Here is a 1153433-nt window from a genome sequence, read left to right as displayed (position 1 = left end):
CTCTGTATTTCTGAAAATCGAACGTGTACTATGAGAGAAATAAATTATAGATGTCTTCTGAGAAACCGGAAAGTTAAACTTATCGTTGAAAAGAAGCAGCAAGATTTTGGAAGTAAGATCATGTGCTTGGTGTGTGACATGCTAAGTTACACGTGCTTTTAAACAGTCATGTATAGATCAAGTAGGACGCTTCATATACCCATCCGCAGCTCAGAAGAGAAATCTTGGCAAAATTAAGGATACATGAGAGTTGAAAGAAAAAAATCTAAAAGGATATGCACCACAAATATTAAATCCCCCCAAATTAGCATACTGATAGTAATATTATATGATTATACCTCATTGTTAAGAGAAATTTTAAAGACAGAAAAAAATCACGCTTATAAAATGGAAAGTTCAAACTGACAGAACTGTATACAAAACTCCTCAGGAAAAAAAAAAGGTTAGGCAGACAAAAAGCCAAACAAACAACATTTTGGGTGTAAGAATATTTGCAAAGCACAAATAACACATCTGGTCTAAATGGCATGTATAAGACACCAACTCTGACACATACAGATGCCCTTTTCAAGCATGTGTGAATCATTTTTTTAAATTGAACACATAAAGCAAGTCTCAAAAAATATGAAATAACTGTACTTAAAAGGTTTCCTAAAGACAGCAATCTTTATTAAATATACAGTGAGCTTAGATATTGGTGTGAACTGAGAGAGTCTGTTTTTATGTTCAAAATCCTATACCCATGGGAAAAATATATATTATAGCATACTTTAAAAAGTATCTTTAGGTGATACGTTTTATGATAATCATAGTTATAGATCAATAAAATATTTAATTAAAATTCATTTGGAACAAAATCTAAATAACTCATGGATCAAAATATATATAAAGGAATTATAATGTACTTAACTGAGCAACAATAAATGCCTATAAATTATGTTATATAGATTTATGTAAATTATACACTATAAATTCCAAATTTCTATCATCTAGGCTTATTATACAAATTCTATCAATTATACATTTTACATTTCTATCATCTAAGTTGGTTCCTTAAGGCATCATTTCTCAAATTTTGTTCAGAACTCCTTTTACCATCTTAGACATTATTGAAAAGCCTAAGATACTCTGTGCACTTGGTATGCTATTTCAATATTTTCAGTCTTCAAAGTTAAAGCTGAGAAATTTTTAAAACACAAGATGACAGAAGCACAAATGTATGAACATATTAAATAGCAGTAAATGAATGTGAGGTTTTAAATATCAAAGCTGACACCTGCGAAGACTCCCGACCTCAGTTTGTGATCACAAACTGATGGCGTCCCTTTATGGTGTGGTCAAAGCTTCCCCCCTTCTCTCATCCTAGTGCCAAGAACACAGCTTCAGGGCTGCGAGACATTGCTGATGCCAGCCGCTTCCACATTGAAGTGCGGCCGGGCCACAAGCCACAGCCTGATCCGCCTTACACAAGCTTGCCTACTAGCCCAGGGAAAGATTCCTTCCAAGATGCTTCCTTTACAGCTCCTTACACGGGGTTTTTTCTTCTAGAACACGGGGCCTTTGTAAAATAAGCAAGTCAAAAAGAGAAGGTGTTTTCTTCTATCATTTATCTACTTGATTCCCACAGGCAGTGAAGTGAAGTTTTTTCTTTTTTTTTTTTAATGTAGGCAAGTGAGAAAGAGAAAAATCTCTTTAATAACTCTGTGGCTCTCTTCCTATTACAAGTGTTCTAAATTCTGGCTGCATAATATACTTGGGACCCGATTCTTTAGAATAGATGTTCTCAGAGGGAAACAAATGAGAAGTCATCAGCTTTGAAGCCACTTCGTTATTTGTGGATTCCTGGACGGAACAGAACTGTGACGCCCCTCCAGTCCCTATTTCCTTCTTAAGACAAGCTGAAGCTAAACTGCTTGATTTGCTGCCTTAAACGTGCTTAGAGTGACTGTCTTTTATCTGGATCAATTATATCTACCCTTACTCTTCTTCCAGATATTTTCCTTTGTACTGGCTTACTAACCCTGGTCATTTCTAGAAGGGTCATTTAAGACTGGCTTTTTTGGCTCTAGTTGCAAGTTTGCTTTCTAAGCCAGGAGAGCACCGACTCCAACCTTGTTAGGTATGTTGAGCAAATGGAGAAATCTCAGTAACAATGAACTCGGCTGTTTCAGGGCTCAAAAAACTTTAAATTTTGAAAGGTGATCAAGACTTTACAAAATTCTCTGATTATGGGGGACCTCACTAATGAAGTAAATCAGGATGTTTTCTCACACTCGTTTCAACACAGATGTAGCTGTTACAGTGTGGCAGATAGATCTTAGGGTGGCTCCCGTGTTCTCCTGGTGTTCACGTACTGTGTAATCCAGTTCTTTTGAGTAGAGATGGGACTGGTGAGTGGTTTCCAACCAGTGGAAAGGTGATGGGATATCCTAACTTATGCATATGTGATTACCTAAGAGTGTAGCATTCATCTTGATAGAATCTCTCTCACCATTGTTAGTTTTGAAGATTACAAGCTGCCACATGTCCTACAGCTGCAAGGAAAGTGATTCTCCAACAACCTAAGAGTGGTTAAAAGCAGATCCTTCTCCAGTCAAGTCCCTGATGGGAGCTCAATCTTGGGTAACACATTGTTTATAGCTTTGTGAGATCCTATGCAGAGGATCCAGCTAAGTCCTGGCCTGATTTCTGACCCACGGTAACTATAAGAAAATGTATGTATATTGTTTTAAGCCATTACATTTGTTGTCATTTGTTTCACCTCAAAAAAAAAAAAAAAAGACAAAAATCAAAAAACAAAACAAAAACCCTAATATACATAGAAGCTTCACTTTCAATCAAAAGAGAGATATTTTTCTGTTTGATTTTCCCTGAAGTAAACACTTTCACTGACTCAATTCTAATAGTCTATCCTATGGTTACATTGAAGACTATATGAATTCTTTGGTTACATTAGTGGAGACCTTCCTTTTATCCCTGCAGGATCGTAGGAGTTACTAAAAAGGGAGATGTTACACTTAAATCATTGTTTAATTTAATCCTAGATGATTGGTTGATAACCGCAAAGATTCGCTCCCATTCTCCTGTATTTGGGATGTATCAAATTACAACCTACACCACATTTAAATTTATTTATTCTACTTCTAGTATATAATTAAACATATATTGTACATAGCAAAATTCCAAATAAGAGTATCCTGATACTTTGTGACCTGATGCAGAATATTTAGAAATATTACTGACTTAATATTAAATCATAAAGAATAGATAATATTGATACCTCAGTATTACCTCTAACATAAGGAAATTAATGGAGCAGACTTTTCATATAATTGCATAAATAAAATTCAGAAAATATCAATCCTAATTATGAATTTGATAGGCTATGTAATAAATGAAACAGTATATTGCTAAACATTATTTTCTACATGTAATTTTTGGAGAAAAAATGTATTTTACATAAACACAACTATCAGATGACCTAAGTTCAGCATGTATTTTTATAACACCCATAAATGAACAGAATAAAAATTACCCAATTAGTTGCTGAAGGTAGGTACCATGCTGACCAAACTGTGAGAAATATATGTAAAGGTTAAAAATTTGCAGAATTGTGCAATCAGATTTTACACTTAAATTTCAAGAAGCCATATGTCAGTGAGGATTTCAAGACTAAAGACAGGTAGGTGTGAGAAGCTCAGACAGACAGACAGAAGTGACAACATAAAGCGCCCATCAGACAGTGCTCAACCAAGTAATTTTCACTGACTCAGCGTAGCACGGGAACCCTTTGAGGGAGCAGGTAAGCAATGCTTTTCAATCCCGAGGGAAGGGTTGAAGACAATATTCTGAAGAAAAACACTGAAGGGTGAAGAGTGAAATTACAAGGCTCCTCCATGTAATTAAAGGTCTAGGCTGTGAGACATGCCTGTTTCATTATCCCAGTTAGTCCTAAAAACAAAAGACCTGTGTGGTAATAATAGTAACAAATAACACAGCGCTTGAATACCTACAGAATAAAATTTGGTGCTTGTTCACAGCGGAGCCTCTGTCAGAGAGTGGGATTTCCTATTGATTTTTTAATTTAATTTGTCTGTATTTTTCTCATTAAATCATTTAAAAAATGCAAGTCCAGCTAGAAGACATAAATTCTTTCTGGGGCAGAATTTATTTTTATAAAAATAAAAAAATACCATATCAAACATAAACATGATGTAAACAGGAAACTACTAGGTTTTGGTTTTCACAAAGTATACATGTAATATAAAACTGCAGTAACTGATAGAGCTTTACTTGAACAGCTCAGGTGAATTACATAATGACAATATATTATCAGATTTGGAAAGATATGTTTTAATCATATTGATGATAATCTTCCCCATAATATGGACTGGTACTTAAAAATATATACTTTACTCATTCTTAATAAGATTTACTTACCATTAACTCTTTTATTTTTAAACATTTTATTACTTAGGTATATTTTACGTATAGTGAAATGTACTTAACTTAGATGCTCAGTTCAGTATGACTTGAAAAATTTAAACACTATAGTTATCATGTCCAAAACAGGCTACAGAGCAAGATAATCACCATAGAAAGTCCCTTTCTGACAATTTCCAGTCACTTCTACCCACTCAACCAAAGACCACCGCTTTCCGATTTGTGTCATCTCAGCATAGGCTGGTATTAAAACTCATGGAATCGTACAGTATGTACTCTTTTGTGTTTAAGTTTCTTTGATCCACATATCAACTTTTTTTTGGATTTGAGTCCTTTTTTTTTTTTTAAATTGAATTATATTCAGTTTACAATGTTGTGTCGGCTTCCGGTGTACATCATAATTTGTCAGTCACACATGCACATATGTATATACATTTTCATATTCTTTTTTGTTATAGGTTACTACAAGATATTGAATACAGTTCCTTGTGCTACACAGTAGAGAATTGTTCTTTATTTTATATATGGTAGTTAGTATCTGCAAATCTCAAACTCCCAAGTATCCCTTCTCACCCCCTTCCCTACCTCAGTAACCATGTTTGTTTTCTATGTGAGTCTGTTTCTGTTTTGTAAATAAGTTCATTTGTGTCTTTTTTTTTTTTTTTTAGATTCCACATATTGATTTTTAAATCAATTGGAGTTGCTTTTGATCCAGGGTTCTCCATTTTATCTATACATTGCATTCAAACATAGTTTATCTACATTTGTTCTTCTAAATTTGAGAACATTCTTGAACAAGACAAGTGTGTGTATGCATATGTTTTCATTTATCTTGAATAAATGTCAGGTATTTAATCGCTGAGGAACAGTATGGTGTATATTAACTTTCTAAGAAACTGTTTTCCATGATGGTTGTATCATTTTTCTACCCACCATCAATGAATGAAAGTTTTCTGTATTCCCCATATTAGAAAACATTTGACATTATCAGTCTTTTCCCATTTTAGTCTTTCTAGTATATATGTGGAAAAGTATTTTATTTTTGTTTCAATTGCATTTCCCTAATGATAAATTTCATCAATATTTTCATGTGCTTCTCTTTTTACTATTCATACAGCTTTTTAAATCTGCATTCCAATCTTTTCTCCTTTTTTCTTTACTGAATTGACCTGCACTTTGATCAAATATCAATAAACAACATATATTTGAATCTATTTCTGGGCAACCTATTCTGATCCACTGATCTGTTTTCTATGATTACAACCTTATCACACTCTCTTAATTATTACATCTTTCAATAATTTTTAAAATCATATAGTATAAGTATTCTGATTTTGTTCTATATTTTTCTTCAAGAATGCTTTTCTTATTCAGTCCTTTGCATTTTTATATAAAATCATTTTTGAACTTCTTACACAGAAGGAACTCTAGAGGAAAATACTCATTTTTGAGTGTATATGCTTTTACTTTGTTTTCATATTTGAATGGTGTCTTATTTGGATATAGAACTCTAGGGTTTTCTTTCTCAATATTTTGAAGATGTTGACAACCATGGGTCAAATACCTTCAAGAATGCATGTGTAGTCAATGTTTACTACAAAGAAGTCTGCACACCATGAAGATGCGGGGGTCTCCCTGTAAGAAGTAGAAGAGAGAGCAACATCTGTTGCGGCTTTCCAAATCTTAACCAGAAGAGAAACTTGATATGATTATTGTCACTATATTTGATGAGATTTAAATTGTTGTGTATGTTATCAATAACTCAAGAGAAAAACTCAAAAGTTTCCACTATTACAGATGTTTTCATCAGGGAATTACTAACATTTGTGGAGGATGCATTTATTTTTCATCTCAACAGGAAGTACGACTTGATATTTTAATAAAAAGGAGATTTATAAAAACTGGAATTATTCAAAGCCTTATTCACAGGAATGGGGGGTATGGTCACTCTCTGCTACTTGGAGAAAAATCAAGGTTGAATGCCTTGAAGCAACAGAAGAAACTGTCATATTCATAAAGAACGTCAGTGAACTCTAATAAAAGGCTTTTATTTCTAATATTCTCAGAATTTTGTGTAATGATGATCCTCACTCTAAGAAGCTGCTCTTAAACACCTGTCTCAGGAAACTATTTTAACCCCATAGATTTTTTTTTTTTGAAAAAATGCTTTAGCTTATTCTGGAGGGACAGATGAAACTGAATTAGATTTGAGAAGTGAATCTCTCTTTTTTACCTAATTATTTGAATGAGACCTTACTAAATTATTCACTTAATTAATTACTTAATTATTCACTCAATTAATCACCTAATTAATCCAATCAATCATGTATTGTAGCCCTCTGTTATAAAGCATTCCTGGATATTTTATCTTCTTGTTTCAACAACCTGTCTTGAAGTTCTTGGATGAATGATAACGAAATGCAGAATTTGCTTTTTAACCACTGTTCCATTATATACAGCCCCTAAGAGACATATTCTTTCCAATGAAATCATTACTGATAACATGAGTACAGAATTCCATCTGAGCAACAAAGATGGACATTAGCAAAATGACAGCCATCTAAGGGCAGCAGCCTCCTAAACCTTCCTAAGTTGGGGTCCAATTCCTATGCCAAGAAGTGTAAAATCATTTCTCTTACATTGCTACACTTCTCACTGCTTACAGATCCAAAGCACACACATGCATAGCACAACATAGAAAAATAAACCAACCAAACAATCACAAAGCCTTTTCAACACCAGATCGTCAAAAGGCTAAATCTGGGGAAAATTTGTGAAATGCTAAATTTAAATTATTAAAATACAATCTCTCTACCAGTATGCACTCCACATCTGCCCTTCACAGACTCTCTGTTCAGATTATGTTATTGAGAAAATGTGAGAAGTATGTTTAAGCTGTGACTATCACTTCTATTAATGACTGTTTTTCTTTTTCTGACTCCAGCTCTTGAAAACTTGCGAAGGACACAGGCTTATGATAGCCCATTCTATTCCCGGCACAGGGGGAGTAAGAGGAATATTTATAATTTCTCTTCAGTTTTCTCATGTGTTACATAATCTCAACAATTTAGGTAAACAGAGACTTGCTTTATTCCATTTAAATAACTAACCATATATTTCCTATACATCATTTATGACCTTTAATACATTTTTACATTTTTTACTGCCTGTTATATTGTTCTGTGAAATTTATCATGCTTACACTGAAAATAATTTCTCATGGCCTATTATCTTCATCCCTTTATTAAAGTTATTTCTTCTATTCAATGATATAGAAATAAATGCCCTATGCAAACATGTGATTGAGTATTATTAAGAAAAGCTGTTTTTCACCTGATTTTTGTAGTACTAGAACTATTTCATTGACAAATCCAGATTTTCTAAAATCTGTACTTATTTTTCAATGCATTTGAAGGCTCAGAAAATTCATTTTCTCCCCTCCCAATCTACACATAGTTGTAAAATAAGGGAGTTATATCACGGTGAACCTCCTCTGTCCCCTATACCAAGACCTATGCTAGTTGTAAAATTCACACATAATACTTGAATGCAGACCACCCCCATATTCATTTTACCCCTTCTAGCCTCGGCTACTACGTGGTTCTAGTTGGTTATAATCATAGGGAAGGTTATAAGAGTTAATGTCACAACCCATATACCTTGGAGCTCCAGTTGATGGTGATACCATGTAACTCATTTATCATCCATTCAAGATTTTCCTCACACTCAATGATTGCTTCTGCCCCCTAGGTTATTTCTGTGGTGACATAACCGTGATCCCCCTTCCTAAGTAGTCTAAACCCCTTTTTGCCTGGATCTTATCAAGCCATGGTGCACAATTGACAGTTAAAATACTGGGAATGGGAGGACAAAAAGATGTTCCATTGGATCCATTGCCACTGAACACATGCTTTCCTCACTTCATTATGGAGAAGAAGTCCTGCCTCCCAAGATGGCCAGGGTCAGGTAGCCCTGAAGGTGTAGTCACTGCTTTCTGTGTTTGCTAGTCTGCTAGCATTAGGAGCCCAAAATGACCTTCAGGAAATTCTAATTGAAAGTTACAGTGGGTCCCTTACTGTGTCCTCAGGTAAAAGCATCTCTCTTCCCAAAGACCTCCAGACATAGAGGGACTACAGGCACACGGATGGGAGTTACCACACTCCCAGGATGCCATTTGGATTGCTTCCTTATGTTTTCCCTGGAGAGCCCTGATGCAGACAGATGTCACCAACTTGACTAAAGGTTTTGAAACATTTGGGAAGATATAAAGCTAATGGGTTTGAATTGAGAGACAAAACAGAATGAGAAATCCTCAAAACAACAGGGCATTGTGGAATGAGCTGCTGAAACAATTGGCAACAGATTGCCACACTGAGCCCCGAGAGAATCGTGGTACGCTGTCAGCATGGGGACAGGAAATGGAGAGGAAGAGCAGCCTGAGCAGCTGACTGCTACATGGGAATGGGATTCCCTCTCGCTAACCATCAACTGAATATTCAAGTGAAATGTTATCTGTCTGGGAAGAAATCAGCTTGTTGGAAATTGTCAAGGTTGTTTTTATACGAGTATTATCACGTCTTATTGATGTATTTGTGTTAAACTAGAACAGGCAAAATAAAACTGGATGGAATTCTAAATGTATTTAAAATTAATATTCACTCTTAAAATCACATATGAGATAATGACTGCGCTTTTGGTAAAATATATTTTTTCATATGGAGAAAACTGAACCTATGTAGTAGAAATACACAGGGAAATTCTGATAATCTTGGACCTGAGATTGGTTAAGTTCTTTTTTATTGGAAGATTGAAGGGAGATTATAAGTAAAAAAATAGAATATTACTTTATAGAATAAATTTTAGGCAAAAGTTCTATAAGTTATAGCTTAACTTAAAATCCTACGTGATCTTAGAAGTCATACAAGCTCCCTTGAGTTTCTTTGTTACACTGGAAACTGAATCAGTAGTTTCTCCCATATGCCTGAAATAGTTTTTTTAACAAAAGTAAAGGGACAAGATATACTTTTCTATAGATCTACATTAGATAAATATTTGAGCCTCTGAAGTCAGAATTTAGTTTTACAACTAAAACACTTCAGTTCTTTTTATACTTTACTCTGTAACTGAACTTCTACTACAGGTATCATAGTACTATTCAGACACCTTTTTTTTTTTTACATTATTTTTCATTTACATACTTATTTTATTTACATTATTATTTTTATTGATTTTATATTTATTTCTTTACATTATTATTTTTATTTATTTTATATTCATTTTTTATTTTTAATTACATTATTTTTTAATTTACATTATTATTTTATTTCTAATAATGTATTTGTTTTTCAGGCCAGGAAAGCAGTGCACTTACCAGGAATATCTGGAGCATGCTCTGTGTTTACAAGCGCTTGGAAAGCTTCCTTACCGTGCATGTGGATGTGCTCCTCCACGTGTGCTTGACTAAGTACCGTTTTAAAGCATGGTTTTCCTAGAAGACCTACACTTCTCTACTGTTTCCAACCCACGCCCACCTTGGCTGCTGCCAAATGGCCCTTTTTGAAATATTAAAAGTAATCATCTGAAAATTAAAAAAAGAAATCAGATATGGAACTATTTCCTGGACTTCCTAATGAAGGAGATGAGAAACTTTATCTGACAATTTTCTGAGGAAATTAGATGATAAAAAGCACAGAAAGAACCAGAGAGTATTTGAACTATGGGTATCCCTTTGCAAAGACTAGTTTATTTCTCTTTTCTTGTTATACCTTGATATGGGAGAAATAAGTAACTCAAAGAGTGAACAAAAGGTTAATATTTAATTTCTGAAGGAAAGACACTGATGGGCACTGTACCACTTATTTGAAAGACATTCATAAAAGTGACTTGACCCCAAACTGAAATTCACAATCAACAGAGGGTGCTAAAAATAAACTTTATCTAACTCATAGTGATGACCAGATCCACTCCTATCTTCATTGTCACGATGAACACAAGGGGTTGAATGTCTCCATATTATCTTTAAATGAAAGGTACAGGTACTGAGATTTACAGATCCACTCAATTCATAGTCATATACACATATATGTGTATAGATGCCTTTGAATTCTGATAGTACTGCTTTTGATAAATTAAATATGGTAACAATGAAGAATGTAGATGCTTGAGAAATTTTATGACAAGAGCCATCTCAAAATGGATTTTAATAGTCAGACTATTATAACTTCTTGACAAGATATTTAACATAAAACTGTTGATAACATTTTTATTATTCTTAGTTTTATATTTTATTACTAATATTATTATTATTATAAAGTGGCAGTGATATAGGAAACATTCGCCAAACATTATTTGCCATCAAATATACTTTGTGGTGAAAACTACATGAGTAAAATATGAAAAATATCCGAAGAAACATATAACTTAATTAATTCAGTGCCTGAAAGGAGAAAGTACTTAAATTATAGATTCAAATGACATGTATTACTAAATAATTACCAAATAATATAATCATATATGATGTAAATACTGCCATATTATTAGTATTGCTTAAAAGTACATGAATTTCTCAGTTTGTTTACCATTATCAGCATTAACACCATTGATTTAAAGCAATTATTAAATTATTAAGCATATATCTATATTAAAAAAATGCCACAGTTTAAAATATAGGTTAGCAAATGATACCCTATTTGTGGTATTTAAGAGGCAGGAAAAGATTCTTGCAGGAAAAAGTCAACGGCTGTCCAATGCATAAAAATATCAAGAAATTAAAAATTCACTAACAGATAAATTTGAAAAGAGTGTACAGGTCACATGAAGAAAGAAGGGAACAGAGAAATAAGTCAGCAGGCTTATCTTCCATTCTTGGAATTGCGGTAGTGAAGTGAGCCCCAAATATGTTTCAGGTGATATGCGGACATAATGGGTGAATAATGGAAAAGTTTAAAAAGAGAATAAAGAAAACAGCAAGAAAAGAGGGAGAGAAAATTTGTCAAGTGATGGCGCATTTTTACCCCGTCCAGACTCAGGTTCTCAGGTTGTGCTCTGGCCACAGCCTGCTCTATAATCTTTGTTTAATCTCTCTCTGATAATAAAATCTGACCAAGTTTCCACTCACCCATCTCTGCTTCTATCTTACCTATTTAATAAGTGATGATTCCATTTATAATTTCAGCAGTTTTAAAGTTTAGGACTTAGGGAGAGGATGCAAAACATTATGACCAGAAAAACTCACTTGAGTTAAAGACTGTAGACATGTGCAGAGTAGTGGTAAAGTTATACATACATATATATGTGTTCCTTTTAATAGTCTTTCTCATTACATGTTATTACAAGGTATTGAATATAGTTATCTGTGCTATACAGTAGGAATAAAAAATTGTAGGGGTGGAAAGAGGACTCTAAATCCAGAAAATGTGTTGGCAGAATTAAGTCAGAAAAGCTGAAACACCACTTACCCCATTCCTGCGAGGTCTTGATACTCATAAAATTAGTTTAGATGGTTAAGTGTGGTGAAATTATTTATCATTGGTATAGTGGACATTTTGGGCCTGTCACAGAGGCATTCATTCTTCTCCTAGTGAGACAGGAAGGGGGCAGGGCACAGCCATTCAAGGAATGCTACAGCCATTAACATCAAAATGGTGAAAGATTCAACCCCCAGGAGGCCTTGAGGCTCAGGATGGTGGGAGATTTGACTTCTAGCAGATCTTGCGCTTCATTATACACCCATTGTAATACAAGCCTGGTGAATAACATGCCCACAGGCCCATGGCTGTCCCAAGGCTAGCCACAGAAGGTCAGAGTGGGAAATGGCCAACTTCCTGGGAATCCCAGCCCCTTCCCCAGGCTACTTAGACTGGTCCTTCCACTTATTAGCATATGAAGCCACCAAGCCCATAAAGACTGGCAACAGGGTGCCTCAGGCTGCCTCTCCCTGTCTCCCTCTCCCTTCCGAGACCTCCCTGCACTCTGTCTATGGAGTGTGTACCTACTTTTAATCTGGGCACCCAACCCCCACACCTCGTGGCCTTTCTCTTCCCTTTCACTGTATCTCACTGAATAAATCTACCCTCACTCAACTGTGGCTCGCTCTTGAATCCTTTCCTGTGCAGAGCCAAGGACCCACACTTGGCAGGGAGCGTCCCAGGGGCTCAACTGAAGCCTGGGATGTGGCCCTTCTCACGGCCCACATCTGTTTTTCCTGCATCACTAGTAATCTAAATTTTTTTTTTCTGGTGCTACCAGACCTTCATTCCTTCAGTACTTACAAAGTATTTCATATACTCAATGCCATAAGCTTAGTACTGCATATTAATGCTGAACATCTATTAACCAAATGCAGCTGAAATTAAAATCTAATCACATTTGTGACTCAAGAATTTTGACTGAGGTTGACTCTACCCTATTAACTGCAAAAATGGGGAAGTAAACCTTTCTTGGCTGATCACAGACTTTCAGAGATGTTATGAGCCTCTGCTCTCTTTTGTTGGTTAAAGAATAATTGCCTGACCCAAGTCAGATGAAAGAGACTTAATAAAAGAATTTGGTTGGAATCATTGAGACAGAAAATCTTTATTTCCTTTGGAACAGTGAGCTATAAAAGTAATACGTGTTTCATGTACCTGAGGGCTACTGAGTAGGGAGGCTTACGTGACAGTGAATCCACTCAGAGGCATCAGGAAGCAAGAGATGGAGAGACATTCAATTGATAGTGTTATTGGAGCTCCAGCTTTCACCCAAATGAAAATGTCAAAATGTTATGGAAATGACAGGCCAGTCAAGAAACAAGCACCACTCGGAGGGTTGGAGTGCTCAGATGTATTATGCTGGTGGGCTCAGAGGGGCTTCTGCTCTGAAGCTCTGAGCACCTCCAAGATGTGCGCATGAGGTTTTATAGGGTAAAGTACAAGCTTGGGGTATTGGGCTAATAGGCATGTAACAGCTTTAGCAGCATTATCGTCACAAAAGTGGAGGCAGGGAGGCAGCAAACCAACATTCCAAAGCCAGATATGTATCTTTGAAAACCCAGCTGGCTAGCAAAAACACATAAACAACAAATCAACACTAATTAACCTAGATTTACAAGTTAGTCTAGCAGAACTCAGAACAGTATTCCAATACTTAGATATGTGAGTTATCTTGTTAGACCAGCCCAGCCTCTCCTTCACATTCCTAGACTTGTGAGTTATCTTGTTAGACCAGCCCAGTTTTTCCTTCACAAAACTGAACATGAAATTTTAAGTTTTCAAAGGCTATACTCTCCTATTATTGCTTAAGCCAGTTTTAGTTGATTTTCCATTACAAGGAAGCAAAGAATCATGAATAATGAGATGATGACATAATGCTTGATGAAACAAAGTTATTAACACTATTTTATTATGGAAATAATGAAATAATGTTAAGCAAGTCTCTGTTACAGTGATAGTAACTCTATTAATTTACTAGGTAATAAATCATCTTTTAAAATATTTATATAAAGCACCAGGAAATAAAATGTTGGCGTTTAGAAGAAGGCAATTCTACATTGCACAGCGATCACCAAAAAATTAAAACAAAACAAAACAAAACATAATTATCAGTAATTTATTTAAGGAAACACTTATTTGTTCAACAATTTTATCTTTGAAAAATTCTAAACATTTCAGTACTTTTTTGCATTGCTGTCTATCAAAAATCAAATTTACAAGCATTATTTTAGGTTCCAATAACAAGGACATTTCATTTTCTTACTGATATACCTACTGATATAAAACTAATATTATCTTGTGTTTTGAAAATTCAAATTAGAAACACTGAAAAAAGAGGATGTACCCACATATATTTATTCTGCTTCATTTGTAAACTTGCAGACAATCAATTAAAAGTGCAAAGTAGGGTCAAAAACTATATAACTTAACTAAGGAAAAATGTAGTTTAATGCTTTGGTAAATTTAATAGCTATTGATTTTATAAATCCTAACTTTTAAAATTTGTAATAACATGTTTTAGATGAATGTTACTGTATTCTGAACATATACATGGAATGCAATTAAACTGTAACTCAGAAAACCAAAGTATTTGTATTTTAAACTCTGAATCATTTGCTCTATGTACTTGGTTCCTATCCACCAATCTGCAAAAAGATCATGGAATAGTCTGTAAGAATAAAATGGTTTTCAGTATCTAAACATAATTTAGTTATCTTCTAAAAATACTTAACATAATTTTCTTTTGGCAAATGCAAGACCGTATTTACCCTGCATAATCTGAGTAACATTTTGTAATCCAGGCTGCCCTCATATTAATTTATACCAAACTGAGATTAATCATTTTCCAATGAACATTTTCCTATCATTACTTAAAATAAACTAAAATTTAGTTGTTTCTAATTTTCTTTTATGATTCATATGAAATAAATGTTATTCAGTTATTTTAATACAGCTTAGCAGAATTAGAGCTCTGAGCCTTTGTGTCTGTGAGTTTCTTAATGCAGGGTTCTGATATATTTCTTTGTGTCTCTTCATTCTCAAGCAGAGTGCCTGACAAGTATAAGGATTCAATACATATATTGAATGAGTGAATACCTACTAAATAATACACTTTTATGGTCCTTTATTATATATTATTTCTGTGTGTTTGTTAGACATTATTGAGGACCTTATAACGAAAATGTCATCGGCTAGACAAGTTGGTTTTTCATGACTAACAGATCAATATTCCTCTGTGTGTGTGGTGTTATTTACATTTATTTTATTGAAAGCTAGTTTCCATTTATATGAAAGTACAGACATCTAGAGGGGGAGGAGCTTCAAAAACATAACAATGATGAAAGCTATATCATTTCACTGAGAAAGAGATAGATGAGAATAAAGGTTGAATAAAGTCTACATGCTAACAAAAGCAGAGTGAAACAGAAGCCATGAAAAGAAGTCCTGAGCTATTTTTTTAAGAAGTAGAATAAAATAACTGAGAGACTATGTTTTCCTTTAGCTCAAGAGCCTAATGTATGTTTAAGCAATGCCATTTTACTAAGGTACAGCTAAAATCTGTAGTCATATTAAAAATTTCTAACTTTATTTGATCATTTCAGTTATTGGAATGAAAAGGCTACTTGAATACAAGACTGGAGTGGCACTCAGGACAACCAGCTACAATCCTGGCTTTGTGCATAACTGTACATGCAAACTTGGGAACACTAACACTCAGAAAGACTCACTGTCCTCTGCTGTAAACAAAGAATAACAAGGGGAACAACAGAACATCTATAATATTATCTGCTTTTCCAAAATTCAGTGTAGAGCTGTAACAGCCTAATTGCCAAAGCTGCATTGGAAAGTATTCTATTGGACGTTATTTATTTATTACATCATTTAATAGGAATGAATACTGTGTGAGATAACAAAAAATACTTTATAGAAATGAGTTTATATTTTATAACACCTGTTACCTACTGTAAATTCATTACAAAGAATTATTAATATAAGTTCAGAGTCACCAAATACCTTTTATTGCATCAGAAGGAGAACCAAAATTATATCCATAGTGTATTTCACATCATCAATTGTAACTTTTGCCCCCATGCTGATTTATTCATTAAGCATAGATATATTTATCAGTCTTCCAAGAGAGATGGTGACGTCCATGAAAAAGATACCATATCTAAGATACTAATCGAGTCCTAAAGTACATAATAGTAACCAAGGGATATAGAGTACTTAATGCTTGATATAAATGCCCAATTGGATTTTTAATTGGTTTTCTTTGATTTTTATTTTCTGATTGGCTCATGTACAGTATGCTTATGAGAGTAACTTTTTTTTCACATGGTCATTAAAACCATGTTTTATATCTTGTCTTTTTTATTTTTGATTAAAAATTTTAATTCCTATTTTTAATTTCTAATTTGAGCACTTTCATAAGTTGCTTGCATATATCCTTTGCTCATGTATCAGGATGTTTATCTTAATTGATATTTTTAATGATTTTAATCAATTCTTGTCCACTATAGATGCTGTCAATTAATTTATCTCATATATGTAATCTAACTTTCTTCCTTTGCTTCTAATTTTGTTGTAGTACTAGCTGTAAAGATGACTTTAATTCTTATGATATCAAAGTTAGCATGTTTCCTTTGGTTTTGAAAGCAATGTTTATCAGACAAAAAAGTTATATGTAACTGATCGGTTGCTTGAACTTATTGCTGAATCACAACCATGCTTATTAAGTTAATATTATATTTTACATATTGATAAGGCTTTTTTTTATTACATTTTTTAATGTTTCTCACTATTTTCACTTCTAAAAATTCTTCCAGATTATATTACAATCATTTAGAAAGTTTGAAACTGGATTTGGATTTTTGCAATTTTGTGGATACATTTGAATGAAATTTACATTTAGTAATTTTCCATATAAGAACATAATATATTTCCATTTGTTGGGGTCTTCTTTTCAGTCTATAGTTAAAGTTTCATTATTAATCATCCAATGTTTTCAACATATTAAACTTTTTTGTTTTAATTTTGTATTGTATTGAATGAGATTTTGCCATAAAAATTCTCTATCTAAATGCTTATGAATTATAAAGATGTTGGGTTGTTAACTAAAAATTCTCTTATTCTATTATTTCTAGGTTTTTCTAAAACATAATTTTTAAATTTTTAAGTATTTATAATTTGACATTATTATTTACACATTTTCTAAATTTATTTTATTTGATAAGTCTTTTTAAGTGCCATTAAATGATAACTCCAACAGCAGAGTTGAGGCATATTTTGGGGTAATTTGTTTAAAATAAGGTTCTGTTTCTAAAGGACTAATGATTTCAAGGGAGAAGGTGTCTCTCCTTCATGACTGAGACCATCTCAATGTATCATTTTGCACATCTCTCAAAAACCAAATAAAACACACACAAAACCTGTCCCTTTAAGAAAAAAGTAAGGCTAAGATGGCAGGTCTGAATAATGCTCTGGCTCACTTTAGGCATTCAGTACTGAGTCAGGTGTCCAGAGAACCAGATCCTGTGGTCAATAAAAGAATATTTGAGCAGCCATTTGAGGTTTGCCTTCTTATAAACAGAACATAAAAGTTCAAACAGAATGGGAAATTGTAAAGGGCTTGGAAGCCTGAGACAGAGGGAGAGCTACTCTGAAGCGAAACCTGTGCTTTGTAACAAGTCACTATGATCCCTGTCTCCCTTGTTTTGTTTTATTTTCCTTCTGTGATAACATTTTTCAGGAAAATTCAGTCTACAAAATCTTCTAAGATGAAGCAACTGAATGTTACTTACAACTTTATTTGGAATTAAAGAAGAGGTCTACATCTGGGCGGGGGAAAGTTGGAATCTAACTGGGGCTGAGGGGATCCGAATGTAAAAACCTTCAGTTTTCAACATTTGTTGAGCATCAAATTAACCTGCAGATTTACATAAACATAGACTCCTCAACGGTTCTATCAAGTACCTAATTTCTGGTTGTTTCCTCTGAATATATATTATTAGTAGCTTCCCCAGGGATTGTTTTGTATCCAGAAGGGTTGAGAAATGAATGTCATGGGAAAATAGAATCACAAGTGAAGTGGGCGATGCTTATCCGAGCCTCCATTATTTAATAAGGTGATGTTTCCAGGCCAAGACCTTCGAGGACCTGGATCTTACTCTGTTATCTTAAGTGTTCGTGCTTTCCTTTTCTGCGCACTTCAAGCCTGCCCTTTTGACCCAAAAATAGGCTTATTGGAGACTGTGGGACCACGGGATCTGCAATTCTTGAAGAAATCTCATTCTGACAACAGTGAATGTCTTACTAATTACCACTCTAAACCGAGGGCACTGAGCGGGCACAGATAAGCAGAATGTAGACTTAAATTTGTGCAGGGAAGTTTAGAAGTTGGAGGAAATAGGCTCCTTTGGAAACTCTAAACATAGACTGTGGAGAACCTTGATTCTAAACATATTCCATCAGGACACATGTAGCAGCCAGATATCCAGATCGATTTCCCAGGAAGTCTCCCCACCTGTCTGCAGGGAGTGCTGGAGAGAGAAGGGTATGATTTTGTCTCCTTTCCTGAGCCGTGTCTGGACTTTGTGTAAGTTAGTAGATTCCATATTTGATAGTGGATTGCTGTGGCCTTTCAGAAGTCAGCCTTTACTTACTTCGCTTGAAAACACAGAAGTGCATCTTTTATAATAACACATCATGTTTTCATTTTTTTCTATATTAAGAAATCCTTATTTTGTTACTTAGAAATAATGGTAGAGAAACTGAATCTACAACTATATGGATGTTATACTGTGGAATTAAAGGAACCTCAGCTAAACTGGAGTCGAGCAGGCCTGTAGGAGGGGGCCTCATGCCCGGTCATGGATCCTCCACTATTCCAAACAGGAAGAGACATTACTTACATCTCTGATGGAAATGTACCTCTACTTTACTGGCCAGCAGGCCAGCAGGAAGAAGAAAACTTCTCTCTGCCCAGTGACAGCCCAGCCAATCAGAGACCCCAGCCAATCAGAGGCTACAGTAGCTCAACCAATGAGAAGCTTCCATACTTTAGATTCTGGCAGTTTCCTCCTAGGGACTTGTTGGTTATCATAGCCCCTCCTAACTCAAAATTCCCCTCCTTCCTTCTTCTCTGGATTTGCCTTTGTTCCTCAATAGCATGCATTTCTCAAATTGCAGTTCCTCTACTAGGACCAAATAAACTCTTGCTGGTAAAGTAATTGGCTATTATTATAATGTCCTATACAAAGGAATTAAAAACTGATTCCTATATCTGAAGAGACTAGAGGTATAATGCTAGTGGTGGTAGACCTTGACATCATCATAAACTGGAATCAAATCCTATACCTGACAAATCTGTCAAACACCTCACACCATCACCACCACCACCATCATCATCGTCATCATCATCATCATCTTATTATTATTATTATTACTATCCATAACTATCTAAGTAGGGTGAAGACATATGTAACAATCATCTGTCCTTTGGGGTGAAATCTATCACATGTTTTCTAGTATGTTTGGAAAATCTTCTGATAATTTTTGAGCAATCTGTTGTTAGACTAGTGAGATCTAACAGCCTGATATATCCATTTCCTCTTGTTAACCTCGCAGAACCACATATATCCAAGGCAGAAGGTATTACAAAAGAAAATAAATATTCTTATGTGAAAGGATATTGTCTAAGAACACCCTTTTGGGATCCCATTGCTTTTTAACATTACGGAGTTGATAAATTTGAGTCCATGAAATCATGACAAAGAAGAGAATACTAGGAAAACAATGGGGTTTTACTGGCCCATTTTCCACTGGCCATCTTATCCTCTGCCTAATTGTGTGTGAGTTCAGAGCTCATATTACTAATGGCTTATCTGGGGCAAAAAAACCCTAAAGGGCTTTAGCTATGGCATTGCTTTCAGTCTCATTGACTGTCATCAGCAGCAGAAAGCTAAGAATTTGTTAGGGCTCTAAATCAATTCCCTAAAAATAAGTTCCCCGAAAACTAAGGTTGAGAAAGTCAATTTTCCAAACGTCATTTGCTGAAGCAGCAGTTTACTCAAAACAGACAGTTCCTTAAACTTAGGCCCTTTTGGGCAGGGGCAATGGCATTGAGAACCCCCAACGCAGGGGTTAGGACAATGGTGAGGGTTAAAGACACAGGCCTGAGCATGGGCAATGCAAAGGAAGATGGAGGAAGAGCTCCTAACAGAGACCCCAAAGGTCTTCGGAGCAAGGGAAGCCGAGCAGACTAACACAGTAGCAAATTCAGAGCATCAATCAGTAGGGATGCCAACTCACCCAACCCTATGAAGAGGAGATTATGAGGAAAGCAAAGTCTGAAAAGGCAGCTGCTAGAAGGCAATGCCACAAAGAAAACAGAACAAGTTCCCTTTTCCCTCTAGGCTACACACATCAGGAGGCAGAGATTAAGCAGATCTACTCATATGTGTATTTCTTACACATGGGCCCATGTGTAATCTTTATTAGACACTCAACCAACATTAGGAAAGTGGAGAATGAATGGACAAATCAATACACAAGTAATGGATAAGTTATTTTAAATGATAGTGGGTACATAGATGGATGGATAGATAACTTAGCCGGAAGGCTTCAAGAAAAAACCTTTGTAATGTGACAACTTGGGGATTCTTGAATGGAATAAGAAGGGTTTTTATTTGTCTTCAACTGAAGTTTTTCTAAAGTTAAGGCCTGTAGGATGTTTGTTTTGGTCTAATAAATGCTTTCCATTTGATCATTCCTACACATTTTTCCTTGTTATTCTATTGGTAGCTGATGATTGGGTCCAAGGCTCAGGATTTCTGTCTAGTTTTTAAATTCTGAAGAATTAAGAAGGAATATATTTAATGTGGATGTATGTTTCCTTGTGGAGGACTGTTCAAAGAATCTAGTTTATCTGCGTGATATAAAGAGTTATCTGAAACAAAGGGAAAACTCAGTTTTTCTTCATTTTCATCTTGGCAGACTGTGGCTACCTGGAGAAATTACTAACTTTTGAAAATCAAAATTTTGTTATTTTTTTGAAACATCAAAAAACATAGTTGTATGTTTTTGAGATAACTGATTTGAAGGGCTGGCATGCTTCCCTCTATACATTTTCTCTATTCATAAAGCAGATGCTGGTTCTGAGTGAGACAAGTGGACAAATAGATACCCCCTTTCTATCAGCTCCAGCATCCCAGGCTAGGATTTATCCCAAACTGGAGGAGAATAAACAAGACTTCTATTTACTCACTAAGAGGTGCCTGCTCGTAGGCTGTACAGAATAACGTGATATCATTGTTTTTCACCAAGTGCACCATGTCTTTTAAAACTCATCAAAGTTGTATAGAGTAAGATTGGACCCCTTTCCTGTGATATTATATGGTGTAGGATGTTAATTATTTTATGAATATTATTTTTAAAGTAGAAAATGAAAGAGAAGACTCCAGACCAAGATGGCACCACAAAATACACAGCTACACACTGAATAATACCTTCTGAGAGAAATCCAGGAATTAGCCAAGTGACTCATACACACTGAGAGACTGAGAAAAGACACACATTGAACTAGGTAATAAAGGCTGAGATACACTTGCCATAAACCCCTTGGCCCAAAAGCATATAATTGGGAGAGAACACTCAACTTCCAGCTTCTCCCTGAACAGCAAAAGGTTGGACCATGCACTGAGTGTCCTGATTTTAATGCCACCACCTGAGGGATGGGCCCTAAATCAGCTAGCTGATTGTCACTGAGGCTTGTATTCACAAGTACCATAGGACTACAGCGAACAAAGAAGCAGTGTTTTAACGGGCATAAGTGCACCACCTATGGCTATACACCTGGGTAAATGCAGAGGGAGCAAAGAGGCCCATCTCTCTGATTCTTCCTGAAAGGGGACTGAAGGCATACTTGTCCCACTGCTCTCTGAGTTCCCACTTCTAATCATGCTACATCGGTTGAATATGATCACCATCTTTGGGACACTGATGAGTCATGGCACACCCTTAACTACTGGGAGCCACTAAGGACAAAGACAGAGGCTTGTACAATCACAGCGATGTGAGAGGCGACCAAGGAGCTCAGGCCAGGCTGACTGACAAGGTCTAACTACTACAGGAGGCCAATTTGTCAAGAGTGGAAGAGGGAGGCTGATTTATCTAATAAGCAAAAGCCAACACAGTGAACCAAGGAAAATGAAGAAAGAGGGGATTATGTTCCACACAAGAGAATAAGAAATTTACTGGTTTTGAGCTATATTTTAAAGTGATAGTGATCAAAACAGTAAGGCAGTGGCATAGAAATAGACCCAAATATCAATGGAACAAAATAGAGCCCAGAAATAAATTGATGCATACATTGTCAAATAGTTTACAATGACGTAGTCAAAAATATGCGATAGGGACAGGATAGTTTTGTTAATAAATTGTGTTGGGAAAACTGGATATCCACATGCAGAAAAATGAAACTGGATCCCTGTATCTTATGCCAGATACAGAAATCAACTCAAAATGGATTAAAGACTTAAGGGTAAGTCCTGAACCCACAGAACTGATAAAAGAACACACAGCAGTCAATTCTTGGTCTTGACAATCATTTTTTGGATTTGACTTAAAAGCAAAGGCAACAAAAGCAAAATAAGCAAATAGGACTCCATAAAACTACAAAGCTTCTGCACAGCAAAGAAATCCATAAACAAAGTCAAAAGGTAACCCATGGAATGAGAGAAAACATTAGCAAATCTTATATCTGATAAAGAGTTAATATAAAAATATAAAAAGAATTCATATAACTCAAACAAAAAACAAAGAACTAAATTTAAATATAGTCAGAAGACCTAAACAGACATTTTTTTCAAAGAAAACACACAAATGGTTAATGGGTAACTGAAAAGACATTCGATGTTTCATTAAGGAAATGCAATTCAAAACCTCACAACTGTCAGAATATCACCTCACTTATGTTAGGATGTCTGTTATCAAAAAGACAATAGATAGCAACCTCAGGAAAGGATGTGGGGGGAAGGGAGCCCTTATGCACTGTTGATGGTAATGTGAAATGGTACAATCTTTATGGAAAATTATATGGAGGTCCTCAAAAATTTGAAAATAGAACTACCATATGATCTAGCAATCCTACTTCTGGATATATACCCAAAGAATACAAAATCATTATCTTAAAGAGATATCTGTACTCATACGTCCATTGTAGCATTATTCACAATAACCAAGGGATGGAAACAGCATAAATATCCACTTACGGAAATGTATGCAGAAAATGCAGTATATATACACATTGGAATATTACTCAACCTTAAAAATGGAATTCCTGTCATTCACAAGAACATGGATGAAACTGGAGTACATTATATGAAGTGAAAAGAAGCCAAAAAGAGAGATAAATACTGTATGGTATCACTTATATGTAAAACCATAAAAACAAAAACAAAAACAACTTACAGAAACAGAAGAGATTTGAATGGTGTTTGCCAAAGTCCAGGAGTTGGAAATAGGGAGATATTGGTAAAAGTGTACAAACTTTCAATTATAAGATGAGTAAGGTTTGAGGATCTAGTGTATCACATGGTGATGACAGTTGATAATATTATATTGTATAACTGAAATTTTCTAGGAGAGTATAACTTAACTTTTCACAAAAAATTTTAAAAAGGTAAGTATGAAAGGTGATGAATGTATTATTGGTTTGAAAATATTTTCACAATGGGTACCAAATCACCTCCCTTGTACAGCTCAAATAGATTAAAATATATTTGCCAATTATACATCAGTAAGATTGAAAAAGAAAAAGGGAATTGAGAGATAGGGAAAGATGCCTATGCTAAGAATGTTATTTTTATCCATATATTTTATCAACCTGGCTCTCTACCATCAGATTAGAGAGTAAACAGATATTTCTTAAGACTGACACAAAGAAATTTTGCACAATACATATTTTGCTATATTGAATATATTGTAAGTATATTCTGATAAAAGTAAATGCTAAAAACAAATATTATCTTGCATAAAAATGAAATATTTAGAGTTGCATTAAGCTGCAAATGACAGAAAATCTGACAAAAATTGATTACATAGATACATTTTTATCTGTCATATAATAAAAATGCTGAAGGCAGGACTTCTAAGGATGATGTGCTGGCTGAAGAAAGTCATAAAAATAAGACTTCTTCTACCTTTCTGTCCATCATCATCAGCATGTGATGTCTGCGCCATGTGCATTTATTTTTATATGTATTTTTCTCAGATTCTGGGGAGCAAGAAAAGGAACACATGAAAATCTTCATTTATTTAGCCTCAGTGATGTCTTATGGACAACCCAGCTGCAGGGAGACTGAAATTTGAACGTTCCCTTTCCAGCTTCTGGTAAATGAGGCTGTTACAAAGACTGCTGTAAGAATCTACTTTCAAATATCTGTCACCGAAGGGCGACCTGAATACACCAAAACCAAATAAATACACTGCAAGATGAACCTGTCCCTCTGACTGAATTGCCGCCCTCAGATGAGGTCCTTCCTGTGGTTTTAGTAGCTGATTTTTCTAACATGGTGAATGGAATTTGTAATAGTGTTACTTTTGTTTTCATTTGATTTACAGAAAGCAATGTAAGTGGTAACTATTTTTATTTCAGAAATGTATTCACAGTCCAATTCTCACAATTATAGGAGTTATATTTTTTTTTGTCAAGTATAATATAATTTGCTTTTAAAACAAGGGCTCAACTTATTACAGGGATAAGTTATTTGTTTTTCATTCATGTGTTCACAATTTATTTATTAAACACTTATATGAAATGACAGATGCTTTTCAAGGTGTTGGAAATAAAACAGTGAAGAAAGACTAATGCATTCACTTCTTAAAGAGGGTTACATTTACGTAACTGCTTATTATTAAGCTTTCCAGAATATATGTAACTGGAATATAAATAACCATGGTAACTTTAAAGCTAGAATATTGTAATTTAATAGACAAAGTTCTTATATGTTCTATAATTACCTATACTGTAAACAGCCAAATAAAATCTAAGACAAATATATCAGTGTTATAAACTTCAAAAGGATTTGTAGACATAAGATTTTATAGATAATTTTGAAGAAATTTTAGCAAGAGTCCCAATAGCGGTTGATAATATGAAACAGCAACATAAAACTTCCATGATAAACACGGCAATGGACGCCAGGGTTGTTGGGTGTAGGATGAAATGTATTTGGTAAATGAACAAATTTAAGATAATTTTGAGATGAAAAATATATTTTGTTTTTCTTTCTTTACAGCCATTTCATGAAAACCCTAGCTTTATTGTGTACCAATTGATTAACAGAATAAATAAGATTTCTATATACCATTATAACCTTATTGTTTCATAATTTAAAAACAAACAATCAAAACTTTACTGGAACAGTGGCCATACTTAGAAGCATTATACTGTTTAAGTTGATGGTTAATTTAAACCCTGTCTCTCTTTCCAAACCAAAAGTCTTATGCCTTTTTTAAGAAGTCAAATGGAAATTTTAATCACTATTACAGTGATACTTTTTTGGATAATTCATCCTTGGAATTTAGATCTCATTCATACATCCTTTGCTGAAGATTGTTAGAAGCCTAGAAACAGATATAGGGGGAAAAATCTGTATATTAGAGAATGATGAAAACAGAAAATCCTGGCCAGATATCCAAGAGGCACCTGAGAATTCTATTGGGAACATTCCACAGGCAACAGCCCAATGTAAGCTAAGAAACCACACCACAGTGCGAGATTTGTATGCTGATGCTGTAGGTATAATTGAGTTGGGTTTTTTGTCCAATAGTTCAGCCTACTGGAAATACTCAGATGGCAGGCAGAAAAATGAGTCTAATGTTCTACAGACAGATCTAGTCTGAAATGCAGGCTGTAAGTCATTAGCATAGTGGTTGAGGCTGTCAGTGGGGATGTATTCACACAGATAATAAGAAAGAAGGTGATGAACTCAGAGGACACTCGTACTGTTTGGATGAGAGAATTGGACCAATTAAATCATTAGTGTTTCTTTTTTTTTTTTTCCCCCAGTGGATAGATTTCCTTCAATAGCACTGTCCCAGAAGAGCTTGTTAGGGTTAAAAAGAGAGGATCAGTGGTCAGGGTCATCACATTGCACAACTTCTGGGGAATCTATTCACATGGAACTCCAATTTTTTTTTCTTTTAATTTGAGTGCTAGCACATGAGATCTGTGCTACACCAGATCAAACCACACAATGTACTTTTTTGTCATTAAAATCCCACAGTTCAGACAAAGCTGAAGCTACGTCTATCATGATATGAGATGCTACCTCATACATGCTGTCCCATTCTTTTGTTTCCAGGAATGTTTAAACAACATTCAAAGTTCAATAGATTCCTCAGAATCTGTATTTCCATGTTTCAGTGAGGGCTCTGAGTTGAGAGCATCTTCCATTTTTTACATCTTAACAAACAGAGTTAGCTGTAACACAAATAGCACATTCAACTAACCAATGCCACCAAATGCTCATATTATGATCATTTTTACTTCTAAGTGGTTTCAGCTCCTTAAGAGCATAGACTCAGTAATAAAAGTTTCCTTAATTTTCCTAGGATGGCCTACATTTTAGTTATTTATATTTTTACTTCATTTGAATTATCTGTATTCAGGAAAACATGCACACTAATTGCCACAAAATAAAAATCTCTACACGGGTGACTGAAAACAACAAGAATTAACTCCATATGTTCTCAGATTGCACTGTGAGTCCACAGGGACTCTCCTCTCTCCAGTCTTTCAGGATGCAGGCTCCTTTCATCTTTTCATGTCATCATCTGAGCTTGAGGATTCCTCATTTACTGCAGCAAGAGAAGAGAATGGAGGAGGATGCTTAACTGTTTTTAAGCATCTCAAACCAGAAGAGATGCTTATGATTTCTGCCTTCCATCTATGGACAAAACTAGTCACATGGTCTCACTCTAAATGGGAGGGGGGCTGGGGCATATCACAGAGAAGATGGGATATCTGCTGAGCCTAAGAGGCTGCCATGTCACACTACAGACTAGAGCTGACCCCTCTGGATCTCCATTTCCCATCAAGCAATCCTTTTATCTGACAGTGTTTTCTTAACAGGCACAAGACTCTCAACCAGACTTAATTCATCTTCCTTTTGAAATCCTGCTGGCAGAGGCATACACTAAAAAGATTCTCCAACAACTGTTGTCTCAAAAGCAATTTACCGTAATTTCATCAGTTATACATCTCAGGTTTTATTTATGCATGTGCTGTGTCATTATCTCAGTCCATTATAACACTAGCTTTCAAATTTAATAGACCATCGAATAAATGACAAAGGTACTAATTATAGAGGCTTATTGTAGCCACATTGTTCATCTTGAGAATAATATTATTTGGATGCTTTTATCTTTTGAAATGAGCTTGCTATAAAATAATAAAGCAAATGTGTCAAGAAAATCATAAAATTGCTTTTAATGTTTAAAAATAACTTCCCTGTGTGATGCTTATAATAGATGATTAGAAATATTGGGAATATATTTTTAACCTAATTTGGGTGGGTGGGTACTCTTTTGTCACAGTGATTGAGATTTGAAAATTTATGAAGAATAAATACAACCATGTTGGTCAAAGTGATGCTTCATACCAATAATACAGATCTCAAAAAAGTTTCACTAGTTAACAAAGTACCAAGTCCAATTTAGAAATCTGCTGATGTTAATAGAAAATTTATTAAGATTTATGAGATTCAGAAAACAAGCAGCAGCTGTTTGATGACTTTTGCTATATTTATACACTCTTAGAGTGAAAAATGTGACCATTCAGTCTTTGTTATTTTTGGAAATTTTACCACAAACCATGACTAGTTAATTAAAGTACATTACAAATGCCTTTTCAACCTTAACTACAAGCAGATAGTGACAGAGCCATCACTGTTTACGTGTGTCACATCCTTCTACAGATGGTAAATTAATAGGTATGGGAAGGCTTTTAAAAAATTTCAACCATGAGAAAGGGAAGATATTTATAAAATGGGATTTGTCAGAAAATTATTTTGTTCTTTCTTCATTCAAAATACAAGCATGGATACCAAATGAGGCAAAGACACTACCAAAAAAGAGAACTATAGACCAGTATCACTGATGAACATAGATGCAAAAATCCTCACCAAAATATTAGCAAATAGAACCCAACAGCACATAAAAATGATTATACATACATCATGATCAAGTGCGGTTCATCCCAGGGACACAAGGGTGGTTCAATATACGCAAATCAATCAATGTAATACATCACATCAACAAGAGAAAGGACAAAAACCACATGATCAGCTCAATAGATGCAGAAAAAGCATTTGATAAAATTCAACAGCCATTTATGATAAAAACTCTCGCCAAAGTGGGTATAGAGGGAACATACCTCAACATAATAAAAGCTATATATGACAAACCTACAGCCAGCATGGTACTCAATGGTGAAAAACTCAAAAGCTTCCCACTAAATCTGGGACAGGACAAGGCTGCCCACTATCACCACTCCTATTCAACATAGCCTTGGAAGTCCTAGCCACAGCAGTCAGGCAAGATAGAGAAATAAAAGGGATCCAAATTGGAGAAGAAGAGGTAAAAGTCTCACTATATGCAGATGACATGATAGAAAACCCTTAAAGTTCCACACAAAAACTACTAGAACTAATTAAAGAATTCAGCAAGTTAGTAGGTTACAGAATTAACATACAAAAATCAGTTGCATTACTTTACCTTAATGATGAGTCAACAGGAAAAGAAAGTAAACAAACAATCCCTTTTAAAACAGGACCCAAAGTAATAAAATATCTAGGAATAAATCTAACCAAGGAGGTGAAAGACTTATACATGGAAAACTATAAAACGCTGATGAAGGAAATTAAAGAAGACTTAAAATAATGGAAAGATATTCCATGCTCTTGGATTGGAAGAATCAATATTGTCCAAATGGTCACACTGTCCAAGGCAATCTACAGATTTAATACAATCCATATCAAATTACCCAGTACATATTTCACAGAACTAGAACAAATCATAATAAAATTTATATAGAACTACAAAAGACCTAGAATTGCCAAAGCATTACTGAAGAAAAAGAAAGAGGCTGGAGGAATAACTCTCCCAGACTTCAGACAATACTATAGAGCTACAGTCATCAAGACAGCATGGTATTGGTACAAAAACAGACCTATGGACCAATGGAACAGAATAGGGATCCCAGAAATGAACCCACAAACTTTTGGTCAATGAAACTTTGACAAAGGAGGCAAGAATATACAATGGAATAAAGACAGTCTCTTTAGCAAATGATGTTGGCAAAATTGGACAGCAGTATGTAAATTCATGAAGCTGAACACTCCCTTACACCACACACAAAAATAAACTCAAAATGGATCAAAGGCTTAAACATAAAACAAGATACAATAAACCTCCTAGAAGAAAAAATAGACAAAACATTATCTCACATACATCTCAAAAATGTTCTTCTAGAACTCAAGCAATAGAAACAAAAGCAAGAATAAACAAATGGGACCTAATGAAACTTACAAGCTTCTGCACAGCAAAGGAAACCATAAGCAAAACAAAACAACAACCTAGGGAATGGGAAAAAAATTTTGCAAAAGATGAAACTGACAAAGGTTTATCTCCAGATTACGTAAGCAGCTCATATGACTTAATAAGAAAAAAACAAACAACTCAATCCAAAAATGGGCAAAAGACCTTAACAAGCAATTCTCCAAGGAATAAATACAAATGACCTATAGGCACATGAAAAAATGCTCAATATTACTAATTATCAGAGAAATGCAAATCAAAACTACAATGAGGTATCATCTCACACCCGTCAGAATGACCATCATTCAAAAACCCACAAATGACAAATGCTGGAGAGGCTGTGGAGAAAAGGGAACCCTCCTTCACTGATGGTGGGAATGCAGTTTGGTGCAGCCACTGTGGAAAACAATATAGAGATTCTTCAAAAGATTAGGAATAGACTTACCACATGACCCAGGAATCCTGCTCCTGGGCATATATCCAGAAGGAACCCTAATTCAGGATGACACCTGCACCCCAATGTTCATAGCAGCACCATTTACAATAGCCAAGACACAGAAACAGCCTAAATGCTCATCAACAGATGACTGGATAAAGAAAAAGTGGTATATTTATACAATGGAATATTATTCAGCCATAGAAACCGAAAACATAATGTCATTTGCAGCAACATGGATGTTCCTGGAGAATGTCATTCTAAGTGAAGTAAGCCAGAAAGAGAAAGAAAAATACCACATGAGATCACTTATATGTGGAATCTTAAAAAAAAAAAAAAAGAACATAAATACAAAACAGAAACAGACTCATAGACAGAATACAAACTTGTGGTTGCCAAAGGAGTAGAGGGTGGAAAGAGACAGACTGCAAATTCAAAATTTATAGATACTGACAGGTATATGCAGAATAGATAAATAAGATTATACTGTATAGCACAGGGAAATGCATACAAGATCTTGTGGTAGCTCACAGCAAAAAAAAAAATGTGACAATGAATTATGTATGTTCATGTATAACTGAAAAACTGTGCTCTACACTGGAATTTGACACAACATTGTAAAATGACTATAACTCAATAGAAAAATGTAAAAAAAAAGAAAAGTCAGTGGTTGAGCATTAAAACAGGAGTCAAACTATGACAACATCGCAAATCTAAGAAAGCACAACTATGAGTATGCTATTACCACTCCCTACAGTCAGCATTATTATTCTGTTAGCATTGTAGTTATATTTCCTGTGCACTGTCTGGTGTCTCCTATTTGCCAGACATATGCTAAACACTTAAACACATGTTATCTTTTAGATGTCACAATCCTAACAGAAGGCTAATAACATCATTCATATATGTGAGAGAGACGAGAATAAGAAAGTTTATTTGCAGACCAAAATTGTTACTCAAGACTCTTAAGGCCAAACAATTACTAATAATCATACATCTTACTTTGTAAAATTCCCCTGTTTCTCGACTGAGATACATAGTGATTTTAGAACACTGTTACTTCAAGCACTGAATATCTTTCTACTTTGATATTTTATAGGGGAGGAATCTCATGAATTTTTATTCATTAAAAATTTCTCATAATTTACAACTGTGTTCATGTAGGAATTTTTAGTAGACATGTAGGAAAATTTGCTGAGAAAATTTATATTCCCTCTCTATAAAACATACACATATATACACACATATATATGCATATATACAGTGTTTAATATGTTAATTAAATTTATTTTATTTATTCAGATATCCCAAATAAAAGATGAGTATTAGGGTCTCACTAATGCATTTACCATCCATATCATAATTTTTGTCTTCACCATTATTGACTAGGAGTTCCCTCAGGAGGCATGGGTCAATGAGGTTTTGCTGGACTAAATAAGAATGATTCCACATTTGAATTTTCTTTTTTAGTACATTTTATTCCCTATTTATGGTTAGAAACTATATCTTATTGCACAAACAAACTAACTTATTTCTCACGATAAAATTCAGGCTGTTTATCTGCATAATATCCAAATGAGAATGGTTAGAACCTGGGATATTTCTCATCATCTTTTTTTTTTTTTTTTTGCGTTAGTAAATGTGAATATGCTAATGAAGACATAACAGCATTTATTTGCAACTGAGTTTTGCACTCACTTTTTCTGGGTGCTCAGGATTCAGAAGCTAATGAATATTAATTTAAAATAAATATGCTGTAAGAAAGCTATGAACTGCTTTTTATTATTCAATGTGCTGAGGTCTTTGCCGTGGATCAGAGGCCTGGTCCATTATTCTATCTATACATAGATCATGGTAATGGCCCAGGAAGTCATAGAAAAATAAAAATTTGCAGAGCTTGCTTTATATTAGTCTTACCTCTATTGCAGAAAAACAGTAAACTAGAGGTGTAGTGATTTTAAGTGAAAAGAATGAATTCAGGCCCTTGAATTGGCTTTATAGAGTGTTACCCATGGAGAGTGAGTTTCTTAAGAATTAAAAACTATAAATGGGCCAAGCTGGATACAGTGACATGATCATGCTTTTAAAACTGAGAATAATTGTTCTTATCTCTCCAGCATTTCAAACTGCAAGACAGAGTTTAAGCCAGTAAGCTGCACAGAATCTTGGCATTAAGACAGGTTTCAGATTGTTTATGTAGTTTAATACTTGATTTAATGATAAACTAGTTTTTATTAAAACTATATCTTGCTAAGTATATATTAAATATTACATTGTGTTCCAATATATAATGAAAAACTAGCTCATAATAACTGACTTTACAGACAAGCAATATAAGATTATCAGAAACCTGCAGGTGTAGAGAAAAGGAGATAAAAATTACTCTGTGGATTAATCGTAAATTCAAGAATGAAATCCATAATCACTAATATATGGAAGCAAAAATTTTTTTCTCCTTTCCACTTCATTTTATACAGTTAATCGTGTGTATTGTTCATAGATAATTACATGGATTGAAAAAAATTCAGATTATCTTTATTGAAACTATTAATCCTGATGCAGATTTACCATTATTTGGAATTAATATCATCTCTGATGTATGATTTTTGCTGCTAAGTACTTTGGCTTATTTATCAGTAAGAAATCTATTATTTAGAACACATGATTTATCTTACTTGTGCATAATATTCATGTTACATTCCTAAGTATTATTGTTGTTACATAATTTGTCACTAAGATAGATTTTGGGTTAAGCAAAAATTTTAGTTCGCTATATATCATAAAATCAGGAAGAAAATGTGTTACATTCATATTACTTTTTACACAGTGGAGAAAGTTTAAATCAGTAAATCATACCCACCTGTAAAACTACCACAAGTCTCAGCAAAACAGGATTTCTCTTAATGCTGTGGCTATTTATCTTAGACAGTTTTCTTAGCAATGTTTCTATTAATCACCATCTTTTATTTAACATTTATTCTTCCCCAGAGAACAGGCAAACAGATGTTGGCACAGCTGGGTGGGACATTAATTTTTGTCTCTCTAGAACGGGTTTTCTGGTACATTGAGGGCAGAGCCCTTTCCATCCTTTTGGGACTAAAGAAGTCACTTGGCTGTGTCATCCTTAACTCACTAGCTCAAAGGCTAACTGATTCTTAGATCATTCAATAATTGTGTTTTTTTTTTTTTTCAAATCCGAAGTTGCTCATTATTCACATTTGGCCAAATGCTGGGATATTTTGTTTTGATTCTTGATAAAGTGTATTATTGCAATAATATTTTCAGATTATTGAGGCTTTCAAATGACCATCACTACACATAGGTGATTTCTAAACAAAATATGCTGTGGAATGTACAGCCATTTACATATAAACTTGACTGTGTAGAGTATAAATGATGCCTGCATGATCGAAAATATAGGAACAATATAAAGAATAGAACATACATCATTTCCCTATTCATGATTATTAGGGAAGAGTGAATTGCTCACATTTTTAGGGAAAAATGTTTAAAAACATGGTCTAACTTTACTTTGAAAGTCTGTTTTCTCAAGTGGTTGTATTATTTTGTACTTTCACCAGCAGTGTATGAGGTAGCCTACCTTCTCTTCATCCACAGTTGGTAAAGATAGATTTTTTTTTTCAATTTGGCTAGTATGCATACTGTTTTATCCAGTGGTCTACTCATTTAGGTATGTAGTGGTAACTCACTGTGGCCCTGATTTTTTTTTTTTTCCTTTGGCCAGGGATTATTACCTAGATTTCTTTCCCAGCAGGTAATTAGACCTGGATTCAAGTGAATAATACTTTATTTTCAATATAAGGAAACATTACCATAGTAACCTGGTAATTAACTTTTCTCCCATGCTATGAATTATGCTTGTAAATATCTGTTACTGTGTGAGGCCTTTTGAATATTCTTCTTCCTGTCTTCTGATAATGAAGTTCCTTTCTTCCTTTAAAACACAAGTGAAGTCTTACATTCTTCGTGAGGCCTCTCCTGATTACACCTGGTTATTATAATTGCTTTTCAGCATTAGATTTCTCTCTCTCTCCTTTTTCAGTATCTATAAAATGTATATGTACCATTTTTCCACACTTGAGACATTGAAATATAATTATTGTTGATAAATGCTTTTCCCTTGGCACATGATGTCTGTATCCTTTTTATGTCACCACAACAGATTAAGCTAGACAACTGACAGCAAATTATGAAATTTAGTACTTATTTCCTAGAAAATCCAAAATTATAAAGTTTTGAGAACAGTAAGCATTGCTTTTCATAAGGCTAAACACATTCAACCTGAATAACTTTGTCATTTTTCCTTGCTATGAATTGCAAAAATACAGAAATATATAAAATTTTAAAAATCAATGAAATCATCTGGAATCCTAGAAGCCAGATGTAAACAAATTTTATGTGGTTGTATTTTTCAGACGCTGTACATAGATTTCATGTAACATGTTAACCACTTTTAGGTTTTCTGCTAATTATCATCATAACTTTATTTTTATATCTGTTACCCTTGTCCTCAATTTATAAGTTAGATGCATCCTGTCAACCCTGGATTATAAAAGACCTGGCAGTGAGTTTACATTGCCTGCTCCACCCTTTCCCATTTTATGTTATTTTTTTTTTTAGTTCTAATCGTTCCCTTTAAATATACATTTAAATATTTCCATATTGAATTACTATCTTTAAACAAATATACTGACTTCACATGAGTGCAAAGGAAGAAGAAAGGATCACCTCTATGTAAAACAGTATCCCCCTACCTACCATGCAGGTTTCAGACACATATATCAGTTTTTAGACAGATATATTTTTATGTAACTATATATTTATCTATATAGTTATAGATATTTATCTATACACTTATAGATATATATATAAATATATATCAGTTTTAGACAGATATTTTATATATCTATATACCTATATATCATAAATATGTTATATATTTTTATAGAGAAATATATGAATATAATATATTAACTATATTTTAGACAGATATATCAGTAAGTACATTTAGTGTGCTTATATAAATGTTGATTAAATAAAAGCAATATAAATAGCATCCCCAATGTTATGATCATTTAAATACATCTTTCTACTGAACCGGGTAATGTCATTACATAACATTACATTAATAAAAACTGGTACAGAATTTCACGTAACTCTGTCTGTGAAACGTGAAAGAAGCTGTGCAAGCGTGATGAAGAAACGTGGTGACGCTTTTCTCAACCTGCAGTAGCTCAAAACCGTGTCCTGACTTTGTTCCATATCTTCAGCATTTTCTATGCGGGCTGTTTGTCTTCCTCAGAGATTGTTTTTAAGGCTTTCCATTTTTCACTGACAAAATTTACATGTATTTTATTATAATACTCATGTTTTTCAGTCTTTGTCATCAAATCTGTTGAGCGTATCCTCTTCTTCATGCTCATTTGGACCAGTTAATATGAAGGTCCATTGACCCCCTCTCATCATTGATTTTCTTTATACTGCCTTCTACTTGGGAATCGCTAATTTCTGAACCACAATTAGTGATAATTCTTGTATTCTAGTTTCCTTTTGGTAATGTATACATTTGTCTAATATTCATTTCAGAAGTTATCTGTGAGGGAAAAACTTACCTAGGCCTAAGAATCTTAAAAATGTCTTTATCCTGCATTCATACGTGATTTGCAGCTGGCTATGTATAGAAATCTAGATTCAAAAGCATTTTGACCCAGAACTTTGAGACCAGAGACTATCTCTCTCTTAAAAACCCGCATTGTTGAGAAGAAATCAGGGCCAAAAATTAATCTTATTTTGCATATAAAACTTTTCACTTCAAGAACTTTTTTAGACCTTTCTGTTTATCCTTAGATTAATTTCACTAGGAACCAAAAATCTCTTTTCTTTTTTCTTTAATTCATTCTCCTAACGACTTTTTTTAAATCTAAATATGCAAGTTACTCTTTATCCACTAGCAGGCTTGACAGTTTTTTTTATAACACACCTACTATAATGCTAAAGAATGTTCTAGATTTGGGGATAGTCACTCGTGAATAAAGCAAACTGCTATTGTTACAGCTACAGAGGTCACAATATATGGAGAGAAAGGCAAGACATAATAAACATAAACAAATCCATTATTTAATATATTAACAGGATAATGAAATAATAAAGAAAGGAGGTTAAGCAGAGTAATGGCGTCTGAGGAGCCTAGAGAAAGATAGAGATCTCTCTGTAATCCAGTGAGTAGACCTCATTCAGAAGATAACATCTGTGCAGCCTGAATGCAGTCAGGGAGTTAGACCTGTGGGCATCTATGGAAAAAGCATTATGAGCCAACAGAAGTGCTAATGCAAATAACAAGAGTAGAAGCATCTCTAGCATGTTTGAAGGTGATGGAAGGCTGGTGGCTGGGAGGCTGAAGCAAGGAGGACAGTAGGAGGAGAGGAGGTCAGAAAGGTGGGGCCATGAGCATCACTTAGGGCCTCTGAGGTCACTCAGAGAATGTCGCTTCTAGTTTGAGAGGAACAGGGACTCATGGGCCATGGACAAAATGCACCATGTTCTGTTTCTTAAAGTATCACACGGGAGTTGTGATGAGCTGACTGTAGGGTTCAACAGGAAAGCAGGGACACCAGCTAAGGGCAATCAACCAGACAAGAGAAGTGACTGAGATCAGGGCTGCTGCATCGGATGTGGTGGGAAGTGACTGGCTCCTGCAAGTCTTTATCTTGTTCTGAAGCCAAGATTTCCTAAGGGATGAACAGACTGAGTAAAACAGCCCTCATCTGCTCTGAAGCCTTCTTATGTGTACAGTTGGACTCGATGTTTTGGCTTAAATGTTAAAATAGTATCATACACTCCCTCTCTTTCCAAGACTCCTATTGCCTCCTCCACAGAAGACATCTTTTTTCCCTCGTTTTCCTTCTTTTTCTCTTCAGTATTGCCACATAGCTCTAAGTTACAGTTACTTTAATGCTACTCTGGGAAGACAAACACATGTTCTAAGCTCTGGCATGATAGAAACTAATTCCAGCAATGATTTTTAAGATGATTTTTTAGAAGTTGATAACCAAATTGAGAGGGAGGTATGGACTTTCCCATTCATGCAAAGCCTTTCCCATTATCCACATTACTCACTGGTATGGTACATTGCTTACCAAGTATAAGCCCCTATGATACATCATAATCACCTGAAGTACATATAGGTTACCGTAGGGTTCACTCTTGGTGTTGTACATTCTGTGGGTTTGGACAAATGTGTAACAACATGTATCTACCATTATAATATCACACAGAGTACTTTCATTGCCTTAAAATTCCTCTTAATTCTGCCTATTCATTTCAACTCCTCACCGGGGGAAAAATCTTTAAATCTTTTGTTGCATACTGCCAAACTTTCTAAAACACTAACAATTTATCCTCCCTCCAAAATAGAGGGTGACCTTGCATTTCATTGTCTATACTTCACTCTAGTTATAAATGCCCCATAGTAAGTTTTTTTTAAATTATCAGGAGAGCATAGACGATTATTAAACTGACCCTAATGGCCTTTATTTGTGTACTACTGAGACATATGAAACAGAGATGTAGTAGAAACGCTTCTCACTTCACTTTTGTTACTTCAAAAGACTTGTGGAGAATAGATGTCAATGCAAGCCAAGGGTTTATTCACAACTGACACAAATGGTTCTCTTTAAGTAGGTAAAATTCACAAAGTTAACCAATTTCTGATAAGAAAAAACAGTGAATTAAATATTATTTCATAGTTTTACATTTTAAAGAACAAAAATATAAGCTGAAATATGTGGATTATGATGAATCTGTTTGCAAAATGTAGTTTTTTCATAATTTTAATTCAGTCATAAAAATTAATTATCTTTTAAGTTTGTCATTTTGTTCTCTGTTATACTTCAAATGACTGAGATCTTCAGCACTATTTCAGTGTAAGCGCTCATAACACAGCTACATTGTATGGAGTAATTTTTAGACAGCTTTTATGAGAGAAAATTTAATTAAATTTTAATAACTGAATCTATATCAAGCTTTTGATGATGTAGCACTTAGAACACAATATGTGTTTTATTAAATAAAAATTAAGAATCCATTTTGTACACTTAGTCATTGAAAAAAACATTATCTCAAATTATTGAGGCAAAACAGTAGGAAGGCAGGCAAAGCTAGAAAGATTTAAAAGAAGGTAGTAAGTCCAGTTATATTAACTACTCTGGCATTTCATATTTTCCACAATGACTTTGTCAGTCCTTTTATTTATGAATGCAATGATCGCCTGCAGCCTACTGTGCTTGGTTAAAAAGTGATACTACAGGACAACTCACGGGCTCCTTCTCAAGATGCTCACAGACTAGTTAGTAAAAAACAAAAGACTAACAGAGAGACATCCTGTGAGCACAGGTGCCACTACAGTGATGCAGAGGGCGAGGGGCACATGAAGACTGAGGACCTCTGACGTGGACTGAGAGGCAGAGGGTGGGTTCCGTCAAAGAGCTCTTCTTCCCTGAAGGGCACTGAAGGCTGCGGAGCACACTGAGTGGACTGTGAGCCTTCTGGCCAAAGGGTCCCGCTTTGGCAAGAAGGCAGAATCACACCCTGCAAGTTCTGCACGTCCACCATTCACCATTACGGTTCTCCCACCTCTCACTCCTCAAACGCATTGCCTCATTCTTTGTACCTTGTGTATTTTGAGCAGTCATCTCAGGCTCTTCCTCCAACCAGTCTTTCTGTCTTCCAAGCCATTCTCCACGTAGCTGAAAGAACTCTATTTTTCTAAGTAACAGATATAAAATAAACCATAGAAATATTCCACTTAAAAATGTCCCTGACTTCCCACCCCCCATCCAGATGCCACCTGGAATGTGCATGTCACTTTGAACTCAGTCTATAGTCCTGTTTCCCTAGTGCCCACCCCTCCTCATCCAGTGGGATTCCCTGTTGGTTGCTGACAGCCTTCCATCCCCGGCCGAGGCCACACCCATGAGTCTGCACACGCTTGTCTCCTGAGCACAGAATTCCTCCTCTCACTCGCCCTTTACAACTTCATCTTCTACCTGGAAATCCGTACTTGCTCTTCAAGATTCACTTGAAAATCATTCCTTTAGTGAAACATTCACCATCGTCTCTGATGTTAAGAATGAATTAACCACACTCTTTTCCCAGTCTATGAAACATTTCATTTACATTCTTACTTTTTGATGCTTCAAATGTCAATTTATTTCTCATATATGTAGGACCTCTTCCTTTTGAATTATGCAAACCAAATATGACATTCCCTACCTCATAAAGATCACATGTTAGGAAGAAAGACTGACAGACATGTCAAACACTAACTAAAACACATGGTGATAAAGCAAATCATGAGAATACAGATGGATTGGTCTGGACACAGACGGAAGAGAACTGAACTTGAACTTGGGTGGGAGGTGGAGGAAGGGTTGGTCAGAGGAAGCTATGAAAGGGAAGTGATATTAGAGCTGGCCTTGGGTGGTGGTAAGGGCAGAGCCTGGACACACACCCTCAGATGGCAATGCTCGCCAAGGCTGGGGAGCGGCTGTCCAGATGCAATGGGGCACGCGCTCCACCAGCTTCATTTTGTTAATTGACCTCCCCTTTCTGGTTCTTTTAAAAAAGAAGACTGGCGCAATCAAGTGTCTTTAGAAATAATGCTTGAAGGCAGTGGGGAGATCTTATTGCAATACTTGAAGAAATTCTGCTTCCTAGGATAGGAGTTTACTGTAGGAGGTCAGAAGTTCAGCAAGGAGAGAAAGAGCCTGACCTAGAGCTGTGACAGCTGGAACGAGGCAGAAGGAATTGAGCTAGAGAGTTACTTTGAAGGTAACATGTACCAAACTTCCTGACCAGCAGTAGATAAGGGATAAGGCAGTACAAGGAGCCTGGGTTTCTGTCTCAAGCACTTGGCCTACAGCAATACAATTAAGCTAAACAAATGGACAATCCCATTGAAGAGAGGGCATTTGAGCAGAGGAAGCAACTCACACTCGGACATCTTGTCCTTTTCATTGTTACAGGTATCACTTTACAAAAAGCTAATACATTATTTTTGATAGCTAGCCATACCAAGATCTAATTATCTTCTCTATCAGCATTTAGGTAATTTGCAGCTTTTGTTCCCTATTACAAAGTAAAATAGATTTGTATGAACAGGGCAAGAATAACTTTTCGTATAAATGATTTGAAATAAACTTCTAAAGCAAAAGGACTGTGCATTTTTTTGATATAAAAAGAGCAGGTTTTTCAGGGAATAAATCTGGAGCAGCAGAAAAATAAGAGCTCAGAGGGAAATCTGTCATTTTCCCATTTTACAGGCAGCATCCATGAGTGATGGTAGATTGTCAGGCTCCTGATAATAAGTGTGGTTAAAAGAAGATGGTAGTCAGGACAGTTTGACTTTAGGGTACTGGGTGAGACCTTCTGGCTGCTGTTTTCATACAAGAACATGATGGAGATTAGCATGTGGCCAAACTGATCTAGTCACTAAATTATATTTCATTATAGGAAATATATAGCCTATATGCAAATGGAAATCTCAATTTTATGAAGTGGCTAATGAATATTTTTTAATAAGTGCCCTATTTTTAAATCTCTAGTTTGCACAGATTAACTGACAGGTCTCATATCCTTGCAGTAGAGTAGAAACACTGAATTTAGAACAACATAACATCACTTGCATACTAGAATTGCCTCTAGTTTATATAATTTTAAGCAACCCCTTAAGTTCTCTAAAAGTCCAGTTTTCTCATTTTATGCATTCAACTGAGTACAATTCCACTGTACAGTAAGCAGATATAGTAACAGTATTACATATAGCAGGATTCAGTAAACACATTCTATAAAGGGCCAGAGAGGAAATCTTTCAGGGTTTGCAAGACACTCAGCCTCTGCTGCAACTACTCCCCTCTGCCACCGCAGCGTGAGAGCAGCCAGAGGCAATTCAGAAATAACCAGGATGGTTGTGTTCCCATCAAAAGTAACCAGAACAGTGCTAGCCTCAATTTGGTCTCAGGCTGAGCAGCTTGCTAAGCACAGGAACAGAGGAAGAAAGGAGAGTCTTATAATATGATCTGTTATGAGTTCTCCAACCCTGAGACATTATGATCCCAAATCATGTATCTTTCAGCAATACCATTTTTATTTAGGTTACTTATAAATATCTTCCAAAGTCGTGAATATGGATAACAACAGATGGCACAAAAAGTAAAACTATTCCTCGATTTCCACTAGAAATACTCTGAAACTCCTCGATCATCACATGATTGTGTACCTCTCAAATGCAACTGAAACCGGAAGAACAGGAAACTTTATTGTCGGCCTCCTTCACAGAGGATTTTAAAAGCTTGGCTGCTCCCTTCATTACATCCCAAGGCCTTAGGTTGTCTTACTGTGAAATGCAGAAATGAGCCAACAGAGGCCAGCTGGAGCAGAACTGGTTGGAAGTGGGTGTAACTGTCCTAAGCATGACCCTTCCTCTAGTTTTGACTTATGGTTCCATTTGAGTTTCAGTGAAGACGTGGATCTGCAAACAAAGATGCAAGGTTTATAAACATGAACCTCAAGGGATGAGAACCATGAAACAATTTAATAATGTGAATGTACAGACTCATGGCTTTTCTTTTACTAGTAATAGTTTTGTTATGTTATTTTCCTGCCCAGAAAAACTACATTTTTTGTTTTACCTTATATGAGATGAAATATTGTGCTGCAAAATTAAACATTATGATTTATGGGGCTTATTAAGTGTAAAAAAAGAGTGTAATTAGTTTTTCACCTCCAGAGGCATGTCGGAATTATTTGAGCAGAATACAGCTGGTTATGGGATAAACCTGTAACTGTGAGTTGATGGAAAATAATTGATACTTTCCTCTTCTAATATCTTGAGTTTTTTTTTTTTTATATTATTGTTGTTGCTGATTTTAATTATAAGCTGGAGCCATTAAAGCTAACCACTCATCTTTTTGGAGTCTATGCAAAAAGGTTGTGAAAATACAACATGGCTGGCACTTCTTTGAATCTACAGATAATTAAATTAACCAAGCAAAATTGATACAGATAATAAAATTATGCAATGTGGCATTAGCAATGAACTTATTATTTTATCATCCCATGCTTTCAGAGTCACATTATTTTCATGATAGGAACTACTATTAGAATTTCTATGGCGGTAAAGTTGTGACTTTCTGCTCTCAGCTGAGATCTCCCTTCTCCAGCACACAGTGCTACATGGCTTTTGTCTGTTTTAGTTGTGTCCTTCTGGGGCTGAGGATGAAGATACAGCCATTACCTAAGGGATGTCATCGTCTGGTGTGTACAAAAGATACTGCAAACCACATCAGTAAACAAAGAATGCTGAAACCATCAAGTCATCAGTGGGTGCCGCCAGCCCCCAGTGAAGACAAGCCTGCAGCCCAGCCTCTGAAGCCACTCACAATGGTGCACCCTGAGGGGACTCAGGATAAGAAAGGACCGGATACTGGCCTTAGATAGCTAGGTGCTTGTCAAAGGAATAAATTCAATGAGCCCAAATGTTTGCTCCCTCCCATACATAGAAAAGCACTAAATCCTTGAACTTGAGATGCCTGGTTTTCTTGAGATAAGAAGCACTCTTTCATTGTTCCAACTACCTGGTCTTTGTTGTAAAACCCCTATATATCCTAGCTCCTCCCCTACCTCTTGGGAGCAGTCCCTCAGAGCCATCTGAGAAGCTGTCATCCCGGCTTGAGGCCTCCCATCAAATAAAACATAACTCTCAACTTTTTAGGCTGCACATTTATTTCAGTTGACACTGGTAATGTTAGAGGCATACACACACAAAACAAAACCATTTGAGTCTCCTTATGGCCTTAATTCATAACTGCTTCATTGTCATTTCCATAGACCTATCTTTGTCCAAAGCACATAACATAGCTAAACCCACAATCTAGGGACGGGAGAGAATGCTCTCTGCACCATGAAGCAAAAAACAATGGCATAAATATTGGTAAAGATGAACTATTATGAACAATTTTTCAATCCACCGTATTTACTTGCTATGCAGACAATATGATTTACATTTTAGCACTTCTTCAGAATTAAGAAGAGTGACAATATTAAATTTAAAACTTTAATTGCAATTTATTTATTAAGTCCATTGAATAAATTAAATCTAGCTTATAAAACTAGTTTTAAACTCTTTATAATAGGTATTTAATCTGCTTAGTTATCAGTGGTTTATGAAAGAGACGGATACAGCATAAACAATAACTATACAACAGAGCAGCACCAGGACACAGCTCACACCAGCGAGGACTTCAAGCTGACAGAGAAGCACAGATGCGCTTTTCCTGAGACAGGAAGGGGGCAGGGCACAGCCATTCAAGGAATGCTACAGCCATTAACATCAAAATGGTGAAAGATTTAACCCCCAGGAGGCCTTGAGGCTCAGGATGGTGGGAGATTTGACTTCTAGCAGATCTTGCGCTTCATTATACGCCCATTGTAATACAAGCCTGGTGAATAACATGCCCACAGGCCCATGGCTGTCCCAAGGCTAGCCACAGAAGGTCAGAGTGGGAAATGGCCAACTTCCTGGGAATCCCAGCCCCTTCCCCAGGCTACTTAGACTGGTCCTTCCACTTATTAGCATTTGAAGCCACCAAGCCCATAAAAACTGGCAATAGAGCGCCTTGCAGCCATCTCTCCCCATCTCTCCATTTATGGAGTGTGTACCTACTTTTAATCTGAGCACCCAATCCCCACACCTTGTGGCCTTTCTCTTCCCTTTCAATATATCTCTCTAAATAAATCTACCTTTACTCAACAGTGGCTCATACTTAAATTCTTTCCTGCATGAAGCCAAGGACCAAAACTTGGCGGGGCACGTCCCAGGGGCTCAACCGAAGCCTGGGACACAGCCCTTCTCATGCCCCACATCTGTTTTCCTGCATCATTCTGAATGACAGTATAACGAGCAAAACAATGTGATAAGTCCTAAAATCGGCAAAGTGTTATGAAGGTTTTGAGGTGTCGGTAATTCAGCTTTGAGACTGTTAAGGGAAAGTTTTAGGAAAAGTAAAAGTTTTCAGTTTCTCTGAAATACGGATCTCATAAAAAGGATAGACCACCAAGAAGCTTATTAGGGGGTTGGGCATAGCTCAGTGGTAGAGTGCATGCTTCACAGGCACAAGGTTCTGGGTTCAAACCCCAGCACCTCCACTAGAAAAGAAAACTTGCTAACTTTAAGATAGTAGGTACCTCTGGGGAGAAATGATGGAGAAAAGGGTTGCATTTGTTTTAAATGAATCCCTACTTTTTATTGTTTAAAAAATTAGAACTGAAGTAAACATACAAATATAAACATTTGCAAAATTGTGTCACTGAGTGCATACATTTTTTAAAAAATATTTCCTGTCCTTTTTTTATGTTTGAAATACTCTAGAATTTTCAAAATGTGTAAAATCAAAGAAACTGTTGAGTATAACAACGGAAATTTGCTTAAATTCCAAAAACCAGCAACATTTGAATCGCATCAATCTGCATCACTTACAGAGAAACAATATACATAAACTGAAGTAAAATTGAACTCTAACCAGTTATTCCACAATTTACATTACTGTAGCCTGAATTTATAACATTTAAATGTGAATATGGTTACAAACAGTAAGTGCCACACACCTCCCTAGGCCACAGCGACCTGTGGGTGCAAAGAAGCTCATGCAACTGTCGGTGCTCAAAGTTATCAGTAACTCCTATCTATTTGTGCAAGACCTCGGTTCTAACCTACAGCTACTACCTCTACCCCCGTAGCTATTTCTTCTGGGAGGCTCTATGGAGATGCCACAGAAGCTCCCAGTGTGCTCTGCCCTCTTACCATCTCCGATCTTTCTTTGTTATCAGACACCTCCAAGGCAATCAGGGGAAACGTTTCCTTAAGTGAGCCAAGAATTCAAAACCCCTCAAAATGCTGAGCTGTCACTGAATTCCCCTCATTCTTCTCTTGGACTCTCAGGCTGTTTCTGTTGGTACCTAAAATATTAAAGTGCTTTTTATAAAAATAGCTCTCTTAGCTTTTACTTCAAGTCCTCCCTACAAAAAGTCAGACCTATTTTGAGGAGTTGCTTAGAGAGAGATACCACCATGTCCTCACTGGTTGTCCCCTAAATAAATACTTGACGTAAGCCAGAGAGAGAAAGAAAAAAACTGTATGATATCACTTACATGTGGAGTTAAAAAAAAAAAGACAAATGAACTTATTTACAAAGCAAAAACAGACTCACAGACATAAAAAACAAACTTGTGGTTACCATTGGAGAAAGGTGGGTGTGGTAGGATAAATTGGGAGTTTGGGATTTGCAGACACTAACTACTATATATAAAATAAGTAAACAATAAATTTATACTGTATAGCATGGGGAACTACATTCAGTATCTTGTAGTAACCCATAATATAAAGGAATATAAAAACGTATATATATTTGTATATGTATGGCTGAAACATTCTGCTGTACACCAGAAATTGACACAACAGTGTAAACTGACTTTACTTCAGTTAAAAAAAAAAAGCGTGCATTGTGTCAGCTCCAGCAAGGGGATGACTAAGGGGAGGAGGGAGTGTGCAGTACCAGTTCATCAGATACCCATTATCTACCTCCTGGGTCACCACTCAATTTCTAATATTACTAACTGTGGCTTTATGTCTATCCGCATTTTATAATCCAGGTAGCTTTTCCTGAAGAGAGCATGCAAGTTGTGGGCAGTGTCTTGAAATATATAAGCACCGAGAAGGCACCAACTCTTTGGTATGTTCAGGATATACGTTAATCAGTATAATGTGGCTTTACTTTCAATTTTTTGCCAATACTGATGTTAACGTGGTGGTTGCAAACAGCTTTAAAATTCTGGGCGGCTCAACACAGTAGTACCTAAACACAGCATATGCTGCAAATTGAAGAGCAGGGCTGGAAGGTATACCAGTAGTAGTTTCTTCTTCACAGAATTAATGAAGGAGAATGAAGAACCCCAATGCAAAAACTAAAAGACACATTAGGAGATAACCTTTCTGAAATTGTATCCTTGTTGTTTAAGCATAGGAAGAACTAAATAAAGCTCTGGGTTTTTCACTGAGGCTCTAAATTGAAATTATGGTATATCCTCAGAGGCACTATGAATATTTCTGACAAAGATAAGCTGTGAATCGAATTGAGGCTTCTGTTGAAAAGGGATAAAACCACTCTACTGGTGAGACATTTATCACTGCAGGAAAAAAAAAAAGTTTCAGTAATTTTATTCCCCATTCTGAGATTATCACTCACAGCTATGGTCTCCGTTACTGCAATAACAAATTGAGAAATAATATTTCCCCCAGGAAAATGTGGGATGTTTTAATGTTTTATGGCAGAAAGACATTTTTGCAGACATTGCAGAAAGCTAATGTCTGCTTTAAATTAGGCTATCATTCAAAGAGAATGATGAAATGCAGCTGCAAAAGTCAGCCAAATAAGTAAGCTTATACTATCTAGTATATTCCTATAATATTTCTGATTTTTCCTATTGTTCATCTTGTGGCTACAGGACGCGGTAGCCACAAATCTTATGATTTGTTTATATCACATGTGTCCTTGGTTAGAGACAAGTTAAGTATCCCTAAGTGATGAGGTGTAAGGCTCAATGGGAGAGAAAGCTGATAATACTTGGTAAACTCATGACTTGCATTTCACTGTTTTTCATGCATTAGCCCATTTGCTAATTCACAAATATATATCAAGCACTTCCTGTTTGCCAAGTGATACAGAATAGGAGTAATACACTTTGTTGAATAATAAGGCATCTTCTACATCAACGAGCCTCAAATTAATGAGCAAGACTGGCAAAAGCAAGTTAAAACAAATGGTATATAATAAAAATCTGTTATAAAACATCAAAGAAAAAAAAAGAGTGAATTTTTTCAGAGAAGATGTATATATATTTAAAATTCTAGTTTTCTACAGTATGTGTCCCCTACCTCTAATGTAAGTAAAATTTCACTATATTTGAATCAGCTATAGATTCATATATTGATTACTTTAAAGTATTTTATTATGCTTTATATAATTAATTTAGAAAAGTAAGTAATGTATAGGAATATTTCAAAGACATAATAAAATTAACACTCATATACCCAGCTTAGGAAATAGCATACTGCCAGTACATGTGATGATCTCTTTGTGTACTGCCTCCAAACCTAGCCCACCTTCCCAAAGGTAACAATTGTCATAAATATTTTTCTAATTCTATTCAATATCTTCATAATTTTACTGCCTACTTAGTTAACAACACTACTGTTAAAATTATAAAAATGGAATCATAGTGTGTGTATATATATAAATATATATATATATATGTATATTCTTCAGTGCCTTGCTTGTTTTGCTTAATATTTTTGCAATTTCTCCATTTCTACCTATGTAACTGAAGTTCATACGTTTTCGTGCTTTCCTTTGCAACAAAACTGTGTTTTTCCACTGTGCTTTTGACAGATAATGAATTGTTTCCTAATTTGGGTGGTGGGGGGAGCAAAAAGGGAAATTCAGTGAAAATTTCTCTTCACACCTCAAGGGATAGGTGTACAATCATTTGCCAGGATACATTTAAAAGTGTTATTACTGAATCACATGTTCAAATTTACTGTGTAATGAAAAACAGTTTTAAATTATAAAACAAAGGCATTTAATGAATAATATTAACAATAAAAAGCTAAAAATCAGATAAGCTTTTGAAAAAGATGCAGAAAAAATTACTTCATGAAATTCAATATCCATTCATTACAAACAAAAGTACCATACTAAAAAAAAGAAATTATATTATCTGATAAAAGAGATGTTAAATAAAAACTGATGCAAAGAGTGACTTGAAGACCCAATGTTAAAAACTTTCTTTATGAGATTAACAATGAGACAGCAATAGCCACTACTGGTACTTCTAGTCAACATTTTACTGGAAGTTCTGCTGAGAAAACAACAATGAAATATATGGAAATTGGAAAAGAGAAAACAAGCTAATAATTTGTCTTAAATTGTTCTGGACTTTCTACATACATAACCCTATTATTTAAAAATCCTGGTACATTTGTTTTTCCTTTTCAAACTTTATACCCTTTATTTTCTTCCAGTGACAAATCTGCATAGATATACTAGATCACGGGTATCTTTTAAAGAGTTTTCTCTATAGGGAAAGAAAAGGCTTTATTATTTAAACAGGAAGTGTGATATATGTGTGGATTCATTATAAATGGTCTCCTTTTTTTTAGTTTAAAGTCATTACTTTTTCTTTTTTTAATTGTTAAAATTTTGTGTAAAAGATATCTGCCCTACAAATATTTGATTGAATTTGCCTATGAAGCTGCTAAACCTAGTATATCTGTTATAGAAAGACTCTTAATCACTCATAATGTTTCTTTAATGGCTATAAATCTTGTCATGTTTTCACTATCTCCTTGAGTCAATTTCAGAAACTTGTATTTTTCAAAGTACTTCTGTTTTTGAAAAGTTCAAATTTATTGCCCTAAATTTCTTCATAATATTCTTTTTTAAAATTAGCTATGTATTTCTTTCTTTCTTTCTTTATTATTGTTTATCTTTGCTTTCCCTTTTAATTTCCATGAGTCTCAAGAAATGCACATTCACATTACTGTGCATTTCAGAGAACCAACTTTTGGCTTTGTTCACTTCCTTTGCTTCCCACTTCATTAATCACAGGCTCCATTTTTGATATTTTCTTCTTTTGAGTGTCTTTGACTTTATTTGACTCACTTTTAATTAATATCTTATTTTAGACCCAGCTGAATATTTTATAATATTTCTCATTTCTCAAAAAACAAAGCTACATCTTTCCTTCTAAATACTATACTTCTCCAACATTTTGATACATACTTTAATTGTCACTAATTTTAAAACTTAATTCCCATTATGCTTTTTCATTTGAGGTTAGAGTTGCATTTTTAAGCTTCAAATATGTATTTTGAGATTTTTTCAAAAATCAATCCCTTATTTAATTGTCTTTGTTCAGAAAATGTTGTCTGCATGAACACAAATGTTTAAATGTGTTAAAGTTAACATATTTCAGTACAACCTCAAGGTCTCCAGAGTCTGACCTTGCTTTGAAGACATCTAACCCCTGGCTTTCCTACTTTACTTCATTTCAGTCCTGTTTAGAGTCCTCATTCCAGTGCTAGCTTAGTAGTTTATTTGAAATTTGTGAATTACTTTTACTCATGCTTTTATCTATTTTTTTTAACCAGGAGGGTCTTTATTTTAGTAGTATTTATTTGGCATGCTGGCATAACTTCAAGTCATCTATTTACTTTTTATGCAAAACAGAAATCTTCTGGGTCAGTCTGTGTTTAAATTCTCCCATCCACCTATTTTCTGTTCATTTATTTATCCAGCCAAGATTTTTTGAGCCCTCCTATTTCTCAGACAGTTTTTTTGTGTGCTGATGGTAGAACTGTGAGCAGTGAAAGCTTGTATCTGTGAAACAGAGAAATTAAAACTACATTCAATAGAATAATAGTTATTGATAAGTCCTGGGAAGAAAGACAAAGCCACGTTATGAATGATGAGTTGGCGGGGACGGGGCGCTCTTCAGAGTGAGGCTTACGGAAGATTTCTCTAAAGGTGACATTTAAGCTGAGATCAGAAAGGTTAGCCTGAATGAGCCATATGTCTATTTGTACGAAGGGTAATTCAGCTTAGAAAGGAAAATTTTAAAGATTTGAAGATAATGAGGCTGGAAAATGCAGGACATGTTCAAAGGCAAGGAAGTATTTGCTACACTTGATAGGACTTTTGGAGAACAGGGATAGGGCAGAAGCAGGAACTTGATATCTATGTTTGAATATCCATATCTTGTCGACAAATATTAAAAGCAATTTTTATGGCTGTTGATGGCTAGCATTTGATATTTCATAGAAAAAAGGAAATTCATTCTGTTTTATTTCTATTACTATGTGTATTAAACCATTGCCTGTTGGACTGATTATTTAAGCTTATTTGCTAAATCTTTAAAATCCAAACATCTTGCCAGAGTCCACTAATTTCTATTAATATTACCAAGAAGGAGAAGTAGTTTTGGCCTATAGCTTCAGATTATTTTAGAATAGACATATTTTTGTTTTATTTTTCTCTCTTCTTTATTTTATCTATTTGCATATTTATTGGGCTAGCTTATTTGTAGTTGGGATCTTTTCTTACTCATCCTTAGTTTTGATTAGTTTCCCTTTTTTTAATCTGTCTCTTTTCTTCCTGCAGTCATTCTAAGGGAATTAATAAAGTTTACCTTCCGCAATTTCTATTCTCCAGTTTTCATGTAAGATTTTATGGCCTCCAATAAGAATTATAAACATTATTGCATTTTTACTTCCCTGCATTGTGTTCTTAATTAAGCAAGTTCTTTCTCTTTTTGTAACCTGCTTCTCTGATCTATATCTTCACATTTCTATTTGCTCTCTTCCTGTGTTATGCTGTTTTATTGTTACAGAAGCAATCTCACCTTGCACAAGTTGAGAATTCAAAGCAGATCTTTTCTAAAACTTCTCATTTTCCATCTTAGTTCTTCTGCAGAGGTATTGTTTTAATTTTTCCTGGTTCTGGTGGTTTTCCCCACTCCACCATTAGCGGTGCTGCAGTGTCTTTTTTATTGACTTCATTTTGTCTCATTGCTGCTTATTCATTTTTAAATGAAGAAATAGTTTTCAAGTCATCTTCCAAAGATCAGAGTTGTGATTCTATTTGTTTGTCCTTGAATGATCCTTTCCCCCTTTTTATTTTCAACAGTTTTCTGGAATAAAGATTCGGTGATGCATCACATAGGAAAAGGGTAACGTGAGTGATGAGAGAAATGAAAAATAAAATAGAGGAAGATTTCAGAAACTAGAGACTCACTGGACTGATTATCTAAAACAATGCATAGTAGCATATACTGCATTTTCTAAGGATATTAAAGTAAAACTTGAATTTATTTCTGTTTTTCAAGACATTAAAGTAACTATCAAATTGAAGATTGATATGAAATGTGACACTACTGAAAACATTACTATAAAAGTATCAGGCTAATTAACTGAGCTACTTTTTAAAATGATGTGTAAATACAGTCAATTTTATTTTATTTTGAAGACCTATATTCCTTAGTGTTACTTTTGTATCTTGCATTTAATGAAAAGTGAAGATGGAAGGTTAATGTATATAAGCAACCTCCCCCACACATCCTTCATTTCACGTGGAATAAACTCATTATGTCTGGACTGTCCAGCTTTATTGATATATATCCTATTAATTTATCTTCAGAACATACTCTCCTCCAGTAATGTGAAAGTAAACTTTCTGATTCATTCTTTGTGGACATAGCTTTCTGAAAGTACCTTTTTCTCTAAGTCTCCTATTTCCATGACTATGGTATGGCTGGGCATTCTGCAGGGGCATTTGAGAACAAGCTTTTACTTTTAGCAATGGAATAAAGAACTGAATTTCTCTTTCGAATGACCAAATTTTAAATCTAATTTTATGGCCAGGTTATAAAGTGTACAGATGGAATTGTGAAGGGTAATCTTAAAATAAACATATAAAACTGATGATTTCTGGCCATTAAATTGCTCTCATTCTTAGTTAAACTGCTAATAAAAATCTCACTGTAATTTTTTGCCGTCTCACATGGAAGAGAAGAGTGTTTAACCTTGGCATTCTGGCCTAATTCCCACTATTTAACTAGATTCTTTTCAGTTCTACTTACTACTTTTTTCAATCTACTGTGATTTCTTTGAAAAAAAAGATAAAACTCCAAGAATTGCTATGACCATCTCAGATCATCCTTCCCCAGATGGAAACCTCACCAACGGCTTAGTGATATTCTTTGTAACAAGTGAATAGTTAAATAGTGAAACACTAGATTGAGTATTTTAAATCCAGCTACCATAATGGATTGACCGAGGGTTTATAGTGGTGCAAACCCAGTAGAAGTTTAATCTTCATATCTAACAGCCCACAGCAGGTGTTCCTGTCAGAGGGGAGGTTCCACTCCATGTGGTCATTCAGGAACCAGGCTGGCCAGGGCACCATTCAGCATGTGACTTCCAGGGTTGCTGTGGCCTGGCTCACCCCAGTCAGCCAAAGGGAAACACGGCAGAAAGAGTGCGGGTGAAAAACCACCAATTTCTACTGAGTGCCAGGTACTCTGTTAAAAGCAGAGATTTGAAAGCATGAAGCTCCCTCTTCCCTACATGGAAGGGAGATTGAAAATTAGAATTTTGTTCCAAATACTGGAATGAGTTTAGGGTAAAGTTCTGCGGACACATGGTACAACACGTACTAACCATATCTGAATAAAACAGGAAACGCTTATTTAATTTTTACAGCTGTTTATCAGAAGGAATACTGGGCAGAAAGGAGTCCAGGAAGCAGATAGGGCATGTTGAAAAGGACAGAGGTGTGTGCACCGTGTCCTGCATCACATGTCCTTAAGCTCTTCGCACAGCCCAACTCCCTCCCGCTGCTTTACAAACCCCACTTGCCCTCTGCCTGCCCTCTGTGTCCCGTAATCTGACACCGCCTTCTGTACTGCGTGTGCCACCACAGGCTTGCTCCCTAACCTTGACTGTGTAATGACGCCAATCCAATGCTTATCATTCATTTTAGGTGCCAGTGATCAGACACAGGTCTCCTCGTTTCAGTGTGAGTAAAAGAGGGACTAGATGGTGAACCCAAGAAGCATGGGTAGCATCCTGATCATCAAAGTTTCCAGTAACTTAAGTGAAAAATATATATAAATCAAGGGAAGAGTGAGGACATTTTTAGACACACAGGCAGACTAACAAGCTACAGTGAACACATGGCAAATGACCCCTTACTGCTTTTGTATTCTAGATTTACCTATCCTCTCAGTACAGCCTGACATATTAGCAGAAAGGGGGTATTTTTCATCTGCCTCTGCTTATATGTATTTTTCTTTAAATAATTATGAGAAAAGAAAAACCGCGACATTTCATGTGGAACTGCTGTTTGTCCTAAGTGCATCTACGTGATCTGTCAATCATCTTCAAATAAAGAACTTCCTGCTGCTACTCATTTTGGATAACGCTAAATAAGGAGAGTTGACTTTTTACTATTCACTGAAGGAGCATCTTAATCAAAAGCCAGCCTGCAACTTAGAGTGCTCACCAGTGCAGCAGAAAATGTGACAAGCGTGCGTAGATTAATGTTTGTTTTCTCTGATGATGCTAAGTTAGCATATTTGGTGTGTTCTCCAGACTGGCAGCCTGATGGCACCTTGTTGTAAGGTAGAGTCACTGTCTGGAGGATAAATGCCCTTTATTTTAGTTTTCCTTAAGGATACTCACAAGCCATCTCAATCAGTTTCTACTGCCTCGCAAAAGCATCCTCCCAAACCTAACTGCTGAAGCAACATGTATTTATTTTCTCATAGTTTCAGATTCTCAGGAATCTGAGCACAGCCCAGCTGAGTCCTGTACAAAGCTGCAGTCAAGGTGTTGGCCAGGGTGGAGTCTTATCTGAGACTCAACTCAGGACAGACCTCCTTCCAAGTTCACTCAGGTTGTTGGCAAAATCTATTATCTTGTGAATACTGAAGACCTTCCTTTTCTTTCCTTTTTTTTTTTTTTGGTTGACTCTCGGCTGGAGAATGATTTCAGCTACTAGAGACCACCTACAGTTCCTTTCCATGTTGGATTCCCCAACATGGCCACTTGCTTCCTCAAAGAAACCAAAGGAGAATAAGAGACTCCAACGAGATGAATGCTACGGTCTTATGTAACTTAACTCCATAACCATGTGGGCATAACCAGGTAGATCCTGTCACCTCCAATGTATTCTACTAGTTAGATGTAAGTCATCAAACTCTCACATCCTTAAAGGGAGGAGAGGACCCAAGAGTGTGAGCATCAGGAGATGGAGCAATGGCAGTCATCTGTAGAGTCAGCCAGCCGGCCACACCAGCTGGGCAACCTTCCAATCACATCAGTCATGAAAATACATCTGGTTATCCCAGTGGACACAACCACAAACTGAAGTCTACCTTATAATACATGTGGCTTAGACATTATATTTACTCTGTCATAATCTAAGCAGAACTGAGAAAATAATAATACCCAACATTCCATATAATGAACTAAGTTAAATTTATTCACACAGAGGTGGAAGACAAGTCTTAAATGACAATTACCCTGAAAACACTCATCAACCTATCTATTGAAGTGGAAAACTTAAATGAAGACCAATGCCTCTATTATACAGCAGAAATCACCTAGATTAAATGCACGATCTCACATAATAATCAATAGGAAAAAGACATTTTAAAAATGCAACTTATTACTGTAATAAAAGATTATAAAGCTTTGCATTTACTACATTTTTAAATCTATGACCCTATGCCAATTTATTAGTAAAATTTAGTGAATGAATTGTGGGGGGAGGGGTAATTAGGTTTATTTATTTACTTATTTTTTGGATGGATGAATCCAGGACCTCATGCATGCACTCTACCACTGGGCTGTACCCTCCCCTACTGAATGAATTATTAAGTAAAATCTGTCTTCAGTCCTTACTCAAAACTGTCAACTCAAGGATCCTTACTGACACAGTTTTGTGGTGTATTTTTGAGATAAGATTTTTGTTGAATATATAAATTGATGAGTTGAACTTTTGGATATTAAAATATAACAATAAAAATACCTGTAACTTTATTCTCCTTTCTATATATACATCAAATCTAGTCCTTTATACAAATCTCCCCTGCTACCAATTTCTCTGCTCCAGCACCATCTCCTGTTTGTACCACAAGAAATGTCTCCTACTGTGTATCATGTCTTGACTTCTTAATTCCTTCTTTATAGAGAAGTGAATAAAAATATAGTTAATGTTCATAGCAGCACTATTTACAATAGCCAAGACATGGAAACCACCTAAATGTCCACTGACAGATGACTGAATAAAGAATCTGTGGTATATTTATATGATGGAATACTACTCAGCCATAAAAAATAATAAAATAATGCCATTTGCAGCAACATGGTTGGACTTTGAGATTGTCATTCTAAGTGAACTAAGCCAGAAAGAGAAAGAATACCATACAATATAATTCATATGTGGAATCTAAGAAAAAAGACAAGTAAATTTATTTACAAAACAGAAACAGACTCACATAGAAAACAAACTTATGGTTACTAGGGTGGGAATGGGGTGGGAAGGGATAAATTGAGAGTTCAAGTTTTATAGATACTAACTACTATATATAAAAGACATAAACAACAAGTTCATACTGTATAGTACAGGCAACTATATTCAATATCTTGTAGCAACTTATGATGAAAAAGAATATGAAATTGAATATGTGTGTGTTCATGTATGACTGAAGCATTATACTGTACACCAGAAATTGATACATTGTAAACTGACTATATTTCAATAAAAAACATATAAAATACATATACATATATAATATATATATTCAATTAATTCAACTTGCTTTTGGACTCCTGTTTTAAAAACCCTTTAGAGGTTCCTTTTGGAGTGAAATCCCAGTTCATTAACTTTGTCTCTGTGGTCCTGTGTTATCTGCAACTTTGTAAGGACTCCCGAACATCAGGACTTATTTTCTAAGCTACCGTTGTATGATTTTCTTCTAATTCTGAGAGAGCCAAGCTCCTTACCACCTGATTGGGCCCATGTATAATATCTCATTGATCACAATATCCCTACTGTCCTTTACCTGGACAATTACATCTCACTCCCCAGGTTTCAGAATATGTGTTACTTCATATGATTAGTATTGCAATGATAAACGGGTGTCAAGGGAGGTAGATTTATCAAGTGAACTTTGATAAAATGCGCACTGTGAAAAGCACATTCCAAAAATGGACAGCAGACCATCTTGGGGGCATAAGTTAAGTATAGTAAATGTGCTTTAGTTAAATGCAGATGTGATATGATTCTACCATGAACAAATCATAAATCTGTATTATTCAAACATTGGATAACTAAGAAGAAATATATCATCTAGAAATGATCACTCATTCTAATACATTATTTACCATTCCTATTTTCTGTGCATGTTTATATTTTTATATAGAATCAGTCCATAATATGTAAACTATTTCCAAAATTACTTTTGCAAAGTCACTATCAAATATTAAGTATCAAAATAGATTTCCATATATCAAAATGCATAACAAAAAATAATTTCTTTCTTTTTGTTGTTGAAAAATACTCCCTTGAACAGTAATTTATTTAACCCATCTTTTTTTGGTTGAATGTTCATTTTTTTCTCTAAAATTTTATTTTAAACATAACTGTATAGAACATTCTTACAGGTAAATCATTTTGTATATACTTTATTTCCCTAAAGATCACTATCTAAAGATTACATGGGTCAAAAAGCATAGGTATTTTTAAGCTACCCATCACAATGATACTAATTTATGCCCTAATTAATAGATTGTAGTATAATTTTCAATCATTTAAATTATCAAAGGCTCATGATGCTGAGTTATTTGTAGAAGGTTAATTAAATGTCAAGAAACACTAATTCCACTATATATAGTATCATTTTAAAGAAAATTAATTTTTAAATACCTTGATATTTTACATCCCTTCTCAGTACAAAATTAAATGCATAGCACTACAATTATTTATGTATTTCAAACAGTTATGTAGACTCTGCGTTTCGTCAAGTACGTGCTAACTGGGGAAAGACAACCAGCTCACTACCTAACCCCAGTGCTGAATTAACTTGATCAATTTGCCAAAGTCTCAGGCCCATTAGACTCAGAATTTTGATTGTGACAGGACACGAAGAGTCCATTCATGTCTGTGGGATGGATTCCAATTATTTTTGTGTAGGCAACCAATGGGTGAAGTGAGCACTCTAATAAACATGGTAGAAATACGATCATGGACACTCACTCAAGCATCACTTTTGGATTCATTCCTAATCATAGACCTGTTGAGAATGTCAGTTTTAATAAAATAAAAAGAGTACTTCTGGAGCAGGGAATTATGTGTGTTATGCTGCTATTTAATGAAACCTGGGTTGCTAGGGGAGGACAGATCACAGTGAGTAAATGCTTAGAACATGGTTTTCCTTTAGCCTCAGAAGGTCCCAGGGATAAAAGAGATCAGTTAAAAAGGTCAAGAGGTTCATCTCTCTAAATAATTTCCTCTTTGCTTCCTGATACATGTTTCAAAAATGTTATGTTTCATGCCAAGGTTTATCACATAGAAGTGGCACATTTTAAAGGTTTATGTTTTAAACCAGTTTATATGCAAACACTTTAATTTCATACTGGAGGTCTTAATCATACAGAGCATTTCTAGTCTAATATGCACTGTTGGTCTGTGTTAAGGGAATGAAGCTTCATTTACATCCTCACCTGAGTGAAGTAGGATCCATGGAAGAAATATTGTGGGAACAAGCTTCCACAGCCGTCCACATGATATTTGGACACTGTTTTGGATTATCTGCATTGATATTACACTTCATTAACATAGACAATCAAGAGTTGGCAGTACTGATTGCTATCCATGCCAAGAAAGCAGGAAGAGAGGTAGCCTAAATTTGCATGAATAAAAATGGATTGATGACTAACCCTTGGGCACTGGAGTAAATGTGAAACTCATCTCAAAGCAAACACATCAGTGAATGTTTGATTGATGAAAAGCTCTGTGTAAATGAAGGCTGCATTTTATTATCGTTTCATTTGAAAAATAAAGCCACTGACCTTAGAAATCAGTGGTTTATGTCTAGATTTTCACAAGTAAGAGAAATGAGTACTTGTGAAATAATACACCATGTACTACAGCAAGTTTGGGGTGAAGATTATTGGAATTATCTGATCTCCAATTCTGACAGATGTGTGTGATTTTGTAGCAAAATCCATTTCCTTATCACTCTAAAAAGGTTAACATAATAAAAGTGGGAAAGATATCATTTATTCTAATTTAAAGGACCAGGTTTAATATATTCCATTCTATTCTATGGTACTTATTGGCATCTCTGAAAAATACTTTTGGGAACAAAGTATGCCATAGCCTGAACGTAAGAAAAATATAACAAAACCCAGTATTTCTAAAGTCAAATTAGAAGATAGTTTAGATTAAATTTTCAAAGCAGACCCATTCAATTTTAGACAATAAACATTTAATCCATCAAGGGCTTGGGGATACAAACCTGTGGTAGATGAGTTACACGTGATACAGTTTCATCTACCAGCAAGGGGAGCTTACTTACGAAGGCAGAGCCCACCAGGGAAGTGAGACTCACACTGAGATATGCGGCAAGAGAGAGTTAGGTCCACAGAGTAAAGGCAAGGGCGACCCTTTCGGCACTCTTCTCCTTTCTTTCTCAGCTTTCATAAATCCTCTTTACTTCATGGGACCCCCCCTTGATGGGAAATTCAGAGGTAATCTCTTCCTCCCTTCTTAGTACTCCTCTGGAACCATGATTATACTTCAATTGTAGAAACTACAACATCACATCTCAGAGTAATTATATTTGTGAATTTTCTCCACACAATCTTCATGCCCATTGATGTGCAGTCTGGAAACGAATCTAGGGATTCCTTTCATCCCAGTTCCATGGATGGTATTGACTTTTAGATAGTAAATGAATACTACTTAGATAAGATTTTTCCTTCGTGGTAGAAACAATAACTTGAGGGAAAAAAATACATGAAATGCTTCAATGAGGACCAGAAAGGATGTTATACTTTCCATTTTTTTTTTATTCCCATGCTTCACAAACCCTGAGGGAGGAACTAACAAAGGATCATATGCACTTTCTTGGTTTTCCATGTATTATTAGTCAGCTGATGGATGTAAAAAAAAAATACTTTTTTTTTTTATAATAGTTTCTTTTAGGGCACATCTGTTTCAGCATTTTGTTGTTGCTCACTGCTGCATGAGACACTGCCTGAGTGAAAGAAGGAATGAATGAACAAATGATTCTTTACTCTGTAAGTCTGTGTTTTGTATCATACTACCAAAAACCATGAAACAACGTGATTGTCAAGGATTGGATCACAACCATATAGAAAAGAGAAGAGATACCAAGAAAACAAAGCAACGGACAGCCATTATGTCTCCAAGTTTTGTTCCTGTTTTTCTCTATTAGAAATTCTGAACACTTACAGTCATGTGGTCATAGGTATTAAACAATTCACGAAAGTAAATATTAGTAGTAGCGTACTAGACAACTAGCAATAAAGGACATCTTGATATCACTTAATAATTTTCAGTGATTTAATTGGTCTTATGTACTTGAGGATGCATGAGAGCACTGAACACAGAAGGTGTTGCAAACTTACTGTCTAAAAGTAAAAAAAAATGAAAGAAAGAAAGAAAGAAAGAAAGAAAGAAAGAAAGAAAGAAAAGGAAAGAAAAAGAAAAAGAAAGAAAAGAAAGAAAAAGAAAAAGAAAAAGAAAGAAAGAAAGAAAGAAAGAAAGAAAGAAAGAAAGAAAGAAAAGAAAAAGAAAAAAAGGAAAGAAAAAGACAAAGAAAGAAAGAAAGAAAGAAAGAAAGAAAGAAAGAAAGAAAGAAAGAAAGAAAGAAAGAAAGAAAAAGTCAAAAGTAATTCCTTATTATTTATGTCATCTTGTATAAATTACTTAAACCCCCACAGCTTAATTCATAAATTGGGCATAGTGATGACTACAAATCTATGGATTTGTCATTAAGATGGCTGGATAGTGTTGTCACATTTCCATGCACTTGATAGGTCAAGCCTTGGGTACTCCTTGAAAGTCCAAATTTGTCTTTCAGCTAACAAAAGCAAGGTCATTTCACGTTAGCATTTTCTACATCTATGAGTCACATATAAAATCATTCACATATTCTTGAGTAGGTACAAACTGTGATTGTGTTCCTTTTCTATAAATAGTCACAAAATATTTCAGTCCGAATTGGTCTGGTGACGTCTGAGAATTCTTTTTCCTTTTAAAAGGGGTAAAGAAGTATTCTGAAGTGATTACCTCCAGTCCAGAGATGAAACGGGACAGACGTGGCCTGAAGATTCTGGAAGCACTACAAAAAGACTGAACTTCCCCAAGGCCATCTTGGTTAGGGTTCATCTTCTAGAGTTGCCCTGTAACCAGCTAGGTTTATGGTGAAACAGAACAATATTTGAGTTGCTTACACATCTACACTTGACATATGGTGAAAAGACAACAATATTGGAAGATATAAGGCTGGCTATAATACTAATTACCTCTACATCTCTGAAAAAGTAATTTAATTTCCCCGATACTCAATTTCCTAACCTCTAATGAGATGTGGTTGTAAAAGATTGTTTGTAATAAACTCTTCAAATCTTCAATTCCATAAATTAACTTGTCAAGCCCCTGGCATATCAGAATAATGCAGACAGTGTTATTATGCTAAACATAATTTTATATCAGAGATTTGTTTAACCCAAACAAGCAATCATGCTCTAAATTCAGTGACTTCAAAAATTGATACACACGTTCAGCCAAGATGCTGAGAGGTGAGCTGTACATTTCGTCATTGTTTGAAATGGACACAGTGTTGTCAGTACTGAATATGTTCAGAATTATATGAATGAATTATTCAAATATGCAACTATTCACATGTTTCATTAATTCTTGAAAGAAAAACTGGGGAATTTTAAGTCAACAAGCTTTTGTAACATGAGAAGAAAAGACCTTTTCTCTGAATTAGGTTTCGGTGTTTGTCTGCTTGTTTGCTTTTTCCCACTGAATACTAAATCAGAAAAACCTTTCTAGGAAGAATGAATAGTCCAGAGTTTGTTTTATATGATTTGGATTGCTCTGGCATTTTTAAGGCATGCATAATATAATTTTCCAATGGCAATACAAGACGGGTTGAAATCTGAACTCTGCCTTTAGATTGCAGGCTCTCTTTCCTACTAATCACATTTACTTATGAAGGCAGAGCACACCAGGGAAGTGAGACTCACACTGAGATATGCGGCAAGAGAGAGTTAGGTCCACAGAGTAAAGGCAAGTGCGACCCTTTTGGCACTCTTCTCCTTTCTTTCTCAGCTTTCATAAATCCTCTTTACTTCATGGGATCCCCCCTTGATGGGAAATTCAGAGGTAATCTCTTCCTCCTTTCTTAGTACTCCTCTGGAACCATGATTATACTTCAATTGTAGAAACTACAACATCACATCTCAGAGTAATTATATTTGTGAATTTTCTCCACACAAGAGCATCAATGCCTTGAAGATAGAAAATGGACCTCATTGGTCTCTGTATCTCCCAGCACGCTTCCTTAAAACAAGAATACAGTGAATATTTGTTGAATTATATGAATGTGGAATCTTAAGGCTTAATTCTCTCTACTGACCTTCAACTCTTTTTTCAGAATATCTGACTCCATTTACAATGGAGGAAGTTTAACTGTTTGATGAGTGAGACAGATTCTGTATTTGTGAGCTTTGCTTCATAATAAATAACCCCCAAAACTCAGCTAGATACAAGCGGGATTATTTTTTGCTTAATTTGGATGATGATTTGTAGTTCGACTATAACTGCTACCCTGGCAGTTCTTCTATGTGTTTTTTCTTTCTAGAAGGAGAGCAGCCCTTATGGGAGACACCAATTACCACGACAAAAGGGAAGAAAGCAGGGCTGAGCTCAGTAACAAAGAGCTCCTGAAAGTTTCTACCTAAATGTGTCATATGTCACTTTTGCTCATGTTACAGAAGCAAAGGAAGTCATGTGGCCAAGCCCAAGCTTATGTAGGCAGAAAAGTCAGATGGCAATGAGTGGTAACATATAATTCTCTTACTGAGAAGGAGGAAGTCAGCAATTATGAATGACACAATAGAACACGTCATTCTTGGTGGTAAATTTTCAATTTCATTCTTTCCATATGCAAAATATATACCCTCTCCCCACACAAAGAAGGAACCATCAAGTTTTCATGAGATGAGAGCTTCAGGTTCAAAATCAAGAATTATGATCTCTATATACAAGTTCCAAGTATGGCTTACTAAATATGGAGAAATATGACTAAAGAGATAAGTTATTTTTCCATACCCACCCAATACACATCAGTACAGCAAGGACAGGACAATTACAATAAACACCTGCATTCAAGAAGGGAAAACAAAGGTGGCAGACAGTTGTCACATTCATAGTGATTCTAAAATACTTTACTGTTAGCTATCATCTTTTAGGGGGAGGCTTTTTGTAGATATGACATCAGATTAAGAATGTTCTCATCTGTGCTGAACTTGCTGAGTCTTAATTTTTATCATTCATGTGCTGACTTTTATCAAATCCTTTTCTGCATTCATTGAGAACACTTTTGTTATATTGTAAATTACATTGAATAATTCATTGATTTTCAAATACAGTATATTTTATAACTGCATAATAGCCTCACACATCATATTAGTTATGCATGATGAGTTATATTTTCTAATATGTCACTGGATTTGAATGGCTAATCACTTATTTGGAACTTTTGACTCCAATTCATGGGATTGCCTATTCAGTAATTGTCTTATAATTTTTTATTTTTTGTAGTTTTTTTGTGAAGTCTTCCTATCAAGACAATACTAGTCTCATAAAATGAGTTGACAAGTGTTCCTCTCTGTTTGCTCCTTCTGAATTTGTGTAAGGTTAGCAATATTTCTGCCTTAGTAATTTGTACAAATTCACTTGTAAAGTACCTAAGATTGGCATTCTTTCTGTTGGAAAGTTTTATTTATGATTCAGCTTACCCATAGGTATAAGAATATTTAGATTTTTCTATTTCCCCTGACTAATTTTGGTAAATTGTGTTTTTTTATGGATTTTATTCATTGTATGCAAATTGCTAATTATGGCATAAGCTTATTCATTACATTCTTTATTTCCTTTTATTTTAATTTTATTCAGTTATATTAATGGTTAATTTCCATAAAATGAATTTCATGTAGTTTAAATGTACAGTGCAATGCATTTTTGACCAACAGTAATTCATATGAGAAATAGCTTAGAAACATTAAAAATCCACTGATGTGTCTTTTTGAATATATACAGTCACATAGCCACAACCACAATCAAGACAGAGTATATTCCCATTTCCCCAAATAGTGCCCTCATGCCTTTCTGCAGTTAATCCCCTTGCCCCAACTCCTTGCTTCATTAAACCACTTATCTGCTTTCTTTCACTATAGTTTTGTCTTTTCTAGAATTTAAAAAAAAAATAGAATCATGTCCATTAGACCTTTGAACAACCTGGATTGGAACTGCAAAGGTCCATTTACACGCAGATTCTTTTCCAATAAGTATGTACTACAGTGCTACACAATCCATGGTTGGTTGAATCATGGATGTGGAACCATGAATACAGAGGGCAAATGTAATGTTGTACACAGATTTTTGACTACCTGGAGCGTCAATGTCTCTAACCCCCTGTGTTGATCAAAGGCCAGATGTGGTATGTGATCTTTTGTGTCTGGCTTCTGTCACTTTCAAAATATTTTTGACACTTCCAGTGATGACGCACATATTAGGAAGTTGTTTTGTGTGACAAGTGTGTGTCTTTCTCTGTCTGACTTATTCCACTAAACATAATACCCTCCAGGTCCATCTATGTTGTTGCAAATGGCAAAATTGCATGCTGTTTTTATGGCTGAGTAACTTTCCATTGTAAAGATACACCACATCTTAATTCATTCCTCTGTTGATGGGCACTTAGTTTGCTCCCATATCTCAGCTATTGTATCTTTTGAATGAATGTTTTTGTTTTCTTTGGATATATATGCAGGAGTGGAAATTGCTGGGTCATAGTTCAGTCCTATTTTCACTTTTTTGAGGAAACTCCATACTGCTTTCCACAGTAACTACACCAATTTACAATCCCACCAACAGTGTACTAGGGTGCCTTTTTCTCCACATCCTTACCAGTATTTGTTATTTATAGACTTTTTGATGATGGTCATTTTGACAGATGTTATATCTCATCATGGTTCTGATTTGCATTTCTCTGATGATTAGCAATGTGGAGTATTTTATCATTTGCCAGTTGGCCATCTGTATATCTTTTGAAAAAATGTCTATTTTTAACTTCTGCCCATTTTTAAACTGTTTCTTTGTTTTTTGGCATTAAGTTGTATGAGCTGCTTATATATATTGAATATTAATCCCTTATTATTCATATAATTTGTAAATACTTTTTCCCATTCAGTAGGCTGTCTTTCCATTTTATCAAGGGTTTCCATTGTTGTGTAATAGCTTTTAAATTTAAGGTTAAGGAATAAAAGTAAAAATAAACAAATGGGACCTAAAAATCTTACCCTCTTGAAGTTCTTACAGATCTCAGTTACTCTTGTCAAAATATTCTTGTATTTCATCTTTCACCCCTCTTTTTTTTCAGGAATTTCGTTTCTAATCTCTCAAAAAATTATTTTAGCTCTAGTGTTAAAGTATACAGAATTCAAGGACCTGTCAACAACTCTAACACTACAGAGATGATCTAATCATCATTTTGACATTATTATAATCTTCTAGCTGTACTATTATAATCTTCTAACTCATTTCCCTAATTCTGTCCTTCATTAGGTCATTTTTACCATAGCAGCAAAATTATCCTTTTAAACAATGTGCCATAGTATGCCACTGTTTTTCACAAGATCCACGCAATCTAGTCCCCCACTACCTCTTTGAATTCAACCTATTTACTCTCTCTCTTTCTCAGTTACATTTGTAGTGACTTCTATGGCAGTCCCCCAATATATTGCAACATAATTGTTTTTGAACTGACTCTTCCCTGTAGTTGGGATTTCTACCATAGACGTTCATTGCTCACTCACTCATGTTGTTCACTTAAATTCTACCACAAATTTTTCAGTAAGCTCTTCTTAACCTATTTAAAAATTAATTTCCCTCTGCAAATACTCACTCTTCACTCCCCTGATTTATTTTTCTTCTTAGAGCATTTATCATTTCTTAGCACAGTTCATGTACACAGTGTGTGCACACACACACGTACACATACACACACACGTACACAAGTTTGCATTCACACCCTAAAATACTATCTCTATTATAGCAGGATACTCATGATTATCCACTGGTTCATTGCTTGGTTCCACATGCCTGGCAAAATAGCAGGCTCTCAATACATGCCTTGAATAACTAAATGCATTAATGAATCTAAATTATACTATCACAGTTACTGTTGTCACTAATATAATAAGATCTTGGTTTATCTCCAGCTTCATTTCCAATGAAGTGGACATTTTAAATGCAGAAACATAAAATGTATCTCTGATTTTCTGTGAACCATTAAGTCTTTCAAATAATGCAGAGAGTGAAATTTTTTCATCAAACCCACTGAGGCAATTTATTGTTCTAAAATCATGGAGGATAAGAGTTTAAGAAAATCAGAATGCTGAAAGCATTCCACCAAAATAAACCTAGGTCAAAAAATGTACCAATATGTCATCACATCTACTGTGAAATCTAACACACCTCAGAGTTGAAATAGGAAGTCTCCAAACATCCTTGTAACGGTTGTTTGACCAACTCAAGCTACGCATATCTGAACGGACTCAGCTGCTTCCACACATTTTAACAGCCATGACCAATAATATCAAAGTTATTATCCAGTGAAATTGTAAGAGTCTTACTTTATCCTAGCCAAGTAGCTAAACTATAAGTAAAATGAGTTTTCTGATAATAATCAGCTAAGAAAATATAATTTTCCACAGAGAAAATATTAGAAAAAAGTCCTACTGAACAGCAGGAAGAATTTGCAATCTGAATTAGGAAGGCATGAGGAGATATGATCATAATGGGAGACAGTTGCATATCCTTGTTTATTTCATGTGTGTTTGATTAAAATTTAATATTAATAAACATGTAATATGAACATTTATTACTCTCCTTGTTCTTAAACTGAGTTCAGGTCATGTAAAAGAGTTCATGGACCTGAGTAAAAATAACTGTATGTTAAAATTATAAGAAAGAAAAAAATCAAGAATAAGATTTTTTTAACATATAAAACCTACCTGACATGTAAGCTAAGTACATAGATGGAAAAGAAGAGAATGCTTGTTGCAAATCTAATGTTTAGATCATGTTTAACTTATGAAAAATGAGCAGTTCAGTAGCTCAATACTTTTGTGAAATTAGTTACAGAAATGCAGTAGGTGAATCACACACACATATGACTGACACGGATTTAACATGAATCCAAAGCCCCATCATCTTCTTAACCAGAATGTACTTGGAAAAATCACTCTTCTAACCTATGGATATGTTGCAGAGTGTTACAGCTCAGTATTACAGATCAGTTGTGACAGAAACCTGAATCCGGGCGAGAGACCAAGCAGCACTCGGAGTTGGAGAACTCAGGTTTATTATGCCAGCAGGCCCAGAGGAGTTAACACTTCAAGCTCTGGATCCCATCTGCAGGTTTACACAGGCCTTTTATAGGCTGCCAGTTTTTCACTTTGCAACATCATATGCAAATAAAGTATAATAGAAGTTGACCAACCAGGAACAAGCTTTGTAGAAATAGACCAATCAGGAGTGAGAGAACTAACCAATCAGGAGTGAGCTCCATGCAAATGAAGTACTACAAATGGACCAACCAGAAGTTAGGGAAGTGAACCAATCAGAAGTGAGAGTAATAGCCAATCAGGAGTGAAGGAAATAACCAATCAGAAATGAGCTCAGGGAACCAATAAAATTTTAGGTGTAAGTTAGCTGCTTTAGAGGCAAAAAGTGAGATAGAGCCTCTGGGTCAGGGAACTGGATGGTGCTGGGAGGAGAGCAGCGGCACTGCCTAGGGGTCCTGTTGGTATTTTTATGGGGCTTCCCGCCTCATAATAAGACACGGAGAAGAAAGTACATGTATAACTGTTGGCAAAATCAGGACAAAATGCATAATATGTGCTCAATGTGCTTTTCTAGTTGAGAGACAGAAAATCATTAAACACGCTGTAAAAGTTCTCAAGTTAGCTAATCAGTCTCAAAAAGTTTATTCTATTCATTTTCCTACACACAAATTCATACACGTGAAATATAGCCTATATGGTTGAACAAGATCACATGAAAAATAAGATAACATACAAAAACAACTAAATAATTTTCATGTAACAAAGTTTTATCAAATACTTTCTACTTCTTAATAACCTAAACACACACACACACACACACACACACACACACTAAACAACGTATTTTAAACAACTGGAATATTTGTAGCCAAACGAAGAAACAAAAATATGGGAAATTGTGGTGTGACAAATTTCCAACTTCTTCCTGTATACCACAAAGCAGGTTTTTAAAAGCAAAGTAAGACAATCAAATCCTGAGATTTCTCACTGATACACCCAAATTAGGAGCCAGATTGCTCACCATCTGGTGAAGAGAAATCAACAACAAAGCCTAAGCTAAAGCAAGAGAGCTGGTAAAGTTTTTCCAATTTTTTTAGTTTCCTGGAATTGCTGATTTGGCAATATTGCCCAGAACACATTAGAAGAGGCTCAAATTTCAATATCGGACATGGAGAAAAAAACTAGAGATATCATAATAAACTCACACAATACAAACAAATATATGAAGACACTTCAGGAAAAAAATAAAATATATGAAGGGCAAAGACCATAAAAATAATTCCCAAAGTAGAATGCCCAATAAATGAAACTAAATTCAAAGAGTGTTGAGATGATTTAAAGAAGAGAAATTTCATTGAAATGAATGAAAAAGTGTACCTTCATAATGAAAAATCAAACATTAAAACAGGAAATTTGAACTCAGGAGGAAAGATACAAAGACAGAGATGGGGGCTGACTTAAAGCTTATCCAATTTGATGTCTCTCTCCAAGAAAAGGTATACAAAATTATGAAGAAAATTAGGTCTCAGAGTAAATATTTAGATTAAAAATATTAGAAATTTAAATTCAGCTGCATTCACTAGTAGCACAAAATACAAAAAGAAAAATTGTATTTCCGTTAATTCCTTACTACAGCATGAGAATACTGTTTTCGCCTACACTTACTGATAGTATTTTTATTGCCTTTGATAGATAGGTTAACTATATTGCCATTCTTTCTTCCTTCTCAAAAAGATGTAATGGTAATTATTTCCTTTAGTATAGTTTACTCTGTAATATTGATAATTTAGAATAATTTATTTCATCTTTTCAACACGTCATCAGTAATATCCTGCATATTTTAGGACTTTTGGCAACTTCAGGAAAACCTCTTGTAAAATTTGTAGCTCCTCCCCATAACATTTGAGTTTTACATCGTGTAGCTTCTGCTGCATACTTTTCAAGCTGCCTTTTCCTACCTACGGAATTCGGTTGCGGGGTGCCATACAGTAAACTCCTGTTGTACTGTGATCACCGCATCTGTATTTTGATGACTTGATGTCTGGTCAGCAGCACGGGAGGTGGGATTATTCTAGAAACTGATTTTGACACTGTTGTGCTGCCAACAACATACAAAATTTGATGTTAAATCACATAAATATATCACTGCAACTAAGTAAACTCAATTTTTATTTAATCCAATTCCCCAAGTACCTAAAGCCACATCAGCCTTTCTTCAGACCCCACAGGGGGCGTCTGAGTGGAGCAAGGTGCGAGTCTTAACTGACTGAAGAGAAAATCTCTTTCTTCTGATTTTTCTCCCACTAACATAGGACCAGGAAAAACATTGCTAATGAGCAAACTTGAAGTTTAATTTTTAATTGTTTCATAATATATGTGCTTCTGATGAAGACACATTCAAAAAAAGAAAAGATTTTTCAGTCATCCAGCTTGTCAAACAACTTACCCATGAGGCTGGCCTCAGACTTAGGCATTATTCAAAGACCCAGTACAACTAAGCCATGTCAGTAAGTTCTGCAGCATCAAAGTGTGACCTATAAATATTGTCAGCAAGCCTGGAGAAGGTTGTCATAATGGGGAGAGTGTTTCAAATATATACTATACTGAATATACTCAGGGATGGTTCTTGTCTAATGTACTCAGTGATGAAATTAAGCCTGTAAGTCTATTTTTTTAAAGGAAAGGAATAAAGAAGTGTTGGCTAAATATCAAATAATAAAAAAAATTAACAGTTAGAGAGATTATGGCTGCAGATGAAATTAAATATTACAAACTACAGTAAACAGAAGGTGGAGAAAAAATATGGGAAATAAGAAAGAATAATAATTTAATTTTTCATTTTGGGAGCCAAGGGGTATTATGTAATATTGAAATGGGCTCTTAAAAATAACTTCCAAATAAACTTCTGACTTCAACCATCTTAAAGAAATGATTGAAAAAGCTATTGGATCCCCACTGTCACTCAGGACAAGTGCAACATGGCATATTCAAATAATCTAATACTGGGAAGCCCCTAAAAATATGAGGTAGATCTGTATAGAGTAGAATGGAAAAATGTGTCCAGTATTATTTAATAAAATAATAAAATATGTAGATATAGAAAAACACATACATATATGCATCTGTATATATGCACCCACACATATATAATAAAATTTATTTTTAAATAAAACAAATGTCTTATTATTTGTGTGTGCATTTAAATATTTGTTTGAATAGGCAGAGAAGCCATTGGAATGATATGCCAACTCTTAATTCTTAATACTTCTGATGACTGAGTGAGAAATAGGGATGGTGAGCAAAACTGGATGGGAAAATGCAGTATTTTTACTTCTAATTCAAATAGCTATATATTGCTTTAATTGGAGAAAATGAAAGAGACATTTCTTTTAAAATTTATTTTTGATAATAGTGAATTAGATTTGGTACCATTCTTCAATGAACTCATATTAATAAAGCAGATATCCATGTAAACACAAAGTTTTATCAAAATTTTTAATTCTATCAGTATTTTTTTTTAACACTTATGACCCACCAGGTTCCATGTACTCTGTTATAGGTACAGTGGTGAGGACACCAATGATCCACATTATAATCAGTTCAACAGAGATGTGCTCAAAGAAGTTTCCCATGAGGGGAACAGAAACCAGAGAAAGTTCCCAGAGAACTGTAAGGCAAGAAGTGTCTCAAAGAGTGTTCGTTATGTACATGAAGGGGAAGGGCTTTTCTGGAAAAGTGGCGGGCCATGAAAAGGCAATAAAACATTTAGGGGTATATTTGGGGAATATCAAATAATTGAGCAGGGCCTGTGTATTCGTTAGGTAGGCGGACGGCAGGAACTAGACACTGATGAGCAGCTGAGACAAATTTTGTTCCTTTTTTTTGCTCCAGAAGAATGAAGAACGAGGTCTTAAAAATATTGTTGCAATAATGAAATGGGGAATGAAATAGAAGTAGGATAGAGGACAGAAGACAGATGATTCTAATTTAGAGGAAGAAGTCAGGACAAAATACCGTGGACAAGGACATTTGCGATGGCACCATAAGGTAAGACAGTGACAGTGGGATAAAAGGAAGGGGGAGGTTCCATAGATGTTACCAAGCAAATCACTAGCACTAGTCTTACAAGTAGGGAATGGGTATGAGGGATACATATGATTTGTTCATTGGTAAAAATAATTAGTCAACACGGTAACTCTTATTTCTAAATTAAAATGGGTTTTGCTCAATTACTTACTTATCATTCCTTACAGAAAGCCAGTTTATTAACTATTATATATAAAGTAGATAAACAACAAGTTCATCCTGTATAGCACAGCGAACTATATTCAATATCTTGTAGTAACCTATGATGAAAAAGAATATGAAAAGGAATACATGTATGTATGTGTATGACTGAAACTCTATGCTGTACACCAGAAACTGACACAACATTGTAAACTGAATAACTTCAATAAAAAAAAAATTAAAAAAAGGAATTACTAAGGATTTAAATTAGCCCTATTAACTATGAAATGGACTGATAAATCCACAACTCTCTTTTAGGTCGGGCACAGAGTTACCATTGTTTGTGTCACCCATTCACCAAAATATACAGAAATAAAAATAATGTATGCATAAATTTGAGCATCCAGAGTTATGGCCTCTAAAAATGCTGAAACCCATATCTTGCTCACAGAGACCTCATAAAACATGTAAAGGAAGGTAAATGTAGTCATCCTGAAAAACAAAGTTCCTGCTTCAGAACTAGTTTCTTTTAAACAAAATTTTTCAACCAACTGCAAAATTCGAGTGAGAGATGGCAATCAATTCAGTAGAGCACATATCATTCTAAATTTTATGTGTTTATGATCAGTATAATGTGTGTTTATAGTCATGCATATCCTTAGTTTCAAAAATATTGCTATGTTTTAAGACACAAAGTGTTAGTCTTACTAATTTAATCTATCCCACTATGATTTGATAGAGATTTGTGTTTGCTCTAAAGTGTAACCTTCAGAGTTTTAGAAGGAAAGAAAAGTACAGTCTGCACTGATGTTCATGTACACTTTTATGTTTTTTGTGTTTTTTGTAATATGTCAGGGTTTGGGACATATAAGTCAGTATGTTCAGAGTTCGAATTGTTCATTGGAGAATTCCTTTCTTGGGAAATGAATTAAATGAACATAACTCTGAAAGTTTAAATGAAAACAAATTATCTATCTATATCTATAAAAAATCTGAGAAATTAAACAAAGGTAATTTAATCTTTAACATAATTAATTTAAGCCTCAATACACAATCCATTTGGTACATTTTATTTATGCATGTGTACAATTTCTGCATGCTTCTGTGCTTTTGTTTCAAGTTAACAATTCTTTCCTTGACTGTCAGTGTTAAAAAAAAAAAAGAAATAAGATGCATGGGAATAAAAGTTGCTAGCAAGACATGGCTGGGTAGAAATTATGTCCCTTTAATTATATCATGACAAGCTTGGCTTCAATATTATTTATCTAGTATTTTTACAATTAAAAAATATATACTTCTTAAAAAAACTATGATGAAAGAAAAAAACTACATGTCACTGTTTGCCATTCAACATTAAACAATTAAATCATCTTCATTTATTAAATGGTAAAATCTGAAGGTGATTCCACTAACAATATGAACCTGCCCTATTTATTAAGTACATGTGGCAGAAACTATTGGCTAATAAATGTATTATCCACGGCAAGTCAAAATCCATCTGACATGGTCTTGACTAAACCAGTATATCTCAATTTACCACCTATATTTAGTGATGATTATTTTTATTACAAGATATTTTCCACTTCTGAAAAGAGTTCATCACAAAACAACTCCACATGCCAAGCAAAATTTGCTAAACTTAAAATAAAGATTTACTTTGCAATATTTTATGTATAATATCTTTAGAAACATGGCTTCACAAAATTGTAAAGTATTTGTACTAAAACAGCAAGAAAGGACAAAAGAAAATAAACAAATCACTAGCATTCTTTAAGGAATAAACACTAGGTTAAGAAAAAAAGTAACTACACAAATAGCTAATGTGTTTTTCTAATTTTAGTTCTTAGCAGCATCAACAGGTAGCATTAATTCAGTATAGGAATTTAAAAGAAACTTATTTTAGAAGATTCAAACTAGGAAAAGGAAATGAGCTCAAATTGTTTGAGTTACTGAAATCATTTTTATCAGTCTATCTCCCTCAAGAAGTTTAATTTAATTTGAATAGATTGGAGTATTGACTGAGACATGGATCCCTAGGTATTTAACAGATAAATGAAACAGATTAAAGTGAAACCTTTCTGAGGTGATAACATTAAACATGGATATTTACATGCAAGTCTTTTTGTCTTAGGACAGCAGATTATTTAGAATAAAGTAGTATTGAAGACGTTAACTTTCACTGGGTATACTAAGAATATAGCAATTGCTGAGATTAAAAAAAAACAAGCAATTGTTAAATAATGGTCATTGCTATCTAATCTGAACGTAGGTCTTTTCTGTGTGACATGAAAGTGGGAATTATGTCTCCATGTGATTGAAATGGCATTTTCAAATTCTATTCTGGGGAAGGAAAAGGCGACCATTAATAATCTGGACTCTGGACTCAAAGACCCTGCATATATTTATACCCATGGTATAATCCTGGGTAAATTGCACACTGCCTCTAAGTATCAACTATTTCAATAATTAAATGGTGGTGGGGTGGTTAATTTTAATGAAAATGACCAACTCAAAGTGGAGAAAAGTCTTAATACTTCCAAAACACTTAGCACTGCGACTGACTTAGTAAATACTTCAGTAATAAAAAATAAGATAGCTCTTGGTTTTGCTGATGGTTTTATTCTTTATGTAGCTCCTCATTAAGCCAAAATACATCAAAATTTTCCATTAGCTGCGTTACTACTTGAAGTCTTTCTTGTATCTGTTCAAATGAATAAAAGCTAGTAAGAAATCTGTAAGGGAAAACAGATTATCCCTTAATAACTCATATTAAAGTGGCACAACCACGCTTCTCCAACAGCTTTGCAAATTAAAACGCTTTGCCTGCTCTCTTTAATCGTAGAGTCATTCACTCATGCATTCATTCAACAAGTAGTCTGTGGCCTCTTCTGTGGCCGAGCTCACAGTATGATTCTGCACTAGCAGCCCCTCGATGATTGTGTTTCATTTGTCTCTGAATTCAAGGTGCCAACAAACTGCTGGCCTCTGAATGCACGGGGTGGAGAGAAATGGTAAAAGTTGGGAGCTGCTCAAATGATGAAAGGGCTTACGTTTTAGCTAGCATGGAGATGCTCTTGGACAGCTTGGGATTATGGATGGAAAGATTTGAGAACCGAAGCCTGGTGACTTCTAGACGGTAAGTAAAGCTGTAAGGCTGCAAGCGGCTCAAAGTAAAGGTGGATGTGAGACTTAGATGTAACAAAGAATGCGAAACAATCTTCTTGGAAACTGGGAGAGTCACTTCACTATTAGTAGATGGGTAGACACTTTTGTCTGCCCATTTGATTCATGTACATTTGCGGCCCCGACTCTATTGTTGGAGTGGCAGAATTTGCCAAATTGGTGCTCAGTTTCCTGGTTGAAGATGTGGTTTTCTAAGGGGTACATGTTGTTAAATTAGGAAAACGTAAGTTTAGAGGGAAGAGAGCTAAGAGTTTTTTAAAAGAGTGCTTATTCTAATGATGGAGTACTGACTACCTACTGGATGAACAGGACAAAGATGGCAAGGGGAAATTTACTTATGGATAGAAAGTGGGTTGACAGAGTCAATGCCAAATAAATGATCCTAAGGGTTCACTGTACTATTTAATGCTGGAATTTATAAAGTTAGAACTATTGGATTTTCTACTCATCCAGAAAAAAAAAAAAGCAAAATAGTATACATATCAATTCATATTAGATTTGACAGTTAAAATGGGGAAGGTGTGAGTGATTTGATGAGATCAATGGATTAAGTTATAGGTTTGAGTATCTTTTGGTGTTTCATCAGAAATTAGCTGTTATATAATGACCTCCCCCCCAACCATGAGGAAATATAAAGAATAATCTAACCAAGTGTATAAGTCTGGTACTGTCCCTACTTAATATATGATAGTTATGCACATCAATTTGGAGTTGTCACTGATGATACTGTCCCACCCCATCAAAATTCACTATATAGAAGCCAATGAAACCCTTGGCTACCTTCCATCAAAATGATCTCTCTATTTGAAACAGTTACAGGATAAAAACAAGAATAGATTTAGAAAATCAATACATATCCTTATATGAGAGTGATTACTATTCACACTTAAAGTACTTTAAAAAAGTATCTAGTTATCAAGTATTAGAGAAAATAAACAGGGGTGCATATGAGCCTTATCAGGAAATCCCTGCTTTCAAGGCAAAAATATCTAAAACTGTGAAGGAAAAAATACTAACATAATGAAAGAATAAACAAGCAGATGAGGGATGCTGAAGACGTATAGGTGATCCTTACAGTTAATATAAGTGAAAGAGGTTATAATTTCTACTAAACTGAACATGGGAAAAGTAACCGATGTTCAGTTTTACTAACACATTATAAGAAGGACCTTGGCCCACCATGCAAAATGTCAGTCTGCATTACAGCAATGATTCTGTGCTGCAATATAAATTTATGTTTTCTTTAGATGTGAATTTTTTTGGCAGAGAATTGAAGAAGGGGAGAAAAAGAAAAGCACCTGAGACAATGGAATAAGTGAGAGCTTTTTCTTGAATGTTATTTTGAACTGCAATGAGAAGGTTACTGTCAAGGACACGAACTTTGCTTTTTATATTTAGAAGAGTTATATTATGTTGTATGTTTTTTTGAAAAAGGCTGAATGGGCACTTCCAGCCTTTCTCTGAGCCTGCTTGAATAAAAGGAGGCACTTTGGCTAGACAAGATTGGAAAAGATGAGAGAATTCCTGGAGACCGCACTTCCATTGCACAGCCTAGCGTCTTATCCATGCTGCCAAATGATGGAAGCTTTCCCCAGGATAAAAAGTAATTAATTTGAAAGAAACTGCTCAAAAGTCTAGAATCAATTCCTCTCCAGTGAGATATTAACTGTGTTTTCTTTTGCACTGAGAAAAAAGTCAAAGCAAAATGAGTGGGACAACTCCCTGCATTCTTAGAGAAGCAGGCAACAAATGGGAAAATGAAAAGCCCACATACCTCAAGCAAATCCTCCTATGAACATACCCACATCTATTAGAGTGACCCCACCCTCCCACCGAAGCCCGTAGACCAGCCTGCATATGTGGGTGACAGGTGAGAACTGAGGGCTTTCTCTTTAAGAAAGAGGCAAAAGGTTGACAGTTTTATTCTCTCAAGAAAGTACTGAAGACAGGATCTAACTACTTAGAGTTGTGACCAACTTCCTCATCCATGTCCCCAGGGTAATGCACTAATCACTTCTTCTCTTGAAAGAACAACTTGAGAGGTGAATTCTTCCTTGGTGAGGTGCTGTACTTAAGCTCCATCAATCATGCATGCCTTTAACTGGCTTGTTTCCCTGCCAGTCCTAGCCACATGAACCTCTTAATGTTTCTGGTGGGACAATGGCAGTGTTTTGTGCAGAATCTAGTGTTCTCAATACACCTGGCAATGGTCAAAATAAACAGACTTGGCTCTGTGTCTAAAAACTCTTCCCAGTTTGGTTTTTAAATTTTTCAATTTTTATCACTAGATAAAATTCAGCTTATGTTACAACTTGGGCATTGATTTGCCTAGATCATTATTTATCCATACATTTTTATAAAGCTTGAGATTTTTAGGTGGTAATAGGATTTGTTTTTTAAGAGCAGGGAGCATCAGTCTGGCTTTGGTAAGAAAATAGCTTTTCTTAGCATATTTACATATTTGCCAAGTTTTCCACTTAATTCAGCTTTTCTCTATTTATGTGACTTTTTTTTTTATAAGAATAATATTCACCTTGCATGACTTGATTTTTTTTTATCTGAGTTGTGAATTTACAGCCATGCAATTTAATACTTTGGATTTTTAACAAGGAAATTTCAAAATGAAGCCTAATCCTTACTCTGCTAGAACTCTTAGCTCAATTATTTTTCATGGAAGTTACTGATGCTGTAATTAAGAAGAGAGAGCTTATATTTGGCATAAACAACATATTCTTATTCTATTTCAGAACAATATGGCATTAAAACTACTCTTTGACAAAGGAATTGAAAATATTACACATTAATCAGAGGTTGGCTGGAAAGGAACTGTCAACACTCCTTCCTTGTACCGAGTCAGCTTTCAAAGTAACTCAGTATGAGAGAGCTTCCACCGGAACTGAAAACACCTAGAAAAGCAAAATCTGTGGGAGGAATCCACTTCAAGAAGAGGGGGTGGGACTACCTGGATGCTTTTAGCAGAGGGTAGAGAAAAAAGACAATTTCAAGTGAGCCTTATGTTTCCGAATGGAAGGAAGCAATACTGATGGCAAGAAAGAAATCTGTGAATCTGTTTCTGTTTTGTTGATAAGTTCATTTGTGTCCTTTTTTTTAGATTCCGCATATAAGCGATATCATATTTTTTTTTCTCTTTCTGACTTACTAATGAACTTATCTACAAAACAGAAACAGACTCACAGACATAGAGAACAAACTTACGGTTTCCAGTGGGTAGCGGGGGTGGAAAGGGACAAAATGGGAATTTGAATTTTGCACATCCTGGGGAGTGATAGAAATGTTATCTTGACTGTGGTGGTGGATTCATTGATGTAGACATTGATCAAAATTCATCAGATTGTGTATCTGAAATATGTGCAGTTTACTCTACAGGAATCGTACCACAGTAAGGGTGATTTTTTTTTTGTTTTTTTTTTTTGTTTTTTTTTTGTTTTTTAAAAAGAAAGAATACTTTGAGAGGCCAGGGAGGTCAATCTTAAGGTATCAAAATTAGGTAAAATTTTTAGATACTTCCTTTGAGAGTTTCTCTTAACTTTTCAGGTTCTAACTCAGTTTGGGATTTTTTTTCCCTACATGCCATTTTAGCATTTCCAATGAAGATTTGGGGATGAGGGTTCTAAAAAAGGAACTTCATTAACTGCCACTCCATAGTAACTCATTTTCTCCTGGTGGCGGGAGTTAGAATGAAAAGGGGTTAATTTTGAGTCTGCTGGCCAAATTACTTCCTCTTATTTGTGCTCTGCAGGGGGGCTGGTTTAGGTAGTGGTAATAACAGTAATGTAAGACTAAAGATGGAATCTTTTATGTGCGCTTCCTTGCTTTTTCTGTGGCATTGCCATAATAGTCATAAATCTCAAACACAATATACCACATGCAGTGAAATGACTGTTGATATAAAAAGGATTTAATCATATACGATGAATTCTTCATTCATTTTCTTTATCAGACTGGGAGATTCTTGAAGGCTGAGTTAATACCTGACTTCAAATTCCCACCATTAAGTTTATTTGGTACACAGAAAATCCTTAATAAATATTTAATGCATAACGGGAGAATAAATGGGTGAGGAAATGAATCTCAGACTGCAGTATTTCAACTGAAGATATGTGAATATGTATTCAAAAATATTTTATTACTTCCAATTAATTTTAAAAATCTACTTTGTTTATATTAATATGCTAGGCGACCACTAATCAAATCAATATACTGATCATTCCCATATCGTTAGTACCTTTCTCATGTCTTTGCACAGCACCACCTCCTGACAGAGGTAACCCTATTCATGCTCATTTTAATATAAACTAACTTGCTCAGTTCTCAAGCTGTGTGGTAACAAAGCCACACCGTTTGCATTCTTTGTTTCTACCTTATTCCACCCAATGTGTTTTGAGACATACCTGCACTGTCACCCGTAACAGAAGCTTGTTTATTGTTACTGCTATGCACTGCGGTATTACATTGATACATCACAACTTGTTTATTCCCCCACCGAAAAAAATGTGGAATTTTTATTGGTTTGGATATGAAGAATAAAACTGTTACAAACATTCTTATACAAAATATTTTATGGACTTCAGCACACTTCTTAGATACACACTTAGGAGGGAACCGTGGGGTTGGAGTAAGTACATGTTAACATATGTGAGAAACTGAAAAACAGTTTTTCAGAGTGGTTTCATCATTTATACTCAAACCAGAAATGTTTAAAAGCTACTGATACTGAATATTTCATCCAACACTTGGTATTTTCCGTCCATGATTTTTTAACTTTTAATACTTTGAATACATGATCCTATTGCCTTATAGCTACATTTTTTTCTGTGATAAATCAGTTCTTAATCTTACTGGGGTTCCTTGTAAGGGAAATGTTGGTTTTCTCCTGCCAATTTGAAGATTTTCTTTATCTTTGCTTTCAACATTTTGGCTAAGATGTATCTGGGTATGGAACTCACTCTGGAATGCTGTGATAAACTCTGTTTATCCAACTTGTTAAGTCCCACCAGATACTCTTGGCCATAACCCATTCAAACTAGAGTACCCACAAGACCAAACTGGGAGGTGAGGAAGAGAGTGGGTGAGAGCTGAAATGCCAGACTCTCTCTGTTCTCAACAGGACTTAGTAAATTTTGTTGAACAAATGCTTCTCCATTTTCTATATGCATTTAGGAAAACTTTTAGGAACATAACATGATATTTTTATAATTTCGTCTAGTTAAATGATTGGATGGTTGGGAAAAAAGTCTATCAATCTCCTTACTCTTTCATTTCAGAAGCTCTGTTCCCTCTAGGCTATACAAGGGAAGTTAACGTTGAAGCACCATTACTAGACCTTAACAGAATCAATACAGACTTACGTTGGAAATTTTAAGTGACATATTTAAATCCTGATATGATTTTTATGATGAGTAGAAATGAATAAATCAGTGGGATTTTCATAATTTTTAAACCTGAAGGACAGACATTGCCCCATTTGCTTTTGAAATTTCAGTAGCTAGCATCTAACAAATATTCAATATATTAAATACACATTTACTGCATCACTGAGTGAATGAGGTGACCATAATTATTTTCTAATCTTCATTTTAATAGATTAAAAATTGCATGTGAAAAGTAAGCATGTATGTTTCACACACTTGCTATATTCTAAGGTCTTAGCTCAGTCCTTAGCATGTACAATCATTCTGTATCTGGCTGGTTCTAGGACCAGTAGGGATAACAAAATCTGTGAATGTTCCAGTCCTTTGTATTTACTGGCATAGTACAGTCACCCTTCTGTATCTGCAGCTTCCACATCCAGGAGTTCAACCAACTTTGGATTGTGGTAGACTGAATGGGCAGATACAGAACGTGTGGATGCAGAAGACTGACTGCAGAAGAAACACAAGGCCCCTCTGTTTATGGTATTTCTGAAAGGCAAGTGGCAGACACTCCGTGTGCAGTGTTATTAAGCAGGCTTGTTCAGCCAGGACAGCCTTCCTGGATTAAACTTTCTATGTTGGGCAGCACAGCTGATCTAAAGCCAGATATTAATTTTAGAGAAGCAATGCAGAAGTTATTGTTAATAATGTTTGAAAACCATTTCTTTTTAGGTGGATACTGCCGGACAGACTGTCAGATTGAATCAGTGCAACTTCTTGTTCTCTGAGCCAGTTGGGAAAAAAAAGATGAAAAGAAAGCAGCTCTCATTCGAGGACCAGGACTGGGTCGAGTGCCTGTTCTTCCTGGCACTTGTGGAGATCATTTTTGAAGAGGCATCTAAGAAAATATCATAACTATAAAAAAATTCTATTCTGTGTGGCAAGAAGGGTAAAATGAGATTTTCCTTCTTTAGTTCCAGCTGAGGCACCAGTAGACTAACAATAAAATAATATTTTAGTAGACTAACAAGTATGCCCCAGTTCAAAAGTAAACTGCTAGACCACCCACAGAGGACTCCAACAGAAAGTGGTGTAAACCTGATCTTACAACATTTAACCAGCAGCCAGTTTAAGAGTAGGGTATTAGATTGTAGGGTTTTTTCTTTCCTAGTCATAATGAAGGCAAGACAAACCTCAATCCCCTTGTTGCTAAGTAAAGCCACGTAACTAATTCCAACCAATCTGCTGTGAGAGAAATTGGCAGGAAGCACTTCTAGCCTGAAGCATGAGAAAGTGATGAGCTCTCCGTGTACTTCTCCCGGCACATGAGGATGCTGCAAGTTCCAGATGGTGCTGCTGCATCATGGGGGAGTCTCAGTTACACTGGGTCCCTGAGCGTCTCTGTGGGACAGAACGCCTCCACACAACCCAAGTGACCTAACAGTGTAAATTAAAAAATAAAGTGCAATTATATTAAATTGCAGATCGTTACCACAGCATAAACTCGTTCATCATGATCAACACTGGTATCAAAGAGATGAGATTTGAGTGACTGAGAAAATAAATCCCTTTTAGGAAATTTGTTGATCTGCCCACAGGAGACGGGATGATAATCACCCTGATTTCAGTTGAGGCAGGAGGGCTTCATGTGTACCAAAATGAAAGCCTGGCCTGTGTCACCTAGATCCTGTTAGGACACAGAGATACCTAATAAAAGGCAAGAAACCAGCTGAAGTAGTGTCTGTGGCTTTAAAGGAGCAGGGCTGCAACTGATATCCAGAATGACCAAGGAGGTATATTTATAAACTTGTTCTCCCACAAAACTAACACAAATAGAAACAAAATACCTGAAATTAATCTTTTCAGAACTCTGGAAAGGAACCAATGTCACAGAATGAACTGAAAAATATTTCTGCAAGGGAAAATGCTTAATTTTGGTAAGGCAGTGGGGTATGTTACATTATAACTTCACCCCCTCTGTCACTCAGTGGCATGGTAGCTGAGGAAAGCCGTCAGTCTTTTAGCCAAAGAATATGAGAGTAACTTCTGGAGTTCTAGTAATAGCACCATTCCTAGAACTATTTTGTCAGTATTTTGTCCAAGCTTTCACATGCCTCAAAAACCTCTATTCTCAGAGTGTAGTATCCATTTCTTTGGATGCAGACCTCAGATCAGCAAGGTAGGGTGAGCCAACTTCTCGGACATTACTGAAGCAAAATAAAATTGCTGGGAACATCTCAGCTGTCAACAGTTGTGAATTCAGTAGGGGTAGTTTTGTCAGGAACTTAAAAGGAAAAATACTGGAGAACAATATAAGAGAAATTGGAAAGGTCCAACATACACCTGGGGGTCTAAAACTTCAGTATATGTGCAAGGCTGTGTGTATGCCCAGGAAAAATATGAAAAAGGGGAAGGCTGATCTTGAGACACTGCATGGCAGACAGTGAAAGTTAAGTCTAACTTGTAAACTCTTTGAAGTTAGAAGGTATTCTTTTCATGAAAATCTCTTTGCAAAGGGTAGAAAAAATCATAGGCAAGGTAATTAAAGAAATCGTCGGACTAACCATTGGCTGAACACTAAACTATACTGACTTATGTGCCCCACAGGAAGCCAGGCTTAAAAATAAAAACAAGAACTTAACAACAGCAGTGGCAGCAGCAGAACAACTAGCTAATAAAGAACTCAGTGGCCACATTATAGGAAATATAGAATCTATAGTATTAATTTAGGAGAGTTGATAACCAAATAATCAGGAACAATGGAGAGGAAAAAAATAGATTAAAACAATACAGTGACAACCAACGTTAGAGGTTGGGTGGAGACTTGAGGAATCTGACACCAGAGTTGTTAGAACACATTAGCTAAAACATCCAGTGTTGAACAAAAAAGATTATGAGACATTAAAAGAAACTGGAAAGTATGCCACATATATAGGATGGAAAAAAACAACATATCCTTGAGGAGGCTCATATTTTTAACTTAGTAGACACAAACTTTAAATAAGTTTATAAACGTGTCCAAAGAACTAAAAAAAAAAAAAGAAAAAGTCTAAAGGACGATATGCAAACAATGTCTCACAAAACAAACAATCCCATTATAGAGACAGAAAATGTAAAAATTAACCACACAAAATCCTGCAGTGGGAAAAGCAATAACCCAATGAAGAAACCAGAAGAAGTCAGCAAACACGAAGACAGTTCAACAGCTATGACCCAATCAGAAGCACGAAACACTAACGCAGAAGAACACATAGAGCCTCTTATACGTGTGTGCGTCACAATGGGTATCAACGTAAGCATAGCCGGAGTCCAGAGAAGAGAGGCACAGGAGACATCTGAAGGTACAACGGCCAAAAACTTCCCAAATTTGATGGAAAATGTCAGTTGACACATTTAAAAAGTTCAACAAACGTCAAAAGGTTAAATTCAGTTACACCTCTACACGCATCATAGTCAAATTGACAAAAATCAAAGACAAAGAGAAAAATGTACAAGTAGCAGGAAAATAGCAATGCACTGTGTGTAACTCATCCTCAGTCGGAATATTATGAAACTTGGAGGTGAGAAGACAGTGAGATGTATCTTTATAACACTGAATGAAAAGACTGTCAATCAAGAATTCTATATCCAGCTAATCTCTTTTTCAGGAATGGATAAATTAAGACACTGGTAGATAAAAATCAAGAGGATTTGTCACTAGTGGAACTACCCTAAAAGAAGACTAAAGAAGTACTTCGGGCTGAAATGACAGGCCACTGGACAGTCATCTGAATCCACACAGTGAAAATAATTTGATGAAATCCAATATCTTTCTTGATTAAAAATACTCACTGAACCAAGACTCTAAGGGAATGCTTTCAACTGGATAACATGCATCTATGAAAAACCTTCAGTTAACATTATGCTTAATGGAGAAAGACAATGGTTTCCCTCTACTGTCAGGAATGAAACAAGAACGCCCATTCTTGCCCTTACTATTGAATAGTCTATTGGAAGAACTAGCCAAGACAGGTAGGCAATAAAAATAAAAATTATTTATATGGAAAAGCAAGAATTATAACAATCTCTATTTGAAAATGAAGTGATTATATATATATATGCACACACACACAAAATCATAAGGACTCTACTAAAAACAAACCATTAAAGCTAGCAAATGAGTTTGGCAACATGGTAATATATAAGATAACTATACAAAATCATCATATTTCTTCACACTAGTAACAAACAATTCAAAAATGAACTAATAAGACCACCCATTTGTACAGCAGCAAAAGGAATACCTGGGAATAAATGTAACAAAAAAGTGCAAGATTTTTATATTGAAAACTACAAGATATTTCTGAAACAAACTAAATAAGATCTACATAAACAGTGAGACACCCTGTATTTGTGGACTAGGAAAATGGCTTTCCATCTTATTCAGAATAAAATCAGAGGTGTATTTACACAGCCTCCAAGGCCCTATATAACCTGTACCTACTGAGCTACCTTCCTTATTTCATTTCTTGATATACTTTTCCTCACTCACTCAACCCCATCTGCACTGGCTTTATCACTAAGCCTCCAAAGTACTAGCGCATTCTAACCTCAGTTCTTTTCCCAGTGTCTGGAATACTACCCTCCCCCAGCCATCCATCTATAGTTCACACCACTGGATAAATACATCAAAATTTACCTCCTTGTTCCAGTGCTCAAAGTATGGTCTGTGAAATATTTATATCAAAAAGAGTTTGCAGTCATTTTCAAATACATAAATGATATTGTCCCCCCTCAAGACCTATGGAATTAGGTCTCTAGGATTGTAATCCTGGAAACTGTACCTTAAAATATCCTCTGAGTTAAATTTGACACATCACTAAATTTGAGGACCACTGATAAAGAGTTGGAGCCATAGTCAAGTCAATACAACAAATACAAAAAATAGTCTTACTTCACAGGGGAGATAAATTTCAAAAGGTTCTGAATCATACATGTGTCCATTTTTACATTCACACTTATGCATTTTGGCAGTAAAGGAGATGAGCATTACAGAAGAAAATGGTAATGTATGAAGCTGATTAATTGGGCTACAGTTCTTGGCTCTAAGGATAATGATTTCATATATTCCTTCAATTCCCAGTTTCTCATGAGATAATACTGACTGCCTAAATTTTCAAAAACAAAGATATACAACAAGAGATTAGAATAATTGTATCTCTAGTATAATTAAGAGAGAGAAAACACTAAACTTCAATCTACACATAACTGGAGAATCTCAGTGTATACACAAATGAAGGAAACACCTGAAATTTGCACAACTGGGTTCAGAGCTCACAGCAAACAAGTAGTCCGAGAGACTCTGCAGAGAAGAGGATAGGGCAGTGGAATCCTAGCCAAAGAAAAACGCAGATGTAACAGTCACCTTCAGAAAGAGAGAGTCTCAACCTGTGTATCAAATATCGAGAATGAGTCTGAGATCCAACAGATCAGATCAGTGTCAGCCAAGCAACCTCAGAGGAAAGGACTTCAAAGTGAGTGTGGCCAGAGGATGTAATCTTGGAAGGTGATGTTTTATGAGAGGAAAATAACTTGGAAGAGGAGCAATCTCGTGGAGGACCACTGGCAAAATGAAGGAAGAAAGCAAGTGATAGATACTGAAAGTCCCACAGAAACAGAATGTCACAAAATTTGAAGATCTCTCCATATGAAAACAAAATAAAACAGCATCATCTATTAATGTGATGCTTCACTGGATGGGAAACAATGATCTGGAACTTCAGCAACACAGCGACACAAGGCAAAATCTGCTTTGACAAAGTTTGATTTAGACGTTTTCCTTAGAGAAACATCTAAACTGTCAAAGACTCAGTGGAACCAAAGGAGATGAAACCCACACGTGTAGTAAAAAACTGTCAGCTCACAACTTTAACCTTTGTACAAAGAAGCAGGCAGCGTTAGGAAGGTTCCTGGTTATTCCTTCATTGTTCATTGTGTAACTCATATTCAGGAGTAACACTGGTTTCCGGAAAGTTCTCTCAAAGAGAGCACAAAACACATATTACCTAATTCATAATAGAAGTTACATAATTTATCAGGGGTTAGGGATATCAGAAAAAATAAAGAAATTAATCCAAATTTGCAAAAACTTGGTTCAGCTGACCATCTTTGGTGTTGACCTCAATGGGCCTCAAAGCATGACCCTGAAGTCTTAAGCCTACCAGTCAATAAGGCTCAAAATCTTGTGACAGAAAACATTTTCACTCTTTTTAGATATATCAGAAGTCTTGGTTTTTTAACCCTGATGTAAGAAAAAAATTCGACAGGAACTTCCATGTCTCTAATATTGTGAAGGGTTTTCTCAGGTGAGTAGCCATTTGTGATACTTCCCTGCTCGATAAAACATCCTTCTTTGATTGATGGTGCCCTTGTGACACTGGGTAGAGGAGTGGGCTAACTCTGATTGATGAAAGAGAATGGGATCCAGAAGAATGAGTATGGTTACTGATTCCAGTTATATGGTTTTGTTTTTCTCTCCTGATAAAATTCCTTTGGACAAATATCCCAGGAAAAGGTATTAAATATTTGTGGTCATTCTCATCTAAAAATACTGGGATCTTTTCAAATTAAAACAAATTTCTATAACAAAAATGTGGAATCTATCTTCACTGTTAGCTGGTTTTAGAGAAAAAAAAGAAATCTATGTCTTGTCTTCAATGTGTCCTGGTATTACTTGCATGTAATAATAAAATCAAATATATGTCTCCAAAGTAAGATTCACAAGGAACTTCTAGTTTTTTTACCCCACCTTGGGTTTCAAACTTAGCAAATTTATTGATTCCTAGGAAACCAATAAATGTTAACAATAGGAACACCTTGATATGCTTGGAAAATAGACTCACAATAAATTAATTCTTAGGTAATGTTAAGTTAGTAAAATGTCATACTCCAAACAAATATATATGTGTATGTATGTGTATTTAGCAATGTTTTTTAATCCATTATTTTACAAGTTTATATAATCACAGACCTGATCCCCTGGCATCTTACCATACCAATTGTACACACGTACATATATACAGCACCCTGCAGACTAGTGATGATATGATATGATATGATATGATATGATATGATATGATATGTTATGAGAACAGTTATATCCTAGAGCTAGTGTTAATCAGAAACTGTGTTGTGTGATGATGCCCTCACTGAAGGTGACAGGATACTGGAAGGAGTTACTATGGAGAATCAATGTCAACTGGGGTAAAATCTGTACTCTAATTATGTATGTGATTCTTGAGAAGCATAAGGAAACATTTGGATCAATTCATTTAGATGGTTAAGCAGAGTCACTCATCTTAGAATAAAGGTTCATAACAGAGATCCAAGTAACATTTGAAAGCTTGCCTAAAATCCTTTCATTTGTAACATATATAAAAACTCTAGTAAGGCACCAAATAGGCATTCAGTGCCTTAATTAAATATTCATTAATTCATTTAGCAAACATTAATTGACTACTTTTGTGTGTCAGGTAACCTGTAGGAAGGTCACCATGCAGACACTCTGCTTGACCTCAAGGATCTCACTCTTAGTGACAGTTTCCTGCTTTCAGGAGGGATCCAGATCAGAGATTTTGAGCTCCAGTTGGAATGAATTTTTTAATGAATAATTTTAATGTAACAGTTTATTGACAATAATAGGCAGAAGGTTAGTTTCAGAAATAATGCTATATTACAACTGAGGTCTGAAAATTAATGATTAGCTAATTCCCTATAATCACTACTATGAGTTCCCTGGAGGGATTAACATCTAAGAATATATAGGAAGGGTCTTAGTGACAATGGGACATTGCGTTGAAACACAAACTCACTTTCTTTTAGCAACTTTAAAATACTTAGGATAAGAAACAAGATTTTCAGCTATATACATAGATGAGGGTTTTTTTGGGGGGATATTAACTGAATTAAAATTCAGCAGTAAAGTTTTATTTCTAGTTATATATTTATGAATTATAAAAGTTATTATTTATTGAGCTCTTTATTACCTCATATATATTAACATTCTTAATTCTGACAGTAATAATGAGAAGTTGATGTTAATAATTTTGCCATTTAATATGTGAAGAAATTAAAGGAAGCAAGTTATCTAGTTTGTCTTGGGCCTCAAGAATCTAGTAAGTAAAAGAATCAAAACTCCAATATTGGCAGTCGGAGTCCAATGAGGTGTCTTAATATTGTCACTGTTGTGTATAGATGGGTAAGTTTGTAGGTGTATTTAGATAGTGTTATGTATATTTAGGTGTTATTTAACCATCTAGATATATGCTTTTGGTTTTTGTTTTTGCTCTTGGTGAAAATGTAATAATAATGTTGATAGCAGATCATAAGAGTTTGCAGGTACAGTTTAAGAAAACGTCTTTGTATGGTGACAAATGGTAACCAGACTTATTGTGGCAATCATCTTGTAATGTATAAAAATATCAAATCCCTATGTTGTACACCAGGAGCTACCAGTGTTGTAGCTGAAATACACCTCAAATCAAGCAAGCCAAAAGACTCACATCAAGTGAGATCACCAGATTTGAGATTACCAGAGGTGAGGGGTGCAGGGAGGGGGGAAGGTGGAGTCAAAGGGGATACAGACTTCCAGCTAGAAGATAAATAAGCACTGGGGATGTAATGTACCACATGATGAGCAATGTTACTGCGGTGTGGCTAGGAGTAGTGGCTAAGGGAGTAAATCCCACGAGTTCTCAGCCCAAAGACTTATGTTTCCTTTTCTTTTGTATTTATATGAGATGATGATATTTACCAAACTTATTGTGGTAATCATTTCATGACGTAAGTCAATATGTTGTGCACCTTAAACTTCTATAGTGCTGTTGGTCAATTATATCTCAATAAAACTGGAAGAAAAACATAAAGTTAAGGCATTTCTGAATACATTTAGAAATAAAAACAGTAAGAAATCTACTAAAAAGATGATAATAGAAGTTTGAATACAGATCGTGAAATACCTTTACTTCTTGCCATGAAATAAACAAAACAGCGTTGTTATGCATGTTCATGATTCATCACATTCACTGAAAGTCCTACATCTTTATGTTTTGACATTATATGTGTATTTTTTCGGAAGAAAAAAAACAATGATATTCATGTTTACTTAGTGACTTAAGGTTCATTTTTTTAACTTTTTCTTTGGGATTGTGATTTATTTTTAAAAATTATACTAAGCTGAATTTCTTCCAAATGCTATGCCTTACCAATGTTGTCTATCTAAACCTCACAAGACTTTAACTAGACAATGAGACCTTCACAAGATGGCAAAATGAGAAGACAGCATATTGTTTAAACATATTGAATTTGAAAACAATCTAAAGATTGACCATGCTAATGAAGACAAATAGTGTACACATCTGGTATTTTTCAATACTGAGATCAATACATTTCTCTAATGAAAGTGATTCTTATTAAAATCTGTACTTATTCTTTTAAATTTCACCTATGTTTATAAAAACTCAATTACATTTAGCTTCCATGATTTAATTTTTTGTTATCTTTACCTTATTGTAAGTCTAAAACTCTCAAGATAGGAAAGTAATTTCATTCCATGCAATCCCTTTAAGATTTGAAGATTTTTACTATAACCTTTAAAACATTGTTATGATATACATTATTGCTTCTTTCCAAAGGTTAAAAAAAGGTACAACCATACATGGTACCAAGAGCACAGCCCACGTTTCCTGTTAGCCCTAACTTCCAAGTGGATTGGTCTCACACATTTCAATGGAATTTATATTTTTCTGGAAGTTTTTATTAAAACAAGAAGTTTATAAGCTCAATGGTTCTGTTTTATCTTAATGATTAGCATTTTAAAAATATAATGGTAACAAGGAACAGAAATATCTACTAATAAACAATTTCTTCTGTTCAATTTTACTGTAAATCAGCACACAGACTAGCATTTCAATGCTAATTATGATCTGCTTTGATTTTTTTATATGTTGTTTTCTCAGGAAATTCAAAATTCTGTGACAAGGACAGCAACATTCATTCATTTTTTAAAGACTTCACTTCCAAATCTCTTTGTGTTGTAGTTTAAAAACTACACCAACTCTTCCAAGTTATATACATAGTAATTTGGCATATTACACAGCCACTTTTAAATCACTGTATAATTGGCCTTTGTGATAATAGTGTCATAATTTTAAATATTTTATCATTGGTTTTGAAATATAGTTTTTTTAAAATATGATATTAGTTTTACGTATACAACAAAGCTGTTATAATATCTAAAAAGTGTATATTTTTATATGTTTCAATAATTTGTGTGACTATTGACCTGTCTAATCCATGAAGCTCTGTATGCTCTTAATTTTTAATGGCGAACATTTCTGCTTCCAGCAGCCCACCTTTCCAACCCTGGAGCAGCTTACGACATCAGGCCTTACACCACTCACCAATGGATTTTCTGGGTCCACAAGAGGTTAGAGCCAAGTCTTTACTGTACAAACTAATTCATTTTCAAAAGTAAAACTGATGCAGAATACAGAGAAGAAGGGAGCTAGGCATGCAACACAGAAGTATTTGAAACCTCTTTTGGAGGAAAAACAAAAAAAAGCAAAAATGGATAAGAACAAAGAAAACTAAGAGGAAACTATGACCTCTTACTGTACCAGGATTTTTTATTTTTCAGCCTTGACCCCAGGGCATGCTGTTTATATTGCCTGCCACATTATCCTCACACAGGGCCATCAGCTTTGCTCCTGGTAGTTCATTAATTCTCATCTTGGATGCCATTTTTTCTAAAAAGCTTCCCTTTACTTCCAACGTTAAGCTGTTTTTCATTCCATGTACTTGAATTTCACACTTCCATACGAGGATATCTATCATATATGATATTTATTTGTTTTTGCCTGAATGACCACTCTCTAGACTTTGCATAAGAAAGAAATCAGACATTCATCTTTTTTTCTGCTCTGTATGAGTTTATGCTCCAGAAATTGTATAATGGATGGATGGACAGATAGATGGATGGATGGATGGATGGATGGATGGACGGACGGATGGATTGATACTTACATAAATAAGTGGATTGGCGCCTGCATACCTTCCTACCTCCTTTTACCTTCTAAAGAATCATTATCTTAGCAAGAAACAGACTCTCCCTAGAAAAACTCACATCTGTCACCATTATCTCTTTTCGTTATCTAATGTTCAGCTCTCCATTCCCATCATAAGCAGACACACAATGGGACAGGGGTACTTTGGATATGCTTACATCTTCCATAAAATTAATGTGAGTAAAAGGGTTCTGGATGCTTTTATTCAAATTTCTCCCTATGCAACAGAGACCAAAAAGCTATAGTCCTTTGGGAGAATAAACTATAATACATGAGAAGCACTTTACATCTAGCTTCTGTCAGTTAACTTTTGTTGATAAATAAATGATGTTGATTTATATATGACAATGAAATCACAATATTGATAATAATAAAAATAGGAATAGTAGCCTTTACAATGTATACATTGTATACAATGAAATGAACTGTATAAAATGTTTTACATACGTTTTAATTGGTACTAACATCTCTGAGAGAGAGTTGTTTATTATCCTTGTAGATCTAATGATTCATTCTTGCTCTTTCATTCTTAAGACAGTATATTTCAGTTAATCTATACATAACTATAAAAGAAAAAGAAGGCACAAAGCTTCATATATATTATATATGTGTGTGTGTGTGTAGTGTGTGTGTGTGTTCCATTGCACAATTATGTGGATATAACTTGAAGGATTCTGTGTGCACATTTTTCAGATTTCAAGTGTAAGACTTGAAATTCAAGTTTAAGTCATTTCCTGGGTGTTTTTTCCCCAGTATTCCTTACGATATCTGCTTTCGTCTTAAGACCTCTAACTGGGGCACAGTAAGTTTGTAAGTCTGAGACCAAAGTTCTTTTAGATTTCTATGAAGGAACATATGCCTTTAAAAATGCGTCTCAGTAGAAGAATCAAGAATTCTGCAACAAGGGAATTAAGGGACTAAGGGACTTCCTTAGTCTCCAGAGATTCTGATCGTTCCTATTAAGTCTTAGAGAGAAATACATTAGTACATGCAAAGTGAGATAAATGTGAACAAGTGTATTTCCAAGTAGAGCAGCACACGGCCTCAGAAGCACAGCAACGCAGCCACAGCCAGTGAGGCTCCTCTGGTACGCTTTCCTTTAGTCTTAAAAGGTGGGACCTTGTGCGTGAACACGCGCACAGTGTCGGTGAAGAACAAGAACTAGATGAATTACAAGGATCAAGAGAGAGACCTGACTACTTTTCTTGTTACCACTTTGCTGCTCTCAGCTAGTTTTAAAATAAGTGTATCTCCCTTTTCAACTTTTCTATATACCACAATAGCTCTCCTTTAGGAAAACTGAAAAATAACTCCGATTAGGATAATGATGAAAAGCATAATTTTGTTTCTCAGCATACAAACTTATAATAAAGAAGTGATCTTTAAAAATTGCTTACAGTTGGAAAACCATATGTGGCTGAGATCTCCAGGGAAGAAAAACAAGGATATTCTATTAAATTTTCTAAATAGGAGACTCTCCAGTTGTAGTGGTTATTTTTCTGTCTGCTAATGGTATTACTTAAAACATTTTGATTAAATTGACTGACGATTTGACTGAATCGGTAAGCCATTTTTATCTAAATTGTTCAAAGGTTGTTACATTTTGATAGAGCTTTGGTAAATTCTCTCATAAAGGAGCAATGCCAGTATCTGTGCGTGTGTGTGTGTGTGTGTGTGTATAACACATATTTGTTTGCATATACATAAACAAAACATCTTAGCAATTTTATCCCTCTTTCCTGTAATGCAAACCCAATATGAATGACAATAACAGGCTGACAGCAGGTCAAACTGGACTGAATACTACAAGACATTTACTAAGCTGATTTTCCTGAAAGTTGATAGTATTCAGAATCAGGATATTAATTTAAGAATATTTTTTGCCCAGGTCCTTTTGTTTTGATGTATCAATTTCCCTCTGGTTACCATACTTCAACCTCAAGGAAACATTAAGAAAACCTTACCACCATTACTGAATGTATGATGGACGTGACTTGGTTATATCAATCTTCTAATAATGGAGAAGGAAAGCGTTCTCAGCGTGCTCTCTGCTTCCATTTGCCTCCTTTATTTGATATTTTTGTAATTACTGTTTCTTTTATTTATTGAATGGACTTCTCTAGAAACTGCTAATTAAGACGAGGTTATCTGTACTCACTTTTCAACTCACTGCAGCTGCATTTCCTCTTAAAGCAGCCCCTTCAAATCACCCTCTTTAAGGTCCCCAGTGAAGATTGGAGGAGGGAGAATGAGACCAAGTCACAGATGCTCAGGGAGCTCCTCTCGCATTAAGGTGATGACTTCCTCAGAGGTCCCTCTGAGTTACAGGACTTGGTGTTAATAACAGCCTCGTCTGCACTGTGTGTAAACCGGGGAGGCTGCACTGCCTCTTCTGTTTTCCTGCACATCGCCACACCTTTTAAAATTACTGCTTTACTAAAGTATCTTCAAATTATCAAGTTTCCATCTATCTCTTAACAACTTCAGGATCCTGACTGACCATCCATTTCTTCCTGAAACTCTATTTCCTCCTGTATTTCCTATCTGGTCTGGTAGCCGTATTCTTGCTTTTGTTTCCAGAATCCTTCATGAAACCCATCCTTTCCCATCCCCTGACCCTTGCATTTTTGTGTTTTCTAGATGTCCCTCTTTATATTTCCTCCTGTCCCTCTATTCATACACTACCCCATTGCTTAAATTATCATCCATATTTAAATAAATGACTTACATTTATCTTTAGCCTGGGTGTCACACTTGAACTTCTCACCTAAGATGTATATTAAATGACTCCTTCTGTGTGTTCCCAAACTGACGGTGCCACCTTCCACTTCTCACATTCATTGATTTCTGTGTCTTTGAATGATATCCCATCTATCACGTTGTTCTTGCTTAGAAACTGAGCTCCCATTGGCTGCTTCCTCTGTCTAATCGCCTCCATCCAGTCACAAAACTCTATCAGTTATTTCTCTTTATGCTTCTTCAATAGAGTCCCATCATTGTAGCATCATTATCACTAACTTAGCTCAAGCACAAGTAATTCTTAGACTGAATTACTCCAGTATGTTTTTACTGAAACCTAACATGGTGCCCCGGGCTCTCACTCAGGCCGGGACCTGAGCCCTTATCTCCCAACACTGGTCGGCATCTCATGGACTCTGACTCTCACTCAAGCGTTTGGCTGCAGTCCACCATCCTCTTTAGAAAGCTGCTAACTGCCTTCTCAACCTAGGTTACTTGCTTAAAGATGTCTCAGTAGCACACTGTTCGTACGTCTACTGAAGTGTTTATCACAGTAGTGAATACCTGTTCAGCAGCCTTTGAAGTCAAGGATAGTGACACATGCATCTTTAATTGCTAATTTAGCCCCTGCAACAGGATAAGCATGCATTCTGTGGAATTCCTATGAAAAGTATTTTAAAAGATGTGAACCCTGCTGTCACATTGTAGTAAGTGTGCAGATACACCGTGACTGCTGTAGGATTTGCTAGCCTCACTGAAGTTAGCAGATTGCCCTCCCTGCAAATGCTACAATGTCCCACGATATGGCATTCCATATCATATGGGCTGGTTTTAAAACACGGAATTCGAAACAGAATGGGAAAATGTTAAATCATTTTGAGGTTAGGCAAGTAAAGAATTTAGATATTTAATACAGTTTTACTCTAAAAGACAGTCCCTTTAATTTTTAATGGACACCTCAATCTGAAGAGTTGATGTTGAAATAACAAGAGTAGAAATTGCTCCAGGATAGACAGAGAGTTTGGGGTTAGGCTAATATGGTACTTGATTCTATTTCTCTTCAAAGCTTGCACTAATGAGGAATATCTGCATCCTTTGAAAAGATAGTCTAAGCAAACGGGGGTTAAGATCAATCCTGCTTTCAGCCTGCAATAAAACTGTCATAGAGATTTACCAAATAAAATAAAATAATTATTGGCAAAGAGGAGCGGGGTCAGCAGCTCAGTCAGACTCATGATATGGAAGAGTCTTGCCAGCCTGAAGAAAGAGGCAACTTAATGATAAGAATAAAAAGTTGCACTTATTACTGGGTGTTGATTTTTTGGTGTGTTTTCTTTTCAAGCTGTAAATTGCAGAATTCCGACTTTTAAGTCTTTGCAGATGAAACAAGGAACATAAACTTAAATACTTCTCCTTGGAGAGAAATCAATAGTTAACAGTTCTCTTTTTTTTTAAGTCAATATTTTATATTCTCACAAAAAGGAGAGCCATGGCAATATTTTAACATCAGTGCTGTGCTCAGTCCATACTTAGCCACTTGCTTCTAAGTGTCCTCTGATGATCGTAAAATTGTCTGTGATGGTTTCCAAACAAAGCTCCATGGTAAAAAATAACGGGCCATTAACAGTAATTTAATGAGAATATTTCTGCTTCCTAAACTTGGAATTTAATGATCACTTAATTATACATGCCTCATCTATCTAAAATAGGAAATGCCACTAAATTTGTGATGGGAAAGCCCTTTTTTCCCAGTAGCCTTTCTCCTAATTGCAGTGACAGTTAAAAATTCCAATTTAAGTGTCCACATTTTTCAACTAATGCAATCATTACATAAAAATAATATAAAACCAAGCTATCTCAGAGACTTGATTTTAATTACCCCATGGACATTATGATGTAAGTATACCCTATATGATTTCATATTGTCTATTTTTAAATCACTAGAAAATCTGAACTAATCTGTAGTATTCCCTCCTCTCCTCTATCTTCCAGCTAACTTATCTACCATGTATTTAATCTGTCTACTGTCTAGTTCTCTTGTCTACTATCGACCTTTTCTACCTACCATCTGTAAGCCAATCTACTATCAATTATCCATGTAACCTTTCATTAGTTTTTACATATATATCATCTATCTACAGGCTAGACTCTACTTTTCAATCTATCTGCTATTTATATATCTAAATGTCCATCCATCTCTGCCCTTGATTTATCTGTAATTTTTATCTCTGCTGCTTTTACACTGTGACAATACTTCATTTGTTAATGATTTATTATGACACATAAGACTGACACACTTTAAAGGGCCATTTCTTTAGCCTAAAAGAAAAGACTAAAAGAAGATAGGATTTAAATCCATTAAACTATAAACATGTGTTTAAGCAAAATCCTGAAACAACACAAGGCAGGAATAAAACCTGTTACTTGAAAAAAATAAAAAGTAAAACAAATAACCACAGATTAAAAATAACTATGATTTTTGGAACAACAAACATATGTCAGATTTTACATCCAATTAATTATCCAAATCTCACAATAACCCCTTCAGGTAAGAAGGATTATCTTCATTTTATAGATAAAGAGACTAAACTTTCCAGCTGCTCATAGTAAGTGGCAAATCTGACATTGAAATGGACAATTTGCGTAAATAACAAGTGGACTTTCATTAAAGGTTCACTACAATGAACACCCTGTAAATCTAGTATAGGATAAAACTAAGGAATGATTTATAAGATCTTGGAAAAACTCCTAGATTTGAGACCAGGATGGCTCACTGATATAAAATGCAACATTTGGTCATGTGTGCCACATTCCTGAAGTCACCAGCAGAGGGGAAAGGCGTGATCCTTTACAACACGCCCCTTGATATTTGCATCAGAGACAGACGAAGTGGGCCATCGGTTTGACTGAGTGTGAACAAACAGTAGGCTGCCGTGTGGGGTAACTTGCGAACCATAGGCAAGGAAATACACGTGCATTTTAAATAAATAAGTACAGACCTCTTAGAAATCACCTATAAGAATGATAAGGAAAGGATCACTTACTGTGTTTTCTGGCCCATGTTAGAATAACCGGCATGTACTACGCTATAATTCCATTTAGCAAATTGGCATATACCATTCTAAAATTTACACCTTTTTATCATAAAATCCTCAGAAATGCTGTGGAGAAAAATACTCTTCTTTTCACCTTTTTTTTTTTTTTTTTTTTTTTATACAGATAAAGGAACTGAATCCCAAGGACACTGAAACACTTAACATGTCTCTACAGGCAGTGAACGGCAAGGAGGAGCTCAGCAATGGGTCATCTGGTTATAAATTCCCCAGCTGTATTAGATCACAAAAGAAGTGAGTTCGTGAGGGAGAAAAACGTGCTCAACTCATCAAGAGTCCAGCAATCGTTCTCAGTGTAAATGTCCCTGAGTAACAACAGTAGCACCATCTGCCTCAGTGAACCTCCGCGTTCTCCTCCATACACAGAAGCCAACCTCAGGCCGCCACCAACTGGACGACCTAACAGACGAACAGAGAAAAGCAAGCAGCAGCAGTGGTTTTGTGGGAAAACTTAGCCAGAACACTGCTTCCTAATGACTTTGAAACATCAAACTTAGGGAAGGCTGGGGCTTCTGTTATGAGTGTGGCTCACTGAAAAATCAGCAGAGAAAGGCTGGAGACAGCTCTGGACATCGCAGCAGGAGAGGACAGGACGGGAAGAGGTGTGTGCGATCAGGGCTGCGCTCCTTCCAGGAGGCTCTGAGGGGTGACCCAGTCCCTGGCTCTTCTAGCTCTGGCGGCTCCCCATACGCCCAAGAACTCCTTGGCTGATGGTAACACCACTTGTCTCTGCCTTCTCCTTCACATCCCTTCTTCTATGTGTGTTTGTGTGTCTCTGGTCTATATGTCCCTTACAGGGACATTTGTGTTGGATTTACAGGATGATAAATTCTCAAAATCCTTAATTACATCTTCCAAGACCCTTTTTACTTTTCTCATATAGGGTGACAGTCACAGGTTTGAGGGATTAGGATATGAATACCTAGTTTTGAGGTGACCATTCACCCTAGAACACTGGGGAAGTATTATTTACATCCACCTCTACTGCTGCTTTCCGCAGGTGAAGCCAGAGTACTAACTGGGGCTTACCCTCGTGGGAAAACCCACCAAAGATGGGCAAGTCACCAATTTCTACTTCTTTCTTTCCCATATACACCTGCTCCTGTGTCTACACACTTATAATTTCTCCATGATGCCCTCAGTTGTTTGTTCTATTTTTTGTTTTAATATTTTGTCCAAAGTGTACAAATGTTATCACTGGTAGGTTTTATCTGACAGGGGCTGTTCCTCTGTTACTGAAAGACAAAACTCAAATCCATTTAACCTGGTTGTCTTGACACTCACATAGTTGTCTCTCCAACAACACCATCAACAGCCCCCAGAATATTGCCGCAAAGGTAGATTCTCAGTCTCCACTCCGGGCTGACTGAAACAAAATCTGAACTGTGACCCGGTCATCACTTGAGCCTTGGCCTGTCAAAGTCTGATTGCTGTTAATCACGAGGATATGCTTCCTCCCTGCTGGCTTCTCACACACATTCTTTATAACAGTCATTATGATTCATAATATACCTTGAGATAAAAAGGGCAAAATCCTTATGTCTGCATGCCCCAGGCGGGGTAAGGAAAAATGGGAAAATTGGAGACAAATTTACCTCTTTACAGATTATGTGACACGTGTTGTCACAGAGTGGTTTTAACTAATTACATGTGTCCCTCGATTTTACTGACTTCCAATATTATTTAAATATTCTCATTATATAAATTGGAAATATTTTAAGATTTTCATTCTATACACACAGTAGAAAAATGAAATTTACTATTGTTACAAAGATTTCTAGAACATTCAACTTAGAAACAACTGAAATGACTTCACTACACACTTTATAAAGTAATACAGAACTTTTAAAAATACAACTGTGATTTTCTTTCTGCTTATCCTGAAAATTTACACACACACACCCACACACTTTATTTGAGGCAATATACAAAGTGATACAACATCAAGGTATGCTAAGTGACCCCCAACTTACAGCAGCCCACTTGTCTTTACTATACTGTTTTCATTCAGAAATTGACATCCAACTTCCACCTGCTATTTATCAAAGTGTCAGTGTGTGTCTTTTCCTTCAGTCTTATTCTAGATCACAGATTTGATGAAATTATTTTTCATGTGGCTCATTTCAAAACCATTTATATTTCTGATTCATTCTTAGCTAAATTTCTTTACAGTTAGTATTACCATAATCAGTGATTATATATATATATATATATACACACACAAATATATAATTTAGTAATACCTGTAATGTATATAATTTAACAAAATTGTGTAATTATATAATATATATAATTGAGCAATTTAGCAAAATCTTAGGGCCCTCAGAAAATAAAACAAATTTTATTGATGCACTGAGGAAAGTCAATGGTTGGTTATCCAAGTTTTTAATTCCTTTGCAGACCTAGTACAGGCACTGACAAAAGTAAAACTAGAATAATAGTTGATTTAGGAATCAGCATTTATGTATTCTCTCAATAAAATATCCTGAATATACCAATGTCTACTTATATATACCTTCTTCAAACATCACATTTGATTTGAAATATTATTTCAGTGAATCCTATATATCTCTGTCTCAATCATTCTCATTACTTTGGCGAGGAGTCATTCCTCATGTTTTAAAAAATGTTTTTTAAAGATATTTCTTAATCATTATTTTTTAAAAGGGTGATTATCTTTATGAAAGGCAGGCAAATGTCAATTTAATTTATAAGATGTGTAAGAAGGTAATTAGGACAGAGGTTAATTGAAATTTATGGAAATGCATTGACATAATTAAACTCTCAGAGAAGTCAGGGAAAATTCTAGAAAACACAATCATCAATTCTCTTCTTATCTATGATTACACTATAGACAGATGTCTATTCACACACACACACACACACACACACATTATTTTCACTTCCGAATGTATGAAAGCTAGTTTTATTTGTATTTGCTGTTTTTATTTTTCATAACGATAAAGTTTTATTCTTATGTAGGTAATAGAAGTGTTCTTTTCAATGACTGTTGTATAGTTTTTCTCTTATGATTACTTTATTCTCTAACTATCTGCTTCAAAATTGTTCTATCGTCTTTAAGCTTCCCCCATGAACACTGTACTGTTTCAAACTCTGACCAGGCACTTACACATGCACAGAGCCTATGTGTGATCTAAATCTCATTTTTTGCTTACTTTCTCAAGATTTTACTCCTTTGGGTATTTAGGGAAAATGGTAAGATTTTGGTATTTTCTTAAAGACAACAGCTGAGAGTAGGAGAAGGGGGAAGCACGGGATGTATAGAGGAAATGAGATTAGCCAGATGTTGAAAACTTGGAACCAGGTTAAGGAGACAGGGGAATTTATTGTACCATTCTCTGTACTTTTTTACATGTAAAATGTTTCATAATAAAAAAAAATTTAATACATCTTGTTTTGATAGTCCCTGCTCTCCCCTACATCCTAAAGCAGTCTTCTCCCTTTAAACAGTTCCCTTAGCATAAAATGTAATCTATTGTTAGCAATCATTAAAAAATGAGCACCCCAATACTTCTTCCACGTGTTCTGTTCTTTTTTGTCTACGATGGTGAGCTATTCTTGAGCCCATACCTCCTACACCTATAATTCAGATGCTTTATTTCCTCATTTTACCTCATTTAAATGTTTCCCACACTCTGAATTAATTGTTCTAGTTCTGTGAAAAAAAATGCATTGGCAATTTGGTAATGATTGCACTGAATCTGTAGATTGCCTTGGGTCATATGGACATTTTAACAATATTCATTCTTCCAACCCATGATCATGATATATCTTTCCATTTGTTTGTGCCATCTTCAATTTCCTTCATCAGCAACTTATAGTTTTCTAAGTACAGGTCTCTTGCCTCCTCAGCTAGAGTTATTCCAAAAACAGACACACAGATCAATGGAACAGAACAGAGAACCTAGAAATAAGCTCACACTTTCAAGGTCAACTAACCTACAAGAAAGGAGGCAAGAATATACAATGGGGGGAAAAACAGCCTCTTCAATTGATGGTGTTGGGAAAACTAGGCAGTTACATGCAAAGGAATCAAACAGGGCTACTTTCTCACACCATAGGCAGAAGTAAATTCAAAATAGATTGAAGACTTAACTCTAAGATCCAAAACCATAAAGCTTCTGGAAGAAAATAGGCAGTACTCTCTGACATCGTTCTTAGGCCCCTTCTTGTTTCAGATCTTTCCTTGGCAAGAGAAACAAAAGCAAAAATAAACAAATGAAACTACATCAAACAAACATGGCTTTGCACAGCAACTATCAACAAGATGAAAAAAGCCGCCTACTGAATGAGAGAAGATATTTGCAAACAATATTTCCAATAAGGGGTAAATATACAAAATACAAATAACATATGCAACTCAACATCAAAAAAAACCAAACACCCCAATTAAAAAATGGGCAGAGGATCTGAACAGACTTTTTTCTAAACTACACATACAGAAGACCAACAAGCACATGAAAAGATGTTCAACGTATCAGGGAAATTCAAATCAAACTCACAATGAGATATCACCTCACACCTGTCAGAATGGCTATCATCTAAAAGACAACAGATAACAAATGTGGTGAGGATGGGAAGGAAAGGGAACCCTCATGCACTGCTGGTGTGAATGTAAGTTGGTGCAGCCACTGTGAAAAACAGTATGAAAGTTCCTCAAAAAATTAAAAATAGAGCTACCACATGATCCAGCAATGCCACTCATGGGTATTTATCTGAAGAAAAGAAAAATATTAATTGGAAAAGATATATCCACCGTGTGTTCACTGCCTGATTGCTTACAATAGCCACCACATAGATACACAGCACCTGTACTGATGACTTCAGCTGGGAAGGGTTTGATGAGGCAGGAAAGACAACAAAGTTGGATGGCTGCCAAGCATCATATTTTTCTGAAATCACCTCTGTGAGCAAAAAATTCCTGCTTAATGAGCCACATGCTCCTTAAACTCAACCTGGCCATACTTCATCAGAATCTCTGGGGAGCCAAGTTAGTTTATTGTTTTAACTTCATAGAAGTATTTCCAGCATGAACAATTATCTGAGGAGTGAATGGAGTTGATTGAAAAACACAGTGTGCCCCTCCCTCCCCACTAAGCAACTTGAAAGGAGACCTTGAGACACCCGACAGCAATTCCAGGTCCATCGGACCCTAAGCCTTAGTTGTGAGTTTGGAAAGAGGAGTTAAGTACTTCAGACTGAGTCCTCGTGCTGTGCTCTAATCCTGCCTTGGTGACACAGGACTTCCACGTTCCCTTAAAAATCTCATCCGTTTATCATTTGCAGTCTTTAAATCTGACAAATTTGAGATCAGGAACAGACTTTCAAGATTCTTTGGCTGCAGGTCCCATCAAAGGTGCTCAGGCTGGGAATCCACTTAGAGGCAGGGCTTCACCGTTGCCATGGATGGAACCCACTCATAACCAGGACTGAGCAGCAACGATCAGTCTTCTGAAGAACCGAAAGTGCAGATGTCTTATGATGACAGATGGGGACTTTATTCACTGTGATTTTTATTGGACTTAAACTGTGCTCATTTCCATGACCAAGGGGACAGAATAAGCTTCTCTTCTATTCTGTGTTGCACTTTGTCACTTGAGTATCAAACTTATACTCCCTGGGCCACTTAAACCTATGATTTAAAAAGAACTCTCCTGGGAGCTAATAAAATGTTTTCACAGGAGATTCAGAGTGCAGAAGGAAAGGGAGGGATTGCCATCACAAGGTCCCAGCAGTCATACTCCCACTATTCCATTCTTGCTCTCCCAGCTCTCCCTTCCTCATCTCTACCCTTCAGCTCACAGCCCCAGCTCCTTCCACATCCCTCTTCCTAACTCAGATCCACCCAGAGCAGATGTACATGAATGGTCTGCTGTTCAGGGAGACCCCATCTCCTTCATAGAAGTAATGGTCACGTCCCAAGAGGAGCCTTGCTCTCTCAGTTGCCTATGGTATGTAACAAGTGACCACAAATTTAGGGTTTAAAACAACACGCAAGTTGGTGGTTCAAATGAATACAAATCTAACTAGGCCTAAACCAAAGTGCCGGCAGGGCCAAGCTCCCTCTGAAGTTCTGGAGTAGAATCTAAGCTTTGCCTTCTCCAGCTTTGGGAGCTGTACTCCTTGCATTCTGTGGTCCACAGCTCCAGGCTCAGAGCCAGAAGCTGCATGGTCACATCACTGTCTCCTCTGCTTTGTAGTCAGATCTGCCTCTGTCTCCTTTATAAGGACACTGTGACCCCATTAGGGGCCCCTACCTAATCTAGGATAATCGCCCCACTGCAAAATCTGTATCTTACTGGTATCTGCGAAGTTCCTTTCATCACATAGGGTGACATTCACAAGTTCCAAGAATAAACATCTGGATAACTTTGGGAACCATTATTCAGCCCACTCCACCTGCTTATCTTTTACTCTTATGGTCACTGCCAAGCAACGAATCACAAAATACAAAACACTTGTCAGTGGCTTCATGCAAACCTCCAGAGGGAATGAAATGCAAACTTAAGGAGGTAAAAATTCAAAGCAGAAACTAACCAAGTGGAAGTACCACATACTTTCAGAAATACATTCATTAAAACTTTGGCTGCAGAAGGATGATGGGTGGCATTTTTTTGATAAGGGGAAAACAATACTTCAAAAATGAAGAATCATTTTAATTGCAAAAAAAAGAAATGTTAAATAATAGTTTGAAAGAACAAATAGAAATGTAAAAGATATTTCTAGTTTGCCAGGGAGGGAAGAATGTGAGTCATAAATAGATAATGAACAACAGTTTGACTCATTATATACAAAGCCAAACTGGCCATGGTTCCTGAAATAACAACTGAGAAAACCAGAGGTTCCTATGCAGAGCTGTATTATGTAAAAGCTGAGGAAGGGATTCGGTGCAAACAACAGATGAAGATATGTTAGCATAATGCTTTTATTTTATTTCTTTAATGTCTTTATCTGGAGACTTGCTCAGAAATAAAATGATATAAGCAGATTACATAAACTTAAATAGACTCCAGACTTCCACATAGCACTGAACCGAATCTTCCAGTTTTTCTCCTCAATAGGAAAATATTTTCTCTAGAATTCTTGACAGTCCTTTTATAAGCATTTGCTAATACGTATGGAAGGTTGACAGAAATTGAGGTTAGCCCAGCAAATGTAATTTTAAACCTTTTCTATTTGATAAGAAATATTTTATTGTACAACAATTTGTACCTGCACATCGACATGTGTGAACTGACATAACACAGTGCCACAAACCAGATGATTTAAGCATCAGAAATTACTATCTCACAGCTCTGAGAACTAGAACTCTGAAACTGAGGTTGACTCCTTCTAAGGAATCTTTTCCATGAGTCTCCCCTCACTTCTGATGGCCTCAGGTGTTCATCAGCTTGTAGATGGCGTTCTGTATCCCTGCATCACGCTTCCTCTATGGGTGTCTGTCTCTGAGCCCAAATGACCCCTTAATATCCATTTTTATGAGGTCCCTTAATGACCTTATCTGAACTTGATCATCTGCAAAGATCTTATGTCTGATAAAGTCACATTCACAGGAGTAAAGGTTAGGACTCCCACATCTTTAAGGGGGACACAATTACAATTTGTTTATTCTTTTGTGTTGGACTTTGGCCATCTCTCCCAATCAGATAAACTAGGGGAGCCAACATTTTGATAAAAATTGTAAAGGAAAATATTGAAGTAGAGAAAATGTGGGCTTCCAACACCCACCCCCTGGGATAGTTCTAAGATTAGTCTGTTTTAAGCAGTGAGATACCACAGTCTAGCTTATTAAGAATATGATTTAAAGCAATTTTCTCATGGCGGGCTGGAGTTCTCTAAACTAGACTGAAGTGAGATGAATTTCAAGTGCTCACAAGAAACAAAACCACAAGCTAAGCTCTAAGTGAGTTTGTCTTTGACTGTAGACTCATGGGCACATTGTTTAATTAAGCCTCACATTTTCCCTTTCATTATTTCATAAGTCTGAGAAAAGAAGAATGTTAAAGCCAGCTTCTAAGACTTTTTTTATTAAAATCTTTCTCTAACATGGTTTCTTCTTTTTTAATGAATGGTATACATTTTCCTTTCAATACATCAAAAAAATTTCTTATGATGACTCATTTTTCTCTGTGGGTGTGCTCTTTAATTCTTCTTGCTGCATAAATCTGTCCAAACTCACCTCATATTTGGCTTCCCAAATCAGTTACCTTGCCTAACGAAGCTCAATTGAGAACCCCTAATGTCTGGTCCCGGGTAGTTCTCTGTCCATTTTGACAGGTTCAATACTTTGTACTTTTTTACATTCTTAGAGAATTTTTATTTGTTATATCTTTTCTGCAAAATTACATCTTTTCTGAAGCTGTAACTTTATATTATGCAAGTCATTAACTTGCATCAAATTTTAGATGCCAAAATTTGCAATTATTTCCTCGAGTCTTTCTTATATCCTTTTCAGATCCAAAGTTCTATAGTGCAGTTTACCATTTGGCAATAAGTTAATTCTTTTTAATATTTAACTGGCGCTTACTAGGTGCATGCCATTAGCTATGCATTGTGCCAGGTGGTGCCATTCCTTGCTCCCAAACAGCTAATTAAAGCACGATTGAGAGGAGCTCAAATGCCAGCGTTGCTGCTCCAAAGCCAATCACGGTTAACAGCTAGGGTGCAGTCTGCTTATGTAAGTGATCACCTCTACTTACAAGTGAACGCTCACAATCCACTGCTCTGCTATAAATCAGACAGGAAGTCACATTTGGCACTAAAGTAGATCAATGGATTTTTCAGAGCTCCCTTGTAAGTGGTGGCGACTTTAGACATGAAGATATCAATTCGAGGACTATAAATTATTGGAAATAGACCACCCTCCTCAACAAAGCAGCAGCAACACAAATCGGTGTCACTGATCCACGTCCTTCGTCCGCTCAGAGGAAATGCCTCACAGTCACACCGGGGCTGAGCAAGTCATAGCACAGAATTGGGTGCGATTAACCATGTCATGTTTCTTGGCTTTTTCTAAGCAAAAGGTCATAATTTCCTCCTCCCTTACAAAATGAGCCTCACAGGCCTCAATGAAAATAAACTTCTAGGAACCCATCACCAAGAAAGCACAGTCAATAGAAAGTAATTGATAGTGTAGAATTTACAGACCATGAATCCTTGGTGCACAAAGGTTTTGGTTACTCACAGTGAGGACGTGGGCATCAGAGCAAAGTTATGGAGTCAGAGTATCCAAGCAAAGCTCATTCTGGGCAAGGAGGCTTCAGTGCAGTGTGCAATGTGTCCGCGTATCTGAAATTAAGATCAAATTCTTAAGTTTTCTTCTTTTAACCCAGGAATTACCTGTAACTTAGTCTGTCTATTCCAACTGAGTGCTTACCAAGGACAACGGCCACTGCTTTGTTAGCACTTGCTATATTTTGCATATAAAACAGGTTGTTATAACATGATAACTGACATCTGCTACTGTATTAGTCCGAACTCTCCACAGAAGCTGACCCACTAGGATGTACGTGTGCCTACACATAGAGACTTATTTTAAGCAATTGGCTCACTGGCAAGACTGAAATGTGCAGGGCAGGCCTAGAAGCTGGAGACCCAGGAAAAAACTGACCTGAGTTGCAGCTCTGATCTGAAGGCAGTCTGGAGGCAGAAGTTATTTGAGGGGGGTGGGTGGGGAGGTCCCTCAGGTTTTTTTTTCTTAAAGCCTTCGAGTCTTTTTGGAGGAGGGGAGGTAATTAGATTTACTTATTTATTATCTTTTTTAATGGAGGTGCTGGGGATTGAACCCAGGACCTCGTGCATGCTAGTCACGGGCTCTGCCACTGAGCTATGCCCTCCCCCAAAGCCTTCCACTCTTTAGATGAAGTCCACGCACATTTTGGAGGCAACAACTAGACAGGTGCTAGACCAAGCCTCTGGGCACTATGGCCCAGCTAAGGTGATACACAGAGCTAACCATCACAGCGCTCATTCTGTTGCCCTCCATGCCCCGCTAAGTTACCGCTTCTGTTTTACCTATGCTTCTTTTCCGGAACAGTATTACTATACCTGGCAAATGAAAAGCACACAGGACAATGGATAACTGTATGGTTGATGCACATTATTTGCAGATTCCATATTTGAGAATTCTCTTACATGCTACAGTTCTTTTGTGAATCCACACACATAGAGCTTTCTTAGTCATTCACAGACATGCGTAGAGTGGCAGATAATCTGAGTTGTGCATTCATGCATGTTTCTGTGTAAGATATAATAATGCAGTGCTCTTCCTTCTTGTTTCCAGCCTTAGCCTATAAATACGTGTCCTGTTCATGGTCTGTTTAGTGCCATTTAAAAAATGTGCTTTTATTTGTGATCTTTCTGTTTCAAATGAACCCAAAGTGTACTCCTAAAACGTTCTCAAGTGCAAGAAGGCTGCGTATGCTTTATGGAGAAAATACACGTGTAAGAGTTGTTGGCTGTGAGGTCAATGTTAATGAGGTCAACAAAGTATTAAAAACAAGTGTCTTGAAACAGAAACATATGTTAAACATGCGTATTGACCAGCTGATAACCGTGGTGTGACCAGAAGCTTTTAGGAACCTAAACTGGTAACTCACCACAGTGCAACGTGTCAGTATCCACCCATTCAGTGTTCACAGTGACTTTCTAGAACATCACCACAATGAGTAATGAGAACAGACTGTAAGGATTTCTTACCTAATTGCATTAATATTTGTTAATTTAAATGGATCAATTTTATGTCCTTAATATGTACTATTGTTAGTTTTAAGAAGAGTTTGCTTTAAATACAGGTTGTATGTATTCTGAAGAGACAGACTGCATGGATAGGCAGATGGGTAAATACACGGATGGATGGAGAGATGGATGGATGGATAGAGTGACTGAGAAATACATACACACAGGCACAAATACATAAGCCAGTCCGTATATACATTTATTTTCTGTCAGTTCCACTGAACAGGCTTAGAAACAGTGATGCCCAGGGACACGGATCACACCTAGTACTCAGATTTAATTCCCAAATAATGTTTACTATTAAAAGAAACAGGCCTCCATGGACAAATGACTGATTGTGGGGCTGGTGAAGTGGAAGGATAAAAAGGACACATAATACAGCGAGCCAGAAATTTAAAATGTGCTCAAATACTGATAGAGAGATGTCAAAAAATCATAGGAGCCAGCTTGAAGTTACTCTCATTAGACAGATCAGTGACAATCTGACCATCCCAACAAATCAACGGAGAGTTCATGAGCTGAACTTTGTCAGTGAATAAATACATAGGGAAGAATGGAAGCCTATGGCTCACAGAAGGGTGCCAACTGGTCAACATATAATAAATGATGAAGTTACAAAACACAATAATAACTTAGACCATAAAAATCAACAAATGTAAATTGAGCGAGTAAAAGGTGGATGAAGAAAAAGATACTAGTTTGTATTCAAAGTGTATCCTCCCACAGTGCTTATTAATTTAAAAAGTGAAAATAAGAACTTTTTCATGGACAAATCTAATAGACAAATCCCCAACCAGGCAGCAAAGGGAACCTCACAAGTGATAAGGGCAACCATGTGCCTCCCGACATGATGCACTGAGCAGAACACAGCACTGTTTCTATGACACTCCACCAAGAATGGGTGAGCAGAGTCTAAACGTGGGGAGATTTGAGGCAACTCCAAAGTTAGGCTCATGCTACAAACATACACCATTTGCCAAAGAGATAAAGATTATGAAATATCAAGAAAGACCACGGAACTATTCCAGATTAAGAGATGCTATTTTTTCTTCAAGTTCATAACATATAACATGGCCAGTCAAATTTTCTATCTTTAATCTGCTCTAACATCCGTGACTGTTCCCTACTGTTGTAACTCTAAGTTAAAAGAGAATATGCATAATACTAGAATTTTGTCTGAATCCTCGATTTGAAAAAAAAAAAGATATTGGTATATATCCCAACATTACAGGCAAAATGTTTTCACAGATGATATGAAAGGCAGCCATGGCAGTGTTATCTTACCTCCATTCTGGGACTATCTAAGAAGTCATCTGCATATTTTAAATACACAGAAATTTTGTAGCACCGATTTTCAGCTAGAATACTGATGGAGCAGAGTGTCTACTCCAACCACTCCCAGGCAAATTGAGTAACATCATGGAACCAACAGAAGAGTCTGGCTTATCTTTTGAAATTTAGAAGATAGAGAGATTGGTCCTGGGAATAACATCTAAGAGCTACAGGCTATAGTTAGAGTGACCTGTGCTAGGCCTCCACTGAAAGAGATCAGGCATCTTCCCCAGCTATACAATCAACCAGCCAAGAGCCATCGTAAAACATCCCACATAAAGTGTTTCATGCTGGGACGAACTAAGGAACATGCTGTGTACTAAGCAATGATCCAGACATAAAAACACCATTCAAAACAGTACATACACACGTGCAAACACACACACACACACACACACACACACACACACACACTTAACATGCCTTCACAAATCACCAAAGTGCATTCCCAAAGGTGAGGCCATGATAATACACACAAAAATAAGACTGTTAATAATACAGAAAGCTAATGGAAAAATTAACGTGTCTAAAATTATTTCAACCATAGGTGAGAAATAGAATTTCGGTAAAGTTTGAATTTATAGTTACAGGAAAATAAAGTTCTGTTTCATATATATATATATATTTTAATTACTTAAAATTCAAAAAACAAAAACAGTCCATTCATTTCTCTTGCTCCCAAACCCCACCTCCGGCAACCATCAATCTGTTCTCTGTACCTATAAGCTTGTGTTTTTTAAAAAAAGTCTTTATTTATTATATTCTTTATATCATATTGATATTAATATTGATATAATGATAAATCAATATTAATTAATATTGAATATCAACACAGTACTATTGATAAGATAATATAAAATTTTCATACATTATATATACTTAGAAAATTACATATGCTAAAGTCAGGTCATTCAATAAGCCAATATATCCTAATTGTCCGAAAACGTCTTGTCTCACCTTCAGAACCCTCCATAAAGCTGCCCCGCTTTATTTCTCATTAACTTCCAAACCACGTCATTCCCTTTGATGAAATAGATCTCCGTGTTACTCTAATCCTATACAGATCAACATGTTCTCATTATTTATTTTTGCTTTTGAGATTTACTTTTTATTTTTCACCCTGCCTAATGCTTTCTCACTTTCAAGAGTCAGTAAAAGCCCCATCGCCTCCCTGAGACTCCTTAGATTCCTGTATTTTGGTCCTTGAAGAATACTTCTGTAGGTCTGATCACAGAACTGCCTTCTCGTCTCCTAGATTTTGCAGGCCAGCTCTGCACATTCCATTAGAGAGTAAGTTCCTTGGGTGGAAACTTCAAGTTCTCCAGCCCTGAATGAAATGGTCCTGTGTGCACAAGGGGTATTCAATTTTTATTCAATGACTGTTACTCTGATCCACAATTCAAAATAAGTGTAAAGAATGTGCAGGAAGAAACACTCTGATGACTTTTGAAAGCATTTCAATGGCTCTACTTTGAGATTTTCATAACCTCTATGTCTGTAGAGAATTTATTTTTAAAATGTGATGAAGAAAAGTTCAATACATTAGTGGCCTGAATTTTTAAGCAATGTATTTTTAGCAAAACAAATTATCCAGAGGAGTTCTAAATCCTCCAAATCACACTGGCGGTACAAGGAGTGCTTGGACATATTAATGCATTATTACTACATTCCCAGAATTTATACATTTTATGAGTATTTCTATAAGTCTTGTATACCCTTAGGAAGCACACAGGTAGTAAGAGAAAGTAAATGAGAATTATGGCACTATTGACCTCAAAATAAATGTTTTATAGATGACATATGGTTAAGCATGTATACTTTTACTAGATACAGCAAAACTAGAAACTCACTTTAAAATTCTTATAAAAATCTTTGCACCAGACTGCTAATGCCACCTACAGAAATCTGTTAAAGTGTGAGCCTCCAACATACTATTTAGAATATAAATACATGATTGGCAACAACTTAGTAAATCTATAAATATGTGATTTATCCAACCATTCATTCACCTATCCATCAATCCATCTATTTAACCATTCATTTATTCCTAGAAATATAAGTGCATAAGTTAGCCTCAATCTCTTAGGGTACTAGTTCGATGTACAGTTAAGTCAATAATTTGTGCATTTCCTTCTTTAAACAGGATACAGAAATATTCAGTTCTTGTGACATGAATACCTTTTCTTGTATTATCTATGTGCATTTGTCCTTCATGCATGAATATTCAGTTTAGTTAAATGCAAAAAAAAAAGAGAGTACTATTCATATGAATAGCCAGCATCAATGGAAGTATGTTGAGCAAAAAGATGTGTGGATTAATAAATATTCTACTGTAATAAAATTATAATAATATTTTATTAGTAAGCAAAGACAAACGTCCTTCATCAGGAAATGGGGTGAGAAAATCAGGAAAGCTAGGTCTAGAGTTCCCATTTTTTGAGTTGACTATCCAGTGAACATGCATGACTAGTTTGATGATCTGAGACATCCTATGCTCAGAGATTCTACACAAAACTCACAAGGGTTCACAAGGTTCTCAGGAGACAGAGAAGCACTAGGAGAACATCATGTGAAGATGAAGGCAGAGACTGGAGGTACACTGCTACAAACCAAGGAAAGCTTTGGAGCACCAGAAGCTGCAAGAGGCAAGAAAGCATCCTTCTGTAAAGACTTCAGAGAGAGGGCCACTTGGTTGACACCTTGATTTTGGACTTCTAGCCCCCAGAATTGCTAAAGAAAAATTTCTATTGTCTTAAGTCACCCAGTTTGAGCCACTTCATTTCAGCATCACTAAGGAGCACATTTTTTTCACATCAAATGTCCAAAATCTTAGAAACTGGCAATGAGTGAGATTTAGAGGCTTCAGTTATCAGTTATAGCTGGCTCTGTGGTCAGTCAATTCTGTGGTACCATTTAAATGAATTACTTCAACACAACTTACATGGAAGACATCTGACAAGAGCAATTTCCTTTCCACGCACAACAGTACAAAATTGCATTTCCTCAGCCACCTGGTAACAGGAGCATTAAAAAAACAGTAACTGACTAAACTTCATATCTCTATATAAATGCTCTTTAATGTTGATTACAAAATCGATCTAATCCTTGCCTCTAAAATAAGAATGTGGGATTCTAGTTGAGTACCACCATGGAATACATAGTTTATTTCCCTTTCTCTTCCAAAATGCCACTAAACTTAACAAATAAGATGATGATGAGAAAAGTTATGCCTTGCTCTGTAGGCAGCTCTGAGGACTGATTCACAGGTATTTCATCCCACAATATACAAAGAAGTCATCTGACAAGAGCAATCTCAGTGCACAGTTGTGTATACCCTCTGCCACCCGGTGACTGTAGCAGGCAAACATACTCAAGGAAATAACTGTAAATGTGACTGATAAGAACATTTTAAAAACACATCTCATTAGGGGACTCTAGATTTTTGCATATAGAATCTCCCACCAAGGATACTTACTAAGTTTTCATGACTGACTTCTCCCTTAAATTATTAAAAATAATTCTAAATAAATAAGTATGACATTTTCTAAGTTGCTCTACATTCCAGTGAGCTGTGTTGAGGTCTGCAATGGTAGGCTAAGCATAGAGGGCTTTTAGTCCAAATTCTGCACACTTAAATTATTTGACATTTATTTTGCAACATGGAAAAAGAACGCACTGGCTACTTTGGTTTGTCCCAGTGGTAGGTACGATATTTTCTAATCTAGAATATGTTTTATTTCCTTGAAAGGGCTGTACAATTGACTCAAACAATATAGGTCTGAACTGTGTGGGTCCACTTACATGCTGATATTTTTTCAGTAACTATGTACTACTCCCCTATACATTCTGCTCTTGGTTGAATCTATGGAAGTGGAACCACAGATATGAAGGTCCCACAAAAGTGAAACTAGGAGTTTCAACTACACAGGTATCTGTGCCCCTAATTCTAATATTTATTAACTTTTTAAATTTCTGTATTGAAATGCAGGTGATTTACAATGTCAATTGCAGGTGCACAGCAAAGTGATTCAGTTATACATATACATACATATTTTCAGATTCTTTTCCATTATAGCTTACTACAAGGAATGGAACATGGTTCCCTGTGCTATACTCAACCATATATATTATTTCCCCCTATTCTTTTTTCGGTCTTGTTTCTACATCCCACTCCTGGTGTGTTTGATTTTATACAAAATTACACTGTAGTCTTAGAACATCACAATAGCCATGTGTATGCATACCTGTAAATTATGTTTAAATATTATATACAAAACACACAGGATACTTTATATCAAGCAGATATAAATGGTATAATTGGCATCCAGGTGTGGGTGGAAAACAGAAAATTTATGATAAGTAACTTTATTTTGTTAAAGGTATTTACTACAGGCAACTTGTTTACCTATAAATGTCTGTACTCCTTAATCCTTGAGAATGGAAGAGTAGATAGCCATTATTATATAAGAAGTTCCCAAATTTCTCTTTTCAAGTTTGAAAAGAGTTTTTGAGAATAAACGAATAGGGTTTTGTCTTTTTTCTTGCTAGTATTTTTTTTTTTAACCAGGAATATGTTTCTGAGTGTACCTGTAAAGGACAAAAACTATCGTTGTCTCAACACAGCTATATATAATTACAAAAACTGGAAACACTCACGTAGGAAAGATACAATTAAAAATAACTAAATATCTTACATCAGTAACTAAATGGAACAAACACTGGAAACAGGGAAACATCTGACTTCTTCCCCAAGAAAGGTGATGTTGTGCACTCAACCATTTCAGTTATAGAAATGAGACTGTTGCTAAGCAGCAAGTCTTCTATAATCTTGTAAGGTTCGGTATCTGAGGAAAATCGAGGCAAAGAAAAAGTCTGGAAAGCTAATGATGAAGAAATGGCTTCAGTGCAAATTGATCAATAGTGCACTTGACCAGAAAATCAACTATTAATTAGACGAAAGGAAGAGAAGCTCCTTAGAGCTACTTGAGAACAAATGTATTATCACCAAGTGTGTTTCGTTGTCTGTACCCTAATCCCCTGTTATCATTTTGTCTTTCTGCCCCCGCAGCAATACTTTCTTCCGTGGAAGCTCAATAATATGCAGCATCATTTCTACTCAGCGGGTTTTACAATAACCCCAGACAATGTTTTGATCACTTCATTTTCTGTATCATTTAAGAATTCAATATGCTGTAATTGGCCTACTTTCATGCTATGGTTATATGAATCACAATAATGTTTGATTTGAACCAAACTCCACTGCCTGCAAAACTGTAGCCACGGCAGTGATGTTACAGTAGCTCAAAACTTGCAGACATGTTTTCTAGAATGAGAAGTTCAGAGCCTGGGGGTCAAGATAGGAATAGGAGTCAAGAGAAGAGTTACAGGCACATTCTGTGGTGTTCTCTTAATTCTGTCTGTGAAAAAAGAGCTCAGGACAAATCAGGGTTGCCAAATCTTCATGTGGTTGGCAAGCAGATCCTCCAGACAAGTTCAAGCATCAGGTCGTGCTAACATTTCTTCGTGTCCTAAGTGGGTGAGGTGAGCTGGACCACATGTCACTCATCAGCACTCTTTTTAACTAGAGTAGAAGCAAGCACAGGTCTCAAGCAGACAGGAAGTCTTTATGGAACATTCAAGTACTCTCCAGGGAGTTTCAGAAATCCTAGTGGGAAAAGAACCTGATCAATTACTATATTTCCCTAAGGCACCTAAGAAGGAAACTTCGATTATGTTATTTGACTATTACATAAAATCAGGACCTCTGCAGGCTGCAGAATTAGAAATAAACAAACTAAATAAAACTACCCTAGAAGCTGGATGGTAACACGATTCGGAGGATCAGATACAGGAGACAATTGAATGAGAAGCTAAGAAAACACAAAACCAAAATGAAGCCCCAGAGAAAAATCTGATGAGGCTTTTCTGTCCAATCTCATTAATGTTTGCCTCAAAGTCTGAGAAACAGAGCATGCCGTCTCAGAATGTGTGCCAAAGCAGACCATTTCCCGGAATTTAGGTCACATCTGATTTCTCACATAACTACACAACTGCAGTGCTGGGGTTACATTTAACACTATGAGCTGTGTTGATTTATTTCATTTAAATATAATGTTCATGCTACGAATGTAACATAGAGGCATGCTCACTGCCAGACGGAGACCTACTTCACTGAAGAGCATTTTACTGAGGCTCCTGTTTATCATTTCCTACTACCTGACATACAACATCATTGTTATAATGCAGAGCTAGTTATTTATTCATTTCTGTTTCTAACTCTCTATAAGACTTATCTGAGAACTCATTTCACGAGAAGCTAATGGATTTCAAAATATTGTTACTTTCACGTTCCACTGTCTCTAGCCCGTGGCTGAGAACAGCAGGCTGGCAGCGAAGAAACCCGCAATCAGTTTTAGCTGTTGCCTTCACAGAGGCCCAAGTAAAGCCCACTCGCATTAAAGAAGATGCCCCACCGCCCCGCCCAAAGCGGTTGACCACATACACTCCCGTTCCAAAGGTGTTCCATGACAACTGTGTAAGTAATGTCAGAAACGTACATGCTATAAAATGAATACGATGTTTTTCACAACCCAGAAGAAAACAACAAAACAGGCCTGAGTCCCATTTCAAGCTCTGCCAATGGCTAGTTTTACCTTCTGCAAGTCACTTTGGGGAACGTGGTCCCTCTCTCTGTAAAGTGGAGAGGGTGGATGAAATAACTGCAAAGGTCCCTTTCAAAACCAAATATTCCAAGACCTTTTTGTAATCTAAAAGAATAAAACATGCCCTTCCTAATGCAATTAAAACACTATTTATGATCTGGAGAGGAAAAGAGAAAAATGTAACACTGCATTTCAGTATATCAGGAGAGAGAAAAAAATGACCTCATAATTTTATAAGTGTAATTTAATTTGCATAGTCTTTCAATTTAAGAATTGTATTTTGGAATAAATATTCACTCCTAAAATATTTAAAAATCTGTGTAATTGAAAGTATAGATATCAAAAGACTTTTGATATATAAGGCTTGTCAACAGTATTCAAAGGCAGGCATTTTTAAAGAAACATAAGAGTAAGCAATTTTTCTTACCTAATCAAAGTTTTTTATAAACATGCTTATTATTTCTCTATTAATATTTTATTTTTAATTATTTGACAGTTATTTTGGGAGCTATTGAGGGTAAATCAATTTAGAGGTGAAGAAATTACATACATATGTGTAAGTTCATTCTTAGAAAGAAATTTTATCTTGAAATCTACCACAAAAAGTTTCATAGTCTGAGATCATATATATTATCAAAATATTTAGACAGGCTACTGTTATTATAATAATTATCAACAGTGATTGTATACTTCTACACTGTAAGTAAAAATTCCCAGACTAAACACAGGGTTACATTTGTCTAAATTGAATTATCATCTTTTGTTTCCACATAAGCTATATCCTAGATAGAGAAGATAAATGTTTATCTTTACTAATAAAATCATGCAAATATTCCAGCTTGGTTTGTAGCTTCTTTTTTATTGTTATAGAAGCAGTATTTAGTTTTGTAAATATAGAGGTACACAGTGACTAGACTAAAAACTAAATTATTCCAAATTATCATAAGTAATTCTGAGAAACACCCTTGTGTCCCTGAGTCCTCGTTCACACTCACTATTACTTGTAATAATTTATCATTACTGGGTATTCCATAGCAATTTTACTCTTACAAGCAGTAAGAATTATTTTATTTCAACCACATAATTATGCAAATATTTTTTAAACTTAGACTGCACTAAATTTATATTTTTATATTCACTTATTATCCCATCAGATCTATATTACAGGTGTTGTAAATACCATCCCATGGCTGAGGATGCTGAAGTGTAGGAAGGTTACACAACTTGTTCAAGCTCATGCCATGGCTTATGGGAATTCGACATCAGCCAACTGGCAATTGATTTTTGTGCTACCACCAAGGTACCCACCCTCCCTAGTGTATAAGAAAACAAACTTGTTTACTCATTCAAATGTAACTTGCTTTGAATCCAATGGTTTTTTGGGTTCATGTGCCTCCTTCGGTGCAACTGTCTATGTATATATATACCTGTATATATACACATACATACAAATCCATGTATTATATATACACACAATTATATATATACACACAAATATATATGTATGTATATATATGAAAAAAATATATTCAGTTCAGAGGAACTGGGCGGGGCCCTCTGCTGCGTGGGTCCACAAGGGTCAACGCTCATGCTAACACAGACACGGATGGAATGGTAGGTGCCTCAAAGCCCTGCTTTCCCTTTTCTTGTGCTTGCTTGTTTTTGGAAGGCACCCAAGAGCCATAATTCTTAGTGTATATTCCCGCCTCTTCCTCCCATCTTCAGAAATCTTTTAGAGGAAAGCCACTGTGTGTGTGCTGTGTGCGAATCCCTTCAGAAATGAATACATCTTTCTCTACAGAAATACTGAGCTTCCCTTCACTGCTCCGGCTTCACTCCAAGCCTTGGGCTCCAGCCCAGCTGGGAAAACACATCACTGTGGGCATTTCTTCTTCATCCCCACCAATGAAGGAGGGTTTTTATATTCAAAAAGAAAAAGCCAACTTTAATCACTAATTCAATACATTATCCTACCACAATTCTTAGAAAAGAGAAAATTCCTCTTGTCTAGGAAGCTTTTCCTTAATTAATACAGCCAACAAGCTCATAGAGCTCTTTATTCGTTTCAGAAAAGTAAACAAATGGACAAACTAAGCCATTGCTACTAACCCCAATACTGATTGATTTAAGTTTTTATGAGGCAAAGAATTGTGTATCAAAGAGTCAAGGAAACAAGTTTGTAATTCATTTTTCCTTTCTAAGTGCTTTGATTAAAATTTGTCCTTAGTTTTCCTAATTTGAAAATGTAAAAGAAACAGATAATAATGGTATATTGAGTACTTCCGACCTCTAAAATACTGCAGTAAGCCTACAAAAGCCATATTATCTCCTTAGTTCCACACACTCTTTATTAGATACATATATATATGTTTATACATATATATATTCTTTCTATTTTCCATTTTTCAGATGAAAACAAGAGATATTAGGAGATCTACACACTTAACTATTACAAATCCACATACATGATAAATCAAAGAGCTGAGATTCAAATCCAGATTTATTGGAATCCAAAGTCCAGGATCTTAATCCATGGGCCACTCACCTTCCGGAGTCAATATGAAGACAAAGGGAGGCCTCAAACACTGCTGCACTTGATGAGGCAAAGCTTTTTATAATTGGCAGTAGTAGCAGTATCACTGTTAGTTGGCTCACCGAGTATATTATAACTACAATAATTGCAAGATCTATGACTTTTGTTATTTCTTGTTTGTCAATTCTCCTAACTTAATGCACGCCCATGTAGTCACATCCACTCACTGAATTATTATAAGATATTATATTATATTTGACTATACAATATTGTGTTTTATGGGATTGTCATTTAAAGAAGGTAAAAGTATGAAATAATAAAGCCTTTATCTGACACACACTTAGATTAATACTTAAATCAGTTAAATCAATTGAAGGCAACAGATGTAATTGAACTGGCTACCAAACATATACTTTCTAGTCTGTATATTTTTGTCATTATTGGAAAAATTTTTATATATAGAAGCACAACTTAGATTTATTAGCAAGAGCATCAAGATTTATGACATTATGTTTTGGTCTGAAACGTTCTACTTCTCTGTAACATAAAATTATTAAATTTGAATTGTGACTTATTTATAACTTTTTTTTTTCTAGAAACATATTTTATTTTAAAATTAAACAATTACACATCCTTTAAGAGTCTGAACTTCCTGCTGGTAGAGGTTTCTAATACTCCCTAATTTTCCTTTTTTTCTTCTCCTGCCCTTCTTACAATGCCCACCCCACCAAGAAACCTGTTTCTCTCCAATATTCAGAATTACTTTCCAGTTCTCTTAATCACATCACCATCCGTATCAATGTTTTCCTGGTTCCTGGAGTAAATTTCAGGTGCTAATTCCTCATTGTATAATAGTAGTTTCTAGGTTTTTTTAAGTAAGATGATTAATACAAACAATTCGACTTTATTTTATTCAACGTCCCTAAATTACATAATACTGTCTCTATCGTTAGCCTCATTCAGACTATTCTATCAAGCATGAAAGTTATTGTAAATACAGAGGATATAAAATTGTGTTCTGTCAATACAAAGCAAAACTTCATGACATATATACTATGATTTTTAAAGTGAGTTTATGAGGTGCAAATGTTAAGCACTAAACAAAATAATGATGATTTGTAGTTATTTGCATTTTTGATAGAAACTACAAGCATTGTGCCCTTAATCAAAGACTCTATTTTTTTTTAACCTGGATGAACAGGTTAAAAGGCATACTGGACTTAACATTTTACCCTTTTAATGGAATTTCTGACTTGACTTAGATTGGTGAGAAAGACAATGATCACAAATGCTTTGATGATGTATTGCTGTAATGCATCATCAGAGTTCTTCTTATGTGATAACCCACAATATTAGTATAATTCATTATCAATAGTGCTAGTATTCGTGTGATACACCAGCAGCCATCCCCACGCACTGCCACTTCCAACAGTGTCTAAGGAATCCCATTATGCTACCATCCACCAGGAAGGAAGGAACACTCCCTAAACAGGAGCATCGTGGATTCATTTCATTTTAACATTGTCTTTTGAAAGCCACTTTTTCCATGTCTCTAGATGCACACGGGTGCTCTGGAACCAGGCTGAAGGTAGACACATATACAAGCTTGTTTTTTTTTTTAATATTTTATTTACTATTGAATTATTTTATTTTGGGGGTGGGGAAGTAATTAGGTTTATTTATTTTTAGAGGGGGACCTGAGGATTGAACCCAGGACCTCATGCATGTTAAGCATGTGCTCTACCACTGAGCTATACCCTCCCCTGTATGAGCTTGTTTTTTTAATCACTTACTCTCCAGCATATAACTCTCTGCTTTTTCATCCCAGCTAAGGAACAACATCTTAGAAATATTAAAATGAACTTGGTATTGAATATTAGGAATATTGATTTTAGGTGTCTACCACATAAAATATATTGGTTAATAAACTTTTTTTTTTGAAATGTGTTATGAATCGTTAAGGTTTAAGTGTTAGGACCTCTGCAATTCACTTTAAAATAGTTTAGCAATACAGTTAGACAGATGATTCAATAGATCAAAAGATTTACTAAATATAGCAAAATACTAGCAATTGAATCTAGATTCCAGGTAAATAGATGCTATTATTATCTTGTTTGTTTCTACTTATCTTTACATGTAAAAAATGTCCCCAAAAGTTGCACTAAAAGATAGACTTAAGAAACATAAGAAAAGATCATATGAAGGCCTTATTTGAATTCTGGTCCTAAAAAAACCTGTATAGCTATTATGTAAATAATTAGTAAAATTTTTTAAAGTATGAAATATTAACTGAAATTAAGGAATCACTAATTTGTTTAGCTATGATATTTGCAATGTACCAGGGATGCCCTTAATTTTAGAAATACATTTGGGGATGAGGTGATCTGATTTTACAATTTATTTTGGATACAAGTGGAGCAGAAAAACGTGATTATTCTCATTATTACAATAATCTTCAATATTTTTATCAGTAACAAATATTGATTCTTGTTAAATGCATATATGGGGGTTCTTTGTTATTTTCCATTGCTTTCTGAATATTAAAAGCTTATATTCTAATACTAAAAGAGAGCCTAGAAGGACTTTCTTCCAGCAAAATATCAAAGATTATGAACTAGGATTTCCATCATTTATTGCTTATACATATATTTTCAGGCATTTAACTGGTTTCTTCATATTCATTTAATTATGCATAAAAATGACATGAGAAGATATCATCACTCATGTCTTCAGATAAGAACACTGGGGCTCAGAGAGGTTAAGTCATGAGTTAAAGTTTGCACAGCTAGAAGAAAGGCGGCATCTCGAGTGATCAACTGCATCTCTGTTTCATGCCACCTCCCCAGAATTCACAGCGCTCTAGTGGCCCTTCTCTGGGACATTATTAACCTTAGTACAGAGGAAAAATGAGGATGACAAGCTGAGGTAACTCAGAAAGCTTCTGCTCAGAAAAGACATGTTGCCCACTACTCATGCTCACGATTTTATTGGCCAAATTAAGTCATGTGAGCCATAGTGTCATCAAAGAGGAAACGACAATATAATCCTCTTGCTGAAAATGACATGACAGGTAAGATGAGGAATACCTGGTATAAAAGCACTGCCACATCACAACCGTATCACCTAAGTTGTTGAGCAAAACCATCACAAACATTATTGCCAACGTGTAAAAAACCCGTACGGGATCATCAGGATAATGTGAAATATTGTGCAAGTGACACCTGCTGAGCTAGTCAGTCCACAGAAGCAGAAACTATTATTTTATAACGTACCACATCAACTTTTGTAATGTGAGTCACGTTCCGAAATTTGAAATTTAGGAGAAAAACTGATAATCTGTTTCATAAAGTTTCATATCTTTTAAACCTTTTCCTTGACCCCTTGAATCCACCCTACTCTGTGTGAAATATTACTTAAAGTTTCATTATGCTGAGACACGCACTTTTGCTGAGATATATAGTGCAATCCATTCCAAATAAACACTATGATGATGTATGATCATTATTCTGAATAAATCTTTTAGACTTCAGTGTGAAAGAACTCCAGAAAGTCAGTGGGAGGTTCAGATTTTTAAAAACTTTTTTATATATTTCTCTAGTTACTGGGAAAATGAATATTTTTATGTAGCTCATAATGAATTTAAAAGATTTAAATCACTTGCAGATTGAAAACAAATTTAGTATATGATTATAGATGAAATAACTGTAATTTATTTGAGATCCTTTTGAAGAATTGGCATTGTCTTCAAATAACTCACTCTTATTCCACAAATGTGTGGGAAACACAACAAACGTATGGAAGCATCCAGTTACTGAGCCCATAACATGTGTTAAGCAGGGTTTAGATTCTGGGAATAAAATAATAAATGAGACACAGGCCTGTCCTCAGTCAGATAACATAAGGAAGAGTGCAAGTTTACAGTCATGTTTAATAGCATATGGTAAACACCATGATACACGCACTCTGGACATGTATATAAGCAGAAAATAAAACAATACTGAGTCATTTGCAAAGGCCCTCATACAAGGCGATGTCTAAGATGCAATTTGAGAAGTAAATAGGAATTATGTCTACAAAAATTAGGAGCAGAATTGAGCCATGCTGTGGAAGTCAAAAGGAACAGTTTTGCAAAGGTGCCAAGTTAAACAGTGTAGAGTAAATTCTGGGAACCTCAGTAACCCTCTATGACTAGACAGCTGACTGAGACACTAAGCTGGATGAAATAAGAGGGAGAGATGGAGTAAAATATCTAATGGTTTTGAAAATCACAACTGAAGCAAAATGGAGCCATCAACAGCTTTGAAGCAAGGGTGGGAAATTACCACATTTGAAAAAATATTGAAATGCTTTCTCTCTTTATTCACTTTGCCTAGAAAAACTCCAATGTGATAAGGTAGTGAGGACTTAAAAGAAAAAGGCATTTCTGACTGCAATGAAGATCACAAAAAAATGCTTCTAGGTTTAATCATTAAAATGCTTTTTTTAACCCCTTCTTGATTCTTATGAAACCAGGCCCTTTAGGGTTAACAGAAACCAGTGGCGAACAGAGATTCTTGAGCTTGCCTTAGAGCTTGCTAAAATCCCCTTCTGTGTGTAGCCAGCTTCCACTGAGCAAGCTCACCTTAATTATTTTGTTGCAATTTGCGTATCCTCCAAGCGTCATGGAGCCTAAATAGGAAGATACTTGCTTGAGTTGTTTTCCAAGAACTTGGAGTTGGCTGTGTCTAGCTCTAGCTCAAGCTGGCTAAGACTGGTTGGGACCAGGGACCCTAAAACTGGACCTTTTAACATGTACACTGAATGACAATTTGACAGAGAGTCAGAAACTCCACCATCAGCTCATGGTAAGTGCCTCCATTTTTAAACATACATCCCACAAAGAAGCACGTAACTCAGATACACCTGTGCAGAACCCCAATTACCTTTCATTTCCCACCACAAACGTCTTTCCCCACCCCTGAGACCACCCTCGTCCTTCATCCCATAAATATCTCAAGCCATGTGCCTTCAGGAAGGCAGACTTGAAACTTGTTCTCATATTTCCTCGCTTGGCTGCCTTGTGAATAAATCTTTTCTCTGCTGCAAACCCCAGTATCTCAGCATGCCACCTGAGGCCTATCTGGCAAATGAAAAAAATCTGGTTTGGTAACACTTGATGACTACTTATAAAGACTAGTTGTTTTTTAAAATTTGTTCCACTTTTTATAGGAATATATACTTTAAGACACAATGGAACATGATATTGATTTATTGCTCAGGGTTCCCATTCACAATCTTAGTTTGAGAAAGTTTTCAAATGATTTGGATGCATTATAATTATACCCTTCTATACATATTTCCGTAACTTTACATTATTTTATCCTTATGTATTAATTTTTGTTTTCTTCAGTTTTAAAGTTAGATGATATGAAAATTTCACATTGTGGTGAGAAAACAAAGATTAAAAAGAAAATGTAATCATAATAATGTTCAATTAAATGTACTTAGTACCAGTGGGAAATAATAAAATTCTCACTAAACTGCTTTCCCAATAATGTAAAAACAATCAAGATGCTCTACACATAGAAAAGCAGGTTTTTTTTTTTTCCCAAATATGTGTCACGAACTTTACAATTTCTCTAAATAAACTGCTTGAAATCCCATTAGGTACTCTCCATTTCTGCTATTAAGTAAAGGCTCCTGGGTAATTCAAACTGCATCCTTAAAAAAAATGAATTTGAAAGAAGATACAAATCAAAACACCATGCAATAAACTACTACACAGCCATAAAAAAGAATGAAATAACACCATCTGTAGCAACATGGATGGACCTAGAGATGATCATAGTAAGTGAAGTCAGAAAAAAAAGACACATATCATAAAATATCACTTATATGTGGAATCTAAACAAAAATGACACAAATGAACTGAGTCACAAAACAGAAATCGACTCCCAGACATCAAAAACAAAATTAAGCTTACCAAAGAGGAAAGGGGTAGGAGGGAGGGATAAATTAGGAGTTTGGGATTAACAGATGCACACTACTATATATAAAATAGATAAACAATGAGGATCAACTGTATAGCACAGGGAACTGTATTCAATATCTTATAATAATGTATAATGGAAAAGAAACTGAAAAAGAATATATATATGTATAACTGAAATCACATGGCTGTAACACCTGAAACTAACAGAACATTATAAATTAACTGTACTTAAATAAAAAATAAAATAAAATGAATTTTAAAATCTACCATGGTAGGAATGCAACTATTTTTGAATTAAAAATGTTTGAAAAGTTGGCTTTTATCAGCAACTGGAAATAATTCTATATTTCAAGGCTGCATTAGAACTTTAATAGCATAGACATTTTCTTAGAATAAAGATAAGGAACACTCTCACTTTCTGTCTCTTTCACTGTCTGTCTCCTGCTGTCACAGGAGGTCATGAGCTTGACTTACTGGTCATTTTAAGGTCTTTTCATCTTTAACTGCTGTGATTTCTGAATTTCAGAAACATATACTGCCATGAAGCATGAAGGCTTTGCTAATTCCTAGCTCAAAAGGATGGCCCTTGAGGAAAAATAGCTTGGGCAGGAAAAAATTCTTTATTAGATGTTCATAAATTTTATGTCTAATGGTAGAGTCTCAACTCAATTTCTTAAGTATATCAAGTATTAAGCTTTATATAATGATGAAAATGCTAACTGTATAAAATGAAACAGCCATTGCATTTGAAAAACAGGGATGTTTTATAATAGTTGTTAGATAGAACACAATTTTTGTAAAAGAACATTTAGAAAAAACTCTTCCATAAGATAATGTTTACCTGGGCACAGACCAGCCTACATCAAGATTCCTTCCCCACGAGGAGTGTTATTACAATCAAAGTAGATGCCATTCAGAAGACAGTTTCCCAAAGAGAGAAGCATCCTGGTATTTTACTTTGTACAGGATATCTGATAACTTTAATTGTCCATCACATATTTTGACTTCAGATGACAGACAATGATATTTCAATGAGAAATAGCCCTCCCTGAATCAAACAGCACTTCTGACTTCTACACATTCAACTTTGGAAATCTTTTCATGATAATCGGAGCATTGTATCTCCTTGGCCATAGTAGTTGCTCAAAGAGGTACATATGACCTAACTGAAGCCTATAAACCTCAACGATGGGAGTTTTATGAAATGATGTTAATGAGACTATCTCTAAAGACTATTTATTATTCATGATAAAGGTGGTGGAAGCTTGACTGTGCTGGTGCTACCACGTGTGGCTTGAGACAACTGCAAGGAAGTGAACACAACCTGGTAGATAAACATCCTTTGTGTCTATTGATCCATCTGGGAAATTCTACCTATCCTATTGCCACAGATGCCCAAGGCCAACTTCACTCATGTGCAGAAGTATCATAATGTATCAGGATAAATTTTAGTCAGGCCTAAGTGTAGGCTGGCTGGGGTGATAGCCATTCTGGGAAATTGATGTTGGACTCCTGCATGCAGGGAACACTCACCATGTGCTGGTCTTATTCCCTGCACTTGTCCTTGGACATTCTGAGAACTCTCTTTCAGGAAGACTCCAACGTCAACTTCTGAGGTCTGCAATCCCTTCAGCCAGCTCATTTTCAGAGCTGGGTTAAAACCATTCCTAAAAGTATTATGATAACAAGCACACGTAACTAAAGGCCAACGGGTTCTCCAGAACAGATGACAGAGACCAGCAGGGACGAACAATTCCAACAGAATAGTAAGGAGAGCTTTACATACAAACACTCAAGCTATGCACAGCATTACAAGTTTTACATAGTTTTCTTTTTGGGGACTTCAAAGGACAGGGTTTCCTAGCCTTTGTTATAGAGATATAGTAACTGTATACTTTATTACATGCTTTACCTATGTTTAGGTAACTCGTTTTAATTTTTCTGCTGCATGTTGGCCACATTCTGTCAATCATATCACCTTGGAAAGGATCCAGAAACAAGTTAACCAGATTTTTTTTTTAACAGAAAACTTCACAGTTGTAACTTATTCAGGAATAATTTTATATTTGCTCATAAAGTTCCACTAATTTTAAAATACATCTGTTGTTGTTTCCTGTCTTGTCTTCAGTATCAGTTATTTAATTGGGCTCTGAGAAATTTGTAGTAAAAGAGAAAACTCTTTAAGTATATTTAAAGTTAAAAAATTGAGTATGTTTTGCCAGGACACTTTTTTTCTATTATTTTCAGAAAGGGCTTTGTTTTACCTACAAATTGGGAATTAACTCACCCAAGGATCCAATCAATATCATTGTAACTGTCATTTCATGTGTTCTTTCCATGACTGATTTTTCCCAAGTGAAACGTACCAGACTGTTTACTCCATTTTACCAATTATACAGCACATCTTCCTCCAGTCCTCACTTTTAGGATTATAGACATAAAAAAAAGTGTGGATCACCCTAAATTTACACTGGGTCATATAAATGTCAGATAACATTTTTACTCCTATATTTGTTCCTTCAAAACAAAACAAAGTAAAACAAAATGATTTCATGCACTCCAGGGGACACACACAAAAATGTTACAAGTGAATGGGAAGAAAAATATCAGAACTTATATATCTGTATATTTTTTATCTTACTTTCATCTCTATTTTGTTCATTCTCTAATGTTCTTACATAGATCAGCATAGCAGCATGTATATAAAAATTCACATATATATATGTATATATTGTGAGGATGTATGTGCCTATATTTTCACTTATAGGGTTGATGATATAAAGATTGAAGGGTAATTTCATAGGAAATCAAAACTCTTTTCCTTTAAACAGAACTTCCTTTTTCATTTGATTATCCATTCATTCAATAAATACTGAATACCTAATATGTACCCACCATATAAATTGAGGTATTGTAGATTCATCAGTTAAGATAAAACAGATCAATACAAAATTAAAACATCAAAAATTTTTAGCTCCATGGAGCTTAAAGTCTGGGGCTTTACCTGGCAGACTTGAAATGACATTGGAAATATCTCCTGACTTGCTTTATTCCTCACTGAAATATTAGCTTCTATAGGGCAGGGACTGAAAATGTCTTATGATCACTCCATGCCCAGTGCAGTATTTCCCATTTGATAAATATTTAATACAGTCTTGGTGAATGACACTGAACTAAATGTTCTGCTTCTCTGCCGTTGCAAATCCTGGAACTATTATTCCATTCATCTTCTTGAGTATTTACATGATTTGGGTAAGGTCTTTTGCTGTCAATGACCATGTTTGACACATTTTCTTTATGACGGATCCTTCAGCTCTTAATTTCTTTAATTTCATCGAACTCTACTACAGGCTTTTTTTACTCCCTTCAGACACTCTCTGTTTCCCCACTTAGGGAAATGTATGTTTTTGCATGAGCAATAATCACTATCTGGACCATAATTTCCACTCTCATCTTCTTACCTATTTCAAGACTTAAGAAGGGACTATTGGAAGGGGTAAGTTGGGAATTCAAGATTTGCAGATACGAATACATATAAAATAGATAAACAACAAGTTCATACTGTACAGCACAGGGAACTATATTCAATACCTTGTAATAACTTATGGTGAAAAAGAATATGAAAACAAATATGTGTATGTTCATGTATGACTGAATGACTGAAGCACTGTGCTGTACACCAGAAACTGACACAACATTGTAAACTGATTATGCTTCAATAAAAAAAATACAAAAAAAAAAAAAAAAGAAACTGTTGCTTACTTTTCATTGAATATACACCAGAGACTCGGTTTTGGTTATGATCAACTCAAAATTACTCTGAATGATGGAAATTCCAGCATACACTTCTCCTCCAGTTACTTATGTGGATTTAATTTCTGCAATTTCATACTTACTTATTAAACAGGCTAAAGTTAGTGAATTGCTGCAAAGTTCTTAAGAGTAACTTGTTCCCAATTACTACTAAGGAACTGAGCAAAAAAAAAAAAAAAAAAAAAGAGAGAAGAAACTGCCTTTTATTTAGCACTCTAGTAACGTTTCAGATCTCTCATATATTTTTTCCTCATTTTAACCTCACTGATCTACAAATAAGAGTTGTGATTTCCATGTCTTAGATGAAGAAACTGGCCTCAATTCTCTCAGTTCTGTAACGACTCTGAAGACCTCATCACCCCATCTGTAACTCTATCCCGCGACATCCTACCAGTCAAATATTGCAGTTAAGACTGAATTTGATGCAACTGTCCATGCATTTCAGCCACTTTATTTCACTTTAAAGCACTCTTTCAATTCATTTGGAATTGCTCAACACAACAGATTTCCTCCCATCTCCTTAATTGAAAGATTGGATCTGAACAATTGCTTATTTTCTGTGTCCTGTGGGAACACTTGGTGCTCACTGGTGATTACTGGACTGTGGTTATATTAAATTTATGTCTTATGAATTTAAAAACAGTCGGCTATGTCTGTAACCTTGCTAGTAACAGCGGGAACTGATCAGCATGGCTGCCTAATTTTTAGGAGCCTGAATCAAAATTTGGCCAATCTGAATTTCCATTCCCATCAATTCTGCCTCCTTTCCTTATGAGTTATACATCCTCAGTCACAGACCTCACTCTGTGATGGTAGGAAGAGGTGTCAGGCAGTGCTGTGACTGAGGACATCTGACTAGACTCACAAGTAATACACAACCTACTGGAATGATTTCATTTCTACAAAGTGTAGGTTTCATTTTTCTTCTTTGATATATGCATACAAATGTACCAAAGGTAAATAACTAATTTGCTTACATGTTTTCAGCAGGGGAAAGGAAAAACAGGCCAGTAACAAAATGCAAGCAATCTAGGAAGCAATGCATGATCAGGAATAGTAAATATGAATTCAGAGATTGCTATATTGTTAATAAACATGTGTGCTTAGCATATAAATATTTTAGCTATACACAAAGGAGACAGTAAAACTACATATTAATTTCTTAAAGTTGCTTTTTTCTATGGAACTGAGAGATATTTGGTTATGTACGCATAATGTTTAAATCACACATTAAGTGTAAATAAGAATAGAATGTAAAATAAAATAGTATCTGGGCTGACCATGTGGCATGTGAGCTTTGGAGGATGGAATAATTCAACAAGCAGAGCTATTTATAAATAGAAAGTTATTTATGGTGCAGAAAAAAACACCAATGGCCTACATACATAGCAAAAGTATTTTTCTTAACATTCTCTTATTAACATATCATTTGCTATACATGAAGATAAAATCATTTCAAACTTTGATCACAGTATTTGTCTTACATGCACCACCTCTGCGGACCCTCCTTTACTTCCCACAAAGTTACAATCACTATTCCTTTCTTGAACCAAATGCTCCAACAGCAGCCGTCTGAGCAAATGAGCTCCCAACACTTGTTAGCCTGTGTTTGACTGTCTCCTTTCCCAAACTGGACAGAGAACTTTCTAAGGGAAAGAAACACCAGGACGAAACACCAAGAAAACACCAGGACAGAGTATTGTACCCAGCACAAAATTTCACTTAAAGTGAGATGAATAAATACACATCAGTACACGTGACAACTACAGCACATTCTTGGTAACAGAAAATCAAAGGGGTCTGGGAACATTCTCTGGTAATTTATGACCTGCTGTACTCAGGTCTCTAGCTAATAAACTCAAGGTCTCATAACTTTCTCATAATTGGTCTGTCCCTTTTTCCACCTCCCAGCCACAACTGTCACCATTCCATCAACCGGAAAACAAAGAACACAGCTTTGTAACTTGATCCCAGACCCCTGCATACACGTTAAGCCAAAGAAGTATTGTGAGAGTCATCCTTGTGCGGAGCCAACCTATTAACCCATCTAAATACTGTACACATTCCTCTGTGAAGTATTGTTTTACTCATTTTGCATGGAGTTAAAATCTCAGCACCTTTCTAGAAGCAAAAGTGAAAAAGGTTTTTCAAAAACAAAGCACCTGCATGAAGTCATGGTTAAAAGACTTTGTTCTCTCTCTGTTCCCAACTGCTTCCAGCTCAGACCCTTGTCCGACAGCAGATCATGGCGTGTCTAACACTAGGGAGTGCTAGGCTTTTCCTCCATCTAAATGCTTTCAACAATGTCAGCATACCAGCCGGGTTTTCCTGCTAACCTGCATGAAGCCATTTCACTGATTCCATAATAAACCGTGTCAGATTCATTTTCACACCCCACACACTCTGAGAGCTTAATGCCATTCAGGGCAACTGGTTCAGCGTGTTTTCTTTCTTTTTCTACCTCTTCTTGTTTTTGGAAATGTTTCCAAAAATGTCCTACAATCAAGATGATAGCTGTGCAAAAAGCCTTATATGGTCTTCTGATTTATCCCTCAGCACTGTGGTTTCCTCTTCCAAGAGCAACTCTCACCAAGCCTTTCTTTACTTGTTTATCATCCTTATGAGACTCTAAGCTGTTCCAATCAAAAAGCAACACTTGCCATTTCTGTAATCCTAAAGCCAAAAATTATTTTTTAACATACACTGGGCTTATTCATTAAGAATATCTATGCAGTATTCTTCATTAAACAGAAAACTTTCAATAGCTTAAATATTGGACTCTTTTGTGTGGGGGTGAGACAATTAAGTTGACTGATTGATTTAAATGGAGGTAGTGGGGAAAGAACCTAGGACCTTGTGCATGCTAAGAACACACTCTACAACTGAGCTATCCCCTCTCCACTGACTTTTTTTTTTTTAATATAAGAAGATGCATAGAGGCAAGTGTACATTGAAGTCCATTCATTTGCTCAGAAATATTAGGACTAGTATACCTGTGATGAAATTTCCTTTCCTTCATTATTGCAACACAGTCTCTCTGGCAGCAGTGTATTTGTATTCAAAGCCAAACAAACTTGGAGATCTGGGGACAAACATTTCCTTTTTATCAGGAAAAGCAAACACCTTCCAGAAGCTCCTGAAAACTGTCACTTACGTTGAATGAGACAAAACTGCTTCACAGAAACCCAGAGGTTTAAGAGAGGAAACCAAGCATATAATCCTTCTGGGATTAAGAAAGCAAGCATATGATCTTTCCGTCTTCTGCATGGAAGTGAGAATGAAGAAGATATCTGAAACCCTTGGCAGCTAAGTGAGTGAGCCATGGCATTTCACCAGATGCTCAAAACCACATTTAATAAAGTACATAAATAGATGATGATGAATAAATTTCAGGTTTATAATATATAATAAGTTAGTAAAAGCCAACTGATAATTATGTTCTACTCTTTGATATAAAATTGTGCCCAAATTAAATAAATGTTAGCTAAGTGTCTCTGTTGTAGACATTCACTCAAATCTGACAATCATTGTAGAACTTAAAATTTAATTTTCAGACTTGTAGAGACCATGGTCTTTATAGATATAGATATAGATATAGTATTAGTCAGATTGGACTGTCATTAAAAAAAAAAAACACAGACTAGGTGACTTAAATGACAGAAATGTATTTTCTCACAGTTCTGAAGCCTGCAAAATCAAGGTCAGGGAGCCAACATGGCTGAGTCCTAGTGAGAGCTCTTCTCCTGGCTTACCAATGGCCACCTTCTCCCTTTGTCTTCATATGCTGGAGAGAGACAGGAAGACACAGATACACACCTCCTTCCCCTACCCCCAACAGAGAGAGAGAGAGAGAGAGACAGAAGATAAAAAAAGGGAAATAAGGATTTCTTTCCTTTCTTATAAGGTCACAGTCCTGTCAGATTCAAGTCTCACTCTTATGGATTCATTTACCCTTCAATACCTCCTAAAGATCCCCATTTCCAGATAGAGGTCACATTGGCAGTCAGGGCTTCAACAAATTAACTTGAAAAAGAAGACAGTCCAGTCCATGGCATCTATATAGCCAGCTAGCTATTTTCTATGATTTGTAAAACACACACACACAAACAAAAATATAATTTTTTCAGCCAGTCCCTGAATTTATACTTTTGGATATCTGGCATTCTGGCATTAACTTGTCCTGTATCACTTTTATATTCAAATGCATTTCACTTAGAATGGTGAGGTCAAAGCTATTGTGCAGTTTCTCAGTAGTTTTATTGAACAACACACACACACTCACTTGAGAAGCCATCATCACAATCAAGATAAATAATACATCCACCACCTTTAACGTCTTTCTCATGACTCTTTTTGTGCAGTCACTTCTGTCTTTCCTCATGCCCCCATCCCAAGGCAACTGCTGATCAGCTTTCTGTCAACATAGTTCATTTTGTGAAATTTTATACAAATACAGTTTGAGTGGTCTAACCTCTTACAATTAATAAAATTACTCTGAGCTTCATCCACTTTTTTAGCACATATCCATAGTTTATTTCTTTTTTACTCTCCAGTAGTACTTCAATTATGGCCATACCACAATTAATTTATCAACAGGGCTATTGACAAACATCTGTTGTATCCAGTTTTTAGCAAAAACAGATGCTATGAATTTTGCATACAAATATTTATGTAAATGATGCCTTCATTTCCTTTGGGTAAACAGGAGTTGATTTGTTGGTTAGTATGGAAGGGGTATATATAACTTCTATAGAAATAATCAAACTCTTTTCCAAGATCCTGTACCATGTACATTTCCACCAGCATGCTATGTTCTGATTACTCCACACCCTCCTGAACTCCATACAGTTAATCTTTTTCAATTTCAGAAAATCTGTTAGATGTGTTGTGATATATTATTGTAGTTTTAATTTGCATTTCCCTAAGGACTAATACTCCTCCATATTATTACTATGTGCTATTTATTATCCATATATCTTGTTTTATAATGTGTATGTTTAAATCTTTCCTTGTATTTTTCAATTACTTTCTTATTAAGTTTGAGACTTCTGTATACATCCCAAATATAAGTCCTTTTTGTCAGGCATGTGACTTACAAGTGATCTTTTCCAGTCTCTGGCTTGTCATTTCATTTTTCTAATAGTGCCTTTTGAAGAGCAGGCATTATTAATTTGGATGAATGCAATTTATCCATCTTTGAGAGATCATTGTATGGTATGGTATCAAAGGAATCTGTGTCTTACTAATACCACAAAAATATTTCCCTACATAATCTAGAAGTTTTATAGTTTTAGGTTTTCAATTAGGCCAATATTAAGTTTTGCATGTGGTACTGGTGTAGATCAAAGCTGGTGCACATATGTATGTATGCATGTATCTGTCTGTCTGTCTATCCATGTATGTCAAACTGATCCAGCACCATTGTGAAAAAGTGTCCCTTTTGTCAATTATTAGAGTAACACTGACTTCATAGAAGGCATTGGCAAGTGATTCCTTCTATTCATTTTTCTGGAAGACTTTATATAGAATTGATATAAATTCTTTAAAGTGTCACAGATGTCACCAGTGAAGTCCCCTGGACTATCTCTTCCACTACAAATATAGAGAGGCTTATTCAGCTGATGTATTCTTGAGTAAGCCTGGATTTGTCATTTTTGAAGAATTTGTTTACTTTATACAGGCTGTCAAATTTGTTGGCATAAAGTTATTGACAATATTCCATTCATATATTCTTAGTAGATGATGCAGAATTTTCACTTCTTTCATTCCTTACATTAGTAATATGTGTCCCCTCTCTTATTTTTCCTGGCTAGTCTGGTTAGAGGCTTATCAGTTTAAATTCTTGTCTGTAAGGACACACTTTTGGTTTCACTGACTTACTTACTTTCCTGTTTTATATTTCCATACTAACCTCTATTATTTACTTTCTGCTGCTTACTTAGGACTTAATTAAATCCTTTTTTAACTTCTTTTAAATGGAAGGAAATTAGTCTGAGATCTTTGTGTTTTATAATAAAGGCTTCTAATGCTATAAATTTTCTTCAATATAATGCTTTACCTACAGCCCACAAATTTTGGGTGTGTAGTATATGCATTTTCACTGAGTTAAACATATTTTTCTAATCATTGTTTTGATAGCTTTGCTGAACTGTCAGTTTGAAAGTCTATCATTTAGTTTCTAAATATTTCATCATTTTTCAAATTTGTTTCTGTTATTCGTTTCTAGCTTTTACTTTTGTGGTCTTGAAACGCTTTTTGTGATTTGATCCCATGGAACTTTATTTAAATTTGCTTAATGGTCCGTCTTGATAAATTTAGTTTTGTGCACTTGAAAATAATACGGTTCAGGCGGAATGCTCTCTACATGCCAGTAAAGTAAAACTTCCGCTGGAAGACAGCAAAGCATGTATAACCGCCACGTTCTCATGGTGAAGCGGCTCATTTCTCACCATTGAATGAACGTCTTTACACCGGGTAGCGTTTCTGTGATGAAACCCGCTTTGCCTGGTGTTGGTGTAGCCGACCCAGGAGGGTTAGTATAGCTTGTCTTTTTCTATTCTTTTACTTTTATCCCATTTGTGTCTTCTGTTTAAAATTGTTTTCTTTTTGGCAGCGTATTTTTCCTTGGTTTTTATCCATCGGACAACCTCTGCCTTTTAACTGAGATCTTTAAATTATGCACCTTGAGTATAAATACTGATATGAGTGTATTCTTACATATACCATCTTGCTGTTGCTTTTATGTCTGCCTTCTTTGTTTGTTCCACTCAAAACTTCTTTCCTTCCTCCCTCTTTCTATGGAGAGAGCAAAGGATATGGGTGTACCCCTTTTGGGATAACCGTCCTCTGCTGTCCAGTTTGATAGCCATCTGACACACGTGACCATGGAGGACTTGAAGTGCGAACAGTTCAAAGTGAAATATACTCCAAACGTCAAAGACTTAAAAAAAATAGTTTACTATTTTGTAAATGTATTACAGAGTGAAATGATAATTTTTGATATAAAGGATTAAATGAAATACATTAAAAATTTTTTTTGCTTGTTTAGTTTTAGTTGTTTAATGTGGCTTCTAGAAAATATAAATTACATACATCATTCACAATGTATGACTTCTAATAGATAGCAGTGTCTTAGATCATGAATCAGCAAACTATTTTTTTATAAAGGTCCAGAAAGCAAACATGTAGCTTTGCAGGACTACATTCTCTGTCCCGGCTACACAACTATGCAATCCTGCCACAGGGTCGTGAAAGCAGCCTTAGACAGCACATGATAAACAGGGGTGGCTGGGCTCCAGAGCAACTTTACACACAAAATGTGGCAGCAAGTGGATCTGGCTTGTGGGCCTTGATTTGGTGACCTTTTGTAGACAATCATTCTGAGAATTGAGTCTATGTATAATTCATGATCAAGGAACAGAAATTTTTTTAAAAAGCCTTATTTCCTGATGATATTGGGGAGACCAAAGCAGCCCTTAACCAACAATATTTTAGGTATGACAAAAATAACCTGCCTCATTTATGCCCCAGTTTTTTAATACATGTAGCTAAATCGAATTATATTCATACTCCTGAATCCATTATATGCTTTTGCAGGTTTAAATGCACAGCTACTCCATCCAAAATTGGCCACTTTCATACGCACTGTCACTGTCATACAGCTAATTTTTATCTCACCTGTCTTATTATCTTTCTACAATATCAACTAATATCTAGTAAGTTTGCTTTGTATTCAGCTAGTATTTAGTAAGTGCTGGTGGGGTAAATACAGAACAGTAACATGTGCAAAAGAGTGTCCATCACTGAAGTTTCTCTATCTAAGGAATCAATCTCAGTGAGCAAAAAAACAAGAAAGCTCAATTAGTAAAATAATCCTGACAAACATACCAAAAGTCCATTATTCAAAAACCTATTAAAGTAATTTTCTTCACAGCTACAGCTCTTATGAAAAATTCCCCTCATTATATATGATAGCTCAAAGGCATTCATCAGTTAATTCTGATAAGGATAGAAAACATTGCAGCTGTTTCTATTTTTTAACCCTGGCTTCCTATACAAATTGTATGGCTTTTTGTTAAATTTGAAAAACATCCCCCTCCCCCCATCAGATGACTTCGCAGTTTGAACCAGCTCATCTGCCTCAAATAAAGCTAGGTTCAAGATTTTCTAGATAATACAGTAGAAAATTAAGTAGGACTTAAATGTTATGTAAGTTACCACAGTTTTGTGTGGAGTTGCTAATAACACTCTTGCAGAATTTCAGAAAAATTCTAGAATAAAAAGATTTATCTCTTTTCATAAACAAACAAACAAACAAATCTGGGTGCCCTATTTCGCTGTGTAAAATTGCAACCACCTGTAATGTGGAGCTAATAGGTAGCCAGGACAGTAATCTTGGGAATAACGTTGACCAGGAGAGAGGCAAGCAGGTGAACAGTGATGCACTCCACTCACTGCCCCACGGTTTGCTCATTCTTCAGTCCTCATGACACCCATGCATTCTACAAATTTTCATTCCACTGTGTTCTTTGTATACAGAGAAGCAGGCATATCTACAATGTTGAGAAACGCATCCAATGTTGCTGGACTAGGACAGAGGTTTAAATTCAAGTCTGGGTGATGTGAAAACTGATGCCTGGACAGCACAGTCCAAGAGAGCAGATGATTGAGCTGTCTTCCTACAAATTATATTCTCCTCTAGAAAAATGAATCACTTTCAGACACCAGTGGGCAAAGAATGAACTGTCCATTTGTCACTACTTAGGTGACAGCAGCGTCAGTGAACTTACACATGAAAACACACCCAGTGGATTTTCTAAGTTGCTAGAAATCACAAGAGCAAAGATAAATGTAATGTATACAATACTCAACTCATGTTTTCTTCTCATGGTGTTTTGGATTATACTTTCAAATATCACCAGTGAACAACTGGTTTGAACTGGCTTTATAACCTTAAGAATAAAACTCAGAACACCTCTTTATTAAAACCTCCATTTCCAATGGCTCCAGGCTTCTCTCCTGGTTGATTATCCCACAATGCATAATTTTCTGAAATAACCATCTTCACATATTTTCAAAAACATCATAACAGTGCTTTCAATTGCTCAACAGTCAATAATAATGAATTGATAACTCAATTATATACTGTTAAATACTGAGCAAAATTTGTAGCCATCATTACCATTAGTTGAGATACTAAAAAGGCCCTGCTGTCCTTTTAATTTATACACATACACATACACACACACACACATATACACACACATTCATGGTAACCAGTTCAAGAAGGGTCCTGGAAACAGGTGTAGTCTTTTTAGTTGTTGTTAACAACAATAAATCCTTTGACTCTTAGGTCCTAATGATGCAATGAACACTGGGGTACATATATCTTTTCAAATTAGGGTGTTTGTTTTCTTCAGGTAAAGACCTAGACGTGGAATTTCTAGACAGTATGGTAGTTCTGTTTTAATTGTTTGAAGAACCCTCATTCTGTTTTCCATAGTAGTTGTACCAGCTGACACTCCCAGCAGCAGTGCATGAGGATTCCCTTTTCTCGGCATCAGCACCAGCACTTGTCACTTCCTATCTTTTGGGTAATGGCTGTTCTGATTGGTGCTTGGGGATATCTCATCATAGTTTTGATTTGCATTTCCCTGATGATGAGTGATGTTGAGCACCTGTTCAAGCACCTGTTAATCATTTGTGTATCTTCTTTGGAAAAATGTCTGTTCAGGTTCCCTGCTCACTTTTCAGTGAGTTGTTTGGTTGTTTATGACATTGAACTGTATGAGTTCTTCATTTATTTTTGATATCAGCCCATTATCAGATAAAAGCCAACCTCGGAGATACTGAGGGTCTGGTTCCAGACCACTGTGATGAAGCAAATACAGCAATAAACTTAGTCACATGAATTATTTGGTTTCCCATTTATGTTTACACATACTGTAGTCTATTAAGTGTATAGTTTCATGCCTAAGAAAATAATGTACATACCTTAATTAAAAATATTGCATTGCTAAAAGAAGCTAACCATCACATGAACTTGCAGTGAATCATAGCAGTAACATCAAAGATCATTGATTACAGGCCACCAAAACAAATATAAGAATGGAGAAGTTTGAAATATTGTGAAAATTACCAAAGTGTAACAGAGATATGAGGTTAGCAAATGCTTTTGGAAAAATGGGGCCTGTAGATTTGCTCCACACAAGGTTGCCCCAAAACTTCAATTTTTAAAAACAACACAGCATCTGTGACATACAACAAAATGAGGTATACCGGTGTATCCTTTGCAAATATCTTCTCCCAGTAGGTTGTCTTTTTTGTTGACAGTTTCCTTTTCTGTTCAAAATCTTTTTAGTTTGATGTATTTTCATTTGTTTATCTTTGCTAGATGTGCCCAGCATTCATTGTATCATTATTTATATTAACAAAGATACGGAAGGAACCTAAGGGTCCATCAGTAGATAAATGAGTAAAGAAGAAGTGTGTACACACACACACACACACACACACACACACACACACACACACACCATGGAATATTACTCAGCCATAAAAAAGAATGAAATCTTGCCATTTGTGACAACATGGATGGACCTAGAGAATATTATGTTAGGTGAGATAAGGTAGAAATTTAAAGACAGATACCATATTATTTCCCTTAAATGTGTAATCTAAAAAAACAAAACAAATGAAGAAACATAACAAAAGAGACACAGATCCATTGATACAAAAACAAGCTGGTGGTTGGTAGAAGGAGGGGGCTGGAGAGATGGGGAAAATAGGTAAAGGGATTAAGAGGAACAAACGTCCATTTATGAAATAAGTAAGTCATAGGGTGTAATGTACAGCATAGGGAATATCATCAATAATACTATAATAACTTATTATAGTGACATATGGTGACTAGACTTATTGTTGTGATTATTTTATAGTGTATAAAAATGTTGAATAACTATTCTGTACACCCAAAACTAATAGAATACTGTAAGTTAATTATTCTTCAATTAAAAAAAAAGAATCTTAATTCTGAATTCAGCTCACTCCCAGGACTCCCCCTTTATAACATTCTGGGTTCACTCATCTTCAATGAAACATCCTTAAGCACCAACCAGAGTGCCCACCCGCCTTTGTCCACAGCAAATATTTGCATTTATTTTGACAAGTTTTAATCCTAACTAGGTAAGTATTTAAGAGACTATCCATTGGGGGAGTTCCAAGCTTCACTATACAAATTAATGAATTTAAATATATATGTAGGGAAAACGTGCTGTCATGTGGGACATATTAGTGCTAATAAAATTCCTGATTGAAATTAATTGGGAGAAGAATGGTACCTAACTTAACACACCAACAAAATTAAAGTCTCATCCCTCTCAGGCAAAACACCCTATTTGGTGCAGACACACTTTGAAAGCATTTGCATTCCACCCCCCCCCGTCCCCCAGCCAATACTATGTGTGAACTAGTTTTTTTTTTTCTCTCTCTTTTGAATAGGAATAATGCTTTCTGGAAGGGGAAAAGAAAGGCATGGGGAAAGAAAAGAAAGGCAGGAAGACAAAACTGTTTAAATACTGTGTCTTCTTTAAGTTATTATGAAACACATTGAAACAATAATGGATTAGGGGCCAAATTCTGAGGACTGTGGAATGCTTAGGGATCTCTGAATATCCATTGGAGTGAAAGACCTATTAGTATGTTGGGATTTTACCAAAGGTCAGGGACATTCTACTGGGGTGCAGTTTATCTAAGAAGGTTAATGCAATAATTAACAGACTGAGGAAGATGTGAGTCCCCTGGAACTGCAGCAAAGGCAATGTAATTCTGGATTTATGGCTTTTAAAGATTCACCAGGTGGGAATCCCTCTCACAAGAGTTTGGCAGTTTTATTCCTTCTTACTGTGGGTTTTATGGTTTCCCTGAAAATGAAAAAAACACACTTTTTAGTTTCTGTTAGATTAGGGGAAGCAGAACAACCTCTAAAATCTACCAGCAAGTGCCAAGTTTGGTGAAAAGGCCTCTCACGCTGAGACAGGAGGGATGGGGGCAGGGTACAGCCATTAAAGGAAGGACACAGCAATTAGCACCAAGGTGGCAGAAAAGTCAAATCTCAGTAGGCCTTGCAACCCAGGGTGGCAGGAGATCTGACTTCCAGTTGACCTTGAGCTTCATTATATGCTCAATGTAATATATTAGCACGCTAAGTAACACGCCCACATGCACCATGGCAGCTCCATGGCTGACCATAAAAGGTCAAAAAGTGGGTGATGGTCCAGTTCCTGGGAATCCTAGCCCCTTCCCCAAAGTAGCTGGGAATTCTCCCACTTGTTAGCATATGAAGCTACTGAGCTCATAAAAACTAAAAACCCCCATGTCTCGTGGCCACTCTTCTTTCTAAGTGATACAGACCACACTCTGTGTATGGAGTGTGTATCTACTTGTACTTTAAACTAAACACCACCCCACACCTCATGGCCTCTCTGGCCTTCTGAGAAGGCCTGCCCTCTGTCTATGGAGTGTGCTTCTCTGAATAAATCTACTTTTACTCTACTATGGCTCACTCCTGAATGCTTTCCCGTGTGAAGCCAATGACAGTCAGTTGGCGGGGCACATCCCAGGGACTCACCTGGGACCTGGGACATGGCCATCCTCTCATGCCCTGTTTTTGCACATCAGTGTGTCAATGGCATATGTCATTATTGGAAGAATGGAAAGCTTCTCATGCTGTAAATATTGATTATTCATACAGCCTGTTCATCATGCTGCTGACTGACACTCCCAGTGCCAGGACAAGCTGAGGTTTTAAAAAAGACACTTGCTTGATTTGAAGCACAGGTACTGGTCTCAGCCAAATAGAAGAATAAAACAATGGGAAGGAAACTCCCAAAGCAAGAGAAAAGTCAGAGGAAAACAGTAAATATTTTGGTTCCCTGGGGAACTGAATGGGCATGCATGGAGGGCTTGAGAATGCTTGGCCTTCTTTAAGCCCTGCATGATTTTGCTATTTCAAAACATCATTTCAGTATTTAATGAGTGGCCCCGTGAAAAACAAATATTCAGTCAGGTAAGGAAAAGGACTGGGGCTCTGCAGGAGTCATTTTGTTTCATTTTGTTTGACAGGAAGGTCTATTTCTACACTTGAAACTTGGGCAGATTAGGCTGGTCTTTCACATCCATATAATTCATCTATAATTTCAGGACTCCACACACATAAAATTAATTTCTAAATAGCACTAACACATTTCTGCAGGCCAGGATCAGTAGTTTAAGTTATAAAAATTGTATGGTCAGTTATGGGAATTCGGATGGGGGATTATTTTTCTTCTATATTATCTCTAAATCTCAGGTATAGTTTACAAATCTGGACTGGCTACTTAAGATCACTTAGTCAATTTATTTAAACCATCTGTAGCTGTGTTCCTCTCTTTAACAGAATATTTATTTCAGGGGGTTATCACGGGATTAAATGATACACACATGGCACTCACAATGCGCCAGGCACTGCTTATGTGTTATTTCACTAAATCCTCATAGAAACTCAGTGAGGTAGGTCTTATAATTACCCTCAAGAACAGATCAAAAAAAAAAAATTGAGGCACAGAAAGTTAAATAACTTCCCCAAGTTCCCATAGTATGTGATAAAGACTGAATTTGTGAACACAGGCAGCCTATCTCCAAACCATGTATAATCTTTGGGGAAGCAACGTTTCAATACAGCTTTTGGTTTCAGCTCCAACATTTATGTAAAGAGCTTAGAAGTCATTACTCCTGTTCCTACAGTAAGAAAAGGAGGGGAAAAAACAGTCACTGAAAACCTATGACTTTTCCTGGACTTTTCCTGGACTGAGGTCACAGGGCAAATCGCTGCCCTTAAATCTGGAGAGATGAGCAAACCTAGAGTCACAGCTGAGATCTGTTCATGGGGGGAGAAAACCCACCCATGAGGTGATAGGAATGTTTATATGGAAATTTTCTTGATGCATTGCTGGAGGCTGCTGTGCACTGACTTGAGAGTGAGGAATTCCTGGGGCCTGAGGAGGTCCTCCAAATTTTCCAGGCTTTTATATCCAGGGACTCCACCAGGTTTTAAAGATAAACAACCAAGAACAATTCACTAAAGACACTGGCAGGGGCGGAGGAAATGTAACAATTAAAACATGCCCAGAGTGTTCTCTATTACAAAGGCCTGCTCTACAGGGCAAAAACCTTTACCACATCCTTTTCTCACCATTAGGAAAGGCATTTCTCCAACTTCAGCCCCCACCCCCTCTCAGCCTTCCTGTTTCACCTAAGGAGAACTAAGAAGCCCGTGTGAAGTTCACAGCCTAAGTACACAGGCTGCCCCTAAACACTGAGATGCAACCGTAGGATTACAGGATTGGTCCCATCCTTCACACCTTACCCCCCCCACCAGCAGGGCTCTGGTGGCTGACAGCCAGACACACTGCAAGACGCAGACTCTATCTGAGGAGCAAATGATATGGAAGCCACAGACTACAGGGGACACAAAAGTAAGGACACTTGTATTTGAAGCCTCGGCCACCTACAGCTACAGTAACCAGTAAACACAGTCCAAGGCCCAGTGACAGCAATATAAAATCTCACACTAAAACCTATTTACCTCCATGGCTATTACCCAGTTTTCAATAATAAATTACAAGGCATGTCAAAAAGCAAGGGGGGAAAAAAGCCGAAAAATACAAAGCAAGAATCAGACCCAGATTCAGATAAGCCAAAGATTTTAAAATTATCAAATAAGGAATTAAAAAAAAACTATGATTAATATGTTAAGGGTTTTAAAGAAAAAAAGAGTAGACATCAGGCAAGAACAGATGGCTGCTATAAGCAGAGAGATGAAAAGAATAAAAAGAAATGCTAGAAAAAAACTGCAATAGAAATAAAAAAAATATGTTTGATGGGTTCAGTAGTGTTTACAGAACACAGCTGTAAAAGCTAGGAAATATGTCAATAGGAAATTTGTGATCCAAAATGTAAAGAGGAAAAGAAGGAAAATAATGAAAGAATAGAACATACAAGAACTGTAAGACAGTTTCAAAAAGTGAACTATACATATTAGAGGGATACTAAAAGAAGAAAGAGGGGAGGAAGGATTTACAATTAGAGGATGAAGTATTTACAATAATGACAGAGAAATTTCCAAAATTAGTAACAGACATGAAATGACCTGTCCAGAAAGCTTAGAGATCATGAAGCCGGATTAATACCAAACAAAAAATACACCCAGGTATATCATATTCAATTTCAGAAAAACCTAGAAATCTTGAAAGTGGGCAGAGGAAAAATGGACAAAACACACAATGATTACAGAGGATCAGAGGTAAGACACATTTTGGACTTCTCTTTAGGACATGCATGTGCAGTCAAGAAGAGAGGCAAGTGAATATTTAAAGTGTTGAAAGACAAAATGCAGTACAGTGGATATTTATTAGCTAAGTATTCATTATGCAGATTTATGGGACAAAAATAATTTAACATGAATACATTTTCATAATCTGAGCATTCATTGTATTTGTCCCTGTCATGGATTGAAATGTGGTCTCTCAAAATCCATAGGCTGATGCCCTAACCCCTCAATGGACTGGATTTAAAGATAGAACATTTCAAGAAGTAATTAAGTCATAAATGTGGGGCCCTAATACCTTAGGACTAGTCTCCTTGAAAGAAGAGGAGACAGCAAAGATCTCTCGCCTTCTCTCTAAGCAATCACTGAGAAAAGACATGGAAGGAAACAGTCCATCTACAAGCCAGGAAAAGAGGTCTCACTGGAAGTCAACTCTGCTGGCACCATGACCTTGGACTTCCAGCCACCAAAACTGAGACAAAAAAATTTTCTGTTGGTTAAGCTACCCAGACTGGTATTTTGTCACAGTGATCAAAGCTGACTAATACAGCCTTCCCCAAATTAGTCACCCCCATTTTTACAATAATTTCTAACCCTGTCTGTTTGGCCAGTCTAATTTTTCTATAAATTAAATATTACAAAATATATTGGAAATGGAACACAAATTGATTATCAAGTGAAGCGGCAAATTCTAACATACAGGATTTCGGGAAGCTGATAAAAATGTTAGAGAATTTCTGGAATGTCATGCAAAATCATCATCCTACAGAGTATGGAGTGTGGAAGAAAGAGACTGCCAGCCCTGTCAGTCAGGAAAGGATGCTGTGGCCAGCAATTCATCAGGCACTGCAGCCACCACAGACTGTGCACCCTGAGGGGACCCAGGATGGACAAGGACAGGACACTGTCCCTAGGTAGCTAAGGTGCATGTCAAAGGAATGATTTCCATGAGACCAGACTCTTGTATCTTCCAATACCTAGAAAAGTGCTAAATACATTAACTTCAGGTGTCTAGTTTTTAATTCATAATAAGCTTCTGATGTTCCTACTACCTGGTTTTTGTGCAAAAATTCTTACATATCCAGGCTCCTCTCTCACCTCTTCAGAGCAGTCCCTCAGAGCTATCTGAGAGGCTGTCCTCCTGGCTTATGTCCTCAATTTTCTCTGCTGAATAAAACATAATTTTTAACTTCTAGGTTGTGTATTTTAATTTAGTCGACAAGAGGTAGACCTCTAAAGACTGATAATAATAATAGATTTTTCTCAAGAGAATGTTTTCATTATTAAGGGATTATTACAAGATAATCAAAAATGCACTAATGCCCTAATATTTCTATTAAATCATTTCCTTTGCATCAGCTAAAATGATCACAGGTTATTTTCACGATAAAATTGTCCAAAAACTTTCAAGAAAAATAAGAAAGTGCTTAATTTTACCAAGATGTTTGTGTATTTTAATCAATTGTTAATCTCAGGTTTGTAATTAAAATACATACTGTGATATTTTAATAAAATGTTTCTCCATGATTTAAAAAATTAACCTGGAAATATTTGATTAATTCTTTGTTGAGGACGAGGAACAATAAGAATCTTGTTGAGATTTTATCTTGAAACTTGATTCTAATTAGCATAAGAATTTCTGAACTTGAAGTGGAAAACTAGAAGGTGATATTTCTTATGGCGTTATATGTCAGTAGGTTTTGTGGGGATAATATTTAAATATATATATAGTTGAATACAAGCTTTAATTAGTCCATTAAGTAAACATTAAACCAGAAGCAGACATACCACATACATAATGAACCTTAAAATTCAGAGTCATTTGTTCACACATTCTTTTCCAAAGATGAGATGCTAGCAATTGTTTCAATGCTTATAATGATGTTATATTTATACAATTAAAAGATTTTAACCACAGTTAGTTAAAACTGATAATCCCTTTAAATAACAGCTTCACCTTTCACACCCTCTCCTTGTGTCAGGGAGCAATGAGGCAGCCATGGGCAGTTTTGCTGTCTGGTGGCAGAAGTTAAGTTTGAGATACAGAAACTTTGTATTTAGTCGATGTATGGTTAAGACATTTTGAATATACCATAGAGGAACAGTAGGTACTCCTGGGGGTCACTGTGCTGAGTCCCCCATCATCACGTCACAAGGGTTTAGGGCCACAGATCGTGATGTATATAAATGTGTCCCAAGATACTCCGGAAAAGAATTATGTGATATAAAAGGTACAAAGCTCAAAACATTTTGTTGTTGGGATATTCTTGTAGTCAGAAGAAGTATAAAATTGCAAGAAGAGCATTCAGTTCTCACCAGCACCTAGTCACAGTAGAATTTCTCTCTGGCAGGTATATACTTAATAAATGTACAGGACCACAGAAACATCATGCATTTAAAAAATGAGCATTATATAAAATAGTATTTGTTAAAATTCCTGTGTTTCTAGGCCACAGACCTACAGCAATACTGCAGAAAGTACATCAGAAATACCTCATAGACAAAATTAACTCAATGGAGGCTTCCCAAGTTTGAAAATAACCTTTAAAATCCACACGATGAAGTCAATACTTACTTGTGAAACAGAAGATACCTTTTCTAAATTGCCATTATTAATTTAAAAATAATCAACCATGCCAAGGGAAATACTGAATTGCATTTCTATTTTAACTAAAGAAAGTAATCATTCCAAAGTGTTATAAAGAAGTGATCAGAGAACATGTGGCCAAAGCCAAAGAAAAAATTACAATAAAGAATGTGTCTGGAAGTTAAACAATAAAAACAGTTGCATTTTGTTAGGTATATGGGCTTTGCCAGCTTCTTCAAATTTATATTATATTGTGATTTTTTGGTAAATTCTACATAAATATTAGCAATCATTCCTATTTTGCACTCTTTTCCTTAAAGAGCACCCCCAAAGTATTGCTTTAGGTCCCATAAAACCTGGATCTACTCCCGTGCATGTAGCAGATATAATTTTATCATTAGTGAGATTGAACCTTAGAAAAAGTAAGCAGCCTACCCAAATTTACCAGGAAATAAATGTTGTGCCTGGAGTTTTATTCCAACACTGCCATTTTAAAGCCCGTACTAATTCGACCACTCTTCTAAACTCTTCTCAGATAAGGTGGGAGATGCAGTATCTCTCTAATGGAAAGACAGAGACACAGGCAGGGTCTGTCTCCTTCAGCCCTCAGCCAGCCACCTACCACCGCTACACGTTACTAATGCATGTACATTCAAGGACCCTGTAAGCAAAAAAAAAAAAAAAAAGCTCTCTATTGGGGATTTTGTTGTTTTGAATGAAATGTCACAGGATTTGCCGAAGTCCTTCTATACCATGGATATCAAGTCTTGAAAAGCATGTAAGCTCTAAGGTTTCTATTTCTTCCTAAATGAATCTACAACATTAAGGATAAATGCAACTTTAATTGAAGCACTCAAATATGTTTTATGTTTTATAATGTAGGAAGTATTTTGAACTCAATGACTATTTACCACACCACAGCTTGTGGTGTATTCTGCTCACACTTTTTAAGGTAAGTTGTGCCATGATCCACTACGATCCTAATTGCTTTAATTAAGCAGTCAGTGCTATCCCAGCATTGCATCTTAATTATATAAACAAAAAGGTAGACTTATTCTGCATAGGTAAACTAATGAGTTGTCAAAGGGAATACAGATTGTACTGGGCACATAGTCTTTCTACTGTTCTCTCTAAAATTGCTAGGAACATTATTGAAAGAAAATTAATACTTGAACTGAAGCTTTCAGTTAAAAAACATGAATGTAGACTAAAGTTTCTTTGTATCTTAAACATAATCAAGAGTGCAATTATATTTCATTGATGCTGTCTGAAACAGTAAATTTCCCACTGCCTCTAACCTGCAAACTTAAATAGTTCTGAGGCAGAGGGCAGAATAGTAGATTTGAAACTGGAAATTGTGGGTTTGTATGTAAATCCTTCACAGATTTATCTTACTATTGCAAGCACTTAACCTTTCTAAACCTTACATTCACCAATTATGAAATGGGCATAATAAGCCCACATCAATGTTGACGCCTTAGGCATTACAGGAAACTTGAAATATGATGTAAGTAACAGCATAATGTAAATGCTTATCTAGGTCATCTTTGACGTGTTTTATACAGAAACACACACTATCTTCTCTGTTTGTAGGGTTAATATCAAAGCAAATACCAGAAAGAGAACCAAATCCTTAATGCATTTTGTCGGGATAATACAGGGAGAAGATAAATCTGCAAACAAAAGACCAATAATAATACTTCTTCAGAAAACATGACGTTTTCTCATTTGCCAAGGAATCATTATAGTCCCACCATCTTTATGCACATAGTTTTATTTTAGTCAGAAATTAACCTTTCATTGTTTTATTGTTTTAAATGAACATCACTCTGCCTTTTTCCTCAAGCCTTTCCTGTCCTAAAAATTTGGCAGAGAAGTAAGAAACATATTTTCTTCTCCTTTTCATTGTTGTGAAAATATATGTTCTAAAATCAGGGAAAATAAGCAGTTTATACTTTAAGGGAGAAACCAGCTAGCCTTTGCTAAACCAAGAAGTCTCCCAAAACCACTCCAAGATCACACAGACTTCCTCACACATATTTCAAGGAATATTACTCTTGAATACTCAGCGAGTCCAACACAACACTTCATTTCTCCATGGCCCAGCTTCATCTGGGAGGATGTAGTCCCTATTTCAATGAATCAACCTTAATGAAGAGAACAGCAATCAACTAAACCCACCCAGAACTGACCCAGGTGTTAGACTAGTAGACAAGGATGTTACAACAATTATTGTAACTGTATTACACATGTTGAGGAAAAATATCATTACACCAGAAACTAACACAACTTGTGAATCAACTATATTTGAATTAAAAAAGAAAACTTAATTAGGGCTACTGAAAAAAAAAAAGGCTCAAATTAAATTTCTTGAGACAAAAACTACAATGTCCAGGATGAAGAATACCTTGGGTAGCATTAATAGCATATTAGACATTGCAGAAAAAAAGATGACTTATGCTGAAAATATGGCAATACAAAGGATGTAAAAGGTCACACAAAGAAAAAAATATATGTAGTGATCTGTGAGACAACATTAGGTGACCTAATGTAGGGGTAATTAAGGTCCTTAAAGGGAAGAAAAGAGAGTGCCTTGACCAATGACAGTGACAAAAGTCATGAAAGAAAGGAGGGGAGCTGTTAGGGAAGACAAAACTGAACTTGGAAACTGACAAGTTGTGAGAAAGAGGGAAGAAAGATGTGGAAGGAAGCTGTGATGTTTGTTGACCTAACCAGATCATAATTCCAAGTGGGCTCCAGCGTTGAGTTGAAGGTTATAATGGAGAAAGCATCCAATAATGTAAACTATGAAAAGGATTGGAGGACTGATAGAAGTTCAAAGAGATCTTGTCTGGCTCTTTCTATAATCAGAGTTTGATTCCTTTAGCTTCCCAATACCTCATGAAGATTTCTGTGCAAAATTAGACTTTTGAGCTTTGTGATAAAATAACCCAGATGGAATATGACACAATTTGAGAAAAATTGTCCCCAGGAATACTCAGACTGTGATCCCATATTATTAGCTAAACTTCTGACTGATGGCTAATCCACCTCCCCCCTGTTACATGAAATCTGATGTTACCAATCACTGTCAGAAACATTCATCACTTAAAGGTTTTGGTTTTTTTTTTCTCCAAATAGTATACCTAAGTCATCTGTTATGGTTAGAGAGCCTTTCCATTTCTAAATGTTTATGTTTCTTGGAAAAATAAAGAGATCTTCACAGTTAGCCTAAATCTGTTAAAAAATATATATCTTACTTTTTTTCAGTTTTCTATATATAGTGGGCTTCTTGACTAAATTGTAATGCCTACAATTAACTAAGCAATTTATGACAGCTCCATGAATAAATGTTTAGTACGCAATTATTATAATCTAAGCAAAAACAGTGGCAGAAAATTTCTTTATAATACAGATAAGAAAATTGAAAAGCTACTCTTTTCCTAAGTATATAGAACTTGCAATAATACATTGTTTACTATATAAAATAGTGTTGCTTTAACGTTTTTATTTATATGAAAACTCAATTTTTATATTATGAATATATTTGTTACATCTAAATTAATAACTATTATTTATATTAAGATTTTGATGAATTGTTACAATGATCTTGGAAAAAATGTTCAATTGTTAACCATAAATTCTTGACACAGCAATAATCAATTTTAGCCATTTAAAACATACTCCTCCTGGGTTCTCTCTCTGTCAAACACACACACACACACATTTAAAAATATATCATGGGCATCTTTTCTAGGTCAAAACTTATAAATGGTATAATCAATTTAATGATCATGTACTATTTTTTATATTACCATAACAGTGATGGAGATTTGAATTATGGTTTTCATTTCACTATTATAAATTGCTCTGAGATGAACATTCTAACATGGCTATTTTTGCATGTGTTCTACTATCACTTATGCACATAACTATTGTCTACGTTTTGGTCCATGTCCTTGTGTAGTGACCACCTAATTTCAGCAGTCTAGCTGGATTTCCACTCCTGCCAACAGAGAGTGCCAAGCATGACCCTCAACAATGTGCAGGTGGGTTTAAAGGGGAAAGTCTAGGAAACGGTCCAAATAACCCTACGAACAGGCGATGATGATGTTGACTAAAGCAGTTACCGCTAAATGAGACAGGAGAGAAAAGTCAGAGAAGCATCGTGGACATGTGAAAGGTTCTCTAGCTTAAGATTTCCTTGAGAACAAAGACTTTGGTTCTCTCTTCTCCATTTCCAGGGCTTATTGTAGTGACCGGCACATACCAAGAAATCAAAACATAAAAAAGCAAATAGGATAAAAAATTTTAAAAAGAGTATTTACAGCAGTGGAGGTCTAAATTGTGTGCATACTGAGTGAGAGCAAAAAAAAAATGAGGTCTGTTTTTATTTGAGTTTGTTGTGAAAATGGGAGGATCAATGCTCACACTGCTGTTTCCCTTTTGAATGCCATTTTTTTTCATAATATGTATGCATGGAAACACCTTCTAAGAATCTTCCTCTGTTCTTCAAATCATTACCTTAGGGGACATAAATTTCTTCTCTTTCAAATGATCTTAAACATTTGCTGCTAATGTCTTCTCTGTGCTACAGAGCCAGCTTTTATCTCCTCTACTTGACGGTGATGTAACTGCCAAGTCCCTCACTGCTTCACACTTACATCTCCCCTGCTGCTTAGTGTAATACATTGTACATCATAAATATAATGAAAGGAAAGTTTGTGTAACTGCATCCTATATATTAACAAAAGTTATTACTGATGTTGGTTATCTTGCACTAAATGAGCTGGTTTATTTGCTCACTTTTTTCATTTTGTGAGTCAGGGAACTGTGTCTCCCACACACTCACCTGCTGTTTGATTTATGGCACACTGAGTCAAATGAAGACTTTCCACAATCTGTGCTCAGGCACCCCTGTAATCGACTCGCCAATCAATCTTAGTTAGAAGCTAGAGGAGTAATAATAAAGTGTGCAAGAGCCAAGACAGGGAATAAAAATGTATAAAAGAAAGACATTCTGTGTATTTTCAATATGTTTCTTATGCTAAACATTCATTTCTTAATGTTGTTTCTAAGTGTCTTCTTGAAGACTGCATATGTGGAGTAATGCATATCAATTACTTCCCTTAAATAAAAAAATTGGAAGGTTTTATATTGACTTTACAGACTAGGATAGATCTCATACAAATAACTGATATCACTTTTGATTACTGCAAATTCTTTCTTGATAATTAAACCTTTGGTAATTATTTTTGATTCTGATGAAGTACAATGTTAAAAAATTTCCATCTTATCAATGAAGAACTCTCACCAAGGGGCAAAAATCATGATTTTTGGATATAAGTGTGGGCTCTGTAATCAGAATAAATTTTTTAGACTCTTGGCTCTAGGTAGGATCATGGGCAATTTACAACCTCATTGGCTGTCAGTTTTCAAAAATCTGTTAATAGGGACAGTAATATCAACAAACAGTGTGGCTGTAGAGATAAAAATGAAATAAAATAGGTGATGTTTTCACACTTCCTGGCACATAGAAAATGATGAATATTTTTTTTCTATTTATCAGTGGGTATTGTGTTAAGCATTCTTGCCACAGTCTCTAATGCATTTCAAGTAGTACATATACACATCTTTCCTGTGCCCTCTCACTGCTTGACATACTGGAGTATTTATCAATGCTGGAGCTACTGCACCTCACATGTGACCTTTATTAAATGGATCACATCACTTATCTATAGTTCTTGCTTGAGAATGCCCTAACAGCATGGCAGGAAATAATTAAGAGGCCAGTGCAGATTCTTCTCATGAAAAGAAATGCCTGTGTTCAGAAAAATATGCAATGAATATGGGTGTGTATAGAAATAACATCCTCTGGGCTTGACTTGAAGAGGCTGGAAAGAAAAATACGTCTGAATGGACAGAGGAATAACAAGAGAGAAAATCAAGTCTGCTGAAGTTCTCTGCGGAAATATATAGCTGAGGACTTTTTAAGAAAGGAGAATATTTTATATTTGTTTTATTGCTAAGCTATGGAATGTATTTTCTATTAACCTAAAATGATACTAGAAAAACATGCTAAGTATTTTTAAGTCTTAGAAGCAGGGATGCACTTCACATTTGGCTAAATGTACAGCATAGAGACAGCTACAGGCATTATTAGAAGTGCAACTATTATTAAAATAGGAACAAGAAAGTGATAAAAGGCAACCTTGGAAATGAGAATTTAAGCCACTAGTAGACATCTTATATTGGGTATTAGATTTTTCACAGGACAAAGTGGTCATTCAAGCCAACTGTATTTAAATTAAATAATTCAATGTCAAGGCGACATCGGATCACGTATCTTCTTAGTAGCATATTAATTACAGGATATTATACTCTTCAAAAACATGTTTTTAACTTAATCACATGTGCCACTGATTTAATGTTTATTATCAGTCTTTCTGTAGACAGGTAATACAGTTGTAGTAAATATCTTGCCTATCCTTCTGAGCAGGCTTAGAGAATCCTGCACATCTCTTGTATTTTCTGTTTCTTAGAGAATCTTGCTCATCTCTGTTTCCCCTTTCTGGATAGGCATGTCACATCTTTTCAGTAATAACTGTATTTTGACAACAGTTTTAAAGGTTTCTTCCACAAAGGCAACACAACGTGTAGAGTAATGGAACCGGGTGATACCATGTACATGTTTCTTAGGAGTTAATCTTTCCCCAGTTCAATTATATGCTTATACTATGAACAGTTATATTTCGACAATCAACTTGTGCCCTCAGCACACGGCTTTGATAGAACTGGATACCGTCAGGAGCAGAGCTGAGCCAGCAGGTGTTGGAACAGCGGTCAGTTAAAACAACAAGCCAAATTGAGAGCAAAGCCAAGACGTTCACCACCTCCTGCCAGAGGGTAAGAGGCTAATGCTTGAGAGAGGAATAGCTCCTCCCCTGATCTACATTTTCCTGTGGAACAGCATCAGGGGCAGCAGGGACATCAGGACAAAATCAAATCAGTAATGCCTTCTTTGAAATTGTTGAAATATACACAACCACTTCTTGAACAATTTCCTCTGAGAACTCACTGTTTGGCAAAGCCATTTATTACACAATTATATTGAATCTACAGACTGTACTTGAGACTCAACTCTGTCTCCTGAAAGTTTTGTTCTTTTTTTTTTTTGTCTTCAGTCCTCTTCACTGAGATAAAATCAAGTCATAATTAATTTTTTTCCCTTTGGTGCCTGTTTAATAGTCTCAAAGGAGCCAGGTTTAATGGGTTTTTGTCAATTCACCTGGGATCCTGATTATAGCAGCATACCGTGTCAGTGAAGAAACTGTTAAAGTTTTGGTTGTATCTGTCTTCTCCCCCAGACATATTTTATAAATTCACACTATAATTTAATGAGTGTAATCTTTCTAGAAGAGTAAAGAACCAAAATAACACCATCTGTGTGTGTCTTAGGAGAAAAGTAGCCTGCTCTCGTAAGGCTGGTGGTAGACGGTATGACGTCACACTGAAGTCTCCTTAGATGAATGCGTGAATAGCCGCATTGTTAGAAAAACAGTGATAATAGACATTCTGTGTAGATGTGTATAAAGAACATTTTAAAAATATTAAGCATAGGAGATCCCTAGGTTGGTTGATAAAATGCTAATTGTGGGTCTTTGAAAGACAGGAAGCTAACGTGTTCGTGATTTCATCATTCTGGAATACCAGACACCCTGAGAATGCCAATGTATGAGAAATAAAGCAGCTCAACATTATTTGGGGGCCTAAGGAGGAGATATTTTAGCTAAGTTTATTAGAGTGTTAATTTTTTAAAGAAAACCTGAGAACCTGCTATCCATCAGCAGAGGAGGGAAAAAAATGCCTCTTGAGTCTATGTTAAGATCAATGTTTTAAAATGACACCTTACACTGGTAAGAAGCCATGGCGGCAACATATTAGCTAGACCTAAGCCTTCTCTCCATTGTGTGTGGCATCTGCGTCGATGCTCTCCCTGAAATGTATGAACTGGAAGGGTTCCTGGGGAAGTCAGAGGATGGTAGAAATCACAAAGTGAGATAATGAACGCTCTCTTCCCTTTTTTTAAGTTATTACTTTGAAATACTGTAGATGTCAAGAAGTAGAGAACACTATACATCAAGTCCTGTGTACCTTCCACCCAAAATTCTTGTGGTGACATCTCGTCCAGCTGCAGTATGGTACCAATGCCAATACCAGCACATGGGCCTCCGTATAATGCTGTTGAGTAGAATACAGTCCTTATTCAGATTTTAAAACTATTTTACATGCATTACTCTGCGTGTGTGCTCACGTGTTCATAGTGCTTACCAATTCCATCATATATATGAGCTCTTCCAACAACCACAAGGAAACTCCCTCATGCTAGCCATTTATATTTACAAGTCTATGCCTAGTCCCTGTTTCCAGACAAAGGACTCCACCACTATAGTTTCCAGAATGTATTATAATGTTACATAAATGAAAACATATGGTATCTAACCTTTAGAGATTAAGTTTTCCACCAATAATGATGTCCTGGGAGTTCACCTAAATTACTGCATGTATCCTGTTTGTTTCTGTCATTGAGGAGGGTTCCATGGCATGGATGTAGCAGAGTTATTTAAACATTTACCCACTGAAGGACATTCAAATGCTTCCAGTTTGGAACTCCTATAAAAATCTGGTATGAAGATACATGTAGCGGCTTTAATGTAAATGTATGTTTTCACTTCTCTTGGCTAAGTGCCCAGGAATATGACTGCTGAGTTATGCGTAATTTTATTAGAAACTGCCAAATTATTTTTCAGAGTGCCTGTACCATTTTATATTATCACCAGAAATGTTTGGATAAATAACAACTTCATACTGTAGAGCACAGGGAACTATATTCAGTATCTTGTAGTAACTTATGGTGAAAAAGAATATGAAAATGAATATATGTATGTTCCTATATGACTGAAGTACTGTGCTGTACACCAGAAATTGACATAACATTGTAAACTGACATTATTTCAATAAAAATATATAAAGAAATGTATGAAAGATCCAGTTTATCCATTTTCTCATCAGCATTTGGTTTTGTCATGTTTTTTTAAAAAATTAAATACTTGAATAAAGATGTGGGGATATCTCATAGGGGTTTGAACTGGCAGATCACTAATGGGAAATGATACCAAGCATATTTTCATGTGTTTATCTGCCATTCACATCTCCTTTTTGGTGAGATGTCTATACATGTCTTTAGCTGCTTTTCTAACTGGATTTTTTTTAAACTTAGGTTTTGAGAGTTCTTTACATATTCTAGATAAAAGAGCTTTCCCAGATATGTGATTTGCCAATGTTTCATCCCAGTTTGCTGTCCTGTTTTCTCATCTTCTCTAAAGGATCTTCCACACAGGTGCTTCTTTTAATAGAGCAGATTTTTATTCTGTTAATGAATAGGGAAAAATGTTTCAAAGCAAAATGAACTACATTTGCACCCTGAGTTTGTGGAGCTGTTTACATAAGTAACCAAATCACTATTTTATTACAGCAAAGGAAAAAACATTCCACTTTTCAAATAATTGACTTATACAGACCTTTTAGAAAACAACCCACTCGTAAGCAGGAGGATTCTACTCAAAATAAACTAAACTGGAACAAAACTGCAGTATCTTTCTTTTCCTGAACACAAATATTTTGACTTTCACACTTTGAGTCAATTAAAATTAAAAGAAATTAATGCCTCAAATACCCTTTCATATATTTTGTCTCCAAGTCAATATTTTGACATTTGTATGGGATGTTCAAATAGATGTATCCAAGATTTTTTATTGAAGTTAAGACTTAATAATAATGTGCAAATCTTTGCAAACAATATTTTTTAATTTTTCTACTTTTAACTTAGTTTTAATAAAATTGAGTTTCTTATGTGACAATAAAGAAAACATGATATATTTACTTACAATAATGTACAAATTAAGATACTAGCCCTAACATTACTATCAATTATCCTTTCCTTATGATAAGAAAATAATAAATTTTCAAATTTCTGGTGTATATTTGATTGTAAATTCACTTTAATTTTAAGATAGCCGATGTTCTCATATTGCTTTTCCCTTTTGCAATATTATTTCAACTTTGATAAAACAATAAGGATTTATTTCTATGATACATGACAATTTGTGGTGTTATGCATACTTTGATAAATTTTTGCTGCCTAAAATGAAAATAATGAAGCTGAATTTGTAGAAATCCTTCTTGGTTAAATCCAATTAATGACTATTGTCATTTCTCAACCAGTCATAAAACTATTTCCTCCATATTTATCACTTTTTTTAATTTAATACTTTGAAAGATGAAGAATGAGTTAGAATTAGGAGGGAACATATAATGCAACAGCTGTTTTGTTGGTGATGTGATTGAAACCATGAAGAATGTATACTTTTACGCCTTAAATTAGGTGCCCACTTCTTCTCTGTCTAGTATTACGCTAGCTATTTTGAATGCTTAAGGCTGACGTCTGAACTCTGACATCAGGAATATTACTTCTTTTAGGGAGATAATATGCTCATGAACCAATTTAACACTGACTATATCAGTTTGCAATAAAATGTTAAAGCCAATGGTCAGCTAAAAGTGTTGCAGTGTTTTTTTGAAAATACAGGGGGAAAATATACTAATGAAAAGTAAAGTTTAAACTGGATCCTATAAAATTAGAAGCATTTGGCACAGCAGATCACAGAAGAAGGATTACAAAAAATACCTAAAGAGAAGCAAGTGAGATAGCTGAAGAGGAAAGGAAAGCCAGGATGTGTCCTTTTCCTACAAAAATTAATCTTATGATGATATTAAATAGCATGAGGCTTTCTATTTATTTTTCCTTTGGGTGTCAGTTTACTTGTAATTTTTAAAGAGACACACGCATACATACACATGATCAGATAGAACATCTACAGTGACTATAAGCTTATCTAGTCAAACGTTTTTAAAAATCTAAATAGCAAGAGCAAAAAGTGAGACTTTCTGTTAATCTAAAAATAAAGATTGAAATAGTGGAATTTTATATACAATGAGTATTTTAATTCTACATTTGTAGCTGAGTTTGTTAGGAGAAAATGATGCGTGGAAAACAAAACCCCAAAAAAGCAACAAAAAGAGTTGCTGCCCTTAACGTACACACATCCAAGTTCATCATCCAAGTAGAAAATATTCAAAGTACATAAACATATGCTTCACAAAAGGAGCCATTAAAATGACTGAAGTAATGTTAAAAAATGGTTCAAAATCTTTAGTATTAAAATAAAGACAAATTAAAATGATGATGTATAATTTTTCAGCTATCAGATTAGTAAAGTTTAAAATAAACCACTGAAATCTAGTGTTGGAGATATTCTGAAGAAAAAAATATTTTATGATTTGTTCTTTGGAGTATTAAGGCAATATGTATTAAATAATTCAATGCATTCAGTATTGAAATGTGAAATATACTTTGATTTAGCAATAAGAGTTTGAAGAAGCAATATTAAGAAAATAATTACACAAGTGAACAGATATACTTGTAAAACGACTTCATTTCTTTATTGTTTATACTAAGCCAAATTAGAATATAAAAAAAAGTCAATCAGTGAGAGCAAGATAAAACAGTGCACACATAGAATGTAACCTAGAGTGAAAAAAATATGAAAATGAATATATGTGTGTTCATGTATGAATGAAGCATTATGCTGTACACCAGAAATTGACACAACACTGTAAACTGACTATACTTCAATAAAAAAATATATATACAAAAAAATGCAATTCTGTACTACGAAGACACTTAAATTGAGTAAGGAAATTCTCTTTTTCTCTCCCTGTGACATGTTTTTGTGTATAAAAATTTTTAAAAAAGCAACATATCGTGTTCCCATATATGTGACATTACACTCACTTCATACTGCGATGTCTCCAGAGCAGTGCAGATGGAAATATTTGGAAGGATTATCACCAAAAACCTCACTTCAGCATTTATAGATAGTGCTAATTTGAATAGTTTGTCATAGAGCGGCTGTTTGTTTTACAATAAATATTATCCTCATTCTCAGAAGAAAATGGCATTTATATTTTCTTTTTTAAAAAGGAGAGAGCCCTCCTTGAACATAGCAGCAGCTTCAGTAACTTTCTCCAGTAAGCTGAGCTAGACCTGCACGACATTCCGAAAGCACGTCTGTGGTACCCACAGTTGCCACTGACACTGGTACCATCGATTCCTGTGTGGGTATCTTCCAGCATGGGAAGTGGAGATAGTTGCCAATACTAGGGGGATCCCCTGAAACTGTCACCTTAGTTTATATTGCACAATTGAGCTGTGGCGTGTTTCAAAGTATCAGACTGTATTAGTTGGAATGCAGATTTTGAAAATGCTGCTGTCCGGTCTGATAAGAACCACTGGCCCCTCTTGGTGGTAACTGATGCAGGAAAGCCTATGGTCCAGATGGAATACAAGGGAGGGCCCACAGGCTTCTGACCAGAGAAGGTACCATCTATGATTCTAGCAAAGGCGGAGAAATCAAGAAGCCTACCATAGGAGAAGAGTATACAAATACCATTGTCACAGCATTAGTTTATTAATGGCTGTAAACATCAGTTTCCCAAAGATACTGAACCTACTACTCAACTCAATACTCTCAGAAGCATCAAAGAGTCATTGACGGCTGCTCTGCGGGAACAAGATCTTGGTGGTGAAATAAATATGTTGACTCTTTTCTTAGAAGGTACTTTAAATGTGTAAATCCTCACTATTGACAATGGAATCTTTTGGGTCAAAGCTATAGCTGAAGACAAACGTTTAACTGAAGAAGACTTTGACAAACAGAAAGTCTGATTACAGATCTCAAGTGCAGGCGTCAGAAGGCTGCTATGTGTTAGAACAAGAGAGCCAACTATAGCCTCTGTGCTGCTTGTAAACATGCTCAACGTACTTTAAAAAACTATCAGGTCAAACTTGACATTGATTCTCTCCCAGAAAGGGCTGACTTCCACGCGTTCATTAGTTGTGCCAATTGGAAAAAGGAACGCCGACCTGTTTTGTGGCATTCTATCTAGACTCTGCGGAGAAAGCCAGTCACTTTGCCAGGTTAGACAAGTCACAGATGCTTGCCCTCACCTGATGGGTGATCATCCACACATCTCTAGTACTCAGAAATTTCTGCAAGACTTCTTCAGAGGAAGACAACTGACAAGCACATCAGCGCCTATGGAGCTGTTGCTCATGACACATCTGCCCAGGCAGTGAGCTTATCTAGGGACAAATGTGACCGTGTTGATGATTTGCTGCTCTTGGAAATCACTCATTTTTCCATTGGTATTGAGACTCCTGGTGGGATCACAATCACCATGATCAGCCACGGTATCAGCGTGCTCACAAAGCAGACACAGACCTTCACAACTTGCTCAGACAACCAGCTCAGCGCACTTATTCTGGGTTATAAAGTGGATGTGCCCTGACACCCTGCTTGGCAAGTTCCAATTCACAGGCACACTCTTGTTCTCCGTGGCATATCTCAGATCACAGCCTAGCGACCACAGCACAGGAAAAGCGAACAAGGCTGCCACCACCAATGACAAGGGTCCTTTGAGCGAGGAAGACACCAAGGGTACAATTCAGGAGGCTAAGAAACACGAAGCAGAGAGACAATGTGTTCTCTGAATATTTTCTTAAATCCTACATCTTCAACATGAAAGCCATGGCTGAATGTAAATAATATCAAAGGCAATGTCAATGATGAGGACACACAGAAGGTTTTTGACAAGTGTAATGAAGTCATCCATTGGCTTGGTAAGAATCATATTACAGGGAAGGAGATACTTGCATATCAGCAGAAAAATTTGGAGAAAGTCCACAAACCCATCATTACCAAGCACTAACAGATAACAGAAGTGTACCAAGGAACACACCTTGGTTCTTCCCTGGGGCAGAGATCTCCCACCTGGAGTTGCTTGTTCTGGATTCACCATCTAAGAGACCGCTCATGCCAACAAGAGCACTGAAGCATAGCATCATTCCACAATTAAGGAAAATGAGGAAGCCACATTTGTAGCAAACTCATGGACTGTTAAAAATGTAAAGCTGATCTATTACATTTTTTAGCACTCTCAATACCTGGTTGAGCACACAGGGAAATGAAGTAACAGTGTGGTTTAGGAGTACCGTATAGCAAGCTAGAAGAAGACTCAATGTCCTAAATGAAAACTGTAGTTAAAACTTGCACAGAAAGTTATAGTAAGGAATACGAGAGAAAAACCCCAGTCAAAGAAAAACTACCACATACAATTCACATGCAACTCCTCTATTTCACATTGTAATTCACAACTGCTGTACTTCAAAACGCACCCTTTCCAAACTGATAGGGAGTCAGTTCATAGGATGTTGGCTGTTCCCTTTATTTTTAAAGATAAAAATAAAGAACATATAAAACAAGAAAATAAAACAAAGACGGGGTTAAACAGATAATTGTAATCACTATCATAGTTATTTTTTCTGTTAGTAATTTCTTCCTCAAAAAAAGGAGCAAATTGATACCAAAGATAAAATTAAGCATTTATCATCTTTTTAAGTGGCACTGGCTTCCCAGATTTCCTCCTTTCCTGAGCCTAATACATTTGACTGATGAATTAAACACAAAATACCATCAATTAAAAAAAAAGAGAAGATACTGTCATACATTCATCTTATTTATGGATTCATTACTTCTGGACGTATAAGGAAATCAAGAACTGCAAAGATATGGAAATGGAATGCACTGGATACACACAATCTATCAGGAAAGTGACTTTTAAAATTTATTTATTTTTATTCTGAGCTGTGAAATTACCCTGCTTTGCTGCCCTTGACAGCAGATCAATAAATAACAGCTTAACGAAATTAGGGCTTTGCTCTCTGTGGCTGAACTGCAGCTGGACTGTTTCTCATCTGCCTTGGGTACTCCTATAAGATTCATCCGCTGTAAGGAGAACAAATGGGAGCCGTGTGTGCATGTATGTATTCACACACAACTCAAGCACATGCCAATAAGCATATTTTAATTGGACAGAAACTGCACCACTAAAAAATTAAGTTTATCACCACTGAATACACAGACATCAACTTAGCACAAAGCATCAAGAATAGAAGTCATTTTTTACTGACTCTCAAAAATTTTTTTCTACATCCTAACCTAGGTGCTATTTTTCTTGCAAAACTCAGGCTGCACCTGGACTGCTAACTATAGTCTAGGAAGAACACAAAAATGGGGGGGGGGAAATTTCATGATAAATATATAAGACATACAGAAATGTAAGGAGTACTGACATCTATAATCTGAAGATACAGAGGATTAAAAGAGCTGACCCTTGACTCTTTAGTAAGATCCATTCCAGAGGAACAAGAAATCATGACAGTATCAATAATAATCATTAAATTTCCTTAATGGTTGAAACTGACAAGCAATGTGCTCGCCATCTCCATTTCACTTCACACACACACACACACCCATGAGCCAGTATTCCTGTGTTTGCAATGTATTGTACTATATAAATCATAATGCCCATACTTAAGTGACTCTCCACCACTTTTTCACCAATCCTGAACTCTGAGCTTTGGGAATTTTTTTGTGAGGTAGGAGGTTGTCTCCTTGCTTCCCCACTCAGCCATCACTGCTCAGGTTTGGTTGTCTGCCTTGGGTATTGTCAGGAATCAGGGAAACATTCTCCAGAGCTCCAGCCACCCCAAAGATGATATTCTTCCATTCTTGCCAGGAATACTCACCTTTCTCTCTCCTCTACAGGTTTTCCCTGTAATGTTGCCCCATCAACATTTTGTTTGTTGGTTTTTTTCATAGTAGGTGCTCATATCTTATGAGAATCAAAAGACATCAGCAACCAGCAATTCAAGGAACAAAGAGAGGTTTGACTTCCATTTAAAAACAAACAAAAAGAACCCCCAAAACAAAACAAAAACAAAGTAATGAAAATAACCCCCTTAAACAATGCAAATGTTCACACACGGTCACTCCCTGTTGATCACACACAACAATTCAAGCTGGTCTGACAGCAGAGTCAGATTTCCCAACCAGAACAAACTGGAGATGATAGAACATTTGCTTAAAAACACAGACTCAGAAGTCAGACCTCTAGCTTCAGTTCCCAGCTTCACCATGTGCAAGCTCTGTGACCTTGCAAAGGTTGCCATGTCTCAGTTGTCCTGTAAAAGTTGATAATTATTTGCTGAGAGAATTTGTCTTCTTGGTTTCCTGTGATAATTAAATGAAACGACACCTATGAAGAGCTTACAGCAGTGCTCGGAGCCATGAAAAGACATACAAATGCTTAAATGACTTGTCCAAAGGGTATTTACTCTCCAGGACTTGGAAATAATGCAATTCTGAAGTCTGGGTTCAAAAATTACATAGTTCTATATTCAGTTATACATAGATAGTTATGTAATTCAAGATGGGGGTCACTCTGACTTACATACTCTAGAAATTGGGAGACGTGTGAGTTCCTGTTAATCTCTCAGGGTGTTATGGCTTCTACTTGCAGGATAACCACCATTAACTAGTTTAAGAAGGAAAGAGATCTATCAGAAGATACTGAAAGCCTGAAAGCCAGACTCCTGTTGGATTCCCCGAAGTTGCCTGTGTATTGATCACTCTGAATTGACGTCTCTTATAAATCCAGCTGATTGGCAAACAAGCCATATTCCTGCCACCTGGTCTCACTGACGAATAGAGAACAAGCCATACCCCTGCCTGGAAAGACAAGATTCTTCATAGGTGTAATTCCTCATGACTAGGAAGTGCTTTGAAAATGTCCAGAGGCCAAGATGCGTGATAAATTTCCAGAACATTTATAAGCCTTCAAATCTGGTTGCTATTCGACTCCAGGGAAATATCTGATGTTAGTTCCCACCTGTGGTTTAGGATATCTAACTGCCACTGTCTCTCACAGAACAGATGGCTGAATACATGGGTCATCCAATAAATGTCTTTATGAAGCCATTTGTGCCAACACATGTTTACAAGCTATTTCACAACAAACTGATTTTTTTTAAAGCTGAGGGATACTATCCTGGAAATAATATAACTACATGTACTTCTGTTTAAATCATAAACTCCCCCACTGCTCTCCCTCCCTAAAGCCAGGTACCTACGTTACCCTCCTCACCAAAAATGAACACCATTATTTTGCCTGAGTAATGCTGGCTTCTGAATTCCTGTTGTCATAGGTCATGCTCAGAAAACTGAGAGTGGCCAAGAATCTTTTTTCTTTCTTTCATTAAAAGTGATCACCCATATGTCTCCCTTGCTCACAGCAGTATACGCCTCTTTTCCTTACCCTGGAACAATTACTAGCAAGTGTGGAAAAGCAACCACAAAACTGGCCATAGTGGCTTTTCTTGACAAAGGCTGGGATTGGTGAAGACGTGTTTTTAAAGGGTAAGGATCTAGAAAGGAAAGCTCTCTTTTCTTTTCTTTTCTTTTTTTCTTTTCTTTCTTTTCTTTTCTTTTCTTTTCTTTTCTTTTCTTTTCTTTTCTTTTCTTTTCTTTTCTTTTCTTTTCTTTTCTTTCTTTTCTTTTCTTCCTTTCTTTTCTTTTCTTTTCTTCCTTTCTTCCTTCCTTCTTTCCTTCCCTTCTTCCCTCCTTCCTTTTTTGTCTCCTTTCTTACTGCATGGTGTAATCACTGTATAGACATGATCTAGCCATAAAAAAATAAAATAATGCCATGTGCACCAATATGAATCGACCTGGAGATTATCATGCTAAGAGAACTGTCAGACAGAGAAAAACAAATATATGATTTTACTTATATGTGGAAGCTAAAAAAAAATTATACATATCAACTTATTTACAAAACAGAAACAGACTCACAGACATAGAAAACAACCTTCTGGTTACCAAAGGGGAACAGCAGTGGTCAGATAAATTAGGAGTCTGGGATTAAAATCTACAAATTATTATATATAATAGAGATGAACAACAAGTCCTGCTGTATAGCAGAGGGAACTATATTCAGTATCCTGTGATAACCTATAACAGAAAAGAACCTGAACAAGAATATAAATATGTATATAACTGAATCACTTTGCCATATACCTGAAACTAACACAAAACTGTAAACAGACTATACTTCAGTTAAAAAAATAAAACGAAAAAACAAAACAAACAAACCAAAATAAATTGTAGGGCAAAAAAAGGCTTAAGAAAATCCCGAAAGGATACATGGAAACTTATTGTGAAGCTCTTAAAGCCTTCTACTACAGGGGTTTTTTAGTTATTTAGCAAGATTTTTGGAATGTACACAAAATATTTGCAAGGTATTGAAGTGAATATACAAATACAAAAACCTCGGTTCTTAAATTTTGGCCTTTATTGAATTCACGATTAGTGGTGGATGGAGCACGTTGAGAAACTGACATCTATGTAATGAATAACGCCATGCCAGCAGTCGGTTCATAAGGGGAAGAAATCAGTTCTGACTGTGGTCATGGAGGTGAACCAAAGCTCCTGGGATAAATGAGTATTTGCCAGGCAGAAAAATGGGGGAAGATGAAGCGGTTCTGAGAAAACGTTTCAGAAACTATAATGGATGAGATTGTTAAAATACAAATAGAATCTTCACTATGAGTATAGCAGGATGGGTTCTAAGGACTAAGCTAAGGGATTGGGGAGGGATTAGGAAGTGTTGCTTGAGAGGTTGGGCGAGGCTAGTTGGGAAAGTGCTTTGATTTCTACATCTTAAGCACGTGCTGATGAGAAGAATGACTAGATGCTTAGACACATACTATGTTTGTTTTACCCTGACAATATTTTCATGTTTTTAAAGATCAAGCCTAATGCTTATAATAACATCAACACTGATCAATCTCTATTACAATGGAATAAACCATTTCATATATGTCATCTATCCTTCTTAAATGATATCCTATAAATATTTAACATTTATTTTAAGCATCACTTTGATTTTTTTTTTCAGTTTCACATTTCACTGTTTATAGCTTCACCATTCTAAGTGTGTGTGTGAGAGAGAGAGAGAGAGAGATGTGTAATGGTTCAGGGTAAAAATATTGGAGGACTTGTTTTTTAAAATCAGAAGCTTTGGTCCCTGTTCATTTTACTTTATATCAAAGACAGAGGCCAATACTATTCACTATGATGGCAGTGGTGTTTTTACACTAATTAACCAATGAGAAAAATATGCCAAGTGACTTGCAGATGTCCTCGGAGTGTTTCTGTGACCAGATCTCACGTGTCCTACCACTCACTCTATTCCTCACCAGTCTTTTTACTGCTTTGCACAAGAGGTCATACCTGTTTCCATCAGAAATAAAGACCATACAAAGGGTCAAGCAGTGAATTCAAAATACCCTGGACTGTAAAAATGAAAATATCAAAATACTTTGCTACAAAGTGATGCTATCATAGTTGCTTAAAACGGAAAATGTCTTTTAAAATTTTAAGAAAGGTAGTTGATAGCATCGTGGGCAAAAGCATGTCACACAGAGAGACTAAAAACAGGAACTAATAAGACAGTGATGACAGCTAAAACTAGTGATACCGAATTGTCCTTAAGGAGTACAGTCAGATGTCTGAGGGAGACAGAATGTGGGGGAAAAAAAGCAAAACAAAGTCCAGCAGTATACTATTAGAGGATGGTGATATACAACAGGAATCATTGTTTTTCAAGTGACTCAAAACTATAAAAGCAAAATTCCAATTAAATATAACGACAATGGAAAATAAAACTAGTTTTATCTAGATAGCAATTAAAGTTGTATGTTTTATATTGTCCCCAAGATTCTTAATTATGGCCATGTGAGACAGGAGGGAAGAGAGCAGGGCACAGCCTTTGAATGGATGACACAGCAATTGAAGATTCCACCCCCATTAGACCTTAAGTCCTAATGTGGTGGAAGATTGAGCCTCCCTGTACCCTCACTGTAATGTATCAGCATGCTAATTGAAACTCACAGGTGCTATGACAGTTCCAAGTTTGATCATAAATGGCCAAGAAGTGGGTGATGACCCAATTCCTGGGAATCATTGCCTCTACCACAAAATAGCTGGAATTATTCTTTTACTTGTTAGCATATGAAATTGCTGAGCCCATAAAACTACCCACCCCTGCACATTGTAGTCACTCCCTCTTGCCTTCTGAGACGGTCCACACTCTGTCTATGGAATGTGCATCTCTCTGAATAAATCTGCTTTTACTCAACTATGGCATGCTCTTGAACTCTTTCCTGGGCTAAACCATGGACCCTCACTTGGCAGGGCACATCCCGTGGACTCACCAGAGACCTGGGCCATGGCCATCCTCCCGTCCTGCATTTTCCTGTGTCATGTGAACTGGTATTTCCATGATTACCATGGCTTCTGAGTTTATGACTCTGATTCCTTGTAACTTCCCATCCCAACTAAGTGTCATGTGCTTATTATTTCTCTGTGTTTAAAGCTCGGTCATTTGTCCATTTCACATACACGTATTTATACACACATAGCCTGAGACGGGGAGGGGTTCTACACCAGTGATTTAAGGAACTCTGTTAAGCATCCCTTCTTACAAGTCCTTCGGTTACATCACTGACCCTAGAAATTCCTAACGCCGTCTTTCCCATAGGTGTCAGCTTCTCAAGTCCTATTCATTTGTAATGGAAATGGCATTACCATCCCTTTGCATCTCCCTCCACTCATGACTAAACCAGTGCTCTATCTTATGATGCCAACCATGAACTTTCCCTAAACATGACAGCTCTCTTCCTAAGAAGCATTTTTTTTTAACTTTGGCTGTTTAGATGTATTTCCAAATTCTACACTGCTAAGCTCTGTGTTATGCCCATTTCGCATGCTGTATTTCTGCCTTAGAATTTAATTGGGAGTCTAACCTCTCTGTGGGTAAAGCCAACAATATCTCCCCACACCCAGATATTGTTGTCATCATTTCACTTCATTTCAACCTGTTTTACCAAACACCTGAAGGAGTTTATTAGTGATGGTTTAAAAATTGTTGCTATTCCTGCCGTTAATGAACGCTATTCTAAGGAGGATGTGTGAACCTGCTCTTCCCATGCTGCAGTCCTTTATTATTTAAAACCTTATTTGTAAGTAAGGTTTTATTTATTATTCACTTGAGTGAGGACTCTGGGCAGTGGCAGTTGCTCTTTCAGACCCTATAAAGAGGAATCCTCTCAAATCTTCCCCACTAACAGAATAGAGTTGGAATTCTCAGTTCACGTATCCTAGGAAACAAACTTGAAATAGAAAAGGCGATTTAAATCTGGCATGCTAGTGCTTAGGTCAGGACTCTGAGCTGTCTATTTGAGCTGCAATTCCAAAATGGCCCTAGGTGACCATGACTGTGAATTCATTCAAGATAAATGACCAAGTTTTCAAATGGCTGTATCTGTAGGGCCCAGGGAAACAGAAACTAATCACTGCCCTCTTCACAAAGAAATTAGTTGATTCATTAAGTCAGGAAACACTGCAAAGCCTTGGGAACTAGAACCTCGGGATCTATCAAATGGTACATTGCTGAATAAATCACTTATCTGATCTACGGATCAAAAATCTAGGGCTGGTTTTATTTGACCTTCTCATTTCTCATGGGTGAGTAGTGTGAGTAAATGAGATAGGGCAAAAGATTGGTTTTGAATTAATTGAAATAAACATTCTATATCTATTCTAGGAACTATTTCAAGAGATGGATTTCAGAACCTAGACTCCTCCGTTGCCTGCTGTGTGACACGCCGCAGAGTAATGTCTTGGAGTCTTCCCTTTGCCCTGGGGCAGCACTGCCCAGTATTTTTTCAGGCTGTGACACAGTTACATGCTTCTCAGGGCACATTGTAAAAACAAACAGAACTTCTCAGTTGGAGTTGCGTATACATTAAGGGAAATTGCATTTATAGACCCTCTGCCATGCAAGAGGTGTAATGGAAAGCTTTTTATACCTATAATTACATTTAGCACTTTCCAAATTATGTGCAATGGTTATTCCTTCAGAGCAAATCAGGGGATGGACTATTTGAATAGTCAGCCTGAGTTTTCTGCTTTACCAGTTGTACTATGCTCAGAAAAATCCCTTAAATTTTATGATCAGCTGTGAGGCTGAGGTTTTGCCATCTGTCACATGGATGGCTACGCACTTCCTCCCCTCACCGCTCAATTGTTAATTTGCATTCTTTGTCAAAGAGGCCAGTCTTCCTAAATTGTTATTGGATCTCTAACTGAGAATTGGTTAAAGTAAAGAACTGGCTTGAACTTCCAAGCAGGATCCATTTCTCAGGAATGTATTCTATCTTCAGTTCAATTCCATGTAGGCAAATTTGCAGGATAAAAATTATATCATACAAGTGTGACCTCGTGAACAGTCATTATCACAAATAACAGGAAAAGCGTTAGCGAGAAAAGAAAGCAAAATAAAATGTGGGTGAAAGAGGAAGACTGTATATACACATGAAGGACAAAGATTACTGCTCAGCAATTCTGACCATGATTTTACGATCAAGGTCATCAGCCAGTCTGGCCCTGCTACACACAGGATCGTGGGCACGGAGTTGAACAAGCTTATGTGCTGCTCATCTTTCTGCCACGCAGACAAATGCAATGTGACCAGCCAACGAATTAGTTAAGACTTTTGAAAGCTGGAATAGTCACAGTTCTATACAGCTTGGTTTAATATAATTTGAGTTTACCATTTCTTCTTCAAACTCTGCACGTTAACATGGGGTATCAAGAAAGCTTCAAGTCATAAATGAAAGTATCTCCTATTTCTGACAAAGCTGATGAGGTTCTGGTCAGATAGGTGCTCTACTGTCCTTTGATGAAACGAGATACAGTGTATAAAACAGCCTGAGCAGACGTACTCTCCTTCTTACTGCCGAGCCGCTGCTTCTGGAAACGCGACGGCGCAGCACGGCCAGGCGTTCGATATGTGACTCGTGCTCAACGCGCTGTCCTAGCAAAGCAGAAGCTGCGTGAGGTAGAATAATGGTTTTCCAATCTGGGACTTAGTGAGCCAGGTTATGCCGAATGCTTGCAGTCATTATTAAGTATATTAAGTATATCCTTCTAGAACCTCAGCGAAGCAGGCATTACTATTCCCTCTTGATGGATAAGAAAACTAGATGGCTGAGCTTGATGTCTGTTACAACGATACATCTTATGGAGTCAGTAGCAGAACTGCTGTTTGAAAGGCTATGGATCTCGTTCTGAACCACTATAATACGCAAAAGCATTTGGAGAGCCAAGGTATACTCACAAACAAGCTACTGTTCCTAAAAAATATTTCCAAAAGCATTTTTAGTCTTGTTATGTTTTCTTTGACTTATTACAGTCACTGTTCTCTATTTTATAAAATTTGGTGTGAATAACATGATTTTTTACATAAGCACAAAGATTTTCACTAATGCTGACTGTCCATGTATTCCATTACACTGGACCTATTATGTTGTATGACAGTTCTAAAATATGACAAAATATTTATGCCAGAATTAGAGAAAAAGAAAAGTCATGATGTGTATTCTAAAATATGGACTACATTTAAAATTCTAATTAGATTTTCATCGAATTGAAGTCAATATAATGCCATTTCTCTTAATTAGATATTAATTTTAGCTAATACAGAATCCAAATATTTTCATAGACCCATACATAATTAGAGTTAAAACTGACATTACAAATCTAAAGTTAATTGAGTCACAGTATTTAATGCTTAGAAAATGATTATTTTTTCAAATTCATTGGTTTTCTTGTTCTAACAAAATTATCTGGTATATGAGACTATACTAAATACCACTAACCATCAAGGAAATGCAAATCAAAACCACAATGCAATATCACCTCACAATTTTTCAGATGGCTGTTATCAGAAAATAGCAAAAAATAACAAAAGTTGGAAGGATCTGGCGAAATCGGAACCCTGGCATACTGTGGGTGGAAGTGAAAAATGGCCCAGATGCTTTGGAAAACAGTATGGAGATTCCTTGAAAACTTAAAAATAGGATTACCACATGATCCAGTAATTAATCCCGCTTCTGGGTATTTATCCAAAATAACTGAAATCAAGATTGGAAAGAGATACTCAAGGACTCAAAGACTGTTCAGTGAGCTCTCCCATGTTCACTGAAGTGCAAGAGCCCAGATGAAAAAACAACCTCAATGTTCACTGACAAGTGAGTGGATCAAGAAAACGCCACATATACTTGCAATGAAATACTGCATGGCCTGAAGGAGTGAACCCTGCACTATGCAACAACGTGATGAAGTTACACTGGGTGAAACAAGTCAGTCACAAGGGGACAGATACTGCATGATTCAACTTAAACGAGGCAAATCAAACAGTCAAATTCATAGAAGAAGAAAGTTGCCAGAGGCTGCCAGGAGGGGCAAATGGGGGAGTTGCTTTTCAGTGGGTACAGAGTTTTAGTTATTCCAAAGGAGTAAGTTCTAGAGATCTCCTGTACAACGTAGTGCCTGCAGTTAACAAGGTGGTGTTGTGCACTGCAAAAGAGCTCACACGAAGTGTCCTTAGACACATGGAAAACAGAACCTCTGGGAGGTCTTGAATATGCCTACTACTCTGATTATGGTAATGGTACCACAGGAACTTGCATACGTCTAAATACATCAAATTGCACACATTAAATATGTGCATTATTTGTACGTAAAACCTCAGTAAAGCTGCTTCAAGTAAATCATAAACAAATAAATAAGCAGAACTCTTCCCCATCCTGCATAATAAGAGCCCAGGAAAAAAAAAAGTTGAGACATTCTATGAAACAATGATGGAGGGTTTTACAGTGAGGAAAGATTATGCATTTACCTTTTAGGTCATGTTAAGGATTTTAATCTTTTTTGGAAGGGCATTTAGAAGCAACTGGAGAGTCTTAAGAGGGAGAAGAAAAGGAGTGACATCAAATTTTGCTGTTTGAACAAATGATCACTGTGACTGCATTAAGGAGAACAGATTGAATAGTTGCAAAAATTGACCTGGAGAAACTTGTTCAGGGCTGATATAAGCAAAGAGAGGTGAGGGATGATTGGGCCCTGGAATAATAAGTAAAATGCAGAGAAGGAAATTAAATCAAGATATAGTGGTAGAATGACTAAGAGTACTGGGGGATGAATTAGACTTTGGAAATGAGACATCCAAACAGATACTAAGTTTCTGACTTGCACACAAGATGGATGGTGTTGCCATTCATCTAGAAAACTGTTACAGAAGGTGTCGTGGGAGCGATGGTGCTTGTGTTTGCTTACACTGTGTCTAAAGGCAGGCTGAAGCTTCCAAGAATAGAGTTTGTATGGATATAAGGGTCTAGACCTCAGAGGAGATTCAGGATTAAATGTAGAACTGTGAGTCATTGAATTTTAAGGATTAATTAAAGAGTGAAAGATATAATTTTGGAGACAGAGATTGTGTATTGAGCAGAGAACCTAGGACCAAATCTTAAAGAATCCCAACGTGTAAGATATAAACAGGTGAGAATGGGTCCATAGGACAGAAGGAGAAGTAATAGCTAGATTGGGGTGAGGGTGCCAAGAGGGTGCGGTGTGACTGAAGATAAGTGAGTGCATTAACCTGAGAAGGAGGAGAAAATCAATGGATGCTGCTCAGGAGTCATGAATGGAGAAAAATGAATTTTTTGAAAATTTGCATTGATGGTTATAGTGAGATCATAAATCATCAGTCAAACTGAAGTGAACTGATCCATGAGTAAGAAATGATGAGCTCAAGACTGAACAAAGGTGACTTGTTTTGTTTTGTTTTGTTTTGTTATTTGAAGGTTTTTGTCTTCCAGTTTTACTGAGACATAACTGGCATGCAGCACTGGATCAGTTTAAGTTGTACAGCATCCCGATTTGACTTACATACATCATGAAGTGATGACCACAGTAAGTTTAGTGAACATCTCATAGATAGAAAATTAAATAGAAAAAAAATGTTCCCTGTGATGAGAACCCTTAAGAGTTACTCTCTTAACTTTCATATACAACACAGAGCACTGTTATATTTACCATGTTGTACATTACTTCCCTGGTCCTTATCTGTCTTATAACTTGAAGTTTGTACCTTCATTCAATTCCCCTTTCTCTCATCCCACCCCCTCCTCTGGTAACCACAAACTGATCTCTTTTTCTCTGAGATTGTTTTTGATGTATAACTGACCTTCAACACTATGCTAGTTCCTGTTACACAACACAGTGATTTAATGTCTCTTTACATTTCAAAATGATCACCATCAAAGTCTAGCTACCATCTGTCACCATACAAAGACATTGCATAACTCTTATTGGAAGTTTTCTTCAGAGAAAATAAGAAAGAGATGCGGAGGGTTATAGCTCAGTTGTACAGGGTGTGCTTAGCATGCAGGAGGTCCTGGGTTCAATCCCAGTGCCTCTGTTAACAAATAAATAAACAAACCTAATATACCCCATCCACCCCAAAAAAAGAATTCTAAAAAAAAAAAAATGAAGAGAACGGGACTGGCAGTTTAGGGTGGGTGCTTGTGTGTTTTCTTATAAAGAGATGTGAAAACACTCACGAGCAATGTGCAAGATTCAGTTGAGAGGCAGGAGTTAATAAACACAGAAACAGAAAAGAAGAATACTTTTCTAAGGTGGTGGGAGGGAGGGGTCAAAACATAGGTGGCAGGATTGACTGTAGATGAGAAGAGGGGCTTCCCTTTTATGACTAGGTAAGAGTGAAGAAAGCGACAACCAGAAGTAGGTGGGTAACTGCAAATCTCCATCTCCCAGCTTAGCCCTCCCCATGCCCTTCCTTCCTCCCCTTCACCTCGTAATCTTATGTTTGTTTTCTACGTCTGTGAGTCTGTTTCTGTTTTGTTTATACTGCATAGCACAAGGAAATATATTCAATATCTTGTGATAACCTATAATGAAAAAGAGTATGAAAGGGAATATTTGTATGTATATGTATGACTGAACTATTATGAATGCCTGATACTTTGTAACTCATTTCTTTTTCCCCTGCAGACAAGCACCTCTCATTTCTAGGTAACTTTCTGTAAGTGTTGAGGGGAGTAGGATGCTGCAGCCAAGGTACTCAGGTTCTTAATAACAGCCTTTTTTTTAATCTCATAGTGTCCTTCTTCTTACAATAAACAGGTATTTAAAAAGAGGTGAGAGTTTGTGTGAAGCTGCGTTAGGATATATTCAAATATGGATTTACACTGTACCAGTGACCAGGGCTCACTACAACGCCCAAAGCTGCTAAGACTATGGACCCTGCCAGCATCACTGAGTACCATGATGCTTTCCCTCTGCATCCACCTTCCAGCACTCCATCCCCGAGATAAAACATATATCTCCAAATGTCAGGTGTGTTAGGTTATATCTGAATGGGATTCACGTTCTTTACCACTGGATTCCTGGATCCCATTTAAATCGTGGAAATTGTGGCAAGAAAGTGTTTAAACATTCTTGAACATTCTCTGAGCATTAAAGTGTTTTTTTTTTCTTTTTTTTGCAGTAGACAGTCTTATTTATATCATCTTATAAAATAAGAAGACCATTGTTTCTAACCTAGAATAATGTTTTAAACAATTTTAGCAATTTTTTACTACTTTTATTAAATAGGATATCATTAAAACATTAGTAGACAGATGTTGAACGCTCTGATTAATTTGATCAAATTTTTAATTTTACATAAAGTTTTTTTTCTTGGGTTTTTTGGATTTTGTTGTCATGCGTGTGTGTTTTTGTTGTTGTTGTTGTTGTTGTTGGTGGTGGTGGTGGTGGTGGTGGTGGTGGTGGTGGTGGTTTTTCATTTGTTTGTTTGTTCTTGGTAAGCTGACCCTCCGGTGGCCCTGAACAGCTGAGTTAGCTTTAAGTGATTTCACAAGCCTTTTTGTACTTTCCTTATTTTATAACAAATGCCTCACCTCACCTCCTTTTTTTCCCCTTTTCTAAAATTGCTAAAGTTACCATTTTCCTTTCACATCTGTGCCACAACTTTGATTTAGCATCAGCACGAACACGTGGATGAGCTAGAACAGACAGAGGGCGAACGCTCCACACCAGCAGACAGAGACGAAGTCGCATCCCCACACGCAGCGTTTGTTATCAGCTCCATCTGAGCAGAACAGAAGGAACATTAACTCCAGCCTCTGCACCTCACTGATCCTGGGCTGAAGCTTTCACACGCGGTGTCGCTTTTGAACTCCATTAGTCTTTTAAGCTCAGGCTGGGAGAAGATTCATTCTCATGCAAGGCCCGGAACTGGTTGCCAATAAAATCCTACCCTGACAAATAAATGGGCTGTAATATAACCTGCTCCAGGGCAGTGAAATCTCAAGCACTCAGATATGACCTGCCACAAACACAATATGCAGCAATTCCTGCAGAATGTTACTCTAGCCCTTGGCTTCTCCCAGATTCCTCCATTCATAAAACTGAAACCTTGGCTCACCTGCCACAGAATTGCAGTGTTCTTTTGTTATTATTTCTAAGACAAGTTCACATAGGATTGCTGTTAAATTCATCACAAGGTTTCTGTTGGAGCTGCATAAGAGAAGTTTGAGGATTTTTTTGGTACTATTTAGTGTGATAGAGGCTGCCTCTTGTATAACATATGCTCTCCTTAACAAGCCAAAACAGGGAAATTGTGTTTCTTTCATTTGTCTTTGCCATCTAAAGCAAAATAATATCACCACCACTGAAGCAGACAGGAGTATCTACTTATCCAAAGTTTGTGACTGTCATTTACCAAAATATGAAATACATAAAAAGGGAGTGTCAGGCAGGTGTAGAAATGATGGGTATGCTAAGGGGGGCAGGTTAAGAAGATTTGTATCAAATATCCTATAGAATTTTCTTCCTTGCTTTCCTCTCAAGGATGCTGAAAGGATCAAATGTGATAATGTGAGTGAAGTTGTGTTACACATTATAAAGCAATAGACAGAGGCAAGGGATTATTTTTACCAAATAGAATATGGCCAGTTTTTAAGAGATATTATCACTCACTAAGTTCCGTCTCAGCTATGGATCTGACACCATGGAATACAATAGTATTACAAAAGGGAAGAAGAGTCTGAACACAAAATTTATTACTTAGGGAAATTAAATAGTTTCCCACAGGTATAAAGGATAATGTTTATCTTTCTCTCTGGTAAACCTTTCTGAATAGCTCAATTGCTGCTCATCCCTAGGAAGCATTTTTTCTTATTTGTATCCCACTAAGGAATTCCCAGATACTATCTTACCACAATTTCACTGTTTGCCTGAGTTCTGAACATGAATTCTGTTTAGAATTGTATAATTCAATGTTTTCTTCACAGACAGGTTCAAATGAAACAGGCCCAGTCAATGGGTCCAACATCAACAAACTAGAAACTCACGAAGCACAGACTCATGAGGGAAGAGAAGAGAGAGAAATGGAAAAGAAGAGGATGTGGAGAAATAAGAGGGTCCAGCCAGGTAGGCTTTCTGAGGGTGGGACATGTAGTCATGGAGGAGGAGGCAGGGGTGGGTTGTGGGAAGAATGGGGATGAAGGCATGATGACAGATGATGGCAGACAATATGCATAAAGCAACTGATGTGAGGTTTGTGTGAGATCATCTGGTCGCCCGTGTCATAGCTGGATAAGGACATGAGTCCCAAAGGAGACTGGTGAGAGGAAGGATGAAGTAGAAATTACCCAGAGGCCTCAAGATCTTGGAACCTTTTGAAGTGAAACAAAACAAAACACACAGACACACACACACACACAATTTTCTTTTTAGTTTAACTGAAAACAATGTGTGCGTTCTTGCACAGATCACTTAACGTCCCCATGTCTTTGTGTTCTCAGTTGTATCAGGAAGATGATGATGATGGTAATAATAATAATAATGACAATAAGGATTACTGTGAGGTCCTCAGTTAGTAGCTATTACTACTTAGCAATCATTGAATGAGAAGTGAAATAGTGATGCAATGTTTGAGGAAAGTAAAGAAGATTATTTAGAAAATACTTATTTCTTTCATTTGTTTCCAGTTACAGTTTCCCAGTTGTAACTGAATCATACAGGAAGCACAGGTCATGAGACTCATTTTACTGGGAAGTCCTTCAAGGATACAAACATTGTATATTAGAGAGAAAATGGTCTTGGTCATTCTAGAAATGTCTTCAAATCTATTCTCTCTCATTTATTTGTATGGTTTTGAATAAAGTATTTAACTTACTTGAACATCATACAACAATTATATTAATGATACTTTCTTGAAAGAGATGTGAGGAAAAATGAGCTAAGGGTTTAAATAGCCATATTCATTAAAAGAACATCATACATTTTACTTTCCTCCCCTCTCTTTCCCTTAGAGAAGCCATAGGAGAAAATGTTACATCACAGACTTTATTTCTATTAGTACCTGAAAGAACAGAAGTCCTGGAAGGAGGGTAAACAGTGGCTGGCATACAATGTAACACATATTCCCTCTCTCTCTCTTCCTCTCTCTCTCTCTCTCTCTCTCACACACATTCTTTTTAAAAATAAAGGTTAATAAGCAAAAGGAGAATGGAAAAGTCAGCTTACAGGCAAATACATCAACCAGATGATCTTTCAAGAAACTGCCTGATTTCTTAGAAAACAAACTATGGTTACCAAAGCAGAAAGGGTTGGAGCAGAGGGATAATGTAGGAGTTTGGGATTAACAGATCACACACTACTACTGATAAACAACGAGGACCTACTGTGTAGCACAGGGAACTCAGTGTCTTGTAATAACGTATAATGGAAAAGAATCTGAAAGGAAAGTATGTATGTATGTATGTATATGCATAACTAAACTGCTTTGCTGTACACCTGAAACTAACATTGTAAATCAACTACAGTAAACATACAATTCTTAAAGTAAGACATTTTCTAAAAACTATAAAAATAATCCACCTAAGGACAGAAAACAACAAAAAAGAAACTGTCCAGTTTTGTTTTGCATTTTCCTGATATACAGTGGCATATTATTCAACCATAAAAAAAGGACATCCTGCCATTTTCAACAACATTGGTGAATCTGCAGGGCATTATGTGAAATGAAACAAGTCAAAGAAACACAAGTACTTAATGATCTGCTATGTGGAATTTCAAGATATCAAACTCACAGACAAGGAAAGTAGAATGATGGCTGTTGGGAGCTGGGGGGCTGGGGGGCATGGGGAGATGTTGGTTAAAAGGTACAAACCTTGAGTTATAAGATGAATAAATTCTGGGACTCTCATGTGGAGCCAGTCATCAAGTCCCACTATCCAGCTCCCCAACTGCAGCTGAATCACATATGAATCATAGGTCACGGGAGTCATTCTACCAGGAATTTTGTCAAGGATAAAAACTTCGTACATTAGAAAGAAATGGACTTAGTCTTTCCAGAAATGTCTTCAACTCTAGGATCTCTTGTTTATTGAGTGCTTTTGCACAAAGTATTTCTTATTGGTACAAAAGGTGTATGGTTGTATTTTAACTAAAGTACAGCACAATGACCATAATGAATAATTCTGCATTGACAAAAATTAAAAAAAAGAAGATGCTATCTGACCCATAATTCTACAAATGTGGACATTTAACTTGATGTCCAATGAATATTAAATGTAGACTGGAATTCTTCTGAAAGAATTTAGTAGCCCTCAGCAGAGAAAATGGTCCTGCTTTATTCAAGCAGAAGGGAAAAACATCTATTTCAGACCTTCATTAGCCTGAAAATTTTGTCTCCTTTTATGTTGGGCAACATTTCCAGACATTACGTCCCTGAACCCTGCTTTTAGCATAGGTTTCTGGAAGAGAGATGGTCAGTAACAGAGAAAACATTCTTTTCAGTGAGATAGTTATTTCACGTCCATCTCTGGCAATATTCAGATACTGTTTCTAAGAAAAGCAAGTAGTCTTTAATGCTCTGCATAGGGCAGAGAAAATTATTCCTGAAGTGTCACTGGATTATGACTTGGAACACTAAAATTCTCATCGTTTTTGGTAACAACACTCTATAATTTAGAATTAAATTTTTACAGAAAAATTTCAAATTAACTGGGGTGAAAATGCAAGGATCCTTACACAACGGGCATGCCTGAATGTTACAACCAAGAGGTGCTGACAGCTATCACATAGACTTCAAAATGAAGCTCTTGTGGCTTTAAGACTTGCTCCCCTGTTAGGGCTTGGAGTTAGGTCCAGCACTATACATAAATAAGCCTTGACTTACTTTTCCATTACTTATTTATTATTTATTAGTTACTTTGTGTTATTCAACATGCAATTAGTTTAATCAAAATCCTTAGTCACTCAGTTCACTAGACTGTTGGTTCCTTAAGAAACACACTCTGCCTTACATGGCATTCAGTTCTCCCTCTGTGTTTAGTGAATGAGTGAATCAACCAACATATAGGAAGTGACTATTATATAAACCGTAGAAGAAGAAATTCATTTCTAAGCATGCCAGTAAATTCTGAACTAGCTGTGGAGACTAGGCATGTGTATATGATGCAAAGAAACAAGGAAATGATCAAATCTGAAAACAGACATCATATGGCACTCTAGTTGCAAAAGACGGTGTATCAGTCATAATTAGGGGATTTTTTTGCCTGTAAAACTCTGAATTAGACACTAGATTTTGCTTTGGGATTACACACACACACACACACATGATAGTTGAAAGACACATTTTATTATGTTGAGCAAATATAAAACAGGTATAAATAGAAACAGATCCTGACTCATGCATTCGTCCATTTTCTCTTTTGACAGGATTGTGACAGATATGTAAGCTCCTTGAGATCGAATATTAAAAAAGAAAATGATTTAGAGCAATAATTTGTAACTGCTGTAAATTCACCCATCCTTTGCTATTTCTCTTCATTGGGTTCCATATCATGAAAAATTATGCCACTAATCAGCATTGGTTGAACAGTAAGTAATTTATTTCCCTATTTATTTAAATGTAAAACACACACGTTTGCCTGGCAGAACACATGCCATGAGCTACCTATGATCTTGGCTAACACAGCAAGTGGAAATAATTTCTGCTAACATATTGTGGACCCTTTAGCCAGTCATAGCAGGTTTTCCAGTGCTAAGTGCACTCTGTTCCACAGGCTCTTTGTGAGAGCAGATTACTGCTCATGACCTCCCCACTCCACTCCATTAGTAGCCTCGAGTAGCCTGAGAATGCACTCGCTCACATTGCGAAGCTCTGACTTGAAGGTTGTAGACAGAACAAGGGCTAATCTGTAAGGAGGGAGAATCCAGGGCTGGCCTTTAAAAGGGGGATTGTAACACTGGCACTTCTAAGCCCTATAATTTCACTGGCATGGGATTCTGAAGAAGTGGAATACATGTACAACATATCTTCAAGATGACATCTTATGAAATGTACGTGATTAGTGAACACAGTTAGAAGTTACATGTGAAAGTTAAGAGAGTAAATCCTAAGAGTTCTCATCACAAGGGAAAATTTTTTTTTCTTCTTTCATTTTGTATCAATATCTATATGAGATGAATGTTTATTAAGCTTATTGCAATCATTTCATAATGGATATAAGAAAAATCATTATGTGGCATGTGTTAAACTTATATAGTGCTGTATGTCAATCTTATCTCAATGAAACTAGGGAAAAAAAGATGGCATCCTCTTAATTTGGTTAAATTTTGGAAACCAATGCCATATGTGTTACTCTACCAAATCAAACGTGGAGTTCCTCAACACCCATCATTTCAGTCATCCACAGTAAGTAAGACAATAACCATTTATTTTGGGTGAAAAACAAGGTTATCTTGCCTGTGTTAAAACCATTGTAATGTAGACATTAATATAAAACTAAGTGGTATTTGCACTCTGATACAGGCTTTAAGAAATCATAGCCAAGCATGCAGTTAACTACTGAATGGTAAGCTATTTCCATCCCATTTTTCATAGTCAAATGCCTATACTGAAGCCGGAGTGCTATTTTAGTTTTTTAAGGCACATTACCAAACTAAGTATATAAGACTAAAAATAGAGCACCACACCTCAACACTATCTTAATGTCTCGTTGTGAGCACATTGGTATAAATATGAGACTTAGGAAGCCAGAAGCATGTTTCAGATGTGTTGCTATTTACACTTACTCAGTCTATTTCAAGTAAATAGTAGAACACATTGCATGTGATAAAGGGGTTGATGCTCATAAAGGGAACTTCTACCTCAGCCCACAGTCTCCTTGTGCCAATGTCACCGCAATGTGAGTTTCCACGGAATAGCCTTGCTCAACACTGAATCAAGGGTCAAAGCTGACTTTTTCTAAAAAAAGCACAATGCAGGGGATATCATTTACTGCTTGTCCAGCATAGGTTTGTTTAATGACCATGTAGGCTGGATGGGGTCATAAAAAGAATAGGACCAGAAGTTTAGAATTTCATTAGTAGAAGATTCTGAGTATTGTGGAGAGCACAATGTCAACCCACCGCTACTGCCCCAATGCCCATGAACAAAGCACTTAAATGCTCGGTGCCTCCGTTCATGATGAGGAGCTGGGTGAGCTGGCCTTTTAATACCCTTCCACATGTAATGTTCCACGCTGCCTTTCCTTTTACCACAGTACAACCACTCTGGCTCCCCCTTCTCTTTTTTGCCCTCAGGAAGTAGCAGAACGTAAGTTAGAGAAAGAGATGGTCCACCTTCATGGAAGAAAGCAAACTTCATGCTAGCATATTTCCTCCTAGAAAGAATCAGGTAACACCCCACCTTTAAAAAAAAATCTGTGACTGAACTATCTTCCTGTTTAAATAAATGCCTGTTTTGGCAAGGATGAGAGTAAACCCTATGCCTTCTGTTCAAAAGTTTTTTTGTAAATGCCTTGAATCACACCCTAGCCAATGATTAAAGGGCATTTACAGAATCTCTCTGAGGAAAGTAACAACCCACGTTAGTTCACCCAGTGTCTCCACGAGTCACAGGAGGCAAAAGGGAAGCAAACTGGGAAGACACCATCGCCTCTGGGTCCTGACTCTGACTCTTAGATGAAAGTTGTATTTTCTTTCCCTCCACGGTTGACATACTGGATAAAAGAAATCCTCCTCGACAGAACAGTCTCTCTCCAGCTCATTTCAGCTACGTAAATACAGAGATGCTGGCCAAGTGAGGTCAGAAACAAAGCCCGAATTGAAAAACTTTCAGCTTTTCAAGCACCTGCTACAACTAGCTCCCTGGCTGCGGGCTCTGCCAGCCTCCTTTCGAAGACTCCCGACTCCCTAACATGCCGCGTGCAGGACCCAAGCCGGGAAATGCTACTGCAACGACCTTGGTCAGAGGTATTTCAGGAATGATTTCAGGAGACGTTGTAAAGATATTAAAGTCACCTTTCTCACTGTCACTGTTGTGATGTTTGCACTCGGTCCCCTCAAGCCCCAGAAAAAAATGTAAATAAAAAAAAAGCCTTCTGCCTACCCTGGAGCTGGCGATCAGTATGGAGGAGTAATGAACTAGGGACCCACTCCAGGGCAAGCATATTTACTGGAGCTGTGGCAGCATAAGACTTTGAGTTGCTCTTTGAAGGCAAACAAAGCTAGTTAGAGCCTTGCACTGTTTGTCTCTTTTTATGACACAGGAACAAATGATTTGATCAAAATGATAACTTTTGACCATGTGGTAGAAATGCAATATTTATTTATGTATTAAAGTATAGTTAATTACAACATTGTGTTCATTTCAGGTGCACAGAAAACTGATTCAGTTTACATACATATATATACACATACACACACACACATATATATAAAATCTACTCTTTTTACAGGTTCTTTTCCATTATAGGTTATTGCAAGATACTGAATAAAGTTTCCTGTGCTACACAGCAGACACTTATTGGTTCTCTATTTTACATCTGTTAATCCCAAACCCCTAATTTTATCCCTCGCCTTCTCCTTTCCCTCTCTGGTAATCATAAGTTTATTTTTTTCTATGTCTGTGAATCTGTTTCTGTTTTGTAAATAATATCTCTTAAAATAATTATTTCATTTGGAAAAACAAGTAAAACCACAACCACAACCAAAACCACAAACGCTTGTGCTTCTGTGTTTTAATAAAACTCTGACTGGTACCCATGAGCCAGATGTGTTTTAATAATGAAAGGACAATAACAACTCTGTTTGCTAAGCTTCACAAATGCAAAGCCAGGGCATCACTGGTAGGCTGTAGGAATTTAATGGACATGGCCGTCTTCCCAAGTAAGCTTCTATGAATATAATTTATTTAATATTCATCTTAAAACAGCCCTTTAAGTAACTAAGAGATGTGCACTTCACCACCAGTATCCTAGAAGCAGGTTTTATTTTTCTAGATAGCCCATCCCAGTAAGTCTCCAGCTGATGTTCAGTTCACTTTTAAAGTTCTCATGACCTTTAAAACAGCTTACTACTACAAAAGAAAGAGAAGGAAGGTGACACTGTAAAAGAGTTGTGGCAGCAGAAGGGAAAGACACATTAGTAGAAATCAGAAAGGAAAAGAACCCTTCACTGAAACAGTTCAAATCAGAGAAGAGCTCAGTGTTCCCCAGGGCTTCCGTGAGAACTTAACAAAATAATTGGCCTGGGCAAGCCAGTCACAGAGACACAGACAGAAATCAAGCCCTTGACTAATTTAATTTCAAAATTGACCTTTTTACCTGCAGGCAGAGGAACGACTTCTTTCCTTGGAATAGTAGAAAGCCTGAGGCTAGCAGGCAAATGTTGGACCAGAACCCCCTACTGCCCCCGCCAGCCCCATTCTATTGCCTTTCCACGTGTGACTTCCTGTCATTTTCACTGCACACAGAGTCACACCTGGGGTCATTCAAATGTCTACTGCTACTTAATGGAAATCCTCACTGCCCATAAAGGGGCTTAGTGCCAAATCCAGGACACAAGCTCTGAACTTATATGTTGATTTTAGTTTTAATTTCCTTTCACGGAAAAATTAAAACTTTAAATGAATAAAGGTATCACCCAAAGACCCAACAAAACCTACTGTGAATGTTTCATCATAATTCTTAAGAAGTAATTTTTATTATTATGTTTAGAGTCTCTGATACACATACTTTCGCTTAGAGTTTTCTATGTTTGCCGTAGTCATCTCAGACTTATTTCTTATGATTTCTATGTGACATTAATAGTAATATTTTATTATTTAAGGAGAGCTCTAGTTATCATGTTAAGAATATTATACTACTTTATGCAACCACTTCAAAACTGTTGACTGTTTAGGTTGTTTTTAGTTTTTCTCTATTGTAAGTAAAATTGAATGAATTTTTTTTTGTATTGTATCAATATTAATTTTCAAATACAGGATATACAAGCTTCTCTTACCAGGTCTGGCATGTCCCAGTTTAAAAAAATATTTACAATAAGAAAACTACCTCTCATTTTAAAATTTGCATTTCTCCAAGTAGTCATTAAATTCACCATTATGTCTCATGGTTATTTGCCATTTATATTCCACTTTTTTTTTTTTTTGGAGCTGGAGAAAGGACTAAGTTTTATTTATTTATTGGATGGAGGGGCTGGGGATTGAACCCAGGACCTTGTGCAAGCTAGGCATGAGCTCTACCACTGGGCTGTACCCTTACCCAGCTACATTCCACTTTTTATTAACTTTTTATTCCTTGAATTTTATTAAAATTAAGGTGACAATTGTTTTCTGTTTTTAAAGCTATCAGTCTTTATGGTAAATATGTCCTCCGTGTCCAGTTTGAGTTTTCATTTTGTTCAACAATAGTTCCTGTCACCTCTTTTCTTTTACTAGTTTTCCCAGATCAGAAAAAAAAAAAAAGAGATGAAAATAGAAAGAGATTTCCATTCTTGGGTCCATAAAACAATGATATTTTCACAACTCTTATCATGTTGTTATTCGTAAACTGGTAAGCTGATTCTGATGTTGTTTGGACCTATTCAGATAGAAAGATGCTTGTGGCCATTTCAGTAACAAGGATACTACTCAGATCTTGCAGAAGGAAAAGTCTCACACCTCCAAGGCAACCACAGGCTGCCATTGTTCCAGCCGTAACTCTATGATCCCCTTCCAGTTAGCCTTCAAATGCCTAACTCCACACCAGCTAGCGTGGCGATTACAGTGTTCCAGCTCTTTCATAATAAGATGCACGTATATGTAGCTATTAGGACACTGAAAAATCAAGTCTATAATTATTTACTTATATGTATTTCTTCCCAAAAAACCATGAACTGTAGAGGAACATGTGCTTTTCTGTTCTCTAACATTATGCCTAATAGGTGTCCAATTAATATTAAATGAATAGCATAATTACCTAATTAGTTAAATGACAAGAAGCAATGAGAGAGTGAAATGTAGAAAGACAGGTGGAGACAGGAAATGCAGAATCATTCATTTTCCATCATACTATGGAAAGGTGAGCAAATCATGACACTTACGGGCACCAAACAAAGAGGAATTGTACTATGTCACTCAATCACCTCTTCAGACAGGAAGACTGATGGGTTTCAAACAGCCTGTGCATTTGCCCAAGCCTCCAGTGTCCTGTGTGAGTTATCGTCACAAGAGTTGTGCTGTGAGCCAGCTTCATCATAGCTGTGTGTTGGCCTTGCCGTCTTTGGGGCCGTCCTCCCTTTCAAATTTGCTTTTTCATATTTCTAATATGATGATTATGACAAAAGAGAGCCACGCCCTTGAATGGAGTACAGTCCCATTTCCTATGCAAGACCCATAGAGATGCCTCCTACACCAAGGAGACACTCACTCCCTCTCCCACCACCAGGGGGGACTACTGTAAGATCAGCTTCTCCTTTGAAGAGGATCAGGGCAACAGCATCATATGGATGCTTTTACAAGAAAACACAGGAAATAGGAATTCAAGTAATTTTATTAAATGAATAAAGGAGATAAACTAAAAAATACATATTGTAACAATTAAGCAAATAAAAGGAAAAAATGCTCTTCATGGAAAAAGAATATTAAGCCCAAACAAGATTAAAAGCCAGGATTTCAGTGAAGGAGAGTTTCCTGAAAGAGTGGATACATCAATTATGTCATAAGATGATTTTTGATACTCACATAGGAAAGTTAAACTCAACAATCTGCAGAAGTCATGCCCTATTTGTGAAGATCGTGTGATTACTCAATTAACCATGATCTAGGACGACTAGTTAGAATTGTTTGACTTGGCAAGACAGAGCTTGTTATCAGGTTATGCATTTTCAATCATTCCATCTTTTATTGAACATGTGGTTATTAATTATAAAATAACAGGAACTCAAAACATATAATTCAACTGATGAGCAAAACTGTAAGGGGAGTTACTGCAGATGGACACTCCTGGTTTATCACCTCCCTATTCATTTTCAGAAGGAAGAAGAAAGGTTTCATAAGGCATTTACCCATCATTGTATTCAAACTTGGTCTCGTCATTCCAGTTTTGAAACAGCAATGGCAAAGAGAGAACATGATTTACCTCATTTTCTCCTGGATTCCATACAAAATCAACAAAGAGAATCAGTGACTGAGAGACAGCAACCTCTACAAAACTGATATTTCCATGAGACTTGGTTTAATAAATGAGGACTGAAAGTTGAATAAAAACAAAGAAGCTGATGATTGCAGATCTCATCAAGTCAGGGTTCCCACACGAGCAGTACACTCTGCTGGACAAACCAACAATTCCTCGTTTTTAACCACTGGAACCCCAGGCCAGGGCTTGTAGCTAAGACTTCCACAGACTCCATTCAGCATGTAAGATGGAGCAGGACTGAACCAGAAAGAACCCAGAAGAATCAATTTTTGCAAAAAGCAAACTACCTGTGTGTAAGTGCAGAGAGAACACACTGCATTTTTACCAACTCTGCCCTTTTTACTTTACTGAGGGAGATAAAAAGATTAAAAAGACACAATAAACAGATCATTAGATGAAATTCTGCTACCATGGGACCTCCCTCAAATAGCTGGTCCAGAAAAATCCTGCTACTTCTCAAGAGGAGTAATTTTACAAAATGGAACCAGAAATAGACCAACGATACAAAGATGCTTCCTTGAATAAAAGAAGTAAGAAGAAGGGAAAGAGAAAAGGAGAAGAAAAGAAATTGAAAATTATGTGCGTGTGTGTGTACATGTGTGGATAGACATAGATATAAATAGATACATGCAGATTGATATATGCATCTATATGTACACACACACCCATATTTAAGCAGGGCATCGGCATCAGTCTCTCAGACTACATCTATCCTACCGGAGGGCTTTTTTCACAGCCCCCAGTCAGGGCACTTGGAGCAAGGTAACTCAGTGGTATGGTGGCTGGTGGCAGGGGACAGCCAGCTTCTGCACTGCATTCCTGCCCTTTCTCTTTAGGCCCCTCTTTCCAGTCTTAGAAGGGGATTTAACCTCTTTCCTAGGGTCAAAATAGTGTCAGCCTTCCTATTGCAGGGTCTGTTGAAAACTTCTGTGTTCCAGTCATACAGGCTTGGTACTCTCAGAATGTACTGTTTGCACTTTCAAAAATTGTTCTTTGCAGATTAAAATGCTTGTCTAACACATGCACTTTGAAAACCCTATTTTTAACCCCAAAATGCATGTCTACCTTCCTTTAGGTTTTAAATAGGGACCATCAAGGTAACTAGGAACGAACAAGTGTAAGTTACTAGGGACACAAATGCTTCAGCTTCACATATGCAAAAATAGTATCCTTGGTATATTGATATCATGATTAAAGCTTTATCTGCAGTGGAAAATTTGAATAAATATATATATGTGTGTGTGTGTAGATATATATCTTCTAATAAATGTGTTACTCCGTGGCATTAATGCACTGAGAAATAATTGTAAAGAATTTACCATCTCTAATTTATATATTAATTCCAAACTACTTATTGCATTTTTACTATGTTCCAGGTACTGTGCTAGGTACTAGAAACAAAGGAAGAATAAGACACAACTACCTTCTTCCTGGAGCTTAGGGCTGCTCTCATCCTCTTTCATCTTTAGATATTTATCTTCATTCTGTCCTTTCGTTCTGGTGAGAGGCATCGCATCACTAAGCAACATGTTTGGGAAAACACGTTTATTCCACAAACTGGATCTCTTTAAATTCAGTAAACAAGACTTTGAAAATACCAACTTGTGGACATGATTCTAATGTACACAGATGCATGGTAAAACTGGAACGTGTATTCATATCCCATCAATGAGAAGTGCTCCCTCCCTCAGCTTTCAGGGTGTTGCTCCACATTCTCTTGGCATTTCACCTGCTGATCCTAACCACCCTCTAACATTAAAACCATCCTATTTATTTTTTATGGTACATACGCTATTGATGGCCATGATGAAGAGATGCAAAGTCAAAAACATTTTGCTTGTCTTTGTCCCCACTGTGTTGGGGCAAAACATTCCTGACTGGTGATTCATTCATGTCAAAGCTTTTCTGACTCATGTTCTCTGAGTGACTGCTGAATGTAAGTTTATGTAATTTTTGGATTGCATAATTGGATACAACTTATGGTTTCTCCTGTTGTAAATATCAAGTTGCCTATTTTCCTACAGGTGTTTACTAAGACCACATTAATAATAACAAGAAGGAGAAGGAGGAGGAGGAAGAGAAGAAGCAAGAGGAGGAAGAGAACAGGAAAATCTCATTTAATCATCACAACACTCCTATGTGCTAAATAATGTTATTACCCTCATTTAAAAAGGGGGAAAAATGGATGGGCAAGGGTTTGCTTGTACTTTGATCATGTTCATAAATCAGTTAGTGGTGGATTCTCAATTTCAACCCAGGAATCTGGCTTCAGATACCCAGGGCCAGGCTTCAGTATAACTCAAGTCTCCCTGTATCCTCTACTAGTATTCAATCCCCTGGGTCCTTCGGACACGATATGGCCTCTCTCAGGAAAAAAAAAATGTGACCATGGAAACAGGGGGTTTGGAGATATGGAGAAACCAATCCTACAGCCTAAGTCAGGACAAGGCAAGTTCACTGGGAAGTGAGAAGAAGAGATCTAACTTTTGAGAGGACAAATCTCCTTAGCAACTAGGACAGGAATCCAACTAAAAGAATCATAGAGTCACTCTGTCACCGGATTAGACAAAGTTTCCAAAAATCACTACATAAAGAAAAAAGAGAGAATACTTTTCATCCAATCTTACCAACAAAATCTGCACATTCTCTCCTTTCTCAGCATGACCTAAGATGACTGGGCCACAAAGGCACAGTAGACCCTCATGTCCGTGGGCTTCACATCCACGGGTTCAGCAAATTGGGGATCAGAATTATTGAGGAAATAAAATATTTCAGAAAGTTCCAGAAAGTAAATCTTGAATTTTCAACACCCAGCAACTATGTACATAGTATTTACTTTGCCTCGGGTGTTATAAGCAATCTGGAGATGATTTAAAGTATGCAAGAAGATGCCCATCGATTATATGCAAACATTACAGCATTTTATATAAGGGACTTGAGCACCCTTGGATTTTGGTATCTTTGGGGGTCCTGGAACGAACCCCCCAGCACACTGAGGATGACTGTATTCTTGACATTGAGGATGCCACGATCCACTATTTAAACAAATATATCCAATGCATGTTCTATGTAACTTTCCAGAATGAAATTATCTTTAGATGCCTGCAAAAGAGAGGTCAAGCTATAAACATTTTCTAAAGTCTTCACCCTCTTAACACAGTGCCCAGTACTTAATATGTGCTAAATAGATATGTAATTTGATGCAGTATTTGTTAATCATTTAAATATTTCTTTTCCAGGATTTAATTATAATTAAGTATTGTAATAAATACAAGAAATGCAAATAGGGTTCAGCACTTGGACAGCTTGAACACATCTAATTCGTACAGAAGGCCGAAGCCTTTATGGTTGGTTTCTGCCTTAGCTGGTGTTATGAAGCCCTAATGAGGGTGATGGAAAAAAGTGTGTGATAGTGTGTCAGTATGTGTATCAAAGTATCTCTGTGTTACTAATAGTGTTCTCTTCATCCCAATGCCAACAGCTTTAGACCAGATGGAAGGATGTTCATAGGAAAGAAACAGATGGAAACTGGAATACCGTTTGATGAGTTTAGTAAAATCAGCATTATTGAGATACATATATATGCTTAATATTTTGAAGTGAACAACTCCCAGTTCATTGACAGAAGTGATCTAGAGATTACATTTATAAAGATAGGTAATCGTCTGTGTGTACAAGTGGTCTAAACACGCAGACCAAGCAAAGTATCAAGAAAAACAGCAAAAATGCCAAAACAGCATTTACTTACTCCAGACATTTCAATCAGTCTGCCAACGGCCCTGTCAGCCTGTTAATTGCCCAAGGCCTTTAACAGCCAGCAGCGGGCAGTATTGGAAAAACCAGAAGTTGCTCCCCTGCTAACATACCATGTGAGCTCATCGGTTCTTCCAAATCTACTCTTCCTCCATAGTCAGGGAAGATGCCTCATTCTGTGATGACTTACAGATCCCCTCAGGCATGTGAGCAGCACCACATTCAGATACCCACAAGTCTGTCATCAATGAAAAGTTTGATAAAATAATGACTATCTGCCCCATATTTATGTAAGCCCTGCACGCTGCATTTGACAGTTACGGAGACCTGATGACACTCCAGACACACAGATTTTCCCACGTAGTCCTGACAGCCACTCTCTAAACCAATCATGATTACAAGCTTAATATTTTAGTCACAGAACCCAAGGTTTGGAGCTTTTTAATTTAACTCCCCAGCTCCGCCTCTAGAATCTAGACTAAGCCATTATCCTCATCTCCTGCCGCATCAATTACCCCCACCCCATTCTCTTGATTCACCTTCTTCTAGCATTTAGCACCTAACATCCTATTTTATATACGCTCATGATTTATTTATTGTCTCTCTTCCCTTTCATCACACCAATGCCTAATTTATGCCTTCTAGGTAGAAGAATGGGATTTGATTGTAGGAAAAAAGTCTCTTGAAAACGTAATTTTTTTTTCCTGCCAGAAAGATGATGATTTCAAATTCCGCAGCTAGAGGCTTTCAGCTCTGTGGTCACACTGGATTGAAGTTACTCCATAAATTGAGAATTTTACACTGGAGTTTAATCTAATTACTTACTTGATCAATGTATAAACATAAACTTATTGAGCATAGCTTTATTTAAGGTAGTCTGTTAGGGGTATGGGAAATCAAGTTTAAATATGATGATATTTCTGCCTTTAAGGAGTTTATAAGCTATAGAAAAATAGGCTACAACACTGGATTCTTATTCAAATGATATCTGTTTACTCTGTTGCCTACAGATGTTTAATGAGTGTCTACTATGTGCCAGACATAGTTCTATTGCTAAACACAGAGACTCAATAAAAGAGAAGCCCTTCTCTGAATTCATCGAGCTTATGTTCCAGTGGAGGGAGACCAACAGTGACAGTTAATACAGGCTGCCAGATGGAGACATATATTATGGGAACAATAAAGCAGGGAAGGGACGGAATGGGGGCCATCTTGGTATCTCAGCCATTTTAGATAAAATGGCCAAGAAAAACCTCACTGATAAGGTAATATTTGAGCACACACCTGAGAAGATAAGAGAATGGATCATATAGACATAAAAAAATAGCTTTTCATCATGAGGAAATAGAAATGGAGTTATAACCCAAAATAGATGATCTTCACATGGGAGAAAACAATAGGTAATAATAGAATATTCAAAACCAGGGTAGTAAATAAAATTGTTGCCAATTAAACAGTCATCTGTTCCTCTGGCCGCTGCTGTCCGGCTACTTCAAACGGGATGAAGGCAAAATAATCATAAATACATTGCTCCCTAAGCTGCAAACTCACTGATCTCTGAGTCAACTAACTCCCTGAAAGGGGTCAGGGACAGAAGAAAGTTACATCCAAACACGCAGTGTTGCCATCCACTGGATCACACTGCCCTTCGGCTTTTTCCTCAAAACAAGTTTAGCTCCAGCATAATGTTGTGCATCACAGAAATCCTATCCAGAAATTCTGTCTTTAGGCATTTAATGGCATTAAGATCTTTCAAATTGAAAATTAATCTTTACCCTATGCTAAAAACAAAGAAAAGCTTAAATAGGCACATATTCTGAATATTTTCCAGGATTCTCTTGATGATTTTTCTTCCATTAAAATTAATACATTTTAGGGTTCATACATAGGCAGAAAACATCCTATAGAAACTACGCCAAACACAAGAATTGAAAAAGCAAAGACCCAACGCAGTGCCTGACGTATGGTAGGACGCATTCATTTTTGTTGAATGAAGGAATGAATGAGTAAATGAATGAATAATGACAGGAGAGACAATATTTAGATATTGGGAGATTTAGTGACAATTAAAAATCACAATTAATGTGCAATCCACTTGTTTACAGCTAATATATTTTCTTAATGACCCTCCACATCTATAATGTATCTATGTATTAATACACTGTCACAGGACACAGCATGCCTCTAATTTGTAGATTTTTCACGCTAACCTTGTAATCAATACCTTCTTGACATACTAGGAACTGTTTTAAAAAAAAATATGAATGAGACCAGAATTACAGAGCCAAGGTGAAATCTGGCTGGAGAGAAAAAATATTACTGGGATAAAAATGAAAGATAACCTATATTACCTGAAAGTAAATTCAAAGGTAAATTATTAATTTTGTTTCACTACAGAAGATGGTGAAATGTCTCTTTGATTTGTTCACACAATATTCTTTTCTTTAAAAAACACCCAACTACATGTCAATAAGGGCTTTATCCTCAAAGGAAGGGAAGCCACAATCAGTTCTTCTCTGCTAAGATTTTATGGTCAAGTCTTCTGACATATGAATTTTTTTAAAATTTAATAGTGTTCTGTACCAGGTGGAAATTAGGCACTCCTCAGAACTAGCTCATTGGTTATACCAAAAAGGACACTGATAATTCAAGTTACAGTATTGAACTTTCATAGTCATTTTAGCTCTGATGTCTTTGATGGCCCCACCTCTGATTTGTCTCTCACCAAAACTAAAAACATGGCATTGTGTACTCTTGATCCTAAGGATAGTGGGAAGAAGTTGCAGTTTCACTTCAACTTAAAAGAAAAACAAAATCGCTCAATTTAGAGCAGAAGCCTTATTCCTGGTGATTTATGTGTATCTTTCTACCAGAAAGGGCAGAGAATAGTCACTGTTACTAACATAAATAAAAAAGTCATAAAACTAAACCACCATTTCAAAACATCTCTCCATGAGCATGACTATTAAATTTTTATTTAAATACCAGTAAAAGTACAGCAGTAAACTCAATGGCTTGGCAAACCTAAAACAGAATACTTCTTGTATCTTTCCTAGTGTTCAACTTCCTAAGTACATTGTCCTGTGAAACAGCCTAGAATTACCAATGCAAGGTCCACGTCCTTTTCCTTGTATTTCTCCATGTGTTCTAATTAAGATGTTCCATATTTATTTTAGTGGATTTTTGTGTTACTTGGATTAAACCTAAACAGGAGATAAGTCATCTTTCCCCACATCCACTCCTGAAAGTTGTTTATTTTAAAAATACACAGAAATAATGTAAACAGTACAAAGTATATACACAGAAAAATAATTCCTCCATCTATTCCAGAACAAACTCCCACTTTACAGATATTACCAGTATGACTGAAATATCATTCAAATTTCCACACATTGTTCCACAGTGTGCACATCTGTCTATGATACACACACAGAAGTGTGTGCACATGCACATGTGCAGTGCGTTTATTCATATATTTTTCCACAAATGAGAGAACTTCTCACACATTATCATTTAATTGGCTTTTTGCCCACTCAAGCTTAACTCACATTTCTTTTTCAAATGGTACTTTCAGTTTTGCCTCATCCTTTTCGATACCTGAAGGCTATTCCATTTTAGGGTTTCTCTAGTAATTTATGTAGCTTTGTTCTAATGACTAATGCTGATGGACATTCCAGTTGTTTTAAGGTAGACTCCAATTACAAGGCCAAAATAATATCTTGTGCATACATTTTTGCCTTTATATGCTAGTGTATCAGGATACATTTATAGAAGTAGAACTGATGTGATAATTGATTGCTCTTGTTTTGTTTTGTAGAGCATGTTGTAGCGAACAATGAAAGCAACTCATGAGATGCGAGATGAGATTCTCATAGCTTAAAATAAATGTTCAATAGAATTGTACCAACACCTTTATAACGTCTGTGGCATATCCAGCCTTACCTCCTAGTTAGCTGTCTATTACAATGAAAAGTTTGGCTATTTGATCTCTGAATTTTATTTGATTTGGAAAAACCCTTTGATTAAATAATTTGATTAAATAATGTACTCAGTGTTAAGAATATGATCCTACTAAACTGCATTTAATTTTGATTTCATCTCTTAAGAAATCAAAATGTGACATAGATGGTACCTCCCATGCAGCCCTGATTACAGTTTCCAAGAGGGCAAGTGTAGTGGTAATTGTCTCATTATTTCTACAGCATGTCGCACGGTGATTTGTAGACTCATTAATTCCTCCCTGAGTTGAAAACAGTATATTACCTTCTCAAAGAGACCTTAATGTAAGAAATGGAAAAATAGCATGTTATATAACCGGAAGGAATATTCACTATATATCTTTTTTTTTTAATTCCTGTGCTTTGCACAATATCTAACTAGTACAGAATAGTCAGCCTGAAAAAGTATGGATTTATGGTTTCCTCTTTCAAGACTCAGAAAAAATAGTATTAAATTTAATTATCAATAGGGCATCTTTCTTCATCATAACTTTACATATTTATCATCTTTGCAAGCTTGGGGGCACAATTAGTACTTAGGTATGCATCGATGGTAAAGAGGAAAGCAGGTAAAGGGTTTATGAGAAATTAAAGGGCATAAATCATATTAATTACACAATAATTGTTCCAAATGTCATTCTAAAATGTTGTATCTGCAATATCTGTTTAAGCAAAAAGAAAGATAAGTGTTTCAATGGCATGTAAAAAACTGGGTGAGTGAAACACCACTTTTAATGCATGTGAAAATTTTACAAGTATGACATTAACTTTATTATTTAAAAGATGAAGATTGGGTGATGGACTCAGTAGTCTTGAAGGTATTGTATCTCATATACCAATAGAGATGATGAGAGTCACGGCTACACATTAAAGAAAAAAAGGGGAAAATCTTTGAGTAGAGCAAATAAAAGCTAACTACAAAAAAGATGTTTGAGAAGATTTCTGCTGTCATCTGGTGTGACTGATGACAGTGGAGTAGCTGATTTCAGAGTAACTCTTTGGTAAAATTCAACCAGAAAAAACTTTGAAAAAAAGATTAAAATAAGAAAAAAATTTAAGACAACTATTTGAAGATGCTGGGAGGCACCAAGACAGGAGTTGGAGGACCAAGATCCCAGAAACAAGGGAGGCCCCGAGAAGAGAATCCAGCACTTGGTATAGCTTTCACTCTTGAGAAATTGAGAAACTTAGACGTTGCAAAAAAAAGTAGAAGCTTGAAAATTAAGGACGTAACCAGAACTTTCGATGGCCTCACAGACCTGGGAGAGTATTTTGATTTCAGGGTCCTCTGAGGAAGAGGGCTGCTGGTAAAGACCTCAGGCGTTCAGCTTAAACCTCTAGGGGGCTAAAACGCAAGGTGTTAGAGAAACTAAAACTGGAGCAACCCCCGGAACAAATGCTACAAAAACACTGTCGACGTCTAAATGTACACCAAGTGAAAGTATTATCTGAAAATATTATTTTAAATTGGGCACCAAGCAATGATATTTTTAGACAAATGACGACTGAGAGAATTCATTATCCATAGGACAAAAACAAAGAAAATGCTACAGTGATTTTTAGTCAGAAGGAAAATAATTCAAGATGGATGCATGCTGATATATGATGAATGATAAGCAAAACAAAGATTAAATATCTGAAGAAATCAAAATGAATACACACTAATTCACACACTAATAATAATAACAGCATGTGGATTTGAAATATAAATACAGTTAAAATACATGGCAGTAGTAAGTTAAAGGCAAGAGGCATTAAATAAATTTGAAATATTAAGAAACGTATAAAAATAATAATCCATAATAGACTTTAGTTGATGAGGCATGTTGTAATTTCTATGATGTTGGTATAAAATTGTAAAAAAATGAATATGAGGAAGTTAATAGAGGAGAAAAATAATCAAAATAACTTAAAGAAATAAAAATAATATAGTACACATTGAGCAAATGTAAAACAAAGAGCAAACAGGTAGATTTAAACTTAAGTATGTTAGTAATTACATTAAGTATAAGTGGCTTAAAAATATTGCTTAAATTTATATGTAAAATAATCTAATTGTCAGAGTCCTTGCAATCTACTCTTGCAAATATAAGGAAAAGGGGCAATTAAATATCAGTGAAAACTAGAATGAAGAGCAAGGAGGGGGACATAAACAGTGCAGAAAAGGAAAAGCAAAGCAAAAGAAGACCAAGTAAGAGAAAATGAGCATTGGAAAATGGGGAGAGGGCAAGATGGGTGGGAAAAGAAGAGACCACATGTGAAACGAAGAGCTAAGCCATCTACGGAAAAATTTACCTTCATTTCATAATCAGAAAAGGAAATAAAATATTCCAACCTTCCTATTAGCATTTTTAGATATTCTTTGCAAACATCTAGTAATATTGGCTTCAAAGTTTTCATTTATCTTGTATTTTAAAGCTAATCGAAAAAACTCTCCAAGGGAGATGAAAAAGATACTCCTTTATCCCAGAAAACATTTTTTTAAAATATGATGCATAACATTCTGTAACATTCAAGGTATTATAGTAAAAGTCTATAGCATGGCCTGACATTTTGATAGATAGCTCAAATTATCTGCTAGAAAAGAGCAAAGCATCTCTCTCCTCTTGATGGGTTTACTCTAAAGTTTCATTTTTTTAGCTTCATCAGTCATGTGGTACATGAAGAAATATGATACCCAGGTTTAGAATAAAGGACAGATATCTTCTCATGCATTATACAGTACGGACTTACTCAAAAGACATTGCGAAGATCAACTTGGGATTCCACTTCTTTAAATTAATTCACTAAATAGGCTGGGCACAGTGAACTTGGAGTGGGAAGAAGAATAAAATCTGAAGAGGCCAGTGAGGTAGTTAATTTAGCTGCTATAGCAAGGATGGTCTTAGAGCCCAAATACCTAAAGTCATAGCATTTCTAGAACTAGGAAAGCCTTATTATTCATCTATGGTAACTTGTTAATTCATTTGTCAGAGAGAATTTATTTCATGTTTACTTTTTATCAGGTACTTTTTTTAGGTGTTGGAAATTGCAAATGCAAATATCCCCACTGATCCTCAGATACCTGTATGAAATAAAAGTGCAAGTAAAACATCACAGACATGCATACACAGTACAGTGGAATCACAAAGAAGTTGCTGATTGAATTTAAAGGGATGAAATGGGTCAGAAAACATCTTATGGAAAAGTCAGCTTGAATGGAATTCTGTGACTTAGCAGATGCTGTCCAGTTGGGCAAAAAGAAAAGGGAATTCAAGTAAGAGCAGATGCCACGAGGTATGGAAGGAGTGTGGGAAAGGAGCGATGTTGGAGAGGTGGCGAGTTGTACAGGATCCTTGGCATGATACTCTAGGCAATTTAGACATCTCATCATCCCATAGAAAATGCAGAGCTTCTGAATTACTAATGTGGGGTGGGGGTGCATGACTAAAAGTGGATTTTATCTAGATGGCTATGGAAAAAAGATCAGGGGTAAATTTGAAGAGTGTGAGATTCCAGGGAAGGAGACCCATTAGGCAATTAAAGATTATCACAATAATCCAAAACTACACTTGTTGGGGATAAAGCATTTTGGGAATGAGAGAAGCTGGAGATGGAGAAGACACATACTAGAGACTATACAAAGAAATCTTACACATAGTGAGGATGTGATTTTTTTTTAAATATTATCAAGTGATGTAAATTTTTACCAAATCACTAATTTCCAGGTTTGCATAACTTTAAGTGGGAAGTCAGTTATTTTCAAAATTAATTGCCTACTTCTGTATAAATACTGTAAGTATATATATATATACACGATATAAATACTGTTAGATGCAGAGATATCTGGATTAATGAGCAAATTTGTGCTTTAAATATAATCTGTCATTAAGCAAATTATTTCCATCATGGGATATCAACTGTGTTAGTGGAAAAAAAATTTTTGAAATCCCAGTCTGCCCCTTCCCACCCCCCCACCCCCTTGCCCTGGCTCTCTCTTTTATCTGTTCAATATGTTATGTCAAAATTAGCAACTCCTCGTGACATACTTTATATCAACAGAAGTGGGTATGCAGGTATGCAGGTATGCAAAGGGACAGGCAGTTGCTTAAAGAAGGGAGAGTGTATTTTTTTACTTTCATTTCTGCATATATTCCTTCTTCATCTTAAAGGAGAAGAAAAACTATTGAAGTGATCAAATTCCAGATGGGAGCACTATTAAAAACGGTGAGAGAGAAGATCATTTTTTTATCAAATTAACTCTGGCTAAATATTTAATAATATATACTTATGAAAATTGCCCAAATTCATTTTTGAGTGGATAGATTTTATTTATGAAACTAAATGAATGAAACACAAACTGCATTTTAGCTTAAAATGCTTTGAGTAAGGCTAGGGCAATTTACATATTAAAAGTGTACGAAGGAAAAGAACGTTAATAAGCAGGGTTTGAATACATGCAAAAATTCCTTGTCTTATAATGAAATCAGTGTCTTAAAAATAGCAATGTTAATATCCTCTTGATCATCTCTCAGGGAATGCTAAACACATTAATAGTGAAAGAAAGTTTCAGAGCTGAGTTTCCAAGTGTCTTTCAATATAAATTGTATCATTTGTCCAATCTTTTTCACAATTATTACTTAAAACACATGCTTCTGTCATTGAAACATATGTAAATACATGGGCTTCTCTGTATTTTGAAAGGTTTAATAATTTTAGGTTAGAGGTCTTGTCTATATATTTTTTCACTGCAAAAATCTTACTCCAGAGTATTGGCTCAGTAAGTTTGCTGGATGACTGAACCAGAAAACAAATTTCACTAACTCAAGGATACGTGAAATGACAGTGTGATAAACTAAGATAGTACAATGATTTTCTTTTACCAATGATCACCAATTGTGATATAAGATAATACAACAGAAATTAAATGTAAGATAAACATACACGGCCAAGTGAACTGGGAAATAGTATAATGCACGGGTACCATTACAAGGCACCATGTATACGTTGAGAAAAAATTGAGAGCAAACTCAGCACACTGAGTGTTTTGCCACAAGACTAGAGACTTGACACTTCTCTAAAGTAATCACATGCTACCAGCAACTGCACACACTTTTCTTCGAATTAAATAGTTGCCATCTGGTAAGGTACAACTCACTCTTATGGTCTGGTCTTGCAGCCTAGAGTATTGTAAGGCATTTTGAGTCATTTTCAGAATTCTCAAAGTACTTCCTTCAGGTGAGAAGCAAATATTGAAACCTTATTTCACATCTGGAGATTGAAGAATAAAATCGCGAAAGGAATTATTTATTTAAAGTTAAAGAGCAATGGCAAAGTGCAGCGAGATACTGATTTTTGAGTTTTGTTGTAGTAAGCAACGAAATGCGTACTTTTGGAGATGAGTTTAATGACTGATCCTGAAAAATATTTCAAATGCAAGAAAACCTCACATGAACGTTGTCATTAAGATGACATTGATGACTGCAGTGCATTTGGATGTTTAGCAACTTACCTATTTGGGTGATCATTTACCTTTAAATTATTACAGTAACCTAGAAAAAAAAATGGACATTGGGGTGGGGGGAGTCCCATGCTTTAAAATCTATCATTACTCTTCATTTGTCAAATGACTCCCCCTTTCTGATCCTATTTGGATAAAATGCTAGTAGAAGGCAGATGTTTAGAAATTATCAGTCTTCTAAATAGAAGCTTCAGTGTTAGCCAATGATCTCCACATGTTTCAAGGATCCCAGACTGTGTTGGGTATGAATATGCAAACGATAGAGGGTTCTGTGTTAAACGCATCCACACGGCGGGAGGGGCTGAGTCTGTGATTGAGACAATAGCCAAAAGCAGTGGTTTTTAACTATGAGTAAATTCTACCTTGGGACACTTGACAATGTCTGGACAAGGACATTCAAGACAATGCCAAGACAGGGGGCAGGGCATGCAACCAGCATCAACATGAAGTGAGTCGAGGCCAGGGAAGCTGCTGAGTGCCCTACAGTGCACAGGAACACGCCCACAACAAAGCCTTACCCAGCCCAAAGCGCCGACAATGCCGAGGCTGAATATCCCCTGTCACAGCTCAGGGCTCTAAGAATTTGTCCGTGGCTAATACAGAACATGTGAATGAGAATGAGCAACAGAGCCCTCAATACATCCAGTATTTCTTGAGGGCCAGTCCAGGAATAAGAGCAAAATAAAAATTGTGCCAAACTGTTGTTGAAGTAATTGTTCATTATTGTACAATATGCCTTTCATAAGACTAGTGTGATAACGTTTTTCTCATAATTACTAATGGGAAATATTTTTCCCTCTCTTAAATAACTTATTTTTTGAGAATCATTTTTTCCCCTTAATTTTGCCTTGACAAAAATATGAAGGATTTATATTATCATATGATACAGTCTAATGACTGCTTTAAATTAGTTCGCTGGTGTCTGGGTTGCCTAGATCATCTCTACATATCCTCTTTTCACATCAGCAGTCTTACCCCATTTCCTGCCTTTTATGTTATTTTGTACATAAACTAGAGGAATCAATTGTACCCTCTCCTAGAATAAATAATTCAAAGAGTTCTTAGGATTTTGTCCTCTTAATTAAATTCTAAGTTAAGAAAGTTACCCTTGAATATAAACTTGGAATTGTTATGAAATCATTAAGGTCTGAAGAGATGTAATAAAAGTATTATTCATCATAAAACATTGTTAATTTTCCAGCTTGTCAAAGTTCTAATTGTTTAATGTTACTAACAGAAAAAAAAGAACGAAAAAAAGATGAGAAGGGAGAAATACTGATTAGAAAACTTATACTGAACATGTGAAGACTGAAGAGAGATTGAGAAAAGTGTATTTCAAAATTATAATTGTTACATAGATGAAGCCAAAGAAGCATGCCCTCCCTTTTGACATTAAGAGGCTTTCTGAGGCAGAACAGATGGATTTGGGAGAAGGGACACTGGAGATTACCTGACTTAGTAGGAGGCAGAGAGGTGACTCTTGCACAGTGTGTCTTATTAGCCCCAAGAGAGACAAAGACACACTAGGAGAACACACCTGGTTAGAGTTGTTAACAGTATATTAACACTTGTCATCACTCCCCATGCTTAAGAGAAAATAGAGAATTCTACAGCATGGAATCATACCTGCAAGCATGCCAGTCTGCTGCTGTGGGCTTTGTTGCTATTGCTCAGGTCTATGGCTTGGTCCTAACTGTAGCCTGACCAGACAGGTGTTTTCAAACGATTGCTCTTTTTCTCTAGCTAATCCTACAATATCTCAAATTCCACTTACAGCATATAACCAGGAACACATTTGAACAGAAAACATGCAGATTTTTCAAACTTATTTTAGCACTCTTTTCAACTATCCTAAAGGCAAATTTAAGAAATCAAAGGCAAACAAACAGAAAATTCACAAAGAGAGAATCCATGTGAAGATAACAAGAGTGGCATTTCTTTGGTACGATTTGAGTGTGAAAAATCAATGTAAGAGTGGCTGAGTAGAGTCTCTCAAACCACGAGCCATTGTCAAGTTGGCCAGTTTAATAAATAAAACTTTTTAAGATAACCCCTTAAAAAGGCTTGAACAAACTCACTAGACTGTGACCTTATTAATTACATGCCTATGTAATTTACATGTACTGTGAAATCATACTCTTACTATATCAGCATAGTCTTTTAATGGCTGTTTTTTGTAGTTTTATATTGCTTATTATTTGAATTCTTTATATTCCAGTTCATTGTTTCCATTCTTAGTTGTATTCATTACAATCACTTCTTCCTTCAACCTGAATTATTTTCTAGTTCTTGTTATTTCAGATTTATTCTTTGAATTTAAATGCTTAATAGTTAGATACATTTGTGGACACTTTAAAAAAAAAACTTTAATTTTTCTGGTTTTCTCTCTTTCCAACAGTTCTTAACTCAATGCCAAAGCAGTGCTACACTCATCTTCTTGATTTTCCCTGTGGGACACAGTTCTCTGTGAAGAGATATTTTAAATATAAAGTTGTAAAGAGATATTTATCTTTAGTGTTGACTCATTCAGAAAGATGCTGTATCAAATTTTTTTTTCCTACCATCAGATGATGATCACTGGCTAAGTTTAAATTATCTGTGTCCACAGAAATACACAAATTGTTTGATGTGAACTTGCCTTTTTAAGGTAAATAACTCAGGAGTTAGATTTTCAAGTAACATCCAGGAAGACCAAAAATTAGGTGAGACTTTCTGTCATGGCTACGATTTCTCAGGTTAGATAAGATTGATAAAATGAAGCGCTAAGGAGATGAATTCTACACACTGACCTCCCAAGGTCTTAAAAGAAACATTATTTCTGCCAAAAAAAACAAAAGTCAAGGGCCAAGGTATGGGCATCTAGAAGAAAAATGAAATAGGACTAATGGAAACAAGACTTTTATTTTTCTATAAGCTAAGACTCCATGTGTCCAGTAGATGTCAGAGCAATTGAGAAAAGGGGATAATAGCAAAAAAATTTTCCAGAGATTGTAACATCTTTAGGTTCTACAAACACCAAAATGTAACAGAAGCAACAATGTTAGAAGATACAGATACAACATTCAAATGCCATATTTAACCATCATATGCCACCTGTTTGCCTATTACAATGCACATATACTTCATGAATCAGCTTACTGAGAGAAATGATAACGACTTCTCTTCTCCCGAATGAAGTGTTATGCATTCCAAAGAAAATTTAAGTATTTAACAGATGATTCTATTATTAAAATGAGGAAACAAGGTCCTCTATTGTGACCTGGAGAAGAATGCGGTCTCAGCCCTCTCCCCTTTTCTCTCTACTCCACTTTCCACATTGATGAGGGAACTCCTTGAAGCTTCCTGACAAATCGAAACTTCTTGATCACGTTGGGCTCTTATTCAAGACACATCCAAACTCAGCCTCCTTTACCGCACCAACGCCTTAATGCCTGGAATTCAATATGTTTCCTTAACCCACAGGTGTGTGTGTGTATGTGTGTGTGGTGGGGGAGGCAGGGCTGTTTATCAGTGGGAAACAGGAATACAGTAATACAGAAAATAAATCCCTACCGCAAAGCCTCCAGTATCAATGGCACAGACCATCATGGCTTTGGAAAGTCTCCTCTCTCACCTGGATTGCCAGGACCAGAGAAACTCAACATCTTCAGGAGCAAGAACATGAGATTTTACAATATGCTTTATCTTCTTTTGAATAGAATTCTCAATTATAGTATGTCATTGTATTGATTCATTTTTGAACCTGTTTTTAATAACCCACTGCAGATGACAGTATGGCCCATCACAGCCACCAGCTCTGTAGGCACTGTGAGCCTAGAAACTGGAAGGTAACTGCCTAACTCCTCATAATAAGAGAATCATTTTAAACAGTGAATTGGGTTTTATGACAAAAGAGAATTTTCAGCTTAAAGTCTCTTATATGAAATCTTCTGTTAATTAAATTTCTTAATGTAACTCTCTGCTCAAGAGTGATGGCTAGATAAGATATTCATGAAAAACAATCTAGACCCTTGAGTAAAGTAATATGTTCAACTCAAAAATGATTAGAGAAAATTATTCACAACTATTACAAGATCAAAAATTTTCACATTTCATTTTAAATATATTTGTATATATTACATATACATGTATAGTTACATACATTCTATATATGTACATGCACACATATACATATGTACAATCTAAATCTGTCTCTGTATATGTAGTCATTTTTTTTTTACTATTATTTGATTAAAAAATTGAAAGGATCAATTATAAGCTGTTCCTATGTGTTGTTTGCAGATTTATACTACTACCTATTTTAAAGGTTAAATATGAATCCTCTCAAAAAAATCCATTGAATCCTTTAAATCCCTGGAATATTTTCAATGGCCTTTTTTGAAGAGCTGTTTAAGATACTTCTACCAGAATTAAACATGAATTATAAGAAACAAAACCATCAGGTCAAAACTAAGTAAGACACTTCAACTACTGCTGGAGGTCTTCAATTCCCAAGCCAAAAAATATTCTGAATTTTCACATTTCAGATGTATCTACAGTTTTTTTAAAATGTCAGTGGGCTTATTTGAGATTCTCGTTAAAATTAAAGTAACGGCCAACAGCTACAGTGGAACAGTAAATGCTACAGTAAATTCAACAGCAGAATGAATGTGCTTGTTGCTGAACGATGTATTTCAATGGATAAGTAAAAATAAAAGTCAGCCTAACGCTGAAGGCTAACACTTCAAGAGCACTGACTTCCCGAGCTCACAGTTACTTGTCATGTTTATTTAGAGATGAATAAATATACCAACACATACTCAATATTGTTAACACTTGACTGACATACTTGTATTTTATTGAAATGGGAAAACAGGATCATAATCAATAATGCTAACAGCTATCTTTGTACTGGGAGACAAAGGAGCCAAATAGAAATTTCTTACTTTTCATAAACATGCAGTTTACTGAGTAAAAGGGGAAAAAACATTACACAGTGGATAATTACAAAATGTATTTGGAGAAGGAAGGTTTCTAAAAAAGGACACTAAGTTAATGAGATGATATCCCTTAATCTTTAAACTCATCATGGGAAGGAATTTTGAGTCTCTCCCACAGAAAATCCTTTCATATTATGGTCAAAATACATAAAATTGTACTGGATAATTTTATAAATTATCTAGAAAGTACCGAAGGTCAAAATGCATAAAATTGTTTTAACTTTGCTTAGTACAATGGAGACTTGGTTCCTTTGGATATAAACATAAGGAATCACATTATGAGCTCTGGTCAAGTTAATATAATAAAATCAAATAATAAACAATGTTCATAAGGTAAAAAGTTTATGAAAATCACCATATCAAAAATTTCACTCCAGGAACACGCACACAGACAGACACAACCCCACCTTGCACGGCTAGGGGTTCATAGTTTCCATAATCTACGAGTGAGGTCACAGTGGTTTAAGAGAAGCAAAAGGAAGATAAGAAGCAATCCCATCATTTCCAGTGATCTTTTGGACAAAGTCAAAGCTGACTGACTGAACTTTTGTCTTTTTCAATCTGTGCTGCTCTGCAGGGTCAGGACTTTATACATCTTGAGACAAATATTTCTCTTTGTCATCCTGTCATCTTGGTTTGTTTGGTTTTGCTGAAGTGAGGCAAAGACTCCTTTTATCATGAAGGTCTGTTTGATCTGAGGGGAGTTAGCAGGAGGTTAATTCTTCAGAGAGGACTTCCTTCTCGTCAAGCAACGAAAATGTAAGCTTCAGAAATCCTCTGTAACCCTTTCAACTCTACGTTTTGCTGTGTTTCCTGATAAAGAATACCATAAATTCAATTAACTAATCATTCCTCAGTTCTCTCTTATTTGTTACTGTATTTTTACTGATATAATGACTTCGATGAGTCTTAATACCCTAGGGTATAAAATATATACTAGACTTATTTTGTCCAGCCACTATCTCCAACTGTGTTCTGACAAACCTCCTTTCCCATCTCTTAACAACAGCTTGAGTAGGTCTTGTAACTGGTTGGTCAAGTCTAATGATTAAAATTTAGCCAACTTTTAACCATCAACCTCAAGACAAATTCAAATGTATCTTTCCCCTCAGTGCAGGCTTAACGTATGAACTGAGGATTTGGGAGTAGGTGCTGGGGTATGTCCTTATCTTTACATACATTCCCTAACATCTTCTAGGCTCTAGATTGATTCCACTACTGAGCGGAGAGGGAGAGGAGGAAAGAGTTAATGTCTCCCAACAAGCTGAGTGAAGAAGTAATACATTTGTTTCCTGTTTGTTTTGTGTTTTGGTCAGTATTTCTCCAACACACTGTTCCTCACCATGGGAGCCACAGTCAGGGAAGACATAGTGCAGGTGTTCAAGTACTGTCTTTGGTGATATATATATATATAATTATATATATATATATGTATATATATGGCTTCTTCAGGGTACCATGAAAGACCTTTTCATTGCACAATTCTCTGCTATGAGAAGGATGTCTTAAAATCAACCTCTTACGCCTCCCTTCATCAGTCATGATGGACAGTCCATTGTGCCACATTTACGGTTGAAATCCTCTACAAAGAGACTACAGCCTAGTTACTTTTCATGGTGATCACTCAAGCTACAGGAATTTCACAAATTCTTGACAAGGCAAATCATGAAAACTTCAGTCTGTTGCTCCTTCTCTCAGCCCACTTCTTTCCAATTCACCTGTACTTGTTCAGGTAACAAACAAAAACTATGAGTGTTATATATTGTCTTATTAGATGCTTGATCCAGTTAAGAAATGCCAACACTCTCCTTTTCCAGACACTCCATCCAGCTTTGTGAGTACTCCTCCTCCCTTGGCTTGCAGGATAGGAAACCATCCTTTGTTTCCCTAGAGAACACTCCACTACAAAGATGATCACTTAATTATCTCTCAATCCACCTTTGTCTGCAATGAACACAGAAAGGAGATTTGCAGGGTAGTTCAGTTGAAGCAGACATGGCATAGCAAATGTCACTTGTGAAATCCTGGGAGCTGATTGTTTTTTTGTTTTTTGTTTGTTTGTTTTTTAACTATGAGGATCATTTCCCCTCTTTGGGGCTTAGCCACAATTCCAGGACATTAGGAAAAAAATTCACTCAACCTATAATGCAATGATCTTTATTTTTCAAATCCTCTTCAAATAATCGTTGAGTTTCATATGGATAGATATTCCTCAAGCATATTATTCCTCAAAACCATTGATTTAAAATGTATTCCTACCACTGATATTAGAATCCCCATCTAGTAGATTCCCCAACAGTCACAATGACTAGACTGCTTCTTGGCGTATGAGTTTAAGTTGAATCATTGTCAGCGTAAGGGTCAATATTCAACCTAAAATAATGTTTTCCTCCTCATAAAAATCCATTTGATATGATTCAAACTATTAATTAGGAGAAATAAAAGGGCCCAAATAAGGACAAACAGAAAAGTGATAAAGTAGGTGAACTATATGAGCAGGTGAAATTATGTGTGGCTGCCGTACTGTGCCTTTTATTTTTCATATGAAGCCCTTTGCTTACTTTTTCCCTGATTTTAAGAAAAATACTCTTTATTTCTATTACAAGCAAAACCACAAACAAAGCCACACTTGACTACTGTGTCAATGCCTTTGGTACATGAAGAGGAGAATGTGAAAATATTAAGAAGGAATATCAGAGAGGCAGTAAATGAAGGGCTCAAGATGTGGGAGGGGAAATAGATCTGTTATTTCCTTTTGCTTTCATGGGGCTCACCTCTTGTCCATATGTATGTCTCATCTTTGCTCCTACAATCTTTTCTTACATCCCTACCCATCAAAGCAGATGCCTACAGCCAGATATGCAGAACCGTCATTCCCACAATACCTTTGACTACCCAAGAATTTTGAATGCATCTATTTTCACATCTCAGAACACGTAAGACCTATTTTATCTGACCCAGAATAACTCTGACCTTTGGATTAACTCTTCATTAAATCTTAACTGTTCTTAGATTTATGCTTTTATTAGATTATCTCTTTTGTTTTTCTCAAAGCCCCTTCTATTTCTAATAAAGGGAGCTTTCATTTCCAAATTCCTTTTTGAAGACGTGAAAGATGTCTTTTCCCAAGAGTTATCTGTGTCCCAGCAGAGCACTGCCAAATGCTTTCAGGTGGCATACAGGTGGATAAATAATGAATTTAATTACTGTCTTTATCTTTGCTATTTAGTACTGCCTACGTATCATTCAAGGCTCTTAGGTGGATGTGAAAAAAAATGTACTGTGGTTGATTGATGTAAGAAAATATTTTACCAAAAATAACTGGGAAAATTAATGGATTATTAGAATTTTGGGGAAAACACATTAGAAAAAAAAAAAAAGAAGTATGAGGCATACAGGTAAGCTAGCCAGCCAGAATCACCAACAGACCCACATCAGAGAACAAGTACCACGAGGATTCTGTTTCAGCTGCTGTAGCTGTTGAACCAGCTCCCCCAGAGGTCACCACTTCCACCTGGACTCAAACCCCAGCTCCTCGTGTTTGCGGCCTCGCATGCTGCTCCTAGAGACCGGCGGCCTCTCTCGCCACTGCCTCACACACGGTGAGGTCTCCTGGAGGGAATCAGCGCCAGATTAGAAGCCCAGTTCCGGTGCCTCAACCAGCAAGACACGAGGGCTGGGAAAGCGCTTCCGATTCCTGTGGCACAAGGTGTATCCTGTCTACCACCAAGACCCACAGTGAGAGGAAGTCCCTCAAAACAAGAAGGGGTTATACATGGCGGACAGACAAAAGCTATAAAATGCAAAAAAAAAAAAAAAAGGACTTATTTTTCACTAGGGCACCAAGATAAACTGTCTTTTATTGATCAGTTTATTTAGATTAAAATGACTTAATTTACAAAATATAAATAACAATTATGCTGGCACACCCATGTGGTAGTATTTGTGAGGTGGTACTGAAATGCTTGGATCTTGAGTGAAAATGATGGATCACTCTGGCACCCCATGCTTTCAAGTCTACCGCTTGGTTTATCAGGAGCACAGGGGTTTTGGTCCTGTGCTTGTAGCGACTGCATCCTGGTTAACACTCTTTTTTCCCCTCTGTAGGTTTATCTAACCTGAGTTAAGATGCTAATTTGAAGAATTCTGAGTTCTACATCCTTAAACCTCAAAGCATCACACGGACAGTATAATGATGATTTTAAAGCCAGGTAGGTCCTTGCAGAAACATATGAAAGTAATGACTGAGATAAAAGGTATTCTGTGACTTTAAAATATACGTAATGTTGAATATTCAAACTGCTGTACTACACTCAGTTCTGGTTCATAAATACTCAGTGAGTCAAAGTGATCTTAGGCGTGTCAAACACATAACAACTGAACAGAAAATCTACGCAGTCTGCCTTATGTTTCATTGAGGAATGTGGGAGACCATTCGTATCGAGGGTGACTTAAGAATAGTGGATAGTAAAAATAGAAGTATACATGTATCTATAACCACAAATAGCGTTTTTTCACGTTTCCAGTTACAGAGGATTTGGGAAACACACAAAAGAATCAAACAGATGGAGGCTGATTATCAGCTTTCTTCCTGAAAATGTGTTTGACTGCGTGACCACAGCTAGATTTCAGTTTATTATATCCTGCCTCCTCACATCCCAGGTGCCAGTTGGGGCTAGAGTCTTCCAGCTGACCCTAAACCTGTCAGTGGCCAGAATCGCTCCATTACCCTGTACTTTCCCTAGTAGTGAATCAGCTATAGTTTGGTACCTTAAGCTGCGTATGGAAACCCATCCCACGCGAACTGTGTGTATTGTGGAAGCCCGAGGAAGACGGAGGAGTGTCTGTATCCTGCAGGTAGCCTATCCTACAAACAGAAGTAAAGAATTTCTATTTTATATTCATAGGCCTTGTTGCCAATATTATTGATCAGATAAGTGTGAATGCATCTAATGATGTGAGATAAAGAAAAGGATCGGAAATATAACTCTAATATTTTCCCTACAAAGCAGATAACTCTTCCCAGAATTAGGAAGACAAGAGAACGGCATTCTTAACACTGCTCAGCTTTGGTCTTCTCAACCCATCAGGCTTAGCAGTTCAGGCTGCTGTGGACCTTGAAGTTACTCCCTTGGAAGAAGAGAGCAGAAATATTTAATGCAAGTGTGCTCTCGTTTTCATGAGACTACTCCCAAAGCCAACCACAGTTCCTTCACGCATCTTCCAGAAACCACTGTTGAGCAGGACAGTTCTTGCCTTAGAAAGGTCTGATCTATTGTATCAATTAAATAAACTTTAAGGCCAAGCTTCCCTGTGGCCTGGAGCTTCAATTCCTCTTCTATTACTCATTTCAGATGATGTCCAGCCAAATTGTCCAATACAGCTCCCCAGCTGTTACATAATGGCAAAAATCAGCGATGTAAGCCTGATAGAATGTAGTCAATAGAACCCCCCTTTTTAAAATCAAATATCTAGGGAGACACTGAAGTCCAATAATAATTAGCCTTTTCTTGTAAAATAAAACTACAACAAATAAATGTGTTTCGTTTCAACCCATTTTCCTAATTCTAATCAATCTTGGCCATTAGCTCTCAGTCAGATACTTGAATGGAATCAAGGTTAATCACCAGCTTTGTTGATAATTTTTGGTTTGAGATTTTGAGAGTTAACTCAGAATCTTTAACATGTTCACAGTTTCAAGAGGCCAAAAAGGTGATCATGCATATAGGATTATTAGAGCTCACAAAATTGTAAGTTTACAAGAAAACCCCCAGGACCTACATACAACACTTACCCTAGGAAAAAGCAGTGCTTCCATTTCATAGTACATAGTGTAATCCAGAATCACATTGCTTACTCTTGTTGAAAAATGAAAGAAAAAGTAAGAGGGTCAGAAGTTTCTAAGGGATGAAGAGAAGCAAAGAAACCTTGGGAGAGAAAAAAAATATTTCCTTGCAATTAGCCTCACCAGGATTTTAGTCTAGTGCATTCATCAAAATCCAATGAACCTAACACAATTGTGAGATGTCCTCCCCTGTCAAGTGGTTGGTTATGGTGCCAAGATTAACATATCTGAGAGAAAATCTGTCTGTGCTTTCTGCCTTCTTTCATAGAAAGTAACATCCAACACATTTCTCTCTTCTCAGAAAATTCTAGAAAATTGCAATTTCAACTGCTTATAGGTACAATCTTCCTCATGCCACCTATTTAAAATCTCTTCCTTCATCTTCCTCGTTTGAACCCTTTTGTGGACATTCCAATTCTGCATGAAAAGAGGGCTTTCCCTGACGCCGTCTCCTCTCTCTAATGAGCAGAATATGGGGAGGTGTGCTTTTGACTTTGAGTTTTGCTATCATCTGCCACTTGTCTTGAAATATTTTAAAACTCAGAAAGGCTTTGGTGTGGCTTTCTCATTGTGCTGACATTTCCTTCTGGTAGAGAATTACCCATCATAGAATCCTCAACTGAAGCTTCTTTATTAAACATTTTGAAGATGGCTTCCCTGGGGTTCTAGTGAGGACAGACACCTCTGCTATGTGCCTCACCCCCAACTCCAGAAAAAAACAAGTTTCCTTAAAATCTTCAGTTCTTCCAGAATTGGGTAGCTCTGGCTAACTTCAATGACAGCAGAAACATTTTTACTGCCCAAAATGCACTGTCCTCCCATTTTCCATTTTTCTACTGTTTTATCCACACCTCTGTCTAGAAATCTCAGTTGTGTTTCTAAATTTTATAAACTCCTTAATTCAGTCTCTTTTCTTTTCTACTAAGTGTAGGGCTGCTTCTGTTGACTGGAGCTAAGTACTCATGTGTTTCAACTTTCCTTGTCCTTTTATTCATCATCCAGATATTTTTTTCCCTAGCATACTTTTCTAGAAGTCAGAGGATGTAGAGTTTACCATTATCCATTTTTCAAATGCACTCAACTCCCCTGATTTGTGTAGCTCCACCGAGGAAACACAGCAGACCCGAGGTCACACACAGGCCTGGACTTAATGTGTCAGTAGCATCTCCAGGGCTCCTGCAGTGCACCTCACTTTGGCAGTGACTCCTCCCCTCAGTGCTCCAGCTCCTTTCTGCTCCTGGCCATGGTCTCTCTGTGCCAGCATCACCTCCAGTAGTAACTGTGTTACCTGGAAACTCAGACAATAACCCTCTCATACACTCCCTCAGTTCTCTCTAAATGTTGTCTCTGCACTTCACATAGCTTTCAAAACTTTAGCGAGAGCACTTCCCAACTGCTCATGGTAGTGATTCCCTATCTGTAGCTTAAAAAAAAAATTGGCCATTATGTTGTTTCTCTTTCTGAGTTTTCTGTGGATCCTTTCAATTCAAAACCATGCTCAGAACTTCTGTATGAAAAACCCATCACATGCTAGCTGGATATGAGTGGATGATCAATGATTTTAAGACAAACAACTTTCTCCCTTTCTCCCTTAAAATAAGATATCTGTATTCTCTTGATCTCAGATAGAGTTTGAAATAATATAAGAGGAAGAAAATTAGAAGCTGTTAGGCTGATACCATCTGCAAATGCTACCACTAGAAATTTACAGCTACATTATCACACACTGTTCATCTGTATCTCACGTACAAGTTGCTGGCCTACATTCGAAGTGGAAAAGCACAACTCAGCACAGAAATTAGGGATTAACAGACAGCTTTTGTAGACTGTTTAACCCTGTGCTACTTGTAGGTAGGTGAATGCCAACAACCAAGGCGGCTGTTAGGTACCAAGGCCCTGGAATATCGTACCAACCAAAAAAATAACCACATGATGATGGGGAACAGCCACAGACAAAGTGGTTTTATCTTGTCAAGTAAAAGCTTGAGCTCACAGATGTTTCCTTCATTAATGGCTACATTTTGATCTATATACATATCACTCCATTTGCTCTGCTTGCTAAATATACATCCCACTCTATTTCTTATCGCTTTCCAGACAAAGCATCATTTGTGGTGAATAACTGATCATGTTTTCAACCACTGATATGGCTTGTGCTAATGGAGGAATGTGCACACACGTACTGACACAGAATCGTAAAAGATAAATAAACATATTAGCTTTAGTATTTTACAAACTGAATTAAAAAAATTAAATCTATGTTTACAGTTGGGTTTCTTAATGTTGCCTCCATTCTTCATGGCAGAGTGTTTCAATACATCACCTGAAGGAGGTAATTATCCAGCCATCTAAAGTGCTGAGCACTTAATGGAAAAGGCTTATGGTTTATGCCAGCCAACCTCCAGTAATCAAGAACACAGACCTCAGTCCCCAATGAGAGGTAGCATGGAGACTCAGGGGAGGGGAGGACGATGTCTTCCCTCTTGTGTGTGTTCAGCCTGCACGGATGGAAAATGGAGCTTAGGGCAGGAAGACAGAAACCATTTGTACCATCGCCATAGACAAAGCTTTTCTTTGGAAAAAAGAAAGAGGAATGGGTGAGGGTGTGGGTCAGAAGTGTTCATTCATGGACTACGTGGGAACAGCTGTGTGTTTGTATATTTACTCTCTCCTAGGACAAGAGAGGAAAGACAGGCTTTCAACCCCCTCTGCTACTCTGTGTTGGCTGCTTAAAAGAAAACTCAGAAGTGTGGCATCACCAAAAATGGTGCAGTAGGGCACCCCAAGGCCTGTCCCTCTGTGAAAGGAACTGGTGGCAAAAACCAAGAGTTAGCTTTTACTCTGCAATTGGCCAAAAATGGAAGCTCACCAGGGAAAGACTAGGTGAAAACAGAAGCTGCTGCTTTGTGACGCTGCCGTCCCCAGCCCTCCTCTTGGCCACAGCCACCAGCATGGCAGCCCACACTACTCCTGGTGCCTCTGGTGCCTGTGGCTGGTGCCGCAGCTAGCAACCCAGACTCTACTCCCAAGGACATGTGCTTGTTCATGTTGACCTGTCTAGTGGCCACGCAAGGGACAGGAGCCAGGGCTGGCCTCTGTTCAGCCCATCTCACAGTGTTCTCAGAGCTGTGTGGCTTTCTGGAGGTTATTTCCCAAAATCACTGGAGGTGCAAGAACTGGCCACAGCAGACAAGGACGAAAGCAAGATGAGCACTAGACAGAATATAAAGAGAATTCTGAAGCAAGTTCAGTAAAGGGATAAAACTGGGCAAAAAAAGAGCCTTAGTGGATGTACTTTGTGATCAGAATCTATAGATTAGTGTACCCTACTTAGTTGTAATTTCAAATGGGACAGCCACCCAGTAAGGCATTATCTGAAAGACTAATGCACGGTTCCATGCAAGGCTGGCTGGGTAGATGGGTGGAATAAAAATGGTCAATATTCATTATTGCTTATAATTAGATTTTTATTTATCTTTTGTCCATATTTCTGTTTTTAATACATAGCTCCATAACAGAACCATAAGACCGTCTTCTACTACCTTTAGGATAGACAAGCAGTCAATATGTTGTGTTTTATACATATCACTATGTAATACTTGTATAGAGATAGAAAACTTATTTAAATTATGATTTTGTACTGGTTTTTCTTTTTCTAAGTAATAGTTTTAAGTCATGAAAATATACAGTGGAATATTTACCATTATAAGATATGGGCTAGTAATCATAAATATGTCTTTATTAAATCTTCACAATGATCTATGATGTATGTATTCCTGGCTACAGATGAGGAAGCTAAAGTTCAGAACGTACAAGAAGAAATCAAAAACAAAACAACCAGGATCATAAAGTAACTCTACCTCAATTTAAAAGTAGCTTTATCAGAATTTAAAACCAGGTCTATCTTTTTTTTTTTTTTTTTGGTCAGGATATTTTTATACACTATCTCCATACAGAAAATAATAATTAAGAAGCTGATGAGCAAATATAGTACCAGCATTAATTGGCGTTGCTTGAAGTTTATATCAAATGCTTTTTTTATTGTATTATGTTTTCATGCCAGTTTCACTCATGTCCACAATTCATAAATTAAATAAAATTAGAGAAACACTTGGGACAAAAATACTACTACATCTAGGAAGTTTAAATCTCTCTGTAACAAAGTAAAGTGCTTGAAAGTGATAAATAAAGATGAAACTCAATGCTATAGATATTCAAACGCATAAATGATAAATTATCAAAGTCCAGAAAATATAAACTGAGAGGCCAAGACGACACTCAAATTCAGAACTAACACTTCCAAGCCAGAGTTTTGTCTTTTAATGATAGATCCTAAGTCTGCTCCAAGTGCCAAGTAAGGTGATTTTTTTTTACCATGTATTAATGGCAATTAATTTAAAGTGAATTCAGTGTTGCTCTTAAATATAAAGAAAAATTAACCAAAAGAGGAAGAGTGTTAAAAGATGATGTCCTATAATTTTTAAATAGAGTAAATTATATTTTCGAGTGGAAAGCAGGGCATTTCTTTTCACTTGGATTGTATCACTATCTGCTTGAGAGTGCACATTTGGTTTTGCAAGTACGCCAGTTTACTTCACATGTCATTGTTTACTCCCAAACAGCGAGCATGTGCTTGCACCCGAAGTATGGGATACAACCAAGGGGGGAAGGGCAGGCTAATGACATCCAACATGAACGAGTTGGGTCCTACACATGTTGTCTGATTTTATCCTCATTCTAACCCTATGAGGTAGATATTTTAATTTATATTTAACTGAGAAATATTTATAACTGAGAAATAGAGAAGTTATATATCTGGTGGTTTACATCACATTTTTAGTAGATGATGCACTACACACACACACACACACACACACACATACACATGAAATGAACTGTAAAGAATCACAAGTTCTCTTTCCATCACCAGTCTCTGCCTAACCTATAGTCCCTAACGCCGTCAGGGCCAGAAGGATTTGGGGGCTATGTTGCCTGATGGAGCTGTTGACATTGCATGTCAAGAGTTAGCAAGATGAAGGTAAGAATGTGAATTACACCGATCCCCATGCCCTGGGAAGAAACCATATTAAACACTTCCACTAGCTTCTGTATTCATTTTGACAAGCAATCTTTGCAATAACAAAAACAAAATGACCATAACTCAATTAAAAAATGTTCAAAAATAAACAATTTTAATAAATAATATTTGTTAAAAATAACCATTTCAAAATAATCTGTACGATAATATTGGAAAATACATGTTGTCAGGGGCTCATCTGTAAAATTTTTGTGAATGATTTTAAGGAAAGCTTGAAGGTGTCCTTATCTCTGTCCCTGAACAATTTCATGAGGAAGATAAAATCTCTCAAGTCGCTGCTACCTGGATTACTACTTGTCCTCATTATGTTACTCCAAGGCTCTACAGAGATTTGAGCAGAAAAATCTATTATATGGTAAAATGTTTTATCTTATGAATCATAAATCATCACATTGAACTCAATCTGCATGTTTCCATGTCTGACACTGACACCACTTTCTAGATTTTAAGTTCCTTAAAAGCAGGAGACCTTTCTTTTTCTTTGTTTCACAGCGTGTAATCCCGTTCTTGTTACACAGAACTTACTCAAGTAAGAGTTTATTGACCTAAACTACACAGAGCTCCTTAGCGAGAAAATAACTTTGTCATAGAAATAATGAACCAATTTTCTTTTAAACCACTTTGGTGCTTTAATATTCCCTCAGGAGGCTGATTTACAGATGAGGAATAATTCTGAATACACAGAGGACTAACACTGACACACACCCTGTGATGGAGGTCAACCATTTGACTTTCCCCAAATAGAACTCAATTTCTTTCTTGCCGAGGGGAGCTAGTCCGCTTATCATTAGAACCATGGGAAATCCAGGAGGTGGTAATAATTTTACAAAGTGGCAAGTTTAAATTTAAGCATACATGGAAAGTAGCAGGGTCTTACTTGAGATGCTTATTTTGAATCACTAAGAAAATTTTACTGTGACCAGTAGATTCAGAGACACAAACAGAGCCTCTGCTTTCAGAGATTAGAAGTATTTTCTTTCAGCAAGGGCATTACCACATAGACATGTTGCCTTGTTAGAATGAATGTATTAGTATTTTAAAATAAGTTAATCAAATTAGGCAAGTAGGTAAGGTTTAGCAAGTTAATAAATGATTTATTAGATATAAGTATCCACAGCCAATCTAAATTCTAACATATTTTAAAAGGTGAATGATTTAAGTAGTATCACAAATTATAATTGATAGTTTCCTATAAAATAGGAAAAGAATGTCCATTTTGATGGAGAAAGGCATTCTGGGAAAGACCAACTCTATACTCAAATACTGTAATTCCATACTTGAAGAAATAATTATTAGAGACTGATGTTTATCAGTAATGCTTCTTTGCATTTGGTGACTTGCTGTAGATTTTTAAAAAATGTGTACCTGGTTTCTAGAATGAAAAGAATTAATAAACTCTGCTCTACGTACAGAAACATAGAAAACCAAGAAAAGTTGGGAGTTTTCACTTGCTGTTTTCAAAGGCTTCCTTCTCAACACTTACTCAACTCACCTTGGATCAGATAATTGGGTGAATTTAGGATAAGGATTTATTTAGTCATCAAATGTTTATCAAGCACTTTTTATGTATGTAGCTCTGTCCCAGAAGCTGGGAAAAGAGACGTGAAAAAAATCAGGACCTACTATTATGGAATTTAAACTGCAAGAGTTGGGAGGAGGAAAGATAATTTAGAAATTAGATCAATGAATTGTTAATATAATTTCCTCTGGTGATACATTCTATGAGAAAATGAAGGCTAGTGGGACAGCGCAGAGTAACAAGTTTACACAAGGTGACTAGGAAACACCTATGTATGGAGGTGACATTTGAGGACACCAATGGCTACAGACCTGTGGGAACACTTGTGACAACAGAACCCACAACAGCAAAGACATTAAGACAAGAACTAGCTGGCAGGCTTCAGAATAGCAAGAAGGCCAACGTGGCTACAGCAGAATGAGCACAAAGGACGAGATTAGGGCATGACATCCGCACATAGCTAGGCATGGCTGTTCCCCCAGGTTGTGGTAAGGGTCTTCCAGCTTCAGCAAGGAAACAGGATCATCAGACTCACTTTGACATTCTCTGTCTAGATGGATGGGGGTAAAAGGCAGAATGAACGTAGAAGTGGAGGCTGGGAAATCAACCAGGAAGACATTGCAGTGTTACAGGAAATTGATGATGATGATGACGTGAAGTAGGCTTATAGCCACTGTCTTTGAGAAATTTCCTGTAGGTAGTGAAAGCATGACCTACTGATGAGGTAGATGTGAGTTGGGGAAAAAAGAAAAAGACCGAGGATGATTCTATGAGATGTACAAGTACAGGCGCTTAAAAGGCACTCACATGGATTTGGAGCTCATTTGAGAAGAAAGCACCCCAGGTCTAAATTTTGCAATTTTTCAAAATCCCATCCTTGATGAAATCATCTAATGAATGATGTAGATAGAGAAGAGGGCAGAGGAATGTTCCCACCAATATCCCAAATGTTTTGGACAAGAAAGTCCAGAAAAAGAGATTAAGAAGGAGTGGCCTTGAGGTAAGATAAAAATATAAAGAGTGTGGGAACCCGAAATCCAAAGGAAAAGAGTTAAGAGGGAGATTCTGCTAAAAAAAAATAAGATTTAAAAAAAAATGAGATTGACTTTTGAAGTTGTCAAGTGGGAGGTTTTTGATAACTTTGATCATATTAGTTTCAGTGACAAAAATGATAGCTTATTAGATTGAGCCAGAGAGACTGAAATGTGGGAAGCAGACACATTTAGTGTAGACACTATTTGGGGGGAACTGTCACGTGAAGTTGGCAGAGAATTAAGCAGTAGCTAGAGGAGAACGTGAAGGCAAGACAATCCTTAGCTTTATTGTGGGAGACAATGCATTTTTATTGTGATGGTAATTAACCACGAGAGAGTAAATATTTCTGATACAGGTCAAAAAGAAGGTAATTGCAGAGGCAAAGTACACATAGTAAAAAGAGACAGGCTCCGCACAGATGGGAGACTTGGGCTGGGAACTGTTACTTCACTGGAGAAAGATTTTCTACATCTGTTTACAACACCCTGAAGGAGGAGATAATGGTCAGGAAGTGAGATGTTTAAAAATCAAAGCTTCATATGTGGAGTTGGTGTTGGTGAGAAGTGGTTTAAAGCTATAAAAGCAGGGGATTAAATGGGAGGGAGGGTTCTTGGCTGTGAGGTGGTCAAGGTCAATAGACGAGGCATGCATAGTATATGGTGTTATGAGAGCCACCAGCAGGGGTATCAGGAAGAGGAAGACAGTACTTAAAGAGTTAAAGTATTCAAACGAGAGGGCATGTAACTGTGAGGTCAGTAACTATTGCAACAAAGATGGGCAGCAAATACAGAAATCTAATGTATCCATTAAAAATAGGGTTTCTGAAAGAGAAACCATGACCTACGACTTAGAAGCCAACACAAGGAGCAAAGCAGACATCTTCAAGCTCCATTGCATGAAGGCCGTGAGGGCAGAAACTCACACGCTTTGAGAAGACTGCAAGGAAATTCTCATTGGGAAAAAAAACTTTTCAAATCCTCTTTTCTGAAAAAGAAAAAGCTAAATAAAGTTCATATAAGAATGACTTCATCTTGAACTCTTATATTCACAAGTGTCATAATGATATGCATGTAAAAACGTTTGCTAAATGAATGAGTCAATTTCCTGGCCCTCAGCCGTGTGACAATGGCTGATCTGCTTCTTTTGAACATATTTGAATGATGATGAATGGGTGACACCAATCTACAAAACGCTGCAAGCTTTATTTCTCATTTTCATAAGGTTTCCTACTAGCCCCTCATCGGTAGTATATGTAGGAAATACACTAGTTATGCTATTAATATCATGTTGACTTGTTGGAAGAATGGAAAGGCATTCTAAATTTCTAAGCCGAGATGAATGTTTCAATATGATGAATGTGGAACTCAAGATGACAAACTTGATCTGCTCTCTGAAAATGCAAAATCTGATAAGAAAAGGAAAATCCATATAAGTTAAATCAATAACCAGTCTCAAATCTGTGGGCCTTAAGACAACTATAAATGCAGCCCCCAAAGGCCCTGATCTAACCATAAATCAAAAACAAGAATTATATATACATAATATATATTATTATATTATATATATGAATTGTGTGTGTGTTTCTTTTAGTCTCTCCACCAATCTTTTGATTTTGGTCAAGCATCCTGGCTGCCTCTCCTTAGACTGAGAGTAAGGCTTGATCTTCTGAAGTATTAGATGTGTAGCTCAAGAAAAAATATGAATTACACCCTGGAGCTTGAAGATCAGCTTATATACAGCCAAGGAAGTTGAAAGAATTCAACATTAGTTCTAATTAGGCCCCCACAGGCTGTTGAATTCTGATTTCTGAACAACACCCAAAAAAATGTTGAGTATGTTCTAGCTCCTAGAATTAAGATAAAATAAAAAATGGCAATATGAGACTTATTTTACTCAAAATTCTCTCTGCTGAGTAGGGAATATAATAAATAGATAAATACAAATGGGTTTCAGGGAGTAAATTCTGCTTGACTCACTATTTCACTTTCTATTTTCTGTACAAAGTATTGATAAAAAGAACTACTAAATGGTTCACGATTCTGTTATTTTTCTTACATTAAAATTTTAACATTAGATTGCAAATGAAGCAATGGGGAAAGGAGAGCTCCAAGTACCGGGGGTCAAGTTGGTCCCTCCAGAGCTGTTTAATTTCATGTGAGGAGATACATGACTTCGCAACTGGGTTTCCTATTAAATATTTGACTTTATTCAGAGTAATACAATGCAAGGAGGTTTGTTCCATGAATGTCAATGTTCAGCTGGAATCTACGGTGTTTTACAAACCCATGTAATATAAAAAACTGAAGTAATCTGAATTGAAGTCAAAGAACATGTGATGACTCAAAACATGAAAGAAATGTTATGTCAGTCCACTATTAGAGTTCAGATTTGGCCAGATTCATCACAAGAGAGTTGAATACTTTTTCAGCCTAAAATATGTCAAAGGAAGCGCTCCAGTAGGCAACGTTTTCAACAACAAAGGAATTACTTTAATTTTGATTACCGTAATTTCTTTATCTGATATTTGAAGAGCTTACAAAATGCTTTCCTCTCCCAAACCTAAAATAATATTCTCCTTAGACAAAATATTTAGAATTTGGTAGGTCTTATCTAATGTACGTATTCATGCTTCTTATGGGAATTAGTGTTTGCTTCCAAAGTCTTAGTTTCTAGTGGTCTTGAATATTATAAACTGCTTCTTTTTATTGACATGGTTAACAAAAATTTTAAAAAAACACAGGCCAAGGTGTAAAGTCAAATAACTCACTCCCACCTGTAGCCCCATCTAACCTATTCCCATCTCCTGTCCTTGACGAACTATTGTATGCATTTCGGAAGATTCCACAATTTATATATGCAAACACATATAGAAACAAATATAATTTCCATGGTACAAACCCTCCCCCCATGGCTCAGATCAAGCTACCAGCCTAGCATCATAAATGGAATTGAGAAGAGACAAGCAGTTGTAGACCATAATACAGAGTATTTCCACTTCACAGAAACAAGAGAATCAACATAAATAATTTAAGAGCATAGATTATAGTAAGATGTAGGGGAGTAATTGGGAAATTGTGAATTTTGAGTGCTTGCTTTTGTTTTAAATATAATTTAAGTCTAAGTTTATGTTACTTGTTTTTTTAAAAATGAGTTGGTTTATCAGCTGCCTCACAGAATTCCTACAAATGCAAGACTTTGGCTTTTGTGACCTGGTATTCCTGACTCCACTGGTCATAGCCTTACTCCTTAGGGTGAGGTAAAGAGGTTATTGTCATAACCTATGACCATTTCAGTTTGATAGATATTGACAAACTGTCTCAAAAAGTTTATTCAGGTAAAATTTCCCTCAGTGGAATCTGTTTATCACTGCCATCTATAAATTTAATAAACGGTAAGTACTCAAATTTCTTGGTCTTACATGAATGATAACTCATTGTTGTAATTTTCTGTTGTGTTATTAATTGATACTAATTGTGAATGTTCATTAGTCATTGAAGCTTCTTTGAGATATCAGGTTAGAATCTTTTAAATGTTTTTCTTAGGAACTGCTTTATTTTTACATAAATGCATAAGTCATAAATGTGTTCTGTTTTTTTAATTAATCTGTGGTGAAGCATTTGGTAATATGATAAAATTAACATTTATCTTTAAGGCTTCTTGGTTTCATGCCAAGTAGAGAGACAGCCTTACCTGTCCACTAGATTCTAGTCATTCTCTGCTGTATAATTTCATATTATCTTATTTTCAGTAATCTACCATATTGACATCAATATGTGTATACTATGAAAATGGATAAAATTTTATTTCCTTCTAAAGTGATTGTTTTAGTATTTTTGTTCTTATTTTCTACTTCTTGACTATTTGTCAATATTTCTAATATTGACTACTCAATATTACTTTCTGTTAAGAAAGTGGGTACTTTCTAGAGTAATTTTGAACGTATTTATTTTTACCACAGTTAATGGTGTTCATGTCATACTGTAGAAAACACTAGATTATTCAATACATTGTGTTAAGGCTTTGAAAGTTTACCCTAGAAAGGACAAAAAATGTAGGGATATTTACACTGACTTTTTTTTCTGAGGGTGAGGAAATTAGTGATGAATAAAAGCTAAGACTTGCTTGGTCATGACAAGGGACAATTAAATACTAGAATCACCCACCAGGTGTTTGTGCATTTCATGGGGGTAACTAGGGGGGTGCCTGATACACAGGTAAGTGGGTAAATATAACAAAATATAGTTTAAGCAAACATGATTGTGGAAATTTTCACCCAATTCAAACTGATAATACAAAACTTATTTTGCACTGAAGGGTTTATTGTACTGATCATAATATTTTGATTTTCTAATGAAACATCTTCTTGATGATAAGATGATGAAAAGTTCTTCTAGAGAACTGAGGTACCCCTACTGTGGACAGAGGGTTTGAGATGACCCCACTCACATGCACAGGTCTGGATGGTGGCTGTTAACTAGTGTCTTTCTCTGCAGCTAGTGTCTCCCTGTTGCAGTCACACCATGGGTCTTTACACGGTTACAGGAACAGTTCAGGTGGAGAAATCCCAAAGCTCAGGAGCTTATTAAATTTTTCTTGTGTCATCTTTTCTGATGGCTCATTGGCCAAAGCAAAGATGCAGAGCGAAGAGCAGAGCTGTGTAATGGGAACCTTCCTAGGAGCCTGGATACTGGATCCTGTGAGTCATTGGGGCCATTAAAGGAACCATCGACGGCACTGGTCTTCATAGGTCATATCATGACAACAGTGAATACAGAGGAAGTAAAAATGATTTAGCTATTCTTCTGAGTGACTTTTTTTCCATTTTTGAAACTAATTTCATTACTAGTTATTAGTAAATGTTGTCGATTCATTGTATAAACACAGTCTTTTATGGAAGAGATAGTTTAAGTGTATCTTTTGCATGATTTGAGGTAACTTCTGTTATCTAAGGCTGTAAGGAAGGCTGGGACTAAGCTCAAATATTTTACACCAAGTGGGTTTCCATGGATATTTATTACATTACCCATTTGAAGATCTCAGTGGTTATTAAGGCTCAAACTATTCTAACAGCATACATTAGGTCAAAAAATCATTACCTGCAAAATTAATACAAGTCTTTCAATCTAAAAGTGAATAGATAACAAATTTCACAGATTTTGTGATTTAAAAAAAAATAGCTCAAATACTTCTGCAGTGTTGCAGAGATACTGCTAGGAATAATTGATAAAGACAAAAAGAACTAAAACAAGCATGCAGTTTTTCATCTGTGCAGCCACATTTGGAAACATGAGAATGAACCTCACCCCTGCTGACTATGTAGTTAAGACACCCGCTCTACTACTCAACAGAAGTTAATGATATGTGATGTGTAATGGTCCAGAGAGAGTCACAGGGCTAAGATCAAGGTGGGCAGAACTGGTGCTTTCTGGAGGTTCCAGGGGAACACTGTTTCTTTCTTCTTCCAGCTTCTAGTGACTGCCAGCTTCCTTTGGCTTGATCCACATCACTCCTGTCTTTGGTCCACACTGTCTTCTCTTCCAAAATCCAATCTTCCTCTGCCTCCCTCTTATGAGGACATTTGTGATTACAATCAGGAGCCACCCAGAGAGTCAGTATAATCCCCCTGCCTCAAGATGAACTTCATTACATTTGACAAGTTTCTTTTGTCACATGCACAGGGTGTGGACATTAGAATCTGGAGATATTTGGGAACCTTATTTAGACTACTGTCACTCCAGAGTCATATCAAAACACAGTCATAATAATACAAACACTGTCCAGATCACAGATCCAACCAAACATCCCCCTAAGCTGAGTAATATGACTGCTGCTTCTCACCAATGGTATCTTTAGCCTCACTCATATTTTTCTACCCTCCTTCTAGATAAGGTTTATGGAGTTACCCAGTCACAGAGTTAACTGTACTTCCCAACCAAATCCATCCAAAGCAACACTCACTTCCTTAAACTCTCTCCAAATCACCTAACAAAAGCCCAAATCCTGGAGTAAGACTTTTCTATCACTCTCCTTCCAACATATCCCTGGTTCCTATGCTAGGGACTGTCCTTCACTTCAGCGAGCAATGATTAAGCAAATGTTATTTAACTATTGTTGTCTTCCTGGTGGTCCCTCGCTGCAGGGTTTTGACAAATCAAAAGCCACAACATATCAGAATATATTTGAAATCCATATAATTGGAAAATAGTAGAATTAGAATACTGGATATATATATTTTTTAGTGCTACAATAGTAAGAAAATGAAAAACAAACTAATATCAACATTGACAAAGAACCTACACTTCCCACAAGAAAAAAAAAAGCTGTAATGGTGAAAATAATATAAAGAGATATTTGACTTCATTAGCAACTAAGAAAATATAAATTAAGACCATCAAAACAAGTTGTAGATTACCCCCAGTAGACTAGTGAAATTAATGAAATATGACAGCATCAAAATTTGAAATTTATATAAATTAAAAGAAACTCGTATATTGTTAGGGGGAATGTAAATTGGTTAATCATATCACATCACAATAGAAACAGATGAAAATTATCTTGTAAAACTGAACAGCAATGTTCATGATAAAATGTTTTAAAAAGAATAAAACCTTGAATGCCTTTAGAGTAGAAAAAAGAGTTTTTTTAATTTTCAGTCTTTCCATCTCATGCCATACTACTGTAGTGAAAATGAATTGACAATAGCCACAATGTGGATGAGTATGAATAAAGGAAATGCAATGATCAGAAAACTAGGTCGAATAATCCCGTTTTTATAAAGCTCAAAACAGCATAATTAACAATACAGTGTTTTGAATGCCTAATAAGTGGGTTAAATATAGACAAAAGGTTTGGAAAACTACAGAGTATATGATTACTTTTTTCTAAACTCCCAACAGCAAAATTGGCATGTGTTATTTTAAATTATTCTTACATGTGATAAAGTACACATACAAAAAAAAAAAAAGGAAATGATGAGAAAAAGAAAGGACATGATAAATAAAACTCACAGTGAGGAGGAACACATGAATATTTTCAGTGGGTTTCATTATATTCTGTTCTACAGTGGGAGTGGGGTTTGCTTACCTAATTATGTTTCACTGTATACATGCACATATATATGTACGTATATGCATATATGACAAATGCTCAATCGTATGGGTTATTATACAATCTTAAAAAATTACTCTAATTTGGAGCCAGACTCCTCCTTGGCTAATATTCTCAGTCATGTCAGTGTTGAGAAGCCTTTCTGTAACTCCCAATTCTATCCTCTTCAAAATTTCAAACCACTGACATCAGTTCAGTAATGCATTGTCCTGATCCGGGCGTTTCTACTGGCAGACGTCTCCCTGAATTTCCCCTTCAGGCTGATTCCCTGGTGCTAGTGCCACATCATTTGTCTAGCTGCTCTCATATTTGCTTTAAACCTCCTCTCCTCCTTGACCTACTTGACTGAGGAATTATGACCTCAAACACAAGCGATGTGATTAAGATAATTTGCCAGATATTCTAACCCACGGGCTTGTGAATTATTTTACTCTCATGGGAGCTGTCCTAGTTCCTGGCTCACATTTTCCTTTAGATGTTCTTTCTGTTCTTTCTTTCCCACATTACCAAGGGTCTGTGTTTTAGAATGAGTACTTTGATACTTAAAAAAAAAAAAGCCTCCTGGCCTTACATAGTTTAATTTTGATGCTTTCATTCTGAATTACAGTCTTTTGTACTGACTGGTACCTTCTACTTGGATACCATCTCTTTGCTAACACGTGTACCCTTAAGGCATGGCCCTTGGGTTATCAATAAACAATTAACGTTGACGCATCTTATCAGCATGGAATAACAATACGGTTTATTCAGCCAAAATCATTTTAGTTTTGACATTAACATCTGTCTAAGTTAAGAAAATGACTGACCTGATTTTAAAGCTACTAAGATTTAAATGAAGTCACTATATAAGACCAGGATAATTCTGAACATAAATGAAGATGTTAAATATTTCTGAAATATATTGAATTCTGAAATATATTTCCACACAAGTTCTATTAGGCAGTTAGTTAAGTGGGGACACCAGGTGGGCAGGTGGAGGAGAGGGAGGGTGTTCGGGAAGGTGGTGTTATGCCCACCTCCAGCATAAAGGGGCTTTGCTTCTTCTAAATGAGTGCCAGAAAAAAAGAAAAAAGAAAAAAAAAAAAAACCTGGTTAAAACCTGACATCCACGACTGCATGGTAGCAGAAGGGACTTAACCAGACATGGCCACTGCTCACTGTATTATAATTAACATTGCGGTTTAGCTCCCTGCCTCCCCATGGGTTTTTCTGTGGACGCCATGGGTAAGGACATGCGCAGAAGGGGCCAAACACGACTAAGCATTCCAGGGACAAGAGCTGTGAATCAATCAAAACACCACCTTTAAGCGATCAGCCCACCTCCCATTCCTGGCGGTGTACTTTTCCTTTCCTTTTGAGCAAATCTTTTTAAATCTTTCATTACACAACGCCGTCTCATGACTGCAAACTTGTCTTTTGGGTATGACAAGAACTGGGGTCTTTACCTTTTGGAGGAATAGCTTTATTTGAAAATATGAAACATACATTGTCCAAGGGTAAGAGTAAATAAAAAAAAAAAAACAAATAGCAGACTTCATTTACATTACCCTTCCAGCACATAACAGCTGATGTATGTGTATTAGAATAATGACTTTCAAACTTTCATAATAAAAAGACCTAGTAACCTTATCGTTATTTGTTTGACAATTGAATCATTTTAGTGAGAAGAAAATGAACAGACTTAATAAGCTTAATGGGATGCTATATTAATCCTCAGTAATTATAACACCCAATTCAGAAGCTTCAGTTTCCAAAGGTCTAGGTAGACGCACAAAGGGAAAAACGAGCATAGAAAAACCTAAGAGCAAAGAAACTGAGGAGGAAATGGCCAAAAATACACACATAATTCAATTTTTGCAGTTTTACCTTTCCCCAAACTGCTTTAGATATGACCGTATTTTGTTCTGACACGGCGCTATTTCAAAATGAAGAGATAAGCAAAAAAAAAAAAAAAAAAAAAAAAGATAAAAATGCACCAAGTGTTTAAAAAAAATTTATACAGAAAACTCACCTACGATTCTAGGAATTTTCAGGTTAAGCAACAGAAATCAGGACCCCAAACACAGGAATCCAGTCTGAAAACAAGAAGCCGTGTGCCCCGACGTTCCTTCAGCGCCCACCAAAACCACCCTATGTCATCAGCCGCAGGTGCTCTCCCTTCCGGACGACTTGAGCTGTTTCATGGTTCTACTTTGTATTTTAATTTATCGACTATCTATTCTTTCTTAGATAATTAAATGATATTTCTGAGAAATGGTATTCCCTTTTTCTCCTATAATTGGTTATGAATAAAACATGTGACTGAAATAAGGACAAAACTTGAAATAACTCTGCAATTTAAAAGTAAATAACACCAAATGAAATTGTGCTCAGTTGGCATTTTGGGACACCCTTCTTTCCTCTCAACATTCTCCCTGGGTAGTTTTATTCATTCCACGTAGGCAATTACATCTTCATATGGATGAACCTCAAATCTTTATCATATCTCTCAGACCCATGTATGAGTGGCTACTGGAATTTTTCACGTGGGCTCCTAATAAGTATCATACATACAAATCTGTCCAAAATCAAGTTAGTCATTTTTCTCCACATACCTGATAATTTTTGATGATGCTCTCGGCGTTCGGAAAGGCCAGTCAGTATGGTGCTGAATCCGTTAACCAGGGCACAACTCTAACACCTCCCTGTCCGCACCTCCCAGCCTTTGCAGGAGACTCTTCCATTCTGGATATTGAAACGCACCGTCCAGTTTGCTCTCTAGGACTGAAGGATCTAGCATCTAATAGAGCAGCCAGCTGACAGTCACTGGCTGGCAATGCTGTTCCGGGATCGCTCCTGGCTGAAGCGCTCTCCCAAGCTCACCCCTTGCCGGAGCAGCCGGCGTCCAGCGGCTACTCCACGCAGAGATACAAAGTCCGGGCTCTCTCACTCCAGCTCAGGACAGCTTTGAATGCCCAACTCGGTTACAGCTAAATCATTTCTTGATGCTGCCCTGCAGTCTAACTTCACCCTGTGCTCAATCTGGAGTCTTTCTCTTACCCCACAGGTGTTGTTTATTCTCAGAGCACTCCCTAATCACGTTCCTGAATGTTCCTTGCCGTCTCAGAGTCAGCCTCCCGAAAGAGCCAATCCGCAACACCTTCCAATTCAAGGTCTCAACCAAGTTTCAGGTGTGAGCAAATAACTCCCAAACTGCCTTCATCACCCAAGTTCATCGCAGTCATCTCTCAAATGGGTCTCTTCCTTGCCATCACTTCCCACCTGCCTCCAATCAGTGCTCCTTTCTTCAGACAAAAAAGACCTTCAAAATGCTGGCTCTATTAAATATGCTTTTAGCTTCTCATTGCATTTTTTTATTCTTGCCCATTTTATTTATTTGATTTTTTAAATTGAAGTATAGTTGGTTTACAATGTGTTAATTTCAGCATAAAGATTGAGTTATATATATATATATATATATATTCCTTTTCATATTCTTTTTCATTATAGGCTATTACAAGGTATTGAATATAGTTCCCTGTGCTATACAGTGGAAACTTGCTATTTATCTGTTTTTTATATAGTAGTATGTATTTGGAAATCCCAAACTCCCAATTTATCCCACCACACCCACCTTTCTCCACTGGTAACCACAAGTTTGTTTTCTATGTCTACCAGTCAGTTTCTGTTTTGTAAATAAGTTCATTTGCCTCATTATTTTATATTCCACATATAAGTAATATCATATGGTATTTTTCTTTCTCTTTCTGGCTTACTTCACTAAAAATGATTTTCTCCTGGTCCACCCATATTGCTGAAAATGACATTATTTTACTCTTTTTTTATGGCTGAGTAAAATCCCATTGTGTGGGATAAATTCTTTATCCAACCATCTGTCAATAGACATTTAGGTTGTTTCCATGTCCTGGCTATTGTAAATAGTGCTGCTATGAACATTGGGGTGCAGGTGTCTTTTCAAGTTAGAATCTTCTCTGGATATACGCCCAGGAGTGGAATTGCTGGATCTATCGCAGATAACATAAATACTACATATAGAAAAGCCTAAAGACTCGACTCCACACAAAAACTACTACAGCTGATCAACGAATTGCCATCATTAAAAAGTTACAAAGAATAAATGCTAGAGAGGGTGTGGAGAAAAGGGAGCTCTCCTGCACTGCTGGTGGGAGTGCAGTTTGGTGCAGCCACTGTGGAAAACAGTATGGAGATTCCACTGCATTGAACATAATGTCCAGTCTCTCTCAGGTGGCTTTTCATGATCTAGTCCCCATTACCTTTCAAGGCTATTCTGAGTCTTCTCCTTGTCCCATACACCCTCATCCCCTCCTTGCATCTCCTTCTTTGTTACAGACATTATAAACTTTTTTTTCTCTTTTATGAAGCAATATAATATAGAAACATAATACACTGTAGTGCAATGTTTAAGAACCTTGACTCACGAGGCTGTCAGATCTGGGGTTCACACCTAACTTAAGCTGCGTGACTTCCAGCAAGTTATTGACCTCCCTATATTGTACTATCTGCATTTCTAAAATGACTGCATGATAAAAAATTACTTCAAAGAGTTGTTGATGATTAGATCTAACTAGAAAGATTAATCAGAAAGCACAAAGATTAGACCCAATGCCATTTAAGTGCTCCGCAAATGGCTCTGTATAAATTCCATAAAAATCTGTGTTCCCTTCATCATCGCCATCTCCCGACAGTGACTTGCCAACTCAGAGAGACTCACACCCTTTGAGTGCTCAGGCCCATGTGCTGATCTCTCAGAACACTTTCATGGCCCACTTAGGTTAATTGTAGGTAATAAGTCATCACATTTCACATTATTGTTTCCTTATGTTAATACTTAAAGTTGCTCATTAAATAATCTCAATTAGATAATAATCCATGTTTGTTTTTGCTTTGTATGTAAGGTCTAGCATAATACCAGCTAGATAGTTGACACTGGACAAATATTTTTTTAGTGACTCCCTGAGACAATGTGTTATTCCAGACACATTTTCTTTTCAAAGGTCTTTCTGAATTAGATTCCAATAACATCTTGAATATTTTGCAATGAATATCATCTAATGATGTAATTCCCTAGCACAAAATAATAGAAAAACAATAATATTTGAAACACATAACAAATGGCATTTGTTATAAAATCACAAGGCTAATTTTTAAATTGAAAATAAAATGCAGATTAAAGAATCACAGGAACAAAGAACACCTATCTATTGCACAAGATAAGCAGATAAGTGCTTGTAATCCAGACCACTAAGAGAGTGGTTCTCAGCTCAGGGGAGTGGGGGTTGCCCAGCCAGAGGACACTTACAAAGTCCGGAGGCAACTTTGATTGTCATAACTTGGGGGAGGGGGAAGGTGCTAATGGCATCTAGAGAGTAGAGACCAGGACAGCCCCTTATCTGGCCCAAAACACCAGTAGCACAAAGGCTGAGTAATTGCACTGGGGTAGAGACAACAGCATTCTAAGACAGGGTAAAAATTCAGAATGCCCAGAGTATGTTGTAAAGGGACAGAGCTTTTAATGAGATATTTTTAAGAACAGAGATAGTGACTCTCCTTCAGAGTGGCTGAAGTAAAGACCTTGTACCTTGATTAAGGACATCGCTTATTGACATTGGAAAAGGCCTCCCGACATCAAATTTTAAAATTAAATGTGAAAGTTAATGTGTTTGCATATATTTCAAAGAAAAAAAAAGAAAGAGATTGAATAAAATGTTTAAGTTATAATAGCTAATAAGGCAAACGAGTAAATGTGGTCATATTACATAGTAACACATTACTGCTTTCACAAGATGCCCCCCTATGAACCATGAATTATCCAGGCTTATACTTGAAGATTAAATCAAATTGTTGCCCCCACCTCCATTTCAGAGAAGGTCCTGCAAAGTGATACAATTGCCAGACACTTTTCCAAGTGGAGTGATTACAAAGGAAATTTTAAAATGTAAAGAGGTGAGCTAGTTTTAGCTTTTAGAAAGCTCGTTAATAAAAATGGCTGTAGCCAGACTGAACAAATGCCTGTGGAGGTGGCCAGCTGACATGAAGTCCTGTCTGAGGTAGCGGAAGCCCTGTTTCTGGGGTGAACACTTCCTGACTCATCCCAATGAATAATTCACACAGAGCTCTGTTCTGATCCTCGACAGCTAACATGGCTTACCGACGTCCAAGTGCAGAGTTAATGAAAAGACTGAGACATGTACAAACTGAGCTAAGCCAGACTTTCACTATTGAAGCTAAATAGTGAAGCTTCACTATTGAAGGAAATTTGAGGCAATTATGAGAAATATTTATATATAGATATACTATATATATATATATATATTCATATATACTATTTATTTGGTACCAAATTATTACATACATTTTTTTCAGTTTCAAGTTACCTAAAGTCTTTGAATAATTTGTTCTCTCAAGTATGAAATATGGATATTAATATGTTTTATGACCACTGGTATTTTTTTCTTTTAACATGTGCAAAAACTGAGTGCTTCCTAATGCTGCAAATGTCCAATCAAAGTTGAAACTTAGTTATAGGACCTAGTGGAACATTCTCAAATGCATAAAATTAAAGGTTGGCACTTAAGTTAGCCTGTTTTATGTAACCAGGATGCTTTTATGAATTATAAACATTTCTCCCCAGTCAATCAGGAGAAAAATCTAAGCACTTAGTTTAGAGAACAGGAAATGGATCATTTTAAGTGAGACACATGGAGGATTGTTGCCACATCCGTTAGCAGAACTATCCTGTCTTATGCACTTATTTTTTACACTCCTGAAACATCTGAGGGCTTTTGTATGTTGTCTAAGTCCATGTGAGATGCTAAAACAACATATAACAGGTGGGGTGGTTTACAAACAAGCAGAAGTTTATTCCTCATAGTTCTGGGTTCGGGAAGTCCAAGATCAGGTACCAGCAGGCTCCGTATCTGATGAGGGCTAACCTTCTGGTTCACAGACGGTGTCTTCTCACTGTGGCCATACAGGAGGAGAGGGGGCCAGAGATCTCTTGGGACTTCCTTTTTAAGGGCACTTGTCCCATGAATGACGACCCCACCCTCACAGCCCACGACAGCTCCAACTCCTAACACCATCATCTTTGCAGTCAGGATTTCAGCACACGATTTTGGGGGCAGGGGACACAAGCATTCACACCATAGCACATGTGCATAATCTAAATAGATTCCATAATACAAAAATAACAATAACAGGGTCATTGTATTCATTGTAATTTAGAGAGATTCGCCTGAGAAAGGGAACTGACTGTGAGAAAGCAGTCAGAATCAATATATTGCAGAAACAACGACCCAGGAAATTTCGATAGTCTGATGACACCTAGTCAAGGAGACCAGAGTCTCTTCAGTGTGGCTGTTGTACGTTCTCCTCACCCTAATTTCCTGCTTCAGTTGACCTCTGCTTTTCAGGTTGTCACACAGCCCTGCACTCCCTAGGGACCACCACCACTGCTGCTGGAAACCTCTGTGCCTCTCCCTGGATCTGGCAGCCCTTGGAGGACTGCCTGAACTGAGGAGACACAGTAATGTACTTAGCAAACGTATTTGCATCCTTCAAGAACTGCCAGACTCAGTGAAAGACACGGTACTTTTACTGTGTCTGCTCAGTTCAGCTCATCCGTTTGTCTTGCTGTTTATTCTCAGTAATGTTACTTCCTCAAGCAACACCATCCCCTCCCAGTTCCCTCCACCAAACATCTTTTCTGCTGCCCTGCTGCTTGTCCTTGGCCTCTGTCTATGACCTCCTGCCAACCCTGCTGTCCTGTGGCTCTGCTGTGTGTGACAGCGAGGTGGTTGAATAGCTTTGTCTCCCCATCCCACTGTTGTAAGTTTGTTTTACTTCCCATGAGGGAGAAACATAACAGAACTTCCCTGTAACCAACATTAGTGAGACTATATTTCCTCAATTAACAAAGAAATCCTTCTAAACCTTGAGTTGCTTCTCAAGGCATAGAGATGGGTTCATTGGAAGGTAAGCAAGAGGCAGATCAGTGTTGGATGTTCAGAAGTGACCCAGTTGACGTAGTAACACGCAGCAGGCATTGGAAGGCAAAGCGTGGCTCTGTTGCCTGCCCATCGGGGACTGTTGGTCAGGCAGGGCCTTTCACTGAATTGTTCTTCCCTATGTCTTCAGAAATGAAATCTATGAACCTTCTCATTTTAGGAAAATGCCCTACTTGTCTTTTCAAACTTGGCAGAAGCTGGTACAAGACAGATAATAGAATGTTACCTTGAGTCTGAAATTTTCAATCTTCAAATCCCCAAACCACACTAAACTTACCTTCTGGGCTGGATCATGTGATTGAGTCCTGTTTTCCTATCAGCTCCCAGAAAAAGGAGGAACCAGAAAAAAATCCTGCCTAGGTATTTTAATATTCATAATTCTGTCTCTCTACTAATATATTGACAGTGGGAGGAATGAAAAAGACATCTAGGCTTTGGAGATTTCACAGCTCACCTTTTAGGGTTCCCAGGAATTAGGCAGGTTCCCAAAGTTAGATGTGCTTTATATTTTCAATTGCCTGAGTAAAAGTTCTTAGTTCTCTTTTAGAAACACAGTTTAATTATTGGATCAGACTTATCAATTAACTCTTCCTTTGGGAAGCATTTTCTGCCAGTTTTCTCAGGGCATTTTTATTTCCAAGTTCGGTGTCAATCTCTGAGATCTACTGAAGCTGGAATCTTTTTTGACATTATGCCCATTAGACTAAAGATCACTATTTGCTCTAGTTCTGTTTTTGCTTCCCTACCTATATGATAGAAAAGAAATAAAAATGAAAGCCATGAGTGAATTTGATTCAGAGCTTTTCAAATTGACTAGAAGATGGAATTCATAAGGGTGGCTTACCTCCTTAGCAAACCAACTTAGATCACAGAAGACCTGAAATGTCAGTTCAACTGGGATTTGTGACAGAGAACTATAATTGTGGGGAGATTAGCTATATCTTCAGATAGAAGAACTAAGCTGCAAGATATTATATTACTGTTCTTATTTAAAATTGATAGTAACCTAGGGAAACTTATGCATTTTTAAACTGATCTTAATTGGGTTATTTCAACCCAGGAAGTCAATGTTTGTTAAACTATTTTAAAAAAAGACATCATATAATAATACAGGTCAAGTTCCTTCATAAAATATCTTTACAATGAAAAGTTCACTGCAATGTGTATAATTTGAAATGAATGAACTACGATGCTTTGTGGTCTTGAAATAATAAAATCAAGAAACTGGTAATTGAGTATAACAAATACTCTTCTTTTTAACAGACTGCTGAAAATTCTCATCATATCTCATTTTCATCCTCTCGGTTATTAACCTTTATTCAAATGTTAAAGCATGGTGTGGGAAACAGACCTTAAGTGGAACACCCTAACATTTCTGAAAAATTACACTAATCACATTCTCTTATTGTTCAAGTAAGTAAATCATCTTTTCTGACAGCAGTATAATGACATTATCACCTCTTTAATATCACAGAAACAAATCCCACCACTGAAACATGTCCTTCAAACAAAAGAATATGAGTCTGATCCCCAATATGTCTATTCCAGTGCCGCTCTAATACTCTATAAACACGCTTTCAAAAGATTAAATAGGAATTTGAGATATTAAGTATACTAAAAGTTAAGTCACTTTAAATCAAACTAAGAATTTTTATTTGAAGTCTGTGTGTAACTTTGAAATGGCATATACTTTATGTGCTTGCGTGCATTTGAAATTTTTGATGGAGAGAATTCTTAGCTTTAATCAAATTATCAAAGCAGTCTAGTAACACGAAATGCTTAAGAATAATTTTCTCAGTCATTTCAGGATCGAGGCATGGCAATGCTCACTTTGATCAAACATCAGCCACGGTGTTGAAACTTATAATAAAAATCAAGACGTAAGACGATTCAAGGAGCATCAGGTTTGCTCAACTCAGCATTGATGATACCTGCACAGTGATGATCTCAGGACTCCTGGGTGCAGTTTATGGCATCCCAGCCCCTCCGCACTCAGGACAATGGTCATGGGAGATGAGACTGAGTGAGCAAGGACCGCCTCAGCTCAGAAGAGCCCAGAGCTCAGGGGTTGGCAGGAAGACATGACTAGCACCCATTATCTGCTGCCATGTCACAACCATCCTGGCTACTCTACACTGGATAAATGATCCCCACAATGAGGCAAGGCTGCCTGGCTCAGTACATGGTCCTCAGCCAGATTCTCATTTATCTTGAAGTCCATGTACTGTCGTAAACTTTGTGAGATATAACTGAGAGGAGAATTCACCTAATTACTGACCCACTGGTCAGGAGAGGAGATGGAAACAGATTTTGAAAGGTTTATTTATGTTGCAAAGCCAATATGATATTGCCTAAGAGAGATACTACAGAAAAAAGATATCAGAGAGAATTCAAATAGATACTTGTTTTGAATTTCTTGCCATTCCTTTTAAACAATTAAATTTTATTGTCTACAACAATTTTAGGTTAATAGGAAGATGGTGAAAGTAGTGAAGGGAGCTCCCATATACCCAACATTCAGTTTCCCCCATTATTATCACTTTCTATTACTAGCCTAGCTTTGTTATAGTAAATCAGCTGATATTGAGACATCATTATACTATTCTTCATATTGTCTTAGTTTTTGCCTGATGTCTTTTTTATCTTCCAGGATTCCAAGTTCCGCATTCTATCTAGTTGTCATGTCTCTTTTAGGCTCCTCCTTACTATTTGTTCCTCTTGCTTTCCTTGTTTTTGATGACCTGGATGGTTTTGAGGAGTACTTGTGGGATATTTTGAAGAATGTCTTCCTTTTGGGATTTTTTCCAGTGTTTTTCCTCACTATTAGAAGAGGATTCTAGGATTTGGGAAGGAAGACCACAGAGGAAAAGTACCATTCTCATCACATCATATCAAGATAAATAAAAATATGACTTATCACTGTTGATATTAACCTTGACCACCTGACTGGGGCAGAGTCTGTCAGAGTTCGTCATTGTAAAGTAACGATACCCCCATCCCCTTTTCTACAGTGCATTCTTTGGAATTCACTAGGTACAATCCACACTTAAGGATTGGTGAGGGGGGCGATACTCCACCTCATCACGGGCGGAGTGTCTCCATAAATCATTTAAAGTTTGTCTGCATGGAAATTTTGCCTCTCCTCAGCATTTGCTTATTTATTCATTCATATATTTTTATCAGCACAGACTCACTGATATTCATCTTATACTTTTGACTACAGTCTGGCACCGCTTTATTTTGTGGTTCTTGTTGCTCAAATTGTTGCTGCTCGGCCGTTGGGCGCGCTTTCAGTTGGCTCCTGGGCCCACTGGTACATCCTTGCCGCTGCATCTTCGCCTAGTTCTGAGTGCATTCTTGAGTCCTAGGCTGTACAGTCATACACACTCACTCGTATATGTCCTGTCTCAGTCTTAGAATCAGCCATTTACCCAAGGAAACCCAATCCATGTCACTGGAAAATGATATCAGAAACCAAGATCCGGGTGCTAAGTGTGCTCATAGCTACTGGGGTGTCCTTGTTAGGTCTTTCCAGCTGATGGGACAAAGAAATAGATGCATGTGTACTAACCTGTGTACATCTATAAATATAACCATCAGTATTATCTTAATCTAAACTTGAGTTTATATAGAAAACCAAAAAGACAGCCTATGGAATAGGAAAACTGGAGAGCTGCGTGTAAATCAATGAAGTTAGAACACTTCCTCATATCATACACAAAAATAAACTCAATATGGTAAAGACATTAAACATAAGAGAAGACATTATAAACCTCTAGAAGAAAACAGAGACAAAATATTTTCTGACATAAATCTGTAATGTTCTCCTAGGGCAGTCTATGCAGACAATAAAAATAAAAGCAAAAATAAATAAATGGGGCCTAATTAAACTTACAAGTAATCATGAGCAAAACAAAAAGACAACCTACGGAATGGAAGAAAATACTTGCAAATAATGTGACTGACAAGGGCTTAATTTCCAAAAATACATAAACAGCTTATACAACTTAACAACAACAGCAAAACAACAATCCAATCCAAACATGGGCAGAAGACCTAAACAAGCAATTCTCCAGTGAAGACATACAAATGGCCAATAGGCACATGACAAGATACTCAGTACCGCTAATTATCAGAGAAATGCAAGTCAAAACTACAGTGAGGTATCACCTCACACCAGTTAGAAAGGCCATCATTTGAAAGTCCACAAACAATAAATCCTGGAGAGGATGTGGAGAAAAGGGAACCCTCCTACACTGCTGGTGGGAATGTAGTTTGGTATAGCCATTAACGGAAAACAGTATGGATATTACTTAAAAGAATAAAAATAGACTTACCATATGATCCAGCAATCCCACTCCTGGGCATATATCCAGAGGGAACTTTAATTCAAAAAGATACATGTACCTCAGTATTCATAGCAGCATTATTTATAATATCCAAGACATAGAAACCACCTAAACGCCCATCAACAGACAACTGGATAAGAAGTTGTGGTATATTTACACAATGGAATACTACTCAGCCTTAAAAAATAATTAAAATAATGCCATTTGTAGCAACATGGATGGACCTGGAGATTATAATACTGAGTGAAGTAAGCCAGAAGGAAAAAGAAAAATACCATATGATATCACTTATATGTGGAATCTAAAAATATGAGACAAATGAACTTACTTAGAAAACAAACAGACTCACAGACACAGAAAACAGAATTCTGGTTAGCAGTGGGGAAAAGGGATATGGAGGGATAAATTGAGAGTTTGTGATTTGCAAATATTAATTTTCATTTCCAAAAATTTAAGGTCAACACCTTTCCCTCCAGTCTGTTTAATATACTTGTAATACTGTTAGATTGTTTTGCCATGGCATGTGCTAAATTCTGTAGTTCCCAAGAGCTTTTAAATTATTTTATAAATTTCGCATACGATAAGATTTACTCCTTGTGATATAAAGTTCAATAGGTTCGAACAAATGACTAGTGCCTTGTACCTAAAATTATGCTATCATACAGAATAGTTTCATCACCCTAAAAATTTCCCATTGGTTTGCCTAGTCAACCCTTGATTTGCCCACCTGAACCCTTGGCAACCACTGGTACTTTTACTGCCTCCTTAATTTTATCTTTCCAGAATGTCATACATTGGTAAAATGCACTCTTCAGACTGCCCTATTTCACTTAGCATTATGCATTTACGATTCATCTATGCATTTTCATCATTCAATAACTATTTTATTTTTGACTGATGTTCAATTTTATTGACTTACCAAAATTTGTTTATTCCTTCACCTATTGAAACTTATTTGGTCTCTTCTTGTTTTTGAGTGATTATGAATAAAGCTATTAAAAACATTCATGGGTTTATTTTTGTGTAAATATAGTTTGCAAATGAATTGCATATATATTCAGAAACACGGTTGTATTATTGTACTGAAAGACCACATTTAACTTTATAAGAAACTGCCATACCATCTTCCAAAGTGGCTGTACCACTGTGCATTCCCACCAGCTTTGAATGAGCGTTCCTGTTGCTCCACATTCTCACAAAAAAATTTACATTGTTACACTTTTTAAAATTTTAGCCAATCTAACATTTATAGTGGTATCTCTTTGTTTTAATTTTCTAATCTCTAATGAACAAAAATGCTTAATATATTTTCATACACTTATTTGTCATCCATGCATCTTCTTTGGTGACATGCCTGTTCAGATATTTTGCTATTTTTCTGATTGGGTTGCTTGTTTTCTTAATGCTTAGATTTTAAGATGTCTTTGAATATTTTGGATTTTGCCAAACTTTTTGTACAATCTTAACTCTGAATCCTATGGAAAGCATTTTCTTACAAATTTTAATTTCCAGCAAAATTAAGTTACTGAGAATTCCATTACACAGAAAGACTGTATGTAGTGTTTTCTCTTACCAGAAATGTCACAAGAAGAAAAATTAATAAACTTCTGAAACAGAATGATTTTAACTTAAAAGCATGTTATATGCACTACAGAAGGTGGTGAAACAAAGGAGCACCTTAATTTAATGACCCACATAGTTCCCACCAAGTGAATGGAAATGTAACTGATATTAGTGAAATTCAGTTCACACCATCTCTTCTTCTCCCTATATTTCCCCCTCAAAATCCCCTTCTCTTTTCACAGAATTAAGAAAAATTTCTGATAACTGCAATTGCAATATTTTAAAAACTCTTCCATATTCCCTCTTGTTGTATTTTATGCCTGATTTCCTACTGTCTGTTTCATTATTGCAGATATTTCCACATACATATCAGTGGAAATAACAGAGTCTTAAATTCCAAAGAGCTCTTCTGATTACCATAAATCCTCAGAAGCTTCCTTGGTTTGATTTTATGATTAAGTATTCAAGTCAGAAGTACCAATAAAAATCAACTGCTGCTTGGAATAGAGGTCAAGCAAGCAAAACACTGAAAAATGTAAAATATTTGTAATGGGTTTAAATATTATTTTTTGAGACATGTAAAAGGAACTGCATTTATTATATGATTGGATTTCAAAACTAGTAGTTATTTCTACAAAATAATTTGAACTATCAAAGACCTTTGTGATGGACGTAGAAATGATTGAAAATGTATACTTGGATCTAAGCCCAAATGAAAATAAAATCCACCAGTTATTATGCAAAGTTTTGCTTAGTAAGTTAAAGATCCTCATACCAAAAAACTAAGAGTATTAGCTTATTAAGAGGCATTGTATATAGTCCACAAATGTGTCAGTTTATTATCAAGTTAGAAATAACCATAATATTAAATAAGTAGGTTTATGATGATACTGAAATAAATCATAATTTAATACTTGTGTTGAGGCTTATGTACAAAGTGAACTATGACTTTAAAAATAAATTTCAAAAATTGCTATAATGCTAAAAATTCAAAAATTGCTAAAACTGACATCACTGAATCAGTAAGTAGTTGCATAATGCTTATTATTCTCACAATGACAACCAAAGAACAAGTAAACATGTTTTACAAAAACATTTCATTGACTCAGAGATTTACACAGCAGTAAAAATTCCTGCCATTGAGTATTGATTTAACTATGTTAAAAATAGAAAGTACTACTTTTAAGGAAGGTAAAATGATTGAATATCTTTTGTTATATTAGGTGTTGAAAATTAATTAAGAATACTTCTAATAGCATGATACTACTGAGTCCTTTTAAAATGTAAAGTAGACTTCTGCTTCTAAGAACACAGAGTAGATACACTTTTTCAGATTCCTCCTAATAAATACAACTAAAAACCCTAGATAGTAAAAAGAAGACATTCATATGTAGACTCAAGCTTGGAGAGAAAAAGGCAGACTGGCTAGGGACCTTGGAACCCAAGAAACAACCCAGCACTGAGTTTTCTAGGTGTTCTTTTTTGCCTCACATATCTCAGACATGGTGCAGAAAAACAGTAACCTGGAAACAATAAATGGCACAGTCAAAAGAACCTTAACAAATTTTTCTCCTTCTAGCAAAAGGACTAGGAAAAAGACTGTGTAGTTTTAGGAGAGAAAAGTTTTAGACAATAACTGCTTGATCCTCACCAAGCTAAAGAAAAAACTGTGGTTCCAACCCACCATGGTCAGCAAAGACTTAGTGAGACTTCAATGATTGGCAGGTTGTCTCTGGACATCGCAACCTCAACCTTCTCTACCAAGATGGTCAAAGAAGGCCAAGGAGGGAGTCAGACCTGAGGGTTGATCAGTTAGTAACAAGTCCTGTTCCATCTGTGGTGTCAATGGAGACAGCATGGGGAACCCGAACTTCCAGCCCTAGCTGGCAGTAAGGAGGCCACAGATTATGCATATTGATGTAAAATATAAAATGATAAAAATTTTACAAAAAGGGCCATCAGAGAAATTCATTGGGAACTCAGAGTAGGCAAAGGTTTTCTAGACTTGACACCAAAAGCATGATCGATAAAATAAGGAAGTATAAACTGTATTTCATGAAAATTAAAAACTTCTGCTCTGAGAGGTGCTCTGTTGAGGAGAAAAGACAAGCTAAACACTGGGAGAAAAATATTTGTAAACTACATGTCTGAACAAAACTAACAAAAAACAATCCAATTAGAAAAATGGCAAAAGATATTTCACAGAAGTCAGCCAGGTGTCAAATATCCAATAGAGGACATGTCCAAAAGTATTTGTTGTTAAGGATATGTGAATTAAAATTAAAATAAAATATCAGTACACATCTACCAGAATGTCTAAAATTACAAAAACAGGGACAAAACTAAATGCTGGCAATGATACAGAGAAACTAGATCACTCATGCCTTCTGGGTGGAAATGTTAAATGGTGCAGTCACTCTGAATAAGAGCACAGAACCAAGGAAGTGAAAGACTTATATGTGGAGAACTACAAAACACTGACTAAGGAAATTAAAGATGATTTAAAGAAATGGAAAGATATCCCATGCTCTTGGATTAGAAGAATTAATATTATTAAAATAGCCATACTACCCAAAGCAATCTACAGATTTAATGCAATCCCTATCAAATTATCCAGGACATTTTTCACAGAACTAGAACCAATAATCCAAAGATTTATATGGAATCACAAAAGACCAAGAATTGCCAAAGCAAAAACTGAGAAGAAAGAATGAAGCTGGAGGATTAACCCTCCCAGGCTTCAGACAATACAATAGGGCTACAGTAATCAAAACAGCATTGTATTGGTACAAAAACAGACATATGGAACAATGGAACAGAAGAGAGAGTCCAGAAATAAACCCACAAACTTTTGGCCAATTAATCTTTGACAAAGGAGGCAAGAACTTATGATGGAATAAAGACAGTCTCCTCAGCAAACGGTGTTGGGAAAACTGGACAGCTGCATGTAAATCAATGAAGTTAGAATACTCCCTCACACTATACACAATAATAAACTCAAAATGGCTTAAAGACTTAAACATAAAACAAGACACTATAAGCCTCTTAGAAGAAAACATAGGAAAAACATTATCCAACATAAATCTCAGCAATGTTCTCTTAGGGCAATCTACACAAGCAATAAAAATAAAAGCAAAAATAAACAAATGGGACCTAATTAAACTTATAATCTTTTGCACAGCAAAGAAAACCATAAACAAAACAAAAAGAAAACCTACAGAATGGAAAAAAAAATATTTGCAAAAGATGAGACTGACAAGGGCTTAATTTCCAGAATATATAAACAGCTCATACAACTTAACAACAACAACAGCAAAAAAACCAAACAACCCAATCCAAACATGGGCAGAAGACATAAACAAGCAATTCTCCAATGAAGACATACAAATGGCCAATAGGTACATGAAAAAATGCTTAATATCACTAATTATCAGGGAAATGTAAATCAAAACTATAACAAGGTATAACCTCACACCAGTCAGAATGGCCATCATTAAAAAGTCCAGAAACAATAAATTTTGGAGAGGGTGTGGAGAAAAGGAAACCCTCCTACACTGTTGATGGGAATGTAGTTTGGTATAGCCGTTACGGAAAACAGTATGGATAGTCCTCAAAAGACTAAAAGTAGACTTACCAAATGATCCAGCAATCCCGCTCCTGGGCATATATCCAGAGGGAACTCTAATTTAAAAATGCACATGCACCCAATGTTCATAGCAGCACTATTTACAATAGCCAAGACATGGAAACAACCTAAATATCCACTGACAGATGATTGGATAAAGAAGTTGTGGTATATATACATGATGGAATACTATTCAGCCATGAAAATAATAAAATAATGCCAATGACCAATGTAGATCCCCAGGGAATAATGATTAATGGAAAAAGTGAATCTCAAAAGATTACATACAGTAGGATTCAATTTAAATAGCTATTTTGAGAAGACAAAATTACAGAGTGAAGAATAAATTGGTGATTGACAGGGTTTAAGAATTTAGAAGGGGAGTTCCATTTCCAGATAGCAACCTAGGAGGATCCCAAACTCACCTCCTCCTGCAGTCACACTGAATCTGCAGCTACATATGGAACACCTTCCTCTGAAAACCTGACTGAGTGCCTCCAATGTATCAGGTGAAGGAGAGAAGCCCACATCAAAGCAGGTAGGAGAGCTGGGACACAATCTGGTCATTAACTGCATTCCTTGTGTAGAGACCCACAATCGGGAAGAAACTCAAAACCCAGAGGTCTCCCCCAAGAGTGAAGGGTTTGATTCCCACATTGGGCACCCCAACTTTTAAGATCTGAATCATGAGCCCTGGAGATGGACCCTGAAAACATTTAGGTTTGAAAACCAACATGGCTGACACCCATGAGACCCATAAGATTATATGCAACTAACAAACAGCTCTTAAAGGGCTCAAGCAGGGACTCGCCCATCCCAGGGCTCAGCACAGAGGCAGCAGATAGAGAGGTGACCATTCTTTATTTGAAGGGAGTTCATTTGCTGGTCTCGAAGTTTTGGACCCAGGGGCAGGCATCAGGTTTGGCTTGCATTTAGAAGCCACTGTCTCCATGCTTTCCCTCTGCCTTGTTCCAGCCTGTTGGTACCATCTTTAAATTTTTTTTTAACTCTAGGCATTTGGGGTTTTGTTTTGTTTTTCTCTTTCTTCTGGTAGGCACCATCTTTGTATCTTCCCTCTGGCTCACTCACAAGAGAACCAGCATCCTTGGAGGGGCGCTGTTACACACACCTGTTGCCCCTGTTTTTTATGTCTGATGCCCTGTGTTTGAGGTTGCCGTCCAGAAGTCACTCCTTGACTACCTGGCTCTGGAGGCTTGAATGTTGTACTGTAATTTTTAACTATTTAGCAATAGGTTAAATTAATTAAACTTGATTGTGTAGCTGGGAACAGATTATGCAGAGTTATTTACTTTTAAGCATCTATTTCTATGAATAGCGTTTCTCAACTATAAAATGCTAGGCAGACATGAACACATGGTTTTAATTCCACTTTCATCCTTTAATCAGCTGATGAAAAGCCTCCATGTGGAACAGAAAAGAAATAGACATGACACAAAAGTTAATTTCAAAAATAGTTGCATTTTTATTATACCTATGGCTTCATTTAGAAATATGGAACTCACACATGAGATTTTATGAATACATTATCAACTTAATTTTTTTCTTTTAATAAACACAGAGCTGTTCATGAAAAGAAAATACATTCATTATTTTATAGAAGCCAGAAGGAAGTGACTATTACAAAGGAGTAGAGAAAGCTATCTTTCATCAGCCCCATAAAACAGGGGCCCTTCATCTTCATCTCTTGTGATAGGTTTCCCAGAATGATGAATCAATAGGAAAGTGTTCATTATTCTCCCAATTCATTTGAACCAAGCCTGTGAGTTGACTATGAAGTCAAGAAACAATTGAGTGAAATCAAATGGTCCTGTGAGCAGTAGTTTCAGTACTATTCAAAGCAGAACCTGTGGACCTATCGATCCTAAATTGAACAAACAAAAACAAGCCCCATGATAATCTCAGAAATGCACATATTAAAATTATGGTCCTTTTTAATTGTGATGTAAAATATCACAGATGGAATGGATTCAAAATTCTAATGGAGAGCCCATGTAAATACATCAAAAATTAATCTGTTAATTCTTTTGCCTATTATAAATTTCACGGGAATTTATAAAACTTGGAAGAGTGACAATGAGGAGCTGAATTTAAAAACATCATTTGTAAGCATGTTGATAGATTGAAACATCATTTAAAGTGAGGAATCATATTTTTTTCTAAAAAAAATTTTACATCTGTGTATAATTTTTCTACTGTAGAAAAAATATCCTTCAAACAGGATGTTCTTTATTCTCTCCTTCATCTCCAATTGGCCTATTAATTACAACAGTCTACACTTTTGTATTTGGTTTCCCTAGAAATCCATGTATGAAGTCAATAGTTTCTAAGTCTGTCTGCCCATCAGTGTCCCAAACACCCAACTGTAATTTCTGAGTCAAAATCATATAAATGGAACTTGGAAATCTGAATTCAAAATATATATATTATATATATATATATATATATATATATATATATATATATATATATATATATATATATATATATATATATATATGTATCCATCCATCCCCAGGTTACATAGTAAATGTGGAACTACAGAGCAAAGAGTAAATTTTCAAAAGGAGGCATTTCTGTTCATTGCTAGCCTGCCTGTGGAAAGAAGAAATGGGAGGGGAAGATGAGTATCACCAGGGCTCAACTTCCCAGTCTCCATGGAAACTCATTTTTATATCCCTTTATGTGGATTTATTAAGTGTGTGATAATGGAGGTTTTCTTTTTCCTGAGAACTACTCTCTTTCACTGTCTTTTCCTCAAGAATTTCTTTTAGGAAATAAAAAAGGATAATAGAAAAAAGAGCCTGCGTACATGCGGTGAGAGCTCTGGGCACTTTGAGATGGGAGCGCTCATGAACGTTCGATCCCAGCATATGGATTAGAATTTGCTAAACAGTGAATTTGTTTATTTTCCCTTACTTAAGTTGGCTGGGTATTTAGTCCTAACTGTCACTTAGTTTCACGTCCACTCCAAAGGCACCAGTACACATTAACAAGATTTTATAGACATGCATACAGCTCTCCTTCTCTAAGGACCTGTCTCCTCCTAGGCACAGAGTTTGAGCAGTTTCAGATATTAACCATCAACAGAAATGTCAGCTTTTAGTCTACCTTGTGTATCTCCAAAGAATCCATCCAATACCCATTTACCTCCTGACAGAGAGGCACTCGTGCACACCTCTGTAATCCCCAAACACAGAAGATCCATGATCTCCTGCATGTCAGGCAACCTAGTCCACTCCATTTGATGGACCTCAAACCTAAAATGTCCAAATATTTTCTCAGGCTGGTGTCCTTTGCCAACCTCTCTCACCCACAACTCAGAAAATTCTCCTCAATCTTTTTGAAACCCACGTTCACACACCCAGACACACAGTACTTATTATATCTTGTGAGGCTGATGAGTGTGGAGAATGAAAACAATTAGGTGGAAAAGGATATGTGCTCAGTTTTCCCTTGTAAATCCACAGCAGAAGGATCACACGTAGACATGGATATGTGTACAGAGCAATAGTTTCTCAATAGCGTATTCCTGTATTCCATTAAACAAATACATGCTAGTTGAATATCTTGGTACCGATCAAGGACAAGAAACCTAAGACCTAATTATCATAACCCACAGAAATGAGAGGATAACATGACAGAGCAGTAGCAAGCTATGAACCGGGTGGTTTACTGTTCTGTCAGCATCAACTCCTACCCTCATGCTCTCTCAAAGACAAGTGGCACGTTTGTGTTCCCTCCCCCCTCCACCTTGGTGCCCGTTTCTGCTGCTTCTCTGTCGGCTATTAGCTTACTTCCTGCTGGGAGGAGAGGGACCACCGTTACTGTTGCAGAACATACACGTTTTGAATGGCCACACTTGAAGAACGTGTGCAGTATGGAAGGAAAACAAACCAGACAACTTTTTAGGCAACGCACTCGCCCCAGCCTCTCCTTACAGCAGTTTCTTCTTTGAGTGTGAGTGTGCTGTCCTGTGTATCTGCTCCATAACTAGCTTCATATCCCAACACAACATGTCCACATTTCTTGCACTCATGAAATTATAGACACCCATCAAACTTTGCCATGATGTGGTACGCGCACAGGCCACTGTTAAAGCAACAGCTATCAGGTGTCCAATGAGCACAAATACTGGAACTGACATTGATGGTGATCGAACAGATGAGACATGTCAGTTACATCAAGATGTACAAGTGATGGAAGACTCAACCCAAAATGACCTATGTCAAATTGAACTTACTTATTCAAATGACTGAGATTTATTTGGGTATCTACCTTCATGTTCAGTTTATTCCAATTTATGTAGTTAGGAATTAGTTTTGCTCCATTTTTCACTCCTCACCACTGGCTTTATTCAAGAATTCAGTGGATCATTTTCTACAATGATAGGCATTGACCTTGGCCAAAAAGACAAGAAGCCTCTCTTTTAAAAGACCCAGCCAAGTGAGTCAGACAAAGACAAATATCACATGATATCACTTATATGTGGAATCTAAAGAAAAGTGATACAAATTCTACTTACAAACCAAAAACAGACTCATGGGCATAGAAAACAAACTATGGTTACAAAGGGGAAAGGCAGGGAGAATGGGGATTAACATAAGCACACTACTGCATATAAAGTAGATAAACAAGAACCTACTGTATAGCACAGGGAACTCAATCCAATATTTTATAATAAAATACTATGGAAAAGAATCTGAAAGAAAATATAATATTTATGTATATGTACAACTGAATCACTTTGCTGTATACCTGAAACTAACATTATAAATCAACTATACTTCAATAAAAAATAAAAATAAAAATAAAAGACCTAGCCAAAATCTAAGTAGGTCTTACTGGCATCAGGTAAGGTCAAATGTTCATTCCTGAATCCAATTTTTAGGGCCAGAGGAAATCACTTTTTGTTTGTCTTATCAACTCCATGATCCTTGTCTATTTCTGGAGTTTGGAAGTAGAGTCAGCTCTACTTAAAACTCAAGAATTAAATTTGAAGGATGAATTGGTAGCCACAAAATAATCTGCATACTGTTTACCAGGGCAAGAGTGTTTGAGTGTTGAACAGCCATGTGAAGAGATCTATTACATCTGCAGTGGCAAAAACTGGCATCCAGGCTACTACTAGCCCACATCCATCCATGGCAGACATTTTTACTAATCTTGGACCCATCTCCTGCACTCACAATCTATTTCAACTTACTCTCCAGGAAATAGCTTGCAGTTCATCAGAGAAAATTTATATTACACCCTTTGTTATGCCATACATGATAATATTCTTAATGACTGTGGATAAAGCCTGGAGGATGTGTTGATAACTCATTTTTAATCTTGCACCTTCAAATGTACCTAAAACCTTCTTGAGTCTACTTATATTTTTGACTTTTCCACCTCTCAGGATAATTAATTATCTTCATACCTCTATTTCTAGAGGCATAGCAAGCAGTCCGGTCTACTCTCTATTACACCTGCCTTAACATCTTCAATTTAAGATTGAATTTTCAGTTAAAGAATAGAAGCATTCAGATGTTAAAGACCCAAGTGTCAGAAAGACGCAGGCAAAAATTGGAAACAATTTTTTATCTCCGATGATATGTGACTAAACAAAGAAACAGAGCTGCACATATAAAGGAAGAAAAAATTATCTCATGTGATAGAAAATTATTTATGGATAATATTTGAATTGCTGCACAACTTGTAAAACTGCATAAAGACTTGTATTACCATGCACATCCATACAGTTTAACTTTCTGATTTTAACATGTTAAAATGTCATTCACTGCTAGTGAATGTAACAAAAAAGAAGCAGACTCAAGGATAGAGAGAGCAAAATAGTGGTTACCAGAGGGCAGGTGGAAAAGCAATGTAGGAGTGGAGGAGTAGGAGGCGAAACTCCTGTGTGTGAGATAAGCTACAGGGATGTATTGTACAATCTGGGGAATACAGCCCATACCTTGTAATACCTGTACATGGAAAATAACCCTTAAAAATTGCATGAAAATAAAAGTATTTAGAATTTTTCATAAGTTCACTAAAGACATGTTTAATAAGAAAGAATTAGACTTAGAAGAATATATTTGAAAATTGAAATGCTTCAGCTTCATTGCAACTTCAACACCTAAGAAGATAACAATGAAGAAGGAATGACATTTCTCTCCTACCATTTAAAGTATCATTATTTCACTAAACATCATATTTGCCCTAAATTGACAAAACTTGAGTTGTTAGAATACATTCCAAATAAAATGCAAATCAAAGAAATTCTGATATGAATAACAAAAAAAAAATCATAGAATGACTCCCTTTACAAACTTCAGATTTTTTTTCAAATACAGACACACAGATATAAGAAATCCAGGTATTAAGATTCTCTCTTGGGTGCTCTGTGTGTGTGTATTTATATACACCCTCTGCATATATATGCACACATAAGATAGATAGATAGATCGATCGATCGATCAATAGATAGATGCACTGGATATACACACACATACAGAGCATGCAAGAGAGAAACCTAAGAGTTGAATTTTTTATTTCATTCTGTAAACAACACATGAAGATGGTAACAGTGTTGTAAAGGTGACAAGAATCGTTTCATGGCAACGTTTGGCATTGCAGTGCTACTAGGAACAGCTATAAATATAGTGTGAATCTCTAATAAAATGTTATGACAGTTAGTTTCTTTTCCATGTATCCTTAAACAGGAGCTTGTTAATATTATCTAATTAGTTGACTATGCTTAAGTACTTATAGGATCACGTACCTCCATAATATCACTTGTTTTTTAAAAGTACATCATTTCCAAGGTCATGACCCACTGCTATGACAGTTAGAATAGCTCGACATTCTGTGTTAGTAAATTAAGAAGACACTATTCTATTTCCGTGAGGCAACTGGCAATTATTCTTTTTAATCAATTTGGCAAAAGTGGTAAATATTCAAATGACAAATATATGAAGGATCTGAATTCTATGTACAGAGGCCAGCTCTTTTCTGATGCCCTCAGACAGAATCAATAACTCTAACATCTGCATTCCTGTAACAGTTTATACAGGAATTAAATATAATGCTAACTAGGTTGTTTAGCAAATATACACATTAGCATATGTTTTCACCAAATATTGGGAGTATTTTAGGGTTTAGAGACACTTTTTTCCTTTTCTGTATTCTCAGCACATTCAGCACATACTTGGTGTTCAGATGACATTTTTTAGATTTAATATGAAACAAAAAAGAAGGGTAGGTGTTTTGCATACATTTGTTAATAAATAGGGTGATAAAAAATATTGCAAATTAAACTGACCATTTAAAGGCAGAGTTTATCCTCTAAATTCTAAATTTTAGTACATGACATCATGATGTTAGTTCTCCAGGCACAAAATCTTAGCGTTAGTTTTCCCTATGTCATCCTCTTCATCCATTCCCAGCATGTCACTAAATTCCTTTGTACTTTGTTTTATGATATTTGTCCAATTTGGCTTTTCCAAGCTCCTGATTTTAGTTTTAGGCCCCCTGATTAAATATCAATGCTACCACATTACCCAGGCTTCACCTAAATGTCACGTACAAATTTATGAACCCACAGCACTATTACTAAATACTTAATTGATCAACCATTTTGTATACATATATTTATTTATAAAATACAGGTATGTGCTAATTAAATAATAGTTAACACATTCCAAATAAAGGTAATTACTAACAGTATGAGAATAAAATGTAAATAAAGTAAATTCTGATCCTAATGAATTGAAATATGCACCTGTGGGAATGTAATGTAGTGTAAAAGACAACGGATCTAAATGATTGATTTCTTATTTTTAATTTCCCCTGGTCTCCTACACATCCAGCACTAGGTACCTTCTGAAAATACTACTTCCTGCAGGCTAGTGTCCTGAACAGAAATCTACAATGTTTAAGCTTAGAGTCCTCAAGTGGCCATTTAAGTATTTCTACACGGAGGTCCTTTTTTGCTAATCCAAGCTTATTCCTTGCTCCATACTCCTCAGCAACACACACACGTGCACACCAATTCTTCTGTGTTATTCAAATAATGCCTGTTTTTTGCTATTATCTTTCTCGTGTAGTGTGCTCATTCTCTTCTCTCTCCTGTCACCTGCACCACTCCTCTTGCCTGCATCATGATGCTCACACCAGCGCTACCCCGAGCCTGCACCACGTACCCTTCTGATCCAATGTACCCATGCCCAAAGCCTAGTTTTAGAAGACCTGCTCAGTGAAGTTCTCCTCAAGTATGATGACACAATTCAATCATGCCTTTAAAACAACGGTAGCTTAGGGATCTATTTCATCACAGAGAGATTTTTTTTTTAATTTTTTACTTAAGTATAGTTGATTTACAATGTTCTGTTAGATTCAGCTGTACAGCAAAATGATTCAGTTATACAGACACACAAACACACACACACACACATATATATTCCTTTTCAGATTCTTTTCCATTATAGGTTATTAAAATATATTGAATATAGTTCCTCATGCCATACAGTAGGTCCTTATTGTTTACTTTATATATAGTAGTTTGTACCTGCAAATCCCAAACTCCTAATTAATCCCTCTCCTCCACCCTTTCCCACTTCAATAACTACAATTTGTTTTCTATGTTTGTGCATCTATTTCTGTTTTTTAAATAAGTTTACTTGTATCTTTTTTTTCAGATTCCACATATAAATATCATATAATTGTCTTTCTCTGACAGCGATATAATCTTGATTCTTTTTCATGAATATATCTACCAGAGTCAAACACCTTTCTAGTATTACACACACACACACACACACACAATTTAACTTATAAGCATCAGAGAGTAGTGGTGACAGAGCAGGTGTATATTCGTTATAATTAGATCCTAAACCAATAAAACTACACACAGTGGATTTTCCATAAATGCTATTATTACTGATAATAATTAACTTCATTATAACTCTAGTAGGATCTTAAACAAGCACTCACAAACTAATATAGGTATTCTCAGTAATATTTAAGGCCAGTGAAATTTCCCACTGTAGAACAAAGAAAAATAAAATGTGTATATGACCATTTGTATGCAGCCAAATTTTGGGAACATTTCAGTGCTTTATAAGGACCCCAGCCTTTCTGAAATACTCCTCAATACATTTTTTATGTGAAGGAATCCCACTATTTATTTTTGTGGTGATTTGTGGACACATAGACTTAACCAGAATCATCTTCTGAATACCCATGACAATTATCAAAGGCCAAATCTCTCTGGTATTAAAACACAGTAATCCTATTCTGGAATTGAATGAATAATTTTATATCAAGTTGGAACAGATGGGTAAAAACAGAGCAAACAGATGCCTCTGGCTAACAAGTACATGTAAAAAGGTAAACTTTTCTCCATTTCTCCGATTTTTCTTTTTACTGAGACAATCATGCCCTTTGGCATGACATAATGGATTTTATTTTTAATAGGAGAGTTGTTGACAAATGTAATTATTAGAATGTCTGTTTTCAAAGATGTAAGAAGAAATAACTCTTTAGAAATTCCTAAAACATTTTTAAATAATTCTTTTGGAAAATCTCACCAATCTACCCAATTATGTGCCAACACATGAGAGCCTTTTCCTCCATTTGGCACTTTTGGAAGATTTTCCAGAATCATTGCCTCTTAGCAATACTCCTGCGCACACCTGGTCAAAATCGACATCATTCTGGTTGCTGCTCTGACGTCCGACTCCTTGAGTCACACTCCGATTTGGCCTCTTTGACTGAAACGAGCACTGGCTTCCAGCTGGAATCACAGATTTGGCCTTGTCACTGGATGTGTCATTTATGGATTTCTTGTGTAAATCAAGCTGCTTGCAAAGAAGATGCATGAGTCCTGGAGGATGAAGGGGACTATTATTTATTTAAAATTATGGGGAAAAAAAACCCCTGTCATTTTGTGTATATTGATTCTTATGTGAATAATGCACTAAACATTCTGTGAAAATTTGCCTGGGTCATTTATTTTTCAAAAAAAATTCAGCAAGTAAGAATAGACAATATTACTGTAAATTTTTTAAGTAAAAATGCATATATATACGACATTGCTACCATTAAATATGATTAATGTGGAAGGGAGAATGAAAGCAGTCACGGGAGTTGTGTAGAAAAACCAAGTAGATTCTGAAGCCTTGGCTAACGTTGAACTTGGAACTATTTTAAAAGAAAGGCAATTCTGGAAGGATTTTCATCAAACCTAGAACTTAATGCTTTGGACTGAATATATACTTTGGAATTAGATGGTTTGAGGTGAAACTCTCAGCTAAGTTATGTTTAAAGTTGGACAAAAAGTCCATTATTTACTAGGGTTTTTTTTTCTTCTTTCCTTCCTTCCTTCTTTTTTTCAACCCTCCTCTCTTTCTTTTATGCTACCCTGAGGTTGCAGCATTGAACTAATCATAATCTTTTCTGCATCAAATACGTGGCTCATGCAAAGACCTGTTTTCTTTTTCTTCTTGCCTGCCTACCTTCATTCCTTCTTCCCTCCCCCTGTATTTCCTCTAATTATGTAATGTTACACTCCTTAACCCTTCTTACCTTCATCTTCTTGATTGGTTAAAATCAAAATACTAGCATCTGCCTTACTGAACTGCTATGAACAGGGCAATGGCTGAGTGAAAGTTTGCCCCCTGCCTTGTTGTGAGCTGGCTCATGTGACAGGAACAAGGGTCAGAGCTGGGGGGTTGGGTGCTGTGAAAGAGACCCCCGTCCCCCTCAGCCAGCTTTGCTGTGGGTCACTGGGCACTCACCGAGCAAGCCCTAATAGCCTATTTAATTCTTGCCAACTCAGTTGCAAAACACTTACTTTGAAAAAGAGGAGACCTAAACAAAATCTGGACAAGGAATTTGTATTTTTTTGGCCAGCTAGACATCTGTTTCCTGTTAGGCAGTGACATCCATGATATAAAGCAGTTCCTTGATACAATTCGCTACACTATGATGAAATTCAGCCTATCATGGCATGTGTTCCTCTTATTACAACTGTATACACTATCTATGTGTATAAAGGGGAAATCATCATAAAGCTACAAAGAATATTGCACACTTTGCAATGGGGATTTATCATAGACAGAAGAACCTTTTGATTACTTCTTTGTTCTTGAAAAATAACTAAATACAGATTTTCTTCAGCTTATTTAATGTTTTGAGAAGACAAATATATTAACCTCAGAGTTTATGAGCGTGTAGGTCACAATTGAATGTGACTAGTCATTTCCATCCCGTGCCCTGGCCGCGGCTCTGCCTGCTGGTGTATGAGCATCATTACCAGGCTCTCAGAGTGCCAACAGTATGTCTCTTTCCTACTCACTGTGCCAGCAGCCGGATATGCAATCAGTGGAGCTGAGAACACAGACCCTCACCCTTAAACCCCATGGAGATCTGCACAGGATAGGATACCCTTGCTGAGCAGAGATGCCTTTATGCCTCCTCCTATTTAACTGGTTATTTTTCACTTACTTGTATATGATTAACAATGAAATTGGAAATGTAAAACACATAGACAAGGTTTACTTGTTTATATATTCATTTAGTAATTCTTTATCAACATCTATTAATTAAGAGCTCATTTAAAAGACTTCTTGTTTAAATCTATTTGGAGTAAAATGACAAAGTGATGATACCACCTATTGCAATTTTATTTCTTTTTTGCCACCATCCTTAAAGTATCCCTTGTGTTTTCCAAATTTAATTTTAAAAATGGACTCTAAGTCTGTCTGAACAACTTTTGTCAGGAATTAATTCTGTCACTCCTTTTCTAAGCATAAACCTTACTTTCTGTACTTTTGAAAAAAAATCCCAGACAGTAGATATGATATAAATGCCCTGTATTTCCTTATAGCTATTCATTTATATTTTGCATTCCCATTTCTAATTTCTAAAAAAGACCATGTGTTTTGGAGTGTCTGTCTATTCAGCATTGTAAATGAAAGTTCTATCCAGTAAAGAAATAAATGAAGAAATAAAAAACTAAATGAGAAATTACAGGCGTGCCATTTGCAAAGGAAGATATAAGTCTATCTTTAAACACTTAAGACATGATCCTGCATTTAGAAAATCTGAAGAAGTTCACACACGTGAACACAGATGCACATGCACACACACGACTGCTAGAACAAACAAGCAAGAGTCTCAAGGTTGCAGGAAGAAATTCATGTACAAAAAATAAACTTTCATCCTAAATACAAGGAGTGAACATTTGAAAATTCAAAATCACATTTAAAATAATCAATTACTTAAGAATAAATTTAACAAAAGGAGTACAAGCTTTCTATATTGAAAACTACAAAATATGCTGAGAGAAACTGAAGATGATTTACTTCATAGAAGCACTATATACAATAGCCAAGACATGGAAACAACCTAAATGTCCATTGACAGATGACTGGATAAAGAAGCTGTGATATATTTACACTATGGAATACTACTCAGCCATAAAAAGTGATAAAATAATGTCATCTGCAGCAACATGGATGGACATGGAGATCATCATTCTAAATGAAGTAAGCCAGAAAGAGAAAGAAAAATATCATATGATATCACTTATACATGGAATATTAGACTGGACAAAACAGAAACAGACTCAGACATAGTGAACAAATCTATATTTACCGGGGGAAAAGGGGGTGGGAAGGGATAAATCAGGAGTTTGAGAATTGATAATATTAACTACTATACATAAATTAGATTAAAATTTTTTTTCTGTATAGCACAGAGAACTATACTCAATATCTTGTAGTAACCTATAATGAAAAAGAATATGAAAACAAATGTATGTATATATATGTATGACTAAAATATGCTGTACACCAGAAATTGACTCATTATAACTGACTATACTTCAATTAAAAAAAAAAGAAATTGAATTTAAATTAATGGAGGGATTTCTTTTTTCATGCTCTCAGAACTTTATTAGCTGGAGTTTTGGCAAAAGAGAAAACCCCTGAAACAGTCACCCACCAGGTTCAGGACGACCAGAATAGAGGAGCCTTTGCTTGGAGATGTGCTCTCCTTGAGATGAAAACATATCTGTGATTTTTGAAAAGGGGGAGATGACTGGCTGAATATCTCTGAGCACAAATTCAGAGTATTTTAAAAATTGTCTGCCAGAAGAAAGGGTGGAAGACTCAGTGTTATTATGTCAACAACTCTCCTACGTTGGTCACTACGTTCAGCACAGTGTATCTCAAAACCACAGCAGGGCTTTTGTTGTCGTTGCTGTTACTGAGGTTGACAAGCTGGACCAAAGTTTATATGGTTTAAAACACCAACGTGATATTACTACTCGGCAGCTAATAATGACCAACATGTACAACATTAACAGTATCAAGTGCCGGTGAGGACATGGAGCAACAGGAACTCTCATTCATCGCTGGCGGAAATGCAAAATGATGACAGCTGCTTTGGTAGGCAGTTTGGTGGCTTCTTGCAAGACAAACCATACCCTCACTGTACACTGGCACAGTCATGCTTCTTGGTGTTTACTCAAAGGAGTTGAAAATGTATGTCTACACAAATCCCTGTACACAGATGACTATAGTAGCTTTATTAATTACTGCCAAAATTTGGAAGCAACCAAGATGTCTTTAGTTAGTTAATGCATAAACTGTGAGTACATCCAGACAACAGACCATTATTCAGCACTAAAAAGAAATGAGCTATCAGACCATGAAAAGACATGGTGGAACCTTAAACATATATTACCAAGTGGAAGAAGCTAGTCTGAAAAGACTACATAGCACATGATTCCAAATTGATGAGATTCTGGGAAAGGCAAAACTATGAAGACGATAAAAAGGTCAGAGGTTGCCAGGGGTTAACAGCACAGGGAGAGGTGAATAGGCAGAGCACACAGGATTTCCATGGCAAGGAAACTACTCTGTATGACACAGTAACACAGATACATGTCATTATCCATTTTTCCAACCCACCAGGATACATAACACCAAAACTGAACCTCACTATATACTCTGGACTCCAGGTCAGAATGATGTGTCAGTGTAAGTTCATCAGTTATAACATATGTTCCTCTCTGGCGGGGGACATTGATAATGGACAGGACTATAAATGTATTGGGGCAGGACTTACATGGGGAACCTCTGTACTATCTGGTCAGATTTGTTGTGAACCTAAAACTGCTCTTAAAAAAAATCTAATAAAAACTTATATGAGAAGGCAAAGGACCTGGAATAACCAAAATACTTTTGGACCAAACAAACAAATACCACATATTTCCAACTTACTGGCATAAAAATAATCATATAAATCAATGGAACAAAATTGAGAGTTCAGAAGTAAGACTTTATATTTAAAGTCAGCTGAACTTTAACAAAGGTGGCAATGCAAATCAGTGAGAAAGGAAGGTCTTTTCAATAAATGGAACTGGGACAACTAAACATCTATATACAAAAAATGAACTCAGAGCATACGCAAAATATTAACTCATACTGGATCACACCACTTAATTGTAAGAGATAAAACTATGATTTTTTAAGAAGAAAACGTAAGAGGAAATCTTTTGATGCTGGATAAGGCAGAGTCTTTAACATGATTCAAAAACATAAACCAAAAAGAAAAATAAATGACAGATCCATAAAAGTTTGGACCTCGTTTTGAAAACACTTTAAATTCCCTTCAAAGGAAACACTGATAAAAATGAAAAGATAAATCAAATACCAGCAGAATATTCTCAACGAACATATTGGATAAAGAACTATACATAGATTATATAAAGAACAGTTATTACTCAATAATAAACTGACAATTCAATATAAAATAGGCAAGTACATGAAAAAATATTTCATTGATATATTAATTGACAATAAAAACATGGACATATTCCCAACATCACTAATCATTAGAAAAAATAATAATTAAGCCACAATGAGATAACATGCCAAACCCAGTAGAATGGCTATAATCAAATGACAGGTGACACCAAGGGTCTACAAAAATGTGGTGAAACAGCAATCCTCTCACACTGCTTGGTAATGTAAATAGTACTTTCATTTGGGAAATAACTTGGGCAGTTTCTTTAAAAGCTAAACAGAAACTTACCCTAGGACATAGCAATTCCACTTAAGGAATCTACCTAAGAAAAACAGAAACCTATGTCCACACAAAGAAATTTTCATAGCAGCATTTTTTCAGTATAACTACAAGCTGAAAACAATCGAGTTGTTACTGGAGATGGGGGAAAATGTTTGTATACATAAAATGAAATGCTATTCAGTGCTATAAATGAATGAAATATTGTTACATGCTACTGAATGGGTATAAGTGAAGGATTCTACATCCAATGTAGATGAAATGTCCAGTAATGGCAAATCTGTGAGAGAGATCAGATCTGTAATTGCCTGTGACTGGGGGTGGAGAAAGAAACTGTCTGTAAATGGGTACAAGGGAACTTTGGGGGGCAAAGGAAGTGTTCTAAAACTTGCTGTGGTGATGACTGCATAGCTCAGTACATTTACTAAAAATAACTAAATCATGCACTTCCAATGGGTGAATTTAGAGGCTTATAAATTATATCTCAAAAAATTGGCTAAAAATGACTGAAGGACTCAAACAAAAACAAATACAAATGAATAAAACAAATGGTACCATAAACATGAATTTTAAAAAATAGCATCATAGGAAAATATTTAAAACATGTGAGAAAACAATGGTATCCCTAAAATGTAAAGTCAACAAAACTTGTCATAGCCAAAATATAAATCAAGTGCCGAGGTAATAGCAAAACAGAGTCATCCTTGAACTCCAAGGGGGTAGCAACCTTTCACACTGTTTTCTACTTTCACCTTCCCCACCTCTCCATTTCTCTGCCAGGAAACCCAATGGGACCTGAAGTTACCCAGCTATGTTTGTGAAATTCTCTTATGCATCAGACCTCATTCTAGATACTTAAGAGCAGAATATAAAGAGGCCATACCCTGAAGTGTTTATATTCATGTTTCATTTATTGTGAACAGAGACAATAAATAGATGAATAAAGAAAACAATGTGAAGCATTAACTAATGCTGTGGATGTGAAGTAGAATGATATTATGCAGAATCACTGGATGGGCAGTCATGAGAGACCTCGGTGGGGGTGCTGTTAGAAGTGAGGGACGGCTTTAAAAGAGGAGGGACAAGACTTCCAAACACAAGAAAAGCGAATGCACAGTTCCTTCAGAAAGGGCCGAGTTTGGTGTGTATCAAGTGTCTCAGGTTAGCGAGTAGGGGAGAGAATGAAAGGGAATGATTAGGGGCCAGCAAATCAAGGGCAGCACGTGCTTTGTAGATAATGAGACTGTGAAACAGCTTTTATTCTGTTCTCTCTTAGGAAGCTAAAGAAAATTATCAAAACATTGATGGACTTTTTCACTCCATAATTGCTTCCTTCCTTTCTTTATTAATGGAGATGCCATTATTTAAATTAATATCAGGAAAAAATTTTTAAGGTACTGTCTAGCTCCTTGTCATCAGTAAGTATTGAGTGGAAGAAATTTAGGGTTTTGGATGTTGGTTTTGTTGTGCAAGATATATAAATATAAATAAAATATAAATATGTAGGAAAATATATATTATATATATGTATTTAATATATATATTCATGATTTATATGCAAGATTAATACACACATGCACAAGATAGATAGACAGATAGATAGATAGATAACCTCACACATACAGAGGATAGTCCTTTTTATAGAAGGAAATACAGCTTCTGGATCAGATCTTATAAGACTCTTGACAAACCAATCTTCATTTACTTTTTAGCTCACAGTTCCCCTGTCTGCTCCTGGCACTTCATATGAAAGTAATAATGGATTTAAATTAATTTCTATTATGCACACACTCCTCTATTAGGGACCTGTGTGGGCCTTTATCTTCCTATGCTGTCCTAAGCAGACTGGACCTCCCACCTCTGTGCTTCCAGCACACTTAGCCATCCTCTACAATTCAACTCAGACATTGCCTCCTACAAGGTGCTTCCCTCCACATCCTCACCAAGGCAAACACTCCTCTCGGAGCTCCTGAGATGCCGTGCAGAGTTCTCCATCACTATACTTTCCACATCAAACGCTTCTGGTTATCATTGGTTATCATTCCGTCTTAAAAAGGGCAACTGGCTTGCATTTCCAGTCCCAGCCCTGATTCCTGGCACAAAGGAGCTGCCTCCTTAATGTTCGAAAGAAGAGCAAGTGAATGAATGAAAAAGTGAATAAATGATTCCAGAGTATGGTTAGATCAATAGGCAGTGAGAAATCACATTTCTGTACGGTGGGAGGAAAGTGATTTGCAGTCTCAAGTAGAAACCAGAATGTATACTCTTAGTTGAGCTCAGTTCCCAAGACAGACATTTACATTTCCTGCTGTGAAGGTAAGAAATTTAGCAAACGGACCCTGATGGAGAATTTCGTGCTGTGACAACGCACCCTAACTTATTTACAGTTTTTTTTTTCTTTCTCACTTATTTGCTAGATTTATTTCCTATGAGTGTACCGACAATAAACACAAATATCTTTGGAGACTCAAGCATTTGCAGGTTTTTTCTCTCCTGTTAAGTCCAGCAAAACTAAATAATTCAAGTATCAGTCAAGAGGAAAAATGTATCTGTGATTACCAACTATTTTATTTAATATAGCCTCTTATACCCAAGACCACTAACACTCAATGATTAAGAGAAAAAAGAAACAAAATGAAATAATAAAAGAAAAAACAAACCCTGATATAATATTTCCTAATTGGAATCTCAAGCTATTAAATCAGATTTTCTGGGAATTCTTCAATAATACAATTAAAAATATCAGTAAAATTGTAAATAATAGAAAGAATAGTAATATAATGATCTACTTACTTTATTGTACAACTATTATAATTTTCACCTCAGCTATAGGGAAATCATTATTATACTGTTTTCTGAGGGGTATAAAGGCAACACCCCCTTTTTATTTAATCAATAAATGTTTCCATTATATTTAATATTTGAAGCAGTTATTCATAGACTATTAACCATGGAATGCAATCATTAAACATGTTTCTTAAAACTGAACATTTTCATCTTTTAGGCTTAATGCTGCATTCTGCATTAAATGCTAAAATTACAATCCCACTATTACTTAAAAAATAGATTATAAGTTTATGCATACATGTAACTACATTATTTTTATACAGTTTGTGATTTTTCTCTTTATCTCATTAAGCCCTTCAATTTTTTTTCCATACTCAAGACTTAATATGCCACATCAAATTCTTAATACGTTAAATGGAAATTAAAATGTTAATGGAAACTAAATGAATTTAGAGAACCTGCACTTCTCACACAAAGCATCTATTTCAAAACTCTTTTCTGGTTATGGGCTAAGTCCTTTTCTTAGCCTGCAATGCCAGACAAAAACAGTCCTGAAATATTTGAGATTCAAAACAGATCAAAACCAAATTTTTTGTATTCGGAACTAGTTACATTTCCTATTTTGATAAGACTTATGGCTTCTTATTTTTTGAATGTAAAAGGCTGAAAGAAATGTGATTTAAGTAAGAAATAGAAACATATCTGTTTCATATCCCTAAAATCCACATTATTCTTAAATCAATGTCATTGATTAAATAATCAATATTGGTGGTTTTAGAGGGACATATTGCAAAACTGCAGAAAAAAATATGACTTGATAAAAGAAAGCAACTATTTGAACAGATATTTGGGATTCAGTCTTGAATAATTTATTATTTTTTTCCCTCCACCTACCAGAAACACAAGGAGATTTTTCTGTAATATTCACTGTGAGAACTAAGTCCAGCTCTTAGAGGTAAAAACTCACAAAAATGAGAAGAACCACCCCCAAGACTAGGTTCCCTGGGGTTTTTAACTCTCAGAGACATCCATCATGAACCTCTGGCAATTTCTCAGTTACAGTCCAGACTTCCTCATCCCGGCACTGTTTCCCGCAGAGGGTTCTCCTCATGGGTCACCACCCCTGGAAGTTGGGGTGCTAAGTAGTTATTTGCCTGTAGTTCTCCCAAAGTTAGAGGCAGCCATTAGCCCTGTGACCTCACTTCTCGTATGAATCTAAGAAGCTGTCGATTGTTCAGTTCAGTTTGTCCCACTTTCTACTTTAATTAGGACAGTGGAACTTCCAAGGTTCTTTCAGGCCACACCAGAAAATGGAATTCCCTTTGTCCAGCTCTAAGTTTTAAAAATTTAATAAAAATGTTTCAGCCGGTTGCCCATTGTCACCTGTTTGCAAGAGTTTCTCCTGAGATGTTTTCATTCTGCTCTTTTGTGTATTTAACATTCTCCTCTTGCCCTGTTTTATTTCTCTCTCTTTGTTTCTCTCTCTAAATATCTGAGAAAACTATGTATGTATTGCATAACTTTCAGTCAAGTAGTCAATTGGAATGAAGATATGTTCCATTATGTTCGCAAAGAAGGTACTTAGCACGTAACTTGTTTGAGATGCTATTGGAGAACATGGGCCATCAAAACGACAAAGTAAATCAGGAAAGAAGAGAAAGATTCCAGAAACAATAACACAACACATAATCCAGTCTGATTAAATGGCCATATCACCAAATGTCCAGCAACTATAGAGAGTCTGCAGTGCCAGGTGTAGCAGAAGGAAGCAGAAAACAAGGAATCAGCAGATTATCTAAGATATGTCTCCATGTGGAAAATTACACAGTGAAACATTTAACGAAGCTGTTAGGGAGTAGAAAACTGTAGGACTGAAAAAAAATTACGGAGAAAAATGGGAACTAATGGCATCCATAAAAATGATCATCAAAACCAAGCATACTCGAAACATTTTTTTTTCAGTAGTGATAAAAATTTGTCAAATTATTGTATCTACTTCCTCAATAGGCACAATATCACATCGGGAGGATAAAGGCAGAAAGAGAGAAGGGGGAAGCAATGTAAGAAAAATAGGTTTAAGGGATTTAAAATTCTTAACAATTATAAATTAAAAATATAACGTCTAAAACTGACACCAAAAATTTCAGTGTATGCACATTAAAATATGGAGAAAACTATGAAAAATAGTAGTTATCATTGTTACGAGGGTTGCCTCTGGGGAGCAGGGTGGAGCTGGCTGCTAGGAGCTTGCTGATCTCGTTGAGCCTTGCAGCAGTAGTGGCATATAATTTTTTTTTAGGTATATAAGTATATACTGATTAAAGTCATCATTAAGAATACCTCACAGATAGCCAGGTGAGGAATCTCACTGTAGCCTAAGTAAAACTTCGTCCTAGCAGAGACATTGGCATACTCTCCTGCCAATTCTTGAGCCTCATAACTTCTCCATTCCATCACCACTTTTCCCATTAACTAGATTTTTTTTCTATTTTTAGAACATTTCTATTTTTTATTTGTCTTTTTTATTGAGTTATAGTCATTTTACAATGTTGTGTCAATTTCTGGTATACAGGACAATTTTTCAGTCATACATCAATATACATATAATCGTTTTCACATTTTTTCACCGTAAGCTACTGCAAGATCTTGAATATATTTCCCTGTGCTATACAGTATAAACTTGTTAATCTATTCTATATATATACACCTGTCAGTATCTACCATCTCAAACTCCCAGTCTGCCCCTTCCACCCCTCTCCCCCTGGCAAACTCAAGTTTGTATTCTATGTCTGTGAGTCTGTTTGTTTTATATTTAAGTTCATTTGGCTTTTTTCTTTTTAAACTAGATTTCTGAAACTAGATTTGCCTTAGACTTTTACATCTGCTTCCTTGATTCTGGACTCTGTGTGTGTGTGTGTGTGTGTGCGCACACACGCGTGCAAATAAAAAGGAAACATATTTTCATGTATTTTGCCAAGTGATTTCATTCACAAAATTGAACAGTGTGTAGATCGCTACAAATAAGTACAGATTCAATCTTTTTCTTTATAAAGAGTAACTAACATTGGATTGTCAATCTATCCTAATTCACTGTATATTGTTTCACCAAAAGATGTTCTTTTCCCAATAAAACCTTGTTAGAGAGCTGAAGTTAACAACTTCATTCACCTTTTTTGGTATGTATCACAAATACACATAAATATTAAAATTTCTAGAAGTGAAATTCTTGGTCAAATACATAGGAATTTTAAAATCAGAACTATGTTTTATAAATGCCTTTTATAAATAATGATAAAAGTCTATTCCCAATCAACAGTATAATAACATTACCTACCTATTTCTTCATACCCTCTCTATTACTACAAAACACGCCCATATGAGAGTTGGAAATAGCTTCTGATTTATTCTGTATTTACTTAGTGGTGAGTGAAGCTGAGATCCTTTTCATATGTTGATCGGCTATTTTTATTCCTATGAACTACTGACTCACTTCATTCACTAGGTTGTATGAGTTCCATTGATTTCAATGCCAGCCTCACTAGATATCAAAGTATCTTGTGTAATGTGGTTTCTTTCTTGGAGTTCTGTATGATACTTTTTTGTCCATATTGATCTCTATGCTTATTTTTGCTCCACTTCTGCACAGATTTAATCTGCCTTTTTTATTATATTATAATGTTGAGGGGGGCAAATTTCCTTTCATTTTTCTTCTTTGCTGTCATTGCATGGAAGTCTTTCAGGAAATCATTAATATTGTGATTAACCTTATTATTTAAACTCAAGATATATGGCATCTTTGTATAAACAGTGGTTTTCCTCTATACATTTTTCACTCATCCACATTAGTCCCATTGTTATCTGGCTGTCTCAGTAAGAGCAAAAAGAAGCTGGGGAAAATCTAACAGTATCTGAATAACTGAACAAATAGAAATATCTCATTATCAGTCAGCAAACTAGCAGTTAGCACTCTGTTGTCTCATTTGAAGGAGACAAACCTGGGTTTGAATTCCAGTTGTACCATTCAGTAACTTAGCAACAAAGGGGAACTGATACCATTTCTTAGGATTCAAGTTTCCTTACTTGTAAAGGCTTTGGAGATAAAATATTTTGCTTGAAAAACAGGATATGTGTTTAATGACAATGTCAAAAACAGATTAAGAGCTGGAATCTTGGAGACAGATATCTTTTGGTCAAATTCTGGTTCCAGCTCTTATTACTCTGAGCTTGTACAAGTCACTAGATGAACATCTTGTCTCTGATGACTTCTAACTCTGTGATCACCATACAGATATGTTCTCTAGTACCTAATTTCCTCATTTATCAATTGGGGATAATAGTCACTGAATGAGTTAATAACTAAAAAGTACTTAAAGCAGGGCATGACACTAAGTACTCGAATAAATGTTAATTCTCTTCTTGCTTGGCACTTTCCAACATTTATGTGTGTTATTCTTTTTTTCTTTGTGTGTGTAATGAGTAAGAAAGGGGGAGAGAGAGAGAGAAAGAAAGAAAGAAAAAGAAAGAAAGAGGAAGAAAGAAAGAAAGAAAGAAAGAAAGAAAGAAAGAAAGAAAGAAAGAAAGAAAGAAAGAAAGAAAGAAAAACGAAAGAGAAGAAAGAAAGAAAAGAAAGAGAAGAAAGAAAAGAAAGAAAGAAAATATCAATCACTGACATCTGGCCAGATCTTCAGAGTTGGTATGCATAAACAGATAGAAAACAGTGACAATTTGGATTTGTTTGAAATTTGTTTTCACGCCGGCTTACTCGGGAAAGTGAATAATAAGAAGGGCAGTTATAAATAGCATGTAGGTGGCTGGGCCTGCCTACTGTTTCCTCCCTCATGTCTCATCAGGTTGTGCAAACGTGGTGCTGTCCACAGCTCAGCTGTAGAGGCCTCAACATGAAGTCAGCAAATCTGTGGACCCACACCAGCTGATAGAAATTACTTACACAATAATTGGAAATAAAGCTTTTACCAGGTCATGGACACCAGACTTAATATTAAGATTATAGGCCCTGAGTTTCTTCCCTTGCCTGCACAGGATCACTCCTCAACAACATTCAGGTCGCAGACTACAAGTTTCTTTTTTAACTCTGCCTGTCGGTTTTCTGTGGCCTGGCCTGACCACAGCTCACCACAGCCTCACGCTCAACATTTCTACCCCTGTACACAGGGAGTCAGTGCGCTGCTTCACGGCAAGGATCCAGAGCAAATAATGAACAAAGCCTGTTCTGTAGGAGACTCCCATCCCTGCTTCTGGACATTAACACAACAAAGAGAAAAACATGGCTAAATGTGCCTCCTATGGTTTTTGATGGTACCGACCTCCAAATCTGACCCATCAGAAACAAAACATCAGCTCCCTTCGGTCTGAATGTTTCAGGACCCTCTGTGACAGGACAGGAGCTTGGTGGGCATTGATTCTGCCACAGGGCACACACCTGGCTACGGCCTGCTTGTTCTGAACTCACTTGAAGCTTGAATCATTCAGGAAATGGTTAACAGTCAGGGTAACTGAATAGTTGAACCAAGAACACGGTTAAGGCAAAACTATTCTTTTCTTACATTTGCTAATGATCTCTCTGTCAACAAAATTCTCACATTAAATCTGATAGTCATTTTATTTGAGATTTCAGAAGTTTCAAGGTTGAAAATCTGTTACACAGGAATATTACCAACAGTATCATACCAAAGTCCAAAAGAGAAACTCTCATCAGATGGACCCACCCTGAGTTTGGAAGAAATGACCCTAAGTGCCATCACATGATTAGCTTCTGATCAGCTGAGTAGATGTACAGGACAACATTAAGGGCTATTTAAAAAATAACAACCTATAATTTGAAGGAAAGCATTCCATAACGTGAATACAAAGTTTGAAATCTTAACAAAGACAGTCTAAAAGTAGAATAGGAAAAATCAGAAATTTTTATAAGGGTATCCAAAAGTCTTGCAGAAATCAAGGGCAAGGATGCAGACAGGTGGGCATGCAAACTGACTCCAAGTTGAGTCAGAACTTGCTTTCTATCACCTGCCTCGTTCCCTCTCTCTGTGTCGAATTATATTCTTCTCACCTTCTTTATTTTTCGAGACCACATGTCAAGAGAGATGGTCACTGACCATTTTAAATTACAAAAACAGAAACCAAAAGAAAAAAAAATAATTGGTTGAATCTGAATCAGGAATATGCCCCCTGCAAATTCGATCAACTGTGTAAATGGACTGGAGAGTGTGATGTACCATTAAAAAAGAAGAAAAAGAAGAGAAGTCAGGACAGGTAATGATTCCTGAGACAGAAAAAAACAGATACACCTCATTTTATTTTTATTGATTTCCTGGTAGTCATGACCTCTTCCCTGACATGTCTCCATTCCAGCTATCCCACAGGCTATCCATGGCCCCCAACCCAAAACTGACTTGCGTATTTCAAAACAAAAAAAAAATTATGACTGATTCTGTTCATTTTGTTTCTTCTTCAGAAGTCCCCCTTTATCCAGGCAGAGTCCTGGAAGATATTATTATAACATCAACATGGTTTTTTAAACAAATCATGGTAGACGCTCTCTAGAATTCATGGCTTGAGTCCATACTTACCATGCTCATCATCCAAACATACTGGAAAGGGAGTCAAAACAGAGGTTTTGCCCTGTGCAAAGCCTTACGTACAGTGACTTCTGGTGGCTATGACCACTGCTGTAAATAATTTTCATCATTGAAGATCCAGAATTGTCCTTTCTTTGGCAAAACCCCCTCACATATGTATGTATTTTCAAAACAGGAAGGTGACTGCTTTCCCTGTTTGCAAACCTAAGTTATTCAGTATGACTGGGTTGTATAAGCAATGTTTAAGTGGAGGAACCAGAGAGGCATCAGGAGAGTTGGAAGGGAGTCTCTAAAGGACTGACGGATGGAGAATCAAAAGGCAATGCAATTGGGTATGTTGGTGTTTAGCGAGACCAAATCTATGCTCCATTAATCATGTTTACACAAGTAAAAGTATGTATTTGAGAGCTCCCATTAAGAATCCATGGGGAATTAATAGAATGTCCCGCCCCTAAACATTTCAGGGCTATTAAATCAGATACACATGCCAAAAAGCCTCTTTGAAGTGATCCATGCTGTCCATCTCTGTGAATTCAGTAAGACTACTTACCAGGTTTGTGCTGGCTCGTCACGTCCCCAGTACTTAGCCTGTACTCAGGGGAACAGGAGATATCTAATAAAATCTGTTGAATAAATAAATAAGCAAACAGAAGAAATGAGAGAGATGGTTAAAATAAATGTGGTGAGGGAAAGCAGTGACTTTGAAGAATCCACTCATTCTCTCTGGAGCTTTATTTATAATTATGGCTCCTGGACCAAGCCTGTTGAAAGGAAGTTTCCTGAGTGTGAAAGCAGAAGCAAGTATGATTTATTTGACAAAGCAAACGTATTTTTTTCTGTGCATTTCTGAGACACACAAGAATAACACACGGAATATTCTGGACTGGGATCTCAGCACCTATCTTACAGTTCCCCCTAGGGTATGAGCTGGAGATGTAAAACTGACAGGGGTTTTGAGTTCTGAAAAAAAAAAGTATGCTGAGGTGCAAAATCAAATGTATGAATGTAACAGCATAGTTGAGTCATACATGAGTTATTTAAAAAAGCCGGGGCTGCTATGATGATCAACGGTATACAGGGATCCTCTAAAGGCAATAGCACACATAATAGTCAGAAATTCTCCACAAATGAAGAGTTTTAAATGTGACTCAGCTGGGAATATTACTTGGTCTCTTCTGACACCACAATCGTGGATGAGGATGCGGATTCAGAGACAATAGAAGCGGCTTTGTAACAATCATAAAAAGCAAAGGTGCGGTAAGAGGGTAGGAAATCAATTAAATGCCACTCATTCTTTTTATTTCTAACAAAAATTAGTATTTAACAAAAGTAAGTAACTGAGTTACTTCCAGTTTTTGAGGACCTACTTATGTGTTAGGTTGTTTGCTAAGTTAATTCATTTATGTTTTATCAGTTGATCTTCCCAACAATTCTTCCGGCCAACTACTGATATCTATGGCAGCGTAATACAATGCTGTAACCCACGTATGTCTTTGCATTATCAAATAATGTTTGAGGGTTTTGAACCCAGATTTCTTATCTCAGAGCCAGGGCTTTCTTACAAACGTGTGGTTGCGATCTATAATTGCATCCCTGACAGCTCAGTGACCTCTGTAAGAATAACCATCTTTTCACAAAGAGCTCCCTAATGGGTCTTTGGGCACTTTCTAAGCTCATTTAAAGATTTTGTATTTTGCCTTGTTTATGTTAAATACATTTAATTTACAGTTCAAAGATCTTATACACAAGGAGACAAGGAAAGTAAACTAATTGCCAATTTAATTTGCATGGCCTCTAGGTAATCTTTTTTTTTTTTTAATTTAGATATGGCAGCCACATAATATTTACAAATTGTTCTTACTAGGGTTACTTATTGTCACTTTAGCTTCCAGAGGGAGTTCATTTTAATTATAACTGATATGAAATACCATCTGGACTCTAAGGCAGAGAGTTTAATACTATATACAAACCCCATCTATAAGATTCAGAATGATTTATAGAGATAGTACACATCTGCTGGTTGAATTTTAAGCTGCCAAGTCCCCTCCTTTCTTGTCAAACTGTAGCTAATTGTCATTGGGACTTCTTTTGAAAGCTGACTCTACTCAATCTCCAAATTCTAGCCCATGGGAATTGATTAAATTTGTTAGCAAATTCCTGGCCAAAGTGATTTCTTTCGGGCTGTTAATGTGACTTCCACCAGGGCAGTAAGAGTGAACATGAGGGCTTTGTGTAGGAGTTATAAAATCCACCTGAGGCATGAGTTATGTGAGCCGTCCATTGCTTGTGATCAAAAGCATCTGAACTGATTTCGAATTTGGTACAGGGAAATAAGGGCTGATAGGAACAGATTCTGAAAGTTGAACTAACTGAACTAACAAAACAGGGCAAAGGGTGGTAAGGACTCCTCCTCTCCTCCCTCAACAATGGAAGCTGGCGATCGTTGTGAGTAAAAGCGCTGTGAGTCTGTGATCACTGCCCACTGGGACTCAGAGTTTGTGTCTACTGACCCTGCAAAATTAAGAACTGAGGCAGGAAAATGTTGTCATGTCTGAATGTACTGGCTAATTCTGCAACTTTAACTAAGGTCCCAAAAGTTATAAAGCCTTTTCTGAAGTCAGTTCATCTGAAAGCAGGATTAAAAAAAATAGAGCTTTGCTAAATGTAGCTCCTTTTGCCTGTGGGCTGAAATAAAGAAATGACCGAAATTCTGAACATCTGTAGCTTCGCTGAGTTGGAAAAGGCAAATCCTACACATCAAGCAAAAGTTAGGGCAAAGTGGTGTTAGGAAGCATTTGTTAGGTTGAAGATTCGGCAGACAAGTAAGATGAGAGCCTAGGGGAACCTAAGGAAAGCCTGGCGCTACCTCCTACCTACAAACCCACAGCCTTGTGTAGAAGCTTTGACCTGATTATAAACAAAAAAAAAAAAAAAAGAGAGAGAGAGAGGAAAAGGAAGTAAGGAAGGAAGAAATAAGAAAAGAAAGGGAATTGTTTGAGGGGTGCGTATAGAAGGCGGGGACAATCTCAGCCGTGTCTCCTCACCTTAGCAGTGACACTGAGGGAAGAGAGACTGCGAGTGGCAGGGCCCCGTGCAGGCGTGGGCGGGGCTTGGAGACTAAGGCAGCTCTTTTGCTTAACAAACTTCACAGGCCTGAATCCAGGCTCCAGTGTTCCAACTGAATGACCTCTTTCTGGCCCTGGCTTCTAGCACATCTGATTGTCTCAGGTCAAATAGCTGTGAAGCTTGTTCAGGTTTTAAGGGAGTGATTTGGAAAAGGGGACTCCAACTCTGGCCAGTAAGTACCTGAGATTATTCACCTCTCTGAAGGATGCTCACACTAGCATTCGCACTGGGAGGGTGAGAGTGGTCGGGGTGGGCTAGTCCCTGGAAGGTGTGGTCTCTATTCAGTGCACCTCCCAGATACAATCAGGGGGGTTGCTGTACATGGAGCCTTGCCTAGAACAAACTGAACCTGTGCAGCCAGGGAACTCCCTCCACCGCAGGCGAGAGAGATTCTGTTATTCCCAGTCAAAAAGACTCGAGGGAGTTCAAGGATGAGAAACTGCAGTGTCATTTCCATGCCCCCTTTCAGATGGCAGTTTTCATCACTGTTACCATTTTGCTGTCATTGGCTACCAAATGTGACCTAACTGTTCTATAAACGTACCTAAATATAGAGTTCTAAAGGCTACATAACTTAAAATCAGTTTTCTGTTCTTACATCATGGCATCTTTTATTCTCTCTGTGTGAAAGCCATTATCAAAGTAATATATAAGATTTCTTTATCTGTGCTTTATAAAATGTAAAAAGGTGAAAATCTACACTTCTTTATTTGTCATATATTTCTTCAGGGAAGTATTACCCAAGGTATATTCTGAGGAACACTAGATATATAATCCATTACTTAAAGATGGGAGTCCCTTCAAAGAAATTTGAGTAATTTTCCATAACTTCATTTTTTTTTATGGAGGAACACCATACTAAATAACTTACAGAACATTATTAGAAGTCTGAATTTTTTCAAAAATGTCACATTTCAAGAAGCTATAAAATCTTTACATTTTTATAATTTCTTCTTTGACCTTTGAATTAGTTAGAAATATATATTTTTAAATTTCCAGATTATGGACTATAGTTTCAGAGGTGTAGATGTAGCTATGAGGTGAAAACAGACATCATAATTCCATGAACTCATGAAAGATTACCATTCTTAAAAAAATATAGGCATTATAAGAATACATATATAATGTGCAGCATCTAATTCAAAATAAAAGGTAATAATAAAACATTTTAAAAATTAAAGTATTTCACAAAGCAGAATTAAGGAAACTGCAAATTAAATATATAAACCAATGTTATTTAATATAAATTCATCAGTTACAGCTAATTGCTAATGTCAAGCAATGTGAATTTCACTTAGACTTCTGAAATATACTTACATAAAATACTTTCTTTAGAGTAAAAGACTTTTTTTTCTTCAAATGTAAATACTGAGACATTTTTCACTGCTTAATATTTTATAGTAACTTATACATAAAAAGAAAGTTAATGTATAAAATAATTAGGATCTTGGGGGAAGGCCCCTAGACAATGCTTGGCAATAAAATTATTCCTTTTCCATCTAAGCAACTGCAGTACAAAGAAAGGCATTTTCAAATAAGAATGTTGTAGCAGGTGTTTACTTTTGGAAAGTCTTACCTTTTATAATCCACAAATTCATGTGTTGGCATTAGTAAGTAGTAACAAAAAGATCTTTAACCATAGGAACCTAGATGGTTATCACTATAAATTCTGAACTGTAAACATACTTGGCTTCAATATCTGAGAGTGACCTTTTTAGAAACTCACATTTTGTTTGGCAAAATGATAAATGAACAAATTGATTATTGATTAATATTGAACCACAGTGGCCATGGGGGAAAATCTTACATATCATGAACTTAAATGAGGTTTCAGTGCTAACCCAAGGCTCTCATAATTTATACCTGACTTTATATAAATATCAATCAATCAATATATATGTATAATATATAAAATGAGCATGAGCTAAGATCTTCATACAAGTTGTCATCTGAGCACCTCTCATTGCTTTTCTATTTATATCTAATATTTGTATCTGAGATTAAACAGTATTAAGATAAAATGTGAGCATAAATTATGTAACTTAGATTTAGCATGTATAACACTAAATGAGCATACAGACAGCTAGAAAAATAACAATGAATGTTCTGTACTGAAGAAATAAGAGATTTGTTGGACTATGTGAACTAAATGTGTATTATGTAGACAGAGATCCAATGCAAAAAAATGAAACTTGTCAGACACACATGGAGAGAAACAGGAAAATTCCAAGCTAGACAACCTCAGGATATATGTGAGAAAACTACTGACTCACTGATGAGTGCGAGAAGCAGTGCCAGCCTTGCACACGGCCAGGGGCTGATGGAATTCTGATTTGGAGAAACCAAGTACAGTAGACGTAACATTCTCCTCCAAAGCCAGCTTGCTGAGACCAATGTGGTTGACCCTACGTGCTCTCATGAGTGCTGTGAATCAATCGGATTCAGACCTGCTTCCATATTTCCATTTCTTCCCTTTGTAAAAACTTACTGCCTCAGAATTATTTTTTAAGTGCTAAGATTAATTTAAGAGATGCTCATTTTATTCCGTTGGCTGTTCCTGGATCAAATGTCCCCCAATCCTAATAGTTCCTGGCAGTTAGAAGGGTCTTGCCTCTCTCTGTAAGGCTGAGAAATATGGAAAGTGAATTGGAAGAGTCATTATCTCTCTTTGTCACGATTTCACTCCAACTAATCGACCTTTGCATTAGTTGTCCAGACTATTCCTCATCTTAACTTACTTGTATTAAAATCTCAAACATCACCGAACCAAAATGTCAGCACAAGTGTTAAGATTTGTCACTCAGAACAAGCCCTGAGCCATTGACACAAATGCTTGATATATTGTATAATATTTCTTATTAATTTAAATAAACAAGGCACATATATTGTGTGTTAGTCACTGCCAGTTAATCATAATACAGCCTTGGGTTAAAATAATACCTTCCAGTTTTACTGAGAAGAGGAGTCTAATTGAGCCCACCTCACAGACAATTTGAATTAGAACACTGCACACCTCCTGTGCCCTACCTCCCATTTCTCGTAGCCCACGTTCAACTGTGGCCGTCCCTGCAGCAACCAGCTTCGTACAGCTGTAACACGCCTGCGATTGTTTCAGCTGCTCCGTGTAGCCCTGGCTTTCTGCTTCTGTGTTTTTTCTGATCCAGCACAGAAGCAGAAAGCCAGGGGTTTTTTAGGGGGGGGGTGTTTGGGGAGCTTTTTTGTATTTTTTTTAATTCCTTAGGGGATTTATTGATTTTCACACTTGGTTATGCTGAACTTCTCCAATCTCACAAACTCATCAAAAAGAGCATTCAGTGTATTAAAATGTCCACATCTCCCAGGTGAAAATGGGAGCGCACCCTGAACTCGCTCAGGCACAACGGAGTGGTACAAAGGAGAGGGCATCTCCTTGCATCAGCAACGGGAGGCAGGAGTTGCTAATGGGATGCTCCCCATTCCGGTCCTCACACAGATCGCTGGAAGCAGTCTCTCTGGAGGTCCTTAGAAGATCCAGGCCAGAAGGGGTACAGTTGCCCACAAAGGCAACCTTTGAAAATTCATTCTTCTACTGGCTTTTCCTCTTTTCTTTTTAATGATTCCCAGTCCTCTTTCATTCGTTGAGATAACTTTCCAAAATAAGCTTACTTGCCTGTAAGTTTGTCTCATACTCAGCTTTCAAACGAGAAGCTGAGCTAAGACAGATAATATCCTGAGAGACGGGGTGGGGAAAATGGGTCAGCAGCTCCACCTACAAAGTGTTGGCTGGACAGGCTTCTTTTACTCCGAGCGTCCACCTGTTTCATACATAATGCAGGACGCTTCCACCAACGTGCCAGAATTAAAAAGTCCAGTTGTTGCTTCCGGCTTTTAGTCACCCTAAACCCCCTGCTTAAGGGAAATGGGGGTGGGGGATGGGAGAGGTGGCTGCTCAGATAACTTACTGAGTCTTTGGATTCCTCACAGTCTTGTTAATGTATCCTTGATAGGACTTTGTCTTGCTCTTTGTATAACATTTTATGGAAAGACAAAAATAAAAGCACAAACAGTTATAAAGACATCTGTGGGGAGAGGGTGCTCCGTCTGTTCTGACTGAAAAAAAAAATCAAGCAGACGTGTTGCTTCATAACTTCTTGCCTGAGGAAAACCATGTTTGCAGGAAAACAAGCCCATTTGTGTTCCCACTGACCTAAAATTTCATGTGAAAAATATTTGCTAGACAGAACATTTGACTGCAAGATATGGACATCAACCTGCTCTCCAGCTTGAAGATCGGAAATAGATATATACTAGCTTCACAATGAACAGTAATCATCTGGTGGTAATTCTGTATTGTTCATTTGTGCAGCTAGACTTCTCTAGCTGCTCCCACTGGAGGGTAACTCATGGTCTAGAAATAACTTACCTAGTCAAGAATTAGAAACCCAAAAAGGTTCATCAAAAATAAAACACGAGACTTACAGAAGTTGTCAATGATATGACAAGACTTATGGCCCTCACGGTACCATGACATCACCGGCCTCCTCTGGGACAAGGTTTCTTGGTCTTGGCCTCTAAGTGCTGCTGGGTCCCACCATCAACTGCAGTGTCACTCACCCTTCTGGTCTTTGGGCATGACGCCCTGACTCCCACTGTCCATTGCTCTCTGTTCTAAACATTCCAAACACTCAACCCTACCACAGACTTCATATGGTTTGTTGGAATGGGATGAGAATCTGAATTTCCACAACATTTGGCTATTTTTCCCATAGCACTCTGAGTGTGTCATTACTCCACCCACATTAACACCACACCTTTCTGTTAATAATCTACCTCCTATTTGCCCCCCTTTTTGAGGGAACACCAGCAAATTTCTAATATTCTGTCCAGGAAAATACACACAAGCATCCTTCATTTTGCATTCAAATCATCCTTGTTTTTATCAGTAAAAAAAAGTGTCTTGGCTTTCAGAAAACTGCTTCTACTATGCACTAAAAGTCGTAATCGATTTTTCCTCTAGACCAAGACAAACTTTCCTGTGAGGCAATACCAGTCACAGCAAAGGTCTAATGTTGGCTATTTTTAGGGGAAAACAATGACAAAGTACAACCAATCCTGTAGACTCTTCTGATACAAGCACTAGGAATTATATTCCTGATGGGAACATGGCAGTCCGCAAGACAAGCACATCTTCTCAAAGATCCATATTCTCAGATGGAAGGAAGCCCCTTGCGTTGTACGTGGAAAATTCATGGATGCCACCCATGTTGTCTAAGTGGTGAGATACTGACCATAAGACATATGAAGGAAGGTGAATTTGTGCTTAACAGGAGAATACCATTAAAGGTATACTTTGTTTCCATAAGTTTTTATACTTGACAGAAAAGCACTTGATTTAAAAATATGTTCATGCATGTATTTACACATACATATTTGTATCCCATAATTGTATAGTAGTATAAAGAGTCAACGTGTTTGTTTTTGGATCCTGGTACCTGCCCTGATAATGTCTAAATACCATTTATTTCAAGGACAATAGGATAATGAATGATATAAAAAGCAATGACTTCAAATAGTGGGGTTCTTTTTCCCCTAAAAATATCAGCCAGTAGCGATGACCCTTGTTTGGTGATGTGATTCCAAGAAGTATGTTCATTTTTATTTCTACTGTTACTAAAAGCCTGGGCCACTTTAAGTGTTGAGAGATTTATCTCAACAAGTGTGTAGTCCCCAATTTCTCAGTGCATTATTACGTAATCATAGAAAATTGGACAGGTCATAAATGGGGCACATAAGTCATAGTACAATAGTCAATGGGATATTATGCAGCTGTTATAAGAATAAACCTGAATTATACCTTTAAGTCATTCAGGGCAAGATATTCAACAGCAAATGAAGAGAGAATTAGTAAGGTGACAGGAGACACATGGGACACACTGTAAATCTGATCACTACAAATCAGCGCAAAAAGTTTCATAAATCTAAACCCTTTTTTGAAATGTGAAAAACACCAAAATATCAATAGAACCCAGAAGCTGGTATCTTTAAGTTGTCCCCTTTTAGACCACGATCTACAGCCTTAGGTGTATAAATTATCATAATAACTATTATTATTCTTACTTTCAATTCTTCCCTTTGCTGCCTTCTTGAAAGAAACTGGAATCACGTACACCACCATTTTGTTTTGCTTATCAAGTTTTAAAATGAATTTATGGAAAAATTAAAATCACTTCCAGAATCAGGGTTCTTGGGAGCACTCAGCTCAAGCCACAGTCCCAACTGTCCAGGGTAATTTCCCATGTGACCCCCTGAGCGTCCTTATCTAAGGACAACTGTGGCCAACCCAGCCCACTTGCTGTTTTATTGAAACTTATCTGTTGCAAAGCCACTTTTTTTTTTTTCTGATGAACAAAGTCTATCTAATTCTGGTCCTTTTGATTCGGGCAACTTAAAAACTGAGTACGATGTGATATAGAGAAAAACACTGCTGTAAGAAGGAAGTTGAGGTCTATGACCAAAAACCATTAAATTAAAGCCCCCCCCCAGGCTCACTGAGGATAAAGGCTACTTGGATGAGGAACTTATATGGCTACAGAGTCACTTACAGCAAAATGACGCTACTGGTTTTTCTCAAGGGACTGAGCGAGGAAAGCGAACATCAATGTGCACACACATACAATTGTATTTCTTTTTTCCCTGGTAAACCATGAGTTATACCCTTCTTGGGGCTTTTCTCAAGGGTATGAGTGATAACTGCACAGAGAGAACTCTTCTCTGACAATAAATATTCAAGAAGTACCTATAGGAAGGGCGTTCTGGAAGTGGTACATGATTTCATTACTGTAAGAGACGTCTCCTCTCCTTTTGGGATATGGGCATCCACGGGGGATCAAGTGAAATATTTTTAAAAATGTTTTCTTTAACATTTATATCTGTCAAGATAGATTTTTAAAACATTGTTTAACGGTGACTTTCTTATAAAAAGAGAGTCAAGTAAATATTGCTGGAAACAGGAGGCCTTGAGCTAGATTACCTAAGGTCAAGCTTTTTGAATTTCTTAGTTTGACTGAAAGTCTAAATCAAAAGCATCAGTCTCTTGGTGTGCCTGTGTCACACAATCAGAAGTTACTCTTTTTACAAATGGACCTAAACGAACTGTGAGGCTGGTTATCACATGAGCTCTCTCATCCACACAGGCCTTCAGCAAATCTCAGCAGGTCCCACCGCTTTCTAGCTTGGGCCAGATGCCCTGCAGATTCGTTGGTAAACTACAAGAAATCTATCTTGCGTCCCCAGTAACACTGATAATGAATGAACTCTTTACCAAAATAGCTCCTTTCTTACTTCAGTTTCAGCAAAGGACATGCAGGGTATAGAGTGATAGTCAAAAGTAATATATCCACATATAGAAAATTCTTATGGATCATCTACTGAAGTAAGTTTTAGTTTAAGTGTAAAAAGTTCAAGAGCTGAATGCAAAAACAATCAAAACAATCGCACTTAAAATAATGCTTACCGTGAATTAAAATGTTACCATCAACAGGATGTCCTAGATGTGTGTACGCCTGCAGGCTGGTGTTGTCTTTCCTTAGAAGAGTTACACTCAGTCAAATTCCTCATTCTTTTGTTTTCTTTGCAATCTTCTGACACTAAAATTATCTCTTTTTGCAATTACATTTGCAAATCATCTTTAGTTCCTGGAAATGTAATAAAAATACATAGTAATTTTAGACCTAGAAATAATAAGAAGTAGTTCAGATTAAAGAACTCACAATCATATATTGCACTGTTTCTTGTTTCTCTCCATTCAGCTTATTCAAATGATCTGCAAACTGATTTCACAGTACCTCGATAAAATGTTACGGCTGTTAATAGAGAATTTAAGTACCTGCAAATTTATTCATTTTCATACAAGAGACTGATACGAGTGCATTTTTGCAAAATATATGATGAAAATTATCCCATCTTTAACTTGTTGTATTAATCATTAAATAGTGGAATATAGCTTTGTTTTAGGTTTTTATTATTGTGGATTTCACAAACAAAATTAAAAGGGCATATTCTTTTTTATTTACTTTTTTTTTTTAACATTTTTACTGAAGTATAGTCAGTTTACAATGTTGTGTTAATTCCTGGTATTCAGCATAGTGATTCAGGTATATATATATATATATGTATATATATATATATATATATATATATATATATATATATTCCACTTCAGATCCTTTTTCACTATAGGCTATTACAAGGTAATGAATCTAGTTCCCTGTGCTATACAGTAGGACCTTGATGTTCATCTATTTTCTGCATAGCAGTTAGTATCTGGAAAAAGACACATTCCTGAAGTAAGTAGTAAGTAGCTAGAGCTTTCTAAGCACTGATTTGTGTTAAATGGCCAATTTTAATATGAAGAATGTTTAGGACATAGTATTATTTCCTAAAAGTAAAATAAAACCTGGTAAGAATTCTCAATAAACAACATCAAAATTCAGTTATCATTACTCGAATGTTTTTCACTTGTTGTTCATTTGCGTGTTTTTGCACTTTTACCCCATATTGAATATTATAATAGTTATCTTTATTTTATCTACTGTAATATCATAATGCTGAAATGGTAAATTAGTAAGATTAGTATCTCAGTTAATCAAATGACTTTCCTAATTCACAGGTCATGATCTTAAATCCATCATTTCATAATTACAGTCCATTATTATTTGGCTTTTGTGTTTTTGTCTTCACTGTAACTAAAATCAATAAATTCTAGATGGATGAAAGAATAAACCTGTCTTTGATTTAAAAAATTAAAGAATCTGAGGATAAATAAAATCCATCTGTACTAGTAGTTTGAGACTATGCTCAAATGTATCATTTTGGATTGCTGAAGGACAGGCAAATTTCAATTTTCTTATTTTTATGTATACCACTTTAGGATTAAGTAATTTATCTTGGTTTCTAAAAAGCAAAGCTAATGAATAAAAATTGTCTTGATTGATTGATTGATAGTCTTTAAAGTATTTAAGATTTGGCAATGGTTTGATTGATTGATTGATAGTCTTTTAAGTATTTAAGATTTGGCAATGGTTTTGTCATCAAAAACTAGTACAACCAAACATGGTCTACTTAATCTACATAAGAGGAACTTGCTAAAAATGTTAACTTGGGTTCAGTTACATTAAATATCTTTCCGTTATGTCAATTACCATGAGAGCTTCCCTAATTGGGGTTATTATAAACTTGTGGAAGTATTAGATTGTAAATGCAAATAATACATACTGGAGTGAACTGTGTATGAGTTCTTGAAATGTCATAATGAGGTTAAGGATATAAATCCATCAAAAATAGATAATATACTATTTAAATAAACAGTGGTTCTGGCATTAATCTTAAACCTCTTCTCACAAGGAAGATTTCAAAAGTAATGACTAGGAGAAATATTTTTGCTCTGATGAAATTTTTTTCTTCATCTCATTTACCATTACCTGTTGGCATGAGTCTGACGCATCTGCTGGTCTGTCCTGATGTGATCACTTTATTGATATACTGGTTGCAACTCTATGAAAATTGGCCAAATCCCAAATGTCATGTTTTTTCTTTCTTTATCAACTTTACTTTTTGTCATTGTTGTTACTGTTCTTTTTTTTTCTATCAAAGTTCACCTAAGTACTGTAGCCTCAAACAGCAGTTTTTCACACACAATCAAGGAATTTATGTTCTTTTAAAACATTAAACATTGCATTTATTTTGATACTTCTGTAAGGAACTATCTTATAAAATTCCTATGCTTCATAGCATGATCTTTAGGTGATGTGCAGTTCAGAAAAATTGTCTTCCAGCCTCCATTTGAATATAAACTATGTGTAAGCAGCTGTATTTGTTAGCTTCTTTGGTTTTCTGGTGTACATAAGGACATCAAAGTGTGACGGGCATGTATGTAGTGGGCACAGAATAAATATTTTTGAATAAATGAATTTAGACTTTATTCTATGTCTGTAAACTGAGTTTTTCTGCCCCACTGCCTAATAATAATAATACAATAATATAATAATAATAATGTTTTGGCTTATTTACTCAACCATTTGGATGTTAAAGTCCACCATCCTCACAACGTCTGGGTTGCTCACGCTATATAATGTGGATGATCTCTTTCTCAGTCCTTCACACTTGCTGTCTGTTGTTTAAATCATCAAAACTGTATATAATTTTGTAAAGTATATATATATATATATATATATATATAAGTAGAGCTATCATCTCTAAATTGAGTTTTAACCCAATTGGTTAAGTAAAACTTCAAATGAAATAATTAAGATCGATGTTTTTGTGAATGAGATGCAGTAGTATTTGACTAAAGAGACAGACCAGTGGCGTGGTATGAATGCGAACATCTTCAGATGTGGAGGAGATGATGGAAAAGAATGATTACTGACAGGGTGGCTGCACACAGGGCCCCAGTAATGCCATCTATGACTTAGTCCTTACACATCTGGTCTCAAATATTAGTAATTGTATGTTCCTATTTGAAAAGATTTTAAACACCAATTATGAAATATATTCTAACTCCGTTCTCTAATCCATTCCTCAGTAATATGACAAATGTGAAAGAACATTTTAGCATGGTGATTTTATTAACACATCCCTTCAAAAAAGAGTGAGATGGATCCCCAGCTTAGTCTGATAAATTAACTTTTCCTTAGTGAATATTGTCATATTAAATGTAACATATTAGTCTACATTATGTATCATAGATGTGTTAAAAAAATGAAAACTGTATATTAATAAGAGTATTATGACAATCATTACTTAAGTAATGTATGTTTCACTATTTAAAAATGGCATATCTGACTTGGTCATAAGGATGGAGAAATTTCATTTATTTGTGGGGCAACAAAGAAGAAATGCAATAAAATGACAACCTAGACAGAACTGACCAGATGCTGAAAGCAGATGGAAAACTTAGAGTCAAGTATTAAAAGAGCAGGTTTATAATGCTGCAGCTGGGGATTCAAATATCTCAGTATCTAATCAGGCAACAACATCTGGCCTACTGCTATTCAGAGGTTTTCCAACAGTAGGAACCACAATACAATTTAATAATCAAAACTGAATTTATAAAGCTAGCCAGAATGAGCAGAAACTCAGAAGACCTTCCCACAGTATCTCTCAACTTTTCAAAACAAGGACAACAAAATGTTATAACTTGCCTTTTGATAATTAAACTCCACATACTGCAAAATGAAGTTGGATAAAAGTTTAATCAAACTCAGTGAGTGCCATTAAAAAGGCAATAAACAAATGATTGCATAAATAACAAAAATCTTCCACGTTCCCTTCAGTTGTTGAAGGACAAAATAAACAAAGTGGCACTTGAGTAACTGGCAAAATACACAGCAGTAAAAAAATTCATATTTAATTGTAAAATGTTATGGGGGCCTCAGTTTCTCCTAACTCCATTTTCATTTGTTATCTCTTTTTTTTTTTTATTAATTTGAGTAAGAAATACAAAGAAATAGGGAGTCAATGACTCAGTAATTTATAACATGAGAGAGATCAACATGCAAAAGCATTTTCATTCTGGATCAAAATTAATTATTTTATTTAGTAGTGTTTTATCCTTAATTAAGAGGGAATAATATCCTATAAATTATACTACGTCTCTCCATAAATCTTGCTATAGTCCTCAGTGGATTCAAAGCTTAAATGTAAGAATTAATCATTATGTCAAACCTCTTTCTCTGTCTGGTTCCAGCTTAATTTCTCTGTCTTAATCCAGCTTAATCTAAACTCATCAACCAACAGGTCCTCCCATGAATGGTAAATGTGGTGTGCATTAAATTAGTCATGATTGTACAAGAAAAACATCATCTTCCACTTCTTCATACTATTCATAATGCCTAAGCCTTGTGTTTGTGTGTATTTATATACACACACACAAAAGATACATTACTACATCTGAGATACCCATTATCCGATCACATAGAAAATTAACTTCTAAAAAAATAATACTAGTGAAAGTTTGCAGTCATCTTACTTTTCAAAATATCTTTCAAAATGTAACACTAAACGCTCAGTTTTTCAGAAAGGTTTTTTAGAAGGGTGGTGGGGCTGAATTTCTTGCATACAGTTGAATGAAATGTAGCCAAGAATATAGTAAATTGCTCAGTTTGAAAAAGTGATAATCATCACCTTTCCTCCATCAAAAACTCTCCTCTCTGATTTAGTGATTGACTCATTTGATAGTCAGCTCTCTATCCCTATCAGATGAAGAAAAAGAAACACATCACTGACTTCCAAACATGATACTGGGATAAAAGTTCTTGCAATGTCTCTGACACTAGCAGTGATTTTCAAGTTTGTTTTTTTGTTTTTTCCCACAAATATTTAGTCCCTAGGTCTACATTAATCTAAGTAATGTTGGAGTACTTCCAGAGTACTGCTAGAGAGTTGTCACTTTGTCACAATCCAAGTATGTGTTATTTGGACTTCTGTGTCTTAGAAAATAACAAAAGAAAAATAAGGTTTACAGGTACGGATGGTGGAAATTAAAAGTGACAATGACAAGTTGTAAGGTGTACATAGAAAAACTATAAATAAAAAACATCAGAAAGACTGTAATATTGATGGTAAACTTCTCTGAGTGTTGAAATGGTTTTGGTCCAAGAGACTTCAAACTGGAGTCCCTAAGACATTATTGTACTTCAGAGAGATGTCTACTTTATAAAAGCCATGCTTAATTTTGACCAAATGATACAAAATTGAATAATCAACACATGATCCATTAGATATCTTATTTTCCTGGAAAACTGGAAAAATTAAAATTTCACCATATACCAATGGGAATAATATTGCTGTATTCTTCCTAAATGACTACTGGTGTGACACTATTAAGATTTTAGGAGCAGCTAGAGGACTGTTTGAACAGCAACCTTTTTTCCTAATGGTGATCTCTCTACCTATCCACCCCTACTTCCCCAGACAGTGATGCCCAACAAGGTCTTCCCAGCTACAGTTAAAGAAGTTCAGTGTGGAAAAGTAAATCAGGAGGGGCCAAATGTGTCTCCACAGAATGCATCAAAACATTTCCTTATTACATATAACAGATATAGAGATAAATTACAGGGTTCTCTGTGGCCAAATTGTCCACAGTGAGAAGACAAATGGCCCCCAATGAGAGAGAATGAGAAGCAGAAATTGGAAAAAGCGGAGATAACTGTTCACAGCTGAAGGGTTCCTGATGTCCAGGAGAACGTATGTCCTGACCTGACACTGTGTTCAATTCCTTTTTGGATTTCACAAACCAATTCAATCTCCTCATAAGCTAAATGTGTTAGAGTGAAATTTCACAAGCAAGGTAATTGATTACTATTACTGATACCTGTTCTCTGCCAAGAAGGAGAAATAGAAAACAGATTCACTTTCCCATTTGGAATGCCTAGGAAAAGAAAAAAAAAGTATCAAATAAAAATGACAAGACATCGGATATCAGTTTGATCCCAAAGATACAGAGCAAAAATGAGCTTGTAACTATGAACTGTCTAGAGAGAGTTTCCAGGTCAACATAAAAGGAAAGGGAATCAAAGCGAAGCCATGCAGACCCGGTGAAGCGAAGACACAGATCAGAGGCTGAGAACCTCAGGCACTTAGAGTTTACAGGGCAGAATTCTGGAGAAAACTCTGGAAACCTAGAGAAGTTTCTCCTTGTTTATTCAGCTGAGTACTGACCGATACATGAATATTATAAGGAAGCCATAAGAGGCCTGGGAAATGACCCCTGAAAGGGATTAACAAAATCATCAGAGTTCACAGAGGAAAGAGGTTAGCGCTTGGTCCCACAATCCAGGAAGGAAAACCTCATCTGTAAGGGTAGTCAGCAGTGGGGAAAAATAACATCTAGTCTAAACACAATGATAATCCCACATAACAACAGTTTAAAAGTCAACACCCCAAAGAGCAAACTGTTTTCAAGTAACTTAACCTCATCACAGAATAAACCTCAAGCACATTAAACACAATATGGAAACATCCAGCACTTATTAAGGAAATTTTCAGAAAGGCCGGTATTTGAAACAAATAAAATATGACATAAATGGCAACTCAAAGAAGCACGCAAAGACAAATTAACTGAAAAGGATACAAAAGGGAAAAGAGAGAAGGCACAAATTACAAGTAACAAAAATTAAAGAGGAGCCATCACTCCTGATCCTGTGAACGCAGAAAGGATAATAAAGGAATATGATGAGCTCCGTGCCCACAGGTTTAATAGCACAGATAAATGGACCAATTTCTTTAAAGACACAGCTACCAAAACTCACACAGGCAGAATAAACTGCAGAGGCTCATGCTGACTAAATAAGTGGAATTAATAATAAATATGCTTTTAAAATAGCAAAGTATCAGGCGCAGATGTGCTCACTGGTGAGCAAACATTTAAAGAAGAAATTGTTCTAATTCTGTACAATCTCTTCTAGAACACAGAGGCAGAGGGAATACTTCCTAACTCACTTCAGGAGCCAGTATTACCCTAATACCAAAACTGGACAGAGATATCACAAAAAAGGAAAAGTGCAGATGAGTATCATTCATCAAAATAGATGTAAAAATCCTTAACAAAGTAAGAGCAAATAGAATCCAATGATGTATAATCAGTATAAATAACAAGCAGGTGGGATTTATTCTAGGTGTGCAAGATTGGTCTAACATTCAGAAATTACTCTCTGTTATCCATCATCAACAGCCCAAAGAAGAAAAATCACATGACCATATCCATAAATGCAAAAAATAGCACTTGAGAAAGCCCAACACCAAACATAATAAAAACTCTTAGCAAATCGGGAATAGAGGAAAGTCCCTCAGCTTCAGAAAGGACAGCTATAAAACACATGACAGCTGGCAGTTGCATTTAATGTGAGAAACTAGATGGTTCCCCAATAAGATCAGGAAAAAGGCAAGGATACGTGCTTTCACACATAATGTTTGACATTGTTCTAAACGTTTTAGATAATGCATCAGACATTAAAATAAAATAACAGACAGACTAGGAAAGAAGAAATAAAATGGCCTTTGTTCACAGATGACACTACTGTCTATGTAGAAAATTCTAAAGAATCACCACCAACAAAAAACATTCCTGGCAACTAATAAGCAATTAGAGCAAGGTTGCAGGATATGAGTTTAATACACAAAAGTTAATTGCTTTTTTATATACCAGCAATAAAAAATCATCATTTAAAGTTAAAGGCAAAATATCATTTACATTATTACCAAAATATGAAATACTTTGGCATAAAACTAACAAAATATGTATGAGATCAATATGAGGAAAATCATAAAACTCTGATGTAAGAAATCAAAGAAGGTCTAAACGAAAGGAGAGATGCTCTAAGTTCTATGCACAGAAAGACACATTATTGCCAAGATTTCAGTTTTCCCCAACCTGATACATAGATGTAACACAAAGCAATCAAAACCCCAGGAAGTCACCTTGTGGATGTCAATAAACTGAATCTGAAGTTTATAAAATACAACGGATCCCACGCAGCCAACACTAGAGCGAAGGAGGAAAACAGTCAGAGGACTGACTCTGACTTTAAGACTTATGATAAAGCTGTAGGAATCAAGGCAGCTTGGTATTGGCGAGAAGGTAGATAATACAGATCAGTGGGACAGAACACAGAATACAGGAATGGATCCAGAGATGGGTATTTTCTGCTGATTAGCCACAAATGTGTAAAGGCAATTCAGGGGAGAAAGTAGAGAACGGCTTGTCGACAAATGGTTCTGGAAGAATTGGACATCTATGCAACCCCACAATATATGGGGGAAAAAACTAAAAATGACATTTAGCATTATAAGCTAAATGTAAAACTTAAATCATAAAGTTTCTATAAGAAAACATAGAATGAAATATTTACGATCTTGAATTAAGCAAATATTCCTTAGGTAAGGCACCAGAACAATATTAATGGTATTTAATTAATATTAAAAAAAAGTATATTGGACTTCTCAAAATTAGGAATCTGTGCTCATTGTAAAGACACTCAAAGAAAAGTAAAAAGACAAACCTCAGGGTGGCCGAATATTTGCAAATTATGTAACTGATAACACACTAGTATCCAGAATAAAAACTCTCAAAACTCAATTAAAAGAGAATATGAAAATGAATATATGTATGTACATGCATGACTGGGACATTGCTGTACACATTTGACATATTATAACTGATGGTACTTCAATTAAAAAAAAAAACCCTCAATTAAAAGAAAGCCAACAGCTCAGTAGTAGTGGTCAAACTATCTAAACAGATACTGCACCAAAGAAGATATGCAAATGTTAAAGAAGCTCATAAAATTATGCCCAAAACAATTAGTCACAGAGAAATACAATGATTTCATTTATGCATTCATCAAATCCATGCAATGGCTCACCTATTATGCTCCAGGAATTACGTGACATACAGATGACCAGATGTGAGAGAGGTTAAGGTGATGCCCTCAGGTCTACAGTGCAGTGGGAGCACTGACGCAAATCCAGAGTGTGATGAGTGGTAGAAAAGCAATGTGCAAAAAGCTCATAGTGATGCACGTAGACAAATGAACCGATAAACAAAAAATATTCACGGAGGTCCTAATTTAATCTTGGAGGGTGGGGAAGACATGTCAAGGAAGTGTGTTCGTGCTAAGAACTGAAAGATAGTAAAGCAGGTGAGTCGTGTGATGTGGGATGGATGGGTCTAATATTACGGCAGTCACTTCTCAGAAGAAAGTGCAATATGTTCAAGTAGCCTACATTATTTTCTTTGTGTTTTCTCACTCTATTATTTTTAAAGGCTGTCTGTATAAAGGCTTTTTGATTTGGGAAGATCATAGCATGCAATATATTATTTTGAATAAGCTAACCAGAAAATCTTTGCTGGACTTTTAACAGTGAATTTTACTTTATTCAAATACTAAAAATAGCTAAAAAGTCTCGACATTTCTTGTTCCTTTGCTACCTGGAATTAATTATTGGTACTTAACCATCTAAACTTAATCTTAAAATCTATTCCCTCACATCTATCTGTTTATGTATCTATTCTTATTTTAAAAAATCCTAATTTCTTAATTGATTTAACTTTATATATCTTCTTTAGTCTTTTATAATATGATGTTTATGGTAATTTCCACAAATGACAATGCACTCAGTTTACAGCACATGCAGGTAATTCCAGGCCAGTCTGAGAATTATCTCAAAGATTATTCCTAGATCTTTCCTCCACACTTCCATTTCCTTTTGTTTCTCATTCATTTGCTAGGTTTTTCTTCAGATTATAGTGTGTTTAAGTAAAATAAATACATTTCAACTTTAACAATGCCACGTTACTCGTTAGAGGAAGTTTGAACAATGTAGACAAGTTTGTAGAAAGTTAATCATATTTATCTACATTTAATGAAAAACGCTGTTGTATTTTAGTGTTTTCCATGCAATATTCAAATGTGAGTTGTATTAGTTTTGGAATTTACTCTGCCCTGTTTTAATCATTTTCTATTTTATGTTTTATCATTCATTTTTTTTAAAATTAAATTGAAATAATGTAATAGAGGAGACAAATCTGACTCTATGTTGGATCTGTTCCTTTAGTTTTAACCACTGCGCCCTGTTTTCTAGGCTTAGTCTTGCCAGCTCTGCACCTTTTGTAAAACAATGTCGCCTTGAGCCTGAAACATACAGGAGAGCCTGTCCTCGGGGCTCTGACCTTTAAGGATGCTAGCAATTCTGCACTTATGTAGAGATGGCTAGTTGCAAAATAGAGAACAACCTTTGTTTTGTTGGAAGCTTATAGGGACACCATGACCTGGCCCACCAGGAGGGCTGCAAGAACAAAGAATGCCTGCAGCAAGGAGTTTGCAAAAACCAACCAGACCCCCTCCCTTGTTTTCTGTATTCTGACTAGAGCAGGATGATTCTCTAAGACATTGGTCTACCATCCTCCTGGTCGGCGGCTTTCTGAATAAAGTCACTATTCCTTGTCCCAACACCTTGTCTCCCGGTTTACTGGCCTGTCGTGTGGCGAGCAGAACGAGTTTTGACTCGGAAACAGTAAAATCTAAAAGAACTAATATTTTTGATCACTTAATATGATCCTTATAAATAGCCAAAATTTATGTTTAATTTTTGAATAACTATGAAATAGGTATTATTGGCTTCATATTAGAAAAGATGAAACAGAACATAGTACCTTTTGTTGCAGTTTGGAAACCATGATTGTGATCCTAACAACTCTAAATTACAATTCTACATTCTACATTTTTTATATTATTTTATAATTTTAGTGTTTTAAAATTTTTTGAATGTGAATATTTAAAAACTGTAAATGTAAATAATATAAAAAATATAAATATATTTGAGGATAAAAATAGTAGTTCTGTCTAATGCAACGGAATCTGAGAATGAAAACTATAAACAAACTGGTAAAATCTCATCTATTCTTACACATTTTTTCATATATAGCAAGTCATAATTTATAAGTGTATATATACATATATATGTTGGCAGCCAAATAATACTTTGTAAATAAATATGCACTGAATAAAGTAAATAAAGTTCAAGTTTAAAACAAAATAGCACTACAAAATAGGCTTACACATACAAAATAAATATCCCTTTGACCAAAATTTTCCACATGTTTTTTTTGGTCATTATCTCATAAGCAAATCATGAGTTTGACAATTTTCATTATTTGAGTCTCCATATTGAATTGGTTAATTCTGCCAAGAATTGTTGCCATTTGTCATTCTTTAGTTTTTCAGTTAAATTTGGATAAATGATGGAGAGTATAAAAATAATTTAATAAAGAACACAACATGCACTCACATTTTGATATTATATTGAATTCTGCTATGGTATATGCTACTTTAAATATTGTATCACCATTTTAAATTTTTCATCAGTGATTTTTCACTTATTTTAATATTTTAAAAGGAGTGATTACAATTTTATATATTAGCATATAACAATATTTTATATATTCTGTGAAGTTTATATATTTTCATAAATTCTAAATAATTGAGTTAGACCTAAAAATGCAAATAATGTCAACAAAAATGGTTGGTCCTTCCAAACTTTTGTTTGTATTAAAATAGCTAGTAACTGATGGCAAATAATAAACTGTGATCTCATTGGTAGAAAATTTATTAAAGTTTTGAGAACAGTTATCTCTTAGCCATAAATAAGTCTAATTAGAGTATGTATATTTTAATTGAATCTTGATGAGATTTTAGACAAGGGTGTCTTGTTTTGCATTGTTCTCGGTGCTTGAAATATAATTTTCAATCAGTTTTAGCCTACCTTTAAAAATAATAGCATAGTCCTTATACTATATACTACAGTTTATATATGGATCTGTGTGTGTATATATGTGTACGTATATACATTTACACATATATTAAAGTTTTATTGTAGTTTAAAATTGCATATATAATTCTTGCAATGTTTACTCCATAATTTGGCTAAAATTTGCTTCTTAATGTTGTTGTGATAGAGTCATGCCTTAACTCTATCAATAAATTTTTTTTAAAATCAAAGTATAGTCAGTTTACAATGTTGTGTCAATTTCTGGTGTACAGCATAATAGTTCAGTCACACATATACATACACATATTTGTTTTCCTATTCTTTTTCATTATAGGTTACTACAAGATATTGAATACATTTCCCTGTGCTATATAGTATAAACTTGTTGTTTACCTATTTTATATATAGTAGTTAGTATCTGCAAATCTCATACTCCCAGTTTACCCCTTCCAAACTCCTTCCCCTCACCCCCCACCAGTAATTGTAAGTTTAGAAAAAAGCTCGATACGTTCATATCAGATGGACTCCAATACATTGTATAGGATTTACCAACTTAGTTCTGCAACAGAAAGAAAAATATATAAATAGTGGAAGGTAGGACAGGGAAATTCCTCTAATATGAATCTTAGAATAGTCACATATCAATGTTAACATAGTTCATAATTTTTAAATGATTCCTGTTCGAGGTCTTACATTTTAGAAACGTGATTTAACTGAAGAAAGACACCAGAGGAATTTTGTTTTACTACACACTTTGTTTGGAGCTAAGTGGCAATGGGTGAATGATGGTACATCTTCTAGCGTCATTTCAGTTTTGCTTATTGCATGCTATTTTCAAACGGTTCCCTAGTCAGGGAATACTTCTGGAGTCACTGCTTATTTGAGATCATTAGAAAAGATTTATTGATTTTCATTTCTACACCAACCATGTAGATGTAAGCTAGTCTGCATGTAAAATAATTCATCCCTGTTGAAGTTAAGCCCAGGAGGTGAATGTACTACAGTAGCTATAAAATACATCATTAGATCTTTCATTTATACTTGTATATAATTATGTCAAATGTCTTATTACTGGCTAATGGCTTTCTCTTTTCCCTAAAGTGGCTTATGTTATAGCTTTCATGAGAATGTGTATACCGTGTGTCATAAATTCTGATTTATAATAAAGTTCTAAATCTTTCTAATCAGAAATACATGGTAATAAATAAAAGGACATTCAAATGACTTCAACATTATTTCCTGTGTTTCTATTCTTCTAAATCTGTTGTTACTTCTCAACTCTCCTGGCTGGGTGTCTATTTCAAACTCTACCACGTGGACATAGATGGACATCCCTTTCAAATTAAAGTTCTGGAACATCAAGTTGGGGGTATTTTGTAGGTACCATGGACAAAGCTGACCATTGTCGAATTTTCCATGATAGTTAATTCTAACAACTTTCACATACGGTGTGAAAATTAATGTTACAATTATTGCCTTCTTATGTAACTTTTAGAATAATATTTAATAATTTATAAAAATATTGTGGGTTTATGAATCCAATTTTGTCAAAATCTTTTCATGACTTCCAGGTAAATTGACATTTTTCCTATATTATGTCTTTAATACATGAATGTTATATCTCTCCTTTTGTTTCAATCTTCCTTGATTTCTTTTTTTATGATTTGACATCATAATATGCAATGTTTCAGGTAACAGTATTTATTACTACTGCTGTTAGGTAAGTAAGGGTCTTAGTGTGAACCGGATGCTTTAGGAGGGTTCTGTGGCTTTTGAAATGCTCATGTAACATAATGGAATGGGATTCAGAAGAAAATGCAAACACTATCTCGGTCTTTGTAACATTGAGAATGGACCCAGAGATGGCAATTCATTCAACTGGTCTCCAGATTTACTAAGATGAGTTCTAGAATCCCAACATCCTAACTCCCATGGGATTTTCTTCCTACTGGGTCACCAAAGGGACCAACCAAGCAGAGAGTTGCTCTGCCATCTCGTGGCTGTCAGTGCCTCCACTCTGCCTGTCAGGGTGCAGCGTGAAATATACTGATACACAGCAGCCCACTGCTACCCCCTGACAGTGTTGAGTAGTAGACTATAAAACTTAGTCAAAAATTCCATCTGGAGGAACATCTAAACTATTACATGTGCAAGTCTTCACTTTGTGATTTTATCTAACATATGCAGTGAGTTAAAAAAAATCAGATAGCAAATAAACTTCATCCCTTCATGTACATGTACATGTACTAGAGGTTATAGCAGTGATATTTTGGCTTTGGGCCACATGTTCATTCCTTGAATTCTTTGCTCTGTGTTTTGTAGTTTTCAGCATTCAAGATTTGCACATTCTTTGTTAGATTTATACCTAGTAATTTCATTTTTTGAGTGACTGTAAATGGTAATATATTTTAGAATTCAGTGTCCATGTGTCCCTCATTATTATATAAAAATAAAATGATTTTACATGTTAATCTTGTACCCTAAAAACTTTGTCAACTCATTATTTTTAAGAATATTTAAAAAATCTTTTGATTTCTTGAGATTTTGTATACACATAATTATATCATCTGCAAATAGTGACAATTTTATTATTTTAAATTTGTATGCCATTTATTTCCTTTTCTTGAGTTTTTGCACTGGCTAGAACTCCCAGCAGGTTGGTGAGTAAGAGAACAGTCATCCTTGGCCTGTTCCCAGTTACAGGAGGCAACATTCAGTCTTTCCCTGTTAAGTATAACACTAGCTGGAGGCCTTTTCTTTATTTTTCTTGGGAACTGCACTGACTAGAATTTCCAGTACAATGTTAAATAGAAAAGGTGAGAACTGACATTCTTGCCCTGTTCCTGATCTTAGGGGGAAAGTATCCAGTATTTTATCATCAAGTATAATGTTAGCTCTGGGTTATTCATAGGTTCTCTCTATTAAATTGAGGAATTTTCCATCTAGTTTTTGAAAGCTTTTATCATAAATGATTGCTGGATTTTGTCAAATGCTCTTTCTGCATCTACTGTACGATCATGTAATTTTTGTTTATTCTATTGACATGACACAGTACATTAATTGATTTCTGGATATTCAACCAACCTCACATCTTTGGAATAAATCTTACTTGTATCTAATTTTTTTAGCATGCTGCCAGATTTAGTTTTTAAATATTTTGTTGAGGATATTTGCACCATATTCATAAAATATATTTGTCTGTAGTTTTTTATTCCCCCTCTTGGGATGTCTTTAATAGCTTTGGTATCAGAGTAAAATTCACTTTATACAACAATTTGGAAAACATTCTCTCTTATGTTTTGAAAAAGTTTGTGAAATTGGAATTCATGTTTATTTATAAGTTTCATAGAATTTAGCAAGTCTGGGCCTAGGCTTTGCTTTGTGGGTAATATTTAAATTATTGTTTTACTATTACTAATAGTAAATAAATATATGAATAAATACAATTTTATTACTATTTTAATCTCTTCACATGTTACAGATCCATTCCCTTTGTCTATTTCTTTAAGCGTTTTTGGTAGTTTGTATCTTTCAAGGAATAGGTCCATTTTACCTGAGAAATTTACTGGCATACAATTTTTCATATATTCTTGTATAATCCTTGTTATTTCTGTAAGGACCATAATAATGTTTCCTCTTTTATGTCTGACCTACTTTTAGAGACTTCTTTCATTTTTCTTGGGAAATCTACATAAAATTGTATCAAGCTTACTGATTTTTTTCAAAGAAACAATTTTCAGTTTCACTTATTTTTTATATTGTTCTGTTATTTTTTTTTATTTTTATTATTTAGTACTGATGTATACTATTTCATCTCACCTTCTTGCTTTAGGTTGAGTTTGCTTTTCATTTTTCCAGTCTCTTAAGGTGGAAGGTTAAGTTTTTATTAGAAATCTATTTTCCTTTTTAATATAGGCATTCACAGCATAAATTTTACTCTATGTGCTGCATTAGCTTTACCTCATATGCTTTATGTTGTGCTTTGATTTTCAAAGTTTCAAAATTTATTTCAAATTATTTTATGATTTCCCCCTTTATATCATCTTTGATTCATTTGTTAATTAGGAGCATATTCAATTTCCACATATTTGTCAGTTCCCACTTTTTCCCTTGTTATTGCTTTCCAACTTCACACCGCTGCGGTCAGAGAATATACTGCATATTATTTCCATCATTTAAATTTTCTTGAAGTTTGTTTTGTGGCTTCTTATGTCCTCTGGAGAATGTTCTAGGCTCACTTTAGTAGACTATATATACCCTGTCATTACTGGATGGTATGTGCTATAAATGTCTGCTGGTTATAGCTGGTTTATAGTATTGTGCAAGTCTCCTATCTTCATGTTGAATCCTCTGTTTAGCATATATACATTGTTGAATGTGGGTTATTAACATCTCATATAATTATTGTTGAATTTTGTATTTCTCCATTCATTTCTTTCATGTATGTTGGTATTATTGTTAGGAGCATATATGTATATAATTGTTATAGCTTTCTAATGTTTTACCATTTTATCTTTATAAAATAAGTCTCTTTATCTTTTTTTTGTCTTAAAGCTTTTTGTCTGATATCAGTATAGCCACTCCAGCTTTATTGTGATTGCTGCTTGCATAAAAAAAGTTTTCATCCTATTAATTTTAAACTATTTGTATCTTTGAATATAAAGCATGACTCCTCTAGACAGTATATTCTTGGATCTTGTTTTCCTCCATTTTAAACATTTCAGCCTTTTGTTGGACTGTTTAATCCATTCACATATAATGATACAATTAACATAGTTGAATTTATATATGCCATTTAAAATTTTGTTTTTTATGTGTCTAGTATATTTTTTACCCTCTCCTCTCTCTAGCTCTCTTCAGTAAACTAACCAACTTAACAATGTAACATGTATTTAACGTGTACAGTTTAGCAGTTCACTGAACCTACAAATGTCCTAATTGCTATCCATTACCACAGTCTTCACAGTTTTTGAGAGCACCCTCAGACATTAGTTTCTTCATGCTCTTTTGTTAATGAACTCAATTCCTTTGCAAAGAGATTAGGAGCTACATAGTATTTTATTGCTTGCTTCTCTCTCAGTGCAAATTTGCAGGCCAAGGTTCTGGGGGTGGGCACAATGGGATGCTTCTCTTGGAGTAACACCCTTGATCTAGGAACTGAACACTTGATGGAGAGAAGCAGAAGCCATAATTCATGCTGGACAGATTGCTTTGCTTAGTGTAGGAACACTAGTTTACAAGTCAGAGCAAAAGTGGAGTCTCAGTGATTTCATGTCAAAGACAGAGCCTCTGTTCAACAAAGGGTCCTACATAGAAGTAGCCCCTGACTCTCAATTTTACTCACTCAGAATAGAGCCTATGCAGCAGGTAGCTGGGTTGAGGATGATAAATTCTGAACCAGAAATTTCTTTCTGGGAAGATAACCCTCTGACAGGGACCTAGGGAGAGAGGGAGAGACCTGTGTTCTTAGCTATCCCAGTCTGGAGTGGAATTTCTGCTTTGAGAAGCTTAGTACAAACACTATAATCTCTTGCTTTTCTTACTGAATTTTTTTACGTATTTTCTTGAGTAAATATTCATTCACTTGATGTAAGCTATTTGGAGCATTTTCAGAGGTTATAAATAGTTGTTATGTATATACATATAACATTTACATATTTATATATATATAAACTTGTTATTTATATAATTGTTACATATAATTTGTATATGTAAATATAAATTCTATAAATATAAACATTGTTATTTATAATTATCTACTACATATTATATAAGCAATTAAAATACTATTATATATAAATACATATTATCATAAACATATAAATATATAAAGTATTCATTTTGTATATGTACACATTTTTATATTGATTGAATATTTATTTTTCTTACATAATTATTTATATGTATAAAACATATATATGTAAGTAATTTTCACCAGTCACATTAGGGCATGGTCTGGAGAGCCCTTCATTCTCTCATGCTGGGAGCGAATCTCTGTCCACGTTTTTGTGCATTTTGCTTTGTTTTTAACTTAGTGGGAGGAATAGGGGAAAGTATATCTATTTCCCAGAATCAAAGTTCTCAGATTTGTTTTTATATTTATGGAGTAAAACATACCAATCTGTCTGTTTAGAGCTTCTGGTGTTCTTAGAAACTGCTTAGTCATCTCAATATTAATAAGTATTTATTCCAATTTAATTTATGTACTTCAGTACTTTAATACAAATAATTGATTTTTTTGAAAATATTTTTATATCAGTATTGATCCAACCTAGTTGGTTTTCTTCTGAATTTCTCTCAAGAAACTTTATTAAATAATCCATATTTCCTTCTCTAAATTGAAATGCTAGATCAATTACATGTTAAAATTCAGTATGTTTGTCCAATTAGGCATTCTATTCTCTTTCATTAACTGTCCTCTTTCACCATGCATGTATACCAATATATATTTTTTCTTAATTATATTATACATATAACAGGCTGCTCTCCTCTCTCATCTATGATTATTTTTCTCTAAATACTCCTCTTTTTTCAGAACCATTCTGGACTTTATAATAAGGTTATCCACCAAATGGAACCACAATAAGTGTAAATTTACTTCTTAGGGTAGTGAAATATTTTAATACTGAATCTGCCCACATAAAATTTAGGTATGACAGTCCATATTTCCATGATTCACAAGTAGGAGAATTGAAAGATTTCATAATATGGATATTTAACAAATTTCTACTGTAAATACAACCTTTCTATTTTTATATAAGAAATTTATCAAATTTACAATTATACTGACAATTTTTCACATCACTTCTCATAATGTTTTGATAGTTCACATGACTGCTATAATCATTCTATCACTGACAAATATTGATTTATTTTTATTAATTTCAAATTTTGTATCATTCATTTCCCTGATATAACTGTGTTGGTTACAGCACCCAGACCAACTTTACACAATATCAGTGATAATTGTTTTGACTGCTGCTCAAGGGAAGTGCGAGACATTGGCATGTGTATCAAGCACCATTAGTTTCAAGTAATCAAATGATAAGCATATAAGATGTAGCAGCAAGATAAATATTGCATAAATCACCACATATATTTTTATTTAAAAAACATTTTTATCGAAAGAAATATTTAATTGTATTAAATCTATGTTTGGCATCTGTTGAAATGATTTTTTTTAATTTAACTTTTGACCAAATAATAAACTGAAAAATAGATACAGATTCTAAACACTTAACAATTATTGAATCACAGGTGTAAATTCTACTTGGCCATGGTATACTATTATTTTCATGCTGCTACAATGCTTTTGCTAATATATCCTATGGGAAACATATTTGAAAAACAAAAGTAACCAACCAAAAAAATAGACATTATCTCCAGATTTATGAACGAAAAATATTTTGTTTATAATATTGTCCACCATGTGTTGAAAGCTCTGTGTCAAGATGTAAGTACACAAGTTAATAAGTTTTAATCTTACAATTACTTGTTTAAGATATTATATCATCATTTTTGTTAATTTAAAAAACACCTGGTAGTAAACGTGACATTTTCATTAAAGTTTTCTGGCCAGTGACAATGGCATTCACATTTGCTATGTATCCAATATATCATACCAGGCCCTTTTCTAAGCAGTTTTTGTGTTTTTTATCATTTAATCCTTACAACAAATCTGTGAGGGAAGCATTTTACAAGTAGTTTATTAGGAATCAGTTTGATTCAGTTTATAAAATTTCAAAATTATAAGGCTATAGTACTGAGATTTTATCCTGTGTCCATGTGACTCTAACATTCATGCTTTAAACCATTAATCTCACTGCTCTTTGTTCCCTTTTTATAAAAAATAAAATATTTTTCTCTAGTATAAATGAAATACGGTCCTTAGTGATGAATAATATATTGTTAATTTTGTGCTTTCCTCCGCATTGATGATATGAAAATTTTGCTATTAACCATGCTGTTGTTGTTGTTGTTGTTGTTGTTGTTATTATTATTATTATTATTATTATTATTATTATTATTATTATTATTATTATAACATTCAATAGATTATGGAAAGCCTAATGAAGATTAATAAGTAGAACTAATTTGTTACTGATGCACCATTATCCCAACTGTCAAGGCTGCAAGTTTGACTTCTCTTGCAAAAGCAAATGCTTTCAGAATATGGAATGATAAGTATCAAAAGATTATTGTCACTATTCAAAGCTTAAACTGCAGCCCGTAAAGTATTACCTGGGTTTTTATGATCGCTCCTTTGTTATCCTTCCTGTCTTCTTCATAGCCTTTCATTAGATCAGCACCAGAGGTGATCCACACTGATTAAAATCTATGACACTTCATTTTCATAATAGAGACTCATTTCAATTCTACAACCAAAAGACTTGGAATGAAAAGAAAAAAATCTCAATAAAAAGCCTGTCATCAAAGAAGAATGCTTTACACATCTGAGCTGACAGTCAAACCACAAACAAAAAAATTTCTAAGAGGCTCATATTCTGACCACAGATTTATATGTTTTGAAATTCAATTATCTATTATGTAGAAATACTCTTTTCAGCTTTCTTCATGTCCTGAAGACCTTGGCTTCTACACTCTTTCATTTACAAATGAGATGAAATTATCTCTCATTGCCTCTTAAACGACTGGGACAAACATGAGAATGATTAATAATTTGTGCAAATTGGTTTTACTCAGCTACAGATCCTAAAGTCTTGAAGCCAGACTCAGATTCAGGTCTGCCTCTTTGCTGGCCAATGAAAACCAAGTTTCTGTGAGTATTATAAAAGCATCCTCCTTAATTAAATTATGGATGATCTTGAACTGTCTAGATTTTATAACCAGTGCACGGAGTCATCCTTTGTGACTGCAAGCAAGGGAGCGATAGCCTGGCTCTCTCTGACCTCTCACATCCCACCGTCTGCAGCAATCCATGTACACAGACAGGCTTAACAGTTTTCTTGCCTGAGAAGGCAAACTTGGTGATGTTACCTTTGAGATGCTGAATAGTATCATGGTTACTCATCAGTTCACGTGCCAGATTGCCTGGGGTAACAATGTTGATGTTACTGTGTGACTTTCGAAATTAATGTATATTCTCAAAGGATTAGTTCCCCATTGGAAAAATTAAAGTAGTTTTAACATCTAGTTATAGGATTTTTTCTGCAGAGTAAATAAGTTACTATAAAGTGCCTAGAAATATGCCTGGCTCATAGAAGGTGCATAATACAGGAGTGGTGGTTTAAAAATATGTACTCAAATTATTTGATAATCCCTTGACCATTGGGTGGAACCTAATTCCCCAACCCTTGAGTGTGGCCAGACTCAGTGACCAGCTTCTAGTGAGTAAGGCTGTAGGAATAACAATTTCTATTTTCTTAGGCTAGGTCATGAGGCACTATAATTTTCATCTCATTCTTTTTTGGGTCACTTTCTATGGGAGAAGCCAGCTGCTGTGTTAAGAGGACAATCAGGCAACCCTGTAGCAGGACCAAACGGCTATGATGTAAAGCCTCCTGTCAGCATCCAATAAGGAACTGAAGCATCCTCCGAATATTCTGATTGGAGAAAGCCATACATACTCCCAGCTAACATGTTTTTGAATATCTGCTTGATAGAAAATGTGAGACAATGAAAGTTTATTGTTTTAAGAAACTAAGTTTAGGGCATAATTGGTTATGTAGCAATAGAGAATTATATTCAATGTCTCAGCTATTGTTGGTATTATTTTCCTGCTAACATTTCTCAACTAGGAGCAGAGAACTATTTTTCAGCACGTGGTTCATGCTGATCTGCACAAAGAAAACCCAGATGGTTTAATTGGTGAATTCTATCAAACTTTAAAATAATTTAAAAATTCTTCACGAACTATTCAAAAAAAAAAAGTGGAAATACTTCCTAACTCTGTGTGAGGCCATTATTACTCTGATACCAAAACAAGATATCACAAGAGTAAAACAAAACAAAACAAAACAAAACTGCATACCAATATTCCTTATGAAAAGGCTAGAAATTAAAAAACAAAAAGAAACTAGAAAACTAAACCCAGTAAAATATAAAAAGGATTATACAACCTTACCAAGTAGGATTTATCTCAGGTATAAAAGATTGGTTTAACATTTCAAAATCATCAATGTAACATAACAAATTATATTAGAATTATAATAGAATATTCTGTTATAATCACATAAAGCACATAAAAACACATGATTGTCTCAAGGGATGAAAGAGAACTCTAGAGTAAAGTAACATATTTTCAAGATAAACATGCTGAAAAAATTAGGAACTTCCTCAAACTGATCATGAGCACCTACTAAAGCAAACAAAACAGCCCACAGCTAATATGATGCTTAATGGTGAAATGCTTTTCCCATAAGACCAGGGAGACTAGGATGAAGGTTTTTTTGCCATCTCTATTCAATATTGTATTTTTGAGATGTGTCAGATAATGTTTTGCCTAAATTTTCTTCTAGGAGGTTTACTGTATCTTGTCTTATGTTTAAGTCTTTTACATCTTAAAAATATCCTCCTAGAAGAGTCTACTCAAGCAATAGAAATAAAAGCAAGAATAAACAAATGGGACCTAATGAAACTTACAAGCTTCTGCACAGCAAAGGAAACCAGAAGTAAAACAAGAAGACAACTTACGGAATGGGAAAAAATTTTTGCAGATGAAATTGACAAAGGCTTGATCTCAAGAATATATAAGCAGCTCATACGACTTAATAAACAACCAAACAACCCAATCCAAAAATGGGCAAAAGGTCTACACAAGCAATTCTCCAAGGAAGACATACAAATGATCAATAAGCACATGAAAAAAATGCTCCATATCACTAATTATCAGAGTAATGCAAATCAAAACTACAGTGAGGTATCACCTCACACCAGTCAGATTGGCCATCATACAAAAATCCACAAATGACAAATGCTGGAGAGGCTGTGGAGAAAGGGGAACCCTCCTACACTGCTGGTGGGAATGCAGTTTGGTGCAGCCACTGTGGAAAACAGTATGGAGATTCCTCAAAAGACTAGGAATAGACTTACCCTTTGACCCAGGAATCCCACTCCTGGGCTTGTATCCAGAAGGAACCCTACTTCAGAATGACACCTGCACCCCAGTGTTCATAGCAGCACTATTTACAACAGCCAAGACATGGAAACAGCCTAAATGTCCATCAACAGATGATTGGATAAATAAGAAGTTGTATATTTATACAATGGAATACTACTCGGCCATAAAAACCGACAACATAACGCCATTTGCAGCAACATGGATGCACCTGGAAAATGTCATTCTAAATGAAGTAAGCCAGAAAGAGAAAGAAATATACCATATGACATCACTCATATGTGGAATCTAAAGAAAAACAAAAAACAAAAACAACAACAACAACAAAAATAAATACAAAACAGAAATAGACTCATAGACATAGAATACAAACTTGTGGTTACCAAGGGGGCGGAGGGTGGGAAGGGTTAGACGGGATTTCAAAATTGTAGAGTAGATAAGCAAGATTATACTGTATAGCACAGGGAAATATACACAAGATCTTATGGTAGCTCACAGAGAAAAAAATGTCTCAATGAATATATATATATATTCATTCATGACTGAAAAATTATGCCCTACACTGGAATTTGACAGAACATTGTAAAATGATTATAAATCAATAAAAAATTTTAAAAAATATTGTATTGAAGGTTGTAAGGAAGGAATTAGACAAAAACAATAAATAAAAAGCATCCAGATAAGATTATAACTATCTCTTTCCATTAAGGATATCATCATGTATAGAGGTGACAAAAATAAAGGGGTCCACTAAAAACAGCCTACTAACTCTAATAAACACATTCTACAAGGCTACAACATACAAGATCATTATTCAGAAATCAACGGTATTTATAATGGTATTTATAAACATTACATGTTTATAACATGAAAATCAAGGTAGAACAATGCAATTTAAAACAGCATCTAAAATAAAATAATCATAAATAAATTTAACAAAAAGGTCAAATTTTTACTCTGAAAGCCACAGGACACTGTAGCAAGATATCAATGGACACCCAAATGAATTGTCAAACTTTCCACATTTATGGATGAGAGGATTTCATTTGTTAAGGTGGCAATCCTCTCAAAGTTGATCTACAGAACCCATGTGATCTCGATCAAAAACCCAATTTATTTTGCAGTAACTGACAAGCTGATCCTGAAACTGATCTAGAAATGTAGGTGAGCCAGAATAGCCAATAAATAAAAAATAAATAAATAAGAAAAAATTTGGATGACTCACATATTACTATTTCAAAATTTACTTAGATATAAAACTTAGTTACAATTTATAGTGATCAAGACCATGGGAACTCAGCAGAGAGACAGACATGTACAATTTAGAGTCCTAGCTGAACCACCATATGTTTATCAACTTATTTTCCATAAAGAGGGCAAGACAATTCCATGATGGAATGAGTAGTCTTTTTAAAAACAGTACTTGAGGGGATTGGAAAAATGTGGTCAAAAGGTACAAACTTTCAGTTATAAAATAAGTACTAGAGATATAATGTACAACATGATTAATGTAATTAACACTGTTGTCTGTTATATATGAAAACTGTTCAGAGGGTACATCCTAAGCATTCTCATCCCAGGGAATTTTTTTTCTTTCATTTTGTAACTATATGAAATAATGGATGTTCACTAAACTTACTGTGGTCATCACTGCATGATGTACGTAAGCCAAATCATTATGCTGTATACCTTAAACTTGTACAGTGCTGTATGTCAATTACATCTCAATAAAACTCAGAGAAAAAATGGTGTTTGATAATTGGATATATGCATAAACAAGAATCAATTGGTCCCTGACCTCATAGCATACACAAAATTAAAATTACTCACTAAAATGTATTAAAGGCCTTAACGTAAGTGTTAAAACTGTAAAACTCTTAGAGGAAAACATGAGTTAATATTTGTGATCTTTCACTGGGAAATGTCTTATATAGGACACCAAAAGCTCAAATGATAAAAGAAAATAAATAGATAAAATTTTACTTCATAAACATTGAGAATTTTTACACCTGAAAAGATATTAAGAAAGTGCAAATTCAACACAGGAGTAAGGTAAAATATTTACAAATATTATATCTGGGAAGAAATCCGTGTCTAGGATTTTAAAGAATATTTAGAACTCAACAGTACAAAAAATAACCTAATTTTTTAACTCTCAGACATAGTTCTTAAGACTGTAAAATGGTACAACCACTTTGGAAAATAGTTTGGCACTTCCTCTAAATGTTAAATGTAGAGTTTCTATATAACTCAGCAATAACACTCCTGGGTATCTACCCAAGAGAAATGAAAGAAAAAACACCTACACAAAACTTGTACACAAATGTTCATAGAATGCTATTCATAACAGATAAAACTGGAAACAACAGAAATGCCCACCAACTGATGGATGTATAAACAATATGTGCATGTTCCTATAAAGAAATATTATTTGGCAACAAAAAGGAATGACATACTGATACAAACCACAGCATGGCTAAACCTTGAAGACTTAATGCCACATGAAAGTCGGTCACAAATGGCTACATATTATATTATTCGATTTGAATTAAATATCCAGAATGGGTAAATACATAGAAACAGAAAGTAGATGAGTCATTATCTGGGGCTGGAGGAAAGGACAATTCGGGGTGACTGCTCATGGGCATGAGGTTTCTTTTTGGAGTGATGATGTGGTTCTGTAATTAAATAGCAGTGATAATTTTATAAATTTGTAAATATACTAAAAACTACTGAAAATGTTCCAATTTTATGGCAAGTGAATTACATCTTAATAAAGCTGTTACTTTAAGAAAAAAATGAAGGAACCCATTGTGTTATGCCCTCAAAGCTGTATACATGTATATATATATGTCTCACAGTTCCTGTGCTAAAATTTCCACTTAATTGTCTAATTGAAAGACAAACAGGTTGTATAAGTATTCATACAGTTGCACAGTGTGGATAAGGTGCATAGGGCACAACCAATGCCAGAGTGGGAGAGAGGCTGAAGAGGTGGTTTGTGGACTGGGTATTGAAGGATGGTTTGTCACTAGCAAAATGGCAAAAGGGAACAGTGATAACATGCAGCATAGAATGGGAGAGAGAAATGAACCAACTGGGAGAGAGGTAGAGAAAATTATAAAGGACACAGAATTTCATCTTGAGAATAAGAAAATGCAATGAGGAATTCGGATGGGACAGGGTAACCCAAACAGATGTTCATTAAGAAAAAAAAATCGCTTGAAATATGGTAACTGGTAAAAACAAAAGCAAAAAAGCAAACAACAACATAACTATAAGAACTAACATTAGGGATAGAAGAAGAGCTAAAACTGAGACCTACTGTTTTGAAATTCTGCCTTTACATGAATGCCTTCTTCCAAAGACTTATAGTTAGTGTTGACTTTTCTTAATGATGCTTTGTTGATTCTTCTCCTGCTTCCCTCAACTCCAAACAAAAATGCAGAATGAGTAATTCAAATGAAAGACATAAAATATATTTAGAAAATAATATTACTATCTAGTGCCTACTGAAAATATCTGAGAAAACCCTGGTTGTACACTTTACATTATGCCCCCTTTTTGGGCAAAAGATTTCTGTGTGAGTGAGTGTAACAATTCAACTCCATTAAACAATAATTGCTTCTCCGATTAAAATGACATTTTGTTAAACCTCCCTTTCTTTACCATAAATTTCTGTAGCACTATCTGACATCATTTCCACAGTTATAGAGGAAAGTTTAACCAGAGAATATAAATACAGTCAGTAGAGATGAAAATAAAGCATTACAACATCTGAATACGTCTGAAAGGATATTTATGTCTGCTCCTTAATAGTTACTTACTTCAAATTTTGTTCACTCATAATTTTCAGATAATGTGTTTCAGTTATTTTTATGGTGACATGTTATAATTTACAAAATTATTAAATTATATATTTAGAGAGGAAATGAATGAGGCTCTTTCAAGTTTCTTTAGGCTAATTGTAGAGTGTATTTCATAATGATTGTGATTGCCTGTTTATTCTACCGCTTGCTTATGATACCATCCTAATTGCCCCAAAGGGAATTCTTTTCGACAAAGATTGCTAACAAATATTTTTACCAATTTATGTTAAGAAATGTTTCATTACTTTAATGTATGTTTTATGTATTGAGCAAGCAAGCCTTTCCCTTGGTCTTTCAGTTTTATCTCTCTTCAGATTACTGCCAATGCAATTTTAATTAAATTTAGAAGTTAAACTACATATATAAAAGTAAATGTATTTAAAATATACAGGAATAAAATTTTCAAAAAGCAAATAATTTCTTCAGTACTATATATACACCAATATAACACATTTAAAATACTAAAATTCAGGGAATTCCAAATTGGGAATTTGAAATTTGCACCTCTTGGGGAGTGATGGAAATGTTAGCTATCTTGACAGTGGTGGCAGTTTCACTGGCGTATACACCTATCAAAATTCATCAGATTGTATGTCTGAAATACGTGTAGTTTACTGTATAGGAATCACACCTTAATAAAGGTGTTAAAAAAATTCAGGGAAATAACTTGGCATCCAGTGAAAATAGTTTCATCAAACATGAAGCTGAACAAATGTCTTCTCAAGAAAACAAAGCTAAGAGAACTTGTGAGCAAATAAAACTACAAGAAATACTGAACTTCATTAGGTTGCGGAAAATTAATTCTGGATTGGAGTCTAGAGTGCAAGAAGAAAGGAACACCTCAAGAAAGGGCAACGAAGTGAATAAATATAAAAGACGATTGAATGCATGAAGCAATCATCACAGTAATATCTGAGACATTTCTACCACATTCAGAAATAAAATACATAACAAGAGTTGGGAGAAAAGAACTAAATGTAAATGGATTTAAATTGTTGCACGTTTCTTGTATTATTTGGGATGAGATAAAAGTAGCAGTTTAAGATAAGTCAACAATAATTTAACAAAGCTTGAAATAATGAGAGAAACTATTAAAGAGTAATAGAAAAATATGTTACCAAAAGGGTAAGAGAGATAACTCAAATAGAAACCAAAAACTACTTGACTAGTACAAAAGACCACAGGATGGAATCAAGGAATGAAGAGCAGATGTGACAAATAGAAAACAAATAGCAAGACGGTAGACTTAAACCCAACAACATCAATAATAACATTAAATATGAATGGATTAAATGTTCCAATTAAAAGACAAACATAGGACAGGGAGAAAGGGAGAGAGAAAAAATCTAATACCCTTTTTGTAAGAAACAACTTCAAAAAGATGGGTTGAAAGTAAAATAAGGTGAAAAAAAAAATACCGTGCAAAAACTAACCCAAGGGAAGGTGGTGTGATAATGTTAACAGTGAATTAAGGAAATTTTAAGACAGGGCAAAAATATGACCAGGCCTTCAAAACACATTTTAAATTCAGATCCAAAAATGACAAAGGAAAGTACAATAATGATAAAATATAAACCAAAAAGGAAGTAGAGTGTCTCAAAGTCAGGTAAGGTAAGACAAGATGTGTTATGAATGATAAAGTGGAATATTTTACAATAATAAAATAGTCAATAGACTAATGTGACAATCCTAAATTCGGGAGCACATAACATATAACTTTAAATTACATAAAGTCAAATTAACTAAAATAAAGAGAGAAAGACACAAAATAAAAATTATCATTAGAGATTTTCAATATGCTTCTTTTGATAGTAAAAAAAAAAAATAAGAAATTAAAAGGTTTTAACAACATTGTTAAGCAAATTGTCTTATTTGATACATGCCACACACATAACTGTAAAATATACATTCTTTTCAAAAGGTCACATCACATTTAACAAAATAAAGTGTATTCTGGGCCATAAAACAAATTTAAATAAATTTTTGTTAGGAAAAATAAAGTATATATTCTCTAACCATTACAGAAATAAATTAACACTCAATAATGATTTATTAACAAATGATAAGTGTTTGTTAATAAAATAACAAACTACTAAATAATCTATAGGACAAAGTAAAGTTACAATGAATATTAGAAAACATGCTAAGATGAAAATAATGAAATTATGGTGTAACAAAATTTGTGGGATATAGATAAAGTAATTCTGCGGGATAAATTTAATACTTTAAAATGCACATATCAGACAAAAAGAGTTTAAATACCATGACTCAAGCTCCCAACACAAGAACCAAGAAAAATTGTTCATATGACCTACAATGGCAAGGTAACTGCAACCACCACAGGAGTGATGCTACCCATCCATGATGTAGGTCAATGGAACAGAATTTAAAGTCTGGAGTAGCTCCATGTGTTTATAGATACTTGATTTATGATAAAGTTGCCACCAAAATTTATTATGAAAAAGTTTTAATCTTTTTCTATGAATCATGTTGGAGCAATTAGATATCCATATGGGAAAAAGAATGAACCCTAATCCTACTTTATACGATACAGGTAAGTTAACTTGAGGTTGATTATAGATTTTATCAGGTTAACCAGATTCATATTAAAACAAAATCAACATTCTAGGGTTAAAAAATAAAACTTTGAGGGGAAAGTCTTCATGACCTTGGAGTAGCAATTTTTAAAATATTAATAATCATGAATACTAATCATAAAGGAATGTAATTCATATAGCAACTTTATTAACATAAAGAACTTCTGCTCACCAAAAGAAATTAAAGTAAATAAGTGATTTGCAGAAAGGTAGAAGATATTCTGGGTATATGCATCTGAAAATGATTTGTAACCAGAATATATGAAGGATGATGTGAATCAATAAAAAAAGCCAAAGAATAAAAATTTTTAAATGGAGCACAGTTTTATAGAAGCATGTTACTAATGAGTTTACTAATGAGTGTATTTAAATGATCGATAAGCATATGAAAAATATTCAACTTCAATAATCATCAGGGAAGGGAAGATTAAAACTACAGTGAGATTACAGAACACACCCATCAGAAAGGCGAAGATTCAGAAAAGACTGACAATATGACGTACTGATCAGAAAGTAGTACTAGATCCCTCATACACTGTTGAAGAGATTATTAATTAGACCAATTTTGAAAAAAATGCTTAGCAATATCTAGTAAAACTAAATGTACATATTTCCTAAGCCCATACCACTCCCATGAACAATTCATTCAAATTCCAACAAAAGATATTTGCACAAATATTTATAGCAAATGTAGTCATATAGGAAAAAAAAAAAACTGGAAAGAACACAGATGCACCAAGAAAAGGACAGACAATTTATAATATTATTTATAATGACATTCTACTATAAAACAAAAAAATAAAAGGTCAGTCTCTCAATACATGTTATACTATAGATGAATTCACAATGTATCATGTTGCACAAGAGGAAAACAGAAAAGATTACATAGACTATTCACAATTTTATTTGAATTTCAACTACAGCAAAACCAATATATGATGATAAAAGTTAGGTTGGTAATTATAGTCGTTACTTCTGCAGTTTACTGATAGTATAAAGGAAACTCCTGGGGTGGTAAAATTATCATATTTTATTTTTAATCAAAAATAAAAAATAATGTATAACAAAACATATTACTTAAGCATGGATCAACACTGAAAAGTCTATTAACATTAAAATATAAAAGCGATCAAACATACAATTTTATAAATCAGTGGAAACATTTTCTTATACTAGGAAAAATAAAGGACATGTTTCCAATGTCAACAATAACTCTAAGTTAACTGGAAATTTTTTTTTAATATATCTATAGATTTCCTGGGAAAAAAGGATAAAACATTATTAAAAAACAAAACAAAATATAAAGAACGCTAATAAATAAGTAGATGTTACATATCTGTTGGTGGTCAATACAACTTCAGTTCAAATCTAGGCAGGGTTTTCTGTGAAACCTAAGAGGGATGGGGGGATTCTTAACCAGATATCAAGATTTATAATAAAATTTTAGAAATGAACACTGTGCAATATTTTACTTAGACTAATAGGCAAATGAGCTCAAAAGAAACACACATAGATGCTATAATATGTAATAATTTGATATACGATAAAATCTGTGTCAGTAAACAGGTAGTAAATGATAGACTATTAAATACCAAAATGGGAAAAGCAAACATTACATTTGAGACATTACAAGGAAATAATCTAATGATGTTAAATTTATTTACTTCTTAAAAGATAATAAAGACACAAATATAAACAAAAAATAATGCCACAATGCAAATGAATAAGAAGGATTGAGTATCCAAAACATACATTGAGCAATCAGCCCAAAACATGAATAGTTATTACAAAAAAGAAAGCCAAGTATTCAATAAATATAAGAAAATCTTCTCTTTTTTCATAGTCCTATGTGGGAACAACTTGAAAGAACAGTGAAATAATATTCCACACATAAGATCAACAAATGATACGTTTGGAATATACAATGTTGATAAAGATGTGAAAAAAAAGAAATGTTTTATTCACTTAGATAATGATTTTGATAATTAGTAAAGTTGGAAATGATCTGTTTCAAGTAGAAGAAACCCTGGGAACTTAACCCTCGGAAGTGCCATTTGTGTTGGTCCTGGATATTAGACATTGAAGAATCAGGGGAATAACAGGAGAGAGTTTTACAAAGAGATTTAAAAAAAAAGGCCATAGAAACACTGTAGGAATGATTGCTCCTCTACCAGATATGCTGAGCATTGACCTCATCTACTATGTGGAACCTTTCAAGTGGACACAAGAATATATATCAAAATTATTTTTATAGCCCTGGTTATATGACTTCCACTCAATACAAAACAGAGGTACAACAGTGGTATCTGAGGTCGCTTCTAGCGACAGCAGGTGGTATCCAAATCTCATGACCATCCAATACTGCTTTGAACAGAGATGTCTGGCTTTTATTTCTTAATATATTAGATTCCAACAAGCTATTTTATTTTAATATAGGACTATAATGCAAACAAACAACTTTGATAACCACCTATTCATATTTATATAATGCCAAAAAGAAGACACTAGGCTCAAGGTCTCCAAGTCAGGTAACTGAATGGCTGGAATTAGAGATATGATCTCCGGATTTTCAGCCCTGTGTTCACTACAGAAAAAGATCCACAGAAAAATCAGTGAGCACTACTGAGTGAAATGAGCCAATGTATCCTATTTTGTGCATCTCTGTGCTGTATATATTTGATCAGAAATTGTAGGTATAGGTAGAAGGTGTTGCAGAAAAAGCATCATGGGCACACAGACCTGGTAAAGGCTTGCAGACTGATCCTGTCTATTAGGTGGGACTAAGAGTTTCAGTTAATATAGAAAGTTTGCAAAACATTAAGCTGAAATGAAGCTGAACAAAATATTTTCTAGTATTTTTACTTCATAGATTTCAACTTGCAACTTTCACACTGCTACCGGGTTACAGCGAATTTTCTCTCCTCATTCTCCCCACCATACTCTGGCCAGAGTGCTGTACTGTAGTTTTCAAACATGTCCTTCTGTTTGAGGCTTCCTTTCTTCCACAAGCTATATGCTGCCTGTGATTTTTTCATTTGTTTGACTTCCCTATAAAGATACCTCCTATCCATTCTTCAAGATAAAACTTAAGTCACTTATTCAACATAGTTTGCAAGTCCTAATCAGAGGCATTACGTGAGAAAAACAAACAAAAAGGCATCCAAATTGTAAAGGAAGAAATAAAACTGTCACTATCTATGGACAACTTGATTTTATATAGAAGAAATTCAAAAGACTGCACAAAAACTGTTAGTATCAATAAATAAATTCAGTAAAGTTGCAGGGTACAAAATCAATATACAAAATATACTGCATTTTTATACACTAACAACAAACTATCAAAAAATAAATTAAGAAACAATTCCATTTAAAAATGCATGAAAAATAATAAAATACTTAGGGATTAATTTAACCGAAAAGAATGAAAACTCTAAGACAGTGATGAAAAAATTGAAGACACAAATAAATGTAAAGATATCCAATGCTCATGGGGTGAAAGAATTAGTATTGTTAAAAGTTATTTTACCCAAAGCAATATACAGATTCAGGTCAATCACTATCAAATTTCCAATGATATTTTTCACAGAAACCGAACAAACGATCCTAAATTTTGTATGGGATCACAAAGGACCCCCAATAGCCAAAGCAATCTTGAGACAGAAGAACAATGCTGGAGGCATCGTGTTCCTTGATTTCAAACTGTATTACCAAGCTATAGTAATCAAAATAGTATGATATTTGTGTAAAAACAGATGCATGAAACAATGAAACAGAATAGAGAGCCCTAAAATAAACCCACTCATATATGACCAATTGAATCACAACAAGGAGGCAAGAATATACAATGAGGAAAATACAGAGTCTCCAATATATTTTGTTGAGAAACCTGGACAGCTTCATGCAAAGACAATGAAATTAGACTACTACCTTACATGATGCACAAAAATTAACTCAAAATGGATTAAATGTTTGTAAGACCTGAAACCATAAAACTCCTAGAAGAACATATACACAGTAAGATCCTGGACAAAGGTCTTTGTGATTTTTTGGATCTGACGCCAAAGGCAAGGGCAACAAAGGAGAAAACAAAAAAGTAGGACATCAAACTGAAAAGCTTCTGCACAGGGAAGAAAAGCATCAACAAAGTGAAAAGGCTACCTACAGGATGGATAAGATATTTGCAAATCATGTATCCATTAGGAGGTTAACATCCAAATATATGAAGAACTTATACAACATAATAATTTTTTTTTGATTTTAAAAATGGGCAGAAGATTGAATAGACATTTTTCCAAAGAAGATGTATAGATGGCCAAGCGGCACATAAAAAATGACCCACGTCACTCATGATCAGAAAAATGCAAATCAAACCACCATGAGATACAATCTGACATCTGCTAGAAAGGCTATTATCAAAAAGAAATTAAATAACAGGTGTTGACAAGGATATGGAGAAAAGTAAACATTTGTGCATTGTTTGTCAGTACGTAAATTGTTGCAGCCACTACGGAAAGCAGTGTGGAGGTTCCTCAAAAAGTTAAAAAGAGAACTACCATTTGACCAAGCATTTTCACTTTTGGATATTCAACCCAAAATACTAAAACACTAACCCCAAAAGATACATGTACCCCATGTTCATTGCAGCATTACTTACAGTAGCCAAGATATGAAAATAATCTAAGTGCCCACTGACAGATGAATGGATAAAGAGGATTTGATACACACACAGACACACAGAAATACTATTCAGCCATATATAAGATTGCCATTTGCAATAATATGGATGGATTCTGAGGGTATTATATGCTAAATGAAATAAACCAGACAGAAAATACAAATAATGTAAGATCTCACTTATACATGGAATCTAAGAAAACAAAACAAATGAACAAGCAAAACAAACAAAACAACTAATGGATGCAGAAAACAAGTGGGTGGTTGACAGAAGAGAGTGGGCTGAGGAGGGGGTGAAATGATGAAGGGGGTCAACAGGTACAAACTTCCATTTATAAAATAAGTAAGGATGTAATGGAAAAAAAGAAAAAAAAAGAAAGAAAAGATACAGCTAACGTTTTCTTCCTAGAAAAGTTCACCTTATCTTAGTTAGACATTCAACTATTTTGCTAAAACTATGTGTGTTACCTTTTCATGATATTTCATGTCACCCAGGATGTACCACATCAGACTATTAATATCACACAAGTAAATTATATACATATATATTTGAAATTAATATATGTGAGTTATATCTATAAATTGAGTGTGTGTGTGTGTGTATATATACATATAATGAAGACATAGTAAATCAAAATACAGGGAGATGAGCCCAGAAATTCATCTCCCCCAGCTCAAATCAATCACTGACCACATTGTTCTTATCTCTGGATGATATATGATTAACAACAGAATATTCAGTACAGATTAAGAATTACAGATGTTTTTATTATAAAAATGCTAAGACGTGGTGGGGTCTATAATAGTGTCATGGACACTCTCTACCTTTAGTGTTTCTTCACTCCAGACCCTTGGTGATGTTAACTACTGGATTAAACACATTTGGCAGAGAGCAGTCATAGAACCACTTCAACCCAACAAGGTAACTTTTTCTTCTTTCCCTTAGAATCAGCGTATTTCTCTTTGACCATCATTTCCAAAGATGACTTACTTAAAAACATTACTGTCTAAACACGTCTTGTCTTGAGCCTTTCTGTAGGCTGGGTAAATTCAATTCTCTTCCTAAATTAAATTATTCATATTTCTCTCCCAAACACTTTGAGAAAAGACCTCATGTGTATTTTTATTCATCTTTCTAAACTCCACTGTAGTTAAGGTTGGCTCTTAAGCTATGTTTGATAGGACGGTCAGGTCACCGCATATTCAGGTATATATAATTATCTTTTATGGGTGACTGGTCACAAATTCAATAAAATTTAAATGAGTGCTTTGCTTAGTTCCCCACAGAGAATGATCACTCCCTACCAGTTGCCCAGAAGAAGTACATCCAGCTGGTCATGCACTGCTGCACAGACTCTTTTTTTTTCATGGAAATCAGTAATTCACTATGTGGGACCTTGAATTTGAGTTTGCATTTATTTTGACAATAATTGTTTGGGTAGTAGAATTATGCAAAGAGGTAAATAGTTTGATTCAATCAACACCTAGATTGCAGGTCTCATTGTTTATGGATTTTCAAGTCCTTTTTTCCAATTGTCAAAAGAAAAATATAAAAAGGTGATAATTATTCTGATCATGCTCCCAGGACAGATTCACTCTTGTGTCAATGATTTACAAAAATCAATTACATTTGAGAAATGTAACTGCCTTTTCCTCCTTTTATAATTTTTCATGTTTCATATGTGGCAACCTAAGTGGATTATAACATTTCAAAATGACACGCAATTTGATACCCTTTTATAAAACACACATGATTAAGACAGAATCTTCTAAAAGATAAATAAAAATCATTATGCCTTGCATTCTTGGAGCATCAGATAACTGGGAAAGTGACTTGGAAACCATATGTGACTTCTAAAAGTACAGATTTAACTGGGTGTATAGGATTTGAGTGCAGAGACATGTGAGGAATGTTAAATGTTTAATTTCCCAAGGTTACATAGGAACTTTCTGTAAGTCATAGTCTCCTCTAACCCACGTAACAAAGTTAGCTTGGTCAACCCTGAGCATATTTCAAGGGAATTCCAGGAAGGAGAGCAGAGATCGAAGTCTAGGAAACATTTTTTTTTCCCCAAAATGAACATTTTTCTAATGGTCAAAGATTTCTTTTTTTAAGATGGGTAAAGTATTCATTGTTTTGCTGCACGATGTCTAAGACAATTTCATGTGCTGATGTGTATTGGAAGTAATCTAATATGAAGAAAGGTATAAAACGGCAGAATTTTCTCAACTTATTTGACTTTGGCATCCCATTTTCAAGAAACACTTCATTTGACCAGCATTCTATGAAACACATTTTGGGGTAAATGTATTTAATGGCATTCGTAGATCTATGACCAAGCATACCTAAAGATGTGCAAGGAGTTAAAGCAGCAATTTCATAATCTACAATGAAAAGCACACCCAGTGCCATAGTGGGCATGGTTAGAAAGTCAACAACAAGACTGGATAGGATAGCGAGAAAAGGCAAAAGAGTTAAAGACGCAAGCTTGATGAAAAATAAAGTGGAACAAAAGAATGGTGTAATCCAAAATCTACGTTAAAGGCAGGATGAACAGCGTCATGAAAGCAGACAGACCTAGATTCAAATCTAGACTATAAATAGTTTACCTTGACAAGTAAAATAAACTCTGACTTCTATTTTCTTGTTGCTCAATGAGACTACTATGTCACAGAGATTTTAAAAAGGAGCATCTAAGCCACAGTTTAGGACGTAGCCATTGGCCAATAGAAAGCTGTTGTAAGTATTGTTTAATGTGCAAGAGTAAGAGGCAATGATCGTAAAATGATTATAAATCAATAAAAAATGTTAAAAAATAAAATAAAAATAAAAAAGAGGCAACAATCGTTTTGTGACTTCTTAAGAACATACATTCTCAAAATTGTAACTGCATACCCAGCATTGTTTCATACTTTTGCAAGCATGTGTTCATAACAGAAAGAGTACTGTTGGAGAAACCGCGAGTGGTCTGTAGAATCCACCCCTATCACTGGCAAGGAGTCTGGCAGTGGAGCAGAACATCACGAGAAGGGGAGATTGAGAGCAAACAGTGGAAGACAGGTGAGAAACTCACCAAGTTCTGTGTGAACACGGCATTCCTTTCTAGCCATTCACATCGGTATCTATGTAACAGGAGGGGAAGACGGCGGCAAGGCACAGGGAGAGTTAAATGTGAGAGGTTTTGTTAAAGCTAAGAGATTTCAATTTTGCCTGCTATCACAACTGCCCCTAATAACAAAATTGTCACTTCGTTAGCAATGGTCTTGAAGTAGAACTGGACAAACAAACTTTCTATGATTGCAATATATGGCATGGAAACTTCAAAGAAAGAAAATAATCTAAGTGATGGTATCATTTGAACACAAATTAAAACTCTCAAGAATGTTAATTTTATCTGGGTGATTAATGTCTCAGGACAGTCACTCCTGTAGATCTGCTATGTCCTCTCAATGGCTGTAAGGTTATTTCCTGAGATGATTTGCCATCTTTAACTCTACCTTTCTTTTACTGTTCCTTATAGAGGTTTGAATTTAATAGGCAGAGTTGGGCATATGCAGAAGTCAAAACTTTTTTTTAATTAGAGGTAATTAACATACATCCAGGAGATTATTCATTTTGCTTAAAGCTTCATTTTCCTTTGTGAAGTTCCTGAGCTTCAAGGGAGACTGTTACCCCATTAGTCTCCATTCTTTAAATGCATAAAGATGTCACTAAATCATGGTCAAAAGTCAATGCACTGCTTAAAACCCTTCATGACTTCCTATAAGATAAAAGGTAAAATCCTCCTCATGGTCGACAAGTCTGTGCCAAGCCAGCCCCCAACACATTTTCTTCCCCTCTTCCCTTCTTGATGGCACTGAAGCGACACTACCCTTTTTTGTTGAGGTCCATTTTCTTAAAACTAATTTCCCTGAAGCCTGTAACACAACAGCTCCCACTAAATTATTCTTAATACCATGTATTTAGCTTTCATAACATGTATCACAGGGCATAATTGTTGTTGAGATTCTTAGAATGCTTGCTGCATATTGATAAAATCTAAGCCTGATCATGGTCGACAGTAACACGAATTAGTCAATAACATAGTTTAAAATGAATAAATATGCCCTAATAAAGTTATATTACCTGTCAAACCTATTATGCCTTTAAAAACTATAGAAATTTTGCATTGAAAATAGGTAATAAAAATAAAGACAAAGATATTTAACTTGTCATTTTACATAAACCATTATTTGAGCCTAACTCTTCAGTTTCATATTTCTTGGTCTTTTTGCCTCCTTCTGCTTGAGGTTCTGATTCCATTAAAACTGAGAGAAAATTCAAGACTTATCCAATTTCATTTTGACATCAAGAAATGAAAAGAGACCATCAAAGAGGGCTTCTTAAAAGTACCAAGGACCTGACTTTTGTGTTATAAACAAGCATCTCACTTTCATCTCAAGGTCTCCCAGGCTTGGCAGAAATTTTCTCTACCTGTCACTTATCTTTCTCTCTCCTAAGTAAATTAAGTTATTGCCATGACTGCTGAGGACTGCCATCCTCTTCTATATAAGCATATATCAGATCAAGGTTTTTAAAAACTTGTTCAGTTTGACCTTCCAGGCAGATGACACATCTGAAGGTTTCCTTATGGAGAGGGGCACAGGGCTCTCCTCACTCGTGGGTTCATATGAAATACTGACACTGGTTCTCTTGCTCTATGTAAAAGTGTATTTCATTCATCAATTTTTCAATTTTATGAAATATTTTAAAGAGTGTGAAGATAGGTAAACTTACATATTATCACATCAAAATATTATTACTGTCTGTTATTTGATCATCTATAATGAATTTTGAAGCTTTCATTCAACACCATAGAAATATTTCTGAACATCAAACAATTAAGCTCGTAGGAAAGTGAAATCTAAGAAAATCTTTTTGCATTTATGTCTTTCTTCAAATGCACGCACACATGAACACACATGCAAACACACGAACCAAGTGAGTTGTACAGATACACATAATCTCATATATATTCTACGTTAATGTGTATGTAAGAAATAACAAAATATGTAATGCATATATAACTATACATACTTCTCAGTAATCGAATTCATATGTATATATGTACCTATGTTCAATATATAGTCATATATATGCACACTATCAACTTTCTGTCCAAGGTATTCAGTAGTATACCAAAGAAATAATGTCAATTGCTTGTCTGAGATTAGATATGATGGAAATATTAGGAAAAAGGAGGGTGGGAGGTCAGCACACATCTGAGAAGCAAAGGGGCCACCGGTGACAGAGAAGGTAATTAAAAGCATACTCTGGAACACAAAAGATGTGTTTCCTGCCTTCATAATTCTGCTTCAGGCTACATGATTCTGTAGACGCCATGAGGACCTGCTAACTACATCAAAATGAATTCACTGATCTCCAAATTTGGGTCTAAACATTAGAAGCTCCAATGCATTTTCAACTGGTGATTTTATTATTTTATTTATCACTGATTCATCTTTTTTGTTCCTTTCCTATTGCTAAACTATCTCAAAAGCATAAGATGGCCCCCTCTTTGTGATTAATAAAAAAAGGGAAAAAATCACAAGGAATCCAAGAGTTGAAGGAGACAATATCCTTTCAACATAACCACTCATCTAGAGTTTCTAGCTCAACATTTTATCTGCAGAGTCTGACCTTCATCCTTCAGGGGTGAAATCTTCAAAGAAGAAACTGTTTAGGGTTTCACAAAACTGTCTATACACTATTGGTCACCAAGAAATCCCCTAATTGCTAAAGCAACCTTTGCTCTGGGTGATTCAGTCACTCAGTCAATGAACATCTGCTTAACGGTGTGCAAAACATTACTGTAGACAGTCTTGGGGATAAAAAGGTGAATGAGCTTCAAGCCCTTTCCTTATGCATCAAAACAGAATTTTTGTTGCAAAGCGTGTTAACGTAATTCTCAGTCTCCAAAGACTTAGGTATGTGACTTGACATTTCTTGATTTGTCAAGAGGTATCAAATACCTTAAAAATATGTATTTTTTAAAACTATAGTCTTACCTCTATGAATTTTTCTTGAGGGAAAAAATTAGGACTATGTGCAGATTTAACTATAAAAATATTCATGGAAGCATCATAAACATCCCAGCTGACTGGCAATATATAATTGGTTAATAACCTCTAACACTTTTTTCACTTTGCCAGAAAATGCACATTATTTTAGTCTGTGTAATAATGCTTATCATTCCCTCTTCAGAGGCACATAACATGCTAGGGACCTTTCCCAGGATCACATAGCTGACAGATACAAGGGAAGGATTATGCCCCAGAATCTGTGGTTAGTCAGTAAGCTATCAGTCTGGTTCCACATAAGGCTTTCCTTCTGAACCAGAGCTCAGCCTCAGCTTAAAGGCCACCTCCGCAGTAAGGGAGCCTTTCCTGAGAGCTGTGTCTGACTCTCCTCTTGACCTTTGCCCTTGTTCTTTATCACAATAATGAACTTATTTCCTTCATTGCATTTACCTGAGTATTTTTTCTTTCTTAAATGAGTTTCAACAGCTTTATTGACATATACCAGAAACTTCACCCATTGTAAGGGTACAATTCAGTGTTTTTTTAAGTCAAGTTGTAGAGTTGGACAGCCATAACCATCAATTAATTTGAAAACATGTTATTAACCCCATAAATTTCCATTGAGCCCATTTGCAAGCAATCCCAGCTTACATCCCTGGCCCCAGGAAAGCAAATTTCTACTTCTGTAACTTTTTTTTCCTGAAGAGTTTATGTAAACGTCTCAGTTTTTCTTTTTGGTTTGGATTTGGGTTTTTCTGTTTTGTTTTGTTTTGCTTTGTTTTTGTTTGTTTTTTCTTGCATTTAGCTTCTAAACTTATGTTATAGCTTCTAGCAGTGGTCTGTGTCTTTTTATTGCTGAATAGTCTTTCAAAATATGGCTACACCACATTGTATCTATTCAGTATTTTGGGGCTCTAATGAATAATATTATGAACACTGGCATACAAGTCTTTGTATAGATATATTTTTTCAGTTCTCCTGTGCAGCTTTCTAGGAGTGGGATGGTTAGTTTGTATGATAAGCTTATGTTCGACTAAGAAAATGCCAAGATGTTTTGCAAAGTGTCTGGGCCATTTTACAGTTGCACCAGCATGGAGGTTTCCTTTTCTCTACAGTTTTGCCCACTCTTGGTAGTTCAGATTATAGCCACTTGAATGGGTATGCACCGCTATCTCATTTTGGTTTTATTTTCATTAACTTGATAGCAAATAAATAATATTTTAAATTTATAGTATAGTCAGTCTTCCACAATAGAATATAAGCTTTTTTGAAAGCAGGGTCCATGCCTGTGTTATTCTACAGGGTGGTTGTAAGAGAAGGAACTAAATAGTCATTCAGGGATGAAATGCATCCATATAATATGAAGGAATTAAAATGATTCACATAATGTTAATTTCCCTTAATACTGTCCCTTACACTCAGTGAATTAGAAGTAGATCATAAAAATATGCACAGGCTGATTATATAATTTGCAAAATATATGTCTAAATTAAAATGTTAATGATCTCTGGATGGTGTACCTAGTTGTCAGCGTGTCCTGACATTACATTTGTTATATGTCATTTATAAAGTAAAAGGCTTAGAAATCAATTTCTAACACTTACTCAGTTCAGAGATATCCATGAACCTCTATTGACAGGGAGTTATCATCTGATACTTACCCACATCACAAATTCCTCACAGGGTACTAAATTTTGACTCCTTGCCAATTCTTCTGTCTCTATCTACCATCCAGAAATACAGAATTCTGTGTTTACACAAAGAGGCTTTCTGACTTTAGTCTCCATTTTTCAAGTCCATCATTACCAGATTCTTCAGTTAGGTTTCACCTGACACAACTCCCAGAGAGCTCACCATCCCCTTTTGCCACTCAAAATTCATATTATAAAAGAAAACTGTGACATATAATCACCATTTTCAGAAAACAAATCTCAGAAAAGTGCATTAGGGTTGATAATAAAGCAGTAACTCCCATTTTGGAAATGCACTATATGCAGTTCATGGCACCATGGGTTTCAGGTACATATGGATACATTTTGTAACAGTTGCTTGTATCTATCATCATTCCCAAGTTACAAATGAAAACACTGAGGTCTGGAGAAGCAAGACAATCACACAAGATATAATAATTAGTAAGCAAAAACATTTGAATTTGAATTCTTATTCAAGTGTGTTTGATTCCAAAGCTTTTGTTTCCTCTTGACCTGGACGCTGGGCCATGGCTCTGCCCTTCTGAACCTTTATGATTTCAAGATAGACCTCAGTTGGGCTGAGGTAAGAGAGCAGCTTATAGGTTAGATATTTTGTTGCATGATAAAATTCCCATTCTCATCCCTGTCTCCAAAATCTGCAAAGATAAAACATGTTACTAAGAAAACACATTTTAGAGGAAGTTGGTTAACTCTAACAAAATTGGCATAACTCTAACAAATTTTATCCTTTCTCAATCTATAACTGGTTACTCTGGCATCACTAACATTTAAAATAATTGGGTCACAGCAATCCTACTCCTGGGCATATATCAGGAGGAAACTCTAATTTGAAAAGACACATGCACCCCATTGTTCATAGAAGCACTGTTTACAATAGCCAAGATATGGAGACAATCTCAATGTCCATCAACAGATGACTGGATATAGAAATTGTGGTATATTTATACACTGGAATACTACTTAGCCATCAAAAAGAATAAAATAATGCCATTTATAGCAACATGGACGGACCTAGACATTACCATACTAAGTGAAGTAAGAAAGAGAAAGAAAAATACCATATATCATTTATATGTGGAATTTTAAAAAAATGACACAAAAATAATTTATTTACAAAACAGAAACAGACCCACAGACAGAAAACAAACTTATGATTACCAGAGAGGAAAGAGGGGCAGTGTGGAGAGACAAACTGCGAGTTAAGTATTTGCAGATACCAACTACTATATATAAGATAAATAACAGGGTCCTACTATATAGCACAGGGAACTATAGCCACTATCTTGTAATGGACTGTAATGAAAAAGAATATAAAAAGGAATATAAATGTATAGCTGAATCACTACACTGTACACCAGAAATTAACACAATGTAAACTGACTGTACTTCAATAAAAAAAATAAAAAATAGAACAAAATAATTGGTTCCTGCAGAAGCCAATAACAGAAAATTTTTGTTGTTAGATTTGGATGAGTTTTCCCTTATTCCAACTGCACATTTGCTTATCTCAGAGATGTCCTGTTCACAAGCTCCAATTCTGGACCTCACCATGCTCAGGGATACCCTGTGGCCTCCTGACCCTGAGAGAGCTTGGCCTCACTCCTCCCATTTGGAGAGATTACGGCTTCCTTCTCAAGGAAGGCAGTATGTCTTTCTTCCTGGTTCCAGGCAACCGTAGACACTGCTTGGAAATATCAAATCCAAGCCCTGTCTGCTTTTTGCTCCGCCAAGGGCTCTCTCCTGAGGACTACTGCAGTGGGGCTCCACGAGTCAGGATCCTTCAAGCCCTTGCAAGCCTGAGGGCTCAGGCATCTGTGACTCAAGGCTGCCTTTCCCACCCTTTTGGGTTCCAGCTACATTCTGGTCTCTACACCTCCATCACTCTGAGGATCTAGATATGGACACAGTGCATAAAGTGGAAAACCTCCAAGTGATCAATCTCCAGGAATCCTCAAAGACTCCCTGCAACTGGCCAAAGATAAGTGAGAGGGGTTTTTTTGGTTTTTGTTTTGTTTTGTTTTGTTTTGTTTTTTTCCTTTCAAGAGGGGTTCAAGATTGCCTGGGATGGCCATTCTTATTAGCAGCAGGAGCTGTGGTCTGGGCTGAAATCACATTTCTAGGGGGCTTAGATTTCCCACTTAGGACTCACAAATTGTCCGGCAAATATGGACGTCTCCTCCGCTGCTGGCTTAGCTCTCAGCTTCTCTCAGCTTGTCTACAACTTTCTCTTCCAGGCTTAGTGTTCATTCACTACCATTTAATTTCCTGTGCATGTATCATCTGAAGACAGAGAGAGAACACGTCTTTTACTTTCATTTTCTCATTCCCAGGAATGTCACTGGACAGAAGTAGTCTTTCTTTTCTTCCACCAACATCTGCTCACAGGGCAGTCCCCCAGGTCTGTTCTGCACACTAGACCCAGTACTTCCATCAGGAGGTTGTGACCCACTGCCCTTTACCCCCGTCTGTGTTATGGCTCTGCTCCGCCCTGAGACAAGAACCTGTTTCTCCTCCAGAGGTGTCTGTGCCCCTTCTCTCTCCTAGAACTGCCGCCTCCCATCCTTTCCCTTCCCTCAGCTTGGTCCTCTCAATGGTCTTTCTGCTCTGATCACGAGCCATCTTAGTGGCCTCTACTATTCCCACCGCTCCTTTAGAAAGACAGTGATTCTTGGGCATTTGCATATAAACATCACTATTTTGGTTCCCTATTAAACTGATGCCTCTTCCCTTATTATTTCTTTATGCACCTGGTGCTCCTGGAGTAATGAGGGTAGGAACCACTATCTCAAGCCAGGACCCAGAGAACAAATGGGGGAAAACCTCAGCTGACACACACCTAAAAGAAGTGCTTTGGTTCAGTTTCAGATGAATGATCCTCAGCTCCGAGTACTGCAACTGCAAAAGCGGGTAAGAGCACGGATCACACCCCTTAAGTAGAAGTTTTCCTGTTTCACTTGACCTTTTAAGTTTGACCTTCTGCTACCTGCTCTTTCTTGGGAAAAAAAATTATTCAGCATTTAACCTAACCAGCAACTAGAGTGACTTGCCCCAAACCTCATAGCCATTCTATGGATCAGGAGTGGTTCTGCAGAAAAACTGTTTTGACGGCAAGGTGATGGGGGCATGGAAAAGCTCACTTAATTCCTGAGTGACATTTTCACCCTGTGTTTCTTCCAGCATCTCTTATGACACCAGATTTCTCTGAAGAATTTACCTACCCAATGTCTCACTTGTAAATCACAGCCACACCCCCCGGCCGCCATATAAGCCATGGATTTCTTTATTCCCTTTGTCCAATATTCCAGAGTCCTCCTCTCCATAGCTCATTTTTAAAATATATTCTGCTTATTGGCACCTTTATACTCATGGGACTCATGCCTAAAAAAGGAAGTAATAGAATTCAGCTTCAAGATGACCGTGGTAAGTTTTGGAAATGTTTCTTCTATAAGTAAGACAATATTAACCTTAGTAATTCACACAAAAACTCCAATATCCCTGGAAACCAGAGAAAAGCAAGCTGAGACCTTTGCTTGGCCCCTTAAGCTGTGGTAGCATCCTTGTTGGAGTTTTCAAGTTGGCCGAGCCCAGTTCAAAATTATCCCCTTAATCCTCAAGTCCTTACCTTGTTTCAGAAAGAGAGTCATGCTTTTCTCCTTCTGTACACTCTTCTGTGCATCTGAGGCAGGGCTGGGGACTGCAGTGCCAGCCATCTGAAGCAAGTCTTCCTGCTCTCAAACTTGGGAGCTAAGAGCAGCCGGTGATGTGCTGTAGGGAGAGGGACTTCCCACACCTATGCTCTTTGCTCGATGTCATCCTTTTCCACATGGGTCTCCCTCAGAGGGCTGAAGGTGTGCAGGCACACAGCAGGCAGGGGGCTGGGCACTGCCCCTCAGGACACCGGGATCTCTCTTCTTGTGTATTAGATCCCACCCCTAATTCCTCTATGCACTCTTCACCATTTGGACCTGCATATAATACATCTGGAGGCAGCCACTCCCTTTAATGGTCGGGCAGGGGAAAGGCATAGGTGTCACAGAAGATAAAAAGAAGAATCATTTCTGCAATTACAGTGTTTTTGACCAGGCTACCTCCAGCAGAGGACAGCATGGGAGTCCTGTAGTCAGGTTAGGTGAGAAGGAAAAAATGGGGGACAAATTAAAGTTTATATTTACTTACACACACACACACACACACACACACACACACACAGATACTGAATATTTACAAACTATTAGACAGCACGCTAAAGACTCCCACATGCAGACTCCAGCTTTGGTGCAAGCCTGCTATTGGCAGGGAGAAAAATGTTTCCTTGCTTTGTTCTAACCTTCTTTACTCCCAGACATCACTGCTAGGACACTCACCAGAAGCACAGAGCCTTGCTGGCCAGACACTGCTTCAGACTAAGTTGGTAATAGCAGGGTTTCCTCATAAGAGCAGCCATTGCCCCTGGAACTCTTATTCGGGCTCCATTCTACCCCCTCCCAACACTTTCATCTCCCACTTGGCAGTTATTTTTGCCTCTTGACAGTTAACCTCTCAGTCTTTCCTGCTTCCAGCAAGCACCCCTGGCTCCCACAGCTTCACTCACTCCTCAGGACACTGTCTGTCTTCTCCTGTTCTTCTTACTCTAGTACAACCCAACCCCCAGTAGAGTGACCCCCTCACTCAAGACATTTTTTTCCCTTTGAAAAAAACAGCCTCACAATCTTGATATGATCTAAAAGCAGAACAAAATCAAATCTACCTACCTACTTATCTATAATTTATTTCCCATGATGCATAATTTTGGCTTCCATCCTAATGGCTCCCACTAAGGAGAATTTCTATTGATACATGTGTTTGCGTCAGTCCAGTCTTTTATAAGTTGAAGGGAAATTCGAGTCTCACTTCAGGTAGTAGCTTGCTGGGCTGCATTTCCCCCTTCCTAAGCGTTAGATGACATCTCATTCTATCCTCCACTTTACAGATCATCCCCGGTGAGAAAGGAACTAACATAAAAGGCAGTAGCCATCGCTCAGGTAGACGGCCAATGCATGGCACAGCTACTGCATGAAAATTGTGGTGTACTTGAGGCTCTGACAGAGCAGCCATTTGGTTATTTGTGGGTTCTGTTTCCTTAGGCATAGTCGATCCCCCCGGAAGGAAAATGATAACCTCAGCCTTTCTCCAATAAGTGACTTGGGTCTTCTGTACACTCTTCCTTCTCATAGAAAGCTTGTCTCATTCAGCCTAATCTCTGTCCAAGAGATGATATGCAAAAGCTCACCTCCACGCCAGCAGGCAGCTTCTCTAATAACCTCAGCTTGCAGATGCTTCTCCTTTCAAACGTGTTTCACTGAAGCTGGCTTTTGAAGGCAGGGATCCTCTAGATTATTTGTTCATGGTGCTCAAGCATTTGGCCAAACACAGTCCTCTTGTAAATCTCTAAGACACCATGGATGTACAACCTCTAATATTTCTTTACTCTGGATGACTGTTGGTGTTGGAAGATTGCCCAGGTTTCTGGAGCTTTCTTTACCTCATCAGTTACTCCCTAGGATTCTGCAATCCCAGGTTAAGTTTACACAGACCAACTGTCACTCAACAATAATTTAGTTTTCTCAAAGGAAATGCTCTCACTCACCTACTTTATATCACATGCTTAACTCCATCTCTATTCAGACACGCATGAATATTTGGCTAACGGAAAAAATTATCCCCCTCAGAAACACCCTACACCATTGTGTCCTCCTGATGGGCCCTTCAGGGAACACCTTTTCAATCACTAAGACAGCTTCCTCAGTTACCAGATTTAGATGAGTGGTGTAATTTTCACATGTAACTACAGTAATGTAAGAACTTCTTTTAAATTATGCAAATATTATACAGAAAACTTAAAAGACTATCATCTTCACAATTCTATTATGTATATATTTCTTCCTGTCTTTATCTTTAAAAGGAGATATTTATGCAGTTTTTAAGTAGCATATGTGAAATTTTTAAGCCTTCATTTCTTTATTGTTATGTTTTCATGTATCATAATGTTCTAAATTTCAACTAATTTGAATAAAAATATTTTCATATGAAAAATGTAACATTCATGTTACATGCTTTTTTCTCTCTCACTATATTCTTTAGCTCAATTCTTAGAAGTTGGATCATGCAATGATAGTTTGAACATTTTACTAACACTTAAAGATACATTATTATTTTTTCTACAATCAGAATATAGGTACGACAATGTCCTTTGTGTAGTACAGTGAAGAGAAAAGTTAATGAGGATTCCAAAGCAAGACTGATAAAAATTATTCCTTATATTCCCAGTCTAAGGTTCAAAAACCCTCTGAAGCATGGCAGGTGGCTATTTAACCAAATTCTTCCTTGAACTGTCTACAGGCCAATTCCCTTTCTTCCTTTATTTTCCAAAGTCAACAGTTCTCAGACTTGCATCTAAATGCTGGCTTAGAAATAAATCATTTTCTCTCCTCTTTTCCTACCTTTGATCTAAAGAAGAAAGCAAAACTTGAAAAATAATTTTTCAAAATTAAAGCTACCTTGTCTTATGGAAACCACTGGGCAACTTTACAACTTTATTGTATAAAATACTTGAAAATAATCAAACATAATTTTAAAGTAAGTATATAGTATTTTCAGCATATACATATACATATACATATATATGTATACTCATATATAGATTTATTTTTTGCCATGTATGAAGATTCAGACATACGTAGGCAGCGTCCGACGTGACATCACAGCAAGCCAACTTTCTTGATGTTTTAGAACAAGGGACTCTGATCTCCAGAGGGAATCAGTCAAATCAAGCTCGGCTCAATAGCAAAGTCTCTGCCACAAGATAAAGTTAATTTTAATAAAGCCATCTTTCTCACATTTATCTCTTCCTCCAACTTCTCCTCAACCTCTTAGCCTCCTAAACCTATCAGACAATCCCGTTTGCATTTTAGGAACGACAGTCTTCAAGAAAACCCTGAACAAAGCTTTCACAAGGGCTGTTTCACTTAAGCTTTATGAGTCACAAGTACATCGGAAGCAATGCTTTGGTTTCTTAGAAACTAACAAACTGAAGATTTAGAAGGAGAAATAGGAAAAAAGATGGAGAAGGAGAAAAATAGACTTTCTTGTTTCCCAAGTAAAAACTGAGCAATGTAAAATAGTGGCACAGGAAGGGGGGATGGTTCTAGGATGGGGTTCAGCATTTTGAACTTGTCACTGATGCCACAGGAGGGAACACTCCAGGAACTGGGAGAGGTGGGCCTTGAAAGCTGTCTGCAGTCACACGTCCAAACTGGAATCAGACTCTTTATTACAAGTAATAAGAAAAATACGAAGGAGACTTCTGGAACGGAATAAACTACAGGAACTTCTGAACAAACAAAATACATTAGCTTTGAGTTCAACAGTTACATATGATTGATTACACTTTACCTCTTTAAAATGTTTCTTAATTGTCTTATTTTTAATATATTTAAGATATGGATGTAAAGGCAATTAAATGGCTCTGAAGTCTCTATTAACTGTCAGGGATCATGAACTCATCTGGCTGGTGGGAGACTCATCCTTTCACTATCACTCTATGATCACTGAGGATATAATATGCAGAGGAAAGGAGTTTAGCTGAAATAAAATGAAAATGAATATATATATGTATGGTGTACAGCACAAGATCCCAGATAGAGATACATTGTCATCGACTGAACTTCAAGTAGAAAAAAAAAAAGAAAGTATGATAATGTAGATAAAAATACACTTATGACAATATGAGAGAATCTGTGATCCTGCTATACAACAGGAAATTTTTTCAAATTTTTAAAAGAATTTTTATTGAGATAAAGTTGATTTGTAATATTATAAAATTTCGGTGTACAGCACAGTGATATGCAATTTCTAAAGGTTATATTCCATTTATAGTTGTTATAAAATATTGGCTATATTCCCTGTGTTGTACAATATATCCTTGTATCTTTTTTTTTAATTGAAATATAGCTGATTTACAGTGTTGTGTTTGATTTTGGTGTACAGCATACTGATTCAGTTATACATACATTATATATATATTCCTTTTCATATTCTTTTTCATTAGAGGTTATTACAAGGTATTGAATATAGTTCCCTGTGCTAAGAGTAGGGCTTTTTTTATCTATTTTGTATACAGTAGTTTATGTCTCCTAATCCCAAACTCCTAATTTACCTACATCCCCCTTTCCCTGTTGGTAACCATAAGCTTCTTTTCTATGTCTGTGAGTCTATTTCTGTTTTGTAAGTTCATTTGTATTATTTTTTTAGATTCCACATATAAGTGATATCATATGATATTTGTCTTCCTATGTCTGATTTACTTCACTTGGTATGATAATCTCTAGGTCCATCCATGTTGGTACAAATAACATTACTGAATTCTTTTTTATGGCTGAGTAATATTCCATTGTATATATACAGTAGGGAATTTTGATCATACTATTCCAATAATCCCAACTGCATACAACTATGAATACCATCTCTACAAGTAAGAAAGGACAATTTTAAAAAGTCTCTTATAAGGGGAAGGGATGAAATATTCAGCTTGTAGCTGGATAAAGAACAGAAAGACTAGCTATCAGGCCTCATTAGTGAGAGGACATAATCAATTTTCCTTAAGCAGGCCTTCCTGCATGCCTGGGCTTAGATTATATGCAAAGATACATATCAGGCTTTCTTTTTTAATGCTTGGACTAGATAGGCTTCTAACTTTTCAGAAGTGCTGACACAGATTTGAATTGTCTCTAACTCTAAATGGTAAGAGTTCAAACTTCTAAGAGTGAACTATCTGGAAGTCCAGGATTTTTAAGGGTATTCTGAACTGTTATCAGAGAGGATAAATTTCCTCCTTTCTGAATGCTCAAGAAGGGACTGTATAAATTTGTAGTGGAAATACATAAGGAATTCATGTATGAAAGATGTGGTTACATGTAGATCAATCAGTGACTCTGTGAGTATTAGTGGCTATTCATGTCCTATTTGGCTTTCTTTAGTTTGAATTCAAACTATCAAACTGAACATTTTTAAAGAGTATCTCAGCTTTAGCACTAAAATATCAGGTGCAACTTAGATCTGATGAGAATGATACATATATGCCACATTATGAAAAATATATATGTGTTTATGTATGTGTGCATATATACATAGTAGAACAGAGGGGAAATAATATTGGTCATTTTAATTAAAGCTCATTTTATTTTAGATGGCTTTAAGTGTTGAAATCAAAAATCCCTGTTACTACACTATCTGATCCTTTGGCGTACATAATTATTCTTTTTGTCTGATTCCACAATACTTAGCAAAGTGCCACATAGATAACTAGATATACTATATATAATATATATAAAATCTCTAAATAGACTAATAAATAAAACATACTACCATACGTATTGAAAATTTGTCTGCTTAATTTCATATGTTAAGTTATCTTTAGTTATGCATGATTTCTTACTGTTGAAGAATAATTTAAAAACTTTTCCCTGCTTTTGGATAGCTCCACTGTCTTGGTTTTCTCTCAAAAAAAATTAAGAATTAATTGTGTCAATACTTATTAAATAGCCATAATTTGTAATTGATACAGATTATTATTTTGCTCAATATTATTCAATACTATTTCATTTAACAAGCTGTAAAGTGAGGCTCAGAAAATCCAAGACTAAGACAGAATCCTCTTTTTCCCTTTTCAGAATATTAAAATTAATATGTATGTTAACAATTATACTGAAAACAGCAATGCATGGTATTATTTAACACAGATATGATACAAAAAGTGTTATATGCCTTGAAACAGAAAAGAAATAATTCTTCTTCTTGGAGAATGGAAAGTATGTAACTATATACTAGAAAATGAAGAGATTCTTGAAAAGATACTTAAAGAATATGGAATTTACTTGCTAAGTGATGAGCAGGCTATGAAAATTTTAGAAGAGGGTGGGAAGGGATAAACTGGGAGTTCAAGATTTACAAGTATTAACTACTACATGTAAAACAGATAAACAACAAATTTCTTCTGTATAGCACAGGGAACTACATTCAATATCTTGTAGTAACCTATAATGAAAAATATGAAAATGAATATATGTATGTATATGTATGACTGAAGCATTATGCTGTACACTGAAAATTGATGCATTATAAACTGGCTATACTTCAATAAAAATAATAATAATAATAATAAAGGACAATTTTAGAGCACAAGAGAAATGTGGAACCTAAAACAGGTTGATGTAAAGGTACTTGACAATTGAGGTAAAAATAAAAAGCTTGGTGGAAAGGGATCAGATGAAAATCCTCTGCAGCAATAATTCCTGTACAAGTTGATTAGTGCCTGAACTCGGATCATGAGTTAGGGTAGTGAAAGAAAGTGGCATGATGAAGAAATCAGTAAGACTTGGGAGCTATTTGATTTCTTAAGAAAGGAGTGAATATACCATTTGGTCTTAGAGGCAGAAATTTCATTTTAGACCTATTAATTTTCAACCAGATGGAAATTCTTTTCAGAATTAGGAACTGTATCAATTCCCTATTGCTGCATAACAAATTACAACAGACTTAGTGTTTTAAAATACCACATTTATTACCTTGTATTTCTGAAAGTGGGAAATCCAAAATCATCCTCACTGAGCAAAGTCAAGGTCTTGGCAATGCTTGGGTCCTTTGGGAGACTCTGAGAAGAGAATCTGTTTCTGTAACTTTTTCAGCTTCTAGAAGTCATCTTGAGCATCCCCTGGCTCATGGTCCCTGCTTTGTGTCACTCTACCTATTGCTTCTGTTCCATCTACTACTCCCACTCACTCTGATCCTTCTGCGTCCCTCTTACTAAGAACACTTGTGATGACAATGGGCCCAACTGAATAACCCAGGATACTCTCCTCATCTCAAGATCCTTAATTTAATCACACCTGCAAAGTCCCTTATGCCCTAACAGTTAACATATCTTAAGGTTCTGATTAGAACATGGACATCACTGATGTCATCCTGTCATACCTCATGAGTGTGGTATTTGGGAGAGGGGGAGGGTTTGAGACAAAGATTCAACAGTCATTAACTTGGTCTGAGAGTTGATACTCTACATGCAAATAAAATCTCTAGAATAAAAGGCTAAAGAAAAAAGAACGGGGGAAAGGGGCTTTGGAATGTTGACATAGTAGGAAGTAAGAAACCACCCAGTGAACTGGAAAACCGCATCTGAAAGCTTAGAACCATGTCGAAGACTACTTCAAATGGAGAGCAGTACAGTGAGTACCGAGCTAAGAGAGGATGTGTCTCAGTTTCTGCGAGTTATCAAAAACTTTGTCCAGTTAGCTGGACTCCTGATGGGATGTGAGGTAGTCAAGGAGTATCGTCTTCCTTAATCTTTGCATATTCTTTCAGCAAAACACCAGTCATGATTTCATGCCAAAACCAATTTTAAAGTCTTATTTAGTATTTCTTTCTTTACTTATCAACATGGCAATTCATCAGCAAATGTGTAAATCTGCTCCGATAGTGCTATGAGCCTTGAGGGTTATTAGCTTGGGGAAACCAGATGGAGGAAAGCATTTCTCTCCCAGAGCTGCAGGGAATGCTGGAATCAAGAAACCATGTAGGCAGGAGCCAAAAGGAAGCTAGGTCCATGCCGGAGGATATCTAAGAAGGCCATCAATACCAATGAAACACCCCCAAGGAGAGAGAAAAAATTGGATTTGGAAAAGGTGGTCAGAGAGCACAGGAAGTAAGTAGGGAGCACCAAGTCTAGAGTAACGTCTCTCAAACCTGGTCTCACATTAGAATAACCTGGAGAGCTTTCAGAAGCAGCCAATGCTTAGGATCCACCCAGAAATAATTAAATTAGAATATCTGTAGGTGAGGCACAGAGGGCACATTTTAAAAACCTCCCCAGGTGATTTTAAGTTGCAGCTAGGGTGGCGAATCACTGAGCTAGAACAAGCACAGAATTTTCACTGGCAATTATCTGGAAAAGGGGGGGGCACCATTTTATGCCTGATGACTTCTTGGCTGATGTGCCAGCAGTAAAAATCTGAGACCACTGGACACATTTCAGAGTATCAGGCAAGGTGCTAGCTTCAACTTTAATGCTCATGTTCACAAAGCTACAGATATTTTCTGCTCTCAAAGTTAATTGACCTTTATTATTTATGAGAAGAAAATTGCTCTACTTAATGAATTAAAAAGAACATAATTTTACATATAACCCTGAATATAATTGATCCTAATTCTTACCATTAAGTTTTCTGTCCTCTTGTATCACTTTTTTCAATTATAAAATATCTAATATAAGAGCCATAAAAGAAATGCAATGAAATCCTCTATAGCCACAATAATTTTAAGAATTAAAAACATTTCTAACACAGGTGAAGATTCCTGTGTACCATGCCTCAATCTCTTTCTTGAAATACTAAAATTGTAATCACTAGCCTGTATTTAGTGTTTATCACTCCCATATGTTTTATTTTTTTTTACCCACTCAACATGTTTATTTTAAAATCCATTGCTTTTAGTATACACAACTCAAGCTTATTCACTGTTTAAACAGTCCACTGTGTAGTTATATCATGATCATTATTAATTCTCCCACTGATGTGTTTAGGTTGTTTCCAGTTGTATTTTTTTAAAACCGGCTTAATAAAATATAATACACATATCATAACATCTATCTCTCAAAAGTTTACAACTCAGAGCTTTTTAGTTTATTCATAGAGTTACAAAAACCACACAACTATATAATTTTAGAGCATTTCATCACCCAAACCACATTCATTACAAGTCACTTCAGTTGCTTTCACGCCTAGCTGCCCGGCAACCACTAATCTAGATTCTGTTTCTTTGAACTTGCCCATTCTGCACATTTCATATAAATGAAATCCTACAAACGTGGTCTTTATTGACTGGCTTCTTTCAATTAGCATAATGTTTTCAAGATTCACCCATGTTTTAGCATGTGCCAGGAACTTTATTCTTTTTTATTGCCAAGTAAAATTCCACTGTGCAGCTATGCCACATTCAGTTTATAGACATTTGACTTGTTTCCACCTTTTGACCATTATGAATAATGTTGCTGTGAGCATTCATGAATTTTTGTGGGGCATATGCTCTCAGTCATCTTAGGTTTATACCTAGGAGTGGAACTGCTGAATCATTTGGTAGCTCTATGCTTAATATTGTGAGGAGCAGTAAAATTGTTTTCCAAAGGATTTCACTTATAAACACCATCAGCAATGTATGTGTGGTTACTCAATTTTCTCAGCATCCTCAACATTGGTCATGATCTTTTTCTTAGCCATCCAACAGGGTTTAAAGTGGTACCTCATGTTTGCTTTGACTTCCATTTCCCTAATGATTACTGATCTTGAGTAATTTTTCATGTGCCTAGTGGCCATTTGTGAGCCATCTTTAGAGAAATGCCTATTCAAATATTGTGCCTACTTTTTAATGGCTTGTCATTTTAGATAAAAGAAGCCACACAGTGGAACCAGAATATACAGGTGACCCTTGAACAACTGTATAGGTCCACTTATACACAGAGTTTTTTCAGTCAAAATACTACTACAATAATACACGATCAGCTGTTGGTTGAGTCTGTGGATGCAGAAACCCAGATTCAGAGAGCTGAATATGAAGTCATACTCTGACTTCATTGTTTAAGGGTCAACCGTACATCCTGCAAAGGACTCATATTCATAATGTGTAAAAACTTCTTCCCAACCAATACAAATGCAAATGCTTCAATAGAGAAACAGAGCTAACTAGAGCTATTTAGCTGATAGCTGAATAGAGAAAAAAATGCTAACTACTATGACAGATACTTCATAAATGTGAAAACCCAAATGGTTAATGAAGCTAAGAAAAAATAATCAAAAGACTTTACTCATAAGGGAAATAAAAATTAATTCACAATGAGATACCAAAACACGGTGAGCTATTGTTACACATCCGCCAGAGTGGCTAACATAAAAAGATACAAAATACCTCCTGTTTCTGATAATGAAATTTGAACTTTCACGTGCTGCTGAAACTTGTTGGACATATTTTCAAAATTGAAAAGTGACTTTTGATCTAAGCATTCCACTCCAAGTAAATAAATGCCCAATAGAAATGAGTGTATTTCCTAAGAAAGTATTCATAGTCAGACTATTACTGTTACCAAGTCCAAACTTGTTCTGCTTGCCACATGACAGGCCAATAAATCAGGAGATGATGCGTTGGGGCAAGGAATAATGACCTTATTCAGGAAGCGGGCAGACTGAGAAGATGGCAGACTGATGTCCCAGAGAACCATCTTCCCCAAGTCAGAATTCAGGCTCCTTTTATACGAAAAAGGGGAGGGGGTGTGGTTGGTTGTTGCAAACCTCTTGAAGTCAGAATCCTTTGTTCTTACAGATGTCCACCTGGGTCAGGTCGTGATGTTTCTGTAAACCTCTAACAAGACAAGTGTTATTCTCTATTTTGCAACTTTTCTTCTTTATATGAATGGGAAAGTGTTATACCCTTAAAAGTCAGCGCCTTGAGAACGGGCTACCCTGTACTTCAGGCAGGAGGCAACATTGCTTTACAAAAGGCGCAGAACCAGCATGACTAAGCACGGGAGCCAGCACAGCGTTAGAGCTAAAGGAACAGATCTAATATGGAGTCAGATGTGTTCTTCCCTATTACATTACTAATATCTAAAAACTGCAGATAATCCAAAAATGCCCATCACCAATAGAATAGATAAATAAAATGTGGTGTATCTGTCCAGTGAAATACTATTCAGAAACTTTAAAAAATGGACTATAACTTCATCCAGTAATATTAACAAATCTCACAAAGGTTCAGAAGAGCCAGACATAAAACAATACATTCTTCATAAACATACATAGTTTAACACAGTTTGAAAAGTCACACCAGTAATTATCTCAAGATCCAGGCATTGGAGATGTGGCTGTGTTTATAAAACTCCATTGAGCTGGACTTTTATGATTTGTGTACTGTATGTGTGTGTGCATATGCTCATTATATACACATTTATTTTCCTCTGCAAAATATTTGCCCCTCTCTCTTAGTTTTTTTAATCTTCCCTCTTCAAACACCTTCTTCTATCCTATTTTAAAATGTAAATTTTCTAAAGACATGATACTTTCCCTTCTGCTTTTCAGTATTAAAACTGGAGTAACAAATGCCTACTAGGAAATTAATTTGGTAGGGAAGGCATGACCAGATGTGGTCCTAAACAAAGGGTGGTAGCAGGGTATTTTTAAAAGAAAACGATCCTGAGAGAGGAGAAAATCTACTAAAACATGATGAAATCAGTAAGAGATAAAGGAGAAAACTGGATCAAAACAAAGTGTCTTCACTCCAAGATCCCTAATGGACTCACACAAATTGCACTGAACAAACAATAAATCCGTGCATGGGTGGGTGCCTGTAACTACCCACATTATTCAGCAGTTCTGTCTAGATGGTCAGCATGGAAGGACTTCTCATCATGAGTTCACTCAAGATTCCTGTGCCTGTTTCATAAAATGCACCTGCTGTTAAATGATTACCGACTGGAAAGAATCCTAATGGAGTTGGGGACAGAAAAATCAGCGACCATCAGAAAGTTTCTTTGAGAATATATGTGACTGACTCCAGGCACCAAAATAACATCTGTGTCTGGTAAAGCTCAGTATGTTATATATAAAGCTCTCGCTAAGTAGATGTGATTACAGAGATTATATATTTAGATACCGGCTATCACAAAACAAGGAGAATGCACCACTCAGGTGGCTCTCAACAATGGTCTGCATTTTGTCATGCACTTATATATCCATTCTAAAGGACAGGAGGGTAGAATTAAGGCTAAAAGATAGTGGAAGACTGCACTGGGGACACATCCCAATCATCTTTTATTGCTAAGCTCTGCTCTGTCTCTGATTTGATTTTCAGGAAAGCCTGCTGGGTAGTCTCAGCGATGCACTTACACGTTTGAAGCAGATGACATTAGTCACACTGCTTAAACCCGCGACGGAAGCTCAGAAAAGTATTATTTCAAGAGACAACTTCCTTCATATACAAACACAGGTGGGTTCACTGGATGACTTCACCTATCTCCTCATTTTGCTTTTGTTTTGTTAAAGAAGCCATCATCACCAGAATGGCCATGGAGGTTTCACATCCTGCAGAGAATGAAGCAATTATGAAATTCATTTAGGGCTTCTGAAAAGAGTAAACAACAATATATTTACAACACACCAGATGGCAAATGGATATCGTATTTATTTTATATTTTCATGCTAAAACCTGTGTAATGTTCATTCCGCTCATCGAGGTGGTTTTAGGAAAAAAAAGGATGTGCTTGTTTTCAAAGGTTCCTCTGCAATTTCTGAAAAAGTAAGCACTCCTATTGTTAAGAGTCAGATATATTGAAACAAATGTATGTAAGTTGCCTTATTTGGCAGTAATATACTCAGTAGACATTTTAGCAAAGGCTTCTTTCCTATGCACTTACTGTCCCTTTTAATCTCCGGCTGTGGGTACTGTTTTTTAATAAAAAGGATCGAGAATAAATATGCTTGTAAGGTCATTCTGTGCTCACTCAGTAAAGGGCTCAGTTCGGATCCACTAGAGACATTTTGATATGTCTCTTAGGCTGTCTTCTTAGGCTAAGTGAGCTTTCTAAAAACTGTTAAAGAACAGTCTTTCTGGGATAACAGAAAAGCCACATGCAAGAGAATGATGTTGGACCACAGCTTCACCCAATGCAAGAAAATTAACTCCAAGTGGATAACAGAGATAAATATATTAGCTAAAGCTATAAAACTATCAAGAAACTAAAAAGGTAACTCATAGAATGAAAGAAAGAATTTTCAAATAAACTGTCTAACAAGGGAATTGTATGCAGAATATATAATCTTACAATCCGATAATAAAAAGACAAATAACTCACTTTAAAAATGATCAACAGATCTGAATAAACATTTCTCCAAAGAATAAATGCCAACGGCCAACAGGCACATGAGCTGATGTTCAGCATCATTAAATGTTAGCTGAATTTAAGTTAAAGTCACACTGAGGAAACGCTCCACACTCACTAGGATGGTTATAATCAAAAAGGTAAACGAGTGTTAGTGAGGAGGAAGAGAAAGTGAAACCGTATGCCCTGTAAAAGGGTACAGCCACTTTAGAAAAAGTTTAGCAGTTTCTCAAAATGTTAAACATAGAGATAGAATATGATCCAGCAATTCTACCCCTAGGTATATACTCAAAACATTGAAAATACACATCACACATAGATGGGCACATCAACGTCACAGCAGCATTGCTCAGAATAACTGAAAACTGAAGACACCATAAATACCCAGCAAGTGATGGATTGATAAAATATGGTACAGGCATCAAATAAAATATTATTTGGTAGTTAAAAGAAGAAGGTACTGATCTGTACTACAATATAGATGAACCTCAAAAATAGTGCGCTGAATTAGAGAAGCCAGTCACAACAGAACATCATTCAATTTCTGTTACATGCTCAAATCCAGCAAATTCAGAGAGACATGAAGTGACTTAGTGGTTGCCAGGGGCTGGAGCAATGGGGGAATAGGGAGTCACTGCTCATGGATATGGGGTTGCTTTTTGGGGGTGATGAAAATATTCTGAGATTAGACTGTGGTGTGGTAATGGTGGCACAACTATGTTAATATACTAAAGGCCACCAAAGTGTACATTATAAAAGAATTTTGTGTAATGTGAAATATATCTCAGTAAGGCTAATATTTTCAAAAAAGCAAGTAATCTCTCTGTATAAATAACATGAAGCTGTCAATCTAAAAGAGATAAAAAGAAATGAATATGAATTTGCTTATTCTTAGTGTAGGAATAAACCAAAATTTTAATTTAAAAATAATGGCGACCTATAGCAGAGAAAACCAGGCTTAGGAGGGTATAGATAGAAACCGACACTCTCTAAATATACTTTGTTTGGGAGACTTAATTTCAGAATTTTGTAAATGTTTTACACAGTTATACAACAAAATTGAATTTAAAAGATCAGTCCCTAAATATAGAAAGTAAAATTAAACAAATGAACCTGTGCATTAAATTAGTGGCATAAACACATAGAGAGAGACCATTTCACATCAGCTTAAGAGTTTAAGATACAATAATTTGATAATGCCTCCCTAAAGGGGTATGCTCTAAAGATAAAAAATAATTTAAAGAATAATCTTCAACACTTTTCAGCAGTTTTTTGTTGGTTGTAGTGTTGGTATTTTTATACTGACGCTGCTATGTGTACTGTTGGGTAAAGTAAACGATTAATTATACTGGGATCACTGAGAACTAGAATTTTTTTTGGTGTGGGAAAAAAAAAAGCCAGATATAAAATTATTGAGATGAAATAAAGTCTCTGTAATCCTGAGTGGAAGTACCAATGTGAATAACTCATGGTCTATTTTATCATAAAATAAAATTCTATCACTATTCACCAATTAGGAAATTGTCAAACTTCCGTTGTCAAACTATTTTGAGTCAGTCTCAAACTGTCTGAATTATCTGGGTGAGGAAATAGTTGCCTCAAAACCACATGAGAATTGACACAAACAAAAGGTGATTCATGGTGGCTGCTTCCCCTCTGCAGGTGTCTTCATTTTGAAACATCTTTGAGAATTTTGAGTCCTTAGAATCTACCAGAGAGCTTCTTACTAAGAAATAAGAATGCTTATTCCTATTCACACAGGTTCGGAGCCACATGAAACAGATGCACACTATGAGTTTGATATATTTCAGTATCATCGGGGAAAAGAGTTTTGAAGGAAACAATACCGAGGCAGCAGAAGAAATGAGCTCTAACTAGAATCTGGATTTTCTAGACATTTGACTCTGGCAAGTCCTATCATCTCGCTGGACCTTCATTTCACCATTAATAAAATGTAAAATCTGAAATAATAGTACCCAAAACATTCTTTGTCTCTGAACTCCATGGTTTTACATAGTTATCCTGATATGTAAAAAGATATCAGCTACTCCTCACCAGAAATCCCTTCTTAACAATGTATAGCAGTGTCAAGTCAATGAGAATGAAATAGAGTTTCACAAATAATGACTAATACATCATCAACATTTCTAATGCGTGGTAGGTCCCATGATAGTGGTGATAATCAAAACATTGGCTGATATTTCTGCACTTAAGAAAAAATAATAAATGCATCTGTAACTGCAGTTTTTTGTCTATCATATTTATTGGTGAAGCAATTTGTTACATGCAAGAGATATACAGGGCTTTCTCTCGTTGCTAGATTTATAAGATTGTTCACACTTGATAAATTGCTTGTTAAATGGTGCTTACAATTTCCCAGAGAGGACAATAAAAATATATTCAGGTTTATTGGTCAATCATCGGCTTCTCTGACTTATCAGTAGAATGTAATGAAATCTTATGTTCTGTCTTACTTTTTGTTCTTGGAAATATTTAATGAGATTTGATCTGTAAATAATCAATTCATAATTATTCACAAATCAGCTTGAATTTGCTACTCTTTCATAAAGCAAGAAAATTTATAGTTTGCATAAAAACATTCTTAAAGTGAGTAGACCTTTGGAAGGCTCTCTGTAAGAGATGATATTTCTATAAGAAATGTCAAAGAATTCTACTCTATTGTTATGTTTAGTTTGGCCTAGAATGTATTTGTTTTAAATTTAGAGATAATGTGAACTTTGATTTTTAAATAGAACAATCCTAAGGAAGAAAATACTATATAGCTAGCAACATTATGGCAAAAATGGAACTTGACAATGTATATAAAATTATTCTTTATGCAGAAAAAATAAGCATTCAAAAATTGATCAAGGATATAGCTTATTTACTGAAGACTCCTCTTAAAATTAGCAGAATTTATTCATATGCAAGTGTTAACTTAGATTCAGTATTTTTTAAGGCTCGAAGTCTGGTTAATTTCTAGCATATGGTATAAACCATTTTATAGTTACTTAATTAAATTTAAGTATAAAAAATCACATGTAAGTGACAGATATAGGTTCCTTAACTATAAAACAGTGGGAAATTATGAAAAATCTGTACAGAGTTTCATTAATATTTACTTTATTGGGAAGTAATTAGTTTGAAAATACTGAAAATATGTACCTTTTAAACATTAGTAAAGAAAGTACACTAGTGATTTAGTTTAGCACAAGGTTTGAAGAAATTAATTACTTTGTGTTTCAGTCTCTAAAATGGAGGCTATGAAAATTTCTTGCTTTATTATTATAAAAATGGTTATACTTTTAATATCTAAAGTGTAAGTTTACAGAAAATGAGCCATAATCACTATTTCAGTTTAATCCTATGTAAAGGGGGCCTGGCTTCATGGTATCATACATTGTATCTTATTGTAGATAAAGTAATTATTTTCAATTCTCTATTTTGTCGATGTAATTCCTATCTCCTCTATTTTAATACCTGCAAATGTAAATTTTACTTACATTAACATCAAATGTGCTAGCATTTTATTTTTCAAGGCAGACACACCTTGTCTTTTGACAGGGTGGGGAGTGAAATTTTTCTGGCAATAACATCTCTTTTTCCCTCTGTATCCTTGTATATTCTCAGCCAAAATTATTTTTGATAAGAAGAAAAAGAAGCCAAGGAAGGGGAAGGAGAATAAATAAAAAAGCAGCAGAGATGGAAGAGGAGAAAAGACAACTCTAATCTAATTATTAATGGCAAGAGCAGCCTACTGTTTACATGTGAAAAACTACGTGTGATAAAGATTATGTGTGTTGCCTCCAATTCAAGATGTAATATCACTTAATCTTAATGGCAATCCTGTAATATGGGTGTTGATATCCCCATTTTATAGAGAGAAAGATACAGATGAGAGCGTTTTAAATATTTCCCTGCATTGAAGGAGACATTCATCCATTTTCATAGTATTTTATAAATATTTTGAGGCATCCTATTCCACTGTCACCTTCTACTAGACTGATTATCTGGGGTGGGTATGGGAGGGACTTTAGATTCAAAAATTAGTATGTATAAAAATTACACACACCAAAAAGGACAGCAATAATTTAAGAACCTAACACTTTAAATCAGATCATCTTGACAGATACAACCCTTTCTGTCAGATCAACAGCATTCAAATACGGACGTTGCCTTTTATGCCATGTGCTACTTATTATAAAGATGCAATGCTGACAAAAAAACTGGTGTGCCAGCTCATTCTAACATGTTTTCATGACTACATCAAACAAAAAGAAATTTGAGAATTTACTTAAATAATCTGAATAAAGTAGGATCACATTTTATTGATGATTAATATAGTGGCTGTTATGTCATGTTGGATTTCCTTATTCTTCATTTGAAAAAGGAAGGTTCAGAATGCAAACGTCTTGGGAATTTAGTGTCCATCAATACACCAAATGATGTATTTGAATGATGAATTTATCGTTAAAGCTGTGTGTGTAATCTTCGGATGCCTCCCATAAATATATAGCATAAATATGTTAGAGCAGGCAGACAGCAAGATATGAGGTGAGAAAGTGGGGCACAGGCCAAATGGCAGGAAACCATACATCATGTGAACAATGGGGGTCCTTGAGCAGACAGAGAAAAGCAGGAACCTTGGGACTGATAAGAGATCACTCATTTTGAGGGTGACAAGTATCCTGGAGGCAGGCAAAGAAAAGAGGGAAAAGGCAGGAATCTCCAGTATCCAAATGTAACCTTTGGCCCATTATGCCCTCATTTCAACAAAATAGCCTTGCAGATTAGAAGTACCCATCACGGGCCAACACCATGACACTTCAGATCCAGACTAAATAAGGACAAAAATCCCTTCTCCCCTCAGGAAGGTGGAGCTGGGATGGAAATCAGAGAATACAATTCCAAACCCCTCCCTCCCCAATGAACATTCTGCCCATTCATTTTTACACCCTATGGAACCGGCCTGCCAAAGAAACTCAGCCCAACCATTGACCTGAGTCTGCCCTCTCTTCCCTTAAGAGCATCCAATCACTTAATAAATCCTCACTTTACTTTCTTGACCTCCATGTCTCATCTCTGAATTCTTTCTGCAACAAGACCAGAACCTAATCACCGTCAACAATTATTTGCTAAAAATATATAGTTTTGGCTCTTCCGCTAAGGAATTTAGGGTGCTAATCTAGTATATACTCTTCCCCAATTAAAATAAATTTATAGGCACTGTCAGGAAATCACCATTTCCCACATTATTTATCTTTAAGCAATACTGCGTATGAATGTTTTAACAAACAGACCTGTGACTCCTTCTATTTTTCCAGCTAAAGCAGGAAACCAGGTCATCAGGGATTTGACAATTAAATAAGCAAATTCACCCTGTGCGCTGTTTCCTTTCAGGAGAGGAATGTTTTCCCCCGATGTTTAAAAAGTGTGAGGGTGACATTTTGTAGCCAATGAATCACAGGTGACGATTTGCCCGAGTTCCCCCACAGGCTGTAGCCTGGGTTCTGTTTACCTATGAACAGCCTTAGTCTAAACCCACAGAAGTGACCAGCAGCAGGGCCCGATGCTGTCAGGGATCTCCAGGGAGGCTTCTGCTTTACAACTTAAACTCCTTGGCATTCAAGTAGCAGTAACATCCCCGACACCGCACCCTTGATTAAAAATATATATATATTCCCTGGGGCTCACGGTCAAGATTTTAGATCCTCCTCCAACTTGCCCTCAGGCTTTGCGATCAACTTGAGAGAACAGTTCCTCTTTTCCGGTGATTTCAAAGAAATCAGGCCAGAGGTGCTGTTTAAAGGAAAACAGTGAAGAAGCATTTCGACACATTCCTATCAGGTGTTTCCGCGTTTCACCAGGTAGAGGCTTTCCTCCAGGTTTCTCTTCCCAGAGTCTTCCCCCCACTTCAGCGCACCCCGTCCCTCAGCGCTGTCCTCACCAGTGTCCACATGATTGTAGGAGTGCACTGTAGGCGGCTTCATGCTCCTTCCACAGGATTTATTTTATATTATCCATGTTGGATTTGGGGTTTGATCTCATAGAATGTTATAATCAAGAGAAATATTTTAGAGCTTTAAGGAAAGATACCCATTTTCAGATGAAAAACTGAGGCTAAAGAAAGTTGGGTTTTATCTGCAAGACTCACAGAAAACCTGTCAGCTCCTTCTTCCCAACGAGGCCACGGAGGTCAAAGACTCCACTTCTGCTGCGTTTCCTAATTTTGGCAGATTAACTAAGTCGCTCAGGTCCTCACAATCAGGCTGCAAAGTGTATTTTCTTCTGTGTAAAGTTTCCACGAGCCCAATTTCCCCACCAACCATGAATTGAGAAGCCTAGTCTTAACTTCTCTTAGACCATAGACAGAAAGGTTCTGGAATTTCTTTGAATCTATGAAGGGTGGAAATGGAGCTCATCCAGGCTACCTAGGGCCTGTGCTCCTTAACTCTGGATATGCTCAGGGAATTCAGACAAAGCAGACATCACAGCCATGCTCCGAAGCCAAAGCAGTTTTGGTTCAATGCCAGTTCTGTGCCTGCTCATGGGCTGTGATCTGAGAGGTTCCTCAAGGTCTTGCCTTTCTCACCAATCCTACATCTGTCAAATCATTGGCTTCATAAATGGTTTAGAAATTGGGACAAAAAAAGGTGCCTAAGGGCTGGTTTGACTATACAGAGGGGGTGGATGGAACCACTATCAATAATAAATATTTAGATATGCTACAATGTGCCACTCAATGTTCCCTATGCTTCTCACATACTATTTACTTTAATAATGAAAATACCTGTGTATTTTGCCCATTATCTTTTCTATTTATCAAGACAACTCAATGAATTTTGCCCATTTTAAGAAGAGAGAAGTTAAATTTTAAGAGCACACAGCAAATATGTAACAAGCTGATTTTCAACCCCTGGTCTATCTGACCCCAGGCCCTTTACTGTCACTTGCCTTCATCCGTAAAATTCATCGAACATGTGTTTGTCAAGCAGCTGTTCTGCTAGTGAGGGAATGAGGTATCTGGGGCAAGGACTGCAGGCGTTTCTTCATATGCTCAAATTATTCTTCTGAGGGTCCATGGGTTGAGTCAAATATTTCAGTTACCCTGATAAACTCAGGAGAGATCAGCAGGTACTGGGCATGAGGCAAATGTCCCCAGAGACCTGGCAACCACACAGTGAAATGACTCAGTTACACTGAGAGACACACATACTTAAATGTATATGGAATATTGCAATTTAACCTATTGTATCACAAAATTCAGAGTCGAAAATATTTTATCAATGTATTTTGCTGGACTTCTACTCTGAAGTAGGTTAAAATGAATAGCAAAATCTTAGCATCTAATAAAGAAATGGTGACTTTTCCTGGAAGGAAAAGGGAATTTGCACAAAGTAAAGTGAATTTCCTATGACTAAAAATAATTTAACGTAGAAGGAAGCATTAGAACACTTTGTGGCCTTGGAATGATATGTAATTGTAAAATACAATTGTGTATCAAATATTTAGCATGGTTTTCACCCATCAATGCACATGTAGCATTATATTTTCATGCTCAGAATATCAAATGCACTCTCTTCATTGTGATTTTTAATCACCTGTTTGACAAGATAAAATAAAAGCTTTAACACTGATACAAATAACAAGTGTACTGACTTTAGCATTTTATGTATTTTTAATGTTTACAGTTTGCCCCTGAGAAATGTGTATAAAATCAACTTGACTGAGAAGAGGAAAATTCATATTAAGGTGGTTGTTTCAGCACACAGTCAGGATTCTGGTAACATAATCTAAGTTAAAACCAGAATTATATACTGAGCAAGAATTTTGGGCATTAAATTTATATATTCAGTGATTTAACAAATTTTTACCGAGGACCTTCTGTGATCAGGCATTTTACTAAGGTGAGCAAATAAAGACAGGTCCCTATCCACACAGCATCCAGCCTATACAAATATAAAGTGTTTGCCTACTTTTAAAAATAATATATATGTTTGTCTGTGTGTGTATGTAGGTACTGGTGCATTTAGTTTGCATTCGGTTTATAATGGATATTCCAGCTGAGTCTAAACTGCAGCTTATCTGGTTGAATAGAGAACTATTCTCTCTAAGCCCCCACTGCAGTGTCTGTTTGCATGACTTAATGTGTAGAGGGGTTTTAGTTTTCTAACTAAAGCAGATAGAAGGGCAGTTCCAGATGCCCTGAGCTACAGTGTGAGATATAAGATGAGCATGGACAGACAGAATTGGGGAATATCTTTAATAACCTTATAATAACAAGTAAACCATGGTGAGGAGTTGGGACTTGATCTGGGAGCAGTAGGGAACCTTCCTGAATTTCTCCATCAGATTTTATTTTTTAGAAAGGCTATATGCAGATTAAGCATATAGTAGGAATAAACAGTCATTGAGACCTGGAAAGATGGGTTTAGAAAATACTTTTGAAGCAATGTGGTAATTGAATAAGCCCCAATACTTATAAAACCTACTAACAGATGTTTTTAGATGCATAATCTGATAGTTATAAAATACTAACTTAATACATAACTACTTTTTAATGGTTTATAACAACATAGTTAATGCATTTATTTTTGTAATTATAGAAAAAAGATGTATGTTTATATATACACATTATATTTCCATGGTTCTGTAGGTTCTATAATGGCTGGATTCCTTTTACAGTTAGATAGAGGCATTGATTTAGAGATCTGCATATTTACCATACCATCATTGAGTGGGTACTTTCAAATGATTATTTCAAACTATGATTTTCTTTTGCTTAACTGCAACTACTTAGGGTAGATTCATATTTGAGGCATTCCTGATTACCACTCAAGTAGGAGTGATACTGAAATCACCTTTTGCAACCAGAGACAGGAAAAAATAGTTCCATTTGGGGATAGAGCTTTCAGAACCTAATACGAAAGCAAAAAAATAATAATAATAACAGTATCAAATTATAGCAAACTTGTGCTTTAGATTACAGTTCAGACAAAGACATCAAACTATCTAAAGAATCTGCTTCCACCATGGTCCAGGAACTCTCTCACTATTTTGGGTAACCTCTACAGAACTGTTAAAATTAGTTTTTGGAAAATAATGTCTATAGCCTTTCATGATATTCATTATTAGGGCTACCAACAGCTAACATTTATTTGAGTTTCTGCATCTTGTCCACAATTGCCTGCTGCAAACTATCCATCAGCCCCAAGAAGCTATGAAAGTGCCTAGAAAACCCTGCTGTCACCTGCATTTCTCCAGAAGGCAGGATGCCAACATAAAGAACTTCTCTGGCTTTTCTCCTGCAATAATACATACTTGCTTTCTCTTTCTTAGATCCAATTACCTCCTAGTTGGCAGATAATGAGTGGAAAATTCATTTAAGCTATTGTGATAATGGGGACAGCAGGGAAGCCTTTATTATACCAAGGCCTGAAAAATAGGGTCAAATTATTTTCTTCCTTGTAGATTATATCTCATATCAGGTACAGCATAAAGCTGTATGCACCCACTGAACTCCATAAATGACTTCTATTTGAGAAAGTTTAGCCTGAAAAAATTGTGTTTCAATGTCTCTTTTTCACACCACATTTTATCCCTTGTTCTCACTCCTGCTTGTAGAATTGTCTAAAATACACACAAATACCCAGGTATGTCTGCCAGGTTAGTGCAATCTTTGAGCTTTCTAGTTAGGAGCCTATTCAGATTTTTCTCTCACTTTTCTCTTCTTCCCTTATCTACTCTTTTCTCTCTCTTTCTATTTCTCCATCCAAATAGTTGACATAATCAAAGTGCCAGTATTCTTCCAGTTCCTAAGGTTTTCCTATTTTTTTGCATTTTTTTCAAGCCATAATTGACTTTCATCATTTTAGCAAAGCATCAGGAGACAGTATTATAGGAAGTGCAGTTGGCATTGATACAACCACATTTCTGGATGAAAGAAACAGTGTTTTTAAGGATATATGGCTTACAGCTGGTACACAGAAAAAGACTACAGATATTGACAGAGAAAAATAAACAGCAATAAAAAATAGATACATTAAAACCCAAATACCGCTTTTTATGTTATCCTTGGATTATTTTAATGGGGTATACAATGCACACTAAGTATATATTACACACACACACACACACACACACACACACACACAGAGTATAAATCTTGCCATGAACAGAACATGGTTATGACAATAGAAACACAGATCATAGATTGAAGATGCTATCCAGAGTTTTTCATTTAAAGAGTACATAAAACTAAGCATACATTAAGGGAAAATTATACCTAAAACAACTTTACACTTAAATAGTTAAAGGTTTTAATTAAAACTTATAGAAATACAGTTTTTAAAATCAAGCAAGAAAAGGTTATTATTCATATTTTACCCCTTAAATGATTTGTTAAACATATTGACTCTGAATCTTTAAAGAAGGAATTCTCTTATAACTTTCTAGAGCCATTATTGCCATTACTTCCTTTTCTCCCATATCCAATCCATGATCAATCCCTGAAACTCACTCTTCAAGCTTTAGCCAACCAGCTCCTCCACGGCCAGCCCGTAATCCAAATCGCTGGGACCGCTTACCTGTACCACCACGCTGGGCTTCTAAGTGGGCTCCCTTGCCTACCGTCTTCACAGCAGCCAGAGGAATCTGCAAAAACATAAATCTGGTCATCTGCTCCAAAGTGTAACACTTCTCAGTAACTTCTCATTATACCTGAGGTAATAGCCCAACAGTTTAATCCCGTCTATGCAAGTGAACCTGTTCATTTTCTCTGACACCATCTTCTCACATCTGTCTTATGTTGACTTCTCCTTCCTCCCACCTCACTGTGCTTCAGTTGAATATTCTCAACAGATCTGTCTTCCAGGCAACCCATCTTATTTTCTCATGGGTCTAATATTTGATTTGAGATACTACATGTCATTCAAAAAGTCTTACATACTTTAATAAACTTAATTCACTGGTGAAATTACCTGTCTGTTCATCTCTGCCATTTATTTACTCTATTTACTTGAATACATTAATAATAATGCCTTTCAAGTCCTGGTTTGATATTTCAGTATCTAGATTTCTTAATGGTCCATTCCTCTTTACCTTCTTTTTCTCCTGTTTTTAGCAAAATTTTTCTGTTTTTTGACATGTCTAGAAATTATTTTAATGAATGTTACATCCTATTTTCATTTTTTAAGAATCTGGGTTATGTTACTTTTCTTGAAGAAAGTTTTGCCCTTTTCCCTGCTAGAGAATGACTACTTCACTTCCATCATGTCTGCGCTAAACCAGACTCAGGTTAAGTTTTTGTTAAGGCTTCACTGTGCCTCTCTCTCACCTTTGTTCCTAGAGTGTAGCTAACCACATTCCTCTTTCTGTCATTAAACAATTATTTTATTTGCACTGCTTCATTTTCTTTATTAAATAAGAAGTAAGTCAGACACATAAAGAAGGGATGTTGGCATGTCCAGTGCACACTATTGGAATCTGTTTTAAAGAGTCCTGCCTTCCTGTGTTCTTTTTATTTCCAGATTTACTGAGATACAATTGACATATAAGACTGGTATATTTTTTATGTTTAAGGTATACAAAATGATGATTTGATTCACAAAAATACTGTGAAATGATGACCCCGATGAACTTAGTTAACACATCACCTCACATAATTACATTTGTCTGCATGTGGGATGAGAATGTTTAAGATCTAATGTCTTAGCAAATTTCAAGAATGTAATATGGTGTAGGTCACACTGAATAGTAGATCTTCAGAACTTATTCATTTTATAACTGGAATTTTTTACCCTTTGACCAACATCTACTCATTTCCCCCACCTGCCAGGACCTGTCAACCACCATTTTACTCTCTGTTTCTTTAGACAAGGAAACAACATAAGTGTCTATCAATGGATGAGTGGATAAAGAAAATTGTACATACACGCATATATGTATGGAATATTATTCAGGCATGAGAAAGTCAGAAATCCTGCCATTTGTGACAACATGGATGAAATTGAGAGCATTATAATGCTAAGTGAATTAAATCAGAAAAAGACAACTACTGTATGATCTCAATTATATATGGAATTGAAAAGCAAAAACAAAAAAAAAAAAAGCACATTCTTTAAAAGGGAAGCTTGATATGTTTAACGGGAATTCTTCCTCTTCCTCCAGTGGGTCCTGAACTACAATTTCAGGGTTCTTGGCAGTGCAAGCATGTTAAAAAAAAAAAATGCTGTTGTTCTTTCCATATATTCTGCTTCCGCTTCTTAGTTGCCTTCTGATACAAGTTCATACTTAAACAAATAACTTATAAGAAAATTATCAGCGCATTAGCAGCCCTGCAAATCTTTAGTATAATTACTTTGGTCTGTCTGACCTTTGGGAATCTCTGTCCTGCAACCATGACTTCTGCCCAGACAAAGCTGACAACACCTGATCACTTGCCAGTATTGAGAGGATTGCTAACTTCCTTTAGAAAGAGAAGGTGCCGGTCACCAAAAATCTCTATGTGCTTCTGTTCTCTCCAGAATCTTACCCTACCCTTCATAGGTACATTTAAGGCCAACATTAAATGTTTTTAATCCATACACGTGAAATGCACAATAAATGTGGGCTTTTCTTTTTACTACTACTACTGTTACTACAATACTATCAACATCATTATTACCCTGCTTGTTCAAACCACACTACTTTCTGGAACAGATAAAATAGAACTCCAAGTACTATTGTGAGTAGCTCACTTTTTCATATCAAATATATTATTATAAACAACTGAAACCCCAGACTTTGGAAGGTTCACTCTTTATTAACTGACATTAAGATAATCGGGTCGCTTACACTGTAAGTATCATGAATTATATCTTACAATGAATTAATAATAAGGTTTTCACTTTCCTTGTCTGAGCATCCTAAGAGCTCTCTGGATACTTCTATCTGACTATACAAAAGAACACAATGACCTACATTTAAAGAACTTCCTCTGTTCTAAGGATTGTGGCCTTCAATGATACAATTCAGCAAGTTCTACACGACGCTTTGCGAGACCTGTCACAGCCAATATATCACAGTGCAGATTTTTCATGGTTATGATTGAATCCCTTAAAACCATTGACTCATGCTGTCCTTGATGTAATAAACTTGTTCCTTAAAAATTCGCTACACATGTGCAGTAAACCAGAATTATGCTTGCAACTTACATTTCAATCTTTAACATGGAAAAAACTTTCCCTTCAAGTTCAGCAAATCTATTATTCAACTCCCTTTTTCGAGAGCTCAAAAAATACGAGTTGGTAGAAACATAATATTTGTCCTCTTCTGTTGCTTTTCTTCACAAATTTTTAGCCATAGTATAAAATGTGTATCATTTTCACAGGAAATAAACTGGAAGGAAATAAACCTTTGGATAACTGAACAAACCTCAGGGTAACTCAATACCTCCAGAACTAAAAATCCTACCTGTCCTAAATATTTAATTACCACCCATGAGAAATACTAATGAATTTTTTTTATGGAGATAGCATGAGATAAAGGTATTTGTTTTGCTACTGGCATTGAAAAGATACTGCCCCTACAGATTTTAGTATCAGGAAAGAGAGAGCTTATTTTTCAAGTGGTAGCAGTCACATGACCTCAACCTCTGAATTACATTTGAGCACAGATGTTTTATGTTCTTCCATACGTAAAATATTGACCATCTATCAGTTTGTCCAAATGCGTTGTTTTCTCCTTAGTGCTTCTCCGTGCAACCCAGACTTTTAATACTCCTTTCTATGGATCCTGGCACATATAGAAATGACATAACTATAACCTAGGCTCCAGGTCTACCTCCAAATTCTGGCTCTGACATTATGTATTCTAGACCTACTTGATCTCTGTGCCTTAGATTTCCCAGATACGTGGGTTTTACTGAATAATATCAGACAGCATCAGGGAAAGAGTGTATCAGGATAATCAATATGGATATAATATAATTATACTACCAACAATTCACCTTCCCATGGATTTCCACCACATTACAATATACAAAAAGAATCACTGCTTAATTTGACAACTCTGGAGCACCACTGATTCTTCTCAATGACTTTTTGAAGATATTTAACAAGTTGATCAATGGTATGAATGGATATTACAAGGGAGTGATTTTATGCACTTAAAAATAAAAAGTTTTCAGCCATTGCAAATGCAGACCAATGAAAAATGGAAATAAACCATTCCTGCAATTGTGATCTACCCACGTAAAATTATTATCTGATTTACAAAATAGCTTGACTCATCACAATACAAAGACACCATCAGCACCATCTTTGCCAGCCAATCTATCAGGCATTTTCACAGGCATTACCTCATTTAATCTTAAGAATCATCTGAACCATCAATTATTACTTCTACTTGTAAAATGACACAGAAGCTTAGGAAGTTTCCATAATTTGAAGAACATACAAATTCATGTAATTAACATAAATTGAACTTTGACCACAGTATCTGAAAGCCCATATACTCTCACAGTAAAACTTCACGCTCCTATTCATTAAAAAATAACAGCTAAATCTGCAAACATACACTGTAACAAATTACAAATTACACTAGATTAGAGATAGAAATATTTTTGAGTTTATTTGAAGAATGTCAAATAAATATCAATGTCATCACTATAGCCCAAATCATAGTAGTCTTAAAAAATTAATAGGACATATTCATCTCACATCCTCTTTTGTTTCATGATCCAGATATCAATGTTGTTAGTTTTTAACACTGTTGTGAAATATTGGTATGCTCATTGTTTGAAAAAAACAGAGATATATGCATATATGTATGTGCATATGCATGTGTGTATATATCTGTAAAAATGTGTGTGTGTAGAGGTTTAAAAATCTTAGTTCTGTGTTAAGTTTTAATGACTTTGAACATAAATGCTATTACCTTAACAGAGTGTCACTGGGGTATTTTATTATGTCAATTGATTTTAAACTTAGTTAGTTTTGTGAATATTGTACAGTCAATTGTCATTTTATTGTTTTACTCAAAAATTTCCATTTTCAATTAGAAACTATGTGAAATCTTCACCTCTAAAATTTTCACATGAGATCATTTATTTCTAGCATAACTGGTTCCAAACTAACCCTCCAGTGACAAAGTAAGGAAGGCATCCTTGGGTTTTCAGTTATTATTCAAAAGGCTGCTTAAGACAATGACTCATGGAGAAGGGTAACACACTAGGTGAGTTTCATGTTCATTCTGGCTTCCTGCATGGAGCTATGTTTTGGATCACAGATGAGGACCATAAAGCACCAGCAGGACACAGTGGATGCACCGAGTTGAGGTGGTAGAGGATGGAGTTATATATTGCTGCTGAAGCAACTAACATGTGCAAGGCAGGCCATGAGACATAAGGAAAATGGCCCCACACCAGAAGTCTGTGTGGAGTCACCAATCGGTATTTGACAGAGAGCTTCTCATTCATAAGAAGAGTCTTTACTTATGAGACTGCTGGCCCTCAGAAGCTGTGAAGTAAATGAAGGTGGATACTGCTAAAGGCTGGGAGCACTGATTCTCATCTATCTAGAGAGTAAACATCTTTGTGAACTAATTACTTGTGAATTAAATGTAGATTCCAGAATAGTCTTACCTCATGAGTAAAGACCATAAACTAGAGTAATGATTAACTTTCAGGACTAAGAATAAAATTAGACTAGCCCTAATAAGAAATAAGACCAAGCATAACAAATCCAAAGGATATTGCCAGTAATTGAAAGTAATTAAATGACTGCTGATGACAAAACTCAATGCCTTTTAAAGGAAGACAACATAATTCAGACTCAATCATTAAAAATGTCTAGGATGCAATTAAAAATCCCCAGTGTATTTCCCAAGTTGGGAAATATCAAAAGAAAAATCAGTCAATGAAAACAGACATCATGATGAAACAGAGAGTAGGATTAGCACACAAGAACCTGTTTTACAGATACTAGAAATCTATTTAAAAACCTAAAGGAAAACATTGACAAAAGGAACAAACAGATGAGAAGTAGCAGAGAAATGGAAACTGTAACAAAGAATGAAAGAGAAATTCTATAACTTAAAATTACAAAATCAGAAATGAAAAATTCACTGAACGAGCTTATAGAAGTTTGGAAGCTACAGAAGTAAGTGAATGTGAAATTTAAGAGATATCAATAAATAGATTCTTTGCAAAAGAGAGAAAGAAAAGGTGAGAACAAGTGAAATAATTACTTACCATCTTGTAGGGCAATATCAAGTGGTCAAAGAGGGACAATATCAGGTGAGCATAGAAAGAAAAAGATTAAATAGGACAGGAAACAATTGAGGACGTAACTGCCAAATGTTTATTAATTTAGAACTACAGAAGCTCAGTGAATAGTAAGCAAGACTGATACACAGATATCTATACCCTGTAAAACTTCAAAAAGTAAAAAAAGAATAGAGAGAGACAGGAAGGAAGAAATGAAGGAAATGAAGGAATGAAGGGAAGGAAAGGGAGGGAAGGAAAGGAAAGGAAATGAAGAAAGAATCCAGAGGAAAAGGCTAACTGCACATAGAGGGACAATGATAGAACTAATTCATGGACTCGTGGACAAGAAAAGATAAAGGCCTGATGACAACGGTGCATCTTTAAAGTACTGAATGAAGAAGAGTTCATTCTAAAGAAGTTTCTGGGTGTGGCTTTTGCCTAAAGGATTGTATTAGAACTGAATAGTATAAACCCATGAAGTTTTTAATCAAGTTATATCAGCCTGTAGTAAAAGGACAAGGACATTAAAAATAAAGGCAGTAACAGCAAACAGAGGCACTTCTCAACTAACATAGGCAGGAAATAGGCTGAAACACTACTTAGTTGCAAACATAAATACTTTTTCACGGGAAAGGGAGGATGATTCATGAGGTGAAAACAAAAGCTTATAGTGCAAAGACCCACGGAGGGTCCGAGCTGTGATCAGGGAAGCAAGGGACTCGCAACCAGTGCTCAGTTGGATTTCAGAATTGCTAGGACCAGTGATTACCAAGCGCCTCACTTTCCTCCTTTTTTGAAAGAATGGCTATCACAGTTACCTCATGCCTGTCTCTCTACTATACGTTCACTACAGGGACATATCACTTGCCTTTTTAGTTCACAGATTTTCAGACTGAGAAAGAGTCAACAGCGCTGCAACAGATGTACCACACCCGACAAAGTTCATCCACAGCTGGTCCAGATTTAGATCATATGATGCCGAACCTCCGCCTGAGCGTGATAACCTGATGGGATGAGGTTTTGGGGTGCGGGGTCAGGACACAAGGTGATTGTATTGAGCATGTGGGATAGATAAAAAGATATTTAGATGAGAAGGCAGACTGCCTCAGATTATCTTTTTCATCATGTCTACAGTAATATTTCAATCCAGTCTTCTCTTCCAGAACCTTGGTACTCTCTATCTAGGGTGAACAGCTCTGGAGACTCAAATTAATAAAAAGAATACAGCAGGAGTGATGTTGAGTGAAGTCTTAGAACAAGTTAGAAAGGCAATTCAGCTTCCACTTGGCTTTCTCTCTTTGGAGATGCATGGTTTTTTGTTTTATGGGGACTTTGGGGGTTTTTTGAGGAGGAGATAATTAAGTTTATGTATTTATGTATTTATTTATTTATAATGGAGGTACTGGGGATTGAACCCAGGACCTTTGTGCATGCTAAGCAAATGCTCTATCACTGAGCTCTATCCTCCCCAATTGGGGATGTACATCTTTTGGAACCCAGACATTATGTTCTGAGGAAGCAGAGGCCACATGGAGAGGTCACGTTGAGGACCCCTACTAAGGTCCCATTGACAAACAGCAGCAATTACTATACACGTTAGTAAGAAAACCTGGGGGTGATTTAAACTCTGGCCTTTGTGTACACTAGGTAAGGCCGACTAAAGCAAGAACAAGCTGTTCCTGCTAGGCCCTGCTCAAATAGCAAATTGATGAGGACAAAATTATTATTGCTTTAAATGACTAATTGTACTTTATTTTACTAATAGCATATTTTGTACTAACATTCACTTTACTAATTTACATAATTTACTTTACATATTTTACAATTACTAGTACTAATTTACATAATTTCCCCAAATATGATATGAAATAGAAGTAACCTATATTTGGGGAAATTAAGAATACAATTTATGCAAAATATAAAATAGAATGTTATATATTAAAATATGTTTACCCATGTGGATAGGCTTTCAACAGATAATCCTAAATAAAAATGTTAATCTGCTGGAAAAATATACACAAATATACCTATAGATATTTAAAATATTAATAGGTAATATAATGAATTAATTATGAAAAATCAAATTAGTAAAATAAATAAATTCTAACTGGAAGAATTTTTATCAAACTAGATGAAAAATTCCCTTTAAGGAAACTGAGGGAAATCAAAAAGGAACTTTAAATTTATTAATATGCTATTTAACTTATATAGAAATTATGAGAAGAAAAATAAAGATATATGATTGGGAGTTATGTTTTCAAGATAGTTTCTGGTTTTTTACAGATAAATATTCATGAAAAAAATTTCAAAACCTGGAAAAGAACGGAACTCACATGGCCAATCAGCTGTGGGACCACCTCAGACAGCACAGCAAAGACACAAGAAGATAGAGAACTAGGCGTTCCAAAAGGTGACAATAGAGGGGTGACAATGAAGAAATAAAGACATAATATCACAAAATCTTCTGAAGCTAAAGCATCCTAATGTACAAGCCAATGAAATTTGAGGACTTCAAACAGGAAAGAAATTCAATAAAATTACAGGAGTATAAGAACAAAACAACAAGATTTACCTACAAACACATGGAATCAGATTTCCATCAATTTCTCATCAATAAGCGAATGCTAGACCACTGGGAAGTCAAATCATAAAAACTTTTGCAAACAAGTGACGTTCTCTGTCCAGACAGTATGTTAACCAAGTCCAAGGGAACAAAACATTGTCATTTATTTACAGGCCAGACTCAACAATGGTATTACCCAATAACCATTTCTGAAATAATTTCTTGAAAATATAATAAATAGGCAAGTAGACAGATTTGTGATTCAAAAGGGTGGTAAACAAAAGTAAATGAATAAAACTTGAAGCCTAAATAATGACTGATTAAAACATTTTAAAAAATCAATCTGTTATGAAAACCCCCCAAAAAAAAAAGAATCAGTTTTTTTTTTTTTATCAACTGGTTTGGGATAGTAGGAGAGTTTAAAGCAGAAACCAAGCTCAGATAACATGATTCTATTCTTTATCGGCAAATGCACTTATTAATTACTATTAATTATTTGTCAAAAGCATGTATAAATGTAGGTTAAATACTTAAGATCGTTAAAGATAGATATAGGATGTTTAATAAGACACCCTTAAAGATAGGGTATTGAAGGAAACACAGAATAAATAAAATGGGTCAATGTACTCAAATTCAGAAAACACAAATCAGTCAGCAAATAATTACAAGAAGAATGAATAATGATTTAAAAAATGAGGTTACTCATATACACGCATAAGTATATTACACATATAGCAAACACGTAAAGGTTGAGAAGTTAAACACAATTTTGAAAACAAAGACTCACAAGTTGGGTTAACATCTTTTTTTATCTTAGTTATACATGTTAAAAAAACAACCCTCAAAAAAAAAAAAAAAGAAAAGGACGTAAGCACAGCAATAGAAGCAGATCCATCAAGCGTTTACTAAGAAAACAAGAGAAAAATTGTGGCAATAAATATAAAAAAGAATTAAGTATAAAAGGAGTACAACGGGAGACAAGGAGACGGAAAATTAATTCAAGGATAAATATTAGCTTCTGTGCACCTGTGATATGTTTGAGATTTATAAGCAAATGCTGTTATAACTATGAAAATAAATGATGTAAATGTATATACTGGGCCATGTAGTTCAAAAAGTAATTTTTCTGGAGTATGTACTATAGTAAATCAGGTTGAGATATCTTGAGTTACTTTTCACTCAGAAAGTTATTCTCTGTGTGTATTTCTGGTCACCTCTTCTCTGCTAATACCATTTTCACAACTGAACCATTAGATTCCAAATTCTCCACTCATACTGTCAGAATAGTTTTGATGATGAATTACTGAATTTATAAACATTTGTTTCACAGTCGTGGACTACTGGTCTTCAATATAGAAAGACCTGAGACATCAATTATAAATGAAATTATGCAAATATAAATAAATGTTAATTTTAAATATAATATTTATAATCAACATGGTATAAACTACCTGAATGTATTAGAACACACATGTGAAAAATATGAAAATGAATAGAGGGTGACATTAAATAGATTTAGATGTTCCCAAATTTATTGACTGAAATCTGGTAAGAACAGACAGTCAATTTAGATAATCTTCCCTATGTGTATTTAATCCCTGTGTTTTGTTTTTTGGTTTTTTGGTTTTTGGGGTTTTTTTTTTACTTTCTTTGTAAAGATAGTGAGACATTTCTGAACTCCAGGAAGACAAGCAGATAAAGTGAATTAATATGCTTGATGATTTACTATATTTAACTTCAAAAAATAAACATTTCTCAGACGAAATTGATTTTAGTTACATCCTTAGAGTATCATTTTCCAACTGCAGCCCTCTTCAATCCTATTTGGAAAAGGAAATCCATTAGAGAAAGCAGGAATTTTATACAGAACAGAAATTACAGAATCCGTTAAACTGTACATAGCCGCATGAACTCAATACTCTTCTGTATAATGCCACAAAAAAAAGATAATTTGATGATAAAATTTAAATTGAAAAAAGATAAAGACAAAGTCTGCGTTCTACCTGCGGAATTATGCTGCGTTACATGCACACTGGGTAACGTCTAAGAAGAGTTCTAAGGGGGCGTCATTACACACGCACACCCGCGTTGCTAAAATCGCTTAAGCACCGCTCCTGGTGGCAATCTGGCTGCAACATCAGGTAGTTTATCTTTAATTGCTTTCGGTGTCCCAAATTCTCTCAGTGACACAGAATCTGGTGTGAAAACCACTGTAGGCAGAAACTACGCAATGCGAATATTTAAAACCTTCAACTCCTTTTGGCAGTCACTGGATCTTATACATAAAATCATTGCTTTGTTAAGGTGAGTGCAGATGTTCGTAAACTCCTATGTTAAATAAATGACTCTCTTTTTATGTTTTCAATTTAACATTTACTGAGCACAGCTGGTATAAAGATGAAAACAGTGAAAATCAAGGGAAAATTGAACATAAGGATTAGCACAGCAAAGTTCTAAACTCATAGTCCAGTAAAGATAGAAGCTAGGTAGTTTTAACTTCATACTAACACAATTATCAAAAAAATACATAATGAAAAGAATCAGAAGAAACTTTCTTCTGGCTCCATCCACACCTTATCCGCCTTTAGGCATAAGCAATTTTTACCAAACGATGATTTCCAATGACCGTAGCATTCACTGGAAAATTGCACTTAAATTATCCTAAAATGAATTTGTGGATTTCTTTCGATATAAAAATTGAAAGTGATGGACTTAGGAAAACTCTGGGTTGGAACTACCTTTTAGTATTATTACAAGTCTTAATTTCTCATTGCTGAAAAGTCTAAACTTTTTTGAGGTTGATAAATTACTTAGCAGCCTCAAGAGAGAGACATTTTATGAGTTGTAATAATAAATCATTAAGATGTTCTATCTCTGAAGCCATTTTAAAGGAATGTATACATGTAGTTAGGACAGGTCCTGGATATATATAGCAAAAAATATGGACATATACATAAATAAATTTCTCTTACATAAACCTTCATTTGACTCTCCTTCTTTCTATTATTTTCACCTAATCATTAAAAAAAAAATTAAATAGACCTCTCTCAGAACTTGCATTTTTTAGAACCTCTATGTGCCTCTTCTTTGAGGTCATCTAAGACACTGAAGTAGAACTCACTTCAGAAAACTTACATCACTTATCTTGACAGTATCTCATGCCCCAGACTCTTTTATCTTTCCTCTAAATTGTTTGAAATCTGTCTGCCCTACTTTGGGGCTATATTTTTTATAATAACCACCTTTCACCTGTGTAATTATCTCCAACTACTAAATCTCCTGGTCAAGTACTTCCCTACAAAAATGATCACCTTACATTGATCTTCCTAGCGTTAATGGAGTTTGAATTAACCTCACATCATCCCTTTTGTCAGAATGATTTCTATGAGTTTAAATTTATCCCTTTGTCAAATAACCTTATTTACCTCATTTTATATAATACATACCTAATGTAGAAAATGTAGGAACTCCACAAAACTTGAATGGATTAAGTATATTATGCATTGCCTGACTATCCTGAACTATCTCTTGCACAGTTCAGTGTATATAATAACCGTTTTTGCATGTGTGTATGCATGTGTTTAATTTTCTGCTTTGTTGTGTTTTAAGTGACTTCTACATAATACCCAAGATAACAGTTTCGATTTAAACATAGATTTGGTTGTAGTAGTTAAGATACAGTCATTGTAGAAGATGTGAAAAAGATACAAATGTATAAAATTTTTAGTAATCTCCTATTCAGAGTAAAGTACTCTTATTCTTTATAATTAGAATTGCATAAAAGGGTGTGATAAATATTCTAATTGTTAAACAGCATGGATGTAAGTTACATACACATATGCATCATACACATACAATATGATATACGTATATATTATATACATACATATACAATTTGATATAGACAGTGTCATATTGCATCATCTAAGTCACTTTTTGTTTTATTTCCTTTTGCTCTCTTTTACTATTTTTAAAAGAGATTAATAAATTACATGTCAGCCATCACTATTGGTCATTAAATCATTCTTTATATATTTTTCCAATTATTACTTATCAAAGTTCCTTTCTGAAATATATTTAAAAAACAGTATGTGTATAGTAAGACCTTAAGTAATGAAATATGAATGAAAGTACATGGAACACCTTAAAATCTGTTATAAAATCAATTGGTTTTCTTTTCAGTTCTCCCTCAAACATTCTCCCCCTACAAATGCAGGTAGGAACTCAAGCTGGGTTCTTATTTGTAATGGTAAGTGTCATTCTGGTGGCCATGTGGCTACACAGCATGAGGCTACACAGCATGAGGCAGCAATGATGAACCATGACAAAAAAAAAAAAAAAAGACAGTTGCAAAATGAGAAGAGTTCACACAAAACCCCCAGTTTTATGAAGGCTTCAGGTTTACCCGTCATCACAGAACCTTGATCTGCTGTGGCTCAAAACAAGGAAGGGAGTCCACATGTTTTGCCTGAAGCAATAATTAAGATCAAACAAAACATGCTTGGCAACCATAAGACATGACAAGTCGTAGAGGAAAAGGCTTTTTCAGCAATGGCACTAGAAGTCATTTTCTCCAAAAAAGAGTCCAGGTTATTATCAAGCAAAGCGCAGTGGTTATAACCCAGTGGCAAATCAGATCCAAGGAAAGCAGATATAAGCAGGTGGTAGAACAATATTTGCATTTCCACAGAATAAAAAAATTTACACCTTCAGTTAAAATGAAGGGACAGAGAACCAGAAGGAGGGTTTTGAGAAATGTACTGCAGCCATCTCCTCTTCTCAGTTTCTGTGGTGCTCCCTAAGCTTAAGGAGAAGCATCTTTGCTTAAATCATAGCTGTCAACTGCTGATGGGTTAGCTAGTTTTAATGAGTTGATACTGTTTCAAACATGGTAGATAAATACAGTTGTACAATACCTATAATCACGCTGTGTGATTTGGATGAGACAGTTGCTCATGTACAGGGGGCTTTAGCTGCATCCTTTCGACATGAGATTAGAAAGCTACACAGTGACTGGCATGCACAGTGAATGACTCCCCTCCATCCCTCCCACTGAGTGAAAAACGTGTTTATGATGATCATTCTGTATCTTCTCCTTAACAAATCTTGGGCAGTGGTGGCCAGAGAAGCATGGGTTGCAGTATTTTGTGGCTGTGAGACATAGCAAACTTCCACATAAAAGCATCAATCTCAAAATCCTATGCTTTTCCAGATGCTAAACAACTATGACAATTGGACCTAAGACAGAAGAGGTGCCTGTGCATACAGATAAAAACCATGACAAATAACATCATCATCTGCCCAAGTCTAAGCAGAACCTCAAATGTGATGGCTTCAAACATCAGCAAAGTAAATCTCCAGTACAAAGCAATCATCACACTACTCTTCTTCCCTGGAAAACAGAAATCATAAACTGTCCGCACAAACCAGAGATGCCTATTGTCTACTCCCATTAAGCATAATGGTAAACTGATGCTTCCTAAAGTGTTCATTTGAATTTTAATAATTAATGAAATTTGATAGAATTTGAAAGTATATAAATAAAACATAATATGCCCATCACCCAATACATGCAAGATGACATTCTGAGAACTTGAAGGATGTTTCTTTCCAGGATTTTTATATGAACGTGAGTTACAAAGTGTAAGGTGACTGTTAGAGTTCCCAGCGTATCATGAGGGCTCGGTAAGAATTTAAGTCAAAATGCTAATGAAAAATGAAATTTCCTATATTTATCACTACAAGGTACACATTATGTTGTGGTATGGACTTTTTTAATAAGGTATCTCGTTAGGATCATATCTGTGAAAAAAAATAAAAGGATTACGTATAATGTACACATACAAAAGGGTATAGAATAAAAATTAGCTCCACTCTAAGACTTTCTAACCCATTTGGGAGACATAAACACCGACATACTTTCTTGTACATCCTTCCACGCACATCTCTTAAATACCTTTCATATATATTCATATGTATGTATATGTATATATGTACATGAATGTATCATTTAGACAGCAATTTTAATAAAACCTCTGTATTTTATAACCATTGTATTTTTACAAACCAGTGTGTCTTGGAGATAAATCATACATACATATATGGAAGCATAAGGCTAAGTAGCAACAAAAACACAAAATTCTTACTCTGAGCAAAGTATCTTTAAAAAAAAAAACCCTCTAACTTCATACCTATAGGCCAAATACTACATTATCTTTCCCTGAACATCCACTAACACTATTTCTATTCAACTAGAGAAAACACATAGTACAACATAAAAAATTATTAAAATTACAAAGATTGGAACCCAAAGAGTACAGCTGTCATTATTAAAAGATGACATAATTGCAGATGTAGAAAATATGAAATACTCTAAAGAAAAATCACGAGCATTAAAATAATTAGCAAAATTCTGGATGCAAGGTCAATTATGTATAAAAACGAATTGAACTTCGTGGTTGGCAAACTTCCTTCTAAGGATAAGACAGTGACCATTTGAGCCTTTGTAGGCAACATGGTCTGAAACAAGTACCCAGATCCATCGCTGGAGCGTCCCATGGGTTTGTGTTCCCGAGACTGCTCCACACTGTAAGCCTGCTGTCAGCCTCTCCTGCTTCCCATGTGTGGTACCACTGTGGTACTGTGTTCCAGCCACATGTTCCTCACCAGTCTCCTGTCTCCACCTATTTTTATTATCAGTCATTTTTGGCTTTTTTCACAATATAATTCACTCTGCAACATATTCTTAGACCTCCATTAATATTTCTAGCCAATCAACAGTAATATTACCCAACTGCTGGGTAAAATTTAGTGGGTTTTTTTCCCTTGGTTTCATATACATTTATTTCAATAGTCACCAGGGATTCTAAGCAGGGGACTGAATTATTTTGAAACCATTAGTCTGGCCCATAAATTACTCATCAAGAAAACACAGTTATGTTTATTTTCTGTACAGAGAAATATGGTAAGATAGCCTCATCTTCAGAGGCTGAAACAGCAAAGAACAAGTCCACTCAGCACCCAAGCTTCTACCTGATTTTACAAGCATGTTTTTAGAAAGTGATCTAATGATCCCAAGAGTGAACAGGAATATCAACCCAGGTTTAAATACTACCTTCTGCTTGTTCTCAATATGTCTAAACACTTGTAGGGAAGTGGTTGCAGGAGGAACAATCAGCTGAGACTTCGTTTGCAATAGTCCATGACTTGGAGACACTAACTCTGTCCCATGTGTGTATCTCAGTGCCACAGTCACCTCAGGGAAGAGACTACATCACACAGAGCAGGTTCTGCCTAATTTCTATCTTTATGTGCTGTTTGGCTTAGTCAGAAAATATCAGCAAAAACTCTACCAAGCACACTAATAAACTCAAAGTCCCATCTTACTTAAAGAATGACATTGAAATAGTAAAAGAAATCTATTCTGTTAGAAGGAAACACGGACAATTCTGGTTACCAGCAAAGGCATGTAAGACATGATCCAATAAACCACTGATACCTGCATTAGCAGTGACAACTCTATCTAGCATCTTGAACACAGAATTTTCTTTTTATCATTTTCTACATCAAACGCAAGGCCACATGCTTACATTTCCAGTCATAGCTAAACTAGGAGGCATTGACCGGGCTTTGCCTGACCCTGCGATAACCCCAGCAGTCTTTTCCACACAGCTGAATCCACTTGGTCTCAAATGTAGAGTCAATGTCTCTAAATTCCAAGGTTAATCTTCACTTGAGACAGAAAGAATGAAAAGGGCTGTGACCTATTATCCTGCAACTTTTCTTTCCCATCCTTTAAAAACTCTTCAGAAAGAATATGTATGCCTAGTTCTTAGGATGTAGTATCTATTAGGTTCTTCCTTCTGGTGAATAATTATTGTTCCTAGCATTAAGGTCCATATTCTAGCCACTTTCGTGGTCCTCAATCAGCCTGTATCTAGGACCTGTTCTTCCTCTTGACAATCTGATCTCCAAAGAACCCTACTGGGGAACTGAAGTTAGATTTCTCTGAGGCCTTTGCTATATTCTGTATTAGGTCTTCTAGGCTTTGAAATCTGTCCTCTCTTTCCTAATAAAAAAAAAATCTAATTTCAGTCCCAGACTTCAAAGTGGGCATTATATAATGGTGTCTTCGCTTACAATAATACATATCTTGGTCTAGTTAAGTAGGTTACATCTTGGAAACATCTTTATGATGATAGTATAAAACATACCATATAAATAATGTGAATAAGATCATTTTTAAAAACAAGCTCTAACTATGCACACTCTAATTATACAACCCCAAAATCACACTCTTTTATATTTACACAAAGGGGTGGATACCTCCACACAGATATTTATATAGTAGCTTTATTCATAACTGCCCAAACTTGGAAGCAACCTATATGTCCTTCAGTAGGTAAATGGATGCATTAATGTGGTAAGTCCATATAATGAAACATTAGCGTTAGAAAGAAACTATCAAACCATGAAAAGACATGGAGGAAACTTAAATGCATATTACTAAGTGAAAAAAGCCAACCTGAAAAGGCTACCTGCTATATGATTCCAAATATATGACACTCTAGAAAAGGCAAAGCTATGGAGACAGGAAAAATATCAGTATTTGCCAAGGGTTGGTGTTGGGTTGAGGGTGAGAGGGGGTTATGAATAGGCAGCACAGAGAGGATTTTTACAAAGAATGAAAATATTCCAAACAGTGGAGATGTGTCATCATACATTTGTTTAAACCCACAGAATGCGCAACACCAACAGTGACCCCTAATGTAAGCTGTGCACTTTGGATGATAATGATGTGTCAATGCAGATTCACCACCTGGAACACAAGTACCACTGTGGTGGAAGATGTTGATAATGGGGGATACTATGAATATGTGGGGGCAGAGTATGGGGGAAATCTCTGTATATTCTGCTCAATTTTGCTGTGATCCTACAACTGCTCTAAAAAATTGTGTGTTAAAAAACTGACTCTCAATATATCATAATCCACCCATTCTCGATATAAGAAACACGCATCCTTCACACATTCTTTTTTTCCCCTCCCACCAGAATGTAGTATTACTTACTATGCTAAATATAATCACTTTCATTAATAACTATCAATTGGGAGAAAGCTATTTCATAGGATCAGAAACTGAACTGTTGAATGATAGAAATTTAATTTCAATATTTCAAGGTATGTCTACTAACTCAAATAACAATAACATTACATTTCTAACTGCATATACTGCAAGGAATATATTTTATTGAATGAAAGAGATATTTTCCTTTTTCTTCTATCAGACATTTGAATGTCTAACGATGATCCCAAGATGCTTTAAAGTGTTTATAAAGTAATCATGCCTCTCTTTCAGTCTTGTTCATATTACTAATTAATTCACCTTACATCCTTTTGAACAGATGACAATAAAATTGTTATTTCTTATTTGAAAAATAAAGAATTCTTAAATTTCTAGGCTGTGGGAAAATAAGATTGCTTTGAGTTACCACCTTCCCAGCATAATGGAGTTTTCTAAGTCTGGCACAAAGTAATGATTTCACTTTAGAGCAACAGATTTAAAAGTAATTTTAAAAATAAGAGATACTGTAATAATGAAGATTGTCATTGTAATAGTTTAAGTATTGATTTAATTAAGCATAATAATTTATCAACTTAATTACATTGTTTTATTTAATTATATAGTACTTATTTAGCAATGTTAATCATATTATATAATTATGTGATTAATTTAATCAGTATATAATTATCATGATCATCACTGAGCATCAGCAGAAATGGCCACAGATAAACATATTGTTCCAAGAGTAATAGGTCAAAAGTAACTAAATACAACAGACTATGTTTAGAAGAGGATTGAAGCTCTGGAAAGAGCTATCTTGTATTAGGATTAGCCTGTATTTATCCCAAAGTCTCCATAAACTGGATGCCCCAATGACAGTTCAGACTTAACATTACCCACCGAGACTATGGCTGGAAACTGTCAATGTTAAATGATGTTCATACTAAACATCTATCCTTTGAACTAGGAGGATCACCCAATATTCCTGTCTACCTTGATTAGAAAAAATCTGCAACACCTTTCACTTTGAGTTAGGTTATTCATCTTTACAATAGAGCTCCAGATTTTATTTTACAATTGCAATTATCTTCAGCTTTTTAATCCACTGATTCCTGCTTTTATATATTGTAATAATCGTGCTTTTAGGTTATGCCTTTGCTGCTTTGGGGTGCTTGATTAAATGATTTTTAATTCATTTTCAACTGCTCTTTATAACAATCAAAAGAGTTATAGCCATGGGGATTTATCCAAGTAAAGACTTGCTCACATTTCATATATTTTTTTCACTTTTCCTACACTCATTCTAATAGTATTTTTTATTCCATTTATGACCCCAAAATTATTGAGGAAGAAACATTTAAAATAAAGCTTAAAGTGTTTGGGTTATTCTGTTTCTTGGTTTCTCTATGCCTTATTCAATCAAATTTTAGCTGTGTTATGTTCAGAGAATGCATAGAATGCATTTTACCTTTCAGAATAAATTAAAGTTTTATTTATAATGGAAGATATCCATTTTCTAGGTCTTCTGGGTACATTTGAAAATAAATATTTTGTAGTTGGTTGATTGCATAGGTCACCAGGAGAATATACTGTGATAGTAAATAATTTGTGCCAATCATTCCCCACCCATTTTATGAATCAATCACTGATTCAATGATAGGCTTGTATAAAAGCATATAGTATATATATGTTGGTTTTGGTGTATGAAAAAGAAAAGGAGAACCACTCTCTTCTATCATAATTTACCAATATACAGTATGCTGACAAGTCCATGGCATTGTACTTCAAGCTGGATGTGACAGATAAAATGTAACAGATGTCTTTACACCATGATTAGACCACAATCAGGTTAGGTTCCTTCTTAGATGACTGTTGTCTACAAAGAGAAAGTTAAAGTGGGATTTCATTCTCTAAACAAGCAAGGAGTCACAGCAAAGTGGTAGACCCATGCCAAATTTGCATCTTCTAATCTCAGTCTATCTGCCAGCAATCAACATGAGAAGTCGGCTCTCTGTTCATCCACGGATGAGCAGCTCCAAGCCTCCTTCCAAGGCTGTACATCAAAGCAGGCTTTCAACTCCAACCAGCATACATATTAGTAGGTAACAGAGGCTAACTATTATTAGTTCAAGTAATCTTATCTTCCACTGGAGCATAACATGACAGTGACCTGTTAGTGGTAAGGCTACCAAGGAAGAACAGAATATGAATTCTCAGTTATCATCGTAAGACAGTTCTTAAGGCATCACACAGCATTTAACATTTGTATGGGGTTTTTGTTGTAGGAAACAAACCCTGTCAGCTCACTTGGCAATGATGCTGAAGAATTAAGTACCCTCGAATAATTTTTATGACTTCGAGGCCCAGCTCAAGGAAAAATCCCAGTTATTTAATACTCACATTTCTTACCAATATGCACACTGTGTACTCTTCAATGGATGCATTTTTTACCATATATTCTATTATGAGATTGAGAAGAAATCAAAATAATTTGGTTGATAGTAGCTAACCTGCCCCATCTCTTCCCTAAGGAGTTTGTTTATAAAGTTGTCACTTCAGTACTTCAAAACTTGTACTGCTCTGTAACTCTGAGAGTTTTATTTCAACTGAGACACACAATTCAAAACCGTAGACCCAGGGCTCAGTTCTTTAATGTGTTATTGTTATGCTCCATTTGCATCTTTTCCTCCATAAATTTCCCACTGAAAAAAATAACAACAAACTCATGAAAAGGTCATAACATGCATGGCTTTTCCATTCATTAACCCCTCTAACTGAATATAAATGACTGTACCTAAGGCATACAGAAGTTGAGCATCGGAAAAAATTACACCAACGCACGAACAGAAAGCAGTGAGAATGTGTTTATCTCCAATGAAATGAAAAACATCATGCCAGTGATAATACAGGTAAAAATAACCATGATCTATCACTATTGTTAAAGTAAGTAAAGCTGCTTCTTTCATTGGTCACTTATCGGAAAGTGAATGGTTTACAAAATTTAGAAATAAGATGATCAAGTAGGAACACCTATGAGTAGAGGATAGAAAGCCGCTATTTCTTCATTCTTTCTTTCCTTTCCTCCTTCCTTGTTTTCTCTCTTCTATCCTTCCTTCACTTAATTATTTTTAATCAGTAAAGCATTCAAAACTAATGAGCTGCAACCTGTAAGGAAGTTTAACATAGATTTATCATTCTATGCCAGAAATAAAGCAGTAAGAGAGATAAGCTCTATACTTCAATCTTTTGTGATCCACTAAGGAGAAAGATAAATAAGTTAAAATTACATTCTAGTGGATAAACATGGTAAAAACCCTTCACTCTCAAGTGTTGTTATAGAGAAAAAATAAAGTAATGGAGAGGTGTAAGGGGGTTTTCAAAGAAGGTACTATTTCATGCTTTGGAGGGGAAAGTGTGAGTTTTTCAGGTTGATAGGCAGAGCAAACTGTATTCAGGCAGAGAAACAGAGGTAAGATGCTAAGAAAGAGCCAATTTCTTCCAGAGAAGTCTATGTTAGTGCATCCAAAACCTCTCTCCCAGCCATTCTGAGATGGAGTATGATTTTCCCTTGACATGTGAAAAATTAGTAGTTTAGTGTCACTAAATAACTTTCTTTCTGAGGTCAGCCATGAAGGACACTGGGTATGAAGCAAGTTGGGTTTAGAGGTTGATAGTGTTGGTTTAAGCACGGTAAGTTTGAGGCATCAGTGGTATATGCAGGCAGAAACGTTAAATAAGTCTGTCAGCACGGATGCTGGGGCTCAAGAAAGTGCTCTGGGTGGCACTAGGAAGGTTTGATTCCTTTCAGCTTTACCTTTGAAATATATCTGGCAACTTTGTCACCACCTATGTGGCTGTCACCTTATTCCCAGCACCATTATCCTTTGTTTTGACTATTATAACTTTGTATTTAGTCACATGCTTTGACACTTGCCAACCTATACTCTGAACTCCAAAGAGCCATCGGGGAATCCCTTCATTGCAAAATCAGATCATGGCACTCCTTTGTCCAAAACTCGTCACATATTCCCCATATCACACTGAATAAAATCCAGAGTTTTAACAGAGCTGAACAGCTCCTAAATGGTATCTCCCTCATCTCTTACTATTCCTCCAACACTGACCTCACCACGACCACATTGTCCTGTCTGAGGTTCCTGCAGACCCGGTGCATCTCCCACATCAGGGAACTTACATATAGTCTTCTGCTTGTTTACAGTTCTCCCTCAAATATCACCCAGGTCATCCCTTCAGCTCTCTCAGGCCACCATGGACATGTTGCTTTAGCATACAATCCTCTCTGACTCTTTTGTAAAAAGACAACATGTTCCTTGCCAGTTTCCATCATCTGAACCTGCCTTATTTCTCTTTACAGTTCTTTCTTCACCTGATTTTTTTTTATTAGACATCCTCCCTGCTTAAATTTAACTTCTATATATTGGCAGGGGATTCTGCTGCCCTTGTACACTGCTGTGTCTTGAGCATTGAGAACAGCATATAATAGGTATTGGTATATAAAGTAAACAAGTTAAATTGTTGCAGAAAAATGTGTTACCGCTCGGTGTTACATCTCTGTTATTACAGCAACCTGGATCTGAGCGAGGGACCAAGGAACATTCGGAGAGTTGGAGAACTCAGGTTTATTACACCAGCAGGCCTAGAGAAGTTAACACTTCAAGCTCTGGACCCCATCTGTAGGTTTACACAGGCCTTTTATAGGCTGCCAGTTTTACACTTTGCAACATCATACGCAAATATAGTACAACAGAAGTTGACCAACCAGGAACAAGCTTTGTAGAAATAGACCAATCAGGAGTGAGCTCCATGCAAATGAACTACTACAAATGGACCAATCAGAAGTTAGGGAAGTGGACCAATCAGAAGTGAGAGTAATAACCAATCAGATGTGAGAGTAATAACCAATCAGGAGTGAGAGTAATAACCAATCAGAAGTGAGCTCAGGGAACCAATGGAATTCTAGGTATAAGTTAGCCACTTTAGAGGCAAAAAGTGAGATAAAGCCTCTGGACCAGGGAACCACACGGTGCTGGGAGGAGAGCAGCAGCCCTGCCTAAGGGTCCTGCCAGTGTTCTTATGGGGCTTCCTGCCTCAAAATAAAAAATAAAATACCAAGACCTTACAAATGACAGTGGAATCCATAGACGAAAACAGTCAGAGAGTTGGATGAGTGAGTAGAAAATAGATGCTTTGAATAGAATTGTGAAGTTGGCTGACGAGAGATGTTCATAGCGAAGGTTGATACAGGACAGCCACAGGTGCCAGAGGAAAGCCAGGAGGAAACTGGGTCAGAGGAAGCAAAGGAGAGAGAGTATTTGATGGAAGGGAGGATCAGCAGCGTCCAATTCCATGGAGACTTTAGGAGATTTCCTATGGCGTAGTGACAGGCATTAGTACACACAGGGCACTTTATTTAAGAGGAAAGAGCCCTGCTAGCTCATTTGGCCATAGTGCTGAAAGCTTTAGCCAACAGTTCCCAGTATATGGCTCTATAACCCACATCCAGGAACAACCTATCTAAAGACGTATCTGCAGACAATGACATGAAGGAGACACATAAACCAGGGAGAGGAGAGAAGCGGAGGGAAAGGGAGAAGAAGAAAGGAAAAGAGAGAGGCAACACAATGATAAGACACCAGGCCAGTGAAAAGGAGACGCACTTGAGTTACAAACTACACAAAAACTCTTGTTTTACCAGAAAGAGAAAGAAAAATATCATATGATATCACTCATATGTGGAATCTCAAAAAAAGGACCCTATGACCTCATCTACAAAACAGAAACAGACTCGCAGACATAGTAAACAATCTTGTGGTTACCAGGGAAAGATGGTGGGGAGGGATAAATTAGGCAGTTCGAGATTTGCAAATGTTAGCCACTATATATTAAAATAGATTTAAAAAAAACCAAGTTTCATATTTACAGTACAGGGAACTCTATTCAATATCTTGTACTAACCTTTAATGAAAGAGTATGAAAATGAATATATGTATGTATATGCATGACTGGGACATTGTACACCAGAAATTGACACATTGTAACTGATGGTACTTCAATAAAATTTTTTAACTCTTATTTTATTACTAGCAATGGGGTTGTTTCTCTAGGATGTCACTTCCTAAACCGCACTTTTACTGGCTTATTTATTTAAATAAAATGTAGATAATATCCTTCTCTCAGGGCTGCTTTGAGAATAAGATAAAGGAGTAATTTATCTTAAGTACCCAGAACTGGGCAATAACTAAAGGACAAAAGATTAATGTTTAAAGAGAAAATAGAGAAAGAATAGTTTCTACATAAGAACACAAAAGCAGTGGTCTCAGAGGCAGTTAGGTGGAAAGCCAGAAAAGTTTTGTGACGTTGGAACCCGCAGAGCATGATTCCAAAGAACAGAAAATTGTCAATGGCGGTCTTAGGATTTTCTCATCTGAGCTAAGAGGGCTTTTACCGTCAGCCCTAGGACCTCCTTGTCACTTGTCTTAGTTGGCATCTCTTTTCCTTTCTCTTCCAATTATTTCCCTATGAATTCACTCATCCAATCAATATATTTATTGAGCACCTACTATGTGCTCTCATCTCTGCCTGAATTGCTGAAGACAGGAGGAGTGAACAAGAGATGCATAGCCCCGCCTTTCTCAAAGCATCACTTCTGGCCTAGGCATACAGAATCCCCACCTGCATCAAACTTACCACCTGCCAGAAGCCACACAGAACATTTAGGGGAACAAGAGATTAACCTCTATTTTGTTCAAGCCATTATATATCATGGGGCGATTTGTAAAATCAGGTTACACTATAGAAGCTGATGCAATACACAATTTTAAAAAGTGAAATAAAAATGCCTATCAAACAATTAGGCCATTTGAACACTTTCCTCTATCATAAGAATGCATTTCAAGAGATAAGAAAAATGCAGTTATTCATTGTTTTACCATTTATAAAGATGAAAAATGAAAATAACCTAAATAAACAGTAACAGGAGACTAACAATAAATTAAGGAAAAACTGTTAAGTGTAACAGGTTGCAGTGATAAATAAGCACCCCTAACAACACTGGAAAATTCAAGCCAATAGGAGCGAATGGTATTGTGAAGCAAACTGTTTAACCAAAAGCAAATGAAACAGAAGTGTAGCTATGTCCCAAATTTGTAGTGTCATCATGAAGCAGAGGGAGAAGGTATTTTCTATACTGTCTTGTAGAATAAATCCTGAAAATGTGGGCAGGATTGCAAGCAAGTATCAAATGGAGTTAAAGAGAAAGAATTTTCTTTCAAACAATGAGACTGGAAATGCTTTATCCAAAGCTAACTAACCAACCTCAAGGGCATCACAGAGATCTTCTTCTGTTGGTCTGAATATTCTTCCTAAGATTCTAAAATCTTATGGATGAACAACAGTTGAGAAACTGAGAATTTGAAAACAGAGATTTGTTTGCTATGAGGCATAAATCATATACGATCCTAAACTATTATCACTTAATTAAAAAAGGAGGTAGTATTACAACCTCCTACTCCCTCATAGGTGAACAACAGGAGCACCACGGAGCATCGTATTTGAGAAGTTCATTTTTCAGGGATACGCTTTCCCAGAGGAGAAGGGAAGTAGCAGTGGATGCTAATGGGGTGTAAGACTTGGAGCATCTCTCAACATTTTTAGTGAAAGGAAATAGAAAAGGTGCTGAATCCTCTCTTCTATTCTTGTCTTTCCTTCCTTTCTCTCTGCCTTCCTCTATTTCTTTTTCTCCTTACCTCCCCCTGTTCCTTCTTTCTTTCTTAGCAAGATTCTTTAGACACTAAATATTAGCCTTGAGAGATACCCACGTGGAATATACATACAGTTCCAAATTCTTGCCTGAGAAACAGATGAGACAACACTTTCTGGATAATGGAGATCCCAAATTTACAAATGTAATCTGAGCACCCCATGTTGTTTGCTGTTCAATTATACATGTGGCCTCACACTTCTTGAGACACATAAATCAGAAAAATAGTAAAGAAAACTTCAGAAACCTCTTAGTACCTCAGTCTGTCATAGGATGTATCTTTTATTGTCATATTGTCAGTTGCATTTATAATGCTTAGTGAGACTTTTAAGATTTTGTCACTGCCTTAGCCATAAAAACAAGGGCAGTCACTCCTGGGTCACTGGCTAGCATTTATTTCCCCTGTGACATTTCTCTGTTAAGACAGTTCACTATCCATAAAATCTGATGATTTGCCCTTTTGAGATGTTTAATTGGTACTCAAAGAACTTTAAAAGTTTAAGTGAAAAACTCATTTCCAGGGCAATCCACATAATTAATCATTTTTTATGCTACTCAATCAACCATTATTTACTGACAATTTAAGCCTTGAATCATAGGAGTGAGAAAATATAACTTAGGTAACATTTTCCCAACTAGGATATGGGTTCCAGCAAGAAGCTAATCCATTTTCACTTTGACTAATCAGAGGTCCACCAACATTTGTGAAGATGATTCTCTTTAACAAGTATTTTGTCAAAAACAGTGGAACAGAAAGCAAGAAACATATGTCTAACTGGCTTTATCAGTAGACTCAATCCTGAGACATGTTTTGGTTATATTAGATAATATATTTAGATAATTAAATGATTAGATAACTAGGTAAGATTCTCATTAGGGATCAAGACAGAGAACTTGAGCTTAAAATAAGAGCTTTGTGAGTAAATCATTGCCTTTCTGTTTCACAGCACTGAACAACACAAACAGGAATTGTGTATATGTCTTTTAGTGAAAGAAATAAAAATCACTCTGAATAATGCAGATAAGAATAGTTTCTTCCACAGGTTTCTCAGTCCAACCTGTTTGAGACCTTGATACTCCTTATGGTTTTCATCTCTGTGGTCTCTTTGTATGGGACATCCATTCATATGTCACTTCTCAGTCCACACATGATGAAAATAAATAAATCATATTCTATTAATAGTGTTTTCCAGTGGACTATTAAATATATATATACATGTTATTATATATATAAACTTTTAACAGGATACAACTGAACACAATATCAAAATTAGTTATATAACATAAATATAAATGATCTACAATCGTGGCTCTATTTTACACTTTTCCCCACTTCTCTATATGCTATCATTACCATGCCCTCTTGACAACCACCTCTGTCTTTCACACACACACAAACACACACCTTCCTTTGCTTTGCTGTTATTTTCTCCAGAGCAGTAGTGCTATCTATCTGGAGATATGGGTCAGAGAGGAGAAGACTACAGGTAATTAAAAACCTTATGTTGTTCAGGAAGCACATTTGCTCCATATGATGACTCACATATCATTACAGATAACTGCTATTTCCAGTATAAAACGTTTCCTCCTGACACTCCTTGAGGTCATGGGATTTTGTTATCTGCTGTCATAGAAATTTCCAAGTTCTCTTTATTGACACCAATACAGATGAGGTTTCAAAGAATGGCTTTCAAATAGAACTTATATCAGGCTAAAGGACCATATTTCTCAGTATTTAAAGATGCCTCAAAAACCTCGTAAATAATAAATAGGACTGTGACTTTTTAAAATGAGATTTTGTGTACATACACACACACAAAATTGAAAAGTTCCTAGTCTAATTTTTCTTTGTGGGAACTCGAGTCAGTAATTCACTGTGAAATTGCTATGATTGCTACTTTTGATCAATGTCTATTAAGGCAAAGTAGTTATACATTAGAACATGAATATCTCCTTCAATTTCAGTGAAGAATAAGAAAAGAAACCTTAAAAAAAGAAAAGGAAAAATAAAAGATATTTAATATAAATATTATTTGATGATGAAATAACTACTGTGTTCTACAATGCATGTTCATTGGCTAATACAATAGTGGATTGTATTAAGTAAACTTGAAAACACACTATTAAAAAGTTCAGTAAAACAAGGAAGACAAGCTAATATATTCTGAGGAAGTAGACAATACATTTGTTTGGATTCATGTTTTGAATTGTAAGGGTAAACAATTACTCTCACTATGTCTTTTCATCCATTTTACTCTCCTTCAGTTTGTTTCCTGTTTCTTCTTGCCTTCCTTCCTTCTTTACATTCCTTGTAAAGTCCAAGAGGATAAAAATTAAATATTCATATCAAGTATTAAAGGCTCAATTTTCTATACTAAATCAAGTGTTTCTTAAAAGTGAGTTGAGAACTGGAACACTAGAAAGCCTTCTCAATTCTACCGACCCAAGTGGGTAATGAAGCCGGCCCATGTTCGAGAGTTGGAAAAATAGAGCCTGCCTCTTAACGGGAGGAAATGCAGAACAATAAACGGATACAGAGCTGGATCAAAATTGTAACCTTTTTAAAATCAATATACCACAATATAGTTTCTGCTTATTTATATTTGGAAAGTTTTACACATCTGAAAAATACATGTAGTTCTGAAGATATTAATTTGGTTTCCACCATCTAGTGTTTTTCTAAGGCAAAAGTATTGACCTTTGTTATCAGGGTGATTACATTCAGGCTCTTAAATTCCACTATGCATTCTAGCCTTTCCCTATACAGGAAAAGCAAATTGCGTTACAGCAGACACTTGACATTTTCTAGGAGGCAAATGAGCACTGTGCTAGTCTCTAAATTAGTAAGCAGAGTAGCACATAAAAAACTCCTAAAATGGCTTCAGTACCATAACATGTCATTTCTGATGTGTACAGTTCATAGGAAAAAGAGATTATTATTCCCCACCTAAATTTATCAAAAATGTACATGTAACGTTAAGATAAAATGAGTTATAAGGGCTGGCAACATTATATTGTCATCAGATAACCCCCACATCTTGAAGTAAGTTTCAAGGCCACTTGAGATTTGCTAAAAGATTAAGGATTTCTCCCAGCCTTAGTGATCACCTTTGGGCCAAGCTAGCAACTGGAATACCAAAAGGAAGGAAATTAAACAGAATATATCTTTACATACATTTGAATATATTTTTATATAACTTTGACCAAGATGATGATGATGATGAGTGTTGGGTGGAGAGGTGTTGAGACAACTGAGAGGAGTTTCAAGGAATCTTACTGAAAATACCTATTTCCTGGAGTTGTGCAAAATCAAGATAGTCTAGATGGAGAAAGATAGAGGTGAGGGAGCCAAATACCCAATTGTGGGTTTCTAAACCTAAAATAAAGCTGAAACAGGAAAGGGGAGAAGTTTTAACTTAAAAGAAATCCAGAATTTTGATCCTTTAAATGGGTTAGAAGCCTTACTTTCTTAAATGTGTCTGTTCTTTTGACTAAAATAACATATGACTCAGAAAATCATTGAATGTGTCTCTGTTTTATGCAGGTGGTTAATAATTTAACATCAGAGAGGATTTGAACAAACTATGGGAGGAAAGAACCCCCCACCCCGTCTCTCTCTCTCTCCCTGAATTCCCACCTCTCTCTTCTTCTTTTTATCTCCCCCATCTCTTCTCTCTCCCTTTCCCTCCTTCTTGCTATTCTGCCCTTGTGCTAACAGGGAGAAAAGCCCAGGTGAGAACACAAAGAGAAGGTACCACCCACATGGAAACCATAAACCAAACCTACTTTGCACCTTGATCTTGGACTTCTAGCCTCTAGAACTGTTAAAAAAAAAAAAGTAAATTTCTGTTGTTTAAGGCACCCTGTCTGTGGCATTTAGTTGTGTCAGACCCAGCAGAGTCATATAGCTTCCTTTGGGGGGGTTCTAATCCACAAAGATTATACTATTAGGATAACTGCAAGTGCAATACTGACTTGATTAAGCAGATACTGTATGTCAGCTAAGTCTCCTCTAATTCAATCACTTCTCCAGCAGAGTCTAGTCATGCAAATAATTTAATACTGTAGGTGAAAATGAGACAGAGAGAGATGGGGAGAAGGCAAGAGGGAGGGAGAAAAGACTGAAGGAGAGGAGAGGAATGAAGAGAGACAGTAAGAGCACTGTGTGTCAAGTTGCTGGGTAGTTCCACGGACATGTGCAAACTGTACATGAATGTTAAATACGAAATTACAGATGATAAGCTATACTGATGTACTGACGTATATTTAGCCAATTAATTGAAGTCCTGTTCCTTTGTATTGTCCATAGTTACAAATGATTTAATGTCTGAATTTTCTAAAGACTGTTCCTAAAGTACATGGCTTAAAACATATCTCAGTATTTTACATGAGACAGTGTGCAGTGAGAAAACCAATTAAAATTGTTGACACTCTGTCTGGCTGCATATGCTACCTGCCAGATGTTTACACAGCTGAAATTCCCCAGAGTACTATAATATAGTCTAGAATACCCAAAGGATTACTGAAAGAACTTGAAATTTCATTGTCAACTATGATGAATAAAATTAATAAGTAAAAGTAGTTCAACTTATTCTTTCCATCTTTATGTATGTCGCAAACTTTTACCAGCTACAGAAATCACCTGGTCAAACTCGACTTAACTTATATTACATTTTACTATTATTTCCCAACAACTAAAAATCATTTGAATATTTGTTAGATGTAGATTAGCGTGAGTGAGAGAAGGCTGTGTGAAATATTTCTAACAATTCGTAATCCCTCTGTGTCAAGTATAACGTCTACATATGTCCTCTGGGTATTTACAATTCATATTCTGTGTATCATAACCACCTTCAGTTTGGATAAATTTACAATAACTTATTATTTTAAAGATATGACAAATCCTTTAATATATTTGAATGTTATGCTATTCTTGTGGATTGATGAGACAGATGGCATCATTTGTCACACTCTCTTAACAGTAACTATTCAACTTATCACCAGTCTAGAGTACTGAGGAATCATATATCATTGCAATAGTATACGATGCCCCAGGCTCATGGTTTGGATAAAATACATGTAGCTTTACTCCTTCTCTATTTTATTGTTTACTCCCTTGTCTAAATGCATTCCTCAATCACCTCCACCTCCTCTAGAAGCCCAAAGGGCTCTCTCTTGAATCATCCACCTCACCTACCCCTGAACCTAATATTACACATCATGGTAAAAGCTAAGGCAGGTATTCCACTGGCTCAACTGACAAAAAAAGGATTTGATTTTATTGGAAATAGAAGGAACTGAGATAAACACATTTTTTTTTTATTATGTGAGGATGCAAGACCACACACTTACAGCCTCTACTGAGTTAGGTAGTTGACAAAACATGAGCAGCACCAGACACTCTTGGAATTGATTAGTATTACTCCTGTTTTATTCACTTCCCAAAGTAATAAAATTAGGGCTATTACACTGTAAAATATTTAATTTAGGATGATATAAAACATTATTATGCCACTGATTTGAATGTTTTTAAATTCTAGAATGATTAATTTTATATTTTAAAATATTTTTTAATCCCCAGGATAAGAATATACATATATAAAGAATTATGACATTGAAAATACTAATCTAATGCTATTACTTTCCCATTCTACAGATAATAAAACTGAACCTCAGAGAATGTGTCATTTTCTTTTTTCTGCAGGATAGAACAGCAAGACCAAGTCTGGAAGAGTGAGGGTCACTGTAAAGGAGGTTAATCTCTAATTAAGCTATTACAGAGATTGTGCCTACGGTAATCTCACTATAGCCATCCTGTTCCACTGCACCATCGTTTCTTGCTTTAATTATTGCAAAGCTTCCTGCTTGTACTTCTTTCTCCTCTTGCCCTCAGTGGCCATTCTATTGCCCTATTTGTCCTTTTGAAACAGAATGCTAATCATAGAATTCTACTTCTCAAAATATTCCAAAGAACAGACTATTAGTCATGACAGTTTGGGTAATTTTAGCTGCTTCCCTTGCTGAGACTCAGAAGTAAAGCCAGACAAAACAGTTTTACTAAAAAAAAGTTTAAACAATCAGAGCAAATCAAGGATATTAAGAATTCTAGAAACAAGATTTGAGAGAAGAAAGAAACTCAAAAGGGTGATATGTGAAGTCACTCTGAAGTCATGTCTAGATTCCAAAGTGACTGATGAGATACTAAAAAACTGATGGAAGCTTTTGGAAGATACATGGACCCACAGAGATAAAATTTAAATTTCAAAGCTCACTAAGAATTATAGTCCACGGGAAAATCCCAGGAATTATGTTGGAAATTGGACACAGAAACCACAGGAGCAAGAGTGAACTGGAAAATTTAAATGGCCCAAAGAAACCCTTTAATAACATTAAAGTGACATGGAAATATTAATGTCCCTAGCATATTTTCTAACCAATAGGGAAAAAATAAAAAAACTCTGAACAGAGATTGTCTCATTCAGATTTTTATAATATTTTCTAAAAATTTTAATATACAATGTCTGCCACTCATACAAAAATAGTCATAAAAGAGAAAGAAGACAACAATGTGAAAAAAAATCCAACAAAAACTGAAGATACTAGAAACAGATCTGTAGGAGATCCAGATAATAGAGTTATAAAACATACACCAAACCAAACCAAATCAAATCAAAAGCCTCTTATATTTAATATTTTTCAAGGACTAAAAGACAAGATAAAAGAATTTCAGCAAATTGGAATCTTTAATAAGCAGTCTGTAAGTTACATAAGTAAAACTATAATAACTGAAAATAAGAATTGTATTGATGGTTTCAGCAGTATATTTTACACATCTTGAAGTGAGAAGTGGAGTGTAGATTACAAAACAAACATGCATAGACACATGCATACACAGAGAAACATGAAAAACACCAAAGGATGAACAAGTTAAAATGTGTAAAAAGTTATAGCTGGTGATATGAAGTCACAGCAGGTGCGTACCTGGAATCTAAGAAAAACAGAAAAAAATAAAATGGTCAGAAGCAATATCTGAAATAATAATGATGAGAAGTCCATAAAGAACAACACAGACACATAGATACGCACCATTGCCAAGCAAGCAAACACCACATTTGTAGAACATTTGTAAAGAAATAAATTTTTAGAAGACAATAAAAATTAAATTTTGCCACATGTCATAAACAATGTAAGTCTTTAGGGAATGAAATAATACCTTGAAAGTTATAACCTAGATTTCTATACCCAGCAAATATACTCCCTCAAATAAAAAGTGAGATAAAGACATTATCAGAAAAAACAAAACAAAACAAAACAAAAAATCCCCAAAAACATGTCCTTTGGGAAAAAGGAAAAGAGTTTATGGAGCTTCAGGAAGAAATAAAGAGAAAGAGAGGAGAAACAGGTGAAGAAATCTAGATTATTCTCATGATTACTCTGCAATTTCTTGACCTGAGCAACTTCCTGGTGGCATTTATATCTTTAAAAGCCCAGAAAACCACCTCAGGTGGTGCCCAGATTATTAGCTCCTTCACCAAGAACTGTATTTTGAATATAGACCTTTTAAGGAATTAAATCAATCTCTCTGATGTCTTCTAGTGAAAATCATAAAAAAAAGATAAAATAAAAAAAGATCAACTCATAGTTGCCACCCACTTCTCATGAAGTTAGATATTCAAAGAACTTATTGCTGTATGTTTCCAGGCATATTCAGGTACAAAGAAAATTTTTGAGCAATGCCTATAAATGACTTATCTCCTAAGTCCCAGGTTGCCATGTGGTGTAAAAGTACATCTATTTCCACGTCTCTAAAGCCATAGACTAGGATGATTCCTTGTGTATCAGCTTCCCTGGATTCCTGTGATAGAATATCACAGTGACATTTTTCTTTAGCTTCATGTAAATCCTACTCTCCTCATGACATAAAATCCTAAGATGGTAAAAGTCTTTGTTTCTTTCAAAAACCATTGTTTGACTTTTGAGGATAATTTCTCCAGAGCAGTCTTTTCGAGTGATACGACAATAGGAAGCAAGACTAAATGCCCTATGAGGACAGTACAGCTTAACACACATTTCCTTTTTGGCCACAGATTCTAATTTCATTTCATTGCCTACAGCTAACTTCCTCTGTTTTTGCCATTTACTTTTTTAAACTTGCAGAGAATTGTGATTGAAACAGTCTCTGCTGATTTGCAGGGAATTCTATTCCTGTGGCTCCAATCATCACAAAGCATTATGCTTTGGAAGGAAAGTGCACATTATATTTACTTGGCAATAGAATCTCCCAGAATTTACAGTCTGTGTGACTTAATGGGAAGGGAACCTGCACAACAACACACATCCCTGAATTTACATCCCACAGGGACCACATGTTAACTCTGTGCCTTGAACAAATTAATTTCCTCATGTGGATATGCCTGACTCATCAGGAAATGTAAAATGTTCAACAGCAGCAGTTATCATTAGATTGGTTAAGGCTGTCTTTCTGGTTCAACCTCTTATTTTATATCCTCAGATCCAGGCCACTCAGCCTCTCAGAGGCTCAGTTTCTTAACCATTGAGGAGTAACCCACTCAGTTGATGACAAAGTCAAATGATATACAAGTCCATGAGATCAAGTTGTAAGTTGAAGAACTACCATATTAACTGATAAGCAGCATCATGTGTTATGATGAGTTGATAATGATGACAATGAAACAGTATACCCAGGAAAATTGCTGACAGCTGATTCTCTGCCGTATTTGAAAGCAATGTTATTGCAGACGTAGTTCCCATATTATAATTAGCAGGGTGATCAGCTGCAAATTACTGCAATTAGTATTCACTTGCATATTATTGATTAAGGCCAAAATAATTGTAATTAAGAGTTTATTTAATCAGACAAAGGGAAAAATACTAGGAGGCAAATAGCTCCCTGGTCAATTGGCAATTTTAAAATAAATTACAACATCATCAAGACACTACATAAAGAATGTGATCAAACTAATCATAACAATTAGGCTCAAAGTGCATTAGAAAAATTTCATATTTTTCAGAATAACATGGATAATGTCATATCATTAAATGTCTTTACTTCAATGTTAAAGACCCAGAATAAAATGATTCATATAATTTCTTCACATGCCTCAAGTTGGGTATCTGTCCAAGAAGACATTGAATACGTTGGATCAGAAAATGATAAATCCTGTGTTTCTTAATTGAGAATTTGTTATAAATAAGAATGAAAGGAGAGGTACAAGCTTGTTTTAGCAATTGTCAATGATAATATTTGGAAAGAACAGAAAGCAAATGACCCAGGTTCTTCAGGAAGACACGTCTTGAGCTCAATTTTCAGTGTGTGAGGCAGTAAAGAAAATGTTATTTAAGGTATTGGTACAAAAACAGACATATAGACCAATGGAATAGAATAGAGAGCCCAGAAATGAACCCACAAACTTTTGGTCAACTCATCTTCGACAAAGGAGGCAAGAATATACAATGGAATAAAGACAGTCTCTACAGCAAATGGTGTTGGGGAAACTGGACAGCAGCATGTAAAACAATGAAGCTAGATCACTCCCTTACACCATACACAAAAATAACTCAAAATGGATCAAAGACTTAAACATAAAACAAGATACAATAAACCTCCTAGAAGAAAATATTGGCAAAACATTATCTGACATACATCTCAAAATTTTTCCCCTAGAAGAAATAAAAGCAAGAATAAACAAATGGGACCTAATGAAACTTACAAGCTTCTGCACAGTAAAGGAAACCAGAAGTAAAACAAAAAGACAACCTACAGAATGGGAGAAAATTTTTGCAAATGAAACCAACAAAGGCTTGATCTCCAGAATATATAAGCAGCTCATATGACTTAATAAGAAACAACCAAACAACCCAATACAATAATGGGCAAAAGACCTACACAAGCAATTCTCCAAGGAAGGCATACAAATGATCAATAGGTACATGAAAAAGTGCTCAATATCACTAATTATCAGAGAAATGCAAATCAAAACTACTATGAGATATCACCTCACACCAGTCAGAATGGCCATCATTCAAAAAATCCATAAATGACAAATGCTGGAGAGGCTGTGAAGAAAGGGAACCCTCCTACACTGCTGGTAGGAATGCAGTTTGGTGCAGCCACTGTGGAAAACAGTGTGGAGATTCCTCAAAAGACTAGGAATAGACTTACCCTATGACCGAGGAATCCTGCTCCTGGGCTTATATCCAGAAGGAACCCTACTTCAGGATGACACCTGCACCCCAATGTTCATAGCAGCACTATTTACAATAGCCAAGACATGGAAACAGCCTAAATGTCCATCAACAGATGACTGGATAAAGAAGAAGTGGTATATTTATACAGTGGAATACTATTCAGCCATAAAAACCAACAACATAACGCCATTTGCAGCAACATAGATTGTCCTGGAGAATGTCATTCTAAGTGAAACAAGCCAGAAAGAGAAAGAAAAACACCATATGAGATCGCTCATATGTGGAATCTAAAAAACAAAAACAAAAACAAAAAATGAAGCATAAATGCAAAACAGAAATAGACTCATAGTCATAGAATACAAACTTATGATTGCCAAGGGATTAGGAGGGTGGAAAGGGATAGACAGGATTTCAAAATTATAAAATAGATAAACAAGATTATACTGTATAGCACAGGGAAATATACACAAGATCTTATGGTAGCTCACGGAGAAAAAATGTGACAATGAATATATGTATGTTCATGTATAACTGAAAAATTGTGCTCTACACTGGAATTTGACACATTATAAAATGATTATAAATCAATAAAAAATGTTAAAAAATAAAAAATAAAAAAAAGATTTATACCTTAATTCTGTGTCTTGACAACATAAATTTCAATTCCTGTTTCAAGTGCTTTGGTGAGAAGGACTGAGCTTTCTCAGAAAACTGAAAATTTTGTATTGGGTAAAAATTTGAGAATACACTGAATTTATTAGACTAATGTACATTGCTTAGAATTTTTTTAAAAAGCGTGTAGACCTGGGGTGTAAACTGTAACAGCCATTAGAGCATCATTTTAGCCAACAACCCTAATGATAATCAACACATTAAATAATCACTGACAGGGCTCTAAGTAACCAAGCTCTTACAAAATGACTATGCAGATGCCCTGAAAACTAAGAAAAGCATGAAAATTTCTCTTTCTTGTGAATGAGTTTTTAAAGTAAAAATAGTGTATTAAGAAATTAATTTTAATAAGGATGTAGAGTTACAACTTGTTTCAACAAAGCTAGGTTACCTTTTTTCCCAGAAAAACCATTATAATTGGTTTAAAAAAAAATCCGCTTTCACACTGAAGAAAAGACAGTTCTCTCCAGCTCATCTTAAGCTTTCGTGGGAGTGCTGTATATTCTCATTTTTTTCTGTTTTGTTTTATTTTTTTCCTACATTGATAAAATACAACAAAGTTGGTTGAACTCTTCCTGTGAAGTTAGAGCTAATCTAAAAGTTTCAAAACAAAAATATTTAAAATCAGTACACAGAAAACCAAAGTCAGAGGACTAAAATCTGATGGGAAGTGCAGAATACCACAACATAGAGAATGACATGAAACCAGCTGCATATTTCAGGCAGTTCCTGGCAGAAATTAAACATTAGCATCACTATTCCACAGTAGCCACAAAGATACATGATCCATAAAACTGGTCCAGGCTGACTGAAGCACATTCACATTAAGTGTGGAAACAGGTACATCCATATAAATATTACCTGAATATGCATATGCACTTCATTTGTTTTCATAATGTTCCCTTTCTTCTAAAGGCCATATTTATCATTTTTTGAAACAAAAAGTAGACCAAAAAAATCAACCCCAATACACTGTAAATAGGATACTGTGTGACTATGAAGAATATTGGAAGGTTATTTTTCACCTAAGGCTCATAAAAATGATTCAAAACATATCCTGAATAATGATACAAAGCAAGGAATTGAGTCATAGTTACTTTTGTTGTCTCACAGGAAGAAAAAAAGCTTTTAGAAGGCAGTATATCCTATGCTCCATTAAAAACACAAACTACGAAATTAGATACAGCCTCCTTTAAACCACAGATTCACTATTTGTTGTAGGACCTCAGGCAAATTAACAATGTATTTTGACCTTCAGTTTCTTGTCTAATAAATGAGGACAGAAATACCTTAATGCATGTGAAAATCATTGAAAACCGCCTGTAATACAGTAAATAATAATTGATATTATTATTACCAGCAGCATTATCATAATAATTACTATTATAATTTTAATAGTTTGACAGAATTTAGGCTTTTCTTTCAAAGCACTATGAAAAGCATAACCAAAATGTAAATCAAATATTCTGCGAGTCTCCTTGTTAAGATAAATACATGAGAAGATCAATTCATACAGAAAACGACAAATCAATATATTAAAAATTACTCTTACTCATTAGACAATGGATGCACCAAAATGAATGTGCTTATCTTTTCCCCTAGGTGTTAATGTTCCATGAGATGCCTGCTGTGAATTTTAAAACAACAACAAAAATTCTGTAGCCTAAATATAAATATATAAATAGTTTCTTCAACAAGCAATAGGTTTCGTGTCAAAGAAAAAAAAAATGTAACCTGGATTATCAAGTACCCGAGTTCATGTCAAGGAGGTCATAAGACTAGGAAATGTTGAAAATTATGAACATCATTATAACTTATCACTTGTAGACCACTTTTCATGCACCGATAGCAACCAGATGATCACACAAGAATGCAGTTTAGTATCAAGGGACATAATTACATATTAAGCAAAGTGAAAAATAAAAGAGCAATTCCTTCTTTATTTGGAATGCACCCAGGAAACATCTAAAATTGATTTTTAGCAGTGAAATTATAAATTACTAAGTCTTTACACCAAAACTTATGTAATTTAATTATATGCACATTCATTGGCCTTACTTCAGAGACTAATTATTCTTAAGATAAACAAAATTTTATTTGGTTAGAGTATTACAACTATTAAGTGAATTGTCATAATGTACTCCAATATTGTCTGCTGCAATTAAAATGACTTCATCAGCCATAAAAAATGGTAAAATAATGTCATTTGCAGCAACATGGATGGCCCTGGAGAATGTCATTCTAAGTGAAGCAAGCCAGAAAGAGAAAGAAAAATATTATATGGTATCACTTATATGTGGAACCTAAAAAAAAAAAAGACAAATGAACATATATATAAAACAGAAACAGACTCACAGACATAGAATCCAGACTTGTGGTTGCCAGTGGGGAGTGGGGTGGAAAAGGATAAACTAGGAGTTGGAGATTTACTGATACTAACACGTATATATATAAAATAGATAAACAAGTTTATACTGTACAGCACAGGGAAATATATCCAATATCTTGTAGTAGCTTACGGTGAAAAAGAATATGAAAATGAATATATGTATGTTCATGTATGACTGAAGCACTGTGCTGTACACCAGAAATTGATACAACACTGTAAATTGTCTATACCTCAACAACAACAACAACAACAAGACTTCAAATGGCTAAATATCTGCAAATAAAAGCAATTCAACTTAAGATACACAGACTTAGTTATGAAAAAGTTATTACAGTACATAAGAGGAATTGATATTTATAATAATGATTTTAACTTATTTAAAAGGTTGTCACATTCAGTATGCTAGGTTGAAAAAGGCCAAGAAATATTTAGTACATTAGTAAAAAACTTCCATCCAAAATAGTCAAAACCCTGAAGGTTGTTACTTAAAAGATACTGCACACTCCATGATTCGGAAATGCTTTGAGGACTAGCAGGCACAGACTACTATATACAGAGTAAACAGCACGGTCCTACTGTATGGCACAGGGAACTATATTCAACAGCTTATAATAACCTGTAATGAAAAAGAATATATATAAATGTGTATAACTGAGACATTATGCTGTACACCAGACACTAACACAACATTGTAAATAAACTATACTTCCATTTTAAAAAAGAATGATTTGTTAACTAATAATTTTGAAAGACTAAAGTGCAGACCTATCCGAACAAAGAATACAGTACTTAAGTACTATGTACAGTAATAAATAATCTAAAGACAAGATGAAAGAGAGGCTAAATATGTTTGGTAGACAGAATTATTTATATCAACATTGCTTCAGCCTTTAGTTATAAAATATATCCATAACCTTGCCATAGACTTACATGGGATAGAATGTTCTTCCCCATCCACCATTTGACTTTGGTGTTGCCCATGTATCTTGCTTTGGTCAGTGGAATATTGGCAAAGATGAGGCAAACAGAGGCACAGTTGGGCTTCTCAGCTTTTGCCTTTGCTACTGGTAGAAGAACAAGCTGTGTGAAATGTCTGCTCCATCAGCCTGGGTATTAGAATTTTAACATCTAGGAAAGTTGCTGCCAACCCACAGCTCTGGAGCCTAAAGCAGAGCTGCTTCCACTGACCCACAGGCAAGAAACATTAAGCAAAGCCCTCTCAGCTGACTTACAGACCAATGAGTATAAGAATAAATGTGTGATGCAAAATGCCTTGGCATTGCTATGCAAAAGATAACAGAAAAGAATGGCAAAAAAAATCAATGTTTCATCTTAAATGAATCATTTTCCTTTCTCATGAGAGTTTTCCTGCTTTTTAGGAGTTGGGGAAGGAGACGGTAGTTCAGATCTTCACGCCTCTCTGCTAGTTGACTACCATGGATTCTTTGAATACCAACAAAAGGAGGAAGTCGTGGCTGCAGCGAACTAGTATGCAAAACTATTAAGACTGTTGGCTTATCTTCAAGAAGTCCAGTAATCTCTAGCAAATGAACTTATTCTTTTCATGACCTCAGTGGAAACTACCCCAAAAAATGGCTATTTTTTTTGAGTAAGACACATTTATATATTTGACTGCCTCTATCTAGAGATGATAGCCAGTTAATCCAGTCAAGCAGCTTTTAAATGAAATAAGACAAGGCAGTAATTGTAATAGTAGGAACTCATTAGAATGCAGAGCCTTTGTGTTGTAATTTTTTAACAACTTTTCTTCATAGATCAGTGTGGAAAAGAAGTAGATTTAATAAAAAAAAGTGTCAGAGAAAAGGGTAATGAGGTAACTTGTTTTAGGCCACAGGAAGAACATAGTTTTAGCTTCTTGAGATATATTTAGTTGTTGAGATATATTTAATTATCCTAGTAGGTGCAGTATATTAAACATTTGGTCTTTGAATTTCAGCCTTGTGCAGTGACATGAAAATTGTCAATATCCTTGAATTCCTAATACATTAAGAGTGATACAAATACTGAGAGAAACAGTATACATATAATAATTTTACAAATGAAAAAATTTACAGAAGTTAAAAATTTACGTCTGCTGATGAGCCCAGGATTCCAAGTCAGATCATCTGATTTTAATGACTAATCTTTAACCAAAACATCCAACAGTAGCCCTGCATATTTTCTATTTTTTTCTCCAGTGAGATACTGTTGAATAGAAAACAAAGAACCAAAAAAAAAAAAAAAAAAGAACACACAACAGGTTACCAAGTACTCTTATTCAGTCTCAAGGATACTAGGTAGGATTAATGAGGAAAACCGTGTTATTTTGTAAATAAAGTACCTAAAGTAGAAAGAAGTTAAGGAACGTGAGTAGAACTACACATTTTTGAAATAGCATATTTTTCAAAAACAGAGTCATCAACTGTCCAGGACTGGGACTCAGACATTGGATTTCACTTACCTTAGAAATTTACAACAGAGATGGATTTAGAGACAGTTGGAGAAAAAGAAATGAAATGTGAAATGTACCTGAGGCACAACAACCTATCACTAGAACAGGAGACATGGTAAACCTCCACCTCCGGATTAAACGCCAGTCCTCCCTGGCAAGGAAAAGGTAAATAGCGAAGCCACTGGTGTGTCTCTAGAACTACCTCACCATCCATTCCTCTTTTCTCCAGTTGTCTTTTGTGTGGTAGTGTCATGAGTAAGATGGATTTTGACAAAATGTTTCCTCTGCTTAAAAAAAAAGCTGGGCTTTGATAACCAGTTTATACCCTTTAATATTGTAATTGATAAGATAAAATGAACATGTGTTCTTTCCAAAATTCATGGTCTAGCAAAAGTTACATGGGTTCTTAGAATTAATTTGGACTGTTTTTGATTCCCTATTAAGGTCACTTCATCAGTTCACCTGTATATAAATTCAAGTGTGATTATAATTATGTTGCACATAGTTTAAGCTGTTCATTCTCATAAAAATATAGAGATCCCCTGTCAGTGTTAGGGTATTTGTTTTCTTTTTCTTTTTTCAAAGGAGGTACTGGGGATTGAACCCAGGACCTTATGCGTGTACTCTGCCATGGAGCTATATTCCTCAACAAGGATGTTTGCTTTTGAAGAAGAATAATAATATATATACTGGGATATCCCTGCTTAATTCTAATTTTTTCTGCTAAGAGGATACACAGATGTGACACTAACCTAAATGTTTCTCCAGTGAATTTCATATTCTGAAACAAACATAAATGTTAACTGATATTAGAAATAAACCTTTAAGAGCAAAAAAGGGGAAGCAAATGACCAAAATACCAGATTTTAACAAATGATTTTTTAAACTTTTTAAAACTTACACAAATTCTTTAAAAGTCCAGGGCATCCACAGATGCTAACAATGAAAAATGAGATGCATTTGAAGTGGTATGAAAATCCAGGGCTGTGTCTTCCCTGGAGACACCTTCAATATGAATGACCTTCTCAGGGGTGTTTGGAAGGTAGATGCTGCCTCAGGAAATATTTTCTGTGGTGTCCTTCTGTGTATGAATTATTTCATTAAAAAATACTACAAAATTTATAGACTCATGTGAGGCACAGTGAGATATGAATGAAGACTTAGGAGAGTATGTAGGAAAGGGGTAATTATGCATTTGTTTTATTTTCCAGTCAGTACACATGAAGCTTCTTTGTCCTGTGCTCAAATGAAAGTTCACTTAAAATCAGCATGTCAGCACTGGTCTGGAGGGCCAGCCTTGTGTGCAATATGGCACAATCTTGCAAAAGAAGTACAACTCTGGCCAAGAGGCCATCCATTTACCAAGCTGCAATCCTAAATCCGGGGCCTGGCCATTAAAATACAAAGAGAAAGAAATATAAATGATTGAGAAAGGAGGAGCATGGAGAATAAATTGTGAAGCTGTCCTGTGGCTGCAAATGGAGAGGACAGAACAAGCGGGAGAGAATGTTCAAAAATAAATGCCTGAGTGTATGATGGAAATGACTGAAAAGATGAAACCTCCAATCCAGAAGAAACAATCCCCAAAGAGAATAAATTAGAAAAGAGAAAATATCAATAAAGATATATCACAGGGAAATTGTTTTTTAAAAAAGGGAAGCTGTTACATGTAGTCAGATAGATGAGAAAAACAAAAACAGAAAAAAAAAACTATTACAGAAGAAAGTGAGAAACTAGTGGCCAAAATCTAAACTGATTAAACAATATTTAATATGGATTTTAGATACTGTCATCAATAAGAATGGGTCATTTGGGTGGTAAGGAAAAAGACAGAATGGGAATATCAGGAAAATACTATAAAACAATACGGAGGCAGACTAAAATTCAAATATCCTCAGTTCTAAGAACTTTTGAATAAATTACCAATTTTGAAACTTCTTAAACTAGTAAAAGAAACCATTAAAAAGTTAACACACACCGAATACCTGTCAATGCCGTAGAGGAAGAAAACAATAAGATGTTTTTTTTTAATTCCAAAGAACTAGAAGAGGGAGAAAAAAGAACTTTTCTGGTGGAAATAAGCTATTTAAAATGTTTTAAGGTGTCTCTCTAATATAAAAAAATAATTTTATCATAAGACAGGTATTCAAAGTGAAGCATCTCTCCTTAAGTCACCGTTCCTTACTAATGTTACTAGATCTGAGGAACAGATTGTAAAACAAGTTGACATTTGTCTAAGATCCAGCCTCCTTTCCTCACATTGTGCCCCGCTAAAAGCCTCTAATTTTCTAGCACATTTTATTATAAAAACAGGTGGCTAAGGGAAAAAAGCCACTGAGTGGTGGGTCTTCCACGAAAGCTTTATCCAGCATGTTTACTGAGATGATAAGTCTGTACATTTGGGCTTTATGAAATACTCTCTTTCCCTCTTTGGAAACTAGATATCATGGCAGCTAAGCCATCTTGTGGGAGGGATCCCCACGCTCAGGATGACAGAAGTGAAGTATGGGAGGAGTCAGTCTCAGTGGCGTTTCCACGGAGTCTCATACCAACCAGCTTTAGACTCTATATTTTGTGAAAGGAAAACAAATCTCTACCTTGTTTAAGGCACTTTCACGTTGTGCCCCATTAATATTAGGAAATGCAGTCTGAACAGATACACACATGCTAGTTTTTCTTTTATTTTCAAGTTTTTATAAACGTTTACATTTAAGTTTTTATTGTTTGAAATCACATAATTCTGTGCATCAGATGGATTTTAATAATATATTCTGTAATTATTCCAGTGCACTATAATATCAACTTTTAATATATCAACCAAATATCAACATTTAATTTAAAAAAATAATAAGGCAAGGTTCCAGCAGAGAAATTGTAACACTATATACATGGGCTCATTTGTGACATCTAGTAATTATGTTTGTTAAATCCATAGTCACTGATATGTGTTTTTCTGAGTATGTTTTTATTTCATTTTCACTCAGTGCCATATTTTACATATTTACCTGAACAGTTAGTTTCCTATATTGTGAAGTGAGTAACGATTATCACGATCTGAATTACCACAATAAGCGTGCTTGTTTGCTATAAGTTAATGCTCACAAATTTTAGGCATACCAATGCATTGTTTGAAGCGTTTTCTCCTATCTTCCTGTTTTTTCTTTACTTGCTTCTGTTTTAATGATGTCAAATATGGTTGTTTACTGATACGTGTAAGGGACTTACAACCTTACTTCTCATACTGAACTAGTAAAGCTGTGTATAGAAATGACGCATTTTAGACTATCTTTTTATGCAATATAGCCCTGTTTGTGTGTGTACCAGCCAGTTTTTGTGTAATATACCAAGGCAGGATTTTCCTTTGAAACTTTTTAAATGACACATATTAAAGCCAACACTACTAGCCTGAAAAAGAAATGCATACTTCCAGTTTAAACTGAACCAGAATGTCAACCACTCATAAACATTCTGTCAGGATAAGACCACAGAAACCTAAAGAGACAGAGAAAAAAGTACCCTGAAACAGTCACATAACTAAAAATCATGCACATCCTGACAGTGTACTAAAATAACTTCCATTCACCATAAATTTGATGAGAAAAATAATCCTTGTTCCTAGCTATGCTGATCCTCATGAAACAGCCCAATATACCAAGCAACATCCCCCAGGAATGTGCCTTTAAATGACTCCTTCCCATTCTTCCTATACTATCCACCACCCACTATCAATTGTACAATCCACCACCCACTATCAATTAGTCCCTTCTTCCTTTGGAAAAAATAATCAATAATACATAATGCACTTGAGTTTATAAAAACATATCATCATCTTTAATGACCAGGGCCCCAACCATTGTCTTGGCTGGCCTCTGTGTTCTGTAGCTTCCATTGCTTCTGCCTACTCTACTTCCTTCTTATTTCTTTGCCCTCATTATTTTGGGGGGAAGAGGCATCTTCCTAGGGCTTTTCTTAGCAGATATCCTGTCATATGGTCATTCTTAAGTCATAGAATATACTGTAAATCCATACATTTTAGGGTTTGTTTGGAAATTTAATAAATGTACACACACACAAAAAGCATATAACAAGTGGTTACTAGGTGTTCAGTTTTCTTGGTGGCTGACACCAAAACCAAATAAGAGTTTTCTTCTCATTTCAAAAACAGTAAACAAACTAGTGGTTACCAGTGAGGAGATGAAAGGGGGAAGGGGCAATATAGCGGTGGAGGATTAACAGGTACAAACTATTAAGTATAAAATAAGCTACAAGGATATGTTGCACAACATGGGAAATACAGCCAATATTTTACAATAACTATAAATGGAGTATAATCTTTAAAAATTGTGAATCACACCCACAAGTTCATATAATATTGTACAATAATTGTATTTCAACAAAAACAACTTTTTAACAATAAATTTATTTAAAATTTAAGGAGGCATTTTCTCTCAGGGGTGTCAGTGTAGCATGTGGACTTGCACAAACTTGAAAGTAAGTGCTTCCTTAAATTTTGCACCCTAGGTCCTGGTCCTGTCTTTTTTTAATCAACCCTTATCTGTTGTTATTATTTTCCTCATTATTTTGTGTGGTTTAAAAATAAGCATTCCCTTAGCCTATCTTTCTCACCTATATAATACAGACGTATAGATCAGGACTAACACTGGACTTCAGAACACTGTTGTCTGGGTTCAAAGTTTCACTGTACTACTGAGCTGCAGTTCTAACATGGGAAGATTACTTACAATAATTATGCCTTGGGTTCCTCATTTGGATAAATTTTGTACTCAACACATAGATGGTTTTTCCCACAGCCCAGCTCTTCAATTTCACTTACCATCAAATCTCCACTTGATAACAACACTTTCTCAAGGGTGTGTGAATAATGTTTCTCTCTCACTCAGTCTTCTTTTTAGCTCAAGTGATTCACTTCATAAGAAGTAGTCGGGAGAAAAATAAATCCCCTTTCAGACACACAAAAATAACAATACATATAAGTGAAATGAATGGAGGGAACCCTGGATTTACATAGGTCAACTTCTAATTCTATGATTGATATCTGCATTTTTCCAATCAGTATGAAGCACCCTAAAGCAAAAAATATGTCCCTCAATCTCAAGTAATAGGTAAATTATATTTTCCTTAAACTTTAAATGTATTTTGAAGGACTGAGATTTTTTTTGCTGGTTTCTTTAACAATGATTCAAATCAGTAACTGAGGGATGTTTTTATCTGGTACAATTGTTTTATAGGAAAAAAATAGCTGCATCTTTTTCTATGTAATATCACATTTATGAAAAACTCCAAGTATATAACTAATTAAATATTTGATTATTCCATAATATTCTAAGTAAGTCTTTAACCAAGAAAAATAAAATAAAATTTCTAGAAAAATTTAACCAGGATAGTCATATTCTGGTATTAAAAATAATTTCCTTATGATTCAATACAAAAATTATGATTTCTGTATCAGTCTCTTCCAGACTTATTTGTCATTCTTTTAGTCTCCAACTTCTAGTCCAGTTGGCTAGGACTTCTAGTCTTCAAGAACAAAAATCATTTCTCAGGTCTATAGTCTTACAAAGCTAAAAACCAAATAATCAAGGATAGATTAGGAGTTTGGGATTAACAGATACACATTACTGTATACAAAACAGAAAACAAGAATCTACTGTAGAGCACAGGGAACTATACTCAATTTCTTGAATAACATATAATGGAAAATAATCTGAAATATATACATATGTATGTATATGTATAACTGAATTGATTTGCTGTACACCTGAAACTAACATTGTAAATCAACTGCACTTCAGTAAAAAATAAAATTTAAAAAAATACAAGTAAAAATGTGGATTGTACACCAAAGTACAGAAATCCTGTCAGACTTCGGTCTATGTAGACAGAAACCCATTATTTACTTCTGTACATATTGTCTACTTACAAATTCATGCATATAATTTTTAAGTTTCCCCATTACTTTTACAAAACAAAATTGCACATATAATAAAATCATGCTTTACTGAAAAATGTGTATACTCTGTTACAGTGGTTTACACATAGCAGATGTTAAAGAAATATTAAATATGAAAAATTATTTGGGCAGAAAGCCAGTCTGATCTAATAAATAACTAAATTCTGACAAATTCAGGTTTTTTTTTTTTTTTTCAGTTTCAGTTAATGTTTATCAGACATAATATAAACAAATTTGTGCTTGGTAGCTGTCCATAGGGTGATGCTATAATTACTAGATGAGAAAAAGTTCAATTTAACACATCAATTATTAGCAAATAAATTGGGTTTCTTTTAATTTTATTTGGTTGTTTGAAAACAGTTTATCCTCTGAATAAGTTTTAAATAATCTCTTTATAATCCTGTTTGCATTACTAATTTCCAGAACTAAATCTTAAGTAAACATCAATTTGCCCATATTCCAATTAAGGGATGTTTAATCAATTGCACCATTTTCCTTTTGCCAACCAGGAAGCCAGGAATATGCCTTTGTCGTTTGTGTAACAGCCCGCAATAACCCAAGGCCTTGTCACCGGTAAGAGGAACAGGCAGCTGCTGTTTTGTGGCTAGTTTGCATAGGATGTACTTATTGCTTGAGAAACTACTTATGAAGTACTGAGTTGCCTTATAAGTCTCCCCAGTTTTAAGAGGTTATTGATTTAACAGAAGGGGGTACGGCGTGCAAAGCATGCCAGTCCATCTAAGAAAGGCAATGCGCCGAGAGAAGTGTAACACACACACTCTAGAAGTACCTGAAAGACTAAAAAGTCAAGACTTCAGTTATTAAGTTTCTAAAGCAGGAAGCGTTTTTTTTTTTTTTTTTTTTTTTTTTTTTTTTTAACAGCGGAGCAGTAACTTATCACATTCAAGGTGCTCAAATCATTTCTCCTACAGATACAAGTAGGGAAGCCAAGGTGACTCATTTAGAAAGCTAACGGAAGATCTTTACGCACATTCTATGAAAAAGGTAGTGGCCAATCCTGAACTTCTGAATGAGAATGAAAAGAGCCTGTGACTGACTGATTCAAGTATCATTCCTCTCATTTTTCAAAATGCACTGAAATAAACAACAAAGCCTCAAATCTGAATTTAAGATTTCCAAGAAATCAGCTATGCTTCTTGTTTCCTGACTTCCTGAATATGCTTTCCTTGCTTTTTCCACAAGTAATTAAAAAAAAAAAAAGATGCAGTCTACAAAGTTCAGAAGAGAGTAATTGTGACTCAAAAAGAAAATACTCGACTGAGAAGTGGTTAAACTTTTAAAGGCAATACAGAAATTCCCAAATAGGAAATAACATCTCTGAGTCCTTCTTCAAATACAAATGAGACAGAGAGACAGAGAGAGAAACCCTTTAGAGCAAAACCCAATCTATCGATCAACTAGAATACATAAATTTATGTAAATAGAGAAGCTATAACTATGTGATATGTAAGTCCACATCTAGAGTTAATATTAACAACTCAGAGGAAAAGTGTTTTAACAATCTATACCAGGAAAATATGTAAATTTTATTAAAATTAAAAAAAGGTATGTAGATAAACAAGTTTATTCTAGTACAGGAAACTATATTCAATATCTTGCAGGAACCAATCATGAAAAAGAATATGAAAACAGATATATTTCTGCATATGTATGACTGAAACATTATGCTGTACACCAGAAATTGACACATTGTAAACCGACGACACTTCAATTGAAAAAAGAGTTATCAACATTCAGTCATGAGGAGAGGATAGATGGGAATCAATGTGAGAGGATTAGTTGTTTATCATTCACAACAGGGGATAAAATAGAACTTTCTAAATTTGAAACTTAGTGTTTAAAAATGACTGCAACCCATAAATGTGTTCTATGATCTTTTCAATTTGCCTTGAAGGAATATTCAAGCAAATAATATCTATTAAGATGAATAAATACTTATTCAAAACTTAGCAATTAATTTGGCTTCAATTGGGCTGCTTTTTCTTATAAATTTAAGCAAAACTAAATTTGATGGTTTTGTATTAAACATGGTTTTTATAGTATAAAATTTTCATTTGTATGTCTGCCTATCGGTTTAGTTCTTTCAGTGTGTTTCATTTGTGTAGATGTGAAGTGTCTGAAAGTATATTCACCTGAGTTAATAATGGTTACTTCTCAATGGAGGAATTTCAAGTAATAGTTTACTATTACTTTACATGTTCTGCATTGTTTGGATTCCTGAAATTAAACATATATAATATTTAGAGAACCACGGAATCATTATTCTTCAAATAAAATGTATACTCTGATAGCAGACCTACGTATAAGAAAGTCTGAGAATATTTTTTACTAAATCTTTGAAAAACACCTAAGTCTGAGATATTCCACTTTTCTTATCTTTTTTTTTTAATGTGCTTTTGGGAAGATTTTCACACCTTCACAAACATGATCTGTTTCAATCAGTGAGGAACAAACAGCTTACACTGAAAGATATATGATTACACATATATTACTTACTTTTTGCTTATCAACTAATCCTTTAAAATGAACATTGATAGATTTTTTCCCTCTCTCACTTTTTCTTTACCACAAAAAAGAGGGAGACAGGAGGAAGGAAAAGAAATTAATAGAGTAAAAAAGAAAGAAAGAAAGAATGGGGGAGGAAAGGAAAGAAAAGTAGGCGGGCTGAGAAGAAAGGGGAAAAAAGAGGAGCCTCCATTAGTACCCAAACCAGCCTGATAGTAATTTTAAATAGTAACTCATTTTTCTGTATCTTATTTAATATTTCATTAAAGATTTTCCACTGAATGAGCTTTCATGCCTCCTAACACACACATACACACTGAATGCAATAAGATGAATTAACTCATAATTATATGTGAATTTCTATGTAACTGACTTTATTTAACTTAAGCAGAATAATATGCATCAAATTAAAAATACAGTACCTTGACCTGAACTTCTAATACTTCTGAGAAATTTCTGAACATACTTCATCAGCTGTGACATAAGCATATTCTGCCATTCTGTTTCCTAAGTCACTGCATTTTTTTTTACCCACTTTCCTTTTATTTTTAAAATATCATTTTTCTTAATAATTTATTGAAGACAATCTAAGAAACATAAAAACAGTTTAGCCAGTAATGTTTTATGTTATATTGATCTATTCCATCCATTTTTCTCATGTGTCACAATCTCTGCATTTGAGATGCAATTTATAGTCAATGGATTCACAGCATTTTGCCATAACATCGTATGAGTGGTAATTTATTTTCTTTAGTGTTTCCAGAACAGAACATAATGGTACATGGTAGAAATAATGGCCTCCTTGTTTTGATGAAATACATTATTTGAATAGTTCAAATATATATTGCATTTTAATTGGCAATCGGTTGTTGGGGATGTTTGTAATACACATTTTGGCTTTAGGGTTAGGTTCTTTGCTCGGTTTTTGAAACTGGAATTGCCATTTTGTTACTAATTTGCACATTGCCTCTGTATAATAAAGGAAAATCCATTATGCTGCAGTCTTTTTCAGTTTTTTTTCTACATGCCTTTTGAATGGTTGTCATGTTTTGACATAAAGTATGTGTTCCTCCATTTTTCGGTGGCATGCTCCAGCTCTACACGATGGAATGTACATTCTGTTTGTTTGGTGTCTTTTTCCTTCAGATTTCTGGTCTCTTTTAAATGTGTTTTTATTTATCTTGGTCTGCTAGTGAGGACTCAGCTCTAGTGTACAGATCAAAGCATTTCCTCTCACTTTGATCTCTTGTTGAGGAAGCAGGCATGTCACATGTCCTAAAGTGAGGGGCTAGACAAAGCCTCGCTCTTCCTTCATCCATTCTGTGGTTTGGGGTCTCAGGGGTAATACATGTTGATTCCCTAACTCAATCATTCAGCTGTTTCACAGCTACAGAGAACAGAGACACCTCTAAGGGAATGCTGTTATCCACCCTTCATAGAGGTCACACAGACCTGGGATCAAGCACTTCCTTGAAACCTACACTTAATCTTAATTTTGAACATGTCAGTGTTGATTTCCAGATGCTAGCCCAGCCCACAGAATGAAGATTTCCACACCCCGCTAGAACTTTAGTGGCACCTAACAGTTTACCTTGATTCCACTCCTTCAGTTCAGCAACTATTTACCCTGGAGAAACAGATAATCCAGAGCTGACAATGCAACAGGTAAGAGTCAAATCTGTCACATTTTTTCCTGAGAATTTTCTGCATCCAGTGTGTCTGCAATTATTTTTAATGATTCATTTATCATTACACAAGAGAGCATACTGACCTCAATAAACGTTTACCTGATATTCATGTGAATTTCTTCCAATTTTTGAATGGTTCAGTCCACCTGCTATTTATTTTTTAAAGATGTTGGAAGTAGAACTTTTTCGTATAAATATATTTTATGATTTTCCTGTTTTCCTAAACATTTTCTTAATTATTCAGTACCGTATTTTAAAAACAGTCATTAACCTCACTGAGTTATAATTGCATAATGTGTTAAATTGCTTTTGGGAAACTTTATGATATCTGCAGTGAAACTTCTCCTTCATTTTATTTTCTGTATGTTCTTAACTGTCTTTATTCCATTTCTTTTGTGACTATCTGTGAAATTACTTTTTAAAACAAAAAATTTCTCAGAGTAACATTTTATACTAAGCACATGAAAGAAAATAATTAGGGAGAAATTTTAAATTTTTCATTTTCTATCCAGATAGGTTGTGTGTTTTCTTTTAGTGCACTTTCATGATTTACTTTATTAAGCTATTACTAATATTTATTTTTCATTTTATTTCTAAAGACTATGACTAAATTGTGAATATATAGATATAAACATACATAAAATAAAATATATATATATATAAAACTTAGCACAACTTGGCTAACAGAATGCCTCTCATCTCCCTGAAAAAAACCCTCCTTATACATTTAATGAAGGGAATATACAGAAAGACTAATGAAATGCTCATTTTTATTTTTTAAATTATGTTTATAGAATAATTTACTAATTCAAATCATTTAAGGATGGTTTTGTCTCAGAGGATAAAACATATTCTTACATGGAAATAAATTCAATTTGATTCATCCTTTCTTAAAGTCATATATAAATTTTATAGCTTTACTGCAGTTCAGAAAAATGAAGACAATGAAGAAAAAAGTGTTGATTTATAGGAGGTATCGTTATGCATTGAATGCACATGTTTTAATTATACTGTGTCGCTTGTAATATGCATATACATTCTATATTCATAGGTAATCATAAATCATGAGATGGTCATAATATGGGCATTCCATAAGGAAATACATATAGACCTCTAATATCATTTTAATAATGTTTATGAATAAAATTCATATTAAATATAAAGTTAATAAAAATTTAATATCACTTTAATGTGTCACATAAGTGCATGATAATTCCTTTAACCAAGTCTAGATTGCTTCAATCACTTTACAAGGAAAGAACTTTGAGTGAAACAAAATTTTCTATTATGGCAATAAGTAAAATTGAACAAAATTTCCACAGTGCCTATACCTAAAGCAATACTAGTCTAAATGAAATGTAGATGATCATTTCCACAGTACCCAGAAAACTGTATGAAGAACATGCTGTGCTGAGACCAGGCTGGGTCCTCTCTGTCACACATTATCTATCTCCTCTCCTGATTATTTGAGTTCTTTGCGTACCTCATGCTGCTTTTGACTTATCTTCCAACGCAGATTGGATTAACCATTTGCTTGTGTTCATTCACTGACCTCAACCTCATCTCCTATTTTTTTTTCCTTTTTTGCTTTGAGTTACAGTACATCTGTGAGTTTACAGGAAAGTTTTCTTTTTATCCTGAAAGGGTAGTGCTATATGTTTTGTCTAAGTGTCTATGTAATTTGGATATTTATAGAACAAGAAAGATACACAATAAAAATGAGAGAAGAACAAAAAGAACCTTTTAAACATTTACCTTAAAAGCAGCAGCATCTTTCTGTCAAGCAATTGCTATCCTGGACCTTCCATCTACAATGTAACTTATTCTCAGAATATTATTTCTTGGGTACAGAGTCCAAGATGGTGGCTTAGGAAGTATCTGAACTCACTTCCTCTCATGGTCACACCAGATACAAAGCTACATATGGATCATTCCCCTCTGAAAAAGATCTAAAAACTAGATGAACTGCTCTCCACAACAAAGAATAAAAGGACCACATCAAGATGGGAAGGAGAGGCAGAGACCCACCTTTGGTGCAGTGACACACATTAGGGAGGGATCTCACCAAAAAGGTGCTTCCCTGGAGGAGTGAGAGGTTGGTGCCTCACTTCAGGCACCCCAACCCCTGGGACCTGCACCAAAGAGAAGAGTCCTCAAAACATCTGGCTTAGAAAACCAGTGGGGCTGCTATTCCAGGGTCTGCAAGTGCAATAGGAAACAGAGATCCCCCTCTTAAAGGTCGCATGTAGTCTCAGTCATCCTGAGATTCAGCAAAAAAAAAAAAAAAAAGCAGTTTGAAAAGTGCCTAATCTATGTGTGAAGGTGATTCATTTACTCATCTAAAGGCCTCAACTGGACGGGCAGGGGACAGTTGAAATGACCCCTGGGGACAGAGGCACTATATTCTCCACTTAGCTTGTTACCACCAGTAGGCAAATTCTGAGGCTTCACCTTCCTGTCACCTAGCCAGGACAGGTGTGGGCGAGCAGTTGTAGCACAATCCTGCTGTCTAGCCAAAGCTCCACAGCTTGGGTGGCTACAACACTCTGCTACCTCCTGGCTGGGTCTGGAGGGTGTGAGCGGTGGAGGCATTCTCTGCTCCCAGCCTGAATCTGGTGCACATGCATAGACAAGGAGCTGTCCTGCTGCAGTGCTGAAACCAGAGCGTGCCTGCTCCCCGAACTCTCCAGCTGCCTTGCTAAAGCTACTGGGCATGCACAATTCACACAGGGAGCAATCCTCAATTGCCTGGCCCTGTTGGCCAGGGAGGAGCTGGCATTCCTGACTTCAGGGAACTCTAACAATCAGAAAGACAGCTCTTTCCAGGCCACAATCTGAGCATCGTCATTGCACAGACAGCTGACTGAAACACAGCACCAGTCTTCTTTGAAAAAGAACTATGTACTTAGCCTACAGCTTCAACCTGAGAGGCTGGTTTCAAGTTTCCCACATATCTAAAGGCCAAGAAGGCACTCCCAGGGAACATAAGAAGGGAGACACCATCCTTATGTACTCCAATGGCCTCCCTACAGCTCGATGAGACTTCTAGGAAAGGAGCTTATACACTCATCTGGAGCACCACAATTCACACAACCGTCACCCAGGCAAAGCTTCAGATCTCATGACTCAAGGCCAGCAGGGATTACAATCATAGGCCCACAGTACCCTATATGTCCGTATACTTCAAAAGCTGCAGCCTGAGGGTTTGGCAGCCAATCAGCCTGAAACAAGGTGCTAAATGAAATCTCCCCCCTAGGAACATTGACAGGTCTGGCACACCCTCAACAGTGGGGGCAGATCAAGAAGAAATCAGGCAGTTAAGACAATCACAAAGGTTTGAGAGGCCACCAAGAGTTTCAGCAAGTTTGAACAAGAAGGATCCTCATCTCTACAAGTCCACTGCTTCGAGACAAAGGAGGTGGCTGCTTTGCCTGACACACAGAAACAAACACAGAGAGCCAAGCAAAATGAAGAAAAAGGAATGTGTTTCAAACAAAAGAGCAAGGCAAAACCTAAAAAAGGATCTTAGTGATAAGAAGATAAGTGATCTCCCTAATAAAGATTCAATGCAATGGTAATATAGTTGCTCATTAAACTCAGGAGAAGAATGGATAAACACAGTGAGAATTTCAACAAAGAGACAGAAAACCTAAGAAAGTACCAAACAAAAGTCACAGAGCTGAATAATATAATAAATGAAAATTACACTGAAGAGTTTTAACAGAAGACTGGATGAAGTAGAATGTATCAGTGAGCTGGAAAAATAAGGCAATGAAACTCATCTAGACAGAGCAGCAAAAAGGAAAAAAAGATTTTTTTTAATGAAGATAATTTAAGGAAACTCTGGGACCATATCAAGTGGAATAACATTCACATTATAGGGGTCACAGAAGAAGAAGAGATAGAAAAAGTGGCAGGAATCTTATTTGAAGAAATAATGGCAGAAAACTTCCCTAACCTAGAGAAGGAAATAGACATCCAGGTCCTGGAAGCCCATGGTTCCAAACAAGATAAACCCAAAGAGATCCACACCAACACACATTATAATTAAAATGTCAAAAGTTAAAGAATCTTAAAAGCAGCCAGAGAACAATGAATTGTTACATACAAGGGAGCCCCATAAGGCTCTCAGCCGAAATTTTGCAGGTCAGAAAGGAATGGCATGACATGTTTAAGGTTCTGAAAGGGAAAATCTTCCAATCAAAAACACTGTACTCAGCAAGGTTATCATTCAGAGTTAAAGGAAAGATAAAGAGTTTTCCAGACAAGTAAAAGCTAAGGAGTTCATCATAACTAAACTGGCCTTATAAGAAATATAAAAGGGACTTCTTTAAGTAGAAAAGAAATGGCACTAATTAATAACAAGAAAACACTGAAGAGCAAAAATCTCACTGGAAAAGGTAAATACATAGTAAATGTAGTCATAAAGCTACTAAGAAGGTTAAAAATAAAATAGTAAAGTTTACTGAAAATATAATTAGTTAAGGTTTACATAAAATCAAAAAGATGTAAAAAGTAGCACCAAAAAATAAACTGTGGAGGCAGAAGTAAAATGTAAAGTTTTGAAATGTGTTCAAATTTAAGTTGTAATCAACTTAAAATAGATCATTACATAGAAAGGAACCACATAGGTTCACATGTGTGAACCACACAATAACCAGAAAACAAAAACTCATAGTGAATACAGAAAATAAAATGAAAAAGTACCTAAACATAATGCTAGATAAAGTCATCAAACCACAAGGAAAGAGATAGGAGGGAAAGGAGAGGAACTACAAAAACAGCGAGAAAACAATTAGCAAAACAGCAATAAACACACAGCTATCAATAACTACCTTAATTGTGAATGGATTGCATTCAATCAAAAGATACAGAACAGCTGAATGTATTAAAAAACAAGACACATCTATACACTGCCTACAAGATAGTCACTTCAGAAGTAAAGACAAACACAGACTGAAAGTAAAGGGGTCAATTTAGCAAAAAAATATGTAACATTTTCAACATACATGCACCCAACATAGCATCATCAAAATCTATGAAGCAAATATTAACAAATCTACAGAGAGAAACCGACAACATTACAATACTAATAAGGAACTTTAGCACCTCACTTGTATCAATAGATAAACCATCCACACATAAAACGAACACCAGCACTAGACAACACAGGGGCTAGGAGGGTCAACGTGCTTGCGTAGTCTAAAATCTACATATAACTTTACAGTCAGCCCTCCATATCGGCAGTTCTGCATCCATGGATTCAACCACTGCAGATCAGATAGTACTGTATTTGTATTTATTGGGAAAAAAATTCTTGCATAAGTTGACCCACACAGTTTAAACTTGTGTTATTCAATGAAAAACTGTGTACAGAACATTCAACCCAAAAGCAGCAGAATATACATCCTTCTTAAGTAAACATGGAACATTTTCCAGGATAGATCATGCTAGGCCAGAAAATAAGTCTCAATAAATTCAAGAAGACTAAAATAAAATCAAGCATCTTTTCTGAACACAATGGTATGAAACTAGAAATCAATTATGAGAAGAAAGCTGGAAAAGCTACCAACACATAGAGATTAAACAACATGTTATTGACAAGGACTGGGTCACAGAAGAAAGCAGAGAAGAAATCAAAACATATCTACTGACAAATCAAAGCAGAAATACACCAAAAATCTATGCTATACAGCAAAAGGAGTTCTAAGAGAAAAGGTTCTTAGCAGTACACGTCTACCTTAAAAAATTCGAGAAATTTCAAATGAACAATCTAACTTCACACCTAAAGGAACTAGAAAAAAAAAAAAAGAACTGAAGTCCAAAGTTAGTAGAAGGAAGGAAATAATAAAGATGAGACAAAATAAATGGAGAGTAAAAATGCAATAGAAAAGGTCAATAAAACTAAAGGTTGGTTCTTTAAAAAGATCAACAAGATTGACAAGCCTTTAGCTAGACTCACCAAGAAAAAAGAGAAAACTCAAATATTTTCAGAAATGGAAGAGAAGCTACAACTGATACCATAGAAATGCAAAGGATCGTAAGAGATTACCATGAACAACAATATGGCAACAAATAGAATAACCTGGAGGAAATGAATAAATTCCTCAAAATCCATAATCTTCCAAGACTGAATCATGAAGAAATAGAAAATCTGAATAGGTAAATTAGTAATAAGGAGATAAAATCAGTAATCAGAAAACTTCCAACAAACAAAAATCCAAGAACAGACACCCTCACTGGTGAATTCTACCCAACTGTCAGAGAAGATTCAATACCTGTCTTCTCAAACTTAAAAACAAAGACAGAAACAAAAAAAAAGCTGAAGTGAGAGAGCTTTCAAATCCATTTTATGAGACCAACAATACCCCGAAACCAAAACCAGACAAGGACACCACATACACGCGGACACCACACAAAAGCACACACACACAAACACACACACATTATAGACTGATATCCCTGATGAACATAGACGTAAAAATTCTCAACAAAATATTAGCAAACCAAATTCAATGATACATTGAAAGGATCATGCTCCATGATCAAGTGGAATGTGTTCCAGGGATGCAAAAATGGGTCAATATTCACAAATCAATCAATGTCAATAAAATGCAAGATAAAAATCTAACTATCATTTCGATAGATGCAGATAAAGTTTTGACAAAATTATCACCCATCTATGATAAAAATTCTCAACAAAATGGGTATGGAGGGGGTGTACCTCAACACAATAAAGGCATATATATATATATATATATATATATATATATATATATATATATATATATATAGCGAATTCACAGCTAACAAGTATCATACTAAACACTGAAAGGCTGAAAACTTTTATCCTAAGATCAGGAACAAGACAAAGATGCACACTCTCCCCACTTTTACTCAACATAATATTGGAAATCCTAGCCACAGCAAACAAACAGTAAAAAGAAAAAAAGTCATATAAATTGGAAAGAAGTGAAACTGTTACTATTTGCAGATGAAATGAAACTATAAATACAAAATCCTAAAGAATCCCCCCCAAAACTGTTGGAACTAATAAATAATTTCAGTAAAGTCACAGGATACAAAATTAATATACAAAAAGTCTGTTGCATTTCTATACACTAATAATGAGCTATCAGAAAGACAAACGAGGAAAACAATTCCATTTTCAATCACACCAAAAGAATAAAATACTTAGGAATAAATTTAACCAAGGAGGTGAAGGACCTGCACACTGAAATCTATAAAACACTGATACAAGAAATTGAAGAAGACACAAAGAAATGGGTTCCAACTTCATGCTCATAGACTGGAAGAATTAATATTGTTAAAATGTTCATATCTCCCAGAATAATCTACAGATTCAATGCAATCTCTATCAAAATACCAATGGCATTTTTCATAGAACCAGAACAAGTAACTCTAAAATTGGTATGGAACCACATACACACACAAAGGATTGCCAAAACAACTTGAGAAAGAAGAACAAAGCTGAAGGTATCACAGTCCTGATTTTAAACTGTACTATGAAGCAATAATAATGAAAACAGTATGGTATTGGTATAAAAATACATACAGACACATAAATCAATGGAACAGAATAAACAGCCCAGAAATTAACCCACATATCTATGGAAAATTAATTTATGACAAAGGAGGTATGAATAGACAATGGGAAAAGGACAGTTTATTTAATAAATGGTGTTGGAAAAACTGAACAGCAACATCCAAATGAATGAAACTGCACCACAATCTTAAACTATACACAATAATTAATTCAAAATGGGTTAAAGACTTGAATGTAAGACCTGAAACACAGGCAGTAAACTCTATCTCATCAGGCTTACTGATTTTTTGGGGGGGGGGTCTAATCCCAAAGGCAAAAGAAATAAAAGCAAAAATAAACAAACAGGACCATGTCAAACTAAACAGCTTCTGCACAGTGGAGTAAACAATCAACAAAATGAAAAGGCAACCTACGGAATGGGAGAAGATATTCGGAAATCATATATCTGCGATAGGAGGGTAATTCAAAATATATAAAGAACTCATACTGCTCAAAAACAAAACAAAACTAATCCTGTTGAAAAATAGGCAGAGCATCTGAACAGACATTTTTCAAAGAAGACATACAGATGGCCAACAGGCACATGAAAAAATGCTCAGTTTCACTAACATCACTAATCATCCGGGAAATGCAGATCAGAACAACAATTAGTTATCATCTCAAACTTGTCAGAATGGCTACTATTAAAAAGACAAGAAGTAACCAGTGTTGGAAAGATGTGGAGAAAAGGGAAACTTTGTGCCCAGCTGGTAGTTATTTACATTGACTTGGCCTCTATGGCTAACAGTATGGAGGTTTCTCAAAAAATTAAAAATAGAGGACCATATGATTCAGCAATTCTACTACTGGGTACAAAGCCAAAGAAAATGAAAACAGCGGTTTGAAAAGATGAAGGCATTACGTTCATTGCAGCATTACCTACAATAGCCGAGATATGGAAGTAACCCAGGTGACCATCAACAATAGGTAAGTGAATTAAGAAGATGTGAAATACACATACGCATATGCACACACACACACAAGGGAATATTACTCAGCCATAATGAAAGAAATGACATCTTGCCACAAGGAACAATATGGATGGACCTTGAGGGTATTATACTGAATGAATTAAGTCAGACAAGAAAGACAAATACTACATGTCACTTATACATGGAATCCAAAAAAAACAAATGAACAAACAAAACAAAGCAAAACCCAGACTCCTAGATACAGAGAGTAGACTGGTGGTTGCAAGAGGAGAGGGGGATTGGTGGGGCTGGGGGGTGTGGGGAGGGTGTTGCAACATGGGTTAAGGCAATTAAGAAGTACAAACTTCCGGTTATAAAATAAATGAGTCATGGGGATGCAATACACAGCATGGGGAACATAGTCAGTAATATTGTAATTAACACTGGAAGGTAACAGACGGTACCTAGACATTGTGATAACCATTTTGTGATGTATACAGTGGTGAATCACTATGCTGTACACCTATAACACTAATGTAACTAAGTGTATGTCAGTTATAATTCAGTTAAAAAGAAAAAAGAGTATTTCCTCCTCTCCTAACTCTCCCAACTTTCCTTGTCTGTAAACCCTTCAAATACCCTATCTGAAACTAATCTAAATCAAAGCAGCTTCTCCTTCACCACATCTGCACATCTAGACTCTAAAAAGGAATGCCCAACTGCTTGATCTGTTGGGAAGGCGGCCATACACATTTTGTCCTCATCACAAAGCCCTCCCTGAACAAAAAGCTCAGGCAGACAACAGTGTGGGAAGTGCTAGAAATCCCACAGGACATTTTAGATTCAAGACGTCCTCAAAATGCCCTAAGCCTGCGTTCATGCACCTGCTCATGCCACTGCAAAGACAAGGCCAAGAAATCTTCGGTGCCACTCACCAGTCTGATTTGTTCTTTCATGCATCACTTGTCTTTTATGTCACCTCAATGTTGGCCATGTGTTCCCTCTTGCCATTTGTCTGTTTCTCTTCTCCATGACACTGATCTCCCAGCCCTCTCTCTTTTATGTACTTCTTTTCCATAAGCCTGCTTTCCCTTTGCTAGTAGAGAATATTTTCTTTCATCTAGGAAAGTGCTGCCCTTAGTCAGTACCACAGCTCCTTTCCTGGCAGCGCTTGTACTCCTCAGGAGAGCAGAGTGGTTAAGAGCACACAGTGCAGGGAGCCAGGTATTCTGGGATAAATAGTCCAGCCTGCCACTAAATGTAGTTTTTTTTTTTATTGACATATAGTCAGTTTATAATGTTGTGTCAGTTTTTGGTGTACAGCATAATGTTCCAGTCATACATATATATATATACACATATTCATTTTCATACTTATTTTCATTATAGGTTACTCCAAGATATTAAATATAGTTCCCTGTGCTATACAGTAGAAACAACTTATTTATCTATCTTATATATAGTAGTTAGTATCTGTAATTCTCAAACTCTGAATTTATCCCTTCCCACCCCTTCTTATGTGGCAAATTACTTAAACTTTATGTGTCTCAACTTCATATTTAAAAAGGAGGTGATGACAGTATCTACTTCACAGTATTGTTGTGACCATTAAATAAATTATTTATGTGAACATTTGGAACAGTCCCTGGGATATGACAATGTCAACTGTTCAGGTCACCTGCCTTTTTTTTTTTTTTTGAACGGTCACACTGGGGATTGAACCCAGGACCTCATGCATGCTAAGCATGCCCTCTACCACTGAGCTATACCCAACCCCAGTGCCAACTGTTATCGTTACGGCCACTAAGAAGGAACGCACACCTGGAAACAAACCACCTCTTTCTAGGATCCCGTGTCTATGAAACAAAACAAACACACAAACAAACAACAGAGAAATACTCAGTTTTACAACAACCCTGCACATAGCCCAATGTCAGGAACTGAATAGGAAAAAGCAAAGTGGTCACAAATTAAAAGCACCTGTTGAAGGCTGCCATAGGAAGCAAATGAAAGTTCTAAATTCCCAGATATGCCATCAATTACAAGAGTAAGTGCCTTCAAACACTAATTCTGCTACTTGTCCAGGTACTTAATGCATAGTTTTTGAGTTGTGATATAATTTGTACTGTCCCCAAATCATCTCTGCAAATTTATTGTCCTTCTTCTTTAGTGAAAGAAAACCTTTGAAAGCTGTGTGTGTCACCTATGGTGGAACGAGAGCTCTTCCATACACAAATATGTTCCTTTTATTTGTCTTGTTAGCAGTCATTTTTTTTATTCTCACAAGTTAAGATTCTATCATGCTAATGTGTCATGGGCAAATAAAAAAATGAATGTTTCTTGCAGCCTAAAACAGAAAAATAACACTTTTTTTTTTTCCTGAATCTGGCCATTTATTGGCAGAGAGAATTACAACAAAACACTTTGGCAAAATTTTATCAATCCGTGTTGCTAGGGTATGTCACACTTGAGAACAGCAGCACGCAGGGAAAAAAACCCATGAATTAAATACTTTCTTTTTTTTTCTCTTGCTAGGCTTCAGTGGAAGACATTTTGCCAAATCCTTTAACTGTGCCCTGAAATTAACACACCAATCCAAACTCCAGTTCCTGCAAGTAACTTGTGCTGCACTGCCCTTGACCTATGAACTGTGCTGCACTGCCCTTGACCTTTCTTATTATTGGAGGCATTTAAGCTCACATCCTTTGCATGACTGGGCAGCTGCATCTGGAGCAGAGCAGCAGCAGACTGATGACGTTTTGCAACATAGTAATTGTTTTTAAATTTTAATTAGGAAGAGCTACAGCGATGGGGCAGATACTGAGAACCTTTGCTCTACAGACATATTTTCATAGCTACGTGTTGCTAGTCAAGCACACGCGTTTGGATATTCATCCAGGACACACGGGCACAATCAGTACCCTACATCCTCCAGTCTGTGCCACGTGTGCTCATCTACTGGTTCAGTGAAAAAACTGTTCCCAGACTTGAGGTTAATGAAGGAAGTGAAAAGATTGACATTCATCTGATTAAAGCAAATATTCCAAAAATACACAGTTTGTTTTATATGTATACATACATAGTTACAGATTTCATACGTGAAAACATGCAGGAGAAGACATGAATCTTCGAAATCAAGTATACAGATACACAGGAAGACGTATATGTGTATGCAGACAGGTAGGTCTGAAATACTGGATAAAAATCACAGTATTGTTTGATGTTACACTCACCAGTGAATATGTTGCAATAGAGATGATACATTATCTAGTTTGTTTGTAAATGAATAATAGTTTTAGAAAACTAAGATGACTTAAGAACCAGCTGGGCCCACATAACTATCTCTGTTAAACAATTCGATGTATTCTCTTTGGAGACTTTTTTGTGAATAAAAAGTTCATTTATAAAATTTCTTTAAGTGAATAATTGGGATTAGTTGGAAATCATTTCCATGAATTCTCCTATTAAATATGAAGGGATCATTTCACCAGCCCAGAGCTCCCAGTTAATTCTGAATAAGTAGAAAGACATGTATTTATGACTGAAAAAAGTATCATCAAGTTTTGCTTAGTACAGTTAGGAAATGTATTTAATAACAATGAGGATAAAAATGGTAATATTTTAGTGCTTAGTAACTGTCAATCACTACTCTTAGTGCTTTAAATGTATTAACACTTGTAATTCTCCCAACAATCCTGTAAAATAATTACACCTCCCATTTCACAGTTGAAGAAACTAAGGCACACAGAGAGCTTAAGTAATTTGGCCAAGACTCAACAGCTAGTAATCAGTAGAATGGAGTTTGGACCCAGTCTGGCTCCCAGCTCTCCATCAATTTGCCTTGCTGCTCCTTGTGTGGTACAAGAAAAATCAAGAGTTTTTATCCACTGACTGCTGATTTTCAGCTGAGTTGTGTATTCCAGAAATACTTATATGAATTCTAGTCTCCATAATTTATAAAATGGGTGTGTTATTATTAATATCAGAAGGATAAGACAGAGTTTTAATGTGATGATCTACATGAAAATCTATTTGTAAAACATTTCTTATACTATAATTATTTTTAATAACAAGAAAAGAAGCAAAGGGCATCTCACAGTCTCTTTTAAGACAGAGCATACACACACTGTTCACAGGAAATTTGCTACTTCAACAGGTTACCTTATTTCCTTACTTGAATTTTTTTAGCCTTCCCCTATAACACTTAGTATCATTTTTCCAAAAAAACAAAACAAAACAAAACCTGGCCACATAATCTCTGTGTACCTACTATTTATCTGACCATCAGTATTTTGTAGAAAATACAATTTTTTAATTATGTAATTAACAACACTGTAAATAAACCTTAATCCACATTTTTATGGGGTCTTCAAAATGCATTTTGAGATGAGCAATTACTACAGCAAATGACACAAAATTGTGACTCTTGATATGTATCACAAAACTGCCTCCAAAAAAAGAATTCTTAAATTTTTAACAGGTTATGAATGTTCTTATCACCATAAGGATGTATTTCAAAAATTTTTTTTTACTAATTTTGAAGCCAAAAAAATATTCCTTCAGTGTTTTAATTCACATTTCCTTCATTCCTACTGAGCGTGTACATATTTTCCTGTGTTCTTAGCCATTTTCATTTTATTTTCTGTGAAAGTCTATTTGTATCCTTTTATTTGTAATGCCAAACTGATTTGAAAGTATTTTTTATGCTAAAGATAACAACCATTTGTTTAATGTGTTATATTGTTTCTCTGTGGCTTGTCTTTTCATTGTGTTTATGGTTTAAAATACATTTTATCATAAAAGTAATACATCTAAATTGTACAGTTGTCAAACATCACTAGAACATTCAGAGGTAAAAATGAAAGTACTTCCTATTCAAATCCACTGATATCATTTCAGTCCATCCATATACAGATTCTCTCTTTGCTCATTTCTCTATTCCTTCCCACTGCCCTCCACCTCACCTGACTCCAGGCACCCTTTGTCCTCCTCACCTCTCTCCTCCCCTCTCTTCCCCTTCTGAATCTCTCTCCTTCTTCCCTCTGCCTCCCTTCCCTGACTGCCTTCCCTCCAGCCCTCTCACCCTCTCTCCTTCCTCCTCTGAAAACATCTACGTGTTTATGAGACACTTTTATAACAAATGGGACCCCTGATGATCACATTTGTTAACTTTTCCACAATTTACCCCACCACCAACACCCTTCTTAGTCATGGGCACTGTTTTGCATCAAGACATATGGTTCACCTCATTAATTCTAGAAGTTGAGTATTGTATCACTGAATAGATGTATCATACATTTTTTACCCAGTCTCACAATTATGGACATTTGAATTATTTCTAATTTTTAAGCTTTTACAATCAGTGCTAGTAATGAAAATTACCAAACATATGTCTTTGAGTGTTTCTGTTATTATTTAGTTATGGTTCTTACATATAGAAAATTAAAGCTTTGTGTCACACAGACCGATTTCACAAATCTTCCTATCAACCAACAATACTTAATGGAAATCCTTATATATATATATACAATTTTTGCACCTTTGTCAAACAAAACATTTTTACAAATTTTGAGGTGCAAAAGCCTTAAAATTTATATAACCAAATTTACTTTTTCTTTTTTGTAAAAACAAAATGTGGTTTACTCTATAGTTTGGTTTTAAAACAATTAATAAAAATGAAACAATAATACTTAGAGGAAAGTTAGCCTTGAACAAGAAGAAAAGGTCAATGCCTATTTTCCTGAGTGATATTTTGGAAAAAGATAAAATTGATCCAAAATCCCAATTCAAATGCAGCATTTAAAATAGATAAAGCTACCTATGTGTTTTGATTATTTTATTTTTAAAAGCTGATGACTTTTAATCCTTTTTTTTCCCCATATGCAAGTACTATATGTTCATTTTTGGAAATTTAGAAAAAATACCAAAACATGTAAAGACAAAATTCATCCATAATCTTGACACAGGTCATTCAGATGGCATGTGAGTATCTTCTTCCAGGTGTTGTCTTTATACACATATGTATGCAAGCTACTCACACACACTACACACACACACACACACACACACACACACAAACATTACACCACACAACTGACCCTCAAACAACGTGGGGGTTAGGAGCGCCAACCTCATTGCTGTTGAAAATCTGCACGGGCCCTCTCTGTACCTTGGTTCCTCCCCATCCTTGATTCTGTATCCATGGATTCAATCAACCGTGGATTATGTAGCACTTACAGTATTTACTATTAAAAAAAATTCTTGTATAAGTGGATCTGTGCAGTTCAAACCTGCATTGTGCAAGGTCAGTTGCACGATGCTTATTGTATTGCATCTTGAGGGTTTTATTCTTACTAATGTCTGATTTTGTCCTTTAAAAGATAATTATAGGCTATTAAAATATTTGAGGGAAAAGTCATAATTTTGTTTGGGGTCACTGACTGAAAAAAAATTGTCTAATTAATCCATACAAAGCATATCTGAGACATCCCTGTTGTGATGTGTATGTTCATTAACTGCATCCAAATTCTTGAAAATGAGTAGGCTCACTTAAGTTCTCAAGGCTAAGTTTCAGGACTATGGCAGTGACAGAACATAAGCTACCTGAAGGCTCAGGATATTGATAACGGAGCTAAGTTTTACTAGACAACTTTTATTGTTACATTGTCAAATACTATTAAACAAAAAAATTAAATCTGAATGAGAAAATATTGTAAAGCAGTGAAGAAATGTGTTTAGGACAAATGAAAAGAACCAACAGTACCGATCAGTGGGTCACTGTGATACATTTATTTATGCAAGCAAAGAAGTACTTGTGAGTCTATGTGTATAATCTTTTCTGTTTTTTTCAAAGGCTACAGCTAGCAAAGGTGTGAAAAGCATTCCTATGATTCTTGTTTCATAATTTAAAATTCCATATGATTCTGAAAAATAGAAAACCGAAAAGCCGCATGCCAAAGTAAAATTGGCCATTGGAGTTAGGATCACAGGGGATGGGAAAACTGGAGGAGAACCTAGAATAGCTGAAGCAGCAAGAATGTCAGTATTAATAAAGGATGAGTGAGATTCAGGAAAGCCACAAAGATCACACTGTAGTTGAAGTACCATTAAGAGGCAAATATCAGATTAAATCTATTAACTATGCATTCTCCAGAAAAGCAGTATTTCTTAACTTTCAAATAAAGAGGTTGACAGTTACATATTCAGGAAAACAACCATATAATTGTTTCTAGATTGTTTAATTTAGGCTAATAGTTTAGGGAATGTATCATTCAACCCTGAGTGATATACTGCAGTGTCTTATAGAGTTGAAATTAATCATATGCTAAATATTTATCTTTATAGTCTTAGAAGCAGGATCCAAAGTATCTAGGAAAACTTGGGGCTAGCAATTAATGGAAAAGATGAACACACAAGGAAAGAGAGGACTGAAGTAAACATTAGGGCATCAGTAGGTACCGAATAATGAAGCTAATTCAATTTTTGCCTATGAGCCCCAGGGAAATTCAATTACAAGTCTTCAGTATGAAACCTATGGTGAAGGTCAAAAACAGCAACTAAGGAGGGTTAACAGACAAACAATTCTGTATTTTGAACTCCGGATCAGAATGGGACGTTGGGGCCTTTCAGGTATGCTTACTTAAGTCACATAATGTTTAAGGAAGAAGAGACAAGTTCATGGGGATTCTACACAGGGAGCTGCATCAAATCTTTCTACTCTCATCTATTTCTGCCCTCTGTTTGTTCCAGAAAAAGGACAGAAATAATTGTACCTTTAACTGAAAAAATCCTAAAGCCTTACAAACAACATACAATGTGGCAATACAACACCAAGGAGGGCAATAATGTGAAGTGCCTACTCACAAATAAACTGAGCCACAATAAATCATGATACCTATTCTAGAATCAAGCATTTCACCATGATAATTTGTTTAGTTTTGTTTATTTTAAAGTAGAGTATTTTTGAGGGTGGTTTTCTTTGATTTCAACTCTATAAATCACACGATTTACAAAAATTAATGTTTAAATTGAATGAAAATTTCAGTAAATCTTAGTTTATGATTCCATTTATTTAATGTTCCATTTTATATATTTTCAGAAAACAGAGTGAATTGTCAAGAAAAAAAGCAAGGAATCACCCTTGAATTTGTTTCTTTTTGAAGGTTGGAAATATAACAGGGAAACCTCCTATATAAAAAAGGACAATATATGAATATTCTAAGCCATTACTGAGATGGCTTTTGGAAACCATGGCTGATGCAACATTTCATTCTAGATGTATGGGTACCAGAGGCAATTCCTTCTTTCCGGATTATTTTCATTTCCCTTTACTTGAGTATTCACAGCATGTCACTATCCCTTCTCCCTGTGAAATAAACTAAGGTTGCTGTGAGTACTGGTCCTGATTCAGAATCTTTTTCATCTTAATCATCAAGTTTTGCTTACAGCTATCTTCTGAAATTGGGTTCATGGCTCTCCCAATATGGCTTTCCCTTCTCTAGGGTTAATGAACTATTTAATTGATTAATAAGTTCCAAGAACTGCTGAACTACAGACTGATTCTCTGTCCCCCACCCTTTATTAAACAGTAGAAGGACACCATGGTCATAGGGTTTTTCTTTTTAAAATTCCCGTCATGTGAAAGTAAATCCTATGGAAATGAAATGGAAACATGTGTGTGTGTGTAAAGTCACAAATCTTAATAAATAAACTTTGATCCAGTGATCATAATTCTTGGAACTAATGCTTAAAAAGCTTTCAAAATATATGTATTAAAAAGTAATTACAGCATTATTTCTAATAGTGGAAGTGGAAAGTAACTCACGTTATAATATAAATATGTCAAAAGCTTAACAAAATATTTTGTGGTTATTTACTTAAAAGAATGTTATGACGCTTCCTGTTTCTGTCAAGATGGTGAATTGACAAGGACACCTGAGCCCCTACCTCAGTTACACATAGAGGCAAACATAGGATAATAGAGCTAGTAACAGGAGTAAGCTCATTCTAATGCATCACGTCAGCTTGTGTGGCTTGTTCACCATTCCACTGATTTCTGCTTATCCCAGCAGGGTCTTTTTTATGTTTGGCTTGACCCTCTACCCACCCAGGTCCCAAGATTCAGCATATTCCCAAAACAATTGGGAAGCCACTGCCCTCTGCTTCCCTGGAAAATTCATGTACCTCTGTGGAATTTCATATACAGATTTTTTTTTAATCCCTAGGTTTTTATTGGCTTTAAAAAAATATATGACTTTTAATTCCTCCAGTGGTTTCCTAATTTTTACAAGGGAAACAGTTCTATGTCAGGAATTTAATATTGTAACTAGAAGCAAAATATCTGGAGACTGTGGGGGAGCCAAACTTGACTCCCTAAAATGTCTCCCGGCATGCAAATTCTTTTAGCTGAAATGAAAACTTTGAAAACCCAAAAGACTTAGGAAGAAAATTTGACCTTCCCGCTAACTGCCTTAAAAAAAAAAAAAAAAAAAAAAAAAAAAAAGGACTGTTCCCAGAATAGAGCTATCATCAAATACATCTGCAAAGGATATGGGCTACATTGGTGGGGGAACTCTAGGCAGGGGCTAGAGAGAGGACTTCCTTCTGTTTTCCATTGTCTCCACAGAATCCAGCAAACATTTACGAAACATTTATTTACCAAACATTTGCTTTTCTATCTCCATGTAAGTTGCCTTCCTTCTCTTTGAAGTATCAAACCACCACTTGCAATATATTTTTTAGTCTTTAGCTGAAGGTGGTATTAAAGATGAGTGTTTCTGTCATTTTGGCAAGTTTCTCATTTTTCCTGGGTCTCTCCCATGTACACATGTTATTAACTTTTGTTTGATTTTTCTCCTGTGAATACGTAGCATCTCAGTTTAATACTTAGACCATCCAGAAGAACCTAGAAGGGTAAAGGAAAATTTCTTCCTCCCTGACAAGGAGCCTGAATTCATCATAATAGTGATAACTACTAGCAATTTTTTGGCAAACACTGTGTGTCAGTTTCTGCCCTCATCACTTTATACACAATACCTCAGTTAATGCTTTAAACTAGGTAGTTATCCCATTCTAAGTCAAGAAAAAAGGGAATAATAGATGATAACTCTATAAATATCATGTATCTAGAAAGGTATGCTACAACCTTAACTTTGAACCCAGATAGAATTGGCTCCAAATATCAAAAAGACATTGGCTTTCCTTTATATAGACAACATGTAATAGTGTTATCAGCCTGAAACCTATCAAGAAATTTTATGTATAGAATCAACGGGGGCCTGAGGAGATACAGCTGATGCTTGGTGTTTCTGTAGATACCCACGGACTGCCTCCCGGCACAGCTGAGATGGAGGGAAAAAAGAGCAGGCTCCAGCAGGTGGTGACTAGGAGAAGGGGGCCATGGCCCCACTGTCTGAGGCACATTCCTGTGTCATTTTACAGGTAGTTACTGTCACTACCACCAGAGCAGAGGATGCTAATGGCATGGTGACCAGATCCCTGAATAGAAAGCAATTACTCCTATCTAAGTTTCTGTAGGAAGCTGCAAATTCAAAAAAAAAAAAAAAAAACAAAAACAAAAACCCATGAACTAGTTAGAACCAACTAGCCTCAAGATGGCAGAGATTTGACTTCCAGTAGACCTTAAGCCTCATTATACAATCATCGTAATGCATTAGCATGCTAAATGACACATCCACCAGTGCCATGACAGTTGACAATTGTCATGACAACAGTTGAAAAGGCCATAATAGGACTGAAAAAAAGGCAATTGTCTCCAGCCCATTTGGAAAGAGGACATGATGGCAGAAGCCTCCAAAAAAAGTCCACATGGCTGGACCCAGAGCTAGAGCTGTCTCCACTGGTCATCCTGGCTGATGGCTCCCTGCTTGAGTGCTTTCTTTTCTTCTCATCTTTTGAGCAATAAAGCAGACTGCCTTTCACTTTGTCCCTCTGCCTCTGCTGAAAATTTTCTCTCAACTGGAGGGCAAGGACCCATACCTTTGGTGGGCTTTCCAATCTGTGGATGTCTCTATCCACTAACAAAAGTATCCTCAGTTTGCTGACCAATGTTACAGTCACTGAATCAGAAAATGGGAGGAATCAACCTTACGTGTTATATGCTTTTATGTCATGTAGCAATACAGGACACGGATAGGCAATGATGGACAAAAGCTGCTGAAGATTAACAGCTGATTCTAGTATTCTATAGATGATTGTTAATTTGGGAGCATTAGTGAAGTATACGTTTTAGAGATAGGTATCAGAAGAGTAGAAAAAAATTTCATTGGACCTGAAGATCACTGCAGCAATTAAGGAACAGATTCTGGTTTGATAAAATTTCAAGAGACATAAGCACCTCTTTGGGTAAAATGGATCCAATCCAAACAACTCTGCTTTTAGTACTCGCATGAAACAGTGTAATAATCTGAATGAGAGGGCTCTGTTTTACACACACAAAAAAGCATCCCAAGAGGGAAAAAAAACCCTAAGAAGGAAAACAGAAACTGAAATACTTTTCCTCTGAATCAATATTTTACAGTGGGGGAATGATACTTCTCCAAAATGACATTCAGATTTTCCAACGAAAATGTAGATCTTTATCTTTCTGGCATTCATCTTTTTTCTTCTCTGAGCCAAAACTCATAAAGCTAAATGCAGCATATGTTGGAGATGGAAATGATGATTTTGGCAATGTCTATAATATCCTGAAGCTCTGGCAAAATTTTATGGGTTTTAGTTGTTTTTCTCACATTGGTGTAAATTCTCCCGGGCGTGGGAGGGAGACTATTCTTTCAAAAATTGAAGAAGTTTGCTTTTAATCTAAGAAAATTTCCACATCCGTGGCTTTCTATCTTCTTGATTTAAATGCCATTATGTTTTAAACATTATCATTTTTTATTAGAAGTCAACTCCAAATAAGTCTTCCTGAATTTTCTGTTAATATTTGATTAGTTGTTGTAACAGACCAATAAATATAAACATGATACACTAAAAATTATACAAGATGACTTAACCACTATGTTATTAAATTCTCCTCTGTCTAGCCTTCTACTCCACCATCTCTGGTTCAGAAATCCCGAGATGCCTCCAGATGTGTTCCCTCATTCCTGCCTGCAGACATCAGTCACGTGTATCTGGCCAATTCTTTTGGTGAGTGAACTATTTCTTAAAACACCAAGGAATGAATGACTCCCCACTTTCAAAATATGCTGTAAAGTGATCTGAGTTATCAGTCAGCAGGCAAATGTGAGGGACCATATCTCATGGAAAACAAGCATCCTTTGGGAGCTAGTATCTCAGTGAGATCCATGTAGACTCTAAGCCAATCATCTCATTTAAACAGAGGAGGTAACTGCACCTTATGGCTGCCAAGTGCAGGAGAAGGTGGGCTTTAAAGATTTACGGACTTTTCTGCCAAGATATCTACATTCCAAGTCACAAAGTCATATTCTTTCTCTATCCAGGGCACTAAACTTTGCCCAGAAGACTGACAGAGACCAAGTTGGTTTCTGCATCAACGTTTGAAGTACAAACAAACAAAAAAATGGCCTAAGAAGACTACAGGCAGTGTAGAAGATGTATATATTTTCTATTCCATAAGCCCATGAACAGATTCAGGGCCTATATTACAATGAGCTCACCTGCTTGGTCACCTATAACCTTAGCACCTTGTAGTTTTCAATCACCTGTTAGGACAGATCATCTTTCCCTCTCTGGGTTAGGAACCAGATTCCTCAAATTTGTGCACATCAGGAAATTGTCCTACCAAGAAAACTGCAACTTCTTTAGAAGATCCAGAGTCTATGTAGGAAGAGAGCACCATTGCTTCTTAATGTCAGTGCTGTAGAGCTCTGTTGAAACAATTTCTGCACTCATCAGTTTCAACACTGAATGTGGCCTTGGAATTCAGCTTTTGTCCTTTTAGAATATGACTGCCATCCCATCTGGGATTACCTCATCTACTCAAAAACCAGGGCCTGCAGAGGACCTTCTCCAGACTTCAGCTATACAGGAGATAACCAAAACATCAACCTGCTTACAGGACACATCATTACTTGCTCTCAAAAGCAAAGGCATTAATACTTCGTTTCAAATTTTCATGTAACTCTAACACTTTCCTCATTCACAGTATTTCCTATGTTTTTTTAACTTTCTCTTAGTTATTCCCCAGGAGTTTAGACTTTGTATCATTTCCTAGGAATTCACATTCATGTCTGCTTTAAAATACTAGCTTTAAGCTGCACTGAATCTCCACTTTTCTAATAATAAGTTAGCGTATTAGTCTTGCTTCTTAAGATCAACTGAAAAAATAAACACCTTCTGTTAAGTGCTAAGAGTGAATTTACTACACCTAGCTTCTTCCTTGGAGGATATTACCATTGAATTGGAAGAAAAACATGTCCTTGAAAATAAAACCATAATTTAAAAAAAGGTACAGGGTATGACATCATTATAATTAAAAACGCGAAATTCTACATTTAGATTGGCACAATGATATAAAAATCTATATGAGTATTTTTTGCATGAAGAATACTTTTTCACAAAAATAAAATCATTTATACTGTATATGGAAGAAATACTATATAATGGAAGAAAACTATTTCCTTGTACCAAGTGTCTAGTATTGTTTTAGATACTTGTCAGCCACTGTAATATTTCATTCTTACATGAGAATACCAACCTGTCAAGTATAATATTATGCATCTTATTTTACAGATAAGGAAACAGAGGCCAATATCAGATAGTCAGATTATTCAAGACCACACACCTATTATGTGACATGAGATTTACTGTTTCTTTTACAGTATCACATTTCCAACTAAACAATCAAAAAGCAATCTACTACCTTTCTGATTTTGACTTCCTACTGCCAACTACTGGAAAACTTAATTATATTTATATTCTGCCATGACTCTTGTTTTTGCGACTCCTACAAGCACTTCTAGGCTAGCTCCCATTGTTCCTCTTCCACTGCCATTATTCTATTATTACTAGTGTTACTACCATTATGAACACCACTACTGTCACAGAACAGACAGTCACAACTCTTTCTTGAGCACTTGATGAACTGCAGGCAGATGGGAAGTGTTTACACTCATCTCCTACTATCCATATGATACTGCTGTGTAAAGTACATGTTAATAAACATGAGTCAGACTAGATCTAGGTTTGAATCCCAGTTGTTCTGGGTTTTTGGCTCTGTAAGTTATAACTTGAAAATGATTTATAAAGTTATATAAGAAAATCTGCTTATAAAAAATGTATACAATTTCATCATTCAGAAATATTAATGTTAACATTCTCATGTATTTATTCATTTTTTCCTAGTGAGTGTTTAAAAATGGGATCATGCTGTAAATATGTAAAGAAAATTCTTATACTTATAGATATTTCAGATTGTTTTCTCAAGATAAATTCCTAGAAGTGTAAATACTGGATCAATGGCTATAGAATTCTAAGAGAATCCTTCGTATATTGCCTTTAAGATTGCCTTTAAGATTTTACCTAAATGCATTTCTCAGTAATGCTTTCCCCTTATATGTTTGCCTACATTATCATTTGTTTCTAATGTTAATATGTTAATTAATAGGATTATCTTTTGTGTTTGTTTTATTTAGCAATTCTTCAAGTATGAGGGAGTCTGAATATATTATAGCTTGAAATTTTTGGAAAAATGTGTTTTCATATTTTGTTCACTGTTATTGGTGTATTATTTTTTAATTTTCAAATTTTATTCTTGATTTGTAAAATTATTAGTACTCTAATGACATTAACCCTAATACTTCTAATACCTTGAATATATTTATCTTAATTTGTCATTTGATGGTTCACTATTTTCTTTGTTAGGAAATTGTTTTTCATTTCAGTGTTTTATAATTGTTTTCTTTCATGATTTCTTATGTAAATGTTATACATTTATAATCTCTTTCCTTTTATTGTAAATTTATGTTTATTTAAATGTTCTTCTAGTTCTTATCAGATTTTATTATCTAAAAAACAACTCTTAGAGTCCTGGGGTTTAATTTTAACTTGGTACATGTGGTGAGAATGGAATACAACACTATTTTTATTTTTAATTATTCCAAAATCACAACAGCCCTTATGAGGATACTCCTCCTTTCCTATATGAAAAAGGTCATCTTTACATATAGTAAATACTTGTATATAGATCTGTACTACTTCCAAGATCTCTATTACTCTGTCTACTTTTGCAAGACAGCTGATATATAAAATTATTTATTAGACTTTAATTTGTTTAAACATGATTATTATTTTGGGGTCTGGCAGGCCAGTGTGTGGGCAGTAAAAGAATTTGCCAGAGACAAAGGAGGAAGAGAGTAACAGAGTTTATCAGATACGCTGCTACAGGCAACAACGGGCCACTACGAGAGGTATCTACGTACAGAGAGTTGGTTGCTGAAGTCTTTTATAAGTGAGGGTAAACTTTAACTCCTTGTGCTTCTATGATATCAGGCACAAAGTAGGTTGTAGGGTGCATGATCAGCTCGTGCACAATTCTCTGCCTGGTGGAGGTGACAGCAAAGGGAGACGGTGGTGAAAGGGTAGGGCTGGGGATTCTGGTAAGGGGTTGTGATTTGTGGTAGAGGTTTGTGACTGGTCCAGGTGGCCAGGCTTCCGGGAATTGCACAGATGATCATTCTCTCAGCTCAGGCAGGTATGTATTAGGAAATGAATGTTCTTTGTTATCTCCAAAGGGCAGCAGACAGTCACCTGAGCACCTTGGAGCAGCAATATGCCAGATGTCTGTGCACCTCACAATTATGTTATCCCTGCTCATTGCTCTTTTTTTTCCAAATGTTCCTAGATATCAATATTTAAAACTACATGAAAAGCATGACCATCACTGATTTACTAGACTTCCTCCTTCAATTTAGTGAGATCTGAGTTCCTATGAGGACAGACCACTAAGTAATTCTGTAACCATACCTGGGTGATTTACAAAGCCATTCTGACTCCTTTTCAACTGCAAAAGGAAATAATGCTTAGTATTTTTTTCATGGAGTTGATGAGAACACTAAATGAGATACAACATGGAAGTAACTTCAGTCAGGGCTTGGGATAACATAGCGATGACAAGGCATCTCCAGTTTTCACATGCTAGAAAAGCCTGTTTCCTTTAATGCAACTTTGTTTTTCATCTCCTTTGCCAGCAAACATGAAATAACCGTTTCAAGGTTTCTGGTCTCTCAAAGTCTCAAAACTGGCACCACCCAATACATTAAAAGTAAACTTATTCATTACTTTCTTCTTGCTAATCAGAATTTCTGTCCATTTGCCAGGACTGTATCCACTTGTTTCCCTTTCTAGTGGAAAAGACTGGAGTCTTTTCTTCAGCATTCTTGAAGACCTACCCAGATTCTAACCAACTCCCACAACCACAACTCCCACACATACATTAGCCCTTCGTTCTAATTTTCTGCACTTATTTTTTATAGTTTTCCCAGACAGTTTAATTCTTGTGTGTATATTATTTCCTATTAGTCACTGAATTATGTCCCTTATTTCTATAAACTCATTAATCCTTGAGAGAAATTAGGACAAAATTACTATTTTCTCATGATTGCCTATCATGGAATACACACATTACTCAATACATACTAATAAGTTGACAGAAACAAGTTGCAATCCATGAAATATGGAGGGACTCTGCTAGCTCTGAAAGATGACTGGTACAAAATTAAGATGAGATAACTTTTGCTTTTTTATCATGCTTCCTCACTATGTCATAATTTCCAAAGACTGTTATAGGCCATTAAATGTTTAATTCAGAAAATTAATATTAATTCATAGATTGCAGTTTCCATGATGACACAAAGATACAGGAGCAAATTGTAAAAGTACAGGATTTAATTATAGCTGACTTATTTAAATGTTAATAACAACTCTCAAAACTGATCTGTATTGGATATCCCAAAGTCTAGTGATGTAACTAAACATTATCTGTTATTTAAAAAAGGCTCCTGGCTTATAAAGGTAGTCCACTGAGGTGCTGAAGAATCTAACAAAATAATTCACAGAAAAATCCAAGAGAATGTATGTTTTAGGTTAAAAGGAGTGTCACACTAAGCTCTCCTTTTTTCCATTAATAGTTCTGTGCAAGTAATTTAAATAAAAGAAAAGTAACTATTCAACTTAAGGAGAGAACATTTATATTCTTTATTAATGTTCTGCATTAATAGTGCCATGTTGCATCATTACTGCCCTTGACCACAGATGTAAAATTAGATGAATCTTACTGTGTGTACAATTGATAAAGAGAGTTATGTCTGCAAATATTCTTTTATTAGGAAAAGAATAAGGAAAGGAAACAAATGAAGTGTCCTGTGAAGGTCACTATTTACACAAATGTATTCATTTGCAAGAACACACATAACAAATCTGTTCCTTTATGTATTAACAAAGTAATTTCATGGCTGAATAAATGTATGTAATTAGCTATCATGTTTCAGCATAATAGTGGTTTTATCCATAGTCGGTGTGTGATAGTTAAACTGGGAGCTGTGAAATGGAGCCTGTGAGTAACACAGCAGCAAGCGTTTCTTAATAGCGGTAAAACGTGTGTGCAGCACGAGGTGGTTTTATAAGGCCCTTTGACATACATTATCAAATTTAATCTTCAAAATAATCAAAACAGTTTGTTACCTAGGATAGGAGTTTAATTTCTAGTGAACAGGTGTAGCAAATGACACACAGGAATACTAAAGACATCTCTTCCCAACATCACTTATTGTAGAGTTAAAACAAAAACATTGTAATGTTATTTGCAGCAATGTGATGGACTTAGAGATCATCATTCTAAGCGAAGTAAGCCAGAAAGAGAAAGAAAAATATGATATCACTTATATGTGGAATCTAAAAAGGTGATACAAATGAACTTATTTACAAAACAGAAACAGACTCACAGACATAGAAAGCAAACATGGTTACTGGGTGGGGAAAAGGGTGGAAAGGGATAAATTGGGAGTTCAGGATTTGCAGATACTAACTACAATATGTAAAATAGATGAATAACAAGTTCATACCGTATAGCATATGGAACTAGATTCAGTATCTTCTAGTAACTTAAGGTGAAAGAGAATATGAAAATGAATATATGTATATTCATGTATGACTGAAGCACTGTGCTGTACACCAGAAAATGACACACTGTTAACTGACTATACTTTAATAAATAAAAAATATAAAATAAACAAACATACCTCTCCTGGTTCCTAATTGCATGGTATTTCCCTTACAATTACAACTCTTATTTTTCCTTTTCATTCTGTGTCTTATGCCTTATTACCTAAAATATATATTTAATCTGGATACAGGGCTCTGACTTACTTTCTGTCTCAGAACTGGAATGATTATCCCCCCTCAGCTTCTAGATTTTTTTTTTATGGTTTCCTTTGCTGTGCAGAAGCTTGTAAGTTTCATTAGGTCCCATTTGTTTATTCTTGCTTTTATTTTTATTGCTTGGGTAGACTGCCCTAGGAGAGCATTTTTGAGATGTATGTCAGATAATGTTTTGCCTATATTTTCTTCTAGGAGGTTTATTGTATCTTGTCTTATTTTTAAGTCTTTGATTCATATTGAGTTGATTTTTGTGTATGGTGTAAGGGAGTGTTCTAGCTTCATTGCTTTACATGCTGCTGTCCAGTTTTCCCAACACCATTTGCTGAAGAGACTGTCTTTATTCCACTGTACATTCTTGCCTCCTTTGTCAAAGATTAATTCACTAAAAGTTTGTGGGGTCATTTCTGGGCTCTCTATTCTGTTCCATTGGTCCATATGTCTGGTTTTGTACAATACCATGCTGTTTTGAATACTGTAGCTCTATAGTATTGTCTGAAGTCTGGGAGAGTTATTCCTCCAGACTCTTTCTTTCTCTTCAGTAATGCTTTGCAATTCTAGGTCTTTTGTGGTTCCATATAAATTTTATTATGATTTGTTTTAGTTCTGTGAAATATGTCCTGGGTCACACTAACTCCATTCAATAACAATTCCTAGTTAAGATAAACCTTGATACACTTGGTAATTTACAGTATATTGGAATTTAAATCTAACACACCCAATTGTAATTCTCTACTTTTTCCTTAAATGATTACTTGACTGTGAGGAATATTTCTTGCCATATTTTTGTCAATATATTATGTATTCCCATATATATTGTATTTATAAAAACTGTCCCTTATATAGTGACAGGAAAGTTCTACAATAAGATTTTTTCTAGTTATCACATGAAACTTTAATTAGTTGATAAAATTCTGTCTCAAATTGAAAATATTAATTCAAGAAGAAGGTTTTTTTTAAATGACAAAGTCATTGCAACTTTTTGGCATCATCTCATTTCTTGTGAACAGTAGTAATGTTTAGGAATAAAAGTTAAATTTCTTCTATTACTACCATAAATGTATTACAATTCTCATTATGTTAAAAACCTTAGCATGTTTCTGTTATCAAGAAGTAATAAGTAGGTAAGACTAATATTTTTCAATGAAATATTAATAAATATAAGTGGCCAAAAACATAAGACATAAGGCATGTCAAAGAAGAAATTGTTCAAAGAGAGTGTGTTCAGAGGATCTGATTAATTTTGTTGTTTTAATTTTACTTTAACTGGTTATTGATTTTTATGACCAATAATTTGTTTGATTACTTTAATTTTAAGCAATTTCACTTTAAGTAATATGTACTAATAGCACTGAATATGAAAAACATAATGATTTTCAAAGTTTAAGAATATTAATTATTTACGCATTCACACATTAAGAACATGCCAATAACTTTTTATATGGTTTATGGAATGATATTATACTTACCCTTTACAACAAATTAGAGTCCATTCTGTAAAGTATCAGACTAGCCTTGAACATGTTATGGTCTTGAATGACATTGAGTTATGATTAAGTCTTTTGCTTAAATGTAGTTGATTCACAATTAGTTGGTGTTTTAATAAACGAGCTTTGAAAATGTTTCAGATAAACAAAAACTAGCTTTATTTGCTTCATGTTTTCATATACTGTCCTCTAAAACAACCAGTAATGAGTAAAAGGGAATAGGTGCATATATGTTAAAATACCTCCTCACCAGGCAACAGAAGTAACCGGAAAGCCGCACGCAGAAGGAAAGTGGACCTCTATCCTACACCACATGCAAGAATCATCTCAAAGAGAATTGAAGACTTGAACATAAGGCCTGAAGCCATAAAATTCCTGGAAACAAATATAAGTGGTAAGCTTCTTAACAATGGGCTTGGCAATGATTTTTTTCGATTTGACACCAAAATTAAAAAAAAAAAAAGCGGGACTATATCAAACTAAAAATCTTTCACTCAGCAAAGGAAACAGCCAAGAAAATGAAAATGCAACCTATGGATTGGGAGAAACTATTCACAAACCATGTATCTGGTTAAATGGTTGATATCAAAACTATACATGGAATTCAGACAACTCAATATTAAAAAACAATAATAAGCCAATTAAAAATGGTCAAAGGACCTAAAATGACACTTTGCCAGAGAAAACATACAAATGACAACAGGTCCATAAAAAGGTGCTCATCAACACTAATCATCAGGGAAATGCAAATCAAAACCATAATGCGGTATCACCTCACTCATATGAGGATGGATATTATTCAAAAGACAAGAGATAATAAATGCTGGCAAGGATGTGGCAGAAAAGAAGCTCCTGTACATTGTTGGTGGGAATGTAAAGTGATACGTTACTATGGAAAACAGTATGGCGGTTCCTCACGAAATTAAAACTATAACTACCATATGATCTAGCATTATCATTTCTGGATGTACGGTTGACCCTTGAATAATGTGGAGGTTAGGGGTGGGGACCTCTCTGCAGCTGAAGATCTGCTTATAACTTTACAGTCAGCTCTCTGTATCTATGGTTCCCCAACTGATATTCAACCACAGATCATGTGGTACTGTAGTACATATTTATTTTTTAAAAATCAACATATAAGGATCCACATAGTTCAAACCTGCATTGTTCAAGGGTCACCTGAATATCCAAGGGAAATGAAACCATCCTCCAAGGTACACCTGCACTCCCATGCTCATGGCAGCATTATTCACGGCAACCAAGGAATGGAAACTAGGTAAATGTCCATCCGTGAATGAATGGATCAAGAAAATGTGTCATATGTATACAACGCAATATTATCCAACCTTAAAAAAAGAAGGAAATCCTGTCATTTGCAGCAACGTGGATGAAACTGGAAGGCTTTATGCTACATAAAATAAGCTGGTCAGAAAAAAAGGCAAATATTGCATGGTATCACTCACATGTGGAATCTAAAAGCAAGGGGAAAAAAAGGCAAACTCATGGAAACAGAGAGTAGAAAAGTGGTTGCCAGGGTGGGGGAAACAGAGAGAGGATGGTAAAAGGGTACAAACCTTCGGTTACGAGATAAAGAAGATCTGAGGATTTAATGTACAACATAGTGACTCCAGTTGATAACACGGTATTGTGTAACTGAAATTTGCTATGAGACTGAAACTTAACTGATCCCACAAAAAAAAAATAAAAGGAAATCTGTGAGGTGAAGGGGTGACAGATTGTTATGTGTTAAAAAATACAAAAAAAAAAAAAGAAATTATTTTAAACCTTGTCTAGTAAACTTCTGATTCTCTTCTTGGAGTGCCTTGGGATTTCAGTGCCTGAACTTGCTCTCTTTGTGTATCTTTGTGAAGTCACAAATTGTCATCTCACACACTGTAATTATTATAATCACTGTTGTTAAGAGAGCTACTAATTGTCACAGCCACAGTATTCTTCAATGCTTCAACCTTTTTGGTCAGTCCAGCTCATGATACAATTGATAATTTGGTGGAGGAATGTACTGTCACTGCATCTGCAAACTACAAAATTTCTCTTTCTATCCAACAAGAAAGTCACTCATACACTCTTCAAATAATTAAGTAACCTACTCTGAAATTCTGCCTCTTGGGCTGGTCCTGACATCAGTGACTGTATCATTTAGGATCTAGCAGAAAACAGGAGGCTCAAATGTTTAACTGAGGGGAGTCCAAGGAAGAGATTATTTACAGATGTGCGTGTTAAGTATAGGGATGGTAAAACACTCCAGACTAAAAGGAAGAAGTTATTACTAACCTAGTCTGACAGGGCAAGGGCAAAGGACACTTATCAGAGCATGAAAATTCTTTGAAGCCTAGAATAGAAGCCATTTAATAAGCAGTGTAACCACAGAACACTGACAATGCCCATGGGGAAAGCAACTACCCTAGTTTCTTATTCCCCAATCACTTCTAATTTCTACTGAAGTTTCTTATTAGCAAAATCCAACCAGATACTTAAATATAAGACATATAGAGTTGTAGTCCATAGAAGTCAAACTCCTAGTAGCCTAGACAGGACAAAAAGAAAAAAAAAAAAAAAAAAAAGGAGAGAATGGATTAAATGAGACAACACGAAGAGAGAATACTAGATACCAACCAGAAGGTTGACCATGAAAGTGTCTACTAGAACCAAGTGCTGGTGAACTTGTGAAGCAATGAGAACTGCTGGTAAGAGAGTAAACTGTTACAGACACTTCAGTAAAGAGTTTTCAATCCTCTATTGTCATTAAAAATAATTATATTCCTTGTAAATTGGTGCAGAAGCTGTGGAAATCAGTATGGAGTTTCCTTAAAATAACTAAAAATAGAATGGCCATATGATCCATCAATCCCATTCATGGGCATGTATCTGGAGAAATCTTTAATTGAAAAGAGACATGCACTCCAATGTTCATAGCAGCATTATGTACAATAGCCAAGATGTGGAAGCAACTTAAATGTCCATCAACAGATGAATGGATAAAGACACACACACACAATGGAATACTACTTAGCCATAAAAAAGAATGAAATAATGCCATTTGCAGCAACATGGATGGACCTGGAGATTGTCATACTAAGTGAAGTAAGACAGACAGAAAACACAAATATCATATGATATCACTTATATGTGAAGTCTAAAAAAAAAAAAATGACACAAACGAACTTATTTACAAAACAGAAATAGACTCACAGACATAGAAAACAAATGATTGGTTACCAAAGGGGAAAACAGGAGGAAGGATAAAATAGGAGTTTGGGATTAACAGATACACAGTATGCTATACAAAATAGATAAACAATAAGGTCCTCGTGTATAGCACAGGGAACTATATGCAATATCCTGTAATGAACCATAATGGAAAAGAATATGAAAAATAATATATATACCTATGTGTGTGTGTGTGTGTGTATATATATATAAAAGAATCATTATACTGTACACAAGAAACCTTCATATTATAAATCACTATAGTTCAAAAAAAGAAAACCATATGCCATGATGCACCGATCTACTACTTTCCTGGTATATATCAACAGAATGCATTCACAAACTTATCAAAAAACATGCATGGAAATATGTATGGATTCATAGCAGCATTGGTTTAGTAACTAAAAATAGAAACAATTCGTATGTTCTTCAAGAGTAGGATAGATAGTATGCCCCAAAAAAACTAGGAGAAAAAAGAGCAGAATGGATAACTGGAAGCACAAAGATCAATGAAACTGAAGGAAAAGCCCCTGCGTAAATCAGCATGGGCAGATCCTACAAATATAAAGAGGAGTGAATAAAACATGCACAAAAGAGCATGTGATATCATTTTGCAATATAAAATTTTTTAAGAAGACACAATTGATTTGTAGTGATTAGGAATTAGTGCCCATATGATAAATCTAATAATGGAAAACAAGAAAGTCATTGCCCTAACAGTCAAGATAGTGACTGTATCTTGGGGAAGGTGAACGTTTATAGCAATCAAGATGTTACATGAAGAATCTTTTGAGGTCTGGTGATGTTACAGTTTTAAATTAATTTGGTGGCATTTGAGTGCTTACTATGTGGTAAAAATATTGAACATGGCAAAAATAGTAAAATAAAATATCTTACAGAACACAATTATACCTGCTTTCTGAAATGGGTTTTAGATGTACAGAGGGAAGGAAAAGGAAGAATTTCTCATCCAAGTGATCTACACTCGAGTCACCACTCCAGCTTTCAATGCCCTTGGGACCTTACCCTCCACAGCTAATCAGCCAACAACTCCAATAGCCAATCTTAAAAGTTCTTAGTTTCTGGTGGCAGTGAGAGTTGGGGGAGAGCAGATTTTGGAGCTACAAGATCTGGTTTTGGTCACTAGTCTTCATCAGCCAGCATTAGTTGATGATTAACAATTTACTTAAAGGTAAGTGGAGCTTTTGCATCTTTGTAAAATGAGTGTAAAGATAACTAACTCCCAGAGAAGCTGTGAGAAATACATCAGACAATTCACTTTATAAAGTAGCAGGTAAAACAGACTGTGAATAGTCCTGGACTCCAAAAAGTTGTCCAAAAGATGAAGACAAAATTTGACAAGATATTCCTTGCGCTAGTCTCTAAATCTGGTGATTCTTCCTCCCTGTCCTTCCCTAGTAAGTGAGATCTTGCTCAGAAAGGCCTTACCTGTGAGAATTCTTTCCTAGTCCGCAGAGCCAGCAGCAACAGTTCGCCCTTCAGTCCTCTCCAAGTGCACGCTTTGGCCTCCAACCACTTCTTTACTGTTGCCTGATTTGACTTTAAGTTTCTCTATTCAGACTCTTAAGGTCAGAGAGCATGTCTCATTTATTTTTACATCTCCTTTAGAGTATTTCTCACTTCAGTAACAGGCGCCCAAAGAGTAAGCTTTCCTTGGAGGAATACTTGAATGATTGTTCCAGAGAAGCTCTCTAGTATTTTAAAGAGGGGAGGGTTGGACAACAACATAGATTTAAAAACAAACAAACAAAAAATAAACAAACAAAAAAAAAACCAACTTGATTAAAACACACATACTGTCCCTGATCAGACCAGAAAGGTGTAATCTTAACATAGATATAATTTTTATCTTCTACCCTGAATATTTACATAGATTATATTTTATTTTCAGAAGTTCAATCCTCCCAGAATCAAGGAATTTGGAAAACCAAATCAGTGTGGGGTGGGGTGGAACCTAAACAATTCAAAAAGAAAGAAACTCTAAAACCTTCTATTAACATAGATGCATACACTGTATAGCACAGGGAAATATATTCAAGATCTTGTAGTAGCTCACAGTGAAAAAGAATAAGAAAATGAATATATATATATACACATGCATGACTGAAAAATTGTGCTGTACACCAGAAATTGACACAACATTGTAAACTGACTATAACTCAATTAAAAAAAAAAAGTTAAGAAGAAAGATAGATGCAATCTTTTTTTTTTTTTTTTTGAAGGCAAGGAAAAAATTTTAACAGATTCCAAAACGTAGAATTAGAAATATAAAATGCACATTTTTGATGACCTCCACTCTTTTATTTCCAGGTAAAGTTTTGGGAGTGGTAAAGAATTTTCATGGACTTACCAGGCTAAAAATAGTTTTAAATGAGCCTTGGAAGCAGAGTGTTAAGGACAGACTTTGTCATGCAGAAAGAGAGAGATCAGAAGTCATCACATTTGAGTATATATACATTGTGTACATCTAATTTCTCAACAGGCAAAGAAATTTAAATTTATTTCTTGTCTCATCTAGTGCTGGATCTCTTCCACCATGAGCAATTGAAAAAAATAAATAAGTAAATGAGATCTGTCCACATTTACATCTCTGTACATCAAATGTGAATATGTAATTTAATGAAGCCGAAGATGTTCTGGATCTCATCCTAGGTTTTAATTTTATTTAACAACAGTGATTTGTCAGACAGTTAGACTGAACAAATCCATTCAAGAGCTACAGTAATTGAAGCACAGTTTTGAATTAAGCCACATAGATAGGTAAGTAGGTAGACAGGCAGACAGATAATAATTCCTTTTACTGTATTAATGGATGCTTTCCTTGGTGCAAACTGATACACTATTTTTAACCTGTTTGCATAGCTGTTTCTCTTTAAAAAGTCTCAGAATATTTTAACTATATCATTTCTCACCAAGTAAAATGATAACTCTAATTGCTGTCAATTTATATAGTAAATTCTGTAGAGGAAAAAGAGACAATACATAGTGGGAAGTATTTCTGACACAAGGAGGGGAGCTGGCTGGCCTGAAAGACACTTCATCTTGGAAAGCACGATTACCTTGCTGATCTTGAAACTGTATTTTGTCCCAACACCAAGACGATGAGACTATCTGCCTAAATTCAACATAATTAAATTAACTCATAGTAATTAATTGTTTTTCATGCATAAGAAAAGCACCATGGGTCTTTTCAGATATGGGAATGTTTACACCTTCATGAAGTTATCTTTTTTCTTGGTTTGGGAAAATGCTCTGGGATGAAGGCATTGCTTGGTGTATTATAATAAGGAGATAGATCATTACTGAGTGATACTTCATTTAAAACACAAAGGAAGTTAACATTGACACCTAGGATTCATTATAAAGAACTTGTCAGTATCATTGTTTTCTTTTGCCCCTTATAATTTTCTACTCTTGCTAATTATTTTTCAGTTAATTACCACCTATTACAACAGCAAGTTATTCCTAGACAATTAATAATTGCTGATGTGCCTATATTTGATTAGTTTCACTTTCGGAAGACAAGCTTTATTCATCTACTTCTAAGTTACCAGGGAATATCTCAATAGTATTTCTAGCCCATGCGTATACTCTAACTGGGTTTGAATGTTGGTCCAACACTAGATGCACTGTCATAGACTTTGTTTTCTCATCATCCCAATGGCTTCAATAGTACATACTGTCATCCTTGTGTTTAAATTAAGTTAAATGAAGCAGCAGATATTAAAATAAACACAATATACTTCAATTTTCTTTCTAATTTTTAATATGCATTTAAAAAAATCTACACAGTAGAAATGATGATTCATGGTTAATATTCTTTAAAGCAAAATCTGAGTCTGAAGTTAGAACCATCTATTTTGTTTATATTACAATTTTTTCCATGCCGATTTTGCTGTTTTCCATAGCAAAAAAAAAAGGGGGGGCTTGTTTTTGTACCTGATATATATGCTAATCTTTACTATTTTTGTAGAAATAACAATTTGCATCTTCAGAAAAGCCATAGACTGGCTTCCATCATTCAGTACTGCAGCACAACCTGCTGCATTTGTGGAAGACTGATTAAAAGTCATTCTTATTTTGACAGATGGTTTCCTCTCTACAAAAATTTTAGTTGTGAGATCTTAGTAATTGGTAGAAATCTATAGTATAATTTAGTAACCACAACCTTGGGTAAGTTACTACTATGTTTTTCCATTCCATCTCTGTAGAATAAAACAGTAAAACATTTACAACATTGCCCAGTATATTACAATCATTGTGCCAAATGGAGGCAAGCGAGGCCAATCATCACTGTATGAAATAGATTCTCTTCACACATACACGCACACATATATGTAAGCACTAACACTCAGAAATATCATACCAAGTATTACTCATTGAGATCTTAAAGTAGTGTCTTCTTTAAAGGCATGTTATGAATTCACCTATATGTGAATAAGAATAATTATGCTCAGGACTCTAATGCATAATAACTACAAGTTGTTTGCTATTACTGCTACTCATATAGAGCACTCAGCATAGTGCCTGGGGTGTAATGTGTATTCAGTAAAGTGTCAGCAGTTACTGTGATTGACAGAAATGCCAGGAATCTTAAACATCTTTTTTTTTTTATCATCGTATGTGTCCATATAAAAACATAGCAGAAGACCAAAATGTCATTATTATGTGAGGAAGCAGAATAAAGCAGTTCTAATTATTTAGTCTTATTTTAGATGGACGTATTTTTGACCCATCAAATCCACTCTGAGTACTTTTTATAAGGCAAACATTAAAGGCACACAACGATATGTGTACATGATGGTTCACTGCAGTATTGTTTATGACATTAAAAATTAAGAAATAACCAATCCATTCCATAGGAGCTTGTTAAATAAGTTATGGTACATCCATCCATTTAATGGTGCAGTCATTAAGATGCTTGAAAAAAATTAAAGTTATTGATAAAAAGTAACCAGATACACAAGCACATATTTACATGTGATCTCTCCCTCTCTAATTCTGCCTCCCTCTCACCCCTCTTTTCTTCTCCTCTCCTTCACACACACACAAACACATACATGCACACACATATTAAATTTTACGTAAATATAAGCATGTTTGGAAGAATTTTCAAATAATGATATAAGCAGTTATCCTTAGAGATACAATTTCAAGTGATTTTCAACCCTTTGTCTGTCCAATGTGAGTATTATTTTATAAAAGAGCTGACTCCATTTTGATGATCACAGTAATAAGTATAGTTTTGCTTAAAGATAGAGTAGAAAATTCTGCCATTAATGAGCAATTAGATAGTATTTGGCCAGAAAATAAAAAAGAACAAAATGACAGACAAATTAAAGTTGTCTTAAAACACAGGAACTAAACTGAAGGAATCTGTACAGCTCAGAATGAACTACATTTTAAAGTAGAAATGCAAATAGAGATACCCCCAAAATGGAAAAAAATATTAAAAATTAACAATTAAAAAACATATGAGGAGGAGAAGATATAAGCACAATAAACCAGAAAGCTATTTCAATTTACACAAAATAAATGAATTAGGGAATAATCACACTACAGAAATGTAATTTATAATGTATACTGTTTAGCTCGGAATTCCAAAAAAGGAAAAAAAAAAAAAAGGCAAGGCACACTTGTATGGAACTGAAAGCAAGGAATGTTCTGTGAGGGGGAAATGACTTATATTTTAATTCAGTATAAAATAGGCACCGCAGATCCTTTCCCGACTTGGATGGAAAGGAAAGTTCAGAGGTGGGATGGAGCGTTCCGACAGATCAGAGTATTGTCCAAGTCAAATCAGCCTAGATCAACACGGACCTTGGTGACAGGCGGTGACTGTACTTGAGGATACACAGTGGGCAATAGTAGAAATGGGGCTGGAAATTTAGGATGGTTTAATTTAAAGAGAAACTTGAAAAACATCTATAATATGTTAGTGCTGACAGTGATTTCAGTGATTCACTCCGATTTTCTTAAATTTTCTGGAATTTCTTACATTTTCTGGAATTTTTAAGGAGAGAACCAGCACTGTAAAGGATTTAAATGGCTTGAGCATAATGATGCTGTGATTATCTAACTCAGTTCCTGTTTCTAAGTACATCAGAAACAGGGACATCCTGTAATGATTATTTTGGGAACAGTCATCTCTAAACTGTAAGGAGGAAATATTGATAGGATTTAATGGAAGAAAAACAAACTAGAAAGATCAAAAGGCACTTCTAAAGGAATATGTAAACATAAAAATTAAATATATTATTTGGAAATGAGGGTGAACTAAGAGTCAAGAATTCTCAAAGGAAGATGAGACAAAATTTAGTGATTGTAAGAACTATACAGCGAGGGAAAAATATCAATGCTAGATTTCTGAGCGAGAAGCCTTTGAAGCAACTAGGCATTATTCAAAGCTAAATTGCCAAAACTGATGACGTGTCTGTGAGAAACTCATCTAGAGATAAGGTCTTATGAGAAAGTAATAATGTCAACTTAAATTAACTCTTAAGAGATGTATGTGGAATCATAATAGTTTGAATTTGCACCTCTCTGAAAACAGATTCCTTTAAAAGAGAGTTGATTCTTCAGAAAATTTTAAACCATGCACATACTCAGAAAGAAACTTGGGCTTCAGGGAGTGCATTTCCAAACATTTAGTTGGTCTGTTTCCTGGAATTAGCAATCTTCCTAGGGAAAAGGATTAAATGAAACTGCAATCATCATGTCACTGGGGCTTCATTCAAAAATGGAGACCAAAGACCAAATGGGGATTTTCAGAGATATAAATCTCTCTCTCTCATTTATTCTCTTCCTCCTCCTCCTCCTTTCCCTTCCTTCTTCCCTCCCCTCCTCAGCTTTCCACTCCCTCTTTCCCTTCCACCCTCTTCCCTCTCTTGTACATACACACTACTGCCAGGAGTTTGGAAGGAAGTTAATACATTACAGTGTAAGTACCATATCGAGTTGACATGCTACAGTTAAGTAATTTATGAAATAAAATGTATCAAATTCAAATTACCAGTATGCCCAAGGCTTCTGCCCTTTGTTTTCTTCTTCATCAACTCTCAATTTATCCTTGCTCCTCTAAACACCCAAGACATAAAATTACCTATTTTCTTTTATCTACCATCATTGCTGGGGAAATCAAACTCTCTTATTCTGGCTTCTTGAGGTCTCACCCTTTTGTTCAGGCTAATGTACATGCAAAACACCCTTGACAGTGCTTGACGCTGTCTCTTATCAACATTTCTTGTGACAGATCCCTCCTTTCTCTGGCTCTGTTGTATTTTTCATGGTTTATCTTGTAACTTTTATAACTGATTTGCTATTCCTCCTTACTCAGACAAAGATCTTTTTAAGAGCGAATGCAGTGCCTTCTTTGATAGCAGAATAATGGCACAAGTTTGAGTGTATCAACAGAAGTTACAGGCATTCTAATTATAAAGTATCATTTTAAACTTACACAATAATAATCAGATGGCAAGAAGCAACATGAAGGCAATGAATACCAATGAAATGTACTCAAAGGAACATTCAAATACTTTAGAAATGTGTGGAGCATGTGAATACATCATTATGACCCAGAAGATGTACTCATTTTGTAAAATTTTCCATTTACTTTTTTAAATTCATTTTGAAATACTTTTATTTATATAGATTTTTACTCAGAAAAACCATGAATAGAAAATTATCACACATACTGAAATATAAAATTGAATGTTATAGTGAATTTTATAGGCCCAATAAAAGTGTCTATGTATAAATATATGAATTGCATTATAATAAGTAAACAGAAATGTTAAAAAATGAAATTAAGATTCACTTCTCTAATTAACAGAAAACTAGAATAAGAAAGTCATGTTTTGACATGTAAAATTGTTCCTTTTTATTTGAGAGGTAAAATATACCTGTGATCAACTATAACTTGATGCATAAAGTACTAATTTTCATTCCTGAAGTCACTCAAGTAATATTTATAAATTCTCAATTTTTAGAAAAAATTTTTATCACTAGACAATATACAGCAGTTAATATCTTATCTAAATCATGGATTAAAATTGGAGAGGATGAGTCTAAGGAAAAATTCCTCCTTCCATTTGACAATAATTGATTATTTATCCAATGTTTTTCTAGATAATACAGCTCAAGCAAAACTTTTTAAAATTGTATATATCTATGTCATTGTTTCCAGCCTCTCTCCCAAAGCTAAGAGACTTAGAGAGTACTCTGTTAAAATACAGCAATGGATCTTCTTGTATGTTCATCCTGCTGGAAATCACACCACTATGGCAGGACTTATAACTTGTGGTTGAAGCAGTACAGATACACTAAGCTTTTTTAATGCTTTGTCTAATTCCAAGGTATGGCTGGTGACTTAATTCTGTCAAAAGGGCTGTGGACAGGGTGTCATGGGTCTGTGCTATGTCAAAGCATCGAAGAGTCAGCAGGATGCCTCCAGAGTGTCTTCCCATGATGCAGCAACTAGCAGAGTGCATAACCCAGAGGGAAAAGTTATTAGATGTTGGTGTTTCCATCAGACTGGATCCCTGAGTGACAGTGTGTAGCAAAGAACCCCTGGAAGCCATAAATAAACTCTTACTGTGTGAAGCCACTGAACATTTTGGGATTGTTTGCTATCTCTACATATCCTAGCTAACAAATACGTACTTTAGTATCACTACTTTCTACCTGTCATGTGCCAGATATGTATTCATTCATCTGTGTTAAGATTTGTCTGGCGTTTTGACAATCTCACTTGTAGCCTGTCTTATCTGATGATGTGCCTTTATTTTCTCTTTAATTATTTAAGTTTGCAGAGTCAAAACTGTATTCCTACTTTTACTTCCCTATCCTGCCATAATCTAGAAAATAAATTTTTATCATAAGAACATCTATACCGATAGACTTCTGAATCCAAAATAGACATAAAGTTATAAGAAGGCAGAATTGGGCTTTTGGCGGGTTTTGTTTGTTTGTTTGTTTTTGCTAAAATTCTTGGGGTTAAACTGGACCAACTTCTAGGTGAGATATTTACAGCACTAGAGAGTAAGACAGATAGCTACATGTGATTTCTTGGAAAGTTTTCTAATGTACAATGATGTAAAGACCATTTATATTTAGACTGATTGAAGTTTTGTAATTTTGATGTTTTATTTTAAAATATATTTTTAGTTTTAAGAATTTAATAAAATGAACAGATATTTTGGAAAAATGGTCACAGGGACAAAAACATTTGACAGAAGAGATGTGAATAACCTCAAACCTGTGACCAATGTTCAACTCACCAGATACAAAATAAATATAAACTGAAACCACCATGAGATATGTATTTGACTATCTTATTGGCCATCACTGAAAGGAGTTACAGGAAACAGAGTTGGCATGCTGTGAAGAAATTCACTATTTAAAGATAGCTTTCTAGAATGAAGAGTGGTGCAAATTTTCCCTCAGTTTATGTCAAATACAGCAAATACTTTCCAGAAAATTCTAATTATAATGGAAATAAATGGAAGCAGCTATTAAGTCTAGATTAGGAGAGTCAAAAAACTTAAGAGAAATTCATATGGACTACAAGGAAAGCAACTTATAAATGGAGAAGAAATGCATTTAAAAACAAGTAAATTGACTTATTTTAACAAACATTCATTCATCCACTATTATTTATTCCATAATTGTGTCACAGGTGTTCTAGTCACCAAGGATGCAGTGATGAACAAACACACCCCTGCTCAAAGGTACAGCATCAATTCAAGCAGTGATAAGAGTCATGAGAGTGGAAACTGGAAGACCTGATAAGGAATCATGGGTGAGGGTGGGACAGCAGAGGGGCATTTAGAGGGGCTGGTAAGATGAGACCTGACTAACAAGGTGCCAATTAAGCTCAGATTTAAAAGAAAGAGCCTGACTAGCTGAAGGAAGAGTCATCTAGACAAACCACATGCAGATGCTCCACAATGGAAATCAGCTGGGTGTTCAGAGAACAGAGAGAAAGCAATGGTAGAGCCCAGCGGGTCATGGGAGGAGCTCCGGGGAACAAATGCAGAGTTGGAGGGCCACATCCTTAGGTCCTTGCAGGCCACGGGAAGGAGAATGGACTTCATTTCAGGTGAAGTGATTAAGAGATTTTTTAGGAAGGGAAGTCATCCTGACTTTGTTGACACTTTAGAGGCCACTCTGGAAGCTGTAGAGGGAACTGAAGACAGAAGAGTGCAGCCAGTAAAGTGAACGGTATAGTGCTAAGAAAAGACGTAAGAGCGCTTTGTGCCAGGGCGGTAGCTGTGAAAACGAGGAAAAGTGAGGTAACTCGGTGTGTCTGTGGTTGCTGCAGCCACAGATCCGGGACTTGATGGAAGGGAGGACTCCGCAGGTTTGGGGTTCAGCTACTAGATGGTTTGTCCCTTGCAAGGGACAGCCTAGGAGGAGAGTACGTTCAGGGTATTTACAAGGGAGAGCCCCTGAGTTCTGTCTTGGTCCCTCTGCATACAAAATGGGACTGTTAAGAAGGCCACTGCAGGTATAAATCTGGGGCTCAGGGGATGAGTCAGAGAGCACATCTGGGGGCCATTTGCCCAGAACTGGTTCTGTCAGTCAAAATCACAGATGAGAGCACTGAAGGAGACAGTGTGGAGGGAGAAGGCAGAGGAATCTTTTGAAAGCCTCTTAGTCCAGCTCCTGTTTCAAATCTAAACCCCACAATCTTCACCATAAAAAATCAGTCATGTTTTTTCTCTTTTCAGAAAAATATATGCCATTGACACTGTTATTTTATTTAACAGGTTATAGAAAGTCCCTCAGTGTCACATTTCACATGAGGAGCACTCACCAATATGGCTGTTTTTCTTCTTTAATTAGTAATTCCAAAGTGAACACACACTCTGCTTTCCTTAGGGTAGAAAAAATCTTATAGAATACTTTTCAGGTTTTATTTTTCAAGCACTATGCAGCATAAAGCTGTTTGTTTCCCCTAAGACTAAACTGACTAAACCATGCGTGACTACACTCCTTCTGTGAGCAAAAATTATCTGATTCTTCCTTTAATTTGAAAAATCGGATGGTAGTATTCATTTGAATGCAAATGTCATTTGAATTTTGACTGTCAGAGTAATATGATCAGTGGGCATTCTTCAAAAGTTTCATGATTTCTATTGACTACTTTTTTGCGTGTGCTTTTATTGATTTGTTTATTTTTTTATTGCAGTCCAGTCAGTTTACAACGTTGTATCAAATTCTGGTGTACAGCATAATGCTTCAGTCATGTAGGAACATACATATATTTGTTTTCATATTCTTTTTAACCATAAGTTACTATAACATGTTGAATACAGCTCCCTGTGCTGTACAGCAGAAACTTGTTAATCTATTTTATACATAGTAGTTAGTATCCACAAATTTGACTACTTTCCTTATCAGAAACCAGACTCATTCAGCACTGATGTCTTTTGAGAAAAAATCATCTTGCTTTACTGGGGAATATAAAACCACTGTTTAGAAAAGTCTATGAAGAGGTTGTCATGTCTCAGACCTGAACACATTTGTCTCATACTTGTGTCTCCCCTGAAATCACCTCCCAGCTCTGCCTCCCCAGAACACACAGATTTTACTGTTCTATTATGTTCTGGTTGTATCATAAGGTTGTAATAAAAACCTCTGCAAAAAGAAGAAATCTCTATCATTCAAAAAACATATATAAGTGAGGACATCACCAAGGCAGACTGAATATTAGCTGACACCATAAAGCCAGGTAGAGCCTTGATAATTAATGTGTAGAGTTGGTGTTGCTCTTGCTGTTGTTTTTATTTTTGGTGTTTGATGCAACTTTTTAGACCCGTTATCTTTTATGCCTGAAATGCCTACAGAAGAAAAAACAATAGTTTCATTGTAGGAACTGACCTAGGAGTGAGGGACTTCATCTTTTTCCTTTCCACTACTATATTTAAACATGAGTTATTGCTTAATAGAGAGAAAATTCAACTAAATGAGATTATAGAGAAAGGAACAAAAGTGTTGCTTTGAAACTGCACCTTTGATGCAATATGGCCAGAAAACCAAGTCATATTTCTGTATTTTTTTTACTGAGCATATCAACATGGAAATAAGCAAAACTTTATTTTTTAAAAGCCATGATAGCCTTATATGTGGAACCCTGAGAACATCAGCTGCTCATTCTCTTTTCCCTTCTTAATGTTGCAAGGACTTGAACTCCTGTGTTTCATTCTATCAGTGCAGCACATGGAGCTCTAAGCGTGATCAGTTGCCACTGGATCAATCATAACAATAAACAGGCTAGAAATATCACTGATTATCTCATTGAGCCAGTAAATCCTACAACCACTCTCTGTCCTCACACATATTGTATATTTACATTAATGATCATGTATCTTTCAGAGTGATTTCAAAGTCAGCCAGATCCCTCTAACTCTGGGATATAAATGTAACTTTTTTTTTTTACTTTATAATGGACACCACGATGTTCCCTAAAGCCTAGTCTTTCTACCCTGAGGAACACAGCATTAAACAATGTCTGCCATCCTAACCTCTTTCCAAGTTTACATGAAATAAAAGATGGAGACCCTAAGTAGCCGTGTGCATCTGAGGAGTGCTGCATCTCTGCTGGGAAACCTGCCCTCTGTGGTGTCTGGGTTATGATTTAGTACTTCCCTTCCACTCCACTGCCTGGTCAGACTATTGAGGGCAGTCTGAATTGCTGCCTAAGTGTCACGCTATAAATTCCACCATCAGTGCACTCAGCAGGACAGACACCTGACGTGCAGCAGTGGAACGGAGCAAGAACGATGTTTTAGAGACTGCTCCTTGAAAGACAGTGGTGAATCCAGGCAGTATTGGAAGTATTCCTCTATGACCTCCAGAAGAGAACTGCTTGCTTTTCTGTCTTAGCACGCCTTTCCCACACGATGAGAAAAAGCTGGAGAGTAAGATGTATTCAAACGATTGTGAGATTGTTCAGCAAATTCCAGTTTTACCGATTGCAGTGCCTTCAGGGATCTCCCTAATTAAAAGCAACCAGGTCATCTCCAAAAGACCCCTTAGACAATTTCAATCACTACAACTCATAGCCAGGAAAATGACTCATCACGTTGTCATGTTCCCCTCATGGTCTGTCAAAAATCTGAAACTTCAGAAATTTCCCTTAGAGGATCAACTTGTACCCCCCTCTAAAAATCTATTAGCAAATCAGAGCGTTGGAGGTGATCATGTTCCACTGTTACAAGTGTGTAAATATTACCAGTGCAAGGGAATGCTTACTGGTTTATGACAGTGCCTTTTGTGTAAGGTACAGGGCAGATTATAATCTTTCTGGAATCCTCCATCATTACCCGAGTTTTAATAGACCTTCTGCTTATTGATTTCTCTACCTAAGTAATCATTCTCGAGTTGATGTCTAATGCTGCTGTGCTAAATAATTGAGAGCATGGAGATCTACAGGGAAAGCCAGATGAGCCAGGGCATGTGGCAGGAAGCAGCTTGGCGGTAGGACAATAAATGTGATCAGAAGAAGCAGGTGCTGTCAGGATAGGAATATTATATGATTAATTGCTCTATTACTTCTCCACAGTCTGCAGAAAGGCAAGAGGAGATTAAAAGGGGAGTAGGAAAAAAAAGCAGCTTGTTGAATGTGGTTTCATCTTATTTATTCATTGGAGGGGGCTGAGGGAAAATGTCTTAGTTTCTGCTGTATCTTTACTTATCAAAGACAGATGCAAGAACAGATTCTATTGTCATTTTATAGAAAAGCATTGTGGTTCCATAATTATAGATTCATTCTATGAGCATTACAGGCTATTCAGAAAGAATCTACATTTCGATGACTTGCCATCATTGTAAATGGGTCACTGAGGGGAAGTTATAATGTCAAAACTGTTGTTACAAGTGTCCAAGAATTGCATCAGAAAACAGTCAGGGCACCAAATAAGATGAGGTTTTGTAGTTAAAATATGTGTTGGTTTTTGTTTTCAATTAATGATAAGCTACATTGAAATCTGCCACATGCATGGGGTTGTGATTATAAAGGCTTACTCTCACTTTTTTACACACAAACACACATTTCTTGATGGCTTTAAGCAGAGGGAAAGAGAAAATCAGGTTTACATTATATTAAGGCATGTAATTTCAATATCATCATGAATTTTTCAGACTTAACTTTTATGTAATGATACAATTAATCAAAATCATTTGTACTGAAAATGCAAACAACGTGATTTATTTTTTTTTCCTATTGTAATTTCATTTCTCAGAAAGTCAGCAAATTTTTATCAGTGTTATCCAGCTTCCCAAACTCTTCACCAGAGGGATAGGCCTGGTTTACAGGTGTTAGCAGGGAGATGAGACAGCAGGACACACACTAAAATGATACATAAGTGGGTATATTTTAGACGCCTTCATTGCCAAAATTAGAAATCAGTACCTTAGTCCTGATAGGATAGGCGGGGGGCGGAACAGAGCTTCCTGTGCACCTAACATGGTTATTTTATTTATTTTATTAGTTTTTTGGCTTCCCTTCTAGCCACCATCTTCTAATATGTGCAAACTTTATCACCTAAACTAACTCCAATTATGACCTTCTAAGCAGAGTGTATTACAGGAGAAATCAACACAGCCCGTCCGTTTAGCACAGTGCACGCTGCAACCATGGACAATTCTCTCCCATTCAGCAGAACAGAATACATTTCTGATGAAATAGTTTTTCTGCCCATTTCCTACCAATTCTATGAATTTTTACCTCTATATTTAGGAAAGAAGCCTTGTGCAATTGTTCATGTCTATCCAGAAATTTAAGCAATCACACTGGTTTTGAACATTTTAATATAATAATGCTGATTTTCTTCTTATTTAGCTTTAAAAATATGATGGGGTACCCCAGACACTGTAAACTGGGGTTTGCTAAAAATATATGTGAACGCTGTGTTCTTATTACTACTTGAGCCTGTGAGGTAAATGCCAAGGATCAGAATGACCTCTACTGAAGGAAGAATGCTTTAGAAAATTAATAATTAATAGTTTACCCAACTTTGCTTATCCATTTTGTATCTCACACTGAATCCTTTCCCAAACTTAATGTGAATGACTGAAAAAGAGCCTTTTGTTAAGTAACCTTGAAACTTTATTAATTCTCTAATTTACGATGTAACAGCCAGGGCCCATGGGGGAATAGATGCTGTGGAGAACAGACAACTACATTTTATTACTCACAAAGCAGCCAGATGTAATTTTAAAACATAAATCAAATTATGTCTTTCCTATGCTCAAAGCCCTCTGTTGGCTTTCTTTACAATTGACATGAAATGACTAAGGCAGACAGTGTAAATCAGGCTCTGTATGAGCTAGTAAATCTGGACCCTGACTCTCCAGCTCATGGGATGGTACTTTCCCCTTAGCTCTCCAGGATCCTGTCCATTTACCATCTTTCTGTTCCCCCATTTTGGGCATTTATATTAGCTTTGCCTTTACCAGACATGGTCTGCCTACAGAACTTCACAATATAGTCTCCAGCTGTCAGAAAAGTTTCAATTAAAATGTCACTTCCCTAGTGAGCTCTTCTCTGAAGCTCAAGTTACAAGTAACTGTCTCTTCAGAGAATACAGACTTGTGGTTACCGGGGGGTGGAGGGTGGGAAGGGATAGCCTGGGATTTCAAAATTGTAGAATAGATAAACAAGATTACACTGTATAGCACAGGGAAATATACACAAAATGTTATGATAACTCACAGAGAAAAAAATGTGACAATGAGTGTGTATATGTCCATGAATGACTGAAAAGTTGTGCTGAACACTGGAATTTGACACATTGTAAAATGATTATAAATCAATAAAAAATTTTAAAAAAACAAAAAACAAAAAACAAAAAATAAAAAAATAAAAATCCTTTGCTTTGATCAAAAAAAAAAGTAACTGTCCCTTACATCACCATTTTACAGATTTTTATAGTGTATCAGTATCTGAAAGTATCCATTCTGCTTATTTATCTGTTTTTTTTTTCCCTCCCACCATTTAGCTATAACGGTAGGCAGAATAATGGCCCTCCAAAGATGTGCACATTCTAAATCCTGAAACTGGTGAGTAGGTTACCTAACATGGCAAAAGAAACTTTCCAGATGTGATTAGAGTTAAAGACCTTGCAATGGGGAGAATAGACTGGACTGTCCAGCTAGGCTTGATTTCATTGAATCCTTAAAAATGGAGAAACTTTCCTGGCTACAGTCAGTCCAGGGAGAACCAACTACAGAAGAAGGGCAATAAAAGAATGAGGCATCGCTGGATTTGAAGACAGAAGAAAGGAATCATAAGCCAAGAAGTGGAGTGGGGCCTCTAGAAGATGACAAATGCAAGCAGACTATCCCCTATCACTGTCAGACATGCATTCCTGCCAACACATTAATTTCAACCCAGGGAAAGTCTACACTGGATGCTTGACCTACGGAATTTAAACATTTTATACATGTGTTATTTAAGTCACCAAAATTATGGTAATCTGTTATAGCAGCAGTGGAAAACTAATACTTAAACTATAAAATCCTTAAGATCAGAAACCTCACCCAACTGTTTTACTCAATGGCCAGAGCCTGGAAGTGTGCCTGGTACACAGATTGTGCTCAATAAACAGTTGTTAAATACACAAATGTATATGATGAGATTAACCAGAAATGAACTCATCCTTAGGTGTATGCAAGTGACAAAACATTTGCTCTTTTTTAATACAGGTAACAAATATTTTATTAGGTAATTTCTATTCTCCATTTTCCTCTAGCCATCCAGTTTTATATGAAAATAATATAATTACTAAAAGGAGTAAATATATGCTAAAAGTAGTAGCCCCTTTTAGCAGACTAAAAGGGTAATTAAGGCTCATCTACACTCCAAACATTTGCAAAAGTAGAGAGAATAATGTAACACTATATGCTCAACATCACAGCCTCAACAATGATCAACTCATGATCAATCTTGCTTCATCTCATTCCCACGATTTCTCTTTTCATATTACTTTGAAGCCACTCTAAAACCTCACATAATTTCAACTGCAAATATCTCAGTTTGCATCTTGACAAGGCAGTAAAGACTCCAAAAACCTTGATGAACATTTTCCAAAGTTACAAGCTGTTTCTGCACCTCTTGATTGTGAGTTACACCGTCCCTGGGATTTGAATTAATCAATGAGATGTTACTGTGTAGGATGCACAAGCTTTTGTGGGTTTCCTCTCACTTATTCCTTCCCTCCATGAGATGCTGTGAGAACATGCCCAGAGCAGCACACTAGAGGATGAGAGGCACGGAGAACACGGCCAAGTCACCCCGGCCATCCAAGCCAAAATCATTCTCACTCAGCTCCTAGCCTGCTGACCCTTGTGAGTCCAGCTAGCCAAACGCAGGTGGAAACAATCTCCTAGTGAGTCACGAGCTAACTAAGCACTTGACTTAAATCATGCAGATCTGAGGCTGGGTACCATTATGATGGCAGTAGGTGAGGGATGCAGGACTCTATGTCATAAATCAGTGATGAGGGTAGCAGATACCCCCCAAACTCATTTGCTCAGGGGAGAAGATCGAGGTTTGGAGAGACCAAAATCTTATGAAAGTGGGACAGCTTCATTTAAGATAAAGAATAAAATTACAAATATAAAACGAGGTATGAGAGGGAATATATTTTTACAATGAGAAAGTAATCAACAAAAGCCTTGGAAATATAACTAACTTTCTCCTAAGGGCTGTTTAGACACCCTACTAGACACGGTTGGATAGCAATGTGTCTTAATTGCAATCTGCCTTCCTGTCTCCACCTAGAATATTTTACAAACTGCAGCTCTCACCAAAGCCCATGTGCATCATTTAAAGCTGAAGTTCATTAGTATCACAGTAAATCGCCTCCCTCTTCATTTAATGATACAATTTACCTAAAGAGAAGGCTAAAGAAAGTACGATTAAAATAAGAGAATGTTGTGACAACTGCTTGTCTGAAGATTTCCACGGATGATTTTAGGGTAAGAAGCAAAATTCCTTAGTATATATAGGTTTGTCAGGTTTGGGCAATGGAAGCAAAGTCGTTCATGATTCAGAAGGGTTGCCAAACACCAAGTTAAATGAAGAGAAACCACTTATTGGACCTTAACAGTGTGCAAATTACATATGACATTTATGTAAAAAGGCAGTTGTGCCCACTAAAAATATATATTCCAATGTATTCTTTTTCCTGCCTCCCTAATCTCAATTGAGTCTGTCACTTGAGGTAGGATGAGTATTCAAAATATAGACAACACTGTCTTCTGAAAATGCCAAAATCTTTCATGTGATTTGCATCAGTAAGTGAGTATAAAGCTGAGCTCCTCTTTATTAGATACTAGTGATTTATTTGAAGGCTGATTTTTTTTTTTTATCTCCACACATTTTATTTACAGCATCTGAACTTTTTCTTTCAACAATTTGCTGGGCATCAAAATGTGACACATCAAATTTGATTACGTAAAAAGTAATCTGGAACAGTCTTTTTTAGGGTATTCTTTGTTTTAATCTTTATTTTGCCTTGCACACAGTAAAGCAGCTACTTCATACTAAAACAAATGTATTTCAGAAATATGAAACAAACAATATAAAGGTGCCCAGTATTTCAACTCTCACTCCATTCCATTAACAACTAGAACTGTGCTAAACTTATATCAGTGTGTTGAAAACGACAATGTTCCTTACCATCCCTCTTCTTCCAGCACGTAGGTGTTCAGCAAGATGGGCAAGAAAAGTACTCATTAAAACTCTCTTGCCAGGTTTTCAAAATAGACTAAAACAAATAATCTGATTTGAATCTCAGATTTTTTGTGTTTGTTAGAAAGGATATTTACAAATTTATTATAGCTTCCCTGGTACACAAATTGACAATTACATTCAACATTAATAGATTCATGTAGGGTGTCCTGGTTCTACTTATTTTTTAGGTGTTTACAATTCTGAGCATGTCTTCTCTTACCTTTGAAACTCACTTAACAAATGCAGTTCTCAGTGGATTTAACTAAGGTCAATTTCTCTCTTATAGGTCATATCCAGCATCAGTTTCAGGGGCATTGTTTCTTGTGTTCATCCAGATACCCAGGCTGATGGCACCGCTACCATTTTATGAGACACCCTATGAGCCTGGCTTCAAGGTCAGCCACAGGCAAAAGTAACACTGTGGGTCTCACAGGGCACACCTAAGAGCGAGTGAGCCCATTCTCTCGTGTGCCAGAAAGGAATGAGGAACCAGCAGAACTGGTGAACACTAATGATTCACCCCAGGATTTTACCCCCAAGTTCATGATTCATTATCTTTCCTCCTATCCCTTCTTGTGAATTAATCCCAGTAAACTATTTGATTTGAATCTCATATATAGGATTATCTCTTATGTGGAAGAGAAAACCAAATCAGGTAAAATTTAAGGATCTAAAATCATAATCCAGCTAATTATGCTCTTGGCCATATTCCGCCCCCCCCCTCAGTTTGGAACGCAGGCTCCTCCTTCACGTCATTGCTCCAACGTAAAGAACTTACTCTACCAAACTACTTTAATTTTTGCTTCTCTGTTCATATAAACCACATAGATAATTGTATTGCTTTATAAAATGTACTTCAAAAATTGCACAATTAGATTACATGGGAAAGTGATCTATTGGTAATAAAAAGGGGGAAGTGGTATCAAGTTGAAGATTTCATAATTGAACAATATTAATAATCATCCTGTATGTATTTCAATTAGAAATGTCTTGCGTATGGAAGGTAACCACACCTGCTTAGTAATACCGTCTTTCCTAGTGAGGTTTTTATCTAGGTTCCTTCTCATAATGGGGTTACAGCTCATCTGCAGAGTCTTTTAACGTTGATGAAATTCATGTTAGGGTAACTGAATGAAAACAGAAAATTTCTGCCTAAAACCACACAAATTAAATCGATTTTTTTTAAAGATAATGACAATCAATCCTCTTCTATAATATTCTCGCTGTTGATCTGTTAAGTTCATCCTATTTTGCCAACTATTTTTTTGAGGTCATGGGCTTCAGTGATCTGATCAGCCTGGGTCCAGATAGTATAAAAGTTTTAGGCTCTGCCTATAGGAAAATCGAAGCCAAAACAAAACTGGATTCCACGAATAAAGCAAAGGATTTGGTCACTGGAAAACTTAGTTTAAGTATCATTCATCTGTCTTCCCTTTTGGTAATGTGTGAATCAGCTCATTCTGTGGTATCAAATTAAAACCAAGACCCTGAAAGAGATGAGGTTATTAACCCTTGTTCCCCGGCCGATTCCCACTTAGATAATTGTGCTGTGCTGCAGAGCTCAATTCTTCCAGTAATTACATTTTGAAAAATAAAATGAGACAGCAGATCCTGCCACTCTTTTCCAAGCTGCACTGTAGTTCTATAAGCGTACTCTTCAACAGCTGCTATGTTCTACCCCCTAAGTGCTTATGTTCCCAATTTTCCAAAATAATTCATTTTTGTAAAAATAATGCAGCTTATTTATATAGAGCACTCCATTTCATGATGTCAATGTTATTTTCATTCAACCCACATCAACAGTGTCAGTGTGAGGCTAAGCATAATTTCACAGATAATGACACACACGCTGAGAAAAGAGAAAGGGAAGGGCACATGGTGAGTGATGGCCCTGCTTCTTTGAAAAACCATCCCCTGAAGCTTCTCTAGGATGCTTGTATTTGCCCCCAGAGTTTCTGTTTATGAGGTCTCTATGTAGAATGACAAGGGAGCCATTGATATCCCAGGGCAGATGAACAGAAATACAGGATGCATGAGAAATGAAAACAAATATGTGCAGAGGTCCGAGAACAGTAACCAGTCTTCTAACACGCCTCGTATCCAGGGTTAATTTGGTAATTCTAAAAGATGTAAGTGACATGCTTTTCAACTTAATGATACAAACCCACGTGATGGTGCCAAGGAAACCAGGCGGTTATGCAAGTTGGGCCCAATAATGGGTAGAGGGACGAGGCTGCTCAGCGATGACGTATGTGCCTGAAATGGGATATTCTCTAAACCTTTCCCCTTCTGCTCCCTAAAACCACCTTATCCCACTGTGATCAAGACTCATAACCACTTTATCGAAGAGAAAAATGCGTACACTAGCCTAAGTTATCTCATTCTCCCTAATTAAGTCCATATGTGTTCTTTCTCTGCAACTTTTATGCGTTTAATAGTTTCCCTTTGCCTATTTAATAGGCTCATACTTCCAACAGCACATTAAATAGTAGCAAAATATAGGTCAGCCTTTTCTTGGAATGTTGGACAAGTATGTAATAATTTCTACACAATAAGACATGAGCTTCTGAGCTAACATCTGTATTTAACCATGTGAAAAATCCACCTGTTTCTATTCTCTTGAGTATTTTAAGGAATGGGTTTTGAATTTTGTCAAATTCTTTTCCAGCTTCTGCTAAGGTAATTCTGTGATTTTTTTTCTATCAGATCAATTAACAGAAGATAAATGAATGGATTTACTAAAACTGAAGTGCCCTAGCATTTCTGGAATAAACCTCACTCGGCTGTAATGTGTTTTAACTTGAATATGCTCTTGGATTCTTTATGAGTAAATGATAGTTCAGCTTTCTGCTTTGATCTTCATAGAAATTAAGTAACACTTGGATGAAAAAAAAAAATTTATTATTTGAGAATCCCCAGGTCAAACAATTTGGGCTTGGGGTTTTTGTGCAGTAAAGCTCTTTGCATGTTTTTCTATTTTTCCTAGGAAATGATTTTGTTTGCATACAATTGTATGCAGAAGTGCCCTGTGATCTTTGTAACATCCCCTCTTTTGGTGGTCATTTTTTTCTTTTCACAATTTCCCCGTATATATCTGTTTCTCCCCTTTGGTAAAATTGGTTCATTGCATACTTTATGAATTTTAAAAGTTGTTCAGCTCACCTGGTTGCTCGTTCCAATCTTCTTGGCAATAAGAACATATTAAATTCTGCTTTTGTAATTATTAAGTTTCTTCCATCTACTATTCTGGTTCAGTTTTTTTTTTAGCTCAGTATCTTGAGCTCTTTGTGTCTGATATGAATTCAGTTATTTTAAAATTCTTTTTGCATAACTATGTCTTTTGATTTTGATAGTAGCTTATACTTTTACTGTATCATATTCAAAGAATGTTTTTATTGTTTCTGTATTTTGAAATTTATGGATATTTTCTTTACAGCTTAATACCTTACCCGTGTTTGTCAGTGCCCAATGCACTGGCATATTCTTCACTGCTGGGGCCTAGAATTCAACACATATGTCTAACATCTACCTTGCTGATGACTTTGTCACTGCCTCTTTCATTTCTAACATTGGTTTTCTATTGATTTTATCTTAGACTAAAAGGTCTGTGCTAAATTCTCCTGTAACTGCAGAGATTCATTCTGATTTTCTTTATCTTATCACCTGCATCTTTATGCAATTATTTCTATATTATTGGGTACTTGGATAGTAACCAATTTCTTCATTGTGAATTTTTTCCTTTTGGCATCATTAAGGTCTTCTTTATACCCAACAATACATTTTTGGCTTGATTTACGTCATGTCTGATTAGACTATCACCACTATTTTTTTCTGTGCCTTTTCTTTTTAACCACTCTGAGCCTCTCTTTATATCAGGCACACTCTTTTGTAAGGGGAAATAAAGATTTTTTCAGCTATAAAGTCTCCTTTAATCATTAAAGTCTACTTTTTAATCACTTTCATTTAGGAAAGTTCATATATTATTTTCTAAAATTTATCTCCATACATATGAATTCAAATTTATGTGTGGGGGCTATGCTCAAAAATAGAAATAGTGAGCTCAATCCATATTAATTGATGTATTATTTTAATAAACTAGAAGAGAAACTCTCCATTTTAGAAAACTTGTTTTTTAAACTAGGATCTAAAATGTGTATTTCTCTGATTCAACACATACCACCATATCCCTAGGAAAAAGGAGTAGTAATATACTAAAAGCCTGAGGGGCCTGGGCCACATTTTCTATTTTACAAATTAAAATTCCAAGTACAATTGCATTTTAACATTAGTTATTTATAACACATTTGAAAACTACTGCTCTAGAGAATCCTCTAAACACGGTAAAATGTAAACTACATATACAGTTACATATATTATGTATATGTATACTTATATATTTATGAATTTGCATGTTTTGAAAAAGTCAGAAATAAAATAGGAACATGCAATGAGTAGGTAAGTGTGATGTATTATGAACTCACCATGAATAATGGAAAACAGAGCAGCAAAGATATGATTTAGAATATAAGAAAGCCAGAATCTCCCATCATCTGTCATTTGCTCCACATAGCTGATATGACGCGTGTGACGTGCATCCTCAGAAAGTGACAGAATTTAATTCCATTTGTAAAATAGAAATACCAGTGAGTGACCAGGTGTACACGTGCACTTACATGTTTACATAACTATGTGCTTCACAAGCTATTTTTTCCTCTGCCTAAATTCTATAGACTGCTTTAATTAAATCATTTTAGCCGTATTTTACTGCTTCTGTCCCCTAAAACAATAAAAGAAGCAATCAAAAGCTATTTTGAAGTTGCATTCATATAATCATGCTGATAGCCCCCTCCCCTCCCAGGAACGTAAGATACCGCGTCAGCTTGTCTAGCTCCCCCAACAGGCGAACGATGAGAAACTACACTGAACAATTACATGCGTTCTTGCTCTGCAAAGTATAAATGTCGTCTAATTATTGTTTCTATTTGAATTTTCTACTTTTCTAAACTCAATAAAGAAAAATATCTTTTTGTTCAACCTATTATCTGCAACAAGGAACAAATTTTAAGTCATAATGTAAAACAGTTATACAGATTATTCCAAATTCACATCATACATTATGTCTAAAGTATGAATATAATTTATCTATAAAGGACTTGAGTTGTGTGCTTAGGAAAACAAAGTAAGTGAGCAGTACTTTTGTCTCAAAACTTATTCCAATTCCATTACCTGACTCTCATCTGCCAGCCTTTCCCACTGTCTTGATCATCTTTTGTTCTGCACACCTTTAAATACTATATATTTTTTAATTAATTTTGTTTTAATTTTGGGAGGGGGGAAAATTAGGTTTTTATTTATTTATTTTATTTAACAGAGGCAGCGGGGACTGAGCCCAGGACCTCGTGCATTCTAAGCACACATTCTATGACTGAGCTATACCCTACCCAACTAAACACTACTATTTGAAACCAAACTAGGATTTTAAATACATAGGACAAATATGCTTCACATTGACCGATTTGAACCAGATCAATCTGACGTACTGACTAGGAGGTAAAAGAATCTAAATCTTACTAATCTCTACAGGCCCCAAGTATCTGCTTGCCATTTCTTTTGTTTTATTATTTCATATGTTAAGTCATGCATCTGACAGGCAGACTCTGAAAAGGTGGGCTTGAATCTGACATCCATTGTCCTCTCTCCTTTCTGGAGAAAAAGCAATTCTTTGCAGAAAGTTTTTTGTGTTGCATCATGAGTGGAGAAGCAGTTATTTCCTCAAAGGGCAGATGAAATAAGTCCAGATCAAATGAGCTGAACTGAAGTAAAAGTGCAAAGGGATCTCCCCACTTCCATTGTGCTCACCATGTCACTTTGTCACTGGTGTGGGTTCCTTTCTGTTTCAACAAAACAAATATTTTTGGTGATGGATTGCTCCAATTAGCCAACATACCTGGACAGCTGAGCACTAAACTGTTGGAAAGAGACTTTAATGGGGATATTTTCATTTTAATTACTTTCCCTTTTAAAAAGAGAAGTCTGGACAGAATACCACTTAATTTACCAAATATATTCCGTGAATTCATCAGTAACACTCTTTGAGACACTCAGTTTAGAGTGGGGATAAATAATAAATCCTTGCCCTTACTGAACTTACATTTTAGTGGGACAGGACCTAGTATGGGAACTGAGACCTCTCATCAAAGGTCACCTTTCAGAGAAAGCTGATCAACTTACATAAACTAAAATTATCCTCCATCATCTTACCCTCCTTTAATTTTCTTCATGAAAATTATAATTTTCTGACATATATAATATTTCACATGTTTATTTACCCGTTCATTTATTTTAAAATTGGATTTCTCAGAAAAGGTACTTATAGATATTGCAGTTATGGTTGCCAGGGGGAGAAGGGGAGGGAGGGGTAACCTGGGAATTGGGGATTTGGAGACTGTGAGTTTAGGATCTGAAGATACTATTATATATAAAATAGATAAAGAACAAGGTCCTACTGTATAGCACAGGGAACTATAGTCAATATCTTGTAGTACCATCATGAAAAAGAACATGAAAAAGTACATATATATACGACTGAATCACTGTGCTGCACACCAGAAACTAGCTCATCATTGTAAGTTGACTATACTTCAATTAAAAAAAAATGATACCATCAAAAAAAAAAGAAAAGAAGGTGAGAAGATCGTTCACCTGGAGGCTAAATTCCCTGCCTCACTCTGACTGTATGACAAGTTAAGGAAACACACACAAATCTGGCCCACCCTCCTTGACTGTACATTCCCCGGAGAGGGAGCTATAGAAGACTGTCCCAGCAGGTGCTTTTCCTGCGATAAGAACCCAAAGGCAACTTAGAAAAGGGGCAGGCAGAGCTGCCAGTAGTGAGAGCCCTGGGGCTCTGAGCCAAGGTCACGGCAAACACAGAGCTGAGGACCAGACAGGTCTCCCGAGTTTGATGACTGGTAAATCTTCGGAGTGTTGAGACTTACGACCTTCCACAAAGAATGTAGTAACTTACATTGAAACTCTGGACCACCATACTTGCCACCTGTATACTGATAACAGAAATCCAACTTCCTGTCTTTTTCTATAAAAGGTCCATGGCCTTCTGTCAACAACCAGTGATTCAGCTTTGGCTGCCTGCCGTGTCTTACTCTCAACGCATCCACCCTCCTAGACAATTTTACTTTTGTGTTTCAAAGGCCCTGCTGAGAGGGAAGAGACATGAACTCATCAAGAATCTGGGAAATGCGTGTGAGATATAGTCAAACACACTGACCAAGAGGCAGAAAAGCCAAAGAGGGAAGAGATAAAAATACAGTAACAGTTCTAACAGCAACAAAAGATAGATGGTATCCAGTACACTTGTTTCATTATCTGTTGGTCCAACCACATTTGCAGCATCTCTGAAATGCAGTATTAGTGATAAAGGAGCAAAGAAACAACAGCTTGGATATTCAGAGGAAATGCAACCGCTTCCTGAAATCAATTATGGGCTTGTATGTTCTAGCCACCTCTCCCTGCTTGTGTGGCTCCAGTTCTCATTTATTGCTGAGAATTTAACATTTAATACAAATTAAATATCTCCATTTATTATTTCCTGCTGTTTTACTGTATACTTATCATTTCATTGCTTAATAATAGAATGTAAAAGCTAAGAATTCAAAATGATGGGTAATTTATGGTTATTAATATAAAATTTGCCATCATTGCGGGAGCTATTATTATTTTGAAAGGACTGTGAAGTCCAATATATTTTCAATTTAGCAGCTGTTCAAACAAGGCTTAGATAATATACCATCTGTTTAACTTAATCCTTTAATATTAATTTTGCAAACCAAAATTCAAAAACAAAAGCAGCCCCTTTTCTGAAATGGAACTATCAAAACAGAAGTTGTACTGACTGTAGAGATCAAAAATCATGTATACATTATATTTAATCATAGATGTATGTTAGACACATATTGGGTAGGAGAAACACGGCTGTGAACAAAACAAATATGTCTGTATCCATAAGTGTTATCTTCTAGTTGACCTCTCCTCCAAAAAATTCAAGAAATAAGAACAATGTAGAATGTGACAGATACTTGTGAGAAATAAGAAGAAAACTAAAGTAGGGAGAAGAATCTGGAAATTGGGGAGAAAAGTGACTTGAGAAAAGTCTCCGGTAAGGAGGAGACACTCAGGTTCAGACCCGATGAAACTGGAGAAAATCACCACGCTGCCATTTTGCAAGAAGCGCATCTCAGCAGAGCGATAAGCTGGTGCAAACAGCCAGGAGGCCGGTGAGCAGGGCAGAGTCGGAGGGAGTGGCAGCAGGCGCGGTGCAGAAGAGGGGGCCAGATCGTGCAGATCTTTATAGGTCGTTTTAGATATTAGAAGTATTTTGTATTAGAAACATTTTGTCTTAGCAAGGATCATTTTCTGTTTCTAAGATACATGTCCTAATTTCCAGCCTGAAATAGGATATCAGGAAAGGTATTAATACCTCTGTGGATTACAAAAGATTTTTTTTTCCCTCATGTCAGCTAGGATTTTCTTTTCCAATAGTTATATTTTTCATATTTCTGAAGACCTCAAATCTTTAGTAACTCTGATTTTATACATGATCAGCTTAATTTATGGTTTCTAAATGGAGTTCTGGATCCTGGTCAAACGGATCCAACAGGACTGTCTGGACAAGGGGGCAAGTATCACATAAAAGCCAACACTGCCTCATTTCCAGAAGGACCAGTTTTCTGCAGAAAACCCACTACTGTGTTCCCACTGCATCACTTTGACTTTATTGTTGTGAATGGAAGTCTTGACCTCACTGTGACACTAAGAACACCCTATCAACATCTGAACTGTTTACAAATCATTTTACATCCTCTTGACATGAGAGCAGGCCTGACATACTGCTTCTAAATGGTGGGGTGAGCAAGGGACGACAAGGAGACATCTCTGATCATCTCGTAATATCTTATTTCCTAACACACAGTGTTGTTCTTAACGGGAAGCAAAAAAAGTATGAAAACATGCTTGAGTTAATTATTATTGGTAACTTTATTATTAAAATCATCGTAATTATTATGCTTTACTGTGTTAAGGTAGCCGGTGAATGTGGTAAGTAACGCTCTGGCTGCTGCATTTCACTGTGGCCTGATTATAGGCTTGTGGTCACAGCACTACCAATTAGCCAATTTTTCTCTCTGCAGACTTTTTAAAATGAAAGTGCAAAGTTTTATACTCATCCTATTAAGTTTGATCTAGTTAGACCGGCTCCAATCTTCCCTCCCTGCGAGGCTACTTAGATCCTGAGTATCACAGTCCATGTGGTCTTTTATCAGTCTGGTTTCCTGTCACCTGCTAATTTACTGTGTCATCTAAGACCTCATTCACAATAATGATAAAAATGTTTTAACGCAATGCAACTAGCAATAAAACCCTGCCTTTTAGGTCTAGATTATTGCCCATCCACTGAGGTTGACTACAGTATACCAGGTAAGATTATTTAACCTGTTTAAAATTTTCTAAAAATCATTGCATCAGTCCCCATTTTTATCACTTATGTAAGTGATATAAAAAGCATTTCTGTTGAATAGCTTTCCAAAACACAAATCCTGTATTTTTTATATTATGCCACAGCAGGACATTAAGTCTGGATGGTGTATGATGTTGCAACAGCCCTAGTCCTTTGTGAACCCGTGTTGTCTGTTGGGGACTGCACTTCCCTCTGCATCCAGTCACAGTCAATAAGCTTTTCCTGATACGTATTGATAACTGACAGATATTTTTAGTTTGTCCTTAATATTACTTACTGATTATGATGGGTACTTCTTGAAATACAGTTTTATTGTTCACAAATGAAAAAATTATCCTTGCTACCTACTCATCTCAGAGGTCTGATAACATTAACTAGGCTCTTGGTGAGGCCTCTGGGAAAAGGGTGTTGGTGTAATGACCTGCTATTATTGTTACAGCCTCTTAATAACTCATTTCCTGGAAGAGTGCTATGATTGGGATGTTCCCCAGCTCCTTAAATACTCGTAACAGCTGCATAGCCACATCTAATAAATGCGCTAAGAACTTAAAAGCCATCACATGTTTCAAAATCCTTAATTTACAGCTATTCTGTTGACATAGTACAAAATTTTATCAAGTGGCCAGTTTCAAGGGGTTCCCAGGAGCCTTCTAAGTGGCTTCCTTTAGAAACCCTTGATGTTAGCAAGTACATTAACTTGGACTTTGGTCAGATTTTTACAAAATCATGGCCCTGTTCCAGTTTCAAAGCACATGTGTCACATTTAGCACTGTGTGAACTCTGCTAATAGATCCTGCATTGGTTAAAAATGGTGCTACCTCTCATACAACTTAATAACAAAAAACCAACAACCCAATCCACAATGGGCAGAAGATCTAAACAAGCAATTCTCCAATGAAGACACACAAATGGCCAATAGGCACATGAAAAAATGCTGAATATCAGTAATTATCAGAGAAACGCAAGTCAAAACTACAAGGAGGTATCATCTCATACCAATTAGAATGGCCATCATTCAAAAGTCCATGAAAGATAAATGCTGGAGAGGGTGTGGAGAAAAGGGAACACTCCTATGCTGCTGGTGGGGATGTAGTTTGGTGCAATCATGGAAAACAGTATGGAAAGTCCATAAAAAACTAAATAGACTTACCATATGATCCAGCAATCCCACTCTTGGGTATATATCCAGAGGGAACTCTAATGAGAAAAGATGCACCCCAGTGTTCACACCAGCACTATTTACAATAGCCAAGAAGTGGTACTTTTATACAATGGAATACTACTCAGCCATAAAAAGAATAAAATAATACCATTTGCAGCAACATAGATGGACCTAGAGATTATCATTCCAAGTGAAGTAAGCCAGAAAGAGAAAAAAATATATCATATGACATCACTCATATGTGAAATCTTAAAAAAAAAGGACACTATGAACTCATCTACAAAACAGAAACAGACTCACAGACATAGTAAACAACCTTATGGTTACCAGGGAAAGGGGGCGGGGAGGGATAAATTTGGGAGTTTGAGATTTACAAATGTTAGCCACCATATATAAAAATAGATTTTTAAAAAGTTTCTGCTGTATAGCACAGGGAACTATGTTCAATATCTTACAATAACCTTTAATAAAAATCAAAAAAAAAAAATGGTGCTACCTCATGAATAGCAGAAGACCCTGACAATTAAGACATTATGACAAATATACATATTTAAAGAAAAGTTTGGTTAGAGTCACTTTATGATGACAATATCTATTGGGGTCAATATATATTTTTATATTCATAATTTATTTTTAGATTACAAAACTTGAAAATAATTACCAGTTTCAGCTTTACCTATTTCAGACAGGGATTTAAGAAGAAATTAAAATTCAGTTAGTTTCCTAACACCAAGAGGAAAGCAATTTTCATCAATTATAAATATATTTGAGCCATTAAAATACATTATCTAAAATAGTATCATGATTAATACATAATTTTAGATTGCGTCTTTTTACTTAAAACTACATGATAATCTCTCAAAGTAGAAAACATTCTACAACAGCGTGACTTTAATGGTTATGTTACATTTTAACCTCTTCCTACCTCTAAAGGAACTCAACGTTGCTAATGATTAAACACTTGAATTGCTGCCCATTTTTCAATACTGTTAACTACATAAATAGAAAAAAAATAGTGAATACATAAGACATTTTGTGCATGTCTAATGTTTTGTGTATGTAACTCTACTCTTAAATGGTGCACACAAAATCTCACATGCTCCAGGACCCAGGGCAGAAGCAGTAATTTGAAAGGAGCCTGGGTCCGACCCATCTGCCAACCTAGGAGAGCCTCTGGAGAGGCAAGGAGCCAGTGGAGCTCATGCTGGGATACAGACACTGGAGGCATTCTTCAGAGCATCTTCTAATGCAAGGATACTGGTGCTGAAGCATCATTTTGGAATCCTTCCTCTAGCTTATAAGTGCTGGGACCCAACCCTGCCAACCAGCCTGTCCACACCAGTACTGGGGTGCTTAGGTGACACAATTAGCCAGGCAAGGACACAGCCCTAACCACCAGCAGGCCAGCTGCCTGAGGATCTGTGGGCCCACAGCTGCTCCAGGACTCAGCCCTGTCCACCAGCAGGCCCAGGACTGGCCTCACACGCTAACGCACTGGCTCTAGCCCTAGGACCTCCAAAGCCCTTCAGCAAGAGACCACCAGACCCAGACGAGCCAAACAGCAGGCCAGAAGAAGCCCTGGGACCAGCCTCAATCACCGGAGGACAGACACCAGCCTCCCAAACCCCTGAACCTCAGCCAGACCCCCAGTGGGCTGACACCCGTGGCATATCCAGAGACACCAGTCCCTGCCTCTGCCCTCCGGAGGGCAGACACCAGCCTCAAGGTGAGGGCAGCCCTGTATCCCACCACGTCTGGACACACTTGCTCCTATTCTTTCCCGTACATTTTCTCCTTAAATTTTGCACGTGTGTATTCACATATTCTCTCACTCTCCCTCTCTCAGTCTCTCACAGACACAGACACACATCACATCACACATTAAATTATCTCAGACTGGTATTTTTTAGCTCATTAGTTTTGTTTTTATGTTTACTACCTTATCTGCAGTTTACACGCCCCTTTCCATTTTAAATTTAGCAATTTAGTTTTTCATCAAAAATCAAGATGCTGCATATAAAGTAAATAAGCTACAAGGATATATTGAACAGCACAGGGAATATTTTATATCTATAAATGGAGCATAACCTTTAAAAATTGTGTATCACTATGCTGTACACCTAAATCTACGTAACACTTAAAATTTTTTTAGTTGAAGTACAGTCAGTTTATAATATTGTGTCAATTTCTGGTGCACACTATAATGTTTCAGCCAGACATATACATACATATATTACTTTTCATATTATTTTTCATTATAGGCTACAAGATATTGAGTATAGTTCCCTGTGCTAGACAGAAAAAGCTTGTTGTTCATCACATTTTATATATAGTAGCTAGTATCTACAAATCTCGAACTCCTAATTTATCCCTTCCCACCCACTTCCCCCCCTGGTAACTGGAAGTTTGTTTTCTATGTCTGTGAGTCGGTTTGTGTTTTCTAAGTTTATTTGTGTCATTTTTTTATATTCCACATAAAATGATATCATACGGTATTTTTCTTTCTCTTTCTGACTTTACTTAGAATGACTATCTTCAGGTCCATCCATGTTGCTGCAAATGGTATTATTTTATTCTTTTTCATGTTTGAACAGTATTCTATTATAAATATACCACAGCTTCTTTACCCAGTCATCTATTGATGGACATTCAGGTGGTTTCCATGTCTTGGCTATTGTAAATTGTGCTGCTGTGAACACTGGGGTGCATGTATCTTTTTGAATTAGAGTGACCTCTGGATATATGCCCAGGAGTGGGATTTGCTGGGTCATATGGTAAGTCTATTTTTAGTTTTCTGAGGAATCTCCCAACGGTTTTCCATAATGGCTGCACCAAACTACAGTCCCACCAGCACTGTAGGAAGGTTCCCTTTCCTCCACACCCTCTCCAGCATTTATCGTTTGTGGACATTATTTAACGATGGCTCCTCTGACTGGTGTGAGGTGATACCTCATTGTAGTTGTGATTTACATTTCTCTGATAATTAGCGATATTGTGTAACTACCTAATATTGTAAATCAACTATATCTCAATAAAAAATAAAATAAGCCAAACTTCTGTCAAGTCTGTTTTCCCGAATGCAGCCCACCTTGTCACTCCTTACCGCCTTACTCTGTTTTAATCTACTATGTAGCACTTAAGGCCACTCACATAATATAAATTTATGTGTCTATTGTCTACAGACTCTCTTCAGAGTAAGAACTCTGTTCACTGCTACATCCTCAGTGTCTAGAATGGTTTCTGGTGTATTTCCAGAATCTGACCATGTATCACAACCTCTACTGCTACTACTCTGGTCAGACTCAAATCATTTCTTCCCTGGATTATAGCAATGGATCATCTTGCTTCCACTTTTTTTCTTTACATTTTATTCAACACAGAATCTAGAGTGACTTCATAAAACCCAAAACAGCGTTACTTCTCTGCTGCATATCTTCTGTAGGCCACCTATTTCACTTAGAGTCCAAGGTGAAGCTCTTAGAGATGCCAGCAAGCTCCTCCCATTATCTCCCTCCCACTCCCCATTACCCTCTGACATCCCTCGGGCCCTCAGATTCTTCTGCTTCGGTCATAGCTGCTGTTTCTCAAACACCCGGGACGCTTCTCTCTCGGAGCACTTGCACGTAGTGTTTCCTTTACCAGGGGTGTTTTTTTCCTCCAGAAACCCACACACCTTATTTCCTCAACTCTTTCAACCCTTTGCTTACATTTCACTGTCTCAGGAGATTCATTTATTGTATTTCCAACCACTAAAAATGCGATTTCTATAAGAACACCAATTTTATCCATTTTTTTCTGTCCTAATGGAACACCTAGTGAGCACCTTGTGGGTTCTCAATAAATATTCATTGAATAAATGACTGCATGAATTCAATTTTTCTCTGCCTCTTAGCAGAATCTGAGTGCTTCATGCATTTATAATATAGAACAGAAGTTGATCTCGATGATAGCTGATGACAAAGTTGAAGCTTAAGCCCAATGACTTGGAACAAACATACGGTTCAAGGTAGAGGGAAAAAAAATCTAGAGGTTGAAACACCAGGGTCTCTGTTAGAGTTTAGGCTTTTTCACATGGCTCTTTCTTGGTCTTTCCTACTTTCAGACAGATTAAGCCATCAAGAACCAAATTCTAAATACAAGGCAATGCAAATGGGATCTTGGACGGTGTTTATCCTATTTTAAGCTGTTAACCAAGACTTACTGAGACAAACATTTACTTGTATTTCACAAATGCCTAGTCCAGTAACCACAATGACACAAGAAGCCCTTTACTGCTTATTCAAAATGCAGATTCCTTCAACCCATCCCTAGAGATATTACTGCTAACTGTGGGTGACGTTCAGAGATCTGCATTTCTAACAAGCTACCAACACATACCTCTGATGTCAATCAAACAGTACAACACAGTGAGAAAGACTGACACAGGCTTTGAAACTAAATCCATTACTAATAAATAGTGGATTTTTAGACAGCATGCTTTTTACGTTCCTGAAGAACCTACAGTTAAGGCAGCCAGATAGTTACAGATGCAGAAATTCCTATCTCGGCCTTACATTTTCCAACTGAGACGCGTCTAACAATAACACAATATGTACTTACTAGGAAAAATGTTAATTATCTACATTATCACCCATTTTTTCAGAATTTGTCATAAATTTAAAATGAAAATCAACCCACCTTTTCAAAGTTGGTATTTATAAATACCAAAAGAAATGGCTTACTTTAAAGCATCACAAATCATCTCATATGCAAAGATCCGTAGGATTACACTGCACTCAGACAGAAAGTAGGATATTATTGATCATCAAAGAGGTAGTTTTGGGATAAGTACAGGTCAAACTATTGGAAATCAACATGGAATATCAAAAAGGATAAGAAATTCTGTTAATAGTGTTCACTCAGCCACTGGCCAGCTTTCATTACTTTCTCTGTAAAATCAATGAGCTTGAATAAATATTTGCTAAAGTTTCCTCCTCACTCAAAGTTTTATCTTCCATATGTGTACAAAACAAGAAAATAAAGTTATGAAATCTTTTAATCAAAATGTTAAACACTGGCATTCAGAGGAAAGAGTTTTAGTGATCTGGAGAATTCATTCCTCAGGAAGTAATTCCTCACTTAGTTCCTTATAATGATAAATACAGGACATCTCACTATCCATTTATGCCCACTAACTGATAGTACATGTTCAAAATCTTCATAATTCTGAACATCTATCAGAGGAATAAAATGTGTTAGAGAACGCATCAATGAGCTCTTTGATTCTGTCAGCAAACCTGGCATTGATTCTCAGAGACCACAAACCCTTCCAACTAAAATGTGTAAACATTTTTACTTCAAAACCAAACCCATCTCTGTTTATTTCAGAAGGTCTAACTTTGTGTACTTGGACTTAAGTCAATAAGCTGTAAAAATCTGTTCAAATGGATGCTTAAAAAGGAGGGAAAAAAAAACCTTTGAGAAAAATCATGAATCCTTACTAAACCAAACTTAGCTCATGGTGGCAGTTTATGCTAAAATGAATCCTATGTATTTACTGAAATTTTCACTTAAGAAAAAGAAATCTGTGCAAATATCTTTGAAATCACATCACATCTTTATTGCTTATGCATAAATTCTAGGCACCATATTACATCATTACTAATGGTGATTATGAGTAGTGCCCAATAACTAGCTAGGACCATTATTTTAATGAGACATAGGACTTTGTGTGGAATTGTCAGACTTTGCACATGCATTGAACTTTTTCTTCTCTCAGAAAGCTCTGGCATGCCAGGTGACAGGGTCGTCTGGAAATATTAGAATTTGGTATCTAAGGGAACTGTAAGGCATGACACAGACACTAATTGTCCCCGAAGTACACTGTAGCAATTTGTAAAAGCAGTACTTCATCGTCCATGACGTCTCATGATTTTTGGCGCAAAGAGATAACCATTGAATAAACAAATAGAAAGTCACTGTGTTGTAATTGAGATGCCAATTTTAAGATATATTAGGAATAATTTGTTCTGATATTTACAATCAAGGAAGAGGTGAATAGACCTTATAAATCAAGTGATACGGTATTAAGGGTCAAAAAATTGCTTCAGATAAATTTATTGTTAGTTCAGAGACAACAATCATGACTTCTATGAAGATATTTGCCTAAAGGGCAGCATGAATATGATGAGGCCTTGAAGGAAGTGTAGAGCTGGGACATATCAGAATTGGGGGGAACATATGCCAGAAAGATAAGGGGGAACAGAGCGCAAGGATAATGTTATATTATTCTTCTCTATGTAGAAGAATAGCAAAATAGATACATAAGGAAATAAAAGGGAAAAGAAAAGGAAAGGAAGGGAGTGAAAATGCAGTATAAGTTAATAATCAGAAAAAGATAAAATGTCCTATTAGGGCAACATCACAGACATTCTTTGAATGACAGACTAAGAAGAAACTAAAGAGTTGTGCAATTTAGGACCTGATATTTAACAGTCTGTGGCTCACTTCCAGTGGCCTGTTCTTTCCACGTGTTCTTGCCATTTGTTTCTTGTCAGGATGAAGAATCAAACCAAGATACGTCCGTTTGTCCTGATTATCACTGCGGCAGCAATGTGGCCTATATTCCTTGACCCTTGTGTCAAAACTTAAGAAACGAATTTGCTTTCTAAATATCTACTGAGAAATGGAAGAAGTGAAAAATACAACATTTATAGTTTTCACTTGCTCATACTTCTTGTAGGTCAACAGCAGCTTGTTTTTGAAACATTGGCATCATGCTGTGAACTGCCAGCCAGTCTTCACAGGGAAATTCTTCCTAAATAAGGATAGTTCATCATCTTTCTCTTTTTGGCATGGAATCAATAGTGCATTAAATTCTAGAATGTGCATCCTGCTAGGAAAACACTGTGTTTTCATTTATTAATTTGTTTTTATGATAATACCTGAAATCTCAGAGGATGGGGAGATGGCTTCTGTCTTGAATTAGTCAGAGCTAGGAGATCTCATCTAGCTTTAGAGATATGTGGTCCTCTTAAGTGTTTTCCCTATTCCTTCAAAGTCTAGAAAACCCAGAGGTAGTCAAGATCCCATGTCAGAACTTGTGTGTCTCTTAATCTAGGAAGAAAAAGTTTGCTAAGACAATTAATAAGCCAGAAAAAAATGAGATATTGATTTGTGTTCTGTTTTTGCTGAATTTAGGCATTACAGAAAAAAGACAACAGTCAGGCTTCTGCTATCTCATCTCCTGTTATAGATAACTGAGAGAGGGGCTTTTGTTAACAGGCTGTGTTTTAGGAGCTGTCTCAAAGAAAAACCCCACTCAGGTCATCATCAGGTAAGAGAAGTCGTTGAGAAAGAAGAACCCAGGGCATGGCTCTTTGAGGTCAAGGCTAAGGTAGATCAAAACTGGGTGAAAATGGCATCCCAGGAGGGGGTATGGACCCTTAGAGAACTGGGCAAAGGAAAAAACGGGAGAATAATCACGTTTAGCTTACTCTAGAAGTGGAAAGAGCACGTGGGAAGTGTTTCTGCCATATCCATCTCAGATACTCGTGAGATGGTGTGGATTGTAGTTTACAGAGCAGTTATGGCCCAGTGTCACACTGATGAGCTTATTAAGTCATCAGGGATGTCACACTTACCACACTGCTCTCACTCTCCCTTCTGTGAGCATGAAAAGGAGAAGATGGTATGATCTACACACAGATCATTACAGTACAATATTAAAGCCCAAAGAAATTAACCAGAGTTCTTTGAAACTAACAATTTACTAAAGCTCTATATTGACCATATACCATGTCACATATCATAAGACCCTCATTTTTTTTTCACTCCTTTTCAGTTTTCCTATTAGCTAAGAAACTCCCCTCTAAAATTTTATTTTATGGATTGTAATTCTTTTGCTTTCTCTGGTGAAAAGGTGCACATATGAGTCAATCATTTGTTAGTTCCTGGGCAATGCACTGATCCTTCTGTTTGATCTTTCTGTTGTCTTTGCCTTCCAATATACTCTCATCTCCTTGAGTTAGAGTTTTCTGGCGCAAACTAACATGCTCTAATAAGGAGCTTAATTTTGTTCTGAGCTGAATAATAGTTTGGGCAGTTTATCTGCTTGAACTCAAAGTGAATTTGAACCTTTAAAGTGGTTGCAAAAGTCAGACTGCTGCTGGAATCGAAAATATTCATCTCTGGTTACTCATCAAAAGCAAAAGCAAAGATTGTTTAAGACCTAACTAGGCATTCCTAATAATAAAGCTCATGAAAATGCCTATATACACAGTGAAAATTACTATTAATGGTGGGACCTCCTAAAGATTCTACTTTAACACTATGAAAGTGGCCAGAGTGCTTCAGAGATTGAGTAAAAAAAATTTAATCATAAATTGCAAATTAATTACAAAAAATTTTAAACAGAAATAATCCCATGTTTCCAAATTTTTTAAGTAACATCAATTTAAATACAAAGAGAAAAAAATAAGAAGCTTTAGTTTTGGTAATGAAAGTGTGTCTTTTATCAGAGAAATTGTCCTTTATTTACAATTAAATACCTGGAAGGGGAGATTCTGAAATCCCTGGAGAGCAAACAAAAAAATCAGACAAAAAGTAGAGGGTTTCCCACCTTAGGAAGAAAGAGACCACACTCAAAATAGACAAATTTATATGGACTTTCCACTGAGGGAACCACTGAGTCAATGAGTGGCTCTACCCTACAGTTCAAGTCAGGATTGCAGTTTGATTGGCCTCTCAAGTTAAGGGGAAGGGGATTCCTTAAGTGGTTGGAAACTGGGGCTGAATAACTCAGGAAAAGGATAAAATCATATGGGGAGGGGGTGAGGAACACCACCAAAATATGTGGAAAAACTTCCACTAAATACTTACCCCCTCAACTGTTCATAGACATGCAAGAGTCTAAGGATTTCAAGGAAAGACAATATATGGAAAAGTAAAAGAGCTTAACAGAGATTTCAACTGCTGCCCACTCCAGGGAAGGCAGAATTTGGTATTTGATTCCATTCAAGTAAACATAGTTTAGACAGTATTTCCTGTCTTCTGTTGAAACTTCCAAGAACAGTGTCTTTGGAGCAAAAAAATCCCTGGACTACAGGCTTCACTTTAGGATTATAGACAAATTGAAACAGAACCACCCAATAAAACAAAATAAAATACAAGCCTACAGGGGTCCAAGGTGACCCCCTGTAAAGTCACTGCCAAAGATTAAAATGGAAGCAGAGTTTCTAGGTTGTAACAGATAAAATGTCCAGTATATAATATAACGTTAATACTTATTAAGAGAAATAGGGAAATATTAACCATGGAAAAGGGAAATAACATTCAATACAGAAAAAAATAAAATCCACAAACTACAAAGTTAAAATTAGCACAGAAGGCCATGAAAGTGATTATGATAAATAAAAGAGTTTATAAAAAAATCTCTGACAAAATGGGTGAGTAAATAGGTATTTAAGAGGAGATTTGGAATCTGTAAAAAAGAATAAAATGGAAACTCTAGCACTGAATACTGAACTAGTAGATTTAAAAAAAATCACTGGATTGTCAAAGGGGACACAATAGAAGAAAGAAGATCAACACAGAATATACAACAAAAAGCTAATAAATATGTAGTTAGATGAAAGATGGTAAAGAGAAGAAAAGAAAGTAAAAAGATGGAAAAAAGGCATAGCATACAAAAGTAATGATAAGGAAATTTGGTGATTATATAAATTAAAAATAGAACTTGAGGAATATTACAACTAAATAAAATTATTCCAAAATATTAGAGTCAATTAATTCGTTAAGATGCCATAAACTAAATGTGCATTATAAAGAATAAATACAATTCTAAAAATAGAAAAATAGATTTTCTCTGGTGAAAGAAGGGAAGAGATCTCCCTTCTCATTTTCATTTCTTAGGACATTTATTTTAGAAAACTTGTAATTGTGATTTTTTTTCTCTCTGCCCTTCCAAGACATACGTAAAACTTTTCAAAAGTTAAGTAAGGCTCTTCCCAGTTTTACAATCCAGGAATCTTCTCCTCAAGGACCTGGAGACCATCTGAAAAAATAATGATCAAGAAAGACAGTGCCCTCTCCATCCCATTCTCCTTGGGAAGACAGGAACCTTACTTCAGCTGGCTCCAACTTAGAAACATATGGCCTGTTGTAAAGATGGGAGAAATGAATTCTCCTTCAGGTAAAAGCAATTAGCAAACACACATGGCTATCCAATTACCAGGTGAATAGGATGAACTGTGTGTGACAAATGGTGCCAATGGTGCGATCATGTCCTCTTCCTTGAGTTATCATTTATCTTGAAAATATGTTTGAAATGAGCTATGTCTGCTTGCTTATATCAAAGAATTAGATTTCTCTCTGTCTCAGCAATCCCGTTGTGGACTGCCTGTGATGCACACTGCACTCTAGACTAAAGCTTATTCAATAATATTACTGTTTTCTCTTTCCTCTACTTCTTGGAGAGGTTTGCTAGCTTCTCAAGAGATTTTGATTCAAATTATGTTTCCTCAACTGAATGCTCCTAATAACAGAACTTCAAAATACATGAAGCCAAACTTGTAGAACTAAACGGGAGTAAGAGAAATCCAGACTCATATTTTGTTATGTTTAACTTCCCTCTCTCCCTTCAGAGACTGATAGAAAGACACAAATTCTCAACAAATGTTATACATGACATGAAAAACACTATGAGACAAACATAAATATCAAATACATATAAATAAAACATAAATTGATGTCTAAAAAATTACATCAGTTATTTGCCAAGTACAGAGTCTTTTCAAGTGCAACTAGAATATAAGATGCTTTATAAAATACTCTCAGTAAATTATTTCACACACTAAAATATAAAGGATGCTCTCTAACTAAAATGTAATGAAACTTAAAACAAATAAAATTTCCAAGAAAGCCCAACATTTGGAAATTAAGCAACACACATCTAAATGAATCAAGGATCCAAGATAAATCATTTAATTTGTGGTTCTAAGAGGGAAAGACATAGTTTCACATGCTCATATTAGGAAAAAAAATAAATCCATTATCTACATATCAACTTTAAGAAACAGAAAGAACAAATTAAAAGCAAATCATTTTTTTACAAAGGAAATAATAATGAATGCAGAAATTAATGAATTAAGAAATAGAGAAACAACAGAGAAAATGAACACAGCCAAGATTTCATAATCTGAAAGATTTCATTTATAAACATCTAGATAGAATAATCATGAAAAAGAGGAATATAAATATTATAACATAAAGAATGAGAGAAAGGATATCATGAGAGACCCTACAGATATTTAAACGGCTAATAGAGGAACCATTCTGAAAAACATACAATAAGTAATTTTATAATTAAGTGAAATAAATTCCTTAATATAATGATTTAGCAAAATTAATATAAAGGTTTAGGAAGATTGATACTTTTCAGGTCTGTTTGAACTTAAAATCCATGATCCTTGTCATTTAACCATCCTTGATGCTACGAGTCCTGAAATATTCATAAATCATCCTATGATCATAGAGATTATTTATACACTTAAAATATTGTGTTTTATACAGTATATACCTTAATAACTATAGTCTATTTATATTTACTTCTTCTCAATTTATTTACTGCTTTATCAAAAGCTTCTAGTTTGTTTTCCACCTCTTATCTTAGAATCTGATTTTAGAATCTCTATTTTTTTAAAGCTGACTGCTTAAGATACCTAAATGATATTTCAAAGCACAGACATTCTACTCAGTCACTTGATTTCAAAGGGAATAAAAGACATATATTTGTGCACAAGTGTGTGTATGTATGCATTTTATATATATTAAATGTTATAACATGTAGATGTGGGTTAGTACAATTGGGTTCCATATCACCTAGATAAAACAATTATCATATCACTGTAGTAATTAACACTTGAAATTGTGATACTTAATATTAAGCTACTTTAACATTAAAATACTAAATTGTAATATTAAATATTAATATTACCATCACACAGATAATTCATTGCAGTTTTCATTATAAATTGAACTACCAAAATTAAGAGCAGAGGGAGACACATGATAGTCTGTGGACAAAGCTACTGATGCAGCCAAAACAAACAAAAGCCACATTACCATGACATTCTGAGTCAATATCCTCTCTTGACATAAAGTCATGTGAGAAATGGAACACCTCTTAATTTGCTGAGCAGTTTCTACTGTCATTAAATTACACTGGCTCATCATGAGGAAAAGACGGCTTATTTATATATTTGTCCACTTAGAAATTTCAGAAGTGGCAAAAAGTATTACCTGCAACTGTTATGTTACTTTGTAAGAGATACTGACTTCTAAACTTCTTTGAACAAGTCTGATTAGGTTGTACTCTTTCACATCATATTTCTCTAACACATGGTAAGAGGAAACAAAACTTGCAAACTCCTCAGTGAGTAAAATCTTTAGTATATTAACTACAGTCTTCTTAACTGGCTAACAATGACTTAAAAAACTTAGAATTACTTATTTAATAAAGAAAACAAATTTAAACATAAATAGTAGGGAAAAATTTACACTATGAAGCAAAGATGTGATTCCCATTCCATTCATTATTTCAACAGCCCAGTGACTCCAACTTAGATAACTGGCTATGCAGGAAGTTCCACCATTTAACTGTTTGGTCCCAAATTACAAATGATTTCTCATTTACTCTCTATAGAAACACAAGTGAATCATTACAGGTCTTCAAATCTCTTTAATAAACGGATTATTTTCTAACACCGCACATAAAGCAATAGGAAGTTTCATAGCTCAAAGTTACATTTTCTTACATACAGTTGTTGAAATGCAATTTCAGTTTGGGTTAAATCATGGGGAAAAAATGTACACAGGTTAGGTCAGCTTTTGATGGAATGAAGGAACCTACAATAACCTTCATATGTAAATATTTATGGCGCATCTACTCTCAAAAACAAGTGATGATGAGAAAACAACATATTTAGTAAACCAACATGGTATTTCCAGATTGTTTGATAGATATGTTTAATAGTTTGTTGGTGAGGGTGTGGAAAAAAGGTGATCCTCATATATTGTTGGTGGGGATATAAACTGGTGGAGCCACAGTGGAAAACATTACAGAGGTTTCTCAAAAAACTACAAATAGAACTACTATATAGCCCAGCAATTTCACTTGGGTATGTATCTGATAAAAACAAAAACACTAATTCAAAAAGATATATGTATCTCAGTGTTCATAGCAGCATTACTAACAATAGCCAAGATATGGAAACAACCTAAGTGTCCATCAACAGATAACTGGATAAAGAAGTGGTATATTTACACACAGTGGAATATTACTCAGCCATAAAAATGAAATTTTGCCATTTGCAGCAACATGGATGGACCTGGAGGTTATTAGGCTAAGTGAAATAAGTCAGAGGAAGACAAATATTGTATGATCTCTCTCATATGTGGAATCTAAAACTACAACCAACTAGTGAATATAACAAAAAAGAAAAAGACTTAGATATAGAGAACAAACTAGCAGATACCAGGGAAGAGAGAGCAGGGGGAAGGTAGGGGAGGAAAGTAAGAGGGACAAACTATTATATATAAAATAAGCTACAAGGAGATACTGTTTAACACAGGGAACATAGCCAATATTTTATAATAACTATAAATGGAGCGTAATCTTTAAAAATTGTGAATCACTATGTTGTACACTTGTAACATATAATATTGTGCATCAACTATACTTCAATTAAAAAAAAAAAAACTCAACCATGAGAAACCAAACAACTTTGATTAAAAATATGGATCTTGATGCCTCATCAGAAAAAATACACAGATGAAAAATAGGCTTATGAAAAGATGCTCCATATCATGTCATCAGAGAAATGCAATTAAAGCTTTAATGAAATACCTCTACACACCCCTCGGAATGGCCAAAAGCCAGAACACTGACAACACCAATACAGATAAGGATGTAGGGTAATGAAATCAAATTGGTAGAGTCTTTGGAAAACAGTTTGCTGGTTTCTTACAGAACTATACGTACTCTTACCGTAAGATCCAACACTCACACTCCTTGGCATTTACCCAAAGTAGCTGAAAACATGTTCACACAAAAACCTGCACATGGATGTTGGCTGCAGCTTTCCTCGTAACTACCAAACATGGAAGCAGCTGAGATGTACTTCACAATTTATTGTGGCACATCCAGAGGAATATTTGTTAGTATTAAGAAAAAATGAGCTATCAAACCATGAAGAGACATGTAGAAAACTTAAATGCATATTACCAACTGAAAAAAGCCAATTTGAAAGGCTACACGCTGTATGATTCCAACTATAAGACATTCTGGAAAAAGCAAAACTCTGAAGGCAGTGAACAGATCAGCGGCTGCCAGGCGTGGCTGGGGGAGGTATGACTCAGCGGCGCAAAGAGGACACTTAGGGCAGAGAAAACTCACTTTATGGTACTATAGTGATGGATGTGCGTCATTATACATTCGCCCAAGCCCACAGAATGTATGACACCAGGCGGGAACCATATTGTGAACTACAGACTTTGAATGATTATGACGTGTCAGCCCAGATTCGTCCTCAGTAAAGCGTGTACCATTTCAGTGAGTGATGTGGATAACATGGGAGGCTGTGCGTATGTGGGAGCCAGAGGCATATGGCAATCTCTGTACCTGTCTTTCAATTTTGTTTGAAACCTAAGACTGTTCCCTTCTTTAAAATATTGCACTGGAAATAATCCACACTATCACTAGGTATTTTTTTAATTGAAGCATGTTTTTATAGAGTTACAAAGGATGTTATGGATTTTACTTTGACTAGAAAACATTCATTTTAAAGAAATAGCTTTACAATCCTACACTTTCAAAAACTTTCACTTATGAAACTATTTCTGAAATTCTGCTTAGGACCCCTGGTTTGTTCCACACCCAATTTTCATTGACTCAAAACCCACTTTTGCTTCTAAAAACCCGCATTCAGCCTTGCCATGTGCAATCTTGCATCAATAGGTCTAGTTAAAATAGAATTATTTATTTATATGGGTGGCATGTGCCCATTAACTTTAAAAAGCCTCCTCTCCTGCGTGTGGCTTCCAACAGCTCTATTCAATCATGTGAAAAGAATTGATACTGGTAATTACTGCTTAACTGTTTTATGATTGCTGGCACAGATTAACCAGGACACCTGTTTTCACATGATTTTCTGTTTACTGCAAACTAAGATAAAGACAAAAAAAGAGACCACTGAACAATCTCCTTGCTAAAATGTTATTTTTGTACATTAATAACAAATGTTGTAATATCCTGGAGCTCCTAATCTGTCTTTCATTAATGAAAGTCAAGTCAATTTTTCTAACCACTCAACATATTGAATTAGTAAAGTTTATGGTATCAACAAAGACAGTCAACTTAATGCTCATGGAAACCACTGTAAAGATTAATAATATATTCTTTATTTACAAATAATTGGTGACAGATAAGTGGTTTCAGCATACAGATATATCTACAAATGCATATTCCAATCATGAACAGCCGGGAGAGACTTTAAAAAAAAAAAAAAAGCTTCACCATGTTTTCTAAACCTCATTTCAAAGAAAATGAATTGAAAGTGACCTGACAGAGTCAGAAGACAGTGGCGTAAAATGAACAAGCTAGAATGAACAGCCACCAACTTTTATAGTATTAAAACTAACATGATGCCTTTTTAAAGTGCTTTTATTTCATAAAAAGATGAATCTGTTTTATTTAGTGTAATGAATGCCTCCTCAATGTTTTTTTGAAAATTCAATTTGCCATCAGTATTGATCCCATTTACTGGCTGCCCCTAAAATCACAGAAATAAATGCCAGAGAATGCGGAACTGAATTGCATCATTTTGCAAAGTGCACATAGTTCAAAGCAACTTTTTTTTCAAAGCCCTTCACTGCCTCCTTGAAGTCCTTTCCAAGTTTGATACTTCAGAGTGTCAACACTTTCTGATGGGTGACCCCTCTTACATCAATTTTATATCACAAAAAATTATATATTACCTCACATCAGTCACAAATCTTCTACACACTGTTCCTATTTGTATCACTGTTATGTCCCATACTCCACAATAATATTTCACTCTCACCCTCACAAATCAAATTCAACCCTTTATAAGTCAGCTTGCCCTTTCTTTCATCTTTCAATTCTGCTCTCTCTCCTACAGCAAATTAGGTGCCTGCACACATGAAGTTCCCACCAATTTTCCCCCTCCACACTTCTCTTTACCAGAAATTTGCAATAAAAAGAAAAAAAATTTCCAAGTCAAAAAATATCTGTAACATATATATAACTATATCAAAGAATCCTACAAATGTAAAGCAAAGAAATCACATTGGCATGTAAATGAGTTAAAATATTCAAAATGTGTTTATAGCATATGACCAAGAATTTGGTCTATTTGATATTACTTGTCAGCAGCAAGCACCAGTATTTTGCCTGACCATCTCTCTAGTTATTTGGGTCACAAGAAAATTGGGTGAATATGAAGTATTTAAGTAAATTTCAAATCAATTCAAGTAAAATTAAAGTGAATATAAAGTATTCAAGTAAAATTCATGACTATCATCAGTAAAAAATCAATGTATACATTTATGGACACAGAGCAGGAAGAGACCTTGGAACACAAATACTCTCATTCTCATCCTTTATTCCAGTGTCCACTACAACCACCCCCATCACCTGGAAGACACACACATGCTTGAAATCCTCCACGGAAAGTGTAACTCAGTACCTCCTTAAACAGTCCATTTTAGAAAAGCTCAAATCTGTCCAAAACATCTCTGATCATCCAGAGCCCTAGGACAACTAAAATTGGAAAAGTCCCTCTCTTTTGTTTTTTGTTTTTTTGGTTTTTGTTTTCATTAACCAGCCTCTGTATTCAGGAAAATGAAAATAAACAACAAAATTCCCAAATCGTCTTTAACTATTTTAATGTGCAAAGTCTCTAGGTTCACAATATATTAAAATTTTTTAAAAATATATTTCTATGAAGGGCTCGGCGTATATTTGAAGAAGGGGCACTTGATCTCAGATAAAAAGGACAGAGATATGAAAAAAATGCTGAAAGAATTGCCACCCACTGTCAGAGTAGAAGAGGGAGTTAAGGCTCGGTTGCAAGTGTGCTGGGATGAGGAAACTGGGATGAGCAGACACACAAATCACCATGCTTTTTAATCTGCCTGTTCCCACGTGAATACACGCCCAGGAGGAAGTCCGTAAAAATTTACTAAGGTGTTTCTGGGTGGCAAGTTAGGAGATTTGGAAATCGCCATTCCATCCTAACAACAAGTAAAAATCTGAACAGATGCAAATATCAGCAACTTTTCTTGGATCCATAAGAGAGAGGATTCAGGGAAAATCACTGCCCCCGAGGTAGGCGAGATGGACAGGAGGCTACAAGGAGTGATAGCTTACCGGAGCAGAGGCTGGTGCATGGGAATGCCACAGGAGCCGGTGCCAGGCAGAAAAACTCCAACTGCAATCCACAGACTGCTGGAGGCTAAGGGTGGACGGCTCCGGGAGGGGAACAGGCCAGGGGAGCCCAGTTATTGAGGGGCCCTGCAATTTTCTGGGCGTTACCACCAGGAGCTCAACCCACTCCTGGCAGTGGGTACCAGAGGAACATCCCCTAATGCATCTGGCGGAGAGGAGGGGAAATGTAACAACATGGAAATTCACCCCAGCACTCTGTTCTTAACAAGAACGCCTTCAGGAGAGTCTAGTTCAGGACATTCTAACCTTCTGGGATATTATCAGAACCTCAATGACCTGGGGGGAGGGAAATAGACAACTTCAGTCACCTGAGCCTCCCACTTAGGAGAAGGTGTTAGGTAGTTTAGATAGAAATGAGCACTGGGCAGGGGGAAAGGAAGGGGAAAGGATAATCCAGCACACAAGGCACCTGAGCTGTCAATCAATCAATCAATCGATCAATCATGAATCCAGGATATTAAAACAGGAAAAACAAAGGAACGGTGCCATTTTTCCCTCTTGGAATGGCCCGCTCTGAGTTCTTGGGGGTGCACTATCCTTCACTAGTTTTTCTTATTTCACTAATAAAAATCTTGCTTATGTCACGCTTTTTGTCTCTCGTCAAAAATCTTTTTTTTGGGTGACTAAGAACTGAGGTAATTCTTACTTTCCTTTTCCCGGTAACAAAGGGAAACACCTGACTCCAGCCCACACTCGCCATCCCATCTTAAGTAAAGAAGGAGAAGTTAAAAACAAGAAACACTTGGGAAGCTCGCCATCCAGGGGCTCGGGATCCCTGAGAGAGCAGGACCAGACCACGGCCTGTGCCCCTCACCCCAACCTCAAAGCCACGCTACTATGCACCGAGGGGCAGCGGCTCCCTCTGCCCACAGACCATGTCTGGCTACCAACGAGGAATTACACTGCACAATAAAAGGCACAAAACACAGTTTGAAGACAGAGATCAAGCACCACCAACAGCGATGTTGGAATTATCAGACCGGAATTTAAAACAACTGTGATTAATATGCTATGCGCTCTAGTGGATAATGTAGATAGAGCATTCAAAAACAAATGAACAATGTACGCAGAGAGAGGGAAATTCTTAAAAAAAAAAACAAAAGGAAGGAAGGAAGAAAGAAAGAAAGAGAGAAAGAAGGAAGGAAAGAAAAAGAAATGCCAGTGATCAGAGGCATTGTTACAGAAATGAGGAATTTGGAAGAAACAATTTGATAGGCTTTTTAGTAGACTGAACACAGCTGAGAAAAGAATCTATGCATTTAAGAATAGACCGACAGATACATCCAAAATGAGAAGCAAAAAGTATAGACTGGAAAAAAAAAAGAAAAGAAAGACTAGCCAAAATCTGTGGGACAACTAGGAAAGGTTTTATAACTTATGCCTAAGGGGAGTGCCAGAAAGAGAAGAATAAGAGAAAGGAATAGAAGAAATATTTTGAAAAATAATGACCCATAATTTCCTCAGATTAATGTCAGACACCAAACCACAGAGACAGGAAGCTCAGAGAATGCCAAACAGGGTAATGCCAAAAAACAATCAACAACAAAGAAAACCTCTACCAAGGTGCACCGTTTTCTAACTACAGAAATTGACAATAAAGAAAAAAAAAATCCTGAAAGAAGACAGAGGAACAAAACACTTTCTCATAATGGAATGAAGAATTGCATCTAACTTCTCTGAAGTAATTCAGGAAAGAAGAGATTGCAGTGAAGTATTTAAACTGTTAAGAGGAAAAAAACATCAACCTAGAATTTTATACAATGAAAAATTATCCTTCAAAAGGGAAGGAGAAATAAAAAGACCTTCTTAGAAAAATAAAAATGGAAGAATTTCATTGTTACTAATGTGCCTTGCAAGAACTGTTAAAAGACAATCTTTTAACAAAAAAAAAAAATCTTTTATTTTCTTATTCATAATTGGTCACCCAGATAATAGTTTGTTCAAAATAATGTCAACAGTGTATTTAATTGTGTATTCTTCACATATATCATACCACTGTCTTGATTACGTAGCTTGAGAGTAAATTTTGAAGTTGGCTAGTTTCAGTCCTCAGACTCCATTCTGTTCCTTCAATAGCATGTTGGCTGTTCTGGACCTTTTGTTTCTCTATGTAAACTTTAGAATTAGATCATCAAGCGTGAACCTTAATGTAAACTATGGACTCTGGTTGATTATAGTGTGTCTTTCCAGGTTCATCAGTTGTAACAAATGTACCACCTGAGCGAGGGATGTTGGTAATGACAGTGGCTGTGTGTGTGTGGTGGTTGGAGGGATATGGGAAATCTCTGTATTTTAATAACTTAAAAAAATATAAAGTCTTTGAAAAAGAGTGACTTTGGTTAAAATGAGGCTGGTAGGATGGGCCCTAATTCAATCTGACTAATCCCCTTATAAAAAGAAGAAATTTGGTCACACATGAAACACCAAGGATGAACACACAAAGAGGAAAGATGATGTGGTGGTGGTTTCATTGGTGTCTACATTTATCAAAATATATCAAATTATACGTCTGAAATATTTGTAGTTTACAGTATAGGAATCATACTGTAATAAAGATGTTACATTTTTTAATTAAAAAAATAAAAGAAGAAAGAAAAGAAAGGAAAGGAAGGAAGGAAGGAAGAAGGAAAGAAGGAAAGAAGGAAAGAAGGAAAGAAGGAAAGAAGGAAAGAAAGAAAGAAAGAAAGAAAGAAAGAAAGAAAGAAAGAAAGAAAGAAAGAAAGAAAGAAAGAAGTGAAGGCAAAAGAAGACAACCTTCTGCAAACCATCTGCCGGCCCCCTGATCTTACACTCCCAGCCCCCAGAATTGTGAGACAATAAATCTCAGCCAGGCTGTGGTATTTCATTATGGCAGCCATGGCAAATCAATACTAAACTCAAGACTTATGGCATAATGGAAATGGCACTTAACTTTTGTGATCTCCTTCCAAAAACTGATAACCACAGTACAATTATGAGAAAAACATCAGATAATGCCCAATCAAGGGAAATTTTATCAAATATCTGACCAGTAACCCTAAAAATGATTAAGGTCATCAAAGAAAAGGAAAGTCTGTGAAACTTTCACAGCCAAGATAAGCCTAAAGAAACATAACTAAATTTCTCCTGCATGGGATTCTGGACCACAAAAAGGACCTCAGATTAAAAAAAAATTTTGCTTAGATATTATGGCTATCTCAATAAACATGTGATTCAGTTAATAATAATGTATCAGTATTAGTTCACCATCTGGAACAAATGGAACAAAATGTAACATTTGTAGCAAAAACTTGTATAGACGTCTATAATAGGGAAAATGGGGTGCAGAGTCCATGGTCTTTGCAATTTTTTTTGGTAAACCTAAAACTGTTTTAAAATAAAATTTTTATTTAAAAAGAAGCCATAGGGACTGGTCTAAAGTAAAGAGTCTGAACAGATGAAGCTTCCACATCCAATGAATGAAAAATGACTGAATCACGGATTGAAAAGAAGGCTCTAAGACACAGTTTTTCATTTAAAATGGTGAAATTTAAATAGGCTTTGTGTAGCAAATGATGTTTTTTAAAAGTATCATTATTTTCCCTAAGGTGGGACTGGTGGCTGTGTAGACGTTCTACAGTTCATGTGATTATGAAGAGGACTGTCCCCAGTGGGAGATACAATTGCAGTCTTCAGGGCAAAAGTAACATAGTGCCCCCAGCTTACCTTCAAATGGTTTGAAAATATATTGTAGAATATATACTGAATTACACATGCATGATAAAATGTAAACAACTGCCAAATCTGGGTGAAGGATATATGGGTCTTCACTGTACTATTCTTGCAGCTTTACTATGGATTATAAACTTCGGAAACTTTTTTTAAAAAAATCAAACAGGCTGGCTATGAAAAATTTAGGATCCTTCAGCATTTTCTTTACCTAAATGATATGATGTGTTAACATCTAAATAAAGGTTAAGACTCCATAGTTACATTCTTTAAATAACATGGTTACATTGTTATACCTCCAGTTCAGTTGTCATGCCTCCAGTCTCTGAGCCAGACCAGGTGTCTGTAGTACTGAGTGTCCTCAGAAACGGTGTGACATTGAATGATTTAATTTGATGTCCCCTGTAGATTTGAAAGATCACTCTGAAAAAGGCATCACAAAACTGGGACCTACACTGGGAACCTGGGGAGTGGGAATTTGGTGAGTTACCTGGTCACTCTGGGCCATGGGCTGGAAGAAGATGGTGTCACCTTCCCTGCCCTCTTTGCATGTGGTAAAAACAGTTTGCAAAAAACAAGTTCTAAATAAGCATATTTATCATTTTTGGAAGAGCCCCCTCCCACTGCCCTTTGACTTTATTTCTTTTATAAGCCCCTTCCTATACACTATTTTCATTCTCCAAAAATATGTTAATTTTACAAACATTAAAATATCCAGAGAGGCAATATGAAATGGAAACAGAAAATATTTTAAAATTTATTGCTCTGTAGAGGTTGTTTCTAGTCCTTTTAGAAACCTCCATAAGAAACTACAAAGCTATTTTTTAAAAGCACAAAAGAAGATTCTGTTTTGTTTACCCAGGACCCCTTATTCAGTATTCATAATAAATACTAAGCTGTTTTGTAAACTTCACTTTACTTAATAATGTATTGTTAACATCTTTCCAGGTCAGAAAATACATATTTAAAAAATCATTTTAATGGTTTCATTGCATAGAAATGCCTTTTGTACCTTTCTATTATTTCCTTAGTCTAAATTATCGTGATTCTTAGCTATTTAAAATCTACCCAAGAATATCCAAGTATGATTTGCTCAGAATATGACTTACTTACACTGATTCCTCAAAGTTAAATCTCCCTATAGAAATCTTACTGAAGATAAATCCTATTTGCTATAAACATTTGTACCACACTGCCTAACTCCTGAGAGACCTCCAAAACGTTAAAGCTAAGGCTAACATTTTCCTATACATACCATTCTCCCCATTCCCCACCAGAAAGTTATTTTGCCCCCGCTCCCCCACCAAGTCTTAACTAAGTGGCTGATTTGCTGCTCAGTGTTTTCCCTTTCAGTTTCCTTATTTCAGACACACTTCAGGATGTCTCAGCGTCTCATGAAGTATGACACCCTTCTAAGTGTTTTCAAGTTTCTGAATAACAACATTCTAGGTGACTGCATGTGCGGGGGAGCCTTCAGTCTTTGTTCTAGACACTATGTTCCTTGGAAAGTTTCCCACGTGGACATATACTGGGGTGGCATACTCCATTGTTTTTAAAGATTTCTGTGGCGTTTTCTTATTTTTTTGCATTAATAATGTAACTCTAGTGCTCTTTCAAACAACTGAAGTCACTCAGGATTTCTTGACATGAGTCCTGTTTTTATTTTTGAACTCATCTGACAGCTTGCTGTCTGGCTCGGTGGTATATTTAGACATTTCTCAACATATTTGTATGTATTTTCATAATTTCCTTTTTATACCCTCCTGTCCCAGAACTATTTTTTTTTCTCATACGAATGTAAATGGACTGTCTCTCTCTGTGGCAGACTGCTGAGGGGCTCACAACTCCATTTCCTTTCCCTGGTCCCACTTGAACACTGTATTTCACTGCTTCAAACACAGTAGGTCTGGGGCATGAGTCAAGTATTTCTTTTTTGTGTCACCAAGGAAAAGTGAAAGGAATACATGATGTCAAGAGAGGAAGATCTGAGTGAGAGTGCAATTCTGCCACTTGTGAATTTGATTGACTGTTCACTTTTTTTTAAATATATCTTGTATTATTTGACCTAGAGATGGGACAGATTATCTTCTCATCCCTCATTCCTACTACTAGAACCTTTGCCTTTTTCCTCCCTGAAATTTTAGAGCTTTGATTTGTATTTCATCAGATTATACGAGATGCTCCTTCTCTCTGCTCTGGCCTTCTCTGCCCCCCCAAAAGCTTGCCATGTTATTCCTTGAAGATTTTAGCACCTGGATCACTGTCAGCCTCTCCAGCACTGCTGTTATCTTCACCGTTGGTAATTTCAATATCCATTTTGTTGTGCTTCCACACCACTAAAATCTAATTATTTGAACTCTTTTCCTCCAATGCCTTCACCTTCCCCCCTTTCTTTACTAGCCACCCTGATTGTGGTCACAGCCCACCTTCTCATCACTAGTCAAACCAATCATGGGTCAATATGTCACTCATGCATCATATTCTTTTACTAACGCCTCCTGTCTCCTAGCTTACTTCCTCTAGCATTTTTGCAGAAATCATTTATCTACAACATTTAGACTTGCGGTCTATTCACTACATCATCTGCTTTCATTCTTTGCCTTTATTTCCATCCTCAAACTGTTTAGTATCCAGTGTCCAAAACCATGACTCTCCACATGTATGCTCAACCGTCGTGCCTTAGGATTCCCTTCTCACATTCAACCCTGCTAAGAACAGTTCCTCAGTCTTCTGCATATACCTTAAACAGCTGAAAATAAGTAGAAATAAGAAAAAAAATCATGTTGATTGGCGCTATTTTCAACTGATCACAAAAACCCCCAAGTGGGCCTTAATTCTGCAAGGCACTCCTAATGCATGTCCCACTGGTGGGAAGATATGATAATCTCAGTCATGGATGGCTGTTTAATAGTATCTCACAGAAGCACAGTGTTTCCTAGGGGCTGTGTAATGTAGTTGCTAATATCCCAGATGCCTATTTGACATCTTCAGGTGAAGCTCTAATATTCAGTTTGAATTCAACATCTATGAAAATGAACTCACTCTCTTTCCTCCAAATTGGTCCCTTTTTTCAAATCTCATTCCAGGTCCACACGGTCTGCCCACCCTGCTGATATTAAGCACATTTCCTCCACATGCTTACTCTCCTCCAGCCAGACTAGGCTCCGTGCTTTCCACAAATACCTTGCAGATTTCCTGCCTGCTTAATTAACTGTCAGTTTATCAAAAAGGCATGTTAAAGCCTCCAACTATAAAAGTGGAACTATCTATTTATTTCTGTTCTATCAGATTTTACCTGAACATCACCATCAGTCAGCTGATCCAATTAACACCTACAGACTACTTCATCTAACAGTAAAATACACACTGCTTTCAGATCACAAAGAACATTCACCAGTATAGACCATGTTCTGGGCCTTAAGTACACCTAAACAAAATTAAAAGCAAAGAAATCATGCCAAGTTTATTTTAAGATCACAATGGATTTAAATTAGAAATAAGCAACAGAAATGTGGCTAGAGAATCTCTTAAATATTTTCAAGATTAAACAAAGTACTTCTAAATAACTTCTAAATAAATATGGGTTGATAAATAAATTTCAAGATAAATTTACATTATTTTAAAACTGTATTTAAAATTATTTAAAAACTATATTTAATTCTTTTAAAAATTAAAATGGGGGGGAGGATATAGCTCAACTGGTAGAGCACATGCTTAGCATGCACATGGTCCTGAGTTCAATCCCCAGCACCTCCTCTAAAATTAAATACATAAATAAAATAAAACAAATTAAAATAAAAATACAACTTTTTAAAATTTGTGAGATGCAGCAGGAGCAGTGCATAGATAGAAGTTTACAGCACTTAATGAATACAGTAGAAAAAAAGGGTACTCTAAAAGCAATAATCTACAATTCCACCTTATGAAACTAGAAAAAGAAGAGTGATGTAAGTCTAAAGGAAGCAGAAGAAAGGAAATAAAAATTTAGAAGAAAGCAATGACACTGAAAACAGGAAACAAATGTAGAAAGTCTGGTTTTTGAACACTTAACATCGACCACCCTCTAGACCTCCCTCAGGTTAACCAAGAAGGAAAAAAAGAGACACAGAGAAGGCACAAATTGCTAACCTCGGAAATAGGAGTTATCACTACTCAACTAGTGGATTTTAATGGATAAAAAAGGGATATTAGTCATCAAGACAGTGTGTTATCAGTGAAGGAACAGATAACTAGATCAATGGAATAGAACAGAGAGCCAGAAGTACACTCACATAAATATTGTCAGCTGATCTTGGACAAAAAAGCAAAGGCAATACAATAGAGCAAAGGCAGTCTTTTCAACAAATGGGGCCAGAACAACTGGACATTCATACATAAAAAATAAATCTAGATACGGACTTTATACCCTTCACAAAACTGTAAAACTACCAAAGATAACACAGGAGAAAACCGAGATGACCTTTGGTGTGGTGATGACTATTTAAATACAACAAATAAAGGTACAATCCATGAAAGAAAGGATGGATAAGCTGAACTCCATTAAAATAAAAATTTAAAAAAACTTTTGCTCTATACAAGGCAATGTCAAGAGATTGAGAAAAACAAGACTGGGAAAAAAAAATTTGCAAAGACATATCTGATAAAGGACTGTTATCCAAAATGTACAAAGAATTTTAAATTCAACAATAAGATACAATAAGACAATGGTGTTGGCTGTGCATATAAGGGGACAGGAGGTATGGTAAATCTCTATACTTTATTCTCAAATTTGCTTTGAATCTAAAACTGCTCTTTAACAAAGCCTTTATAAGGGAAAAAATGAGTATTTAGAATACTATATGGCTGCAAATTTTATAATTTGATTAAATAGACCAAAACCCTGACACAAACTACCAAAACTCACACAAGGTGAAATAGATAATCTAAATAAACCCATATCTGCCTTAAAACTTGAATAAATAATTAGTAACATTCCAAAAATTACCATGCTAGGATGGTGTCAGTGGTGAAGTATATCATGCTTTTAAGGACAGAATGACACCAATTATCTATAATCTCATCCAGATCATATTAGCGGAGGGGATATTTTGTAAATCATTCTATAAGGCCAGCATCACTTAATACCAAAAGCAGATGAACTCATTTGAAGAAAAAAGAATCTGCAGACCAGTATCTCTTATTAACATGGAAAATTCCTCAAAATATATTAGGAATTGAATTCAACAATATATTAACAAGACTATAGGCACATTCAGAGGAGACCTAGTCCAAGTATGTACTGCTGGGGTAACATTCAAAAATCAATAAATGTAATCCACTATATCAACAGGCTAAAAAAGAAAAATAACATGATTATAGCAACTGTAGCTGAAAAGCACTTGACAAAATTCAACATGTATTAATGATAAAATCTCTCACGGATGAGCAATAGACAGAAACTCAATTGGATAAGGAACACCTAAAAACTTATAGCTAACATTATCCTTGGGTTAGTACACATACATGTATTTCTCAGCTCTGTCAGCATAAAGGGTCTAAAAGAAAAGTTACCCAGCAGCAAGGAGCACACCTCGTACCACATCTTGTTTCTTAATACCATCCTCTAATGAGAGGAATCAGGGCTCCACGGAGAAATGGCCGATTCTAGGAGTCAGGCAGTACATATACAAAATGGCCCTGGCACGTCTTGTAGTCCCAGAAAGTAATAAATGTTTATATACATATATAGTGTTAATACCTCTATATATAGGTAGGTAGGTAGGTAGGTAGGTAGGGATATGTCAAAGGGGCAGAAGATCCAATGGAAGGAACTCTAATAGCCAAACTGGAACAATTAAGCAACAAATTGAATAACTCTGAGTATAAAGGAAGTATCAATGAGTCCATATTAATATAAATGGGGCTGAAGAGAAAAGTCTCTTATGCAGAAGAATTCCAAATAACTTATAGGCACTCTGTGCTGCACATAGTGACTTCCTTCCAAAGAGTCCAGCCTGGAAAGAGAGGTGGGGGTACCTTTCCAGTAGAGAGGCCTGGCAAACACCACCTTAGCCAGATGACCAAGGTGGACAGTTATAAGTCATGTTAATAGTATGAGCCTTGCTATTAGGTAATGAAAATGACACTTTACTTCTGTGAACTTACCCAAAACCCATCAACCGCATCTAATAAAATTATAAAAACATAATAAAACATAATACATAATAAAAACATCAGAAAATTATCAATAGAGGGGCATCCTATAATAAAATACATCTGGAGAGAGAAGATGGCAGTGTAGAAGGACGCTTGCAGCTCACCCTCTCCCACAAATGCACCAAGACCCACATCCACAGACCCACTCAGCCAACCAGAGCACCTGCGGAACTCCCACAGAACATCGCCCTCTTCAAAAGATAAAGACACCAAAATTCTGATAGGAGAAAAGGAAAAAAGAAAGAACAAAAGGCAAAGCAGCGCGGGACGGGGCCCGCAGGGAGGGAGCGACAAAGGAGGACTGGCGCTCGCTCGCTGGGTCTCCCCTCTCCAACTGAGGCCAGCGGGACAGAGGGGGAGCCTCCGAGGCTCAGATCTGTACGGAGCAGCCCGTGACTGACAGAACTAAGTTAAAGGGGAACAGAGAGTCCACCCCGACACCCAGCCTGAGACGCGGGCCGGCAGCGGCGGGCAGGGCCAGGCTGCCCGAGCCGGGCGGAGGACGGGGGCGGCTGCACTGAGGCAGCCCCAGGGGAGTGCAGGGGGCTGCGCACCATGGCTGTGGGTGCACAGGGCAGAACAACTTTGTCCCTCCATAAAACAAGATGGTTGATGTGCCCTGGGGGGAAGGGTGCATACCCCCATCTCTGAAAACCTGCAGAAAGTTTTCGGGGGAAGAGATGCGAGGCTCAGGCACAGCCGCCATATCCTCCAGTGCTGAGCATCCAGGCCGGGGCTGGGGCGAAACCTGAATCCGCACCGAAGGGCTTAGCAGCCTCAAAGGCCAGACAGACACTTGCCTACAGCCCGGAGCAGATAGGATCCTTCCATCCTGGTCCCTCAGAGAACTTGCTCCGCCAAGACAAACAAGGAGCTGAGTTTTGGCCCAGAGCAGGGACAAGGCTGTCCCTCAGTCTTCCCCGAGCCCACCTGCCGAGCGCCCACCCGAGGCGGAGCGCGCAGCCACACAGAGCAGCGGAGCTACCGGCGGCGCATGTAGAGGGAGGGCGGCCCCCCGCCTTTCCGGCAGGAACACAGCCCCTGACCGCGGTGCTGGGAGGGGGCGCGACCCGCCCTCCTATCCGGCCAGTCTGCAACATCTGACTGCGGCATCAGGAGGGCACCCACAGCAAAGGAGAGCTGAACCTGACCCAGTGTTGGGAGGGGGCGCGATCTGCTTGCGGACAGGTACTGGGAGCAGCACAGAAGTGGGCGCCAATGGATTGCCTCTGGAAACAGCAAGCTGAGCTTCCAAAACAGGACGAAGACAGACTTCACATTAAAAGCACACAGACTCCAGGAGAACACCGACACCCCCCACTTTTTTTTTAATCTGTTTTTACCTGTTCTATTTTCTATTACACCTTTAATTTTTACTTCTTAATTCATTTCTATTTCTCTTGGGTTTTGATGTCCTGTTATTAATTAGACAGGTTTCAAATACATTTTTTCATCTTTTCCCCCTTTTTTTAAAGGTTTTAAAAGGACGTCTCAACCCGATTGATACTCTGTTTCAACTCACTCTTCTATTATTCATTATACACTGTTTTCAAACCTTCTTTCTCCCTTCTTTTAAAATTCTTTCTCTCTCTCTCATTTTTTCTTTTTTTCCTAAGTCTTATTCCTAAATAGGCATTAGCTAGTTAAACTCCTTAAGGACCAAACAGATAACTGATACTCCATAAACCACAGTGCCAGAGACGTATGAGCAAGATGAAGAAGCAGAGAAACCTTTCCCAATTAAAAGAACAAGAGAAATCCCCTGAAAGAAAGATCAATGAAATAGATATCAATAGCCTAGTAGATCAAGATTTCAAAAAAAGAGTGATCAAAGTGCTGAAGGAATTAGAAGAGATAGTGTTTAGAGATATAAAATATGTCAAAAATTAAATTGAAGCTATAAAGAAGAGCCAAGTAGAATGGGCAAATTCACTGACAGAGATGAGGAATGATCTAATAGCTGTGCAAAGCCGACTAGATAATGCAGATGAACGAATTAGTGACCTAGAAGACAGGACAATAGAAAGCACCCATTCAGAAGAGCTACAAGATAAGCAAATAAAAAATAATGAAAATAGCATAAGGGACCTATGAGATAATTTAAAGCGTCCCAATCTTCACATAATAGGGGTGCCAGAAGGGGAAGAAAGATCAAAGGGGATTGAAGAGGTTTTTGAAGAAATCATGACTGAAAACTTCCCAAACTTAAAGAAGGAATCAGATATCCAAGTACAGGAAACACAGAGGGGCCCAAACATGAAGAACCCAAATAGACCCACACCAAGACATATCATTATCAAAATGGCTAGATTCAAGGATAAAGAAATGATTCTAAAGGCAGCAAGAGAAACTCTTTAGTGAGTTACAAGGGAACCCCCATAAGGCTCTCAGCTGATTTTTCTACACAAACACTACAGGCCAGAAGGGAGTGGCAAGACATATTCATAGTCCTGAATGAAAAAAAGATGCAGCCTAAGATACTTTATCCAGCAAGGCTATCCTTTAGGATAGAAGGAGAAATAAAGAATTTCATAGACAAGAAAAAGCTGCAGGAGTTTAGCAACACTAAACCCATGCTAAAAGAAATACTGAAAAGTCTACTCTAAATAGAAAAGCAGCAGGATGCTACAGAAATGAGAAACTCACAACTGGAAAGGTGATAACTCATGAATTACAAATAGAATAAAAACAAAATTATAAAAGAAGACATACAAATCACTGAGACTGGGAGAGGGAGGCAGGGAAATATACAATTTTTTTCTTTTTTTTTAAAAATTTTTTTAAAGGTAGGATGGGTTTGAGATCATGAAACTATCAGTTTAATAAAAACAGTTATAGTAATGGGCTAATAGATTTACAAAAAAGGGTAACCACTAGCCAAAAACTTACAAGGGAGTCACAAAAATTAAATAAAATCCATGATAATACAAAGGAAAATTACCAAACCACAAAAAGAAGAAGAAAGGAACAAAGAGGATATACCAATTCAACTGCAAAGATAAGTTCAAAATGGCAATAAACAAACATCTATCATTAGTTACTGTAAATGTTAATGGACTAAATGCTCCAGTCAAAAGACATAGAGTGGCAGACTGGATAATAAAGCAAGAACCTTCAATATGCTGCATACAAGAGACCCACTTTAGGGAGAGGGACACATATAGATTGAGAGTGAAAGGATGGAAAAGGATATTCCATGCAAATGGAAAAGACAAAAAAGCAGGCATTGCAGTACTGACTTCAGATAAAATAGACTTTAAAACAAAGGCCATAAAGAAAGATAAAGAAGGACATTTTATAATGGTTAAAGGAGTGATACCAGATGAGGATATTACACTCATTAATATATATGCACCCAATATAGGAGCACCTAAGTACATAGAACAATTACTAACAGAGTTAAAGGGATATATTGATGGGAATACAATCATAGTTGGAGATTTTAACACTGCATTAACATCACTAGACAAATCTTCCAGACAGAAAATAAACAAGGCAACAGAGAAATTAAATACTACAACAGAAAAACTAGATTTGGTAGATATTTTCAGAGCATTACACCCCCAAAAAAATAGGATATACTTTCTTTTCAAGTGCACATGGGACATTTTCCAGGATCATTCATGTACCTGGGCACAAAAGGAACCTCAACAATTTTAAGAAGATAGAAATTATCTCAAGCAACTTTACTGAACACAATGCCATGAAACTGGGAATCAAGAACAGAGAAACAAAGGAGAAAAAAAGGAAAGCATGGAGATTAAACAATATGTTATTGAAAAAACAATGGGTCAATGAGGAAATCAAAGCTGAAATTAAAAAATACCTTGAGACAAATAACAATGAAAGTAAAACTACTCAAAATCTATGGGACACAGCAAAGGCAGTGCTAAGAGGGAAGATTATAGTGATACAGGCCTTCCTCAAAAAAGAAGAACAATCTCAAATAAACAATTTAACCCACCACCTGAATGAATTAGAAAAAGAAGAACAAAATGCCCCAAAAAGCAGCAGAAGGAAGGAAATAATAAAGATCAGAGAGGAACAAAATACAATAGAAATTAAGAAGACCATTGAAAAAATCAACCAAACCAAAAGCTGGTTTTTTGAAAAAGCAAATAAAATCGACAAACCTCTGGCCAAACTCACAAAGAAGAAAAAAGAAAGAGCACAAGTTAGCAAAATAAGAAAGGAAAATGGAGAAATTACAACAAATAAAATAGAAATACAGAATATCATATGAGAATATTATGAAAAACTATATGGAACCAAACTGGATAACCTAGAGGAGATGGACAAGTTTCTGGAAACATACTGTCCACCAAGACTGAATCAAGAAGAAACTGACCACCTAAACAATCCAATCACTAGAAAGGAAATAGAAATAGCAATTAAAAACCTCCCTACAAATAAAAGTCCAGGACTGGACGGCTTCACCGGGGAATTCTACCAAACATACAAAGAACTCATATCTGTCCTTCTCAAACTCTTCCAGACGATTGAAAAGTAAGGAATACTCCCAAACTCATTCCATGAAGCCACCATCACCCTGATACCAAAACCAGGTAAAGACACTACAAAAAAAGAGAATTATAGGCCAATATCACTGATGAACATAGATGCCAAAATCCTCAACAAAATTTTAGCAAATAGAATCCAACTGCACATAAAAAAGATTATACATCATGACCAAGTGGGATTCATCCCAGTGACAGAAGGGTGGTTCAACATACGCAAATCTATCATAGTAATACATCATATCAACAAGAGAAAGGACAAAAACCACATGATCATCTCAATCAATGCAGAAAAAGCATTTGATAATATTCAACACCCATTTATGATAAAAACTCTCACCAAAGTGGGTATAGAGGGAACAAATCTCAAAATAATAAAAGCTATATACGACAAACCTACAGCCAGCATAGTACTCAACAGTGAAAAACTCAAAAGCTCCCACTAAAATCTGGGACAAGACAAGGATGCCCACTAACACCACTCCTATTCAACATAGTCCTGGAAGTCCTAGCCACAGCAGTCAGGAAAGAGAGAGAAATAAAAGGGATCCAAATTGGAAAAGAAGAGGTGAAAGTGTCACTATATGCCGACGACATGTTACTATATATAGAAAATCCTAAAAGGTCCACACAAAAACTACTAGAGCTGATTGAAGAATTCAGCAAGGTAGCAGATTACAAAATTAATGTTCAAAAATCAGTTGCATTTCTTTACACTAATGATGAATCAACAGAAAAAGAAAGTAAAGAAACAATCCCCTTTAAAATAGCACCCAAAGTAATAAAATATCTGGGAATAAATCTAACCAAGGAGGTGAAAGAATTATACACAGAAAACTATAAACCATTGATGAAGGAAATTAAAGCAGACTTTAAAAAATGGAAAGATATCCCATGCTCTTGGATTGGAAGAATCAATATTGGTAAAATGGTCACACTGCGCAAGGCAATCTACAGATATAATGCAATCCCTATCCAATTACCCAGGACATATTTCACAGAACTAGAACAAATCATAATAAAATTTATATGGAACCATCAAAGACCTAGAATTGCCAAAGCATAAATGAAGAGAAAGAAAGAGGCTGGAGGAATAAATCTCCCAGACTTCAGACAACACTATAGAGCTGCAGTCATCAAGACAGCATGGTATTGGTACCAAAACAGACATATAGACCAATGGAACAGAATAGAGAGCCCAGAAATGAACCCACAAAATTTTGGTCAACTCATCTTCGACAAAGGAGGCAAGAATATACAATGGAATAAAGACAGTTTTCAGCAAATGGTGTTGGGAAAACTGGACAGCAGCATGTAAAGCAATGAAGCTACAACATTCCGTTACACCATACACAAAAATCAACTCAAAATAAATCAAAGACTTAAACATAAGACAAGATACAATAAACCTCCTAGAGGAAAACATAGGCGAAACATTATCTGACATACATTTCAAAAATTTTCTCCTAGAAGAAATAAAAGCAAGAATAAACAAATGGGACCTAATGAAACTTACAAGCTTCTGCACAGCAAAGGAAACCAGAAGTAAAACAAGAAGACAACCTACGGAATGGGAGAAAATTTTTGCAAATGAAACTGACAAAGGCTTGATCTCCAGAATATATAAGCAGCTCATATGACTCAATAAGAAAAAAATAAACAATCCAATCCAAAAAAAGGGCAGAAGACCTAAACAAGCAGTTCTCCAAGGAAGACATACAAATGATCAAAAGGCACATGAAAAAATGCTCAATATCACTAATTACCAGAGAAATGCAAATCAAAACTACAATGAGGTATCAACTCATACCAGTCAGAATGGCCGTCATTCAAAAATCCACAAATGACAAATGCTGGAGTGGCTGTGGAGAAAGGGGAACCCTCCTACACTGCTGGTGGGAATACAGTTTGGTGCAGCCACTATGGAAAACAGTTTGGAGATTCCGCAAAAGACTAGGAATACACTTACCATATGACACAGGAATCCCATTCCTGGGCTTGTATCCAGAAGGAACCCTACTTCAGGATGACACCTGCATCCCAATATTCATAATAGCACTATTTACAATAGCCATGACATGGAAACAGCCTAAATGTCCATCGACAGGTGACTGGATAAAGAAGAAGTGGTATATTTATACAATGGAATACTACTCAGCCATAAAAACTGAGAACATAACGCCATTTGCAGCAACATGGATGCTCCTGGAGAATGTCATTCTAAGCGAAGTAAGCCAGAAAGAGAAAGGAAAATACCATATGAGATCGCTCATATGTGTAACCTAAAAAACAAACAAACAAACAAACAAACAAAAACAAAACATAAATACAGGACAGAAATAGACTCATAGACAGAGAATACAGACTTGTGGTTACCAGGGGGGCGGAAGGTGGGAAGGGATAGACTGGGATTTCAAAAGTGTAGAATAGATAAACAAGATTATACTGTATAGCACAGGGAAAGTTACACAAAACATTATGGTAACTAACAGAGAAAAAATGTGACAATGAATGTGTATATGTCCATGTATGACTGAAAAATTGTGCTGAACACTGGAATTTGACACAACATTGTAAAATGATTATAAATCAATAAAAAATGTTAAAAAATACATCTGATCAGAATTCCTCAAATTTGTCAAGGTTATCAAAGAGGAGCTTAAGGGGACATACAACTAAATGTAATTAAATACTGTAGATGGGATCCTAGAACAGAAAAAAAATAAGGAAAAAACTAACAAAGTACAAATTAACTGTATTTAATCAAAAATACATCAGCGTGGCTTAATTAATTGTTAACAATGCACCCTACTAATGTAAGATGCTAATAATAGAAGATACTGACGGTGGGGTATACGGGAATTCTCTATACCATCTTCACAATGTTTTGTAAATCTAAAACTGTGAAAAAAGCACAATTTTTAAAATTGCACACGGGCAGCATCCAAGAAATGATGCCTGTCACCAGACTTGTAACTGTTCACAGACAACATTCACAACCGATAGTTTCTCTATCTTCTTAATAGATTTGTGACAGTGAATATAAGCTTAGGAGCCACCTCCAAACTTAAAACAGTAGAGACCAGGAGTGAAATCTAAACAGTCCTAGCCAATACTGAATTAGTTTAAATTAGAACAAATCACTCTGATATTATAAACATGAGAATCTGTAGAAAATTTCCATCAATACAGACATAACTTAATTTTCAAATCCCAAGTCACATTTTCCCTGTGTATACAATACAGGGCTTCTGAGTGATTTCTGAGGGAAGAGTTCCCAGCACTACATCTCATCCTGGGGGATGTTCCCATGAGAACGGGTTAGGGAAACCTAACCAAAAATTGGAGTCGAGAAGCCACGCAGGGAGGGCTCTGCGGCATGTGCCCCTCTGTGCCCCTCTGGGCAGCTTGCACAGTCCTGCCGGAAGAAGGGAGGTTCCCTCTCTCAGCTGGCAAAGGCACGCTGCCCTCGTCGGCAGCCAAGGAGAAACCACAGCTACTTCTAACTCTCACTTTTCTCCAATGAACTTTTGTTCAAAACAAGCCCTCCCCACTTCCTCCTTTCTCTAAAAAAAAGAAAAAGCTCTCCTCCTTTATTCTCCAGACTTGCCTATGGCTTGCCAGAGGTCACTTGTACCAAATGCAATTCTTCTGCAAAAATGCATTTGTGCTTAAACAAAATTACTCTTAGGTCTAACGTTGACATTATCAATACATTTGCTACATGCCAGTGCTCCTACTACCGGTAGTAAGTGTGTGACAGGCAAGATGTGTGTAGGAAAATATCCTGTAAGCAAGAAGTGTGCAAACCATTGTCAAGAGAGGATTCAAAGCCACAGGCATAAAAACCAAAAAAGAATTTATGAACATGGATCAGCCTAGGACAAGACAGACAACAAAGGAGGTGGAGAGAACTTACATACAAGATTATCAAGTGGTTGAGATTAGATTATTCGATATAGGATTTAAATTCAGAAAAAGATGGCATCCCATGGGTGTTCCTTTTGTGTAAGACTGGGAGTGCCTGACCATCATTGACACAGAATGTAAAGAAGCAAACTAGACTACTTGTATTTTATAGAAATAAAACCAAGGAAGTTTTCAGGGCTTAACGTACAAATCATAAAATAGGAAATTCCATTTATTTAGGATAAATTTAGGCATCGTTATTTTTATAGTTTCAAAAAAAAAAAAAGAAAAGTTGCTGAAAAGTAACACTCTGACAAGAATAATCATATATGGAGCTAGGAAAGTGCCTATAAATTTAGATATTTAGAAAAATAGTCTTTTTGAAGTTCTCAAATTCTGGATTTCTATATAGAATCACAGAAAGAAAGGAATGAGTCAATGATCAAAACCACATATGGCAGCCACGCCATCAACATTGGCACTGAAATTAATGAAAGAATGTTCATAAAGTTTGAAAGAATATTTGCAACAATTTGAACGAGGCCAACAATAATATCATTGTCATAATTTCTTATTAAATTCCAGGAAAAAATCCAACATAAATGGTTTGCTGAGCCAATGTATTTACTGAAGGCTTCCTTTTGTGCACTTCACTCATATTTAATCAGTGTTCTAAGAATATTACTTCAGTGTGATGTGTAGAGAAGTAGCTGTAAATACAGACATAAAGTAATATGCAGTGAAATTTTAGACTTCATGTAAAGTTTATAACTTTGTAGTGCAGAGACTTGAATTACGACTGCTCATGTTCAGAGGCAGAGGTGAAAACATTCAAATGTAGCTCTAATTTGATCATTTTTCACACACCTCTTTCCTTTGATTCTTTTTTTTTTTTTTTGCACTGTATCCTGCACCATTTCCTTTCTTTACACCCCAGCATCTACTGTGGCGGTTCAGGTCCTTATCTTATAAATCAGTGGATGAAAAATCCTCTTAACGTGACTTCCCTTGTCTAGCCCAGTATTTTGTAATGATTTTCTATCTCTGACACATTTCTGAGTGTGATGAAACTAACACACCTACAGCATTTACTCTGAATACGGTACCTTCTCTCCCTGCTGTTTAAATATCCAGTATCCTCAATTTGTGGGGAAAATGAAAGTCCATTTCTTCTAACCAAATTTTCCAAAGTAATATCTGATTTTCCTTCCAGAAATGTATTATCTGTGAGCATTAACCTTCTACATATCATTGAGCAAATTATGTATCATCTCTGTACATTAGACTTAGACTCACTCACAATAACAAAACCTGCCTCACAGGGTGGTTAGCAAATAAACACAACACAGGTGAAGCACTTTAAAACAGTGTTTTGGCTCATATATATCTCAATAATTATTAGCTACTATTGTCATTTTTATTCATCTATTAACATAAACTGGTCTTTGAATGTTTTAGTCTTCACTTCTCGGTCGATATACAAAAGGAACCACTGTCACAATTCCTTTCCTCTAATTCAGATTTTACATCGCCTTTAAAAACCGGTTTAATTCTCATCAGCACTCCTGCCAATAGTTCTCCAACTCACATTCATTAACCCTTGGACAATTTTTATGTCAGTCCTGTATCTTCTTATTGCATTCCTGTCACTACTGCCTTTGTTCAAGACTGTAACTTTTAATAGACGGACTCTGTATTATGTCTCTTCTTGGACTTTAAGCTTACTAATTTTAATCCCATCTCATTTTTATTGTCTATATTCTTAGTTTTCCCAAAGATGAACTAATTTCTCTCTTCATCCAAGGCTTCACTGCCAGTAATGGGTCCAAAATGACAGTAAAAAAAAAAATCAGGCAATATTAAATAACACCTCCTGCCCATCATGGTCGTATATATGCATATAATTATACACACACATACTGTGTGTATTTGTGGGTGAGGTGTCTTGGTTTGGGTTCCTCAGAAGGGTCTATGTGCCAAGGACTGATTAAACGTGCTCATAGGAAACACGCTCTGTAAACATCAAGCAAGGATAGGATTTCAGCAAGTCTTTTCATCACACCAGCCTGATCTCGAAGGGGAGCTCTGGAATGCTCGTCGTGCGTCAGTGTTTCCCCAGCTGGACATAAAGGACCCGGGCTGCACCAATCATGGGAAAGCCGCACAGCAAGCTCACAAGCATGTTCTAAAGGGGGCAAGTGGCTTCAGCAGATGGAGGGCAGTTCTCCCATTTGCAGGTGAACACTAGTAGACCTAAACACAGTCAAAGGGCATCTTTCAAAAAAATGAAAAGACAACATGCAGTCTGAGAGAAGACGTCTGCAAATCCTACATTTAATAAAGGACCTGTATCTGAAGTTTATAAAGCAAACTTATAACTGAATAACTGGAAGACAAATGACCCACTTTAAAAACGAACAGAAGTTTTGAAGAGACATTTTAGCAAAGAAGCAGGAAATCAGCCGACCGACATGGGAGAAGACGTTCAGCATCACATTAAGAAGAAAGCAGTTATTTGAACCCTAACGGCGTGCCACTTTACACCCCTGGCCTGGCTCCAGTTAGAGAGACCGAGGTTAGGATCTGTGAGTGGGGGTGTGGAAGAACTGACATCCCCATACATTGCAGGGGAGAAAGCAAAGTGGGGGAGTCCCTTTGTAAAACAGTTTGGCCCTTTCTTTAAAACACTAATGTAAATTTACCACACGATCGAGCAATATCACTCCCGGGAATGTAACCAGAAGAAATGAAAACACATGCCCACACAGAGACTTACATGTGATGTTTATAGCTACCCAATCCAAAATACCCCAAGACTAAAAACAACCAGGTCTATCAACCAGTGAGAGAATAGCACAATATGATATGTGCATATAGTGGAATACTATTCAGCAAAGAAAAGGAGGGAAGTATTGATACTTGCCATATGGATGACTCTCAACAACATTGTATTATGATAATAATCTGGCCACAACAACAACAACAATAACAACAACAAAAAACACCTCCTACATATTTTATGAATCAATTTATATGAATTGTCCATAATAAGGACAGAAAGTAGGTTAGTGATTGCCTGGGACTAGGGTTGGGAATGTGGGGTGACTGGGAAAAATACAAAGGATCTTTTTGAAGTGTTGAAAATATTTCCAAACTGGATTGTTGTGATGCTTTTATAACCCTGTAAATTTACTAAAAATTAAACTGTACACTGAAAGCAGGTAAATTTTCATGGATATAAATCATATTTTCATGAAGCTGTTAAAAATTCCTGAAGTTTATGAAGATCTCTCCCTATTCACTGGTTATTATTAGAGGTACTTACTGATAAGGGGTCCTCTCAACGTGCAGGTGAATAGCCATGTGCAACTTTGTGTTCCTGTGCTCTTTGTGGAAGCTATTTTCCTTCACTTCACCTCCACACTGCTAGTAAACTTGGGTTTTGTTCCTTTGCAGGGTCTACGTTCTATATGGTTTTACCTCATCCATTCATTGTGTGGTTCATGGAGATTCCCTATCATATATTTTGATAAATGTTATCCATGTGATATTTATTTATGTTGCTCTCCCTGCTTGCTTCTCCTAAGCAATTTGGAAGGTAGAGTAATATATAACTGCATTGCTCTCATTATCCTTCTCTGTAAGGAAATCTGAATTAGTTTTTTAAGTCATAAAGCAAAAAAAAAGAAAGGTGTCAAAAACAAGAGACAATAGACACCATAATGCTAGCCAAGCATGTAGCAGAAAGATAAAAAGGCACAACATTGTTACAAATATCAAATGAAGGGATAGAAAAGTTACACAAATATTTAGGACACAGCCCCACAGTATATGTATAGATAAATTGATACAATTGCCTTGAAGCATAATATTCACAGCCTTCACTTCAGTTGGGTAATTCCTACTTATTTTCACAGCCCGATATAGAATCTGCTCTGTTTTCCAGAAGACCTTACCTGACCCACAATGTCTGCATTAGCTGTACCTACATTTATGGTTTTCCTTTCTAAATTTGTCAACTGTGATATAAGTAGTTGTTTACTTATTTGCTTCTTCAAGTGTGAGTGATTTGAAGCTGGTGGCTGTGTTAATCTTACTTATCTTAAACCCAGCAGCTCCACATATGTTTAGTGAATTAATTAGCCATCTCATCATTCCTTCTTTTGAGTTTCAATTTATAAAAAGCTTCCTAATTCTTCATTTTAGCTATATTTTATTTTCAACAGTTATTTTGACTCAACATTTTTGCAGCTCACATGTTTGCTTTCTACTTTGGTTTAAATTTATGTCTTTTATTTGCCAACTTATTAATTTCTGTATTTCTTCTTTCTTTGCATGTCCATGGCACAGTGTCTGTATCCATCTTGTGATTTTTTTTTTCATTCCAACTTGCATAATATGTTTCTTCTCTCATTCTGGCTTCTAAAGTTTAAACCATCTGTAGAAACAATTGGGCTTTCTCGCTTTTGTTCCCTTACTAGGTTTTGCATAGAATAAGTGTATAGTATACAGTGGATTTAGAATAATGTAGCTTTATTGAGGATATAAAATATGCTATGCATGTGTTAAACTTGGAGGCATAATCTAGGTATCCCATCAACTGTTTGATCTGGTTGGCAGGATAGGAGAAAGTCACTAGACAACAGATCACTGCAGGCTTTCCTCTGATTATATTAATCAGAAAATATTATGAAATAAACCTAGGTAAGAACTACTGATTGCTTATGTCTGTGTATTTGTAATGCATGGACTTCCTTATCTATGTCCTATGTCTTGGAAAAACAGAGCATGATTGGTAAGTAGCAAAAGTGAAGATTTTAATTATTAGGATAAAAAATAAAATTCACTGTTTTTCTCTTTTATGGATAAACTCCCTTCAGGGTATTCTTTACACTCCCTAACACCCCAAGGAGGTGCATCAATACAGCAACTATTCCTCAACACTTAGTCAAAAATGGCATAATTAATGCCATAATCCAAAATACATAACAAAAAAATTTCATACTACATAATTCATTAAATACCTTTATATTTCTTATTATAGAGCCTCAACATGGATTTGTTATACTGGTCAGTTTTTTTTCAAGTAAATGAACTTTTTGTAGTACTTAATGTGAAGTAAGACTATTCTGTTGCTTGTTTTAGCCTAATTGAGCATTAAATCTTCCTTAGATGAACAGTAAGATGCTCTATCTTGCACACTTGAAAATTACTGGCAATTAACATCATGTGTGTTTCAATTATTTCCTACCATAACAAGACAAGAAAAGCTCCCCAACCTAGTTCACACACTGCTATATACCTCATTTCAATGATTCAAGAGTGAGAGGGAAAAACTAAGTAAAACTAAAGTAAAATTAACTAAAACTAAAGTAAAACTAAAACTAGAGTAAAACTAAGTTCCGTCTTACTCATAACATAGATGCAACAATCCTAAACTGAAGGCAACAAATACAACCCAGCAATATAGTAATTAAATATTAAGTCAAAATACTCAAGAGGAACTCATTCCAGGAAAATAAAGATGGCTAAAAATTAAGAAAAAAATTACATATATGATAGATAGGTATGATGCATATTTGTACACATGTGATGCATTGCTGATTAGTTCTTATATACTGCTTACGTCAAGCTGAAGGGAAGAACACTTTACTGTAAGTCAGAAGAATTAAGATAAATACTGGCTAATAAGATATATCCTTCAAAATAATCATAAAATAAAAGCAAATAACTGATTAAAAAAATACTTACTCCATACATTGAACAGATAGAAATTTATACAGAGAATTTTTATAAATTATTATGAAAACCAGTAACAGTCAGGTATAGAAATCAGCAACGGCAGTGAACTGAACACTTACAAAAGCATACAAATAAAAAATAAAATAGACACACTAAAATATTCACTACATAGGAAAATAAACATTCTAAAATAATGTTGCAATTCTTCAGGCAGCCTGGGAAAGGGAGGACCCCAGTGAGCTGAATCTTTTAACCTGACTCACTTTGAATCATTGCCTTAGAGAGTTTTTGTTCAGGCTGCAAATGAAATATCCACTGAAGTCTCCCCTGAACCAAAGAAAATGGTTGAGCCAATAAAATGCAAGTTCTGGCTTTTATTTAACATGGGCTTTTAATAAAAGAAAATAAATCAATTGGAAATTTTCACACCCTTGTAACTTGAAAATGAGGGAAATGGAAAACATGTAGTAAGCCTTTGATTTCTAGAGCAACACAAAAAGGAGACTGTATGAAGGCTGAGCCCTCACCAAACTCTGGTCTCATTCCTCCTCCTGGGAAAAAAGATGGTCAAATGGGCCAGGCAGTCAGTGCTTCATGAGCCAAGAGCAGCATCTGCCGTGAACTGAATGACTGCCCACCCCAAAATCTGTACGATATGATGATGTAAGGAAGTGAGGCCTCTGGGAGGTTATTAGGCCACAAAGGTGGAGCCCTCATGAATGAGATCAGTGCCCTCATACAAGAGACGCCAGAGAGCTCCCCTGCCCTTTCCACCATATGAGGACACACAAAGAAGCAGACTTTATGAATAAGGGGGCCGGTCCTCACCACACACTGAATCTCCTGACATCTTGATTTTGGATTTCCTAGCCTCACAAACTGAAAAATAAATCTCTATTGATTCAAAGCCACCAGTCTACAGCATTCTGTGATAGCAACCTGAATGGACCAAGATAGCATTCATCGTCTCTACTGTTGGCCGCATATATCTGATAGGGGGCACCAGACATAACTGTCAACTGACCTGTGAACCAAGATTTTGAAACGAGTGACTTGCACTGATTTCTTTTTTATCTGCTGTTGTTCAAAGAAGAGTCTGAGTCTCCGTTGTACTTAAAATAATGTGGTTTGTGTCCCGTGACTGAACTGCAATATTGGAGCAAATATACTGTTTCTAAGCTGAAACAAATGTGGAACTCTATTCCATACCTTGTAATAACCTTTAATGAAAAAGAATATGAAAATTAATATATGGATGTATCTCTATGCCTGGGAAAATATGCTGTACACCAGAGATTGGCACATTGCAACTAACTATACTTCAATTAAAAAAAAATAAAAAATATGTGTTCTCAGGAGTTTATTACCAAGTCTGAAACTTCGGGATTTGGGAAGGCCAAGGTCATGCTCTTTGTCCAGCTCTAAGCCAAGGGACTTCAAGAGGACCCTGCGACAGGAACTGCTGCTGTGGGTCTCCAAGACAAACTGAGCTAATAATGGATGTTGGAAAGTTTACAAAACTTCTCCTCTCTTTCTGTCTCAGTGTGACCAGTGAAGAAGGCAGAAAATGAGAGTCAGGAGAGAGCCAAACATTATTCTTTGAAAGCTTGTCTCTGAAAACATGCTCATCTAGCAAAAGGGAGAATATTTGAAATGAAACCGGGTGCCGGGTTTGGACTTTGCTTTTTCACCTGGGCATTCTATTTACAGAACTGACATTGTTTGTGACTTTAAAGTGATGACGAGTATGCCAGTTATCCTAAAGCAAGCAGACATCACAGTGACCCGGACCACAGAGCCAAGGAAGTGGGAAGACTTCCTCTACTCTGTAAAATTCTGTGAGAGGAGGGGAAGCTACAGTATATTTTATGTTTTGAGCTCAATAAAGACTGAAACTTGTTAAAATACCAATTGCTTTTTACTGGAATGGGGAAGGAGACCGTAGGGAAGGGCTCTGATTCTCCAGCATTCTCTCTACTTGAATAGACTAACTCTACCCTAGGGTCTAGTTGAAAACAACTTGATATTTCAGAGCCATGCCCTACAACCTCATTTAGAAGAGACAGAGCTGACATTTTTTTTCATTCTGCTTACCTTTTGTCTTAAACAGAAATAAAAAAAAGTTATTCTTTTATTCTCCTTCAATTGTAACAAATATTCATCCTTTTAACCATTTAGTCTGGTATCTAGATTACACCTGCTCAGCCTCAGGTGGAATTTGGTTCCTGAGCAGATTCTCAACAAGAGGAATTTGTCTTACCAACTACCCTGATTGAATGATGACCACCATATAAAATAATGACCATCCTATGTCTTGATAATCTCAACAAAAATTATATCCCTTTTTTCTAGTTCTTTTCTGCACAGCATTCATCAATACTTTCTGATATGCATACAGACATACCTATGTGTGTATGTGTATTACATATGTTTATTTGACTATTGCCTACTTCTTCCAGAGATGAAGCTTCAGGAAAGCAGTAACCGTCTAGTTTTTCAGCATGATAAGATATGGTGCTAAATCATGGTGAGACTCATGGTGGAAATTCTGTACATATATAAGTAGGGAATATGCAAAATGTATGTATTCAAATCAGTAATAGTCATCAAAAATAAAATGAATGATGTAGTTAACCCACGAGAAACAAAGATTTCAATCTTAGCTGTTGGAATCTTACCCATTCCTATATATTGTGAATCTCTTATTTCTTTAATAAATAATTCAAATGTATCCACCGTCTAAGTTTTTATATGGCAAAGTGGCAGAAAAAAGTCTTGTCCTCTTTATATAGTTTCGTAGAAAATACTGTTACCTAATTATCAGTGGTTCTAATTCCAGTCATTGATCTACTGCTGTAAAATTTTAGAGAATGAAAAAGACAGAAGTGTGAATTATTGCTAAGGCCTTCGAGCTAAAAACAGCTACTGAAATTTGAAGTTCAAAAAGCCATAAAATTTTATTCTAGTTACTGATTGTTATCACTTTTAGGGTGAAAATACTTTATTACACCTAATTTTAAGGGTGAAATTGCAATTTTCAACACAATTCTACTACAGTCACTTCTATTAGGGTAATCTCCTAAGTCACTAATGTCAAATTTAGCCAGAAAGCAGGCAAAAAGCAGTTCTCTTTACAGTAAAATTTCACTTCCATATATGCTACAGGTAATAAATTTAATCAGCACTTCTAATTTAAATAAATTTGCTCTGACAAAAGTTTGACATTAGCCATTTCACAAATATTTAACCAGTTCTCAAACAAATCTAAAAAGAAATGTGTTGACATATAGCTCTTTCTTGTCACATCTATTTGTTTTCCTTTAACTGGCTTCAATCTCTGAAACGATATGAGATGAAACCAGCTTTTAAATTACTTTCTGCATTGCTTTTGTCCTACCTACTTCCATATTGCATTCCACTTACATTCCGCTTGCAATATTTAGCTGCCACCCTCAGACAAAGATAGCCTTAAAATTAATTATAAAGTTGAATTTGCTGAATCCTCTAAAAGTGATGGGTGACTGTAACATAAAGAAACGATAACATTATAATGGATAGTGGGGCAACGTCCTAATATAAATGTTCTGGTTGCTACACAAATATATTTGATGGCTGTCTCTCTTAAGGAATCACAAAGCAGTGATGTCTTGCTCAGTTTGACCATGATAAATGATGCCACATGCAAGAAGAATTTAACTTTGAATATAGTCTTTCCTTGGATTATATCAACACACTTAAAAGAAGACGTTAGTAAAATCCCACTCTTCTAAGAAGCTTCAAGTAAATGAAGCTTATTTCCAGGGTATTTTTCCAAATAACCATAGAACTATAGAAATATTATTTTCCAAATAATAACACCTGTTGGTAAGAAAATTATAACTTCCAGACTGAATTTAGAAATGAATCTAAATAAGTACTTTCAAAGACTCTTAATTATTTCGTGATGATATTATCACCGTCAGAACAGCAGGACGTACATATACAAGGATGAAACGTATTCATACGAGTTTTGTTGAAATATACAAAAAGAGTGAAGAATGTGTATGACTTTACTCTATAAGAAAACAAACAAAACAAAGTAAACCAAACAAAGGGTATTCTATTATTTTGATCTGTTGATCATTGTCCTTAAATTCTTAAACAATTTTAATTCATTCTTTAGAGATCAGAAGATGATGTGGGGTCAAATATACCCATTAGAATATCACTTAAAGCCCTTTAAAAATGATTTATGACATTTAACAGGTGAAAATTCATGTAATTACAGAAAAAATCATTTAAAAAAACTATTACTAGAGCACATGTCCAATATTCAGAGTAGAAACAACCTATGGAGAATTTTGACAAAAGCTTCTAGGGAAATCTAAAAGATATTTCGAGAATATAGCTAACTTGGCAGTACCAGGTAGAAGGCAAGGAAGTCACTCTTGTGACGAGCATTTAGTCTTAAAATTTGATAGAGAGCTTCTGGTCGTGCATAAAAACCATTGAAGTCAGGGGTTCTTCCATCTTTACACTGGCCTTTGTATTAACAAATCAGCAAAGCAATTTTTTGCTCTTCAGTTTCCTAATTTCTAAAATAAGATATTCATATTATCTTCTGTATTGAGATTGTGGTAAAACTAGGAAACTAAATAAATATTTTACTCAAAAACCTACCCGTATCGAAAATGTGTGGTGTTTACCAAAGACAATGGGACCCTCCTTTTCACTAGAATCTATATTAAAGATGTGCGGATTTCTACAAATTCCCATGAATCCTCTTGGTGGGAGATGTTTATTTTGTCCTAATTTATTATTTCTCCTGTGAACAAGTCAACAATTTCATAATAAGATTTCATTCTATTTTCTCTTTCAAATTTCACTGAACAAAGGAAGCTAAAGGAAAACTTGCTGTGGAGATGATTGGACTGTCAAAAGAATTTTTCTTTGTCCTACTTTTGAATATGTGTCTCTTCGGTTTGTCTTTCTACCATTCTATCAGCTCTTCCCTTTTATTCAATCACTTACCACGTTCAGGGACAGTTACAACTGAAGACATCAAGGCTAACCATTCCCTTTCATCAGTATCTTTTGGTTGTTACTCTGTATGATCAGATATCAAACTGCTCTACTGAGGGAAAGCACAACATCACATCAGGGACTTGACGCTCTAGCCACGCCCCACGTGTCTGTGCTCGCGCGCGGTATGAGCTGCGCCTCCGGAAGATTTCTACTTACCCATCTGTTCAGTTGTATTTCCGGGACACTTGCACATAAAGTGATACTTGTTACTGTTACTGGCCTTGGGGTTACACATAATGCAGTGATCTCGAGTATAAAAGAAGAAACAAAATGCAACTTTTGCAAAAAAAAAAATAACATGTTTATCAAAAGTCTGTTTACATAGTTGAATTCCATCAATTTCAGACAATTTTATTTTAGACACTATAATCAATTTCCCAAGACTTATTAAAGGTAACTTCCTCCTAACAATGTATGGTCTTGTTCCATGAAGTTATTAGGAAAATACAGTAAAATATGTGCTCTAGGAAATCACATAAGCAACCTTCACATTTATTTGTCAGGAGGCAGCAGGTTCAGAATAATGGGAAGAGTAAACACAATCAATTAAGTAGTAGAATGTACTTTTAAACCAAGAAAAAGTTTTAGTTCCCAAAATGGCTTAATTTGTTAACTAAAGGTAACCTAACAGACAATTTCAGGTAAAATTCCTCTAATTTGTCCTCATTTTGTGTGTGTTTCTACATGTGTTTTCTTGTTGTTCACTTTCTTTTTAGATAGATGCAAATTTCATTTGTGTTTTCTCCCCCTTCCCAACCCTGTATTGATTGATTGATTGATCTCTGCTTGTTTGTTTGTTGAAGTTTGGGGGCTATTTTGTCTTTTTTCATTTTTTCCCCCAAGAGAGATTTTGCCAAAGGGCTGAGCTTCTTATGCATATAAAGTTTGACCACAGGCTGAGATCATTCTGGCACCAAGACCTCTAATTATCCCCTTTACTGGATAAAATTGCAGGCATTAGTGTGCCGAGCTGTGTTATCCTGAGGGAGACTTCAGAGGGAACAAGCTACTATGTGGTTCAATTCACCTTTTTACCCGACACCCAAATCATATGACCAGTTTGCACAGCAGAAACACTAAGACCTCCACCTCTTTCCTCTGGCTTTCCACTGCTTAGACACAGTTCTCAACAAGGAAGCCAAGAATACACAGCCGGAAAAGGACAGTCTCTTTAACAATTAGCATTGGGAAAACTGGTTATCCACATGCAAAAGAATAAAACTGGACCCCAATCTCATATCATATACAAAAATCAAGTCAAAATGTATTAAGGACTTAAAAGTAAGACAGGAAACAGTAACACTCATAGAAACTCATCAGGAGAAAACTTCTTGCTGTTGCTCTTGGCAATTTCTTGGATATGACACCAAAGCACTGGCAACAAAGACAAAGATAGACAAGTGGGACTATATCAAACTAAAAAAACTTTTGCATAACAAAGGAAACAAGCAAGAGTGAAAAGACAACGTATACAGAGGGAGGAAATGCATGCCAACCACTTATCTCATTTTAGTATCCAAAATATATAAGAAGCTGTTACAACTCAATGGCAATAATAAAATAATAATAATAACAACAACATGACTGAAAACTGGGCAAAAGACTTGAATAGACATGCCTCCCAAAGAGTAACCACCAGGTATATGAAAGGTGCTCAGCATCACTAGTCATCAGGAAACTGCAAATCAAAGCCACCAAAATGAGATATCACCTCACACCCACAGGATGGTATGACAAAAGAAAAGTATTAGCAAGGATGTGCAGCAACCAGAAACCTTGGCACACCACTGGTGGAAATACAGTACAGCGCGCTTGCTATATGGATGGTCCTCAAAATAGTAAAAAAAAAAAAATTATCATATGATTTAACAATTCCACTTCTGGGCATATATCCAAAGGAATCAAAATCAGGATCTTGAAGAGATAGCTGCACCCCCATGTTCACTGCAGCATTATTGACAATAGTCAGGAGATAGAAACAACCCAAATGGCCATTGAACGATGAACGGATAAAGAACATTTGGTATATAAATACAATGGAGTATCATTCAGTCTCAAGAAGGAAATACTACCATTTACAAAAATGTGGGTGAAACTGAAGGATATTATGCTAAATGAAACAAGCCAGTTGTAGAAGGACAAATACTGTATGATTCCACTTGTATGAGGTTATTTAAAGCAGTCAAAATCTTAGAAGTAGAAAGTGGATGACAGTGGCTGCTGGGGGTAAGGAAGAGGGGGAAATGGGGAGTTGCTCACTCTCCCCACCAGGGCTGGTGAGAGCAGTCTAGTTGCAGGGAAGATGGACTATGGAATCAGACTGCCAGATGCCATGCCTAATATCATCAAAAGCAAAACCCTTAGCAAAGTGTCCTGAGCCTCCCTTAAGGATTGATCATGTTTGGTCTGAGAGATGAAACCGATCGCATCCTCACCCGGAGGTCATTCTGCCTCCTCTGCTGGAGGTTCAGGTTCGGCATCCGTGAGGCAAGTGAGATTTACTTTTTTTTCTTAAGTCACCCTATATGAAGGCAGAGAGGCACTTTAAAAACATAAAAATAGTCTGTTGATAAAGACTTTAAAATTCTAAAGACTACTGCAAATCAAAACTGGAAAAAATTACAGTGATTAAAAAAGTATCATTCTGTGTTTAGCTTATAAGTTTTTAAACTAATTGGTAGATATTTGAGCCTTTTAAATCTAAATTGACAAATGGTGTTCAACAAATATAATAATATTTTGAGTTTTTAATTATTTTAATACTATTCAACAAAGTTGTTTAAGTACTTCAGTTTCTACACTTTGCACAGAAAAGCAAGTTTCAAATATGCTTCTCTAAAGGCAAACACCTTTTTATTAAAGATCAATTTAAATTCCATACATGTAGCTGATTTCTCTGAAACATTAGCAGACACTTCGGTCAAGGTAGTTTGGGTTTGTGTAGTGAAAAGTGCCTATAGACACAGAAAAATAAAAATGTATGATATGTGGTTTTTAGAGCCAGTTATCTTGCCTCATGAGATGCACAGGAAGCATCTTGAAAGTCTGCAATAGATTTTCCTTTCACCTGCTCTAGCTGGTCAATATCAGGATGCTCACTGTTACATTTCATTCATCAAGGCACAATTCATTAAACTCCATATTTGTACCTAACCCTCCTATATTTGAATAAATTATTTCTATAATGGTCCTAAGAAAACAAACCCAAAACATACTTCAAAATCTGTTTTTCTACATAAAGTCTTTTACAATGTATTTCTCCTTTTTTATTTTATTTATAATCTCAGGAAAATTTGTGTTTAATAAGAAATGAGGGAGGTAAAACCCCAGCCACCATTTATAACATTACATTGTAGGGATGAAGTAAAACTCCCTTGTTAAAAAAGGATTTTTATAGTTTGCATTTTTGATGATAACCATAAATTTCCAGATAGACATATTTAATGACAAATACATATAAGATAACTTAATATATGTTGATCTTAATTTAATAGTAAAATATCCTGCAAAATGTGTTTTTTTTTAAAACCTCATAAAACAACTCATTTTTTAGCCTTGTTGTTGGGCTACACAGCTTGTTATGCATTTGAAATTGGGATGGGTCACATTTTTAAAGAGACATTACTAGTCTCAACTTTCAACAGCTGCAGAAGACCATAAAATATGTCAGGCACTGGAGAAATTTTTCACAGAGAGTATAGCACAATTTGTAACATAGTAGCAAAATCACCAGAATGTATATTTTCCCCATTCAAAATAGTATCTTGAGGCATATTCACCTTGCCTATCTCTTCACCAATCAAAAAGAAGCAAAAGACAAACTGTGAATGATGAAGGAGACATTTATGAAGTCTGGTTTTCCTCAATTAATATTTTTGGTTTGTGAGTTGGGGAAAATAAAACTGAGATAGTGTTTTTACAAAATACTGTCATTACTCCAGAACTTCGGATAATGCTTTTAAATGTGTTATATATGATTTGTCCACTGATGCCATTTCCCCTCAGCATACAGTTGTCATCCCAGTGCAACCAGCTCCTGTTTTTTCATACTATCAAAGAATAGCTTTTACATGAACCTATATAAAGTTTGACCAGAGCCACCAGGGTGAATGGTTCTTAATGAGCCATCTAACATACTACGGCTGACATCCTCAGAACTTGAAATGCTTTCTTAATTACCAAAACTTCATTTAGTTGGATAACCCAGGACATATGTAGAATTATTTAGTATCCCTGATATTTAGCAACACATTGTGAAATTGATGCATCTTAAGCTACAACTCATTGCTTTCCAAGTTTGCTTGAATGTGCCCAAGACTTTTCCTGTAATCCTGGAGTTTTATACTGTAGTGAGTGAACCAGGAATTTTCATATACTGAATAAAGAAACAAAGTGACAGAACAAAATCTCTCCTCTATAATATTTAAATGAGTATAAAATGGCAAAATTTGATGGGGTTAATTGTACCATGGGAATAAGTTAAACACTTTTGAACAGAAATTGAAGAACAGAAACCAGAACTGGAAAAAAATTACAAGAAAAAATTCAGTTCTGACTTGTCAAAAAATGTTTGGTCATTTTGAATGAAGCCAATCTTTCAGTCTTAGTTATTGCCATCACTTTTCCAGATGCTTCTGAAACACCTTGAATTCTTTTGGTCAAGTAACAAATAAGGAAGGAAAGAATGAAAGAGAACTACTATGTGATCTTTTCAGTGGAAGAGGAAATAGTTTAGAATCTTGGTCTCAAAAGGACAAACATTTATAGGCAACTTGATCCCCATCTGTGAAATACGCAGTCCAATAGAAGCAAAACAATAATTATTCTTAGTCTCAAATAGTATATTACCCAATCTAGACAACATTCTCAGTCAAAAAACACACATTTCAAATGATTGAAATAATAAAAATTAAGATTTCAGATCAGTAGTAAGCAATATAAGAAAGGAATCTGGGAAACCTCAAAATATTTGGAAATTAAACACACCCTTTTACTGAAAATAATAAACAATGTTTGGTGTCAATTCTGACATATAAAGAGCTTAAAAGTCATCACTCCCAACTTTACAGTAAGAAAAAGCTGGGCAAAATGAAAATCAATGAGCTTTCTTGTACTTATCAGAAAAATTGCATGTGTAGGACAAATTATCATCTGAAAATTGGGTGAGAGAGGTGAATTCAAAGTGTCCCAGCCAAGCTCTGACTTGGACTAGTAGCCACTGGAACCACAAACTGGTAAGGCTGGCTTAAGAGTGAGAAACTCCTGGCGACCCACCACCAGGGATGGGGTCGGGGGTTGGCACACTTTCATGGGTTTTATATCCAGGAAATCCACTAGGTCCTCAAAATGAAGATCCAAAAATACCATTCCACGTGGTCTGGCAGAGGAAGGAAAGAGTAATACTTTGTTTGGAAAGGTCTCCTCTGCAGGAGGAGAGATGTGATTAGTGCCTAATCCCAGAGCCATGGGAGAGGCATTCTACTCATTCCAGTGCCTTGGAACCATTGTTTTTCACCTGAAGTGTGGAGACAAAAAAATAACCTTTCATGAAAGTCATATGTCAGAAATACAGACCCAATAAAATATGGAGATTTAATTGAGAGACTACATAGCATGCACTCTCCCTCAGATATTACAGGACAACCAGCAGGACATAGTATAAGAATAGTGGACGCTAGCATAAGAATAGTGGATGCTAGCTGAAAATGCTGCAAGACACAGGCTCTCTCTGAGGAGCACATGGGGAAGCCCAGGGTCAAGAGGGGAGAAAAAAAGGACATTAGAAGATTCTGTCTCTGAAATTTACCACTACAACAAACATTAAACAAAACGCAATCCTAGCCAGATTAGCACAAATCTTCACATGAGAGCCCCATTAACCTCACTGTGTATAATGCAAAATAATATGTATGGCTTTTCAAAAGAAAACAATTAGGCACACAAAAAGTCAAGAAAAATCATAGTCACACCTAACTGAGATATGACACAGATGTGGGAAGTTAACAGGGAAAATTTTAAATAACTATGATTAATACATGAGGGATCAAAAAAAAAAAAAAGACAACAGGTAAGAACAGATGAGCAGTGAGTGTAAGGAAAGAGAAATTCTAAGAAAGGATAAGAATATAAATGCCAGAAATCCAAAACACTATAGCAAAAATAAAGAATGCCGTTATGGGCTTATCAGTGGATTCACTACAGCTGAAGAAATAATCAATGAGCTTGAAGATCTGTTAATAAAAACATCCCAAATTGAAACGCAAAGAGAAAAAGAATGAAAAAAGATCTAAGATCCAGGAACTAAAGGAATTTTCAAAAATATAATATCCGCATTATTGGAACAAAATAAAAAGAATATTTATATATATATAATATATGATATTTAAATAATTATTTTAAAAAATCCAAACTTAATGACAGGTACCAAATCCAAAAAACTATATCTGGTCATATCATCCAGCAATTAACCAACAGAAAACCGGAGATAAAGAAAAATGTTGAAAGGAGCCAAGGAAAAAAGTCACCTATAGAGGAATAAGGACAACAATTATAGTGGACTTCTCATCAGACACTGTGTCACACTCTGCAAAGCTCGTCAGAGGTACTCCTGGGAATGCACACTTCCCGGCAGCCACCGCTGTTACGGGGAAACGTAAAATACCACTGGGCATTCTTAGTGTGAAGCAACAGCCTGTTTCTTCAATAAGCTTTCCTCTGGTCATTGCAAATGTCTGATTAGATTCCAGAGCTCTGCAAAAGTTGATTTGGACAATTTTGCCAGCTCGTTGACAGCTTACAAGGAGAAGCAGAGCTCTGGAACTCCCTACTCCTCCATTCTGTTTGACATCCTTAAGAAAAGCTGCCTATGCTTGAATGTCTTTGCAGAACGCCTGAATCAATGAATAATTTCTCCAGAAGCAAGTGTTAAGCAAACTGCTCAGTTACCAAGGGTTACACAAAGTGTACAGGGAATAATAAACACCTCAAAACATGAAATTAAAAAGCCCCAGAGGCAAAAGTAATTCATTTTTCATTTCAATCAATCTTAGGGGAAAAAAAGGTCCTGGTTCAGTTCCGCACTAACAAAACTGCTCTATCTTCCATAATACACTCATAAGAAAACAAAACTCAGAAAATAAAGTTCCAACCTCCAATAGGGGAGAAGACTGCCAGCAGAAACCTAACTTTGTTTCACAGTCCGTTAAGCACGCTCCCCAAGACTGTCTCTTCAATTGGATCGTTATCTTTCATGGTCAGTCCTCATTGTCTTCAGATTCCATATTTGTGAAGTCCCCTAATAGCTAAAATGTATAAGTAACCCCAAAATCGATACCTGCAGAGCCATCATGGTCACTCGTGGATCTATGAAGAGTGGCAAAAAACGTGTTGCCCTACATAAATGTTTCCAGCCAAGGTTTGACAAGGTGACACTCTCTGCCTTCTTGCTTCGGTTCTTCTGCTGTAAACAAATGTCCTTTGCAGAGGGGCTCTTTTTAATGCCACGTTGTTTTGCATTTTTGCACTTTTGATTGGTGATTCTGCTATTTGCAATGGACTCCAAGCATCACGCTAAAGGCCTGTCTATTCCTAAGTGCAACCAGGCTGTGAGGTGCCTGACGGAGACACTGTGTTCAGGCATGAGTTGTAATGCGGTGAGTTCAAGGCTAATGAATCAACAGTAACGTACATCCAGAAAATGGAGGAGGAAACTCACCAATCTGTATGTGAAGCTGTCCCCCAAAAGTGGTAAAGTAACATCTACAGTGCATGATACAGCTACAGAGAATAGGGGAAAGCAGCTAAATTTGTAGATTCATGAGACAATAACTGAATTTTTTTAAAATATATTTGGATAGCACTGTAGAGGCTGAAAGTCAAAGGAACTCAAGGTCACATCACTGAGGCTCAGGAAAATGTTAAACCCTTCCCTAGGAGGGCTGACTGGCTCTCGTGTTTCAAAAGGTAGTAAGGTGTGAAAGATGTTAAACTTGCAGGTGAGGCAGGTTCTTCAGATAAAGAGGCTACAATTTTTTTTTTTAAATAATACCTGCTAAGTGTTATACAGGAGAGTTACGTGGAAGAGGAGATCAACTTTGTTTCACAAGGATGTTGGCAAACAAATGTGTATATATCAGTGGTGCTTCAATTGAAAAACTTCGTGACCACAGGTTTGCAGGAATTTGTAACCTTGTATTTCCCCTTGGAGCAATAGCTCAGTTTTCATATATTCAGTGTTCATGGTGACTTTATAGAACATAATTCCTGCAAATAATGAGAATCAACTGTATATATTTTAGCTGTGATTAAACCTTTGCAATACTCATAATAAAATGACCTCTGTCCTTTAACTAGAAGCTTGGCTTTTTTTCATGATTAAATCTATTGGAGTATCCTAATTAAAGCATGTTTCACACTTAAAGGATCATATTTACCACTGTGTTCTCTCTTGTCAAATAAAAATGTCCATGTGATTCTTCAGGGCTAAACTACCTACCGTATCAAGAGGTTTCCAGTAACAGAGCATTTTTCTGACTTTACATGGGATGGAATCTCACCAATATTTACTACTACTTCAATGTTTTCGATTCGATTGGGGTAGCACTGTCATGAGGTCTGCTAATAAAATTGGGAACAAACCAAAGACGATGCAAGGCTTTGTTGTTATGAACAGAAAGGCAAACTCTGCCATTGCTCAGCTATCCTAAAAGCTGACACTTCAGATTTTTCAGATTCCTACAGAAATGGATGATCAACCATGATTTTTACATGCATGTTTTGCTTATTCTGATTTTTTTAAAATAAATGAATAGTTTTGTGTCTTCCAACACAAGATTGTTACTGACTCCCTTCCTTGACCATTCGTCTTGCATTATGTATTCAAGACTTTCTAGTTCTTAACCACTTACGGACCTGTGTCTAAATCAAAGCTACTTATCCAAAGTACATTGTCTGCCAGCAAAATTAATCACATATCCAGAAAGACATATTATGTGTCCAGAAATCCCCTTCTCTTCTTCCTGCCACCTCCAGAGAGTCAAAGAATTTTCCCAGCAGAGAGAAGAATGAAGAGAAATGTGTAGATAGAAAAATAGCTTTCAACTATTGCCCTCCTGCAATTCAGATTTTTCAGGAAACTCCTGAACATCAGAAGGAAACAGATGCATTTGGTTGTAATTCCCTCCAGGACAGTGTTTGCCCAAATAAAATCCAAGTCATGAGAGCAGAGGCTTCCAACTCCTCAGGAAGTGGTATCAAGTTAGCAGTGAAGATGAATGTATCTAGGTCAGTCTTCAAACAAAACATCAGTGGGTCCCAGGAATAGTTTCCCCAGCCAAAGGGGGGAAAGTAACAGAACTGACATCACAAACCACTTTTTCAGCCTGCTGCAGATAAGTGTTCCTAACCCTTAGAGTATGTCAGAAGAGACAGGAAATGTTCCCTAAGGTCATAGATGTTTATGGGCAGATAAGAGAAAAGACTGGTAGGGAGGAAGCAATGGTAGAAGTTACTTTTTATCATTTCAGTATTACTTTTCAGAAAGGTTTTTTATACTCTTTACATAACAGTGGCTTTTCTACACCAAGTCCTCTACAGTGATGTAATACAATAGTGTGGTTGTAATTTACTTTTGCTAAGTGAACACATGTACATTATGCCATTCAGAATAACGGACCAGCATAGTCAACGTGATAAGTATTCATACTGATACATGGAAGGATTGAGCATGGCTAAATGGCTTTAGCTGTATTCACTGGGGTTCATGCAGAGACACAGAACTACTAAGTGTGATCCAGTAGATCATAGGAGTGGGTTAGACCTTTCACTGTCATGGGAGCTCATTAAGTATTTGGTGGCAGTCTGTTGCATCTGAGTCTAGTGCAAGGTCAGAGTTCAGCAGGGATGGCAGTCGGGAAGGAAAGATGGCCATGGGGTGAGAGACTTCAAGGGCAAAATAGAACCCATGAGGATGAGGGAACCCATGAGAGTGAACTTAATCCTGCATCTGTCTTTCTCTGGAACACACATTGATCTCTAGTTGCCTCCAGGTCTTCAATTTGGATGACACAAGTGACCGGCAGAAAAGTTGGTGCACTCCACCATGCAATTATATGGAAACCGGGCTCAGGTTTTCACAGAACTGAAGGAAGAGACTCTCAGGAGTTGCAGGAGGTGCAGGTCCAGCCGCTGCCCCTTGCCAGCACATCAGCACCACGTATGTGAGCCATAGCATTGTCTAATGCTGCACTGACCAATGTGAGACCACATGATCTCTGCCTTACTACCACATTGTAGGTCTTGGGCAAATTTCCCAACTTTCACCCGGATTCAGGTTATGGAAGGGAAGTCTGGTAAATGCATTTGCAATTGACCTAAACTGACAGCTAAAAAGCCACCACGATAGCTGTTGGTCCCACATTTTATAATTGGCCATGTTTAGCTTAATTTTCCTTATCTACATTCAATATTCTCAAGATATTGTTCAATAGACTTTGAGTTTGTGTATTTCTGACTCAGTAAAATGTTTGAAGCTATTAATTATATAAAAAGGTCCCTGCTTACCCTTGCTCAGCCACACAGAGGTAAATCTTTTCTAGATATGAAAGTTACTGTCAAATACCACACATGTATCTACATTTGCAAAATCAGAAGTATTTGAATACATGGTTTAGGGATCTCTTTTTTCATTTTAACATTATGTTATAGCAAATATTTCCCCACAAAAATAAAATTATTTGAAAACACGGTTTAATACTCCCAATATTATTTCATAATTACGCAGCATCATTTTCTTTACTAATTCTGGAAATTTGGCATATCTCCAAAGTTTAAATTATAATCAGAAATGTCATGAACATGTTTGTGCACAAACTTTCATAAGAATTTTTTATTATTTCCTTAAAGTATATTTCTAACTGTTGAATTACTGGATTATGCAGTCTTGAAAATATTGCTTTTGCCACACTTCTCAAGTGTTTAAGAGGGTTTTACGTATTTCTCTTAATATTACCATCTTGTCAAATGTCAATCAACTTTGAAGGATTTTAACTCACATAAATTAATATCATGTTTTTCAAAAATTAGATTAAGCATTCTTAGATTTCTCCCAAATATCACCCATGTATCTTTCTTTCAAAGGGGTTTAAACCACAATACTGCTATTTATTATCATCTTCTATTCCTAAGAGAAAGGATAGATTAACACTGCAAAATGCAGGAAGTACATAATCACAGAATGATGAACAATCTTTACCTGTGCAGACTTTTTGATGCCAGGCTACAAGGAATGCTGAAGTTTTAGAACATAGAAATCTTTGGCTCTCCACTTGACTTGAAAATCTTGATAGAAAGAAGCTAATTTCTTTTTTTTCCTGTCTTTTTAATTTTTTTAATTAAAAAAGGGTTATATCTCTTTTAATCTGAATTTGTTGTATGATATTTCAAATTTGTCTGTTCCCTGGGTCTTTATACTATTTACAGGGGTCCTATTATTTTTGCATTAGTTCATTTCTTCTTTCAATTTTATTGAGTATGTCAGAGTTTTCTAAGTTCTCCATCTAAGATTAGTTTTCAGTAGCTTCACCTTTCTCTTGAAGAATTCTGCATGATGTTCTCATTCATTTGTTCTGCAAGCTTCTGTCATACATGTATGGCTGCACACACACATATATAAACATGACTTCATGACTGATTTTCAGCATGAAGATAATGTTTTGTTTGGTTTACTTGAATTGAGATAATTAAAATTTCCTGGGCTGGTTCTTTATTTCATTTTCACCCATACTTAGAAAAACCTTGTCCAATGCAGAAATGACAAAGAAAAAAGAAAAAAAAAAGAAAGAAGGAAAAAAGAAAAGGGGGAAAGTCCATATTTTTGGTAATTGTGTGTTCTCTTTTTTTAATTCAGTTCTCTGGAGTCTGTGAATTCTACTGTGATGCAGATGAAGGAAACCGGCTGTCTGATTCAAGGGCTGAAGTGGGGAAGCATGAACTTCCTTACCTTCATTATTTAAGTCCTCACGTGTTCACCTGCATCAATGAGGTAAAACTTGTGCAGAGCAGCAGCTATTTGACTTAGACCAAAGGCATCAGGATAAGAGTCAGTGAAAATTACTCTCCAATTCTGAAAATATTTTAAAATGTATCTCTTCCCCAACCTTCCCTATATTTTACAGATTTTTTAGTTGAGAGACTCTCAATCAGGAACCACTAATCAAATGTCATGTAACTGCTGTTAGCCTCTTCCATTATGAGACCTCATAAATCTGTCCACAATTTTCTTACACTGAAAAGCCACAGGAAACCTCTAAACAATGGTTTCACAAACCACACAAGGCAAAGGAAAGGAATGAAGTGGTAAAACATGAATTTAGAAGCTACAATTCCTTCATTTAAAAGTAATGTACTTTTTTAGTATAAAAGTAGTATACATTTATTATTTAAAAAAACCTCTAAAATGATAAAACTTAAAAAAAGAAAAACCTACACTTCCACTTCCCAACTGAACTGTATTTGACATTTTTTCAACTGTTTTTATTTATAAATTTTATGTAGTTAGGCTCCACATACACACACAAATACTTATATGTTATATATTGGATTATAAAAGCAGGAATGCACACAGTAAAAAAAAAAACTGGAAATATCAGTAAAAACAGGTACTAAATTAATATATTTGTTCATATATATACACATATATCAGCATATATTTTATATTGCTCACTCAAACGTTTCATCTCTGTTTAATTATATTATACCCACCTAATTGCACTTTTTACCAGGACCAGAGTGAGGAGTGCAGCCATGAAATGCACAGAGTTTTCTGATATCCTGTTCCCAGGTAAACAAAATACTCCACACATTCTTGATTCTTTGGTTTTCAGTCACCTTTCTGTCTTCTGGAGAATATGTCTTTAAGTTTTTTGGGTTTGGTTCTTTTTTTTTCTCACCAGAAGAATATAAACCTAGCATTCTTCTAAGCACTTACAAATACGAGCATGCATATTTATTTCACTGGCCTTCAAAAAGAAAGACAATTTTAATCAGCTTTTCTTCTGAGATGCTCAAATAAGTTTTCTTAATCTTATAATTCAGTATTCTTTGAAGCATTTGCGCTAAAGGCACTACAAAGAACAAACGATGGAAAGGAATTCATTGAGTTAACTCATCACTTTTGCCCAGTGGTAGCAGTACGATGTTGCTGAAAAAAATTAAAATAAATGGCACCATGAGAGTCCCAGTAAAACTTGCCTCTCCCTGCATACACCTTTTACCTAACACATACACCTGTGAGTAATGGGAAGGTCACAGAAAACATCACTGATGGGCAACTTCACATGATACCCAAGTGCAGGCCTCTTTATGCCCATTTAGAAGTCTTCCTCTGTGGGACACAGAACATTCATAGGACAAGATGTTCTCTAATATCGAATAGTTGTTTAAATGATTTACTACTCATAAATGCTAGAAGAGATTTCAGCTACAAAGAAGCAGAGTTTCTAAGGTTAAAACAACCCCCACAAAACCCTGAAAATTAAAGTTGGTCTATGGAAGAGGGATTATCAACAAGTGAAAAGAATAGAAATGAAGAGACAATTAGCCCTTGATCTTGGCCTTAGCTTCCTTCCTCTCACCTACCTATGAAACAGTAACTAAACTCATGTAAAATTTCATCACCCACCTCCGCAGATTAAGATCTTAGAGGAAGACTCAAATAGTATCCTGGTTAGAGCAAATTCTCCTAAGAAAATCTTGCAAAATATTTTGGAGGATACACCAGAAAAAGATCAACTTTTCTTCTCAAACAAGAATGTGTTCATAGAAAATCTCAATATAAGAATATGTGGAAAGGATTCACATATAGAATTAAACTATAAAAGTAATAAATTAAGCTCAGGCAAGAGGAAAAGTATGAATATATTATTGAAAACTATTTATTGCAACAAAGAAATATCAGTCTCTTTGTTTGCTTTTCTATAATCAGAAATTTTAAATAAATACTTAACTCCAGATCAGGGAGAGGGATGGACCTAGATTATCCCCATTTCCTTCTATTCCTAAACCTGTATCTGTTCCTGCCTCTCCCTTTCTCTTTATGTACTGAAGGATTGAGGAAAGAACATGAAAAACAAACAAACAAAACTTAAAGTAGCTAATGTCAAAAACAGAGAAAGAATACTACAGAAAACATATAAAATCATAATGAAGTAAACCTTGAGAAATTTTAAACAAAGAACAAAGATGTAAATTCATTTAAAATTGAGTAGTTATAAATTTTCAACACTGCACATTCCATAGTTGGATCAAAAAGCGTGGAAGAAGAGAATAAATAGGAAACAGATTGGAAATTGTAGCAATAAAACTCTTCAGTTGAAGAAAGGCTTCTTTATGAAATCTAGATATTACAGAGACTTGCTATTTTTACAGAAGATAAACTGACAAGTGGAATAACTTTTTTTTTCTTTCTCCTGGTTTGTGTTTGTCTTCTTGAATTTTGTTTTCTTGACATTTTGAAAATAAGGAATCCTATAAACACTAGAGCAAAAAAATTAATAAGATTTAATTTTATCTACTATTGGAAATGTGATTATAATAATTACAGAAATATTCTCTGTAATATTTATTCTTGGCAGATAAATGAACAATAATTATAAAGTTTTATAGTAAACTAAATGAATGAACCTGCTATTTCTTTCATTATCCAATTAGTCTCTAAATTATCAAGACAACTGAAAGCCATTTTCAGCCACCCAAGGCTCAAAGGAATGTCAGCTGTAACTCTTTCCTGAAACACTTAATCAAAATATGGTCTAGACAATAAACTGAGTTTCATAGAGACAGTACGAGGAAAATGGAAGTTGGGCAGTCATTGGACAAAAAATAGATTGATAAATGATAGAAAGATAGATGGATACAGGGGTAGATAGGTAGGTAGATGGATAGATAGACAGACAGACAGACAGATAGATAAAAGTGGCCAAGAGATACTAAGTAACCAAGAGGCAAATGTTAGAATATGCATTTGTGAAAACCAATTCTGCTAAAAAAAAAAAAAAAAGTAAACCGAATACATACAAGCAGCTAAGGGTTGTCACAAAAAGAGAAGTGAAAATCTACATTCCTCCAAAAAAAAACAGGAAACAAAAGGGAATTACAAGGACCCCAGTGCACCTGGTAAGCATTCTCCAACCAGCTTCTTGTTTTGTATTTAGCATCACATCCAAGTCAAAGGAAAGCAGCTGAGCCTAGCCAATGGCTGTGCTTCAAAGAAACTAGGAAACTTGAAAGCACTGCTGTAGACAACACGGAGACTTATTGCAGAAAGAGGCTAGTAAAACAAAGGGAAAATAAGAAAAAGAGTTTATTACATATCAGACTAGAGGAAAATCTGGTGTGGAAGTTAAAGAAATCGCCAAGGCTGAAAAATAGAAGGAAAAAAAAAAATAGGGGAAGATGTGACAGTTGAGGAAATAGGAGGAAGAAGATGACCTTTATGACACAAACTCAGCTGGTTCCAGTTTATTTTTCTTCCCTATCTATAAAGAATTTAACATTCTCCTCCTAAAGTAAAATGAAACATGGAAATGCAAGGCTGTCTAACATATATACACTTAACATGTTACTGAATACGTCTTGAAATAGCTCTGGCCTGGTGGTTATTACATAGCCCCTTGCTTTGCTGCGTAGTGTACGGGGGTGTGAAACTGTGTGGACATCTGACACATTTCCTGCTGATGCGCAGTGAACAACACAAATGAATTACATGCGGAGATTACTTTTTTTTTCATTTTTAGTTGCATTTGAAGTGATTTATACAATTATTGCTCTTCTGTTACCTGAATATCATTCTGTGATTGTAGCGGAGCTGTTCTGTTGATATTCTGAATTATTTAAGTACAATTTAATATAAAAGAACACAGTCCAGCTAAGAACATCACCACAATAAAGACATTAGGAATGAAAATGATAGGAGGAAGCATGAAGTCTATGGAGAAGGGTCTAACTTAAATTCTCTTGCTCTTTGGCTTTGGGTAATTACTTTAACTCTCTAAGTCACTTATAAAACAGACCTAATAACATTAACATCCAAAAAATGCTTAAATGAGATAATATATAGAAAGGTTTTGAACAGAGCAAATGACAAGCAATCAATAAATATTCTTCTAATTATTATTACATTGCAGTTAACTGTCTCTAAGTGTATGTATATGATAGGCTTATTTAAAAAGTTAAATATTATCATTAAACATTAGAAGAAATAGAATAGAACAAGTGTATGTTTTAGTTTTTAGTTCAGAGATGCCTTCCAAAGCATAAATGTGAAAGAGAAATAATAATGAAAATAATTTTAAAATATTATTATCATCATTAACAATATAAATAATTAACATACTGAGCATTGTATCTCAGAAATGTCTTAACCAAGAATGGTTACAAAATATAATTAAGGAGATCAGCAACACACACGCACACACACAAATTCAAATGTTCTGCTACCCACTACAACAGATATCTCTAGTGAATGTGTCAGAGCAGCATCAGAAATACTAATGCATAAAACAGAAGTTCATCCAATATCCTGGAGGAAAATGAGTTACTTCTCTCCAAATGCAGTATCAGGGCACATCATCAATTCTGGAAACCACACTATTTGCCTTAAAGATCTAAGGAATTTGTATTTTTTGAAAGACTTACAGTGCTATTTACTTAAAGTATTCATTTACTTTCTAGCCCCTGTAGTATCTGTGACATTTGGATGGTGAAATAAAAATAAATATTGGGTGTTTTTCCTTCTGAAAGACTAAATATGCTTCTTCATTAGGTTAATTCTTCCAAAATTCATGCAAATTGAAATGTGGAAAAGGTGTCAAACGATAATATAAAAATACACAGCTTGCATAGCTAGGAAGTATTCAGCCTCCCACTGATTTCTCACCAGGCTGCCCAGTCAACCTTATTTCCACTCCATCTCGGCTTTTGCTCACCCTCCACAACTTGCATTTTAATTGTCTCAGGAGGCAGCCTTGGTTTAGTAGGAAAAAAAACAGGTAACATGAAATCATGTAGATGTTATTGTTATTAGCATTTCCCTCTCCTAAACGTTCTGTGCTCCTGAGAATGTCACTAACTCCCGGCTTGAGTTCCATCACTATTTTTCTCACGCCCAGCTCACAGACGGCAAGGTGTGGTTGTTAAGGGCACAGCCTCTGGGATTGGTCTGCCACTAACAAACATGTAAATTTAAAGAGGGAGTTAAACTCTCTGAGGCTCAGGGCAAACATCTAGGAAAGGAGGTTAAGGATAGTCTTTACTGCATGTAATTTTCTATGGATTAAATAAAATTAGTCCATCTAATGCTCTTACCTGAGCTCCTGCCCCCCCCGAATAATCTATAAACATTAGTTAGTATTACTGCAAGGTTTTTATACTCAATAAATGAAATATTAATTCTTTTCTCCACTTTTCTCTCCTTTGTCCCAGAATATGTGGGAGAGATTCTCCCACTACAGGTTCCGGTGTAAACATTCCATTGCCTTCCACTCGCTCCAGAGCCCGGAATCCTGTGCTTCTCACTCACCTTTACACCCCCTGCCTCACACACAGAGGCCAGTAAACACCTGCTAATTGTCACTCTTCCGTTATCTTATCTGGTACTTTTGAGTCGCTCTGCTTACATACATCAGTTGTTATTATTCTCATATTTCTGTTTGTAACTTTGTGAGAGTTATCATATCTTCAAAGTATGTTCATTCTCTATCATCTTTAGAGAACTCTAACCAAAATGATGGTTAAATAAATTTTGATGACTAACTGGTTAGCAAATGAATTTTATTTTTTTAATGATTCCTAGGAGTACTTGAAAGAAACCCTATTTGCTTTTTTAAATATTTTATAATTTTACTTATCAAATTATTAAATTTATTTCATGGGAGCCACTTCGCATCAGAATTCAATTGTTCATCTCAGATAAAAAGAAAATGATTTATGTTAATAAATTATGTGAGATATAAATTTTTAAGTAATAAGGTAATTATTTAAAGAAAAGTAGAAGCATTAGAAATTCTATTTAGGAGCTAGTTTGGCAATTTAATCTATATTTCAGCTTTTGCCTATAACACAGATGATGGCTAAGAAGTCAGGAAACTTGTTATCCTGTGGGATGCACTGATGCTCATTGACAGCTTTTTTCTCTCATTATTCCTCATGTAAAGGCTTTTCTTTTCCATTCTGCCTTCTTATTCCCTTATATTTTCCAACTTCCACACCCGTGCTCATGTGCACTTCTTTCCTCACGCTGAGTCAGATGTGAAGTACCAACAACTTTTGCTGTCCCGAAAAGACCTCTAGAGAAAAGGGATTAACATGAAACAACATAATAATTTGCCTTTAATTCTTAAAGTAAAATTTATTTATTGTCTCATTATAGCACGACCCACCCCTGGGATATCTGGATCCAGACACGTTGAGCAGGGCAGGACAAAGCCGGCAGGACAACTTGCATGCACACAACTTTTCCTTAAAAGGAGGCATCTTAGGAAAATGCTTCCATGTTCTGCAAATTTGACTAGGCTTCCTTGGATTTTGATTAAGAAATGCTGACGTCTATGCTGTAACTTTAAAAAGTTATTATTTTCTGAAGTAGCTGGATGGAGCTAGTTATCATACCAATGATAATTTAGAAATACACTATTTGAATCAAATACACTCTTAAAAATGTAAACATATTTTCTGAAAGCTGACATACTTTTGAAAGCCGGTGGTAGGGACACTATCCACAGTTTCCTTCCAATCCATAATTACTTTCCGTTAAAACTCAGTGAATTATTATTCCCATAAAGAGAATCTGGCATATGACATACACTGCTGCAAAACAAAGGTATCTGAGAACACTCTGAGAGAGACGGACAGCCACAGGCCTAGCTGGGAGCAAGCAAGCCCGACCCTGGAGCTTAGGAAGAAGAAAGAGAACTGGCCAGAGACCAGTGAGACCACCCCAGAATCCAGGGGAAGAATGACTAGATCATAATATAATTCAGTACAAATAGGAAGGAAACGTTGATAGTTACAAAACGGAGATGTTTAAAAGTAAAGCCTGTAATACTGAGTCACTCTCTGTATCTGATGGGGTAGAAGATGAGGCTCAGCTCCACCAAGTCCCCCACCAAGTGCACTGTGATGATGCCAGTCCAAGGCAGAAACTGCCATCACCATGATCTGTCCAAGACGCCAGGGGCAGGGGCCAACAGGGGACAACTAGGTAGAATTGGGGACTTCAAGGTCAGGGGAGCAGATAGCTGAGACCCTGTTAGAGAAGGTGGAGAGGTGGCAGGAGATAGCCCCTTGGAGCTCACGCTCCAAGCCCCAGGCACAGAGTCTACTGTCTAATTGGACTTTACTTATGATACAAGTACGAAGAGGAAATAATTCAAAGTCACACTCAGGAATTACATTTCAAGATGGCAACTGCAGAGTCTTAAACCACAAGCATGGGGGCCCCTCCGAGTTTGGGTCCCTGTGCAACTACACTAGGCAAATCAACATGAACCCTTGGTGTTGAGCCGTGTTCCAGGCTTATAGTATTGATTATTTATATATATATAGTAGGGCATACAGTATTGTTTTTTTTTTAAAAAGATCAAAAAACCACCAACACAAAGTTTATATTCCAGTCATGGAGTAAACCTTAAACAAAATCAATGCATTTCATAATACGTTGGAAGACGGAAAGTTCCACGAAGAAAAATAAAACAAGGAAGGAAGGATACGGAATGATGGGGGTAGCAATTTTAAACAAGATGATAAAGAAGTTCTCTGTGAGCCATGGACAATTGTGCAAAATTTAAAGGCTGTGAGGGAGGTGAGAATTTGGGCGTCTTGAAGAAGAAGAATGTCGCAGGTAGAGGGAAGAATAAGTCCATGGCTGGAGCACATATGAACTGTTTGAACAAAGAAAGAGGCTCATGTATTGGAGGAGAATAAATATGGTGAAAGGCAAGAGGACAGTAATTGAAGACGAGATCGGAATTTGAAGGGAGTCCAAACTGTGGTGACCTGTAGACCATTGAAAGGACTTCAGCTTTTACTCCTGAAAGAGTAAGGGGGTTTCTGGAGAGTTTTTCAAAGAAGGAAATGATTTCTCTACCTTTCCAAGGGTTCTGTCTGGCTGCCTTATTGAGGGCAGAATGTAACAGTACAAGAGTGGAAGCAGAAAGCCAGCAGGGCATTACAGCAGTGACACAAGCAGGAAGGTGACCACCGGTGGTCCAGCCACTGCACGCACATCCCAGGCAGCAGTAATTAAGAACTGGGAGGTGGTCCTGCCTCTTTAATTTTTGAGTGAATTTTATCACAAGACAGCAGCACAAGAAGAGGCAGAGTAGTAAATCATGATGAAGTGATTAGAAGTAATGAAAACTTACCCCCAAGCTTACAAGAATGGGCTGCTTAGCTACGACAACCAGTGGGATAGGGGATCATGCCATTTTAACTGACTCTCATGAAGTGTGGTGACCAGTCAGGGCACAGACTTGGAAGAGATCCAGGCAACGGACATCAGCCTATACTTCTGTGTCCCTCAGGAAGGGCTTTCTAGTTTCTTTTCTCAGAGCAAGAAGGGACATAAAATTTCACAGCATAAATTGAAAACTTTGTATTTAGCCAAATGTGAGTGATTCAAATGGGGAATTAAAGAGAGCTAGCCTTCTTAATGAAATACAGTTCTCAGGACACAGCCTGCAAACTGACTCTATAAACAAATGTCCTTTTCTATAGTGACAGCTGCCAAGTTGTCAAAAGCAGAAAGCCACTCATCAGAATTGCTGTCGACAAATGTGAGTCAGTATCTGATAATTCTGTCCCCTTATAAAACAATGTTTCCTTGCCCACCTCCTATAGACTTCATAGCTGCACCAACATTGTAATAAGGAGTAACAAAGCTGACTCCATTTTAGATCTGTTCCTTTAGCTCTAACTCTGCCATTTCCTGAGCTTAGTCATGCTGGCTCTGCACCTTTTCTAAAAGAGTGCTATCTATAGCCTGAAATATATAAGAAAGCCCATTCTCAAGGCTCTGACCTTTAAGGGTATAACACTTTTCTGTTTCATATAGAGATCAAAAATTGCAGAACAGAGAATAGCATTTGTCTTGTGAGAGGTTTATAGGAACATCATGACCTGACCCACATGGACAGCTGCAAAAACAAAGGATCTCAGAAACAAGAAATCTGCAACAATCAACCACACCACCCCCATCTTCAGTATAAAAGGAGCCTGAAGTAAGATGGTTCTCCAGGACATCAGTCTGCCACCTTCTCGGTCTGCTGGCTTTCTGAATGAAGTCGTCATTCCTTGCCCCAACACCACATCGGCCAGTTTACTGGCCTGTTGTGCAGCAAGCAGAGTGAGTTTGGACTCAGTAACAGTATCTAAAAAGCAGACTGCCATATGGGACTGCCAAGCTCACATCTATATCTACCTAAGTCTAGAGATAGAGTATGTGTTGAACGTCACTAAAATCCTCTGGTCTTTCTGGGAACATCACAGAAGAGATGAGAGGAAGAGCTAATTTTATTTGGCTTTCTTCCCTATTGTTGTCATTAACAGCCTCATTGATAGAGTCCTATTATCTCTTAGAGTAACACTGTAGGTAAGTTTAATTAAACATATTCTCCCATATTGTAGCTACTTTCCAGGCTGCCCTTTACTCCCAGAGACACACCAAAACTGAAAACCCCAAAGCCCCAAATTAACATGGGGGACTTCCTAATGTATAGGAGGAATTTTTACAACTTTTACTGCCCCTTCACTTTCCAACTGTTTGACCCGAAGAAAAAACTTAATTGTTTTGTCATTAAAAACAGTGTGTAAAATTATGTTTTGGTTTTCTTCCTCAATTTAATGGTAATGGATGACCTTTATTGAAACAATTAAATAATGCTATAAAGAAGAAAAGTTTTAATTGTCCCTTCAACTCATAGATAACTATTATTAACATCTGGGGTCTTTCCCATCTTTTAAAAAAAAAACCTATCCTTGTTGATAGAATATTTTTTTCTGGATTTCTCTGGGAAATATATTCAGGCTTCTGTGTCTGAAGTTTCACTGGGTACCTCATGACACATGACTTAATATCTTGCTTAAGAAAAAGCTTTGAACTCTGTGTTCCCTCAGACATTCATTTGTGATTCTGAAAGTGAATTATAGTTTGAAAAAAATAACCCAGAATGCCTGAAGGATGAATCCCTATTTCTCCAAAAGAGGCAAGAGCTCAAAACTCCGTGGCAAATCAAAGCAATGATTTTTTCCTGTGGTTTCTGTGGTTCCTTGTACTTTAAATTTGTACCTCTAGGGAAGATCTGCCTTCAGCCATTAAGCCTGTGGCTTATGTAGTAACTTTAAAACTGTGACAGAAACTAATTAGCCCCAATTGTTATTCACTGTTTAATTTCCTGTTGATCAAGTGTAAACAGAGGGTGTGTTAAAGACAAAAGTAATCTCAGTCTATGCAGGTAGTTTGAAACATCTCAACTGTTACCTGCTTGCTACCAGAACACACTCGAAAAGTTGTGGTCTTACAGTTTGGGGAAAAGTTCTAAATCTAGTTTTAAAAAAAACCCTCAGGAGATTGTGATACAGCTCGGACACAGAATCGCTCTGGGGAGACACAGGTTTCATCTAATTAGATTAGCTTTATAGTTCTATGTTCTCATGTTCTTTCTAAGTGCAGTGAATTTTTGAGCCCAGTTTTTGATGCTCAGATATCTAAACTTGTTAACATGTTTCACATAACAGGCAATAGGATCTTTTTTTCAGAATGATAAATGTATAGCAAATGTCAGGGAAGACCTAGGACTCGGGCAGTAAAAATTTTTCATTGAGCCAGCATTTTAAAAGTGCATGTTCTGGCTCTTTCTTTTCCAGTCCCAGGCGATTCGGGATCTCCTTGCTCCAGTACAGTCATGGCCAAGTCAAAGAACCACACCACACACAACCAGTCCCAAAAATGGCACAGAAATGGCATCAAAAAGCCCGAATCACAATGATATGAATCTCTTAAGGGGGTGGACCCCAAGTTCCTGAGGAACACGTGCTTTGCCAAGAAGCACGAGAAGAAGGGCCTGAAGAAGATGCAGGCCAACAACGTCAACGCCATGAATGCACTTGCTGAGGCTATCAAGGCTCTCGTAAATCCCAAGGAGGCCAAGCCCAAGATTCCAAAGGGCAGCAGCTGAAAGCTCAGTCCACTTGCCTACATTGCTTACCCCAAGCTAGGGAAATGTGCTCGTACCCACATTGCCAAGGGTCTCAGGCACTGTTGGCCAAAGGCCAAGGACAAGGCTCAGACCAAGGCCACAGCTGCAGCTCTGGCTCCAGCTCCAGCTCCGGCTCAGTCTCCCAAAGGCACCCAGGCCCCCACAAAGGCTCCAGAGTAGAGGCTTTCATCTATTGATGTGAGGATGTAAGGACTAGTGTAACCCCTGGGCAGTTGTCTTCATGGGGATCATGTCTACCTGTGCTGTTTGTACAAATAAACCTGAGGCAGGAAAAAAAAAGTGCATGTTCTGGGCTCTATTTCCAGAGATGCTAATTCTGTAGATATTGACTTGGTAACTTGCAATTTTAATAAATATCCAGGGGATCCTTATGTAATATTTCTTTGGGAAACACTCAATTAGAGAATACTCTTCACTTTGGGGGATTAATCTAAGATGATTAGGAAGCATGCTCAACTTATTGTTAATATTTAGTTAAAAATTATGTGAAAAAAAGTCATCTCTGGTTTTTACAATATCTATTGTCATGTCAATTCAGTTCTTTGCACATGTAATTATACATAGATAGGGGGATGAGAGAGGGGCATTTACTTACATTGACATGTGTACACATGTGTACGTGGGGAAAAAGGGAAAATGACTGTATTAACTAAAGATATGGGTTTTCTCTCTTTTATAAAATTAGACTATCACAGAGTTTTTTCTTAAAAGATTTCTGCAGGTTCGTTTGACTTCATTAAACTCTCCACTCATTCACATCAGATAGGAGAGTCTATGAGAACACTTTTAACATTGTAGACAAGTCTTGGGGGCAATCCTGGGGAAAAATAACTCTTGGATTGATTTTCCTATCATGCTCTGAAATAGTATTAATATTGTCTGTCAAAGAAAGGTGGCACAAAAATGATGGCATAAGAACAGGCATGATTTTTAAACAAAAGCCCTGATGATAGTAAGTAAATTATTCTGCCATAGCATAGAATAATTTGAAGTAATGGGAAAAGCCAGAGTCCTACTTTGGGTCACTTTATATAGTGTGCAATGGTCAAATAAAAGAAAAGCATCTTACCTCATATGATAATTCTTATATATATATTTATGTTTTTAGAGAGATTCAGTGTTTTCTGGCATTGTGCAATCTTTCTTAATTTAACAATGGCTTGTTATTTTTAATTTAGTGGATTATGTTTGGTCTCTCACCACTAAGTAATAAATAAGTAAGTGTCCTAAGCAGGACCAAGGTAAACTAGAAAGTATGAAACCTTTATTGGTATGTCCTTATCTCCTACTCTCCTCTGGAGACAGTGTTCCCTGCCTCCTTGCCCTGACTTCTCTGACCAAAGTGATGTTAGGAAGTAGCTGATAAGATGGAACACTCCAAACAGCAAAGCCATGACAGCCTTAACAGGTCATCACATAAGGACTGTTTATGTCTTTTAATTTAACATTTGTATTTATATTTACAATTATAAATGAAAATATTACAGCTTGAGATGTTAAGTAAAACTACAAGACATTTTTTAATGAAAAGCTGCCAGGTAAACCAGATGTGAAAAGGGATCAGCTAACTAACAGCATCCTATACAAATCTTTAAAGAATCCTCTTTACCTGGACTCCACTTGAGAAGATCCCCGTTGCCTCCTATATCTGAGCCTTTCCATGGTTAGGGATCTGAATCTCCTCTCTTCTGCACTTTCCTGACCACTTGTTCAGATTTCATTTAAATCACCGTACACTCATCTGTTTCCCCACTTCCGCAAATACGCTGTAGTCACTCCCTGTCTCACTCTCTTAGTCTCGGTGCATATATTTGCTTAATGCAGTCATTTTAGTAAGGGTCGGGAGAAAGTAAAGTAAAAGCAGGATTCAATCCCTTGTGCTTAGTGGAATGCTGCAGTATTTAAGTCTCCCCATTTTTGGATTTCAGACATAATTTAGCTAATAAAGGAACTATTTTCTATTACTTTAAATCACAGGAAACATATTGATGATTGTTTATTCTTGTGTTAATTGTGAATAAGACCACTCTACACATTTGATTTCCATCTGGATGATACTCACATTTCTAGTGTGGCTCTTTTATGAGTTTATATGAGTTTTGTACTCGGCTATCTCTTGTCATTTTAATCTGTTTCCTAATTTGTTGAAAATGTATTTCCAATTATATTGTCTAGTAAATCTGTTTAGTACTAGGGCTACAGTGCCAAAATATTTGTCCATCACTATCTTTAATTACATCTGGTAATCCTATTAGCTGACTTGCGGAAATTAGTAGATATACCAGAAGCAAAATATCATTACATAACTATGAAATATTTAAGTTTAAGTCTACACAGAAGCATATAAAACAAAACAAATATTGCAATTACACAAAGAATGAACAGCTCGTGCTGGAGCCTTTCCGTTTACTCTGGGGGAAATCTAACACTCTGACTGTAAGTCATTTCCTCATATGCCAAATATGGGCACCTCTATCGTCTCTATCAATAAAAAGTTCATGCAGCTCATTCACAAGTGTACATATTAGCATAGCTATTAGGGCTGAGGGCGTTGATGCATTACTTTGGGGTCTGCCCTCATTGCGTTTTCCTGAAACAGCACTTTCAGAATGTGAGAGATAATGCTCAGACTCGCAGGGGGAAACTATAAAGCAGTTGCTTGAAAACTGTAATGAAGAGAAGCCGGATCCATAACCAATGGGGCTTCTTCTGTGGTCCTCGGGCAACTGGGTACTGGGTGGGAGTCAGCAGTGGTCTGTTGGGGGAATTAAAGTTATTGACCAAGAACGCTGTTAATGATATTAAATAGAAGGACTAAATTAGACAGCAGAAACTCTAGTGTGCCACCCTTCTTCAGGTCTTTTCACAGACTCTTCAAAGTCAAATAGCTCTCTCTGGATATGAGTCTGTATGATGTCTTCCCTTCTATGGCTAAAATTGCCAAACAACTGAGCTTAAATCCAAAGTCAGTGCTTAGAGTTTGGTTGTAATAAGGTCAGTGGCAATATCCTTATAAAACCTTGGAAAAAAATAAGTGAAATTTGTGCATTTATTCTCTTTGGTGTCTACCTTTTGTTCAGCTCAGATTGTTTCAGCTTCAAATAGCTAACACACCACAAAAGCAACAGAAGCCAAATGAAGACAGAATTTCCCACATAATAATCCCTGATGTGGGCAGTACAGGGTTGGCGTGAGCACCAACAACAAAGAGGTGGAGTTCTTATGTAATTCTGCTGCCACACCCTTGCTTTGGTGTCTGTGCTCAAGTACAGGTCATGGTATGAGAGACCTTCTGGAGATCTGTTCACCACATCCAATCTCAGGCATCAAGATAGAGGAAGACCGGAAGAATAAAGGGTGCATCTCCCAACTAGGGAAACTCCACCAGCCACCTCGTGTGGTTTCCTTATGCTATATTGGCTCAAATATTGCCTCAACTTTGCATCTAAATTCAAGGGAGATTGGGAAGAAACGCTGTCATTTAGCTGAGAATATTGAGTATTCAAGTAACACCCAGGATCTGCTACAAAGAAGGGCACAAACACTGTGCAGCAATGATCAGCATCAGAAAACACTTGCCTTCCCCCCTTGCCAACACACAACCCTCCCTACCTCTGCCATCTTACTTTCTGCCTCTGAGGCTGCCCCTTCCTGCTTGTTACCTCCATGTCTTTTTCATTTCCTTATCTAACCATAATATGAAACAAATATATTTTTCATATTCAATTTACTTACTATAAGTAATTTTATGTTTACACCAAGTTTGAAAATGGCAAGACTATTTGTTTTCATCTAAGGAAACTGATAAACCAATTGGGATGCCTTTGGTTTATATAACTGTATTATCTTCCCCTGCCCCTTGCCCCACCACCTTTCATAAGATTAAAAAAAAAAAACTCTTTTTCTGATGATATGGTAAGAAATACCTGATATCATCTCCTTCATCCTCTCAGTCTAAAACCTCTACCCTGCGTCCATGGCTATGAGTCTTCTTTGTTCGTTAAAAGTGTTAGTTCACGTTCATGAATCTAACACTGAATCATACGTTACATAAAATGCATCTTTTCACACTTGAGTTTTATATATATGATTTTACTAATGAACTAATTATGTGCTACCAAAAATAACTTGTAATAATTGTAAGGAGTGTGAAGTGACAATTATTTTCAATTTGAGGGAAAACAAAAATGCTTTTTGTATTATTTTCATCATACAGTTAAAGATTAACAGCTGGGTAAAACATGTAGAAAATTATGTGCAATCATTTCTCCCTAGAGCTGTGGTCGTCAAGCTGTAATGTACATAACACTTACTTAAAATACTGATAAAATTCCAGATTCACTGGATTCATCCCTAAAGACTGATTCAGTAGATGGAATGTGGAGTCCAGGAAACTGAGTTTTAAATCAAGGTTTACAGACAAGATGCTGAATGAGACTTAAGGAGAAGCAGGGTGTGAGGCTATAGATGAAGGAGGACTTTCCTCATGCTGTAGGGTTTAAAACCAAATCAACAGTAGAAAATGAAAAGGTTAATGCAACCATGTCAAAGCTTTCTGTTGTTCAAGAAAATATAGCTGAAAGGGAGAATGATTATAATACATAATAAAAGGACTTCCCAATTTTAAGATGCAATAAAAGGGAGAAGATGATTATAATATTGCATTCAAAGAAAAAATGAAAACATAACACTATGTAAAATATCAAAGATTAACTGTATTTTGAAACCAATCAAAACCTATAAGCAAGTTTTAATAAATACTCTATCAAATAAGAACAATAGAATAAGGTTGGTGACATTTTTTCCTTATCAGAAGACTGTGCACTAGTTTTTGTACCATGTAAATGAAGTTGCGCCAGTTCCAATACCTACTAATCTATATTACAATGAACAATTTCTCTAAGTCTCAGTTGTGCCAACCCTAAAATCAGGATGAAATTGTGAACCAATTCATGAAACTGTGATGACAATTAAATATGGCAACGCATGTGAAGCATGTAGTACAGAGCCTACTGCATCTATGTCCAATACTGTTATACCTACAACACACTCTCTTATATCGTCCAAACCTGTGACTGAAAAATGAGTCAAACAATAAACGCTCATGGTTTACAGCCACTGGGGACAAAAACACAAAGCAACAACAACAACGCCCAGTGATAGAAAAGCTTTGTCTAATCGTGGACTAAGAATGTTTCATTCTGGAAGAATCCATGTGCACTTCAAGATATCAGCTATCTTGAAACAATTCTTTGGAGTGGAATAAATATGGGAATGAATAATTACTAAATATCCTCTGACTGTGGATTACCCACATTCTCTTCCCTACAGCTACACCTTGGGAATTCTCAGCTATCACTCATTCATGTACGTTGTCTCTCCTGGAAAAGGAAGAAGGATTAAACTCCTTCCATAGAGAAATCCTCCACTTAAGCATCTATTCATCTGATCTTCACCATTGCCACGGGCTTAGTTGGACCTGAGGAATTAGCTGAGCTGAGCAATTCTATCCCTAAGGTCATTCCTGCCTGACAACGTGGATTCATGAACAGGAGGGAATAACTATTATCTTACCTCACAGCTGAGCTCTATTTATAAATTGCCTGAGCCTAGTTTATTTGCCTTCTTAAGGCAGGTAAAAATCATCCTATTCAATTTCACTTCACATTTTGTAATGGAATGCATCAATTAGCCAGTTGCTAGGAGGAGACAGTGAAAACTAGAATAGCAGAGCCTTCTGGGCTCAGTGTAGGATAGAAGTGTCACATAAAAAGTAAATGGCTGCAATTGTTGTCTCTTTGCTGGTAGCAGCCAAATCTGTTTTCCAACCCAAATAATTCCCTTGAGTTTCAAATCAATAGGCTGAGTTGCTTCCTGGACTGACAAACTCTAGTTTTGCAAGTAACTCTTAACTCAGTTAATCATCCAACTCTCCCCAAAGCTGTTCCCTCCACATTACTCTTAAGGGAATGGCATCACTAGAATCAGTCACTGAGCCCTGTGCTTTTCCTCTCTACTTTTTTATACTTACACTGGCATCTTTAACTGTGGCCCTCATCACCTCTTGTCCAGATGGCTAAAACTATCTCCCAAATTATTTACTTTCAATCTTGCCCCTACAGCAATTTACCTTCCAAACTATGACCAAAATGATGATTTAAATAATTCTATAATGTTCCTTTCTGTGTGTTAACATCTTCCAAAGATCATCCATAGCAGAAAAGGTAAAGGACCATTTCCTTGGCATTATATATGCTGGCATGTCTTTATGATCTTATTCTAGCCTAACTAGCCTAACAGGACCATCTCCTGCCACTACTGTCAGCTCAGAGCCTGCCAACCAACAACCACCGCGCACCGGCAATCAAGCAAATTTAGGTTCATTTGGCTTCCTGCAGCAAGGGAAAATGCACATCAGAGGAGCCCTGAACTGTCTCTGTAAAAGAGAGTTAGAAATGGTTTATAACAGTGGGGCTCACGCTGAGTGATTCTAAGCAGGATTTAGAGACCTGTGGATAATTCAGGATGGGGTGCTGTCAGACAGCAGAGACAAGTCACTGGGTGTCTTTGTATTTTTCATCTAGGAAGCAAGGAGTCCAAAGTGGAGCAGGGAAGGAACTAGCAGTCACTCTTGCTTTCTTGGGGAAGGGGATGTTTAGTTGCTTTTGTGGCTGCAAAGTGTCTTTTTCTCTCTTATTCTATTGTGGTCACAGAGTGGCCTTGTCTGAGGATCGACTGTACTCTGAGAAAGCTGTTTATGTTTAGTTGGGAACACTAAGGCCAAGTGTCAGCTTCCAGCAGTGAACTGCTAGTGACATTTTTCACTTTCTCACTCCCCATGTCAAGTTCTACATCCTGGTTTACCAAATATGCAGCCCCTTGAAAGACAAGTGCTCTTCCTAATTTGCACGTCTTTACAAAAGAGGTTCATAGAGCTTGAAAAACCTCAGCTGCACTTTTCCCATGACTTCCTCCTACTCATTCTTTAAAGTTCTTTCTCTCCCCTTACAGGCATGCACGCATGTGTTAAAATACAGATGAAATACATGAATTTTGTAAAAAGAAAAGAAACCATATAAAAAGTAGTAGAATAAAGTGTCCTTTCACTAATCCATGCACAAGTCATCTTACTCTTCCTAGTTTCAAAGTGAGAATAAGATTGTTCTATTTAAGGCTAATACCTTGAAAAAAAATTATAATACACCAACAGCATAGAGATTCTTTCCCATTTTACTAGGAATAGATATTCAACCAATGGGTCTAAAAGTTATTTATCTGGATTTCAGAGACTTTTACCATCTTTTAAACAATATTAAGTTCATCCTTGTGTCATTTCTGGAGACATATTTTAAATGAAAATGATTCCCCTGATTCAACTATCTTACAGATAAGAATTTCAAGGAACTAATCTTGACTTTGAAATCAAATTGATTTTGTTTTTGAAAAGATAAACAAAACTGATAAACCTTTAGCCAGATTCATCAAAGAGAGAAATCAATAAAATCAGAAATAAACAAGAAGTTACAGCCAACACCACAGATATACAAAAGGGCATAAGACTATTATGAACAACTATGTGCCAATAAAATGGACAACCTAGAAGAAACTGACAAATTCTTAGAAAGGCACAGTCCCTCAAGACTGAACCAGGAAGAAACAGAAAATATGATCCTACCGATTACCTGGAATGAAACTAAAGCAGTAATTTAAACACTCCCAACAGCAACAAAAACTCCAGAAATGGATGACTTCATGGTTGAATTCCACCAAGCATTCAGAGGAGATAACACCTATCCTTCTCAAACTGTTCCAGAAATCTTCACAAGCAGGAACACTTCCAAACATCATTCTATAAGGTCAAACTCACTCTGATACCAAAACCAGACAAAGATATCAGAACAAAGAAGAAGGAGGAGGAGGAAGAAAGGAAACTAACAGGCCAATATCACTGACGGACAAATATGCAAAAATCCTCAACCACATATTAGCAAATGGAATCCAACAACACAAAGAATTATACACCATGATCAAGTGGTATTTATCCCAAGGATGAAGGATTTTTTCAATACCTGCCAATCAATCAATATGACACACATTACCAAACTGAAGAATAAAATCATATGATAATCTCAATAGATGGAGAAAAAGCTTTTGACAAAATTCAACATCTATTTATGATAAAAATCATCCAGAAAGTGAGCAAAGAGGGAACACATCTTAACACGATAAAGGTCATATATGAAAAACTCACAGCTCTCATCACAGTTAAGACTGTTTTCTGAGTACATGTGTTTTACATTCTTAGGTAGCTTTATTCCTAGGTATTTTATTCTTTTTGATGCAATGGTAAATGGTATTGCTTTTTAAATTTCCCTTTCTGAAGGTTCATTATTAGTATACAGAAATGCAAAAGATTTCTTTGTGTTAATTATGTACCCTGCAACTGCCCTGAATTCATTATTGAGCTCTTGTAGTTTTCTGGTGGTAACTTTAGAATTTTCTATGTATAATATCATGTCATCTGCAAACAGTGACAGTTTTACTTTTTCCTTCGCAATTTGGATTCCTCTTCTTTCTTTATATTGTCTGATCGCTGTGGCTAGGATTTAAAATACTATGTTTGAATAAAAGTGGTGAGAGTGGGGAGAGTGGGCATCCTTGTGTTGTTCCTGGTCTTAGAGGAAGTGCTTTCAGCGTTTCACCATGGAGTATGATTTTAACTGTGGGTTTTTCCACCAAAAATATTAGGTCACATTGAATTTCAAAAAGAACCAAATATTGTAGGTTCATATGGATTTCAACCAAATGCTGATGGCATAAAATTATACAGCAAAGAACAACTCGGACCTCTAACTTTATCAGTACTAATTAGATTATTAACCTGTTATCATCCTGACCTTGCATAAACAATCTGAATGCCCACATCAAGACCATGTCCACTAACAGAATTAAACCTCGGTCTACCTTTTGTCCCTACCAAGCTTAGCGATGTAATCAATTAAGTTCAGAGAGCGCTCTAATCAGAGACCTATGTGTGTAACACAATCTCCACGTAAGGTCGCACTGGCAATTATCCTGTGAGTTGTAATAGTAATTACAGATGTATGCATATGTGCCATTTGCACATCTGACCACACTCCTTAAATGCTGGCTGCGGTCCATTCCGAGCTTTTGCTGAAAGAGCCCGGAGAAGCACAGATAAGGTTTCATTTAACCGCATCTCAGAATCTGTAGTTCGGTGTATCGGGCTAAACCTCCCAGCTTGGTAAAATGAAGAATTATCCTCTGGCCTTATGTTTGATACACAAAGTTTATTCTTAGCCATTTTACACAGATTTATCTACCCTTATCTATTCTTAACAAATCACAAAACAGTCATATTACTCTACAGTGACTACTTTGTTTTTAAAATAAAATTGAACCGTAGAGACAACTGATAGCAGATACAGCTAATTCAGGCTGATTTTAATCAATGAGGGTTTTATCAGCAGACACTTACATTTATAATTGAGTGCTACTGCCCACATCTTAGTAAAACTCTTTATGGTAATGCCATCACGATTGGAGGATTTTGAAACCCATTAGCACCATTAATGAGAGATACATCAGACAGAGCATTCTAAAAAATAAAAAAAAAACCTCTAATTATCACTCCCATGATTCCTTTTACTACTTGCATCATCAACATTAGGAGTCAAGGTACGAATAGAGTGAACATTGTGCCCCTTTATTAGATGACACCCTAGTCCCTGCAGACACAATAGATTTAACCGTCTTAGCCCCTCATCTAGTGGGGGAGGGGGACCTAATCAATTTTAGGTGCCATTCATTTATTACTGCGACTAATTAATGCCACTTTTACATCACAATACCAGACACTGCTTCTTTGATTTGTGCTCATCACTGCACCTTTATTAGCAGTAACTCTTTGTATAATTGCAGCAGAGATAATACTCACAAAACGGAATCTTTTGACCCAGCAGGAGGTAGCCACCTGAGCTTAATGTCAACATTTATTCTGATTGATTGCATATCCTGAAATACAGATGCTTTGGAATAGTTCCACATATTGTACCATATTATTCAGAAAAAAAAATACTTTAGTTGCATAAAAATAGTCTGAGCAGCACTATCAATTTGAATTTTGGGGTTTATTAGAAACCACATTATAATTATGCCCTACATTTTGAAGTAAATGTGTAAGCATATCTCATATCTGCTACTGTAATTATTACCATTATTATTAATACCCTAACAGAGCTAAAAGCCTTTGACTAGCGATGTTATAAGAATGAAGTAATAAATGATAATCAGGTGTCCTATGAGCCATATGCTTTATTCTTCTACTTATTGTGAACAGGTTAACAGGAATTAACTAATTCATTATTACATATTGTTCTACAAGATACATACTGTGTTGTTGCTCATTTCTATCACATCTATTAATAGAAGCTTTGAAAGATGAATAGCACTGGTGTCCCAGAAAGGGAGGAATTTAATCTTTATTTTTAACGGGACATTCTCCACTTCCGGTTAATGCAGTCTTTTCCATAATGATTAAAGTAGTCGTACAATGTATGTTTGATAGGCCACAAACAGGCTGTTACAGTTAACATTAAATTTAAGTTAAATCATGTATAAGCCAGAATGACTTCCCCATACCTCAAAATTTCTTCCATTACAGCTGTTGCCAGCTTCAGGGCAACTAAGCCTTCTTCCCTTTGGTTATCTTTGACAGCGGCTCTGGATCTTGGGAATATAGCCTTTTGCACGTCTTTGGGGACACCTCTTGCATTCATACATTGTTCAGTACTGTCAAGAGTATGTACTGTTTTTTCCTGTTGAAACCTAACAAGGTATTTAAGAAGATTTTTTCAAGTAGTTCTGCGGTCAGAAGCTGGGCAAATTGGAAGCTGACATTCAGAGTCTGACAGGAAGGTTTTCGCTTGTTGGTTTCTGGGCGGGTCTTCTTCCCTAAGCTAAGTGAAACGTTTTACTCAGAGGGAAAGAGAAACACCGCAACACCACTGCAGGAGGAGTTTGCTAAAACTTTCAAAGAAACACAGCTCTAAACCTAGCATATAGGAATCTTTTGTTTTCCATCTTGGGTGAAGATCTCCTTGACATAAAGAAGCACATTGAGGATAAGGTAGTTGGATGGCTGAGTCGGTGCTGCAGCCCAGTTCTCTGAGAAATTAAAAACAGCTGTACTTGTCTTCCAAATTAAGCTTTTATAAGAACACAACTTTGGTTCCCCAAACAATTCAAAGTCCACCTTTTTACCAATCCCTAATACTCCCCTGTTTATCACAGAAGACTTGTAGGTATTGTAAAATTCTGGATTTCACATTCTGATGACCACAATTACTACTTATCTACAGAAAAGCCAAATCCATATGAATTGTATTTGAAAGTCCAGAATTGTCCCACTTACAATTAACAAATTACAATTTACAAAATCCTTTCTAGTATCAATGACATTGGACCCCATATTTTATTCTTACTGGCACCTTTTTGGACTTTCAGGATATCAATCTATACACAAAGTAAATAAATAAATAAATAAATACTGTAAGAATAAAATTAGGTAGTTGAACAACAAGACAAATAATTTTGACACCTTAGATTATGGGTTATAACAACTGCCTGATAACCCTATCAATATAAACTCCTCACTATCATTTATAATTATCCTTCTAAGTCTTTTATCCCATATAGTAAATTCAATATGACAATTAGTGGGCATAGTATCATGTTTATTTATTACAATGCTTCACAATACGTAAATGTTAATGTAACATCAAGCATCAATATTTGCACCCAGAAAGCTGCTATAGGCTTAACACTTCTTGTAAAAGTAGTTGTATATATAGTTTTTTACATCAAAATTCTCAATCCATTCCACTTTAAAAATTACGTTCCTACCTCAAGTATCGTGCTTCAAAACAAAAGTAATCTGAATTAGTTATCTCCTAAAGCCTCATTATTTAATATTTATTGCATAAATAAATAAGATCTTTATTGAACTACTTTTCAACTCACCATCCACACCCTCACCAGTAGGTATAAGTTGATTATCACTAATATTAATTGCAAGCCAATTTCACCTGTCAAAAGTACAGGGAATCCCAAAATAATGCTATATTTCAATATTTACTTTAGTTCAAAAAATTTTACTCCAACATTCCCTAACACAAATCATACCCTGTTCTATATTTTTTTGAGGCAATACTAATTTCAAGACTTATTATTGTCATTTGATAGAGAAATAGGACCAAAAAAGTGAACAGAATTCTACTTTTTATTCTCTATATTAATAGGATCCTTTCCACTTTTAGTAGCACTGATTTATATTCAACATCATAGACTCACTAAATTTACTTGTAATACAATGCAATACTCCCAACTAATCCCCAACAGGGGATCTAATAAATTGCTATAACTAGCATGATAATGACAATTATATTAAAAAATACCCCTATAGAGATTATATTTTTGATTACCAGAAATGCACATCAAAGCATAAATTATAATTACAGAACGAGATTAGAGAGACAGGGCCCAAATCATTTTGTTTCATAACACTGTGCCTTACTATGCCTTCCACTAACAAAGACCCAATATGCTATCTATATGCTGATTAATTACATTAAAATGTGCTAATTAGCTTATTTTATCCAATTGCTTTTGGAAAACATTTCCTTTGAATTCCTATCTTTCTAGGCTTTAATTAATCACCAAAATTAGTAGCTGTACATGCTAGCCACCTCTCTCAACAGTCTTCCAGCTGACTATGCTCCCTGTACCTACTTTATGAAGAAAATTCTCAATCATATTAGTATAAAAAGATTAAATTTCCCATACCATTCTTCCTTCTGTGGATAAGAAAATCTGAACAGGCAGTTGTCACTAAAATCAACAATGTGAATCATTGAATAAAACTATTATCTTATTGTTTTAGCCCCAACTTCTGCCCAGTTTAAATTCATTAGGTCTCTGGCCTCTGCTGTGGGAATGCAAGTGTCAATGAGTGTCATGCAGTTACGTTTTAAATAAATAGCTTGGTTTCCATAGCCTGAGGCTCCCTAATATCCTGTCTATGCCTACACATGTCTGAAGAGCAAAAAGGAAAAGAATTATCTCTTGTTCGTGCTCTTTCCAGGTGTACATAATCAAGAAATCATCATGCAGGCAAAAATCTCTAGTGAATTCATCGGCTCTAAATAGGAAAGAACGTTTTCCTAATAATAATGATCCTAATCCTATTCTAAGCTAAATGATCATAATTATGAATTAGGGATAAAAGTAGAGAACAAGAGTACATTATAATGCAAATACTTAACGTGAATGTCAGAGAGGATTTCATCGTTAAATAAAATGGACATTCTAGATGCAAAATGTTAAGGTGTTTTTCATAAGAACTGTTTTTAATGCTTTCTCATCTAATAATATAATGCTGGTACTTATTCATCTTTGAAATAACAATGACACCTAACCAAAAGCTGTAAAGTAAATAATGAGCAGACAGTCACTTATCATTCTCTAAGGCAGGTCTTTATCAGTCTGTCGACTATAAAATTCTTATATTTTTATTTGATCAAGTGTTTTACTTTAATACTCACATTCTTTACAAAGAAAAATTATAGAATATTCTTATCTTTCCCAATTCTTTACTACTGGCATTGTCTAACTTATATTAAAAGAGTTAACATTAGTAAGTAAATATATTCTAAACATTAAAGTATACATACTATTTATCGACAATCAGAATTTCTGGGAAACCTCAAGGATAAATTTCCACACATCTTAACTACAATCAAAACCACTGGTTTGCAAAACTTTGGTAGTGAGTCTGTTTTTCTGTTCCAACCCACAGATGTCCAGTAAATCCATCTAAGATGCTAGCTCTCACTTAATTTCTGTCTCCACTGGTTTTGCACACCCATAGCCCATACCCAGCGTTGGAGACAGATGGGAAAATCTTTACAGACAAGTGGCTGTTGAAGTGACTGCTCTTCTTAGAGCTAATGGAATCCTTCCTGTTTTCTCCTGCTATTTTCTTCTATCAGAGGAAAACAAACAGTAAAAAGAAAATAATGTAAACGAATCAACACACCCGAGTCGATGCATAGGACTGTGTGTAAGCTATGTGAATGATCACACCCACGTTAGAGAGCCAGCTGCCATGGAGCTTGGGCACAGCAACTCGCTCAGTTCTACCTCCCAGTGTGGGAGTCGGGAGCTCCTCCTGAGTACCCATCAGCCAGGGCTTGTTTTCAGCACATCTATATTATCTGAGCATTGTCTCTGTGTTATCCACTATATTTTGTATTTTTTTCTTTGAGTGTCATGACATGTTAAATTTTCCAATTAAAATGATTCCAATTTTCAAGATTTTTTTTCCCATACTGACTTCAATTCTATAAACTCTTGTGATTGTAATTGTTTCTGTTATATGTTTTTGTAAAGAGATCAGACAGTTTGAGCAAGGAGGAACAACAGGAACTGAAGATGAGCAGTCACCCTGACAGGTAGAGAAGGGAGAGCAGACTGTGTGCCTGCAAGCCAAATGGAGAAAGTATTTTAAGGAGGAGGATGTGACTGGTTGTGTCAAATGTTACTAATGAGTCATGTAAGAAGAGGACTTGGAATTGACCTTTAGACATAACAATATGATGGTTATCACTGGCTTTTAACAAGAGATGTTTCAGGGGAACCAGGAGAATAAAAAGCTCAAATGAAGTGGGTTCAAGACAGAATGGGAAGGGGGGAATTGGAGATTGTAAATCAACATAACTCTTGAAGGAGCTTTCTTAAAAGGGAAAAGACAGTTTGGTGCAGCCATTATGGAAAACAGTATAGAAAGTCCTCTAAAAAGTAAAAATAGACTTACCATATGATCCAGCAATCCCACTCCTGGGCATATATCTGGAGGGAACTCTAATTCGAAAAGATACATGCACCACAATATTCATAGCAGTACTATCTACAATAGTTAAGACACGGAAACAACCTAAATGTCCATCAATAGATGACTGGATAAAGAAGCTGTGGTATACTTATACAATGGACTAATACTCAGCCATAAAAATAATAGAATAATGCCATTTGCAGCAACATGATGGACCTAGAGATTGTCATTCTAAGTGAAGTAAGCCAGAAGGAGAAAGAAGAATACCATATGGTATTACTCATACGTGGAATCTAAAAAAAGAAAAAAAGAGGACACTAATGAGCTTATCTATAAGTAGAAACAGACTCAAAGAGATAGTAAACAATCTTATGGTTACCAGGAGAAAGGGGGTGGGAAGGGGTAAATTTGGGAGTTTGAGATTTGCAAATGTTAGCCGCTATATATAAAAGTACATAGAAAAGAACAAATTTATTCTGTATAGCAGAGGGAACTATATTCAGTATCTCATAATAGCCTTTAATGAAAAAAATATGAAAATGAATATATGTATGCATATGCATGACTGGGACATTGTGCCGTACAGCAGAAATTGACACACTGTGACTGTACTTCAATTAAAAAAAAGGGGGAAAAGAAAAATGAGCAACATTTGGAGATGAATATAAGGTAAAGTAAAAAATAATAAAATGGGAATATTAATGGCATGCTCTTAAGTTGATGGAAATGACCCCCAAAAATAAAAATTTGAAAATGGAGGAAAGAAAGACCTCAGTTGCTGCAGAAGTTTCATGAGTAAGAGATGATACATTCTAGAACAGGAGGGGAAGCACTGACAGTAGCTGAGGGCACAATTTTTTCCTAATGACAGAAGTGAGGGAGAGTATGTAGCACAGATGTAGGAAAGTTAACGTACTGTTACAGAAGCATGTCTAATTGCTAAGAAACTAAGAGGCAAGGTCATCATCTGACAGCGAGAGTAGAGGAGAGGGCTCTCTACTGAGGAGGAGAGGGGAGGGAACAGGTGAGGGGAGACAAGGCAGGCAATGATAGTTTGAGAGAGAAGAGAAAATGGACTAGGAACATGGTACGATTACAGTTCTGTCATTGTGTTGGTTTTGTTTTCCCTCCTAATATTAAATAAGAACGGGCCAATTTTACTGAACTTGATACCTAATAAAGAAAAAAATTTTAAGGGAAGAAGAAGAGAAAAAAGTACTTTCAGTGTTTTATTTAGGACTCCTCTATGTCTATTTGAATATCATTTGGATTCTCCCTAAAGAACACCAGGGCTGGACATTGGAGATACTGATTATCAGTTCAGAGAGCAGAAAAATACCATTGAAGGAGCTTAACAATGTGGGTGTTCACAACTGGGGAAATATGTTTCTGCTTTCTCTGTCTCTAATTCTGATTAGAGATAGTTTTAAGTATGAAAGTTGTGGAAGTCAGCCCATAAAATGGACTCCAATAATTATTGTCTTCATATTTTTATTGTTTCTTTCCACGTTGAATCAGGATTGGTCTGTATGACCAAAAAGACAGGGTAGAAGCATGATTTCCACGGATCGATCATAAAGGGTATTACAACTTCTGCTTAGGTTTCTTGGATCACTCTCTACAGGGAAAACCCATCATGATGTGAGGACATTCAATCAGCCCCATGGAGAGGCCCGTGTGAAAAGAGTCCTCTTTTGCAGGACTCAGCCTCAGCGTGCCAGCGTGGTAACAGAATCACCTAAAAGTGATCCTCCAGCTCTAATGAACCTTTCAGGTGGTTGCAGCAACCTCAGGAGGGGCCCCGAGCAACAAGTTCCCAGCCGAGTCAGTGTCAAATTCCTGACCCAGAGAAACTGTGACAAATATCAAATTATTATAGTTGGATTAAGACTTTCATAAAGGGAAGATTTATTACTAAACACTACGTGACTAATAAAGAAGAATTTCTCCCACTGGAGAGATATGTAATCTGGTGAGATTTCACAGTAAAGAAAAATCCTGATTTTCTCTTTTCATCAGAATATATGCAGTGCTGATTAAAGTCTGCTGGAATTTGGCTCCAGACAGGTTGGAATCTCCTACTCTTAGATTCTCACAATATTTTCCCCCTGCCTTAAATTTACTTTTTGACTTACTCTAGATAAACAGAGAGAGTTGTCTTAATCCCTTTAGCACAAATTCTACATTTCAAAATATATTAAAAATGCCTCACTGATAGCAATGTAAACATACCATGTAGACTATAGATGTAAACAATATTAAATATCTACCATATGAAAGTGATCTATTATTACTATGGAAAATCAGAAATAGAAGGATTACAAAACACACTATTTAGATATATGTTTAAAATAGCAAGGTATATTAGCAATATGCAAAGAGAGACATAAATAAGGTCACTTCAGGCTGCTTAGAAGTCTAAGACTGTCAAAGAAATAGAGTGAGCTCATAAAATCATACTCTTCCCCAACTGCTGGCCAGGGGCATCATCTTCTGAACAAAGATAAGTCATACAAGAAAAGCAAAGGTATCGAATAAATTGAACAGAATATTAAAGCAAAACACAGAATGATGATATACTGTTATTTTAAAGAATCCAGGAAATATTACTTTATTTCTTAGAGAGATTCATCTTGTCAATATTTTAAGATTAAATATTTTGACATCATCAATATCTCCTATTTTTTTTACCAGGAGAATTTCTGAGTACTATACACCAGGGCACTGTTTTAAAAGTATGGGGTACAGAGCAGTGAATAAGAAAGGCACAGCTTCATCGTTGATGGGGCTTAAAACTAGTAGAGAGAAAAGCTATAAACAAACATACTATTATATCAGAGTGTTAAGTGCCTTGAAGAAAAATAAAAATGATAAAGTGATACAAATTCTAGACAGATGGCCTATTTATGAGAGTTACGGTCAAAATCTAACACAGTACTGTTAAATGTAAAATAAGTATAAATTTGAGTCTCAACACTTGAGTGCATGGACTCTCCCTCCCCATGTTCCAAAGGAGTTCAAATTGGCTTTGGACTTCCTTATCTCTGCCACCCCCACCCCCCAGCCTTGAAGGTTTAATGGGAAATGCAGTCAGTCATTTTGTAGGATACCTTTTCCCTTCCTTAGAGTCACGCAGGGTTCCGTACTTAATAACCACAGATCTCTATGTCATGGTCCCCACAAAATTGTGCGCTGTCTGAGGCTGCGTGGACCTTTCAAAGGCTAACGGTGCTGATGCTCTGGACCAACTCCCAGCTCTCTCATCATTGTGATTCCCAAGTTCTACCATTTATATTCCAGTCTCCAGGAATCCAAATGCTCCCTTAAATGCTCCTCCCACCTCTTGGGCAGCGTGGAGGAGGGGAGAGCAGGTTTACTTCAAACCTCAAGGCACCCAATGTACAAGATTTAGGGAATACATATTTCCTCAAAGTCACTTCTCTCTTTTTTCAAAACCTAGACTCCAGCCAGTCTCAGCCTGCCCAGCATTTATTTCTCTAAGCCTCTTATCTATTCAATGAGAATAAGGGAAGAAGAGTCCGTGGGGGAAAAGATGCAAAGAATACTCGTCATTCTTCCTTGACAAGCCCATCAGGAGGGACCACAGCAAATTTCTCACCCAGGTCACCTGCCACAGATAAGCTCAAGAGGGATTAAATCAGCTTCTTCCACTTTGTGTAGAATTACACTTGTCAGAATTGAGGAACTGACTACTAGACACTGCAATGTATTTGCAGAAGACAGAGTAGGAGGGAGGAAGACTGGGACATGGCACGAGACCTACACATTTGATGTCAAGGAGAGTCAGTTTGTGTCAGCACGGCTTGTTGTGTAAGAGGCATAGAAATCTCTGTTTTTTCTTAAGGTAAACATTTGAAAATGGGGAATGACATAAGTATCAAAGAATCTCAATATTCTGAGTCAATGGAGCAAAGCAGGCAAAGCTTGGATGACCAGACAGCAAAATAGAAGGTCTCTTTAGGGATGCTTAAAAAGAGTCATGACCAGAAGCACTGGACTTGAGATCAGGGGGCAGATTACTGGTCTTAGGGAAAGAATTGATAAGAGCAAGACTGGATTTTTCAAGAATAAGACTGGATTTCTCAGCAGGTTCTTGGCCAAGCTTTTTAAAAACTCAAACAAGAAAATTAATATGGATTGTTTTTCATGGAACACAAATAGAATATAGTAAGGACTTAGACCTTCTGACAAGGTGAATAGAGGCAAATAACACTATGTTTCATAGCATGGGTTCAGACTACTCTTCAGAGGCAAAACCATGAACCCCAGCTTGTCAAATAGAGACACATACTGCACTGAAGTTCTCTTATCATGACGCAGAGAAACAGACCAGGCTGGGGGGGAGATCATGTAATGGTGCTCCAGGGAAGGTCCCTGTCTTCTCTGAGACCCTTTCTTACAGCACAAGTTTGTAAGATAGAAGTTTGTGAGCTATAGAAAGAAAGGACCTAGGCACTAGAGAGTCTAAATATAAACACCAACGTACGGAGTCATCTTAGAAATCATATTTAAGCTACTACATCAGTGTTCCTAAGCCATTTTTTCAAGATTGCCCCCCACAAGGAGACTTTCATAGATGTACAGCAACACCACAGATACATCACGGCTCTGCTGTGCTCTGCACGTGTCCCTGTGCTTTACAGTTAGAAAGCATCAGTTCTTTTCTTAGCCCCCTCTCCTCTCAAGACCCCGTTTTCACCCCCTCAGGGCTGGTTATCACCACAACTGAGAATGCACATGCTAGAGAAAGAAAGAGAGGTGCACCCAAGCATTGGAAAGTAAGCTTGGGTGCAACTCCTCTCATTAAGAAAAGCATCCTTGCTCATGGTCCACCTGTAATGAGGCAGCCTGAGTTTCTAGGGTCACGCATATGACAATCCTCATTTTCTGTCTCTGTTAAATGTTTATCAAAATAAATGAATAAAACACACTATCTTAAAAATTCAGAAATAACAGCCAACTTGTTGATTCCATGGTATTACAGGGGTTTGAACTCTTGCTGCCTGTCCGGAGTGGACATAAAATATTTTAACAACTGCCCTTAACGTACTGATGTTGCAATTGCTAATTAAGTTAAACAAACACCTACTCTGTAACACAGCAGTTCCATTTTTAGGTATATTCCCAAGAGGACTGTGTCCTGTAAATTGGGTTTTCAAACCAATTTTGTTCATAATGGCCCCAAACTGAAAACAGCCCAAATATCCATCAATGGCAGAACTGATGGATGATACACTGTAGTATATTCATGGACTGGAAGACCATTTATCTATTTACAAAAAAATCAAGTATCGATGAGTGTAAACATATGAATAAATGTCAGAAACATCATGTTGAGCAAAATAAGCCAGAGCCAGGCACGAAATATCCATGATGCAGGCATGAGGTATTTGTAACCTATGATGTATGATTCCATTGATATGAAGTTCAAACTCAGGCAATACTAATCAATGTAATAGAATCTGAATAGTGATTGCCTGGGAAAGGGGGTGGGGTTGATAGAAAAGGGGGGGAGGGACCTATAGTAGGGGATGAAAGTGATCTGTATCTTGATGTCAACATTTGTCAAACTGTGAACTTAAGATTTGTGCATTTTACTGTCTATAAGTTAAACCTCATACATAAAAAGATATTGCCATCCAAGAGGTGCTGTCAGCAAGTGTCATGGCAGTTTTCATGGTCGGATTCATTTTTAGTTTAAAAATGACTTTTCCTGCCAAGAGAAAAATACTCTATAAATTGTCATTGTCACGGCATAGCAGAGGACGCTGATGGAGCCAGTCAGGGTGCTCCAGATAGACAGAAAGCTGCCAAGCCAAGCAGACTGACCACAGACACTCCTGACTGAACCAGCAGAGAAGGCACCTGCTTTGTGGCCAGCAGGAGAGCGGCCAAACCACTCCAAAGGCTCTACACAAAGTGAACTTTGAACATTTAGAGAATCTACATAAAAAGACTCAGGGAAATCACAATTCAGGTCATGAGATGAGGAAACAGTATCCCAACGGAAAATGGCAACTGATCAGATTTCACAGGACTCGGAAAAGGAAGGTCCGTTCAGCGGATGCAGCACAAGACAAGTGGAAGTCCAGCCTCATCCAGAGCAAGGATGATGATGTAACTTGGCAGGTGATGGAGAATCACTGTGGCCTTAATAACAATGAGCCGTGAATTCATGAATAAATTTGTGTTCAGGTGAATAAAACCATGCAAAACAGACATTTTACATAATAAAACAATCATCTTATTTATGCCCTTTTGAATAGGTTCATTCTATTTAATGGATATTTTGGATAATGTCTACCATGAGAGAACCTCTCTAGTCCTTGCTGCAGTTACCTGTACTGACTGCATCCTACACTGACAGAACCTATCTGATGGTGCTAAAGATTATCCTTTAGATCATGAAACCTAGTACTTCCTCCCTGAGATCCACTCTGGCCTGAGAATAAGAACAAGGTAGAGAAGGAGACCAGAGAGCATGGAGAGGGTAGTTTTAGGACTGATTCATAAGTCAGCGCAACCTTAGTCACTTCTACACCTAATCTGGTAAGATGTTAACAAAATCAGGTTCAGGCTAGAATGTGTCTGTTAGCATGTTACAAGTGGAATAAAAGAATGAAGAACGAGGAACAGTCTATTTTTTCTGGTCCTTCACATTAACACAGGAAACCATCTGAGTCATAAATGTATACTTGTAATCATTTGTTAATGAATACATTTAAAGTGTGCCCTGGCTTAACACTTTCACCCTGATTTTATTCTCTTGGGGGGTGGACAAATGAAAATCTATCATTTTCTTGGGCAACAGGCTTTCTCAGACTCAGTCTTCTGAGCAAAGCTAAGATTTTCATGAAGAGAAACTCCAGCTGTTAAGACTTTAGGGCTCACAACAAATTTGAAAGTCTATCTAACAGGCTGCTCCATCTTAAGCTAGCCAGTTTCTGTGAAAATAACTATAATAGTGGAAAAGAGCAGAAAAATACTAGAGATGTTTGGTGACTATTCTCTCCATGGCAAGTAGTGATGAAAACTTCATCTAAGACAATGGTCATCTCCTCTTTCCATTACTACCTAAAGATCAGCAATAAATCCTTTAATCGAGAGGCCACCAGTGTTGGGGTGGGATTTAAAGGAATAATATATTAGTGAGCAAACATGGATAGGAAAATGCACCATAAATTTTAGGGCCGCTTGAACTCTTGTATCTTGACACTGCTGCTCTGCAGTGCAGGACCTTGGGCAAGTTCCCTTTATTTTCTCCTCTGTACAATTAATATGAATATAATCTTCTTCAAACTAGACATAATCCTGAGGAGCAAGTAGGATAATGTAACAAAAACACCTTGCACGTATTGAGGTCCTGAACAAAGTAGGTTGCTGCATCCATTTCCCATACTTTCCTGTGCCTTAATATTTTACTGCCAACTTGGTGGCTTGAAACAACAGACATTTTTCTTCTCACGTTTCTGGAGGCCAAAAGTTCAATAACATTTTCAGTGGGCCAAAATCAAGGAGAATACATTCCTTGCCTCTTCCAGCTTCTGTTGGTACCCAGCATTCTTCTGCTGGCATCCACATCACTCCCATCCCTGCCTTTATCTCCACAAAGCCTTCTCTTTTGTGTGTGTCTTTCTCTTTCTCTCGCTTCTCAGGATGCTTGTTGACAGCATTTAGGGCTGACCCAGAGAATCCCAGATAAACTCATCTCAAGATTCTTAATCATACCTGGAAAGACTCTTTTTCCAAATACAGTCTCCAGGTATGAGGACATGCACATATATTTGGTGACCTGGGGGCATTTTTCAGCCTAATCCTGTGTTTAATAAATTTTAGGAAGCTTTCTTTGTCATGTATATGACCCATTTAACATGGATTATTCAATTCATGTCCACCATGTGGACATGGGGAACTAGAATTTTATCCTCTTCACTGCCTGAAGCCATAGCTGTGGGACTGGTCTACCAGCAATGGGTGCAGAAGACATATATTTTTGGTGGGGAGTAATTAGGTTTATTTATTTATTTTATTGGAGGTACTGGGGATTGAACCCAGGACCTCGTGCATGCTAGGCATGCGCTCTGCCACTGAGCTATACCCTCACTCCCAAAAAACATTTTTTCCCTAAGTCTGAGAATAACCAGAAGTCAAGGAACATCTTAAAGATGTTCTTTTCCAGCCATCAGAAGTATTCTTTTAAACAAAAGAGAAGTATTCAGATGACTTTATCAAGAAGTAAGCACTCAACTAAATATGGCTTAATGAACAATATTTCTCAAGTAAAAATAGTATGTATATTTTCTGTGATGCTTATATTTGTATAAAAATGTGGAACGTTCACACATTCCGTTATGTGAGTTTGGTGTCTGTTGAAAACAAAGCCAGAAAAATGTTGAAATTTTCAAACTAGGCCACATATGTAAAACAAAACGTGGTAAAATTACCTAGCTTGGCAGATGGCTGAGAATAAAAATTAGAACGTGGTGTGGTGAGACATTTGATTAAAAAAAAGCAGTGATAAGTTGTCAGCTAATGCATAATTAATTGCTCTAAAACTACTTCTTACCAAAATACACTAAAAGGCAAAATCTTCTGTAACAAATCTGTGATCATGTGCTTTCCTTGTCAGACCAAAAGAGGATGATTGTTTTCAAAGCAACAGATTAGAAATCCTAACTATTAGACTTTCATAGCCCATCTACATGACAATTTGTAAAATTTACACACAATTCTTCCTAAGGTATCTGAAGTAATGCTTTCATAATTAAAATGAAAAATAGAGTAGTAAGAATTCTCAACCTAAACTGTCCTTTACCCAAATGCAGAATGTTGATGATGGCAAAGTGCAATAGGAATTTGCTTACATTTTTCCATATGAGCTTGTTTTCAATCAACAAATTAACATCCTAATGATATGCTATCAGGTCTGCTCACAGGTAATCCCTAATCTGAACAGCTCGTTTACTGTCCAAATCTTCAACTATATAAAATTAGCCCATGCTCAGTGTATTAGACACGTTCCTCTCAAAAACACTGTGGAAGTCCATGGAAGGCAAGGGCAGACGTCCCTTCCTGACAGCTCCTAGAGCTCCTGGTCCCAGACACACTGCAGATTCACACACCCCTCATTTGAGATCCCAAGGGTTGACAGCTTTTAGCCCCAGTTTCCAATATGCTTTCAAACCCTGACTTCCCACCTCAGAAGAGCTGCCTACGTTTGTAGATTTGAAAAATTACTCTCATACCTTGATCTATTTAGGCAAAATGAATTCATGCTTGCATTGAAAAAGTTGATTTAGAAGACTGCTGAGGGATTGTTACCCCTGCTGACACCACAAGTAATGTACCTCCTGGTTTCACCCCTTCCTCTCTATTTGAAGTTGCTGCATCAGGCTGGGCCTTTGTGATGTCATCTTGTCATCCCCCTCAGCATCTCTGCCCGGCTTTTTGTGTTTTGTTTTGCTTTTTTTTAGCCTAATTAATCCTTGAGAGTAGAGAGCAAGATCTAGACGGCCTTGATGGTTCACTCTGTTCTCTATTTTGGCAGCCTAGGGAGAAATTAACGCAGCAGGTCTGAAAGAGCGTCATTGCCTTAGGAAAGATAAGGGATGTGAGTTTTGCAATTACTAAGCCCTTAAGTAGGCTTGCTGGATAGAATACAAAATGCCCAGTTAAATTCTTATTTCATGCAAACAATGAATGCTCTTTAAGTATACCCCCAAATATTACCAGGTGCATAGTTAAGAGTAAAGAATTATGTCCATTGTTTACCTGAAATTCACATGTAACTGCATGTTCTCTTAATTTCTCCCTAAATCTGACAAACTTACCCTGATCACTCACTCCTTCCCCTATTTTGGTAGCTTAGATACAAGCCCAGCAGGAATATAAAGATGGTTCCTTGGAAGTATCCACTGGAAAAAAAAGGTACTGTGAAAGAAAAAAACATATCAGTAAACAAAGAATGCTGAAGCCATCAAATCATCAGCCCCTGCTGCCACCCCCGAGTGAAGACAAGCCTGCAGCCCAGCCTCTGCAGCCACTCACAATGGTGCACCCTGAGGGGACTCAGAATAAGAAAGGACCGGATACTGGCCTTAGATAGTTAGGTGCTTGTCAAAGGAATGAATTCAATGAGCCCAAATGTTTACTCCCTCCCATACACAGAAAAGCACTAAATTCTTTAACTTGAGACGCCTGGTTTTCTTTAGATAACAAGTGATCTTTTATTGTTCCAACTACCTGGCCTTTGTTGTAAAACTCCTATAATCCTAGCTCCTCTCCTCCCTCTTTGGAGCAGTCCCTCAGAGCTATCTGAGAGGCTGTTATCCTGGCTCAAGTCCTCCTCCTACCAAATAAAATGTAGACTGCACCTTTATTTCAGTTGACAGTACGCATAAGAAAACACTCCACTCTACTCCACTTGACATAACCCAGAGAAAATTTGATTGCTTTTGTCTCTGAAACATGCCTGCTTTCTTACATATAATCACAAGTTTTCCTCATATTGGAATGTTTTTTAATAGTTAAGTTTATATTTTTCTGCTGTAAATGGAATTCATGCTCATTACAGAAAAACCGAAATTTGGAAATGGATGAAGTCAGTCACCTCTAGTGTCCCTGCTCAAGGATGACAATAATACTATTCATAATTTACAGTTATTTATTTCATGATTGCATTTAATTCTCACAGTAAAAGTGTTAAGATGGGGTCTATTACATAATCCACTTCAACTGAGGAAACAGGAACTCAGAGAATAATTTATTAAAGAACAAGAAGTTGATACACAGCAGAGAGAGGGTTTAAACCAAGAACCCTGTAATCTGCAAGTCCACTCAGTGAGCTCCCTCTATGCTAGTCACATGTTGGTATATTTCATCCCAGGCTTGTTTTCAAGGGCTAATTTTCATATTATTAGTCACAGTGAATATACATTTTTCCAAAACGAAGGACTTTCTAAAAACATCCCTTAAGGAGGTATAACTTGTAAATTATACAGTGAAATGCCCCCAGACTCTGCCATGAAGCTTTATTTTCTTGGCCCCCCAACTTCTCCTACTCAGTATGGTTATTGGGCACATTTTATTTCCCACAAATAAACTCTATCTCCCAGAAGACATCCTATAATACATATAATTTCTCATACATACACAGAGCTGAGCACAGAGCCACGGTCCTAGTATTCTAACAGCCTCTAACTGAGTGCCTGTATTGTGGGAGGCTCTTCCCACCTTATCTCCATAAATGTCACAAAAACCCCACAAGCTAGATATTATGATGTACATGTTTAAGATGAAGAAACTGAGTCTCAGAGATTTAACTAGTACCCTCAAGGTACAAAATTCCTTCCTGGGGTTGAGAAAAAGTCTTCCTTACTTCCAGGTAGAAGCAACTCTGTGCATCTCCTTGCAAGTAGATCATTGGCTGAATCTTGCTGGCTGAGAGAACTTGGGCAGTGTACAACCTGCACAACCATATACAGCTGCTTTGCCCAATATGACACAGCTAGTAACTAACAAATGAGTTTTAAAGTCAAGATTTATGACACCAAAACACATATGCATGGACTATACTATGCAATCTCTGGTTCCTCCCATTTCAGTCTGAAACCTGATATATAAGTTTTTTTAAAATATCTTTGAAGCTACTACTTATCAACTTTCCTCCTGCAAATCTCCCACAGGTCCCCAGCACCTGTTGCAGACTTAATGACAATACTTAAGGCCACTTCTGTCCCTGAATTACATTGTGTTCAATGTTTCATGGATAAAAACATTTTACTATCAGAAGTCTTCGCATCAAATACTAATCAAACCCATCAGTCCCTGATTGAAGGTGTGGGGCTAACTCATTTCACATGTTTAGGAATCCCCCAAAAGCTGAGTAGTTTTCATTGTTGGCATATATCTTGATATTTTAATTGTTCTCAGGTTTTTGTTTTCTGGGTTTTTTTTTTTTTTGTATTTATGGGGCACTTATATTGGACACATAAGCACATGAAAGGGACCTGTGTAGTGGAAGAGTTATTATCTACAGGGTAGGCTATGGCGAGACCTACCTGAGGAACTATCCAGTGTGTTGAATTGTGCACCAATAAATCGATTAGCTATCTGTGCGGCCAAGGTTACACTAATGAGTAAAGCCTTTCAGCAAAGACATTTGTCCTTCCCCAGACCCCAGATTAAAGTGTATATAAATGGGGGTGGGGGCTATAGCTCGGTGGTAGAGTGCATGCTTTGCATGCATGAGGTCCTGGGTTCAATCCCCAGTGCCTCTGTTAAGGAGAAAAAAACATTAAAGTGTATAAAAATAAGCTCTCCCAGGGTCATGAGGTCCCCTAACATGGCCAATAGATTCTCTGTTCTTAGTGAATTCTCTGACTTAACCATGGGGAACTAATTAAAACCTTAGAAGTCCCACTCACCGGTGCATCACTTAACTGTGATCTTGAATTTATACAGAAATTCTTTGTATAACTTGTTTGCTAGTGAATCATAAAATTAATTAATAGACTCAGCAAAGATCCAGCTATTATTCCCACCAGTACTCAAATCTGATCTAGTTTTTCTCACAATATCACAGAATATTTTACCTCATTTGAACATCAAGTTTAGTCTACTTAAGCTTGCTTATTCTTACTGTTGGCTAAAATGATGCACAAATATATTTATGGAACAGATAATAAAAGGGTCATGTAAAATCATAGCCTTTTAGAGTCAGAAGAAATGTTTTACAGAATACAGTCCAATTTTTAAAACAGATGAGCAGTGCCATCTCTAGTGCATGTGGGGCCCCAAGCAAATAGCTCGTAGGGTACCCATCTATATAAACAATTTGATTAAACATATATGAGAAGATTCCAGGAACCCCAAGAGTAATAATTTATTGATGAAAATATAGAACAATGAGTGGAGAAGAGTTACTTATGTATTATTGTCCAGTCAGTGGACGTGAAGATTATACCTAGTGCCCAAGCACCACCTGTTTCTCTTCAAGTCAATAAATTCTCTTGAATGTTCTATATTGTGACATATGCTGTTCCTGGCTAATTTCACATCTCCCAAACTTGAGGACTAGAGGACTCCCTGAAGTCCTCTAATACCATGTATTTAATGCTAATTACCTCATTTCTCATAATTCTGTGTTATCCATTATGCTACCCATGAATACTGAATTCCATTGACCCATTGACTGTCTCAAAGTTTATTACTCTGCATTATTGACAATGACCACGATTGCAAGTGTTTTCCGGATTAAGCAGAAAAATCTTAACCATAATTCATTTTATGGTCATGTTCAATTTACCATTCAGAATTTTATATGGTGTAAACATTAAAAAAAAACAACACATTTCCCAATAATGCATTCTCTTGACCTCTTTAAGTCTTGACCACTTCTTTCTTAGAAGGTAATTTATTTCAATATTGACCATAATTCTGCTTTCCACACAAAACCAGTCATGAAATGACAGACAAAGAGCCCATGGGCAGAGTAACAGGTGGTTCCATTCATACAAGGAATGCATGTTCTTTACCCAGCGTGGCTAAAGACTGACCTGGGAAAGCACAGTGTCACTCCATTGACTGGATGCAAAGAAGATATCAAATGAAAGGTCTCATTATCTTTTAGGAGCAAAAGTCATGCAAGTCCTTGGAAGAACTAGTTTCTGCCACCATCAGAGAATGCATCACAGAGAATGAATGGGGGGCTGGGTGGCCACCATGAGTGCCAGTGTTAGGGTGCACACAGAGTAAAGGCTGCCTGTGGCTAGTCCCATGGCTCTCAGTTACTACACACTGGAGGCTTCATCAAGGTCTGCACACAGATGAATGAGAACTTACACATGAAACTACACACAGGGCTTCTATCCAGCATTTAACAATGGAGCACTGGTAGTCCTGAATTCATCCTATGTCTAACATGAGTGAAGATTACTCAGGATCAGCATGTTAGCACCATTCAGAAAGCCCAATCCCATGCACTCTGTGGAAAGAAATGCCACACTGGTCAGCAGGAACAATCGACTTACAAAACCTGGACTCAAAGATGGGACCTTTAGACACTGTATGTGTGCCAAGTGTGGAGCTTACTGGGGCATCTCATCAACCTCCTGCATGGAGCTAGCATTCAGAGAGCATCCTGAATTGGACTGGAAATTGGGGCTTACATAGGTCTTGGCAATGGTTTGGGGAAACATGCCAGACACTTTCACAGCCTTGGCTGGTCCCAGGTAATAGAGGAAGACTTAAAATTTTCAAGAAAGAGTGCTCAAAAGTACAACCCCATCTGAGGGCTTAGCTGAACGTAAAGGTTGGACATTACTGAACATAATAAAATTGTGCTTAAGTGATACGGCAATTGACCCTCAGAGGTCCATGAGAATTAGTTCTACATCTCAGGTCTTCTGACATCTAGGGCTCAGATCCTATTCATTCCTCAAACACATGGAACTTGATAAAATTCTAAAGTGTGTTTTGGCAATCTGAAAAATCAGTTCTTACCTACGACATCTCCCGTAAGCAGTCTTCTACCTCACATTTTACTGTTTCTACTCATGGAAAACATACCCACTAACACAACACTTGCTCACCAAAGAGTGGTTCAGAGAAGGTGCTGTTAGCATTTCGTGTGCCTATGAGTCTTCAGTATATGTCTCTTCCAGTATTTGAGAGCAATAATGAGTCTTTTGTAAGCTCCTTTCCTAGGTTAAGTGTCTTGTTTCCTTAATGCTGTAAGATGGTCTCTTGACATTCTGCTCTTTCTACTTAATCCACACCCCTCTTAAAAGATGAGCGAGGCTAGTACAGGATTTTCTTACTGTGCATTTCTTACCATTTCATTAGTTACCCTATTTGACAAAAGGTAAACCTTTGAAATTTTAGTGGTTAACTAAATTATTTTTCCAGATAGAATATCAGTAATTCAGAGCTATACCTCTCTGGCAAGCTTTATAAAGCAACTGATGAAGAAACCAAAATATGTTTCCTCCAGGTCTAAAAGAAATACCTATCCAACACTCCAGAAGAATGGTGTAAACAACTGAATGACATAAAATGATATTGACAGGAGAAAAGGAAAAAATCATAGTCAATGCCCTGCTTATATCATGAAAAAGGCTCTAGCACTGGGACCCATATAAGCCAGTTATATAAAAAATATTTTAAGGTTAGAAAAACCTGAATTTTTTCAAGCAGTGCCTGAAACAATTATAAAATAAGCACATATGGCTTCTCTTAAGTCTTTTTCTTTCTAAAAGCTGTGAATTAAATCCCAAGAAAGTTCACTCCAGGCAAATATGTTTTAATACTGAAATCCGACTCAGTACAGCCACATTTCTCTCTCAGGTCATGAAAAAGTGAGTTGAAAGTTGTAGGCTTCATGCAGCCAGCTCCCTTCTGCTCTCTTCACCAATGAGCCCTTCCTTGAATATCCTCAGTCATGGCAAATGAAGGTAAAGAGTGACGAATTACTCACTGTGATGATCCCAACCAGTCTTTGGCAATCCAAAGACAACAAGAAGTCAAATGTTCTAAACCAAGTTCTTAAAATAAGTTACAGAGTTTCCCAGCTCATGTTGGACTACACTGAAAGTTGTGATAGGCTGACATCTCTCTGAGCTAATGATGAAAGAGTTATTGTCTTTGAGGTAGTTGGCCACACTGTCTTGCCCAGCTTCTGTAGTTGCACATGAACGGTAGCAAATGACTGCAATTACAGGTCTTTGGCTCAGACTGTCTGCGTTCAGATTCTAGTTTTCCATAATCCCTCTTATAACGTTGGGCAAGTCACATGAAAGTGTTAAGACCTACCTACTAATACAAATTCATCATGTACTTTACAGTTCAGGAGATGCATTCACATTTGCTATCTTCTTTCTCCTCATAGTAACTGTCTCAGCATGATTGGATAGCTATTTTTTCTTCCATTCAACCTATATTTATTGAGAATCTACTTTGTCTTAGGATATAATGCATTAAAAAAGGCAGACGAGATCTGTGCTTTCATAGAGACATCATTCTATCAGGGATAAACAGGCAACAGCATGTAAACAAAGTGATGCATATGATAATTTCAGATAATAATTGTTAAGAAGCCAATAAGGTTGGAGGCTGGGTCAGGTTTACATAGGGTAGCCAGCGAGCTCTTCCCATGAAAAGGTGTTATTTAAGATGGGAATTTGGATGGAGAGAGGAAGTCAAACAATATCTGGGTAGGTGGGTTAAGGGGATTTTCCCAGGTAAATGCCCTAAAGAGTACATTATTTAGTAGGTTTCAGAACAGACCAAAGTCACCCAAGTAAATACGTGTAGTTTTTCTTATATTAATTATACTATAATAAAGCTTTTTTTTTTAAAGTCAGCTGAAGAGTAATGAAGACAGGGAGAGGAGGGAGGGGGAGGGTGCCAGGAGATTTGCCAGGACCAGACTCCTTCCACAGTGTGCAGCTTCATAACCTGTTAAGAGACCTTTCCAAGGTCATGTGAAAGCCAAGACAGGAGACTAGGTTTTCTCACTCCACATGGATTGGTTTTTCCTTTATGAGATGTCTTGCTTGATAAACCACACTGCTAGATAGAACCCAGCACAAATACCTTGCTCATTTTAGAATATCTTTCTTGAAAAACCTTTACATCTTCTCATAAAGTACTAATCTTATTATCATCAACACTGAGACTTCTACTGTATCACCTAGTCAGGTAAACATTATATACTTAAACGTTTCTTGTTCTACCAATGACACTGCAAAGATGAGAATCACGTTATTTTTTAAATGATGAACTTCAGACATAAACTATCTAGATATAAGCTAAAGTAACACGTTTAATAAATGGGGAGATTAATAGAGGAAAGCAGTTTCTGTAATGAGCATTTTGATGTAAGCTACGTTAAGTGGGAGGATGGGAGAATATAGATACATATTCATCCTTAGACATCACCCAAGCTTCTCATTCAAATGCCCCACTTAAGGGTTTAAGAGCTTCTAGGAGTAGAATTTTATGATTGTTACAAAGTGTGTCTTAGAAAAGGTCAAAGTGCAGCCAGTGCATGATTAACACAAAGGTAACTAGTCTGACTCCAGTAACTCCAGATTCTAGTTCTTCCACGTAAGAGCAGAATAACTTCGGGCCAATTACCAAACCCCTACGTGCTTCAGTTTCCTCATTTTCAATTGAAAATAATACATGTTCTTTATTGCAGTCATAAATAATACTATACATGTAAACATACTGAACAGCGCCTGATACACAACCATGGATTAAGTCCAGAAATACCAGTATTATACTAATTATCATTATGATATGTATTTGACCAACATTATATTGTACTTTCTAGTATCCATGATGCCCGCTCAAATAATTGCCCATCCCTTTAGTGAATATTATAGGAAGTGTGTCAACTTTCAGATGAGTCCTGTGCTTTTTTTTGTTTTGTTTTGTTTCATTTAAAAATAATTCCCTGAATACTGGTTTCCTTCCTGTGCAATTTAAAAGTAGCAGAACAAATACAAGTTATTTAGAGCAGTTGGGTATTTCATAATCAACAGTAATTCCTCAAGTTTTTCCACTGTCTACAAAATAATGCATTTTTAAACCACTCTAGCTATTAAAGTAAAGGCATCATGAATTTTGGTCTGTTTTCAGTTTAACAAAATTTTACTACAAACTATGAGCCAGATACTGTTTTGGCTTTGAATCACAGAAATAAATTATATAGTGTCCCTATGCTCCAAAAAACTCCAAAGTTCCCCTCCTTTCCTCATAATTTCATTTTACTGTTGCTCTCTTTTAGTCTATCTGAAAATTAACAAAAGGTTCAAAAAAAAAAAAAAAGAAATTCATACATCAACCTTGTCAGGAGTTAGTTCAGCCGCCACTAGAACAATAGAAAAGGAGGTAAAAATAGCTTAAAAGTTCCCTCGACTGAGGGGCAAGATCTTGGTTTTTTTGTTTTTTAGAATCAAGTTCTTGGTTTCTCTTCTCTTTAGAAGTATGTGGCAATGATGGTATCCAATTACGACTTCCACTAATTTTATTAAAGGCAAGGTATGTGCCAAATGTTCTTTTGACTCTCTATTATCACTTTAAATCATTCCAAAAATTAAATAAGCTCTTCTCATTGTGCAAATTGCAGACATCATAATCTAGAGATTCTAGTGACTCACCTAAACTCTTTGGTTATAGGGGCAAAGCCAGTCAGAAATCCTGTCTTTCTTTCCTTTTTTGTTTTTACTTTAAGTATGGTTGATTTACAATGTTTTGTTAGTTTCTGGTATACAGCAAAGTGATTCAAATACATATGTGTACACATATATATTCTTATATACACATATATATTCTTATATTCTTTTCCATATTTTTTCCATTATGTTTTATTACAAGATATTGAATATTGTTCCCTGTGCTATACAGCACGACTTTGTTGTTTATCTATTTTATATACAGTAGTTTGTATCTGTTAATTCCAAACTCCTGATTTATCCCTCCCCCACCCCCTTTCCCCTTTGGTAGCCATAAGTTTGTTTTCTATGTCTGTGAATCTGTTTCTGTTTTGCAAGTAAGAGCATTTGTATCATATTTTAGATTCCATGTATCATTGATACCACATATTTGTCTTTCTCTGTCAGACTTACTTCACTTAGTATCATAAATTCTAGGTCCACCCATGTTGCTACAAATGGCATTATTTCATTCTTTCTTGTGGCTGTGTAGTATTCCATTGTGTATATATATATATATACCACAGCTTCTTTGTCCAGTCATCTGTTGATGGACATTTAGGTTGCTTCCATGTCTTGGCTATTGTAAATAGTGCTGCTATGAACACTGGGGTGTATGTATCTTTTCAAATTAGAGTCTTCATCTTTTCTGGATACATGTCCAGGAGTGGGATTGCTGGATCATATAGTAACTCCATGTTTAGTTTTTAAGGAACCTCCATAGTGTTCTCTATAATGGCTGCAACAATTCACATTCCCACCAGCAGTGTGGGAAGATTCCCTCTTCTCCACACCCCCTTCAGCGTTTATTATTTGTAGGCTTTTTGAACCTATCACTTTACAATATTTTAAAGGACCTTACTGAATATTTTATAATGTCTAAAGAACATACAACCTTTGTTCAATGTACTTGTGGAAATTTTATAGGAGAAAACTTCTGTCAAAAAACTGACTTTTGATATCATAACATAGAGAAAACAAAGTAGAACTGTGTGATTCTCTCAAATACATATGATAACTTGAACTTGGATGCAACTTTCCCATGGCTGATCAGCAGAATTTGTAACAAAAAGCAAAGCAGAAGTCATCAGCAAAACAAGCAAATGTGGACTGAATCTCAGAATTATGAAATAGCCCCTCTTTAACCCATAAAGAAGTAAGTGCTGAATTTGCCCAAGACAAATAAATGCATAGAGATTAAATGTGAAAATATAGTGACAAGCATCTTCATATGAAAATTCATCTAACAATGACAAATAAATATATTTTTTTTTCTTTTTATATTCCCCGGGTTTTCAGCTAGTAATAAATCACAACCTGAGACCCTTACAAAAGGGATGAGCTGCTCTGCGATGCTTGGGTTCTAGGCTGGGCCAGCGCCGGTTCTGAGCTGTTTGGATTCAGCAGGCAAGAGGCGCAGAGGGCTGACAGCTCTCCATGGTCTTCCCAGTACTGCAAGGACCTCGTAATGTATAAAGCAGCCCCTGATAAATATAAATACAGCTTTCTCTGAGAACACTGACAAATGTAATCTCTCATTTAATGAAAAGCTGCCAAGTGAGATGGCATTTCTAGGAAGAGTGCAAATGATCCACTGTGGGGATGAAAAAATCAAAGATCCAAGACAGACGTTTTCCATGTAAAAATGGAAAGCTTCACATTTGTAGGAGCTGTTGGACTGGTGAGCTTCTCTCAGGTACATATGCACCCTGTATTTAGCCAGGCACCAAAAGTATCAATTCAAGAACATCAATCAAGTACACTGCTTAAAAATTAGGTGCTTAAAAAACACACAGTTCTCCCTCTGATCAAGTGGGAGAAGCTCTGTTCATCTTGCACTATTGTGACGACCACATAGGCGTAACATGGCACTACTGTTTTTCATTTCAATACTTTGTGAACGTGGCTGGGGAAAAGAAATACACCTGCTCATAATCACAGGAGAGGATGGCAAGGAACTGTGAGAGCTGAATTTAAATGCACCCCCTTCTTGCTACAAACAATAAATGAAGGCCCAAGAGTCTGGAAGCAATGGTCCATGGCTTAAACCAGTACGACACCAGTGTTGTCTTCACTCAAACTTGTTAAAATATTGATTTTTGTTAGTTTTTTAGTACTTTGATAAACTATTTTGTGATGTTGATCATTGAACAGAGGTTGAAACCTAGTCATGGGCTTAGTCCCCAGCTGGGTCACGGACTTGCCTTTGTGCTGATGGATCCCTGTGAGCAGGCTAAGCTAGAAAGGGAAACAGCTGCCTTCTGGTGTTCCACACTATCGCAAGGTTGCTGAACGCAGCCTGAGACCCCAGGTATTTTGCACATAGGCATGGTTTGTAACAAGGACAGTGGCTCAGAGATATCATACGGCTCTTCCCAAACCCTTCACTGTTGTTAGAAAAACATTGTGAAATGATTCCATATGAAGAATAGAGAATTTTTATTTACCCAATATGATGCTCTTTGAAGTAAAAGCCTCCAAGGAGCTTATTTAAAACCATTATGAGTTTCATAGACTGATTTAAGAACATGTTTTCCAGAGAATAAACACCATACGAACGAATGCAGCAACAAAAATCACAACTCCATCCCAAATCAAATACATCATATCAGTTCTCTGACTCACTAAAGACAAGAGGTCCTCACAGGAGCCTGTATTTAGAAAGATTTTCTCTGTAGTCTGACAAGAAGTGCTTTCCAACAGATTGTCAGGTTGAAGGGAAGAGTGTTGCTGGGTTGCTGAACTCCAGATTAAAGGGATCCTGATCAGTTTTGAATTTCAAAGTGATTTCTCTCTGTTCCATTTGATCTTTTCTCTGAAAATATCTGACTTATGAACAAGAATATTGAAAAGGTTCTATTTTCAAGGAACAGATAGACAAGTGATGATCACAGGGTTGGTAACATATATTTACGTCCATACACACACACACACACACACACACACACCCCAGACTGAAACAATGCTCTCACTCCAAATTTTACTATTTTTTTCTTCATCAAATATATCCTCAGGAATATGACTTTTTTCTCCTTTATGAAATGAAACTCCTGGAAATGTTTTTTTAATATTTATATCCTGCTCAAGCATTTCAGAAAATTAGCATTGTTACCTTTGGAGGAAATAAGCAAGAGTGTAGATTTTAGACGATAATTGAAGATCTTGATTATGTTGTCATCATTAAATAAAAATGGTAACACCTGAAAAGGTAATGATCGTATTCAAGCTCAGACTTTTAAAAAAAAACAGATTAAATCAATAAACAAAAATGATTTGAAACAATCTTGGAGGAAACATGAGACACCAAAACATTTATGAATGTAGCTTATTCTACTTTACTGCACAACATACCAGCATTTTGGAAGAGATGCATTTATTGATTTAATGAAAAACAACACAATAACCTGTGACGTGGACTCCATGCACAAAAGAAAATTGGCAAGCTTCCCAAATGAACGTGCTGATGAGAGCAAGACTCTAGCTCACACGTCAACGTAAGGCTCATGGGGTCATATAAAATCAGTCAATAGATAAAGCATAGCAGGCCAAAGAACTTTATGAAACTTAAAAAAAAAATCCTTGAAACTGGGTGGAAGATATTTTAAAACTCGTTTGACAGACTTATTCTATTTTGTAGCTCTTGAAGATATGTTTAAAATGAAAAGAAGTTTTTTTGTGTTTGTTGAGCTTCCCCTGTGTAAAACCGGATTTGTGTTATACAAACATCGGTGTCCTATTAGGCGTTGTAGGATCACACAGTGCCCACTGCATCATCTGTCCTGATGAGTGATCTTGGTCAAGGTGGCCATGCATAATTAGAGGTGGGGAATCAAATAAAAAAATTATAGTGCTCTCTCTCTCTTTTTTCTTTAGGCTGCTAGAACAATAACCAGCCTAAGGCCAGCACTCATTTATGGAGGGAGCCAGGTCCGCTTTCCTGGCACCTCTTAGCTCTAGGCTCACAGTGCAAACCACAATATGGCAGGATCATGATGCTTGCGTAGTTAATAAAGATGGAATGGAAATCCTATATGTTGACATATTCTAATTCAGAAGAAATCCCTGCTTTGGTATTTGAGGAAACAGACAGAGAAACATCCATATCTATAGCTACATACGTTGTTTTAACCTGTTACTTCATTTCACAGGGGGAAGCTGAGGCCCTCCCTCAACCCCCACAAAAAATGGAAGGTATTTTGTTTAAGATCACACATCTTGGTCAGGAATTCCAATTCCAATAACAATGACCCATCAACCACATTTTATTTTCAAACCATTGGAATTTTGCTTATTTACTGTGCTACATTTAATTGTTTGTGATTTAAAGTATATGTTAGTATTTATCTTATTTTAAATGTCAGATTGAACTGAACAAAATGACGAGTTGTAGACACACTTAAATGTGCTACATATGTTAAAACAATGAAACAAGCACTTGAACCAACTGCAAAATAAAGAGTCTAGTGGGAATTATATGAGTTTCTCTTGCTTTCAGGGCTATAGTTTCATTTACAATTAGAAATACATTGAATCCAGTGGTATTACTTATGAAAATCTTAGGATATCATTTTAAATGAAAAATTTTTTATTTTCTTAAATTTTTTGTAGTTGGCAACATGTCTTTATTTTTTTGAAATATTTGACAAATAACTGTAAATTTAATATGTTCCATGTGTTGATTTGATGCATTTATATATTGTAATGTCATTGTGGTGATAATTAGCACCTCTATCACATCATGTAATTATCATTTCTTTGCTGTGGTGGAAATAATTAAGATCTAGTCTCTTGGCAAGTTTGATGATTATAGCACAATTTCATTGCCTATGTTCACTACACTGTGCGTTAGATCTCCAGGACTTACTTGTCTACTAGTTGTAAGTCACATGAAAGTAAAAAATTATCCAATTCATTTATATTTCTTAGATGTGAACAAGCTAACTAGTGGCATGCGCGTTGGTCAAACCTGCGATGAGATGCAAGATACCTGGCTGGTTATTTCATGAGATCCTAAATAACAGAAGTCCATCAACAATCTTCATGTGTCAGAAATGCTGCCTTCTTTTTTGTGTGTCTTTGAAAATAAATCCCAGCAACCACCATTTCATTAGTCTTTTTCTTGTAAGGATTAAAGTAATGATACGATAAATTTAGCTGCTGGGGTTTTCATAATTTCACAAGCTACTTGACCTTCTGAGGTTGCCTCATAGTAACCCAATACACAAAATACACCCATCATTTAAATACAGGATTTGAAACATTGTATTGAGTAGGAATATAGCACCATAAAGTCTGCTTAGATCTATTCTCACCCCTTCAGTAGTAACAACTTCTTAGAAAGAACTTGGTAAAACTTCACATAAAACCCCATCATGCTTTCACCACAGAGAAGTTACTTACCCATACAGGATGTGTGTTACAAAACTCTCAAGCTTTATCTTTGCACAGAAATGATGTTACCATCATTCAGTTTCCATATTTCAAACTCTAAATGGGCAATTATAATTTTGATCAAGTGATTAAATTTCAGTTCAGTTTCTCTTTAATGGAACTTCTATTAGCTGTCATCATAGACTCTGCATCCGATTCCATAAAATAACCCAATATCTTTGCTCAACTACTTATTTAAATTTCCAGCTGGTTATAAATGCATTAGGATACAATTGAATACTGGAAAATCAGTGCTTTTATTCCAGTTGTTTTGACCTAAAATCAGACATTTGAACCAAATGATTAATATTTAAAGTGCAAGAAGAACTAAGGCTTTGGAGTTAAGCTATACTTTTGGTATGTAATTTGCATAATGCGCTTTGCCTAACTCACCATGAATCATTTTTTAATATATTTGGAAATGGGCTGAGTGAGTAGCACAATTATGAGCAACAAAAACTGTCTCACTGCAAGAAAAAAATACACTTTAAATACTTCACTGACACACTAAACGCTATCCCCAAAGAGCTACAGAAATTCTTAAGAAGCGTTAATTTGCAACAGGTGGGATGCTTTGGCAGGAGCTCTGTGACATACCGCACAAACCTACCTCTCAGGCCCTAGATGCTTAATGTTTCACTCATTCAACAATTATTATGATCACCACTTCCTTCTATGTGCCCTGCATTGTGTTAGGCACTGGAATGGAGGTGTAATCACAACTTGTACCAAGGTTGGTAAGGGAGAATGCAAGGCCATGAACGTAAGGAACACAGAGCACAGCCATGCTAGGAAATTAAATAAAAGAGTGGGCCAGTAGGAAAGAGGGAAAATCTCTGGCTTTCTACTCCCTCTTCACTTCACTTCCAGTGAAAACAGCATCAAAGTTATCAAAAACCTTAACAGACACAGTATGCAGTATGTTATTTTTTATATAAGAAGGGTGTACTTAAGAACATATAGATATAATTTTTTGCATTTGCCTAAGAGAACTGGAAGCATAATAAAATCCTAGAACTATTAAAAAAAAGTTCTCTCTACTGGTAACTGGGGACAGGACAGGAGCTGGGCTTCTCTGTATAAGCATTATTTTATATGATTTTGACCCTTAGCAGTTTTGTAAGGACACATACATAAAGGAAGCATGTTGGGCTTTTGATGAAGTGATAAATGTGCTAGGAGTTATTTAGAGATAAAATCTATTATTAATATTATAATATGCCTTAAGATACACCCCAGCTATTCAGCCTCTGAGTGATGACGTCCAGGATGCCGTAGCTACCGTTACACTCAGGGCGATCTCTATGCCAAGCCACACAATGATGTTTTACGTAAGACATTCAGCAAGTTTAAGATGTGGGTTTTATTAACTCCTTTTTTTTTCCAAATGAGGAAACCAAGTGGAAGAGAATGTGTAAGTCCCCAAAAGCTTATTCTGGGTTGCCTGAGTTACTGGAAACTTGGGCTGCCATTCTCCAAATAGAATGAACTGATCCGAGAAAAATACTCCAACAGAAATAGTGACTTTCTCCCAGGCATGTGCATCCCCCAGGACCCCGAGTGCTTTTCTTAGAGAGCACCTGTAATCAGCTGGCTCCCGATTCCTGACTTCTAGGAGTCAAAGTCATCTGAATATCCCCCCATGGACAAAGTTGATTTTTTTTTAATCTAATTCCTACCCCACTTCTAAAGAAAGAATGGAAATAATATGAAACTCATAGGGATAAAAAATTCTTCTTCTGGAGCATAGATCCAATTTGGGGATCAAGCAAAATGCCCTAGTCCCCATCATGCTTTTATGTCAGATAATAGGAGATGGGGAACCCATGCCTTTATTTTCTTAGTGACTTCAGCTTAAAACATTTTTTTCCCTTCTGCTTAACTCTCCCTCAATTCATGCCACGTGATGTTGTGGACTTTGATTCTAATCTGGAAGTGCAGCAGGTAGGGAACAAGATGGTACCTGCCTCGCATAACATTCACAACTAGGTTTGTATCAAACTTGTTCAATACCCAGTCTGAGCACCAGTCTCTGCCAGATTTACCAGCACTGTCAGGAGTGGGGCCATAACCACAGACTCTGCACCTAAATCAGCCAGGAAGTGTTGAATGGGTTCTGCAGACTCGATGCTTTCAGTGAATGTGCACTTTGAGATCTCTCTACATTTCAAAACAGCACAATATAAATTCTTACCTTACTGAAAATTCAGCTATCACTATAAACCTATTGTAGTATAGTTCATTGGATATCAAAGTAGAGGAGGTGTGGCCACTTTAAATTCATGTGTGTTATAAGGATGGATACAGTTTAACAGACATTTTCTAAATGCCAGATTGTATGCTAAACCCTTTACAAATGGTATTTATCATTTCCACTATTCCTGCCAGATAATGCTATAACATTGACCCCTTTTACAGATGAGGAATACAAATCTCTCCCAACTAGCACTACTTTTCCTAAATGACCCACTGATAGAACCAGAAATCAACCCACAGTGTTTCAGATTTCAAAGCTTATTTTTTTTCCAATAATCTCAGGCTCTTATTAATTTAGGAGAGGAACAAATATTTTTAAGTTTATTAAACTGTAAATAGGGAATCAGTCATAAGTCAGAGCAGCTAATGGCAATTACTCTGAGTATCACTTGCAGATAAACTTACCAAAAGCTGATTCTCTAGAAGCAAAGCTTTTATCTCATAAATTCTGCGTCTCAGTTGAGCAGCTAATAATCTCCAAAAAGCTCCCAGAAGCCACATGCTGAGAATGCAGCATTTAATGAAGGTTCTGATCAGTGAATATGAGCCCCAGAGGAAGTCAAGCTGCATGGTGCAGGTTCTAGAGAAACAATCATATTCATTTGAGTTATAAATACAACGTTTCCTTTGTGAAAGAGACAAGTAGCCCTGACAAATGGCTTCTGGGGAGTGGGAGGAGGACACTTTACGTTATTCCAGAGCAGCATCAGGACTAGGGTCATCTGAGGAGCTCTCCAAAAAACCCCATCCCTGGGCCCAGTCCTAGAGAGATGGATCTAAATGGTTTGGGGGAGGATTTGGGCTTTTGAAAGGGATTCCAACTTGAAGTTGGGGTGACAGCGAAGGACGTAGAAAGAAAAGAGAGGACCAACAGGTAAGAGTAATGCTAAGCGATCATATTTTGCTGATCCCAAGACTGACATCAAATTCATCAGTGATTCTGAGAATCCGTGGAAAGCACAAGGATAATCACCTGGATGATATAGTCCTGAAGCCCTTACCCACAAAGACATTACATATTAGGAAGAAAATGTCTTTACATGGAATTGTAATGCACTGCCTACTGCAGTGAGAGCTGTGTTAGTATGTCCGACAGACATCAGAAAATCTAACAAACAAAAAAGAAACCCTAAATATATTTAAATAAATTTTAAAGATCACAGGAGAGTGAATTAATGATTTTAGTATAAAGTTTTACTATAAAACTTAAAATACAGAATACTGAAATAATTCAATCAACACAAGGCAAAAAGCCACCTCAAGAAGCAATGTGTTTCCAAAAGTGAAAAAGTAAATGGAGGATCTCTGTCAGAAATGTAAAATAAATTTCTGCTTTGGATGAGAAATCGGACTAGACAGGAGTATTTGTCAGGGTTCCCCAGAGGAAATCAAACCAGTAAGAGAAGAATCTATTGATAGGTGATAGATGATATATCAGGCAGACGGACAGACAGACATTAGATAACAGACAAGTAGATAGACACACACAGGTAGATCCATAGATAGAGTATCTAGATGGCTGGATGGACAGACAGACAAAAAGAGATTTATTTTAAGCAATTGGCTTAAGCGCTTGTGGGGTCCAGCAAGTCTGGGATCTGGAGGACAGGCCAGCAGGCTGGAGTCCCAGGCCAAGGCAGAAGCTGACATTGCAGTCTTGAGACAGAATGTCTTCTTCTTCATGGAAACTCCAGGTTTGCTTTTAAGGTCTTTCAACTGAGTGCATGAGCTCCACCCTCATTATCAAGGGTAACATCCTATACTTGAGGTTGACTGAATGTAGATGTTAATTAAATTGCCAGCTACCTTTACAGCAACACCCAGATTCATGTCTGAATGCACACTGAGCATTACAGCCTCACAAGCTGACACCTAAAGCTAACCATCCTAGCAACCTGTAAACCTGTAACTGCTCTTCCAGCTCTAGGATCTGATGACTCCAACTAGGAAAACAAACAGAAATAAAACAAAACAAGACCAAAAAACCCTCTTCTTCTCACTTGTTTGGCATCTGTCCAGCGGTAGCATATGCAGCCACCAGGCCCACCACCCATCACGGTGATCTAAATGACCGTAATCCTTCCCCATTATTGCCACACACCTCATTGAGGCAGTTGCATTAGACTGAGGTAGAAAATCATCAAGAGAGGTCCAGGGCCATCCAAATACTGCGCCCACCAGTGTTGACAGTGTTGATATATGCAAGGAAAAACATTCAGTCTTGAAAATAAAATGGCATGTTATTTTCAAAATCAAATTATCTCATTATCCCAAGATCTAGCTCTGGTAAAAATGAGTTTTAAAGATTTTCACGATAAACCTAAGCAGAGCTTCCTACCTCTTTCTAAACCCTACATGCCAAACTGAATCTTGGATTCTATTGACTTCTTGTTTGTCTGTGCAGGATAAGAACTTGAAGCCCAGACCCACAGCTGAGACCTGAGGGCAGGGTAATAACTAGCAGAGCCCCCAGCAGGCATGGGGGAGTGAGAGAGAGCCAGGTCCGAGTTCATGACCTTTTTTTCTCAAGCAGATGCAACCTGAGAGTCCAGCCCAGGAAGGAACCGGACTCCTTGTCATTCCAATTAGTACTATCTCCGTCATAACACAGAAGACAGACTGAAAAAGAAGTGAGAAAAAGGCTGCTCTGGCAAACAGAAAATTTAATTAAAAAAAAACATTAGGGGTGGGGATGTCCTCACCTCTGAATGCAATAGTAATAAAGAAAAGAAAAGCTACCTCAAATGTTCTGAATAGCAGGAAAGCCCTGCCTGGTGTGTATTTGGGCTTGGCTCTGGGCATAGTCACGAGGCAGGCCTTTATGTAATTTTCTAACTCAGGTCATTTTAACGCTGGCTGGGTTAGGATATGGTGAGTGAGTGAACAATCAGACTTACCAGGTGACAGTGAATAAATGAATAATAGATTCCACTTCCACACACTAGAAGTTTCATCTGCAATGAACCCTATTTTAATATTTGTACTGTTAACTTTTGTTTATTTGACTAGAATTATGGAAAAAAACAAAAAGTGACACCATTCACATAAACATATCTGGTTTTAAAAGGAAATGGGGCGGATGTAAAATCAGAGAAGAGTAAGAAGAAAAAGAGGCAGTTTGTAATCAAACGAGCACAGGTCTGGGACAAGGCTCTGAGCCCTGCAGCCTTTCATTTCTTCCTATGTAAGTGGAGGAAATGAATGAAATTTCTAAGACCCTTCTATTGCTAAAATACTATGAATCTTTGATCTTTAAATAGATTAGTAAATAGAGATTGAAATCAATCTTTCTGAAGCTTCTGAGCACAAACCTCCCCTGTTAAAAGTTGTTCAGAGTCCTCACTGTCGTTACAACAAATCCTTAGTTAACATGAGACACCAACATCCTCTCTGCTACGTGGCGCTCCTAACTCCTTTTAGTTTGGTCTCCATCGCATTACGTTCGGGCATGCTGAACTGCTCACGTAGTCTCACATGCCCAAGTTCCTCTGTCTAGATTCACCCTCAACATACTTTAAGGGGTCAAGCTAAACTGTTAACTGAATGGGACAACTTAGAGCGCTAAAAAGAAAGGATCTGAATGTGTAGTCCTATTGGGGGGCGAGGCAGGGAATTATTTTGTTCCCATATGCAAATCCTTGAGCTTGTCTTTTAGGGAAGAAAAGTTCAAAGTATGAAAGGATGCCTCTCTTCCCAAGCAACACCCGCTACAGACATCCGGAAGCTAGTCTATGGGCTCTGAATCATGAAAAACCTTAGGAAAAGCAATTATCCTTAAGATAAATACACCTCTATGAAATAAGTCTTAAAACTGTAGTCTGTGACATAACAGAGACCTGTTAAAGAAATTGTTTCTCTGCATTCAGGGATTGTGCGCACTCCAAGAAGAGTGCATACAATCATCTCAGGAGCATTAGGAAGGGACCCAGGGTTCTACAGGCTGGATTCAGAATAACTCACACAGGGAGGGCTGAGGATGGACTGCCGGATGGTCTTCCTTATCAGCTAAAACCCAGAAATCTCCCTGGGTCTGAGAGGTTGCAGACATAGCACCAGGTAGAGAAAGTAAGAGATTTAGGTTGGGATGAGGGGCAGGGAATTTGAAGTTCCACTGTAGCCATCAGGAATAAAGTAGAGAAATATTCTCTGTAAACTTCTATGAGTCTGAGCCATGATCAAGTTCTCAGTCATCGAATGGGGAGGGACATCAGTTCTACCATATCCTAATGATGATGTCCCAGCCTTAAACTTCAAATTAACAGCAATTCCCACAGAAAAAGGTTTATAGAAAGCTAACAGTGATCAAATATCACTGTGTAGTAGACACTATATTAAGCATGATGTATATATGTGTTTAGTATTTTTCAGGACTTAACACAAACCTGCAAGGTAGCTATTATTATCCTCATTTGGCAGATGACAGGACTGAGACGTGGAGAGGCTAACTAATGAACCACACAATTAACAGGAAGAAAGCCAGGGTATGGTCTCAGGTATATCTCACACAAAATCTATGCTCTTAACTCCTATGCGTACTTACATCACACCTGGAATAGCTCTAACTGTATCATTCAAGGCAGACTTACTGCTCTAACACCCAAAACCTCAGTGGCTTAACATAGAAACATTAGTGTTCATTCACATAGCAGTCCAACGTGTGTGTGTGTGCACACGCACACGCATGCATACTGGGAGGAGAGGCAAGAAAGCTATTGGCCCCTTGCAGCTTAATACCTACCATCTCCACACTTGGCTTCCAGAGTATGTTCAGAAGGAAAAAGAAAGTGGAATAATGTGAAAATGCTTCTAATGCAGTGGTAACATCACTTACACCCATTTTCTATTGGCCGAAGATCAGTCCTACAGCCCCACCTAACACGGAGGGGCTGAGGAAGCACAGAGCTGTGAGCGCAGGAAGAGCAAGAGACACACACCACAAAGCAGAGGTTACACAGTTAAGAAGTTGTAACAAATCTAGAGAAGAGACACCATCACACAACATTATTATTCACCAAGAGCATCACTCTACTATGAAAAATCCATTTCATGCTTGTCTACTTTGTTAAATCGCAAAATTGAGTTTAAAATTGGTTAAAAATGAGAGTGATCACAAGAAAACTAAAAGGCATTTGATGCTGATAATCGGAGGCTGGCATTTGCCCAGATGTTAACATAATCTAATTCTGGTTCATGATCGTATGTGCACTATTTCTCTTCTTGTCTGCTGCTCTTATCCTGACAAATGCTGATTTTTTTCCCCCAAATACAAGAAAAATGTTTCACCATAAAAACTACCATAAACCGTATCCTTTAATATTTAGTGCAAATAAGCAGCATTTACAACATATGTCATAAAATACCAAAGCAAAAAAACAAAAACAAAAAATCCCAGGCTTCTCACACTTGCAATAACTACTGAATCCTAAGAATTAAGTAACCATTCGACAACTGAAAGATTTACCCAGGTAGTTGCTTTTATACCCATCACAGAGTAAATCAAATGATTTGAAAAGGGAGATAAATGCAAAGTTTATTGAGTTTCATAATTGCTATCTTGTAATAATTTTCTCATTCGTAAGAATATATATGCCTATTCAACAATCTAAGAAAATATCTTGCTGTTGATGATTGCTGCATTATAATAAATGAACCATCAACAATTTTATTTTTCAGAAAAGTCCATACTCATATTTAGTGTCATAACTTAAAGATCACTGCAACATCCTAATGGTAAACAACGTTTTAAATTTAACGTGATTCTGTAAAATTGTCAGTATAGAGGCAAAAAGCCACAAAAAGGAGAGTGGATTAAGATACAAATACAAAACCTGGAAAAAGGAACAAATATTGGGAACAACAGGTGAAACTGTTGCTTTTTATTTTCCTTCTGGGAAGCAGGGTCCAAAGACTCTGAAAGCTATAGCAGTCCAAAGACAGAAACCATTGCTTCTTTTTATTGTTTATTTTTCCCTCAGGGTTGAGGGGGGGTTAGGTAGTGATTGTGACTTTTGGTGTTTTTTAATTTTTCACAAACACACAATAACCACAAAGAGTTCCACACAAGCATATGACATGCTGGTTAAAAGCTAGGTTCTCTGATTCCCCACTTACTGGCTGTGCAACCATTGAGAAGTTACTGAATCTTTCAGAAGTTCTATTTACCTGTCTGCAAAAATGGGAATAAGCAGAGTCATTAGCTAACAGAAGTACTATTAACATTAACCAAACTAATACATATATAGCACTCAGTACAGCAGAGCAGCTGTTACGACCTCAATGCAGGTATGCTATTAATATCATCATTATTAGCTCCTGTTATCACCCAAAAACATTAATCACATTTATTTTCCCATCTACCTCTTTGTGTTCAATATTTGTTCACGTAGCATTAAAGAAAAAACTTGTTTTATCCGAAACACTTAAGAAAAACAAAAGGTGATAGCAAGTAAAAGGTAATGATACATCCAGGAGACCGCTGGATACAGCCTACAGGTGGTGGTCCCTTTGATCTTAAGTCATAGCGCTAACACGCTTTATAGGAGGGAGTATGTGGTGTGTACGTGGGGTGTTCAAAAATATTAAGTCTGGAGCTGTTGAAAAATCTCATAATTGAGAGAAATACGATTGAAGGAGATGCAAAAGCCTCAGGACTCTGAGTCCAAAATAACAAAGTATTAATTCTGTTGGGAAGGATGCAAACTAGTATCTAGAGGGATGCATACACAGTAATAGATATTCAATAAGCAGAGAAGCTAGAAAACATTATTACTGAATGATTCCTGGGAGTGTTAATGGGAAAGAAATTAAATGTAAATTTATATTAAAACACAAGTGCTACATAGAAGACAGTGCAATGCTGAGAGCTTCATAGCACCAAAGTACTTATTTCTGTTGAAACAGCTGATGGGATCCAGGATTATGCAACTGCATATGGGGAGCACTGATTTCTGAGAGGAACAGCCACCTAGAAAGAAATCTCGTAAGCAGGGTTGTTTTTCACGAAGAATTGGCAAAAGGCACTACTGGCCAGTAAATTCACTGCGAGAACAGCAGGAATCACTCTTGCTGGCAGGTGAGAGAGTATCGTGGAGAAGAAAATGCATATATATTTGATCAGGGGAATATGCATATATATTTGATTAGGGGAAAGTAAATTTAGGATGAGTTATTAAAAAGAAGCCTTCTTATCAAGACCCACTGTAACTAGTTTCCCAAGGAAAGAAGTATAAATGAATCCACTGAACTTGTTTATAATTCGGGTGAAGTATGACCTGGGAAATGTTACATATGAGAAAAAAATTATTTCACTAGGGAAATAAAGAGTCTCTTTTTGACTGATGGTGAAACCTGTTATAGAATATATAAGTGACCAAAATAAGAAGGAAATCCTATGTATCATTACAATCTGCTACACAGTGACAGTTTTGATCATCATGAAGGCGGCAACATTGAAGCTTTGGCTGAAGATGGTGGTGAGTGAGAAGCACTGATTTTGCCATCCCCCAAAGTCTCAACAAAGTACTTTGACTTCATGACTTCAAGCCTTATTTCCAACCATCTCTGGCATCGTCATGGCCACCACCTAACCCAAGCAGCTTCCACTGTGTCTGCTCTACTCTGGGTCTGCTTTAATGTCTTCACTCCAAAGTAGGGTATAAATCACAGCCTGATTTTTTGACTTTAATTACTTCTTTGCCACTAATTTGCCCACATCTCTTAATGGCTTTGGTTTACAGATAAAGGTCATAGACTTCACAGTGGCCAAAAAAAGCTATTCCATCTCAGAGCATTCTGGTTTTAAAATCCAGATTCCCATCACTACCACACCTTGATACTTGCATTTACTTATTATCTTTATAGCTCTGGAACAATCAGTGTCTTTTTAATAATAAGAAGCCACACTTTCAGAGCTCTTAGAACTTAACTTGGAGTGTTCTGTATACATTTTCTCTCCATCCTTTTCAGTCAAATCTTCATCTTAAGATCCACTTCAAATCCCAGGCTATGCTTAGTACATACAAAAGTAATTAGGAAACTAGATTTTTCTATTCATATAATATCATATAATATCACACAATAACATAATGTAGTCTGTTTTGTATCATCTCTGGATTAAGGCAGGAAGTAACATAATGGCTTCCACGAGTCTTACATTGCTTGGCTAGCTCATAACATAGCATGGACTTAAGTTAATTACTTGATTATAATCAGGAGGAGGATACATGGAGCAAAGTTGGGCTTTCAGATAAGATTCTCATTAAACTTTCCATGCTTTATTAATTTTACTTGAACTTTCCAATTAAATATTCCTTAAAAAATAAGGGATTGAAAATTTCATCAGTGTGGAAATATCTTTAAGATCTCCGGAGTCTTTTCTGCTAACTGAAGTATCAATGGTTCACTTCAGAATAGCACGGCCAGAACAGCAGGAGGTGGGAGACATTCACGTACTGGCTCACCTCAATACCTCAAAACCAGGGACCTCATCACTACAAGACAGAGGGAAATTATATTCCTATGTAACAGAAAGAGCAGACTATTTGGGCTGCCCTAACCACTGGTGGAGCTGCCCTTTCTGATTCTATTTATTTATCCATCTGAGGGATTATAATTTACAGTAAGAAAGTACAGGAAGACACAAAAGTAAACAGCTAGTAGCAAACCACATTATTGGATTGAAGGATTTTGTATGAAGAGAAACACGGGAGGGTGTATTTAATTTAAAATGGGGAGGTGTACTTGAAAAGCTATGTTTTGGTTTTGCTTATTTGTTTGTTTTCCCCAAGTATTATTTCTTTCAAAGAAAGAGCTCCAGACTTCTTACAATCATGGTGGAATAAATCCCTCTCTACCTCACCAGATTATCCAGAAGGAAGCTGCTATCAAAACCTCTTCTCTGTCATAAAGAATCACAGTGGAAAAATAAAAGGATTTAGTGAGCATTTATACACACATACAGATTTTCTGAGTGTTGATCTGAGAGAAGAATGAAGAATTCTTACCAAAAATGCATAGAACGTAAGAGAGATCAAAGGTTACAAATTCACCCTACTAATTAGAACTGGGGCAGGAGGTGAAGAATATATGGCACCTAGGTGGAGAGAGTTTGAGAGATAGGTCATGGTTTCCTAAAAAATTAAAAATATATACATTTTGGGTTGAGTTGTATTTTTTTCAGTTATTTGTCTTGAGCATATCTACAGCTTTGTGACTTTATTTCATCAAAGGTAAATGATCCTCCCAACACTGGCCTCGGGTTACTGTCTCTTTAAAAAGCATAAGGGAATTAAAAAAAATTAAAAAGAATAAGGGAATGGCCTGGGTATTTCAAAAAAATTAATAAAGAGCAATCTCAGTTGAATGGAGTCAGGAGACCAACTGGGAACTGCCCGGCCACCATAGCAGATCCCAGCAGGATGAAGAAAGACTTCTCTTCCTTCCTGGCAAAGGCTCAGCTGGTAAATAGCCATGGACTTTGTTTTAGCCCTCCCCACATCCTCTTACCCTTCAGAAAAGTGTTCTCCTTCCCTTGCTGTGTGGGGGACCTGCATGTAGACTGACATGGCTGCAGACCCCAAATTGCAACTCTCTGCTGATCTCGAAAAAGCCCATCTTTGCTGGAGAATTAGCTGACAGTCTATTCAGGTCAGCAGTATCCAATAAGGTTTCTATTTCTATCTTTCTAAATTTCCACAAGTGGTCTCCTGGATCTCATGTTCCAAACTCCCTATGCCTCATTCCACATAAAGGCACCATCCAGTTCCTTGTCACTGAAAGATCATGATTCAGCACAAAATGTATTCAGCCCTCTTCCCTTTCCTCTCCCTAATAGCCAAGACTCAGAAACAAACTAAGCTCCCACCAACAGAGGAATGGATAAAGAAGATGTGGTATATAAACAGAATGTTATCGCACCATGAGAAAGAAGGACATCCTGCCATTTGCAACAACATGGAAGGACCTTGAGCACATTATGCCAAGTGAAATAAGCCAGACAAAGACAAGTACTGTGCACTAGCACCTGTATGTGGAACCTCAAAGAGCTTTATTTGTAAAATAGAGTCAAATGGAGGTTACCAGGGGATGGGGTTTGGGGGAACAGGACAGATGTTATTTAAGGGCACAAACTTTCAAAGAGTAGTAAATGAGCCCTAGAGATCCACTGCACAGTATACTGAATACAGACAACAACACTGCATTACAATCATCAAACTCCCAAAGAAACTAGAATTTCATTATTAAAACCACTAAAAAGAAAGGTTAATTATGTTAACACGATAGAAGTGCCAATTATGGCTACAAAGGCAATCACATTACTACATATATGTATCAAATTAACAGTTCGTACAACTTAAATTTACACAGTGTTATATGTCAAATATCTTTCGACTAAAAATAAAAGGATTCCAGCCTCATCTGTATACACATCCAGTTCACTGGCTTTTTAGAATTCTTGTCGATTGAAAGTTCAGTAGCTGACCAAAGTGGGCCTCCAAGCTCTCACTCTCTGCCCACTTACAGGGAACATAATGGCCTAATATCACCAACAAAAACTACCTTCTTCTGCTAGGAAATCCGGTCCCCGTTGAGGAAGTTCCAAACACTGACTTGCTGTTGCCTGATTTCCTGAGTCTGTGAATTTGTGCTCGATGACTTTAATTGGGATTGTGCTAGATCTCTGTTCCTGTGTTGCTCTTCTAGTCAGATGTCTGAAGACTCAAGCCCTCAATTAATACGTGCAATCTGTCTTACTCTTGCCAGTCTCCCTCCTTGACCTCTGTCTCCAAAGCCTCTTTGGCATCTTCCATCTTATGCCGTGAGCAGCACACACAGACCCTGACAGCCTCTTATTAAAATTTTAGTGGATGGATCATTTTTCTTAAACAGGATTAAAAAGCTGTATAAACAAATGGAACATATTAATAGTACAATCTATCGATTAAGTGTCATAAGCTGAGTATTAAATGAGAAGACTCTATTGACCTTTAGGGGAAAAAGCAGGAGAACCCAGTTTTCCATGTAACATTGTCTCTTTTGACATTTATTCATTAATATTTTTTTAACTGAAGTACAGTCAGTTTCTGGTGTACAGCATAATGTCCCAGCTTTTTTGACATTTACTTACATCACTAAGGGAAGACACTTTCATGTTTCTTCTCATTATTAGGAAATTTCTACTCTCCACAGAAGTCAGCTCTGGAAAGCCTTGACCAATATTTAAATAGCTACATATATGGAAGTAGTTAGACATGATTTAAAGTCCTGCCTTTCCAGGTACCCCACTACCTATAATATTAATCCAAAAAAAAATCTCCATTGTTCTTTTTCATTGATAGTTTTTGTCAATAGCATATCAGAAGGTCTTTTGGGTTGGTTTGTTTTTGCTTTTCATTTATTTTTTCTAAATTGGCATTAACATATACCTCCCAAAGCTCAAACCTACCAAAAATATCTGCAATACCAAAGAAGGAACCCAGGGAATGAATTCAGAGGAGGAATGATGTGCCTTTTATAATTTCCATGGAATTCTGATCTTGGCTGTCATGTCATATTTTCTTTTTCTAGTTTTATCCCTTTGGTGAGGAGGAACAACTCTTTCCAACCATCCTGATTTAGCAAGTTCAGGCTTTGATTTAATAACCAACAGATTTCTCATTATTTCTGGGAGAGAAAAAGAAGTCCCTACATCTCTGATGGCTCATCTCAAATAGCTAGAAGAGATAAAGTCACAAGGGATCATGAAACTTTGTGAACTCATTGGACTGCTGAAGTATAATGAACTGGGCTCAAACGATTGAGGTAATAATATGGAAAGACAGAATGGAGGTTAGATTATATTTGGTCTTAAATATTTAGCTAAATGAGCATTTATTGAATACATCTTCTACATGCTAGACATTTAAGTATATGTGCACGCATAGTTCCTAGATGCATATGTTGCTTTGCAATGAAAAACACATTTGTTTCAATCCCTAAATGACATAAGACATAGGTAAAGAGGATATTATCTACATTTTAGTGATGCTTCAGTAGTACAAGATCACCTGATGCCAAGTTCATTATTCATCTTTCATTCTTATCAAGCAATCTGAAATAAGTGACATCCTCATCATCAACAGACCATTTGAACAGATTCAAAATTAATGCTTTAAGAGTAATAAATTCTCAGAGGGAAATGTATTGATTTTCACATTTTGGGAATGACCCCATCTCGCACCCTCCCCCAAAATTTAATGTTAGTATATGGTTTTAAAATCTTGGGTTATTTTCCTCAAATGTTTCTTATGTTTTTTCTTGACTTCACACTATTTCTGAGAGATTTTATCTTTATTGCAGTATTAGAGCACCACGTGCCTACATCACAACTGTCATAGCCTGTCGTTCATGAGCATGGAATACAAAATAAGGTCTTGTATGGGGTGAATTAAATAGACAGTGGTCCCAGAGAGCAAGAATGAGGGATTTAGGGAATATAAGGAAGCAAGAATGTCAATACAAAAAGTATCATCTGGTTGGGCATGGCCATGAACAACTGGACTGTTCAATCCACTCAGAACTGTTAAAAAGGTCCAAAATGGAGTCACTCATCCTAAAAGCAAGACTTAGTACCTAACCTAACTGCAGTTGCAACCTTCCCCAGGAGTGAAATCCCAACCAGCCAGTGTGGAATTCTCTGGTCAGCACCAAGGAGGTAATCTGTCACACAGACCCTCTCCATCCCCCAGAGGAAGATGAGGTAACCCACTTCAGAAGACCTTTTTGTCCTCAAAGGGACCTAATCTTAAATAACTTTGTTGGTGGTTATGACTTCCTTGTTGTGCCTTTGAAAACTTCTCCCATTCTTTAGCCATTGGGCGCTCTCTTCTGCTTGCCAGATGGGATGATGTCTGATCCATGAATCATTCAATAAAGCCAATGAGATCTTTAACATTTACTTGGTTAAACTTTTGCTATTTGATGGGACCTGTCAAGAGCCTATAGCATGTGTTACAGATTCACAGATCACTTCTCATGCCCCATTGCTTAAGAGCTGCTTCATGAGACAGCAGTTTCCTGAATGTTGGAGTTGCACATACATGAGGGCATCAGCTCACAGACATAGAAACTTCTAGAAGGGAAACATGAGCCTCTACATATCTGAGGCAAGGTTTGTAGGGTAAAGAGTTGGAACCCACAGTGAATATCATAGCTGTGACTGGGCTCAGCAGTCAGACCAAGAGAGTAAGTTGTGTCTAAGAAGGATCCAGTGCAAAAACAGAGCCATGGACATGAGATAAACGCTTGATGTTGACGCCACCGTGGACCAAAGGTTACTGCCACTTATATTACAAAATGGAGGAAGACAATGTGCAGGTCCCCTGTTCCTCCCTCCTTTCCCATGTTTGCTTCTATATCATTGTTGCATTGACACAGAACAGCAATAGAAGACAAAAATGTTGCTGCATCTCTCTTAACTTTCCCCCAGAAATATATCTTCCTGTTGTCTGAAGTAGTCCCTGATGAACACACTTCCTAAATACACAGCCAGCATGGAGAAAGAGATGATAGAATTTGATAAAGTCAGACAAACCAAACTAAACATCAGTGTGATGCCAGGATTAACCAAATCATTCCTAACCCTCTGCTTCCTCCTGCATTTTGTGAACTTGGCTAGCAATTACCCTGGGGATTTATGCACATGGATGCCAAGCACTGAAAGACGTTTCAAGATAAACTGTATATAAAACACATGTAAATTAATTCTGTTGAATTGCATTTAATTCAAAACATTCACAGTGTACATGTAAGAGGCATAGTGATATTTTGTAAGTTACTAAATGTCCAAGAAATTCCTGGCCAACCCAAGCAGTTGCTGCATTCTGTGCCTAACACTGGCAAAGATTCCGATTCACCCAGGGAACATTTACATGCAGACTATAACAAGCAAGCAAAGCTTTGTCACTCCTCTGATTAAAGGAATCGATTTGACTTTAGGAAGAGTGACTTTAATTAGCTGTGCAAATGCCATTAATTCCAATTAATCTTCTCACACTGTCAAGACAAAAATCCTGGGAGAAGATAAATCACAGCAAATCAATATAGCCCTTGTTTTTACCAGGAACAGATGCCCGAGGAAAGAGGAATATCATTAATAAGTGTCTCTATCAAGGAGTATTTAAACAAGACAGTAACTCAATGTGAAAATCTTCTAGATGATTTCTTATATCCTATCTATATATCCCTTAGTTGCTTTCAATTGGATAGGAAGTTTTTACCATAGAGCTTTTGAGAATTATTATTCTAATTCTATGGAAAACTTCACTAAAAATTCAAAACCATCTTTGCTACTGTAGAAAATATAAAGATTAAGACATATGTCCAAATGCATCATACTCTCCATATGTTTTACTTAAATACAAATCCAACTGGTTAATAGGATGGCAGTGATTAACAGTTACTATATCAAATCAAAGCATCATATTAAAATATAAATAAGGATAAAGACAAAGTTAAAGTAAAAATTTTCCATATGCCAAAGTCAGGGAGGTTATCCATGTCAACACAGAACACTGATGGAAAATACATGTGTTTTAGACTATATATTGTATTCTCCAAGCTCTGATTTCAATTCTCACCGGTATTCCTCTAATTCATTTATTCTCCAGTCAATCTGTTTTTTCTTTATTCAAAAAAATATGCTAAACTCATTTCCACCATCAAGGCCTGTATACACTTTTCTTCTTTCTGGATCCTTTCATGACCCTTCTAGAAAGGATCGCTCCCTATGGAGACCACACCACCTAAAGCGTTCGCCCACCCCACTACCCCAGCCAGCCTGTCTCTCATAATTACCACTTAGCACTTCCCATGCCTGAGACTGTTAGCTTGCTGCATAATTCTTCCAAACTCTGTGAGGCTTCCCTGTAGACACAGGCCCATCACTGTAAGTTCTGTACCTGGTACAGTGCCGGGACCACAGTGGGCAATTCATGGATAAATAAATAGTGAAAAAAGCAAATAACTAAACCATAGGGGAGACACTTTCCAAAAAGCAGTAAATAACATTGACCTGTGGGCCAGGATCCCTGAAACCACCTTAGGTTCAATGATTTGCTAAAAGAACTCACAGGACTCAGGACAGCTATTGTACTCATGGTCACATTTTACCACCATGAAAAGACACAGATTAAAGTCAGCAAAGCAAAAAGGTGCACAAGGTGAAGTCCAGGAGGAGCCAGGCCACCTCCAGGTGGCCTCTCCCAATGGAATCGTATATAGATGGGTTTAATTTTTCTGGAAGGGATGTGTGACAACGTGGTCAAAGTGGTCCCAAGGAGGGAAAGCTCGCCCAAGCTTCCGTGTCTGAGATTTTTACTGGGGTGCAGGCAGCACCCACAACGGATCTCAGACACGCTTCAGTGCGTGAGAGCAAAAACAGGTGCTCACCATAAATCACATCGTTAGGATAAAGTCATCTATGTACAAACGTGTACAAAACACCCTTCTCAGGCAGCAGATCCCAAGAGCTCAGAGCTTATCTCGCAGGAGACAGTGGGGGCCAGTCCCAAAGACAGGCCTTTCTTTGGAGGGCAGGTTTTCAGCAATCCAGGCTGACTGGTTAACCCTCTCCTGCCCAACTTGCTAGCCACGTGGGCACCTAACTGGCTGGGAATTTTCCTTCATGATCAGAACCATCCTGTCACAGACCCCCTCACATCCTCATTTGCTGAAGTTTAGCACAAGATCTGATCACAGTCGTCAGACTCTAAGGCTGAGGGAAATGGGGTCCCAGGGAAGTGAGCCTTCTGTTTTGTCTCTAAGAGAGATGAACTTTTCAATTTACCCCCAACTTACTTTTTAAGCATTTGTCTCAAACTTCCCCTGACAGTCTATCCTTTGCTGGTCACTCCCGACTGAAGCTGAGCCCTGCACCTGGGCTTTGGTGCCTTCTCTCCACCTTAGCACCCTTCTCCATCATCACACGTGCATACTGGGTCTTCGGTTCTCCCCCTCTCCTGGTTCCTGCTCGTAATCATCTCACAAGTTTCCTAGCCATTAGCACTTTTAAAACTAACCCCCAAAAGCAAAGTAACAATGATAACCACAACAAAAACCTCCCTGAGACGTGCCTTCCTTAAGCAATTATTCTGTCTCATGTCTTCCCTTTGCATCAAGTTTCCCCCAATGATGTGCATTTGCTGGACAGCTCCTCCCCTCCCCCTCCCCCTCCCCCTCCAGCTGCCTGGCCCCCTTCTCCTTTGCACTCAAGTGGGTTTTACCACTTCCACCAGAAATGTAATTACCACTTCCATATCTCAACTTACATAATTTCTCTCTGAGATTTGACTTCACAGACCACGTCTTCTTTCAGGAAGCTCCTCAACCCTCCAAATGCCCTGAAACCGCTTTATTCCGGTTCCCCCCTCTTTCCCCACTAGCGTCACTACCTGCACACCCTCCCTCCCTCTATCCAACCTCAGACTCTTATGCAGTTTCCTCATTTCCAAAACAGGGATAATAATACCTATTTCATGGGCTCACTGTCAGTAATTTGTAGGGGAAAGAAACTGAGAAATCATCCAGCATATCATTGTCACCAGAGCAATGTCATTATTACCAGAATCCCATGAGTTCGTAATTAACTAGCGCCAAACCATCTTAAATCACATAACTGATTTAATTATCAATACAATTTCTCTTTTCCCTAGAAAGTTGTATCTTAGATAATCTTTGTAGTATCAGTTCAGGCCTTAGCTTAAAATTAGCAAGAACAAAGCACAACAAACATGAGATCACTTCCAGGCTCACAGATCAGTCATGAAAAGAGAGAAAGTTGGGGAATGTTGACTTTACTGAGGGCCCTGTCGACTCAATGACATTAACTGAGCTTGTGAGTGATTGACTGAGTTTAGTTCTTCCAGGAAAAGTTCTTTCAGGAAAAGTAATTTACATAAAGCACAGAACAGCTGGATAATGAATTGCAGTTCTGAGAACTTGGGAACACGTGGCATGTTCTTCAGGGGCATGCAGAACTCCCTTGCTGTGTTTTATAAACAATGAGGAGAGTATTTCAATTTATGAGGAGATGTTTTTCCTTAAAATTTATACTTACCATTAATATATTTATACTTACAGGCAAACAGAGCAGTTGCCTTTTCATTTTATAAGAATTTAGGACATAAAATTTATTTAATACATATTGAGTACCTTCTAAATCCTTAACATTAGAAGTGTGGAGTACATATCACACTGGGAAAGACACGAAGACAGATCAGAAGTAATTATTTCTTTGGTTAAACTTTTAAGGACTTCTCGACATATGTAAAGCTCAACTTGCATTTCCTGGAAAAACTCACATTGGTCTCTGTTCCATCAGAGAACTTGAGAAGGAAGACATCTATTTTGAAGTGATCAGCGTATAAATGGTATTTTAATTAGGGGAGGTGGATGAAGACACTGAAGATAGTATGGTACGTGAATGGATTATAAAATTGAGAGTGAACAGAGTACTTTGTTAGGCAGATGAGAATGAAACCGCAAATAAGGTAAAATGGGCAGCCAGAGAACTCGACCAATGAGAACGGCCAGCTGTGCTTAACATCATCAAAAGCACAAGGAAATAAGGACAGAGGTAGCTCATTGTTTAGCTGGGGGATGGCGATCCCTTCATTACCACCAACATCAGTCACTCAGATGATCAGTCGGTGCAGTTTCAATGTTAACGCTCTCAGAGTGGTTTGTTTTGTTTCATGTTTTAATGAAAGAGAGCCTTGAAGATAGGAGCCAACTTGCTGGGTGCTGGGGGGAGGAGGGCAGTGGCAAACAAGCAATGAAGAATGAGCACAGAGGCTTGTATGGGAGGAAAGGAAAGTCTGCAGGGATTCACGACTGGATGTGTGTTTCTATGATTACCTCTATTATTGAATGATACATGAAAATTAAGATTCCACCTGCATTTCCCTGGAAATGTCCTCAGTTGTTTTAATCCATGCCTCAAAGAGACAGCCAAGAAACAGGGAGAGACATCATAAAAGCCCTGAGTGTTCCACTGGTTGCCTCGTGGGAGAACCACGTTGCAGTCACTCCCAAGTACTATTTCTGTTTGCTGGATGTTACTTTAACTTGGGGTGGCTGAAAAACTCTGTTTTGTGCATACTTGTGTCACACTCAACCCTACTGCTTGTTGGCTTTAAAAAAGATCATGAATCAGTATCTTGCAATAACCTGTAAAGAATCTGTATATACACATGCGTAACTGAATCACTACACTGTGTACCAGAAACTAACACAACCTAATAACTCAACTGTCCCTCATTCAAAAATAAATAAATGAGTAGAATAGCTACGGGGAAAAAAAGACCATGAAGAAGAGATTTCTGGGAAGCCTGGACAGCCGTTTTACAAGCATGGTTCTGGTGGACCGACTGGAGAGTCCAGACAAGCATCACCCCCTGGGGGACCTGTGTCTGAACATGTGCTATTGAATTACAGTGGTCCCCAGCTGAGATAATTAAACAAGCACGGATAATAATAGTATTAAACAAAATATGATTAAATAATATTAAACAAGCAGAGAACACCTCCTGCAGGACAGGCTCTTGTCCCTGGCACTTTGTGATTTATTTAATTATCACAACATCTCTGTGAAGTGGGTGTTGTTACAATATTCCATTTCACAGAGGAGGAAATTAAAATGAAGTCATTCGTGTATGGTCATATCAACAATAATGGCAGAGCTGAGAACTGAACCTGGAGTCTAGATCTCACACCATTTTGTCTCTAAATAGGCTGTCATGTGGCGGTGTTTTAGTTCTGCCTCAGCAGTATGATTTTCCTTGTGTAAATCAGACAATAAGGAAGACGACAAAAATCAGAGTTCCAGTGGAATCCCATCCCAGGGTCAAGGTTGCTGATGTAATATGAGACGTTGGAGAGAAAGCTGAAATTCCTTTTCATGCCTTGAATTGGTATCAACAAGGTTTGTTGTAATATAATTCTCAAAAATTAAATGCCATCAGACTGTCTGAAGCTGAAAGTACCAGGTGTGAACTCACTGAGCCTGGAACCAAGCTCTGTGGTCTTAGACAAACAATCCAATTTCTATGAGCTTGAACTTTCTCATCTGCAAAATGGGAGCAATCCCTGTCTACTAGCCCCCTAGAGGTGGGGCTTACTGCCAGATCATATTTGTCCATTATCTTAAGGATGATGCTTCAGGAACATTAAGTAGTAAATTGTTTTAAAATAAATATTGCGATTTTTTTGAGTGAATTCATAAATTATTTTGTGAATTCCTTTAAAATATATTTATAAAAAAGTAAACCTATAAAGGTAGGCAATATGCATATAGTACAACCTGGCAAAGTCACACCTGCTATGGGAAACTTTCGCTCAGGTACACAACAGGCATAAAATGCAAATGGCACTGTTTTGATTACTGCTGATGATCACTGCTTTGATCCAGTAAGATATGAATGCAACATAACTGTGTACATAACTCAATAAATGTCATGAAATATTCAGCACACTTGATACTGCCCAAATGAATAAATTACATCTCAAAATATCAAGAGAATAAACGTAAAAAAAAAAGTTCAGTGAAACAAGTCAGCAGCAGATGGATATAGGCAGTGATAATATTCATATGTGTGGATCTTTACATACAAAAGGAGCAAGATTACACACACAAAAAGCTAAGGAATAATACAAGCTTTCTTCAGAGACTGATTCCTTCTGGAGGGCAATTACTGGAAGGAGTGGTGAAAATGGAGTCTGACCCTTGAGGTGACCTTATCACACTTTCTTTTTTGATACAGAAAACATAGCCTCACCGATTTGAATCAAATGCTAATGTCTATTTAAACTCATAAAGAGAACACGGGCATCTGTTTTATTATTTCCTGTTCTTTCCAATCTGTTTGAAATATTTTGCAAGTTAAATAACTATTACAAAAACAATATAAAAGATACTAACAAAGACAGCTGCTATGACTATCCTAGTGGTGACATATTTAACATCTGGAAGGTGACACTTGTCTAGATATTTGCAGGAGGGAAAATCTCAAGCCAGTGGGAGGTTGGCCACAGTCACTAAGGTGTCTTCAGCTTCATAAATGGATGACTTTACAAAATAAATCTTAGGAAATCCTCTGATTCAAGTTTAGTTTGGAAACAAACAAACAAACAAAGAAACAAAACCAAATATCTACTTCAAACTCTAATGTATGTGAAATTTTAAAGCTTTGGGTCTTTTTGGGTTCTGTTAGTTCCAGGATGGTTTTGTTCTCATACTAGGAAACTGAGTCACCTGTGAACGGATGAGCATGGTGGACCAGTCAGTATTCCCCCATGATGCCCTGGGGTTTTCTTCTTCTAATGACCAGCATCTATGACTGCCCTCAAATGACCGCCCTGATCTGCACGCACCACTTTGCCTGCTCAGGCAACTACACATACCCGTCCTGGGGTGGCCTCAGCCAATGACTGACGGAAAGTAGGAAAGCCCAGCCCCTCTTAGAAGAAATACCGATCATGCCTAACTTGCAGGGCAGACTTACCCAAGAACCAGACTAGAGCTGGGACTTCACCTAAATCGCACCTTGGTTTGGCCTCTCCCCCATCCAGGTTCTGCTTTCTGTGCTCCCTACTGGTTTCTCCCTGACACACTTGACACAAAGGAAGCATTAATGAGTTTGCTCGTTCTTTCTCTATTACAATTCTTACATCAAATCATTGTTGTCATTTTTGTCATTCAATTCCAAGCATCTCCAAACTCCCAAGGACTCACCTCTAGGTGTTAGACAAAAACATGGCTTTGAGTAAGAAATGAACAAATTTCAGTAAATCTCACCAAGAAACAAGAGGGCCTTTAAGACCCCTCTGTCGGAGTATGATGTGAAGGGATGAAGTGGGGCTCATCGTCCCCCAGATTATCACTGACCATGTTATAGGTTTAAATTTCGAGCATTCTTTCCCTTCAGCTGTTGGAAAGAGATGGCAGAAGTTACAGGGCCAGGTGGTCCGCTGCTGTGCCTGGCAGGTGATGTCAGCAAGACTTGGCAGACATGGCAGTGTTGAATGAAAGCAGCAGAAGTGCCCAGTGATCATGCTGACACATTGCCAAAGCAATAGCACACCAGTGGCTGTGGTCCTGGTGCCCAGGAGAGGCAGAGGTGCCCAGGAGAGGCAGAGATGCCTGGTGGGCAGATGTTTCACAGCATCGGTAACAAAAGCGATGTCTGACGGACGTCATATGTTACCTGGCTGGGCTGGTGGGAGATCACATGGGAGCAGTCCCTTGGTTGAGGATTTTGCACAAGGCCTCAGGATGGCCTGGTGAGTGGCAGACAGGGGCCAGTGGCATGGGATACTGGTACTCAAGCCCACTTACATCCTCAGCACAGAGAAACAGCCTGCGCTTAGAAGGCTTGTTGCAGGAAAGGAGAGAAAAACAGGGTTTGGAGCCCATAGAAGCATTTATTTTAAGCCAAGTCAAGAGAGGACATTGCTTTTGAGAAGCATTTACATTTCTGAGAATGAATGATGGGGGTATGACTTGTACTTAATCATCAAAGCATGGAATATCTACTGTGGGAAAAGAGAAGAGGGGTAATTAAGGATAGACGCAGAGATTGCCACACATCAAAGCCAGGTTGTGATCAAAAGTCATAGTTGTGAGCATAATAGTATGGTTTTCTCCATTCATGTTAAACATTAAATGTAATGTAAAAGCCACGTTCGAATTTCTTGAAATTTAGGAATGAGTAGACAGGTGAATCATAAGGATGCTGGACCACACCAAGCTTCCTTTGGACCAAAGAACACACAGCTTAACTCTACACACGCTCAACTTCCTCTTCTTCTTGCATAAAGCATATGTTTGAATCATGTCAAATGACAGAGCAAAGTGGATTAGCCAGCAGCTGAGCAGATGAACATGACTTTCTATTGCCCTAATGTAATGTTACCCCACTGTTTTGAATGAATGGTTATATAAATAAAAAGTCATGCTACTGAAAAATAATAGTTGTTGCTTTTTAAAAAAAAATCAGATTTCATTCTACTTGCTGATACTTCTGTAAAGAAAATAAATATAATTCACAAAAGCACCCATTATTTTCAATATTTATCTTATTAATGGCATAAAAATAGTAAGATTCATGCCTGGCCAAATTTCCATCCTATATCTCTCTTTTATCAATAGCTACTAAAGATGCTCTGTGCTCTGTTTGAACATATAACTCCCTGACTTTCATTTTGGAATTGTTTCTGTGACATACAGCAATTTCAGAAGTTGCACACGGCCTTATGCAAAACAGTTTAAAATACAGCACTTCCTTATGGTCTCTCTTAACAAGGAACTTTTGATATCCAATTGGAATATGCCTTCTGGAGATGTGTTCTGTTTGGAAATTATGAAAATAGAAATGGTTCAGTTATCAGCTAAATTTCTTACACCTAGGTACCAAGTGTCCACACATTCTGAGAAACCATTCACTAGATTATCAATAGTGCCTGACAGTAAAACTTTTATAATATTGTTTCACACTGGATATTAAATACTGTCCCTTCAGACATAACAACAGAGTGAAAATTCCATTACAGAATATGTATTTTGGCATAACGGTGATGAGATCTTCACAATGACAAACAGAATAAACATCTTTCAGAATTCTGTCAGATATCTATCCTGCTAATATCAGTACATTAAGCACAGACTTGAGCTTTGTAAGTTTTGGGCTTTTTCTAAAAAAAAGAGTGAATATGTTGACGATAAAACATGAGCCCTTAAAAATAGTATGTTAACATGCATATAAAACTATGTATTTTTTTGTATACCTGAAACAGTAATGTAAGAAATCAACAGAATCAGTGAAAACACCACAACCCATCATCATTTTGAAAGATGAAGTGATGGCAACTTTTCCTTTCTTGTGTCAGCTTCCTCTCACCTAACACTTTCCATGATTCTAGATGTCTTAAAAATTATCCATCTTTTCCACTTGCCATGAGCAGAAGGGTTCCTTCCCAGTCATTGTTTTGAGAACTTTTGCACATTTCCTTAGCAGCCAGTTTAGATTCTGGCTCTCAGGATCCCCCATCCGAAAGCACAATCTTTTTTAGTAGGAAAGGAGGGGGAGGAATGCTAAAACAACTGAAATTATTAGATGCCTGTGCCATTTGGGAGAGAGAATTGTGTGATATTTTTATACAGCATTTCCCGCATCATGGGCACCAGCTGAATCCAGATCCGGGCTTGAGCAGAGAGGCCTCACCGAGACTTGTGAGTTCTCTAGTACCTCTGCGTCCCTCTCCCCATGTCCTCAGACTTCTGCCTCACTGACACAGAAGGGTCAGAAGAGATACTCTGCAGTTTGTGAGGCCTGTGTCTTCCTTTGATATTTACAAAGATGGGCAAGTTTCACTTTATTAAGTGCAGTAGCAAATTGCCTGAAGTGATGTGAGAGACAGCACATCCTGTGGTTCGAGAATGAGCTTGGCTGTCAGACAGATGAGGTGTGAATCCTAACTCTTCCACTTGGTAACCCCTGAACTTGAGAATTGCACAAATCAATGACTCCTTCAACAGCTACATCAACCTACAGCAACCATTTCCTTCTGCATTTCCTCATGTCACCACTGACCACAGTCCATAATCATACATGACCTGAAGAGTCCGTGTGGTGTGATGGAAGCAGACATATGGTGACAGCTAATGTGATATGTCAGCAAACCGGGGCCCCAGTGCCCAGATATGTGTTCACACATCATTCTGGATGTTTCAGTCCACTGCAGAAGTATAAAGTAAACTTGTGTTGAATTATATTCAAGGAGTGATATTGCAATCATTTATTAACTTTAAAAAACAATTCTATGAATTCAAGTGATTATGTCACACTACAAAACACCAGGACTGGCCAATCTACTGTGTTGATTTGTTTGTCATTTTTAAAGTACTTATACTTACAGGAGTATTTGTTACACAAGATCCTATTTGATAGTAGCAATAAAGTGCAGAAATAATTAGAGTAGCATTAAGATACTATAGCATGAAAAATTGTAAATAAATATTTACACTTTTAAATAAAAATTTTCATTTGGGAGTATTAACATTAAGTTAATTTTGGGGGGAGGGTATATCTTAAGTGGTAGAGTTCATGCTTAGTATGCACAAGGTCCCAGGTTCAAACCCCAGTACCTCTTCTAAATATAAAGAAATAAATAAACCTAATTACCTCCCTCTTCACCCCAAAAAAACTAAATAAATAAAGCACTCTTCAAAAATATATTGATGAATACAGTAAGTTAATTTCAGAGTTTCTACCATACAATAAATGTTTTTACTTAGTGTATATACTTGGAATAATCAAAAGATTTTTATAATATAAAAATCATTTCTTCAATATAAAAATAAGATTTGGAAGAAAAAATTTAACTGGTTAAAAGGATTATAATAAATGTGACTTCTGAGAAAGTGAATGCAAACTAGATAAAACAATCAAAAGTATTTCACTGTCATAAATATTGACTTCTAAGACTTTGAATTACTAAAGATTAATTAATCCAAAATGTATTTAATAGGAATATTTATACATCTCATTTTTAATTATTAATGAGATAATTTTAATGTATTTATGCATTGCAATGCTTTTTTAAAAACTAGAGTCTGAATACTATGTAAAGCTACTTAACATGTTACGGTACTGGGCACTGGAGAGTCTGCTTGGACTGCCATAACAAATTAGCATTGACTGAGTGGCTTACACAATGGAAATTTATTTTTTCACAGCTCTGGGGCTGGAAGTCTGAGGTCAGGCTGGCAGCATGCTTGGGGTCTAGTGACGGTTCGCTACCCGGCTTAGAGGTGCCCCTCTCTCACCATGTTCACATAACCTTTCCTCAGCACATGCATGTGGAGAGTCAGGGAGCAAGCTCTCTGGTGTCTCTTCTTAGAAGGACACTAATCTCATCATGAAGGCCCCACCCTCATGACCTCAGCTAAGCCTAATTATCTCCCAAGGGCCCATCACCCCAAAGACTGTAACATCCGGTGTTAAGGCTTTAACATACACAGTTCAGTCCAGAGCATGTGTTTTCTCTTAATCATGGTCAGGATAAAAGGAATGCAGGCACGGGCCCCATGAAGAGAGGGGATATTGGGCCAGGCTTTTTGTAATGACTCTGTAAGGACAGAGATTTTTCCTAAAAAGTATGAAATTCCAGACTAGTAAGAAATATAAAGTTTCTATCCATACCAAGGAAAGATACTGACAAGAATGAGAGGATTAACCACAAGAGAAGTTCTAGAAAACAAACTCAGGAACTGGGAAGGGTGATTGATGTGGGACTAGAGAAGCAGGGTTTGGGGCACTTCAGAGACAGCTGCCTGAAAAGGCAAGTCTCCAGTTTTTTTTTTTTTTTCAAAATGGGAACTAGAGAAGAGAATACCCCAGTATTCCAGTGAGAAACGGAAGAAGTCCTACAAAACAAGCGGTTATTTCTGCAGTGCAGGGCAGAGCACGGATGTATCCATCTCTTCAGGGCACCTTTTACAGAGGAAATGTGTGGAAACGCATTGATGAAATTTTATTTTTTCCCTTTTGCGTGCTCAGCATCCTCCTAGCAAACAGATTTGCTTGGGCGTGGTGTCATGGTCGGGGTTGGAGAAGGGATGGTGGGTGAAGGATTAGCATAGAATGTATGCAAAAAGAAAAAAAAATACTATAAAGTTTTTAACATTCATGATTTTGCAACAAGCCTATAGACTTGAACCTTTATGCTGAATATTATTATGTATGAATCTAAGTCTAATTCTAATATGAGAGCATATAATTACAACTAGCAATCTGATGATCCTCAGTGATGCTGTATATTTCTTTCTGGCAAATCCCATCACAACTGCTAACCATACGGTTACAAAAGAGATATCCAGAGATGTGTGCAGGACAAATGACCAGCCCTATCAGCCTGGCAAAGCACATCCACCAGATCTGAACAACGGAGATTAATGAGCATCATTTTCTTTTGCACATCTTAATCTCTGTTGGAATTCTGATGTCAGTCTCTGTTTCATTTAGTCATTGTCACCCACCACTAAATTAAAAAGCTATCTTATCCACGGTAAGAATTTCTTCTTGGTAGAATTCTGAATTTGAAGTAGCCCTCTGGGACTGAACCTGAATGATTAAAAAATGAGGCTACAGAAAGACTTCATTTTATTCCCAGAACAACTTCCCTCCAAACCCAGAGGCATGTGTGCCTGACATGCTCCTCTTTCAACCCCCAGGGTCTCCACAGCAGATAAAGGATAAAAAGGGAAAGGTTCACTTCATCATGATTATACTTGACCCTTGGTATCTAGTACATAGTTCTTCCTGGTCACAAAGATACTGTAATATTTGTCAGTCTAGTATCCACTGAATCTTGATTGTAACTTAAAAAATTGGGTGTTTAGGTATAAATACCACAGGATAGATATACCTAGAAAGTCCAGCCCTTTTAACCGATCCATATAGAATTATTCAAAATCTGAAATTTGTTTCAACTATTTGTCATTAAATAATAATTGTTTAAATCTCTGTAGAATTTAGTATTTTTAAAACATCAAATTTATAACAGTCATTATTTGATATTTTCAAATCATCATTTAAAAAAGGAGGCAAGGCAACATTCCTCTCTAATAGGTACACACACTGAGTTTCAGAATGATCAAACCACTTTCCCAAGACCAGGCAGTTAGGAATTGATGTGCCAAGTTCTCAAATATAATCCAGTTTTTTTAAAATCCCACACTGACTCTAGGAGGCATTACCAAAAGTCCAATGAACAGAACCATCTCAGGGAACAGAGCACTGGGATGAGGCTTGGGTGAACCAAGAGTCTGTGTCCAGAGTCCATACATTATTTCTTTAACACACATTCCCTGAATACTTAACGATGCAAGAGGCAGATGACAGCTGTCTGAGAAACAGCAAGATGAAAAGAGAGATGAGTTCTGTCCTCACTAAACTTATCATCTAGTGAAGCAGGGTAGACATGTGTGCATTTAATGATGTAGGACAGATACTGGTGATTTTCCACAGAGTAAGCATGCATTGTAGGGAAAAGCACAGGGTGAGGGATCCCATCTTTGGTGAACTGGAGTGACTTTTATAAAGAAGATATCCTGGAGCTAGGCTGTTTAAAATTGTCAGAGTTTTGACTGGTAGAAAAAAATCAGAATGTTTTAGCTAAAATTTTCCATCTGGAAAATGTAGATAGCAGTATTAGTCTTGCTCACCAAACGTGAACAAGCCAGTGGCCCACAGGATTACTCAGGGTCTTCTAATTAAGTTATTAAGCCAGTTTGGTAATTGAAAGGAACAAAAGGAACCCAGTAATGAGAAGTGAGATAGAAGCATTATTCTGCTGTATATTCCACAAGAATATTCCAATAATGATCTTATGTCAACCCACCAACTCAAACACTGTGTTTGTTGTGCTAAAAATTACTGGGAGGTAAAAATAAGATTTAAAAGGGCAAAATTTGTAATGCATCATTTTAAAGTATAAGAAATATAGGGAATTATTTAACAATTTTTAAAAGTAGAAAATATATAGAAAATTGTTTGCTAATTAAATAGATTCAAATTCAGAAAAGGAAAAATTAAAATTAATTGAAATTAATGACATAGTAAAAATATATATACAGAGATAGCAGTGAAAAGCTAAACATTAAGTGATGGATTTTTTTTTTTCTATCTTGAAGAAAAAGGACACATAAGAATGATGAAATCTTGCAAAAGACATAAAAAGCAAAGCTAAAGCTCATTATGGTACTTATTTTCACAGATAAGGTTTAATATTTTTAAACAATCAGTAAACATCAAAGCTAGCATGTACAAATATATGATTTCTTAGCAAGGATCTCTGAATTGAAGATCTCAAAGAAAGGAGGGGACAGTTAAAACAAAACAAAATCTTCTTTTAAATGTTGGGGCATATTTTTCTCTAATTTTGACCTCGCTGATTTCCAAAGTAGATCAGAGAAACAAAAAGACTAATAATGCTTGCAAATATTTCTTATGGAAAAAAATAGGTAAAATAACCAAATAACTTTCATTGATTTAATAACTTTAGCATTAAATATGCATTCATTTTTTCTTTTTCTTTTTTTTAAACCACTGCTTTTTATCTCTGTACAGATGAGTGCAGTGAAAGATGACTGGTGAAATCTTTCTTTTCTGACATTCTGTTTTTACCTTTGTTTTGAAATAAACCTGAAGATCCAATTATTCTTTCAATGTTTTGTCCTGTAATGTTGCTATCTAATCATTATTTGTCTTAATTCTTTGTTAATTTATTTCTTAAAAAAAAAGTGAAAATGCCTCCTGGAACTCTTCCCTTGCCACACCCCATTCTCCCTCAGATCCAGAAAGAACTATATTTGCAATAATATTTTCCCAATATTAGACAAAATATTACCACAGATGTTTTACTTCTGTTTCAGCAGGGACTCAGAACCCATTCTCAGTGTTCTTCCTTGTGACATCATCAAATTGAGCAAGTCTTTTATCATAAGAACCTCACTAATTTTTAAATAAGATCATTGGATCAATAAGCACGTGATTTAAGAGAGTCAAACAGAAACACTTGTTTTTCATATGTAAATTCCATAAACAGAAATGCCTTTTCCATCATTTAAAAGATATAGTACAGTTCACTTTAACATTCCCTTCCCACCAGGTTTCCTTTTCTCATTGAATTCACTGTTGTCCATTTAATGTCTCTTCAAATTCTGAACTCCATGTGTTTATAGTCAATATTTAACATCACAATCTCATTTATTCTTTCATTTATTCACCCTCTCCTCTCCTCTCTCTACACACACACACACACACACACTTATTTCCCACTAAATTTTGACAACCACCCTCCAACTTTTGGAACATAAGTTCTAATGACTTTATAACAATATTCTTCTACTTACCTGGCTTTTCACTACTGCTTACTTAAATCTAAAGCCGTACTGTCAATCTGTAGAACACTGCCCCCCCTTTTTTAAATCTGTTTTTACCTGTTCTATTTTCTATTACCCTTTTCATTTTTACTTCTTAAACAATTATATATACCCCCAGTTTTAATCCCCTTTAAATTTTTAAAAAATATTTTAATATTGTTATTTTTAAAAATCCACATCACTTCATTTTTATTTCTCTTGGTTTTGATGTCCTATTATTGATTATACACAGGTTTCAAATACATTTTTTTTCCTCTTTTCTCCTTTCTTAAAGGTTTTTAAAGGACGTCTCAACCCAATTGCTATTCTACTTCAACTTGCTCTTCTATTATTCGATATACAATGTTTTCAAACCTATTTTTCTCCCTTTTTAAAAAATTCTTTCTCTTTTTTTTTTTTTAAGTTTTATACCTACACAGGCATTAGATAGATAAACTCCTTATGGACCAAAGAGATAACTGATACTCCATAAACCACAGAGCCAGAGAGGTATGAGCAAGATGAAGAAGCAGAGAAAACATTCCCAATTAAAAGAACAAGAGAAACCCCCTGAAAGAATGATCAATGAAATAGACATCGATAGCCTACTAGATAAAGATTTCAAAAAAGGAGTGATCAAAGTGCTGGAGGAATTAAAAGAGATAGTGTTTAGAGATATAAAATATGTCAAAAATGCAATGGAAGCTATCAAGAAGAGCCAAGTAGAATCGGTAAACTCATTGGCTGAGATGACAAATGATCTAAAGGCTGTACAAAGCAGACTAGATAATGTAGAAGAATGAATAAGTAACCTAGAAGACACGATGATAGAAAGCACCCAATCAGAACAGCTACAAGATAAACAAATAAAAACAAATGAAAATAGCATAAAGGACTTATGGGAAGATATAAAGCATGCCAATCTTTGCATAATAGGGATCCCAGAAGGGGAAGAAAGATCAAAGGGGATTGAAAAGGTATTCGAAGAAATCATGACTGAAAACTTCCCAAACATAAAGAAGGAATCAGATATCCAAGTACAGGAAGCTCAGAGGGTCCCAAACAGGAAGAACTCAAATAGACCCACACAAAGACATATCATAATCAAGATGGCCAGAGTCAAGGATAAAGAAATGATCCTAAAGGCAGCAAGAGAAAAGCAAAGAGTGAGTTACAAGGGAACCCCCATAAGGCTCTCAGCTGATTTCTCTACACAAACACTACAGGCCAGAAGGGAGTGGCAAGATATATTCAAAGTCCTGAATGAAACAAAGATGCAGCCTAGGATACTTTATCCAGCAAGGCTATCCTTTAGGAAAGAAGGAGACATAAAGATTTTCACAAACAAGAAACAACTACAAGAGTTTAGCAACACTAAGCCCATGCTAAAAGAACTATTGAAAGGTCTACTCTAAATAGAAAAGCAGCAGGATGCTACAGAAATGAGAAACTCACAACTCAAAAGGTGATAACTCATAAATTACAAATAAAACAAACACAAAATTGTAAAAGAAATCATTGAGCGTGGGAGGGGGAGGCAGGAAAATATAGAATATTTTCTTTCTTTTTTAAATTTTTTGGACTCAGTAGGATGGATTTGAGATCATGTTACTATCAATTCAATAAAAATAGTTATAGTAATGGGCTAATAGACTTACAAAAAAGGCTAACCACAAGCCAAAAACTTACAAGGGAGTCACAAAAACTAAATAAAATCCATGATAATACAAAGGAAAATAATAAAACCACAAAAGGAAGAAGAAAGGAACAAAGAGGAAATACCAAATCAACTGCAAAGAGAAGTTCAGAATGGCAATAAACACACATCTATCATTAATTACTGTAAATGTTAATGGACTAAATGCTCCAGTCAAAAGACATAGAGTGGCAGACTGGATAATAAAGCAAGAACATTCCATATGCTGCATACAAGAGACCCACTTTAGGGAGAAGGACACATGTCGATTGAGAGTGAAAGGATGGAAAAGGATATTCCATGCAAATGGAAAAGCCAAAAAGCACATTTTACAGTACTGATTTCAGACAAAATAGACTTTAAAACAAAGGTCATAAAGACAGATAAAGAAGGACAATTTATAATGATTAAAGGAGTGATACAAGATGAGGATATTATACTCATTAATATATATGCATCCAATATAGGAACACCTAAGTACATAGAACAATTACTAACAGAGATAAAGGGGTATATTGATGGGAATACAATCATAGTTGGAGATTTTAACACTGCATTAACATCACTAGACAGATCTTTCAGACAGAAAATAAATATGGCAACAGAGAAATTAAATAATACAATAGAAAAATTAGATATGGTGGATATTTTCAGAGCATTATCCCCCACAAAATAGGATGTACTTTCTTTTTAAGTGCACATGGAACATTTTCCAGGATTGATCATGTACTTGGGCACAAAAGAAACCTCAGCAATTTTAAGAAGATAGAAATTATCTCAAGCATTTTTACTGACCACAATGCCATGAAACTAGAAATCAACAATAGAGAAACAAAGGAGAAAAAAGGAAAGCATGGAGATTAAACAATATGTTATTAAAAAAAACAATGGGTAAATGAGGAAATCAAAGCTGAAATTAAAAAATACCTTGAGACAAATGACAATGAAAGCACAACCACACAAAGCTTATGGGATGCAGCAAAGGCAGTGCTAAGAGGGAAGTTTATAGCAATACAGGCCTTCCTCAAAAAAGAAGAAAAATCTCAAATAAACAATTTAACCCACCACCTGAAAGAAGTAGAAAAAGAAGAACAAAAAACCCCAAAAAGAACCAGAAGGAAGGAAATCATAAAGATTAGGGAAGAAATAAATAAAATAGAGGTTAAAAAGACCACAGAAAAAATCAATCAAACCAAAAGCTGATTTTTTTGAAAAAGGAAATGAAATCAAGAAAACTCTGGCCAAACTTACAAAGAAGAAAAAAGACCACAAATTAGCAAAATAAGAAAGGAAAATGGAGAAATTACAACAAATAAAATAGAAATACAGAATATAATACAAGAATATTATGAAAAAGTATATGGAATCAAACTGGATAACCTATAGGAGATGGACAAGTTTCTGGAAACATACTGTCCGCCAAGACTGAATCAAGAAGAAACTGACCACTTGAACAATCCGATCACTAGAAATGAAATTAAAATAGCAATAAAAAACCTATCTACAAATAAAAGTCCAGGACTGGACGGCTTCACCAGGAAATTCTACCAAACATACAAAGAAGAACTCATACCAGTCCTTCTCAAACTCTTCCAGAAGATTGAAAAGGAGGGAATACTCCCAAACTCATTCTATGAAGCCACCATCACCCTGATACCAAAACCAGGAAAAGACACTACCAAAAAAGAGAATTATACGCCAATATCACTGATGAACATAGATGCCAAAATCCTCACCAAAATTTTAGCAAATAGAATCCAACAACACATAAAAAAGATTATACATCATGACCAAGCAGGGTTCATTCCAGGGACACAAGAGTGGTTCAACATAGGCAAATCAATCAAAGTAATACATCATATCAACAAGAGAAAGGACAAAAACCACATGATCATCTCAATCGATGCAGAAAATGCATTTGATAAAATTCAACACCCATTTATGATAAAAATTCTCACCAAAGTGAGTATAAAGGGGACATATCTCAACATAATAAAAGCTATATATGACAAACCTACAGCCAGCATAGTACTCAACGGTGAAAAACTCAAAAGCTTCTCACTAAAATCTGGGACAAGACAAGGATGCCCACTATCACCACTCCTATTCAACATAGCATCAGAAGTCCTAGACACAGCAATCAGGCAAGACAGAGAAATAAAAGGGATCCAAATTGGAAAAGAAGAGGTGAAAGTGTCACTATATGCCGACGACATGTTACTTTATATAGAAAACCCTAAAAAGTCCACACAAAAACTACTAGAGCTGATTGAAGAATTCAGCAAGGTAGCAGGTTACAAGATTAACATTCAAAAATCAGTGGCATTTATTTACACTAATGATGAATCAACAGAAAAACAAAGTAAAGAACAATCTCCTTTAAAATAGCACCCAAAGTAATAAAATAACTAGGACTAAATCTAACCAAGGAGGTGAAAGAATTATACACAGAAAACTATAAACCGTTGATGAGGGAAATTAAAGCAGACTTTAAAAAATGGAAAGATATCCCATGCTCTTGGATTGGAAGAATCAATATTGTTAAAATGGTCACACTGCCCAAGGCAATCTACAGATTTAATGAAATCCCTATCAAATCACCCAGGACATATTTCACAGAACTAGAACAAATCATAATAAAATTTATATGGAACCATCAAAGACCTAGAATTGCCAAAGCATTACTGAAGAGAAAGAAAGAGGCTGGAGGAATAAGTCACTCAGACTTCAGAGAATACTATAGAGCTACAGTCATCAAGAGAGCATGATATTGGTACAAAAACCAGCTATATAGACCAATGGAACAGAATAGAGATCCCAGAAATGAACCCACAAATTTTGGTCAACTAATATCTGACAAAGGAGGCAAGAATATACAATGGAATAAAGACAGTCTCTTCAGCAAATGGTGTTGGGAAAACTGGACAGCAGCATATAAAGCAATGAAGCTACAACATTCCCTTACACCATACAGAAAAATCAATTCAAAATGGATCGAAGACTTAAACATAAGACAAGATACAATAAACCTCCTAGAGGAAAATATAGGCAAAACATTATCTGAGATACATCTCAAAAATGTTCTCCTAAAACAGTCTACTCAAGCAATAGAAAGAAAAGCAAGAGTAAACAAGTGGGACCTAATGAAACTTACAAGCTTCTGCACAGCAAAGGAAACCATAAGTAAAACAGAAAGACAACCTACGGAATGGGAGAAAATTTTTGCAAATAAAAGCCACAAACGCTTGATCTCCAGAATATATAAGCAACTCATATGACTTCATAAGAAAAAAACAAACAACCCAATCCAAAAATGGGCAGACTTAAACAAGCAACTGTCCGAGGAAGACATACAAGTTATGAATAGGCACATGAAAAAATGCTCAATATCACTAATTACCAGAGAAATGCAAATCAAAACTACAATGAGGTATCACCTCACACCAGTCAGAATGGTCGTCATTCAAAATTCCACAAATGACAAATGCTGGAGAGGCTGTGGAGAAAAGGGAGCCCTCCTTCACTGCTGGTGGGAATGCAGTTTGGTGCAGCCACTGAGGGAAACAGTATGGAGATTCCTCAAATGACTAGGAATAGACTTACCATTTGACCCAGGAATCCTGCTCCTGGGCATATATCCAGAAGGAACCCTACTTCAGTATGACACCTGCACCCTAATATTCATAGCAGCACTATTTACAATAGCCAAGACATGGAAACAGCCTACATGTCCATCAACAGATGACTGAATAAAGAAGAGGTGGTATATTTATACAATGGAACACTACTCAGCCATAAAAACTTACAACATAATGCCATCTGCAGCAACATGGATGCTCCTGGAGAATGTCATTGTAAGTGAAGTAAGCCAGAAAGAGAAAGAAAAAATACCATATGAGATTGCTCATATGTGGACTCTTAAAAACAAAAACAAAAACAGAAAAGCAAAGGATAAATGCAAAACAGAAATAGACTCATAGACATAGAATACAAACTTGTGGTTGCCAAGGGGGTGGGGAGTGGGAAGTGATAGACTGGGATTTCAAAATTGTAGAATAGATAAACAAGATTATACTGTATAGCACAGGGAAATATACATGAGATCTTATGGTAGCTCACAGAGAAAAAAATGTGACAATGAATATATTATACGTTCATGTACAACTGAAAAATTTTGCTCTACACTGGAATTTGACACAACATTGAAAAATGATTATAAATCAATAAAAATGTTAAAAAAAATAGAAAGCTGTGCAAAGAAAATTGGATGGATATGTTTTCTTACAATAAATTTCATTGTTGTGAGGAAATATTCAAATTCATTCTTGTTTCTTTAGAGATATTTTCAAGCAGGTACATCAATATACTTTCATAGGTATTGTGTTGTTCTCCCCACTGAAAAGCATTTTTTTCCCAATAAAAATAGTTCAAAAAAAAAAAAGCCATAGTGTCACTTTTATAGGTTAGTAAATTAGTAACAACAACAGTGAGGCGAGGAAATACGTGCCATTTAATGTAGTTAGAATTAATTTTGATTTGCATATTCAAATTCCATAGGATTAGTACTAGGAGGATTTCATAGCATGATTATTTATTATAATAAATTAAAAAGACACCTATAAAATACTGATCACAATTGATGGGACATATTAAGCTCTTAACAGTGATTTATGCTACTGTTACTATTGATACTGTTGTCGCTACTACTATGTGTTTCAACACCAAGGGACAGCCATCATTGAAAACGGAATTATCAAACACACAAAATTGCTAGGAATATGAAAATGATGGCTAATTACACTGTTCTCTCTTCTAAGTTCCAAACTCTAAAAATAAGAACAGAAAGTTTGAGACAGAAAAAAAAAAAAAAAAAAGCTTAATCATTGGTAAATCAGAAACTTCTGGTCCAGTTGCATCAATTATCTTTTTACTCAGCTGTCTTATGCAGTAGTCCCTGGTCACCCACGGGGCAATGGCAGAAGCAGAGGTGGCCTGACTCATCTCCTCATGCCATAGAAGTGACAGGAGCAGAGAAAAAAATTACAGAGGAACTGTGGCTGGCAGTGCATATGAACGAATGAAGGGAGGCCGGGAGGGTGGGTGGACACTCTGACATCTCCCCATTTTATATTGTTTCTTCCTTTCTTTTCCAGTCATTTATCATTAAGCACATCACTGATTATCAGAGAAATGCAAATCAAAACTACAGTGAGGTATCACCTCACACCAGTCAGAATGGCCATCATTCAAAAGTCCACAAATGACAAATGCTGGAGAGGGTATAGAGAAAAGGGAACCCTCCTACACTGCTGGTGAGAATGCAGTTTGGTGCAGTCACTTTGGAAAATAGTATGGAGATTCCTCAAAAATCTAAAAATATTATGATAGCTCACAGAGAAAACAATGTGACAATGAATATATATATGTTCATGTATAACTGAAAAATTGTGCTCTACACTGGAATTTGACACAACATTGTAAAATGATTATAAATCAATTAAAAATGTTAAAAAAAACAAACTAAAAATAGACTCACCATAAGATCTAGTAATCTCAATCCTGAGAATATATCCAGAGGGAACTTAATTTGAAAAGCTACATGCACCCCAATGTTCATAATACACTATTTACAAAGCAAGACATGGAAACAACTTAAATGTCCATCGACAGACAACTGGTTAAAGAAGCTGTGGTATATTTATACAATGAAATAGTACTCAGCTGTAAAATGAATAAAATAATGTGATTTGCAGCAACATGGACAAAACTGGAGATTGTTATTCTAAGTGAAGTAAACCAGAAAGAGAAAGAAAAATACCATATGATATCACATATATGTGGAATCTAAAAAAAAAAAGACAAATGAACTTATTTACAAAACAGAAACAGACTCGCAGACATAGAAAACAAACTTTTGATTACCAGTGGGGTAGGGGGTGGGAAAGGATAAATTGGGAGTTTGAGATTTGCAGATACCAACTACTGTATATAAAATAGATAAACAACAAGTTTATACCGTATAGCACAGGGAACTGTCATGGAGTAACCTATAATGAAAAAGAATATGAAAACAAATATATGTATATACATGTATGACTGAACTATTATGCTGTACACCAGAAACTGACACAACATTGTAAACTGACTATATGACAGAAAAAAAAAAAAAAAGCGTCGGTTAAAAAAAAAATCAGTTCTCTCCCTCTCATTTCTTAGAGGCCTGAAGTTCCTATTCTATGAGCAGAGTAAGGAAAATAGAGGAAAGGATGTCTCCTCTACAAAGCACTTTATTTACAAATATAATAGCAAAAAAAGGTCTTTTAATCACTTGTCCAGCTTACTCATTCTGAGCCAAACTTTGAAAATGGTTTGAGGTCAGAGCTACGGGGAATCTCTTGGAAGCTCCTCTCCTTATTCACACAGGTGAGATCTATGGGATGGGTTGGCTCTATCTCCATCACTGGCTGATCTAATTCATGAATGAGAGAAGAGATACAGGGAGGAACAGAAGGTCTGTCGGTTAAAATGTACACTAGGAAAGTCCTCTAGACTCTGAAGCATGTACCTTATATACCATATAGTGGTAGAGAATTATTACAGGAAATCCCCACTCTGCCTCTGTAAGGAACCAAGTGCTTAAGTGATGTTTCTGGTCAATTGGTCCCACATCAATCTTGAATACAAATTTTGTGGAACAGCTCATTTATAGCAGCAGATCCCCATTTTCCTGCCCTGATTTACGGTCTTGTTGAGTTTGCCACTTATTAAGCATACGCTAAGCAGAATCTAAAAAACCTATGTTTACACCAACAAGTTTCTTTTTATGTGAAACATATTTTAGAAAACTCTTTCTACCTAAAAGTTATGTCATACCTCATATTTTCTTCCGTATTCCCATATTTTGAGGAAAAATAGAAATTCTAAAGGGAGTTTTAGTGAACAATGGTTTTGGCTTCCTAGAATCTGTTACCTATTTGGGGGAACTCTACCCTGATTTCCCACAGGGGAGACCACACGCTCTCTTACTTTCAGTTCCTGCACTTCACTGAGTCCCCTCCACCCATGTCTTAATGGATGGAGCATGCAATCTAGTCTGGGCATCACATTCTCCAGGCCAAGTTGACAAGTTCATGGATACTCATGTCCCTGAACCTCTGTAGTCATCCTGCCACCAAAAGGAGCCTGAGAAGAGTTTCAAGGAAGAAGAGTCAAGACAGATGAGACACCTTGTAGATAAGAGGAAGAATGAGAAACAAATGCAGGGAATGTATATGACTTACCTAATAGCTAAAGACCTCAGGGCCTTTCCACATGCTGTTCCCTCCACCTGGAAGGTCCCCAGAGAACCATATCACACCTCACTTCCTTCAGGAACTTCTGCAAATGTATCTTCTCTAACCAGCTCACCCAGATTTCTCTTTCAAAACTTTGTAAGGAATTGCTATATGGTATATTGATTTGTTTCATGTTTATTTTCCTGCTCTAAGGAGGAGATTTTGCTTGCTTTGATCACAGCTGTATATCTGGTACCTGGCACAGATCCTGAAATACAGTAAGAGTTTAATAACCATTTATTGAATGAAAAGAAAAAAGCAATTGATTTGAAAAAGGAACAAATCAGTGTCTTTTTAATTAATTTTAAATTAATTTTGTGGATTTAACATAAATCCAAAGAAAAGTTGCAAAAATATACTAAGATTTTAAGCATATCGTTTACTTAGATTCACAAGCTGCTCACCACCATGTCTCTATACTCATCTGGTTCCCTCTTCCCAGACCATCCAAGAGTATACATTTTCTTCTCCGAAAACTTACATAGGTGAGCTAATCAGTAATTTCATATTAAAGAGAAAGCAAAAAAAAAAAAAAAATGACTGGGACATTATGCTGTATACCAGAAACTGACACATTGTAACTGATTATACTTCAACAACAAAAAAAGAAAGAAAAATAAAAAAATAACAACAAAAATATTCCTACAATATATCAGGATCACATTGAGTGATCTCAAAATTTAGAACAAAAGAGAACATTAGAGTGAAGCATTTTCCTTCTGTCTCTGTATGGATTTTATAACAAGCTCTAACAGTGCATCTCAATGAATACTAGGCTTTATATTTTCTAGGTAATTAAGCTGGACGATGAAAGAATGATTTTGCACATATTGCTGGGTTTTTAACATTCATCCTCATTAATTTTATTGTCCATGTGCAAACAAGATGTTTTGGGTCAGAGGAAAATTTCTTATTAAATCCCTCATAGTAAGTGATGAGCAGCCAGCCCCGCCCTGCCTGGTCCTAACCCTTAAGGTGGTGTGATAAGCACCAGGGCCAGCATCCCACTCGAGTAGCTGAACCACAAGTGAGTCAGTAGGAAACATTCTCTTTCTTCTTCCTCTGCTTATAAAGCTAAATGAGGTAGTCGTTGGTGCCCACCTCCTGAAAGAGGCTTTTCCTTACTCCAGTCGGTCAGTGTGTAGATAAAATCCCAGTGGGATTCAGACAGCCTTACGCATCTCCAGCTTTCGTGACCCAGAGATGTTTTCAGATTCTAGGCTACATCCCTTTGGACGTGCAAATACCTGGAAAGACAGCCACCCCAGTTTTCCTGGCATCTGGGATGTAATATTGTGTTTTAAAATAAGACATATATGTTTGGTGATCTCCTTTTCTGGCACGGAGCTCCTAAAGCATTGGAATTTTCTAAGTAGTGAGAGCTACAAGGGAGAGTCCGGTGGTGGTAATGAGATGAGTCTGGGAAAACACCCAGGTAGCCTAAGGAGGGGGGCTGGAGGCTGGGGAGGCAACCACGAGGTTAGAGAGTTGGAACTTTCAGTCCCACCTCCAGCCTACCTCCTGGGAGAGAAGTAGGGCTAATGTTGAATCAGCTGTCAATGGCCAGTGAGTTAATCACGTGTGCCTATGCCATGAAGCCTCCATCAACACCCAAAAGAACAGGTTCAGAGGGCTTCCAGGCTGGTGGACCAGAATGCCTCCACATGTCACCATCCCAGGCTCCAAACTCCAGGATGAGAGAAACTCCTTTGTTCAGCACCTTGCCCAATGCATTTCTTCATCTGGCTGTTGATTTATATCCTTGAATATCCTCTGTTACAAACTGGTAATCTAGTGAGTAAACTGGTTTCCTGAGTTCTGAGAGCCACTCCAGCAAATTAATTGAATCCAAGGAGGGAGTCATGGGAACCTCTCATTTATAGCCATTTGGCCAGAAGCACAGATGACAACCTGAAATTGTGACTGGCATCTGAAGTAGATGGCAGTGTTGGAGAATCAGATGGTCTCTGGGTAAATACTGTCATAATTTATTTGAATTGTAAACACCCATCTAGTATCAGAGAACTGCTTGGTAGTTGGGGGGGAATCCACCTCCTACACACACACACACACACACACACACACACACACACACACACACTAGAACTGGATGCAAAATCCTTTACTGGGGTTTTACCTAGGGATCTTTCCTTGGCTGTAACCATCTGGTCCTTTTCTAGTAGATAAGAAAGGTTTATCCCTTCAGATCAGAGCAGCTCACAAAGGCTCCCAATCTCATCTTCACGGCTGTGTGAAGAGTCTCTTGAGGCAATGGTCGACCATGAGCACTGAGAAATCCAAGGATGCTTCATTTACCCACACATGTTTAAATAAAGGACTTCTGCTTTAAAAGAATGAATATTTATACACATGATTGTTTGAGTGTACTTTTATAATTAGCACACTATGGAAGCTTATAAATAAAAGATTTGACCTATATAAAACAGATTCATAAAAGTAAAGTTTTAAACCTATTCATGGACAATACTGGATTATTAACTCTACAAATAAACACTATAAAAAGCCTAAGGGATAACAGAATTATATCATTTTAGTAGGTTAATTGAGTGCTGGTAATGTCACTGTTACAGAAAAATGGTTGGTATCATCAAAACAATCGTCTTTCAGTTCCAAACTATCATTTAGCATTCTACCTTGTGGCACTGGGACTCCGAAAATCACTCTCCTCCTTTGCTGGCTGGTCTCCTGTTGAGCTCTGCCAACAGAGGGCGCTAGGAGACCTTAAGGCTAGAGGGGGAAGAATGACCTTGTGCCTGTTTGCCCACGGTTACTGTCAGCATCCCAGCAGTGGTCCCTGCCCCCAGCAGCTGTAGTTATCTCCTATATTGGCAAATAGCTCCAATGTCCAGTATTTATTTTTAGACTCCCCTAAAGAACCTCATCACGCCTTTTCAGATATATGCATACTAGCCAGACAGCATCCAGCTGAGAGGTCTGAAAGCAAGGTCTTGAGCTTCTGAGGCAAGGTTCAGGCTCCCTCCTCAGAGTCTAGACCCTAACTTCATTCCCTTAGCCAATAGGGTGGCTGATCTTTCCTGCACACAAACACATACATGCTCAAACGTACACACACACATGCACATATACACACAGGAACTCAGATTTTACAAGATTAAACAGCACCCAGTAGTTAAAAAATCTGGAATCACTAGAGTTAACCACTCATTTTTCCCTCATTATAAGACAAATTAAAGCTCTTTTCTCATCACAATTGGAATTTCAAGTGAAAAAAGAAAACACATCCTAGGTATTTCACACATATGTGGAGCAGTTGTAACAAAATCTTCGTTACTTGAAATTTTCACTTATTATAAAAGACTTTTCTCATACATTTTCTTTAAAATGTATTAAGATAAAAGAAGTTCCTTCCCAGCCTTATTTAATCTGTTTGGGGTTTATGTTATACATGGTACAGTGTTTCAGTTTGGTGAAATTTCTTGCTGAATTATTGCATTCCCTAAATGCTGACTCAGGTCAATTCTGTCTTTTATAAGAGGTGACAGCAGGTAAAATAAAATACACAGCAGGGCCAAAGCCACCTTCAACTAAAAGCTATGCACAGTGTTATGTACTGAATTCTGACAGCTGTTTGTTTTTTTTTTCCTTCCTTTCCACATCCTTTATTTCCAAGTGGTCTCTTTTTAATGAACATTTCCAGAATAGCATATTGCCTGATAATTTAAAGTAAACAACTGCTTAGGGCTTTCATTCTGGCCACATCTCAACAGTACCTGTCTCAGTTTTCTAGAAAATCTGAAGAATCTAAATCATGTTCAAATCTTGTCAAATATAGAGGGAGTCTCTTCATTCTCCTTAAAGTTTCTAACCTTCACCTTTCCATCAGCAAATAGCTTAGATTGTCTTTAAAGAACCATCTGTATACTTCCCTGGTTTTTTCAATCTCTCATCATTTTTTGTTGAAAAGTGGGCACTTAAAATGACGTGGCTACCCTGTAAGTCACACCCTCCTATCGTCAGTTTTTTGTGTTGTTGTTACTTGTCTAATTGATGCTGCTCTTTGCTTGTTTAGTGATTTTCCTGGGCTAATTCTGTTGTCTGTATTCTTGGTGATGTGTGGCCAGTGAAACCCCTGCTTGGTTAGCTCAGTGGTCAGCTAGTGACGAGACAGAGATTTCGTGACATGCCTCGGACCTGCTGGTCTTCCAGCCCTTGCGAAGGGAGTGTGTGTGCATCCGGGGACACGCCTTTAAAGCTCTGGTAGGTAGTTCGTTCCTCTGCCTTAGCTTTCATTTCCATTTCTGTAAATTGAGGGTCTGTGTATGCTTTCCAGAATCTTCTCTAATAATTGCTATTAATCTCCTCTTTCCTCATTTAACTTAAAATACTCACACCAGTGAGATTCTTTGTTTTAGCAGCCTCCTTGTTACTATAAATAAAAGTGGACTCACTTTGGAGAGTTATTAGGTGAAGTTGATCTTTGGGGAAAAAAATGAGTAACTGTCTAGGGAAAAATGATTGTTACAGAGGTGTGTATTTTTTAGAACTTTTTTCTGATGCCTCTCATAGGATTGGGTTGATGACATTACTGATCTTTTCTATACCTTACATTTGTAAGAGAACTTGGGGAACTCAATACACAGACATTGACTGATGACTTCAAAGTTCTCACTCTATCTGAGGGGTGCCAATTGGTGCACATCATCTCTATTCATAGAACTACATACAGTGTATTTTCTTTGCGTTCTGTGTACAAATTGATTTTGAAGGCAAATATATTAGCACATACACACGTTTAGCTATCATTTCCTACATTTATAAGGATGCAGATTAACTGTAGTGTGTGCATATTTGTGTGTATGTAATGTTTGAGCATGAAATGAAAAAGAAAGCGAAAGTCATGATTTGTCCTTCATGATGTCATATGTGAATCTGCTTTTGAAAAACAACTCTACCTGTATGGTACTTATCAGGATTGAGCATCTGAGGAAGTAGGGTTCTCATTTCCATGCCGTACAAATTTTTCATTCATTCTGGATGATTAGTTCCTCTACCAGAAAATTGTTTTTAGAAAAAAAATGGTGTAAACTGCCTACAGATAATTTGTGTATCTCAACATAACTTTTACTAATGACAAAACTGAGACATAAATACTGCTACTGCTCAGTTAAATTTAAACCTGTAACCACACCTACAAATCCTCTGTTAGATATCTTTGCATTATCTGTCCAGTGTTGTATTTGCATGCCCACATACACCATATATATGTATATGCAATTTCATATGTGTATATGAAAATTTACTTCAAATCAGTTTATCAGAAAGATAAAAAACATTGCCTCCAAATTTTGAGACATTTCTCTGCACCTCAACTCAAATTTTCCTTCCTTCTGGAATGACAATTACCAAAAACTAAAAAGCCATTTCAAAATTCAGGCTTACAAATTCTTCTTCTCTTTTAGATCTTCTGGGAAGAAAAAGTTTCTTTTGTCATTACTTTTGAAAGCTCTCTATTCAACTTCTCATTTTTTTAACTTCATTTTATTTTTAAATATATTTTTACTGAAGTGTAGTCAGTTTACAATGTTGTGTCAATTTCTGGTGTACAGAACAATACTTCAGCCATATAGGAACATACATAATTCATTTTCATATTCTTTTAAGCCATAAATTACTACAAGAGACTGAATGTAGTTCCCTGTGCTATATAGTGTGAATTTGTTGTTTATCTATTTTATATATAGTAGCTAATATTTTCCAGAAATTTTTGCTGGAAGAATGTGAAAGTTCTTAGGCATTTTCCCTTTCTTTAAGGTTTTGTTTTATTCCCTCTTTAATTTCTTCTAGCTATGTGACTTAACCAAGTTATTTAATCATCATAAGCCTCAGTGTCTCTTCTGAAAATGGAAAGATAAGAGATCCCTCAAATTATTGTGGAAAAATGTAAAAGGTCCTGTTTTAACTGTGTTTAGCACCTATTAACAATGCAGTAAATAGCTCTCATCAGTGTTATCATCACCAAATGTATTTCATTAATTGATCTAAGTTTTCTGCTACAATTAGATGCCAGTTCCCCAGCTTTATTGAGGTATGATTGATAAAAACTGTAAATACCTAGGTTTTACAATATGACTTTTTTTAAGCTGTACAATATGATTTAGTACAGATACACTGTAAAATGATTACCACAATAAGTTAATTAATACGTCCATTGCCTCACATAGTTATCTTTTTATGTTTGGTGAGAACACTTAGGACCTATTCTCTTAGCAAATTAAATATATATAGTACAGTATTAGTAATGACTGTCACTGTTACATGCATTAGATTTTCAGAACTTATTTACCTTTTAAGTGAAAGTTTGTATCCTTTGACCAATATCAACCCATTCCCCTCACCCCTAGCTCTTGGCAACCACAGAGTGTTTGTTGAAGGAGAAAGTCTCTTTAGATTTACTTTGGTTTAAAATTAATAGTGATTTTTTTTAAGTCCCAAACTTTCTAAATTTCATTTTTCTTAAGATTTCAATCTACAAGTTTTGCCTAATTTTTAAATTTATCTATTTCTGTACCAAAAAAAAAAAGTTTACTTATCCTTTACACAATGTTAGATTGTCTCAAGTTAGAATGACTAAATTTCCATAAATGTTTAACCCCCTTCATAAAATTGGGCAAATTTCCTTAAACATTTTAAACTTCAATTATAGAATTAAAATATTTGATTTTCTCTTGGAATGCCTAACAACATATAACCCAAAGAAGCAAAACATTTGTGACCCCTTAATAAAAATTTTATAAATCTAATAAATTAAACATACAGTAAACTAATTTATTTTAAACATTCAATTAATCTGTATATTTAATCAGACTTTCTTTATCTTTTCTAACTTAACATCACAAATTGAATATCAATGATGTATTTCAAACTGAAATTCCAAGGTTAAAATGCTAAACTGTCTAAACAGCAGAAAAATAAAGACATAGATTATCCTGAATTTATATACAATTAGTATTTACTTTATCAGGCCTACCAGCCTTACTCTCAAATCTTTACCTCTTACACATTTAGGAAAACAGAATTACTCTCTCAGATGGTCTAAGATTATTTTAGCCTTTAAGCAACTGTTTTCAGTCCCTACCCAGTCCTCAGGCAGATACACTGAGCCCTTTTATATTTACTACAACTACAGGAAATCCCAAGTAGCCAACTCCCCACAGTCCAAGTTTAGACCCACGATTTTATTGGACTTTATTCTGTAACTCCATCCACATTGAGTTTGACTAATTCTTTTACTGGTGGATTCAATTGTGTATTCCTTCTACACTCCTCTTGGCTACACAGCCACAAACTGTGACCTTTTAATGCCTTTCTTTAAATCAAGTTTTTGCCCATACCCCTGCTCTCACTTTAACACTCTACACTCATTATAGTGGCTTTAGATATTTCTAATATTTCTCATTTTTCATCACCATGAAAATGCTTTTGTATCTATGTGTTGCCTTGTCTTTTACCATTTCTTTTGGTTGGATGCTTAATAATATTTAAGCATTCATAAAATCTTGCTTTACATAAATATATATTACAGCAAATTCTGTTACAGAAACACTTTCCTACCATCAGTGAAGAAAATTCTGTGAAGTTAACACTTAAGAGTAGGCCTGATTTACCCCTGAAGAATTGTGGAGTTTTGCAAATTTCACATAACCCATAATTGCACCCAGTATTATTTATGAACTGAATACATAATGTTTCCTAGATAATATTCTGCCTTTTTAGTGCATTTAAATATTGCAACTAATTAAATAAAGTTTGTTTTAAACATCTCTAAATTCAAAGCTTTTTGTTATTATGTACTCTTCAATGGATACCAAAATGTAATTGCATGCATCTAGCGATTCCACAGAATATTTTGACATTAAAATATGGTGTTTATATTTCAAAATTTTGAAATAAATGTAAATAATACAGAATCTTTTATTTCAAGTTGTTTACATTTTAGTGAAGAAAAAAATACATGGATGAAGTGGATACCAATAAAAAAACATACTATGGAATAAGTTTCATGATAAGTTTGGGAGAATGAGAGGAGATTAATTCAATCTGGAAAATCTTAAGAAGTCTTAGTAAGAACTGATATAAATGTAACATATAATGACTTAAATTGAAATATGGTCTCCTCTAACTTAAACTTAGCATCTATCAACACATTTAAATCTATTATTTCACACAGAACTGCTAAAATATTATAAATGTTCATTTATACTATATTAACTGGGGGGGGTGGTGGCAAAATGTAGACCAAGGGCCAGATCTGGCCACCTCATTATTCATTTATCATCAGTGGCTATTTTGCAATTGTGACATATTTGAATAATGTGACTGAAAGCATATGACCAGGAAATCTGAAAATATTTACACTCTGGTCCTTTCCAGCAACATTTGCTGACTCCTGTTCCATTTACATTACTATTAGGTGTTCCTGGAAAGTTCACCCCAAACTTCTAGTTGTCCTAACATCTCAGTGCTTCTGGTTAATTCTCACAGCAGCTGGCTGTGGAAATGGTCTCATTCTCAGGGAACTTATTCCCCTGAAACATCTAAACAGGAAAGGGTAATTGCCTATATATATATATATTTTTTTTTTTTAATGGTAGGAGTGCTACCCTTTTCCATCTCAGACTTTAGCTTTCTGAACTAATCTACATCCAGAGGTTAATTAGTGCCCTAAGTGGCTCCCCTATACATTGTCTTTGCAATACTTGGAACATGGCCAAATTTTAATGCCTTTGAAAAGCCTTGTACAGAAAGGAATAAAACATTTCTTGAATGAAGCCAAAATAGTCATGACCTCGGGGGACTTACCATCTGAATATACTGAAGAGTTTGGATATAAACTACTATTTTCTAACAAACCACAGAGCCTTCATCACAAAGAAATACTACCTACAAATACAGATCAAAGAGGAATTTTTATACTCACCAAGTCTATTCATAGAATAGTAAACATGAGATTGATTCAAGGTTTGTGTCTTTGTTTAAGTAAAAAGTTCAGTTTACGAGCACTCATTAAAGGCTTATTCTTTACCCTGCATTAAGAACAATAAATCAAAATGAGCAAGACACTGTCCCTAGCTCTAAGATGTGTATATATTTATAGAGAAGATGCATATTCATCAAGGTAAGTGTGACAGAACAGGATACCCTAAGTTCTGCAAGAGACGTTTGCACAATGGGAACACAAGAGACTCACTCAGACTGGAAGATCAGAGAGGCTTCACTGAGAAAGTAACATTAAACTGGACCTTGGAATATGGGCAGACACCTTTTGAAGTCGAAGTGAAAAAGACTTTTCCAGATCCAGGGAATAAGTAAATCAATATTCAGGCTAGAGATGAATGTTTCTGGTGTTACTAACTTCTGAATATAATATGGTTGCAAATGTTATTAACATCTTGGTCAGCAGTGAAATTATTTGGTCTGTCTTCTATTCAAACTTTGGTACCACATTCAAAGCCTAGTTATTAGTTAGCAAGATAAAATTCTGATCTGAAGTTATAAAAAAGAGAGAAATGGAAAATTGGTCTTTCCATGGTGTTGTTTCAGAGAAAGGTTAACCTGCTTCAGCAGCATTTAAACATAACATCAACAGGCGGCACAATTCTTTTCTCCTTTGCCCTATTAAGCCAATTCTTTCTTACAGTCTCAATAGGACTTTATTGACAAGATACAAAACATAGTATTTGAGGATACATATACTGTGAGCATCATAAGCACATCCTCCTTTGTTTAAAACTAGAAAAGACGCTGGTCCTATATTTTCTTAAACCATATTTTATAAATGAAGAGCTATTTTTTTCCTAGGAGGTACTGATCTCACTTTAAATACATGTGCAGCACCCCAATTACACAAAGACAGAAAGTGTCTCTCACTCAGGAAGTGGCTGAACTGAAGGAGCCACAATACCTTCTAGTGTCAGTTACGTATGGTCTCCACGAACATGGAGAAGAATCTAGACTAAATGAAAATGGAGAAAATAATGGAAAATAAAATGGGGTGCCTTCCTTTGAAAATAATCTGAGAAATAAACGTGTTGTCTGGCGTGAGTGCTCTTGGCCCCTCCCCCATCTTATTAGTTTTTAAACCAAACCTGTCCAAAGGCATGCACCAGTCTCCTCTGTGCATACAGTCTGCCATTTTGCTATTAAGACCGAACCCACAGATAATAATCCAGCAGGTGACTAAAGCAGTATTTCTTAACAGTTGGATCTGTTAGACTGAGACCACACTGGCCTGTAGTAACATCACTCCCAAAAGTATCTATGGGATAAATATAGATTTAAGAAAAGTTTCTTCTGTATAGCACAGGGAACTATGTTCAGTATCTTACAGTAAACTTTAATGAAAAGAAAAATATGAAAACAAATATATGTATGTATAAGCATGACTGGGACACTGTGCTGCACACTGGTAACTGACACATTGTAACTGACTGTACTTCAATAAAAAATTAATAAACTAATTTTTTAAAAAGTACTTATGGGATAATTCAGCAGGTATTCAATCCTGTTTGTATCATCTATGCTGAGGCTACTTTCTCTGATTCTTGCTTTCTGTCCTTCACTATGGTCTAAAAGTTGACATATCTCCCAGTTGGGCTGAGCTGCTTTAGGAAGCCACATGTCTCTGGAAGTATATAATCTAAACTGAAATGAGGTCTTCCATATGGAATCTGTAAAAGGTCATGTTCTTACACCCTAGGCTTCCGAAACACCAGAGCCCTGTCTTATTAATTTCTCTCTCCCAAAACTTGAAAGCTCTAGTAATTGCTGCCAATGATTGGGCACCCAAAAAATATTTTGAACTGATTTATGATAAAACTGCTCATTTCATTTTTTTATACATCATGCAATGTCTTCACAATCAGACTGTGAGATCTGTGATTTTAGAAGGGGATTTGTTTATCTTCAACTAACAGAGGTCTGCCCACAAATGTCACTCAAAATACAGGAGCTATCAGGCATCTGGCTTGGAGTATACCCTGCTATATTAAAATCACATTGATATGATCTATTCTTGGCTGTAGCACATTTTACAGAGCTTAATCCACATCTCTTCCAACATATTTTCACAGCTTCATTGAGATATAATTGATACATAATAAGTTGTATTTTTTAAAATGCATAATTTAATTATTTTTAACATGTATACTACCATGAATGCATCATCACAACCAAGACAATGTGACCCCCCAAAATGTCCTCCTGTCTCTGTGTAACCCCTCTCTCTACCCTTCATCCCCACATGTTACGGGCTGAACTGTGGTCCCCTCCCTCAAATTCACATGTTGAAGCCTTAACCCATAGCACCACACAATGCAACTGTATTGGGAGATAAGGACTCCAAGGAGGTGATTAAGTCACAATGAGGCCACTAAGGTGGCCTTAACCCAACCTGACTGATGGCCTTGTAACAAGAGGAAACCTGGATACACAAAGAGACAGCAAGGCCATCTGCACCCAGAGGAACGACCACGTGAGGACACCAGGAGAAGGCAGCCTCTGTAAGCCACGGAGAGCAGCCTCAGAATGAAGTGAACCCTGCAGACAACTTGACCTTGGACTTAAAGCCTCCAGAAAATAAATTTATAATGTTTAAACCACCAACTCTGTGGTATTTTGTTAGGGCAGCTCTAGTAAACTAATGTACCAGGTAACAACTAACTGCATCTCTGTCACTGTAGATTAGGTTGAATTTCCTTGAATCCTATATAAGTGTACTCTTTTTGGTCTGGCTTTTTTCACTCAATATTATTTCTTTGAGGTCTATCCATGTTCTTGCTGGATCAGTCCATTCCTTTTTGTTCCTAAGCAATATTCCATTAAGTGGAGGGACCAGTCTACTCATCCATTTGCCTATTGCTGGACATTTGTGTTGTTTTCTGGTTGGGACTATTACAAACAAAGCTTCTATGACATTGATTTACAAGGTTTTTCATGGGAATTTTTTTTTTTTTAAATCTGGTGTAAATATCTAGGACTAGAATGGTTGGTTTATATGGTACATGTATGTTTAGCTTTTTAAGAAACTCCTAAACTCTTTCCCAAAGTTGCTGCACCATGTCACATTTCCACCAGCAGTCTGAGAGTTCCAGCCGCTCCATATTCTTGCCAAAAAATGATACGGCCAATCTTTTAAAATTTAGACTTCCTAATAGATCTAGAGCAGCCTGTCACTGTGTTTTTTAATCTGCATTATATTAAGACAGTGGCATTGAGCATCTTTCCATGTATGTATTTGCTAAGAGTGTATCTTCTTTGGTGAAGTGTCAACTCAATTTTTTTGTATTTTCTATTGGGTTGTTTGTTTTCTTTTTACTGAGTTTTGAGAGCTCTTTATATATTCTGGATACAAGCTTTTTAATCAAATAGGTGATTTGCATATGTAGTCTCCTGGTCTGTGGCTTATCTTTTCAATTCTCTTCTTAATGTCTTTCATACAGCAGAAAATTGTCATTTCAGTTAAGTTAATTTATGTTTATTCTTTTATGGATTGTGCTTTTGGTGTTGCATCTGAGAAATCTTTGCCTAACCTCGGGTCAAAAAGATTTTCTCTCATGCTCTTCCAGAAATTTTATAATTGTAGGATTTAAATTTAGATCTGTAATTCATTTTGAGTTACTATTAGTCTATGAGGTTTTTTGCTGTTATATGTAGAATCACTGAAAATCATAATGCTATCTGTCTTAAATGTTCTTTAAGACATGTTCAACCACACTGATTTTTTTCATACGCATTCACCTCTGTCCTCTGTTTTCACAACTTGTTGTCCAAGTTGTAGATCCCACCCCATTCTAAGTCACTCTGTTTCTTGATATGCCAACAATACTGACATGGTTCACTTTCTCTCCTGGTTGGTTTCCTTCACATACATACAAGTTTAAGTCCCTTCTATTAAAAATAAAAAGTGAAATAACACTTTGTTGAACCTACAGTAGCTTTCTAATGACTTAACGTTAACTTGCCTAAATTCTTTCCCAACCTGGATAACCTTCTCAGTCTTCTGTATCACCTCCCCTCTTTCTGTTACTTGAAACATGTTTTCCCCATATTTTCTCTTCTCGTTGTACTGGTGACCATGCCCGAAATCAGGGGTTCTACTCTCACCTTTAAAACAATGTATCTCCTACGTACCATCCATACTATTATAATGAAACTTATGTAATCAACTTCCTGCTGTATATTTCCAGTAGGAATGTCAACTGCAATATGTCAAATTTAACTCATTCTTCTTTTACACAAACGTATGACTCATTCTGTATTTCCTGTGCTGGTAGATGGCTTAGCACTCACCCTCTCACTTAAATCAGAAACCTATGATTCATTCTTAACCTCTCCTCCTTTCCCCATGAAAACTAAGAAAGATCTTTCAGTCATATCTATTATTTATATTTCTAATTCATACTTCTTCTCTAGATTCTCTGTTTCTACCCTCATATTTCACCTGATGTTTTGTAGCAGACTTCAAAAGGTCCCACAGTCTCTGGTTCTGACTCTCTACAAATCTAACTTTCCTACTGATACTCAAGGAAGCTTTCTGAAAGACAAGTATGTTCCTGCAAACAATGTATAAAAGCATGAGTCCCAATTACCTGTAGGTAAAAATGCACCCATTCTCATTCAACAAAATATGTCTTCCATGATCTGAGTGCCCTCTATTTGCCAGTCTTTCTCTTAAATCTTTTCACTTACAATAACTCCTCTACATGAATTCTAAGATCCATCTGTAATTAACTTCTTAGAGTCTCCTAAACATGGCATTTTAAATATACCACCAGACCTTAACACATGATATGGGCATCTTCCCTAGATGCCCTTCCCTTTCCTGCCCATTGGTGATCAACACACATCCTGAAAAAGGTAGCTCATTCTTCTGCATAGAGCTCCCATGACCCAGTAAAGCCTGTTTTCCCCAAGCAGTTACTTCCATAATAGCCCTTAACACTTTGTACAGTAACTATTTTTTGATGTATTTTTCCCCACTGCTACCCTTGAGGCCATAAGCCGGTTAATTTTTTTGTTTGTTTACATGCCTAGTACTGCCAGGATAGCCTTCCTCACAAAGAAGGCTCTCAACATGTTTGTTAAATGAATGATCAGTTTCCCTCTTTTCCTGGAGATTTTTGTTCAAGTAGAGATCATTTGCAATCAAAGGTACAAAAACTTCCCTTTTTCTTTAAGGAAATGGGCACTGGATATGTTCTAAAGACTTTGATTGAAACTAGAAAAAAGCCTCCTCAGTCAGGGATGACAAAAGTTGGTTTGATTGAGAATACAGTAAACGCTCACCTCCGTAAGGCTAGGGGTACGCTCATAAACTCAATAGGCAGACATGGTATTCAACACCAGAGATGCTCCTACTCATCTGAGAAGGTAAAATATATTCTGTCTGCATGGAAAATAAAAGCAGCTTTTGCTATTTGGTTCCTTTTCTTTATGATTATTGAAGAAAATCATGATGATTTAAGATGCAATTTTTTTAGTTCTAATAAATTTTTTAACTTGGTGGTTAATGTTTGGACATAAAAATTAGAATAATATTGTAAACTTAAGAAAAAATTTTATAGGACATAAATCATTAATATGATATTCTCACAGTACCCTGTGAAAAGCATACTAAAACCCCTAATTTTTAGGTAATAAAATATAGAGAAAGGTTATAGAAAATAAAAATGATCATAAATCCTAAGCTGCCTTACTTCCCATTATTTTTATCTTACTTCTCAATATTAAAGGTCCTTGCCATCATAAAACTGTCAGTGACAAATGAAACATTGAGTCCATGACTGATAAAAGTCTTGATAAAAGGATACAAAGTGAGAATTCATTTACTGAAGCCATCTCTTCCATTTCAATTACCGTTCTGAAGCCAGCCAGCAGAACTCACTAGAAGGACCCATGAAAACATAAAGACCACGTTGCAAATCTGGATTCCACGGCTTGCAAGGGGTGTAATTCTAGGCAGATCATTACCTCTGACTCTCTATAAACTCACTTGTAAAGACAAAAATAGCAGTGTCTATTTAGCCAAAGAATTTAACGAAATATGTGTCAATCAGAACAGGCTGGGTTATGCTATGGCCAATTTACAACTCCAAAATCTGAGCGACTTGAAGCCACAAACTCCATTGCCTGCTCATGCTTCAGGTATGTCACGGTGAGGGAGCTGACCATTCCACTCCACATCACCAGGACCCAGGTTCACATTTCCACCTGGCACGCTGCCAGCATGCCAAGGAAGGAAACGGAAGCCAGTCTGACAAGTTGCGTATTGACTTTGAAAGCTTTGACCCAGAAGTAACACAAGTCCCTTCTGCTCACACTTCAGTGATGCTATTTGAAGAGGACATGTGCTACAGGGGATGTTCAAAAACAAGGATTTTATATAAATTTTATATTTAATATTAAAACATATTATAGCATTTTGATAAGTTCAATGGTCCTGGATAGATAATGGTAGTAATAGTTCACTGTACTGAGGGCTTACTCTGTTCAGGGCACGCTGGTAAGGGCTTTGCTCCTGTCATCTCAGTGAATCTCATCATGGCCTAGAGGGCAAGTACCTTGCTTTATCAGACACTGCTACTTGCCTTTCCAATATCTGTTCCCCCAATTGATGACTCACAGAGCTGAGATTTTATTTGGGATAACAGTGTATAAATCTTACATTATACTTATAACTACTTGAAGCCAAATGAAAAACTTCAGGCCAAACTATGGTACATGGGGTTCCCTGAACATATCATCCCTTAGGGCAAAGCCATTCACTCTCCCCTCATCTTCCTATGGAAGGCAGAAACAATGTCTCAATTGATACAGTGAGGTGAACAGCATGGGGGTGGGAAGACAATCGTGGTACCATCAGCCATGCCATCACTGGTGGTGATGCTGATCTGATGCCATCAGCTGCTAACCTCCGGCCTCCCTGCTGTGAGTGCTAAATAAGCCTTGTCTTCTTTGAGCCAATTTCTAGACTTTGCTTATTTTCATCTGAATCATTCCTAAAGGATGCAATTTACATCCCCATGGATTATTAACCAAACAAAACTAGTCAGAGAGAAGTTGCATATAGTGGCCAAAAAACACAACCAATTAGTGCCAGAACTAGTACTTACATCTACAACCGCTTGGCTCTAAAACTGGGTGATTAACCAGGGACTATCCATTCGATCGTAAGAACTGCGAGTCAAACCCTACATCCTTGACATTTCTAAACAGAAGGTATAATCAAGTTACTAAGCAGAGTTCACAGAAAACACACACTTCAGTTAAGTGAATGCAAGTTTTCTTATTGATGGAATTTGGATGGTGTGATTTCATTGTTTAAATACATTTTTCAATGAATGATGAACAACGTAAGTGAACACAGGGTGACCGATACTTTTGCTAGGCCTCAGTTCCTTCACATGTGAATTGTAGCAGTCAGGTAGATAATATTTATTACTTCCTAGTCTGTATAATCTATGATTTTATTGCAGTGATGAAAGCAGATAAGTTTTAGAAACCTAACCATCTGTTGTATACTAGTCCTCTAGAACAAATAGTACTTACTTGTTTTAATATCTTATCTAGGGCTGCAAACCTCATGAAACCATGTCACTCTGTACTTCTAGCATTTAACAGAGGATCTGCTCAAAATATATTAATTGATTGGTATCATGTTAAATATTATTCTTCCTGAAAACAGGGACAGATAGATAAGAAAAAAAACACTTTGAATTAATCACAGCAATTTGTATTGATTCTTTCATATGGAACCTGTGTGAATGTTACAAATAGGCAAATCTAGCCTTAACTAAATAAAAATTTCCTCACCACTTAGAGATGTTTTTGGATTACTGAGTTTGTGATCCTGTGAGTTCTCAGTCCCAGAAAATATTAAAAATCATAGGAAATAGTAATCTTTAAAAAAAGATTTTTCTGGATGGAGTGAGGGTAGTCTATTGGGTAATTTTCCATTGATAACAGATTCTAAAATTTGAGTGGCTTAACAAAATTAAAATTATTATTTGCTCATGTGACAGTCGTGTGTGTGTTCTCATCAGTGAGGTGGTCTTCCTCCCTGAAATAATTTGGGAATCCAGCTTCCTTCCATCTCTGGCTGTACCATCTCCTTGGCTTCATCTCTAACTGTATCCAGTTGGCAAAGGAGAAAACTTATGAGGAAGAGTCCATCAAAAGTGTATGGTCCAAGCAGGAAAGAGACTGATATCAATAGCACTCAAACTGAGTGATGAGAACTTGGGCACATGGCCACATCTGACAGTAAAGGAGACTGGGAAATATGGACCATCTCTTCAAATTAGGGAACAAAGGATTTCAGTAGAAAATCAGTCCTTGCTAATCCTGCATTACAATTCTGTAATCTGCAATTCTACACAGAGTCAACGGAAAGGTATGTATTTACTCAGCTCTTTCAAAGGCCCCCAGCCCATCTCTAAGCATGAGCAACTTTCTCTTCTTGACATTTAGGTTTGAGAAAATAAACAAACCTACCCACAGGATTTCAGTGTGGGAACTGTCAACGATACTCTGAAAGCTGCTTGTGTCACAGATACGTTTTTTCTTGGAAAGCTCATCAGTGGAAGATTCTGTGAGGTTAACTCAATCTCAGGCTCTGAACCACATTATTTTCATTAGAAGCTCTATCCATCATACAGACTAGATAAGCACAGAAGACATGGAATTGGAAAGAGATTTAAAATGGCCGTAATGAGCCAGCAGCTTCTTTAGTCTCATAACTGTCTTCAAATTTCAAACGAAAGTTTTGGTAATGGGCACTGGCTACTGTTGGGTTTCATGATCATTTCACATGTGTTCAAAAGTCAGTTGAAATAATTGCTTTTGTTAAAATAATTGAAGGTGATGTGTAAACTGATGTATTGTGTGTGTGTGTGTGTGTTTGTGCATCCGCTCTATAAACAAGAACCTGCAAAGAATTTCAGAATCTTTTCTTATATTTAAGGGAAAATAAAAAACAAAGAAATAATAAAAATGAAGGGGGAAAATATTGTGAAATTAAGTTACATTATTTTAATTTGCCCCGAAAATTTTGACTGTTAAGCTCTGATGCTCATGTTATAAAACTTTTCACATACAGGTCCTTACCCAGGCTTTTTGACTTTAAAACTATTTTAATGCAAACTTTAATTCTCACAAGACAGGGATTATGTTTCTCTGTTTCAAAATTACTTGCCCTATACCTATTCACTGAGTCCAGTTTAGATACTCAATAACTTATTTTAAATGCTGACTATGTATGAAACTTGATTTCAAATACGAGGCTCACACACACACACACACACACCACTCCTACCTCTCACAGGTTATTTCCTTTTTATTTAATTAAGAAAAACAATAGCCCCCATTTCAATTCATTATGCTATTTCTGCAAACTGGTATTTCTGAAGGGTTCCTTTGCAATATCGATGTTATTATTGGAAATCTTAAGTAACAAGTTTTGTGGACACACAAGAACTATTTTTATCATAGACTATTATTAATAAGTTTTAAAGGGGAGTTGAATAGCCACAGAGCTAAGAATATTCTTTAAAGGAAAGTACGTTTAGCAACCCTATGTCTTCCTTGACACAAGAGCCAGTATTACTTTATAACACACAAAGTACATAAGATTATTTTATGTGGAAACTAACTTATAAAAATATTTTAAAAACTCAACCACTAATTCATTTGAACTGCTATAAATAATTATACAACTCCCATGAGTAACTTTTGCGTTATAGTTATGTGGTTTATCTACAATGTTTTCTACTTTCCACTTCTAATATTTGAACATCCTATCACCCACATACTCTAACAGCCCCACACACTAACTTTTCCCTCTAATGGCCCTAGTAATCACCATCACCCCTGCCACCACCTCTACCTACCCTCAAAAATAAATGTACAGAAAAGATAAATCAGAATGTGACTACCCCCACAAAAAAAGAATATGACTGATCAAGGCTATAATCTTGACCACTCATACGACAAGACATACTGTATTTTGAACAGTATGAGATCATTTTCAGCAGGAGCAGGACCATGAGCCTTCTAACTTCCATCTCCCTGAGGAAGGTGGCACATGAAAATATTTAAGATCAGGAATATCTGTGAGATTGTGCCAAGTATCTTCTTTGTTGATTCAGAGTACATTCCTTTTCTTCTCCAAATAATTCTCCAGCCCAATAAAAAAAAAAAAATTCCTCTTGGAAACCCTTTGGAACAATAAGACCCAGTCTGAGTCAGACGTCACTTTACAGCAAATTGTATCCCCATTACTCACGCATTATCTTTTAATTTTTTGAAAGCTGATTCACTGTTATTCACTGCCCACTATTTTTATTGGGAACTAGATCAAACAAAAGATGAGTTTACTTTGACAATTCCATGATTGGTGTACTTGTCATAAGGAAACATAAGTGTGTCTCTAAGATACTTGCTGAAGGTTGAAAAATGGCACTAAAAAAAATAATGCAGGTCATTTCTCATTGTTGCATGCACTTGAGTAGGTGTTGCATCAAACTACTATCTCAAAACAAAACTTCAAGAATGTCATAGAGAACAGAGGCAGTGTGGTAGCAAGATGTCTGGTGCCCTCCCCAGATTTTGACCCCCTGGTTATTCAGTCAAATGTTAACCTAGGTACTGCTGTGAAGGGACTTTGCAGAGGACATGAAATAGACTAAGCAATTAACTTTTAAATAAGATTATCCTGGATTTCCTGGCATGTTGATGCAATCACATGGGCCCTCAACAGTAGAAGAGGAGGGCCAAAGAGACAGCGGAGGAACAAGATAAAAGGGAAACTTAGAGAGACTGGATTCCCTGCCTTTGTTGGCTTTAAGGAGGGCCCTGAGCCAGGGAACACCAGCAATCCCCAGAAGCTGAGCTCAGCAAGGAAACTGAGGCTTCAGTCCTATAACCACATGGAACCGAACTGTCATAACCTGAGGGGGCTGGGAAAGATCCTTCTCCCACAGACCCTCCAGGTTGGAATGTCCTCTTGCTGGTATCTTGATTTTGACTTTGAAGAACTTTAAGAAAAGACCAACTGAGTCAATCTGTGTTCTGGACCAAAGGATCTGTGAGACAATGCATTTAGTTTAAAGTCACTAAATTTGTGGTAATTTGTTAGTGCAGCAATAAAAATGTAATACAGACAGCTTCTCAATAGTGAGAGAGAGAGAGAGAGTGTGTGCATGTGCTGTTTATATAGTATCCCTAAAGCTTAGAGCAGAGACTGACACAGATTGCAATGCATAAATATTTGACAAATGAAGCTTGTTAACTGCAGCAATTAAATGCAAGCCTAAAAGATAGGCAAAGTTTTTCTAAGGACAGACAGATTGTTAACATACACTTTTTTGTGTGTAATCAAAACATCTTTATGACATTTCTAAGTGAAGATATTGCTACTTTTATGTTAGAACCAAGTAATACATAGCCCAGGAGAAGACAAAAGTTAGTAAGATCATATCAGGAATGGATATTTCCAAGTGATCCAACCTCTTATTCTTCAAGTCTTTGAAGGACTAGGTAACATTATTTAGGCACGATGATAAAAGGGTTTTTAAGAGGCATTCAATATTCCTCTGAAAAAAAAGGCAAATGCATTAATAGAGCAAGTTCTTTGAAAAAAATTAATATAGTCATTCACAAAATTAGAAATGCTATGAAAGAACTCAATATCTGTTTTCATAATTAATGTGAACTTAAGAGAGTCATAATGATTATTCTCCAATTAAACATTTCAAGTGTAATGGAATCTGCTAAGCTGCCAAGAACCTAGATACTCAGCACAAAGTGAGGTGTGTTAGGTAAGGAATAAATGAGACACACACACGTATACAGTTCACACTTGAACAACACTGGTTTGAAATGGATGGGTCCACTTATATGTGTGTGTTTTTCCTCCAGTAGTAAATACCCCAGTACTACAATATCTCCAGTTGGTTGAATCCACAGATGCAGGACTGGGGATACAGAGGAACTGCAGACATAGAGGACCAACTATGAAGCTGCATGTGGATTTTCAAATGTGTGGAGGGTCCATTCCTCTAACCACCTGTGTTGTTCAAGGATCAATTGTACACTTAAGCTCATGCATTCCCTGCCTTCACAGCCAACTTACTTCATCAAACTCCTAGGGAAAGAACTAAAAGTAAGTTCTAACAGGGGCTAGGGGCTAACCCTCCCAGGGCTAGTACCTACCTATGTATCTCTCTGGGTCAGGCTCAACCTATATACATATTCAAGGCTACCTAGTGCCCAAATAATCTTTGGAAAGAAAATATTAGTTTGAAGAAGAACAATACCCTCCTCTCCTAACATTTCTGAGGTCTACAGTGTGACCTGCTCCATTCAGCCTATGAATATTCACGCTACGAACTCAGTGTCCTCGGAAAAGATCACAACTGGGAAAATCAAGCTGAGCTGGCTCCAGCCACACCAGGGTGAGGAGATGCTGAACGTGGGTGGTGGCTCTGAGGTGCACCAGGGACACCTCTCGGGGGAGCTTGGAGACGGGGCTCTGTCTCAGCCCATCTCTGTTAGCTGTCTGCCTAGGACACTCACAGCCGTGTAAGGCCAACCAGAGCACAAAGAGGAAGGAGAAAGCATATGAAAGAGTGCACAGGTGCTGAAAATATTGAGAGGAAAGCAAAATAATTTTACCCTGCCAGATCACACTTTGCTGCTGCTGACATTTTACCTATTCATCTCCATGAACATTCTAGACTTATAGGGCAAGTGACTGCGCTGATATAAAATGAGAGGTTGAGAACTTTTGCATCTTTGTGGTACTACTCCCCAACCAAAGTTAGCTGTTTACCTGACTTACTTTTTCTTTCTTCTTCCATCCCACCATTAGACTGAAAAATGAACTCTTAAAACTCAATGATCATACTTCATCTTATTTCTCACTGCAGCTCAGTCAATGGTTGAAAAATAAAAGAAGCTGAAATGCTGAATTGCATTCTAAATTCATACTCATGGAATTAGAAAACCTGATAATAAAAGAAAGGCACGCTTGTCCCTTATCTCTCAGATTCTGGTATGCACTAGCTCAGATAGCCAATATGCGGCACCATGATGACTCGCACCAACTCAGTATCCACTGATGGCTTCACTAATATATCACAATGTTTCCCACTGAAATGGCAGCAGAACCCATCTCAATACAGAGATCCAGACAGCCGCTCCTAATTTATCGCATATGTCATGTGACATAAACACACTATCCTCATCACATAATGTTTCATTTCCTCTTTGAGAGATAAGGAAACTTAAGGTACAAAGAATAAATACTTTAGACACAGACATAAAACTAGTAAGTGATGGAAATGGAATTTGAATCCAGCTCTGTGTATGTCTTTAGCCTTTACTCCATCTACCCTACCACATTGTTTCTAGGCAAAAAAAAATAAATAAATAAAAAATAAACCTGTTAGAACATTTTGTTAAAAATTTTTTAAACCTGTCAGAGTATGTCATAGAATAATCTCTGATTTCATAAATAACTGATTCATCCATTATCTTTGCAACCTATTATTTCTGGGAGCTGGACATGGTTAGTTAGGCTCTCTGTGTTCAATTTCCTCATATGCAAAACAGGACAATCACAACACCTATTTAACTGTGCTTTTATTAGCAGTAAATAAGATAATATATGCAAAGTGCTTAGTTCAGTGTCTGACACCTAGGAAATGCCCTTAGAAGTTGGCATATACCATTATTGTCACCTGCTATGCTGGGTACAAAAACCAGGAATAGAATGTAATGCTAAGATGGAAATTACAGTTGGACACCAGGATAAGCAAACACCATCACCTCAAAGGATAGAGTCAGCTGAGTACCAACAATATTTTTCTCTGCGTTGGTTCCAAACATAACCTCCTATCACAGACCAGTGCTCAGGGTGCACTGAAATAGTACACAAAGGCTCTCTGCTGCTAAAAGAACTTGCGGAAATGCACAGCCAGAGAATGTAATATATAATGGATGATGGACACTTCATTTGTTTGAAAAGCTGTAGAAGTTTGTTTTTGTTGTTGTTGTTTTTTTTTATGGAGAATGACTACAAGCTGATAAAGAATGAAGATGGAAGTGAATTCCTTCTTCTTTTGCTCTGGGCAGTCAGGATGACTGGCAGTGCCGTGTAAATTCAAGAAAGTCTTTTGACGTTGCATTGGTGAGCACCGCAGCGGGGTGGCAGATCTGAAGAGAGAAGCAGAGGTGGGACTGAGAAATTAGAATGGGAAAACAAGCACCACGAACCCCCCGGAGTTAGGTGGCAATCATCCAATGTGAGAGCAAGAGATTAGACATTCACAGCACAGGACTCTGCGCCACCATGCTGGGTTCTGCTCCTTTGAAGGAGCCTATAAAAATGACAAGGCAGCACTGAAAAAAATACTAAAATCTCACCAAATGCCTGTCATCCAGTTTTGAAATATAGCTCCATGGACATGAGGTACTACCATCAAAAGAAGCAACAGGGGCAGATTACAAGTCATGAGGCTTATCTAAAGTGCCCTGGGAATTCTCTCCATCTTGAGGCTTTGTAGGAGGAGAGAATTAAGCTATAATGTTTTTTCACCTTTGTGGTATCATTCTTTCTGAAATTTTGAGGAAAACACCACAGCTGTCAGGGCAGAGCAATGCTGACAGGTATGGACACAGTGCAAAAAAAAAGGAAAACTGGTAAGCAGCACAAAACAGTCATTCTTGCTTCCTAAAAAGGAACCTATCGGGTCAGAAAGTCAAAACAACAATGGTCATTAGTCTCACTTTCCAGGCAAGAAAACTCAAGTCCAGAGAAGTAACATGACTCACCCTGTCAGGAACAGGGCTGACTTTGCCCACTCTCCCCACCAGTTTTAAAACATCACACCCATGCCATGTGATGATGGGCATCAAGTCCTCTGACTGCAGTGGGGTTGGCCAACTCTAAGATGGACCCCAAGATTTGCACCCCCTATGAAACACACCTTCGCCATTCATTCTATGAACTTCCACTCAGTTTAAAACAAGTCTAGGTGCTGCTCTGAGGGGATTTTCTGGATGCAATTAAGGTCTCAAATCAGAAAGGTGTTTATCTCCATGGGTCTTACCTCATCACATGGGCCCTTAAAAGATGCTAGACTGTCCCTGGTGAGAGGGGTTCGAAGCATGAGAGGAACTTGCTATGAGGAAGTATTGCAGACTGAACTGGCTGCCCCCAAACCCATATGTTGAGACCCTAACCTGCACTGTGACTGTTTTGGGGGGACCAGGCCTATAAGAAGGTAATAAAGGTTAAGTGAGGTCGCAAGTGTGGGATGTCCATGTGGTCCAACCAGTGTCCCTATAAGAGGAAGAGGCACCAAAGACAACGCTCCTCGCTGCACGTGCAGTGGCCACAGGAAGAAGGCGAGTATCTACAAGTCAGGAAAAGAGGCTCTCACTGGGAACCAACCCAGGAAACACCTTGATCATGGACTTGCAGCCTCCAGAAGTGTGAGAAAATAATTTTCTGTTGTTTAAGCTGCCCTGTCTGTGGTGTTTCATTGTGGCAGCCCCAGCAGACTAACTAGGACAGACCGATTCTCCATCACATGTTTTGAAGACGGAGAGGGTCAGGTGACTTCCAGCGACCAGCCGTCAAGGAAATAGGACCCTCAGTTGTACAGCGGCAAGGAACTGAATTCTGACTCCATCTCGTGAGCTCAGAAGAGAGTGTCAGCGTCCAGATAAGGGCACCCAGATTTCGCCTGATCAGCACTGGAGCAGCACCCCAGCCACGCCGTGCCCAGATGTCTGCCTCACAGAACTGTCCGTTAACAAAGGAGCTGTAGGTTGCTAAGTTTTTGGTAATGTTTTCAAAGTGACAGAAAATGAATACCCACTTCAAGACTAATTCTGTTTTTTAAACAGCTTTATCAAGGCATGATTGATATACCAAAACCCGCACATATTTAATGTATACAGTTTGGTAATTTTGAACATATGCATACATCTGCAAAACCATCACCACGATCAAAGTAATAGACATTTTTGTGTGTGTGTGTGTGTCTACAACCCTTCAGAAGGGAGATTCAGAGATATTGTTAGTGAGCTGCCCAGAATTTTTCTGGAGATAAGATACTTTGTGGATTTCTTAAAGTCGTATAACTCGATGTGAGATGGAAGATGCGAGTTGCAGGCACAGTTGCTACTTAGAGTATAAAATGGATGCCGACAGACTCAGGACCTTCTCCACACCAGGGCCTGAGTTTCAGGGCCATGGGTTATTTACCTCACAGGGATTAGATCAACATTGACAGGTAGTTTTTACAGCTCCTAGAGTATTCTTAAATACACTTCTGACAGTTCATAAGCTTGAGAAATTAACTCAGATGGGACATTCTGATTGTGATAATAAATTAGACATATAACTGCAAGGAGTGATAAAATGGGGGGGAGGGGTGTGAGCAGGAGAGCACTGGGATCCCTAATGTATTCAATGTCCTCAGTACCTGAGGGCCAGCTGATAGATAACACAGAAAAAGTTCAATGATGTTTTAATTTAAAAGTTCCCTGTGCTTTATCATTCATGTTTAATTATAGTTAGACCATTAATTACCTTCTTGAGAAGTGAGACTGGAAAAAAAAATTAAACAGTACTTTCAAAAGCTAATTTTGCAAACAATTAAAGGAAGCCAAATATAATTGATAATTGCTGGAACAACTGGCCCGGAGGCATTCCTCTTTTGAAAAATTGTTGTTTAGACCTTGATAATATGAGAGAATAGAAACTCTCTTCATAAGCATAAATAAGCATGAAAAAGTCAAAATAAAGGCAAGCTTTTCATAAAATTGGAGTCAAGTTACAGGTGGCAATTTTAGCAACACAAATTTTAACATTATTTCTGGAAAAAAATACAGTTGATGATGACCAGGTGTAAAAGTTGGGGAAAATATATTTCAATCATCACAAAAATAGGGATTTGAAAAAGGCAATGAATCTTGTGCTCCTCATGTGTCTTTCTGAGGGAAGCTAACTCTCTTGACCCTTTTTTTCCTAATGCTTATATGTATCTTTTAGAGTTTTCAAACAGGAACCACACAGCAAATTGAGTATATCATTTTTTTAAAAAAAATTTATTGCAGTGTAGTTGATTTACAAGGTTACTTCCAGGTGTATGGCAAAGTGATTCAGTTATATATATATGTTTTTTTTTTATATTTTTAAATATAATATATATTATATATATATAAATAATATATATTTAAATATATATATATTTTATTTTATTTTCCATTATATGTTATTAGAAAAAATTGAATATAGTTCCCTATGCTATACAGTAGGTCCTTGTTGTTTATCTTCTTTATATAGAGTAACATGTGTCTGTTAATCCCCAACCCCTAATTTATCCCTCCCCACCCTTTCCCCTTTGGTAACTATAGATTTTTACTATGTCCATGAGTCTGCTTTTGGTTTGTAAGTAGAATTTGTTATCATTTTTTTTTAGATTCCACATATAAGTGATATCATATGATATGTGTTTTTCTCTATCTGACTTACTTCACTTTATATGATATTCTCCAGGTCCATCCATGTTGCTGCAAATGGCATTATTTCACTCTTTTTTATGGCTGAGTAGTATTCCATTTTATATATATACAGTGTAGGAGAGTTGACCATATTTCCAAAGAAGAGATACAGATGACCAACAGACACATGAAGATATGGTCAATAGCATTAATCATCAGGGAAATGAAAATCTAAACCACAGTGAAATGTCATCTCACACATGTTAGAATGGCTATCACCAAAAAAATAAAAATCATAACTGTTTGCAAAAATGTGGAGAAAAAGGAAACCTAGTACACTGTTGGTGGGAGTGTAAATTGGTACAGCCACTATGGAAAACAGTATGGTGGGTCCTTAAAAATTAAAAATAGGACTACCATATGATCTAGCAATTCCACTCCTGAGTATATATCTGAAGAAACAAACAAAACAGTAATTCAAAAAATACATGTTCTCTAATGTTCATAGCAGCACTATTTATAATAGCCAAGATATGGAAACTACCTAAGTGCCCATTAGCAGACAAATGGATAAAGAAAATCTGATATATGTGTCTTTGTGTGTGTGTATGTGTAGATACACACACACAAAAACACACATATATACACACACACAGTAGAATATTATTTAGCCCATAAAAAAATGGATGTTTGCCATTTGCAACAACATGGATAAACTTAGAGGGTATTATGCTTAGTGAATTAAATCAGACAGAGAAAGACAAATACTGTATGTTTTCATTAATATGTGGGATCTGAAAAATTTAAACAGATCAATGAATATAACACAATAGAAACAGGCTTACAGAGACAGAGAACAAACTATAGTGATTACGGGGGAAAACAATGTGAGGAGGGGCAAGATAGGGGAAGGAGATTAAGAGGTACACACTACTAGGTATAAAATAAGTGACATACGAGGATGTAATGTACAGCACAGGAAATATAGCCAATATTTTATGATAATTTTAGATGGGGTATAATCTACAAAAATATTGAACCACTATGTTGTACACATGAAATTAACATTGCAAATCAAGTACACTTCAATACAAATTCAATAAATAAAAGTAAAATTAAATTTCAATATACAACACAGACTTTGTGACAGGCCCTATGCTTAATGTTAGTGATACATCTAAGCTTTCACTCAGACAGCAGAGGATAAACATGCTGACACGGCAAAGCACAGGAAGGGCAAGGAACAGAGCAACCCAGAAAGAAAGAGCATGTATTCTGTCTGGGTCAGCCAGAGCAGGCTCCAAAAAGAGGTGGCACGGAAGGTGTAAATCATACCTTACTGACAAGATTGGGTGGTACTGAGGCCCTGATAAGGAAAAGAATTCCAGGCAGAGGGAACGGAATGGGGAAAGACTGACAGCTGGGTGTAGAGCATGTGGGCAAGCTTTCTGGTCAGGGAGCTTGCAAACTTTTCCTCGAGGTGATTCACAGCTTTTGAAAAGGTTCCTGACATCAATATACATTCTCATCAATTTAGTAATTTCATTTAGCAATCAATTACACGCATACCTCGGTGCTGCTGTGGGTTCAGTTACAGACTACTGCAATAAAGTAAATACTGCAGTAAAGTGAGTCATATGAATTTTTTGGTTTCCTGGGGCAAATAAAAATTTTACTGTAGCTGACTAAGTGTGCAATAGCATTATGTCTAAAAAAAGTACATACCTTAATTAAAAAATACTTTGTTGCTAAAAATTGCTAACCATCATCTAAGCCTTCAGCAAGTCATCATCTTTTTGCAATACTAACATCACAGATCACTGTAACAAACATAATAATGAAAAAGTTTGAAAATTGTGAGAATTACTAAAATGTGACACAGAAACACGAAGGGACCAAATGCTGCTAGGAAAATGGCACCAATAGACTTGCTCGACCCAGGGTTGCCTCAAATCTTCAGTTTGTAAGAAGTGCAACGACTTCAAAGCACAATAAAGTGAAGTGCAGTCAAATGAGATATGTCTGTATGTTGAGCTACCCATGTGCTTGACATTGGGCTCAGGTGACCAAAATTCTACCAAAACTATGTCCTCCCCTTGGGGATATTAGAAGGCATCAGGAGGCAAGATATCAGCAAAAAACAATGTGAGGCAGCACGAACTGCTGGCTACCCCCAGCTGTTGCCTCCTTCCTGCATCTCAGAACACAGTGTCTTTTTAAAGCAGCAAAATGCCAATCTTGGTGGATGAACTTTGATTGGTCTAATCAGGGCAATCTTAGTCCTCTGCACCCAGATCTCTTTTTCCAGCCTCCCCTGCAGCTGGGATTAACCAGAGAGTAAGGTAATATTAAATTGTAAAGATGGGCCCTAGATGTGTTTTGGTAATACATTTCAATTTATTATGTGTTGTATTATGCACAGTACACACACACACATACTCACAGCTCTGTGTTATATATGACTCTACTTATATGCCTGTATAATACATATTCAGATGTTATCTCTTCTACATAAAAGCTCTTCAGTATAACTATCAAACCAGTATCTGTGAAGATACAAAAGGTACTGGAGCCTAAACTTCCCCAGTCCATAACCAGATGCCACATGATGATAAATCTTTAGCCCCCCTTTCTCCCTGCTGGCCCCTCAAGGGACCTACTGCTAGGTCAGGAGCTGTAAGAAATGTCTTTCTCAGATCAGGGTCTGTCTTTGGTGTGACCCACTGGAACACAGTAGGGCTGCTAGGTTCCTTGGTAACATGTCCTTACTTTTAACTGAAATAAACTCTATCACTGAACTGAGATAGGCTGAAAAATAGTCAGTGATTTTCAATGACACCAAGTTTGAAAGCAAACATCACGATAATAACGAATAAAGTTTTTATATTTGATACAACTCAGGCATTGTCAAAGTTACACCTGCCCCTCTACTAGTCAGATCCACTTTTATCACAAGACAGGTGCCTGAAACACAGTCAGAGAAAAGCACTATTTGCTTCTGCCATCACTGTCTTCCCCTGTGTTCACAGTACCCTGCGTATGGGCTCCAATCACAATGCAGTCTTGCCGAAGGGTGCTCTGGGGCCTCCCTCAGACACTGTGCTAGATTCGATTCTTCCTCTTTAATTTAGGTTATTTCTAGTCCTCAGGACTCGCTAAGATTCTCTTTCCCTAAAATATTGAATTTCTTTCTTTCTGCAGCTGGTCACAAACGCAAAAGCATTCTGACAAACAGAACACCAAAGACTTAGAGCAGACTACCCACTCTAACCCCTCAGTGTCCCATTCTCTGTAAAGACTTCCTAACATCAGGGAGGGGGTCCAGGTCCCAGTGGCAGAGGGACCACGCTACGTGGCAAATAACTTCATCCTAAACCTGGGACTACATATGGATAGGCCAGCCCCTTTCATCTTTGAAGCACTGAAATGATCTGGGGCTAAGACTCCCCCTGCAATCTGATCTAACCATTGTACAGAGCAGCAGAAACGCAGGCATCACACACACAGGAAATGGAATCCAACTGTAAGTGACACTCTGGAAATGCCCCCAGTGACTCAAAACCCAGAATATCCCACTGCGAGGAAAGCAACTTCCAGAGCAAAAGGAATCAGTATACTCTGTCCATAGTGGTAAGTGAGGAATTTGTCAACACTTTGGCTCCCCAAAAAGCGAGTAGGGCAGAAGAGCAATGATAAAAGAGACCAGAGAAGAGAGCACGAGGAAAACAAAGTCTATTATGGTAGGTACTCTGGTGCGGGGGGTGGGTAGAAGTCCCACCTTAACATGAGAGCCACTGTGAAATTGGTCCATAAAAAGAACTTGTATCAATTGGCAAACCCACTAACAGTAGATGAGCGCTAACCATTCTCCTACCTTCAGCTGCATTGGATATAACAATCTTTTAAATTTTCACCAAGATCATAATCATCTCATTTTGCTTATTTTTAGATTCAAGAGCTAGAGAAACTTCTCATACATTTATTGGTAATGGATATTCATTCACCTGTAAATTGGTAAAAGAATTGACAATAAACGTTGCAACAATAATAACAGATTAAGAGGTTCCATTCCGCTCCCTTGACACAGGCCTCAGATGGGTGTGCTGCTCAGTAAGCCTCCCACGGGGCCCACTCCTCTAACATTTGTAACTGAGGTGATGGACGTTCCGATAATTGGATGCGTTAAGTGGGAATTACCTGCCTTATGTACCAGCCACCAAATTAAGTTTAACTTGTTCATTGTTTTGTGTCAACAAATCTGTGGGTGTCAAGATACCGGATTAGCCCCAAGGAGAAAGAACAGGGCCTGATGCAGGATGCGAGGATATTTACGCTGCTTTCCATCTAATTGTTTCCTGCTAACAAAGGCAGGCACAGGCATTGTAATTGTCTTGTGTTTTCTTTGTAATTGCTTCAAATCCTTTTCGGACGTGGGTGCAGTAAGGTCTCCTTGACTGTGAGTTTCTCTAGAGCCAATTAAGTTTGTATTCCCAAGGTTCAGCCCAGAACCTCGCCCAAGGCAGCTGTTAGTAAGTACTATGGAATGGTCTCTGATTATGTGAATGGGCTTAAAATTGATATAATAAAATAATAACAATATATAATTGACATCCAAGACTATAAATTCTTAATAATGTCACATAAAATATATACACTGACATCTCTTTTTAATGAAGTTAAAATTCTAAAAATGTCATTTTATTGATCATGCTTCCCTTTTCTCATTCTTCAGGACAGCCCACTCTCCTTGCTCATTTTATGGGGAGAAGCTATTGGCATTTTTCTATAGAAGCATTTGCAGAGATTATACATTCTCACAGTTTGGCACATTATTTGATAGAAAAATGTGCTGCATTGACCTGATAGTTGTAAAATACTTGAGATTTACTGTCTTTCTCTTTTGTGGATGGTAAGGAATAGCTCTTCTTTGCTAAATAGTCAAGAAAAATATTTTTCTACATAAATATTATGAGTCATAACATTTATCTTCTTGATAAATATGGAAAATGGTATTTATTGTTAAGAACTGCATGAAAAACAGGAAATCAAGGCCAATAAACAACTTAAAAGCTCATTAATTTGTATGAATCAAAAATAAATCCTATAGGAAATAGAATTTTCCCTTTTAAAACATCTTCTTTTCTGATTTTATTTTTGATGAAAAAGGAAACACAATCTCATTTTCTCCAATTAGAGAGTATAGATTCATTTTCAAAAGAAATCAAAAACCATATATAACTCATCAACACCCAGGGCTAAAAGCAAGTAACAATTTATTCTATGTTCTTCCCACATTTTCCTACATATGTGTATATATTTATAAAAAAGATAACATTTTGTGAATTCCATTTTGCAAGTCTGTTGAAAATAAAACTGCTACATCACGACCACAGTCCCATGTTGATAAATACTGGTTTAAAAAAGCATTGTGAAGACTTAACTACAATTTATTTAACCATATGCCTACTGCTGGAAATTTACATTGTTTATAGCTTTCAGTTACAATAAATAATACTGCAGTGACTATTTATGATTCTGAATCTGGTTCGCTCTGAATTTGAATCCTAGAATTCCTACCAACTACTTACATGCTTTGGGGTGCTGTCTATTTATTCTCCTCAAAAGGAGGTAGAATCATTTTAAAAATTTTAAGGGCTTAACACCTGATGACAAACTGTTTTCCCAGAGGCCTACACATGCTTACAGTGTTGTCTACGGTACATGAGTGTTCCTGTAAGACTGAATATTTCATGTTGATAATGATGTTTCTCCCTGGAAACTGAGCTACTGACTACATTTTCAAGTAACCATGTAAGACACATTGGGATAATGCCTTAAGTAAACGTCTTCCTCCCCAATGACAAATAAGTGGCACTTTTTAAAGATAAACTAAAACTATACAATTGTACATAAAATAAATCATGAAATCATCTCTTATGCCCCCATCAGTACTGTCTTACTTCCCAGATGAAATACATTTATGTCAGTTTTGTGTATGGATACATACATATGTGTGTGTATCCACATATATACTGTCATTACACATACACAGACACAAACACACACAGACATACAGACACACACATCAGATGAGTCTGTAGAAGTAGTCTTTCCTTTTCTCTATTGGGATCACACCCAATACACCGTTCTGTGCCTTTTGCTACTTAACATCAAACACTATAATACTTTCCTTTTGTTCTTTATAGCTCCCATTTAAAAATGTTTTTTAGTTATAAGTTTTTTAGTGGAGGTGCTGGGGATTGAACCCAGGACCTCAAATGTGTGAAGCACGCCCTCTACCACTGAGCTATCCCCTCCCCTCTAGAGCTTCCTTTTGAATATGAAGACATTCTCACCTATCCCAATGTGCCCCGCACACATCTCCCAACTCAGCAATCTCAGCTCACCTGAAAATATGTATTTGGAATTTGCTATAGACTTTTTCTATTTCTATTCTTGTTCAGCATCATTGGAGAAGGCCAAGAATTGATTATAAGGCAAAATTGTTTTTTTTCTTATGAAGCTACCTCTACGTTGAATTTTTTAAAATAGTTATGCATCATCAACAAAATTACTGTAAAAGTAATTTCTTATATGACTTTAAAATGAAGAGAATGAATTTTGCCCTTTGGTTGTTAATGGTATTTGGATGGTGATTTGGAACATAGTGAAGAGGTGAGCTTCTTGAGTTTGTCCCACCGACTAAGCTGAGGGCCAGTGTCCCCAGACCAGATTATGAGTTGTTGTTTTAATCAAGGAGGACATGGCGAGGAGGAAGGAATGAAGGGTGCATGCTCACTACTTGGGGCTAAGCCTTGAAATCATCATGCAGCACGGAAGCAGCCAGACACAAAAGCACACCGGCTGGCCTCTCACTCTTCTGGTTTTGATGTCACCTTCCCATATCCCTTTTAATGTACTGCAGGCTAATCATGAAGACTTCAGAACTGAAACACGTAACTGAACATTCTCCAGATGTGAGGAATTCTCCACAAACTGCAACCACTACCCATTCATGCCCAAAACAGTCCCACTGTGATTTAATTCCTCTAAACTACCTTCCATCTGCCGTTGTTGTTCTAACCCCATTTCTGCTGTCCCTCACCCACCCATGTGCTCAGCTTGCCAGGACAGTGTGCATTGCACCTGCACCCTCTTGCCCACAGGGTTTTGCAGGACGCTCCCTCTGTTAGAGCAGGCAGGTAGCTAGATATGAGCAAAGAAAGCAGAAGGTAGGCCAAATGACAGGTATTAGGCAAAAAGGAGGGGCAGAGGCCAAATGCAGAAAACCTACATCATGAAAACAACAGGGGTCCCAGGGCAGAGAAGCAAAAGCAGGAACCTCTGGGCTGATAACTGGTCACATGTTTGGTGTGACAAGTGGCCTGAAGGATGACAAAAAAAGCTAGGAATCTCCAGTGTCCAAATGTAACATTTGCTCATTATGCCTCATTTCAATAAAATTAGCCTTGCAGATCAGACGTACCCATCATGCACCAACGCCATGACACTTCTGATCCAGGCTAAATAAGGACAAAAATCCCTTCTCCCTTCGAGAAGGTGAGGTTGGGATGAAAATCATGGAATATGACCCTAAGCCCTTCCCCCTCTAATGAATATTCTGCCCATTCATTTTTACTCTCTATGTAACCAACTTGCCAAAGAAACTCAGGTTAGCCGCTCACCTGAGCCTGCCCACTCTCCCCTCGAGAGTGTTCTATTCAGCCCTTAATAAATCCCCACTTTACTTTCTTAACCTCCACATCCCATCTCTGAATTCTTTCTGAGACGAGAAAAGAACCTAGTCATCACGAGCAACACCTCCAGCTGTGAACACCTTTTCCTCCCTGCTCTTCTTGTGATTTAGATGTTGGCCAGATCCACGTGACCAGTATTCCTACTGAAGTAAGCTGGCCCCCAGAACACCGAGTCCTGTGACGTCTCATCAGCCAGGCCCGTCCCCCATGCGGGTCAGCACCTGGGAAACAGAAACATGGCCACTGTCTTCTTTCTTCTGAATATTTCCTCCCCACTTTTCACCCATGTCTGTCCTGGGATCTGCTGCAGGGTCAGCCAAACCATCAAGTTCTTGATCGAGAGCCAGGAAATATTCTCTTTACTTTTAACATATTCATCCATTGAGTAAGTCTGCCTGACTGAAATAGGAAAAGAAGAACGTGAGGCCCCACAATGTATTCACAGATGAGCACATTCCCTGAGGAATCACACAGAAAGATAAGATAGAAGAATTTTTCCAAGCAGATTTCTTATTTATAAATTATTAAAAGGAGAAAAGAGCAAATAGACTAAAAAATGTAGAGGGTGACAGGACATCAGTTTTAAAATACATTTTATCACAAAATAATGCAAACGACTTGCTAAAAATACAAAAGTGTAGGAAGTAAAAGTCAAATATTTCTAAGTATCTCTTTGCATAATTATTCTTAAGAATCATCTTGTCTGTATCTTTCCAGTTTTTCTTTTACAAATCACATCTGTTATTTATACAGACATTATTAGCCTATGTCAAATGTCTTGCAAATACGTTTTTCTCTGTTCCTTTATTTATTGTGTGTATGTGTGTGTTGTGAAGTGTATTTGGTTTTTTCCTTTTACGATTCATAAGCTTTGTGTTATGCTTTTGTTGTTGGTGAGAAGGTTCTTGTCTCATTGCAGAAAGAATTAAGAAATGAGACATGGAGGTCAAGAAAGCAAAGGGATAAATAGTACGTTCTCAAGGAAACAGCAGGCAGACCGAGGTGGGTAGCTGCCCTGAGTTTCCTGGTTATATGGGTGTAAAAATGAAAGGGCGGAATATTCATTGGCAGGGAGGGGTCTGGGGTCATCTTTCCTGATTGTCATCCCAGCTCTACCTTCCGGGGAGGGGGGTGGATAGAGAAGGAATTTTTTGTCCTTATTTAGTGTTGATTAGGAAATTGGATGAGTTCATAATGAGTGAAAGTTTACATTCAGATGGTGGGGATTCCTGTCTTGTCCTGCCTTTCTTTGCCTCCAGGACACTTGTCAACCCAGAATGTATGGTTTCTTATAGGTCTGGAAGTTCCTGTTTTTCTTGCTCTGTCCAAGGACACTTGTTGTTCACAAGACGTATCATTTTCTGCCATTTGGCCCATGTCCCACTTTCTCTGCTTGTATCTAGCTACCTGCCTGCTCTAACATTTGAAAGGCATTCCCTATCTGCAAAATTACATGATTTTTTGGTTTGTAATTTGTATATGGTAATAGAGCAAAGGGTTATAGAAAACCTTTCTTTCTTATGTAACAGGCTTTACAGACACTGAAATCAACTGGCCCCTGGGAAACGAATGACATTACATTAAATGGAGCTGAACATGTTTGGAATCATCAAGTACAAGATCAATTAACCAGAAAATTGATGGCCCCATAAATTTACACAGCCTCTCAATGAACCCACATACAATTTATAAGCTCTTGGCAAGAAGGACACTTGTGGAAATAATCCACACATTTTACCATTAAGTCACATTGAGATTCAGAAATGTACACACACACACACACACACACACACAAGGCCTGTAGACTTAAAGTTGGTTCTTAAATGTTCTCAGAAAAACTCATACTCAAGACATCTCAGGCTTTATACATTTTATTTCCACTTGTACCTACAATTTGTTCGCCTTATCCATTAGAAATCAAGCTTTTTGATGTCACCTCCCCAATGTCTTTATAATCAACTAGCAACCCTAGACCTAAAGTCCCTTTCTTGGCTAACAACTCTTAACAGCCATTTCTACAAGTTCAGAGAAATACAGTCACTTTTCAGCTTCTTGCTCTAGCTAAACAGCACGTAACACCTCTTCTAATGATGCCTCTTCCTGAACAAGCTGCTTTGGTCTGACGTCAGCTAGGTTGGATACCTTATTACACATGTCATCTGTTTTCACTAATGAAACTGTTAAATAAAATACAGTCAGATTCAGTACTCTGCAACAGAACCTCCCACAGGTTGGCATCAAGCATTAATCCACCTACTTTCTGAGGGTCCCTTAAAAACTACGACTCCATCTAATCACATTGAAAGGCTACCAACACTTCCCAGTCAAGTCTTTAGGGACGCTGTCAGAGACAGCCTGCTGAAATGGACACTGTATGCGCTGCATTGCATATTCTGAATAACTCTGTCAATCTAAATGGGTGAAATTAACCTTGGAACTGTCCTTTTGTCTCTACTCAAAGTTATGGAATGTTACTGTATCAAGAGAATTTTCTACGAGTGGGATTAAGCCTTCCAGTTAATCTGATTTTTCTTAGTGACTATGTAAATGCCTCATTAGTATAAATAATTTTTCATACTGTATGTGTTTACACAAATCGTACATGCTGACTATAGAAATTAGAATGACATAGAAAAGCATAGAGGAATTAAGTAACTCATAATTCATAACTTCAATGTCTGGAGATAACCTGCATTAACACTTCATTGAATACCCCTCTAAAGGCATAACTATGTTTATAGCTGTATACATATATATATATACACACACATACATATGTATATAAATAAATGTGTATATATATATATATATATATATATATATATATATATATATATATATATATCTTCCTTTATTTCAAATATGGTCCTACCTCCACCAATTGACATGGAAACTAAACAAATGTACCCAAAAAAGGCAAAAGTAAAACCAAAAGATAATGATTTAAAAGAACCCTAGATCTAAATACAGAGATCTTAAAGAATATACACTTACTGGAGATTTGACCATAGTAAGTAAAGGGGGACCAGGAAATCCAGGTGTCCCTTATTGGTTGATATGAATACCAAAGCCAGAGTGAGATTTATTCTGGTAAGTTCAGAACAGTTGTTACTGAAGGGTAGAGAAGAATGAGTTTCTGCAACTTTCTCTTCAACCCAGAAAATGGAGTTGAGAAATTTAATAGATTACACTTTAAAGACTTTCCTGTAAGAGAAAAATTGCTCTGAAATTCATATTGTGTAATTTTTTTCTTGCATTTATTTTCTCCTCCATACCAAACTGTATCAACATGTTTTTTTTTGACACTTTTGTTTTTATTGTTATGCTTCTGTGAGAAAAATTTTATGAAATATTTATTCTTTCACTATAAAAATTTCTATCCAATCCACTTAAAATTGTGCATGGAAGATTATAGATAAATATTAAGTTCCAAAATATTTAATATAGATTAAAACCAAAAAAGACAGTCCAGGAGATGAATAGGCAAAGGAAATCTATGCAGAATCAAACCCAAATATTCAACGAACTTATGAAGACTCTGAATTTCAATAAACTCAGTAAGACTTTGAACCCCTCAGATTTAAACAAAAAGAAAATGCTTGCCTCAAAAATTTTAATAAAACGTGAATTTTTAAGCCATGGTAGAAAGCAAGCTGTAATAATTAATGTAACTAAATATATTTACATCCCCAACCCAACAATCCTGCTTTTAGAATTCTAACCCATAGAAATAAAAGCAATAGTCCATAAAAACATGCATACACTGAGGCACCTCTCAGATGTAAAGATGTACAAAATTCTTTTCATCTATAAAAGTAAGGAGAATACTGGCAAAAAGATCAAAATCAATTTTTAAAAAATTCTATCAATTAACCAAAGACTTGCAACAATCCAAGGAGTAACCTGTTGACCCTCTTTATATTCTAATACCCACAGCTTCCCATTGAACAGATCCAAAAAATGGCTGAGTTTGGTAAGAGCAGAGAGCTTCGTAGAATTTTCACCTATACTGTCCTCATCCTTGCTTCTCAGCTCCACAGAAGCCTTGAAAACTAACCTCATAACCATAACAGTTATATACCAGCTACCCAAGAGCCACGAGAGGGGACAGCACAGGTCTGGGGCTTCCCCAAAAGCCCCACCCTCCAGATATTGGTTACTATGTATTTTTAATTGAGGTAACACTGGTTTATAACATTACATAAGCTTCATGTGTATAACCTTATATGTCTACTTCTGTATACACAACAGAGCACACTCCACCAAAGTTTAATTTCCATCCATCACCATACAAGTTGACACTCTTCATCCACATCATCTTTGTCCTACCCCTTCCCCTCTAGTAACCACTGCTTTGTTCCCTGTATCTACGTGTTTGTTTTTGTTAGGCTTGTTCATTTATTTGGAGTTTCAATTTTTTTGTTATTAATATTCTACACATGAGTGAAGTCGTATGGTATTTTTCTTTCTCCATCTGACTTATTTCACTTCATCTGCATAACTCTTTCTAAGATTTATCCATGTTGTTGCTAATGGCAAGGTTTTATCTTTTTTAAGGCTGAGTAGCATTCCATTGCATCTATGCACACTACATTTTCTTTACCCATTCATCCACTGATGAATACTCAGGTTGTTTCTGTATCTTGGCTACTGTGAACAATGCTGCTATGGATATAGGGGTGCTTATATCTCTTTGAATTAGTGTTTTCACATTCTTTGGATAAATACCCAGAAGTGGAATTGCTGGATCATATGATAGTTCTATTCTAAATTTTTTGAGGACCCTCCATACTGTTCTCCACAGTGGCTGTCCCAATTTATATTCCCACCAATAGTGCATGAGGGTTCCCTTTTCTCCACATACTCACCAACACTTATTATTTCTTGCCTTTTTGATAGCAGCCATTCTAACCAGCATGAAGTGGTATCTCACTGTGATTTTGATTTGCATTTTGGTGATGATAAATGAAGTGGAACATCTTTTCATGTATCTGTTGTTCATCTGTATATCTCCTTTGGAAAAATGTCTATTCAGCTCCTTTGCCCATTTTTTAAGCACATTGTTTGTAATTGTCATCAAAACCCCAGCTGGCTCTTTTTCAGACATTGACAAGCTGATCCTAAAATTCATATGGGATTCAGAAGAATCATAACAATCTTGCAAAAAAGAAAAAAGAACAAAGGAGGAGGACTTAAATATTTCCCTATTTCAAAACTTAAAACAAACCTTCAGAAATCAAGACAGTGCAGCACTGACAGGAAGGAAGACAAGTTAATGGAATGTAACTGAAAATCCAGAAATAAACCCTTATATTTATGGTCAGTTTATTTTAGACATGGGTGACAAAACAAGTCAATACAGAAAGCGCAGTTCTTTCAACAAGTGGTGCTGGGACAACTGGATATCCACCTGCAAAAAAATTAATTTGGAGTCCTAGATCACACGGTATACAAAATTAATTGAGGAGGGCAGAGGTGGAGGGATAGGAATAGGAAAGAAACATCAAGAAGGCTACACAGAGGAAGCAATGTTTTGGCCAAGTTTGAAAGTCTCAGTGCAGCGAGGGAGAAGGGCAGATGGAATGGTGTGTAAAGACCGACATGTAAGGTCTAAAAACAACAGAATCTTCCCCCAAAGATAGACATACATATTTGTGATGTTGGATGAGGCAACTGTTTCTTAGATGTAACGCCAAAAGCCCAAGTGACAAAGAAAACACAGGTATGTTTGGATTCATGAAAAAAAAAAAAGTTTATGTATTTAAAGGACATCATGAAAAAAGTGAAAAGACAATCCATGGGAGGGAAAAAATTATTTACAAGTAACGTATCTTTTAAGGCATTATATTCGGAATATATAAAGAACACTTATCACTCAACAATAAAAAGACAACTCAATTTTTAAAAGAACAAAATATTTGAATAGGCAATTAGTTAAAATATATATAAATGACCAATAAACACATTAAAGATGCTCAACACCATCAGTAAGAAAGGAAGGGCCAATCAAAACCATGGTAAGACGTCATTTCACACCCATTCAAAATGGTTAAAATTAAAAAGGAAATAAAAATTGAAGGTGAGCATGTGGAGAAATCACTCTTACACACTGGTGAGACTTTAAGAGTGTAGTCACTTTGGAAAACAGTTTGGCAAATCCTTCAAAATTTAAACATAGGGATTTTATATGACCCAGCAATTCCACTCTAAGGTATATACCCAAGAGTACTGAAAGCACATTTTCACACAAATGTTGTACAGAGTTCATAGTAGTGTCACATACTATAGCCAAAAGCAACGACACAAATGTCCATCAACTGATGAATGGATAAAAAAATATGGTGTATTCTTACAATGGAATCATATTCATCAATAAAAAAGAATGAAGGGAAGGGTATAGCCCAAGTGGTAGAGCACGTTTAGCACGCTTGAGGTCCTGGGTTCAATCCCCAGTATCTCCTCTAAAAATGAAGAAATAAACTTAATTACCTCCCCCCAAAACAACAACAAACAAAAAAATTTTTTTAAAGAATTAAATATCTACACATGCTACAACATGGATGAGATTGAAAAAAAAATGTTAAGTGAACGAACCTAATCACAATGTGATTGCATTTATATGAAATTGCAGAATACACAAATTCATAGAGAAAAAAGGTGAATGGGGGAAAAGGGAAGTGGGAGGGACTGCTATCGGATGACAGCATTCCATTCTGGGATGATGGCAAGGTCCTGCATTTAGATAGTGGTGATGTCGGCATGTATCCACAAATATACTAAAAACCATTGAACTGTACACACATAAATGTGTGAATTTTATGATGAATTATATCCTAATAAAACTGATACAAAGAAGTGTGCACATGCCCACACACAGTCCACAAGGATACATACTCATTCACTGCAGGTCATAATAATGCACACACACATGAACACCAGGATGCTTATTATAATACACTTTGTTCTAATGAAAAAACAAAACCCTAAAAATCTAGGAAAAAGGGGGCCATTTCAGGGACAGGAAGATTGTGAAATAAATTGTGGCACATCCATTCCATGAGAATTAAGCACCTCATGAAACAACAATGTGTTAAAAGACCACTTGGGTGTCTGTCATCAGGGTAAAGTGGATAAAGCTAGACATAGAGAAATATATGCAGTAAAACCCCATTGTTATAAATGAATGAGGACAATTACCAAACATGCATATACGTACAGGTACTGGTGTATGACTGCATGGCATTAAAGGAAGCTTGTGAAATGACAGTTGCTTGGGAAATTGTATGAGACACAGATAAGATAGGTCAAGAAAAAAGAGGCCTAAAATCTCAAATATGGTTCTGTGCATATATGTAACAATATATGTATAAATATTCACAAAGATATATATTAGAGGACCCCACCAGAAAATTATCAATGCACTGTGTTTCAAGATAGCATGATTTCAAGATATTTTGATTTTTGTGTTGTCTGATTCATTTTTATGACCCTGATTTATTACATACAGTCAGAATTAAAAGGGATTCAACTCTTTTTCTCAATGAAATTAAACAAAAACTATCCATTTGGATATATCTACAATGCATCAATTTGTGTAGGATTAGACTATTTTTGCTTTGCTTTTCTCTATGGATAAAACTTTAACAGGAGTGGTAAGAACAGAAAATCTGGAGTATTTTTAAGATTCAGTGCTACACAGGCCACAGTGTCCATCCCTCATCTTCTCACACTGGGCATATAATTTAAGCTGTTACAGTGTGTTTCCTCATTGATAACTGAATGTAATTATAAGATGGGTCAGATGCCATGACACAGAATATTCCAAGTGCACATTATTAGGCCAAGATGCTTTGCAAAACATACATTGAAATGAGTTCCTTTCCTATGAGTAACTTCATGTTAAAAGTCAAAACCTCTGGCACATTTAGTATTTTCTTTGACTTTTGAATCCAATTAGTGAGAATCCTGACTTCAGATTCTTTTATGGTGAAGTTACTCTGTTGACATATAAACCAATGAGCCATATCAAAATATTTGTCTCATTAAGGGAAAAAATAATACTGTATTTTTTCTAAAAGAATTTATTACAAGAATAGGTGTATCTCCAGTTTGTTTCAGTGGTGTCCAACAGAACACTCCTTTAACCCTGGAGTCAAAAGCACCACACTGGACACAATGCCTGTATTTGTTCTTTACAGGGTGGGTTAGGTTTCTGGAGAATCAGTTTGATTTTATGATGTTTCTAAGGAAATCAATGGTTTGTAGATTGGATTAGAGAAAAACAGAGGTCAACACAGGCTCAAGCAATCAATATATGGTATCCATTCTTTAAGGACCTAGAGGTTGTACATGTGCAGAAACGGGATCCCGAAAGAGGATTTCTTATCCTAAATGTGTGTTAAAATTCTTTCCTCTTTAAAGCTGTGACTATGAGTTTTAAAAATCAATCTTAACTTTTAATCAAGTCTGTGACAGTCAGCCTGATGATGCATTTTTAAAGGACCCAGAGTTTTTCCCTGGGTCTTTAAGATTGAGCTGAACAATACCTCCCCCTCCCCCTCTGGACACCCAGTCCGTGTTCCTTTACACTCTTCATAGTCCTCTGTAACCACGCTTGGTCTTTTTATATAGCAAATGTTTACAAAATAGGGCCAATCTGCACTACATCTCTCTGGAAGAGCTTCACAGGCAACAACTTACTTTTCTTTTTAAGATCCATTTACATATTATAGTGCCTGCATCATATATTTTTTTAAAGCAATACATATTAGCCAAGTTTATGAATTCCCAAATTACATACATATAAATGAATGAATTTATATACAAAATAAAGAATGAGGGGATGAACAAATTAATATGCACTTCAACTATAATGAGGACACAATTTCAATGCATTCTATGAGAAAGAGAGAAGAATGGCCAGAGTGAACAACAGCACAAAATCACCATCTCTGTGCTCACTGCTAAGGAGACTTTGCGAACAGAGGTAGGACACGTGGTGAGCTAGGCATGGCACTCTAACAGAGTACTTGAACACTTAACTAATACTTTATCAGTAAGCTATCATTGCCTGAATACAAACATCCCTCCCCACAAAACACACACACACACACACACACACACACACACACACAGTTATCGTCTTCACTTTCACCCAAGGTGGAGCACGGTAGAAAAGCAGACATTCTATCTTCAACGGTGGGGGTCACAGGGCTGAGAGGGAGAAAGGGGACATCTACTAGATATAAAAATGTAAATCTCTGTATTTTCATATCTTTGAATAAAATAAGAAGCACATACAGCCATTCTTATACAACACTGCTTAGACAGCCACCTGTTTGGAGACCATTTATTACTTGTATTTAACATAATGGAAACTATATGGACAACATCAATTCATGCAGAGAAAATGGGAAAAAATGAATAGGAGATGTGAAAATGTGTTGCCTGTACCGTGAAGGCTTTGATATTATGGTAATACTTTGGGTGGCTTTTTTTTTTTTTTTTTTTTGCATTTTAATTACAGTCCTCAGGTCTTCAACGTTCAAGGTAGAGAAAGCAAAAGGAGGTATTTTCTGACAGTGCAGGCTGTAATTAAGATGATAATAATGCTATGGTGATAGGCAAAGTCATCCTTGCTGCGTAAAATCTATGGTTGCTCATTTGTTTGTTTTGACGTCGTTGGGATCAAGTCCATTTGGCAGACGCAGAGGACTGAAATATCAAGTCTCCGGCACACGTGTGACTGTCAGGACTGCCGCTGGGAGTCAGTCTACCCTGTATTACACAGCAAATCTTGCTTTTCATTCTGCTCCTGCGAGTTAATAACTTGGGTTTAGACTTAGGCTATTTGATGTAGGAAATGAGAATGTTCAGCATTAACAATCTTTTTCAAGAGCAGCAAATGCATGGTGAAGGTCCAAGGGTGTAACTGCCGAGCTCAGAAGGAAAGAAAAGTGAATTCAATGGAGAGAGTACCTGGGACCTGCTCTCCCTTCCGCACTCAGACTGAGGTCCTGAGGACCAGGAATATGAGGCCACGGGGTCAGCCATGCAGCCCCCCAGCACCAAGTCACTGTGACGGCAGTGGAAACATGACCCCTCCAGCATGGCAGGCCTGGGCTCTCTGTTACTCTGGCAGCGCCCACCATGTCTCCCTGGTACTGGGGGGTCATGTGTCCCCTGAGCACGCGTATCAGGGAAATCATGGTACAGACTGGGACTGGGCTGGACTCACTGAGGAAACCTCTGACCGCCTCGTGGACAGCCCTCCTCTCCCTCATCCAGGAACAAGTAGAACGCATCCATATTTCTCGTTAGTGGTTTGTAGTTAGAACCCTAAGGTCTTCTCCTCAGGGAAACACAAGGACATCCTATCACCTAACCTTACCAAGTGGACATCTTCATGGATTCATCTGCGGTGGAAGCTCTTCCCAGTGGTTTTGATATTCACCATAACCCTGAATCATCTTTATTATTTTTTCTGCAAAAAGCTCTATTTCCATTTGGTCCACAGCTCAGGAAAGGGCCCCAGGGTGGGTAAAAAGCTGCCTAGTGGCATCAGGCAGAGGCTCAGGTAGAAGCTGTGACCCCAGGAGGAGGCAGAGGAGCTCCTCAGGGATGCTGGGCTCTGGAGGCTCCTAGTTGTGCCTGAGGGTGAGCTGGTCAGGGAGATACTTGCCCAGCCCACCACGGGGCCAGCCACCTGCAGAGGTTTCTAAAGAGTTCTCCCATCTTCTTTCCTAAAATTTTTGTTTACAATTTTTAAAATTGAAGTACAGTTGACATATGTTACAGCTGTACAATAGCATGATTCACAATATTTAAAGGTTATGCTCCCTTTATATTTACTGTAAAATATTGATTGTATCCCCTGAATTGTACCATCTACCCTTGTAGCTTATTTCACACCTAACAATTTGTACCTCTTAATCCTCTACTCCTATATTGACCCTCCCCCTTTCCTCTTTCCACTGATAATCACTAGTTTGTTCTCTACATCTGTGAGTCTGCTTTTTCTTATATTCACTAGTTTGTTGATTCCACAGATAAGTGATATCGTACAGTATTTGTCTTTCTCTGTTTGGTTGAATTCACTTAGTAAAATACCCTCCACGTCCATCCATGTTGTTGCACATGGCAAAATTTCATTCTCTTTTTATGGCTGAGGAGTATTCCATTGTATATATGTACCACACCTTCTTTATCCATTCTTCTGTTGATGGACACTTTAGTTACTTTCATATGCAGGCAACTGTAAAGAATGCTGCTATGAACATTAGGGTGCATGAATCTTTTCAAATTGTTTTTGTTTTTTTCAGATATTTGCCCAGTAGAAATGCTGGGTCATAAGATAGTTGGCCATCTGCATGTCCTTTCTGGAAAAAAATGTCTGTTCAGGTCTTCCATCTATTAATTGGATTGTCTGGAGGGTTTTTGATGTTGACCTGTATGAGCTGTTTGTATGCTCTGGATATTAACCCCTTAACAGGCATATAATTTGCAAATATTTCCTCCCATTCAATAGGTGGTCTTTCTGTTGTGTGGATGGTGTCTTCTGCTGTGCAAAAGCTTTTAAGTTTAACTAGGTCCCACTTATTTATTTTTACTTTTTGTTTCCTTTGCTTTAGAGACAGATCCAAAAAATATTGCTACAATTCATGTCAAAGAGTGTTCTGCCTATGTTTTCCTCTAGTTTTATGTTTCTGGTCTTACATTTGGGGCTTTAATCCATTTTGACTTTATTTTTGTATATGATATTAGAGACCATTCTAATCTCATTCTACATGTAGCTGTCCCATTTCCCTAGCATGACTTATTGAAAGGACTGTCCCACCTTCTTGATTAGTTTTACCTCCTCATCTAGGAAGTGGTTCTCCAGGAAGTCCCAGAGCCCTGAATCCTTATCTTGATCATGCTTTATAAGCAATATAAGAGGAGGGAAAATGTACTACAGCTCCATCAGCCTGAGAAAGTTCTGCTGGGTACGTATCATGTAAGTTTTCTTGAATAACGATATGTGCCTGAAAAATCGATACCCAGCAGTTCCAAGCATGGGTTCTAGAATCATACAGAAAGCTGGCTCTGCTACTTTCCAGCACATGGATTCAGGTAGCTTAGGCTTCCTAAGCCTCTCAGCCATCATCCACATAACGGTGGTGTTAGGATCTGTATCAGACAATTCTTAGACCCCCTGCCAGTCTTCTCAGCCCCGCTACCTATCCTGACCAGCACTGCAGTCACAAGTTCTGTACTGACTGTCCAGTTTCATGAAAGAGCAACTCAACAGCACCTTGACTCCTGTTAACCGGTGTGTTTCCTGGTTCCTGCCCTGGGGCTTCACTAGGGGGCAGCTTGGGGCAATCAGAACAACCACCTGGGCACCCAACTCGTATATGAGGGGAATTAAGGCCCCATGGAGCCACCTTGGGCCAATGATGGATGCAATTCAATTAACAAATTGTTCCTCCTTCTTTCCTCAGGCAGAAAGTTGTGAAATGTTTCATAATCTTCTAAATGACATGGTGGGATCACACAACTTCCCAGTAGCCACCTGAGTAACTCACCTTTGTATCAGCTCTCCAAGCTAAGAAAATCATTTTTTCCCATTGAGGTAAATGTGACCTCTTACACGATCAAAGACTTCTCTCAATGTTTAAAGTCAGATTAAGCAATGAGTACAGAAGTCATTAGATAATGTCATGGGAAAAAAACACTAAACAGATTTATCAGGACTACATCTCAATTCTAATTGAGGAACAATATATTTATTTCCTATTTGAAAAATAAGATGGATAGACTAAGTTATTTCAGTTGTCTGTTCCAATGCTTCCTCACTATGGATTCCGTCCCCAGATTGTCACCCTTCTCCTTTTTTACATTGCTTTCTTATAAATCAGTTACAAAACATCACAAATAAGAAATATTATTTATAAAATTGCCATCATTAAAAGTATACACATATATTTATGTAATAGAAATGACTAGAAATATATTTTAGAATTAGAGTATAATTAGATTATTCAACTTAAACTAACATGTTTATCTTGTATCTGATTGGGAATAAAAGGGAAATTCGTGTCATAAGTATTTGGAGGAGCATCTGTTTCATAATTAGCTATCTGGAGTTCACCCTCTGGAGAGTGAGTGAGCTTAGATCTTGTTCAGAGACATGGTGTGGACCTGTCTTCTTTTATTTACTAACAACCTTGGTATTTAGTCTCAAGATCTTTCACAGTGAGGGAGACAAGTGAAGTATTCATGTGACACAGAGCAAGCATTGCTCGGTTCTCTTAGGAGCCAATGACCCCATATCCAGACTCCAGTGACCATCTTTCCCAAATGCTCTGGCTATCTGATCAAGTGTATTATTTCTCATGTACCCTTGAGCATGTTTGAATGAATTTAAAAATGTAATCTTCTCCTGTCATAAACATAAGCAGGGACAATGGTGTGTTTGTGATTATCAATGTCAGTTAAAAGTTAAAGAATTTTACAATGATGAAAGTTTATTTTAGTAAGTCTTTTGCCTTTGCAAAGGCATATATCATTTGTGTGTTTTGCTGTGATATCTGTTAGATCTCTGAGATGCCAATCAAATTACTAAAAATACATTTCTCTACTATGCTCTTTTTCAGTGATTCTAAGTTTTCCCTCATGATAAAGTATTTAAAACTACCATTTGCCTTATAATTAATATCCAAATACTTCCAGCTGTCTTTCAACCTTCACTGTTTAGGTTAAAGGAAGAACACTAATTTAAAAAGTAGGAAAAGATGAAATATCTATTCCATGTAATGAGAGAGTGGTTGCCAAATGCCTAGCTCCCTGTAATTCTTTCTGATAATGTAAAATATTAACTTGTAAAATAGTTTCCCTGTAGCAAAAAATGTATCCTATTAACTAAAAATACTTCTTTACTTGCAAATAATATACATATACTTACATGTATCTGTCTACCTACTGATTCTACTGTAGGTAACTACGTCTTTTGTGGTATACTATTTTTGCAAAAGCTATTTTGACATAACCCAAACTGTAAAGAATTGACCTTACTTTGAACTGACTACTTTGACTCTGGTTGAAGGGTTAAAAAAATGTAAAATGTTGGTTCATATCTTTTATTTAGCTGCCTTTTAAAGGAGCTATTGAACTCTGTTCAAAATCTAATTAACCTTGACTCTTAGCTACATTTGTCAAAAGGAGTGTTTGGAGTTTTCCTTGCCTTAATACAAGTAGCTCACACATTTTTTATAAACTATAGATCTGGAAAACATTGTATATAATGGAAAATATTGATTTCGGCAATCTCAAATTTGATTATTTACTGAAAGACAAAGCCTGTGTGTATTAGTGTGTGTGTGTATGATTTTTTCTAAAATACAATACTGTGATCTGGCAAACTGGGCATCTACTTGAATTTAATGTTTCTTTATTGACATAGGATGCTGTTGTCACTGTGAGACACATTTTGTCATCTTTTTGTTTGAAGCTTTATATTTTTCTCTGGTGTAAATTCTATTTATTGCTACCGTGTAAGAAGCATGGACATGAAACTTTGTCAAAACCTCCTCAACTTGTCCAAAAAGTGAAATTACTAAGGCTGTATTTTCCCCAGAAGTCAGTCACTTTTTAAAAAAATTGATCCTCTCATTTCAGACAACAAAATTCCAATTCCTTTCTGAGAATGAACAAGCATAATTGTAACATGTGCTGATTTCTATTCACGTGTAATCAAGAGTGTGTTAGAAAATGCGTTCAAAATAAATGTATAGAAGTTCAAATATCTTGTGTTACTCAAAAAAACCCTGTTTAAAATATTAGAAAAAACACAAAAATCAATTGGATTATGTTCTGGATTTTAATTAATTCTACTCCATTAAAAACTTAAGACTAGGGCATGGGTACAGAAGGAATAAAAATGAGACATTTTCACTCAGCTCCCCTGTCTGCCAGCTGCATCCTCATACATGTGCTTCAGAAGAGCATCTAAGAACAGGACCAGATGCACAGGCGGTGGCGGCAGCACCGCAAGCAGCTAGGAAGACAGGAGCTTAGAGAGGTTTACTTCTTAGTCCCATTAATTACCAGCTGTATGTTTTCAGGAAATATGTCATGGAGCAGGACCCTGCGGGGCCTTACCGGGACAGACCCTTTCCCCACATCCTCTGCTGTAGTGCCTCTCTGAAGCACCCAGATAATACTGTCTCACATCTATTTCCTAAGTTTTTCAGGTATGAGAAACCACCACCAAGTGGAAGAAATTGACTACTTGATGATTGTGAGCACATGGTCCCTAAACCTTCTGGCACCTACGGGTTGACAGTGCTGACCGGCCTGTTACACCAACATCAACCAATTGTGCAAGAACTCATCATGTACCCTGTGACCCACCGCCCTCACCTGGCCTTAAATATGCTTTGCTGAAACCCTTCAGGGAGTTCAGGGTTTTCTTGGGCAGGAGCCACCTCATCCTCTTTGCTTGGCCCTGCAATAAACCAAACTCCGACATTTCGGTTTCTTTGGCCTCACAGTGCATCAGTCACATGAACTTGCATTCAGCAACAAACACATAGTTTAGGAAACATGCTACTTAATCTGAGCTCCAGTTCAGTCATCTGTAAAATGCAGACAGTAAAAACCCTTTGTAGAGTCTGAGGATTAAATTACAGTGTTTAAAGTGCTCTGCATAGTATTTGAAATTAAGTGAGTCATCAATAAGTATTAGTCTCACAATTAACATTATCAACACTACTATGTGTAGAGCAGTAATTAAGATTTAGGCCTAAATATCCAGAGAGAACTCAAATTTGAAAACATACATGCACCCCAATGTTCACAGCAGAACTATTTACAATAGCCAAGACATGGAAACAACCTAATGTCCATCAACAGATGACCAGATAAAGCTGTGGTGTATTTATACAATGGAATACTACTCAGCCATAAAGAAGAACAAAATAATGCCATTTGCAGCAACATGGATGGAACTGGAAATCATTATTCTCAGTGAAGTAAGCCAGAAAGAGAAAGAAAAATGCTGTATGATATCACTCATATGTGGAATCTAAAAAGAAGAAGAGAACACTAATGAACTCACTCATCCACAAAATAGAAATAGACTTGCAGACATAGTTACCAGGGGAAAGGGAGTGGGAAGGGATACATTTGGGAGATTAAGATTTGCAAATGTTAGCCACTATATATAAAAACAGATTTAAAAAATATCTTCTGTATAGCACAGGGAACTATATTGAGTATCTTTTAATAACCTTCAATGAAAAAGACTATGGTAACAAATATATGTATATATACATGCATGACTGGAACATTGTGCTGTACACCAGAAATTACACACTGTAACTGACTATACTTTGAATAAAAAAAATTTAAAATAAAGAAAACCTAAATACAAAAAAAAAAAAAAGGATTTATGCCCAAAGTTTCTGTTTAGACCCGGAGGATACTACCACTGCTGCCTCCTGATGGCTGATTTTATCCACTCAGCCACCTCTCCATGTTACAGTCAGCATCCGCAGCTTAACTGCAGCCCACCTGGAAGCCTTGGGACCTAACAGCAGCAATCCTCTCTGACGTGAGGATGCCTTGCTTCTGGGTTTCCTGTTACTGGGCTCCCCCTAGCCATGGATACTCCATGGTTGGACCTCCCTGCCAGCTGGTGAGTGCTCACAGAGCTGTCACAGATACCTATCTGCTGGACTGGGTTTTCTTCAAGTTCTTGGAGACTGGTCTGCCTCCCACCTCCCAGCTACTCCAACTACCTACCCTAGACCCCTTTCTGAATGAGCCCCACCTAGTTGGAAGCAACATGTGAGCGCTATTTGTATTCAGGGAAGGAAATAGTTCACATTCATTTTCACTCATGTAGCCAAGGGTCAGGGCTAATCAGAAAATCCAAAACGAAGTTTTCACTGCCTTCAAAACCAGCCCATCCTTGATTTTTAATTTCATCATTGCAAAAATCTATGGAAGATAAATAGTAACTGTTTCCAGTATATAAAGAAATACAATATTTTCTAAAGATTTTTGAGCTATGTTTACAAGCAATGTTGGCTGGGTATTTTATTAGCTTCATCAAGCTTTGTAATTACCATTTTGCATGCCTCAAAAATATTTTGGGAAGTGTTTCTTCCTGCTCTGTTCTGAAAACCTTTTATAAAAGATTGTTATTATGTCTTCCTTAAACATCTGAGAGAATTCATCAATGAAATGGCACAGAGTTCTCATTGTGGGATATGTTGATAAAGAATTAAATTTCTTTAATAGCACAGAGCGACTCAGATTTTCTATTTTATTTTGTGTCATTTAGGTAAATTTTATCTTGTAAAGAATTTGTTTATTTCATCTAACATAAATTTATTATCATGTTCCCTATCATTCTTAGATTTGTAATTTTTTTTTAATTTTCTATAACAGTCTTGCTACATTTTAAATTTTTTTAAATTGTGGTAAAACACACATAATATAAAAAAAAAAATCTTAAACCATTTTTAAGTATACAGATCAGCAGCAAGTGCATTCACATGTGCAACCAGGCCCCAGAGCTCTTCCCAGCTAGCAAAACTAAAACTCTCTCCCTATTAAACAACTCATTCTGTCCTCCCCACCCACACCCCCAATCCTGGCTACCACATTCTAATTTCTATCTCTATAAATCTGCCTACTCATATACATAGAATCATACAGTATCTGTCCTCTTGTGACTGGCTGATTTTATTTAACAAATTCCTCAAGGTTCATCCATGTTGCAGCATGTGTCAGAATGCCCTTCCCTTTTAAGGCTCTGGGACAGTCCACTGTATATACACCACCTTTCATTTAACCTCTCATCCGTGATGGGCATCTAGGTCCCTACCACGTTTTGGTTACTGTAAATACTGTCGCTGTGAACATGGATGTACAAGTATCTCTGAAATCCTGTTTCCAGTTCGTCTGGGTATATACCTAGCAGTGGAATGGCTGGATCAGATGGTAATCCTGTTTTTGATTTTTTGAGGAACTGTCGTGTGTTTTTCATAGCAGCAGCACCACTTCACATTTCCCCAACGGATGCAAAGGTTCTAATTTCTCCACGTCTTCACCAACATTTATTTTCTGTGTGGTTTTTTTTTTTTTTTATAGTAGCCATCTTAGTGGATGTGAAGTGGTCTACATTTTATTTTTTATTTTTCCTTCCAGTACCAGGCACTATTGTGAGTGCTTTACAAATACTCTTTAGTTCATTTCATAGTCACAGCCACACTATGAGTTGAGTATCATTACTAGACTTTGTGACAGAACATTTGTGGGTCCAGTTAAGATACTGGGCAATGGTTTTATCTTTCAAGATAGGAATTTGTGCTTCATTAAGCATTAGAGAACACCTTTTAATCAAGGTCTGATGGCCCCCCTTCTAAGGTAGCACCCTTCTGAGCATTCTTGCAGATGTCTTACTGATTAAGAGTTTTCTCCCTCTGGTTATTGGTTAAGTGATCTATTTCCAGCCTGTGCAAGCTCCAGGAATTGCTCTGCTCTTTTACGGTTGTTATGTCTCCAGTCTCACGTGCTAATACTCAGCTGAGGACATGAGGGGACCCCCTGCACATCTCTGGAGCTCGGACTCTGTGGCGCCTTCCTCTCTGATGCTCCGTTTTGCATGTGCCAACTGGGTCTCCCTAACTTGCAGAGCTACCTCTTCAACTTACAAGACCACTGGCCTCCCTCCCTCCAGGGCATTCATTGCTTTCCTCTCTCAGAGATCACAGCCCATATGTTCAGTAGCTGAAAATTGTTTCATATCTTTTCCTCTGTTTTTTTTTTTTTTTTAACAGTTAAGAGAGAAAAAAGGTATATACTGTTCTTCTTATTCTACCATGGACAGAAGCAGAAATGTCTAGTCTTCCTAGGATTTTGATCAGTTTTCTAAGTCAGGTGTGTCAATTTTCAAAGACACTTGGTTTTTAGCACTTTACCTAAGATATGTCAAGATTCAACTATTAATTGTTAAAAGACAAATAAAACCACAGATTTTTTGGTGAATTTCATATCTAATACTGGGGGATCCAGATTGGTGGAGTGAGAAAGTTACTGAAAATCTCTAATTTTTATCTGTAAAATAATGGGAAATCTGTTAAATGAAGAAAATTAGTTTCTACCATATGGCTTCCCACAAAGATGACATGGAATAATGCCTGTGATGGGCTGGGTATATTTTCTAACACAGCAGTTCTCAAAGTGTGGTCCTCAGAGCTCTGTGGGTCCCCAAGGCACTTTCATTGAGTCCATGATGGCAAGACAATTTTCATAATAATAATAAGATATTATTGACTATGTTGACTTTTGCACTGGTGGTGCACAACTCATGATGTGACAAAACGAGAAATACACATAAAGTAAGAACTTTTGCTTTGTGAAATATGATGGTTGCCTTTAGGAAAAGTATTTGTGCAGCAGTTTGAGTTGAAAAGTAAACTAAATCCTTATTTGTGGAACACTAGTTTTACTTAAAAGAATGACAACAGACAAATGTTATGAAAACTCAAGTATTTGACATTTTCCTGAAAATGAACAAAAGGAGCTTATTTCAAGAAAAACAACTGACAAGTATTTGTTACCAAAAACATAACTCAAGAATTCACACACAAGTTAGAATATTGGAAAACTTCTACCTGGCACAATGAACTCAACATTCATAGGATTTTCAGAAGAGCTCACTGGTGATATTAACAAGTGTGATGTTTTGATACTGCAAAATGAAATGTGTCAACATTTGGATGGACAGTAATAATTTATAATTCAGTAAACCAATAATTTCCAAATGGCGAAAGTCACACATAGGTAAAAGATTTATTAGAAGGGCAAAGGAGATCAAGGATTTTTGTGTAACACAGTATGAAAAGTCCATTGATATGGTTTCTGATTCCACATTGTGACTAAACTTTAGAGAACCACCACTTGCCAAGTTTTGGTGTACTATCAAAGAATAGTCTCAATTAAATGACTGATTTTTTAATATTTCTGTCTTTTTTCCAGTCTTTCACTCATATCTGAGGCTGCATTTTCTTCATATACTTAAATAACATGTTGCAGCATATTTAATATAGAAAAGGTGACATATCAAGTATTCAGCTGTCTTTTATCAAGACAGACATTGAAGATATTTGCAATATATAACTTCAAACTAAACTTTTTCTTTTTGAAAGATAAAATGTTTCATGAAATTTTCTATGAAGGGAAACTTTTAATTTCATTATTATTTCTTTTTCCTTTTTCAGTGTTATTAGTTAGAACTTACAGTTCAACTGCACATACACATTATATTGCATGTAAATACATATATACAGTATACTGCACATTTTTTTAGTTCTCATATATGTATGAGTTATTGTTTCTAAGAACAGATTAGAGCTTTATTTTTTTTTATAGTTATCAAAGGAATAAAGCCAACTTTAAAATAAGAATCAACAGAATGTGGTAATCCAGTCATAAAGGACAGTCAAATGTGCTTACACATATTCAAGGATTCAATCATCTTAGTTATAAATAATATGTAGTTCATTTGTGTCCTTTATTGTTATTATTATTATTTAGATTCCTAATATGAATGATGTCATATGGCATTTTTCTTTCTCTTTCTGGCCCACTTAGAGTGACAATCTTCAGGTCCATCCATATTGCTGCAAATGGCATTATTTTTTTCTTTTTCATGACTGAGTAGTGTTCCATTGTATATATGTACCACACCTTCTATTATCCAGTCATCTCTCGATGGACATTTGGGTTGTTTCCATGTCTCGGCTATTGTAAATAGTGCTGATATGAACTTTGGGGTGCATGTGTTACTTTGAATTTCATTTTTCTCTGGATATAGGCCCAGGAGTGGGACTGCTGTATCACATGGTGTAAGTCTATTTTCAGTTTTTTAAGGAACCTCCATACTGTCCTCCACAGTGGCTGCACCAATCTACATTCCCACCAACAGTGTAGGAGGGTTCCCTTTTCTCCACACCCTCTTCAGTATTTATCATTTGTAGACTTTTCAGTGATGGCCATTCTGGCTGGTGTGAGGTGATATCCCATTGCAGCTTTGATCTGCATTTCTCTGACAATTAGTGATGCTGAGCATTTTTTCATGTGCCTATTGGCCATTTGTATGTCTTCATTGGAGAATTGCTTGTTTAAGTCTTCTGCCCATTTTTGGACTGGGTTGCCTGTTTCTTTGGTATTAAAGTGTATGAGTTGTTTGTGTATTTTGGAAATTAGTCCCTTGTCAGTCACATCATTTGCAAGTATTTTCTCCCATTCTGTAGGTTGTCTTTTCATTTTGTTGATGGTATCCTTAGCTGTGCAAAAGCTTGTAAGTTTAATTAGATCCCATTTGTTAATTTTTGCTTTTATTTCTATTACTCCAGGAGCTGGTTCAAAAATTAAATTGCTATAATGTATGTCCTTGAGTGTTCTGCCTATGTTTTCCTCTAGGAGTTTTATAGTCTCTGGTCTTATATTTAGGTCTTTAATCCATTTTGAGTTTATTTTTGTACATGGTGCTAGAGAATGTTATAATTTCAGTCTTTTACAGGTAGCTCTCCAGTTTTTTCAGCACCACTTATTAAAAGATGGTCTTTTCTCCATTGTATATTCTTGCCTCCTTTGTCACAGATTAATTGACCATACCTGGATGGGTTTATTTCTGGACTTTCTATCCTGTTCCATCAATCTATGTGTCTATTCTTGTGCCAGTACCATACTGTTTTGATTACTGTAGCTCTGTAGTATAGTCTGAAGACAGGAAGCATGATTCCCCTGGCTCCATTCTTCTTTTTCAAGATTGTTTTGGCTATTTGGAGTCTTTTGTGTTTCCATACAAATTTTAACATTTTTTTGTTCCAGCTCTGTGAAGAATGATGTTGGTAAGTTGATAGGGATTGCACTGAACCTGTAAATTCCCTTGGGCAGTATGGCCATTTTAACAATAATGATTATTCCAATACAAGAACACAGTATATCTTCCCATTTGTTTATGTAGTCTTCAATAGCCTTCATCACTGTCTTAGAGTTTTCAGCATATAGGTCTTTTGCCTCCTGGGGTAGGTTTATTCCTTGGTATTTTATTCTTTTTGGCACAATGGTAAATGGTATCATTTCTTTAATTTCCCTTTCCTCTATTTCATTGTCAGTGTATAGAAATGCAACTGATTTTTGTATATTTATTTTGTATCCTGCAACTTTACAATATTCATTGATGAGTTCTAGTAGTTTTCTGGTCACTTCTTTAGGGTTTCCTATGTATAGCATCATGTCACCTGCCAACAGTGACAGTGTTACTTCTTCACTTACAATTTGGATTACTTTTATTTCTTTTTCTTCTCTGATTGCTATGACTAAGACTTCCAAAACTATGTTGAATAAAAATGCTGAGAGTGGGTATCCTTGTTCCTGATCTTAGAGGGAATGCTTTCAGCTTTTCCTTGTTAAGTATGATGTTAGCTGTGGGTCTGTCATATACAGCCTTTATCATGTTGAGGTATAGTCCATCTATGCCCACTTTCTCGAAAGCTTTAATCATAAATGGATTTTGAATTTTATCAAAAGCTTTTTCCTGCATCTAATGAGAGTATCATATGGTTTTTAGTCTTCAGTTTGTTAATGTGGTGCATCATGTTGATTTGTATATATTGAAAATCCCTGCACCCCTGGGATAAGTCCCACTTGATCATGGTGTATGATCCTTTTAATGCACTGCTGGAGTCGAGTTGCAAGTATTTTGTTCAGGATTTTCAAGAATATAACAGCAAAGAAATGAAAATTAAAGGCCAATATCATTTATGAAAATAGACACAAAAGTCCTCAACAAAATATTTTTTTTTATTATTTTTATTGAGGTATAGTCAGTTTACAATGTTGTGTCAATTTCTGGTGTACAGCATAATGCTTCAGTCATACATGAATATAAATATATTCATTTTCATTTTATTTTTCACCATAAGCTACTACAAAATATTGAATATATTCCCCTGTGCTGTACAGTATAAATTTGTTTATCTCTTTTATATATATAAAAGTCAATATCTGCAAATCTTGAACTCCCAGTTTATCCTTTCCCATCCCCCACCCCCAGGCAACCAAATGTTTGTATAGTCTATGTCTGTGAGTCCATTTTGTTTTATACAAAAGTATATATAAAAGATACATATATATGTATATATATGTATGTATGTGTGTATATGTGTGTGTGTGTGTGTGTATATATATATATATATATATATATATATACACCACAACTTCTTTATCCAGTCATACAGAAGACATTTTTTAAATCTATTTTTACAGATAATGGCTAACATTTGCAAATCTCAACCTCCCAAATGTAACTCTTTCCACCCCCTTTTCCCCTGGTAACCATAAGACTATTTACTATGTCTGTGAGTCTGTTTCTATTTTGTAGATGAGTTCATTAGTGTTCTTTTTCTTTTTTAGATTCCACATATGAGTAATATCATATAATAGTTTTCTTTCTCTTTCTGGCTTACTTCACTTAGAATGATGATCTCCAGTTCCATCCATGTTGCTGCAAATGGCATTATTTTGTTCTTTGTAATGGCTGAATAGTATTCCATGGTATAAATATACTACAGTTGCTTTATCCTGTCATATGTTGATGGACATTTAGGCTGTTTCCATGTCTTGGCTATTGTAAACAGTGCTGCTATGAACATTGGGGTTCAGGTGTCTTTTTGAATTAAGGTTCCCTCTGGATATATGCCCAGGAGTGGGATTGCTGGGTCATATGGTAAGTCTATTTTTAGTCTTTTGAGGAATCTCCATACTGTTTTCCATAATGGCTGCATCAAACTGCATTCACACCAACAGTGTAGGAGGGTTCCCTTTTCTCCAATATTTATCATTTGTGGACTTTTTAATGATGGCCATTCTGACTGGTGTGAGTTGATACCTCACTGCAGTTTTTGTTTGCACTTCTCTGACAATTAGTGACATTGAGTGATTTTTTTCATGTGCCTATTGGCCATTTATATGTATTCATTGGAGAATTCCTTGTTTAGGTTTTCTGCCATTTTTGGATTGGGTTGTTTGTTTTTTTCTTAAGTCATATGAGCTGTTTATGTATTCTGGAAATAAAGCCCTTGTCAGTTTCATCTTTTGCAAATATTTTCTCCCACTCTGTAGGTTGTTGTTTTGTTTTGCTTATTGTTTCCTTTGCTTTGCAAAAGCTTGTAAGTTTAATTAGGTCCCATTTGTTTATTTTTGCTTTTTTTTCTATTGCTTGGGTAGACCACTCTAGGAGAACATTACTCAGATGTATGTGAGATAATATTTTGCCTATGATTTCTTCTACGAGATTTATTGTGTCTTGTCTTATGTTTAAGTCTTTAAGACATTTTGAGTTTATTTTTGTATATGGTGTAAGGGAGTATTCTAACTTCACTGATTCACATGCTGCTGTCCAGTTTTTCCAATACCATTTGCTGAAGAGATTGTCTCTATTCCATTATATGTTCTTGCCTCCTTTGTCAAAGTTTAATTGACCAAAAGTTTGTGGGTTCATTTCTGGGCTCTCTATTCTGTTCCATTCATCCATATGTCTGTTTTTGTACCAATACCTCACTGTTTTGATTATTCTAGCTCTGTAGTATTGCCTGAAGCCTGGGAGGGTTATTCCTCCAGCCTCATTCTTTTTCTTCAGTAACACTTTGGAAATTCTGGGTCTTTTATGATTCCATTTAAATTTAAAGATTATTTGTTCTAGTTCTGTGAAAAATGTCATAGATAACTTGATAGGGATCGCATTAAATCTGTAGATTGCCTTGGGTACTATGGCCATCTTAACAATATTGATTCTTCCAATCCAGGAGCATGGGATATCTTTCTATTTCTTTAAGTCATCTTTAATTTCTTCAATCTATGTTTTATAGTTCTCTGTATAAGTCATTCACCTCCTTGTTAAGTAGTAAAGCCTTTAGAACACACTGTTAAGTTCTTCTTTCTCATCTCACAATAGACTCCTGACACTCATTTCTTGATCACGATTAAGCTCTCTGACTTGAGAGATTCAGATATAATAGCTAAATTGTTGCAAAATCCTAACTGTGACACCACCAGTGTTGCTCTTTCCATTTTGTACTTCAGAAATATTTTTAAGCAAGATAATACATAATAAAAATGTTCAAAAAGAAAAACCAGGAAAGTGATCTTCAAGTATCTTCTTAAATAAATTAATTGACTGCTGAGAAGAAAAAAAAAACTTCAGCAAAGCAACTGCCAGAAAATTAGCCTAAAACTGAAATGAAAACAATCATAGGCTACCACTTTAATTTGCCATATGTTACGTAGGGTTTTAAAATCTTGCAATTTCTAAAATAAGCCACTGAAAGTCTTAAATAGTGCTCAGAGTGAGAAATGAGAAATTTTGTGGTGTTATACATTTTTGTTGCTGTTGTTAAGTGTGGTGCTGAAAATGAATATTCTCAACCACTGAACTGATAGCATTTTATTTGCAACCTACTATGTTTATCCTAGTTGGTTCCAGCCATCATCTTTTGCTATTGACACCTAGGAAAAAAAAAATTTTTCAGTTCCAAGGAGAAATAGTGATGGAAGAATTCATGTGGTTGTGTTTTTCCAGTTTGTGCAAGTATTTCTCTAACAAAAACTCAAAGGCAAATCTCTAGAAATCTAAAACAGAAAAATGTAATGATAATCCATTTTGGGAAAGCTAAATTATGTTTTCAACCTAATGCCTGCAATATTTTATCTTTTAACCTTAAGAAAATTTTACTAATCCTTTGGTGCCTTAAATTCTGCCTGGTCAAATAAGTTTTTAATCCCCCTTTTCCCTTGAAGACTATAGATTTTATTTTATTTTTAGTTTTTTTGTGAAGATGCAACATAGTTAAAAACTATTAGTTGAGCATCATCTTTATGTTTGTGAACAGCTTCTAATAAGAAGAAATAAGACCAGGGTAATGAAAGGAAGGAGGTACTTTCAACTTTGATTTTCCCTTCTTTTTTTTTTTTTTTTCCTTTGGTTTTTAAGTTCCATCTATAAGACAGATTTTTATTATGCAATTTTACCACATAGTAAGCACATTTATAAACATGTATAGTATTGTTGGGGGTATTATTTCATTTTTAAATAGATTGAACAACCCTTTTGCTTACCAATGCATGATGCAAAGTGCTTCATTTTTGAACTATTGATGATTCCCTTAAACAAGTGTGTATTTTTGACAGATGTTTAGCATTGATCAGCTTCAGATTTATATTGCCACCAGAGAGATGCAGAACATCTGGCATTTTGGAAAATGATCCTTTCTTGATTTATTTAAGTATAATAAATGTATTTACATGACTGTGATTCTGAATGTTGTACTAATAGACTCACACTAATGAATCTGAGTGTAACTTAAATACCCATTCATTCTCCTGCTTCACTGGAATGACTCTCTAATCTTTGTTTTTCCCTTTTAGCTATTCTTCTAATTCATTACCTAATTGCCTAAGATATAAAGAGGTATTTTGCCTAAATGAAGCAGCATCAGTAAAACAAATGAGGCTAGACTTTGACTATGATATCCATTCCAGGACTTAATCACTTATCCACAGAAGATTATCTCTGAAAGGCCCTGTTCCCTCTTCTGTTTCTCTCCAACAACACTCCCTTACATAATCTAATGGCACTTTATTTGATTTGCATTTTAATGAAAGTAAGCTTATGCATGGGAAAGTCTGTAAAGTTTAAAGTCACGTGGCAGTCAGCTTTATTTTTAGCATTACAATGTAACCTGAGCATCCTACCCTAGGTTTCTCTTTCAACAATACTTGGAAAAGAGTTTTGCTTGACTATATAAAATTAACTCCCACCTGCTTTTCTATAAAAAAGAAAAAATATACCCACAAGCTTCCAGGAGGATAATCAGAAACTACTGCCAGATTTTGTTGGAGATTCTGTAGCAAAGGGCATCACATAGTGAAGATAAAATAAGCAAGTGTAGCTACACTTTCCCCAGATCACTTCCCTATTGGCTATTACTCATTAGCTACTAGAGTCCCAATAGAAAATGCAAGGTAACTAAGGTGGGGTTTTAAAGATAATTTAATCAGGAGACTAGTTACAAAGATGGGGAAAGGAACCAATAAAGAATACTGAAGCATGCTGGGAAAGCACAAGCAAAAGATATTGAATGGAGTTGTGAGGATAAAATTCCAGCCCCAGAATCCCTGATCAGGCTGAGCCTGTGAAAGCAGCAAATGCCACTCAGTCTGACCATGGTACTTGGGGGGCCCACTGGATATGCAATGTATATCACTTGCAACTTGCTGGCTATGCTAGAGAAAATATGGAGATCTTAACATACCCATCCAGTTAGAAGAAGAGATGTTATCTTCTGGCCACATACCGATAATCCTCATGTTAGAAGTCACAAGTAGTGGCAGGTCATGCAGGGGACACCAGTCCAAAACACTGACAGTCCCATATTTGCAGTGAAGACCCCCTCCATCAAGCTTTCTTCCTTCCTACCACATATTTCACAAGATTTCCTCATCAGCTCTGCAGAGGTACCCTCCAACTATGCCAGGGACCTAGACAATTCTTTGTTCACAATTTTTGTTGCCATTAGAGCAAAATGTAAGGTGCTTTTAAAATCTTAACCTTACATACTGTGCTTCTAATCAATCTCTCTCTCTCCCTTTGCAAAAAACATAAGTTCTTGTATGAAAACAATGAAACAAACAAAGAAACAAACAAAAAGATCTGAGTGTAAAAGAGTAGAGAAGCAATCAGCAAGAGCCTGACAAAAGTTGAAGATTTTTTAAGTTCCTGGAACAAGCTATAATTTTAGAGGGAGAACAGGACAAAAACCATAGAGCCAAAGCTTGGAGCGGGGCAGAAGAAAGAATCCATCCTGTCTCCTCCTCACTCTAATCTCCCATTGGCCAAACTCAACCGGAAGCGGAAGTTCAAAGAAGAGGCAAAGAAGCAGGGTAGAATTTATTGGGGGATAAGCAGCAGTCAGAGAAAACTCAATTAGGTTATTAAAACTGTGGTCATTTTGTAAATCAAATCACATTATAAAATCAAAAGGGTGATTGTCAACTTTAAAAAAAAGAGATGTGAATTCTCATTTTAGGCAAATTTTCAATCATTTTATTTTAAAAATATTTTAAATCAATATAAAAATCTCTGAATTTATAAACATCATATAAAGTAAGACTAATTTTTCTGAGTAAAAGATTTCTATTTTTCCTTTCAGAAAAAGACTGTGAAAAACAATAGCTTCAATTTCTTCAGCTAAAAATTACTTAATGTTATAACTGACCTCTATCTGCTACTACAGAGCTACGGTTCTAATTTCATACAATTGAATGGTCCTTCCATTAGCAAATCTCCTGATTCAGGGTGGAGCACATTTTCTTAAGTTCTATGTGATATATATAAATCCATATATAATTGCTACGTAATGGAGCATCTAATTTAGAGGTTTGTTTCTTTCACCCTTTTTTCACCCTTTTGCTCTTCTCAATTACTGACTATAATTGGCTTTAGGAAAAGATAAAAATTAAGCACTAAAAATTATAGATATACACCCATATATTATATCTATATCTATAAATACATCATATAACCAACACCAGATAAAGGGAGAGAAAATTAAAATTTCACTTGGGATTGGTCAGCCTAGTTTATAAGAGAATTCTGACAATGAATTGCTCATTTTTCAGCTCAGGAAAGTGTCCCTTGGGCTTCCTTATCCTTATTTCTGCCTGCTGTACACAGTCAACCTACAACGTCCTGCTGAGACACAGCATCCAGTATTCAGCTCATAGCCCACAGAATGTGGCACAGGTAGAGTGAAAAACAAAGAGGAATCCCCATTTGGCAACTCTCACAATAGAAGAGATTCTGGCAAAAAACACCCACAGATGTCCAGAAGTGAAAATGCAATGAGGAATAAGATATTTACCTGGTCTCAAAGTATTTATTAATTATACAATATACATACACATTACAAAAGAAAAAAGTAACTTTAAAATGCAGAAACTTGACAGAGAAACCCAACTGATGAGAGTTAACATTATCATTATTTCTCCCTGATATGATGAACTGAGAACACGCATGTAGTGTTCTTGTCAAAACTGAGTACGTGAATTCCATCAGGATGAAACACCAGACAAACCTAACTTGACAGTCAGTCCACAAAATATCAGGCCAGAGCTCTTTAAATACACCAATGCCACTGAAGACAGGAAAACGGGGAACTGTTCCAGAATAAAGGACATTAAAGGCACTGGATTCCTGAATTCAAGGCATGGTTTGGAATTTCCTTTCACTGTAAAGGATAATAGTGGGACAAAGGAAAATCTCTGAATATGTATCAATGTTAATTCCCGGATTTGATTATTACGTGGTTATGCAAGGGAACGTTCTTGCGTTTGGAAATACACAGTGAACTGTACCACATAAGAAGACATGAACTGCTCCACATAAAATTACATGAATTGGACAACACAGATGACATGGAAAAAGAGCGACAGAGAGAGAGAGACCATGAATCTTAACGCTTAGAGAATCTTGATGAAGTAGTATAGAAATACCTTGCACTGTTCTTGAAAAGGTTCTGAAATCATGTCAAAATTAAAAGTAAAACAAAGGGGAAGAAAGATGGGAAGACTATGACAGGCAAAGGAGAACGATGGCAAAACAACCAAAAGACCTAGTCCTTCATCTAAAGCAAACCAAGGAATATGGGATGAAGTTCTCTGGACAAGAGCGAGCGATGCCCATCCCTTCTCTCAATAAGCAGAGGTTATACTCCCTACTGTAGCAAAACCAAGGAATGGAAAAGACCTCAGGGCAGAGTGACTAGGGGAGGCTACAAGGAGAGCAAGATCCAGGAATGAGCATTTGCATTCACATTAGTCCAGCAGCTGCATCTCCCCACCCCCTCCCCTTCTGCCCCTCCTCCAGCCCAAGGCACACAGGCTGTGAAACACAGCCTGTCCTGAAGGGACTGGGCTTGTTGCCACAATGGGTGCTCTGGGTCAACCGTGAGGGCAGCTGATGCTGGTCAGAAACACCCTCCGTGCCTCACCCCTACACCAAACCCTGCTGCTGAGCGCCCCAAGCATGGCTGACATTAACGCTTCCAGCAGCCTGGCAGAACGGGGGCTCTGAGTCAGGCTAAGTATTTTTTAAGTAAATAGAGACTTCCAATTTTTCCACATCCTTGACAACACTTGTCTTTCGTGTTTTTGATGACAGCCATCCTAGCATGTACGAAGTGATGTCCAATTGTGGTTTAGATTTGCATTTCCCTGATGGTTAGTGATGCTGAGCATCTTTTCATGTACCTGTTGGCTGTTTGTATGTCTTCTTTGGAGAAAAGTCTATTCAAGTCCCTGGACTATGGTTTAACTGGGTTATTAATTTCATTGTTTTGCTATTGACTTGTAGGAGTTCCTTATGTATTTTGGTTATTAACCGCCTATCAGATATACCGTTAGCAAATATTTTCTCCCATTCTGGAACATGCCTTTTCACTCTTGTTTTCTTTTCCAAGTGTTGGGAGGACGGCAAGAAATTGGAATCCTCTGACGCTGTTGGTGGTATGCAAAATGGTGCAGCCACTGTGGAAAACACTGTGAGGTCTCTTCAAAAAACTAAAAATGGAACTACCAAATGATCCAGCAACCCCCCTTGTAGGGGTTTATCCAGGAAATGCAATCAAGATCTCAAGGAGATATCTTAATCTCCATGTTCACTACACCATTGTTTACAATAGCCAAGATAGGCAAACAATCTAAATGTCCATCAGTGAATGAATGGATAAAGAAAGTGTGGTGCATACATACAGTGAAATATTATCCCACCTTAAAAAAAGAAGGAAACACTGTCATATGTGATAACACGGATGAACCCTGAGGATATTATGGTAAGTGAAATAAGCCAGTTTCAGAAGGACCAGTACTACATGATTTCACTTATATGAAGTATCAAAAAAAAAAAGAGTCAAACTCATAGAAACAGGTTGTACAATGGTGGTTTCCAGGGACTCGGTGGGGGGAGTGTGAGGCTGTTAATGGGTATTAATTTTTAGCTATACAAGTTGAATAAGTTACCTATAATCACAACACTGTGCCTATAGTTAACAATACTGTGCTGCTAAGAGGGTAGATGTTAAGTATTCTTACCACAATAAAATGACAACTGAAATAAAAAGGTCCCTTGAGCTGCATCACACACCCCACGAAAGAAAAGAAAAAGGGTTACATTTTGGTTAAGTTTCTGTGATGGATTAAGGATGGTCTCAAATTCCTTATGACTCTATCATGAAGGGTGGTCTGCTTTTTGTTTTCATGTATTTCTCAGTGATTCTGCAATGGACCTGTGACTTTGTTGACTAATAAAATATGGCAGAAGTGGCACCTGACCAGCTTTCCAGATGGCCTTTGAGAAACCTGGCAGCTTCTGCTTCCTCTCTTGGAATACTTATTCTCAAAGCCCTGAGCAACCAAGAAATCTGACTGCCTGCCGGACAGACCAAGTGCAGAAGCCTTGCAGAAAGGGGGAATACTCAGACTACACAGCAAAGAGGCCCTGCATCTCTATCATCCCAACTGAAACCAGCCCTCCATTCCTACCCTCCCGGGACACCAGCCCCGTAAGGGAGCCATTGTGAACACCACTACCCGCCCGAGCCCCCAGACGGCTCCCGCCCTCGCTGATAGCGTGTGGAACAGAAGGTGCACCCGGGTGAGCCCTTCAGCCTCAGAGTCACAAGAGGTCAGTAAATGGATACGGTTTTAAGCAACTGAGTCTTAGGGTAGTTTTCCATGCAGCAAAAAAAAAAAAAAAAAAAATACATGGTAGCCTTATATACCCTCAAATTTATAATTATTCCATTCATTCAACAAGTATTTTACTAGACATTTATTAAGGAGCCCAGTGTGGGCTCCTGGCTGCTATTTCTGTCCAGTTGGAAAAGAAACATCAAACAGATAAGAACCTATCAATTCATATACGATATAATGCAACTAGAATGAGGTGTGTGGTATGAAGAGAAGGGATGGGTCCACGCGTGACAGCCAAGGCAGTGAGGCTTAAACTGAGCTCAAAAGAGGTGGTGGGAGGTAACTCGGCGTGGAAGCAGCAAGAACCTGTGGGAAATCACTGTAGAACGACAGAGCACGGCACACCGAGGACTAAGAGAAGGTCACTGTAGTGGAGACTCAAAACACTGGGGGATACGTGGTCAGCTGAGGCCAGAGTCAAAGACAGAGGCCAAAACTAATGTAATAAACAAGCAAACAGGCACTGTCTTGTTGGCCTTGCCATCTTGCTACCTAGAACATTTTACTTCTTACTACCCAGCAGAGCTGATATTCAATAAATGCTAAATGCTCCCAGAAAAGAAGGAAAAGAAAAAGGGAAGGAGACAGTGAGTTGTTGTTCCCTCCTGCACACCCTGCTTACACAGGAGTATGCTCCCATTCAGTGGTTCTCAAAATCGGCTGCTTCTTAAAATAATCTGGGATTTAAAAAAAAAAATCCTCATCCCCAAGCTGGAGCCCATACCCAAATTGGACCACACACCTAATGAATTAGAATCTCCTGGATGGGACCAGACATCACAGGTACTCCAATGTGCAGCCAAGTTTGCACCAAGGAGTGGTGTTTCCATCAGTCCATGGTTCTGTGTGGTCAGGTGGGGAATGTTGGTGCCCTGACTAATTTTCTACAGAGACCTTGCAGTTTTAAGGGTCGGGAAATTAATCAAGGTCCTAATGCAACCCGACATTGGTAAGAAATGGGGAATAACAGACCAGCACTAAGTATCACTAGTTATTACTGAGAACCTGACATCTAATTTAAAAAGTATGTCCCCATGCCTCTGTATAAATGAATTATGTAAGCAGCCTACATAGGGGCTATTTACTGAAACATTCACATAGTGGAATATATTGAATAAATATGCCAGATAAAAATGAGCAAATCTAGTTAAATGATTACTATATCATAGACTGTTTGATGAAAAAATATTTTTGATCACAGATCTCAGCACCAGCCCAGCACAAAAATGTAATTTGTGTTCCAACTGATGGCTGCAGATAAATTATAAATTAGTAATGGTGGTTCAATAACTCAGTAACAATTGTGGAAAATACCCATACATGGACATACTATTTTCAATAGTTTATGAAAGATAGTTTTGATGCATAGGCCGAGCAATCTTCATTTTTCTCACTCCTTACTGTTGCCTACTCTGAGGTGTCCTATGAAAAGCCATTCTGTCTAATTTCACTAACGTCATGAGGGTCGTTTTCATGGAGGATCTGAAATCTGAGAATTTCTCAGCATTTGCCGATGTAGAAATGGATGCTCTGAAGACATGAAAGTGTCTGTCATTTAAAAATAAAATATTACATCATTTTATAGATAATATACCTGTAATATTAGCTTTCTCTTCTATTTTGAGGCCCTGTATTCTAACAAAGAGACCTTTTCATAGAAGGAATGTGGCTGCTTCTTAGAGCTCCAGCACCCCTGGCAAGATGGGCCCTCGACCTTGGCTCATAGACTACACCTTCATGTTTCCTTAATACCAGGAAGCCATGTTTCCTGCATGGTGCTTCATATAGAACCATTTGTCTTCAAATCTGTGTACATTTAACCTTGAAGTTGTGTTCAATTTCTTGCTAATGACTAGATGCATGTCTATATTACTCCTCTCTGTGTGTCATGAGCTGAAAAGCAGACACTCCCACCACGTGGCCTGCAGTACCAGCACCTTCCCTGTTTACTGGACTCTCCCCAGTATCTTGGTGATGCCCCCTCTCCATATGATCATCACCGTGACCTCTGAGCAGGGGCTATTCCTGTGCCATGGCGCTGGCTAGGTGCTGACCTGCATTGTTAATTACTCTTATGACACATCTGTGAGACAGGCACTATTATTCTGATTCTAAAAGTGAGGAGATGGACACACAAGGATTCTCAGTGACTTGACCAATTCCCTGAGCCAGAAAAGAGCACAAATACGATGAACCAGAACTCCTAACTGTAAGCCCAGGGTTGTTTAACTGCATTCCAACTGGAGGGGATCTGATTTTACTCAGTTAAGAAGACACTGTCTCTAACATTCATTCTAATGGGGTAAATATTTGGTTCTGAAAGGCCCCACCACTTGGAACGATGTCATAAATCCCATTCTCATTTCTAGGTATTTACTGTCTTTATCTTAAAAAGAAGTGTGAAACTTCAAACCAAAAATGGACTGCTATTTTCCCCTGCTATTGCATTGCTGCTTTATGACAATATATTTTCTGTAAATTTTCTGAATCGGCTTTTTGTTGGACATTACTAACTCCCTAAAATTATGGACTCAGAAGTCAGGCAGACCAAATTCAAGTTTTGCTATATCCTGCCTGAGTGACCTCAGTCAAGCTCGTTCACCTCTTGGTGTCTCAGTTTTATCATTTGTAAAACAGTGCTTAAAATAAAGCCCGGAGGCCAGTTTATTGGATGGTAAAGAGAACTAGATAAGATCATGCATATAAAGAACTTAGCACAGTGCTCCAAAAATATTCATGATGATGACAGTGACAGTAATACTTAGAGGGACTGATTTTTCATTGGATGGGCTTTGTGTGGGTCAATCTGTTGTCCATAAATTGACCTAACACTTTATCTAATTGTAACCCAAGATTGTCACACTACAATTACAGTTTCAATCTCTCTCTCTCTCTCCTTCCCTCCCTCTCCCTCCTTCCTCCCTCTCAGGTACTAAGCCGTGTTATTACCCAGCAGTACAAAGGTCAGCCGACTCTGAAATGAATAAGCCAAAGTGGCATTTTCTTTGTCAACTTCCACTTTGGTAGATGAATCTCAGAAGAGGATACTTTACAGCCCCTAACATTTGATCAGGGGCTAGAGCAAAATGAAAACACAGGGCCCTGTGCTCAAAAAACAGGGAAAAAGTAATGCTAAAGATACTACATTATAAAATGTTTTCCTCTCTTCTGCAGCCAGTCCCCCTCTCCCTCCTGCTTTCCCTAGAGCAAAAACCACGCCCTTCCCCTCTTTGGATCTGCCACAGCCAGGACGGTGCATAAAAGTAGCTGATTAAATGAGGCATGATAGATGAATAACGACATCCCTGAATCTGTGATCTCTCCATTTCCAGGCCCCACCTTCAGCCGACAGCATCCTTCCCTCTCACGTCATTAGTAGCTCCCAAGCCGGCTGCCCTTTCTTCTAACTTCTTCTCACCTCAGTCCATACCGCCCTGCTGCCTAACAGAACTTTCTGAAACATATGTTCTGTTTGTATTAACAGTATTAATAACTCTTTGTGGCTTGCCATCAGTTCCCCTAAAAATCACACCCTCCCTATAAAAGCTGTTACTACACTGATTTTGCAGCAATAAGATGCATTTTGTTTGTCTGCTTCTTTGTGTTTATTTACTTATAGATTTGAACTTGTCACTCTTTTTGGAACATTATCGGGTGCCAACTCCTCCCCTGATTGATTACGCTTACCCAACTGATACAATTATTTTATTTTACAATATAGTTTTCACTAACTATTCTACCTCTCATTTCAGTTGCGATGTCCCCTCCCTCGTGTACCTGGGACCACTGCTTGTGCTTTCATTTTACACATCACGTAAGCACACAAGTTGAAGGTCTGTCTCCTCCACCAGCCTTGTAAGCTTCACAGGGGCAAAGCCGAACCTAGTACCGTTCATCGCCATCTCCCCAAAGTCCAGCAACATGCCCAGCACTTAACAGAAGCCCCGTATATGAGTTTATAAATGAATAAATGAACAAACAGATGATTAAATGCCACTGAGGATGTTAAAGACAATTTGTGTTTCACATTCTTAACAGTCCTCTCAGAAAAATTCTAATCCTGCCCAAAGAGTCACTTCCTAGAAGAGATTCAGGAAAAGAAGGAGGGAGGGGAGTTGGAACCACAGGCTTTCAATACAGTCAAAAACCTCCCTCGCTTGCAACTCTTTGGGTCACTCAGCTGTGGGTTAGCTCCTGGCAATGCCCACCCCAGTACGTGGCAGGGCTGGAGACATCTAAGGCCAATGCAATTCATGGGGAAGCAGTCTTCAGGGCTGAACAACTTATAATGTACAGTGTATAACTGTCTTGATATATACTTTTGACACAGATTTGATTAGTGTTTCTTTTGCCCTTGTGATAAGTAAATTTGTATCAGACGTAAAGCTGCCTGATTTCTTCTTGTTATAGGTAAGCATGTCCTTGGGGATTTCACATCTCAGGTTGTGGCTCAACACCACAAACAGAAGAAAAATGAGAGGAAAAATGGGAGGCAACCAAATTCTTCCCAACGATAGTAACAATAATGGTAGGAGAGGCATCAGGTTTATTCAGAGGAGCAACTTGCATTTTTTAAGTATATACTATGTGCTATTCCCTCTGTGAAATGCTTTATGTAAATTATCTTGTTTAGTTTTCAAACATCCTTACAAAAGGTGTTCTATTGTTTTCCCCACTTTGTAGGTAAGTAAAGAGATTAGCGAGATTAAGACACCACCAGCTAAGCAGATGACTCCATATGGCTAATAGAGACACAAACTGAGATCTCTCTGCTGGGACATAAGGCGAACAGCTCAACGTTGATGGAGAGCAATGGCTCTCGATTTGGACCTATTTTTATCTAGGACATGTAGTTCCATTTTTAACAAAGAATCACCTCATTTGCTTCATCTTCTTTGGAAGCCTGCAGACAAGGTAAGGGAATACCAATTCCTACTGATTTTCTTTTCAAAAGTTGGCTCCAACAGACTCTGTTCTTGGCACTCCAAATTGGAGAGAAAACCGTACCATTTTACACAAGCAGAACACTCAGTGTGTTTACAAATAACTGTCTAATATTAACCAAGAAAACCGCATCTTGTCTCCGCAAAACCCACAGAGAACAGTTATATCCATCTAGGTGTAAATGTTTATGTTAACACAAAGGCAATTGTTCTTTAAAAGTATCCCTAAATACATTGTATTTTAAATGACTGTCAACATTCCTAGTATCTTATAGCTTTAATGTTGCACTTAGGTCCTAACGCATTGAATAAAACTAGAGCTCAAATCATTGTAATTAGATTTTTCTATTTTCTTTCAACAAAAATGAAACCAGAAAACTAACAGAAGAACCAAAACACTATCTTAGCTACAAGAGGTGCCTGGTATTTTTAAGAACAAAGCACTTACTTTTGGTTAATAGTGATTTCTGACACCTTAAATGCTGATACATTTTCCCAAGATTTTAAATAAATGCCTCAGTGACTTCTATCGGTGCATCTCAAGGTGAGGAAGAATGATTCCCAGTGTTTCCAAAGAGAAGGCACTCACCTTCACGCTACACTGTGAGGATGGGCTGTTCTCGCTCTCATTTTCTTTGAAGGACATGAGGACCAGAGATGGGTCTGAACCAGAATCCTCCCCAGGGCAAAAGGTTGACTGAGTATTTCCATTTCAGTACTGGCATGAAGGGTTTCAGGAAGCCAGACTGTTCTCAGAGTTTCTCAGAAAGCACTGTCTTCATGTCAAAGGTTGCACTAAGGTGACATTTGTGCTATTTGATAGTTTTCTTTTTTTCACATTTAAAAAAATATATTTAACACATACCAGGAAAGTGGTAACTGCTTTAAATAGCTTATTTAATTGTAACTGTTTCACAAGCACTACATGAGATGAAATAACTTGCTAAGAGAGAGTGGTGGGTCAAGGATTTAAACACTACTCCTATGACCACAGGTCCCCTGGTCTTGGTGGCTACGCTCTTGTGTCCCAGATGAAGATGCACGAGGTTCAAGAAGCAAGCATTACACTCTTAAGGACCATAAGTCCATATTATAAAGCAACCATCGTAAGGGAACAAGTGACTTAAGATTGACCTGAAACCAGACTGTTCCCGAATGTTCATTCATTTGTTACAATAATAAACATCTGTTACCAGGCACCCAGTGACCATGATTCCCTTGGGAAATGGGGCCTTCTTGTCATGAAACACTCCATGTTTCCAAACAGAGCTAGGTGGAGTACCCAGCACAATGCAAGGAACTTCCTTTGGCTACAAAGGTGTGTCTGATGGAAGCAAAGCCAGATCCAAACTAGGTAGGTCCAAGTCACAGAAGTGGATACCTTGCCCTACTTTCAGAATAATGATAGCCTCAGTGTGGTTCAGATATTTAAGAAAGAGTGGTAAGAAAGGAGGTGGGACGCTGAACCAGAATGTGCAACAATGACAAGGACAAAGCAAAGATACACTGGAGACAAGCACGTTCCAAAAAAACTTACCTCCAGAGAAGTGAATGCTGAAAACCGTGCAGGATGTTTAGTGGAGAAAGAGCCAGGTGGACCTCAGGTACAAAGTGACCAAGCAGATGGTAGGTTCTCAGTGAATCTATGAACTTGACTCCTGGTGGACTCAGCGCTACTGGCTCATGCCACAGAGCCAAGCACGGCGCTCCCGCTAAGAAGTAAAAATCTGTGAAAGAGTAAAACCACAAGTTCAGTACAAAAGATCTCACTAGGGCTCCTAATCAGGAAATATTACATTCCCAAACAGAAAAAATAAATGTGTACACAGATAAATGAAAACAAACTGCATGTATATATGCATATATGTACATATATATTGCATACACACACGTATATTGAATAGAACAAAACTAAATCCAAGTTTATATTTAAATCAGTCCTTTTAAATGGTCTGAAAAAGAAACCTGCCTCTTCAGGAGGGAATGAGAGAAAGGCTGTTTGACCACACGGTGTGTTCAATTCAGTCCTGCTTTCTAGAAACATTTACACCAGAAGGAAGGTTGATAAGCTCCGCTGGTGGTAGTCAGGGCACACACACTAGAGAGGCAGAAGAATGAATTCTTCTTATTTCCATCCAATCTGTTTTTCTTTTCACTCTAATACAACATGCCAAGCGCTCCTATTATGGTAATTCACTGTAATATGTATGAAGAGATGACCCTGACACCAGGCAAAGCAAAGAATGTGTCTTTTTCTCAGATAATTGAAAAACAGACACCATCATTTTCTTTAGAAATGAACCATTAGATTGTCTACACAGCACAGTGACTAGTGGAATCCTTAAGGAACAATGCCACCTGTATTTATATATTTCTGGACAGGTACAGCTGATGGTATAAACTCATTTTATGGGATTGCCAGAACAGCTGCAGGAAAGAGATAAAGACATTTTATCATTTTAATTTGCTATCACCTAAACATAACGGCAGCGTAACAAAATTGCCTGGGATTGTTGCAAATAATCTGTCATCAGAATTGATAGTGTTCACCAAAGTAGTTTCATTAGCAAACTTCAGTCTGTTCTTGGGCTTGAAAATAAAAATCTACTTTACGCCATATGAAAATGCCCTTGGTTCTTCCTGTACTGATAAATAACAATAGCATTAACTGCAGCAAAACTGATTTGGGATAAAGAATGTTATTCAGCTGAAAATCAAACAATTATCCTGGAAAGGTGTATCAAAAGAAAGTCCATCCAGATTGCCTGACTTAATAGAATTACTACTTAAAGCCACATTTATATGTAGGTTTTAAAAGCATCTTAATTCTTATTCACTGAAACAAAACTGTTTATGTGATTCTTAGCATTTGTTAAAAGCCAACAACCTTGATAAACTCAATAAAGAAAGACATGTATTTCCAGAGCCTTGTGATCAGTTCGAAGCCAGATCATTTTTTGTGTTGAATTTCATAATAAACAAATACCTTAAGTGGTCAGAGACAGAGTTATCAGTCATTATGGCAACATAAAAATTGGGATAACTCCATCAGGGGCTTACACTGGGTCCAGGGATTGGGGGGGAGATTATTGGTTTGTGTTTCTCATTAAGGGGAGAAGAATTGTTGCTGACATAGATCTAAGGACCTAAGACATACACGCCCTCTTTCGTACCCATTGGAGAAGCTGTAGCTCTCCTATGAGAGTATTTCCCTGCTCGTCCACAGATGGGTTATTGCTTCTTCCTTGAAATGCCAATGGCCCTTACTATTTGTACAACTCAGTTAAACATAGGTCATCATCTGTTTTCATAGTCACAGAGCTGAGAAAGATTTTTGGGAGAAGGGCAACTGGAAATAACATCATTGGGGATTAAGTGCCAGACATTGCTCAGAGAGCTAACGTTGGGGGAAAGCTGGGAACTGAGAACATTTTCCTTTGACCCCAAAACCTCTCCATAATATTGTTGTTTTCATCAAACACCCAGATAGGAGTGCAAGTAATCTGAAATCAGGGATGAGGTTTTACCTATTTCTGTTCACCCAGCACTATCTGCTCAGCCATGCTTATATAAAACCATTCAGTAGAGATTTGTAAACCACAGTTTACAACTAAAAGAAATGTTGCTAAAAAGTTGTACTTGGGGAATTTGACTTCGCAGCATTTTAGACTTCAAGGGACATTCAAACTCATCCCATTCAATTCCTTTATTTTACTTTTAGTTAGTATTTATTATATAAAAGTAACATAAGCACATAGTTTTAAAAGTCAAGTTATAAAACTTTATAGCAAAATATGAAATATGCCCTTCATTCCAAACCAGTGGTTCTCAACCAGTGATAATTCTGCCACCCAGGAGGCATTAGGCCATGTCAACAGACATTTTTGATTGTCACTATTTGGGGAGAGGGGTTGCTGTTAGCATCTGGGGCGGAGAGGCGGGGATACTGCTAAGTGTACTAAAATACACAGGACACATGCCCACAACCCATTTCAAAGAGCACCAAGACTTGATCAGACAAAGGGAGAAGCTGAATAAAGGATCCAGCCTAAACTTCCAGGAGCTCTGCAGCTGCCCCACCTTTAAAACCACACTTATGACTCATTAGTTGCAAATTATCTGCTGCGATCAACTTTTAGATAATTTCCATATAGGGTGTAAGGTATGGATCACATTTTATTTTATTTTTTTGTCAATGGGATTTCAATTGTTCCTGCAGGATTTGATAAGAATACTATCTCCACTGAATTGCCTATGCATACTCTGTGAAAATCTATTTCAAGTATAAGTGGGGGTCTATTTTGGGCCTCTCTATTCTGTTGCAGATCCATTGATGTATTAGTCCATTTTTACACTGATACTATATTGCCTTGATGATTGTAGGTTTACACTATGTCTTGACATCAAGGAGCATTTAGTTCCCGAACTTTGCTCCTTTTCAAAGCTATTTTGGTGACTCAGTTGTTTAGATTTTCTTAGAAATTTCCTATACATTTTAGAATAAGCTAAATATCTACTAGAATTATGACTAGAATTTTATTATACCTATATATCAATCTGGAAAAGATTGATATCTTCATAATTTTGGGTCATTACACTCATGAACACAGTGCATCTTTATTTAGAGCTGCTTAATTTCTCTCGGTACCCTTTTGTAATTTTCAGTGTACAAGTTTCTGATATCTTTTTGCAGACTTACTCCTATGTATTTTATACATTGTCTCTACTTGTTTGTAGCTAGTGTAGAAATGAAACTGATTTTGCATACTAATCACCAGCCTGAAGCATTGTTAAATATACTTACTAGCCTTTTTTTTTTTTTAATCTGTGAAATTTCCTATGTAGGTCATCATGTCTTCTGTGAATAATACTATTTTACTTGTTCCTTTGCAATCTGGATGCTTTTTATTCTTTTTTTCTTGCCATATTTCACTGGCTAGAACATCTAATCCAATGTGGACTGGAATTAGCAAAAGTAGACATCCTTTATTTGCTTCTGATCTTAAGATGAAACCATTCAGTCTTTCACCGTTAAATATGTTAGTTGCAGGGTTTGTTTTGAAGATGCTCTTTATCAGTTTAAAGATGATTTTTTTGATGTCCAATTTTCTGAGTGGCTAATTCAAAAACAAATCTTGGATTTTGTCAAACGTTTTTCTGAATTTAGTGTGATAGTCCCATGGTTTTTCTTTTTCAGTTGTTCTTATGATATTGGATCAGATTAATTTTGCGATATGAAAACTACTTTGTATTTCTGTGATAAATTTCACTTGGCCATGATGTATTATCCTTTGTATATGTTATAGTTATTACTACATTTGATTTATTAAAATATTTTTTGAGTTTTTTGTATATACACTTATGAGAGTTACTAGTCTATAGATTTCTTGTCATCTCTTCCGCTTGTTTTGATACCTGGGTAATGCTGGTTTCATTGAGTGATTTGGGAAGTGTTCTCTCTTCTTCAGTTTTGCGTAAGAGTTTGCATATAATTGGTATTTCTTCCTTAAATGTTTGGTAAAATTCACTAGTGAAGATATTGAGTCTGGAACTTCCTTTCTGTGGAGATATTTACCTAAAAATTCAATTTATTTATAGATAAAGGCCTATTAGTTTATCTATTTCTTCTTGAATGAGCTTTGGCCATTGCTGTCTTTCAAAGAATTTCACCTGGGTTAATTCCACAGAATTTCATTTCTATCTCTCCTGGGTTCTCTCTCCTTGAACCATAGCCTAGAACCTTCTCAAGGCAGTAAACTTGGGGAACTGTAAGACCATGTTCACTGCCTTTCATTATCTGACCTCTATGTCATGAAAGCTGTTATTTTATATGTTTTGTCTGCTTTTCTTTTTGTGGTTTTGTTTCAGGTAGGTAGGTAAATCCAACCCTTGTTACTCCATCTTGCCTAGAATGGGAAAGTCACAATTAACTCTGAAATACATCAAAACTTAGAAGACTGATGGATTTATGGGTATGTGATTAATCAAGTTAATAACAAAATACAGATGGTAGGTATTTGACTATTCACTTAAAATTATTTTTGTTTTTCTTTATGTTTGCTAACTTTCATAATAAAATATTAAAGTTACCAAGTCAATATTATAAGAATTACATTAATCATACAAATCAAATTGATAGGAATTAGTATTTATTCTTTCAACTAAGGTATACAGTATTTAGCCTAATCTTAATAAAGTCTGTTATTTAAGTTTCATAAAACTTATGTTAGCAAAACTTTTTTCTTCTATTTGTCTTCATTTTATTTTGATCTTTGGAATGTTTTGTGACAGTACCCATTTGTCTACCTTTCATACTTCCAATGAGTTTCACTAGAGTTCCAATGAACTGTATTGAATCTCACGTAAAAAATGTAATTTAAAAGATGGCACTAAATATAACATTGTATGGAAGTTGGTTATCAAGCTGAGTCAAGTTAAAATTTAGAAGGTTTAAATTAATGGAACCAACATTTGACCGATACTCCAAACTAGGAAATTAGAGTCATCCTTGCTTCTATCATTTAGTCACCAAATTCTGTAGGCTGCAATTCCCAAATAACACTAAAATCTGTCATTTCACATCTATGTCCATTAGAGATATCTTGACTTGGACCTTTATTGCTTCTCAACTGAGTGATTTCAATAGGATCTGATATGTGATGCGTCCTCTTCCAAATAAAATTCAAGGCTTTTCATGGCTTCAGGATTTTCATCTTGACTTGCTTTAATCAGTGCCTCAAACATCATCAATTCAATGTCACAGTACAGCAGTCTCCGACCTGACCCCAAGCCCGGGAAGAGTCGGCTATTCTGTCACCTGCATTTCCATACCACTGAATATTCCTTTCTTATAGCCCTTGCATTATTGTATTATGCATATTGTTCCTGTCTCTTCTAAAGAGCAACCATGAGGTTTATCACTTCTCTCAATTCAGAGGATTTGGTAAATCCCTGGCGCATAGCAGATAGTCAGTGTTTGATTAACTGAATTGAGTTCCAGACTGTTGGCAGTATCTTAAATATCTCAGTTCACTCCACCCAACAGGAGTGGAGCACATGACTGGAAATGACATGCTGGACCCCTGTCACTCACTTCCACTTCCATCCCCAGCCAGGAGACGCAAGTGCAAAGCTGTGTGAAATTTAAAAAAATCATAGTCCAGAGACTTTAGGTGTATGAGCCATTCCATTATTTTTATCCCAACAACCTTATCAACATGATTTTAACAAGGAAATGATTCAGTCAAATTAAAAAGAACAGGGAGGAAAAAAGTTGTTAGTGAATAATTCCAGGAGTAGAAACTGGAAGATATGCTGTGTGGGTTTTCTTGGAAGATATTCTTCAAACTCTCATTGACTGAAAATATTAAAATTTTGATTATTCTGCCAAAATGTTTGCCATGGTTGCACATCTACTTAAGTTATTTTGTTTACAAACATCTCTGATGCTACAAGACCTCATCCAATATATAATGTACAGATTTTCTTTAGTAAAATTGCTTTTTTAAACCAACACTACACCCCAGTTGTTATGAATTTCTTGAAAACATCACAATATCATTAATATTATAAAACCTGAAAAGTTATTTTTAAAGACAGTCTTAAAAATTCCCTTTTGCATTGCTCAAGTAGTTCATTCACATCTTAAATCCAACTTTGAAGCAGTTTTTTCACCTAATACTATTTCATATAGATTTTAATTTTTCCCTAGTTTTCTTAATAATCCCGTGAATGAGTGAACACCATTTGAGTTAACATCTTTTGCTTTTAACATAAATTATTTGATTATGTAATGAAACTATTTCATTCAAATAACAAAACTCCACTAATTTCTTTCTTTTAAAAATATTTAGGTTTTTTCCTTAGGACATATTCTTACAAATTATTATATTGAAGGACATGATCATTTACATGGCTTGATGTATTTTTCCAAGTCTGTTGAAATGACTGATACCAAATTATTCTGACTCTAAAGAACTTGGAAAGATCATACACTCTGGTCACCTCTCCTAACACTCCACAAAATGGCAGAGCCTTTGACATATTCAAGGAAAAAAAGAGCCTGAGAGGGACTCCATGCCCGCCATCTCTTTCCCCAGTTCTGATGCTCATACCACCACTTTTGCTGCAACAGGGTTGCAGTTCCATTACTGAAGTTCTCCAAGGGTGCAGGCAAGCAAAATCTTAAGAGCTCTGTCCTACAGTGTATCCCCTTCCTGGTGCTCTAAGGACCCTTTTCTGTTCGTAACTGTTCACAACTCCAGGAGATACAGGTGTCCCAGCAAAGAGGTATGGAAGACAAATCAAGTAAGTGAATAAAATTTAAAATAGGTCTTCAAAATGTGGTTATTCTTCAACTTTGATATCTCTACTCAGTCCAGCTCCTCTTATTTTTAGATGTATCTCCAATAATTGCTTTAGGAATTGTGACTAAGGTTTTAGCTGTTGTCAATGGGAGAGAGAGAATGGAGTGTACTTATTCCTTTGCAATTAAAAACTTACTGATAGGGTACCAGTGAGTAGGGCTTGACTCTCCTCATCCCCCCCTCCCCACCTCTCCCTTTCCTTTGTCTCTCATCGACAGGACTCTGGGGTAGCAACAGAGTTAAAATCCAACTGGCAAGTGAAAGACTTCTCTGTAGGAAACATATGTGTGAATTTCAGTTGGGTGCTTTTCTCCCCTGAGTTTCCTTCAAATATACCAATTCCCTTGCTCTTCTCGCCTTCTGACAGTAAAGGGACTTGCCATCAGCAATCTTCTGCTTTTTCTTTTAACTGAAGTATAGTTGGTTTACAACGTTGTGTTAGTCTCTGGTGCACAGCATAGTGATTTAATTATATATTCACACAAACATATTCATTTTCAGATTCTCTTTCATTACAGGTTATCACAAGACACTGAATATAGTTCCCAGTGCTGTACAACAGGACCTTGTTGTTTATCTACTTTATGTGTACTGGTTAGTATCTGCAAATCCTAAACTCCCAATTTATCCCTCTACCCCACCTCTGGTAATTGTAAATTTGTTTTCTATGTCTGTGGGTCTGTTTCTGTTTTGAAAATAAGTTCATTTGTGTCATTTTTTAAGATTCCACATGTTAAGTGATGTCATATGGTATCTGTCTCTTTCTGGTTTACTTCCTTTAGAATGACAATCTCCAGGTCCATCCATGTTGCAGCAATGGCATTATTTTATTCTTTTTATGGCTGAGTAGTATTCCATTGTATAAATATACCACAACTTCTTTACCCAGTCATCTGCTGATGGACATTTAGGTTGCTTTTATGTCTTGGCTATTGTAAATTAACACTTCTATGAACATTGGGGTGCATGTATCTTGTTGAATTAGAGTTTTCTCTGGATATATGCCCAGGAGTGGGGTTGCTGGATCATATGCAGTCTATTTTTAGTTTTTTGGCAATTTTCTGATTTACATTTAACCCAACACTCATATTTCTTTTCTCTAATCACATTTCAGATAGCAGGTGACTTTCTGTTTAATGGACACCTCATGTACATCTAATTCAGATAGATCATAATATTATGAAAGAGTTCTATGTCAGAGCTCCGGGGAAAAAGAAGCACTTGGCATGGGTCCCGATGTTCCCACTAATTCTGTGATGTCCTCAGGCTAGTTACCTGACCTATCTGGGCCTCAGTAACTTCATTTGTCAAACTTAGTGAATGGACACTGATTTTCCAGGCATTATGTTGGAGGAGAGAAGAATACCAGCTTTGGGGCCAGGAAGGCTGAGAAACTGTCTCTGCTCTGGACTAGGTAAATAAACTGAGATAAATGTACACTGAAACTCCAGGTCACCCTTAAAGAGGTGACATAGATCTCTGTGCCTTAAATGGAAAGAACTTCAAGATGTTAAGTAACAAGGTGTAGAGCAATATGAATGACATTTTACTTATTAGATACACATTATCAATAAAAATATATATTATCCATGTGTGGCTACTGTATATAGTGCTGCTAAGGAAGCAACCTAAGTGTCCATCAGTAGATGACTGGATAAAGAAGCTGTGGTATATTTATACAATGGAATAGTACTCAGCCATAAAAAGGAGTAAAATAATGTCATTTGCAGCAGCACGGATGCTACATTCTAAGTGAAGTAATCCAGAAAGAGAATATCGTATGATACCACTCACATGTGGAAACAAAAAAAAAAAAAAAAAAGGAGACTATGAACTCATCTACAAAACAGAAATAGACTCACATAATAAACAGTCTTATGGTTACCGGGGCAAGGGGGTGGGAAGGGATAATTTTGGGAGTTTGAGATTTATAAATGTTAGCCACTATATATAAAAAAGATTTTTAAAAATTTCTTCTGTATAAAACAGGGAACTATGTTCAATATCTCATAATAACCTTTAATGAAAAAGAATATCAAAACAAATATATGTATGTATATGCACTAAGACATTGTGCTGTACACCAGAAATTGACACAGTGTAACAGACTGTATTTAAATTTAAAAAAAAGGTTGACTTTGACCATATTAAACTAAGGAAGTAGATTTAAAAATTACAAGAAAGCAGGCAAATGTAAAGCATAAATTTGGAAAACATTTTGCCCAATATATGGCACATAAATTACAAAAAAAAAAAAAAACTCTTACCAAATTAATCAGAAAAAAATGGAAATAACTAGTGAAAGTACTGTAAAAATCCTGTAGTGGGGAAAGTGTTTCGGTAACCAAACTAGGTAGGGATCATAAGGGATTTATAAATTTGACCATGTAAGATACATTTTTAAATTTGATGGGGCAAATTCAAGCACAAAACAAATGAATAAACAAAAATTCTGCCATTAACAATGTCATAAAATCATTTGCAATTAATTTCAGGTACACACATTCAACAAAATTTTCAACCCAGTAGAAAATCATATAAAAGTATAAAGGTAACATACAAGAGTAAATGTAAATGCTTAATAAGACTATAAATATTGTCAACCTTGTTAATCATTAATGAATAAATTAGCTATTTTTTTCAACTTTTAAGTCTGGCAAAGATTTAAATAATAAAAATCAGCATTAGAGGGAGTGCAAATTGGTACATTTTTTGGACAGCAAATTTTTAATAGCTGCAAAAATTTCTGCTTGTCTTTCAACCACCAGTTCCAATTCAAGGAATTCTAAAAAAAAAAATGCTTGTGTTTGCAGATATGTGTTTAAAAATATTTACTGCAGAATTTTTACAGTTCTGCTCCTAGGAACAACTTATAATTCAAAATCTAAAATTATTTTCTGATTTTAAAAAGTTTATATTGTACATATGTCATGCAGAACCATTGCAAGCATTTGATGAGCGTTTGGTGACCAAATAACACGAATGTTTCTGCAGCAGAGCCTGTGCATATTCACACTAGGTAGAGTAAATACAGACCATAAATAATGCCGAGTTCTGGTCATGTTTTGACATCGAACGAATTCGGTTAAACTTAGATATGATTTTCAAATTAGTGGGGAGACATTTTCAATTTCAAGTGATTTTGGGGGTTTTAGAGTTACAAATAAGGTATCATGGACCTGTATTAGAAAAAAATCTGAAAACTAAAATATGTTCATCAAATTATTACCTTCAATTATGGCTCTTTTTAACATGCATACTAAGCAAGATTTTTTAAAAGTGATAGAATCAACCTTTAAAATATAAATGCCAAGATATACGATAAAATGAAATAAACAGGTTTCAGAGTACTAGCGTTATCCATTTCTTCTGTAAAGCAAGATTTCTGGTGACATTTCCTCTTCTTTTAAACAGATAATTGGAATGTAAGACTTAAAGTCAACTGAGAGGACACACAGATTCTATAGTTTTCCAGCACATTTTTTTTTGAGTCTCAATTCCTCTTAATGACTATCATCTATTCTTCCTAGAGGTGACAAAATGTATTAGAATGGATCAAGATGAACCTGAATGCCCAATGCTGGGTGACAGTGGGGACAAGGAGGGCTCAGGCTATCATCCCCATGAACGCAGAATGAGTCAGATGTCAAGGATAAAGGTAAACTTAGCCACATCTGAAAATGCCACCTGCACACAGGGCTACTGTCTGAACGAATCTAGAGATCATCTGTGATTTGAAAAGCACAGGGCATTGGAACTCACGTCAACAGTACACGTTCAAATTCCCTGAGACATAAAGAACCCTGCAAATCAAGAAGAAAACACTAAACACTCTTCAGAAACAAGTCAAAAAACATGAAAATTCATGTACAAAAGATGTGAGAAATTCTTAAGCATTTTTCAATTGTCTTTTTTCTCCATGTTTCATTCTAAATGGTTTCTATGACTACGTCTTGAAGTTCACATCAGAGCTCTAACCTCATTCATGATAAAGCACGTGCCACTTAAAACTACAGGAGAACTCTCACTTCCAACCAGGATGCAGTAACTAGAAGCAGATTTACCCTCCCACCTGAAACAACCAAAAAAGACAAAGCATAGTGTGAAACAACAAGACACTGGGCATCACACAACAAAGGACAGTGGCCAGTGATGAAGGTGCAGCTTTTTGTAGCCCCATCTTACTGCTTTGGGAGAACTTCTAAGCTGCTATGCTGGGAGGAGGAACCAGGCTGGAACCCAGCAGACAGCGTGCAGAGAAGAGATGAACTATGTAACCAGAGGCCCAGGTGGCTAGAACTTTCAGGAGAGTCTGAGAGAGAAGGGAGCTGCAGGGTGCTGCACAAGGAGAGAACAGAAAACTGTGGAGACCTCCCCCCGGTAGTTATTTCCTTGCAAGCACTTTAAAGTATCTTCATTCCTCTGTGAGTCAGACACACTTTTCTCTGGCTGTTTCTGAGATTTTTCTTCTTTTTATCACTGGTTTTGAATAATTTGATTTTGATTTAACATGGTGTAGGGTTTTTTTTAATGTTTCTTATGCTTGAGCTTTATTGATTTTTTTTTTTTTGTTCTGTTGGCTTATATTTTTTCATCAAATTTTGAAAAATTTTGACTATGATTTCTCCAAATATTTGTTTCATCTCCCTGTCATTCCACTTTTAGGGCTTCTATTACTCATATTTTCAACTGCTTGAAGTCGTCCCGCAGCTAACTGACGCTGTTTTTTGGTTTATATTTTGGTGGATTTTCTTTCTTTCTCTGAGTTCCATTTTAAAGGGTTTCTACTTTCATTCTTTAATTACTCTTTTTCTTTTCTGATCAATGTCTTACCTGCCATTAATCACATCTGGTGAAATTTTCCTATCACACACTGTATTTTTCATCTCTAGAATTCCCATTTAGTTATTTTATAAATCTCCTAAGCCTCTTAAATTCCAAACATATGAAAGTGTTAATAACTGTTTATTGTCCTTGTCTGTTAACTGCAACATCTGTGTCAGTTCTGAGTCAGTTTTAATTGATTGATTTTTCTTATCATATGTGTTATATATTCTTGCTTATTTGTATTTCTGGTAATTTTGGATTGGATGCCTGATACAGTAAATTTTACTTTGTTGGGTGCTAGATATTTTTGCATTCTCATAAATATTCTTGAGCTTTGTTCTGAAATGCGGTTTGATCCTTTTGGGTCTTGCTTTTAAGATTCATTCGATGGGACCAGAGCAGTACTCAGATAGGCTAATTATTTCCCATTGTAGGTCCTTCTGTTTTCTTTATCAAATGTGACTATAAGATTTTTATGACTGATGGAAACAGACAGTATTCCTGGTGCTCAGTGAGTACAGGAAATTGTTTCCCCTAATCCTTTGGAAAGTTTTTTTCCCCCCCTGTCCCTGGGTATTTCTCAAATGTACTTAAATGTTCTGAAAGGAAAGTAAGAATTGATAATCTAGAATTCTACAATAAGCAAAAATCTCTCTCAAAAACAAAGGTGAAATCCTTTTCCCAAAATGCAGAAGCTGAAAGAATTCAGCAGCAGCAGACTCTCATAATAGAAATGTTAAAAGAAGTACTTCAGGCAGGAGGAGAGGGATTATTGACACAAATACAGATCCACACAAAGAAATGATGAGCATAAGGGCAAACACATGTATAAATATATAAAAATGTCCTCATTTAAAAAGTCTAATTAAAATATAATTGACTGTTTCAAACAAAAACCATGACAATGTAGTGTGATATTTGTAGCCTATGTAAAAGCAAAATGAATCAACAATGGCAAAAAGATTGGGAGGAGATATGTGAAAGCTCATTATTGCAAGGTTCTTTTCCTGTATGCAAAGTGACATAATACCACATGAAAGCAGACAGATACGTACAGTTTACATAACTGTAAATGGAAAAGCAGCCACATAGAAAATAAAGAGGTACGGCTATTGAGCCCATCAAGGAGATCAAATCATAAAAACATCTGATTAATCCAAAAGAAGGCATAAAATATAAAAGATGAAAATAAGAAGAATTGGGGAAAGTAAAAATTGCCTATAGGACAGATTTATAGCAAATCATACAAAAAATCATATTAAATCTAAGTGGCCTAAATACCACAATTAAAAAGCAGAGGTTGTCAGATTAATTACAAAGTAAGGTGCACATATATGCTGTCTACATTAAAAGAATTTTAAATATAAAATACAAGCATGTTAAAAAGTTAAAGAATGAAAAAATATATATATATATACATACTATACTCACATTAATCCAAATAAATCTGGAATGGACATATTAATATCAGAAAAATTATTTCAAAGCAATAAATACTATCAAGAAAGTTTTTAAAGGTAATTTTATAATGTAAATCAATTATTTTTTCAAGAGGACATAGTAATACTATTTAGGCATCCAATAACAGACCTTTAAAGTACAGGATAGAATTCCAAGGGCAAATTCACAATACTAATTGGAGACTTCAATACTCCCGCTACTGATAATCAACCAAAAAACAGATACAAGATCAGTAAAAGGTAGTAATTTAAATTATACAATTAGCCAACTTGTTTCAGTTAGTTTTTATACAACATTTCTCCCAAGAGCAGAACACATATTAATCTTAAATACACAAGAAACATGTAACAAGACAGACTATATTATGGACCATAAAACAAGTCTCAACAGGTGTTCAAAGGATGCAAGCTATGCATAGTATGTGTTCTAGCTACAAAAGGAAATTAGAAGTGAAAATAAAAATATTTCAGGAAAACTCTTAGTAATTTGAAACTAACTAACACAGTTATTAATAAATCATATATCAAGAATAAGTCAAAAGACTGGATAAAGATGTGGTATATTTATACAATGGAATACTACTCAGCCATAAAACCCGACGAAATAACACCATTTGCAGCAACAAGGATGCTCCTGGAGAATGTCATTCTAAATGAAGTAAGCCAGAAAGAGATAGAAAAATACCATATGAGATAGCTCATATGTGGAATCTAAAAAACAAAAACAAAAACAAAAAAACAATGCATAAATACAAAACAGAAATAGACTCATAGACAGAATTGCAAACTTGTGGTTGCCAAGGGGGCGGAGGGTGTGAAGGGATAGACAGGATTTCAAAATTGTCGAATAGATAAGCAAGATTATACTGTATAGCACCGGGAAATATACACAAGATCTTATGGTAGCTCACAGAGAATAAAATGTGACAATGAATATATATATGTTCATGTATAACTGAAAAATTGTTTTCTAGACTGGAATTTGACACAACATTGTAAAACAATTATAAATCAATAAAAAATGTTATAAAAAGAATAAGTCAAAAGACATTTTAAAAATAATTTTCAATTAAAATAAAATTTTAAGATATCAAGTTTTACAGGATGCTTCAAAGCATTACTCAAAAGGAAATTTACAGCACTGAACCCCCTTAATTAAAAAAGAAAAAAGTTCTCAAGTTCATGGTCTAAGCTTCTACATTAAGAAACTAGGGAAACAGGAGGTGTCAAAATGGCAGAGAGACTCACAGCTTGCTCTCTCCCATCAATACACCAAGAATTACATATACAAACCCGCAGAATTGCATACAACACCTACTGAACTCTGGCAGAGTATCCCTCACTTTGAAATACAAGCGGATTCTCACAAAATCAATAAACAATAAGATTATACTGTATAGCACAGGGAACTATATTCAATATCTTGTAGTAACTTACAGTGAAAAATAATATGAAAATATGAAAACGAATATATGTATGTATATGCATGACTGGGACATTGTGCTGTACACCAGAAATTGACACATTGTAATTGACTATACTTCAATAAAAAATAATTTAAAAATATGAAAACAAATATATGTATGTTCATATATGAATGAAGCATTATGCTGTACATCAGAAACTGACAATACATTGTAAGTTGACTATATTTTAATAAATATATATATAAAAAGAAACTAGGAAAACATGAGAATATTAAAACCAAAGTAATCAGAAGAAAAGAAATATGATCAAGACTGAACTAAATGAAAGAGAAAATAGAAAACAATTTTAAAAAGCACTGAAATGAATAAAGCAATGAACTTTCATTAATAAATGCAGAAACATAAATGAATCTCAAAATAATAATGCTGAGTAAAAGAAGCTGGGCCAAAAAGAGAAGACAAACTTCATGAGTCCATTTATATAGAATGGAATGTGAGCAAGTATATACAGTGACAGACAGCAGATCAGTGGCTGCCTGGGTGTGGGGGAAGGGAGAGAAAAAGGATTATTAAGAGGCATGAGCAAACCTTTGTGGGTGTGGTATGTTCATTGCTTTGATCAGGGTGGTGGTTTCATGGTCACATACATATGTCACAGCTATCCAAGTGTACACTTTAAATATGTGCACTTCATTGTATGTCAGTTCTCAATAAAGCTGTTATCAGAAGCCAAATCTACACTGAAGATCATGTGACAGATGGCATGCGTAGAAGGTTATTCTGCACAAGGTATAAAAACAACCTAAATGTCTAGACAAAGGGACTTGTTAAATTATGCTCCTCTAACTCTGTAGACCGAAAACAAAAAATCTTTACACATGACTATAAAACAAGCTCCATGATGTATTATTAAAACACACAAACACAGGCACATATACACACACCTCAAAAACATGAAAGATAGAAACGCAAAGCAGTATATTTTATGTTTCTATTTTTGGTGCTGAAAAAAAGGATAGACAGAGCATTTACCATCTCTGGAAAGTATACATGAGAAACTAAAAGTATTAGCTACCATCAGCAAGATGACATTGGTGTCTGGAAGACGGGAATGAGAGCAGATTTTTTTTTTTTTAAAACAGTTGATCCTTGAACAACGCAGGTTTCGGGTTTTTTCAGTAATAAATACTACATTATTACACAATCAGAGGCTAGTTGAATTGGCAGATGAGGAACCATGAATATAGAGAAACTGCATATACACAGGGCCCTTTAAATTATATAGGATATTCAACTGCCCTGGGGGTGAGAGTCCTTAATCCACCCATTGTTCAGGGTCCTTCAATCTTTGATCATCTTGATCCTTCAATCTTTGCAACATGAAATCTCTTACCTATTTAAATGCATTTTTAAAGATCCCTGGCAATAATGTATCATACTAATTAAAAATTAGTCAAGCTGTGGAATCAGACAGCTTGTACTATGTGACTTTGAGCAATGTAAACTCTTAATTTTCTTAAAAATGTATCACAGATAATGACAGTGTCTTCTTCTAGGACCTTTATGAATAATAAATGAACACTTACAACAGTACCTGCCACTATAGCAAACACGCAATTTTTTTTAATTGAAATACAGTTGATGTACAACATTATGTTATTTTCAGGTGTATTACATGATGACTTGATATTTGCATATATTGTGAAATGATCACCAGGATAGTGTAGTAACCATCTGTCACCATACAAGTCACTACAATATTATTGCTTATATTCCTTATGCTGCAAATTATATCCCCGTGACTTACTGAATATATAACTGGAGATCTGTACCTCTTAATCCCCTTCACCTATTTTGTCCACTCTCCCACCCGCCCTTCTTCTGGCAACCACCCATTGGTTCTCTGTATCTATGAGTATGTTTTCATTTTGTTTTGCTTGTTTCATTTTTCAGATGGCACATATAAATGAGATTATGCAGACTTTGCCCTTCTCTGTCAGACTTACTTCATTAAGCATAATACCCTCAAGATCCATCCATTTTATCTCAAATGGCAAGATTTTATTTTTGTTTTTTATGGCTGAATAATACTCCATTGTATATGTATATTTCATCTTCTTTATCTGTTTATCTATCAATGGACACAGGTTAATTCCATGTTAGCTATTATGAATGATGCAGCAGTAAATATAGGGATGTACGTATCTTTTTAAATTAATGTTTTATTTTCTTCAGGTAAATACTCGGAAGTAGAATTGCTGGATTACATAGTAATTCTATTTTTAATTTTTTTTGTGGAACCTCCATACTGTCCTTTCATATGGCTGTACCGATTAACAATCACACCAGCAGTACAGCGAAGTCTCTCTTTTCTCCACATCCTCACCAATGCTTGTTATTTTTTGTTGTTTTGATGATAGCCATTCTGACAGGTGTGAGGTAGTATCTCAATGTATCTTTTTTTAATGAGAAAACATGTTTAATTGTGTAATAGAAGTCAGAGAAAAGAAACATTACAAACACTTGCTTTATAGTCACAATTTGTTAAAAATACATCTGCTTTAGAAAGGGAGGAAATCTCATCAGACTTTTTTTTTTTTTTTACTATTTAACACTTCTAATTTTTTAAATTGCTAATTTTATTTTATTTTATTAAAGTATAATTGACTTAAAATATTATATTAACTTCAGGTATACAACAGAGTGATTCAATGTTTTTATACATTACAAATGGATCACCATGTTAAGTCTAGCTATCATCTGTCACCATACAAAATTATTACAATATTAGTGACTACAGTCATGCTGCACATTACATCCCTGTGACTTACTTATTCTATAACTGGAAGCTTGTTCTCTCCCTCATTCTTTCATTTTCATGTTTGTACTTTCACTCATCCCTGCACACCCTTCCCCTCTGGCAACCATCAGTTTGTACTCTGTGTCTGTGAGTAAGTTTTTGTTTTGTTATGCTTCTTCATTTGCTTTTTAGATTCCACATATAAGTGAAATTGTATGGTATTTGTCTTGCTCTGACTTATCTCACTTAGCATAACACCCTCTAGGTTCATCCATGTGATCTCAAATGGCAAGATTTTATTCTTTTTTATGGCTGAGTAATATTCCATTGTGTGTGTTTCACATCTTCTTTATTGACTGACATTTAGATTGTTTCTATACATTGGCTATTGTAAATATTTTTGCAGTGAACATTTGGGTGCATGTATCTTTTCTAATTAGTGAAAGTTTTTTGTTATATTCAGAAAAATACCCAGAAGTGGAATTACTGGATCTTAAGATAGTTCCATTTTTAATTTCTTGAGGTACCTCCATACTGTTTTCCATAGTGGCTGCACCAATTTACACTCCCACCAACAGTACACAAGGGTTCCCTTTCTCTACATCCTCACCAACACTTACTATTTGTTGTCTTTTTGATGAGAGCCATTTGACAAGTGTGAGGTATTATCTCACTGTGATTTTGATTTGCATTTCCCTGGAGGTTAGTAATGTTGAGCATATGTCTGTTAGTCATCTTTTTATTTTCTTTGAAAAAAATGTTTATTCAGGTCCTCTGCCCATTTTTTAATTAGGTTTTTTGTTTTTAACGTAGAGTTGTGTGAATTCTTTGTACATTTTGGATGCTAACCCCTTGTCAGTTATATCATTTGCACTACTTTCTCCCATTCAGTAGGCAGACTTTTCATTTTACTGACAGTTCCCTTCACTGGGCAAAAAGCTTGTTAGTTTGATGTATCCCCATTTGCTTATTTTTGCTTTTGTTTCCCTTGCCTGAGGAGATAGATTCAAAAAAAAATTATCGCTAAGACTGATGTCAAAGTACGTACTGTACTGCCTATATTTCCTTCTAAGTCCCATGGTTTAAGGTCTTATACTTAAGTCTTCAATCCATTTTGAGTTTATTTGTGGAAATGATATGAATTTGATTATTGGTATGCTCCTGACTTTGCACAATGTTTTTAAAGTAGGGATTCTTGGATCAATTTATACCTTCTCTAAAAAAAAAAAAAAGAAAAGAAAATAACTAAACTTTACCTGTATTGAGTCCTTTAAGTCTCAACATTTGCATGCACTGCTTCATTTAATCCTCAAAACAATGCTCTGAGTTAGATATTATTTTCATCCCCATTTGGTGGATGAAGCTGTTCAGCACAGAGCAGTCAATTAACTTTCCCAAGGTCACAGAGCTAATATGTGGGGAAATTTATGACTTAAACCAAAGTATTCTGATTTTTCCAGTGCTCTGTTCTCTTTGTCTAAGAATCAGAAATTAGTATGCTTTTCCTGGACAGTTATTTCTATCTGATAGACGCTAGGTTCTGTGAGATTTACCAGGATCTCATTTTCATCTATGGTTATGACGAAGCATCTTGCCTACAGCTTTAGTTTTAGATCTCTGTGCTACTTAGTTATTTATTTGCCTCACTTCCTAGGTTTCCTTTTTCTTCTTCATCATCCACCTCTCATTGGTGTTACCTTGCTACATTTTATGCATTCCCTGCTAGCTGCCCAATACCCCTTCTGTAATAAATAAAAACAGATATAAATTTACACCAAAGCAGTCATCTCAGAAAGAAGATGATGGGTAGGGACACGACTCATAAAACTGCAATTAACAAGTAATTACTTCATTATGTTTTCATCATTCCCTCTGATTAAAAATTCATTACCTATAAAGATATCTGCAAAATTATCACCAATTTAACCACAAATGAAGGATTTAAATTCCTAAATTTTGAGTAAAGGCTTTAAATCAATATAAATAAATAAATCTGCCACTTAGCAAAGCCAATGAGGCAGCCAGAATCAACCTTGAAAAAGCAATTATCTCCAGAAAAATCCTTGACCAATCATCATGTGCGCTACACCTTAAAGGTAAAAGTAAAGAAATGGCTTAGCAAGACCATCTAATGAATGGAATTGTTAATTTGGCCCTCAGGTGGTAGATTCAAATAGCCTTCCACATCACATTTCCTGCCTCATAACAATCTCCAGCTCACACGCAAGTCCTACAGAATTTCCTTTCCCTTCTCTTTTAAAAAGTAAGTTAACCATGGATCTGGAATTTAGGTTTTAGAAGAGCTTTGTAAATAATGTAGTGTTATTGCTGTATTTTACTTAAAAGGAAACTGAGTCACAGGGTCGTTAAACAATTGTCTAAGATCACATTGTTAGTTAGACTCAGTATTGAGACTATAATTCAGGCACCTGAACTTTAAGTCTTTGATATTTCTAGTAAAACCATGCTGTAAATTTCCCTGAAAAAGGGTTTTGATTCTTATGGCTACGTGATATTTTAGCAAGTATGAATTAACTCTACAGAGTTTAGCAAGCTTGTTGACTTAAATCAATTAACAGTTCTACATTTTCAAAACTGTATTTTCTAAAAGAGAAAGAACAGGAATTTTCTAGAAGATCCCTTCTCCACGTTTGAAATTCCATCTAACATGAAAGGACTGAGGATCAAACTGCACTACACAAAGTCACAAAAGTCCTCAGCCCCTCAGCAGTTTGAATTGCTGGTCACATAATGACCATTCCTGTTCTTCAGAGGTTTTCAGCTCAGTGAAAAAAGTCCACTGGGACAGGTGTTTTCTCCATATGAAAATGACTGTCTTATGCTATGGAATGAATGTTCCTGCCCAACTCCTCTGCAATGCAATACGTACGTTGAAGCCTTCACCCTCACTGTGGTGGTACATGGAGGTGGGGCCTCTGGGTGCTAATTAGGTGATAAGGGTGGAGCCCTCATGAAGGGTATTAGTGTCCTTATAAGAAAAGACATGAGCAGGATGATCTTTCTCTCTGCCATGTGAGGACACAGCCAGGAGGTGGCCATCTGCAAAGAAAAAGACACTGAGTGTGCTGGTACATTGACCTTGGACTTCCCAGCCTCCAGGACTGTGAGATATAAATGCGAAGTCTTTAAACCACCCTGACTTCTATAGCATTCTGATATAGCAGCCTGAACTAAGATATCTTTAAAATTCATTTGTTTACAAGAGGAAATGGGGTTATTTAGGGAGGCCCTATTTGACTAGCATATCAAATTAATAATAATGTCTTTAGAAGACTTTCAGAAGGAAATATAGAAAGGTTTTTTTTTTTCCCCTTATGAATGAACAAGACTAACAAACTGGGATGAGGGTCAAAGGTAGAAAAGATAGAAGTATTTACACTGGTGGAAGTTTGGTTGGTTGGCTGTTTTAATGAAAACTAATCATTTTCAGATACATTTTCTTAATCAACATACGGGATTTTGTTTTCACAAACATTACCTTTTTTTTAAAGACCAAGAGAATATTTTTAAAATTACAATTCGATGGGGAGAAAAATAGCAAGTTATAACAAGAAGGATTTGCTATCAGAAGTAGCTGACTGGCTCCTGAGCTTGAGCAAAAATACAACACAGGCACTCAATACAACATAATGTTGTTGCCCTTACTTGATTTCCAGTATGTCCACGGTGATTAAAAAAAAAATTCCTGCAAAATTCCTTTGGGATTAAACAGTTGATTTTCTGGCCCAGAGAGAACAGATGGTCTTATTAGTCACAATTAAAAATTTTTTAATCTCAGAAAACAATAAGCATGCGATGAGGATTTCTGAATAGAAGGTCAGCTGTATGTAGGGCTTAACGAGAGAAAGCACATTCAAGGAAATGCAGCTACTACTACTACTTCAGTGCAACCTGTTGTCCACGCTTTACATGAGTAAACAGACATCTCGAGCTTACTGAGGGGTGACAAAGTGGATAGAGAGAAAATGCAGCTCTCAGAGTCACCTATGATTTGTGTCTCTCAAATCTAAGTGCACAGAGAGTCCTCTGTGTTTAAGTGTGACAGTGAGACACTTGCTTTGACTTATTTTGCCCTGACTTACCCACAGTGAACATGGAAGTTATGTTTGGTGTTTTACTTATAAATAATCTTATTTTATAAAATACATTTCCTTAAATAAAATGCCATTTCCCTGTGAAAAATAATTCCAGCTTATCCAACTGTTCATACGTCATGTTGCTGTAAGTCTACAACATTAAAACACTACAAGGCATAATTCCACTTGGAACTAAGGAGAATAACAGGGATTGGAGTTACCCTATGACAGAAAATTTCTTAATAAAGTGGACAAAATACATGCAACAATTACTGCAGATATTGGCCATGAGATAGCAGAGGACAGTGGTACTTGGAAAAGATAAAACAAAATGAGTCCTATGGCACCATAGCTTACTAGCCACAGTGCAGGAGGAGGCTCCCTAGGAGAGGTGAGAAGTTTTGGTGAGGGGAGGAAATGGAGTGGGGAGTTCAGAGAGGCCAAGACTGCTGGAGTGCACAGTGCAGAGAACTAGAAAAGAGTATGCTACACAGCGAGGGGCTGGGTGTATGCATGTGTGTATTTATACACACGCACATAAAACATGAAGAGTTAAATTTGTCATGTTTTTCTTCAAATCAAAAATTAGTAAGCTTGCAAAGAAGAAGGAAAAGACAACCAACAAGGGGGGAGAGAAATTGACAGAGACAGTTCCAAAAATGACACAGATGAGAGAAGTAGACAAGAATATTTTTTAAATTGTGATAAATATATTGTAAATAATAACAAAATGAAAAGGCAATCTGCAGAATGGGAGAAAATATTTACAAACCATAAATCTGATAAGGGGTTAATTTCTGAAATATACTCCTGCAATTCAATAGCCAAACACCAACAATAACAACAAAAAACAGAATTTATCCAAAGAAGACACACAAATGGCCAACAGCAGAAGATGCTGAACATCACTAATCATCAGGGAAACCAAAACCATGATGAGATACTACCTCATCCAAGTTAAGATGGCTATTATCAAAAACCAAGTGATAACAAGGTTTAAAAGCAATGTGGAAAAACTAGAACCCTTGTCCAATGCTGGTGGGAATGTAAACTGGTACAGGTGCTATGGGAAACACTGTGGCAGTTCCATAAAAAATATTAAAAATGGAACATATGATCCTGTAATTCCACTTCTGGGTATAGATCCCAAACAACTGAAGTTAGGATCTTGTTGGCAGATGTGCTTATAGTCACGTGCTCAGCGCAAAATTATTCACAATAGACAGTGTATGGAAACAAACTAGATGTCTGCTGATAGATGAATAAATAATGAAAATTTGATGCATGCATATAATGGAATATTCAGTCTTTAAAAAGGAAACATTGCCCTCTTTAACACGGATGGAACAATTAGGATTAACCTTGATGACACTATACTAAGTGAAATGAGCCAGTCACAAAAGGACAAATGCTGTATTATGTAAATGGTTACTTAAGGTATCATGTAAATGGTTATGACTTATAGAAAACAGTCAGACTCACGGAGAGTAGCATGGTGGCTGCTAGGGGCTGGAGGCAGAAGGAAATGGGGATTGCTGATCAGCAGCTGTAAAGCTTCAGTTATACAAAATGAGTAAGTTCTGGACATTGATGTATAACTTGTGCCTACAGTTAACAGTACTGTATTAAGCACTTGAAACTCTAAGAGGGTAGATCTCATGTTAAGTGTTCTTACCACAGTAAAAAGTGACTTTCTCAGACACGTGGGAGCCGTATGAATTATGAACAGCAGACCTACACCAAAAGGTAAGAGCAGGAATTAATGAAATAAATAGAAACACAACGGGAAAAAAAAATCAATGAAACTAATGCTGATAATTTTAAGAGGATCAATAAAATTGCAAAAGTCAAACAAACCAAAAAACAAAACTCTAGCCAGACTGATCAGGAATAAAAAGAGAAAAGATACAGATTATCAATATCAACTATGGGAGAGTGACATTTTGGCAATATTTACACATATTAAAAGATTAATATATCAAACTAATGAATAAAACATGTCAATAAACTCTACATAAATTGTGGATAAAAGATAGCAAGAGTTAATGAGAAGGTGGAAAAATTCTAGTTGAGAAAATAGAAAAACTTCTCAAAGGAAACAAACTAAATTTGGTCTTTGTTATAAAGAAATAGTCTGAATACTCCTGTATTTTAAAGAAATACAATTTGTAATTAAAAATTCTTCCTACAAGGGAAACCTCAGGCTCAGATGGCTTCATTGCTGAATTCTAAGTAGCACTGAAGGGAGAAATATTACCAATTCTACACAAAATCTTCCAGAAAACTGAAGAGAGTGGAGTACTTTCCAAGTCATTGTATGAGGCTGGAATTTCCCTGATACCAAAACCAGACAAAGACATAGCAAGATCACAGAGGTAAAGACAACGTTCCTAGATGCAAACATAATTCCCCAACAAGCTCTTAGCAGTTTTAATACAACAGCTTATACAAAGGATAACACATCTTGCCCTAGTGGGATTTATCCAAGCTATGCAAGGCTGGTTTGTCACTCAAAACCAATACATTTTAATCAACATTTTAACAGAGTAAAAAAATAAGGTATTTGATTATCTCAGTAGATGTAGAGAAAAATTTGAGAAAAATCTAACATCTAATCCAAGCACAAACTCTCAACAAATTTGGAATAGAAATAAGTTTTTCTCAGACTAATGAAAGACACTAATGAAAACCACAATTAATACTAATTTAGTGGCAAAAAAAAAAAAAAAAAAAAACAACTAAACGTTCTTATCCCAAGATCAAGAGATGAACTTTTTAATGGGGGAAAATGTGAAAAAACTTAGGACAGGTTCACAAATCTTCGGTCTAGCCTCTAACAGACTGCAGGGGAACAATCCTAGTGACTTCCATGGCCCAGGCAGTTACACAGCTCTGTAGAGGGTGCTTGGTTGTGAGAGCCTTTGAGTTGGGTCATAGTTTTTTAAGCCTAAACTTAACTATTTTTGTAATAAAATATGCAGTACAGTTTAACATTTTCTTTAAGAAATCCAGCCTTCCCCAGGGAAAATAATAGTGTAACAGCTTAAGACTGGTAGTAAAGGGGAAAAGGGTTCTTCCAACTTTCTTGAACATAGAACACCCACATTGGAAGAATCCTTGACTTTAAAATTAGTCCTAATTTGAGAAAACCACCACATAAAGAGATATTCCTCCTGAGTCTTTTAAGAACTATTTGTATACACCGGCTGCCTTAATCAGGCAGGGGACAGAGTGGTTATTGGGAGCCCCAGAGAGACTGGAGCTGCACTCTTCTGTCCAGGAATGATATGGAGCTGGGGACAACCCAATGAGGAGGAAACTGGGGTAACATTATCAGAGTCTCACTTTTCTCTCTTCCTCCAGTTGCCAGCTGATGACTCTCCTTGGGGAAACCTAACTAGGAAACGAGATGAGAAGATGCAGGTCACAGAAATCACCATCTCCACTTTGCTGAGAAGGGAAGAGAAGGCTGGAAAGTGGATCTGAAGGATCAAACAGAAGCTAACCAGTATCATCTATGCTTTTTGTTCTATTAGCATCCTTTCTAGTCTTTTGCTCAGGTAAAATATGTAACTGGACAGAGTCCCAAGAACTGTAATATCAATACAGTCATGCTTCCACTTCAAATCCCAAATGTGAGCCACCACCAGTGCTCTTTAAATAAGGTGGGGTAGGGGCAATGATGAAAAACAAACAACATGAAATACAACTGTTCCTGTCTCTTCTTCTACATCTTGTTTCAAGGTGCAAATGGATAATCAGAGCGAACTTCCCCATCATACTTTCCACATTTCCCTTAGCCTCTGCCATACCCTTAGTTGAACAGGCTCCTATATATTTGGTAATGTGATCCAGAATTGTATTCCTCTAGTATCTTGAGTCCATCAGCCAAGATAGTTTCATAAGAAAGCACTAAGACATTGTCCTCCTTACCCCTGAAATTTAGTTAACAACCCACTGTCCCCTAGTGATCAGGTTCGATCATTCCAGCCAATAGCAAGCCCCCTTTCTGCCTATTGACCAGAAGAGATTAAAATGGTCAGGAGTCAGTGTTAGCTTCCAATTTAGTAGAACCAGGATGGTATTTCCAACATACCTTGATGGACACATTCTACTGTTGTGCACTAGGACCTTTGAACTCAGTGAGAGCAAGAGAATGAAAAACATTAGTAAAATAAAAGTTGAGGCCACTCTAATCTACACTTCTTAGTTCCAGAACACCTGCACACTCTGGCTGTGAGAAAATGGTAGCACACATCCATTAGTTTAAAATATATATGAATTTCTATAAAACTTAGTCTTAAACCAGACATTTCAAGAACATTAAGCAAGCGGCATATACGTAATGAAGCATGTTAGAAAATTAGTGATTTTTATAGCTGTGAACCATTGTCATATTTCCCTTTGTTGTAAAATGGGGCCCTTGAAAGCAATGCTGTCTGGGAGAGATGGCAATAAATAAGTTATTCTGGTTATAGGAAAACCCTCATGAAGCCAAATTTGAAGCCAGAGATATATGAGCAGCTACTGTCGGAATCTGAACCATGTGTTCTTTGATTTGCTTATATTTTCTGGACCACTAAAACCCAATTTCATTTCTGCCGCTGACATTTTAAATTTCAGTGCTACTGTGTGTGTCCAATATGATGGCTCATTTGATTAAATAATACCCAGCTGTTGATGGGGATTCGGGGTCACATAGTCACTTGGTGCCTTACAGTCAAGGATTCAGTCTCCGTTGAGGCCTAATAGCTAAGTCAAGAGCCACCTTGCAAATGGAAGGCAGTTGTTGCAAAATAAATCGCATCCTTACTCTGAACTCTGGGGAGATCTGAGACTTGCCAAAGGCTCTAAACAGCATGTCTGTCTAAGTAAGACACTTCCACTAACAAAGGGCCCACTGAGTCACGAAACCAAGTGGTAGAAACAATTGCGCCCCACCCGCACCTGCTGCAAAAGCTCTTTCTTGGCCCAGGCCCCCCTCCAAACTGCAAATGACTAACGCGCCCACTCACACTGTGCATATGTCCTCAAAAATTCACAGGATCTCACCGAGGATTATTCCTCTTCCTTTGTACTATTCAGTTCCGGGTGTAAAAACTTGCTCCTCCCTTTAGCAAGGATGCCCTGACACAGCAGTAGATGCTTGAAAGTTCAAGATTTAAGCATCTTGTCTTTCTTGTCAGTTTGTCTCCCAGCCTCTGGCAAGAGCATGTCTTAAAAAGAAATCTAGAATGCTTGCCTCCCCAGGTCCCCTCAGCACAATGTCTTTAATGTAACAAATGAACTGGATGTCCTGTCCTGTGGGATATCAAGATGATAAAGAAACTGCTTTAATGTGTTTTAACTATTTTAACAGGGGAGGTGACCTATTCCAAAGTTAAGACAGTAAAAATATACTCTTATCCCTGAAGAATGCACTTTTCCTAGTAGACTGAACAACACTAAAAAAAAAAAAAATCTAATTTACAACTGGAGCTGTATCAGGATGCTCTGATAAACATATCACACCTGGAACTGTCCGATTATACCTGAGAAAAGGGATCATTCTTCCTAACTCCTCAGGCTTCTGCACTGGCCAAACAGCTGAGTTAACGGAGATGTGGTAGGAATCACCATCCTTGCATCTTTCCAGACTGCAGAGTAGTCTGCAGTTCCTCCAAGGTTGCATCATTGGTTGGTGGAAGTTCTGGATGGAGGTGGTTCCAGAGGCCTCCTCTTGGCCTTGTCTACATCTTTGCCCCTTCATTAGTCAGGACCATTCGAACAGAGAAATGCTTGTTACTATACTTGCCACTTTACATCATGGGAGTGGAGAAATCACCAAAGGATATGCCTGAAATTCCAGTGACTACTTCCCTTTCATCACAGAGAATCACCCTCACAGTGGGATGCAGATGCCTCAGAGGAAGTCTTCAGGAAACCTTCACAGAATATAACAGTGATAGTATTTCAGTGTTCTTTTTCAAAATGACCTAGGTTAAGGGATTCCAGCTCTGTATACCAACTTATGTCTGTAAACTAGGCTACTTAGGTTTTTTCCCTTGTAGTTGTCAAGCACAGTATGCTACAAAGCTGCCCCCTTCTTTCCCCTTGAAGAATCCAGGATGAAGTAACCATGTTCACCTGCTCCTGGGAGTCAAGTCCTCCACCCTCATGATGAATCGAACACATCATATCACTGACAGTTAAGTGCTGACACTGGCCTCTTCCACCCTGGGATCCATTATGCCCATAAGATCAAAAAACTCATTTCTATTCCAGCATCATCTTGAGCCTGCAGACTACAGGCCACTGGAGAGATTTGCAAGGACGTGGATGCACCCTCACCAGCACTTATCCCTATGCTGGGTGAAGGGAGCTTCCTTTGGGCTCTTCTAGGTTGGGGCATAATTCGGGAATGATGGAGCCAAGTAGATGGCAGATTCAATGGTCCCACTTCCAAGAACGTTAGATTCCTTCCTCTGTGGTCCACCAGGGAGGCTGCAGCATTTCAAACACAATGACTATAGGCTACTTCTAAGCCCAGGCTTCCGTGTTTGGGCAGTCAACATTTGTGGCCTCTCCTCTTTGTCTAAACAAAAAATACTAAATCTTCTAGTTTTGCTGTGTGAAGCAAATGGTTATGTACCATTTTCACTGGTCTGTTCACTAAATCTAGACTTTGGAATAAAATCCATGCTTTTCTGCTTTGTGACAATTTGTGTGGCAGCATCTGCACAACTCATGCTAAGGACTTTCACACATTCACTTCTCTCTGACTTTCTTTGTGTTACACTTTTCACTTCTATTATGTGGGTTGAGGGATTATGCCTTTAAAAGGGCCATTTTCTCCTCGGTTGACTTTCATAGAAGACATTTTCACTTAATAAAGAAGGGGAAAGGAAGGCAAGGATGCAAATATGTTTAAACAAGGGGTGGTTGTATTGGGAAAGGAGCCAAGCTGAAGGTGATGTGCTCTGCCATCTCTTATCAGGATTGAAACATGATTCAAACGCTTTGGGTAGCTTGTAGATTTGCTAGAGTAGATTTTTCTTTCAGATAGTGAAAAAACTGTACGTCCTCATACTGAAGATCCAAAGACTAAAAGACACTTGCAACTAGGAGGCTCTGGGACAGAAATCACTGAAATCTACCACTAGCATTATGACATAACAATTTACGGTCCTGTTTGATATACCAGGCTCGTTAATGTGGGATCTGACTCCTGTTTACTTCCTCTCCCCCTCTCTTCCCCACCCCATAATTAAGAAAAACTATTGTGGACATGTGCCAGAATATTAAATCAATTAAATCTCATCTGAAGCATGAAAGTAAGTTTAACTCTGAAGAATAAAAATAGTAAAAGTAATTTAAAACGGCATATTTTTCCATATATATATTTAACTTCTTGAGTGCGTATGAATGGAAGGCTGAGAAAATTTGGGAATTCCCATATCCAATCAAAGTCAACAAAGTTTTTGAGCAGAAGCAGGTCTAAAATATAATTCTAGCCAAGAAAGCAAAATCTAACTCATTGTATTAAAAACTGTGTTAATATAGATGGTTAACAAAGGGAAGGCAATGTGTGAAGCTTAGAGCTAAGTGAACTAAGTAGGGAATGCCAGAAGAAGAACTTACCCATATTTATTCAGCGCTACTTAAGTAAGAGTGGAATTGGAAACAAGAATATTCTGATCCTTAAACATCTGAGGTCTGCTCTGAGACGGAAAAATGTCCGTCAAGTGTCGTTACGAGCCAGAGAAAGAGCCCCTTGAAAACTGCACTGGTTTTTCGTTCACTAAGCCGTCTTCTGATCACTGAGCACTTACTCCAGGAATCCCCTGCAAATCTCCCAGACAACTGCCACCTCATTGGCTTCTTGTTAGGAGATATTACAGAAAATGCCCTTTTCATAGCCCCTGGCACTCATGGTATAATTAGGAACATCATAATCCAGAGTCTGTTGGTTAACCTGGCGGCAAGACAACTGAATTCTATCCCAAATACTGTAAGAAAAAGGCACACTGGGCTTTTAAGTGGATTTACAATTCTGTCCTATGAAGCTGAAATTCAAAACGTTGGAAGATCTTTACTCCTTTTTGTCCAAAATTAGGTCCGCAGGTGGAAGCTCCAGAAACAGCTGATACAATAGAATAATCTCTGTCTGTAATCCTTAGCCTTGAGAGAGCTACGCCACTTTGGGAATCAAGATTACATGAACCCCCAAAGGTGCCCATTTTTCAGAGCCTGTGCAACAGTCAACATCCCCCCCACCCCCACTTTCTCCTTGATGAAGGAAATCTGATTCACCCTGGTAAGCAGGTGCAGATCCTTCAGACTCAGGGAAATTATGTCCCTTTGCTGGCCTAGTAAATAAATCAAGATGAGTCAAAGCTGACCATGACAACAGTTGTCCGCTTTTCCATGTATTTTCCCAACCTGTCTTGATAGTATGCTTAACCATGGAACTTAGGTTCCAGGTAAAATGACACAAAAGGGAATTCTACCAGGGAAATTTGGGGAGAGATTCTCTCTGCAGATAAACAGCCATAAATTTCAGAAAGAAAAGGGCATTTTTCCTAGATCTTTCTTTTTAGCTTAAGATGTTGCAATGGAGAAGTGATGCCTGAAGCTGTGACAACTATCTTGCAAGATTCTTGCAACTATTTTGAACTATCTTCCTTTATTATTTTTGCTTTAGGTTTTATTTATGCATGCTTTCCATAGCATGCATATATCTATGTATAATATAATCACAACATTATACAGATACTTGAAGCCTAATGCATTATGTCCTTGCTGAAATAGAGTAGACAAATATTTTACAGATGTAATACATGTCATATATATTCAATGTAATGTGTTATATTAGACACACAGTGGTATTTCTTGGACTATTGTGACATATTTGGCAAATAAATCCAATTAGAGTCATACCTCTCACCACATATAAAAAATAAATTTCAGGTAGATTTAAAACCTGGAGGTAGTATATACAATGGTAGAAGGAGAATGCAGCTGTATACACGGACATCACCCATATGCAGCCAGCACAGTGTTGATCTGGCTCAGATTTAGAGCAGTACCTCACCTGAAATTCTAGGAAATCCACACTGGGACTTCTAACCCAATCACATGCAGCTCTGATTATGTCCAAATCTCATCAACACAATATATGGATACTTGAGGCCTAATCTATCATGCCCTTGCTGGAAAAATCACAATTACTAGCACCATACTTTATGCCCATATTTTTGTTAACATAAGCTAGCTTTCACATAGCAGAGGTCACATATTCCACTGAGAAACATACATTTTGTAATAAAATCATTTCATTAAATTTCTAGAGTTAAAAAATAATATAGTAATTTAAAAATTCTAATAAAAGGAAAGAGTTGGCTTCATGTCATAAGACTAAGTTTTGTACAATGCAGTGTATTTCATTATTGGTACCAGCTCCCCAGAATATGGTCAGCAGAGAGTGGATGTGGTGCTGGAGCATGGAAGCCAGAATAAGTTAAAATGCTGTGACAGGTTTTTCTAATGACTTCATATCCATTAAAAAGCATTAATTTTCAAGAGAATGGTTAGGTTTGCCTTTTGATGTACCATTATGTCTAATTTGTTTTATGCTCCAGCAGTGAAAATTAGTTTCCTCCCTCCAATTTAGGTGGCAAACACAAATGAATATTCAAGTTAAAAAAAAGCAAAACTCATTGGTTTAATTTGACCATTGTCTGCTTCACAATAGAAGTACATACTTTATTTTGAACTAACTGGGTAGAAATAATAACAGGTCTTGAAAGCACTGCAATTTATTCAGCTCCAAAAAAATAAATGACTCTTGGGAAAATGTTGCCCTTCTCATTCCAGAAAGACTAGGGTCAATGTACCTAGGAGAATCCACAGCGATTGTAGTATTTAAAAACTATTGGCTTAATATGACCATGAACCTAATTAATTATTTCTCATGAGGAAGAGGCAGGAAGCTTGGATTGCTAAGAAAACTCAACCAATTACATCTAATAAAATTAGGTCTGAAAAATTCTCGTTCAGTTGTGTGTCTACATATACATTTTTGTGAATAATCAAGTTCAGACTCATTATTGTCAGAGAGCTGAAGGAATCTGTGGAGTCAAAGGTCTGAAGAATTTTTATTTATGCTGTGAGTTTCCTTTCATATCTAATGAGTGGGTAAAAGTTTGGTAAAACATAAGATTAAAATCCTCATTATCAATATCAATTATACATTTTCAGAGGCCAGTTTTCAAATCTTCACCAGTCTGGGGAACTTAGTCTCTTCTTTTGGGAATGAAACAAAAAGCCCTCACTTCAGCAAGAGTACTCACACCCTGAAAACCAGGAGCAGTGACACCTCGCTCTAACACGGTGCCAGGATTCATTCAGGAGGCATGAGATGTAACGTGATGCAAGGTGATTGACTCAACATGGTGAGATCTACTTTAATAAGTGGAAGTTTCTGGGAGAGAGAGGATCGGCCTGTGGATGAAAAATAAAAAATCTGAAATTGAACCCATCTCTGGGCTGCAGGGGAGAACTGACGCCTTACGGGCAAGATACCTAGTTCTGCCACTGACATTATTTTGTTTCTCAAATAAGCCAGTTCATTATCCTTGATTCAGATCTGTTTGTGTGTACTCTGCAATGGTGACTTTCAAATGTGATTCCCAGACAAGTGATGGATGGAGGCAAAACTTCCACCATTTCTTGGGAAGTAAGGAGAAGAAAAAATATGAATTTTCAAAAAGTTACACTTATTTTGGTTATACAACTCCTTTTAGTCTGAGATAATATTTTTTCAGTTATAAATTGTGATGATATAAATAATGGTGGTGTGTAAGCCCCGAGTAAACATCTGGGAAATACAAGTCTAAGTAAAGATTAGATTGGTAATTTTGGGAAGCTGAAGTAGGACTGATAGATATTGCTGCCAAAAAAAAAAAAAAAAAAAAAAAAAAGAGCTGCTTTTTTTGCTTCTTATGCTCAAGAAACAGTATATTTGTCTGTTATACCAATTCAGGTGAGGAAAGTCTTTAAGGTAGAAAGAAAATGATAAACGAAATTCTAAATCTACACAAAAGAATTAAAAGCACTAGAAGTGTTCATTACATGGGAGAATATAAATGTTTTGCGTGTCTGGGCAATAAAACAGATCTCAATAAATTCAAATTAAAAGATACTCTCAACAGAATGAATAGACAACAACTAGGATAGAATATTAGCACATTTCATATGTCAGAAAGGACTTGTCTGCAGAGTATACAAAGAATTCTCAAAACTGAAACAAGAAAACCACCAATAAAAAAAATGGGCACACATTTTGACTGGACACTTCACTAAAGAATAAACATGGAAAGCAAATAAGCACACGAAACGATGTTCAGCATCGTTAGTCATCAGGGAAATGCAAATATAAATTAAAAGAACAGCAACATGTCAGTACACATCTATTAGAATGCATAAGTTAAAAAGTCTGACCATGTTAAGCGTTAGCAATGAGTGGGAAAGCTGAAGGTCTCACACCCTGCTTCTGGGATTGTGCATCCCCTTTGGAACATAGTTTGGCAATTTCTTAAAAAGTTCCACTGACACCAGTCATAGGACCCAGATTCTAGTCCTAGTTATCTGCCCAAGAGACATAAAAGCATATGGCTGTACAAAGTCTTGTACATGAATGTTCATGGCAGCCGTGTCTGTAGTAACAGCCAAAACCTGGAAGCAATCCAAATGTGCACAGGCAGATAAAATACACAAACAAGTGTATAATTGCTCTTTTCAATTTCTAGAGGCCCCTCCACTCCTCAGCTCAGGCCCCTGTGTCACATCCCTCCGACCTGTGCTTCTATTACCACGTCTCCTTTAACTCTGACTATTCTGTCTTCTTATACAGAACCTCGTGTCCATCCATATGATCCAGAATAAGCCTCTCATCAAACGTCCTTCACTTAATGACATCTGAAGAGCCCCTCTGGACATGTAAGACCGTATGTTCACAGGTGTTGGGGATTAGGACGGGAACAACTGCGGGGCCCATCATTCTGTCTACAGTAGGCTCCAGCTAAACCAGCTCCCTCACTTCTCAGGTGAAAAAAGAAAGCATAGAGAGTCTTTGTGACTCATAAGTGTCACCAGAGCAGTTTAATGGCAGAGCCTGGAATGCAGTCAGCTTGTACAGCTATCAGGGAAATTATCTTTCCATGACCAAGAATAATTCTAGAAAAATATAAGTCTTCTAATGTTTTCCCAGTACATTAGAGCTACCGTCTATGGAAGGTAATACTTAGTCAACAGTAACGTCTGTGTTAAGATTTTTCCCTTAACTGAGTTTTACATATTTCTAAATAAATTCACGTTTGCCCTACCAAAATATAACAGGATACAACCCAGCAATTTTGTACTCTGTACTAGGTTTTGCACCATTTAGATAGTATTTTTAAATAGAAATACTTAGGTTGAATACACAATATTCCATTATAATAACTAACTATTCTTTTCTTCTTTGGTTTCCATGAGCAAGTCCATTATGTGGACCATCTAGTATATGAGGCACTGAGTTAGACGTTCATACAGGTCAACTTACTTGCTCCTGATCTAATTCTAACTTCAGTCCTCTGATGGTCATTCACCAACAAAGAAACTGAGTCTCAGACATGTTAAGAAACCTGACATTGGTCCCTCAACTAGTATGTGACCTAGGTGTTTAAACTCAGGATTTCTGATGAAGATAACATCTATTAGTGGGTGAGGCAAACCCAGTGAGGCAGTGAATATTAGATCATTTCCTTTCTTCCTCCCCCTTTTCTATAAAATCACCTCAATTTAAGGAAATAATTTAAATCACCTCATATGATATCACTTATATGTGGAATCTAAAATATCATGAATGAATTTATTTTTGAAACAGACTCACAGACATAGAAAACAAAGTTAAAGTTACTGAAAGGGGTGGGGAGGGATAAACTGGGAGTTTGGGATTAACAAATATATACTACTATATATAAAATAAACAACAAGGTCCTACTGTAGAGCATAGGGAACTATACTAAATATCCTGTAATAACCTACAATGGAAAACAATATGAAAAATATATATATATAAAATTATATAATATATATAATTACATAATATATATAAAATATATATAAAATTGAATCACTTTGCTGGACACCAGAAACTAACACAAGATTGTAAATCAACTATACTACAATAATAAATAAACAAGGAAATATGTTAAAAACAACACGTGTAATACCTCATGATTCCTAAAGCATCGTTACATATTAGATCCATGAGATGACGTACACAGAAACGCAGCTGGAAGCAGACAAGCACAAATGAGAATAAATAAATAGTGGGAATAAAAAGCTGAGAGGCAGCTATCACGTCTGTTTGCATCCACACAACTGCTCACAGCCTTGTGTTTAGTACACGTCCATCCTGGAAAACCCAGAGGAGAGGTGCTCCGGAGCTGGTGAACTCTTTTTCCTGAACCCCTGCGGCATCTGAGCACCCCCACTTGCCATAGAGGACGACAAATGAGAAGCCGAGATTTCCTGCCACAGGACTGCAGCAACCCCATGAAAGTTCTGTCACAAAATACTCAGCAGGATGACACAGCTAAAGCTACTCCCTCCCAGTCCTGGGGGAGCACAGGACGAACGTTTGCTCACCCGTGGGACCCGTCCGCGCGCTCTGGTCTCGCTACCCCGGGGGGAGCCCAGGGTTTGCTCCGCCTCCCACTGCTCCCCGCTCCCGGGGTGCTGCAGGCCGGGGCTGCTGTCCTGCCACCGCCTGCCCCTCCTCCCAGGTCTTCCCTCCTCCCTCGTCAGATCACAGGGCCTGCTTCACTCTAAGAACAGTCCAGAAACACGTTCTCCACGCCGCACAGGAGAGCACCTAGTTTTCCTCTCCGTTAAATCCTCCCGAGGAGGTGGTCCTCTCTGCATTTCGGTCACTATCATTCCCACAGGTGGGCCTGGATTTTTTCCCCCTGTATGAAACTACACTTTCACTGTCATCCGTGTCTTGGCCCGGGATGGCCTGCTGGTGAAACGACTTCTTCTCCAGCGCGGGAACTGTTGGGCAGGGATGGGAGAGAAGTCCACGAAACCACTTCCTCTCGCCCGGCATCTTCTAATACAGCTCTAAGAAATCACACTTTTTATGAACCACGTCTCTCCTTTCAAATGAGAGATCCAGCGAGAAAGTCGGCCTATGTGAATGCTTCATGTATGTGAAAAACAGAAACGCCAGCGCAGCCCCGCGGTGCACTGTAATGAACGCAGTGAAGCCGGAGGGAGAGTTGTCTGACTTTGGAAATAACGGGGTGTTGTTCAACCAACGAAAAGAATGACTTACATGCTGCCTCTGGGGGCCTGGCATGAGAAACAGGTCAAGGATTCCAGACTGTATGGTAAGGTCTAAAATGTCATGCCCCGCCTTGATCTCTTCGAGCCGCACGGGGCTCCGAAGCCGAACCGCGCGCTGCCCGGCCGCGGCCGGGGACGCCGCCCACCCCGCGGGGGAGGCTCCCGCCGGCTAGCTCCCGCGTCCGCTGGACAGCTGCTCTCCACCGGTCACCAGCCTCACGGCTTTAGCTTCCCCGACAGCCCGCAGAATTATTCAGACAAGGCAGTCACACCCTCCCGTATAAAGCAGGGAGCGCCTCTCCTCGTTGCTACGAAGCCTGCCTCCTACAGCCCGACGGGGTCGCTCCGCTCTGGAGCGCAGCCGGGCGTGTCCCCGCGCGGCACGCAGTTTCCTCCAACCCCGGAATGTGAGTCCACGTGACACAGCACCTGCTGGGAATCTCAGCTGCCCAGTGTTAGTGCCATGTGTCTGGCCACCTCATACTACCCGGGGCAGGGATCCCGTCCTCATCAATGGGTGAAGAGGAGGCAATCGGAACATAAGCCCGTATCTGTAGGAAATCCACATTTTTAAGAGCAAATCTTTGTAAAGATAACTTTTTAATTGAAAAATTAATCCCTTGCTGTCATTAGGAGAGTGTCTAGGTAAAATGTATACGTGAACATCCAGGAGTAACACACCAGCATTCATGTAACCACAGCGCTCTGCAAGAACACATCAAGCAGATGTGTTTATTAGGTGTTAGGGAATGACAGAGGGTACAGAGATAAAAATGAATAAACAAATAACTAACCAAAAAGAGACAGGGGCCTTGCACAGACCATATGCAATAATGTGCCATGAAGTGAGGACAAACTCTCCCTATTTCAGAATCCCTTGCCCCCAGAAAAGCAGTCATTCATGCATGCAATGTGTGTGCATGTTTAAAATTGTTGTTTGTGTTCTATTTGGGGAACCTATTTATTTTTGTACACTAGTCTTGTGATCATTAACTCCATTGACCCATCTTATGTTTTCTAACAGTGCTCAGTGTCATTTGCTAGACTAAGGATTTCTAGGAATGCATCTGATCATTTGTAAACAATGCTAATCATCTTGTTGTTTCCTTTCTCATATGTGTGTGTATTCCTCATATTTCTTTCTCTTCTCTAATTGTAATGGCTTGTACATCTGGAGCAATGTCAAACAATCAACGATCATGCCTCCCTTTTTACCTGACTTCATGAGATTGCTTCTAGTGCCTACTGATTAAGAAGGATATTGAATGTTGTTTTATAAATATTCAGTATTATATTTAATCATGAAGCAGTAGAAAAATTCCTACAGTCATGTCAAAGGAGTATTTTATAAGATATGCTTTCTTTTTTGTAAACTAGGAATGGAGCTGTATTTTATCATATGTCATTTTTACATCTCCAGAATTAATTGTGTGGCTTTTCTGCTCTGACCTCTTCTTAAAAGTGACAGATTCTTTCATTTATACTATTGTTCAGATGTGCAGCATATTTTATAACAGGAAATGCAAGCGATCTAATTCCACAGCTGTTCTCAGATTAACCTGTTGTGAGCTATTAGCACGTGGACGTGCAACTTCAGTTAGAGAGAGATGGCCAATGGACGTCCATGTCCTTCAGTGTGTGCTAGTCTCAGTTCTTTCATTTTTGCCTCACAAGGAGTGATCCCTTTGGGAAACCTGGCTCAGGTCTTGGTCACATCTCTCTTAGATGACACATTTGTTTAAGGCACAGTTTTATTTCTCGGCAAATAGCAGCAAGCATTTCTCTTCCCTCAAGAGAAGCTGTTTTGATGTCTATATTTTGTCCTGACTATGAACTGCATGATCTATTCATCTGTGTTTATCTTATAAACTTTCTGCAATGCCTCCATGATTTATTTAGAAGTTGATGTTTTAGAGCAATTACTCTGATAGAAAACCTGTAAACTCTGTGCAGGCAGAGATGGCATTTGCTGCATCTCCAGGGCCTTCCTAGCATAATAGTGCTTGGTACACAGAAGAGGGTCAATAAATATTTGATTTTTCTTGTTTGAATTTGTTTCAAAACACGGATTTTCATTAGAGGTTATATGGTTATATCGTCAGTAAACACTCATTTTATAGGAAAGTCTGTCCCCTAAATGCTATAAGGAATACTGTAAGAATAATGCTGCCCTCCATTTATTTTTCCCAGCTTTACAGAGATGTAACTGACATCCAAGATTGTGTACATTTAAGATGTCCAACATGTTGACTTGATACACATACATATCGTGCAAAGACTACCACCCTATCATGGGCTAAACCCCCTATCATCTCACATAATAAATGTTCTCCCCACAAAAAAGACATTTTTGAACATCCAATCTTTTAGCCACGTTCAAGTATGTAGTACAGAGCCATTAAATACAAGCACCATGCTGTACATCGGGTTTGCCCAGACTTACTCATTTTCTAACTGAAAGTTTGTAAGGGCTTTACAAGTGCTTCCATGGCTTAATCAAGATTTTATTACCCTTTAAAGTAAACAAAGAATTTTCATACTTTACTTCCACTGATTTTCACTCAGACCCTTAGAGGTGAGTACCCTTAGCACCCAATTTTAAACACGAAACAAATGGACATCACAGAGATCAGGTGATTTACACCAAAGCACTGACTGTAATCCCTTCAAAAATGCAGTTTTAAGTCTCAAATCTCTGAAACTTTCACTAAAGACTGATTTTTACAAAATACCCCTTTTATATCCATCTCTAAACATCATATTTATAAGCAAATAACATTTAAAATAAATTCTAAAGTCAATCAGAAAGCCAAGAGGATGGATAAGATCACAAAACAACAGCGTTTGGCCTGAGGGCAACCACATGGAGGAGAGGAAATGTGTTGTTGGTAGAAAAAAAGTGTCTTTTTAGATGCTTTCATATTTAAAAAAAAAGTATTGAACAATTTCAGTGAAGAAAATCATCAGAAAAAATCAGATAATAGATTTATAAAAAGGGTAGAGAATACATTTTCATGTTAGTTTTCCTTATACGTAGAGTAATAAGTATTTGGCATTTACAACATGTTCAAAAATGCTCTATTAATGAAAGAATAAATAATCATAATAATTTACTTCCAGGTTTATATAAAACACTTTGAAAGGCAAAGTAATTTTTCACAATGTTTGCATTAAGTTCAGGTATTTTTTATATTAAAAACAATCATTGCTCCCTTAGTTGTAGTTAAATGTTGTTCCTACAATACATCACTTAAAAGTCAACTTTGACTTGCTTATTTTTGTTTTGAGGAAGGATAAATGCACAAAACTTGCCAAGGAGAGTTTGAATTTTAACTCCTGAGTCTCTGTGACTTCCTTCTGGACTCCCAGCTCCTGGGGGTTATCTGAGGAATTAGATCATCTCCCTATGTCTGTATCTCTTGATGTGACCTTTCTCTGACACCATATACATCTCAGAAAGTAAGATGTCAGTGGAAACCTAGAATCTGGAGCCCAACAATCCTCACTCCAGGTGTGGAATTTAAATACAGGTTGGGCACAACAAATAAAAGAGAGATTAGTGTCATTCTCTTTAGAATGCTATGATCCCAGAGTTGGAAGGAAGTGTACACTCAGTCTATTCACAGAATGAATAAAGGTACATTATAACATCCCACTGCGTCATCTGGCTTGTAATGATTTTTATTTATTTATTCATTTTGCTTCATTTGATATTTTAAATTGCAGAAGTAATTCTTCCTTATTTTGGCAAGTCAAATAATTCAAAGTTAATAATCTGCATTAAGTCCACACCTTCTTGCAACATCAGTCCTTGGATTAATGAGTTATGTCCCATTTCACATCCCTTTTTATGCTTGTACAAACCTCTACAGGCATACTCAGAATTATTCTCAAGGATAAATCATTCTGATGTTGAATGATTCTGACTTTCAGAAACTTCCTAAAAATTCTGATACTTTAGAAACAGATCTATTTAATTAATGCAATAATTATTTTTAATAAGCTTCCTTTTTAAAGAATTGTGCCCTTTGACTTTATGCATAATCATGCTCAATATAAAAGAAATGTAATTTAATTTATACAAAACACTAATTAACACAACTTTTTAAGGCAGAGTTTTTAAGATATATTAAGTAAAAGATATAACTCAAGTATTTTCCTTAGAACTGTATAGTTTCATACTACTATACAATTAAATTTAGGATCAAGACAAAGATGTCCCTCTCACTGCTCCAATTCAAGATTTTTTATATCAAGACAAGAGATATAAAACAAGACTGCAATGGGGAAAAAATTGGCAACTTTATTTGCTAAGTTATGATTATATAAAAGTCCAATTGAGTCTACACCTACATATTTAGAATCAATAAAAGTTCAGCAATGTTATTATGAAAGAAAAAGATTCAAAAATCATTTTTCTGCACACCAGCAAGAATTGATTAGAACTTGAAATTAAAACAGATTGAAGTAAATAGTATTGTTAAGAGCAAAAAAGGTATGAGATAACATTAAACCAAATGTGTGCAAAACCTACATGGAAAAAACTTTACTAAAAAATTAAGTAATTCCTGAACAAATGAAAACTTTCTATATTCTTGAGTAGAAAAAAATAAAATCTTATAAATGTTAATTATCTAGTAATTAATTTATAAAAATCAAAATCCCAACATTTTAAAAGCAAAAATAAACAAATTTGACCTAATCAAACTTACAAGCTTTTGCACAGCAAAGGAAACCATAAGCAAAACAGAAAGACAATCTATAGAATGGGAGAAAATATTTGCAAACTATGAGACTGACAAGGGCTCAATTTCCAGAATATATAAACAGCTCATACAGCTCAATAACAAACAAACAAACAAACAATCCAAACATGGGCAGAAAGCCTAAACAAGTGATTCTCCAATGAAGACATACAAATGGCCATTAGGCACATGAAAAAATGCTCAGTATCATTAATTATCAGAGAAATGCAAATCAAAACCACAGTGAGTTATCACCTCACACCAGTCAGATTGGCCATCATTAAAAAGTCCACAAATGATAAATGTTGGAGAGGGTGTGGAGAAAAGGGAACCCCTCCAACACTGCTGGTAGGAATGTAATCTGGTGCAGCCATTATGGAAATCAGTATGGAGATTCCTCAAAAAAACTAAAATAGACCTACCACATGATCTAGCAATTCCACTCCTGAGGGACTGGAGCATTATCCAGAGGGAACTCTAATTCAAAAAGATATATGCACCCCACTGTTCATAGCAGGACTATTTCAATAGCCAGGAAATGGAAGCAAACTGAATGTCCATCGACAGATGACTGGATAAAGAAGTTGTGGTGTATCTATACAATGGACTACTACTCAGCCATAAAAAAGAATAAATTAATGCCATTTGTAGCAACATGGATGGACCTGGAGAATGTCATTCTAAATGAAGCCAGAAAGAGAAAGAAAAATACCATATGATATCACTCATATGTGGAATCTAAAAAAAAAAAGGACACAAATGAACTTATTTACAAAACAGAAACACAGATGTAGCAGACAAACTCTTCTTGTTACCAGGCAGAAAGGGGGTGGGAAGGTATAAACTGGTAGTTTAAGATTAGCAGACACTAACTACTATACATAAAATAGATGAACAACAAGCTTCTACTGCATAGCACAGGGAATTATTTAATATCTTCTAGTAGCCTATAATGAAAAAAAAATGTGTTTATTCCAGCAGAAATTTCTGAAATGGGCCAACCACAAAAGAAACTGTTGATAAATTTGACTATAACAATAAATTCCCTGAATCAGAAGTTTATCTAGAGACACACAGAAGATTGTTAACCTAAACCTAGGAAACATACTCACCTGAACAAAAAAACCTGTATAAGACTGTGCATCGTAGCATTGCTTGCAATGCTGATAGACTGAAAATAAAAACTCGGTGTCCATATATATAAATTGCAGTCTATTTATATAATGTGATACTCAAAGCAAATAAATAAATTTTAGCTAAATGTTCAATTCAGTAAGTATCAAAAAATACTGGATGAAAAATCAAATTGCAGAGGGTATGTGCAGCATGGTATCATTTACATACAGTAATATCACGGAAAACAAAGACAATCATGTTTCTTCACAGACAACTTAACAAATAACTTCGCATGGTAACTTAAAAGTGTTAAAATATTCTTGGGCACAATAAACACTAAATTTAAGACAGAGATTTCTTTGGAGGTAGGAAAAAGTGGGATGAGGAAATGTTAACGTCGAAAAGAGCCATAGCTGTTAAATGGTTCATCTGTGTGTTTGAAGTTTTTCCTTAAGAAATCCAATACAGCAAAATTGTCCTCCATCCTTAAAGAGCTAATACCTATTGCCTAAACTGCACAGCAAATATTCAGCTTGTATTTAAGGGTCCTATTGTGCAATATCACTAAATACTTAAAACTAAAATCACATTCAGCATATTTACATTCCCAGAATATGAGAGAAACTAAAATCAAGACTCCTCTATGAGGTTGGTGGATTTAGGTCTCTTACCATAAACTCAGCCCAGGGTATCTCTCCCACTCTCCTCCCACACAGAGTTGGCAAATACCTTGAATTACAAACCCTGGGCTCATGTCTGTGGGCTTCAACTTACTCACCATACCCCCAAATCTAATCCTTCACGTATTCAGGCTTAGATACCCAAGCAAAGGGTATTTGAATGCCTTCTGCCGTAATTTCCTTCCTCTCCTAATTATATACCTTGGACATATTATGAAAACCCCAGTATTGTGCGGTGGTTCTCAACCATCTGTGTTTTTGACATTAATGAATACTGGGACTTCGGGTGGCAAAGGCAATGGAATTAAACACAGTTCACATTTAATTTATTTTTCAATTGATGGTCCTTTACCACTGCTCAAATAGACTTCTTGAGAGCCCCACCTGCACTAGCATACACTCTCCAAAGCCCGCAGATGTTTTCATCAAACCTACAGTTTCCCTGAACTGCTGGCCTGACATGGCATCATTCCATTTGTCCATTCTGCTTTTCAGGTTTCATCATGTGTGTGTGCGTACACGTGTGTATGTATGTGTATATGTATACATCTATGTACATGGCATATGCAGAGGGCCATGTGTATTATACTGAAGAAAAAATAAAATGATTAGACTATAAGGTGCCTGTTATAACAGCATGTGACAGAACAGATAAAAATTATAAGAAACATTTATCTAACCCAAAGATATCTACCTAACCAGACAGATAGCCACAAATCTATGTCAAAATCTATTTTAACTCAGCACTCAGTAAATAATTATTAATTTCTAGGGGCTTTAAATCATACTATTTTGCACAAGACACATCCTTCTTTAATTTATCAGGTCTTTAAATATTTTAAGACATTTCTTCACACTAAACCTAGTCCAATGCTGTTCCCACTTCCACCAAAACAAAACAAAATGCCGAAGACACTTCTGAATTTTCTATACTCTCTGTTCCAAGAGTTTCTGTTTATCCAACTCCAACCAGGGTCTTTCCCTTCTAAGCTATTTTTTAGTTTCTACATTAATTTCCTAATATTATATTTACTTCTATTGGTGAAGATTTTGTATTTTGGAGTCAGAATACCTGGATTTGAGTGGAGTTTCTGCAAATTCCTGTCTATGAAGCCAAACCTCATTAAATCTCAATTTCCTCAACTATAATATGGTGATAAAATGATACCTACTTTGGTGAATTGCCATGTGAGTAAAGTAATACCTTTAAATTTTTAGACCATGTTTACCATTTAGTCAATACTCAATAAAAATAAGGTACTATTGTTAGCACGGGCACAGTGTCCCCAACTATCACTGGAAAAAGCAGGTTACTCTTATAATCTGCAAGCAGAGCTATATTCCTTGTCCAGTCACTATGGTTGTCAACATAAAAACACAGTTCATGCATCCAGTATCTAGCAAAATCTTCTCCCTCTACGTTTAACAGTACTCAACTTCTGTCCACATGCCCAGATCACCTATTAGCTTTCCATTGCTGGTCAAGTTCTCAGAATATTCTCTTTCTATTGAAGTCTACAAAAGTAGACTTTGTCTGGTTTTGCTCACCAGAATGTAAAGCCACAGAAGCCAGAACCATGCCTGTTATATTTATCAGAATCTGGAAAATTCACCACTATCACAGGTAGGGGGCTTCAGTGTGTAAATTCAATGAGGTTAGGGAGCTTGTATGTATTACTCACTGCAGAATCTCTAGTATCGAGAACAAATCTGAATTTGAATACATACAATTTGGAAACTGTGAAACAATATGGTTAAGAGAGTCAGCCTATCTGGTTCTGATAGGCTTGGTTGTCTTATATACAAAGTAGAAATTATAATGCTGCCTGTCTCGCAGGGCAGTGTAGTAAACGAGATTAACACACAGATAGCGCTTTGAACTATCCTTGACACGAGTGCTCAGTAAAGACCACCATCACCACTGTGACTTTATTATGAAATACTGAAGGAGCATTTTTCTCTATAAATGGAATGCCTTCAAAAATAGGATTAGAAAAATCCTAGCTTTATCTCTAAGAAACTATGGAGCTCAATTTTTTGAAGCAGGGAGAAAAAATACAAACGGTCCATTAAAATATAAGATTTGTTAAATCTTCAAAAGATATTTCAAGACTTCAGCTTGCTGCCATGATGTAGCAACAGGTACTGGATTTACCTCCCACCTTAAACAACGAAAGGACTGGAAAAAATATATAAAGTTATGCTTTTCAGACATTGGACATCAAGACAGTAATTCTTGAAAGAAATTGAAAAAGGAAAAGAAAAATTGTCCTAACTTACTCGTGTCCCCAGCCTTCAATGCAGGAAGAACCACTGGTGGTCCCTTGGGGTCAGAATACAGAATTCAGAGACTAAGGAGGCCCAGGGTTCAAGGATGCATTCACACTTAAATGTTGCAGATACAACCAGAATATTCTATCATTAGCTCCCTAATGTCTAAATGATAAATAATATAGGAATGATAATAGCCAGATATCATGTCTTTGTCTCATTTAAAAATACATATTAGGGGCTTTAACTTTATATAGAATTATACATCTCAGGAGACAAATGAATAAAGCTAACATTTCTTCTGTGTAACACTAAATTTGATTTCTAAACAAGTATATGACTATTGCCGATGATAACCTACTTTGAAGTGGTTAGAAAAAATAGAAAGTCAGTCTAAATTACAGTAATTCAGCTAATGAATTGCTCTTTCAAATCACTCTTGCCCAGACAGAATCTACAGTTGATTCTAAGTAGTCAAGATCCATTTGTCCTTGATAAATAACACTCACAGAAGATGGACCATCAACTAAACATTACTGGTGCCCTCCAAACAGGAGGCTGCATGAAGCAGAAACCATGTGTGAAAGCGTTACCTAATTATGTGTGGAAAGGGAAATATTAGTGGTTACAAGAACAATTTGCTCCAATGCAATGAATTCAAACCTATCTTCATCTATAGGATAACAATACGATCAAACATTTCCAATACTTGCTAATCTGTACACCAAGAGAAATTAATGATCTTTAATTAAGTTTTTTCACTTTCTACTTGTATGAGTTAATCTTCATTAAACCTGTCTTAAGGGACTATTAGGAATGAACTTACAATCAAGAAGAATTAGAATCCAATAATTTCTCAAGTTCTTTTCCCATTAAATGCAAAAAGAAACACATTGTTGAAAGTAACAGTATTTTACTTTTTTATAATGTTTTCTCTAGGAAAAGAATGTATATTCATAAAAAGGAAGATTCTTACTTAGTTTACATTATATGGAACAGTGTGTTTTTTCCCTGGTATAATCCATTTTTTGAAGTTTGCAGCTCAACACATTTCTTTGGTTATTTTGGATTCTACGTAGTGCAAGGCCAAACGTGTCCTTCTTTCAACATTTGCAGAAAATCTTATCATGGGCATATTGTATGTGACTATCACCTTCATTTTTATTTTCTACTTATATTCTTTTTATCTCCACTGCCAAGTCTCTCATTATCACTACCATTTTAAATTTTTGATTATCCCTGAAGAATGAAAAATCATTTTTGGAATATAGCTAGTACAACAGAGTGAAAGATTGCACTGTTGACCCCAGTTCTTCACACCTTCCTTCATCTACAGCTTTTGCCATGTGACTTTGGAGCTCTTTTTCATAACTCTGGGTTCAGCCAAGTGCCTTGTTTTGGCCAACTGAGGCAGATATGAAGTGTGCCAGTTCAGACCTAGGCCTTAATAGGTTTTATCCTTTTTGACATGCATTCATGTGCTTTCATCATTGCTATTGGAAGAATATTCCTGGATAATCTGCTGTCCCAAGTTGAACAGGAGACACATACAACAAACTCAAAGAGCTGGAGCATTAAACAGACTTCTCTGGCTATTGTAGGCTGGATTAGCTAACCCAGAGATATGTAAGAGGGCCCAGCTTAGATAGCAGAGACACACCAGCCCCTGTCTAAATAAGACCCCCTTTTATCCCTCACGTAAGTGAACTAACTAGACTGTTGATGTCACTGAGATTTTTTGTGACTGTTACACAGCATTATTGCAGCAATAGCTAACTGGTACACATTGTGTGTGTGTGTGTGTGTGTGTGTGTTTTCTTCAGCTAGCTTGCTATTTTAAATTCTGTTGCCTGATTGTTACTCATTGCCTAAAATAGGGCTAAAGTATTAATAAACATTAATCCACTAATAAATGGATTTTACTTGTTAAGATGAGAACTTCAATGACCCCAGTTCAAGCCTTAGCTCCAGAATCTATCATCCATACGATGTTGTGAATGATCTTTTATCACTCCGTACTTTGTTTTCATCATCTATTGACAGTGGATGTTTGAGAATTTGGCCTCAAGCCCAGCCTCACAATCCTTAATCCAATGACTCTCTTCGGGTACGATCAATTAATGATATCCATCATTACTGAGAGGCTGGAAAAAAGAAGTTAATTATCTGCCAGGTGTTTGCCTTCCCTCCTCTAAATCTATCATGAACCATCACCTATTTACCTACTCATTTTCATGGCAAACAACTCATAACTCCCACACCCCATATTACTTAAATTAAAAGTTTTATAAAGATCAAATACAATATTATGAATAAGCAAGTCAGTAACATTTACAAAAACACCAGATTTAGAACCCTAGTCTCACACTAAGGTCCACAAAAATCATTTCACCCCGTGCTCTTATTTCACATGTGAGAATACTGAATTCAAAATATTAAACAGTAACCCCATGGTGAAACATTTATTTAGTAGCAAAACCCAACCTAGGAAGCTCCTCCTTATCAATAGTCCAACATTGTAACCAGGAGGCCTCTCTAAATTTCCTGTGGCCTTTAAGCTATTTCCATTATTTTACTAACTACTGCTTTATGGAGCTTCTGTCTTAATTTATAGCCTTTTTTTCAATAGAGTGATTGTAATAAAAATGAAAGGATTTCCCACATGTGGGAAATAAACTCACAGTTAACCAGTAAACCCACATTTTCTACATTACCGAATATAAAAATCAAAGACGTAAAAAAGTGAAAGTATCTTTCAATGTTTAATTAAAAGTTAAAGTGTCTCCGCATCTTTTTTTTTTCTTGCTTGCTTTAATTAACCAACTCACTAAAGTATATGTAAATCTTACTTCAAATGTAACACTTCATTTGAGTTTCTAGGAACAAAAGACTATAAGAAATCCATATAAGCTTAAATTTATAATTCTCCCATGAGGGAAAAAAAAGATTCTGATGTGTGTCTTTAAAAGTGTGGACTAGGAGAGCCTCTTAGAATTACTCTAACTCAGAAATCAGTAAAAAGAAAAATTACTTGTTACAGGTTTTGGAATAAAGAGGCACCAAAAAAGATCAGTTAAGAGCGTCACTGTTTACTTCATCCAGTATATGGCTCCTGAATTTGATCTCCTGAGGAATAGGGTTCATGTCTCCACTCGATCTAACGCTGATTTAATGGGAGAAATAAATTTATTGTTAATGAGATGAGGAGATAACCCCTCCACAGGGGAGTTTAAGCGATGTTACAGCCAACCTGTCAAGAAGCCTCATTGACTTCAAGATACAGAAAGACCATTCAAACACAGAGGATGCTGAATCAGATGTGGTACCGGAGTCAGGGAGGCAATGGTGCGTCAAACAAGAGGTTGAAGCAACACCACAAGTCAGCTCATGTGTGTAAGAAAACTTGTTTTCTGGTATCAGGCTTCCCAAGGTGTTTCAGCTTGCCAGCTAAAGTTTTCTGATTATATTTATATCAGACTATTGTTTTCCAATTAGTTCTAACAGATTTAGTTTCCCTTCCTGCAAAAATCTGTGCTTGGGCATGAGTGAATGCATGTGTTCATGCACAGGCATGTGCAGCACAAATAGGTTCCAATCGTGCACTATCCTCCCTGCTTCTGTAATGTACCATTCCTATGGATTTGACACTAACTGCACAGAACTGTTGCTCAAAAGGTGCATCCTTTTGCACCATGGCCACCATCTGGAGCTACCATCAAAGCCAGCTAGCCCACGGACTTACTTTTGATAGCCTCGCAAACCAGACTAGAAAGAGAATAGGATCTAGTAAATCGGGGCCAATACTGGAAACGCTGTGCAACTAAAATCCAACAGACCTTTTTAAAGTACCCAGTATTTGCCAAAATCTGTGTTGGGTATTGGAAACAGGTGAATAAGGCACAACGTCTAAGCTCAAAGAGTTTGCAGGCTAGTGAAGAACTGTCATAGGCTGCCCTGATGGTACGTCAGCAGGGTTGACCTGATATATGAAGAGTGGGAAGCCGTTAAGAGTTAGGCTCCCGGGGAGAATGAAGCAGGACTTTCATCCTCCCCAGCAGGTACTGACGGTGGTAGGACGACGCGTAGTGGGTATTAAGTGACCATCTACCTCTCACAGCTGGTCCTGTAGAACATTTGAGACTGTTCGGCATGTAATCAACCCACAAATCACACTCATATTTTTCCTGCCTCCTCAGTCATGAAGACAGCAAATTATCTTTGCTTAACTTGTTCTGAAGATAACCTCTTAAATTGATCTTCTGTGATTATTCTCTTCTTAAATATATTTTAAACCATATTTAAGTTTTTAAATTATAAAATATTGTGTATGTGTTATTTAAAGTTTGGACTCTCAAGTATAAAGAAGAAAATTTTAAATGATTCATAATTCTAATAGTCAAAGAAAGTCACTATTGATATATCCTTACTTAACTGGTCGTTCATTTATACTTTAACAGACATCACGAAGGGCTTACTACGTGTTCCATGTTCTGGGCTCCTGGAGCCCTGCTTTGCATAAATATACATAAAAATGTGTCTTTCACGAACTGGGATCATGCTGTGTGGTTCTATTAGCTTCTATTTTCACTTATCAATATGTGGTGAGTACTTTAATGTATTGTTAAGCATTCTTGTTACATTCAGGGTCTCGTTTTAGCACTCCCCTTCATGGTGGATTGTCCAGAATCTCATGTCCGCTGGGAAGGGCTGTCTCTATGCATCATTTTCAACCTCAAAAATCTACAATGTTCAGAGCTAAAAATACCTTCGTGGAAATGAGGAGGAAGCTCCCTGAAAACAAGGATTATGCATCATTTCTTCTTTTGACTCCTACAGTGTACTACACAAAATCATGTAAAAATAGAGAAGTGAAATTCTGATGACTACCAATTTTTCATTTTATCTAATTTTCTACTTTGTAGTACTCATATTATCTTGTATCTACCATGCTTTTTTTTTTTTTTTATCATAGAAAACACCGCTTCAATACACTCTTTAACAATTTATATGTCTGGTTTCCGTCTCCTTTTTGCCTGTCCCAGACAAGAGAGCATGCTCCAAATTTCAGCCGGTCTCATTATTTAAAAAGTAAGGCACCCTCTTCTTCTGACACTCACTTCTATTTAGCTGTCCGCACCATCCAGCCTTTATAGCCTAAACTATAAACTCTATGAGGGCAGGGACGAGGGCCATGTAGATTATCACCGCATCAACCGTGTCTGGCATACAGCAAGTGTGTAATAATTAGTCGAGAGAGGAAAGAATACATTGTCCAGGAGGAAAGTGAATGTTCTGGACCACAGCAGTAGTAGTAGTTGGGCTAGAAAGATATGCCAGAGGTTTACAAGATACCTGGATATATGATGACCCTGTCCACAGGGATCTATCTACGTCAAGACATGCCCCCCTGACCCCCAGTAATCTTCTCCTTCCTCACCTCTGCCTCTAGTCTCCGGTACTCCAGCCAACCACATTTGGAGAACTGGTTCTTTCCCTAAGAGGAGACCTGTGCTTAAGATAATTTTCAAAACCTTTATGGGGTTTCTTTATCTAGATTCCTGACTCTCACAGTAATCTCTCATTCCTGACCTGTTGTGCACTTTGAAGGAAGAGGGGGATATTGACACTGAGTGTCATGGTTCCAAACAGTGGTTTCTGGCTCCGTCCTCATTTTTCATAAATGGGAGCTCCCCGACTCTGGACTGGTGTCCTACTCAGCTTGGAAAACAGGACTGATGTGAGGGAGAGAGCACGGGCTGCAGACTCATTAAGCCCCACATGTGAAACTTGACTTTACTGTTACTCAACATAAAACACTCGTCTACCAACTTTTCTGACCCTCAAATCAACCTCAAACAGAAGGTGATGGGGATTTGCCATAGGTTGTTGTGAAAATGAAAATAATGTGCATCCGATGTATAGCAGGAAAACAAGAAATATTAATCCACTTTCTATGTCACGATGACCATCAATATCTGCTGATTTCCAGGCCTGCCAGACTTGCCCTCAGTTATTATTCAGAGCGTTAGTCTTGTCTCGCTCTCGGGGAATCTGTGACTCACTACTGCCCACACTTCTGCCTCAACAGTAACTGTGCAGAACTGACTCACTACAGCCACGTGACGTTTCAGAAATTACCTTAAAATGTGAGCAAACCAAACTCAAAAGGCTAAGACATCGGAGAAATCAATCTGGTATATTTTCAGGAGTGATTATTCAGATCTTGTATTTACCTTCAAAATCAAACAAGTCAACAGTTCAAGCATGTTCCAGTTAATGTTGTTTGAGTGTCTTTGCTCTACTTTGTGATGGTCAGGAGAAGACTGTGATTCATGCTGTCATGTCTGAAAAATGAGTTACACTGTCTCTGTCAGATTTATATTATTGATACATAATATGTTTTACCACCTTAACCACTTGGAAGTGTTAAGTATATTCCAACTGACATTCAGATCAGAGTTATTTATGTTCTCAGAGGGTAACACATGTAACACATTGATTTTGATTGTCTTTGCAGTTTCTCTAAGAATATGGAAAATATAAAGGGAGTAAATTTGTTTCTAATAACTTTTAATTTGACTTTAAAAAATAAGGATGAAAATTAAAAGAAGGCTCCTGGATTTAAATTGTCATTACAATTTGAATTCCTTTAGTAAATAAATCTTTGAATTTGGAAAATACATAGTTTGAAGGAGGAAATTAAAAAAAAAGAATAACCTCAAATCAAAAGCACAGTTAAAGAACTTTTGAGAGTTTAGCCAAGAAAATCTTTGTGTCTTCTCTAAAATTCTTACATGTCATTTAATTGGCTTGTTTAAAATTAACATAAGGATTGGACTTCAAGAACTGAAAAAGCACTTCATCTTTCAATTTTCCAAACTGGTGCACCCTATAGGTGATACAGATAATTAAAGAGTAACCCGTATGTGGATAGTAACACGTGTACATCATTTCTACTGGTACAAAATAGTCATCAAAATCCGAGGGAGAACAGTCCAGTCTACCAGACAACATCTCCAATCAACGAACCTTTCTATGGCTACGTCAAACTTTTTCTTGACCTTACTCTTAGTGTCCTTTAGAAATCCTTTCTGAAAAAACAAAACAAAAAACACAAATTTGGGCAGGGAAGAAAATAGCTCAGTGGTAGAGCACATGCTTAGCATGCACGAGGTCCTGGTTTCAACCCCTAGTACCTCCTTTAAATTAAAAATTAAATAATTAAAAAAAAAAGAAATCCTTTCCAAATCCTCCCTGCCCCCAACATCAGCCCTCCAGGCTCACCCCAGGATGGAGCTAACTGAGAAGGTCTACCCTTAATTATTGGAGAACTTATTTTCATGTTTGTTTTTGTTCATTTGTTTTCCTCTGATGCTGTCACCATAAAGTCAGTCCAGGTGACAAGGCATAGGTTTGCAATACGCACGATGCATCTTTGGCGGAGCTCTTTCGTCTGTTTTCTCCCACATGTAGACTCAGCTGCCGTCACTCTAGTGGTGAAAATTAGGCAAAAATCCCATCGTTTTGTTTTCTTTTTGATTTTTGTTTATATTGTTTTTTCCTCTCCTAGAGTCTGTCCCTTGTGCATAGTTTCCCAAATTCATTACTTTAATTTACCATCCTAGCTAACTTCACACCTTTTTCTCTTTCTACATAATAGATTCCTCTAATCAGTCTCCCTCAACAGCTCAATCAGGTCTGACAGCTCCACACTTAAGCTTTGCACTCAGTCATTTAAACTTATTCCTCCAACAGCAGTTAATGATTGTAGGTGTTTTCCTAAACTCTGCTAGAATTAGGTATTTGCAAACTTTATAAAGTTTTGACAGTCTGATAAATTTTTAAAAAATAGTATTTCAGCGCTTGAAATAATTTTCTTTTAATTACCACAAAGGTTCATGTTCTCATATCTTTTTATATATTTTTGGTCATTTTTTTCTTTTTCTCAAAATTATTTTCCATTCTTTGCCCATTTTTCTAATAATTACTTTATATTTCTTTTCCAACTGGTTTTTATAATCTTGTCACAAATAAATACAGGACATTAGAACTTTGTAATTTTGAGAAAAATAACATATTTGCAACAAGATTTTAGTGTTGGGTTTTTTTCCCGGAGTGTAGGATGCCTTTTATAAATGTAAACCAAGTTCCTCATTAAAATTGCTTTTTTTAATATATCTTTAAATATATTTTGTCCTACCATTTTTATAGTGTTTTCTTTTTAATTTCAAGGACATCAAAAATGTATAATTTGTTTTTAATCCCCATAATGTTGTCTCATCTCTGTATCTAATGTCAGCATCTTTATCTTTTCCTGTCTCTGAATTCAGTGCAATTTCTGAATTAGTGTTGTTAAGTTAGTGTTCAACTGTTTCTATTCTGACCTTTGATTTTTTAAGTTTTTAGTTAGTCCTGAATATACTTTTAGAATCATTGTTTCCTTGGCTCTTCCATTTCATCTTACTCTGTGGGCACACACACAGGTATGCACACTCTGAAAGTTTCTGTTTTATTTGATTCATGTTCCTATTAACTTTAATCACATAAAGTCAGCCCAGGAGAGTTCCTTTTTATTTGTTTCTTTATTTTGATCTGGTTTATTTTGAGGAGTGTGTCCAACACCATCCAGAGTTGACCATTCTTTTGTCTTGGCTTGCCTGGTGTCTTTTTAAAATCATATTTTGTTATGGTATGTTCATGTAGTTTTCATGGTTTTTCTGTTGTTTTTCGTTTGCCAGTTTGAATGACAACTTTATCAGCAGTGTACAAAAATCTAGTCTTGAAAGATTAAACATGTCAGTATAATGAGAAAAATTTATTGATGTTTATGTTCACTACCAAAAATAAGATGCCAAAGAAAAATGTCATTCCTGACTTTAAGATTAAAAACTAATATGCATTTTTAGTTCAAGTTTTAATATGCAGGATCTGTGAAACAGTCTACTTTTAACCCAGAGAACATTATGGGGAACATTTGTATTAACGTTTCTATTTATAAACGGTGTCGATTCCAGTCTGCAAAACTAAAATTATTCCTGAGGCATACTGGGAGAAAATGGACAACCAGATTTGGTCATAAATCAAGGACTTTTTTTCCTCACCTTGGTTTCACTACCCTAAGCTGCCAGCATCATGTATTTCTCAGTATACCCTTTACATTCATGGGCCGGTAGGGGATTAGGAGATGGGGAAAGCAAACTTTAACTGAACTGATGCTTAGAGAATATCACTGGTCTCCGGAAACTGATTTATGGTGCCTCATAGAGCAAAGCAGTAAATATTTTGTCTTTCTGGTTAAGGCGTGTTGTTTATTTTACTGAGCAGTCCTTTTGTTATGACTAGATATTTCAGCAAATTTCAAAACACTTTCAAAATGCTTAACTTTTTTTTCACTTCATGTGACTAAGAAGTGGTATATTTGTAAATAACAACAACCGTGTCTGCTATTTTTAATCAATAATCACTAATAGTATTTTGACAGTTTAACCAGCTTGATCTAGCCAGTGCCATACCTGCATCTGAAGCATAACAGTGTACTCATTCACCTGACTGATAGGTAGTCTAATTTTACTGTCATTACTAAAAGGCCTTTACAGTTCTTAGCCTAACTACGATGGTAGGGATTACTGCTATCAAAATTAAAGTCAGTCTCATCTGAAACCTGAGACCTTAAGCAAATGCGGATGTAGCAGAGGTACCCACAGTGGTGCTATGAGAGGATCCTTAGTTGGAGCGACTGAACCAGTCACTGTTACCATCACAAGGGACCAAATTTAGTTCGAGGACTAGAGCCAAACCTCTTTCTGGTCTTTTTCTGCTGTCTGACCTCAACTACAGTAACAACACTGTCTTGAAAGGGAATTTAGTCTGAAACTCAACACATCAGATTCTCAATCTAGAAAATGTTCAGAGCAACTTGGGACTAATTTGTTCTAATATGGAGTAGATATTTTTTCCTGTCAAGTGCGTGCGTGCACACACACACACAAACTACAAATGTAATTATGCTGCACACAATTGATCCAAAAAACCCACATATTGTTAAATTTATAATTTTTTTTTAACACAGCTTAGCTACAAGATCTGTTCTTCATTTTGCCTGTTATTTTTTCTGGATTTGATTATCTTCTTAAGCTTATTTTTTTAATCCTTTGAGTAATTCTTCTCTTTCCATCTAGGTTACTAGCTCCTCAAGGATAGATACTGCTGCACATAATTTTTTTTTTAATTCAGGTAAAACATGACATAAATTAATCACTTTAAGTGTGCAGGTAAGTGTCATCTGGTACATTCATGGTGCTGTGTTGCCGTCACCTCTGTACTGGGCTGCTATCAGCTCTGGCCAGAAGTCTGACTTTGACTCAAGGGCAATTCCAATGCCAGCTCCAACCTGGGAACCACCACTGCTGACCCATTTCTCAGCCTCTGCCTTGGCTTTAGTCTCAATATGGCAGTGTTCGGGCATGGACTCAGACTCTGCCTCACCCACAGCCTCAGGCTCTGCCCAAGATCCTGTTTTGCTTTTAAATATGGCATCCACCTTTGTCAGTTCTTTTGTCAGATAGATGACCCCACTTTGGGTCTTTCTTTCCTCGGCTGCTGCCTAAATTTCAATGGGAAAGCCTCGGCATCACTTTGGGACACTACCTTTTTGGCAACCATCCTTGTTTCAGCCAATGACTCAGTCTGGCATCAGTCTTCCCGTGCCTCCATCTGACTCACTGCCTGTTTTGCCCTCAGCTGCAGCCACTGAGCTCAGCCTTCTCCTTACTTCAGCCTGTAAACCAGTGGCATCTATTAGTAGCTGCCCTCAGCCTGCAAGTGGCCCACTGCAATGGATAGTCATCCCACTGACGCCACTCATTCAACATCCAGGGCCAACTGCAAGGACAGAAAGGGCATCTCAGGATGGGATGAAGGATGAGAGGCAAGGCACTCCATCAGTGGAAGTGGTGATTTTCACTTCAGGTACTCAAACTGGCCACTGCTCTTTGAAAAGCACTGTATCAGGTTAGGTCTCTTTCTTCAATTTTTCCTGCCCAATGTTTGCTGTGTGTGTTTATTCCAGTTTTACCTAAATAGAAGAGCTTCCACAATTACACATAATTGAAAGGGATGCTTTGTCTCTAGTAACAACTTTTGTCTTAAAGTCTATTTCGTTTCATAGTTTGGATGGTCTATATATCAATCTCTTCTTTATTGTGTCTTTGAATATTTCATCTTGTAGACAGCATACAGCTGCATCATTTTTTCAATCCATTCTGCCAATCTCTTTTTCATTGGAGAGTTTAATTCATTTATATTTAGTGCAATTTTGATAAGGCAGGATTTAACTCTGCCATTTTACTATTTATTTTCTAAATTTCATCTCTTTCTTGCTCCTCAATTTCTCTAATACTGTTATCTTTTACATTCAATGTATATTTTCTGATAAGACTATTTTAATCCTCTTGCCTTTTGGTGGTACTATACATACTTGAATTGTTTTCTTAGTGGTCACCCTTGTAATTATGGTTAATTTGTAGCAGTTTAGTTCATATTAATACCAACTTAATGTCAATAATGTATAAAATCTTTTCTCCTATAAAGCTCCACCCACCCTCCTTTATGCTGTTCTGGCACAATTTCACATTTATATGTTCTTTGACTACCAGCAAAGATATATAATAATTACTTTATGAAGTTGTTTTTTAAATCAGATAGGAAATACAAACAAAAATACCTCTATATTGTCTTTTATATATTTTCCTATGTAGTTACATTTACCAGTGCTCTTTATTTTTTCATGTGGGCTTGTGTTACTGTCTAGTGCGTTTTCCTGTCAGCCTGAACACTTTCCTTTAGTGTTTCCACAGGGCAGACTGCTAACAGCACTTGTCTCAGTTTTGGTTTTATTTTTATCCTAGGAGTATCTTGATTTCCTCATTTTTAAGGACAGATTTGCTGTGTATCAAACTTTTGCTGAGAGGTTGGTTTGTTTCCCTCAGTTCTGTGAATATGGCATCTCTTTACCTTCTGACCTCCCTATTCCCTGATGAGAAGTCAGCTGTTTATTTATTGAGGATCCCTTATACACAGTGAACTGCTTCTCCCTTGCTGCTTTCAAGACTCTCTGCCTTTGGCTTTCAACAGTTTGATCATGATGGGTCTAGTTACAGAGTTCTGAGTTTATGCTTTTTAGATTTTACTGTATTTCTTGAGTGTGTGGATTAAGTATTTTCATCAAATGTGTGAAATGTTCAGCTATTATTTCCTCAGGTGTTCTTTTCACCCTCTTCGTTTTCCTCCTTCTGGGATTCCCATTTGGTACATGTTTGTATTCTTCATGGTTTTCCACAGATTTCTGAGTCTGTTCACTTTCCTTCATTGGTTTTCCTTCTGTTCTTCACACTGAACATGCTCAGTTGACTTGTCTTCAAGTTCACTGATTCTTTCTTCCAATAGCCCAAACCAGATGTTTATCTCATCGGTAGATTTTTCATTTCAGTATTCAAATTTTCAACTCCAGAATTTAAATTTGCATACTTTTTATACTTTCTGTCACTTTGCTGATTTTCCCTATTTGGTAAGATATTTATTATATTTTTCTTTAGTTCATTAGACATGGTATTCTTTAACTCTTTAAACAGATTTTAAGTGTTTTCAAGTCCTTGCCTAGTAACACCAGCATTTGGGATTTCTTAGGGGCAATTTGTATTGGTTGCCTTTTTTCCTGTGTATGGACCATACCTTCTTGTTTCTTTGTATATCTCATAATTTTTTGAAAACTGTACATTTGAAATAATATAATGTGACGCTGAAATCTCCACAGAGTTAACTCAGTGGTCAGATAATTGGATAGGTTTCTTTAAACACCTGAAGCAAATAAATCTCCTGGTCTTTGCACCCATGCACACGGTGTGTGTTTTTTGGTAAAAACTTTTAACACTCTGTCACACAGTTTACAACTTTGCCTTGCACAGAGCCTCAAGATCAGCTGGAGGTGAAATTTTATAGACCTCTCAAGTCTTTACAGCCCTAGGTCTTCTAGGATACCAAGAATACACTGGAGGTTTTCAAAGTCCTTTGGATATTTCCTTTCAAGATTTTGGTTAATTTACTCTTTTTTTCAAGTGTTATCCATTGTTCTAAACTGAACAAACAATTCTCAAAAAGGAAGACTTTCTATCTGTCTTCAAGGGCCACTTCCTCTACATAAAATTTAAAAGAAGAAAAGCCTCTGAACTTAGATCTACTTCCCAAATCAGAGGACCAAAACTAAATTTCAGAAATTCCAGGAAAAACTACTCATCATCTAGTAGCTGATGAAACTTCCTTATTTTTAAATACCATATATATTGAGGTTGTTCATATTAAATAATGTGAATTTTATTTCTACCCACACTGTTTATACCCCCACATAAGCATTTATGAACAACTGATAGCAAAAAGGACCTTCACTCAGCTCATTTGACCTCAATAAACACATCTTTATAGACAAGTGGACACACAGGCTTAAGGTTTCACTTTGAAAACCCAACCATACTTAACACAGAGTAGCATTTACATTGACAGCAATGACAATTACAGCGACCCCCTTGCAGGATGCCTTTCTGTATCTGTGCTGCCACCAGCCTGGTCTGGCTCCCATCATGTCTTACTTGGGCAACTGAAGTAGCCTGTAAACTGATTTCACAGAATTCACTCCTACCATTCTCAGCTCACTTTCTAAAGAATAACCAGGGAAATACTTTAAAAATACATAAATGATCATTCCACATTTCTTCTTGAAGGTGCTCAGAAGATCCTCATTGCTCTCAAGTATGAAGATCTGGCAAGGACCTGAACCAGTCACCCCAAGCTACTTCATCAGCTTGATTGTATGCCACTCTCATTGCATTTCTAACAGCAAACCTCACACTGCTATTTCTGTTCTCCTAACACAAGCTTACTTTTCCTGTCTCAGAACATTTGAACGTGGTCTTTCCTCTGCTTGGAGATGGTTCCCTCTGTGTCCAATTAATTCTAACTCAACCTTCAGAGCTCATCTGAAGTGTCACTTTCTCAAAGTAATCTTCATTTCCTGCCTAATCCAGATCAGAATTTTGTCCTTCTTAGCAATACCACAATTGTAAATAATTGATGGCATACTTTGTTGTTAGTATCTGTTTTCTTCCAAAATAATACAAGTTCCTCAGATACTGGGACTCACCTTGGTCATTACTGTGTTCCTACTTCCAGCACAGAGAAGTTATCAGTAACTGTTTGAGTGGAATTTATCAATGAAATGAAAGCTGAAGGGTTCACAAAACGTTTTCACATAGCTATTTTATTTAATTATCTATCAAAAACATCCATATGGTAAATAACAATATTCCCATTTGATAAATGAGAAAATTCAATCCCACTATGAAGGTAAAATGTCTTTTTTAGTAAGATGAATAATTCACTCTGCTCAGTTTCTCCCTGACAGTAACATTAAGGAATGTTTTGTGAATAAATATGATTATCTACCACCAAAAGTGTATAACACTTGGATAAACATATATCCCTTAGTAACATGATATAGAATCATCATCATTTTATTGGTCTAGACCGGTCTTAAATTAACTGCATGTTTATTTTAGCTTATATAATTTCTTGGGCCCTAGATTTAGTCCTATTGATTTAAAACAGAACTTCCTTTTACATATCCTAAAACAATATCTTGTTTCATAATTGAAAATAAATGGATTTTCATAATTGAAAATCCCCCTTTTAATTTGCAATATTTCTATCTTCAGTGGAACACCTTCATTAATTTATTAACATCAAAATTTTCTTTATTATATAACGGAAATTATGTGTCTGTAATATAAGTATCAGTATACAGGACAAAGTATTCGAGATAAGAAATCAAGGTGGATTTGTTATGGAACTATGTGTTTGAGTGTGTGAGTTTGTGTATGTGTACAAATTCAATTTTTTTTTCAATCTAAATGTCATCTGTTAGCACTCACTCTATTTCCTCTTAGTCCCCAGAGAGCTTAAGGCAATTTCTCCTTTGGTACTTTTATTAATATGCCTTAAATAACAGTGTCAGTGTGTTCAATCATGGAACACCTCTTCTAGTTTACTTTAAAAATCTGTAGAATAGGCAAGTATGAAGCTTCAAATACTTACACCCTCAAGAAAGATTTGACATTTAGAATGTATGTCAAGTGTTCTACTGCTGGTTTGACACACATCAATATAGAATTTCTAAACAATTTTAGCCACTAGGCACTAAAAAATTAACCTTTGAATCTATTTTTCATACTCATTGCATGTTTTTCTACTTAAGGGTATAGAGCTTTACATAATATCGAGCATGATATGAATTTTAAAAGCCCAAACCATAGCCTCATTTCAGTACTTTTAACAAAGTCTTTTGTCAATTTTGTTGGTATTTCAGCAAGAAGAGAATAGAGATCAGAATTTAAGTTCTATTTCCACATCATAATTAATGGTTTGAGGCATTTTAGTAATCTTTTTTGTGAGTTAATTTCTACATTAAAAAGAAGTTACTAATTACACAAAGATGTCCAAGAACCCAAATTACAATGATCATCACAGTGTGTGAGCCATTTCAAAATTTCAAAACCGAGCACTGAACTCACTGAACTATAAAATGGTATTGATGGGCATAGGTCACTTACATATGATTTTCTTACAAACTAAAGCAAAACTGATTGTGTATCACCCCTACGAAAACTCAGAAACATACAACCCCTCTCTCCTACTTTTTCTAGCCCATCTCTTTCCATGTTGCTGCTTTTTCCTTCTTTGACTCACATTTTCTCAATCAAGCCAGTGCTACTCCCTGTGGTAATAAGTCAAGCAATTACTTTAACCAAGATCTGTAACACTACTATAACTCTTCACATAGACAGCATCTGTTATGTCTTTTTAGATAGCTTTCTAAGATTGTCTGTCTCTTCCATTTTGTATTATAATCCCTGAATCAAAGAATTCTTCTATTGTTGTTTTGCCTCTCTAAACTAATTGCCTACTTTATGTAATAATGAAAACTTTTCATGCAACTTTATTTAAAATATATGAAATGAGAAAATGCCCAGATCTCTTAAAATTTGAGATCAAGGTTATTTAGAAGTTAGTTGAGAAAAAAATTGAAAAATAAATCCTTTCCTGAAAAGATGTAGCAAAAAATAAATGAACATAATCATGTCATTTGAAAATAGCGACAGCTTTGTGACTTCTTTTGTTAATTTATTCTGTGTGCATGTATATGTATGTGTGTAGCTATTTTTTCTCCCTGCAGTATTGAACTGGCTGGTAGCTCCAGTAAAATATTGAATAGAAGTATTTGGAGTGGGTACCTTTGCCTTACTCCAAAATTATTTGTACATAGAAAATCCAAAGCAATCTTCAGATAATCTATTGCAATAGAAAGGAATTTAACCAGGTCATAAGATACAAAGTAAAAAAAAAAAAAAAATCAGTTGTATTTGTATACCCAAGCAGTGAAAACTTAGAAAAGGAAATTTAAAACAGTATTATTTACAATAGCATAAGAATAAAACAACTGAGAACAAACCTAATAAAAGATTTGCAAGACCTCTACACTAAAAATCATGAAACTTGGCTGAAAGAAATTCAAGAAAATCTAAGTAAGTTAAGGAATACCATGTTCATTGACTTAAACACTCAATATTGTTAAGATGTCCAGTCTCCTCAAATTAATATATAAAGTACAATTCTCTACCAAAATTTGAACAGCCTTATCATAAAAAAAAAAAGTTTGCAAATAACAAACGTTGGAGAAGATGTGGAGAAAAGGAACCTTCATACACTGTGGTGGGAACATAAATTTGCACAGCCACTATGGAAAACAATATGGATGTTCTTTGAAAAAAAACTAAAAATACAACTGCCATATTATCTAGCAATTCCACTCCTGGGTATGTATCTAAAAGAAAAAAAAAACTCCACTAATTCAAAAAGATACATGCACTCCAATGTTCACAGCAGAACTGTTTACAATAGCCTAGACTTGGAAACAACCCAAGTGCCCATCAATAGGTGATCAGATTACCAAGACGTGATGTATATGCATGTGTGTTTATTTATATAGAGACAGGGCTAGAGAGAAAGACATATAATGGAGTACTACCCAGCCATAAAAAGAATAAAGTACTGCCATTTGCAGCAATGTGGATGGACCTAGAGAATATTACACTTAATGAAAATGTCATATAGAGAAAGACAACTACTACGTATCATTTATATTTGGAATAAAAAATACAAAGGAATGTATATACAAAACAGACAAGACTCATCAACATAGAAAACAAACTTGTGGTTACCAAAGGGGAGAAAGAAGAGAAGAAGGACAAATTAGGGGTATGAGATTAAAAGATACAAACCACTATGCATAAAATAGATAAGCAACAAGGATTTACTGTATTTCACAGGCAATTATACCCAAAATCTTGTAATAACCTACAATGGAATATAATCTGCAAAAATACTGAATCACTATGCTATATACCTAAAACTAACACAATAGTGCAAATCAACTATACATCAATTAACAAAATTTGAGCAGCCTATTTAGAATAGACAAAATAAATCTAAAATTTATATGCAAATGCCCAAAGACATAGAATAATCAAATATACTTTTAAATGAAGAAAAATACTGGAAGATTTATTATCCAAGGGAAGTGAAAACACATGCCTACAAAATATTTGTATAGCAATGTACATCCTTTTTCATAATAGCCAAGAAATGAAAATAACACTAATATCCATCAAAAGAGGACTGAATAAAACATAATATTTCCACACATTCATACAATGAAATACTAATCAGCAATAAAGAATAACTTTTGACTCATCCAGCAATGCAAAGAAATCCCCCAAATAATAAAGAAAAGCAGTCCCTCAAAAAGAGTTCAAACCATAAGATTCCAATTATATTCAATCATAATACAGGCACCCTAATCTATTTTGATAATGTTTGGTAGGGAAGGGAGTATGAAGGGTTGGGAAGAATTATAAATTGGAGATATATATATTTGTGGGTATAAAAATTGCCTGTGTCTTGCTTTATGCAATTGTTATAAAGGTTCATACAATTGTCAAAATCTTAAAAACAGTAAGATCTGTGCATTTTCCTAAATAATGACTTTATTTCAATAAAACAAATTTAAATAATTAAACATATAAAGCATGCAGCATGGGTCTTGGTATACAGTAAAAAAAACAACCAACCAAACAAAAAACCCTTAATCTTTTCTGCTGAATAAGCGGCATATTGTGTAGGACCAGGAGTCAAAGTCTGAACACTTCTGCCCACTGCACCTTTGTATTGGTGTCACCAAGGAAAACACAACACAGTCAAGCACTGGATGGACAATGATTTACTCATATAGGAAAGAGGCAAAGAAACAGTGGCTCCCACAGTGGGCACTGGGTCCCCATAGCCAACTGGTCCCTCCACTGTTGTGGGACCACTGGCCTACACACATCACTTTTATGCTAAAGAACAGGAGACCTGTCTCCTCCCCTCAGGGGACAGATTTAACAGTGGGGTTGGCCAGGTTCCATATGATGCACAAGCTTAAACAGAGCAAAGAGTACACATCGCATCTTAAACAAGAGCAAGCACCTTCACACGCACTGATAAACCCAGCACAGAGAATTCTTTTAGTAAAGAAGTGTTCCAGGCCCAAGGTTCCTTCTTATTCAGCCCCTTGGGGATCAGAAGACTGAATATGAGACTACTTTTCACCACACTGTCCTTTCCTCTAAAACCCATATGATAGGTTAAGACTGTACTTTACCATAGGCAGATACAGAATGTGGTCCTTGACCAAATGAAATTTATGAGTTGAACTTTGTGAAGATTTTGCTGCTTGATATTGTAATCCAGAAGAACATTCAAAACTGGGGGCACCACAGTTTGTTTTTTTAAGGAACTGACCAGTGTTGAAATGATCAGTTTCCATAACCCCAAGGAATATTCTCACAGGCTAACTCTAATTTTAATGCCCATCAAATGAGAAATTTCTATTTGTTAGCACAAATGCCTTGAATCAGGAATCTGGGTTCTCAGGAGCATCTACAGCCATACCCGGTGTGGGACGATGGCTACGAGACACCATGAACTGCAGCTGTCACCATCACTGTGTCTCTCTGAAAGGACTCATACAAATAATAAACTTCATAATGGTAACAGGTTTTCTAAAAGAGTACATTATGCAAATAATCAGCAAGTCAATCTTATGGGCCAGGGTCAGTCATTATTATAGTATCTGCACTGAATCTGCACAGAGTTCTCTACATGTAGGCTTACTGCTATTCTAAGCCCCCGGGAAAGTGAATGTGAAAAGTGAAAGATTCAAATACAGGGAACCCTGGGGAATCGCCAAGGGGGAAGTCCAACTGAACCGTTAGGAAAGCTGTAGTGAGCAATTGTGGAGATTGCCCCCAGATACCCTCAAAATCTTCCTCTCACTTATGTGGATGCTCCAGCCCCTGCCCAGCTTCATGCACCTTCAGAGGCCAGCACCTGAGGCTCTGTAACAAGGTCCTCTCTCAGCTCCGCAGGTCAGAATGATTTGAGTACCTCTGTCCCGTGAAGAGAGCTAAGTCTAACGGCATGCAGCCTAGCTCCCTTGCCTCCACTTCCTCTCTGGGATCAGACTGAAGCTGCCTTCCATAGGATTTACTTGGGAGCTTCCCTCACTCCCCTGTTTCCATCTCTCCTTTACCAGCTTCCCCCTGAAATCATTTCCTTACTAGCTCGCACAGGAGTCCTCATCCCAGAGACTGGTCTCGGGAAACTCAAACCAAGATAGGGCCCAAAGGCCCTCTGGACCCAGGGATGTGAATGGACTATGGAATGATCAAGATACAACTCCTGCTGTTGGAGAGTTAGACATTTTCCAGCTGACTCTTGCCTCTTAAGGCAAAGAAGCAGAGTTCCACTCCTACACCAACAACTTCAAGAAAATGGCAGCAATTCCTTGAATCCTGAAAAGGTTTTCTCTCCCAACTCCACCCAATGGAGGCAGTTTAGGAAAAACAGTCAATCTAAAAGATTTTGAAACTTGAATTCATATCTGTGAATTGCTAAAAATACAGACTAAGACAGCAGCTACCATTGGTGTAAGTCAAAATCCCAAGATACAGGAAGGGCTCCTGGGGCTTGTTCTTTGCCAGGGTGTGGGGATGAATCAGAGAGTGAGCCTAGCCCATGGGTACAGACTGGTTCAGCCAAGTAACTCCTAAGGCAAGACATTTAAAGGGACCTCTAAAGGCACATCAGAATCAGGCTGATGAACAAGGGCTGCGTGCAGCCCCAGCGGAGCTATGTCCCTCACGAAACTGATGTCCTAGGCTAGCCAAAAATAAGAAGCAGTCTCTATGACTCAAACTATATGTCAGTCCTCGGATTAAGTACAGGGACAGTCAAGGGAAACTGCCCTACAGCCATATCATAGCAATTAGAAAGTCTGGATATTATATATGAGCCCACTGGAAAAGAAATGCCACAGAAACTATGCAAACATACAAGACAGAGGGGAAATGCAATGGACAATAGAAAACAAAGCCTGGAATAAAACAGAACTCAAGTGACTTTTATATCTCTTGCTATTTGCCTGGTACAAACAAGCCCACGAGGCAGGTACCATTATTACAGATTCAAGGAAGATGCAGGAAGCAACAAGCCCAAGGCCACAAAGTAAGTGGAGGATCCGGTGCAAACACACGCATCAAAAACAGACACAGGTTAATAAAATGGCAGGTGGTGAAAACTGAAAAATAAATAAATAAATAAACACTGAATAATGATGAGAATTATGTTTACAAAACACAGGGCACATTGTCATTTGCCTCAACAAATAAACAAGCAAACAAAAAATGTAACAAACAAAATTCAGGAGAAGGAAAACTTCCAGAGGGCTGAGTTCTCATCCTTGACAGCAGCGAGGGAGTCACACTCTCTAGAACTGAACTGTAGCTGAAATTTCAAAGTCCCAGCTTCTTAACCCAGAATAACTGACATCAAATAGGGTTCTAATATCTTCTACTATGAAAAATACTTGTTGAAAATTAGCGAATTCCTTTAGCTTCACCTCATGTTTTTCCTGACGTTACATTCAGTTAGAATGACATTTGATCCATTTTCGTGTGAAATTATGTTTGTGTATCATCATAGCTATCTATTTATTGTTTTATGCATCGGGAGATGACTAGAATGATGCTACCAAGTGCTAACATGGTTACTAATTTCCAGTACTGGGGAATTGCATAGTTTGCTGTCATTCTTCTCAATAATTTTTGATATTACTTATACAAAGTATATGAAGTCATTTTCTTTCAACATATAAACAATTGTCTTACCTTTTAATTATCAACTGAATTTTCTAATGCTCAATTGAACAGGGTCACCAATAACATCATTTCCTAAAAGGTCCACTTGTGTATACAATTTCACCTCAATTTAAAATCCTCTCATTAAAGTGCCCTGGACTCGTTCCATTATTTCCCCACTGATGTATCAAAAATAGAATTGAACAAATAAATAAAATTCAGACAAAGCAATCAGTGGTGCTAGTGAGGATGTCACTAAATAATTCACCATGAGATACAGACTGACTGAGGAGAGAAGGGCAGTGAAACCAGAAAGGGGATGACTTCCCCCAACATCCTCTTTACTGACATTCCTGTATCTTAGCAAAGAGTATGTTAAGTAGGAGTGAAGGGAGCAAGTACATAAGGGAGGCAGGATATGAAATGTGCTCTGAGAATTTTAGACATCACCATTTCTAATTTTTAAATGTAGTTATATGAGTGGACTGCTAAAGGGAAGATGGAAATCACTATATCAGGCCGAATCCTAGAGCTGTGTGGCTCTCCTGGGATCATAAACTCATTAACTATGAACTAAACCAGGACCTCAGGTGCCGGAGAACTTGATTTCACGTGGACTAAATTCATGGGCTTAAATGTACAGAGCACTGCAGAATGAAGGTGTATGGTATCAGACTTGCAAGGAACCAGAGAAATGCTGAGTATACATGATGCTTCAAAGCAATTAATTAGGAACATGGGATTTGTGTGTGTGTGTGCATGTGTAAATGAGGGTCTCTAATTAAATGGTTGTTCAGACTAGCGTGATCAAAGGAAAGATAATTAAGGTCCAGAGGTAAATCCAAGAGTCAAAGAAAAGTTTGAGGGTATAAAAATCCTTTGTTAGCAGTCCACTGGGATTTCCAGAAGGCACCCTGGAAAAAGGCACTCAGCAGGGATTTTCAAGGGAGTGTCACAACAGAAGGGAAGGAAAAAACAGAATGGGGACAAGAATATGGGATTGTGTGCTGACTGTCCAAGTTGAAACCCATTCGACTGGTAGCTCTGTGATGGAGGACATTAGAAAGACTGATTCAGGCACAGTGTAGGTACTTAGTAAGCATAATTAAGAGTAAATCAATGAATAAATTAAATACGAGCCTCAGGTTTGCACAGAATTTTGAAGGAAGTTTTAATTGACTTCCCAGTAGCAAGCATGTGGCTGAGAGAGCTGAAAAGCTACCATCAATTTTACATTTCTTGTGACTGAGGAATGCCAAGAAATTGGAGGTTGTCAAAGAGAAAGATATCCAAAATGCCGACTAAGAGAAAAGTGAACTCACTGTCCGCTTAGAAGGCTTGCATGAGATGTGTGAGCAAAACCAGGGGTGAGCCAAGAAGACGAAAGAGAAATGGGTTATTTTCACCTTTCTTACTGGGCATGACAGAGTGTAGCAGAGATGCTCATAGGTTGCAAAAGCTTGGTCCTTGCTTATTTGATGACTCCTGGTAGAGGATCAGGTATTAATTTCACATATAAAATTCTAAGCTTAGGAAATCTTGAACATCCAAAGTTCAGGCCATTAAAATGGAAACCAGTAAAGCTATCTTGGAATGAAAACCCAGTCAAGATCCTTTTTGGTTAATTGCCAGATGATGCTGGAGTTCTAGAAGATATTTAAAAATTCTCCTTCATTTTTCATCTCTCATGAGGACACACAATGTAAAAGAAAGTTTCCATTATAACATCCTTAACTCATCATTTTAACTTATTTTGGATTTTGTTGCATTGGGCATGATCTTTCTTAATTTAAAATGCAATCATTATAAAAAATAATGAAAACAAAGGACGTACCAATGACCTTTCACTACCACCAAATGAAGCAGCTTTATCTCCACGGTTCCCTCCTTTCTTCTCTTTCTCATTAAAGTTTCCTGTAGTGCTTTGACATTCTATTGAATATTTATACTATAATTGATTAGAATATTCCCCCTCTAGTATTTCTCCTTTACCCTTTTTATTTAATTCTGTTAAAAATAAATATGGTTATGAATATACCCATTTCCCTCATTTTAAGTAATTTCAAAGATTAGGTTATAACGGCATTATTTAAATCACATAAATGTTTTTCTGACTCTTGAAATCCACTGTCAAATTGTGTAAGGAGGATCAAACCGCTGGAAAACAGCCACAGGTGATACTGATGAGTGAATGTCTGGTTCTTTTTGTTTTTGTTTTTTCCAACCTCAGGAACTCTGAGTGTTATGAATAGTGCTCTCATATTTGCCAATTAAGTGTAAAAAAGTTATTTGCATTTCTTTGGTAACCAATAAAATTAAATTCTCTCCCTCTCTCCTTCCAAGTATGTATTACTTATATTCTGATATAGAACATAGCATGGCAATGAAATTAATGTGAATATTGACGTCAAAAGACCTGGTCCTGAAATCTATATTGCCTTCTTTCATGACTGGTGCCTAGACTCCTCCACTAAACTGTATGTACATCCAGAGAAAGAAAATTGTCTTACCTGTTTTTGAAATGTATGGCACTTGCTTAGTCTCTGTCACGAGCAGGAGGCCAGTAAATGTTTGTTGACTTGAGCTATATCCTCATGTGATCTGCCTAATCTCTCTGAGGTTCACTTTTCTGTAAAGTGAAGTTAGCAATGGCAGAGTCTACGAAGTAATGTGGGTAGGACCTCAAGCTTCTGTTTATTCCCTTTTTTACATGGATTATTTGTTTATAACAGTGAGAGATTCTCCCCATGTTTCTCCTATGGACTACTCTCCAGTTTCCTTTGTATGAGATCCTTGTATAAGGTAGCTATCAAAAGTTTTTGTCATTGACAAATAATGCATTTTTATATGTTTGCTCAGTAATATCTCTAGATAACCTTACAAATGCCAATGAAAACATTTGTTTGAATGGTACACCATTCAAACTGTCAATTAACTTGGACAGAATGTCCATTATCACAACATTTGTTGCAAGTAGAAACTTGATCCATCTCTCTAGTTATCTTAAAAAAAAAAAAAACCCTCAGGGACAAGGAGGTGAATCAAACATCCCCCTCCGTTCATGTGTGCCACTGTCACTGTTCCGGTCAAGGCTCCGGTCTTCATTTCTGTGCCATTCATAGCATATCTCTCCTCCTCCCTCCTCCATGGACACTTGCTCCAACGTATAAAATACACCCTTGAGCATGTCCCCATTTTGTAGTTTTATTTATATAGTTCACCCAGATTGGTATTGCCTATCCCCCCAGTATTTATATTTTGGTTATACTATGAGTAGTATTCATCAATTATATAATTTTGGTAGGGACTGCTGTGATGCAAGAATCTTTATGCTTAATTATTTCCTATTACCTAGCCCCTTAAGTGAACTTTTTCCTTATGTCTAACATTTCTGAATTATTCATGTATCCAGTGATGGAATCTATGAATAATTACTCTATTTGAAAATGTTTCATTATTTCAATAAAAACCTCTACAATCACAAAAAAAGCGTTTATAATTATATTAGCCATTACTATCTCATTTTCTATTTTTAAAGTATATTGAATATAGTCTATAATAGATTTTGATAATAACAAATAGTTTAGAATAAAAAGCTTTTCCCAGTTTCATCTCTTTTAAAATATGTTTCATAGGGATACGTACTAAATTTTAGCCAAGATCCTTACTGTTTCTTATACAATTATCATTATTTTCATTTGACTAATTATGTATCAATTATAAATCACATTTCACTTTTTTACCTTTATAGTGTTTTCTATTAGGGCAGATGGGCTTATGATACAGTGATTACTGAAGACTGACCTGTATCTGTAACTTCCCTCAGATTTTCAACTGGAACATGAAACAAGAGAAAAACAGCAACTTAGTTTACCTTTCAAAAATATTACCATCCACTGAAGCCACAAAGAAATGATTCCACAGCAGCTTTCTGTCCAGCATGCACTTAAGATGTTAACCAAATCAGGTATGAAATTGTCAGGAAGATGGAAGGAACTTCACTGAGACTGCAAGCATCTTCATTAGCCAGTGACAACTCTAGGAAGCCTGGATGTTGCCATTCTGGTCTATCAGTTGCAAATGGGCAAGTATGGAGGGGAGGCATAGCTTAGTGGTAGAGCGCATGCTTTGCGTGTAGAGGTCCTAGGTTTAATACCCAGTACCTCCATTAAAAAAAATTCTTTTTTAAAGAAAAATACCTAATCACCACCCACCCCCTGCAAAAAAACCTGAAACAATAATAGGCAAGTACGTCAGGTGGCGATTGTATCGTCTCTTACATGTTTAAGAACAAATTTTAAAACATTCAGTCTTAGTTCATCACTAACTATAATAAGTCATCAAAAGTGTACTAGAAGTTCTGATAAAGGGGAAAGTTTGATTCTCCATTCCAGGTATTTTAAGGACAAGTCTACGAGATGGGAGCTCACCAGTCAGACATTAAGATACCGGGAAGACAACTGCTTTTAAACCTTGATGTGTTGCCTGACGCTGCTCACCACCACTAGTGGCAGTGGCTAACATCTGTAGTGGGCCTAGCAGCCATCGAATCTTTTCAATCTGTGACATGCATCCCCTCAAAATGAAACAAGACAGAATCACTACATATCTTACTTAATCTCGCATACCACGAATTTAAAATGAGGTTATTAAAACTGTTAGTATTTTTCTTAGGTAAGTTTTTCCAATTTGGCCTGAGAAGAGTAGTTTTCCTTCCTCTTCACACTCACATATTAAAACGACTGCAAAATGGCACCTATTCTCACAATTGAAGATCTACAAATTAATGAAACTGATTTGTCTTTTAATCTCTTTTGACACTAAAAATTTAGTGTCAAACTTTGCACAAAACTGAGTTTGCATAATTAAACACAATGTTGAGTTGTTTTTTAAATCTCCCATCAGATAATGTGGGCTCCAAATGGTTGCTTCAAAATATGCACATTGAGAATTCAACTAGAATTTTATGACTTACCGGTAAAGCTCTAATGGGAGATGTTCAACTTCAAGAAAAGTGATTATTTTACATTTGTGGGGTGGGCCAGGACTCCAGCATATTCAGCCCTAAACTAAGAATTTTTAAGTAAGTTCACTGATGCTACTTGCAAAAAAATTAACTTCTATCATATATGATTGGACAGGTTCCCCCATATGCTAGACTATTCTTTTTCAATATTCCTACATGTGAGAGACACAGGAGTTCAAACTAGGATTTAGGAATTCTTTCTTGCTTTTAATTAATGCTTTTACATTCTCTTCAGAGAAGTGATAGGTTAGTGAGCAACAGGCCTCACCACTACACACCAGGACAGGGCTGCAGCCATTTTCACCCAGCTGTTTTGGTGGGGACCCCATCCAACCAAACTCTGATCCAAGGGAATCTATTGCCTTCATATCTGCCTATGACCATGATCAGTTTGAACTATTCCTGTCCTGTGAGTGTTCCTTCTTGGGACCTAGTCTTGAGCAGACAGGATATGGGCATTTTACCTCCACCAAACCCCCCCCTAGTAAAGGACTCAGAGGCGCCATGTGCTTCTTCTACTGCTGCAATGGTCAGGCCTTTTCCTAAGCCTGGTACCTAATCAGGCCAGAATTAGCTGTGTTTAAATGCCCCAAAGGAACCAGTCACTGCTTCTTGCAACCAACAGAAAGCAAGTGACCACTGTGTAACTTTTGCATTAGCGCATACGGCCCTCTGGGTGAAACACACCTGAGGACAGTGACGCACAGGAAGACATCAGGACTGTCCCCTGTGGCCGGGGAGGAACCTCACAGCAGGTGGCCAGCCTCATCTCCACCTTTAAGTGAACTGTGCATCGTTAACCACAGGGTTCTTCTCGCAGCTCTCTTGTTGGAACATTTAGCTTAATACACAGCTCTAGGAGTTTATCCTTAACTGTGTCACTCACCAAATGTCTGATGGAATTAACCTCTTCATCTGTATGGGAGGTTATTTATTTTAATTTCCCCATTATCAGAATCATACTGACCCATGCAATTACTGATGCAGAGATTTCTGTCTCCAATTAGTTTACTTTCGTGATGATAAAGTAGTATCACCCACATGGATACTATCAGATAATGGAAGGTGCTTCCGTACACAATAATCAAAGAGAGAACCCAGAGCCTATATATTCTCATACATTAAACAGAGCAAGTCAGAGTATCTGTTTCCAAAGGCTGCTATAAATTGCCACAAACTGAGTGGCTTAAAACAATGCAAACTTTTTTATGTTACAATTCTGGAGGTCAGAAGTCTAAAATGGGCCAGCAAGGCTGCATCCTACCTGGCAGCTCTAAAGGAGACCGGCTGCCTTGCCTTTCCCGGCATTCAGAGGCCGCCCCTGTTCTGTGGCTTACGGTCCTTCCTTTACGTGTCAATCTGACCTCTGCCTCCATCATCGCATCTCTCTCTCTGAGTCTGATCCTCCTGCCTCCCTCCTGCAAGGACCCTTGTGATGACGTCGGGCCCACCTGAACAATCCAGGGTCATCTCCCCGCCCCGAAAGCTTTAACACTATCACAGCTGAAAAGCCGCTTTTGCCACGGAAGGTAATATATTCACAGGGTCCTGGAATTAGTTTGTAAGCATCTTTGGAGGACATCATCCTGCCCATCACAGTAAGCAGTACCAAATCTAGTATTCTTTGTGTGGATCATTAAAAAAAACTGTATTAGCACACCTCATTTCACCTGTAGATGGGTCCCTGGACACCTTTACTACCCACGGTGCAGATGATAAAGCAGGAATGTTTTCTATGCAGAATAGTGGGAAGCTCACCAGCTTTGGAGTCAACAGTCCTGTTTTCATATCCTGGCTTTTCCACTCAACTGACTGACCACAGACAAGTTATTTAACTTCTCTGATCCTCAGCCCTGTCATCTGTAAGGTAAGGATCATAATGTTTACCTTGAAAATGGCAAATAATTGACCCTATCAATTTTGAAAATTAAATAAATTAGTGTATTTAAAATTCCTGACACTTTGGGGCATGGTCCTCAACACATGGCTGGTGCTTTCAATAAAAGAACGATTGTGGTCAAATACAAAGCGCCGGCACCCCAGCTTCTCCCTATTGTCTTTATTTCTTCAACTGGGGGTCCCGTCTCTCATCGTAGTTCCAGAAATATGGCCAAGAATGCTAGCTTGTTTTTCCCAGGTGAGCAATTTGAATTTAACCACATCGTATATGTCAGATTGCACATCTGGGTTCTTGCTTCTTATCACAGCATAAAGGCAGATGCTCACTGCCCAGCCAGGCTCCCGTGGCCATCCATTCCCCACTTCACATAAACCTTCCAGCTCCCCAATTGCTAGGTATAGAGAGTACTTTTATTTTTAACTCATAAAAATAATGCTGTAAAGTAACTATGTGGAAATTTCTCTCAGTTAACAATGGGATGTGTTACATACATATATATTTGTTAATGCATTTATTTCCATTAATTCTATAGATGTAGATACACAGTGATGTGTTCAGGACAGAATCTATCTAAATTTCAAAGAGAAATTACTTATCCTCCCAAATGATTAGCCCATTGATTTACTGGGAAATCTATTAAAAATCTACTCTAGTTTCTTTCTTCAAAAACTGTGGTCTAAACTATTCTGTGATGAGCAGATGAGATTTAGACAAAAATATTCTATAAATAACCATCATGAAAAGATATGATTTTAGTCAGAAACCAAATGATGAGCAAACCATATTTAAATTGCCATCCTTTAGCTGGTATTCCCACTGAAATCATATCAAAATTTCACTGTAATTATTAAGTCAAAAGAAAAGGTTCTCACGGTATATACTGACATCATTGCATTTGGTTAAAACAGAGACTTCTTTCATTTACCCATCCCCTTCCTTTCAACTTGTTTCTCACTTTTTAATGAGCTGGCTGTCCTCCACGTGTTAGTTGATGACTCGGTCAAGTCTGTGTTCAACCCAGAAAATTTCAGAACCACACCGGGGACCTCAATTCAGCAAACTAACTAGTCACAGAATTTCCAGGCAAGGTGAAAACATGGGAAGATGAGGGAGCCAGAGATGAATCATCTGCATGAAGCTGCCATTACCCCTAAAACTAAATGCACAGAGGAAAGAAGAGATGGTCATCAGTGCGGAGCTGAAACCCTAGTGAAAGGGCTTCCCAAGAGACCACCAGATGAGCCCAAAAGAAGAGGCCACCAGCTGGAAGCCAGAACACTGGAGGAGGGACCACCAGCAGGGAATGGAACCATGATGTGGGCTTCCAAGTGGGACTGAGACCACAAAGGCAAGAACTCATAGCAGGACAGGGCTGCCACAAAAGAACTAGAATCATGGAGCCACAGCCACCTCTGAAGATTCCACCTGAAGCAGAGAGATGGAAAATTGGATTATTGCCTGTCCCCCCACTTCAATCTTCAGCTACTTAGGTTGAAAGAATGTAAACTGAAGTTGATGGGCATTGGAACCTGAAAAGTGCAGTTTTCAATGATCACTCTCTACTGCAGACAGAACAGGGGAGGGGTGGGAGTGAGGACAGAAAGTACACCCAAAAACAAACAGGCAGAAGCAAAATGAGTAGAACATGATTCAGAGGAGACTAAAGTAGGTAATAATCTTTTTTAAAAATGCCATCCTAAATTTTTGACATTTGCTCTGTTTATTTCCCACTGTCTTGTGGAAACAACTGCTGATATGCTCTTATGTGCATTGGCATCATGATTATTCATTTATCTCAGTGTTGGATATAAATCTTTAACTGTTTTGAGAAGCATTTAAGCCTCACTAATAAAAATTCACTGAGGCCATGTTCACACACAGGAAAGGTTACCGTTCCAGCCTGGCCTATTGGATAAACTCCTCATTTTGATATGTGAACCTCAACATTATTCTCTTTTCAGTTCTAACTGTCAGAAAATATGCATATGAACACCATCACTAAAATTAATACCTACATTCACACATCTCTGATAGGGCTCCTAACAACTGCGAGGAATCAGGAGGCTACTTTTGTGCTTCTTTTCAAGGAAGGAGAAATAAAGATCAGAGGTTTTGACTAACTTCATCCAAGTCAAACAACAAAAAGCAAGTAGCAGGGCTGGAAATAAAATTCAGTACATGTGAAACACTTTGCCCTGTGTGTCTGTATCACTATGTTGGAATATATCATCCACTCAAGTTGTATCCTAGTAACTGCAAGATCTGGAAACAGGTTTACAAAGTCAATTAAAGAAGTAACAGTGAAATAAAAGCAAAAATAAACAAATGGGACCTAATTAAACTGATAAGCTTTTGCACAGCAAAGGAAGCCACAAGCAAAACAAAATGAAAACCCATGGAATGGGAGAAAATATTTGCAAAATACTGACAATGAGATTGACAAGGGCTTAATTTCCAGAATATATAAACAGCTCATACAATTTAATACCAAAAACAAACAACCCAATCCAAAAATGGGCAAAGATCTAAAAAAGCAATTCTCCAATGAAGACATACAAATGGCCAATAGGCACATGAAAAAAATGCTCAATATCACCAATCATCAGAGACATGCAAATCAAAACTACAATGAGGTATCACCTCATACCAGTCAGAGTGGCCATCACTCAAAAGTCCTCAAATGATAAGTGCTGGAGAGGGTGTGGAGAAAAGGGAACCCTCCTACACTGCTGGTGGGAATGAAGTTTGGTGCAGCCACTGTGGAAAACAGTATGGAGTCCCTGAAAGACTAAAAATAGGCTTACCATATGATCCAGCAATCCACTCCTGGGCATATATCCAGAGGGAACCTTAATTCAAAAAGATACATGCACCCCAATGTTCAAAGCAGCCTATTTACAATAGCCAAAACATGGAAACAACCTAAATGTCCATCAACAGATGACTGGATAAAGAAATTGTGGTATATTTATACAATGGAATACTACTCAGCCATAAAAAAGAAAAGGATAATGCCATTTGCAGAAACATAGATGGACCTGGAGACTCATTCTAAGTGCAGTAAGCCAGAAAGACAAATACTATATGATATCACTAATATGTGGATTCTAAAAAAAAAAAAAAAAAAAAAAAATAAGACAGACAAACCTATTTACAAAGCAGGTACAGACTCACAGACATACAAAACAAACTTATGGTTACCAAGGAGTTACCAGGGGGAAGAGGGTAGGAAGGGATAAATCGGGAGTTCTAGATTTGCAGATACTAATATACATAAAATAGATAAACAAGAAGTTTCTACTATCCACCACATGGAACTATATCAATATCTTGCAGTAACTTACCATGAGAAAGAACATGAAAAGGAATACACGTGTACGTATTTGTGAATTATTATGCTGTATGCTAGAAATTGACACAACATTGTAAACTGACTATATGCCAATGACATATAGTGTCATTGGTGACAATGGTTGGGGGACTTCAGTGACTCTGTGAAGAGGCATCTACTATCATAAACAACTGTGGCTTAGAGAAAACACTGGATGGTTTCTTTACAGACAGAAGTTAGAAAAACTAATTTTAACAAATATGCTGATGATATACCAATTATGTGACTTCAACCTGAGAAACAACTGACTACTACAGGAAAAAAATAACCTCTTTATAAAAAAAGAAATGTGTTTGCTTTCTATTTAAGCAGTATAAAATAAATGGCATAGCATTTATTAGTCTTTATTAGTTCTTTCTTTCCTTAGATGATCACACCAGTACCTTCAGTTTTGTAAGGCACAGAATTTGCTAAATGCCATTTGTGTTCTTCAGCTATCTTTACTATATTTTTCTAAGTAACCACTGAAGACAGAAAAGTCATATAGCTTTTGCTTCTCCAAAGTTAATTTGAGCTTCTAGTTCATCTTACAGAAGAATACATTCTTTCATTCACGTGATAATTCAGTGTACCCTAGCATACTATGTAATGATTCAAAAAGGCAATACTGTGTTTAAATATAACTATGAGCATTTTCTCTCTTTGGTGTTAGAGTAAGGGTATCATTACTTGAATCGTGAAGCCTCATTTTTGAAGTGTCTAGTAAAAGACACATTTTAAGGCAAGATGAGAAAAGACTAAACAGAAGTTTTTCTCTGTCCGTTTGGGCCTCCCCCCTCCCTCTAGGGTGCACTGTGCCTCTGCATTACACATTATTCAGACCTCCTCAACAGCACAAATGCCTGTTCAATCTAAAGACCAATTCTTCTGGAGTCAGCCATGTAACTCTTTAGAAGAGAACATTACCTACTTATAACCTCATTAATGCTACTATTAATATTACTTGTATTCTGCCTATGATTGCTGTTTCTTGCATTACCACTATTGCTAACAGGGCCAGCTCCAGTAACGGCATGCTAAGTGGATTCTTAAAAGAAATCCTCACCTGACCTGGCAATGAGCATTCCTAGCACCATGGAAAAATCAGTCACAAAGTGCCTCCAAAAGCTTGGTCCAAATTAAGACTGAAAGAGAGGGGATTGTAAGATGAAGAATGTTGCCCACCGTCCAGTTCTACAAGCATCAGATCCCTCGCCACTGCAGACACTGAGCTGTGACACACCCTGAAGGGAATTCTGGCCAGGGGTCAGGATAAGGCACCTTGTGCTCTGGGAAAACCGGCAGAATTGACCCTCAGATAGCTAGATATTTTCAGGGGAAAATTTCATAAACCCAGTTTCTTGCATCCTTCCATACTTAGAAAAGCACCAAAATCATAAACTAAGATACCTATTCCTCGCAAACAGTAGTAACCTTCTACCAAAATGCAAGCTTGATAGCACATACCCCCTCACCAAAATCACATACCTACTGGCCTCCCCCCTTACCTCTCTGCAACAGTCCTCAGAGCTTTCTGAAAGACTGTCTCCTGGGTTAGATTCCACAGGTGGGCTCAAATAAAATTTCCTATTTCTTTCTTTGATTGACTATAGATTAATTTTTTGTCAAGAGTAGCTATCATAAAGCTAAAATAATTAGATACAGTAAAACATACACACATACTGATGTACACACGTTTTGTGTGTGTATATGCATATAAACGCATACATAGTTGAGTGCCTGTGTATTTAGCGGGATGTACACACTTAGGCTCACCACTGCATGTGGAAGAGTGCAAACAGGAGAGACTAGAAATGCTGGGAAAGGAGATACATTATAGCTGCACCAACAGAAATAATGGGAGGACAGAAGGGTATTTATTTGTAAATGTTTATGCGCTCCTGTGTGCATATATACAAACCAGAAGGTCTGTACGCTTTTGAACTGTGATCTCGCAGATTCACCTTTTATTGGCTCTGAGATTGGAGGAGTGGGGTGTGTGTGTGTGTGAGAGAGACAGAGACAGACAGACAGAGAGAACACTTTAGCTCTGTCACAGCAGCAGCTTGAAACTGGGGATTTATTACAGAGAATGAGAAGTTTTTATCTGAGACATTTTGACCCAGAGCATCAGGGGAAAGAAAATATGAAAAAATGCAAGCACAACTGCACTGAGGACAAAATTATCAAAGTTTGGGGCAGAAGTCCAGAGACCTGGCTCACGGGAGCTCTGTAATTGCTCACTCAGACAGACACCACCACGTACCGGCCCAGAAAAAGAGTGACTACATCTTTCGTCTCTTAACCTTTCGGCCCCAATTTCATTCTTCTTCCCTTTGGGTCTCCTTTTGATGAGGGAAGAGCGCTTGTTTGTTTTCAGTGTGGTCTCACAAGAAATGGCGGACGCAGAGAAGCAGCTAAACAGCAAAGCACGAAACCTGCGGGTGAACAGGGCGCCCGCCTCCCCCCGGGGCGGGGGAGGGGCGGGGGAGGGGGAGGAGCTGGGAACCAGCGCGGCGCTGAAATAGTGCACGGCGTCCAGGGTCCTGACACAGAAGTACAGGCCTTCACGATAAACGTAAGGACGAGCAGAAATAACTCCACAATCCTGTGTTCTGAGCTTTTTTTCCCTTCATGTTTCAACGTTTGTTTTAATCTTTTTTCTTACTTACCTTCACTTTTAAATTATTCTACTATTTTAATGTAAACTAAGCCATTTTATTTTCAAGGCAGTTCAGGCAATGGTTACAAATCTGCTAATACGATTTAATACTGTTACTGCCCACAACCCCTACCATACTTGTTTTTGAACCAAAGATCCCTCATAGGTAAATTTTTTTCTACCATTGGTCAATTATGGGTTTTTTTTCCCTTTCTACTTTCATTAATAACTATAGTTAGAAGACTCAAATTAAACAGTTATTTCTTCTTCACCAAATGTGGGTCATATATGGGCATTCATACAGAGTTTTCTAAGCCTCATGGCAACTCTGAGAGGCAGTTACTACTTTTGCTTAGTTTTATAACAAAACAATGAGTTTGGGATCTGTAAATAGTACATGTGAGGAAGCTGAGGCTACAATGAACTCTATAAAGGACACGTTCATCCAAATTCCCTGAAAGAAAGTACAAATCTGACCCAGGAATTCCCCTGCTGGTATAGATGTGGGCAATTTTTCTAAGAAATGTGCAGCCTTGCTTATAGCAGCATCCTTGGTGTTGGAAAAAATCAGGAATCAACTTAAAATATTCATGAACCAATAAATGGTCAAATAAATTACAGTTTACCTATCCATGGACTATTCTGAAGGCTCAAATTAAATAGGTACATTATGAGCGGAGGAGATCAAGAGGGCATTAGAGAAGGATGCAGAGCTCACCTTCCCCATGAACACATCAGAGACCTGCCTAGGTGTAGAGCAGTTCTCACTGAAGATGAAGTGGAGACTGGCAGAAACACTGCTATACAACAAGGCTGTAAAGAAAGATCCACATGGTAGAAGGGAGGGGACAGGAAGAGGTCAGGACCCCCGCCCCTAGCAAGGGACACAGAAAAGGAGGGGATCGCACCAGCGTGGAGACCCCCCCTGGGGAGTGAATGATTCAAACCACATACTGGGCACCCCAGGCCTGGGATCCAACACCACGAAGGCGAGTTCCCTTAGCTGGTTTGAAAACAAGTAGGACTAACAAGAGGGCTACAAGAAACCTCAACTCCATGTGTGAAGACACATACACGGTTGCTCATGCCCAGGAACAAGGCAGAGATGGAGGACGAAGTTGCCTTGGACTCAAGCCATTTCCCATGACTGCCCCACTGCACAACAACCCCCTACACCAAGTGCCCACGCTAGCCCCTGTGATTCCAGTGCCATGCCACACTAGGGTAGATGCTACACAGTTGAGAAACATGGGCAGTTGGATGGACAGAGCCAGTTTGGACCCAGCAAGCATTCGAACATGGTGAGGGCAGTCATTACTGGCACTGAGGGAGGTGGTAGACTGAGAACAGTCTGGAGCTCAAACTGGTGTGCGAAGACCATCCCACCATGCACATCAACCCTCACCAGGTGCTCATTCTGGCCCCTCTAGCTCCAGCTCTGCTTCCCTCTGGGGTGAAAGTACCATTGCTGGGAGAGGGGAGAGTGCACACTTACAGAGACCGGAACCTACTCAGACCCAGTCCTCAGGGTTTCTGCTCCAGAACACTGGAACCTGAACCCACCCCCAGTAAGCAGTGCTAGCCACTGAGCACAGGCGAAGCCAAGGATCACACCTGGTGCTGACTCTGGCCCCTCTCTACAGCCCCACCTCCCACCAAGTTGATGGCTGCCAGCACGACCTGGGGGAAGACATGAACCCTGCTCTCATTAGACCCACCTCTCCCACCAACACCACTGGGCACACACAGATGGCACAGGGATGCTCCCACGTAGGACACCCCTTCAGGACTGGGATAGGTAACTGTTTCACAGAATTTCATACAGAGAGAGAATGTTAAGCAAAATGAGAAGATAGAGGAATTTGTTCCAAATTAAAGTACAAGAAAAAAAATGAAAGAGAAAAAGAATTTACCAGATAAAGAGTTAAAAGCATTAATAAGAATGCTAACTGAGTTAGGGAAAAGAATAGATGAACACAGTGAGAATTTTAACAAGGAACTGGAAAATATATTTTAAGAATGGAACTGAAGAATATAGTAACAGAGATGAAAAAACACACTAGAAGGAATTCACAGCAGATTAGGTGACACAAAAGAACAGGTAAGTGATTTGGAAGATAGAAAAATGAAATCAGTCCTTCTGAACAGCAAAAAAAAAAAAAAAAAAAAAAGAGAGAGAGAGAGAGAGAGAGAACACTTTCAGAGACAACTGAGACGACCACAAGGGTACTGATGTGCCCACTGGAGGAGTCCCAGGAGGAGGAGAGAGAGAGAAAGGAGCGGGAAATGTGTTTGATGAAACCATCCCAAACCTCAAGGAAGCCGATATCCAGGTAGCGAAAGCACAGAGCCCATCAACAGATGGATGGATATAGAAGGTGCAGCAGTGGTTTTGAAGGGAAAGAAGGTTGGAATAGAGGGAAGCTTACAACTTTTGGTGTGATTTCAATTTTTTTTTTTCAATTTCATACAGTATTTTTATATTAAGGAAGTTAAGTTTTTCATGGGTGTGGGATTATGAAGTATTATTCAATTAGTGATATTTCTCTGCATCAAATGTGCACAAAATAAATATTCTATTCTGAACTGCCCTTCCTCCACATAACACCTAAATACTGCTTAAAATAGATCTAACATACTTTGAAAGGCATTACAGGGCTCACAAAACAGTAAGGCATGTCCTCCATGAATCTCAACACCAAAAACAAAACAAAACAAAAAACTCACAAAACACAAAGCAGCACAAAAACCCCTGAGCTACATCTGGAAAGGAAAATCCACATAGAAACCAGGGCTTCCCTGGAGGTGTGCTCCATCCAGAAACCCTACAACTTCTGGCCGCCAGCCCCTCTGTGAAACAGGATTTGGTTCTGACAAGTCCAAGAGCTGAACCTGAGAGTTCCACAGTAAGACAGGTACCCAAAATAACTCTATCTTTACTGGAGGGGTCCACAGAGAAAAACCTGCGTGCTGGCCAAATGAAACAAAAAGAAAGGCAGGCTGTGCCTGCTGGTGCGGTGGTGTTGGTAGTGGGGGTAGTGTCTCCCCTGCTCATTTGCATCCATAGCCCTTCTCTCACGTAGTCCTGGATTTGGATTCCACCACACGCTCATGCTGTGAACTCTACATCCAAGAGACAAAATTTACAAATTTTGTTTCCCGATTAGCAGAGCTCCCTAGTACTGGCAGAAACAAAGGTGAATCATCTCAATGCACACCCTGAGGATTCTCACAATTCAAGTTCCAACAAACCAGCTCACAATTAAATCTAGAAAACAGATGAGGAAACACAGTAATCTTATTAAAAGTCAACAGAAACTACAGACTGCACAATGAGACACACATGGAGTGCCGACACTGAAAATGTAAGAAGCGATGTACAAGTAAGTACGGTCACAGTGTTTAAAGAAATAACGGAAAACATTGAAAATATTATAAAGAAATGAGACCATCAAAAGTGATCAGGAATATTTTTAAAGGAATACAAAATATCATCATGAAAATTTAAAATTCATCTGATGTTTAAATGATAAATCACAGGTGAAGAAAAATCAGCAAACTCTAAAAGCAACATGAAGAGACTGATTATTCATAATACAACTCAGAAATTAAGAAAGTGAAACTATAAAGAGAGGTCAGGTGACACCAATGACCAAAGAGAAGTCCTAACAGACCTTTAATCAGAAATCCACACAGAATAGAGTAGGGGACAGAATCAATATACCAATGCTGCCAATTTTTTAGAATTAATTAAAAAACAGTTTTCAGATATAAGAAGCACCATCAATTTTAAATTGTCTATTTTTTAGTCACAGCATGGTTAACCGCAGAACATGAAAGCAAATGTGAAGACCTTTAACTACCTAGAACTTTTCACCATCAACTATGGAAGTCAGTGACACTGGGTGACTGCCTCTATGGTCTATCTGTTAGGCAGATGAAACCACAGCCCCTACCCAACCCGCTAGTCTATCAGATCCCTCCAACACCCCTCTCCAGTCTCTAAATATCTCCTTCCTTCCCTGTGTCTATTCTCCAACTCCATCCTTTCATCATATCATAGACAGGATGTCGAGTCATCTTCTGTTTATTTCACAGCTTATGCAGATTGCCTCTGGTTGCCCCTCTACCCTTTAGATTTTTGGTTCAGATCCAGTGATTTCCACAGTCTTTGAAAGCCTAAATTCCTTTCAGGAATGTTTCCTAATCCATAAGGCTTTATTTATTTCATAGCTCATCTCTAACTTCTGGTATATTATTTTTATGCCATTTATCACCTTATAGACTGCCTGTCCCCATTCAATTTCCCCCCAAATAATCACTTAAAAAAATAACTAATGGGAATTAGCCTTCGTACAGCAATATTTTATGGAGTAAAAGAATTGGAGAACTGTTCGTTAGTGCCTGGTCAGAAGTCACCTTCTGACAGAAGAAGCCAAGTGGCCTGAATTGTCACTGAATGGTTTGGGGTGAGCCTCTGTAGCAAAGGCTGAAGCAAAAGCAGGGATGTGAATATATTACCTAATAAAACAATGGAAAGCAACATAGTAGCATCAGACCTGGAAACACTGTCCCCTGGTCCCTGTGCCCTAGCACTTTCCAGAAAGCAAAGGGAAATAAACACAGAGGAATTACTTGTACATAAATGGCACAAATAAAGGCATTACTAAAGTTCCTAGAGTCCATATTCATTGATCCCAAGTATGAAACGTCTCTGTAGGTTACTTGTCATATGAGATCCTCATCATATTCTTCAACTTCTCTGAACTTGGTCATCTCATCTGTAAAACTATATGGGGAGATTCTCCTGAAGAGAAACGACTGAAGATATAAAAAAGTATCTGACATGTTCTGTCCCTGGCAAGCTGATTATCAGCCTTCACTCAGTCGCCACTGTTTCTCTGCCATCACTTTGAGTTTGACACACTGATCTGCTACCTCTTCAGTTCCTTCTGCTTAGTTTTATTCCCTGGATCCTGATATTCTTTAGGTATTTGTTCAAGGGTTTTCTTACATGCATACTTTGAATGCAAGTAGTTAATGTTTGAAGTGATGGTGTCCCTTACGTGACATCAGACAGCAGATTTTGAAATGATTTGGCTTAGTGAAAATTACATGCAGTGGGCTAAAAATTCTGTTGAAATCAGTAAAAGGTGGAGTCTGTACTGTATAGAACAAAATAGGATGAAAAAATAAATCTGAAAGTTATCTACAACCTTAAAGAGTTAAGAGATGAGGGGGGACACTCACTACACATCTCTATCAAAATGATGTCTCCTTGTGCTTCACCGAGATAACTAAGTGTTATCGGAGGAGAAAACTAACCAGCACAAGACTGATGATCACACATATAGCTGAGGACCTTTCCTCTTGATTAAATAGGGTAATAAATATCCAAGCTAGGACTCACTGGGTTGTATCTACAATTAACAAAGAAGTATGGTCACAAAGGTACAGTTCTTGTCAGCCAGAGAGATCAGTTATGCAGAAGTAACAACTCCCAAATCTGAAATGGGCAACATCCAGTTCTTGCTCATGCTATAAGGGTAGTGAAGACTGTTTGGGTGAGCAGAGGACTCTGCATTTTTCCTCCCTCAGGGACTCTGGCTGACAAAGCTTCCATCTGCAATTAGTTGGGTGGAAACTACAAAGGCGTGTGCAAATGAAAAGATGCTCAGTGCATTCATCCTCACATATTATTCACTTGGATATTTGCAAATTTGATGGCTTAAAATAAAACTTAAGTGTTTTTTTAAAGCGACATACCATCTAGAACTTTCACACTTTTTGTTGACCAAATTAAATCACATAACCATGCCTCAATTAAAAAGAGGCAGAGAATAAGAATGCTGTGTCTAGAAAAAGTAGTGAAACAGGACATTTATGAGAGCCCTCCTGACTGCCAAATAATCTCATAAAATTATAAATATAAAATAAGTAAATGAACAAGCTACTAAGGAAAAAATCATGTTACTTATAAATAAAATAAAGTTACATGAGAAATTCTCAGAGAGAAGGGCATATTTCAAGAATTGCCTGTGTAAACTTTGTAATCTTCAAACATGGAAGAAAAAGAACTATCAGATATGTTTTTGGATAGTTATGAAATATGCCCTTTCACCAACATTTTCTTAAGAAAATACCTCCAGGTACTGAATTTTTGATCAGTAATGTTGTTGATGAATTTCAGAAAGAATTTTTGACCAGGGATGCTGTTGATGAAAATAGATGCTGACAGATTCATTTACTGACGTCAGGAAATGGGAACATTGGGAGCAGTGACTGCGGCTGGTTACAACCATCTCAGTGCTGAGATACACATGCTTCACAAAATACACAAGCTAAAAACTCTCAGCCATGTTTCCAGAGTTCTAACTAGCTGAACAGGATGGTGGAGGAGTGAAAAGATAAAACCATAAAATGCAACACTTCTCTTTCCCAGATAGTAATATCCAGTTATTGTGGGCTATCTGAGTTACACAAAGGATTAATACCAGTGAGAGAAGTTTTAAGATAAGCAAAACTATTCACATATGTGTGTGTGTGTGTATATACATGCTACAAATTGATTTAATTTTCAAATTTAAAACAACCATGATTAATCCAATAAAAGGTAAAAACGTGAATAAAACCTGGCATCAGTACCTTTTATACAGATAAAAGACAAAGCTACAAAAGTTGAAAGGCAGGCTGTACAATCAAGTGTATGAGTCCCCAAAATAAAATAATATATCTAAGTTTTCCCACATACAAAGACATGCTTTAAGTAAAATTCAAGGGTTAGAATAAAACAGTGTACAAAACTATCTGCTTGAAATTAATATTGCCATAATTCTTTTTCTCATATTTAAGGGGGTAAAATTAATGGGAAATATTTTAAAGTGAAATAAGAAAGTAGACTTAAATAATGACGACAGGCACAGATCTAACTGTACTGAATTGATTTATATCCAAGAAATAGCAAGGCATTTTAACAGATAAAGCAGAAATTCTGCTACAAATACTAGGATTTAGTGAAAAAACACAATTGTAGTGAAGTTTTAATTCACAGTTATACCATATGTCAGTTAAAATAAATAAATTAAAGATACAGGAAATCAGTAATATACAAATTACAAGATTTGGTTCAATTTATGTTTTTTCTACTGTTATTATTTTTCTTTGCATCAGCTAATGAGCTTAAGTTAGCAGAGTGTTTTGTGCCAAAGCAGGGCTTTCTCGTGCACAATGACTTACGACTTAGCTAATAACCACCAGCAGCTTTTTGTGCATGGTGGAAATCTCTGAAGCCAGAAGTCTTTTAAAAATTATCTCAGAATCTGAAATGTATGTTCTTGGATACGCCCATTGAAATAATTTCAATGTCAACATTCTACGCCTCTCCCTGTTCACGTGTCAATTAACCAAGTGTTTTGTATTCATTTTACTTTCTGATTTCTACAATTTGTTTACTACATTATTTGGCTATGATCTTAGACAGAACTCATATTTTCTAAAAACATGAAGGTATAGCATTCTCTACTGCCAAGAAGATTCCAAGTTCATTTTCAGGAAAACGAGAGAACCAAAAGGCATTAATATACTTGAGGTCCCATTGTCTTAAACAGCATTGTTGTTTGGGGATTAAAAAGCCAAATACTGCATTTGATCTCAATACATTCGTACCAGTCTAAGTATGTTAGATTCAAACTTCTCAAGTGTGAAAAGAGGCACCGAATGTACTGTAAATGAATGAATGTAAACTAAGTTGTTGGAATTCATGATGAGAGATGAAATTAAGGACTGATTCTGCCTCTTAGCAGTGAAATGACTTCTAGTCCATTGGATTATTCTTCAGTAGAAGTTTTACAAAAGTCTAAATTAGAAAACATGAACTAAACCAAATTAGGAATTATGTGCAAAACACAAGTGCAACTTTATTTTGAGAAAGTAAACTAACGTTTGATTGATTGGAATGTGAGCATGAAAGACAATGGTTTTTAATTCCTTAAGTGTCATAGGTTGAATGGTAATACATGTTTTTATTTCAGTGAAAATTTGTTTCTATGATGACTAGAAAACTTTATGACCAACCGCATCTTAGCAATGATAAGATCCAATTCCCCACTTTCCTCGTGGACAGTAACATCCTGGAGAACTAGCCCCTCCGAGGCCACACAGCTGGCACAGAGGGTGGAACCTGGGCTTTAGTCCCTTCCCTTCCAGAGATCTAAGGATGGCTGTCATCCCTTATTATCTGACTCACCAAAACTATTTGGGGCTTGTATATTTAAAAACTACCTTAGGAAATACCAGAACTGTATTTTATCAGAAAATACTATGGGACTATTCATAAGAAAATGGAGACAGGGTGTTTGGATTGGAACTTTTTTCCAAAGAAAAGGGCGGTCAGGGAGGAGGAGAGATCTGACCTGCAGAAGCAGAAGGTGATTGAGTGATCCCAAGCTGGGAGCTCTCCTGCGAGGAACTAAGGAGGAAGAACCCATGTAATGTCCAGACTGGGACATGACAGGTATCCAAGTCAGGAACTCATGAAGGAGAAGGCAGAGAGGAGCGAGACAGGTCAGGAGGGGTGCTGCCGGCCAAACTGCGAAGTGAGTGCTGCACAGACGTGCTCTGCAGAGGAAGCTGCAGGTGTCCTTGCTGGACAAGGCGTGGCTGTGCTCGATGGCCCCGCCCTGGAAAGCTGTGTGAGCACAAGAGCCAATAAGGACTTAGAAGTGACCTGACTATGTGATATTTGCGTGCAAGTAGTAGTATTTTACGATTAGGACCACTGAAATGAGTACCAAGTCTGCCCTCAGTGTTGGGAGTTTTCTGTCTGGTGTTGTGTGAGTTTGAGACAAGGGCTGAACAGGTGTGAATGATGCTGTGAGTTCATCGTCATTCACGCAGACACAGGTTCTCCCAGCGCCCAGTGATCTCACCGCGCTGAAGCGTGTTGAGGTGGGTTCGAGGGGGAGGACTCCTACTGGCTGTCCGAGCCTCCTCAAGGAGTATCGGTCACTCAAGTCCCGGGAATTTGGATTTGACTTATATATATATCCACATCCAAATATATATATATATATATTTTTTTTAATAGGCACAGACTAAGTTTGTGTCTGCTCTCACTTAAGTGGCAGGAAAAAAAAGATACAAAGGAAAGAGATACCTATAAAGAGAGACTCACACAGAAAGACATGCAAGTAACACAGAGAAAAGTCTACACAGATACACAAGGGGATCCAAAGAGGGAGCACACTGAGATACAAGAGACACAACCATACAAACACACAGATATGCTACACATACAGAGAGACGGAGAAGAGATACAGCATATGCAGAGGGACAATGAGACAGAAACAGGAAGGTTCAGAGAAGCAGACACACAGGCACGAAGAGCCACGTGCAGAGAGGCAAAAGCATGCCCAGGGGGACAGCGTGATGCAGGCAACTCCGAGAGGCACACGTGGAAATAGACAACAGGGAGAAACAGATGCAGGCAGTCACACTGAGATCCAAACCTGTGTCATCCTGAGAACAGTCCATAAAACTGTGTGTGCCAGGGACTCGGTCACACCTGCCTTATCAGAATTACTGGGGTTGAACCCAGGAATGTGTTGTCTTAAAGACTTGCACGGAAATTTCTGTTACCTATCCTTTGACGAAAATCCTGTATATTAAATCTCCATCACTCCTAAAGTAACGTGCCTATCAGTTGCTCCCTTCAATCTGTAAGAGCTTTCCCATACACTAAAACATTTTTTACGGTTTTTCAATAGTTAGTGAATTCTGCCCAATTTTAGGAATCTTTGCCAAATTTGTAACTTTTAATTATATTCTAGGTAGACTTTTTTATTCTCGTTTATCTTAGCTTTGTAATATTTTCAGTTCTCTGGTTTCACCCTTGCCTACTTTTTTTTCTTTTCTTTTTAAAGATTGTCACATTATTTTATCTTAATTCTTAGGCAAGCTCTTTATTCTCAGCTGTGATTAAATGGACACATTTTTGATAACAAGTGATGGAAAACTCAAGTAAAGCTGGTTTGAACAATTAGACCATTTATAGACTCTCATACCTGGAAATCCATAAGTCAGGCAGGTTTTCAAATTTAGTTCACTCGACAGCTCTGTCTCCACTGCCCTGTGATTCCTGGAGCAGGAGGAGGGGTGAGGAACGTTTCTGAGTAACCAGCTTCATCTTCAGGCTGGGAATCAGATGACGGCCGTATTCCTAGGCCAGCAACAGAGAGCCCCCCTAAGGTTTTCCTCTAAGAATAAGGAAAAGTTTCCCAGAATCCCCTTTTCAAAACTGCCCTTACATTTCATTGGCCCAAATATAGTCTTGTGCCCTTTCCTGAACCTATCTCTGTGAACAGAGAACGCCCCACTCTGTTTACTACAGGTTTGGGTTCTTAAGCCAACCACTGGCAGGGGGATGGGATCTTGTTAACTGACTTAGATTAATTACAGCTCACACCTGAGCTGGGGTCAACCTCCAAAACCACGTGGTTGCTACAGTTCAGAAGAGGCTTAAGCAGCAGAAGGAAAATTAAGGTGCTAGCCAGGAAAGGGGAAGCGGACCCAGCCAGATGCTGGGTCGGTAACCGGTAACATCCATCAACACCACTGTCGTCATCATCACCCTTATTTTTCTACAGTTCTGAACAGAAATAAAACTCCCAGGTGTTTCACATTTATTCTGATTTTTTTTTAATTAAAGCAATAGTTCTGATCATCCTCTGTTTGGCTCTGTTTTAACTAGGAAATTGAGCGCTCTGGTCAGCTGTTGCCTCCTCTGTGAAATCTGCCCTGATTCATAAACCCCAGGCAGAATTAAGGACACTCCTCTCTGGTTTGCCTTTCTGTTAGTGTGTATTGATTTACATTACATTTGTACAGCATGCTAGATCCTGACTCCATGGGGGTGGGGCAAGGCATTCACTGTTGAAGGCCCAGAGCCCATTAGCATCCTAGAATATCTTAGGGACACAATTAACATTTACTGAGTTGATTTAAATATCAGGCAATTGGATTATTTATAGAGCATATTTACTGACATAAAAGATATTGTAAAGGATGATGCCAGCTCATGATGATTTTGAGGAAAACCCCACAAGGTCCACATCTCTCTGCTTTAAGCTACTTTGGGGAAACTGTCCAGATTTTAACATCTCATAATAATTTCTAAGATTGCCCCCAAAATTTCTAAGATTGAGAAATAGCTTTAAGTTACAAGAATGATATGTTGGGGAGAGAATGTGTTGTTATAGTGTATTACACATCCTGAAGGCAATAAATTATGATTTTGGATAGACACAGATCTCTCAGATACATTTTTTTAAAAAACTTTTCATTAAAACACCTAAGAAAAAATTCAGAATATCAATCATAAAATGGAAGATGGCTCTGATAATAGATAGGCCTATCAACTTACAAGCAAATGTTAATCAGTCATTTTAAGATACATATAATTTATATTTATAATTACATATTTATATATGCACATATAATATTAAATTCTGTTTCATATATTTGTATAAAATATAAAATGTAATGATTAGAAAGCAATAACTTATGTATAAACAAGCCTGAGAACTTCCACTTACCTCTCGCAACTATAGAATTAGAGTTTAAGACTGATTTCATAAAACAGGAAAATTATAAATAATTTAAATAAGATTCAAATTCAAACAGGACTACAACTAGAACATAGCTACCTTAGAATAGATACTGTGGACTGGCCGGCTTCCCTTCTACCCCGCCTTCCCTCTATGGGACCTCCCTACACAGAGCCTAGAGGGCATGTCCAGAATCCTTCACAGGTAAGGTTTGGGGTGAAAAGTAGCTCTCACCAATCAAGTAAGAGCACAGAAACTTTGGAAAGTGGAAGAGAATTAGAAGCTCTCCTGGGCCTCTTTTTCTATGTAAGCTATTGGCAAGCAGTGTTGTGGAGAGCTAAGGTTTTCCTGCATCAGCACACCAGCACCCAGCCTCCAGTTTCCCAGGTGATATGGAGGTGGTGGCGGTGGCAGGGGGAAGGGCACTGGTAGTTTCCTGAGTCCAGCTTCCTACATGGTGGATATCAGCTCAAGCACCATATTCTCAAACTCAGTGCTTCCAAGATGATTTCAGTGACAGTAGGTCCTTTGATGGGTCAGTTCACCAGTCATTCTTGGATTCCCAGGCTAGCATTTGCTTCTCTAGAAATTCTAACAATTTTATATCAAAAGCCACTTTATTTTCTACATTTTTTATGAAATGTTGACAGACTATACCTATTAGAAACAAGAAAACTTTCAAGCAAAGAAAATGTGGGAAACACGATAATACAAGAATGTATAGAATCAAAAAATATTACGTGAAATAACAGAAATAAGATCAAATATAGCATTGATAGTAATAAATTAAATACTTAAGTTATTCCCTCCTTTAAAAATGAAACGTACTCCTATAATGTGTCAAATTAATTTATAAATGTTGATGATTGTAAGAAAACTACCTCTAGCTGTGGAACAAAAATGTCAAATGATAAGCAAAAACATTCTTGCTAAATTAAAAAAAGATAAAGCTTCTTTGCTGTCATTCATGTAGCAGTGTTAATATCAGAGAAAACAGAATTCAATTTAAAAAGCATTAAATAGAAAAATAATATTATATACTCAATGAAAAGATGAATCATGAACATTTATGTTCCAAATAATATTAATTTTTTTAAAAAATGAAGATTAGTCATGTTTTATGAAAATTCAGTTCCTTAAAACTCAACAGTAATACCATGCCAAATAATTCAGTGTTGTCATAAGATGAAGAGTTTTGATACAGACTAAGGATATACAAAGTCAGTCTCCTAACATCCTGCACTGAATACAAGCATCTCTAAATCATTGACTCACTTTTTTAATTCAAAATATTTAAATATAATGCAGAATGAAATTCTCAAACCTTGAAAAATGTAGTATTTCATGAAGTGAACAAAAGTAAAGTTGATGGGGGGCAGAGGGTGGGAAGGGATAGACGGGATTTCAAAATTGTAGAACAGATAAACAAGATTATACTGTGTACCACAGGGAAATATACACAAGATCTTGTGGTAGCTCATGGAGAAAAAAGGTGACAATGAATATATATATATGTTCATGTATAACTGAAAAATTGTGCTCTACAATGGAATTTGACACAACATTGTAAAATGATTATAAATCAATAAAAAATCTTAAAAAAAAGTAAAGTTGATGATGTTTATTTCAGACTATATTATATTTGGTATAAATGCTCTATGAGGAATTCCGATTGCTTTTATAATCAGTCTACCGTAGTTAAAAAGAAAAATATTAGGAAATAATATAATTTTAACTGCTTATTTCTGAAGTTTAATTATTATTTAAGTCCTTATATTTTTATATCTTTCCAACAGTTTAAACAATATTTTCATTACTTTTGTTTAAAGAATTTCTTTTAAAGACCACACAGGTTTACTATCTCACACATTATCGTTATGTGTCATAGAGACCTTAGTTATGATTTCTTTAGCATTCTTCGAATGATTTAAATAACACAGATTGTGCTTTTCTATTACATTCTTATTGTCTTCACAGCTTAATTTATTCCAACTGATCTCACATGCTTTCAGGACGTCATATCTATGCCTTTATCCTCAGAAAAAGAAGGATGAAGTAGGTCAGTGGTCTTTATAAATATAATTCAAATGATATAATTCTGTTCTTACACTTTCTCCACCCCTTCAGGTCCCATTCTGCCAGGTGGAAAGATGAAAAAACCACATTTCATAACATTAAACTCCCCATCGACCATCCAAACAATGCAGACTGAATGTTTAGAATCTATTCCTGTTCTACATTCTAACCAGACGATTTTTCTGTAATGCTGAGTTTATATTCTCTCAGTGAGATCCATGTGGCTTTACCCCAATGTCCTGGGGGTCATTAAAGCCTCTTGAAAAATTCAAGACTCTCCTTCTGGCATTTTGTAATTATCGTCCACAGACCGTGCCTGCACACAGTCCCCCTCTGTCAGATGCTCCCATTCTAACCCCTCTGCCGGAAACAAACAGCACCAGGTAATAATTATTTAGATTCGAGTTTCTCTCACACTATCCTGGCATTTTAAATTTTTCATTGTCGATGGGAGAAAATGGGCTGTATTTAAGGGTAATTAATATTTATGTGTGGCCTGGGGAGAACAGGAATAGGCGAATCCTTGAAGGACTTTCACAGCAAAGAATCCCGGCTGTTTCAGGGCTGCAATTGCGTTGAGCCAAAAAGTTCCCAGGTGTGTACTTTCCATCTTAAAAGTTTTTTTTTTTTAACAATTCACACCTGTGTTAAGATTCCTTATAAATCAAAGCAAGAATTACCAAGTAAAATATTTCAAGAAGTCTCTTTATTTCTTGTTAAAAATTAGGTAGTAAATATGATTTAACTAATTGCCAAATAAAATACTTGGATGCTATTCAAAGCATAACCAGAATTCACATGGACTTAATCAAATGAGGTAGTGATAGAAGTTATCCTATAGGCGGACACAACCTTCCCCTCAGTTGGGACCTCAGCTACCCGGCTTGAGTTAAAAGAGACAGATACTGTTAAACAGTCCATGCATGATGGGGAGCAGACACTTGGGGAGCAGGACTGAAATCTCAAAGGAGTACGACTATGAAATCTTATCAGTATAACTGATGTTTCACTATCGGTTAACATTTCTCTGGGAATTTGGTACATCGCCTAAAACAAGTTCTCCAAACAACTTTCCACCAGAGTTCCGATAGACGCCTTCAGCCCAGCTAACCCCAGGCACTGCTCTCTTCCACAACCCACGCTGGACACTCTGCAAAATTCAAGCCCCTCTGAATCATTCTCTTTATTCTGCTTGGTACATCATCTTTCTTCATGCTCTGCCTACCTCTGAACCTCCTTGATGTCCCTCACTTTGCCTGTATTCTCCAGAACTACAACTGACCATAAAGTAAACTCCACTCCTGTCACAGATCATCCACTGCTTTCTTCTACTTTCATGGGAATAGTACACTTCCCCACTCCATTGATGTTGGGCTTGGCCACGTGACCTGCCCTGACCAACGGGACCTGTACTGATGGAAGAAGAACATGCCCAGGTTAGCCCAATGGCCCCGGGGGAGGATGATTGCCATACAACATGAAGATGCCCTAGATGAGTTGACCAAACCAGGTCCAGCCTAGGTCAGCGAACCCCGTATACCACAGACACATAAGTTAAATAAATGCTTACACACTCTGAGAGTTTGGAGTTCTTTGTTATACAGCAATGGCTAATTCATACACCTTCCCTGAACTCTCTCTTTACCATCTGGCCTTACATGACAGCTGCTTCTCCCCTCAAGGGACTGATCATTTTCCTTTGACTTATGTGCTGCAGGGCAAAAGGGTGCACCTGGAGTTCTTCCTGAAGTCCTGTGCCAATTCTAGATCATTGATTTTTTTCCATCCTCTTACAAAAGCTCTTCTTCCCTCCATGATGTGTATTATGTGCCTTGCCTTACACACAATTTCCTGCTGCTATTTACAGAGCCAGCTCACTGTCCACTACATATTGCAGCATTTGGCATGTGTTTGTCTTTGTTTCTACCCTAACTCCCTACCATTGTCCTCGCTGGCTCTACCTGAGCAGTGTTGAATCATATAAAAGGATATCAGAGACTTTAGAAATCAATTAAAAAATGCATTATGGTAGAAAAAATAGACAAAATACATTTTGTATATATAAGATACAAATGGCCTCTAAGCATGAAAAAATATCTTCAACAAGCAAAGAAAGGAAAACAGAAACAACACTGATGCGTTTGTCTATTCAACTGGAAAGAATTTAAAATTATAGAATCATTCGGTGCGGGTGACACGGCCGTGCAATGGCCAGCCTCAAACCTTGCTACAAGGGGTGTAAATTGGCAAAATATTTCATCTTCCTCGTGGCTTACATTTCCTCAGTAATTTTGACTCTTCTCTACCTGCTGCTGTAGTTCTAATTCAGACTCAATTCCCCACGAATTGCTGCCATAACCTCTTCTCTTCCCTCCCTCTTTCCAGCTCTCTCTGGAGCACTCTTTCTAAAATCCCAATCTGATCAGTCCGAACCCCTTCAGAAACCCCTCTTCAGAGGTTCCCCACTGTCTCCAAGAAAAATCTCCATTTCTTATGCTGACTTTTTTGATCTGGTCCCTGTCTGACCTTTCCAACCTAATTTCCCACCAGTCCGTCTGGGTTCAAATCTTGGCTCCAGTCCCCACCAGTCATATGCTCTTTGGCAAGATGCTGAGTGTCTCTCTGTACCTCAGTGTCCTCTCCTGTAATACAGCAACCATACTAGTTCCCCCGCCCAGGCTTGTGAAGGCTGCACGTGGTGATGGACCCAAAATGCTCACAGCGACGTCTTGCATATCACCGGCCCTATAGTAATATTTTCCTTATTATTTACATTTCTTATTATCATATTAGTGCTCTTCCAGCAAGGAGCCTGTGACAAAACCACTTGAGATGTCGTTTTTCATCCCTGCCTTTGCCCATGCTGTCCTTAACAGCCTCGTCAATGCTACTCATTCTTTATACTTTTTCCTGTAAACATCTGGGAAGGACCAATTTCATTTTTTTTTACTGCCCCATGGGATTTACATTCAAGTGAGAAAAGACAAATAAACAAGAAATAAATATATGCCTTATGTCTGGGAGAAGTGCATGCTATGCAGAAAAAGAAGGACAATCTTAGAAGAATCCACAACTGTGTTAAGGACTTCTGTGCTCCAATAATTTTTTCCTGTTATTTTTTAACTAGTCTCATTATTAGACTAGGAGTTCCCAAGTTTACTTACTTCTGTATCCTCAGGGTGTGGCATTTTGCTGAACATACGAAAGGTATGGAAGGACTTAATGAAGACTTGTGAAATGCGTACGTGAATGCATGAATGAAATAAGTATCTCAGTGAACATGTGTAATCTTTATCTCTTTCATTTATATTTTATTTCAGAACACAAAACCTCACAATTATGTTATCATGAGGTTTGTCCTTATCGCACAGACAGTAGAAATTTAACTGCGCCTATCTGACGTATATGCCTCACGCGGAAATGTCTGACTTACAACCATCCTTCACAGAACTGTAACTAAGAACTCAACTGCATGCCAGGGCCGAAAGAACTCCCCTTTCTCCTCACAGCCGGGAGGCCTAGGAGGCTCTGTCACCACCAAGTTGCTCTTGTCTGTTCTCACACATCGTGAACTTTAACAACCGTGTTCCACATGCTACGGCTGCCTCATGAGAATCCACCCAATTCTGACTTATGCCTGGTGTCCTCAGATGGTGTCCCACATGAGTTTTTTGGGAAAACATGCTATGTCTGTGATCACACTATTGTTTTCATGTCTATTTTGTCCCACTGGCTGGGTAGGAAGTGGGCTTCCCCCAGCTCTCCCGGGCACATCGCCACCGTTCACAATGAGGTTTCTGGGGACTAATCTCTTCTAACTGTCAGACAGCCAATTTTCAGAAGGGCACTTGGAATTTCACCCATTCATAAATTGGGGTTTGTCTTGACTTTGGGGCCAGACATACTTCAAAGCCTTCCTGCTCCATTCAGTCCTCTCTCCAATTCAATATCTAATTTATCTTCAGAGACCATCATAATGCCCAGGTCAGAGCAGGGGCTTATTAAATGTTCAATGAATGAGAGAATAAATCCTCCAGCACACTGAAAATGGAAGTGAAATGTCTGATGACAAGTTCTGACTTTTTAATAGTGTTAATAGTCAGGATGCCTTTGGTCACAAATCACAGCAATTCTCTTCAAACTAGTTTAGGAAAAGGGATAAACTTATTATAAGGCTCAAGTAATGATGGAAAGGGATGCAGTCATTTCTTAGGGACTCCAGCACCACCAAGACTCTCTCTCTCCCTCACCTTCATTCCTCCCTCTGATCTCAGATCACCCTGCTCCACGTTGCAGGGCACACGGCTGTCAGCCAAGCAGGACTGGCACTCCCCTCTTTCTTCTGTTCCTCAGGAAGGAATCTGATTCACTCACCTTCGGTCCTGTGCTCATCCCAAGGTCACCATGCTAATTGTTCCTAGATGTGTCCACCTAATTTTTCTCTCCTACTTCCCAAACCTTCCACTGCCTGCTTAGCAAAAAAATGAATGAAAATGGACAGATGCATTCAAATTCAAACTCACTTCTTTTCCTACATCACTTCCTTCTCTGAATTCATTACCCATTAATAACACCATAATTTAAATAGTCTCCTGGGCACCTGGACTTGAAGTCTATCCCCTCGTCCCAAATTTAATTATGTGCCAAGTCATTCACTTTTATTTCCATCAGGCCCCTCTGCATCTCTTTCCTCATGTGTCTTACTCCTGCCTCCCTGTCTCAGGGATACTTGACCCCCTCCCTAGACTAATGGAATAACAGCCTTCTCACCGGGCATCAAACTCCCATTCTTTATTCTAATCTAGAATTCACAGGGCTGAATATTATTTCACAATAAAATTCAGCATCAAGTATGTTCCTCCTTCAGGGGCTCTCAGAGGGCACCCATTGGCTACTTAATGAAAAATAGAGTCTCACCATCTTGACATGTAACATCCACAGTTGGGACATGAACCCACCCCTCTAGAGAAGATGCTTTCCTCCGTGCGTTAACCTTTGCTCACGCACAATTTCTTCAATTCAAAATGCTGCCTCTTCTCCCCAAATCAGACTTTCATTCTACTTGTAAAAACCATGCCCATCCCTCTATGTCTATATCAAATGCCACATTATTTGTGAAACTTGGCCCATTTCCATCAGATTATACATTTTCCTCCCCAATGATTCCTCTAATATTCATTCATGTTCTTGTTTGTTTAACCGAGTGGCACTTGGCTTTCTGTCACGTCCGGGACTTAGTCACATTGATATTTGTTTTACCTCTTTAACTGGGTAAATGGGCTACTTGAAAGCAGAGTATGGGACCTTTTTCATTCTTTTTTTATTGACGTATAGTCAGTTTACAATGTTGTGTTAGTTTCTGGTGCACAACACAGTGATTCACTTATACCTATGTGTATATATCCCTTTTCATAGTCTTTTTCACTATAGGCTATTACAAGGTATTGAATATAGTTCCCTGTGCTATACGGTAGGGCCTTACTGTTTATCTATGTTATATATAGTAGCTAGTATCTGCAAATCTCAAACTCCCAATTTAGCTCTCCACCCCCCACTGTACTCCCCTGGTGTCCACAATTTTGTTTTCTATGTCTGTGAGTTTGTTTCTGTTTCATAAACAAGTTCATTTGTCTCATTTATTTTAGACTCTACACATAAGTGATATCATATGGTATTTTTTTTGTCTTTCTGGCTTACTTCACTTAGTATGATGATCTCTAGGTGCATCCATGTTACTGCAAATGGCATTATTTTATTCTTTTTTATGGCTGAGTAGTATTCCATTGTGTGTGTGTATATGTATATACTACAACTTCTGTATCCAGTCATCTGTTGATGGACATTTAGGCTGTTTCCATGTCTTGGCTATTGTAAATAGTGCTGCTATGAACCTTGGGGCACATGTATCTTTCTGAATTAAGAGCTTCCCAGAGTATGGGTCTTATTTGTCTTCATAAATCCTTTTGTAAGAAGACTGTACTTTTCATAAAATGTTTGTGCCGGTGATATTTCTGAAGCAAACTAAGGGATACTGAGAATTCTTTCCAGGTTTTCATGGCAGGAGGCTGTATATGGTTGGTATGTCTAGTCCCAGCTTTCATGAAGATGTATAAAATCACCAATAATGGCAGTAGCTTTATATGTTAAATATAGGGAAAACCCACTCAAATCTAGGCAGAATTTCTACACACTGCATTACTAATGAGGAAATAATGAATAACGCTTCTTAAACTATTTCTTGACTAGATCCAGTCCAAACTCAATAAGGAAGGTGTGGGAAATAGACTCACTCCCACTCTCTGCACCTAATTTCAGGACTCACAGGTCTACATGGGTCATAAAAGGGGGTCAGTCCCCAGCAGCACGAGACTATGCTGTGAACCAAGCCCAATCTGATCATTGTCCTTTTTCAGTCCCCTGACCTCTTGGCCCTCTGACACTTTCTCTCTCCTCACAGTTCCTCAGAGATGCCCAGCATAAAAGGGCAGAAAGCACAGGAGCAGCTTAGAGCATGCAGCATTTTGAGGTGCTTAACCATTGTACTGTTAACTCCACCTAAGAAATTATCAAATACTTTAAAGCTAGTCTTCTGTATTGATGTGGGCACCACAAAGTGGGTATCCTAATGTCCTGGAAGTGGAAACACAAACTGAGATAACCTTTCTAGAAAGTGATTTGTAACAAGAATCAAGAGATTTTAAAATAGACATACTCTTGGACCTCACTTGACTTGGGTGAATCATTACTAAAAAAAAACAGTCAGATATAGGAATGAAAATCTAAGGGTCCACTCTCCAAGACAGTAAAGATAGAGAAGTGTGTAGGATGTGCAGTTCCATGATGCACAGGAGGAAAGAGGGGTCAAGGAGAGGATAGGATAGAGGACCTCAGATAACACAGTGCATCAGAAGCCAATGGAGGAGAAAGTTTGAAGAAATCTTGGTGGTCAGATGTTCACTTCTAGAGTAGGGCAAAAAAAAAGGATGAAGACTTAGTTCAGACCATTAAATTTAGTAATTAAATAAGATAATGATGAATAATTTTCGTTGTAAAGAGACTGAGTTTTGAGGGCAGTTTCCTTGAAGGCAAGTTCACAGGAGGCTGTGGTGAAGCCAGTGAGTGGTAAAGAGTAACAGGCATCAGGTATAAACTGCACCCCCATGTACCTGACAGTGAGGAATCTGGCCTACAAGCAGGTAGAAGCTACCACGGGGGTGGTGAGGAGAAGACAGCAGTGAAGAAACAAAGGGAAGTGAAATTCAGCTCTTGCCCTGGAGGAGTTTACACTCTGCTAACTCTCTTCAGAACTGGTCTCAGTGCAGACTGATCATCGCTCAGGGGCCTCCTCTGTGTCAGTTTTCAAGGCCCTCCAATGTCCTTCCAATATGGAATACACTCACGAATCCCTCTTCAAAACATGCTTTGGTAGGCGTCTAACTCACTGTCGTCTACCTCTGAAGAATTTGTTTCCTAGCTCACTGACTAACTGCCATTGTGCGTGCAAAGCCAAAGCAGAAGTCCAGTGCTCTGGATGTCCGGGGCTGCCATGACACCTTAAATTAACAAGCAAAGACTGCGAATCTATGGTTTTCTTTTCTTTTAAAAATCAATAAATTCATCCCCCCAATCTGAATTATTTATGCTATGGTGACAGTGAAGTTACCGACCTTGCCCATTCAGGTGAGGCGATGGAGCCCGGCACAAGGTTTACTTGCTTTTCCAAGAGGCAGCAATGATTTCACAAGAAGCCAGTCACACTCCCTCCCCAGGAGCCCTCTGACCAGTGGTGGGCATTTTAGAGATGACAGAGTGGTCGCCAGACCAGGTCAATAAATCAAAGGGATGCCCCTGGCCTATTGGACATGCACACCCTGGTAGCCTTTAGCTCGTTCAGGAGGCCGTGCTGATGGTCACAGCATTAAACCCAGATATCTGTTCAACTCACACATGAGAGAAATGGGAGCAGACATGAGAGCTCCTCTGATTTAAGCAGCTTTTGATGAAAGGAGGGTGTTTATCCGAGGGAAATAAAAGTCATGCAAGGTTAAAACCATGCTCCCTGGTTTCCAGGGCTTGCATTCTGAGGAGGAAAGGCTAGGGGGACTGATTGTGACCAGTTGACAAAGAAGGTGGGAAAGAATGATCCAGTACAATTCAGAGTCTTTGAACCACATTGTCTGTGCTTTGCTCCTTCTTTTCAGAGCTGTTGGCAGTGAGTTCTTTGGTCATCAGAGCCACCTGCCTGCTTTTTTCCCTGAGATGAGCCTTTGCCATCATTCTGTTCCTCCTATATTTTATTGTGAGGAAATAGTAATAAGTTTTATACAAAGACTAGTGGATATTCACAATTGCTGATTAAGCCTTTCCCCTTATTTTTCATCTATAGAGCTTGGCAAGGAGGTACCATTAGCAGGGCTATTGCTTTGACATGCAAGGTCTACTGTTATCATTAGAAAAGTAACACTTTAAAAGCAGAGGCCTGGGTCCCTCTAATTACTGTGGTCACCACGAGTTTCAACAAGTAACTTTTGGACCCATCTGTCCCCTTAATTTCTTTCTCTTTTGTTCTTTCCTGCCTTCCTCCTTTCTTTCCTCCCTTCCCTCATTCTATAATGTTTATCAAGCACCAGGCAGGGTGCTACATGCTGAAGATACAGGTACAAGAAATCAAAAAAAGCATGGTTACTTAGCCAAGAAGACTGGAAGTCTGCTGGGGAAGAAGCCACCGCACTAGAGTCCCTGTTCAACGCTGGGTGCTTCCACAGAATGAGCGCCATGAGAATGTGAAACAGAAGATGTTTCACAGGTCTGTGGGCAAATGAAAGCTTCATTAAAGAAATGATGTTTATACTGAGACTTGAAAATAAATACGCCACATTGATATGTGACTTGAGCCAGGTCTAATGCTGTTCCCATAACTACTTGATTAAATTTCTGGGCACCTCTGTTTTCTCCCTTATGAAAAGAAAGTCTCTATTCTTTACCATCTTGGGAGCTTATTAAAATGCTCTGAGATCAAGGAAGGATTCAGGGGTTTGGGAAGGATACCACTAACAATGTTTTTTTAAAAAAGCAACATCCGCAAATGCAGTTATATTTAGTTTAAAATGAGTGTCCAGAGATTGCTTCTAACAAGACTCCACTGGTTCGTAAACTCTGAGGAGTTTCTGTGAGAATGACATCAGAAGTCTCACAATGGACCTGAACACAGAAATCACTGACCAGCAAGTGTATAAATTCAGGTCAACATAAAGTAATTTACCTCTTAGAAAAAAATAATGCTAAATACTATACTGCACAAGTTCCTTAAAGAAGTAAATAGGTTCTGAATTTTTAGAGAGACAATTTTAGACCATCACTGGTGGCACATGAATGTGGGGCCTTTGCTCAAAACCTGGGCTGCCTGTGGGCAAAGGGTGAGGCCCAAGCTCTAGATGACCTGCAGTACCTCTGCTGGGCAGCCCCAGGGGTGGGTGGGGCTCGTGACTCATCAGCACAAAATGATGGATTAAGATCAGTGCATCCTCTGAAGAAGTAATTCTTGGTCCATTCTCAAATTATGGCTCCGATCACTCAATTCCTCTTTTCATAATTAATTTCCTGATAGAAGTGTCATTTTAATAAAGGTTTGAAAAATGAAAAAGCTGTGTGAGACTAGTGATAGCAATTGGAAGATGCATCATTTTATTAATGAGAAAACCCTGTTTATCTGAATCACTTTTTTTTTCAGGAGAATTTTTAAGCAAAGCATAGAGCACATACATTTAATGAGGACTGAGATGTGCTGTGAGGAAAGGAGGAAACCTGAATTTTAGAGCAATTGGTTAAATTTTAAGACCACATCAGTAAAGTTCAAATTTATTTCACTTCTAACCTGTAGCCCAAGGTTCTCAATCTTTCTCAGTTTATGGCTTCCTTAGTATCAGTATTTTTTTAACAGCATCCCTAGGCCACACAGATCCATTTACTAAACAGTTTCAAACTACTTAACAGGTAGTTATATGCTGACAAATTTGTAGCTTTTTGAAAAAGCAATATACAGAGATTCAAAGAAAAATACCTGTATTTTATTCTCAGATCATCACGACAGCTTCTTGGTGGGATGTGTGCGCTTGTCAATCACCACAAGCTCTTCACGCTGAACTCCACCCCCCACCTTCTCATCTCCTGCTCCACACTGACTGGGTGTGTCCTCGCTTCCCTTGCCCGGCTCCACCGCGGACTGAGGAGTGCCCGGCACACAACGAGCGCTTGAAAAATATTTATTAAATGAATCGACAGAAGCATTGGCGATAAAGAGACCTGGGTGGGAATCTGGGTTTGCTATAAACTACCTCTATTACTTTGGACTAAACCTCTGGGAGTCTCAGTTTTCATTTTTGTCAAATAGAGATAATAAAAATGAATGACTCCTTGGATCATTCGTGATTAAATGAGCAATTAAAACAGCAGTGTCTGACATTTGTAACTGCTTAATAAGTGACACTTTTTTAATATTATTATTATCATTGCAGTTTTTTTCTTTCAGTTAGAAAGTCTTCTAGAAAGCAAATTTTAAAATCTGACAATAAATAACGACAGTCAAAATACCACAGGGAAATAGAGAATTAGAATTCCATTGAAGGGACTCCGAAGGAGGTCGGCTCTAGACAAGAATTCAGAGGTGTGTGAAAATGGCACAGGAAACCTGATGCAAAGCAGACTTCTGCCTCTCGGTAGCTTTTCTACTACTGAAACTCCCTGACCCCCGTTTCCTTTCCTATTAAGTGAGGGGAAATGGTAACACTTCTGAGAGGGATGCTGTTAGGAAAAGCAGAAGAAGCAGTTTCCTTTGTCTCCATGTAGGGAAGAGGCCAAGCACGCTTGCCTGGTGGCCGCCTGAGTCACAAGGCTGGAGACGGGGGAGGTCTCGCACCATCATGAGCTACAGCGCGGGGGACATCTGCTCCAGTCAGCGTCCAGTGCGGCTTCCTATTCAGTCTTGTCACAGGCTATCTACAAGCTGGCTGCTTTAACAACCATACTTTGGTTTCAAAAACAGCAGCCACTCAAGTATTTTACACAGAAAATAACTTAATACTAAGTATCAGAGACTCACAGAACAATTGGAGGGGCTGGTGGAAGCAGAATAAAGGTCACGATAGCCTTTGCCAGGTTTCAGCTAGCTGAGTGGACAAGAATCACAGGGAACCAGCCTTGCGGACTCACAGATGGATGCCCCAAAACTACTGTCAACCCCCACGGCTGCCGCCAGTGGAAGTCCAGGCACCTGTTCCCATGGCTGGGGAAGTGCTGGTTATTCCTTGTCCACTTTCCAAACATCAGGTGAGAACCTCTCATTGATGAGACCATAAACCAGAACCCCACCGGCAGGGAAGCAAAGTCATTTCTAGGCTTCGAGCCTCTGTGACATTGCAGAAAATGTAGAAGAGCAGGAATGCTAACGAGAAGCCAATACTAAAGACTAACAGGGTGAGAAAGGAAGGATGCACCCAGATATGAAGACAAGAGGGTCAAATAAAGGGCCTCCAGGGCAGAGCGGTGGTGAACGACAGAGCTAAAACTACACCACCTGGAATTTGGGAGCTAGCCAGCTGCCCCTTCCTCCCTTTAAGGAAAAAAAAGGAGACAGCCAAAGTGGCATAATGGTGTGCAGTACAGTTAGGTGATGGGCTTTCCAGATGACAGGTCCAGTCCTTGATCACCTTCCCAGGATCCCTTGCCTCCAAGGTAGCTTCTGGGTGAACCTGGATCTCACTGAGACCTTAATTCTGAGTTCAGAGCATCCTTGTGGAAGGTAGGGTAGGTAGGGCTAGAGCAAAAATGTATTCTACTCCCTCACACCATACACAAAAATAAACCCAAAAAGGCTTAAAGACTTAAATAAAGGACAAGACACTATAAACCTCTAAGAAGAAAACAGGCAAAACACTCTCTGACATACATCTCAGCAATGTTCTCCTAGGGCAGTCTACCCAGGCAATAGAAATAAAAGCAAAAATAAACAAATGGTACCTAACTAAACCTATAAGCTTTTTCCACAGCAAAGGAAACCATGAGCAAAACAAAATGACAACCTATGGAATGGGAGAAAATATTTGCAAAAGATAAGATAGACAAGGGCTTAATTTCCATAATATAGAAACAATTCATAAAACTTAATAACAAAAACAAACAAACAAACTCAATCCAAACATGGCAGAAGACCTAAACAAGCAATTCTCCAATGCAGACATACAAATGGCCAATGGGCATATGAAAAGATGCTCAATATCACTAATTATCAGAGAAATGCAAATCAAAACTACAATGAGGTATCACCTCACACCAGTCAGAATGGCCATCACTAAGAAGTCTACAAATGACAAATGCTGGAGAGGGTGTGGATAAAAGGGAACCCTTCTACACTGCTGGTGGGAATGGAGTTTGGTGCAGCCATTATGGAAAACAGTATGGGGATTCTTCAAAAGACTAAAAACAGACTTACTGCATGACCCAGCAATCCCACTCCTGGGCATATATCCAGAGGGAACCCTAATTCAAAAAGACACCTGCACCCCAGTGTTCATAGCAGCACTATATACAATAGCCAAGATATGGAAATAACCTAAGTGTCCATCAAAAGGTGACTGGATAAAGAAGCTGTGGTATATTTATACAATGGAATACTACTCAGCCATAAAAAAGAATAAAATAATGTCATTTGCAGCAACATGGATGGACCTGGAGATTGTCATTCTAAGTGAAGTAAGCCAGACGGAGAAAGAAAAATATCATATGATATCACTTACATGTGGAATCTTAAAAAAGACAAATGAACTTATTTACAAAACATAAACAGATTCACAGTCATAGGAAAAAAACTTACAGTTACCAGGGGGAAAAGAGGGGAAAAGGGATAAATTGAGAGTTCAAGATTTGCAGATACAAACTACTATATATAAAATAAACAACAAGTTTCTTCTGTATAGCACAGAGAACTATATTCAATACCTTGTAGTAACCTATGATGAAAGAGAATATGAAAACGAATACACATATGCATATGTGTAACTGAAACGTTATGTTGTACACCAGAAATTGACACAACATTGTAAACTTACTATACTTCAAATTTTTTTAAAAGGTATTCTACTTTGAGTATTTATCAACTGGGGCTACCTCCCCTGGTCCCTGGTGTATCAGTATGATGTAAAAGGATCTTGGAAAATAATTTACATGGCTTTTAGCTTATGCAAATCCAACAGGATTCTAGTATGGCAACGTTTCACTAAAATCTTAGCTGAGTTCCATTTTATAGGCTTGAAACTCCTCTGAAATTTCACCATATATTTAAAGTCCTTTACCTTTTTTCAAGGAAACAATCAATTGTGACAAATTTTGTTCTCAAACACACACACACACATGCGCGCACACAAACACACACACATACACCAAGATTTGTATACACCTGTTCTCAGAAAGATAAAATTTCCATTGTTGCAGCAAATGAAATATATGTTTTCAAAGTTCCCCTGAGAATCTTAGTTCAAAAACCCTGACAAGTTACTTTTTCATGTTAGCCTCAAAAGAATGGAGCGGCTTAGTGAACTCAACTTGCTTCTGTCCTCAGGAATAGTAAAAGAACCCAGGAAACAGTTCACTGAGAATTACCCTTATGGTAGACAAGTTCACCTGTGGGCGCCCCTGCAAGCACGGGAGGAAAACCTGTCATCACTTTTGGAAGAATTCACCAGACATGCAGCGGGCTAAAGCTAAACGTGATGACATCTGAGTGCCGTGTGAAATTATTTTGAATAGAGAATAAAAAGGCAGCAGAATAACCCTTTGAATGGCTTCTAGACATCTTGATGTCCTGAAATTTCTGTTCCATTGTTTGTCTCAAATAACCAAAAGTGGGTCTAGTCAAGATAAGAGACTTACCCATGACTTTAGCAAACTCCTAATGAGTCTGCTAGGGGCATGTGTCCCCTATTCCCAAGCCTGGTGATGGGGAAGAAAAATTGTTAAGATTAGTTATACCAGGAGATGGTAAAACACAGGTATTGAAAGATGAGGGTTATCTAATGGGGTGCAGATGCTTCAGCTCTTCCCATTGTAAATCATCTGTGGGTGCAGATGCTATGAATATCCTTTATTGGGAACAGCTAACCTTTATTTCCAGGCACGGTTATAAATCTCCCATCCTTTTAACAAGCCTATGCTGTTAGTATTACTGTTGTCATCTCACAGTGGAGAACACTGAGGCACACCACTTAAGTGGGTTGCCCTCTAAGGATTAATACCCAGCCAGTCCGACTCCAGAGGCAATGATTGGAACCCTCAGGATACTTGTCACGAACTGTTAAGGCAGCATGTGCCCACCCACATGCTAGCAGCAAGCGTTATATAAATCACGTGCCAACAGCAAACCTCCCAATTCCTATTCTAGGGACTTGGAAAGAGCTGGTGGGAGGCTGTGAGATGAGGACTTGCTTCCCCAGATGAACTACGGAAGACTCCTGCTAAAATCCATTACTTCTGAAAAACTCGAGGCCTGGGCCCCCTCTACTCATTACTCAGACCACTCTTATTTATCGATGCACTCATAAACTCTTCTCATTCATTTCAGCACCAGTAGGATCAGAACATATTACAGCAAGCGAGCCAGTGATTCTGCCAGACCCTGTGAGGAAAGGCATAGATCATTCTCTATGCATTCTTTTTGGAGCAATCAAACCTATCCTTTGCTGAAGTCAGTAGACCCAAGAAGTATTGAAAAATCAAGCTATCCCCCGGACAAGGTACAACGCTAGCGAGATCATTCATCTCAATTTTTCTGGGGCACAGTCTTGGTTTACTCCTGCTGTCCCACCACAATTTTGGATAGTCCTCAATTTTCAAAAGTCTCCCAGTGTGTCATTGTAATTAACTGTACTTCAATTAAAAAAATTACTAAAATTTTTAAAAATAAATCCTGATTTGAATCTAAAAATTAAAAAGTCTCCCAGTGTGGACAGGATGTAATTAGGTGGCTACTCAAGACATCAGCCACCTCCCCAAAGCCAGGCAGGAGCCCCAAGTCCATGGTTTCTTTTGGGGGATGAGATGCTAGCTGTATCCTCTAGAAATCAGGAATTCAGCAGGGTTATGGACATTCACATCTAAGCAGAAAGTCTGATGACTTCAAGGAGATCTGAGATCATGTGACTATTTCCGTTCTAAACATTTTTCATAGCGTTTCAAGCTAAATATAAACCTTTGAGGAAACTTCTACTCTGCATCAATTTTCTCCCCTCACAAATGCAAAGCTGTTAATTTACAAACTCGCTCCCAAAGCTATCATTTTTTAAAACTAACACATCACCTTTGGTTCCTCTCTCCTTCAACAATTCTCTATTAGCATAATGGGAAAAGCACACAGCCGGACTCTGTAGTCACATTAAGAGTAGGTCACGTGAGGAAATTAAGGGAACAGCTTGATTGACAGGGATAAATAACAATACCTAAGCAGTGATTCCAGCTCATCAGCCACGAGTTCTGGCAGCCACCAAGAGTAGGAGGTGGGCAAAGGGAGCCACTGGGGACAGTTCCCAATGCAGGGCAGCCACTGTTGTTGGGACATTCATTTTCAACATTTACTTGTTTCCTTCTAGGAATCTTTTGAAAATCTGCTAGTGTGCCTTACTGGCGTCTCTGAAAAGGCTTGCAGCTTAAGCCATTATCTAATACTGGCCTCGCTTTCAGTTCCATAGCAGCAAAATGATAGAGTGGGTCAGGAGCAGATGAGTAATAAAGGACTGGCCAGTTCAAGAAAGGCCTGATTGTTAGGGAGAGGTGGGAGAGGCCAAGTCGCAGCACTCCTGCTTTAAAAAATGGATTAAGCCGACTGTGTCCTAGGCGCGGTGCCAGCCTACAATGTGTCGAACTCCTCCTGCACACTAGCAACGCGATTTAACCCCTCCACTGTCACCCTCCCCACCGCCCAGCCCACATCACTAGCAGCTGAACGTGGAAGTGACCTCCACACCCTCGAAGGATCTGCCCTTGTTCTAGTGACAATTTTGAGGAGGTGTTGAGCAGCCTTCCATAACGATGTTCAACTTAAATAATACATCTGTTTTCCCAGACATTCAAAAGGCACCAAATGTCACTGACAAGCTTACATCCAAAAGCTTTGTCATTCTAACTAAAGTAAGCCAGAAAGAGAAAGGAAAAAACACCATATGATATCACTTATATGTGGAATCTAAAAAAAAAAAAAAAAAAAGACACAAATGAACTTATTTACAAAACAGAAACAGACTCAGACATAGAAAACAAACTTACGGTTACCAGTGGGGAAAGGTCGGGGGAGGGATAAATTGGGAGAGCAGGATCTGCAGATACTAACTACTATATACAAAATAGATAAACAACAAGTTTCTTCTGTAAAGCACATGGCTATATTCAATATCTTAGAGTAACTTATAATGAAAAGGAATATAAAAAGGAATAATATATATGTATAACTGAATCACTGTGCTGTGCACCAGAAATTAACACAACATTGTAAACAGACTATAGACTTCAATTAAAAATAAACCTTTCAGTTTGTGGCTTTGGTAGGCGAGTGGAGGTGTCAAACTCCGAAGGAGGCATTGAAATTGCATTTGCTTCATTTCTACAGCCCTCATATCTGAGACTAGGGTGGTCTAGAGCAAGAGGCAACACTGAATCCCAACAGTGTACATCATGGAAGTAAGGCACCTGAGGTTCTGAGGTGTACGCACCCTGGTTACCCGCCCAGTGCAGTGTCCAGCAATCCTTTAGGCTCCACTCACCCCTGCTTTGCTCACCTCTCTTCCACCCTACATTCTGTTAAACTCCCTGTGAAGCTTCTCCAAAGAAGCCCAAGTCCTTGATCATCATGCTATGAGATGACCTGTGGGGAGGATGCACCAGAGTTGGTACCCAGGACTTGCATTAAGCAGCCAGGAGTCCATGGGGAATTGTCTTTCCTTCCATCCTAAGTGTCAGTTTTCACTCTGACTTAGTATAATGATTTCTCTTCCCATCAGATATTCCCCCCCTTCTTGACTCACACCAGAAGTCTTTCTCCAGACCCTCACTGGAGTGGTTGATGGACTTTGTTCAGGTTCGACACTGGGTGATAATTGTGAGATCCACACATTCCCCAACCCGTGTTATCTGAACTATTTTGTTTCTATAGCAACTGAAAACAAACAGTTTCTGCTAGGGCCGACCCACTCTCAGCTCAAAGAATTAAGGACAAAAGGCACAGGTTTTGCTCATCTAGAACTCCCCCATTGCATTTCTTCTAGCTTTCCTGTGGGACACACCACTGAACTCTAGCCATGCTTGCTTGGTGTCCTCTCTGCCTCTAACTTCCCAGGATGCACGAAAGAATTAAATACATCCATAGCTTGATGCACATAGTTTTTCATTTCCCATTTATATCAGGTTCCTCCCGCTTCAGATTGGCTCTGACAGGCTAAAATCCTCAAGACAAATTTGTGTCTTAACTCCTCATAGGACTCAAGCACTGGGACTCCTCACCTGTTCCTCTGCTGTGCGTGCAGGCGAACACCATCCTTTTTAAACATCCCAAAGTGTAAATATTTTACTCCCATAGTCAACAAGGAAACAGTTATGCATCATAAAGGGTTTTTCACGTAAACATGCAATTCGTGATTCAGGTAAGCTTTCATAAACGTAATATTTTATTGAAAGTGAGCCTTGAGGAAGAGGCAGCGTCCCATGGAGCTGCAAGGAATAACTCTGCCTAGCATTTGTTAAATTAATAAAAAGAAGGGAAAAGTACCATGCAATTTCCTTTAGTTTTTGTGAATATATTAAAATACATCACTTGTGAATACACTGAAGATATTGGTCCTGAATACAGAGTGCATTTTTCCGAAGTGCTTTAGCCATGAGCTACATCTATGACTGCCTTGCTTCTATTCAGACTTCGAAGACCAGGTTTCTATTATAAATATTGATTCAATAAAATTATATAATTTATTAAACCCAAATGTTTAATATTCTATCAGTAAAATTTTGTCTATCCCAGACCTGGGGTCTATTAGCAATGAGATGGATGAGCTGGGAACCAAGAATAGGGAACCTTGATCATCCTAATTTCCTACTAGATAAGGAGCATGATCCTAGACTTTCTGAACAGAAAACGATCTTCCTGATCCTTCTGGTCCAAATATAACACCTAGATATCATTTCATGTTTCAACTCCTATGGGAGGAAGATTCAGAGGCAAAAACATTCAGGTAAGAAGTCATTTACTCAGAAAGATGGTTTAATAAGGGAGCCAGATTTCAGAGAAACTGGCTCATTAAATTGAAAAATATTTTTTAATCTGCAAATTTACCAGGTTATCAAATTTACAGTTCATCTGCCCCTGGTAGAAAATAGAACAATGCTCTCACACAATTATTATATCCAAGAAGATCTGAGCATCACAAAAATGAGGGACAGAGATGCTTTTGTTAGGAAGTCAGTAACTTATGAGAACACTTGATGATTTCATTTATTTTGTGACTAGAATTAAACAAAGTGACTGTTCATTTGATTTGTCTCAGGCTAGGAAGTTTGGTTGCTTTGTTTCTGTTTGTTCATTAACAACCTATTGACAGAGGTTGTGGAAGCTTGGAGGATTCTGAGAACATTCATCTGGGCTCAGCACGAGATGTCATATTTGAACAATCATGTCTGCCAAGAACATGGACAGAGTGAGTGGGACCATTTCTTTCAGAAACTTCTTTTTATACTTCTGTGCAATCTGAACACCCTTCTTTTAGATCAACTAACAGGAGAGAAGCAACCTGGTGAAGGTCAAAAAAGAAACACCTAGTATAACTGCCTTGACACCAGGGGTTCCATCCAGTAGCCCAGCCAGCAAGGTGGGGGAAGAGGGGGGCAGGAATAGTTCTTGTGAACAAATTCTCTTTCCACTTCACCAAACTGTACACTCCAAGAATTAAATCACCCTACCGCACTCTGAGCTTATCCATTCAGGGTAATTATACCTTCTCCACAGTAACGGTTTCTTATGCAACGCGGAGAGAATTTTTTTTTTTTTCACCGTCAAGTTGAAAAATCCTTGTATGCAATGTAATCGCGGAGTGTTTTTTATACGGAGGCATTCAATTGGCTTGCCAGAGATCCCAGGGTGACCCTCTGGCTAGGCGGTAACCAGGCCGGTGCATTCCTTACGTGAGCTGAGCGTCGTGTGTTAATTACACGGGTCCACAGAACGAAGGCTGCCCTTGCCGCCCAGCTTCCTTTGTAAAGGGTCAAGTCTTTACTTCCGAATTTTTTTATCTTTTTAGTCTCCATTTGGTTCCTTAATCATTCTCTTCCACGTAATGAATACTTAGCTCAGCCAAGACTTCTTCTAGTTTTGCTTTAGAGAATACTGCTTTTCATAAACATTCACTGAAATAATGCGGTCCCTGCATCTTTTCCTCGGGGATCAAGTGCCTTTTTCAGATTGCGCCTGACCAAGCTCCGGCTTCTTACACGGCTCCAGTCCCATCACTTAGCAGTGGAAGGGGGCCAGAGTCGGTGGTTTGTCAATTCTTGCCAAACAGGCTGCTGCTGTCATTCACTCCTTTTTAAGACAGACGGCTGCACAGAGGGTGGATCGACGGCACGGAGGGCCTGGAGATGGGAGGGCCCACAATAATTGGCAGTTTGCTGCCATGTCCTCAAAACCAGAGTGGGCCCCGAACATCCTCCACTCGAGGAACTCCATTTTCAAACATTAGACTATGAGATTTAAGGGCTGTCAAGTCTAACACTTCTGCACAGTAATATTTAGACGTTAAATAATAATTAGATTCCAAAAACACACAAATACCTGGTCCTGAAAGAGGTTTTGCCGTGAACATTCAAAGAAGGAACTATAAAACGAGTTTAAAGTTTACTATTTTCCTCTGTTACAAATACGTGACAAATTATGATAGCTTTTTACTGTGTCACTAATACCCACAGTAATAAAAAATGCAGTATAACATTGGGAGAAAATTTTGTCTCAGTCTTAGATGATACAGCCCTTGTCCACCCATATGAAAACAGTTATTTGTCTTATTAACTCTATTTACATAAACAAATATTTAACATTTATACTTGCATGTTTCACCAAAAAGTCTAGCATTTACGTTAGCTTTGTAAGCTCTTGATAGAATATATCAGAAAAAAAAAATCCCTCTGCATCTATATCCTAATTATAAAAACACTGAAAAATATATTGTTCACTGAGCCTTTCTTTTATTACTAAAATATATACGTTAGTTTATGGGAAAGATGGCATAATGAGAGCAAGACTGTAACTCAATCCCCCCCTACAAATGACTGAAATGAACAAAGAGATATTAAGATGAAAGTTATCTACTTGTTCACAACTATGAAAGCATTTCTGTGATAGTTATGTCAAAAAGTTGAGGGGTAAATTCTGCTACACAAAATGGAATTCATTCGTATAAAATAGGTCAAAAAAGAAAATTATGTTATCTTAGTCAATGCCAAAATCATCCTATAAAATGTAATTCACAGTGTGTATAAAATATAAATAGTAGAATATTTCCTTAACACAACAAAAGTAACCTGTCATCATACTAAATGCAGAAATTCTTAAAGCATTTTTAACCAATTTTAGGAGAACAAAACAAAAAACATAACCACATTATCAATAACTATTATTGATAACATCAGCTTAAACAAGAAAATGAAAAAAGTAAAAAGGTATATATTGGGGTAGGGTGCATGCCTCACATCTGTGAGGTCCTGGGTTCCATACCCAGCAACTCCATTAAAATAAATAAATAAATAAATAAATAAATAAATAAATAAATAAATAAATAAATAAATAAAAAAAATAAACCTAATTATGAAAAAAAGGTATAAATTTGGGAAAAATAAGGTATTATATTTATTTGCAGATAATATGATCACTTAGAAAATCTAAGAGAGATGACTGAAAAAAAGAAAAAACTATTAGAACTAAAGAGAATGTTTCATAAATACCTGATCCAAGAGAAATACACAAAGCAAACAGCTCTCATCTATGTGTGATACCCATTTGCTTCATTCCAGATTTATCAGACAGTCCTGCACTGTGAATTAAGACAACTCCTGGGTAGCAGTGAGCAGCAGAATTACAAAACCCACTGCACTGGGGAAAAGGACTGGAGAAAGAATTTGCGGGTGAGAAGGGTATTTACACTTCACACACGCTTTTCTATTACAGCTGACCCTTGAAAAGCATGGATTTGAACTGCGCGGTTCCACTTACACGTAGATTTTTTTTCAACAGTAAATATCATAGTATCACATAATCCGAGGCTGGTTGAAGCTATGGATAAGGAGAGAACTATAAATTATACAAGGCTTTTCCACCACTCAGCCAGTCAGTGCTACTAACCCCCAAGTTTTTCAAGGGTCAGCTGTATTTGAATATTTATTATGTGTAAAAACTGAGAATATTTTCATTCAAGTTTTGTTTTGGGTTCACAAATAGAAATATATTTAACATAAAAATATTTGTAACTAGCTAGATGCATTACTTAATTCTCACAGTTGTCTACCCGCAGCCCCTTCACTTCCACTGTATTTCTGAACATAACTGATGCTTCATGAAGGTATTCCACAATACAGCTGCTTAACGTACTCCTTGGTCTATTATCATGATTCCCCGAGGAATAAAAATCATAATTTGAGAAATACGGTTGTAATGTAATTTCAACATGACAGTTCCCTAATTCCAGGGCATTTACTGAAATATATAATTGAATCTTTATAGAATTCCAAGTTTAATTGAAATGGACATGGTTCCAGTTGTTTGTATGCTAGTCTTCATTTGAGAGAGAAAATAAAGGTATTTTGGTTCATTGTAGAAGTCAGTTTAGGAATTTTGAACCAGCCTGTTGAACAAAAGAGATAAAAGAGTCTTTTTAAAAAATCCAGACAATTATTTCTTCAATTAGTATCTGTCAGTATTAGACAGAGCACCTTCAAAATGCATAATTTAATTTCATGGACTGATGCCTTTCTTGGAAGTTCAGCCTTGTGTAATTTGTAATAGTCAACTTCTCTACAGGGCCAAAGATTAAAATTTTTTTAAGTTTAATGATTTTCTTGTTGTTCTATTATGGGGTAAAACATTGTAAAATTATAACATTGTGGTATGCAACAGCATTTGGAATCCCAGGGTTTAGAATTCTCCTAACCAGAAAGAAATGTTCCTTTGGCTATGAAATGGCTATACATTATAATGGTAAAGACAATATAAATTAAAAAACCAAAATCTGTAAATTTTTCTACAATAGTAGTCAGAAGATTTAATATATCTTTCTAACTCTCTGAGGGATAAAGCATTAAGGCTATGAGGATGTGGATGATAAATACAAATCTGGCCAATAAACTCTATGAAACATTACAAACCACAAGGGGATTTGGAAAGTAGGTTATTTTCTAATGCCCACGGAGCATTTATAGAAAGCAATCACATATTAGGCAAGAGAGAACAGCTCAGTGATTCCTCCAAACCAGGTATTAAACACTGAGGTTAAGGCAATGACATTAACATGCATTTATTTATTTATTTATAAAATTTAAAAATACTTAAGCATTGGTATAAGAATTATTCTCCTATAAAACTCTTTTCTCCAAAAGATATCAAAAGGGCAATCACAGAATTCTTTTTTTTCTAAGTTGAAGTATTGTCAGTTACAGTGTGTCAATTTCTGGTGTACAGCACAGTGTCCCAGTCATAAATATATATATACATCTATTCATTTTCAAATCCTTTTTCATTAAAGGTTATTACAAGATACTGAATATAGTTCCTGTATTATACAGAAGAAGTCTTTTTTTTTTAAATCTATTTATATATAGTGGCTAACATTTGCAAATCTCTTAGAAATAGGATCAGGATAATGCTACATATCAAAAACTATTGTTCCAGTAAAGGCAAAAATCAGTGGGGAAAAAACAGATCATTAAATGCATTATTGGCATGGAAGAAGTTTTAACTAGGTGTGCAATTAAAGAAAATTTTAATAGGAAAAAAATCTAAAAGATAAAGCAAGGCTGATGGATTTGAAAAAAGAAAATTAGTTGATTTGTGCTCATTCACATACCAAACAAGTAGCTGGGCCAAAATGACTTCAAAGACCACACTTTTAAATGCTTCATTATACCTGCTCTAGCACAATCAGCAAAAGAGATAGGCCACACGGATACAAAAACACCCATGAAAATGCTAAACAAGAGGAAATATTTAAATATTAAAAAAAGAGAATATACAGCCTGTCGCAACACAAAGAGAAATAAATTCCAGATAGATACAGATGTAGATATGGATACAGGAACAGACAGAGATGCAGCAGCAAGTAAACTTTGCATGCTTTAGAATGAGTGAAACTTTCTTAAGAAAGGAAGAAAACCCAAAGTCTTAAAAGAAAGAACAGAAGTATCTTAATAGATAAAACAATCTTCCATAGCAAACGATATCAAACATGACATCAAAAAAACAAAAAACAAAAAACAAAAAAACCCCAGCTGATATGGTAGGGAAATTTTTGTAACATGCATGTAGACTAAGAGTTAATATTCCTGTTGACCAAACTGCAAGTTCATAGTAAAAAGATCAACAAATCCAAGAAAAAAATGGGTGAAACAAATTCACGTGAGGGGAAACGTAAATGGTGGAAACGGATAGACAATAAGTTTATATGAAAAACGAGTTTTAGGCTTGCTGATAGGAAAACACTAATCATAAAATGATAATTAGACTTTTTACCCATCAAACTGGCAAAACTAAAATGCACAACAATGTTAATATTCAGTGAGGATGTAGGGAAATGTATACATTCAAACATTATCAGTCATTGTGTGAATTGAAAAATCTAGCAAAATGTACAGAAATGAAGACACAAATAATTGAAGATATATGTGCAAAGAGGTTTCTCACAACAATATCTGTAGTAGCAGAAACTGGAAATTCCTGTCAATAGAGGGAATGTTAGATATGTAAGTAGCAGCCGAGAGGAATGGCCAAAAGACAGCAACCACGCACCCATACAGAAAGTCTAAAATAGGTGAGTGTCGCTGAACAACTTTCTGGTTATAATGGAAACATCACCCCTGAAAATAGCTTTCCTGGAAAATGCAAAAAATAATCATTTCAAGAAGTAGACACCTAAGTAAATCAATACCTATGAGCAAAAATAAAAGGTGACATTATCAAATAATTGCTTTTAAAATAAAATTGAAGTCCAGAGACGTGCATGAATGAATGTATCACTTCTTCAGAGAACAGATAATTCCCATGGAATTTAAACTCTTCCAGGAATTAGTAAGCAATAAAAATTTTCCCTATTTGTCCTTTTTCTTTTCTTTTTTGGTGAAATATACACAGAATAGTACATGAAGGCTAAATGATGAATATTTATTAAGTAGCCCCTCTGAGACCACCATGCAGTCACAGATGGAACATTTCCTGTACACCTGATACCCTCTGCATCCAACTCCCTACCAAGTCCCTTCACTCTCCCAGTGAGGTAACTAGTGTCATAACTCTCATTAATAACTTCCTTGCTCTTCTTTTTGGTTTTAACCCACAGAAGCATCCCCAAATGATACGGTTTAGTTTTTCACATTTTAAATTTTAGATAAATGTATGTATTATCCAGTGGCTGGACTCTTATTTTTAACTGAAGTACAGTCAGTTACATGGGTCAAATTCTGGTGTACAGTACAATGTCCCAGTCATGCACATACATACATATGTTCATTTTCATATTCTTTTTCATTAAAGGTTATTACAAGATATTGAATATAGTTCCCTGTGCTAGAAGAAATTTGTTTTTTATCTATTTTTATATATAGTGGCTAACCTTTGCAAATCTCAGACTCCCAAATTTATCCCTTCCCACCCTCTTTCCCCCAGTAATCATAAGATTGTTTACTACGTCTGCAAGTCTGTTTCTGTTTCACAGATGAGTTCATTAGTGCCCTTTTTTTTCTTTTTATCATTTCCACAAATAAGTGATATCATATGGTATTTTTCTTTCTCTTTCTGGCTTACTTCACTTAGAATGACGATCTCCAGGTCCAACCACGTTGCTGCAAATGGCATTACTTTATTCTTTTTTTTTCTTTTAACTTTATTCTTTTTTATGGTTGAGTAGTATTCCATGGTGTAAATATACTACATCTTCTTTATCTAGTTATCTGTCAGTGGACATTTAGGTTGCTTCCATATTCTGGATATTGTATATAGTACTGATATGAACATTGGGGTGCATGTATTTTTTGAATTAGAGTTTAGTGGCTGGAATCTTTTATTCCATGTTTTCTTTGTAAAATTTATTTGTGTTGTTGCATGTTACTCTACTCCATTCACTTTTATTAATTACTCCATTATATAAGTGTCATTGTATGAAAAGTCTGCAAGTTAGTTATCCAGTTTACTATTGATGGATTTGAGCTGTTTCAAGTTTTTATCTAGTGCAAAAATGCTGCTGGGAACATCTCTATATATGTCTCCTAATATATGGGTATATATTTCTCTAGGATGCACTCCCAGGAATGAAACTGCTATGTTACAAGGTACGCATGTTATTAAATTTACTAGGAGATGCTAAACTGTTTCCCAAAGTTGTTTTACCAATTTGCATATTTGTACAGCTTATGAAATTTTCCATTGCTCTACATCCTAATTTTTAATGTTTGACAATCTGGTGGTTGTGATTTTAAATTTGATTTACTATTGAAGCTGAGTATTTTAACCTATTTTTACTGATCATTTAGATTTACTCTTTTGTGAAGTATCCATTCAAATATTTGGTCCTTATTTCTATTGGTTTCTCTTTTTTAAAAAAATCAACATTTGAAAATGTTCCACATGCAAATCCTGTATTAGTCATGTGTATTATAAAATATTTTCTCCGATTCTTTGGCTTTTAACCCTTTATGGTATTTTCTCATGATCAGAAACACTGAGTTTTACTGTAGTTGGATTTATCACTTTCCTTACATACAGATTTTTTGTCTTGTTTAAAATATCTTTCTACATCTCCAAGTTAATAAAGGTATTCTTCTATGTTACCCTGCAAAAGCCTGTAGCTCCCATTTAGATCTGCATGCACCTACTGTCTTTGTACAGTCCAATAGCATTTTTTCCATATAGGTATCTAATTGCTGGAGCATCATTTATTAAAGACTTATATTCATTAAGTATGCATAAATTCATGGATCTATTTCTTGTTCCTTTACTCTGGTTTAACTAGCTCTGCACTAATAATACACTGTCTTAACCATTGTAACACTATCATACATTTTTAAAATTGATAGGGAAAGCCCTTCTGCCTTATCTAGGCTTTCTTGAACTTTTACACTTCTATATAAATTGGGATTTTGATTAGAATTGCAATAAACATAAATCAACTTGTGAAATGAGACACTTACAAATGGCTTGCACCTAAGGTATCTACCTCTTCACTGAGGAATTATTTTGTGGGTAAAAAAACTGCTCTCTATTTAATCTTATACTTCAAAGACTCTCTTCAAAAAGTATGTCAAGTTTCCTTCTTGATATATTTCAAGTCCATGTTTCTAAAATTCATGATCCATCGAACAGGTGGGATTTTACACAGCTATTCTAATATTGGCACTTTAACAATATTTATCATGTTTAAAATGAATTATTTTTATGTATTAAGGCTTTTAATGAAGTTTTCTTGATTGTTGATTTTGTGAAAAGAAACTCTTTATATGCCAAGTTCTGCAGAATAAATTTAGCACCCTGCTTTACACACACATACACACACACACACACACACACACATGTATTTCAACATTGCATGAAATTGAAAATTGATGGGAATTGTTACTTTGAAGGTTCAGAAAGCATATCTGAGTTGTGTTAATACAGAAAACTATAAGCTTAATTAATATATTTTAACTTTTTCTTATAGCTGTAACATGCTAGTAATATATCATTTGGAAAGCATAGAGAAAAAGGAAAAACAAATAAAATATCACACAAAATGATTTCAACAAAACTAGCAACTTAACATTATTATGAACTGAATTTCTTCCTTGATTGTATCTACATCCATATATCTCTGTCTCCTACATGTCTATATATCTTAAAATCATATAAAAATAGTTATTTCAATAACTGACAGGAGATCCTTTGGTAGCTTCAAGGGCAATTTATTTCATATTTTCAAAGAACAGACAATTTCAATTCTGTTTAATTTTCTTTAGTGCACAGGAAAAGGTGAAAGGCTATTCGATTCATTTTCTGAAACTAGAAAAACCTTGAAGCTAAAATGTGGCAATCAGCAGATGTAAATAAACAGAGACGAAACTCATTTAGGAATGTAGAAAGAAAATTTGTAAATAAAATACCAGAAAATGATTTAAACAGGACATTAAAAGACCAATCTACCAGATCAAGTAGAGTTCATCTCAGGGATGTGAGGATGGCTTAAAATTTGAAAATTTATAAATGTGTTTTGCAACACCATCAAGTCCAATGGGAAAACAGGGGCACTGAGAAGGGAGGTCAGATCTGCTACACTTGAATTCTAAACTGGGGCTTTGGAATGATGAACAGAAAGCCAGCCCCTTGTCCCAGAGACATCAAGGGACAGCCAGGCACCCACCAAGACAAATGAGCCTGCCACGCTGAGCTGGCCCAGTCTCCTCTCCACTTCCTATACAGACTGCAGAGCAGACAAGGTCACGTTGCCAAAGCAGTTTGAACAAAGAGGGAACCCAAAGAGAACTTTTTAGATGAATACCACATATAAGTTCTCTGTTCCTATTTAAAGATGAGTAAAGAGAAAATGCAAAATGTTATTCTCTGTGAGAGGAGGGAAATGTAACAATCAAGTGTTACAGGAAGAACATAGTTTTTTAACTTCAGAAATAGAAACCATGAAATAAGGGATCAAAGTGATGTTATAAGGTAGAAGCATGAAATAAAAACTAAGGCTGGCTTATAGGAGAATATCAGTTTTAAAAAAGATTAGATAAGTATTAACTTGAAAAGCTCAGTTGTAAAAGTAATTTCGAGCACTATGAAGGAGAAAAGGAAAAACAGAACAATTAATTTAAATTTTAATTGTGAGATATAATCAAATTTTTGGTGTATGGTATTACAATATTTTGTCTATGTGGGTGTGAAGAAGGTATGACTGCCTATGTATTGAGTATAATAAATAAAGTAGATTATATTTTCTTAATGCTCGTACCTGTATTCTAATATGCCATTTTATGTAACACCAGTTAATGATTCAGTAGCAGCTTTTGGGGAAAAAAGAAATTTTACATTTTAACACAGAGGAAAAATTTTGCACAGAAAAACATTGAATACATTAATACATATTTATAACATTTTCTTTTTTCATACCACAAAGTTTGAATCTAAACCTCCTTCAAACTCAGAAACTAAAAACTGCGTGAATCACTTGGGCCGCAGCCCGTGGTGTGAGCATCATGGAGACACACTGCTTTTCTTAATTCCGGATCAGGTGCTTCACCATTTTGAGGGCCTTTATGATCACTAGTGTAATTTCAAGGACGATCAAAGAATACTTGAGTTTTGATTCCATTTCCAAATTCAGTAAAGGCCTAGTTTTGTTTCATTTTGTTTCATTTTAATAGACTGACCGTGCAGAATTTTTTAAAGTTTTCCTTGCAAGCCTGATGGAAAATTTCAACCAATGATATTTGGCACCTGAATGACATCTTTGAAAATTCCAGGATCCTTTTTTTCCCTTAGCTTTCCTGAGGTATAATTAGCACATGAAACTATATATATATATATATCTGTAAGATGACCATTTCATAGACATATACATTGTGAAATGATTACCACAATCAGAATCAGGTTGTCACATCCATCATTTCACAGTTACCTTTTAGTGTCTATGTGTGTGTGTATGCATGTGTTTTGAGAATATATAATCTCTTAGCAAATTTCAAGGATCCTAATTGTATGACTTCATGTGTGACAGGCTGTCTGCTGTATGAACAACTACTAATTTCAATGTTTCATCCCACTGCAATATTTGGAAAATATTTTCAGCAACAAAAGAATCCATATTTAACTTATAAATACTTGAGACATTACCAATGAACACAACTAAAGTGATAATCAATCAGCAAGTTCCCCTCAGACACCACAAGGTTCCCACGTGGGCAGACAACAACCACGTCTCGACACACTCCCTGGCTTGGCAGCTGCCAAAACTGTTTTGACATCGATTATAAGACACAGCACGATTTCACCAATTCAGACAAAGCATGCATCTTTGAATGGAGAACATTCAGAAATAAGAGTGCAAATGTACTTTATATTTTTTCACAGGAGTGACATTATAATAGGGCACATTTTTTCACTTTTAGGCTATTTATTATTTTTCCATGCTATTATCTATTCTTTTCAAGCATTTTTTAATAGTAGAATAATATTTGTTTCATGGTTATGTCATATTAAAACCATTATTTCAACCATATTCCTTATTTATAATTCTATGTTACTCTAAGTAAGAGTGGAATGTAGCTAAATCTTTGTGAATATCCAGGACCATTTCCTTAATATAAATTCCTAAAGGCAGAGTTTCTGGATCCAAGGATATGCATATCCTTAGAAAGGATCTGAATGCATCTGGCCTAAGTGCCCGATAGGAAAAACATACCCTACCTTCCCCCTCCCTCCCTCTCCCCTTCCCCAACCCTCCACCTCTTCCTTCTCTGCCTTCATAAGAAGCCTTCCTTACATTCCTCAAATGGTTAAGGGACCCTACTTCTTCTCTATCTTATGTTTTTCACTGCTGTGTGTATGTATGTGCTTATAATCGCACTCATCGTAAACAAGGTTTGAGGCTACAGGGTATGTTAATTACAGGTGTGCAGTCTGTGTGTCTTTATTTGGACTCGGCTCCTGCTGAACAAGCTCCTTGGATTATCCATCTTTGTATCGCCAGCACCTAATACAGTAAATTTTCAGTTGAATGAGTCCAGGAGAGAACACATGTCTGCTTTTGTTTGTTTTTTCAGCTATTATGTAGGGTTTTTTTTCCTTTTTTCTTTTCAAGTTTCCTGGGACTTTAACTGACCTGAGCAAATTAATTTCAAAAAAAAAAGGAAAATAATATTATATATAGCTTTGTAAACTCAGACACCCTCAGTTCAATATTGTAGTATGCTCTGATACTAATGTAGCAACGACTAATCATCCAACTCCATCAGGAAGGAGAAACTCAGAGGTTATAAACACTTGAGTTGAGAAACTTCAATATTTATTCCTAAGGAAGACAACATTTTCTCCAAACAAGAAGCCATTCGTAAGAAATGCACACAGGATTGAACCTCATGTCCTTAGCCCTTCTGACTTAGTAGGGAGAATTGGTTACCACACTTAAAATGTTAAAAATAAGAATACAGTAGCTCTGCATAAGAGACACTTTTCTTCCTCCTGTGATTGAGAGACTGCCAGATTGCTGGTCCATTATTTTGGCAGGTGTCTCTTGGAATGAACTGTGGAGAGGCCTGGCAAGATCTGACAGCACTTTGACAAGACAGTGTCTCCGATGTGCAGTTCCCGAGCAAATCAGCTTCAGAGTCAGTCTCCCTCCATGAATTCCAGGTCAGAGTGATCAGAGACAGCTATGTCAGTTTGGATTAGTCTCCTCCAGTCTCCAAAGACAACACAGGTTCTCTGTCAGCTCTCTTTGGACAGGCTGCATAATTAGCCTCAAGTTTGAAAAAAGTGAAGGAAGTGAATTTACTAGATTTCCAAAAGAAAAAGACTTTCCATGGGCATTCCTCATGGAGGCTTCAGAAAAGCCAGCCTTTCCCAGGTACTAGCTACTCAACTTCAAAATGCAGTTGATTTCTTTAAGTCCACGTTTCTTCATCTGAAAAATGGGTGTGATCATAATACCCACCCCTCAGACCTGTTGTGTGGCTGAAATGTTATAACCCACACAACGTTCTTTGGTTGTTGCCTGGTTCTAACTCTGGCTCAGTAATGTCAACTCTCACAATTCCAAAGATGACTTCTTTACCTTGTGGCAATTGGGGATCATGATCTGTATGGGCATTTGAAGAACTCATTTCACACGCAAATCCATCAACCACTTAGGCACAACACGTAATGTGTAATGTAATGTGTAATGTGTCTACATCTCAGCAGAGCCTCAGGCAATCCTGAGAAAATAAACACAAATGCGCGTTGAAATTCTGTCCACCTCACCATTCTCTGTTTTATTGTATTCTACATTTATAACATTTATAAAGGTATCTCTTTTTATTACCCAAATAAAATATGTTCATTATGAAAATTTGGAAGACACAAAAACCTTGTGCATGCACACAACCAACAGTAATTCCATGATCCAGATGTAAATACAGATCACATGAAGATATTTATCTTTCCAGTCTTTATGGATGCATATAATATATGCAAATAAATTACAATTAAGACTATGTTGTCCTTACTTTTACTTTTCATTTAATATTATCTTGTGAAGATTTTCAGCATCTTTAAATATCCAAAGCTCTGACTACACAAGTTTGTTTAAATAATCTCTTGTTTGACATTTAAATTCTTCCTAAATTGAATCTGTTATGAGTTATCTTCCACTGAATGTGCTTTCATGCACATCTTTATAAAATAAATGGAATTTGTGGTTCCTAAAGATTGTAAGGTTGTCATAAATACATGAAAATACATAGTATTTTTAATAGATTGTATTCTGAGGATGCAATAGATTGCTTCATCTGCAGATGTCAATTTTTTCTCTCTTTTGCTAGTATTGGATATTAACATGAAAATACGTTTTGTCTTCACACATTAAAAAAAAACTATATCTGCTGCTTTATTTTGCATTTTTAGATCTATTGCCAGTGTACATTTGTTTATGCATTTTCCACTTAAAATATTTATTGAGTGCCTATTTTGTGCCAAATTTATTGCTGATAAAATATTTCATTTTTTCATCCATTTTTTTAAAAGCATTTGTTGAGGTTTTGTTATTTAACTGCCATTTGCATTTTTCCTGTTGTGATTTCCAATTTCTTGTTGCAAAATTTTCTTGATTCAGAAAGATGTCTGCTTTTCCCAGGAATACTTTGTCAAAATTCATAATATAGAATACCAGCCCTTAGTCCATCATATAACCTGCCATTAGTTTTCCAGTTTTGTGTGGCTTTTAATAATATTTACTTATAAATTAGTATTTTCATTTACAAAGAAAATACATATTTTTATAAAGTTAACATAATAAACTAGCTGGAGATAGCCTGGCATTTCTTCTTTGTAACATAACTGTTTGGGAAATAGTGCTCTACATTGGAATTTGACACAACATTCTAAAATGACTATAACCCAATAAAAAAATGTTAAAAAAATACTGTTTGGGGAGATATGGGGAGCACAGGGGGATGAATGCTCCTGCATATTCATAAGTTTGGGATTTTTTAAAATAAAATAATTATTATTTTTCCAGCATACATGTAGGTATTGGCTATGTTTCTTAAATTTTGCTCAGCCCATTGTAAATCATTTTGATTTTACAAATTCTATTCACACCAGAAGAGACTTCCCAAAGTTCTGTTCAGCATCTCATTGTCAAGATTTGCCACATAAAATTGGGCAGATTTTGTAAAGGTGAGAATCAGGTTCAACTTGAAGCATGCCTGAAGTGCTTTCAAACACATGCATTTTGAACTAGTCAACATTTCCAGTTGTCCTCAGTGGCAGCATGTGATTATTGAAAAGTCACAATCTCTCCCTTCTTAAAGTTTTTTTTATTAATATGGTTTTAATTAAATATTAGCCTACTGTCTTTTTATGCAGGGCACTACACAATGGAAATCCATGACTCATTTTGTTTGTTCAAACTGCAGATTTGAAATCTGCTACATTCACATCCCTACAGCTCTCGGCACTGTGAGAGATAAAGATAAACACTGAATGAATGGCAGTTGCCTTGTTTTGCATTTATTCTGGCCTTTGAGCTCAAATTTATAGCATTGCACTGCTATTTCCTGTGCTTGCATGTGGTGAGGACTCCTCCTTCAAAGCCCTCGTAATCACTAAGAATAATTTATGTTATCAGAAAATAGAAAAATTCAAAAGGATATATGCTTTTCCATTATATAATATGTATTTGACTAAGTCTGTATTTTTCCACACTGGTTTCCCCAGCACCTACTACAGAGCTGATATAGAGAGACTATCAGTAAACAGAATTTGAGTGAATAGATAGTAACTGTGATAACCTGTTGCTACTGTATTTTAAGGTACTCTGCCCATAAAATATTCATTCATCAGTTGTTATAATGATAGCTAATCCCACAGTAGGAAAATGCGGTGTCATTTTCATAGCTTTCCAGTTTGATACACTATCAAAATAGGAATGCCTTTAAAACTCAATTTGGTACAATTGAGCAGGGGCTTTATGTGAAACTTTGCTCCGTATTAAATTGCTGGTCAGTTCTTCTTGTAGTGTTAATTCCTGTATTCAGTTCCACAGGGAATAGCCCCCTCCTTCTGGAATTCTACTTAATCAAGTATCAAGCAATGGAGAGTTCACTGGACAGGAAGTTAGGGAGCTGGGCTGGACTCTTGGCTCTGTTGCTTACATGCTGTGTATCACAGGAGAACCTGACTTACCTCTCTGTTTTGTTATTTCCACTCTGGGCTTCATACAAGAACAGGATTGTGAGAATTCACTAGGATTACAATGTGACCATTCTTTTTTTAGAGCATGTCTTATCATTGGCACTTGCTAAACATTAGTTCCCTTTCTCAGTACAAGTAAAAGAATTTGCCTTATTTTACTTCTCTTCATGTGGCTTGAGCAAATTAATCTGTTAGGCTAGGTAGAGAGTAAAGCTCTAAAAAAGTGAACAGGGATGGACTACTTTTATTATTAAAAAAGCATGTATCATCTAGTTCTTTAAGTGTCAAAAAATGGACTTTCTCCATTTTCAAAATATCTTGATGAGATCCCAGCCTGTTTACAGTCTCCTGTGACACAGACGATGCTGCTGTTTGTTCTGTAAATTCCATGATGCCGCCAGCATCAACAGACATGCCCTTTCACACTATAAGAAAAGTATACTGTCCCCCTGCCCCAAGGTAAAAAAATTCCACAAAAACAAATCATTCGCAGGTAGGGGATTACTGGCAGGTCTAGAGGCGAGCAGAACAGACCTCAGGTAGATGTCGACATTCCCAGCCTACTGCCAGCGCTCACCACAATCCAGCAATGCACACTTGGACCGTCACTTCCACCCCCCTCCCAACCCCCACCGGCCACCTTGCTCTTCCAAAGGCAGTCGCTCTGCATCAGAAACATGAAGCACAAGAGGATCTGTGCTCCGTTACCAATGTCTTTATGAAATTCCACTACATCCTGCAAAGCCTGCTCTTTCTGCCAGACATCCTTTCTCTCCATTCTTTACTAATCCTTCATATTTAATATTCAAATGTTAATATCCATTCATCTATGTATGACCTTGATAAAGGATGTTGCTAGAATGAACCTGACCTGGCCAGTGTTGGGGGATGGCCTCAAGCTCCAAATGAACGTTGATTTAGGGTAAGTTCTCCGGATATCAGTCTCCTCAGGGACTGGAACCCAAACCAGGCACTACAAGAAATTACTGGATCTACTTCCTCCCTGTTCATTCATTGGTTATTCACCACTGGAGCTAAGGAGATATCTGAGATTACAAGGAATTGGTTTTAACAAGGCCTCCTTTGAAAATCGAGCATACCTACAAATCCTTTAACAAGGAAAATTTACCCACTCAAAACTTCACATTCTATATCAAGTAATTTAGTATCTAATCTAAGGTATTAAGAGGGGCATGACTCCTAGGACAAGGACTGTGGCAGACTTTGAGTTGCCTCCTCATAATTTTCTTTTTTAAATTAGTTCACAAGAGCCAGAGTGAGACCCTAGGAGGCAGTGTGGTCTAGGGGACCAAACATTGGCTTAGGAATCAAGCAAACAAGGATTCAGTTTCTAGAAGAGTGACTTATGAACAGAGTGACTTATTTCAAATCATTTTTTTTTGTTTGTTACAAATATGGAACCTAGGCTCTGAGAGTTGAAGTAATTTTGCCTAAGCTGGGAAAAAGTAAATTATGAATCCATATCTGACAGGCTTCAAATCTGTACTCTTTCCCATATGTTATACTAGCCAGCAAAACAGGAAAGTTAAAATGATTTTGTTCTCATCGGCTATAACCCATAAATCTGCTGTACCCAACTTTATGATGGAGATGGAGAAGACTGAGGCCTGGGCAGATACTTAGGACACTAAGTCAAGGAAGCCCTGGACTCTGGAGTAAGAAGTCCCACAAGGAGAGTTAGAGCAAATAATTCCTTTCCAAGCAGAGGGTAGAAGACTAGGCTGACGTTCAATAGGGCTTGACTAGAGTATTCTGGTGTTACTTCTTTAAACGTTTCTCTATCAATGCAGATCACTATGTTTTATATACTCTGTTAATGTTGATACTTTTCTGATTTGGCCAGACAGCCTGCTTATTTAAAAAACAATATTATCTTAACTGACTATACTTCAATAAAAGGCAAAAATTATTATCTTAAAATTCTCTAATGAAAACAGAAGAGCAGGCAGCTGTATTTCTTATACATAAAGTGTTACTTTAATTATGACAGGCTTCTGTATTTCTGAAGACCAGTAACTAGATTTATCACAACTGAGGTTGGGTCCCCACTCTCTCAGTTATCAGTTGGATGACCTGGATGTGTAACTGAATGGTGCTCAACTCCCTCAACTATAAAATAGAGATAATAAGGTTTCCCTCACATAATAGTTATTTGGCAAATATGTGAAATAATTTAAAATGTAGGTGATTGATGAATTGGAGCATGAGTTTTCTATGCAGAGGCGTACCAATTTGCCTTTGGAGCCCAGAAACCTCCTGGAAGGGAAGAAACTGGGATCCTGAGATTCAAAATTAAGAAAATGTACTGGAGGAGGCCAAGACAATGCTAACCAATAGGCAGGAGCAAGTAAGGGAAGTGGGGGCCCTAGACTAAAATGACACTAGCATCACAAAAAAAGGCTGCAGACCAGCTCCAGCACTAAATCTGAGACAGGGCTGGGGTACTGAAAGGACAGAGAAAAAGGGAGGCCACCCAATCCAGCTCTCCTGGGACAGGCTTGCACTCAGAGGAAGTGACTGTGTGAGCCATTTAAGCTTTAACTCCAGAGACCCAGCCAGCATGATGGGGAATTTGCTCTCCTGATGAATGGACTGTCATCTCCCTAAGAGCTGCTGTGTCAGGACAGGAATGTGGACTGGTCCTTGTGGAGGGGAAGGCCTGGGACCTCAGTTCCTAACACAGTCAGCCCTCCACATCCCCTGGTTCTGCATCTAGATTCAGCCAACTCTTCAGTATCCGTGAGTTTTGCTATTCACGATGGGTCCTGCAACCAATCCCCCGCAGATACCAAGGGATAACTGTAGATAGCTTTAGCATGACCCTAACCCTTGGGGACAATGCTTCCTCCTGGTAGGTGAAATTCTGCCACAGAGATGATTATGCAGGTAACACTTTTTCAATGTAGAGAAAAATTCCCCTCAGAGACCTCAGAAGATGACTTACAGATGTGTCGCCTTCAAGAGAACCCAGTAGCTTCAATTCCAGCTGCAGCCAATTGCACAGGAATTCTTATGGAGCACAGCACTCACTGCTGTGCGTGTATTATCTTCTGTAGCCTTTACAACATTACGAGACTGGCACCATCATTCCCACTTTACACATGAGGACACAGACACACAGCAAGGTTAGGCAACGTGCCCAGCTGATAAGTGACGGATCCCACACTGGAAATTGGGCCTATCTGGTTTGGAGCCTCACACTTAACCCTTCCGCTCTGTTGCCTCAAAAATCACTTCTTGACACAGACCTTCTGACCAGTCAATTTGTAGTCGCAGCTATTCTTGTGTAAGACTTTTGCTGTAGAAAATTTGTTATGACTGGCCAGCAGCTGAACTTAGGCCAACCCTAAGACTCTGAGCTTCAAATTACATTCCAGATTCTCAAAATCTATCAGGTTTAAAAACAGCTTAGGCTGGGGAAGGGTGCAGCTCAAATGGCAGAGTGGTTGCTTACTATGCATGAAGTCCTGGGTTCATTCCCCAATACCTCCCCTAGAAATAAATAAGTAAACCTAATTACCTATCCCCCACCCCCCCCCAAAAAAAAACAAAACTATAAAACAAAGCTATTAAAAAAGAAAAAGCCTGGGCTTTTCTCCCATCTGTGCACAGGAAAGCATACATTAACAACGACTCTAACACTGTTGCAAATGCAGGCATCCAGGTGGCATATCATTGGAACAGCACACCCAGGCAGCTATGCAAATGAAAAATAACTTTTCTTTTAAATGACCAATAGAGCAGTAATGACATGTCAAATAAGCACTTTCGTTCATGGGCTTTTTGAAAAATATCCCAACATTCCAAATTTGTGAAACTAAACTTGAAGCCTCTAGGGGTAATACAAATAGAGCATGGTGATTATAACTGGTGTAGATTTATTTGGCTGCCTCGGTACCCAATTTGTAAATTTTCCCTCATGCTAAAGAGCAAAATATGATGAGTATTATAACATCATTTGATTTTCACTTGTTAACCCTTCAACCTAGCTGCCCTATTTTCAAAAGATGCACATGCTAAGAAGCACGGACTGTCTAAGTCTTTATAACAACTCCTGGAAGCTACTTCATTTTTAGTAAATATGAATTTTGCAACAAGAAGTGAAGAGATTCTGTCTCAATGGATTATGCTGTGAAGAGCTGAAGATATATACCATTTTATTCTAAATGTTAGAATACGAATTTTACTTGGGCTTTATTTAAACTCCTAGAGGGTGAGACCTTTTGAATTCTTTAGTTAAGAAGTCTATTAGAGAATTTTACAGACCCTGAAAAAGAAAGGTGTTTGCTATTTAAGATACGAGAGTGTAAATAATGCAACATCTTCTAAAACTTCGTAACTGCAGAAAGGAAACATCAGAATAGGAAGCAAGAATGAGTACCACATACCACAAGTATCTGTATCCAATTGTATTCGGGAAGGTACCATTGGAAGAAGGTGTAGAAAGGCAGCCCTAGTGACCTTAATGATACATAACAGGCCATCTTCTATTTCTATGAGGACTGTTGCACCATAGGTACATTTGAATGCAGTAACTTCGAACACAGCAGACATTCTGACCCCACAGGATTCACAGGAGCAAACCAGAGAGCAGCATCGTGGTGAGAAAGAAGAAAGAATGAAAAGAAAGAATGAAAGAAAGAAAAGAAGAAAGGAAGGAAGGAAGAAAGGAAGGAAAGAAGGAAGGAAGGAAAGAAGGAAGGAAGGAAAGAAGAAAAGAAAGTCCTTGGAGATGAAAACTTTTTTAAGAATAAGCTTCTATGAGTAAAGTGGAAACAAAAACAAGTCTGCAAAAAAGGGTAACTCCTACACTGTTGGTGGGAATGTAATCTGGTGCAGCCACTATGGAGGACAGTATGGGGGTTCCTTAAAAAGCTAAAAACAGAGTTACCACGTGATCCAACAATCCCACTCCTGGGCATATATCAGGAGCAAAGTATAACTCGAAAAGACACATGCACCCCAATGTTCACAGCAGCACTATTTACAATAGCCAAGACATGGAAACTACCTAAATGTCTATCAACATATAAATGAATAAAGAAGATGTGATATATATATATGAGATATATATCTCATATATACATATATATATATATAAAATGGAATATATATAATGGAATATTACTCAGCCATAAAAAAGAATAAAATAATTCTGTTTGTAGTAACATGGAAGGACCCGGAGATCATCATTCTAAGTGAAGTAAGCCAGAAAGGGAAAGAAATGTAAGTAGCAAATGATATCACTTATATGTGTAATCTAAAAACAAAACACAAATGAACTTACAAAACAGGAACAGACTCACAGACACAGAGAACAAAATTATGGTTACCAGGGTGCAAAGTGGGTAGGAAGAGATAAACTGGGGGTTCAAGATTTGCAAATAATAACTACTATATATAAAATAGATAAGCAACAAATTTCTACTGTATAGCACAGGGAACTATATTCAACATCTTGTGACCTATAATGAAGAACATGAAAACAAGTATATATATATATGTATATGTATGACTGAAACAATGTGCTGAACAGCAGGAAAAAAATTTTTAAAAGTCTGAAAGACTGGTGAATAAAATGAGAGCAAGGCATCAAAGATTTCAGAAAGATCATCACTGCAATGGTCCATAAGAATTGAGTATTCTTAATTTATTGGGATATAAATCACTATACTTTATGTTGAAAGAGAAAAGTGTTTTAATTAATGCTATCACTGATGAGAGCATCTGTAATTCTGGTATCTGTGAGAAGCTGAAGGGTCATTGTAAACGATTATCATGTCTAAACACATGTTTTCTAGTATAAATTAAAGAGACAGAAGGTTTTCACAAGAAATCTAGCCAGCACTTTCCTGTGTGAGTCAACGTAGTCTTTCAACCTGGGACAGAATTTCTTGAGGAAGAGTCATTGACTAATAAACATGCAAATGAAATTCACAGAGAAGAAGGAGTGTGATGGAACTTTCATGAGCACCTCCACCTCCTCTCTCTTTTCCTGGGCAGGCGAGGCTTTTAGACATGAGTAAATTTGCCTAGGGACCAAATTAAAAAGAGAGATTGGGATCATTTCCCTTGTGAGACTTAATGTTACCCTTTCTGATGGTTGGTCCACCACTAAGTGAACAAGAGTGAGGTGGGGGGACCTCCTGGGAGGCCCTTAACAGTCATTCAAGCAAGAGAGGATGGTGCTTCAGACTACAATTTCAGTAGTGGCTATGGTCAGGTTTGGGATAGATTTGTTCCAAGAACTAAGAGGATGGACTGATCAAATGAACAGGGGGAATGGGTGGAAGAAAGGAAGGCAGTGAGAAGGCAGCAAGGGAATTTTCAACAGAAAGCCAATGGTCCTGTTTGGACCAGGTTAAGTGTGAGATATTATTCACCTTTGTGGATATCTGTCATATAATCTGGCTGCTCAGTGCTTTGGACACTCTTCTTGTGCTTTTGTGTTCTTGGAGTCTTAGGATCTCATCTCCAAGAGTTGAAACCAGGAAATTCAATTTCCCAGGCATTTGACCTAAAATCTGGCCACCAGGTGAACCCACCAAGATTTTGACATAGAATTCAGCTACGTGGAATCGTCCTGTCTACCTTTATCTCTCTTTGTGAAAGAACACCACCAGTCATTCTGGAGCCCAGTGTCCAGCCTGGATGGAATGTTAGCAGGATAAGCTAACATTCCTACATTCCATAGCAGTGCATTCTTTGGAGTAGCACTATGGCAGAGTGATTCTGGTATTGTTTCAGGCCAAATATTTCCAAGCCTGACTTCCTACCATTCCCAGAAAGTCTGTAAGCTACCTCACAGTGCTGACTAAATTGCTTTTCACTTTAATTAGCTAGAATGGGCTCTGTTGTTTGCAGCAAGAACACACACACAAACACACACACACACACACACACACACACACACACACACACACACACCAAACAGCCACCTGGAGATGTCAAGTAGGACTGTGAAACTTAAGGAGAGGCCAAATCTGGAGAAATATATTTGAAGGCCATCAGTATACAGATGATATTTAGAGCCTTGAAGTTAGAGTAATTCACAAAGGGAGAGAGGATATTTAGAGAAAGCAAAAGGTAGATGAAGTCAAGATTACTTAGAGGACTTATGGAAGAGGAGGAGAAAGGAAAGAAAACTTTGAAGAGAGAGCCACTGAGGCAAAAAAAAAACTTGGATGTAGATGAAACTCAAAGAAGAAAATGTTTAACAATTGATGGTATGATTCTGAGCTCATGAGGTAGGAAGGAAGAACTCTTGTTGAATAAAGGAAGAGTGATGGCCAAAAATTTATATTCGGCACAATAGCCAGGGATTTGCATGGCCAAGAATGAAGGGCCTAGGAAATGAGTTGCTAAGCCAGTGTCATGCTGTAGGGACAATGACTGATCATGTGTATGAACTCAAAGAGCTAGAAGTGTGGAGCTCACATCTTGGTTCCAGTGTGATGCTGGCATGGATTGGAACATCATTACCTCAATAGACACACAGGGTCTCTCCTGTTCTTCAGCAGTTTTTAGCGTTAACAACAGCAGGTGTGATAAAAATCCTGGTGTGAGTGTCTAACCAGTCTTCTCAGTTCTCCACCTACTGTCACTGCAAGCAGGGCCAAAACCTTTAAAATGGGGCAGCTACAAACTTCCAGATGATCTGTGGTACAGCTAAGGATGGAGGTTCCCATAGTCTTCAGAATGAGATGCTAAATATTCTGATAATTAGGGCAGAGGGAAATTATTTGGCAAATGATTGTAAAATGAAATTATCATTATTTAACAAATAATAGTAAAAATAGCAATTAGCTTAAAGATAACTGCAGATTATAAGAGGTACCTTCACATTTATATCCTAAGTTGGTGAATTGGATAAAACTAGCTTCTTCCAGTTTTAAGCTTGATTAAGAAAAATTTTGAAAAGCATAATGGTTACTAAAATCAAAATGGAAATGCATTGATATTTTATCTGCCTCTCTCATGTCTTGAATACAGTCTTTGTTCAAAGACAATGCACTTGTTTTACTACTATAATCTAAGAATATAAATACTACTAAAGAAATATATACATATATATAGTTTTATATATATATATATATATATTTACACCAATCCAACATCTGATGGTGTTTGAAAGTGACCTAATTTCTTGCCATTTTGTGAAGTTGAGTTTCCTCATGTTTTCGGTCTCAGGTGAAATCTGAATATATCTCCAAGACAGGGTAGTGATCAAGCCATTCACTCCACAGACGGGGAAAATATTTCCGTGTGCCCCATCTCACCGGGAAGGCAACTTTCTGCTACCTCTCAGAACTGAAAATATATTTAAAATTCTCTGTTACAGGCTGTGTATGTAATCCCTCTACTTATTATTAGTAGATGGAACCACATGAAATTCCCATATTATAGGGTCAAAAAAAGGTTGAATATCAGCAATTCATATGGTTTCATGAAATGTTCTTTCCATATATGGTATTGATTGCATACTTCATTCATCCCTAACACAGCTCCTGGGACACTTGAAAACCCCGTGTTCCCACTTGAAATAGAAATAGAATTTACAAGAAACATCAGCATGTACACACGGGGAGATACTGGGGCTCTCAGCCAACAATGCATCCTCCTTCTGGCTGAGGTAACAGTCATTCCATAAATTCTGCTTTCAAGTCTTCACTAGTATGGGAGTCCAAATATTTAATGCAATAATTATCTCACTAGATATACTGAGGTCCAGATTCCAAAAGAAATTAAATCTGGGTCTGTAAGTATGCAACTTCAAATGCTTGAAAGAAAGGTAGTGAGTGTGACTCACTGGGGCCAATGTATAAATCAGAAGAGTAACAGGATATCTTACATTCAGCTTGCTACAGAGTTATGGAGCAAACTGGTTACTAAGGTGTGTAATTGAATATTAAAATGAGCTCAGTCCCTCTCAGCGTTAGTAGAAATCATACAGGCTAAGACCAAAACAGCAGGTGTCACATACCTCCAAATAAGGTGCTGGACCACCCCTGAAGGACTTGCAAAGTGATCAACTAGAATTTATTTGTCCTTAGACTAACAAGTGACTTGGACATAAGCAGTAAGGGTAAGATTTTAAGAGGCTGAAGAATTTCTTTATAAAATCTGTTTGCATGATACATTTCTTTTCCTTGCCTGTGAAGGCTCTCCATGGTTTTCTTCCTCTCTGAAAATGTTTCTTACCAGTCCAAGCAGTGCTGCTCACATCCCAACTATGCTCTATCTAGATTTATCTTGTTTTATCATAATTCATGTCATATGAATTTGACTTTGTCATAGCACTTATATCAATTAATTATCATCTAATGTATTTGCTTCCTCTATCAGGACAAGCTCCATGAAGTCAGAAACTTCCTGGTCCACCACTGACTGCTCGGTACCTAACACAACATACAAGGCATAAACAGGCAGCAAGTAGGAAAGAATGGTTCCAAGTGAGAAAATCTATCAAGTCAAAGGAGAAAAAAAGCCCACACAGTCATCTTGATCCATAAAATTGGCAGTTCACATGTAAGAAATACAAAAGGACTATAAATAAATGAAGAGAGTCAAACTCATTAGCAGGTGACATAAATTTAATTATCACTCATCAAACAGAACAAATGTTTGGGTTTTCGGGAAAGTGTTGGCTAGAGTGTGGAAAAATTTCTTCCTTGTCTTTTTAAAATTTGTCCTTGACCTTAATTTTCCCACAATGTTCGTATATAACCCCTTTAATATAAATGAAGTTGTTTTGAAAGGGTGACCGAACAATACTGGTAGTGAGCTTTTGCAAAGTTACAAATATGTGGATCTGTCCATTAAGTTTTCACTTAAGAGTTTACAGGCATGTGGTAGCTCACAGAGAAAAAGAATGTGACAATGAATACATGTATGTTCATGTATAACTGAAAGATTATGCTCTACACTGGAAATTGACACAACATTGTAAACTGACTATAACTCAATAAAAAAAGTTTAAAAAATAATAATAAAAATTTTAAAGGGGAAAAAAGTGTTTACAGGCATGGACAAACTGTATCCATGAAGATCCATGAAGTATTAGACAGGGTCTTAGGATTCGAAAACATGCATGTGTACTTTCTTCCCTTTCTGCTGCTTCTCCCCCAACTCTCAACCTCATCATTTTCTCTAACTTCATTATTTTCTTTTATCTTATCATTTTTCATCTCTTTAGAGTTCTTGGATAATCATATGGCTAAAACCTTGATAAAGAATCCATAAAATTTATGGATGATTGAACTTTCCAAAAAGAAAAAAAAATGAGGGAGGTAATTTAAAACCTTGTCTTTTTTCTTTTTCTGATTGTGATATAGCAGACATATGAATGTGCTCCTCTCTGGGAAAGACATGAGAAGAGATCTGGAGTGTAAACCTGGTCAGAAAGAGCAGTTTTAGCTCTTTGCTTCACCTGCTCTCAGCAGATTTATCACCTTCCTCAGTGCAGGGAGCATGTGACTTAAGAGAGGAGAGAAAAGCCCCCACTTCTGCAGGGCCTTGAGCTGCCCCACCCTCATCTCTGTGAGTGATTGTTATCACAGCCACCAACTCCCACCATCACATTAGGACATGGCTTTTCCCTGAGTCACCAGAAACAGGAAACCCCCAGCCTCCTGGGAATAGAACTTTGTCTGAGTGGGACTCAAGCTTTAGGATATTTCAGACTTTCAGTAAGTCTTACACTAAACTCAAACCTGTTTAACTTCACCTCCAGCTAAAATAGCCTTTAATTTTGAAGCCTCTGTTCAGAAGACTCAGAGATCACATCCAGAAGAGAAAACACAGGCTCCCATTTCCAGGTAACTTTAACTGCTTCCTTATGTAACAATACAGCAAGAATGTCATCACTGAGTGAAATTACAAGTGATGCTTAGTGCTTGTCACAGAGTGGCCACTCCATAAACATTGTTTTAAAAATCAGTAAGTAAATGCACAAGACTATTAACTTCATCTACCATGTACAGCAAGATACAATCAACCTCAACAACACCCTCAGTGAAATTTCTATAGGAAATTGTAGGTTTAGAACCTTGGCTCAGGAGTGAAGTCAACATGAGACTGGGGCTGAGCTCTGCTACTGGTCAACAGAATGACCTTAGTCAGCCACCTATTTTCTCTAAGACTCAATTCCCACTAAACATCCATTTACGACTAAAAAAAAAAAAACTCTCCAGAAAGCGGGCATAGAGGGAACTTATCTCAATGTAATAAACGCCATGTATGACAAACTGACTGCTAACCTCATACTCAACAGTGAAAAGCTGAAAGCATTCCCCGTAAGATCAACAATAAGACAAATGTGCCCACTCTTGCCACTTTTATTCAACATAGTTTTAGAAGTCCTAGCCACAGCAATCAGAGGAGAAAAAGAAATGAAAGGGATCTAAATTGGAAAGGAAGAAGTAAAACTGTCACTAGTTGCAGATGACATGATATTATATTGTGTTCATAGCAGCACTATTTACAATAGCCAAGACATGGAAGCAACCTAAATGTCCATCAAGAGATGAATGGATAAAGAAGATGTGGTACATATATTCGATGGAATATTACTCAGCCATAAAAAGAATGAAATAATGTTATTTGTAGCAACATGGATGGACCTAGAGATTATTATACTAAGGGAAGTAAGTCAGATAGAGAAAGACAAATATCTTATGATATCACTTATACATAGAATCAAAAAAATGATACAAAGAAACTTATTAACAAAACAGAAATAGACTCACAGGCATGAAAAACAAACTTATGGTTACCAAAGGGGAAAGAGGTTGGGGAGGGATAGATTAGGGATTTTTGATTAACAGATAAACACTACTATGTATAAAATAGATAAACAACAAGGTCCTATTGTATAGTACAGGGAACTGTATTTAATATTTTATAATAGTCTATAATGGAAAAGAATCTAAAAAAGAATATATATATATGTATAATTGAATCACTCTGCTGTAGACCAGAAAATTGTAAATCAACTATACTTCAATGAAAAGGTGGGGATAAATAAAAATAAACAAAATAGAGACTCAGAGTGTTTTTGTAGCTTTAAATGGAACAATGTGTTAAATTCAGCATAGTAGCAGGTTTATAGCACACATTCAATAAATTATAAGAATTGTCTCCACTTAAATAATTACATCTTATAAAAACTTTCTCATCGTGTATTGATGGTCTATGAGTGATTTACCTATGAGTGATATTCAGTGAAATCAGGCAGAATACAAAATAACCTGGAGAATTTTTTTCTCATCATTATAGCTGTGTTAGTAATGGAACGCTGCCCCCTTACTTTCACCTGTAGACTCATGGTACAAAGCTAATGTATTTTCTAAACTGTAATAAGATGACTAAATGGGTAGGACTGGATAAAAGAAGTCCATTTGAATTCTATGTAGTGATATGCAAATTAGTTATGTGAGTCTGGTAGCTGTGCTGAAGCTTGATCTCACAGAAGAATATTATGAAACATGATTTGTAATCATCCTTTGGCCTCTGCTATATAAGGTGGTCATGACTGTAATTAAAGTTAATCACTAGTTATACTGCAGAGCAGCAAATATTGTGATGGAGATGGACTGTGAGACGAATGCCAGGATTTAATCACCGGATGCTAAAGTGTCTATATCAGGGGAGGGAGAACATGTGCTTAGAAGAAAATGAAAATTAAAGGATTACATGAATCAAACTCCTAGAAGATGACATGTATAATGAATTCTGTTCATTTGCATAAGTGGAGACTTTAAGCTGAATAGTATCTATCACGGTTGATGAAAAGTGGCATTCTCTCAAAAAAGAGTAAATACAATAAAAAAATTATACAAAAATAAACACTCCTCAAAGTATCATGATATTAGTGGAAAACTGGCCACATCTAAATATCTAATAATAAACTGACTAACGAATGCAGGTACAGCCTCGTCTTGGAAATTACTCATAGAATGATGCTCTTGGAGACTAAGAAAACCTAAGGAAGTTCTCATGTTTAAATACTAGAAAAAAAAACTATGATAATTAATTTTGCAGATACAGATCTTCTCTACCTTGCAATAGAGAGACATCCTGATGAATCCATGGTAAATTACATTCTGATAAACCCACGGGAAAGTAAAAATAGTGTAAGTCAAAAACATATTTAATATCCCTAACCCACCAAACATTTATAACCTACCTTAAATGTGATCAGAACACATATATCAGCCTACATTTGGGCAAAATCATCTCACACAAAGCCTATTTTTAACAAAGTGTTGAATACCTTATGTAACGTATTGAATACTGTAGTCAAAGTGAGAAGCAGAATGGCTGTCTGGGAACAGAATGGTTGTACAAGTACCAGATGTTTGCCATGACCGTGTGGCTATCGGGAGCTTGTACCTGAGCTGAGGCTCCCTGCTGCTGCCCAGCACCATAAGAGAGGACTGTACCACTTATCACTAGTCCAGGAAAAGACCAAAGTCCAAAGTATTGTTTCTACTGAACGCATATCACTTTTGCACCATCACAAAGTCAATACAAGATGTAAGTTGAGAGATAGTAAATCAGGGTTGTCTGTACAATGACTGTAATTCTATAACTAAAACATACCTAAGAAATTAAAAATTGGTTAGTATATTTAGAATACCTCCTTTGAGTCAGGACTCAGAATAGTATTTTCTCCTTAATTATTTGCATTGTTTATTTTTAACAAATGTACTACTTGATTCACTCTTTACAAGTGATAATACAGAATGAATTTTAAGTACTCCATCTGATGCAGTGGGAAATGTCCAACGTTGTGGCATTCAACTGAGTACTTCTTTCCAGAGTATCAACTAGAGCTCTTTTGCTGTGGGGGGAAAAATAATTTGTCTTTACTTTTATGGAGAAGTTCCAGGGAAAATATGTCCCTTTGGGGTGCTTCTCTGGAGCAACTTTTCCAGAAGGATGGTATCCTTGCTAGTTATTGCATTCATTTATTAGCTCACAGTTCTGTTGGCCAGAAGTCCAGGTAAGCTTAGCAGGATTCTCTGCTTAGGGTCTCACAAGTCAGGAACCCAAGTATCAGCCAGCTACATTTTCATCTGGAGCTCTGAGTTTTCTTCCCAGAGCATTCCTATCATTGACAGAATGCAGTTCCTTGCAGTCATCCCAGCTGCCTTTCTGGCTGTCGGCTGGAGGTCACTCAGCTCCTAGAGGTCCTTGCACAAGTCCCCCTCTTCTGCATCTTAATTCTCTCTGACTTTCCCTTTTTGATCAGTGGAGAAGAGGTTGCTCTTAATAGCTTGTGTGATTAGATTAGATCTGCCCAGATAAACTCCCTTTTGATCAAAGTCAACTGATCTGTAGCCTTAATTATCTCTCCAAAATCCTTTTTGCCATGTAAGGTAACACAATAATAATTGTGATTTCTCATCATATTCACGGTCCCAGGTATTAAGTTGAGAAAACTTGGAGGAACATTTTAGAACTCTGTCTACCATACCCTTGATAAATAGTTTCTTTGTCTTTCCCTGCTGCTATTTCCAAAAGAAGCAGAGCCCTGTGCTGATTTTCCATCTTAATATTATTATTTATGAAAATATCCACTGTCCACACAGTTCCTGAAAGATCTGGGAAATTTAGAGCAGGCAACCCAAAAATTCAGGCTTAGGGCCAACTGACAGATAGGCTAAATCAGTAAGGGCTACTCATAAAGAGTATTTAGAAATTCTGAAAAATCCATAAAACACCTGTGTAGTCTCTTCAGTTAAATCTACTCCTAGGCATTCCCCCCTGAGCTGAGAGCTAACGGTCCCATGAGTGTGGTCTACAGGAGCAAACTGTAAAATACTAGGAAGACAAGGAGTCCAAACAACACAGATACTCTCTACAGACTGCACCCTTCTTTCTATTCACGAGTGAAATTTGTGGTCAAGTAACAATTGCTTTGGATTACTATTAATTCAAGTGTCAAAGACAGAACACTTAGTGGAATTAGGGATGGTGCATCTGGACCCCACTGCTCCACTAAATCAGGACATCTTATTGAAACACTCCCATGTAACCATGAGAAGTCAACAAAAGTGATAAGAGCCCCTCTTGTGAACATGGAGCCCTAAATGCACAAGGTCAGAACCACTGGGAGCCATCACTCTGATCACATGGAGGAGCCTGACAGGATGATATTAACACAAACTTTACATGTACCTTCTCTATTAATGCTATTCATCTTCATATTACATCTGGAAATACAGTATCTTTCTAATAGCCTTCTGGTAATTCTTGGAACATCATCAAGGATCTGCTTTTTCTTCAGCTCTTATAGGCTACACTCCAGATGGTCACCAAATTATCCACTTAAACTATCGAAGCTTTTAACCTTACTACTGTAAACAACCTTTTCACAGTGATGCAACTCACAGTTTATGTTTCAAATTTGCACTTAATTCTCTGTGATGAAATAGAGAGTAAGCCAGCTGGGCACATCTGATGGCTAGTCTCCTGAAGAAAGGAAGCCTTTTCCTAGTGGGGATATCCTATCAGGGTGCTGTCCTGTGGCAGGAGTCCCAGCCTCTCCCCTTCTAGAAGAGGATGAGGCGCACTTCAGGGGACCTACCAGCTGTCACGGCAAACTTCTCCCATCTTTTGCCCTCTTTTGGGTGCCTCCAAATCCACCATGTGGGCAAGGCTACAAGACATAGCCTCTGACAGGGATGTCCCTTCAATTCTGCCTTCCAGCTCAAGTGATGCTGAAAGAGGTGATCTTGATTAAGCTTTCATGCTTGTCTTCAAGTGAGAGTATACAGGGTCCTTAGCATTAGGCACCAGCAGAGGTAAGAGCACTGCAAACAGCTTTGTAATCCTAGGGACAGTCAGAAGGAGCACAAGGATGTGCCACCAGGCTGTTCCATGAGATACATCCTCAGAAGTGAGGCCATTTCTTTGCTCACAAAAATGTGTAATGGTATCCATGCTTCTGCCTAAGGAAAAACTAATTTTCAGTGAATTTCTGAGTACAAATCAGATAATGCCCCAGCACTTCGGTACACACAGAACAGAGATAAGAAAGAAGAAAGCAGAAAACAGAGAAGCTGGCCAGCAACATAGAGAAACTACCAGAGTAAATAATGATTAGCAAGTGGCATTTATAGAGCATAATTGGTGTCAGGGAGATTTTCCTACGAATATTACTGGTAAGGTCTCGGTATTTAAAATGAAGTTAGAATAGTAACAGATTATCAAAACTGAGAAAGTCTCAGACTCTGATAAGGGACCTGCCTGGTACAGACTGGTACAGACTGGTACAGACTGATGGGTGACAAGCCCACAAGAGGACTGGCAGAGCTGAGTCTATGCAAGCAGAGAGCTCAGGCCAAAGCCAAACATGACCAGTCTCAGAGCCACACCTGAGCCCTGGTCCCCACTGCTCCTGGACAGGGGAGTAATTCATATTTCCACATGAGAAAATGCTGCAAGTCATTTGCAACTTGTTTTTAATTATGCTTATTGATTACATAATAAACACTCTGGGATTCAAATTTTACATCAAGTGTCTGTCATTTTTTTTAATTCCTCCGGAAGTCTTGTCAAAGACAAATGAACCAGAGGACCGTACCTGAGTACCATGGGCAAAATTTTGTGCCCAGAGAGGTAAGCAGATTCCTCCTGGAACGTTGCCTTTACCAGGCCTGTTTCTGTAGTATTACGTTCAGCAGGGCACAACATCCCTCTATCAGCCGGTCCTTTAATTGTGTACCATAGTTTTGGTCTCTGAGAGCAAAATCACAGAACTGAGTTATTGAAAACTATCTCTGGATCAGTTGTTCTCTGAAAGTCCAACAGAAATGGGTGGAGCAATTGCTGAAAACGGTCAGTGGGAAAAGTGAGCTCCCCCAGGAACGCTGCTCCCCAAAGGAAAAACACTACAAATACATGCAGAGCAGCGATTTTCATATTACCCTTCACAGCTCAGAGAGGAAGACGTTTCATCTACGTAAAATACAGCGGGCTCCAGAATTGTGATGAGAAAATATAATCTTTAATAAAGATGAGATAAAGGCATGTCTGTAATCTCTTTACCCCTACTGTTATGCTAAAGCCTCTAGTAAACTGAAACTACCAAGGGAAAATATGCAATGAAATTTTGGCATGTATCCTTGACTAGCTCCAAGTTAGCATTTTGCCATTTGTTTGGATGAAAATAATCTATACTGTATTTAAATAACTTTCTTATGGAATTATTTTATTTAGGACTTTTATTTAAAATGCCTGCTACATTTTAGAAGGTGATAGCATATAGAGATATAATCATAAGCTTTTTCTTAATCTGTTTACTTGATTCATTATATGATAATGAACCATCCTTATATTTCTTGAATAGCCTTACATATTCTCCTTTTGTTATATTACTAGATTTAGTTTCTGATATGAAAATGAATTTTATTAAGATTTTGTGTATTTTTAAACAGCTGGTTATTCACTTTAAAAAACCCACATTCTGGCATTAGAATTATGCCAGCCTCGTGAATAATGTAAGGATCTTTTATTCTTTCTAGACAGGAATAACTGAGACATCATGAAATTATCTGTTCTGTACCTATAAACTCATTGGGTACTGGCACTTTCAAAAGGGAAAGTCTAAAAATCTCATTTCTCTTTTTTTTATAAAATTTTTTAATTGAATTATTGTTGATTTATAATGCTGTGTTAGTTTCTGGTGTACAGCACAGTGATTCAATTGTATATATATATGAATATTCTTTTTCATATTCTTCTTTATTACAGGTTACTACAAGATACTGAATATAGTTCCCTGTGCTATACAGTAGGACCTTGCTCTTTACCTATTTTATACATAGTAGTGTGTATCTGTTAATCACAAATACCTAATTTATTCCCCTTTGTAACCCTAAGTTTGTTTTCTATGTCTGTGAGTCTGTTTCTGTTTTGTAAATAAGTTCATTTGTGTCATTTTTTTTATAGTCTACATATAAGTGATATCATATGATGTTTCTCTTCATCTTGTATCACTTAGTATGATAATCTCTAGGTCCATTCATGGTGCTGTAAATGGCATTATTTCACTTTTTATGGCTAAGTAATATTCTATTGTGTAAATATACCACAATTTTTTGATCCCTTCATCTGTTGACAGGCATTTAAGTTGTTTTCATGGCTTGGCTACTATAAATAGTGCCGCTATGAACACTGGGTGTATGTGTCTTCTCAAATTAGAGTTTTCTCTGGATATATGCCCATGAGTGGGATTGCTGGATCATATGATAACTCTATTTTCAGTTTTTTAAGGACCCTCCATACTGTTCTCCATAGTGGCTGCATCAATTTTCATTCCTATCACACTGTTTCCAGTATATATTGTTGTGGACATTTTAATGATGGCCATTCTGATTGGTGTAAGGTGATACCTCACTGTAGTTTTGATTTGCATTTCTCTGATAATTAGTGATGTTGAGCATCTTTTCATGTGCCTGTTGGCTGGCTGGCTATCTTCTTTGGAAAAATGTCTATCTAGGTCTTCTGTCCACTTTTTGTTTGGATTTTGGGGGGTTTTCTTGTTATTGAAGATCTCATTTCTCTTAATTTTCAGCATATCTGTTTAAGTTTTTCACTTTTCCTAGGCTAATTTTAGTAAATCATTTTCTGCTACATTAGCAACTTTGTTATCTAACTTTGCATGTGATGCTTTCTAATCATCTTAACTTTTTTAATCTATAGTTTTGTTTGCTTTCTCATTCTTAATCTTATATATTTTACCTCTTTTTTCTTAATCATGCTCACAGCAGTTTTTCTACTTTGTCTTTTCAAAGAGTTTTATAGTATATTATTTCTATTATGTATTTGTTTTCATTTTCATTAATTTTATGTTTTACCATTATCTCTCCTCTCTTCCAGATTTATTTATCCTATTGTTCTTTTTATTAACTTCTTAAAACAAGTATTAATTTCCTTATATTTCTGTCTTTATTCTTTATATCTAAAGCTATACATTTCCTCTGAATATAGCTTTGGCTGTATTTGTTTCTATATATTTTGTAATTTCCTATTTTATTCATGAATATTGAAGGATGTTAATCTTTTAGAAATATATTTATAATGTATTTTGATTTGATTTGATTTGATTATTATCAAAGAACAAGACCTATAAAATCTCTACTTTTCAAATATAAACCTTTCTTTCCAACCAAATGCATGATATCCTTTTTAATGGCCATAATAAAAGTAAGTAATTTATATATTGTGGACAAGGAATGTCGCTTGCCATATCAGTAAACAAAGGATGTTGTGGCCATCAAGCCAGCAGCCACTTCAGCCCCCCCACCCCCACCCTTACCTGACGGTGCACCCTGAGGGGATGCAGGATGGAGAAAACAGGACACTGGCCCTAGATGGCTAGGGTGCACATCAAAGAAATGATTTCAAGGAGCCCAGACTCTTGCATCTTCCCATATATAAAAATCCCTAAATTCATTAACTTGAGGTAGCTGGTTTTCTTTAATTAACAGTAATATTTTGATGTTCTGACTACCTGTTTTTTTGCAAAAACTCCTATATACCCTTTCTTCTTCTTTACCTCTTCAGAACAGTCCCTCAGAGCTATCTGAGAGGCTGTCTCCCAGCCTTAAGTCCTCAGTATATTCACTGAATAAAACTAATTCTCAACTTTTAGGTTGTGCATTTTTGTCTTCAGTCGACAATGTACACACACTACAGTTTATCAGCATTGCTTAGTTTCTCAATTCTTTACCTGTTTTGATCTTTAATCCTCAAATAATTTTACTAAATTATACTATAACTTGATTTATATCAATATCTCCATATATTTCTAATATATTTTCCTTATGTATGTACCTCTTTTGCTACTGGATGCACACTGGGTAATGATGGTTACATTGATATGAACTGTGCCTATTATAATTTAAAAACATCTCTCTTTACACTGCTTACTGCTTTTAATTATTCTATCTAAGCTTTTCTGGTGAAATATTGACATTCTCATCTTTTCTCATGTTTACATTTGCCTTGTATCTCTTGATTAATTCCATTATTTTCAGCTGTTCTTAATCACTTGATCTTGTAAAGGAATGGAAGTTGCTACCCCAAAACATGCTTATTTGACATATTGATTATTTTAGGGTGATTATATTTAAGAAATGGCACACACAGGAGAAGCTCTGAAAACTGAATAGAAGTTACCCTGTAAGAGATACTTACATGTATAAGGGAAATCTCCATTTGTAGGGTGTCAGCCTGTGGGACCCAGAAGAGGTGGATGAACTTATCTCTAGAAACTGTTATCAACAGAGAAGACAATGACTTAAATCCCCACAATGATCATACCCTGGTTTACTGTGCCCTTCCTTGTAACTTCCCATAACTGACTCCCCAGCCCCAACATCTTCGTCTTTAGCTGAAGGCAGTATTTAAGGTGAAGGCTTCCACTTATCAGAGAGTTACTAAGTTTTCCTGGGCTTCCCTCATGTATACACGTTATTAAACTTTTGCTTGTCTTTCTCCTATTAATCTGTTTTATGTCAATTTAACTATTAAGCCAACCAAAGAACTGGAAGGAGAGGAGAAAATGTTTCCTCCCCTACAGTCTGAACCAAGTTTCCTGTGAACAGCACATACCTCGATTTTGTTTAACCTAGTTTGACAGTCTGTATCTTTTTATGGAAGAATTTAGTCAAAGAATTCAGTTTCCAAGATGAACCAGGGCACAGAAGAGAGACTGCCTTTGCATACTTAAGTAGATTGTGTTCCAAAGATAGGGAAATTGTTGAGACTGGAGAACTCTCTAGCTTCTTACATAAAAAGGTGTTTCTGTGGGGAATGCTCCATGAATTCCAGTAGTTTCACAGATTAAGAGAGTCACCAAGATTCCCTAGTAACATTTCTCTACAAAGAGTGTTCTATGGGGAAGAAATTAAAAGCTAAACAGTTCAGGATGCTGAGACAAGAATCAGAAGAAAAAAGAAAGTGAGCATCCAGATAATGTAAGTCACTGCTGAGCCAGTTAGGGAGGAGCGGATGCAGCAGGATGTCCCAGACAAAACCTACTGGAGGTCAAGTGTAGACACTAGTACAAGTTCTCACACAGCTGAAGTATCACCAATTGTGAGGTGAGTAACAGGAAGAGAGGCACCCTCCTACCACTCAGCTGCCGGTTAACACAGTAGGAACATTGCAGGCTGCAAAAATAACAATAACCCCCACAGCAAGGGTGGGCCCAGGCTATGTGAGGCCTGCCTGAACTCAAACTATCTGGGGGAGGAGAGGAGGACTCTATAAGAACAAGAATAAAAAATTAGGTACAAATTAATATTTATTGAGATAAGAGAAAGAATAAGAAATGACTGGGTTCTTAGAGTTCCAGGTCTTTCTTCTTAGGTCTTTTTGGACCAGTAACCAGCTATTCTTACAGAGATGCTGCCTGGTTATGCCCAAGTGTTCCTTCTTCATGTCGGACCCTTGAAAATTCTCACCCCTGGCAGGGACCATGTAACAGAGAAGCCTTGAAGCTTAAGCTCAATTAACCTCCAGGTAAATCTGCCTCTGGACAAAGTGTTGGCTTCTATAGAAATAAGGGTACAGGGTAGACAAGGAGAAAGCACAAAGGGTGTATACACTCAGCATGGACTCACCCAGGCAACCAGGCCCAGGCGTATAGAAGGCAATCTTAGAAGGATGCAGCCCTAAATCAGTAAACTCAAACTGACCCATTCAAGAGTTCGGGTGATTTGAGGACTCAGACATCAGTGCATCATTTTTGAACCTTTAGACTTGGTTCAGGCACATACTATTAGTTATCAGAGAAACACAGTGAAGAAGCCGTGCTCCTAGGGAAAACACAATGGCGAGCATGATTTTGTGAATGCTGAGCATTTGGTGGCATCACTCACTTCCCCCTCACACCCCCAAAACACTGAGACTAGATTACATAATGTGAAAGGAGCTGAAGTAAAGGACAATTTGCTAGACCTACAATAGTGCAATTCTAAACTTAAGCAGCTATATATTTTGCATTTTGTAGGTAATTAGTTGCAAATCAGTTATCAAAGTTCTGAAAGAGATGGAGTGAAGTACAGAAACTGCTGGCCCCATAGGAATGGACTAACCACCAACCTCCTGCCACGAAGGGAGGCTGGTATTAGGAGCATGGTCCATTTGGGACATCAGATCAAGTTCTCTGAAGTTCAGCATCTGAGCACAAAATATGTGAAGTCATGTTAAGGAAGTTGATTAACTGAAATGCCTTATTCCAGAAGAGGTGGGGGAGTCAAAACCTTTTGATGGGTTTAACCTGGATTTAAGGCCATGAAACCAAACTCAGAATTTTCCAGCAAAGCAAATCTTCCCAACGAGTCAGGCTTTGTCCTGCTGCTGGGAGCCTGCTACCTGCCAACTCCTTCCCCTGATCAGTGGGAGAGACTGAGACCTTCACATGTAGGTGTGTCCTAGACTGACCCAGGGATCAGGTGAGTTTGAATGGTTATATATTAAGAGCTCAGCCTCATCTGGGGTAGTGGCAGAAATGATGTCAACTGTATTGACAGCATTCAGAATTAGGCTTATTGACTTAAGTCCAAATCCTGTGTATCTGGCATGAGTCGGTGGGAAGCTAATTTGTATGAATAGTCTCTTCCATGCATGCCTAGTCTGTAAATATAAATAAGGCTCTCCCTCCACTCCTAACTTATAGCTCATTCTCTGCTAGGGACTTGAATCTTATTTGGGCAAGGAATTGACAGCTCATTGAGCCTGCCAGAATCCTCCTTCTGGAGAATGGACCTCATGCCTTTGAGCTTTATCTCTGTCCTGCTTTATACTTAATGGACCCATCATGCCCCAAGGAGACCCCTATACATCTTGAGAGAAGAGTTTCTAAACTTTGCAAATGCCTGTTGACCCATTATTATGCCAGCAATATTCTCCCTCACTGGCAGCCCCAAATAAGAACTCCTTATTACTGAGGTTCCAAGGTTTATGGCTACCTGTACAGAACCATGGACTCACTAACATTTTATAAAGGATGTGTCAGGTGTGGGTAAATCAAGGCAGTTGAAGGAAATCCTGCTGTGTTTCAGGTTTAACATGATATTCCCAGGTAACATCCTCAACAGAGCCTTTTCTGTTTCCCACTGAAATGAGCAGGCCAATGAGAAATGGACTCATGTTTAAGAGAATCGGAAGTAATGGAGAGCATGATGCCCTGATTTACTGTTTCCCAATCTCAGGTTGACCTTGGTCGCAGGGATTCGGTCTTCACTAATAAGCAATATCACTGCTCATGACACATAAGAGCTAAGTCGGAGGAGTATGAATCATTCTACTTCTGTATGTGGGTTTTGTGAGAATAAAGCATCTGATAAATCTTGGATTCATTTATGTGCCAGTTGATACTTGTTATAAACTTTTGGGGTGAGAATCTCACATAAACAGAAGTTGCCTTTGATTTAACATTTACTTAGTGGAGAATGTGAAAAGAAAATGCTAAGGCAAAACTGCATTTTAAAACACTTCACCATATACATTTCCTTGAAAAAAATGTGTCTACTCTTCTGATATAGTTGTGGGATATTTAATTGGTGATTTTCTGTAAGTTCTGTTTTTATTTATGGGACTCAGCTACAAATTGTTTTTATAGAGAATATTTGGGATTGAAAAGCATTCACCACATTTGAAAAGACAGGAAGAATTTACTGGGATGAAAGATGTAATCCCAGACTTTTAAATGAAGATTAAGAGCTAAGTCTAAACACAGGAAAGTTGAACAACTGCCAAAAAGATTTAGGAGTGGAGTGTAAAACCATATGCATCTCCAACTGTAACTGTCGGGCTAACTGTAAATCATATTGTTAATAATACGACAAACACAGTTTCTGTGTTTCAGACACTATTTTAAGCATTTTGCATGAACTAATCATTGAATATTTTAACAACCCTATACAGAAGGTACTATCATTAACTACATTTTCTAATAATACTTTTAAATATAAAATGATAGACAAAGCCAAATTAGCTTCAATCATATTTTGAATCTCAATTGGAAACATTTCTTTTTGAGCATTGTATTTGTCAATATTATTTAGGATACATTATCATTAAATTTAACTGGTTATTTTTTATAATCATTGTTATAAAATGGCATCAAGCCATTACAGAAGTGAAGCAGAACTCAAAATATTTTCTATGTTTGCTTTTGTCATGGACACTTATGAAAGAAAATAAATTGGCAATTTTATAAGTCTGCCATCATGTTTTAAATTGTGTCACTTTTGCCTGGAAATTCATTTTAACAATATTAAATAATGTCTGAGATGTGACATGCATATAAATATGATCAAAAGTTACAAATGCTCAGGCATTCCTGATGTCATAGACACAGCACTGCTCCAGATTAACAAGGTGGGCATTGAGTCTAATACTCATTTATGCCCAATATGCACGAGAGAAAAAATATCTCCAAGTCAGACTTGAAAATCAACATTCACACATTTCAAAGAACACTATATCCAAATTCTGATTGTAGGAACATTTTTAAAAGAACATTTTCTCCTCCATTAATTATGTCAATTGCTTCCCCAGCAATTTACATTCACGACCCTTGGTTTCCAAAGCATTTTATAATGACAATATAAATGAATGAACAGAGCCTTTTCAGCCTTCCCTTTATATGAAAATGGTTAAGGGCACCTTTTAAGTGTTCCCATTGTTCTATCACTGTGTAATTCCTCTGAGAATAATTGCATTACCTTTGCCTACTCTAGGATATCCTTGAAAATAAAAACCAAGGTTTTATCTCAGAAGTAAATGTTCTGCAAACCTGAGACAGTCCATGCTGTTCTTCCTAATTCCCTTGCTGAAGCCCATGACCTTCCCTGTCATCAATCTTGGGGGACAGCTTTCGAGAAGTTCCATTTTGGTGACTGAAAGTGAAATGTTTTGTTCAAACCACCACAAACAAGTCGCACTCCAACTCTATTTACATGTTAATGGCACAGCAGCACAGAGATGCTCAAGGCAACCAGAAGTTACCATCAAAATCCCTAAAGGAGTTTACAATATTTCAGGTAGTCCGTTGCAAATGGGTCTTAAAAAAACCAAATGCACTAATGATGCCTGTTTTAACCTCCCCTAAACCACTTAACATAATGTGGATACTCCGATATCACACACCAGCCCTGCTGTCTGACCCTGGGCCAGGATTCTCCCATGGTCAGGGTATTCTTCCTTTAGAATGAGGTAGAAGATGATGGATGTGACATAAATTACCATTCTTAGGCCATAAAATATTTTTGCTGCGTCCCTGCCAAAGCTCTTATTCAAGGAAACTCCAGTGGGTCAGGTTGAGTACCAAGATACCTTCCAAAAAGAAAAGATATGCAAATTTTAGCAATCTTATCTGTAACCAAAATTCATTCCTTTCATGAACTCATTTTCACATCATTTTCCATTAGAACAGAGCCACTTTCCCACAGGACCATCTCACCCAAAATAATGCATCAGATACAGGGACTTACCCTCACTGACTCATTCATTCCTTGAACCTCCTCAAAGAATTGGGGGAGGTGGTTTCATCATTATTCTCCTAATTGCATTATATAACATGGAAAGATAAAGTTTAATACTAACGATCAAGGCATTTTTTGGCCTTTATCAGCTCTGAGTTATCTCTGATTTTTTTAAATAAAACAATACATTATACTTCTAGTTACATATGCCATATCAAAAACTCGGATTTATTCCCTTTCTCTCCTAAGAACACAGTAAATGATATTACAGGCATGAAAACAAAGCTTTAAATCAGGGAACCAAGTTACTCTGTATGGAGCCTTAAAGCAGGCCTAACAACTTTGGAATCACTGGAGGTGGGTTTACATTTCAGATTATTTTCCATGTATAACCAGAGGATTCCCTGAAATTAGAAAGATATTCTAATTATATTTAGTATCATGTTATATATAATTAGAATATCTGTTAAATCTATGACCTGCCAGCAACCACAGGGGATCTAAATTTCTGCTCAAAGACACACTTGGTACTTGAATGAGGGCGCATAAAAAGCCCCTGCCAAGCCACTGCACTGCTCTCCTGGTGCGGGGACCCTGCCATCACACCCTGCTCTGGGACACCATAGGCCACTCTCAACCCTAGTCCTCCTCCACATAACCACCCAGGTCTCCAGGGGAGAGGAGGATGCTGGAGGGATACAAAGCTCCCCTCCCCAATCCAGCCGGGTGGAGACTGGCAGAGGTTCTGTGGCAGAGGTGGGGAGAGGGAGGCCAGGCAGAACCTGGGTCACCAGGGGGTTGACAATCCATCCTGGGGATGTGGGGAAGCTGCAGGAGACCGTGTCTGAGCCAAGACTCTAAGCTCTCCCCCTACACATGCTCCACTGTCCCACTGGACTTCAGTTACAAAACACAAACTCAAAGACAAAGTTATTAGGAATTTCAAGATGTCAACCATAAGCCTTAAACCCCAGACACAGGGTTCCTCTTCGCACAGAGCCCTGTGTAACTGCACGGGTAGCACACCCAGCTGTCAAGTGTGGAAAGTGCCCACAGCATGGGAGACGTCGTGTGAGTGAAACAGCAGCGGGCTGGGGCGAGGAGGCCTTCGGCCCACTGCTGGCTGACCTCCACCTTGTTACTCATGATGTCACTACGCTCCTTTGAACCTCGGTTCCCTACTCGATAAAATAAGGAACTGTTCAAGTGCGCTTGCACTGACTTTGACCCTCTAGGAGTGAGAATGCGGAGTCTGCATTTTTACACAGGTCTCTAGATTTTTGCCATCCCAAGTATGGTGCACAGACCAGCAGCATGAGTTACCAGCTGAGAACGTGTTACAAGTGCAGAGCATCAGGCCCCACCCCAGACCTACTGAGCCAGAGTGTCTACTTTCATCAAGATCCCAGGTGACGTGGACATTAAAGTTTGGGAAGCATTACTGCAGACGATTTCACGATCAGCCAGGTAGGGGAACCGCCAACATAGAATGTCTCTAAGGCCTCATTCCTCAATCAACATTATAATTTTATGAGATAGCTAAACATGAACAGCAGTTAACACCCACATAGAGAATTTGGTAAATTCATTAAGGAGGGACGTGCTTTCCCTTATGTTTTAAGTCCGATGTGTGTTTAAATGGTTTCATTCTGTTTCCATTTCATGTTTCTTAGTAATTGCTTGCTCATAGTAATTGATGTAATCTCCCACCATGTGTTTAGGAAAAAGAGGAAGAGATCTTACATTAAGATTTTCACCAAGTCTCTGAAACTTAAGTGTAGGATTTCCCTTAAAATTAAAGTAGACTTGTTTATTAAAATAATTATGCCTGTGGTGGCTTTGTGACAGCTTTTGCCCATTTCATCCTTACTTCCTCCGTAGTCTTGGGCTTCAGCGTCTACATAGTACGTTCCCAAAGGCAAAGTAATAGCACTGGATGACATTTATCCTGAAATCTCATCCTGTATCACTCTTTAGGTAAAGACACAAATTTCCATGGAAACTGGAGTCTCTGACCAATTTTCCACATTATGTGCTTAATACTCAGAGTCTCTTGAGACTGCTAGAGAGCACTGAATATGGGGAACTTCCTACTCTATTCATTCTTCCCGGCAGAACCTACATTATATATATTTCAACATGAAAAATACGAGGAAGCTATTTCTCCTCTCATATAATTTAGGTTGATTTACACTGATAAAAGGTAAAAGATGATGAGTTTTTGGCCAGTTCAGTCTTAGAGTCTTAATTCTTTCATTTTGAAGCTTCTTGGGGCCTAGGGTATTTCTCACGGTGGATGTAAGGTGAAGGGCATGGAATAATTTGGTAAGTAGCCCCTCCCTGTGTGAATTACTGGCTCAGATTCCAGGGAGTGTACTGGCAGTCCAGCTTACAAGGGAATGGGTTTTGTTCTTCCCTGGCCCATTTCTAAGAATTTGCTGAGAGCATTTCAGCATTTCAATTCTGCCATGTAGCTAGAATTCTTTTGAAAATTTGAGAATATATCTAGTGGGTTGAACTGGTCTTTTTTAGACTTGCTCTCTCTTTTCTTCAGTTACTGAGTACAGAGGAGTAGTAGGTGAAGGTTAGACAGAGGATCACAAAGACCCTCGACCACTGCTTTCTGATATGAATGAAAAGGGTGTTGACCAGGGAACAAGCAATGACTGCTAATTTCAAATGCTGGGAGCCATTTCTGTCCCTGCTACTACACAGAATGAGTGGGAGCAGTGCCACCCTCATATCCAACAGCAGGGGTCTCTGCCCAACCTTGCCCCTCCTCGGATGGTGCACCTTCCTCATGGAATAAGGACTCCACAGGAGCAAAGGCATTTGGCTCACACAGTGTGCACACCCCCAGGCCCCCTCCTCACAGACCAGACTGTGGCTATCTGGGAAACTGAAATCCCACCCGGACTACCCTGAGCATTTCCAGAGTCTGCGTGGGCCTCCTCTTTGAGGTTGGCTGTGATGCTCACGTGTGTACCTCAAGGCCACGGGGAGGCCAAGGAGCAGCTGGTAGTGGGGAGGGGTTGGATAGGTGGCCGGAGTATCTACACAGTTATGCATAAGACCCCTCAGGGTGCAAGACAGATGCTGGCAAAAGGGTGGGAAAAGAAGGGGGATGGGATGGGAGTCACATCTTGGTGTGGAAATCCAAGGAGCCCAAGAGCTCTCACTTCAAAACTGGCCTCGTGAAGGCAGATTTCTCGGGATACAAGGGCAGAATATATTTTAACAGTTTGTTTGTTTTATGGTATGTGGGCCTACATTTACAGATGGGCCCTAAGACCCACAAACGTTAAAACCAGGCCTGATGATGAGAAGTATTTTCCCGCAGGCACATGCTCTCCTGAGGCCAGGCTCACGTTCCAGCGACGCACAGGGAGCATGACCGCATGGAGCCTCTGTGTGAACTTCAGCTCTGCAGCCCATCAGCTGAACGACTCTGTTCTTCTGTAACCAGTCTGAATCTGCTTCCTCATTTCCAGAATGAAGCTAGTAATGTTTAGAACAACAGGTTTTATTTTTTACTAATAATTAAATCAAGAAGTTTTAAAATGCATTAACACATACGGGACATTCTGCCGTGGACTCTATACCTATTTGTTGAGAGAGAGGGAGAGAAGAGCTTCAAGAAGGTACAGGTAATATTATTAAGATACATCTTCCATGTCAGTAGCTAATCTTTCCCTTTAAGAATTTTCTTGTGGAGTTTATCTACTCAGAGGCACAAAGTTTCTCCTGACTAACACATACTAACTCCTTATTAAATCGCAGCTTTAGAACATCAAGAAATTCTTCCCATTTGTGTGACCATGGAAATCTACCTTTCCTCTCCTGAACACTGGCATGTTCTCTGATGGATTTCAGATTCCAGTTTACCTGCTTACTTCTGAGTCTTAAACAGAGAAATCCCAAATAACATTTACACAGATTTCTGCTCTCTTCTCTTAGCATAGATCCTAACACGTTTTCTTGAATGTAAATAGAAAAGCCATACTTTTATTGAAATACATTGGAATATGAGCTAGCATTTGTACTGGACACCTCACATGCCAGAGCATTACCTATAATTACTTACAGTTCTCACCTTTGCTCCCCCTCCTCTCTCTTTATCCCATGAATCACCTGTATTTTCAAGGGCTTGATTTGAAATACTACGTACAGCCCCACTTATTTCTGCTCCACACTCTTAAAAGACTGAGCAAATTCTATGTTCCCTCCTTCCTCTAATACCCCCTTGAATTATTCGTCTTAAGATGCATGTGCTTTTCCACCCATCCACTTTTCTATGAACTCTGTCTACTTTTCGGGTTAGTTGCAGTGGACTGTGCTGTGTCAGTCTGGTTACACTGACACCTATCTTTCAGAATCTGCATCACCATACAGTTTGGTTAGAGCTGGCCCAAAGAGGGACCTGTCAAAGTTTTAGAGGGTGGAATCTTCTCAATAAATAAAATAATGGAAATCATTATTGTTCCTATTACCAATATAGACACAAATAGTCTATATAATCCAGTGGATTTAATAGGGAAGGTAATTATATCAACAGTAACTACATTTTAAGCAAGAAGAAATCAGAGTCCTCAGTGGATATCATCTGTCCAAATCATACGTTTACCAAGTAGAAGTTTCCAGTTACTGTACAGTTTCTACTAATTTGTGGTCCACCCAGGGTTTAGAAATAGCTAGTACGTGAGAATCCCTTTAGGGAAATAGTGGGAGAGGCAGCAGATTACACGCCCCGAAGGCAGTCTTGGTAGATGGCATCCAATCTGTGATCCAGTGGCAGGCAGACACCAGAGATTTCTGCATAGGTTTACACCGCTAACATATGAGTAGTTATTAAAATTATCATGAATACTGAAAACTATTGAGACAGAGAATTACCAATTATTCTTGATGTTACATAAAGTGAAATCAAAGAACTTTACAGGAAATTAAATGTACTGAGTATCAGTGTGGTCTTTGCCTGATCTGAATCCTGCTGTTTACACAGATGAGAAAGAGAATGTCTCCGTATTAAAGTCTGGTTATTAAAATAATGTATTAAAATAAGAAAACTTTCCACATTAATAAATACCATCATTTTATGGTATAAACTTACCATTGTCTGTAGAAGACCCTTGGTACTAAATTAATTAAATCTCTGGTTCCATTATGGTGTCAGCTAATTTGGAAACTCATTATTTATTTGGCACTAATTCAGCCTAGCAAATTAATTAGAAAAAGCGTAGGAAAACAGATGATTCAACATAAAAGTCAAAAGCAAGACAAAGAGGCAGGATCAAAGACCTTATTCAGAGAAGAGGGAGACTTACATCACTTTCAAGAGGGCTTTCTCTCTTCCTGAAGGCAGACAATGTAGAGCAGAGGAGCTGCTCAGAAGTGGAACTGGGAAACCAGAATCAGGAATTGTCTTTAAGAAAACCATTTCCTCCTGAACAAGGGTTGTCTCCAAATGGCTGCAGCCACTCCACAGTATGTTCACAGAGCTCCCCTTGACTTCAACCTTCCTCATAATGCAGTCTGGGACCCAGAGTATAGCCAGCCACTTGTCAACAGTCTCTAACCTCGGGCATGCTGGGTTATTGGAAATGTGGTCTCTGCAAAGATCTGAAAAGAAAGAACCTATGTGTAGCTGGAGAACACGACTTTTGTGGATACTCCAAAAGAGTGGTCTGGTGGAACCTGGTGGCTACCTGTATTTCCAGATAGTGCGCTCTGAAAAAAATAATACTTGAAGCCAAGGTTTCTCCTGCCTTCCTCAAAGGTTCAGGGAAGTCCAGGAAAATTAACAAGACTAAGTTTTTCCATTCATCTCCCCGGTCGGTGTGCTTGGCAGCCTTTCACTAGAACTAGAATGTTTTCTTCTCTTTAATCTGAAAGTTTGCCAGACTAACTTGGTGTGGCTCTTCATGAGAAAGGGGAGGTAAACACTGCCAATATGCAATGTGATCATCTGGAATTCTATTCATTAAAGTTTTATTCAGTCAAAAAGGACATGTTCAGTCCCTACCAGATGTCAGTCACTGGGCTGTATGTTCCTCCAAATGAACACGTTCTTTTCCTTCAGGGAGCTTTCAGTCCAGTGGGGAAATGCCTGAATGAGTATATGATGACAAATTCTGATAAGCAATATAAAGGAACAGATAAAGGTATGATAAAACATGGGGGACCTCATTTAGATTGAGAGGTCTGAGAATCCTTCTCTCAAGAAATTACATGGAAGCTGAGACTTGAAGAACAAACAGGAATTATCCCTGATGTAGATGAGAAAGAAGAGACTTTGGACAGGATGAGAGAAGGATCTGGAGCCACGGGCCAGGCTGGATCAGGGAGGCTTGGGAGCCACATTAGCATTTTGTACTTTATCCTCAGGGCAATGGAAAGTGATTAATGCTTTTAAGAAGGAAATGGACAAGGTCAAGTTAACCTGCCTAAAAGGTCACACTGGCTGTTGCTGAGTGGGAAAAAAAGAGAGAGAAAAGGCAAATGGACATTTTCAATTCAATGGTCACCTCAGGACTCAGGCTATCATCTCCAGCTTTTCTCTCAGAGGCTTTTTTTGGTGTTAATATTTCACTTTTCCTCATATTTTAACATACTTTTTTTCTATTTGTGTTACATGGTTCTTTATAGCAAGAAATGATCTGGAAGAAATACTCAGCTCTAGCTCACCACCCCGAGGTCTTGGTGATTCCATAAGCACCACTTGGGTGAGAAGAGGTGTTTCAGGGAAGAATGCTGTGATTTTTCTCCAACAGCACAAAGACCGACTGGCAATGTGCTATGCAGCCCTGTTCTCTCTCCGTGATGAAACACTGGAGCAAACTCATAAATCAGACAAAATAGACTGGATTTATACCAAGAAAGTAACTTTTTATTCTACTGAAAAAAAAGAAATGCAGTGAAGAGTTAGAGTCCAGGAAACAATTCTCTGCACCTTCTACTACTAATCACTGTGATCCTAAGAGCTAGCCCACTGTTTGCATATTATTGGGGAAATTCATGTGAACGCCTTACTTTTTTACTGAACTGAAAACACAAACCTCACTATCTTAGAATTTTCAAGTGAAATTTCTTTCACGAGGAATTTACTTTTTTTGTTTTTTGGCCTTTTATGGGTTTTATTTTTTTCCTATCTGTAAATCAGATTTAGGTCATATAAAGAATTTTAACATCTGCTTTAAATAAAGGGAGGCAGAAATTAAATGTCTTTTGCAACATGACACTTACATTAACACCTTTAAATTATCTCTTAGTGTTCACTGATGCCCATAATTTTTCATTTAGACCTATCTATGATCCCTTAATAAGGGGTCAATAATAACCCCTGATTAATAAGAACTTAGTTATCATTAAGAATATGAATGTAGGAGGTAAAAATTATATGATTTGCAGTAGATAAGATTGCCTTTCCCCTCTTTTCTCTATAATTCTCTCTCTTCTGTGGTCTACAGTGACTAAAATTGTAGAAACCTTGGATATTGGCTGATTTCCCAGAGGTTCTTGGGCACTGCTACTTTTTCTTCTGATTAATTTGAGCAATAATATCTGATACTAGTACCATTTACAATCCATTTCTTTTATCAGAAGAGAATCATAGGGCAGAGGAAAGAGTGATATACCTGCCATCCTGCATCCAAGGCCGGTGGTGAAACACAGTGAAGAAGCACGATTCAAACCCCAAACATGCATGGTCCTGGCGATGCCAATGTTCACGTGCTTCTTCTATGTGTTGGGTTCACCTAACTAGTCAGTAATTATTCAGTGCCACAACTGTAGCAGATACATCGGGAGACACAAAGATAAATCACACACAGATTCTCATGAAGCCTATATTCTAACAGGAAATTTAACAAGTGGTCAAAGAAACCATAATAAGTGGTAATAAGTGACACTGTATAAACGAATCGTTACGGGACTTAGGAGTAGGGAGGTAGCTGCTTCTGGTTTAGCGAAACCAGTGAGCATAAATAAAACGTTTTATCAGAAGTGAAATTTGAATAGAAGGTAAGATTTCAGTAACTTGGTCATTCTAGAGCAATCATTCTCAATTTTTTGTTTGTTTGTTTTTGTTGTTGTCTGAGAAATGCTTTGCACTCAAAAATTATTGAGGACCCCAAAGGGAGCTATTATAGGCTCTTTCTACTGGTGTTTTCTGTATTTGAGGTTAGAACAGATTTCTTAGAAAATATTTATTACCAATTTGTTTGAATAATAAACCCATTACATGCTAACACAAATAGTAAGTTATTGAAAATATACCTTCCAAAACAAAAAATTTCGAGTAGAAGTGTGACACCATTTTACAGTTTTTTGGGGGGCAAATCTCTTCAATATCTGAATTGAGAGAAGACACCTGAAATGTCACATATACTTGGTCTTATATCTGTCATGATATGTAGTTTTTGTTAAAATGAATGATTTTTAAAATCCAGCTTCAAAAATATATGTGGTTTGCAAAGAGTGGAATGTTTTCACAGCCTCTTTATATAATTTTGCACATTCTTCTTTAACACCACACAAAACCTCAACAAATGGCTATGAATGTATAAGTTACACAAGCATCACATACCTCCCAGTCACAGAAAATACTAGGTATCTCTAGAATGAAGGTGAATTCAGGATGTTACTCAGCGGTCCTCCCTAAGAGGAACCAAAAAGGAAGAGGTACACCGGTCAGAAATGGCTAGAGACCATCACAGGGGAATGTGCCTCTGAGCTGAGTGTCCAGTCAACTTCACCCCGATGATGTCTAAGTGCCCCCCTCCTTTTACCCTACTACATATTGCAGTATAAATAAATATGATCACATGTTAACTCTGCCTAAAACTCTTAAATGCCCAGCCATAGTTTCAATAGAATTCACTCAAAATATAGAGGCACATTTCTCAACATAACGTTATGTTCATAAACTCCTCCTCCTTCTCCACATTTGTCTCCTAACAGTCTGGGCCTTGCCGACACACGTAACAGTAAACTCCTTCCACCTGCCTCCTCTCCCCATCCCAACACCATTCTCATCTATGAATTGGCTCACTCCATCTCTCCTATATGTGGAGGTACTTCTCATTCAACCTTTAAAATTCAAGGGACACCATCTGCCATGGTTCTTCAAGTTTGTGTTAAAATTCACTCCTCTGAGCACCCATCTTAGTCAAACTGTCACCTGTCATCAAACTTAACATTTACCAGACTGCCATCCAATTAATCATTAATTGAGCTCTGTCTGCAACTACATGAGTGTCTTCATGACAGGGAATGTGTGAGATCAATGTTTATACTTTAACACCTAGAACAAATTTCAGCAAATATTGGGCACAAAAAATTGTTTGTGGACATAATGCCCAATTTTCCTCTTTAAAATCTGTTTCCAATGCTCATGGTTACCTGACTACTGTACTGCCCTTCTCATCTGACAAATGTTTTTTCCCAAACAGGAGCCAAATGATTCCAGAGACAAATTACCTAATGCGGGTAGCTGCAAATTTAAAGTACTTGTCAGTAAATGCCATGGCACTGTACTGGCTGTTTTTCTTTTGGGGATGACATTCTGACATAAAATGATCAACACTTCAATCTGCAGCTTCTTGCAGCCCTGAAGCAAATGATTCATACTCCTTGTTATTATATTAATGCATAAGGAAAGCAATAAAAACTCCAAGAAGCCATAATATACTCACAACATCATAACTTTCTCTCATTACCTAGAAGTCAATGGATCATTACTCCAGATATGTATTGATTCAGGCTGACAGCACTGGAGTTTACATTCACTGTCACTCATATTCTTGAGGTCAAATCACTGTCATAGCCACCTTAGTGCATTCACATATGGAACTACACTTGACTCCGGGCAAACACTGTACATTTAGCTCTGCAGTGATTAGACACTTGCTCTGTCCAAGGTGCTGAGAATGGGAAGCAATGAGGCTCTTGCCTAAAGGCCAATGGTTGTCCACAAACTGTGCTAAGCCCTTTATATTTAAGCACTACATCGTTTAATCTTCACAAGAAAAAAACGAGGGAGTTGTTTTATTATTCTCATTTTATAGATAAGAAAATTGAGGTCCTGCATGGTTGATCATGAACACTACTACTATGCTGGGAACACAAATGGCCCTAATTTTTCTGAGTCTTAAGCCTCACTTGTCCCTGTTGGTCCCTTGAAGGCCACTCCTGTCTCCCACCTGCTAATTCCTCTGCAGAGCTCTCAGAGCAATGGCTGTGCTGCCAGAGATGTACCTGACTCTCTGCCCATCAGTGAGCTGTCCATCGAGAGCTCATGAGAGCCACCATCATGCTTCTGTGCTGGTGCTGTAGGTGGACTGCTTCCATTTATTCATTCTTCAATATGTACCAGGGATCAAGGCTGATGAGTAAAGCACCTGCCCCCACAGCATTTCATTCCAAAAGATGCAGCTCTGTCCTTGGTCCTCAGTGACTGGCTCCAGAGCTTCCAGACCTAAATGCGCCCCAGGAGACAGACTGGGCCCTCCTCCTCCCTTTCTGGGTGTACAGGCCAGGCTCCCTATAGCACTGTCTAGAGGAGCTTCCTGCAGGTCTGGCCTTAGGAGTTTTTGTCAATAATTCTCTATGTTTTTGAGCCCATAGAGCTGGCCAGGGACTTTGAGCACAGTGGGACTCATGGGGGACAATCTGCTTTGACCTCAATCAAGAACATTCACTGCTGTACCTATAAGTGAAGTGTTGATGCTATAACTCTCCAAATCCCCTTATTTTGGTTATCTCCAGAAGCTGAAGGGCTGGCATGCAAATGGCCCCAAGAAATGTGGGGATACCCAGACACCTGTAAGGGTCCTGGATTAGACATGCATGAAAACGACAGTATTTCCTTCATAAGTCCTTAACAGGACTTAAGGTGCTTACACTAAGGTAGAGGCCATGGGACATGAAATAGAACTTTGTCTTTCCTCCCTTCTCTGTGGGAGAAGTCTTTCTTCTTCCCAATGCTCTTGTGCTTAGCCTCCATGCGCAGCCAACTCACTGTATCGCTAACTCGCTACAGCATCAACCTCTCACTACTGTTCCTCGTTTCCATGTAGCATTCAGTGTCCCCCATCCACAAAACAAAACAAGTCCCCCTCTTGACACTTTTAGCCACTCATACTCCTCAGTTCCTTCACAGTTATGCTTCTAAGATTTGTCTGCATTCAATGTCTCCACTTCTTCAACCTTCACTCTGCTTGCAAGTTACAGAAGTCTGCTCCTGTTCCACCCTGCCCTGACTCTGCCCTCCTTAAGGTCCCCAGTCACCACACAGCTGCTGAATGAAAGGACTCTTCTATGTTCTTATTTTTCTTGTATCTTACACCATCTTGACACTACTGATCAATTTTATTATTGAAACACCCACTTCCCATGGTTCCTCATCCCATTCCCAAGCTCCCTACCAACATGCTCTTTTAGTCTTGCCATTTGCTGTGGGGCTGTGCAGCTTAACATTCTGAACACGATGTGTATTCTATCCTGCTCCCTCCTCCAGCCTCTTCTCCCATGGCTTTGCTGGGCTGACTCTCTTCCTACTTTTCATCCTCTGGACAATACATTTCCCCTAGAACATTTATGTTCCCTTTACCCAGTCCTCCCACATTCATCTCTGAATTTTCTCAGCTGTTACATGCCTGGCATTCCCTTCCCTCAATCTTTTCTTGGTCAATAGCAATTTCCCTTTTCCAAGGAACCTTTTCATAGTAGGTGGAGAGAGGTGGATTTCCCATGATGTCGCCAAGCTTTGCCATGTCTAAACCTCCTCTACTTAACACTCCTCAGTCTATATTCACTTTTTGTCTTATACAGATGACTATGCCTACATTATTTCAAGTGTCATACATGCTATCATGTATTTCTAGCCCATAGTGGCTTTCAGGATTTGGAGTAATTTCAGCATTTAGTAAAAATGCATCATATGAAGTTAGAAATGTTTTATGATAATGTGATAGTGATTTATTATGAATAATCAAGTATGCTACAAAGTAACCAGAGGATTGCTTATAAATAATTCTCACTTGAATATGAGCCCAATTTTTCAGTCACAGTCATGCTCAAAATAAAATACTCATTACAAATTTTTTTTAAATAAAATACTCATCGAAAGGTGAATAGGGACATTGAAACATTTCTACACCTTCTCTTAATTTATGATAGAAACAGCAAAGATGACCCATAGTTGTTAGCCTTAGCTTTCATGATTTTATCAACTAAAAAAACAAACTATGAAGAAAACTTTTTTTCTAAATTCCCCTTAATATTTGACGTCTCTTTTCTTCCCTATCCTTCCCTCTCTCCCTGGAGCAAGATTTCTTTTATATATTCCTTTAATTTTACTTAATATCCTCTTAAAATTTGAAGTGATTTTAGTTCCCTTTGTGATATTTATATAGCTCAGAATTTTAAAAAATACAAAACAGAATGCAGTGGAAGACTCCCTCTTGCCCAGAGCAGCTGTCACACAGTCCTCCTCCTGAGACGACAGATTCTACTAGTTTCCAGCTCTCTTCCTGGATATTCCATGGACGTGCAAGTGCTCACACTCCCTGGTATCTTTTTAGAGGCAGGACCTCTTTGGAAGCATTGATCATTTTTCTCTTTATACATCTCAGTGTGCTGTGTTCTTCTTGGCCTCTCACTCCCAGTCCTAACAGGACACACATGAAGGTGTATTTCATCTCTCCAGGAACTCCCTCCAGGCTCCACCTCTTCAACTTTTCTTTTGACCTATTTGCTTAGCCTTGGTGACTTCAGTTTTTCTTGCTCTGATTTCAGCCTCTTTATAGAAAGGCTTACTCTGAATTTAGGGGCTGACTCTTGATTGTGACTTTGATCCCTGGCTGCTGCCTTTTCTATTTCTCTTAGCTCCAGGCTCTGCAGGTCACAGGCAGTTCTCACCCTCCTCCATGCTCACTTCTGACTCCTGAAACCCCCTCCAAGTCTAGTGTCTTGTGTACTCACTTCACCAGAAGCAGCCTTCAGGCCTTAAAGGCTAAGTCCAGGCAGCCTTGGGAACCAGCACTGGTCCTACCTTTCTTTCTCCTGTTTCAGAGAACACAAGCTTTCTCCTCCTCCCACCTCATGCCTTTGCTCCACCTTGTTTCTTTCTATTTTCTTGCTTGTTAATGTCCAGCTATTATCAGAAGTCTCAGCCCATCTGGGTTAATTAATTTGGTTTCTTTTACATTTTCAGAGCTAAGAAAGCAGAAGCTACAGTCTTTAAGTTATAGCTCCTTCCTTCTGTGAAAAGAAGCCTTATCTCTACCCAGTAACTGGCTAGCACACCCCCATGACCTCAACCACAAACAGAAGCTTCTCCAGCCACATAACCAGTCTGCCATGTCATGAGCACTTAGCTATATCTTAGTGTCCTTTCCTGTCAGTATTTGGGGGGAAAAAAAGACCCCAAAGACCATGTTACTCTAAGTGGCAGATGAAATGTGCGGTGTCATACTAGCCGAAAACTGGTTCTATAAAGAGTAAATTCTGGGATAAATTTTGGAGTTTGAGATTTCCAAATGTTAACCACTATATACAAAAATAGATAAAAAACCAATTTCTTCTGTATAGTACAGGGAATTATACTCAATATCTTGTAATAACCTTTAATGAAAAAGAATATGAAAATGAATATTGTATATACAGGCATCACTGGGACATTGTGCTGTACACCAGAAATTGACACACTGTAACTGACTATATTTCAATAAAAAAAGAGTAAACTCTGATTGTAGCCTGGCAGGTTGAACTCTTGCGACAGCCAAAAGAGTTGTGGGCAACTCAGGGTTTTTATGAGATGAGGTCACAAACTCACAGAGTTAGAGATATTTCCGATATAAAAAGAGTTGATCGTAGTAAAGCAGTGTTCCCCAGGAAATAATGAACTTCAAGAAGTCGACTGGAAAGTAAAATGGATTGTATCTGCCTTGTGGAGTGAATTAAGCTGATTACTATTAAAATATTCTTATAATATAGTCAAACATTATTACTTGTCTTTCTGTTTCTCTCTGGCAAAATTATAATTCACTTTTATAAATCAGCCATTAAAACACCTTTCTTCTGTCTGTTAGGATAGAAGCTTGGGTGCTTTGAATTTTCCTGTTCTTATTGCCATAGAGAATGGAGACACCTGGGCAGTATAATATCCAACCACTAAACTATGGGCTGTCATTAGAAAATGGCTTCATTCTAGTTTGTTGGAATGTGTAATCAGCACCTTGTGTTTATGAGTTAAATCTGAAGGCTTATTAGAAAGCTAAAACTGAACCAATTAATTGACTTATTATTATATGCACATGATATCTAGACTGAACGACTCTGAAAGAAGCTTGTGGTTCTATAGTTTAAGTTTTGTCCTTAAGTGACTTGAGTTGTCAAGATAACTGCCAATGTTAACTCACCACAGTGCATGACTTGGCTCAAAGCAGCATGTTTACTACATCTTATGTACTTATCATTTTTATTGAGGCCATCCCCGAGCCTTTGACATTAATGTTTCCATGTACATAGATCTTGGCATATAAAATTAATCTTCTTATGAGCTGCTATGTATGAATATATGGCTAACGCTGCATCAAGGTGGATTGAGACTGGTAATGGGAATGCCTAATCCCGTCGGTTATGATCTACTATCTCGGGGATAAAAGTCTCTGGCCATGAGTCAAACAAGATAATAGGAAATAAAATAGGAGGTCATCTAGACTGGGCACTTCACTCCCTCTCTGCTTCCATCCTACCAAGTCTCATGTTTGTCTCATCTCATACGCAACTAATTGTCCAGAACAAATAAAAACCTGCAGACAAAAGGGTATGAATGACTGGAATTCTGAGAGACGGATGTCAGGTCAACGATGACACCTGCCCTTCTCACTTTCAGCTCTTCTAGACACACTGGTACATTTAGCTTGTGTTGGACGTGCACTCAAATGCTCACCATTTTCAAAGTCAAGTTCAAGGTTCAAGGTTCAAGGTACTTAGCTATCTCTTTGCCGAGCAAACCAAAATCAATATGGCTCAATTCAATTGGGCCATGAATCAGATCCTTTTTGGTTTTGGTGGGGAAAACACCAGGATCAGATCCAGTGCTAGGCTGCGTGTGAGTGCAGCTAAAAGGGAAAAAGGGGATAAAATTATGTAATTAATGCACTAAGGTCCTCTTTATTGATTATTACCAATATTAAGTGCCATAAAATATTCAGCCTTAATGTCTGTGCATTAATAAAATATATCAATATTTTGGTAATTCTTTTAACATACTGACATATGTAATCAGAACATCATCTATATTAAATGCCTAACAAATTGCAAATAAAAGTCTTCTTGCAAAGGGTTATACCATGGTCCCTTTGAACTGAGTAGGAAGGAAGGAATTCAGAATAATCACCATCAAAAATTGCCTACTGAGAACTCTCAGTGTGCAAATCATATCAGTACAAAGGGTGAAAAATATATGAAGCAATCCTTGCACTAAAAGGCTTGGGACCCAGCCGGAGACATCAGATGTGATGCCCCATGGTCCCTGACAGCCTGTGATGTCCTCAAGTAGAGACTGACCAAGAACACAAAAACTTGTTTGCAGAATGATTTTAAGGGCCCAAATGAGGTTGAAAACCTGAATGTGGTACAATGGCATATTATTTTGTAATTTTTATCTAGAATCACTCAGCAGCCTAAGTGTCAGAGTATAGAAATTAAATTCCACATACGTACATAAAAAAGGAAATTGAAACCTTACAAAGATATCTTACTACCATTGTACAAAAATTTCTACAGATAAAGCTACAAGAATAGCCTAGTAAAGCAGCAGCTGGAATTCTGGAAAGAATGCAAGAATGATGGTTATTTTTCTTTCTCTCCCATTGACTAACATGTGATTTAAGCCCAGTTTCTCAATGCAACCTATTTCCTCATCTGTAAAATGGGAACTACCTGCACTTGCTTCTTCAGAGCACAGTGGTCAGAACAACTGAGAAAACTATTTGAAGACTTCCTGTAACCTATCTAATAGTAAGACATTTTCTTTCTGCACTGATTTTTCTATGCAACAGAAAGCTCTTTGAAATAATTCAATAGTCACCTTAGTACTGGTTTTAAAATGCATATAAATTCCATTTCTAGGTATATATCCAAGAGAAATAAAAACATATGTCTACATGTAGTACACAGTCTTATGGTTACCAGAGGAAAGATGAAGGGAAGGGATAAATTTGGGTGTTTGAGATTTGCAAATGTTAACCACTATATATAAAAACAGAAAAAAATAACTTATGTCCACATACCAATAGTCCACAAGTGTTCATAGCAGCATTACTTATAACAGTCCAACAGTGGAAACAACTCTAATTTCCTTCAATTGATGACTAGATCAAGAAAATGTGGTGTATCCAACAAAGAACTGTTATCCAGCAATAACAAGGAACGAAGTACTAACACATGATACAAATGGATGGAGATTGAAAACATTATGCTAAGTTAAAGAAAGCAGCTAAAAAGACCACATACTGTATTATTCCATTTATATAAAATGTCTAGAACAGACAAGTTCACAGACACAGAATGATCAGGGGTGGCCTAGGATTGGGGAGGGAGGCGGGGGGGAGGAGGAAAGGGAGGGACTGCTCGTCACTATGGAGTTTGTTTTCGGGGCGATGGAAGTGTCCTGGAATTCGCTCTGATGGTTGCACAAGTCTGTTAAAATAGTAAAATTTACTGAAATATACTCTCCAAAGTTACAGTGAATTTTATGATATGTGAGTTGTTTCTCAATAAAGATGTTCTTAAAATGCATACAAACCACTCCCCCCAAAAAAAAACCCACAGAAAGATTGCTTGTCTTTTCAACAACATGCCATTTCAGTAACATGAAGCATGACACACTCGGCAGGGCTCCAAGAAGCATTCTACCTGAGCAGTGTCAGCTGCTACATACGCACTTGAACTTCAGTACCCATCATCTCAGATGCAGAAACAAGCCTAGAGTACTCAAGGTAATTTGCTCTGTCATCAGACAGCACAGGAAGGAACCACTCCTGCACTACTCAATCTATATTTTCTTAATCTAATCTTCTCCATAATTCTAAGAATTAATTACTTCCATATACAATCTCTATTGTTGAGTCATTTTTAAAGATCCCATGTTTCCCACGTTTTCTTGCTACCAAGGGCTGGTGCTGACAGGGTCAAAGTTTGGATGCTTTGGAACACAGGTCAAAACATTTTAAACTATGTCACTAGGGAAGAGACCACATAAAATGTAGACGAAGGTGATAATGTTGGCAGAATGGGTCCCTGTGAACGGGATGACCAGAATAATAATTTCACTTTGAGCACGCCAGGTGCTCTTCCAAGTGTTTTCCTTAGAGTATTTCATATAATCTTCACAACAGCCCTGTGAGATAGGTATTATTTATGCCTATTTTTAAAATGAGGACATCAAAGCAAAGAGAAGATAACTGGCTTGTCCACAGTCATCAAGAGACTGGGCTGGGCTTCAGGTTCAGGTGGGTTGACACTTGACATCTGAGCTCTTAATCATCACAATTATATGTCCTTCACATCTGGTACAGTATACAGTACAGAGGACAGTTTCTGCCCTCAAATAACTCCTCTTTACTTGGGGACAGATAATGTATCTAGTAGGAGAGAGGAAAAGAATTCAAAGAAGAGCCAAACTAGGAGTTTAAATGACCAATATTTTAAAAGCCTTTTTATCCCTTTCAAAGGGCTTACAAATATATTACCTTGTTTTTTTTAATATCTGTTCTACAAGTTTCAGGAAAACTTAAGACTCACTCACTGCCACAAAACGGCTTGCCTCTGCAACACTCAATGGCGTGATCAGCATCTTCAACTGAACACCATGCTCTCTGGGAATATGAACACAACACTACTGAAAATGACACGAGGGAGTTTTACTCTAGCTCGCATTTCTGTTCTTGGGACACTGAGCACACTGTCTACACGGTCACCCATGGTATGAATTGGGGGATTCTGGCAAATGTGCTGGGACTGGGGCACAGTGAGCTTTGGAAGAGTCAAGTAAATAGAATAACTGAGAGGAGAATGAAAGTTCTCCTCTAAAAAGAGAGTATGTCTTGCAGGTTAAAATTAAAAGTGGGAGATTTCACAATGAATACAAGCCACACTCTCAGGGCACACAGCCCAGGAGAGAGAAAAAGAGCAGAACAGAGTCCATGGAGGACTAGACACGCATCTGGGAAGCTGTGACACTTTAGATAGAGAATGGAGGCTGTGGACTTCATTTGGTCAAACACGTCTGGAGACTGCTGCAAAGGTATTTTTTAGATGTGACTAACATTTAAATCAGTAGACTCTGAGTAAAGCAGATTACCCTCTAATGTGGATGGGCCTCATCCAATCAGTTGAAGGCATCAAGCACAAAGACAGATGTTTCCCAAAGAAGAAGGTATTCTCCTCAAGATGCAACATAGAAACCCTGCCTCAATTTCCAGCCTGCTGGCTTGTGGGATTCAGACTCAAATAATTCAATGTCAACTCTTACCTGAATTTCCAGCCTGCCAGCTTGCCTACGGACTTCATTTCAGACTTGACAGCCCTCACAAACAGATGGGCCCATTCCTTAAATCAATCTGTCTCTCTCAATAGATAAATGATAGACAGACAGACAGACCCTATTGGTTCTGTTTCTCTAGAGAACCCTAATACAGTAAAACCTCATGCTCTCACAGATGTTATTTAATGTTTTTTTGAGCCTCAGTTTCCTCAATTTTAATATAGACATAATAATACATTGTTTAAATAGGGCTGTGCTAAGTACCTATGATAGTGCCTGGCACAAGCAACACTTAACAAATGACAGCTGCCACTATATTAATGTCACTAAATCAGTGCTTTGGTGATTTATGCAAGTAAGCTTTTCATTCAGGTAGCATAGACCAGAAGGATGTTTTAAGTAGTTTTAAACTCTACTTATTTTTGCATATGAAATCTATTATTATAGATCTCTTTAGGTCAGCAATCAGTTAATTAAATGGTCACCTCTTCCATGTCAGCTGGATGGCACCAAACAGCACAAATGTGAATAAAACTGCCATCACGGACTGGCAGAAAGGACAGAGATACAAAGTCATAATCTATAGTAGAGGCATAGACACAATCCTGGGGGAAGACAGACGGGAGCTGCTCGTTCTGTAGAAGTTCAGAGGGTGATGGAGAAGAGAAAAGATGTGAGGAAAAGCCACAGAAAAGAGGCACCACTTGAGTTGGGTCTTAAAAGAACAGTTCTAGAGAGTGGGGCACGTGGGGCCGAGCATGGTCAGGGTGGCGGGAGGCAGGGGCGGTGAGGCTTCCTTATTAGAAAACACTATTCTCCACTTATTGTTAATGGAAAACAGGACTCAATGGTCCCCATGACAGGTGTACCTTGGTCCCCTCCAACCTGCTAATTAAAAGACCATCTTGTGCTCATATTACAGATACATGGAGGAACAGGAAGGGAACAGGCAAGCAAGGGCTCAGGCACCCAGGGTATTCACAGATGGAGGGGAGTGAAGATTTTACCTTTTATTTGGTTCAAGTTGTCAAGTTAAAGTACCTGCAAGATTGGATTTGCGGGGAAATGTGGACAAACAGGAGCCTCAGGCTTCAGCAATCACTGAAATCCCCCTTGGTGGATGGAGGGAGCGACAGCAGGATCCTAGGTTGAGAAAGGCCCACAGGAAAGTGGGAGGTCTATTGCAGCTCCCCCAGAAGACAGTTTGAAGCAGTCTAATGCATTTCAAAGCCTCAGGAACAGAACCAAATAAAACTAAAGCGTGGTACAATTTACACGTTAATATCTCATCGAATTTTATGTGTGGGAAAAAGGGGTGGGGGTGGGGACAGCAGCTCTGTAGGCTCTCTTTTGGAAGCAGATAATGTAGCAATGAACAGCTGGCTGCCCTCAAATCAGACATTCTATGCTGCCTTTGTGATCCACATTCCCTGCCACAAGGTAACATCAAATCAGAAGAGGCAGGCTTGGGGGTTCTTTATTCAGAGGCCACATCACAGTGTGTGAAGAAACATGTTCTGTAAGGAAAAGCAGGGCTTCTCCGGTGCACCGGGCTGCAGGTCAGGGAGGCGGGATGAGGACAGCCAAGCATTTCTGGGTGGCATGTGATGCAATGAAGCTGTTACTAAAGGTAGAACCAGTCCATTAATTAAATTCTCAGGCAACCAAAGCATCTCCAGAGGCACAATGACATGTTTCTCAGGGAGCATGTTAGGGAGGGTCAACAATGGTAGAGCAATTAGAACGCTGTTGTGTGCATAGAAAGTACAGAAGCCTACATCACAGTTCGACCACATCACATCAGAACCACTGGTAGGATGTCATTCAATGGAGTACATGCGAGGGGTGGAGGGGGTAGGGTGTCCTAGTGATGCTGGCCCTGGGAGTGCACAGCCACACTTTGTCAGCATTACCAGTGCTGTCACAGGACTGCTGTTTAATCCCTGTAAGGGCTTGGTTTATGCCAGGAGTTCTAAGCCTTTTACATGGGTGACATCACTGAATCCTCACAGGACTGAAATGTAAACTATATTGCAGGTACTATTACTTACCACATTTTTCTGATGAAAAAACTAACACGTAGAGATGGCAAGAATGCCCACTGTCACACAGCTAATTAACAATGGAGGGAGAATTTGAGTCTAGTCCTTCTGGCCTTATGTCTAGGATGTTACTGCTACTGATCTCTGCATCTTTGCTCCCAGGTAGGAGAGGGGTGCCCTGTGCCACAGGCACAAGGTTACAAACGTCTACCCTTATAGCTCCTCTAAATATTTCCAAAAATGTATCTCCTATCCAATTTCCGATGCTAATGCAGCTTTGGTAAGGGACAAAATCTTGCATTTCCCAAGCAGAAGAAACCTTAGGGAGCATTACATAATGACTAAGCTGAGACTAATGTGTCTACAACGAATGGAGAACTGGATGTCTGAGAGGCCTGCCCTGTGCCGGCAAAGTAACAGATAACAGGGCGAGACTTAGCAGAGATACCTTATGGCTTAAATCACAGTATTGTCAGGGGTGTCTGGAACTTGCTCTTGAAACATTCTGCTCTTTTTTTTTTTTTTTTTTTTTTTGCATTGTCTATATTATGCTACAAGGCTTCGGATAGGAATCTGTAGCAATGTTTTACAGGCACAAAGGGCTGCACCTTTTTCCAAATGCAGATTATCAGGGTAGGCAATGTGGACCTTTTTGACTCTTCAGGAGAAATATCAAGTGGTCCAGCACAAATCGCCTCTCCATCTCCTTCAGCCTCTTCTGCTTCTGAGTTCCTAGTGTATGTGTGCTCCATATGAAGTATGTTGGTATTTAATCATTTATTGTTTATAATGTTATTTTTTATGTGTGTATGTCCCTGGCTTTCCATCTGGGAGGCCTGCGTGTTCATTACATTTATTTTACTGTCTCTTTTAGCAAAGTACTGTAGGCAACATTAACACTCAGTAAATGTTTGTGAGGATGCTATTACACATTTTCTGACTTAACCTATTGAGTTATTCCACTTTGTTAGATTTCTTCATATTGGACTCTTCTGGCATTCTCAGAATCATATTTTCTGGAAAAGCTAATAGAACAGGGGATTGTTTTTTTCCAAAACTTAAAAGAAATTACAAATAAATCTACATATTGCAGGCATTTTGAAGCCAGGGGAGTAGACTTTATAGAATACTTTCATTTTTCTCCTTAATAATAAATCTGAGATTTTCTACATCTAAAGTCAATGTGCTATTTTACATTATTTGTATTATTTAGGCTTTCAAGTTCACAAAACTAAAATTTTTAATTTACATATTTGTGCTTTACCCTTGTTGACCAAAATCTCAGAAACAGAGACCTGCATGACACAGAGAGGTGTTTACTGGGAGTCTGTTAGAACTGCAGCCCAGGAGACAAATTCAAGAAGCACTTAAATCGTGTTCCACCAGACTGCAAAATAGAGGAAGACTATAAAGGCAAAAGCTGCAAGGCCACAGTCAGTTATGTAATTTGTTTGTCAAAAATTGTAATTAGAGCCAGCAAGAAGCAAGGGTGTTTGTTAAGCAAGGATTGGCTGGGGTCTGAAATGGCTTCATAGTTACAAGAGGAGACCTTGAGACCATAAGGTAGCACCTGGTAGACGTTGTTCTGAATACAGCTGGTGGTGTCCTTGGGTCTGGGACAGTTTAAAGAAAGTTCAAGTTCTCAGTTATATAGGGACCAGTGTGGTATAGGGACCAGTGTCCGAGACCAGTGCCTCAAAGGTCACCTGATTCCAATTTTGTACACCTGAACTGTGATTACTCCATTGTGTCATTACCCTCTATGAATTTAATGATTTTTTAACTTGTCCTTTGCTTCACCCACATTCATAATACCTTTCAGGAATATACTGGGCCATTTGGGACCAGCTAAATGCACCCAATGCACGGATAGGCATCTACTCAGCATCTCTGAAACAGACAGTAATGAGTGTCAGTAACCTCTCAGAATGACAAAAGAAGTCCCTCTCACCTGGTAGAATCCTCGCTCCACAGAGACCCTGGGGCAGCAGCTGCTGTGGGGCAGAGAACAAGCAGTGGCCCTGAGAATCCTGGAAGTACACTGTACCTCCTCCTTTATGCAACGCTCTGTCCTTTTCCATATCCTATGTTTTCATAGAAACTTTACACTTTTTAACATATCTATTGGCATTGCTCAGTCAATCAAATCACAGTTCAACAGAGCTGCCCACTCAGTGTCTGGGCACTCTTTCTTGTTCGTTCTCTCTCTCTCTCTCTCTCTCTCACACACACACACACACAGTGTATTAGTCATCTCAGGCTGCTTTAACAGGAAACCATAGACAAGTGGCTTCAACAACAGAAATCCATTTTCTCACAGTTCTGGAGGCTAGAAGTCCAAGGTCAAGGTGCCAGCAGTGTTGGTTTCCAGCAGGAGCTCTCCCTTAGCCTGCAGACAAGGCCTTCTCCCTGTGTCCTCATATGGCCTTGATATGTGTGTGCAGGCGGGTCTCTGGTGGCTCATCCTCTTCTTTAAGGACACTGGTCCCATCAGAGCAGGGACCTACATCTATGACTTAATTAAGCTTAATTATCTCCTTAAAAATCTCATCTCCAAATACAGTCACAGCGGGGGTTGGTATGTCAACATTTGAATGTTGGAAGGGACACGATTCCGTCCATAACACAAAGTGCCTTGGCATGCTGTGGGGTGATATCACCGCTGGCTACCAGCCACAGCAGACAGGTCAGTGAGGCCTCAGGGCACAAGGAATACATTTCAGTATGATCTCCCTGAGTAATGATCAAAGGCTTCTTTTGGGAACTAGAAAGAGATGTACCCTGAAATGCCTGGGTAACACAATGTTGACAAACCACCTACTTACTTTTAAAGAGGATTTCTGAATGTTGCTTTGGCTCATGATTATCCAAACACATTCTTAAGACAATTTGGCGGCTTTCGGGTATAATCTGTTACTACCATGAGTTGCCACGTGAGGTCTTAACCTGTATCGTCTGTTCCTTAGGAATTACGTTCATCATAATCATACCGCCTACACAGAGCCAATGCAAAATAAATTGTATTGATTTTCTTGCAGGGCTTTTTGGCCAAAAACAATGCATTTTCATCTTGCTATTGACTAATTTAAAAGAGAGGATTCAAGGGTTAATGCCCTTCAAGAATTCAACTTAGTCATTTTTCCAGTGCAGAATCATGAGAATATGTGTCCAGAAAACCAACACCTGAGCACAGCATGAGACAAAGAATGTAAGACAGAAGGGGATATATGTTTTATCAATCTAATATTACATGCTTTCTGGATGAAAGTGCCCTTTTGACATAATAACATCTTCTCTGAGGAAAATTTCTTCCCAGACAGAAAAATGAATGGTATTTCATTAAAAGTGGCATGTCTGATGCAGAGATTTACGTAGGCTGTATTGGAAATGAGACGTACCCATATTTCCAAGATACACTAATTGTGATAAATAGAAAGCGGTTGTTTACGGATTTTCACCAGCTAAAGGGAGAGAAAGAAAAGCTGCTTATGGAATATTTGCAAATAACTTCAAAGGCACGTGTGAAATGAGTCATTTCAATATTTAGCTTATCAGAGAGAATCCTGAAGTTGACGGCATTTGGCTCACTAAGTGTGGTTAACAAATACATTTTAACATGTTGCTGGAAATACATTTTTTTCTCTGAACCAATGAATCTTTTTCAGTTAACTCATGACTTAATTATAAAATATAAGCAAGACCATCTCTACAGGTAAATTATTCTGTAAACTCTGTGCATAAACAACATTCCACAACCCATACTACCACGATCATCCATCGATCCATTTGCTCACTTCTCATACAACTTTGAGTATTTTGACACCCAGATAAATAATTTTCTCCCATCAGGTCATTGTACTTGAAGCATAGATTCAATGAACGGTTGGCAAGACAGAAAATAAAAAAAATAAGCAAAGGTAAGTTTTGTAACCTATTCTAAGCTATTCAGACTTTATCCTGAGAGCACCGGGCAGCCCCTGGAATATATGAAGCAAGAGGGTGAGAGCATGAGAATTCCATTTATGAGAAATCACCCTGGCTGCTTTGAGAAGGATCGGAAGAGTGGAAAGGCAGACCAAGCAGGTAACCGTATGTTTACTGCCAGGTGATACTAGTGGGACAAGTGTGGCAACAGATCTAAAGAGAATTTGACAGAACTGGAAAGTAGAATCCAGAGGACTTAGTAGTGGGTTAAATGCGTGGGGCGTCTCAGAGGAGTCAAACGTAGAGTTAAAGCAAGTAAGCTTAAATGGGAAGAGATGCACTTCCTCCATCGTAGCAGGAAAGAAATAGGAGAAACCGCTGTGGAGCAGTTATTGGGCAGTTTTGGTACAAAATCACGAGGAGCCTCTTGCTTAATTCAAGTACGTTAGGCTGATGGAGGTGAGGTCTTCTTTGAGGGGAGACAGAAGGGATGGGGGTTGGAAGTTTAGACTGAAGAATCAAGGAGGTTCCAATCACAGAAAACTAGAATGATCACTGGCTAGCCCCAAGGGTCCAGCTGGGGTTAAAGTCAAGACTAAAACACTCAATCAAAATAAAATATTTTACAGAGGTTAAAAAAAAAAGTAGGGCAAGTATTTGTAATGTGAATGCAAAGGAAAAGGAAGCAAGGGAGAGTTTATTATTATCAGATGAAATAGAATTAGTTTGATTCAAACATGAGAAAGAGGGCTCTTTTAAATGTTCAATTAAATGTTATATGATTCACAATCTAAAAAATATGGAACACTTTGATGTATTTCCCTCAACATGCTGCTAGGAGGAGCTTTCATGTCATCATTCCAGCCAGCAAAATCACTAGTACCCACTGATCTTAGAAATATCTAAGGTTGTGTTCACATGAAGAATACCTTTTTAGAGCATTTACACAATCACAGCATAAAGATTTTTAAAAGTATAAGTTGTCAAACTATAAGTGAAAACTCTGACACACAAAAAAAGAAATGTGAGAAAAACACAGGAGTTCACAGCAATTAGCAAGAGTCTGTGATACTGGAGAGAAAATCCACCATGATGACTCTGAACCCAGAACATTGAAGAGAGTAACTTGGGAAAAGTAACAGGTAATATTACTTGACAACTTGCTATGGGCAAGGTTGTAAGAGTTTACATGTTCTACCCACTGAATCTTAACGAAGTTTTTCTAAGGAGCTACTGTTGTTATCGACACTCAGACAGACAAGCTAAATGAAGCTCAGACCAGCTACACAACTGATCAATGAAATGGCTAAAACACAGCTGGGCTGAAATCTGAATCCAGGCAGCCTGTTTTTAAAGCCAAGGCCGTAAACCTTTGTAAGGCACTGGATTCATTCACGGTCAGTTGCCACAGACCCAAGTAAACATCAGTGAAGCTAATTGTACTGAATCAAGTGAGGACGTTACTGGCCTCTTAAAATGAGTGGGGAAATGCTTCTTCCTCTTCTATTTTCTATTTTTAATTCTTCTTTAAAGGTTTAGTTAAGATTCTCCACTGAAATTGTGTGGGCGTGGAGATTTTCTTTTTAGGAGTTTTTAAATTTCAAACAGTGTCATTGATGGCTCTAAAATACTCCAGTTACTGGTTTCATCTTGATTGAATTTTAGCAGTTCATAAATTTTGAGGAATTGTACTATTTACTTAAGTTGTTGAATTTACACATATAAATTTGTTTATAGTATTTCTTCATTATCCCTTTAATGGCAGCAAAATGTGTACTGTTATCTGCGGTCCACTCCTGATTTTGATGACTTTTGCATCTCTCTTTATCTCTGTCACTCTTGCTTGAGGTGCATCAAATTTACCAGGTTTTTTGTTGTTGTTGTTTTAAGACAGTTTTAATTTCAGCTATTTTCTCTATGATCTTCCTATTGTTTTTTGTTTTGTTTTGTTTTGTTTTTAGTAGGGGGAGGTAAATAAGTTTACTTGTTTATTTTTTGGAGGAGGTACTGAGTATTCAACCCAGGACCTCATGCATGCTAAGCATGTGCTCTATCACTTGAGCAACATTCTTCCCCCTTGGTCTTCATATTTTCAATTCTAATTTTTACTCTTTGCTTATTTTTACCCTTTTTTTTTTATCCTACTGCTTGCTTTAGGTTGATTCTGTTCTTCCTTTTCTAGTTCCTGAAGGTAGAAACTTCAATTACTCATTTAAGGCTTTTCCTCTTTTTTAATGCAAATGTTTAGTGCTATAAATCTCCCTCTCGGTACAGCTTCAGCTGTATCCCACAAATTTGATAAGTTATATTTTATTTTCACTTATTTCTATGTATCTTAAATTCCTTTAAGATTCTCTTTGATTCATGGATTGTTTAATGTGTGACATTTCATTTCCAAGTGCTTGTAGACATCACTTTCTGTTATCTTTCGGTTACTGATTTCTAGTTTTATTCCATTTTGGTCAGAGAACATACTGTGTATGATAAAAGTTTCACCTGCCATCACTTAGAATGAAGATAATGCATCTCATGAATCTGTATTTCCAGAGAAAAAGGGCTGGGACACAAAATAATAGTAGGATATGGTGGTTAAAACTGGATGCATTTGACAAAGACCTTTAAAAGAGAGAGAGGCTTAGAAAATAATTGGCAGTTTCAAAAGCAAAATGAGAAGAGAGAAGGAAAGATTCAGAAACTTCCCATCCCTAAGAAGTAAAACTGAATAGGAATATGGGCCACAAAGGCTGTTTCCTATTCATCCTCAAGGCAAGAATCAAATCAACAATGTGGTCAGTATATCTGTTGTTAAAAGCTCTAAATTGATTAAGCTGTCAAAGAGGAAGGAAGCAATTAAGGTGAATCCTTTCCTCAGTGAATCCTTTCAAATGGACAAAACAGCCACAAAGCGATGACAAAAATCACAAATCACACTACTTTTTCTGCATAAACCTAGATACAGTTGAATTATTTTGGAGCATAGCACCAAAGAAGTCACTGTCTACTGAAAATTTCAGATGCTTGCCATCATTGGCAGTTTGTACATGGTCCTTGTACAGGTGATATGGCAGCTCTTTTTTCCCTGCTTCTTACATTTTCTGATGGACAGTGCCAAAACTTTCAGTCTCATAGTTTCTCCCCACATTCAGTGTCTTAGGGGAGGCTCCAGGGAAACCAAAAGGAACATAAAATAAAGGACAGTGAATAGAAAAACGTAAATAAATTTATATTGCGTTTATAATATAAATGCAAAAGAGGTGCTGTTTCAGACACATGGGAGGAGAGAGCACAAGGATCTGCCTGGAGATGGCTTTTATTTCCCCAGGAGAGAAGAGAACTGGTTAGGAAGCGGGGCCTTTGTGTGAAGAGACTAAGTTCTCCCACAGATGTTTTAGCTGAGGATGGGAGAAGATGGGCTGGGAGAAGAGACGTTATGGAGTGACAAAAGGGAGAGGAAGGATGGAAAAGCAGAACCAAAGGAAGGGACTCAGCATCATGCTGTCCTCATGCTTGAATTTTCTCCACCCAACAGCCCGTCACCTGTGCACAGCCCAGCACCCAACAATCCTGGACATTTCAATCCTTGAGCAGATACTTCCTAGTTCAGGAATATTTATGACTAACACATAGAGCGTAAGTGCTACCTGACAGAAGCTGGAAGGAGGAAGGCTGGAGGAAATACGGAAGGAAGAATAGATGAGTTAATGTTCTCTTCTGACATAATGAGGAGTCAAGAGATATTGTCCAGAATTAGTGAAACGAAAAGTAGTATATTCAAAGTAACCAAAAAATCCAATTTAAAAGGAAAAATACCAATTTACAATCAAAATTTGGGAAGATGAGGGACAGAAAAAAATTGTAGGATGTGCAGGTTAAGTTCAGTCCTCACCTTTTATGGCACAATAGAAAACATCAAAAAAAATCAAGAAATAGTATAGTTGTGTTATTTAATAAATGGAGACAATTGCAAATTTTAAAACTGAACCCACTGAAAGATATTTCTATGGAGACTGGAAGTGAAGAAGATGCATGTGTAGGAGTGTTGTATTCCTTTTTATTGTAACTCTTTAAAAATGTTTTTATTATTTTTTTTTTACTTTGATGTACAAAGCAAAACAATCAAAATCTAAAAATAAGAACAAAAATATAAGCTAAGAAACATCTGAGCACGCATAGCTCAGCTTCCAAACTCTGTTTCCTCAGATCCAGGAGGAACTCAGCAATTTTGCTCAAGAAGATTGGGACCACTTACTACATAATGAGAGAACAGAAGAATATGGTGAACTTAACACTGAATGCTAGCATTCGTTACCTCAGGGTCTCATATATTGGAAAGCCTGTCTGACAGTTTTGTGTTTTCTTCTCCAGGTGACAGTCTTATCTGCGCTCATTAAAACAAGAATATAAATTGGTTTTGGAATTAGGAAGCATGGATCATCAGAGACGGCCAAGAAAAGCACAATTGCTAATACAGGAGAGAAAGAAATATTAAGGAGAGAAAGAATATGCCATACAAATGACTATGAAAAATGACACTTAAGAAATAACTTATCTTAGGAAAAAAACCTTGTAGTGCCTTGTAAGGCAGCTCCATCACCAAGAGGCTAAAGATCATAAGGTTAATCACAAAATATCACAGAATGTTTCTTCCATGCTAGTTAAGCTTGACAGGTGCTGCCCCTGTGTGAATACAGCCTCTTCGCTTGAGGCACATCTTATTTTTTCCTAGAATTTCCATATTGCCAAGGGTACACAGCACCCTCAATGAATGACGTAGTTTTCTCTTACTTGTGGAGACACCCAAGCATTTCCAGGCAGCTGGTGTTTTCTCCTGGGAGATTTCATATCTCATTTTGAAGCATGGCTCTCTTGCCATGAAAATATTCAAGTACAAGGAAGGCACTGGGACAGATTACTAACTAGACCAAAGCACTGACAGCTCATCAGTTCCTGTACACCAACCCACCCAGGACTCCCAACAGAAATGGCACTATGGTGTCATGACTAAATATGAAAGTGATTTGTCTGCAAAATGTTTTATTGGAAATAATGGAGGTTGATTCAAATAAAATTGCATGGGAAATTGAATAGTCTTGCCATAGCCTGATGATTTTGTCAAGTGTCTCCAAGAAGAAATTTACCATGTCGGCTCTTCAGAGGGGAGAGAATATCTACGCACTTACACTACGTCCTCAGCAGGTGAACTGGTTTACTTTCTTAGAGGCTTTTAAAATCACACTTAGTGGGGGTCTCAAGTGGCCTCTGAGTCAACATAAGCATGATTTTACCAGATTGTTTTCTCTTAAGGGAAGACAGGGTTAATAGAGTTACAATGAATTTGTTAACTCCCATGGCACAAAGCTTGGCAGTAACAATCATCATCACTTTGTATCTTCTTGGAAATACTTTCAAAGTTTTACAGTAATAGGCCCCTAAAAACAACAGAGTATATCAGGACATATAAATAAATCATTCTACTAACAAATGCTCCAAATTTTAGAATCAGCTTTACTATGAGATTTTTTAAAATACTCTCATATCTCAAATGGGTGTCAATGTGGTACAGAGGAAAGAACGTGGCCCTTGGCAACAATGGGTTTTGTCCAAACCTCAGTATTGTTTCTATCCAGTTAGATGAGTTTGAGCAAGCATTTTGACGTGGCCCATTTCTGACTTTATTATTTGTAGAAGGGGAATGTTTATTATCTGCCTTATAAAATGTTTGAAAATTAAAAGAGCTACTGTGTGAAAGTACTTAGCACAGTGACTGGTCACAGTGGGTCCGTATTACATGTCCGTTCCCTCTCAGTCAGGCAAACGCACCATCCTACGGCAGCCTCTTCTCTCTGACGACACCCTCCCACCCCACAAAGTCTGCCTGCTGCTCCTCATCTTAAGACCTTACTATGAATATGAACATACATGTTTTTATTTTATCTGTATCTAGTTTAACTCTCAATTAAAAATAACAGTTATGAGACAGAACACACTGAACCGGGCAGCCCGGGATGACGGGGCGGAGAACTAGAAGGGAACAGCGCAGGGAGGGGTGAAAGGTCACCAGGGCGAAGGCCAGGGGTGCCCCCAAGCAGAAGTCTCCCTGAGGCTGAATTCTGCTGTTACGACTCACAAGCAGGGGGAGTTTCTTCTTCAAGGGTTGCATTGCTGAAATACATGGCTAGGTTTGCTATTTCCCACAGGGCCACGGCCTCCCCGTGTACTGGGTGATTCAGCACAATGGTCCCCGTGTCCTTCCCACCTTCCCCAACCCCAGCTCTGAATTTCAGAAGACTGCTTGACCCACTTTCAGATCAAACTGAAATAACACTGTAGTTGAGCAAACTCCAAATCAAATCACTGTTTTGACTGTTTTTTCACCCCCAAACCACTCCTGGAAAGCTTTCAATTTATCTCTTACCCAATTTCTTGCCGGCTGCTTCATTAAGGGGATTGAGGGAGTCTCCACTGAGTCCTTCGTACTCCCTCCGTGTTCCTCCCTATCTAGACTGACCCTCCACTCAGCTTTTCATGCCTTATGGGAAGAAGCTGACTTACTTATGCTTCCTTTGAATTGCAGCTTCTATTGTTTTCAGATTAGCCTCTGACTAATCTCTCAGGCTCTTGATGTACTCATATTTAAGAGTCTTTCTAATTGGGCAAATCAGAACATGTCACTCATTCTTCCAGACATTTCAGTGGCTTTTTACGCCCCAAGGACCAGTCCCACATCCTCATGACGGCACGCGGACCTCACCACACCCAAGTTCCATTTGCTTTCTCCAACATCGATGTCCTCTACCCGTTCTTCCCTTTCCGTGTTATCAGATAACTTTCCAGATTCTAACCATTCTGTGGGCTTCCACACCCCATGCTTTGGCTCATGAGCTTTTCCTTTCAGTTTTATACATCTCCACACCTCTTCTCCACCAATTACCTCTCAAGGCTTAGATCAAAATTACCTCTTTCCTATGTTTTCCCTGATTTCCAAACCGGACTTAATTCTCTGTACATTATTTTTTGCTTCTCCTTTCTCAATTATAAGATGTATCACATTCTGCCTTATATTTTAACTGTTTGCCAGTCTGTCTCCTTGATGTTTGCAAACAAGTGTTAACTCTGCTTTCACTGAGTACACAGGACAATGCTTTGATTATACCAAGTGCCAATAAAGCCTTGGTGAATGAGGAGACACAAAGGGAGATACTAGACACTTAGCTGGTTAGTGACTCGTTCATTCACACTCCTCTCACTATGACCGACTTTCATGGCCAGGATTGAAATAGAAAAACTGCCAAACCACCAAGTGGACATTTCTTCCTTACGGTTCATACAGATAACTTGTAGGGACTGTGAGGGATGGACAACCCTCTACCAGATGTCCTCAGCCTGAAAAATTCAGATCTCAGAATTCAATGGAAGGAAATTCTTCCCAGGTGCTGAATACCAGAATTATGTTAGAGACATAATCCCAGTCAGGGGCCCATTGTTTTCTTCTCTGAGGAAAATTCCCAGAACTCCACATACTTTGGTCACTTCCAATTCTGAGTGCAAGCTTAGAACTCTAGAAAAAGCTAGAGCCATCGGCCTTCTGCCAGGTAAAACCCAAAACCAGCAAGGAGAGTGAATGATCATGAAAGATATTTATTTTTATTGTATTTGATCCACAAGGGACAGAACTGATTGTATGAAACCCAGGGACATCTGGAGAGAGTTTATTTAGAGGACCCAGTGGGTATTTAGCCCTTTGGAATCTGTAGTCCCCAAATAGTAACCGACTGATTAACTCCATCACCACCACCACTTACACCCATAAACTCAGGCATTTCCTGGAGCAGAAGCAAGGTTCCCCAAAAAAGTGGGAAGCGGAAGCTGTCTTGTTGAATCAGCACCTATCTGGTGTGATAAACAAACGAGCTGGGGTAGTCCACCAGTTTCTCCTCTAATGAGACAAACAGCAGCAATTCTGTCACCATTCTGCTTTAAACCACATCAAAATGAAAACGGGGGGAATAAAACCTCCCTAGGTCAGCTTCACATATCGCACTACCTCCCACCTGTGTCTGCTCAAGACTTCGGTGTTAATTTTGGAGAATTATAAATATACGTTTAGGGCTCAGTTGCTATCTGACTTCACCAAAAAGTTCTAATAATAATTGATTAAACTGTACTAAAGTGACTTGAACTTTTTAGGGGGAAGTAGCTATATGAATGTATCACATACTATTAAACGACTGCTGAGAGCAAGCCATCACTACTTCAGGTGCAAGCGATACTACTGCTACCATTAATGAGTTTATTCTTCTAACTGTAAATCAGAATAGATGTGTTAATTTTCCAAGATGACTCCTACAATAAGAACTGATAGACGGTTTTACCAATTCAGTGGCGAAAATAACAGAATTGTAATTATCATTACTAAAATGAAAACCGTCTATTTGCCCAGGGTAGGATATGTTTCTCATCTTTATCTGAATTACTGATTTTCAAAGAAAAGTTTCCCATCTAACATTTGACTGGGCTGGGGATCCTCCAAAAGCAGCCAATGCCTTTATTCTAAACTTGACTTACGAGCTTCTTGAAACAAGGAGACGTGTATATGCAGACTGCTCCACTTACCATAATTTCAAATTACAACCAAGTGGTTCCGGGACAACGGCTACTATTTCTCCTCAACTACAGTCTCATTTCTTCTTCAAGGTAATCTTTTTTCTAATTTGTGATAACCTTGTTCTTCTGTTTCTCTATTCATGGGTTGATCCAAAATCACAGTGCTTACACAATGTTTGAAATTTTCCATTAAAAAATTAAATATATAAAACTTTGGAAAAAGTTAAATTATTTATACATTAGGCTTGAGAATTTAAAAGGTGCCTTACAGTTCCTATGACAGAAAACCTTTACTGTTTCTAACATAAAATTGTACTTATGTAGCCTATAAAAATGTTTTCAGCCATTTTTTACCAGCTCAAGTATTTTAAACAGAAACTACTTCTGATTTTAATTTGTGAAAACAAATTCTTTTCACTGAAGATTATTTGTGTTAACACAATATATGATCATGCAAGATGTTTACTGAGTCTCAAATTCTTTTTAATTAAATTGTGTGTCATAAAGCTTGGACCCTTTCTGTTTTTACAGAATAGTTATCTTGTCATTATAAATCTTCTCAAATTATTTCATTTTTATACCTACAATAAAAAGCAATGCAAATTGTAAAATGCAGTATCTATCTTGGGAAGCTGGGGGAAAATAGCTAGTAATTTGCTTGGTAAGTGAAGCAAAATATTAAATGATTTATTATCAGACTTTATATTGTATTGAGAATCTGTGACATAAATCTTACTGTATTTGAATAATAATGGTGGACAAATCACTTTCTATGACTTCTCTATCACAGTAAAGAACAGTGATTATCTTTCATTGATTCAAGAATGATATCCATTTGTCACTTCTGACATGACAGACCTAAGTGAAGTTAGATATAATAAGCCTCCCCTAACCATTGTGAAAGTCTGTATTAGGGAGCAGAAAAGTGGAGGGAAAAAAATGCCAGTCAACAGCAAGGACAGCAAAGAGAAGTTTGAAGGACTTTTTTAAAAAATACAATGAAGGGTAATGTACTGTGTCAAGAGTATAAGCCACATGTATTTGTGTGTGTATATAATATTAAAGAACTGACATTTCATAGGTCTTAGATAAAGAAAGTTACAAACAGCACTCAGAAGTGTACTCTGTACAAACAGTACTCTGAATTAGATGTACACACATAGTAAGAACAGACATTGTTAGGGGATGACAAAATTAAATATTGTAAAGACGCTCACTTATTTCAAAATAATTTAAAAGCTTAATCTGCAACATTGTAAACTTCGAACATTTTTAAATGCTTTGGATAAAAATTAACATTTTGGATTAGCTAAAATAATTTTGAAAAGTGAAAAATGTCAAAATTTCTGTCAGGTAATGAATATAATATAAAGTTATAAATACAATAGTTGAGTCTGGAGACAAAAACAAGGCAACAGATCAACTAAGCAAAGTAAAAGAACCCCAATCTATTATATCAGAAACTACCCTTATGTTTTATACTTCCTTGCTATTAATTTTATATAGACTGGAGGAGGGAATATCATGCAAAATATTTAGAAAACAGTATCATTTACTAAGTCTTGTATTGGTTAGCTCTATAAAAGGAAAAGTGCTTAGATCTTCACTCAAGAGTTAACTTGTGGAAAAATAAACCATAAGAATAGTAAAAGATTTCTATAGTTGAAAACGAACAGACAGGAAGTAAACACATAAACAGAAAGAAAAGTGGTCATTGTTGATGGCTGCCTCCTTTGCTACAATTCAGTGGGCTCTTAATGAACTGGCCTGGATAGGATATACATTTCAGAAACCTCTTTGAAGATCCAAGCTACAACTAGATATTTCCCTCTCTGCTTATTCTTTTTTAAAAAAAATTTCATTGGATTCATTCTTTTAATTTTGTCCTTTTCCATTATGCTTCATTACAGGACACTGAATATAGTTCCTTATACTATACAGTAGAAACTTGTTGTTTATTTTATATATAGTAGTTTGTATATGCTAATCCCAAACTCCTAACTTAAACCCCCTTCTACACACACCCTTTTCTTCCTTTGGCAACCATAAGTTTGTTTCCTATGTCTAAGCCTGTTTCTGTTTTAGAAATAAGTTCATTTGTATCATATTTTAGATTCCACATGGAAGTGATATCATATGATATATATCTTTCTCTGTCTGATTTACTCAGCATGATCATCTCTAGATCTATCTACATTGCTGCAAATGGCATTTCATTGTTTTTATGGCTGAGTAGTATTCCATTGTATGTATGTATGTATGTATGTATGTATGTATGTATGTATGTATGTATGTATATATATATATATATATATACCACAACTTCTTTATCCATACACCTGTTGATGGACATTTAGGTTGTTTCCATGACTTGGCTCTTTTAAATAGTGCTGCTATGAACATTGTTGTGTATGTATCATCCCAAATTAGTTTTCTCTGAATATATGCCCAAGGGCAGGATTGCTGGATCATATGGTAAGTCTATTTTTGAAGAATCTCCATACTGTTTTCCACAATGGCTGCACCAAACTACATTCCCACCAACAATGTAGGAGGGTTTCCTTTTCTCCACACACTCTCCAGCATTTATCATTTGTGGACATTTTTATAATGGCCATTCTGACCAGCGTGGGATGATTACCTCATTGTAGTTTCTATTTGCATTTCTCTGATAATTAGTGATGTTGAGTATCTTTTCATGTGCCTATTGGCCATCTATATGTCTTCTTTGGAGAAATGTTTATTTAGGTCTTCTGCCCACTTTTTGATTAGGTTTTCCTGTTTGTTATTGAGATGTATGAGCTGTTTGTGTACTTTGGAAATTAAACCCTTGTCAGTCTTATGGTTTACAAATATTTTCTCCCAGTCCATAGGTTGTCTTTTCATTTTGTTTATGGTTCCCTTCACTGTGCAAAAGTATGTAAGTTTGATTAGGTCCCATTTGTTTATTTTTGCTTTCATTTCTAGGAAAACATTGCTACAATTTATATCAGAGAATGCTTTGCCTGTGTTTTCTTCTAGGAGTTTTATGGTATCATATCTTATATTTAAGTCTTTATCTGCTTATACTTTGAGTTTGAAACACAGGTGGAGAGTAAGGCATGATAGATTTTAATAGAGCCTTCACTGAAGCCTTTTCTCTACCTTTAGTGCCTTAAGGAAAATAGTGGCAACAGTGTGATCCTTTGTAAATAGCCTCTTTCACTGCCTAATTAGGAAAGTCACACATAAAAATACTCTTATCTTTACACACTTTCAAACTGCATGTGTATTACATTAACTCCATTTAATTTATTTAAATCCACAATATATGTCAAAGATCATACTGCATTTTATATCTATCTTGCAGGTCAGCCATAAAATGAATTACTGAAAGGTCAGCCTGGTGCTGGGTTTCATTAATTTAATTATGAATTGCTTTTCCATTTACTATTGAGTGACTAAAATAACGTGACACTGGATGATGTTCTGTATTAATAGAATGCATTATTAAAGCCATAATTCAATAACACATGCTCATTTTACTATTCTCATTTTGGCCAGCTTCTTTTCACTCCAAAGTGATGAAAATTAGAAAAATACCTGGCATTATTTTCATGACTTTCCATATATCAGCAGGTATACAGAAGGATAAGAGGAGACTTCTATTACCTTGAAAATACAGTCAGCTTAATGTATTTAAATCCCAAGTAAAAACTTGTACTGTTTTTCTGAATGATCTAACTACAGTACCTAACTAGCCCAAAGACCCTGCATAATGTAGCTGTTCTCATGTAGCTGTTCTCCTTAAAAATATGAGTAAATGAGATCAAGTAATATAAGTACTTAAAGAATTTACAGCATTTTATCACTTAACTAGTAGTTTCTGTTTCTGTGACATCTTTGGGGTCGTTTCATCACTTTGTCATTCAAAATGCAAGACCGAAAAATGACTTGGGTTTTCTCTCAGTCATGTAGTCTTCTGGTTTAGAAGAACATTTGAGTAAGATTCTCTGCTCCTCTTTACCCTAAATCTCTTTGAAACAGGAGTATATATTTGCTCTCACCAATTCCCCTTCTTCCAAATGCTCTTGATTACCCTCCAAACTGCCTAATATCCCCAGAACCTCCCCAAACCACTCTTTTCAAGGCCCTTAGTAAGATCTTTGCTGTTAATCTAATGACCGTGTCTCGGGTTCTTATCTTACTTGAAGCTCAACAATGATTTTTAAAAGAGTCCTTCTCCCCTCCTCCCTGAGGCATGTTCTTTTTTTTTATGTCCTCATGTTGAACTATTTCAGCCCCTAGATGGCAACAGTATCAGACTGTATTTTTCTTCTTTTTTTTTAATGGTGGTACTGGGGATTGAACCCAGGACCTCGTGCATACTAAGCATGTGCTCTACCACTGGGCTGTACCCTCTCTCCACCAATGCATGTTCTTCTGTGACCTGTGGTAATCTTCAGTGCCCTGTGAGAAACTCCGATGTGGAGACTGGTCTTAACTAAGGTGGACAGGGTGGTGGAAGAACACAGGTGGACAAGACCCAGATACAGCATGCCCTCCAGGCTCCACTGCTAGATCTCAGGGCTTTGGCAAACTCCAAAAACAAATGGATTGGATTCCCCTGATACTCCTAGTTATTCTTAAGAGCAGGATTCCAAGATCAAACTGTTTATTAGCCCCTAGACAATCAATTTTGATGACAACTGTACAAACAAGATCCAGAAAGGAAATACAGAGTAAAGAGGGAAAATAAAATAAAAACACAACATGATGGCTCTGCACACCATCATGATGACAGTGTGCCAATAACTGAGGGAAGTGAGTGACAACTTGCTGCAACTCAGACACTCAAAGTGGGAAAATGTCATGTTCTCTCTAGAGATGAAGTGTTGGGAGTTTCAAAGACCAGAGCAAAAGCCATCAACTACAGGAGCCAGAAAAGTCTTAGGGGGAGAGGCAGGTACTTCAGGGCATCACATCCATTCCTGCCTTAGAAGGTTCTAAAGCAAGAGGATAGGGGTTACAAGAGCAAGATATTGAAGATACAGAGAAGAAATAAAGACAAAACCAGAGAAATGGAATAGCAGAGAAGTAAGGAGAATTTTGGTTATTTTGGGTCACATGCCGGTGGAAGTAATGATTTTTACGTAGCAGTCTCCTAACTGGTGCTGCCACTTCCACGTTCTATCGTTCTTCATACGCCCGCTGCACTGCTACAAGAACAGGTGTCCCAGAGGCCGCTTTTATTATGTGCCTCTCAAAGCACTGTACTCACTTTCCATGGCTTCTGCAATGAAATGCAAATACTCTGACACAACAGCCAGGACCCTCTGTAATCTCGTTTTTCCTTATTCATTACTGCAGGAAATCCATGCCCTGACCACTCACTACATGGCTATACTGTGGTAAGCAATGGGTAAGGCACAAAAAATGGATCAACCATGGGCTTTGCTGGGGAGACAGCTCTTCCACTACCCATCTCACAAAAGACTGAAGCTAAAGTAAAACATAAGGCAGCTTTTGATTAAATGCCAATTATGCAGACTGTCAACACTCGCTATGCAAATTAAGCAAATGGAAAATGAGTATATGGTCTAATAGAAAAGTGAAATTTCCTGAAGAAATAACTCAGTTTATCATCATCATTTACAGTTAATAACAATTATGATGGTTTTCCTGAAGTCCAGTGATGAGCTCAACTATTCCCTTTTACTCATGAGCAAGTGAATAATGTTTCTTAGGATTTGACTTGGTTTCTGCATAAAGGAAAACCTAAGATATGGGGTTCTAATTCCTAGATGTTATAAATTCTCTGGACCTTAGAGAATCCAACTACTTGTCGACTACTACTTAATTTCTGCTGATCATCATAGTTCATGATATCATGAGTTCTGCTTATCTAGCAAGTTTTATTAAGAAATTAATCAAAAATTGATATTCGACAGGTGAGTCTTTAAAAAAATTGCTTATATTCTTTTAAAAAATAATTGCTTATAAAAATAACTACAGAAAAATAGTTTTAAAAATGAACTTATTTACAAGACAGAGACAGCCTCGTGGATGTAGAGAGCAAACTATGGTTGCTGGGGAGGTTGGGGTGGGAAGGGATGGATTGGGAGTTTGAGATTTACAGGTACTAACTGATATATATGAAATAGATGGACAACAGGTTCAAGCCATATGGCACAGGGAACTGTATTCAATATCTTGTGATAACTTACAGTGAAAAAGAGTATGAAAATGAATATATGTATGTTCATGTATGACTGAAGCACTATGCTATACATCAGAAATTAACACAACATTGTGAACTGACTATACTTCAATAAAAAGATATATTTCTATATACAAAAAATACAATATTTTCATTGACATAAGTATGAACATGCATAATATTTTGGGAGTTACCCTGGGTATTTCTTTAATTCTATATGGACAGTCTTCCTCATACAACATAGAACATGGATAATTGAATTTGCATTGATGGTTGAATCCATGTTTTCAACCTAACCAAACTCCAACTTTCCACATAAATGATCAAAGAAACATTTAACTATTTCAATGCTAAAAACTGAGAAGGTGCTGTAAGTCCACAACCTAATCTTTAGGAAGGAAAATATGCCCACAGAGTCAAGAAGAATCCTGCCCCTTCTCCAAAAAACAGAGACAAATTTAGAAACAATAAAAGGCAAATCCCAAGTCTTTGGGTAGTGAAGAGGCTGCTGGCACCATAGGAGCTCAAGTTCCTAGCTGAGTCTTAGAGGGGTCAACACGCTCAATAAAAAGGGAAGGGGGTAGTGACAACAAACTCACAATAGATATGTGCCAGATGGAGCATTGGGAGAGGTCTGCAATTCCACACTTTCCTAAAAACACAGGAATACAACTCTCCTAGGCAGAGCGGCACTTTTCCATGTGCTGAGACTGCTCCTTCTTTACTTAACACAGGCCACTGCCTCTCCACACTGACTACCTAAAGTGTATTCCCCTACCTTTCTCCAAACTCACATGCACAGAGGCAATATGTATTTTATCACTATTAAGCTATTACATATAAATTGTATTGATTTTTTCAATTAAGTAGAATCTGAGAATTTAAGGCAGATACAACCAGAATCCTACTCATGTTTTCTCCTTTGCTGAATTGTTCACAAAAAGAACATATTTATAACCCAGTATGACACATATAAGCTTTTTTGAATAGCAAGATAATATTAGCTCTTATCAACTGAACCTCTGCATGGGCAAAAATGAATGCATACCCTAGTGCAGGACTTCTCTTAAAACCCTGCAATTAAAACACCAGCTTAATTGACAATATCACTCACTTGCCAACTCTTGCTCTAATTCATAATGCTTGTGCGTGTGCCCTAGATATGTCCAAGCCGACTGAGGAATTAGGAGTAATTTTTAAAATTTCCTTCTGTTCATCTGTATAACCCAAACTTTCTAAAATAAATACCTACAAATTTAGATTCGTTTTTAAGATACAGAGAGATATGTAAATACCAGAAAGGAAACTAGCTACATGCAAACTATGTTTAACCATATCCTACAAATTTTGAAAATGAACATCAAATGTGGACGATTTATCTTACTGGACTTTAAAACATGATAAACAGTAACGATGATAGTGTGGCAGTGGCATAAAGACAGACAAACAGATAAAGGGACCATGATGGAGAGTCGAAAAGCAGGCACGAATTTATATTAATAATTGTTCTTCAGCAAAGACAACAAAGCAATTCATTGGGGACAGCAAAGTCTTTACAACAAATGGGGAGGAACAACTGTATACCCGTGTGGAAAAAGATGAGTCTGAACCTCTACTTCATACCATACGTCATAATTACTCCAAGAAGGAATATAGATCTGAATGCAATAGTTCAAGCTGTGAAGCTTTTAAAGAAATCAGAGAAGGCTATGTTCATAACCACGGAAAGGAAAACGTGCCTCAGATCACAAAAAGTAAAAACTTAATATTTTTATCAAAATTAAAAACTTCTGCCAATGGAAAAAAATATTGTTTATAAATGAAAGGCAAGGCAAAGATTGGGAGGAAATGCCTGTGAAACATATAGCTGGCAAATGACTTCTATCCTGAAGGTATAAATAACTCCTACAAATAGAGAAGACCGATAACCCACTTTCAGGATGGGCAACACACTAAACCAAGAGTTCACATGTGAAGGTGTCTGAATAGCCAGTGAGGGAACTGCACAACATTAGAAGTGCACAACATTAGTCGTATGTGGGAAATGCAAATCAAGACAAGATGCCAATACACACCCACAAGAATGGCTTAAATTAAATACACTGCCCACACTCAACATCGGCAAGGATGTGTCACCAGCGGAGAGCTCGTCCATCTCTGGTGGAAATGTGAAATGGTACCACCAGTCTGAGGAAGAGTCTGGCAATTTCTTATCGCATTAAATAGACTCTTATCTACTGACTCAGCAATTCTACTCTCAGGCATATAAATAAAAGAAATGAAAACATATGCCCATGAAAAGATTTATACAAGAATGTTTGTAGCAGACCTATTCATAATCCCTCAAATGGGAAGTAACTCAAATGTCACCAGTAGGAGAGTGAATACACAAATAATGGTATATTCTTGCCAAGGAATATTATTCAACTATAAAAAGAACAAACCACTAAAATATACTACGACATAGAAGAATCTCAAAAACATTACACTGCATGAAATAAACCAGTGCAAATAACTGCAAACTGTATGATTACACTCACCTGGAGTTCTAGAACAGACAAAATTAATCTTTGGCAGGAGTTGGGGTGATTGAGTGACCAGGGAACTTTCTAGGATGATGAACATATTTTATATCTTAATAGAGTGTGGGTTACATTTGTACATTTCAATGTATGTAAATTTTGCCTAAAAAAACTATAAAAAATAATACAGTGGAGACAGTAGTAGAGACAAAACAAGAACAACAAAAACACTAAAAAATTATTTAAGCCAGGTAGTGGGTACACTATCCTGTTTGCTTTGTATATGTTTAAATTTTTCTACTATAAAATGTAAGGGACAACAGTCTTAGCAATTTTCTTACACAGAGAATTGCACTTCTTTTTAGAAGCCTCCAATCTAATTATGCACAATGCCTGGTAATATTCACCCACTGTAACAGAAAACTACATTCCAAAAAATTTTTAGTAATTCTCCACTTTGTAAAATGTCACATGCCTCATTGTAATTACATAAAAAACCCTAAAAAATATCAATAAAGAAACATTGCACATTAGACTGTCTCCAATACTCTGACTTTCACTTTCCACAAGACAATGTATACATTTCAGATACTAACAAAATCTAACTCTGTAGATTAATTATATATAAGAAAAGAAAATCACCAGGTGAAGATGTTATAATTTTTACAGATCAAAATGGGAAACATGAGAACTGGGAAGAATATTTGTTTCTGAAAAGGATATGTGGTATTAACCAAATTCATTCTTCAAATTATATTAAAAATATTTTTGATATTCACATTATCTTTATAGTTCCTAAAATAATAATAAACAGTTATATGCTTTAATGGTATAAATATATAACTTTAATTGAAGGGAATATTTTTGTCTTTCCCCCTTTTTATAGATTTTCTCTACCCCAATCAGAATCAACCAGTTTGAAAGTTTGTAAGTTTCCTTAACCTCAGTCTCTTTATTCTTTTTCTTATCAATATTTCTCCCACACATGCTATCATATAGATTCCTAGACTCTCAGTTGCTATTTTATTCAAATCTTTGCCTTTTCCTTTCATAATATTCACCTTTTAGCAAGCTTTATAAGCCACTATAATTGAGTCTTTGACAGTGACTCCAAATTGCATGATATATTCCTTAATTCTAGATAGTATATATGCATTCACTTAACACCAATTTGCTGTATCCACATTTAACCTTCTCTTTCAAGCAAGTGTTAAGTTTCAATTGCACAGTCATAAAAAAATCATTTTCCCTTACTCCGTGTTAAATAATTGTTTGAAAGCTGATCATATTTACATATGAGACTCTTGACTATGCGCTCTCAGAGTCTGTTATTAGAAATGACACTGTTACTATATCCAGGTGTCATGCAGCCAATCCCTTTCCTGCCATTGCTGAACTGGCTGTTGAAGTCCATGAACCAAACTCACACTCTAGGTTGACAAAGTCTTCTGTGGAGCAGAAGTGTCTGCCAACCATGGCGGTCTTTTACACTATCTTCCAGGATAGAAATAGCAGAGAAGGATTAAAAAGAGTACTTTTTCCCTTCAAGACTGAATGAAGTATTTGCAAGAATATCACCATCCTCCTTCTTAATCAAAAATAAATTTGATGTCAAATTGTGATAAATAAATCCTGGGTTGATTTTAATGTTTAGTTAACAGTATGTAATCCCAATTTTTACAGTTCCCCTTTTTACAGTAAAACAGTGGTCATTCATAATTTTCTATCCTTAACAACTTTGTTCTGAGTGGTAATATGTAGATAGTCGCTGACAATCTCAGAATTTAAAAAGATTCTGAAGTTCTCAAGTTCCATTCACATGAAGCATTTCCACTTAACTGTCCCCATTTCTCCCAACATTTATTATTGTGAAAACAAATCTACTTTGCCATCAATAGGCATATTCAGAGAAATTATCAAGTCAGACAAAGTTTGTGAACTTAAATATTGACTCTGGACCTACAGTACACATGCATGAAATTTAAACAATCTTTGGCAATTTCAACATGTTGATCTAACTATGCACAGCAAATGTGTGGTCTTTTGCTAGCTACTGAATGTATACTCCTGCGATCTGTGCACTGCTCACTACTCAAATAAGGTCACCAAGAACATACAGCTAGATGTTTACTTCTGGGAATTCAGTCGTTCATCTTGCTGTCTAAATGTTGTCCATATGGAGGCTTTAATTATAGGCATACATTTTAGTTTATAGAATACTCATTTTACAGGTAACACTGAAGAAGCATTTATACTTATGCTAGTTTTTAGCTTAAGAACTAAAGTGATGAAGAGCCTTAGTCCACTAATTAATTCTAACCTTCAGTTCTTATTACAGAGACTTTAAAGCTATAGGCACCATAAGATAGAAAACATCCATGTATTGATTGACAATACAAGGAAAATTGATCCTTTGCTTTCAGCTTTATCATTTTTTCCTTAATTTATCCCTAAGCACAAAAGTCAGGTTCAAATTCAATACGGCGACAAAAGAGGATCCTAACTCACCTCCTCCCATGAACACACAGAATCTACAGCTACACATGGAACAACCTCCTCTGAAAAAAAAAAAATAAAAAAACCCAAAAAACCATGCTGAGCAGCTCCTAGGCCTCTGGCCCTCATGGAAGGTAGGAGAGGCTGAGACAGTCTCAGGATCAACCCCACTCCCTGAGGCAGTGACTCACCTCTGGAGGGAACAAAAAACCTGGAGCTTCTCCCTAGGGTGCAAAGGGTTTGGATCTCACATTAGGCACCCCAATTTTTTAGACTTGTACATGAGGGAGGAGCCCCCAACCATCTAGCTTTGAAAACCAACAGGACCTGTGCCAACAAGACCCACAATGCACTCAGGCAGGCCCCCGAAAGTGTGTCATCATCACATTGAGATGTGAGAAATGGCCCTGACAGGCCTGGTGCTCAGGCTCACCAGCCCCAGCCCCAGCAGGGAGGAGAGGGGGAGGGACGGACGCCCGGGGCTGGCGTGGGAGGGGCTCATCTGCTTGTCTGGGAGCATCACCCTGAGGGGCAGGCATCTGATGTGACAGACATTCAGGGGCCTGCGGGGGTGCTTTGCCTCACTTCAGACGGCAGACACCAACTTTTTTTGTTGTTTCTTTTCAGCCCTAGGTAGAAAATTCATCTACTAATACAGTAACGTGAAAGCTTCAGTCTGGAAATTAATCATTGTCTCCCACCCCCTCCACAGTCACAGACACAGCCCGGAGGCTTCCGTCTCCAGCTTCAGCTGGGACCCCAGGCCTGAGCACAGCTGCTTCTCTGAGTCTTCTTCTCATTGCTCTGCTTAGTTGATCCACTGTTTACTCAGGCTTATGTCTTTCTCACTTGGAGATTCACTCCTCATTTTAGCAAGATTCAATATCTAAGAAGACTGTGTGGAGGTAAACTCTCTGAGTCCTTCAAGGTATGGCAGCTTTAGTTTTGCATTCACTCCTGTTTAATAATATGGCTGGCCTAAGTATTCTAGGTTTAAAGACTTTTTCACTTAGAACTTTAAAAGCATTGCTCCATAGTAACAGCCGTGGTACTGACGACACGCCCAGACTAGCTGTGTCTTGTCGTGTATGTTACTTTCTCTTAAGAAAGCTTTAGAATTCTCTACATTTGACTTCCTGAAATTTCTCAGTGACGTCGATGTTTAGACCTTTTTCCATGTAGAGGGACTACCTTATGTAGAGGGAAACATGTGTCTCCCTTCAGCTCTAGAAGTTTAGCTTAAAATTCCATCCTTCAAGGAGTGTTTTCCACCCCACTTTGTCAGCACTCTAATGAAAATCTGATCCATTGAAAATTGAACACAGCTCTTCTGACACCTTGATTCTGTCCCTCTGAGACCCCTGTTGGATTTCTAACCTCCAGTCCTGTAAAATAATACGTTTGGGTTATTCTAAATCACCAACTTTGTGGTAGTTTGATTCAGCAGCAGTAGAAAACTAATACAGATGTTGGTAATGCAAGTCGAGTGCTACTGTAACACACAGAAAAATATGGATGTGTCTTTAGAATTGGGTAGTGGGCAGAGGCTGCAAGAATTTTGAGGCACATGATGGAAAAAGCCTAGAGCAATTTGAATTGACCATTAGTAGAAAAATGGGTAATACTGATTTTTGCCAGGAGGGACTCATCAGAAGGAAGTGAGGAGCCTGGCAGACAAATCGTCACTTTGGAGAACGCCTAAATCAGCCTGCTGGGAGAAATACTGTAGACATGAAAGGTGCTGCTAGCAAAAGCTTGGAAGGAAATAAGCAACGTATTAGCAGCTCTGTTAGTCTTCCTTTTCATGTGCAGAATTTCATGCATACAGTGTCATTCTATGAGTAGAATACCATGGTATTCATGTATTCCTGAATTTTTCTAAGTTGTTAATTAAAAAGAGGGTAGGGGAGGAAGAGAGGTGGTTTAATTGTTTCCTCCATGGTCATTTTTTCTATTTGTTTATCTTGTAACAACATTCACTGCTTTTCTAATTCTTTTAGGTTGTAGGTTAAGTTGTCTATTTGAGATTGTTGGTTTCTGAGGAAGGCCTGAATCGCTATGAACTTCCCTCCTAGGATTGCTTCTGCTGCATCCCAGAGCTTTTGTGTGGTTGTGTTTTTATCTTGTAACAACATTCATTACTTTGCAGACTTTCCTCATATGTCCAGGAAAGAGAATCCTTGTGACACAGTGGCAGATAGTTCAGCAGAATTGTGTTCTGTAGTCATGTAGCAGCTGTAAGTGATAAACATGGACATTTCACTGAGGAGATTCCAAGCAAGGTGCTGAAATCTAAACAGTTTTCTTGTTGCTGTTCCTCATAAAATATGAGAAGAAAGAGACAATAAATTCAAGGAAGAACTGTTACACATAACGAAACAGGACTCGATACTTTGGGAAATTCTTAGCCTATTCAGATTGCAAAAGATGCTGAAATAAAGAGGTCCCACTCAGGAAATTGTGCTCTAGAGAATGTTACTGAATAGTTTCACTAATAACCAGGAAAAAAAGGTCAGAGTATTCAGGTACTTAAAAGGTTAAGCATGCAATTCATAATGCCCTCAGCAAGCTAAGAAGCCAGGAACAGAGATGGGAATATCCAGGGAAGATCTGTGGAGGAGGAACCTCTGGCCCAGGGAAGTGAATTCCAAGACATCCATGAGACATCTATTAAGTCCTTGAGAATGTGAGCCATCAGAACACTGCCAGCTTGACTGAAAAGGACAGAGAGGATAAAAGAGGCTGTCTTTTTATTATCATTAATAGTACAGTGTAATTTGTTCTAAAAACCTAGTTTAATCCTTGTCCTCTATCTTCAGATCCAGGTTCAGTATTTCTGGCACAACTCCTTCATAGGCAGTATTGTGTATTTCCATCATAAAGTACATATTGCCTGATTATTTTTGTGTGTGATGCCCTCTGACAATGGATGATTATTGTCTAAGCTGTTAATTCACAAGGAGTTGCAAAGCAGGATGATATTCTATCATTCCTTCCTCATGTACTATTACTCATTGCTGCTAAAATACAGTTTACAAAAATGTAACATTGTAACTCTCATGTAAATTTAGCATAAACACGTCTAGGATTTTACTCAACTCATTAAGGAAGAGAAGAGTTAGGTAAAGAGCAGTTCAAAGTACATGTTTGAGGTGCTATGGATTTATTTTCAATTTAGTAATGTTAGAGTCACATTTGCTAGGTTATATACCAGACTGGTTGGTATCGTACTTTAGGGCTTTTCTTTTCCACTGAACAAAAACTATTTGCTTACCTACTAGATAAAAATCTACAGAACAACAGGTAACATCAGAAAGCCCGGGACCTTTAAACAGCAGTCTTAACATTGCTTAGCCTCATTTATCTTTTTGAAGGCAAACCTCCCCTCATCAACTCTGACCATGGGGAGGTACAGTTCATTTAGAAAGGCAGGGCAAATCCTGGGTCCTTTCCCTCTTTTCACCTGTGTTCAGAACAATGTGCTTTTTTTTAGAATGTGCAACATTATGAAATCATGGATTTTCACATTAGATGTGTTCAGCCCTTTGTAATTACTATCAACATTTATTTAACCCTCTACCTTCTTAAATAAATGGAAGCATATCAAATATATTTTTAAAGAGATTAATAAAGAAAAAGCTAGTAAAAAGTGACTGTGAGAAGGACCAATGCAAATTTTGCCAGTAAGAGAGATCTTCTAAATCTTAGTGTGCTTGTGAAAGCTAATTCTATGGAGAACTGGGTGCTGTGTAGAAAATAAAAGATATGAAGAGGACAATCAGAGATTCTCAGATCTTCATTCATATTTCACAGTAAAATGAAACACAAAGTGCTAATCCTAGAAAATTTCATCCTTAACATCTGAAATGAGTAGAATCAAAACTTTCACACGGGACTGTAAACATCAGGTTTTTGATTAGTCAACTTAGCATGTGTGTGTCGATTATTAAAACTAGTAACATACAGTAAATATAAATGTCCTTTTATGCATTGCGACATCCCTATTAGCTTTCTGAGTCAAGCCATACTTTTCAGGTTGTTTGGGATGGGCTGACAGGCACACCTCCCTCCTTCTAAGCCATAAAATTCCTGAGTTTTTCCTGTAGAAGTCACTGAATTCATTTCCTTCAGCTGTGTTTTCCTAATGCAAAAGCTAACATTTCCTTGGGGTAAATAGCTTTTAACTTTCCTTCCTGACACTCGAACTCTCAGGGGAATATAAGAGATGGACACTGTTCAAGATGTAAAGATGTGAGGATGCAAATGTGTCTGGTTCTTAAATAGAAGCTGTCTTGCGAGATTGTCTCAATGAGTCTCAGGTGACTGAAGACAGATGTGATACATGTAATTGAAATGCTATTATTTATAAGACATTTTAATATACCTCTGTGATTTACAGCAAAAAATATATATACCTTTATTTTTAAGTGTAATACTCTTCACTGAAAGTCAGCCAGCATTAGTTTCTCAGAAGCTTATGAGCAACTAGTCTATTCATTGTCTTCACTTGGACTCCTGAGTCTCACAATTTTGGGGGGACGCCTTTCACCTCCTGCATAATTCCTTCTTACTCACCTTTTCAGACTTCTCCTCACTTACTCCAAGTATCAGGCTGCTCCGGGGCCAAGTCTTTGAATCTGTTCTCTTTCCTGTCTAGACTCGGTCCCTTACTGATCTCACCCCACGTCAAGGCATAAAGACCATCTCTACATGTAGGAGCTCCAGCTCTGTATCTCTAGCTCCACTCTCCCCAGTGAACTTTGGGAGTACGTCCAAAGTCAGCTCCATTTTCAAATTTCTCAGGCCAAATATCCAGGCATCACCTGGATGTTTCCACACATCACCCTACACGGCATTCATCAGTAAATCTGGGAGGTTCCAATTTCAAAACATGTCCATAATTCAACCACTTCTCACCATCTCCACTGCTCTCACCCTGGACCAAGTCACCATCCCATCTCCTCAGAATATGGTATGATTTCCTGTCTGGTACATCAGGCAATTCCAGGTGGAAAAAAGATGGCAAATGTGAGTCATTAAAAAGGACTTAATAAAGGAACCACTGACAAAGGTGTGAGCAGAGAGAAGAAGAAAAACAAAGGATCACGTGACACCCCAGTGCCAGCACTAGCAGGAAGACGTTACTACCTTCAGGCCGAGGAATTGTTACAGGAAAGCAGTAAAGTAGCTAAATGTGCAGGGCCATTGGCAGAACTGGGCCCCGATGGATGGACACAGCCAGCCAGTGGCGACCTGTACCAGCAGGAGAAGGGGTAATAAAGATATAAATTTCACTCATCTCCCAGAATCTCCTGTGAGTGTCTCTCATCAGTTGAGCCCAATGCAAGTCAGCCTCAAAGAATCCACTCAGGAGTTAACATATGTCACAAGTCACTCCTGCGGGGCACAAAGCAGGAAGAGAAGGGTGGGGAGTGATCACCATTATTCTCCCTTGCTCCTGCCCTTGCTCCTTTTTTTTTCTTTTTTTAAACACACAGCCTGGTAGGTTTTGTTAAAGACATGAGGCAGACCTTGTCAGACGACTGCCCGAGCTCCCGGTGAGTTTCTATCCATCAGCGTAGACGTCTCCGAGGCCCCGCCTCCAGAGCCCCTCTTCCTGTGAGGGCCTTTTCTTACTGCTCTCTTGTGCAACTTTCTTGAGCTGCACCACTCTCCTTGTGGTTTCTCGGCCATTCCAGGCACTCACCTGCTTCAGGGCCTCTCTAATTTTCTTCCTTCTGCGTGAGCTCTCTGCCTCCAATATTCCTTGTGATTCACTTCACCTTTTACTCAGACGTCCCCCTCTCTGCAAGGCCTTTCCTGGCCACCTATCTAATTTACACCAGTATTCGCATCAAGTCCTGGCTTGCTTTTCTCATTAGAAAAAATTATTTCCTATTCTATTTCTACCGTCTAATATACTTTATATTGTATGTCAACTTAAATATCTAATGTATTTAATGTAAGCTCCCTGGGGATGAAAACTGTTCTCTTTGCTTCCCTGATGTTTTCCCAGTGCCTACAGCAGTACCAACACAGATTAGGTGCTCAGTTAGTATTTGCTTAATGAATGAATGAAAACAAAAATGGACAGAACCCTTCTTTTCCCCCAAGCATTTTCATATGATAAAATATGTGAAATCTTGTGAGTGCTGCAGTGTTTAATTTTCAATTGGTTTTACTCCTGCACTTAGAACATGAACCCACGTACCCTGCCCTGCACCTGGCTATTTGTGATTACGAGGTCGAGCAGCCCATGTAACAATGCAGCCTATTGATTAAGAATAGTCAGATATTTAAGCACCAAGTAGCAGGAGAAGGAAAGTCTGCCCTCATTATTCAACTTCAGTTAGTAGCTGTGAGTACAGTATCCTCTGGAAGGGTGGCAGGCCCTTAGCTATTTAAATTCAGAATGTACAGCTAACAGCAAACTGTAGGAAAGTGCATCTGATGTGGGTGGTAATACAAAGGAGAATTAACAAGGAAAAATGTGTCCCAACGCTTCAAACATTATCGCATGCTTTGGAGACATACAGTCTCTCAGTAGGCAAGTCAGAAACAAGTCGCAGTGACTGGCCCTTTAGTCTGTCTCTATTTAGCAAATCATTTTGCCTCCTCTTTGCAAGATCACATTTGTTTATCTTCAAAGTGCTGGATTATAAAGTCTGCTTAAATAAACTAAGTTATTTCAATTTAGAAATATAAGAGTGAAGATCTAACCATGTTTCTTTTAATTTTTTTTATTATTAATATGTAGTCAATTTAGGTGTTAGTTTCAGGTATACAGCAAACAAATTCAGTTATATATAAATATTTTTTTCAGTTTCTTTTCCATTACAGCTTGTTACAAGAAACTGAACATAGTTCCCTGTGCTATACAGTGGGTCCTTGTTGTTTAGCTACAGCAATGTGTATCTGTTAATCGCAAACACCTAATCTATCCCTCCCCTTTCCTCCCCTCCAGTAACCACAGTTTGTTTTCTATGTCTGTGAGACTTTCTGGTTTGTAAATAAAATTTAAACATGGTATTTAGATTCAAGTAAAATCCCTTCTGCTTTGCTTTTCCCATATGCACAATATTAAAGAACATAGAGATTACATAATTGTCCTTAAGGATTTTATCTATCTGATACCTATTTAGGAATAGAATTTAGGAAAAAAAGAAAAAAAAAATAAGAGAGAGAGAGAGAAAGAATTTTAAAAGAAGGGAGAAAGAGGGTTTGAAAACAGTGTATAATGAATAATAGAAGAGTGAGTTGAAGCAGAGTAGTAATCGGGTTCAGGTGTCCTTTTGAAACCTTTACAAAAAAAGGGAGGGGAGATGAATAGATGTTTTTGAAACCTGTGTCTAATCAATAGCAGGACATCAAAACCCAAGAGAAATAGAAATGAATTAAGAAGTAAAGATTAAGAGAGTAATAGAACATAGAGCAGGTAAAAACAGATTTAAAAAAAAAGGGGGGGGTTTGTCGAGAATAAACAAGTGGGACCTAATGAAACTTACAAGCTTCTGCACAGCAAAGGAAACCAGAAATAAAACAAGAAGAAAACCTACGGAATGGGAGAAAATTTTTGCAAGTGAAACCGACAAAGGGTTGATCTCCAGAATATATAAGCAGCTCATACGACTCAATAAGAAAAAATAAACAACCCAATCCAAAAATGGGCAGAAGACCTAAACAAGCAATTCTCCAAGGAAGACATACAAATGATCAAAAAGCACATGAAAAAATGCTCAATATCACTAATTATCAGAGAAACGCAAATCAAAACTACAATGAGGTATCACCTCACACCAGTCAGAATGGCCGTCATTCAAAATCCACAAATGACAAATGCTGGAGAGGCTGTGGAGGAAGGGGAACCCTCCTACACTGCTGGTGGGAATGCAGTTTGGTGCAGCCACTATGGAAAACAGTGTGGAGATTCCTCAAAAGACTAGGAATAGACTTACCATATGACCCAGGAATCCCACTCCTGGGCTTGTATCCAGAAGGAAATCTACTTAAGGATGACACCTGCACCCCAATGTTCTATTTACTATTTATAATAGCCAAAACATGGAAACAGCCTAAATGTCCATCAACAGGTGACTGGATAAAGAAGCTGTGGTATATTTATACAATGGAATACTACTCAGCCATAAAAACCAACAACATAATGCCATTTGCAGCAACATGGATGCTCCTGGAGAATGTCATTCTAAGTGAAGTAAGCCAGAAAGAGAAAGAAAAATACCATATGAGATTCTTCATATGTGGAATCTAAAAAACAAAAACAAACAAACAAACAAACAAAAACAAAGCATAAATAAAGGACAGAAATATACTCACAGACAGAGAATACAGACTTGTGGTTACCAGGGGGGTGGAGGGTGGGAAGGGATAGACTGGGATTTCAAAATTGTAGAATAGACTACACTGTATAGCACAGGGAAATATACACAAAATGTTATGATAACTCACAGAGAAAAAAACGTGACAATGAGTGTGTATATGTCCATGAATAACTGAAAAATTGTGCTGAACCCTGGAATTTGACACAACATTGTAAAATGATTATAAATCAATAAAAAATGTTTAAAAAAATAAAAAATAAAATGTGCTTAGACATTGAAAGTAGATCCATGTTTTACATATAGTTATCAATTTCTACAACAAAAAATTTAGAGAAGACTTCTAATCTACAGAAAAAAGTCATGACTTAGTTTTCCTTTATCAAACAATCAAACACAGACTCCTAAAAGTAATGGAGTCACACTTACTCATTTCTGAGAAATCCTTCTTAATTGCTGACTTCGTATCCCCTCTCCTCCTGCTCATCAGTGTAGTCCATCTCTTTGATCTCTAAGTAGAAGCTCCTTAAGCCCTGAAAGTAGAGGAACAGGAAACATGTTATACATTTCTGAATTGCCAAAGGGAAATGGTTATATAAAACTCTAAATGAATCTACTATGTAATACATAAAAATGCCAGGCAATAGCTGAGCTCAGGCTACCTATTTAAATATATACACTAATTAACTGAGAGACACTGAAGCTAAAGAACTCGGTCATTTCAAGGTCAAACACACACACACACACACAACATATTAGAGAACGTAAAAGCTTAAGATACTCATGAGAACTAAATAAATCACAATCATACTGTGAAATGCATGCACGAAAATGTCTGTTTGGGTGATCAGAGCATCAGAATTTTATAAGCTAAAATAAATTCTCAAGGTATATGAACTTGAATACGGTAAGAAAAACCTGAAGAAAGTCTTGTATTCTAGTTTATATAATTATAAAATGATAGACTGACAGTTTTCAGACATGTTTCACATGCTTCTCCATTTTCTTTTGACACTTATTTTATGGAGAGACCTACTCTACTTGCCATTTCTTTACAGATTTTCTGTGTGATAACTTTAAAGATTTCTTCATCACCCTTGATATTAAGTGTCTACTTTTATCTTTCAAGTATTTTTCATAATTTTTGTCTTAATCCATATAAGAAACTTCTGTACTTTTATGGTATTCTGCAGCTGCACTAAAAAGTCTTGTTGAGCATTTATTCTGCCTGTAACTTGAAGGGCACATTTTCGGTAAGAACTTGGGTCTTTCCTGAACTCCTGAAAAGTCTCTTACTCTCTTCCTTCATGTTTTTATTTTTATCAAACTTACGTAGTCACTACTTTAAAAGAGTCGTAGGATTATGTATATTTTCCTGTGAGAAGTAGCAGTTCAATGCCCTCCATACCCATCTTTTCAAACAAACCAACCTCCCCTCTTTTAGCACATTATTATGGTACTTTCTAGATCTCTTAATATTGCTAACTGATTTTTTCAGTTTTAAGCATTATCAATATTGACTTGTCACCATAGAGGGTGACTAAGACTTCTTTCTTCCCTCTGCATTCCTCACACACCCATATACAAACCCTTTTGTGGCAAACACACCCTAAGGTGACCCCCTATGAGTCATAAACCCTAAACAACCCCTCCCCAAGTGCAGGCAGAACTTATGACCTGCTTCAAGTCCACAGAATACGGCAAAGCTGAAGGATTTTTACTGATGTGATTAAAGCCTCAAATTAGTAGAATTTGAGTTCATCAAAAGGAAGAATGTCCTGAGTAGGCTTGACTTAATTGGGTAAAATACTTTGAGAGAGGGACTGGGGCACTCCCAAAGGTCAGAGACGTTTTCTTACTGACCTTAAAAGAAGCAAGCACCATGAGATCTACAGGTGCAAGAAATGAACTCTTCCAACTACCTGAGGGAGCTTAGAACCCGGTCTTTCCCCAGATGACAATACAGCCCAGCCTTGATGGAACTTCAGCCTTGACTGAAGCCTTGTGAGACCCCCAATCAAAGCAGCGAGCTAAGTTCTGCTTGCACTCCTGACCCACGGGAACTGTGAGCTAGTACAAGTGCATTGTTTGAAGACTAAATTTGAGTATTTTGTTACTCAGTAACAGAGAACTAGTATTCCTTCCCTTTGTAACCTCCCAAATTGCCAGCATTGGTCTTACTAATTTTGAGTGTTAGTATGAGTATGACATGTAAGTGCTTTTACTAACTGCAGTCAGCCACGGCTACCTTTCCTTCCTGCAGACGAGATAATCGCTGCTCTCTCTCCATCACCCCTCCTTTTTTTATTTTCTTTCTTTTTTTGATATTCATCTTTTTGATATTTTGATTTTTTTTGACATTTCATCTTTTAGCTGTCTAATTTCCCCTCAAGAGAGTGAAATACATTAGTATTCTATCAGTTTCAGTGTCCTGGGACTATTCCAGAGGGTCTTTTGGTGCTGTAATCAGAACTCATCTCTCCCTAGTCCTAACACAAGCTATCATGCTGTCCCCTCCATCATGACCATCTTGACTTCTCTCCTGTGTTGCAGACATTGTTTCCTATGTCCTATGTGTTCCTCTCTCTTATCTCACTCTTGTCCTCTAGGAGCTTCATGTTTTTACTCTACCTACTGACTGCACTGACAGTTTGGCTGCATATAGAATTGTAGTGAGAAATAAACTCCCTTCACAAGGCTGAAACCTAACTGCCTAAGTACCTTCCAGGGGTCTTATTGGAAAGGACAAAGCTATTCTGATTCATTTTCCTCTATGTGTCACCTACTTTTTTCATCCCTGGAAGTTAAGAAACTTCTCTTCATCTAAAGTGTTTGAAATTTCAAAATTGATGTGCCTTGGAGAGTTTACACCAAGATGATTTGCTTTTGCAAACTAGTCCATTTATGGTTGTTTCTCTTTTAATATTTTAATTTTCATTGTTATATATAGTCATCCCTCAGTACCTATGGGAGATTGGCTCCAGGACCCACCAAGGACACCAAAATCTGCAAATGCTGAAGTTCCACAGTCAGCCCTCTGAATCTGCAGTTCTACATCTGCAGATTCAACCAACTGCAGATCATGCAGTACTACAGTATTTATTGAAAAAAAAATCTGAATATAAGTGTTCAAACCATGCTGGTCAATAGAACAATTAAAGAAAAGCAATGGAATTTTAAATCATGGTCTATATTCATGAAAGACAAATTAATAAGCCACACAACTTTGCTAGACAGAATTTCTGAAGATATCTCACAATATCATGGCTGATTCTTTTCATTTTGTTTCTAGGATCCTCAGTGCATGGCAATGAGAGGAAAATTTCTCATCTAGTTAACATCATCCTAAAAACAATGAAAAATGGTAAAAATATGAATATTTGATACTCATCCTCCCTCCAAAACAATTAAGTAAGATGAAAAGGAAAGTGTTTTACTTCTAATAGATGAAGAGCAAAAATATCTATTCATTTATAATTAGAGTAAGAACATTGCCAAAATGATATGTGAAAGCATCATGACTCATTTCTGTTATTAATTTACACTTGTTAAATATTGGAAATAAAATTGTCTGTCAATGATGGATTATGTCAAGGCCCTGAAAGTGAATGGAAACCTCAGAAAACAAAAATAAAATGTTGATATAATTTAAAACAATTAACTTTTTTTGAGGCATTAAAGAATCTGACTCAGAATGGCTTTGTTTTAATTATTAAGGTTCACACTTATCTCTTTATCTGTAATAGTTACCCAACTCTGTGATTGTTTTTAAAAATTAGTATACAAGCACTAATATCTGAAAGAATAAGGCAAGTAATATGCATTATTAAGTTTCTATTATTATAACCCAAGCCCTTTTCATACTTTTCATTTTAATCCATATTACAAACTTCTGTGATATTTACAGAAAAGGAAACAGAGGGTCAGGGAGGTTAAGTGCATTGCTCAGCTACACAGTGAGTAGGTGGCAAATGAGAATTCCAATGTAAGTCTATCCAACACACAAACCATTTTCTCCTACTCCATACATTTCAATTTTTGCTCAAATATCTTCACAGACTAATTTCAATAAATAAATGGTCAACTCTACTGACAAAAGTGTTAGTAAGAGTAATGGATGTACAGTTTCCACATGGTTTATACGAATACAAAAACTGACACGGAAAGAATAAGCCCGTGCCCTCTCCCTCCCCATCCTGAGGCTCAAGGATGGGCAGGTGTTTCCTTCACCACCAAATAAAATGGACTTCCCACAAGGTTTTGTTTCTTTAGGAGATCCCAGAGTCCTGGGATCAGTCTTTGTCATAGGAGGGAAAACCCAAGACAAGTGCTTTAAGAGGGCTTTGATTTCCCCAAGCTTTTTAATCTCAAAATTAAGAGCAGTGCCCCTCAGTATGTCCCAGGAGTGGTCCCACTGGCATGCTCCTAGCCCTATTCCACATCCCCCCCAAGACTTCCCCCAGAAAAACTCAGGTCTCCACCTCATCCCCAGAAGTCACCAGAGCTTCACCTTAGAAAGCACTTGACTTTGCAATTATAAACTAAGGTCTCGCTACATGAAAACTGCAGGCAGTCTGGTTTCTTCTTTGCATGCATTAACTGCCTCACCTTGCAAAGCTAAGTGAAACTGGAGCCTTGGAGGGACAATAGTCTGTGTTTTCTTACCAGGTGATAATTAGCTGTTCCAAAAAAAAAAAAAGTGGTACGTTCTTTAAAAATCACTATCTACTAATTTAGAAAAAATACAGAAAAATGCGTTTCTTCTTTTAGGCACAAACGTGAAATGATGCTTTTTCTTACCATTTAGTAACGCCAATGCAAGGGATGCAGCACGAGACAGATGACGTGTTTTCTCTTCCCCCATAAAGCAGTTAAAGAATGGGAAAAGACCCGTTCTTCAGGCTGTGCTTCTGGCTCTGCAGACTCTTTCAGCCCCCCACCCCAAAGCCCAGCAGCTCTTAGTGTCAGAACATTTTCAGTCATCTAACGTTTAACTTCACTTTTTCATGTGTTTCTTGGTGGAGAAGCCAAACAGCTGCTTGCTACTCTGGTAGCAACACTTCCTGTTTAGGAAAAATATATATTTTTAATATAAATATATATTTATATTTATATATTAATTATTATAAAATTTAATCTTCTGTTCTAGGATCAAAAATAGCATTAAAATTTTTGAATGTCTAAAGCTTTCTAAAACATAAAGGTATTTTAAATATGACCCCAACATTTCCCATCTCCTGGTCTCTTCTATACACCTTTGCCATTCCTCCCACTGAAAAGTGCTGTGTCTTCTACACTTGAATTCAGGAAAACTTGTCACTGCTTTGGTCAACTGAGCACAGAAGAAGTGACACTGTGTGACTCTGATATTATGTCATCAAATGTGTTGTAGCTTCTGTCTCATTCCCTGGCACGCTTGCACTTGGAGCTCTGAGCCAATGTGTGGAAAGTGTGACTACCTAGAGCTGCCACGCTGTGAGGAAGCCAAGACACGTGGAGAGGCTACGTGCAGACTTTAAAGTTGGCAGTCCTAATCTTCCAGTCATCCCAGACCAAGAACCAGACTTGTGAGTGAATGAGCCTTCTGGTGATTCCAGCCTCCAGACTTTGAGACCCCAAGGGCAGAATAAAGCTATCCTGTTGGACCCTGTCCAAATTGCTGATTCACAGAATCTGTGCATAAAAAAATGGTCATTGTCATACGTTACTTATTTTTGGAGTAATCTGTCCCACAGAAATCATCACCAGAATACTCTCCCCTCAACTAACACAACATGCTACTTCTCATTTAGTTTTTACATTCTTTGATTGCTTTCTGGTCTTACCTGTCTGCTAAAGTCACAAAGTAATGGGAATTTACTCTTCATATATTTCCACACTCTTTCCTTCCAAGTGCCACAACCCTATTAGACATTTACATGACTGAAACAAGTGTCCATAACATTTCCAGAGCAAAAATTATCTCATCAATTTATTATTCAGTCTCATTAGAGTAATCATTACAACTCTCAAGTATTCGTGCTCTCTCAAAACAGGTTTTTCCCAGCTCAGAGAAAGGCCTGGAATATCACCTCCAAGTAGAGAGTCAGTGATACCTGCATTTGTTAAATTCCAAGTCAAGTCTTCCTGCTTGTATAACACATTCTTAATTCATCACTTAACATAAGAATGTTTCCTCAATCCACAAATTATATTTCAAACATTCATTTTTTTAATAGTAGCTCATGGAAGAAATTACTAACTTTAAAATCCTAACAAGCTTTTTGGTATCTGAATTCATTCAATTTTGTCTTTAAAATTTGAATCTCCCCTCAAATGATCTGGGCTACCATCATGGACCAAGTTTCTTGCTACATTAGTGCCAGTTCCACTAAAATTTTTTGTTTGAGCATATCTTTTAGTTACTAGGAGAAATACGATGAAAAATTAGCAATCAAAGAAAGTATGAAGTATACTGTGAAAATGTAAATAAGAAAATAAGACAGTTACTCTATACAGTGGTTCAGAAACTTCATTACTTTTGTGAAATTTGCTAGTCAAAAATATTTTACAAGAAGGAAACATATCCTTTACAAAATAGAAAGCATTTATCTTATGTTTACCTCTGTGAAAACTACTGAAAGAAAAACTTAGTTACTAACTGTTCAAAGTCATCACACCATTTCATACATTACAGGGCAATGTAATGATAAATTTGTTTGCAATGGTGGAATGTTTACTTTATTTGGGTTCATAATAAAAATCCATAGGAATGACCAGTTTTAATAAAATATGCATGTAGGGAGAAAACATATTTGGTGCATTTTCAGATTAAAGCTTTCTCCCATTTTTTGTCCAAATAAAATATTTGCTTTTTAAGTTAGTGAAATCATATATTAGAGCCATAAGGTGACTTTTTCCTGGATATTATGTTCATGAAGAATTTGGAGTTAATCAAGGTAAATCATAATGAGACCTATTTCACAACTATACACTTATTAAAATTAATAATACAAATAATAAATGTATTTATGCTACTGCATATTTTCTAGGCTTTGTCCTAAACTCTTGATGCCTTTTCTTATTTAGCCTTTACATAATGTTTATACGACAGTTATTACTATTACCTGTATTTTATAGGCAACACATTAAGGAAATTAGCTCATCAAGCAAGTCATGGAGACCTCAAGGCAGAAACTCACCTACGTATTTGATTCTAAAACCATTTGTGCCCCTTCTACATTACAGTGCCTGCCAATCGTATTTTAGAGACATTTACATAATGTATTTCCTGATATCTCTAAGCATTTATAATCTCAAACTAACCAAAAAAACTTTAAAGTATAAGAAGCAAAAAACTAATAGACATTACATAGTTCTTTATTAAGACAGAAGGTATTTTTCCACTAAAATTTAACTTCTTTAAACAAAGCAAAAGGATACAAAATATACACACTATAACATGGAAATTTATTTTACAGAATGTGAAATAAAACAGTGTTGTAAGAGTACAAGGATATATACATATATTTCTGCATGATTTTTTTTAACTGTGGAGAAGAGAAATGAAAATATATTATACATAACCTTTAAATATATATAACCTTTACAGTTTTGACACCTGATTGCCCTAAGAAAGTATTTGCAGGATTAGTTAACACTCATAACTGTGGATCAAAACAGCTGACAGAAATTGATACAAGAGACAGCTGGAGGGTAATATTTTTTCCATATGTTTAATGATCTTAAGCCTAAACTCAAGTACCTGTTTCTATTACCTAGAAAGACAGATGTTCATAAACAAACTTGAAACCTTTGAATAAGAAATTTAAATTTAATTTTAAATTTAATTTTGACTGTATGCTTCATGAGAGCAATGATACATTGGCTTATACCTCTTTATTTTCTATGTGAAAATACTGTTCAGCACATAAATGAAGCACAATTAATACTTGTGTGATAAATCACTTAAGTAACATTAGTACATAACCTAACAGAGTAAACTTTCAAGTTCGCCTAGAATGACATCGAGACAGAGGTCACATAGGGAAGAGTTTTTCTTTATTTAACCAACTTCTACCTAAAAACTGTTGTATAAATAACATCTTTAACACAGTAAAACAAATCCACCATAAAAACAGAAAACAAAGAGCAAACTGAGAAAGTAATTTGTAATAAAATGATAATGTTCATATACCAAAATCAAAATAAAAGAACTATAAATATGGCAGGAAAAGCATGGCTATCTTAACAGCAAAATGCACACAGGCCAGGAACACAGAATTCATAAAAGAAAGAATAAATGAAACAACAATAAAAATGTTTAGAATTACTGGTAATCAAGTCAATTCAATTTTGAAATATTTTTTACATATATCAATTAGACAAATTTTTTTTTAAATCCCTGGTGGGAGATGAGGAGAGAAAGGGCAGTGTTGGGTACTAGCCTTGGGAGAATGAACTTGTATATTTCTATGGGTAAGTTTGGAAATAATTTTAAAAACATATCCAATAAGGAGTTTGATTTAAGAAACTGGGTTAAAAAATAATGATATGATAAAGTATTTTAAATGATAACAAGAAAAGACAAAAACTTTAGGAAAAATATCCATAAAAGAAAGCCCGAATATGAAACAAACCAAATAAAACATGATTTAGTGAATTTTAAGACTACATCTGACTATAATTAAAGATTCTTCTTTGAGCTATACAGGTTTTGTGGCTTATAAATTTTTTTTTGTCTCTGAGTCCAATCATAATATGAGTTTCTAATTGTGACTGATATTTACATAATTATATTGCTGTTCATTATTATCAAATTTTAGATTAACTCTGAAAGCACATCCTAGGAGAATTAATTACCATAATAGAACAGCATGTAAGAGTTATAAACTCTGATAGCAAAATAATGACAAAGCTGAGAGAAGCTAGCAAAGGAGAAGGCAGGAGAGTAATGGAGGAACCTTTTTTTTTACTCATTTTGCATAATGGAGTGTCAAGAATTATGGCCCAAAGTTGACTAAACTATTTATCAATAGTAATGTATTCAACTATAAGTTACAGGAAAACAAGGATTCAGAGAAAGGAGAACACATGTGAGTGTGTCTGCCTCAGTCCTGGGCTGGTACATCTGGTCAACAATTTCATGAAGAGCTGGGACCCTTCTGTCTTTCTTCTCCAACAGGGTCACAGAATGCCTGCTGCCCCCCACCCACACCCCATATTTATGTTCATATTCCAGACAGACGAAGAGGGCACAACCAAGGCTGAAGAGAAAATGGGTATTAAGGGAGTCACTTAATAAGATCTGCCATAATGAGGAAAATAGTTTTTAGTACATAATACGAAGTCTTCAAAGTACTATTACTAATAACACTCAGGAGATGGGTGCACAGCAAAACTGAGCTAAAACTCCTCGTTACTTAGATGAAGGAATCAAAATCATTCCCTAAGTTCATATATTGAGAAATTCAAATAATCACCAGAAAAATTAAAACCAGAATTTAGAGGCAGTTTTTTCTGAACAGAGCTGAGTGGGAGGGTCTCAGGACACTTGTGCTTTTAGTCTACTTGTTTATTTCACAAACACTGATTGGTTGACTCTTAGGCCCAGAGAGTTTCTCTCATCACTGGGGATGCACCAAGGGTAAGACAACAATGTCCATCCCCTTATCTATATTCTAGTAGCAAGTAAGACAGGCAGAGATATACATATAATCTCAGACAATGACATGTGCTAAAAAGAAAGCGATGGGTTCAGGGTGATTTGAGATGGAGACAGAATCTCTCTCTCTGAAGAGGTGACCTCTGAGCAGAAATGAGAACGTAGTACAGAACTGATCCCCATGAGAAGATTCAACTACAGGGAACAGGTGACTACAGATCTACTGTGTCTTAGAGCATGGGACAGTATTTGCTACCTTGAAAAGCCAGGTAACTGATTCCCACCTCTCTACCAGGCACTAATGAGGTTCAAGTTTTTCTGTTATTGATCAAGCCCATCAGAGTTGCACTGACAAACTTTACCCAAAGCCGTGAAACAAACTGGCAGGACTAACGTTGAATCCATTGTGTTAACACAATTGCTGAGGCCCTAACACAATGTCTATTCCAATGATATATTCTAGACTGTAGCTGCTGACAGATTCCAAAGTTTTTCCAGGCATGGAGAAACTCTAGTTAAGAATGAACAAAATAACAGAGTAGAGAGAATGATGTAGGATTTTAATCTCAGGTAAAATTCTGGCCTTTAGATTTATGAGACAATACAATTTTATTTCAGATTAGATATTTTTGAAATTATAATCTTTGACCTCATTTGTAAAAGGATTCTATTTTTGAGCTTTAATTTCTTCCAGGGAATTTAATAAGTGCAGAGGACAAATTTGGGGTGACTTGTGTAAGTGGCATTCTGTTGGCAAAAGGTATTTGTGTGTTTGTGTGTTTCATGATAGCACTCATCCTCAATGCAGAACTTTTTATATGATACATTGGACAGTATGGCTACATATACTTTGGATGAGATATAGATTAGGGTATGAAATTTCATCCTGTAAATCATGGTGTTGAATTAATAACATATTCTCCTGAACCACTCTGGAGAGGTCTGAATCACTGCAGAAAACTGTATAATGCCCACCAGTGGTCTCGGCAGTAAGGATCCAAGGGAGCAGTGGTGGGTCCTGAGGGAGGGAGCCCATGAAGTTGGGAAGAGAACTGTGCTGGGAATGAGGATTGCCCACCCCTGGGATTGAGTTGTCTAATAACCACACTCTGCTTAATTGTATCATTGGGTGACTAAGTCCAATGGGTTAAAAGAATACAATGTTGGGGGAATATTAGAATGAAAAGCTTCTCATCAAGGGAGCAGAATTATGGTGACACTCCTGGTCTCTCATGGCCCCTCTATCACAAATGATAAGTAAGGAAAGAATAAACAAGGTAAACTAGCCTCAGCGCCTCCTCTCTTTCTTTCCTAAGAGTTTCCTGCCAGGAGAGAGTATGTCTGCTCCACAGTGCTGCCTATGTCCATGGCAAAGAGTTCCTGTTTCTGGGGAGTGGATAGTACAGACAGCTGGTCCAATAGCATCTGAATCCACCAAAGATCTTTTATTTTGTCAGTTCTCTTAGAAACTGTCCCTCTGGCCTTCCAAACAACTTAGGTCAGCAATTCTGTGATACAGTTTTGGTTTTAATCCACAGCACCCAATATTTATAAATAACTAAATCTATTATAATGCCAGGTGGTATATAACAGCACATATCATTTAGACCGCAAAGATTTAAGCAACTTTCCCAAGCTCACCAAGTGGTAGAGCAGAGACTTAAATCTATACCCATCACCTACTGCGCTGACAGAAAAAGCCGGTTCTCCTGCAGGAAACTGGCTGCCATTCTTTCCCACACAAGAAACATTTGAGCCAGAATTCTCTTTTACAGTAATCTATCTACCACAAGTAGAATAAAGTTTTATCTCCAGTTGTAAATAGAGAGCACAATTCTCTTAAGTGACTATTATATGAAATATCAAATCTACAGGAAAACTAGGGTGGTTCTGCTCTAATATCACTTTCTCTTGGGAATTCACAAGGCACTTCACAGGGCTCCAATTGTCATATTCTGAGCTCATATCCTGTAATAATCATGTCGGGTCAGGGAAGACCTCTTTCTAAATGAAGTAATGAGAGACAGGCTAGGTTCTCCAACCAACACACTGGAATACCTTCCCTGAAATTTTGGGTTCCACACGCAAAGACAGTCCTTTCTGTCTCCTAAGGATAAGCACAGTCAGCTCTGCTGTGGCCCTTACCTGCTCTCATCAGGACATGCTTGGTCCTCTGCTCTATTTCCCAAATGCATACATCAAACATGTCATGATCTTAATTCTGGAAATTGTTCTCTGTAAAATTGTGCTCTTTTCCATAGTGCTTAAGAAATAGGCATAAACTTCTGTGGAAATTTAATTTCCATTAAATATTAAGACTCTATTCTGTGTACTTCTGATGCAGAGATCAGAAACTAGGTGCTTCAGAGAGTATGTATGGAAATAAATGAGATGAGATACATCTTTGACAGTCCAAGGAGCTTACTGTCTACAGGGAACTTAAGGGAAGTCCAAATGGAATATAAGTGGTAAACTATATAAAATGTCATGAAAGAGACACAAATCAAATGCTATGAGAAATCAAAGAAGTAAAACCTCCATACTATTCAGGAATTAGGAGAGAAATTTTAAAGATGTGGTATTTCTCATTGGCCTTACTAGACAAGTAGGATTTCAGTAAGCAATGACAGAAAGAGACAACTCTAGGTGAGAAAAAAACACAAAGAAAATAGTACAAAATACAGAAAACAGAAGATGTATTTATAAAACATTCTTGAGTTTAATATGGTTGAAATGTGTGTGTAAGAGCAATGCAAAATGAATTTGGAACTAGATGTTTGGGTTTATTAACAAGTTCATACTGTACAGCACAGGGAACTATATTCAATATCTTATAGTAACTTACAGTAAAAAAATATGAAAATGAATATATGTATGTTCATGTATGACTGAAGCATTATGCTGTACAACAGAAATTGACACAACATTGTAAACTGACTAACTTCAATAAAAATATGTATTAAAAATAATAATAATATAAAAAAGAAGAGTTTAAACATCAAAGTGAGGGATTACAATTGATTCATTATTAAAGGGAAGTCTATGATAAAGATTTTGTGTAGGAAAACAACATGACTTCTCTGGCTGTAGTTTAAAGAGAGATTGCCACACACCTAAAAGACTGTATTTTCCAGCTTCTTTTAAAGCCAAGTGTGGACATGTGCCCAAGTTCTGGCCAAGAAAATTTAGGAAATGTTGTGAATACTTCTCAAACTTCTTCTTAAAAGGAAGAGAAATATTGTGAATATTTCTCGAACTTCTTCTTAAAAGGAAGGGTGCATCTTCTCTCCCCTCCCCCCTTTCTGCTGCCACGAATACTAATAAAGTGACCCTCAAGCAGCCACAGGTCCTAGAAAGTGACTTGAGAATACAAGTCATGTGACTTGGGGAATAAAATAGAAAGATCTTAGTTTTCTGATAGACTGGATCTTATACAACCTGATGTTGACTTCCCACTTCTGGACTATTCTTATAGAGAAGTAAGTTTCTACTTTGTTTATACCATTGTTATGGGAGGACCTTAATTTGGCATCTGGAGCAAATCCAAGATAAGCAGGTGGGCACTTGAAAGGTTGTAAGTGGGAGAATACAGCCCTTTTACTTTCAGTCTCAATTTTGGAAAACTCAGCAGGGTAGAGTTCTACTTCACAAGTGTCAAGCAAGAGGAAAAATACTTAAGCTGTCAATCAAAGAAAATATAATTAAGGACTAGAAAAATTGAAAAAAATGGTATTTATTATTTTAGGTCATAATCTATTAAACTTATTTTCAACGTTGTATGTGATTCAGTCAATTTTGTTCACTGCTAAGTGTACCTGATTTCCATTTTTCACCCCATTTTGTTTAATTTTGTGCCACTATTTATGGTAAAATATAAAAATTATGAAAAATAGATATCCTGAAAGAGTGAAATTTTGTTAACATAAAAAGTGTTTCAATGGCACCTCAGTTGCCTACTGTCATTTGCAAATGTTACAGTTAGTTCTCTACTTCTTAGCTTGAGAAAGGACACATAGAAGGAAATGGAAAGAGGAGCCTGTGCCCAAACCAATGAAACACACTCTCCACCCCACACTCACTCTTATGTCCAACATACACCAAACATGCCCCTTTCTCTTGTCCTACCAAAGCACTGGCTATTTATTTCAAATACTTCATTCAACCAGACAGAGCACATAACTTTGAATTAATTTTAGTCACAATAGGATCCAAGTGCAGAGTTAAATAAATATTACATCCTCCACCCAGACAGCCACTGTTCTTTCTGTGAGTGGAGTATAGATTGTTGCACTTTAAGAGTAACATTTTTTAACATCTGCGACTTAAGTTTGTGTGTAATTCATTAGTAAAAATGCTCATCTACAAGTTCATATATAAATATTGCCTTGGTGCTGCTTCACCTTGATCTCTTTGATGCATGTGACCGTTCCTTTTTCATCACATTTTTCCTTTCTTACCTTCCATGAAATAATGCTTCTCTACTTTTCTGTTTCTCTTTCTAACAATGCAATGACTGCTCTGTTTCCTGGGGTCTGTTTTTCTCCTCCCATTTTCTAATTGTAGATCATTATTTTATTGCCTTCCTACTTCAGAGTTATACCCTAGACACTTTCACCTTCCCCATCTAAACTCACTTTGTTCTTCGGAAATCTCATCTAATTTCATCATTTCAACACTAAAACCTGCCAAATGAAGAAAAAAAAACACAATGTGTAAGTTGGGAATTAGGTTTTATCTGGTGGACTTTCTGAGGACCTCAAGCTCAGGAGGCAGCCTCTCAGAATAGCTCTGAGGGGCTGCTCCAAAGAGGGAAGGGAGGCGCCTGGATACATAGGGGTTTTGCAATAAAGACCAGGTAGTCAGAATATCAAAAGATTACTGTTAATTAAAGAAGCCCAGATATCTCAAGTTAATGAATTTAGCACTTTTTATGCATGGGAAGATGCAAGAGTCTGGGCTCCTTGAAATCACTCCTTTGACATGCACCTTAGCTACCCTAGGGCCAGTGTCCTCTGCTTCCCATCCTGTGTCCCCTCAGGGGGCACCACTACAGGCGGCTGCAGTGGCTGAGGGCTTGGCAATGGGCAGCCTGATTGTCTCCAATCTGAGTTCCCACACCTCAGGGCACATCATCGGGGCAGCTGTCGTGACTTGATGGCTGCAACATCCTGTATTCACTGATACGGCAGGCAACACTTTTCATTCACACATCTGTGTTAGTGATAGTGACTCTAGTGATTACTGCCACAGCTCTTGCCTCTCTTATGAATTCTGGTGTTGCATCTCCACCTGCCTGAATAGAACACTCCAAGAAACACTCACCAGAATCCATTCCTCAACATGTACACAGCTTCCCAAATGGGTACATCCCCTGTACCCACTACTTCGGGTAATGGCAGCAATATCTCTTTAGTCATTCAGGCTAAAGATGCTGTTGTTAAAAAAACAAACAAACAAACAAACAAAAAACAACAAAAAACCTTCACCAGCTTCCCACTGAAAATAAACAAAAAGCTCCTTGATATATTATTTAAGGCCTTCAAGTCTGTCCCCAGTTTTATCAGTCTTCTCTCTGATTTATGCCATTAATGACTGAATGCATTACAAAGCTGACAAGCTGACTGCTGCTCACCACAACACCCTTTTTTGGTTTTCATTGTTCTCTCCACGAAGAGGGCTCTCCTCCTCTCCTCCATTTGCCGAAACAGTGACTAGCCTTCAGGTACTATGTCAAAAGCCACATTCCCTGAAGTTGCAGGAACAGGAATAGAACTCTACCCATTCTTCTTTTATGGCCTTTAACCCTTCTTTCATAATTGTATCTTGAGTACATGTCTTTTCATTACATGACTGGTCAATAAGTTTCATAAGATTGGATTTATGTCTTATTAATGTTTGATTCCTCTTTTCTGCAGCTCCTATTAAGGAACCATACACATACCAATCAATCAACCTGTATTGAATCAATGAGTAAGTTAGTGATTGAGTGGAGCGAATTAAACAACTGAGAAGAAAAATAGCATGAAATACTCCAATGAAAGAATTTGAAAATGTTCTGTCTTATCCAAAATGCATCAGACAAAAGATAAATGGAGAATCATGGGACTTGTGTATCACTAATGTAGATGAGTATTTACTACATCATAAATCATTGTGAAAATTTTTTCCTAAAATATTTCTTAGAAATTACGTACTTCCCACTAATGCTGATTTTCTACATTTTTATATCTGAAGAGTACTAAGAAAATCTAAATGTTCTTAATATTGGTATGATCATAAAAGCAAAAGATAGATAGCATTCAATTAGGATCACAGCATGCAGTAAAACCATCTCACAGTTTAATAAAATTAGTTGCTATCTCAACCCCATGATGTCATAAAACATGGCTGTCTTATTTACCATTGGCTCTCCTGGTACCCAGCACAGTGCCTCACACATAGTAAATAATAAATAAACAAACAAATAAACAAACAAACAGACACACTAGTATTTAAGTGAACAGTAAGATGACCTCTCTGATTCTCTTACTCTTGTTCCCCAACAAAACAACCATTATAACAATTTTTTGCTAGCAATTTATCGTATTTTTGTATACTTCTACATCTCGCTTCCACATCCTTACTCTTTCTCTCTTTTCCTCTCTCTCTTTCATCCCACAGATTGGGTGGGCATAAAACAATGTTATTCATGTTGGAAATAAATGTTTGTTGAATAGGTGAATGAAATTAAATGAATTTGAGTCTTGATTTCCTCTTCAATTAGACTGATATATCTGAGATGAATTTTAACATTCTCACATTTGCCTTTCTCCAAAAGACTTTGATTTCAACTATTCAAATTAAATTGCTTGGGGGAAAACATATGATGTATTACATAAGCATGTAAAATGTAGCAGACTTTCAAAGTATCTGTTCTCCAGTTGCTCTATGAGCATCACTCACTTGAGACTGAGTTGACAAAGGTTTTAATACCTCATTTCTTCACCTTCCTTCCATTCCCTCACTCAGAACAATTTTGACTATAATTAGAAGCCATGGGGACTTCCCCAAGTAGACATATAGGTTTCAAAGTGTCAACTACTCTAGCAGAAACATTGTTTTCTCTTTTCTTCTTTGACATTTCCAGTTCCCCACCATACCTTTTCAAAAGGTTTGACAGCCCTATTGCTTCTAGCTGATCTGTAGTGCTGCAGTTTATATCTCCTTTTGCTCCAGAATATCCAAGAATTCAGGGACAAACAATTGCTCTGAAGTAGGAATTCCTTGTAGCAAACCAATTTAATGGTTTTGAATTATCTGATCAATATATTTTTGAGCTGGAATCATAATTTGAAATGTCAGAATAAACTAAGAAAGCTGACCATCCATGAGGTTTTATGTAACCTTCTTGCAGCAGGTACAAAGTGGGGAAATGATAAATTCTTGTGATGGTTAAAATAATTTTAAGTGTCAATTTCACTGGGCCATGGGATGCTCAGATATTCATTCAATCATTTTTCTGGGTGGGGCTATGAGGTTGTTTTTGGATGAGATTAACATTTGAATCAATAGACTAAAATCAAATAATAATATAATTTATATATCAAGTCAGTGAAGCAAGTGTCTTTTTCCCTTAGATATTTGTTTCAAATTTTAAGGATCTTAAATATATGAAAAGCTACATCACCATAAGCTTAGGAAACTGAATAAGTGAAACATATAATGAAATTCAACAATTAAAATATGAGTGTAGTCTTTTAGTCAAAAGCCAAAAATATCAAACACATGCATGAGTTAGACAAACCTAAAGCAAATCATAGGACATATATGAACTTGATTGTGTAAAAAATATAATCTTGGAAAGTGTTATAGTTTATTCAGTAAGTGTTTGGGGGGGTCAAACTTCAAGTTAAATAACAGAACACACTAAATTTTTAGTTGCATTAAAAGAGTATGTGTGCATGTGTGTGTGTGCATGCATGGTATAGTGTAGGAAGTGTAGAATAAAGGATAAACAATCATTAACTGGCCCTGAGACATCATAGAACCTTCTAAATTTGAAAATCCATTTACAACAAAAGTGACTCATAAATTTGAATTCTGAATTCTAAAAATTTAAACATCTTTATATCATAAACCACCAGAGAATTAAAGCAAATAGGAAAACATGATTTAAATTTGATGGGCAAAAGGTAAATAGCCTTAAAAAAACACAGAATTCAAATCAATAATTTAGAAAAATCTTAACTGTTCAGTATTAAAGTGTTTCAAAGACTTTTGTGAGAAATCTGAGTTGAAATATCACTATACCTGTAAAAACATAAAGTTCCCTATTTATTATAAATAAAATTTAAATGTTCATGCCCTACTCTTCTCCTATTCCTCTTCTTTTTTTCCTTCTTCTTCCTTCTTTGTGCTTTTGTTCACTTCCCATATCTCCAATATTGCACATGCATTGCATTTTAAAATTAGAAATATTATAAAAAATACTATAGCATAAAATATTGTGGCATAAAATTATAAACTACAATGATTGACAAATTTGACTATCATAAAATTGAAAATTTCTCTTCTTCAAATGACAACATAAAGAGGTGAAAAATGAAACAAAATATTTAAAAACCTTAAAATAGACAAATACTATATTTCTAGAATATATAAAGAACTCCTACAAAATAATAAGAAAAAGACATCAGAAATAGAGGCAAAAGACAAGAAAAGATGCTTCAACAAAAAAGAAACACAAGTGACCAGTAAACATACTATTAATATCTAAGTAAGCAACCAAAAATCAAAATAAGGTAAAGTTTGATTTTGGGTAGACTGGCAAAGATTAAAATTCGGACACTGCTGCCTACTGTTAATGATGTGGAATAAAGGGAATTTTTCATCATGGTGTGAATGCTAATCGTTTCAATAACTCTGTTAAGCAAATGGGAGTTATTGGGTAATGTTTCACAATGTGCCTTTGCTACTGCCCATCAATTCCACCCCTAGAAATTTTTTCACATGAACAGGAAAGATAATAACAGCATCATAAGTGACAGAGAAAAACTAGAACCAAGCTTATTAGTCATGAAAAGGAAAATGAGTAAATTATTTATATTTATATATTCATGGGTTAGAATAGCATAAAAGAGTAAATATTAAAATATGTGTTTGACATATGAACATGGAAATATCTCAAAAAAATATATGGTAGATTGGAAAAGGCAAAGTGCAGAATTCATATAGTATGATAGCATGGAACCATTTACCCGTATTACATAACTCAACCAAAATTAACAATATAATGTTTATACTATATATTATATATATTGTATACACACACACACATAGACACACACACACTTGCAAAATCAAGAGTGTGATAGACATAAAATTCAGAATAGTATTTACCCTTGCGAGCAGGAGGGAAGCAGGAGGGCAAGAAACAGCACAGAAGGGGTTACAATTGTATTAGTGATACCCTTTTCCTTCAAATTGGTAGAGGGTACACAGGTATTTGATTTGTCATCTTAATTAATCACTGAATTCATCATGTATCTTTTTTATAGCTGTCATATGTAAGAACTTAAATGTACACTCAGCAAAGATGTAGACAAAATTATTGTACTTAAACAAAGTGAGATCAACTTAATAATAAAGAGAGACCAGGGGGAGGGTAGAGCTCAGTGGTAGGGTGCAGTGCTTAGCATGCATGAGGTCCTGGGTTCAGTCCCTGGTGCCTCCATTTAAATAAATAAATAAACCTAATTATCCACACCCCCCAAAAAAGCAAGGAAAAAAAAGAGAGAGATGCACTTTGATACCTGTAGATTAAATAGAAGATATGGGGAAATGTTATGACAGACACAAGGAATATTTTGTCAAGACATCAATACTTGTTTACACTCTGAATTTATTCCACTCTTGTAAAAATTTATACTATTATACATAATTCAATAGCTCATATAACAACTGCAATTAACAAGCCCAAACACATTGCTTTCGAATCAAAAACTGGTTCACTTGAATAGCCAGTTGCTTCATTACAATCTGTAGGCCAATAAATGAAGTGTTTCATTGTCCTACTTCCCAGGTCTTAATATCGAATTCAGTTGTAATCTGATTTAGTTCCTTGAAACTCAAATCCACACATCCCAAGGCAGTCATTCTTTCATTTATTTTCTTTGAGATCCTTTCTCCTGGTACATTTTTCTACTCTCTTTTCCAAGCTCTTTAAATCTTATTTTATGTTCCTAATTAGGATATAGTTACCTACTTAACTATAACTTACATGGAGCACACAGCAGTGAAGAGCACAGGTTTGAATCCTGACTCCTGCGCTCAACCTTGCAAAGTCATAGAGCTCTCTATGCCTCTGTTTCCTTATCTGTAAAATGAGGATCATAGTCATACCATCCACAGAGGACCACTGGGGGATTAACAGAATTAATACGTGAAAGTGCTTAGAATAATGCCTGGCAAATAGTATGTGCTACCTAAGTGTCTGCTCTTATTATTTTTGTCGTTAGTAACAGTAGTAGTAGTAGTAATGGTATTACTGAGCAAATTTCAGCTATAAATATCTATTATAACATAATAGGCAGATATCATTATATATACATTTATGTGTCACAAGCATCATAGTGCTGTTTTACTAGTTAAAAATTTCAAAAAGCTAAAATATTCAGTTAGACCAATATGTCCAGGAATTATATGCCTGGTATGTCTAGGGAAAATATATATATATATATATATTCCTATTGATATGATAAAGAAAACTATATTCTATATTGTCCTCAGTTTTGTATTCTATATTCTGTGTTCTGTATTCAATATTCTATGTTCTGTATTCTGCATTCTATATTCTATATTCTGTATTTTATATTCTGTGTTCTGTATTCTGTATTCTACGTTCTGTATTTTGTATTCTACATTCTGTATTCTATATTCCATTCTATATTCTGTATTCTGTGTTCTGTGTTCTGTGTTCTGTATTCTCTATTCTGTATTCTGTATTCTGTATTCTATATTATATAATCTGTGTTCTCTATTCTGTATTCTATATTCCATATTCTGTATTCTGTATTCTATATTCTATATTCTGTGTTCTGTATTCTATATTCTGTGTTCTGAATTCTGTATTCTATATTCTGTATTCTATATTCTATATTCTGTATTCTGTATTCTATATTCTAATTTTATATTCTATATTCTATGTTCTGTATTCTCTATTCTGTATTCTATATTCTATATTCTGTAATCTATATTCTTAATTCTGTATTATGTATTGTATATTCTATGTTCTGTATTCTATGTTCTGTATTCTGTATTCTATGTTTTGTGATCTGTGTTCTGTGTTCTGTATTCTGTATTCTATGTTTTGTGATCTGTGTTCTGTGTTCTGTATTCTGTATTCTATATTCTATATTCTGTATTCTGTATTCTGTATTCTATATTCTGTGTTCTGTATTCTATATTCTGCATTCTGTATTCTATACTCTATGTTCTGTATTCTGTATTCTATATTATGTGATATGTGTTCTGTGTTCTATATTCCATGTTCTGTATTCTACATTCTGTATTCTATATTCTATATTGTGTATTCTGTATTCTATGTTCTGTATTCTGCCCTATTCTATACTCTATAATCTCTGATCTCTATTCTGTGTTCTGTATTCTATATTCTATATTCTGTGTTCTGTATTCTATATTATATATTCTGTGTTCTGTATTCTATATTCTATATTCTGTGTTCTGAATTCTGTATTCTGTATTCTATATTCTGTGTTCTGTATTCTATATTCCGTATTCTGTGTTCTGAATTCTGTATTCTGTATTCTATAATCTGTATTCTATATTCTATGTTCTGTATTCTGTATTCTATATTCTGTATTCTTTATTCTATATTCTGTGTTCTGTATTCTGTATTCTGCATTCTATATTCTATATTTTGTTCTGTATTCTATATTCTGTGTTCTGTATTCTACATTCTAAGATCTGTATTCTGTTTTCTATGTTCTGTATTCTCTTTTCTATATTCTGTATTCTATATTTTATGTTCTGTATTCTGTATTCTATATTCTATATTCTGTATTCTATATTCTGAATTCTATAATCTATATTCTGTAATCTGTATTCTATATTCCATGTTCTGTATTCTGTATTCTATGTTCTGTGTTCTGTATTCTACATTCTATATTCTATATTCTGTATTCTATATTCTACATTCTGTATACTAAATTCTTTTTTTAACATTTTTTATTATTTACAATCATTTTAAAATGATGTGTCAAATTCCAGTGTTCAGCACAATTTTTCCATCATTCATGGACATACATACACTCATTGTCAAATTTTTTTCTCTGTGAGTTATCATAAAATTTTGTGTATATTTCCCTGTGTTATACAGTGTAATCTTGTTTATCTATTCTACAATTTTGAAATCCCACTCTATCCCTTCCCACCCTCCACCACCCTGGCAACCACAAGTCTGTATTCTCTGCCTATGAGTCCATTTCTGTCCTGTATTTATGATTTGTTTTTATTTGTTTGTTTGTTTGTTTTTGGTTTTGTTTTTTAGATTCCACATATGAGTGAACACAAATGGTACTTTTCTTTCTCTTTCTGGCTTACTTCACTTAGGATGACATTCTCCAGGAGCATCCATGTTGCTGCAAATGGCATTATGTTGCCGGTTTTTGTGGCTGAGTAGTATTCCATTGTATAAATATACCACTTCTTCTTTATCCAGTCACCTGTTGATGGACATTTAGGCTGTTTCCATGTTTTGGCTATTGTAAATAGTGCTGCTATGAACATTGGGGTGCAGGTGTCATCCTGAAGTAGGGTTCCTTCTGGATACAATCCCAGGAGTGGTATTCCTGGGTCATATGCTAAGTCTATTCCTAGTCTTTTGAGGAATCTCCACACTGTTTTCCATAGTGGCAGCACCAAACTGCATTCCCACCAGCAGTGTAGGAGGGTTCCCCTTTCTCCACAGCCTCTCCAGCATTTGTCATTTGTGGATTTTTGAATGACGGCCATTCTGACTGGTGTGAGGTGATACTTCATTGTAGTTTTGATTTGCAATTCCCTGATAATTAGTGATATTGAGCATTTTTTCATGTGCTTTTTGATCACTTGTATGACTTCCTTGAAGAATTGCTTGTTTAGGTCTTCTGACCATTTTTGGATTGGGTTGTTTAATTTACTTATTGAGTCGTATGAGCTGCTTATATATTCTGGAGATCAACCCTTTGTCAGTTTCATTTGCAAAGATATTCTCCCATTCTGTAGGTTGTCTTGTTTTACTTATGGTTTCCTTTGCTGTGCAGAAGCTTGTAAGTTTCATTAGGTCCCATTTGTTTATTCTTGCTTTTATTTCTTCTAGGAGAAAACTTCTGAAATGTATGTCAGGTAATGTTTTGCCTATATTTTCCTCTAGGAGGTTTATTGTATCTTGTCTTATGTTTAAGTCTTTGATCCATTTTGAGTTGATTTTTGTATACGGTTATAAGGGAGTGTTCTAGCTTCATTGTTTTACATGCTGCTGTCCAGTTTTCCCAACACCATTTGCTGAAGAGACTGTCTTTATTCCATTGTATATTCTTGCCTCCTTTGTTGAAGATGAGTTGACCAAAAGTTTGTGGGTTCATTTCTGGGCTCTCTATTCTGTTCCATCGGTCTGTATGTCTGTTTTGGTACCAATACCATGCTGTCTTCATGACTGTAGCTCTATAGTATTGTCTGAAGTCTGGGAGAGTTATTCCTCCATTCTCTTTCTTTCTCTTCAGTACTGCTGAGGCAATTCTAGGTCTTTGATGGTTCCATATAAATTCTATTATGATTTGTTCTAGTTCTGTGAAATATGTCCTGGGTAATTTGGTAGAGATTGCATTAAATCTGTAGATTGCCTTGGGCAGTGTGACCATTTTAACAATATTGTTTCTTCCAATCCAAGAGCATGGAATATCTTCCCATTTTTTAAAGTCTTCTTTAATTTCCTTCATCAATGGTTTATAGTTTTCTGTGTATAATTCTTTCACCTCCTTGGTTAGATTTATTCCCCGATATTTTATTATTTGGGTGCTATTTTAAAGGGGATTGTTTCTTTATTTTCTTTTTCTGTTGATTCATCATTAGTGTAAAGAAATGCAACTGATTTTTGAACATTAATTTTGTAACCTGATAGCTTGCTGAATACTTCTATCAACTCTAGTAGCTTTTGTGTGGACCTTTTAGGGTTTTCTATATATAGTAACATGTCGTCAGCATATAGTAACACTTTTACCTCTTCTTTTCCAATTTGGATCCCTTTTATTTCTTTCTCTTGCCTGACTGCTGTGGCTAGGACTTCCAGGACTATGTTGAATAGGAATGGTGATAGTGGGCATCCTTGTCTTGTCCCAGATTTTAGTGGGAAGCTTTTGAGTTTTTCACTGTTGAGTAGTATGCTGGCTGTAGGTTTGTCATATATACCTTTTATTATGTTGAGATATGTTCCCTCTATACACACTTTGGCAAGAGGTTTTATCATAAATGGGTGTTGAATTTCATCAAATGCTTTTTCTGCATCTATTGAGATGATCATGTGGTTTTTGTCTTTTCTCTTGTTGATGTGATATATTGCATTGATTGATTTGTGTATGTTGATCCAGTCTTGTGTCCCTGGGATGAACCCTACTTTGTCATGATGTATAATCTTTTTTATGTGTTGTTGGATTCTATTTGCTAAAATTTTGGTGAGGATGTTGGCGTCTATGTTCATCAGTGTTATTGGCCTATAATTCTCTTTTTTGGTAGTGTCTTTGCCTGGTTTTGGTATCAGGAAGATGGTGGCTTCATAGAATGAGTTTGGGAGTATTCCCTCCTTTTCAATCTTCTGGAAGAGTTTGAGAAGGACTGGTATGAGTTCTTCTTTGTATGTTTGGTAGAATTCCCTGGTGAAGCTGTCCGGTCCTGGACTTTTATTTGTAGGTAGGTTTTTAATTGCTATTTCTATTTCCTTTCTAGTGATCGGATTGTTCAAGTGTTCAGATTCTTCTTGATTCAGTCATGGTGGACAGTATGTTTCCAGAAACTTGTCCATCTACTCTAGGTTATCCAGTTTTATTTCATATAGTTTTTCATAATATTCTCATATGATATTCTGTGTTTCTATTTTGTTTCTTGCAATTTCTCCATTTTCCTTTCTTATTTTGCTAATTTTTGCTCTTTCTTTTCTTCTTTGTGAATTTGGCCAGAGGTTTGTCGATTTTATTTAGTTTTTCAAAAAACCAGCTTCTTGTTTGGTTGATTTTTTTCTATGGTCTTGTTAATCTCTATTGTATTTAATTCCTCTCTGATCTTTATTATTTTCTTCCTTCTGCTGCTTTTTTGGGCTTTTTGTTCTTCTTTTTCTAATTCATTCAGGTGGTGGGTTAAATTGTTTAATTGAGATTGTTCTTTTTTGAGGAAGGCCTGTATCGCTATAAACTTCCCTCTTAGCACTGCCTTTGCTGTGTCCCATAGATTTTGAGTGGTTTTGCTTTCATTATCATTTGTCTCAAGGTATTTTTAATTTCAGCTTTGATTTCCTCAATGACCCATTGTTTTTTCAATAACATATTGTTTATTCTCCATGCTTTCCTTTTTTTCTCCTTTGTTTCTCTGTTGTTGACTTCCAGTTTCGTGGCACTGTGGTCAGTAAAGATGCTTGAGATAATTTCTATCTTCTTAAAATTGTTGAGGTTTCTCTTGTGCCCAAGTACATGATCGATCCTGGAAAATGTTCCATGTGCACTTGAAAACAATGTATATCCGATTTTTGGGGGGGTGTAATGCCCTGAAAATATCCACCAAATCTAGTTTTTCTTTTGTATTATTTAATTTCTCTCTTGCCTTGTTTATTTTCTGTCTGGAAGATCTGTCTAGTGATGTTAATGCACTGTTAAAACCCCCAACTATGATTGTATTCCCATCAATATCCCCCTTTATCTCTGTTAGTAATTCTTGTATGTACTTAGGTGCTCCTTTATTGGGTGCATATTTATTAACGAGAGTAATATCCTCATCTTGTATCACTCCTTTAATCATTATAAAATGTCCTTCTTTATCTTTCTTTATGGCCTTTATTTTAAAGTCTATTTTGTCTGAAATCAGTACTGCAACACCTGCTTTTTTGGCTTTTCCATTTGCATGGAATATCATTTTCCATCCTTTCACTCTCAATCCATATGTGTCCTTCTCCCTAAAGTGGGTCTCTTGTATGCAGCATATTGAAAGTTCTTGCTTTATTATCCAGTCTGCCACTCTATGTCTTTTGACTGGAGCATTTAGTCCATTATCATTTACAGTAACTAATGATAGATGTGTGCTTATTGCCATTTTGAACTTATTTTTGCAGTTGAATTGGTATATCCTCTTTGTTCCTTTCTTCTTCCTTTTGTGGCTTGGTAATTTTCCTTTGTATTATCATGGATTTTGTTTAATTTTTGTGACTCCCTTGTAAGTTTTTGGCTTGTGGTTACCCTTTTTTGTAAATCTATTAGCCCATTACTATAACTGTTTTTATTAAACTGATAGTAACATGATCTCAAACCCATCCTACTGTTAAAAAAATCTAAAAAAGAAAGAAAAAAATATATTCTATATTTCCCTGCCTCCCTCTCCCACTCTCAGTGATTTGTATATCTTCTTTTATAATTTTGTGTTCACTTTATTTGTAATTCATGAGTTTTCACCTTTCCAGTTGTGAGTTTCTCATTTCTGTAGCATCCTGCTGCTTTTCTATTTAGAATAGACCTTTCAATATTTCTTTTAGTATGGGTTTAGTGTTGCTAAACTCCTGCAGCTTTTTTTTGTCTGTGAAACTCTTTATTTCTCCTTCTATCCTAAAGGATAGCCTTGTGGTATAAAGTATCCTAGGCTGCATCTTTTTTTCATTCAGGGCTTTGAATATATCTTGCCACTCCCTTCTGGCCTGTAGTGTTTGTGTAGAGAAATCAGCTGAGAGCCTTATGGGGGTTCCCTTGTAACTTACTCTTTGCTTTTCTCTTGCTGCCTTAGAATCATTTTATCCTTGACTCAGGCCATCTTGATTATGATATGTCTTGGTGTGAGTCTGTTTGGGTTCTTCCTGTTTAGGACCCTCTGAGCTCCCTGTATTTGGATATCTGATTCCTTCTTTAAGTTTGGGAAGTTTTCAGTCTTGATTTCTTCAAAAACCTTTTCAATCCCCTTTGATCTTTCTTTCCCTTCTGGGACCCCCTATTATGCGAAGATTGGGACGCTTTATATTATCCCATAGATCCCTTATGCTATTTTCATTATTGTTTATTTGTTTATCTTGTAGTTCTTCTGAATGGGTGCTTTCTATTGTCCTGTCTTCTAGATCACTAATTCGTTCCTCTGCATTATCTAGTCGGCTTTGCACAGCTATTAGATCATTCCTCATCTCTGTCAATGAGTTTACCCATTCTACTTGGCTCTTCTTTATAGCTTCAATTTCATTTTTGACATATTTTATATCTCTAAACACTATCTCTTTTAATTCCTTCAGCAATTTGATCACTCCATTTTTGAAATCTTGATCTAGTAGGCTATCAATATCTGTTTCATTGATCTTTCTTTCAGGGGATTTCTCTTGTTGTTTTAATTGGGAAAGGTTTCTCTGCTTCTTCATCCTGCTCATACCTCTCTGGCACTGTGGTTTATGGAATATCAGTTGTGTATTTTGTTCCTTAAGGAGTTTATCTATCTAATGCCTAGTTAGGAATAAAACTTAGGAAAAAAAGAAAAAAAATAAGAGAGAGTGAGAAGGAATTTTAAAAGAAGGGAGAAAGAAGGTTTGAAAACAGTGTATAATGAATAATAGAAGAACGAATTGAAGCAGAGTATTAATCGGGTTGAGACGTCTTTTTAAAACCTTTAAAAAAAAAAGGACAGGGGAAGATGATTAGACGTATTTGATTCCTGTGTCTAATCAATAAAAGGACATCAACACCCAAGAGAAATAGAAATGAATTAAGAAGTAAAAATTAAAAGAGTAACAGAAAACAGAACAGGTAAAAACAGATTTAAAAAAAACAAAAAGGGGGGGTGGGTTTTTCGGTGTTCTCCTGGAGTCTGTGTGCTTTTAATGTGAAGTCTTTTTGTCTTCGTCCTGTTTTGGAAGCTCAGCTTGCTGTTTTCAGAGGCCCTCCATTGGCGCCCTCTTCTGTGCTGCTCCCAGCACCTGTCGGCAAAGCAGATCGTGCCTCCTCCTAACACGGGGTCAGGTGCAGCTGTCCTCTGCTGTGGGCGGGCTGCCCACTGCCCCTCCCGATGCCGCAGTCATATGTTGCAGGCTGGCCAGGTAGGAGGGCGGGTCACGCCCCCTACCAGCACCACGGTCAGTGGCTGTGTTCCTGCCCAGAAGGCGAGGGGGCCACCCTCCCTCTCCCGGCGCTGGTAGCTCCACTGCTCTGTGCAGCTGCGTGCTCCGCCTCTGGTCGGCGCTCCGCAGGTGGGCTTGGGGAAGACCGAGGTACAGCCTTGTCCCTGCTCCCAGCCAAATCTCAGCTCCTTCTTTGTCTTTGTGGAGCAAGTTCTCTGAGGGACCATGATGGAAGGATCCTATCTGCCTCGGGCTGTAGGCAATTCTCACTCTGGCCTTTGAGGCTGCTAAGCCCTTCAGTGCGGATGCAGGTTTCGCCCCAGGCCCCACGTGGGTGCTAAGCGCTGAAGGATATGGTCGCTGTGCCTTAGCCCCGCCTCTCTTCCTCTGAAAACTTTCCGCGGGTTTTCAGAGATGGGGGTATGCACCCTTCCCCCAAGAACACATTAAACTTGCTCTTTTATGGAGGGCCCAGATTGTTCTGCCCTGTACACCCACAGCATGGCGCGCAGCCCCTTGCGTTCCCCTGGGGCTGCCTTCTTGCAGCCACCCCCGTCCTCCGCCCGGCTCGGTCAGCCTGGCCCTGCCTGCCGATGCCAGCCGCATCTCAGGCTGGGTGTCAGGGGATCCTCTGTGCCCGTTTAACTTAGTTCTGTTAGTCAAGGGCTGCTCTGTATAGATCCGAGCCTCGGAGGCTCCTCCTCTGTCCCGCTGGCCTCAGTTGGAGAGGGGAGACCCAGCAAATGAGCATCAGTCCTCCTTTGCTGCTCCCTCCCCACAGGACCCATCCTGCTCTGCTTTGCCTTTTGTTCTTTCTTTTTTCTTTTTCTCCTACCAGGTTTTTGAGGTCTTTATCTTTTGAAGAGGGCAATGTTCTGTCGGAGTTCCACAGGTGCTCTGGTTGGCTGAGTGGGTCTGTGGATGTGGGTCTTGGTGCATTTGTGGGAGAGGGTGAGCTGCGAGCGTCCTTCTACTCTGCCATCTTCTCCGAGTCTCTGTTGTCCTCAGTTTTGATCTGAAATATTTTAGGTGCCAAAAATCTCAGGATGAGCCAACTATGATGTGAAATTTTGGAGCAGAGTTTATAATTACAACTGATCCTTTGGAGTTAACAGCCCATGTTATGTTTCATAGGTGTTTCCTAGAATAAAGTCATCTTCACGTGTGAATAAACACTAGGTATAATATTCAATTTCCCATGTGCCATTTTTCCTGAGTGATAGGATTGCATTCAAATATGTAGGTCCATCTGACATACATGCATGGCCATTGGTCTGCATGGATTTGCCTGGCTTTACATCACTCTGAGTGGCTCTGCATGGCTGCTGCAAACCTTTGGAAGTAGTTTGGTCTAGAGCCCAGGGCACTAGTGATCTTGTTTCCCATGTGCTTCCTACGTGTGGCCACCATAACAGTCCCATGCATAAGACCAAGTAATCAGACAAACAAATGCCTAATCAATGCTTTTCCTGTTTTACTAAAGCAGTGGTTCTTAAAAAAATGGTGTATATTAAAATAATCTGAAGCACTTGTGTAACATGGTGAAGCTCAGCTCCCAGCTCCAGAGGTTTAACTGCTCTGGGATATGGCACAAATGATGGTAATTTTTAAAGTGCTCCAGTGAGTCTAATAAACAAACAAGTTTGAGAATCACTAACCTAAGGTGTGTAGAAACAATCTGTATAATACTACTATGTAGGTTATTTAGAAATGTGTTCTTTTCAATAGCAAAGGCAAAAAAAAAAGTGGTTCAAGGAAGATAACTTTCTAAGAACATATTAGCTTATTTAGAATAAATTTATATATATATATATGTATATATACATTATTGCTATTAATATAGAAGATTGATATGATCTGATCACTACAGGATGTTAGGAATACAAACATTTTTCATCAAGGCAGATTTATTTATCAAAGTTATTACACATGAAATGCCACTCTCACAAAGATTCCTAGTGAAGTTCCATGTCCTAGATATTACTGACTCAAGAGACGATTATACCAAAGGGAGGGAAAAGACACCAGTTATGATTAGTGACTGGTTCCTTTTAGCTCATATCTAGTCAAATAATAATAATAATACAGTAAATTAAAAAATTTTTCTAAGAAATTTCTGGTATTCAATATACAGATATTTTTGAAATTCTCTTCAATGTAAACTAAAACTACAATGAGGTATCACCTCACACCAGTGAGAATGGCCATCATTAAAAAGTCTACAAATAATAAATGCTGGAAAGAGTGATGAGAAAAAGGAACCCTCCTACACTGTTGGTTGGAATGTAAATTGGTGCAGCCACTGTGGAGAACAATATGGAGGCTCCTTAAAAAACTAAAAACAGAATTACCATATGATCCAGCAGGTCCCCCAGGGCATATATGCAGAGAAAACTATAACTGAAAAGAGACATGCACCCCAATATCCACAGCAGCACTATTTACAATAGCCAAGACATGGAAGCAACCTAAATGTCTACTGACAGATGACTGGATAAATTCATGGAATATCATAATGGAATATTACTCAGCCATAAAAAAGAAGGAAATAATGCCATTTACAGCAACATGTACCGACCTAGCGATTATCACAGTAGGTGAAGTAAATCAGGCAGAAAGACAAATATTGTATGATACCTCTTATATGTGGAATCTAAAAAAATCACACAAATGAGCTCATTTATAAAATAGAAATAGACTCACAGACACAGGAAACAAGCTATGTTTACCAAAGGGGGACAGGGTTGGAGAGAGGGATAAACTGGGAATTTGGGATTAACATATACACACTACCATATATAAAATAGATAAACAAGGACCTACTTTATAGCACAGGGAAATACATTAAATACCTTATAATTACCTATAAAATACAATGGAAAAATCTGAAAAAGAATATATATATATACATGTATATGTATAATTAAATGACTTTGCTGTACACCTGAAACTAACACAACACTGTAAATCAACTATACTTGAATAAAAAAAAATCCTCTCCAGCTCTCTATGAGCATGAAAGCTCTGGAACTCAGAGGACGGGGCACATCCAAGTTTAGAAAGACCATTAAAAGAGCATGGAAACTCCTTCCATAACAACACTGGCAGTAACACTGACCATCTCTCCCGTGGTCCTAAAAGAGCATTTCCAGAATGAGAAGGCAAAGGAGAAACCTCGTATTTAAAGGAGAAGCAATCATAAATAAAATAATAAAAGGAAATGTGCCTGAGCTTGGATCTTTAGGTAGAAAGGGCCCCCTCTGAGGGCAGAGTATAAATATTGATAGAAAGTGTACACTTAGATATATCCCAGGGAAAATTATGAACTGCAACAATGAAAGAAATCCCACAAGCCTGCATAAAGAAAAGCAAAACAGGTTGTCTACAAAAGAAAGAAAATTAGGCTGTCTTTATAATCTCATCTAAAAGATTAATGCTAGAAAACAATGTAGCAATGTTACAGAGTTCTGGATAAAAAGGATTGTGATTATGGGGTTGTACCCAGAGAGATTTATTCATGTCCATGGGCAAAAAAAAAAAAAAAAAGGCATATTCAGACATATCAGGATTCAGAAAATATAACACTCACTCTACTTTTTGAAAATATTTCTTGAAGGATTACCCTGGGAAAATAAGATAAATCAAAATAAAAATAGCATAGTTCTCAGTAGAAAAGCAAAACAACCTTATGAATTGTAATGGGAAAATTTCTACAATTAATTATGGAAAGAAGATGACATTAAATAGAAAGTCCATTATGATTCACTTTGAATATATAAATATAGATACACATGTAGACATAGATATAGATGATATAAATGTAGATACCATCTGAATTCCAAAGATTGGTATAATTAGTGCTTCTATTTTTCAAAGGGAGAGAAAGATAACAGAGAAAAATGTGTGACACATTGGCAGACACTTACTTTATTTTTTAATCTCATTCAGCTTAAGTAATAATAAACAGGGCTTCATGTCTCCTCAGACTGGAGCAGCAGTCCTGAGATTTCTTATGAAGCCATTCGCCAACCCCACCTGGATTACCAGACCTCTGATTTTGAGTTTAGAGACAAATCTCCCACTGCATGCTGCTTTCTTTGCATCTTTGTACATCTCTCTCCCTCTCTTAGGAAACTTGCAGGAAGGGTAGCTGAGGTTGAATAGAGCATTCAGTCTCCCAACGCTGTTACAATGTCATCCTGCTGTCATAAAACAGTACCCTGAGCTGGGCCAGGCACAGAGCCTGCTCCACATTCAAGACTGTGGGAAACATGTCTTAGCCTCCCTCACGCTGAGTTCACCGGGATTTATTTTCAAAGCAGCAAACACGTGGTGAAATGATTAGTCAGAATTTAAAGATACAAGTGAGAGAGTCCACATAGATTTCTTGTCTTTGTGGTTTTTCATGTAAGCAAGACTAAAGTTTGGTGGTGAGATAGCATCTCAGAGAGCAAGGAACCAGCCAGTTCAGAGGCCTTACTGCCTTTAACTTAAGCTGAGAAACTGAGGGAGGTTCCTTCAAGGGTGGATGAACATCTCTGTTTTTCCGCAGCAGACTTGACAGGGCCTAACACACATGCAATTTCTGCCTATGGGACACCTACTCTCAATTAACACAACATTGTAAATCGACTATACCTCAATAAAAACATTTTTTAAAAACAGAAACCAGTTCTCAGCTCATTTACAGCAACTTTCTTAATTTTTTCATAATTCAATTGCATGGAAACTTATAATTTTGCGTATATACATCCCAAAGTAATAACCTAAAAATAAATATCTATGGATATGAAGATATTTGTTACAGTGTTCTTTACAATAATGAAAGCTGGAAACAATTTTACTGTTTAAAAATGTAATAATAGTTATGCAAATTATGACATTTCCACTCCATGGAATATAATGCAACTATTAAAATAATTATAAAAATGTATGGCACTTCAGAAATATTTTTGATGTAACTGAATGAGGAAAAAAAGCAGAAATAAGAGCACAAAATTGTACCTACTCTTATTATTTTAGTTTTGTAAAACAGCTATTCAAATAGACAATAAACAGACAGGAACCTAGAAATATAAGAATTATTTTTTTCAGAAAGAACAGTATTCTGGATATTATTATTTCTAATTTGTTTTGTTTTCATTTAGCAGTCATTGTTTTCACTGAGATCTGACTAGTAAAAACTTTTAAAATTAATTTTCAGCACCTACCACATGCAAGTCATTTGGTTAAGCGTATGCAGCAAGGCACAGGTAGCATTTAAAATGCAATTCCTAAATAAAGAAATAAGTAAGTAAGTAATTTCTGCCTATGGAACTTTTAATGTAATTAGTGAAAAATGGATATAGAGTCGTCCTTTGGAATCCATGGGGGATTGATTGGTTCCAGAACCTTTTTCAGATAATCAGACTTTGCATTAAAGTCCCTTATAAAACGGTGTAGTATCTGCACATAACCTAGGCACATCCTCCTGGACATACACTTTAAGTCATCTCCAGATTACTAATAATATCCAATACCAGGCAAATACTATGTAAATAGCTGTAAATATTATGTAAATGCTATGTAAATAGTTGCATAATGGATGGAGCACAGCAAATTCAACTTTTTGAAACTTTCCCGAATTTTTTTTTTATTATTATTTCCTGTCTGAATTTGGTTGCCTCTGTGGATGTGGAGCCTGCAGATATGGAGGGCCAACTGTATGTAATTTTTGAGAAAGGTTAAGGGTGTGGTAATCTCAGAACCAAGAAAGAAATATTTAAAATCCATTCTTGAGGGAGATCGCCTACAAGCAGAAATAGCCTCTAGACAAAATTTCTAGTTTTAATTCAGGTAAAGCAGGACTAAATTCTAGTTGAACATAATGTCTTAAAATTAATTAACAAAAGGAAAAGCATTTAAAGAAGAAAAAATCAACAGAAAGGATTTATTTATTATGGAACCATGAGAGAATTAGATCAGTGAGGTAGAACTTGGTGATATCCATCCCGTCCTGCCCTGGAGGAAAGAGACTAATCCAGCAAGGGCAAGAATGTGATCCTGAGTCAGATCCAGCCCCACAGTGGAGGTGGATACATTCAATTATCATTTTCTGGGGCCATTAGCTGCCAAGGTGTTCAACTCACTGTCAACAAGCCACTGACTATAGTTCTTGGAACCTTAATAGAGGGAGAAGTGTGCCCTTAATATTGTTGGAAACATTCTTTTTTTAAGTGGGGGGAGGTAATTAAGTTTATTTATTTATTTATTTTAATTTTTAAATGGAGGTACTGGGGATTGAACACAGCTAAGCATGTGCTCTACCACTGAGCTATACCCTCCCTGCTGTTGGAAACATTCTGATCTTGATGACTTTGTTAGTTTTCACTGAGAAATAATGAATTAACAGTGCTCCCTTTGTGACCATCTGGTTACCACAAGTCACTTATGAGGGACAAATCCACCTGGGACCATGACGACATGGAACTCTGCACCTGCAAAGCTGAGGACTGGACACTTGAGAGGAGTGACTGCTCTGAGGTAACTGCCTTCCTTTGACCTGCCCCAGGAGCCAGAGAATTTCCTTGAACAACAACCATGCTCTCTCCTCCCTTCAATATGCAAATTCCTCACAATGACTCAGGCAGTAGAGTGGGTTGAGCCAAGCGCTGAAGTAGAGAAACTGAAATCTATGACGTAGGCTCAGAAGAAGGGAGGATCCAAGCCAATGGAAGCCTCGGGAAGAGATGGGGCATGATTGTGAGTGCGGGGGTGGGGGCAAGTGGAGTGACTCTTAGAAAGCCTTGGAAGAGGCTAACATTAGTGACAAGCCTTTAAAGGTGAATGAGCTTTTGCTGTGTTGACAGGAAACAAATTTTCATTTTCCATCAGGCTTGGGATTCAAGAGGCTGGGGGAAGAGCAGGTTCTCATTAAGTGTGCAGCGAATTACGGGAAAGGGCACTGCCGCACGGTATTGCCACCGCCACCCCCCCACCCCCCACGCCTGGGAATCCAGCCGAAGCTGTAGAGACGAATAGGGCAAAATGTGAAGTACAGCCAGAGAAAGACACTTAAAAGTATAAAAATAAAACTTCAACATCTAGAGTGGGTTGCAATCTAACATTTGGAAACCCCTCAATTAAAAGGAATATAATAAACTGCTCTCAACCACAGCAGGCATAAACTGTAGTGGCGTGCCTTTCTCACTGCAAGGCTTGCCAAAATGCAGCTTGGTATTTTGAGAATTTTACACCTAACAGAGGTGAAGAGAAAGAAATACCACTTTGGTCTCTGGGGAGCTTTGGTAATTTTCTTACTGTTAAAAGTACTCTCATAAATAGTTCAATCAACATATGTTTAAATAGATACTATACTCATTAAAATACATTTAGTGAATTAACAGGAAGATGTAATGTGAATATTTTATCTCTTTTCTGGTAGTGAGCTTTTTTTAGTAGTATACTTTCTTTTTAATATTTTTGAAAATAATCAGAAATTTCAAAAAAAGTTACAAGTATGGCAGAAGTAACTATTTTTCCTTAATCATTTGAGAACAGAATACCCATCTCATTCCCTAGTACCATGAAAACGTTGATGTGCATTTCCTACAAATAAAGACATTCTTATCTATGCCAACAATACAAACAACAAAGTCAGAAAATTAACCTTAATGCATTATTGCCATCAGACCTCATTCAAAGTTTGTCAAGTGTCACAATAGTATTCTTTTTTTAATTGAGGTGTAATTGACATAACACGTTATATGTTATACAACAAATAATATAAGGTATACAACATAATGACTCAACATTTGTATATATTGCAAATTCACTGCCACAATAAGTCTAGTTAACATTGCTCACCACACATAGTAAACAATATTTTTTTCATGTGATGAGAACTTTTAAGATCTACTTTCTTAGCAACTTTCAAATACACAATACAATATTATTAACTATAGTCATCATGCTGTACATTACATCCCCGTGACTTATTTTATAATTTGAAGTTTGTACATTTTGACCCCCTTTACCCATTTCACCTACCTCACCACCACCACCACCCACCTCTGACAATGACCAATTTTTTGTTTGTTTGTTTGTCTGTTTTTAGGTTCCATATATAAATGAGATTGTCTGGTGTTTGTCTTTCTGTCTGAATTATTTCACTTAGTATAATGTCCTCAAGATTATTCATGTTGTTACAAATGGCAAGATTTCCTTCTTTTTATAGCTATGTAAATTCCATTGTATATATGTATCTACTACCTTTCCTTCATCCATTCATCCACTGATGGGCACTTAGGTTGTTTCCATGTCCTGGCTACTGTAAATAATGCTGCAGAGAACATGGGGGTGCATGTATCTTTCTGAGTTAGTACTTTCATTTCCATCAGATAAATACTCAGAGGTGAATCTGCCAGATCATATGATAGTTCTATTTTTAATTTTTTGAGAAACCTCCATAGTGTCTGCACCAACTACATTCCCATCAACAGTACACAAGGGTTCTCTTTCCCCACATCTTATGAAGGCAGCAACTAAGGAGATTTATGAGTGAAACTTCCACTTTGTGTCTCTATTTATGAGATCACTGAACTTTTTAAAATAAAGCTTTTGCATAAAATAAAAAAACAATTATCATCTCTTGTTCTTTCTTATCTTTTTGATAATAGCCATTCTAACAGATGTAAGGTGAGATCATTGTCATTTTGATTTGCACTTCCCTGATGATTAGTGATGTTAAAAACCTTCTCACGTACCTGTTGGCCATCTGTACATCTTCTTTGGAAAAAATGTCTATTCAGACCCTCTGCCCACTTTTTAATCAGACTGTTTGTGCTTTTGCTATTGAGTTACAGATTATTCATATGCCATAACAGAATGCGCCCATATACTGAGCTAGACATAGAGATCATAGCTATTAGATAACTGCTAATAGTACTCTCTATCTCACATCTGGAAGACTTAGACCCATGTTTAGGGCTAACACTGAAGTTATTCAGAGTGCCAAATTAGCAGATGATAAATTACATATTATCAATTTCCCTGTTACAGATTTGGTAAATAAATTACATGCCTCATCGACTTGATATAAAGCATCACTGCTGGTATTTTTCCTCCATCTGACAAAATATATACATACATACATATACACAGAGACAGACATACAAATTTACACACATGTAAAGACTACAAATACTGAAGCATCAACTTATGGACTGCAGCTCATAAATAACACTTTTCTTGTGTGTCCTTCCTTCTCAGTAGCTACATGAACAAAATCAACCTACTGAAACACATTTCCTGTTAAAAATATCTTGCTACTTAATTACATATTTCTGACATATAAAGTGTGAGTTCTCCCCCTGCAAGTGTCTATAATTTTTGGATTTAACTGTACACAGGAAGATTTTGGTGTCTTGGTGTGTAATATATCTTAACTCACTTTTCTTCTGTTTACTCAGTGAATAGTTTATTTATAGACTCAACTTGATGCCATGAGCAGAGAGCACTTTTATAATCAAGTGCAGATGTAGTTCTGAATTCAAAAATAGAGATTGTTCTTGCAAAATATACAGCGCTAATTTGAATTCATCCCTGACAACACTATATGTAAATTTTATCTCTCTTGGATAACTTTCAGTCCACTGGAAAAATGAGAATAAATATTGTTTACCGAGTGTATGAAACAATGGAAACAGTTGTGCAGTGCTAATTAATGTGGGAATTGGTAAAAGCCAATTTAGAGAACAACTGGACACTCCAAAGTAAAGCTGAGCAAGCATATTCCCAGCAACTCAGAAGTTCCACTCTTAGCTATTAAAGTCCCGATCCTGAAAACCCTCACATGTGCACCAGGGGTGTGTACAGAAATGATCTGAGTGGTTATAGTTGCCTTGTTCTAAAAGGAAAACTAGAAACAGCTCAAATGTTCAGCAACAGTAAAATGGACAAATAAACTGTGGTATATTCATACAATAAAATGTATGCAATTGAATTTGAATAATTCACACAATGGATTTTGCGTATTCACATAATGGGTTGTAGTGCAATGAAATAATTAAGCTACACATATCAGGATGGATTGATCTCAAAAACACAATGTTGAGTGGGTGAAAAAAAGCAAATTACTGTATACATATTACATTTCCATTCTTCTGAAGTTCAAAATCTTTAAACCTGCACAATATTATCCCAGGCTTCCCTACATTTCTGGTGAACAGATAAAGAAAAGTAAATGAATGAATACACAAAATCCTAGACAATAATTTTCCAGAGAGGAGAGGAGGATTGAAGGAGCTGATGGAAGGTTTCAGAAGCACTGGGTGGTGCTTATATTGGTGTTAACTGTCCAGTATTATTCTTTACAACGTGCATTTATGTTGCATACCCTCTCTCTACAGCTTATGTCTCCCAGTGAAAAAAGATTCAAAAGATAAACATTCTACCTGATGTTGCTTTGGATGTTCTGGGAAAGGAAAGATTAAAAACATAGCTTTTCTCTGACTTGCCGGGAATTAACACTACTCAGACAAGCAGAAGTTGTAAAAATACCTCATGAATTTAAATAAAGCCTCAAATTACCTTTCTCTGAAAGATCTTTGAATAATCATAGATGGGTCATATTTCCATGCTGTGCCTACACCACTGACAGGTGCCCTGAAGTTCTTTTGGCTTCCGAGACTCCCAAGTCCCGGAGGCAGTGAGTTGAGTGGGAACATAACCTGCATTTAGTAATAATGGTGTGGACTTGCGTTTTAAACTGTGCTTCTTTCAATTGAAGACATCCTACCTGTAATAACTACATGACAGAAACGTAGCATGGCATTACTTTGATAGTTCTGGTGGGGCTGTTAAATAATAAATATCATACTTTTTTATATCTATTGTGATTTCTACCTTCTAAAGCCTTATCACCACCTGGGAATGACCTCCACAGAGAGGACAGCTAATTCATACGTATTTCTTTGTATTTTCTCCACTCTTGACATAATGAAAATGCATACTAAAGGTGCCCTTTTTCTGTAAGTCATGATATTGATAGAGTTCACGTGTAGTAATGATGAGACAGATTTTCAGAATGTGTAAATACTTTAACTTAAATGTTATAACTTTGGATAGTGATTTATCCAGTTCCATGTTAGGAGTCCTAAAAGCCATCATTTAAAAAACTTACAAGTCAGGATCAGTCTTTGTGTCATATTGAAAAGTCACAGTAAATAAAGCTAAAAATTAAAGATAAATCTCCCCCCACCTCAGTTGATATTAAAAGACATTACTGCTTTCTCTCAGGACTATTTCAGTGTCTTAATTACAGTAAATTAGAATAATTAGGGAGAAATTACATGAAACCTACAATTCCCCCAAAGCCCTTACCGTGCCTTTTAATCAGATAACCAATGTTAATATAAATAATTGATACACTCTAAGTGTCTCCAAGTCTTCACACCTTAAGGTTTTCTTTTTAATTTTGCTATGGATAGATAGTGAGCTATACCAGGCATTACTTCTTTGCTCTAAAGAGCACTAATTAAGCTTTTGGTGAACCAAATTGCAAATAAAACAATTCCATAGTAACAGAGTGGCTTATTATGCATTTCTTTCTATCTTCAGGGACCCAAATAAGTGCAACGTCTTTCCAACATATGCAGCTAAATCTTTTTGGTTCTGTTTGTTTTCATAAACATGTTTAATGCTTAAAATTTTTACAAAAGGTGTTTGGTTACACTTCAGACATGAATGTATTGTCAGACAGTAACTGGAAACCATATTCAAGCAGGTGGAATACTGATATTTAATCCTGGCTTTTACATGTGTGCATTCAATGTGCAGGCTCTGTGCTGAGTACTAGCAATATGGTGGAGTCTTGTACAAACCCTGTCACCTTTGCTGCTGAAAATCTGATAAGAAATTGCAGGAGTGATGCACCTCAGTGACAGAAGGACTACTGGGTCTGAGAACCCAGAAGAGACCCTGCTGGGGAAGCAATAACTCAGGGAGAGCCTGGCAGCAACAGAGACTTTCTGGTGAAAGGAACACTGTGCACACTCACATGGAATAGACAGAGAACAAGTTTGGTCCCAGGATGGAGAGACTCCTGTTGTGGCTGGAACACAGAGTGAAGTGTGTGTTTGGAGTGAGATTAGTCTAGAGCGGGAGGTGGGGGCCAGGCAGCTCAGGCCTCCAAGGCCACATTGTGCCTCCTAGGGAAAAATCCTCATTCTCAGGGAAATTAACAGAAATTCAAACAAAGGTAAAACTAAAGTACCATTTTGTGCCTAGCACACTTCGTTCTGCTAGAAGGAAACTTGACAAATACCTTTACATGAGTCACTTACACTTAGTACCACCCATCTCTGCACATGCAGGTCCCAAGGTGAGAAAACTTGTGTTCAAATACTAGTTTACTAATGCACGTGGCCATTGGAAATTTGCCTCACTTGGCTGAACCTTAGTTTCCTCATCCGTAAACCTAGCACAAACATTTCTATCTCAGAGAGCTGTTCAGAAAACTGAATGAGGTAATGAATGCAAAAGACCCAGTCCATGGTGAATGACTGGCACAGAGCATATCACGCGATCAATAAAAGTTCTTTCTTCTCAATCTTCCACACACTCTCTCCTGCACATGAAAGATGCCAAACGAGTGTTGTGTGAGACCACGGTCACTTACCATCCAGCCTAGACAGACACAGGCAAAGTCTGGAGCAAGCCACCAGCTCTCTCGTCCATCCCTGCCCCCCCTTAAAGTACTTAATGCATCAAAGAGCTCATACTATTGGCAGAGCGAGATGCCGCTCACCAGCCCTTCTACTGATCCACCTCCCCTCCCTATCAGCAAAAGATCATGTAGGAAGAATAAAGGGAAAAAATTCAGCCACTTTTTTTAGTTCTGATTTTGTAACTGAAATGACTATGTATTTTGTCACCCAATTAAGGACACTTTTGAGATTAAAAAGGGTACATTGTCAAAAATTAGTTCAGGATAACAGGGGAAAACTGGAATAAATGGTCAGCCTAGCTCTAACACACCATCACAGACACAAAAAAAGTGATAGTAAGGTCCACCCTGTACCAACTGTGGACAAGAGAGTGAAAAATGATTATTAAAATGCTAGTGAATTCTTGCTTTCCAGGTTTTTCTCTAGGTTGGGAAACATAAAAGTTAAAGAATATCAGACTGATGAGAACCTAAAAATAATTTCTATTCTGGTCTTATACTTCTATCAGTCTGATCTAAAAGAATACGTTTTACTTTAACTTATGATTTTTAGATTGACTTTGGTGTCAAATAGAAATCCTGTGAGTCATTAAGTCCTAACAAGAGATATTAGTGAATTTTGTTACGGCTGCTGCCCTTTTAACATTATTTTAAACTCAAAAAAGAAGGCTCACTTCATGCTTCTCTGCAGGACATTTATTTCTATAAAATGTAGGCTGAATTTTGGTATTTTTACATGCTCTTTTTCAATTATGTTGTTAAGCTTCAATTTCTTCACACAACAAATGTTTACTGAGCAACATGATAGGCACTGTATTAAGTATTGGGTGAGCAACAGACTCAGACCACGTCCTCAGTACAACTTGGGACGTGCAGAAAAGTGACTGACATCACAGTACACTTAGATACTGTGATGGAGATGGTATGAGAGCTCTGAGAGTGTGTTTGAGGGGCATCTAATCTGGCCTCCCAGTCATCAGGACAGTATGTCCTGACCCAAAGCAGAGTTAAGATTTAGCTCTGAACAATGGAGCAGATGGAGGTGATATACTGACAGCAAAAGCAGCCTGTGCACAGGTGAAGAGAGAGCATGGGATGTTATGGGATTTCATAATGGGGAAAAAGCCACAGGTTCTGAAGAATGCTGAGATGATATGCTAAACCCTTGGGTGGAAGGGGAAGAACCCGAGCCCCTCCACCAATTTCTTGTCCAGAAACCCTCATGTGAGCAGCCCAGAGTTTCAAAGAACAATCCTATTCTATGCACAGCAGCTCTGAAGCTCTACCATGAAAATGATGCATCTTAAAGGAAATGTACAAACACTGCCTAAGTATTAGGGAAATTGGAAAAAGGTATAATCAAAACATCAATCAAAGACAACTTGGAAAACACCTGGAAAGGAACTGTCTGATTTAATTGAGACTGTTCAGCATGAATTAATGAAAACAGATTATGCCTAAAAGCCTTGATATGTATGATCTGGAAAAGTGTTTACATTCTAATCGTTTGTCTTTTGTGAAACACTGTTTTTAAGGCATGATGCTTTGTCTTATGTCTCAATACACAGAAGTCAATCTGTTCCCTAAATACGTTGCATCCTATAGAATAAATATCATGCTATAATATGGAAAAGTCATACTGCAATTGCCCTAATCCTCCACAAAAACTCAAGTGGGGACACCATGGATAAATAACACAATAAATTCCATAAAGATATTTGTATGGGATAGGTCCAAGTAGGTCAGTGTTTCCCTTATCTATAAAATGGGAAATTTAAATTTAACAATATTTACCTCCCTTCTACTTTCAAAATTCTAAACTACTGGAGTTAAATGGAGAAGAAATAGGAAGTATTTTTACATATATTAGAAATAAATCTGAATTAAAACCCTAAGTGAATAGATAACAAGATAAAACTAGTCATTTTGCTTTCTGATTGATATTTTTGTATCAGATTTATTCATTTATTTAACTAATACCTATTGAAAACTTGCTATCTGCCTGGCATTGTCTTAGACACTGCAAACATAATGAAAAATCAAAATAATCATGCTCCTTGTTCCCTCATGGAATGTGCTATTAGAAGAACAGGTTGATTTGAAAGGAATAAACATAGGAATGCATATACTATGTGTTATAATGAAAAAGTAGTTTGTAGAGAGACCAGACTTGCACTGGCAGATGAGAAAAAAATAGGAGGTAGACTGTCCCAAGTATGACCAAACTCCCTGGGGCAAGAAAGAGTCCCAAGCACATGAAAACCTGGAAGAAGGTGGCTGTGGCTGGAGCAGCCTGAGGAGGGGAGGGCTCTGGGAGGTGAAGCTGGAGGAGGAGGCAGGGACCACACCACCCGGGCCTGTGGAGGGCGCACTGTGTATGTGGTTTCCATCCTCATCGCAATGCGACTCCAGTTAAGAGTATTAAGCAAGAGAATTCCAGGATGCCCTTTGGCAGTAAGATGATTACTTGTGCCCTAGAGTAGAGAAAGGATTAAGGAGGGGTAAAGCCAACTGGACAAAATTGTTAGAAGATTCTGGCAAGATCTGAGGTGGGAGCTTATGGCGGTTTGCCAGAAGGGTGGACGTGAAGATGAGGAAGAAGTGGGAGATTCCACACGCACGGCAAAAGGGATGATCGGACAAGCGCTCAGAACAAATGATATTCACTTTTCATAGTCTGAAAAGATGGGTTTTTCTCCTCTCATCTTTCTCTCGTATTTTTAAAGCCATTCAGATAAGAGTAGAAAATAATTGCCTTTACATTTTCCCCCCTGAAAGAGAAAATAAATGATACATGCACACAAATGCGTAACACTTTACCAGAATATGGAGGGAAATAAAATGTTTCCAGTTTTCCACTTTAAATTCTTCCATGAGATTGAGTCCGTCTGTCTGTCTATCTCTATTATATTCTCCTTCAGAAATAGACATTCATTTGTAGCTTCTCATAATTACAAATCACCAAAAGACTATTTTCATCAACTACAAAACATTTTTAAAGACTATTAAGAACTATTGGTATTTACATTTACATTTGCAGGAAATCAAATGTCTTTCCCTTGTTTGATTTCTCTATGTATTTGTAACTTTAACACTTCAGTGGATGCTGTTGGTAAAATACCTGACATCATTCATTTTTCAATGAATGCCAGCATAACTGGTTAATCAATAATTGTTGCCATGATACAGTTCAGCCTTGTATGCTGGTGACATGACCAAAGGCCATCACCCAGAAACCAATCACGCCCCCCACCCAAGAGCTGAAAGACATCACCCAGGACACTGCTTTAGGTTTATAGGAAAGGGTTTTGATATTCTGCACATCTCCCACACACACGAGGGGGGAGTATTTTGCTAGATTACCATTCAGAAATCAGTTTGAACAGAAATATATTTAACACATCTCTCAAGTGTGTTTTGAAAAAAATCTAAGTGCACCATATATTTCATACTAATAAAGAAACTAAGCAATTCTTCCCTCCACTTGGAATAAAAGAAAATGTCTCACTCCACATACCTTGCAGACGTCTACATCAAGGTCTGTAGTCATTTCTGACACTTTACTATCTCAAAGTTCATTACATCTAGATTATTTCTTGTCAAATAATCAAACTCTCTACCTTGACTTATACTGTACATAGGTGGTTAATTTTCAGATTTTAATTGCAACTTGACTGTATCTTTTAATCTAATTTATTGTCTCACATTCAAAGACATTTCATATATTTTATTTAAAGGTAAAACTGGAGGCAGCTAATATTTCCTTTATGAATCTTCAGTTTCTATTTGACATTTCCTTTGAGGATATAAAGATAAATTCTGTCACCTTGTTAGCTAGACTCTAATGAGGCTTTTAAATATTTTATCCAAGTATAAGAGACAAAGTGAACACATCCATGTAATTACCACCAAGATCAAAACATAGACAATTACTAGCAGCCAAGAAGCCCACCTTCTTAGAGTCCAAGTCATTAACACTGCTACCAGAAGTCATCATTATCTTAACTTCCATCATCATACAGTAACTTTGTGTATTATTAATGTCTTATAAATATCATTGTGCATCATATATTCATTGGCTTTCTTCTTTCAACATTAAGCTTTCTGAGAGTCAATCGTGTTATCGAGCAGTAACTCATATGTTCTCAATGCTGTGTATTTATTTTGTTGTCTCAATATTCAACTTTCATATGTCTACTTTACTGTTAAATGACCTTTAGGTATTTCCAGTTTGAGGCTATTAACATATGCTGCTGTGAAAACTCTTGTACATGTTTTTGTTGCACAGATGCGTGCTTCTGTTCCTCTTGGGTGTATACTTCGGGGTGAAATTGTTGGATTGAATAGTAAGAGTATATCCACTTCTATTAGATACTGCTAAACAATTTTCCAAGTGGTTCTACCATCTTAAATCCCCACCAGCTCCAGTGACTCCCCATCTTCACCAGCTCTTAGTATCACCAGTCTTTCATTTCAGTCATTCTAGTGTGTTGTAATCGTATCTAATAGTGACATTAACGTTTTACCTTTCGTTTCCCTAAAAAAAAAACAAGGTTGAGTGCATTCAATGGGAACATTTAGTCTTCTGGCATTTAAAATAATTATCATATTATTTGGACTTAAATCTACCAGTTACAGTTATTTTATAGGTTCTCGGATTCTTTTTACTCTTTTCTTGTCTCCTTTGAACATAATCAAATATTTTTCTATGCCAATTTTCTCCTTGATTAGTTTATTTATTATTTAATGATATCTTAGAGATTAAAATGAGCTTCCTTGACTTATTATGATCTAATCCACATTAGGACTTATGTCACCTGCCTAACAATGCTATGACCTGAGAACTATAACTCCATACATCTCTCATATCTTGGGTTATTGCTGTCATATATTTTAATGACACAAGAAACATATACAACATAGGTTATATATTTAATTATATATTTAACACACATATGTAACCCAGTGTTACCTTATTTTTATTATTCTTCACAGGTAAAACTCATTTAGACTTACCTGTAAATTGGTCCTGGGATTTGCATGGGTCCCCAGTTCTTGGAGTTCCTGAGGCCTATTTTTCATCTCCCCAGGACATGAGACCTTAAGGCTCTACCCAGTTTCTCAGCCTCTTACCTGAGCCTTCCACCTATCCTTATCACAGACATAGGTCACATACTAATCACCAAATACCTCCAGGTGAAAAGCAGTGTTGAGGTTGGGCCAGCTTCTAGGCACTTTCATTTTTTTCTAGAATCTTGGTTTGGATGGCATGATGGTAGTCACGATCTCTCATCCTTGCCTTCCCAATCCTGTAAGACCACTGAAAATTCTGCTTACCCACTGTTCCCTGTGTGGCTTCCTACTTGGATTCTCTGCCTCTTCCTCTCTCCATTTTAGAATTAAAGCAGCGCAGAATGTCATGCCCACATTCCTCAGTTTCCGTTTCTCCAGGATTTTAGCTCCTTTTTCTTTGTAGTTCATGGATCCCTTCAAACAGATTTTTTTTTTTTTTGAGTTCAACTATTTTTCCCTCACAGGAAGACTGGACAGGCTGCCAGGTCCTCCACCACACTGGAAAGGGGAAATCTCCCTGATTTCTCATGTGTTTTCAACAAAATCCTTCTACTTTGTAAGTAGAAAATGATGGATGGGATGATGGGGTGGGATTGCTGAGAAGCGAGAGTTATCAGATATTTGTTTCAAAACATATTATGCATATTTTATACTAACTTCATGTTACAAAATTTAGTCAGTCTGATAATAGGATCATTTCTTTACTGCCTCTTTATGTTTTTAATTATTTGAGTAGAAAGGGATTTTTTTTAACACATCATGTCACTTCATTTAGTTTGTTCATTTTACAGAAGAAACTAAAGTCTAAATTAAGTTGAATTTTGTGTGTCATATAATTACTTATCAGCAGATCTACAACTGGAACATAGGTCTTGAGATTCCTAGTAAAGTACAATCCTCACTTGTTCTGGAAGGTTTCTTAGCCAGAGTCGTGTATACTTTTTTCTTCTTACAAAGTTAATTAAACAAGACAGTGAGTTGTTCATTATGAAACATGGATCAGACATGTGTGTTACTGACTTGATCTTACTTTCTATCAACATTAGCATTAAATTTTAATCAAGGATTATTCCCACATTAGTTTCTCAGACTTTTGCTGGTTTTGTTATTTTCCTTGAATTGTTTTAACATTTTTTTATTGAGTTATAGTTATTTTACAATGTTGTGTCAAATTCCAGTGTAGAGCACAATTTTTCAGTTCTACATGAACATACATACATTCATTGTCACATTCTTTTTCACTGTGAGCTAACACAAGATCTTGTATATATTTCCCTGTGCTATACAGTATAATCTTGTTTATCTATTCTGCATATGCCTGTCAGTATCTACAATTTTTGAACTCCCAGTCTATCCCTTCCCACCCCCCTCCCCCTTGGCAACCACAATTTTGTATTCTATGTCTATGAGTCTGTTTCTGTTTTGTATTTAAGTTTTTTATTTATTTATTTATTTATTTATTTATTTATTTATTTATTTATTTATTTATTTATTTATTATTATTTTTTTTTTTAGATTCCACATATGAACGATCTCATATGGTATTCTTCTTTCTCTTTCTGGCTTACTTCACTTAGAATGACATTCTCCCGGAGCATCCATGTTGCTGCAAAATGGCATTATGTTGTCGGTTTTTATGGCTGAATAGTATTCCATTGTATAAATATACCACATCTTCTTTATCCAGTCATCTGTTGATGGACATTTAGGCTGTTTCCATGTCTTGACTTTGAATTTTTAAATATATCCAAGCAGACTAGAGACCATTCCTTCTTTCAAGGGAAAACCCAAAGAGAGGTTCTTTCTTTGTTAAGTTCCTGTACATGACTTAGTAATTGAGTTTCTCTTTTATGAGATATTATCCAATAAAAACATCTCCTTTCTCATCAGAGTACTTGTAAACATGTTTCTTCTACTCTTTAATAGAATATTGCAAGGAAGCAGGCATGCAAAATTATTAGGAAACATATTAGTAAAAAAATTTTTTAAACTACATACTTGGGATATTTCCCTTGATGTAACTTACATAAAATATTTCTTGGAAGTGAAATACCCCAACTATTAAAGTACCATGCTTTTCTTGTGACAGATTATAAATTTCATACTTTTCCCAGATTGTCACATAGCAAGTGATCAAGATCCTTAATCAGATAGATAAGATTGTCCTGTGTACAATGAACTTCATCAGCGAGTGGGCACAGATTTTATCAGCCACAGAAAAATATATTTGGAGGGTATAATTCATGACATTCAATTCTTCTGAGATTTGTATTTTTAAATATTGTATCATTTCTGAAATTAAGATGCATGTTATGATTGCTAACTTGCTATATTTAATTGGCAGCATTTTAAAAAATTTAATGATGCATAAAACAATGATGTATCTTACATTCACTACAGTGTCATATAGAGGGTTACCTTAAGTATTAACAAACCCTAGAGTTCTCCAAATCAGTCCAATGTAACAGATATATGTTTTGACTTAATGATCTTTATGCACTTGGGTTTGGGATTTTTTTTCTCTAATTCGTGTTGGAAAAAAATTCAGAACTATGCTGTTTTGTTGTATTTCTATCCCCGGAAACCTCATATCAATCCTGGATTCCAGTAGGGTTTCCTCTTCTGCTCCTCAGTCCCTTCGGTTCTCAATTACCTCCATATCTTTTCACATACATCTCCCCTTATTGCTGCAGTGACAAAATCCTATTACCTTTTCTTTCGATGATCAGAAAGCTGCTTTCTATCCTTGTCTCTCAGTTACTTCCCATGTCCTACTATTTTTTTGGCTTTGAAATAGGAGGATAAGACATGCCTTCATAAGAAATGTGTGTACCTAACAATGTTCTTCTGAAGATCAATTATGTGAAAAACCAATCAACTGGTATTAAATTTGATACAAAAATAATCAATTTTGTTTTTTATTTTATTTTAACCACCTCTGCTGAATATAGCAAAGAACTCAGTTTGAGACACTCATGCTCACTGCTGCGATTCAGACAGGCTCAGGCATGTTTAGCAAACTGATAAGATAGATCTGTCAGAATCCTATTTACAGGGCCCAGGACCCCCTGAGAAAGCCTTAGAGCTGTATCAGTTCCTGGGGTTCAGACATATCTGAGCAGGTTTGGCAAACTGATCGGTCTGTAAGCAGGAACCTGAAAGCTCTTTGCCAAAAAAAAAAAAAAAACAAAAACAAACAAACAAAAAAAAAAACCCCAACCTATGTAAGAAGGGCCTGGCACAAGGAGTTTAATCCAATACAAAGTTCTAGTTGTTGGTGAGGAACAAGGATTTTGATCCCGACACAGTGGTAGTGACTCAAATCTGTCCTTAGTCCTGATCCTTAGAAGCTCTGTCACCAGCAGAGCAAAGGTTTTAAGAAAAAATAATCCCTCTTAGAAGGGCAATTGCAATTTGAAAACAAAAGAGCAAGAAGGAAGAGGAGGAGGTCAAACATTATGAGCAGTTTAACAAACACATTAATATAGGGAGAACGAACACCTGATTTCAAATGTCAAATCCCCCTGCCATAAATCTCACTCCCTACCACCTGTCTCCCACACATATATCTACCTAATTTCTCAGAGCAACTTTTTTGAAACCAAACTCTTACTATTTGACTCCTCTGGACTCTTACATGGTTTATCATTTCCTTCCAAACAAATTTCCCAAGTAGTTAGCCTATCATATAAGGCCCATCTGTCCCAGACTAAATTTTAACCCATAAAATAAGTATTTTGCTTAAGTAAGAGGAGAAGCATAAAAGTGGATCCTGCAATATATTAGAATTTGGTAAAATATATTTCAACTTAAATAGAATCCAACCTTTTTTTTTTTTTTAGGATTTTCAGATTCATCTATTGATATTATTCTGACATGGAAAGCACACATTTGGTCACAAATTTTGCTACTTTCAATTCACAGAAGACTTTAGCAAAACAATACAGCATTACTGTTGTTCACTTTTCATCCTTGGTACATCTGTTGTGAACGTGACCTTTTCACATTGCAGTTTTTTACCGTGAGACTCAAAGTAAGAGGCAAAATTGCTTTCACCTTAGGCAAAGCCAAATGAATCTTATTATGATGATGAAGGCCTGATAGTTAAAGTGCCCTTCATCTTTGTCATTTTTTTTCCTGTTCAAGTTAACACCACCATTTTTAAAAAGATTCTGCTTTTTTCTTTTTTCTTTTAAAGATCAATGCTCACTCCTGTTATTATTTTTGGTAGATAAAGTCCTCAAAGAAAAATAGGCTTTTTTAATGTTGGGGAGGAAAAACAATTTTCCCTCTACCCTTCTAGGTTCTTGGCTGAGCCATCCCTGTAATAAAAACAAACAGAAGTTTAATAATATGTAAACCTCCTGTATATAGGGGAGATACCCAGAAGACTGAGTAATGCCTTAAAATGGCCCAAGTTACTACCTTCAATTCCATCTCCAGCTAAAGATAAAAGAAGTTGTTAAGGAGTGGGGAGATTAGGGGAGGCTATCAGGAAAATACAGTTGATCATAGGTATGGTTGTTATGCAAATTTAGGTCACTGTCTTCTCCACTCTAAGAGTTTCTAGAGATTTTAGTCAGCATCATCTTCCAAGTACAGAGAGGGAGTCACCCTTACAAATATCCTTATAAATATAAATGTATCTTATAAAAGGGTAACTTCTACTCAGTTTTCAGAGCTTTTCCTATGTCTGCTGTTTTGGGTTTTTTTTTATTGACATGTGGTCAGTTTATAAAGTTGTGTCAGTTTCTGGTGCACAGCATAATGCTTCAGTCATACATGAATATACATATATTCATTTTCATATTCTTTTTCATAATTTCATAAATTACTACAAGATATTGAATATAGTAACCTGTGCCATACAGTATAAACTTGTTATTTATCTCTATTTTATATATAGTAGTTAGTATCTGCAAATCTTGAACTCCTAATTTATCCTTTCTCAACTTCTTTCCCCCCTGGTAACCATGAGTTTGTTTTCTATGTCTGTGAGACTGTTTTTTTTTTGTAAACAAGTTCATTTGTCTTTTTTTAGATTACTCCCTCTCCTCCCACCTAGAGTAATGGAATCATCTTCCTACATTTCTCCTCCTGAAAAAGTTCCTCCTGGGGATAAACGGGCATGCCTGGCTGAGAACTGCATCATCAAGAAAACGATTATTTAACTACATAGATGGTGAGTGATAAGATCATCATTTAAGTGTATAGTCACTGAGTGACACTACATATGGCACTGTGCTAGGAGAAGCCAAGGATAAAAAGGAGAGAAAAATCACCAGTGCTCACAGATCAGTGGGAGACAGGAACATTAACTAAATTATTACACAAAAGGAAAATGGCATGGCCTGCTTCCTGTGTCCTCCAATATCATCTCTTTCATCTTCCATGAAAATGAGTTTTTATCTGGGCAGAATAAACACTATTATTTCCCAGACCCCCTTGCAGCTGGAAATTTTCACACTATTATAAAAGGAGAAGAGGGTTTGCCCTTCCCTTATTTCTGCCCCCTTCCTGCAGGTAGGCATGTGTACATGATGATTACCTGAAGGGCACAGCAGGGCTATGTCCCCATATGATCAAGTAACAAGACAGAAGGAGCTGTGTGTCCCTGGATGACCTCATGGATAAAGACAGCTCTGCCAGCCCCAGGACTGCTGACTTACACACTATTACATGAGAGAGAAAAAGCTCCTGTCTTGCTTAGAACTCTGTTATTTGAAGTACGTATTACACAGAATAGGGGAAGTTTGTGTGTGTGTGTGTGTGTGTGTGTGTATACACATACATGGAAAGAGAGAGATTACGATTAATATGCATTTTATGACTGTAATAAATTCTACAAAACATGGAAATGAAGATGCTGACCTAGATAGAAAAATCAAGGAAGATGTCATTCATTCAGTTATTATTAAAAAAAAAACAAAAACAAAAACTACCTCCTGCCTGTGATGTGCCAGGCACTATTCTAGGCGTTCAGCCTTACAGAGTGAACAAAACAAAGTTCTTGTCATCACAGAGCTTATATTTTAGTGCATAAAACAGGCAAATGATCCATCAATAAATGGGCAAAAATATAAGCAGTAATAATGCTGCAAAGAAAATAAGACCCATAGAAGAGGAAAGAGAGGAAGATGGGGTATAATGTGAAATAGGGTTGCCAAGGAAGACCTGTCTGAGGTAGCGGTGCTGAAATGGAGGGTTAAACTGATGAGGCTGCCAATCCTAATCTGCCTTTCCTGCTTTAACTCACTTGCTTTTAGTTGATTTTAAACTCCTACTAGCTTCCTCATAGGTAACATCTCTGACATATGGGTCACTATAGTAGCGGTTGCTTAAATTATTTTTCAGGAACTTGGAACTAGATCTTGCCCAGTTCAGAATAGTTGAGAACACTGACCATTCAACCGGACCTGCATGAGTGACCTTCTGATAGATGACCTTTTGATGTCAAAGGGCAAAAACTCCACCTTCAAAATATGATAACACCATCATTTTCTGAACATGTATCTTATGAAGAGCCATGAAGCTAGATGATGCTTGTACAGACCACTGAATACCTCACTTTTCTTTACCTCCAATCACCTTTCCCTTCCTCTTCATCCCATAAATATCCTTAAACCCTATCTTTGAGGAGGTGGACTTCAGATTTGTTCTCCCATCTCCTAGCTTGGCTGCCTTGTGAATAAACCTTCTCCCCGATGTGAATCTTGGCATCTGAGCATTTGTTTTGCTGTGCATTGGGTAAATGAACCTGGTTCAGTACCAGCGCCAGCTGGGCAGAGACCTGGATGAAGTGACACAGTGATGATTTTGGTGATGTTCTAGGGAAATGGTGTCCAGGAAGAGGGAAGAGACGATGCACAATCTCCACTACAGACAGGCAGATTGAAATGTGAGAGGAACACCAAGAAAGACAGTGTGACTGAGCTGCAGGGGCAGATCACCTTTCAAGTATCTAGCAAATGCAACTTCCCTGAGCACATTACTTCCTGTGGGTGCAGTTTATCGTGACTAAAGTTTCACTACCTTGGAAATAATTGGTTACAGAAGCAGAATACCATTAAAATAATATTTTATACTGAGTTTGTTAAACTAAACAGAAATTACAAATGATGATAGATCACTAAATAATGCTGCAACCCTGCCTTGACATGTTGCCATTTTGATTAGGTTTCACACATAACATTGTGGCGTATAAATGAAGTGTGCCATTCAACATCTCAGTGCCTTGAAGATCAACCTTCTGTGATTCCCTCTTTCAGATATTTCCACTTTTAGCTGGTTACTAATGAGAAAAAGAGTCACATTCCTTCCAAATACTATAGAAGATGCCAACTATTTTTAAGAGATAATGCTAGGGGCAATATTTAGGAGAAAACACATGCATAAAAACATGCAATTTACAGGGTTCTTGCACACTCAGTTCCTTGGGACACAGAGTCCCAGGTGAAGCAGTGGCAGAGTCAGAGTCCATGGCTGACAAGTTGGCAGAGGACTCTGGGAGCAGGACCGCTCACACTTTTTCCTCTTGCTGCCCCCACTCTCTCATTTCTCAACCCCCTACTGCCAGGAGACTGCAGTACATTAGAGAATTTCCAGATAACCAAAAAAAGAGCTTTAGCAGAATTCTCTAGCATCATATGACATTACAAAATTAAGAAAATTGCATCAATTTTCTGAATTAGATTGGTAACATAATCTTATAATAAAAAGTATTTTTAAAAGTTCTCTGTAAGATACATTTCCTCAAATATCCTGCCAGAGCAAGATGTGAAGAAACAGTAATTGCGTACAATATTGTTGCCAACATGCTCCACCCTTCCACTCCCAGGAAGCCCCTGAGGCTCTTGGAAGACTTACAGAACACATGGGCAATTCACACCCCAGCTCGTACTATACCAGCAAAGTGCTTCTACTTCTGTAAGAAGCACAACTGTAACAAACAATAAGGAAAAAGGGGGGGGAGGCGGGATTTCCCCCTCTACAGCTCTTGAGTTCTTGTGGCTGGATTCATAAAAAAAAATGACAAAGGCAAATTAACAGGAGAAAAAGAAACCAATTTTAATTCAAGCATGGACGTCTTATTTCTACAAAATGAGGAGAAGAAAGAAGTGGCCAAAGAAAACAGCTTTATACTTCCTAGACCAAGAGCAATCAATTTGTGAGGAACTGACAGAACAAGGAAACTTGGGCTTTGAGTGCTTAATTAGGAAAGGCTCTAAATAGAGCTTGGGCTTGGGGCAGTAAAGGCAAGAAGTGTCAAGGTTTGTTCGTACAGGCTTCTTGGCCCGAGTTCCCTTCTCTGGAGATAAGGGTGTCCTTCTACCTTCAGATGCAGGGAGGGCACCTTCCACATGAGAGATTTATTTCCTGCTTTCAGGGAGATGGAGAGGAAGGTCTGAGTGTCCCTCTTGCATCTGCTGTTTCTTAAGTAACTTTAACTTAAAGTAATCAATATGCCAGTGAGGCACATTTGGGGGCTGCCTGCTCTAGGCTGCCACAAGGTACTCAGTCTTTTACCAACAGGAAAGTTGTTAGAAATAAAACATCTGATGCAAAAGTTAATATTGTCTCATCTTGAAACACAAATGAACTAGAACATATTGGTGAATTAATTGGCCCTGGGGATTTCATTTTCAATGGGAAAAAAAGGTAGTATTTCTAGTTCATTCTGTCAACTGGCTCAGCAATTTCCAATGCAGCTCCTTTCAACTTTTCACTAAAATACTCAAAGACAGAAAAAATAAATAAATAGCCACAACCAAAAAGAAAAGCATAACTATCAGACCATCTAACACTATAATCTTGGAGGGACTGACAATAACTGCAAGGCTGACAGAACTAGGTTTGGAAAAACAATTCAGAATTCAGTGAATGACATACACTGGCTTCAATTTATGGGAAAATAAAAAGACAACCTAAAAATACAGGCACGAACATATCTGTTCCTTCAAACTCTCTGTTTCTGACCCAGAAAACAAGGGATTGTGTCAATCACAAAATCATGTAACTGTTCTTCTGTGCCTGTCAAGGTGCCAAAGGGATGTAAACTCACCCATGCCCTACTTCCATTTTCCTAAATTCAAAATGAGATTACAAATCCCAGAGAAAAATCAGATGATATTATTAGTAGGGAATCTGGGGACTGGTGAAAACTCAGAGAATTCTCATAATTATACTTACATGAACAGCACTATACTCACAGTCTTCAATAAATATCTAAAAGAAGAAGTAATATCTTTATCCACAAATTACACTAGCATGCAAGTAAAAATACTGATAGATTCTGACAAAAACTTACTAAATTAATAAGTGAATTTTCCGATGTCACTGGACAAAAAATGAATATACAAAATTAATTAAATTTCTACAGATTATCAATTAATAATTTAAAAATGAAATTTTAAAATACTAGCTATAATAGCATCTTCAAAATATAAATTTTAACAAAACATGAGCAGGAATCCTACACTGAAAACTATACAACATTACTGAGAGAAATTAAAGAAGACTAAATAAATGGAAAGTTATACCATGTTAATGAATGAGAAGACTCAGTATTATTAAGATATCAATTTTCCCTAAATTGGTCTATAGAGTTGATGCAATCCCAATCAAAATCCTATAAAGCTTTTTGTCAAAACTGGCAAGCTAGTGCTAAAATTTACATAGAAATGCAAAAAACCTGGAATAGCCAATCATATGAGGGAAAAAATATTTTTACTAAATGTTACTAATATGTTGTGCTTGTGTTTCATGAAGTATTACTGTGGAAATGGCTGCTTATACAGATATTAATAAGAAAAAAAGTATAGCCTATAACATGTAGCTCTGCCTTTGGGGCTAAGTGGAAATTAGCAAACACATCAAAGGAGAATGAAGACAATGAAAAATAACGAGAAAACTGTTAAAGGAAGCTAGTAAATGACAAGGCATGTTATGTAGAGACAAAAGCTTGTTTTAAAATACTGCCTATAATAACTTGGAAGATAAAGAATGTACCTGATGAGTTCACAAACTTGAGCAAGGAGGTGTCTAGGTAAAATGCTGACAGCATCCCTCTAGCTGCGTGCGACGGGACTCCAAGAGAGATTACAGCTATGCTATAACCAGACAGCATACAAACGTAAGGAGAAAACTTTGAAGGCTCAAAAATTCCAGCACTTGCTGAGCTAGAACTATGTCCTCTACACTCAGATCCCTATGCATGTTACCAAACGCAAGTTCCTGTGCTGGAGACACAGTGAGGCCAAACAAGCCAAAGTGTCAGAGTTTGGAGCAGAGAAAGGTGTCCTGCCGGGCCGAGCACGGAGAACAGGTGGCTCGTGCTCATAACTCCCCGAACTCCCTGAAAGGTTTCAGCAAAGCATTTTTAAAAGCCGGGGGGTGTGGGGGATGTATGTGCAGGTGATCAGCTCATGCACAGTTCTCTGACTGATGTTGAGATAACAGGGGATTAACATTATCAGCCATTAGTTGCCCATAGGTCTGGGGGCTCATGATCATCAAGCAGTTAATTTCTTCTATTTGGTGGTGGTTTTAGCATCTGTGAAATGACTCAGGAAGTGTGCATCAGATATTGTTATCTAGATACTTTGGATAGGAGCTACAGCTGAGAATGTGGAGGACAGGTGTGTCCCATGAAGGCCCCATAGGGTCCTGCTTGGATACATGTATAGCCACAATCTCTGGGGTTTTTTGTTGTTGTTCCTTCCTTATATCTTCCTTTCTTTTATGTCCATAATGCTTACCACATCCAGTTTTTGCTTGAATTTCCACAGTATGGCCAAATTTTCAGCCATTAAAATTAACCAAGTTGAAGTATATCCACTGATTCTAAAAAGTTTGACAAGTGAGAAAAAAAAAAGATGCCCTAAATGTTAATATGCTAAGATCCATTTTTATTAAAAAATAAAATGTTCCATAAAAGACATTACCAGATGACAAATATCATAGTATTTCAATGATTACCTCTGAATTGTTGGCAGCAAATTGGGGCATTTATTTTCACTTTTATTTTTAGCTTTTCTGCAATTACAAATTTTTAAATATAAACATGCTTTGATTCTGTATTCAAAGAAAAACAACAATCAAAAAGAAAGTCAGGTTTGACTGAGAAAAGAAGAAATTATGAAGATTCAAATCTTAAGTGATGCCACATTAATTCCTATAGTCAAGCTATACACTGGGAAAAGCAATTTCCATGCAAAAAACAAAACAGTAATGAAGAAAGTATCACCCGGCACAGACTAACTAGACTGTAATTGCAGATTGCTAACAGGGACCGTTAAATATAAAAATTGTTTCTCACTTAAACCACTAATGTGTCTTTAAGATAATAGCTGATTAATGATTTTCCTACACCCAAGATGAAGATGGTCAGTTAACTTCCAATCACATTTAGTTTCATATTTTATTCCTCCAAACTGCCAACAGCATATTGTTCCAGGATTATAATCAACATGGGGCGATTATTAGAAAGCTAGATTGGATGCTTGCTAAATAGAAATATTCCTGAGATTTTGCCACTGGCAGCATCATGGATAGACTTGGAGAGCGTTATGCTAAGTAAAATAAGTTAGAGAAAGACAAATACTTTATGATACCACTTACATGTGGAATCTAAAATATACAACAAACTAGTGAATTAAACAAAAAAGAAGGAGACTCACAGATATAGAGAACAAACTAGTGGTTACCAGTGGGGAAAGGGAAGCAGGGAGGGGCAATACAGTGGTAGGGGATAAAAAAAGGGGTTATTATAGGATTATATGATATGTGCGAAATTTTAAAATTGCAAAGCATTACAGAATTTAAAGAATACCCAATAAAAAAATTTTTTAAGAATTTATTTTAGATTCTTAAAAACTAGAAGCATTCCTAAAAATAAATAAGAGCATTCTATCTTAAATTTAGTAGTTTATTATCAATGTTTCCAAAATTATTATCTAAAGTATTAGGGTATTTTAATGTGGTTTTATAAGAATGTAAAAAGAACAAATTCTCATCTTAAAATCTAAAAATTATATACGTAAATTCTAAACTCCATAGCCACAAGGCAAGAAGCTGACACTTTTTGAATGACTAAAATACCAAAATCAGCCCAGCCATCAAATACTACCAAGTTGACTTAAATAGTGCCTGGTGAGATTAAAAATCTATTTTTTAAAGCCAGCCATCTATCATTTTACAGGCTCAGGCATCCTTGGCATATAGTTTCCATGGTCAAACAGTCTGATGTTTAGATTCAGCTGAGGCAACTTGCTCTTGTGTTGAGCTTCCACAGTGTGCGGTGTGCAGTGCCCAGAAGGAGGTGCTGCAGGGAAACACCGTCAGAGGAACGCGAAGAGGCACAGTGGCTGCTTCTCAAACGCATCATTTTATGCCAACTCCACTCCAATGATGGGAGTGCAGAACACGCCAGCAAAGCACCCAAGGCTAAATTTGGCCTCAGGAGAAAAGGATGATATTCTTAGAGTTCTGTGTTAGGCACAGAAGGATGAAGCCACAGAACTTAAAATGAGTATTTCGGGACTCTGTTGTGAACAGACTACAGACGTGGATTATGCCTATACAAGGAGTTTTGCTAGAAAATGTTTTCTAAATGGTCTAAGTCTTATGACTTTCTTTTTCTAAATACTCAAAGTTTTATGACTTTATGCCACCACTCTGCTCTGTAAACTTGGCAAGGCAAGTTGCTTACGCTCTCAGCATTCTTTACAGTTGGAGGTAGCATACAGTGAAGGAAAGCCTCTACTATTATGGGCTGTGGATCCTACGGCAAGTCCTTTATGACCCGAGAGTTTCAGTCTGCTGATCACTAAAAATGGACAATTTTTTAAAATCCTACATAATATACTAAGTCTTAGAAAGAATCCAACTAAGAGCAAAAATCAATCATAAGATGCATTTTTAATTTATTTTGTTTCTTATTATGAATAATATTTCCAATATCTACTGCCTAATTGACATGTAATGAGTAATCATGTTTTTCTATGTCCATAATATTTCCACAAAAATGGATGTTCACATAACAAAAGGGCATGTCCAATTGACATTATTAATTAAAAATGCAGAAAACATTTTTTTTCCTATTTTTGCATGTGTTTAAGTGAAGAGCATGTAATTATACAACTACATCATTTTTTACAATGGCAAACTAGTGGAAAGACCTTTTCACATAGAGAAATAACTCTCCTCATCTCAATCAGTCAAGCTACTCATCTATATTTAGTTATACTTTCAATTTTTCTCACTAGAATTTTATCTTTTATTCCCTTTAGTCCTGTGTCACCTGGTGGCATGCCTGAGTGTATGGAAACTAGTGGAAATTAAATTTTATGAATCAATTTAGGTTGTAAGTGCTCTAGATTACCTCATAATTCACTTTATAAATTTATTTCTTAATTCATCTATTTATAAACTCAAAAACTGTTATACTGGTTTTCTTAAAGGGGGTATAGTGGGGCACAAAGGTGAAATGAGTAGAACACATCACTGCATGGTACTCTTTGGACAATATGTTACTTTCATAGCAAAACTCACACACGTGGAAAAGCATGTTGTCAGAATTAACAATTCAAGGGAAAAACAACCTACCATTTCAATCATGAATGTCAGAGATAAAGGCTTTTACAGTAGCTAGTGAAATTTCAAATTCAATGTTATTTTCTGCTGTGAAAATCTAGGTAATACTCATCTCTTTTTTTCTGTGCAAGGAAAGTAGGACCCATTTTTGCAGATGTCATACCATAGAAAACTAACTACTTCCACAGAACGGGGTGATCCATTGAAATGTCAGTTAGTAAAGATCAATAAGTAAGTACTTACCAAGTCATACGGGGCACTGCACATCTTGCTTTGTTAACATTCTTCATTATATTTATTATTGATTTCATGGTGATATTTAACATAGCAAATAAAAAGACTTTAGAGTAAAGGGGAAAAGAAATCTTTCAAATAAACACAAGATTCAGTCTACAACATTCTTAGATTATAGAATAGAGGGGTGAATGAGTGGCATATTGTATTTACACAATGCCTCATGTTTTCAAATCACCTTTTTAATCTTTTATTAGAAGATCACAAGATTTCTGTACCTGTATAGGACCATCCATAAAGAAATTATCTTCCCATAAGGAAACCTCATTTAAATATGACTTGTAAATATAATGCTAATGAGGTTATACTAACTTCTAATCCAGTGGGGAAATTGTCAATTTAAAGAGTAATTAATGAATCATAAGCTATAATGCTGGATGTGATAATGCCAATGACTTGGGTAATTAAACGGGTATTTGCATGTGGATACTGAAGAATGTGCTCCAAACAGATTGATCAGGGGAGAAGTTCTCTGGCTGATAAGATAATTCTAGTTCATTATAATTACATGAATTATAATTTATAGCATATAAAGTGAAATAAAACCACCCTGCTATATTTATTTTGACCCTCTACTTACCAAATACTATCATCTGAAGTTGATTTTGTTTCTCAAATAATTGCTCCTAAGGCAAAGAGAATGCACTGATCCACAGTTACGTGTATTCTAGGCTGTTATTTCTCCAAAATAGTAATCAATCTATTTATATTCTATTGTAAAGACATCTATTATCAATTTGATGGACGCAGATTGACTACTCTCCCAAGACAAAATGCCACCCTGGTGATCTTAGGAAGGTAAATCAATGAGAAACTGAACTCAGGACTGTTCAGGGCCTTGACAAGGACTGGTTTTCCCACTGCCACCCTACCCAGACCCGGTGTAGCACAGCAAAATGGCTTTTACTTATGTATTAAAATATATTTTTCTAAATATAAATTTTATAAAGAATTAAATAATAATCAAAGAAATTTCAGACATTTAAACTTGCTTTTCTTTAGTCATTCTGTTTTTTTCTTCCTTTATTATTTTAGGGAATATATAGCTCACTTGACTTAACATCACTTAACTTTCTTCAATCTTTGTTTCTATATCTATAAAATGGCAATGATTCCACCCACACTTCAGGGTTGTTCTCAGGATTGTGGTATATGTATCATAGATTATGTAATAAATATATTACAGTATGTATTTATATGTATATAAAAAGCATAGCACAAAACCTGGAACATAGTTTCTATTACCAAGGTAGAATACAAAATCCCCAGATCTCAGCACTAAATTTTTCCAGCCAGTATCACATGCTGTTGCCTGTAACTTCACACCATCTTTGAACATCTGGCAGCTCTAATGTCCCATTGCTGGCTCAGGCCACAAACCCACACTTGCACCAGGCTCATCACCTACTACTTTACCAGGACACATGCCATGCCTGGCACGTTTCTCCACACAGTCCACATACCAATGTCACAGATGCTTCATTTGGAATCACCACCTGTCACTCCACTAAAATGGGTCTGGAAATGAATATCCCTGCCTTGCATGGAGCTCCTGAAGACCAGATCCCAAAGTATGGTTGCTTGGACTCAGAGATGTATTGGATTTCTATATGTTCCACCAGATTGTATACATAATGAAAAGCTGCTGGATGCTTTGGATAGGTTTTTTTCAGAAACAGACTCTGAGACAGACACTTTCATACTGGGGGCTTATTGAGCATACTCAGAAGCAATACCAGCAGGGGTGTGCTGGAACCAACCTGTACCAACATTCAAGAAGAAATTTTGTGCATCGCTTCCAGCCGTGTTCAATGAAGTCAAGTTGGTAGTTTAAAGCTGGCCATGGTGGGAAACTATATCTTGGAAACTGACAGATGCAACAAAGAAGGGTGTCCCTCCTTCCCGATTACCACCCTCCCCAACCGGGAGCTTCCATTGTTGAACAGTTACCAGCACACCAGTGCCCGACAGAGAAGAGGGTAAACCAAGACTAGGCAGAGGAGGAAGCTGGTCTTATGCAGGCCAAGAAACTAAAGTTGTTGTTCTGCCAAATATCAAGTACATCCATTCCAACTTTACATCTAGGGAGTGGGTAATAACCACTGGTCCATGGCCCCTAGTGAACACAATTTTTGACAAACTTGGGCCAGAAAATTATTTATTTATTACCTGGCCCACCTCTGCTCTGATTCTAAACGGGGGATTGTGATGACACTGGGTGCCCAGTTTCAATATCAGCTGAGACTCTATGTCCAACAGCTCTTGAAATATCTGAGTGTTCCCCTTTCCCAAGTGTAAGAGTTGCCTGAGTACATGACTAAATTATCTGCTATAAAAATATTATCCGTACAACTCCAGATTAGCAGCATGATGCACCTAATTCAGGTCCAGAGACTTGGTACAGGAAGTCTACTGGGGACTGTGATCTCCTGGTCCCTTATCACCTACAGGGAGGTGAAGGAAATGGGATTGCACAAAGAGAGAAAATGAACTAAGGTGTATTTCAACAGAAGCCTCAGCCAGTCCCACAAGGACCAGAGTATAGCCTTGACCGAGGCAGGCCCCCTCTGCTGAGGGCAATTTACATAGCGGGATGCAACTCAGGATATTTGGTGCCAAGAGTAGAGCTAGGAAGCAGACTCAGCTGTGAGTTCTTAGCCATCAATATTTTGTCACTTAGGGGGTGGTCTTGCAGTGAAGGGCCTCAGCAGCACACCTCAGCATCCATTACCCTGGGTCAGGATAAATTAAGAGCCCCAACACTGCATGCAGAACCATTATTCTCCAACAATCCTAAAGACGTGAGTTCAGCTTAGAACCGATCTCCTTCTCAGTCTAAATTCTCTCCCAACAACGCTTAAAGTTCTTCCTTGAACTTTTGCATTTACCCCTTGCACATACCCCAAGGCTTTCAGAGATATTCATATGAGTATAAACATTAATCAATGTCACTTGGGTTTGTTTCTTTTCCAGAAGGTTTTTCAACTCTGGTATATTTCTGAATTAATCCATGTAAAATGAGATAATTCAGAAATATACCAAAGGTGAGGGATTATTTCCAGCCTCACACAACCAATACTGATGATGCTTCTGCAGGGCTACGTGTTACAACTATTATCGCTGGACCATTGCTGGTCATCTTCAGTGATACTGAAGACATTTTTATAGCAGGTGTTTAGCTTACAAAATGCACTGGGTGCTGTCGGCAGGAGGAAGGAAAAAATAATCCTCCCGTTAGGATAACCAGACAGTTAAGGAAAGACCTTGACACATGGGTCATGTTGTCAGAAAGTTTCAGAGGCACAGTCATATGGTAGTTGCAATCAGCATCTAACAAGGAATTAGTTTTGTTTACACACACTTCAGCGGGGAGAAAGATTATGGAGGATATTTCCAAGGCACCAAGTTTGCTGGGAACTGATGAAATATTGAATGACATCCTAAAAAATAACTTTTCTGGAACTGATACTGAGTCTGAATAACTGGCCATGCTGAGAGAGGGATGAGCTAATAAGTTTCAGGTAATTTTCTATCCAAACAAGCTTGGGGTACCTTAAGTAATTAACAAGCTTTCTGAGATGATTCAAGATAATAGGAAAAAAAAACTGTAATGTGCAATATGCTCTGTTGGCAATTCTTAAAAGTCATCTCTGTGACTGTCAAGTGATGACACCATAATCACAATGCTGGCATCCATAAACCTGATTCAGAGATTTCTGTGAATCCAATATTCTCAACAATTTTATTCATTTTCGAGATCTGCATTAGGAACTAAAAAATACAATGGGCTTTTATGCATCCTGGCAAGACACAATGTCCTAATGTGAATCTATACTGATTCTTGACTTCATATCAGGGTTGACATTCTCCCATTAGATTTGTAAGGGGAAGGGGGTGATTTATTCCCCCAGACAGGCAGTGGATGGGGAAGGCAAAGCCTAGACAAATGTAACTCCTCACCATGATGATTGAATACAAGGCTAGCTCCGGGCCAGGCCATCTGTAAAACCACAGGGCCAATGGCATAATGTGTTGCATGGAATCCAGCTGTGCTGAGGATGGCTGTGCATTTATGACACTAGCTTACATAGATCTGATTATATTCAGGACAACCCTGAAGATTCCTTGTTCACCATAGACAGCAGAAAGCCGTGGATCTATTTTTACTTATTGACAACAGCTTTAAATTCGGTAGGAAAATTATGACTTAAAGATGAGTTAGGCAGAAATGCAAATATTTTATTCATCCTAGCATTAACAATAGCTCAGGGTACACGTTATATTTCCCTTCCTCTGTCAGAAACACTTCTATTTTTGAATCAAATAATACAGAGTTTGATTCTCCTTTTGCACTTTGGGTCTAAGCAACCACAAATGAAATATGAATACAGCTCAGACCCTGACTGGTCTTTAGTATGCACCCCCCTCTCTTTCCTCTCTGCCTCCAACCAGGCCGTGGTATGAGGGCTATAAGCCCCCAGCACATGGATGCTATGCACTATAACAGAAAACCAGTCCTGGAATATTTTGTATTAAGGTGGGGCAGGGCTTGAGTTGGGAGATAAACTTGCATGAGTATATTTCAGGAGACTTGAATCTATAAAATTTTGAGAGGTACGTTATTACCCTAAGTGGTGATACAAGTCACACTGTATCAGGTTCCTCTGTTGAAAGATTATTTTGCATTGTTAATACTCCAATACTTCAAATTTACTCTTCATATATAACACAGTAACACCTCTGTCACAGTGCTGATAATCACACTGGCTCTGTGGTTTTACAAATGGCCTGGTCCAGAACTAGTCTCCCTGTATTCAATCAGCTCTTCCAGGAGGAAAGTTTTCCTGGCCTTGGTCTTCACCCCATACTGCTTGCCTGGTGCTTTCTCTAAATATTTGAGATGGTTGACAGTGACACAGGAGAAATAAACTTTCATTGTGTTAGACGACAGAGACCTCTTTTAAATCCACAGAATAACCTAGACTATTCAGACTTGATTTTAACCAAATCACACATTTAATTTAAAAATCAAAATTATCATTCAACGGTATTTTCCTTCAGCATTTTGAGGCTATAAACCCATTATATTTTGAGATCTGCTATTACTGATGAGAAGTGTGTTGTCAATTTAAAGTGAATTCTTGTAAGTAATCTTTTCTTTCTGATAGCTTTTATAAGAATTTTGTTTTTGAAATCATGCCATTTTACCAAGATTTCTTTGTGTGAAATTTGTTTTCATTTTTTTCTTGCCTGAAACTCAAAGTACTCTTTCAATTTGAGAATTTATGGTTTTCTTCAGCTTTAGAAAACCTAACCATGACTAATTAAAATATCACCCTTTAGACACATATTGGCTCTCATTCTGGCTTCCACATTCTGTAACTAGTATTTTCATGTTTTCCATCATTTTCTCTCCCAGTGGTGCAGTCCAAGTGATTTCCTCAGACTTACTGTCCAGTTCATGCATTCTCTTTTCAGCTGTCCAGTTTACCATTCAGTCTTTGCATTCAGAATATTTTTATATTATAGACCCTTTTAAACTTCCTAATTCTTTCACACTTTTCTGGTTCCTATCTTATGACTACTGCTCTTTATTTCTTTGAATAGTTTAAATAAACACTGTGAATCTTTTTCAGACTGTTTTGTTATTTCTAGTTCTAAGCATCTAAATTCTTCACTTACTGGATCTGTGACTCTCTCCTACCGTAGTTTAGTCTGTGTGATTCAAACACTTTCACCAGGAGCTCATCTTCATCCTGTCATTCTGTATTCCTTTTCTGGGAAGACAATTATGGTCTGGACTGAGAAAATGTCTGACATGGCAGTTTCTTGCTCAGCACTGCACGTCACAGGTATGTCACTAGCTCTTAATTTCTTGACCCCTCACATGCATCTGATACAATCCCAAAGTTCTCATTTTTCAAGGGCATTTCCCCCATGGACAAGCTAATGGAAGGTAAATGTTCTTGCTACTTCCTAGAGGCTGAGGATGGAGCTTTTCTGGTGTTTATTTCAGGGATGAGGCAGTTCTTGATGATTCTGGCTTTAGGCAAAAGCTTAGTACTAGTTCCTGAGGCATGTAAGAGTTATAGTTAAAAATTCCTCCTTTTGTGTGTATCTAAAACACAGAGCCAAGCTGTTAAGACTGCAATACATTTTTGATAACCCCATGGAGACAGTGGCAGAAGCCCTTTCTCACAGCTCTGATGTCACGTGTTTTCTTCATTTTTGTCTCATGGTGATTTCTCTCGTTTTTGAGCTTAGCAGTATTTCCAGATATTCTTTGGTTTATTTTCAGCAGCATTTGCTTGTCTTTGGCTTATTTTCACTAGCACTTGCTTGCGTGTAGAGCTGTTTGTGTCCAATTTGACATACTTATTGTGTAATCTAAAACTGGGTCATCATGGCATTTTAATTGGGATTGAGCTAGAACTATAAAACAGAGAGAGACTAGATGCCTAGCACATCTAAGAGAATGCCACAGGTCTGCACAGACTCAATATTTCTTACACATTTTCAATATTCCAATAAGGCTTTGAGGTTTAATTTATGCAAAAATATGAACATCTGTCATTAAGTTTATTCCTGGGAATATTTTAAACTATATTTCCTACCTATTTACTGGTGTTATAATTGTCTTGGCAAACTCCACATTATTAGATACAGACATTAACCCATGAGGAAGCCACTATATTAGTCCAACTGGAAGAAAGGGTCTTGAAATAGAGTAGTAACCATGGAAACAAAGAAAAGCTCAGATTTAAGAGATATATTAAAATTACACTTAACAAGATTTGATGGTCAGATATGAGGAGTGGAAAAGAGAGGTGTCGAAGATGGCATGCCTGTTTCTGCCTTGATGGTGGATGCAGGCACCACTGAAGACTGGTGAAGGAGCAGGTGTGGGGTGAGGATGGGAAGATTAGAATATGAGGATGGGAACTTCATAATAAACTTATATCAATAAAACTTTCTATTGAAAAATTTATTGTGCCATTGAAGGAACATATTTTGGAGTAAGGCACAGCTTCCTGGAAACAAATGAGCCACTAGAGAGGATCTGAGTAATAAGAGAGCAGAAAGGAATGGCCAATAAGAAGGCCTGGGATCTAGAAAAGATTCCTGAACGTCCTCTCTCAGAGAACTTGGGATGAGGCAGGAGGTCAGGAGCAGCTCCTTCATGCAGCTGGAGCAAAGACATTGAGATGGCATTCAGAATACTCCATTTCCATATCTGACCCATCACAGCTATTACAGCCTTCAGTGCTGAAAAAACAGAATTTGGCTTTCTGCAGAAACAGATTTATAGACATAGAAAACAAACTTATGGTTACCAAAGGTGAAAGGGGAGGAGAAAGAATAAACTAGGATTTTGGGATTAGCAGATACACATTACTATACATAAAACAGATAAACAACAAGGTCCTACTGTATAGCACAGGGAACCATACTCAGTATCCTGTTATAAACCATAATGGAAAAGAATACAAAAAAGAATATGTGTGTGTGTGTATGTGTGTGTGTGTGTATATATATATATATGTTATATGTATATATATGTGTGTGTGTATATATATATATGTTTTATATATATATATAAATTAACCTTTTTGCTGTACATCAGAAACTACCACAATATTGTAGATCAAATATACTTGAATAAAAAATAAATGAATAAAATAAAAATAAAATGTCTTTCTGTATTGAGCAAGAGAAACAAAATGTCCAGCTCCTTGAACTACTCTAAACAAATCTGGCAGTGGAGAAACATTTCCTTCTTAGCAGCAGTCCAGCATCTTTACGCTGGATTCATCAGCACAGTCATTAGCATCTTAATTAAGCTGCTGGCACTTTATGTGTGAAGTAGATGCAGTGCATTTGTAAAGGTTTTTGCTGGATGCTCAGGCTGTGATCGAACATTGAAAGACAGCCTGGGGCACTTCTTGTCCACCCCTGCGCATGGCCCCAACGAGAGGGGAACGGCTTCACTGAGAGACAAATACGTGTGAGGGACTAATCAGCCAGTTAGAGCTATTATCAGAGCAACTGAGCCACCGAAGTGACAGCATGATGGAAGTGTAGATGACATTCTCTTCTGCCTTTGCTGCAAACAGGAATCCATGTGCAGGCACCCTCTATGTCAGTCTTAAGGAAACCATCATGGAATTTCAGCATTGCCAACTTCAGAGATGGCTTCTTTTCAAGCTAGGAGCCTTTGTGAAGTTACACCAAAAATGAACCGACAGAAACACAATCAATTCCATGATGGGAAAAGGAAAAGGACATACAGCTGTATTAATTGCTTTACTGCCCTTCCCACCAAAACAGATGATGAGATCTGTGGCATCACACACTCACAGTCATCTCTGCTCTAACGGGGAGAGAAGTCAGCAGGAAAGGAAAGAACAAAAAGCTTCCGATACGGCTTCCTTTATGGGTGCACTGACTTTTGGAAAAGATAAGAATGTCTTAATTAGCTAATTAATTCTACAAACATACTTTGATATCCTACCACTAATGAGGCTTTCGTACACCCAGGAGAACAAACATGAGAAGGAGGACATCCCCAGTCAAGCTCAGGTATGTGAGGCCAGACACTAACAAACGTATAGAAAAATCCTTTTGGTGCTTTCAGCCTCTTTTTTCCCCACACCTTTTCTTATTTCCCATAACTCTTCCCTCCTTTCAGTCATCTACCTTCAAAGTCTCTCAGAAAAATCCCTGACAACATCCAATGACCTGTTTAAATGGCCTATTTAAAATAACTAAAAGAGGACAAGAGAATGATCCTTATGGTAATAAAAAGTATAAATTTAAACAAAAAGGCTACATTATACACACTAGTGAAAGTCTTAAACAAACACAAGAATGGTTGATATCAATATTTTTAATACAATTGTTTTTTTATTCCCCACTTGTTTTTTTCTAATCTACTTCACAGGCAGCTGAGAGAGTAAACATAATAAAATGCATTTTAATCATGTCACTTTTCCCATGAAAAACTTTAATAGCTTTTTAATGATCTTAAGATAAAAATCAAATCCTTGAAGTAGGCTTCCAAGATTTGCACAAGCTCCTATGCCATCTAGTGCCCCTCTCTCCTTTTTAGCTCAAAACGCATTAACCCACTGGGCTTCCTTTTAGTTATTAGAGTAGATCTTCCCACAGCAAGAGACTTTATGCTTCCTTTGCCTCCACTGGTTTACGGGGCCCTCCACTCTCCCAACTCTCAAGCCACCTCCCCTACACACATACACACACACCCCTTCTCATCATCTACATACTTCTTTTTTCAGTTCTCCATTTAAATGTCAGTTCCTTGGAGAAAGTCTTCCTTCTCCTGCTCTGTTCCTCTCTCCCACAGCACTGTGCTTCTAACCACCCCACCCCATAAAGCTTTTCACATGTGGTTACTGTACTTTTTAAGGTAATTACTATTTAATTTCCTTTCTTCCCTCTGTATAGTAACCTCTACAGGGGCAAGGACCATGTTTGTTCTGTTTAATACTGTCCGCCTGGCACACACATGCAGGCAGGTACATTAGTAGGTATTCAGTAAGCATTTATGGAATGAATAAATGAATGACTAGAATACGCAGATCAATAAAAATGAGAACACATAAAACATAAATTCTGAAATTAGACTCAAATTAGTTCTGAGTTTCTTGACAAACAGAAAGAAAAGAGGAAATTGATCAATTTTGATCAATTGTATAAGGAGAATCAAATCAATTCTTCAAGGCAACAAAACCTTTCCTATTTCTAAAGAATACAGAAAACTTTCTCAAGGAGGTAATTTTCCTTCACAGTTCTAATCATGAATTATACATGTATGATCATCAATGGGTGTATCCTAGACTCCAAAGTTCACCAAGGGACAGACCTTGTGTGTTTTCCTTATGAAAACACCCCAGGACACAAGGCAGTGTCTGAAATATCAGGAGACTCTGCTACTAACCCATTTATTCTTTCATTCAACAAATATTTACTAAGCAGTTACTATCTGCTCATCACTGCCTAAGATAGTAAAGAAATGCCAGGAGTAAATGATGGAAATAGTATACCTTATCACTTTACAGCAACAGTGGTCACAAGTTTCACTTGGCTACTTTGAGTTCTCATTGTTTTTGCTGCTGTTGTTGGCATTTGATAAAGTATGAGAGATAACATTAAAACATGGTAAAACTATGTAATAAGGAGCGTAACGAAAGTTTTCCAAATAGTTCACCTCTGAAAGGTTCAGCTTGTTTCAGGATAGAATTGGGAGTAACTAGAGGAGGCAGGAGAGTGCAGGCCCCTTGGTACCACTTCTCCAGCTGAATTCACAGCAGATCCTGAAGGAAGAAATACTCAGGTCGGAACTTGCTGATGACAGCTAGGAGTGCTCAAACTCCTCTGTGCTCATTCTTGTTCCCAAGCATTCTGTAGGTTGGGGCTGGCTCACCAGATTTTCTTTTCTTTGCAGCAGGAGTCAGTAGAGAGCCAAACTACTTTTCTTTCTTCTTTCAAGTCAGCCTAGTGTTTTCAGCATCCCAGCTCCATGCAGCGATTTTCATTTGAAGAACTTTGCAGTAAGTTACTGCATAGAAATATATAGAAGGGGGGTGGGGGAACCAAAAACAGAATCATGATTCTTGGGCTGTCATTCCTGATTCCATCTGGAGATGGTAGCTTGATGTTACACTAAACTTAAGCCATTAGACTTTAATTCACTAAAGGAGAATACACTCATCATCAAAAGAAATGAGTCATCCAATCTCTTCTCCTTCAAAGGCATATTCTAAAGCACAAAGTTTAGAAGAGGCAATCGACAATGATTCACTCATCTTTCCAGGAGATTCTTCTTTTTTTTTTTTTTTTTTTTTTGGAAGCATAGTTGATTTACAATTTTGTGCTAGTATATATTCTTTTTCAGATTCTTTTCTATCATAGGTTATTACAAGATATTGAATACAGTTCCCTGTGCTATACAGTAGGTCCTTGTTGACTATCTATTTTATATATCATAGTGTGTATATGTTAATCTGAAACTCCTAATTTATTCCTCCCCTCTTTCCCCTTTGGTAACCATAGTTTTTCTATGTCTGTGAGTCTCTGGTTTGTAAATAAGTTCATTTGTATCATTATTTTAGATTCCACATATAAGTGACATCATATGGTATTTTTCTTTCTCTTTCTGGCTTATTTCACTTAGAATGATGATCCCCAGATCCATCTATGTTGCTGCAAATGACAGTATTTAATTCTTTTTTATGGCTGAGTAATATTCCATTGTATAAATATACCACATATTCTTTATCCAGTCATCTGTCAATGGACATTTAGGTTGCTTCCATGTCTTGGCTATTGTAAATAACAGATTCTTTGCATGTGTACGGACCTCTGCCATTGTGATCCTCTCTCATAATTTCTCTGCACCTCATGAAATCTGGTTATGAACATCAATGACCCTTCTGAGGGTTCTGCAGAGAAGATCACTCCACTTGTAGATGAATTTGTGCAACAGGTATACTCAGTCTTCCTCAAAAAGCAGGACTAGATAGCTACTTTCTGCTAAAGGGATACATCCTTACCAGAGCCATGGCTTTATTGAAGTCATTTAATCACTGGACATCACTTTCCTTTACTATAAAATAGGGACAACAGTATGTCTTGTCTCTGCCACAGGCTTTTCTAAGGATAAAGTGATGATAGACATGTGAAAATGCTCCCTGACATTTCCAGGGGTGGGAAGGATATGAGGTTAAGCTCTTCATTCTTGATGAGCAAAAACTACTCCGCATATTTTGCAGGCATTTTTTAATCCTCTTCCACTCAGCTTTCCCATAGAATGTATGTGAAGTATTTGAGTTCAAGGTTAAAGGAAGGCTTACATGTTCTACTCCCATCAATGTTTATCACCAGAAATATATTGTACATACACAGCAGATTCCTCTTTTGCCTAATAATATGCATACTTACATCTCTCTAGATGAAAATATTAGAAAGTTTGCTATGTGATTTTAAAATTAGTTCAATTTAATTTTTGCTCCAGTTATTATCACAATCCTAAATCTATTTGGACATTTGAAAAAATAATGCAGAATAAGGTAGGCAAGCTTTATTTATTTATTTTTTGCAAAACAGGAAAGAATATCAAACCAGAAAAACCATAAGAGTTTCAAAAACAAAATACCAAATTTCACATCCTACTTCAGTGAAATAGTCCAAATGAGAGAATCAAATTGCTGTTATTCTCATTTAAATAGCTCAGCAATATCTAAAACAAATGAGTCACAAGCTTGTTTTTGTATCACTTATCTCAGATTTCCCTTTCAGGAACATTTTTGGAAGTAGAAATAATGTCAGTGATAGCTTCATCTCATGTTCTGGAAAAACAGAGCAGAAAATTGCCCACCCCTGGTGCATTAGATGAAGAAATGCCTAAATTATTCAAATAACCCACAGTACCCATGCTTGCACTGACTTCTGAATGATTCTCTTTGATACAAGTTACTTCCTTAGAGTGGGCATTCAGCTCTAATCTTCACTGCCCTTCATTTCTCAGAATTTTCTCCTCCATAGTTCTGTTTATTTATCACAGGATTGTCAAAGCCTTAGTTGATTTCTTGACTACCAGAATGGGGAGGCCTATATCAAATCTGTGTTCAGTGGCTTTACTAGCCGGGAAAGTGAGTGCCATTCATTCACTCAGTCATTCAAGAACATTTATTCATGTACTAGAATAATGTTAAATACACGAGATACAGAGGTTAAAGGCCACAATTCTTGCATTCAAGGGTGTTATTCAATTGGTCTAGACAATTAAGGAGAAGATTACTATACAGACATACACAAAACAATCACAAGCACATACAAACATCCAAGTACACACACACAGATGGACATAAACACAAATTTCTATGAAAGTACAGATAAAAGGTCCCTAATTCAGATTGAGAGAAAATCCATCAAACCTTGATGGAGATCATATTTGAATTGAGTCTCAACAAGGAAAGCAGATTTGCTCCCCAATGGGTATTTGACAATGTCTGGAGGCATTTTTAGTTGTCACAACTGGGGGCTTGCTACTGACATCTAGTGAGTAGAGGGAAGACACACCATGCAACACCATGCAATGCACAAGGCAGCCCCCCACAACAAAGAATTATATGGCCTAAAATGTCAATAGTGCCACGTTGAGGAACCTTATTGTAAAGGATAAAAATGCAATTTAGATTGATTTAACCAAGCAAAAGGTTCACATATTTGAAAAGTCCAGTGGTATATTCATTCATTGAACAAGTAAACACTGAGTGCCTACTAGGTTTGGGTGATGTTGTAGGTAAAGGACATAAAGCATAAGCAAAACAGGGAAAGTCCATGTATTCACTAACATCTACCTCACTGAAAGGGAATAAAGTATAAACCAAAACAAATAGGTAAATATATAATATGTCAAATAGTAGACATTCTAAGAGGAAAAATTAAGCAAAATAAGGGATAAAAGTCATATTAGAGAACCAGGAGTTACTGGGTATATGTACTGGGTAAAAGGTGATCAGGCAACTGTTTTCTATTTTAAACAGGATTGGTCAGACTTCTCACTTATCTGTTGACATCTGAACAAGGATTTGAAAGAAATAGGGGGAAAACTGTGTGAATATTTTGGGGAAGAACACTTCAGGGAGAAGGTGCAGAGGCCCTGAGAGAGAGGTGACAGAAATAATAAAGGAACCACAATTAGGTTCATTTAACTGGAGTGCAAGTGGATGACAGGTAGAATGAGGGGCCATAATATTAGGGTGGAGGGGAACGTTGGTTCTCATGGGGCATTACCCTTCTCACTGTGGGTGAGAAGGGAAGGTTTGGAGCAGAGGATGATGCAACAGGAGATGTGTGTAACAGACTGACTCTGGCCATTCTGCTGATTATACTGTAGAGTAAGAGACCTGGTAAGAAGCTATGACAATGACCAAGGCAAAAGATAATGATGGCTTGGACCAGGATGCTAGGATAGAAGGTGTAAAAAGTGCTTAGAGGATGAACCAACTTTCAGAGTAAAGGTGACAAAATGTATTGATAGAATGGAAGTGAGGTACAGCAGAAAGAGAAAAGTCAGCGATGATTCTGAGGATTTTTGCCTCATGAGCAAATGTAAGTGTTTGGGGGGAAAAGTGACATGTTTAAGAAACAGAATGGACAGTAAGGCTTTGGCCTATTGTGGGAAGGAGAGGATAGAATAAAATCAGAGAGATCAGAGAGAGAGGCCGGGGTAGCTTCTCTAAGAAGGGGCAGGAAGGCAAAAATATCTGTATTTTTGTTCTAAATGGAAAGGGAAGGCACTGGAGTGTTTTAAATAAGACTGACATGATTAATACACATTTTTCAGATTCCTCTGGCTCCTCTGTGGAGATTAGATGCAAGGGCCAACAGAATGAGGAACAGCCAGTTGAGAGGTGATTGCTTTAGTCCAAGCAAGCCAGGATGATACCTGGACTGGACAGTAACAGTGGAAGATGGAAATAACTAGAAGGAACTGGGCTAGGTTTTACAGGTAGATCCAACAGGCTTTGCTGATGGTTTGCCAAGGAGATTAAAGGAAACAAAGACTTAAGACGGTGAAGGAAATCAGTTTCCTCGATCAACTCATACTCTTGATATCATCTGCTACCATTTAATCAGAAACACCACATTCTAAAACACAGCTACAACTGCCTGAGTCATCTTTATCTCCTGCTACACAAGAAACTCAGCCAACTGGCTTAATGAATGTTAGAAATGGATTTTTTGTTGATAATACTAACAGCTCATAAATAGCAAATGACTCTAGAAATGGTTTCTCATGAGAATATGGAAGTAAAGAAAGCCAGCCAAAACCCTGCCATTGTATATTCTTCCCCTTTATTTTTGATATGTAAATCTTTTCAAAAGCTTCTTGCCAGTTATACAACCCAGGAATAGCTTTCTCAGAGACCTGGGAGCCACCCTTCTGAAATGCAGTCACTGAGAAGTCTAGAGCCCCCATCTCCCAGTCTGTGTAGGAGGGTATGAACCTAACTTTGGCAGGCAGCTCACTCCAAGTTGCAAAATTACCTCCTGTCATGAAGACACAAAAAAAGTTTATTTTTCCTTTGGATAAAGCCAATTAGCAAACACAGATGACCGATCCTCCTACTCTAGCTCTCTGTTGCCACAGAGTTGAGCTTAGACATAGTTGTGGTTTCCCACAACTATCGTAAAAGCCTTGAATAATATCTTTCTTGCCTGTTTTGTCCCATGCAATTTTTTCTTTGACCGTAACTACCATGATTTATCAGAAAGAACCTAATAGTTAAGACAGACCGAATGGACAAAGCCGATCCACAGCAATCTGAACAGCCTTGGACAAGTTACCCTCTCTAAGCCTCGGTCTACTCACCCTTTTAATCACATATATTATCATAAGAATATTGTAAAGACTAAAATCACTAATGTCTGTAAAACCTAGTGTACCACCCAAAGAAACTGACAATCTAAAAAACTATTAATGCCTCTTCTTTCTAACTCATCTCCTTAGCTGGTCACTTAACGCACTGCAAGGTGAGACAGTGGTCTTATATGCTATATGTCAGAGACAGACACTTCTTTTAAGAGACTGCACATGATCTTCAGGTATTCTTTTTTCTTTTCTTTCCATGTATGAATTTCGGATATAAACTCCCATTACTCAAGGCAGGCCCGCATGCAGGCACCATTTGGTCATCTGTAGGTAGACCACCACCTGGAACAGCTGAAAAGCCCTATCACCTAGAAAAGTGGAGACTGAAGAGAAGTAGTGGGAGACCTCAAACTGACAAGCTGACATCTACACACATCCACAGCCCTACGAGAGCCTCTCCCCAGGTTAGAAGCCCCCGTAGGACCCAGTTCTGCTGCAGGCATCTGAGCTGACGTCTCTCTCCAAAGCAGCAACTGGAGGCGCTCTCCCATGCAAGCAGCTCCCTCTGACCTCACTCGCTTCTAAGCCATGAGTTGTTTAAGGCTAATAACCTACAACCCTATGTTATAAAACATTTTCAGTAAATGCAGTCTTCAGGGGGAAGTATCATTTCCTAACATTAGCTCTCTCCCTTTATTAATACTTGTTCTCTCATACTGGGACATGTGAACAGTGAGTGCCCTTTTCATTGGTTTCATTCATCTGGTAAGTATCTAGAGGCCAGCACTTCAATCAATACATGCAAGCTTTCAGAATTAAATTGCCCTCTGTTACGAAGCTAGAGAAAATGTCCTCTTTGTGTTTGTCTCCATTTCCTCTGTTCAATTGTTTTGGAACAAATACAGATTCTCGCCTAATTGAATATCACCTGTGAATGTTTGTAATCGTCCTCAGGCAGCATTATGAAAAGGAGTAGGGGCGGGGAGCATTTCCTATTTCTAAATCTAGTATTGTGTTCCTGAAAGCTTTTTCTTTTTAATTATTTTGGTAAATTGAATCATACGCAGTGCGGAAGAGGCACAGGCTGTTTAAATAATACCTGTAATGACTGACTGGATTAAGAAAATAATTTATCTCCTCCAAACTCCGATCCCTGTTTACCTGGGAAAAGAGGGACACTCTCAGTGGAGGGTAGACTATGAAACTACTCATGGTCTCTCACTCAGCCAAGTTTGGTACATTGACCCAAAATAAATAGACTGCCAAATACTTCTCCGGCAATATAGGCTAATTGGGGATCAGCAGACAGCTGAAATTTGGAGTCTGCAACCATGATGGCAAGCGACATCCAAGTCCCCAATCACAAGGGAAGGAAACACTTTTACCGAGAGGGAATGGAGGCTGGGAGGGCTCTAGTAAACAAAGAGCCCCCGACTTTTCATTGGCTGAGTCCTTGTCAGGAAAGAAGAAGAGTTTTTCTTCTTCCTGTTGGGCTCTGCTAACCTCAAAGGGTGTGAGAGCTACCCCTCTGGTTCCCTAACTCTTTAATTGGGATTTCTGTTTATTAATTTTTCACAGGGGTTTGATTTTCCCCACCCACAGCGAATCAGAAACAGAATGCTGCTCTTACTGGTTGGAGTATATTGTCTTGTTTGGGCGGGGGAAAATGAGGAATGTTTGTTAATGAAGCACAGCTTTGAGCACTGTCGTCGGGCAGCCAGTTGCCCCAGTTCACTTGGACTGTCCCAGTGTTAGCACTGGACATCATGCACTCCAGAAACTCCTTACTCCCTGGCAAACCTGAATTGGCCACTGTCAGGGAGAAAGAAATTTTCCTCTCCCCTTCTATGTTCTTCTGCCTGGTCGTGAATTAAACCGGCAGGAGATGGATTAATAGGAGAAAAACAAACAAGTTCAATAGCACATGAGAGACCCAGGAACGCTGAGTAACTTGTCACAATGGCTGAGACCCTCACCTTAAATACATCTTCACCTAAAGACAAAAGAGGATGTTGTGGGTAGTGGTCTGGAACTACAAAGGGGAGGAAGGCAATGCACACAGAGATGGAAAAGAAAATGTTTGTTAAACAAATGTTTGCTGGGCCCTGCAGAGACAGTGGGGCACACAACACTCTGCTCTCCAGGCCCGGCCAAGTCCCCCCCACCAGACCTAGCCAGGATACTTTGGATATGTGTCTGGTGATAGCTCTATTTCCAGAACAGACCTCTTACCTAAACTCTTTAGGGCAGTAAGGGGAAGGTAACAAGAAAAACTTCCTGACTCTTCTGTTTCTTAAAAATAATCAGCCTACATTAATCCTCATGCCAAAAAGATGCGTTTTGGAGTGGACATTCCTGCTCTTTTCTATCACCCTAGCATTGTACCTTCCTTCATATTTTCTAACATTTTTATCTTTATGGAGAACTTTATGGTGGATTTTAATCATTTAAATAGTTATCCAGTAGTTTACTCAGTCATTTTACTATATTGTAAGCAACTTTTTAAGGTTAACTATACGTAGACTCATTAACTTTGGACACACAGCTTAGTAATTTTACCAGTGTCCAAGTAGGCAACAGTGAACATAGCAGTTATTTTAAAAGAGAGAACTTAATATAAAGAATTGTTAACCAGTGAGCAGTTGAATACACAAGGAGACAACGGCCAAACCATATATGACAATGAAACTGATGCCACAACTTCTACAGCAATCAACCAATTACAGTCAGGGGTTGTTCAGTGACAACCAGCTTCCATACTTTTGGCCCTGCTTCCAACTCAGGACCAACCAGAGAAACGCAAATTGCCCTCAAAATCAACCACATAAGATCCCTACTTCTAGCTGGCCCACTTCCAGCTTCTTCGTGCAGACAACCTCCAATCACAGCACGCCCAAAGCCCTCCTTTTGTTTTTCACTGTAATGCTTTCCTACTCACCTTTCTGTCTTCAAGACACTGTAAAATGCAAGTGACAGTGGATGATTGAGTAAGTAGCCTCCATTTGTTCTCATCTGGGAAATTTTTGTTTATTTTCACACCAAGAGCAGGTTACCTGAAAAGGCACAAAGGGAGTAGTTTGTTACCACAAAAAGTGTAACTACAGGGAGCAACTACCAGTCCTAGGGCCAGGGGAACAAAAGGAAGAGGTTAAAGTTACTGAAACACAGAAGCTTGGAGAGAGGGCCTTTCACCTAGACCCGTGATGAGAGTATGCCATGAGCTCAACCCTCCACACCACAGGCTGACACACAGGCGCACACACATACTCACTTCACAAAATATTTACTTTTTAATGGAATTGATGTTCCTTACTGAGGGCCTACTCTGTATTAGGCCAGGTAATAATATCTAAAGCAGGTATTAGCTGTTTAAAGTCTGGTACAAGGACCTCTAGGAGCCTCAAGATAGTTTCAAGGATTCTACAAAGTCAAAACTACTTTCATAATAATGCTAAGTTACATGTTCTTCTTTATTGTGCTGGCATTTTTACTGATGGTGTAAGATTAATCAGGGATAGCCAACATATATAAAAATAGATTTAAAAAAAATTTCTTCTGTATAGCACAGGGAATTATATTCAATATCTCATAATAACCTTTAATGAAAAAGAATATGAAAAGGAATGTATGTATGTATATGCATGACTGGGACATTGTGCTGTATACCAGAAACTGACACATTATAACTGACTGTGCTTCAATTTAAAAAAAAAAAAAAAGGTTACTCAGGGAAAAACGGATGGAACCTTAGCATGATTCAAGGCACTGGCTCCAAAATAAAAATGTACCCTAATAACATTACTCTTCACAGCCATGCACTTGTAAGAAAAAAGTTACAAATAAAAGCCAGCCTCACTTAAGATTGTTTGTAATGAAGCAGTACACATGATTAGGTTTCTTAAATTTTACCTCTTGAGCGCCCATCTTTTTAATATACTATATGATTAAATTGGAAGTACACATAAAGTCCATCTGCCATCTACCGAATTCCGGATTACAGCTGTCTCAAGGAAAAGCACTCGTGTGGTTATTTGAGGTGCAAGTTGTATGTGCCACCTCTTTCACAGGACATTTTTACCTGAGTGAATAGCCAGAACACAAACAATGGTTTTCAGGAGTGGGTATGTGGCAGATACTCTCTTCAAAATGAACAAAGTGAACCTGTCACTTTAAGAAAAACAACTAACAGTATTTGTGGCCACTGATGAAAACTGAACTTTCAAGTGAAAATTAGAATACTGAAGACTTGTGTTTGCCATCATGAGCTTGACAGCTTTCTGACACTTAAAGACTTCCTATCCAATAGGTGTGCGTACAACAAATGCGATTTTGTTTGTTTGCTGTTGGATATCCTATGACAGAATGTGTCAGTATTTGGAAGACCTGCACAACTCAGTAAGCCAAAATTTTCCAGCCAACTCACACATGATGCTTAAAGTCCTCACCAGGTGAATGATGCGTTCCAAGTGCAAGGCAGACAATGACCCTGAGTATCACACAGTACAGAATGCTCACTGATGTGGTTTAAGATTCCTGACTGCAACTGGTCTTCTCATAAACTACCACTTGTTGAGCTTGGGTGGAATATCAAAAGAACATACCCATAATAACCTTTAGAAAAGACTTTAAGAGCATTCTTCTCTTTTCCAACTACGTATCTGTGTGGGGCTACCTTCCCTTCACGTACTTCACCCACATGTCAACAGATCACACACAGAGGTATACAAGAGAATCCAGCTGTCTTTGAGGCATCAAAGACATCAGTGAAATATACAATCCTACTCTCTAAACTTTTTTTAATAGACATATTTTAATTAAAATGTATCATTTGTGTTAACATGTAGTGGGTTTATTATTGCTTATTTTCTTGGCTCTTTTCAGTTTATTGCATGAAGGAGTTACACCAGTCCAAGTTAAAAGCAGACCCCAAATGGTTACATGATACAAGCTCTGAGGTTTTTAAGCTTGTGACAAGGGACAGAAGGGAAATTCCACTCATTGCAAGGAAATCCTCACTTAAGTTTCATTGAGCCAAAAGCACTTAAAATCCATGAACCTTCAGCTGGTCGACCTTAGCCAGTCCAGTCTCTAGCAGGAACTGACCTATGTTCCTGCGCTGGTCACCCTGTAGCTGAATCACTTCTCCGTATTCTGGGTGCTCGATTACAGTACCATTGCTGGCAAATTTCTTCTTAAACGCCTTCATTAGTTTCTTTTTATCGTAATCATCAGAGATCCCTTAGACAACAGTAAGGGTTTTCCTGCCATTTCTCTGTTGAATTTTTATATGGATATAATCCTCAGTGCCAGCAGGAAGACAACATCACCCTTACTTGCATCAGCAAAGGGGTCGAAAGAGTGGAGTTTCTGGACAGCGGACATACGATACGATTCCCAGTAATTTTTAAGGGTTAAAGGAGTTTGGGGCCAAAAATGCTTGAGAACTGCTGCTTTAGATCCATCATCTCATTTTGTCTTCAATCATTCTTTGAGATATAGGCTATAATTGTATTTTCAAATGAGCTGCCTGAGATTCAGAGAGAATAAGTAACTTGCTAAAGGTCACTCCGTCAGTTAGTAGGCACCAGAGTTTACATAATTAGCCACTGGGTGTGTATACAGTGGAGTAAAATAGTACAAAACAGCCAGATAAGGCAAATCTGTGGTTCATATAGACATTTTTGTAACTAGCTCCACAGAAATGTCTGCATGCTCTTAAATCCTCTTGGGGAATCTTGTTACCATTCAGAGGGTCATCCAACATCACGTGAGAGCTGTAGTGCATTTGCCTGGGATGTGCCCTGCATTGGTTGTTTATTTGGAGCTTCTAAATGCTATAACAGATGGCTGAACAGATCTGTCACCAAGTGACCTACATCCTTGGGATGATAAATATAATATTTGGCCTTCTCCAGTAAATGCCTAGGAAGAGGAGGAAGGACAGTAGGGGTTTACCTAGTGCATTACATCTCATTTAATCTTCACCACAGTCCCTGAGAGGGAGGTTTTCTCATGTTTAAAATAGTACCAATGATGGGGCTGACGGAGGTACTGTGACTTGCTCCTGGGGAGAAGATGCACAGGTGGAAAGCAGGCCCCTCCTCTCAGAAGCCCGGGTCCTATGTGGACGCCAGATTTTGAGACTGACAGGCAAAAGCTCAGTTATCAGAATGGGAACCATCCAGGTCTCATTACCCACGTGGCCACCTCCGTTTTAAGTCACAGAGATTTGGTGTAAGTGATATCCCACAGGCTGCAGCCAGATGTTTTGGTTATGGGAAGTGCAGGGCAGTGGAGCCCAACATCCAGGCCAGACCTGACAGTGACAGTCATTATCCGAAGGTATTACCTTTAAAGATTATTAGCATTCTACTGTGCTCATTCCTGACTGTCACTTGAGATGAATTTTTAATGAATTAAACTTGCATAATAAATAGATTTCTTTATTTTTCTGACAGCTAGCTAACTAAAGATTGTAAGGAGGGCTACCATTGTACTATCTTTGAGTGTGTGCAGTCTAAAGGATTTTAATATCATTGAAGAGCCATGCGATGATGGTGTTTTTCCCAATTACATGTTTACACCGTTTAACATGTGTTCATTAAAGGTAATTTGTGCTTCTTTTCAGAGGTATGTGGTGAACACAGGGATGCACATTGTTCCATGAAGGAAAGCAGTGATGACAGAACTGAGATGACTCACTTCATCTTCAACTTTTCTGTCCTACTCTTTTGCAATGTTTCTGCCATGGAAGCCTCTACAACTCCCCTGTTTTGTGCTGTGTCTCTTACCCTCTAAGATCTAATGCAAGAGTTGTCTTTTTCATGGTAATAATCACGAGTCCTTCTTTCTTCCTCAGAACCAAGGCAGCAGAGTTTGTTTTCATGTTGTCCCTCACCCTTGCTGGTGTAATGGGCATTTGTGTCCACTGTGATCTCCTCTGTTGTGGGGAGCCTCCTCCCCGCTGGTTTCTTGTTCTCATATTGAGGGACTTATGTTAGTGAACTATCCTTGAAATAGTGACAACATAATTGATGAATTTGGGATAAAACTTAAGTTGAGCCAGCCAGGCTTTGGGAAGCACAGGGTGTGGTCTGCTCTTCTGTTTTGCAGAAGCCGACTGCTTCGCTCGTCAAGAGTTCCCTGTGCCTTTTTTAAGTTGTCTACAATTAGATGAACCTATCAATTCTGGGATGCAGCATTAAAAAGAACATGACTGTCATACAAATAACTCAAATTTTCCAAAAGCCCTATTAGTAATGAGTTGGTGTTTTGATATTTTCTGTCTGATTCCTTTGTCTCTAACTGAGTGGACAAAGGAAATGTTAGATATCCTTCTAATGCCCTAGTTCAAGGACCAGGAGAAACAGACAGAAAGTGCAACTCGGAGAGTAAAATAATACCTGGAGAGTGAGGCATATGCTGTGGCCTGAGAGATTATTTCTAGACACCTGGTTTCACAGCCCACACTGTGACATGGGACTTGGAGGGGTGTTTGTTTGTTTGTTTTGGGGGGTTTTGGTTTACTCTGTTTTGCTCGGTTTTTTGTTTGTTTCCTGCTGATACATTCTGAACTGCTGGCTTTAAAATTTAGCCTTTAGCACTTGATCATCACGCAGTGCTGGGACCCTGTCAGGTCATCAAGCTCATGATGGCTCCAACCACAGGCAGGTGGGTCTTCCACATGGGCCACGCTGCAGGCACCAGGCCGTAGCAACAAGCCCAGAGCTCGGCCATGGGGGCCTCACATGGAGGCCACTGCAGTCTGACCTTGAATTCCCCATGCGTGGCTTGGCTTCCTGTTGAGTACCATGTTGTAGTAGGGTGAGCCTCCCTAAAGCACTGACGGATAGGCAAAAGTATTTTATTTTACCATTTCGCAGACAGATGTGTCGGGCACCAGCATTCTACAGGGCACTAGTAAGGGTCCAGCTAGAATGTTAGTACCAGGTCTGGGTAGACAGGGAGTGGCCTACAGTCCTAAATCCATATCTCATTCAGGAATCAGAAGAAGACTACAGGGAAAATAATCTTAATTCATGAAATTTGCCCAGAGGCCTAAGAACCACCCAAACATTTGGGTAGAAACTGGCTTTAGATTGTGGATCCAAATTAAGCTTCACCTGAAGAAGAGAAGATTTTGTTCACTACCAAGTGAAGAGACATGGGATCCTTATGATAAAGAAAATACAGCAACTTCTTGGATTGTTCCAGTCTTCCTATTAGAATAGGAACAACTGAAGAATGAAAATCAAATAAAGAAAAGCATACTGGTTAAGCCACAGCAAGAGAGAGAATTACTGAAGGGGGTGTTTATGGTTGAGATGTTATGGAAGACAAACTAAATAGAGAAGGAAGAAATCAGAACCAAAATGTCAGAGTAGAGGCATACAGACTGCAAAAGATTTAAACTGCTCCTAAAGAAAGTATTAGAGAAAGGGGAACACATTCTAGTTTAGTGACTCACAAACATTGCTGTCCTTAGAATTACTGGAGGACCGCACCCCAGAATAAATAAATCAGAATCGCTGTTTGTGAGTGGGATCTCACATCAGTGTTTTTAAAGCTCCTGGATGATGCCAATAGGCAGATAAGACTCAGAAATAATGTTTAAACAGGGAACTGTTAATTGTCTGGGGTTTTTTTTGATGTACAGTCAGTAAGTATAGTCAGTTTACAATGTGTCGATTTCTGGTGTACAGCATAATACTTCAGTCGTACATTTACATACATTTGTTCATTTTCATATATTTTCATTATAGGTTACTACAAGATACTGAATATAGTTCCCTGTGTGTGTTTAATTGTTTTGACGTTACTAAATTAGAAAGAGCACCTGGCGCTGAACAAAATCGAGCAAAGGAAGAGAGGAAAGATGTCAGAGAGCAGACTGAAATGATCCCTGCAGAGGGAATGAGGAATCAGGGAACTCCTGAGCAGCACCCCTGAAAGCCACAGGAGAACCTGTAAGATCAGCCACATAAGACACTCAGAGTCTTCCCACATGAACTGCAATTAAAGACTATTACTGCGGGTGGAATGACAGAATTGGGACCATCACCTGAAAGTTCATGGAAGGAAGATTCTAAACGTGAGGCATATTACGTGGAAGACATGAAGCACAATGACGGGAGCATCAAGTCCCGGGTTAGACGCTGAACTGATGGAAGAACTCCACCTGGGGGGTCGGCAAAAATGAAAGGATGACAGGCAAAAAAAAGATATTAAGCAATAAAAATTTTTGGCAGATCCAAAACATTGATTTCATGTATCTTATTTGGGAGACACTACAAAACAACACCTGAAAGATTAAATTAAAAAGATACTTCTTGATAATATATGCCTCTATGGGAAGAGAAAGCATTTATCTGGTGGGTAGAGTTGGACGTGCGTAGCTCCCTTCTTGAGATGCAGTCCTGCAGGAGGCACAGGCTGAGAGCTACCCGTCTACACTGTGGGCTCACAGGGGCCCCATCCTCACAGAAAATGGAGGAGGTTGGGCAGGAGGGCACCTCTGTCTAATTCTGAGATTGTTACTAGGAATCCCACGGTTGCTTCACCTCAAAGCCACCTTCTTCAACAACTCCATCATACCAATGCTGGTATTTTCATCTTATCTCCGCAGTTTTTTTAATCTGTCTTCATTGGTTCAGAACTTGATTTGAGAAATGGCTTATAAAGTATCGACCTTCTGAAAACCTCAATATTCTCTAGTCTTTACTAGATTGTAATTTCTTCTCCTGGCAACAGGGCCTCGCACATTGCCTTACACAATGTAGTGCTTCCATCAACATCTGTGAAATGAGGAGTAATGTTGGTTTTTCCCCACCTTTTCACCCCGATGTCAGGATAAGAGTCTTCGTACATCAGTAACCAACACTCGCCCTTTGGCATCTGACTAAGGGACGAGTCTCTGAGGGGAGAGGGGAGGGGCGTCCCCCGTCAAGCTGGAGCTGGTTTCTCCCTACACTCGATTGGCAGTTTGTGGTGGCTTCTGTTCACCATCTCTCTTCATTTCTTTCTTTTATTGAAGTACAGTAACAGTGTGTCCATCTCTGGTGTACAGCACCATGTCCTTAGTCATGCATATACGTACATATATTCATTTTCATATTCTCTTTAGATGCCAAGGTCAGGGTGAGTCCAAGGAAAGGAGCATGAATAGCTTTCGGGCCCTGGAACTCAGACTGACAGCCACCCAGCTCACCAGCAATGAAACCAGGGGCAGGAATAATAGCTAAATGTAGAAAGTTTACACAAAAATATCTCCTCTGGACAATTTCTTCTCAGTTAGACAGTGAATTTTATTATAGATTTGATTCCCAAAATGAGACATCCCCTCACATCCTCTCTTTAGAACTGGTTTACATATCAGCATTTTTATACCCAAGCTCTACCCCATCCGCCCAGCTCCCACAATAATTAGGACCCCAGATTCTCTTTCTAGAATTTAAATGACAAAGTTGTTATAACAGAGGTCACAGCAGCATGGAACAAAGAACCCGCAGATAGTATCTCAGGGCCGCCCTTAAGCGAATTTTAAAAAGGTTGGGTATCGTGAGAGAAACGTGAGAGACGACAAGGGATGTTTATGTGCAGATTCCTTAAAAGCCAATGTGTAACTAAATTCTGCCTGTTCAAGATTGTTCTCTACATCATTTTTCCAGGCATTGGTCAAGAACATCAAAGGGCATTCAGTACATCAATTCTGGCTACTTCAAGCCTAATTCCAGAGGAGCTACTGTCAGGGAGGAAGAAATTTCCCTCTCCCTTCCTAGGTTCTTCCAGCAGGTCTAAGAGTTAAATTGGTAGGAGACAGGTCAACAGAATTAAATCAAACAAAAGTTTAATAACATGTATACATGGGAGAAACCCAGGAGAACTGAGTCACTCGCCAAAATGGCCAAAACCCTCACTTTAAATTTCATCTTCAGCTAAAGACAAAAGAGGATGTTGGAGGTGGTGGTTTGGGACTTCAAAGCGGAGGAAGGCAATGCACATGGAGACGGAAAAGCAAAAGTTTGGTAAACAAACATTTGCTGGGCCATGCAGAGACAGTGGGACAGAGAGAGGAATTTCAACAGACTTTGCTAGGTTCCTCCGTGTCCACACATCTAGTTCACACTATAGTTACCTATGGTGATGGCTCCCTTCCTGGAACAGGTCCTCTGTTTGCATTCTTTCAGGCAATTAGGGGGAAGGACAAAGGTTCTTCCTGACTTTAAAGGCTTTAAAAATAGCCTAGATTAATCCTCATGCCAAAGGGACAAACTTTGGGGTGGCAAATTTTCCTCCTCTACAGTGTAAATCCCCCTTCCATTCTACTCTGCTTAGAACACCTTCACTACGCAACACCCATCCAGGAAGAAATGAAGACTTTATCCTATGAAATGTATGTATGCCCAAATCATCTCTTTGTGTTATTGTATACTCTATTATTCTCCATTCTAAGACCCAAGCACTTTTTTTCTTTTTTATATTCATTGGATCAACCTGAATCTGAAAAGATTTTTAAAAAAAACTGCCTCATTCTATTTCTCATACATGCAAGTGATATTCCCTTTGACTTTCTATAACTGCAGCTTAACTCGTGTTTCAGTCACAGAAGCCTTGTTACTCTGCCTAAGCATAGGCTCCAAGCCATCAGCCTGGAACTGCCGCGTCCTTTGGTATTCAGCACACAGATCACTACACTTAATGACGAGTTTTATTCCCGAATTTTAATGGGGCCTATTCTAACTTTCAATCACTTTGAAAAATGAGATTTTTTTAAAGAAATCTACACATATTTGGCACAATCATAAATATTTCAAAAAGAAAACCTCATGCTGGAGACCCATGAAAGACTTATCAGGTAAAGAAAACTGGAAAGAACAGTTGCAGGATTAAATTTGCATCATTTCACATCCAATTGGGGCAATTAAAACGTTAAACTCTAGTTAACATCAAAAGCAAAGGATGTGTTAAACTTGTCTCTTAAATTATTGACTAATATTATTTAATTACAATTCTCTATTTTCTCTTAGTATAGAAACATCCTTCCTGGGTGTCACACACTGTTCTTCTTTGGTCAATGAATTTTGAAGTTTTTCCTCTACTGACGCTGAATAACAATAGATCCTTCAAATGGCTTCATTCTACTATGATCAGAATCCACACAGCTCTAATCGGCTCTTCCTTAGCTTTTACCTGTTGTCATTACCACCTTGTACCGAAAACCAGAGGCCAAGAGAAAGCTCTGTTCTCTATGAGAACTAAAAGAACTTTACAGGAGCACCCTGCCTCTCAGATGTTACCACTTACATTTTCCTCTCACTCGTACTTCTATTTATGTTGGAAAAGACTTGTCAACAAGGCTAAGAAGGGTGAGGGGGTGACAGGGTACTGACAGAGAAACATTACATTTAAAGGTAATCTCTTCTAAGATCAGATTGGTGGTTACCAGAGATGGGGGCGAGGGGAACTGGATGAAGGTGGTCCAGAGGTTCAAACTCCCAGCTATAATATAAATAAGTACTAGTGATACCAGGGGTACCACATGATAAATGTAATTATAATTAACACTACAGTATATTACATATGAAAGCTCTTAAGAGATTAAATCCTAAGGGTTCTCATCATAGGGGAAATATTTTTTCTATTTCTTTAATTTTGTATCTATATGAGAAAATGAATGTTCACTAAGCTTAATGTGATCATCGTTTCATGATGGTCGTAAGTCAAATCACTGTGCTGTACGTCTTAAACTTCATAGCGCCACATGTCAATTGTATCTCAAAGAAACTAGAGAAAAAAATTAGAAGATAATCTCTTCTTACCACATACTCAGGCTGCATGAATTCACCAGAAGAACATTTATCTATTTGGGAACCTCACTTGTCTTCAAAAATGTGCTTCTCGCTTAGATTCACTCCCATATTTAGGGAAGCACAGAGACTATCAGATTTGATAAACCCCATGTTCATCTGAAAATTGTTCATTTTTTCATATTTTTTTATTTTTCCCTATAGTTTTAACTGTGGTAAAATTTTAAACACATCAAAAACTACAGGAAGTATCATTAAAAAAATACCCCTCTTCTAGGAAAATAACCACTGTTATTTTTGCTTCCGTTTTTAATATAAATAAATAAAACACTGAAGACACAGAGTTCCAATGGAAAATGGCCCAAGTTCAGTTTCTCTCCATCTTTCCCCCAAGCACCTGGTATCACTGTTTAAACCACTTGTGTGTATTCTCTCCCTCCATGTTGTTGTATTTTAACTCCTTATTATCTATCCATAAGCATATTGTCTTAAATTATGGATTTATCAAATTGGCATGAAAGGCATCATGCCATATGCAATGGTTTGCAACTTCTTTTCACTCCCACTGATGCTTTTTCCAAAAAAGAATTCTGTCCATATTACCACATATTGATCTTACTTGTTTTTAACCACACCATTTAAGTATGCCATTGTATAAATACAACACAATCTGTTCTTTCATGCAAATGACAGTTGTCGAGTTTGTTTACTTATGTCTCATCGTGATTACGATATAGGAGAACTCACCGTTAGGAGCATCTGTATTTTAGTCCCACCTTGCTTTTAAACTCCCAAATATATTGTTGCTGTTATTGGTATTGTTGTTGTTACCTTCAAACTTAAAGTCCTATTCATTTATCTTTTGTTTTGATAATCCCTGCTTGCTTCTGAATCAGCTCTTTTGTCCCTTTCCTGTTCACCCATTTCTTTCCCCCTCTAACCTTAAAAGAACCTAATTATAGGAATGAGATCACTAAGCAAATGAAATTAACCCCCACCATAAGCTCCCCTGGATGCACACCATGCTTTGCCTACACTGTTGATTCTTTCCCTAGATACAAAGAAGAATGAAGAGCTATCAGGTAAAGAATGGTTCACTCTCTACCCACTAGAGCCCCATTAGCAGTCCTGCAGGCAGATCGCGGGGCAACATAACATCTGCAAAGTGAGTCAGCCAGTATGCCCCTGATGGAGAATGCTGCAGAAGCCAACCTCTGCCTCTGAGAGTCACTGAGATTCTTTCCCCCATTTTTTCCTTTAAAAACTGTAGGGCTGAGCAGAATCTTTGGAGACAGTTTCTGGACATGAGTCCACTACTTCCCCAGATTGTCAGCTTTTCTGACTAAAGCTTTTTTCTATATACTGACACTTGCTTCTTGAATCATTGGCTTTTGACCAGGGAGCAGCTGAACCCGAGTTCAGTAACAGTTCTTTTAAGTAAACTTTTTCTTTTTTCATAATGTCCTGTTCTTACATTATTGTTTCTATTTTTCATCTCTGAACATTCCTTTAAAATACTTATTTTAGAATATTACCTAGATTGCTCATTATTGGAAATTCTTGGGCTGTTTATACATCCATTGGTTAACTGTATTGGCTTTCATAGAATGACTTGTTTCCTCAAAACAATTCTTGACAATTTTTGACATCTTTAGTGGGAATTTTTTTTTGCATAAGAGAAAACCTCATAAGGAGTTCCACATTTACCTCCCCGGGCCTTTCCCCCACAGCCCCACGGTGCATTAGACTTTAGTTTTTAGCTCACTGTTCTGGCTTGAGTTCCTCTCAGTGTGTGGAAACAGAATTTCTCTTACTCACCTTTGAGACTGACACTATCTTAATGTTTCCTGTGCTTGTACATTTCACTCAGCATTTCTGTGTTTGGAAGAGCTGTGGGGGTGTGTCCTTGTCTTCCATTTCCTAGTGACTGCTTCCAAATCCTTCCTCCAAACTCTCTGAGCCAACCAACCCCTGTGTCCACATGACAATCCTTTGATTATAATCTAAAGGGGAGAGACTTTCTATTTGTAACTTAAAACTTCTAGAAATTTCACTTGCCAATTTTATCTGTTTGAATTCAATTTTCCTTATTTATACAATTTAGTTTTTCTACTGAAATTTGAAATCTTTTTCCACATTTCATCCCAGGATAAGAAATGTTACAGTGAAACTAAGGCTTCTGGAAAATGTGTATGGTTTTCTTCATATTAACTTACAGGAACATTTTATTTGAAAACAATTGTTAGAAACAATTGTTAGAAAACAACATGTTAGAAAGACATATTGCTTTCTAAACTTATTTCATTTATGTATTTGTTGCTATTGTTTTGCTTTCCCTAAGATTGTGTCCTTTCAAGAAACCCAAAATAGCCTTTGTAAACACCTTATAGAAATGTAACTCTCGTGATCAATTTTCAAGAGTTGAAGTGAAACACGAAACAAGTGAGATTAGGGAGATCATCCTCAAGATTTTTTACTTGAGTGTCGCAAAGGACAGATAAATACTCCCAATTTAAGCTTAATAGGAAAAGTACAACTTTACTAACCTTAGGTATTATCTCCTGATAATTGCCTTAAAACTGGGCAAGAGGAAAAATACACTGTGTGTTTTTTTTCCCCCTACACTCAACATTCAGGAAATTATCTCATTATATTCCAAGGACTGATAATATCAGCTATTTACCAGTACTGATTTAAGATTTCAAAAGCTACAGGATTAAAAAAATCTAAATCTACTTTAAATTAAAAGCCTGCAGAATAGGTCAGCATATGTTGTATTTTTTTTCCTGAAAAAAATTCTTATTTTTCGGATCCTCTTGAAAAATTAACAACACAGAATTGCAAAACAGCACTCATCTAAAGATACTCAGTGGCCTCGCTGAGGAAAGAGAAATTCAGAGACATCAGGTAAATGGCAGAGCCAAGATCTGGACCTGATTCTATTGAATTCCAAACTCCATGTACTGTCCACCTTACTATTTTCCCACATTACAGATTTCTGTGGTCTGGCATGCATTAACGAAAAGGCTTCTGTGCTAGAACTCAACAGATCTACATTCAAGCCTGGACACTGCCACTCCCTGTCTTCCCATTTTGGGTGTCTTCATGAGAAACAATACAGAAGCCTTGATAGCTGTCAGGTGAGAGCTGGCCTGACACAGCGAGACAGTGGTGTTCTCCAACTGAACATGAAACATGTCACAGAGCATCAACGTCAGCTGAGGTCATTCTAGGACTGTGATGGAGTGAGAAAAACACAAGAGTGCTTTGTAATCACATCTGCTCCCAGAGAAGCATAAGAACAACATGCAAACCATTGATATATCCAAATATCTTCCCCCAGCTATCATGAGCGCCCAATGCTTTTCTATCAATTGCAGCTTTATGCTCACTCTATTCCTCCTGCAGCTGAGATGCAACAAATAGAATTACCCCCACTCCCTGATAGTACCTATCCTATCCACAGGAAACTCCTGCCTCCTTGAACCTTCCTTCAAGTCATCCAACATAAAGCCAAACTCTAACAAATCTTCCTCCACCCTCTTATTCTGAGGTCCATGCTTGCCCATCAGGTCAGTCTCCCTTGTTGCATCAGGTAATAAAATGAACTTCTCATGACTTAACATGCCTCCAGTGGCCTTTGGGAGGCATCAACACAGCTCTCTGGAATTTCACAGCTTACCCACCTACAAAAAGAGGACAAAGAGTGGGCATCAGTAGCATCAGTCCAACACTCCCTAAGGCCGTTCCAGTGCTGTCATGCCACAGCCTTAGAGCTTGCTATTTCTACCCCTTTCTTCTGATTTTGGGTGATATTCACCAAATTCCTAAGAAATTCAAATAATGATTGTTTCTATTTCTCACAAGAGAAGGTTTACAATAATTAGCACAAGCACTGAGCTCAAAGGCAATTCTCCAGTGGCCTCAGAGAGAGTGATTAAGAGTATTGCTGTTGGAAGGAGGTGATAGCTCAGTGGCAGAGTGAGTGCTTAGCACACACGAGGTCCTAGGTTCAAACTCCAGTCCCTCCATTTAAAAAAATATTTAAAAATAAGTCAATCAATCAATGAAATTACCTTCTCCTACCAAAAAAAAAAAAATAGTAATGCTGTTACATAATCTATACAACTTTGAAGTCAGAAGTACCAGAAACCCAGACTCACCCTGTAAATAATCCTGTAATCACAGATGCAGGCTTTATCATCTTTTCCTTCCTCTGGGGTTTTAGCACCATTTTACAGAAATTGAAGCATGGAAGTAAATTTTGGGGCACGACAGTTTATAAATTAAATGTGGTTAAAAGTGACTGAGTGATTAATCCTCGTTCATGCAGCTATAATGATGAAGTCAGTAAATAACATGCAATTTAATTACATTTCTGATACACATGATATGTAAGTTATGCATCATAATAATCATCTGGATTATAAATCTTTTTCTATCTGTTGTTGAAACTTGGCTGAATGGATCACTTGGATTTAATAAGTTTTGATTTGAGAATGAAGATTACTCTCTCTGTAATTGGGATACATTTATTTAAATTCCAATGAAGAAAGATATGAGAGGAAATAGCGCTGGTGAAGGGAAGAGATCCATACAGAATAATCAGAGGCAAACTGACTGCCTGACCAAAGAAGAATATGAACCAGGAGAGAGCAGCAACACAGGCAAAAGGAAATACCGACAAACATAACCTGAAGAGAAGCAGATCTTACTAATGATAAAAGGCTATGAATTAAGATGGATTTTTGAATTACGGAAGCAAAGTCTCTGGAAAAGTGCCAAAGCAGTCAGGAAGGAATCTTGGCAAAACAGCAGCAATGGAAAAACTAGTGTTTCTAGAAAGTATGTATTTCCAGGGAACAAAGGATTTTAAATGAAAAATTTAATCATTCTGCCAAATGCACTTGCCACTGAAGGTTTGAAAAGCGGCTTCCTTTATTTTATCAAATAGGTGCATTTGGTAGGTGGCTGTGGGGCAGTACAGTCAGACCTGGGTAATAATTCCACATCTACCCACTCCTACACAGATCACTTCCTCTTCCTTGTCCTCAATAAAACAAGTTTTGAGTAGCCCACTGCCACCCAACATCTACCTAAAGGCTTATTCAAGAAGCACAATTTTACAGAGACCAGCCCAGGACCAAAAGACTCCTTACAGGACATACTAACTCCTCACCATGGGGATTTTCTAAGTTCCGCAACTGTATCAGTTTGGAGTTCCAGAAATAGTATATCCTAGCTTAACCTCCTCAAAAGGAGCTTGCTAGTTACAGTCAGTATCACACTTTCACCTTTTACTTTGGAATATTTGGAAGTACACATATTGAGAAATTTCCCTAGTTACTCAACATCCTTGACATGAGAACCAATGTAGTAAATTCCCCTGGGAATTTAGCACTTTGAATAATTTCTACTAGTGTATTTTCAAATTAACTAATCTCTTCTTCTGCAATGTCTTATCTTCAATTAACCTATCCAGTGTTAATTTTCACTTTAGACAATGTATACTCCACCTTTAGAAGTTCAACTTGAGTCTTCTCTATTTCTTCCACATCTCCCTTTGACTTGCTCATGTTTTTCTTTTCTTTCTTAAACATATATATTTATAATAAATATTTTAACACCGTGTCTACTACTTCCATCAATCTTCATTCTTGGCATTTATAGATATATTTCTATAGAATAATTTTTCTTCTGGCTATGGATAAAATTCTCCTGTTTATTTGCACAGCTGTTAGTTTTTTATTGGATTGCAGACAGGATTCCAGACATTTTGAGTTACATGCTGCTGGCTTGGATGGTTTGGGGTTTTTGTTGTTGTAGTTTGTGTAATTTTCAATATTTAGGGACTTTGTTCAGAAGTGCAGTTACATTACTGGGAATTAGTTTGATTCTTTGAAGTTGATTTTTATTTTCTTATTGTGAACACAAAATGCCTTTAGTGTACATTTTGCCCTACTGCTGAGCCAATACCTTTCTGGGGACTCAGCTCAATATCTCATATGTTTGATCGTCTTTCATTTTAATGGACAGCTGATGGAAAAACAAACTGCACACATGTTATATGTATTAGCTCGTGTACTCCTTAAAACAATCTTGTAAGGTAGATACACTATCATTACTACTATTTTACAGATGGTGAAACTGAGGCACCAAGATATTGAGCTCACACAGCTGCTAAGAAGCAAAGCTTTAATTTGAAGAAAAGCAATCTGATTGCAAAGCTTGTACTTTTAATCACTAAGTTACTTATTGTTGTTGTTGTCACTATTATTAATGATAGGCAGGAGTACACAAGCAAACATGTAAGTTGATGTCAGAGAAGTAATGTCCTAAGTAGGGAATGGGACAGGGCTCACCCTATAAGCAGGCAGCATATGGAGATAAAGACAAGAAAATTAACACGTATCCATAAATGATGACAAGGTTAGAGATTTGTGAAAACTGAGATGAGACTCTCTAACACTGAAATCCTTTCCAATAATCAAAAATCTCTTAATGTTCTGCACTCCTTAATTTAGAAATGTTTCTACCTATTCTAAAAATATCAACTAACTGACAGGTTGAAACCTTTTTTGTCCATGATAGGAAAACGCAAGCTTGGTTCTTCTCGCTCTGAAAGAGATGAGAAAGTGAAAAAAAGATTCTATAAGATCAATCAAGCAACATGCCAGGTGGAACAAAGGACAAAAAACACACTCATACTTATAAAATAACTGGGAAGCAGAACGCAGGAAGCAGAGCTCCTGATCTGGAAATGCACATTGGGATGAGTGACAGCCACAACATTCACAACACAGGCAGGACATTTCTTAACAGCAAAACCCCCTCTGAGAATATATGATAACGAGAACTAGTGTATCTGACATTTGTACTACACTCGAGAGCTTTCAAGGGCCTCCGTCTGATGTGATCACATAATAATACTCTGTGGTCCCTGGAGCAAACATATTTTTCAGATGAACAAACTGACTCAAAGAAGTTAAATGCCAAGATGTCTCAGCAAGTAGGCTAGACTAGAACTGGACTTCTGACATCGCATTTTCCTCCTGTACGATGTCTGTGCCACAAAATCTGAGACGCCCACCACTAGACCAAGGTGAATAAAACTCAAAGATTGTGGGCTCCTGGACCACTCCAGAGTTTCTTTTCCCTATAACAGTCATTTGATATTTCTCCAAGTTATAGAAAATTTTATATATTTTAGGCTTGAATTTAGCTTTGAAAGTTCAAATCATGAATACTTACAAATTATTGTACTTTGGAATAGTCAGTGGTTTTGATTGAGAGTTGTGGTGACTTAACCAGCAAGTAGACACTGAAGTCCAGGCACACAGATTAGAGGTAACACTTGGTATAATTCTGCTTGTGCAGACCCACAATGAGGCCAGTAGAGGAAGTTCAGAAATTCTAAAAATTGTAGTGGCTTACAACAACAAATGTTTATTTGTTTTTCTCACAGAGCTGAAAGCAGGCCAGGAAAGCTCTGCTTCAGGATACAGGGTGGGTACAGGTCAGTTCCCAGCATCTTGCCTTCCCCTTGGACCAATCACTACCTGGAATGTGTTCTGCTCGGAAACAATGACAGAAGTGTAATTGATGGGAGAAGAACCACACAATGTCTTTTAAGGCCTCTTCTCAGAAGTGGACATTATCACAAGCCAAGGAATGGGGAAGGTTACCACACTCTCTGGTGAGACTTTCTGTGAGTCACACAACAAAGGATGGGTGAAGGAGTGAAGGGAGGGTGTGAAGAAATGGGAACATTCACCTAATCTCCCACACTATTTCATATTCCATTTTGTGAAGCAAGTTTGTATTCCTAATGCATATCAGGGTCAAAAAAAATAAAAAAGGGGGCCCTTGGGAACAGAGAAATACTGACCTGACTCCTGCTGCTACTTCTATGTAAAAAGGCTAAGAAGCAATCTTTAAGCCTGAAGAACCCATGAGCGAACGTCTGGATGTCCTGTGTACTGTGGTTGTGTCATGTCATAACTTAGAGTTACTCTGTATTAAAATATCTCCTGGAATTTTAAGGAAGAGTGCACAGTTCAAATAGAGGTGAATTTCTGGCAAAAGTCAGTTGGAGGCATATCTCGTGAAATTTTATTCTCCTACTTAAACAAAATTGCCTATAAAATCCAAGCCTGTGTGCAAAGCGCTCTGGTAAACAAAGAGCACGTTCAGCGCTGGGAGCTCCGTGTTCACATCCATCGACATGTGTTCTTCCAGGAACAAATCACTACATCATCCACTCCCAAGTAGCCACCTCCTGGGGAACAGATACCCCCCCCCAAACTCACATACACACATACAAGGCCATACAAATGCAGAAGAGTGAAAGAATGAAAGGAGAGTTTTTGGATCCTAACCCCTTTCAATTCCAAGGGGCACATCAAACTGGACCAGTCACATGCTCTGTTTAAAAATAAACAAACAAACAAACAAACTGAAACAGAAATCTATGAATTGAAAGTTGATTTCTCATTTCTATGCAATGAAGTTTGAGATTTTGCTATTTTGATGGATATGGATGCTAACGATCATTTTTCCATCTCGGATACCAGAACTACAAACAGACACAATGAGCAAACTCCCTTCTAATTCCTATAATCCATGCCCACGTGTCCTTAAACTCTGCCTCTGGGAAGAAAGCGTCTGCTGAAGAGGCATCACTGAGGTATTATGTTGCCACATAAAGTATCGAACATTTGTCCCATGAAAATGATCCTTACAGACAGAGCCCCGGTGTGGGGCCTCATCATCTCCTAAGTTACTGCAGTAGAATCCTTCCTCCTCCTCCTCTTCTCCCTCCTCCTCCTCCTCCTTCTCCATCTAACTGCAGCTTCTCCCCATGCATTTTAGAGATCCACTGTTCCATGACACAGATCTGATGTTGCCACTTCGTTAGAATAGCTGACCGTTACCTGGAATGCTGCCCTTTCCTGCCTGCCCTGCACTAGCTCCTATTAGTCGTTAAAAGCCTTCTGCATTTCACCTATTTTCCTCCAACCTACATTTCCAGCCTCGTCTCCCATTAATTCCTTGACATCTCCAGTGCCTCGTACACACTGGACTGCCTGCTCTGCCCAGTGTTCCCTTGAGTGTGGAGCCCTTCCATCGTGTTGCCTCCTCTGCCTGGGACATTCTTTATTCCCCCATCTGAGACTGGCACAACAGGACTCCCCCTAGAGTAGCTTTCCAGCCCCTCAAAATCCTGGAGTGTTGCAGCAGCTCCTGCAACGGTGTCCAGCAGATTCCTTCCCTCTGTCTTACTCCACACTCATCTGTCCCCGGGATCTTCCCAAAAGTCAGACGCAGCTCTGCTGAAAGTTCTTCAGTGGCTCTTCAGCTTTATGGAATTGACAGCAAATCCCTACATACACTGCTTCCTCATCGGCCTGCTTCCACCTTTCCTGCCTCACCACCCATTTCCTGTGCGGCCTACAATGCCACCATTTGGAACTTCCTGCAGTTTCCAGTGGCGGACACACTTCTCCCCTAGTCAGCAACCTCACCTGTGTCCACCTTCTCCCTGGAATGCTCTGCCCTGCAGTCAGCCAGCGAACTCATACTCCTTTAAAGACAAGCTCAAACAATCTCTTTCTCAAGATCCTTATCCTCAGCTTGCACCCTGGGTAAGTCAGTTACTGTCCCGATCCTGCTCCCGTAACCCTGCTTCACAGCCCTGCTGCCAGCCTTATGGCCCTCCACTCTAACAAGCTGCACACTTGTTCTGCTGCCCTGTTTGGGCCATGAGCTCTCTCAGGGCTCTGCAGTCTGTAACAAAGCCAGCAAACACACGAGGTCAGAGAAGGAAAGATAAAGAGCGACAGAGCCCCTAGAGGAGAAGAGCAATCCCCCAGAGGGAAAGACTTTTTCACTCACTCTCTCATTCTGTGTCCACTCATGGCCTAAATACAGGCCCCGCATGTCTACCCATCTCTTAGATGATAAAACAAACCGTTCCTCAGAAGGCCCATGCGGGGACACCATGCAGTAGCTGTTCTGTCCATCTCCCTTAATACGACTGTTCTGTGCATTCTCTTAGCAGATGAGGGCTTCCAGGCCACCCGTGGTTCGTGGATACCCCCTAGTTTTTTCCCACAGTCGGTGCACTCAGGCCTCTCACAGCCACAGCCCCAGTCGGCCTTAGGGTACCTTACTGTCAAAGGCAGCTCTTGTCTACCTCCTACACAAAGACTTCAGGTTAGAAGACTGAAATTTGGGGCTCTGCCCTGTCCTAGGGACATAAAAGCTGGAAAGCAGGTTAAGCCTGATGGAATGTGAGTTGGGCTCTCTCGCTGCCTGCTGCAGCTGGGCCAACAGTTCCGTGGGAGGGGGTCATCACAGCACAACCTGCATGGCATCACGGTCTCCCCATCAGGGCACAGACTCCAGGGCATCGGATTGTGGCAAAAAGGTCTATACAGCTTTCTCCTCCACATCCATTTCTCTTTCCTAGAATCTCAAGGTGGTCTCAGATACCTCAGTTCCAGGTGTGACTACTGTTAATCCAGAACTGGGCATGCACACAAGTGCAAATCCCCAGGCTTGCAAAGGTAGCTTGCTCGAGACACTAGCAGCTGAGACACACATGGGAGACAGAACAGAGGGAGGCAGGTAAGACAAAGTGCTTCTAAATCAGGTGACCTGGCTTCAAGTCCCCGCCTGGCCAGTTTGTCACCCACCATGTGATATTGGGGAGTTGCTGAACCTCGTGGTCCCCCGTCTGCTCATCTATAAAGGGAGGTACTGTTAGCTTTTATATCTGAGATCTTGTATAAGGATAATCTGAGGTCATTCCCATAAAGCATTTCTGAGTACATTATTTGGCACATAAGTGCCAACAAATGCTTCTGGCTGCTACTACTGTATGCAAATTATCTACAGAACAATATTAGTAAAACCGCCATGTCTTTTCCTCCTACAGGCAGATATACTGGGTTCAAAGCCTGTAAAAAGAATGCCCAAAATGTCGAACACTGACTACCACACAGTGAGTGCTTAACAGATGTTTTCTCAATCACTGATCATTCCTTCCTCCTATGCAGTCAGTTCTCAAAGTTCCATAGTAATAAAGAGGGAAAGAGATGTTGACAATTCAAAATGTTTGATAATCCAAAAATAGTGTATACTCGGCTAATTAGAAGAGTGTTTAACACTCTTTAACAGAAGACTACATCCAACGTTCACAGAACTCGAGGCAAAGTGATCCTTTCACTCAACCAACAAATTCTAACTGAGACTACGCCCACACCAGGCACTGCGCTGACTGCCCACGAGGCCCAAGGGGCCAAGACCATCGATCTAAGCCCTCACGGAGTTTACATTCTAACGGCGGCATCTATGGCCACTTGATGGCTTTCATGGGCCCCAGGTGTGTGCCTCTTCTTCCACGAAGACAGATTAAACACTATACTTTATGGCTGTGTTGGCATAAAGGTGAATTTTTAATATTACATGTTAAAATACTTTTTTGATCAAGAAATTCATTTTTTGTGTTTTGATTTTAAAGAACATTTTAAAAATATTTTTGTGGATCCTTAAGAGTATTTTGGGCCCTAGGCACTGTGCCCAACAGAGAAGATGGCAACAAAGTAAAATGAACATGAGAATAAAATATGCCAAGTGGCTTTTTTTGCTGAACAACTGAAGGTCAGTTGCAGACATCATGTCATTTAACATCAAAATACTTCGGCAGGCATCTCCAAAATAAGGACGTTAATATTAATTCTTGAATCTACAGTATCTTAGCCTACATTACTGAGTCCCATATCATATAATTTTTGTATTTTATATAGATACTTCTATTTTGAACCAAAAGTATATTACCTAATTTATCCATTTCCATTATTTGCCACAATTATCTTTGGGAGACACTTGACTGTATCAAAATACTCTCTCATTTTTAGCGACTAAAAGGTTTCTTCTGCTGAACTGCTAGTGGCGCTTTACTGAGACACAGAGTTCTCTATCCTTATTCTTTCATTGTCATCTTTTGATAATTTTCTTTCTCCCAAAAATCCTTAGCCCATACTCCTCCTTGGAAGTTTTTCCATGAATCCAGTTGCCTAAGCTAAAATATTAGGAAAGAGAAATGTCATATTCCATTGGCTGGATGTCACTTTCCAAAGTGCACATGACAGTCACTGAAGTCCACAGGCAGTGTGACCACAGATCTCATTTCACTGACACAGTCTTATCTACAGTGTATCCTTCGGAACAGGCACGACGTAAATTCCAATATAAATGTGTGATGATCTCATGACCTGGTGAAGGCAGGTTGGGAGAAGAGCTAAAGTTGTTGTCAGGACACAGGCTTAGATACCAACCCTGACACATCTACTTAAATCATCTTAAACCCTCTAAGCCACGGTCCCAGCTGAAAACTAGAAATGATAACAATACAGCTGGAAGATTAAATGAGATAACCTGTTCCAGGCACCTAACATGTAAAGTCTACAGAATGCCTGTCTCCTTCCCCCTTCCCTATCTTTTCTCTAAGATCCATCCCCAAGGAAAATTCCCACAAAAAGAGCTATGCCTTCCCTAAAACCTTCACTCTTGCCACACAAAAGCCCCAATTTGGGGTCACATGGAAAAGTAACAAAATAACAAGTAATAAGAGATAATTCTAGAGAGAGATTACTTGTTTCATTTGAAACATGTGAAACAAAATACTCAATATTTTTGGGAATAAAAAATATTTCATCAAGATTTCATTTACTAAAGCGGGCAAACAGTACTTCCATCATCTAGAACAATGAGGAAGGGGAGTCACTGTATATATGTACATGTCTCAATCTGACTACTTCAGTCTAATGCCTCCAACACAACAACATCTAAAAATATATGCTTCCACTTCTGAGAAGATGGAGTAAACGTGCTTTTCCCTATTCCTCCCGCTAAGTACAACTAAAAGACTCTGGACATCATATATACAACAGACTCAAGCCGACTCTGAAAAGTGGAGAGAAGAAAGACCAATTAGGCTCAACTGAATGAGGGAAGAACATGGTGTGAGTTCCCTGGATCTTCTTTTTGCCTCAAGCATCCCAAGCTGAAGAAGCTGGCGACCCAGAAACATCAACAAGTACAAAGAAGTAATAGTAAGAAGCCTGCTCTCTCAGCCAAAGGACCAGATCGGGGCAGCGTACGAGGAGTGTTAGATAACCACTCTGTTACAGCCAAACACCACAAAAAAACACAAAAACAAAAACAAAACTGTGGCCCCACCTCCAGTCACACCAGCAAAATCTGAGTGGAGAGTTAACACTCCCACCCTTGGGAGGCTGCAACCAGAGGCCCCAACACCCCACAAGGGTGATGTGAGAGAAGGCCAAGGAGGAAGCTGGGCATTTCATCCCTGCTGCCTGGTAATGAGGACACAACACGTCCATCACCACCTCGACCTATAAGTTTCAATATTTGAAATTCAGTCAATGTAATCTACCATATTAGCAAACTAAAGACAAAAAAAATCACATAGTCATATCAATGATGCAGAAAAACCAACTGAAAAATTCAACACACATTTATAATTTTTTAAAAAACTTTTTAGAAATCTAGGAACTTGATGAAAGGCATCTGCCAAAAAACGTGCAGCTAACAATATACTTTATGGTAAAGACTGAACACTTTCTTCAGAAGACTGAGAACAATTCAAGGACGTCTACTCTTATCACTGGTATTTCATACAGTAGAAATTCTAGCCAGTGCCAGAAGGCAAGAAAAATAAGTAAAAGGCATGCAGATCAGACAGGAAGAAATGAAAGTGTTTGCAGATCACATGATTCTCTACATAGAAAATGCCAAGGAATCTACAAAAGACAAAAATCATAGAATAAATGAGTTCAGAAAGGTCACAAAGTACAAGAAAACAAACAAAGAACTATTATATTTTTATATGTTAGCAATGAGTGTGTAGACCTGAAACTAAAATTTCACTGCCATTTCCAGTTGTTCAAAAAATGAAATACTTATATGTAACTCTAACAAAACATGTGCAGGATATGCATGCTGAAAACCATACACCACTGATGGAAAAAAAAAGAGAAAGAAGAGAAGAAACAAAAGGAGGAAAGAAGGAAGGGAGGGAGGGAAAGGAAGACAGATTTGAATAAATGGAGATACAAACTGTATTCATGGATTAGAAGACTAAACATAATAAAGATGTCAATTTCCCCCAAATTAATATATAGGTTTAACAAAATTTCTATCAAAATTCTGGCAATATCTTTTGTAGATACAGACAGGATTATTCTAAAATTTATATAGAAAGAAAAAGAACTAGAAGAGTAAAACAATTTTGAAAACAAAAAAATAATGTATGATACCAAAACCAGGCAAAGTCACCGCCAAAACAGAGAATTATAGCCAATATCACTGATGAACATAGATGCCAAAATCCTCACCAAAATATTAGCGAATAGAATCCAACAACACATAAAAAAAGATTATACATCATGACCAAGTGGAGTTCATCCCAGGGATACAAGGGTGGTTCAACATATGCAAATCAATAAATGTAATACATCACATCAACAAGAGAAAGGACAAAAACCACATGATCATCTCAATCGATGCAGAAAAAGCATTTGATAAAATTCAACACCGATTTATGATAAAAACTTTCACCAAAGTGGGTATTGAGGGAACATATCTCAACATCATAAAAGCTATATATGACAAACCTACAGCCAGCACAGTACTCAATGGTGAGAAACTCAAAAGGTTCCCACTAAAGTCTGGGACAAGACAAGGATGCCCACTATCACCACTCCTATTCAACATAGTCCTGGAAGTACTAGCCACAGCAATCAGGCAAGAGAGAGAAATAAAAGGGATCCAAATTGGAAAAGAAGAGGTAAAAGTGTCACTATATGCTGACGACATGTTACTATATAGAAAAAACTCTAAAAGGTCCACACAAAAGCTACTAGGGCTGATCAAAGAATTCAGCAAGGTATCAGATTACAAAATTAATGTTCAAAAATCAGTTGCATTTCTTTACACTAATGATGAATCAACAGAAAAAGAAAGTAAAGAAACAATCCTCTTTAAAATAGCACCCATAAATCAATAAAAAATGTTAAAAAAAATAAAATAAAATAGCACCCAAAGTAATAAAATATCTAGGAATAAATCTAACCAAGGAGGTGAAAGAATTATAAACAGGAAACTAGAAACCATTGATGAAGGAAATTAAGGAAGACTTTAAAAAATGGAAAGATATCCCATGCTCTTGGATTGGAAGAATCAATACTGTTAAAATGGTCACACTGCCCAAGGCAATCTACAGATTTAATGCAATCCCGATCAATTTCCCCAGGACATATTTCACAGAACTACAACAAATCATAATAAAATTTATATGGAACCATCAAAGACCTAGAATTGCCAAAGCATTACTGAAGAGAAAGAGAGAGGCTGGAGGAATAACTCTCCCAGACTTCAGACAATACTACAGAGCTACAGTCATCAAGACAGTATGGTATTGGTACAAAAAACAGACATATAAACCAATGGAACAGAATAGAGAGCCCAGAAATGAACCCACAAACTTTTGTTCAACTCATTTTCGACAAAGGAGGCAAGAAAATACAATGAAATAAAGACAGTCTCTTCAGCAAATGGTGCTGGGAGAGCTGGACAGCAGCATGTAAATCAATGAAGCTAGAACACTCCCTTACACCACACACAAAAATCAACTCAAAATGGATCAAAGACTTAAACATAAGACAAGATACAATAAACCACCTAGAAGAAAATATAGGCAAAACATTATCTGACATTCATCTCAAAAATGTTCTCCTAGAACAGTCTACTCAAGCAATAGAAATAAAAGCAAGAATAAACAAATGGGACCTCATGAAACTTACAAGTTTCTGCACAGCAAAGGAAACCAGAAGTAAAACAAAAAGACATCCTACAGAACAGGAGAAAATTTTTGCAAATGAAACCGACAAAGGCTTGATCTCCAGAATATATAAGCAGCTCATATGACTTAACAAGAAAGAAACAACCCAATCCAAAAATGGGCAGAAGACCTAAACAAGCAATTCTCCAAGGAAGACATACAAATGATCAATAGACACAAGAAAAAATACTCAATATCACTAATTATCAGAGAAATGCAAATCAAAACTCCAATGAGATATCACCTCACACCAGTCAGAATGGCCATCATTCAAAAGTCCACAAATGACAAATGCTGGAGAGGCTGTGGAGAAAAGGGAACTCTCCTACACTGATGGTGGGAATGCAGTTTGGTGCAGCCACTGTGGAATACAGTATGGAGATTCCTCAAAAGACTAGGGATAGACTTACCTTATGACCCAGGAATCCCGCTCCTGGGCTTATATCCAGAAGGAACCCTACTTCAGGATGACACCTGAACCCCAATGTTCATAGCAGCATTATTTACAATAGCCAAGACATGGAAACAGCCTAAATGTCCACCAATGGATGACTGGATAAAGAAGATGTGGTGTATTTATACAATGGAATACTACTCAGCCATAAAAACCGACAACATAACACCATTTGCAGCAACATGGATGCTCCTAAAGAATGTCATTCTAAGTGAAATAAGCCAGAAAGAGAAAGAAAAATACCATATAAGATTGCTCATATGTGGAATCTAAAAAAAAAAAAAAAAAAACAAAGCATAAATACAAAACAGAAATTGATTCATAGACATAGAATACAAAATTGTGTTTGCCAAGGGGGCGGGGGGTGGGAAGGGATAGACTGCGATTTCAAAATTGTAGAATAGATAAACAAGATTATACTGTATAGCACAGGGAAATACATACATGATCTTATGGTAGCTCTCAGAGAAAAAAATATGACAATGAATATATATATATTCATGTATAACTGAAAAATTGTCACTGGAATTTGATACAACATTGTAAAATGATTATAAATCAATAAAAATGTTAAAAATAAATAAATAAATACAGTATGAAGTATCCATCTATCTAATTTCAAGATTTATCATTTAGCTGCAGTAATCAGGACGATGATATCACCAAAGGAATAAACACAAAGGCCAATCAGACAAAACAGAGAGCCCAGAAACAGACTCACGCAAATATGCCCAACTGATTTTTGACAAAGGTACAAAAGCAGTTTGATAGAGGATGGATTGCCTTTTAAATAAATAATACTAAAACAATTGAACATCTGTCAGCTAAATAAAAAATAAAAGAAACATAAAAATTAACTCAAAATGGATCACAGACTCAAACATAAATTGTAAAGCTGCATAGTTTAAGGAAAAAAAACAGGAGAAAATCATTGGAATACAGGTCTAGGCAAAGAGTAAATTGACTTGATACCAAAAGCATGATCTATGAAAGGAAACTTGATAGGGTGGACATCATTAACTTTAAAAAAAAAAAAAAACTTTGCTCTGCAAAAGACCGTGTTCAGAGAATGAAAAGACAAGCTACAGACCAGGAGAAAATATGTCCAAACCACAAAGGACAAGCGTATAATGAATTCACAAATTTCAACGGTAAAAAAAAAAAAAAGAAAACAATCCAATCAGAAATGGGCAAAAGTATAAGCAGACATTTCAACAAAAATATACAGATAGCAGATCAGCACATGAAAAGATATTCATCACTAGACATTAGGGAAACGAAGTTAAAACCATGTTGAGTTATCACTACATGTCTATCAGAATAGCTAAAACAAAAAACAGTGGCCACACCCAGTGCAGGGGAGGATGTAGACAGAGTCATTTATATGTTGCTGGTGTGAATGTAAAATGGTACAGCCCTTCTGGAAAACAGTTTGTCAGTTTTGCAAAAAAAAAAAAAACTAAATTAAACTTTCAACTCACCCAACAATAGCACTCCTATCGCAGAGAAATGGAGGTATGCTCACAAACAATATATATACATGAATGTTTTCACAGCTTCCTTTGCAAAAACTGCAACCAACCCAGGTGTTCTTCAGTGGGTGAATGGTCAAACTATGATGCATCCATACTATGAAATGCTACTCAGAAATAAAAAGGAATAAGCCATTGATACATACAACACACCAAATGAATCAAAAGAGAATGCTGAGTGGGAAAAAAGTTCCCAAATAGTTACATACTATATGATTCCACTTAGGTGACATTCTGGAAGTGACAAAATTACAGAAATGAAGACCAGTTCAGTGGTGGCCAGGCGTTAAGGAAGGCATTGCCGTGGAAGGGAAGTGGGTGTGAATAAAAGAGAGCAACGTGTGGGATTCCCTGTGACGATGGAAATGTTCTGCACCTCACCTGCATCAGTGCCCAGATCCTGGTTATAACACTGTCCTATAGCTTGGGTAAAGGATATAGAAGATCCCTTTATACTGTTTCTTATGACTGCATGAATCTACAGTTATCTCAAAACCAAGGGTGTAATTCACACACACACAAACACACACACACACACACACACAATATGCCTAGTTTGACAAGAAGCTATGCATCTATTGCTGACAACTCAGATGCACATTAAGCTTGTGACTCTAAACAGGGACTCAGGACTTCGCACCCAAGCTGCGTTGTCCAGACTCACCAGCCCTATGACAGACATAGCTTTGAAATAATGACATGGGAAATACAGTGAGCCTTGATTATCTGCAAGGCTCATTAAGTAATACTTGTCAGCTGATTTGGCTATTTGGGTGGTTGTTCTGATTTGATGTCATCCTTTACTATGAGCTCCTGAACCAAATCAGTAACTTAGCAGTTTGTTCCTGCATCAGCTACCATCCTACCCCAAACAGTGGCTGTCAACCATGGCTGAACATCAGAACTGCCTGGGGAGTGAGTCATTCAATCAGGGACTCGAGTGTTATAGGCAGCCAGAGCTGAGAAACACTGGTCTAAAACAAAGAGACAAAAAACAAAATGACCAATGATCATATTTTAAAAATAGCAGTCACTATTGGCAAACATGGTGGAGACAGCAGCGTCCTAGAGTGGGCCAGAGAGCTCACTCAGAGATCTTGCTCACCCTCCAGGCTCCCAGTCTAGGGGAGGAGCTCAGTCAGCCCCTACTTGTGTGCCGAATTAGCAGCCTGATCTGCAGGCAGTAGCTTCCAAGGTATGAAAAGGCCTCTTTCAGGGAAAGACAGAGGTAGGGTTTTTGGTCTGATCCATCTGTGCTGAGTTCTGGAGGGGTGGTGGGGAGGGTAGACAGTTACAGTGACACCTTTAAAAACTTTCTTAGTTTGTTATGGTCTTGTGAGTCTCTGAGATGCCAGGTCCTGTTGGCTTTCTGAGCTGGGAAACAAGCCTCAAGGTGGCAGTCTTAAAAGCTGGGATGCTACACGTTGGGTCCAAACCCTTCACTCCTCAGGGAGAACCTGGGAGTTGCAAATTCCCACCCAGTTGCGGGTCCCTGTGCCCGGGGTGGGGTTTTGAGTGAGAGTGCATCTCAGCCTTTCCTACCCTTTTCGACATGGGTATTTTCTCATTTATGACATGTAGAAGTTGCTCAACTCGTTTCTGGCTTTCTTTTAGAGGGAACTGCTCCTTGGGTAGCTGTACATTTTGTGTGCATGGGAGGAGGAGAGCTAAGGAGCCTCCTCTGAGGCCATCTTGGATCAGAACTCTCCCCTTTTCATTTCTTAAAAATTAACAGTGTGGCTCTGCCCTTAAAGACACAGGGTACTTGACCAGCTCTGCTGGCATTAAGGCTCCCAGGATCTTTCTTTACTCATTCTTACCACTGCATGTGAGTCTGTAATTATCTCAATAAAGATTTCAATTAAAAAAAAGTCATGGCTAGTCACTGAGTTCATTCATCAGAGTTGATCACTCTAACAGAATCATACATACCAACTGTATGATGAAATTTAATGCTACAGCTCCTACATAGTTCACTCCACCTAAATCATTTTTGTGGTATATTTATATTTAGGCTGCTCATTTCTGTGACACTCTATTTCTTCAGCTGTTAAGTTTTGGTGTTTCTCTCACCCATTATGACTAGCATTTCTGGTGTTCATTGCCAGTGGTACTTTTATCTCTTTGTTATTATTGTTTCATCATAAAATGAATTTAAAATCTATGATAACATGGCTTTCCAAACAAGGAAAAAAGTGAATATAGCATACTAGAAATAAACATGAAAATTCTTGCCCAGGGTACTTGGTCATTCATTTTAACAGTGCCAGGCACTATTATAGGCACTGAAGACACAGTAGTAAATTAAACAAAGTCCCTGCCTTCATGCAGGTCACAGCCATCCAGGGTAGAAAGAAAAACAAGTAATTATGTAATATAATTACAGCATATTAAATAGCATAAAAAGTGCATCGGGGACATGATGGATAGAAAATGACGGGGGCACTAATGTGGATGGGGTGGTGGTCCTGCACAGCCTGTCTGAAGAGATGACACTTGAGCAGAGATTTGAGTTACATAAAAGAGAATATATGGTATGTAGCTCATAATCATCAAGACCAAATCAATCCTGGCTTAGCTCAGACAGATGCTTATTAATTCTTGGTTCCCAGGAGAATTAATAGAGAAACAGGTCCTCAGCCAAACTTCTTTATCTTTCAATCCAAAGGCTGAGATATTTGGCTGGAAGATGAAAAAGGGTCAAATATCGAACATCCCATTCTTTCATTCTCCTTTCCTTTGATAGTTTTTTAAAAGTGTGTCTAGCTCTAAAAGGGGGGAAACAAACCACCATTTTAATGAACACTGCAATTAAGAGGCGCATCCCCAGGAAACTAACACCCTTTGAGCTGCTGTGATGTTGGCCTTTTCCCGATTCGAGGTCAATCAAGTTATGGCATCTGCATCTCCCAGGGACACTGCTGCATGTGAAATAATTTGACTCTCTCTGGCTTACCTGAATCCTCCTAAGGAGCTCAATCTGCAGATCAGAGCACGCTACTCCTTTTCAATTAACTCTCTTTCAGACTCGATCATTGTCCTTGTCTTCATTTATGTCAAATGGTGCTCCTTGTGGAGATAGGCAGCTGGTTATTCCAAGCTAACTCAGATAATCCTTATTAAAATCACCACCTCCCTTATGCAAACCCATCCATCACCTTCATCTTGATAGGCCCCTGCCAGCCGAGTGCCTGGTGCCACCTCTGGTCTCCAAGTGGCAGGTTTCCTCCCTACCCACCCACAACACTGTACCAGCACTGGGACACTGCAAGGCACAAACTGCAAGGGAAGATTTCTGAGCCATTCTCTTCTTTGGCAGCTTAACACAACTCAGGAAATGTTAGCCAAACAAACATCACAGATTCTGGGAAAACAGGCGTGGGACCCCAGGATGGCTTTGCCTGAAGGCTTCCTTGGGGACAGCAGGGCATGTTCTGGGGTGTTTCTGGGACCTAGGTCAATAAACACTGGATTAATGATTTTGCGAGACAGTACCATGGCAAGTGGTGTGAGTTCTGAGATCTGATAAACTCGAGGTTCAGCGTGAACACCTACGATGGAAGGAAGGAGTTAACACTTCCTGTTCAATACCGAAAATTGCCTGAAATGAAAGAAGTCATGGGAGAAGGAGGTCCCAGCAGTTCCAAAGCCTTCCTCAGCCCCGCCAGCACCCACTCCTGGGCAGCTTACTCTTGAAGCTCCTCCTGGAATATGTATAAGCCACTGTCTCTTGACTTTAGAAGTGCTCTAATTGGCCTCTAAATTCAAACTCACGCTGGATTGGAAGTGAGTGGGGCCAGACAGCCCCCTGACATGGTTCGTGTGAGGATAATTCCTGAGAGCAGTGCTGGTCTCTGCCACCATGAGGCCTGGACTAGACGTGGCAAGACGGTGGGCCTGTCACGGGCAGAAAGGAGCAAGCCACCAAGATAACTGTTTCCTACTTTCCCTTTGTTACTCAGAGAAGTGAATGGAGACTGTTTCTCTTCCAGATACACTCAGTCAGCGTAACGCCTGCTAAAGTGGACTGGAGGACCCCACGGTACAGAGCCAGGCACCCCTGGAAAATGATGACCGATCTTTGCAAAGTCACTGGTGGGCCCACAGGCCTGGGATCACATACAGCCTACTGCCCTAAGTGAGCAGGGAATTAAAATCAAAGACCATGAGTAAGAAACAATAATAGGGAATGTCAAGAGAGGGGGAAAGTACTGTGCTAGATGAACTGCAGATGAATCTCTGAATATCCAAGAACTTATAAACTAAGACTGTGAAAGACAGCGTCTTCTCAGGGAACCCTGGATGAGGAAGCTTATTGCTCGAGCTGTTAGCACTGCTACCAAAACTGTAACCACCAGCCAGCATGCAGGGGGAACTGGAGACCCAGGAAGAGCTGCAGGCCACCTGGTGTAAGAAGTGAAGCAGCTACGAGTCTCGATGTAACAAAGAGGCCACAGTGACGGGCACAACCTTACCCCGCTCAGGAAGTTAACACTGGGGAATCCTACTTTTGGAACCAGGAAAGACTATGAAATTTGGTGACCAAGTCAGTAGAAATTCCACATTTGCTCATTTCCTAAATAAGTTTCTTTCTGATCAATTGTGACTAAAGACTTTGTAGACAGATTCTAGGCTGTGATAGCGGTGGTGTCTGTTCCCTTGATTTTATCTAATCTATCATCCGTACTTGCCTAATTGCTCTGCAGCCTAAATGTATTTGTCATTCATGTTCTGGTAATTTTTCAACACTTTCCCATTGCAATAAAAAGCAAGTTCAAAATCTTTAACGTGGTTTATGAAGCCTAAACAATTTCTCTTCCCAGTGTCTTCTCTCACCATTGTCAATATACAGTCATCCTGTACAGAAATGGCATGTTTTTCCATGAATGAGCCAGGCTTCTTCACCTCAGATTATCCCCCCTGCCTAGACCCCCAACTCATTAAGTAAGCTAACTCCACTCCATCCTTCACATTGCAGTTTAGATTTTACTTTCTCTGGAACACTTTCTTTAAATTGCATTATGGAAGGATTAAGGAGATTAACAATTTCCCTAAATCCTTCAAATTACATTATGAACCTCCCCTATGTGCTCCCAAAGAATCTCATATTCCTTCCACAATGGTACTTAGCACACTGCATATGATCATTGTTAACTGATCTATAATCCCTCACCAGCCTGTAAATTTCTTGTGGGGGCTACTACATCTTGTTCATCTTTACAATCCCAGCACAGAATAAGATCTCTTAAATGAATAAATGAATGAATAAAAACAGCTTTGTCACTTAGTGGCAGGAGACCTGCATTCAAGTCAACGCCTCATCATTTAACCTTGAGTTTAAGCAAACCATAAACTCCCTGTAGAAAATAATATAGAAGTTATCCTCTGCACAAAACCAGCAGGCTGGACTGGACAACACCCTTCTGGTCCTGTCAACACTGATCAATAGCTCCATATGCAAAAGATGGCAAGGTGCACTGGGTTGCTCTAAAACACATACAAGGCAAGCATCCCTGGGCACTCTGAAGAAGAGGAAAGATGAACAGTATCTATAAACGCAGAGATTCAAAAAAATTCTGTTCTAATTGTTATGGGAAGGAGGGAATTAACTGAAATGGCCAGTATAGCAATGTGAATACTTGGCCAGATTATGCCCCAGCTCAGTTCTCTAAGATTCAAGTGTTATCCCCCTCCCCCCCGAAAAAGCTTTTATTAGGTAGGACTATGATCTTTGTTGATTATAAATAAGAGTTTATTTATTAATTTTTAGCACAGCTTCCAGTTCTCATTCTGGCTGTGAACTGGGCCCCTTTCCTTGAGTGAAAAATGTTCACTTGTGCAGAATTTGAGCACTTCCCAGCACTAACCTCCATGACCCTTCTGCCAGGTTTCGGCAAGGGTGGCATCCTGTCCGTTCCAGCAGAGCTCCATCCCTGTTTGAGCTGGCATGCAAATGCAGAGTGTGATCCATCATGTTTTATTTAACAGAGTCGCTGAGAGAAAGGAGGAAGGAAATTGCTGTGAATTAAATGTCCTTGTCTCTTCAGGCAAGAAGATAAAAGTTCTGATTGATTGCCGGGATGGCTGAAAATGGAAGTATTAATGCAAAACAATGATTTTGTTATGTTTCTATTCTCTGGAGTGTTGCAAATGGCAGAGAAAGTTTTATTTCAGAAGCAGATTAAGAGAGATTTTCCACCTTGCCAGAACAAGCAAATTCAGTGAAATCACAAAGCAGATGGTGAAGAACCAGGGAGTAGGGCCTGGAGATTTACATACAGGTCCTGGCCCTGCTCTGTTGCCTTGGTGGCCTTGGACGAGTCATTTACTGTCCTGACCTTAAATTCCTTAATATTCGAAGGTTTGGTTAGATATGAGAGCTAAAGTCTCTTCACTGCCCATAATGCCATACAACTCTTTCTCCTTCTAAACTAAACCAAGGAACGAGCCTTAAGTAGGCGCCATCCTCTGGATGCTGACCTGCTCTGTCCTCGAGAATCTTGCATAACATTATCAGCAGAGATTTTACCACGTTCTACATGTCTCTTCAACAATATAGAGAGAATTACTCTACTAAGAATTTTATAGCCACTAAAGAAAGTATAAGGTGTTAAGTGACACCCCCCCCAAGCAGTGGCTTAAACCTGACAATTTACCAGTTAACTCAAGCACAGTTAACTACATGGAATAGGTAGTGTGGTTTGGGTGTTGGCTTCTATCTTTTCCTCGCTTAAAAACTAGGAAAAACTCTTAGTTAAGCAGAGATAATGAAAATAGCTCTCTGGTGCCCTGGTCCCAATCCTCCTTATTTCTCCCATTCCTGAGTCTGTAACTTTCTCTGATTGCATGAATCCCTGAGTCCAGCTGTTTCATCTCCCATGCTTGCTGGATCTCTGATACACCCAGGCTTCTAAAGTCCTCACAGAGAATTCCCAAGTCGGGCAAGGTTCAGAGTTTCTGTCAAATGTCTTTAACTACTACACTTCTGTCTCTTCCCTAAAAAATTCTATTCAGCCTTGGGCATTACTGAAAACTAAGGAATGTTTGATTTTTCTCCAAAGTGGGTTTTTTTTCCTGCAGGACACCCAAGACGGTTACCTTAGAAATTGGTCCTGTTACCTCAATTCACTCTGTGGCTGTGTGTGTGTGTGTGTGTGTGTGTGTGTGTGTGTGTGTGTGTGTGTGTGTGTGTGTAGGGGAGTGAGAGAGAGATTCAGCACAGAGAAAGCTATGAAGGAACAATTACCAGATTCTATAGCTCAAAACAAGAGTCTGTCTGATCTCAGGCCACGCCCAATATCACCTCCGGGACCAGAACTCAAATTCAATAGGAGACCAGATTTTAACATGGAATTTAGGTTTGGCCGTCAAATAAAAGCCAGACCACTTTCAGAACTCACTCCAGCAAACATACGCATTACTGAAGTAGTCGTAAAATATTATTTTACTTTATATGTGTCTCGGCTTCCTTTTTGTGAAATACCTGATTCTTAAAACACAAAGTCCTGCAGAACTTGAAATAATTCTGTTTGAATCACAAGAGATGCTGACTTGACTATTGCTTTTGTTCAAAACAAGTTACTTCCTAATTTCGACCAGTAACATCCGTATGTTAGCACCAGGTCCCCCACTGGTTTTCTCTACTGCTTTGATGGTTTCATTTTATTCAAAAGTTCCTTCTGGATGCAGGAAGTCAAGTACAGAAAGATGAAGTCCGGTGTTATGGGTAAAACTCAAGAAGACAAATCTTTCCCCTCGGTGAAAGGACTCACAGATGATAAACTACAAGCATTCTCTCAGGCCGCCAGAGGGGAGTCACACACACAGTGTGAGCCATTCCCTAGCAGAGCAAATTAACAAATGTAACTCAGATGAACTTAACTTGTTAGAGTTAATGAGCCTGAAACATGTGAGATTAGTTTAGGGGAGTGAGCTTAGGCAGGCTCCGAAGCAACACACTGCATCCCAAACACCAGGAGATCTAGGCTGTTTGTCACAGACGGAGCAGGTGTAAGAGAGTCAGTGGTCGGCACCCTCACCTCACCCTGCAGGAAGGGCTCCAAAAATGGATGAGTAGGGCTTCCAAAATATCACAGATCCATGCTTTATAGGGATGGGTGGAGCACTCTCAGATGTAGTAGGTGCGCTGGGAAGACAGATTTATATTTATACACTTATATTTGTATTTAATGATTGTCTTTAGACTTTAACTTTTAACATCTTTATTTCTCTCATAATTCCATCTGATAGTACATAGTTTTGTCCTATTGTTTAAATGTTTATAAGGGAAAACAAAGATAAAAAATATAATTATGAGGAAAATGTTATCCTACTTAAATCACTTAGCATAAAGTTCTAAATCTTCAGCCGGTCTCTCCGGTCAGATTATCTGCTGAAAGAGACTGACTTCCATGATTCGTAAAGCCAAATACTATTACTTAAACTTGGGTAAATCACATAATATTTCTGTGACTTTCTGTGCATCAGTTTCTTCCGCTGAAAAATGGGAATAAAAACAGTGCCTACTCATAGCCTGTTACTATGTGCCTGGTACTTATTGCATTCATGTTTATTATTTCAAAAGATGTATCATTCTCAAAATGGAATGAGGTTACATTTCCTTCTTACCTCATACCAAAAAATAATAATAATTGGATTAAAAATTTTTACGTTAACAATGAAGAAGAAAATTCCATGCAAAGGATACAAAGTTTCAGTTACACAAGATGAATAAATTCTAGAGAGGTGCTGCACAGGGCAGCACCGTTAGTAAACAAGGCTGTATTATATACTTAATAATCGGCTAAGATCTTGTGTTGTGCTCTTATCACCAGAAAGTAATAAGAATAATAATAAATAAAGAAGGTAAGAGAAAACTTTTGGAGGGGATGGATATGTTTATGACAGAGTTTACGATGACAGTTTCACATGTAAATACTTATCTCCAAACTCATTGTTTTATACATTAAATATGTGCAGCTTTTTGTATGTCAATTATACCTCAATAAAGTGGTCTTGAAAAGAAAAGGAAAAAAATACTAAAATATATTTTATGATCCTGAAGTGAAGAAGCCTGTGGAAGGCAGACAACAAAGCGAGGAATCATAGCAGAAACAGGTTCAAGTTTATAAAGATTTAAATCTTCCACGTGGAAAAATAGCTTCCATAAACAAACTAAAAAAGAAAAATGACAATTATTTTATAAAAGACTTGAAACATATGTGACAAAGAGATAATGTACTTAATATATATTAAAAAAAAACTTACAGAAATTAACAAAGAGGACTTCCCAATGGGCGGAAAAATAGGGAGAGCACCTGAGCAGGCTGCTCACAAAAAAGGTGATGTTTCTTTTCTCAGTGCTCTCCTCACTAATAACCAAAGCCATGAAAATTAAAACAACTTTGAGGTTGATAATATCCAGGGTCATGGCAGTGGTGAAATGGGAACCTGGTAAAGATCCAGGAGATGTGAAATGAGGTGCAAGAATAGGGAAATGAGACGTAAACTGTGGAGAATGGAATCAATGGAAGGAAAGAATAGGAACCAGGTGCAAAGTCTGAGGCAATTAACCTGGAGGCAGCCTAGAAGGCATTTAGGTCTAGGCATGAAATAGACTTGGATCTGAGTCTTTTCTCTGATGACCGCAAGCTACACAGCCTTGGCAAGTTACTGGAACTCGTGACACATCTATAACTTGCAGCACAATTCTGAGGACTGAGTAAACGTTGCACTGGCCCCGGTCAGCCCCCACTTGCATCCAGCCTCCAGGGTTAGCACAACTGTGTTTACTGATTAGGGCGACTCTCCCTCCTGGCCTTAGCCACGCGGCCCTTGAAGAGCAGGCAGGGCTCCTTGGTCCTCATGCCCCGTCCGTAACACCGTCAGCAAGGCTAACAACGGTGCGCTCCTCCTAGGTTAAAAGCAAAACGGCCAAGGGGAGGTTTTCAGATCTCAGCCTGAGCTGTCTGCTCCAGCAACAGGGAACATTCCCCTCTTGACCAGTGAGGAAGCAAAAGCAGTCAGTTTTGCCAATCACTTTTTCCCTAGGGAGTGCAGGATGGGCTATACTCGCCTTGGGTCTTTGGTTATTTTAAGTAATTTTATTTTTGGTTGGGGCCTTGTATTTGATTTTTTAAATTCATCACCTTTTATGTACATTTTTGAAGTGTTTAGGGGAATCATCGCTCCTGCTGCTACAGCATTCAGAAACCTCCCCACAACTCCTGGGCTGGAAATAAAGTGTTTAATAATATATATGTTCATAAAGACATAAATTAAATGTTTCTTGGGAATGGCTGGTTAGAAAGCAAAATGGAAAGAGAGAAAGAGAACAGAAGAGGGGGAGAGACAGAGAGAGAGAAAGGAATAAAAAAACAACTGGTGCTTACAACTGAGAGAGGGGGTTTATCCATCCAAGACTGCCACCTAGGGACACTGTACTGCGCCTGTCCCTTCAGCCTCCCTTGCCCTGGAAGGCCACCAAAAGAATCAGAGGCAGCTGACCTGCAGGCCTTCAAAGCTAAATAAAATCAGATGAATAAATGTTGGTGCATCAGTAGATTCTAAATCTTGACAACACAGAGCCTTATTTAATTTGATCCCTGTGCATCAGAGACTTTAACCGACCATTAGTCAGGCAGGCTGCCACTCTCCTCTCAGTTGCCGAAGGCTAGCCCTCTTTATGGGACATCAACCAGCCATATTTCATGTGAGCGAGTGAAAGGAAACAAAATCTCTGGTGATAAAATAAAGAATAAATATAAACACGATTCCTTCATCCTGCATAAACCTTCACAGACTTCTTGTTAAGTCATTTAGATAGGTTTCTTTAAAACAAAAAAAGTATATATATTTGAAATTTTTGAATAAATGAAATGACCTCTGACATTTTTTTAAATGACCAAAGGTGGTTTAAATTAGACTAGATTTTTAAGAGGTTCATTGTATCTGGTAAAAAAAAAAAAAAAAAGAATACTGATGGAAAAAAATATGTTCATATTTAATATTTTCTCTCTGTTCTATCAAACAAAGCAGAAAAATCATATATATGAAGAATTTATCCTTAATTTTGTGCCTCCACACTCCTTTGCTAACTTAAACAAGGATTAGTATACTATACACCAAGAATCTATTTAAATGCCAAAAGCAACTCTATTTCTAAGCCTTTGTGATGCCTTTTTATGTGGTAGAGAAAAAAGCAAGTAAGATTTGTCTTTTATTTTTAACTCCTGCCCAGAAAACAAAACCCTCAGAAGCTCTCATATTCTCTTTAATCACATTTTCTACCTCCAGGCTCCAAATTCAATTCTCATTTACAGATTTCTAAGGTTTGCATAATTTTAAAGCACAGCACTATATATTTCTGTCCTATGAGTTGAATACTCTGAATTCGCTGTTTCAGTGCACAGATTTAATGACCATCCAGATTCTTGCAAAGAAAACAGGTAAACAGATTCAAAAGGATACTTTCTCAGCTAGGCTAATGTTAACTAAAAAGTTAATTGAATGAAATTAGAACATAACACCTACTAAAATAAAAAACCAAAGTTAACAATAAGATTTTCATTTGAGTACCCAATCTAAAAGCTTAACAAAGAAACAAAAAATAGTTACAGTGTGCATATATTTATCATTCAATTTAGATGAGTCACATTTAAAAAAAAGACAAAATTTATTATGCAATCTAGAAATAGTCTGAGAAGTAGATTAGGACACAAGAAAGTAAAATTTCAGCGGTACCGAAGGGTGTAGAGTTTTTAAAAAGAAGTAAATGCAACAGAGAAGTCCAGTAAAATAGTCCTGAAAAATGTCCATTAGATACGGCCTTAGGGAGAGCAGTCTCAGTAGCGTGCTCAAGGCACAGTAGAGGGAAGAGGAAGCTGGAATACGAGAAGCAGGGATAGCAATACTACCCTTTCAGCAAACATGGATAATATAGGAAGCAAAATAAAAATGAATGGAAACTCAGGGTCCAATGGAGAAATATTTTTAGGGTAAGAGAGCCAGGAACATGTTTATTCACTGCAAGAACGGCCCAGTGGACACGCAGCACTGAGGACACAAGACAGAGGGAATGTCAAAGGAAGGTCATCTTGGAATCAAGGCAAAGGGGTGTCAAGGGCAAAGGGAGGTGGGGAGTGACCTGGAACGAGAGAAGATATTATTCATTTTTTCTGGAACTGGAGGAAAAGATGGGGGGATAGCTGTGAATATAGATACGTGTTTAGGTTCAGGAGACAGGAGCACATTTGATGGCTTCTATTAAGCAGAAAGTGAGGCAGCTGTTGAAACCCAAGGAGATTGGCGGGTTAGTGAGAGAGCCTAAGGAAAGCAGTGATGATTTGAAGCAGTAAAAGCACTGACCGAGAGTCCCCTGCACGTAAGAGGAGGGGAGCTAAACAGTCCCACGGGTCCCAAACTGGGTATTTGCTGGGTAGCTGTAGGAGGAGGATTATGAGGGGTTATTTTCTATACCCAAAATAATCCCCAGTAATTTTTCACAGAATAAGGTGATGATCACCGAGAATTTATGGTTGATCTTTCAAGTCCAAGTATACACACCACGTGCTTAGCACCTGATGCTAAGCTTTATCCCATCTCTACCACTATTCTTCTGTTCTCAAAAAAAACAAAAACAAAATTCCATGGCAATTTTTTCTTCCCTCTTCCCAGGAAAGTTTCAAAAGTTTTAAAATTCCTTCTGTCACTAATTTGCCACTCGCAGCTCTCTTAAATTTCTGAAATAATATATATTTTCTTCATTATATTTGTATATTCCATACACTAAGAATATTTCATACATGTTTGCATATTTGATTATCATACAATGGACAGAAAACTAAAAGATGGAAATTCAATCCTAGACAAGAAATTTTTAAGCAGCAAAGATTTCTTAAATATAACTCCAAAATTACAAACCATAAAACACAAAATTGGCAAATGTGACTGCATCAAAATTGATAACTATTGTACTGTAAAAGATAACATTAAGAGGAAAAATAGACATGCCACATAGGGAAAGAAAAATTTGAAATCACGTAGGTGGCAATGAATGGACTTTTCAACAAATGTCAAAAAAAGTTTTTTTAATTGAACCTGGAGCTATACTTCATATCACATAAAAACTCAAAATGGACCACAGATCTAAAGATAAAGACTAAAAGCTATAAAACTTCTAGACAAAGGCATAGAAAAAAAAATCACTGAGACCTTGGGTTTGGCAAAGATTTCTTAGCTACATTACCAAAATCATTATACGTAAAAGAACAAATTCATAAACTGGACTTCACATCTAAAGTCTTTACTATTAATTTGCATTTTCATAATAATTAGCAATATTCAGCATCTTTTCATGTACCTGTGAGCCCTTTGTACATCTTCTTTGGAAAATGTCTATTCATGTCTTTTGCCCATTTTACAATTGAATTGTTTTTTTTTTTTTTTTGGTATTGAGTTGTATGAGCTGTTTATAGGTTTTTGGATATTAACCCCTTATCAGTCATATCATTTGAAAATATTTTCTCCCATTTGGTAGGCTTTCTTTTCATTTTGTCAATGGTTTCCTTTACTGTGCAAAAGCTTTTAAGTTTAATTAGGTATCATTTATTTATTTTTGCTTTTGTTTCTTTTGCCTGAGGAGACAGATCCAAAAAAAATACTGCTATGATTTATGTCAAAGAGTGTTCTGCCTATGGTTTCTTCTAGGAGTTTTGTGGTTTCTGGTCTTACATTTAGTTCTTTAATCCATTTGAGTTTACTCTTTGTATATGATGTGAGAAAATGTTTTAATTTCACCTAATATCTGTCAGAATGGCTATCATCAAAAAACTACAAATAACAAATGGTGGCAAGGATGTGGAGAAAAGGGAAACCTTGTACACTGCTGGTGGGAATATAAATTGGTGCAGCCACTATGGAAAACAGTATGGAGGTTCCTAAAGAAACTAAAAATAGAACTACCATATGATCTGGCAATTCCATTCCTGAACATATACCCAAAGAAAATGAAAACACTAATTTGAAAAGATACATGTATCCCAATGTTCATAGCAGCATTATATACAATAGCCAAGATATAGAAGCAGCGTAAGTATCCATCAGCAGATAAATGGATAAAGAAGAAGTGGTATATACATACAATGGAATATTACTCTGCCATTAAAAAGAATGGAATTTTGCCTTTTCCAACAACATGGATGGACCTGAAAGGTATTATGCTTAGTGAAATAAGTCAGAGAAAGATAAATACCACATGTTATCACTTATATGAGATATATAAAAAATAAAACAAATGAATATAACAAAACAAACAGACTCATAGAAAACCAACTAATGATTATCAGTGGGGAGATGGAAGGGGAGGGGCAAAATAGGGGTAGGGGATTAAGAGGTACAAACTACTATGTATAACATAAACAAGCTACAAAGATATATTATGCAGCACAGGGAATATAGCCAGTATTTTATATTAACTTCAAGTGAAGTGTAATCAATAAAAATACTGAATCACTATGTTGTACATGTGAAACTAATATAATATTGTAAATCAACTATAATTTTTAAAAATAAAATAAAGATAAATCCAACCTCCAAAAATAACATTAAATTAAATTAAAACTTCTACTCCTCAGAAGACACTGTAAAGAGAATAAAATGGCAAGTCATTAGCTGGAAGGAAGGTTCTGCAAATTATATACCTGATAAAGAACTTACATCTAGAAAATACAAAGAACTATTAAAACCAAACAAGAAAACAAACAGCCCAACTTTTTAAATGGGGAAAAGATTTGAACACGCACTTTTACAAATTAGATAGATAGATAGATAGATAGATAGATAGATAGATAGATAGATGACAATTACACGAAAAGGTGCTCAACGTCACTGCTCATGGAGGAAATGCATATTAAAACCACAGTGATATTACTATACACCAATTAGAATGGCTAAAAGTAAAAAGCCTGACCATACAAAGCATTAGAGAGGATGTGGAGGAAACAGAACTCCCAAACCCTCTTGGTGGGAATGTAAAATAGTACAACTACTTTGGAAAACAGTTTGGTATTTTCTTAAAAAAAACTAAATATATACTACCAGATGATCCAGTCATTCCATTCCTAGGTATTTACTCAAGAGAAAAGGAAGCATATGTACACATACACAAAAGCATAAACTTGTACAAGAATGTTGATAGCAGCTTGATTTATGGTAACCAAAACCTGGAAGCAACCTAATGTCCATCAGCAGGTGAATGAGTAAACAAATCATGGTGTATCCATACAAGGGAATCCTACTCAGCAAAGAGGTAACTACTGCTTCATGCAACAGCATTGATGAATCTTAAAATAAATATGCTGAGTGAAAGAAATGAACCAACATGGAGTACATACCATATGGTTCCACTTATAGAAAATTCTCGGAATTGCAAACTAATCTATAGTGACAGAAAGGGAATCAATGTTTGGGAAGGGTGGAAACAGTGTGGAGGGTCAGAAGAGGCAGATTTCAGAGGCGCATAAAGAAATTCTTAAGGATGGTGGACATACTCATTTTCTTGATTGTGGTGCTGGTTTCACAGGTGTACACATGTGTCAAACTTTTCAGACTGTATACTCTAAATGTGTACAGTTATGTATATCAACCTCAATAAACCTATTTAAATATTCCATTGCCAACTTTCTTTTTGCCAAAAAAAAGTATAAGAAAATAATATAGTGAACACCTGTATATTAATCACCCAGCTTAGAAATAAATCATTAAAAATATATTCGAGACCCCCTCGATTCACCTTTTGCACCGGTTGGAGACCCTCATCACCTTCCTACTGAGGAGGACCCGCAGCATCTCCAAAGCCCACATTTTCCTTTTGTGAATACAGATGTATGACAAATTATATGTAGTTCTCTTTGCAGAATTAAGTGTTAATCCTTCCCTACAAATTCTTCTGCCTTCTTCATGTGACAAGTTCAAGAAACCCCCGTGGGCCATGGTAAATATAGAGAGTCCCTTGAACCACACAGGCCACCTCTAAGTTTAGAAGGTCACACGTGGACTGACCACCGCACTGCGCAGCCTCAGCACCGCCCTGTGCCGGGAGCAGCTCAAGGGGGCAGAGCTGACTCCAAGCAAACTCAGTGCCAGCACGGCCTCTTCTCACCTCTCAGCTGACTGACAACAGTGGGACAGGCTGCTCTGTTACTCAAAGCTCTTCCTGGTTTCATGCATTATATACTCCCTGTTGGAAATGGCAATGTCTCTCCTGGAAAATGAAAAAAGTTCCTTCAGCCTCTTGGTAGTACAGTGGGAAGGAAATGCATTTACAAGTTCCCATGTTATCTGAGCAACTGCTTCTCTACACATTTTGCAATGATACAAGAAGAAAAAGCCTTTCTCCACAATGATATGACCCCAAAGCATCAAAGAATTCATGTAAGGCTGAAATGGGAAGAACAGAGCCTGCCCTAAGATTCATCTCAGAAGTAAAGTAAACAAGCAGATTTCTAAGTAATTGTATCTCTTAGAGAAAAGATCAGAACATGAAACTCACCATGTTCAAGACTTGCTTTACAAACAAGAAACTGAGGCATGATTGCTTTACTGTGTTCTGTTTCAAAAACTAAACCTCTAAAAGGCCACCAGAGTACACCCATATTTATTGTCTTTTAGACCTTTGCTAATGGCTTTTCAAAACTTTCCAACTACAGCACAGTAAGCTTCAAAACAGGGTCAGCGGGAAGGTTCTGAATCAGCGGGAAGGTTCTGAATCAGCGGGGCGGAAGTGAGCAAGCTGTAAAAGCTAACTGCATTTTATCCCCCTAGGGGATGAACCAGCGACTGCTCCTGATCTAAGTTTTCCCAGTTTTCCTGGGTAAGAAAAAGAGATCAGCCGCCCAGTCTTCCATCATCTCTCGACCAGCACCACACCCGGGCCCCATAATCTAGGGATAGATGATTAATGGCTCGTTGGATAGCCTCAAACTGCTTGCTTCTGCACGACCAGAAAAGCTGAGATGCACATTGATTATGAGAGCCTAATGGGATCAGTTGTAAGTGGAATAAATGAGCCCTTTATCAACACTGCCAAAAGAGTCATCTTCCCACAGTAACTAGGAAACCTTGACTCTCCTTAAAAACCCTAACTGGTTTCCCAGCACCTTGGGGTAAAGTTCAAGCTCCTCCATTTCTCTATACAAAGCCCTCCATAACCTGTATTTTCCTTGTCTTTGCAGCCTCACTCTCATCCACGACCATCCCCGTCACCACTCTCCGTCCTACCCCTGCACCCCGTGCTCCAGCCAAATGCCGAGGTTCTCCCATCAGGCCTTGCTCGTGCTGTCATGGCTGAGCTCATCTGGGTCCCTCTTCCTCGGACATGCCTCTCCTCTTCCGCCATCAATTCTGCCTTGACAAGGCCCTCCGTCCAACAGCCTGAAAGGAACTGAACCTTTCCAACAACCCCACGGGTGAGCGTGGGGGCAGGGCCCTCCCCAGCCAAGCACTCAGGATGACTGCAGCCCCAGCGGATGCGTCGACTGCAGCCTCGTGGCAAACTCTGAGCAAGAACCACACGGTATATCATGCCCAGACTCCTGACCCACAGAAACTATGATAAATGCTGGAAGCCACAAATTTGGTGGTAGATAATTAACACAGCAACCCTTCACACTCAGTTCCTAGTACCTACCTGCCTAGGAAGAATTACCTCCCCTCTGCTTTCTAACTGTGTCCTCTCCTCTGACTCTGTCGGATATTGTCTTATATGAGCTGGCCTCTTCCTTCCTGGCTGAAGCTTTCAAGGCTGGGAGCAGGTCCTTTCATCTCTTTAGTCCCAAGATCCTAGCACAAGGCCTGGCACATGGAAGGACTCCACAAATGTTTGTGAATTGATGGAATAAATTCAATTACAAACTAGTTTCAGAATTGAAATTTAAAAAACAATTTACAAGTCAAATTTGTTTTCTTTCAAGTACAGAAGACTGCTGGGAACTATCAGAATAGTCTGAAACCCCAGCAGAAGTCTTCTTCATTCAAAGGCCACCCTTGCTGACCACATCATTATCCAGCATGAGGGATGTTTGAGGTAAGTACTCCTGGGTGAAGTAGAGACTCAGTTAAAATGGAAATTACCGAGGCTAACCACCCTCAGAGATACACATTGCTCACTTGAGACAAGGAAGAAGCACATACTCATCCACGTTGTCTCATCGTAACTGCTGAAGGAGGTCCCTTCTAGAAGGAAGAAGCTGGAAGGACAGCAGGCTGGATGAGCCCTTCCCCCATTACCAGGGCACAGGCTGGGAACCTAAGAGGGACTCTAGTTACTTTTGCAGAAGGAAAATACAAAATGTTTAGCAGGGACTATGTTTATTGTATAAGCCACCTCCTATTTTTGCTTCATATTTTGAACAATATTAAAATGCATACAATCAAAAAGCCCTGGGATTTATCTTCTGGGAAACAGAGTGTGTAGAGATTGTGGGCCGCTCTATTGCTTGTGGGTCTCCTTTAGCTGTAGAGAGCCTCAAAAGATTAGAAAAGATGGAAAAGCAGGCTAATTTTCTGAGGCCAGCCAAACAATCAGCTGCATTCAACTAGCACCATCATCTCCCAGTTGTTAACCAGTCCCACAAAATTAACAGCATTTTCCCATGTTACGGATTCAGAATCCAACCTCAGGGGCACTAAGTAACTTGTCTTAGGTTACTCAGGATAGTGATTTGGAGCCTGAACACACTCAAAGCCTTTGATCCCATATTCCTTCCCCCGAGACTGTGCATAAGGTAGGGGCCCAGACTTTAACTGACTTTTCCTTTATTGTAACACTTACAAGCATTGTCCAAGTGCCAGGCTCTTTGCCAAGAGAGGGTCTGAAAGATGTGGTGCCGGGGTGCCGCGGTGGGGTGACACTCCCAGGATGAATGTCCTGCCAGTAGCAGCCCTTAGAGCTGAGGAATTATTTTTCAGCTGATAGTTTTTCTGATGTTATCTAAAAACTTTTTCATCCTGTTTCATCACTGTTACAAGAGAACAGATATTCTAGCACAGACAAGATTGATTTTGTCAAGTGTAGGGAGGGCAAGCTAAGGCAATACCAAGTTAACGACGCTTCCAACAATAAGGTCTATTTAGTTAAACCTACTTTAAGGAACAAACTGTGCCCAGAACAATATGCTCACCTGTCTCACACTTCTCTACATGGAGCACAATGCTTGGTAGCTTTGGATTTTAAAATTTGAATAACAGTAGTGTGAATGTTTGAAGACCCAGTTATCAGAAAAGTCAAATATCTACAGGCTCCCAAATAAATAGATGTTGAATAGCCGAATGTCAATCCTTTTCCATCCCCATTACATGAACGCAACACTAGGCATCCCACACAGGGTGGCTGATGACTCAGTGTACCAGGAGCTGCAGCTTGTGCCTTTCACATATTACTGCAACTCATCGTTCCACCAGAGCTGTGAAATAGATATTAATATATCCAATATGTGATTATCTAACATAGATTGGCATTTATTATGTGCCAGGCACTGTGTTAAACACTTAATATGTTTTCTCTTTTATTCATTCATCCAATAACTGTTTATTGAGAGTTTATTATAATCCAGGAATGGGATTGACCCCTAAGGATACAACAAAAAGCAAACCAAATAGAGCACTTTCCTCATGGAGTGTGCTTTTCAGGTGGGTAGAGACAGTAATAAATAAGAAAAAAAAATACCAAGATGATTACAGATAATGATGGTACCTGGAAGGAAAATAATTAAAAAGAGAAAAGTGCCTCGAGAAGGGAATGTCCACATTAGAGAGCATGATCAGGGGAGATGTTCTGGGGTGGTGACGTCCAAGCTGAGGCCTGAAGAACATGAAGGATATGGCCATGGAAGGTCTTAGACAGGGAGAACAAGTGCAAAGGCCCTGAGGTAGGAAACAGCCTGCTTGCTAGATGAGCAGAAAAGACACCAGAGATAGAGTGGTCCACAGTGAGTCTAGAAAGCTAGGCAATAGTCAGATGATGCAGAGCCTTGTAATTCATGGCAAGGAATTTTGATGTGTTTTAAAAACACATGAAAGCACTGAATGTTTTAAGCAGAGGTATGGCATGATCTGACTTGTACTCTTTAAAGATGATTCTGGTTTCTGTGTGGGGAATGAACCTTAGAAAAGCAAAAGTGGAAGTGGGGAAACTGGCGAGGAAGCCATTACTGCCACCCAGGTCAGAGATGGCAGAGGCTTGGCCTAGGGAGGTGGCAGCAGGATGCAGAAAAGTGGGTCGATCTGAGACATGCTCTAGTGGTGGCACTAAAAGAGCTCATGGAAGAATTAAATATGAAAAGTGACATTAGGGGGCTGGAAAATTTATTGCCCATTTATTACCCTTTTATACAGATTAAAAAAAAACTGAAACTTAAGATGTTAAATTACTGTCAATTACATCCCAATAAAACAGAGATTGAGGAGACTTACTGGCAAGAGCTAGAGAGTGGAAGCTCTGTGAATCACACCAGGTAAGCTGAACACAAAGCCCTTACCCACTGTGCTCCACTGCTTCACATACATCCCTGCTTCTTAGCCAGAATTTCTCTGAGTAATCTCAGGTTTTTCTAATCTTCTACTCCTAGTCCTTGATCTTTCTGTTTTCATCCAGGACTGCCATGTGCAGCTGTGTAAGCTGTGCACTGCACAACTAGGGGAGGGAGGAAACAGACTATTGTGGAGGTTTTAAAGACAGGTTTACAAATTCACTTCTACTCTTCCTCTCTTAAATTACTTAAGTCCTCTGCTCTTGGGTATGGGTGGGACTTAGTGATGCACTTATGATAACAGAACACACAGAAGTGACAGGATGTCACTTCTAAGATTAGGTTAGAATAAGACTTTTACAGCTTCTATCTGAAGGATATTCCCTCTCTCTCTCTCTTTCTTTCTCTCTCTCTCCTCTTTAATCCCCCCCGCTCCTCCTACTCTCTCTTCTCTCCTCTCTCTCTCTATAGTCACTGGCTCTGGAAAAGCCAACTGACACACTTAATGGCCCAGAACCAAGGCCTGCCAGCAATCATGTGAGTGAGCTTGGAAGGAGACTTTCTGAGGCCTGCCAACAGGCACCAAAAATGAGCTTAGAAGCAAATCAAGCTTTAAGATGACTCCAGCCCCAATCAACAGCTTGAAAGAAACCACATGAGAGACTCAGATGTCTGACCCACAGAAACTGTGATAAAATAGTTATCTCTTGCTTTAAGCTGCTAAGTGGGGGGTGACTTGTTACACAGCAATGGATAACTAATACAACTGCAATTGAAGTTAAACAGCATGGCAGCACTGTTCCCACCCTTCACTGCTTCTCTATTACCAGCTTTGGACTTTATTCCAGTTGAAATCTAATCATTTTCCCAAATAGAATCCTCAGCCTCTATCCAATGTATTCACATCCCTCATCCACAGGTGAAAAGGTGTTCCAGCTCCATCCACCTCAGACTCAAGGGACTGGTCCTGGTTAGACCAGCACCTTTGCCTATATTAAACAATACTTTAATATTTCTGTATATTCCCAGGATAAGATACTGACTGTCAAACAGTGTTCAGAGGAATAATGGTATCAGAATCTCTAGGGAGATTTACACACATAGAGATTCCTGGGCCCCAACACTATAGGCTGATTAGCTAGGTTTTGAGTCAGGTCCAGGAAGCAGTATTTTTAGAGTCTCCAGGTAATTCTGAGGCATGGCCAGGTTTTGTAAGCTCAGGCTTAGTGTTTGCCCCTGACTTGCTGTGGAAACAAGGCCCATTACTGGGACTAGATGCTAGGTTTCCCGAGTCCTCTTTGGGAAATCTCTCTCATACATACAACATAAAGTTTACATTTTTCATCTACACGTTTTCTTGAAGGCAATAACTGAATGTTATTTGCTGAATGTCAGCAAAGATGCAGCAATAAGTATATATGGAATTTACATATAAGACCCTTTGTACTTTCAGGAAACTGGGATTCAATTTGATGGAAGTTAGCACTGTGAACATATAAATGCATTTTCTGTGATCTCACTTTTGCAGTAACAAATTTAAATGGCATCTTCTCTGACTCTGTGGAGAATGTGAAGAGCATCTCAATAAATTAATAAATGACAGCTTCAGGATTATCAGCGATCGAGGCTGCAAAACCAATAGCTAAAGAATATACAGCAAAGCAAAAACAGAGCCATTTATTCTGTTAGAGTCAAATTCAGGGAAACAAGGCAGTCAGCAAAATGCCGGAGTCAAAGATGCTACTGGAGAGAGTTTCTGGTAGCAAAAAAGGAAACTGCAGTTTTCTAGTTAACAGTGCAAAGAATACTGAAAATGACCTTAAAGGGGAGCTTAAAAGGTATTTTAATGAATTTTTGGCAGGGACTGCTGATGAGCCCTTTTTCATAAGTGAAGAGAAATGTCTTAAAATTAACCAAGGCTTATGATCATCATATTGGAATCATATTTCAGGAAAATAAAACCCTTCGCTGGAAGCTAAGCAAAAGGCCCAGTAGGAATACTGATCAAGCTTGTATCTTATTCTAATAACTCTAAGAAGAGCCAGACTCCTGAAGTCTAATTATTATGGCATTGTCTCTTTTTAACCTTCTTTCTGAGAAACTGTCAGTGATCTTAAACACACACACACCCCACCAGACACAGACACGCACACCCCACTCATCACTCCATGTTTACCTATTCGTCTGTCTCGATGTCTTTCCCTTCCCTTCCAATCATTCTTCAGAATCCTTCCTAATCACAGTTACATTAAACTACACCAGCATCTCTCATATTTTGTAAAGCCTTCACTTGCCCTAGACTTCTAGTTTAGCATAATCTGTGAAAATATCTCTGTAGATGGACAGAAACAGCCTACGTTCTAGAGTGCAACCCTATGCCCCCCAACAAACTGACCAACTCCCACAGTCACTTCAGAGCTTGAGACTAGGATCACCTGGTCACTTCTGCAGTGGCTCCTCCTTTGTGCTTATGGGAAGCACCTGTTTATCTTCAGCCCTCCTCCATCAGTTTTTTTATGTTTTTATGTTTACTTTCCCCTCCCTGATTTCAGTACTGATATGGAATTCTGCCTATCATCATACTTGTCTTGTCCTTTTTAGGGAGAAAGGCAAAAGCAACTTGTGGGCTCAGAATTGATGTTTTTATTAAATAAAGAACAGACCTTTGACCCATTTCTCTGAAACTATAATACAGGTTTAGTTTCCTCCAGGACCAGTCAGTGGTCTGGTTTTGGTCTGGAAAATCCAGATTTTGGTCTGGAAAATCTATATGGATGTTCACAGTATCCCTGGGGAGGAGGTGGGTAGGTGGAGAAAAGATACTGTATTCTCTGTTTGGTGAAGGCAAAACTAGCTTTTGACTATATAAAAGAGTTCTATCTTCTGGGGAAACTTTGACAGCAAAAATGAAAGAAGGAGGTTTTTTTTTTATTTTAGAGCTAGATAAGTAAGTTATGTAAATTATTTCAGAACAAAAATAAATGATTTTTTAAAAAATAAGTGATTTGTCATCAAGAAATGGGAAATAGTTTTAGACATTTCATCCACAGCGTAATCCATGAACCCTAGGCAAAAACCCTGTCTAGCTCAACAGCTTTGCCAAGAGAGGAGTAAAAGAGTAAAGGAAATTCTCTCCCACAGAGTCCCTGTGAATTCCACCATCAGTCTGGGGTCTTGGTCTAGACTCTAGATTGGAGCACAGACGAAGTGGAAGGCAGAGACCATGTCAGCCCCGTGCAACTCAGAGTGTGGTCCTTGGAGCAGCACATCCTGGAAGCCAGTTAGAAATGTAGAATCACATGCCACACCCTGGAACTACTGAATCGTAATCTCCCTTTTTTAAAACACCTCTATTGTGCTATGATTCCTGTACAGTAAACTACACATACTTCAGATGTACAATTTGATGAATTTTGATAGATCTATACAGCAATGAAACCACCATCACAATCAAGATAACTAACATTTCCATCACTCCCCAAGAGGTGCAAATTTTGAATTTCCAATTTATTCCTTCCCACCTCTTTTACTCCCTGGTAACCATGAGTTTGTTCTCTATGTCTGTGAGTTTGTTTCTGTTTTTTAGATAAATTCATTTGCGTCCTTTTTTTTTTTTTTTTTTAGATTCCACATATAAACAATATCATATGGTATTTTTCTTTCTCTTTCTGACTTACTTCACTAAGAATAACAGTCTCCAGGTGACTGGATAAAGAAGCTGTGGTATATTTATACAATGGAATACTACTCAGCCATAGAAAAGAATAAAATAATGCCATTTGCAGCAACATGGATGGACCCGGAGATTGTCATTTGAAGTGAAGTAAGTTAGAAAGAGAATGTAGTCTCCCTTTTTAACAAGATCCTCAGGTAATTTGCATACCCCCTTAAAATTTAAGAGGATCTGCCCTGGAGGACTCTTCTCTAAGCAGGCTCTGCAGGAAAGTGGGACAGCTGGATTGTTAACTTTGCCAGCTTCACGTCCTCCTAGTTCCTCCTCTCTCTCACTTTCCTGGGCCAGAGGGGTAACAGCTTTCATGAACGCAACTGCAGTGGAGCTGCAGGGCAAGGAGTTGGACCCCCAGTGTATTTCCCTGTCATTTGGGGAGTGTCCATTATCCCAATATGATATCTACAATATAATAAGCTCAAATTACATTGAAAGCTATGTGGATTGGCAGCACTACTTGCTTACTTCTTCCAAATGACAAGGTCTGACCCAACAACCTGCCTTAAGAAAGGTGAAAATCATTAGCCAGTGAAACTATAGAAGAAAAAATCACTGTGAGGTTGACAGAATTCTGGGCAAGGCTGTGACATATGCCAATTTGGTCCTAATTAGTGTCCAGTGCCACCTGCTATGAACTAACATGGAAGGTTTTAGCCCTGACCAAAGTTCTTGACAAACTCCACTGCCTCTGGGAAGTGTGACTTTGCCTCAAGGAAACACTAACCTCTCTCTGTGTCTGAAAAATCTGGATACAGAGCTGTGGGTCGCCTTTGGAGATGTTCAATTTTGTTCTCCACTACTCAACTCTCAAGTGAACTATTCTGTAAAATTTACTTTAATTATGTATTAATTTCAATATTATTACATGCAGAACACAACCGCTACTCATTAAAAATTAATCTGGAATCTATTGGTTTTATTTAGTATTCATTATAAGGCAACATTCACTTTTTTTAAAAAGGCCTCCAGATAAATGTGTTGCTCTACTTAACCAAGGAGTGATTTGCCAGAAACAGAAATACCTTAACAAGAATTCTGCCCACTTTTCTGTTCCCTCCTCTCTTTGGCAGCTTCATTCATAACCATCAATAATGAACCAGTGGAAGGAGGAACTGGCAAGGACTAAGTACAGCATTTGCGGGTCCTGATGTTCTAGGATGTTGGAGTTGGACACCAAAATCCTACTCTCATTTTGCTACTGAAAGAAATGATGCTATGTCCTTGTCTTCAACTGCCCTGCTCTGGAGATCCTGCGGCAGGAATGCCATTGTTTAGATACTGACAAGAAGCCCTGTGCTTTACTTCACATCCATTATGGTACTTCTCCATACAGACAGGTTCAGAGTAAAATAACAAGGCTTAAATTGCACGTGGGAAGAATCACATGGGATTGCAAAGATAAATGAGTGAACACTTGAGCTGCTTTCTTCTAAATCTGAAGATAATAGCTGACATTTACAGAATCTTCACTATGTGCCAGGTGCTGAGCACGTATCTTATTTAATCCCATGGTGAGGACTGCAGGTACTTCTCACAGCGAATTTTGCAGTGTTGTCCTAACACCTTAGAAGGATGTCTGTACATGTTCACAATTACTGAGTAGTCCTTTGACAAAGAAACAAACCTTAACCCTGAATTCATGACGCCAAATGATTTACAGAGAAGATTCATTCTTGCAGTGTAGTTGTTGTCTCTTCTGACAGTATCAAATCAACATTTCAAAAATAAGTAATACATTCTGGCTTGAGCATTATTTTCTTAATGTAGAAACTAATGCTACTCTTTAGGTTGTTTCATGAAAATGCAGGTTTCCAATTAGAACTGACTGTTTTGTGGCTGCTTCTCAGTGAGCTACACCTGAACAGATCCCCACCCCACCTTTTCTTTGACTTTCTCACCAGCTCTAGTTAACAAGCAAGCAGAAGTAAAAAAATGGGCCAGGCCAGTGTATTAGTTAGCCTACCAATGCAAGTACATAAAAATAACTTCAACTAACATAAGGAAAAGATAAAATACATGGTGGAGGGGAAGGGGTCTGATACAGGGGTGTTACAAGAAACCAAAGGTAAGAAGCATCCAGGCTTGAGGAAGTGATGGGAAGAGGAATGAGAAGTTCATTCAGAAGGTCAGGGCCCCTTCGTTGTTCTTCAGCAGTGACACTTTCTGTTCTCTTTGCAGAATAGCTTTCTCTGCTTCTCCCCCACATGCCAGAAAACAGCCACCCACAGCTCCCAAGTCTAAATGTCACATGCTGGCCAAGTAGGAAACTATGCTTTCTCCCTCCTTCTTAGAACTAATTTCAAATTCTTGAGATAAATCATCTGAAAGGCCCACCTGGAGCCAGATGTCCACCTCTGGGCTACTCAACTGTGTCTGCAAGGTGGAGTCAAATAGGAGAAAATGGCTATAGGACCCATCAATGCAGGTTGGAAGGCAGATGCCAAAGAAGAAGGAGTGACTGTGAAATGAGAAGGTGCCCTAAAGGATGTTAAAGCTGGTCCGGGTTCTGCAGAGAAGCCAAATCAATAGGATATTGATTCCAGGTGATGATTGATTGGTTGATAGATTGATTGATAGGCAGATAGATAGATAGATAGATAGATAGATAGATAGATAGATAGATAGATAGATAGCTGTATGCTAACATACAGCTAGCTAGCTGTATGTTATAAGGAACTGGCTCGCACAATTATGGAGGCTGAGAAGTCTCAGGACCTACAGTCACCATGCTGGAGGCTCGGAAGAGCCAATGCCATAGTTCCAGTCTGAAGGCCTGAGAACCAGAACTAATGTACATTCCAGTTCGAGGGCAGGAGACCAATGTCCACCTCAACAGTCAGGAGGTAAAGTTCCCTCTTTTCCAACTTTCTTATTCTATTCGATTGGATGAGGCACACCAACATTAGGGAAGGCAATCTGTTCTACTCAGTCTACCAATTTAGATGTTAGTCTCTCCAGAAACACCCTCATAGACTCACTCAGAACACTGTTTGGCCAAATGTTTGGGCACCCCGTGGCCCAGCCAAGGTGACAAATAAAATTAATCATTACAGATGTCTCCACCACAAATAACACAGTGTCTTCTTGAATCTGATCATATAGACATAATCAGAATGTTCATCTAATGATATTGTAACTTCTTATGACAATATAGATGAATTATGTCAACAATAAAATATTGCTATCTATTTGGAAGGAAAGTAGAATGCCAAATAGGTGCCTTGACCCCAAACTGTCTCTACAATCCAACTGATTACAGATTTCTCTCAAAAAAGACATTAGCACAAGTAACCCACCCCATTTTCCTCACCAAAAATGATGATGTAATGAAAATAAAATTCTTGATTCAGATCCTTTCAGATTTATCTTAAGATTTTAGACTTTTTATGTTATAGTATTCTTCTTTCTTAAAGACACATGCATTCCCTGATTCCAAATCCAAACTAATAGAAGTTAACTTAAGACTTACCACAGTTGTGAAGACTTTTTGCAGAATTAAGCTTAAGCAGAAGCTAATAAAAACACATATTAATTCACTAATGCAAAGATAACTTATAGTTTGTGGCTTGCATTATTAAGCAAGTTTGGAGGGTTAAACACTCATGTTCTAAATGACAGAATAAAAGTTACTCTCATCCATCTCCTTGTTGCAGAAAGAACATGTGTTAAGAAGAAATACAATTTTGCAATATTTATGCTTTTTAATAATTTATAATCATTTATTCACTGAATACTTAAATACCTACTATGTGGCAGAATTAGCCCTAAATATAAGAGATTTACTTCAAATGCAAAATGCACGCTTTTTTATTCTTGAATTATTTGGCTCTATTAAACATTACTGCTATTTAAAGACTTGTCTTTAAAACAAGCCAATACTATTATTTTCAGGATATACCAATCTTCTAAATATTGAGCACTTACATACTCAGAACTCTGAGAAAATCAGGTTATGTCTTATCCATTTCCCACATTCAGAAAAAAAAGGAAAGAGAACAAGAGCAATAGAGAGAAGAGAATATGATAAAGCAAATGGGGTAAAATATAAACAACTGGCATAACTGAAGTAGAGAATCTAGAGGCATTCTTTATACTGTTCTTGTGATTCTTCCAGGTATATTTAAAATTATATAAATATGAAAATTTACCCCATATGGAAAAATTTAAAATAGGACCACCACATAATCCAGCAATCCCACTCCTGTGTATATATCCAAAGGAAATGAAATCACTATCTCAAAGAAATATCTGTATTCCCATATTCACTGCAACATTATTTACAGTGGCCAAGGCATGGAAACAACTGAAGTGTCCCGTGATGGGTGAGTGGATAAAGAAAACCTCTCTCTCTCTCTCTTTCTATGTGTCACAAACACACACACACACAGAGGAATATTATACAGCCATTACAAACAAGGAAATTCTGCCATTTACAACAATATGGATGGACCTTAAGGTCATTATACGAAGTGAAATAAGTCAGACAGCTAAAGATAAATACTATAAGATCTCATTATACACGCTGAATCTAAAAAATCGAATCATAGAAGAGATTCACGGTTGCCATGGTTGCCAAATGTCAGGGGTTGCCAGGGGTTGGGGAGGCAAGAGATATGTAGAAAGGTAATCAAAAAGTACAAACCTCCATTTATAAAATAAAAGAGTCCTGTGGATTTAATGTACAGCCTGCTGACTATTGTTAACAATACTATGTATCTGAAAGTTGCTAAAACAGTAAATCTTAAAAGTTCTCATCACAAGGAGAAACTATAATTATTCATTTTTAATACATGCATATATCAAGCCATCATGTTGTATACCTTAAACTAATACAATGTTATATGTCAGTTATATCTCAGTAAAACTGCGAGAAAGAGTTGATAAAGTTGTTAAGTTGATAAACGGCCACAGTCAGTTTATGTAAATGTAAGGCAGGCCGTCAGCAGGAGAATGCTTGAACGGTTTCCTGCAATCATGGAAATCACTTGTATTGAATCTAACTTTCACCTTTCCCTGCAGTGAGAAACGTACCATAGGGACTGTCCGCCTGCCTGGAGCCACGGTCCTCCGGGAAGCTCCGACTCACTTACACCTTCAGAAAGTCACAGATAAGCTCTCAAGCAGCGACTGGCCAGCTCCATCTGACTCAGTCTCATCTTTGGGTCTCCAGGAGGCAGTAATAAATCTATCACTGAGGAAGACACCAAGGAGGATGAAAACGGCATTCAAACTGAAAGTTATTCAAATTAAACTAAGCTGATGAACAACAAAAAAGGAAGGGTAACAATTTTTCCACTTTATTATACAGAGGGTGGGAGGATTAACTAGCTTATTTTTATAAAGCACTTTAAAGACAAATTGTGCTGTTAACTTGCCAAAACTCATTCTTACTGTGCTTGTTTGCTGTGTCCTACATAAATATTTAACAGTTTCCCTGGGAAAGTAACTCTTGTTTAATCTATCATCCTTTTCTTATTAGTAGATAGTATACAACAGCCAATTTTTTCACTTGAATATATTATTTTTAAAAATGCCTCCAAGATAGCTTCCTATCAACCAAGGAATAATCCACAAATGAATCACTATTTTGATCTCTCTAAACAATGAGAATCACATAATATGGCTGAACTTATATATTGGAGTTCTTTCAATGTAAAATAGGGGTTAATTTTCCTCTGCACCACTCTGGTCATAATCAAATTGGTTCTTGCTAAGGTAAGCTTTTTAATAAAGAAGAAACAATACAGGTTCTGATTTATTCAGCTATTTGAAAGCCATTACTGACCACAAAACATGCCTTATTTCTGGAAATAAAGGTTTCACAAATTAAGGGAAGACTCCTGATGTCACCCAAAGTGGTAATTTTCAACTAGCATGTTTCATGTCCTACAAATCAACCTACTTGTTGAGAAGGGAGAGGAAGGAGGAAGGAGTACCAAAACCCCTTTTTACTGGATTTTTAACTCTTGAGTGAGATCAGCGCAGGCCCCAGGCTTTAGCCAGGGTGCTCAGCTGTGCTGCGTGCAGGATCCCTGGCTGTCTTGCTTCTTGCTCTGTGTGTCCCTGGACCTCTTTATGTGGCCTTGGCAGAGGCGAATCCGGGCCTCCCACTGCAGCAAGAGCAGACCCCTCGGCATACGCAGCACCGGGCACTGGAAGGCATCAGGGCAGAGAGCCAGCAGATAATCCCTGGCAAGTAACGTTGGCAGGAAAAGAGCAGGACATGAGCAACGGGGTGATGATTAGGAGAAATACCGGGTACACAGTGACCCTTCCCAGGCTGCAGGGTTACAGTGTGCCTGTCACACTTATCAGTGAACACGGGAACAGAGAAGTGGCATAGTCTTAATATTTTCACGTGTCACCAGGAAAACTCTGTGTCCCTAATACACGAAATCTAAGTCCAACCAGTTCAGCAACACTGACCCAAGGAACAGAGTAAATTCAAGTACCCTAGATAATTTCCTTCCCAGATGAAGCCTTCATGATCTGGCAAGATCTGCCTCCATGAGCAGAAAGGTCCTAACTGGGAGGCCAGGCTGCAAACATGGAAATGAAGATGGCTCCCCTTTGCCCCTAGCACAGTCTCTACTGACTCAATCAAACCAGAAAATCTGACCCAACTTTCCCTGGAAAATTTCTTGCAGCCACAGGTGGCAGAATCAAGACTATTATCCCTGCTTCCCCCTGGGTGACCTTGGTCTTGAGCTCATCCTTGGAGAAGCAGGGCTCTTTGGGCAGGTTGAAGACCCAATTCTGTGCCCTTTAAAGAGTCAAGTTCCCTCAAAGGGATGTAGTGTTCATAGGGTAAGCCTGTAGCTTGCAGACGAAGCTGAATTAGAATCTAGGCTTGGGAGCTGTGTGACCTTCAACAAGTTAATCAGCATTTCTGAGGCTCAGTTTACTCACTATCAAAATGAAGAAATAATATTTTAATGATTAAGTGCCAGCTATTACCATCTTTTCATTCTAAAGTGCAGTCAATTATATTTTAATGTAGACAATAAATTTAATGTAAATGAAAAGGAATACAGATCTATTCATACAATTATATCCATCTCTCTATCCTTAAGTACCATAAAGAAAATTTAAGTGATGTGTTCTTTAATTGAGAATCTAAAGATGTTTTGAATTCATTTGTGGCCATTTTCAGTTACATACTTTCCGTTTTTTTAAAACCTGCGCTCATGAGTTGTTGTCCCATTTCAGGTTTGACAATGAAATTCCTTAGCATTCAAAGCTGCTGTCGATGGTTATTCAGGTTATGCACTGACAGCACTGAAAATGTCATTCACGCGGTCTGTGAGGGTGTGTCTAAAAACACCACATTTCCTTAAATGAATCATGTATTGCTGCAAACAAGCCTGCTCTTCATGAAAGCTACCAAACCCTGGTATAGACAGATGCTCAGGTCCTGTGGCATCAATGTCTGTATGATGCATAACTTGACTGAACTAACCTCTCTTCGTGTTGAAAATTTTGATTTATTCAAGAATATAAGGCTGGCTGATACTTTAATGAAACAATTATTTGCAATCACAAATAGAATTATCTTACACTGCTGGAAAGAGACAACAAGGAAGATGCGTGGACTTTAGTATGGTTTTAGAGACACACTTGTTCTGTTGGATGTTCTATTGTTGAGTGATCAACAAATAGTCCAAAGAAATTTTAAAATCCCATCTTGGCTTTCTAAATTATATATACCATTATTCAAAGTTCAATGGGCCTGGGAGAAATACTTTCTACACAGTAATATTAGACTGCTATTCTTACGAAGCTATTTTTAATATAACAAATTTAACTAATCATGAAATATTATATACTCATTGCAAACAATTCTGGAGTGAACGAACAGCAAGCATAATAAAAAAAGACCATTAAAATCACACACACTGTTTCCACCTCTTTAAACACTTCACTGTATTTGTTCTCATCTTTCTTCAAATAGTATACTTGTGTATATGAAACATTTCTATAAATTCAAAATTATCCAATTATATATGTAGTTTTAATTTTAATATCATTAATATCCTATTAAATATCTTCAAAAATATCACTTTTAATACTTGCATGTTATCATGTATTAGATGTTTTGGTTTCTTTCAATTTTTAACTATTATAAATAATGTGATAAATGTCTTATGTCAAAGATCACAAATCTTTGATCAAATATTTGATGCTTTTTCATGGGATAAACTCCTACAGGTTTTGAGGAACCTGTTAAGGACTTTGTCACACATTATCAGGTTCCCTCCATAAAGTTCATGCCTATAGCCATTCCCGTCAGAAGAATAAAAAAGCATTCATTTTCTCACATACTTGCCAATATTCGATTTGCAAAAATATTTCTATCAATAAATTAAATATCTTGAAGAGATATCTATACTCCCATGTTTATTATAGCATTATTCACAACAGCCAAGATATAGAAACAACCTAAATGTCCTTCAATGAATGAATGTATAGAGAAAATATGATAAATATATAACACATGCATAGAAATATTAATCAGCCATTAAAAATATACATACACATCCACCCAAAAGCAGTACACTACACATTCTTCTCAAGTGCACACAGAATATTCTCCTGAATACATCACATGCTAGGACACACACAAAAAAAGCCTTGATAAATTTAAGTAAATTGAAATCATATTAAGCATCTTTTCCAACCACAAGACTATGAAAGTAGAAATCAACCACAAGAAAAAAAACTGCAAAAAACAGAAACACATGGAGACTAAACAATATGCTACTAAACAACCAATGGATCACTGAAAAACTCGAAGAGGAAATCAGAAAAATACCTAGAGACCACAGAAAATGAAAACACAATGATCCAAAATCTATGGGACTCAGCAAAAGCAGTTTTAACAGGGAAATTTTAGCAATACAAACTCACCTCCAAATGAAGAAAAACCTCAAATAAACAACTTAATCTCACACCTAAAGGAACTAGAAAAAGAATTTAAAAAAAAAGTTAATTGAAGGAAAGAAATCATAATAATCAAAGTAGAAATAAATGAAACAGAGACCCAAAAAAAAGAAAAATAAAAGAAAGAAAGAAAGAAAAAAGAAAACATAATGAAACTAAGAGCTGGTTCTTTGAAAAGATAAATAAAAGAGATAAGCCTTTAGCCAGACTCATCAAGAAAAAAGAGAGAGGGCCCAAATCAATAAAAATCAAAGTGAAAAAGAAGTTAAATCAATACCACAGAAATACAAAGACTCATAAGAGATGACCACAAACAACTATATTCCAATAAATGGACAACCTAGAAGAAATGGGCAAATTTCTATAAGCATACAATCTCCAGACTAAACTAGGAAAACACAGAAAATATGAACTGACCAATTACCAGTAATGGAACTGAATGAGTAATTTAAAAACTCCCAACAAACAAAAATCCAGGACCATCACAGAATTCACAGGTGAATTCTACCAAACATTTAGAGAAAAGTTAACACCTATCCTTCTCAAAATATTCCAAAAAATTGCAGAGGAAGAAATGTTTCTGAACTCATTCTAAAAGGCCAGCATCAGGGGGAGGGCATAGCTAAGTGGTAGAGCATATGCTTAGCATACATGAGATCCTGGGTTCAATTCCCAGTACCTCCATTAAAATAAATATATAAACAAACAAACAAACAAACCTAATTACTTCCCCCACCAAAAAGTATTTTTTGTAAAAGACCAGCATCACTCTGATGTCAAAATCAGACAAAGATATCACAAAAAAGAAAATTACAGACCAATATCACTGATGAGCAGAGATGCAAAAATCCTCAACAAAATATTAACAAACTGAATCCAACAATACACTGAAAGGATCATACACCATGATCAAGTGGGATTTATCCCAGGGACATAAGGATGATTCAATATCCACAAATGAATCAGTGTGGTAAAACCACATTAACAAATTGAAGAATAAAACCACATAATCACCTCAATAGATACAGAAAAGGCTTTTGGCAAAATTCAACATTCATTTGTGATAAAAACTCTCAACAAAGTAGGTATAGAAGGAACATACCTCACATGATAAAGGCCATATATGATAAGCCCACAGCTAACATCACATTCAATGGTGAAAAGCTGAAAGTATTTCCTCTAAGATCAGGAACAAGACAAGGATGCCCACTCTTTTCACTTTCATTCAACATAATATTGGAAATCCAGCCTCACCAATCAGACAAGACAAAGAAATAAATCTATATTGGAAAGGAAAAAGTAAAACTGTAACTGTTTGCAGATGACATGATACCATACATGGAAAATCCTAAAGTCACCACCAGAAAACTACTAGAGCTCATCAATATATTCAGTAAAGTTGCAGGATACAAAATTAATATACAGAAATCTGTTGCATTTCTATACACTAACATTGAACTATCCAAAAGACAAATTAAGGAGATATTTACCATCGCATCAAAAAGAATAAAATACCTCGGAATAAACCCACCTAAGAAGGTAAAAGACATGTATTTGGAACTACAACACTGATAAAAGAAATTACAGATGACATGAACAGATGGAAAGATATATCGTGTTCCTGGATTCGAAGACTATTTTTAAAATGATCATACCACTCAAGGCAATCTACAGATTCAATGCAATCCCTATCAAAATACCTATGACATTCTTTACAGAATTAGAAATTTTTTTTTTTAATTTCTATGGAAACACAAAAGATCCTGAATAGCCAAAACCATCCTGAGAAAGAAGAGGAGAGCTGGAGGTATCATGCTTCCTGACTTCAAACTATACTACAAAGTATTCAAAACAGTACACTACTAGCACAAAAACAGACACACAGATCAATGGAACAGAATGGAGAGCCCAGAACTAAACTCATTCACTTACGGTCAATTAATCTATGACAAAGAAGGCAAAAATACACAATGGAGAAAAGACAGTCTCCTGAATAAATGGTGCTGGGAAAACTGAACAGCTATGTGTAAAAGAAAAAAGTTAGAACAATTTTTTACATCATATATAAAGTAAACTCAAAATGGATTCCAGAACAGAAACCATAAAACTCCTATAAGAAAACATAGAATACTCTTTGACATAAACTATAGCAATATTTTTTTGATTTGTCTGCTAAGGCAAAAGAAACAAAAGCAAAAATAAACAAATGGAACCTAAATTTAAAAGCCTTTGTACAGCAAAGGAAACCATCAACAAAACAAAAGGACAATCTACTGAATGGAGAAGATATCTGCAAATGACATGACTAATAAGAGGTTAATACCCAAAATATATAAACAGTGCATACAACTCAATATCAAGAAAGCAAATAATCTGATTAAAAAATGGGCAGAAGACCTGAATAGACATTTTTCCAAAGAAGACATACAGATAGCCAACAGGCACATAAAAAGATGTTCAAAATCACTAATTATTAGAGAAATGTAAAATAAAATCACAATGAGGTATCACCTCAAACCTGTCAGAATGGCTATCACCTACACTGGAATTTGACACAACATTGTAAAATGATTATAAATCAATAAAAAATGTTAAAAAAAAAAAAGAATGGCTATCACCAAAAAGACCACAAACAAATGTTCATGAGGATGTAGTTAAAAGAGATCCCTTGTATGCTGTTGGTGGGAATGTAAATTGGTGCAGCCACTATGGAAAACAGTATGGAAAGTCCTAAAAAAAAAAAAAAAAAAACTAAAAATAGAACTACCATATGACCCAGCAATCCACTCCTGGGTATCTATCTGAAGAGAACAAAAACACTAATTTGAAAAGATACATGGACCCCAATTTTCATAGAAGCATTATTTACAATAGCCAAGACATGGAAACAACATAAATGTCCATCAACAGATGAATGGACAAAGAAGATGTAGTGTATATACACAATGGAATATTACTCAGCCACAAAAAGAATGAAGTTTTGCCATTTGCAACAACATGAATGGACCTGGATGGCATTATGCTTGGTGAAATAAGTGAGACAGAGAAAGACAAAAACAGATTGTTATCACTTATATGTGGAATCCAAAAAAATAAACTAGTGAATATAACAAACAAACAAACAAAAAAACATTTAGACACACACACACACAATGGAATATTATTCAGCCACAAGAAAAAAGAAATTCTTTCCAGAGTCATCCTTTAAACAGTTAGAAGGACTTGCTGAACATTTTTTGGTAAATGGTACTACCATTTTTGTAAGTCTTCTAAAACCAAGAAAAAGATAAGTAATGTGGAAATAATGCAGGCAAATTAATATCTGAAATTTCAGTGCACCTCAGGAATACAAATACAAAATTTCAGTGTAAGTTGACGAAAGGCATGAAGTTACAATCAGCAAGCCTCTCAAGTATAGAGCAGCAAATGTAGCCAAAAACGTTCAAAGAAAACAGAGCGGAACTAAATTGAATAGAAAGGAATTTAAAACAATGCCAAAATGCAAAATTAACCTTTCTTGTTCTCTCATTTTGCAGTTAATTTACCCTATTATAATCCTTTGACCTATCATTTACCACCAATTTTACTGTCAGCATTTTAGCTGTTCTGTTAATATGCCCTCAGTTGAAGATATATGAACCTCAGACATAGATGACCTTCTGAACAAAGAGAAAGAACTCATTGTACCCAAAGCAATGCATGCTTGCCACACTCTGCAATTCCTCCCAGCATCTGGAAGTACTTGTGTGTGACTGATCCTGCTCTGGGCCATTGTTCAAGCAACAAATTGCAAAATATAGATGCTAAGGGATATTTAATGAGACTCTAAGAGGATACATCTTTGTTTTAAGTTCCAACATTCTGTGATTTTGGCAAATCACTTAGTGGTTTTTTAAGCCTATAAAATGTATATCACCAAAATAATACTCAAGAGTTGTGAAAATTAAATGAGATAATGCATGTTAAAAAGTCTTAGTATATAGTACAATATTATCACTGTTGTTACATTGTACATTTGTACATCATTGTAGTACAAAATAATCATTGCTGTTACGACTATTTGCTTATTATGCTTACAAAACAATTTCTAGTCTTCTTATATGTCACAGCAACTACTTGTTGAAATATCCAGGGAAATACAATCATTCAGATCTTGCTTTGCCCAAATACAAACCTCGAAAAGTATAATTCTCTCCTCACATGCAGTTAGTTTCTAATAGCATGTGATATTCGAAGCCTACCTAATATTTCTTATTCCTGTCTTTAAGTGTATTAACCTCAATAAGGTTCATGAAGTGCAAATGAAAATGCAGATTTCCAGGCTTCAGAAACATTTACTTTTCAAATGTAGTACTCGGGAATGATTTTTTGCTCTGAATTTAAAATTAAAAAAAAAAAGTGTCAAAAACCACAGACATCAGGCCATCTCAGAGGGGCAGGTACAGTCTGCTCAGACCCATGCTGACACTGCCTTCCCTCCAGGACAGAGGAGTAGGACAGCCTGTGCCAGAAGGATGAGGACCTCTGGCTACAGACTCTGTCTTGGGTGATGGCTTTCCTAGGTAGACAATATTGATATCTGGGCAAGTAACAGAGAGCTCTGTTTTAATCATAAAGATAATGACATCCTGCCTGGCTCCTCTCTGCAGATTGCCGTCATGTGGAAGGCAGCAGGATGTCTGAGATTCGAGACCACTAGGATGAGGGAGGTAAAGAGGGATCCTGCCTACAGCACCAAGTTGTTGAATCAAAGTTTACAGAAAGCCTTACAGGATCCTTATGCCAAAGAAGGCATAAGCTTCTCATTGAGACAAATAATGAAATCTGTCTCAGTGTTTTTGAGGAATGATCAAAACACAATGTGTCTGGGAAATAAAATTCCCAAACCAAGGCTCTACGTACTTCATTCTTCACTGTGTTTGTCTATCTAGATTCTCACCCGGAGAGACGGGGAGGACCAAAAACAGAGAAAGTGCACCTCTAACTGCAGGTTGCTGTGCTTATGGAAGTCGGAAAGCCTGAGTCATTACCGGAAAGATAATCTGCATCTCCTTCATATCAGCACAGTTCCACGTGGGCAGCTTTCTTTCTAAGTCAGTCTTGGCAAATGAATTTAACCCGAAGAAATGCATTCGCTTACTATTCTCTTGGACAAACAGATTGTTGGTGTGCTTTGGCACTCTGAAACAGTAACCTTCATTATTTTCTCTGTTTTTTATCCACAAACTTTGACATCTTCCCATCAGTAGCATTACACATGCAATTCATCAAAGCTTCAGTTCCAACATAAGCTCCACGAACACACCTCGCTTGTGAAGTATCCTTGCTGGCTTTCTTCTGTTATATCCCTTCAAGTTAACTTCCAGCTGACAGACCAAGATTTTTTTTTCTCTTTTCTGTAACCATTAATCTTCACTGAAAAGCTGTTCAAATGCCTTCCAACAGCTTCAGGGACAAAGCTCCTGCTGGTACTAGTAACTCCCATAAATATTATTGGGATTGTACATGTACATCAAGGAGAGATTTTTAACCGCAGAGAACATGAAAGGAACACCAGCAGTCTCATTCTGAGTGAGGATGTGTCATGCACTGGAGCACAGGTGAGAAGGCAGGTGGGAAATTAGTTAGCAACTGAAAGGGCAAACAGGTGTTCCACAAAGGCTCTGCTTCCAGGGAGCAGTAACAATGTCACACTTTATTATATACTATTGTTCCTTATTATTACATTTTATCTCCCCTGGTAAATGATAAGCTCCCTGCAAGAAGCCTCTTTGTCGTATTCATGAAGTGTTTGGCAGATGGGCATTCAGAAGATGTTTGTTGACTAAAGTAATGGATGAGTGGATAAATGGGCGGACAGCCAGGTAGCTGGGTGAATAGCTTGTGAAATAAAGCTTATATTATTCACATGTCAAAAAAAGTCGCTGATAAGAACATACTCCCCAATATCAAGATGAATAAAATATTCTTTTAAAGGTCTTTTTTAAAAGAACTGTCACATTATTTGTGTGTGTATCTGTTTATGCTTCAAAGCCACCCACAGAATTTTTGCAGCTGACTCTTCAGCAACCAAAAACACCACTGTAATTTTGTCTTTTTTTAATTTTATTTTTATTGAAGTGTAGTTGATTTACAATGTTAGTTTCAAATGCACAGCAGTGATTCATACATATACATACATATTTTTTTCAGATTCTTTTGCATTATATGTTATTACAAGAAACTGAATATAGTTTCCTGTGCTACACAGTAGGTCCTTACTGTTAATCCTGTTCATCTATTTTATATATAGTAATGTGTATATGTTAGTCCCAAACTCCTAATTTATTCTTCTCCCTCCCTTTCTCCTTTGGTAACCATAGCTTATTTCCTATGTCCAAATACTACTGTATTTTGAAAAAATCTTGGTATTAGTTGTCTGGCCATGTGCTGGAGACTTAGGGGCATTTTCTAAAGACATACTGCCTGTAGAAATTAGTGAGGGAATATTATGATGGAAAAAAAGAAACATTCTTAACAAATTAGGACAAAAAGAACCTATAATATACTCCTTAAAAGGTTACACTTAAATTGATGCTTAGAACATTTATTTAAGAGCTAAAGGAGGAATAAATTAGGTCAAAAAGAACCTATAATATACTCCTTAAAAAGTTATACTTAAATTAATGCTCAGAACATTTATTTAAGAGCTAAAGGAGGAATAAAGCTCTTGTGATGAAGAGCTTATGAATTTAGAGTTGTGGAATTAGGTTTACCAGGTTTAAGTGTTCTAGTGAGAATAAAATCCTAATGAAGAGATTGCCAGAGTGTTTCTACTATTATCTCAGTTTCACTCCCAACAAGCTGGCCAGCTAAGCATGCTGGTCTGTGATGGTTCTCTATAAACTCACTTAGGAATAAGCAACTCTGAGCACAACTGAAAACCCTATGAAAATCCAGCTTCTGCCCCAGGCAGAAGAAACTATTTGGCAGAGAATTTAAAATACTTTTGATTAACAAGTTAAAGTTTCTAATTTAAAAGGTAGAAGACATCCAAGATCAGAGGGGTAATTTCACCACAGAGATGCTGGAAATGAATAAAACAGCAACAGAGATAAAGAACAACTTCAACTGCTCATCAGTAGACTTATACTTGAAAGAAAAAACAGACTTGAAAAAAAGTCAACAGCAATTACCCAAACTGAAGTTCAACAAGAAAAAAGGAAAGAAAAAAATTTTTAAAAGAACATCCAAGAGCTTCTGAACAATATTGCAGAGGATGAGAAAGAAAGAAAGGTCCAGAAGAATGTATTTGAAGAGATAAAGGACAAGAGTTTTCCAAATTAGTGATAGTTATGAAGCAAACAGATCCAAGTCCAGAGAACAGCAAGCATGATAAACATTTTTTAATTCTAGACCTATCATATTTGAACTGCTAAGAACAAAGGCAATGAGAAATTCTTGAAAACAGTCAGAGATAAAAGAAACATTACATACTGAGGAATAAAGACAAGAATTACAGAAAACTTCTTATCAGAAACATCCAAGCTAGAAGATAATATCATTTAAATGGTAAAAGAAAAACAGTCAACCCAGAATTCTTTATCCAACAAAAATATCTGTCAAAAATGAAGGAAAAACACCTTTCAGACAAAAACTAAGGAAATTTATTGCCAACAAATCTAACAAGAAATGTTAAACTTCTTCAAGCAGAAATAATGTATCAGACTGAAAACTGGATCTACCAAAAAAAAAAAAAAAAAGAAAAGAAAAAAGAAAGAAAATGGAATAAATGAAGATAAAATTAAATTAAATTTTTCTTATTTTTCAATTACTCTAAAGCAAAAATTATAGTAATGTAGTAATGCATTCTATGTTAATAGCATTTGAAAACATAAAAAGTATGACAATAGCACAAGGATGGGAAGAAGGAATTGAGAATATACATGTGAAGGCCCTTTCAGCACACATAAAGCAGTATTATATCATTTGAAAATACTGTTAGTTAAACATGCATATTATAAGCCCTAGGTTAACCACTAAAACAGATTTTAAGAGAAGTATAAATAATCAGTTGGTAGAGAAGATAAAATAGAAACATTGCAAAATGCTCTAGGGAGAAAAGTGAGGAGTAAAGAACAGATAGAAGAAATGGCAAAAAGCTAGGAAAAAAAAAGTAAGTTTTAATCCAATCATACAAATAATAACATCAAATGTAAATCTAATTTTCAAAACAATTTTCAAATTGGATTTTAAAAAGCAAGATTCAAATATGTGTTATCAACAAGAAATCTACTTTACGCTTAAAGACATATAGGTAAGAAGGAAAAGGATAGAGAAAGATGTACCATGCAAACATACAAATGAAAGCAGGAGGAACTATATTAATATCAAAGTAATCCTCAGGAGAAAAAGCAATATTGGGGATAATTAGGGACACTACATAATGATAATAAAGTCGACACTCCAGGAAGGCATGTACCTAACAACAGAGCTTCAAATACATGAGCCAAAAACCAAAGGAGCTAAAAGAAAATCAACAAATCCATAATTACAGATTAACATTTCAATATTGCCCTCAGTAATTGATAAAACAAGTAAACACAATATCATTAAAGATTACAGAAGAACTAAACAACACTATCAAACAGCTAAACTTGAATAACATACAGAACACTCCACTTAACAGTAAAATTTAATTTCATGTCCCCATAGAACAGTCAGCAAGAGAGGTTATATTCTGAGACATGAAACAAAGTTCAACAAATTTAGAATAGAAATCATATTATAATATCAGAATACTATATATATTATATATAATATAAATTTAATATAAAGTCTTATTATTACCAAATGAGAGTGGAAATTTAGGTTCTCCACTCAGTCCTTGCTGACTAGGGGAGCAGGGGACCTGTGTTTTTCCATGATATTTGGTTGGAAAGCTTGTTACTCTCATAAAATTTTCTGTCTTGCTAAGTAGCTTTTTTCCCACCTAGAGAGAAGAGGCTTTTCTTTGGGCTTTTAATCTGAAGCCATTGATCTTTTCCAGGGTGCAGGTTTCTACAACACCCAAACTGGAATATATGGGAGCCAAAAAGGAATCTCAGGGAACTCACCACTGTCTCATTCCTTGGGTCCCAAGATCCCTAAATAGCCTTGTCTTTTTCTCTCCACCTTTCAGAGTCTTTTTTCTTATTTTTTCAGTTTATACTATATTTTAAGTTTCTTATGTTTTAAAATTTTAAATATATCATATTTAAGTTTCCTATATTTTAAGACTATATTATATTATAAAATACTATATTATATTATAGGAATGGAGTTTAAAGAGACCTAAATGGAGGTAAATTTTCTAAACTTACTTGAACTACAAAAATGTTGACACCAATAGATTGTGAATAATTTCTGTATGCATAATTACAATCACTAAAAGAAAAAGATCGATACAAAAAGGTCCACTCAAAAACACTATACCTGAATCAAAATGGAATCAAATTTAAAAATTCTACAATATGTTCATGTGACTCACAAAAAAGGCAGGCAGGGAAAGGAAAATAGAGAAATGAAAAACAGAAAGCAAATATTTAAATGGCAAGGTTAAGCACTAACATATTAAAAATTACATTAAATGTAAACAGTCTAAATATATAATTAAAAGACAAAGATTGAAAGAATGGATAAAAACAAAAATGACCCAAGTCCTCTGCTATCTTAGAAATATTCACTTCAATTATAACTAATTGAATATAAAATGATGGGAAAAGATATATCAAACATTAATCAAAAAAGAAAGCAAGAGTGTCTACATTAATAACAGAAAAAGTAGGCTTTAGAAAAAAGAAAATTACCTAGAACAAAGTGGAACATCACACAATGATAAAAGGGTAGGTCCACCAAAGAGATAGAGCAATCCTAAACATGTATACACCAAAAAAACAGCTGCAAAATCAGTGTAACAAGAACGGAGAGAACTGAAAGGAAAAGTAGACAAATTCACAACTGTAACTGGAGACTTTAACACTCTTGTCTCAACAACTGACAGAACTACTAAACAGTAGTCTTCACAATCAGTAAGGACACAGAAGAATCTAACAGCCCCATCAGCTAACAGAATCTAACTGATGTGTGTAAAACACTACACATCTACAGCAGAATACACATTTTTTTCAAGTAAATGAGGATACAAACATGCACTGAAGCATTTACTACATCCATTACACTTCTTTTAATTACCTTTTTCCAAAGAGAAAACATAATAAATACTTATTAATTATAACCAGTGAAATAATATAATACAATGATAAATAAAGGTAAATGTAATCATGTCAGACCCACTCCTCTACAATTCCTATCCACATTGTTATTGTGGGCATGAGAGATCTGCAACCCACAGACTTACTGGCTGCCTCTCATACTGACAAATTCTCAGATTCTCTAAGCATCTTTTCCCTCATCTGTGTAAGAAGGGAAAGAATTACACCTACCTTACAGGCTGTCTTTTCTCTCTCTCAGGACCTGCACAGTCTCACAATTGCTTCTCTGTAAGTTTGTTCTTTTCTTCCCTCTGCAGACTAGACAAAAAAAAAAAAAACAAAAAAAACCAAAAAACGAAATGGAAGGAAACTTCTCTACAAATATGGCAAAGTTTTAATGTTCTTATTACATAAATTTCAATTAAAAATGAATATGGCAATGAAAAACTTGACAAAGAACATTAATGTGCAGTTTAGAAAAAAAGGAAATTTAAAGGGTCAAAAAGGAATGAAAACCTCAATTTTATTCAAAAATTAACTAAGATAAAAACACAAATGGACAGAAAATACTCACCTTAATGACCAAAGAAATGAAAACTATGATTTTTCCTTAAGAATTGGTCAAAATAAAATGAAACCAGTATTATTGAGAATGCAGAATAATTTACTTTTGATTATACTAATGATAGTATAAATTGATAAAATTTTCTACAAGGAATTTGTCAGCATCTATTTCAAATTTTTAAAGTAGTAATCCCCCTTCTTGATGTTTATGGATCATTTGTATTTGTTTTAAGGAGTTATTATGCCACAGAAAACATCAGAGATTCACACAAAGACTCGTAAAAGGTAGTTCTCATGTTTTAGCTATGGTCTAGTGAAAAACTAGAAACCTAAATTTACAACAAGGAGAGTGATACTGAAATGAACTGTGATCTGTGCATATGAGGTAAGCCCAGCCAATAAAATCATGTTTCCTAAAATTATTTAATCATATGAAAAAATGAATGCAATATAATGTTAGGAAAAAAGCCTTATACAAATCATATATTCAGTTTATATGTTAAAATATATAAGGAAAGACTTAAAAAATCAAAACTGTAAAGAGTGAATTACTTCTGGGAAGTGAGATTATATGTGATTTTTTTCCATCCTTCTTTATGTTTTTATGTCTCTTACAATTTTCTTATTTTTAAAAGTACTAATCTGTTCATCTCTTGGTATTTTCTACTAGACTAGGCTCCTTGTAGAGGGGTGACATTATCTTCACAGGGGTGCTCTCCCTAGAAACCAGCCCAGGACTGATACAAAATAGGAATTCCCAGATGTCAAATCAATAAAGCATTGCTTTTGTAACCAAAGAAATTGCAACTGATTTTATTCTCAAATTAGCTGTGATTTATTCAGGAAATAATTATTTTTATGTAAATGGCATTAACAATCCATTGAACCTAACTGATCATTTCTCAGTTATTTCTGGATTTTCATGCAAGTCAAAAATCATAAAGAAGACACTATTAACATGACATTATAATAAATTAAAGGAGGTTATGTTTTTAAAATACTCTTATTTTCTATATTATGTCTCATTCCAAACAAAGTCTTTATGTGGCTTAAATAAGAACATACAATAATAGCGTTTACGTTTGTCCCATGCTTACTAAATGTCAAGGTTTCTTCTAAGTGCTTTAACCCTAGAAGTTATTTAATCTTCATAACAACCCTATTATCATCCCCATTTCACAAATGAAGAAACTGGGGCACCATGGTTAGGAAAATATACAAGATCACACAGCTGAGAATTAGATGAGTTAGGATTACACTCTGGCCCCAGAGCCCAAACCCTTGAGGCTACAGAACTGCCTCTGCCTGAATAGAGATTGGAGGCTGTCAGAATCAGCTGAACTGAAGCCGAAGCACACTGACCACAAGCTGAGATGGAGAGTGCTCCCATTTATAGCCCAGCCTTCTCTCAGGCCTTGACCTCTCCCCTAGTTGTCACCTTCCCTTCCCAAAGCAACACCTACATCCTCACGTTCTGTCTGCCCCCAACTCCACCAGCACTTACAAACTTGAAAGGACCTTCTCCAGTTGTTCACTCTAAAAGATACAATGACTGATGTGACACTGTTGCCTCTCCCAAGGAATCTGGAATTTTGACAAGAAATAGATTCTTAAAGCAAAAGACCAAATCTCTAACAGTGAGGGTTTCAAGGACTCGCAAGGCTGTGATGGAAACAATTGGATCAAGAGAATTTCTGTTGACACTAAATTTATATCCACAAAGGAGACAGTCTGGGCTTCTAAAAATAGTATGCATTTTGGAGTCTACAATTTTCTAGCTGTGTGAACATAGGAAATGTAGTTAATTGGGCCTGTTTTCTAATTTTTAAAGGACACAAAACCTATCTCCAGACATATGACAAGATTCAGTGATAATGCATATAAATTAGCACCCGCAGTCTCTGGTGTAGGGTTAACACTTTCCATAAATTGTTGGTATTGATATTTAGAATTCATTTTGGTATAGGTATTAATATTAGGGATATTAACACTGACATTAATTAACATTAATGAAAAAGTACTGAAGCCAGCATCAGAAAACCTAGATTTGAACATCAGCTCAACGCTGACTCTGTTGAGCAGACAATACCCATGGGCCCTGAACACCCTTGCACATCCTTTCTGAGTGTGCCAAGAACAGAAGGCCCTGGGAGCTCTTTATCTGGGCCACTTCTCAGGGCTGTTTTTGCAACAAGCAACTTTGAAGGATAAGGTAATGTCTCCACGCAGACGAAGAGCAGGTTTGCTTAGCGCTCGCTATAAAAACAGTACGTTCCTCTTCTGTGACACAACCCGCTGCAAAGGCAGCATCCAGCCAGGTTGATCTGTGTCATCCCATGGGACTCAGAGGGCATGAAGAAACAGACGTGATACCACCACTCTCATGCTGTTTGCTGCGTGGCCTTTACCTCTGACCTGGGAGTCTTACTTCTGCTGTCAGCATCCAGAGAACATAAACAGGCTAGTTTGTCAGCTTACAGGTAGGGTAAAATCTGAATCTTCACAGGTCATAACAGACCCCTAATTTACCATAGAAGAATGGAGCCATCTGCCCTCTCTCCCACAGAATTATTGGAAGAGCTAAACAAAATATATATTCATGGAGATTGTCAACTTTTAAATAAGATGAGAAACTAGTTTAACGTAAGTGACTGCAGACATAAGGAGAGCCTTGTGTCATAGCATTGAGAGACTCTCAAAAAAAGTAACACTTCATTGTTAATTACAGGTCAGTTAGTATCTGTATTTTTTAGACTCCATCTTAAAAGCATTCTATGTGGTTTTGGCATCAAGAGATACCAGATCCAGAGAATGGCATGTGAGTGATACAGTCCTATGTGTGCATGCCAATGAACCTTCTAGTTACTCCAACTGAAACAAAAATAAAAGTTTCCAAAATATCAACTTTGCTCTGCTGAGAATTACATCATCTTTTTCATTTTAGTTTTGATGTAATAGCTTACAAATTCATTTTTCACTCACTCAAATGAACTGTATCCTGTGAGGATTCTGTACTGCTTTCCATAAGTATTTGGTCTTTTCCTTTTGGATTAAAAACCATGAAGATTCACATAGAAAATCAGATTTCCCCCATTCCTCCTACCTCACACGCACCAAGGCCAAAGAAAAAAAAAATCTGCTCTGAGACCTACTGCCAACTGCAAAGAACTAACAGAAAATCAGGGCCTCTGAGTGGTGTGAATGCTAGTCACAGTTTGAATCTATCAAGTGATTACTGAATATGCAATGACTCATATGCTGAACTTTTCAAAGGACCAGATGGGTTCCTACCCAAATTCAGAGAGTCACTGAGGTAATTCAAAATCACCGTAACTAGTACCCTCAACATTTACCAAACCAAATACCAATCTCACTTACACGAAAGTGATTCAGTGAACAGTCACTAATACGGTTTTCATATTTCATTAGAAGTCTCTCATTCAAGGGTAGCCTTTTGTTTCAATAGTAAACCAAAGTGATAAGAAATCCATATGCATGCGAGTATGATGACTGTTTTATTAATAACAAATGGGCCCACAATGAGATCCACACGTCTGGGAAAATAATGGGAGGCCAAAGGGAAGTAATTTTCCTGAATCAGTTTACAGGTGAGTTTTGCTGTTGCTGTTTTCTTTTGACTGATGAAAGAAGGACGTTTTGTACGGCACCTAAACAAACCTGAGAAGTGGATGAGGGAATACGGTGCACACACCTCCCATTTGCCACTGGACTCCTGAGCACAAGGAGGACGCTGCCTGTCAGGCTCTGGGAAATTTCAGAGTACAGACTGCAGCACTGATTCCAAGTGACAGAATGAAAGCTCAGAAGGGACAGCCTCCCTGGCACTCAGAAATTGTGTCCGAGAGCTTTTGTTGCTCTTACACTAACCCTTTAACCACGTGTCAGCTCTATGTGCTCTGGTTCAGTGAGCTCTCAACAATAGACTTTAATGTGAAAAACAAACAGCTCAGTATTACTAACTGAACACTACAATAATTTATTCAAGGTTTGAGGGGTTTCTTTGCAGCTGGCATTTTCTCATAACAGCCAATCAAGAGAGTGATGTTGGGCAATAATTTCTCTCCACCCCAAGTTGTTCACTCGCATGGGGTAAACCTCCTAACTCAAAGGTATTTCAGATTCACATCTATTGCACAGTCAAATTTCCTCAGACACTGTAGAAGGCCTCTTACTGATGCAGTTGAAGCCAGAAGTTCATGGGTTAAAAAAAAAAAACAGAAATATGGAGGAATATTAAGAATTAATAATACTTACTGTGGTAAGCAAACAACAGCTTCACAAAGATGTCCACACCCTAAATCCCAGAGCTCGTGAGTATGTTGTTACGCTGGCAAAGAGGAATTAAAGTTGTTAATCAGATGCTCTTAACATAGGAAGATTATCCTGGAGGGCCCAATGTAATCACAAAGGTCTTTAAAAGCAGAAGAGGAGGGCAAAGGAGGAACCATCAGAGAGATGACAGCATGAGAAGGATTCCACCTGATGTCGCTGTCTTAGAAGATGGAGGAACAAAGCCATGGCCAACGGGTTTGGGAGCACTCCAAAAGATAGAAAAGGCAAAGAAATGGATTATCTCCTAGAGACTTCAGAAGATAAGTGCCCCTGCTGACACTCTGATTTTAGCCCAGTAAGATCCTTCTCAGACTTGTGACCTATAGACCCTGTAAGATAATAAATTTGTGCTGTTTTCAACCACTGTGTTGGCAATCTGTCACAGCAATAGGAACGAAATGCACATGTGTTACATATGAACGTATGCCACAGATTGCAGTTACATAAAGTCCTTTCTTATCAACGCATACCCGTATGTTTGGTTACAATTTCCAACTCAATTTCTTAAAGTGAAGCAGATATCTGCTAAGACTGTATCTAAATAAAAAATAACTCTTACAACTCAATAAGAAGAAGAAAAGCAAGCCAACAAAAAGTAAGCAAAACAGTTAAACAATTATTTCAAAAGAGAAAGGACAGGAATGGTCAATGAGCATATGAAAAGATGCTCAACATCACAAGTCACCAAAAACCCCACAAATTAAAATCACAATGAGATACCACTACATACCCATCAGAATAGCTAAAATTTTAAGAGCTGACAATACCAAGCGTTGGAAAGGATTATACTTTTAATTATGTAGCATTTGAAATATATTTTGCTATCTTTTTTTGGATGTTTCATGAGTAGTTCAACTGACTCTACAATTTATTCAAGAAGCAAACTGATTTTCAAAGAGAATTTTTACATATTTTTGGAGATTAAGATGTACATTCAAAGAAAAACATATCAGATTAGCATGACACGTTTTTCCCAAAACAATAATTCAAAAAATAAAGAAGCAACATGAACAGAGTTTCAAGGAAAGAATATTGTGACCCAGAATTACTGTTCATGTGAAAGGGAAAAAAAGTAAAGCATTAAAGAAATGCTGGTAAGCCATGTAACAAGAAGGGGGAGGAGGAGAAGGAGGAAAGAAAAGGAAGGAGGAGAGAAAGAGAAAAAAAAGAGGAATGGAGAAAGTAAGAAGTGAGGAAGGAAGGGAAAGAGGAAGATAAATTGTTTTGAATATGTTCAATAAAATGGAACACATATCAAAAATAATCCTTTAAAAAAGGCAATAGGACATAACCAATAATAATAATATGGATCTAAAATACTATGTTTTAATATCTTAATATATCATTAATGATATGAGAAGTAAAAGGACACTAAGTTTCTTAGCTTTTAGGCTCTGCCATAAGTGAAATATTTTAAATTTTTTGAGGACTTTCACACAGCTAAATGTTATATATTCATTAGAAATATGTATTTTTGCAGCCATAAAAAGGAATGAAATCTTACTATTTGTAAGAACAAGGATGGACCTAGAGGGCATTAATAAGTCAGAGGAAAACTATCACTGTATGATTTCACTTATGTGTGGAATATAAAAGACAAAGACAAATGAACAAACAAAACAAAACAGAACAGACTCAGATACAGAGAGCAAATAGGTGGTTACCAGAGGCGAAGGGGTTGGAGGATGAGTAAAATAGGTGAGGGAAATTAAGAGGTACAAACTTCCAGTTACAGAAGAAATAAGTCATGGGGATGAAATGAAAAATGTGGGGAATACAGTCAATTATATTGTAATATCTTTGTATGGTGACAGAGGTAACTAGACACATCATGGTGATCATTTTGTAATGTACAGAAACATTAAATCACTATGTTGTGCAACTGGAACTAACATAGTCAGGTGGGTAAATCACACTTCAGTTAAGAAAACATATGTAGACACTGGGAATAAATACATCAAAATGCTAACGATGGTTATCTCTGGGGGGTGGAGATTATGGGTGATTATTAATTTTTACTTTATGCCTTTCTGTATTTCTAGTTGTCTGTAATGAACATTTTGCACTGTATTGCTTGTAAAACTGGAAAGGAAACAGTAAATGTCATTAAAAAAAATTTTTATGTATATCTTCTTGAAGACAGCACAATAAATCCATTTTCCCTCAGGTCACAATGACCAGATTTGGTTCCCATGCCCACCCCTAAACCTAACATTTGCAAAGACCAACCATGAGGTGTTCTGGGTTGGAAGTGAGGCTGACCTTCCTGAAGAACAAGAGGGTTTCCTAGCCAAACATCATGGTTTTGTTTTCAGCAAAGAAGGGATGGAAGGACTGGCTATTGAGAAACCAGTGAATAGTACCAACGGCCTCCGTCTGAAGACCACCAGGAACACACCTCTAGGTGAGCTAGCTGGGTCTGGTGCTCATGGCAGGCAGCAAGACACGCAGCACCGGGACTGCAGGGCAGCTCGGTAAAAGTGAGAAAGGATTCATTCCAGGAGTTAGGCATGGGTTAGTGATCAGGGGAGGCTTAGAGGAAGCAGGATGCTGCTATGGATTGGATACCATCAGGAGAGCAGAGCAATTCTAGACTGAATTCCTAATAAATCTTATCTGTGAAGCCAAAGCTGTGAAAGTCACTCACAGTAGCCAAGACAGAAGGATGTCTGGTATTTGTGTGGTTTGTCTGTATCTGTGTGTAGACAAAGTTATCAGGTTCTCTCATTTGTTTTTTCTGTCACTTCACTGCGGTAACAGAACACCCTCGTCTGACGTCAGTGCCCTATGGGATTGTTAATGTCCAACAGCAGAACACGTGGCCCAGTTGTGAGTGTCCTGCCAGCTCCTGAAGGTCAGCAGCTGCTTCCCTCCTTTACCATCGTTTTAACCAGATGGTGGGGGTGGAGTGAGAGTTAATCTCAATGCTGTTATTTGTACCTAATATTCTTGATGCTTCATATACCTAGTAAGAGGCACAAATTTGGCAAGATTAAGCACTATTTTTAAAAGAAAAACGTGTCTGTATCAAAACTAATGAAACACTCCATTTCCTCTGTGCAGGAAATGATGACCCCTCTCCACTCCTCAGTCCCACCAGGAAACCTCAAGAGTGGTTCTGTTTGCAATAAATATTTAGGGCCCTGTTTGTTTACTTGGTCTTCCCTAATGCTCACAAATACTGATCTATATCAGTGGATTTATTTAAATGGCAAACAAAAAAGAGCCTCCCCAAATGAGCATTTCTAAGCTGCGTTTCTGGCCTGGGGGACTATGTTTCCCTTTCAGTTATAATTCTCACCAAACAAGGTACCATCAGGGGAAGCCTAAGGTATGTGACTTAGGCATATGTGACTCAGCCTACTGTGGCTTTATGTCAAGTTCCAGCTCCAACCAGGGCTGAGTCACAGAGCACAGAAACCAACAGCAACAAAAAAGACTCCATTCTCTTTGAAAAGAGGAGCTTCTAGGCCTCAGCGGACAACAAAAAGGAAAGAGTCCTTCCTGGAGACAGAAAATGAGGCTTTTTCTCTTCCTAATCTACCTGCAGAGTGCTACCCTGCTGCGCTTTCTCACCACCTGAACCCTCTCAGCTCAAGGGAACCAAAATAAACTGGCAGCCGTTAAGTCCGCTAGACAAATAAACCCCTCGAAATGGCCTGTTTGGTAACTACCTTCTACAGTCCTCTGGGCTGGCACAGAAGACAGCCTGAGACACAAGTCAGGCGAGCACACCTCTGAGGAGCTGGAGAGCCCAGGAACCGGGACAGAGCTGGGTCTCAGCTGCGCCAGGTCACCCGATCACCCGAGACACAGCAACAGCCAGCGGGTGCAGCTCGCCTATCTGAGGGCGTGTCTTGCCGTGTGATCGCTCGATGGGCTGGAGAACCCACTCTCTGCAGTTTTCCGTCCTCCACCCATCACTGCCCGTACTGCCCTACATGTCTTTTTAATCCATGGTCAGCTGATTTTTTAGGGCATTAGTCCATGACAGTCTTTCAAGAAAAACTTCACAAAAGATCAGTTCCTGCCTTGTTCTTCTGATTTTGCCTTCCCCACCCCTTCCCAGCAGGAATACCCGACGACCCACGTACAGCCCAGGTCCAGTGTGGCAGGGACAGGCAGTAGAACAGCAGCTTCAGATTTCAGGGTGGTGGTGCCTGGACCTGATCCTGTCGCCCATGGTCTTGGGATCTGGGCTCTGCCCTGTGCCATCTGGTAGACTCCAAGTCACAGGTCTTCTTTTTGTCAACCCACCATCCCCCACACCTGGCCCCATCCCCTCCCTTGTAGTGTTGATCCAGACCGTGGAACAGAACTTCCTTCATTTCCCTGCCTTAAACTCCCACTGCTTCCTAGGGCCACCTGAGCTCAGGGAAGTCTGATTAGGGCACAAAGATCAGGGAGACTGGTTACTATTTCATCTCCCTGTCCCTGCCTGGGAACATAGTTTAAATTTAATTGTCTTTACCTTTTCCTAAGTTAAGCTTTTTGCACTTATTCTGACCTGAACCAAAGGTTTCCATTCCTCTATTCTTCTTCAGAATATTGTGCATTGACTAGGAAACAATAAAAACAGATTCACAGCCTTTCTCTACAAACCTCAAACCAATGATGTAATGTAATCATGTCATCATTGAAAGAGGGAATGGTGTATGTGTAATAAAGGGGGAACTAGTTTACTGTGAATCATGAGTCTGAGTCAGTTTCTACTCAATGTTGGGGGTAGAGATGGCCCCAGAACAAGGAGCACATATATCTGAAATCAAATGCCTGCCTAGAATACATCTACATGTCAATCGTGTGATGAATCAGCTCCACACAATGGTCACATTATAAATATCATTACAGACGTTAAAGGTGAAAAAGTATGGCCCCTTCTAATGTGGAGGCACTCACATCCTCCCTGAGCTGGTAAATCACAGGCCCAAGGAACCTGCACGGCCCTCCCTCTCCCTCTTCCCCGGACTGTTCTGAGGGTTACACTGTGCCCTTCAGCAGTGATGAATGGAGTGTTGTGCTAACCTGGGCAGCTCCATTATTCATGTCCCCATCCTCTGTCCAGGCCAATAATTGCAGCATCCAGGAAGTAGAAGCAAAAACTGTATTACAGATGAAAGTTTCATCTTCCTGATTATAATATCTGACAAAAGGTAGGCTTTTCTATTAATCTCAGCTCCCTTCCACCAGAGTGGCATTTATTCACTGGTCATACCTGTGCGGGGCCCGCATCCAGGCAGCGTCCCACAGAAACGGAACAGGTGACTCTTGGGATCTATCACTTCAGCCTGGAGAAGCTGAGGTGATAATCACATCACTCCATTGATAGGATGATAAACATGTCAACCCTTAATCGACCCACAACAGGCATAAACTCAGAGTTTTACTGGAGACAGTCTGTGTCCCAGAATTCCTGACTGCCAGGACCCGGGTGAGCGCTGCTGAATATAAAGCATTCCAGTATATTCAGGCTCTTTCACTGCAGCCTATTAAAATCCAATTCACGCTTACTCAGAACTGCCCTGGGTTTGTCAGAGTCATCTATTTCCTCCTTTTAGTTCTTAAAGCGATACTCAGAAAAGGGTATTCAGTTACACAAATTATATCTAAAGGATACTGGTCAAAGATTCATTGTTGAAAATGTATAATTATAGGGACTTTTGTCATAATTAACAAAGAGGCAGAACAAGTGACAAGCCCATCAGAGTACAATAAAAGCATCAATTTGGGTTACAAGGCAGTCCATTACCATAGTTGATCGTGGTTTCTATTAAGTCTTAGAGTGACAAAGGTTGTAACTTTGCCATCTGCTACTTCATCAAATGGTTTATAGGAAAGCTTCTGGCCTAGAGGAAAACTGTAATACAGCTGCAGGCTGCTCACTGCTCTTTTTAAATTAAGACTTTTCAAGGAAGTCTAGCATTCAATCCAAACTGCAGAAAAAAGGTAAATGAATTTGTGTGGTGTAGTACCCACAAACCCTGGAATTCACAATTGTAAAACTTCAGCCATGAGTCATTTCAAATTTGCTGTATATTGGGCATGGGGCATACCTAGAGAAAGAAAACAGAGTGAGACCTGGCCCATTAGCCAGGTGGGATGTCTCTGCAATTGCCTCCCATCTGAGACACATCTGTCTCTCCAGACAGACGCAGCAGACTTCCCTCCAGGTTGCCAGCAACACTGGAAGCCCCTACCTGACCTCTTTATAGCTGTGGAGACATCAGGAGAGGAAGGTAAAGGCAGGGCCTTCGCCCCTCCATCTGCCCTGGCTCTCCCTTTTCCTGAGTCCACAGCAGAACTGTCTCTAGACAAGACTGACTCTCAGCGAACAGAGGAGAGGCAGGGTCTGCTCCTAGACTACACACAGACTAGTGTCCCAAAACAGGCAACTTCAAGGTTTCTTTAAGTAACTTAAGTTTTACTAAGTAAGGTGTCTTTGTAGCCTTAAGACTGAAGAGAAAAGAAAATCAACTACAAGCTATTAAAAAAAAAAAAAAGACAGGGTCATAGAGCAAACAGGGAATTACTCATCTATATGTACCATTTTCTGACAACAGGCCCCCTTTCTCAAGAGCTGAGGGTGGATCTGTTCCTTCAATATCTGGGGCAAAACTGGCTCTACCACCTCATGGTGGTGTACAGGGAGAGGCAGTCAAAAAAGGTCCCAGATCCCAGTTGGTGCAAATGGCCAAGGAACTTGGCCAGCTGCTTCCTATTCTATCCTGCAATATCCTTCTTTTAGAATTGATAATGTGTGTATGTGTGTGTGTCTCTGTTTGTGTATGCACATGTGTAGAGACAGAGAGGATCAAAGTTACAGCAAGCTTTTAGAGAGTGTCTATTGCAAGCATCTCACAGTCTAGTCAGGGAAATGAACAAGTAAATTGTAATAATTAGAAAACATCGTATGACACTTCACAATTGAAGTGTCATGTGGGCGCCAAGGAAGGAGGGGTTGATGCTGTCAGATGAAGGCAGAAAGGCTTCATGGAAGAGGTGATGATAAATTGACTCTTGAAGGACAGGAATTTCCAGATACCTTAGGGGTTATCTGCTTAGGTGGGTAGTTCTCAGCCTTGAGCACGCACGGAATCACCTGGAGAGTTTATTAAAACAAAGATTGCTGTGCCTCACCCCAGAGCTTCTGATTGGATAGGTCTGATGTGGGCCCACGAATTTGCATTTCTACCAAGTTCACAAGTGATGCTGATGCTGAGAACCTGAGGCTTATGTGCAGAGTAAGGAGTGGAAGCAGAGGGAGATGTGCTGGGAAAAGGCAGACGCTGGATTGTAAGGAACCCTGGGGTCGACGGAGAGACCATTCACTATCTGGACAGTAAGGACCCCTCAACAGGTTTTAAGCCACAGACTGCAATTATCGTATTTGTGTTTTCGGAGGGCAACTCTGGGGAAGGAAAGAGTAGTTATAACATGGTTCCAGTCAGCCTCTCAGGAAATGAAGTTAGAACAAAAGCCCAGGGGAGTGATAGGAACGTGGAGGATGGATCTGAGGTTACTTCCGTGAAAATGAGAACAAAAGCCTGGTCTCTTGAGCTATCCTCTCTAAGGGGGAAAATAAATCAACTATCTCCTTTGCCTCCAGAAACTGTTATTCCTTCTCACCCTTTATTAAAATATGCATGAATTCTTTTCTGGGAAAGGACACACTGATTTTAGCATCATTTCCTTAACAGCCATAGTTTGTTAATTCTCTTTTCCAAGAAAAAGGGAAATATCCTAATTGAATGAAGTCAGAGGATCCCCATGGGTCTTTCATATGCCTGTCTGTTATCCACAAAGCTCTCGGGTAAGGGCACGTGGGGAACAAAAAAGATGGGGTGGGGCTGGGGCAGGGGAGCCTGTGTGTTCATAGTTTGGGAAGAAGCCCACCAGAGAAGGCCGGAGGAGGACAGAGCAGTGATGTAGAGAAGGCAAGAGGAGCAGCAGAAATAACAAAAGCTGGGGCACCTGAGGATTTCTAGGAAGTCTCAGAAATATTTGGTAGGCAACTGAATTTCCTGCAGAACGTGCTACACAAGGGAAATACAAAATTATATTATTTTACAATATTAACCAAAGCCAACATTTACTGATGTTTAATGTCTTAGCTGGAGTTTCCCCATCAGCAGAGCCTGAGGTTCACCAGCTGGTGGTTTATTTGGGAATGGGGCCAGAGGGAGCAGGACTGTGGAAGAGAGGAGGGGCTTGGGAGCAGGGGAAGCCAATCCCAGGCTGCGGGGTAGAACTGGCAACTGCCAGGGGCCACTGCTCACTTGATCTCACAGGACCTCCTGAGAAGCTCTAGGAGACACTCCTCAGGACCATCCACCCAGGGAAGAAAGGGCCCGGGATTCCTGCAGTGGTCAAGGGCTGGCCTGCAGGACAATAAATCTCTCACCCTTCTGAGCTGCATACACAGGAGCGCCCACTGCAGGTGTCAGAGAGCCCTGGGTAGGAAGTGAGGACAGCAAGGACCTGTCAGGGTACACCTGCACCAAGCGGGCAGGGCTTGGGCAGGACTGGCTACCACGAGTCACCATCAGAGGCAAGACCACAAGTATGTTTGGTCCGGGAGGCCTCCAGTATGGCCGAGATGGGCCAGTTCCTGGGCTGAGGGTTTTAAATGCATTATTTTATTTAAGCCACACAACAACACTGTAAGGCAGGCATTGCTATCCCCACATGGCAGAAGAGGGAATGAGGGTTAGAGGCCCAAGGTGAGACAGATGGGAAGTGGTAGGGTTAGAGCCCAAATCCACCTCTTTCTGACTTTAAAGCCTGTGCTTAACCACAATATTAGCCTGTACCCAACATATTCAACTAGATGGTAACTCAAGAAGTTAGTTGAGGAAGCCATATCAACAGTCTTTAAAACAGTTATTAATTTTATTTCTATTCTAGAAATCTACCTTAAGGGAACAATCAGAAATGTGTACAAAGAATGTTTATTCCAGCCTTATTTATATTGGAATAGATAGAAAAATAGATAGATATGTGTGTACATATATGTACATACATGTGGTATCATGCAATCATTTAAACTGATGACTATTAAAAATATAATATGGAGAAATACTTGTGATACAGTTAAAAATGTAGCTTAAGAACATACAGTATGAGATTAACAACATGTAAAACAGAAACACACAGGGAAAAAAAGACTGAAAGGAAAAGACAAAAAGGCTAAAAGGAAAAGGAAAAGTATTAAAGTGGGTGGTGGGAGATAATACTAATTTTAAAACTTTTTTCTCTATACTTCTTAGTATTTTAAATGTTCTACAAAAACACATATTACTTGTATACTCAGGGACATATTTATTTTAGTTTAATAGGCAGTGGGTGAAGTGGCTGTTACCCACCAGGGGCTCCCCACCAGTGCCCTGGGTCACCTTCCAGCACCAGCTGGGCGGGGTGGCCTGCCCTGCCCTGCACCCCTCACAGCAGCTGCTGTCAGTGCTGTCACTAAGGGTCCTTTGTGGCTAAGAGAAGGGTTTGTGTTCTTCACAAAAGTCTCCTTCAAACATTCTGCTTGAGCCTAGAGCCGTGTCTCTACCCCCGGGCTCCAGAGACATCTCGGCCATCCCCAGCGGGGCATCACCGCAGCCTGGCCACTACTCTCTGTGTCCACAGCAGGGCTAATGACCCCGGAATGCTTGTGTCTGAGAAGATCTCAGTGAGGGGCAGCCCTGCTGCAAGTCTGGCCTGTCAGGATGATCTCCCTGTCCCAGGCAGGGCTAGAGCTGTTTCTCCTGAATTCCCTGAAACCCCAGGTGTTTTCCTGGTGCCTGGAGAAGATAAGGATGTGGGAGGGAAAAGGGCATGGGACCTATACCTTCTCACCCTTCACTAAAGACTAGATGTACAGTTGGCCCTCCATATAGGCAGGTTCTGCATCTGCAGATTCAACAAACCATGGATCAAAAGTATTTGGGGAAAAAAAACTTCCAGAAAGTTCCAAAAAGCAAAACTTGGATGTGCTGCACACCAGCAACTATTTACATAGCATTTACATTGTATTACGTATTATATGTAATCAGGAGCTGATTTAAAGTATACAGAAGGATGTGTGTAGGTTATATGCAAACACTACATCATTTCATATAAGGGACTTGAGCATCCTCGGATTTTGGTATCCAGGGAGGGGCATGGGACCAATACCCTGCAGTAACCGAGGGACGACTATAGTTCAATGTTCACACCCTCACCAACTCAATTTCCCTTATTCCCAATGGAGAGTCTTCATCTATAGGATTTCTCACTTCTGAATCTGCCAACGAAGTCCCTCCTCTTTTTTTTTTTTTTAGGGATGGAGGTGCCCTACGCTACATCTGTCTCATCATTGCTGTGTGGCCATTTCTATCATCATTTTTATCTTGGAGTCTATCCTCTTGACATCCCTCCTAGAAATAATTCCCAGAGACCCAAAACTAGAAGACTACCATGCTCAGGATGGTCATAGCCCAGGGCCTCAGAGTGATGTTTCCTTAGGCCACATGGTTCCCTTCTGCCCTTTAATAAACAGACTGAGCAATTTCAGGGAAACACAGTTGCTTGGCAGGGTGCCCAGTGGGGCAGACAAACACGAAAATTTTGGCTCTAACCTGAAGCACACTCTCAGTTCTACTTCACTCCACATTACCAGACATCAAAAGATACCCTGACAAGGGAATCACTTGGAGGAAACCTTGCTATATGGCATATTTTAAATAGCATTCCCCTATCTAGAGAATTGCACCCACTATGAGGTCCACCTTCCCAAAGGAACTGTGAGATCAATCTACCCAGCATCATTTGCAATGACGTGACGGCAAATATTTCTCAATTCCATTACTTAGTATCACTTGCCAACTTCCATGGTGTAAACCCCTCTACTGTGGCCTACTTCAAGTTACCAACAGTTTAAAAACTGGCCTATAAAGTCCATGAAACTTAACTGTCACTGCTCAGAGCTGGCTTGAGCCAGCTTCAACATCCCACTAGGCAGACGTGTGACTCATATTCCATAATGAGATGCACCTGCATGAAACTTCAGTTTTGAAGAGAGAAGAGAAACATATTAGGAAGCAAGCTCCACAAGGAATCTGTCTTTTTGCAGTGTGGCAGGAGAAGCACCCTATTTCGGAGTGTGGAAGACATGGTGGTCCTGGTGCCCCATGGTAGCACCTGCAGCATGGGCTGCTATGTCTGGCACCACAGCAACGGTGACAGGGTCCTCCCTGGAGCAGACTGAGGTGTTTTTGAGCACTGTTCCTGACTTCAGGGCCTCCAAGCCCACCCGGAGGTTCTGTGAACTTCTTTATATTCTTTAATAAATCCCTTTTGCATTTGGATTGAATAGAATGCATTATCTTATTTGCAAATAAGAGCCCTAGTCGATTCTGCCTGAGGCAGAGATACATAATTGTAAGCAGAATTAAATACTGTTTCCATTAAATCTGTCTTTAGAGTTAATGATTTTCCCCCATCGGGGTGAAAATTCAGGTTCATTCAATCCTATTGCTCCCCATTGATAGGAGTGGTGGACAGAAACAACTTCAAAACTGATTACTCTGCAGCTCAAGATGTAGGAAGGCTGTGGCTGTATCACCCAATGAAGCATCGAATGAGAGTCCTAAAAAGACCAGGGGAGAGTGAAGGTAATTCCTCCACTCAGCTGTGCCACATCTCACTTCACCAAAGAAACTGAAAAATTCCTCTGAAGAGAAACACAGGAACCATGACGATTATCCATTATGTACATTTTGATAACCTCTCCCAAATAAGTAATTATTCCAACTTTACTTTATATACTGTTTTAGTACTTTCTGGACCACCCACCTCCAAGATGCCTGAAATATTTGTTAAAATTGGTTAAAATAAAATTATCCCTGCCTTGCCTGACCTCTTTAATCAGAATCTCTAGGGATAAAGATCAGGAGTTTATATTTCCAAATTGTGCTTAAATTTTTGAGAACCTAACTTTTTTTCATTAATATCACAAAAAAGGGCCCTCCCCAAAAACATACGTTAAAAAGTTTAACAGAAAACCCCAGGCATAGAACACAAATTATATGTTTAGACAAGCAGATATAACATTGTCATGAAATGTTTAATTAAAAACACTTAACCCATAGTTTTAGGCCAATAAAATTTTCCAAAATTCTGGAGGATTTCAAGAGAAGGTGAGAGGAGCCCTGACCATTTTGCTGGAAGTCACCATCTTCCCCTACTTTCTCTCCACATCCAGAAACCTCCTGTGTCCCTAGATAGCTCTCTAAAGAGCGCTCTACCCAGGGCGGATTCCAAACACTGCTGCAGGTACCACGCCTGAAGATGTGGTGGAGCTTAAAATAGCTAAGCTTCAAGAAGGGCTGTTTACAAGATAGCATGCTAAGCACTCCGAATGAATTGTTTCATTTAATCCTTATGACTTTGTGATGCAGGCACAATCATTACTGTCATTTTATAGATGAGGAAAGTAGACGCAAACAAACTGTCCAGGTTCTCAGTGAGTTAGTGGCAGAGGCAGGACATGACCTGTGGGAGTCTGACTCCAGGGTCTACACTCTTCAGGATGGCACCATACTGACAGAACCGGACGATGGTCAGAGCAAAGACAGAGGAAAGAAATGTGGCCTGCTGCAAGGAAGCTGCCCCCATGTGCATAAGGATCTATCCAAAACCCCAAGACTCACAGGGAATCTTGGAGAATTTGACAGGGAGGCTGGGTTTTCTCATTAGCCAGTGAGGACCAGTCTCTGACACGTGGATGGCAGCAGCGATTGGGACCTCACCACGGTTTGTGGCCTGAAGAGTCACAAACCATATATGTAAAGTGGTGACAGTTCTTATTACAGAGAATGGACTCTGTCACTGCCATCTGATCCTTTTGTTGTCTTCATTTAAAAATGAGCTAAGATAAAAATCAAAGACTGTACAGCACAGGGAACTATATTCAACATCTTGTAATTATGTATAATGGAAAAGAATCTGAAAAAGAATACATATATGATTTATATATATATACATGTATAAGCATAACTGAATCACTTTGCTCTACACCTGAAACTAACACAATATTGTAAATCAACTATACTTCAATTTTTTTTAAAAAAAGCAGCTAAAAAACACCTTCCAGGGTGTTTTTTGCTGGGAAGAGCGGACGCAGGGTGCTTGCTGAAGCAGCCCTTTACTCAATTCTACCTCCTCCTCTGTCTTGCATTCCTGGGTTTCATAGGAACTGAAGCCCTCCCCTTGAAGCAGTGCAGCAAGGACCTAGGCTCAAATCCTAACTCCACCACACAAGATCCGAAACCTTAAGCAAGTTAGCTGACCTCTCTGAACTTCAATTATGTCATCTGTAGGGGGAAAAAATAACCTTCTTAACTCACAGGAATGATATGAGGATTAAATGAAACCAATAATTAACAAAAGTCCTGGCAAAGACAAATGCTTAATATATAGTAACTACTTGGATTGTTACAAGAGCCCACATCTCTCCCTGCATCACTTATGCATTAATTCCTTTATGCCCAGCTCCCTTCAACAGACGTTTCTGAGTTCTGCGCTTTTGCTTTGTGGACGCACATAGCCAGCAGGACACCGACAGAGGGAGGGTGCGGGTGAGTCATCAGGCCTCTGTTCCCGTTCTCTGCAAAAGCCCTACCTGAAAGAGCAGGCCGGCAGCTGCGGTTTGCTTTCACAGAGACGCCTGCTAGGGAGCGAGGCCCAGGGACCGAGGGAATCAATCTGTCTCTTCCTCGGTGCTCTTTATCTTTTCTCTCAAAACAGCAAAAGCATGGTTTCTTTTCACACGGGAATAAAAGGGATGCAGAAACTTTCTCTTCCCTTTCACAGCTTCCCTCCCATCCCTCTGCCGTCTGTGCACTGGCTGCCTGGCTCTCTGTGTCTCTCCATACTGTGCTATCTCAAGACTGTCCATAACAGAGAGCTGCAAATCAAGTCCACATCCCAAAGTCACACCAAAGGGTAAAACAAACTGAGATAAGAGACCGTGCCTATTCTGATGAGTGAGGACTGCCAGCCCCATCAGCTAAGACTCAATGACGCCTTTCTAAAGAAATGTTACATGAATTTCATTTTCTGGCTTGCCCCTAGCACCCCTCAGGTTGGCTTTTTTCATGTTTTTTGATGTTTATTCATAGGAATAAATTGTTTGATGTTTCTGGATTTTTCTTTCAGTGACTAAACAAGAAAAGAAAAAAAAAAGAAATACATAATTTCAAGCCCTCATACCACTGGTTGCAATGGTAAAAAGTGATAAGAAGAAAACAGACTTTGTTCTTTAACCAACTGTTTGGTTTATCACTTACTATGTCTCATGTACCTAGCTCCAGGCCCCCTGCCCTCAAATCTCATGGACTAGAGCAGGGTTTCTCAAACTCATCATTATTGACATTTGGGGAAGGATAATTCTTTGTTGTGGAGAGTCTTCCTGTGCAGTGCAGGATTTGGTAATATCCGTAGCCTCTCCTTTCTGGATGCCAGTAGCATCCCCACCCCAGCTGTGCCAACCAAAAGTATTTCCAAACATTGCCAAATGTCCCTTGGGAGACAAAATTTCCACTGGGTAAGAACCAGTAGACTAAATACACATGAAAACAAATGCAAATAATGAAATGAAACAGATACCAAAATGAAATGAGATCGTGATGGAAGGCAGAAATGTGTTAAGTGCCACAGAAGGGAAAACCAACTCCACCAGGCAAAATGAGGAAAAAAGAGAAAATGAGGAAAACAGAGGATCAAGCCAGATTTAGAGCTTTTGTTGTCTGAAATAACCCCCTATGTTGAACTCAAACTAGCCTTCTTATACAGCTACTATCCTTCAGTCTAGATCCTCTCATTTGATCCTTTGAAGTTAGTAAATGCAAAAACTAGTCATCTATGCAAGTATTTCCCAGCTCACGTGATACAGTCTGAATTCTCTACTCCAGACTCCAGTCCTCTAAAAGAGAAGCATGGGGCAGAGATCACTGGTTGAGCCTCAGCCATTGCCAGTGAAGAGGAGGGCAAAGAAGAGAGCAGCCCCTGGGGAAAAACTTGGGGGAGCATAAGTGTATAATCCAGCACTAAGCATAAGCATCCGAATTTACTTTTAAAATCAAAGTCTGGGACAGGATTTTACCAGCCTGATATATTTTTCTACTGTGCAATGAAATAAAAATGAGCTGTAACAATGGAGTTTTTTGAAATGTCATAAAATTAAGGTACTTCATTTGACACTTAACCAGAAACTCTATGCACACAACCACGCTGTTTAGTGGTGTTCCCTTTGCTCTCCTTCCATGTTTTAACCGTTTGCTCCTCTCCAAGTTAAGAAAAATTCCAGCTGAAATAGCAGCCACTCAGACACTCACTGCCGTAGGTCATTCATGCCAGCCAGCCACCCAGGATCACTGTCCCACGTGTGCAGAGTTGTGTGAATACACAGGAGTCTGTTTAATCTCACTGATCTTAACGCTGATAAATGTACAAAGTGAAAATGAAGGGACTGGAAAGAAGCATTTCCAGAATGGTCAAGTAAGAACTGAAACTTAGCAGGACCTTGCGGGACCTTCCTGGCTACAAGCCCTTCCGTGTAACCTGCTTCTTGTTTGTAAAAAACTTCAGTCTCCTAGGCCCTCCTCGAGTTCCAAAGAGCAGACTCAAACAGTTAATGATTAGAGAAGGGAGAAAATGCAGAAACAAAGGAAAAGCAGTCAAGCAAGTAAAGTAATACTGGTTTGAACAACAATTCAGGGATAAAACAAAGTCAAAGGCCTCCCAGCTCCTCAAGAGTTGTAGGTAACAATCTAATGCATATCTTTGAGTCATTTTGCAGAAGCAAAAACCCCCACCCAGTGGAAGTTGTTGATTACATGCTGATCACAAGCATATGGATCCCAGACTGGTTGAAACCAGAAGATTAGTGATTAAAATTCCCAGAACATCACCCTGTTACCTCACCACCAATCAATCAGAAGAGTGTCCACAAGCTGATTACACACCCAATGGCCCTACTCCTAATGTTGCCTTTAAAAACCCTTGCTAAAGAATATACCAAGGAGAAAAGATGGTCTCTTCAGCAAGCAGTGTTGGGAAAACTGGACAGCTATGTGTAAATCAGTGAAGTTAGAATACTCCCTCACACCATATACAAAAATAAACTCAAAAAGATTTAAAGACTTAAATAAAAGACAAGACACTATAAACCTCTAGAAGAAAACATAGGCATAACATTCTCTGACATAAATCTTAGCAATGTTCCCCTAGGGCAATCTACCCAGGGAATAGAAATAAAAGCAAAAGTAAACAAAGGGGACATAATTAAACTTACAAGCTTTTGCACAGCAAAGGAAACTATACACAAAACAAAAAGACAACCTAGATAATGGGAGAAAATCTTTGCAAAAGCTGCAACTGACAATGGCTTAATTTGCAGAATATATAAATAGCAATTTTCATAATATATAAACAGCTCATATAATTTAATAACAAAAAATCAAAGAACCCAATCCAAAAATGGGCAGAAGACCTAAAAAAGCAATTCTCTAATATGGACATACAAATGGCCAATAGGCACATAAAAAATACTCAATATCACTAATTATCAGAGAAATGCAAATCAAAACTACTATGAGGTATCACTTCACACCAGTCAGAATGGCCATCATTCAAAACTTCACAAACAATAAATGCTGGAGAGGCTGTGGAGAAAAGAGAACCCTCTTATACTGTTGGTAAGATGATTTGGTGCAACCATTATGGAAAACAGTATAGAGATTCCTCAAAAGACTAAAAACAGACTTACCATATGATCCATCAATCCCACTCCTGGAAATATATTAGGAGGGAACTCTAATTTGAAAAGATACATGCACCTCAGTGTTCATAGCAGCACAATTTACAATAGCTAAGACATGGAAACAATCGAAATGTCCACTGACAGATGACTAGATAAAGAAGTTTTGGTATATTTATACAGTGGAATACTATTCAGCCATAAAAATAATCAAGTAATGTCATTTGCAGCAACAATGGATGGACCTGGAGAGCATCACTCTAAGTGAAGTAAGCCAGAAAGAGAAAGAAAGATACCATATAATATGACTTACATGTGGAATCTAAAAAAAAAAAGACACAAATGAACTTGTTTAAAAAACAGAAACAGATTCACAGACATAGAAAACAAACTTATGGTTACTGGGGGGAAAGGGGGTGGTAAGGGATAAATTGGGAGTTCGAGATTTGCAGATTCTAACTACTATATATAAAATATATAAATAACAAGTTTCTTCTGTATAGCACAGGGAACTATATTCAATATCTTGTAGTAATGTATAATGAAAAAGAATATGAAAATGAATGTATGTATATGACTGAAACTTGCTATACATCAGAAATTGACACATTTTAAACTGACTATATTCAAATTTAAGAATGGAAAAAAAAATAAACAGAAAAAAAGAAAAGAAAAACCCTTGCCTAAAAGCCACCGGGGAGTTCCAGCTCTTTTGAGCATCAGTTGCCCACTCTCCTTGCCTGTCTATCTGAAAATAAACAGTGTACTTTCCTTCATCACAACCCAGTGTCAAGAGATTGGCTTTGCTGTGTGTCGGGTGAGTGAACCTGAGTTCAGTTAGGTACTAGAACCTCCGAAAACCTATTCCTCCATAAAAGCAACCAGAAAACTGGCAAAGAAAAGAGTCAAAATTAATTTTTTCAGAATTCTATGAATTAACTCAAGGCATGCAATGATCCAAGGAGTGTTTATTTAAGAAAAGTGGCTGAATCTCAGTTAAAAATGGCAAGCTTTCTGACATTTGAACTTGTCCTATTACCATTTTGTTTTGAATCAGAAAGTCTGTACCATTATTTGTTGAATAGATGTAGTTTGCTCTGGTTGATTAAGCATCAATCAATTTATAATAAGGCTGAGTATACACAGTAATAACAAAGCAGCAATTTCACCATTCATAAATCCATTTTTGGCCACATGAGGTTTTCACCAGTAAGTGAATGGACACAGTAATTGTTCTCACAGCCTACTGGAGTTCATGTGGACCCTAAGAGATGACTTTAATAAGGAGAGACTCTGAGAGCTTTGGGTACATGGCACATATTTAGTTTTGATATGCTACCATTATCACTACCTTCACTATAAAACATGTCCATGAGCTTTTAACTGGGCCTCTGCCACTAAGCTTAGAATTAGAAAATAAGAGTTGTAGGGGAAGCAACAACACCCTTCAGTGTAACTACCACTCCTGCTGGCATGTAACTCTGCCATCAGAATGAAAAAAGAAAAGTTAAATTGCCTAGAACTGTTAGTGAGTGTTTCAGGACTTTTCATGCCTTTTTTTTTCCAATTCATTTTTACCAAGAGTATAAGTTCCTTTCACATCATCTCTGACTACATTGGTTGCCATGGTTTTCTAGCTTTCAATACCCCTGGTAACAAACAACCCATTAGATTTATGTCACTGTTAATTTGTCTCTTTGTATAAAACACATAGGTGATTTGTAGCTTGGAAATCAGCACTAGTCATCTCAAGTCTCCCTTAGCCAAAAGTTGGCACCAGAATGTTTTAACCATAGATAAAATAGCATGACTTCAATTTGAAGAGCCCATGAAAAGATAAGTACCGTTTTTAATTAGTATGTCAATTTTGCCTGCTTTTAGAGTTGCTAAAGACAGTTTATTAATCATTTATGCATTTTCAGTATTATCCTGTGTCCAAGCCTCCTTTTTTTTTAGATAATGTGAAAATACAAATTATCCTAAATTTTCCAAAAAAATCACAAATTCCAAATTGATAGACTCCAAATTTCTTAAAAACATATTTACTTGAAAGTGATATTACAGCATTATCTGAGTGTTCTTTCTGGAGGTTCTAAACTGTTTTTACTCACAAAGCTTCTGACACCAAATATGTGGGGGGTTTCCCCCACACCAACCAATTCTCCAACTTCTCCAAAGACAATTGGGTGTCTACAATTCAATCCTGACACTAACTGCCCAGAGTTCAACAGACCCACAGGCTAAGAGCTCCGTCCCACAAGACTACTCCCACTTCAGATGCCGACCACAAGCCCTGGCCTCTCAAACTTCTGACTGACCACCTATAAATCTGGGTTCTCATGATGGCCTCCTCAGATTTGATGATTTGCTAGAATGACTCACAGAACTCAGGAAAGGTTTACTTACTATTAGTGGTTTATTCTTAAAAATACAACTCAGATGGGGAAGGTATAGCTCTAAGTGGTAGAGCACATGCTTAGCATGCACGAGGTCCTGGGTTCGATCCCCAGTACCTCCTCTAAAAAAAAGTAAGTAAATAAATAAACCTAATTACCTCCCCTCTCCCAAAAAAATACAACTCAGAAACAGCCAAATGGAGAAGATACGTAGGGCAAGTTACAGGGTCAGGAGCACAGAGTTTCCGTACCCTCTCCAGGCAGGCCACCTCCCAGCACTTTTAAGTGTTCACTGCCCAGAAGCTCTCCAAACCCCATCTTTAGGACTTTTTATGGAGGGTTCATTAAGTAAGCATGATTAAATCCTCAGCTATAGATGATTAACTCAATCTCCAGCCCTTCCCAGAGGTCAGAGGCTGAGGATGAAAGTTCCAACCCTCTTAGTCATGCACTGGTCTTTCCAGCAGCCAGCCTCATCCTGGAGCTATCTAAGTGCCCCCAGCCACCAACAATCTCATCAGCATACAAAACATACCCAATCACACCAGAGAGTCCAAGGGTCTTAGAGGCTCTTGTGTCAAGAACTAAGGACTAAGGTCAAATGTTAAAACAAAAGATGCTCCTATCATCTCTATCACTCAGGAAACAACAAGAGAGTTGGGAGCTCTAGAACTGAGGACAAAGGCCAAATACATATTTCTTCCTATATCACAATATCACAAAGGCACATCAATTTTTTCAAGCCACGAAGAGAACCAGTCTACATCTGGTGGGTGTGAATCTCCCAATGACCTCAGCCCCATTCAGTTCAGGCCCAAAAGAGAAGTCAGTCTAGAAGAATATAAACAGCTTCATACCCACGAGCAAGAAAGAAAGTTGGTAAAAAGTTTATTATGTCCTAAGGGACCAGGTCCTATTTCCTGTGGAAGTTATCTTAAAAGCTCCTGAATCATGACTGACCGGACACTGCCCCCAGCCCCAGGCCCACTGTTACAATTAGGGTTAGAGTCAGAGTTCATAATTTCCCTGTCTGTTTTACCTTACTCTGGCAATTGAAATTTACAATCATGTTTGGATTCTGAGTCATTCCCCTAGGAATGGAGTCACCGGACGACAACCTCAGGAGAATGACCAGACCCTCCGAAGTCCCTCCTGGCACCTAACGAGTCTGATCAGATAAAGAAGGTTGCAGGGATAAAGAAGGTTGTGGGCTGATGACCCTCCAGACCACTGGATGGCCCCATGACACCGGACAGACCCGCCAAGATTCAGGAGGAAGCTTCACCAGAGACTCTTGTTGATCAATATCCTCTTTTACACTCCAGTTTGTTCACTATATAATCACTAAGCCCCAACCCTAAGATGGGCTCTCAGCTTTGAAGGCACTAGTCTGCCAGCAGTCCCCTTTGCCTGGCAAAGGAATAAAGCTGCCTCTTTTCTTCTAAGCTCCAAGATCTTGTCTCTGGGTTATTTGGCTCGTCAGGGACAGGGGCCGATCTTTTGGCAACAATATTCCCCTCTGATGTCATGGAGAACTGCTCCCTAAAATTTTAATGCTGGGACTTCCCATCCATCCACTCCTCCCTACCCCCACCATCTCTGGCTCAGCTGAACCTTGGCAGGTGATACTTGCTAGTAGCCTAGGGCAGAGGTCCTGTCTTATGCATTCTTGTATTGTCAGCACATACCACAGAGCCCGGGCAGAGGAAGCTCTCACTTGTGTTGAAATAAGAGGAACTGAAATATTTGTTAAATGAGTGATGTATGCACAGGCCTACAATTGTAACAACTTCAATGTAGCAAAAGTGAGATATTTAAGAGAGTAGGCCAACGTGCCCATCCTAGCCTAAGCCCAGTCAGCCTAACAGAAGAAGGCAGGATAGCACATCTGAGGAGAGTGGCCAAGAACCAGAACTAGGAAGGTCAGGTCCACCTTGGCCACTGGCAAGTCCAGGCAGCACTGAAGAGTCAAGGTCACACATTAAGATTCACTTCCTTCCCTTCTGGCTGTGGGATATAGACTTGATTTCCAATGCTTATTGTTTGATTCAGTTTATTCTTTGATTCAACATTCAACAGGCTCACTTACAAAACCCCTATGTGAGCGACACAAGGAAACAGAAGGCTTTCCAGAGCCTGCGATGCACGTTAGTCATAATACCAAGTCAAGTGGTCACGGCCATAAGAGGGAGATGAATGAAGGTCTACCTTGTAAGAGACCTGTTAATAATCATCTGATTATTACAGAGAAGCACTTTCTCACCTAATACATATATATCTGCACAGCAGAAAGGAATTATGAAGTGGTCCTCAGACTGGTCCTCAGACTGGTCCCCCTGCTTACAACACTGGTCTCTCCCCACTCCCCTTTCCTAACTCCACTTATCTTTAGGTCTCAACTTAGAAGTCAGTTCCACCAGAACAACTTCTTTGATCCTTCCAAGGTCCCTACTACATGCTCCCAGACACACATGACCTCCCTTATTAGAGCACTTACTACACTGTCTCCTAATTATTTGCTTAATTTTCTGTCCCCCTAATTAGATTAAATTCCACAAAGAGAGAACTGCACATGTCTGGGTCACCCTGTATCTCTGCTCAGGATTTGGTGCATGGTAGGCATGCAGTGAACATTTTATATGGATTTCTCAGTCAGTCAACAAGAGCACATTTAAAGGGCCTCAGCAAAAATCAAAGTGGAATAACATGGAGTGGTCAAACTGCTCATCAGTCGAATTGGACATGAAAATAGACTAATGCAAATTTTCCCCCAAGTATATAATTCAAGGCTATAGGCCCCACCCTCATTCCAGAAAGGGGTTCCCTTGTACTAGCAATAAGTCACTGCAGAAATGGAAGCTGCGAGAGCATTTGAAACCCCAAATTATCCAACATTTGTTTGTTCCTATGACTGGTTTCACCACAATACCTCTTAACAGAACTACTAATAAAGAGGAGAAATCATGCCCCATCTTTCCTCCCCTCCTGCCTCTGCCTTCTGGGCGCCTTGAGAGCCAGCTGGCAATAGCCAGAAGAAGAATGAAGAATGAAGGGAGCGAATAATCCCTGCACTTCAACTTTCAGTTGTTACACACTGTCAGATTCTGACAAAGGGTCAGAGTCGTGCCCAAGGCTTGAACAACCTGGGATGCCTGTTCCCAGGGCTCTGTATTCCCAGTCCTGGACCCCCTGCTCAGGAAGCTTCCCCATACAGCCTCTCTACCTAAGAACCAGGCTACCAGAGGTGGCTGGGTCCAACACCCATCAGCATCAATGAGTGTCATACACACCTGGACACTGCTGAATGTGACCCTGAGTAGCCATATTACCACTGGGATGCAAAAAGCAAGCTGCACTGCACTTTTCAATGGAAATGCTCCTATTTGATCTGTATCTGTACAGACTGCTTTTTCTACAAGCCTGTCACTGTATGTGATGTCTCTATTACACACACACAGCCTCTGGCACCATGGACGAGGTTTAATCCCTGCCCAAAATCAAAATGTGCCAGAGCAGATCAAAATATGAAGCAGTGCTTAAGTCGAGGTGAAGAGCAATTCACAGGTACAGACATCTAACTTAACTCTTCCTTTGCTTCTACGGCTAATTTTCAATTGGACTGTAGCAATCTAATTGGATGCCACATCACCACCCTCTCCTCCCTGCTCCTCAAAGCCATTATCAACACCTAGAATCACCAGATTCTACTACATCACACAATGCTAGTCATTGGATTCTAGCAGAGAGGCAATGCAAACATCACAGGGTATCTTCCATTTCCAAACAGAGCCCAGGGAAAGCATCATTCCACCGTCAGGCACTCCCCACGATCCTGAGGTGGTTCATATGCAACCCAGTTGGAAAGTGGCACTTTCCAGTCTAGAGCAGCTGCTCCACTGAAACTCCCACCGAGAAGGTTGCCTCGGCTGAAAGCCAATTTTCTATGGCAGTGCCCACAGATTAATAAAACATTTGCAAAGAGACAGTCCTCCAAATAATCAGCCTTCCTATTCCAGATCTTGGGAAGTCATGCCTGATTCAAGCCCGTCTGCAAACTTGGCTCCTTCACCAGCCCAGGTGCGAGTAAACAAGGTCTTCTGTTATAAATTTCAAGTGCCTTTCTTAAAGCACAGGTAAGAAACATGGGACAGAGTAACTTGTCCTAGCTCTTACCAGGATGCAAACGTGCTTCTCCCTCTGACCCAGAAAGCATCCATGGAGTGGCCATAAAGCTCCCAATTAACATAAGTCCACAGTAGGAGGATGGTGGGAGCAAGGACAGACGTTACAGCCGCTTGAGCCCGTATTTGAGGAGGCGTGAGAAAGAGGACTGGTAACAGACCTTGCTGGGGTTGATTCTTTCAGCTGTTTAAAGAATGATGCGGTTCTCATTACAAAAGTAATCAGTGTTCACTGTAGAAATACAGACAAGCATGGCAAGAAAGGTAAATTAGCAGTAATCCACTTTCCAAAAGTAAGCACTGTTAAGATTTTAGTGCAATTCCTCCATTCCACGTTAGTGTGTGTGTATTTTTTGTTTTGAGTACTATTTTGTAACTGGATTACTTATAAAATTGTTATATAAATATTTGTGTACATTTTTTAAAGGTCACATGTATGAGTACTAAAAAACAGCTAACATTTATTGAGCCAGGAATCTTACTGCATTAAATGTAAACTGAGGCACAATAGACATTTTAAGAGTTGAACAAAAGTCTATTCAAATTCCACAGCGCCAACCTGAAAGTAGTTAGCAGCGCTCCACTGACAGGAGCTCGGGGAGAAGCAAATAAAGTGCTGAAGCGAAGTAAGAAAATTATTGATTGGCTGAAGCTTACAGCCTAGCTGGCTATCTGTGACTGGTTTCCCTTAGCATTTTGATTTCATAACTTTGAGGCATTTACAGGCTTAGACTTTGATTTGCTTACATAGGCACAATGGCATAAGAACCAGGTCAGCCGAATGGCTTCCTTCTTTAATTTAGTATTCACTTACTCTTCACAAGGGCTCTCTGAGTTAGATATACTACATTTCACCCTTTTATAAAAGAGGAAACAGAGATGTAGAGATAAGCTCTGATGCCCCATCAGCTCCTCCTCCTCCGCTATACCATCCTCACAGCAACAGTGAAAAGACAGTTTCCAGGTGCCTTCTCAACTCTCTGAACACCAGCTAGACCAGACCAGAAACAACAGGTCACCACAAAGGTCTTCCAAGGCCATCTCTGCCAGCGCAGAGCAGGTCCCCACACAGACCTCGGGCTACCAACTTCTGCCCCCTGACACTTTCCTGCCCTGTTTCCATCCTGGGTTGGACCAGGACTCGGTTTTATTATGAATTTGGGAGACACAGGGTACCATTTTCTGTGCAGTGTTCCCTCTGTATCATTTTGAAGCCAGAGTTCATGGCCTTGCCAGGACCAGAAATCACATTCACCATATCTTCTCTTGTTTGTACCACCTCTTAATAAACAAGTGATTGAATCTTGTTCTCTCCTGCTTTTTGTCTCTTGTTTTGAATTATTTTTCACACTGTTTTAGTTACTGCTTCTGTCTTTGCAAGACAGTATTTGTTCTCCGTTCTTCTCTTGTTCCCTTTGTTCAATGCACCTCTCCCACACCCCACCCAGGTCTCCTCCACTAACTCGTGGGTTCTGGGCTTCACTTTCTGTAGATATCATGCTGGTAGAGAAGCTTCCCTTCCTTTTCCCCTGGGTCTAGCATGATCATTCAAGGCTGCTTCTGGCACACGAAGGATTCAATGGCACCAAAATTGACAAATCCCAGCTTCATATAATAAAGAGACAGAAACCGTCTCATCCCATACCTAGCTGCTGCCACACACAAGCACTTTTTGTTTCTCTGCACTCTTCCTTGGTGATTTCCAGCTCCCACAGTTCCTCATACAACCAAAACCTCCATGATGTTGCTAATGCTACAGGTACCACCTGAAGGCAGCTCTCTTAGCTTTCTGACAATGGCCAAGGTGTTCCGGAGACATTTCACTGCAATCCAACCTGCTACCTAGAAACCAGGCTGCTTAATATCACTTGTCACCAATAAGTCAGGGTTAGGAGTCAGAATACTGCAAGCATTTTAGGGTGAGGTGGGAGAGAGGAGCAGTCTGAAATTCAATTCATTTTGCTTCTGGGCTGGCTCTCCAGTAAGACTTTAAGGAAGCATTTGTTTTGCAGTCTGATTATATTCCCATATCCCTCCAGTGTCTCCAGCACCTCCTTTTTCTTCTCTGCGCCCTGCCGACCCCCTAGTTTGCACACAGACACACACACACATGAAAATAGACACCCAAGATTCCAAGGTTTTTGAAACGTACTAACTGATAGGAATTAAGTGCTGATTACAACAAGTCTTTCTGTGTATTTGTTTTTCATTTTTACCATAATGGAAAATAAAGAAGAGAATTAAAGATAGGTGGCACATATCATGAGGACAAACCCTACATATCTGCTGAGACCTGACCACTGAACATCTCCTCAGAGGACTGGGCAGGGCAGCCCTGATGAGACTGGTCCCCACAGGATGGCTGCTTTAGGGTCCCAAGTTGTTGGCAGCACCACCTGAAAACAATGAACGAACCCAGACTTCGTGCTGTGGCTACCCACTGGGTGTGCTTTCTAGAAGCAGAGCCAATCCTGACCCATCCTCTAAGGGTAAAACTGGAGGGCTATTGCACAGACAAAGGTGTTGCACTCAGGAGTAAAGGGGCTCCCGTTCGAACAGCGTAAGATCAAAAGCGTGTGGCTGCTTTATCTCAACTCAGTCTCTCACTGGAAGCTAAATGGCAGGGGTGCAACTCTGCTTTGCACTGAGCTAGGAAGGAGCTGGTGAGATTTTCTCAGGGATGACAGAAACATGCAAAAATATGTCAGGATACACATATCTTACTTAAGACTGAGTGCACAGAATTAAGACAAAAGTCTATGGAAAAATGAGAAGAATCATTGATTTGGGATGATCTCAAGCAGGTAGGAGTGAGAATCAAAGTTTTAAATAGCTGCCACCAGCTATAAAAATAAGTGAACTGTAAATTCTTCTGACTGGAGGTTTCCTAAAACAGCCGAGATAGAAATATTCCTAAAATCCAAATGAAGGGAAAGTCACTCAAATAAATACTTCTTAAGATAATCGATGCATTAAGAGGAAGCATTTGCAGACGAAAAGCCACATAATACACAGAGGTTGCATCCTGACAGGATAGTTGTTAAAAGAATCCATTTGTGGATTTCAATATTCAGTGTCAGTAATTTCTCAGAAAAAAAGGTTAATGGAAACAAAACAGAATTCAGAGCACATTCTCCCAACCAGCATGTAGAAATATAAGCAAAAATACACCCTTAGCATATCATCAGCTAATAGAATGTAAAATTGTTGCAACATTCTATTTAGTAGAATTTGCCATCAATACAATGGAGAACAGAGGGAGGCCAGATGTTGGGGGGCATTTGTGTGATTTGGCAGGGGAACTAAATGACCTCTGGTCACTTCTAGCCTGAGGCTGCAATGATTCAATATCTGAAGGCAGAAAGGATGGATGGGAATAAACCAAGTGGTGACTGGATGGACCAGAAGAAATTTTCTCAAATCAGCTTCTAGTCCCAGAAGCTGCTCTGAAAATATTAGAAATATGTCACAGACTTAGAGAAATTATAGTAAGTTGACCGAGAATGAAGCCATAAAAGCTAATGGCTGTGGTCTAATCTTCCTTCCTGGAAAGAGGAAAATCTGAAATGGGCAGCAATGTGTTAGAAAGGTTGGGATAGTGGGAGTCTGGTCTGGGTTTCAGGGTCTAGAGCAGCAATGTCCTTTGGAACATCACAGCCAGAGCAAGAGAAGGATCAAGCTAAGGAAGATGTCAAGAGAGTGTCCAGAAACTCAGACAGGACCCAGGAACTTTGTATGAGAGGTTTGGAACCAGATGAATGAGCAAACGTGAGGCTGAAGTGAATCCTTTTGGAAGGGGATGTCAAAGCTATCCCAGTTCAAATGACTTTTGAAAAATACACCGCTGCATGTAAAAGACCACAAAGATAACTACACGAGCCAGACACAGCAAGTAGTGTGTGTCCTTTGGCTGAGGGTGGTGCATGGTCCAGGCAGGTCATGAATGGCTTTTATCAAGGCCTCACTCTCTCGACTCAGAGCTAGTGTTGTGCATGTAACACATTATTTACTCTTCACAGCAACTCTCCATCCTTATCAAACCTCTCAGTTAGAGAAATAGTATTTATGGAGGATTGGTAGATTGTAAATTGTATATGTCAATTAAACTAGACAATGAGGGAGCTATACTACAAGGAATGTCTGGAGTTACATGATGTTTTCCCACCCTTCTCTACCTCCAGCTCTAACTGAACAGTACCACCCACCAGCTGACACTGAATGAAGCAGTCATGTGAAAAGTATCATTGTGCTTAATGTAAGAATAATACCTATTACATTACACAGTATCCTCTTCGTGAGTCCTCAGGTGACATAATTCCTGATCTTAGTGCCATTATAACTAAGAATTATTATGGCTCTCCTAGCACTTGGCATGTGTTATGTTGTAGACACTAGATTATGCAACTGATCCTGTTTCCTTACTAGCACTGGCTGCTAGGAAGCTCCAGGCCAGATTTGTGACCCAACTCAAGACATGCTATTACCCTCACTTCACTCCATTCTTCCTTGATTCACTTTTCAAATTAGTTATGTTTTATCTTTTTTATCCTACAAAATTGTGTATATTGTTTAAAATCCTTTGTGTACAAGATCAGGTATAAACACATACATACATACATTTATATGTACAGATCTAAAAGTGCTACAGCCAAATTATAAAAATGGTGCAGGTACTAAGGCTTTCTTTCATGTAGATAAAATTGTCCTCTGTTAAAATTATGTCTTATTAAAATTTATAAGTAACCAACTTTTCCTGTTTCACATTTTTATTGAGGAAATCCATTTTCAACTTCCCAGAAACCTGTATTTCTTTAGTCCTCCTGGAGGAACCAAGCATTCTAATTTATATGGAACAACTTCTCCATCTATTGGCACAATTTAACATTGGAAATAGTATCTCGAAATCAAATGTTCCCTTGTTAACCAATGGAAATTTTTCCCCCACTAAGAATCTCAAAAATTTGCCACTGTCAGTAATTAAATGCATCTCCCCTGTTTTAAGCTCTTTGCCTTTAGGAGCTAATAAACCCATGGAAATTAAATTTATGGCACTATCACTGGGCTGAGAGGCTTCCTGGACCACAATCCCTATCTCCTAAAGGAAGTCAAGCTAAATTTTCCAGAATAAGATATAAAAGAATGAAGAAGTATTATGTATAGACTTAATCTAAATCAACTTAGGATGTGATAATTATTTTTAAAATGTATTTAAAGACAGTAAAATACTGGACATGACAATATTTCATTCCTCATTTGTTTGTTAGTTTTTCTCTTGCAGAAGCAGGTAATTAGGTTTATTTTTTACTGGAGGTACTGGGGATCGAACCCAGGACCTCATGCATGCTGAGCACGCACTCTACCACTGAGCTATACCTTGCCTGCCCCCACCATTTGTTACAGCTTGTAAGTGACAAAACACATGGACATCCAAAAGGGTCAGTGAATTTTATAAGTATGTATCATAAACTAATCCTGAATATTGAGACAGAACCAGTCTTACCATTCCTCACCCACCAACAAATCTCCAACTTCAAATGTCATTCCCTGAAGCTAACAAAGCAATCCCACTTTCTCATAAATAAAATACATCATCCTTAAATTTTTTAAACATAAGATGTTTTCAAAATGCCTGTGATGTTGCAATCCCTATATGACTATACAGCTGCACTGAATTTATTTGTAGGTACATCTCTTATATTATTACTCTGTAGATCTGAGCTTAAAAGCCAACCCTTCCACTTATATAAGTTGTGCAGACTTGAGCAAGTTACTTTACCTTTGGAACCTTCTTTCCTCATGTATACATGAAAATAATACTAATTACCTTGTAGGACTATTGTGAGGATTTAATAAAATATTTTTGAAATACCTAGAACTCAGTAAAAATACAATAAATAGTAGATTTTAGTAATAGTTATAATTGTTGTAGAAAAAAAAAAAGCTTTGTTAGGTTTTTCCCATCAGTCCCTTCACCTCTCAATCCTTCAGAAATTTAATCTCTGGTCTGAAGAAAGATTTTAAGAGGACCTAAAACAGAAAGGTTCATAAACAACAAGAAATAAGACACTTAATGAAACCTCTTAAATTTCAGACAGAAAGAAGAAAATGGGATCCAAAGAAAAAATAATAAGGATTCGAACAGAAGTCAATGAAATTGAAAATAGTAAGTCAATAGAGAAAATCAACAAAATGCAAAGTTGGTCCTCTGGAAAAAAAATCAATAAAATTTTGATAAGCCTCTAACCAGAATAACTAAGCAAAAAGGAGAGAAGACATAAATTACTAATATCAGAAATGAAAGAGGGGACGTCACTATAGCTCTCATGGACACTGAAAACATAATAAAGGAATACTATGAACCTCTATGTCCACAAATTTGATAACCTACGTGATACAAACCAATTCTGCAAATGACAATATCTGCCAAAACTCACACAAAAAGAAGTAGACAACCTGAAAATGCCTACAAAGGAAAGTAAACACATAATTAATAACCTTCCAAAACAGAAAGCGTAAGACTCAGATGTGTTCACTGGTGAATTCCACTGAACACTTAAGGAAGAAATTTTCCCAATTGTCTACAATCTCTTTCACAAGAAAAAAGCAGAGGAAATATTTCCTAACTCTTTCTACAAGGCCAGCATTATCCTAAAAGAAAACCAGACAAAGACATTCAAGAAAACTACAGATCAATATCTCTCATGAACTTAGATGCAAAAATCCTCAACAAAATATTAGCAAAAGAAACTCAACAATGCATTAAAGAAAAAGAAGTGGTACACCACAACCAAGTGAGAACTACCCCAGGTATGCACAGCTCATTCAGCATTTGAAAATCAGTGAATGCAACCCATCACATCAACAGACTAAAGAAGAAAAATCACGTGAGCATATCAACATATGAAAACAAAGCATTTTTTCACAAAGCAAAGTCCAACACTCATTCAGGATAAAAACTCTTAGCAAATAAGGAACAGACAGGAACTTCCTCAAGTTGATGAAGAGCATCTACAGAAAAGCCTATAGCTAACCTAAAACTTAATAATGAAAAACTCAAAGATTTCCCCCTAAGATTAGGAACAAGGTAAGGATGTCCCTCCTCCACTGCTTTTAACACCTTATTGGAAGTTTTAGCTAATTCAATAAGACAAGGAAAGGAAATAAAAGGCATACAGATTGGGAAGGAAGAAGTAAAACTCTCTGTTTGCTGAAGACAGGACTGTCTATGCAGAAAAGCCAAAAGAACCAACAACAACAAAAGAAATTCTAACACTAATAAGCCGTAACAGCAAAGTTGCCGGAAACAAAACTAAAATATAGAAGTCAATCAATTCCCTATATACCAGCAATGAACAAGTGGAATTTGAAATTTAAAACAAATTACTATTTACATTAACACCCCAAAAAATGAAATGCCTAGGTTTAAATCTAACAAAATATGAACAGTGATGAGAAAAATTAAAGAAGAACAAAATAAATGGAGAGATATTCCATGTTCATGGATAGTAAGATTCAATATTGTCAAAGTGTCAATCTTTCCCAACTTGATCCAAAGATTCAACACAATCCCAGTCAAAATCTTAGCAAGACATTTTGTGGCTATCAAGAAGCTGATTTTAAAGTTAATACAGAGGGACAAAAGACTCAATAATAGCCAATTCAGTATTAAAGGACTGTCTACTTGACTACTTGACTACTTGACTTCAAGACTTGCTATGAAACTACAGTAATCAAGACAGTATGGTAGTAGTGAAAGAATAGACAAATAGATCAATGGAACAGAACAGAGAAACCAGAAATAGACCCATATAAATATAGTCAATTGATATTTGACAAAGGAACAAAGGCAATACAGTAGAGCAAAGATAGTCTTTCAACAAATGGTGCTGAAACAGCTAGATATTCAAAAGCAGAAAAAAAAAATCTAAGCACAGACCCTTCACAAAAATGAATTCAAAATGGATCAGAGACCTAAATGTTAAATAAAAGCTATAAAACTCCTAGAAGATAACATAGGAGAAAACCTAGATGACCTTAAGCATGGCAATGACTTTTTACATACAACACTAAAGGCCTGATCCATGAAAGAAAGAATTGAGAAGCTGGACTTCATTAAAATTAAAAATTTTTGCTCTGTAAAAGTTAATGTCAAGAAAATGAGAAGACAAGCCACACACTAAGAGAAAATATTTGCAAAAGACACATCTGACAAAGGACTGTAATCCAAAATACACAAAGAATACTTAAAACTCAACAATAAGAAGACAATAAGAAACAATCTGATTAAAAATGGGCAAAAGACCTGAACAGACACATCACCAAAGAAGATATACAGATGGCAAGTAAACACATGAAAAGATGTTCAATATCATAGGTCACTAGGGAATTGCAAACTTAACAAAAAATGAGATACCACTATATACCTTTTAAAATGACTAAAATCTAGAACACAAACAACATCAAATGCTGGAGAGGATGTGGAGCAATAGAAACTCCTATCGACCGTGGGTAGGATTGTAAAATGCTACAGCCACTTTGGAAGCCAATTGGCAATTTCTTACAAAACTAAACATATTATCACACAATTCAGCAACTGCACTCCTTGATATTTACCCAAATGAATTAAAAACTTATGTCCACACAAAAACTTGCATGCAGATGTTTAAAGCAGCTTTAGTCGTTACTGCCAAAACTTAGAAGTAACCAAGTTATCCTTAAATAAACTATGGTATTCCAGACAATAGAATATTACTCAGCACAAAAAAGAAATGAGCTTTAGAACCATGAGAAGATATGGAAGAATCTTAAATACAAATTAGTTAGTGAAACAGTGAGTACAGAGGGTACCTAGGAACTCTGTACCTCCCACTCAATTTTGCTGTGAACCTAAAGTGGCTCTAAAAAGTAAAGTGTTAATTTCTTTTTAAGTTCCTGGTAGTTTCTCTGACAGGTAATAATAAAATATAAAAGATACTTTCATATGTGTTATGTGCTCTCAAGGAAGTAAAGAGGGATGTGACAGAATGTGACAGGTGGGGGGGAATCTCAGTTTTTTTCTTTCTTGCTTTGTGCCTTTAGTGTCACGTCTATGAAATCAATGCCTAACCCACATAAATATTTTCTCCTATGTTTTCCTCTGAAACTTTTATAGTCTTTTTAGATTTAAGGATATGATCTATTTTGAGTAATTTTTACTATGATTTGAAGTATGGGTTGAAGTTGATTTTCTTATATATGGATATCTAATTATTCTTACCTTTTTTCCACTAAATTGCACTTGCATCTTTGTTGAAAATCAATTGTCTTTGAAAAAAGATACATAAATATATGTGTATGCATGTCTATTTCCAGAGTCTCTAGTCTCTTGCACTGATTTATGTGTCTGTTCTTTTGCCAGTACTACATTATCTTAATTAAAATAGTTTCAGAATAAATCTTGAAATCAGGCACAGTGAATGCTTCAGCTTGATTCTTCTTCTCAAAATGTTATAGATATTCTATTTCATTTGCTTTTTCATCATAGAAAATTTTAGAATCAGCTTATCAACTTCTACAAAACAAAATTCCTGCTGGATTTGATTGGTACTGCATCGAATCTACATTTCAAATTGGAAAGAACTGACATCCTAACCGGTTATATTGAGACCTCAAATCCATGAACTGTATGGCTCTCCATTTACTGAGTTACACCTTGATTTCATTCATCAGTGTTTTGTAGTTTTCAGCATAAAGATCCCATATGTATTTTTTGAGATTTATGCCTAAGTATTACATAATTTTGTGCTATTATAAGTAGTACTGATCTTTAACTTTAATTCCCAATTGTTTGTTGCTAATATGTAAAAATACAACTGAATTTTATATATTGACCTGGTATCCTAAAATCCTGCTAAACTTATTTGTTAGTTCTACTAATTTTTTTGTAAATTCTTTAGGATTCTCCTCATAGTCATTCATGTCACCTACAAATAGAATACAGCTATTTCTTTCCAGATCGCATGCCTCTTTCCTGGCTTATTTCACTGGCTTGGATCTGTAACAAAACTGAATAGAAGTAATGACAGTAGACATCCTTGTCTTGTTTCTGTTCTTACAGGGAAAGCAGTCTTTTATCATTAAGCATGATGTTAGCTGTAGGTTTGTTGAACCTGCGCTTTATCAGGCTGAGGAAGTTCCCTTCTGTTCCTAGTTTGCTGAAGTTTTTATTATGAATGGATGTTGAATTTTTTCAGATGATTTTTCTCCATCTATTGAGGCAAATATAGTTTTTCTCAGTCTGTTGATACAGTGAATTACAGTGGTTAATCTTCAAATGATGATCACCCTTGCTTTTCTAAGTTAAACATCATTTTTCAGGATATACAATCCTTTTTATATATTGATAAATTTGACTGACTAATATTTTGTTGAGGATTTACCTGTTCTGAACATTTCATACAAATGGAATCACACAATATGTGGTCTTTTGTCACTGGCTTCTTTCATTTAGCATGATGTTTTCAAGATTCATCCACAGTATAACATGTATCAATACTTCATTCCTTTTTATATTCCAAACAACATCCCATTAAATGGATATATCACTTTTTGTTTATACATTCATCAGTTGATGGACATTTGTGTTGTTTCTACTTTTGGCCACCATAAATAATGCTTCCATAAACATTCATGTGTAAATTTTTATATAGACATATGTTTTAATTTCGTATCTCTTGGGTATATACCTTGCAGCAAAACTGCTGGGTCATAATGGTAAGTATGTCTAATATTTTGAGAAATTTCCAAACTGTTTTCAAGATGTTTGCACTACTGTATACTCCCACCAGCAATGTATGAAGGTTCCAATTTCTCCACATCCTCATCAATACTTGTTATTGTCTGTATTTTTAAAGTATGGTTGGTTTTTAAATGTTTCTGCTTTAAATGCCATATATTTATACCATGCAGCCCCATTTATTTCCAAGAGAATCTTTTATATGGTTTGTTTAATTATAGCAAGGTCAATAAAGACATAATCAGTTAGTGAAATAGTATAAAATTCAAATATAAATGTCTATAATTGGTGTTAAATAAATAAAATTTTCTACTCCAAAATGGTTTTTAAAAATAATCTCAAGGGTTGAGATCAGTGGATCACTGGAGAACATCTTCCTGATGAACTAGTCAGATCCAAATTCATGATGACAAAAAATAAATTCTCCAACCCTGATTAATAATTATACTTTTTTCTCAAAAGCTAAATAATGTTTTCTAGCTGTATCAAGGTATAATTGACAAATAAAAATTGTATCTATTTAAGTTATACACTGAAGTGATCTGACATATGTATATATTGAGAAATTATTACCATTATTACCACAATCAACTTAATTAACACATCTAACACTTCACATAATTACTCTTTTTTTGTGTGGTGAAAACACTTAAGACCTACTCTCTTAGCAAATAAAATAAGACATTGATTAAACAAACTAAAGAAGACATAAATAAATGGGAAAATATCCCACATCTATATATTGGAAGAATTAATACTGTTAAAATGTCCGTAATACCAAAAGTAAGCCATAGATTCAATGCAATCCTCATCAAAATTCCAATGGCATTTTTCACAGAAATGGAAAAAGCAATTCTAAAATTAACATGGAACCACAAAAAACTCCAAATAACCAAAGCAAACTTGAGAAAGAACAATGCTAGAGGTATCATATTTCCTGATTTCAAACTATATTACAAAGCTATAGTAATCTAAACAGTATGGTACTGGCTAATATTACACTTTGAAAATATCAAGTGTTTAGCTTTGCCCTCATCTCCTTAATAGCATAAAACAACCATCTCAGTGCTTTACATTTTCAAATCACCCATGTCAACAATTATTTTTCTCCCCAAGATTCCTGCTATTGAAGTGTGTGGCTTCTGGTTTCAAATATAATTTTGATCAAAGCTATATCAGGAATATTTTGGTCTTATAATTACATTTACAAATTAATATTTAAGAAATATACATTTTTAACAAATACTGATTATCAATTTCGCCCATCAAGTTAACATACACACAAAAATGACAACATCAAGCATTGTGAAGGATCAAAAGACAGTTATTCTGCCTCAAAAGGTGGAAATTTAAACTAATACAAGTTTTCCAGAGGATAATATAGAAACATATTTTTTAAGTTTTAAGAATGTGTATACCCTTCAGCCCAACTATTCTTCTTCTAGGAATTTGTGCAAAGGAAATCATTAGAAATGTAGTCAAAATTTTATGCATAAGGGGGATATAGCTCAGTAGTAGAGTGCATGCTTAGCATGCACAAAGTCCTGGGTTCAACCCCAGTATCTCTATTAAAAAAAAAATTTATGCATAAAAATGTTCATCTTTATAAAGGGAAAATAAGGAAATTATTACATAGCTAAAGATGGGGGATACTCAATGGTTAAATAAAATACAATCTATTTGTGTGATGCACTATTATGCAGGAGTACAAAAATCATGTTTTCAATTAACTTTTAATGGCCCTAGAAAATTTTTTGTCATTGTGTTTTGACAAAAATGCAATATATAAAACTTCCTGCTATGTGTTGCCCACTTATTGAGATAAGACAGAGACCAACAGAACAAAATACATTACCAGTGATAAGTTATTCATGGGTGGTAGAGATTATGGGCAGTTTTTATGGAGTGTGTGTGTGTGTGTGTGTGTGTGTGTGTGTGCACGCATACATGTGCACATGGGTATATTTTCAAAGTTTTCTGCAGTGAACGTGTTTTACTTTTATAATGATAATTAAAGTAATGTACAGAAATGTTCTTAATTTCACCTCTGTCTAAAATCACTTTTTTATTTTACTGCACAGCCATAAATGTCTTCTTCAAGAATACCTCATTTTGCCTTCTCCAAAAGCTGCAAAAACAACTTAGATAATGAGCCGTTTATCTGCAGTAATAACATATTGGCTCCACTTAGGGAACCAGCTCACAGAACTTTTCCCTATGGCAAAACAAAAATGTCATACACGGAGGCATTACAATGTTTATGCTAACTCTGGCATTTTACACACTTGAGCTCATTATTATTCTCATTAATTTTGTGATTGTTAATAGCCCTGCTATTTATATGGTGACTTAACCTTTACAGATTTCAATGAAAAATTTCAAAACTTGGTGGAGAATATGTCTAGAATGTAAGAGGATGTATCTCTGAGTGATTTTCCCCAGTGGGGAGCATATTTAGATCTTCGATATACTTAAATGACTGGGACACCTAGCTAGAGAGAAGTCAAGAAACAATTATTTTTATCAGCAAAGATACAAAATTTTTAAATGATTAGTTGATTTTCATAAAAATATATATGAATGTTGAAATTACATGTGAAATGAAAACAACCTACAAGGCTATTTTCTAGATGTTCACTTTTATATAGCTAATCTTAAAATAAGCAAGGAAAAAACCTTTTTTTAACAAAGATCCTTATTTTACAGCAAAAGCTGTTCTAGGCTTAAATCTGAGCAGGATAAATTTTAAATTTCCAAGGGATAAAAATACAGAATATTCCACTGTTCACTTTTGCCAATAGACCATCTTGCATAATCATTTTATCCTTGGTCACAGAGCTATCCATTAGTCTGTGACATCAGTTATGTTTCTGTAGAGTTGTGAAGTGTTTTACAAGCATCGTTAAAGCCATTATGTATAATAAGCCTAAAAGCAGTAAGAACTATTATATCTTCCATCTTTTCCTATACTTTACAATAGTTTATAAAGCAGATAATTATCCATTGTTAAAAAGAACCAGCTGATGGTAAAAATCTACAAGTCTGACAAAATATCCTGTTGCTGGTGCCATGGTGAAAAGGCACTTGGTGGTGGAGATGCTTCACAGTTCTACCACACCTACGGAGATGCTACCTGCGGGGTTTTTTAATTGCTTCCTCTCAGCTCCAAATCCATCCTTTTTGCACTGTGTTTTGATGATGGGGTGGGGACTCTCAGACCACCTTTCTGCTTGGTCGGGTGGTTCTAAGTTGGGATGTGTCACTAGGGACACCAGAGGGAGGACAAAAGGACATGCTCCTTCCTGTCTGTTTCCTGGAAGCTTCCTGTCTGCTTGCAGCTCCCGGGAGTCAGCCCTGCAGTGCTTCACCCTGCGGGAGCAGTACCTGTCCAGGGCACCAGCCAAATTCAGTCTTCAGTGTCCTCCACAGGTGGAAACCCCTGTCTCCCACAGAGAGAGCAGGATCAGCTGGCTCTCTCCTCCTTCAAGGTCTGGGTCCCAGGCCCACAGGGCTCCCCATTTCAAACTCAGAAGCACCCACCAGTCCAGCAGCAGCACCTCCTAAGAGGTCTGAGTTGCGGCTCCATAGGACCTCTCCGCTATGTGTCCTCAGCTGAGGGCTGGAAGCAGCTTCCCACAACTGCTGCCTTTTTGACACCTTAAAGTTCTCTTTTTATCTTCAGCAACTAATAGCACTACACCTAGCTGACAAGTCATATATTAAATTCTTTCGGTTCAAAAAACTAGTGTGGTTTCTTAGTCAGTTTGGGCTGCTACTACAAGTTACCATAGATGGAATGGCTGAAACAACAAACATTTATTTCTCAGTTCTGGAGGCTGAAAGTCCAAGATGAAGGTGCTAGCATGGTTGGGTTCTGGTGAGCATCCTCTTCTGGGTTGCAGAAGAAGATACAGGGGCTAATACTGTATCTTCACAAGGCAAAAAGAAACCTAGCTAGCTCTCTGGTCTCTTCCTATAAGGGCATTACTCCCTTTCATGAGGGCTCCACCTTCATGACCTAATCATCTCCCAAAGACACCCCCTCCTCCCAACTTCAAACACCATCACATGGGGATGGGTAAAGATTTCAACAGAGCAATTTGGGGTGAGGACACTAACATTCAGTCCATTGCAGAACCTAACTGATACAGAAAAGAATTTGGCAATATCTAACAAAAATGACATGGATTTATCCTTTGACCCATCAGTACCACTTCCAGTACTCTATGCAAAAAGATATATGGTCTAAGAGTTTGAAGTGCTACTTATAATGAATATTGGAGAAAAAAATGTCTACCAATGGTACACACACAGAATAGGGTATTATAAACTCATATAAAGGAATGGTAAAATGCATTGTATACTAACTGCTATGCAGCGATCTCCATGATATGTGGTTAGGCAAAAAAAAAAAAAATCAAGAGGAAGAAAAATGTGTTGAATGATGCTATTTGTCTAAGAAAGAGAAGAATAAGAACATAGTCATATACTCGCTTTTGTTAAATTCAATTGATTAATAACAAAACTAAAAAAATAAGAGTACCTATTGGAGGTAGGAAGGAATAGGTTGAAGAAGACTGAGATAGAAGCTAGACTTCTCTGGCCATACTTTGCTTTACAGATTTGAATTTTTAAAAGTTTTGGTGAACAATTCTAACATTTGGGTGTGTATGTGGGGTGGGGGTCACCACACCCACAAGCAGTTCTTCAACACCAGCTGGGTGTCCTACAAATCAACTGAACTCAGACTCTATCCAGACACTGCATCAGACCCCACAGATTAAGGGCTCCATCCTACAATAGTGCCTCCCCCAGCTTCAGACACCATCACAAGGCCAGGTTATCACCTATGCTTCTGAAAAAACAGCAATAGATTGGAGGTTCCAACAATCCCTTCTTTGGGTTCAATTAATTTGCTAGAGCAGCTCACAGAACTCAGAGGAACATTTTACTTACTAGATCACCAGTTTATAATACAAAGTTGTAACTCAGGAGCAGCCAGATGGAAATGATGCACAGGAGAGGGCACTGGGAAAGGGGATGGAGCTTCCATTCCCCTTTCCAGGTGCACCACTCTGCCCAAATCTCCACGTGTTCACCAACCTGGAAGCTCTCCAAACCCTGACCTTCTGGGGTTTTATGGAGGCATCGTTACTTACACAGGATTTACTAAATCACTGGCTGTGACAGATTCAACCTCCAGCCCCTCACCACTCCCTAGAGATCAGGGGTGGGGCTGAAAGCTCCAACTATAATCACAAGGTGGGCTCCTCTGGCAACCAGTCCCCATCCTTGGGTGCTTTCCAGGAGCCACCTCATTAACAAAACAAAAGACACTTTTAAGCTCTCATCCTCAGGCAATTCCAAGGGTATTAGGAGCTCTGCCAGAAACAAAGACCAAATATATATTTCTTACTACAAATCACAGTATCACAACTTTGAAACCATAAAAATAATTTCCATAATCGTAAATAAAATTAAAGTTTTTAAAATGATGTATTTTATAAACAAACAAATAAAAATTCTATCCACTGAAAAGGCACTGTTTCTACGAAGACCAATGCAGCAGCAATGAGGACCCCTAGTGCCCAGACGATGCCTCTGGATACCATTTCCCACTAACGGGGATTAGGGCTTTTTTGAGAAATGGCAGATTCTAGACCTCGAGAAGAAAATATACAAATTGAGTAAGGAATCCCTCGTTAGACTGTTACAGAAATGACAGGCCAGCCAAGAAACAAGCACCACTCAGAGGGTTGGAATACTCAGATTTATTACTCCAGCGGGCTCAGAGGGGCTTCTCCTCTGAAGCTCTGAGCACCTCCAAGACGTGCACATGAGGTTTTATAGGGTTAATTACAAATATGGGGCTATTAGCCAATAAGGCTCAAACAACAAAAAGCAAGGAATCAGTACACTGGAGCTTATCAATTTGGAACAGATCATGTTACGGACACTTGTTGAGCTTGGATTTACGAGTTAGATTGTTAGCCCAGTAAACTGACACTAAACTTCAGATTTATGAGTTAGCCCAGCAGAACTTAGATCAGTAAACTGACACTTATCACACCTAGATTTATGACTTAGCTTGTTAGCCCAGCTGGGCTTTTCCTTCACAAGACAGGAAAACAAGGCTACAACCCAGGATGGCTGGATTATGTCAAAAGGACTCAGGAGTCCACTTGAAGAGATTCTATTAGAATATCTTCATTTGCAAACCCTAGTGATTAATCAGTCTAGGCTCTGATCATCAATGCCTGCTCACATTCACCCAGAAAAAGTGACAATCAGATATGATGTACCTCCTGATAAAAGTGCACAACATCATCGATGAAGTATTCTCGTGCAAAACATGGAAGCATAATCTAATCAAGCTTCAAGATACATGTGTCTATTTGCAGGGGACAGAAGAACGTATTAAATGAGATCATGGAGATGCAATTAGCAAAATCCAGATGGTAGAACACAAACAATTATTTTCTCAACAAACCATAAGGAAAAAAATAGAGTGTAAATCTGTAAATTAACAAAGAAAAGATTATGGCCCTGATTTAAAACAAACAAGTTATTTTAAAAACGTTGTAAGGCTGTTGGGAAAATCTGAGCACAGAAGGGATAATTTATATTTGGGAATTATTTTTAACTTTGTTGTGTGATGATACTGCAGTTACATTTTTAAAACAAAATCTGTAATACATGAAATTGTACAAAATCAGGATTTGCTTCACAATTATCAGGCGTGAGGAAGAACTGAGTGAGGATATAGAATAAAGAATACTGTCCAAGACTTTACAATTGTAGAGTGACATGGAGGGTCTCAGAAGGATGTAATACACATACTGAGTTTGTGCTGCAAACAAGGAACACTGAGTTTGGGGATCTACCATGTTTATGAGAAGCGTAAGAAAGCCTGCACTTTGAACCTACCTGCACCCATGACTCAGACTTGACAATTTTTAATTCTTAGATGATATTGTTTCCTCACTCAATTCCCTCCACCCCACCCAATAATTTTGAAGCCAACGTCTCACTTTCTATAACTCAACACTCAAAGCTGCTCACTGTAAACAGCAGCCTGAGGAATGGCGTGGGTAAAGTGCAGTCAGGAGCTTGTGTTCCTGCCACACCCAGCAAGAGTGTGCAGGGATGCTCAGGGCACATGGCAGTCACCTTCCCCATCACTCCATCTGTTGTCCCCACGTCCTGGCTTCCAGCAAACTTTTGCAGAAGTATGCCACTCTGCTGGCCACTCTGATTCATTTGAACAACGAAGGCTAGAACTGAATCTGTTCAATTGGTCTTATACAGCATTTAATTAAGGCTAATACCAACTGGACTCCAAATAACAAGATGAAGGTAATGTGCAGTACTGACTTCAAATATGCCAGCCAGTCAGGATGTGGCCTAGTCTAAGGCCAGTCCATTATCCATTACCACCCACGCAAGGGAGTTTACACTGACCTGCTGGTCTTTGGTGTCAGTGCCGATAATTACAGAAAGTAAACAGGTGGGCCAGAAAACCACCTCCATCCCCAATGGAGAGAGATTCTATGGCCCACTTCCAGCCACACGCAAACATAAAACCCAAACAAGCACGGGTAATTCCTACCAGGATTTCTCATTAAATTTGATTTGGATCAGCCTTACATTGGTTTGGTTAAGTCACACGGTCAGTGTCACTGAGTGGTTGTAGCCCCCTTTTCCATACATGGCATAAATCAAGACCTCTCAAGCACCAGAGAAGCATGTAAATGTATGTCAGAATGAAATGAGGTTCATACCTGATTAAAGGGGGTCCATGTTGAGGGCTGATACTGATGGCATCAGGTACAGGAGAACAATTCAGGGTCAGACATGTCCACAGAATGTCAGCTGCAGTTGCCACTTGACTCCAGTGGCAGTGTTGGATCTAGGTGACAAAGAGACTATTAATCGCCTCCACCCTTGTATATCTTGGGTCTACAGTGTCCCCACCTCAGGTGCCAGGGTTGTTTAACGTATGAGTCTGTAGTCTTCCAAGTAGCAAATCAGATAGCAGACCAGGCAGCTGAATCATTGGCAATACCCCAAGAGTCAGTAAAAAATACTCATTATCAAATCATTTTCTGGAAAAAAAAGATATTAACTCAGTAGCAGCAGCCTCGGAACAGTGACAGTTCTGCTCCCGATTTCCAGCACCTCCATCTCCAGGATGGGGAGCATCTTTGTCTGTGTGCACTTCAATTACATGGCTGCAGCAAAGATCTACCATCAGGGAGAATAAAATAAATGAACAGGTGTTCACCAATCTGTGGACATGCTAGGGTGAATAGGGCCCTGAAAATAAGTGAATAGGTATTCTAGACCATCTAGTAATAAAGCTCCCTCCCTGAACATTTAAGTTGCTCTTTTCTGCAAAAAATCAATGACTTCTAACCTCAGAGTATCCAAAGATTTCACTTAGATAAAATTATACTTGATGGCATAGAGTGTAAACCCCCAGCTCTGGAGTTGGACCAGCCTTTGCTCAAGCCCCAGCATCACCATTTATGAGTTACATGATCTGAAGCAAGGTATATAAACACTCTGACTCTCAGTCTCCTTATCAGTGAAATGGCAACAAAATCATCAGTCTGGAAGTGTTGTTGTGAAGATTCAATGGGACATTTCATATCGTTGAGCTGTTATGGGGAACACTGCTTAATTGTAAAGCAGGTGGCCAGAGGATCCTGGTTCCTGGGGAGGCAGCTCAGGAATTCAGGCACTTAGGTGATAAGACAGAGTGCAAAAAATTAATAAGACAGGCAGGGAAGGGGGTGGCAGTTGGATATTTGTGCGAGGCCAAGATAAGCCTAAAAACTGCCTTTCCTTGTTACGAATGGAGCATTTTTTAAAAGAGGAACAGAAAACATTTATTTCAAACTTCCTCTGCCATGAGGAAGATGTACAGTCAGTGATGCACTTAGGCATTCCAGAGTCCTCTCCAACAGGAAGTTCAGGAGGGACCACCTTTACTTCATTCATTGTCATACAGTTATCTCCCCTCTGGGTCACACTAGAGAACACTAAACAGCACGCAGGCCAGCAAAGTAGGGGACAGAAAGAAACATAAAGTAAGTTAATCAACAGGCGTACTGAGCACCTTCTGGGCTCCAGGCTCTGAGTTAGGGTTGATGAACAAACCGACATGGTCCCCGGTTCATGGAGTAAGTATTTTCAGGAGCAGCTCCCTGATGGCAATCTGTGGACATGCTCAGGCAGCATCTCCTGTAGTATTTAGATTCCTTGGGCTCTAAGCACAGATCCCACCCCTGACCTAATGAATCAGACATTCTAGGAAGTGGGGACATGGGAGGCTGTATTTTTAATAAGTGCCCTCTAGCGATTCTAAGAAACACCCAGTTTGGGAACCACCACCGGTGTTTCTCAATGGGTGGTGAGACCCTCACACTCAGTGTCTCTAAGAGTGCAGTATAGGAATGTGTGTCTTCAGTAAACCTCGAGGCTTGAGAACCACTATGCTAGGCTGCCCTCTTACACCTCTTCCTTTCTATTAGATATTACGTATGCAAGTGCATTATGGATTACAAAGCATGATACAAAGTTCATGGGCTCTAGTTTTTAGGATGGCCCAGTTTATACAAGTAACTGAAGTCAGTGTGGAGCATAATGAGGCATTGCTCAGAGCTTAACATGTCTCCGACCAAATCCTCATGATTCTTTTTATAGTCACAGAAGCTTCTGGCAGGTAAGGCTGATAGAACAGTACTATTACATCACTGAAGGCCCTTCCTTCTGCCACTGGCCCCAGCAGCAGACCCACGGTGCCTGAGCAGTTACCACCCCTGGGTGGCTTCCTCTCAGAAGGGCCTTAAAGTCTACATACTCTTCTGGACCACTTGTAGAATCTTTTGATCACGACAGAACTATGCATCAGAACCTTGTATCAGCAAAGTGATACAGTTCGAACCCCCTTAAATGTTTAGCTCTCTCAATACACCATGAAATCCAAACTCAGGATGTGGGATTCTGGATGAGGAACCAACGATGGGTTGGTAGGGCAGACAGATGGATAGAGTAGATCTGAACTGCCACTGTACACCTGAAGAATGTCCAGTGCCTTAGGAACACCCAGGTGGTGATGCCCCTGGAGCGGCTTTCCACAACGGTGTGGAGATCTGAGAGGGTTAAGGTCAAGGATAGAGACAGAGCGGGCTTCAGCTGCAGGAGGCAAGGGGTTTGTGTAGAGAAAAAATAAACAAAGAAGAACTCATGTGTGTGTGGAGTTACATGTAAGATGAGAGGAGGAAAAGTACAGTGAAAAAGCCTAAGAAAGAGGGATCAAAGAGACAAGAGGTGAATCATGAGAGTAGAAGGTTCAAAAGCCAAAAGGAGGTTAAAATTTCAATGAAAGACTTGTCGCCAGTGCCAAATACCACAGAGCAGTCACAAAGGGCAAGAACAGAAGAGAGGCCACGGGATGTGCAAATCACTGGTGACATTATCAAGAGCAAAATAGCAGAGTGATGTGAGAACTATTTCCTTCATGCTTCTGGCCAGAGTGTTTACCAATAAATCAACTCCTTTTATAGCTTGGATTTAATTCTTTTCTGTCAAGGATTATCACTTCTCATTTTATACATATGTTATCACTCAACACTAAGAAATTCTGCTTTCCAAAGGGCTGCCTCAGAAGAATCAATTTAGCTGGATGTGTTTTCTCTCTACCCCTCAGCCTTCCCTGCACTCCCCCTAACTTCTCAGGGTTTGTGGTGACCCTCTGGCAGTGGGGGCACTCAAGGAGTTTGTTCACTGAATGTGAGTGGAAGGACTTTAGGAAGTGGGTGGAAAGAAAGTCTTCTACAATGGAAGTGTAGTAAATAGCTTCTTCAAAACTAAATATAACCGTTTGTATTTAAACATTAAATATAACTAGGGGAGAGTGGTGGCCTACAGTGTAGTATGATGAGAAAAGCGTGGGCTTGGGAATCAGACAAGCCTAAAAACGGAAGCCCTGTTAGCAGTATTTCATGCCTGCAAAATAGGATCATCTCCCTCACTTCATGGGGCAACTGGAAGAGCTGAACTAAATAATTTACATAAAGATCCAATCAGAGGGCTCTGAACAGAGCAGGGCTGTGGTAACTGGTAGCAGTCGGTATCAGTATTAGCTGTTAGTTATTCGTCTTATAATCTGCTTATTCAGATACTCAAGATAGAAAACTACAATAACTCGCCATCTGAATTGCGCAGGAAAACCTCCCCTTTCCTCTAAAAGGTCTCAGCACTCACATTTGCCTGAGCGGGCACAACTCCAACAAACCTATCAAAAGCAGGTGAGATGAGGGCCTACTCAGTGCCAACTCGGCCACTTCTCTGACTTCTGACGGGTGAACAGCCCACATTAGGAAGTGTTGTTACACATTAAAAACAAAAACTTAAACACGTGAACTCTGCACTCGTAACCGTGGGAGCGGTGGGGTCCTTTCAGCTCGCTCGGCTCTCCTCACAGGGAATTAGGGGGCAGCGGCGAGGCAGGGGAGGTGGCCGCACGTACCGGGGTGTCAGATAGTGAAGCCTCCACCGTGACGGGCCAGTCACTTTTACAAGCAGCATTTCTTCCCCGCCCCTCCGGCTCATTTCCTAGATCGCGAGCTGAGCGCTCACCCTCCACGCCCCAGAGGGAGCGCGTCGCAGGCCCCGGGCCGCGGGGAGGACCGGCCCGAGGCGGCGTCGGGCGGCTTCCGGCGGCTGACCCCGAGCTGCTCCCTCCCGCCCGCAGACCTCGCCCCGCCTCCTCGGCCGCGGCCCCCGGCGGCTCGGGCCCAGCGCCCCCGCCCCCCGCCCGGCCCCACCCCGGCTCCGCCCCTCGGCCGGCGGCCCCCAGGGCGACAGTGGGAGGAGCGCGGAGGCGGCGGCTGGAGCCGAGCAGCGCACGGGAGCGCGCCCCGCAGCCTGCTTCCCGGCCTCCGGTCAGAGCCCGCCGTGAAGTCCGCGGTGAGTACGACGCGGCCCGGCCAACGTCCCCGGGCCGGATGGTCGACCGCCCAGGCCCCGGCAGGGTGGGTGCGAGTCCGCGGCTCCCCCCGGCACCTTCCTGGAGCCGGGCTGCCGCGCGCAGGACAGCCCGGGACCGGGCGGAGGGGGCGTCCAGGGAAGGCCGAGGGGAGAGTCGGGGACTAGTTTCCGAGGACCGATTCCTCCGCCCTGTCTCCAGTCTGTGCTGCGCCGAGGACAGGGGACGGGGACTAGAAACAGCTCTCCTTTGCCGAGCCTGTGCCGGCCGCCGGGGCGGCCCTCCCTGAGGCTGTTCGGGGCGGCTGACCTGGGAGTCCTCAACCCGAGGAGGGCGTGCGGGCCTCACCCGGGAGTCCTCGCCGGCCCGGGGTGGCCAGATAGAGAAATCCTCAGTGGTGGGGAAATCCTCAGTGTTGGGGACGGATCGGGGAATCCACAGCAAGTGGCAAGGGGAAAATGGGGTGAGGGGGATGGGACCCTGGATAGGAGGTTTGGGCACAGAGCCCATACTAATAAATTCAGAGATCAGGAAGGAGCACGCGCTGCCTTTCCTAACTCAGCCAGCACATCAGAACGGCACTTCTCTCCTGCAGCGTACATAACACCCTTCACACGTGTATGTGTGTGATTGTGTGTGTGTGTGTGTGTGTGTGTGTGAGAGAGAGAGAGAGAGGGAGAGAGAGAGAGTGTGTGTGTGTGTGTTGCGGGGATGGGGGTTAGGAGTCGGGGACAAACTTTTGGGAAGCCTCAGGAATCCCTTTACGCTCTTAAAAGTTAGTACACTAAGGAGCTTTTTGTGGGGGGGTGTTATCTGTTTGAATATTTACCATGTATAACTAAAACTGAGAAGTTTTTTTCTATATGTAGTAATTCACTTGAAAATAATGGTGGACCTATTATACATTAAAATATTTTTGTAAAAATAACCATACTTTTCAAAACAGAATGTTACTGACGGGCACTGTATTCTATTTTTTGCATATCTCTTTTGATGTCAGGTTTAATAGACAGCAGCTAGATTCTCGTATCTGCTTCTGCATTCAGTCTGTTGCAGTATTACATGTCAGATAGCCTCTGAAAAACTCTACCATATACTTCTGAAAACGTGAGAGTGAAAATGGCAAAGAGCACTTTGCCATTATGAAACTGGTTTTGACCTTGTGGGTCCCTAGAGTCCCGTCCCACACTTTGAGAACCACTGTTGTGGGAAATGCTTCAGAGGCTTAAGTGACTGGGCCTATTTCTTGTTTGTGATTCTTCCTGTAAATGGGAGCCACCATATGCACCAGTGGTGTTAACATCTAGTAGTTGTGAGCAGGCTTGACCTCACTCTGGAAACCAAGTGATAGGTCCCATTTAAGACATGGTGAGCCCAGCTGGCCTCTTGAAAACCAGCAAGGCTCTCAGATGTCTTTGGTTGTTTCCGTGCCTGCAGAGCTGAGCTGTGTGTGCACCCAGATCGCGGCAGTGATGTGGCACACAGGACCTGTGTGTTCAGAGAGATGCCCGTGGGGAGCCCATGCCGTGGTGGGGGGAGCGGGGGCAAGGGGGAGGGTTGTTGTAGGAGCGTGTACAAGTGGTGGAAAAGCGATTTCCAGAAGAACTGGGAGGCAAGTTTTGGCCTTCGTCTCGTCCATGTTCATTTCTGTTTGCGGTTGTGCAGCCTTGAGTTTATTGGACTAGGACTCCCCAGCCTTGGGGCTCTTTCCCTTTCCACTTTCAGAGGGGGGGTGTCTCTGTGAATGACCCTTCCTCAGCCCCTGCCAGAACCCGGTGTCCCGCACGCTGGTGTCTGGTAGGTGGGATCCCTCACTGTATCGTTTCCTTCGCTTCTTGTTCTGTAAGCACAAGTCCCAGATAGAAATTACTTACGTACATAACCTGATGAAGGTTTGCAAGACAGACATACCAAACTATTAACAGTAGCCAGTTCTGGGCAGCGGAGTCTGGTGGAAGGAAGGCAGGCAGGGAACTTGTACTTGTTCTTTGTAATACCGTATTTCTGCCTGGCCTGCAGCATTCCTGCGTTGCTTTTACAACCTGAAAACAGACAAACTAAAATCCCAACAACCTATACTTTGTAAAGGAAGATAGGATTATTTCTCTGGGAAGAATGGTGGTTAATCACTCCCTCAGCTCCAGTAAAACAAATTAATTGTCACATCACGTTTCTGAACTAGTATATATGATACTAGTATCTATTAATTCAAAATAATATTGAGAGAGAGAGCCCTCTCAGATCAAAACATTTTACTGAATAGCATTGTTTGATGTAAGCCCCTGTCCAAGGTTAGAAGCACCAGATCAGAGAATCTTCTTTAATGGACTATCATGCAGCCCTTAACTGATGTTGCAAAATGCTGTTTCATGAAATACCTTGAAGTACAATTTTTAAATTTAAAAACGTATTACCCAAGACTTCCCTGTGTTCCTGCTTTTATGAGGAAAGCATGTGTGTATGTCCAGGCGCACACATGCATGGACAGAGGCAACGGATGTGCCGAAAGCTGAGTGGTTTTCTCTTGGTAGTAGGGTACAGCTGATTTTTAAATTTTCTAGAAGTATTAAACTTGATACAACCAAAAATAACCCATAGTTACTTGTACGTTGTGGACCACACAGTTGCCTTTGTTCTTAGAATGATTTACCACCAACTTGCCAGTAGCAGACGCCAGCTGCTCCCTCTCTCCCAGTGGGAAGTGGTGAAAAAAGTATGGAGCGAGAGGCATGGGGAACTGAGAACGGTGACCCACAGACCTCAGTCACACTGTGCAGCGTCTCCTTTCCCCTGTGGAGTCAGCTCCAGCCTCAGCCCTGCCCTCTCCCTGCAGCTGACCCAGAGGTTAGAAAGTTCTTATTGGATTAGCACCATCACCTGAGAAGCCATCAGCTGACCATCTCCCCAGACTGACTGGCCTTCATTCATTGTTAGCATTTTTTTTTATTGAAGTATATTTGATTTAGTGTCCTGTTAGTGTCTGGTGTACAGCATAGGGACTCGGTTATATATATTCTTTATCATATTCTTTTTCATTAAAGGTTACTACAAACAATTCAATACATTTCCCTGTGCTATACAGTAGGCCCTTGTTATTTATCATTTTTTAGTCACTTTCAGTGGAAAATTGCAGACCAAAGAAGTGGAGAGTATAAATCCTCAGCTTCAATTATGAACATTAGCTTTTGGCCAATCTTGTTTCATCTAGACCTGTCCTCAAACTCAGTTCTTTTTTCCCTCTTCTAGGAGTTAGCATCTTCATTTCCAACTGTATAAGCTAACAAAAAAAAGTATTAGTTGTATCTTTTTAGCAACAAGCGTGTACTGACTGCAGTAGCAAAATCTCTTCTACGTTAATGTCAGCACAACTGAATTCCTGAGTGGGCTCTGAACACCTGCCATGTGGTCCTGTTTCTCTGCTCCCACGTTTGCTGTCCTCCTGCCTTCCGGTCCTCCAGCTTGCCTTCTCCCAGTTCTTCTGTTAAGCCTTTCTGCATCCCCCTAATTACAGCCGATCTCCCTAGTTACAGCCGCCTCTTTCCTGTGACCTCTCTTACAAACCTTAGCATATTACAGTTCTTTGCTTGCTTATCTGAGTCTCCCTGTCAGATTGTAATCTACATAATGTTTATGTAAAACTAGGTTTTCCTTATCTGCCTTTCCCCTGTAGTGTTTAACAATGTTTAATGCAAAGAAGATTCCCAAGAAAAAGATGCTAAATTAAGTTATGTCGATTAAGTTCACTGGAGGAAATTTTTGATTATAAAAGAAATGCATCATGTTCAAAGGAAAAATTTCAGATATTGCCTAGGACCAAGAATATTTTATCTCACTTGCAAGAGTTTTAAAGCTTTGAAAGAACTGTGACAAAAATAAGCTTTAATTTGAAACTATTAAAAGGCAACTCTTTTAGAGGAAAATCTTTCTTTATGGTCTGTTGTGATTTTTTTCACATCTATCTGGAGCTTTTGGGGTCTTCTCTGATTTTACAATGCTTTTTTTCCCTCAGTAGATAAGATTGGCTCTGACAATAATTTGTAATCCCCATTGTGTTTTAAGATGTAGGTTTAAATCTGCAGTAAAAGAAACAGGCTACAAATTTAGAGTCCGCACACCCCACAAAGCAAGTAGGTGTCAATCAGGCGCTCAGCACGCCGCAGCAGAAGCGCCTGCGCAGTGATGGAGTGCTTGGGCGCAGCGCCTGTCCCAACTTCTGTCTCAGCCCAGACCTCCTGGGCTCCAGGCCCACACATGCTGCTGCCTGCTGAACGTCTTCATCCAAAATTCACAACATCTAAAACCAACATCCAGGTTCTCATCGCCATCAGTGGCTCTGCCAGTTTGCCCAAATGAGGAGCACGGAGCTCTCCCAGACCTCTCTTCCTCACCCACCCTCAGTCCGTTCTGCTCCCTTCACTCTCCCTGGGATCCCTTGCCCCAGCCCCCTTTTTCTGACTTGATGACTGTAATGACACCATAACCTACCTCCCTGACACCAATCTGGCATCCTTCCCCCAAGTCAGGTCCCACTACTACCAGAGTGATTTCTGAAAATCAAGGCAGATCTTGAAGAATCCAGCCAAGAATCCATTAATGATTCCTCCTTGTCTTCAGGATAAATCTACGCCTTTCTGCAAGGTCCCTCATGATGTGGGCCCTGCCCCTGCCTTTTCCTCTCATCTTAGCCCTGCCCATCCTGAATCCTGTCCTTCATCCACGTGGAACTGCTTTATGAGTCCCACGGGGTCAGACTTCCATGCTGTACAATATTCTCTGCCCAGAATATTCTTTCCCTGACACCCTGCCTCTGTGTGACTGAAGAGCAAGGGGGATTCTTAACCCTTAATCCCATCAATGTCAAATCAATGTCAGACCAGTGTCTATCAATGTGAGATGTATGAATGAATCTACGTCAGTCCCTTCTCTTAGACAATCCAGAGAGCCCCAAGTACCAGATGTGTCATGGTGAAATGCTGCTCTATTATTTGTGACATCTTTGACCCAATGAAATGGCCATTGTCTGTAGATGCCATGCTGCTGTGTTGGTCCCTGAGATGGGAGTAGAGCATCGTTGCCTAAGAGCTGGGCTTAAAGTCAGATGGACTGGCATTTGAGTTCCCTCTCAAACAGTCTGGCTGTGGCTTTCTAGCTCCTAAACACATGGCTGTACCGCTGCAGGGAAAGAACGTGCTGGTCAGAAAATATGCTAGCAGTTGCCTTTCTTCTAGAAAACCAAGAAACGTGTGGGTTTATATCTCTGGCTTCTAGGAACTTGATTATATGAGTCATCATTCTTGAGTCCAAGCAGTGCTGGAAGTGGGTGGGGTAGATGACCTCAGAAACATGGTGGGTTCATGGAGAGAGATGCTGCCCTAGGAGACCTCTGGCAGCCTGACATCCAGCCTTTCGTGGTGATGCTCTAATTCCTAAAATCTGAGTTAGAAAAGTTCATTACCACGGATCTACTAAATGAATTCGGGAGCTTGAGGAAATCATGCTGCTTTCTTAAAGAGTGGCTGTGCACCAGGCCTGCTCCGTATGCTTATAACCACTACAGTTGCCACCCTTCCACTCCCCTGCTCCCAGGACTTAGATGAAGTAGGATTTGGCTGGGGTCTCTACAGGTGTCATTTGTGAAGCCCCACTGGTGACGGTGGGTTGCTGCAGTGTAGGGGACCCCCATTCCAAGAAGGAGCTGAGGACTGACCTTTAAGAGGAAAGGATGAGGTCAGGAGCAAAGGGCTGGTGAGGACACCTGGTTCTGAAGGGGTCCTGCCCCGCTTCTCCCTTTACTTTCTGGACTAATGTTTCATGACCCCACAGTGACTTTGTTTTCTGAGTGCATCTCCGGAATTATAAATCTGAAGTCCACCAAGACTTTTTTTTAAATTCTGTTTGTATTAGCCCACAGAGATATCAGAAAATAAAAAGACTATTTCTGTTCTTTGGAGTTTGTGCTACTGCTTACAAATGAGCTTAAAGGATGTGTCAGCTAACTGCATATGATACTGTGCCTTCTTGGCCACTAAGCCTGGAATAGGGGAGCCTTAAAGAGGCAGGGGCTGCTCGATCAGACAGTGCCATGGCCACGGCCCCCATGCCCCAAATCCTGACCATTGGGTTTGGTGGTGGCTATGCACATCTGCTGAGTGAGTCATGATCATTTTTGTGATACAGCCTGAAAATTTCCAGTGTTACTTAATGAAGTTCAGGGCAAAAGAAGGGCTAGATTTCAGGAAGTAGATACTTATTTAAATGGTGATCTAATATTGTCACATTATGAGTTAATTTCTTACCAATCCTAAATTCTGATGTTGGAAATATACAATTTAAACCAAATGTAAAATTAAGAGAGTGCTCTGTAGTTTGACCTTAGTCAGAGTCACTAGAGTGCTACTCCCCACATTATCTTTTCATTTTCTAACCTCACTCACCCTGCTGTGGCCCCCTTGCTTTCCCTCAGACCTACCTCAGGGCTTTTGCACATGATATGACACCTCCTCCAGATTGCCATAGTTTGACCCTTCACTTCTTTCAAGGATGTGCTCAGTTGACTCCATCTCATTGAGGCCTTTGATCTCCTGATACCCTTCACTCCCCGACATTCCTCACTGCCCTTGTCCTGCTTTATCCACAGAACTGGTCACAGCCTGACATTCTGTTTCCATGCTTGTTTAGTCAATCTCCCTTCAGTGAAATGGAAGCACCATGAGGGGGCTTTATCAGTTTTATTCTAGGGCACATCCCTAGTGCCTAAAACAGCTCCGAACACATATTAGACGGTTAACATAATTACGTGTTGAATAAATGAATGAAAAAATCATACAATTTTTTCACTCAGAAGGAACTTTTTAGATCATCAACTAACCTTATGTTAGAAACTGGGAAACTGAGGCACAGAAAGGCTATTTAGCTATTCAGAATGAAACTGAATCAAATGATTCAACTGACAAGGGCTCAATTTCCTGAATGTACAAACAGCTCATACAACTCAATAACAACAACAACAACAACAACAACAACAAAACCCAATCAAAAAATGGGCAGAAGACCTAAATAGACATTTCTCCAAAGAAGACACACAAATTACCATAGGCACATGATAAGATGCTCATTATCACTAATTATCAGAGAAACACAAATCCCGACTACAATGAAGTATCACCTCACACCTATCTGAATGGCCATCATTAGAAAGTCTACAGATAATAAATGCTGGAGAGAGTGTGGAGAAAAGAGAACTTTCCTACACTGTTGGTGGGAATGTAAATTGGTGCAGCCACTATGGAGGATAGTATGGAGGTTCCTTAAAAAACTAAAAATGGAATTACCATATGATCCAGCAATCCTACTCCTGGGCATATACCCAGAAAAAACTCTAATTAGAAAAGACATATGCACCCCAATGTTCATAGCAGCACTATTTACAATAGCCAAGACATGGAAACAACCTAAATGTCCATCAACACATGACTGGATATACAATGAAATACTATTCAGCCATAAAAAAAATGAAAGAATGTAATTTGCAGCAACATGAATGGACCTAGAAGTTATCATACTAAGTGAAGTAAGTCAGACAGAAAGACAAATATCATATATCACTTATATGTGGACTCTAAAACAAAATGATACAAATGAACTTATTTACAAATAAGTAAGAGATGCAAAGACAGAAAAGGAACTTACGGTTACCAAAGAGGAGGAAGGATAAATTTGGGATTAGCAGATACAAACTACTATATGTAAAATAGATAGACAACAAGGTCCTAATGTATAGCACAGTGTACTACATTCAATATGTTATATAGCCTATAATGAAAAAGACTATATGCGTATAACTATATAACTGAAGCCATAGTTTGTGGACCCCTGCTCTAAGGTTCTCTCAGGAGCAACTAACACATCAAGAGAAAAGACAAAAATCAGTGTGATAACTGAATGTATTCTTGTAGGGTAGACAACAGCCTCCAGCCCTTTTCTTCTCAAGGAGTGCCTACCCACTGTTATCTGGCAGACTTCCCCTTGCCCTTCAGACTACATCGATGTCACTTCCTCCCAGAAGGCACCCCTGGCTCCCTGGTCTTGTGCACGGCCCTTTCTGACGGCTCCCATGGCTCCCTGTACTGCCCGCATCATGACATGGATAGCCACTCTCGTACAGTTGCCTGGTTGCTGTCTGCATCTCTCACCAGGCTCTGAGCCCCAGCTGGGCAGTGCACATGCCACTTCTGCACCATCATGTGCCCAGCATGTGGCAGAGGTCAACTCTGTAGCTCATTAATAAGGGAAGGAAGAAGGTGTGTATACTGGTTAAGACAGAGGCTCCAGGACTAGTCAGACCTGGGTTCAGGTGACAGCTCTGTAATCTACAAGCATCTGACCCTGGAGAAGTTATCTAAGTCTGTGCCTCAGCTTCCTCTTCTGTACTTTGGGGTAACAGCAGTACATACGTGAGGGGTTGTCACTGTGACAAAATGAGCTCCTGGCTATAAAGCACTTGGAGCCTACGATGTATCTAGCAATCCCACACTTCAGCTCCTGCTTTTATTATCATGATAGCTGCTGTTATTACCACTACGGCCGTTCCTGCTACAGCTTCTGTGACTACTGCGACAGGGAGCAGTATGGTACAGAGATTTAGAGTGTCGACTCTGGAATCAGACTGCCTGGGTTTCAGTTCCAGTTCCATTTACTAGCTGTGTGGTCCTGAGCAAGTTTCTTACCCTTTCTGTGTCTCAGTTTCCTCTTGAAAAAAAAGTGGATATTAGTTGCACCTAACTCAATGGGATATTTTGGCAACTAAATGAGAAAATACATGTAAAGCATTTTAAATAGTGGCCTATTCCTAATAGTGTCAGCCAGTGTAACTATCAATTAGTGAAGTCAGACTTGGGTCCCAACTATTAATTTTACTGTCCTTTTCTATATTCACTCAACTATTAATTTTACTGTCCTTTTCTATATTCACTCAATCCATGACACAGTTTATAAGTGTTTCCTGTGTGCTAAACATGCAAAGTTGCAACTATGACTTATTCTACCTCGACTCAAAACAGTGTAGTTTGATTATAAAATATTCTGGAGAAGCTTCCTGATGCCCTGCATTGTCCGTGTCAGTCCTGATGGACGGAATGACTTTAAGCAAACCTTGGCATATAACCTGGGCATTACAGATGCTCTTGGGTGGCACCACCCTTCATATAAACCTCTGTCTGAAAGGTAGGAGACTGTGTTTCTATAAATTCCTGTGCCTCCTGGCATCACTGGTTCCCTTTCTCCCAATACAGATGAAAATACCAGCCTGGACATGGCTCAGCTCAGAGAGGTACTGTAACCAGGTCACAGATGAGAAAGGAGTATAGAAGGGTTTCTTTAAATATTTAAGCTGCTGTTGTCATTATAAATGTCTTGAGTCTGTTCCTAAGAGCCAGACTTTAAGATTAGAGTAGTTTTAACTTAAATGCACTTAATGTTTTCTACCCACCATGTTTACAGGCATCTTAAGAATCACTTGAACCAAATAATGCTTATTCTTTTTACTTTCTTTAACTACCTTTCCTTTCCCATTGAGTGAGGGCATATACTACTCAGCAAGCCTGCAGATGAAATTGCCATTTTGTTTATTATCACTAATAAATTTGACCAGTAACACTCTAAGCCGTAAAATTTATACATTTAGTTTTTCTCTTTCACAGGGCAGACAGTTTACAGAAGAATCAAGACTTGGAATTTGAAAGAAACAGAGAACGATTTGAATTTTTAAAGGTATGGATGGAGTTTGGTTCCAATAGTTGAATCTTTGTGTGTCCCATGTCAGGGAGAGGTGCCTAGGAGGTAAGCTGCATAAGGTGTGTCTGGTACTCATAGCATTCTTCCTATTTTTCAGTTCTAGTGAGGTTCTCAGGCCTTTTGCAACATCCAGATTATTCCCCCTGGCTCAGAAGTCATCCACCAGGTGAGTCTGGAGTATTTGGCAAGAGTTATATTTGATCAGGATGGATACTATTACCCAGACAGCTTCGTGAGCATGGACTCGCACACCACTATGATTGATGGTTTGGGCATTCTCGGTTGAGTTGTGTTCTGCATTCCTAGTCCACATACGCTGTCCTGTGGCACGTATTATGATTTACTCTGATAGCATTACATCCAGGAGCATGAATTTGAGTGACCACAAGTATCAGAGAGGTATTTTTGTCTGTTTTGTGTACTGCTGTATTTCTAGAACCCAGAAAAGTGTCTCGTGCCTATTAGGCACTCAGTATAATGTCTGGAAGAATGAACTGGAATAAGGGGTTGGGGACATTTAGAATGAAAATCACCTGAGCTGCTTGTTAAACACGGAGATTCTGGAACCCCCATTCTCCTTTTTAGCATTGAATCGAGGAAATTTTGATACAGGTGTTTGGAGGACCACACTTTGAGAAATACTTATTAAACTTCTGTAGAGGGGGACAGAGAAAAGACAACTGCTCTTTATGAAAGCATAACTCAACTCTATACTAGTAAAACACTGTTACTGGAGGAAGAGAGAAGATGGCGGAGTAGAAGGACGCTCGCAGATCACCCTCTCCCACAATGCACCAAGACTCACATCCACAGACCCACTCAGCCAACCAGAGCACCTGCAGAACTCCGACAGAACGTTGCCCTCTTCAAAAGATAAAGATTCCAATAATCTGGTAGGAGAAAAGGAAAAAAGAAAGAACAAAAGGCAAAGCAGAGTGGGACGGGTCCTGCAGGGAGGGAGCGGCAAAGGAGGATTGGCAGTGCTCATTCGCTGGGTCTCCTCTCTCCAACTGAGAGGCCAGCAGGATGAAGGGGGAGCCTCCGAGGCTTGGATCTATACGGAGCAGCCATTCACTGACGGAACTAAGTTAAACGGGCACAGAGGGTCCCCCCGACACCCAGCATGAGACACAGGCCGGCCGTTGCAGGCAGGGCCAGGCTGCCCGAGCCGGGCAGAGGACGGAGGTGGCTGCACTGAGGCAGCCCCGGGGGGCTGCAAGGGGCTACGCTCCATGCCTGTGGGTGTACAGGGCAGAACAACCTGGGCCCTCCATAAAACAACATGGTTGATGTGCCCTGGGGGGAAAAGTGCATACCCCCATCTCTGAAAACCCGCAGAAAGTTTTTGGGGGAAGAGAGGAGGGGCTCAGGCACAGCCGCCATATCCTCCAGCACTGAGCATCCAGGCAGGGGCCAAACCTGTAACCACACTGAAGGGCTTAGCAGCATCAAAGGCCAGAATGAGACTTGTCTACAGCCCGAGGCAGATAGGATCCTTCCATCCGGGTCCCTCAGAGAACTTGCTCCACAAAGACAAACAAGGAGCTGAGCTTTGTCCGGGAGCAGGGACAAGGCTGTCCCTCGGTCTTCCCCGAGCCCACCCGCGGAGCGCCGACCAGGGCAGAGCGCGCAGCTGCACAGAGCAGAGGAGCTACCAGCGCCAGGAGAGGGAGAGCGGCCCCCCGCCTTTTGGGCAGGAATACAGCCCCTGACCGTGGTGCTGGGAGGGGGCGCGACCCGCCCTCCTACCTGGCCAGTCTGCAACATCTGACTGTGGAATCAGGAGGGGCACTGACCCGCTCACCCACAGCAAAGGAGACCTGCACCTGACCCAGTGTTGGGAGGAGGCGCGATCTGCTTGCCGACAGGTACTGGGAGCAGCACAGAAGAGGGCGCCAAAGGAGGGCCTCTGGAAACAGCAAACTGAGCTTCCAAAACAGGACGAAGACAGAAAGACTTCACATTAAAAGCACACAGACTCCAGGAGAACACCGACACCCCTCCCCCTTTTTTTTAAATCTGTTTTTACCTATTCTGTTTTCTACTACCCTCTTAATTTTTACTTCTTAATTCACTTCTATTTCTCTTGGGTTTAGATGTCCTGTTATTGATTAGACACAGGTTTCAAATACATCTTTTCATCTTTTCCCCTTTTTTTAAAGGTTTTAAAAGGACGTCTCAACCTGATTGATATTCTGCTTCAACTCGCTCTTCTATTATTCATTATACGCTGTTTTCAAACCCTCTTTCTCCCTTCTTTTAAAATTCTTTCTCACTCTCTCTTATTTTTTATTTCCTAAGTCTTATTTCTAAATAGGCATTAGATAGATAAACTGCTTAAGGACCAAAATAGATAACTGATACTCCATAAACCACAGTGCCAGAGAGGTATGAGCAAGATGAAGAAGCAGAGAAACCTTTCCCAATTAAAAGAACAAGAGAAATCCCCTGAAAGAAAGATCAATGAAATAGATATCAATAGCCTACTAGATCAAGATTTCAAAAAAGGAGTGATCAAAGTGCTGAAGGAATTAAAAGAGATAGTGTTTAGAGATATAAAATATGTCAAAAATGAAATTGAAGCTATACAGAAGAGCCAAGTAGAATGGGTAAACTCATTGACAGAGATGAGCAATGATCTAATAGCTGTGCAAGCCGACTAGATAATGCAGAGGAACGAATTAGTGATCTAGAAGACAGGACAATAAAAAGCACCCATTCAGAAGAGCTACAAGATAAACAAATAAAAAATAATGAAAATAGCATAAGGGACCTATGGGATAATATAAAGCATCCCAATCTTCACATAATAGGGGTCCCAGAAGGGGAAGAAAGATCAAAGGGGAACAAATAGGATATACCAATTCAACTGCAAAGATAAGTTCAAAATGGCAATAAACACACATCTATCATTAATTACTGTAAATGTTAATGGACTGAATGCTCCAGTCAAAAGACATAGAGTGGCAGACTGGATAATAAAGCAAGAACCTTGAATATACTGCATAAAAGAGACCCACTTTAGGGAGAAGGACACATATAGATTGAGAGTGAAAGGATGGAAAAGGATATTCCATGCAAATGGAAAAGCCAAAAAAGCAGGTGTTGCAGTACTGATTTCAGACAAAATAGACTTTAAAACAAAGGCCATAAAGAAAGACAAAGAAGGACATTTTATAATGATTAAAGGAGTGATACAAGATGAGGCTATTACACTCATTAATATATCTGCACCCAATATAGGAGCACCTAAGTACAGAGAACAATTACTAACAGAGATAAAGGGGTATATTGATGGGAATACAATCATAGTTGGAGATTTTAACACTGCATTAACATCACTAGACAGATCTTCCAGACAGAAAATAAACAAGGCAACAGAGAAATTAAATAATACAATAGAAAAAGTAGATTTAGTGGATATATTCAGAGCATTACATCCCCCAAAAATAGGATATACATTCTTTTCAACTTCACATGGAACATTTTCTAGGATTGATCATGTACTTGGGCACAAAAGAAACCTCAACAATTTCAAGGAGATAGAAATTATCTCAAGCATCTTTACTTGAAACTGGAAATCAACAACAGAGAAACAAAGGAGAAAAAAAGGAAAGCATGGAGATTAAACAATATGTTAATGAAAAAACAATGGATCAATGAGGAAATCAAAGCTGAAATTAAAATATATCTTGAGAAAATTGACAATGAAAGCAAAACCACTCAAAATCTATGGGACACAGCAAAGGCAGTGCCAAGAGGGAAGTTTATAGCGATACAGGCCTTCCTCAAAAAAGAAGAACAATCTCAATTAAACAATTTTACCCACCACCTGAATGAATTAGAAAAAGAACAAAAATCCCCAAAGAGCAGCAGAAGGAAGGAAATAATAAAGATCAGAGAGGAAATAAATACAATAGAGAGTAACAAGACCATAGAAAAAAATCAACGAAACCAAAAGCTGGTTTTTTGAAAAAGTAAATAAAATCGACAAACCTCTGGCTGAACTCACAAACAAGAAAAAAGAGACAGCACAAATTAGCAAAATAAGAAAGGAAAATGGAGAAATTACAACAAATAAAAGAAATACAGAATATCATATGAGAATATTATGAAAAACTATATGGAACCAAACTGGATAACCTAGAGGAGATGGACAAGTTTCTGGAAACATACTGTCCACCAAGACTGAATCAAGAAGAAACTGACCACTTGAACAATCCGATCACTAGAAAGGAAATACAAATAACAATTAAAAACCTCCCTACAAATAAAAGTCCAGGACCGGACGGCTTCACCGGGGAATTCTACCAAACATAAAATGAAGAACTCATACCATCCTTCTCAAACTCTTCCAGACAATTGAAAAGGAGGGGATACTCCCAAACTCATTCTATGAAGCCAGCATCATCCTGATACCAAAACCAGGCAAAGACACTACCAAAAAAGAATTATAGTCCAATATCACTGATAAACATAGACGCCAAAATCCTCACCAAAATTTTAGCAAATAGAATCCAACATCACATAAAAAAGATTATACATCATGACCAAGTGGTATTCATCCCAGGGACACAAGGGTGGTTCAACATACGCAAATCAATCAGTGTAATACATCACATCAACAAGAGAAATGACAAAAACCACATGATCATCTCAATCGATGCAGAAAAAGCATTTGATAAAATTCAACACCCATTTATGATAAAAAAAAATACTCTTGCCAAAGTGGGTATAGAGGGAACATATCTCAACATAATAAAAGCTATATATGACAAACCTACTGCCAGCATAGTACTCAATGGTGAAAAACTCAAAAGCTTCCCACTAAAATCTGGGACAAGACAAGGATGCCCACTATCACCACTCCTATTCAACATAGTCCTGAAATTCCTAGCCACAGCAATCAGGCAAGAGAGAGAAATAAAAGGGATCGAAATTGGAAAAGAAGAGGTAAAAGTGTCACTATATGCTGATGACATGTTACTATATGTAGAAAACCCTAAAAGGTCCATGCAAAAACTACTAGAGCTGATTGAAGAATTCAGCAAGGTAGCAGGTTACAAAATTAACGTTCAAAAATCAGTTGCGTTTCTTTATACTAATGATGAATCAACAGAAAAAGAAAGTAAAGAAACAATCCCCTTTAAAATAGCACCCAAAGTAATAAAATATCTGGGAATAAATCTAACCAAGGAGGTGAAAGAATTATACACAGAAAACTACAAACCATTGATGAAGGAAATTAAAGAAGACTTTAAAAAATGGAAAGATATCCCATGCTCTTGGATTGGGGGAATCAATGTTGTTAAAATGGTCACACTGCCCAAGGTAATCTACAGATTTAATGCAATCCCTATCAAATCACCCAGGACATATTTCACAGAACTAGAACAAATCATAATAAAATTTATATGCAACCATCAAAGACCTAGAATTGACAAAGCTTTACTGAAGAGAGAGAAAGAGGCTGGAGGAATAACTCTCCTGGACTTCAGACAATACTATAAGAGCTACAGTCATCAAGACAGCATGGTATTGGTACAAAAACAGACATATAGACCAATGGAACAGAATTGAGAGCCCAGAAATGAACCCACAATGTTTTGGTCAACTAATCTTTGACAAAGGAGGCAAGAATATACAATGGAATAAAGACAGTCTCTTCAGCAAATGGTGTTGGGAAAACTGGACAGCAGCATTTAAAACAATGAAGCTAGAACACTCCCTTACACCATATACAAAAATCAACTCAAAATTAATGAAAGATTTAAACATAAGGGAAGATACAATAAACCTCCTAGAGGAAAACATAGGCAAAACATTATCTTACATACATTTCAAAAATTTTTCCTAGAGGAAATAAAAGCAAGAATAAACAAATGGGACCTAATGAAAATTACAAGCTTCTGCACAGCAAAGGAAACCAGAAGTAAAACAAGAAGACAACCTACGGAATGGGAGAAAATTTTTGCAAATGAAACCAACAAAGGCTTGATCTCCAGAATATATAAGCAGCTCATATGACTCAATAAGAAAAAAAATAAACAACCCAATCCAAAAATGGGCAGAAGACCTAAACAAGCAATTCTCCAAGGAAGACATACAAATGATCAAAAGGCACATGAAAAAAATGTTCAATATCACTAATTATCTGAGAAATGCAAATCAAAACTACAATGAGGTATCACCTCACACCAGTCAGAATGGCCGTCATTGAAAAATCCACAAATGACAAATGCTGGAGAGGCTGTGGAGAAAGGGAAATCCTCCTACACTGATGGTGGGAAAGCAGTTTTTTGGAGTCACTATGGAAAACAGTGTGGGGATTCCTCAAAAGACTAGGAATAGACTTACCATGTGACACAGGATTCCCATTCCTGGGCTTGTATCCAGAAGGAACCCTACTTCAGGATGACACCTGCACCCCAGTGTTCATAGCAGCACTATATACAATAGCCAAAACATGGAAACAGCCTAAATGTCCATCAACAGATGACTGGATGAAGAAGAAGTGGTATATTTATACAATGGAATACTACTCAGCCATAAAAACCGACAACATAACGCCATTTGCAGCAACATGGATGCTCCTGGAGAATGTCATTCTAAGTGAAGTAAGTCAGAAAGAGAAACAAAAATACCATATGAGATCGCTCATATGTCGACTCTAAAAACCAAAACCAAAAACAAACAAACAAACAAAAAAAGCCTAAATACAGGACAGAAATAGACTCATAGAGAATACAGACTTGTGGTTGCCAGGAGGGCAGAGGGTGGGAAGGGATAGACTGGGATTTCAAAATTGTAGAATAGGTAAACAAGATTATACTGTATAGCACAGGGAAATATACACAAAATGTTATGGTAGCTCACAGAGAAAAAAATGTGGCAATGAGTGTGTATATGTCCATGTATGACTGAAAAATTGTGCTGAACACTGGAATTTGACACAACATTGTAAAATGGTTATAAATCAATAAAAAATGTTAAAAAGAAAAAAACAGTGCTGAATTAAATTACAAATTAATAGTGCTAATTTGTTGAGAGAGTGGAAAGGCTCCTGTACCATTCACGTTAACATTTAAACGTTTATATTTTTGTTATTTTTGTACTATACACATAATATAAATAAAACAGTGTATATATACTATTTATGAATAAATACACAAACAACAAACAAACATTGTAGTCTGGTCAAAATTTTTATCCAATTATACATGATCAAAATAAAATGTGGAGACCACTGCTATTGTGAGCTGTGTTTCTGCCCCACTTCAGGACGTTGTTCATACTTTGCCACTTGCCTGATAGGCTCTCAGCCTTTTTTAATCCCTCATCATCATTGCTTACATTGGGCTTATCTGTATCTCAGTTTAAATGGCACTTTCTTAGAGAAGCCTTATCTGTCTCCTTCAGAAGTTAATTACTGTATTCTCCAGTGGCTCTTTTTCCTTTATCTTCGTAGTACTTAGATGCAATATGCAATTCTGTGTGCATTTCTGTGATATTTGCTTAACGTTTCTACACTCCAGCCCTACCGACAAAACAAAATGAAACAAAAAACTAGGCTCTCAGCTGCAGGAAGGCAGAGTCCATGTAACCTTGGTGCCTAGCAGTTTCTGACATATAGTAGATGTTGAACGAATATTCTAGTCATGTGTGAAGGAATGAATTGTCTTTCAAACTTTGTTATGAATGAACACCAGTTCAGAACTGGTGTTTGGGAATCATGAGTTGGATTAACCTTTCCATTTTTACAGATAATGCAAAAGAGATGAAATTATTATGACTATTAAACAGTTCTGGGGTAAGAAATTAGGTCTTCTCATTCCTCACTGAGTTATTAATGCTGTCATGTTGTCTCAGTTTTTATACCATATTGATTTGGAATCTGTGTTCCTTGCCTTCAAGTCAGTGATCAACATCTCCATTCCAGAAATTATGTTTCATCCAGGGTTTTGTGGGTCATGAAGCTTATACAATACTGGGGAACTTTTCAAGCAAAATAAAATAAAATTATAAATACAAAATTGGATGCAAAACTGAGTAGGTAGATAAATATATCAGATGTAATTGCCACCCTGAAAGAGCTAGAAATAAGTTAACTGGTTATGAAGAAGTAACTGTGAATCACAGATACCATCATTCTAAAACCGGTCCGCAACTCAACCTCCTTCTGGCTAGATCCCAGTAATGACTGAGTTCGTACCAAAAAGCTGCCTGATTTGACAGGAAGAGACTTGTCACAGAGGGTAACTTGGAGAGGAAAGAGAGTGATTTTTTTTTTCCTTCCTTAAGTCTCATTTTCTTATTTTATTAAAAAAATTTTTTAGAGTAAATTTTTTATTGGACTGAAGTCAGTATACAGTGTACTGTCAACTTCTGGTGTACAGCAAAATATTTCAGACATATAGGAACATATATCTATTTGTATTCATATTCTTTTTAACCATAAGTTACTACAAGATATTGAATACAGTTCCCTGTGCTATGCAGTGTAAACTTGTTGTTTATCTATTTTATATATAGTAGTTAGTATCTGCAGATCTCGAACTTCCAATTTATCTCTTCCCACCCCCTTCCCCTGCCCCCATAACCGTAAGTTTGTTATCTTAACTAACTTCGGTTAACAAATTTATTTTGCAAATTTTTCAAGATGTATGATCATATAAACACATTGTTAGAGCTTCTCCCAGGACCCTGGAAGGAAACAGTAGAAATAAAGAACCTTTAAAATTAATCTTACAGTTTTATAATGAACACTCCTCTGCATGTATGTTTTGTATAATAGCTTAGCAAGTTTGATCTCCTTGGCCTGCCCCATTTGTTCTTCCTCTGTACTGTGTATGCCCAGAAAATTGAATTTATCAAACTACCAAGTTCCTAACACCATCTTACTAGCTGGTCCACTCTTTTTCCCACCCTCCTATTGATTGATTTATTTTGGTTTTTCTCCTTTGGGATTTCTGTTCACATTTAGAGGAAAACTATGTCCTGAATTCTGAACATTTGAAAGCTTCTCTGGAGAGACTTTTCACCTCTGAGTCAAGTTCAAAACCTTTATGGCTCTTCCAGCAGAAAATGGCACACTTCATTATTACTAGAGCTCAAATGCTATGTATATGTATATTCAAGATGTAACATTGATCTTCTAAAGAGTGTGTGTTCTCTTTCATGTGGAGGGAAGTTAAAAGTTAGAAACAGCAGGAGAGAAGCCCAGTTGTCTTACAGTCAGCAGGTGTGCCTCTCATTCTATAATGTTCTGAAGAATTCCTCCCTCCCTGGTTACATTTATATAGCTTATTTCTCTACCCACTTCTGTGTCTTGCATCTCTGCCTATTTCATTTGGCCCATTTTCCATGAACCCTTGGCTCATTTCTTCCCCTGTATTCACTTCAGTGAAATAGAGATCAGCGACTTTGGGATTAAATATACATTCAGTATTTATTAAATCCTCCTTTTAAGAACTATTGTATTTGTATACCCAGCTCTGTGACTGTGCTAACTCCACATCCACACAAGAACTACACCCTTTCCTCTTTATATTCTTTATATTGTCTAGCACAATGGCTTAGACATGTGAGATACTAAATAAATTAATGTAAATATGAACTGATCTGGACTGTTGTTATGTTGATTACTTAATAGAATCTGAAAGGATAGAATTCCAGTACTAAAAGAAAGGACTATTAAGGCTACTGATACTATTATTGTTATTATTATTTTTAAAGACTTTCTCTTGACCTGGTAGATCCTCTCTTGGTGTGCATGTCTGCATATGTTTTAGGCACTTTCTTTACTTTTTGGTTATTTTGGTTATTCCTTTTTTCTGAGGGGGGTTTGCCCAAAATATTTGAACCTGGTTACATGTTGTGTATCTTTTTTTTTGAAGCTCTCAGATAGAATAAGCCTGACATTTCTTGCACAAATTAGATTTTTGGGGGGAGGGGAGGATGTAGCATGGGGAGGTGGGGATGGGACAGGTGGGGTGAATTACCATTATGAAATGATACTGGGCCAGATGTCAGTCGGGCATATTATTGTTTTTCAGGGCAGGTCTGTACTGTGTTGTAGTGCTGTTACCTGGTTGACTTTAGGTTGTAATAATTATTTTAAAAGATTTATACAGAATTGAATAACAGTGTTAACTGGTAACCACATTGCATTGTTTCCCATCCAGTTTAAATCTTTTGGAGAGCTAAGGCCAGCCAAGAGCATTTGTAGTCTTGTTAAAAAACCCCTTTTGAACTAATTTATCTGAAACCTTTATTTTCTTCACTTCTTGCTCATTGACCTGTTGCATGGACCTGTTGCATTCATGTTGAGTTTATCCATCAACATATGCACCTGACAGTCAAGTGAGCAGTTGTTTTTAGAACATGTACTAGAATAATGTAAAGCATTGAATGCAGAGAAAGCAGTGCTACCTAAGTTTTGCTGGAAGTGGAGTTTGACAGTTTTCTTTCTTTGATGAATTTTTTGTATTTTCATGTTGTAAGTGGTATGGAGCTCTGCTTGAATTTAAAAATACACGTTTTTTTTTAGTATCATCAGCTTACTTGTCTGGCAAGTGCAGAAGCCTGGGGCCAGCCTGAACTCAGCCAAACAAATATAGAAGTGTATTTAATAGTTATACGTGTGTTCTGTCCCTTCTTGCTGCACCTATGTTGTCACTTATCCCCCAGAAGTTATTTATTATCTTCTTTGTTAATGTCAGGCTCCTGTGGGGTAACATGATGACTGTTTAGTTTTACATGACCCTCTTTCCTCTACCCCCAAATATGTATATATACATATATAGATATGTATGTATTTTATCTATATATAAATATATATACACACATTAAAAACTCTTAATGATCAAATATCCATATTTTATCAATTGACAGTTTAACTGCTAGAATATATCCTTATATATGGATTATATTCCAACAGGTTATTTCCAGAAGGATGCAGAAGTTTCATGAAACTCGGGGGCCTACCACAGGGGGTCTTCTCTGTGAAGTCTTGTCATCATGTTTGCAAACTCAGAGCTTTCAAGGACAGGGAACAGTTGAAAGTACAACTATCCTGAAAATCCATATATATGTCATGTAAATTAGAAAAATACATTGAGACTTGTAGCTCAACATAACAGAGTAATATCGCTCATATACCCCTCTTCCTTTCTCAAATGTCCATAAAAATTAGGAAAATAAAGGAAGAAATGTATACATTTATAAAAGCGCTAGGTGCTAACAAAGGGTGCCAAGGGTAGGTTAGCAATTCTAAGGCAATTCTCTAAGACATAATGGAAATGAAACTCTTTTCATGAAGAAAGATACTCCAAAGAACTGATGATGCAAACAGATAAAAAAATTCCAGCACCAACTTCTCAAGTTCAAACAGTGAATTTACTTACCTTCATATGCACTCTTTTCAGGGGACATTTTCTATTTAAAATGTTTTGAGCTCAGAGTCAGTAGGAATGAGAGCAGTTGACCTTGCAAATGTTATCAGAGAAATTAATTAAAAGATTTCATTTTGTCTTTATAACATCCTGATGAGGTTGATGTTATTTTATAAATGGGGAAAAAAATGAGGATTAGAGTTCACCCAACATTTTACTTCAAGTTAATGGTGAAGCTTTCACTTGAGTCCAGGTTCACTTGACCCCAGAGTACTTGTCTTAACCACAGGTAACTGATTCTTCAGAGACAGAGCTAGCTGTGTCTTATACTCTGAGACTGTTCAAGTACTCACCAATAATAGGTTCATATGCATTATGAATTACTGTTGAGAGTTTTTAACAAAAGAATGAGACTTGAATACAAATAACCCACTCCTTTTTTTTTTTTTTTTTTTTTTTTGGTATAACTCAAGAATGATTCTAGTTAACTTCTGCAATGTGGAAGTTAATCAATAAAAAACTCTGATGTAACCTTTGTTGAGTAGGGTTATTTTTTCCCTTCTCCATTCATAAAAAGTCAATGAATTTTGTGTTAAGTCATCAGAATATTAACCCAACAATTGCACAAAGAACTGATGGACTAGTAATGGACAAAAAATGGTTTCTAAGCTAAAGTAAGAACAAAGTATGGTATTTGATGTGCCATTTGGAGCTGGCCACATGGAATTACAGGAAATGTTCTGAACTAGAAAATAGGAAGTTAATTCAACACCCCAGCCCCCAGATGTTTCACTAGGTTTTAGTTCAGCTCCTGGAGGGTGATTTTCTTCACAACATTAGGTGTGTAAATAAAGGCTGTGCACAGTCTCTAGTCAGTGGATTTCTGAGAGAAAGAATGGCCTGAGAATAATTCATGTGAAATGAATTGACAATAGCTTAGGGAATCCTGTCTCTCTTCACACACACAAACAACAGGCACACACAAATACACACACACACACACACACACACACACACACACACACACACACACACACACACACACACACACACACACACACACACACACACACACCCTGGTCCTAAGAATCCCAGCAAGACCAACTTTCAGCTACTTTTGTAAGGATACAAAGAAGAGAAAGGATAAATTATGTTTCCAATCACAGGCAATCCCTTAATGTGACAGTTCTTAATATATCCATTGGATTCTAGAAAAATACATTATTCTACATTTAGTATTCATTCACTATTCATTATTTCAGTTTCACATTGCTTTCTGCAGTGTAAAAAGAATCAACTCTGGGTAGAAAATATGAAGAATGTGGGAACCATATCCTAGTTCTCATCCCAGTGGTTCCTCAGTGGGCATGACAGATTTATAGTCACCATTGTTGTCACCACACCCAAATTACCCTCTTTCCAATCATTTTTTTCTTCCCATGCTGCCTTGGTCTTGCATGTTGGTCTGTCTTAGAGTCAATTATCCCCCAAATAATGAGACTTTCACATTGCCTGATGACATTGTTTGGGCTGACTGTTTATATTCTTATGCTAACAAAGTATCACTTTATCCTGCCTTCTTTTAATTTATTACAAAAGCCCCCATCTACTATTCTAACATGGAGTCAGCCAGGTTTATGGAAAACCCCCTCTTCATTTCCAAGCTTCACAGATACTCTCATTCTTACTCAAATCTCCCAGTAATGCAGAAAAAGGAGAGAGCATGCAAGTTATTCTTTTTTCTTCCATATAGATGGTCAACTGATTTTTCACTTTCTGACTTATGAGGACGTCTTTAGGAAAAGTTACTATTCAAGAAATGTTATACACAATGTTAAGGAGAAATTGACTCCACATGTGTTTGAAGGCTCATATGGTTACATGTGGACAATTACTTTACTAACATTAAGCAAGAATGATACATTTTCTTCTGATTTTCTGAAATGTTATCACTAGTGTACAACTCCGTGTTTGTAGAGAATTTTGGGCTAACACAAGTCTTCTTGTAGAAGAACATTTTATTATGCAATTGAGTGTAACTCCAACTCGTGTGTAATGATTTCTTTTTGCCAGCTCCATTTTCTATTTATTATTGATTTCCCACATTTTGTACATATTGCTTATAACAAAGAATGCTTGGTCAGATAATTATTATGCTAGATGCTGGTAAATGTGGTGACACAATCAGCTTCAAAGAAAATGTATTATCTCATCTCAATTCATCACAAACCCTATTGGGTTCCCTATAGAAATATAAAGGGTCAGACTCAGCAGGTGTAAGAATAATTCTAACACTGTAATTGCTTTTCTACTAGCTGTCATTACTGTGGAAAGGTGGTTAAGAATTAAGTGCACTCTTCATCAAAATAATTAGTCTATTAACTGTGCAATCTCTTTTTGGAGCTTGTTTTTATGATTATCTGATAATTCAATTTTTCTTCTATTTCTGGGGACACTTAATTTAAGAGCCTTATCCCACCTGTACAAAATGAGCAAAGTAATTCCAACCCACAATTTAATTAATTAAAAATAAAAAGCTTTGTTAATTTTTTTTGCATTTCAGATGCATTAGGGGATAATGCATTTCTCCATAAAAACAAAGGATGTTTTCCAGTGATCACTATATTTTTAATTTTCATAAACACTGTAGTGGGAAACATATTTTTGTCATAATAGTCAATGATTTTAAAGTGTAACTGAATATTAAAAGTATCTGAATGCCATATTCGCAGGAAATACATTATTTTTAAAAACAGATAATACTTAAATAACATATCTAGTTTGGAATGTTTATTTTAATTACCAGTTATTTATTAATAAACAATTTATTATATTACATTTAGTTCCTCTATTTAGATATAATAGTATTTAAATCTTTCATTCTCTCTCACTTTTTTTAAACATTATTTCAACATTGGAATGAGTTCCACTTATAAGAAAATCTATTTAACTGTATAAAGTGAAGAGAGTTTTGCATTGGTTTTATCTGTGCACATAATCAAAATTGAATTTTATTCTATGAGCTTCAGTGCCTCTAGTGTCAAATGGATAAGCTCAAATTCAGTTGCTGTGCTTGATAAGATTACACATTTGCTTTTGATGCCTTCTATCTGATGTTGATTTAAAACAAAGCATATTAAATCATGGTTCCCACCTGTTCAGCGGCTCCAACTGAAGATAAATACCATGTATATCTGCTTAATGTACTACAGCTATAAGAGTGCTTTCTCTCCTCTTTCCTTTTTTTTTTTTTAATGTGTAGGATTATTTCAGCTTTGTGTGATATTAAATATAGGCCCTTGATTTATGTTTCCTGTGTCGAGAAAGTTTTCAGGATTTTAGAACCTCATTGAGCACAAGCTTACATATTAAAATAATAATATAGTTCTGTATTTTTCAGAAAGCTCTATTTTTAGATAAAAAGGAATCACATGTATTCTATAGTGCTGTCACAGAATGTGGTTAACCTTTCATGAACCAAGAGTCTTGAATCTCAAAGGCAGGATAACAGGAGCAGTATATTGAGTGCTCCCATCCCTTTTTAGCCTTCTCTCCTCTCTGTCCACAATGTTTTTAAATCTGCCAATAGAAACATGGGCATGGTGGGGAAAAGAGCACTAAGCTCTCGAGCCTGGCTGCTGTACTACTAGGTGGGTGGCAGAATAAATCAGAAAATGTATCCCTAGTTCTACTTTTATTTCTTATTTAAACTGCTATTGTTTCAGAATTTAGCCCAAAACTCTTAAACTAAGGATGTGTGGTATGAACCTCTGCATTCTAAAGATTGCTACAACCACTGCAGGTGCTATCACCACCCATCTTCGAACAATATTTAGAGTAGACTGGAGATTCACTGAGAAAGCCTTCTTTCGAAGAATCTTACAGGAATAAGAAGTTGTAGGATTTTTTCCATCCTTCCGGCTGGTGGGAGAGACTCCTTTCCTCCCATCAACTACTGTGGAGTGAAGGGATCCTGAGAGAATCATTCCAAAAATGTGGGCTGCTTACAGGAAGGGAAGCAGGCATCCTATTTCTGGACTGGGTGCTTGTTGAGCTACAAATCCTAGTCCTTATCAGGCTGCTTCTGGAGAGGAATGCAAAAGAGTTCTTAATCCCCAGCAATTTTAGTTTTAAGCCAACCAAGAAGTTGATGGCTGTCTCTTGCCTGCATAATTTTGAAGGTAGAAGATTGGCTGAAGTTACCCGCTTATGGCCGGATAAGGCAAAAAGTCAGCAAGGGCTAAATAGTATCAGAGCCCTAGCAGTCTTAAAAGCAACTCACCCAAAAAGGCTGGCCAGTGACGGGAGGGGCTTTAGCAGAAGGATGCTGGGAGTTTTCTGCTACTGACAAGAGATGGAAGAGGGTGTGAGTAGCCAGACAGGGAAATACATTAAATATCAGGGAAGAGGACACCCTGCAGGGGAGCAGGGAAGGAGGATATTCTAAGGAAACTGAAAATGGACCTTGAGATAGAAAGTCAACTTTTTGATGGTGCCCATGACAGAGGGCATCCAAGAGCCACATTAAAACAAACAAACAAAAAAATGAGTAAAGAAAAACTTGACACATAAAGCATTTGTATTTCTTTTTCCAAGTACTTCTTATGCTCCCAATCCTAGACAGTCAAAAGCATAAGAGGGGTGGTGGAAGAAATAGAAAGTTAACTGGATAAAAAATAAAATCAAGATCTTGCCTCTCTCTCCCACAGGCAAGTCTACATGCCATCCATCAGGCCTGAGCAGAGCAGGAGGGGAGGAGCAGGAAGTTAGACTGAAGTTGAATCTTGGCCTTGGAGAGCCCTGGATATAGTAACAGTAGACGGAGGTCGGGTCAGGATGCACTCCAGAGGTAGGTAAGCTGGATACTGCCGAGTGTGTTTACAGCCCCTGGTGGGAGAAAAATAAAACTGCTTTCTGTTTCTACCCTAACCTATATCCAGCCCAGTCATAAGTCAGTCCCTCATTTTGGCATAAATCATTTTATCCTCTCATCTATTCCCTTGTCTTTTAAGAGTTCTGGTTGTCATTTAAGGATTTTCTTTGCTAAGAACTCATGTTTTGGAGGAAATAAACTCCTTCCCTGTCTCTCCAAATGAGGCCTATGGCTCAGGCCAAGAGACTTCAGCATAAGCTCATGTCCTGGACACATTATTAGTTCAAAATGACAGTGATTGAACGTCTGGGTCTTGGGCTCCAGAGGCAGGTTTCAGCACTGACAGCGCAGCTGCAGGGATCTTGGAGGCAACGCCTGGCAGTGCTTCTGAGTCCCGCTGCCCCAGCGATGGCCCCAGTACCTGAGACTTGTCCTTCTGGCCCTGCACCCAACATCCGATCCAGCCCATTGGACTTGTACACCTGCTTCTTCTCTGACCTCTGGATTCGTGAAAGGTGAGATCACATTCCCATTTCTGAGGCAAGAGATGGCAGAGAGATTGGAGAATGTAATGACAAAAATGTCTTCTTTCAGGTAATCTCAGGACACCATCAGCTCAACAGTTACAGAACTACTGTAGTCGCGTCTTCAGGAATTGCTTGCTTTTTAAGGATGAAAATGCTGGAGGCAAACACTTTAACAGGCAAGGTGAGAAGGATCTAGAAGAGAGAGCAAGAAGTAAGCATGGCTCAGAGTGTGAGCAAATACAAGGAGAGCTTCAGGAAGGTTCCCATCTCTAGCCAGTATATTTTGGATATTTTTGCATGAATTGCATTTTAATTTGAACGCTACTCAGTTCGCTACTCTTAACTGGAGGGTGGCAAAAGCGAAATCATTCCATCTCTTTAAAGTGGAAGCTTTAATGCACATTGCAAAATAGGCCAAGTTATTAAAGATGGCTATGAAACTGGTAGAATCTGTGTGATTTTTATTATATTACCTCTCCTGAAAGAAACTGGGACCAAACACAAAATCACCAGAACAGCCAATACGAGTGCCTTCTGTATCATCCATCCCTCTCCCGGGGGGGTTGAACTTTTCAGGAATGCATGTGACCGGTCATGAAACTCCATACTGACAAAGGTAGCTGACCCCTGTTTTCAAGTTCATGTCACATTAAGTAATTAGGACTTGACAGACAAAGTGATTGTGAATATGCTGTTCCTCTGAGGAAAAGCGATAGATTCTTCAACTGTGTGTATTTACATTCCAGCCTCCTGTGGCAATATTTGGAGTCACACCCTGGCGGATTTGGATTACAGAGAGCCCATACGATGTCTCATCCAACATTTCAAGGAGAACTTAAGCTATGTTCCCTAGAATGTAATGGGACAGTTATATTTATCTAAATAAGACTTCCCAGCATATAACACAGCTGCCTTGAAGCATGACGGCACCAACACCATGCTCATTTTAGGTTTATACGAAGAAGACAGCCAAAGCACATGAAGACATTCTGCAGTGGCTACAGACTCCAGGGCTCCTGGAAAAACCACATGTGGTTTTGTATTAAGTTTCCAAGGAATGGTGTTCATTCTTGGAACCAAATGTTTTATTTTATTTTATTTTATTTCTGGTAATTATGTTTGTTTGTTTGTTTGTTGGTTTATTTCTTTCTTTCTTTCTTTATGGTGGAGGTGCTGGGGATTGAACCCAGAACCTTGATGCATGCCAAGCAAGTGCTCTACCACTGAGGTATACCCTCCCACCCCCAAAAGTTGTATGTCTCATTGTCATAATTAAGTCTTCTGTGTAGAATGAATAGAATGTAAAATCTATACATGCTTTAAACTTCCTAAAGTTTGAATTTGCATCTATTTTACACATATTTTTGCAGTTAGTTTATTTGTCAACAATAGTAATTTTGTTTAACTTTTTTGTCCTATTTGTGGTAAACTCCAGAGGCATGGAGATCTTTAAATTTCTACAGGAAACTGTGCAGTTTATTTTACACTTTTCATTTAGGCCTGCAAGTAATATTTTCTCAGAAATGCTGATTAGCTACTGAGCCAAGTTTTTGTCATTTAGAGATCTTCCCTGTTTTATTTTGTAATGACAGCTGTTATGAGATTGTCTCTGTTGATCAGTGGATGACTATAAACAAAGCAGAAACAATTGGCTCCTAAGGGTAACACCACTCACTTCTCACCATCTACTTGCTGTGTCTTAGCTCTACCAGTAACATAATGTTTTAAGGCTTTCTTGTAGAAGATTCTTATAGGTAGTTCTCTATGGATATTTATACATTTTCTTTGAATGTGCTTATGATCAATGTCAGAGGAAAAATTTTTATTTGTTATAAAACATAAGCAACAGCTATTAAAATTGAGAGCTAAGTAGTTTTTCCCAAAATAGCATTTTGTAGAATTGCCAGGGGGGATTTTGAGAAACAGCTCTCCTATGTCCTGCCCCAGACATATTAAATAACACACTGTAAGGCCTCAGAATCATAAAAAAAAAAAACAAAACAAAACAAACAAAGGCCCTTCCCAGTTTAGGGAGCCGTTGTTTTAAAACAGGTGGTGATACCAGATTTGCCAGAGTAACAGAGAGACCTTTAGGTATTCATTCTTGTGTATTCAGAGGTCAAAATTCTAGACTCTGGGAGAAGCAAACTGAGGATCAGGTCCTACTAATTAGGAGATAAAGCAGCAAATTAAAAACAAAGCAAAATGACTACAAAATAGTCAAGTTAATTAAACAATTTGAATCATAAATGTACAAGTTCTCAGAAATGTATATATTTTATGTAACTTACAAATTACAGTAAATCCAGCTATTTTAATCAAGAACAAGTCAAAACTGGTCACCATAATAATAATTCTTTGCATTTGTATGGTGATTTGTTGTTTAAATATACTTTGATAAATAGAATCTCTTTTGTCTTCAAAACTGAGAGAGATACAGGGAAGTGTCTGGTATTCTCATTTTGAGACTCAGAATTCTTTCCTGGATTGCAGAGAATTGGAGCCATGGCACAGAAATCCCTGCATGCTGATCCAGTCAATCAGATCCCAAATTTGAGAGGCAGAATTTAGGAGGTTGCATTATCAGTTATCTCATGTTATTTTAGGGTGAAAGGAAGGATATAATGCATTTATTGTAAAAGTAAAGCTTTACAACTTAAAGGGGAGCTTTATGTATCTAGAAACTCTCATTCCTCAAAGGATTACTTAAGAGAACAATGCTACATCAATGTTTAGGTTGGGAGGGATATTAAAGTTCATTTAGTGTAGTTCTCTAATTTTATAGATGAAGATCATAAGACTCAGAGACTTGTAGAATTTGCCTAGTGATTCAAAGCTAATCTGACCAATTTTGGCAAAAAAGGACATCTTTCCTAAGTTCCATAATTATGGATTTGTTAAACAGTAAACTACATTGGTGAGTGATTTATGTTAGTTCAATTTGCTAATATGTTTAACTTTCAATTTCACTTTGCTTGCAACATAAAATATTTTGTAATGCTTTAAAATAAAGTAACCTCTTTATTCTCTAAATAAGTTATTGTAAAACTGTGATAAAATTGATAATTTTATGTCTAAGGGATTTCACCCTCACCCAAATTACAAGTTTGCTCTCTTTATTTGAACACTAATAATGGCATTTTCAAAGGAGCTGCATAAGTAAAATATTTTCTTTTAGTTTCTTTGTAAAGTTTAACCATTTTTACTTTGCTATTATGGTAATAGCTAGAAAATTTCATAAAACAATATTTTGAGGGCACGTTCTCCTAGTTGATTTAAATCACTGTGCTAACTGAAAAGTTTAATATTTCAAAAACTCCACAAGTTACTACATCGATCAGTATCTGATTCATGCATTGTGGATATAAAAATGTATTTAAGGAGAGGAAATTGATTCTATGTGCTTCTTATAATCTGAGAAGTTAGTGAATGTGGCAATATTTTAAAGGAGGGGGTAGAAAAAAATGTTCTGCTTTATAATCAAAATGCTGTCTTCCTATTATGAGGTCATTATATTCTGGCACTGTGAAATTCTTACATGAAGATGTTAAAGTGGAAATAAACCCATAATCGTTTATAAAATATTTTCAGTATGACAATAATCTAAAAATATGGGGAAAATTGTCATCTCTGACGTAGGTCCAACAAGACTGGATAAAATGTGTGTTATGGTTCAATGCAAAATAAGCTTCTCCTGTCTTATCAGAAATTTTCTGTCAATGAGTCTCTCTCCCTCCACTGATGTGAAGAAAGAAGTGTAGAGCCCTTAAAATTGTTACTAGGATGAGTGTGGCAGTTTGAGGATGAAGTTAACACTGCTGAAAGTAAAGAAGAAAGATGGAGAAAAACTGTGTCTTGATTGACATTCCATTACACCTGAATCAAATCAGCTCCAAAGGCTGGTCTCTCTTTGCTTCTACTTATTAAAGCCTATTAATTCCCTTTATCTTTTTAAGCCACTTTGAGACAGGTATTCTGTTGCTTATAAATGAATGTCCCTTAATGGGCAGATCATTGTAAAACCTAAAATTGTACCTTATGCTGCTGTCATTGATGCTGTATTTTTCTGTGGGTTTATATCCAATGATGTGAGTGTTGTAGAGCCTGAGGCTCTATAAGTGTATCCATTTATGAATCAAACAAACAAATAAACCCTAGGTATAAAAACAGCCTCCAAAGGATTATTTAAAATTCCCCTAGAAGTGTCATGAGGAATAAATATTAATGCCTTTTAATAGCTTTATAGCTTACAATGTTGACAGGCAGCATCATGACGAGTTTTAAAGATGAGAGTAGATAAATATTACTTAAAAGTGTAAATTTACATCCATATCTACTCCAAAGTAATTTCCTAAAAATTGCATTTGTGTTCTAGTTACCTTCCCAGGGAGTGAATCTTTTCCTTGAGAGTATAGGAGTATAGTATGAAAAAGTTTGTCAAACTTTGTTTCTTTGTAGGAATCTTGGCTACTTGTGTATGACCTTTATTATTGGAAAACTTAAGAGAGATGGACTGTCTAGTCACTGGCTCAAAGCCATCTTTTTTGAGGTCATTTACATCTGTCTGTCTTAGAAATCAAGACATTTGTTGGGGTAGCAGTTTCTATGGGGAATTTATGAGCCAGGATGCAGCTTAAAACATGTAGTCTTTCTGAGGCTCAACTCCACCTCACCAGTTGATTGATAACTACTCTTTGCTCTGAAATGTGAGTGGTTTATATGTTACAAACCTTGGTTCTACACTTAGGACATAACAGCAAGTAGTGTCAGCCGTCCATGAAGAACAGATCCTTATTTTATTTTTCCTCACTTCTCTTGATGTTCGTAAGTAATGACATGATTTCTGAAAGCTTCTAATAGCACTCGTGAGTTCCCCCAGGTTCCTTCATCCTTTCTCACTGCTATCGCCAGCCCGCAGTTCCCCTCAGCTAGTCTCTCATCCTGTTCTGACATTATTGAGACTAAGATGTGCATACCCTAGAGTTTTGGCATGTTTTACTGTATCTGGAGGACTAGTGATGGTTGTGGGGCTTTAAAGTAGTCATCTACATGCGTTGTTGAGCAGAACTCTGGGACATGTGGGCATAGTGGAACACTTCCTAATGAAGAAAGATCTGAAATATAAGTTTGATTCAAAGTCAATGGATGAAATCCAGCCAATGGGGTAACTGGGCATAGAATAATACCACTTTCTCAAATATCCTCTGATCATGAGTCATAAATTTATTTTTGAACTCTAGGATAAAGGACTATAAAAACAGAACAAGAACATTGAATTTCCTATGTTTGTATTCCCTTGGGAGAAAAAGTAGTGTAATATATGAATAGCATCGATGCCTATGGCTTCTACTCTGAAGGGGAACTGTGCTAGACTTCTTCCCAATGATTATAAGGTTTGAGTTTTATAAGTGAAAGTCATTAGTACAAATATTGACATAAGCAAACGTTGGACACTGGCAGTCTTGGTGTACACGTTAGCCGGCAGTGATGGTATTTCTGATAGACAACATCAGGGGCATTTGGGGCAATGAAAACCTAAACAAACCTAAACTGAAATTTAATACAGGCATACAGAAGAAATGGAAGTAAAGGATAGACCTCATTTTGTGCTTGTGAGGATTGTGTTTTTGCAAACACAAGAAACAATCCCTAGGGACTCTGCAGAGAGTATAGTGAAAAAATGTCTATAGCTAATGCATGTGGAATACCTAGCATGTCCTCAACACTAGGCTAAGTTCTTAACACTTAACATTCCAATAATCCTAGGAAGTAGGTGCTGAAATGATTTTCCCATTTCTCCAATAAGAATGACTGGATATTTCGTACCTTGTGCAAGATCACTTGATATCTGACAGAGCTGGGATTAGAAGCAAGGCAGTTTGGCTCTGTATTTTTTAGACTTGTGTTTTTTAAAACCACTAGAATTCCAGTACTTCGTGGGCGTACTACCATGATACGAATTTTCCCCTCAAGGCAAAGGTGGATTTTGAAATTCAAGGTTGTTTAATGGGTGCACAATACAAGTTTAGGGGATTAAAATGAAAAATGAACATACTTTTAGCCTGTGGGTAAGATATTACCTCTAACTTACTTCATCTGGTGTTATTACTGTAGTCCCACCAGGGTGATTTGAGTGTAACTCCCTTCCCTGTAGGCTGAAGGGTACATTTCTCCATTTATCAATTCAAAATTTTTGTATTAAATGTCTGCCTACCATATGCCAGACATTGTAGCGGGTACAAGGATTCAGTGAAAATGAAAGAAAGATAGAAGCTCTTTTAGAAAAATTACTTTCTAGTATGTAACTAGGAGCTAAAGAGTTGTGAATGGTGGTTAATTGATTGGTTAGCAGCTTCAAAGAGGAGTGTTTTGAGGTGCTAAATATTTTGTGACAGCTGAGGAACTAGCAGAGGGAGACTTAAAAACTAATTAACATGTACTCCACGATCTGATGAACCTCCATCTCCTTCTATTTCTCTCTCTGTTTCTGTGTCTCTGGTCTTCTCTTCCTGTATGCATCCCCCATATTGCTCTCCTCTTTCACTGTTTTCTCTTAAAATGTAATCACATATAATGTAGCTAAATGAAGTATCCTTATTATTGTTTCTTTTCCCCATTGGTCTAGAAGGCTGAGGTACATAGAGAATTTTTTTTAAAAATTTCAACTCCAGAGTAACATGTCAGTCCTTTTGAAGAGAGGAGACCTCATTTTCAGCCAAGGGGCTACTGCCAAATGGCTGTGCATCCAGAAGGCAGTGGGAATGGGAAAAGGAGCAGGAATACTGGTGATCCCCCAAAGCCAATGGAGGTATCCGTAAGAGGAAGAGACAGCTTTAATCATATGTCAGTTGCAAAGAGAACTGAAGCCAAATTTCCACATTACCAATCAGTGAGAAAGTTCTTAACTCATTCGACTTCATTCCTCTTTTCCTTTGTATATTTTTCTGAAGCTAGAGAGGAAAGACCAATGATAATCTCCTCTCCCAACCAGGGGAAAGAGGGAAGTTCTAATATTAAGTCAGTATTAAAGTTTTGACTATTACACAGGTCAGGGCATTATAATGACAAGATTAAGACTGGATTGTGCAACTAAACATGATTTGAGAACATTTTATATTGTCAAAAAGGGATCAGAAATTTATGGGGTTATCTTCATCGTTGGGCAGGGAATGAGCCAGCCCAGAAGACCAAATGAAAGGGACAAGAAGACAAGCATAATTTTGCTTTCTGAAAAATTTACTTTAGAATTTTACTCCCTGCATTAAGAAAGCTACACTTGCCCGTATATGAGAATATCTCCAGGATGTATACTCGGAGCAGATTTGGTGAGTTATAAATTATTGACATGTTTTTTATATATGTATATATGTATATGTTATATATATATATATGTTATATATGTGTGTGTGTATATGTATATATATATATATATATACTTTTAATATAATGCTAATTATTTCAAATCAGAATAGCCTTAACGTTTCTCTCAGCTTCATTAAACTTTAGCAGACTTCCTCCTGTGTCTCGGGCCCTGACCTCTCTCTCACCCCCTCACCCCAGCCAGGTGGCCCAAACACAGTGGTCCTTCCCCTCCCTTATCTTACAGCATTTATTTAAGAAAACACATGCTTGTAAATCCTTTCTTTGCCTCTTGAGATGTCATTCTTTTAGACATCATCTTGCCAGTTGAACAGCCCAGGAATGTGTTTCTCAAAGACCTGAGAGCCCCTCTCTTTGGAAAGGAATTTTCAAGGAAGAGAGGGCACTATTTTCCAGTCCCTGTGGACCCCAACTTCAGGGGCACCTTGGTTCAAGTTGCAAAACTACTGTCCATCATAGAAATAGAAGAATGCTTACTTCTCCTTTGGAAAAACTCAGCAAACACAGATGGGCCAGGATTCCTCTAATCACAGCTATGAGATCCTCTGCCAACCTTTGCTTCGGTGAGTTGAGTTCAGCCTGAACTCAGGCCTCTCTCTCCCACAGCAATAACTTTGAATGAAGTCTTACATGTCTGTCTGACAGAGCAGTCACTGGTCCTGTAGAGTTCTGAATTTCTCCTGGGCAAATGTTGTCAGGTCCATGTAGCCTAGAGCAGGATCTGCACAGGTTGGCCCATCAAGCTAGATCCTGCCACTCATTGTCTTTTTTATGATCTGGGAACTGAGGAAGGCTTTTAAGTTTAAAACAGTTGTTAAAAACAAAATGAAAGCAAAGAAAAATATGCAGAGACCACAGGTGGCCAGCAAGCCTGAACTATTTACTTTCCATTCCTTTGCAGGGAAAATGGGCCCACCTCTGCCCTAAAGCTAGGGGGGAAGCTTTTGGTGCCTGGTCAGCTTTCCCAGTGTACTGTCTGCCTGTAGGAATTTAGAAGCCCTGAGAATTTTTCTCTTTTGAAGTGGTTTCAGTTTTCTTTCATCCAGGCTGCCAGGGCATTAGCCAATTCAACATTTTCAAAAACTCTGTAGCTGTTATTTTATATCAATTCTAGAGGTGCAGGGTGCATCAGACTTCTGTGTAACCACACCTTTAACCATCCTAGAACCTTCTTTGGCTGAGTGTATCTGAGGTGCTCATATTAATTCTTTCAGAGTTTTTTAGAAATGGGCTTTCGGGTTATAATCTTGTTTTTGTCTTTTGCCTGAGGCCATGTTTTCCTGGCCCTATCCCTACCCCCTCTTCCATATTTGGTTTCTTTCCTGAAGTTGATTTTGTGAGAAATAGTTTTATTTTCCATCCCTTTAATTTCTGGCCTGACTATGTTGCAGCAAAGAGTGTTACAGCTCAGTGTTACAGCTTAGTTGTGACAGCAACCTGGATCCAGGTGAGACAAAGCAGTACTTGGAGGGTTGGAGAACTCAGGTTTATTATGCCAGTGGGCCCAAAGGAGTTAATACTCCAAGCTCTGGACCCTGTCTGTAGGTTTACATAGGCTTTTATAGGCTGCTGGTCAAGACTTTGCAACATCATATGCAAATAAGATGTAACAAAAGTTGACTCATTAGGAATGAGCTTTGTAGAACTGGACCAGTCAGGAGTGATAGAAATGGACCAATCAGAAGTGACAGAAATGGACCAATCAGGAGTGAGCTCCATGCAAATGAAGTGCTATAAATTGACCAATCAGGAGTTAGCTCAGGGAACCAATGGAATCTTAGGGTTAAGTTCCGCTTTCCTAGAAGCAAGCCATTTTAAATGCAAAAAGCGTGATAATGCCACTGGGCCAGGGAACTGGATGGTGCTGGCAGGAGAGTAGTGGCCCTGCCTGAGGGTCCTGCCGATCTTTTTCGTGGGGCTTCCCAGCTCAACTATATTCTCTTCAAATTCTTTTCCCAACTGGCCACTTTCTTTCTGAGCTCAATTCTTTCTTTTTAGTACTTTATCAAATGCATCCAATAACAACACACATTTTCAGAATCTTCTTAAAATTACCTCTTCCTACCCTTTTAAGGTCATTTGGTAGATTTTATTCCTTCCATGTTATCACAGGCAGTGGTTTTTACTAAGTGTTTTCCCACTCATATAGGTCACCATTTTTATAGTTGCTTTAACTGTTTCTTCAGTGCCTACCACTTGGTGTCAAATCCTTTGTCACACGTTTGAGAATTTTATTACCACAAGACCTCATTTCTAGTTACCAATCTCTGAGTTTATCAACTATTGTCATAACAATGCTGACTAATTACATGAAATTCAGTAGCTTGAAACAGCATTGACATATTCTTGGTGCAGAATCTATGAGTGAGATAAGATTGAGAGATTGACAGATTTTGGCTGAGTTTTTCCACTAGACTAGGCTGGGCTTGGTTCAGTAGGTTCTCCAAGACATCTTCTTGTGATGGATAGCAGAAACATAAAAATGCAAGTGCAGCTGCACAAGCACATGAAGGCCTCTAGTTGTATCATTGCCAATCACCTCTGGTCTAAGAAATTCCCATGGATGTGCCCAAAGGCCAAGGGGCAGTGAAATACACTCTAGTAAAATAAAGTTATGGTTAAGGGTGTGAATATAAGGAAGAGTGAAAGACTAAGACCCATAATTCATTCTCTTACTGAAGGTAATTGATACAGAGTGCAAATAATGCAAACCCATTCCAACATTTATAGGTGGCTCTGAATAATGTATAAGAACATTCGGAAGAGAAGTGGAAATCAATGTCATTTAAAAAAATATCAGAACTGAAAAAAGAAATGACACAGCTGTGTATTTCTGAAGTGCTTACCCTATTATACAATTAAATGAACTCAACTCAATCAAAAAAGAACTATAAAATATACTCCAGGAAAGGCAAAAATAGGAAATAATAAAGATAAAAGTATAAATGAATGCATTTGAACATAGAAAAGGGAATATATTGTAAACATGTCCTTGAACTTATTTTAGAAAAACATAATAGAAAAGTCCTGGCAGATCAAATTAAGGACAAAAGAGAGGAAATGTAAATAAGTAAAAATTAGAAGTAGAAGGAGCACAGACATGTGCATTTAAAAAATGATTTTATTAAAATTTGATCTCAATAACATAATTACATAGTGATTATAGAGATTAGATTTCAAAAATATATGTTTCTTAAACTGGTTAATTAATAATTCTCTAGTAAATATTATGTGTTCAAGTATGAAGAAAAAGTGTAAAATGTCATGCAAATTTGTACCTCAAAGAATTCTTTTGACTTAACCATAATAAAACATCTAACTTTCATTGTTGATGAAGTGTCAACCTATGTGCTATATGCTTTGCATGATTAATATGTTATATATCTCAGAATATAATGGAAGTTGTATAATCCCTCTATGACAAGTGAGAAAACTAAAGTTCAGAAAGTAAAAATTTACCTGAGGCTGCCCAGTTTGGCAGGCGCGTTCGGGATTTGGATGGAGGTAGCTGGATTGAGAGCTTCTGCTTTTAATCACAGTGCCATTCCTGATTTTGGGGCACTTAAAAAATTTCTTTTTTACTTCTGAAGTTTTAAGAAAGCATAAAAGTGAAAAGTGTGAGGATGTAAAAGTTATTTTTCCTTTAGGGAAACATTTCTAAAACACAAATTAAAAAATCCAATGTTGAAGTAGAAAAAAATTACAAAGGGTATATATGGTCCCTCGATTACTCTGATTTATCTTTTTATGTGAAATAAATGCAAACAACAAATACTGGTAGTCATTCCCAATGGAATTCTGGAGCAAATTTAATCCTTTTAACAAAGTACGCATTAAATTTGGCATCATTGAGCACCCTGAATATGGTGAAAGTAGCTAATGATACTTTGTTTTATGACAAAAATTAAAACTTAAAACAAATTGATTATATATCCTAAGTACAAAATTCCATCAAGAGTATAATACCCCATGCATTTACCAACATCACTTTTTTTCTCAGAGGAAAAGATAAGAAAAGAAACAGTAAGAACAGTTAACATACGTATCAATTTTATGAAGTTCCAGAGTAAAAAAAACTATTAAAATGTGAAAAATGTGTTTTAGAATTGTGGAACTACAAATAGTATTGATTAATAGCAGTTTAAATTTGGGTTACAATGCCTTAGTTCAATTCTCATTTTTTGTAAATGTATAATTTAGAAATAGATGTAATCATTTTATATAATTAATTCTATCTTCTAAGTAATTCTAATTTCTAATTTGAATTCTAAATTCTAAATTTTAAAACTCCACTGTTTCTCAATTTTTAAGCTGTAAGAGAAGATGCTAAACATTTCTGAGTCTGCAAAAAAAGTCTCTAGGTCAGAAAAAATTGGGTTTTGCCTTATATTTACTGTAGAAAGATTAATATTTAATATTTGATAAATATTTAGATTTTTATGCAAACTTTTTATGTGTTTATATAAAGAGTACTGTTAGCAGGATCCTAAATGCCCTTGTAATCTGGAAAAGCCAAGATATTGCCCTCATAACGTTACTGTGTCCAAACTCGTTCTGCTCTCCACACAACAGGCCAATAAATCGGAGATGAGGTGTTGGGGCAAGGAATAGTGACTTTTTCAGAAAGCTGGCAGACTGAGAAGATGGCAGACTAATGTCTTGGAGAACCTTCTTACTCAAGTCAGAATTCAGGCTCCTTTTATACTAAAAAAGGGGAGGGGTGTGATTGGTTGTTGCAAACTTCTTGGTGTAGGAATTCTTTATTCTTGTAACTGTCCACGTGGGTCAGGTCATGGTGCCCCTGTAAAACCTCTAACAAAACAAATATTATTTTCTATTCTGGACCTTGTTATCTTTATATATGTGCAATAGTATTAATATCCTTACACATCAGAGACCTGAGAAAAGGCTCTCCTGTATATTTCAGGCTAAAGGCAACATTCTTTGACAAAAGGTGCAGAGCTAGCAAGACTAAGCCTAGAAAACAGGGCGCAGGGTTAAAGCCAAAGAAACAGATCCAATATGGAGTCAGATTTGTTCTTTTCTGTTACAGCAATTCTATCAGGGCACTTCCATTCATCAAAACACTCATATAAATATCATATAGTATTTATTGTCACTTCTATAGGATACAAAAGCATGAACATAGACTGATAATATACACATGTAATTCATTAGAGTGATTGCCTCCAAGGAGTTTCTGGAATTGGGGCAAATGTTAGTTTACTACCATTTATTGCTTTATTTCTTTATTACAAAATCAGTTTTAGGTATATACAGCACAAACTTAACATTTATCACCTCTCAGTTCTGTATTCACAGGTATATTTATATTATTATACGTACTGTTTTATATTAAAAACCTCAGTATAAAAAAAGATGGTCCTTAATGTTTATAGGCAAAGAAAGAGTGACAATCTCTTCTCACTGTTTCAGTCAAGAAGAGGTTAACTGAAAGTAGGCTTCTCTTAGAATAGAAAGACATGAGGTGGCATGTTTGATTAGAAAACTGGTGCAACAGTAGAAATGAATTGTAGGTCAGTGCAATAGTCTTCAATGTGTAGGGATTAGAATTGAGACAGAACTGGGCTGATATACTGAATCTGCGGCTTAATCCTCTGTTATGCGGAGCATGATACTTAATGACTTATTGTCCTATAATGTATTCTTTATAAAATGAGAACCATGAAACCTACTATATATAGTTAGAATTAAATGAAATCATATATGTAATGGGTTTAGGACAATGAATGCAAAATATTATTACTTTGTTCCTCCATATTATTGCTCCATGTTGCCCCCAAGATTCTTGAGGGGTTTTCTTTGGCTTCTCTTACTTATCTCATCTATGTAGACACATGCATTAGTAGCTCATGTTTTTGTTGGCTGGTTCCTATTCTTCTTAATGGGAATAATTGTATTCCTTTGTAGAAATATGTTACAATTTGTTTATTCACTCTTCTGGAATAGGATTTGGGGATTTTTTTTTCTTTAGCTTTGTCCCATTCTAAGTAAAACTGCTCTAAATATCTCATACTAGTCTTTTTGTTGACACATATATTTATTCTCTTGATAAATGCATAGGAATGTCTTTGTTGGTTTGAAAATTTGGGAGCTTCCTGGGGGAAATCTGAAACTGGCCCCATACAAAGAGGACAGGGACAAACCAAAGAAAGAGCCAGAGCACTCCAGATTGAAAGGTAGCAAGTTTTATAAGCAAGGGAACTTACATACGAGGCTTGTCTTGGGTGGCACTAGAGAGTTAGATCTCTGCACCCACCTGCCAGCATCTCAAAAATTTGTATAGAGGCTTTAACTGGGTTCAGACACATATACCTTCCAGATGGTCTCAGCAACACATTACTCTCTTAAGGCGGTGTCCTTGAAAACGGGAAATGGTGGACAGAAAGTATTTTCTAAGTTCAAGGGACCATTCATTGCCTGGGTCCAGCTCAGGGGTCAACCTACAGTCACATCCTCTAGTTGACCTCCTGCCACAGTCATAGCATTAAGTGTCTGTTTAAATTTCTAAGATACTTGCAGTTTTTCAAAATTATTGTACACTTTACACTCTCACCAGCAATGTGTGAGAGTTCCTGTTGCTCCACATCTGCTCAGCATTTTATGTTCTCAGTCATTTTAATTGTAGCCATTTCTGTGGACATGAAGTTGTATCTCACATTGTGACATTAATGATCATTTTCCCGTTGACTAATGCTGAGCCTTTTCATGTGTTTATTGGACATACATGTAAGTATATATACATATATAGATTGTATAAATATATACATGTACATATACATATATAAATATATACATATAAAGATATATACATATAATTAAAAAATACACTTATATATAACATTTATTTATATATATAAATATATATAAAATATACTTATAAATATAATACATAATAATATAACATAAATATATAAAACATACAATATAAAGTATAATAATAAATAATAATATAAAATATAACATATAAATTTATATAGATAAATAAATATCTAAATATATATAAAGTGTTCAAGTCTTCTGCTTATATTTTCCATTGGGGTTGTTTGGTTTTTATTATTGATTTTTATCAGCTATTGATAAAATCTGATATATCAGGTATTGATATATTCTGAACAGAAGTCCTTTGGTATGTTTATCAACTGTGAACATTCTCTTCTATTCTGTGGTTGCCTAATCATTTTCTCAATTATATTGTTTGAACAGGAGAAAGTCACTATTTTGACGTAGCCAAGGTTATCAATTTTTTTTATGGTTAGTGATTCATATGAATTTCTCTGTCTAAAAAATATTTTGCTATTTAAATTTAGAGTCCATTCTCCAATGATTTCTTCTAGGGTCTTTTAGATTTCACATTTAGTTGTACATCCCAAATTGAATTATTTTTATTTGTTTATTTTTTGAGAAGTAGCTGTCATGAGTCATTTCATTCCATATATGTAGCAATGCCAGGAACATTTGTGAAAAACTTTCCTTTCCCCACTGAAGCACCTTGGCACCTTTGTAAAGAAAACCTTAATTGTATATATTTGGGTCAACTACTAAGCTTCTATTTTGTCCCATGGTTACATGGAGAGAGGAGGGAGGAGAGAGGAGTATCACTCTACATGAACAAACTCGTTATGCATGAGTTGACACTTTTAATTCTCTACCTTCCAAACTTTAGGCATTTTGTTTTCTCGCTTTGTTCAAAGTCTAGGCCCTCTAATAGGATATTGAATAGAATTAGTGAGAGCAAACATCCTTGCTTTTTTTTGCAATCTTTGGGGAAAAGTTTAATTTTTACCATAAGAAGTGAGTGATGTTACCTCTAGATTTTCTGTAGATGCTCTTTATCATATGTAGCTTCCTTCTTTTCTTAATTTTCTTACTACCAAGAATGAATGTTCTCATAATTTTTTCCTATGATTGATCTCCTTCATTTTCTCTTTTAATTTGTTAAAGGGTGAATTGCAATGACTGATTTTCAAACATTAAATTATCCTTTGACTCCTGGGACAGATTTATTATGACACATTATTTGCTGTATAAATTGTTAGATTCCATTGCTAATATTTTATGGAGGATATCTTTGTTTATGGTCATGAGGGATGGCCACTTGTAAACTGATTATGTGATTTGATGTTTTGTTTTCAGTGCTCTGTTGGCCCTTAAAATGAGTTATTTGATCCCTCCTTTCATATTTTTTGAAGCATTTGTTTAAGGTTGGGATTATTTCCTCTGTGAAACAATTCTGTACTGGGATTTTCTTTGTGAGAAATTTATTGATTCTGTATTTAATTTCTTAAAAAGATTTTGTAGTTCTCCTTGTATCCATTATGGTAAGTTATGATTTCTAAGGGATTTGTCCATTTCATTTAATTTGTTGAATTTATTGTTTGAATTTACCTCACTATTCTTTTTAAATTCTGCAGGAACTTTAATAATATTCTCTCTTTTATTTCTGATAATGTTAATTTGTGTCTTTCCCAGACATATTAAGGCCTTGTCAATTTCTATTCTCTAGGAAACACATTTTGTCTTTGTTGATCCTTTCTACTATTTTTCTATTTGCTACTTGACTTATTACCTTTATTGTGTTCTTCCTTATACTCACTTTGAGTTTATTTTTCTCTTCCTGCATTATCTTCTTGAGGTAGAAATGTAGATAATTAGTTTTAACACTTTTCATCTTCATCTAAGCATATAATGCTATAAATTTCCCTCTAACCAGTGTTTAAGCTGCATCCCACAAATTTTGGCCTGTTGTATTTTAGTTATCATTTACTTTAAACTATTTTCTACTTTTCTTGTGATTTGTTTGTTGACCTATGTGATATTTGGAAAAGTATTGTTTCACTTGTGAATGTGACTTTCTTCATAACAGAACATATTTCTGTTTTATGGATTTCTCATTTAATTCCACTGTGTTCAGACAAAATAACTTGCTAGAATGAGCAATTTTGACGGTTGTTTAGAATTATTTTTTGGCCCCCTCATTATGGTCCTTTGTTAAAATCCTTGAAAAAATGTGTTTAGTGCATTTGTTGTGTACAGTGTCCTATAAATACCAATTAGGTCAAGTTAATTGGTAGTGTTTAAATTGTCTAAATTTTAGAAAGTCCTATCTTACATAATAGGTTGACCAAACTTTGTGTACAGTTTTAGGAGTCGGGGTCACAGACTTGTGGAAACACATAACTGAAATGTGATTAGTAGATGATGTGCCCTCGTGGTGCCATCCAGTCAACTGTTGCATAGATTAGTTGCTGGCTGATAGCTGTTGTACAGATGTACTTGCTGTGAGGGGTGTCCTGCCTCTGTCCAGGGTACTTTTTCTGAGAAAGCAGGTGGTTCATACGTTGACAGCACTTGATCATGATGTGACTATCTGTTTATCATTTAAAATTCTCCAGACCAGATGATTTTCACAATGACCTCATCAGGTAATGTCAGGAGGATCCCCTGCTGGGAAGCAAGTCCCTGGATGCAGAGCAAGTTTACCAGTTTGCCCTCAGTGAGTGTCAGAGCAGAACAGTGAACCAAAGTTACGTGAAGGTGTGGAGGCAGCCAGCAAACTTGTGTGATGCTCTTTTACCTACACCGTAACTCGAGCTGGAAGCAGATTTGTTTCCACTTGAACCCCTGGTTAATGAGAGAAAGTGTACCATATTTTGCCTCATGGTCTGTCATTTTATTAATTTGATTTAGAAGTTTTCTTTACTTCTGTGAGTACATATGGGGAGGACAGTTGGGGGTAGAGAAGAGCAGGCAAATGTTCAGTCTTCCATTGCAAACCAGATGCTGCCTGACTGGAAGGGAGAAATATATAAATTGTTTGGCTAATCCCTGCCAACAACCTAATGTCCACCCGTGAGAAGCAAATTGGTATTTCATGTCGGAACTGAAATTTTGTTTCCAACCTTATCTTTTGTTTACCCATCTCAGGGATTTTCAATATGTTTTCCAACAAGAAAATTGTCCCTAGTAAGCCTCAGCTCTTTCCCAAAATGCCCAATAAGAAATAAATGGTAATTTATGTTTAGTAAAGCCTGTGTGCTTGAAAGTCTCTGAGAGGTTTCTGGATAGTAGAAGATGACAATGGAATCTGATTCTTTTCTTAACACTTACCCACTTTAAATAGAAGTGATTCTAAATTCACTCCACAATTCCCTGTGAACTTAATCAAGATGTTCTGAATATAATGGAACATAATATTGAAGGGAAGAGAAGAATTAATAGTTATTGAGAAATTTAATCCATTTTTAACTTCAAGGCAGAGAGCAGAGTCTATGCCAGGCTCTGTGTTCCAAGTTGTTCCTACATTTCCTCATTCAGTCCTGATAAAAATCTTGTAAGATGAGCAGTATTGGCCCAATTTAGAGAAAGTGAAGCTGAGTTTCAGATGAAGTCACTACCTGCTCTAGGACTCTGACCAGTAAATACAAAATCAAAGATGCAAATTCAATTCTTTGCTGTTCCAAAATATATATTAACTCTTCCACTACACCATATTAACTCCTTTCCTTTCTTTTCTAACTCCAGAAACATTATTACTATATTAGGCACTATACTGGCTTATTAGATGTATTACATTTAATTGTGTTTAAATGTAATGCAACAAAAATAATCTAAAGTGAAACTTCTGAAATTCAAATAAATATTTTCTCTCTGGGAGAAATAATCTAACAGATATCTGTAACATTAAAATATAATAAGAACTATTAAGATATTAATGACATACTTTTAAGTTATATGATATTAACCAGTGACAACTCATAAATTTTCTCCTTTCTGTAAAAGGTGGTGACCTAGATTTTTAAAATCCCTCTCATGGCCTTCCTATAACTTCCAAATTTTTGTTTTCTTATAGGTTTACATTTATAATATTCTGAAAATCATAATTTCTTTATTTATTTGGTAATAAGATTAGTTCTATTTTTAACTGATTCAGTATTCATCCCTGGTCATTTATAGAGTTCCTAAACATGAATTTTAATCAGCTGAATTCTATTTTTTAATAAAACTTTAAATTTTGAGGTAACTGTAGGTTCACATGCACTTTCAATAAATAATGCAGAAAGATCTCAAGTACCCTTTCCCCAATGTCCCACAATAGTAGTGTTTTATAGAACATAGTATAATATCACCACTAGGATGATATGGTACAGTCAAGATACAGAGAATTTCCATCACCACAAGAGTGCCTCACGTTGCCCTTTTATAGCCACAACCACTTTCCTTTGACCCCACCCCTCCTTAACTGTGGCAACCACAATCTTCTCTCCGTTTCTATAATAACGTCCTTTCAAGAATATAAGAAATGTCAAATTACTCCTCCTCCCGACTTCCTTGTAGGCTCTTTAAATTACAGGATGATGAGAGCAGAGAGGCGGGCTAAACTGGGACTGGGAGGCAAAAAAGATTTTTAATGGAAAGTTTTAAGGACATATTTGTAGATGTACATGCAACTGTCAACATAATACAGGGAGAACCTGTATACTTTGTCCAGTTTCCCCCAATGTGACAAAAATTGTTTTAGGGACTGTAATATAATACCACAACTAGGATATTGACATTGATACATGCCATCAATGGTATTTTGATTCCCCCAGTTTTACTTGTACTCATGTGTGTGTCTGCTTGTAGGTTCTACACAGTTTTACCTCAGACCTGGGGCTTGTTCAGCTTTTGAAAATAAGTTGGTGTATGTCTTTTGAAAATCTGGGAAGTTTCAGCAGTTATTTCTTTGCATACTTTTTAAGCCCCAGTTTCTTTCTCCTCCCTCTGAGACTGATACCAAGAATTTTAAATATTCTGTTACTGTTCCATCGTTCCCTGAGGCTCTGTTATTTCTTGTTAATCAGTCTTTCATCTGTCATTCAATTGGGTAATTTTATTGTTCTCTATTCTGCTTAATTGGCTTGTTTTTTGTTCCCTCCACTCTGATGTTTAGTGCATCTATTGCATTTTTAGTTCAGCTATTGTATTTTAAGGTCTAAAATTTTCATTTGGTTCTTCTTTATGCTTTGTATTGCCTTTCTGAGACTTTCTATTTCTTTGCTGAGACTTTCTAGTTTTTCACATGTTTGAAACATATTCCTCACTATGTCGAGGCATTTTATGATGGCTGCTTTAAAACATTTGTCAGATAATTTTAACATCTCTGCCATATCAGTGGTGACATCTTATTGTTCTCTACTCATCTTGTTTGAAATTTTTCTGGTTCTTGGTATTATAACTTTAAAAAATTGAATCATGGGTATTTGGGGTATTATGTTAAACTCTGGGTTTTATTTCAACTTTGTATTTTAGCTGGTTTCCTCTGAAATTGCTTTAACAGGGAAAGAGTGGGCTTTTACTGCAAGAAGTGGGTAGAAATCCAGGCTTCCTACTTGGCCTTCCTTGACACCCAAGGACATTCCTAGTTGCTGCTCAGCGTGGGAAGAAGTTTTGGCTTCCCAAGGGGCTTCCATAATACTTCTATGGCTGGGAAGGGTAGGAGTGCCTGGTTACTGCTCCTCACATGGTCTCAACTAACTGATACAATGGGGCCAGAGTGTCTTGGTTAGTGCTGAGTGGTGGTGACATTCCTTAGTTTCCACAAGGCCACCTCTGTTACTATCACCATGTCGATGGGAGTGGGTGCCTGTTACTGCCTTCTGTTTTCTAATATAAAGTGTTAATGCCTCAAATATTTTTTTCCACCTTAAGAATTTTACTAGAACAAATCTCTAGGGCACTCTTTCTGAGAAATTTTCTCTGGTACTTAATGTGAAATTTCAATATGTAAGTTCTAGAGGTGATTTGGGGGTGGATGGAATGCTATGGTTTTTAAGTATTTATTCTGTTTCATTGGTTTTTTTTTTTCCTACTGATACTTACTGAGTACCACTCTTATACATGTATGTCTAACTTCTCTATCATTTTCTTTAGTATCATTTGGATCCGTTCATATCTTTTTGTTTTTAAAGATAATTTTCTTAGACAAAAATTGTTTTAGGTTCACAGTAAATTTGAAAGGAAAGTCCAGAGATTTGCCATATACTTCTTGTTCCTACAATGCAAAGCCTCCCCTATTATAAACAGCCCCCACCAGAGTGGCACATTTGTTGCAGATGATGAACCTACATTGACATGTCATAATCTCCCAAAGTCCATAATTTACATTAGGGTTCACTCCTGGTGTTTTACGTTCTATGTGTTTGAACATTATTTAATGACTTGTATTGATCCTAATGGTATTATACAGAGCAGGTTCATCATCCCCCCAAATCCTCTGTGCTCCACCTGTTCATCCCTTCTCTCCAACCGCTGGCAACCACTGAATTTTTTTACTGACTCCATAGTTTTGCTTGTCCAGAATATCATATAGTTTTGATAATATAGTATATAGCATTTTTAGATTAGCTTCTTTGATTTACTAATACACATTTAAAGTTCCTCCATGTCTTTTCATGCCTTGATAGCTCACTTCTTTTTTAGCACTGAATAATATTCCATTGTCTGAAATGTACTACATTTTATTTATTCACTCACCTACTAAAGGACATCTTGGTTACCTCAGGTTTTGGCAATTATGAGTAAAGCTGTTACACACTCCCACGGCTAGGTTTTTCTGGGGATGTACATTTTCAACTCCTTTGGTTAAATACCAAATAGGACTACTGCTGAAATATATGATAACTGTATGCTTGGTTTTGTAAGAAACCCCCAAACTGTCTTCCAAGTGTGCATCCCCATTATTAATGAATAAAAGTTCCTTTTGCTCTGCATCCTTGTCAGCATTTGGTGTTGTCAATATTCTGGATTTTGTCCATTTTAATATATGTGTAGTGTTATCTCATTGTTGTCTTCATTGCTTTTTGCTTTAAATTTTTTTTCTCTGCATCTTTTATTCCTTTAAGGTCTATTTATTTTCTATATTTGTTCTTTTCATCTTAGTTTAGATTTCACACTTAAATGATTTTTACTTTTGTGAAAAAGAAATTTTTTTTCTAGAAGACCTTTAGACTTACTAATTTTAGAAATTAATTTTAGAAAAATTAAAAAGATAGCACAGTTTCCATATGGCCCACACTTAGTTTTGCCTATTATTAGCATCTTACATTATGTGGTGAAATTGTTTAATGAATGGACCGATGTTGTAACATTATTATGAAGTCAAGTCCATATTTTGTTCTAGTGTCCTTTTTCTGTTCCATGATCCCCTCCAAGATTACATTTAATCATCATGTCTCCTTAGGTTCCTCTTGGGTATGACAGTTTCTCAGACTTTCCTTTTTTTTATGAACTTGACAGTTTTAAAGGGCACTGGTCAGGTCTTTTGTAGAATGTCCCCTTTTTTGGACATTCTTATTCTCAGACAGGGTTATAAGTTTTGGGGAAGTAGCAGGCTACAAAGGTTATGCGTCATTTTCTTCATAACAAATCAAAAGTACATACACTAAACATGACTTTGCTGTAGATGTTGAGCTTGACCATCTGGCTGAGATAATGTTTGCCAGTTTTCTCAAGTAACGTTAGTTACTCTTTCCCCCATCCTCCACCCTTTCCTTACTAGACTATCTGGAAAGGAGTTACTGTGCACAACTCCCACTTACGGAATGGGAAGTTATGCTTCACCAACTTTAGGGCAGATCATTTACATAAATTATTTGGACTTCTGCACAGATTTGTCTGTTTGCCTCATTTATTGAATCATTTACTTAGTATGGACTCATGGATATTTAGTTTATACTTTGGACTATAAAATTATTATACTTTCAAATATTATTTTCACTAAGTACTTTATTTTTTAAATTTTCTCTTTTAGATTTTTCATTATTTTAAATTTCTATCATTTAACATTTTATAGCTTGCTGATTTGTTTTATTCTTTGAAATTTCTATAATTTTTCTCATTTTCTCATAGCTTATTTTGAAACATTAACTTAGTAATTTTTAACCTGCTATATAGGTAGATGTTAATGGCATGCTTTCCTTATGTAAAGGGATATAATTCCTCTCCTTCTTTTCTTTTTTTAAATTATAACAGCTTTGCATGAGATTCTGTTTCATACCTTTTCTGTGACACATCTGTAGGAGAAACTGTTACCGAGTCCAGACACATTCTGCTTGACACACGACAGGCCAGTAAATCGGGAGACGAGATGTTGGGGCAAGGAACAGTGACTTTATTCGGAAAGCTGGCAGACTAAGAAGATGGCAGACTAATATCTTGGAGAACCATCTTACTCCAGTCAGAATTAAGCCTCCTTTTATACTGAAAAGGGGAGGAGGTGTGATTGGTTGTTGCAAACTTCTAGGTGTAGGAATTCTTTGTTCTTGCTGCTGTCCACGTGGGTCAGGTCATGGTGCCCCTGTAAAACCTCTAACAAAACAAATGTTATTTAATATTCTGCATCTCGTTATCTTTATATATGTGCAAAAGTGTTAATACCCTTAAAGGTCAGAGCCTTGAGAATAGGCTGTCCTGTATATTTCAAGTTAAAGGCAACATTCTTTTACAAAAGGTGCAGAGCTAGCAAGACTAAGCCTAGAAAACAGGGTGCAGGGTTAAAGCCAAAGAAACAGACCTAATATGGACACAGATTTGTTCTTTTCTGTTAAAAAATGATCATATTGCAGTTTTAGGGACTGGAGGCAAACAAGGATATTTACTGCAGTTTCACCCTGCTAGAGCCCCCTCTTCTGTTGTTTTCACCAGCTAATCAAAAATAAGGCCTCTACTTGCTGAGAACCTCCTCCACAGCTCCCCCCCCGGCTTCAGCCCTGCCTCCCCTTATCTGACTCTTCTCTGTCCTCTGCCCCTATGCGCCCTGACCTGATCAGTTTGGATTCTATATCAGCACTATCTCTTCAATATCAAAAGGGGGCTTCAGTGGGTTGGTTTCTAGATTTCACAGGGTACAGACCCCCAGATAACCTTACCATTTTCAGATGTTCACATGGTTCGGTGGACTCTCATCCAATTTGGTGGTTCCCACGTGACCCTCCAGCTTTTGCTTCCTTTTTTTGAGAGGGACTATGAAGCTTTGCAGCGAGTACCTGATAATGATTTCGGGTTTTCTGGATCTAAGGTTTGTCACTAGGCCCTTTGTTTTCCCTTTACTTTCTCTTATACAGTTTCTGATATTAAGCAGGTAGTTTAGTTGTTGTTAGTTTGTCTTCACCCACTTTTATTTGTTTTTTTAATGAAGTAAAATATACATGTAACTGTGTAAGTCTAAGTTGTACAACTTGTTGATTTGCTACATTTTTATATTACAGTGTGATTACTGTCATAGCATTAACTTATAGCTCTATCACATTATGTAATTATTGTTATTATTATTATTTTTGGTGGTGGGAATAATTAAGATCTAGGCTCTTAGCAACTTTGCAGTTCCTAATACAGAGTTATGGACCATAATCACTCTGCTGTGCATCAGCTCTCCAGACTTATTTTTCTACTAGTTCCAAGTTTGCATCCTTAAACAAGGTATCTTGCGATTCTTGAAGTTAACTTATCATCTTAGTTATGTTTCTGAAAGAATTTCAAAAGATGCAAATTGCCCATTTATGCCCTAACTATCCTCCCACTATCCTACTTTTATTTAAATTAGATTTTTCACACTGTCTCTTTTGCTCACCTCTGACTTATTGTCCATATGTTTCTACATCGTATTTTAATTACTTTTAATTCCATCATCTCCCATCATTTTTCTATCACATGTCATCTTTAATAAAATAGAATTCTAGGATCTAGCCTGATGTGATTAAGAAAAAAATAATGTATATAAAAATCATTTCCTCCTTCTAGTGCATGTGTTTGTGTGAGGATAATAAATAAGATGTGTGATAAGCACCTTGAGCAATTTGAGGAAACATGCAAAGAAAATACAGAGGCAACAACATATTTATGTATTTATTTATTTATTCTTTGTAGCTTCTTCCAAACAAAGGCGAAGAGGTTGGATTATAGTCATTTTAATTAGGTTGCATTTTTCACTACTTTCAGATTTGCTAAATCATGAATTCTGAATCCTTGCAGAAAAAGAGAATGAAGTATAAAGCCCCTGTATACTTGACAATCTATTTCCTTCCCTTTCTTTTTTTTTTCTCCTTTCTTTTCCCCTTCCTTCCCTTTGCACTTTCCTACTATGTTTCTTTCTTTTTTTTCTCCCTCCTTGTCTCTCCTCTGGCTGTGAAGGACTTAACTGACACATGATTACTGATGCTTCGAATCTAGTATAACATAAAGTTTGGGGAAATAATAAATTCACCGAATCACAAAATAGGGCTCCGATTCTATCCTGGTGGTCTAAATCTTTTAAAAATGAAATTCAACAGTTTCAGATGTGAGAAGGCAAACTAGAACATGATGCTAACTGCAGAAAACGTAGGAAGAGAGTAAAAGGCTCTCAGTAGCAGTGTTTTAGTCCGTAGTGACTATAATTTCAGTCAAAAATATGAAATGCCCACTGAAGTGCTAAACACCTGAGCCTGCAGTGATTACAGGGAAATTAAGGGGAAAAAAGCCCCACAAACTTTAGAGTGAGACTGTGATATTGTTTTGCTGTGAAGACATAATTTAAGTATTGTTTGTACTTAGTGCTTCACTCTAACAGGGTTTTATTCCTGCCAGATGTGTTCTAGTCAGAGAGACTAGAATGGCGAAGATGCTCACAACTTTTCAATAAGAGTTAGTACCCCGGCTGGTAGCTTGAAGAAGAATATTGTGAGTGTTTCCCCCACATATTGATAGGGTTATTGTGTAGAAGAATTACCTAAGTTCCCCAGTGGAGGATTCACAAAGCGCTGGTCAATATGAGAAAGAGTTCAGATGAGTATATGAGGCTTTTATCAAAACCAGGCAACAGACAGTAAGGGCTGCCTCAGGGGTGCTGAGGGATCTAACCCACATTTCGAGGACCACTTGGCAAAAATTTTATAGAATATTCTACAATTTTAAAGATGACTAGGTTTATATGCCTTTTAGAATCTCTTTAAGTTAGAATGCCTGTAATTTTATGAAAGATTCAGCTCGCCTGCAAATAATGACAAGTATTATCCCTGACTTAAATTCAAATAACGTCTTTAAAAAGGAAATGATTTATACTCAATTATACTTTGAATCCAATTGGGAAAACTATTAAAAATATAATTTAGACCCTATTTGCATTCTTCTCTAGTGAGATAATTAAAATTAGCATACAATCCCTGATAATGGGGGAAAAAAGTTGCAAGAGGTTGAAATATATGTTACTGACCTCTCACTATCTCATGGCTTTTATTCATCAATAAATAATCCCAAGCTGGTCCTGCCCTCTTTGTGATAACACCATGTAAGGAGCATACAAACTAATATAATAAGCTATAAAAAGAACTGTTGCTTTTGCATAAAAGGAAAAATTAAGAAGCATCTGAAACAGAGAGGAAAGAGCTGCACAGATTAATTCTTGCTCCTTTCCCAGTAGTAGCTGTGATGAAACATTGACAAAACTCTGCACATTGTCACTGAGAGAGAAAAACTGGTAGATCACCTTTATTGTTTCCTTTCCTGAAGGGGGAGTAAAAAAGATGGCTGCAGTTCCTCCGGCTAAGGTACTGAGTTCTTATAAGGACATTTAGCAGAATAGTAGGACTTTAGGTTTTCAAACTGCAACCTCAGTTTCCTGCTGTTTCTTCCTCTACAATTCCCCCAGGGTATAGAATAGCTGAAGAGCAGAAATCATCTAGAGCTCTCAAACTTTATGTCTGAAGAAAAAACAAAATTCATATAAAAAGAGATCCAACAAGATTCATAGGGAGAGACAGCTATGCATTATGAAAAATATAGAAACAGCATAATTCAGAGAGAAAAACAAAAAGATAAAGCTATTCAATGACGAATGTTTTTATACAGAAGAAAACAACTCAATCCAGAAAATAAATCTTTCCCAATCACTTACTGATATAGTGCAACTAAATAAAAACACAAAATCTGTGAAACGTGACCTCAAAACTAAGGAAAGGAGATAAAACAATTTTGTGATGTATGAGAAAGAATAATGGCCCCTGAATGATGTCTGTGTCCTGATCTCTAGAATTTGTGAATATGTTAATTGATATGCCAAAAGAAATTTTATAGATAGGATTAAAATTAAGGAGTTTGAGTAAAAGAAATCCTGGGTTATCTGGGTGGGCCAGATATAATCACAAAGGTCTTTATAAGGGAAAGAGAGTGGTAGGAGAATCATAGTTAGAAAGAGGGACTGGAAGATGCTATGCAACCATCTTTGAAGATGGAGGGAACAACAAATGAAGGAATGCAGGTGGCCTCTAGAATTTGGAAAATGTAAGGAGACATCTTTCTCTACTGCTTCCCAAAGGAATGCAGTCTCCTGACCCACTTAAACTTCTTACAGAATTGTAAGAAAGTAAATTTTTGTATTTTAAAGCCCATAAGTTTGTGGTGATTTGCTAGAGCAGAAATAGAAAGCCAATGCAAATTATAGGAAACAAATATTGCTCACCTTAAAAAAACAGAGGACATGTAAACATTAAATTTAAAAAGAATTCAAGAAAATAGACACTGCTTCAAGTTGGTTTATTAAAAAGAAAGCAAAGTAAGAGATAACCTTAATCATAGATATGAGTCAAGAACAAATAGTTAAACAGATTAAGAGATAAACATGACAAGTAGAAATGAACATAGGAAAAATGGTTTTCCTGATGAAAACATCCAACAAATATATACAGAATTCTGAAAGTATGACACAATTTACATTTGAAGGTGAAGGGCATAGGTGGACATTCTCAAACGTGGTCCACAAGCTCTTTTGGAAAATAATTAAGTTAAAATGAAACTTATAGTTCCACTTTTAGGAAGAGAGAGCTATATTTCTTCTGTTCAATAAAACTAAAACCCTTGGTTATTGTATAAAACAAACATAAGTAGACTTTGAAAGATGGAGAGAGCAAGGTAGACTGGCTGGGACCTCAGGATCCAAAGGATGACTTAGTGGTGAGTTCTCAGGGTTTTCTTTTTGCCTTAAATATCCCAGATGTGGAGCTAAAGAAGGTGGCAACTCAGAAATACCAACAAATACTTACAAAAAAAGCCTCAACAAATGCCTGCTCTCCCCAGGAAATGAGTTAGGACAGGGGCAATCTTGCAACACAGAACACCTTTAAACAACAACTACTCAAAACCAGCCAAGCGCCACAGAAAAATCTGTGACCCTTCTCCCACGTGCCCTGCCCCCACCAGCCAAGACCAGGTGTGAAGCCCAGACTTCCACCAGCATCATGCTGGAAGTGGGCACCAGAAGCTCTCAAGCTGACCTGTTGGTGTCAGAGGGAGCCAAGTAAGAGCCAGGATTTCATCCCCGTCAGCAAGAAGTAACACTCCTCTACCTCCATTAACAGTGGAAACCTCTTGGAAAGCCTGAAATGCAAGGGGAAAAAAAAGAATGTTACTTAAGATGTTCAAATAAATAAAATGTCATCCAAGAATTTCATATCCAGCAAGTCTATAATTGTCAAATGTAAGGACCACAGACAAACGATCATGAACACACAAGAACTAAGCTTGTATTTTTTCTATTAGCACTTCTCAATTTAATAGAAAATGTCCTAAAGACCATCGAAAAAACTTTAAAAAATCATGTATGTGAGGATTAGAAGTGGCCATTAAATGTATATTTACCCACAGAACCAAAATTATATGATGGTGACGAAAGAGACAGAATAGGATGTGATGCCAGTGGTAAGTAAGGTGGCAGGTGTTGTTGCCTGGTTTTCTGGGAGGAAAAAGCCCTGTTCTGTGTTTGCTGATTTGTGTCATGTAAACATTCTCATAATCAATTTCAAGCCACCAACTTAAAGAGGATCCTACTGGTAAAAGATGGAACAATTGAGAATTTGTAGAAATAACTAGTAAATCAAAGCACATCAAATGCATTTAAACACATGAATTCATTATGATACTAAAAAGAAAACCCTACTTAATTGATCATTATTAGAGGCTAGTACAAGGAATTAATTCACTTTGAAAACTTGTCTAAAACAACAAACATTAATTTTGCCTTTCTTTTAAAATCAGGACCTCACGGCAACAAAATAGTAGAAGAGAGTTCATCTTTGTAAAAATATCCCAGCTTGTACCTAAGAAAGTAAATAATTTAATCAAAATATAAACATTCACAATACCTAATGAAATAGAGATCTGAACACTGATCATTAATTGCTGCTGACATTATCAAAAGAGGCAACGGTGGCATTAGTTACATCCTGAAGGAAGTGCTAAGTGCTTCCTGTAAAACAGTCCCACATATGTGAGATCTAACAGTGGATGTGTAATAAGTGTAGGAATGAGTTGAACGTGTTAAATGATGCCAAGACAATGCAAGCAGCACACCCAGGTAATGGGAAAGCCACCGGACAAAAACAAAGAAACAGAAAACCACAAGACCCTGAATTCTTTGAAGTAAACCATATGAAGATAAAACAGGTATCTAAATCAGGATACCTAAATGACAAGACTTCAGAGACAAATTAGCAGTCAAAATGTATAACTGTTGTTTGGATCTCAATTTGATCAAACATACTGTAAAAAGAAAGAGAGCAATTGTAGGATGATCAATAAAATGTGTATATTGCCTACATATTTGGTGACAGAAAAATTGTTCATTGGAGGAGGGTGTGATGAAGATATTTCTTCACAAAACATTGTCCTGTTTTTACATTTAGCTGTTGTGTTTTATACGATGTGTGTTCAGGCCACTCAAGATGGCTGTTCTCTTGCTCTCTGTACATCCTCTGCTCCACTAGTCCCTGCTTCACTCAGGACTGTCCAATCCTCTGTTATAAGGCTTAGCCAGTCAGTGCCTATGGGCTTGCTCTCTGCCCCAGCCACTGGTTTCCCTGGTAACTAATGGGACTCCTTTTCCCAGGAGTAGGGTAGATGCTACCATGTCCTGGCTGCCCTTGTCCCTGCACAGTGGCTGTCACTGCAGGACCTTGTGCTTCAGTCTAGTGGGATTCCCTATCCAATAAACCATTGATGTCTCTGTTTCTGGGCTTCTTCTTTGGTTTCAAAGCTGGGCAACCACAGGGCTTGCAAGCCTGCAGGGTGCGGTCCAACATACATATATACCAAAATGTTTATAGATGAAATAATGTGTGAGATTCATTTCAAAATCATTGGATGGTGGGTGAACATGTGAAGTTATGAAGAAAATTGGACTGGTCATACTTTGATAATTGTTGAAAGTGGGCAATGGGTACATGGAGACTCAAAATAGTGTTTTCTTTACTGCTGTGTAAGTTTGAAATATTCTGTAATAAAGATTTAAAAAAGATGACCTTCTGGCTATAAAATATAAAATTCTAGGACATGAAGTTAGAGTACTGTTTATATCAAATAATTCTGAAGAAAATTGAAGTTAAGTGTTTCGGTGGCATTACACAGTATGCTTGTATGACCTCTCAAGGTTCTTTCTATTCTTGGCTGTACTTCATTTCTTTAGAAAGTAACGTTATACTAGTCTAAGGTTCTACAATGCTTTTAAAGATTTTAGTTCCAAGGAACAATATATTATGGTGGTTTTAAGTGTGCCTTTGTTTTCAATACATCACTGCACTAGAGATAACTGGAGATCTGAGACTACCCTTTTTAGGTCACTGAATATACTACCTTTCTTTCATCGAATAGTTAGAGATAAATATTTTTTCAGTAGGGCAAAAATCACAGATGATTTTAACTTTCAGATACTAGTAAGGGAGTTACTGAATTCGTAATATTAATTGGCAGTCACTTTCGCTTTTTTATGTAGGAAGGTAAACTTGTAATAATATTAAAGAAAAAAAAACCCTTGACCTCAAGGCTGTATGTTGATATCATTGATTTCACAGCACTTAATTATAAAATGTATGTTTTAAAAAGTAAACACAAATTATATTTATTCTGTATATATTTATTAAAGAAGAAATACTATAATAATTTTGGCTTTATTTTTAAATGATTTAATAAATATTAAAATAAAAATAGCATTTATTGTATACATGTAAGGTAAAATAAATGAAGGGAACATCTGTGTACAAAATTAAGAAATAGAGTGTTACTAGTTCCTTTGAAGGCCCTTGTGTAAGGTTTGCTTAAACATATATATATTTTTTTTCTTTTTTTTGCAAACTCTATTACTTCCAGTCTAATACTCCATCCATCCTCCAGGCTTTCCTAGACCACTGATACAACAGAGAGCTAAGAAACACTGGATCCTGTGTTTCTGAGGCAGAAAGAAGGCAATGTCGTTAGCCCTTTCCTCCTTCTCTCTCCTGTTCCTTCATTCATATATTCAGTTATATCCCTGTCTTCTTGTTTGCTAGCTCATGCTTGGGCAACATCAATGCTTGGCAATCTGTTTAGTGACTTTCTAACAAAAGCAGCCAACATAAATAGTTCCATGAAACAGTGGGGAGTCGGCCCAAAGGATGCTATGCTTATGACAGCACCTGCCCCTGAAAAGTCACCCTGATGAATTTCCAGAGCTCAACCAACTCAGAGTATGGTAGTACATACATTTATCCAAAATTTAGTGAGTGCTTATAAAGTGGAAGATAATAACCTTACTGATCTAGGAACTGGAGACATAAGCCAGGCTCCTATTTCCATTTCTGAAAGTTTTCTTTATATGTCAGTAGAAGAAAGCTACAAGCACCCATGCAAGCTATGGCCTGAGCCTATCCTTGTTGCCAGGCACTTTCTCAGGGAACATACCCAGGAAAAGGCACCATCCTGACCCGCCAGGTGATCAGAGTCCAGTGGGAAGACTGGCACCTAAGCAAGTGAATAAAACACAACAAATGTGCAACTCAACTCTCAATTCAGCTTGGGGGAAGGGAGAGGGGAAGCAGGAAAGGCTTGAGAATAGGCGCAATGCTGGAACTGTGATACGGAGGGTAGGGTCACGTTGACAGTGAAGACCCTGGGATCCGCTGGTCAGACATGGAGGCAGGAACAACTGCATTATAGCTTATTACAAGAATTTGAATGTAGTTCCCTGTGCTATACCGTAGGTCTTTGTTGTTTATTTAATATATAGTAACGTGTATCTGCTAATCGCAAACTCCTAGTATATCCCTCTTTTTCCCCTTTGGTAACCATAGTTTGTTTTCTATGTCTGTGAGTTTATTTCTGTTTTGTAAATAAATTTGTGTCATTTTTTTATATTCCACATATAAGTGATATCATATGATATTTGTCTTTCTTAGTCTGACTGACTTCACTTAATATGATAATCTCTAGGTCCATCCATGTTGCTGCAAATGATATTTCATTCTTTCTTATGTGGTGTGTACACCATATATATATAAACCACAGCTTCTTTATCCATTCATCTGTGTATGGACATTTAGGTTGTTTCCTTGTCTTGGCTGTTGTAAATAGTACTGCTGTGAACATTGGGGTGCATGTGTCTTTTCAAATCATAGTTTCCTCTGGATATATGCCCCGGAGTGGGATTACTGGATCATGGAGTAAGTCTATTTTTACTTTTTTAAGGAACCTCCATACTGTCCTCCATAGTGGCTGAGCTGAGTTACATTTCCACCAAGAGTGTAGTTTTCTTCACACCTTCTTTGGCATTTATTATTCATAGACTTTTTAATGAAGGCCATTCTGACTGACATGAGGTGATTCATTGCGGTTCTGATTACAAAGAGAAATTCTCAAAGATGATTTATTTTATCAATCTTTTCTTTATATTTTGCACTATTTGTGTTTAGTTAAAAATTCCTTTGTTATGAAGAAACGGAAAAATATTTCATGTAAATGGAAACTAAAAGAAATCAGTGTTAGCTATGCTTATATCGGATAAAGTAAACTTTAAGCCAAAAATTGTATTGAGATAAAGATTACTACATAATTATAAAATTACACAGTAAGGGATAAATGGTTTGATTCATCATTTTACAACTGTAAATATTCATACACCCAACATCAGAGCATCTAAATATATAAAGCAAATATTAAAAGCTCTGAAAGTAGAAGTAGAGAGCATTATAGTAATAGTAGGGCATTTCAGTATCCCATTTTCAACTATGAATAGATGATACAGACAGAAAATCAATATGGAAACGTTGGACTTAAATTATGCATTGGGCTAATTTGACCAACAGACAGATACAGAATATTTTGCTGAGTTCAAACTCGTTCTGCTCGCCGCATGACAGGCCAATAATCAGGAGACAAGGTGTTGGGGCAAGGAATAGCGACTTTTTTGGAAAGCTGGCAGACCGAGAAGAAGAACCATCTTACTCAAGTAAGAATTCAGACTCCTTTTATACTAAAAATGGGAGGGGTGTGATTGGTTGTTGCAAACTTCTTGGTGTAGGAATTCTTTGTTCTTGGAGCTGTCCACGTGGGTCAGGTCATGGTACCCCTGTAAAACCTAATAAAACAAATGTTATTTTTTATTCTGCACCTTTTTATCTTTGTATAAGTGCAAAAGTGTTAATATCCTTAAAGGTCAGATCCTTGAGAATAGGCTCTCCTGTATTTCAGACTAAAGGCAACATTCTTTTACAAAAGGTGCAGAGCTAGCAAGACTAAGCCTAAACAACAGGGCTCAGGGTTAGAGCCAAAGAAACAGATCCAATATGGAGCCAGATTTGTTCTTTTCTGTTACAAATATTCTAGCAATAGAATACATGTTCTTCTCAAGTGCACATGGAACCTTCTCCAGACTATCTCATATGTTAGGTCACAAAGCAAGTCATTTGATATTTAAGAAGACTACAATTATATCAAGCATCTTTTCCAACCACAATAATATGAACCTAGAAACCATCCTTGCATCCTAGAAGTAAATCCTGCTTGATCACTTCGGTATTCCCTTCCATTGCTAGTCTTGCTAGTTTGCTAGGAATGATGTCCATAGGCTTTGTTTTAAATAGATATTATCTGGCATCCATTGGGATAATTTTATGATATATTTTGTCTGATAATGGAGTAGAAAAGGCCCATAAGGACCAGCAAGGCCTCCCAGGCACAGACATGACTTATCGCTTTTGCGCTTCTTTGAAACAGCTTGCTTCTAGGAGACTGAAACTAACCCCCCCACCCCGCAGGCGTGGAACCTGCCCGGTGTGTAAACCTAAGACCACATGATTTTTTGTTCCTAAAACCCTATAAAAGCCTGTGTGAACCTGCAATCCGAGTCTGGAACTTGGAGTGTTAACTCCTCTGGGCCGCCGGCACAATAAACCTGAGTTCTCCACACCTCTGAGTGTCGCTTGGTCTCTCCATGGGATTCAGGTTTCTGTAACAATAATACCTCAGACTTTTTTCATCTGCGCTCATAAGCGTATAATTTGCAGATATATTGGACTTTTCCGTCCCTTACCTTTCTTCATCTGTTTCTGCTTTTTTAAAGGCTAGGATAGCAGCATCATAAAATATAAAGGAGTATTTTCCCTCCTTTTCTATGCTCTGGAAAATTTTGTGTAAGCTTAGATTTATCTGTTCTGAGAACATTATCTGGTTTTACATTTTGTTTACAGGAAGATTGTAATTACTTTTTCAATTATTTTTGTGGTTAAAACATTCAACTTATCTATCACTGCTCCAATACATGGTGTCCTTGTTTCAAATTTGAGCTAGAGTCTAGAGACAATATTTGGCTTGTGTATGCAGGTCCAATGTTCTTTTTTTTGTTGCTGTGGTTGGTAATGAAGTTCCTGCATTTTGTATTTCTTCACATTGAACTTGCAAATGAAGTGCTCTAATTGTAATGTATACCTCTCCATATATATTTCATTTTGTCTGTCCCTTGAGATACCATGTAATCAAAATTCATACTAGATTACATGAAACACTTCATAGAACAGCATAATTAAAGATAAAAACACATTTCCTACAAAACGTGTGAAATTAGTGAGTAGGGCGCTCATTCTGATGCTGCTGAAATTATGGTTGATGATAGTGTTTCCGAGTCCAAACTTGTTCTGCTCGCTGCACGACAGGCCAATAAATTGGGAGACGAGGTGTTGGGGCAAGGAATAAAGACTTTATTTGGAAAGCCAGCAGGCCAAGAGGATGGCAGACTAATGTCTTGGAGAACCATCCTACTCCAGTCAGAATACAGGCTCCTTTTATAAAAAAAAAGGGGGGGTGTGGTTGTTGCAAACTCCTTGCTGCAGGCATTCTTTGTTCTTACAGCCGTCCATGTGGGTCAGGCCATGGTGTCCTTGTAAATGTCCAACAAAACAAAAGTTACTCTCTATTTTGCAATTTGCCATCTCTACATAAGTGCAGAAGTGCTAACATCCTTAAAGATCAGAGCCCCGAGGACAGGCTCTCCTGTATATTTCAGGCTCAAGGTGATATTGTTTTGCAAAAGGTGCAGAGCTAGCAAGACTAAGCCTAGAAAACAGGGCACCATGGTTAAAACTAAAGGAACAGATCTAATATAGAGTCAGATTTGTTCTTCTCTATTACAATATTAAGCAACACTAATATTTAAGATGACTATTAGAAGGGTTAGGTTATGTAACTTTGAGTAAGAAAAATCTGTAAATTGAGGCTACTGAAGGGAAGAACTGCCTGGTTAACATCTGCCAGGGGATAACCTGGAAGATACAGCACACAAGAGCAGGTTTTACTGCTGCCCTTTCCACATCAGTGCACAGAGGCTGAATTTCGAACTGCTGGCACCTGTTTTTTTTTTTTTTTTTTTTTTTTTTCAGATTTGTCTAGCCATTGGAGCCTTCTCAGCCCACCAGAAGGCTGGCAGGGTCATGGAATTAATGCCTCCTCTTCTTCCTGGGGTCCTCAGCTAATGGTTGGTTGTTGGTATATAGATATACCAGTTCTCTCTCCTCTCTGATGGGCTAACTCTGAAGTGAATGGAGCATAGTGGTCCCCAAAGCTCCCCTTTTGTTGGAGGAGGTCCCCCATAGCATGTGACTTCTGGCTGACCCGTGAGTTGGACCCAGGCAACTGTATGTTCCTCACCCCACCCCTTACAATGTACATTCTGCCCCCTATCCCCACAGTGGGAACTGTTTTCAAAGATGTAGCCTTGAGAGAGCCATGTGTGGTTGAGACCATCTGCACAGTGTAAATGACTGAACCCTGTTAAGACCTCTATATAAACTTTTGAGATTCTAGTGGGCAAGTGCAGAGGTCTACTTCTCTTGTGGCCACCCAAGACAAGTCTCCTATGTAAGTTTCCTTGCTTATTAAACCTGTCACCTACCAATCTGGAGAGGTCTGCCTCTTTCTTTGGTCTCTCCTTGCCAGTTTGGGGGCCAGTTTGCAAACCACAACCAGCAGGATTAAGCTGTTCTTTCCCTAAGTGGTAACTTGATTTATGCACATGCTGTCTTGACTGTCTCCCCTTCCCTGTCTCATTTCCTAAATCTCCTACCTGTGTCTCCTGGACTTACTTTCCAAACAACCTAATTGCACTTGAATATATTTCTCAAGTTCAGCTTACTTGGAAACTCCCACAAAGACAGATGTTTCCTAGTAAGCAGGTCCTAAAGATATTTTTCTGTAATCTGACAACTGGCTGACAAATGACCACGATAATTTGATTGCTGGCCCTCAGTAATGATAATATCTGAAATGTTTTTGCATCACAATTATTAAGAATTTTCTCTGGAGTGAATTGAAATGGGATGCAGGTGTAAGAGCATTCACTAATTTATGCCATTTTTTTTTTTTAGCATTTTAATGTTATTGAAATAATACTGATTATAAGACCTGGGAATTGGTTGGTTTGGATCTAGTGTCATCAGTAAGCCAAAGGCAGAAAATGTGATGCATGTCATCCAACCGTCAACTCAGAATATGGTGAACAAGCCACAGATACTCTGGACCATTGAGAGAGACCTTCATCTCATATAGCCAAGAAAAAGACAAAAGTAGTAGCTGATGGCAGGCATCAACTCACAGGATCTTTGGGTCTATTGTCACTCTTCTTATATTAACACCTTTTTTCTGATTTCTGTTAACAGAAATAAAATTGTGTTTCAACAGGTATTTGGAATACCATATAGAAAGCTACCTACCTTGACCACATCACTACCTCTCTTGTAGTGGCTAAATATATATCTGTAGAAGCCTTCTTATCTGATGTGATCTGGACCAATAGATGACTGGTTAATCAAAAAGTCTGTCAAAGCAGGAAATCAGTAAAATAAGAAACAAGCACTTTTTACATATTTTAACTTAAATATAAATAAATACACCCTCAAATTTTAACATATTCAGGAGTCATCACCCATTTTTAGAGGATGGCTCCATTCATATTTTATCAGTTTGCATAGCCTTCAACTTAATAAATTAAGATGCCACTACCTGAAATTAGCTTGCTCCCTTTATGCACTTTTAGTATATTGTGGGCTGATACTGTCAAGTTTCTGGCCAGTTGCTTAAATAGAGGTCAATGGAAAAGATCTTCTGTTGTTTCACAGATGAATTCCATGGGCTTCTGAAAAGGAATATCTAGTACAGTTATGATATAATAGTCTGTAAATTGTTTTAGAGTGAAAGAGTTTCTAAATACACCAAAATATGAATATGTTATAAATAATTTTTATCAACAAATGCACATAAGGACATAGAAGAGTGATAAAATATGAGGGTCCCTTAAGAATTTTCCTCTTTCCCTTCTTTCGCCCTCCCTACTTCCATGGTTCTAAGTTCTTGCCATTTCTTACTGGGAAATTTTGGGGGGAAGGGCATTATCTTGCTTTCAATATAGGTCTTTGTTGCATTATAGTTTTGAGACCATGTGGGCAAATTTCTAATCTGTCTCTATAATAGACCTTATAATATTTCTTAAATATTAGAATCATTATGAGATCTATTAAATGAGAATATGCATGTAAGTGGGTAAGGGTAGTGATAGGTTTATTGAAATAACTTAGTAAAATTTAATATTAATAATATTAATAAAAATAGTAGTAATAAAGGTTACTCATCTATATAGTGCTTTGATCCTGCATTATTTTTCTGAAATGCTTTTTTTTTCCTTGTGGCTACTTGTGGGGACAGTGAGGAGGCTGTTTTGGGGTATATGTTTTCTTCTACAGTTAACCCCTTGAACAACACAGATTGGAACTGTGCTGGTCCATTCATATGCAAATTTTTCTCAGTAAATTCTTTCCTCTGTAAAGTTAAAGGCAGATTTTCAACTGGGAGGAGAGCCCGCACGCCTAACTCCTGTGTTATAAAATGATCAACTGGATTTCAGTTGATTTTCAGAAAAGAAAATAAATGTGGGGGTTTATTTACCATTTAATATAGATGGATTTAAAATAAAGAGCAAATCTGGGAAGAAATAATTCTGTGACATAGTGTTAATCCTCTTAGGTGTTAAGTGGGAAGAAAGTGCAGATTAATGCATATGGCCTGAACCGATACTTGTAAAAGCAAACAACACAGTGTTTGTCCTCCCCAGCCAATGTCTATCAAAAATAAGCATGCATAGATTTACATGCGCATGGGTACACACCAAGCTTCTGTGACTTGTGCCTGTAGAGTTTAGGCATGGAAGGGGTTGGGGGAGATATTATTAATGTACATATTTTTGCGTTGGTCCACTAGTCACCCTGAGGATATATTTCTTTGATAATTTAAGATACATATTTTTAGCACATGAAAAGAGTAAGTCATCTGAATCATTCACATGCATAAAGAGTAAACAAATAATATTTTGTTTTTGAATTTTGTATTAAGAAAGTTAAACTTTTTAAAAAATCAAGAGGAAAGGCCTTATTCCCTAATATTGTTTTCCATGGCCTTTTTTTCCCCCTGCTTCAACAGTCAAGACTGTTGGCATTTAAAAATTCAAACACAGGTTTATATTATGAATGTTAATATAAATACATGGTAGTAATCGTTTCAGAAAATTATTGGCTGGTAGCAAATATTTTTCTGTGGCTTAAGATATTACTAGTCTCATCTTTCTTTAAAAAATGAATGATTTCTTCTAGGTGTAAGTGTCTGAAGGGATGAAAAATATTTGCTTTGTTTAGCATTTCTTTCAAAACTTCTTGGGCTAGTAGGACCCACTAAAAGTAAGTGAAATCATCAAAGTGCAAACTTCTTATCTATCAGATGCCATCTTATATGATTGCCAAAAAGTAATGGGCCACATCCTTTGGGGGAGCAGATTTCTTTGAAGAAATAACTCATTGTAAATTCCATTAATATTTTCAGGCCGCTTTAAAAATGCGGGTCTATCAACAAATACAATGTAATGAAAAAAAGTTGATAAAATTGATTTAAAATGACATTTTACAATGAAAAGACTATGGAAGTATTTATTTTTATATTGTTTTAATATCCTGATTTAAAAAACAATTTAAAAATTCAATGAATAGTGTATTGAGTGACATCCGTACTCTCTATCTACACACAAAATAAAATCTGACTATTTCAATAATTAAGTTTAACTTCTAAATGAAGTTTCAGAAAAAGAAACTCACATTGCTTCTTCAATTGAATGACTTTGTCATTGCTCATCCACCTGAGGTAGTCAAATTGGTATATATGCATAGGTATCACCATATTGTTTAAGAATTGTCTGTGAGGGAGGAGGCCTCTGGAAAATAATTTTTTCTGTTTCCTGTCCCAGTTTTCTTCCAACTCCTAATGTTCAGGTTACTTAATCCTCAAATATAAATCTCAGCTCTGTCTCCAGCCTGGGAGCAAAGTTGGTACTTACCTCCAAGGGTTGGAGATCTGGTTAGGAGATAAGATTATATTAGATTGGTAAACTCCCTGTGACAGATACCTTGTCAGCTGTCCTGCACAGATTTTATACTCATGTGTTGGAACCGGCCTTCTGCTTCTGAGGACATTATCTAGTATTTCTGTCCAGAACGTAAGTCTTAGTATTTTCTACTCAATTTTATTTTATTTTATTTTATTTTTTTTCTTGGTGGAAATGAGGTGGGAAGCCCCATAAAAAGACCGGCAGGACCCCTAGGCAGGGCTGCTGCTCTCCTCCCAGCACCGTCTGGTTCCCTGGCATAGAGGCTCTATCTCACCTTTTACCTCTAAAGCGGCTAACTTACACCTAGAATTCTATTGGTTCCCTGAGCTCACTTCTGATTGGTTATTTCCTTCACTCCTGATTGGTTATTACTCTCACTTCTGATTGGTCCTCTTCCCTAATTTCTGATTGGTCAATTTGTAGTACTTCATTTGCATGGAGCTCACTCCTGATTGGCCTATTTCTACAAAGCTTGTTCCTGGTTGATCAACTTCTGTTGTACTTTATTTGCATATAATGTTGCAAAGTGTAAGACTGGCAGCCTATAAAAGGCCTGTGTAAACCTACAGACGGGGTCCAGAGCTTGAAGCATTAACTCCTCTGGGCCCGCTGGCATAATAAACCTGAGTTCACCAACTCTCCAAGTGTTGTTTGGTCTCTCGCCCGGATCCAGGTTGCTGTCACAACTGAGCTGTAACACCGAGCTGTAACACATTTTTCCACAACAGAATGAGGTAATTAAGTTTATTTATTTTTAGAGGAGGTACTGGGGATTGAACCTGGGACTTTGTGCATGCTAAGCAGCTTTCTGGTCTACCACTTGAGCTATACCCTCCCCCACTCAATTTTATCTTGATACTCTACCTGCTTCCACTCGTGTTTCTCAAGGAACTTGAGCATTTTCATTTATTTTCCATCATTCCAAAAATGTCAAAGGCATCCCTCTTCTACTGTCTGTCTTTCTATGTACCAGGATACGTTCCTGATGGGTCCTTTCTGCTTCCGTGTTTCATCTGTTGCCTGGTTCTTAGTATTCTATGATGCTTACTTACTGTTAAGTACTCTCTTGCTGAATGCTCCTCTCACTAACCATCTTCTCTCAATGAATTCCAGAGACTCTCTCAGTAGTCCCATCATTTTGGCCTATAGAAAGTTTTCTTTTCTTTTAATTTTAATTGAATATTCTACATCTGATAGTTTTTGTAAACTATACAGAATCAATTGAGAGTTAGCAGCAGGAATACCAAGAACTATTAGGAGTAACAAGAAGAGTTGGTCCTCTTTTTTGACTGAAAGGCGAATAGTGTTTAGACAGTGGGAGTTTATATTTTTGAAAGTCTTTAATATTGTTTTATTCTTGGATGTGCTCTAATACCTGTTCTCTTCTCTCCATGGCACTGGTAAGACTGATCTTTATCTGTTTTGTGCTTCTGTTTTAAAGCTTATCTTACTTCAATGAACAGCTACTGAATTCTGAGTTCTCCTGATTAGGATACTTGAATTTTTTAGTGACTTCCAAAGTGGGGAAGACAGATAATGAAATTAAATGAATAAATTCTTCCTTCTTTTATTTATTTACATATTCATTTATTCTTGCTATGTGATAAGCATGCAACTAAGCTTTGAAGATATTTGTAGAAAAGCTCTACTCGATATTCTCACAGTACAAAGGGGAAAAGCTAATTTGTAAGCACATAATGAGGATACAGTGTGCTTGGTACTAGAAAGTTATGGCATTGCTGATGGTGAGGTACTGCCCCCATCAGAAGCGCTCTGTCAATTCAAGAGATTGGAATTGGGGAACAATTTATTTGCTCAGATACAGGTTCTGCCTACCCTCCAGGGTTTCTAGGCTGTTTCATTCATTATGTATCTCTTTCTTCCTACAGCAAGTTATCCAAAAGCCTGGCTCAACCACTTGCCAATAAACACATTTTCCATGCAAAACTGAGAGTAGAGAGGCATTGTTCGTTCAAGGTATATTTAGTGTCATGTCTTCCGAAGTTACTTCCAGGGAAGATATCTCTTCTTTGCTTTCCTTTGTGGTTACTCTTCTCCTTCCTCGTCTCTGATATTGCACCCAGATTTGTGCTGCATGGGTGCCTCGCAGGTCCTTCCGCGCTGATGCTGGGTGTTTTAATTTTTGGTTTTTTTTTTTAATAAATATAGTGGAGCAGCATTGGTTTTAGAATCCTGATTCGACCATTTGCTTGTTGTATAGCCTTCGGTGAATTATTCAGTCATTCTCAGCATCTTTTTATTCAGGTGTAAAATGAATTCATGTCAAATTTTCAGCTTTAATATGCAATTAAGTAAGAATGCAGAGAACATTACCTTGAGAATAGTAAAAACAAAATAAGTTATCTTGATCTTCCTTCTCCCCTATTCAACTGACTTACCAAAACAACTTTGAAACATACACGGGGACAAGTAGATGCAATATTCAAAGCACACATTGTTTTTCAATTTGGTTCAACTACTTCAGGAATAATAATAATTGCAATAATATAGTAAAAATAAAACTAGCTAGGAGAAGGTCAGAAAACAATTCTAATAGCTTTTCAACACATAGTTAAAACAACTAAAAAATATACAATAACAGTCAAAGCATGATTGGGCTTCATAAATCTGCAGTATATGTGTTTCTCCTTTCTGGGAAGTTCAAGTAAATAATGTCATATTGAGCATTCACTGTGGGCCAGTGACGTGCTACGTGCTATCATTAAATGAGTTAGGCTTACTCTTCCCATTATCACACAAGATAAACTTGGTATTGTGCACAAACATGTAGAGCAGAATCTCAGGAAGTCTAAACAGACAGCAGCATAAACATTAGCCTTTAAAGATGCGCAGCAATGATTCAAAGAGAGCTTGATGTAGGAACTGAACCTTGGGGAGTCATTTGAAGATGACAAAGGAGGTAATTCTTCAGAGAAACAGGGGAAAAGTTATTCCATGTGAAAAATAATTAGAAATCAAAAACTAAAAAAAAAAAAATGTGGAGAAGAGGGAAGGAAGAGATAAGAGATGAGAATAAAGATATATTAAGACAGCCAATTGGTGAGTCAGTTCTGCCCTTTCCTCAGAGATGACAAGTGGAATGACTTTGCCTTGTAGTTTTGAACCAACTTCAGCACACATACAGCCTTCTAATCTTTATGAAGTTTTACCAAAGCAAAGAAAAGCCAAGTATGAGGACCAGAACCTAATTTTTATTTAAAAAAAATGTGAAAACAGTTGGAATTTGGACAGATCAAAGATCTGAGAGTCAGCTCAAGAGTTTGACAAATATTTATTATGTTCCTATCCTTTACCTTATTATTATTTCAGGTGATAGGAATGTAACTTGACTAAGAACTGATTGTTGTCTTGATGGAGATCACCACCCTGTGAGACAGATACTCAGGTCAACACACTGAAAATCCCAATTTATGTTCTCTACTAGAAGTGAGAACGACGGAACACAGGAACAGAGAAGAGGACTTGTTCTGGTTTGAGGACCTTGGATGAATTTCTGTGGATATGAAAATAAATTTTGTTTTGATAGGATGTATGAAGTTAACCAGGAGTTGGTTAAGATTTCTAGGCAATGGAGGCACCATGCGCAGAGTTGCAAAGACATAAACCAGCATAGTATGTATAAAGAAATGACAGAAATTGGTTATTGCTAGTGTCTGAATTAGGAGATAGGGGCTGGAATTGATAGAAGTTAGGATATAAAAGACCTTGTATGCAGAAATAAGAAGATTGAACAGAACAGGAAACAGATTCTGCAGATGAAGTGTCAAACAAATTCTACAAATAGTCTTTTTTGGGCCACATTGAATCAATATTAAACATGAGAGATTTTATATTAAAGTCAGATATTTGACTTCTCTTGCTAGTGCTTTTATGGCAGAACCAATTCTTCATTTTCTTTTGGCAGTAATCCCTGGAGGTGAGAAGGCTTCTACTCAAGGGATGCACTCCCTGTTGTGCCATTGTGGCCACTGCTCACATAAAGCTTACATACGCATTTCACCTGTCTAGCTGTATTTTCATCTGACCCAAGTAGACATTTAACTTTGCTAGCTTTACTTTTGACATTGGTTATCTACATCTAAGAGAACTAATTCAGTATTTTAATCTGTGGCATGACATTTAAGCAGGTGGGCGGAGTGGGAAATTCAGCTGGATTCACAGCAAGTTCAGAATGAG

At 37.1% G+C, this 1153433-nt stretch overlaps 2 long non-coding RNA genes, 1 other non-coding gene and 2 pseudogenes across 12 annotated transcripts; 3 read left to right on the top strand and 2 right to left on the bottom strand.

The window, feature by feature from the left end:
- Positions 1-243427: 243427 nt before the first annotated feature.
- Positions 243428-1083227, bottom strand: LOC141577567 (uncharacterized). Of its 7 annotated transcripts, none has more exons than XR_012506829.1 (13): positions 1083057-1083227; positions 1079302-1079429; positions 1032698-1032784; positions 961258-961372; positions 888089-888351; positions 883718-883821; positions 678778-678967; positions 345391-345457; positions 321473-321964; positions 320000-320130; positions 276049-276229; positions 265981-266053; positions 243428-250834 (listed from the first exon to the last, which is right to left on the bottom strand). It is a non-coding gene; the product is annotated as an uncharacterized LOC141577567 (long non-coding RNA). The 7 variants fall into 7 exon arrangements; XR_012506830.1 differs by lacking the exons at positions 243428-250834; positions 265981-266053 and adding exons at positions 272192-272556; positions 887897-887967; XR_012506828.1 differs by lacking the exons at positions 243428-250834; positions 265981-266053 and adding exons at positions 272192-272556; positions 281908-281964.
- Positions 526984-527494, top strand: LOC141577403 (large ribosomal subunit protein eL29 pseudogene; annotated as a pseudogene).
- Positions 554436-554508, top strand: TRNAA-UGC (transfer RNA alanine (anticodon UGC)). The gene has a single exon. It is a non-coding gene; the product is annotated as a tRNA-Ala (tRNA).
- On the bottom strand, positions 963361-964352 carry LOC141577402 (eukaryotic translation initiation factor 1 pseudogene; annotated as a pseudogene).
- Positions 1083228-1083375: 148 nt separating the features above from the next.
- Positions 1083376-1113684, top strand: LOC141577565 (uncharacterized). Of its 4 annotated transcripts, none has more exons than XR_012506822.1 (7): positions 1083376-1083496; positions 1093214-1093283; positions 1093405-1093473; positions 1109410-1109549; positions 1109898-1110088; positions 1110168-1110281; positions 1110847-1113684. It is a non-coding gene; the product is annotated as an uncharacterized LOC141577565 (long non-coding RNA). The 4 variants fall into 4 exon arrangements; XR_012506823.1 differs by having other exon boundaries at positions 1083380-1083496; positions 1110168-1110311; XR_012506824.1 differs by having other exon boundaries at positions 1083381-1083496; positions 1110168-1110276.
- The last annotated feature ends 39749 nt before the right edge of the window (positions 1113685-1153433 follow it).

The sequence above is a fragment of the Camelus bactrianus genome, chromosome 4 (genome assembly GCF_048773025.1).
Source record: "Camelus bactrianus isolate YW-2024 breed Bactrian camel chromosome 4, ASM4877302v1, whole genome shotgun sequence".
Lineage (NCBI taxonomy): Eukaryota > Metazoa > Chordata > Mammalia > Artiodactyla > Camelidae > Camelus > Camelus bactrianus.
The sequence above is the reverse complement of the archived record's forward strand: the minus strand, read 5'-3'. Positions and strand labels throughout refer to the sequence as shown.